General features: G+C 44.2%; 13 protein-coding genes across 32 annotated transcripts; 8 read left to right on the top strand and 5 right to left on the bottom strand.

The window, feature by feature from the left end:
* Positions 1–185,890: 185,890 nt before the first annotated feature.
* On the top strand, positions 185,891–379,253 carry ADCY2 (adenylate cyclase 2). 4 transcript variants are annotated; one of them, XM_053243792.1, is made up of 25 exons: positions 185,891–186,524; positions 202,359–202,556; positions 253,518–253,679; positions 277,568–277,717; positions 287,102–287,250; positions 288,252–288,363; positions 291,430–291,557; positions 301,504–301,662; positions 302,607–302,739; positions 314,140–314,316; positions 319,020–319,063; positions 320,609–320,689; positions 322,983–323,052; positions 328,812–328,828; positions 334,848–334,932; positions 344,605–344,742; positions 350,293–350,418; positions 351,290–351,474; positions 353,720–353,804; positions 360,115–360,273; positions 361,849–361,995; positions 365,622–365,729; positions 369,019–369,133; positions 376,712–376,836; positions 378,429–379,253. In XM_053243792.1, exons 1-25 carry the CDS (start codon positions 186,264–186,266, stop codon positions 378,579–378,581), a joined length of 3,267 nt encoding a protein of 1,088 aa, XP_053099767.1. In that variant the 5' UTR covers positions 185,891–186,263; the 3' UTR covers positions 378,582–379,253. The 4 variants fall into 4 exon arrangements, with proteins under 4 accessions (XP_053099767.1, XP_053099766.1, XP_053099768.1 ...); XM_053243791.1 differs by having other exon boundaries at positions 328,731–328,828; XM_053243794.1 differs by lacking the exon at positions 185,891–186,524 and having other exon boundaries at positions 202,365–202,556; positions 277,611–277,717; positions 328,731–328,828.
* Positions 379,254–380,910: 1,657 nt separating this feature from the next.
* CFAP90 (cilia and flagella associated protein 90) lies at positions 380,911–386,066 on the top strand. The gene is made up of 3 exons (XM_053243804.1): positions 380,911–381,434; positions 384,770–384,886; positions 385,831–386,066. Exons 1-3 carry the CDS (start codon positions 381,246–381,248, stop codon positions 386,008–386,010), a joined length of 486 nt encoding a protein of 161 aa, XP_053099779.1. The 5' UTR covers positions 380,911–381,245; the 3' UTR covers positions 386,011–386,066.
* A 1,404-nt stretch (positions 386,067–387,470) lies between these two features.
* On the bottom strand, positions 387,471–400,794 carry FASTKD3 (FAST kinase domains 3). 3 transcript variants are annotated; one of them, XM_053243801.1, is made up of 7 exons: positions 400,245–400,794; positions 397,394–398,823; positions 395,531–395,616; positions 393,752–393,926; positions 392,320–392,389; positions 389,590–389,704; positions 387,471–387,919 (listed from the first exon to the last, which is right to left on the bottom strand). In XM_053243801.1, the coding sequence occupies exons 2-7, from the start codon at positions 398,808–398,810 to the stop codon at positions 387,821–387,823; spliced, it is 1,962 nt and encodes a 653-aa protein (XP_053099776.1). In that variant the 5' UTR covers positions 398,811–398,823; positions 400,245–400,794; the 3' UTR covers positions 387,471–387,820. The 3 variants fall into 3 exon arrangements, with proteins under 3 accessions (XP_053099776.1, XP_053099778.1, XP_053099777.1); XM_053243803.1 differs by lacking the exon at positions 400,245–400,794 and adding an exon at positions 400,207–400,237; XM_053243802.1 differs by lacking the exon at positions 400,245–400,794 and adding an exon at positions 400,062–400,200.
* Positions 400,423–434,390, top strand: MTRR (5-methyltetrahydrofolate-homocysteine methyltransferase reductase). Of its 5 annotated transcripts, none has more exons than XM_053243795.1 (15): positions 400,423–400,657; positions 403,647–403,804; positions 405,893–406,046; positions 408,225–408,342; positions 409,390–409,741; positions 412,316–412,435; positions 412,830–412,983; positions 419,214–419,302; positions 421,533–421,713; positions 424,401–424,443; positions 425,647–425,806; positions 427,920–428,038; positions 431,275–431,367; positions 431,470–431,652; positions 434,083–434,390. In XM_053243795.1, exons 2-15 carry the CDS (start codon positions 403,661–403,663, stop codon positions 434,225–434,227), a joined length of 2,055 nt encoding a protein of 684 aa, XP_053099770.1. In that variant the 5' UTR covers positions 400,423–400,657; positions 403,647–403,660; the 3' UTR covers positions 434,228–434,390. The 5 variants fall into 5 exon arrangements, with proteins under 5 accessions (XP_053099770.1, XP_053099773.1, XP_053099771.1 ...); XM_053243798.1 differs by lacking the exon at positions 400,423–400,657 and adding an exon at positions 400,662–400,682; XM_053243796.1 differs by lacking the exon at positions 400,423–400,657 and adding an exon at positions 400,702–400,721.
* Positions 434,391–438,117: 3,727 nt separating this feature from the next.
* Positions 438,118–687,965, bottom strand: SEMA5A (semaphorin 5A). 4 transcript variants are annotated; one of them, XM_053247465.1, is made up of 22 exons: positions 687,405–687,965; positions 582,258–582,455; positions 562,134–562,233; positions 553,558–553,603; positions 526,547–526,609; positions 525,330–525,428; positions 519,879–520,092; positions 516,818–517,103; positions 512,002–512,137; positions 508,654–508,858; positions 496,414–496,621; positions 494,895–495,012; positions 488,568–488,749; positions 487,035–487,178; positions 466,239–466,386; positions 460,005–460,230; positions 450,848–451,057; positions 449,435–449,605; positions 448,363–448,518; positions 446,924–446,971; positions 444,146–444,357; positions 438,118–443,074 (listed from the first exon to the last, which is right to left on the bottom strand). In XM_053247465.1, exons 2-22 carry the CDS (start codon positions 582,385–582,387, stop codon positions 442,955–442,957), a joined length of 3,222 nt encoding a protein of 1,073 aa, XP_053103440.1. In that variant the 5' UTR covers positions 582,388–582,455; positions 687,405–687,965; the 3' UTR covers positions 438,118–442,954. The 4 variants fall into 4 exon arrangements, with proteins under 4 accessions (XP_053103440.1, XP_053103442.1, XP_053103441.1 ...); XM_053247467.1 differs by lacking the exon at positions 687,405–687,965 and adding an exon at positions 687,129–687,249; XM_053247466.1 differs by lacking the exon at positions 687,405–687,965 and adding an exon at positions 686,833–687,040.
* Positions 687,966–713,522: 25,557 nt separating this feature from the next.
* ATPSCKMT (ATP synthase c subunit lysine N-methyltransferase) lies at positions 713,523–726,947 on the bottom strand. Of its 4 annotated transcripts, none has more exons than XM_053246196.1 (5): positions 726,425–726,947; positions 720,056–720,351; positions 719,325–719,462; positions 716,394–716,444; positions 713,523–714,313 (listed from the first exon to the last, which is right to left on the bottom strand). In XM_053246196.1, exons 2-5 carry the CDS (start codon positions 720,338–720,340, stop codon positions 714,152–714,154), a joined length of 636 nt encoding a protein of 211 aa, XP_053102171.1. In that variant the 5' UTR covers positions 720,341–720,351; positions 726,425–726,947; the 3' UTR covers positions 713,523–714,151. The 4 variants fall into 4 exon arrangements, with proteins under 4 accessions (XP_053102171.1, XP_053102173.1, XP_053102172.1 ...); XM_053246198.1 differs by lacking the exon at positions 726,425–726,947 and adding an exon at positions 726,195–726,418; XM_053246197.1 differs by lacking the exon at positions 726,425–726,947 and adding an exon at positions 726,238–726,418.
* A 39-nt stretch (positions 726,948–726,986) lies between these two features.
* On the top strand, positions 726,987–751,581 carry CCT5 (chaperonin containing TCP1 subunit 5). The gene is made up of 11 exons (XM_053246195.1): positions 726,987–727,244; positions 733,821–733,881; positions 733,980–734,144; positions 736,196–736,394; positions 737,444–737,636; positions 737,939–738,088; positions 740,868–740,987; positions 741,077–741,262; positions 742,391–742,528; positions 744,188–744,368; positions 751,331–751,581. Exons 1-11 carry the CDS (start codon positions 727,140–727,142, stop codon positions 751,456–751,458), a joined length of 1,626 nt encoding a protein of 541 aa, XP_053102170.1. The 5' UTR covers positions 726,987–727,139; the 3' UTR covers positions 751,459–751,581.
* Positions 751,582–757,080: 5,499 nt separating this feature from the next.
* On the top strand, positions 757,081–767,767 carry LOC128325056 (cystatin-like). Its single transcript, XM_053250435.1, has 3 exons — positions 757,081–757,458; positions 764,227–764,340; positions 767,373–767,767. The coding sequence occupies exons 1-3, from the start codon at positions 757,234–757,236 to the stop codon at positions 767,448–767,450; spliced, it is 417 nt and encodes a 138-aa protein (XP_053106410.1). The 5' UTR covers positions 757,081–757,233; the 3' UTR covers positions 767,451–767,767.
* Positions 767,768–801,620: 33,853 nt separating this feature from the next.
* LOC128323192 (52 kDa repressor of the inhibitor of the protein kinase-like) lies at positions 801,621–820,183 on the bottom strand. The gene is made up of 4 exons (XM_053245912.1): positions 820,087–820,183; positions 815,809–815,874; positions 812,400–814,354; positions 801,621–802,249 (listed from the first exon to the last, which is right to left on the bottom strand). The coding sequence occupies exons 3-4, from the start codon at positions 814,336–814,338 to the stop codon at positions 801,621–801,623; spliced, it is 2,568 nt and encodes an 855-aa protein (XP_053101887.1). The 5' UTR covers positions 814,339–814,354; positions 815,809–815,874; positions 820,087–820,183.
* A 1,724-nt stretch (positions 820,184–821,907) lies between these two features.
* On the bottom strand, positions 821,908–841,941 carry LOC128322151 (uncharacterized). 2 transcript variants are annotated; one of them, XM_053242924.1, is made up of 7 exons: positions 841,845–841,941; positions 827,009–827,032; positions 824,069–825,109; positions 823,762–823,887; positions 823,531–823,572; positions 823,216–823,446; positions 821,908–822,249 (listed from the first exon to the last, which is right to left on the bottom strand). In XM_053242924.1, the coding sequence occupies exons 3-7, from the start codon at positions 825,060–825,062 to the stop codon at positions 822,062–822,064; spliced, it is 1,581 nt and encodes a 526-aa protein (XP_053098899.1). In that variant the 5' UTR covers positions 825,063–825,109; positions 827,009–827,032; positions 841,845–841,941; the 3' UTR covers positions 821,908–822,061. The 2 variants fall into 2 exon arrangements, with proteins under 2 accessions (XP_053098899.1, XP_053098900.1); XM_053242925.1 differs by lacking the exon at positions 841,845–841,941 and adding an exon at positions 827,444–827,833.
* Positions 841,942–842,483: 542 nt separating this feature from the next.
* On the top strand, positions 842,484–862,830 carry CD93 (CD93 molecule). Of its 4 annotated transcripts, none has more exons than XM_053313316.1 (3): positions 842,484–842,543; positions 845,889–846,034; positions 857,930–862,830. In XM_053313316.1, the coding sequence occupies exon 3, from the start codon at positions 858,317–858,319 to the stop codon at positions 859,919–859,921; it is 1,605 nt and encodes a 534-aa protein (XP_053169291.1). In that variant the 5' UTR covers positions 842,484–842,543; positions 845,889–846,034; positions 857,930–858,316; the 3' UTR covers positions 859,922–862,830. The 4 variants fall into 4 exon arrangements, 3 of the variants coding, with proteins under 3 accessions (XP_053169291.1, XP_053169289.1, XP_053169290.1); XR_008320653.1 differs by lacking the exons at positions 842,484–842,543; positions 857,930–862,830 and adding exons at positions 842,740–842,930; positions 848,739–849,064; XM_053313314.1 differs by lacking the exon at positions 842,484–842,543 and adding an exon at positions 842,746–842,930.
* Positions 862,831–889,490: 26,660 nt separating this feature from the next.
* On the top strand, positions 889,491–893,479 carry THBD (thrombomodulin). The gene has a single exon (XM_053242552.1). The coding sequence runs from the start codon at positions 889,672–889,674 to the stop codon at positions 891,301–891,303; it is 1,632 nt and encodes a 543-aa protein (XP_053098527.1). The 5' UTR covers positions 889,491–889,671; the 3' UTR covers positions 891,304–893,479.
* Positions 893,480–995,941: 102,462 nt separating this feature from the next.
* Positions 995,942–999,174, top strand: FOXA2 (forkhead box A2). Its single transcript, XM_053248406.1, has 2 exons — positions 995,942–996,028; positions 997,855–999,174. Exons 1-2 carry the CDS (start codon positions 995,942–995,944, stop codon positions 999,172–999,174), a joined length of 1,407 nt encoding a protein of 468 aa, XP_053104381.1.
* The last annotated feature ends 154,259 nt before the right edge of the window (positions 999,175–1,153,433 follow it).

Here is a 1,153,433-nt window from a genome sequence, read left to right as displayed (position 1 = left end):
AAGAAGTGGCCAGAAGTGTCCGCTGCATGTGCGCAAGTTGCAAGGTTTTATAAGCACACCACCATCCATGGTTTTCTCCTCCTTCCCACTTTCAGATGATGAAGTAAAAGCATACAGCTCTGCAGTAAGAGGATCTCGGGCTGGCGTCAGGCAATCAGTTGACATCAGGCAATCACACGATGACCAAGCTTCACTAGACCTGCAATACTTATAGTCGCACTGAAAATCCCATGGCCTGTTTGATAATAGAATGGCAGCCACACTCATCATCAGAAAGGTCCCTGTCTGAATTGTGGCAACAGTAGTCATTGCACCAATAATGAGGTGCTTCACCCATTTTTTTCACCCATTTGTTTTCTATGCAGCTTTTGTTTCCTAGGAGCTTCTGTTACAGAATCTGATGAACTCACACTTCTGTTTTTTGGGGGCAGTAGCTGAAGAAGGGGTGGGGGTAGAGCTGAGGTGGGGTAGACAAACATTGAATCCACTCTCATTTCCTACCAGAGAATCTACTCTCAGAACTCCTCAGAAACAATAAAACCCAGTGCCCCATGGACTTCTTATTTTGGGGGTGGTTTGTACCCTATGAGCACTACACCACAACCTGCTCTGGGCCACCCTGGAGCCCCCCAGGTAGAGTTATGGGGCTATTGAAATCCCAGTTATTCCCTATGGGGAAAAACTTAAAAGATGCACAAACTTCAAAAATTCTTTAAAAATCTCCCCTTTCACCAATTTATTTGAAATCTGGGTGGTAGCAGGAACCCTTGGGGGCACTGCCACCTGACCCACTCTTCTGCCCCTCAAACCCCTTTTCTGCCCCAAATCTGACCCAAATACATGCCAACTTCAAAAATTATTTAAAAACCACCCCTTTGCCCAATTCCTTTGAAATCTGGGTGGTAGCTTCCTTGCACCCATTGAGCACTACCACCCACCACAAAACACTTTGGGTCACCCTGGTGGTCCCCCCCACCTGGGGAGTTATAACTAAGGCTGCTGAAATCTCCATTATTCCTTATGGGGGAAAGCTTAAAGACGCATAAACTTCAAAAAGCATTTAAAAATAACCCCTTTGCTCAATTCCTTTGAAATCTGGGTGGTAGCTTCCACCTATTGGGCACTACCAACCACATCACTCTTTTGCCCCTGGGTCCCATATTTCACCCTGAATCAATTTAGATTTTTAAAAAATCCAGGTACAAATCAAATCTAGGGTGATTTTGGGGGGCAGATTCAGATCTAAAACAAATTGGGGGTGATTCAATTTGGGTACAAATTGAAACAAAAAATCAATTCATGTACATCCCTAGGGAACATTTTTATAACTATCCATACATACAGAGGATTTTCCTTAAAAATATATATATTCCTGGAAGACATTGCAACAAATGCTGTAAATGGGCATGTTTTTAGAAAACCCGATACCTATGGCAATGCAGTCCAAGACTAGTTCATATATTCTATTTCCCTTGCTGTTGGGGTTTCCTGCATGTTATCCAGATCGATTGCATGTAGTTTATCCAAAGCTCCCTAATGAGTAGTTCTCTTTTCCATAGGGGATTGTGAAAAGCGGGTACCAAACAGTGCAGGAGGGGAAAGCAATGCTCTGCTGTTGTAATGAAGCACAAACATCTACTCAGCACGACTTGCACAGAATGAAATACAAGATGTTCATTGTTGTGATGTGTTGGAAGCAATTCCATCAGCTATTACTCCAGAGGTTAACTCCTGCTGTTTTGGTTTCTAATAATATAAGCTCTAGGAGAGAGATTGGAGATTTGGACTGAACAATCAAATAGCTCTCCCTCCAGTATCTAATTTCTAATCCTAGGAAAGCTGTGGAAATTCTAAATTGGTGTTTGGATGGAGATCTGGTCTGGATGAGGGTGAACAAGCTGCACTTTAATTGAGATAGGACAGAGGTCCTGTCTGTTGGAGATCTCATTGATCTGACTGGAGGTGTATAACCTTCCTGGGAATGGGACTGCAATCTCCCAAACGACCAACTATGCAGTCTGGGAAGGATGTTCCTGGATCAGTAGCTGTCCATGGATATACGGGTGGCAGCTTGTCCAGAAGTGATTTTGCTCAGTTGGAGTGCTTTTGTTCAACTTTAGGTGGTGTTTCAACTGTAGCCCTATCTGGATACAGCAGACCTAGCATTAGTGAGTCATATGTGTACTCCCGAGGTGGGTCTTATCTCTGATACAGTTGTCACCTTCTGAACCCTGAGCTGTGTACAAGGGAATGGTGAACTCAATCACTCGTTGCCCCCTTTGCCCTTCCTGAGCAGTGAGAGACCTTCTTTCCCCCTGGCCCTATGATCATCATTGGCTGAGACTTTAAATACATCCCAATAGCTGTATTGAGCACTGCTGTGCCAAGGGCTGCACTTCTCATGAGACACAGAGGGAGTCCTGTTCTGCCCTGCATCCTTCCCCCTACTGCTTCTGGGACCCAAGACACCCAATGCTGCCTCAGTAGGTGGGCTGGCTTCCACTTTCCCAACCCCACCCTTGCTAGGGGGTGTGCACAGAACTGGATTTGGTGGTTTGGTTCAAATTCGAACTGAACTGTCAGTCAACGAGTCACTTCAGCCAAACCGGCAGAAGGTCTGTTCCATTTAGCCAAACCGGGTCAACTCGGTTTGATCCAATTAAAGGGCTATGCTTGTAAAGGGGAAGCCGATGAAGGTTCCCCTTTACAAGCAAAGGGGAGGGAATCCTTTAAAAGTGTTCTAAGTTGGCTGGGAAGGCAGAAAGAGGGCATCTTACCTGCATCATTGTTGTCAGCTCCTCTAAACTCCTGCCGGCACTCCCCCCGAGCAACATGGGCCAGCAGTGGCCAGGTTCTGGGCTCCGTGGATGCATGGAGGTCATTTGTGTGACCACACAAATTGGCACGGTCACACAAAAGGCCTCCACAAATGTCACTCAAATGGCCTCCACACCTGCAGAGGTCACACAAGTGGCCTCCATGCATCCGCGAAGGCCAGAACCAGACCACTTGCAGCCTGCACTCCTGGGAGGGGGGGAGTGCCGGCGGGGCTTAGAGGTGCCGCCACTGCACTGTGGCATGCCCTCATTCTGCCATCCCCAGCCACCCTTAGAACACTTTTAAAGGATTCCCCCACCCCCCCTTTTTAAAAGGGGAATCCTTACCAGATTCCCCTTTACAAGCATAGCCCTCAAACTGGGTCATTTCAGACCAGGCATAGTCCGGTTCGAACCAAACCCAAACTGGGTTGAACTGGGCCGGTTCAAATCCAACCCGGTTCGATTCAAACTGGTTCTGCACACCTCTTACCCTTGCACATGCAATGGCAGGGCCACAATTGGGCACACTGTAGGTTCAGACTACCAATTACCTCACATTGTGCTCTTATCACATAGACTCTTGCAATGCTCTTTTCATGTGGCTGCCTTTGAAAAGAGTTCAGAAGCACAATCCATGTAGAATGAAGCTGCCAGAATGTTGGTTTTTTATGCCAGGCATATGGCCAGAATAACTCCTATTCTGCATTGGCTGCTATTCAGTTATGGGCCCAATTCAAAGTGTTGGCTTTAGTCTTTAAGTCTCTACATGGTGGGGGACCAGATGGTCTGATATGAACCAGCTGACCAAGCTCTTAGATTGGCATTGGAAACTCTGTTGTTTGGACACATTGCTGTCTGAGATTTGGTGTACACCAGCAACAGGGACTTTTTGGTGACTGCACCCCATGTATGGAGCTCTCTCCCAAGGCAGATTTGTAAGGCCCTCTTTTGCAGTCTTCAAACACCATTTAAAGACATTTCTGTTCTATAAAGCTTCTGAAATGGTTCTGTTTTATTAGTAAAATGGTGTTTATTTTAAGCTCCTGCTTTTAGTATTATTTTCTAGTTTACTGTACAGTATTTCTGATTTTTATTATATTGTGAGCCAGTTTGTGCCTCTTTTTAACTGAGAAAGGTGAGTACTAAATCATATGTAAATAAATAATGTTATTAATTAAAATAGGCCTTCAAATTTCTTTGGGTAGTGCTTATTCCCAATGACTCAACTTTATTTTTAATCTTTGAATCCCCGCCCCTTCAGATCTTCTTGCAACAATAACAACAAAATGCACAGTAGCAATAACTATCCCCTGGGGTTGTTGGTTTCTTTGGTCTGGTTTTGAGATCTTTCCAAAGCTTAAAGTTTACCTCATACTGCTTTTTAAATTGCTGCAATAGATGCTGAATCTAGAAAGAATGAAATGGAGAGAGGAAGATTTTCCAGGGCATTGCAAGATAGTGTTGAAGCACTTTGAGCATTGAACATACTATACAAATGCTAAGATGTATTGTGATGATTAGCTGTCTGTGTGGAGGATGGTATTAGGGCTGGACATTCGGAATGTAAGGAGGATTTCAGAGTTCTTCCCAAGGAGAAAATTTGGAGAATTTTCTCAAATGGTTTCTCCACAACTTTTTGAAGCCCATTTTTGTGTGTGAGGAAGAAAGTGGGAGTATCAATTAGTAGGGGTGTGCATTTTGGAATTTTCTTGTTTTGATTTGTATCCGAATCGAAACATCCCTGTTTTGTTTTGTACCCAAATTTTCTGAATCCGAATCAGCCCTGTTTTGTTTTGTAGCCAAATTTTCAAAATCCAAATCCAAATCAATTTGGATTTTTAAAAAGGGTCCCAGGGCAAAAAGAGTGGGTGATGGTGGTAGTGTCCAATGGGTGGAAGCTACCACCCAAATTTCAAAGGAATTAAGCAAAGGGCTGATTTTTTTTTTTGTGAGTTTACACATCTTTAAGAATTTTCCCATAGGGAATAATGGGGATTCCAGCAAATGTATCGCTTCAAATCAAGGGGAAAGGGATGACCCAGAGCAGAGTGTGGTGGGTGGTAGTGCCCAATGGGGGCAAGGAAACTTCCAGAATTATTTCAAAGGAATTGGGCAAAGGGCTGATCTTTTGTGATTTGTTGAAGTTTACGTGTCTCTAAGATTTCTCCCATGGGGAATAATGGAGGTTTCAGCAGCCCCATAATTCCATTTAGGGGGCACTGGGGTTGCCCAGAGTGAGGGGTTGTGTAGTGCACATAAGGTGCCAACCACCCCCACCCCCACAAGCCTGTGGGGTACTGGGTTTTGTTGTTTCTGAGGTGTTCATTGTAGATTCTCTGGTAGCATATGAGATTTTCAGTGAAAAACAAGAATCCACTCTCATATGCTACCAGAGAATCTACACACAGAACACCACAGAAACAGCAGAACCCAGCACCCCATGGGTTAGCAACCCTTCCCCTGGCCAATGTGTGGTCAGTAAAGAGTGGGAAGAAGCAAAAGAGCCAATGGGGAACAAGGAGGGAATTGTCAGCAGGTCAGCTCATGATTTATGTCACTGATCAGAAGGCTGGAAGGGTGGGAAATTCAAAGAGATGTCAAACACAAAATGGAGACTGACTCAGAGATCACCACAAAATGGAGGTCCAAAACAACAAAACGTTTTGTAGTCAAAACAGGGATGTTTTGTTTTGTATACAAAACTTTTGGATCTGGAAAATTGGTGTTTTGTTTTTTGTCTACAAAACACTCAAAACAGGCTGTTTTGGGTACAAAACGTTTTGTATCCGAAACATTTTGCACATCCCTATCAATTAGTCCTGAGTTTAAATCAAGCCTCCATGGCCTGCATGAGGGTTTCCCCAATGCTTTGTAGTATGGGAGGTGAATGGGGAATTACTGTACCAGCTGGAACTTTTCATAAAACAGGTTTCTTCTCTTCAGATTCTGTTACAACTTTATCCAGGATTTTGCTGAAGAAATGAGCACTCAAAGCTGAAGAGCCTGAGAGGAAGAATTTAACACTGTAACTCAATTTTCTGGGTCTAATCCATACAATTACTGCACAGATCCGCACTGTTGATTGATTGATTAAGTGCTGTCAACTCAGTGTCGACTCTTAGCGACCACCTAGATAGATTATCTCCAGGATGATCTATCTTCAACTTGGCCTTTAAGGTCTCTCAGTGATGCATTCCTTGTTGTCATAATCGAGTCCATCCACTTTGCTATTGGTTGTCCTCTTCTCTTTCCTTCAACTTTCCCCAGCATTATGGACTTCTCAAGGGAGCTGGATCTTCACATAATGTGTCCAAAGTATGATCATTATCCACACTGTTACCAGGAATTTAACATCTTGTGACACCCTAGCCTGACAGACCTCTAATAACCGAATTTATCATAGAATAAATAGAATAGAATCATGGAATGAGACAGATTTTTATTTGAATGGCAAGCCTTCCTCTTGCACCTGTGGGGAAATTTCTGGTTGTTATGGCTGAGTTGTGAAAAGCTTGGAAATAAGAACATAAGAACAGCCCAGCTGGATCAGGCCCAAGGCCCTTCTAGTCCAGCATCCTGTTTCGCACAGTGGCCCACCAGATGCCGCTGGAAGCCACAGACAGGAGTTGAGGGCATGCCCTCTCACCTGCCATTACTCCCTTATGAGTAATGTATGAGTAATGTATGAGAAATGAGTAGTACTGTGAGTAATGAGTAATGAGTAATGTATGAGAAATGTATGAGTAATGCCACACTGGGGTGAAGGAATCCCACATGGCCATGGATAGTGAGTGAAGATAAGGCGCTCTGCTTGTCAGCACCTGGCCCTACATATCCAGACCTTTCCCTTCCATCTGCTTTCCCAACACTTGCCAAAAGAAACCCATATGGTTTGAAAATCTGAATCCTGAAAAGAGAAAAGGGGGATGTATACCAAAGAACAACCACAGGGCTCTGTGGTTGCCAAGAGTCGACACTGACTCGATGGCACACTTTACCTGTGTGCCGTCGAGAGAGGAGAGCTGGTCTTGTGGTAGCAAGCATGACTTGTCCCCTTAGCTAATCAGGGTTTACCCTGGTTGCATATGAATGGGAGACTAGATGTGTGAGCACTGCAAGATATTCCCCTCAGGGGATGGAGCTGTTCTGGGAAGAGCAGAAAGTTTCAAAGTTCCCTCCCTGGCTTCTCCAAGATAGGGCTGAGAGAGATTCCTGCCTGCAACCTTGGAGGAGCTGCTGCCAGTCTGTGAAGACAATACTGAACTAGATAGACCAGTGGTCTAACTCAATGTATATGCCAGCTGCCTATGTTCCTATGTACCTTTATATCATATATATGATCAGCTTTGGCTGATATACCAACTGTGACTTTATTTGGATAGAGATAGCTTGGCCACAGTTACTCATGCTCTGGCAGCCTCTCACTGCAATGTATTGTATGTGGGACTGCCTTTGAAAATGGTCTGGAAACTGCAGCTGGTACATAACTGCAGCTGCAAGATTATTAACTGGGACTGGACGTATGTTCATATTACGCCAGTGTTTAGCCAGCTGCACTGGCTCCCAGTCTGTTTCCGGGCCCAGTTCAAAGTACTGGTTTGAACCTTTAAAGCCCTAAATGGATTGGGATCCAGTTAACTGACAGAGTGCCTTGCCCCATATGTCCCAACTCAGACCTTAAGATCTTCTTCAGAGGCCCTGCTATGAGTGCCTCTGCCAAATAAGGTAAGGCAGGTAGCTTCTAGGGAGAGGGCCTTTTCAGTGGTGGCACCTCATTTATGGAACAGCCTCCCATAAGGCTGGGGTGAGGTTTGCCTGGCACCATCACTTTGTTCTTTTAGATGCCAGGTAAAGACATTTTTGCTCACTCAGGCTTTTTAATTTTTTAAATTTGATTTTTATTCTTTTTTTTTAACTAGTTTTTAAATTGTTTTGTATTGTACTTTGTGGGGTGTGTGTGTGTGTGTGTGCGTGTGTGTGTGTTGGTCTGATGTGTATTATGTGTTTTTATTGGATGTTTTAATGTTGTGTTGTGAGCCGCCCAGAGAACAATTTGTTATGGGGCAGCTAACTAATAATAATAATAATTACTAAATTTATTATTATTATTATTATTATTATTATTATTATTATTATTATTATTATTATTATTATTATCTTCTACAGAATCCGGCATTTGGTGGAAGAGGGTTGCCCCCATTTATTTCCTACAATGTAAGCTGCATGCATGTACTCATGTGTGCTACTAAACTGGAAGTAGGCTGTCCTTGTAGAAGACCAAAATTCTAAAATCCTAGGCCTTTGAATAAATAAAACTGAATTTTTTTTAAGGTAATAAGAAGATGAAAGTAAGCATACTGTGAACACCAAGCAATGTATTTAATTAAATATAGTAGTAAAAAGTTAAAGGCAAAGTTAGGCCTTCAATATAACTCACCAGTATGACATTCGGGGTGGGTGGGTGCGTGCGTGGGTGCATGCAGTGGGGAGAGATACGATATATAAATGCAGCATCTGAAGCAAGGCCTCTTGAGCATTTTGTTTTGCTGGTTACACTTATCTGTATTGATTTGATGATTTGATGCACTTCAATGCTTTCTCTCTATCCCAAGTCTCAGGCTGGGCTACCTAAGAAAAGAACAGAATTCTGCTTCTTGCAGATTTTGACAGTGGCTCTACTCTAGTCCGATATATATAAAAAGCTAATGCGAGCATCCTGCTGAATATATGAATCTTGCTTTGAGGTATTGTGCTCGGCGATCATGTGTGCCTGGTTGTCTTAGGGCCTTATCAGAGTCCTACAGCTGTTTGGTTCCAGATGAAACTGTGACAGCATTTTGGAATTACAGGTCTTGCGGGGCATTGTGTGTGTATCCACTGAAGCTGTTTCAAGGAACAGACTTCACAGGAAGTAAAGTGGAAGTAAAAAGAAGGGTGGGGCCCTTTAAATGGACTTCAACATGCAGTTTCCTGTTCAGCAGAGAGCAGTTCAATAGAAAAGAAATAGCAGACCTCTGGATAGTAATGACATAATTAGTGCTATATTATATATTATGGGCCATAATCATCCCCCCCTTCCTATAAACGTAGGCACACATACTACTACTTTGAATATTTATATACTGCTTTTCAACAAAAGTTTCCAAAGCGGTTAACATAGAGAAATAATAAATAAATGAAATGGATCCCTGTCCCCAAAGGGCTTGCAATCTGAAAACAACAACCACAACATAATATAGACACCAGCAATAGCCACTGGAGGGATGCTGTGCTGGGGATGGATAGGCCCAGTTGCTCTCCCCCTGCTAAATAAAGAGAATTGCCACTTTTAAAAGTGCCTCTTTGTCCAGTTAGTAGGGGAGAGCTAATCAGCATTAGCTACCTTCCTTATCTGAAATTAAGCATATGTTCCTGCTTGTGCTCCCATTCCTCTTTTTTTCCTTCTGGTTTCTCTCTTCCCTTTGTGATTGTCCCCCACTGTTGAATTTTAGATTGTAAATTCTTCAAGACAGAAAATTGTCCTTTAATGTGTAGACATGTCATGAATCAATGTCAATCGCAGTATAAGGATATCATACATACAAACAATCATTTAAGAACAAACTCAAAAATACAGGGTTGGATCCCATATAGTACTTCTGTGAAGGGAAAAAGTTTTGTTCATGCAAGGGGGAGCGGTAATTTTTGCCAAACCCCACTTCCTTCTATTGCCCCATTGCACCTCCAAAAGGTGATCCTGAAAGTCTCCCAACCCTCAGACATAACAGAGGGCTGCAGAGGGTGGGGGATCGATGAAAATCACCCTTTCCCCTTTGCATGACTGTGGATGATTATTTCATTCACAGAAATACTAGTCTGGGTGCTGCCCACTGTTCCTGAGCAAAGATAAGCATGCCTAAGTAACTATTCAGTTACTTATTAAGATGATTTCAGTCCCATCTTACAACATCGCAGCCCTCATAGTAAAAGCACACAGAATAAATCCATATAACAACAATGAAATACCATATCAAAACAAAACCACAGAAACAAAGGCAAAGACAGGTTAAATACCAAACAAGAAGGATCAAATACCCTTTTAAAAGCACGAGAGGCCAGACTTTGCCTTTTAAAAGTGAGCCTGCATTTAGTGCCAACATACAAAATGCCCTCTGAGAGCAAGAACACATAAAGGAGAACCTTGGTAGGTTATCTCATTTGTCTGGCAGGTTCATATGGAAGACAGCAATCCTTTAGTGCCCAGGATCTTCAAAGGTCAAGACCCACCTTGCATTGGGCACAGAAGAAAAGGGAGCCAATGCATACTGGAGCATGTTGGCTGAAGTCCATATAGCAGTTAAGATCTGGCCACAAGTTACAGGGTTCGAATATTTATCACAGGTATCCCAGTCAGGCCATCTCTGTCCAAGAAGGGGCAGAACTACTGGTCAAATGCAGAGTACTCTTTGAACCCTGTCTGGTTGCAATTGCTTGGATGCATCTCAGTTATTACAGTTCTACATTTGAACTTGAAATTGGAGTCTCTAGATTGGAGTAGATGCACAGGATTTTATCTGGAAGGTTCTTAGCAAACTAGTCACAGCAGGCTATCAAGAACTGTACCTAATCATTCTTGGGGTCAAGATGGATAAGACCCTTTATTACGCAGAAGAGCTCTATTGGGCATCACTATTACAATGAGGGCAGAAAAGTAGGCCATTGTCACCTGTAGTAGCACTGTGGAAGAGATGGCAAGGAGGCCTAGTGGTGTGATCCACTTTTACCCTCTGCACATGTAGACTTCTATATACTACTTGCATTTATGCATTTAAAGGGTTCATTCTGAGCTTCTATAGCCTTAAACTTTAGTAACCTTGTACTCCTGCTTTTCACTGATGACTGTATATCCACCTGCATTCCTGTACTCATATTTTGAATTTATATCTTTGTGCCAATTAATGTAGCTAGGCGTAGATAAGGTTGACTGAAAGACGTACTCGTTAGTCACCCACCTGGGACAGGGAGGCTGGAAAGATGTGCAGACGCGGATGAGAATGTACTTGGCAGGTGGTCAGGTGTTTGGGCCTCACACACAGCTCCTCATAAGATGTACCGGCAGCCCCATCCCAGGTGGCGTTTATGCATTTTGTGAAAGTATGACAGACAGACAAACAGCCTAGTAATTGGAACTTCAGCATAGACCTACAGACCTGGGAGGGTGATACGCAGCTGCTGGCTTGGGGTATCATCCTCCGTCGTCACCAGTCACGCCCTCGATCTCAGACAGCGAGGAGGAAGGGGAAGCTGTCAACATTCCAGCCGATGCTGGGGTGTTTGAGGGGCAGAGCCCGGCTGTCAGTTTCCAAGAAACGGCTGAGGCAGATGATTCAGAGCAGGCACAACAACCTGAGACAGCAGAAACCGTGACGACCAATCAGAAGAGGAGCTATGCAAGCAACCTCCACTGACTCCACAACAGAGGAGAATTACAAGACGAAGAACACAGCTAGAGACTATTAGGAGGAGTAAACGCCTCTTGCAGAGGGCTGATAAGCCTTGAATTCCTGCCAGCTGGGAGCTCTTGGCTTGTGCTATAAATTGCGTCACCAGCTTTCTATTCACTGCTGGAAAGCAATGTTTGTCAACTTCCATATCGACAGCTTGCAGCCAAGCCTGATAAGAAGAACTGTGTCCGAGCCGTCTCTTGTTTCTGCAACTTCGTTGGAGACTGTGAACTTCCCTGCCAGGTGGCCAGATACTGACAATGACTTATCTTTTCGCTCTGTTATCCTCTTTAAAATATTATTTAATTTTGTCTAATTTGGAAAAAAACTCTTTGGCACTTACACTGGTCTGAGCTTATTGCCTCTGAATTCCAGAACCTGTTGGACACCGGCTGGCCACTGGTGCCAATTCATCACCCACCATCAATGACTAGGTTTTCAAATGGTTTTCCTCTAGCAAGGAATCTTCTAGAATCGGCCCACCAGCTAGGAATGGAAACACTGGGGTGTAATGTCATCAGCTAAGAGGGTATGATTAAGCTCCAACACACGTTACTTGCTGCAGGTATGTCACCAGAAATGGCTTCCCTGGGGAAACTGAGCTATGCAGAACTAATTATTATGTGGATCTCCACCTGTCCCCTTTCCACCACCATTGCAAGGCTAGGGAGCTGTCCAGCAGAGTCCCAGCAAAGCCAGAGAGCTGTCCAGCAGATCTGTGGCAAATTTGCAGAAGTGGTTGAGGAGCGCTCAGTCAAGGAGACATAGAACTGAGCAGAATACGGTGTTGCACTAGGTAGGCCCTAACCAAGTGGTTTTATAGCTTCCCCCTGCTGCCTCAACCCTTCCTAGAGCATCAGCAGGGAGGGACCTGTTCAGGAGTGTGTGTTGCTTAGTGTAGAATAACATAAGGATTGAACTGCTCAATAAGGGTTGAGCTGCTGTTAGCTTCTCCCTTCACTTTGAAGGGTTACAGCACACAAAGATCAAGTAGTGGAATTCAATCAACAACATTAAGAATGTAATGAAGAGTATTTTAGTTCCATAGTACAGCAAAGTAATCCAACGTACCCAGTCTAAGACTAGACTAAGCTGTAATTCATCTAACATTATGTTCGAGAGCTTGCCTGTATCAAGGAGCAGGTTCATTAGCAACATCCTAAGGAGAGGAGAGCTGGTCTTGTGGTAGCAAGCATGACTTGTCCCCATAGCTAAGCAGGGTCTGCCCTGGTTGCATATGAATGGGAGACTTGATGTGTGAGCACTGCAAGATATTCCCCTCAGGGGATGAAGCCGCTCTGGGAAGAGCAGAAGGTTTCAAGTTCCCTCCCTAGCTACTCCAAGATAGGGCTGAGAGAGATTCCTGCCTGCAACCTTGGAGAAGCCGCTGCCAGTCTGTGAAGACAATAATGAGCTAGATAGACCAATGGTCTGACTCAGTATATGGCAGTTTCCTATGTTCCTGTGTTTCCTATCCTCATCCGCTTCTCCCATCAGCTTGAAGGGAGAAGCTAACAGCAGTTCAATCCTTATGTTGGGTGGAGACTACTAGTAGAAATAATTTTTCAGACAATTGCCACTGAAGGCTTGGTATAGTCAAAACGCCTCTGGCAACAGCACAAGATTGATAAGATGCTGGCAAAATTATGATATGATACATCATATTCTAATTAAAACATGATGCTAGGGAGATTCATCTATACTTCTCCCATTACACGGGCAATTTTGAAATTAACTATTGGATCTAATCCTTCCAGTTGGACATAGGGACTATCAATATGATCATTTTGTACACATTTTATTGAGACATACAGATATATTTTTATTGGTTCAGATTTATTATACCTAATGCAGTTGGACAGTTTTTCAACCATGCAGTTTTATTATTTATTTATTAATTAGTTATATTAAAATATTAGTGTATAATATTTGGATGCTTTATTGATGTTCTGCTATATATTTTGGAATCCAAACAGGGTTTTGTTTTCTCTTGTCTTGATGGAAATCGCGGCAGGTGCAGAGCAAGGCTGCACAACTTTGGCTCTCCAGCTAGTGTTGGACTACAACTTCCATCATTGCATTGGCTGCTGTATCTGGAAATGATGGGAGTTGTAGTCTGACAATGGCTGGAGGAGGGCCATGTGCAGCCCTGGTCTAGAGCTCTGGGGTGGGATCAGAAAGGGCACATTGGATCCCCCGAATCTTCAGTCTCTCTGAATGGAGCATGTTCCAGGAAAGTGGTCTCTTGCAAAGGAGGTCTTGTCCAGTTCTCGCTCTAGGCTGCTCCTGACAGGAAAGTTGAGAGGACATGACACCATCCTTATGCTGTGAGCCTCCAAGTTCCAACTCCATGTTTCTGGTGGCCACTGGTGGGAACTTGCAGATTTACAATATGCTAGCAGTGATCCAAGCAGTAAGTAGTTTTATACATTATAGTGCAACTATACACTATACAGCCACTATACATGGCAGAGGGAGAGATCTCTTGCTCTTTGGGGAAAATTTCAGGTGTATTTTACAGTAGCGTGTGCGTGCGCATGCCATGTATAGTGGCACACGCAGACACTCTTGCCCTTATTCTTGTAACAGGATTTACTTTACTTAAAAAAAATAGAGGAAAGAGGGATTTGCCCCCTGTAAATTTTGCGAAGAAAAAAGTCCCTGGGCTTCACAAGCTCCCAACCCATCCACAAATGTCTGCTCTTTCTACAATGCCCTGTCAAACTCAGGTTGGGAATAGATGATTTTTGTTTGCTTGGAATTGAAAGTGGTTTGAATGAGGGGAGATGTCTACTCATGGTATAGAAATTCAGCCAATTTTTGTATCTGGTAAATAAGTTTGCAGATTTTGTATTGTTTAAAAAAATTGATAGCAGCAAAAGTAGGACAAAATAAATATATAAATGAATGATGTTAAGTTGCCAAATGAACAGAAAAACTGTTCTGGTTTGTTCTTGTGCATTTAACAGTAATCTGACCTGCAGAAAACAGCAGGTGAAGCTTTTCATAGCATTGAGACAAAGAGCCACCTGCTGAGATTTGTAGCCCAAGCAGCTGTAAAAGGCACAGCTACAGGAGCTGGTTCAAAAGCTGGCAACCCCAACAACACTGGAAGTAATGTTTTCATGAAACCACTTTCAACACTCTTAAAACCTATTATCTGGCTCCAGCCCCTGCCTTTCTCCACTCTATCCTGTCATTATATTCTTCAAAAGACATTCAGGAGAGCCTATATGCTTTCATTCCAGACTCGCTTACCAGAGATCAATAGCAATACTCTGCCTGTTTTTCAGGACTATTGATGCTGCTGAGATTCACCCCTGCACATTCTCCATATAATTTTAGCAAGGGTTAATTAACCCCTGGCATGATTTTGTCATACCAAAGAAAAAAAGAAAAAGAAATCCTTGCTGCCCCAACAAATAAATATCTGTTCTCTCAGTAAACCCTATTTTTTCTCCTGTATTCCCAGCAGCACTTGAAAACGTAATATTGCAGTATGGATGTACATAGGGAAGGCAGTTAAAGGAGCAAGAAATACGTTGTAATGGAGAATAGCCTTTTCAGGCCGAGCAACAGCAGACTGCCTTGAAAAGGTCCAGATGTGGAAATCAGTGCGAAGCCATTTCCACAGCAGTGACTCACCAAGCTGCTATGCCAGCTTCTGCTAAACATGGCCATCGTCCTCTCACTGACTTTGGCAGTTTTAGAGAAGCCAAACAGACAGATGGCCTGTGTGGGTTTCTTTTCCCATAGTCTGCTCTGATCTTAGCTATAGGAAGGCTGTTTGGGATTCCAGGAGTGCATGATGGTGTGCAGAGGGAGTTTGTGGGAGCAGATTTACACACCCTTTTTCCTGACAGAAAGTCTGGACCTTTAACAGCTGTATGGCAGGCAGAAATTCAACAGGTGACATTTCCTCAGCATGGATGCATGGGAAATGCCCTCTCCTTTAATTTCTTTCTTTCAGAGCCTCTCTCTAGGAGGAAAAGTGACAACCGTACTATATTTCTAAGTGTAGCAAAACCTTTAGAACATTGTGACTTCTTAGAAAACGAATAAGCCAGCATTTTACTTGGCACAACAGCCAGCAATGCTTTTTCATTTCAGTGAGCAGTCTTATTCCGATGCAATAAATTCTTCCTTCCTTTTTAAAAAGCAACCACCCTGAACAATTTTTGCATAAATGTGCTTTTCCCTGAAACACTTAATTTACATTACTAGAAACACTGCCTGTCACCTAAGAACTGATGTACCCTAAAAGGGCCAGTTATATGAGGTATGTATGCCAGTAAAATGTCACCTGTTTATTCACTGAACAGTGCAGCAAATGTCCACATTTGCAGAACTGTTTTTAGCCTACTTTCCAGTAGGTTTATGAGATCACCCGGCATTCTGTGTGTCCATGTGTGTATCCGCCCCCCCCCGACCCAACAACTTCACAACGCCTGAACCAATATGAACCAAATTGGGTACAGTTGTAGGGACACATAGGGACACCTCAATGACATAGTTTGTGATCATGTCATCCACCCCGATTCAAAATGGCAGATGTGTGAACTTTTGAGGCACAAGTGCACTAACTTGAAGACTGTCTTCAAATTACTGTACCAAATTAGGTACAGTTGTAGTGAGTGGTGTAGTTTGTAATGATGTCATCCACCTCGGTCCAAGACAGCGGGCTCGTGAGCATTTGAGATGCAAGAGATCTAACTTGTGGACCTCAATCTGAACTAAATTTAGTCCAGTTGTAGAGATAGTGAAAGGAAAGTAGGCAGATTAGTTCTTACTAGAACAACTTGTTTTAAAAGCAAAAGATAAGCCAAGTGTAAGGCTGTAGCTTATTCATACAGTGCTTTTACCTCAAATCTACACCAGAAGTGAGTGTGTGCGTTTGCACATTGTCCAGATTCAAGCTGAAGTCAATGCAAGAACTTTGGGTGCACTTCACACAGAACGCGGGTTTTTCCTTATGAGCTTAGCCCAATTTGTGTCCAGGGTAAAGAAAAATCCTGTATTTCAATGACTTTTTCTAGATAAAGTGAGAATGGCTTCCAGTCATGCTTTTGAGATGCAAATAGGGAACTGCCTTCGACAGATGCAAATACTGGAAAAACCAGTTCTCAGGCAGCAAGCTACATTTTGCTGGCTGGCTCTAGGAACTGGCCAGAAGGAAAACCCCGAAACAAGCAGTGTGAATATACACAAAAGAAAAATCGGAGAGGAGATGCTCCTGTAATCAGAGGCGCACTTTGCCATGGATCTTGGGGATCTGGTCTGTGGCCTCCTGTCTCGGTGTGGGAGCTCCAAATGTTCTGGGGGGCCTCCCCAGAGCCCTGCTGCTGCTCTGCACCCACCCCCCTGCTGCCCCCAGGATGGGGGTCGGGGCAAGTTAAATCTTTTTAAACAACATTTTCCAGCCAACACTGCATGGTGGGGATGGTAGCAAAGACAGGGGGTGGCCTGCAGGGGGCAGACTGAGGCTTGGGAGGCAGAGGCAAGAGGTCCTTCCCTGACCCCTCCTGCCACCCAAATGACAGGTCAGGTTGTTTGCAGCCCACTTGGGGCCTCTGCGTGCATGCGCAGAGAGGCCCTCAATGAGCTGGAAATGGCCAAACCTGTCATTTGGATGGCAGGCGGGCTCAGAGAAGGCGCTCTTGCTGCCAACTCCCGCCTCGGTCTGCTTCACTTGTCAGTGGCTTCACTTGTCCGATACACCAAGAGCTGAAAGCACTGTCTGAAAAGGCTCCTGAAAGAACTTCCCTCCCGAAATACAGGATCATTTAGTTATTTGTGTAATTGTGCAATCCAAATGGCCAGCATGTTTATTCAGAAGGAAGTTCTATCTCTGAACATCAAAATTTCAGAGTAGCTTTAACTCAACAGGCAAAACATCCAACAAGGTTTAAAACTGATTTTTATTGTCTTCAAACATGCATATGGCTTACAAGTCTAAGGCACGGATACATGAAGTTGAAGAATGGCTTTAAGTGAACTGGTGATGAGTTTTCGGATTGGTGACTGTTGGGAGTCTAAACCTGGCAGGTAAAAGGACTATGGATCCAGCTGAGTTCAAAGGCGGGATTCAAAGTCTCTTTCACTGTTAGACTATTTTTCTCCCCAGTACAAAGCAGAAAGAAAGGGAATACAAAGGCAAAAGAAGCACAAGCATTTTATTGGATGTCTGAGGGAAAAGACCTTTCTCATGGATCTTCTACACAAAGATTGCCGCATCTACTGGTTGATTTCTGCTTATAAAATTAGATTTCCTAACTAATGTTATAGACCAGGCCTGCTCAGTTTAGGCCTCCCAGACTACAACTCCCATAATCCCCAGCTACAGTGGCCAAAAGCCAGGGATTATGGAAGTTTTAGGCCAACATCTGCAGGAGGGCTGAAGTTAAGTAGCCCTATTATAGACTAAAGAAATATCTAGAGGTTATATAAACTACCAGAAAGACTGAGACTATAATATTAGGGATGTGCAAACAAGTTCGAATCCGAACCTGTTGGAAGTTGAACAGGTTCAGTGGCTCAGTGTCAATCCGAACACAGACACACCCCAGTATGGCTCAACATTTGACTCAACCCAACTCCTCCAGCTGTTCTGGGGGGGGGGGCGGGTTTCGTGATTTTTAAAAAATATATATCATTTTCCAAGGCTGTGGGGAGTGGGTGTCGATGGATGTTCCCTCTCCCCCTGTTGGCCTCCATTTTGCTAAAAAGCACCCAGTTTGGGTGATCTTCGGTCCTTTCTGGGCCTTTCCCCCACCGTGGTGGTCATTTTGGAGGCCGCTGCATATGTGCAATATGCCCTGCATAGAAGGGCCTTTTTAGCAAAACAGAGGCCAGCCGTGGGAGGGGGGACATCTGTTGACCCCCCACCCCCATGACCTTGGAGAAGCCCCCTGGAGGGGTTAAGTACATTTTTTAAAAAATTGTAAAAACCCCCACCCCAAGCCAAATCAAACTGGGGGAGTTTGAAGGGACAAAACTGAACTGGGCCAGCCAGTTTTGTGCACAGCCCTACATAATACCATGGCTTTTCTACTTTGTATGTATATTAAGCTCCTGCTGCTGTCAAGGCAGCACAAGTCCACTAAGTTCAATGATGTGTCCCACTAAGTTCAATCACAACAGTTTGAAGTTGAAATCCTACACATTTCACACTATTCTTTTACTTCCAGCATTTTGCGAGCACATTAATTAAAAAAATCTATGATATGAACAGGTGGCCCTCAAATTGTGGTTTTGCCCATTCACAGGACACCTCCCTATATATCAGTTTAGTTATCCTGGGAGTGGTTTTGGTCATTCACGGTTTTCTATTGCCCTAACTAAATTGGTATACCGTTTAAATAGCCAATCTCACCACTTCTCAGATGGTGTGTGGGGAGATGTTTAAAAGCACCGCAAGAGGCACAGGCTCCTCCACTCTTGCCTCGTGAGCCACTGCTTTAAAGCTCCCAGCGGGTCAGCTGAGAAGTGGGGAAGGGTGGCTATTTCAACTTCATGCATGGGGAGGCTTAAGGTTTAAATCGTCACTCTCCCCATGCAGGAATCCAGGCGAGTGGATTCTTTAGCTAAGGAACCTAACCCCATTTTGTGGGTTAGGCCAAGCACTCCCATATTGTTGTTTCTGCAGAAGACATTAGAGGGCCTCCAGGATTTTTCATTTCTTGAACTTTCCAGTCTATGCAAAATGACTTTGCCTGGTCAGTGACAGGCCTCACCTGCTTGTAATACATGATTCAGTCTGTTCCTCCCCTCATCCCTTGATTACTCTCCTCCATCACTTGCTATGGGGTGAGGGAGGTATTGCTAAATGTAGCAGATGGTCAAGAGGATCGGTGGAATGATGGAAAGAGGCGTACTGTCTCCTGCCATGGAATTTTTTGAGTGATAAAAGGTTTTTAACGAAACATTCAGGAACCCTGAAACTATTTAAGTTGCTTTAGACCAGGGTGTCTTAACCTTGGGCCCCCAGATGTTGATGGACTGCAGCTCCCATCATCCTCAGCCACAATGGACATGGCTGGGGATGATGGGAGTTTTAGTCCATAAACATCTAGGGGCCCAAGGTTAAAAAACCCTGCTTTAGACTGCAGTCAAACTCTGGTCCATCTAGTTCAGTCCTGTCTACATTGACTGGCAGTGATTCCCCAAGGTTTCAGACAGGAGTCTTTTGCTGGTCCTACCTGGAGAGACTGCCAGGGATTGAACCTGGGCCTTTTGCATGCAAAGCAGATCCTCTGCCACTGAGCTACAGTCCCATTCTCATACAGTAGTTGGGCTATTGCACTTCGAAGCTTTACGATAGGGATGTGCCCGAATCATTTCAGGGCCTCGATGCTTACAGAGGCGCCAAAATAATTCGAGCTGCTGCAGCTGAATCATTTCAGCAGGATGGTAGCTTGAAAAGGAGGAACCCAGCTCTGACCTGCTCAACCCACCCACCCCATCACGGCACTGTCGATTCTTAAGCTGTACTACACTATGTGGCTGTGGTGCTGCTCCCTGCAGCCTGTGCATGACGGCAGCAGGCACATGACCACCATGCATGTGCAGTGGCCATGTGCGTGCTGATGCCATGCACAGGCTGCTGGGAGCAGCACTGCAGCCACATGGCGCAGCTTTTTAGAACCAACAGTGCCACGTTGGGGGGATGGAGGAGCAGGTAGCCTCTTTAAAGCTACCACTCTTGGATCCCCCTGCCCCCGAGGCTGCACAAAACGTGTCGTGCACATCCCTACATTAGGAAAAACTACTTCTAATGTCTGTTACTTGCTTCTTCTTTTTAACATGCATATGATGTAACTGAAGGTTAGATGAAGTCTCTCCTCTGCCTTGCCTTGCATTCATTCATTAAAACTCATCTGAACAAGGGTTCAGATCACTGTATAAAGCTGATCTTTCTTTAATCATTGCAGTTTATTATCCGGTGTAACAAAGCTGATAAAGTAGTTACCCTACAGTAGATCAAGATTTCGGTTTCAGGATATCTTTGTTCTCCATTGGAGAGCAAAATGGAGTTCCTGTTCTAACTCAGAGTTCCTACCATTAATTTTTGTAAGTCACTTTGGGGTGCCCGTATAATAATTAGACTTGACTCACAAGAGGGGTCTTTCTTATTAGTGTAACTGCATGGCAATGCAGCTTGTAATTTGCCGCAATAACTACTTGATCGTATCCCTCACAGGTCCATGGACTAGAGAGGTTTAGTGACAGCCACCTAGCTTGTTAAAGTGCTTTCCCTAAGGATTAATTCACAAGTTTATCATAGAACAATGGCAGCTTTTTAGTTCTGGAAATGGAAGGGGCCATGTCAGTGGTCTTGCATTCATCGGTCTGAGATTCTGCGGAGGGCTGCCGAAGATCATCCTGCACCTGAGGTGGGATACCAAAGTGGCAGCACACAGTGACTTGCCACATGAAATGCCACCCCCTGCATTAGCAGCTGTGCTGCTTCTGTGCTCAGTGGATTTCAAAAGGAAGAGTGGCATGAAGCAGAAGAGGATGTGTGAAGGGAGAGGTGTGATGAGCTACAACATCTCCTGGGAGGCACTCTAGCTTCTCCTCCATGCATCATCTTCCACTTCATTCCCTTCTTTCTTTTCAAATTGGTACAGAATAGTAGAAGTTGAAGGAACAGAGATGGCAGGTGGTAACATGGCAAAGAAGCACCTTTTAACATAGTGATTCTCTTTATTTAGCAGGGGGAGAGTAACTGGCCCTATCCACCCCCAGCACAGTACCTCCAGTGACTGTTGCTGGGGTCTGTCTTATGTTTCTTTTTAGATTGTGAGCCCTTTGGGGACAGGGAGCTATCTTATTTATTTGTTTTTTCTCTGTGTAAACCGCCCTGAGCCATTTTTGGAAGGCCAGTATCGAAATCAAATGAATGAATGAATGAATGAATGGAGGCAAGCAAAGGCAAACCATGGCAGCAGGCCCCAGCTCCTCATACTATCTGCATCTGAAGTGACTGTCTCAGTCCAACTCATGGATGGGCCAACCGTGGTTCAGCCCTTCCAGGATCTCAGATGGCAGGTCTGAGAAAGATGCGTGTCTCCTGAGACCCTGAGTTCCCAGCACTTTGGAAAGCAAGTAGACAACACTGGGTTAGAATGATCTATGGTCTGGCTCAGTAAAGGGCAGCTTCTTAAATCACCGTTCTATCTCAGGCAGTCCTCTGACAATAAAGGGCAAACTGGGAAGTGATAAGGATCACTCGATGTTTCAGTCACCAAGCAATGAACAATGAATGTGCATGCAGGAAACAGTACTACGGTAGGGCAGCAAAGACAAATATCAGTCAATAACAGTCCTGCACTACTGCCTCCAGCTCCCTGAAATGCTATCTTCTGTTCACAGCTGATGTCTATGGCTGAGACAGCAGGGCTGCTTGCAATCAGATCAGGCGCCTACAAGTCATGCACAGAATCGGGAAGAGAAAAAGCTGCCTGTTGGTTAAAAGCTGGGATGATAATAGGCTGCCCATTGATCACTAGCTATTCAGCAGAGAATATGATACTTGATGGAAGACAGCAGAGTCTAGAGTCTTCTATTATGCAACATCTGAACTAAATCCCCTCTTTGAGAATTGTGTTTCAGGGATGAAAGTCTGCAGCTACAGTCAGGGACAAAGTAAGGGCATAAGGTTAAGTAGTGGTCCAAGAGCATTGCTCTATGAGTTTGTTTGTTTGTTTCTAGTTAAATTTTTAAAACTGTGTCCTCAGAATGCTAGCAGAGGAAGGGAGAGAAAGGGTTTTTGTTTTGTTTGTTTTTAAGAGAGAGAAATGCCAGTTCCTTCTGAGTGTGCGGGTACAGTTGTTCAGTGGTGAGGACAATGCACATACCCAGAAGTACTCTTTGTTAGTCTATAGTATTGCTTTAAATAAAGGACCATGATGGGAGAGGTGATGCTATAGCAGAAGGGGCCCTTTTATGAAGCAGCTGCCACAGGTGATTATTGGGCATCAGCCAGGTGGCAAAATGCCCCCTGCCACCATCAAAGTAGTTCTTTGGGACTGATTGGATCCTTGCAAGGAGCTCCTCGTGCTAGCAAGAAGCATAAGGAGAGGAGAGGAGGCTGCTGGCAACCTTCTCTCCCCCCTTCCCTCCATTGTCACTTTCAAAGCTTACAAGGGTCAGTTTTGAGAGGGGAGTGGTGCCCAGTCCACAAGGGGCTCGGGGCAAGACAGCATTTGGTGCCTCCCTTCAGACAACATAGTACCTTGGCCCACCCTCCTCTGCTGTATAGCACCAACAGTACCTGCAAGAGACCTTTCTTTTCTTCCTTGGAGCATTGTGCATGTGTCAGGGCAAATGTGGGAGCAAGTATTTCATATTGAAATAAAATAATTCTAGCCTGGAGCTAGGAGAATTTTGTTCCAGTTGCTTAGGAAGAACCTAACATGCCTTTTTCATCTCAATGGGACTTCTTGGAGTAAATTTAGTCAGAATGTCAGCCACTGACTATGATACATCTGTTCTACTGTGTAGTTCAATAATAGCAATAACAGCTGCAGGACAGCTAAGCCAAGAGTGTTTAGTGGTTTTTATTTTATTTTATTTATTTATTTAACATATTTGTATACCGCCCAAAACTTACGTCTCTGGGCAGTTTACAACAAAATAAAAACCGAAAAAGTAAAACATTAGTTTAAACGACAACAAAAACAAGTTTAAAACACTACAACAATTTAAATTTTTTAATTTAAAACAGCATTAAAACCATTAAAACAATATTAATTAAAAGGCTGGGTGAACAGATGCATCCTTAAAGACTTTTAAAAAGCTGTCAGAGATGAGGAGGCTCTTATTTCACTAGGGAGTGTTGTGAACTACACCTGGTTTCGCACTCTGTACATGCTCAGAGGGAAAGAGGCAAAGTCACATCATACACAAACTGAATTGGTTCTTGGAGATGGTGACCATGCAGGATCTGGGCACACAAACAGAGATAGAGAGAGACACACTCAGAAAGTTCAATGGGCTTTATTATAAAAAGTTGCTAATCAGGATTAAATAATCCACATTAAAAACATGTTTCCGATTCAAGGTGTAGTGTAATGTGCCTAACTAACATGTGTGTGTGTGTGTGTTAAATCTTCCTAAGGCCTAATACAATTCAGATACAGACGGAAAAGGGGGGGGGAGGAAGGCTGAGGGCTAGCATGGTTTGGGGGAGATCAGGGATTAGTATAGGGACGAGGGTAAGGGAGCAGAAGAAGGGGAAGGGATGAAGGGATTCCAGGCTTGCAAAGGCAGCATATTTACCAGGATCAGAGACTTGAGAGCGGAGATCTTTTCAGTTGAAGAAGCCAGGCCTTTGGCAGGAGACAGGAGCCTTTTTGCAGTCTGCTCAGGGCATGGCTGAGAGCCAGAACACCATGGCTGGAGAGTCTTGACTTCTCACTGCGCAGTAGAAGTCACAGACATGTAGCGTGTATGCTCGTAGGCACAAGACTGCTCACTCTCTGTCTAGTCGCCTCATTCTTATAGTGTATTTTCCTTTGATCTGTTCAGAGATCTATTCAAATCTCATCTTTTCCTGGGTTCCCCAGAAGGGGTGACAAAGCTGTTACTTTCTGGACAATGTCTTTTAATTATTCAGGATATTGGCCAGTTCAGAGAAATCTGAATCTCATCTTCTGCAAACTGTGCACTTGGAAGGGAGCGGGAGGGGGAGCAAGTGTTAGTAGAAAGACTAAATCTACAGGTGTTCTCCTAGGGTGGAATTTCTATAGACAGCAACTGAACGATCCCCTGTGGGCATAGCAGGGCCATCATTGACAATGATTAGCATAGATATCTTGCACAGACATTATCTGATAGTGAGTTAAATTTTAGCATATTGATTAGCACAGGCCCGGCCCTTTGTGTTTTCTTAAGTATCCAGTTCACAATGCAATGCTGGAATGTGCCTCTCCCTTTGTAGAGCAGGCAGTTCACCCAGAGTTCAGGTGTGATTTCATTTCTTAATATAAAATGAAATCAGACACAGGCCTATATTCCAGGTCTATATTCCACAAACTTCTGAGTGGTGCATTACAGGAGCGTATACCAAAGCCTCGGGGCAGCAGCGGAGAAGGCCCGTCCCAAGGCGATCCAGTGGCAAATGCAGATGGACCTCTCCTGATGGTCCATCAGGGTGGTGGGGTTCGTGACAAAGAAGACTTTCTCTTAAATACCTAGGGCCCAAGCTGTTTAGGGCCTTATAGGTTATAACCAACACCTTGTATTTTGCCTGGAAACATATTGGCAGCCAGTGTAGCTCCTTCAATATGGGAGTAATATGGTCTCTCCAAGACTACCCAGAGACCAACCTCGCTGCCACATTCTGGACCAATTGTAGTTTCCTGACTACATACAAGGGCAGCCCCACATAGAGCGCATTGCAGTAATCCAGTCTGGAGGTTACCAGCAGATCAGGGGCGTAGCAAGGTTGGAGTGGGCCCAGAGACAAGCTCATGAAGTAAAGAAATCTTAAATGAGGCTGAATAGTGGTAACAAAAAGCATAATAAAATCTGTGCCACAATAGAACATCATCCTAAATTATTTTTTTAAAGGTTTTGTGAATTGTGGACAAGCCAGCGTGGTGCAGTGGCTAGAGTGCTGGACTAGGACCGGGGAGACCTGAGTTCAAATCCCAATTCAGCCATGATACTAGCTGGGTGACTCTGGGCCAGTCACTTCTCTCTCAGCCTAATCTACTTCACAGGGTTGTTGTGACGAGAAACCTAAGTATGTAGTACACCGCTCTGAGCTCCTTGGAGGAAGAGTGGGATATAAAATGTAAAAAATAAATAAAATAAATAAATTTTAGTTTTGGAGGATGAATACAACTGAAGGAAGCCCGGGCGGGTGCGTGGCTGGGGGAGTCAGTCATTTGACTTGCCTCTGGGAGGCCCCCCAAGGCAGTGGGCCCCCAGACAACTGTCTCCCCTTGCCTTATTATAGTTACGCCCCTGCAGCAGATGTACCACTGTTTTGAGGTTGTTCATCTCAAGAAACGGACGCAGCTGGCGTATCAGCCGAAGCTGCTAGAAGGCACTTCTGGCCACTGCCTCAACCTGGGACACCAGGGAGCGGCTTGGATCCAGAAGCACCCCTAGATTGCGTACCTATTCCTTCTGGGGGAAAGTGACCCCATCCAGAACAGGCAGATCAAAATTGTCTCTCGAGCTTTGACCCTGCACAATGAGTACCTCCGTCTTATCTGGATTCAGTCTCAGTTTGTTATCCCTCATCCAGCCCATCACCAATTCCAGGCAGGCATTTAGGGAGGTTTTGCCCTCTCCTGATGATGCTGACATGGAAAAAAAATAGATGTGGGTGTCATCAGCATACTGATAGCACCCCACACCAAATCTCCTGATGATCTCTCCAAGAGGTTGCATGTAGATGTTAAACAACATCGGAGACAAGATGGACCCCTGAGGCACACCATACAAAAGTTCAGATTTTGAAGAAGAGCAGTCTCCAAGGGACACAATGTGGAACCTGTCTGAGAGGTAGGAGCGGAACCACCGCAAAGCAGTGCCTACCACTCCCAACCCCTCAGATGCTCCAGAAGGATACCATGGGCGATAGTATTGAAAGCCACCGAGAGGTCCAAAAGGACCAAGAGAGTCACACTTCCGCAGTCAATCCCCAATTGTAGATCATCCATCAGGCCAACGAAGGCAGTCTCCACCTCATAGCCAGCCTGAAAGCCAGTTTGAAATGGGTCAAGATGATCAGTTTCCTCCAAGACTGTCTGGAGCTGCGAGGCCACCACCCTCTCAATTACCTTGCCCAGCCACGGAAGGTTGGAGACAGGCCTGTAGTTACTCAGCTCTGAGGGATCCAAGGTAGGCTTCTTTAGAAGCAGTCTAATAATTGCCTCCTTAAGACAAGGAGGCATCCTACCTTCCCTCAGAGACACATTTATAATCTCTACCAGGCCTTTTACAACAACCCCCCTGCAAGATAGTATTAGCCATGTCGGACAAGGGTCAAGAAAACAGGTGGTAGGCTGCACCATTCCAATCAGCTTGTCCACATCCTCAGGAGTCACAAATTGGAACTGATCCAACCTAATCACATAAGAGGAGCTGCTGGACACCTCCACATCAGCCACTGAAGTGATTGTGGAGATGGAGTCTAAGTCGGCCTGAATACGAGATATTTTTTCCACAAAGAATTTGTTAAAAACATCACAGCGGGTAATTGATGATTCCAGATTCAAGGGAGGAGGGGCATATACTAGCCCTCTCACAACCCTGAACAACTCCACTGGACATGAACTTGCGGATGCAATATGGGCAGAAAAGAATAGCTTCTCCGCATGTATTGCTTGAGCATAGGTCTTCAAATGAGCTCTATGTTGCAATCTGTCAGATTCAAGCCAAGCCTTTCTCCATTTGCACTCCAGTTGTCTGCCTTGCCACTTCAGCCCCTGTAGTTCTTCCGTATACCAAGGGGCCAGTTTTGAAGTGAGTCGGAGAGGACGCTTAGGAGCAATTTTGTCTACTACGGTGGTGAGTTTGCTGTTCCAATTCTCCACCAGGGCATCAACAGGATCACTGGCAGAGCCAACATTAAATCCCCCCAAGGCTTCTTGAAATCCTGTTGTATCCAATAACCGTCTTGGGTGGACCTTCCTAAAAGGTCTTTGCCCCTGCGAAGGAGGGAAGTGATTGTGAGTCCAACCTTAACCAGATGGTGGTCTGTCCATGACAACGGGGAAATAACAGGATTCCCCACCTACAGAACACCACCCTGCTCAGTGTGAGAGTCCAAATCAAGCGTGTGACCAGCAATGTGCATCGGTCCAGAGACCACTTGAGATAGGCCCATATTTGTCATGGCCGCTATGAACTCCTGAGCTGCCCCAGACAAATTGGTCCCAAAATGAACATTGAAGTCCCCCCAGCACCACAAGCCTGGGGGACTCCAACACCAAGCCCAAGACCAAGTCCGTCAGCTCAGTTAGGGATCCTGGTAAGGGAAAGGTTATTCTTATAGACCATAGCAACTCCACCTCTGCGCCCACGGTCCCTCACCCGCTCCTCAACAGAGTACCCGGGAGGGAGAAGTTGGGACCACGCCGGGCCTCCAGCCTCCCCCAGCCTGATCTCTGTAATACATATGAGGTCAGAGCCTTCATCCAGAATCAAATCATGGATGGTTTCTGATTTGTTCTCAACTGCCCTGGCATTACAAAGGAGCAAGGTGAGGTTCCAAGGGTGGTCGGCACTGCTCCCCAAGGTCAAAGAGCTGGCAGGGCAGCTGGAAGGGGAAACAGCTATTAAGTTTCCAAGTTCCCTTCCCCTGTAACGGCCCACTGACCTGCCAATGTTACTTCTTCTGTTCCCTACCACTACTGGAATTGCCGCCCCATGATCTGTGGATATGTCCCTGTCGCCCCATCTCCAGATAAGCCCAGACACATTTATAAACAGAATTAAAACAAAATCACCCAGGGCTAATTAAAACAGAAGCCACATTAAATACCCACCCACATGTGAATTCTTGGGGCAGGAAACCTGGCCCTCGTCCTCACTGTCCCCCAAAGTGGCTCCCCCAAAGGAGCGACCCTGCTGGTGGCGTGCCCGCCACCACAAACAGCGTCCCATTATAGACCCAGAGATGACCACACTGGTCAGATGGAAAGCAGGGACTGCTGAGTCACTCCTGGGCCCCGATCCTGCAAAGCTGCCACTGCTAGAGGCCACAGTCCCACAGGTCAGGTAGGGGGCTGGCAGATGGTGTCACCCTCTCCCTCTCCCGCAGGCAAGTATTCAACAGTAGCAGCAAAGCAACAGATAGCCAACACTAGTCTCTCACCTGGAGAGAGAGTTTCCCCTGTAGTTTTATGAACTACAAAGGATCTGGCATTCTGCTTTAGTCTGGAGAAGGACAATCTTTCATTCCCGTACATCTGATGCTGAACACCGTCACTGGGAGCCTGGCAGTTGCTTCCCTCAAGTTCTAGACAAGTTAATAAAGTAGTACAACTGGCTAGGCCAGATCATGTGCAGCTTCTGGTGCAGCTAATGTCACTATTGGGGGGGATATTTTTAAATAGGACAAATGTTCTTGAATGTCAAGACACTGCTGAGCAGGAGAGGATGACTTGCACCTTTTCCTTTCTTTTTACAAATAATTTATCTAACATGCCTTATTAGTAATGTTTACTACTTCTCTGTCGTAGGCCAGTATCCCTGGTCACATATTGCAGAAATGAAGGCTGAGACTCAGAGAACAGGAGCTTGCCCAAGGCTACTGTGCACATTAAGACCAAGGACTTCCTAGTCTGTGCTCTTAGCTACAAAGCTACACCATGCTTCTGGAAGGCAAATAAAGGTGAGGAGTAGCCATTTGCAATAAGAGAAATCAGCTGGAAATAACAGAGTTTGGTACTCATTTGGGCCATTAGCATTTGATTTCGCCAAAATGTGCAGAAATTCACTAGCAACACATTACACGCAGAGTTAGAACCATTTAAAATGACAGAAAGAGAGGAAATGCAAAATGGATCAGTTCTCTCCTTCAGCAAATAGGAGGAGATGGTTAACTTTTTGCGTTGACCATGGGTGCAAGGAAAAGAACAAAGTAAAACACAGTAAATGTGTCCAATTACCGTGAGAAACATGGAAGTGTGTACTTAATCGAACTAAGTCACGCAATTAGTATTTCACAAGCTCAAAACAGAAAAGAGGTTATGAGGTTGTGCACACAACCATGAGGGCAGAGGCAGGGATGAACCTGCCTTCCCCCAAGAAGGTCATTACACTTTGAGCAACATGGATCTTTGGAGGCCGGGACAAGACCCAGCCTCCAGGAATCCCAAAATGCACTGCGTGAGCAGTGCAATACATTGAGAGATTTCCCCTCAAGTTGGGCACTCTAGGCACTCGGCTCTGTGACTGCATGCAGCCCAAGCCTTCACACTAAGGATGTACAGAACATTCCAAGCTCGGAAGAGGCCTTCGAGTGTTCCGGGCTCAGAACAGAACACCCCCCCCCCTAAAAAGAGGGCCCTATTCCGAGCTCAGAATGGAACAAGCCCATTCTGTCCAGAATGTTCAGAGTGTTCCAGCTTTTAAAAAAATTAAGATCATGAGAGGGCGGTGCTGGGGGGCAGTGAGAGGTACCTTTAACATTACATTGATTCAAGCGCTTACAGGAACCTTAAGTTAAATTAATCAAGGCTCTCTTACAGGTACCTTTAACATTAGAGTAATCCAAGCCCTTCTTGGTTACCTGTGGTAACGTGCCAAGCCAGCACTGCAAGCCGCTGCTGTGGTGCTCCAGCTGGCATCTGCAGGGAGGTGAAGTGAACTCCAGAGACACGCTGCAGCCACACAGGATGCTGGCTGGAGCACCGCCACATCTTGCAGTGCCAGCCCTGTGTGTTACTGTTGGTAACTAAGAAAAGCTTCAATGGCTTTGATGTTAAAGGTACCTGTAAGAGAGCTTTGATTAATTTAACTTAAGGTTCCTGTAAGCACTTGGATTAATCTAATGTTAAAGGTTCCCTTGCCACCCCCCAGCACTGCCCTCTCACTATCTTAGGTTTTTTTAAAAAAAGCCGGAACACTCCAAACATTCCAAATGGAACGGGCTTATTCCATGGAAACACCAGATCACTCCAGTGTTCCAGATGGAACGTTCAGGCCATTTTGTGTTCTCCGGTTAAGGGCTGGGGCAAAAAGTTGGGGTTGCAGCGGAGGTTAAAACAGAAAAGACGTTATGAGGCTGTGCAAACAACCATGAGGGCGGAGGCAGGGATGAACCTGCCTTCCCCCCAGAAGATCATTACACTTCGATCAGCATGGATCTTTGGAGGCTGGGACAAGTCTCAATTCCAGCCTTCGGCCGGGATCAACTTCAATTCCAGTGCTGCACACGAGCAGCCCAACCCAGGTTGAACTGTCCCAGCCTCGATACCTTTTTAAAAACAAAGAGTTTGTGACGCCTTAAATGTTAACTGACTTAATGTGGGTTGAACGTCTGTAGACAAGTGTCTACTTAATGAAGTGGATGGCTAGCTTACAATTTTACATTTTTATAGAGTCTAGTGGGGATGTGAAATAAGTGGATGGTTAATTATCTCACTACAGAAACCCATTTCTGTGTGCCATTTCATACTGGCCTACAGTTAGGGCTGCTGTATCTTGAAACCAATTTTTGCAGTGGCAAAATTGTCATATACTTGATTAATTTTACCAAGGTCAAGGCCAGTGCTTCTTTCTTTTGCCCCATTCCTATTAAATAGCTGGGTGGAATAGGGAGCCTGAATAATCAGTTTCTCATTTTATATTTACCTGACAGTTCATTTGTTGAGAAGAGTTCATTCATATTCTCTCTCTCTCTCTCTCTCCATGACTGAACCCTGCCAGGGACTAAATTGGTGTCACATGGCACTTTTTCTAAATCACTGAACTGGGCAAAATGATGGTCTAGGAATAAATATAGATCTTCTAATTAATTCCTGGCACCAGATGCATCCCAAATGAATGACTAGATGATAGGGACAAATGTGCATTTAATGTGTCTCATTCGCTTTGCAGAAGTGTTCTTCACTATTGATTATGTCTCGATTTCACAGGCAAAAGCCAGGCCCCAGATAAGTCTGTGGTTCTTCATTCTTTCCCTGCTGCAGACAGACTAATATACAGTTTTGATATAGAGAGTTGGTTCACACATGCATGCTTATCACTGGATTACTGGAGCCTTACTTAAGCATTTGTGCCTTGTATACATGTGGAATGGGGCAAATGGAAGTGTGTCAGATATCCAGGCTCCTGGGCATCCACATGTTCAGTGTTTGATTGCAAAAACAAATACTGAATGCACTGAACATGCTTTCTCCACATGATTTAGAGCTCTGGCTGGCATCAGAGCCCATGGTCGATATTCAGTGCAATGTTATGTCTCCGTAATGCTGTGCTACAGGGCTGTGGCACCCTTCAAAGGCAATGCAATGGTTGCACAACCTGCAGGTTGTGTAAGCAGCATTTCTGCAGAGTTCACCATTCAGGATCATGATGAAGAAATCCACAGAAGCTCTGCTTGTGCAACTGCCCCCTTTGCACATCCCCAACACAGCCTTTGAAGGGCGCAGCAGCCTCTCTAGTGCAGCATCATGGAGATGTAACACTGCACCACTGGATGACAGCCAATGTTTATAAACTTTGGGTAGGATCCAAAGTTGTGATATGATTATGTGCATGCAGAAGAGAGCTGGATATCTGCCTGTAGTTGTGTACTGCATTCTTGGCTTAGCATTTCCCACTGCCGAAGGGATAAGCCACTTTTAAAAACTGAACAGAAGCTTGTTTCTTTGGTAGTGGGAATTGCAGCCCCCAAAACAACAAATGAAGCTCCACTATTTGTGCACTGCAGTGGCTAAAAGTGTGAAATGCAAGTCCACAGTTCAAATCTTACCTCAGACTCACAAGGTAACCTTATGCAAGCCACTATCCCTCACTTTCTCATTGGCAGTTTGGGAATAATAACATTGACCTTCCTGAACTACTGAAAAGTTACTGAGAGAATGTGTGTGAAGTGTTTTGAATACACAAAAATGAAGTATGAATGAAGTCCTGTTGATGCTCTTTGGTCCCTTTCAGTAACTGGATTTAAAGAACAGCACAACTTGTTTTGCGTGTCTCTTGTGTTGCATGGCACACTGCATTTGAAATGCCAACTGACTTTAAGAATATTTACTTGATCAAATAGTCAATGTATACTAATCAATTTTATATTGCCAACACCCCAAGGAACTGCTTTTTAAAGATGACACAGTATAAGACATGTAAGAAAACTTATAATTGAAAAAAGACACTATCAATTATCATTAGATGGAAAGGCCATCTCCCATATTGTCTTTTCATTCCTGATGACAGGAGAGAGAGAAAAGCCAGAAGCAAAATCATCATTTTAGACCATTAAAATGGTCCTTCAACAAATAATTATCTACAGCTGTACTTGATTGATCTATCAATTCAAGCTTGCAGCTCTAATCACAAGCAATGAAAAACAATATCATCAGTATAAAGGACCAAGGAATCACACTGGCAGGCACCCTGAAGCGTTCAGTGGTGTGGACTTGCATTTGAAAATGTACATGCCTCAAGTGAGACTTTGGGGAAGTGCAAGAAAAGCTCCAGGGTCTGAGGTTATTAAAATTTCATAGTTGTGTGACAGGTGGTAGTGGCAATCACCTCAAGTTAACTAGCTGTAATAAATATGAAACCCTTGCTTGTGTAAACAAGCCCTAAGTGATTCCTTCAGGTGGCTTTTGTCATTCTTAAGTATTACACAGATTCAGTCTGCAATAGTCACATTTTGTTTCTTTGTCAATATGAAATGATTTCTCTGCTTGCCATAGCACTTACCAAGTATCCAAAGTAACCCAAGACAGAGTTTTAGAATCTTTGTCTTACTTAATGGGGTATTATCTCATTTTTGTAAGGCAAATTCAGGGCATGCAAACCTGAATTAATTTAATTTGAAAACTTGTTTCCAAGTGTTCAGACTTAATGCTCAGGCAGAAGTATAACAGCATTTATTTTACTAACATCTGAACCTTTTGGATACTATTTATTTATACAAAACAGTGAACAGAAGAAAGGGGAACAAAATGCATTGGGCAAAGAGCATAAACCCCTCTGAAATATTAGCTTCTTTCAACACTAAGTGGAAAAACCAGCATGCGTGTCCAAGAAAACTTTGTTGCCCATTAGCAATCTGTCCCATGCTGGGTTTCTTTAGGCTGCAGTTACATAAAATCTAGCATTCGGGCTCTCTGAGAAGTGAGGCCATTTTATTGACCTGAGATGTACATTCCTAAGCAAAAGGTGATGGCCCATTATAATCCCATATTTATAATCTTTATAATTATCAACTGTGTCTGTCCAACCTCAGCACACTTTATTCCCAATGGCTATTGCTGGTGTCTCTTGTGTTTCTTTTTAAGCTGTGAGCCCTTCTGGGACAGGGAACCACTTTCTCATACCTTGTGTGGTGTAAACTGCTTTGAGGGCATTTTTGTTGAAGAGCCATATATCAATATTTTTAGTAATAATTTTGGGGTATATAAATTCCTTTGCTTGAGAGATGTTGGTGGTTATGAAGAAGTGGTACCTGGGCCCCTGCTCTTCACTAACCTGGATTAAGACCAAGGGTTAGAAGCAAGGTTGCTCAGATTTGCCTTGGGGCATTTGGCCTGGTTCACACATGCATGCAACCTTGGGTTAGAGGCAGATAACCCAGGTTTAGATGCTCATGTGATAAGGCTTCATTTTTAGCAAACAGTTGATGTAATATGTACATGGTAAAGTTTCCCATTCTACAGCAGATATGATCAGAGCTAGTGAGTAGAGGAAAATCCAGGAAGGACCATACCCATGAGCTATTTTTTCATGTTTGAACCAAACCTCAGCTTTCCCTGGCATGAGATCTTCATAGGAGGTACATGGCTGAACCATCCCCTTCACCAGTGCTTTACTCCCTAAAACTACACTTTTCATCCCTAAAACCAGTGAGGCTCCAAGACCAGCAGTAATTGCCACCAGGAAACAAATAGCTATGGCAAAGCACTCCCACCCCTCTCACCTACACATCCTGGTGTTTTTGTTTTTTTTTATAATTCTCCCACCCCTCTGCAGTACATCCAACCAGCAGCAAACCAGTTTTTACAAACATGTCTGCTGCTGTTGCATGTAGTTTGGCTCTTCGCCAATGAAATATGTATGCTAGTGTCTCAAACATGTGGCGTGTATAGAGATTAATGTATTTTATGGGTGGGGGAGTAAGCCTCTTTCCCCCAGTGCATTGTTCTCAGTAGAAATACTGATTTCCTTGGAGAATGATTGTGCACAATGTTTTTTTTAGCTTTAATATATTCCAATTAATGCTTTCCATAATAATTGCAAGCAAAAAAAAATCTAAAGTAAATTGAGCATTCTGCTCATAGAATAGAACATTGTGAAGAGTCCGTTCTCAGCAGGGGAACGGAGTGCATCTGACAGAGGGTTGCTCTCTCCCATTCACTCCTAGAAATGTACACAAGCCCTAGAGAGTCCCCCATTGTGAGTGGGAGGAGCTTCCCCTCAGTCAGACCAGACCTGACTGACTTAGCCAGTGGTGCATAGAAGAAAACAGCAATCAGAGTAAAAGACAAAACAGAGAAACCAACACACACACAAAAATCCCCCACAAACTGGAGAACATGTGTTTAAACAAAAAAACACCCACTCAAGCTAGGCCAATCAAGAACCCAGCAGAGAGACAGAGTGGGGTGGGTGCACTCTGTTTCCCTGCTGAGAGTGGACTCTACAGGTAAGTCACAATGTTCCATTCTCCAGCAGGGGAGGAGGGCATCCAACAACAGGACCTACATGAACTTCAGTCCCCCTGGGAGGGCATCTCGCTCTATTCTAAATTTTAACCACTTGTTGAAGACTCCTGCCAAATGAATGATCAACAGAGGCCAGAGAGTTCAATTTGTAATGCCTTACAAAAGTGGAGGGGGACAACCAAGTCACTGCCCAGCAAATATCCAGTAATGGGTCCGCGTGGAGAAGGTGGCCGAGGTAGCCGCACTGTGTGTAGAGTGAGCCGCAATTCCAGAAGGAGGGGGAACTCCTGAAGAGGTATAAGCCTGAGAAAAACAGGCCTTGATCCACCTGGACAAGGAGGAGGATGAAACCTTCTTCCCCAAAGAATAAGAGTTGAAGGATATGAAAAAAGATTCAGACTGACGGAACCCCTCAGTACACCTGATACAGATCTTTATGGCCCTTCTAAATTCTAAAGTGTGCCATGAGTTTTCTTTTGCATTACTTGGGTTAGGATAAAAGGATGGCAGGAAAAGTTCCTGTACCCTATGAAAAGCCAAAATAATTTTTGGAACGAAGGAGGGATCTGTACGGACTAAAACATAGTCCAGGAACATCTGGCAAAGTTCTTTTCCGACAGGTAGTGCGCCTAGCTCCGAAACCCTATGAGCCAAAGTGATCATTATTAGGAAGAGAACCTTCCATGTTAGAAATTTGAAGTCTACTGACTTCAGGGGTTCAAAGGGCATCTTAGTAAGGTCTTGTAAGACTAGATTTAAATGCCACATGAGGATTCTATGGACCACAGCTGGACTCAATAGAGCAGCACCCCTCAAAAAAACATTTGACATGGGGATGAGCTGACAGAGTTGTGGAGTAATTCATGCTCAACACCGAAGAGATAGCTGCAACTTGTCTCTTGAGTGTATTAGGTTTAAACCCCCTATCCAGCTCAAATTGCAGGAAAGAAAGAACGGGTTTGACCAAGGCTGAAGTCGGAGAAGCTCCTTCCTTCTTGCACCAGTTAGAGAAAGTTCTCCGAGAGACTTGGTATAACCTTTTGGTGGAACCTTTCCTTGATGCCAGTAATGTATCTAGAACCTTGTCAGGTTAGCCTTTTAACCTCAGGGTTTCCCGCTCAATCTCCATGCTTTTGGATTCAGCCACTCTGGGTCTGGGCGAAACATTGGACCCTGGGGAAGCAGGTCCGGGCTGTCTCCCAATGTCAAGGGAGGCTCTACCAACAATTGAACCAGGTCTGGGTACTCCGGTCATGCTGGAGCGACTAACACTACTTCTGCTTTGCCGACCCTTATTTGTTGAATTACCTTGTGCAAGATCGTCTGTTGTGGAAATGCGTAAAGAAGGCCTCTTGGCCACCTCTGCACTAAGGCACCCATGCCCACTGCCCAGGGACTGAAGAACCTCAAGAAAAACCTTGGCAGCTTGTTGTTTTGCAGAGAAGCAAACTGGTCCAGAGTCAATTGTCCAAACCTATGGCAGATCCTTGAGAATGCATTGTCACTTAGAGCCCATTTCCCTCTACGTTCTGGCTGCTGAGCCAGTCTGCTTGCACATTTTCTACTCCACGGACATGCTCTGCTGAGATTGGCAGGAGATGCCTCTCTGCCCACTCGAACAGCAGGGTGGCCTCTGCCATGAGAGACCTGGATCGGGTGCCCCCTTGCCGGTTGATGTGGGCTTTGGCCATTGTGTTGTCCGTCCAGACAAGTACATGCCTCTGGGAAATGAAGGGATAAAAAGTCAGAAGCAACAGGTGGATCACCTGAAGCTCCAGCCAGTTGATGGAGTTAACCTTCTCCTGCATGGACCACTGTCCCTGGGCTACTTCTGAACCACAATGACCACCCCACCCAAACAGACTTGTGACTGTGGTCACCTGCACCTTGCCTACTCGAAGGAAGTGAACCCCGTGCCTCAGAGATTGAGGTCCACCACAACAGGGGCTTGTGACTGGCTGTACTGGACCCCATGCTCTTTCTGCAATCCTATCATGATGGGAGAGAATGGCCCACTGAAGGGACCGGAAGTGGAATCTTGCCCAAGGCACCAAGTTGTAGCAGGTGACCATATTCTCCAATAGATGCACTAAGAATGCCAGATCTGGATTGTCCTTTCAAACAGCTTTGACTGATGATGGACTGTCTCTTGATCGGAGGAAGGCACACCAAGCCCTGAGATGTACAGATAAAGGCCTCCACGTGGGTGATTTGACAAGATGGAGTAAGTGAACGCTTCTCGAAGTTCACTATGAAGCCATGAGCCTGAAGTGATCTCACTGAGGCATGGCATCTGCTTGCCTCTGCAGAGCCCTGTACTGAAAATGACAGGCCCCATAAGCAAACCTCAGATACTTCCTGGCATCTGGGTGGATAGGCACATGGAGATAAGCCTGTGTAAGGCCCAGTGATGCCAAGTGGTCTCCCTGCTGGAGGGTATGGCTGTGCACAAATTGGTTGAATGCTCCTTTTCTGGAACACCGAACCGGTTTGGAATGCTGGCGTTCGAGCGGTTTCGGAGGTGGGGGGGTCCTTTAAGGGGCAGGGATGGTGCCCTTACCTGCCCCGCCATTTCCCCCCTGCCACTGGTGCTCTCCCCAAAAGTGTTGGCACAGGGCTGCAGCGTACCTCCCTGCAGCCCTGGCCAGCATCGTACCGGAAGTGGCTGGCCAATTTGCTGCCAACTTGTATGAGTTAAATTTTGCAGCTTTCATCATAATATTAGATTAAAAAAACATGAACAGAAACATCAGACCTAGATCAGAGATGAAGTACATTCTCTTTGTGTGTCATATGCTCATCATTTGTTGTTATTTGTTGTTGTTATCGGAGCGGTCTGCATCAGGGCTCTCTCTGGAAGCCATACTCATTCCATCTCCCCTCCCCCCAGAAAAAAAACCCCACAAGGGGAGAAAAACAATTCTCTGTTAATTAAGAATTATTCCTGCCAAAAACAAAGGACCAGGAAATTGGAAACAGAAGAGCACTGAGGCTGTCTAATCGGAGCGAGACAGGGCAGAACTGGGCTCTCCAGGGAAGCTTCTCCCACTCGCAATGGGAGACTCTCTAGGGCTCATGTATATTTCTGATTGGCCCTGTCTAGGAACGAATGGGAGAGAGCAACCCACTGTCGGGTGCACTTCTCTCCTGCTGGAGAATACTTTATCCTCATGAGCCATCATTATTGCTTAATAAACTAGCCCACACAGCCACTTCTCCCTCCCCTCTGCAGTCTCCCTGACTGAAATAGGGGTTTTGCTGGTTATGTCCGAATGCAGTAGTGGGGAGAGGGTGGAACCACGGGTCCATTGGACCCATGGTTCTGCATTATGTGTGAACACCGCCTATGATTTATTTTCTCACTTAAGGAAGGGGGCCAGCTCTGTGCATGTATACCCATTATGTGCACAGATTTGTCTGTGGTGCTGAGGTGAATGGGAAGCCTGGAAACTCCACATGCCCACCATTCAGAGCTCTCAGCTTTTATATCTTCCTGTATGATTAAGGATGTGTGAAAATGTGTATCTATAGAACTCTGAATTCAAGTACCACATCTTGAGTCTTGCTATACATGGGTGTTCTTCTTTGAGACACAGGCTAGGATCCAAAGAGTTCCTTGAAATTAGTCATGCAGTTATCCTGGCAATAATGCACTAAGGATGTGCACAAAATGGTTCGGCATTTGTTTTCCAGACCACTGAACTGGTTCAGAGGTCAAGCATTTGAACAGGTTCAGCAGTGGGGGGAGAGTTGCCTTTAAGGAGCAGGGAGGGTCCCTTACACCCCCACACATGTGTGTTGGGCACTTCTGGTTTGACACTGACCAGGGCTGCAAGGAGGTACACAGCAGCTTTGTGCCAGCTGTTTTGGTGGTAGTACTGGTGGGGGAAATGTGTGAGAGGGGGAGTTAAGAGCACTTTCCCTGTTCCTTAAAGGTAACCCCACCCACCACCAAACCGTCCAACCGACAGTTCATGCACATCCCTATAATGTACAACTCTACCTGACCTGTTAAGTTTTTGCTTGTCTTTAAACACAAGAATTAGTTAATCTATCTCTAACTTGAAGAGTACAAAAGTCAGGTACTGTACTACAATTTTGTCTACAGAATGTCCCTTCTGATTTACCCGGGGTTTGATGGAGGCATGATATGTATCGCATCATAAGTAAGATTTTTAGTTTTTATTAATCACCTTCCTTTTTACAGCTAAGTGATTGGATTTAAATAAAATGTGCATATTTTCCAACACTTATGTGAATGCCATTTGGATAAATGGAAGGAAGAGTGTGACAACAAACCATACCGCTAGAAAGAAAGACCCTCTTAAGGTTTTATTTTTTCATTTCCAGTTACAGTAACATATCAGGACCAGAATAGCCTCAATAGAATAAGAAAACTCTCAGCCTTACCAATTAAAACTGTCCTGATTAATCGACTAAAACTTTAGTTGACTGATCTCCAATTTGAGCCAGTTAAATTTTGCAGCTTTCATCATAATATTAGATAAAAAATAAATGAACAGAAACATCAGACCTAGATCAGAGATGAAGTACATTCTTTTTGTGTATCATATTCTCATCATTAAAATACAGTACCATTGTCTGTCTGAAGAACACAAAAACCAGCGTGAAACACAAATCCATTAGCAAAAGCAGTGGAGCATCATACAGTGGGTACATGTAATTATCAAATGGCCATCTAGCATTGGGGTTATAACCTCTCTGAATTAAGAGGATGGTAATGAACCAAAGCAAGCCTTGAACTCTCCAATACATGGAAACAGGAGATATCACAAGTGGATGCAGAACAATGGAATCCACTACAGCTTGGAAAGCTTACAATAGCTGATGACTAACTGTATAATATGAAGACTTGTTGATACTTCTGTTCATGTTGCTAAACTGGGACAGATGGAAATGGAGCTTTCAAGGCTGCAATTCTCCACCCAGTCAAGATATACAACTGGGAAAAAGAGAATCAACTCTAAACATGTTTTTTGCCATCATTGTGTAGAGAAGGGTGCATCTCCTAATGTAGTCTTAGGAATAAGGTCGTCTCTCTCTCAGTCTCTCTCTCTTTTAAGTTAACAACTCATAAACGTTTTTGAAGCCTTGGGTATATTCTGCATTAAGAATACAAAGATAACCTGAATTCAGCAGCTTGTATGAAAATTTTAAGCTACTTTGCATAATTTATTCTTGTTTCTACTAGCCATAAGGCAGCCAGGGCAAACCTATATCGGACACCGAGTCACAATCCTTCCTTTCCTCCTAGAGAGCAGATGGAAACATCTCTCTCTCTCCTTACCTATCCACTATGTAGTCCTTTAGATTAGAGATAGGTCTTTCCTATGTAAGTGTATTTAACCAATAAATATTTAGTGTTTAGTCATACAAGGATCTCCATGTCTTTTCTTTAAATAGCTGCAATATCCGAACCATCCTCTGCTACCTACTCTGTAACTGGAGTGTGTGCTCATTCCTTAGTGCTCTGCAATTTTTACCTATTGTGGGTAAAAATCAACAACCTCTAACAGCTTCTGAAACTCTTCTCATCCATATTTTACCCTGGAATGGATTTTGGCATTCTGAGTTACCTGATCTTGTTTCTGAAGCAGAACTGATGTTAGGATATCTCCATTGGTCCATTATTTAAAACTTTATATAGAGCACAATGCATGCACAGTTTGCCTCAGCTTTCCATTCTTTCAGTCTGTTTGTGTCCTCTCCCTCTTTGTGTTACCATTGCACATATGCTTCCATAAAAACACGTGCACAGAAAACACATCAAAGTAATCTTGATATTATCTATATATTTAATTCTCTAAGACATACCTATGGCTAATCCCATGTGTGGCAGCTCTCATGAGAGTTCGGAGAGCTGCCAGATAGCCAAGGATGTGAGGGAAACAAATGGCAGTGCCAGCTGGCCGAGTGCGGGGGGGGGAGAGACAGTGGTGGAGGCCGGCTGGCCAGTGGAGAAATGGCAATGGCCTGGCCCAAGGGCCACAGAGGGAAAGCAGCTGTGGCAGCCCAGCCAGTCGGCTATGGAGTGGAAGTAGCAGTGGCCAGGCTGGCTGCGGAAGGAAAGTGGCGGCAGCCCGGCTGGCTGCAGAGGAAAAATGGCGGTGCAACCTGGCCAGCTGCAGAGGAGAAGCACTGGCCCAGACGGCTGCAGAGGGGAAGCGGAGGCCTGGCTGGCCGGCTGACCAGCCACAGAGGGAAAACGAGCTGTGGGGGAGGAAACAAACTGGGGCAGGGGGAAGAATGAACTGGACTGGGGGTGGGAGAACGAAATGGGGCTGAAGGGCGGGGGGGGGGACAGGGAGAAATAGCAGTGCAGATGCTCTGCGCCAGGTCAGCTAGTATGTATGATTGTACCAAGGTTGGTAAATTATCACCCCAAAACAATGTGCAGAAACACATATGTACAGCAGTAAGACACTACACAAAAAGAATCTTGAGGCAATCATACATGTGATTGGTTTTTTTTTTTTTTGATTGGGGTTTTTTGTTTTTGTTTTGCCATGTATAATCAATACACACATGTGCATCAGGGAGGTCAAGGGAGGAAAATGCAAATGAACTGAAAGGTGAGGCAAACTGCATTCTACAATAATGGAATTATTTTAGAAACTTTCCAAGTTAAGCCAGAATTCAGGAAACGTGGAGCAATAAAGGAACGTGAAAACCACCTTATTTCAATGCTCCCATCCTAGACAGACCTGCTTTCTCTGGCCGAATGCCTTCCCAAGGTCCTGCTTCCTTTCCTAGGTCCATGCTTCTTCTACTCCAAATTTCCTAGGCTCATCTGCCTACCCTTTGCCTTTCTAGGATCTGAGCAACTCAGCCCATTACTGTCAGGGTTTCATCACCACCACAAAATCAATTTGTGCAAAACTATACAGATAACAGAATCTCCATAAAATGCTATTACTGATGTTTTTAATACGCCATGTTCCGTAGTGACTGATATTATGATTCCTATTACCAAACAGTCTTGATATTGGTGCCAGAGATTGCAGGGAACAAAATTAATCCCCAAAATATCTGTGTATGTTCTGTGTCCCTCAACACATTTTTTCTAGTGTCAGGTTGTTAGTCTGAATTTGTCTGAAACATCACTTTCCCATCCCAATCTCCTTTCTTCTGTAAACGATGTTGGGCATTAAAGCCTCAGTTGCACTTTCCCCCATCAAAGCAAGAAAAGGCGTGCTGGCTGGCACCTCTCTGATATGACTGTGAAGTAGTCTGTCCTTGGTTGAAACTTCTTTATAGATCAGTGTGGAAAACAAAGCATTTTGAACAAATGCACTGAAACCTGACAGCAGCTAGTAGAACTGTAAATCCCTAGCTTAATCCATTCCATTGATTTCACCTTGCTTACAGCAGTTAATAGGCTAATGATGAAAGCTGTTGTCTGAAATTCCCACCTCTCCCATCCACTGGGCTATTTCTTGAATGCAGCTGCAGTTAATAGACACTAATAACAATAGCAGACAGAGCTGCATCTTTTCCTTGGAGGTATGGATTGGCCCTATTCCTGCCTGCCTCTTTAATATGATGCAGAAGTAGAGCAGTGTTCCTGATCAAAGGCTTTGCTACGTAAAGCCAGTGTAGTAGAATGGCGAAAAGCCTGGAAGTCCCAGGTTCAAACCTCTGCCATGCTTACTAAGTAGCCTGAGGCAAAGCCACTGTCTTGCAGCCTCAGTCTTTCATCTACAAACATAGCCTTGATCTGCCTTACATACTCTAGGGTTGCCAGTGGTCCAGGACTGACCTGGCGTCTCCAGGAATCAGCACCCATCACCAGAGACTATTGAAAGCAATTCTAGAGATCTTAATGGCTTGATATTGTGAAATATATTGGGGAAAATAATCTCCAGGAATAGCTTCTATCAGAGCTGGCAACCCAACCTACCAAAGTAATGTATGTGAAGTGATGTGAGCACTTGCAAATGTTATTAAAATGTCCAGTATTTTTTGATTAATGAATTTGTTTGTTTAATATACCACTTGACTCCAAAGGCTCTAGGCGGTTCACAAAAATAAACACAACAAAAACAAAACAAAACAAATTGTTAAAACAATTTAAAACATTCTGAGGTTACTAAAAGCCTGGCTAAAGAAAGGTGTCGTAAGGGATCTTTTAAAGGCTGGTAAAGATGTTAAACCACAAATGTCTATAGGGAGCGTATTCCACAGCTCAGGGGCTACTACAGAGAAGGTCCATTCCCGAGTCAATTCCAGCCAAGCGGGCAGCATCTGGAGACGGACCTCTCCCGATTACCTTAACATGCGGTGGGGATCATGCAGAAGAAGTCACTCTCTCAGGTAACCCGGTCCGAAGCTTTTTAGGCCTTTAAAAATAATTACCAGCACTTTGTATTTTCCTCAGAACCTATTGGCAGCCAATGCAATTGTTTTAAAACATGCATAATATGGTCTCTCTGAGAAACTCCAGAGACCAATATAGCCACTGCATTTTGGACCAAATGAAGTTTACGAACTACATACAAAGGCAGTCCCACGTAGAGTGTGTTTCAGTAATCAAGTCTAGAGGTTACCAGAGAGTGCACCATGGTTTTGAGATCATTATCTTCAAGGAATAAATGCAACTATCGTATCTGTAGTGAGCAGCCTTCCAGCTCTAATATGGTTAACAGGAAGTGAACCCCTATCCTTGATTGACAGGCTGGTGACCGTAGGGCTTGACCAATCAGTCAACCAGCTGCGTGGGACATGAGGGCTCCTGGGGCTGCTGGGAAGAAGAAGGAGGGTGTAAGAGTGCCAGGGGGAGAGGAATATGGAGGATAACCATGCTCTCTCTCTAGGTGAATCAGCAGATTCTTGAGAGACAGGATTGCAGGAACTTGATCTCATCAAGGCTTTGGGGAGATTAAAAGGCAAGAAGCCAGGCTGTGGCTTTCGGGAGTTAATGCAGGAGAAAGTATGTTTAGTAAGACTTTGCATTAGCAGTTATTTTATTTTCTGTGTCATGCTTTTCAATTCCTAAATACCTGTTTCTTGTAACTGAGTAACTTAGATTAATTACATGCTGCCTACAAAAAGACTGGGGAGTTCTGAATATTCATGTAACCAAGCTAAGCGTTTTTAAGTGCAACCAAAAAGCTGAAATCTAACCCCAACTAGTTTGTAGCAACATAGTAAAAGCTTTTTCTCTGTTGTTACAAACACTCGTAGAGTTATTGATTAGCCCTCAGCAGAAGGAGGGGAGAGGGAAGCCTCTAGTGCAAAAGCACCTTCAAAAGAGCCCAGCCAGCTAGCCCTGTCCGCATGCAGGCATAGACATGGGGAAGCAGTTGTTTTTTATGTTTTTGCCAAATAACACGTTTAAAGAAAGACTAAAGCACTCTAGTCCAACCAGGGGCGTAACTAGAGGAAATGCCGCCTAGGACAAGCACTGAAATTGCGCCCCCCCCCCCTCCAAACATCTGACATGCATCTTTCAGAAAACTTGTCTTTTACCATAATATTATCTCAAAAATACAAAATATAAAATTACAAAAAAACAAAGCTGCTATTTAGTAAACAAAAGTTAAGGGCATCAGAATCAAGGATGCACTTAACATAATGCGTAGAACCTGCTCTTCCTGGCCCAACAACCCGCTCCTTATCCAACCTCTAACTCTGTGGCAACTCAAGGCTTATAGACCAATGGTCTGACTCAGTATATGGCAGCTTCCTATGTTCCTAACTATAATGTAGTCAGGAATCAGTAAGTATATTTTTAGGTGCAATACCAAACACCTATAGACAAGATCACCTGATGATGTTGGACTATAACTCCCATCATGCCCAACCAGTGGCATTTGACTGTTGCTGGGGATGATGGGAGTTGTAGTCCAACATCATCTGGGGGCCCAAGTTTGTTACATATAATATAGATGGAATCCATATAAAACACCAGATGAAAGCTGTGCAGTTATTAGGAGAAACAAGGGATATTTTATCTAACATGGACCAAATAAAACAGGTAAAGTTTTAACTTTAATTCCCAGTTGGAAGCCAGGCATGCGGGGCCCTCAAAAATGCGGGGCCCGTAGCAAATGCTACATTTGCTACTACGTTAATCCACCTCTGCTTCCCAGGAAACAGCCTCTCCCTCTCAGCAGAGCTCCCAAGATAACAAGGCTTCACGTCGTCGTCTTGAGACCAAAAGCGGTCACTCCCCACTCTTAGCCACACGCCCCACCCTTTTCGAATGCTGGAAGAATCAGCCTCCCATCCCGTAGCCATAGAAAGGAACCCATTCAGGTTGCAACAACGCTGCCTGCAGAAGAAAAAATCCCCCCTCTTCACTCCACACCCCACCCCTCTTTGGCGAGTGCTCGTTCTCCTTTTTATGTTATTCCCTCAGGATACAGCCTGAGAGAGACCAAAATCAGTGAAATCAGGCAGCAACACACACACGGGGGGGTGGGGGGTGGGGGAGGGGAGGAGAAACTGTGTGCCTGGAAAACTGCGAGGGGAGAGTTTTAAAAGAAACGTTTCCCTTCTCGCCCTTTGCTAATGAAATTGCTGGCCGGGATAAGCAGCAACTTGGCGCGTGTGCTGCCTGGTGGTGCCTGCTCCCCTCGCTGGTCAGGGGAAGGCTCCTTGTGAGCGCCCGATTCTCGGTGTCTCTCTCTCACTCTCTGTGACTGCCTTGCCTTGCCCACTCAAGGTGGTTTTTGTTTTTTGTTTTAAATGATGGGTTTACAAATAGGCAGAGAGAGAGAGAGAGAGAGCAGCAGGGCAATGTTGGGCTCGTCAGCAGGGTGCGCCGTGCGCCCCAAGGTAAGGAAAAGGGAAAGGCTCTCCAGTCTCTCTCTGCCGCCCACTTGCTTTTTTGTTCTTTGATTACCACAAGAGGGTTTTTTTGCATTTTAAAATTTGTATTGACTTTTACGATTACCGCAAGAGGTTTAGCCCAGCCCGCACTACCTTTAAGGCATCCACATTAAGGCACTTTTGAGTCTGCATAGAGCAAGCCCCCCGTTGAACACAGGGACTTGACTTCTAAGTAAACGTGCATCAGACTGAGCTATGAGAGGACCTCCCCCCCGCCCCCGACTGACTTCAAAACAGAAAACCCGCTTTAAAGTAGCTGCTGCCTCTTTCCTTTCCCCGTCAAGGTTTTCGAATCCATCCATCGAGAGCAGCTTACTTACATTTTTGTTGGGACTGGGGTGGGGGAAGTGAATCAAGAGAATGCTGGGCAGGCAGTGGTGGCTCGAGGGCAAAAACACAAATGGTCGGAAAGAACAACGAAAACGGCCCGCACAGCACACGAAGAGCAGCACGCGTGCCCAGCAGTTGCTGCTGCTAGTCTCTCTCTCTCTCTCCCTGGCCCTGCCTCAGCCCACGTGGTCAGGTTGAGGGCATGCGCACAGGCCCTCCACCCCCACCCGGACTTGGAGTTCTCGTGAGTGCGCTGCTGCTGCGCCTGTGTGAGTGTGGGGGGGCGCTGGTGCCCAGAGCCAGAGAGGGGAGATGCCAGTCACGGGCGCCGGTCTGGCAGCGCCCGATAGGGGGATTAAAAAAATTTTTTTAAATGTTTTTTTATTTTTGGGGGGCTGGGGGGGCATGGAATTGTGCCCCCTTCGAGTGGTGCCTAGGGCACATGCCCTGGCTGCCCCCCCCCCCATGGCTACGCCTCTGAGTCCAACCCTCAACCTAAGAAACCAGAGTGAAGCCTAGGTCCAGAAACACTCCCAAGCTATGTACCTTTTCCTTTAGGGGGAGTGCAACCCCATCCAGAATAGGAAGATCTATTACCCCTAACCATGAGTACCTCCGTCTTGCTTAGATTCAGTTTCAATTTATTATCCCTCATCCACTCCATTACTGCCTTTAGGCAGGCATACCATTTCCTGATGCTGATATAATGGAGAAATAGATTTGGGTATCATCAGTGTATTGATAATACCCTGTTCCAAACCTCCTGATGATCTCACCCAGTGGTTTCATGTAAATGTTAAAAAGCATTGGAAACAGGATAGAGCCCTGAGGGCTTAGAGAGCAGCTATCTCCAAGCAACACCATCTGGAATCTACCAGAGAGATAGGAATGGACAACAAGATTTATTTATTTTTTAGGACAACAAGATCTTTTAATGGAAACAACAACCTACCAAAGCATACAGTACCGTATGTTACCAAAGCACAATTATATACAAAGTGGTTGTTTGTACATCATATATACAAAGATTTACACACAAGGATTTGGTAACCAACAGGGTTATAAAGTATATATATGTAGGCAGTACTGTAATTCGGGGGGGGGGGATTTCAAGGCATATCAGGTAAGGGGGGGGATGTTACATCCAACATCCATGTCCACAATTTGTCCCATTGCTGTTTAGAAGAGATACACTTGTCTTTCTGAACATAACCATACAGACTTTTCCAGAAGAAATTTACTGTCTTATCCACGTGAACTTCTTGGTCATGTCTTCCCTCCCTGTTCCTATGCAGGAGCATTGCATAAATGACATACAGGTTTACTAACCTATTACAAGAAGGGGAACATTCCAAATCCCTAGTATGAGGGCACCCGTTCCATCCTGTTTCTTTGAGGGCTTCTTTCTGAGACACCAAAAAGAGGTTCTATCACTCAAACCTGAGGTTACTTCTTCCCAAGTCTGTTTTTCCAAATCGGGCCACTCTAACAGCTTGCTTACTCCCTGCCACATTCTTCTGGCTACCACACACTCTTTTAAGAAATGTGAGTGGTTTTCTCTGAATGTCTTGCCTAGCTCACTAGCTTTCTGTTGGCAAGTGACTTTGGGACACTCTTGCTGGTCCTCTGGGAGCCACTGCAAGGCAGTACTACCTATTCCCAAATCCCCCAAACAATCCAGAAGGATACCATGGTCAAAGGTATCAAAAGCCTGGCTCAAGGCTCAATTAACTGGCTCAAGAAAGGAAAAGAGGGAGCAGAAATTGCTTGCAGGGTCTCAGATTGGAGCTCTCCTTAGTCTTTATAAACTGTCAGTTATCAATATATCAAATACTACATTCCATTGCATGTCAGCCTCTAAGTATGGTCAAACATTTGGTGAATATTCAACATTTTACAGGTGAAAATTCTGAGGAGACCTTTTAAGGCTAAGTTCACTTGTGTTCTAAAGAAGATCTATTTTATTTTGTTTTTGCTTTCAACACTTATGCCTGAAGAAAAATACAAGACCAGGATAGAATTGACCTTTTAAAACAACTATTTTGTGAAGTAAGGGATATACTCACCCGTTTGTGTGTCTCAAGCAAGATAAAGTCTTAAAAGCTGAAGAAGGCTTAAACTCTAAAACCATTCTATTCCTTATATCACAATTGCATTTTTGTTGACTCCGGGAAGTAAAGAAGTATTGGTTTATATTTACCCAGTTGTGACTTCATTTGTGTTCAGACAGAGTCATTATGTCTCCATAGAGACGAAAACTGGGGAGAACCTCCAACTATAAAGAAGGGTATTGCACAATTAATTGATTTTAACAATGTCTTAAATTGTTCTGTATTGTATTTTGTATTTTCTCTCCCCTCGCCCCGCCTTTTGGTCTGTTATGATTTGTGTTGTGTGTTTTTATCTCATGTTTTAATGTTGTGTTCTAAGCCGCCCAGAGAAGAATATGATATGGGTTGGCTAACAAAAATGATGATATTATTTCTTGTTTACACAGTCAGACAGGTGTTATTGACTGGTATGTTTTATCCAGACATCGAGTCCTTCCCAACAACCTGGGATGCCAGAATTTTATTGTCAGTGTTATTGCTGTTGTTATAGATATCGTTGCAGAATATAGGCTGTTCCCAGTAAAGTTGCTTTTTGTAATGGCTGGTGGTGATTTCTGTGGCCCCTATGGTGTTGAGGTGCTCTTCAAGTTGTTTTGGAATTACACCTAGGGCACCAATTACCACTGGGATTATTTTGGTCTTTTTCTGCCACAGCCTTTCAATTTCTATTTGTAGATCTTTATATTTTGTGATTTTTTCGATTTCTTTTTCTTCTATTCTGCTATCCCCTGGTATTGCTATGTCAATTATTTTAATTTGTTTTTCTTTTTTCTCGGCTACAGTTATATCTGGTGTATTGTGTGGCAAATGCTTGTCTGTTTCTTGTCGGGAGTCCCATAATATTTTTGCATCTTCATTTTCTACAATTTTTTCAGTTTTATGGTCCCACCAATTTTGGCTACAGGTAGCTTGTATTTTTTGCAGTTGTTCCAGTGTATCATCCCTGCTACCTTGCCATGCCTTTGTTTGTAGTCAGTCTGTGCGATCTTTTTACAACAGCTGATGAGGTGGTCCACGGTTTCATCTGCTTCTTTACAAAGGCGGCACTTGCTGTTTGTTGTGGATTTTTTGACTTTTGCTCTTATTGCATTTGTTCTTAGTGCCTGTTCTTGTGCAGCCAGTATTAAACCCTCAGTTTCTTTCTTCAAGTTGCCATTCTTAAGCCATTGCCAGGTCTTGGTGATGTTTGATTTTCCACTTATATTGTGCAAATATTGACCATGCAGTGGCTTCTTTTTCCATTTTTCTGCTCGGTTCTTGACTTGTTCTTTCTTGTAGGCCTGCTTTCTTTCATTGGTGTTGAATAGTTTCTCGTTCTTGACCATTTTAAGTGCATCTTCTTCACTGTCCTTGATATATTCTTCAAGGCCTCTTTTCTCCTCCTCTACTGTTTGATGGACTTGCAGCATTCTTCTTCCACCTGAGCTGCGAGGGAGCTATAGCCTATCGACATCACTGCTGGGGTGTGGAGCATGATAGATGGTCATGATTTTCCTGGTCTTACGATCTAGCATCTCTAGCTCTGCCTGGGTCCAGTCTATTATTCCTGCAGTGTATCTGATCACAGGTATAGTCCAGGTATTTATGGCTTGTATGGTGTTCCCACCATTGAGTTTGCACTTTAGGATTTTTCTAACTCTCCTGATGTATTCACTTCCCATTTTTCTTTTAACTTCAGTGTGTGCAATGTTATCAGCCTGGAGTATGCCCAAGTATTTGTTATGTTCTTTCTCTTCCAGGTTCTTGATGTTGTTTCCATTGGGCAGTTCTATTCTTTCTGTTTTTCTTATTTTTCCTCTCTTCATTATTACTGCAGCACACTTGTCTAGTCCAAACTCCATTGCTATATCGCTACTGAATATACGGACAGTGTTTAGCAGTGATTCAATTTCTGACTGGGACTTTCCATACAACTTCAGATCGTCCATGTACAGCAGATGGTTGATTTTACTTGATGTTTTAGATGTTTGGTATCCAAGGCCTGTTTTGTTTAGTATTTGTGAAAGTGGGGTCATGGCAATTACAAACAACAGAGGGGATAATGAGTCCCTTTGGAAAATACCTCTTCTAATGCTAACCTATCAAAGTGTCTCGCCATTGATTGTTAACTGTGTACTCCACATGCTCATTGCTTTTTTTTATAAATATCTGAATGTTTTTGCTGACACCAGTTGTTTCTAAACATCATCATCATCATCATCATCATTTAGTAGTAATAAAGATTCTACATCTGTCAGCATATGGCCTGCTTATGGTCAAAATATTGTTCAAAATATGCCCTCCCCTGATTTTACAGAAGACCATCTCTGCTGATGCTACACCACATTTGAGTATTGTACATTTCTGGGCAGGGTTGAGTGTCAGAGAAATATTTTTGCCCCTAGAGGTGTGTGGAGTTCCCTCTCCACGCCATGAAGACATTTTGCTAGCTTAATCAAAACTCTTTTTACTTCCCCTGTTACTGTTCATTTTGATGTCTTCAAATCCAGATGTTAGAACTGATCATTATGAAGATGTTTGCCAACTTGAAAGCAAGAGCTAGGAGGCTGTACATGTCCATGGTTTACATACAAGAACCAGATGAGATCTGCCTCATCTGTTCAAGAAAAACTGTACTCCATATTTGGTTTTTGCCTGATGCTTCTCATTTCTCCTGGAGAAATGAACAAAACTATGAACAAAACCAGCCTGAAAGACCAATTTATTGTGCTTTCCCCAGGTCTTTGTGAAGACAAAGTTGGCTGAGAGGCTGTCCTATATTTGAAGGTGGGGTTCACAATGCCCTTTGCTAATCTATAAAAATAATTCCATCAGTTATGAGTTCTGCTAGCCTGTGTGGCAAAAATTATTTGGAAAATACGTTTGCTAAATACTCCCAAACTTGATGGGTCTTTTCTCATCCATATGCAATTATGCACATTTACTAATGGGTAGTCCATTGCCATCAGTGACTCACAGAAGAAGTCAGTTAGCAGACTGACTTTGTGTTTGCAAAAAGCCTAAAAGCATCGTTGCACTGAAGGCCAGAGCTAAGTAGGTGGAGTGGTGGTTGGTGAGTTATTTTTGTGTCTATCTCCATATTGCAAAAGACCTTTCCACTTGCATAAAAATGTGCCTGAGGGCTGCATGAACTGGAGAATCTTAGAATCACCTCAAAACGTTATCTGTAAGAAAAATTCAGTGACAGCTCTGGCCAAACTACAAAAATGTTAAAATGCATAATATGGCCTTGTGTACTGTTTTTGGTCTTACTTAAATAGCAGCTGTGGGAGAACCTTATCAGGATTGGGACCATGGAATGAGAGGAGGATGGCTTTAACTATTTATAGGATTGTTTCCCCTCCTAAAGGAAAAGCAGCTATGTTGGGAGGTAGCAGGAATCCAGATCAAGATTGCAGTTCTGGAGAGGGTGAAAATCTTTGTAAAACAGCTTCATGGGGGCAACTTGTGTGCTTCATTTAACATGCAGTTTGGCAAGAGTCATGGGGGGTGCAATTTAGAGGGGCACAGTCAGACTTAAGGGTGTGTATGCCACATATGAGATTTCAGAAACAGAAATAAGACAGGTGGGCTGGGCGGGGTGGGGGGCAAACTCATAGGAACATAGGAAGCTGTCATATACTGAGTCAGACCACTGGTCTATCTAGCTCAGTATTTTCTTCACAGACTGGCAGCAGCTTCTCCAAGGTTGCAGGCAGGAATCTCTCTCAGCCGTATCTTGGAGATGCCAGGAAAGGAACTTGGAACCTAGATGCTCTTTTCAGAGCAGCTCCATCCCCTAGGGGAATATCTTACAGTGCTCACACATTTAGTCTCCCATTCATATGCAACTAGGGCAGACCCTGCTTAGCTAAGGGGACAAGTCATACTTACTACCACAGGACCAGCTCTCCTCTCCTTGTTAAAAGGGGTGTTTACTCCTCCTATGGAGCTGCCTTTGCAATTTGTCCCTCTATTTGTTACTCTTGTTGGTTTTCTTTGATGGAAAAATTAGTGAGGAAAAGGAATTGGTGAATGGAGAATATGTAGACTCAAATATTCTCTATTTTCTTTAGATTTTCTAAAGCAAATACCCTCTTGATGTAACCATAGACGGAACTGGGGGGGCAGGCAGGGCACATGCCCTAGGCACCACTGAGGTGGGGGCGCCATGCCAGTTCCTGCCACCCCAACCCCATTGCCCACCTGTCCAGCCCGAGGGCCCCTCAGCCACTTGCCTCCAGCTCCAGCCTAGGATCCGCGAGGCCTAGGATCGGAGCAGCCTGCAAACTGCAGAGCTCTTCTCTCCCCGCCTCTCAGATGATCGGCAGGTGGGCGGGGCTTCCAGAGAGGCCTCCGAGTAGGCCTCCCTGAAGCCTGAACTCGGCAGGCCCCAGCAAGCCAGGAAGGAGGCTGGCAGAGCTCCCTGCAGCAGACCCTCCCTGCAGCAGACCAGACCATCCAGCACAGCTTTTACCAGGTAGGCTGTGAATTCCTTTTTGTGGTTACCCCCGTATATAGGGATCTGCTTGCCATAGGGCTTTGATATGGGTGGTGGGGCGAGACTGAGAAGTCTCTGAATATTTAATTTAAAACAGACTGAAAAATGTGCTGGCTTTAAAAACAAAAACTATCTAAGGCCTATAAGTGGCTTGTTTCATGTCAGAAATTACAAAAACTTCTGGAAAAAATATTCATTCTTTCTTTCCTTCTTTCATTCATTTATAAATGCACTTATGTTCAAGTTGTTTTGCAACCCAGAAGGTCTGAGTGAGAACTGTGAAGCATGTGTTGTGCTTTTATTTTATTTTATTTTTCTTGTGTGTGAACTGCTCCCCAATAACTTGCAGGTACATCAGGGTAAATCTGGCCAACATGTGAATGCAGCACCTCCATTCCAGAGGAGATGTGTGTTAAAGGGCTTTAAAAGCCCCGTGTGAAAAACCTCCTGGAATCAAACTTTACTGAATTTGTTCAGAATTTTGAGAAAACAAACATAGGTTCACCCTGCATGGTTGAAAGTCTCCTTTGCTAATCTGCAGCGAGGGGGACATTTTAATAATTAGCATTGCTAGTGTGTTCTAGGCATTAAATGTAGCACAAATATATAGTACTCAATGTATATCACTATATACTGTGAAGTATGCATGTGTGTATTCAGTGAAATGTATTTCCAGGCAGCATACATATTTTGAAATATCAGACTTAAATCCTTGGGGGCCTGGGATGTGTGGAGGCCCTGGACTTTGAGGGGCTGGGGGCTCATTTTAAAATCTCATCTTGGCCCATTCCAACCTTGCTATGCCCCTGGCGGTCACTACACATGGGTTTCTGCACAACAGCTGCACAGAAGAAACCTCCATGTAGAAAATGTGTCTCTTGTAAATTGACCCTGAATTTTCCATCCATGACTGGGATATCTGAGAGTTAGAGTCAATAATAAAAGAACAGCACACTGCTTGTGATAGGAAGGGGCAAATTACAATGATTTCTTAGTCTGGCAGGGGCTGGTTTTTGCCCTGACAGAACTTGGCTGTCTGCTCCTGTTGCAAATGCCTCTGTCTAGTGTGGAAAACTAATGTATCCTCCTCCCTCTTTGTGTCAAAGTAAGCACTGGTGTGGTGAATGCACATATACCCCATCATGAGCCAAAAGTCATCATAAGACAAAGGCTGGCAGGAATCATTCAATGGTTTATAGACCACCACCACCACCACCTTCTTCTTCCCCTATTTTGCTAGTGGCTATTTGGGCAGGTGATCCTCTAGGACAAAGTCATGTTTTTTTAAAAAAGAATGAGATGAGACAGAGAAAATGACACTTGGAATCCTCGCATAACTCCTGACTGTTGTTCTAAGTCTTTTATAGAGATGGCTCATGTTTTCAGGTTTTGATCAACAACCATGTCTAGATGGTACAGTGTTCCTTTTAACAAGGATTTCCAGATATTGTTGACTACAAGTCCCATCATTCCTGTTTGGACAGGGGTGCAATTTCAGTGCTTGCCCTAAGCGCTATTTTCCCTAGTTACGCCTCTGGATGTAACTCTGGTCTCCATTTAACATAATCTCTGAATTTCATTAAACTGTAAAAACAGAAATAAAGGGACATTATTTTAATGTCTGGAGTAGATAATTTTCAAGCTTCCAAGTTGGCATTGTCAGTTAACACAAGTTAATGATTGATGAGTTCCAAATATTGCAAAAAGGACATCTAATTTTAAAAATGGACTTAACTTTGCACAATAAATTTTGTCAATAGTAATTCAGTTGTCTTTATAGTCTGTTGAAATGTATGCTTCCTAATGCAATACAGAGCAGGGCAGAAATGGCACAAGGGAGCTGAATTACGGCAATGTATTTGATTAAACATTATTCTGTGGCCTGCTTTTGCATACTCCTGCAGTAAGGTGATACTCTTAGTCAATAAATAAAAGTAGGAATAAATGAGAACTGCTAGCATATCCTCTAGATCAGGCCCTAACAAATTTCTCATTATTAGAAGAGAGATTTATTCCCTGTATTGCTCGTCTCTTGGTTAGGTATTTTCACTGGACACCAGTATAAAAGTTTCAAACAAAGCTTTATTTCATTGCTAGCAAAAGCTTTTGGGTGCGGCCGCCCCAAGTCTGGTAGACCATCCATCTTTTATACTCTGCCGTAAACAACTTTCGCACCTGCGCATCGTATACAAGCCAAAGTGTTACTTTAACAGGAGAGCAGAGCTGGTCTTGTGGTAGCAAGCATGACTTGTCCCCAGCTAAGCAGGGTCTGCCCTGGTTGCATATGAATGGGAGACTTGATGTGTGAGCACTGCGAGATATTCCCCTCAGGGGATGAAGCCGCTCTGGGAAGAGCAGAAGGTTTCAAGTCCCCTCCCTGGCTTCTCCAAGATAGGGCTGAGAGAGATTCCTGCCTGCAACCTTGGAGAAGCCGCTGCCAGTCTGTGAAGACAATACTGAGCTAGATAGACCAATGGTCTGACTCAGTATAAGGCAGTTTCCTATGTTCCTAATCCCAAAGGTTCCAATTTGCTTCCAAGTGCTATATTTCCCACTTGCACTGCTCAAGACATCTGGCTTGCGGTCTTGGGCCTGGTTTCCCCTCCGCATTGAGACATACTTTTAAGCAGTGTCATCAAAAAAATATCTTCAAGGCGTGGGGGGATCTACCAACAACTACAAGTGCTATTGATAGGGTGTGTATCACAGCCATCCAAGTGCTGTGCAAACCAGTTGTGCTTTTTGGCTGTTGAAATCAAATTGCAAATAATATTCCAACATCACCAAGCAGCTTCTGGTCAGCGTTCACTCTCAGTTCTTCTGCAGTAGGCCTGTAGTTTCAGCCTCCCAGTGGGCCTCTCTCTATTCTGCAGCAGGCAGACACTGGAACAATCTGTTCTCCCAGTACTCTGCTCCCAGTGACTCCAGTAGCTCTTAGCTTCAAGGGATTTTAGCAGCTCTCAGTGGTTTTATTTTATTTATTTATTTGATTTATATACTACCTGACTCCAGAGAACATAAGAGCAGCCCTGCTGGATCGGGCGCAAGGCCCATCTAGTAGGGATGTGTGAAACGTTTCGGATACAAAACGTTTTGTACCCAAAACAGCCTGTTTTGGGTGTTTTGTAGACAAAACAAAACACCCATTTTCCAGATCCAAAAGTTTTGTATACAAAACAAAACGCCCCTGTTTCGGCTACAAAACGTTTTGTTGTTTCGGACCTCCATTTTGTGGTGATCTCTGAGTCAGTATCCATTTTGTGTTTGACATCTCTTTGAATTTCCCACCCTTCCAGCCTTGTGATCGGTGACCTAAATCATGGGCTGACCTGCTGACAATTCCTTCCTTGTTCCCCATTGGCTCTTTTGCTTCTTCCTACTCTTTACTGACCCCACATTGGCCAGGGGAAGGGTTGCTAACCCATGGGGTGCTGGGTTCTGCTGTTTCTGTGGTGTTCTGAGTGTAGATTCTCTGGTAGCATATGAGAGTGGATTCTCGTTTTTCACTGAAAATCTCATATGCTACCAGAGAATCTACAATGAACACCTCAGAAACAACAAAACCCAGTACCCCACAGGCTTGTGGGTATGGGGTTGGATGGCACCCTATGTGCACTACACAACCCCTCCCCCCCAAGTGGAATTATGGGGCTGCTGAAACCTCCATTATTCCCAATGGGAGAAATCTTAGAGACACGTAAACTTCAACAAATCACAAAAGATCAGCCCTTTGCCCAATTCCTTTGAAATAATTCTGGAAGTTTCCTTGCCCCCATTGGGCACTACCACCCACCACACACTGCTCTGGGTCATCCCTTTCCCCTTGATTTGAAGCGATACATTTGCTGGAATCCCCATTATTCCCTATGGGAGAATTCTTAAAGATGTGTAAACTTTTTTTAAAAATAACAACAAAAAATCAACCCTTTGCCTAATTCCTTTGAAATTTGGGTGGTAGCTTCCACCCATTGGACACTACCCCCCCCCACTCTTTTTCCCCTGGAACCCTTTTAAAAAATTCACATCGATTCGGATTTGGATTCGGAAAATTTGGCTACAAAACAAAACAGGGCTGATTCGGATTCAGAAAATTTGGGTACAAAACAAAATGGGGATGTTTCAATTCGGATACAAATCAAAACAAGAAAATTCCAAAATGCACACCCCTACCATCTAGTCTAGCATCCTGTTTCACACAGTGGCCCACCAGTTTCAGCTCAATCAAAGCACTCCAACAAACCCACACCTAGCTGCACAAACTTCCTTCCTTATATATTTGTAACTCCATCTGGAGTTAATACCCAGTCAGGGTTAACTAAAACCAGACAAAACTTTTCAAAACCTAGACAATACAGTTTACAGTTGGAAAAGCAACTTTGAACTTATAACCTTTATCTTAATAACTCAAAATTGGGGATAGGCAGCCATTTTATAACATAAGCAAATATAATATTCAAAATGGAGGTTTAACCTTCATCCTTCACACCCATCATAATCAACCCTCCCTCTGGTCTTCTCTCTTAGTTATTCTGCTTGCCACTACCACTTCCATTCCCCGGGCCTTTGCCATCTTCTTTCCTAAGGCTCTACATTTCCTTCCCCTTCCATCCTAGGCCCTTATTCCTGCCTTGCCCTAATAGTAATGAATGACAACTGAAGAATGAGCCTTTGCATTTGCAGCTATTTTTCAGTGGCTGAAAGAGTATGGAGAAACATCTCACGCCATTTTCTTAGCCCACGAAGCCTCCGGCACCTATTCTTCAATTTGCCGGATGAAATGTGCTCCTTGGCAGATTAAGTTCAATTACTGCAGTTTATATTGACACACTGCTGGGCTAAGGCACCACACACTGAGCATAATCTAAAATAAGATTAAATTTGAGCTGAATGTAGAAAGAGAACATCATCTGCACTGTGTGCTTCTCACTTTAATCTACTTTAATGACACCAAGTTAGGAAGAAAATGTAATGTCGTTTCAGTTGTACCCTACAATTATACTAAGGTGCAGTCATCAGGTGCAATAGCTAATTGCACCTGATGACTGCACCTTATCATTATGAAAAACAGCTAGTACTTTCCAGGTTACCTTTATTAAAATAAATTGTCAAAAAGTTATGATATTCTATTAAATGGTGCCTTAAAATACCCAGAAAGATCTTCTTTACAACAAAGACCAAAGAGAAAAAGAAAAAGCCAACCTTCCAAATCACAATGTAGATGAAAAGAGCAGACCTGCAGAAAAGGGGTGTGTAGAACTAATGGTGCAGTCTGCAGTGGGGAAATCACTTGACAAGCAAGCGAGAGGTTGCCGGTTTGAATCCCTGCTGAAATATATATATTGGGCAGCAGCAGTATAGGAAGATGCTGAAAGGCATCATCTCATACTGCATGGGAGGAGGCAATGGTAAACCCTTCCTGTATTCTATCTACCAAAGACAACCACAGGGCTCTGTGGTTGCCAGGAGTCGAAACCGACTCGACAGCACACTTTACCTTTACCTTTAGAAAGCTTGATTAGCAGAGGGCCATCGTTTGTGGACTATCTTGGGAAATAATGTGCCCTTTGTACCACAGAGGAGTGCTATGAATACCCTTCCAGAAGTGCTCTGGGGCTCCTCCTTCCTTGGAGGTTCCAGTTTTTGAGGCGATACACTGAGGGAGGTTTGTGTGTCAATATTTTTATTTATTTATTTATTTATTTAATTTATACCCCGCCCAAACTTACGTCTCTGGGCGGCTAACAACAATATGCAGGCAAATGATTGGTCTCTGTGATCTTTTGAACACCTAACAATTTGATACAGGGCAGAGGAAAATTATTTTACAATTAAAATTACAGAAAGGTTGTTAGGGTTTCATTTTGTATTTTAAGTTGTGTTCTATCATCTGTCTCACTATTCTGTGGCAAAGATTTATTTATTTCCAGCATTCAGAAATGATCCCCAATCGGACATTTTTCCAGTTCTGAAAGAACTTTTTATCATTCAGATAACTGAGATTCCCTGACTGAGACTTTGGACTTCAAAAGAGATTATCACCTCTAATACTAATCAGAGGTGGGTTTAAAAAAAAAAAAAAAAAAGCTAAAACTCATCTTTTGAGAGAAGCCTTTTAATGTTTGTCTGCACTTCATAACTGTGGGTTTTAAATTTTAACTTTCTAATGTGTACCTTTTAAATTAGTTTTTAATCTGAATCTTGTTTTAGTTAGATTCTATTAAAATATAAGAACAATATACAATTAATTAATTTTAATTTTGTGCCCTGAGCAGTAGTGTACTGGAAGGGCAGGGTAAGAATATTTTACGTAAACAAACAAATACTGTATATATAAGCACACACATATATTTTGAATATATAAATATATAAACTTACATACATGTGTTTATGTAGTGATCAGCCTACCCTCCCTCTAAAGAGTTAACAGGAGTAAACCTTTTCTGACTGGCAGGCTGGTGATCTCCAGGGCAGCCAATCAGTACACCAGGTGACTTAGAGAGTGGTTGCTGGGAATTCTGGGAACAAGAAGGGCAGTTTGTGCTGGAGAAGCATGTACAGAAAGGCTTAGTGAGGGGTAGTGGAGCTTTCCTCCCTCATGGTCCAAGCCAGCATGTAGATTTCTCTCATGGAATAAATCGGTAGATCCTTAAAAGAAAGGATTGCAAGAAGCTTGATTCTCATCAGGAATTGGGTGAGTTCAAGGAAAAGGGAATTCACCAGTTTGTTTAGTCAGAATGTTCATTAGGAGCTTAAATTTCTTTGTATGTGTGTGCTTTTGCATATTCCTGATACTGTTCTATTATTGTTTACCTGTAACATAATTAAAATAAGAAACACTAGCCTGTGCCCACCCTAACTAGGGCATTGCAAAAGACTTTTTACAATACTCTCAGAGTTGGTTTTTAACTCAGGAAAAGTGGAGGAGAAAGGTGAATTTATCTGGTGCAAAAGCATCCTCAAGCGCTCAGTAGCTATCAGTTTTCTCATCCCGTGTAGGCATACACATGGAAGGTTTGTTTGCTTTGCCCAATACCCAGTTACAGAGGCCTTGGATTAAAGCACGAAAACCACTGGTCTGGTTTTCTACAAGCTTTAGGGTGCTTGGTGGCAGCATTTTAAATCTACCAGAAATATAGAAAGGTTTTATGAGAAGCCCACCCAGGCAGTTTGCCAGGGATGATTCAGCATTTCCCTCCCTCATGTGAGATGCTCTGAGACAATGGCTGTAATCTGCTACAGTATATAATATATTTATTTTGCTTTTACTTCATGTTGCATTTATTTTATATTCAAGCATGTTTATTATCATTAAATAATTTTTACTAGCCTACTTTCCAGTAGGCTAATGAGATCACCTGGCATTGCATGTTTGTGTGTCTGCCCCCTCCCGCCCACTATCAACTTTGCAATGCAAATTGGGGGACACCTCAATGGTGCAGTTTGTGATCATGTCATCCACCCCAATCCAAGGTGGCAAACACATGAATGTTTCAGGTGAAAGAGGGCTAATTTGTGGACCGCCTTAAAAATATAAATCAAATTTGATACAGTTGTAGTGAGTGACACACAGGGATGCCTCAAGGGCGTAGTTTGTAATGATGTCATCCCCCCTGATTCAAGATGGCAGACCTGTGAACATTTGAGGTGCAAGTGGGCTACCTTTTGACCTGCTAACTGATTTGGTCCAAATTTAGTCCAGTTGTAAGGAAAGTGAAAGGAAAGTAGGCAGATTAATTCTTACTAGAACAACTTGTTTTTGTTAGTTATGCAAAGTAAGGCCTTTGGTTTAATACACTCATGCAGCATTCTGTTTGTATATCTGCTTGCTTGGTCATTGTATTTGTAATGTTATAAGTGTAGGGGAAGAATGGCAGGTCATTCTCCAAATAGCAGAGCAAAAGCAGCAAAGCAAGATGTCTTGAGACAATTCTTTAATATTGAAGAAGTACAAGGATTTATTTAAAGAAAAGGTAACTTAATTTCAGTTATAGCTCATGGCTGAAGAGAGAGACCAAAACAAACAGCCATCTCTGGAGAGACAAAAATGGTGACTAACACTGGAAGAACAAAGGGGGGGGGGGGAAATCCAGCACTTTCATCCATGACCCTAAACTCCCCCTCCTCAGTGGTCACTATGAGACATTCAGGCTGAGAGCTGATGCTGCCAGGGTCCTAGTTCCGACAATAAGACAATTGAACATGGGCATACCAGAATGAGATTGGGTACGTAGATTGATGGTACAGTTTTAATCTCACAAGTACCTAGCCTAGTTTCTGCATCCATTTTCAAAGTTGGGGAGGAAAATGCAAAATACAATGCTAATATCTCCTTTGAACTGTGAGTGAATGAAGTACATGTTTAGGAAAATATTCGGAGTTTGGAGTATGAACACACACATACATAAACACACAGAACTTGGCTTCATGCCATTTTCAAGGGAATCAGGAAATGATATCATCATTCAGATATCCAATGGTCTGACTTTGATAGAAGGCAGAATCCTATGTTCCTTTGAAAATACATTTTGGAAACATTTTTAAAACCTAGTTTTCAATAAGGTATTTCAACCTCCAATATATTTAAGAACGCAGGCTGTGATCCTCTGCATATCACCCCTGCTAACTTGGCAAAGAGGCACCATTTAACGTGGTGATTCTATTTATTTAGCAGGGGGAGAGTAACTGGCCCTATTCAGCCCCAGCACAGTATCTCCAGTGACTGTTGCTGGTGTCTATCTTATGTTTCTTTTAGACTGTGCATCCTTTGGGGACAGGGATCCATCTTATTTCTTTATTTGTTTTTTCTCTGTGTAAACTGCCCTGAGCCATTTTTGGAAGGGCAGTATAGAAATCAAATTCATCATCATCATCATCATCATCATCATCATCATCATCATCATCACCACTGCTAAACACTGTCCGTATATTCAGTAGCGATATAGCAATGGAGTTTGGACTAGACAAGTGTGCTGCATTAATAATGAACAGAGGAAAAACAACAAAAACAGAAGGAATAGAACTGCCCAATGGAAGCAGCATTAAGAACCTGGAAGAGAAAGAACATAACAAATACTTGGGCATACTCCAGGCTGATAACATTGCACACACTGAAGTTAAAAGAAAAATGGGAAGTGAATACATCAGGAGAGTTAGAAAAATCCTCAAGTCCATACTCAATGGCAGGAACACCATACAAGCCATAAACACCTGGGCTATACCTGTGATCAGATACACTGCAGGAATAATAGACTGGACCCAGGCAGAGCTAGAGATGCTAGATCATAAGACCAGGAAAATAATGACCATCGCTCATGCTCTGCACCTCCACAGTGATGTAGATAGGTCATACCGCCCTCGCAGCTCAGGTGGAAGAGGAGTGCTGCAAGTCCATCAAACAGTAGAGGAGGAGAAAAGAGGCCTTGAAGAATATATCAAGGACAGTGAAGAAGATGCACTTAAAATGGTCAAGAACGAGAAACTATTCAACACCAATTAAACAAAGCGGGCCTACAAGAAAGAACAAGTCGAGAACCGAGCAGAAAAATGGAAAAAGAAGCCACTGCATGGTCAATATTTGCACAATATAAGTGGAAAATCAAACATCACCAAGACCTGTCAATGGTTTAAGAATGGCAACTTGAAGAAAGAAACTGAGGGTTTAATACTGGCTACACAAGAACAGGCACTAAGAACAAATGCAATAAGAGCAAAAGTCGAAAAATCCACCACAAACAGCAAGTGCCGCCTTTGTAAAGAAGCAGATGAAACCGTGGACCACCTCATCAGCTGTTGTAAAAAGATCGCACAGACTGACTACAAACAAAGGCATGACAAGGTAGCAGGGATGATACACTGGAACATCTGCAAAAAATACAAGCTACCTGTAGCCAAAATTGGTGGGACCATAAAACTGAAAAAGTTGTAGAAAATGAAGATGCAAAAATATTATGGGACTTCAGACTACAAACAGACAGACATCTGCCACATAATACACCAGATATAACTGTAGTCGAGAAGAAAGAAAAACAAGTTAAAATAATTGACATAGCAATACCAGGGGATAGCAGAATAGAAGAAAAAGAAATAGAAAAAATCAACAAATACAAAGATCTACAAATTGAAATTGAAAGGCTGTGGCAGAAAAAGACCAAAATAATCCCAGTGGTAATTGGTGCCCTAGGTGTAATTCCAAAACAACTTGAAGAGCACCTCAACACCATAGGGGCCACAGAAATCACCACCAGCCAATTACAAAAAGCAGCTTTACTGGGAACAGCCTATATTCTGTGACGATATCTATAACAACAGCAACAACATTGATAATAAAATTCAGCCATCCCAGGTCCTAGGGAAGGACTCGATGTCTGGATAAAACAAACCAGTCAATAACACCTGTCTGACTGTGTAGCAATAATTAAATAATTATATTTAATAATTAAATATAATAATAATAATATTATTAGCAATAATAGTAATAATAATAATAAATAATATTTTATTTATTCATATGCTCGATTGCAATCAAAATAGATCTTATTTGAGGATAGCTGATCAAGGATTGCAGCTCCAGCCTTTATTAGTTTAAAAATGAATCAAGGATACCTAATAATTTATATCATGGATAAAAGGAAATCAGAATCTTTGGTAACAGAAATTGAAAATAGGGGTGGGTGGTTCCATTTACTTGTGCTAAGGAGTGTCTCAATGGAGGCTACTTATAGTCCAAACCTCAGATGGATTAGGAAATCCAGAGTGTGTTACACAGGGCAGATTTCTAAACAGCATGGAAATCTGTGCTACATTGAATGGCATCATCAGCTCTACATTACATTGGAAACCTCTGCACAATGTGACCCAGTGCCACATGGACACATTCCTAGGGCATGCTAAGTCTAACCTCTCATATTATTCCTGGGGTAGACCTGAAACCCATGAAATAAGGTGGGTTTCATATCCAGTACAAACATTATAAGGCCCCATCTTGAAACCTGAATTTCAATCTGAATTGAATCTTCAATCTGAGCCATTTTTGGAAGGGCGGTATAAAAATCTAATTAATTCATCATCATCATCATCAACATCATCATCATCATCAGAATTCTGGTTTGGGCAGCATTTATCAGTTTGCTTACATAATGGGAATGAGTGTCCTGATGTGCACCTGGACTGAAATGCATTCACCATACATCCTGTATAGTGTAGTGTACACGTATATACAAAGCAATGCTTGAAGTACCCTTGACAATACCTAAAACAATGACGGCATACTAAGTAACAAATGGATTGGGAGTTGAAAGAACTTTTTCATGTTCTGGGAACTCTTGGCTCTCTTGCTAAATCATGTATTCGACAGCCATAGCTTGAAGGGGAAAGAGTAGGTGGACGCCTGGCTGAATTATGTATGTTAAAGATAAGCAAGCTGCTCTTTGATGGAACTTAGCCACATAAATACAGTGTTTCAATGCAAGAGGTTGTTCACAAGAGCAGAGGCTACGAATATCTGCTGCCGTGATTTGGTTAATACAATTCTGGTTATTAAGACCCCAAACATGCAACACTGAACATAAGATGTGTTTTCCGTGGTTCCTCTGTCTGGGCTTGGAAGGATTGCTAAGATGAAAATGGTAATTTTACCAAGCTAAATTTTATTGTTAAATTCTTCCTATTGGCTAGGGATGTGCATGAAGCATTTCGGCTCCTCTGTTTCGAAGTATGCTTCGAGCTGCCTCCACCAAATTGTTTTGGTGGGGGTGAGCAAGCAGCCAGCCAGCAGTGTCAGCATGGAAATGGCACCTGTGCATGCGGGGACACCATTTTGAGTTGTCAACAATACCATGCTGAGCACTCAAGATGGCATCTGCGCATGCACAGATGCCATTTCCGTGCCAATGCCGTCAGCAGGCTGCTGCTTTCTACCCCCACCCCCCAGATATACACAAAATGCTTCGTACACATCCCTACTATTAGCCTTCTATTACTTTCAGGAATTTTAAGATCTGCCAGAATGTGTTTAACTTATATATACACAAAGGTATGGAAGAAACCCAGGCTTAGCAGAACAGCACTATATAAACCCAGGTCTCAATAAGGCCTAATTTAAAAGTATATCAAACTTTGAAATGTATTATGGTGATATTAACTGAGACAGGGAATACACAATACATGGATTTCAACAATCAAATCAGTTTTCTTGATATTAGGTCAGTGCCTTTCCTGTGAGTAAACCTCCATGGCTTACATGCCAGATCCCTAAATAGCACATTCCTATAAGTCAGCAACAGGTGACATCAGTTCCCAATGAGCAAACCCCCCAACCTCTGCTCTCTGGCTAGCTTCTCCATTTCACTCTCCAAAACTCAAGTCTGTAAGGCTCTCCACACAAGCAGGGGGTTTGCGGGGAGAGTGGGCTTGACCCACTCTGCCCGCACACGAGCACGCAGCTCACCCTGTGCCACGCAGCCGGTAGGGGAGGCGGAGATCAAGGGTCTCCCAGCTCCCCGAAGTCCCAGAATGGGGACTTCTGGGGAGCCCCCCCCCGCCAATGCCAGGAAGCTTGTAGCCTCCTGGTTGAGAGTCTCCTTGTGAGTTGACATGGAGCCACACCACGGCAGCACATGATCAGACAAATGGGGTTAGCGGAGCACTTAACCTTGTTTGCAGGGGGATTAAGTGGGCTTGCTGCCGGGAGCCACGCGGCTCCCGGTGCTTCACACGTGCACTGGAAACCGGACTGGGCTGAGCATAGCCTCAGTGTCTGACTCACACTTAGTCCGAAACCTGATGTTCCTCTACAGTGACCCTTCAAATACCCTGGGGTGCGAGTGTGTGTGGGGAGAGTGATATATCACCTCACACTTTCACATAAGACCCACCCATTAAATGTTAGGTACAGATTTATTATTATCTTGCAAAAATCTTAATGACATCTTCCTCCTGGGTGACCTCTCAGCCGTTAGCTAATGATCTGCCAAACAACAAGTTGTTCTGGTAAGAACTAATCTGCCTACCTTCCTTTCACTATAATCTTAATTGATAATTACCATCTTCACAAGTTAGACCACTTGCGCCTCAAACATTTGCATGTCTGCCATTCTGAATTGGGGTAGATGACATCATTACAAACTATGCCATTGAGGTGTCCCGATGTGTCACTCACTACAATTGTAACAAATGTGGTTCAAATCGGTTAGCCTACTTAGCCCACTTGCACCTCAAATGTTTATGCAACCACCATCTTGAATCAGGGTAGATGACAGCAAAACAAACTATACCCTTGAGCTGTCCCTATGTGTCCCCACAACTGTACCAAATTTGGTTCATATTGGTCCAGGCATTGAGAAGTTGAAACATGTGCTCGTACACACACAATGTTGGGTGATCTCATAAGTTCACTTTCCGTAAGGAAACTAGGCTAAAAAAGTAGACTGGCTAGTATTCATGACTGCAAGCTTGTCAAATATAATACTGTGTCTTTTTTTGTAGGCTACTCTCTTAATGTAGATATCTTGAGTTGTCAGTTTGATACCTCCTACCTCTCCTCTACTTCCATTCCTTGATCATCCCCTCTTATGATCCATGTAGACACACAATATAAAGTATGAGCTGAATGTGATATGTATAGGATTCGCTATTTATAAAAAATGGGTCACCTATTGTGAGATACAAAGTTGTGGGAGAAGCTCCCTAATGTGACAATAAGCTGGCTCTGAGAGTATCAAATTACGTATTATATCTCTAACCCTAGAGCCTGCCATTTGAAGTTTTAAGGACCAAGAAATATTTTATCTGTCTGTCTGTCAAGATATGTGCTCTAAGATATGCTGGCCATGAAACTGTATGACATCTCAGAATGGAAACAAGCAGAAAGGGAAAGCGACACAGATGAGAAAACCCTACCAACAACTTGGAATAGCATTTGGCAAAAAACAAACCCCAAAACGCTTAGAAGTGAGAATTCTAATGCATTGCTCTTGTCACCACAGTAACCTCTTCTCGCCACTACAAGCACGTTGAGTCATGTTACTAGGTCTGTCTTGGTCAGTTAGAATCAGTATACTTATTCAGTTGTTGAAAGCTAGTGCCTGTTTGTGTATTTTGTTCAATGACTCTCAGTATGTAATGTTTTAGTTTCTTCATAAATCTTTGCTTTTTGAACTCAAACTAGTATCTCCAGATAATCTCTTGGGCTGAATTTCTTTACTACCAGAGCCTACTCTGTTGTGTGAAGACTTTAACGTTTCTCCTCACACCCCCTCAACTGGACCCAGAGCTCTGAGAGTGGTGAAGAAAGTAATTAGCCAGAATAAGAAAAGAAGGTTTTCTCAAGAAGGAAAAGTGCTACAGAGGATTGAGAAGTTACAAGCAGAGGCGTAACTAGGGAAAATAGCGCCTAGGGCAAGCACTGAAATTGCACCCCTGTCCAAACAGGAATGATGGGACTTGTAGTCAACAATATCTGGAAATCCCTGTTAAAAGGAACACTGTACCATCTAGACATGGTTGTTGATCAAAACCTGAAAACATGAGCCATCTCTGTAAAAGACTTAGAACAACAGTCAGGAGTTATGCGAGGATTCCAAGTGTCATTTTCTCTGTCTCATCTCATTCTTTAAAAAACATGACTTTGTCCTAGAGGATCACCTGCCCAAATAGCCACTAGCAAAATAGGGGAAGAAGAAGGTGGTGGTGGTGGTGTGTGTGTGTGTCTATAAACCAGTGAATGATTTCTGCCAGCCTTTGTCTTATGATGACTGTTGGCTCATGATGGGGTATATGTGCATTCACCACACTAGAGCTTACTTTGACACCAAGTGGGAGGAGGATACATTAGTTTGCCACACTAGACAGAGGCATTTGCAACAGGAGCAGACAGCCAAGTTCTGCCAGGGCCAAAACCAGCCCCTGCCAGACTAAGAAATCAATGTAATTTGCCCCTTCCTGTCACAAGCAGTGTGCTGTTCTTTTATTATTGACTCTAACTCTCAGATATCCCAGTCATGGATGGAAAATTCAGGGTCAATTTTACAAGAGACACATTTTCTACATGGAAGTTTCTTCTGTGCAGGTGTTGTGCAGAAACCCATGTGTAGTGACTGCCAGGGGCATAGCAAGGTTGGAATGGGCCAAGATGAGATTTTAAAATGAGCCCCCACCCGTCAAAGTCCAGGGCCTCCACACACCCCAGGCCCGCAAGGATTTAAGTCTGATATTTCAAAATAAGTATGCTGCCTGGAAATACATTTCACTGAATACACACATGCACACTTCACAGTATATAGTGATATACATTGAGTACTATATATTTGTGCTACATTTAATGCCTAGAGCAACGCTAATTGTTAAAATGGTCCCCTTGCTGCAGATTAGCAAAGGAGACTTTCAACCATGCAGTGTGAGCGTATGTTTGTTTTCTCAGAATTCTGAACAAATTCAGTAAAGTTTGATTCCAGGAGGTTTTTCACAGGAGGCTTTAAAGCCCTTTAGCACACATCTCCTCTGGAATGGAGGTGCTGCATTCACATGTTGGCCAGATTTACCCTGATGTACCTGCAAGTTATTGGGGAGCAGTTCACACACAAGAAAAATAAAATAAAATAAAAGCACAACACATGCTTCACAGTTCTCACTCAGACCTTCTGGGTTGCAAAACAACTTGAACATAATTGCATTTATGAATGAATCAATGAAAATAAATAAAATATACTTGTTCCAGAAGTTTTTGTAATTTTCTGCCCTGTAACAAGCCACTTATAGGCCTTTTTAGATAGTTTTTGTTTTTAAAGCCAGCACATTTTTCAGTCTGTTTTAAATTAAATATTCAGAGACTTCTCAGTCTCGCTCCACCCCCCATATCAAAGCCCTATGGCAAGCAGATTTCTATAGGGGTGGGGGGACCACAAAAAGGAATTCACAGCCTACCTGGCAAAAGCTGTGCTGGATGGTCTGGGCAGAGGATCTGCTGCTGCAGCAGCTGCTGCAGAAAACTCTGCCTGCTTCCTCCTTCCTGGCTTGCTTGGCCTGCTGAGTACAGGCTTCAGGGAGGCCTATTCAGAGGCCTCTTTGGAAGCCCCACCCACCCGCTGATCAGCTGAGAGGCGGGGAGAGAAGAGCTCTGCAGTTTGCAGGCTGCTCCGATCCTAGGCTTCGCCGATCAGCTGAAGCTGGAGCAAGTGGCTGAGGGGACCTGGAGCTGGTCTGATGGGCAATGGGGTGGGGGTGGCAGGAACTGGCATGGCGCCCCCACCTCAGTGGCGCCTAGGGCACGTGCCCTGCCTGCCCCCCCCCAGTTCCGCCTATGGTTACAAGGTCCGGATTTTGAACTGTGGTCTTTCAAACTGGAGATGCTTCTAAAAGCCACAGAATCAGCAGGGTCACACACAAAGCACCCTGTCAGAGAAGGAGAAGAAAGACAAGCCTGGGGCAGTGCAGATGATAAAGCCACCAGGATAATTTGTTTATCAGTGAGCAGGGGTGTAAGTATAATTGAGTGGATGGGTTCAAAGAACCCGCCCCCCTCCCAAGCTCCTGAGGGCCCCCCAGCTCCATCCCTCCCTACTTTCTTCACTATCTTCCTCATTCAAGGGGCCACTGGGGAGAGAGGTGAACACGGGCCCCTCTCTCCTAGCTATGCCCCTGTCAGTGAGTGACTACATTGGTGCATTTAAGAAATAAACAGCATGCAAAGTATATGTGGGAGACTCTGAAGAAACTGTATGAAATAAAGTCAGCTGTCTCCAACGTGCATCAAATTATAAAGATATGCAATACCAAAGGAGGGAGAAGATCTGTCTACTTCACAACATCTGCAAGCGCAGGGAGAAATTTTGCTGTTATGGTTCAGATTGGATTGTTATTGAGCAATCTTCCTGGACATTTTGAGCCTACTGTAACTGTACTAGGCGCTTACAAAGTTTCCTTTATTAACCCTGTGGCCTGTGTGCATTTGATTCTACAGCACAATGTAAATCCATTCCACTTCTCATCCATTGCTGTTCTTATCTTTGGGTGGCCCTTGTCAGGACTCAGAACTTAAGACCAGAATACAGTGAGGCAGAGAGATTCTACCTGTACACCACCATCAAGCTCTGGCTCAAAGAAGGAAGAACATGGAAACTAGTCAGACCAGTAAGTAATCGACTTCATAGCAATGTCAGAGTGGGTGATATGGTACTACAAGACCCACTATAAATGCTTCCAGATCAGGCATACGAGATCAGGCATATGATATGAGTGACACATACTACTTGTGACAATAGCCTTTTTTTTTTAAGGGAGCTGGATCTGTCAGTACAGTTTTCAGGAATAGGATATAACAAGGGTGTGCACAAAAGAGTTGGTAAAAGCTTTAAAATATGATTTGATTAATAGTCATCCTACAGTTTAATCCTTTGCACATTCACTCAGCAATACATGTCTTGTATTCAGTGGGACTTAATCCCAGGTACGTGTGTATAGGATTGCTGCCGTAGTCATTTAAAGCATTTCGTTATACCTGAAGTAGGTTGGAGAGCTAGCTCCCACATACACATTAAGAGGAACACGTCAGTTGATGGCTGCTACATTTTCCTTCCTCCCCATACACCTCCTTGATAACATTCAGAAAAATAAATGTATGGCAGCATTACAGTCATTACTGGTAAACTCTCAATGAGATAATGCCATGCCACTTCCCACCCCTCCATGGAGAGGAGAGCTGGTCTTGTGGTAGCAAGCATTACTTGTCCCCATAGCTAAGCAGGGTCTGCCCCGGTTGCATATGAATGGGAGACTTGTGTGATGTGTGAGCACTGCAAGATATTCCCCTCAGGGGATGAAGCCGCTCTGGGAAGAGCAGAAGGTTCCAAGTTCCCTCTCTGGCTTCTCCAAGATAGGGCTGAGAGAGATTCCTGCCTGCAACCTTGGAGAAGCCGCTGCCAGTCTGTGAAGACAATACTGAGCTAGATAGACCAATGGTCTGACTCAGTATATGGCAGTTTCCTATGTTCCTATGTTCACCCCCACCCCCACAAAAAGTGAATGGGAAGAAAAATGGAAGGAGGTGGCTTGCAGTAGCCAAAGATCCCCTATAATGTTTGGTTAGGGTCTTTAGAAATCTATGAAACCTTGTCAGGTCATAGGAAATTGTCACTTCATGACATAGGAACTTCATAACACCAGCTTCAAAGGAATCAGAGACAGAGAAGAAAGAAAAATTCTCTAGGAGGAACTATTTTCTAAATGTAGGACACCAATTGTGTCTCAGCTGCCAGCAATTTTTCTGTCAGTTCCAGGAACTGGATCAACTTCAGATAAGTTGAAAGTTATAATTGATTTTGTAACTTCAACCTCTCTCTCCAAAAAGAATCACATTGATCTTATTTTCAGACCCGGGTACAAATGCGTTACAACTAGCAGGATTTCCAACTTTTATTTAGTGGCACTTATACAATCTCTGTACAAATCTTTTTCCTCTCTTTATTTTGTATTTTGTTTGGATTAGAGCACAAATGATAACACTATATGCTTGCTGACAACAGTCTCCTTTTAACAGAGGATCCTCTTTCTTCTATCCCTGCTTTGGTTTCTTTAATTCAGAAGTTTGGCCAACCCTCTGGTTACTCATTTAATCGGTCCAAGGCTGAAGTGATGCCTCTGACTCCTCCATCCTTGTTTCATAATTGGAATTTCAAATTTTGCCAAACAAAAATTAAGTACTTGGGAATTATTGTCACCTGTAATATCTCCTCAATTAATAAGAATCTTAATCTCATCTTTTCTCAAATGAAACTTGATATTGATAGATGGATCTCCTTACCTGATAGGCATTTGGGGGTAAAATAAACATAATTAAAACGAATCCCCTTCCCCATTTGATCTATGTAAAGGGGTCTCCCCTTACTAATTCTTAAAAGCTCTTTTAGCCACTTTCTCAAACCTTTCTGCTATTTTATCTGGCATAAAGACAATCCCAGATTTTCATTTCATAAATTCCAATTACCAGTCCTAGAGGGGGAGTGTTTAATTTTCCAGATATCCTACAATATCATAGAACATACTTGCTTAGTCTGATCTTATAAATTAAAACACGATCTTCCCAACCCTGTTCTGGAGTGTTGGTTACGCATTCCTGACTAACGTTTTGGGCTAATGTGGGGGAATCAGCAAATCTAGAGGGAGCAGTTCATTATAGTGTCAATTTGTAGAAAGCTTTGATCTGGAAATAATGACAGAGATTGGGATACAATGTAATCAGATGTATTAAGGGTACAGGAATGCAGAAAGACTGATAATCAAAACAAGAATACAATATTAGATTGTGAGCCCTTTGAGGACAGGGATCCATCTTATTTATTTATTATTTCTCTGTGTAAGCCAGCCTGAGCCATTTTTGGAAGGGCAGTATAGAAATCTGATAGATAGATAGATAGATAGATAGATAGATAGATAGATAGATAGATAGATAGATAGATAGATAGATATTGACTGATAAGATTAATTTAAATCTCATGAAGAGGAGGTTTAGATTGAATTCTGAAATAAAATCAACTCACGGCTGGCCAGAGAAAAGGTCTTAGAGAGCAGTTTTAGACTTTTAAAGAGAGCTAGGAGCAAAATGGTTTGGAACATAGGCTGGTTAGTATACCTGAATCCTTCCAGTGGTGTGTCTGTCAATCTTGAAGCTCAGCAGGCACTGAGGGACCTCTTCTGCAGGAACAGGCAGGAATGTGGGGTGCAGAGGGAAGCGTGCCACTCATGAACCAGGAAGCCTGAAAAAGTCTGAAGGTAGTTTGATCTCAAGGGACGAGCTCCATGATGCAACCAAGTGTGGTTTACAGGTTGGACCTCATCCTTGGTCTCATCCTCGGCCTGAGGGCAGCCGCTCCCCTTCAGCCCACCGGCCAGCCCGGCAGCAGCCACTTCTCCTCAGGCCACTGGCTGACCTGGCAACAGCCGCTTCCTCAACCTGTGCCCTCTTCTTGAGCTACTGGCTGGCCCAGCAACAACCTCCTCCTCAACCCGGGCCCACCACACCTCCTCCTGCCTCCTCCCTCCTGAGGCCAGTGGGGCTTTGCCCGCCAGGCCAGCCGGGCTTCTCCTGAGGCCGGTGGGGCTTCTCCCCCCCGGGCCGCTTCTCCCCCCGTCGCCACCGCACCTCCTCCTAAGCCCACCAGCAGCCTTCTCCGGGCGGCGGGGCTTTGCCTGCCACCCAGCTCCCTTCCTTCCTTCCTTCCTTCCTCCCTCCCTGCCAGCCAGCCAGCCCGTTGTCTGTCCCAGCACTGAGCAGCAGCTCCACTCCCACCTTTTTATTGGTAGTGGCTGCAGCGGGGGTGGGGCTTGCCAAACATCCCCAGGCATCCCCACATCCCTACGCAGTTCTCTCCTCAGTTGACCGTAAGAGAATTAAATACCACCAGCTGAGACATAATGAGACTCCTGTAAGTCCCAACCAAGATGGAGTCTGCAAGCCTGCAGATTCAAAGTACAGAGTGGGGTGCTTCTTGTACTTCCCCCCACCACACAAGCTGTTCTCTTAACACCACTCTTGAGCTTTCTTTTGTAAAACTTTATATTCATATGTTCTTTTGTGATAGACTATACATATGTTCATTCCCACCTTAAGTCCACTCTGATGACAGCTCAGCGTACTACTAATCTTATTACTACTTTTTATTACTCGAGGGCAGCTTCTTATATACCTGCAGCTATTAAATTATTATTTATTATTATCTATATATTTAATTATCCTGGGTGTGCCTTTCGAACGTGCGTCTCGGCAGCCCAGCTGATTGGCTGGGCTGCGGGGGCGCCTGATTGGGTAAGGCGCACCCAGGAGAACGGCGGCGGCGGCCATGGCCGAGGAGCGAGGAGGCGGCAGTGCGGCGGGCCCGATACTGGGGTGGGGGTTGGCAGACCCAACAGATGGCAGCTCTTGGCGACTCTCGGCGGCCCCTGCTGGCGGCGGCAGCTCTCGGTGGCCCTGCTGGCGGCGGCGGTGGCTCTCAGCCCGGCGGTGGGCCCACCCGTGGTGGCATGCCACCGGAGACTGGGGTGGGGGGAGAGAGGCGGCGGGTCTGGCCCGGCCGCGGAGGCGAGGCGGTGGGGGGCTGAGCTGCGGCACTCGGCCCGGCCAGAGACTGGGGCGGTGAGGAGAGAGGTAGCCGGCCCCAAAGAGTGCACAGATGCTCTGTGCAGGGGTCGGCTTATTATTAATAATAATAATAATAATAATAATAATAATAATAATAATTCAATTTCTATACTGCCCTTCCAAAAATGACTCAGGGCGGTTTACAAAGAGAAATAATAAATAAATAAGATGGATCCCTGTCCCCAAAGGATGGATCCCTGTCCCCAAAGGGCTCACAATCTAAAAAGAAACACAAGACATTTGTCACCAAAGTCCATCCCCAATTGTTGTATGGTGCCCAGTTAGGACCGGTTAGAAATTTCTCGTCTTTAGAAGCTCTGCAATCTAAATTTCTGAGATCAATATTATCAGTCCCCCGCTGTGTTCCTACTGTTGTGTTGAGAAGAGAGGTGGGCTTGATTAGAATGGTAACCTGTTACTGGAGAACCATCATCCTATTTTGGTTATAATTTGTGTTCTCTTGTGTGAGCCTGGCCTCTCTTATAAAAACTGATTCGTTCAGGTTTAACTGGTCCACGCTGATCAGTGGCAAACTAGCACATTATGGGTTCTCGACAGGGGAAATCCTTAAAATGGGTTATGACCGGGCCAGGAAGGAAATCAAGCAACGTATTATAGATATAGATCTTCAGGAGGAAGTTGCTCTTTTGCCCAAGAATGTCCATTTGGGTGAGCAAACAATTAGTTTTAACCCCGCAAGTTATCTGCGTCTTGTTATCATTCTCAAATTTAGATGTGCTTTAACTTTAGCGTGTTTGGACATCCTTCCCTCCGCTGTTTTGGAGGGTAGATTTAAAGGCACTCCTTTTCCTGCTCGCCTATGTCCCTGTGGTACAGGCCAAGTGGAGACCAGCACACATTCTATTTTATATTGAGATTTTTATAGGGATGCCCGTTAAGGATTAATTTCCCCTTTGCTGACTGATTTTATAGGGCATCCCGATGATTTTTATCTGAAGTTTTTATGAGCCAATCCTGATGAGAATGTTATTAATAGAGTGGCCAGCTACTGTTATATAATTTGTAAAATCTGTTCAGATTTTTAAATGTTTGATCTTGATATATTTGTTCTTATGTTTTCTGTTTTTCTGTGTCTGTTCTTTTTTGTGTTTTGTACTCTGGTCTATGACCATAATAAAGATTGGACTGGATTGGATATATATGTTCATTTAAAAAGTAATCCTGGGTATAGCCCCCCTCAAAAGTATGGCACAGGTAGAAAGTGTACTACTGTACGGGCATTAAACATAATATGTGAATAAAAGTATATGCATTTGGTTCTGCATTTGTGTATGCTGCACACAGATTGTACTTGCAGTGGGCCTATCATATGAAGAGGCCTCTAGTTCCAAATCCCTTTCCAGCCATGATAACTTCCAGCCAGTCCAATACTTGTGTGCTTTCTCTCTCATTACTGAAAAGTCTGAAGCTTGATTATTTTATTATTTACATAGGTCAGAAAGAAATGTATACAAAATATAAAGTTGATTTTTTTAAAAACTTCTGAGCTAGATGTGATCAACAACATAAATAGTAAAATAAAATATTTTTCTATTCAGAAGCATAAGTAGTAAATGTGTATATGTGTGTATGATAATGTATGATGAATTATTAATGAACATCTTGTAGTTTGATGTAAACTTTGCATATTTTGTAATGTTTGTGTGATAATATTTTTAAAAAGTTATTGTGGAGATAAAATGGGGGGTCCTTATGTGAGCTATCCTGAGTCCTTGAAGGAAGGATGGGATATAAATGAGATTAAAAGTAATGTATTGAAGGAAAAGCATGTTGCAGAGGTTCATTGATTATTACAGTAAATCTGTATGGACTTCTAACTTTAGTTTTATTTGTATATTTTTCACCTAAATATGCAATCCAATCCATTAAAAAACAGTTCCCATACCAGTTGAAGATTCTCTTATTTCTCCTTCTGCTCATCTTGATCTTAACAGTTTCTGGCAATAAGTCTAGACATATAACTTGAGACCTACCAAGCTGAAGGCAAGTCCATCATCTGTGTATGGATACCCACCAAGGGCTCCATCTGGGATTCCAGAAATATGTGAAGAACCAGGTAAGTCACAAAACATGGATGGTGGACTTTGGCTTAATTGGTCGTAAGCTGTGTGCAGATCTGTTTTAAGCAGAGTTAAGCTCAGGAAGTAAAAAGTTCTTATCTAAGCTTCCCTTCTATTTCATTCACCAACAGTATATTTTCAAACTAGTAACCATAGGTGAATAGAGTCAACTATTTACCAAATGGCAATGTACCACCGTGAGCATATAACCAGTTGGCAAGCTGGCTTTGTATATTGTCTTCTTGCTAAGTGAGAAGTATCTTACCATGCTTCTGCACCTGATCAGAAATCCAGCACAGGAGAATGGTAAGTTTCTCCTCAGCACTTGCAAGACAATTCAGATGTCCAGCCAAGTGGAGACATCCACATGTTGGTAAGTTACCATGGTAAATAGCAGCCTGTACTTACAGTATTCTCTCACTCATACCTGAGAAATTCCATCCAACTAATTTTTGTCATAATCTTTCTGCATTTAAAAAAAAATTGCTATAACGTTTATAGGAGTCTAATGCACAAAACACTCTCTGGTGAGAATTACTTTGCACAAAGCAATACTGTAGAGTAGAGGTTAATTAAGATCTGTTCTTGTTGGGAACCATAAAGAGTCTCACTTGAAACCCAGAACGAATTTAAATGTGCTGTTCTTGAAAGAAGAGAGATCCTTCCTGGGGTTAAGGACCCATAGGACAGCAGCATCAAAGAGAGGGCCATATCGGTTATTTTAGCAGGTGTTAATGCTGCATGCTGAGTTGCTGAATCCAGCAAAATGCTAGAGTTACATGTGTAATAAGGAGGCAAGAGAAAGGGTGAATGCAAACGGTACAGCTGTAATAGTGCTGGAGATGTTTTGCTGCTCCCTCAAACATGCACATTCTGTTCCAAAAGGAGCTTTTTAGAAAAAAAATTCCTGGTTCTGCAGGTTTTCACAATGGCGGAAATAGGCTAGATCCAGCTGTGGAAGGCATCCACTGGTGATGTTCTATGTCACCAACCTACCTACTGCCAAACTGCAGAGTACTTTGGCAACTTGCAAAAATGTGTGTGGGTGTTTTTTTATTTACTTATTTTTGTAAGTAAATAATGGGATTTAAATGAATAGGTTGTATGGCTTTTTTAAAAAGTAAAAAAGCCAACAGTCCACTTGACTCACAAGGGCACTTTCCAGATTGCACCTTACAACAGTGTCACTACATGTCTGTTTAGTGTGCTTCCATACTGCCTGACATTTCTGACGCTTTCTTTCAGGTTTTATCTTTGTGTTACAGTGCTACAATGTTGCAAAAAAGCTGTATTTTCCCATTGTAGGAGGTTTGTGCAAGCTAGAAAAGACTGCTCCTCCTGCTCGTGGCTTTGTGCAACACCCTTTATTTATGGTTTCAATGTGATCCTGCCAAGCCAAAATAAGCTACCGCTGTTGTAGTGTATAAGTGCCAAGGAGGCTTTACCACAGGTTTAGCACAAGGCTTTACTGCAAGTTTGGGGCATAATGGATACTCCGATGCAAAAAGAGGATTTTTTTAAAAAAAATCCTGGACATAAATTGGGCTAGGTTCCAATAGCGGGGAGGGGGGAAGAACCCAAATTGTGTGTGAAGTGCTCTCTGTAATATTGCATGGACTTCAAGGTAAATCTGGCTGATATGTGAACGCACACCCACCCTCCCAAAGTAAAGTCATGGTAAAGTCACCATCTGAAAAAGCTCAAGGACAAGACAGGATCTGATCTGCTATGTGGCCAGCTACTAACTACTTTTGGAAAACAAGTCATGATACTAACCTCACACTGTGGGAGAAGAACTCACAGTATGAGCTTTTTAATGCATGCTATCTGTCTTCAGCCAATGACATCGTGAAGAGTTGCCAAGGCAAGGTAGCTCCAGAAAAATGCATATTTAGCAACTCAGGGAGCTGAATATTCATGTTACAGCAGCTCTGCAGGCTCACAATCGTTGAGAGCAGAATTGTGGACTGAATGCACTTTTGGCTGGAGCCAGAAGTTTCCCCCCTTATATTCTTACTGCTCCCTTCATCAGGTTCTATTCTGTTTGTATTTTTAGACTCGTTTCCTTAGAAGGGTTCCTGGCATATTTTCTGTTTCACATACTGTCATTGTCTGCAGTGACCATCCTTCTGCCCAGAGAGTGGAAGTTATTGCTTAAGGCAGTAATTTCTATTTCCCAGGAAATTCCATTCTGAATCAGTTTAACTGTCAAGGGTTTCGAATCTACCGTTTTTCTCATTACAATGCCAAGGTGGCTGCTGGATCAGCAGTAGCAGAAAGAAACTAGGTCATTTGTGTTGCCAGCATACTGGTCTCCTCTGCTTGCTCTGAAGCCTTTTGACTCAACTGCTGCTGCTTCCTTTTCTCTCATTTCCAGGTCTCTCGAGTCATCATTTCCCCTTTACCCAAGAAGAAAAATCTGCAAAGTGAAAATTCCAAAGTATGGCCTAGGATATGGCAGAAGCTGAGGGGATGGTGGCCTGGTGAAAGAACAGATGACGAAGCCCTGAGTTGCACATTATGCATTAGGGCAGGCACAGATTCAAGGGGAGAACCTGCATGGGCGCCTGTGCAGTTCTTAGGGGCAATCCAGAAGGCAGGGCAGCTTCCTCCTGTTGAAGTTGAAGCCAAAAGGAGCTGATGGAAAACTCAATCAGTTTCAAATGAGGGGACTGCTAGAAAGGGGAATTTACAGGGCTTTCGGAGACTTCTTGAAAAATGGTGGTAGGAACAACTTGCAAAGTCTAAGGAAAGTGCACACTGCACAGAAAATGCATTAGTATAGGCTCCCCAGGTAGCTGTGAGAGGTTTAGGGGCAGTGCTAAAGGATTTCAGATAATTTTGGATGAGAGAGAGCACTAATTTGCATGTTTAATTTACAAATATACAAACAGAACTTAGTGGAAGCAAAGAGCAGGATCTTCCAGAGAGTAATAAACTGTGCCCTTTCCTACAAGTTGCCAGAGCAGGGGCATAGCGAGGTTGGAGTGGGCACAGAGACCAGATTTTAAAATGCCCCCCCCTCAAAGTCAAGGGCCTTGGCACACCCCAGGCCCCCAAGGATTTAAGTCTGATATTTCAAAATAAGTATGCTGCCTAGAAATACATTTCACTGAATACACACACACACACTTCACAATATATAGTGATATACATTGAGTACTATATATTTGTGCTACTTTTAATGCCTAGAACACACTAGAAACACTAATTATTAAAATGGGACCTTCGCTGCAGATTAGCAAAGGAGACTTTCAACCATGCAGTGTGAGCCTATGTATGTTTTCTCAGAATTTTGAACAAATTCAGTAAAGTTTAATTGCAGGAGGTTTTTCACAGGAGGCTTTTAAAACCCTTTAACACACATCTCCTCTGTGTGTGTTAAAGGGCTTTAAAGATGTGTGTTAAAGGGCTTTAAAAGCCTCCTGTGAAAAACCTCTTGCAATCAAACTTTACTGAATTTGTTCAAAATTCTGAGAAAACATACATAGGCTCACCCTGCATGGTTGAAAGTCTCCTTTGCTAATCTGCAGCGAGGGGGCCATTTTAATAATTAGCGTTGCTAGTGTGTTCTAGTGTGTTCTGTGTTCTAGTGTGTCCTCCTGTAAGGAGGACAAGCAGGAGGGAGGGTGAACAGGGCAAGTGGCTGAAGGGACCTGGGGCTGGGCAAGGGGCAATGGGGAGTCATGTGAGGTGTCTCTGGGGCCACCCCCCAGTCAGTGGGGCCCCCAGGCAACCACCTCCCCTTGCCTAATAGTAGATACGCCCCTGTGCCAGAGTGATCTGACTGGCTGTACACTGAGTCTTTCAGGCTTTTGCTCTCCTTCCTTTCACATTCTCATTATCTGGCCACACATCAATCAGGGACCTCATGAGATTTTGGCAGTGCCACATGCCAGCCATGAATTCTGTGATTAACTCACACTTTTTCATACTACTTCTGTGGTGACTGTTGCTTAATCACAAAATGCAGGAGCTGGCGAACAGGTAATGCTGCCAAAATGGCACAAGCTCCCCACTTGATGTATAGCCGGAGAATAAAAACACGAAAGGAAAAGAGCAAAAGCTTGCAAGACTCAATCTATAGCCAGTCAGATTGCACTGACTAATTGTGAGGAAGCCCACAATGTATTGCAGTCTGGAAGGGCCCAGACACTCCTACAGCAAGTAGCAAAGCTGCTAACCCTGCATTCCCAGAGAGAAACATAGTAACATAGGAAGCTGCCATATACCATTGGTCCATTTAGCTTAGTATGGTCTATACAGACAGACCCTGCTTCACCTTCAGCTACTGCTCAGCTCCAAAATTTCCCTCTGACCCTCAGTTCAAAACTGCACTCTGGCTCCAAGCCGGTTTTTCTTTCTTTCCCCTTCCCACTAACTTTGTCATCTTCCCAAATTTCGACAGGAATCATATTCAAGGTTGGATAGATTCCCAGATGGTGTGTATGTTGTTCCAAAATGCCCTCAGATGTCAGGAGCTGACTGAAGGATAATGTTTCTCCAATGTAGTAAATACCTGGGCTCACCACATGAGGGCACATTCAAGCAACGTATTTAGCACATCCATTTTCAGAGTAATCCTTACAACCACCCCAGGGCCAGTCTACCAATGAGGTACGATGAGGCAGCTGCCTCAGGCAGATTGGTAGAGGTAGTGGTGGCGCCCTGCCTCTGCATCCAGCACCACTGACAGCTTCGCTGCCCCTATTCAACCTGGGGGCTTCAGCAAGGTCACTGCCCATTTCCCACCCACTGTTGGGTGAGGAATGGGCAGTGGCCTTGTTGCCCATTTCGAAAGGCAAGGACAACAAGATGAGCAAGCTCAGGAGGAGCAGAGGAGAGCTGGTCTTGTGGTAGCAAGCATGACTTGTCCCCTTAGCTAAGCAGGGTCTGCCCTGGTTGCATATGAAAGGGAGACTAGAAGTGTGAGCACTGTAAGATATTCCCCTCAGGGGATGGAGCCGCTCTGAGAAGAGCATCTAGGTTCCAAGTTTCCTTCCTGGCAACTCCAAGATAGGGCTGAGAGAGACTCCTGCCTGCAACCTTGGAGAAGCCGCTGCCAGTCTATGTAGACAATATTGAGCTAGATGGACCTATGGTCTGACTCAGTATATGGCAACTTCCTATGTTCCAGAAATGGTGGCTGATGCCACAACCAAATAAGAACAGATTGTGGGTGGGCAGAACTGGAGCACGGCATGGTATATATGGTGGGGAGCAGAATTTGTTAAGGATTTGTTAATTGTTGCTCTGCATGCTGTGGAGATGGGGCTTCGGTCAGAGGTGTGGGTGGGAGAGTGATCAGGGAGAAGCATATAGTACACCTCTGCACACGGCAGAGATGTGGCCTTGAGCAATCCAGGTGCAGTAAGCCAGTATTATTATCTCCATATTGTGATGGGGGACTGAGACAGAGATATCTGCAGCTTGCATATGAGCACCCAGTGAACCTGTGCCTGAGTTGCAAGTTTATACGAGAATTTTCTGCTCATAGCTCAGTGTCTTAGCCAGTATGCTTGTAGCAAAAAGTAGTTTGAGAATCAGACCTCAAACCCATGGCTTTTGTCAGCACTCAAATTTCTTCTGCATTGAAACTAACTTCAGCTTTACATAAAGTAACAGCCCTCTCTTCAGTTACTTCCATCAAATTGTTTCCATCAAGGCTAAAGACCAACAAGAGATTTTGCATTTCAGTTATGTCATTTGTACCACAAGGTTAACTGGAGCATTTTGAAATGAGATCACAAGATAGCCACCATCACAAGATAGCCAGCTTCCTGAAAGTAATATAAATTTGGTTTGAGGCATTTTAGAAATAATGGACACAAGGCAGACTGAAATATGCTATGACATAATTCGCCACACTGATTTGCCATTCATAATCAGGCCTAAAATGATTTTATTGTATGATTTTCATCGTTGCGATGAACCCAAGTAACGCTGAGTTAATTAAGCTGACATGCCAAATGCCCAGAGTGGAATCCTCTCTAACATGCAGTACATACAACATTAGGCATTGACTTGCCATTCTAAACGTTAATCCTTGTTTTTAAGAGCATATCATATGTTGTTTATATACAGGCCTTCTAGTCATAGAAACAAATTCAGAAACAAGTGTCAGCACTGGATCATAGGCAGCCAAGGCAAAGCCAAATTTGAATACTTGGAGGATTAGGGAGCAGCATTGTCAGGAATTTAAAGGAGCTGTTGAGGTGTCACGTTGAAAATGAATTTATTACTGATGGGACAAAACCAAGGTATTTGTCAAAAGGAAGTGGGAAGCAGCAGGGTGGCTGGCAGGTAGCTGGAGATGGCTACCAGAGGGTAGTGATGCAGATTTCATTTTATTTATTGCATTCATATGGTGCCTAATAAAAATCTCTAGCTGGTTTACAAAGACCTAAATGAAACTGTTGCTCAAGCAAAGAGCTAGACCAGATTCAGAAACATTCACTATATAAGAAAGCCAGTCCAGGAGAACCAGTGAACTGTCTGGGATAGTCCCAAGCTAGAGTCCAAAGCAGGCAGTATTGCTTAGGGATGTGCAAACAGGTTCATTGACCAACATGTTCGACATCAAATCTATTCAGTTGTACGGTCCGGTGTTGAACTGAACATGCCCCCACCCTGGTTCGGTTCAGCACCAGACCAAACCCCCTGGCTATTCGGGGTGTGTGTATGTTTGTGAACAATCCCCCCCAAACCCCTTTTTTTAGTACTTACCCCCTCCGGGGGGCTTCTCTAAGGCTGCAGGGGTGGTCTGCGGGGAGGTTCCGGCCTCCATTATGTTGCAAATCACCCCATTTGGGCAGTCTTCAGCCCATTCTGGGCTCACCCCTGTTGTGGCAGCCATTTTGGAGGCCGCTGCGCATGCCCAATCTGAATTGGGGAAAACTCCTAGATCCCTCCCACTGACTTCACTCACCTACTTATCTAGCTGTAGTGGTGGTGACAGAAGGTGGTCTCTTCCTCCTTCCATTGCCACTGGAATACTGCTATTGGAGCATCGCAGGTGCCAGGGACCTTGGGAAATGTAATCTTTTTGGGTGCCCTCCAGAAAGGTTTTTGCTTTCGTAAGAGCTGCAGCCAGGGAAAGAGGAGAGGGAGATACCTGCCACTCTTGCCACCACAACCATAGCAGCAACTATATAGTACTGGCTGAAGGAATGGGCGGCAATCAAGGTCTGGAGGTATGATCCAGACCCCTGCACATGCTCTCGGTGATGTTATTAGAGCACAGTGGGATCTAAAAGGAGCTCATAACTGGGCTCAGAAATCTAAGATATCTGCCAGCTTTTAAAGAAAAAATTGGTCCAAAAGCTACCTTCTCAGTATCTGTTTAAATAATTACATACAGACATTTGAACCTACTAACAGCCCTATTTTCAAGGATTGCCAAAATACGTGGACTATCTTGATGGTGAACAAAATAAAAGCCACAATAAAGGAAATGCATGATACACAAAATCTGAAGCAAACCTGTTATTTCAGTGGCCTAATAAATGTCATACCAAAGCAGCTCCCATCAGGTCTATAGCATAAGGAGTGATCTTCACTCTTTTCAAGCAGGGGGCGCTTGGGTTAAAAACCTTCAGTGTGAGAGCCATTTCCCACTGTGTTGACCTCCACACAGGACTACTTTTCTCAGAGTCAGAGCCCTCTCTTAAGATCTATATGGGGGAAATGCTAGGAAAGACTTCTCAGCACTCTGTGAGGCTCTCCACATGAGCAGTGTGGAGAGCTGAGGGGGGTTTGGTGGGGAGAGCGGGCTTGGCCCGCTCTCACCACACACGAGCGGCTAGTTCACCCTGGGTGGCCAGATCAGCTGCCCACATGATTACTGGCTCCATCACGGAGCCAGTTGGGGCAGCAGAGATTGGGGGCCGCCTGGCCCCCAGAACTCCCAGTATGCCCTGTACGAGTGCGTGGGGCATTCTGGGGGGCGGGGGACCTCCAACACTGGGAAGCTTGTTGTAGCCTCCTGGTTAGGAGCAGCCTCCTTCTGCTCGTGTGTCACCATGGTGCACAGCCACGCTGTGGCGGCACACAAACACCAAAATGGGGTTAGCAACGCACGCGCTCCGCTAACCTCATTTTAGGGGAGGGGTATTTAGGTGGGCTAGCTGCTGCTAAACCACTGGGCTCGCCCGCAAGCCCGGTGGTTCTCACAACTTCTGGAAAGCGGGCTGGGCTCCCTTAGCCCACTTTCCAGTGGTCATGAGAATAGCCTCCTTGTATGTCTTCCAAAATGGTGCTGAGGCTCAAAAGGGCTCAGTTTCCTTTAGGATAGCCCACCAGCACCGAGCAGAGTACAGACGCAATGTACGGTGGGAAAGGTTGCCTCTGCATGGTGCCAGGGGGACTGTGTAGAGCAGTCAGCTTTGGCCAAAGCTTTGCACAGGCCCAAGAAACGCTTAGGGAGTTGCACTTGGGAGCCAGACCCTACAATAAAGAAAACTGGCACAAGACCACATTTGTGGATGATTACAACCCTTCTCCTTCGAAAGAGTGGGGAAGATCACACAAATGGTCAGTATTCTCCACTACATCACTTGTAGATGACACTATGACCTGTGACATAGACCATGATGGATTAAAAGTATTGTTACTTATTTCATCTTTATATAGCTGAATACATTTGCTAGTTTTAACATTTCTGTGGCTTCTGAAACCAGCAGCATTAAAAGGAATTTTATTAGGTTTACAGTACTTTGCAATCAGCTACCTTATAACAACTCTGAAACCAAAACCTTTTCGTTTTCCACATAATACAAAGAGCAAGAGAATGAATTGTTAGTGGGGAAATATTGTATCAATCCAAGTCAAATTAATTTTCTTCCAAAATTTATTTAGAAAACCACAGCTCTCAAAACAATAAATCGACATCCTCAGGTCAGGCCCCACCAGGAATGGCCATTGTGCTGGTAGAATACTGAGAAGAGAGTCAATGCAGAGGAAGTTGATGTCATAGCAAGGTTTCCCTCAGTGAAGCAGTAGAAAGACCATTAACAGGATGGAGCCTGGGTGGGTGCCATCCATTCTTCGGAGTCCAAAACAAACAAACAAACAAACAAAAAGAGAGGCAAAAATTCAGACTAGAAAACTGCAATTTATTATTGTGTGGTGTATGTCCAATGTTTTTCAACTTGTTTTCTTCTTTGGGAAAAAGGACAATTTTGACATACGACTGTCTAAATAGATGTTAAATGGCACCAGAACCTTTCTGAAAGAGCTATTTTAGCCTCCACTCATGTGAGTCAAATGCATCTTTCCATTAATGGTTCATCTTCTAGTCTTTACATGCCTATGGGTACCAAGCAGCTCCACACTTAGACCAGCTTCAGTATTTTTGAGGAAGTTGTCTGATGGCTAGTAATGTAAAAAAGTAAATTTTACAAACAGGTGTCATACTCAAACCACTAGGGCTCCTTTCTTCCCTGTTCTTTCCCAGCCTTCCTTCCCTAATGCCTCAGTATAGGAAGGAAAGACGTTTCACTTCATCCTTGTCCTCCTCTTCTCTTGGACAATTTGCCTTTTATTCTTGCTTCTCCTCAGGAACCAAAGTTATCACTCTGGCTATGTCCGCAGCGCCCTCTTAACTCCTTCACATATATGAGTTAACAGAATCACTCTGAAAATGCATTGTCTGAGTGTCAGACATTTGGTCAGATTCCATGTGACTGTCCACCAGTATCAAGGTGTACCAATATAAAAGCTTCTCTACTAGGGGGCTTTCAGGACAAATTGGACTGTAACTCCCATTAGTTTGAATGGGAAATCCAACAACAACAACAACCCCCAGTGAGTCACTACCTTGGCATGGTTGTGGGGCTTGCGTGCTCTGAGGAAGGTGAGAGCTATACCAGAGGTCCAACCATACTGGACAGGTCTCACCAGAGGAGCCAGACAAAGAGTGCCTCTCCCATCAACAATAGAGACGTAACTTTAATAAATCTATACCGGATCGGTCGTCGCCCGGGTCAACAAGGACCGCGCCAGGTGCTGGACTCCCTGGATATCTGGTGGCAAGTGGGCAACAGGACTCAGGATCTTCAGCAACCAGGGCTGGAGACTGCAAGGTTACTAGAAGAAACGTTGCTTAACTGAAAAAAATATTTGAATCACTGCTAAATACTGTCTGTATATTCAGTAGCGATATAGCAATGGAGTTTGGACTAGACAAGTGTGCTGCATTAATAATGAACAGAGGAAAAATAACAAAAACAGAAGGAATAGAACTGCCCAATGGAAGCAACATCAAGTATCTGGAAGAGAAAGAACATTACAAATACTTGGGCTTTCTCCAGGCTGATAACATTGCACACTGAAGTTAAAAGAAAAATGGGAAGTGAATACTTCAGGAGAGTTAGAAAAATCCTAGAGTCCAAACTAAATGGCGGGAACACCATACAAGCCATAAACACCTGGGCTATACCTGTTATCCGATACACTGCAGGAATAATAGACTGGACCCAGGCAGAGCTAGAGACACTAGATTGTAAGACTGGGAAAATCATGACCATCAATCATGCTCTGCACCCCCGCAGTGATGTCGATAGGCTCTACCTCCCTCGCAGCTCAGGTGAAAGAGGAATGCTGCAAGTCCATCAAACAGCAGAGGAGGAGAAAAGAGGCCTTGAAGAATATATCAAGGACAGTGAAGAAGATGCACTTCAAATGGTCAATAACGAGAAACTATTCAACACCAATCAAACAAACCCTAGGACAGGACCACCAAAGATGAAAATAGGTTCCCTTCTTCCCACAGCCACTCCAGCAAAGGAAAGAACAGTCCCTCTGGGGAACACTGGTGTTTTTGTGCAAAAACACTGGTATTCTAGTGCAAAAAACAACAGGCTATCCCTCTAAATAGCCTTCCTGCATGTGCTAGCTAGGGATGTGCATGGAACCAGCTGGTCTGGTTTCGTTCGAGTCTGAACTGGACCTGAACTGGACCCAGCCAGTTCAGTCCAGCGCCCCCTCAAACCTCCGGTTCGGTTTGGTCTGGGGGGTTTTGTGAGCTTTTTTTCTTCAAAAATTTTAATTTTTTTAAAACTTACCCCCTCTGGGGGAGTTGCCTGAGGAGGTGGCGGGGGATGTCCATGGAGGTTCCCCCTCCCCTGCCGCCGGCCTCCCTTAGTCCAGAACTCGACCCACTGCCCCCACTGGTATTTATCTGAATCCTGTTTTTGAAATAGGAATCTTCCAAGTACTTATAAGCTCTTTTTTCAAATCATAGAGCTTTAGCAATAGGTTTCTTTGCATGTCTGAAGACATTAACTTTGGGGTGATAATGGGAACAGACACCTAAAACAGTTTCTTCAGCTCAAATTGAGAAATCTGTACAAATCTGGTGATTTAGTCATATAATGAAAGTGCTGTTCATCTCAGGAAGAAGTTTCACAGGGACTGTTTCAGTCCCTGAAAATAGGGACTATCTGGTGTCATCATAACACCCCTCTTTCTTACAGCAGCAAAATTGTCGCAGGAGCCACTGCCAGGGAGCCATGTGCTTCTAATGTACTAAAGAAATACTAGTAAACATAAAATATATTGCTGAGTCTCTTTATCATCGTATGTTGCATTCATCTACTCTGCAATAGCTTCTTGGACTTCATGGGCTTCTGAAGCAGGTGTTCGTAAATTGGGTAACCGTTTGCTTTTTTAAACATTTAAAGGTAAAGTGTGCCCTCGAGTTGGTGTCGACTCCTGGCGACCACATAGCCCTGTGGTTTTTCTTTGGTAGAATATAAATTTAGGAATGTTTAATCTCATAGAGAATCTGGTTGTACAGCAAATAGCTGCAGCTCAAACATATTCCGCAGCGTTTACTGTCTGGAGAGGCAATTATGGGTAAAGAGATAAGAGGCGTATCTAGGGAAAATAGCACCTAAGGCAAGCACTGAAATTGCGCCCCCTGTCCAAACATCTGACACCCATCTTTCAGATAACTTTACCATAATATCAGCTCAAAAATACAAGTCAAGCTTGTTAATCTTTTAATCTTTCAAAAACTATTTAGCAGTGGACGCAGCCAGCCCAAAAAATGCTGGAAAACTACAAATTTCAGTATGCTGGGGCTCATGAAATACCCAAATACTATGTGGAGGTGTACTTGGAAAACTAAACAGAAGTGCCTGTCTAATTCTCTGCTATGCATTGTAGCATCACTATTACATAATTTTTAAAAATAAATGGAGAATTTGACTTTTCCCAGATACTCTGAAAATAATTAAAGTAAACTGTGTCGCTGCTTGGAATATATTCTAGTATTTCAGAAAGACAGTTAAAATGAGAGAAAGAGAGCAAGAAACTGCCAGTGGGCCTTAATACTAAGGATTTCACACTGATTCAAAAACAAACTCACCATTAATAGCCATATTATTAAGACATCACATTTAACTCACTTATCACAAGAAGCAAAGTAAGAGCAAATCAATACAATCCTAACTCATAAGCATCAGCTCAGTATTCACAAGCCCTGATTCTCTGTACTTAGTGCCCAACTAAATATGTGTACAGTGACATACCGTATTATATATTTTTTAAGAAATTACCTGCAGCCCCTTCAGGGGGGCTTCCTAAAGGCCATGTGTAGGGGGTCTGCAAAGGTCCCCCCTCCCCCTGCTGGCCTCTAGGGCCTCGCAGGGACCATTTGAGTATGTGCAGTGGCCGTTTTTTAAAAAACAAATTAAATGGCCACTGAAAACAAAATGGCCACTGCGCATGCTCAAATGGCCTCTGCAAAGCCTGGCATGGCCTAGGGCCTCACAGAGCCCATTTGAGCATGCATGGTGGCCATTTTGTTTTCAGCAGCCATTTTTAATTTTTTTTTTAATTTTTAAGAATGGCGTCCCCCCTTCAAGTGGTGCCCGGGGCACGTGCCCTGCCTGCCCCACACTAGATACGCCCCTGAAAGAGATGCACTGGCATTTTGTGCCCATGTACCTACATTTGCATGCATGTCTACTTGGATCAAGTTGCTCCCCCTATGAGAGTTAATTTCTAGGAACTGAGGAGGCTAAAACTGAAAGAACTGTAGTGCACATGTGGGAACATTAACACGTTTTTCTTTAAAAGGCACCCCAAACATTAACAAAATTCTGAAAGATAGATCTACCAACTAAATGGTACCTGCATTTAGGCAGTATGCCTCTATATTACCAGTTGCTGAAGAGTAAACAGCAAGGGAGTGACCTGCTTGGGGGCTTTCTGGAGGCCTCTGGCAGGCTGCTGTTGGAAACAGAATGGTGGACTAGAAAGATCCAGCAGGACTCTTCTCATTTTCCTACCCCCTACAAAGGCAGAATAGGGATAAAATATGGAAAATGTTTTACAGAGAATGTCCCTGGTTAATATGGAGTCCTTTAGGCTGAAGAAGAGACTAAAAAGCAGATGGTTTTTACAGAAATCTCACAGTAATCCACAGCCAGTTTCCACTAGTTCAATACTGCTCCAGTTGTGCATGTTTTGAAAAAAATCTTATGAATATGCATATTCAGTTTCACAAGAACATCTCAATAACATTTGTGTATGTCTTTCTTTAGTGATGCTGATTGTACAGCAACAGTGAGTGCCATTATATACAAGCACTCTGAAATCTGCATGCTAACAAGAATTTTCTGAAAGCAATTAAATGTATTTGAATATATTAACAGGCAGTAGGTTTAAAATAAAATATGTTTTTTCACACTTTGCATAAATAACTTGAAAAATCATTGCCATGGGCTGTTCAGCAGGGGATAAATTTTAATCAAGTTTTTTTGTTTAATTTATGAGAATTATTTATATTCCTTTATGCTATTAGCAAGATGCTCTGGAGATACAACCTCATGCTTAATGTGTTTCATTCCAGATGAAAAGGTGCTTTGCTTTTGTTAAAGAAATGCATAGTTGTTGCTCATTTGTTGCAGGAAAGTAATACGTCTTCCCCTAAAGGTAGCAGTTCTGTTGTTGGAACATAATATTTCCCCAAAATTGAACTGCAATATTTTGTCACAGTGAAATGTGATATTTCTTTCCCAGCTAGCATATCCACTGTGATTGTTTTGTATGAAATGTGGTTTTGCAAGGGTCATGGATTGTACCTCCTTTCAGGCTTAAGGAGTAGTACCATCTTCTGAGGGGACTGTACCACCTCAGGCGGCAAACCTTTGAATTGGCTCAAAGACTAAAGCACAACAGAGTCAGCCAACCAGACTGCTCTACCAGCTGTCTATTTTTATTTGCAGTTTAAATCCCTTATTATCAATCTGAATCATGTTGAGGATAAAGAATTGTATGCCTATGAATAAATTCTGAATCAACAAAATAATGGATTGCTGTCAAACATTTATAAAATCAAATCATTCAACATGGACAAAAACCAGGCGACAAAAAGAAAGTAATGTGATAGATTAATGTGGTAGATCTAATCGGCCAGGGGAGAGCATAACATCGCTTCCCATAATGACCAGCACTGGCTCCCTGCCCCACCTTTCTAGGAAAACTGAAAGACCTATGAGCCCTGAGAGGAAGGAAGGAAGGAGTCTCCAAGGCTTGGTTGCCCTTGTCCTTAGCTCCTGAAAAGATCATCAGTGGCCTGAGATGATAATACTTTGTAAATCTTATAAAATTTTCTTCTTTTTAATATTGTAAACCACTTTGGATGCCTTGGTGAAGGCAGACTGGCAATATAATAATGCAGCAAATACACACAGAGACACACAAATTTGCTGGAAGGAGTTATGACAGATGAAAGGGTATCAAAGTGCTGTGGATTAAACCCAATGTAGGAAAAGCTCCTGAGTCATTTGCTAGACACACACTTATGAGTAGTGGTCTTCTACAGAGGTGCACTTAGGTAATTTTAGATCTGGGACCTAAAGATCTTTGGAGCCCCCACCCACTCACCCCCACCACTGGAGGCTGAAAGTTAAGCATCATCCCCCTACCCCCCCCCCCCCACACACACACTGTGACAAACACAGTATTTTTTAATCTGGGATATAATTATGCAAATATGCAGTAGCAGAAACATTTCAACATGCAACGTAACATATTCCCATCCCACATGTTTCTTTCCCCACTTGCCCCTCTGTCTCTAAAGCACCCAGCACTTAGCCGCTTGATGCAGTGCAGGCCAGCGGTGACCACTCCATGCAGGACAGACTAAGGAGGATTTGGGGGTCCCCAGGGAGAGTGGAGGCCCTGGACTTTGGCCCCGAAGTCCAGGGGCAAGAGTGCCATTGATCTATTTCTCAGAAAGCCTCTGTCATTCACTTTGCATTTATCTAGAACATATTTTATTAAAATGTAACATTATTGGTATTATACCTACAGGCATTATTTTTTTTTAATCCTAGTCCAGTGTAGTGTTGCAGACAAGGAAGCATAGAGACCACCTCTGGAACTTCATGGGCTTCAAGAGAGCCAGCGTGGTGTAGTGGTTAGAGTGCGGGACTAGGACTGGGGAGACCCGAGTTCAAATCCCCATTCAGCCGTGAGACTAGCTGGGTGACTCTGGGCCAGTCACTTCTCTCTCAGCCTAGCCTACTTCACGGGGTTGTTGTGAGGAGAAACTTAAGTATGTAGTACACTGCTCTGGGCTCCTTGGAGGAAGAGAGGGATATAAAATGTAAATAAATGTAAATAAAAAATAAATGGGCTGAAACTGGACTTATTCTAGTGAACTACCAAAATATATGAGTGCATGCAGACACATGTAGCAGTGAGCCCACAGTGGGGCACATACATACATCATCTCCCAGACCAAACTCGCAGGAAACCTGGGTTTCAACAGAAGCTGGGTTTCAACAGCACTGACTGGCCATCTGCTGTATCAGTCATGAAGCCGCCTCCTCTTCTTCAGAACAGAACTGTTCACAAAACCACAGCACCCACTTTCTATGAAAGGCTTTCCAAATGTAAAGAAATCATGTAGAAATCTTTAAAAACTGTTAAGTGTCAAACAGACATCAAGCCGATAATAGTGCAAAGTTCTTGAAAACAAAAACAAAAAAGGGCAACCTGCCTGAAGCATGGGTGGGGAGGAGGCGCGAACAGGAAGAAGCACTGAGAATTCAATCCAGAGGCTAATTGTGTGGCATTAGAAGAATGAAGGTGGGGATAGCAGAGGTAACTCTGCAGCAGGAAAGCAGACGCCCACTACAGTTCACTGGGACGTCATTATGCCTCGAATGTTTACTCAGGATTCAGAGCACTCTTCAAACACAGAATAGCAGTGTGGAATTGGCAAGCAGAATGAAACTTCCAGATCCAAGCCAATGCTTTTAGTTCAAGTTGCCTCTGCCCAGGTCTGGCAACAGACAGTAGGGGGTCCTGGGACAGAAATTAGCCTTCCCAGGTCTGCATTTAGATGTGGTCAGTATGCCACTAATGGCCACTGCTAGATAGCCACTGGTGCCCTCGGTTACACTGTTGCCCCAACCTGTAGAGGAAGAGGACTGGAGCTAAAAGACCAAAATATAAAGTGTAAGTTCACAGAGGTTAAAGTGTAAGTTAGCACAATATGCTAACAATACAATTTATTAATCTCAAACCAGTAAAATGGCACAAAAGTCGAGGTGGGCACCTTAACTTACAATCGCCACTATTTTTGTTGCATACCTGAATAGGCAAGAAGAGCCTTTAATTGTATCTGAAAGAGAATGGTTTTTGATCCTAAAATTTCATTTCTGGTTCATGTACCTAAGATTTAACTAAAGCAACGTCAAAGGCCATTAGAGTAGCATACTAAGAAGTATAAATGTATTAGCACAAATACATACAGCTAAAATTTGGAGAACAATTTCAAAATAGTATCCCAATAGGTAAATTGTTTCAGAAGCTACTTGTATTTAATGAGTGCGGAGATATGCGATACAGAATATCAGAATTTAGTCATTTGACTCCCCACAAATGCTATTCAAAGCAGCATGACTAACTTCTGTATGTTATACTAAACATTTGCCCCACCCCATCAAACCAGCAAATAATGGAAATAACATTCTGTCTCTCTATAATGCACAATCAACCGATTCTCTCAATAGGAATGCTCCAGAAAACTTGATTATCTCAGCGTGACATTAGGATGCCAGTGTCAAAATCATGAAATTATAATTGTAGCTTATGCTAAAAAAGGAAACTGAGCAAAGGGCTTGTTTTATAAATGGAATAGTAAAGATCACCTAGCTTACCTGCCACCTGATCTTTGATTATTATTTCTCCCTAAAAATCATCTCCTACAGGGCTGAGTTGCAACAGAAGTTGAACAAACTCACCTTGCAAAGTGAATAAAATGGGCTTTTCAGGTTGTACAGTAGGATAAAAAGTGGAAGGTGGGCATTTCTCATTCACGGTCTATCTATTTATCTGTCTATCTATATATCTATTTTATTATATTTGTACACTGTCCTAAACTTTCATCTCTGGGTGGTTTACAGCAAAAGTAAACAGATCAAAACATAAATTAAAACCGGAAAACAATTTAAAACCACAAGTCTAATTAAAAAGCTTGGATGAATAAATGTGTCTTTAAAGACTCTTTTAACGTTGTCAAAGATGGGGAGGCTCATATTTCAGGAGAGAATACATTCCAGAGTCTCAGGGCAGCAACAGACAACAAGGCTGGTGCAGCCACCAGATGAGCTGGTGGCAACTGCAGATGAACCTCTCCGGATGATCTCAGTGGGTGATGAGCCTCACTGTGAAGAAGACGTTGTCTTAAAGAAGTGTTAGTAAAATGTATGTAATTGCCACCCCAAATTAATAATTGAAAAAATATGGAGCTTCAACCTTTAATCAGTTCATGTACAGTAGATTAATGGTATAAAGCCAAGTGGTGAGGATGCAAATTAAGGACACACACGCTCATTTTCTATGGCTGTTTTGATTCTGCAATAGGGAATGAAAAACAACATATTGAGACTCTTCTCACAATTAGTGAGAAGAGCCTGGGGAGGGTTAGCAGGGAGAGCGGGCTTAAGCGGGTGACAAATCAGTATTTGGGCATTAATGTGTAGTTTTCTGCTGTGCTGTTAGCTGTTGTGAAATGGCACTTTTTATATGCTTGTTTGTTCTCTGTCATACAGATGCCAATAAAAAAAATTATAAAACAATAATCGATTAAGCAATTAAAAGTCAGATAAGTAATAAACTAAAGATCTTTAATTGGTTGACAGTGCTAATAAAAATACTTTTAGCCAGTGGAAGGACCTTCACTGCCTGTCCTGCTAGCTGCAAGGTATACTGGCAACTGATAGCCTCTCTTCTGAGATGGCTAGCTGCTGATCAACCATTTCATTTCTACCCAGAGGTGCACCTAGGTAATTTTGGAGCCTGGACCTAAAAGCCTTTGGAGCCCGCGCCCCCACCCCTGCAAATTAAGCATCATCATGCTTGGCTGGGCAACCACACCACCCAGGACAGACTAAAGAGGATTTGGGGGCCTCCAGGGGCTGTTAAGGTCCTCGACTTCAGCCTGAAGTCCAGGGGTAAGAGCGCCTCTGTTTCTACCCACTCTCAAATAAAGCTGGAAATCCCAGGTTGTTGAATACTTCTTCACGATATCTTTTTTTGGTTTGCTCATAAAATGTTCTATGATGGTCCTGCAGAGAAAACAATGCATTCACCAACAGCATTCACTCAAGCACGGCATTTCATGGGTTAGAGATAACCCATCTTTAGCCTCTAGTAATGGCTAATAGCTAATAGCTATTGCTGCTTAAAAAAAAAAGGGCATACATAGCTAGAAGATACTTACTTCAGTAAGCATAAATGGCTAGTGACCAATTGCTAGCTATAGGGAATTTGTGTGACATCCTTCTCAGTGGTTTGGGTGGAGACTAGGGTGAAACAGTTTGACAGCTGGGATGTAGATAGCCAAAAAGGAAAAAGACGTTTCAATGTTTCACTATGATCTGAGCACACACTATTTGCTTTCCCCCTCCCTACTGCAGTGATCACACATATTGAGGCTGGGATGTGCATGAACCGAGGTTCATGCACAGGTTTGGTGCCAATCTGGTTCGGGTGAGGGCTGAACTGGTCTGGTGCTCCAAGGTGCTGCCGGTGGGTGGGGGGAGCGGCAAACAACATCTTTAAAAGTGAGTACAGCAGGTCCTTACCTGCTCTCCTCCACCCCATGCAGCTTCTTGCGGTGACAGCACTCCCGCCAACAGCCTGCACGTGGCACTGGCACACACATGGCCTCCTCACACATGTGCAGAGGCCATGTGCATTCTGGTGCCACGTGCAGGCTGTTGGGGAAAACATTGTGACAGCAAGATGCTGCATGGGGCATCAGAGAGCAGGTAAGGACCTAGTGTACTTGCTTTTAAAGGTGCTGTTAACAGCTGCTCTCCCTCCCCCCCACTGTGCCTCCGATTGCCGAATCGGTTCAGCCCTCACCCAAACTGGTTTGGCGCCAAACCTGTGCACAAATGTTGGTTCATGCACACGCATAATTGAGGCGACCCTGTGTGTAAATCCCACAGAGAGATGGTAGTTCATACAATACAACTCAGGCGATTGGTGCATCCATATGATCTTTGCTAGGTTAGAACTGACTGTCTGAATAGGCTTGTATTTGACAGTCTGAAAGGGCTTGTTTTTTCTTTCAGTGGCTGTGAGTATCTGTCACTCCAATCTTCCCACAAGATGTTCCACATGGTTAATTCAGATTTAAGGAAATGTCTCAGGGCCTAATAATAATACTTAGCTGTAACAGATTTAAACCCAGCCTTTGTCTCAAAGCAAGCCCACATGGGGGGAAGGAAAATGTGGAATCATTCCCTCCATGTTTGCTCAAAAAAGGCTGTTCATTTTTAAAACGGACACTACTTCCTCAGTAGCTGATTCGCCACACCCTAATTATTACAGGGTTTGCCACCCCTAGATTTGGGTGAATGTCCAGGGAGACCCTCCTTCCCTTTTCTAAGAGAAAAGCCCCCAAATCCTTCCTCATGCAGCCTACACATGATGAGCCCACTTGGTAGAGTGAGTTGCTGAGCAATCAAACTTGAGACATGTTTTCACCAGAGTAAAAACCCCTTTTTCCTGAGTTAAAAATCCACTCTGAGGCCGGTAAAATACAAAGAACAAAAAGAAAAAAGCTGTATTCAAAATACTACAAACTGCTTCCATCAGAGGCTTTCTCAGCATTTAGTTACAGGTATACGAAACATTCAGTAGTTGCAAGAATACTTCAAAAAGCACCCTCAGATGATATTGGGGTGGCACACTTTAAAAATCATGGTTCCTCAGTTGCAAATAGCACAAATGTAAGAAAATACAAAAAACACCTTTGAGAGTCTACGGAGACTTTTGCAACACCCTAGTTGGAAAGGGGCAATGGTTCATCTTCCTTGGTTTAGTTACGTTACAGATAAAACACAATAGACCAGTTGTAAGGATTTGTAAAGCTCAAAAAAGAAAATAAGTTTCTGACATGTACTAACTAGCAAACTGTTCCCTAGACTAAATCCCCTTTTCCTTGGAGACTCACACCTCAAATGATGAGCTTCAAGTATCCTGCAATCCTGTCTCTCAAGGATCTGCAGTCCTGTTCAGTAGCCACCTCCATGTCTACTCATTCTGTTGAAGGCCTCCAACAGAGGACCAAGGACACCTTCACTTCTTGCTGCAAGGCCCTCAAGGACCCGCCCACTGTGTGCTGCGTGGATGTTCCCTAGCCTGTCAGTCAGGACAGGGTTCACTTCCGGTTCACTCTTTAGGGTAAGGGAGGGCTGATTGCTGTGTTAGCATTTGCACATTTTGAATGTGCAAAGAGCCTCACATGCATTGTCTTTTTGTAATCCTTACAACAGCCTTCTAAGGTAAGTAAGCATTATTATCCCCATATTGTAGTTGGGGAGAGCTGAGGCTGAGGGGGACTGGCTTGCTTAAGGCCAACTAGGCAAAGACAAGATTCAACCCAAAGAAGCCCTGAACCGCAACTCATTCTTTTAGCCATATACTGTACTCACTTGAGAGGCATGATGCAGGGTATCTTCTCAAATATTTCTGCTTGTTGTGTCATTCTGGAAATTTTATCTTAAGTCTGCTGACTACAATATGATCCAAGGATATGTAGAATGTTTGAGAAATTCACAAGTACCCCATTGTCCATTCTATGCTACTTCTTCCACAGTCCAAAGAGCTAATGCAGATGTTACATTTACTTCATGATGTTTGGTCTTTTCTTGTAATGTGTCTGTTCATTTCTAAGACATACCACGCGCAGATGGTGTGTTGAGCCTCCTACTTTCCATCTCAGGAACCACATGATGAATTCTATGATAAACTAGGGTGTTTAGCTTCTCTTGTACCTCTGTGGAATGTTGCTTGGATGGATGTCTTTAGTTTGCCTGAACAGTTTATGTGTTAGCTAATATTATGGAGACTATCTAGATTTATGCTTCTCTACAGTTGTCTGATTTCTTGATCCAGCAGTCAAGAAATACATGGCAGACTAGCACTTGGTAGGGTTGCAATAAAGGCCTTGGAAAGGATATTTAGATGCCATGGCGTGTCTACACCTACAAAGATTAGAATCGTTCGGACAGTGGTTTCCCACATAACACTCTATGGATGTGAAAGCTGGACTTTGAAGAAGCAAGACAGAAAGAGTATTGACACTTTTGAACTTTGGTGCTGGAGAAGACTTTTGAGGATACCATGGATAGTCAGGAAAACAAACAAATGGATCATAGAACAATTCAGTCCAGAATTTTCACTCGAGGCACAAATGACATGGCTCAAACTATCATACTTCGGACACATTATGCAAAAACCCAACTCCCTTGAGAAGTCCATAATGCTGGGAAAAGTTGAAGGAAAGAGAAGAAGAGGACAACCAGCAGCAAGGTGGATGGACTCGATTATGACAGCAATGAATGCACCACTGAGAGACCTTAAAAGTCAAGTTGAAGACAGATCATCCTGGAGAGAATCTATCTATGTGGTCGATAAGAGTTGACACCGATTTGAAGGCACTTAATCAATCAATCATTCAATCAATCACAATTGTCTCTTAAATCACTGGCATTATTTGCTTGAGCACTTTGAGCAACAATGCCATTTTAGAAGAGGGCAGGGTATTTCCTTCTAAACAAGTGATGCATTGTGGGATATGTTACAAAAAATTAAAAGAAGATAAATAAATCTTGAATCATCACAACCAAAATTGTCACTCAACATATTATTAAGAATGAAGAAAGCATGTGGCAACAATCTACCTCAATAACTACAATAGCTGATATATCTGTCATAAGTGTAATGTCCACATTAGTTATGATTCATAAAAAGATTGGCATGGGCACATCTTTCTCTAGCTGATTTTAGTAATATAAGAAATTAAGAAAGCACATGAGAAGTTTCCACATCATGCTCTCAGACCCACGTGGTGGTAAGGGATCACTGATATGGGTATTTCTTCTCTGATCACCATAGTACTTGATTTCTTAATTTTATATTTTATGGTGTTACATGCAATATAACCATAGGGAAGGTGTTCACTGAGCCTGTATCTTAGTTTCAAAAACTGGGTAAACTATGACTATTTCATGACTATGAAATGTTTTAGTGTCAAAGGAATCAGCAGTACCTTGCTACCTGCATAATAGTAAGATAGGAAAAGATAAATGAGTTCAAAGTAAATATACTATTAAAAAGCAAATACATTAGTTTGGTTTAATCAGGCTGTTGGATTAGGGTTTTTGTAAGTACCCCAAATGCATAAACTTCTGCCTACTCTTGATGAGATGGTGCAAATGACCAACATTCTTTAAGTTGAAGTACAAATTGGGTTTTGTTATAAATGTGTGGTTTTAAAAAATGTTTTTGCTAGAGTTAATGGTCTGGAAGTGAATCAGGAAGCAGTCAGTAAATCAAGTAGGGACAGACAGTCTGAGAGCTCAGCCTATGCCTGACTGATTAATTGCTCAGAATGAGAAGCCACCTCTGAGCCAGCAGCTTCATAGAACAAAGTGGGATCCTACTGGCCTTTCCTGTCACCTCCTGATACTTGCTGAGTTGGTAGCTACCATAACACTTTATGTCCTTTTGCACTGGTGGTGCTGAAGGGCAGCAGACAGTGAGTGACTCCCTCCTCTAACAAACAGTGGCCAGAAAATATGGCACCAGACTCCCCTACCAAGTGCCTTACACTTATTTCCATCTGGGTTTTTTCAAGGGACATTTCTACATAAAATAGCAGCATTGGTGTGTGTTTGCTTGCTTGCTTGTTGTAAGTACATTAAGGAATTTTGGTTGTTATTTGATACCTTGAAGAGGCTGAAGGGACATTCCTGATGTCTGAGCATATTTGAAAGAGTTATGAAATTTCTTAAGAAATAGGGCTGGGGGCTGGGGGCCATTTTAACCAGACCATCATCTTTTATGTTCTAGATATTTTCTAAAGACTAACATTTTCTGTAGCAATAGGAAAACTAGCAAAGATACAGTTGTACTTCCATCTTCTTGGGTTTGCTTTTATCGTTATTATAGATTCATCGAACTTGAAAGCACTTTGCAAATACTCCAGTAGTTACCAGATGTGAATGTTAGTGTTGTCTCCAGCGATTGCAATGGAAGCAGAGAGTACATTAATAGGTTCCTCAATCTGAACACCCTTGCAAAGCCTCATCTAAAAGCAAGCTTGCTCAGAAGCTAGAAGGAAATTCAGTACAGAGTGTGAAAGTCATTCAGTGGCAATGCCAGCTGGCAAACACAAAACTACTTTATAAAAAGCTCCTATTAAGGCTAAAACTGTAATTTCCCATGGTGTCTGCACTTACATCTGTTGGGTGACAGCAGCCATAACACACATTTCATGCTCAATTTGCTCTCACTTCCCCCTTCGAGCTGTAAATATATATATTTTTAAAATCTCCTTGCAATAAAAAAGGCCTTGTTTCCCAAGACACTTTTAGTGATAAAGGTCATTCCCCAAAATTTTATCGGTGTTTCACTGTGCCTTTTTACATCCTGCTACAAATCTGAATCTGGAATAAAAGCTAGTTTCTCAAATAGGTATGCTAACACAATCACTAAAGACTGAACAAAAATATAACTCCAAACAGGAGCTTGGATTCCATACATTTTAAATTTTCTTTGCCTTACTTCTATTATCATTATCATCATAATCATCATTCCCTCAAATAACAAACTCAAGTGGTCGAGTGCCTATTAGCAGGAGTAGTTGCTCCTAAGAAGCTGAGGGGCATGGGGCACTGAACAAGACACAGCTCCCATTGTTTCCTGGTAGCTCTGCTGCTTCTCTCTCTCTCTCTCTTTTTCTGCCCTGACCTGAAGTTAATGAGAGCTGTGCTGCTTGCAAGCTTACTATTCATCAAGTAGAGCTGTGAGGGCCGGTTAGCCATGCAAGGTTGCAGGTGTCATTTGGGAAAAGAACATGAAAATGTAGGAAGGGAAAGGGAATTGGTCTGTTTGAATCCCTAACAGCTTAGATCCTGGAAGGGAGCATTGAGGTTGGGTGATATGTGCCATGAAGTTACAAAAATTCCTCTCTCCAGGCTATATATCAAATTTTAATAATTTGTTTTATATTGTTTTTATTGTGTTTTATGTATTTTAATCGGTGGTTTTTAATATTAAAAATTCTACACTGCCTAGAAATGTACATATCAGGCAGTATAAAAATATGACAAATAAATAAATAAATATTCCCTCCCCAGCAATAAAGCAAGAAAACTCTCTGGTTCAGGGCTGGCAGCCAGCCCTACTCCTAAGCCTTTCATAAGATAATGTCCTATGTAGCTTTTATAACTGCTTCCCCTGCAAACACAAAGAAATATTATGTTGGTTTAACTAAGGTTTTGTTTAGAAACAACTCCATTATTTCTCCTACGCCTTTCCCTCCTTTTTCTTTATGACCCCACACGCTCTACAGGATCCCTCTTGGGACAAACTCCGAAAGAACAAAACACAAAAGATTACTAGACAGAATACAACACTAACTCAATGGAGGAAAACTACTGAAGGTGGGAAAGAAAGTAAAAAAGGTGTCTTGTTCAAAAACTAAACACTTCTACAAATCTAGCCCAATGTGATAGAGCCCTGAAGCTAAGCCTCTTGCCATATTCAAGCTCTCCAAATCTGGGTCCCCTAATTTGCATGTTATGTAAATTAGCTTGCAAATGATTTGCATGTTGTGCAAATTATGAATATTAACTGATGCACTTTCCAGTTGACTTGTATTTGCTCTGGATATCTATCAGGGCAAAATAATTTTCTACCAGAAAATAACATGAAAATAAATGAAGACAACACAAAGTTTGAGACATTACTAGCAACAATAGGACAAAAAATACACTGAGCTTTCCCATTAGGCTGCAATCCTATATACACTTTCTTGGTAGAAAATCTGATTGAAATCTATGGTACTTCTAAGTAGGCATGCATAGAATGGATTGCACTATAAAGTCAGAAACCTTAAACAATAAAATACACGCAGTGATTTACATCAAAATCAAGCTATCCTCTCATTAGAGATCTCCTGCTGATAAAAAAACAAAGACAACATTCCCTGGGGGGATTACTTATTGTGAACCTTTCCCAGCCAGCCTCCTGTGCTTCAGCCACCTTCCTCCAAGTCCAGTGGTTGAGCAGAAAAGTGACCGCTTGTTTTGCTACATAACTCCATTTCTACAAGGGCTAGAGCTTAACTTTTTTTAAAAAAATGAAAGCTGGGAATTCAGGCAAATCTGTGCAGGCTAAGCAATCCAGGTGACTTCCTTAAATTCAGGCACTATTGGGAAATCCAGGTAGTACCTGGATTACCTGAAGAAGAATATGAGGTCATGCATATGAGGCCATGCGCTCCCCAGGGCTGGAGGGAAGGAAGGAGCTTGCCTACCTTCCCCCACAGACAGGCAGCATTGACATTCCCTTTGCCATGCCAAATACCCACAGCTGCAGTCTCTTCTCTCATTCAGCTATCCCATGCTGCATGCACTGGAGATGGCAACCGATTGGATAGGTTACGATACCTGAAGGAACACTTTCTGTATGTTCTGTTACAATACCCCAGGTTCTGGGATCTTCAGATGAGATTCTTATTCATTGCCTTCTGAGGTAAAGGTTATGGCTTCTCTGTGATGACACCCTTGCTGCGGAACTTCATACAGAGAGGCTACTATGGACAACTCACAGATTTTTTTAATAGAGAGTTGGTTTAAAATCTTGTTCAATAAGCCATTGGGGAGGAGAGCTGGTCTTGCAATAGTGAGCACGAATTCTCCCCTTTACTAAGCAGGGTTCACCTTCTTTGTATTTGTATGGGTGACTACATGTGAGTGATGTCTACTGTAAGATATTCCCCTTAGGGGATGGGTCCATATCTCACTGGTCAGTGGAAGAACATCTGCTTGCATGTAGAAGATGCCTGGCAGCATTTCCATGTAGGGCAGGGAAAGACCTGCCTGAAGCCTTGAGAACTGCTGCCAGTCTGTGTAGATAATACTGAGCTAGATGGACCAATGGTCTGACTCAATAGAAGGCAGCTTCCTATGTTCCTATGGCAGGCTAATGTGATTGCTGTGGTTTGTTTTTTCTGTTCTAATTTGTGACTTTAATTTGCATTGTTGAAATTTATTTATATAGTTTATCTTCACTGTTAGTCATCTCACCAGTGCCTTTTGGATACATCAATATAAATATAAGCAGTGCTATTCAGTTGCATTGGGAGTAACCAGTTTTGTAAATGGCATGTGGTTTGCATCCTTCCTCTCAGAGTAAGTGGATAAAACTAGACTGAGCACGGTAGTTATACAGAAAGGAGTTTGCATTTGTTACTAGGCAGCATTTCCTGAACAGGGCCTTTGTGTGCGGACATAAAATGCAATCCTGTGTTTCTAAAGGCACAGACACAAACTGGATCAAATACCAAATCCCTCCTGCTCTTCAGAGCTTTTAAAAATCACCCTTTTCTTTCTCAACCTTCAAACAGAAACTACCCTGTGAAATACTTGATAAAATGTTATTCCATGAGTACAATGCTGCATTTTAAGCCCTTAATAGGGCGGATGAGAACGTTAATTCTCTTTTGAGAGTGTATGCAAAATCCTCAGACCCTGAACTCAAGAATAGTTCCACTTGGTTTAATAGGAATATTCTAAAATAGGGCTGATGGAAGATTGCAGTTTGAACTGATAGTAGAGCAGACATTTTAGAGATAGTGCAGAATAATTAATGCTGTTGCTGTATTATTACATGCTTCAGTATGTAGCACTTTGCCCCCTTCCCCCACCAAAAAAAGGTAGCAGCAAAGACAGAAGTTCCTGTTGCAATTCAGAATGTATTTTATGTGAAATTGGGTGTGTGTGTGTGTGTGTGTGCACGCACACGTGTTTGTGTGTGTGCACACAGAGAGAGAGAACTAATGTTTAAACATTTAAAATGAAGGCCCATTTTTAAATGCAGTCCACATCCCAGATGTTCTCGTTTAAGGGGGCTATGGCTGAGAGAGTGTGATTTACACCAGCCCTGCAGTATGGTCCACTATGAATATTGGAGACAGGACTCAGGCTGGTTGAGGTTTCCTACTCTCAGGTGGCAGTAAAGGTCACCCTCATTAAGTTGCCCCCTCAGGCCCCCCTCCAGTCCAATTCCTGCGCTCATTACTGACACAATCTTTCTGCTCCCTTGCTTGCAAAAGAGATTTTTTTCAATTATTTTAAAATTTTCCACCCTTCTACAGAGTATCCAGGGCAGTTTACATAAACAATAAAACCTAATGTAAAAAAATAAGAACTTAAAATGCTAATAATAATAATAATAATAATAATAATAATAATAATAATAATAATAATAATAAATAAAGGCGGTGATATTGAACAATGGCTAACAACTGGGAAAACTCATCTCATCATGAAAGACCCAGCAAAAGGTGCTGTTCCAAGTAATTATAGACCGATAACCTGCCTGCCAACCATGTTCAAATTATTAACTGGAATAATAGCAGATGAAGTGATGCAACACTTATTAACTAACAAACAGCTTCCAGTTGAACAGAAAGGAAATTGCCTGAACACCAGAAGCACAAAAGACCAGCTGCTGATTGACAAAATGATTTTAGAAAACTGCAAGAGAAGAAAAACCAATCTAAGTGTTGCATGGATTGACTACAAGAAAGCCTTCGATTCATTGCCTCACACATGGATACTAAAATGTTTAGAAACAACTGGTGTCAGCAAAAACATTCAGATATTTATTTAAAAAGCAATGAGCATGTGGAGTACACAGTTAACAATCAATGGCAAGGCACTTGGACAGGTTAGCATTAGAAGAGGCATTTTCCAAGGGGACTCACTATCCCCTCTATTGTTTGTAATCACCATGACCCCACTTTCACAAATACTAAACAAAACAAGCCTCGGATAGCAAACATCTAAAACATCCAGTAAAATCAACCATCTGCTGTACATGGACGATCTGAAGTTGTATGGAAAGTCCCAGTCAGAAATCGAATCACTGCTAAACACTGTCCATATATTCAGTAGCGATATAGCAATGGAGTTTGGACTAGACAAGTGTGCTGCATTAATAATGAACAGAGGGAAAATAACAAAAACAGAAGGAATAGAACTGCCCAATGGAAGCAAGATCAAGAACCTGGAAGAGAAAGAACCTTACAAATACTTGGGCATTCTCCAGGCTGATAACATCGCACACACTGAAGTTAAAAGAAAAATTGGAAGTGAATACATCAGGAGAGTTAGAAAAATCCTCAAGTCCAAACTCAATGGCAGGAACATCATACAAGCCATAAACACCTGGGCTATACCTGTTATTAGATACACTGCAGGAACAATAGACTGGACCCAGGCAGAGCTAGAGACGCTAGATCGTAAGACCAGGAAAATCATGACCATTAATCATGCTCTGAACCCCCGCAGTGATGTAGATAGGCTCTACCTCCCTTGCAGCTCAGGTGGAGGAGTAATGCTGCAAGTCCATCAAACAGTAGAGGAGGAGAAAAGAGGCTTTGAAGAATATATAAGGGACAGTGAAGAAGATGCACTTCAAATGGTCAAGAACGCAAAACTATTCAACACCAATGAAACAAAACAGGCCTACAAGAAAGAACAAGTCGAGAACCAAGCAGAAAAATGGAAAAACAAGCCCCTGCATGGTCAATATTTACACAATATGAGTGGAAAATCAGACATCACCAAGACCTGGCAATGGCTTAAGAATGGCAACTTGAGGAAAGAAACAGAGGGTTTAATACTGGCTGCACAAGAACAGGCACTAAGAACAAATGCAATAAGAGCAAAAGTCGAAAAATCCACTACAAACAGCAAGTGCCGCCTTTGTAAAGAAGAAGATGAAACAGTGGACCACCTAATCAGCTGTTGTAAAAAGATCGCACAGACTGACTACAAACAAAGGCATGACAAGGTAGCAGGGATGATACACTGGAACATCTGCAAAAAATACAAGCTACCTGTAGCCAAAAATTGGTGGGACCATAAAATTGAAAAAGTTGAAGAAAATGAAGATGTAAAAATATTATGGGACTTCCGACTACAAACAGACAAACATCTGCCACACAATACACCAGATATCACCATAGTCAAAAGTCAAAATAATCGACATAGCAATACCAGGGGATAGCAGAATAGAAGAAAAAGAAATAGAAAAAAATCACCAAATACAAAGATCTACAAATTGAAATTGAAAGGCTGTGGCAGAAGAAGACCAAAATAATCCCAGTGGTAATTGGTGCCCTGCGTGCAGTCCCAAAAGACCTTGAAGAGCACCTCAAAACCATAGGGGCCACAGAAATCACCATCAGTCAATTACAAAAAGCAGCTTTACTGGGAACAGCCTATATTTTGCGACGATATCTATAATAACCAACAGTATTGATGATAAAATTCTGGCATCCCAGGTCCTTGGGAAGGGCTCGATGTCTGGATAAAACAAACCAGTCAATAACACCTGTCTGACTGTGTAAACAAGAAATAATAATAATAATAGAGCCAATTAAAAGCATCAGTTACAATCATTTTAATGGCCTGGGAGAAGAAAAAGTGGTCTTTGCTGGGTGTCAAAAAGACAACAGCCGAGTTGCCGGGCAAGCCTTCCTGAGGAGAATGTTGTACCAATGGGGCACCACAGCTGAGAAGACCCTCTCCCAGTTACGACCCTCCTTACTTCAAATTATTATTTATTCGATTTCTGCCATTTATTCATTCAAATGGCAGAAATTAGGGGTGTGCATTTTGGGTTTTCGGTGATCCGGTTCGGGACCCGAGCCGAATCACCCTTGTTCTGTTCTGTGCCTGAATTTTGCTGACCCGAATCACCCCCGATTCGTTTCGGATTCGGATTTAATCCGAATCCGAATCCGAATTGATTCGGATCAGCAAAAAGGACCCTGGAGCCAAAAGAGTGGGGTGGGGTGGTAGTGCCTAATGGGTGTAGGCTACCACCCCAATTTCAGGGGGATGGGACAAAGGGCTGATTTTTTGTGATTTTTTGAAGTTTTTGTGTCTTTGGGTCAGATTGGGGGCATAAAGTGTATCTGCCCCAAAAGAGTGGGGAGGGGTGGTAGTGCCTAATGGGTATAGGCTACCACCCCAATTTCAGGGGGATGGGACAGAGGGCTGATTTTTTGTGAATTTCTGAAGTTTTTGAGTCTTTGGGGCAGATGGGGGGGCAGAAAGTGGATCTGCCCCAAAAGAGTGGGGTGGGGTGGTAGTGCCTAATGGGTGTAGGCTGCCACCCCAATTTCAAGGGGATGGGACAACGGGTTGATTTTTTGTGAATTTCTGAGGGTTTTGTGACTTAGGGGCAGATGGGGGGGGCAGAAAGTGGATCTGCCCCCAAAGAGTGGGGTGGGGTGGTAGTGCCTAATGGGTGTAGGCTGCCACCCCAATTTCAGGTGGATGGGACAAAGGGCTGATTTTTTGTGAATTTCTGAGGGTTTTCTTGGGTGCAGAGTGCTAGATTCATTCATTCATTCATCAAGCATCATACTACTCTCAACTCTAAATGACCCCACACTCTCACTTTCTCTCACTCTCTCCTTTATTACTATGACGAGTATGGGAATGAATCCAGATATCCGCAGTGAAATGCACACTGGTGTTTGGCCCAGCTGCACGCAGCTTGGCCAACACGGCCCCCCTGCACGCACGGTACAGGGAGGGGACCACCCTCCTGCTGAAAGTGGTCCTTGAGGGGATCTTGTACTCCGGAGAAAGCAGCTGGAGCAGACGCCGGAAGCCGACATTGTCGACAATGGAGAACGGCTGGTCATCAAGAGCGATCATCTCACCAATGGCCCGAGTCACAAGATGAGGCTTTGGACGATCAGACCGCTTCCCAAGAGATTGCACCCACTGATGATCTTTTCCTGCCTGTGGGCAGGAGCCGCTGGCCGCTTGCTGCTGCTGTCACTACTACTGCTTCTGCTACCAGGTGAGGCACCGGGCCTACTGCCAGTGCCAGCAGAGGTCTCCACACCTGGGTGCCGCCGACGCATGTGCGACCACAGCCCCGAGGTTGTGAAGTGCATAGGGTCCCTGCCTCTGCTGACCAGTGCCTTGCAGTGGGTGCACACAGCATGGGTGGTATCACCAGGGCTAAGCTCAAAGTGATCCCAGACCACACTGCCAGACTCCCCAGCGACACGAGGTCGCTTTGTTGGTGGAACTTTTGCTGGTTCCTTCTCGGGCATACCACCACCGATGCCCTCAGCGCTGGCATGGGAAGGCCCAGGGGCAGGAGAAGATCTTCCCTCCTCCTGAGCCCCCTCAGATGCCAGACTGAGCCCCCCCAACCCCCATAGTGACCATTTGGGGGGTCCGCAAGGTGGATCTGGCTGGACTGCCAACCTCCTCCACCAGCACCACCTCCTCAGCTGCCACAGGAAGATCTTCTTCCCTGGCAATCTGGGAGGCCCCCCCCCTAAATCCTGCCTGGCCGCAGGCCCTGGCATAGGGCCAGGCTGACCCGAGAAGAAGTCAAGCCTGCGCGCCGAAGCAGGGCCGGGGGTGACTTGGGGAGTAGGCCCCTCTTGCCGCCCCCTGCCACGACCAGCTGTAGGGAAGACAAGCCTCCCACTTACTTGCGCCCTCCCTTTTCCTGCCGTCCTCCCAACCATTGCTTTTAAAAACTTTTTTAAAAATTTCAAAATGTGAAGAAGGGGTAGTTGTCTCAGGGGGCAGCAGGTATACTAGAGGGCCAGAAAAACAGTGGATGTGCTGCGGCGCCGGTGACTTTACAATGCCTCCTTGCTTAAGGCTTGTTGTTGTTGGCACAAATGCTGTTGCTGCAAGATCCCAGTCAGAAGTTGCCGTGCAATGAATGTGTATCACGACACAGTCAGTCACAGAGGGACTGGGAGACAGTGGGAGTTACTTGATGCGCGATACAACAGAACCAGGCTGTGCAACAAAAAAATATAAAAATTAAAATATTAGCTCAGCTGCTGTGCAGTGCACAGGTGCAGGAGGAGTTATTTAAGGCTGGAGCCTTGCGCCCACAGTGTGCAGTGCACTTAGTCAGTAGAAGTGAAAGTAAGTTTAGTTATATTATCTTTCTCTGACTGTGGTCACTTTGAATGGAATGGACTGGAGAAGTTGTTGCAAGTAACTTGTGTTGTTGTTATCTAATGTATCGAACGCACTCCACCACAGGGGAAGTTACTCTCTCTGTGGTCTGAAAGTAACACACAGTTACAAAAATGTTTCAAAAAATTATCTCTGTGTCAATTTCACAGGCAAACAAGATGGAAAAGTAACTGTGGGCAGACTAGGCCCTTAAAAAATATTTCTGCAAAATACACGAAAGCAGCAACAGAAATATAAAGTTGCAGCACTGCTAGGCCAGGCCACTCTTACAGTCTACTGCTACTCTACAGCTGAACCTCCTCCTAATAGCTAGCTACCGGGGAAGGCTACACACACAAACCCTAGTTATTTAAAACCCTATTTATTTAAAACACTATTTATTTAAAACCCAATCTTACAACTATCACAAAACTTATAGAGAAAAGTTAAAACCCCCAAAACCTTAAAACAGGGAAAAAATAATAAACCCCAAACACACAGTTAAAGGAACGGAAGACTACAGATTAGAATGCCGTGTGTGACGTGCGTGTGTCTGTGTGTGTCTGTTGTGTGCGTGTGTAAAATATAAATGGCTGGGCCAATCTCACTCAGGTGTAGGCTTCTCCAACGCTGGGTCTCTGTCGTCCACCTCTGAGGGTCTGGTCTGGTGGTCACACAGGCGGGCCTGGAGTGCAGGCAGGCAGGCAGGCAGGCAGGGACAGGCAGCAGTGACTCTCCGCAGGAAAAATTTGCCAAAGAAGTGTTTTGGCAAAAAATAGGGTGGGGGGATTCAAAAGGAGAAAAAAAAACCCCTCCTTTTCCACCAAGGGCTGCAGGATGGCGATGCTTGCAGCCAGGCAGATGTTTAAAAAAATATTCTAAAATCTATTCCTCTTCTCTTCCCAAAAAAGGATTTAAAAATGAGAAGAGGTTTGCTCTGCAAGGAAGAGGTTTCCTTTCCTTAAAAAAAAAAATCTCCCCCTATTCTAGCCCAACAAGGATTAAAAAATGAGCAGAGGGTTTGCCTCTGCAAGGCAGAGGTTTCTTTTTTTAAAAAAATCTCACCCTCTTTTAATCCAAAAATGGATTAAAAATTGAGAAGTGGTTTGCCCCTGAAAGGAAGAGGTTTCCTTAAAAAAAAAAAAAATTCTCCCCCTCTTCTAGCCCCAACAAGGATTTAAAAATGAGCAGTGGGAAACCTCTGCAAGGCAGAGGTTTCTTTAAAAAAATTTTCCCCCTCTTCTCTCTTTATTTAAAAAATTGCTTAAATAAAGCAGAAAACCAACCAACAAGGCAGAGCACTGGCGTAAATGCAGAAAAACAGCACCCACAAAAATCCAAAATCAAAATGGAGGCAAGGCTTACTAAGCAAGGCAGCAGAGCTCTCTCTTGTGTCTCTTCTCCCATGCAAGGCAGCAGAAAGGAAGAAAATGGCTACTGGTGGCCCCTTAAATACCCTCCTGCAAAGCCCTCCAAAAATCACCCCCACCCTTGACCCTACCTCCACCTCTACCTGGCCAATGGGAGGATGTTATTTACTATCAAAACCTTATTTGGTCATTTTCCTCTGCAGGTAGGAACTTTCATTTTCAATGGAGGTGAATGGGAAAATTTTTTTGCATTGAAGTCAATGGAGAAAAAAAGGCAGGAAATTCAAAGAGCTGTCAGAATGAAAATGGAGGAGGAAGAAGAAGGCAATTCTGCAGCCACAAAATGGAGGCTGCTTTCATGCCCACAGAGGTCCGAATCACCCGAATTTTTTCCCCCGAAATCAGGGTGATTCGGCTCGGGCAGAAAAAATTTCGGGGGTCCTCAGGGGTGATTCGGCTCGGCGCCGAATCACCCAAAATTCGTTGTTTCGGGCACAGAACGATCTGTGCCCGAAACGAAATGCACATCCCTAGCAGAAATATATGGAGGAAGGCCTCTAAATATTACCTCAGTGCTGAGCTTTTAAATAGTTAAATTAAAACCAACAACACCCACATCTGTTTTGCCATCAGCAAATGAAACATCGCAGACTTCCACCTAACAATGATGGAAGACTCTTTTCCAGACAGTTGGCTGATGAAAAATGAAGTCAGGTACACTGTGATCACAAGACTACACAACATGCATATACTAACAGCAACATGGGTACATTCATGACATCATGTAAACACCTGTGTGTGTGTGTACAAATCAACAAGCACGTAAACACTATATTTATTTTATTTATTGTTACGTTTTTATACCACCTTTCATTAAAACAATCTCAAGGTGGTTTACAAAACATTTAAAACAATATAAGACTATAAAACAGTTATTCAATAAAATATTAAATTGGAATATAAAAATACAACTATAATTAAAAGTTTTTAAAATATATACAATACAGAGCAGCAACAACAAAAACAACACTCATATAAAAGCCTGGGTAAAAATCCAAGATTTACCTTGCTTTCTATAAACGATGGTGGAGACTGAGGAGTGGATGCCCACCAGGAGGGCATTCCAGTGTCTGAGGGCCTGTCCCATGTGCTCAAGACCCTGTCCCATGTGCTCAACAGATAAACCTCCCTCATTGTTGGCACACGGAGCACAGCCCACTCCGATGACCTCATCAAGCGGACAGAAACCCTTGGAAGCAGGAGCAGGGGCATAGCAAGGTTGGAGTGGGCCCAGAGACAAGATTTTAAAATGGGCCCCCACCTCACAGAAGCTCAGCTCATGAAGTAAAGAAATCGTAAATGAGGCTGAATAGTGGTAACAAAAAGCATGCATCTATATCTATATCTATATCTATATCTATATCTATATCTATATCTATATCTATATCTATCTCCTATGTGCCACAATAGAACATCATCCTAAATTATTTTTTTTTAAGGTTTTGTAAATTGTGGACAATGCAAATCATTTCATGGGACTAGAGAAAGACATGCTGTTCTGGTAGCTCCAGGTCTTAACACTCACATCAGTTTCAGAAGATGAATACAACTGAAGGAAGCCCAGGCGGATGCACGGTTGGGGGGGTCAGTCATGTGACTTGCCTCTGGGGGGGGGCCCAGGGCAGAGGGCCCCCAGACAACTGTCTCCCCTTGCCCTCTTATAGTTACGCCCCTGAGCAGGAGGTCCCTCAAGTATGCAGGGCCCAAACTATTAAGGTTGTAAAGGTCAAAACCAGCTCCTTGAATTGGATCCAGAAACAAATTGGCAGCCAATGTTTTCAAAATGGGTGTAAAATGACACAACGGCCAGCTCCAGATAACCTCCTAGCTGCCACATTTTGTACTACCGGTAGCTGCAGTTTCTGAATATTCTTCAAGGGCAGCCCCAGAAAGAGTGCATTATAGTAATCCAGCCGTGACATGACTAACTGTGGCCAGATCTGCCTTCTTAAGAAAAGGACACTGCTGGCTTACTAGCCAAAGCTGTGCAAAGGCATCCCTGGCCACCGCCACAAGAGCAGAAGGTTCCATGTTCCCTTCCTGGCATTTCCAAGATAGGGCTGAGAGAGATTACTGCTTGCAACCTTGGAGAAGCCGCTGCCAGTTTGTGTAGACAATACTGAGCTGGATGGGCCAAGGGTCTGACTCAGTATATGGCAGCTTCCTGTTTTCCTATGTTCCTAACCTGAGCTTCCAAAAACAGAGCCAGGTCCAGCAATACCCCCAAGCTGCACACCTGCTCTTTCAATGGGAGTGCAACCCCATCCAGAACTGGTCAAATCCCCTCATCCCAATTGACTCTCCTACTGACCAACAGCACCTGAGCCATCTTGCCCAGATTCAGTCTCAGTTTATTAGCCCACAGCCAACCCATCACTGCCTCCAGCCCCTGATTCAGGACATCCACTGCCACTATACATGGAGGTATAGCGAATAGCTTTTTATAATCAACTACTCCACAAATATATATCCACTCCTTTTTAAAGACTCTCAGGCCCCGGTCTACCCCGTAGCTGAATCAGGTGATAAGGAGATAAGGAGAGATAGATCTGAGTGTCATTTGCATATTACTGACAGCTCAGTCCAAGTCCCAGATGACCCTTCCAGCAGTTTCATGTAGATGTTAAACAGCATGGGGGGGGGGGAATCTAACCCTCCGGTACACCACAAGCCAATGGCCAAGGAGCAGAGCAGTAGTCCCCCAGAACCACCTTCTGGATGTTCCCCCCGAAAAGGACTGAAAGGACCGAAGCCAGTCGAAAGAAGTACCTCCAAACCCTATACTTGAGAAGTGGTCCAAAAGGATACCATGGTCGATGGTATTGAATGCTGCTGAGAGGTCCAGCAGAACTGACAGGGATGCACTCCGCCTATCAAGCTTCCGGCGTAGGTCATCTGCTAGAGCAACCAAGGTAGTTTCAGTCCCATATTTGGAACCAGATTGAAAGGGGTCTAGATAATCCGTATCATCCAAGAGCCTCTGCAGCTGGGATGCCACCACACGCTTATTACTTTGCCCGAAACATTAAGGTCAGACTTATCCCAAGTCTTTCTCCAATGTCATTCCAGCTGTCATCCAAGTTTTTTTATTGCCCTAAGCTCTGAGGAAAACCAAGGAGCAGAATGGGCTCCACCAAGCTGCAGAGGGTATTTAGGGATGATCGTGTCAATAGCCTGAACTGTCTCTGTGTTCCAGAGATTCACCAGGGCCTCGACAGAGTTGCCAACTCTGAACACTAGAAACTCCCCAAGGGCTGTCTAGAAAACAAGCAGATCCATAAGCTGCTGGGGGAGAACCACTCTAATTGGTCAGCCACCCCTACATAGGGTAATGAAGCAGTCAAACTAAACCCTACCAGATGATGATCTGTCTATGACAAGGGAGTTATCTCAAACTTCCCCACCTCCAGATCATTTATTCCTTGGTCAGCAAAAACCAGATCCAGAGTATCTCCTGCCACGTGGGCCCAATCCCAATTGAGATAGTCCCACAGTTGCCATGGAGGCCATGAAATCCTGGGCTGCTCCTAAAGGCGGGGCTCAACATCGACATTGAAGTTCCCCAAGACAATGACTTTGGGGGAACCCAAAGCCACCTCTGAGACCACCCCTGTCAGCTCAGGTAGGGAAATAGAAGTGCAGTGGGGTGGTCGGTACACCAACAGAATCCCCAGCCTATCTCGGAGGCCCACTGTCAAGGACAAACACTCAGAATTCTGAGATTGCCTAACTGGGCACCTAGAAAGAGAAAGGTCTCACAATAAATGACTTCACCCCCTCCCTGATCCTCAAGGTGGAATTGCTAAAGGATCAGAAAACCTGGGGGGCAGAGATGAGAGAGACCAACCCCATCCAGCTCATCCAACCAGGTCTCCATCACACATACCAGGTCAGCATGCTCATCCACAAAATCAAATTGTGGATAAGGGCATTCAACAGCAGCACTCTAATCCTTGAGAGAGTGTTCCCAGAGCTCCCTGGGGCTGCAGGATTGGGAGAAGAGCCAGGAAAAGGAACAGACCTGAATTGCCTGGACAGTTTTCCTCTGTAACAGCCTGTCGAGCTCCCACCACTGTACACAGATTGTACAGATATCACACACACTATGCCATTGAGGTTTCCCTATGTGTCCCTTCAACTGTACCCAATTTGATCCATATTGGTCTAGGCATTGTGAAGCTGATGTATGGGGAGGGGCACACACGGGCACGCACACAGAGAGAATGCCGGGCGATCTCATAATCTTACTTTCCTTAAGGAAAGTAGGCTAACAAGGTAAGCTACCATTTAGCAGATGGGTTCAAATAACCCGGTCCGCTGCCCCCAGGGGCCGCGCCTTGTGCCCCAGACATGCCCCCATCTGATGTTGGATGCGGGGGGCATGATTTAGCTCCCAAATGGGGCCGTGTGGCCCAGCTTGGGAGCTAAACCACAACCCTGTGTCTGACGTCAGATGCAAGGGGCATGGGTGGCGGTGGCGGTGGCGGTGGCGGTGGCGGCAGGACCTGGGCCACCGCTGGCCTCCCTCTGCTCCTGATAGATACCAGCAACAGTCACTGGAAGGATGCTGCTGTGCTGGGGTTGAATAAGGCTAGTTGTTCTCCCCGTGCTAAATATAAGAGAATCACCACTTTGAAAAGTACCTCTTTGCCTAGTTATCAGGGGTAAGCGCGCTGGCAATTCTTACCTTCACTTGCAGGTGCACTTAGAATCCACACACCTCTGCTCTCCACAAGTACAGAGTTTATCTGCAGTGGCAAATGCTGTACTTTAGGAAGATTTCTCCGTGTGACTGGGAATGCCAGGGTGTTTATCTGTACACACAGATCAAGAGAATGTCACCTTGATGCTCTGCCAAATTCCCTGCAAAGATCTGTGTTCATGATGAAAATACCATCTGGAAGGGCTGTATGTAAAAGATGTGAGATGCAGCCTCAGGGGCATGGCTTGAATCTGCTCTGATTTCTGCTTTAATGTCTGTCTGTCTAGAGCAGGCCTGCTCAACTTCGGCCCTCCTGCAGATGTTGGCCTACAATTCCCATAATCCTTGGCTATTGGCTGCTGTGCCTGAGAATTATGGGAGTTGTAGTCTCAAAACAGCTGGGGGGCCTAAGTTGAGCAGGCCTGGTCTAGAGGTTGACTGTGTAGTTGCTAAGTGGACAAATTACAGGTTAGTTTTTAAACAGAAAATACTAACCCTGTTCACATGTTACGTTCAACACGCCTATAGTCTATTTACCATGTGCCATGTCAGGGGCAGCTCATTAATGAGGTGAGGTGAGGCTACATGGCATCTCTGCCCTGGAGTGACAAGCACGGGCATCCCACTCTGCACCCATTGCCTGCCTTCTGCTGCCTCAGCTTCCTGGCTTGATCCACTCCCCGGCTTTGCCACCTGCGCTTCCTCATGTGTGCATCACTCCCAGGTTAGCTGCTTAATCTTTTGAGCAGCTCCCTGTGAAGGGATGTCAGGGCTGCTTAGCCTTCTGGGCAGCCAGACATTTAAACTGGAGACCAGCTCCCTGATCAACTGATCTCCACTTTAAATGTCTGGCTGCTCAGAAGGTTAAGCAACCCTGACATCCCTTCACAGAGGCGGTGGGGCTAGCCCTGATGCTCGCATCAAGGGTGTGGTTGACATTGCCTTGGGCATTGCCTGCTCGAGCCAGTGCTGACATATGTACAAATATGTATACATGTTACATATGCAGTTATTTAGACATTGGAGCTCTTCTCTCAATCAGTGAGAAGAGCTTCTGGCGGGTCTGCGGGGGGAGCAGACTTAGCCTGCTCTCCCTGCAGAGGATCAAACGTGGAGCACTGGGCGGGTCGCTCGGCCACCCACATGACTGCCGGCTCTGTCACAGAGCTGGTCAGGGCTGCGGGGATCAGAGGCTGTGCAGCCCCCAGAAGTCCTAGGATGCCCTGCACAACCACACGGGGCATTCTGTGGGAACCCTTGATACAGGGAGGCTGCTTGTAGCCTCCCAGTTGTGGGTCTACTCGTGTGTCACCGCGCGCCACGGCAGCACACGAGCAGGAAGACTAAGTTAATGTTGCGCCCACTCCATTATCCTTCTGGGCAGGGTGTTTTAGGGTGTTTAAGGGGAGGGTGTTTTAGGTGGGCTAGCTGCCTTGAGAGCACCGGGCTCGCCTGCGAGCCCAGTGGTTCCCACGATCACTGGAAAGCGGGCTAAGCTCCCTTAGCCTGCTTTCCAGTGATCGTGGGAATAGCCTCATTGTGCTCCACACACGTACAGTAGTAAATCTGGGGCATTGGGGGTGGGGTGGGGGTGGCTGTACCCAAACCGACTTCTTAAGTGAAGTCATTCATACAAAAATATGTACGTGTATAAAGACACATGTATAAACAAGTGGCAGCTGAGGGTGGAGCCCTGAATTGTTTGCTCTGTCCCTTCTCCTGCTGAAGGTACAAGAGACCACCTGGAAGCAGAAGCAAGGAATTACGGGTGAGAGCAGAAGGGCTCTTGTCCGGCGCTCTCAGCCTGCAACAACAGCCCATGACCTGAGATTTGCATGGCCTTGAGGAAACTTTTTAAACACTGCCTTTTAAAATGCTGCTCACCTGTGGGAACTGGTGTTTAGCATGTGCCTAGGAGAGCAGAGGACTGGGGGTAGTCTGGTGGCAGCTTGGGTGGCGGACAGAGGGAGATATGGCAGTGGGAGTTGGGCAGGCCATTAAAGGGGGAAATGGTCTAGGCAACTGAGGCCTATTCCGTTTTCCAGCTCTTCTCCCAATCCTGCAGCTCCAGGATGTTCTGGGATCACTTCCTCAAGGATTAGGGTTCTGCTGTTGAATACCAGATCAGTAAATACAAAAACATCTCTCATCCATGATTTAATTGTGGGTGAGCATGCTGACCTGGTATGTGTGACTAGGACCTGGTTGGGCAAGCTTGGTGGAGTGGGCTTCTTCCAGCTCTGCCATCCAGGCTTAATGTTCATACAGAAGCCCCACCTTGAGGTCATGGAGGAGGAGTTGCAGTCATCTATTCTGAGTCTATTCCCCTTTCGAGATGCCCAGTTAGGCAATATCAGGATTTTGAATGTTTGTTGCTGAGGGTGGGCCAATGAGATAGGATAGGATAAGGATTCTGTTGGTGTACCGACCACCCGGCTGTACCTCAGTCTCTCACAGTTAACTGACTCTCTCTCAGTATGTGATGTTTTAGCTTCTTAGTGAGTCTTTGGGTTTTTTAAAAACTCAACATAGTGTCTCCAGATAATCTCGTGGGCTGAACTTCTTTACTACCGGAGCCTACTCTGCTGTGTAAGGACGTTAATGTTTCTCCTCACACCCCTCAACTGAGCCCAGAGCTCTGAGAGTGGTGAAGAAAGTAATAAGCTTGAATAAGAAAACAGGCTTTTCTCAAAGCTGGAGTCAGGAAAAGTGCTAGAGAGGATTGAGAAGTTACAAGGTCGAGATTTTGAACTGTGGTCTTTCAAAATGGAGATACTCCTAAAAAGCCACAGAATCAGCAGGCTCACAAACAGAGCACCCTGTCAGAGAAGGAGAAGAAAGACAAGCCTGGGACAGTGCGGATGATCAAGCCACCAGGATAATTTGTTTATCGGTGAGTGACTCTATATTGGTGCATTGAAGAAATAAACAGCATGCAAAGGTTATGTGGGAGGCTCTGAAGAAACTCTATGAAATAAAGTCAGCTTTCTCCAAGGTGTATTAAGTGATGAAGATGTGTAATAAGATTGTAGAGAGTGAGGCCAGTCACCTGCAGATTAATAGGTCAATCTTGCCCTTTCTCCAAGAACTACTTCTGCAGACAACCTTGGCCACACTATGATCTATGAGACTACACATTTAATTTTGTGATATTTTCAGAATTATTTGAATGCATCGTGTGTGTCTGTGTGTGTTTGTATGTTTCTGTGTCTGTGTGTATAAAATTGCATGGGTCTCATTCACTGGTTGGCTCGCTGACAGGCGCACTGACTGACATGGAACTCTCAGACCATACCACAAAAGATAAAAACTTGCCACTTTCACAGGTAGGTTCCACACCTTGCCCAGAAAAAATCCCAAACCCTGGAAAAATTAATTACTTTCCTGGAAAGTCTGGGGAAAGTCTCCTTTTGGAAAGCATGGGGAATGATCCCTCATAGATATAGCAAAAGACTAGAGTCACAGAGAGAGTTACTCACTGAGCCTCTTCTCACGACTGGTGAGAAGGGCTCTAGAGTGGGCTGCAGGGAAGGCGGGTTAGACTTACCTTCCCTGCATACAACGACTCCTCCTGTGCTGTGCATGCTCCCTGTGCACCCAGACAATTCCCCGCGTGCCTAGGCAGCAGGGAGCGCCGGGGGCCGGGATGTGTCTTCCCTGCCCACAGAAATACCATAATGCACTGTGCAATTGCATGGTGCCTTATAGCCCTTTCCACCCCCAGCACAACTGGCCCTATCTATCCCCAGCACAGTACCTCCAGTGACCCCACATACAGCGTGGCTGCCTGCTTCTCCTCCTCCCATCGGGCCACGCTGTATGTGGGGGGAAGTCGCCTGGGAGCCGGAAGTGAGGGTGGGCTGGGTGCGTCGGCGCGTCTTCCCTTGCAGAGCTCCTCGCAGTGGCTGCTGGCGGCGGCTCAGGATGGGGGAGCCACCGAGCGGAGAGGCGCCGGAGGCCGGCTCGGTGCTGTGCCGGCTTCTCGTTGGGGTTTACCATTGCCATCAGTAGTTAACTTTTAAAACGTGAGTCCTCAGGATCTTTCCTTCGCAGAGCTGCGCACGCGCCCACCCCGTCCTGGAGGCGGCATTCAGAGGGACAAGGGGCGGCAGGGAGGTATCCTGCCTCCCCAATTGTTACAATATATACGAGCCCTGGAGGGGGAAAAGCGGCGGGAGGGGTAAGTAAACCCTCCCCGCCCTTAAAGAAACCCCCTCCACCTGAACCGAACTGGCCAGGTCCAGACCGGTCCGGACAATCCGGAGGCCTTTACAATGGCCTCCGGACCGGTCCGGACCCATCCCTAGTTACGGGAACGCTGCATTAATCTCGTTTTAAAGGGTGGCTCCACAAGCGGGTTTGCCACCGTGGTGCCTCCAGGATTGGGCCCGATCCCAGAGGTTCACACATGTGTGTAAAACTGGGCTGGGCTCCCAGTTTTGCACACGCATGTGAATAGCTTCACTGCCTGCCTGCCATGGAGATCCCAGACCAAACTACAAAAGATAGAAACACACTGTTTTTGCAGGTAGGTTCCAGACCTCGTCTACACTACCTCAAAATCCAACCCACCCACCCCAATCATTAATGTCCTGAAAAATGCAGGAAAACTCTCCCATTGGGAAGCATGGGGAATAATACTTCACAGTCACAGAGAGATAAGACATTTATATGCCTGCAAACTGCATATATCTATGTCTATGTCTCCTCTATCTCTGTCTCTATCTCTATCTGACTGTTGTTGACTGCCATTTTGTGAAGATTACACTTATAGGAAAGTTCAAGAAATTAAAAATATGTAATAGGGTGTTTTATTAATGTGCTTGCAGAAGTGAACTAAGAGAACAGTTTTAAATGTGTAGGATTCCAACAGCAAACATTATTCACTTTACTGAATAATTACCATACATATTAAATTCGCATCATAGTAAATTTGAATCTGAAAAAGATCTTTTGCTTCTCTGGGACGTGATGTCATTTTTTGAATTATTGATAGATTATTTAGTATAAAAACTGTTGAGAACAATAACAGTTAATATATTATCATTATATTCAGAATTTCTTCTAAAAATAAAATTAAAAATCATTGAAACTCCTCACCCCACAGCATATCCCAGTATAAAATGTAGCACATTTGGCTAATTTCAGTGGCAGGATTGTTTATGCAAAATTTGATATCTGTGGATATCATGAAGAATGACTTTATTTTGCACAAACAAAATATATATTTGTTTGGCAGGGTGGGCATTAACTTAAATGGGGTTACATATGGTCAAACTAGGTGAGATGACAGCAATTTTGTGTGCCTGGATCTTCCACAGGAATGTAGAAAGAGGGGTGGAGAGGTCCAGAAGCAAGAGATGCAGGCCTGTGAGGATGAGGAGTGCCGTATCCTCGGCTTCTTATGACTTCGCTCCTGCAACCCCACTCCCCAAGCACTTTTCTCTCACTTTGGGCTCACTTCTAGTATTTGTACTTGGAAAAAAGCACTTGGGTGGATGGGCTGTATGAGAAAGTAAGCTGTGGACAAAGGCATGTTTTCACTACTGTACCCTTCTTATTTCTCAGATCAGATCCTCCTCTTCACCTTCTGTGCGATTATAGAAGCTCTAGGATCTGCAACCATCACATCTCGTTTGGCCCATAGGTATTTTTAGCCTACTTTCCAGTAGGCTTATAAGATCACCCGGCTTTCTGTGTGTGTGTCTGTGTGTCCCCCGCTATCAACTTCGCAATGCCTGGATCAATATGAACCAAACTGGGTACAGTTGTAGGGACATCTCAATGGTGTAGTTTGTGATAATGTCATCCACCCCGATCCAAGATGGAGGACACGTGAACTTTTGAGGCACAAGTGGGCTAACTTGTGAACTACCTAACCGATATGAACCAAATTTGCTACAGCTGTAGGGATACCCAAATAGCATGCTGTGTGATGATGTCATCCACTCCAATTCAAGATGGCGGCCGCATGAACAACTGAGGTGCAAGCGGGCTAATTTGTGGACTGTCTAACCAATTTAAACCAAATTAGGTACAGTTGTAGTAGTGACACACGGGCTCATCTCAACAGCATAGTTTGTGATGATGTCATCCATATCGATTCAAGATGGCAGACGTATGAACTTTTGAGGCACAAGCCAGCATGGTGTAGTGGTTAGAGTGCTGGACTAGGACTGGGGAGACCCGAGTTCAAATCCCCATTCAGCCATGATACTTGCTGGGTGACTCTGGGCCAGTCACTTCTCTCTCAGCCTAACCTACTTCACAGGGTTGTTGTGAGGAGAAATCTAAGTATGTAGTACACCGCTCTGGGCTCCTTGGAGGAAAAGCAGGATATACATGTAAAAAATAAATAATAATAAAATAAAAATAATAAGTGGGCTAACTTGTGAACCGCTTAACTGATTTGAACCAAATTTGCTACCACTGTAGGGACACATAGGGATGCCCTAATCGCATGGTGTGTGATGATGTCATCCACTCCAATTCAAAAAATGGCGGCTGCATGAACATCTGAGGTGCAAGCAGGCTAATTTGTGGACTTCTTAACCCATTTGAACCAAATTGGGTACAGTTGTATTGAATGGCACACAGGGACACCTCAGTGGCATAGTTTGTGATGATGTCATCTACACCGATTCATGATGGTGGACGCATAAACTCTTGAGATGCAGATGGGCTGACTTGTGAACCACTTAACCGATTTGAACCAAAATTGCTGCAGCTGTAGGGACACATAGGGACACCTCAATGGTGTAGTTTGTGATGATGTCATCCACCCCAATTCAAGATGGCAGACACGTAAACATTTGAGGTGCAAGTGGGCTAACCTGTAAACCACTTAATGGTTCAAAAAGGAGAACATTTTGGCTGAGGAGCAGTTTGGCTTTCATGCTGGTCATTCTGTTATGCACCCAGCCCTAATTTTGCAGCATATAGTAGGAAAATATTCCTCTTACTCTAGTTCTGCACTGTATGCAGGTTTTGTTGATTTCAGGGCCGCTTTTGATTTGATCCACAGGGAGAAACTTTGGAATAAGCTACTAAATTCATCAATAGATCACTGTCTCCTATGTTCGATAATTAAGCTACGTGAAAACTCCCGTATAAGGGTGCGCTGTAGTGTACAGGGACACCTCATCAAGGAAATTCTAATGTTCAGGGGAGTTAGACAAGGATGCATTTTGGCTCCACTATTGTTTAACTTTTATATTAACTCCCTTGTTTCATATTTAAATAATTTGAACCATCACCACCACCCCCAGTTAGCGGATAATCATCCTGTTATCCTTTTGTACGCAGATGACGCTATTATTCTTTCGCAAACTGCGATAGACTTAAGAAGAGGATTGCACTCTTTGGCTTCCTACTGTAAGGAGCACTTACTTGAAATTAATTATAACAAAACCAAGGTTTTAGTGTTTGCGAAGAGGCCAAAAACTTTCAATTGGACAATAAATGGGTTTAAGTTGGAACAAGTAAAACAATTTAAGTACCTTGGTGTAGTATTTCTGGCTTCTGGCTGTAAATTTGATCATAGAGAATATTTAAGTCAGAATGCAAATAAGAGCATACAGGCAATTCAATGTTATTACTACTCTAAGGGTGCCCATTTTATCCCTGCTGCTATTAAACGTTTTGAGGCTAAAGCTCGAGCACAGCTCTTTTATGGAGTGCAGCTGGGAATATATTCTAATTTTTCCAAACTAGAAACAGTTTGATCCAATTTCCTAAAGAATATATTTCAGGTTCTCAGCTGTGTGCCTAGGGCTGTCTTATGGCTGGAAGCAGGGTTGCTAAAAGTGGAGGCTAGAGCTTGGATTATTATTTTTTAATTCTGGCTTAAGCTAGTTTTACATCCCATTGGTTTAGCTCCTCTAGTGCTAAAGGACATCTATCACTCAAGGTGGGAAAGAGGGGTAGAGGAGAAGCTATATTATTATGGTTTTTCTCCCACTGTGTTGCTAACCTTGGGTTATGAAAGCGCCAAAGTAAGGTAAAGAGCGGCAAATTGATCAGGGCTCCATCCCGGCCGGTGTCTTTTTGGGCAAACCAGTTCTGAGCTTTACCCCCACCAATTATTCAAACCAGTTAACAGTCCCAAAATACTTCAGGGCTCTGACATTGGCCCGATACAATGCTTTGCGCACAGCTATGGTGGAAGGAAGATATTGGAAGATTCCATATGGAGAGAGTATCTGCCCCGTGGCTCCAATGAGATTGAAACGACGGCTCATGTACTTTTGTATTGTCAGTACTACCGTGACATTCAGCATAAGCTTATCTCCCCATATCTTAGCTCATATCCAGGCTGTACTGATTCTTTTTATCTTAATTTCCTTTTGACAGATCAGAATGACTTTAGATCCTATAATGTGGCCAAGTTTTGCCATTCAGAGTTTAATAAGAATTAAACATTTTAACGCCTGTATGTATTTTGTGTCCACTGGTTGGATATGATTTTGTCATACATAGTATAGAACACAAAATGGTATGAGATTTAACACTGTTCTGGATCAGGCACGTGATTTTGATATCTTGCCACCTTTATACTCAGTATTATTCTGTCCCTAGTGTTGATTAATTTTATATAGTTTATGTTCATAGTCTTAATTTTTAGCTTATTCTACTCACCTATGTTTTAGGGGTCTTAGGTAATTTTATAGAGATCCCCTATTACCTTGTAGAATAGATTATCCTAATTGTTTCTTGTTTATTTTGCTGTTATGCTGGTCATAGACCGAAATAAAGACTTGACTTGACTTGTAAACCGCTTAATCAATTTGAACCAAATTTGCTACAGCTGTAGGGACACAAAGGGACACCTCAATGACATAGTTTCTGATGATGTCATCCACCCCAATCCAAGATGGTGGTTGCATGACCATCTGAGGTGCAAGCTGGCTAATTTGCGAGCTGTCTAACCCATTTGAACCAAAATTGGATACAGTTGCAGTGAGTGACACACAGAGACACCTCAATGGCATAGTTTGTGATGATGTCATCCACACCGATTCAAGATGGTGGATGCATACACTTTTGAGGCACAAGTGGGCTAACTTGTGAACTGCCTAACCGATTTGAACCACACTTGCTACAGTTGTAGGGACACATAGGGACACCTCAACGGCATAGATTATGACTATGTCATCCAACCCAATTCAAGATGGCAGACACATAAACTTTTGAGGTACAAGTGCAATAACTTGTGAACAGTCTAACCAATTTAAACCAAATTTGCTACAGCTGTATGAATACATAGGGATTCCCCAATGGTGTAGTTTGTAATGATGTCATCCACCCCAATCCAAGATGGTGAACGTGTGAACTTTTGAAGCACAAGTGCACTAACTTGAGGACTGTCTAACTGATTTGAACCAAATTTGGTACAGTTGTAGTGAGTGACACACAAGGACACCTCAGTGGTGTAGTTTGTAATGATGTCATACACCCCGATCCAAGATGGTGGACACAGGAACATTTGAGGTGCAAGAGATCTAACTTGTGGACCTCGATTTGAACTAAATTTAGTCCAGTTGTAGAGACAGTGAAAAGAAAGTAGGCTCATTAGTTCATACTAGAATAACTTGTTGTAAATACACTAATCTTTAAAGCCTCTTTACCAGAAGGAAATGTGGGGTGCATGTATACACCACAAGCTTGCCTTGCTTGTTTTATTTGTCATTTCATTGTTTGTTCCTTGTATTTTACTATTTGGCATTGTAAACTGCCTTTGATTCTGTTGGTGAAAGGCAGGATAGAATCTTTAAAATGCCTAAATGAGATAGCCAGATCTATACTTCATCAATGAGACAGTCAGACATTACAACCCTAAATAAAAGTGTATGTTTACATGTTTTGTTGTTGATTTTTTAATTATGCCTGATATCCAGGGTTGTAAACTGTCCATAAATTTAAATTAAAATGAGCTAAAATTGGGTGTGTCATAAGGTCCATAAAAATGTTTAGATATCTCTAAAAATACTAAGACATCTCTGTGAAAATGTGTCTATGTTGGGGGTTCCCAGCTCCGACTGCACCTGACACACCTCTACTTACCACAAACACAGAGGACCCATCCACAGCCACAGTTTCCGTCCTGGCCCTCACACTCCACAGACTGAGTGATATCCGAGGATCAGGCAGTCATGCTGCATCTGCAGTGCATCAGCAGCCACACAAAACAGGTTGTCTGGGTGACCAACTGGAACACACTGGGGCAAGTCAGGGGTTTGACATGAGAGTGTGAGTGGAACAAGGTCTCCCGGGGCTATAGGTTGTGGGAAAGGATTTTAGGAGAGGGAAGAGAGGATGTGAGCAGCCCAAAACTGAACAAGTGAGACAGCCCCACTGGGAGAAAGAGGGACTGACACCACCGGGGTGAGGAAAGCAACCTCTACAGTGAGAGCTAAAATGTGGAGAATCCCACAAGCTCCATACTATCTCCAATGCTTTTTAACATCTGCATGAAACTGTTGGGAGGGATCATCAGGAGGTTTGGTGTAGAGTGTTATCAATATGCTGATGACACGTATACAAACTTCATCAGGAAATAGCATAACCCCCCTAAATGCCTGCCTGGAGGCAATAATGGGCTGGATAAGAGATAACAAACTGAGGTTGAATCCAAATAAGATGGAGGTACTGACTGTAGTCCCCGCTGGTATGTTTCCCAGACTATGGGAAACACCTATATCGGGCAGCAGTGATTAGGGATGTGCACAGACCTGTTCAGAGGCCCTTTTACAGGCCTCTGAACAGGTTTGAACATGGGGCAGTTCGAAGGCGGGGAAGGATCACCTGAAGTGTGTGGGAGGGTGCACTACTCCCTTGCCACGCTTCCCCTGCCGGCGCTCACTTAAAAACTGGTTTGGCGGGGTAGCAACATACCTTCTGGCCGCCCCAGCTGCTCCTCATACCGGAAGTTACCGGAAGTAGCACGTGTGCATGTGCATGTCGGACATGTGCACATCCCACTCGCGTACACATCGGCCGTGTGCATGATGTGCGCATGCATGGGCATGCATGCGCCTGACATGAGCTTGCACATGGGCTACTTCTGGTATGTAGATCGGGGAGTCCTCCTGAGTCCCAAATTCTCCCTGGTTTCTCAGGTTGAGGCAGTGGCCAGGAGTGCTTTTTATCAGCTTTGGCTGATACGCCAGATACGTCCATTTCTGGAGGTAAATGGCCTTAAAACAGTGGTGCATATGCTGGCAACCTAAGCTTGACTACTGTAATGCACTCTACATGGGGCTGCCTTTGTACGTAGTCCGGAAACTACAATTGGTACAGAATGCAGCAGCCAGATTGGTCTCTGGGTCAACCCGAAGGGACCAAATAACGCTGATTTTGAAAGAATTGCACTGGCTGCCAATATATTTCCAAACAAAATACAAAGTGCTGGTTATTACCTGTACAGCCCTTAATGGCTTGGGTCCAGGGTACTTTAAAAGAGCGCCTTCTCTGTCATGAAACCTGTCACCTCTTAGGATCATCTGGAGAGGGTCCAATTATGGTTGCTGCTGGCTTGTTTGGTGGCAACTCAGGACCGGGCCTTCTCTGTAGCTGCCCCAGTGCTCTGGAATACACTCGCTGTTGAAATAAGAGCACCTCATTCTCTGCTTGCTTTTAAGAAGACCCTCAGGACGTTCCTGTTTTCCCAGGCTTTTAACTAAAAATTTGATTTTAATGTTTTTATTCACTGAGATTGTTTTTATCTGTTTTATGAATTTTAACTTTTATATTGTTTTTACATTTGTTATGTTTTAAATTTGTACACTGCCAAGAGATGTCTATATCAGGCGGTATAGACATATGTTAAATAAAATAAAATAAATAAATATACAAGTAAAAGTGTATCTATTTTTAAAAATTGGTTGTTCTCTTTCCCCCCACACTGTTGTAAAATAATCTTTTCAGGGATGGGTAACCCTGATATAAACATGCATTTAATTATTTTGGTATGTTTAAAAATCAGGCCACCAGCCTGATGCTGATTTCATAGCTATTTTATTTTTTCTTCATAATCCCTGCATAATGTGGAGATATGGACCCAGGCCATGCTCAAGAGTGTTTGATTACGTAAACTGGAGACCTGTGCAGTAGCTTAATTAGCCATACAAGTATGGTGACTTCCACCTGTAACTCTGCCTGGGACTCAGTCCAACATTTGACATGCCTGAATAGTGCCAGGCAGCCACCACTGAAGCTGTTCCCCAGGCTCATCTTTCTCCCTCCACTAGAGTTCTCTGCAAAGGCTTATCACCTCCAAGCCTCACAATTGTATGGTTCAGTCTGGCAATATACTACACACCAACTTTCTTGAATTTGTAGACTTATCTGGTTTCATTAATTAAAAAAAAATGTTCTAATGCACAAAGTTATGGGGAAAGCTTGAAAAAACAATTAATTAAAGGGTTTAAAAAAAAAAAGATTAAAAAGCGGGCTTTTAATCTCATAACTCTGGTGAATAATTCATTTTTACAATGGTTTTGAATATGCAAAGTGTTTTGACATGGGAGTTGATAGCCACCACAAGTACCTATTGTTGGCTACTCTGAACATAGGAAGCTAACTGGACATAAAATACAGTAATGACTGTTCACAGTTACTACAACTATGGATATTTATAGTAGTCCAAAGACATATAGTCCTACTTTCACAGAGAACTGAAACGGAGAAAGAGAGTCACTGGCTCAACACCATCAAAAGAACAGTGTGTCGGCTCAAGAGGTGAGGCTTGGTTATCTAGTACCCTGTTCCAGCATGAGCCAGGGTTTCATGAGTACCCCAACCCTTGGGCAGCAGTCAAGGCCATACAACATGGGACAGTGCTCTTCACTGTAAAGTCGGGGGGGAGAGCAGAGGCAGCCCCCATCAACCCTAAGTGCAGCTCCCTGACTAATTGTTTCATGGGCCTGTGTGAAGTTTTGGCTAAAGCTTAATACTCTGCACAGCTGCCTGCCTGCCCTCTCTCTCCCAGCACCGTGTGGAGATGACAATTCGCACCCCACAGTGCTGCACTTTACCCAGGGCCTGGGGGCTCCTTTAAGGGAACTCTATTGATCTCCTGCACCATCTTGGAAGGCATGCACAGAGTGTAACCCTTCCCAGCATTTCCCCCTAGAGCTCTTAAAAGATGGCTCCATTTCTCTTAAAGGGCCCTCCCAGCACTGAGAAAAGTACAGTACTGTGCAGAGGCCAGCACAGTGGGGATGACTCTCACATTGAAGGTTTTTGGCAAAATGGTAAAGGTAAAGTGTGCTGTCAAGTCGATTTCGACTCCTGGCACCCACATAGCCCTGTGGTTTTCTTTTGCTAGAATACAGGAGGGGTTTACCATTGCCTCCTCCTGCACAGTTTGAGATGATGCCTTTCAGCATCTTCCTATATCGCTGCTGCCCAATATAGTACCAGCGGGGATTCGAACTGGCAACTTTCTGTTTCTTAGTCAAGCATTTCCTCGCTGCACCACTTAAGGTGGTTCATTGGCAAAGTGAATCCCACTTAAAAAATACTGAAGATCACTAATTTAGCAGAATGTTGCTTCAGCAAGCTTGCTTCAGACTTATAGCTACTGCCTACACAGAGTGAATTGGCCCCACCTCTTTACTTAGAAGCATCAGTTACTTGAAGGAGTCTTGCCCAGTTTCTTAAATGCTGGCTCTGACGACACTGCAGGACCTCTGCTAAAACTGGCATGTCCTCAGGGGACTCCTCTGTGTTGGAAGACAAAGACAGGGCTGTGTCCTTGGGTTGAGGTGGCATGGCGGTGTTGACTTGGGTTCTCCTGATGTGTGTGCATGGGTGGAGGTGGGGGTCCCAGTGACTAGAGATCACCCGGGGTCTGGATGCTAGATTGTTGTTGGAGATGGACTTCCAGAGCATGGACCTTTTGCACCAACTATCCTAATGACCACTAGGGGCCTTGGGAATAGAGATAGTGAGTAAGGGTCTCCCTGACTGTTCTACCTGTCCCTACTCTATGACTTCTGAAGTGACTCTTCTGCACTTCTTGTGCTGAGTCACAATCCTTTCTTTTCCTCTTAGAGAGCAGATGGAAACAGATCTCTCCCTCCTTACCTATTCATTATGTAGTTCTTTAGATTAGGTTTTGGTCTTTCCTATCCAAGTGTACTTAACCAATAAATACTTAGTGTTTAGTTCTACAAGGATCTCCATGTGTTTTCTCTAAATAGCTGCAACAACTAAACCATCCTCTGCTACCCACTCTGTAACTGAAGTGTGTGCCCATTCCTTAGTGCTCTGCTGTTTTACCCACTGGGGTAAAAATTAACAACCTCTAACAATTGTTTCCAGCCTAACGCATTCCCTTAACCCTCCACCTTGTGGTGGGTTGAAACACAAACATTCCACACAAAGTTTACATGGCAAATGCTTGGGGGTGGGGGTAAATCTAGGGTCATGACACTTAGGGACCACATTTAAGGAAGATATCCCAAGTTCCTGAAACTCATGAAACTAGTACTGTAAACCCTACAGGGCTTTGGATTTGTTTTCCTTGCACAGCATCCCTCCCCTGCTTATGATGAATGATGATAAATGGCTTTTGAAACTGAAAAGAGTTTAAAAGCAGTTTATGGTATGTCATGGAGGATGTCAGCTGTTTTGTTTTGTTTTTAAACAATCACAGGCATGAATGAAGCAACAACAATCAAGCCCCTGCATGAATCTAATTAGTCCTCTGGATTCTGGTGTATGAATATAATAAGACTATACAGTCCCTGACAAACTGTTTCTATTTACCTCTAAAGGATAAAAAAATCTAATCTAAAAAATCTAATTTTCATTAAAATAAATGGGAATTAAGTTAGTGACAACTCAGTCCCATTCCACTGTATTCATAAGAGATTAACTGTTACCTGCCAGAAATGCTTTTCTGTTGACTGTATTGGACAAAGGGGTCAATCTCTACACAAAAGAATAAATGGACACAAACCTTACACGGCAAACACAAAAAATGGCAACATTCAGAAAACAGTGGGAAACTATTTCAGTCTCCCAAGTTGTCCTGAAAGTTACCATTATATTTCCAGATGGGGTTTTGTTTGGTTTTGGTTTGGTTTTGGTTTCTTGCTGATTCTAATGGTCAATGTTGCTGGGGTTCATTTTAGCCCTTCCTGGATTTTTTTTTTTTTAATCATACTATTTGGGTCAATGTATTGTGGCTGGAGACGATGGGAGCTGTTGTTAGCTGCTCAGTTTGTGAAAAAAAGAACTGGCTGGCATGATGCATGGCATTACAGCTCTATAACACTGTGCCCTGCGGCGGCTGCGGACTTGGAACACAGCCCCAGTGCTATTAAGAGTGGGTGTTTGCACTAGCAGAACTCCACAGTTTCAGCCATTGCTGTGAATCATATTGGCATCATGTCAGTCACCATCCAGATCATGTGAGCCACCATTTTTTCAAAACTACTTTTTCTCTAGAATTCACACATAACACCAAACCAGATGGTGTTATGGGGCAGAGGTTGGGATTTGTGTATATGCGAATGTGTGAAACCACGATTTCACGGCAAAAGCAACCTGCGGTTTCCCTTGCCAAACTTCAAATTGAACATTCAGTTTGAACTGCTCCAACCTGAGAATTTGAAGGTGGCAGTGTTATGTCTGAATGCAGATGTCGCCATTACAGTGGTTTCATGCTGGATTTGGAACCAAAATTGTAGAGAGGACGGTCCAGATCCACCCAGAAACATGACCACTCCATGTCTTCCGTGCTTCTCGCTGGCTGCCTTTCTTAGCACTTGACCTGCCCCTGTCTCCATGCTCCTCAAGCCATTGACTGGCAACAGGAATGCTGCCTTATCCCATCCCAAGCTTCTAACCCTGTCTAAGGGGAAAGTCACATTGGGGGAAACATACTTTTCACTGTCTCTTGTTCCCTGCTCTGGCACTCAGAAGAAAAATTGGACAGGGTGGCAAGATGGGCACTATGTGTTTTGTGTATACACATACACACACACACACACACACACACACACACACACACACACACACACACAGTATGTTCACAAGCACATGCAATCGTGGTGGCACCATAAACTAGACAACCCAGTTGGATTGCTGCAAAGATAATATATGGCAGGGTAGCAATACCCGGGGTTGGCAGCCCAACCCAGGAATTCTTGAATGACCCTGCTCTATTTTTTTGTACATTGGGGAAGGGGGGCCCAGCCCCTTTCCTTTGGGTAAAAACTTGCAGTCTCTGGCATTACTCATGAGAAGAACCCTCCAGCAGGAGCAGTATTGCCTCCAGTCACAGGAGAGATTCCTCCTGTGTGATGATGATGGATGCTGTTCTGGAGTGGACTGCTTTGTCATGAGAGTGAAAGGCCATGGAGAGACCCATGCACTACTGATGAGAAGAACTGTACTGGGGTACACAAGGATGGGGCAGAATAGTTAATAATGTGCAATCTTACCTTCTCCCAAGGACCACTCTCTTATGAGAGTGAAAGGCCATGGGGACACACATGCAGGCCAGATGGCAGATGCTGTCCAGCTTGGTTGCTCATCAACACAAGCAGGGATAGGTACCCCAGCAACACCTTTCCTTGACTTTACGACTGCCATGAATAAGCAATCAAAGCAGGCCCTCTGCCATCCTGGTCATCCATTGGCACACATCCATGGTTTTTTGTTTTGCCCAATACAGCCACCCTACTTTCCAGGGATCGCTGATAATCAGGCTCTCCTCTCCCATGCTTGCCCATAGCGGCCAATCTGCACACGCTGAAACACTAGTCCAAACCCAGGAAATCTGAATGATAGTAAAGATCCCCAGTCATGGTGTTCCCCTAGTCTGACCACCTGGTACTGCCCAGTGGAGACACTACTCCTTGGGAGTATGAAATGGTTACCTGAATAGGAGGGGGTCACGGTGTATAGGGGTGTGCATGGAACTGGCTGGCCCAGTTTGGTTTGAGTCCAGACCAGACTCGAACCTCACCGGGCCAGTTCAGTCTGGCCCCCATCGAAACACACCCCCCACCCAGTTTGGTTCAGTCTGGTTGGGGTTCACGGTTTAAAAATAAAAATAAAATAATTAAATTACCTCTAGCCTCTTTGGAGGGCTTCCTAAAGGCCGTGGGGGGATCTGCAAAGATCCCCACCAGCCTCTTAAATCAGCGCCCTGGCTCATAATATGGTGGGTTTTTTTGGCCCATTTGGGCCTCTGTAATTGTGTCTGGTGGCCATTTTGCCTGCTGCCGCGCATGTGCAAATGGCCTCTGTGGGGCCTGGCATGGCCCAGGGCCTTGTAAAGGTCATTTGCACAAGCAGAGTGGCCATTTCTTTTCAAAAAAATCTGTATGTTTTGGTTTAATGTGTTATGCATTTTTATTGTATGTTTTAATCCTCTATTGTGAGCCACCCAGAGAACAATTTGTTATGGGGCGGCTAACAAATAAAATTTATTATTATTTATTATAACTATAGTATAATACCCATCACAGCCTCCAATCCCCAATTCAGGACATCCACCACCACCCTAGGATCAGGTGACAAGGAGAGATATAGCTGAGTGTCGTCTGCATATTGCTGACACCTCAGTCCAAATCTCTGGATGAGACCTCTCCCAGCGGCTTCATGTAGATGTTAAACAGCATGGGGGACAAAATCAAACCCTGTGGGACCCAACAGGCCAATGGCCACGGGGCCAAGCAGTAGTCCGCCAGCACAATAGTCCCCCAGCACCACCTTCTGGACCCTCCCCCCAAGAAAGGGACAGAGCCACTCCAGCACAGTACCTCCAATTCCCATACTCAAGATGCAGTCCAGAAGGATACCATGGTCGATGGTATCGAATGCCGCCAAGAGGTCCAGCAGAACCAACAGGGACGCACTCCCCCTGTCTAGTTCCCAGCGAATGTCATCCACTTGAGCGACCAAGGCAGTTTCAATCCCATATCCAGGGTGGAAGCCAGATTGAAAAGGGTCCAGATAATCTGTATCATCCAAGACCCTCTGCAGCTGGGACGCCACTACACGCTCTATCACCTTGCCCAGAAAGGGAAGGTTAGATACAGGTCTCTAAGAGAGCCAGCGTGGTGTAGTGGTTAGAGTGCTGGACTAGGACCGGGGAGACCCGAGTTCAAATCCCCATTCAGCCATAAAACTAGCTGGGTGACTCTAGGCCAGTCACTTCTCTCTCAGCCTAACCTACTTCACAGGGTTGTTGTGAAAGCGAAACTCAAGTATGTAGTACACCGCTCTGGGCTCCTTGGAGGAAGAGCGGAATATAAATGTAATAATAAATAATAATAATAATAGTTGTCCAGGTTGGAGCATCTGGACGGTGGTCGGTGGCATTCTGCCCTCCCTTAATGAAGCATTAATTATCACCTCCAACCATCTGCCTGTACCCTCCCTGGCAGCTTTTATTAGCCATGAAGGGCAAGGGTCAAGAGCGCACAATGTCACCCGCACACTGCACAGGATCTTGTCCACATCCTCAGGCCAAACCAACTGAAAAGAATCCAACACAACAGGACCAGATGGTACCAAAGGCATGTCTGCCAGATCTGCTAAAACTCTGGAGTCCAGGTCAGCACGGATGCGAGCGATTTTATCTGCAAAGTGGCAAGCAAACTGATCACAACAGGCTGTAGATAATTCCTCCCCCATTACCTGGGGGGATGTGTGAAGCAATGTTTTTGCCACACGAATCGATCTATGTGGTCGCTAAGAGTCAACACCGACTTGACAGCACTCTATCTAGACAGACAGACAGACAGACAGCATCTCTCTCCCTCCCTCCCTCCCTCTCTCTCTGAGTGTGTGTGTGTGTGTGTATTCCAAAAGTAGAAGTGATGCATATTTATTCAGAAGTAAGCCCATCCGGGACTTACTCTCAGGAAAGTGTGCATAAGATTGCAGGCAAGTCACTAGAGAGGGACAACTGGACAGGAAAAAAGAGAAACAATTGAGTGAGATTTTAAGGAAGTAATTATTGAAGACATCAGCAGCCAAACTGAGAAAACAAAGAGACACTTTATTTCTTCTAATTCAAGCTCCTAGTTCCCTGGAAGTTTTGAGAAAGGTATGTGGTGGTAGAGGAGGAGGAAGAATGCTGCAGAAGTTCAGCAAGTTGGAAGCACAGTAAACCTGAGGTGCACATTTGTACAACAATTGGATTTTTAAAAAGTTGATTTCTGCACATGCACAGATTGTGCACCTTGGGTAGTGTTGAAATTGGAAGGGACAGTGGGAATGACAGAGGGGGCACAATCCACAATGTCTCCCTTGGTGTGGACAGGAAATAGCAGAATAACCAGAACTGCTAGGTGCAGTTGCCCAAGAATATCTCCTCCAAGCAGTCCTTGTGAGCCCACTGAACCTCCCACAGAGAAGCAGCCTCTGCTTGGAAATACCCACCAGTATGGAACTGCTGAACTAAAAGAAATTTGTTTCTATTTGTTTTGGTTTGAACCAAAACAATTTGGTTTGGGGATTCTTATCTCACAACGCATGTTAAGTAACTTAGTTACTTACTCTTCTTACTTACTTAGTCACCTGACATAATATTATAACACCTGCTATAATATAAGATTGCTGATATAAATTACCATTGTATTTATCTCATGCACTGAGCTTCCCATAAGAATAGTCATGCATTATACCTCTGACATTCCATAGTCATTTGGTCTCATTGTCCACAATTCAGGCTTTAAAAAGAAACCACTATTCCTGTTAGCATAGCCAGGGAGACTGCTTTATCTCCTGTTACTTCTGTTGTAAATCATCACTATGTTTATCTCTTACATTTTAACGTTATGTGATAATGGTCACTTCCTGTACCACTTCCATCACATAGTGCTTTGACCCCACCTTTGCACACACATCCTCCTCCAGTATCTCATGTACACCAGTCAATGGGGGATTTCATGAATTGGATGAAGTGGACTCTAGCCATGAAAGCTCATGTTGAAATATATTTGTTAGAGTTCAAGGTACTACAGGGACTCTGTCAGATTTGTTGTTGTTGTTGTTGTTGTTGTTGTTGTTTGTTGTTGTTTTGGATTTGCTGGATTGTGTCCATGGTGTGTCACATAGTTCATTTAAAAAATCCTAGTTTCAATGGCTGGAATCCAGAGAAGTTTTGCATATAAATAAAGCATGTTTGGAATAAGTTCTGCACTGCAGAAACTATCATGTTGAATGGTTGACATCCATTCTCAACAAGCCTTTCTGTTTAACACAGATCGCTAATTTGCAGTCTCCAGAAGGATAGAGACCATCATAGCTTCCAATAAAATAGTTATCACAAAAGCCTGCCAGGGTATTCTACACAGAGACTTATGTGTGCAGTTTCTGTTGTATACTTAAATAGCTACTTATATGGCCATTGTGTTGTGGCTAATTAAAAACTGGATTGATTCACATATTGCTCTCCTGCACACACAAAAGTAGGTTTTAATCAATTTCAACCATCAATCTATTCCCTTCAGCATCACCAGATTCATTTTAAATCAATGAATGGAGTCATTCACCTGTGTCCCCGTGACAACAAAAAAGTTTATTTAAAATCATTAAAAACAACAGATCAATTCTCCCATTCCCCTAGCACAAGAAAGCTTATTAAATCAATTAATAGTGGCACAAAGTCATTTTCACCTTCAGTTGAAATGAAATCACACCTGACTTGATGAGATGCTGCTGACACTGGGTGGGAATTGACATACCTAAACCACAGAACTTGGAGCCTCTGGATCTGGATAATAGGGACTGAGCAGTTGTGTTGTGCAGTTTAAAGCTTCACACACATGCAGACCCTGTCAATCCTGTCTGTGAAGCACTTCTCTGTTCCCGCCCAAACTCCCCACCTACTTGGGATTTATTCTCTGATGTCACTATTTACAAGGGGCAGACTGTTGACTCATCCCTGGTAAATCTTAATCCCTATTTTGTCCCTACAGCCACCTTAAGTGGCGCAGCAGGGGAATGCTTGACTAACAAGCAGAAGGTTGCCAGTTCAAATCCCCGCTGGTATGAATACCTATATTGGGCAGCAGCGATATAGGAAGATGCTGAAAGGCATCATCTCATGCTGCGCGGGAGGAGGCAATGGTAAACCCCTCCAGTATTCTACCAAAGAAAACCACAGGGCTCTGTGGGCGCCAGGAGTCGAAATCGACTTGATGGCACACTTTACCTTTATTTTGTCCATATTTGGGGTTTGTTTGTTTAATGGCAATATTGATAGCATTTTAAAAAATTTTATTAGTGCACACACAGGCACTAGCATTCTTTAGAGGTGTCTGAGCAAAGCTGGCTCAATGGGTTCAGGGTCAAATTGGACCAAGCCCAGCTTGACTCAAGCCGGCTCAAAACTCTACTGGTAAAGGGGAAATCTGGTGAGGATTCCCCTTTACCAGTAAAGGAGAGAGCAGGGGGGGCTCTCCTAAAGGTGGGGGGGGTTCCTTAAAGGTGCTGCCACGGGTGGCTGCGGTGGCTGTGGCCATGTGGGGAGGGGGTAGAGGCTGTGGTGGCTCCCCACTCCCGACCCCTGCTGGCCTCCCCATGAGTAGGCATGGCTGGTTTGAGCCCGCTTCAGACCTGGCTCTGGCTTCTGCGCAGATGTGGAAGTCATTAAAATGTTTTCCACGCATGCGCAGAGGCCATTTTAGTGACCTCCACTCCTGTGCAGAGGCTTGAGTCGATTGTGAACCAGCCCTGCCTACTCAGGGTGAGGCCAGCAGGGATAGGGAGGAGCCGGTTTTGTGCTTTGCCATGTTTTGTGAACTTCCCTAGCATTCTTTTGGCTTCCGTGTTCAGTTTTCAGTTTGCAGCAAATAGCACCTTCAAGCAGAATGAGTTAAACTCTTACCTATTGATATCCCAGTCCACATTGTGGGGGCCCAGAACTGTTTTTCTAAAGAAAAAGATGTGGCCAATCTCAACCATGTTATTAAAAAATGCTATTAATATAACATGTAGTTTGGCCCCTAGTGTGCATGTGCATGGAGATGCACATACCACTAAAAACATGCACATGGACACAAAATGCCAGGGCACACTGCTTCCTTTCCATGCATCCCACTAACCAGCTATTCAGGTAGTAAATGTTACTGAATCTGTTTGAATGTTAGTTACTGTGTGATAAATACATCCAGATTTCCTCTGCAATTAACCATTCTACTCAACATTCTTAAGTGTTGAAGGCAAGAAATCTGTCTCACAGCCAGACTTAATTGTGGGGGGCAACCATCTATATATTTATTTCTCCTAGGCATACCTGTCGCTAATCCCATGTGTGGCAGCTCTCGCGAGAGTTTACAAGCAGCTGCTGGACTAGCAACGGGTGTGGAGAGACAAAATGGTGGCCACCGCCAGTGCTGGTGGGCCAGTGGAGAGGGAGAGTTGAGGGAACAAACAAGGCGGAAACGGTGTCAATGCAGGACCTCCTGAACATCAGAAGGGTGCGTTTATTTATAGAGTACAAAAGAGGTGGTGCAAATGTATAGGGAGAGAGCGTGGAAAGAGCGGATTGGTTCTATTTTGCCGCAGTATGGGAGGAGTGCTTATCAGGGTGCGACCGCCACATTCCAGTATGGTATGCCAGTCCTGGGTGGGGTGTTTACCCTTATCAGCCTACATCTCCCCCTTTTCTGTTTTCACACGGTGATATGCATAATAAAGCTCTCGGCGTGTAGGAGCGTGTGGTCGGAGGAGGGTAAAAAAGGAGGGGACACATTGTATACAGCAACATAGCAGAACCCCGACACTCAATACACCGACGATAGTCAGGAGGACATAGCGAAGCCAAGGGAGGCCAGGCAACCAGTCCCAAAGCCAGGCGAAGGGATTCTGGGCGCCTGCCACATTATTTGTGATCAGGGATTGCAGATGAGCAAGCTCATCTTCAATTGTGCGGTTTAAATCATGGTAGTGTACCTGACAGCCAGAGGAGCCTACAACAGAGCAGAATCCTCCACTCTTAGCTAAAAGAAAGTCTACTGCAAATCGAAGCTGCATTTGATCTTGGTGGAGGCCAGCTAGTTCCTCCTGGAGGTCGCGAGCTATGCGTCCAGTAGCATTGATGGTTTTTTCTAAGCGGCACGTGAGGCCAATAATGGACCGCCGGTTTTCCTGCGCTATGATTCCTGGATAGGAGCCAAGAGTCAGAAATCCAGTAAACAAACCTGCGAAGGCCCGCCCGCCCGAAGAGCCCTCAGAGAGTTGAGGTCCCACAATGACCTCATCTTGGCACTGCGGCCCCATGGCCTCCCTACGGGCTCGTTGCGGGCTGGGACGGGTTGCTGCCGGTGTCACAACTTGCACCGGAAGCGTTAGGTAGCCCACTGCCGCGCACAGGTGTTGGCCGGGATGATAGTTTGTGGCAGTGGAGTTAAAAAAGAACCATAAGTTGGGGTCCTTGATTTGCCATCCGTTGCAGATGGAGCCCCCAGAGAGGCCAGTCAAGTTGGGAGTGAACATGGGGAAGGCGGTGTAAAGATCATCTAAAGAGCCATTCAAAGCTGTTACATTAAACACGTAAGAATTATTATACGTTCCATACAAGTAAAACCGATCAGTACATCCCGAGTAGTTGCCTGCGCCTTTTCTCCAATAGCCCACCTTTTTATGATCTTTCCACTTGTTATCCCAGGTGCCAGAATTATGGCAACAGAAGCAAAGGCCTGGGAGCGCGCGACGATACCGTAAAAGACGGAACGTCGTTGCATTCAATTCACCGGGGGGGTCGGAAAATAGCATGGACCGCTTAAGGTTCTGCATCTGGCCTACAATTACTTCCGGGCTATTGATGGGGGTGGGCAAAAAGGACAGGTGGGACACAGATAAAGGGTGCTCATATATCAGGGAGACATTGGTTCCATGGGTGTGAAACATATAATACGCGTGACGGACCCACATGTTGGGGTGTGAAAGGGAAGCCAAGGGCAAAGCTTCAGTAGGTACATAAAAAAGGCAGAAGAAATAACAAAACAGAATAAGGCAAGAATTTGCATTCAGGGCTGCAAACACGGCTGCCAGAAAGTTCTCAGGGGTCTTTTCTTTTTCCTCCTGCTCCAGGAGCACGGTCGCCTGCGCTGCCAGATTCTTCACCATTCCCCAGGTCACTGGCGGGTTGTTCTTCCTGTTGCTGCCTCGTTGTCGGGGCTGTGCCGGGAAGCTCTCCTTCAGGTGGAGACCGAAGTTCGGGATCGGGTTGGACAGACCTTGATGCCACGACATCCTGGGTGGGTCGAACACAGCGGGCAGGTACCCACAACGGGCCTGTTGGGAGATCCACAGCAGCATAACCCCGGCCCCAAGTGATCAGGGGAACAGGACCTTTCCACTGCGGGTCCGGCAGGCGCTTGTAACGCACCAAGGGCCGGGGGGACGGCTCGGTGGTGCGAAAGTGTTTTTGTACGCGGGATAAATAATGAGAATCAGAGAAAATAAGGTTTAAGTGATTAATAGTAAATAGAACATGTGCAAGCAGTTGCTCCCTGTCCGGCAAGGACAGGGGACTTCCCCCTTTCCTGTCTTGTCGAACCAAAGCAGCCTTCAAAGTGCGGTTGGCCCGTTCAACGATAGCTTGGCCTGTTGAGTTGTAAGGTATGCCGAAAGTATGACGGATGTCCCAACGCGCACAGAAGGAAGCAAAGGCCGAGGAACAGTAGGCAGGGCCATTATCAGTTTTTAAAGCGGACGGCTGTCCCATGACTGCAAAGCAGCGGACAAGGTGATTGCAGACATGGCGAGTTTTTTCGCCCTTCTGCGGGGTGGCCCAAATGTACCCTGAGTAAGTATCGATTGTAACGTGAAGCCAGCGCCAGGGAGCAAATGGGGGCCACTGCGTTACATCCATCTGCCACAACGCATTGGCTCCCAACCCCCTGGGATTTACCCCTGTGGACGGGTAAGAGGCTTGGCCTGAACATTGGGGGCACTGTTGAATAATGGCCTGGGCGTCTGTGAGGGGAATAGAGAACCTATGGGCGAGGCTGCGGGCAGATTGATGGTGCATGGCATGACTTTGCGCTGGGGAGACTGGAAAGGCGCGTAACAGCTGATCAGCTTTTGCATTTCCCTCTGCCAGCGAGCCTGGAAAGGGTTGATGGCTGCGAATATGGGCGGCAAAGAGAAGCGTTCTGCGCTGCGCCAGCAGACGTTGCAACGCAATAAACAAACCAAGAAGGTTCCTGTCTAGATTGTGAGAGACATAACTTCCTTCAAGTACAGTGAGGACATTATAAACGTACAAGCTGTCAGTGATTAAATTAAAACTAGAGTCTGCAAACACTGTGCAAGCCAGGACTACCGCAGCAAGCTCTGCACGTTGCGGAGATGTTTGTGGGGTAGTATATCGGGCTTTCCATTCACCATCCACCTGCCAAGTCATCACACCTCTGGTAGGTGACCCATCAGTAAAGACAGTGGGCGCCCCTTGGAGGGGGGCTGGGCTTAGGCAAGTGCCGAGTCTAATAGGCAAATGGGGGAGAAGTTGCAACCGTACATCCTTGGGAAGGTGGTATGCAACCTCTCCAGTAAAATCAGCTAACGCGAGTTGCAAGGCTAAGGAAGAACGGAAACCAGACTCCCAGTCACTTTGGGGGATGGGTATGTGGAGTCGAATAGGATCCATGCCAAAAAGGGCCAAGCAACGATCGCGCCCTTTGCGGAGGATCAAAGCTAGCATAGCCAATTGAGTCAAGACAGTGGTTTTTGGCGTATGTGCAAGGTGGAGCCACTCCAAGATATGCACCTCCGACGAGGAGACTTGAGCGATTGCTCCGGTGAACTGAGGTCGGGTTGCTACGATTAGAAGTGCAGGGGGCATATTTTCTATTGCACGATCTACCCAACGCTCTTTTAGGGCGATATTCACCTTCTTAATCACTTCTAACTGAGGCTGAGATAATGTAATGAGGTCAGCCGGTTGTCGGCCTTGCTTAAGAGCCTCAAAAAGCGGGTGGAGGTCATTAGTTGTCAATTTATAGTATGGCCGTGCCCAATTAAGGGTCCCTAAGATTTGTTGTAAGTGTACATAAGTCAGCTTTGGTGGCAAAATAATTTCGGGTAGTTGGGGCATGGCGTAGGCGCTCATCAAACGGTGGCCAAGATACAAAAAGGGCTCGGAGAGCTGGATTTTTTCAGGTGCAATTATTAACCCAAACTCTCTCAGGGACTGAGTTAGAATAGGTAACCAATTAAGAGGTAATCTAGGCCCCGATACCAAGATATCATCCATGTAATGAATAACTAGGAGGGTCGGATAACGCTTACGAAACTCCGATAATGCTTGATGCACGTAAAGCTGACACAGCACAGGGCTGTTCAACATGCCCTGGGGCAATACAGACCAATGATACCTTTGTGTGGGCTGGGCATTATTCAGAACTGGTACCGTGAAAGCAAACTTTTTCTTATCTTGAGGCTGAAGGGGAATAGTGTAAAAACAGTCTTTCAAATCTACGATGGCGACCTGGTAACCCGCAGGTATTAAGTTAGGATTAGGTAGTCCACATTGCAAGGGGCCCATGGGTTCAATAATTTTATTTACTTCCCTCAAATCATGTAAGAGTCGCCATTTCCCTGATTTTTTCTTTATCACAAAAACAGGGGTATTGTAGGGGCTAGAGGAAAATTCCAAGTGTCCAGCTTGCACCTGCTCCTTTACCAGGTGCAGCAGAGCCTCTAATTTGTCTTTTGGCAAAGGCCATTGCTCTACCCAAATGGGTTCTTCAGTTTTCCAGGTGAGGGCCAATGCTCGGTGCGGGGAAGCTACTCCCGCATGTTGATCCGAGTTCCCAGCTGTTGCAGGAGGTCGCGTCCCCATAGGTTAAAAGGGAGCGGTATTATGACTGGTTGAAAGTGAGCTATAACTGGACCGGCTTGACTTGCTCTCACCGCCAACCACTCAGTGCTCTGGCTAGAAGATTGTTCCCCACCCACTCCCCAAATAGAGGGGGCGGGCTCCTTAGGCCACTGAGACGGCCATTCCTTTACCGTAATGACCGACACATCCGCCCCAGTGTCCAACAACCCTTCGAGGCAGTGCCCATGAATCCAAAACTTACGAGTTGGCTTTCCACTGGCAATGTTCGTCTGGACCAGCGCAACCTGTGGGGATAACATAGAGGCCTTAGGCCCCACTGGGGTGAGGTTCCGTACGCTTAGGCAATGAGCCCACGAATCTCCCTGCTTAAGGGTCAGGGGCATGTGCCCCCAAACCTGAAGCATGATAGATGTCTGGGGAATGTAGTCAAGCAATTCCGGGACCACAAAAATCCCTTGAGGGCTCGCTGCTTGCGTTGGTAAAATAAGCAGTGGCTCAGGACCCTCAAAGGGAGTCGCTGGCAATGTGGGAACAAGTATAACTTCCCCTGGGAACACTGAGGTGGCATTCTTTTGAAGCACAAGCGCGACAGCACATCCGGGTGTCGGCAATGATTCCTCTTTCTTTATTCCGGGGCCCGAGGAAGGCCCGCTCCCCGGTTTCCCGGGGAGGTCTCTGTTCCTACAGGGTTAGTACGGCATTGGTTAGCCCAATGGTAGCCCTTGCTACATCTGGGACACTTCTTCGAGGGGCGACCAGCATTCTTCTGGTTCGATCCAGATTTATGTGCTCCTCCGCCTGGCGCTCGGCACACAGCACGGAAGTGGCCAGGCTTCTGGCAGTTGTAGCAGTTCCCCGTGGGCTTATTGGATTGTTTCAAAGCCATAGCTAACAGGCCCATATCGTACGATTTTGAGCCGATTTCAGCACAAGCCTGAATCATGTCCGCCAGGGAATAAGTCTGACGGTGGATAACTCCCTGCAAGGCCTTTTTGCTGTCCGCGTTGGCATTCTCAAATGCCAATTTTTGCAGCAGCTCTCCCTGAGCCTCAACATTGTCCAACTGCCGAGCGATCGCAACCTTCAAACGGTCCACAAAGCTTGTGTATGGCTCTGAGGGTCCTTGCTTGATCACTGCAAAGGAGCGAGCCGGGGTGCCAGCCGAGGGCACCCTGCGCAGCGCTCGGAGGACACACATTCCAACCGCCTTAATGTGTCCATCAGGCAACTGGCATTGCATGGCCAGAGGCTCGAACTGCCCAGAACCATAAACCTGCTCTGCTGTAATCTGCGCTGTGGCGCCCAAACGGGCTGCCTGCTGGTATTCGCTATCCCACACCACATACTGTGAAGGCGTTAAAATCATACGAAACAACGCCTTCCAGTCGTGCGGGGTCATGAGGTATCCATTGTTAAGACCTTCCAAAATGCCCTGGACAAAGGTAGACTGGAGTCCTGAGTCCTTCACGGCTCGATTTAACTCCCGGAGGACCGAATACGGAAGTGGTTCCCAGTCCACGTGGGCGTTTCCTTGGCCGTCTACCGGACCTCGCATCACTGGGAACAGAGCTGGGTTCTCTCCAGCCCATTCTTCCCCATCTACCAGGATTTGTCCGGACTTTTTGGCATGATGGAGTCCCTCCACAACAACCCCTCGAAAGCCCAGCTTCTCCTTAAGAGCCCTGGAGTTCGGGGGCCCCGAGGCCGTCGGCGTGACGGCGGGCAGCAACACAGGGTATGGAGGGGGTGCGGCATCCACAACTTCAGATTTCAGGAGCACAGGCTCCCCACCGAAGAAAGCCGCGACTGCTTCCAGCACCTTTCTGCTGAGCAGGAGGTGCTGGATCGGAGCTCGTGGCTCCGCCTGCAGCTCGGTCCCTATCTTTCTCCAATGTTCTGCTTTCAATGTCCCTTTGTACGGATACCAAGGGCATTGACAATCGACCTCCCGTAAGAGATCAGCGAGATCATGCACAGGCACCACCTCCCCGGAATGTTGCCGGATAATTTTTTGCAATTCTTCCGCATGCTGTTTCTGATCAACAGAAAGACTAGAGCCCATACTTACGAGGGAGCCGAAGCTGAGTGCACTAAGAAGACTGTTCCAGTCGCGTAAGCAGGGTGCTGAGGGATCTGGATCACGTCGGGGTCACCAGATGAGGGAACAAACAAGGCGGAAACGGTGTCAATGCAGGACCTCCTGAACATCAGAAGGGTGCGTTTATTTATAGAGTACAAAAGAGGTGGTGCAAATGTATAGGGAGAGAGCGTGGAAAGAGCGGATTGGTTCTATTTTGCCGCAGTATGGGAGGAGTGCTTATCAGGGTGCGACCGCCACATTCCAGTATGGTATGCCAGTCCTGGGTGGGGTGTTTACCCTTATCAGCCTACATCGAGTGCCTGCCACCAGGCTGGCCAGGAAGGAGAGCACCCGCCGCTGGGCCGGAGGGCAGGGAAGGAGAGCACCCACTGCCAGGTGGGGAGAGAAAGAACCTGCTGCCAGGTGGGCGAGTGGGGAAGGAGAGTGCTCGCCACCAGGCCAGCCAATGGGGAAAGATAATGCCCGCCCACAAGTGGCCGCTGGGAAAGAGTCTGGGAGAAGGAGGAGGCCAAAAGTGGCGGCGGGCCGGCCTGGCCCTGGCCCGACCACCGAAGGAGGTGGCAGCGGGCTGACCAGGCCCGGCCGCCCGCCCGCCGGGAGGAGGGGGTGGGCGGAGGTGGTAGGCCAGCTTTCCATCCAGCCTGCAAGCCATAAAGCGTGGGAATGGGGGGGAGGAAGCGGGCCAACCCATTGGCCTGTCAGAAAGTGCTGGGAGGGGGGCGAGCGGCGGGGGAGGGCGAGTGGCCAGAAAGTCAGGCATGCTGGCTTGGGGGGGGGGGAACCGCGGTGGCTGGGCCAGCCAGAGGCACAGATGCTCTGCGCCTGGCCCAGCTAGTATTTGTTTATTGCATTCCACAAGTGGAAGTCAGGGGTACAATTTTTACATTAGCAAGGGAGTTGAACCCTCCCCTATTTTACTTCCCTGAGCTTTGTGAATAGAGGCATTTTTGTCTTTAGTGTGGTTTACTTCTGGTAAAGGTAAAGGTCAACTGTGCCATCGAGTCGGTGTTGATGTCTGGTGACCGACCATAGAGCCCTGGTACTAGGGCAAAAAAGCACCTGAAGTTGCACAGTGTGGAAGATAAAGTAGGGAAGGAAAAGGAAATATTTAAAATATCATTTAAAATTAGCCATGTACTAATTTGAATGTTAAAATTAGACCTTTCTATCTCCACAAACTTTGAATGGATGTTAAAATTAGACCTTTCTATCCCCACAATCTTTAAATTTTATTTATTTAAATATTTCTATACTGCTTTTCTGTACTAACCCTCCCCGCAGTGGTTTACAATATAATTAAGATACAAAATACAGTGTTTTATCAAATACCATTGAGATAAGATCAATTAGAAAGCAATAGCCATACAAACAAATATATAATAATAGAATTAAAAGGGCAGCACATAAAATATTCAAATTTCAGCAGTCTCACCAACAGTCACAGGTTCTCAATCCTGGGTCCACAGAAGTTGTTGGTCTACATTTCCCATCATCCCCAGACCAATGTCCTAACCACAATGGCCTTTGGCCACAATCCCCCATCCCATTGTGGCTGAGGATGACGGAAGTTGTAGTCCAAGAACATCTGGGGACCCGAAGTTGAGAACCCCTACTCTAAATTAAAAGTGCAGCAGAACCATATAGGTTTCACCATTTGGAATGTCAGACAGGAAGGCACCATATGACCCTCCTGGAGTCCCAGAGCCTGGGGACTGCTCTGGAGAAGGACCTGCCCTCACACACACTCACCAACTGAGTATGCCTCAGCTGAGGTAGGCATGCAGCGTAGACATGTACTGTTGATAACAAACATGGCTGCCTCCATCACATCTAGACTGGTTCTTGGCTAACTTCATAACTTGTTTCAGAAGTCAGTGAGGGACAGACTATTGCAGAGTTAAGTGAATAAAGCATCGAAGAGGCAAAGAAGAGTTTTCAGCCATGTACAATAGGAGTAGCTGTGGTCAGAATGTGATTTTTTGTAAGAGAATAAGTGTGACATCCCTCTTTTCATCTGTGAAATGTTGGAAGTATGACAATGGGGGAAGTTGAGATGGATGCCTATGACAATGAGTCATGCAGTGCCATTGCACACATGATAAGCAGCTGCTCCTGACAGAGTTCATAGTAGCATCCAAATGATCCAAATTCAAATACAGACCAATGGAATGTGTTGTAGCAGGTCAGCTCCCTTCTATTCATCACACTGTTGATTTACTGCATTTGATTCATGTCTGTTTGATGTAGCTGCTGCTATGACAGAACATTTGTTATCTGGCCGCCTGTACTTTTGACTGCTCCTGGATTAGAATCGCATCCTGCATCTCAGCTATTCTGGGGCAAATGGAATGTCCCTTGAGATGTGTGACAGAAGCTTTCTCTCTTTGTGTCATCATGCTCAAGCCCATCATTATCCACAGATTTAAAAAGAAACTGCTTTGCTAGTCTTAAAAATGCAGCCCCATAGCAAATGTGAAACTGACGATTCCAGAAGCTGACAACCTGTTTGTTTGTGCCGGTAGGTTGATGTCTAACACTGGAATGGCTCATTATGTTGGAAAATGTAGGTTCTCAATGTCAACATCTGTGTTTGCTGAACAGCATGAAGGTATGGACAAGGGGCATATACAGAAGGCAAGCAATTGGCAGAGGGTGATTACCCCAACCATCACTTTCTTTCTGCATCTCCTACCCCCCATTTTTCCTGGAAGTGGGCCTCTTTCTAGGCTCAGAGCTTGGCTGGGGCAAGGAAGGATTTGAGAGTAGAAGGCAAAGGGTAGGGAAAGAGTTAAGCACCCACCCACTCTCCCACTTCCCTTGTGTCAATGCCCCCGCCCCACTACTAGACAACACAGGATTGGGAATTTATGCTGGCATATGTAGTTCTGGCCTAAATTACATTCCCTGGGCAGATTCAAAATAAGGGCTGCTTCATATATTATGTTCTATAAAGTGTACAACTAAGATTTTTTTTCAAGTATATACTTGAAAAGTGTCATGTGAGCAAGACAAGCATGTGCTTGGAAAACTATATCATACAACCACACTCATCAGAGGGCCAGGATTGGCTGTAGCTCTCTGTATGGACAGTCTCTTAATGCTCCTTGACGCTCCCTCACCATCTGCAAAGTTATTTGATTCCGTGTGGGCTGTTGCTGATCTTCCAGTGCCACAGACACTGCCATTTCTCTGCCAATCCATTAGTCCTTGAAGCACTTCTGACATCATCGGTGCAATTGTTCTGCTTCATTGTAGTTTGCTGTTCATTTTGCAGTTCTGGCTTCCTGTTCTCAGCTGTCTCTTTTCTGCAGTATCTCCTTTGACGAAGAAGGTTCTAGTCTTATTACTTATAGGGGGGAAATAACTCCACTCACAAAGATTTCAGGGATGCTGTAGCAGAGTCCAGAAATCATTTTGTGGTAGGAAAAAATATCGCGCGGGATAATTGCACAAATGAGCACTGACATTTATAGAGCAGCTACAGGCTCAATGCAAAAGAGGAGAAAGAATAATGATTTTAAGAGCAGATGGTAAATCATCCAGAGACTCATGTAGATGAGGATATCAAAATAGCTTTTGCACATCTCATACTAGTACAGCGCTTTCATCATCCCCTTAACATCTTTCCATGTAATAGCAGCAAGGATCTTGTGTTAAATTAAAGAACAATACAGTAGGAACCAGGGATTCTGGTATGCTGCATGATAAAACCAGTTCCATTCCAAGAATACCCAAATTCTGTGATCAGAATACATTATATATGTCATGTACCCTTGTGCAGGTTATTTGCTGTTAATAATTTTACTAAAGATTTTTTTAAAATTGAAAAGAAAAAAGCGGAGAACAAAGCAAAACTATGGCAAGGAACATAAGAACAGCCCTGCTGGATCAGGCCCAAGGCCCATCTAGTTCAACATCCTGTTTCACACAGTGGCCCTCCAGGTGCCACTGGAAGCTACAGGCAGGAGTTGAGGTCATGCCCTCTCTCTGCAACTGGTACTCAGAGGCATCCGGCCTCTGACACTGGAGGTGGCCTATAGCCCTCCAACTAGTAGCCATTGATAGACTTCTCTTCCATGAAGTAATCTAAACCCCTCTTAAAGCCATCCAGGTTGTTGGCTGTCACCACATTTTGTGGCAGAGAATTCCACAAGTTGATTATGCATTGTGTGAAAAAATACTTCGGTTTGTTGGTCCTAAATTTCATGGCAATCAATTTCATGGGATAACCGCTGATTCTAGTGTTATGTGAGAGGGAGAAAAATGTCTCTCTATCCACTTTCTCCACACCATGCATGATTTTAGAGACTTCTATCATGTCTCCCCACAGTCGTCTTTTTTCTAAACGAATAAGCCTCAGGTGTTTTAGTCTTGCCTCATAAGGAAGGTGCTCTAGGCCCCTGATCATCTTGGTTGCCCTCTTCTGCACCTTTTCCAGTTCTACAATGTCCTTCTTTAGATTTGTGGTGATCAGAATTTTACACAGTACTCCAAGTGTGGCCTCACCATAGTTTTGTATAAGAGCATTATAATATTAGCAGTTTTATTTTCAATCCCCTTCCTAATGATCCCTAGCATGGAATTGGCCTTTTCCACAGCTGCCGCACATTAAGTTGACACTTTCAATTAGCTGTCCACCACAACCCCAAGGTCCCTCTCCTGGTCAGTCACCGACAGCTCAGATCCCATCAGCGAATACTTGAAGTTGGGGTTCTTTGTCCCAATGTGCATTACTTTACACTTGCCAACATTGAACCACATTTGCCATTTTGTCACCCACTCACCCATTTTGGAGAGATCCTTTTGGAGCTCCTCACAATCTGTTTTGTATTTCACTACCCTAAATAGTTTAGTGTCATCTGCAAATTTGGCCACCTTGCTGCTTACTCCTACTTGCTAACTGGGCAAAGAGCCACCTTTTACCATGGTGATTCTCTTTATTTAGCAGGGGAGAGTAACTGGCCCTATCCACCCCCAGCACAGTACTTCTAGTGACTGTTGCTGGTGTCTCTCTTATGTTTCGTTTTAGAATGTGAGCCCTTTGGGGACAGAGAACCATCTTATTTATTTGTTATTTCTCTTTGTAAACCGCCCTGAGCTATTTTTGGAAAGGCGGTATAGAAATCAAAATAATAATAAATAATAATAATACTTCTAGATCATGTATGAATAAATTAAAAAGCACCGGTCCCAGTACAGATCCCTGGGGGACCCCACTTCTTTCTTCTCTCCATTGTGAAAACTCTTTGTTTATACCTACCCTCTGAAAAGGAGTGGGAGACAGGTTTCTGGCACTGAAGGGAGTGATTGAAATGAGGATGCTAAGGAAAGGTGGGGGAGGGAGGAACACAGGGTGCTTCTTCTTGGTTTAGAGAGATTGTTAACCTTGCAGTAATGTCCTTGTTTAGTATTTTCCTTTTCCTTTTAGGTTGTCCATATTATTGGGTGGTTGGCAAGGGTTCTCTTTGTGTCTCTTTCAGATGGCAAGTTATCTGGTTTATTCTTCCAACTCTCCCTCTGCTATCTCTTCCAGCCTCTGGTCAATTTTTAGGGCATGTTTAGCTTTCCTGGTAGGAAGCAATGACTTTTTGATAACCACGGATGCACATCTCTGCATTGCCTGCCTTTAAAACCATGTTTCAGGTGCATATGCTTAAATCCTGGGGTTAATAAGTTAATAATTCATTCTTCCCTCAATATTTTTGCTTTTTATGAGGCTGAAAGTTTTAAGCAGTTGAAAAAGTAAACCAGTCAACTAAATCATTGGATGATTCACTGGTGGGAGGCAATTTTATTATATACATATGTATTTATACCCTGCCTCATCAAAAAGGTTTTTTACCTGTGCCATCAGGAGGCTGCCTCTGAAGCTAAAACTTTTAGAAAGTTGTTTAAGAATGGTTCTTCACAGATCTATAGCAAAGAGGAAAGGGAATGAGGTTGTGGGGCAATAAAGCCTACAAGCCTAAAGGTGTCTATACAGTGCTCCTAAACTGCTAGGAGCATCATAAAAAATGTACTTTAGAAAATACTGGGCAAACATAAATCATAACATTGTGTTCTCAAAACAATAAAAATGAAAATAACAGAATTTTAATTTTCTCCTGCTCTACCTCCAAGCACTCAAGGCAAGTTGCAACATATTTAAACCACATAATAAAAATGTATCTACTTTATTCCAGATGTAAGTGCTGCTTACAGTTAAAGCCAAATTACAAAAAAGAGCCAGACTCTTTTAAGAGACTAGATTGTTCTTCGGAAAGCATACAGCTCTAGCTGATAATGAAATAAATGCAGATGGTCTTAAAGCAGACCTATTTAATAGTGCCAACTTGAATATAAATCCAAGAAAACAAACCACAAGTTGCCTTTAAACAGCACAGGACACTTCATGAAGGAATGATAATAAAAAGTTAACATGTTTGAGATATTCCCTGCTTCTTTTGATGCTGGGTTATACAACTGAGGCCCTTCTGCAGATGTTGCACTACAGCTCCCACCATCCCTGACTATTGGCCACTGTGGCTGGGGATGTTGGGAGTTGTGGTCTAGCTCTCAGTGTCTGCACAAGGATGGCTTGTAATTAGGCTAAATACCAGTCTTAAGTGCAAACACCTATATAGACTTGAACTTCTCTTCCGCATTACACTTCACTTCCTTGGTAACCTTAGGGTAATCAATCTTATTCTTTACCCAAAGATCTCTAAAAAGCTTGAAATCAGTGATGCAGTGAGGTTGAAGGCAGCTCAGATGCAAACTCTGGCACACGCTACCACCCCTTTGCGCACCACTTTGCTCTCCCACTGCCCCCCAGGCCCCAGCAACGGTGGAGGTATGCCCATGCTCCAGCCGGGTCAGCAGCTGGGCCTGGGAAGCAGCGGCAGGCTGCAGGAGCAGGACACACTGTGCTGGGACTAGGCAGTGCCATTGCCTCACACCGCTGCAAGCTGGCCAGGGGGGGAAGGTGAGGCAAGCAAGGCAGCCCCTGTAAGGGCCAGGTGGCCCTGGGAGGCAGGGCAGCGTGAGTTTTTCAGACCTGTCCATCCTATTGAAGCTCTGTCCCTGCCTGAAAGAAACAAGACCAGAACTGCATAAACATTCAACTGCCCCTATTTACAAAAAGCCTGGACTTTTGCATATGTTTCTCAAAATTGTATAGTGCATGCATACTAATGCCAATGAAGCCTGCTAGAAACAAGCTTCAAGGGCTCATAAGGCTCGCCTCAAAGAGGAGATGAGCATTACAAGGCACCAGATTATCTTTATTTTATTTATTTAGCATATTTGTATACCACCCCAAACTCACATCTCTGGGTAGTTTACTATAAAACACATAAATTAAAAACAAAGTTAAAGCATTCAAACATTAAAACAATTTAAAACAATAATCTGAAACAATTTCAGCTGAGGAAGAACTCCTGCTTTACCCATCTACTCAGAAACAACAGGAGAGAAAACCTCAAAAATGCACTAGAACTGTTTATTATTGATTGATTGATTGATTGATTATTAGGCCCAAATAATTTTATGTGGATACTTTTCCTCACTGGCATGGATAAAGCTAAGCATCTGGTATTCTCTCAATATTACATTATTATGCAAAAAATGCATAGTGTACAGAATTCATAGTGTACCTTTGAGTTTTCCTCTCCTGTTGCTTCTGAACTGGCATCTTCCCACTTTTGAAATGCCACTGCTCAGAAGGCAGCTGATTTCTTCAAAGAAGATGGATCTTCATTAAAAGGTAAGCCCTCCTATTCTCCAATACTGTTCGACACACTACTGATATGATTTGGTATTGTATCACATAGTCTATAGGATATAGGACTTTTCAGATGAAAAATGTCCAGATAGGGCTTACATCTCCTCAGAACTGATTACCAGTCCAATGCAATGCAAAGCCTTAGTGCATACTTTGAGTGGCCACTATCCTGAAAAAACATGGTGGGTTGGAAAAAAGTACCCCTATCAGGCTCCACTGTGTATCTAGTTGTCAGTGCATGAGTTACAATGGAGTGTTGCCTATACCTTGAACTAAAATGGCAAATGGGCAAAAACAAAAAACAAAATGTCCAAAACCCACCATCGGAGCCCCTAGGTCCGCCCCTCCCATTTAGCAATAGCAATAGCAATAGCACTTACATTTATATACCGCTCTATAGCCGGAGCTCTCTAAGCGTTTTACAATGATGTAGCATATTGCCCCCAACACTCTGGGTACTATTTGCTGTAGTTTTGGTTTTGGAGACTGTAAATGCAGTTAATTAATGTTGTAGCTTTGGAGACTGTAAATGCAAAAGTTATTAGACGGACACACATGGATACACACACAGGCATGTTGATTTAATCAGCCTTCTTCCCTTCAGAGAGTAGGCTAAACACGGTCTCCTCTATCAGATGTCTGGGAAACACTACCCTGAGTTAGCAGTATGTTACCTCCATTATTTGTAATTGGAAATACAGAATCCCTGTGAGAAGTTTTACTAATTTTATCAAACCTCTTTTTGCTTCCCACAAAAGTATGTTTTTCATGACCAGAAGGCTTCAGATTCACCTCAAAATTTCACTTGAAGTGAAAGATACACTTCACAGTTAAGTGGGAGCTCTAGTCTCTGATCACATCCAATTTGTGGAGAGCCCTAGCCTCCCAACAAGAAAGTCCAGTTCCCAAGGCTGGGAAGAGGTTGAAGATATAGTATAATGGAAGGACCCACATCAGTGTTTTCTGTGGACCCAGCTATAGAACAGTACTTGAATTAGAGAGGGACTGAGGGGGTCATAACACGCCCAAACTTTTTTTTTTCAGCCCCCTCAACTAGTGTTTTAGAAGACAATGGGGAGAGAGATTATATGGGAAGGTAGGGATGTGCAAACCGGGTCAATGTTGAACAAGTTTGGGGGAGGGGTTTTGCAAGCTTTTTAGGTTGGGGGGGGAATTGGAGGCCCATTGGGCATGTGTGGTGGCCTCCAAAACAGCTGCCGCAACTGGAGTGAGACCCGGAACGGGCCGAAGAACACCCAAACAGGGTGATTTGAGCATAATGTGGGGGGAAGGGGAACATCTGGAGACCCTCCCCCCACAGCCCCTCAGAGGGGGTAAGTACCAAAATGAAAAATAAAAACATTTTTATTTTTAAAAAGCTCTCTCACACACACACCCCAAACTGAACCCGGATTGGGGGTCCGAGAGGATGCTGGACTGAACTGGCCTGGTCCCGTGTGGGTCCACTTCAGACTCGAACCAAATTGGGCCATCCAGTTTTATGCACACCCCTATGGGAAGATCAGAAGGTAGGAGATGTGGATTTCATTAAAGGCCTCTCTACTAGGGATGTGCACAAACCGAGGTCCATGCATTGGCTTGGCTCTGTGGGGAGGGGAGTGGTGAGCAGGGTATTTAAATAAGGTGAGAGCAGGTCCTTACCTGCTCTCCACTGCCGCATGCAGCTTCCTGCCATTGCAGCACTCGTCTCAAGTACTCGCGTGCAGTGCCAGCATGCACATGGTAGCTGTGCATGCACAGGCACCATTTGCATGGTCAGCATGGTGGTATTCTCTTGCTCTCCTCTTATTTAAAGATCCCGCTCACCTCTCACCTCCCCGTGGTGCCAAACTGGTTAAGACCACATCCAAACCGATTCAGCACCAAACCAGTGCACAGACATTGGTTCATGCACATCCCTATTCTCTACTTCCCCCCATATTTGAGTGCTAGCATGTAACCCCTGCCAAAACAATTCACAAATATTGTTGAAATTCATTTTAGCTTCCCTTGAAATTCTTCACATTTTGTCTAAGCAGGACCCTCCAGATGCACGGTGAAATTCAAAAGCAATTCTAATTGGGAGTGCAAGAAAAAAGATGGCAGAGGGTGGGGGGAGAAACTTCAGCCACACTGTGCAGCTGGAATGAAGGAGAATAGACTCTGCATTCTGCTTTTGGCTCCACAGGAGGCCCAGCAGCAGCTGTGAGAGCTTCTCACTGCCAGAACACAGAGAGAAAGTGAGAGGCAATGTGGTGCAGACTAGCAAAGAAGGTGCCTCTGTCTGTCTCATGCCAAGGAAACCTAAACATTCTCCAGCTATAATTCTGCCAGTCAAGCCTATATACATTCACATGTTTTTGCTTAATTTCGTCCTCTTTCAGGTTATCAAAGAACTCAGAACTTCTTGGTGAAGCCTTGGCAATGGAAGAAATAAATAAGGATAAAAAGAACAGCAGTCATGGGAGAGATTACTTTCCCTTTGATTTCCCTTTGAAATGAAAGGAAAGTGTGCAAGAGGTTGCCAATGGGCAAGACACGATTCCGCTTCTTCTGTCAGGAAGATTTCCTTGAGGTAGCAGCTGGCACCAGCACTTGGCACTCTTGGGCAAATACCAGGAGCCCACACCCTGCAAAGGCTACACTTACTGATAAGGCTACCAGCCTTCTGGGCTACTATCATTGCTTCTGTTCAGTAGCCCACCAAGTGACGTCCCAATGCTGGCCGCGATGACAGCGGCAACACTGCTTCTCTTATCATCTTAGTGAGGTGCTCTTATTGCTTCTCATATCGATATTTATGTGCCAGAAGCCTCCGAGCCAAGATGGGTGAACTGAAGTGCTTGGTTACTATTGAAAGCATATAGTGGGCATAATGGAAACATGGAGGGATGGTGAAAACCAGTGGGACACCATTATTCCTGGATATAAACTCTACAGAAAAGATAGGGAGGGGCAGATTGGGGCTGGAATGTATGGCAACTTAGGAAGACCGGAGTCTTCTTCAGAAACATTGTGGGTGATGATACAAGGCCTGAAAGAAAATGTATTAGTAGGGGTCATGCTATCATCCTTCTGATCAAAACACTGAAGGTGATCTAGAGTTGGAGAAGGAAATCAAGGAGGCATCAAAGAGAGGCAGAGCTGTAATACTGAGTGACTTCAGTTACTTCACATAGACTGGGTAAATTCACATGCAGGTAATGACAAAGAGGTCACATTTTATTTAGCATATTTATATACTGTCCAACACTCATGTCTCTGGGCAGTTTACAATAAAACAAAAATCAAAACAATGATGAATTCTATAAGTCTAATTAAAAGCCTGGATGAATAAATGCATCTTAACAGTTTTTAAAAAGCTGTCAGAGATGGGGAGACTCTTCTTTTGTCAGGGAACACATTCTGAAGTTTTGAGGCAGCAATGGAGAAGGCCTGTCCCAGAGTAGCCACCAGACAAGCTGGTGGCAACTGGAGTCAGACCTCCACAAATGATCTCAATAGGTGGCAGAGCTCATAATGGAGAAGGCAATATCATAAATACCCTGGGTCTAAGCTGTTTAGGGCTTTGTAGATTATAACATTTTGCCTAGAAACATACTGGTAGCCCATGTTGTTCTACAAAATTCTACAAAAGTACACATTTCTTGATATGCTACATGACTGTGCCTTAGACAGTTGGTAATGAAACCAACCAGAAAGAAGGCAACCTTGGACTTAATCCTGAGTGGTGCTCAGGATCTGATGTGAGATGTCAGCATCATAGAACCACTGGGGAACAGTGATCGTAGTATGATCTAATCCAGCTTACATGCAAGTGGAGACTTGCCTAGACAGTCCAACACAGGCACTTTGGACATTAGACGAGGAAGCGTCTCAAAAATGAGGGGACTGGTAGAAAGAAAGTTGAAAGGGAAAGTCAGGAAGGTCAATTGAAAAACCACAATAATAGAAGCTCAATTAGAATGTATACCAAAAAGGAAGAAAACCAGCAGGATGCCAACCTGGCTAACAGATAATCAAGAAAGCCAACAGGCAAGAAGACTTCCTTCAGGAAATGGAAGTCCTGCCCAAATGAAGAAAATAGAAAGGAACACAAACTCTGGCAAAAGAAATGCAAGGAGAAAATAAGGGATGCAGAAAGAAAGTTTGAGGAACATATTGCTAAAAGCATTGAGGTGGGGGTTATAATAAAAACTTCTTTAAATACATCTCTTTAAATACATCAGAAGCAGGAAACCTGCCAGGGAGGTGGTTGGACCATTAGATGACAAGGGAGTGAAAGGGATGATCAAGGAGGATATGGAGACTGCTATCATGTCCTGCAGGGTGGGGCAGTACTGGTCTATGAGCAAGAACTCACCAAGGGAGTGAGGCATAAATGAAGGTCACCAAACCAAGGAGTAACCAAGACATAGGAGTAACTTGAAGCAGGTCCCATAGCAAGCCAAGGTCAGAAGCCAATAGGTCATGTCTACAGGAGAGCAAGGTAAAGCAGATCTAGTAACAAGCCAAGTCAAAAAGCTAGGAGGTCAGGTCTACATGGCGGTTATATGATCCCCTCAGACCTGGAGTGGGGGGACCTCATAGACTGCTTCCTCCTCTGTATCACTGGACTCTGTCTCAGGGTCTGCCTCAGTTGAAGATGGCTCGGACCCATGAATCATGACAACTGCAGAGAAACTGAATGAATTATTTGCATCTGTCTTCACTGCAGAGGATACTGAGTGTATACCCACACTTGAACTGAGCTTCTCAGGGCTGGAGGCTGAAGAACTGAGTCAAATAGAGGTGATGAGAGATGATGTTCTAAACTGTCTTGATAAATAAAAATTAACCAATCACAAGGGCCAGACGGCATCCACCTGAGGGTTCTTAAAAAACTCAAATGTGAAATTCCTGATCTCCTAGCAAAAATATGTAGCTTCTTGTCCCTACAATCAGACTCTGTACCAGAGGACTGGAAAATAGCCAATGTAACATCAATTTTCAAGAAGGGATTGGGAAGGGGGCAGGAAATTACTGGTCAGTTAGTTTAATGTCTATTCCAGGTAAATTGATGGAAAGCATACTTAAGGACAAAATTGTTAAACATACATAGGCCTTGCTGAAATAGAACCAGCATGGCTGCTGCATAGGTAACTCTTGCCTCACTAACCTCTTGGAGTTCTTTGAGAGTGTTAGTAGGTATGTGGTTAAAGGTGACCCTGTTGTATAGATGGTATAGATGGACTTCCAAAAAGCTTTTGACAAAGTTCCTCATCAAAGATTCGAGTAAACCTAGCAGTCATGTGATAAGGGGACAGGTTCATGTATGGATTGGTAACTGGCTGACATCACATTTAACTCACTTATCACAAGTTGTTATTGTTGTTGTTGTTCTTTCCCTTCTTTTTCTTGTATTTATGCTGGCCTTGGGCCGAAATAAACCAATACATACATACACACTTATCACAAGAAGCAAAGTAAGAACAAATGAATACAATCCTAGATCATAAGCTTCAGCTCAGTATACACAAGCCCTGATTCTCTGTACATAGTGCCAAACTGAATATGTGTACAGTGACTTATATTAAATTTTAAAAATATTTTTTACCTGTAGCCCCTTCGGGGCACTTCCTATAGGCCGTGGGCAGGGGGGAGTCTGCAAAAGTTACCCCTTCCTCCGCAGACCTCTAGGGCCTCACAGGGACCATTTGAGCATGTGCAGTGGCCATTTTTTAAAATAATTGTGTTTTTTTTAATGGCCACTGAAAACAAAATGGCCACCGCACATTCTCAAATGGCTTCTGCAAGGCCTGAAATGGCCTAGGGCCTCACAGAGGCCATTTGAGCATGCGCGGTGGCCATTTTGTTTTTGGTGGCCATTTTTTAATTATTATTTTTTAATTTTAAGAAATTGCGCCCCCCCTTCAAGTGGCGCCCGGGGCACGTGCCCTGCCTGCCCTACCCTAGATACGCCCCTGGCAAAATCCAAAACAGATTGTGAAGAGCTCCAAAACGATCTCTTCAAACTGGGGGAGTGGGCAACAAAATGGCAAATGCGGTTCAATGTAAGCAAGTAAGTGATACACATTTCCCAACTTCACATATACACTGATGGGGTCTGAGCTGTCAGTGACTGACCAGAAGAGAGACTTTGGGGTTGTGGTGGACAGCTCATTGAAAGTGTTGACTGAGTGCACAGCAGCTGGGGGGTGGGTGGGGAGGCAAAATCCATGCTTGGGATAATTAGGAAGAGGATTGAAAATAAAAATGTGAATATTATAATGCCTTTAGACAGATATATGGTGCAACCATATCGGGAATACAGTGTACACTTCTGGTCACCATCTCTCAAAAAGGACATTGTATAACCAGAAAAGTTGCAGAAGAGGGCAAACAAATGATCAAGGGCCTGGAACACCTTCCTTATTGTTGGAAGTGAAGGACTTTGCGCTATCTCTTGTCTCAATGACAGTGGAGGACACACTAGTGAGTCAGAGGGCTAGAGAGTCAAAACATTGGTCATCCCTTCTCTACTGCTCTGACACTATCCCTTTGGAATGTAGATTGCTACTCTTAGGGACACTTCCTTCCTTCCAGCCACTTCCTTTCTCTCTCCCCTCTCTTCCTGTTCCTTCTACCTTGCAACATGCAAGCTGCTCTCCCCTGCACCATGTGTGCAGAGATGCAGGATCCATCTGCATCCAGCTAGATAGATAGATTAGAGATCCTAACTCCTCACTTTCCTATCTAGAATGGAGTTCTTTAATAAATGCCATATATATTGATTTGAAACTATGAACTGGCTCCAAGTTACTTTACTCTCACACACGCACGCCTAACCAAATTCCGCTGTGTTGTGCCTCTGTGCACTCTGCTATAATGAAAAGGGGATTCTCTTACCAGAGAGAATTCCCAACAGGTTATGGGCCCAATATTTTGAGCTGCGTGTACTGCAACTAAAGAGTTAGGTTTGTTCCAGGAGATCCAGTGAGATCTAGCCTGGACACTTTGAATTGCTAATCTACAGCAGCTGCCCTTTCTTGGAGCTCAGTGAGGATGGATACTTACCTAGAGGGAAAGCTCAGGCTGACTATCCTGAACCCAGACAATTACTTGGAATGGAAAAACACGACTGAGTCTTGCATTGAGAGCAGAAGGACTCCAGAAAGTAACTGAGGTGGAACCCCCCGCAGATGGAACTACAGCTGCTGAGAAAACTTCTAAAGTGAAATGGCTGCTCAAGGATGCGAAAGCCCAAGCTTTGATAGCTGTTTCTGTGAGTAAAAACTATCTTACTACTATATGTGATCTTGAGACCTCAAAGGAAATGCTAAGCAAGCTAGATTCCTTGCATATGAAAAAGGGGTGGGCATACACCTTTAACTTGAGAAAGAAAATGCAGAATCTCCAGTATAAAGATGGGGACTGTTTTGCCACGCATGTTGGATTGCTTTGGGACTTTTTTGCACAATTTAAAGCTGCAAGGGAGGAATTTACAGAGAGTCAGAAGCTGGAAGCTCTGTTCCTAAGCATGCCACTCAGCTATAGCAATATAATTGGCCAATTGGAAGTCCACACCGCTCTAAGTTTTGAGAGAGCAGTGGAAATGATATTTTCTGAGGCAAACAGAAGGAAAGTTTTGAATTCTTGCTATGAAGGTGAATTGGCAAATAACTTTGCTCTTAAAGCAACAATTGGGCATACCAGAGGAGGAAACCCAAAGTGGGGAGGGAATGCTACAAGAGGAAACCGCATGCCCCCCCCCCATTTGCATACAAAGAGGTCTGGCTTCATTGCCAAGGGAACTCAGTCCAGAGAGAGAGGTCACATGACCTCCAGCAGGGAGACTGCTCCTGGAATGAGGCCAACTGGGACTAATGCCTTTAGATGTTTTCTGTGTAACCAATTTGGCCACAAGCTGGCGAACTGTCCCAAGAATCAGACAAGAAGAGTTGATTTTATTGAAAGAGATTTAAATCCATTTTCAAGAAAAAGGAAGATTCATATTAGACAGAAGTTCCACAGTTCATATCTCAAATAATTTGGATTTCTATACTGAACTGTTCGATATTCCCGAAGAGATTGTTCATTTGGGCAATAATACTACAGTTAAAGCAAAGAAGAAAGGCGAAGGAATTTTGTATTGCAAGTTATTGGATGGATCAATTACTGAGTTTTTTGTGAGAGATGTTTTGTATATCCCTGACTCCTCAAGCTCCTTGCTTTCAATATCCAAGCTAGGAAATAAGGCTGTGAACTGTATATTAGAAATGGACAATGTATTGTTACCCAGAATGGAGAAGTTGCCTTGTAGGCTCTAAATGCAAAGGCCTGTACAGTGTGCAGGAGCAACCTGTATCAAAGACTGACAGAGAAAGATCAGCCTGTTCCAAACCTGAAGCATACCAGCCCAATGAAGTGAACTTTGCTCAGTCATGCCTGCATGAAAACTGCTTGAAACTGTGGCATAGTTGCCTGGGACACAGGAGCTATGAGTCAATCCAGAACATGAAGGAAAGAGGATTAGCTAATGGCATTGATTTTGTACCATGTGACATTGTGACTAACTGTGTTTGTTGTCTTGAGTCCAAAGCAGTTAACAAGCCATTTCCTAAGCAGAGTGAAAGGAAGACCAGAAGACCCTTGGAGCTGATCCACAGTGATATATCTGGACCACTACCAGCAACCATAGGTAATTTCAAATATTTTCTCACATTCATCAATGATTTCTTATGATACACGCTTGTATTTCTACTAAAGGAGATATCACAGATGCTCGAGAAACTCCAGTACTACGTGGCCATGGCAAGCAACAAATTTGGGCGGAAGCCAAAGTTCCTGTGCACAGACAATGGAGGAGAATATATGTCCAGCGCCACACAGCAGTTCCTGAGAGAACATGGAATCGTGCATCAAACCACGGTAGCTTACAATCCGTCCCAAAATGCAGTCTCAGAAAGAAAAAACAGAAGCCTCCTGGACATGATAAGATGCATGCTTGCGGATGCACACCTCCCACAGAAACTCTGGGGAGAATGCATCATGACTGCTACATACATACAAAACAGAATGCACACAAAGCCTGTAGGAACAACACCATATGAACTTTGGCATGGTCATAAGCGGTCCATGACACATTTGCATGTCTTTGGAAGCACAGCTTACTCATACATCCCAAAGGAAAAAAGGACTAAGTTAGGGGCTAGGGCCACAAAAGGGATTTTTGTAGGCTACTCAGCGCAATCCAAAGGCTACAGAATTCTGGATCCTGACACCAACAAGATAACCACAAGCAGATCGGTGTATTTTGATGAGAATGAAAGAGCTACATCTTCAGAGGGGGCCTACACCGAAGCAAGCAACCAGACCAAACACCCTGACAACTGGATTATGCTTCCTGATCTCAGCGGAATTGAGGAGGAGGAGACAGCAGATCCAGCTCCAACCACGCATGACACAGAGACCCCCAGTGATCCACCAGACGCACCTGAGATAATGGAAGGGAACACAGAGGGTGAGGTGAGGCGATCAACGCGCTCAAACAGAGGTGTTCCAGCCCTGAGACTGTCCTACCTCGCAAGAACAGCGGAACAACCAGAACCCTCATCATGGGAGGAAATATCCCAGCTACCACAACCAGAAGCCCAGAAGTGGAAACAAGCTGCAGTTGAAGAGCTTGAGGCTCTACAGAAAAACAAAACCTGGACTCTTACTAAGTTACCTCAAGGAAGGAAAGTTATAGGCTGCAAATGGGTTTTCAAAATCAAACACGATGCTGATGGTGAGATTCAGCGCTACAAAGCCAGATTAGTAGCGAAAGGATATTCACAGAAATATGGAGAAGATTATGATGAAACATTTGAACCAGTGGTTAGACATGAAAACTGCATTCTTGCATGGTGAACTAGAAGAGGACATTTACATGCAACAACCACCAGGTTTCTTAGAGAAAGGCAAAGAGGACTATGTATGCAAACTGCAAAAGAGCATTTATGGTTTAAAACAGGCTGCCAGAACATAGAACATAAAACTAAATGATATGCTGCTTCAAGCAAACTTCAAAAGAAGTAACGCGGATCCCTGTCTATACACGAGATGCATAGATGGCAAGTGGACTTACATTTTGGCATAGTTGATGATTTGATTCTTGCCTATGAAAATCCAGATGACAGCAAGGAAATAATGCATCATCTGAACAGAGATGTGGAAGTTAAGCAACTTGGCAACATTACACACTACTTGGCCATTCAAGTACAAAGAGAGAAAGATGGAAGTTTCCTCATCAACCAAGAGGCAGGTGGAGCCAACATGGCCGACGGATAGTTTGATTCCTCTCAGCTCCTCCAGTTCTTTGTCTTTTTTCCCTGTAGAGGCCTCTCTTTCTGAAGAACAGGAAATTAAAGTCTTGATAAACCTGCTCAGACTGGAAGATGCGAATCCTACACCAACTCCAATGGAAGTGAACTACATAAAGCAAGAAGATCAAACTGAGCCACTATCTGACAACCATAGATATCGTGAAGCATTGGGTAAGTTTCTATACATTAGTACACTCACTAGGCCAGATATTAGTACAGCAGTTGGCTTACTTTGCAGAAAGACTGCATCACCAACAGTCAAGGACTGGAATGCAATTAAGAAACTTGTTAGGTACCTAAAGGGTACTGCACACTTTAAGCTCAAGCTGCCAGCTAACAGTGCTCCAAAACTAGAAGCATACTTAGATGCAGACTGGGGTGGAGACCTAACAGAAAGAAAATCCACCAGCAGTCACATAATTTTCTATGGAGATGAAGCCATAAGCTGGTCAAGCACCAAGCAAGATATAACAGCATCATCAACTACTGAAGCATAATATGTATCAGCTGCACCCGGCTGTCACAAGAGACAATGGCTGTGTCAACTACTGAAAGATCTAGGTACAGCTGTACCACAGCCCATACTAGTGTATGAAGACAACCAAAGCTGCATTCAACTCTCCAAACAAGATGTAAAGAGGCGTACCAAACATATTGATGTGAAGTATCATGTAGTGAGAAATCTGCAAAAGGATGGACTAATCAAGCTGATCTAATGCCCAACAAATGAAATGCTTGCAGATATACTCACTAAGCCATTACCAAGACCCTGCTTTGAAAAGCTGAGAGAGAAAATGAATCTTGTGAACTGAGTCACGAGACATTGAGAGGGGGTGTTGGAAGTGAAGGACTTTGCGCTGTCTCTTGTCTCAATAACAGTGGAGGACACACTAGTGAGTCAGAGGGCTAGAGAGTCAAGACATTGGTCATCCCTTCTCTAATGCTCTGACACTATCCCTTTGGAATGTAGATTGCTACTCTTAGGGACATTTCCTTCCTTCCAGCCACTTCCTTCCTCTCTCCCTTCTCTTCCTGTTCCTTCTACCTTGCAACATGCAAGCTGCTCTCCCCTGCACCATGTGTGCAGAGATGCAGGATCCATCTGCATCCAGCTAGATAGATAGATTAGAGATCCTAACTCCTCACTTTCCTATCTAGAATGGAGTTCTTTAATAAATGCCATATATATTGATTTGAAACTATGAACTGGCTCCAAGTTACTTTACTCTCAGCATACACACATGCCTAACCAAATTCCACTGTGTTGTGCCTCTGTGCACTCTGCTATAATGAAAAGGGGATTCTCTTACCAGAGAGAATTCCCAACACTAGGAGGCAAGACTACAACATATGGGGCTTTTTAGTTTGGAAAAAAGGTGACTAAGGAGGGACATGATAGTATATAAAATTATGCATGGTGTGGAGAGATTGGATATAGAGATATTTTTCTCTCTCACACACAAAACAAGAACCAGGGGTCATCTCATGAAACTGATGGCCAGGAAATTTAGGACCAACAAAAAGAAGTATTTTTTCCACACAGCACATAATGGAATTTTCTGCCACAGTATGTGGTGATAGCCACCAACTTGCATGGCTTTAAAAGGGGTTTAGACAAATTCATGGTGGACAGGTCTATCAATGGCTATTAGTCTTGATGACTATAGTTTACCTCCAGGCTCTGAGGCAGGATGCCTCTGAATACCACTTGCAGCAAGAACAGAGAGAGGGCATGCCTACATCTCTAGCCCATAGGCTTCCAAGAGGCATCTGGGGCACCACTGAGTGAACCAGGAGGCTAGACTAGATGGGCCTTGGTCCTGATCCAGCAAGGCTGTTCTTATTGCCTCTACAGCTGTGTGTACCATTTGCAAAAGTTTCTCCTTCCCTTCCACATCCAGTTCCGGACTAGATGGGGGCAAACAAGCTGAAACCTAATCCAGATAACACGGAGGTGCTCTGGGTTGGTTGAACTGATCATCTGAGTAATAAGGTAAATCTGGTCTTGGATGAGGTCACACTCATTCTGAAAGACAAAGTCCGCAGCTTGGGGGTGCTTGTAGACCTGACGTTGTCCTTGGAGGCGCAGGTGGCAGCGGTGTGCAGAAGCGCCTTTTACCAACTATGGCTGGTTGGTACAGCTGTGACCCTACTTGGAGACGTCAGACCTCAGTCACTCATGTGTCGGTAACATCCAGATTGGACTTCTGCAATGCGCTCTATGTGGGGCTGCCCTTGAAGAGTGTTAGGAAGCTTCAGCTGGTCCAGAATGTTGCTGAAAGGCTGCTTATGGGTGCAAGTCGCTTCATGAGTATCTCACCCATCCTGCGGCAGCTTCATTGGTTAACGGTCCCCTTCCGGGCTAGACTCAAGGTGCTGGTCTTGACCTTTAAAGCTCTACACGGCTTGGGGCCAGGCTACCTGTTAGACCACATTCACCCCTATGAACCTGCCAGGGCCCCTCTATTCATTGTCTCAGGCCCTGTTCATGGCCCCATCACTAACAGAGATCCGGTTGGCAGGGACTAGAGACAGGGCCTTTTCAGTTCTAGCCCCTCAGCTTTGGAACATCCTCCCTGAAGAGCCTTGCCATGCTCCCTCCCTCAGTGTTCTTAAAAAACAACTAAAAACACATCTTTTAAAAGAGGCTTTTTAATGCCCCTTCTGTGGTTATATCTGGTAGGTTCTTTAGTTTTTAGTTTTTATAATTCTCAATTTTTAGCTTTAAAATTTTTAATTTGAAATTTAATACTGATTGTGGTTTTAACCTGACTCTTAATTTGTTTACTTAATTTGATTAATTTTGTTGCTTTTATTGTATGTTGTATCTGTTTTATTGTTGTGAGCCGCCCCAAGCAGAAGTGTACTGGAGGGGCGGGGTATAAATATTTTAAATAAATAAATAAATTCCCCACAATGATCTGCCCCTTAGCATCATTTAGGAGCAATGCTAAGGGATCTGACACTGTGAGGAAGGGGGAAACAATTGAAATGATAGGCATGCCTCCAGCTGCAGAGGTGATGAGAGAAGTGCTGTCACTACCATTGTTATTGCTGCTGCCACTGCTACTTGGTAACTCCCCCATGTGGGTAGACTCTGGCTTAGTAGGCAAATGGTGGGCAACAGCAACAATGGTGGCACGGCTCTCTCCTTGCCTTGCAGCTGGAGGCACACATGCAGATTGAACTGGGCTTCCCTTCCCCACAATGCCCAGCCCCTTACTGTTGCTCTAGAAGAAGGCTGCTCAGCTTTGGTCCTCCTGCAGATCTTGGACTACAATGCCTATAATCCCCGACTACTGGCCACTGTAGCTGAGGATGATGGGAGTTGTTGTTCTAAAACAGCTGGATGGCCAAAGCTGTGCAGCCCTGCTCTAGAATGATGCTGAGGGACTAGGCTTTGTTTCAGAGGTAGGGAAGGAAAAACCAACTGAAATGGTGTGTACACCTCCAGAGGTAGAAGGAGAAGCACAGCTGCTACCTACCACTGCCCAGGAAACCAGGGCCCACCCACACAGAGGGTGGGACTGCTGACACACTACTACTACTACTACTACTGCTACAAACAGTGGAGTAGCAAGGGCAGAGGAAGCCCATGTTCACACACCCGCAACTTCAGTGGTGCCTTGCTGCCGCCTCCACTCCTGCTGCCCACCACCATTTGCCAATTGGCTCACAGGCTGCTAAGAAGCATGAAGGCCCTGAGGAACAGAACCTCCCTGCTTCTTACCAGCCTGTGAGCTGGCTGGGAATGGAGGGTTAGGGATATGCAAACCAGTTCAAATTCGAACCAGTTCGGATTCAAACCGGTTCAGTTTGATGGTTCGAATTCAAACCGAACCAGCCATCAGGTTTGAGCTGTAGGTTTGAATTTGAACCAAAATGGGGTGGGTCAGTTCAAAAGTGGGTGGGGTGGTAGCTGGCACCCATGGGTACCTACCACTCAACCCCCAAAGCAATTGGACACTCGTATGATTTTTTTAAATGAATTTTTGATTTTTTAATATATTTTTTTCTCATAGGGTATAATGGGACTCGAACCAACCCATTATTCCCTATTGTGGAGCACCCATGGGTGCCAGCAACCACCCAAACCCCGAAGCAATCAGACACTCCTGCGATTCACAAAAAATCATATGAGGGTCCAATTGCTTTAGGGGTTAGATGGTAGGTACCCATGGGTGCCAGCTACCACCCCACCCACTTTTGGAGGTTTGAACCGGTTCAAAATGGTTTGAATTTGAACTGAACCAGGGGAGTTGAGCAAAACCAAAACTGAACCTCCCCTTCCTGGTTCGAACCCGGTTCGAATTCAAACTGAACCAGGCAAACCGGTTTTGTGCACATCCCTGTGGAGGGTGTGCATGCACCCTTGTGTAGTCACAGGGTGCATGCGCGCCCTCCATTCCCAGCCACTGCACAGGGCTGCTAAGAAGTGAGAAGGCCCTGCTCCTCTCTTAAGAGATAAATAGGGCCTTTCCAGCTTCTTACCGGCCTGTGATCTGGCTGGCAATTGGTGGCAACCGACACGACTGGCAGTGGCAGCAAGATGCTGCAAGCCGCGGCGGACAATAGTGGCCGCAAAGCAGGTAGCAGGAGGGAGGGAGGGTCAAACAAGCAAGGTGGTCCCCCAGACCCTGGGCAGCTCATGTTCTTAGGATGCATCCAAACAATTATGGCTCCAGCCCTGATTATGAGTATTTATATACTGCTTTTCAACATAAGTGCCCCAAGCGGTTTGCATAGAAAAACATATACATTATATATAAGTTCCCTGTCCCTAAAAGTTCCCCAAAAGACAAGAAGGCATATAAGACAGACATCAATGTTTCCTCTAATTTTTTTCCTATCTCTGTGCAGAATGAGTTTTGTTCTGGGTGGCAGTATCATGGCAGTGTGCGCACACCTGTATTCAGAATGGGGCCTTCCTGATTCAGTCCGAGTGGGATCTAAAATGAACTGAGCGGACATCAAAAAACCTGTGTGTATGCGTGCATGCACATACCTTATAGGGAGCACTGGTAGAGACCAGCAACAAGCACTGGAGGGATGCTGTGCTGGGTTTGGCTAGGGACAGTTTTTCTGTATCTAATATAAGATAATCATCGCTGTAAAAGGCTCCTCTTTGCTCAATTAGCAGGGACACAGGAGGAGGCCTATCAAATGTATTTTGCCCAGGGCCTCCTCTGACTTGGAGCTGGCCCTGATCTTAAGTTACTCACAGGTCATCCACAGAATGACTGAGAATAGGCTTTTTAGAAATCACATAGTGATTCATGGTGAGCTGAAGGAATGTGTTGATGTTCAATTGATTTGAGTGAGGTTTATATAAATTGCTTTAAAACAGTGATCTTCACTATGTTTCATGTGGAGGCCACTTTGGCAAAAAGCCTTCAGTAGGAGGGCCATTTCACATCATGCTGACTTCTGTGGAGTGCTGCATTTTCCTCCATGCTGGGAGCAATTTCGCCCTTTAAGAGAAATGGAGCTCTGTCAAGCCCCAGTGCCATCTTGGAAGGTGCGCATAGAGTGCTGGGAAGTATAGTCCTTCCCAGTGTTTTCCCCATGGAGCTGTAGGGGGGATGTGGAAGGATGACACTTTTCAGTACTCCATGCCAGCCTTCCAAGATGATGTTGGGGCTTGAATGGCCTCCATTTCCCTTAAAGGAGACCCAACATTGCTAGGGAAATGGTTCCCTCTGCACAATGCCAGGGGGTCTGTGTGGAATATTTGGCTTTGGCTGAAGCATTGACAGGGAGCCACACCTTGGGTTGATGGGAACATTTTATAAATGTTGTGAGCCACCCTGAGCAGTAATGTACTGGAGGGACGAGATATAAATATTTTAAATAAATAATAATAAATAAATGGGAGATGCCACTGACATCTGGGCCTTACAATGAAGAACACTGCTTTAGAAGTTCTCCTGCACAGACAGGAGAACCTCCAGCTGAATTGCATCCGGCATTTTCAGCAAATGCTGCCCACATTATTCTGAGCTTTGCTTCCAATTGGCTAGACATATAGTGTTTTAAGATGAAATCATGGCTTGCACCTGAGGTAGAGCAGGCTGCACAAATTTCAGAGCCCAGAATTTGATGGACTACATAATATAAAGCTGTCTTATATCAAGATGGGTCTTCGATCCATCTAGCCCAGTATCCATCTAGCCTATTCTGAATGGCAGCAGCTCTTCCACTCTCTTCCAGCCCTCCTGCTTGATATTCCTTTAACTTTAATTCCTATAACAACAACAACAACTAGAGGTGCCACGGTTTGAACCTGGGGCCTTCTATAGGAAGCATGCACAGTGCCACTGAGCTCCAGTGCCGCCCTCTTTCATTGAAAGTTTGGAATCTCAAGATGTCAAATTCTGCCCTAAATATCTGATTCCATACTTGTGCTGCATTCCCAGAATACATGAGGACCTACCCCTCACTGCCATCTGACAGGATATGAGGCTGTTCAGACAGGAATAGCCCGACGTAATAGGGGCAGTGTGGAGGGTGAGGTATATATGTGCATCGGTAGCATGGAGTGACTATGGGCAAAATGAATGCAGAAAGTAAGATTGGCAGTAATGGCTATTACGCTGTCCACGGAAGGGTAAGGGCATAAGGGCACCTTCCCTTATGGCAGGCCTGCTCAACTTAGGTCCCCCAGCTGTTTTTGGACTACAACTCCTATAATTCCTAGCCACAGTGGCCAATAGCCACTTGGGAGTTGTGTGCCAACATCTGCAGGAGGGCCGAAGTTGAGCAGCCCTGCCTTATGGCATATTACATCAGCATGTTGCCAATTTGCACATTTTCTCATATGTGGTGACAGAAAAACCATTCCCATTTTTATAAAATGTCATCTCTGAGGCTGTATCCCAGCAGCAGAATGACGTGAGGGAACCCTCAGATGGTAAGGTGTGTGTGGGGGGGGGGGTACCATTTCTGAATGTCCCTTCATGTAAAATGCAAGTAGAAAACTAGCATTCTATGAAGAAAGGTTCCAGCTCTTTATCTATTATAATCTTCTACTGACAGGGAAGTTGCGTGTGTGTGTGTGTTTTTTTTTTACATAGAGAAGCATTCAAAGATGTGATTCCTCCATCTGTAGTCTAAAGTAATACAACACATTCTGTCACCTCCAGACTCTACCACCATGCCTTTACAGTGAGAATTTTGTTACAGATGCTAATTTGCATCAAGAACAAAATTGCTTTTCATTTATGAAAGAAGCAACACAGGAAAAGGTCTAAATGAAAGCTTGCCATTTACACGAACAATTGAACAGCATGGGCAATCCAGAACTGGCAGGGATTTTAAAAGGGTATGAAGGAAATTACTTTACAGCTTGTGGGCTCTGCCTATGGTGAGCTATTAGTAACACTTTTCATTTCAACATCTGTGAAGCAGCCACATCTGTCAGATCTTTTTTTCCAGCAATTTACTGTGCCTTGAATCCAATAACTGACAAAAGCATCTGTGTGGTCATCTAGGTTTTCCCCACACCATTTCTACATCTAATGGGTTGGATCCAAAGGCACCATTCTGCATGTGGAAGGTGCTTTCTGCTCACAGTTATTTTGTCTTACACCATGAGCCAGTAGTGACCGATGCGGGTACCGCTGGGGGGGCGGGGCGGCAGGAGGCACCTTTACGTGTAAAATAATAGGTGCTACCAGCACCACACCTGAATGCTACCTCAAGCAGCAGTGTGCCGCCCAGACCCCCTATGGTGGGGGATCGCCACCACTGGCAGGGGATCAGCTCTGCAGAGGCCAGGTGAATGGTGGAGGCGGAAGCGGGTGAATGGCAGAGGCTGTCCACTGCCGCAGGGGGTGCTGGGCAAGGCGCTGCTGCTCGAAGCAGTGTTCAGTTGCAGCAGTAGCAGAGGCAAGCACCTATTAATTTACACTTAAAGGTGCCTCTCACCATGCACCACTCCCCACCCCGTGGTGACCGCACAGGCCGCTACTGCAATGAGCTTGTGTATTGTATGAGGAAATGGAAACTGCATCCAAATATGCAGTCTTGGGCCATTTTTAAAAAGCATTTGAAAACCCACCTCTTCACCCAAGCTTTTTCAGCTTTTTAAATTTTTAGGTTTTAATCTGTTTTGCTTTTTAAATTGTTTACATTGTTTGTAATTGTTATGTATGTTTTAACTTGTTGTATGATTGTTAACCACCCAGAGACGAAAGTTTGGGGTGGTGTACAAATTTGAGAGATAAATAGATAAATATAAATAAATAAATATATTTGGGTGGAGGTTTTTTTCACAAGAACTTGCACAAGTTATTATGCAAGTGAAAGAATGAGAAGTCTGCAAATGGTCAAGAGTTAACTCCATTAGCATTTGCGGGACAGCACTGGCAGTTATTTTCCATCCACTCGTGGTTCTTTGGGTCTGACCCAATATTTTTAGCTCTGCTGTTTCTCATTCAAGGTACACATTAGATGATCATAACTACGCCCGAGAAGGTTATTGGATCCAATAGGATTTCAAGAAGCCTTGGAGGGATTTAGTGTTGGCTCTGCTGGTGATCCTGTTGATGCCCTGGTGGAGAATTGGAACAGCAAACTCACTGGTGCAGCAGACATGATTGCTCCTAAGCGCCCTCTCCGACCTGCTTCAAAATTGGCCCTTTGGTATACGCAAGGACTACGGGGGCTGAAGCAGCGAGGAAGACGATTGGAGTGCAAGTGGAGAAAGACTCAGCTTCAATCCAACAGATTGCAACATAGAGCTCATTTGAAGACCTATGCTCAGGCCATACGTGTGGCAAAGAAGCGATTCTTTTCTGCCCACATTGCATCCGCAAGTTGATGTCCAGCGGAGTTGTTCAGGGTTGTGAGAGGGCTAGTGAGTCCCCCTCCTCCCTTGAATCAGAATCTGGAACCATCGATTACCCGCTGTGATGTGTTTAATGAATTCTTTGTGGGGGAAATATCTTGTATTCGGGCCGACTTAGACTCCGGCTCCACAATTACCACAGTGGCTGATGTGGAGGTGTCCGGCAACTCCTCTTCTTGTGTGATTAGGTTGGATCGGTTCCAGTTTGTGACTCCTGAGGATGTGGACAAGCTAATTGGAATGGTGCGGCCTACCACCTGTTCTCTTGACCCTTGTTCGTCATGGCTTATATTATCTAGCAGGGGGGTTGTTGTAGAAGGCCTGGTAGAGATTATAAATGCGTCTCTGAGGGGAGGTAGGATGCCTCCTTGTCTTAAGGAGGCAATTAGTAGACTGCTTCTGAAGAAGCCTATCCTGGATCCCTTGGACTTGAACAACTACAGGCCTGTCTCCAACCTTCCGTGGCTGGGCAAGGTAATTGAGAGGGTGGTGGCCTCCCAGCTCCAGACAGTCTTGGATGAAACTGATCATCTTGACCCATTTCAAACTGGCTTTCAGGCTGGCTATGGGGTGGAGACTGCCTTGGTCAGCCTGATGGATGATCTCCAATTGGCAATTGACAAAGGAAGTGTGACTCTGTTGGTCCTTCTGGATCTCTCCGCGGCTTTTGATACTATCAACCATAGTATCCTTCTGGAGTATCTGAGGGGGTTGGGAGTTGGAGGCACTGCTTTGTGGTGGTTCCGCTCCTACCTCTCGGGCAAGTTCCAGATGGTATCCCTTGGAGACTGCTGTTCTTCAAAATCTGAACTTTTGTATGGTGTTCCCCAGGGCTCCATATTGTCTCCAATGTTGTTTAATATCTACATGAAACCGCTGGGAGAGCTCATCAGGAGATTTGGTGCAGGGTGCTATCAGTATGCTGATGACACCCAAATCTATTTCTCCATGTCAGCCAGTCCTGATACTGTTTACCCAGAAGCATGCTCTACTGGGTTAGGGATAACTCCTTAGTAAGTGTGCATTGGATTGTAATTTTGCAGCACAATTCTGAGCATCTTTGCTCAGAAATAGTTCCCACTCAGGTCCCACTGGGTTCAATGGATTAATTAACATAAGAACAGCCCTGCTGGATCAGGTCCAAGGCCTATCTAGTCCAGCACACTATTTCACACAGTGGCTCACCAGATACCTCTGAGAAGCCCACAGGCAAGAGGTGAGGGTATGCCCTCTCTCTTGCTGATGTTCCTCTGGAACTGGTATTTAGAGGCATCTTGCCTCTGAGGCTGGAGGTGGCCTATAGGCATTTATAGACCTGTCCTCCATAAATTTGTCCAGCCCTTTTAAATCCATCCAAGCTAGTGGTCATCACCACATCCTATCGCAGATAGTTTAGATATTGTCATCTTAAATTTAACAGCAAGATTAAAATCTTATTTTAATCTCACTTAAAATACTTTATATTTAAATCTCATTTAAATGTATATTTAAATCTCACTTCTTTAAGTCTTCCTCACTGAAGAACTGGTCAGTAAGAGGGGCAACTCATAACTTGCCAACATGCCAGGAGCTGTAAACAGAGCTGTGCAATTTATTGATTTGTCATCTTTATGCTTTTGAAATCAGATAGCCAGCAGATTAAGTAATTGAACCATTTTAATCTGCATTCTTTTTCATACCCATTTCAAAAGAGTTTACTGCTGTTATCAGTTTGCACACCTCAGTGCATGAGATGTTGGTGTCACAAATATCTTGCAACATATATACAACCACACTTGCATTTCCTGGACATATGTTTGTATTCTTTGGTTTATAGTTTTCTATGTGTCGCAACATATCCATGAACAGACTCTTTTTCAGTCCTCTCTGTCAATAGCAGGGAAGGGTAGCTAGCCCGTTTGAGAAGTCTGGATTGTTCTGGCCCCTATACTACTGAGGAATAGAGTGACTCCAGGACTCTGAGGAATAGAGTGACTCCAGCCTCCAGGAACAAAGAATGAAATTGAATATTTCTGATGTTATTGCATTAATTAATTAACGTTCTAGCATTTGTTATGGATTTAGAAGAGATTGAATATAACCTAGAAGGGCTGAAGATAACCTTCCTCTCCCCCGCCCTCCGCCACCCCACTTTATATGGAAGTCTAAGAATGATTCTTGGCCACTTTCTTCACTGTCTTCCTATAGCATACTCCCCTCCTGAAGCACAAAACATTTTCAGTGGAACCAAGTGGTAGTCTTCAGTTTTGGAGGGAAGTTCCCGGCCCTTCCAGAGCCACATTGGCTTGTCTATCTAGGGTTACAGTGTGTGTGGATAGAGCTGTAACATTTAACACCTCTACTTCCTCTTCACATTTCTTTCTATGTCTGGGTGATGGGAAAAGGAAATGAAGTGGGCAGAACAGATCTGCTGGATGGCATTGCATAAGAACAGCCCTGCTGCATCAGGCCTAAGGCGTTTCTAGTCTAGCATCGTGTTTCGCACAGTGGCCCACCAGATGCCTCCGAGAAGCCCACAGGCAAGACATGAAGGCATGTCCTCTCTCTTGCTGTTGCTCCCCTGCAACTGGTGTTTAGAGGCTTCTTGCCTCTGAGCCTGGAGGTGGCTATAGCCACCAACTATAGCCACTGATAGACTTGTTCTACATGAATCTCCTGGCCTTCCTGGCCTTCAGTTTCATGGGATAAGGTTCTAGTGTTGTGGGAGAGGGAATAAAAATTCTCTCTGTCTACTCTCTCTACTCCATGCATAATTTAATATACCTCTGTCATGTCTCCCTGTGGTAGCCTTAAATGCTTTAACTGTTATCTTGCCTCGTAAGGAAGCTGCTCCAGGCCCGTGATCATCTTGGCTGCCCTCTTCTGCACCTTTCTCAGTTCTACAATATCCTTCTTAAGACACAGTGACCAGAACTGTACACAGTACTCCAAATGTGGCAGCACCATAGATTTGTATAAGGGCATTATAATATTAGCATTTTGATTTTCTGTCCCCTTCCTAATGATCCTTAGCATGGAATTTGCCATTTTCACAGCTGCCACAGACTGAGATGACACTCTTAATGTTGACTGGCCCCGCCCCCCATGTCTGACATCAGACGCGGGGGACATGGTCTCCCTCCCAAACGGGGCCACACAGCCCGGTTTGGAAGGGAGATTGGCCCGTGCTGCATTGGGCAGCATGGGCCAGAGCAACTCTCCCTGCCTTAAAGGCAGGGTGAGCCGTTCCAGCCGCGCTGCCAATCTAGTGTGGGCTGATCTCTCTCCTAAACGGGGCCGTGTGGCCCCCATTTGGGAGGAAGATTAATTGGCCCTGCTGTGTTGGCAGTGAAACCAGGAGTGGATCTCCCTGCCTTTAAGGCAGGGAGAGTTACTCCAGCCGCACTGCAAATGCAGCGCGGGCCATTTTTGGCTCCAAACGGGGACCAAAATAATGCCCCCGCATCTAATATCAATGTCTGGGGCCCCTGATTGGTGGTGGCCCGGGTTCTTTGAACCTGTTCGCCCAATGGTGGCTCCGCCCCTGACTCAACGTCAATGTTGGGTTCTCCCATGACCCCAGTTCTCTCTCCTAATCAGTCACTGACAGCTCAGACCAAATCAGTATATATGTGGAGTTGTGGGGTTTTTTTGCCCCAATATGCATCACTTTATACTTGCTTACATCGAACTACATTTGCCATTTTGTCACCTTCTCACCCAGTTTTAGAGATTTTTTTGGAGCATCTCACAATCTGTTGTGGATTTTACTACCCTAAATAATTTAGTGTCATCTGCAAATTTGGCCAATTCACTGCTGAGCCCAACTTCTAGATCATTTAGGAACAAGTTAAAGAGCACAGGTCCCAGTACAGATCCCTGAGGAACACCATTTCTTACTTCCCTCCCTTGTGAAAACTGTCCATTTATTCCTACCTTCTATTTCCTGTCCTTCAGCCAGTTACCAATACACACATGAACCTGTCCCCTTATTCCATGACTGCTAAGTTTACTCAAGAGCCTTTGGTGGGGAACTTTGTCAAAAGCTTTCTGGAATCCAAGTATACTATGTCAACCACCAGATCATCTTTACCCACATGCATTGCCTACTGACACTCTCAAAGAACTCAAAAAGGTTAGTGAGTCAAGACTTGCCCTTGCAGAAGCCATGCTGATTCTCCTTCAGCAAGGCATGTTCTTCAACATGTTTAACAATTTTGTCTTTAAGTATGCTTTCTATCAATTTACCTGGCACAGAACATAAGCTAACTGGCTTGTAGTTCCCCGGACCCCCTCTAGATCCCTCTTTGAAAATTAGTGTTACATTAGATACTTTCTAGTCCTCTGGTACAGAGCCTGAGTGTAAGAACAAGTTAGATATTTTTGCTAGGATATCAGCGATTTTACATTTGAGTTCCTTCAGAACTCTTGGGTAGATGCCCTCTGGCCCTAGTGATTTGTTAATTTCTAAGTTTTTCAAGACTGTTTAGAACATCCTTTCTCATTACTTCAAATTTGTCCAGTTCTTCAGCCTCCAAATCCAAGAAACTCGGTTCCAGAGCAGGTATATGGTCAGTATTCTCCACCGTGAAGACAGAAGTAAAGAACGCATTCACGTTCTCTGCAATCACCTTATCCTCCTTAATTATCCCTTTCACGCCTTCATCATCTCAGGGTCCAACTGCCTCCTTGGCAGGCTTTCTGCTTCTGATATATTCCAAGAAGTTTTTATTATTCCCCTTGACACGTCTAACTATATGCTTCTCAAACTATCTTTTTGCATCCCTTATTGACTCCTTGCATTTCTTTTGCCAGAGTTTATGTTCCTTTCTGGCAAGACTTCCATTTTCTGAAGGAAGTCTTCTTCCCTTTTATAGTTTCCCTAACTCTACTTGTTAGCCATGCTGGCATCCTCCTAAACTTGGTGGTACTTTTCCTTCTTCTTGTTATACATTTCAACTGAGCTTCTATTATTGTGGTTTTAAATAAGCACCATGCTTTCTGGAGTGATTTGACCCACCTGACTTTCCCTTTCAGCTTCCTTTTTAGCAGTCACCTCATTTTTTTAGAAGTTTCCTCTTCTGAAGTCCTTAGACCACAGGAGCATCCCTTTGCATGATGGTTTGGATACTTAACAACACTTGAATCATTCCTGGCAGATTGAAGCACACTGAGAGGCTATTCACACAATGGGAGAAAATCGGGCTAGCAGAGGCTAGCCCGATTTTCTCCCATTGTGTGAACCACCAGGCTCAGCTGAGAGCCGGGTAGTTCCTGAGCAGGTAACTTGCCACAGTGTCTCTGCCCTTAAACCAGGTTTGTGAAGCAAGTGCTACACAAACCTGGTTTTGTTACTCATGTGTTGCTGCGGTGCGGCTCCGTGGCAGCCTCCTGGTTCGCGGCGTGGCTCCTCAAAAGCAGCCTCCTGGCTCGGGGGTCTCTCCAGGGGGGTCTCTCCGGGGGTCTCTCTACACTTGCGCAGGGCATGCTGGAGCTTCTGGGGGCCGTGCAGCCCCCAAACTCTCCAGCCTCAGCAGGCTCCATGGTGCAGCCGGCAGTCATGTGGGCAGCCGCTGTGGCCACCCAGAGCAGACTGCTGCTCGTGTGTAGGGAGAGCGGGCTAAGCCTGCTCTCCCCGCAAACCCCCTAGAGGCTCTTCTCATGGATCGTGAGAAGAGCCTCTGTGGTTACCTGATTCAGAACAGGCTAGTTCAAGACAAGGAATACACAAGGAAAAGCAAAGTCAGGTCAAAATGGTTTTTATAATTGAGGGAAGTTCTGATATGTAATTTAAAGGGGTTTTAGGCTGAACAAAGGTATATTTCCTCACATATGGTGAATCTGATTAAATGTCCTGAGCAATGCAATATAGTTGGTAAATAAAAGAATGAGCACACATCAGTTCTATATGCTGAGGAATCTTATTTATTTACTATTTCTCTGTGTAAATCGCCCTGAGCCATTTTTGGAAGGGCAGTATAGAAAGTGAATGAATGAATGAATGAATATATGCATAACATGGAAAACGGTGAGCTTTTCAAAAAATTTGATAGTTTGATATAGGACTGTAGCACTTTTAATGCTTGATCTTGTTGATAGAAAACATAACCTACAATCAATTTGTGGGCTACAATCCTGACCTCCCTTTATTTGTGATAAATTCTAGATTCAGAACTAACAAAATCTATTAAAGGCAGGACTCCGATGTTCTGCAGAAGGTAGCACCTTTTCATGTGCAAATTCTCCCACTATTGAATCACTAAAATGGTAATCGATCCTGCTGAAATTGTGCCTTTTCACTAAGTGGCACAGAAGTTCTGTCCTATTCACAACCTGGTGCTCTAAATGGGTTGTAGTGTGTCTCTGGCATGTGCACATATGCGTGTTGATGAGTAGCAGCTGAATGTGTGAAAGGACTCAGTTGAAAACATTGTAGCTGAAGTGAGGTGAGGTAAAAGGAAATATCTGTCTGTAGTGTAAACTGTGGAGGCCCACTTCTACATGAATGGCATAACCAGACCAGATGTTGAAGGTCATGATGTCCAGGTCTCCTTCAGATCACCCCAAATCAGTTGGACTTTCTGAACATTTATTTTGAGCATTCAAAAAATCTCAAGGGGATATTCAAATGTTCAGCAGGAACACCAGTAAATTCTGATTGAATCCCTCTTCTTTGACAGTGCTCTTCACCTTTCCCAAGCAATAACAAGAAGTTGAGCCAGTGTGGTGTAGTGGTTAGAGTGCTGGACTAGGACTGGGGAGACCTGAGTTCAAATCCCCATTCAGCCATGAGACTTGCTGGGTGACTCTGAGCCAGTCACTTCTCTTTCAGCCTAACCTACTTCACAGGGTTGTTGTGAGGAGAAACTTAAGTATGTAGTACACCGCTCTGGGCTCCTTGGGGGAAGAGCGGGATAGAAAATGTAAATAATAATAATAATAATAATAATAAATAAAGTTCTGGTAAGAACTAATCTGCCTACTTTCCTTTCACTATAATCTTAACTGATAATTACCATCTTCACAAGTTATTCCACTTCTGCCTCAAATGCTCACGCATTCACCATCTTGAATTGGTGTTTGTGAAGCCAACACAAACTATGCCATTGAGGTGTCCCTATGTGTCACTACAACTGTACCGCAAGTTGCGGGGGAACACTGGCATAGAGGGCAGGATATGCGGCAGCCAGATTGGTCTCTGGGTCCTCTCGGAGAGACCATATCACTCCCATCTTAAAAGATCTACACTGGCTGCCGATAAGTTTCCTGGCAAAGTACAAGATTTTGGTTATAACCTATAAAGCCTCAAACAGCTTGGGTCCTGGGTATTTAAGAGAACGCCTTCTTTGCTATGAACCACACCGCTCATTGAGATCATCTGGAGAAGTTTGTCTACAGTTGCCACCGGCTTGTCTGGTGGCTACTCAGGGACGGGCCTTCTCCATTGCTGCCCTGAGGCTTTGGAACACGCTTCCTGCTGAAATAAGAGCCTCCCCATCTCTTACAACCTTTCAAAAGGCAGTCAAGACTCATTTGTTCACCCAGGCTTTTAAATAGACTTTTTAATTGTATTTTAATAGTTTTAACATTTTAAATGTTAATGTGTTAATCTTTTTATTGGTTTTTATTGTCTTGCAAACCGCCCAGAGAACTCGTGTTTTGGGTGGTATAAAAATGTGATTTTATATATATATATATATATATATATATATATATATATATATATATATATATATGGCGGCAGGATGTAAACCCCATTTTGAGTCAGTTTCAGTTGGAATGAGGCTGGACCCAATTCAGAATGGGATCAGACTTTTTCAGAGGGGAAGCTCACATTTTTAGTTCATGCCATCAAAGTCTTGCACCATTTCTAGCTGAAAGCATCACAGCCAATGTGAAGATTGAAGACTGAGATTCCAATACATAGGCAATTACTATAGCTTGTGCAGATATAAATATAAAAGACATTTCAGTTAACATGTCATGAACTATGGTAAAGAGGCCTATCCCCATGGCCCTATGGATTATACAAGGTTAGGAACTTTAATTCCTAGGAACTTTAATTCCAAGATTAGGAACTTTGGTCTCTGGGTCATCTCGGAGAGACCACATTACTCCTCTGGTGATGGAGCTACACTGGCTGCCAATAAGTTTCTGGGCAAAATACAAAGTGCTAGTTATAACTTATAAAGCCCTAAACGGCTTAGGCCCTGGGTATTTAAGAGAGTGTCTTCTTTGTTATGAGCCCCTCCGCCCATTGAGGTCATCTGAGGAGGTCTGTCTCCAGTTGATGCCGACTCGTTTGGTGGCTACACAGAGACAGGCCTTCTCGTCGCTGCCCCGAGATTGTGGAATGCGCTCTCTGCTGGGATACGAGCCTCCCCATCTCTGGCAACTTTAAAAAAAACTTCTGAAAACACATCTCTTCTACCAAGCTATTTCAGCTTTTTAAAACTTGATTTTAAATTGTTCTGGTTATTTACTTGTTGTTTTATGAAGTTTTAGATTGTTCATTATTGTTTTATGCTGTTTTATAATTTTTGTTTAATTAATTGATTTTAATGTTGTTTTAATGTAAACTGCCCTGAGCCTTTTGGAAGGGCGGTATGAAAGTTTAAATAAATAAATAAATAAATAAATAAACAAATAAATAAACAAACAAACAAACAAACAAACAAACAAACAAACAAATAAATAAATTCCCACCAGTCACACCTCTCAATAGTGTTGAACATAAGAATCTGCCTTCATGCAACTGGTCCCTGACAGGATTGTATCGTTTGCCCTGGTAGCAGCCCTTCAGGCTGAAACCCTGGGAGACAGAAGTCTTTCCAAGCTCTCTTGGAAATGAGCCCCTGGTGGCGCAGTGGTAAAACTGCCGCCCTGTAACCAGAAGGTTACAAGTTCGATCCTGACCAGGGGCTCAAGGTTGACTCAGCCTTCCATCCTTCCGAGGTCGGTAAAATGAATACCCAGAATGTTGGGGGCAATATGCTAAATCATTGTAAACCGCTTAGAGAGCTCCAGCTATAGAGCGGTATATAAATGTAAGTGCTATTGCTATTGCTCTTATCTAAGATCCTTTTAGCTGGAAATGTCAGAGACAGACTCTGGTTAGGGTTGCCATATTCAGGCTTCCCAAAGCTGGGTAGCCTAATTTGCATATTGTGAAAATTATGCAGCAACTAATTTGCGCATTTATTTATTTATTTGACAGATCTGTATACTTTCCCCTCCTTCTCTGCCCTTCCATGTGATTGGATCCAGAGTAAAATCAGAGCAATCTGGGCAGCGCATTTGAAATCTGGGTGGAATTTAGCAGCTGGGTGGAGGAGCCAAAATCTGAGGGCTACCCTAAATTCTGGGGGACATGGCAACACTAACTCTGGTACTGTCAGAAGGACCTAAATTGGATTACTCTTCCAGTGAGCTATGGCCCCCTCCCTCAAGAGCTCATCCTTATTGTTCAGGTTATACTTTAGCATGGGAGACATTTTTAAAGGGGACTGCATACTGCATACCATTTTTAAAGGGGACTGTCAGCAGATGTTGGTTCAATAAAATGATGTCACCTAACCTATATTTTATCTCTGTTATCTTCCCAATTACATGCCTGGCTGGCCTGCACTTTAGTAAGCAAGCAGCACAATGGGGTGACTGTTTGTGTTTCTTGTTTCTTTCCCCTTCTGCTCCCCACACCCCTTTAGCTCTCCTAGTAATTTTAAGTAGGAAGGTTTGCCTTCAGGAAAATGCCAGTTTTGGAACAATTTCCAAAGAAATGGACCATAGAGTCTACACCCAATGGTTAGGAAGGATTAATCCTCAACTCAGTTTCTCATGTGCTGGTGTCTAGCATAGACATCATGCTGTCTTCACATCAGGGGCATTGCTAGATATTAAAAGATCTGAGCCCTGGGCCCACAGTCATCTTTTTGATCATTAAACCCAAGAATAATTACATATGTTTTTTTAAACATCTCTAATGTTGTAATATAGCACCTATGAAGGTGGAAGCAGCAGAGAGTTAGGTGAGGCTAGGAGCTCCCTCTCTTGTTCTCTGTGCAGGTGCCTCCACGGCTGCACTTGTTTTCTGGGAGAGGTCATGGAGGAGAGAGGTGGCCAATAGGATTCAGGGCTCATTGCAGTTCATTGGGGCCCCATGCCCCATGGGTCACCCCCTAATGATGCCTCTGCTTCACATTCAGCATAGATGCAGTTTTGGCTTTCTATTTATCCATTCCTTCCTCCCTCTATTGCAAGATTGCCAGTCTCACCTGGGATGGAGAGCTGGGGAGGAACATACACTAGGGCAGACATGCCACCAGTCATGACATTATATATATCATTACATATAATAATTATATATAATAGATTATATTATATATGCATATATGCAGCTAATGATGTAGGCGCAAAAAAGTGTGTGTGTGTGTGTGTGTGTGTGTGTGTGTGTGTGTGTGTGTGAATACAATTGTCAGGAATCCCTTTTCTGGTACATCAGTCTCACTGAATGTCATTTGGCCATGAAGCTCACTGAGTGTCTCTGGGCCAGTCTCAGCGGCAGCCTAACCTACCTCACAGGGTTGTTGTGAGGATAAACATGACCCTGTTGTTGTGAGGATAAACATAACCATAAACATAACCATGCCCTTATACAAAACTATGGTGCGGCCACACCTGGAGTACTGCATACAGTTCTGGTCACCACATCTAAAAAAGGACATTGTAGGACTGGAAAAGGTGCAGAAGAGGGCAACCAAGATAATCAGGGGCCTAGAGCACCTTTCTTATGAGGCAAGGCTACAACACCTGGGGCTTTTTAGTTTAAAAAAAAGATGACTGCGGGGAGACATGATAGAGGTCTCTAAAATCATACATGGTGTGGAGAAAGTGGACAGAGAGAAATTCTTCTCCCTCTCACATAACACTAGAACCAGGGATCATCCCATGAAACTGATAGCCAGGAAATCTAGGACCAACCAACGGAAGTACTTTTTCACACAATGCATAATCAACTTGTGCAGTTCTCTGCCATGGGATGTGGTGACAGCCAACAACCTGGATGGCTTTAAGAGGGGTTTGGAAAATTTCATGGAGAGGTCTATCATCGGCTACTAGCTGGAGGGCTATAGGCCACCTCCAGCCTCAAGGAAAGATGCCTCTGAGTACCAGTTGCAGGGGAGTAACAACAGGGGGAGGGCATGCCCTCAACTCCTGCCTGTAGGCTTCCAGTGGCATGTGGTGGGCCACTGTGTGAAACAGGATGCTGGACTAGATGGGCCTTGGGCCTGATTCAGCAGAGCTGTTCTTATGTTCTTATGTATGCTGTTCTGGGCTCCTTGGAGGAAGAATGGGATATAATTGTAAAAATAAAATAAAATAAATAAATGTCCTTTATTTCAGACCCCCATAGTATCAAAATTATTGTTACATACTCTCTCCTTTCTTGAATGGTAGGCAGTTCCTGCCTCCCCACACTGATTTTAACCTCCAGTAATGGCAGGAGAATGAAACTTGCATTCCACATTCTAGGACCATCAAAGAGCATTAAGGAAGTACTGTATTTTAGCAATCAAGGTAGACAAAAGACTTAGAACAAACAGAACTCAGCACTTCACAACAGAACCGCATGATTCTAAGATTATCTATTGTTTCTCAAATTTCCATTCAACAACTGTAACAATCAAGCAGATATGAGGAAAGTGATAAAGGAGGGGCATCCACAGGATGGATTCTGTTTCCTTAAACAATCTGTTCTCAGACCAGTGTGATATGACATCCCTTCTCTCAGAACTCCCCATTTCCTGACTGGCTGATGTTTTGATGTTAAGATTAACTCATGGTGTGTTAGAAATAGTTAATTCAGGCTTTTAGTTTGCTTCACCCTATTTTATTTTATATTAATTGTATGTAATAATTCCTATTGTGCATATGTGTGTGTGTATGTGTGTGTGTATGCGCTGCGCTGGCCAATTTAGCTCCCAAATCAGGCCGCATGGCCCCATTTGGAAGCTACCCACCCCCCGTGTCTGACATCAGATGCTGATGCAGGGGGCAGGGCTGGGGGAGGGGGGCCATGGCAGCAAGCTGAGCCTGGGCCTATGCTGGCCTCCCTCCACACCTGGATAGATAGATAGATAGATAGATCTGTATCAATACTCATCTTTAATGCCCATTTTATCTGGGTCTGGTCTGCATCTGAGATCTGTATATTTTATTATTTTATTTTATTTAACACATTTATATACTGCCCCAAACACAAGTCTCTGGGCGTTTTGATCAATGATCGTAATACTGTGAGATGCTGTTTCAACTGCATCTCACAGTTGTGCCTGCTGACTTCATGAACAGAAATCTTTTCAGTTACATAGAAAATGAACTATATATTCCATTATAGTGCCAGAGAACACCCTTACTCATCCCCTAAATCTCATTAGTTTTCTGTTTCAATCTGGCAGCTTGCTTAGGCAATGAAGCAACTGGAGATATTGGGAAGGAGGTATACTCTCATACGCTTTTGCTTGCTGTCACAGTTTATATGAGTGGTATTGCAAGGAACAGAGTTGCAAATGTCAAAAAGTGCGGTGGGGATGAAAATGCCTGCTGCCATGACATCACCACCACCACCACCACCCTGCAGCATCAACAACAAACTCTTTCCCATGGCAGCAACAACAGGGTGGGGGAAGAGGGCGTCTACAGTGCAGGCGTTCTAGAATTCTAGAATACTGTTCCTGGGCAATCTGTGACCCTTCAAGCCGTACGCAGCTGCTCAGTCAGCATGGCAACCTACCAGGGCACTTGATAAGTGTCTTGGTAGTGCTGCCTTCCTGGGTCTTCAAAAACAGGGGAATGGGTTGTCGAGCACCTGGTAGGCCATGATAGGTGACTGGTGGGTGTGTTTGATTTGGATGGTGGGTCCCAAGTTATGCAAGCCTGTGCTAGAAAGTGGGCAAACCTAACCTAGGCAGGTTAGCTACTACCTCAAGGCATAAGACAATATTTGCCCTCTTGCATATATTCCTTCATCTGCAAATCAGACTGATATGAGGACTTCACTCAACTATCTAGAGTGACAGGAATCTAGTGTAGTCATTTGACACAAAGGACTACACAGAGGAGAGCTGGTCTTGTGGTAGCAAGCATGACTTGTCTCATTAGTTAAGCAGGGTCCACCCTGGTTGCATTTGAATTGGATACCACATGTGAGCACTGTAAGATATTCTCCTCAGGGGATGGAGCTCTGGGGATAGCAGAAGGTTCAAAGTTCCCTCCCTGGCTTCTCCAAGACAGGGCTGAGAGAGATTCCTGCCTGCAACCTTGGAGAAACTGCTGCCAGTCTGTGCAGACAATACTGAGGCAGGGCTGGATTAAGCTAGTGCGGGGCCTGTAGCATATGTTATAAAGGGACCCTAAGTTGTTTTTTTTTAAAAATGCACATAAATATTAAAACATAAAATATTTACTTGCATAGTAAAGTAATTCAATTTTTTCATTTGCTATATTTTGGAGTATGGGAGACCAAGCCACAAACTCACACTTACTACAACAACAGTGAACATTTATATACCGTTTTTCAATCAAAATTCTCAAAGTGGTTTACACAGAAAAATAAAGAGTGGATAGATGATTCTCTGTCTCCAATGAGCTCACACTCTAAAAAGAAAAATGTGGTAGGTACCAGCAACAGCCACTGGACAAATGCTGTGCTGGGCCTTCTCTTAAAAGGCACATTTAGCGGAAAAGGGATATTTTATCTAACATGGACCAGATAAAACAGGTAAAGTTTTAATTTTAATTCTCAGTTGGAAGCCGCGCGTGCGGGGCCCTCGAAAGTGCGGGGCCCGTAGCAAATGCTACATTTGCTACTACGTTAATCTGTCATAGAATCTATAGACCAATGGTCTGACTCAGTATATATGGCAGATTCCTATGTTCCTATTCTCCAGTAATGAGGCCCTGCTGGTGAACTTGGAAGAAATGGCCCAGTAAAGAAGAGGCGGAAACAGGGGCATCATTTCAAAATTCAAAGGCTGGCTGGGTGGGTTCACTGCAAGGCCTGTAAGAAATGGCATTTTAAAAGGTGTGTGCGTGGGCTTTTCTTGTAATAATGATGAGGAAGGGGACCAAGTTCCCAGGAATAAACAAATGTGGTTTGAAATATGAAGTGGGGTGTGGGGTGGAGAAACTAATACTTATGAGTTTATTTAACGGGTCCTGTGGTTGCGGGGGCGTGGGGTGGGGACGGAAGCGCATTTGCTATTCCGCTATTGCAGGCCATCCAAAGTGTCTCTCCACTCGGTGTGTGATTCTGTTGCTGGCCCTGATATCGCATTTCCCCAGCATCGAACCGACCGTATGCTTTGCTGGGAAAACGCAATCCCTTCCCGACTAAACGAATCCGATTACTGGGGAGATGTGGTTGCATTAGTGTCACGAGCACCTATTGAATAATGCCTATAATATTGATGAACGAGGAGAGGGGCCAGTACCAGTACCACTCTTCCTTCCCACTTCTCCGATGCGGAACTTTTTTTTAATTGCAGGACTGAGTGCTGCTGTGTGTGTGGGTTTTAAAGTTCCCGGAAGCGTCGGGTCGTTTTTCTAGCAATAATAGCGTTGTTTTTAGCAAAGATTTCCAATCGCCAGCTGCACCACGTGGCTCCATCGCTCTTCCCGAGTTAGCTAGGCCGCCCCAATATTTGTTTTGCATACCCTATAGCTGTTCAAATGTGAATTGCGCTATAAGGCAAACATACAACTGAAGCGGACCGCGCATTGTTCGATTGTGTGAATAAACGTTTTGAAAGCTATAATCCTAACACGCAAGACAGGGAGTAAGGCACACTGACTTTAGTGAGACTCATGAGTAAATATGCACCGGATCGCGTTGCACGGCTGCAGTGCAATTCCGAGTGCGTGAGCCCCTTCTTCCCTACTTACACCCCTGGTAAATATGGATAGGATCCAGCTGCAGGAGGGACACTGCAGCTTGCTCCAAGAAATTTTTTTAATAGAGATGAAGGTCTGCGGAACCTAAAGGAGATGAAAGCTTCGATGGCGTGGCGACGGTTTAGGGCAAGCTCACCAATTTCACGGCTGTAGGGATTTACCACTAACTCGCTATATCTTATATTGGCAGGGGCAGTTCCTGGATAAGGCCTCACACAGCCAATGGTTCAAAATTCCAAAATAAGAGGGTCGATTGTGGCTTCTGACGGTGCTCCACTCTGCATATGCTCAGAGGCACTCCCTCTCTTAACGGAGTAAGTAACCACTGTCTTTTCCCACACTGCAGGGGTTTCCAGGCACACTTGAGCCGTGGCACCTCTCCCTGGGGTTTAATCACTGGCTGTTGCCCTCCCACTCATAAGAACAACCCTGCGTGATCAGGCCCAAGGTCTATCTAATCCAGCATCTGTCTCCAGCAGATGCCTCTGGGAAACCCAAAGGCAAGAGGTGAGGGCATGCTCTCTCTCCTGCTGTGTTGCTCCCTGCAACTAGTATTGAGAGGCATCTTGCCTCCGTGGAGGTGGGCTATAGCCACTACGCGGGGCTTGCCCCAGCTACATTCTGCACTTGCTCAGAGGCACTTCCGCTCACGCACTGAAGGTTGTCCGTGGGCGCTAATTAATCCCGGCTCGCGGCGGGAACATAACCAGCTGAGAGCGCCCGGAGTGGCAGGCAGCCTTCCTCCTCCTCCTCCTCCAAGGTTGGACAGAGGTGGCGGCGGTTCTCTAGCCGGCAATAGCAAACACCTCGGGACTGCGCGGCTGCCCGGTCCCCCCACCTCCCACTCATGACGGGAGGCGGGCAAGGCACGTCCTAGCGGGGAGGCGCCTTCCCTAGGCTGCCGTTCCTCTCTCGGGTCGCCGCGCCACTGCCCGCCTTTCTGACTCCCGCAGCAGTCGCGCACCCACCATGCTCAGGCTGGGGCGACTGCTGCTCTCCGCGCTCTCGGCGTCCGGAGGCGCAAAAGGAGGGAGGCGCGCCGCGGCGGGCTTATCCTGAGGAGTTGTTGTTGGAGGGACGGCAGCTCTTTTATGCCCGTGTGCAGCAGCCATGAGGAGGCACCGCTACTTGCTGGAGCGCGGCATCGCGGCGGCGGCCGAGGGCGAGAGCGAGGGCTGCAGCGGGGCCAAAGAGGACGCCGAGCGGGGCCCCCGGTGCCCGTGCAGCTGCAGCCAGCGCCGCCGCCGCGACTGGCTTTACGAGTCCTACTATTGCATGAGCCAGCAGCACCCGCTGCTCGTCTTCCTGCTGCTCATCGTGATTGGCGCCTGCCTGGCTCTGCTCGCCGTCTTCTTCTTCGTCTCCGGGTTGGTAAGTCGACCGGCGCCCAGTTGCGCCCTTCTCTAGAGGCACTCGCTTGTGGAGGAAGGAGGACACTCGCCGCCGCCTCGACGTAGCGCCCGCTGCCTAGAAGGGTAACGGAGAGGCTGAGGAGTCCCACGGAGGGCTTGCGGAAAGATTAGAAATGGGTTCTGGGGCGGAATCCTGCTGGCTCCGCTTTAGCCTCGCTTGGTCGCGAGGTTCTGGAGCTGAGTTGTGGCTGTGTCATTCAGCCTTGGAGTCCAGAATAGGTTCTGGGGCTGAAGCAGTGCTGGACTAGCTTTAGTCCAACAACAACACTTCGCTGTGTCCATGATAGTCTTTCTGGACTCGTAGAAGGAAGAGGGACCTTCAGTTAGACTAGCTCTTTGGGGGGAAAGATTCCCCCCTCTCCCTACTCCTAGAAAGCTCTGTGAATTTCAGTGGAGACAAAACCAGGTTTTTCATTTCATAAGGGCTTGAGCCCCAGAAACTATTTGGAACACCAGTGTTCAGCCGTGGAGCAAATGTAAACAATGGTAGTGTGCCTGAGCATATGCAGAGAGCCTTTCCCCTGCCGTCGAAAAGCATACTAGAGTGTGACTCCCTTACAGAATTGAATCTTAGCATTTCTTCTCTCTCTGATCATCTAAACTAGGATCCAGTAGAAATCTGTCCGGAAATATTCTCACAACATTTGTACCTCCTGCACTATTAGCATTAGCTTGGATTCCCCCCCCCCCCCGCCCCCTTAGAGTGCTTGGAGGGAAGACGCATGGTCAGAGAGTGCCTGTTCTCACAGAGTAACCCTGCCTGTTCACATTCATCCAGGATTAGCTTAGAAGCTATATTATCCAGTATCGTTTGAGCTTCAGTGCCTCTTATTTTATAGACTATAGAAGCTGGCATAATCTGCCCCTGTGCATAATTTACTCTTGGAGATGTATTGGAACATCTCAACGGATTCAGCTATCATGGGACCAATTTGGAATTGGTTTGTTAGCTTCACTGGTTAGAGATGGTTCATCTCGGACCACCACAATATGTGTCTCTTGTAACTTAAAGCATGTTCTTGTAGCAATTGAATAATGAATGGGAAGCCTTCCCTGTTGTATACACTAGCACCAGCTTACAGAAGTGCTAGTTTGCTGGCCTCACATGATCCAGGGGCTATAGGCCAATAGTGAAACAAAAGTGTGTGTTTTGTAAGTATTCTATGCAATCCTTTTCAAATACAGTATAGCTTATAAATAAATTAAAACCACTGACTGCACTGAATTGACAATAGGATAATGTAGTTTCTGCATATTGCCACGGTGTTGGTTAGCTGTGCAGCCTGATCCTGTGCATAATTACTCAAAAGTAAGACTCACTTGATTCAGTGGGAATTACTCCTAGGAAAGTATGGATAGAGGGCTGTAGCCTTGACTTTCATCCTTGCTTCTTCAGCACATATATGGCATGGCTCTTTTCTATAGTATATTCTATTCTAGCATATCCTGCCCTTAATTTATCTCTGCTTTTCTGTACTGCCCTTTCCCCTTTGTGTTTTCATCCTGATATATAACATTATGTCCTATTTCTGTGCAGTGGATGCAGCTATTGGCAAAGATGCTGCTGCTGACCCATGGTATGGTCCCAATTTCCCCTTTTCCTCTGCCTGCACTTTTGAGCTATTTGGTGCTTTAAAAGAACTGCAATTGCCTTTCCATCCCTTCTCACAATCTTGGTTAACTTGTATTCAGTCATGTAAAAAGCAAAGGAATAGGGCAGTTAGCAGAACTTGTCCCTGAGGCTTGCTTTGGGGCACTTTCACACTGTTTGGTTCTTTAGTTAAATATTCTATTAATGGATCACAGGTGGAGTAAACAAGCACACCAGTGCTTTAGTCATCATCAGCATGGTTACTTGGAAATAAGTCCCATAGATTTCAGCAGAGTTTATGGCCAAGTACGTGTGCTTAGGTTTGCAGTCCAAATTTAATTCCTCTAATTCATTTGCTTGGTTTCCTTCCTGCTGACAGATTAACCCTATTGGCATTTGTTTTTCCAAGTGACAAGGCTTTAAAGCTGCAAAAGTTCATTAGGCATTCAACACCTTTCAAACATTTTCATCCCCAAAAGGAGCTGAAGGAATCACTGTATGGATGGGGATATATATGTTTCTCCATTTCTTTTAAATAATTAGAAACCATTTTCAGAGTTGCACATAAATGATTGACTGTAGTACAGGCCTCTAATTTTCTGCAGAGGAAAACTTGCTGGTGTTTGCTGGATTGCTTGTTAGCTCACTGCCAAGATTCCAATCTTACTCCATAAAACCTATGGGAAATTTGCTACTGACTGCTAGAGGAACAGGATGGCACGCCAAACTTGTAGTGTAGGAAAATAATCTGTGTTACCAGATGTAGTCAGGTACACTCAGCTAACCTCTAGAATGTTGTCCTTGCTAGCAGAAAGTAGATAAGGGATTTGTAATTCTTACTGAGTGTGTTTGTATTCAGAGTGCACACACTAAGACCACTGTTTAATATTCTAGATAAAAAGTATTACTGAGTTTCAGAATGACACAATACCTTCTAACTCCCTCTTGAATAGAGAAATGAAGGGGACTGAGGCTTCTCATGCCTGTTCTCCCTCCTTATCTTTTTGTCTGCCCCCTCCACTGCCTACAGCACTCCTGCTTGCTAGAGGAAGTGGAAGAAGAACTGGGGGGAATGTTGGTGTGAGGCTGCCGCTGCCTCATTTCTTGTTTCAGTGGGAAATTTTAAAGGTACAGCATAGTTTCAGGGTTGCAGTTCTTTCTCTTGACTCATCAATCGGGTCCTTGTTTGGAAGAAAGTTCCATCTAAGTTCAGTGAGACTTGCTGGCAGGTAAATGTGCATAGAAATATGGTTTTAGCCTATTTAGAACTTGGCCACGTAAAAATGATCTGTCATACTTGATAAATGATCTGTTGTAATTTTATGCTAAAACACATTAAACATTTCAAATATATTCAGATCTTGAACTCTGGAGGCAGTTGGGTGAATATGGTTTACGCATTCATTCATGTACATCACTTGATTACACTAGATGTCTGCGTACTTGATGACTGGGGGCAGCTGAAGGTGCATTTGAAGCAATACTGGGTGACTGTTCTGCCCATTGTATGAGAACTGTGATGGCCCTTCACAAAGCAAACTATCAGTGGATGTTGTAGTCATCAGTAATCAACATGCATTGGTGATCAGGCTTAATGTGGCTCTGTGCATAATAGGTAGGGTTGTGCGGGTTTTTTTCTTCCTGTTTTGTTTTTGTCCCGAATCCAAAACACCCCCATTTTGTTCTTTGTTCAAAATTGCAAAATCAGAATCCGAAATGTTTTGGATTTTAAAAAATGCCCCCAGGGAAAAACCAGTGGGTGGGGGTGGTTGTGCCCAATGGGTGGAAACTACCACCCAAATTTCAGAGGAATTGGGCAAAGGGCTGAGTTTTGGTGAATTTTTGAAGTATAGGATTTTCCCCATAGGGAAGAATTGAGGTTTTGGCAAAAGTATAGCTTCATGTTGGGGGGGAAAGGGGTGGCCCAGAGTAGGGTGGGTGGTAGTGCCCAGTGGGGGCAAGGAAGCTGCAAGAATTATTTCAAAGGACTTGGGCAGAAGGCTGATTTTTAAAGATGTAATGGAGTTTGCGTGTCTGTAAAGTACTTCCCCATAGGGAATGATGGACCTCCATAATTCCTGCCCCATAACTGCACTTGGGGGGCACCAGGGTGACCCAGAGTGAGTGGTGGTGTAGAGCACATAGGGTGCCAACCACCCGCATGGGTTGCTAACCCATGGGGTACTGGGTTCTGTTGTTTCTGAGATGTTTTGAGTTTAGATTCAGATTCTCTGGTAGCATATGAGTGGATTCATGGTTTGTCATTGAAAATCTCATATGCTACCAAAGAATCTACACTCAGAACACCTCAGAAACAACAGAACCCAGCACCCCATGGGGGCGGTTGGCACCCTATGTGCACTACACCACCACTCACTCCCGGCCACCCCAGTGCCCCCCAGGTGGAGTTATGGGTCTGATGAAACCCCCATTATTCCCTGGGGGCGGGGGGACTTCAAAGAAGCATAAACCTCTGACTATTCCTAAGAAATCAGCCCTTTACCCTGTTCCTTTGGAATCTGGGTTGTGGCAGGCACCCCTTGGGGCACTGCCACCCAACCCACTATTTTGCCCCTCAGGCCCCCTTTCTGACCCGACTCTGCCCAAAAGACATTTCAACTTCAGAAATTCTTTAAAAATCAGCCCTTTCCCCAATTCCTTTGGAATCTGGGTGGCAGCAGGCACCCATTGGGGCACTACCACCTGAACCACTCTTCTGCCCCTAAAGCCCCCTTTCTGCCCCCAATCCACCCCAAATAGCATCAACATCACACATCAACAACAGCAGAGCTTTGGAAAAAATCAGGCAGATTGCCAGAGGTCATGCACATCCACACACACACCACCACTCCCCCGCCCAAAATGCAGTTGATCTACACACAACAGTGTGAAACAACAACAATGAAATGCACTGCCCCACTGGCCAATGAGGGTAAAATTTACCCTTAAATTTGCTTAAAAGGAATAAGGAGGCAATTGTCAGCAGATCAGCCCATGCTTTTGCTGGCCAATCTGCAGGCTGGAAGGGCTGGAAATTCAAACAGATGTCAAAACTAAAAATGGAGACTGAAGGAGAAAGACTTTCTGCGATTGCAAAATGGAGTTCCAAAACAGCCGAAACAACAAAACGTTTTGTATCCGAAACAGTGACATTTTGTTTTGGCTGCAAAATTTTCTGTTTTGAGCATTGGGTGTTTTGTTTTGGCTACAAAACAACCGAAATGGCCTGTTTTGTTCACAAAACGTTTTGTATCCAAAACGAAATGCACATCCCTAATAATAGGCAATTGGGAATTTGACTACAGCAGGGCTGCTCAACTTCAGCCCTCCTGCAGCTGTTGGCCTACAACTCCCATAATCCCTGGCTGTTGGTCACTGTGGCTGGGGATTAAGGGAGTTGTAGTCCAAAAGCAACTGGGGGGCCAAAGTTGAGCAGGCCTGGTCTACAGTAAACACCTCCTGTATTCTACCAAAAGAAAACCACAGGGCACTGTGGGCGCCAGGAGTCAAAATCGACTTGATGGCACACTTTACTTTTACTTCACATTTGGAGCCTAGCATATTTGTAGGAACTGGCTAGAATTTTAGCAGTTTCCTTCTGTATGAAGGCTTGCATTGGGGTTAAAAGTGGATAAACATGCAGTTATTTTGGCCAAGCAGGGTTGCGCTACTAAACTGGGTCACCCAGGTCAGGAACAGCCATGAACCACTGAAAGTTACTTACTAGGTTTTAACAGGCCTTCAAGGTTTATAAATGTTTGTATGGAATATGGAAATACGTCAGTTTCAGAGCAGATACAAATCAAAAGGAACTGAAGCAGGAGAAATAGCTAGAGGTAAGCTAGTGCAGTAGTCTTTCAGTTCAAATTAGGTTGATGGTCTTTCCTCCTACCCCCATCCCAGTGTATACAGGATACTTATAAACAACAGAGTTCAGGGTATAAAATAAGTGCAGTGGGGTGTGGGTGTTGCCTAAAAAAGACAAGGCTGCCATTGCAAACATCACAGGACTGAAATGTATTTAAGCAACCTATGTTGAAAAATTGCATAACTCCTTTGATCATAATTTTCTCATATATTTCAAGCCTTAGGTCAGTTTTTAAAAAACTCTGCTGTAAATGTGTCACAGCTGCAGCTCTAAACTGAGGGGCTATTGAGAAGTACAGAAGCCACGGTGTGCATTGGCAGAAGCTGGCAGCTTAGAGAAATGCTATGAATTTTATAGTTTAGTTTGTCTTTGGCATTCCAAGCCTTAGTTTGTCTTTGGCATTCCAAGCCATAGGAAAGGAAGAAGAGTTCATTTGTAATGTATTCAGGAGGTTTTGTTTCCCACTGGGTTAACAATAAAAATGGTTTGTGGAGAGGGAGAAAGAATTATCCACAGTTTCCTTCATGAAAGTAGAGCCAGTTGCTTTACAGACACAGTGGATTTTTGCCTTTGAGTAACACTGCCATTGGATGCTAAACTAGAAGAGCCTTTGGGTCACTGCATATCTTTCTACTTAAAAGCTCTTGTTGGGAGGAAACCCAAAACAATAATAATCTGATCCCTCTTGCCTTTATCCTATTCATGGAGAACATTTTACTGGACATAGATCTCCTTGTATATGATATATTGTGCACACCAACTTTGCTATGCATATGAATTCAGAATTACTTCTTGGTAATTAGAAAGATTAGAGAGAACAACTAATTATGGGGAAATTATATGAATATTTACTATAAGATTTAAATTACTGGCCTTAGGTCCTTAATGGTAATAAAAGGTAAAGAGTTATGAAGAGTTCTATATTTGAACTTGCAAAAGAACTTGTGAAGTAAAACCTACAATTATACATTTGCTGAGTAAATTGAAGCACATTTCTCAGCATTTTCAATCTTTAGATATGAGTCTATTCCCACGAGCAACCAAGACCGGGCTTGTGAGAACCGGCGGGAGCCAAGCAGCGCCTTCTGGCACTGCAGTGTTGCTGCACTTATGGAGTCTGCCTGTTAGGCAAGGTTAAGGGTGCGAGCATGCCCTTAACTTGGGCTGGTGCTTGTGTGCGAGCACCAGCTGCTCCCAGCCAGCACTGGCACAGGCGCAGGCTCCTGGCCATTGCCGGCAGGATCTCTACAATACATCTTGCACTTGTGTGGTGCATCATGGGGTTTCTTAGGGCTGGGACCATGTGTCCCGACCCCTGCACGTGCCTGGGGCAGCAGAGGACCGTCTCTGGGGAAGGCGAGCTTTTGCAGCCTTCCCGGCCACCTGTCCTCAAGCTCTCTCATGTGATCGTGAGAAAGGGCTCAAAGAATTATTAATATATTACTTTGATTTCCATTAGCATATAGTTGAGATCCATGTGTAAGTGTAGAAGGAAATCCATTATTCTTTCCCAGCCTGATTTTTTTTTTTTTTTTTTGCAGGAAATGAACTTCTCACTCTGATCAGCAAAACTGAATAACATTTACTCTGAACTTACACTTTTGTGTTTAATTGATTTCTACAAATAAGAATTGCTATTACAATTGAATTGAAACATTTAATGTCACCTATATATTCAGATATACATTCCTCGTATGCTTTTATATTACTCGGAGGAAAATTTCCCTGACCAGAGCTGTAAACCAGAAACATTGTTACTGTGTAGCTACACTGCTTAGAGAGAAGAACCAGAAAAATGGGTAAAATTTGTTAAAGCAAGCTTCCAGCGCAAATACCTGGACATTTTGCATCTAGGATGACACTTTTCTTACATCCTGGAGAGGATGTATGATTCTTGGACTGTCTAGATCAATCTTGGACATGTGGCAATACTATTTCAGAAGCAGCTTGTTGAACAGTATATGGCAGTGCTTGAATTACAAGGTGGACAGAGGGTCTTAGTCCCCTTGTCTTTTGTGCTGACCCTCTTAGCAGCTATTTTTTAAAAAAAAGGTTTCAATGGGGATTATTGGACTAAAATTGGGAGGAGGAATCAGGGGCTGGGGCTTGCAGATTTTATTAAAACCTCCCCCCTATCATTTGAATATGTGGTAATACCCCGCTTCTGTAATTAGATAGATTTTTCATCAGTTTTGAACAGGGACTGGATAATCTAAAATGGAATTCTAGGGAGGAGAGCTGGTCTTGTGGTAGCAACTAGCAAGCATCCCCTTAGCTAAGCAGTGTCCACCCTGGTTGCATAGAATGGGAGATTATATGTGTAAGCACTGTAAGATATTCCCCTTAAGAGATGGAGCTGCTCTGGGAAGAGCATCTAGCAGGGGATTAACTATAATCGGGCAAGGGGAGACAGTTGTCTGCGGGCCCACTGCCTTGGGCTCGTCACATGACTGACTCCCCCAGCTGTGCACCCACCCGGGCTTTCTTCAGTTGTATTCATCCTCTGAAATTGATGTGAGTGTTAAGACGTGGAGCTACCAGAACAGCAAGTCTTTCTCTAGGACCATTAAATGACTTGCATCATCCACAATTTACAAAACCTTAAAACAAATAATTTAGGATGATGTTTGTTCTATTGTGGCACATAGGTTATATATATAAATTTTACTATGCTTTTTGTTACCACTATTCCGCCTCATTTAAGATTTCTTTACTTCATGAGCTGAGCTTCAGTGGGGGGGGGGCATTTTAAAATCTTGTCTCTGGGCCCACTACAACCTTGCTACGCCCCTGGCATCTAGGTTCCAGGTTCTCTCTCTGGCATCTCCAAGATAGGGATGAGAGAGATTCCTGCCTGGGACCTTGGAGAAGCTGCTGTCAGTCTGGGTAGACAATACTGAGCTAGATGGACCAGTGGTCTGACTCAGTGTATGGCAGCTTCCTCTGTTCCTGTCCCTATGCTATTGTGCTATTACTGATAATGGAAATCAGATCCAGCTACATTTATACAGTGTACAATGCTATTCCATAATTTCCTATTTTTTCCTAATTTTCAGAAGCTAGCTCTCTAACTCTCCCTATCTATCTTGAGATAGAGATTACCTGTGTTTGATGAAGATCAGTATTCCCCTCTAATTCTGTTCTTGAGTGTGTGTGTGTGGAATGAGTTTTGTTCTGGCCAGCAGTATCAAGGGAGTGTGTGCACACCTGCATTCAGAGTGGGGCCTTCCTGATTCAACCTGAGTGGGATCTAAAATTAACTGAGTGGACATCAACAAACTTGTGAATGCACATACACGTGCACGCCTTAGAGGGAATACTAATGAAGATTTCCCATTATCTTTTTGTTTGAAATCTCCCCTGGTATGCCATTTCAAAATTAATTAATTAATTAATTAATTAATTAACTAACTAACATATTTTATACCGCCCAAAACATATGTCTCTGGGCAGTTTACAAGAAGATAAAAACAACATTAAAACATTAGTTAAAAACAAAAACAAGAAATTTAAAACACAACAATTTAAAAATTTTTAAAACAATATTCTAAAACAACATTAAAAACAATCAAAACTTTTATACAGTGTACAATGCTATTCAATGCAAAAATTGAGGCTGGGGAAACAGTAAACATGTAGGCATTGTTTAGAAGTTATGATGAACATGTGGAGTTGGGGCCTTACAATTCCATCGATTTCCCCACCTCCTCAGCCGTTTGTTCATTTTACCTGGATATTCTTGTGGAGCTCATCAGTTGGCCAGAAATGCACTTGTTCCTAAGGAGTAATTGATGTGATCTGAAACATGCGGGGGGCTCCTGTCCTCTGAATGATGCCCCATACTTGCAACCACTTAACCTCTAACATTTCAAATTTTAAAAAGATGCTGTTGTGAAAACACCTTCATTCTCACACCCAGGATCACAGTCTGACACCACCACCTCTGCCCTTACCCTCTCATACAGTATTATGAATAATAAGTCTTTGTGTGGTGGACTATCCCTGTAAACCAAAGGTGTGTTTGCTTTATTCAGTATAAATAATATACATTAGATAGGTTACTTGATTCCATATGGGAAATCTGCAAAAGAGGTTTTTTAAAAATGCATGTTGTACACATTTTGCACAGTCTACTCTGCATGATGCTTTCACCAATTTCTATATATTGTGGCTCTCTTTCAGTCATTTTGAGTATTCTTGACCTCCAGGTAGACAGAAACTGAAAGTTATAGCCCAAACACTTAAATGCTAGGATGCAAAAATGGTTTTTGACTTTATACCTTTACATGTGTGTTTTGCACCTGCACCAACACCAGAAAACAAGACAGCATAAAATCTTGCAGAGAGTTTTTCCTTAAGGTCATTGAGGCAGATGCTTGAAAGAAAATTGCTCTGAGTACAAGTTTACAGTTAAGCTTATGACCTAGGTCAGTTGTTGCCCTAGGCAACTTCATTGTTGCCCTGGGCAAGCTGAAAATGCACCCTAGAATTCAACCAAAGTTCGCTGGCAGTTGGGCATTGCACAGGAAAATAAAAAATAGTGGTCAAGCTTCTATCAGGGATGCTTGTTTGCCATTACTGATGATCTTGAGTAGTGAAGCTAACAAAACTGATTGTGAAGTAATAGTATTCAAGCTGCCATTCAGGGAAGCTTGTCTATCATTACTGACCTTGAAGACTGAAGCTTGTCTGCCATTAGGGAACCCCCAAATGCTTCCATCAGGGTTCCCTACGTGCAACTTGAAAATCACTGAAAATTTCTAATTTCCCATGCAATTTGAATACTGTTTAAAGATGGGCCTAACGTTCTGTTTGTGATGGATATGGTTTGAAGACATAGTTTGCTTGAAAACAAAGCCTCAGTGGTTGGAATGCACCCCCCCCCCCACTCTAAATTGTTATGCAGTTTAGTGGCGCTCCCTGCTTTTCAGCTGGCTCATAGGGAGGCTTAAAGAAGAAGGGGTGTGAGAGGCGCAGGTTGCTCCATCCACCCTTGCCTTGTGTGCCATTTCTTTAAACTTTCTTGCATGTCGGCTGAGAAGTGGGAAGAGTGGCTATTTATACTTTACACCACCCTGCACTTCTCAACTGATGTGTGGGGAGGTTTAAAATTTAAATAGCCACTCTCCCTGCACAGGGTGCTCCACCCACGGTCATCGTGAGAGTAGATTGTTCAGCTAGAGAACCTAACCTCATTTTTGGGGTTAGGTCAAGCCCTCTAATACTGCAGTTACCACAAATGTTAGCCCCATGGTATTAGAGGGCCTCCTGGATTTTATTTCTTGAATTTACCTAGCAGTGTAATTTATGCAAAATATCTTTGCCCACCCAGTCAATGATGGATCTTACCTACCATTATTTGAATCACAAAAGGAATCAAGAAAGAGAATTGTGCTGTTAAAGAAGAAACAGTTTGAAAAAAGCAGAGGAGAAAACAGTCTTAGGTAATACTGCAAAAGCTAATTCTGGTGAAAAAGAAATTGGTAACTATAGATTCATACTGAGTATATGAACTAAACAAAAGTGGTTTGATACCAGTGGTAGACCAGGAAAACTACTGCATGTAAGTTAGCAAAAGAGGAGGAGGGGGAAGGAAGAAAGATATGATTCCTCCTGTCAGAAAAATACATGGGCCATTAGGAACAAAAACATTGCATTTGATTATTCTGAAAGATATATTGCACTAAAGGAAGAGAGTTGTCATATTAATTTCTTAAATGGATTATATATCGCAGAATCAAGTGACAAAGACGAGGAGTTTATGGATGCTATTATTGCTCAGGAAGAGATAGTTAATGCAATTGAAACACTTAAACCTAGTAAGGCTCTGGGTCCAGATAGCTTTATAGTTGAATATTATGTTAGCTGATACTTTAAAAACCTCTTTGGCACAAGCATTAGAGTGTGTGTGTGTGTGTATGGAAGAAATTGCTTGGATCAAAACATCCTGTTGCACGAGCAGAAATATCCTTTGCTCTGGGAAGGATGTGTGCAATTCCCCTCTGTCTTCAGCTTCTCAAACACAGACCCTGCAGAGACCTACAAGAGATACTGCAAGGGCTGATCATAGAGGTGGCAAAAATTAGTGAGCCCATGTCTTTATCAAACACACTGTGTTAACACACAGTTCTATAGCCATGTTTAGGCACTCAAAAATAAAGCCAATGAACATGAGTAGTTTGCCCAAAGTGGGTCAGGACATCCCACCCCTGGGACAACAATCATCCTCCTGCCCAGGCTTTTCAAGTGTGTTTGCCCACTGATCATGGAAACGGGCATGATGAACACCTTAGGGCATTTGCCCCTTCTGATGAATGTCCTAAGAGATAAAGAGCCCGGGTGGGAGGATGATTGATGTACTGATGACAAGCTGGGGTGGGATATTCGGACCTGCTTCAGGCACGCTACTCTTGTCCACCTGAATGTGGCTTATATAAACCTCTATTGCAAGGAAGAGCAACTGGATATTAATTATTGGAAAACCAAAATCTTGGCCTTCTCCAATAGAGAAAAATAAATGGAGGATTGACAATCACAGTATAGAGCAGGTTAAATGTTTTAAGTATTTGGGGATCGTATTTCAGGAATCTGGGATGAAGACTGCCGAAATCAGTTATGCTGTTGCTCAGGCACAGAGAAGTGCGTCAGCAACCCAGCTTCCACAGGTGGCAAAGAGGGATGTTCATTCTGACTGCCATCAACTTATTCAAGGCAAAGTCGATGGCTCAAATGTTATGTGGGGCACAGCTGGGACCCTAAGCTAACTATTCCCTCCTGGAGCAGGTCCAAGCCAGGTTCTTAAGAACATTATTTCTGACCCCCAAATGTATTTCTAATGCCACTCTGAGATTGGAATTGGGTGTTATCGTGATAGAAGCCAGAGCTTGGTATCTAATACTAATAAACTGGGCAAGAATCAACTTATTGCCCTCTGGTCTCCTTCCCTTCTTATTATTGGATAGGCACTGCTTGAGCTGGTGGGAGAACTGTGTCAGGAAACTCCGTACCTATGGTCTTTCACATGAGGCAATCCTCTCTGTAAGTCTGGTCAGGGCCAAATAATGTATTAAATGAAGGATCTGGGATATTGAGTTTCAGAAAGACCTGTCGAGGACATACAGGTCTTTCCACCTGCTCAGTGGTGGGATGAGAACTCGCCCAGTGAGTTCTCTATTCTTATCTGTCAGTGAGTTCTCTATTCTTATCTGTTCCTCCTTACTTCCCCTTAACATAGATGGGTCTTCTCAAGGGCCTGTATGAATGCCATCTCTTTGGAACTTTTGGCTGGTAGATATAGTAGAATTCCAATTGAACAGAGATATTGCTCCTGTGGCTCTGGTGAGATTGAGTCAATTGTGCATGTGCTCCTGTGGTGTGTCAGTTATATAGATCTTAGGCAAAGGTTAATTGACCCTGTTTTACATAATCTGCCAGGCTGATTGGACGAATTCTACATCCGATGTTTGCTAATAGATGCGAATTCGTCTATCACAAACACAATTGCAAAATTCTGTTCTGAGATACGAGTTTGTCACACTCTGCTTGCTCATGGTTAGATCCAGTGTACAGTTATTAATATGGCTTTGTTTAAAATGTTTCAGATGTTTTGATATTGGTCAAAGACCATAATAAAGACTGATTGACTGACTGCTTATATAAAAGACAAATATGGGGGAATGAACAAATCTTGAGGCCAGAAAAACAAATCTTGAGGCCAAGTATGACGCAACAGATCATGTACTTATTATTGGGGCAGATCATGAATATTCCTGACACACCAATGAACATTTACTTGCCATGTCATGGAGGAACACAGTTCTGCCTGGCAACGATCAGCCCTTACTTCTGGAATGCTCTAGTGGTTTGGCTTGGATTGAAAGAGTTGCTTAGGCTTAGTCAGAGGGCTTCAGTGGAATTTTATTTATTTATTTTATTTGAACAGCTGACCACCTTGATATAGAGCAAACTTTGAAACGTTGCTCAGTTTCAAGAGACATTTGTCATGCTACATAGTGCTCGGGTTGTGGTGAGACTTGGTAAAAACAAAAAACCCCTCCTACAAATCTAAAGCCTCTTTGAGTTCATGGAATTAGTTTCTTTGCATCCCAGTTCTAGTTTTCAAGTTATTTGATTAATGTCCTTGGATACATATTCAGAGTCAAATAGAAATTAATTTCACAGTTGCCCCTTGCCTCCAAGTAGGCACAGTTCTGTCGTAGAAAAGGTATGTGGGTTCTGTGGAGAAACCGGGTGTGCGTGCGTGCAAACCTCAGCACCTTAAAGCCAACACACCTTCTTCCCCCCATTTACTCCTTCCAACATGGTACGTTGCCACCAACTTCTTGAACATTCCGTTTTTCAGTTAGGAGGACTAGTGTCATCTTCAAAATCAAGCTCTCTTAGACTTCCTCACCCTTGGGTGTCCAGAGAATAATGTGCTTAAGCAGCAGGTCTGTGGGGGAGAGTTAACTCTTTAGAGTGCTCAATCAACAACAGCTCACAACAACTTAACAATTAGAACGCTTTTCTTTAATAAGCAGGAACAGAGAATTAATTGTTGAGAGTAAAAGTACAAGCGTGAAAAAATAAACTGTCAGAGCTAACTCCTAGTTTCTGTACTTTTAGACTAGAGGTTCACTTACATAACTTTTCTTCATGGCTTCATCCTTAGGCACAGACCAAGAGGAGATTGTGCTCTCCCCCTCCAGGTTGAGGACTCTAAACTTAAAGCATTAGGTGAAAGATTTCTAAAGAGTGAAGACTTCTAAATAATAGGGATGCACATTGAATGGGATTTGTGTTCCATTTCGAGCTCGGAATACAATGCAAATCCATGGAACGTTCTGTTGGAACAACTGGGTGAGCCGGTTGTTCCGACAGAATGCACTTGGAACGTTTTGAGTGTTACTTTTGATTGGAACACTCATACAAATCATACAGGTTGATTTGTATGATAACAAGCCAACCAAGAAACAAGGAAATAGGAAGCCAGTGCAAAAACGAGTCAGCAAGGGAAAAACATACTTCCAAAACAGCTCTTTGGACATTCCAACTTGGAACAGGGTTGTTCCATCCCGAGCTCGAATCACCCCCTTCTTTTGAAGGGCATTCTGTTTTGAGCTTAGATCCAATTCAAGGTGATGGTTATTGCCTTTAACAGTTTGGGCCTGGATACCTGAAGGATCGCCTGCTCTCAAGGGTTTCTGCCCACCCAACAGGGTCGTCGGGGTGCCTTTGCTCCATGTGCCGATGTTGAGAAAGGCTAAATTGTCATGCACATGGAACAAGGCCTTCTCTGTTGTTGCACCCAGGCTCTGGAATGCTCTCCCAGTTGATGTCTATTCTTTGACATCTGTGGCTGCTTTTAAACAGCGTGGAGCCAGCGTGGTGTAGTGGTTAGAGTACTGGACTAGGACCGGGGAGACAAGAGTTCAAATCCCCATTCAGCCATGATACTAGCTGGGTGACTCTGGGCCATTCACTTCTTTCTCAGCCTAACCTACTTCACAGGGTTGTTGTGAGGAGAAACTTAAGTATGTAGTACACCACTCTGGGCTCCTTGGGGGAACAGCGGGATATAAATGCATAATAATAATAAAACAACTAAAGACCTTTTTATTTGTTCAGATTTTTACCCCTTAGGGGCTGCAAGATCTCTTAGCTCTCCTGCTTCTGTTGTCTTTTTTTTTATGGTGGTAGTTTTTTGGTGTGGTTTTTATTGTTTAAGTGATTTTAAGGTTTTACATGTGGTTCTAATGGATTTTTATTGTATTCTAACTTTTGTAAACCGCTTTGGGCTGCTTTATGGTGGTATACAAATCTATATATTTAATTCTCCTGGGTGAGCCTTGGAATGTGCGTCCCGGTGCCCAGCTTATTGGCTGAAGCGCACCCAGGAGAATTGGTTGCCGAGGTGGGCCCGGCTGTGGAGGCGAAGCGCTGGCGGCCATGGTGGCAAGGTGGTGGGTGCTGGCGGCGGGTCCAGCTGCGGTGGCAAGGTGGTGGGCGCTGGCGGCGGGTCCGGCCGCGGTGGCAAGGTGGTGGGCCTGGCACTCGGCCTGGCTGTGGCTGCGGCACTCAGCCTGGCAGCCCAGGCCCGGCACGGGCCGGCAGGAGACTGGGACAGAAGATGGGGGGGAAGAGGTAGCTGGCCCTGAAGAGCACACAGATGCTCTGTGCGGGGTCAGCTAGTAAATATAAATACATAAGATTGGCAGCTGATCTTAAACCAGACTGCTTATTTGATATTTGTTGATACATCTAATGCTGGGAAATGTTAGTTTGCAGCTTAAACTTAAAAGAAACTTAAACCTTTCTTTTCTTCTTGTTTTCAGGAAACTGAGGACCATGTGGCGTTCTTAATAACTGTTCCAACAGCCCTGGCAATTTTCTTTGCCATCTTTATCCTTGCCTGCATAGAGCCGTTATTCAAGAAGTTCCTTCGTGTTTTCTCTTTGGTAGTCTGGGTGTGTCTGGTTGCCATGGGATACCTCTTCATGTGGTTTGGAGGAATCATCTGTCCATGGGACCAGGTAGGGATTGGTGGGGCAGGTGGGGGAAATGTCTTACTGGTTTGGGGAGGAGCAAATTATTTTGTGAGGAATGGTCAAGGAAATTTGAGAAAATTAATGTATGGGCTGTTTCATGTGCAACATGGATCCTTGGTTGAATTTGAGAATCCCTGTTGTGCTTTTCCTTGCCTCTCAAATTGAACTTGAGGTTTGAAACCAAGGTGTGTAGTTGGCTGGCTTGTTTAAAGCATGGTTGGATTTGCCATCGCATTGTGTCTGACCCAACCCTCAGGCTTTATTCTCAGCTTGTTGCAAAAGGCTTCACACAGAGCAGCTGAGAAACAACTGAGAATTGTGCAGATGGCAGAGGGAGGGGCCAAAGAAATAACCGACAGCAAACCAAACTGCACTGCTGGGTTGTCTGCAGACTCCTCTGCTTGTTTCTGGAAACTTAGTTAGAAGCTTCTGTGGCTCATCTGACAGGGCCCTATGTCTTGAAGATTTTGTGGTCTGAAAGTGCTAAGATGTGGCTGGCCAAATTTTCTTGGGCAATTTGTTCCAAACTCTGGGAGCCACTGTTAAAAAGACCCAGTTGCATGTCCCCACTGAGGATGTGCAACAAGGCCCCTCCTGTTGATCCCCGTTTTCACAATTTAAAAACATCTGGTGTTGTGGCTCTGACAGTATAAAGTACTAGTTATCTTTGTCGAGGGGTGTGAGGAGAAACATTAAAGTCCTCATACAGCTGAGTATACTCTAATGGTAAAGAAGTTAAGCCCAAGAGATTATCTGGAGACAGTAGGTTGAGTTCAAAAAGTAAAGATTTATTAAGAAATTGAAACATCACATTCTAAGAGAGACATAGAACAACATACCCAAACTTCTTCAACAACTGAACAGTTCTAACTGACCAAGACAGACCTCTTATCTAAGAGAGCGCCTTCTTTTACATGATCCCCACCGCACGTTAAGGTCATCTGAAGAGGTCCGTCTCCAGTTGCTACCAGTTGTCTGGTGGCGACGCAGAGGCAGGCCTTCTCTGTATCTGCTCCTGGGCTATGGAATACACTCCTGGCAGAAATTCGTAATCTGAGATCATTGCTGTCCTTCAAGAGAGCCCTTAAAATGTACTTATTTGGCCTGGCCTTCCAGAGTTTTAAATGATTAATTGTTTTAAACTGTTTTAAATTGTTGCCCTGATTTTCAGGGCTTTTAGCTGTTTTATTGGTGTTATTGTGTTTTAATAGTTTGTTTTTAATTGTTTTTATCATGTTGTGAACCGCCCTGAGCCGTACCGGAAGGGCGGTATATAAATCTAATTAATTAATTAATATCTCATCATGCTTCTAGTAGTCAGAAGAGGTTTACTGCAGTGCTAAGAGCAATGCTTGAGAATTCTCACTTCTAACAATCTTTAGGTTCTGGCCAAGTGGTAAGTAGAATTGTTCCCATAGCTCTGCAGTCCCGCCCTCGACAAGCTGCCATGTGTTTCCCCCCCCTTCCCCCCCCTTGCTGTCCACTGCATTTCTCCTCCCCACTATGGCACTTCTTACCCCCACCTCTGCTGTGCTCCCCCCCCCGCTGCGGTACTGCTTCCCCACCCCCACGTGCTCTGAAGTGGTGGCAGTCGTACAAGGCTACGTCCATGGCCACTGCCACTCAGAAGTGGAAGCGGAGGCTCACTTATTCTCTCCCTAGGGCTGGTTGAGGCAGACCCCAGGTGTGGGGGAGGGAGAGCTGGTGAGTTGGCTGGCTGAGGTATCTGCAGGTCATCGGGAAGTATGTTATACAGAATTTCTTTTTAAAAACCCAACCTTCCCCTGAGCGTATTCTGGTGTAAACAGTAGTGCATTCAACTAATTTAAGTGGCAGGATTGTGCATGCAAAATTTGATGTTTTCAGTTCATAAAAAAGTATGTCCAATTTTTTTCCTAAAAATAAAATCAATCTTCCCTTGAGCATATTGTGGTATAAAAAGAGGGGAGAGTGAGAGAAAGAGGATGGCGAAGACAGAAGGCGTGAGGTGAGTTTGAGAAGGTGGTGCAAGGCGGGTGCATCCTCCTGGAGGTGTATTGGAATCAAATATGACCCACTATGTGATTGAGTTTGACAGGACACCCCTGCTCTAGATCTTATGACTATCTAGCTGAGTCACATAATACTTCCTTACATCAGCTGCCCAGATGAAAGAATCGCTCTCTGCTTTGTATTCTGTGTCTTTCCTTTCTTTCTGAATAAATGTATTTTAAGGGAAGACAGTAAGTATTCTTCAGAATATCCTGGAGAGAGATAGGGTGAGTTTGTGTGATGGATTTTTCACAAGGAGATATCGTCACAAGATGAAAAATCCTTATAATTATTTAATAGTAACTCAGGAATACTGAAGTGAGTAAGCAAGAATTGATTTTGTACGTGATAATGGCCGCAAGAATGGTGTGTGCCAGAAAATAGAAAGATAAGAATGTTCCCAAAGAAAATGAGTGGATAAATATATTTTGGGAGTTGAAGGAGCTGGTGAAACAGACAGCCTATTTGAAGTCCAACAGGGATTTTAGGGAAGTTAATTATACATGGAAACCTATGTTAGACCACATAAAGTGGGGGAGTAGTTCCTGCAGATATGGTTCTGACTAATGGAAGGAGATCCATGTTTCATGTGATAAACAGCTGGACATGTTTGTTATATCTGTGTATCACATATGTTAGTTTTCTTTTTCTATTTACATACAATTAAATGCTTATATGTACTTGGTAGTCTGATGTGACAGTTAAATCACAAGTGTGTGTGTTTTTTTTTGGTGGGGTAAAATGTTATAAACTAGATGATTAAAATTAAATTGTGCAAGATTATATTATAGTTATATATAGCATAATATAAATATGTGCTCATATGTGTGCTCTCTATATCTATCTATATAAAATCTGATATTTAAATGTATTTGATTTTAAATATAATACAGTATTTAATTTTTTGCAATATTTATATGCATTTACAATAATATTTATATAGGAGATAATACAAGATAAACTTTATTCATGATATATTTATAGAAGATGTGATTCACTAGGTGTTGAGCAAATAACATGTTAAGTATTTCAAATAATATGGGTGTTGGAGGACCTGGGAATGTTTTGGTGGATACTTGTAAGGGATATTATTTTATAAGTGTGTTGATACTATATTGTATTACTCTGTTTGTTTGGTTTTTTTGCAAATTAAATTTTTATTGATTTTGACAATATTCTTATTAACATTCACAACAAATAAACAAATATGGACTTCCCGCTCACACCTCTTCGTGAATCATCAACTATAAAATTAACCATTGCTATAATAATAATTCAAAACATAGATTTAAACCTTACAAACACAATTTTAATCTACCCAACCTGCTATTGTTACTAAATTTCAAATCCTGCTGTAAAATCCATAGTAGGAAAATAGTTCTTTAGATACAACAAGAATGATTTCCAATCTTCTTTAAAGCATTCTAAATTTTGATCTCTTATAAGTACTGTAAGTTTTGCCATCTCCGTGTATACCAAAATTTTTATCAGCCAATCTTCTTTTGAAGGGAGTTCATTGCTCTTCCACTTCTGTGCATATATTATTCTGGCAGCCATAGAAGCATACATAAAAAATGTTAAGTCAGTTGTGGAAAATACTCCTTGTGTTATTCCCAGCAGGAAGGATTCTGGCTTCTTAGGAAATGTCATTTTAAATATTTTCTTTAACTCATTATACATCATATCCCAATAGGCCTTAGCCTTCCTACAAGTCCACCACATGGAAAAAGGTACCTTCAGAGTGTCCACATTTCCAACATTTGTTTGAAACATTTTTATACATTAATGCCAATTTTTTTGGTGTCAAATACCATCTATACATCATTTTATAATTTCTTTTAAAGCATAACATGCTGTAAATTTTAAATCAGTTTTCCATAATTTTTCCCAGGCTGCCATTTCTATATTACACCCCACATCCTGAGCCCACTTTACCATGGTCGTTTTAACCACTTCGTCTCTTGTCTCCTCCAAAAGCAAAAGCTTATACATTTTAGAAACTAACTCTTCATCATTTTCACATAGCTCCTTCTCAAATCTCGACATCTGATCTTCAAATCCAACTTTAAGATCCTTCTTATACATTTCATTTAGCTGGTGGTACTGAAACCAATCTCTAACCAAATTTTGAACTTCAGTTAAACTCTTTAACTTACAGTCCTTTTCTTGAAAATATAACAAATCCTTAAGTACCCCATTGCAATTGCATATTTACTTCTTTACGTGTTAAAGCTTCAATCGGAGATACCCATAATAACAGAGTTTTAGGTTCCAGCCAATTTTTATATTTTAGCCATACCCTCATTAAACTCCTTCTTACATAATGATTCAGAAAGTCTTTATGTTTTACTTTTTTCATACCACAAATATGAATGCCATCCAAACCTTCTATCAAATCCTTCCATATCAATTATTCTAGGATTTCTTAATGTTATCCATTCTTTTAACCACGTCAAACAAACAGCATCAAAATACAACCTTACGTCTGGTAGGGTAAGACCACCTCTTTCTTTTGCATCTGTTAAATTCTTAAAATTAATTCTTGGTCTTTTCCCTTGCCAACCAAACTTAGTTATGTCCTTCTGCCATTGCTTAAAACAAGTTAAAGTGTTGATTATAGGAATAGTCTGAAAAAGAAATAACATTTTAGGCAAGACATTCATTTTCACCACTGAAATTCTTCCCATTAAAGACAAATTCATGTTAGACCATCTTTGTAGATCAATTTTCACTATATTCCATGTTTTAACATAATTATTGGAGAACAACAAAGAATTGTTGTTTGTCAGCCAAACCCCCAGATATTTAATTTTCTTCTCCACTTTCAACTCACTTATTTCAGAAAATCTGTCCTTAGATTTCTGATCCATATTTTTAGTCAAAACCTTCGTTTTAGCCTTATTTATGTAAAATCCAGCCAATTGGCCAAATTGTTGTATTTTTTTCAAGAGTCTTCCAATCTTATCCATTGGATTTTCTAAAAAGAACACAACATCATCCGCAAAAGCTCTTAATTTATAGTCTTGCTTCCCAATTTTAGGGCCTTGCAGTTGATCATCTTCTCTAATACTTCTACAAAGCACTTCTAGTACTAATATAAAAAGCAATGGGGAAAGTGGACATCCTTGTCTAGTCCCTTTTTGTATTTTACAATTATCTGATAGTTCCCCATTTACAATAATCTTAGCATATTGCTCCGAATAAATTGTCTTAATTGCCCTAATAAAATTGTTGCCAACGCCCATTGCATCTAATAGTCTCCACATAGATTGCCAAGAAACATTATCAAAAGCTTTCTCTGCATCCAAAAAAATCATCGCCATCTGTTTATCATTGTTTTTCATAATACTCCAATACATTCAAAACTGTTCTCACATTATCTCTCAATTGTCTCTTTGGCAAGAAGCCAGCTTGATCCTCATGAATAAAAAGTCTTAATATAACCTTCATTCTTCTTGCCAAAATGGTGGCAAAAAGTTTGTAATCATTATTTAAGAGTGAGATTGGTCTGTAATTTTTAACCTGCATTAAATCTTGATCCGGTTTTTGGATTACTGCAATATTTGCATACTTCCAGGAGTCCGGCATAATCCCTTTTTGCAAAATGTCATTCATAGTCCATTGCAAAGGCTGTGAAATTTGATCTTTAAATGATTTGTAGTACAAAGCTGACAATCCATCAGGACCTGGGGCCTTATTGGCCTTGCTTTGATTTATTGCTTCTGTTATTTCCATTATTGTTATCGGAGCATTCATAATTTCTATATGTTCCTTAGAGAGTTTTGGAATATTTTTGGTCCTAAGAAATTGCTCAATTTTTGTATCTTCTACTATTTTGCCTTTATATAATTCTGAGTAATATTTAAAAAATTCTCTTATTTCCTTACCATCATAAGAGAGCCCATTTTTTGTAAATATTTTAGATATGTAGTTATTTTTTCTTCTTCTCAGATCTAATTTTCCAAGCCAACAACTTGCCTGGTTTATTTGCGAACTCAAATGACCTTTGCTTAGCATATTTTAAATTCCGCTCAACCTCATTTGCTACTAACATAGAGAGTTGTTGTTGTAACATTTTGATAGCTTGAGTGATTGTCTTCTTATCTTTAACCCATAATAATTCTCTTTCCTTTTTGGAAATCTGCATCAGTAATGTCTCTTTTTTTTCAGTCCTCTTTGCTTTTTAAAATATGCATTTTGCTGTATAAAGAAACCTCTCATAACCGCTTTACCTGCATCCCAGATTATTTTATTGTCCATTCCTTGATTTAAATTCAATTCAAAGTAATCCTTTAACTCCTTTTTAGCTTTCTCCACAACATCTGATTTTTTCAATTACTCATTCAATCTCCAACGAATGAAACCATTCCTTTCTTCTTCCATGTAAAACAAATTGGATTGTGATCTGAAAAGGTCCCAGGTAAAATATCCATTCTCTTCATACATGGCGTGATAGATTTAGATGTCCAAACCATATCTATCCTTGAGTGAGAGTGATATCTTTCAGAGAAGTAGGTATATTCTTTTGCATTCAAATTTTTAATTCTCCACAAATCGTAAAGATCCATGTGTTCTGCTAAATCAAAAAATGCTTTAGGGAGTTTACCTTGTAGATTCCTTTCAGATATATCAGATTTTCTATCCAAAGATGTAGAGACAACACCATTAAAGTCTCCCAATATAATCAAATTAACATTCGATAACTCAGCCATCTTCTGGTCCAAATAATTATAAAATTCAACTTTCTTTTCGTTAGGAGCATAAATTCCAATTATCACTGTTTTAATTCCAGAAATGAAAATCTCCAAGGCTAGTAGCCTACATTCTTCATCTTTAAAAATCAACTTGGGATCGAATTGTTTAACATAAAATACTACCCCTCTTTTTTTCTTTTCCCTTATCTGAGGAAACAAATTCTTGTCCTAGAGCCTTATTTACCAAAAATTTTCTATCTTGCTTTCTAATGTGTGTCTCCTGTAAACACACAATATCCAAATTTTGTTTTTTAAGAAAATGAAAAACTCTGTTCCTTTTTGCTTTGGTATTTAACCCATTAACGTTCCAAGAAAAAAATCCTGTGATCTCATGTTTTGTAATCCATCTGGTCTAATTAGAATTATGTGTTGAGGGAGCTGGTTGCCCAGAGGATAAATTTTTTTTTTTTTTGGTATTTTTGCCAAAAAAATTTGCGCTTTGAGGAGCTCAGTGAATCTATTCTTCTTGCCCTTGTAAAAAAAAGAAACTCCCTCAGGTATTTCCCACCTGAAACGTATTCCATTAGCATTCAAAGCATCTGTCAAAAATTTGTAATCCTTACGTTTCCTTAGAATTCTGGATGGTATTTCTTTCAAGATTTTTATCTGTTGAGTTTCAATAGGGAGGGCTGTGACAAAATGAGCTTGAATAATCCTCTCAGTGACTGATTTTGAACTGAATTGTACCAAACAATCCTTAACTAATTTATTCCTTGTAGCAAAGTCCAAATTTATATGAAAAGCTACCTCAATCTGCGCCTCCATCTCTTGACCTGGGATTCCCAAAAGTGATGCAAGCTTCTCCCCAAGTACTTTTTTGATGTCTTGACCAGCTTTTTCTGGAATACCTCTAAATCCTAGAAATCTTTTTGTCTGAGTTCCAGCAGTGCCATTTGATCTAATAATTTTTCCTTGTCCTCTCTTAAGGACCCCACATCATGCTCCAAGGTATCAACCCTTGTTTTAAATTCTTTGTTGTCTTGTGCTAATTTCTTAACTGTTTCTTCAATGTTTGATGTTCTATCATTTAATGTTTGTGTATCTTGTCTGATTTGTTGTATATTTTGTTTCACTTGTAACATATCACAACTAACTTGTTGAAGGGTGGTTGTATTTGTTTCCAGTAACTGTTTCATGGCTAATAGTGTCTGATCCAAATCTGTAGACACTTTTGCTTCCCCCAAACCTGGACTTGGAAGTGAAAGTTTCCTAGACTGTAAATGAGTTTATATCTGACTTTGCTGAGGTGTTTTTTTGGATTGTCCTTTTAGAACACTTTCCAATAGCCTCACAACAGGGTTTTGTGTCCTTGATGTCAAGAGAGAAAGTAAAAGCCTGTGGTTATTTTCCAAATAGAATCAGTTCCGCACCACAGCTCATATATCTTATTGCTAGCAATTGTATTTTCTCACGGTAGTGTGAAACGCCTCCTTGCTTTAATTGGCCAATTTGGTGATAGACATATTCAATGGCAAACAGCAGAACAGCAAAACGCCTCTTCCATAAACTTTCTCAAACAGCAGTGAAAAGAGAAAAAATAGTAGTTCCCACTAATATTTTTTTTTTGAGCCTTAAAGCTTTTAAACATCAGTTCAGTTCTTGAATCCAAACATTTAGCAAGAAGATTGAGTTTCCCTCCTTAATTTATAGTCAGAAAAACTTACAGCTGCGGTTTGAGTTCTGAGATATCTTTCCAGCAAAAGCAGGTGAAAATCCAGCAAGTTGCCTTTAATCACGTTGAAAGGTGAGCTTCTTGAACTTTAAGTAATTAATTAAATCCAAACCGTAGAGATTAGATGCCAGCCGGCTTCAGTCAGAAAGATTTCCGATGAAGGAGTTAGCTTGATTGGACCCAGCCCCGCCGCTCAACTTAAAACAGAACTGCGTTCTTCAACACAATTCTAAATTAAGGAGCCGGCTCGGGGGGAAACTGTGGGCTATCTTAATCCAAACCCTTTAATCCAGGGTGGCGTGGGGGCGTTTTGAAGCCTCAAAACCCCCTTAAATTACTCCTCCTCGGTCTCCCCTGTCGGGAAGCATGTAGGGATGTGCAAAAAATTTCGGGCACAGAACGATCTGTGCCCGAAATGAACAATTTCGGGTGATTCGGGGCTGAACCGAATCACCCCCGATGTCCCCCGATATTTTTCGGGCACGAGCCGAATCACCCGAATTTCGGGCACGAAAAATTCGGGTGATTTGGTTCACGGTTGATTTTTGGCGATTTTTTAAAGTTTTAGTGACTTTGGGGCAGTTCGGGGGCATAGCATGGGATCTGGGCAAAAGGAGTGGGGTGGGTGGTAGTGCCTAATGGGTGCAGGCTACCACCCCAATTTCAGGGGGTTTGGACAAAGGGCTGATTTTTGGTAAATTTCTGAAAATTTCATGTCTTTGGGGCAGATTGGGGCATATTGGGGAAGAAAGTGGGGCCTGGGGCAGAATAGTGGGGTGGGGTGGTAGTGCCTAATTGGTGGAGGCTACCACCCCAATTTCAGGGGGTTTGGACAAAGGGCTGATTTTTTGAGAATTGTTGAAGTTTTAGTGACTTTGGGGCAGATTGGGGGCAGAAAGTGGATCTGCCCCAAAGGAGTGGGGTGGGCTGGTAGGTAGTGCCTAATGGGTGGAGGCTACCACCCATCCCCAATTTAAGAGTGATTGGGCAGAGGGGTGAATTTTGATGAATTTATTTGTATGAGGTTTGTCTTCATAAGGTGAAGTGTGCTAAATTGTTTACTTCCTCATATTATTCATAGTAAAGGAAAGTGTGAAAAAGTGAAAGTGGGGTCATGAGAGTTGTTTAATTGAAAAATAGCTCATTTGCTATGATAGAATGAGAATTCACACCTCAGAAAAAACTTCTGAGGTGTGAATTCTCATTCTATCATAGCAAATGAGAAATTTGCCCCAAAGACACCCAAACTTCAAAAATTATCAAAAAATCAGCCCTCTGCCCAATCCCCCTGAAATTGTGGTGGTAGCCTCCACCCATTAGGCACTACCACCCCACCCCACTATTTTGGGGCAGATCCACTTTCTGCCCCCAAACTGCCCCAAAGTCACTAAAACTTCAAAAATTCTCAAAAAATTAGCCCTTTGTCCAAACCCCCTGAAATTGGGGTGGTAGCCTCCACCAATTAGGCACTACCACCCCACCCCACTATTCTGCCCCAGGCCCCACTTTCTTCCCCAATATGCCCCAATCTGCCCCAAAGACATGAAATTTTCAGAAATTTACCAAAAATCAGCCCTTTGCCCAATACCCCTGAAATTGGGGTGGTAGCCTGCACCCATTAGGCACTACCACCTACCCCACTCCTTTTGCCCAGATCCCATGCTATGCCCCGAACTGCCCCAAAGTCACTAAAACTTTAAAAAATTCACCAAAAATCAGGATTTTGCCCAATCCCCCTGAAATTGGGGTGGTAGACTCTATCCATTGGGCACTACCACCCCACCCCAAATATTTTGCCCCTGGGCCCGTTTTTACCCCCCCGAATCGATTCAGATTCGGATTTGGATTAAATCCGAATCCGAACCGAATCAAGGGTGATTCGGGTGACCGAGATTCGGGCACAAAACAGAACAGGGGTGATTCGGTTCGGGTCCGAGCCGAATCACCCGAAATCCCACATTGCACACCCCTAGAAGCATGCAGCCGCATTAGCAATCCAACCGGAAGTGCCTGTATTACTCTGTTTTGATTGATCAATTCATAAACACAGTATGTGGTTGGAGATATTTTGTGTGTTTGCATATTATGACAAACAATTATTTAAAAATTCATAGCAATGTGATAAATGCTCATCGTTAACTTGTGATAAATGTGGTGCAGTAGAGAGATGACATAACCTTCCATTGACAACTAAGTGGGCATTTATACAATTGCCTCTTGGACTGAAAACTTTACTATGCATTTCTTGAATTTCAAAGTGACTGCAGAAGTATGGTCTTAAGAAACCACACCAAAAATTCATAGGTGGCTTCACGTGTAACAGTGGCAAGTAAATAGGTGGGAACCAGAGGTTCTTAGGGAGCATGCACTTCTGATGTGAGTTGCAAGTTGCAGCCATTTCATGATGTCTGAATTTGGAAATGTTGGGTTGCCAATATCGGGTTCACTCTACCACCTGACATTCTCTGCCCGGGAATGGGGCAACTCAACGCAGGGGCAACTCAGCGCAATTCATCTCTATCTCATCATGTCTTGTTGTGGGGGCGGACGGGGGAGAGAAACAAATAGAATCATGCTGTAGCACCCCAGATGCTGGGGCAGCGGGTGGCCAAGCCCTGCTGGTGGGCTCCGGGTGGCTCTTCCAGCTAATCCTCCCCACCCTCCAGCCTTCTCATCAACGCAATGACCCGCCAGCAGGCTCCAGGCAGATCCTCACCCTTTGATCTGTGTTTGAACTCTGATCTGTCCTAATCATGTATAAAAAGGCAACAGGCCATTCTTATTCGTGGGGAAAGTGCACAGATGGAGGAGTGAAGAATCACCAGTTCCACCCACTCCAACCATTCTTTTCCCAGTTAAGCTCACTTCCACTACTGGAGCTCAGCTGAGAAGAGCAGCACCTGGGAGGACCCATTGCAGGGATGTGGGGAGGAGGATGACAGTTTTGCATTCCACAACTACCCACCCCTTGCTATGAGGTGCCAGCCAGGGGTGCAGCCTGGCAGCTCCACCTGGAGCAGCAACCTCCAGAGTCCTGGGGTGCCTCTGTCCCTCCCCTCTGCCACTCTCTGCACAGCGGGCACCCTGCTCTGTTGCCTCCCCTCTTTCTCCCGGCTGGCTCTCCTGTTGTCTAGCAGTGGGTGCCTTTAAAGGGCATGCGCGTGACTGGCCCAGCAAGTGGGCAGGCAAGACACATTGCTCTGGGGTCATTGTGTCGATGAGAATGCTGGAGGGTGGGGAGTCGATGAGTTGGCCGTGGTGAGTTGACCTAGACCCCTCTGCCCAGCTTCATATCTTGTTTACAAGTGATGGGTCAATGTCGGGCAGCAGAGGACACTCAACATTGACAACCCAACCTTTCCAGCTTCATATGTCATGAAATGGCCACAACCTGTGGCTCACACTGGGAGAGCACACTCCCCAACGTGTTGGAGATGAACTTCCAGTGCATCGACCTTTTGCACCAACTGTCCTAATGACCACTAGGGGCATTGGGAGTAGAAACAGTGAGTCAGGGTCTCCCTATCTGTCCCTACTCTATGACCCCTGAACTGTCTCTGCAGAACTTCCTGTGCTGAGTCACAATCCTTCCTTTCCTCCTAGAGAGCAGATGGAAACATATCTCTCTCTCTCTCTCCTTACCTATCCACTATGTAGTCCTTTAGATTAGATATAGGTCTTTCCTATCTAAGTGTATTTAACCAATAAACATTTAGTGTTTAGTCATACAAGGATCTCCATGTGTTTTTTCTAAATAGCTGCAATATCCAAACCATCCTCTGCTACCTACTCGGTAACTGGAGTGTGTGCTCATTCCTTAGTGCTCTGCTGTTTTACCTATTGTGGGTAAAAATCAACAACCTCTAACACAACGATCTCTGGTTCCTACCTACTTACCACTGTTATGTGTGAAGCTGCCCATAGCCTGCTGCAGGAATTTGTGGATGTTCCATAGTTTCAGTGGGCTTGTTTAAATAGATCTAACTTGTTCTCCTGTACAAACTCCATTGATAGGCCAGACCTGCTTATAAACCATAGGAGCTAAGTCTTCTGATTTCACCTGGTATATAGATCTTCAGCTTGCTGCAATTCAGGCTTCAGTGTTTCTGCTTTCTAGCTCAGGTCACAATAACAAAAAATATTTATATACCGCTTTTCAACAAAGGTTTCCAAAGCGGTTTACATAGAGAAATAATAAATAAGATGGATCCTTGTCTCCAAAGGACTCACGATCTAAAAAGAAACATAAGAAAGACACCAGCAGTAGTCACTGGAGGTACTGTGGATAGGGCCTGTTACTTTCCCCCTGCTAAATAAAGAGAATCGCCATGTTAAAAAGGTGTCTCTGCCCGGTTAGCAGGTCACTGATCTTAGGGGCTCTGAACTGGGGAGTACATCCTCCAAGTCTATATGGTTTCTATGTAAACTACTTTGGAAACTTTTGTTGAAAAGTGGTATATAAATATTTGTTGTAGTCATAGATTTTAATACAGCCACCCATAGCTCTGGCACTCGGGTGACATTTGAACCTGGGGCACAACTCCATGCTTAGTTCACACTCGCGGTCACTATGCTACACAGCTATTAAGGTGAAGATAGTTTATATTATGAGAGAGCTATTTGGTGTAGTGTTGTTTTAGATGTATTTAAATTATATAAGAAGATATAATGTGAAGATTTAAGAAGTGCTCTTTCCAGCTTCAGTGTACAGAATAGCTGGGTTCATGTGATCATTTAACCCATGGTTTAGAGTAGATTACAGTATTGTGAATGAGCCATGGCAAGTCTTAGAATTGAGGCTTGCCCTCCCCTCTCTGCATATGCAAGGGGAGGAAGTTAGCAACTTCCAGTCTGGTTTTTTGTTTTGTTTTTTGTTTTGGAACAAACCACAGTTTGTCGTTGTATTTGATTTTGAGCAATTATGGCTTATTCAAACCAAATCATATTAGGACAAATAGCTCTTATGATTATGGCTGCTACATATGTGTGTTTTAATTTGCTGTTCTATTGAGACTCTTAACTGCTTTGGTTTACATTTTAAAAAGTGGGGTAGATTTTTTTTTAAATGTCTCTGTGTGTATATATATAATTTGGGAGTTTAAAACTGATATGAGGAAGAGGAATGGGATGGGAAGAGATATAAGTATCTTAACACTGGACATGTGAAGAGCTATCAGGTTTCTCAGGTGAAGCTGTGGTTCTTGTTCAACTTTGGAAGCTTTAGAAAGTACATATCTCGAAGTATCTTAAAGTAGAATTTTCAGAATACAGCAGAATGTTAGAAAAAGAGTTTTTAAGCAACTTCTGAGTAATTGGTTACCAGCTGCAAAAGTATGCTGCAGCCAGTTAGGCCTTGTTGTGTGTCCCCCCCACCCCGCCAATTGCTTTCCAGTGACTCATTGGAATGAGCATGCATTCATGAATTAGAAATGAAATGTGTTGATTGAAGAAGGCTTGAATTAGGGGAAGGGATCTTCTGTTTCTCAATAAGATGGGACACATGGTCTTCTCAAATGTAGATTCAAAACTTGTCAAAGTCTATATTAATTAACTAGTGACCTTACCACCACTACGCAATGCCCAAGTCTTGTGCATTTGACTTGAGAGATATTAGGAAAGATATTGTGATGCATTTGCAAGTATCCACCCCAAAGTACTGGCTGCGACAAGAATATACAGATATTGGTTTTATTTCTTCATATTTTAATTACATTTATTTTACACAAATACTCTGGGATTGCAAACTAGGGATGTGCACGAACCTGTTTGGAGGCCCTTTTACGGGCCGCCGAACAGGTTTTGAACACTGGCGGGTTTGAATGTTTGGTGTGTGGGGGGTGGGGGTTGGACTTTAAGGGTGAGGGAGGGTGCACTTACCCCATCCCCTGCTTTCTCCCTGCTGGCGCTTGGTTCCTATAAAATCTTTCGGGGCAGCAACATGCCTCCTTGCTGCCTCTTCACCTTTTTGGCTGGAAGTACTGGGCATGCATGCGCACACTGGGCGTGTGATTGCGCATGTCAGACAGGCTCATGCGGAATTGCAGCGTGCACGCGTGCCCGGTACTTCTGGCCACTTCCGACCAAAGAGGGGAAGAGGTGGCAGGGAGATATGTTACCACCCCAAAAGATTTTACAGGGACTGAGTGCCGGTGGGGGAGGGGTCCCCCACCCTTAAAGTCCAACCCCCCACCCCTTCGAATTCACCCCCGCCCAGTTCTGTGCACATCCCTATTGCAAAATGCCCAGAGACGTAGGTTTTGGGATGTATACAAATATGTCAAAATTGCTGAGACAAGATGAGATTCTGTGAAGTAGTACTGGCTACCGTAGGATTTAAAGGGTGTATAAAGGAACTCTTTTAGCTCTGAATCTAATGCTAATTTCCAAGGTGTCTTTATATGTATTTCATAGCCCAGAATATTTTCAAAGGATACCTGGAAGGAGATGGGTACATAACTCTCAGGTTTGCAGGATTTGTAGTAAATTGATATTCTCCAAATGCACTGAGGTATATAAATATTTATGATCCATACATAAAATTTCCTCAAAAGCATGACAGGTTTTTATGGGCATGAGCAACTAGCATTACAGTGGCATCTATCTATATGCTCCCCACCCCACCCCTGTTGATCTACTTGGTACTATTAAGTGAATGATGTAAAATCGTTTATTGAAATTCTAAAACTGAATGGTAAAAGGATGATTTGTCTTTCAGCACTTGTATTGTTTAAATAAAAGCACTAAGTAATGGCCAAGATTTTTGCCCCAGCTTTAATTAAAGCAATGCCATTCTATGAAGAGATGCAAGATAAAGAGAGAACCTTATATCTAGGTTTTTGTTTGGGTTAACTTGCACACCATCTTATTTTATTTCTATATAAACCAGTTTGAGAACTTTATTTGAAAGTGGTGACCCAACATGGCTTTAATGTTGAAGTTAAACAGGAGCAGGGCAAGAATACAGCTTTGTTTGACGCGTTTATGGGTTGGAATGGTGTTTGATAGATTACCTTGGGGGTTGCACCTTGCTTTGAGGGACGTGTCATCATGTAGGATATGAATGGTGCTGGTCAATTGAGGAGGTTTCCAGTTTTCCCCACAGTGACTTGTGAGATGGAATCAAATATGGATGTGTGTTTCGTTTCGGATACAAAACGTTTTGTGCACAAAACAGGCCACTTCAGCTGTTTTGTAGCCAAAACAAAACACTCAGTGCTCAAAACAGAAAACTTTGCAGCCGAAACAAAACATCCATGTTTTGGATACAAAACGTTTTGTTGTTTTGGCGCTCCATTTTGCAATCGCGAAAAGTCTTTCTCCTTCAGTCTCCATTTTGAGTTTTGACATCTGTTTGAATTTCTGGCCCTTCCAGCCCGCAGATTGGCCAGCGAAAGCATGGGCTGATCTGCTGGCAATTGCCTCCTTATTGCTTTTAAGGAAATTTAAGGGTAACTTTTACCCTCATTGGCCAGTGGGGCAGTGTGCATTTACCCTCAGTGGCCAGTGGGGCAGTGTGCACACTGCGTGGGGCAGTGTGCATTTCATTGTTGTTTCACACTGTTGTGTGTAGATCAATTGCATTTCTGGGGGCAGGGGGGATGTGGATGTTCATGACCTTTGGAAATCTGCCTGGTTTTTTCCAAAGCTCTGCTGTTGTTGATGTGTGATGTTGAGGTTATTTGGGGTAGATTCAGGGCAGAAAAGGGGCTTTGGGGGCAGAAGAGTGGTTCAGGTGGTAGTGCCCCAATGGGTGCCTGCTGCCACCCAGATTCAAAAGGAATTAGGAAAAGGGCTGATTTTTAACAAAGAATTTCTGAAGTTGACATGTCTTTGGGGCAGATGAGGGGCAGAAAGGGGGCCTGAGGGGCAAAACAGTGGGTGGGGTGCCTGCCACAACTCAGATTCCAAAGGAATAGGGCAAAGGGCTGATTTCTTAGGAATTGTTGAAGTTTATGTACCCCTGCTAACTGGGCAAAGAGGCACCTTTTACCGTGGTGATTCTCTTTATGTAGCAGGGGAGAGTAACTGGCCCTATCCACCCCCAGCACAGTACTTCCAGTGACTGTTGCTGGTGTGTGTCTTATGTTTCTTTTTAGAATGTGAGCCCTTTGGGGACAGGGAGCCATCTTATTTGTTATTTCTCTTTATAAACCGCCCTGAGCCATTTTTGGAAGGGTGGTATAGAAATTGAATTTATTATTATTATTATTATTATTATTATTATTAGTCTTTAAGGTTCCCCCCCCAGGGAATAATGGAGGTTTCTGCAGACCCATAACTCCACCTGGGGGGCTCTGGGTTGGCTGGGCGCAAGTGGTGGTGTAGTGCACATAGGGTGCCAACCACCCCCATGGGTTGCTAACTCATGGGGTGCTAGGTTCTGTTGTTTCTGAGGTGTTCTGAGTGTAGATTCTTTGGTAGCATATGAGATTTTCAGTGACAAACCATGAATCCATTCTCATATGCTACCAGAGAATCTACACTCAAAACATCTCAGAAACTGCAGAACCCAGTACCCCATGGTTTAGCAACCCATGGGTGTGGTTGGCACCCTATGTGCTCAACACCACCACTCACTCTGGGTCACCCTGGTGCCCCCCAAGTGCAGTTATGAGGTAGGAATTATGGAGGTCCATCATTCCCTATGGGGAAGAACTTTACAGACACGTAAACTCCATTAAATCTTTAAAAATCAGCCGTCTGCCCAATTGCTTTGAAATAATTCTGGCAGCTTCCTTGCCCCCATTGGACACTACCACCCACCCTACTCTGCTCTGGGCCACCCCTTTCCCCCCAACATGAAGCTATACTTTTTCTGAAACCTCCATTCTTCCCTATGGGAAAAATCTTATACTTCAAAAATTCACCAAAAATCAGCCCTTTGCCCAATTCCTCTGAAATTTGGGTGGTAGTTTCCACCCATTGGGCACTACCACCCCCACCCACTAGTTTTTCCCCTGGGCCATTTTTAAAAATCCCAAACATTTCAGATTCTGATTTTGCAATTTCGAACAAAGAACACAATTGGGGTGTTTCGGATTGGCTGATTTTGAACAAAGAACAAAAAGGGGATGTTTCGGCTTTGGGCCAAAAACCAGAAAAAAACCAAAACGTACAACCCTAGAATCAAATGCAGCCTTAAGGTTCATAAAAGCTGCATAAAGGGAGGTTGTAGTGTGGGTGGAATATTTCTCAGTTAGATGCTGTAGAACTAGAAACTGGTCAGTGGTGGATCATCCCTCCCTTAAGCCAGCCTACTCCTTTGCGAGGAAGTTTCCTTAGTCCAGCCAGCTTCCAGTATAGTTGTCTAGCATTGAGCTTACTGCTGATGGGTCTGTAGTTTGCTGGGTCATCCTTTCTGCGTTTTTTGAAGATGGGGACAATGACCACTAGCCCCCAGGAATATGGCCATGTTTATTGATAAAAGTGAATAGCGAGGCCAGGATAGGGGAATGTGATATATACTTTTGTCACATCCACACTTTATAATTTTAGATGTATACTTAAAACATTTTAGGCATACATTTTAAATCTGTAATATATGAATTGAACCTTGAGGCCAGGTATGAAGTCAGTGTTCTACTTGGGTTTATTATTTTTATTTATTTATTTTTATTTTTTACATTTTATATCCCGCTCTTCCTCCAAGGAGCCCAGAGTGGTGTACTACATACTTAGGATCCTCCTCACAACAACCCTGTGAAGTAGGTTAGGCTTGAGAGAGACGCGACTGGCCCAGAGTCACCCAGCTAGTTTCATGGCTGAATGGGGATTTGAACTCAGGCCTCCCGATCCTAGTCCAGCACTCTAGCCACTACATCATGCTGGTTTATATGCACAGAATAACAAAAAACTATTTTAAATTTTGTTATAAACAAACAGATTCTTTTGTACCTAGTTGGCAAAAAGTAAATAATAGAAAGTTATAAAACAATTAAAGTATCTGTCCAAGCATTTGTAGGTATAATGAAACTTGTACTCCTTAAATCCTAAAAGGCCCTTATAAGGCTGTCTAAACCTTTTTAAAAAAACACCTCAGAGTGATGTCTAAAGGTTATTTCACACATTACTCAGGGCAAACTTGAGTTTGCCACTGAGTGTATGCTCAGTATGGAATTGTAGTAATTTCCAGTTATCGGAGAAGTGTATTTATATGATACATGTGTGATCACATTCACACTTTACCTTATTTAGATGTACACCTAAAAATGTAACTTATGAGAAGGCATCGGGTCCGGTGACCTGTGGGATAGCAGGTTGAAATGCACTTTGGGTACCACCAGCCAGCTCTGGGAACAGGAGAGAATTGGAGGGGGACATGCCATTCAAGGTAGTCTCTGTAGCAACTGGCCATAGCAGGTCAGATGGTTATCCCTAATTCCTGTAAAAGCTTCTTGGTTTGGTTGGCTTGCTGGTCTGAGCAACAAGGAGACCTGCACTTGTTGAATGCTGACTCCCTCTGCTGCCCTTGGCAACAATTGTGCAGGAGTCAGGCCTGACAAGAGGCTTTTATAGCCTGCAGGTTAGAGCAAAGAAGGAATTCCCCAGGTAAGGTGAGAATGTTGGTGTTCTGCTGCCTCTGCAAACATGCCATTCTTAATGGGATGTTTTGAGCAGAACCTGCCTTGCCACTTGGAAATGATAAATGGTCATGTCCAGATCAGCTTGAACAATTGATGTGTTGGATGTTAGTGATGAAAGGGGCTCCTCATTTAAAACCTGTTGTGGGCCTCTGTCTTTTTATCATCTGAACCAGAGATGAGGACCAGAGCTGCTACCCTTCCAGCCACAATGTCTTGGCTATACTTTTTCTTATGAAATGTGTGGAGCTAGGGTGGGCCAAAGTCTCTTGCACTTTGCTTGGTAAAATGTTTCAGAAAGCAAAGGAAGAGCAGGAGAATGGTGTGGAGAAAAGGAGCAGATCAGAGAAAAATATGGTTCCATTATCAGTTTGTTCCATATCCTTTGATACTCTGAGGCTGTTCACACAACCGAAACTGGGTAGTACACTTTGTCCTACCCAGTTTTGGGAGCTCCCCAAACTCCCAATTTTTGGTTGTGTGGGAGCAAACAACTAGGTAGGAGGAGTGAGAAATGATTGTGTGGGAGACAGGAAGGTCGTTTACAAGATGTGTGAGTAGAATGGGGGGAGGGAAGGCAGGATTGCACCTACCTTTCCCAAGACGATTCTCGTCCTCTTCTTGGCAGTGTTGCTCATGCACCCACACGAGCAGCACTGCAAGGAGAATCACAGCAATCTGAAGGATGGGGAAATGCAGTCCAGTCTCCCGAAATTCCCCAATACACTGCACGGTGCATTGGGGGATTTCCCTGCAAACCAAGTGCTTTAGGCCCCCAGTTCTGTGGCTGCTTGGGCTGCATCAGCCCAAGCAGACACATGATGTACCAGGGAAGAAGGTTGCCCCTCTGCCTCTTTACCTCGGTAATAGTCCAGGGGGGAAACATGAGCTACCCGGTGGGGCAGCACCAGGATTGAGCCCAATCCCACATGAGTAGCCCTACCTGGGTAGGACAGCATCATTCTACCCCGCTTTCATACCCAGTGTTTGACTAAGGTAGGAGGAAGAGTGTCCTACCCAGATCTGGCTGTGTGAACAGCCTCTCTGTAACCCAGATCTATATCTTCTAAATAATTCCCATTAATTTCTTGTTGAATTTAGTTTTAGATAAATCAGTGCAGATTATTGGGCATGCTTTTGAGGTGGAGGATCTCCTTTGGAATGTAGATTTAAAAACACTGGCAGACATCTTGACTAAACTTACTCAAGAAAGTCCTTGCATGTCATAAAACATGCAAGATGGCAATGCATGTTCTGGCACTAATGCCTAGCCTATGTTAGAGATTATGCCTCTGTGTGTAGATGCCTTAATATATACTAAATATGGATTAGGAGTCAATATGGATTAGAAAAAATGGTATAAATTGTTGATTATAAGTAAGAAGAGAACTGCTTCTAGTTTGGCCTGGCAGCAATTAATTTCAAGTCAAATAATTCTGCCTTGTTTTGTCATCTAGTAGCTAGGAAATCGTCCTATGGTCTAGCCCATTTAGAATATCATATTCCAATTTCAGCTTGGGAAACACCTTGTAACCAACTAGCTGTCAAGGCCTCAAACTATTTTACCTTGAGATTGGCACTCTTCTGGAGTAGTCTTCTATCACTGCCTTTGCAGTGATCTTTCTGATAAGACAACTAAAATGAGGAAGTGCGTCTGGTAGTGATTTAATCCTTCTGGAACTATTTAAAAATAACTTAGACTGGTGGGCTCCTGTATTGGCTTCACTGTTTACTTATATTGATCAGACTGCCCGTATCCCTGATGAATGGAGTTTGGCTGTAATTATTCTTATCTTTTAAAAGGGCAATTTAGATGACCCTGGTAATTATCTCCTTATAAGATTGTTGAACATTATTAGTATAATCTGTGCACGCTGTATGTATGAGAAATTATTGGATTGGCTTGTGTCGGAGGAAATCATTACAATAGGACAAGCTGGGTTTAGATCTGGCTGTTCTCCCTTAGGCAGTGCTTGATACTTCAGCATTTGGCAGAAAAATAAACTCTGAATCCACATTCGGCTTTATATGCCACTTTCATGGACTTCAGTTCTGCATTTGTTTCAATCTCCTAAGATACTTTATGGAGAAGCCTTAATTCATCCACTGTTGATAAGAGATTGCATTTGCGTATCTATAAATTATATGATTATTCTTGTCTAAAGGTTAGATGTACTTCTGGTGGCTTGCTATCAAAATTGATCCCCACTTACAGAGGAGTTAAGCAAGGATGCATTTTAGCTGCATCCTTGGAGGAGAGCTGGTCTTGTAATAGCAACCATGATTTGCCCTCTTAGCTAAGCCGGGTCTGCCCTGCTTGCATATGAATGGGAGACTTGAGGTTTGAGCACTGTAAGATATTCACCTCGGGATGGAGCCACTCTGGGAAGAACAGAAGGTTCCAAGTTCCCTCCCTAGCTTCTCCAAGATAGGGCTGAGAGAGATTCCTGCCTGCAACCTTGGAGAAGCCACTGCCAGTCTGTGTAGACAATACTGAGCTAGAAGGACCAAGGGTCTGACTCAGTATATGGCATCTTCCTATGTTCCTAGCTCCCCTCTTGTTTAATTATTATATGAACAATATTGTTGAATGTTTTAAAAAGCTATAATTTCACCCTCCGAAATTATCTTCAAAGTATATGTTGACCATGCAGTGATCTTTTCCTAGTTTCCAGTTGGGTTAAAAAGAGCCCTAGTAGCTTTGGTCAAAAAATTCTTCATATATTAACTATCATAAAACCAGAATTATGTGGTTTGCTAAAACGGAAAAAAAAATTAATGGACAATCGATGGTTGCGTGATTGAGCAAGTAGATTGTTTTAAATACTTGGGTTTAATTTTCCATTTTAAAGGTAGTCCGAACCCCAACAAGGAATATGTGAAACAGAGTGTGCAAAAAAGTTTCCTTGGCCATTTTGGCTTTTTATAGAACTAAAGGTGGACAATTTATTCCTGCTGCAGTTAGACTATATGAAGCTAAGGCTCTTGATCAGCTGCCCTTTGGAATTCAGATTCTCCCCCATCAGGATCTGGCATCTCTTGAAGTTATCCAATCCAGAGGAGTTTGTGCCAGGTCCCTTGGTGCATATCTAAAGCTGCTATACATTTGGAGTCAGGTATGCACAGGGTGGATGCCAGAGCTTGTGTTTTAATCTGTAATTTCTGGTTAAAACATTTCCATTTCCCTAAAGGTCTAATCCCCCTGTTATTATCAGATAGTTTTTATTCTAGTTGGAGATCCTCTATTGAGGCCAAATTACATTGTTTTGGCTTTACCCCTGCCATATTATTGGATTGTGGCTATGAGCGAGCTAAGCTTGTTCTCAGTCAGAGGATACTGGATGTGGCTTATCAAGAAAAGTATACTAAGTTGTCTAATAGATCTGTTCACTGTCTGTCCTTATTTGAGGTTTCACCTTCCAGATATCTAAATTTATTTATTATCATATTTTTATACCGCCTGATATATAAATCTCTAGCCGGTGTACAAAATTTAAAATAGTTAAGTCACCAATTAAAATACATGACAATAAAAACAATAGAATAAAATTATTAAAACAAGTTTTTAAAATTATTAAAATTTACGTGTGGTTCCCAAATATAGGAGAATATTCTCTTTAGCTGCAGTATTAGAGGGAAGGTACAAAAAAGTCCCTTGTTCAGCGTGTCTTTGTGTAGTGATAAAGCAGTTGTGTCAATTACTCATATATTATTATATTGTAAGTTCTACAATGACTTTCAGGTTGCTCTTATCAATATGGCTGTTCAGATAAACTTATACTAGCTATTTGCTTTTGGATCGAGATGCTGAGGTCACATGTGGCCAAATTTCTTCTGATTGCTAACCGGATTAGACAAGTTATGACATCTTCTACAGCCCTTTAACCTCTCTGTATTATAGCTTTTGGATATTGTTGTTATGCTCTGATTTTTTCTTTTCTTTGACATTTTGATGCATTTCCGCCACTTCTTTCTTTTCTGGTCAGTGGCCGAATAAAGAATTATCTTATTGTTATACCCATACCTGCCAACATGTCCCTGTTTTTTCAGTCACCTGAATGGGAAAATAGGGAACGTTGGCAGGTATACCTTGAACCTACGGAAGGGGGAGGAATGGGAAACCATGGTAGAAAGGGCTTAACCAAATGAAATACACTAACTGCTGTAGAGAGGAGCTTTAGAACCCAAAATAGGGCATTTAAAGACAGACCAGTCCAGTCTGGGCCTCCAGAGCTGAAGTGAGTCAAACCCATCTCACTCAGGAAGCTGAACTCACTTGGGAAGATGGTTGCATTGTGAAAGAAGAAAGGCTGTCAGCCAGCCTTCCAGAGTGTACCGGGAGGGTGTTTGTTCAAATGAAGGAATGAAAACAGTCTTGTAATAAAAACTAGTTCCCCAATATAAATATAAGTTTTCTACCCTAAACCCGAGGAAGGCAGTGGAGTAAGGAGTTAACAAATAGAAGGGTATATAAGGGGGCTGAGAGCACAAACATGACAGACCTAGAGAAAAGCTCTGAAGATTGAACAGGAACAAGAGCTCCAAGAAGGGAGACAAATGCAGAACCACAGGCATAAAACACAAACTTTAACACAAAGCTCAGACAAAGGAAACAAACCATGGAAAACAGGGAACAGACACTGCCCAAGCCAATGAAATGATGGGCACTGATTTCCCCTTAATACAGTTAAAAACAAACAAACAAACCTCCACCCCCACACACACTCTGGAGGAACAGCCCTCAATTCCTCCTAACCTTTTTCCTGCTGTCACCAAGTGGGCTGGGGGTATGGCTGGGTCCACTACAACAGCCCTTCACCTTTATAAAAAAATTACCAAAAAAAACCCCCAACCCCTCAGTAGTGTGGAAAGGCTTATAGACGTGGGGTGGAGACAAATCATCAAGCTTCTATTTTTTAATAATAAAGTTTACTTTTAGAAAAATTGGTACAATTAAAACATTAAATTTGCAGGGCGGGGGGATACAAATTCCAAACAATTATTAACAGAGCAGGTCAGGGAAAAACAATCATTACCTGACTCTAAACTGGTCCTTACTTAGAGTCCTCTGTGCTTTCGTTTCAGCTTTTGGCTTGCTGGATAGTCTCTTGTTCTAATAATTACAGCACAGGTCTGGGCTCAATCCAGCCTCTTCCTTTTCTTCTAGTGGTTTCAGCTAGGCTTCTCTTCTTGCTGGCTGCTCACGTTCTGCTTTCCTGGACTCATTCTAGCAGACTTCCAGACTCCATCCCTTCTTCTGCAACCTCCAGCTCTGACTCTCTCCAGCAGATGACTTGACTCTGATTTGTAGGATCTAGGACCCTGGCAGCATCTGCTCTCAGCTGCAGTGTCTCATAGTGACCACTGGGGTGGGGGTGGGGTCATGGATAAAAGTACTGGACTCTTCCCCTCCTTTATTCTTCCAGAGATGGCTGGCTGTTTTGTCTCTCTCTCTCTAGCCATGAGCTATAGCTAAAATTAAGCTGCAGGCTTTTTCACATGTGTTTGTAACATTTTCTTTAAATAAATCATTGTAGTTCTTCAGTACTAAAGAACTGCCTCAAGACCTCTTCCTTTGCTGCTTTCTCACCAAACTGGTTTTGCTCTACTATTTGGGGACATAACCCTACAAATGGTTATGAGGTGCAGAAGCCAGTAAATAAAAGACAGCCTAGAGAGCTAAATAGAAAGCAAAGCAAAGAGAAAAGCTTTGAAAATGGAGACAGCACAAGGATTCCAGATGATTGAAAAGTTGCAAGGTCTGGAGTACGAGCTCTGATCTTTCAAGGTGGAGATGCTCCTCAAGAGTCATGGGCTTGGCAGTGTTCTGCACACCCTGCGTCCTGCAGATGCAGGAAAGGAGCAGAAAGAATGGGACAAAGCAGATGAAAGGGCATCAGGAATGATGTGCTTGGCGGTGAGTGACCCAATCTTAGCGCATCTAAGAGACAAAGAAAATGCAAAGGATATGTGGGAAACTCTGAAGGGATTATATAAAAATAAGGCTGTGGTTTCCAAAGTGCATCTTAGTAAAAAAACAACTGAGCAATACGACTTAGAGAAGGAGAAAGTCTGTCCAAGCATAAATGAAATATTAGAAATATATAGGGAGCTGCAATCTCAAGAAGTAATCATGCCAGATGCAGTTTTGACAGGATTGCTGTTGAGTAGTTTGCCACATTGATCGTGCCTTAAAAGTCAGAGGATTCAGACTTACAATTTGTAATTAACCGTCTAGAGCACAGTTTCTCAACCACTGGTCCCTGGACTGCTGCCGGTCCACGAAGGGTTGGGTGCTGGTCCCTGACTGGGAGTCACACACACCCCCACCAAACAACTGCAATCAAGGCACTCACATCCTCAATTTTGCACATGGCACGGAAGAGGGAGAGGAGGAGTATCATGGAGGCACGGGACCCTGCTTCCGCCTTGCCTCCACGTGCAGCTGAGATCTTCCTATAGCTATCTTATTCCCTATATTTACAGCTTCAAACTGTATGCAACGTGGGGGCATTGAGGAAAAGGTATGGCAGTGGGCACCACTTGAAGGGCTGCTGGTTCTTGCATGCTCATTATTTGCAGCCAAAGGTTGATTGATTGAAACCCAGCTGCCTGTTGTGGCCGAGGCGCCTTGAGAAGGGATGCTGTTTCCCTCTTGCATCGGTGGGGCGTTGTGGTCACTCGGCCCCCTGTAACCCCCTGGTCTGCACTGCCGATGGAAGACGGCGGTCCCCTTTGTGACCTCGCCAGGGGGTGGAACCTCTGGTCAGGCTCATGCCATGGTGAGGGCTAAGCGGCGGAGGAAGGGAGGAGGACCGCCTTGGCTTGGGCTTTGCAGAAAGGGAGTACAAGTGGACCTTCCTTGGGGGAGGGGGAGCAAGCACACGTACCAAGGAAGGCTAAATGGTGGAGGGAGGCAGTGTGGTGCGGGGGAGAGGCAAGAGACCATATTCTGCATTCATGCAAAAGGGTCATTGGATGAATGGCACTGGAATGAAGTGATCCTGGGGATTTGATGCCCAGCACGGTTCGTGTCCGATCCCAACTGATTTAAAACCAGTTGCCTGTTGCAGCCAAGGCACTTTGAGAGGGAACGCCATTGTGGTCCCTCGGCCCCCTATAACCCCCCTGGTCCACACCGCTGGTGGAAGATGGCGGCCCCCTTAATGACCTCGCCGGGTGGCGGGAAGACAACCTCTGGCCAGGATCATGCCGCGGTGAGGGCTAAGTGGTGGAGGGAGGGAGGAGGGCTGCCTTGGCTCACCTCGCAGTGACACATGGGCAGCATGTGGGACCACATGAGCTGCATGGCCCCAAAGGCAGGCTGGTGTGATTGGCACACGCAAGGGAGTTGGGAGCGGGGCACAGAAGCACGCGCTGCAAGAGAGGATGGGGAAACACCTGCTATACTCTGGTGTGCAATACAAAAAAGAGGAAACACGGATCAAAAGGACAAAACCAAATACTGAATAGTAGGGTAACCATGTAAGATTCTATTTACACACATAGCATTCATGAAATAAAGATAATATACATCCATATAATGAAGCAACAAAAAATTGGACAAAATACACTGGAAATACACTGGACCCTTCCAGATGAAACATGTGAAACTGGATAAGAGTAATAATGTCTGTGATATTCATGAAAAAAGACAGAAGTCCTGTCAAACAAATAGTACTGGTAGAATGTTCAAGCTGTAATTCCCAATGTGGCTCACAATTCTTCCAAAACTTGGATCCTAACCAGCTCCTTGTGTAGATGTAGCTCCTGAATGGATATTCCTTGTCCAGAAGGTATATATCCTGGATATTCCTTGTCCAAAAGGTATTTGCCCAACAGGTATCCCAGGGTAATATAGACCTGTTTCCTCCTGCAAAAGCAGGACTTCCTCAGGAGAAAAGAGCTAAATATATAATAACACATATATCAATATAAAGTACTTTCAACAGGTTATATTAACTTAAAAGGTTAGGTAAGTTATATAATGGTACTTACATTTGTTTTCTTCCAATAGTGATATTTCACCACCCAGTGGTTTCTGAATTCAGAAATCCTACTGGATACTAACTAGTACTGACTTTGTAATGCTAGCAAAGCCATTATATATCTTACCGTGTCTACCAGGTGTTTTCCTTCCCCTTTAATCAGAAAGAAGATTGTGCTTCATTATCTAATTACAACCAAGTAGCCAATTATTTTTAATGCGTGTGTAAGAACTGATATGTTGATATTTTCAAAATAAGCTACAAAACATTTAGCAAACGCAGCAGCAGCTCTTAGACCCAGGTGACCTTCCAATTGCGGTCCGGTGCACCATTGCCTTACCCACCCTGAACAGTGCCTCGTCTCCCCAGCGAGGAAGACAAGGCATCCACCACTGCAACGCCCCACACCCCCCGCCATCTCAGAATTGCCCCCTTCCCTTTAACACCAGGTCCCCACCGCTCTTCTTCACATTTTCTTTCACCATTTAAAAACAACAACCAAAACATTCCCAGCACCTGCCACGGAACTGTTTTTGAGGAGTTTTGGAGGAGCTGTGCAGATTTCATTAGGTCTACCTCACAAAGTGCACATCTAAGAGCAAGATCCAGATCAAGCCAGGTGATCATGATCAAGCAGCATTGACACAAATGAGAGATGACTAAATTAATTTCAGTGGGTGGTCCTGACTAACGGTGTCTGGATCCGGCCCTGCGACTACATAACTCCTGCAAAAACTCCACCTCCATCATGAGAGGGTTAAACTGCAGACTTTGGGCTCTACTGACAACTTGCCCAGCTCTCCTCTCCTCATCTCCTTTTTGCTTTGCTTGACATCCAGCCTGATGAAGAGTTTTGGGGAATTCAAAGGCTTGCTTGTGTGTTGTTATCATTGGCCCCATGTAGCTTTTGAATTTTTCTAATGGCCCAACATCCCCTCTCCATTGAGTAATCACAAGCACCCCCAACCCCACCCCGCACATACTGGAGACCTATTTGTTCACCCAGGCTTTTAGATTCAGGGGCATTTGGCCATTATGGCTGGGGGTTATGGGAGTTTAAGTCCACCAACATCTGGGGACCCAAGGTTGAGAACCCCTAATATTCCTTTTTTTCCCCCAAATTGAATTTTTATTGATTTTAACAGTAATAATATTCATTCATAACAAACATAATAAACAGAAGTGGACTTCCTCCGCATCTCACTTCATGAAACATCAGCTATAAAATTTACCCTTGCTATAATAATAATTCAAAACATAAATTTAAACCCTTACAAACACAATTAGTCTACCCAACCTGCATTTTTTCTCTCTCTCTCTAAATTTCAAATCCTGCTGTAAGGTCCATAGTAGGAAAATAGTTTTTTAAATACACCAAAAATGGTTTCCAATCTTCTTTGAAACATTCTAAGTTTTGATCTCTTATCAGTGTTGTAAGTTTTGCCATCTCCGCATATTCCAAAATTTTTATCAGCCAATCTTCTTTTGAAGGCAGTTCATTACTCTTCCTTTTTGGGTGTATATTATTCTGGCCGCCGTAGAAGCATACATGAAGAATGTTAAATTATTTATAGAGATTAAACCTTGTGTTATTCCCAGTAGGAAGGATTCTGGCTTCTTAGGAAATGTCATTTTAAATATTTTCTTTAACTCATTATATATCATATCCCAATAGGCCTTAGCCTTCCCACTGGTCCACCACATATGAAAAAAAGTACCTTCAGAATGTCCACACTTCCAACATTTGTTTGAAACATTTTTATACACTAATGCCAATTTTTTTGGTGTCAAGTACCATCTATACATCATTTTATAATAATTTTCTTTTAAAGCATAGCATGCAGTAAATTTTAAATCAGTTTTCCATAACTTTTCCCAGGCTGCCATTTCTATATTATGCCCCACATCTTGAGCCCACTTTATCATGGTCGTTTTAACCACTTTCTCTCTTGTCTCCTCCAGAAGTAACAGTTTATACATTTTAGAAACTAATTTTTCATCATTTTGACATAATTCCTTCTCAAAACTTGAAATCTGATCCTCAAATCCAACATTAAAGAGAACCCCTAATATTCCATGTTTGCAAAAGATTCCAAATTTAATGATTTTAATGCTTATATTATTTTAATTGTAAACTGCCCAGAGATGCAAGTTTTGGGCAGTATAGAAGTCTGATAGATAGATAGATAGATAGATAGATAGATAGATAGATAAACTTAAACTTGAGACCCCTTTACTAACTGCTCGTCTGGGAAAATGCGCATGAATAATGTAGTGGTCCTTGAAACTCTGCACAAAGAATTTAGAGGTCCTTGACTCCAAAAAGGTTGAGAAACACTGGTAGAGGACTTTGATTTGCACAGAAGGGATGATAGGCAACCAAAGGAAAGTGAAGAAAATGCCTTTAGAACCTTGCAAAGAAATAAGAAATGCTTTATTTGTGGAAGCCCCAAACATTTGCAGAATGTGTCCCAAGAATAAAGAGTTTGCAGACAAAAGGCAAGCAAAACAAAGTTACAAAGAGAGTGAATCATCTGGGAACACAGAGTACAGAACTTACAAGCAATCAGGGACTAAAGCTAATAAGCAAAGGACATACTTTGCAAGGACAGATAAAGTTTTGGGAGCTAAGTCAGAAATGCAGCAGTGGCATTTGCATCAACTCAGGGGCTACAAGCAACATGATTAGAGAAAGTGAGAGATTTCCTAGTATAACTTAGTATAGGTTATAACTTGCATAACCTAGATACAAGTTGCAAAATCCCTATATATTTGGCAGATGGAAAACTGATGTATGCAGAAGGGAAAGGATCTTCACAGTTGCTCTGCAAACTGGAGAAAGGAGAAACCATTGGATTAACAATTGAAGAAGCTTTATATGTGCCTACTCTAGAAAAAACTCTGATGTTTGTAAAATATGCTACAGAAAGGGGCTACAAAGTAAAATTTAAAGGAAGGCACTGTTTCCTTACTCATAAACAGGAATTGCTTATGAAAGCAGTTTTACAAGAGAATGGATTGTCTTAAGTAGAATGTGTGACTGAAAAGGACAAAACTGTGAAGGAATGCACACACAAAGGATGTCTGGATTTTTTGCACAGAAGATTAGGCGATAGAGATGCTAAAATGATATGTCAGGCTGAAAAGTTGGATTTGGAAAAGGGTCTAAAAATAGTCCCTGAAGCACTGAATCAAAGTGTACATGCTGTATAAGAGCAAAGGCAACACGACCTGCTTTTCTTGCTCGCAAAGAAAGAGAAACGCAGCATCCTTTGGATCTGATTCATAGCGATATTTGTGAACCTGTGCAAGTTAATACATCAGGAGGGAATAAATATTAAGTACTGGAAAGACTAAAAGAATATGTTGCAAGAGTGAGCAACAAGTTTGGGAGAAAGCCACAGATCCTCCACACTGACAGTGGTGGTGCATACACTGTGAATGATTGCCAACAAAGGCTACAGGAACACCACATGAGTTATGGCATGGCAACAAGCCCACTGAGTCATATGACTGTTTGGATCTAAAGCATATACCTATATACCAGGACCAAACTCAACTGTAGATCTGAGGAAGGAATACTTATTAGCTATTCCATAGGATGTAAAGGATATAGGATTTTATAATCCTATATCTTGCCACAGAAACAATTAAAATATGCAATGTAGCATACTTCAGTGAAAATGAAAACTAACCACTAGTGAACTGCCAGACATAGAGCCCAGTTTTCAGCTGGAGAGTGAATCAAGGCAATATGACCAAAAGGAAGGATCCACTGTAAGTTTTACACTTGGCAGCAATTCAGCACAAGAGGATGCTGATGACTAACAAAGGGTGTGGCGTTCAACATGGCATTTCGTCTAAAAAAAACTTTCCTACACTGAAAAGGGAGAAAAGTTTCAAGAACCAAGCATGTTGAAAGAAACTGATATGCAACTGGAGCACAAAACTGGAAGGAAGCCACGGAAGAAAAAAATGGAATCATTGCACACAAATAACACATGGGCACTGACAGAGCTTCCTGAGGGAAGAAGGACTGTGGGGTGCAAGTGGGTTTTTAAAATTAAGCAAAATGCAGAAGGAGATTTCCAGCTTTACAAAGTGACACTGGTGGCAAAGGGATTCTTGCAATTTGCTTCCATTGTAAAACGCACCTCAGTAAGGACACTCCTAAGCATTGCAGCAGCAAAGAAAATGCAAGTGGATCACAGACATGAAAACTGCATTTCTTCATAGAGACATCAAAGAAGATATTTAAATGGAGCAGCCTCCAGGATTTGTGGAACCTGGTAAAGAAAAACTTGTATGTAAGCTGCAGAAAAGTGTTTATGGACTAAAGCAGGCTACAAGAGCCTAGAATTAAATTAAACTAATTTAAACTAGTCAGATTAAACTAGTTGCTAGTCAATGAGGGATTTATCCAAGGAAAGGCTGACCTTTGTACTCGAGGCTCAAAGACAACAGATGGACCTATATACTTACTTGTGGTGTTGATCTGTTAATTTGTTATGAAAATAGAGAGGACAGCCTTGAAATAATAAAGAACCTGAATAGTGAGATAGAAGTAAAAGAACATGGGCCTACAGTATTTCACATTATCTTGGGATACACATAGATAAGATGATGCCAGCTATTTGCTTAACCAAAACCAGAAAATAAATGATTTACTAGAGTATTTAGGACTAGTATTTTTAAGCCCGTTATGATAACGGGCGCTAGCTTTCTATCCCGTCTTTTCTGTCTCTCTCTCTCTCTCTTTCTGTCTCTTTTTTTCCCCCTTGTCCGCTCTCTCTTTTTTTGTTGTTGTTGTTGTCTCTGTTTTTGTTCTTCCTTATTTTGCTTTTACTTTTGGGTGTGTGTGTGTGTGGATGAATAACGACCAAAATGGCCCATGAGAAGGTGGCCGCCCCCGCCTATCGCCCTCCCGCGCACCCAGCTGCCGGAGCCCACCTTACCCGCTCCAGCCCGAAGGAGAAGAGAGGAACTCGGGAACAGAGCTACTCTCTGTGTTAAGCTGCTGCCCATACTGTCGCAATGGATGCAATAGGCGTCCTTTGCGTCCATAGCGGCAGTTTGAGCAGTGACTTAGCACAGAGAGGAGCTCTGCTCTCCTCTCTTTTCCGGGCTGGAGCGGGTAAGGTGGTCTTCGGCAGCTGGGTGGGCGGGAGGGCGATAGGCGGGGGCGGCAACCTTCTCATGGCCATTTTGGCCCTTAATCTTTTTTGGGGGGGAGCGGGGAAGGTGATTTTGGGCAGCTGGGAGGGTGGGTGAGCAGGCGGCGGCGGCTGTGAGCGGGCGGGGGCCTCATTGGCGGCTTCGCCGCCACCTCGCCCAGCTTCATTTTGGGCAGCTGGGAGGGCGGGTGAGCAGGCGGGGGCGACGGCTGTGAGCGGGTGGGGGCCTCATTGGCGGCTTCGCCGCCACCTCGCCCAGCTTCCCTGTCCCCCGTCTCGGTCTTCCCCCACCGCCATTGCCCTCGCCTTTTTCAGGGTGGCCGCTTCTGGTTGCCTCGGCCTCCTCTCGCCGTGCCACAGCTCATGGCCGAGGCGGCGGCTCTGCCGCCGCCTCGGCCACTTTCCCCTGCCGCCACACACCGGCTAATGGCCGCCCGTGGCTGTGGGACACTGGTGTCTGCGGTCCTGTGTCCCTTGGGCTCAATGGCCGCCCGTGGCTGTGGGACACTGGTGTCTGAGGTCCTGTGTCCCTTGGGCTCTTCTGGGCCTGCGCTTTGCGCAGGCCCAGGACAGCCCAGGGAGGCAGGGACGCAGATCCCCAACGTTCCAAAGCCACGGCCACTCACTTAGCCTTTTATTATATAGGATTTATAGAAGCCAAAGAAATGAATACATCTATGGAAACAGGTTACCTAAAACAGAAAGAGGATAGTGAACTTCTGCCAGACAACAGTGACTGCAGGACAGTGATTGGAAAACTTTTATATGTAGCTATGATTACAAGACCGGATATAGCTCTCCAGCAAAGATGACTGGACTGTGGTAAGGAGACTAGGTAAGTGCCTAAAAGTGACAATCCATCCAAAATTAAAGTTGCCTGCTAGTAGTGGACCCAGATTAGTAGGTTATATGGATGCAGACTGGGCTGAGGATCAAACAGACCGGAAGTCAACCAGTGGTTATGTATTCTTTTATGGTGGTGGAGCAGTCAGTTGGCGTAGCTGCAAGCAATCAATAGTTGCTCTCTCATCCACTGAGGCAGAATATGTATCTGCCACTCAAGCAGGTCAAGAGGTGGCGTGGCTACACAAGCTAATGTCTGATTTCACCATAGATGAACCAAAACCCACTGAGATGTTTGAGGATAATTAAAGCTGCATCCAGATCTCACAAATGGAGAAAATTAAATTTAGAACAAAACACATTGAAACCAAATATCATTATGTGCGGGGTGCACAAGAAAAGGGACTTGTAAAAATCAGTGTATTGTCCAAGTGAACAAATGGTAGCTGATGTGCTAACTAAGCCATTGCCCAGGGATCATTTCAAAACCTTGAGAGAGAAGTTGGGACTTATAGAAAGCAGCCCAGGATGGTGAGAAGGAGTGTTGGAGCGAGGGCCTTGGCAGCATCAGCTCTCAACTGCAATGTCATATAGTGACCACTGTGGTGGGGAGAGGTTGGGGTCATGGATAAAAGTGCTGGACTCCTCCCCTCTTTGTTCTTCCATGTTAATCTCCATTTTGTCTCTCCAGAGATGGCTGGCTGTTTTGGTCTTTCTCTTCAGCAATGAGCTACAGCTGAAATTAAGCTGCAGGCTTTTTCATATTTGTTTCTAGTCTTTTCTTTGAATAAATCCTTGTAATTCTTCAATACTAAAGAACTGTCTCAAGACCTCTTGCTTTGCTGCTTTCTCACCAAACTGGTTTTGCTCTGTTATTTGGGGACTGAACTGCCATTCTTCCCCTACTTGACTTCCAGGACTCAATCGTCTCTCTAAACCTTCTCAGAACTATCTCAATATATAGTTTCTCTGACCCAATAATTTTGTAAGCCATCCAATTAGAACAAACAAAATTTCCCTCCATTTTTTAAATTCTCTGTTCCCTCCAAAAATCAAATGTTAAACTACAGAAAAACAAGTTTGAACTTTTGACCCTACCAGGGAGTTGAAACCACAGAATGCAGTTTTGGGAACATAATACAATTTATAATTTGTTCATAATACAAGGGCTATTCACAAAAACAAGTTTGGGAATATTAACAACAATGTAGGGGCTTATTGACTGAAACCCAAGAGGTCTAGGCCTCACCCGCCCGCCCCCCCCCCAAGTTCCATGCTTATTCAAAAACAAAGGGTGGGGAAAATCATAACAGACTCCTCAGGAGTGGAGGAAGGGACTCGTGAATCTCTTAACATATCTGTCCAGTGTTCAGGTGATGAAGCCAAGTGACCCAAAGCTGTGCTGAAACAAGCAGCAAGGTGGGCCACCTTAGGGTACAATCCTAAGATCTTGAATCTCAAAAGGGCAGAAGGAAGGTGTGTGTGAGTGTATGTGAGTAAGAGTGAAGATATGAATGCAAGTATGAGTAAAGCTCTGTGTGAAGTTATTGGTGAAGCTCCCCAGATAGTTTTTTTTTAGTGGGGGCTTCTTATAAAAAGTGGATTGTGGGTAGTGGAAATATATTCCTTTCCTGACTCAGGCCAGGATATTGATTAATCTCTCTGACAGGTCTAAACCAACTTACAGCAGCTTTCTCCATTACCTAGCTCACAAGGGACTCCTATCAGCTGAGTCATTCATATGAGAGCCCTGAGAAGTTGCTTGGCTGTTAAAAAATCTTTAACTTTCCTAAATCCCAGAAAAGAAAAGAAATGGTTCTGGTAAACCCAGACATTCTGGTAGGTTAATCTCACTGCCACCAAGCACTCTAAGGCTTCCTAAGGTCCAACTGTTGGATTGGAGTGCTTTAGTCCAGAGTGTCTCTGTAATTGGGCAAATTAAAAAAAATGCTCCCCTTACTAACAGGCAAGAATAAAACCAATTGTTCTCCCAGGTGTCTGCCTGCACATGGAGTTAATTGTTAATTTGGCCAAGCTCTCTTTGAGACGCCTTTGCACCAGAGAAAATTCCCCTTCTCCTGCTGGGTTAATAACCAACCCTCTGAGGCTTATAAAAAGAATGAGGGCGGCGGCGCGGGGGGGGCTTCTATTAAAATTACTACAGGCTAGTTCCATCTGAGGCATTTAGCTTTTTAGATCTAAACTTTAAAATGTTCAACTAAGTTAAAGAATGCTTCAACACACCTTGCTGGTTCTAAGGTGGCATAATTTGAAATCTTTGTTGTAAAGAACAGATATTTAGGAGAATGCAAAGCGCACACAAAGAAATATAAATTCCTGATGAGAAGTCTGACTAAACACACTTTTCCTATGTTAAATTCCTGAAGCCAAAGCCCTGGCTTCCTGTCCTTGAACTCACCACATGCCTGATGAGAATCAAGCCTTCTGCAATCCTGTCTTAAAATGATCTACAGTTATCCTGCTGCAGCAAAACTCAATTTCCGCATATCCTCCATGCTCTCAGCACAGACTTCCTTTCTTCTTCCCAGAATTCCCACTAACCACTCTCTAGGTACCATCCACATGGTGTACTGATTGGTTGCCATGGAGTTCACCAGCCTGTCAGTCAAGACAAGGGTTCACTTCCTGTTAATTTTTTAGAGTGTTCAGAGGCTGGTCACTACAGAAGCAAAAATGAAAACTTTCAAAAATCTCTGAGAACTGGATCAAAGGAAAGATTATCCAAAAAGTGCTGATGGTAGATAAGATTGAACACCCTCTCAATAGGCAGTGGTCATCACAAATATGGACACATACGCCTGACACCTTCAGTTCTCAGGATGGGAAGAATGCAGAGCAAAAGCAATTTACAATCTTGCTTATCAGAGAAAGAATGAAAGATCAGAATACAGCAACAGAAGCAGAATGGAGAACACAATGAGAGGCCTGTTTCTAAGTCTCATAAGAGCCTGAAAGAAAGGCCTTAAAGAGACTCAGGTTTAATACTGAGGGATTCTGGGAGTCTTGTCTTGTTCCTTACATTTAGGATGTCATGGTTTCCTTTCCTGACTTCCTAGGCTACATTTCTGACTCCAGTGTTTACACTGTACACATCTGGACTCAAAACTCAGGTCCAACCCATTCATGTGGCAACTATCTCCAGGGGAATGCACACTTGGCAGCACCTGCAACACTGAACTTTTCAATCTGTAAGCAGGATGTGTGTGTGTGTGGGGGGGAGAGAAGCCCACTAGATTGAGCTAGTGCACCCTACCCCTGCAGTTAGTTGCAGGTCACCCCGTGGAGTCTTGCAGTGTATCTTTAGTGCTCATAGAGCCCTAATGATGTCCCATAACAGCTATCTTGCACCATGCTTTCCTGCATTCAGAAATATTTGTATTGTATTTGCATCCAGTTTCAACACCATCCTGTGTGGTATTATTTGTCCTAGATATCCTTCCATATTTAATCTTTTTCTAGTATGGATGGGAAATGAGTAAAATACAACTCTCTGTTCTGAAAGGAACAACTTAAAAAAACCAACCCTCTAATTTTAAAGAGTACAATAATCCAGATAGTTAAATTTCTAAATGTGTATTCAGTATCTTGTGAGGGCAATGTGACTATAATGGTTGCAATTGCATTGCCTTTTAAATAGTTTAAAAAGTTTTAATCTTTTGTTTTGTAATACTAAATGCATATGTGTAAAATAGCAATGGGAAAAATTTGCTCTGCTACATGTGTGTTTCTTTCTGTATTGTATTGCACCCTTGGAAACGTGTTGTAAAGCTTGAAACACGAGGCCATTTTAAATAATTAAAAACAAACCTTTACAGCACTTTTTAGATATCTTCCTCTTGTGGTGTTTAACAGCGAGATTAAATTTTTGTTTTAAAGTAATGCTGTTGTATACTATTGCATCAGTAAAATTCCACCAGTTGTGAACTCACATCTATGCAATATACTGGAGTCCATGGATTTTATATATATATAAAATCTGCTGGTGTAAGAGTACTGTCATCCAAAGTAATGTTGCGCTATTGTGCAAGGGGCGATTTTAGCTGATCTCCCCTTCTCTCTGTAGCCCACTGAGCCTCCTAGCAATAGCACTTACATTTATATACCGCTCTATAGCTGGAAGCTCTCTAAGCAGTTTACAATGATTTAGCATATAGCCCCCAACATTCTGGGTACTCATTTTACCGACCTCGGAAGGATGGAAGGCTGAGTCAACCTTGAGCCCCTGGTCAGGGTCGAACTTGTAACCTTCTGGTTACAGGGTGGCAGTTTTACCACTGCGCCACCAGGGGCTCATCCTAGAAATATGTCCCTGTGGGCTGTGTGATCCCTCCCCCCCCCCGCTTTTTAGAGGCAAAATTTGGGAGGGACGTTTTCAAGAGGCACAGTGGTCTTTAAAGGGAAGGGGGAGGCTGGTGAAAATTGTCCCTTGTCATTGTGGGATAGCATAGCTTTACTCTTCATGTCTGTACTGTTGCACTAATGCAGCGGTCCTCTGAATGTCAGCTAATATGTATAATTAGATATTTGTATGTGTTTAATATATGTGATTAGAAAATGAACAATATGAGCACAAGACTGTCAAAAGTTCAGTGCTAATGAACGTGGGGGGGAAGTTCTTTCTCTCTCTTGTTTAGGGATATTTGCTGTGTGTGCATTGCCCATCACTGTTGCTATTGTGGCCACTTTTTTTTTTTTTTTAAATTTCGGGGAATCTCACTTCTTCATGTCTTCCTAGTTGAAGAATCAGTCAGTAAGAGGGACAACTCATAACTTGCCAACATGCCAGGAGTTGTTTCCTGAAAATAAAACATGACACCAGACATAGCTAAAAACCTGCAACTTGCACCAAACCCCCTAGTGTTGTTCAGCATGACTCTAATGTCTTGGATAAGATACTGCTTTGCACTAGAAATTGCTGTCGAAGATCACTTCCTCTAGGTGGTGGATTAAAAGCCCATACTTGAGTAGCACCTTGTCTCACGAATCCAACACCGAGGATGAAATTGTAAATTGAATAGCCAGAGCCAATGTCGTTTTCAACAGACTTTTGAATGCATTCAGGAGAACACTATTAACCCTTCAGACCACTTGGAAAGTAAATATTGACTTGTCATCTTTGTGCTTTTGAAATCAGATAGCCAGCATATTAAGTAATTGAACAATTTTAATCTGCATTCTTTCCCATACATATTTCAAAAGACTTTGCTGCTGTCATCAGTTTGCACACATCAATGCATCAGACGTTGATGTCAAAAATATCTTGCAACGTATATACAACCACAATTGCAATTGCTGGACATATGTTTGCTTATAGTTTGCCTATGTGTTGCAACATATCCGTGAACACACTCTTTTTCAGTTCCCTCTGTTAATATATACACCATTGTGGTGTGTTAAGAGTGTTGGACTAGGGCTGCAGAAACCAGAGTTCAAATGCCTATTCAGCCATGAAACTCACTGGGTGACTCAAGGCCAGTCACATATCTCTCAGCCTAACCTACATCACAGGGTTGTTGTGAGGATTGACGTAACCATGCACGCCATTCTATACATGGTCCTTGGAGGAAAAGTGGGATATAAATGTATAATAATAATGTCTGAGAAGTTTGGATTGTTCTGGCCCACATATTACTGTCTGAGGAATAGCGTAACCCCAGGAACAAAGAATGAAATTGATCATTTCTGATGTTACTGCATTAATTAATTAATGCTCTGGCATTTGTTAGGGATTTAGAAGGGATTGAATATAACCTAGAAGGGCTGCAGATAACCTTCCTCTCTCCTGCCCCACTTTATGTAGACACAAAAGCAACCAGAAAACAATAAAATCTTTTGGGATCTGTGAGCCCTAAAGTGCTTCAATAAAGACTACCTGTGGGGCTGGGATCCAAACAGTCCCATGAGTGATCAGAAAGCACTTCCAGACCAGATATATATGGATTTTATTGAGGTTTTATTTTACCAATTTTCCCCAATAGCTGCTTCCCTCCCCACACCAAATGGATACACATAACACTCAGTTTACCTGTTGTCCTCTCTCTGGACTCACTTTGGACTGGTTTTCTTTCTTTGTAGGGGTGGATCCAGCAAAAAATTACAGGGGGTGACACAGGAAAACTGCAACACAGTACCTCATCCACATTACTTTATGGAGTTAATCTCAGTACATAAAAATGGTAACTACATTAGGTGTCTGAAAATACTTTATTTTAAAAAGAAATTCTGAATAACATACTTCCCATTGACTTGCAGATTCAATACAGAATTGCACAGACAATCCTGCCACTTAAATTAGCCGAATGCACTACCTTTTACTCCAGAACATGCTCAGGGAAAGGTTCAAACTTTTTGGGGGGGGAGGGGCGGGGGGTATTTTTAGAAGGAATTCTGAACATACTTCCCACTGGCCTTTGTACCAAGTTTTGCATGGACAGTCCTGCCTCTTAAATTAGCAAACACCACTTTTCCTATTGTTCCCTTTTCTTTGCACTTAGAAGAACAAGCCCAGCTCTCCATTGTGGCTCCCTCACTCTCCAGGCAGCTCTATTCAAGTTCCGAGCAGGGAGAATCACATAATGGAGGAACTAGAAGAGGAGAGCCAACTGACTTGCTTTAGTCCTTTCTGTTCCCCTTTGGTCTATACTTGGTCAGGGAGGTAGAGGGAGACGTGAGCCTTGAAGAAGAGGGATGTTTAAGCTGCATGGTATAGGGAGCCCACAGCAGGGTAGCTCTCTTGCTGGGGAGAGGGGGCAAGGTAGTAGCCAGTGAGCTGTGGGTAGTGGGTAGTGAGTGAGCCAACCGCGATGCTGGTGCTGCTAGCTGGGGAGAGGGGGAAAGTCGGGGTGGGTGAACTTCAGCAGTCGTGAGGAAGACAGGGCCACCAGGGAAGTTGGGAAGAGAGACAGAGGGACCAGCAGACTAGCTGTGGGGGAGGAACAAGAATTCAGGGAAAGCATAAAGGCCGAGCAGATTGGAGAAGGTCAGGACACCGAAAATGAATTGGAGTGCACCATAGACTCCTTACAAGCAGCCCCACACTCCTTCCCTCCCAGGGCCCAACTTGCAATGTGTGTATATTGTACGGCTAGTGCTGCTTGGGGAGTTCCAGAGCCTCGGACTCTGAACAGGGGAGTCAGTCAGTCAGTGGCTGTCTGCATCCTGCCTCTCAGACAGACTCTTGCCTGCTCTTGTTGAGGCTCCCAGCCTCACAGTAGCTCCTGCTGCTGCTCCTTTACTTGTGTTGGACCAGGCCCAGTTCCACTTGACCTCGAGTGGAACCCTCCAGAGCCAGTTCGGGGGTTCTAAGTTCTTTTACAAATATTTTTACCAGACTCACCACTGACTCTGGGGCGGTGGCCACGGAGGGGTCTCTGCCATTTCCCCCTCCCCCCGCTGGCCGCCACCTATTCTTAAAACGGTTGGTTCGGGACCATTCCTGCCCTTTCTCCAGTGATGGTGGCCATTTTGGAGGCTGCTACTCATGCCCTATGGGCGTGCCCCATTGGGCATGCCTGGCGCCCTCCAAAATGACCACCACCACTGGAGGAATGGCTTGAATGGCCTGAAAATGGGCCAAACTGGCCCTTTTTAGAGTAGAAAGCCAGTGGGGAGAGGGGGAGATGGCAGACACACACACACACACACACACACACACACACACACGGCTGCTGCCGCCGCTGACCCAAACCAGGCAGTGAGTTTGGTTAAAAAATTTTTTTGTTTAAACTTAGAACCCCTGAACTGGCTTGAAATCAACCCAAGCTGGGGGTATGTTCAGAGGGCACAAAACCAAACAGGTTTGGTTTTGAGTCCAGTCTCGCTTCAAATCAAACTGGGCAAACCAGTTTTGTGCACACCCCTACCCAAAGGTGCTGAACAGATTGATACTGTCTTTATTTTAGGCCTGGTATTGTTTTTATTTTAGGCCATACAATAGCAAAACCTCTATGTTTGACATACTTCCCAACAAATGAACAAAGATGCAGTGCATTTGCCTCTGAAGAAGAGCAACACTCGAAATGCATCATGCCTAAAATAAAGACAATATCAATTTGCTCAACAGCTTTGGGTTTTGTTCCCCCCTTTTTCTGTTTGTTTTTTTGGTGGTGCATCATTCCTGACCCTTTTCTCATTTTGTAGTGGGGCAATCTCTCATGGTTGTTGTTTTTTTAATCCAAAACTCCAGAAAAATTGATTACTTTTCTGTAAAATTCAAAAAAACTCTCCCATTGAAACATATGGGGAATGAACCTTAAACAAACCCTGTCTTAACTCTCATCTTAAACAGAAGGTTTTTGGATTACTGAATATTATGTTAGCTGTCTTGAGTCCTTGGGAATGGGTAGGATATGAATAACTAAATGAAATACAATTCAGTGGAATGGGTTTACAAATAAGTATGCTTGGGAATGTAGCTGTAATTACAAATTATTTTAAGCAGTTGCAGTTTCCTTCAGCTCTGCAAAGTTTAGTCTGCACACTAAATGATAATGAGATTATGTACTAAAATTAAGCCACTATTATAAATCCTCATAGGATGGATGCCTAAATTTGGAATTAGCAAGTAAAAGGCTGAGGGAGACAAGGAAAGATGAAGGTAACTGATAAAATGATGAGTTGCAGAGGACAACGAAAAAAATAACATAATTCCTGTAGCACTGGAGGCTGTTCTGGCTTTCATTTTATCTAACTACAAACCTCTTTCTGGCTAACAGTTTATTAAAATATGTGAACCTCTCACTGATGGAATGGGGCTCTCGCACTGGACATAAAGGCTGTCTGTGGAACTGCAGGGGGGAAAGAAAGAAAAAGAGCAGCTCAGACTCTTGGTCTTGGTCTCGCAGGATGTGGTTGCAAGCATTAAGGGAGTCAGAAGCAACCTTTGCTCCCTTCAGATGGAACTGATTTCACTTGTTGCCTTGGGAGAATCAGCAGACTAGAAATCCACATGATAGATAGGAGGGAAAGTATTTCTTTATTTAAACAGCAGCAGTAGCATAAGACTATTATTAGTAGGGCCAAATAATGAATCACAAAGTATTGAGAAACTTTTGACAACTCTTATTTGAGTTTTATTTTAAAAATTGGGGGAGGGGTGGAAAAGGTATTGCTGGTTATGATGAAAAGCTCCAATCTGCAATAGTTTTAATTGCAATGGGAGAGGTGTTCAGAAGACTTAATTAGGGGCATCATTTTCTGACTACTGCACCCGCATACAGCAGCCAATAGCGGTAGCAGAAATCCCATCCCATCACTCACTGCCTCCTCCCAAACACTGACACGCAGGCCTTTGTCTGTAGAGGCGAATGTGGTTTCCGTGATGGCTGGTGCTTCCATGAGCAGCAACCTCAGATGACTCAGGTAAGCACCTGCCCTCATGGTTCCCACACTTCCCCCTTCAGACAAACGGCACCATAACAGTGAGCACCTGGCAGGAGGGGTTGAGTGACAGTGGCGGGGTAGGACTTCTTCCCCACTTTCTTTGCTCTCTGAATAGGGCTTGTGCTTGAAGAGATCTTCGGTTATAGCAAGACTGAAGTGAAGGAACGATGGCAGTGACTTTATTTAATAGCTCTTGTGCTACATACAATTATCCACTAGACCTGATGAGTCTGATTCTGTTCATATTTACCTCAGAATGAGCTTTATGGCCCAGGAGTTCACAGAGAGCTCCAAAGCGGACCAGTTAATCTTTCCACACCAAGATGTTCTACCTGTTTGTGTGATGAATATGAAATTAAATACATTCATATTTCATGTACTATATTTGGCACTGACAGTACCCTGTTGGCTAGGGAAGAACATTTGTTATTTTGCTTATGCTGAAAGTTGGCCATTTTGCAGGAAGAAATCTAATGCATATTCTATTTTAAATGAAATCTCTAGCAGGTTTCAGAGATCTAGATTCTCTCCCTGTCCCCCATCTGACCAACTGGCATAAAGAGCAGGGATAGTATTCTGAACTTTTCCCACTCCCACCAAATGTACTGTATAAGTAAGTGTGTGTGTGTGTGTGTGTGTGTGTGTGTGTGAGAGAGAGAGAGAGAGAGTGCTGTCAACAGTAGTAGTGAAATAGCATTTCTCTAAAAGATCTTCGGTCAAGTGTGTTGGGTTGTAATAGAATGCAGTCTGCTTTCCTATAGTACTGTCTGGTTGATGTACTGAAAACAGTTTGAGTTAGGTCTCTCAATTTCTGAGTAAAAGATAATACAATATTTAGCAGAAGTCAGTGAGAAGGGAAGAATGCTTTAGGGAAATAAATTGTAAATAAGTTTACAGTGACATTTTCAATTTCAATTTATCCCTCATCATACTTCTTCATGCTCTTTCCTCCTTTCTAAATTATCTTGGTGACAGTTGTGATCACTTGCGGAATTAGAGGTTTACGAATATACACACCTATATCTTGTCCCTATCTTCAACACAAGATACCCTCTGATAGGGGACAAAATAGCTTTTGAGGGTGGAGATTTTGAGCAGTCATAATTTAACAAAGAGCTTTTCCTCTCCTCCTGATGGCCGCCTCCTCCTCCTGCTCTGTCTTTTCACTGGAGAAGCTCAGCATGGCTTTTACAGTACAGTATTTTGTAGGAAGAGCTTTAGAGTTCTGTAGATGCCCTACAACTATTAAAAAGACAGAACAAGAAAGCTGAGAGACCTGGCAGCTCCTAAGGGGTAAAAGCCTGCACAAATAAAAGGGAATTTAGTTGTTTTTTAAAAACAGCCAAAGATGTCAAGTAGCAGACATTAACTGAGAGAGCATTCCAGAGCCTGGGGGCAACAACAGAGAAGACCCTGTCCTGTGTGCGTGACAATTTAGCCTCTCAACACCGGCAAACAGAGCAAAGGCCCCTCTGATGATCTTGTTGGGCGGGCAGAAGCCTTTGGGAGCAGGCGGTCCTTCATGTATCCAGGGTCCAAACCATTAAGGGCTTTAAAGGTAACTAGCTGAACCCACACAGAGTGTCTGTGTGCTAGGACTTTGTTGCTCTCCTTGCCCCCAGACACATCCCCTGCTTTTTTGCTAAGTGTCAGCCACCCGCCCACCCGCCACTTGCTTGCTCATTCCCTCCCTGCTGCTCACTCATCCTCTCCCCACTGCTCGCTCGTTTGCTTACCCTCCCACCGCTTGTTCTCTCACTCCCTGCTTGTTCATTCGCCCCTGCCACATGCTAGTTCACTCGCCTCTCCCTGCCGCACGCATGCTCGTTCACTTGCCCTCTCCCCACCACACGAACAATCATTCGCTCGCCCCTCCCCATCACACGCTCATTCACTCACTTACCCCCTCCTTGCTGCATGCTGGCTTGCTACTTCCCCGCTGCTCACTCACTTACTCGTCACCTTCCCACCGCTCACTTGCCTCCTCTCCGCCGCTTGCTCACTCACTCGCCCCCTATGCACTCCTTTCCCCTATCTGCATATGGAATCCCCACTGCCCAGTCACCATGGTACTTCTGCTCTGTTACTTCCGATTGGTAAAGCACTGTGTAGGCAGGGCTTGCCACGTATGACCTTAGCATATTATATATAGATAACCAGGACCTTGAATTGGATCCAGAAACAAATTGGCAACCAGTGCAGCTCTTTCAGAATAGGTGTAATATGGTCAGAATGAGCAGTTCCAGAGAGAACCCTGGCAGCTGCGTTCTGCACCAACTGATGTTTCCGAATGTTCTTCAAGGGCAACCCCATGAAGAATGCATTGCAGTAATCCAGCTGCGATGTGACTAAGGCATGGGTAACCATGGATAGATCTGCCTTCTTGAGAAAGGGACACAGCTGGCACACTAGCTGAAGCTGTGCAAAGCCACCCCTGGCCACCACCTCCACCTGAGCTTTCAAAAGCAGAGCTGGGTCCAGTAGCATCTCCAAGCTGTGCACTTGCGCTTTCAAGGGGAATACAACTGCATCCAGAGCCGGTTGAATCGCCCTGTTCCGATTGGCTTTCCTACTAATCAACAGCACCTCCATCTTGTGTGGATTTATCCTCTGTTTGCTGGCCTGCATCCAGCCCATCACGGCCTCTAGCCCCTATTTCAGTACATCCACTGCTTCCATAGGATCTGATGTTGGGGAAAGGTAGAGCTGAGTGTCATCTACATATTGATGACACTTCAGTCCAGCCCTCCTGAAAGGCCTCCAGCCTTCATGTAGATGTTAAACAGCATAGGGGACAATACTGAGCCTTGTGGGACCCCAAAGGCCAAGGAGTTGAGCAGATGTCCCCCAGCACCACCTTCTGGAACCTACCCCCAAGAAAGGACTGGAACAACTCCAATACACTATCCTTGATCCCTATACCCGAGAGGTGGTCCATGGTCCTATACCCGAGAGAAGGATACCATGGTTGAGGGTATCGAATGCCACTGTGCAGTCCAGCAGAACCAACAGGGATGCACTCCCCCTTTCTAGTTCAGGAACATAGATCAGGAACATCAGGGCAACCAAGGCAGTTTCAGTCCCAAACCCAGGGCGAAAGCCAGATTGAAAAGGGTCTGGATAATCCATATTATCCAAGACCCTTAGACAATACATCAAGTTGCATATTGGTAGCCAAAGATTTTACATTGAAAAGAGTATTTTAATTTTTAGAATTTGCATTGCAATATAATGTGGCAGAGGTATCTAGAAGTAGAATGTATCTAGAAGTAGGTGAAAATAGAGTTTTCATTTATTTATTTGTGCTTCAGTTGCACAAATCTCTTTAAATCTGAAGGCTGTTGTTTTCTTTAGGTAAGTCTTGCACTTAGAGAATTATAAACCTGTGGTGATATGCAAAAGCGCTAGTTTGTGATTTCTCTAAAATAAAATAGAGGAGAGAACATACATTGAGGTGGTGTTAGGGGAATTTTACATGTAAAATCCTATTTTTATGTTTAGATTGGGCTTCACAGATCAGGCCAAATTCTGGAATCAAAAAGTAATTCTAATGAACATGTATTTTATTTGGCGGTGTAACATTCTGCCTCATATCATTTTTTTCTGTATCCAAAACTTGATTTTTTAAATATTTAAGAACAAAAGAACAGCCCGGCTGGATCAGGCCCAAGGCCCATCTAGTCCAGCATCCTGTTTCACACAGTGGCCCACCAGATGCCTCTGAGAAGACCACAGGCAGGAGTTGAGGGCATGCCCTTTCTCCTGCTGTTACTTCCCTGCAACTGTTATTCAGAGGCATCCTGCCTCTGAGGCTGGAGGTGGCCTATAGCCCTCCAACTAGTAGCCATTGATAGACCTCTCCTCCATGAAGTTATCCAAACCCTTCTTAAAGCCATCCAGGTTGTTGGCTTTCACCACATCTCATGGCAGAGAATTCCACAAGGTGATTATGCGTTGTGTGAAAAGGTACTTCCATATGTTGTTCCTAAATTTCCTGACAATCAATTTCATAGGATGACCCCTGGTTCTAGTGTTATGTGAGAGGGAGAAGAATTTCTCTCTCTCCACTTTCTCCACACCATGCATGATTTTAAAGACCTCTATCATGACTACCCGCCGTCGTCTTTTTTCTAAACTAAAAAGCTCCAGGTGTTTTAGCCTTGCCTCATAAGGAAGGTGTTTAGGCCCCGATCATCTTGGTTGCCCTCTTCTGCACCTTTTCCAGTTCTACAAAATCCTTTTTTAGATGTGGTGGCCAGAATTGTATGCAGTATTCCAGGTGTGGCCGCACTATAGTTTTGTATAAGGGCATTATAATATTAGCCCTTATTTTATTTTTATTTTCAATCCCGTTTTATTTTCAGTCCCCCTAGTGTTGCCGCACCATAGTTTTGTATAAGGGCATTATAATATTAGCAGTGTTATAATGATCCCTAGCATGGAATTGGCCTTTTTCACAGCTGCCACACATTGAGTCGACACTTTAAACAAGCTGTCCACCATGACTCCAAGATCCCTCTCCTGGTCAGTCACCGACAGCTCAGATCCCATCAGCGTATACTTGAAGTTGGTGTTTTTCGTCCCAATGTGCATCACTTTACACTTGCCAATATTGAACTGCATTTGCCACTTTGTCGCCCACTCACCCAGTTTGGAGAGATCCTTTTGGAGCTCCTCACAATCTCTTTTGGATTTCACTACCTGAAAGAGTTTGGTATCATCTGCAAATTAGGCCACCTCTCTGCTTACCCCTGCTTCTAGATCATTTATGAATAAATTAAAAAGCACCAGTCCCAGTACAGATCCCTGGGGGAACCCACTTCTTACTTCCCTCCATTGTGAAAATTCTCCATTTATACCTACTCTCTTTTTCCTGTATTTCAACCAGTTAGCAATCCACACATGTACTTGTCTCCTTAAAGGGGATATAGTAGCTAGATCTTTCCACTGAACATTTCTTTGCTATAAAATAGTTGAGGCAGCAAAGCTAAAATATAAATGTGGAGATTATTTAATGTCGATGTTGCAAAGTGTTTGCTTACGTTTTAATGTATTTGTGGATGGTTGTGGAATGCATTATACAGTAATGCGGTCTTTAAATATTAAGTCATTCTGCACAAGCCGTATGTGAGTATGTGTGCCTCTTTAAGAAGAGTAGTCCATGGTCCCCCATTTTGCCTCTTGCCAATATGTTGTCCACCTGGGAGTTTCACACACATGGCTTTTAATTTGAATCTTCTTCCAAATGGAGTGTACCAGTTCATGTATCAGCTGAATTTACACCAAAGTCACTATGTGCTATCAGGCAGGGACCAGTACAGACAGGACTCTGTTTCCTCCCAAATTATGGCTGCGCATTCTGGCTTAGCCTGAATTATGTCCATCTTAAAAAAAAACCTGTATTCAGCGGCTTTTTTAAAGAACAACAACCCCAAGGCTTCAGTTATGCCCGGAAGTTTCTCTGTGATGTGTGGAGGGGCCATTGCCGATAATTTGGCATTTTCTCCAAACTCGCACTTTCTTTCTTTTGTTAATGTTTGCTGGGTGGATTTCCAGAGCTCCAAGTGTCAGCAAAGGAGAGTTTGACAGCTTTGACAGTGGTTCAAACTCCACAAGTTTACGGAAGGCTGAGGGGAAGTGAATGAGGGGGCGCTGAGAATACCCAGGACTTAAAGGGGGGAAAGAGGCAGGGGCAACAAGCATGAGGTGACACGGGCATCTTGGAAACTTTCACGGAACAAAACTGCTTTCCTCACAGCCCCCAAAACAGAGGAGTCATGCGGGGAGGGAGGATTCACAATGGCCCCCTCTTCAAAGCGTGGATGCTCCTAGCCTGCCCATCTCCCTCCCCTCAAAAAAAGTGGCTCGGCTTGAGCCTCCTTGTGTGTACGCTGCTGCGTGGGCTGTGTGGGGCGCGAGTCCCTGTATAACCCCCACGTCTCGACTCACTCTGTTCCTGCCGGAGCTGCTGCTGCTCTTGATAGCAGCAGTGGCAGTTGCCGGTTATTCTTCCCTCCTTCCTGTCAGGTGGGGAGTCTGTCTCCCCACTCACTCTCCCGACGCTGCGTTGACACCAGGACCCACCCATCACAGAGCCTGGTACTGCCTCACCTCTCACCTGGGTCCTGCTGCCCATACAATACCAGGGATGTGGGAGAGGCAGGCAGGCGGAGGGCAAGGTGGCTTGGCGTGCTCGGACTAGCTTTGAGAGGGTATTGACGTCTCTCCCACACGCACCCCCACCCCCCTCCCCTCTCTTTCCCCTGCACCCCCAAATAATGCATGCACGTGCACTTCCATCAAGGGAAAGAGGACAAAGAGGCCTGTTCCACCGTCACTGTTGTTTTTTGCGCCATCCACATGCAAAGGCACTTTGCAGAGTGCTGTCATTAGACTACAGGACAGGTCACTGCACTCCAAGGAGTTGGCAGTCTAAATCTAGACTCATATAAGAGGGAACCGTGAAAGTAATGCATAGGTTTATGTTTTATAAAGAATTTGATTTCTACATAGTTAGCCCACCACTGCCAGGAGCTCAGAGCCATATCCGTAGTTTTCTCTCAGCCTCCTCTTTTACAGTAAAAGATACAGTAATTAACTTTTACAGTGATAATTAGTAATTGGCCCAAGGTCACCCTTTGAGGGTTATTATGGCAGAGGGAGAGTTTGAAACTGCATCTCTCCAGTCTAAACTCAGTACTCTAGTCATGGCACCACATTAGGGTACCCATGTTCCTGAGCCTGATGGTGCATGGTACAGTTCCACTTTTAGTTGTTGTTGTTTTTTTGTCATGAAAAGTGCGTGCATTTGTGTATGTGTAGAAAGTAGAGTAAAACTGTATATAGGTTACCATCTGGTTGCATTTTTGTCTGGTTTACAGTGTTTTGTTTGTTTGTGTTTGTTTAGCCCAATGGTATATAAATGTAAAAAGAAATACATAATACATAAATAAGCTGTATTCCTTCTACAAGACTCTGCATATTTCTCCCCCCACCTCCGCCTCCAGTATAGTTGGGTGGTGCGGTGGTGAGAGTGTTGGATCTAGAATGGGGATATTTGAGTTCAAATCCTCATTCAGCCAAGAAACTCATCAGATGACTCTCGGCCAGTCACTTCTCTCTCAGCCTAACTCACCTCACAGGGTTGTTGTGAGGATAAACATAACCACGTACACTGCTCTGGGCTCCTTGGAGGAAGAGGAGGATATAAATGTCAAAAAACCAAACATTTTTTAAACTATAGCTGAAGGTGTGAAAGCTATTGTTGCTCATGATATCCATAGTTATCCAAGCAGAGGGAAAACTTGTGGAGCAACTCCTCACTTAAATTCTTTTGCATGGGTAAGAAAAGATACTTTTGGGAGATACGGGTTATAACTGTAAAGGGGGAAACTATTTGTATCTAGAGGGTTCAGCATGGCTGAAGCCCTGCAAGCAATTCCTGGATTTGCAGACTGTAGCTGACGGGCAGGCTGTCAAACTAAAAAAAAAAAAATGAAGGGGGCCTCTTGTGTCTCCTCCTCTGGGATGTGATTGGTGGGAGAAAAAACCCGGAGCAAGCCGTGGGAACGCACACAGAGAAAGATGCGGAGAGGAGCCAAGGAAATGTGAATGGTCCATTTAATGCCTCAAATTAAACAGTTCCAAATCTGCTGTGAAGCAGATTCGCCCTTCCGATAACCTACAGCATGAAGCCATGTTCGAATAACTCTCTGCTGGTTGCTGGGATTCTTGCAAAGAATTCTGGACTAAGTGGACTCTTAGTCTGATCTAGCAAGACATTTCTGGGCTCCTTTAAGCAAGGGGACCACTTACCTCAGGATTCCTTAATACAGCTTAGTTATTCTGACTCAGCTATGAAGAGATCTTGACTATGCACCCTTGGTTTGTACCTTTTAAGACATGTCTGTTGACCATGCACGTTCTAGAAAAACAAAAAAACCATACAACAAACAAAAATAAAAACCCACTAAAGCTAAACACATATAAACCATTGAAGCCTGGTTAGCCTACCCTTGCTTTGAAGCACATTTGGAGGCTTATAAGGGGTTAACAAAATCATATAAATGCTTTGAAAGTACTATCGGATATCATCAGATTGGTTTTTGAACAGCAGCCTCCCCTACCTCATACTAAAAAGCAAACTGCTTTTGAAACTGAAGGGACATGGGGTAGGGGGGTGGTCTGAGTCATTTGATTAAAGGTGGGGCAGAATCCTACTTACAGCCCCATGGACATGATATAAGTGTAATTTTAGCCAATATATGCTTTAAACTTTTAAAAAGTGGTTTTTTGAGAATAAAATAATTACAATAAAGAATCCTAACAAATTTTTTATAGCAGAAACTTTTGCAAACAAGAGACTGTTTAATTAGATGTTCTAGTTCACAAAAGCTTATGCTATAATAAATGCATTAATCTCGAAGGTGCCATTTGGCTCTTTGTAGTTCTTGCCACAACAAACATTGCTTTTGACGAGTTACCTTTGTCTTTTCTGTACAGGTGTCATTTTTCTTATTCATCATTTTTGTGGTCTATACCATGCTGCCCTTCAACATGCAAGATGCTATTATAGCCAGCGTCCTAACCTCTGCATCACATACCATTGTGCTGAGCATCTGTCTATCATCAACAGACATAATCAAGGAACACTTGGCCTGGCAGGTATGTTTTTGGAATGGGTCATTATGTGCTGAATAGTCTCATAATTACTCTGGACAGCAGGTAAAATTGAGCTGTGATTAAGAATATGACTGAATTACTTCTTGCATCAAATAAATGTGAACACTACAAATCAACTTAGTGTTTTATTGAGATAGTCAGCTTCATAGCTTTTGGGAGCTCAGTGTGTGCCCTGGAATTGCCCTGTGCATGCAAGGAAATGCTTGATTGGGACTAATGTGTGCAGTTTAATAACTAGTAATAATAATAAATTTATTATATTTAACATATTTGTTTACTGCCCACTACTGAAGTCTCACGGTGGTTTACAATAAAACAAATCAATTTTTAAAAAACAATTAAAAGACAAAAAAAGATCAAATTAAAATAACTATCCATTAAAACTGCTATACAGCTAAAAAGTTTGGCTGAAGAGCTGTGTCTTTAGTTGTTTCCTAAAAGCCAACAGCGATTGAGCAGCTCTACTCTCAGCAGGAAGTACGTTCTATAGCTCTGGGGCAATTACAGTTGTCACCAGACTAACTGGCAGCACCCTCAGATGAACCTCTGCTGAAGATTTTAATAGGTGGTGGGATTCATAACGATGAAGGTGTTCTCTTAAATACCCTGGGCCTAAGCCATTAAGGGTTTTATAGGTAATAACCAGCACTTCGTATTTTGCCTGGAAACCTATTGGTAGCCAGAGTAGTTGTTTTAAAACTGGAGTGATATGGTCTCTTTGTGACATTCCAGAGACTAATCTGGGAGCAGCATTCTGTACCATTTGCAGTTTCTGCACTACGTACGAAGGCAGTTCCACATAGAGTGCATTGCAGTAGTCAAGCCTGGAGGATACCAGCATGTGCAACACTGTCTTAAGGACACTCAGTTCCAGGAAAGGATGCAGTTGGAGAACTGAAGCTGATAGAAAGCACTCCTGGCTACCGCTTCCATCAGAAGTTGGGTCCAGAAGTACTCCCAAACTGCAGACCTGTTCCTTCTGGGGGAGTGTAACCCAATCCAGAAACAGCAGATCTATCCCATTCCATGAACTGTGGCTTCTTGCAATGAGTACCTCTGTCTTGTTTGGATTCACTCTGTTTCATGCAGCCCATTACTGCCTCAAGGCCAGCATTTAGAGAAGTTATGCCATTGCCTGATGAAGCTGACATGGAGAAATAGATTTGGGTGTCAACATACCGATAACACCCTGCACCAAATCTCCTGATGATCTCTCCCAGTGGTTTCATGTAGATGTTAAAAAGCGTTGGAGACAAGATGGAGCCCTGAGGGACACCATAGAAAAGCTCTCACTTCATAAAGCAACAGTCTCAAGTAACACCTTTCAAAATCTAACCGAGAGGTATGAGTGGAACCACTGCAAAGCAGTGCCCTCTACACCCTATCCTCCCAGGCGATCCAGAAGGATTCCATGGTTGATGGTATCAAAAGCCACTGAGAGTCACACTGTCTCTGTCAGTTTCCACATCCATCAAGCCAACCAAAGCAGTCTCCCCCTCATAACCTGCACAAAAGCCAGTTTGAAATGGGTCTAGATAAATCTGTTTCATCCAAAACTGCCTGGAGTTGAGAGGCCACCACCTTCTCAGTCACCTTGGTCAACCACAGTAGATTGGAGACAGTCCTATAATAACTGCCTAACTCTGAGGAATCCAAGCCTAGGCTTCTTTAAAAGAGGTCTAATAATTGCCTCCTTTAAACAAGGAGGCATCCTACCTTTCCTCAGAGAAGCATTTATGATCTCAACCAAATTTATTATTATTAATAAATAATAGTAATAAAGAATGACATATGTACAATACTTTAAAATATCACAGAGGGCTTCTGCACATTTTCCAGCAGTTATTTTAACATCTTATATTTCTCAGATGTATACTTCCAGAGTTGATTAAAATGATTTGCATGTAATGTGGTGTCTGTGCCATAATTATCAATATCAATTTTAGTGGTTCCATCAATGAGAGAGGTTTAAGCAGTTGCTCAACTCTCCCATTAATATTAAAGCACGTTTAAATGTGTTTAATTTTGGCTGAATCATGCCTTTAGTATTTATATAGCATTTTTTACTAATTTTTCAAAACATAAAAAAGTATTTAAAACATTAGATTTGGCCAGTTTTTGAAACACAACAAACTGTCCCCTCAAAAGGTTTTGTGATCATTGCATGCATGCTGTCTCTGGTAAAGGAGAATATTTTTCTCTCCCACCTTGTTCTTCCAGAGCATAGAGAAAGTGATGGGCTTCTGGTGAGCTTGCTTTTGTTTCATTGGGGCTCTTCATGTGCCCACTCTCTGAAACTTGTCAGATACAGATGGTTATTCACAGGGGTTCCATGCTCACCTATAGGCACAGATATGGAAAACACAAATAGTGAAACAAACCCAACCCTCCCCCCCGCAAAAGGGGGGGGCAAAAAAAGCAAGGGGGCAGAAATAAGAGAAGAAAAGGACCTTATTTTCTAGGTGTCCTGCTCTCCATCCATACCCCCACAAACCCTGAAAATGGTCAAATATTTGCCAATTTTTTAAAGAGCAACAAAATGGTTCTCTGCTGGAAAATGGACACTGAAAATGACACCGGAAGTCATTTCCGGCAACTCAAACTGCAGATGGGCAAATTTCACCTTTTTTTCTACCCACGGATAATGAAATTGAGTCTCTAAGACCCAATTGTGGAAATGCGAAATAACAGATATGGAATCCGCAGATAATGAGTAACAGACTGGGCTGGCGAATCCTGGGCTTGGCTGCTTGTGTGAATAGGCCTGTTGATTTGTTATTTATAGGTTCACACAATCGTTCAAATCTAAGTTTAATGTGAGTTACCAACATTGACATGATTATCTGAGCCCATGCCAAGGTGCTTTATAGCCTGAGATTCTCTGTTTGGCATGGTTTCACACAATCATGCTAATGTTGGTAACCCACATTAAACATAGATTCAAATGGCTTATGGACCAAGCCATAAACCCCTTTATCAAATTAGAACAAAATATGTAGTTAAGGTCATGATCCAGAAAGCCCCATATGGGCACTTTAAGTACTTTTGTGCATGCATGAGGTTTTGCTGATATTTGCTTCCAGCAGCAGTCCCTTACACTTATGAGTACTGCACCCTGTGCAGCTTGGGGCAGGGAGAGGAGTTGCTGTGAGCTATTCATGCCCTCCCACAAACATAGTACAGGTGTGGAAGCAATCTCATGGTTGTTTGGATCCCACGTCAAAATATATAAATTATATTCAAATATATGGCTAGTGGTGGGGGTCAAAGGGCTTTTATTTCTCACATTAGGTTCTCACTACTTGCTCTACTACTACAGCTACTAATATTGATATACCGCTCTTCAACCAAAGTTCTCAAGGCGGTTTACATAGAAAAATAAATAATACATAAATAAGATGGTCCCCTGTCCCCAAAGGGTTCACAATCTAAAAAGAAACATTAGGCAGATACCAGCAACAGCCACTGGAGGGATGCTGTGTTGGGGCTGAATGGGGCCAGTTGCTCGCGCCCGCTAAATATAAAAGATTCACCACTTTAAAAAGTGTGTCTGCTCAGTCAGCAGGGGGTTAAAAGATGTCTTAAAAGATATTTTATTTATCCATAGTGTTCAAACATCTGTAGAGAGGAGAGCTGGTCTTGTGGTAGCAAGCATGACTTGTCCCCTAGCTAAGCTGGGTCTGCCCTGGTTGCATATTAATGGGAGACTTGATGTGCGAGCACCTCAAGATATTCCTCTTAGTGGATGGAGCCACTCTGGGAAGAGCAGAGGGTTTCAAGTTCCCTCCCTGGCTTCTCCAAGATAGAGCTGAGAGAGATTCCTGCCTGCAACCTTGGAGAAGCTGCTGCCAGTTTGGGCAGATGATACTGAGCTAGATAAACCAATGGTCTCACTTGGTATATGGCAGCTGCCTATGTTCCTGTGCCTTAAGTTGTTCTCTCTCTCTCTCTCTCTCTCTCTCTCTCTCTCTCTCTCTCTCTCTCTCTCTCTGATAAAGTAACAGTTAAGTACACCTTTTGAAAAGTTTTAGCTCCCAAAGTCTTGGCAGAATAAAAAACGTTTTCATTTTTTTCTTAAGTGGAACAACAGAAGAAGACAAGGAGACCTCTGGAAGGTGGGGTGACATTCTGTAACCCTGGGGGCACCCCAGATAAAGCCCTGCTCCTAGTAGATGATGACAACCTGGCATCCAAAAAACACAGAGCCTGTAATAGGGCTTCATTGGATGGGAAGCTGCCTTGTTAAACTCTTACCTTGTATACACTTGAACTTTGAATAGAAATGTCACAGACTTGCTGTAGCTCTTGCATTTCATGGCCTTTAAGCCCTCCTGCATACACATTGTTTCTCTGTACCTTATAATCTGCCAACTGAGGATAACACTTCAGGCAGCTGATAAAGTAGGCTCCCATCCACAAACACTTATGCCACAATAAATCTGTTAGTCTTTAAGGTGCCACAAGACTCTTGGTTGTAATTGAGAAGCAGTGCAGCTATTTCAGCACAGATGTATTATGCTCCCTGTGTATCATTTCCTGTGACATTTCTTACTATGACGGGCACGCAAGGGAATTGCCTAAGCTCATGCAAAATATACTTTAACACAACCTTTGAAATAAATCCATAAAAGTTACTAGCTCACAAAATCCATGCCTGCCTGCCTGCCTACTCAAACCCGTATAAGTCACTTGTAGAACACTGACTGATGCAAAGAGAAAAAGAAAAAGAAAGCAAGTTCTAGTAAGAACTAAATCAGCCTACTTTCCTATCACTGTCTCTACAACTGGACTAAATTTGATTCAAATCGAGGTTCATAAATTACATCTCTTGCACCACAAATGTTCATGTGTCTGCCATCTTGGATCTGGGTGGATTACATCATTACAAACTACACCATTGAGGTGTCCGTATGTGTCACTCACGGCAACTGTACCCAATTTGGTTCAAATGGATTAGGCAGTCCACAAATTAGCCTGCTTGTACCTCTGATGTTCACACAGCCGCCATTTTGAATTGGAGTGGATGACATCACCACACACCACACCATTAGGGCATCCCTATGTGTTTCTGCTGTAGCAAATTTGGTTGAAATCAGTTAAGAGGTTCACAAGTTAGCCCACTTGTGCCTCAAATGTTTACGCGTCCACCGTCTTGGATTGGGGTGGATGATGTCATCACAAACTACGCTGTTGAGGTGTCCCTGTGTGTCCCTACAACTGTACCCAATTTGGTCCATATTGGTCAAGGCATTGCAAAGTTGATGGGGGTGGGGAGAGACACATGGACAGACTCACACACAGACTCACACGCAGAATGTCAGGTAATCTCAAAAGTCTACTGGAAAGTAGGCTAAAAAGAGTAGGAACGACAACTCTCAAAAGTTCTGCCAGTTTCTAAAAGCTTCCCTGTCTGATCATCTAGATCAGGGATTCTCAACGTTGGGTCTCCAGATGTTATTGGACTTCAATTCCCATAATCCCCAACCAAAGGCCACTGGGGCTGGGCATTATGGGAGTTGAAGTCCAATGACATCTGGAGACCCAACATTGAGAGTCCCTGATCTAGACTAGCTTGAGGCTCACTAGCTGTGGTTGGACTACAACTCCCAACATTCCAGCTGTAATAAATTGTGGCTGGGAATGGTGGAATGATGGTAGTTGGAGAGCCTCAAGCTGACCACTCCTGATGTAGATGCAATTCTTACTACAAGCAACCAGGAGCTTTCCCAGACAGGCAGCTTTACTGCGGCAAGAAGTGCCTAAAGTTAAGCAGTTTTGAACACTACCCCAAAGTGCTACTTTTTAAATAACACATATAATGCACACAGTAACTGTGAATCATCAGAAGCAAAGCTGAAGTTTGCCATTGGCTGTATGAATAGCACCGTCTGTCACTGTCCTGACATCGCTGTAAATGGTTCTTACTCCCCCCAGCCTAAGTGTTGTGAAACTGCATTCAGTCTCCATTTGGAACAGTGCCTGGTGCCATGAGAGAATTGCCAGGGTAGTATAAGAAATACATAACCCAATAAGAAGCGTCTCCTCCTGTAAGATGCAAGTGCTCAGACCTTAAGTGGCGCCGCAGGGAAATGCTTGACTAACAAGCAGAAGGTTGCCGGTTCAAATCCCTGCTGGTATGTTCCCCATACTATGGGAAACACCTATATTGGGAAGCAGTGATATAGGAAGATGCTGAAAGGCATCATCTCATAGTGCGCGGGAGGAGGCAATGGTAAACCCCTCCTGTATTCTACCAAAGACACCCACAGGGTTCTGTGGGCGCCAGGAGTTGAAATCGACTCAACGGCACTCTTTACTTTTAAGTCTCTGCATGATGGACTGTTCTGATCTTGCCTCCTTCCAGTCACTCTCTTCTGAGAGCAGCTAGCCTGCTGTGTTCCTGCAGAGACACCACATAATTACCTTCCCTAGTGTGGAGGCTGCCTGTTGCATCTCAGCATGTGATACTAACCTGTTCTTGCCTCCTTTGAGAGAGAAGGCATGTCCATGTCAGTGATGTGCATGTGGTCCTGGCTGGTCCACAGATGCTCTGTTGAAATGCAGTTCATCTGTGTGGTACTGACAGAGGTGCATCTTCATGGTTTCTTACTTCATGTCTCAGAGCAGCCAGACCTGATATACAGGTGAAACTCAGAAAATTAGAATATCGTGCAAAAGTCCATTAATTTCAGTAATGCAAATTAAAAGGTGAAACTGATATATGAGACAGATGCATTACATGCAAAGCGAGATAAGTCAAGCCTTAATTTGTTATAATTGTGATGATCATGACGTACAGCTCATGAAAACCCCAAATCCACAATCCCAGAAAATTAGAATATTACATGGAACCAAAAAGACAAGGATTGAAGAATAGAACAATATCGGACCTCTGAAAAGTATAAGCATGCATATGTATTCAGTACTTGGTTTGGGCCCCTTTTGCAGCAATTACTGCCTCAATGCGGCGTGGCATGGATGCTATCAGCCTGTGGCACTGATGAGGTATTATGGAAGACCAGGATGCTTCATTAGCGGCCTTCAGCAATTCTGCATTGTTTGGTCTCATGTCTCTCATCCTTCTCTTGGCAATGCCCCATAGATTCTCTATGGGGTCAGGTCAGGCGAGTTTGCTGGCCAATCAAGCACAGTACACTGTATACTTTTCAGAGGTCCGATATTGTTCTATTCTTCAATCCTTGTCTTCTTGGTTCCATGTAATATTCTAATTTTCTCAGATTGTGGATTTGGGGTTTTCATGAGCTGTACGCCATGATCATCACAATTATAACAAATTAAGGCTTGACTTATCTCGCTTTGCATGTAATGCATCTGTCTCATATATCAGTTTCACCTTTTAATTTGCATTACTGAAATTAATGGACTTTTGCACGATATTCTAATTTTCCGAGTTTCACCTGTACCTTAGATTTATGTTTATAGAGAGAGCCAAGGCTGCCTATCCCTGCCACCGCCACCCCAGGAAAGTCTGAGAGTGTCTGCTTCCAGTGCTATCTATCAGGCTCAAAGAAACATATGACATCAAGGACAGACTCCTTTTGCTGTGCCTTCATTGCACAACCACTGAGTTTAAAAGGTGCAAGGTGCCATAGAGTAGATTTGAGCTAACACTGGGGGTGGGGTGGGGATTGCTTTTTGTTCCATCCTCCAGAACGTGCCCCTGCTTGGGCAATTTTGAGGGTATATGTGTGAAAGGAAGTAAAACAGTGCAGCTGGATCACATATACCTATGCTCCACTCTTCCCTCATGCCCCTCCTTGGCACCTGCTAGTGGCAGTGCTTCGAGTCTGGAATGAGCCTCTGGACAGCTCCTCTCAGCTGCTACTTTATGCCATTTTTTTCTTTTAAATAGGCCTTGCTCTGCCTAGGAGCAGTGAGGTCATTATGTAGCCTGGCTGCATCTTTCTTAGCATAAGAGCAAAGATGACTGACTACACGATATCACTGTTTCTTGGATGCAGACTAATATGAAAAAGATAGGCTTTGCAACCCCCAAAGTGTTGGCATGCCCAATATCCACATTTTGCATTAAAAGTGTTCAGCTCCAAATGTTTGGCACCAGTATCTGTTACAGAACAGTCTAATTCAAAGACGTACGGAAGGAAGAAAATAGCTGTGTTGATTTTGGTTTGTTCTAAATGCTTCTCCATCTCAAGGATATGTGATCTGTAGGCATCTAACAACATGGCAGAGTGAAGCGCTGCTTTCCAAGAGAGGCAAGCATTTTGAACACTCACTCATCAATAATCTGCTAAATGTTCACTTATTTAAAACAATGAATATCCTTTTCTCTCTGAACTCTGCTGTGTGTGCTAAACTACTCAATAAGGCTCTTCACATGAGCAGCCCTACCCAGGCTTGCACAGCCTTACCTAGGTTGCGCTGCTTGTGTGAAGCACCGGCATTGGGGCCCATCCTGGTGCAGCCCAAGCAGATGCAGAGCTGGGTGCCTAGAACGCCCGGCTCTCAGGGGAATCCCCCAATGCACCACGCTTGTCATGCAGTGCATTGTGAGATTTCTGGAGGCCAGGCAGCATTTCCCCAGCCTCCAGAATGCAGTGAGGCTTGCAAAAGTGGTGGCTGTTTGAGCGTGCGTGCCTTGAGACCACGCTGGATCATCTGGGGGAAAGGTAGGTGCTATCCTGCCTTCCCCTCTCCTGCTCTCTCCAGCGCTTTCATTTATCATGTGAACGACCCCATTCTATATTCCTGATGCATGTCACTTTCAAACAAGGTGAAAAAGGATAATTTGCAAACAGAAAACTAATTCATTTTACCAAATGGCATATTTTAAGTGGTCTGCAGGGAAGAAACACATTGAGCTGGGTCTCATGATCAGTTTGCTGAGCTGAGCGGGGTCTCAGCCCACTCTCCCCGCAGACGATCACAGTGGGAGCCCTGGGCAGCTGGATTGGCTGCCCACATGATTGCCGGCTCCATGACAGAGCCGGCGGGGGCCAATCGGCTCCCGGAAGCGCCAGCATGCCCTGCGCGCACGCGCAGGGCATGCTAGTGAGACCCCCTGAGCCGGGAGGTGGCTTTTTGCCTCCCCTCCAGGGGTCTCCTTGTGAGTAGCTGCTGCGTGGAGCTGCGCCACGGCTACTCACGATTTTTAAAAAAATGGGTTTGCAGAGCGCTCACTCCGCAAACCCGGTTTTAGGGGAGGGCTACTTGAGCAGGTTACCTGCTCTAGAACCACCGGGCTCGCAGCTGAGCCCGGTCGTTCACACAATTGCAGAAAATTGTGGGGCTAGCCCGATTTTCTGCAGTCGTGTGAATAGCCTCATTGTGTTCAGTTTTGTCTTGTTAAGTGAAAATGTTTGCACCGGCTGTGGTGTCTGAGAGAATCTGTGAGTTAACATAGTTTGAAGATGACACTGCAAGTTGGCATGACATACAGTAGATTGTTCTCCAAATGTTGCTGTTATTGGATCTCCTATGGCAATTCCAGCCACAGGGCACATAAAGATCTCATGAAAGAAGCTTAATTCAGAATGAACTGGTGTTTCAAAAGGTGACTAATGTGATCCTGTTCTTAGAATAGCTATGTAGTACACTGCTAAATGAAAGAGGAGCTAGTAGTGCCCAATGCCAAAGAAATGAGATTCTGAAATAGTATGGAGAATGATTTGCCTTGTTGGCAGCAGCTGCTATCATAACAACATGAGAACTGCTTCTTGGATCAGACAAAAGTAAACAGCATTCTGTTTGCAAAGGTAGCTAACCAGATGCCTCTGGAAGCTCACCAGCAAGGCATGATGGTGATAACCCTCCCTGTTCACCCCCGTCATGATTTATAGCTGCTGATAGGGCTGTCCTCCATGAATTTGTCAAATCTTTTTTTAAAAAAGCTATCTCACCTATTTGCCACTGCTACCTCTTTTGTTAGTGAATTCCACAAGTTAGTTGCATGCTGTGCAAATAAATTTTTTCTTTGTCAGTTCTGAACCTACTGCCAGCCAACCAATTTAATGGGATGACCGCCAAGTCCTGGTATTATGAGAGAGCAGACAATGCTTCCCTCTCTTCACAGTGTCTTCTTTCATGGCTCCCTCCCCATACTCTTACTGGCCAGTGCCAAACGTAATTGATTTGAAAAGGAAGTGAACATAGCTCTCATAGTAGAGCACATGCTTTGATTGTGGAAGGTCCCAGACTTAATCACGCACTGTTCGTTTAAAAAAAACCAACAGCAACCACCTTGGGTAGTAGGACTGAGAAGTAGTTGCATTTAACTGAAACCTTGGAGGGCCACTGCTAGTCAGAGGAAGCAATTCTGGGCTGGACCAATAGCCTGACTTCACAGAAGTCACTTTCATGAGTTTAGGAAATCTGGGATTATAGTGTGATCTTTATAGATTTTATGCATTCAGATCATCCTGGAAGAGTTTGTATGAACTCCATGCCAAAATCTTGCCTGCCTCATCTATGAGCCAACGTGTATAATATCCAACTCTTATATGCTAGCATCATTCAGTATGCTGCATACAATCTGGTCTCTAAAAACATTGTGCTCATGGTGGATGTCATAGGAACATTGGAAGCTGCCAGCGTGGTGTAGTGGTTAGAGTGCTGGACTAGGACCGGGGATACCTGAGTTCAAATCCCCATTCAGCCATAAAACTAGCTGGGTGACTCTGGGCCAGTCACTTCTCTCTCAGCCCAACCTACTTCACAGGGTTGTTGTGAAAGAGAAACTCAAGTATGTAGTACACCACTCTGGGCTCCTTGGAGGAAGAGTGGGATATAAATGTAGTAGTAGTAGTAGTAATAATAATAATAATACCATTGGTCCATCTAGCTCAGTATTGTCTACACAGACTGCAAGCAGCTTCTCCAAAGTTGCAGGCAGAAATCTCTCTCAGTCCTATCTTGGAGATGCCAGGGAAGGAACTTGGAACCTAGATGCTCTTCCCAGAGTGGCTCCATCCCCAGAGCAGCATATTTTACACGGCTCACACATCAAGTCTCCCATTCATATGCAACCAGGGTGGACCCTGCTTAGCTAAGGGGAAAATCATGCTTGCTACCACAAGGCCAGCTTTCCTCCCAGTAGACCTAGAGAAGGAACATGCTTAACTTTAGTGGGACTGTTCTTTTTTTCTTGGTTGGTACAGTGAGGTCCCAGGAATTTGCTTGTGGAAACTACTTTTTTACACACACACACACACACACACACACACACACACACACACACACACACTTCACAATATATTGTCATGTGACATGCCTCTGGGGGGGGCCCTCGAGGCGTGGGGGCCCCCAGGCAGCCGCCTCCCCTTGCCTAATAGTAGTTACGCCCCTGCTCCAGAGGGACTACAAGTCAGAACCCAGGATAGAACTTCATATATAGCCCTATTCAGATGTTATGCTATATAAATGCACAGATGTCTGCACACTTTGGACACGTGGACCTCATTATCTGTGGGGGTTCCGTTCTTGCCTACAACTGCAGATAACAAACCACGGGTAATGAAACCTTAAGTTAGTGGGAATTCGGGGGGTTAGGTTCTTCAAGGGAAAAAATGGCTTAAAGGTTAAAAACGAGGCAGAAATAAGTGAAAAAAGTACTTTACCACGCTTTCCAGCAATGTCCCCCCAAACCCACAATTCCCCTAATTTTCCATGAAAAATAATGGGGGAAATTGTCTGTTTTTAAAAGAGCCACAAAATGGTGGCTCTGTCCTGCAAAATGGTGGCTGGAAATGACATTGGAAGTTATTTCTGGCCACCCAGGAACCGTGGATAGGCACATTGTGCCTATTTTTAAAACTGCAGATAACAAGATTGGGTCTACATTGCCCGACCATGGATATGTGAAACTGCAGGTGCTGGGATTGTGGTTAATGAGGGCCACCTGTACATGCTTTTGTGTGAATGACTGTACCTGTGTTCATTAAAGCAATCACACTGGGTACAGGCCCCTCAGATGCACAATATGGATAGGAAGTGTACTGCTGTACATTTCAACATAATATTCAACACAACATGTGAATAGCTGTACGTGTGTACAGATCTGTACCTGGGTACACAGTACACTTGTATGAGTGTTGAACATAACATATGGGGCTTATGAAGGGCAGTCTTGATTTTCAAAGGCTAGTGTCATTAGAGGCAGGGAGCAGTTTAGTCCACACTCCAATGATGTCCTCAAGAGTACTAGTTTACTTCTCTCTTAAAAGTAAATGATAGCAATAGCCATTTAATCCTGTGATGAAAGATAAAGTGTGATCACTGTGGGGTACCTGTTTTGGTGAGGCCAGAAGATGCCCTTCATTCATCATTGAGTGTCCTGCCCTTTACTGACTCTGCAGAGGTTGCACTACATCTCTGTCTGTAAAGCGCACAGAAAATTGTATTGCACTCCCAAAAGGAGTGCAATACAATGTGCAAATCAATACTGTACCTCCCTCTCCGCTCTCTATATACTTTACTATATAGAAGTTATTTCCCCTCACATAACCCCCCAGTCATAATTCTAGGTCAGTTTTATATAAAACTAGGAGATACTAGAGAAAAAATGCACAAGGGGGAGATTCGTCACAAACCTAATTGCTTCAAGAATCTATGATGGCTCGAACATTTTTTTTGCAATTTCACAGAACATGTTTTTACTTTCCCATCCCCTCTGTATGCCACAACAGTCCTTTTTAGTGTGTGAAAGGCTTTGCCATTATCATAATTTGAGATTGCTGTGAGAGGCTTGTTGAAGTGTTTTGTTTGGAAAAAAATTCTCCCTCTGCAAACATCAGCTGTGCATGTTGAGTTAAATGAGGCATCCTGTGTGCAGATATGTACTGAAATCACCCCAGTCCAGGATTTCATATGCCAAGCTAGCCTCTGTGCAAAAGCCTGCTTGTGGAAGGGAAAATGTGTCTCTTTGAATCATCAGCAGGTGTGCATTGTGCTTCTTCATTGTCAGAGAGAGAAGTACTTCTGGGTCATCATCTCCCTTCCTCAACTTTGCATTAGCAGATTAAAAACATAAGAACAGCCCTGCTGGATCAGGCCCAAGGCCCAGCTAGTCCAGGATCCTGTTTGCCACTGGGAGCGTACAGGCAGGAGTTCAAGGCATGCCCTCTCTCTTGCTGTTACTTCCCTGCAACTGGTACTCAGAGGCATCCTGCCATTGAGGCCGGAGGTGGCCTATAGCCCTCCAACTAGTAGCCATTGATAGACCTCTCCTCCATGAAGTTATCCAAACCCTTCTTAAAGCCATTCAGGTTGTTGGCTGTCACCGCATCTCGTGGCAGAGAATTCCACAAGTTGATTATGCGTTGTGTGAAAAGGTACTTCCATATGTTGGTCCTAAATTACCTGGCAATCCCTGGACCATGCATTATTTTAGAGACCTCTATCATGTCTCCCTGCAGTCATCTTTTTTCTAGAATAAAAAGCCCCAGGTGTTTTAGCCTTGCCTCATAAGGAAGGTGTTTAGGCCCCTGGTCATCTTGGTTGCCCTCTTCTGCAGCTTTTCCAGTTCTGCAATGTCTTTTTTTAATGTGGTGACCAGAATTGTATGCAGTACTCCAGGTGTGGCCGCACCATAGTTTTGTATAAGGGCATTATAATATTAGCAGTTTTATAAAGAGCCCTATCATGGAATTGGCCTTTTCCACAGCTTCTGCACATTGAGTCGACACTTTCAATGAGCTCTCTGCCATGACCCCAAGATCCCTCTCCTGGTCAGTCACTTACAGCTCAGAACCCATCAGCGTATACTTGAAGTTGGGGTTTTTCGTCCCAGTGTGCATCACTTTGATGGTGCCAAATGTTCCATTATAGGCAAACATCACATGATAAAATTTATTTGGACTTTGCCAGTTTAGACTGCAGGTGGTAGTGGTGGAGATGGGTAGGGCTTGCATGTTTGAATGTTTCACTGCTGAAAAATACTGTACACAGAGAGAAGTAGCACATCAGGGTGGAGATGAGGCTAGAGTGTCCTACCTGGCATGCTGAGCTTGTCATGTAAGGAATTTTGTTTTGTCCTTAAATATGGAGGACCATCTCTGTCAGCCAATTATGTGATGTAGTTTATCCCACTGCTTCTTTTATGCACTGTAATTGCAGAGTCTCCTGTGGAATTAAATTCTTAACTTAATTTTAACTTCATTGCGGTCTGCTACCAATATTAAAAGCATCCTTGGATTAAGACATCTTAAAAAAAATCATCTCAATACCATTATACATAAATATGTATAATAAAGCAGCATAAGAAAAATGGAGAGCAATTCTTAATTCACCCGATGACGAATTCTACAAACTATAGCTCAAAACTGCACTACTTTGTATGTTATTTCATTATTATGGCCAGATAACAACTAAGTGATATAGAACCCTCCGAACTTCAGTAAATTTCCCTATCAGAGGCATTATTAGCTCTCTCTGTGAATCTCAACATAATTGACAGTATAGAAACACATGCTCAATAGATTCAGCTACATCAGCACCACTGGGGCATTTTTGTTCTTCATATATTTTAGCATATCTTCCTTCCAAAACTGCTGAGGGAAGGGCATCAGATCTTGCTCATATAAATGCTCTTCTATGTGATAGAATTACAAGAGATGTGAAGTAATTAGCCAATCTACTCCCCTGATTCTGGTGCCAGCTCTTACAGCGTTAAGGAATCCATGCTATATGGTTCTGTCTATCTCTATCTATTAGTCATTGCTTAACCATTGACTGGAATTAAAAACTATTTTCTCAGCAGAGTGCTTGGAGAAACTAGGCAATATGAGCTATTTATATACACACACAGGGAGAAGTGGTTCTGCATGTTAACATGAGAGAGCAAAATGTATCTTGTCATTCCAAGAAGTGGTTCATGCCAGTGAGAAAATTTTATCTATGTCTCCTGCAGTTTATTTACAGAATAAACAGAGACCAGGAAGGAGTAGATTTGCTGGATACGTTTGTTTTTTTTAATGAGAAAATCCAGAGTAGAGTCATACTGTTATTAGAACCAACTGCAATATAATCAGCATGCTTCCAAATGCTCCCGATCTCTTCTTCAGACTGATATAAGCAAAATGCAACAGGAACAAATATTTATATACCGCTTTTCAACAAAAGTTTCCAAAGAAGTTTACATAGACAAATAATACATAAGATGGATTCCTGTCCCCAAAGGGCTCACAATCTAAATAGAAACATAAGATAGACACCAGCAACGGTCACTGCAGGTACTGTGTTGTGAGTGGATAGGGCCAGTTACTCTCCCTTTGCTAAATAAAGAGAATCACCACATTAAAAAGGTGCCTCTTTGCCCAGTTAGCAGGGGCAAAACACAAGAGGGAGGGAGATAAATATGCACCTGATGGGAGAACCCCAAGGTCTGTAGTTCATAATAGTCTTAAGGATGGAGTTCAGCAGGTTTTAGGCAGACTTAATTAGATTTGCCTCTGCTAGGTGTGAAACAGATTTCAGTTGCTCTAGGGCAGAGCTGCACAAATTTGGCCCTCCAACTCCTTTTGGACTGCAAGTCCCATAATTCCCAGCCACAGTGGCCAATAGTCAGGGTTATGGAAGTTGCAGGCCAGCATTTGTAGGAGGGCTGAAAGGCAGCCTTATTAATTAATTAATTAATTAATTAATTATACTGCCCAGAACGCGAGTTCTCCGCGTGGTCAAGACAATAAAAACCAATAAAAGGATTAACACAGAATTAAAAGCCTGGGTGAACAAATGCGTCTTGACTGCCTTTTTAAAAGTTGTAAGAGATGGGGAGGCTCTTATTTCAGCAGGAAGTGTGTTCCAAAGCCTCGGGGCAGCAATGGAGAAGGCCCGTCCCTGAGTAGCAACCAGATGAGCCTGTGGCAACTGCAGACGAACCTCTCCCAATGATCTCAACGGGCGGTATGGTTCATAGAAAAGAAGGCGTTCTCTTAAATACCCAGGACCCAAGCTTTTTAGAGCTTTATAGGTTATAACCAAAACCTTGTACTTTGCCTGGAAACTTATCGGCAGCCAGTGTAGATCTTTTAAGATGGGAATGATATGGTCTCTCCGAGAGGACCCAGAGACCAATCTGGCTGCTGCATTCTGGACTAACTGCAGTTTCCGGACTATGTACAAAGGCAGCCCCACATAGAGTGCATTGCAGTAGTCAAGTCTGGAGGTGACCAGCAGATGTACTACTGTTCTGAGGTCATTTATCTCAAGAAATAGACTCAGCTGGCATATCAGCCGAAGCTGATAAAAGGCACTTCTGGCCACTGCCTCAACCTGGGACACGAGGCAGAGTTGTGTGTCCAGAAGCACCCCCAGACTGCATACCTGTTCCCTCTGGGGAAGTGTGACCCCATCCAGAATGGGCAGATCAAAATCATCTCCTGACCCTGCACAATAAGTATCTCTGTCTTATCTGGATTCAGCTTCAGCTTGTTACCTCTCATCCAGCCCATCACTGCCTCCAGGTAGGCATTTAGGGAGGTTCTGCCTTCTCCTGAGGATGCTGACATGGAGAAATAGATTTGGGTGTCATCAGTATACTGATAACACCCTGCACCAAATCTCCTGATGATCTCTCCCAGCGGTTTCATGTAGATGTTAAACAACATCGGAGACAATATGGAGCCTTGAGGGACACCATACCGAAGTTCAGTTTTTTCACCATCTGGAATCTGCCCGAGAGATAAGAGTGGAACCACTGCAAAGCAGTGCCTCCCACCCCTAACACCCTCAGATGCTATATAATGTGCTTGAATAGCCATGGAAAGTAGGATTAAAATATTCTGGGTTAGTCCAATGGTTTAATTAGTCCAGTATCCTTTATTTGACAGAGGCCAAATCTGGAATTTATATCTTAATAGCAATAGATATTGCTAGAGTACCAGTTTCTGCAATTTGTGTTGTCATTTGAATTCTTAAGACGTTAGGGACACCCTAAGTGTTTGAATGGATAGCTGTTGATATTGTCTAAGGATGTTACAAATAAGCCTAGTCTCTTTGGTACTTACTGAGCCCTTTCTAGCGATCTGGGAGAAGGGCTCAAAGGGGCGAGGGAAGGAAGCCTCAAACAGCTTACACTCTCTGAAGACAATCCTCTTCTTGTCGGGGGGCCAGAGTGGCTGCCCAGACAATTGCCAGCTTCTGCCGGAAGCTCAGAGTATCAGGGTGCCGGGACGTGTCACCCCGCATCGCCCTGCCCCCTAGAACTCCCATAACACACTGCGTGAGTGTGTGGTGCATTATTTGGATCCCCCCCCCCCCCCGCCGAAACCAGCTGGGAGCCACAAAGTCTCCCAGCTGGCAGACAATCAGTAAAATGGGATTAGGAGAGCGCTCACTCTCCTAACCATGTTGGGTGGCTCTGGAGGCGGGTTTGCCACTGAGGCACCTCTGGGATCGGGCATGATTCTGGCGGTATACATGCATGGTACACACGTGCGTGGTACACATGCGCTTCCTTAGCCCGGTTTTGTCTGCGCATGTGAATAGCTTCATTCTGTTTGATATTTCCACTTCTGGTGAAATATTGCATGGGGTTCTCAGCCATCTAAAGGCAGTTGATTAATTGTATCAGATTTACTTTACGGATTAAATGATGAAATCTGCATAAATTTGCATTAAATAAAATAATACAACTGATAATATAAAATAATACAACTTTATAGATGATGCATTCATGTCTTACAACAGACACCTTCTTCTTCTTCTTCTTCTTCTTCTTCTTCTTCTTCTTCTTCTTCTTCTTCTTCTTCTTCTTCTTCTTCTTCTTATTTTGATTTCTATACCGCCCTTCCAAAAATGGCTCAGAGTGGTTTACACAGAGAAATAACAAATAAATAAGATGGCTCCCTTTCCCCAAAGGGCTCACATTCTAAAACGAAACATAAGATAGACACCAGCAACAGTCACTGAGGGTACTGTGCTGGTTGTGGATATGGCCAGTTACTCTCCCCCTGCTAAATAAAGAGAATCACCACAGTAAAAGGTGCCTCTTTGCCCAGTTAGCAGGGGCTTTTAGAAGGAGTATTACCTTTTGTTTGAGAGAGAGAAGAGAAAGTGTTTTTTAAATGATATACCTACCACCCACACTGTGTACGTTTCCATATTAAAATAATTAACAGGCTTTTAAAAAGCTTCTATGGAGTTAATCAGAGATACCTTATTAGTTTATCAGAGCTTTTTTAATGGATTAATCTAACCAATTAAACAAGTAAACATTGCAGCCCTTGTTATAATCCAGCTCTATCCCAAGAAAGCTGGGAAGAGCAAGTGGACAGCTACATGCCCTGGGCCACATGGTCTTGTAGCCCATTGAGGGACATAGCACTCCTTCAGAAGACAGAGCTGCAGTGACTGGGATCTTGCAGAGGGTAGATATAAGTTTATTCGGTCACTGACCAGTAAATCTTGACAGAGGGCTTGAAGTTTAGGGATGCTCTTTTTATTGGGCTCTTTTAAAATGGTCTAAGCATAACAGAACTGTTCTAAAGACAAGGTAAATAGTGTGTTTAGACTTATTAGGAGGAGTAAAGCAGCCTAGAGTTGCTTTCTTAAAATAATTTAGATCTCCTTCTGTCCACCAAGTTTAAGCTATATTATGAAACATATAAAATGACTTCTGCTGAAAAATGGATAAATTCTACAGGGTTAGAATAACCAGGAAATCTGTACCCTTTTATAAGCCACATATTATGATACTATAATTTTGATGATTTGAAATTGTGAACAGCCCAGAGACGCAGTTTTTGGGCAGCATAGAATTTTTAAAAAATAAATAATTAAAAGGGGGATGGAATCATAATCCTTGTGCAAGGCTGGTTTCCCCCCAGTCTGAAAAAATGCTAATTAAGTGGAATCCAGAGCTTTCTCTATAAAAATGCTTATTGCAACAATTAACAAACAAGAAAGAAAGATGTGCTTGGTGATGTGTCTTCATGGAGGAGCAAAGGATTAATGTTCTTGAAGGGGTTTATTGGAAAAGATACTGTTGTATCTTATGAACAAGTAATGGCCAGGAATATATTCCACAGCTATTGCAATATTTTCTAGTCAGACAGTGTATTTTGGCAGTGATTTGAAAATATGGTCCTCGTGAGTAGGAATGAGTATGAAACGGATTTTGAATTTCAAGTTCAAAACAAAGCAGAGATGGCTGAAATGTTTCATCAAAACAGCAGCCTGACGACAACCTATTCTCTCAACATCAGCTCCCCACCCACTCCTCAGAGACTGAGCAACTACCTCTTACCTGCTTTTCAATAGGGCTGTGCAAACTGGTTCGAGGTTCAGGTTCAGGGGTTCGGGTTAGAACCGAACCATCCCCTGGTCCGGCTGGACCGAACTGAACCCCCCCTCCCCAGTTCGCGAATTTTAAAAAATTTTTTTTAAAAAAAAATCCTGCCCACTCAGGCCTGCAATAAACAGTTCGGTGGCCATTTGGGAGGCTGCCGTGCATGCACAAATGGCCTCTGCCATTTTGTTTTTGGTGGCCATTTTTAATTTTTTAATTAAAAATAATGGCTACCACGCATGCTCAAATGGTCCCTGTGAGGCCCTAAGCCTTGCCAGACCTCACGGAGGCCATTTGAGCATGCACGGCAGCCTCCAAAATGGCGGACCGAACTGGACCAGTCAGGTTCGGGTGCAGTTCACACCTGAACCAAACCGGGCCAGCCGGTTCTGTGCACACCCCTACTTTTCAAATGACCTGAGATCAAACTATGCAGGTCTTTGCCTAGCACAAATGACTGCCAGACTTAACCTCGTAATTCTAAATGGCTCATTTGCAGGTTATGATCAAGGGGAATTTACCTATCTATCCGGCTCCAAAACAACTACCATCAGTTACATTGCTATTTCCGGGAACTTGCTTCCTTTTGTCAAGAACTTTAAGGTCATACCTCACCTAGATTTCTTTCTGATCTCCCTTCAGTTAGCGTCTTTTACCCAATAGTTCCGCTTGGAGACCTGATGCACTCCCACTTATCTACCTTTTGGTCAAGGCAGGTTTTGTGCCAAATGGACCCCTCAGCTTGAACAAACATTAAAGGAGCTGCTTGCCATGGAATCTTTCCAGAGCTACCAGCGAAGTGGCACCTACCTCCGCCCCCCCCCCCCCGCTGTGACCTATGATGACCTAGTGCATGAGCTACAAAAGCATCTAAACAGAAAGGCCGACTCTTCCTCCAAACCATGGTTTGATAAGGACACTGTAGAAGCCAAGAAAGCCCTTATCCCTACCTATCATATCCACAAATCTAGTACAGGAGCAGATGCCACAATAGTCCTCCCACACCTTTTACACCTCAGGAGACAATACAAACATCTACTAGCACTCAAGAAAAGAGAGGCTACGAAGGCCACCTGGTCTCATCTCATCCAGGTGGTCAAAGCAAAGGACTTGGCCACATTCTGGTACATCACAGCCAATCCCATCAGCAATGGTATGACTCAGGTGGACTCTTATATCCCTCCAGTGATCTGGGAATTGCATTTCAGATTTTGTACCGGATATAAAAGATCAGTCCAGTTGGCCACCACTCACTACAGCTGAGGTTGAGTCTCTTGTCTCCCAATCTAGAGCAGGGAAGGCCTTCGGGGAAGACCTTATCCCTCTGGAGCTTATAAAAAATAACTTAGAGTGGTGGGGCCCCAGTTCTGGCCTCGCTATTTACCTGTTTTGACTCTCATGGCCGCATTCCCAAGGATTGGGGGCTGGCGATCATCGTCCCCTTATTCAAAAAGGGAAGAAAGGATGACCCTGACAGTTACAGGCTCATTAGTTTGCTCAACACTTTCAGCAAGCTGTACGCTAGACATCTACATGGGAAACTTAAGGACTGGTTAGAGCAAGAAAATCTGCTTGCAGACAAGCAAGTCGGCTTTAGGGAAGGTAGATCCACAACTGACCAATGCCTGGTGCTCCAGCACTGCATTGAAAAGTACTCCTCCAACAGTTATGCTCCCTTTACGGTCCCTTTTCATAGATCTTAAGTCCACATTTGATTCCATCTCCCAAGCTATGGGAGAAGTTGCAATCTTCCTCAATTGATCATCGCCTGCTCTATCTAATCCACAGCCTCCACACAGACACAACTCTCAAGGTAAGATGTAGCCCTCAAGGTCACCTTACGAACCCTGTCCCAACACAGAAAGGAGTCAAACAGGGATGCATCCTGGTCTCGCTTCCTTTCAATTTCTACATCAATGACATGGTGAGCCACCTTAGTAACCCAGGTTTCTATTTCCCCAAGCTGGCTGAAAGAAGCATTTCCACCCTACTCTATGCCGATTATGCCGCAATCCTCTCAAGGACCCTTATAGGCCTCAGGCTGTTAATGGCTCTAGCTCAGTGTTGCAAGAGCAAACAACTTGAAATAAATTTTGTATTTGTATTCTTGTGCTTGTCTGGGACCATAATAAAGATTGATTGATTGATTGATTGGGTGGGAAATGCCAGGTTATGAAGTTATGACACAGAGTACATAATCCTACATGTAATGGTTGAGAGAGGGAGAGCATGACCCAAAGGTTCTGCTTTTGGCGACATCTCCATGTTGGGCACAACCTGTAGCTCCATCATGAAATTATAACCACTACATGTTGTCTTTGTTTAAACGTTAAGTATGCATGAAGTTCTCAGTTTCACGTTTGTGGAGACAAACAGAAACCTGGGATTTAACTTCATGAATAATGGAAATGTAGAAATCTTCATTCCTGTAGGTTTAGAAGGTAAACCTTATGGAAGGAGATCTGGTCTTGTGATACCAAGCTTGAATTGTCCACTTTGCTAAGCAGGGTCCACCCTGGTTTGCATTTTAATGGGAGACATGTGTGAGCACTGTAAAATATTCCCGTCAGGGGATGAGGCCACTCCGGGAAGAGCATCTAGGTTTCAAGTTCCCTGTCTGACTTTTCCAAGATAGGGCTCAGGGAGACTCCGGCCTACAACCTTGTAGAAGCCACTGCCAGTCTGTGCAGTAGACAATATTGAGCTAGATGGATGGTCTGACTTGGTATAAGACAGCTTCCTATGTTCCTGTGTAATAAACCATCCTTTTGGATGTCATATTAATGGGTAACTTCCCTTCTGTATAGAGGTAATTGTTTTAGGAAAGCAACAGGCACAACTTGATCCCTGACTGGTATAGTAGTAGTATCCCCAGTTCGTGTTTCAATAGCTTGATAGTCATACAAACATGATGAAGGGGAGGTGGGGCCTTGTTCTAGAGAGAAGTCTCTTGTTAGGTGGCAGAGCCTGGAGTCAGTATAATAAAACAAGTGAATAAAAGCCTATTCACAAGCAGGGAATATTTACACTAGTGCTTGAGAGGAGACAACATTTTTCAAAGAACTTGAAATAGCAAGGCAATACTGTGGGGCAGTCGATAGGCCTTGCACTATTATTATTTCTTCTTCTTCTTCTTCTTCTTCTTCTTCTTCTTCTTCTTCTTCTTCTTCTTCTTCTTCTTCTTCTTCTTCTTCTTTAATATGATTTATTATTTTATATCAGAGCGTCACAGAATATGGTGCTTCACAGAGTAGCATAAGCGAGAAAGACAGAAGCCTTAAACTCTAAATATTGTGAGGGAAAGAAGCTCCAAAACTTGGAAGATTATTTATTTATTTGGCCACAAGCAGACTTCAGTAGGTACTGTTCTTGCAAGTGTCAAGCCTAAAAGTACCCATGTCTGTTGCAGTTGCATTGATTACACTTCTGGGGACTAGTTTAAGCTTTTCAAAGGTATCAGTACTACAAAACCTGCAAAACTGGTTTGGCCTGGATCCACTATCCCCTCTTCTGTGTGAACTGTAAATAACTCTGCATGGAAAGGGGGCGAACATTTCTTCTGAGAGCAGCTTGTTGTAACTCATAGAGGCGAGTCTCACGATCAGTGAGACTCGCTGGGAAGGGATCTGCAGGGAGAGCAGGCTTAGCACGCTCTCTCCACAGATGAGCAGGAAAGCAGCCCTGGGCAGCCGGATCAGCCACCCACATGACTGCCAGCTCCATCAGGAGCCAGCAGGGGCTGTGGTGATCGGGGGCCACGTGGACCACGGAAGTTCCAGGATGCCCCGTGCAAGCGTGTAGGGCCCCCAGGGCCAGGAGGCTTGTTTTAGCCTCCCAGTGGGGGTCTCCTTGTGTGTTGCCACGCCGCGGAGCTGCACCGTGGCAACCCACTACAGAAAAGACAGGGTCAGTGGAGCACTCGCTCCACTAACCTTGTCTAAGGGGAGGGGGAATTAGGAGGGTTTGCTGCCAGGAGCCGCGTGACTCCTGTGGCAGCAGACGATCATGCAAAAGCAGTCTAGGATCCCTTAGCCTGCTTTTGCCCGATCGTGAGAATCTCCCCTTGACTTTGCAGGGCGGGGGAGGCTGTTCCTGGAACGAGCAGCTGAATATGTGAGCAGACTCACATTGCTTCAGATTCATAGCATTTCTGTTTCACAGTAGATTCACAGCACTTCAGACTCACATCCCGCCCCATGTCAGGATGCAAAAAATGTGTAGTGTGGTCAGTATCATCCCCTCTTCTGAGATACTTCCTCTAACACTTCCTGGTTTGGTTCTAATATTGCTATTAGAAGCAATGGTTAGGGGTGCCTTGATAATGTGCAAAACTACAAGTTTTCAGTAATAAAAAGGGCACACAGCATGCAACCTTAGAAAGAAGGCTGACTGATCTCCAGAAAGCAAATACACAGCAATAAGTAGTGTTTGGGGTTCAAAATGCAGAAGATTCTTTGCTTGATTTTGTGATGATGGTGGGCATCTAGGAAACTATGAAGACTACAAAAAAATAAAGCAAGAACTGGAGACATACAGTAAAATAATAGTGTTACTGCCTGGTAGAAGTCTGGATTAGTTTCACTGTTATGTTTTTTATGCTTAGATTCTGGCAAATGTTATCATTTTTATCTGTGGGAACCTCGCAGGAGCATACCACAAGCAACTGATGGAACTCGCTCTGCAGCAGACATATCAGGACACCTGCAACTGCATCAAGTCACGCATCAAGCTGGAGTTTGAGAAGCGGCAGCAGGTAAAGCTCTGCTCAGAATTTCATAGACCCTTCTTTTTCTCCAGTCCTTTGTTTTCTCTTGAATGTGCTAAAATGCTTATTGATCAGGAAGGAGTGAAGAAAGGCTCTTCAGAAGAAGCCTATTTAAGGCTGCTGTTTGTTGCAATTTACAACTTGAATGTAGAGGAAATGGGATCATTACCACCATCCTTACGCCTTTCCCTCTACTTCCTTTGGCTTATCATAAAGGAAGGAGAAAGATAAAAGACACATTCGGTTATTTTGTCACCAGAGTTCTTATGGTATGATCTGTTGCTGTGATATTCCTGTGAACATCACCCTGTATGCTAAAGAGCTGGATCATGCATTGTTGAGGAGTATCCTCTAAAAGTAATATGCATAGACTCTTCACAGATAAACCAGAATCTTAACGGAAGGACCCTGTGATTTATAGAAGTATTGAGATAATTTAATAAGACTGTCTTTTATGACAACAGAAAACTGAAGTTCTTTTTTAGCTAAATTCAGGAGTCTATACTGTACTAAAAATCAATAAATTAAAAATGTACTCAGACAGTCCAAATTCTGTAATAATAATATTTATATTTATTTGGTTTCTATACCGCCCTTCCAAAAATGGCTCAGGGTGGTTTACACAGAGAAATAATAAATAAATAAGATGGCTCCCTGTCCCCAAAGGGCTCACAATCTAGAAAGAAACATAAGACAGACACCAGCAACAGTCACTGGAGGTACTATGCTGGGGGTGGATAGGGCCAGTTACTCTCCCCCTGCTAAATAAAGAGAATCACCACATTAAAAGGTGCCTCTTTGCCAAGTTAGGAGGGGTAACTAGTATAGTTCATGAAGTATAGTTCATTAAATTAAATACGCATAGTAGAAGCATGAATACATAACTTTCTATACATGCATAAGAGAGCAAAGTGGATTTGTATTTAAAAATTGCTGGATTTAAAACAGGATTAGACACATTCATGGAGGCTTGGCTTTGGCTGTTGCATATCTGCCAACATGTCCCAATTTTCTCATTAAAGTGAATGGGAAATGAGGGACATGTTGGCAGGTATGCAACAGCCAAAGCAAAGACCCAGAAGCATTTAGAGCCAGGCCAGGAAACAGGGCCTGCATGTGTGGAACTTTGCTGGTACCTGGCAGGATTGTTTCAGCCTACTCTTTCAGTCTCAAATCGCTCACTACAGTGGACAGCAGATCAGGTTGTTGCTGGTTCTCATCCTGGCTGTTCCTGATCCTCTGTCGGAATTCTTCCTAGTCTGTTTGCCCTTCAGTTTCTCCTAATCTGTCTGTTCTGCCCACATCCTTGCTTGCTGTTGACACATTGCTAGTATTGGGTGTGTTTCAGTTTCATTTCATCTCCTTGTTTGAAGTCTCTGTGATAAGTATAAAATAAACACAAATATACATGCACACACACACACACACACACACACACACACACAAACTCTTCTAGAGCATAGTGTTCAACTACCCTATAAGATTGTTTGCCCCACTGATAAACTGTTGCAGAAAATAAACTAAGGCAGTTTCAAAGCTATCATGCCTGGTTTTGACATTGACAAGCAGTTAGTATAATTACTCTTGTTCATTTCAGGTGCTTTGCATTGAATGACTTATAAGCTGTTTTGAAGGATCCTAGCAGGAGGTGGTGCTGGTATCTGAGAGAGCTCCTTGAATGTCATTTTCAAGGAGGCAGGATCTTAATAATAATGGGCTTAGAAACAGGACTCAGAAGCTGTGACAGTTTTAAATGAAGAAGGTAACCGAATGAAACATTAGATGTGTAACTGAGGCAATTCCTTTCTTTACTAGAATGAAAATTTTTTTCAAGGTGCCTTATAAAACAAATTTAGAAGGGAAATAACTTCATTTTGAATACATGAGAATGTGTGGCCCTTGATGGGGGAGAAAACCTGTTAAAAACTGGTGGAAGGTTATTCCTCTGGATTAATACATGAAATTAATATATTATTATGTGCTCCTCACTTTTGAGGGGAGAGGAATTCCAGTGTCAGCACTACAGGGTTTGGTTTCCTTTGGATGAGAGAGCAGTGGAGACTTATGATCTCTGCTTTATTTTTGTGTGATGCACACACGCAGAGCATACGTGGGAAGAAACAAGTACTTCTGCTGAAGGCAGAAGAACCACCACAGAAGTACTTAGTTAGCCCTCAAGCCCCTCCCCTGCCCCCCAATTTTCAGCTAGCCTCACCTAGAAATTCTCATCACTCTTTCTCTCTGAATGTCCAGCGCTCTCTCTCAAAACTGTTGTCTTATACACTGATTTATCAGATACTGGACTCTGCCCAACCCCTGCAGGTGAATTGCCCATTCAGGAAACATCCACATTCATTAAGAAACATTAGAATTCTTTTGCCAAAGGCTCTGATCACTCATTCACGGTGATCAGGCCAGTCAAACATGCAGCAGTACACAGTGTAAATGCTTGTAAAATATGGTATTCATTTCATATTTCATTTTAAATAATGACTGTTTCTGCAGTCATTTGTGTACTCTGGCTGATTCTTTTTCAAAATCATCCTCCTCACATCAAGATTTGGAGGGGTAAAGCCATTTAACCAACCTAATGCTCAGGACATAAGAAGTGGTGTTCTTTTCAGACCTATAGGTGCAGGCAAACTATTTATTTATTTCTTATTTATTTGTTAATATTATTTTTATCTTATTTATTTGTTTTTGTTTTTCTATGTTAACCACTTTTTTGTTGGAAAGTGGCATATAAATATTTGTCATAGCAGTAGTTGCAGCTGCTGCTGCCAGGTTCAAATATGTTGACTTAGTGTAATTGTTTTCAATTATTTAGATAATTCTTTCCATTTCAGTTTTTCTTCCCTGCAGCTATCAAACTTTTTGAGGCCAAAGCTCGAGCACAGCTTCTGTATGGGGTGCAGCTGGGTATTTACTCATAACTTCACTTCACTAAGTAACTTCACTAAGTTAGAAGCAGTTCAATCAAATTTGTTGAAGAATATATTCCAGGTCCCCAGTTGCGTCCCTAGGGCGGTACTCCGACTGGAAGCAGGGATGCTTAAATTAGAGGCTAGGGCCTGGATAATTATCTTCGACTTCTGGCTTAAGCTGATCTACCACCCTATAGGTATAGCTCCATCGGTGCTAAAAGATATGTACCACTCAAGGTGGGGAAAAGGGGTGGAGGAAAAGTTATATTTTTATCCCCCCCCCCCACCGCACTAGTAACTAGTCTATGAAAATGCCAGATTCAGAATACGGGAAAGAATCTACGATATGGAGTGCCAAATAGATCAAGGCTCCATTTTGAATGATGTTATTCTGGGTAATCAAATAACGAGTTTTACCCCAGCAATCATTTGAATCAGATAACAACCCCAAAATACCATAGAGCTCTGACGTTGGCCTGATGTAATGCCCTGTGTACAGCTGTCTTGGAAGGGAGAGACCAAGGAATTCCCTATGGTGAGCATCTTTGCCCCTGTGGCAGTGGAGAGATTGAAACGACACACATGTACTTTTGTATTGTAACTATTATCGTGACACCTGTTATAAGTTTATTTCCACAGATATTAGCCCTTATCCTGGCTGTTCCGACTCCTTTTATCTGAATTTTCTTTTAGCAGACCAGAATGACTTTAGGTCCTACAATGTGGCGAAGTTTTGCTTTATAGCTAGTAAAATCCGATTAGAGCTTAATAAGAACTAGTAATTTATGACGTCCATCACTGCTTTCGTTATCCAAGTTCTCTTTACTATGCTCACTTTATAATTATTGTCATACTGCTTTTAGTATTATTACATTTTAGTTTATAGTTTATCATAGTATTAACTTTTAGTACTTATTATATTAAGTAATTTTACAGAGAGGTTCTAGTTGTAAGTTGCTTGAACGGTTTCTCTGTTCGCTTGGCTGGTCAAAGACGGTAATAAAGACTGTTCTGTTCTGTTCTATTCTATTCTATTCTATTCTATTCTATTCTATTCTATTCTATTCAGTTTTTCTGATGAGTAACCTTATGTATTTGGCTCAGAAGTTGTGTCTGATTGGGAATTCTGAGGGGCAGTCTAAGGGGCACTTGTAATTCATATTGGGAAATCAGCCAGGCCTGTTGGGCTGGAAAACTGAGAGTGCCTGCTGGGATAGAACTGTAATGATTGATAAGCTGCAGTTATGGGAAACCTGCCAACCTTGTTGATTTTCTCACTGAGGGATTCCCGATAAGCTCCTAGGGAAGCCCAGGATTCCTTGGAACACAGTTTGAAAACCATTGGCCTACTGGTAGTCTTGCTCAGATTGCTACATGGTCCTAAGAGAAATATTCGCCATCATCACACCAGAGCTGTGTCAGATTGTTGTAACTCTGTTTCACCAGTGGGTAAACATTATTCTCCCTGTTTCCACCTGGCCCTTTGCAACTCCCCACTGCTCCTGTTAGTTTGATTCCAGCCTGCATAAATGCAGATCAAAACAGGTTACATCACTGTAACTGATGTTCTTCAAATGGCCATCTGTGCAGTATCATATATGGGATCTGTGCTTGTGCAGAGCATATACTGGAATTTTTTTTAAAGCTCTAGCCAAGAGCTGGCACTAATGCCTCTTTCCTTTGAGAAGAGAAATTTGACTTTCTATAAGGCTGTTCTCACAAGCAGCCCAGCCGAGCCTGGGTTGGGCTGCTCATGTGGAGTGGTGGGATCGATCCTGATCCCAGTGCTGCCCTCATGGGTAGCCTGACTTTCTGCCCCAGCCTTTAGGCAGGGTTACAGGCGTGAGCACGCCCTTAACCCCAGTGCCAGGGTTGTGTGTGGGCTCGGGCTGCATGCATCCTGAGCGCACACAGAGTCAGGTGCCTAGAACACCTGACTCACAGGTTTTCCCCCCAATGCACTGCACTTGTCACATGGTGCATTATGGGATATCTGGAGGCCGGGACACATTGCCCTGGCCCCTGGAGATTCCGCTGCTGGGAGCAGCGCAGATCATGTGGGCGTGCAAGCAGGATGTTCCACACACAATGACTGATTGACTGGGGGGAAGGTGGGTTCGCTTTCCCTCCCTGCCCTAGAAACAGTTGTGTGCAAGACCTTTATGTATGCCTAGAGGGGCAGGGCAATTTTTTTTCCCTCTCAGGCCCCCATTGCAAGAAATTTCCTTCCCTTGAGCAGTTACCAGAAGCAAGCAAGCTGGTTTTGTCTATATTTTATCAAGCATAGGCAAGAAAATAGTATTTGCAATGTGCAAACAGGATGAGGTACCTATAAAGTTCCCACTGCTATGGGAGACGCAATACCATATGCTCTACACATCCCAGAAACATTATCCAGTCCTCTTTTTATTTTTGTTTTTTTGTTTTTAATGCAGTTAGTGTTGGTATCTGTATACAGTACAGTATCCTTACAGTACCCCTTTTATTTATTTAGCACCATTGATGTGCATCAGGGCTGTACAACGTTGGACTACACTGCCCATTGTCCCTGATCACTGGCCACTGTGACTGAGGATGATGGGAATTGTAGTCAGACAACAGCTGGCAGGGGGCAAAGTTGTGCAGCCCTGAAGTTCATAGTGCTTTGCAATGTAAAGTAAGCAAAAGGACAGGTTCCTGCTCTAAGGAGGAAATCCTCAGTTTAAATTCTGAAAGCAGAGGACACAATGGATGAAAGACTTGGGCAAGGGTAAAAAGGGAAGCGTATGCACAAATGCTTGTATATGTATCAGTTTCTGAAGGGGATGAGGACCAAAGGGTTAAGCCAAAGCTTCTTGGAAAAGTGGATTTTGAGGAGGGATTTGAAGGAAGAGAGCAAGAGGTAGCATAGGTGTATTGGGAAGGAGTCTGAAGTATCGGGGCAGTGAGAGAGAATGGCCAGAGTTAAGGAAGCAGGAGACTTTGGGGTGGTAGAGGGTGATGGAGTTAGAGGAGCAAAGCAGGCAGGGATCTATTGGGATTTGAGGACAGAGCAAGAAAGAGGGGAGTGAATAACATCTATTATTAATTAAGGAGCACATTTCATCTCTGCCTGTCGTAATGCTTTGTTAGGAGTGATGGTACTAAGCCAACCAAGCTGTTTTCCCAACTAGGTGATTTATCAAATGAAGTCAAATGAATTAGCATTGATGTATGGAAATTTGTTGGCCTCTGCATCAGAACTGTGCTTTGGTTATGAAGGAAGTGATATGCCTGAGGGTTAAAAAATGTTTTTCCCTAATAAGGTATGGAGAATAAATAGGTACATCAATGCCTTGCCATGTATCTGTTGGAAGTGCAGCCTGTTCTATGTTGCCTGCATTAGACTGACACAAAAGTATTGTGTTGAAAAGAACCTCAAGGGAAGAAAGCTACTTTCAGCTCTGACAAATGCAGCTAATGCCCATGTCTGCTGCACCTTTTCCTTTTCCTGATCAGATGCAGGTTTTGAGGAAGATTATGTGTGCTGGCTGGGTCTCACAGGCTAAAAAGGTACTCATACATTTCCAGTCAGCTACTAATTTTTAACAGGGGCCATATTTTAAATTGAATGAATGCTGAAGGGCCAGTAATGTTGGTTCTTCCTTTTGACTTCTGCACACAGTGGGCACAGACTACATTTAAACCCTCTTCTCTTTAGAGTGACTATCAACAGAGGGTTTGACAGAAACCTCCCCAAATGAACTCTTATTCTCCTTTCATATGCAGAAGCTATGGGGACCTGGCCAGTGAGCATAGTGGTGGTGACTAGCATGGTTAGCTAGGAACATAGGAAACTGCCATATACTGAGTCAGACCATTGGTCTATCTAGCTCAGTATTGTCTTCACAGACTGGCAGCCGCTTCTCCAAGGTTGCAGGCAGGAATCTCTCTCAGCTCTATCTTGGAGAAGCCAGAGAGGGAACTTGAAACCTTCTACTCTTCCCAGAGCAGCTTCATCCCCTGAGGGGAATATCTTACAGTGCTCACACATCAAGTCTCCCACTGATATGCAACCAGGGCAGACCTTGCTTAGCTATGGGGACAAGTCATGCTTGCTACCGCAAGACCAGCTCTCCTTGCTTAAGACCAGCTCTCCTCTCTTGAGCAGAGCTCCTTTGCTCTTGCTCCCCGCTCTCCTCATGTTCAGTGAATGTGGGGAGATAATGCTGGCATAGGACTCATGTGAAGAACAACTGTCACTATCTCCCCTTTGTCAGCAACTCACTGTGTGAAAGGTGTGGAAAGAGAGGAGTCTTGACAGAGGACTCTGCTGCTGTATAGGAAAGGAGTTAAAGATCTCTTTGCCTGTGTCGGGTGGTGTAGCAAAAAGTGACTGAGTTAGGTATAATGAGGAGGCATCTCTTGGATCATTAGCTATGTTGGGGGCCACAGGGTGAGCTCCTGTGAGCCAGACTCAGTTCCCAGGTCACCGGTTGCCTATCCCTATCATAAGCCTTATAGCACTCATTGTAGAAGTATTCTGTTTATATTCCTATCACAAGCCTTATATTTGGTATACAATGTGCCTTATTAGTGTCATATGCTGTAGTAAGGGTTCATCTGTATCAGCTTTTTTCCAGAGATATATGGTCCCAGGACATTATGGAACCAATTGATACAGTCGGCAGCTGGGCTCTGATTAGGCCTCTACTTCTGGGTTTTGTTAGTAACTGGTTAAAAAGATTCTAGATGTCCCTGATCATCCTCTTCAGTTTTTACTTGCAACATGAAAGTTATATGCCTCCCCAAAAGCAGATCTGCTTGTGGGTTTCTGCCCCCAGTTTGCCTCTCCCAAGAGATTGCAAGGTGATGTCTCACCTTTCATTTGAAGGCCAGACAGTGTTTACATCAGAGTAGACACACATGCTTGGAGGATCCTCAACCTACTGTTTCTTCCTTTATTATATCTGCTTTTATTCTGCATACAGTGGTCCCTCTACTTACGAAATTAATCCGTTCCGAATGCACATTTGTAAGTCGAAAAGTTCATAAGTCGAAAAGCGGTTTCCCATAGGAATGCATTGGGAACGGATTAATGCGTTCCGGAGCCTAGAAAAAAGACCCAGACCCCCAGTAAGGCTTGCAAACTGCACAGGAACATTTCTTTTCAAGAATAAACAGGCAGTAAACAAGCAGGCAAGTCAAGGAAACCGCATGTAAAATTCGTAAGTCGAGGAAACCCCATCTAAAACTTTGTAAGTCGAAAAAACCGCATCTAAAACCGGATCTAAAACTGCCGTTTGTAACTCGAAAAATACTTATGTCGAGTAGTTCGTAAGTCGAGGGACCACTGTACATGCAAAAAGCACACTAGCAAGAGAAAGACAAATGAGAGATTATTAGGGTCACATGGAACATTAATGAAATGTAACATAGGGCAATGATTTGGAAACTGACTGAAGAATGTATGGTCCCAGGGACAAATGATGATCAAGACATTTGCTGCCAACCTTGGGACTTCAAAAACTGGGCCAGTTGTTAAATACCTTACAGACCACCATGCGTGGTATGTGGGCCACAATTTCTGGCCTGTCTTACATAATTTCGTTTCATAATGTCTTGGGAGTCACAGTAATTGTGGATGCTTACCAGATTCAAGATCAAATCGAATCACACCCAATTCGAGCTTGAATTGATTCAGGCCTTCATTTTGTCTCCAGCAACCTCCATTTTGTCCCTTCCGAGCTTCTGCCGTCACTGCAAAGGATGAATTTTTAAGAATTTTTATGTGTAGATTCTCTTCACATGAAATTACTTCTTCACAGGGATTCCCTATGAAGAAGTCATTTCACAATCCACAACACATAAACATTCTTTAGAATTCACCCCTTTGCCCGATTCCTTTGCAGCTTGGGTGGCAGTTGGTACCCATGTTGCCCTGCCACCCAACTCACTTTGGTGCCCCCTAGCCCTTAAAAATATTTATTTGAATATGAATCGAATCAAAAGCAAATCAACTCAGATTCAAGGGCAGCAGATTCAAGCTCGAATCATATCAGGCTATTTCAATTCGACCTTGAATTGCAAAAATCAATTTGTGTACATCCCTGCTATTTGAGATAGCATCTTCGCTTGATGGTACAATCAATACATTTTTAAACTTTTAATCTGAGGTAGGTTTTAGTAGGGAAGTAAATTTTAAATGAATTAGAGCAGCAGAGGACCAGAAATGTGCATTTTTCCAAGTTCATATCACTTTCAATAAAAATCAGCCATGGTGGCCCCCAAAAAAGCATTCCTGCCAAAGATGCCCTGGTCAGATTTTGGTAGACTTTTTATATGTTTCTTGGGGTGCCTTCCTGAGTACACAAAACTGAATTTCATTTTCATTGGAACTAGTTTGACATTTAACCATGAAAGGACTAGCCTAATGTGACTTAAACTCACTTAATGCCTGAACCTTTTTGTCTTTCCTTTTTACACCTAGGAACGTCTCCTGCTTTCTTTGCTTCCTGCTCATATAGCCATGGAGATGAAAGCTGAGATCATTCAAAGGCTGCAAGGACCCAAAGCAGGCCAGCTGGAAAATACAAACAACTTCCATAATTTGTATGTCAAAAGGCACACCAATGTAAGGTATGGTCTGATACTAGCATTTGCCAGCCTTCAGTGCTGAATTACATGCTATAATTAACACCTCCTGCAACATTTAATATGCAGAATTTGGAGGGAGAAGTTTAGCTTGTTGAATTGTTTATTCAGATGCATGGGTACAGAGATTTATAGTAAGTTGATTCTGCAGAACAGTGACAACAAATAACCTTTGCAAACCTTGTGACATGTTTATTTTGGAGTACAGCTGAATTTAATTGGGTATATCAAATTTAAAAGTAACTCAGATGCTGAAATATTATTGCTTTTACAAATCATTTTAAAATGTTCATGCTGAATATGGACAACAAGAAGAACCCTCTGTTGTTGATAAAAGGTAACTGGCTGTACAGCTGCAATCAGCCCTGATTGATGCATCTGTTTTCAGTGTGGCAAACCTGGAATGTGTTTCAGTCCATTCTCAGTTCGCTGTTCACCATGTCCTCACTGAACCCTCTTTAGGAAATGTTTTCCAAAGATATAGGGAGGTGTTATTTGGAACACCTTCTTTGGCCTGTTTCACGCAGGCTCTGGGCCCATGGTGCACTAAGTGAGACCTGGAAGGTATTGGCCTTCAGTTGGAGTAACTGAATAGCACGTTTCAAGTTCCAGATGACATCAATAGTATACGTTCGCAAGAAGCAGGTTCAGCCTCTGCTTCTGCAGGACCTGATAGGTAGTGGGGAGGCCTTGTGTGCAGATGGTCCTGGCTCTTGGTCAGAATCTGAGAAGGCATTAACAGAGGGGTTCGGAGGCCAGGACACATGACTATTGTGCCAGATCACATGTGAACCAAAAATAATCGTGTAAATTGACCTTGGTGAGCTCAGTATCAGAATGTGATTCTGGACAGATTGAATCTATTCCTATTGAGGCAATTGGTGTAGTCTCCATTCTTTTTTGTTTTTATAAATATTTACTCAGGTAAAATAATATTGCATTTTTAAAACGGGAAAAATGGTAAATGCCAGTTATTTTACTTGCAGCATTTTATATGCCGACATTGTGGGATTCACTCGCTTGGCTAGTGACTGCTCCCCTGGAGAACTGGTGCACATGCTGAATGAGCTGTTTGGCAAATTTGATCAAATTGCAAAAGTAAGTATCTGTGAAGGTTTAGCAAATGGCTGCTGTATTAAAGTTGTTGCATTGCTGTTTTTATTTGTAATGATGATATGACAAGAGGGTGGTAGTCCGGAGTGAGTCTCCCTCCTGTCCTCCAAAGTGGACTGCAGCAAATGCAGTAGTCAGAGCCACTACTAATCCACTCACACCCCTACCAGGGCCAAATCTGAGTACCATGACAAACTGGGAGTTGTGGTGCTGAGATTTGACCCTGGGCCTTCCAATTGCTGATCTCTAGTTTACACTGTCACTTTTGTCACAACCTAAAGAACCAATGGGGAAAACCAACCAACCTATTATTGTTCTGTGTTCCATGAATTAGTCACTCTTTCTCAGCTTAATTTACCTCACAGATGAGTTCCTTGAAAGAAGGGCAGATTAGAAATGCAACAAACAAACATATTCTGCATAGGTCTATGAGGAGTAAAAGAAAATCTGTTTGTGGATAACACTGAGAATTCAGTAAGCGGTTCAACAAATGCACTCCCTTGTTGAAGGTAAAGGGTTGGGAAGGTTCTGAGAGGACACAAAGGTTGGCATCATCACAGTGCTGTGACTGTATTTATCATGGTTCTGGTCAAAAGGACTGGAGCCTTTGCTGTTTTTGTGGCCATTCAGATATTTAAACTCTTGAACAAATGAAACTGCCTTGCAGAGTCAGGCCATTAGTTCATCTAACCCAGGACTGCTTATTCCAGCTGGCAGCAGCTCTCCAAGGTCTCCTTAAGCAGAGGTCTTTCTCAGCCCTTCTGTGTCAGCTCCTTGAACCTGAGACGTATTGAATGCAAAGCATGTGTCTTACCCCAGAGGTATGGGCCCTCTCCTAAAGGAATTGCGTTAGCTCAGTAGTCAGTGGCTCTCCACAGTCTTGTGCAGAGGTCTTTCCTAGCCCTGCTACCTTTGAGAGCAGAGATGCTAACTAGAACCTTCTGAGGTCATTCACACAATCAGAAACTGTGTTCTATCTGGGTTTGGGAGCTGTGTGTGCTCCCTATTTTTGGTTGTGTGGAAGCAAAGTAGGATGAAAACCTGGGTAGAAGTGTGTGTGGAAGCAAGGTGGGAGGAAAAGTTACTCCTACTTTTGCTTCCACACAACCAAAAACTGGGAGCACACACAGCTTCCAAACCTGGGTAGGACATCTAGGTGTGACCTCTCTATATGCAAAACAGATACTTGTAACATTATCCTATGGACTCTCCCCCATCTTCCCTATGAAATGCTCCCCAGATGTCCACAGGGATGAATTTGTGTGATAAACATTCCTTATGATTATAGCTATCTATGGATAGCCACAACTTCCTGGCAGTGGTTGTGACAGCCTGTTATTTTCAGCTGCTGTGACCACTGGAATTGCTGCCAGAGAGCTGCAGCTGTATCTGTGTACAGCCTGAATAACAAGGTGTGTTCTTGGCATTACTATGGACCTGGAGGTGGTTTGGGTACATTGCAAGGCAACGATTTTGAATACTAGAACCAGTGCTTTGTTACTGAATAATACACAGCACTAAGGTTCACACTAGAGATGTGCACGGAACACATTTTGCATTCTGTATCAAGTTCAGAATGGAACGCAAAATGAGCAAAATGTTCCGTTGGAACAACCATCAAAGTTCGACTGCCATTTTGGATTCCAAAATGGCACTCTTTCTGGTCTCTGTGCATGTGCAGTGGCCATTTGCATGATCAGCACCACCACTTAAATGGCCACTGCACATGCACAGAGGTCAGAAAGACTGCCATTTTGGGACTGTAACATTCTGATCAAAACAGGGTCATTACGTTCCAAGCTTGGAACAGGTCCACTTATTAAAAGGGCATTCTGTTCTAAGCTCGGAACACTCAGAACACCACATTTCGAGGTGGAACGTTCTGATATAGAAAGGTGCTGCACAGGTCTAGTTCAGACTAGGTTGGGTTAACTGTAAGCAATGATTTTCAAACTCCCTACCCTCGGGACACTTTCCACATCAAGCAACCACTGCACAAGTTGGTCACCAATTATCTGTGCATGGCGGAGGATCTGGGGCACAGACTAGGTTCTGTTCGTACTGTATGCTGACCAGTTATCATACTTGTCTTCCCTGTTATCCTATGCAAACTGAAAACAAATTCATACATTCAACAGACTCCAGTGGTATGCCTGGGCTGTGCCATTCATTTTACATGTGGAAGCTGAATCTTTTAATATTCCCCTTTGAAAAGCAGTCTCTCTCTATGAAGAAAGCTAATTATGTCAGGGGAAATGGTTCTGTGTAGTCTTCTCCTTGGTGTGCTCTTTTTTTCTCTGTGCAAGGAGTTTATTTTTTCATGGCAGAGCATTCAGGAATGCAACCTCCTACCTGTTCTCTAGAGCAACAGAGCCCTGGAAAAGCTGTGACACTTTAGCTGAACTGGGCCTGAGAGTATTATCCTAGAATGTGTCCAAGACTCAGTAATGGTGGATGAGCTGTCTTTCAGGCATCTTACCTAATGCTACTTTCTCATCAGGAAGCTTTTGAGAAATTGCAAAGTTCCATGGTACCTGGTTTGCAAATCACCAGCAAAATCTTTGTTTTTGATTGGATTAGAAACAATTCTGTCAGATATTTTTTGCAAGATTAATTATGAATTGGTCAGCAGAGCAACAATAAAACTTTGAAGGATAAGCTTAGGAAGTCGGATATAATTTTTGTAAAGGACTTGTGTATGGGAAACAACTATCCTATGTTTAAATTTTCAGATCTCATCTCAAAGGATCTCTCTATTTTTGTACCATGCGGGAGAGAGTTTTTATTTCATTTCCTAGGTTTCTGAATCCTGCGTAGCCTGTCTATGCTTTTGATTTCACACATCAGGGAAAGTAGGTCAGTAGAAATGGGATGCACGTAGCACTCACAGCTCTTTTTAGCCTGCACATTCCAGCCCAGTTATCTTCCTCCTTATCTCTAGATGGAATACATTTGATGATACCAAGTACATCCAGGCCAGTGCAGTATTTCTGGTACATTTTATGTAGCTGTATTGGCCATCTCCTAACTGATCTGTTTTTTTCCCTTCAGGAAAATGAATGTATGCGAATTAAAATCTTAGGCGATTGCTACTACTGTGTGTCTGGCCTCCCTATATCTCTTCAGAATCATGCCAAGAATTGTGTGAAAATGGGATTGGACATGTGTGAAGCCATAAAGTAGGTCTAGATATTTTGTAATTTGAAAAATGTTCTTGTCCTTAAAAAGGAGGACAGTGTTTGTTTCAGCTCTAGATCCACCTGGGCAATCTTGATTCTGTCTGCAGCTGCTGCAAAACATAACCCATGTTATGGATCTGGGTTGCAAATCTATTATATATTTACACAGTCTTTTCAGTGTGCAGTATATGGTGCTCTACAGAGACTGTGTTCTCACAACCTGTGTGATCTTAGTTAAAGAGTTAGCTATGATTGTCAAGCTGGCTGTGCTCCCACATAGTGTGATGTGAGAACCTGCGCTTTGGTGCCAGTTGTAGTCCCACTGCTGGGGTTAAGTAGGATTATATTATGATCGTCGTTTAATCTCAGTTAACTGATGGTAGGACAATGATTGGCGCTAAACCGCAGGTTCTCATGCCATGCTTTGTGGCAACATGCTGGGCTCGCCAATCATAATTAATCCTTTAACTACAAACATGGGTAATGAGAACATGGCCAGAGAAATATAAGCAAAACATCTAAACAAACAGGGTCCAAATGATATGAGTTGGCAAATCTTTCACTGCTACTGTACGTTTTTCTGAGGAATTTTTTCCATTTCTAAAAATACATTGTTCCATAAAATTAATTAGTAATATAATGAACAAATTATTTATTTATTTAAAATATTTCTACAGGTTGAGTATCCTTTATCCAGACATCCAAAATCCAAAATGCTCCAAAATCCGTAAACACCACGGCGTGCGCCGTAACAAAACAAAAAACAAAAAGCCTCAGCTCACTCGCTCGCAGATTCCCAATTCTGCTGCTTTTAAACATACAGACAAAACTTACATATTTCAGAAGGCTGTTAGTGACAGAGGTTTTGTCTGTAATTCTCTCTAGTTGCAGCTCTGTTTTTATTGTGAAGCTTTTTAGTATTTTTGATGTTCTCGCTTTGGCGCTAGAGGGAAAAGGGGAAGCCCCCCTCCTCCACTCCCTGCTCAGTTTGGCGTCTGCTCTGTTGGACCTAAAAAAATAAAATACAGTAAGCTTTTCTGTTAAGACTTGGATCCCGTGCCCAAGATATCTCATTATGCAAATATTCCAAAATCCAGAAGAATCCAAAATCCGGAACACTTCTGGTATCAAGCAGTCTGGATAAGGGATATTCAACCTGTACACTGCCCCTCCAGTACACTACTGCTCGGGCTGGCTCACAACATTAATAGATATAATATAAAACAATAAAAAACAATAAAATTAAACAAGTTAAAAGACCAAGCTAAAACCACATTTAAAAGTTACAAGTTTTAAAAGTTTCAAATTAAAAGTTATAAGAAAAAAAGCTAAAAAATTAAGAACTAAAAAACCTACCAGATATAAGCAGTCGATAAAACATTAAAAAGCCTTTCTAAAAAGATGTGTTGTCTTTGGTGGTTTTTTTAAAAACACTGAAACAATAGGTCAAATTAGGAACATAGGAGCATAGTTGGGCAGTTTCAAGGTAGCATTTCCCCCACTTCAGATTACTGTAGCCCTCATCTCCGTGTTCAGCTCACATATCCAAGCAATACTTTATATGGGAAGCAGGATTGTGGCTGTTGGCCCTATCCATGACTGACTTGAGGTCTGCTCACTCTGTCCTCTCTCCAAAGCACTGTATATTAAGAGTTGGCGGGTGTGACACTGCTCCCCTCCAAACATGGATTAAATGCATGGATGCAACATTTATGCCTAACAAATTATCTCTCTATATAAAGTACAACTCTTTGAGCACATTAACAATTACAGTTTTCAGTGTCTTGAATGCTCCTGCATTCTAAATGGCACCAGAATATACTTGATATGGAGGAAGCATGCGATGGTGCTACTGGTGGTGGTGGTGGAGGTGGTGGAGGTGGAGACACAACACTGTGCCTGTTTTGAGACTGTGTGATGTGGACAGTGTTGAATGTGGACCAAAAGACCTGGCAACGAAGCTCACTGGGTGACCTTGGACCAGTTATTGTCTCTCAGCCTGACTTATCTCACAGGTTTGTTGTGAGGATGAACTAGGATAACCTTTGAACTCCTTGAAGAAAGGCCTGGTACAATATAGGATACATAATAAACATAAAGAAGCATTCTCTGCATTGATAAAAACAACATGAAGACCACCTCTTAGTAAAGAGGAATGGTAATTTCCATTTAATGTTATGGAGGAATTTAAAGTCTTACTTAACAGCTGTAACATTTGTTAATCACTCCCTACATACCCATAAGACACAATAGGCAATGTGGTTTATTATCTGCCTACATAAAGCTCAGCTCCTCACAGCTCCCACAGAGCCGTACGCATTCTACAGTAAATGCTTGTCGTACAATCAACTATTTTTGTCTTGATTGTGTGGATTAGGAATGTGTGTGTGTGTGTGTGTGTAAAAGACAGAGAGAATGAATCCATTTATTTCCTCCATTCCCTTCTTTGATTTTTAAAGATAACCATCAGCAGAAATAAATTCCTCTTAAGATAATATTCTTGGAAATGGTAAAGAAACAATTAGAAATTAAAAATAGAGTACAAATGCATTTTGTGCATTGCTGAGAAGAATGAATGATTGGGCAGCATGTTCAGACTATTCAGATACAAGTAGAGGCTTGTGAGAAATTTGTGGGGAAGAGAGGTAGGGATAAGGGGGCGGGATTTCCTCACTCTTTTCCTTGCAGTTATCTTACCTAGAAGACAAAGGAACCAGAGTATAGCTGCATCCAACACAAGCCATGTCCATTCCTGGAGTACAAGGTACTCCAGCCCCAGTGCTGGGTTCATTGGGGAAGGAGACGTGGGAGCAAGCTCATTGTCTTCCTTAGCCCCAAACAGATCACAGGGATTTGTGCATGCCTTCGCTAGCAAACAGCTGTTACCTGTGTGCTACTCTGTGCTGCTAGGAATATTCTTCAACCATTTGGGGGGCTTGAGGGACAGTGGGGGACTCTTCTGGACTCCCTGCTCCCCCCCACACTTTTTTTTTGCAAGGTTGGGCAACCCTCTCAACCCCTAGCACAGTACTTCCAGTGACTGTTGCTGGTGTCTATCTCATGTTTCTTTTTATAGTGTGAGCCCTTTGGGGGCAGGGAGACATCTTATTCGTTTATTATTTCTCTGTGTAAACCGCCCTGAGCCATTTTTGGAGGAGCGGTATAGAAATCGAATGAATGAATGAATGAATGAATGAACCCTGTTGACCCTCCCCACCTTCTGTTTCTATGCATCAGAAGGGCAGCTAAAAAGCTAAATAATAATTGAATTTATAGATAAACAGGAATGTTCATAAAACAATATTTTGTGAGGAGGGAATATATGAAGAACAATATGAGTGCACACACTGGTTTTTAAGAAATGATGATCAGATGATGGACAGTTCTGTTAAAGTCCTGTTACTCATTGTAATTCTCTTTCTCTTTCTTTTTAATCCAAAACTGCAGAAGATTTCAGTTTGAATTAATCAAACTCTGGAAGTTATAGGCTGGGAATGAATTTAGGTCTATGGTTAATGCTGGAATTTTCAGTCATGATAAAGGGACTAAGTTGAAGGTGTCCTTTAAATTCTTGAAGTCACTGAACTTTAGCTCAACTAGAACTGGGCATCTCCTAATAATGGTGGTTGACATTCAGAGCAACCTTCCAGAAGTGCAAAAGGAAGATATGCTGGATATGAAGGAGAGTGTTCTCACTACTGCTTCAGCCACACAGCCTCAGGCACACACAGCAAGGGAGAGCTAATTTTAATGAGTTGCTCTGGCTTCTGCAGTGCCCCGTGTCACCTGAAAATAGGTCTCTGAGGGCTGTGTGACTCTCAGGGACACATTTTCAGATAACACAGGGCACTCCTGGAGCTAGAATGAATAGTCAAAATTTATCTCCTGCTGTGTGCCCAGAGCTGTGTAGCCTGTGCACAGCTAAGAAAGCTCTCCCTCATGTTGGTGCATTTTCCTTTCACACCACAGGAAGGCTGCTCTGGATGTCAGTTACTGTTTTTGTTTCTGAATCAAGGCCTGCTTTTATTATTATTTCTTGTTTACACAGACAGGTGTTATTGACTGGTTTGTTTTATCCAGACATCGAGTCCTTCCCAAGGACCTGGGATGGCTGAATTTTATCATCAATACTGTTGGTTATTATAGATATTGTCGCAAAATATAGGCTGTTCCCAGTAAAGCTTTTTGTAATTGGCTGATGGTGATTTCTGTGGCCCCTAAGGTGTTGAGGTGCTCTTCAAGGTCTTTTGGAACTGCACCCAGGGCGCCAATTACCACTGGGATTATTTTGGTCTTTTTCTGCCACAGCCTTTCAATTTCTTTGTATTTGTATTTGGTGATTTTTTCTATTTCTTTTTCTTCTATTCTGCTATCCCCTGGTATTGCTATGTCGATTATTTTGACTTGTTTTTCTTTCTTCTCGACTACAGTTATATCCGGTGTATTGTGTGGCAGATGTTTGTCTGTTTGTAGTCGGAAGTCCCATAATATTTTTACATCTTCATTTTCTTCAACTTTTTCAATTTTATGGTCCCACCAATTCTTGGCTACAGGTAGCTTGTATTTTTTGAAGATGTTCCAGTGTATCATCCCTGCTACCTTGTCATGCCTTTGTTTGTAGTCAGTCTGTGCGATCTTCTTACAACAGCTGATCAGGTGGTCCACTGTTTCATCTGCTTCTTTACAAAGGCGGCACTTGCTGTTTGTTGTGGATTTTTCCACTTTTGCTCTTATTGCATTTGTTCTTAGTGCCTGTTCTTGTGCAGCCAGTATTAAACCCTCTGTTTCTTTCTTCAAGTTGCCATTCTTAAGCCATTGCCAGGTCTTGGTGATGTCTGATTTTCCACTTATATTGTGCAAATATTGACCATGCAGGGGCTTATTTCTCCATTTTTCTGCTCGGTTCTTGACTTGTTCTTTCTTGTAGGCCTGCTTTGTTTCATTGGTGTTGAATAGTTTCTCGTTCTTGACCATTTGAAGTGCATCTTCTTCACTGTCCTTGATATATTCTTCAAGGCCTCTTTTCTCCTCCTCTACTGTTTGATGGACTTGCAGCATTCCTCTTCCACCTGAGCTGCGAGGGAGGTAGAGCCTATCGACATCACTGCGGGGGTGCAGAGCATGATTGATGGTCATGATTTTCCTGGTCTTACGATCTAGCGTCTCTAGCTCTGCCTGGGTCCAGTCTATTATTCCTGCAGTGTATCTGATAACAGGTATAGCCCAGGTGTTTATGGCTTGTATGATGTTCCCGCCATTGAGTTTGTACTTTAGGATTTTTCTAACTCTCCTGATGTATTCACTTCCAATTTTTCTTTTAACTTCAGTGTGTGCGATGTTATCAGCCTGGAGAATGCCCAAGTATTTGTAACGTTCTTTCTCTTCCAGGTTCTTGATCTTGCTTCCATTGGGCAGTTCTATTCCTTCTGTTTTTCTTATTTTTCCTCTTTTCATTATTAATGCAGCACACTTGTCTAGTCCAAACTCCATTGCTATATCGCTACTGAATATATGGACAGTGTTTAGCAGTGATTCGATTTCTGACTGGGACTTTCCATACAACTTCAGATCGTCCATGTACAGCAGATGGTTGATTTTACTTGATATTTTAGATGTTTGGTATCCGAGGCCTGTTTGTTTAGTATTTGTGAAAGTGGGGTCATGGCGATTACAAACAATAGAGGGGATAGTGAGTCCCCTTGGAAAATGCCTCTTCTAATGCTAACCTGTCCAAGTGCCTTGCCATTGATTGTTAACTGTGTACTCCACATGCTCATTGCTTTTTAAAAATAAATATCTTAATGTTTTTGCTGACACCAGTTGTTTCTAAACATTTTAGTATCCATGTGTGAGGCAATGAATCGAAGGCTTTCTTGTAGTCAATCCATGCAACACTTCGATTGGTTTTTCTTCTCTTGCAGTTTTCTAAAATCATTTTGTCAATCAGCAGCTGGTCTTTTGTGCCTCTGGTGTTCGGGCAATTTCCTTTCTGTTCAACTGGAAGCTGTTTGTTAGTTAATAAGTGTTGCATGACTTCATCTGCTATTATTCCAGTTAATAATTTGAACATGGTTGGCAGGCAGGTTATCGGTCTATAATTACTTGGAACTGCACCTTTTGCTGGGTCTTTCATGATGAGATGAGTTTTCCCAGTTGTTAGCCATTGTTGAACATCACTGCCTTGCAAAATGTGATTGAACTGTTTTGATAGTTGTTTATGAAGGCTTGTTAGGTGTTTAAGCCAAAAGCCATGCAGTTCTTCTTCATTATTATTATTATTATTATTATTATTATTATTATTATTATTATTATTATTATTTTGGTCACATCTTATACTGAGTGCTCAGGACAAGTTACATCAAGTTTTAAATCAAAGATAAAAAGAAATTCTATGTCATTAAGACCGTATTATTTTCAATCATTATTGTTCTTTCCTTAGGTAACATCCACATTAATTTATACAATGAGGTCTTACAGTGAGTTTGCTTTCTATTAGATTATCTCTATTTCTCTCTAGATCCATTTCAAATTGGCCTTAGAACAGGCTATTGGATGGAGATAGCCTTGGTCAGCCTGACGGATAATCTCTACCAGGGAATGGGCAGAGGGAGTGTGACTCTGTTGGTCCTTTTGGACCTTTCTGCAGCTTTCAATACTATCGATCATAGTATATTTCTGGTTTGTCTGGGGGATTTGGGGAAAGGTGGCACTGCTTTGCAGAGGTTCTGTTCCTATCTCTCTGGTAGATTCCAGATGGTGTCACTCAGAGATAGCTGCTCTCTGAAACAAGAGCTATTGTATCGTGTGCCTCAGGTCTCCATCCTATTTCCAATGCTTTTAAACATCTGCATGAAGCAGCTGGGTGAGATTGCAGGCAGTAATGGACTGAATTAGGAATAATAAATTGAAGCTGAATCCAAGCAAGGCAGAGGTACTCATGGTAAGAGGTCATAATTCGAGGGACACGATTGATCTTTTGGTTCTGGATGGGTTGCACACCCCCCGAAGGAACAGTTACACAGCTTGGGAGTGCTTCTGGACCCAGGCCTCACTCTGATTTCTCAGGTCGAGGCTATGGCCAGGCGCGCTTTCTATCAACTTCAGTTGATATGACAGCTGCGTCCGTTCCTTGAAGATAGCGATCTCAGAACTGTAAGCAACCTGATGTTCTTCTGGGTGGTCTCTGTCCTTCACAAAACTGGGTGCATCGCAAGCACACATCATCGGAAGAGGAGGGCAGCAGCATAATCAGAGGCAGGAGGTGGTAGAATCATACAGATTTAATTGAAATAGACTGCAGTACCTCACGGCTAAAAGTGGAGTTGCCTCTCCTTGCCTTGACATCCAATGCATTAATGTCTGACAAAGAATGTGTGAGTCCAAGGGGACTCACACTCTTCAAAGGGATACTGGGAAGCAGCTGCTGGGGAGAGACTGTTCTGGGTCAAAGAGGGACAGTTACTCTTCCCCTGCTAAATACAAGTGAACCACTATTTTGAAAAGTTAGCAGGGGATAGGGAGTTTTAGGTTCTTAAAATTTGTACATTACTTTGAAGACAAGTGACTGAAAAACAATAATAAAATAGTTTTTAAATCAATAAAGTAAACCAATTTTTCTTATAAAGGAAATATGCTTTTGAAATATGTGAGTATTATATATAAATACTCTGACTTTTTGGCAATGTTTGGCAATCTATTCTATATATACATAAAATGCTTAGGTGGTACGTGGCAAGCCCCACAGTGCTGCAACAGTGACCAGTGAAACGCGGGCCCGTGCCTGGAGGAGGAGACACAGACAGGAAGCAGCCATGGTGGTGGCAGGAAGTAAGGGGCCGGACAACCGCTGCTGCTCCTGTGGGGAGGAGGCGCCAGGGGAGGAGTATTTTTTTGCTGCCTGTAGGCAAAAAAGATTTGCAGCCCTGGCTTGAGGGCTGGGGCGAGTGGGGTCAAGTAAAATATTTTATTTTTAACCTTTAAAACCCGCTGCAGTATGGTGGGGATGTGGCCGGTGGGGTGCAGTGCTGCAGTGTTGCTGGTGGCTGAGAGAGACAAGGCAAGGATGGTGGTGAACATGATGGTAAAAGCTCCTTCCGTGGGCCTGCCTGCCACCCAAATGGCAGATCAGGCAATTTTCAGCCCATTTCACATGTGCAGAGAGCCCTGAAATGGACTGGAAATTGCCCGACCTATCATTTTGGCGGCACGTGGGCCCACAGAAGGAGCTTTTGCCACTGTCTCTGCCACCATCCAGGATGGTGCAGTGGAAAGTCCAGGGGGCGGATTAAGGCTGGCGAGGGGGTGGGAGAAGAAGTGAGTGCAGGAGGAGGAGAGGAGGAAGGGGGGGTTTCAACAATAAAGTGTTTGTGTGTGTGGTGGCTGAGGCCTGGCGGGAGGGGGGAGGGAGAAGGAGAAGTGCACACAGGAGGATCTGTGCTTTAAGGACATGAAGAGAAGTAGTGGGTGGGGAGAGGTGGAGAGTTTTGATGTGAGGAAAGAGTGAACAAAGCAATGACTCTCCCACCCATGTTGGGGGGAAGTAATGACATCAGCAGGGATAAGTGGGAGGGGGTGGGTGGGAGAGAAGCAATGTCATGGGGGGCACTGAGGGTGTGCATGTGGGGAGAGGCTGGGTGAAAAGCAGTGACAACAGAGAGGATGTGGCAGTGTCTGTGTGGCGGGGGGGGGGGAGAAGAGGATCGGCATGGGTGTGTGGGGAAGAAGGATACTGGGGAGGGCCAAGTGAGAAGCAAGGACCCCAAGGGGGCATTGGGAGACCATGACATCAGGGTGAGGAGAAAGGGGGGAGAGAGAAAGAAGCAGGAGCAGGTCTCAGATGAGGGTGGGAGGTCTCTGGGGTGAGAGGGCTGTGGTGGGGGGCAAGGGAAGCAAACAAGTACTAGCGCACAAATGCTCTGCTCAGGTTCAGCTAGTATTTTATAATTGTGCTCTGTATTGGTGCCTGCATCTTTAAGAAAGGTGCTTTTTTTTTAAAAAAAGGTAAATATATGCAATATTAAAATAAAATGTAGGCAGATCCCTAATGAACTTTAAAAAGTAACCTAAAGTCTACTAAATAAATGTGATGCAGAATAAATAAGAAACAAGTATTCTATAATGCTTATTATTTTTTTACTTTATTTTATTACATTTTTATACCACCTAACCCAGATTACTCTAGGTGTTTCACATAAATAAAAAGAGATAAGAACAAAATAAATAAGTCACTTAATACAATTAAAAATAAAAACAATTTAAAACCATTTTAAAATCACTGAAGGCCAGGCTAAAAAGATGTGTCTTTGGGGCTCTTTTAAAGGATGGTAAAGATCTTAAGGCTTAGATATCTCTAGGAGCACATTCTACAGCCCAGGAACAGCTACAGAGAAGCCCAATTCTAAGTTGAAGCCAGGCAAGCTGACGCAGTCGGAAACGCACTTCTCGATTATCTTAATGTATGGTGGGGACCATGCTGATCAATCATAGATGCATGAGTTCTTTCTTTCTTTTTAACCATAAAATCTGCACAGGAATTAAGATTTAAATAACCCTTTCTTCTGATCTGAGATCAATGTTATCTATTTCTGTTGTTTACAAGTTTCAAAAATGGAAAGGTTTAAACTTTTATGTAGATGAATTCTTTATAAATAATTTTTCTATGTGTTCTTGAATTTATATATTTCATTTTTCCTGTTTTTCTTATTAATGTGAAGTCTTGTTAAGCTGATTTAGCTGATCATTAAATCAGCAATACATTTGATCTGTAAATTTATAAATATAAATGGCTATTAACTTATTTTACTAATTTAAAATGTCTATTCTATTTTAAATATCAAGAGTAATTTACAAGGAAAAAATAAAATAAAATTGCAATTGCAGGCACTATAGTCTTTTTTTTTTTGAGTCCAGAAAGTAACACCCATGACAATTGTTTTCTGAATAATAGGAAGGTCAGAGATGCAACTGGAGTTGATATAAATATGCGAGTAGGAGTGCACTCTGGCAATGTCCTGTGTGGGGTAATTGGACTACAGAAATGGCAATATGATGTATGGTCACATGATGTTACACTGGCCAATCACATGGAAGCTGGAGGAGTTCCTGGGTAAGACCAGTCTCTAATTAACATAGATTTTAATACATTTTCCCTTATAAAATTAGTACCTAAGGTAGCTAAGCTATTTCAGAATGTAGTGGTGCTAGTGTACTTTGGTACTGGCAGGGCAAAGGAAGTGGTCACAAAACAAGCCTAACATGCTGCCATGGAGCTTTTCAAGGAGCAGTGCTTTATGCTCTTGGGGCACTTTCATTTCTCCTTAGGGAATTCCATATTTCCATGGGCTTGAGTGTCTTTCATAATCAGTGGGCACAGTCCTGACAAAGTTCAGGTCCTTTGAATCAAATTAAGTGGGAGAGACTGGAGCATGTTCTTAACTCTCCCACTGAAACCAGTAGAACTTCAAATTTTAGCTTAGAGAATGTCCATGATCAGCATACATGCATTTTTGTTATATTAAGTTGCTCTGATCTAGAGTCTGTGTGTGCTGCAATATGCACGTTGAACAAATATAGATGTCTCCATTTTCCTCAATGGAATGGTCTCTGAAGGCACATGACATTGTTCTACTGCTCAGCTTACAGTTCTTGCTCTGTAGGTGCTTAGATGAGCTATCATTTGGGAACCAGATGTTAGCTGCTCTGATCTCTTTAGAGGAAAGGAAGGGTAATAAATATAGAGAGTACAATTCTTCACCCTTTGATTATGTGAAACTACCCATAATTTAACATCTGACTGGGGAAGCCTTTAGCCCTCTTCTCATAGAACCCACTACTTGTTTACTGAATGCAGTGGGAGCAGGACTGCACCGTCTGGTCCCATCACTAGAAAAAATGTGCCCATAGGCTATTTCCCCATTCCAAGCCCACTCATCACTGCACTGTTTTTCTACTATTTTGCTCAATAGTAAAGCAAAACAAAATGAAGCAAAAAATCAATGTTGTATTCTTAATGTTGTGTAATGGTCATTTTAAAATAAACCATAATTTCAGCCGTGTTCACATTACTTCAGTCACCTTGGCGCACTTGAATGGGGCTTACAAAGTGGAAGATGGCGATGGAGATGCAAGGGATCCATATCTTAAAGAGCATAATGTGAAAACGTACTTTATAATAAATCCTAAGGTTAGTTACCATTCTGTTATTTTGTCCATAGTTAGGCTAATGTATCTGCAAATGCCACAAGCAGACAAGAGCAATTATTTTGCTTCCATAATGTCTAGGATCCTGCACTTGTGCAATGTGATGCCAGAAGACATGGAAGCAAAATCATGAATGCATAATCAAGTGCAAAGTGATCCTAAAAGGCATGGAAGAAAAACTGTGAATTGTGATTTGTCATGCAGAATAAGAAATGTAGCAGTGTGTTTCTGTCTATGAAAAAGTGCAGGTATCTAACCCCAGTTGCTATCTTATTATGTCTGTAGCATGTGGAAATTTATGATTACTCTGTAAATGTAAATTTACATTTTGGTGGCTGGCCTTTGGTGGCAGCCTTCAAGAATGGGACTGAGGGTTGGGGCCAAATGTATTGTTCTGGACTCCTCAAAGGAAGACTCCTGCTGACTACAATATTACTGTTGCCTAGTAATTGATTGGGCCTGATACAGGTATGTGTCTTGGGTTGTCCAGAGATGGGGAGGTGGGGCATCTATTCCAGTGCTGATGGGGAATTGATGAAGACATGGCACTGGTACCTCTTTGACCTTGGAGAGCAATGCCAATTACCTGCAGAACCTCACCTTATTATTCTATAATGCTAGGTCGGACCAAAATTAGTCTGAGATCATCCATGACTTGATTATGGATGAAGGAGCCGGCCTGGTGTGCATTATGGAGACCTGGCTGGGAGAGGCTAGTGGTCCAGTTTAGTTCCAGCTTCTCCCAGTGGGTTACTCTGTGGGAGGATGTCGGTGGGGAGGTGGGGTGACTGTGGTCTGTAAGAATACCATCTCCCTCACCAGAATCCCTGTCATGGAATTGGCCTATATTGAATGTGTGTACCTAAGTCTAGAGACCTGGGACTTCTGTTGGTGTACCAATACTGGGACTTCTGTTGGTGTACCAATCACCCTGCTGCTCAACAGAGTCCCTAACTGAGCTGACGGACCTGGTTGCAGAGTTCACATTGGAGTTGCCCAGGTTGTTGGCAGTAAAGTAAAGTAAAATGTGCCGTCATGTCGATTTTTGACTCCTGGCGCCCACAGAACCCTGTGCTTTTCTTTGGTAGAATACAGGAGGGGTTTACCATTGCATTCTTCCGCACAGTATGAGATGATGCCTTTCAGCATCTTCCTATATCACTGCTGCCCAATATAATACCAGTGGGGATTCGAACCGGCAACCTTCTGCTTGTTAGTCAAGCATTTCCCTGCTGTGCCACTTAAGGTGATAGGGGTTGGTGGTGGGGGACTTCAATGTTCATTTTAGGCCTGTGTTGTCGGGAGCGGCTCAGGAGTTTGTAGTTGCCATGATGACTATGGGCCTATTCCAATTGGTCTCTGGACTGATACATGATGCTGGTCATATGCTCAATTTGGTCTTTACTCTGATCAGGGTGGTGTTCCGTGGATGGGGAATCCTGTCATCTCCCCATTGTCATGGATGGACCACCATCTGGTTAAGGTAGGACTTGCAACCACGACCCACTTCTGCAGGGGTGAAGGATCGATTAGGTTAGTCTGCCTGAGAAGGTTATTGGATCCAATAGGATTCCAAGAAGCCTTGGAAGGGTTTAGAATCGGCTTTGCTAGTGATTCTGTTGGTACTCTGGTGCAAACATGGAATAATGGACTCACTAGAGCAGTAGACACAATTGCTCTTAGGCGTCCTCTCTGAGCTGCTTCAAAGTTAGCCCTGTGGTATTTGGAAGAACTACAGGAGCTGAAGTGGCAAGGTAGAGGAAAATGGCATGAATCCAACAGATCACAACACAAAGCACATTTGAATATCTGTGCTCTGGCAGTGCGGGTGGCAAAGAAGCAGTTCTTTTCTGCCCACGTTGCTTCTGCAAATTCATGTCCAGCGGAGTTGTCTAGGGTTGTGAGGGGGCTAGTATATGCCCCTCCCCCTTGAATTTGAACTTGGAACCATCAGTCACTCAACGTCTGTGACGTCTTCAGTGATTTTGTGTGTGGATAAAATATCTCATATTCGGACTGAACTGGATTCTACAGTTATTGCAGAGTCTACTGTGGAGGTGTCCAGCAACTCCTCTTATAGGATTAGATTGGATCACTTTCTGATTGTGAGTCCTGAGGATGTGGACAAACTGCATTGGACTATGCGCCCTACAACCTTTTCTCTTGACCCTTGCCCAACTAGGCTTATCTCATCTGGTACTTGCATTATCAGAGAGGGTTTGGTAAATATTGTAAATGCTTCCCTGAGGGAGAGCAGGATGCCTCCTTGTCTTAAGGAGGCTATTATTAGACCACTTTGCTGCTCCTTTTGGATCTCTCTGCGGCTTTCGATACCATGACCATGGTATCCTTCTGGGTCCCCTGAGGGAGGCAGGATTGGGTGGCACTATTATTTGTGGTTCTGTTCCTTCCACTCTGGTAGATTTCAGATAGTGTTTCTTGGAGACTGTTGTTCTGCAAAGCAAGAACTAAAGTATGGAGTGCCACAAGGCTCCATACAAGTCTCCAGTGCTCTTTAACATCTACATGAAACCGCTGGGAGAGATCATCAGGGGATCTGGAGCTGGGTGTTATCAGTATGCTGATGACACCCAGATCTACTTCTCTGTGTCAACTTCTACAGGAGCTGGCATATCCTCCCTAAATGCCTGCCTGGAAGGAGTAATGGGCTGGATGAGGGAGAATAAACAGAAGCTGAATCCAGATAAGATGGAGGTACTTATTGTCCGGGGTCAGAACTCCAGAAACAATTTTGATCTATTTGTTCTGGATGGGGTCACACTTCCCCAAAAGGAACAGGTCCGCAGTCTGGGAGTACTCCTGAAACTGGTTCGAGATCTGTCGAGCTCCATAAGAAGTGGGTACTGCACCTGCGCAGGGACCGTGCGGTAGCTATGCTGAAGCTTGTCGAGGCGTCCTGGCCACACCCCCACGCTCTGCACGTGCTATTTAAGGGCAGCCAGGACGCACGTTCCTCAGTTCTTTTCTGACCGCCGTTGCGTTAAGACCTCGGTCTGCCGCTAGTTGGGAAGTTCCTCGTGTATTTCTACAGTGAGTTTGTGATATTTTTTCTTCAATGGACTGCTTTTCTTCCCTTCTGACCATGGACTGGCCTGACGATCTTTTTCTCCCTCGCTCTGAAAATTGGACTGGCTGACGGACTTCTCTCCCTCCACGAGAACTCGGACTGGCTGACGTGTTTTTCCTGGCTCTTTGACTTCACGGACTGATTGACGATCCTTCGACTCTCGACACTATGGGTGATGAGAAGAAATCCTTTAAGAGGTGTGAGTGCTGTAAAGCAAAACTCCCCTCTAAAGACCTGCATGACTTGTGTCTCATTTGTCTGGGCGAACAGCACAATGTCACCGCGTGCAAAATATGTCTGTCTTTCTCCAAACAGACCCGAAAAAACTGCGCGCTTCGCCTTCGAGCGGCCATTTATGATGACATGCTGAGCCCTTCGACGCCGGGAACGCCTTGCCCTTCGACGTCGAGCAAACGGACTCCTCCTAAGTCCGCCTCGACTCCCCCGTCGGCGTCGGCCTCCCATAAGCATAGGTCACGAGCTCGACGGTCTTCGACTTCGAGCCCAAGCCATCCCACAGGGGTCGCTTCAAATATGACTGACAGACGAACCTCGACACCGGCCTCGACGTCGAGGACAAGACCTGCGTCGACGCCCACAGAAAAATCCTCATCGACATTGAACGCAGCTTCTGACACGTCGACCCCGTCGATATCAAAAGCGCCAAAACCTAAGCAAGATCACCCTTCGACACCGAAGAGTAAGTGTCAGAAGCTAATCAATTTAACGAGAGAACGTACTCCATTGCCTACAAGTTTATACCCTCGTTCTCCTCTACCGGGTCTCACCAGTATGACCGGCGAATTACAGCTTCCTCTCGACGCCGAGCCGTCGACGTCGAGCATACCTCTGTCTCGAGTCTTGTCTCTTTCACCTGCACCGACTCCGATTGCTTCATCCCCTCCTACACCAAGGACTACGGTTCCTCCGCCATCCGCTCTTCACACGCCTGTGGTCTCGGTGTCTACCCAAGTCTCTCCTCGATGTCGACCACCGGCGCTGACCTTCGATGTCGACGCTAGGGGACCTGTCGATTCTTCTGTGCCTCTCAACTCGGCTGAACAGAAGACACTCTTGACTTTGCTAGATTCTATGACCAACACACCCTCGACATCGACATTTCTGGGTTTTCTCCCAGAGGTGGAAAACCCGGGACCCCCCCCGCTCACTACCTCGTTCAGCTGCTACTCTGACGGCAGCCCACCTACACAGCCCCCTATCGTGGCATACATGCGGGTTCGCCCATGGGACTGAAGTTCAGAGCCTCGATCATTCCTCGCGAGCAACAACTTGCGTCTCTGACGCTCTGGGATCATTGAGACCATTTTCTCACCCGTCCCATCCTACGACCTTAGTCGCGCACCCGGAATGTGCCATGGCTTCCACACAGACCACAGCTGTTCCCTTAAGACACCAAGCCTCGCAAACCAGATCGGTGATTATGCGTTCCATATCCACCCAGGCTGATCTTCCTCTACTGCAGGAATCTATAGCGGGGACTCGCCCTCCAACGCTAGCATCACCCTCCACTTCACATTCTGACCACGGGGGCTCCTCCGACTTTGTGTTGGACCAAGAGGAGGACAAAGAGGAAGTTATTGTGGAACCACCGGCAGAAGTGGCTTCTACCACGTATGTGTCACCTAATGAAAAAATGAAATCATATCATAAACATGTGCGATCTATGGCTGATGCATTGGGACTCGACCTTCGTTCGGAGCTGGCCACCACCGATGACCTGGTCTACAATTTTATGCTCAAGACTCAGTCGACTGCGCCTGTTGCCTTGCCTATGCTTCCGGTTATCACGTGTGCTGCGAAATGCGCCTGGGAGGTGCTCCACACCTCCACCCTGACGTCAAAGCGCCTAGAAAGCCTGTACCGTATCCAGGAAAAGGATAACGCCTACCTTCACAAGCACCCAGCACCAAATAGTCTGGTGATTGATTGTGCTGCCACGTCCAAATCTGGGAAGCAATATACGGTACCCTCTGATAAAGAGAGTAGAAAATTGGATCTCCTGGGCAGGAAGGTTTATTCAACCTCCTGTCTTTCTATAAAGGTGGCAAATTACTCCGCCTGTACTGCAAAATACAGTCACAGCATCTGGGAGAACTTGCTTGCAGACTTTGATACACTACCCCCGGACGAATTTCGGAAAAAATTCTGCCACACCTTAGAACGCTCAGGTGACATGACTAGACAGCTTCTGAGCATTGCAAAACACTTGGCGGAGAGTGAGTCCCGGGCCATGACCGCTGTGATCACCCTCCGCAGACATGCATGGCTGCGCTCCACTAACTTACGATCAGATATGCGGGAGAAGATTGAGGGGCTACCCTTTGACGGCACTGCTCTCTTTAGCGAGACGACCGATTCGACAATGGAACAGCTTAAAAAGTCGAAATTCACAGCAAAAACCTTTACAAGTCAAGCTTCCACCTCGTCCTCCTATCAGCCCCGCTTCCGCACCTTTTTCTAACGTCCCAGGACTTCGTACCACCGCCAAGATCGCCGGGACTATCACAGGCCTTACAACCGTTTCCAAAGACAGAACTATCAGGCCAAGACCAAGTTGAACAACAACCAACGTAAGTCCACCGACGCCCCAAAGCATCCCTGAACTTCATGTCCGCCCACCACCACATCCTCTTTCCCTATCCCTGCCTGCGGGGGCTCTATCACCACCTGTGCCGCCACATCACATCAAATTAGCGAGCCATGCCCCCGCATGGCACCATATAACATTAGACCGCTGGGTCCTGAAAATCATATCCTTGGGATATGCCATCAAATTCAGAACGACACCACGGTTTGCAGGGATGAGGTTCACTCCCCCAACGTGTGCCTTGAGGGAAGAGGTGAAGAAACTACTACAAAAGGGTGCGATAGCCCCAGTGCCATGTGCGGACAGACTAGACGGCTTCTACTCTCACTATTTTCAAGTCCCCAAACGGGATGAGGGCCTTCGACCCATAATGGACCTCCGCCGTTTGAACAAATTTGTGCGCGTCCGGAAATTTCGCATGATGGCGTTACAACAAATTCTCCCTCTCCTACAAGGGGAACGGTGGCTTGCGACGCTGGACCTCAAGGACGTTTATTTCCACGTCAACATCAGACCGCGTCATTGAAAATTCCTGCGGTTCACCCTAGGTACGCAAGTGTTCCAGTACAATGTATTGCCCTTCGGACTGTCTACGGCCCCAAGGGTCTTTACAAAATGCATGGCCCCAGTGATCGCCCATCTGAGGACACTAGGGATTTCGATCTACCCATACTTAGACGACTGGCTCTTGACCTCAAGGAACAAAGAAGAGTTACTTTCGCACATCCACTGTGTGTTGGACCTACTCCGTGACCTGGGCATCCAGGTGAACTGGAAGAAGTCTCACTTGGACCCAGTTCCAGTGACCACATACATTGGAGCCGTCTTGGACACGATCGCCCAAAGAGCATACTTACCAGAAGATCGCTATGTACGCATCCGGGACCTAGTACATCTATGTCAACGGTTCCCTGTCCAGTCGGCACACACAATACAACGCCTTCTGGGCTTAATGGCGTCTTGCAACAATGTCATCCGCTGTGCGCGCTTGAAAATGAGGAAACTCCAATTGTGGTTCCTCTCTGTCTTCCGCCCGACCAGGCACAGCCAACACAAACATCTGAGACTTCCACCTCCAGTCCTAGACTCACTCACCTGGTGGACGATGAGAAGGAATCTCCTCGAAGATTCCTCGAAGACTCCCTTTCAGACTCCGGCCCCGACGATTTGGCTGACAACAGACACCTCTCTTCTGGGCTGGGGGGCACATTGTGGCCATCACCGGACTCAGGGCCTGTGGACAACAACACAAGCCAAACTTCATATCAATTTCCTCGAATTGCTCGCAGTTTTTCTTGCATTACAAGCCTTCCAACCAATTCTCCAGGACCCATCCGTACAAATACAGCTGGACAACACAATGGCCCTGGCTTACATAAACTGTCAAGGCGGAACAGTGACCCGCAGCCTGTGTGCCCTCGCTGTTCAAATATGGAATTGGTGCCTCCGTCACCAAGTCTCACCTGTAGCGGTCCACATCAAAGGGGTGGACAATATCCTGGCGGACAACCTCAGCCGGGTCTTTCCACAGGACACACCCCACGAATGGGCGCTCAAACCAGAGTATATCACCCCCATCTTCAACCAATGGCTTCGACCGACAGTGGACTTGTTTGCAACATCTCTGAATACGAAATGTGCCCGCTTTTGTTCCAGAGCGGGACACAACCCGCTATCTTTGGGGGATGCCTTCCAGTTGGACTGGACAACAGAATTACCATACATGTTTCCATCGCAGCCAGTAATAGCCAGGGTGGTGGCCCATCTCCTTGCGGACCCCACCCCCTGCATCTTAGTGGCACCGTGGTGGCCAAGACAAGCTTGGTTTCCACAGCTACGCAAACTCTCCCGGAACAGGTATCAATGGCTACCACAGGAGCCAGATCTACTCTCTCAAAACAACGGCCTCATACTTCACCCAGACGTTCACACCTTGAGGCTGACCGTGTGGCGAGTGGGATTTTGAAGAATGTCCTCCTAAATTGCAGGAAACCATCAACAAGGAGAAATTACGCCACCAAATGGACCCGTTTCCAACACTATGCAAGGACCAGAGGTTTTTTGCCCAAACAGGCATCTGTCAAGCAAGTTCTACTCTACCTCTCCTCCTTGAAAGCCCAAGGCATGGCAAATGTTTCCCTGAAGGTGCACCTGGCTGCCCTTTCCTCACGTCACCCTGGGGCAGATGGGAAGACTCTCTTCTCTCATCCGGACAGCAAGGCCTTCTTAACGGGTTTGACTAATGTCTTCCCTCCGGTCAAGCCACCAGTGGAACCTTGGAGTCTCTCCTTGGTTCTTTCTACCCTCACTAATACGCCTTTTGAACCAATGGCAACAGCACCTCTGAAACTGGTCGCCTGGAAGACGGCTTTCTTAATTGCCATCACAATGGCCAGGCGTGTTAGCGAATTGGTGGCTCTATGTAGTGACCCCCAATACACTCTATTTTATCCTGATAAGGTCCTGATGCGTATGGACCCCACCTTTCGGCCTAAAATAATCTCCAGTTTTCATCTGAACCAGGACATTATCCTTCCTACGTTCTTTAGGAACCCATCTTCGGGGCTAGAAAGATCTATGCACTCTCTCGATGTACGCAGGGCACTCCTTTTCTACCTAGACCGTGCAAAGTCATTTTGCAAGACAGTCTGGTTATTTGTGGCCTATGCGGGCTCTTCCAAGGGGACCTGCATCTCACATCAACGTCTATCCAGATGGCTAGTGGACCTTATACTGTTCACATATAGGCTTCAAAACCGAACCCCTCTGGAAGCCATCAAGACCCATTCCACTAGGGCTCATGCTTCCTCCGCTGCACACCTCTCCGGAGTCTCCTTCATGGACATCTGCAGAGCTGCAACCTGGTCCTCCGAGACTACTTTCATGAAACATTATGCTATAGATGTGCGCTCTGCTGCAGAGGCTAACTTTGGGAGGAGTGTTTTTAAAAGGGTGCTACCATAGTTACTACTGCTCCCTCCTCCTCTTTGGAGCTTGCTAGACACCCACTTCTTATGGAGCTCGACGGATCTCGAACCAGATAAACAGGTTGCTCACCTGTAACTGATGATCTGGTAGAGATCCGTCGACATCCATAAGACCCTCCCATCCTACCCCTCTGCAGTAGTGTGTACCGATGTGCAGCCTTTGTTTCCACTAGGATCTTATCTGTGTATTTAACATTACTTACCTTCACAAACTCACCTGGATGATCGTCACCTTGCGGCGGTCGTCCAAAGAACTGAGGAACGTGCGTCCTGGCTGCCCTTAAATAGCACGTGCAGAGCGTGGGGGCGTGGCCAGGATGCCTCGACAAGCTTTGGCATAGCTACCGCATGGTCCCTGCGCAGGCGCAGTACTCACTTCTTATGGATGTCGACGGATCTCTACCAGATCATCAGTTACAGGTGAGCAACCTGTTTATCCACGCCTCTCCTTGGTTTCTCAGGTTGAGGCGGTGGCCAGGGGTGCTTTATATCAGCTTCGGCTGATACGCCAGCTGCACCCGTTTCTCAAGATCAATGACCTCAAAACAGTGATACATTTGTTGGTAACCTCCAGACTTAAATATAAAGTGCTAGTTATCGTCTCTAATAAAACGCTTGGTGTCCGTCTGTGGACGGACACCAAGCGTGCGTTCGTGCCTCGACTGTTCTGAGCATGCGCAGAGCGCATGCTCAGAACAGTCCAAGAGAGACACGACTGCCAGCACCCGGCGGCCATGTTGGGCGGCCAGAAGCGGCCGCCCGAAGAAGCTGGGAAGCAAGGAGAGAGGCGGCGGGGTAAGCTGGCCGAGACGGCGGCAGAGCCACCGTCTCGGCCAGAGGAAGCCAGGCGGGGGGCCAGAGGAAGCCGGGCGGGGGGCCAGAGGAAGCCGGGCGGGGGCAAGAGGCGGCGAGGAAAGCCGCCCAAGGTGGCGGCAGAGCCGCCCCCGAGGCCTGGCGGCGCCGGCAACACCCGGTGGCGGAGACACTTTGGGGCCCTTGCCCGGCCGGGGAGACCGGCCGGGAATGTTAGGCGGGGGCAGCCCAGATTGGACCGGCAGCGTGGCCATGGAGGCGGTGGCAAGGGGAAGACTGGGCCCCAACTGACTAAAGTTGCCGGGTGAGTGGTGGGTGGAGCGCAAGACTTCTGGGGAGGGGGGAGGGCAAGAGGGAGTGGGGGTGGGCCCGGATCACTTACTAGCGCCCGTTATTTAACGGGCCTGAAAACACTAGTAACATATAAAGCCCTAAACATCTTAGGTCCTGGGTATTTAAGAGAGCGTCTTCTTCGCTACAAACCCCACCGCCCATTGAGGTCATCTGAGGAGGTCTGTCTCCAGTTACCGCCAACTTGTTTGGTAGTCACGCAGAGATGGACCTTCTCGGCTGCTGCCTGGAGATGGTGGAATGCACTCTCTGCTGAGTTACAATCCTCCCTATCTCTGGCTGTTTTAAAAAAAATTTGAAAACCTTTTTTTTTACCCAAGCTTTCTCAGGTTTTTAATTAAAAATACTGTTTGTTTAATTTTATGGCTTTTACATTATTGTATTGTTTTAACTTTTATATGTGTTTTAATTGTTGTTAGCTGCCAAGAGATGTAAGTTTGGGCGGGGTATAAATCTAATAAATAAATAAATAATAAAATCAGCTGGAGAGGTCCAGTTACATATGCCACCAGCTTGTTTGCTGGCAACTCAGGACCAGGCCTTCTCTGTGGCTGCCCCGGGGCTTTGGAATATGCTCCCTGTTGAAATAAGAGCATCTCCTTCTCTGTTTGCTTTTAGGAAGACCCTCAAGACACACCTGTTTTTTCAGGCCTTTAACTGAAATTAATTTTAAGCTGTTTAATTTGTTTTTATCTCATGAGATTGTTTAAACTTTTTATTCTGTGAAATTGTTATAACTGTTTTACTCTTTTTTATATTGTCTTTTAAATTGTTTACACCGCCTATAGATGCACATATCAAGCAGTATATAGATAGGATAAACAAACAAATGTACTCATTAGGGATCTTCTCTATATTTTGTATATTATTGTAATTATTATTTTGTAACTGTTTTTGAAAAATAAGTGGTAAAATACACTTGAAAATGGGTGGACACAGCTGCTAAAATCTCAGAAGCCAGTATAGAGGTGGGGCTGAATTAACGGATGACATCCTCATGAACTGTGGAGATGCAGCATGCAAAGTGCCTCCATAGTGTTTAGTAATGCAGACTTGTGCTGTGTGCACAGAAGGAACAATTTTCACCAGTCCTCCCCACCCTGGACACACTCCCTACAACTCAGATACAGAATTACTCCCTCAGGGCTGTGCAACCTGCAGGGACATACTTCAGGGTCAACGAGAATGCTTCCAGTGGGGAGGGGAATTGGCAGAAATCTCTCTCTCTCTCTCTCTCTCTCTCTCTCTCTCTCTCTCTCTCTCTCTCTCTCTCTCTCTCACACACACACACACACACACACACACACACACACACAGTGACTCTGCATTACTAAATCCTGTAAAGGCACTTTATATGCTGCACCTTCGCCCTGTTAGCAAGGATGTCAGCCAAGATCTCCAGTGGTTCAGGTTGCAATGCCTTGGATAGTTTCTCTCCTTGTCTAGCAAAACTAAAATAAATTATGCAAAACAGCAACTATTTTGTAATGTATATATAATCGACATCTCTTTTGTATTCATTTACTTCTTAACTAGGAAGAAAGACGAAGCCCACAGCATCATTTCCGACCACGAAACACGCTAGATGGAGCTAAAATGAGAGCATCTGTTCGTATGACCCGATACTTGGAATCGTGGGGAGCAGCCAAGCCATTTGCTCACTTGCACCATCGAGACAGCATGATTACTGAAAATGGCAAGATCAGCACCATGGTATGGGCTTTTTATGTCATTTTAAGCCACTGAGATATATTTCTAAAAGAAAGAAATATTTCCATTATCGTTTTCTTTGGCCAGCAGAATCTAAACAATCTGTCTTCCTGCCCTCTTTTACATTTTTTTTTTAAATTAATAACCTCAAATCTGAATGATATACCCCCAGGTACCATTGTCAGTGCACATTAATTTGAATAATTTGAATCCCCGCCTTGGGATTGTTTTAATGAAAGGGGGTATACAAATTTAACAATAAAATAAATAAATAATAAATAACTCCTTAACTTGAGCAGTATTCTTGTAGTGCACACCCTTTTCCAAGACCATCTTGCTTTTTGAAACAGCATTACTGCTCTTACGCATTGTCATGATAATAATATTTTATTTTCAATGTTTGCTGTCAATAGAAGCATTTCTTTTTAAAATAATTTAGCCTCTACGTATTATGATGGCACGTATGTGTGTAGGGAGGAGCCTCTCTATTGTAGGGGCAATTGGAGGTAGGGAATGCAGTGCATCTCCAAAGGACTCTCAATAGGCTGTGTCACCTAGTGCTGATTGGTAGAGACGTTTGCCCACTTGAGAATGTTCTGTAGTACAGAGTTTTACGTGTCCCCATAGAAATGAATGTTGACCCATTTACTTTATTTCATAGAATTCAGTGAGAGTCACTGCAAACTGAGTTTGCTTCTGCATGGTAGGGATGTGCACGGAACCGGCGGGTGTGGGTGGGTTTGAAGGTGGGGGGATATCTTTAAGGACTGGGGAGGGTGCACTCACACACACCCCGCCGTGTTTCCCTCGCCGGCGCTGCAGTTTAAAGGAGTCCGGCGGGGCGGCAGCATATCTCCCTGCTGCCCTGTTGCCTCCTTGGACCGAAAGTGACCGGAAATACCTGGCGCACATTTGAGTGAGCGGGATGTGCGTGCACGCATGCCCAACATGCGCATGCACATCGTGTACATCCAGTCACTTCTGGTCCGAGGAGGCAACAGGGCAACAGAGACGTATGCTGCTGTCCCGCCAGACTCTTTCAAACTGCAGTGCTGGCTGGGGAAATGGGGCAGGTGGGGAGGGGGGTGAGTACACCCTCCCTGGTATCCCCCCCACCTTCAAACAGGTCAAACCGCCGGTCTTTCTAACCTGTTTGGAGGCCCATAAAAGGGGTTCTGATGGTCTCTCTTAAAAGTTTGGCAGAATCTTTTTAATTGGCTTTTTATGGGTGATTGATTGATTTATTAAGTGTTAAGTCAGTGTCGACTCTTAGCACACTTAACACGGCACCTCGGGGTTCATACAAGCTCCTGCAGCCTCAGGAGTGTGCTATTCCCCTCCCATTCCTGTGGCATTCCCACGGGCATGCCTACTTTCTTTGTAGGTTAGAATATGCCAAGATTAGACATAACATCCGAACCCACCAAGCTCAGCATATCTGAACCTACTTACCAGTTTCAGGGAACCGGAGTTCTGAAACTGAGAACCAAAGTCAGTTTCAGATCTCAGGCTCCCTGAAGCAAGTAGATTAAGTTGTGCTGAGATGAGGTTGGTGGCTTTGAACGTCATGACCAAACTTTGCATGTCCTAACCTACAAAGGAAGTAGGTGTGTTTACGGGGAAGGGAAGTGCATACTCCCAGGCCTGTGGATGCTTGCACAAACCTCTGCTGCTGCCTTAAGTGTGAACCCACCTTATATGTAGAGAAGAAAAGATGAAAAAGCATATATATTAACAACCTGTTTGCTTCTCTTGATACCTGATGCAAACTATGAGTATGAAGAAGAATAGGGGGGATATCTTCATTCTTCCTAATACAGAAATTGAGTGGTCTCATGCATATCATTTGGAAGCAAAGCAGAGATTTCTTCTTTACATCTAGAGACACTCAGGGGACTCTCTAGATATAGAGAAATAGTAATAATAATAGTAATAGTAAGAATATGTATTTACCACTTTTCAGCAAAATATTATCAACATGGTTTACATAGAAAAGAAAAAAAGATTGTTTGCTGACCCAAAAGGGCTCACAATAGAAAAATGAAACACAAGGGAGACACCAGCTATAGCCACTGGAGGGACTGTGCTGAGGTTGAATAGGGAAAGTTGCTCTCCCATGATACATAGAGAATCACCACTTGAAAAGGTCCCTCTTTACTCAGCATGGATATAGCAAAATATATTAACAAATACATTAGTTTGCAAGTTAAAAAAGTTTAAAAAAAAAACATATTCAAATAAATTAAAACAGCCTAAATTAACATAAATTAAAATAGACAAGAATCTATGCTCAGCAGCATCCAGGATCAATTAAATGCTGAGGGCAGTTGATCCACAAAATGTTAAGGTTGTCTGTCTGAGTGGGAGAATTTGACCAGTTCCTGGCAGCTTGTAGTATCTTGGAGGGAGGCATTGTGGGGTGGGATGTATGCTGTAGGGCTAACCTGTCCTGAACTATATTTTTTAGTTTAGGAGGTTTTCAGTTGGGGTTAGGGGAAAAGGCTTCCTCTTCTCTCTTCCGCACGCTTCTGAAACCTTCCGCTACTGTGCTATATAGCAGTAAAGGGTTTGAGACTTTTCCCCCTCTTCCCAAAACTTGTATCCTTCTGAGAGAACCAAACAAGACTACAAAGCTCTTACTCTACCCTGGCTGGAACCCTGGACAAGAGCACACCTTTTAGGAGCTAGGGATACACAGCAGCAATTTGTTGCCGTTTCCCACTCATCAATGACAATTACTGTATCTTCAGAAACGGAATGAAGGAATGAATGAGTGAGTGAATGAATAACTTTATTATCATCATAGATCAGACATAGACACAACCAATTATACAGCATTCAGATAAGAGATCTATCATACAGTACACCAACAAAGTAAACATTCTATGGTGGGATCTAGAGAGTAGGAATTAATTGTTGGCGGATCTTAACAAAATTTCATACCAAAAAAAGCCATATAAAGTTTCTTATATGCAAGATTTTTTTATCTGCAAGAAGAGGTGTGACATAAAATTCATCAGTTCGGCTGGGGTGATGTAATAACAAGGGAGTAATAACCCCTGCTAACTTGGCAGAGTTGACTGTTGCTGGTGTCTATCTCATGTTTCTTTTTAGATTGTGAGCCCTTTGGGGACAGGGATCCATCTTATTTTTATTTATTATTTCTCTGTGTAAACCGCCCTGAGACATTTTTGGAAGGGCGGTATAGAAATTGAATTATTATTATTATTATTATTAATAATAATAATAATAATAATAATAATAATAATAATAGCACAATATAAGTGGAAAATCAGACATCACCAAGACCTGGCAATGGCTTAAGAATGGCAACTTGAAGAAAGAAACAGAGGGTTTAATACTGGCTGCACAAGAACAGGCACTAAGAACAAATGCAATAAGAGCAAAAGTGGAAAAATCCACAACAAACAGCAAGTGCCGCCTTTGTAAAGAAGCAGATGAAACAGTGGACCACCTGATCAGCTGTTGTAAGAAGATCGCACAGACTGACTACAAACAAAGGCATGACAAGGTAGCAGGGATGATACACTGGAACATCTGCAAAAAATACAAGCTACCTGTAGCCAAGAATTGGTGGGACCATAAAATTGAAAAAGTTGAAGAAAATGAAGATGTAAAAATATTATGGGACTTCTGACTACAAACAGACAAACATCTGCCACACAATACACCAGATATAACTGTAGTCGAGAAGAAAAAAACAAGTCAAAATAATCGACATAGCAATACCAGGGGATAGCAGAATAGAAGAAAAAGAAATAGAAAAAATCACCAAATACAAAGTTCTACAAATTGAAATGGAAAGGCTGTGGCAGAAAAAGATCCAAATAATCCCAGTGGTCATTGGCGCCCTGGGTGCAGTCCCAAAAGACCTTGAAGAGCACCTCAACACCATAGGGGCCACAGAAATCACCATCAGCCAATTACAAAAAGCAGCTTTACTGGGAACAGCCTATATTCTGCGACGATATCTATAACAACTGACAATAAAATTCTGGCATCCCAGATCCTTGGGAAGGACTCGATGTCTGGATAAAACAAACCAGTCAATAACACCTGTCTGACTGTGTAAACAAGAAATAATAATAATATACTCTGACTGTCATTATAAAAGAAACAATATAGCAGCACATGGTGGACAGATTCAACCTTGCCTGAACCACATGGGCAGATCTGACTGGCCAGGGGAATCTTCAGAAATTTATCATATAAAACTGCTGATGGTAAGGTATAATGTCTTGCTCTGAGGAACACACTCTGGTGGTTGGGTAGAGGCAGTATACTTCTGCATGCCAGTTGCTGGTACCGAAACGGGATTTGTTTTCATGCACTGCTTGTGGGCTTTCAAAAGTAACTGAGTGGTCACTGTGGAAAATGAGATGCTGGACATTTGGTTTGACTATCAGGGCTCTTATGTTCTTACCGTCCTGAGTTTATTAGTAGCTCATGTTTGTTTCAGTGAATTGATTGCCTTTGAATAGCTTAGTCCTAAAGGTACAATTTTGATCCATTAACATTAGTGGGAATTTTGTCATATACTTTATTGAACTTCTGAGTTGGGAGTAGGAGGAGATGTTCCATGACATAATTTGCATTACAATCAAGGCTTGTAATCATACATTGAGAATTAAGAATGTTTTATAATATGGTTCGTTGGGTGACATTGTCTTTTACTCTTTATTCAGGACATGCCTATGGGACAATATAATTTCCAGCGTTGTAGGGAAAGGTATGATTTTTTTATTTAAAAAATATATATTGCAAGAAAAAGCATGACTACTTTTAATCATCACTTTGCTATAAAAATATGAAATCTATTACGCGCACTATATGAGTATTCTTTTTGTTAGCTGGAGTGATGCTGAAGAGCTGTTAGGAAGGATTATAATGAAAATGATATATATCAATATGGAATTAGTATTTGTTGAAGTTCTGACAATTATTCTTATCTTGGTGTTTATCAGAAGTGTGTGTTGATGGAATTAAGTCATCAGCAAAATGCATGGATGGACTGAGACAATCAACTGAACACTTAATATAATCGTAATAATGATTTAGACATCACACCAAAATGTTGTTGATTTCAGTATGAAGTACTGGAAGTGAGTAGCCAAATAATTGGTGGGTTAGTGTAGCTCCTCTCTCTGCTGGCTTCTTGACTTTTATTGTCGCCTTTGGATTACTAGGGCACAAACAATTCTACAGTTACAGTAGAAGTTGCAACTGGCAGAATTGTCCTATCATTATTTAGACTCTGGATGTAGTAACTCTATGCCTCCTTGGTTCCCTCCCTGCCCATTTATGTTCTGCCAGTATTTCTTAGGCTCTCCTGTCTCTAGTTCTTACATTTGGTCTTGCCCCAGTCCTTCTTCCTTTTTCTCCCCCCCCCTTTCTTGTATTGAACTCTTTATCTCCATCACCTGTTGTCCCCGCTTCTCAGTCCACTACTCACGTTAGCCACCTGGGCCACCCTCGTACTCCTCGCTCTCTGCCCCCCACCCATATAATTGATCTCCTTCTGATCTAAAGACTGTTCAGATCCCCTCTTGCCTCAGTTTCCTGCCCTTTTCCCTCAAGTCCCATACCAAAAGGATTGTGTGACCATCAAGGACATATTTTCATGATGCACAGTGGGCTTCAGAGGGAAAGGGGGATCATAAAAAATTCCCCCTTGCAGCCGCATAACTGGAAGTCAGCACTACTATACCAGCACAGCGCTAGTGTGGATGCCAGCCAGTGTATTCAGGTGAAGAATAATGAGGTAACAATTGTCAAATAAGGTTTCAATGAGACAAAAATCCATCATTTCTTATAAACTTCTATATGCCATGATATTACGGAACCTCACAACTCAAATTTCCAAGTTACATAGCCTTTTTTGCCATTGGTAATAAAATATGTAATTATTATATCTGTTCACTTGGAGCAGCCATATAACTGTCCTGTACCCAGTAATTCTAAGCAAAATCTTAGATTCTGGATTCCTTTCAGGAAGGTGTGGTTGTTTTTAACTAATCTAGTTAGTTGTATGTTATGCAAGTCTAAGGTCAGCAACAGGTCAATGTTATATTGTAAGATGGCAAGCTGATATTAATGCAGATCCATATATGGTAAATTGACCAGGCCTGTATTAGATATTATTGCAGGAATATTTCTGTGCATCTGAAAGAGTTGTCAATCTTTTTGTTTTGTTCTTTCTAATTATTGCTATATTTTATTTTATTTTTAATAGTCAGGATGTTTTGTTTTGGTTTTTGGTTTTTTTGTCCTGCAGAACAAAATCTCAGAAGAAAAAGTTTGAAGAGGAACTGAATGAAAGGATGATTCAAGCAATTGATGGAATAAATGCTCAAAAGTAGGTTTGTACACACAAGTTGCCTCTTCTTTCTCCCCTCCCCAATGCGGCGTCATGGCATCATAATGTCAGGCATGTGGGGAACCTGAAAGACTTGAAAGAAGCACTGGAGAAATCTATTTGAAGTTTCTTGTCGGATTTATTTATTTATTGGATTTCTATACCTCCCTTCCAAAAATGGCTCAGGGCAGTTTACATAGAGAAATAATAAATAAATAAGATGGATCCCTGTCCCCTAAGGGCTCACAATCTAAAAAGAAATATAAGATAGACACCAGCAACAGTCACTGGAGGTACCGTGCTGGGGGTGGATAGGGCCAGTTACTCTCCCCCTGCTAAATAAAGAGAATCACCACATTAAAAGGTGCCTCTTTGCCAAGTTAGCAGGGATTGTCCTCATATCATCCAGATTATCGAGTGGCACAAATAAAAGCAAACAGAAGATGTTTAAGATGTTTTGTGCCTGAACTGCCTGTAGGACAAGAAAAAAGTATTTTAGCAAACCAAAATGTCTCTTGTTTTGAAAACAAATGAGAAGAATTGAAGGAGTGTTCTGATTCAGTGGCTTTGGTATTTGTGCAGAGCATTCTAGAGGATAGGGCAAACCTGTTCTCTTTACTGTTGGGGAATGTGCTGCCTGCTTAGTATAGTGGTGGTGTGTGAATAGAACATTCCCCATAATTTGAAGAGAATAAGGCAGTCCCTTCTCACACAGAGCACTCTGCTCACAGGAGGACACATCACCCATCCCCAAATTTTGGACTGCAACTATAGTTTGGGCAGGGTGGGGTTTATGCCCCTAGTACAGTGATCATCACTATTTTTGAAGGGAGGACCACTGCCACTGAACTGCCTGGGCACAGCCCCCTTTTCTTGGGTGGCATAAAAGGTGCTGCTGAATTTTTTGGGCCCCATTGCCCAAACAAGCTCACCACCTGACAAGGCCCTGCTCACCTGCTGCTACACAATTCAATCTGGCACTAGCCTCCTCGGCTTTCTACTTATGCTTTCCCTCTCTCTTGCTTTCCCCTCCCTCTCTTCCTCCAGACACTAGTGCTTCCACTTTCCTCCCAGTTTGTGCAGGGTTAAGCGGCTGAATGACCCAAAAAGGATGCATGTACCCCCTTACTGTGTGGTGCGACTGCCACCATGATCTGGCCTGATCGTGCAATGGGGGGTGGATGCCTGTTTTCCTCTTACCTGCATGGAAAACGCACATACAGTTGCTTTGCCCTACACAAACCAGCAGCAGGAGGAAGAGGAGGGGGTGAAAGCAAGAAGCGAGAGAAAGCGACGTCAAGAGCCAAGGGGGCTAGCAGTGGCAGCAGGAGGAATAGGGCAAGTGGCAAGCCAGGGACCACCACTGGGGTCTGTGCAGGCCACCACTGGCCATGCAGTGAAGAGCAGTGCCCTAATAGGTGACTACAAAGGCCTCAGATTTAGAGGTTATTATATATCCAGTTATTAAATGGACTGAAATTTTGTGTGTTGTTCCTTGTGCTCAAGCCACAGTTCCTTTAATTGGACTTAAACATGACATTTGTTCTGAAGTTCCACCTCTTGCCTCCTGGCCTGTGCATATTATAGGATTATAGGCTTCAGGATCCTCACTGCATTTGGCTTTTGGGGCCCAATGCTAGGCTCTGGTTTTGATCTAGAAATCTCTAAATTAGCTTAGGCCAGCAGTATGTAACAAAACTACCTTCTTTCATATATAATTTTGTTCAATTAAATGCATCTCTTAGCAATGCAGTGTGGTTTCCCAGCCCTTGCTCATAATGTCTGCCATCTGAAGATCCCATTGCCAGTATAAAGTCTGCATATTTCTTTGAAGATGGAGACCCTGTCTGCAGTACAAATTTATTTATTTTTTGGTCAGTTTAATTGTTATGGATTCCTGCAATGTATAGTGAGAGTGATAGACTGATGATGATACTGAGAATTAGATTCCTAGCCTCTCTCAGAAAATTACAATTTATCATTAAGATGATGATGATGATGATGAAGATGAAGAATATTTATATACCACTTTTCAACAAAAATGTTCTCTGAGCAGTTCTCATTAAAAATAAAATTCCACTTCTAGTCTTCCCTGCAGAGAGGAAATGACTGGTAAACCCGTTTAAGCTTTAAGTCTTTAAAGTAATATACTCAAACTGTTCTGAAATTTGGCTTCCTTTTGTGATATGAGGATGTGTTCTTATTTTAAGTCTTCAGAAGAATATGGGGCGCAGAGACATATTCTGTATTTGTGTTGTGTGTCATATTCTGTATGTTCTTTTTTCTCTTCTAGGCAGTGGCTTAAGTCTGAGGATATTCAGAGAATATCATTGCTTTTCTATAACAAAACATTAGAAAAAGAAGTAAGTAATTTTTGACACCCCTGGGTTCTGTATTTTCTTTTCTTTTTTATTGTTTTCTTGTTTATCTGCAGGTAAGGTTCTCAGATTACAACCCGGAAAAGTAAAAGTGAATAAACTTGATGAAGTGGAAAGATAAGGTAGCAGTGGCTTCTTTCACCTGTTCTTCTCCATCTTGTCTGCCTTTATCCCCCACATTCAGCTGGGCAAACTTGGATTCCTGCTTGTTGATGCATGGGGGAGAGGAAAGAAAAGGAACCAGGACAAAAACAGGTGAAATAAACTGTGGCTAGTACCTCAGGAAATGTAAAGGTGAAGACATGTTCTGTAGACTGCAACTTCCCTGTAGGAAACTGAGTCTGTAATCTTACGCTTTCTTTTGAGGGGGAGTAAAAACTTTTGAAGGAGAAGCCATGTTAGTCTGTAACAGCAAAAACAACAATATGTCTCTGAGGGATGTACAACCCTTAGGACATAATTTTGGCATACATAGTGGACTTCAAAGGGAAGGGGAGAATAGAAAGAATTGCTTCTCCCCTGCCTGTGCTGTGTTAGTTTGAATGTCAGTACTGTTGCATCAGTACGGTGCTATTCTGGAATTCAGCCAATGAATTTCATAGCACCTTAAAGACTAACAAATGTATTGTGGATTTGTTCACAAGAACAATGGCCCCAACATGCAAACAAGGCGGCAATGCACCCCAAACACACCCATCCTGATGTCCCTGAAGAACGTCCTGACACGCTCTTGGGCCATCCTTCAGTCATGTGTGAGGGCTCTTTATTTGAATGGCCGCTAAACACGTGAGGTTTTGAGGGCATGTATAGGGCCATTCAGATGAGCAGTCCTTCCACAGCGTGTGAGGATGCCCTTCAGTGACATAATGGTGGGCACACTCTTGATGTGTTGCTGTCCTCTTTCCATATTGGGACCGTTGTTCATGTACATTCATTTCTGTTTTCACACAGTCCATTTTTGTGGACAAAAGTTTTTATGCTACAATAAGCTTATTAGTATTTCAGGTGCCGAAAGATTTGCAGTTGTTTTTTTCTTGGGAGTAAATCCCATTGAAATCAGTGAGACTTAGTCCAAGTAAACATGCTTAGTTTTGTCTTATGAATTCCAAAAAAATGATGTCTGATTTGTTGGAGTACCTGAAAATTGTTGGTTTTGAGTTCTTTCAGTGCTACGCAGTGCCGTACTTAGGACTGTTGTACGTTCAGGATTTGAACACCCTATCTAGAATGTGGGGGGGGAAATGTCATCTTGGATACAAAATGTCAAGGAATTTGAGCTGGAAGATTGCTTTAAAGAATCTAGTTTATGGTACCATTGTTGTGGTGCTTCTGTAGGCATCATCATCATCATCATCATCATTATTATTAATTCAATTCTATACTGCCCTTCCAAAAATGGCTCAGAGCAGTTTACACAGATAAATAATAAACAAATAAGACGGAACCCTGTCCCCAAAGGGCTCACAATCTAAAAGAAACATAAGACAGACACCAGCAACAGTCACTGGAAGTGCTGTGCTGGGGGTGGATAGGGCCAGTTACTCTCCCCCTGCTAAATAAAGAGAATCACCATGTTAAAAGGTGCCTCTTTGCCAAATTAGCAAGGGATGTAGCTACATTGTAACTACATGGTGTCAATGTTTCCAAGCCCCATAGTCTTACTTTTTCTCTGGCACCAGTGCTGCCGACTGGCTAGTCTGGCTCTTTTTATATGATTCAATAATCCCCTTCTCCTCATTTCTGGATCACCTCTAGTGAGGGTTTATTGAAGTGAAACACTCCTAACACTTTCCTATACAAAGGATTTGGGAGAAATAGGAGAATATGTTATAGGAGGAAATGTGTGCAACAGCCACCAAGCTTTGTGGAGTATTTTTTCCAATCCCACTCAAAAAAAAGTAGGGGTTTAAAATTCCCTCCCGCACCCCCACTTGACAGTTTATCCAGGAATTAACGAATGTGGCAACCCTAGCTATACTACATATATATTGTACACTAGGTCTGAGAAATCAAACGTGTCATAATGCTTGCTCCTTTCTTCTGTGTACTGCATGCATGAATGCTACCATAAACTAGACGTTGGGAGCAACCACACTTATTAAACATGTGATTGTCTCATTTGTCTATGAGGCAAGGGTGGTCCTACTTTTTATAAGAGAAGGATCACATGAGGAACAAGGGTGAAACCAGACCCCTTCCCTGTCTTACCTTGCAAAACTTGGCAGCTTTAAGCAGTTTTCTCTCTGTGCTGCTTACATTTGCTATCAGCTCTTGCTGGGAAAAAGCTCTAAAATGCAGCAAAGAGTAGTGAGGTAAGTAAGGGGGAGGGGTGGAATTTCCTCCATGTGTACTCTTTTTGGTACAAAGCAAGAGACAGGCACACATACCTTTTATAAGTGAACATGGTAAGCACATCTTTAATAAACATGCAGTTGCCCCAAAGACGTGGTCTGAGCCTTAGTCATCTCTAGCTTTGTATTTAATAATTTTGGTTTGTGTATATATATATTTCCAAAAGAGCTGGAAACATCACAGTCTTTATAGACAGAGAACCTGTGGGCAAGTGGTAGGTGCCAGTAGACTCAGGGTGACCTGCAGATACGTTGGTTTCCAAAAGATCTGAAGAAAAAACCCAAGGGGGACTCAAAACCCCACAAACTGCCAGAAGTTAGTCAATGGGACAGAATGTTTGTGAGTTAAGACAAGCAGGTAAGCAGAGCAATTGGAACTTAGTGGCGGGAAGGAGGACCGGCCCTAGGGTTCTTGGTGTCCTAGGCGCCGCACACACACACACACACACACACACACACACACACACACACACACACACGAACCTTGATATCCTCAGACTCTACATCTGCGAATTTGCATATCTGCAGTTGGGTAGTTAACATCCAATCTCAATATACACAGGGAAAAACCAGAAAATAAGGGGTTAATTCTGCATATCTGTGAGTTGGGGATGGCCTCGGAGGTCATTTTCAGCTGCCATTTTATGTTTGGCAGCATCAAAATTGGCTCCATTTTTTAAAAGGTTTTAAAAAAACCTGTGATTTCCAGCTGATTTTCGGCCATTCGGAGGCATGGCTCAACTCAAGGAGACCAGCGAAGCACGTTAGGTAGCTTCCCCCCACATTTCCCCCGCTGAAATCTGGCTGATTTGGGATGATTTTCCAAATGACCAGGAACCTAACCCCCTCAATGACATAGCACCCCCGCCCTGACTCAGTATTCACGGTGTCCGTATCTGTGGTTGCAGCAAGGAATGGAACCTAGGGATGTGCACAAAACTGGTTTGCCTGGTTCTGTTCGGATCCGAACCGGGTCCGAACCAGGAGAGGGTGGTTCGGTTTTGGTTTTGTTCGAACCACGTTCAGTTCAGATCCGAACCAGTTCGGACCAGTTTGGACGCCCAAAAATTGGTAGGATGGTAGCTGGCACCCAGGGGTACCTGTCACCCAAACCCCAAAGCAATCGGACACTTGTACAATTTTTTATGAATTTTTGAAAATTATTTTTATTTTTTTCTCATAGGATATAATGGGACTTGAACCAGGCCATTATTCCTTATTGTGGAGCACCCATGGGTGCCAACAACCATGCAAACCCTGAAGCAATCAGACACCCCTATGATTTTTTATGAATAATTTAAATATTTTTAATTATTTTTCTCATTGAGTATAATGGGACCCGAACCAGTCCATATCCCCTATTGTGGAGCACCTAGGGGCACAAAAGGGGGGTGGGTGGTAGACAGGCAGGGGTGCCTACCACCCACAAAACCCCAAGGCAATTGGACACTCCTCTGATTATTGATGTGAAGCTATACATTTGCTGCAATCCTAATTATTCTCTATGAGGAATTCAAAAATACTTTAACAATTCACCAATAATCACCAAGTTAAAATTATGTTCTGTTACATACAGAAGATACATTTAACTGAATGTTGCAAGGGCGCAGCAGCTGGGGCAGGGAGGCAATGAAGAAGGAGATGATACCTTTTAAAATCTGTCAGACTGCTACTGCTAGCCTGCACAGCTCTGCACTGAGTCTGCTCCCACTGCAGACCCCACCCCCCACTCACCTGGCTGCTGCACATGCACAGAGGTGGGGGTGGAATGTGCGGTGTGTACGACACTCCATGTGGAGGTGGGCAGTGGCGCAGGATGGCAGTGGAAGTCTTACAGATTTTAAAGGTATAATTCCTTCTTCACCACCCACCTGTCCCTGCTACCATACAGAGGGCGGCTATTCAAGGAGGAGGCCGCAGCTCCTATCCTGCGCCCCCCAAGGATTGGTGCCCTAGGCAATTGCCTATGTTTGCTAATGGCAAGATGGAGTACTCCGGCAAAAAAGAACAGGAAATTTCTCAGCTTAAACGCCTTCTGCTTCTGAGAGGAAAAGTTTGCTAATAATCTCTATAGAAAAAAATACTGAAACTCTGTGCTTCCCTCACCAGTCAGGTAATTCCATTCTGTTTCTGAAGGGGAAGGAGTTTGGCACAGTTAATCTCTTGGTGCTATGAAGTATTGCTCTCCCTGGTGCTCTGTTTTGTTGCGGGTCCATACTTGTGTCAATTTATTTTCAGTCTAGAAGTGGATTGTTATGGGATTTCAGAGTCAAATTAGTTTTGTTTATTCTCCATTGTAGGAAAATAGAAAAACATTCCATGGCTCAGTTAAATATTTTACCCTGCCAACTTTGGGCACAATTCACTGGGAAGTTATCCTGCTTAAGTCCTATTAAATTATTCAGTAGTGCTCGTTTGCAGCTTTTATGCATATCCATGTGGCTTGTGCAGAAGAACATCCCTGTACCTTATAATTATAGGCATGTTCCCTAAATAGACACAGTTTGTGAAAGCTTTGTCCCTGTAAAGCATTTTCTAAAATGGGTCAACGGAGACAAAGCTATTAAAGACAATGCTTGCTGTTGATTGTTTCCTTGATCAATATGCTTTGAAGAAGACAATTTCAGTATTTTTGATTCAGGTTTATCACAAGAGCCTTACTGGATCTGGCCAAGCATCCATTTAATCTAGCAGTTTATGTCTGACAGTGATCGCAGCTGGATGCATACCTGCCAACCTGTCCCTATTTTCCCATTCAGGTGAATGGGAAAATAGGGACATGTTGGCATGTATGTAGATGCTTCTGGGAAGTCCTCCAGCAAGGCATGAAAGCAACAGCTCATTTTTGTGTCCCAGCAACTGATTTTTAGAGGTATATTACCTCTGTATGTGGAGGTTCTGTTTAGCTGTTGATAGACCGGTATTCCATGTGTTTTTCAATCCTTATCTTTAAAGCTTTCTGACATCAATAGGTGTGTAGAATAGAAATTTTTCCATAGCTGAGCCCAGGCTCTGAGATTGCTGCCCTCATGAAGTTCAAACTGTCCTGCTCCTCTGAGTTTTTAAAAGGGCATTAGAAATTTATTCTGCCATGCCTTTTGCTTTTTGAAGAAACTCCTTGGTTTTCATCTTTGCTGTCAGTCTGTGGTTGTATATTGTTTTTAATTTTGTTGTGTTATTGATTATTTTATTGTGTTCAATTATGTGCCAGTTTAACATACTAGGTATGCCAGTAATGGTGTTGGTTTTAGCAACTGTTTTTTTAAAACAATTTCTAGACCTTTTAAAAATCTCTTTCTAATTTTCTTTTAGTATAGAGCAACAACGCTGCCCGCGTTTAAGTACTATGTGACTTGTGCTTGTCTTATATTCTTCTGCATTTTTCTTGTGCAGATTCTAGTACTACCCAAGTAAGTGAGCAATATCTACCTAAAGCTCTTTGTTTATATTTGTCACTGTCATCTTCAATGTTTTCAAGTCTGGGATCCACCTTTAATTCCAACTGCAAAGTGAGACCTACTTTTAATTTTTAAAATAATATTTATTCTCTCTTTCTGCCTATTTTTACCTTTCTATATTAATTAATGGATAATTATCAATTAATTAATATAATTAATAAGAATAATTAATAGAATTTTTTAGCTTAACCTTGAAGCAGAGCTTCTTAGGGCAGCTAACAGTGTGAAAATAAATAATAAAATTCTGTCTGCTAATCAGACATTACGATCTGTCGGGAAGTACACAAGAACAAAGGAAGCTGCCTTATACCAAATCAGACCATTGTTCCATCTAGCTCAGTATTGTCTACAATGATTGGCAGTGACTGCCCAGAGTTTCAGGGTGCCTGATATAGTACCAGCAGGGATTCAAACCGGAAACCTTCGGCTTGTTAGTCAAGCATTTCCCCGCTATGCCAGTATAAAGACAAGAAGGGTTCTCCGTTGCCAGTCAGGCAATCACAATCCACTAGTTGTACACCAAAGCTGAATGTTTTGTTTAGACCTAAATTTTAATTTTAAGTTGTGTTTAGATCTAAATTTTAATGTATATATTGATATAATTTTTGCAATAATAACATATGAGACTACCAGTCCGGGGGGGAGCGGGAATCATGATCATGAAGTGTCTTCCTTCTCAGCCTCCTTTTTACTGGGTTAAATAGGTGCCGCTCTTTTAATTTCTTTTCATAAGCCAGATTCTCCTTCTCTTACTCTCTTTCATTTCTCTTATTCTTTTTTGGACTTGTTCCCGCCTGAATCATCCTTTATGAAAACGATTGTCAAAGTTGAACATGGTTTCTCAGTTTAGTTATGGGGTTGTAAAGTCCTTGACAGTCCTTCCACTTTGTCCCCTTAATACCTTTGTTAGCCAGGTCAGTGTTGTTCCCAATTGGAAACAAGAAGATGGGGAACTGCAACTATGAGAGGGAGAAACAGAGACAGAAAGACAGGCTCTGGTTGGGGATGATTTCTTCAAGCCCTCACCAAGGAAGAGAGATTTGAATTTGCATTCTCTGTGGGTTGAAGGTGCCACTGAATTATGGTAAAGCTTCGCAACCATGTTGAATTTCATGTTGGCACCCAGGGTGGCTGTTCTGCCCTGTTTTGTCACCCGTTGAACTGTTTTGCCTACAGAAGCTGTTTCAAAGGGTGTTGAAATGTATGACCACATGGGTACTTTAGCAAATAAGTTTAACCCTTGGGGAAAGTAATAGAAAAAATATTACATGAATGATTGTGTGGTCTACAATGGTTGTGGATAAAATCTATTTACTACTGAAAAATGATACCGTACAAAACCTAAGTACATTATACAATGCCAGGTGGGAACCCTTCTGGAAATATATAGAAGAGGGTAAGGATCCAATGCATGACCCTAATGCTCTAAACTACATTTACTCTTGGTGAAAATGAATGTTCATTTGCAGAATCCAGCGGATTCTATTCTTTATATTCAAAATTGGTTATTTAATTGAACAATACAGGGGAAATTGATGTTATAAATATCTGTCATTTTTATTCCATAATGTGCTACCTACCTGTCATTGTATTTTGAAGGGAAAAACTCTAATAAAGCTTTAATTTAAAAAAAAAAACAACAACCAGTGATTGTGTAGCCACCTCATGTTTATTCTCAAAATCACCATATCCAATCTTTAAGAAACTTTAAGAATTGCAACCTATGAGTTTCAGTCTCTGGCGAGTGTGATGTCATAAAATATGCCCCCCCCCCGTGGTTCAAAATTATGTTCCTTTTGATACAAGAATTGCAAAGTGTCTTGAAAAGTCAGAATAAACAAGCTCCTTAGAAGCAACTGTTGTTGCAGTTCATGCATTTCTAAATAGGAAACTTTCTGGATAATATTGGGGTGCGAAACATTAGAACAGCACATTCAGTACACTTGCATTTCCAGAAAAACAACACTTGCACTATTGATTATCTGAAAGCAATTGACAAAAAAGTTCAAGAAAGCCACTCATTTTTAAATGAGGGTTTTCTTTCCACTGCACCTGGTAGAAGAAAGAAAGGGTTGCTATGAATGTTTATATTGAACAGATATTTTAACAATGAAGCTCTTATGCACTCCAAGCATCAGCACTGATTGAAATTTGTCGAAAGCTTCATGAATGTACCAGGAGTGGGGGTGGGAATCAGAGGGAAAGAATAGACACTGAAATTATCAAAATCAAGCAAAAGCTACTGGAGATGAAAATTATCTCCCTGCAGGAATCTGTCAATGAATATCTTACCAATATATATCCCTTTTAGATGAGAGAGAAGAAGATACATTGCAGAGCACTGGTAAGCCACTGGTTAATTTGCAGTAGATCTCCTAATACCGTGTGGTTGCTGGCATTCTTAAAAAGAATGCTAGACTAGAGAGCCAGCTACAGGTCCTGTTAGGGATGTGCGAACCAGCTCGAGGTTGAGCCAATTCACCATCGAATAGTGCCTGTTCGATGGGCTCGGTTCAGTTCTTTAAAGCTCGACTTTAAGCTGAACCCCCCAGGCTGGCTCAGGAGTTTTAAATGTAAAGAAAATTATAAACTAAAAAAACACTTATGACCGGATTCAGCGGCCTCTGGAGGATGCTGCTGCAGCCATGTGGGGGAGTCACCGAAGTTTTCCCCTCCCCCGCTGGCCTCCTCCTGGTCTTTGGGCCAGTTCAGCCCGTTTATGGGCCTTTTTGGTCCTCTGCCTGCTTGCAGTGGCCATTTTGAAGGTTGCCGTGCATGTGCACTGGCCATTTGCATGTCTGGGGGCACACAAATGGCCAGTGTGCATGTGCGGCAGCCTTCAAGATGGCCAGCATGAGCAGGCAGAGGGCTGAAAAGGCCCGTAAACAGGCCAAACTAGCCCAAAGAAGACCAAGAGGAGTCACGGCAGCAATTACAGATTTTTTTTTGAAACCCTGCCTCGAGCTGGGCCCAAGATGGTTTGGCCTCAAGCTGGATTGGGGTCTGTCTTGACATGGACAGAACCAAACCGGGCCCAGTTTGGTTTGAGTCCAATTCTATTCAAAACAAACTGGGCTTCTCGGTTCCTTGCACACCACTAGGTCTTATGGGACCATGTTGACAAGAGACTACCAGTGGACCCTCCTAGTTCTATTTTGTTTCTAGACTGTTAAAAAAACAACAACCGCTAAACCCTTGAAATCTAAAGAGTAACATCTGATCTTAAGATGAAGGGCTTCCTTGGTAAAGGCTGTTTCTTCCAGGCAACACCTTTCATTTTTTTATCTTTATTTGTGCAGGAAACCCTGAATTAAATGGAACATTAATCAACAAGTTATGTGAGCACATCCCATAGCTGGGGTAGGCAGCCTTGGCTGTTGTTGAACTTGCCAAAATCCACAGGTAGAGCAGTTCAGATGGAACCTATACAGGAGAACCTCTGTATTTGCAGGGGTTCCATTATCCGCTACTACCGTGGTTATGGAAACTGCAAACACAGAGGCATTGGGCCAATGCAAATGTGGGGGTTAGGTTCCCGGAGGTCGAGAAAATGGCCCAAAAGGGTTAAATTGCCCTTTAGATGTTGGAAGGAAGTGGCCTACCATGCTTCACGGGTCCCCAGCAGTGGCCCCAAATAGTAAAAGATTGGCAGAAAATCACTTTCCCCCTTCTTTTTTACAAGGAGCCATTTTGAGGCTCCTGATCTCAAAATGGTGGCCAAAAACGACCTCTGAGGTCATTTCCAGCCACCCTCGACCCACAGTTACATAAGGTTAACCCTTTTTAAGCTATTTTTCTTCTGCGTATACCAAGGTTGGGTGTCAATTCCCTGACTGCGGATACGTGAAGCCACGGATGCTGAGTCCGCGATTAATGAGGTTCTCCTGTATACAAACAATAGAGGCAATGTTGCTCTTAAGGTATATGTCAAGCACATGCCTTTAAATGAGAAAGGCATATTTGTACACCATCACCACTGTAGTTTGTACAGTATTTGATACTGTATGATTAATTGCCCATTTACGCTATTTCCTTCTTATTTTCTGTTCCTTTTGGTCTTTAATTTTTTGGACTACTAATTGGCGCAGCAGGGAAATGCTTGACTAATAAGCGGAAGGTTGCCGGTTAGAATCCCTGCTGGTACTATATCAGGCAGCAGTGATATAGGAAGATGCTGAAAGGCATCATCTCATACTGCGTGTGAGGAGGCAATGGTAAACCCCTCCTGTATTCTACCAAAGAAAACCACAGGGCTCTGTGGGCGCCAGGAGTCAAAATTGACTTGACGGCATACTTTACCTTTACCTTTAATTGGTCAAAAGGAAAGAATTTTAAGTCTTCTTTATTTCAGTGGAAGAGTTAGGCACCATTCTTAAATCCTTTTGAAATCAATGGGACTTCAAGAAGTTTAGATCTTTCTTTTAGACTGTAAACTGCTTTGGTTGGGGATCTGTTTACTTTTTGGAAAGCATCAAAGATATACTTAGGAGTGACAAAAAGAGAGAAAACACTATTTTTAATTAAAATATCCAAATGTAACCTAACCACATGGGGCAAGATTCATCAGTTCAGTAGAGCTCTTCTCGTGGTCAGTGAGAAGAGCTCCAGGGCTGTCTGCGGGGAAGGCGGGTTTAACTTACGTTCCCCGCAGACGAGCTCCGTGGGTCAGGGTGCCTGGACGTGCTGCTGTGTGTAACCCTGCCCCCCCTGGAGTTTCAGTAATGCACTGCGCGAGTGCGTGGTGCATTATTGGGACACACACACACCCCCGGTGTGTGCAAGCAGCCGTGGCTGACAACTGATTAAAAAAATGAAATTAGCCGCATTTTAGAGGGAGGCTACTTTGGCAGGTTTGCTGCCATATTGCTGCCAGGATCGATCCTCGTGGTTCACACGATTGTGCAAAGCCGGACAGACCTCCCTTAGCCCGGTTTTGCACGCTTAGGAATATAGGAACATAGGAAACTGCCATATACTGAGTCAGACCATTGGTCTATCTAGCTCAGTATTGTCTTCACAGACTGGCAGCGGCTTCTCCAAGGTTGCAGGCAGGAATCTCTCTCAGCCCTATCTTGGAGAAGCCAGGGAGGGAACTTGGAACCTTCTGCTCTTCCCAGAGCGGCTTCATCCCCTGAGGGGAATATCTTGCAGTGCTCACACATCAAGTCTCCCATTCATATGCAACCAGGGCAGACCCTGCTTAGCTATGGGGACCAGTCATGCTTGCTACCACAAGACCAGCTCTCCTCTCCTCTTGTGTGAATAGCCTCAGTGAGAGAGTTAAGAACATGCAAATTTTTCTCTATTTAAATAAATGGGATTTAAAGGCGCTGGGCTGTGCTCTTGGTCATTGTTTGATCATGCCCATGATTACGTATCCCAGCTTATCCATATTTTCACAATCATGCACGTGAGAAGGAATTATATCTTTACTTGTTCGTAGAGTAGTTAAATTCTATTTAAGAATGGTTTGCTCATGTGTCAAACTGGATGCCATGTTGGCAGCCAAATTTGTTTAACCATAGTTCTGCACCATTCACATATAAAATGGAGGGTTGAGATTTAAACAGAGATGGGGCTTGGGGCACATCCCTCACCTTAGCTCTTCACAGACTGTTGCTCAGACTCCTTTTCCTCCCTGCCCAGCTTTGATACCAGAAGTATCTGGGAAACCAAAATATGGTAAGGCCAAGTAATGACAGAAGGGTTCAGTTATCCTCATTTTGATAACATCAGACTCTCCCTCCCCCATTTTACATGCAGATAGGGCTGACACATGATTAAACAAATGTGGCTGCCCCATAACATCTAGTTTGGCTCTTGGTGACTGCAAATATAAAGGAATAGCGCCTCCAGTGTCAGGCGGTATATAAATTAAATAAATAATTATACCTATCCATTATTAGAACTCCTTTGTTGGTTATCTGTATGTTGGTTATTCTAACAGGTCCTTTTTCCTTTTACCTTATAGAAAGTCTGTTCTTGGAATCTCCTTTGGAGCTGCCTTTCTTGTGCTTTCCTTCATTCTTTTTATCTGTTTTGCTGGACAGCTCTTGGTAGGTATTAAGAGCACATCAACTTACTCAGCAACACAATGTCTTATGCATGAATAATGAAGCCATAACACATCTACATTGTTGAAGCCCACTTTTCCTTAACAAAAAAGAAAGAAAGAAAAGGTTAGTCTAATATAATACCCGTTAGTTGCCTAGGTGAGAAAATAGACCTCGGAGGAGTTTCTTCCCTGGAGTAATTTACTTTTACTTTTTTCAATGATTTAAAATGCAGAAACAGTTTAATTTATGCATTGCTATGCATTTTTCTTAAAAGAGATAGATGCTCTAACAGACTTGCATTGTAACTTGCCTGATCTGTCATAGTTAATGAAAATTTTGCTTTTGCTCTGAAAAGTACTAGAATTACTGATAATTCCCAATCAAACACTCTGTTATGATTTTTTCCCTAATATTTGAAATCTATCAAGAATATAACTAAGATTTAGCAGAAGTGTAGTAATAATTTTATGTTCAGTTTCATGTGATAAAAGGATATAGACTGAAACTGCTGTGGCCAGATTGCAAAGAGTGATTTCGCACGGCGGATTCCCATGCTGCCACATCATATAGGTTTTGAACTTAATCCCTCTCAGTTTCAAAAGTAGTTTGGTGTGTGGGATTAAAGGGCTGCTGTTTTAGAAAAACAAGTCAAAATTCCCCTTGATGGACAGGACTAGTTTCACAGTTCTTTGGATCATCATGGCCCAAGGCGTTTCACTGGGATGCAACAATCACTGTGCCGGCATGACAGTATTGTTAGCCTTTCTGCTGTGCATCTCTTGTCTTTATGAAAACACTCCTCAAGTCCACTTTTTGAACATCATTGTTCCTACAAGAATGAGTGAAAATGGAGAGGCTACTTTAAGAAGTTCCAGGCTTCAAACAGTGCTCACGGTTGTTTATCACGACTGCTGCTGCATGTACTACTTCTCAACAAAAAAGCTCTCAAAGCAGTTTACAGAGAAGAAGGGTAATAAGAAGAAGATTATTCCCTATCCCCAAAATAGCCTAAAAGGAAACACAAGGTAGACACCAACAGCCACTGGAGGGATGTTGTGCTGGGGTTGAATAGGGCCAGTTGCTCTTCCCCTGCTTAATACAAAGAGAACAGGCACTTTGAAAGGTGCCTCTTTGCCCTGTTAGCAGGGAAGAACCAACAAGGACAAAAGGGGATTGTTGAAGGGTTGAACTGAAAATGAATGCAGCTTTTGACTCTATGGGTCCCCACATGCAACTAAGTGTACATCTGCAGTCTGTTTTCTTCTAAGTATATTCCAGTATGTAACCCCATTGCAATAAGTGTATGTCTGCCGTCTCTGTTTTCCCCATGATATGTCCCAGAACATACTGGGAATAGCTGAAATAATTCCTAATTTTCTTGCAGTCTTCTGATTGCTAGAAACATTGTGCTGTAGCTGATTCGCAAGCACTTTTGTTGTCAAGTAGGTACATAAGTGTGTCACTTGAAAATCCCAAGCTAGTTCACCTTGCAAATAAATTGCTTGGATTTGTCCCTCGTGGGCTCTCTTATTCCTTGTTGCTCCTCCAGATGTGCTTGTCCTTCATATAGCTAAAGAGCAGCATAGAAACGAATGAGAAAATAATCGACAACAGACAAATCAAAACAAAACGAAACTGTAAGAGAGGGCTGCTCTACTGCAGACCTAATCAAAACTAATGGTGGGCAAAAAGAATCTGAGAGAAAGATGTGTTCAAAATGAATGTGTGCAGTTTGACTGTTTTTGAAATGTGTTGTTGCATTAGTGCAGATGTTCTGCTCCTGTATTAATGTTCCTCTCTCTGAACACAACTCATTGTTCTACCACTAGCATATTATGAGGGGAGGAGGCTGGAGGCATCAGATTTCTATGAATTTCTGGAATGTACCAGGGGTGTAAGCGATTGGAGTGGGCTCTGGGAGAACCATGATGATGGGGCCCTGGTTGCTCTGCCTTCTTTGCCTTCCCCCCATTTCTTTGCTGCAGAAGAGCAGTAAGGACATGGTGAACAGCAAAACAGTCTTTTCTATCTCTCTGATGAAGATAATATCACACACATTCCCATATATGGGAATATATTCCCATTATTCCCATTCTCTCTCTCTCTCTCTCTCTCTCTCTCTCTCTCTCTCTCTCTCTCTCACACACACACACACACACACACACACACACACACACACACGCACACACACTTCTGTGTGCACATTCCCCTGGCTCAGAACCATTTTGAACAAAACATGTACCTACTACAATGACAACATATATTCAACAATTCTTCTTTCTTACTCTCCCATTCATGCACATATTCTCATTCTCTCTCTCTCTCTCTCTCTCTCTCTCTCTCTCACACACACACACACACACACACACACACACACACACACACACACACAGACACTCACACTGGTCAATGTTTTCCATGGAAAACTGAGTCCTTCAGTGTAATGTTCCAAGTGAAAGATGGATTTGCCAGGTCTGTTCTTCATTTCATTAATGCAAGTCTGGACAGTACCTACCTGTTTGGGGAGCTTGTGCCAGTTATATTCTTCCCTCCACAGTTTGGCTTCCATCTGGAGTTGCACATCCTCAAAGTATCAAATCAAAACAAATCCTTAATTATTGTCAATGATCATGATAAAACCAACACTATAAAAAGTCATGTTAAAGGGTGTTTACTACCCCTGTGCTGCATGGGCACATCCTTAAAGTAGATGTCTCTTTTTACTGTCTCTATGTCCTGCATGCCCACATAGTTAAAGGTAGGGATGTGCACGGAACTGGTTTGGACGCCCTTTATCGTGTGCAGGCGCATCCTCTACTTCCACGAACTTCCGGAAAATGTATTGAAGGGGGTGGCAGGGAGTTACGCTGCCACGCTAGGCGATGTTTAAGGAACTGAGTGCTGGCAGGGGAAATGTGGTATGTGTGTGGGGGGGTAAGTGCATCCTCCCTCACCCTTAAAGCTGCACACACCACCTGCCGTTGAACCAGCCCCCGCTGGTTCCGTGCACATCCCTAGCTAAAGGCACCGAGTCCCATATTTTGCCCCGGGATTCAGGGATAAACTCAACCTAATTGTTAAGTTTGGCAGAGGGAGCAGAGAAAAGAAGTATTATGGTTTTATCCTGTTCTTTTTAATGAGGGCAGGATTCAGAAAGGGCCTCTAAGTGCCTTAAATTTAAGATCTTTTTAGCTCTGTCTCATCTTTGGGTAGGAAGCAGGAGGTGAGAAGTGTGTCAGGCAACATCCTTTCTTCTTCTCCTTTTGACTGCTGGCTGATGCTCACCTTAGTGTTGAGACTCTCACTCAAGCTAAGAGTGGCTGGGCTGAATCTGAGCACTAGCCAGCTGGTCAGGAGGGTGGAGGGGTACTGGCTGACACTACTATCCCCTTCCCTCCTGGAGTGGACGCTTAAAGCCAAGATGAGTGTTTGGATCAGGAGTCAACAGTGTGTCAGGGTGTCATAAAACTGTTAGCTCGGCTAACCCAACAGGATTTACAACCCCCTTCAGCACTCCCCCTGTGAGTTAACAGAAAGTAGCAGCAAAGCTGCACAAAGGAAAACAAAAGGCTCACAAAGAAAATAGTAAGTAAGACTTCTGAGTCAGAAGTCTGAGCCATGATACAGGGAGGCAGGAGGAGGAGGAGAGCGAAGAGCAAGCTGTTGCCCAGCTAGCCACTGCCCTCCCCCAGAAGCTCAGGGACATTTGTCTTATATAGCTATGCTCCTGGAACTTACCATTATTTCTGAAAGGTTCCACACAGCAGGCTGCAGTTTCTTTTCTACTCACATGGAGACTGTGTTTTCTGCTAAACTGAGCTGTCTTGCTTGTAGGGCAATTTCACAAAATAACTTGATTTGATGTATAGTATCAAAAAAAAAGTGTGTGACCTGATGTGCCCCTGAACAAAAGCCAACTAAAACCCACACTAGATATGACATTCTAAGGTCAGAACTGCTCCTACTATATGTAACACTCTTTAGATGACTTTTTTTAAAAGATCAAAGAAGGAAGCTAAAAAGACATTTGTCCTGAAGAAAAGTTCAAGGATCCTTTCTTTCCCCTTTTGTATTCATTTAGTGCCTTGAGTGAATGATTCAATTCTACCATTCCTTTATTTTGTCCATTGAGAGAGCATGCTAAACATGTACAGCAAATCTAAGCCTATTTATTTCAAAGTGGCTTTCTCATATGTCTGTAACAATTTCTTTGTAAATATGGCTGGGTAAGCAATGTTAGTGTAATCAAAATGGTGTGTAGAGTATATTGAGAAAGCAGCTGTACTGCCAAAGAGAAGTAGTATAGATTTGCTTTATATGCTTTCATGTTGATTGATTGATGACTGGTTAAGTGCCATCAAGTCAGTGTTGACTTGGCCTTTTCTCAGTGATGCATTTATTGCTGTCGTAATAGAGTCCATCCAGCTTGCTCCTGGTCATCCTCTTTCCTTCCACTTTCCCCAGCATTATGGACTTCTCAAGGAAGCTGGGTTTTCACATAATGTGTCCGAAGTATGATAGTTTGAGCCTGGTCATTTGTGCCTCGAGTGAAAATTCTGGATTGATTTGTTCTATGATCCATTTGTTTGTTTTTCTGGCTGTCCATGGTACCCTCAAAAGTCTTCTCCAGCACCAAAATTCAAAAGTGTCAATATTTTTTCTATCTTGTTTCTTCAAAGTCCAGCTTTCTCATCCATAGAGTGTCATAGGGAAAACCATTGTCTGAACAATTCTAATCTTTGTAGGTATAGGCACGTCACGGCATCTAAATATCCTTTCCAAGGCCTTCATTGCAACCCTACCAAATGTTAGTCTGCTGCGTATTTCTTGACTGCTGGATCCTTTACTGTTGATGGTTGATCCTAAAAGGCAGAAACTATCCACCATGTCAATGTCTTCATTATCAATTCTGAGGCTGGTTGTTGTACCTGTTGTCATTAGTTTAGTCTTGACATTTAGTTGTAGTCCCATTTTTTCATGATGCTCCTTGACTTTCATTACTAGAGCTTGCAGATCATCCACATTTTCAGCTGTCAGAGTGGAGTCATCAGCATATCACAGTTTATTGGTGTTACTTCCTCCAACTTTAAAACCACGCTCATCTTCTTACAATCCAGCTTTTCTCAGTATACATTCAGCATTTAAATTAAATAAATAAGGAAAAGGTATACAGCCTTGTTATAGTCCTTTGCTGACCTGGAACTAGTCTGTTTCACCATGTTCTGTCTGGACTGTGGCCCCCTGTCCTGTGTATAGGTTTCTCAAGAGAACAATGAGATGTTCTGGGGTGCCCATTTTCCTAAGGATATTCCACAACTTGACATGGCCAACACAATCAAAGGCTTTTCTGTAGTCATAGTGATTTCTTTTTTGTATTCTTTGGCTTTCTCAATTATCCAGTGTGAACGAGCAATGATGTCTCTTGTTCCTTGGCCTTTTCTGAAACCAGCTTGAACATCCAACATTTCCCTTTCCACGTAGGGCTCTAATCTGTGTTGGATGATCCTGAGCATTATTTTGCTAGCATGTGAAATTAAGGGTATTGTGCGATGGTTTGCGCAATCTGTTAAGTCTTCTTTCTTTGGTATGGGTATGTAGACTTCCAATCTGTTGGCCACTGTGTCGTTCTCCAAATTTGCTGGCATGGAGCCTTGACTGATTCTTCTTCTGTTAGAGCCTTGACTGATTTTTCTTCTGTTGCCTATCATATTTCCGTAGCTATTCCATCAATTCCTGTAGCCTTCCAACTTGGTAATGACCGGAGTGCTGATCTGACTTCAACTTCCCGTACTAGAGGTTCTTGCAAGTAGGGAATATCTTCTAGAGTATCTTGGGTGTTGACATCCCTGCTGTACAGATTTTCAGTATACTCCTTCAATCTCTATTTGATCTTCTCTGAATCAGTTACTATCTGTCCTTCGGCATCCCTTAACATACCAATTCAAGGTTGGAACCTTCATCTGCGTTCAGAGATCTTTTGGAAAACTTTCCTTGTGTTTTCATGTCTATTTCCATCCTCAAGGTCTTTACAGATGTCATTGTAGTACTGCTCCTTGTCTCTTCTAACAGCTTTCTGAAATTCCCTATTAAGTTCCTTCCTGAGGTCTTTATCTTTCTTGACTTTGGCTTCTCTCCTCTTCTTGGCAATTTCCGCTGTCTGTTCTGACATCCATGCTTTCATATACAGTACATTAATTCCAAAATGTTGCAAGGAGGAGGTGGTAGGATTTCAAGGGTCAAACTACATTGATGTCAGGAGAGGAAGAGTACTGGTCTTGTGGTAGCAAGCATGAATTGTCTTTGCTAAGCAGGGTCCACCCTGGTTTGCATTTCAGTGGGAGACATGTGGGAGCACTGTAAGATATTCCCCTTAGGGGATAGAGCCACTCTGGAAAGAGCATTTGCATGCTTGCATGCAGAAGGTTCGGGGGCATACCAAGGTGTTGCAGTGGGCCTAGAGACAAGATTTTAAAATGGGCCCCTCGCTGCCTTCCTCCTCTTCTCCTGGACCCATGTCTCTGCTGCAGAAGAACATTAAGGAGACATGTAATATAGTGCAGCAGATTAACAGACAACCCAAACTGTCATCTGAATCCACTCCAAGATATATGAACCAAATGGTGGGGGGTTGTTCTCAAACCCAACAAAACAATTTGCAAAATATGGGAAAGGCAACTTGTAGAAATTACATGCTGCGTTTTAAGTATATTGGCTTTTCACTGTAGAGGTTTTCCATGGTAAGATAACATGTCTTAAAGAGCAATGCAAATTAATTTAACATTTTTATTTATTATTTATTAATTCAATTTTTATACTGCCCTTCCAAAATGACTCAGGGTGGTTTACAATTAAAACATCCAAACAATCCTGCAAACCAGTGCTTGGATGTGGTTCTTTCGGAGTTTTTCCAATCTAGGGTTGTCACAAAGTGACTCCATTTGAAAGCCTTGACCCTTAAACACAACCACACCACCTGAGACTTTGTGCTACTATACTTTTATACTAAAACTGCAATCCTGTGTACACTGACTGGGAAGTCAAGCATCTTTCCCCCCTACACACACACACACACACACACACACACACACACACACACACACACCATAGAACATGTGGGTTCTTGAGGGCTCAAACGGCAACTGAAATCACAAGAATGTGATAATATAAAACAAGTATTTTCATGCAAATATGCATTAGCAGAAATATTTCAACACACAACTTAACATATTCCCACATCCTGCATAATTCTTTATCCACTCCCCTCTCTGTCTCTAAAGGGTCCACTATTTAAACAACTGAATTTCCAAGAATATAAAGATGTAAAAAAACCCCAAGGTAATGGGGTTTTTTTTAGGGAGGATGGGGGAGACCTTGGAATTTTTGTTGTTTTTTAATGCAGCTTGGGGGCTGAGTGGGAAAGAGACCCACCATTCAGGAAAGCAGGAGCTGCTTAGCTGCTTCCTCATGCCTCTCCTGGCTTGCACTCTTTTCCTTGTCATAGCTGAATGGATTGTTTGGAAGTAAGGCATTCCCCACCCCACCCCAGCTTCCCTCCTGCTTCTGCGGCTTTTGCTTTTTCAGGACATTTGCAGCATTCAGTAGTTTTTCAAGCACAGAGAGCAGACACTGGTACAAAAAATAAAACAGACAGACCCAATCGCCACGACGATGCTCCATTCTCCATGCCCCCCCCACATGAAACTCTTCCCTTTTCCCCTTTGAAGAGAGACAGTTTGCAGACTGAACTCCAAGTTCCACAATTTGCAAAAAAACAAAAACAGGGGGTGGGGGCTTACTTTTCCTTGTCTTCTTTGTAGTGTCTCCTGCCCTCTTCCACCTCCAGGTCCAGCCTGGGCAACAGAAGTCAGATAGAACCATCCCCCTCTCCCACCAGCAGGACAGAGCTCAGCAGCAATCCAAACAATTATCCTCAGCCACCTCAGCCTGTGGGGAGGAGGAAGCTTCACCGAGGGGAAGTTTGTTTCTCTCCCTCCTTCCATCACCTTGAGCTCCCAGCAGCTCGCTCTAACAAGCACGCTGCATGGGCAGGAAAGCTGGGAGAGATTTGGCAGGCAGGCGGCTGCCTTTGCTCTCCCTTGCAGGCATGCTGCTTGGCAGAATTGAGAGGGCAAGGAATGGCATGACGGGGGCGGGGGGGGGGGCCTCAGAGGCTGTCGGCCAGGAGACATTCGTCTCCCTTTGCCTCATTAGCGGTACACCCCTGAAAAGGTTCCAAGTTCCTTCCCTGGCATCTCCAAGATAGGGCTGAGAGATTCCTGCCTGCAACCTTGGAGAAGCTGCTGCCAGTCTGTGTAGACAATACTGAGCTAGATGGACCAATCGTCTGACTCGGTATAAGGCAGCTTTCTATATAGATAGATAGATATAGACATAGACATAGATATAGATACACACACATATACATATACATATATATTTTCCTATCAGGTTTAATTGCATGCAGCTTTGGGGGAATCTGATCAGGACTACAATGCTGGAGTAGGGTTAGCTGTCTTCCCCAATGCCTTTTCCTAATGAAAATCCACCCTCTTAGCTGCTATTTGCAAATAGCTTATTGCAGGGAAGGCATTGGTCCTGGATGTCCAGGTGTCTGTCATGACTCAGAGAGTCTCCTATTTGCTTTGGCTGGTACATCAGCAGTTGCCTTATACTGAAAGATAGAAACCTGACTTCTGCCATGCATGCCTTGGTAACTTCTAAATTAGATTACTATCATGGCCGTCCATGAAGACAGTTAAGAAACTTCATTTGGTCTTTCAAAGGTGTTGGCCAGATCACCTAGCAAAAGTATCTAATGTCAGTTCTAAAAGGAGCTCTGCTGGTTAGTGGTCATTTTAAAAATTCATTTCAAAGCATTAATTGATGATCTTAAAACCCTGGCCCCATGTTCTGGGAGCATCTCTTCGCATCTGATCTTCCTTACATCCTTAGGTCATCTGGCAAGGTCCTGATCCATTTACTGTATTCATTCCAACTGAACCTAGATTGCTATCACTAGGAACAGGACCTTTTCTGTTACGGCACCTTCATTGTGGAATGCTCTTCTCTCACGGTACTTGCCTGCCCTAGTTAGATGATTCTATTCTTAACTTTTGAAGTGAACAATGTCCTGGAATTTGGGCTCTGACAGCTGAATGTCATCGTTATGCAGCTCTTATAGTTCTGCTATTAATATTTAGTATTATCAATGTGTTTTAATGCGTTTTAGATTACAGAACACATTAAACATTATATGAATTTTGAAACTATGTTGTGATAACTAGCCACTTTGAGGTCTCCAAAAATTAAATAAAAATGCAATAAATAAATCCCTCTGCCCAACAAGTTATTTTACCTGGGTGGCTCCCTGGACCCACATAAAAGGACTCAGTGGATCAGGGATCCCATATGTTTTAGCTCCCTTTTTATCTGCTAATATATTTCATGTCATTCCTTATCTCAGATATTCTAAGCCCAGGTATGGAAATTGTAATTCAGTGCCAATTTTTATCAGTTCAAATGAATAAGAGAGGACAATGCATGTCCTCAGCTGATTTTTTTAGATGCCTACATATTTTTGCAATGTAGAACTGTGACATTCTTGCTTTAGAGCAAAGAAAGAAGAACCAAAAAATATTCATAGACATGCATTTTTCATGTGCCCATATGCAGCAATGCAACAAGAAAGTCTCTACCTCACTGATGTGGGTTTTGAAGTCATCCGGAGTCATTGCAAACCGGCCCTGGCCACGGATCATGCTCACCTTGATAACGACAGCTGTAATATTAACAATGGCTGTATTCAATATGGTAAGCTTAGTTTTTGTTCTTTTCCCCTACACTTTTGTTCCCTTCCAGCCTGTGTATATGAAGCCTTTTAAAATGATCAGAGAGATAAGAGTAGCCTTCCAGGAATCCAGAAGTATTCCAAGAAAAAAAGCCCTTGAGCAAGCTCTGTTATGAGAAATATAGTTCTGTCCTCTCTCTGAGGCTTTACAGACAGGGGTGTTACCCCGAATCTCCTTCAGGAGAGAGTGTGTGCATTCACACACCAGCCAAACTTACCTCGAAGTCCCTTCGAGATCCTTGGAAGCACCCCCCTGACACACACAAATCGGGCTCTGTCTTCCAAATTCTAGCTTATCTCGAGGTATTTCCGGGGGTTTTTAAATGCAGAATGCTACTACAGAATGCTTTAAATGCTACTTTTTCTGAAAACACTGGAGCAAATAGGGAGAGGCACTGACTAGAATCATAAGCATGATAAGAAGGATACTCTCTTCAGAAATGCAGATATAGCTCTTTAGAAATCTCTTCCCCCGCCCCCCTGCCATTGGCTAGAAGGAAACCACGGAGGCATGCTGTGTGAACTTGCATCAAAACAAAACCCAAGAACAGAGGGTGGGGGTTTCCCTCAATGCTGTGAGTGTAATTAGAACATATATATAATTAAAGGTTATATAATTGTTTAACCTTTAATATATAATTAAAGGTTAAACATGCACGCACACATGTACTCCTTGGCTACCTGGGTGCAGGTGAATGCACCAATAGGAAGGAGGGGCGGGGCGCTCCATGTCCTCTACAACCCTATTGGCCAGAAATAGGTGAGAAGGATGGGGAAAACATCTGTATGAACAATCCTAGGTTCGAAAAAGCATAAGGAACTGTAACCAGTGGCAAAAGCAGAAATGTGAACGGCCCCAGGTGTATTTTGATTTATGCATATTTATACTTATGTGTTATTAAATGCACTCTATATACTCATCCTAACTCATCCTAATTTAAGCCACTTCCTCTGGCAGTAAAGCCCACAGACTGGGAAACTTCATGGTGCCTAGATAACGGAATAGCTATGCACTATTGGCAAGAAGGAAGCAGACAAGCAGGGAGGTTTGCAGGGCTGTGACTAGAGATCAGGGAGCCAAGAGAGAGGTTAAGATTTCTGGGTTTAAAGTCTTTCTTGAGCCTGACATGGGTCTTGCAGATTTAAAAATTAGAAGTGGAATTCTGCTGGTTGAGGCTTCTACTGTCAGTGCAGCATTGTGATTTGGCGACTCAAAGGGAGCAAAAAGGGTCACGAAGCAGTGTGAGTGGTGGGGGTGGAGAGCTGAGTTTCATATATCAATTTGAACTAACCAGCTAGGTCTTTGGTTGCAGGCTTCTCGTAATACAAACAGGCTTCTTATGAGAAATGCTTAATTAAAAGGATTCAAATGAACCTTACAGTATTCTCATGGGACTGCCATAAACCATTTCTCTTGTTCAAATGTGTACTGGGGGAACAAAATCTAGTACACTCAGTCCATTAATTAAAAATAAGTTGGCTTATTAAAATATGTTGCATACTGTTGTATGTTAGAATTGTACTTGGATTTTATAAATCTAACATTTTATTTCTATTGATTTCCCTTTTTGTCAGAAAGGATGGAAGTATGTATGTGTATTTGAAATTACAGCTGATTGTTAATTTGCACCAACAAGACTGATATAGAACAACCTAGCAGGTAATCAAAGTCTTGAAGGGACACAGCAGTGTCTTGCAGCATTCCTGGCTGTTCCCAGATGTCGGTGACTAAAGCCAGGAAAGATTTATCTCATGAACTTCAGTTTTTAATGATACCCATGATTCTCTGGGTTAGAAAATTACAAGATAATTATGGCCACACAATCCCTCATTATGCACTGCAAAAATTCACCATTTCATAATAAGCTACCATGAGTTATGCGTACAGTCTGATGCAAAGTAGCCTTGGAAACTGGTAGGTGATCCTGTTAATTTTTAAGGCTATTTTCATATTCCATAATTATTTTACTGCAAACATTGCTGTATATGGGAAGGGACTGACTTATGACTAGGGAAGCAGCAAGCTCCTCTTTTGTAATATTGCACAGCTGGTAGATGAAGCCTAGGACTGGACAATGGAGAGGGCCTTTAGGTCTTACTTGATTTTTAGACACATCAGCTGGTAGCTGTGGCAAACCTGTTATGAATCACACTTGGGGGGCAAATGCAATCCAAATTCCATCTCTCTTGTAAATGTTGTGAATTGGGAAAGAGTTTTGATCTTCCTATACTTGTATTAGATGAAAGTTTCTTGTTTTGTAAAAACTGGCCCATAGTTCCAAGCTATAATTTTTCTTTCAGGAAAATGAGTCATTATTTTGTCCAGTATGTTCTTTGAACTCTGGTTGATATGGAGCTAATCTTATCAGAGGAAGTGTTTTTCTTCAGCAGGGAGCTGTGGAGATTGGTGTGATATGGATAAGAGAATTTAAAGTAAAAGATATAAGATATGGAGAAGAAATTAGGGATGTGCTCAAAATGTGATTCAGGATCTGAATTGCAGGCACAACCCTTTAAAAATGAGGGCTTACACAGCCTCTTTAAAGTGGAGGAGAGCAGGTCCATACCTGCTCCTCCGATTGCCGCCATTGGCGTAATCCTGGCGCTCCCCTCAGCTATGCCCATGTGCCAGCGGGGCATTTCCCATATGCCCCTGTGCAACACTCGCATGCACATGGCCTCTGTGTGGGCATAGCTGGGGCGGGGAGCACCAGGATTATGGCAATGGCGGCGATCGGAGGAGGAGCAGGTATGGGTCTGCTCTCCTCTGCTTTAAAGGGGCTGTGTAAGCCCTCATTTTAAAAGGGTTGTGCCTGCGATTTGGACACCAAATCGCATTTCGGTACATGCCTAGAAGAAATTCATAGAATTTAAAGTGAAAGGTAAAGTGTGCTGTTGAGTCGATTTTGCCACAGAGCCCTGTGGTTGTCTTCGGTAGAATACAGGAGGGGCTTACCATTGCCTCCTCCCACGCAGTTTGAGATGATGCCTTTCAGCATCTTCCTATATCGCTGCTGCCTGATACAGGTGTTTCCCATAGTCTGTGAAACATACCAGTGGGTATTCAAACCGGCAACCTCTGGCTTGCTAATCAAGTCATTTCCCTGCTGTGCCATTAGGTGGCTGCAAAGTGAAAGGTACATACATTGCTGAAGTTTTCTTTGTGTAGTAAATCTCTGTTAGGAGTGGTTGCAGTTTGAATTTGAATTTGAAGGTTGCAGTTTGAATTTTCCTTGCATTTTTATTTGATAGACAGATTTTGGAAGCAGGAAGCAAAGCTACTCTTTTCTAACTCTTTTTACTGGAAAAGGCAAATCTTTACAGTTTTAAATCAGTTACAGCCTGTCTCCATTGTCTACATATTGAGCAATCATTATGTGACATTCAGCTTATCCCAAGCTTTATATGCTGTCTTTCAGTTCACTGTTTCACTGCTTAATGGGTCCAGAATTCCCAAACCTCCAAGCTTCCTTGCTTATCTGGAGTGCACAGCTATTCCTATCCCTAGGACCTCTATGAAGGTTGTCTCAAGAACTGACGCTTTCCCCCTCACTTTCTTGTCTTATCTCTCTTTCACTTAGGCCTCTGCCTCCCTCACTTGTGCTTCATTCATACCTCTGCATTTCATGCTAATAGTAGCTTCATACCACATCCTTTGGGTATCTGGCCATTGGACCAATCAACTTCTGAGCCTTTAGTCTCCCTGCTGGCTAATATAACTGTCTCTTCTTTCACCATTCCTGTCATAACTTCCGTTCTCTCTAAAATGTATATAAGGCTTTGCCAGTTCAATTGACCTTTGACTTGAAATTCTTAAGCTGCCATGAGAACCTAAATAAATACATCTACAGTAATCATGGGCATTCTATTGCTTACAGTTTCCCCTTGATAAGAATGAATATGATCATTTTGCTTGGTGGGCAGTGGAAGGTCTCATGCAGCCTGGTTGTGTTTCTCGCCTTGGTCATTTTGTGTAATTCTGCTAGACATTGGGAAGGTTTGACCTTTCAAATATCTCAAATAAGTAAAATACAATAGATCAGATCAAGAAAAGAGGTTATTTTAAAGCCTTGTCATATACTACTAGACCAGCAGTATTCAAGGCTCATAATCCCTCAGCCAACTTGGAAACAAGTCAGTCTGGAATATACAACAGTTCTTTTCAGAGTGTGAAGGTGGGATTGCTGCCCATGGTGTGTATATACTTATCCCAGTTATGCCCTGTGGTAAGCCAGAGACAGTAGGACCGGGGGTGGGGGAAGCAAATCATTAAAAAAAAATTATTGTCTGTCCCTAGGCACAATGTCTCACTTGTATGTCATTTGCAGATCTTAGAGAAATTAACACTGGAGGCTGAAACTACTACTGCTGCTGCTGCTGCTACTACTACGATTATTTATATACTGCTCTTCAACCAAAATTCACACAGCGGTTTACATACAAATAATAATAATACATAAATAAGATGGCCCCCTGTCCCCAAAGGGTTCAAAATCTAAAAAGAAACATAAGGCAAATACCAGCAACAGCCACTGGAGGGAAGCTGTGCTGAGGGTTAGATAGGGCCAGTTGCTCTCCCCTTGCTAAATATAAAAGAATCACCACTTTAAAGGGTATCTCTTTGCTCAGTTGTCTGTTACAAACTGACATTTCTGTTGCATTTATCTTGTGTTATCTTTTTATTAAAATAAAACCCACCCTTCCACATTATCTCAGGTGCTAGCATTTCATGTAAAATATATTCAAAATATAATGTGAATATGAAATACAGTTTAAAATATGCATTGTCTGGATCAAAGTGCAGCATGAACAGAAGTGAAGATATAATCCATCAAAGTTCATGCCACTTTATTATATGTCTGACCCATTCATATCTATGGGAAAGTTGGGGATTAATGTTTACTTCATAATAGGAGCAGAACCTCCAGTCTTCCTACCTCCTCATGTACTGTGCACCAAAGCACTTGTTCGCTTCTGGGATTTGAGCCAGGTTGGAAGAAAAGTTATTTAGGCAAGAGACCATGGAGAGAAAAGGCAGAAATCTTTTTTAAAAATGGACCCCCCAAAATCTCACATTTACATTTTAATCAAAACTTTAGTTTCTCTTGATCAGTCTGTAGTCCTATTCAGGCATTGTTGTAATTGTGTTCAGATGTCTGTACACTTGGATATATACGTAAATGACTGTACCTGCACTCCTTTTAAAAGTGAACTTGGGAACAAGCCTCTTCAAATCTAGGATACAGATGTGAAGTGCACAGTGGTACCTACGTTTAACATAACATATGAATAACTTGCCTTAAAAGACTTCGTATTTCTTTGTTCTAGTTTTTCTTGGGTGACAGCGACGATGTGGTTGAATTGTACAGATCTGTATCTATCTACACTGTCCATAGATCATTCGAGTGCTGAATGATATAATGTGTGAATAGGGTTCAAATGCTAGATATTTCTCTGATACTCTGTGTGTACTTGATGGAAACCTTAAAAGACTCTGTATTTCTTTGTTCTAGTTTTTCTTGGGTGACAGCGATGATGTGGTTGAATTGCTCCCCATTCTTAATTCATCAAATGGGAGTTCTTCTGATGCAAGCAATCAGACACTCTGGTATATTCAAAGCAACTACTTTTTCCTACCTGTAAGTTTGTATCATATTTATTTATGTTTATGACATATAGCAGGCACCTTCCTCTTACAAGTGTGTCTTTTTATGATAAAAACTAAGACCCTCTAGAAGTGTGCCTGCTCTGTGATTGTTCCCATGTTGAACAGATATTTGTTAAGGCTCCCCCCCACATAGTTCCTCTGGAGGTGGCTGACATCTAGACTAATGCAGAAATTATGCTGCTAACATTGCACTGGTGTTGAAGGAGAAGGGGTGATTTTCACCAATTTCCCCTTTGCCCCAAAGATGTCCCTGATGGCTGCATGAGCACTGCATTATAACACAAGTGTAACATTAGTCTGGATGTCAGTCCAGAGAAGTGATACACCTCCCAAGGAGGGATAGGCATACTCCCCAGTGGGCCTTATAGAGCAGCATCCAGTGGTGACATTTAAAGAGGCCAGCATGGTTTTTGAGAATGTAGCCTTACAGCCCAATCCTAGGCATGTTTAGCATGAACCGCAGTTTGAGCACTTTTAGGGAAATGGGACCGGGAAATTTAATAAAAAGGAGAGCAAGTCCTTACCTGCTGCCCTCCGCTTCATGCAGCTTCCTGCTGGGGCGGCGTGCATCCTACCCTTGGTACAGCAGCGCCAGCATGCACATGGCACCCATGCATGCTTCCCAGTTCCATTTCCCTAAAAGCGCTCAAACCACAGTTTGTGAACATCCCTAATTTACATGGGACTCAGAGGGGTTTTTTGTATGGAGTAGCACACAGTCATGTGAGCTGCCACCTGTCGTTTGAAATACTTTGGCCCAGATACAGGTTTTCCACCTTAGTGAGAACTAAACTTTAGTTACTAAGTCCAAATTCTTGTTTGGTTTTATCTCCCCCTTCCAGTACTTTATCTACAGCTGCATTCTGGGCTTGATTTCATGTTCTGTTTTTCTTCGGATAAATCATGAGTTGAAAATGGCAATGATGCTGGTTGCTCTAGTGGCCTACAACATCATTCTTCTACACACACATGGCCCTGTGCTGGACAACTACAGCAAGTTCCTATATACAATGGCGCCTCTAAAGAGGTAGGGCAGTTAATTTTGTCCTTGACCTAAGTTAACTACTTAGAGCCAAATTGGATGTTATTGCAGAACCTCTCATTCTCTTCCTTATGATGTCTAACAGAAACAAAATGTGACGGGACTTCACTGTGTTGTATGTCTCAGTGTCTGCATAGCCATCAGCCAGTGATGTGATTGTACAACACAATGACTCACATCATGCATTGTATTAGACATCACAACAAAAAGAGAGAGTGAAATTGTTCAGAATGACAGCAACTCTGTAAGGTCTTTCACACCACCAAGAACCATAAGGTAGGAGGCAGTAAACCCAGCTATTTCTGCCCATGAGACTCTTGGGATGCCTGCCAACCCAGCCTGTTCAAATGTGGGAAGCCCGACTTCTTTACCTTGATTTTTTTACCAAGGTAGGATGAAAATAGCAATTGCCCTACCCCAGTCTGCTGATCGTGGGTTGAAATCCCCATTTTGACCAGTCCCCGGCAACTGGCGACCATGTTAATCAGAGAGTTCTGCAGTTGTTTCTCTAGTTGGAGCACAATGCATTGTGAGAGGCCTCCTTTGATCCTTGGAGGACCCAGCTCCCTGAGGCAATAATGGAGCCCGCAATTGTCGTGTTCATGTGGGGTTGAGTTAGCAGAGCCCCATGGAGGCTCTGCTCATCTGCTAGGAAAGGGGTAGGAACTCTTCCCTCCTCCAGATCACCCCCAGATGATCTTGTGGAAGACTTGAGAGTCTCTTATGAAGTCTAGTTTGGCTCCTCTCTTTAAGTAATTGAAAGTCTCTGGGTGTTGTGTCTGGGCAGGCGGGCATGTGTTTCAGGAACACAGTCTGTCAGGAGCAGGTCAGGAACCAAGAAGTCAGTCCATAAAGCAAGCAGAGTCAAGATACAGCAAGCCAGAGGTCAGGAACCAAGGTGTTAGTTCATACCAGACAAATTAAGAGTACAGTAGACCAGAGATCAGGAATCAGGAGGTTAGTTCATTTGTCTGGAACAGGCAAGGCCAAGGTCAGAACAGGCAAGAGTCCAGAACCAGACAATCAGTTGAGCAGGAACAGGTTAAGTTTAAGTCAAACAGGCAAGGGGTCAGGAGCCAAGGAACCACGAGAACAAGAAGTCAACTGTGGTCACATTCACAATAAAGTTGCTTCAGCCAAAGGTCAAGACAAACTTAAACAGAGGCAGGGGTGCAGCCCCACCTAAGATGCAAGACTTAAAGGGCTTAAGTCTTAAGAGGCAAGACTTAAAGGGCTATTTTCCAGGTGCTGGCTGCTGTGGAGCTGGGGAACTGCTGGTGGAGGGGGTCAAAAGATACTGGAGGGACTAGTGGCAGAGTTAACTCAAACCCCTCAGAAGTCACTGGAGACCCTGAAGGCAGAGATCACTCAAACCTTTCTTCGTCTTGCAGGTCCTCTGTCTTTTCCCCAGGTTCAGACTTGGGGTTCATGGCACGGGAGGGAGAAAGGCAGGAGAGCAGAATGATTAAGTTCAGTTAAGTTGTTTATTGTTGGTTTGTTTAGGCTAATTGTCAAACAAATAATAATAGAGCACCAGCACAGACTACAATAATATGGATAAACATTAGTTTTCAGGTTTGCAGAATCAGTCAATTAAATAATGAATTGTATGCTCTTCAGCTTTGGCAAGAGGCCGTGTTATCTTCCATAAGAGTGGTTCTTACTTTAGTAGCATATGTGCTTATACTACAACATTATGTTTAGGAAACTAATCTTTTCCACAAATTAGCTACCTTGATTTTTTCCTACCAAGACTAAAATTTCATTCTGTCAATGAAATCTCTGACACGCTTATAAATGGGGCATGTGAGCAGACACGGTTCCAAGATTTGTACCTTGTTTGACCCACAATAATATAATCTTGCCTCATATCCTGCACCTCCCCTTTATAACAGTTGTAATTCTTGTGTGGAATCTCACTGCAATAAAATGACTGGAAAAGGAAAAGGGAAAAAAACAAGAAACTACCAATTCAAGGAGAAGGCTACTGAACTCTATGTGCAAGGCATTTCTTTTCTGGAAGAGTGTTTAATTGTGCAATCCAATACCTCCATATCACCCAGAAGTGTTATAGTCCAGGATGAGCTTTATAATTTGATTCTACTGATTGTATAAGCTGATATTTCATTCTAGAAAGCTGTTTGTGTATCTCAGAGAAAAGATAGCCAGATTCAGAATTTGTATAGGAATTGTTTTCCTGCAAATTCTAGTCACGTCTTTGTTTTCACAGGCCAGGGGTACTGAAAGATTTGAAGACAATGGGTTCCATATCTCTCTTCATATTCTTTGTCACTCTGCTGGTACTCAGTAGACAGGTAGGAACTCTACCTCTTTCTGACTTTTACATATTACTTAAAAGATTCATCATGAGTTTGTTCAGTTGTGCTTTCTATGTTCTTATCTTTCCTGCAGAACATATAGCAAACACAACTCACACAAATACTCATATGTACTTCACATCAAACAGCTTGGACATCCTCTTTCATATTAAAACAGTGTCTTAGTGTGAAACAATTAGCAGATGACACCAAAGACAGAAAAGGACAAATATTTAGCATTGTATAGGTTCTGGGGCATGAAATGATTAGTCACCTTTGAAACTCAGGTGACCATGGATCTGTCTGTCTCTCACTCTCTGTCCCTCTCACCGTAATCTACCTTTACAGGGTGGTGAGGATAAAATGGAGCAACAACCATGTACATTGCCTTGAGTTCCTTTGAAACTGAGAGAAATATGTAACTAACTAACTAAACAGTTTTGACCAGTGGTGATCAGGTAAATGTACTTGTATATAAGAGTACACTGCCATACTTGTACAGTATGGCAGCACCTTGAACATTTAATTTTATTTATGAGATGTTTATTTATTTACAAGATTTGTATGCTGCTAGTATACCCGAAGGAGCATGCTATTTAAAAGCATAAAACCTAATCAGTAACAGTAAAAATAAAAACAATGCAAAACAAAAGCAGAAAAATGGAAAACCAACAAGCCAAAACCAGCAGCATATCAAGGCAGGATAGAACTAACCTATTCTGGGCTGGTTCAGATGAACAGTGGCTCCACAGCAGCCCTACACGCCATAATGCCAGGGCAGCTGGTGTGAATGCGCCCGCCTCAACATCATTCAAGGCACATCCTTTAATCATATGTGAGGGGTGAGCATCTCTACATGTGCTACAAAACCCTGTTTAAAAGGGGTTTTGTAGCGGACGTAGGGGGCAATCCAGATGATCACTCCTCACATACAGTTAAAGGACATGCTGCATTTTCATCGGCACGTCCTTAAGTGATCTCGGGTTGGGTGTGTTCATGCCAGCGACCCCGATGTTATTGTGTATGAGGCTGCTGTGAAGCCGTTGTTCATCTGAACCAGCCCAGAATTGGTTTTCTGGCTGCCTCTGTTCATTATATCAACATTTTCCTCACCTTGTTCTGTAAATAGTTCCAGGAGCAGTTTGTCTGCCAGACAGGGGCATAGCTAGGGGAGAGGGGGCCCGTGTTCATCCCTTTCTCTGGCGGCCCCCCAGAATGAGGGAGATAATGAAGAAAATAGGGAAGGATGGAGCTGGAGGGCCCTCAGGAGCTGGGGCCCTGTTTTCTTTGAACCTTTTCGCTCAATTATAGCTACGCCCCTCTGCCTCAAGGGTATCCCCTCTTTGTCTAGAAGGTGGATGAAAAGAATACATTTTCTTGTTTGACAGACTATTCTTGCAATGGCATTAAAGGATTCAACCAATTTCCTTTTATCACTATATTGTAGGGGCTTTGTTTTAAATCGTATGTTATTTTGTGGGACTGTTGGATGGACAGCACAATTATAAATGAAAAAAAAGTATATAATGTTATATGTATGAGCTCTTATCAGCTTCTTAAGAACTGTAGTTTCCATAGCATTGGGCTTCCTCCATTTTTCATAGCATGTTAAGAGAAAAGTTTAAAAGTGAATTCAAGACTGTGTGTGTGTTTTCCAGTTCCCCTGAAAATAACCAATTTACTGCAGTATGTTGATAGCTTGGTTTTCTAAGAGGTCTATTTTGCATTACAGTGGTTTGTGTCCTTTTTGCTTTTGAGCTGAACTAGAAAGAGCTGGAAGAGAAGTTGTTTGTTTTCCTCAGTAAATTAGCTTAGGACAGCAGTGAGTCTTTGAAAGGCCACGGTGCTAATTTTCATGATAAATATGCACTTGACAAAGTGTATCTCTTCTGTATTTTGCATAATCAGGTCAGTTCTGAAACTGGACTGTTCACGATCTTGTTGTTCAGAATGAAATGTTTGTGAGTAGCTGCTGTAGTTAGAATCTTAGAGATGATTCATTCCTAGATGTTGTATTAATAAGAACGTAAGAACTGCTTGCTGGATCAGATGAAAGGTCCATCTAGTCTAGTGTTCTTCTGTTCCTGGATGGAAAGCTCTAAAGTAGTAGGGTTGTGCGGTTTTTTTTCTTCCTGTTTTGTTTTTGTCCCGAATCCGAAACACCCCCATTTTGTTCTTTGTTTGAAACCAGCCAATCCGAAACACCCCAATTTTGTTCTTTGTTCGAAATTGCAAAATCCAAATCTGAAATGTTTTGGATTTTAAAAAATGCCCCCAGGGAAAAACTAGTGGGTGGGGGTGGTAGTGCCCAATGGATGGAAACTACCACCCAAATTTCAGAGGAATTGGGCAAAGGGCTGAGTTTTGGTGAATTTTTGAAGTATAGGATTTTTCCCATAGGGAAGAATTGAGGTTTTGGCAAAAGTATAGCTTCATGTTGGGGGGAAAGGGGTGGCCCAGAGCAGAGTAGGGTGGGTGGTAGTTCCCAGTGGGGGCAAGGAAGCTGCAAGAATTATTTCAAAGGACTTGGGCAGAAGGCTGATTTTTAAAGATGTAATGGAGTTTGCGTGTCTGTAAAGTTCTTCCCCATAGGGAATGATAGACCTCCATAATTCCTGCCCCATAACTGTACTTGGGGGGCACCAGGGTGACCCAGAGTGAGTGGTGGTGTAGAGAACATAGGGTGCCAACCACCCCCATGGGTTGCTAACCCATGGGGTACTGGGTTCTGTTGTTTCTGAGATGTTCTGAGTGTAGATTCAGATTCTCTGGTAGCATATGAGTGGATTCATGGTTTGTCATTGAAAATCTCATATGCTACCAGAGAATCTACACTCAGAACACCTCAGAAACAACAGAACCCAGCAACCCATGGGTTAGCAACCCATGGGGGTGGTTGGCACCCTATGTGCACTACACCACCACTCACTCCCGGCCACCCCAGTGCCCCCCAGGTGGAGTTATGGGTCTGATGAAACCCCCATTATTCCCTGGGGGCGGGGGGACTTCAAAGAAGCATAAACCTCTGACTATTCCTAAGAAATCAGCCCTTTACCCTGTTCCTTTGGAATCTGGGTTGTGGCAAGCACCCCTTGGGGCACTGCCACCCAACCCACTATTTTGCCCCTCAGGCCCCCTTTCTGACCCGACTCTGCCCAAAAGACATTTCAACTTCAGAAATTCTTTAAAAATCAGCCCTTTCCCCAATTCCTTTGGAATCTGGGTGGCAGCAGGCACCCATTGGGGCACTACCACCTGAACCACTCTTCTGCCCCTAAAGCCCCCTTTCTGCCCCCAATCCACCCCAAATAGCATCAACATCACACATCAACAACAGCAGAGCTTTGGAAAAAAATCAGGCAGATTGCCAGAGGTCATGCACATCCACACACACACCACCATCACCCCGCCCAAAATGCAGTTGATCTACTCACAACAGTGTGAAACAACAACAATGAAATGCACACTGCCCCACTGGCCAATGAGGGTAAAATTTACCCTTAAATTTACTTAAAAGGAATAAGGAGGCAATTGTCAGCAGATCAGCCCATGCTTTTGCTGGCCAATCTGCAGGCTGGAAGGGCTGGAAATTCAAACAGATGTCAAAACTAAAAATGGAGACTGAAGGAGAAAGACTTTCTGCGATTGCAAAATGGAGTTCCAAAACAGCCGAAACAACAAAACGTTTTGTATCCGAAACAGTGACATTTTGTTTTGGCTGCAAAATTTTCTGTTTTGAGCATTGGGTGTTTTGTTTTGGCTACAAAACAACCGAAATGGCCTGTTTTGTTCACAAAACGTTTTGTATCCAAAACGAAATGCACATCCCTATAAAGTAGGGCATGAAGGTCACCCTCCCCTGTTGTTTGTCCCTAGCATCTGCTAATTTCAAGCTATAATGAAGGTCGATTTAGCTATTATGGCTAATAGCCAATGATGGGCCCTTCCTCCATGAATTTGTCCAGTCCTTTTCTAAAGCCACTTTGGCCGTCAGTGCATTTTGTAGCAGTAAATTCTGTAAGTTAATTAAGCATTAGTGGAGGAATGTATGTCCTTTTGCCAGTTCTGAATGTACTTTGAATCATTCTTCTGCGATAATGAGAGAGGGGGGAAAAGTTCTCTCTTCACACCATTCATAATATTATTATAAGCCTCTGTTTCATAGGCTAAATCAAAACAACCCCTGTCACTTTTGTGCACGTCTCACTCAGACCACTGTTGTTTTCTTTTTCCTTTGCTTTCCCTTTATAATTATACTTATTGCTGCCTCAGCAGGATTGCAGATTTTGCCTTGCTCTACATTATTGCACTGCAGTGTCAATAGGAGCCTTAGCTTGGCCAGCAGGAGCCAGCCAAAGACCGTAGAGCTGTTTAATTCCATCAAGATATTGTTCTCCTGTTGTCTGTGCAGATATTGTGCTTGTGGTGTGCATTTTTATTGAAACTTCATACCACTGTGGAAATATTAATTCTGCAATAAAATATCTTATTAAGCTTTGAGTAGCCTTTAGCTTTTATTTGGTAGCTGGGGCTAAGCAAGCGTTTTTAATTTGCTGTGTTAGGTTTTAATTAAAAGGTGCTGCTTGCAATACTTCTTCCCACACCATCAACAATAGTGTTATCGTTGTTACTGTGCTGTAGTGTATAATGTAGCTCATGAGCACTGTGATATCACTGACAACAAGACATGCAGATGGACCCATCCCAGTGTCACATATGGCCTTTCTAAAAACAGAAGGTTTAATTTGTGGGTTTTTTTTAATTTGTTGATATAAATACATTATTATCACTATTAGGATTTATTGGTCACCTCTTTTAAAACAATTGGCTAGCATCTAGACTAGACTTGTACAAACGTAAATGCTGTTGTGCTAGTGTAAGGACATGGTCATTGTGTGAAAAAAATTCCCCTCTGTTCCAGACTAGTTCTTGTGCTCGTGTAACCTCTTGCACAAGCCTCTATCTATCTATCTATCTATCTATCTATCTATCTATCTATCTATCTATCTATCTATCTATGCAAACAGGGAAGTCCTTGCACAACTTCTTGTGCAAGCTACTGCACGAGCGCAGATATTTGCCAACAGGGAATTCCTTGTGCAACATGCATTCAAGTGGTTCCTCTTCTGCTAGTGATAGCACAACTTTGCAGAGCAGTGCTATTGCAAAAAATCCTTTCAGGAATGCTACGGTTGATGCTCTCCAACAAAAAACAGCCTTCAAGCTGGTGTATTAAAAATACAATTAAAAATCATCAGAAAATGAACAGCTTGGCATAAATAAACTCAGTGGGGATTGCCACAACAGCAGGAGAGAGGAAGTGATGGGAAAGTTTGGAAAGGAAAGGTGGGTTTTTATCATGCTCATGCCCATGCCCTTTAGGTTGCCAATAAAGATGCTTCTTGGCAACCTCCTTGGCCAGGCATTTCATCAAGTGGGTGCTGCTACCACAGCAAATGCGAAGGCATTGCTGCCTGCAGAGAGAGAGAGGGAGGGAGAGAGAGGGAAAGGGGCCTTACTGAAGTTAGTTCTCTACCTACTGGATTGGGTCCAAGCCTTACACTGTGAATGGAAGCTCCTTCTGTGCTGGAGAGAACTGAGGGAGATACAGGATGGTATTGTTGATCTGAGCAAGGAAACAGCAGGCAGGAAAATGTTAAGTGCTCTCTCCTATGGCTGCTTCTCTGCTCCCAATTACTCTCTACCTGCCCCCCCCCAGGAGTCCTGATATTGTTCTATGTTCCTTGGAGCCTAAATCTGTGTTGTGCCACTGTATTCAGTGGATCATCCATTCAGACACTAGAACAGCTCTTATTATGCCTCCTGCTAAATAACTTCAACATGTAATCCTCACTGTTTGCAAACCTGTGCGGTTGCAAGAGAAAATGACCTTAGTCCAACTGTGTGCATAGGCCAATCTGTCAGATCATCAGCAATCAGGACAGTCAATCAGGACAGTTTCAGCAAGGAAGAAAGTCACTAACCCCAGCCTCCTGCTCTTTGCCCTGATCACCTGATCTAATAACTAATTATCTGATGGGGCTTCACACGTTGTGGTGGTGGCTAGATCAGGCTGGGGAATTAATCATACGGCACCCATTTGGCATGTGTAATTCCTCATCCAGCTAGGATGAGGAATTGTATGCAGAAGTCTGCTTTTATGCACAGATGTCTCCAGCTGGATGGGGAGGAATACATTTTGTTTCATTACCTCTGGGGGAGGGTATTATTTCTTTCTTTCTTTTAAAACCATCTGGTAGGACAAGATGCCTATTGTTTCTTTATTTCTGTGTCCTCTTTGTAACAGAATGAATATTACTGTAGGTTAGATTTCCTGTGGAAGAACAAGTTCAAAAAAGAGCGAGAGGAGATTGAGACCATGGAGAACCTGAACCGGTTGCTTCTGGAGAATGTGCTGCCTGCTCACGTGGCTGAACATTTCTTGGCAAGGAACTTGAAGAATGAGGTCAGTTCTCACCCATCTATGGCTTTAGCTGATTTGAGCTAAAGCTGACCAAGGTTCTGCACTAGCAACAGTTTTGCACAGCGTACTGTATGCTGCCTTCCACTGAAAGTGAGAATTGGCAAAACAGCTTGCTTCCATTTCTAGTTTCAATTTTGCAAGAACAAAGCACAAGAGGCAAATTTTGTCTGAGGTGCACTCTGGGGTTATGCACTCCTCACTTGCCCAAGTTGTGTTGCCCAAGCAGGGCTTGGTTTCCTTATGAGTGAAAAATCACTGAAGACTTAATGTTACCTTTTATAATATCTCTTTATTAACAAACATACAAGTTGAAAATGAGAGAGCAGGCAGGCATCCAGACAAACAATGCTAGTATTTAAAGTGGCATCAGTTCTTCAAAGCAAGCAGCACTCCTTCAGTATCCCTCTGCTTTATGGTTCGTTATTCCAAGACAGCTACCTGCAAACATCTTTTTCATTGTTTACTGTACTCCAAGACAAAATTGCTTCTAGCCCACCCCCATATACTGGAATAACACTAGTCTGACTTGCACATATATTTCCCATTAAGGAAACTTCCAAGCTGTTTACTAAACAAAAGAGCAGGCCATGTCCTAACTATTCTCAACCAATTTGCTTAACAAAAGATGGTCCACTTAATGGCTATTACAATATTTTGTGTAATGCCCAGTATGATATTGGTTAGGGTTTGAGTAGCCCACTGTGAACATTGACTTTCACTCCATTTGATATGATTTCTTTTCTCAGGTCCATTGTTACACATCATGCTAGCCTTTCTTAAATAGATCCTACTGTTGCTCAAAATGCACAGTCCATTCAGCTTTTTACAAATAGCCAGGTATTCCTATTTGCTCACTCTATTCCATTGATCACCTGCAGGCTCAAGAACTCTGATATACACACAGAACTCCAATGCCAATCTCATTTTGGAAGCACACTTGTGCACACGATCAATCTGTACATCAGTTCAATTAGGATTGATTTCCAGTTTCCTGTTCTATCAATGATTCACCTCTTTTTTATGATCAGTAACTCCATTTGGCTAATGCATGTTTCATATTCTTCCAAATTAATTACAAAGATGAAAGAAAACAGTGTCAGGGTTGTCAAAGCCGCATTCTTAGAAATAACAAAAATAGTTGAATTCCACATTCTTATTCTTATTTTCTGGAATAATGAGAAGCTCCCAGTAAAATGGGTTTATGAGAGGTGTAAGAGTTCAAGATTTTGTAATCAACTGCTTTAGCAAATCTCACACTGAATATCAGCAGCATATATGTGATATATCATAGGGTTCGGCCACAAAGAGGCAGAAATCTGTATAGAGAGTTATTTAAAAAATAATAATCAGCTAGTATTTGAAACATTTTTCATGGATGAAAGAGATTCAAATAGTAGTAAAAAGAAGTTGTCTGTGTCAAAAGCAGCTGCAAGGATCTTGTCCATGAAATTAATTGTCGTCCTCCTTTTTTCTTCATCTCATATGTGTCATATTTTATGAATTCCTTGTGTCCATAATATTGTATGATTGGGTCTTTTATTCTTCTCTCTTGAATAGGATTTATACCATCAGTCATATGACTGTGTCTGCGTCATGTTTGCCTCCATTCCAGATTTTAAGGAATTTTATACAGAATCTGACGTTAATAAAGAAGGCTTGGAATGTCTCAGGCTTCTAAATGAGATCATTGCTGACTTTGATGATGTAAGTACTTATTGCCATTAACAAAAATACAAGCAAGAAGTGATGCTATTACAGAGATCCTTCCTCATTATGGCCACAATCCCAAACAGATGACTGCACTTAATCTAATTGAAATCCATTAGTTTAAACACGCAACTCTGTATTGAACAAGCTTCTAAACACAATTTAATCTGAAAGTTGTATGTGGCAGCTGGTAATTGATAAAAAACATACATAATCTAACATAAGAACAGCCCTACTGGATCATGCCCAAGGCCCATCTAGTAGCATCCTATTTCACACAGTGGCCCACTGTGGGAAGCCCACAAGCAAGAGCTGAGGGCATTCCCTTTCTCCTGCTCTTAATCCCCTGCAACTGGTATTTAGAGATGTTTACTTACCCACATTTTTGCTGTCTTGTTTATCACTCAGAATGAGCCATAAGTGTTGTAATTTTTTAAAATCCTACCTTTATAAAAATGTTGAAGTCACTATGAGTGAGTGCATAAATTACTACGGGTGAGAATAGCACTACAAATCCAGGTATACCAGTAATACTGTCTGCTGGAAATTTCTGACAACAACTCATTTTGGAGAAATAAGAAGTTATTTTCCAGCTAACTAACCCACATTTGGTGAAGATTAAATACTCAAAATGCATTCAGTTTCACTAGTTTTCAGTTGAGACAAGAACAGATTCCTGCACCTCTTTGAAAAATAAGCTTACAAACTCAATGGCTGGCATACTGTACAACATTCTGTTTACCTTGTAATGGCATGTATGTGCAACTGCATTTTCACGTTTCCACATTTGTGCAAGAGTGCTCTTGCACAACTGTTTCTGTGCTCTGTTACAAGGCAGATGGAGCGCTGTGCAGTACATTAGCACCAGTCTTTTTTCTTTTCTTTACAAGCTCAGTCTTGAAGACATACAATAAAAGTTTTCATATTGTTATGTACCACTAATACAGAAATACTATATGTAAGTTTAACTCAGTCTACTTAAAAATGTGGGGCATCCAGTGTTCCCTCTAATTTTTATCATCAGTGAGCGGAAAGTTCTGGGTGGCAGTATCAAGGCAGTGTGCGAACATAATTCACATACAGACACACACAAGGAAAGAATTAATACACAATTTGTTTTAATCTTCCCTCTGCCTACTATGGTGACACTCAACATTCTGCTAGGCCGGCGGGGGCTGCCCGTGGGGGGAACTGCAGTCGGATTTCCTGCATTTGGGGAAATCACAGGGGTCAGCACACCCACAGTGCAATGGATGAGCCTCACCTTGGGAAAACCTCCTTCATAATCAAGGGGTCTCCTCCCCGCGTCCTCCTCTGGCTCCATCTGCAGTTCCCAATGGAAGTCTCGTGAGATCTGCAGCCGGAACTGGAGGAGGAGGAGGAGGAGGAGGAGGAAGCCTGGCTGGGAGGGAGGAAGAGTTGGTGGTAGCGGCGGCCCAGCTGGGGAAAGGGGAAAACAGGGGAATGTTTCCTGGCCATGGAGAGGGGGAAACAGGGTGCCAGGCAGTTGGGCGGCAGTGGCAGGCACAATAGAGATTACGTGCCCACCAGACATGCGCGCACACACGCACCTTAGAGGGAACAGTGATTAAGACCATACTCAAAGCATTTTGGTAAAATGTTTAAAAAGTTAAATTATCATAATGGGCTGCAAAACTGTTTACTTGATCAGCTTGTATTCCAGTTTTTATTGTGTAATCTCTGAGAATGAACAGCACAGGATTTTGTAGCACTTATTGAAATATTGTGTACATTGGTCCAATCAACAAAAAACATACTTTTTCTTAGCTAGTGAAAATAAGATTACTCAAACTTTGTTTTTGGCAACAAAGCAATAGCAAAACTATTTTGATTTACATGTAGCGGATTGTTATTTGAATGCTTGCTGCTGAGCACTATCTGAATCTAAATGGAATTGCCATTGTACCATGTGTTCTTTTAGGCTGTCTGCCATGTTTTTTCTTCTGTGATTGTTTGGCTTTATCTATTGTTTTGCATTGTTAGCATGATCTGTTAGTTCCTGGTGCCAATGGTGGAAACAGATAAATGAGTTACACAAATCATCATGCTCACAAAAGAATTGCTAAATGTTTTTTGGTTAAACAATTTGAGGCTTCAGATCTGGCAATGCAACTGAACAGATATATAATTTGGTTTGGTATGTAGCTTTATGGTAAAAGTGCGGAAACAAGAAGAAACCACAGTTTGAAGCTCTGGCTGAATTTGTACACCTTTCAGGACTACATCGAATCTTCTTTTCACCTTGAAGTGCAGCAGTCCTGAGCTGCATAAGTTATGATGAACTTGAAACCACAGGGACCATAAGCTGTTAGAATGCAGGATGGGTTTTGCTCCTCAGACTTACTACTACTACTACTACTACTACAACTACTACTATGAATATTTATATACTGCTTTTCAACAAAAGTTCCCAAAGCAGTTTACATAGAGAAATCAGAACAAATAAATATAGCTCTCTGTCCCCAAAGGGCTAACAATCTAAAAAGAAAAGTAAGATAGACACCATCAACAGCCACTGGAGGGATGCTGTGCTGGGGTTGGATAGGGCCAGTTGCTCTCCTCCTGCTCAGTAAAGTAAATCACTTTAAGAAGATGCCTCTTTGCTCTTAGCAACTGACTTGCAAGTCAAACTCGATTTCTGCTCTCAGAGCATTCCTTCAACCTCAGCAAACTATCCTATGACCATATACATCTTTTAAAACAAATCTAGCTATTATGGTGAATGGCATGCTTAATATGTTCCAGTGACAAAATAATTGGCAGTAAATCATGCTGGTACATGTATTTATTTTTATTTATTTAATTCTTAAGCAGTCATTTGTTAGAGAGAAGCTGGATATTGTCTTATAAAGACTTTCCCCTGAAGAAGAGGTTCACCAGTTTTAAAACATGTTGGGGCTTTTCCATATCAATAGTTATTTTTGCACCATTCCTTCCATGTCGTTTGATCCTGGTTGGTGTAGTGCCCCACCTTCTTGTGCGTTTAATTTTTAAGCCCAGACACACTGACAGCACACCATTATAGGAACAGGAAGTGTGTGTGTGTGTGTGTGTGTGTCTGTGTGTGTGTGTGTGTATTCCCCACTCAAAAGAACTGAGCTCTCTCTCTCTCTGTGTCTACACATATAGAGACATATATATGTCTATATTCCCCGCTAGAAAGAACTGAGGGTCGGTGTGACCCTTCTGGATCTTGAGTAACTTGCCCTGGCCAAGTTTCCTTATTTCATTTCCTCAGCCAGGCGGCAGCTCTGGAAACCAGCTTGGCTTAGCGAAAAGTGCTGGGCTGAGGGAAGAGGCTATGGGGAGGTAAGCAGAGAATGCTGGGAGGTTCCATGCTCATTACGTATGTGCTCTTTTGCTTTAAAATGTATATGTGATTGGAGCAGATTCAGGTTTAAACAGAAGAATTTGCCACTGTTGTGTCTAGTTTGGCCGTAAGTAAAAATAAGACAAGTACTTCTGGATCCACATCTGCTACATGTGCTTGTATTATTCCTCCAAACAAGTGGCTGGAGACAACATTGGGAACTGTGTATTAACAATGCTGTTGCATTATTTAGCCACCAGACATCCAAGTAACTTATTTTTTTCCCCCACAGCTGTTGTCTAAACCCAAATTCAGTGGTGTTGAAAAGATCAAGACCATTGGGAGCACTTACATGGCAGCCACAGGACTAAGTGCAATGCCCAGCCAAGAACACAGTCAGGTACATCAAAATTATATGCCGCTTGTAGAGACCATATCGTAGATTTAGTCTTGGGTGTAAAGGGCCATGTGAGAAGTTCAAGGTATGTAGCAGCACTTCTGGGACATTCCAAAGGCTCCGATCAGCCACTCCCCAAACTGTATGGTACTTTGGGAGCATTATTCTGAAATACACATCGGGAGGGTACAATCTGAAAAATAAACTGGGAAGCGTGTATGCACAGGAGTATTTGCTCACCCCTTTGGGGCTTTTTATTCCAGCCTGCAAGGTGAAAATGTACAACAGTTTGAATCCCCATTAAACCATGAAACTCACAGGGTGACTCTAGGCCAGTCATGTATCTCTCAGCCTAACCTACCTTACAGGGTTGTTGTGATGATAAAAATAACCATGTACACCACTCTGAGTTCCTCGGAGGAAGAGTGGAATATAAATGTAATTAAATTAAATTAATTAATTAATGTGTGCTCCCAAACCCATATTTGCAAAAGTAACACAACTGTGGGAGTGAGAGGAGGTATTTGAATCAGTTATGAGACCTTATCCCATCTTGCACCCACAACATTTCCCTGCAGGTGCCTTCTCCACCTTGGTCATTTTTATCTAGGGTTGCCAACTGTCCTGCACTGCGTAGGATGTCCCTACTTCCAGCGGGGAAATGCTCATCCCGTTCGGAACTCAATTTCTCCCTCTTTTTGACCTTAATTTTTTTAAAAAACAAAACCTTTTAAATTTGTTGCTATGCGGTGGCAGCGGAGCAAGGATGGCGGTAAGAGCTCCTCCCACCTCCCAAACTACATGAAGTTGGGGGCTTGGGGCAGGGTGAGTATCCTGGTGACAGACACACTGCGGCTGAAGGCAGTGACTGATTGCAGGCGGGACTGGAGAGAAGGCGACGAAAGAGTCCCTTACTTGGACCTGCCTTCCTCCCAGATGAGGCAGATCGGGCCCATTTCAGGCTTCTGTGCACTGCCTCATTGTGCAGGCAGTGCCCCCACAATGCCCCCAACTTCATGTAGTTTGGAGGCAGGAGGAGCTCTCGCTGCCATCTCTGCTCTGCCACCACCATGCAGCAGCAGCCAGCCACGACCACCTGGTGGTAATGACCACCACCAGAGAAGCATGCCTGCAGACAAGTCCTGCTCCGAGGTGGCCCCGCCCCTAGGTGCCCCCCACCCCACCCTCGATGTCCCAGTTTCAGCCAACGTAATGTTGACAACTCTATACATTTCATCTCACCTCAGCTGGGCTTACATCTGGTCTTGGTGACTTAACTGGGGGCAGGAGGGGGGAAGCAAGCCATATAAAATGTCTAGGGAGTATTTGCAAGGGAGAATCAGCAGTTGGAGGCTAGTTAAGCATGCCCACCTCTCATCCACCAATTCTCCTCTGCAAAATTTCCCCTTGCATTAATTTTAGAAGGTGGTAGTGGGGTTGGGACTGGGAGCCATATGTGCCTCACAATATGCAGTTCTTTTTTCAATGACCGACATTTTGACTAAGGCTGCATGCATGAAATGGGAAGAAGCACCTGTGCTACTGCTGCACCACCACTTGTTGTTGGGAAGGGTGGATTTTTACCCATCTCCCTTTCCTCTAAAGTGCTCTGCACCTCCCCAAAATATGTCCCTGAAGGCTGTGTGACCCTTGGGGAGAACTTTTTGGGTGACACAGAGTACTTCCAGGGGAAAGAGGGGACAAGCGAAAATCAGCCCTCTCCCTGTGTAATCACCATACTGATTACACAGTAGAGAGGCCTTCTGCTGCAAGAGCACATCTCACCTAGTGCATGTGCAGTCTTAATCTGGATATACACCAGTATATTGTGTGTTTAATCTTTTTCCAACAACACAAATTTTTCTCTTTTTTACTTATAAATTTTTTGAACAACTTTATTTCTTGGCCAGCAGTAAAGTACAACTCACTCGTTTTTGCTGACTCTGAACATGCTTTTAATTGTTAAATAGACAATCTGCTTATCTTAGTATAGTTATTTTTAGTATCTCACAACTGTGAATTTAGAATGCCTGTAAAGGACTCCCAGAATGCAGAGGGCGGGGGATGTTTCTCATCCTTGCTGATAATAGCAAAACCTGATGTTCTGCCATTAGAAGACTCTCATCTGTATGTTGCAAAGTGATTTTAAACTTTCATAAAGCTACTCTTTCCCTCAAGGTTCTTGGAGAGAACAGAATTATGCCTGTTGAGCAAGTAGGATGCATATGAAGAATCATGCTACATGTTTCTGAACATTGGGACATCCCAATCCTATCCTCTTCTTTTTATTGCTGCAGCTCCAAGAGGGACTCATGCACTGCTGTACAATAATTATTAGTGAAGACCAGACCCAGAAGGTAGCTGAGGTATCCCCACTCAGGATTCACAAAGTTAGATGATGATCCAGTGTCAGACCCTCACTCCATCATAACTACAATTTATATAAAACTGGCATATGAGCTCCAATAGGGCTCATATGCTGCTAACCCCATGTTTGGATAACTGCCCACCTCTCAGGGCAGAGCCAAGCTGTAGATCCTTATCTACTCTCCCTGTTGTTCTCCCAGCAGTTGGGAGACCAATGGAAGAGAGTGGACTAACCACCAAGGAAGTGAGTGAGCGGCATGTCGTAGGGATGGCAGGTATCTTACCTGGGGAAGATTGACTGCAGGTCTTGTGCTTGATGTCTACGAATATGTTAAGTCAGACCTGAAGACCATAGCGCAGTGCTGATTATTAATTATTATTATCATTTATTCTATTTCTATACTGCCCTTCCAAAAATGGCTCAGGGCAGTTTACACAGATATAATAAATAAATAAGATGGATCCCTGTCCCTGAAGGGCTCACAATCTAAAAAGAAACATCAGATAGACACCAGCAACAGTCACTGAAGGTACTGTGCGGGAGGTGAAGAGGGCCAGTTACTCTCCCCCTGCTAAATAAAGAGAATCACCACATTAACAGGTGCCTCTTTGCCAGGTTAGCAGGAATGCATCCTGTGCATCCATCACATATCTAATATAAAACTGATGTGTAGGTTTTGTCCTTGTGGAGACAGAGCATGAATAAAATAATATGCAGCCTGATTTTATGCATGTTTACCCACAAGTCCCACTGAGCTCAATATCTGCATAGGTTTGCAAGCCTAGTACTAAGCTTCATTCCTCCCAGTAAGTTTACAGTAGATTGCTATATTCATATGGGGTTTTACTGAGAACAAATTTCTCAAGACTGCTTTGATTATTGCAGTTATCTTACTGGGTGTTGTGTGTGTGTTTCTCTGTTCAGGAGCCTGAACGACAATACATGCATATTGGGACAATGGTGGAGTTTGCATTTGCCCTTGGAGCAAAACTGGATGTCATAAACAAGCATTCCTTCAATGACTTCAAGCTACGAGTAGGTAAGCAACACAAATACTGAATCTTGTCTCAGCTACACTGGTAAGAACTATTTTCTCACATACTATGCTAATGATCCCACTTTTCCACAGTGCCGTGTGCTACTCAGTATAAAAACTTATCATTTCCCTCTCTAATAATCTCAACACATCCCTGTAGTCAAGTGTAAATTCTAGGACACTTTGCTACAAAATGTACAGGGAACATGTGAATGTTGCAAGACATTTTGAAAAATAAAGAAAAATAAAGTAAAGACACCAAGTATAGGGTCTAGAACACTTGGCTACAAAATGTATGGTGAACATGTCCATGTTTCAAGACAATTTTAATCAAGCAAAAGGATACAAAGTCACAAATGAATGCAAATTAATAGCAATAGAGAGGCTAAGGAAAGCATACATCTTGATGCGAACAGAGAAAGTTGACATAACTTTATCGTTTTCTCAAGAAATATTTAGTAGTGACCATCAGGGCACACCGAGGTATTTTTGGCGCCTGGACCTGAGGCTGAATGGCTTCAGACCCCCCCGTCCCATGAGCCCCCCTACTGCGAGGCCCCCCTCCATTAATTTTAAAAAAAAAAATCTCTTGGGCAGCCTGCTGGCCCCACAGCTGATCTGCCACGGCCATGCTGTTGCTGCCCGGCCCCTGCCACGTGCACTGCTGCTATTTCCGCCTCTTCACTGCCAGGGGGGTGAGTTGAGCCAAGCAGAGCAGGCCACCCCTACCCCCTTGCAGCGGGCACAGGCGGGCCTCCTCAGCCTGCATGCGTGCACAGTTGGAGTATGGAGTGTCGCATCCTGTGATATCCATACTCCATACTCCAACTGCGTGTGGACGCAGTCTGAGGAGGCCGGTCTGTGCAGGCCAAGGAGGCCTGCTATGCCCGCTGCCTAGGGGAGATGATCTGCCCCACTCACCCCCACAGAGGTGAAGAGGCCTAGGGCGCAGAAGCGGCAACGGGCGCAGCAAGGGCCGGGCAGCAGTGATGAGGCATTGGGGTTCTGGGGAGGGCCCTCAGAGTACTTGGGGCCCCCAGAAGGCAGGAGGCCATGGACCCCCGGCCCGTGGCCCATGCGTATGAGGACAACCATCATAGAAGATTACTGAATAATGAATAAGCTGACCTTTTCTCTCCATTCTGCTAGTGGGAAAGTGCTAGAACAAATAAGATACATGGATTTTAAAAAATCATGTGAAATCAACAATATTGCCTGCTTTAAAAGTGTAAATATTTTGGTAAATAATTGGAATCCAGTGGCTATATCTCTTGTGAGATCAATTCATCTTGCCAGAGATCAATACATCTTGCCAATACATCTTGTACTGTGAGATCAATACATCTTGAGAGAATATCTTGCCACCTTTGGGTATGGTCAGGATCCCATCTAAGTTACATTTCTCTTCTGCTACTTGGTTTCTTTCTTCTGTTCAGTTTTTCTGCATTTTTCATTCCTTTTCTTTCATTCAAATCTTATTCAGTAAATATTTATTAAATAAAACACTGTATCATCTTTTACAATCTGTAGGGTTTTTAGAATGTAAAGGAGGAAAATTAAACTCCTTCCTGATTGATGAAGGATAATTTCCGAGACTTTAATTTACTTTTAGTAATACCAGATACTTTTGAATGCATTAAGAGGTTCAGAGGAATGAAATGAAAACCATGAATAAGTCTATCCGGCAAATATATCTGTAATCTTTGATTTTTAATTTAACAATATTTTACTTCAATTCTTTTAGCATTCTGTACAATTCCAGTATATTCTTTCTGCTGATTCCATTCATGCTAGTGCATAGTGTCACCTAGTGGAGAAAGCTTGACAGTCAGTAAATATTTGTGTTTTCTGTCTAAATATGCAGATTGTGGAAGAATGCTTTGTCACTAAAAGGATCCATCTCCATTAGGATAACTAACATTGTATTTGTTTGCTTGCATCACCCTCTACTTGATTCTTTTTTGTGCTTTCCCAATTTATTTTTGTCAGGTCATAAGACACCTCCCTTCAAGAAAATGGGGCAGCCTGTAAAAAGAAGTGAATACATTAAAAATTTTAAATATATATATATAGTGCTTCCTAGTTTTTCATTAGGAGAGCAGCATTTACTTGCCAGCTGCATAACATACTCTTAAAAACCAAAATGTAAGATAGAAAGTGGAAAACAACTAAACAATACTTCATCATGGTCTCTATGCATCACACTTGGATTGCACCTGTGCAAAGCCGGAGTTTGGATCTTTCCAGAGCTTTCCCATAAAAGGAAAAAAAGAGTGGGAATGTGCTCCCGCTAGTGGATAGCCTTACCTGTATCCTCAGTCTTTGAACTGACTGTGATTCTTTCCTCCAGCTTTGCCTGTCATCAACAAATTAGTAAATGAATTACTGAATTACCCTTCCCCTTTATTTGGTTATTGCTTATTCTGTCTGCTTGCTCCCTCTATATACTTCCTCCTGTTATTTTTTTCATGTTATTTTCACCTCCCCCCACCTTTCTTCTTACTTGTCTTCCTATGGCCACAAAAGTGATGTTCAAATATTGCACAGAATGTGCTGCTAAGATCCCCTCTTCAAACAGCCACTCTCTCTGCCTGTCTTGTCTGCTTAGAGGTTCAGCAGCAATCGGAACCTGTGGAAGCTCCTATCTTTGATTCAGTCCGGCCCGCACATCTCTGTGGAGCTGCCACTGCTTCCAGCTTTGGCCCAAGTAGTCAAAGCTTCCTGGAGAAAGCCAGCATCAGTATCTGCTACTTCTAGGAAACTTGAAAATACGTACAGAGTACAGCAGAAGGATATTACCTTCTTAGCTAAGAATCGTATTCTCAACTGAGTCATTGTGGAGTCCATGCAGTCTTGCACCCAACAGCGCCTACTATCTACCCCATTCAGTAGAGAAGAGAAGAAGTTGGACATACTAAGCAGGAAGGTATTTGTCTGCTAGCCTTTTAGTGAGAGTAGCCAATCACCAAGCTATTGGGCTCGATACCAGCATTTTAACTTAGCTCCTTTTCTCAATCAGCTCAAACAAGACCAGAAAGATGCTGCCCTTCTTTACTAAAACAAAGGTCTTTGAGTAGCCAAGCAGCAGTGTCGTCACAACACTGTATGGACTGTGGTTCCTGCTCTGTGTCAACTGCAGTATCTCTTAGGTGCCATGCGTGGTTCCACTCTGCCTCTCTATCTCAGGAAGCTAGAATGTGCATTGAAGACCTACTTTTTGATGATGAGGCTCTCTTTGGCCACAATAATACACTGGAAAGGATCCAAAAACTGCACTCTACTGCCAGATCTATGGACATTTTATTTATTTTATTTTTATTTATTTATTTTTACATTTCTATACCGCCTTTCGTTAAAAGAAAACCCCAAGGCGGTTTACAAAAATTAAAACATACAATAAAAGCAGTAAAAACATCAAGCAATAAAAACATCAAGCTAAAAACATATAAACAAGCATAAAAACATGACAACAGATAACAGATAAAAACAGAGAAGCTGCAGTAAAAACGATCATGTAAAAGCCTGGGTAAAAAGCCAAGTCTTTAAAAGCTTTCTAAAAGCCGTGATGGAGTCTGAGGAACGAATGGCCAATTTTACAATCTTTCTCTTCTGCATCTACCAAGAAAACATTTTGGCCACGACAAAGACTAAGCATTTGTCATCTCATTATCTGATTCCTTTTGGCAGCATCAGCATTTCCAGCACCGTAAACCATCAGGTTGCTCTACCAGATCTCACCCCACCCTCAAGACAAAAATGCCCTAACCCAATGACTCCATAGCATCTCTCTCTCAATGTACTATGATGCCTGGGCTGCTATAACTACAGATGTTTGGGTTCTGGCTATTATTCGGAATGGTTATGACAGAGTTCCACTCACTGCCACCTTATTCGGGAATACGTCACACCCCCATCGCCACTTATTACAGGAAGTTGACTCGCTTCTTCAAAAGCGAGCCATCAAAAGAGTGTATTGCAACTACTACATGGGTTTTTACTCACAATATTTCACAATTCCCAAAAGGGATAGTGGATTGAGGTCAATCCTTGATTTGAAGGGTGTAAATTGATTCATCTTACAAGAGATTCCGTATAGTGATTATCCCCATCATTCTGCGTCACCTGTTCCCAAAAGCGTGGTTCACTTCCATTAATCTGAAGGACACACATTTCCATAGAGCCTCATCATTAGAAATATGAGGTTTTGCATAGGCCCTCATGCATACCAGTATTCTGTTCTCCCCTTTGGACTGGCTTCCTCTCCCTGGGTCTTCATAAAATGTATGTCTGTGATAGCAGCCCATCTCCCTCTTCAAAGTGTGAGGTTCTTTCCATACATCAATGATTGGCTTCTGGTGGCATCCTCCAAAAATTGACTCCTATTCCATATAAAGTTATCTCTTTGTCTTCTAAACTCTCTAGATATTTGCATAAATTACAAAAAATACTCCCACCAAGTTGATAGAATTTCTGGGCACTCTAATTGACTCCAAATGCACGCGTGCTTTTCTCTCTCCTCAAAAAATTCAATCAATATGTCTTGCTGCACAAAGACACACACCACAATGTCGGGGCAATGCCTTCTAGGACTGATAGCCTCAACAATGGCTATACTCCCTCTAGCACGACTGTACATGAGGACATTGCTGTCCCAATTCCTTTGCAACTTCAAGCCCCATTCCCTCCCCCGCCCCCAATGCAGACTGATGCTAGTACCCCACGAAGTTCAAAAAGCTGTACTCTGATGGACCAAGGTATCTAATCTTTCTCAGATTGTTTGATTCTTAGGCTGAGCCTTTAAAGGACCTCCCCATTTCAGCGCAAATAATTGCTTCTTGGGTTAAAGAGACCATTTATCTTGCCTACCAGGTTGCCTCAGAACCACTATTATTCCAAGCAATGATGCACAGAGAGCACGATGAAAAAAGGCAGGTTTCATACATGTAACTATAGTTCTTCAAATGGTCTTCTGTGCATTCACACAACCCACCCTACCTCCCCGCTGCAGCCTGTGGGATATAATACGTACTACTACAGGCATACAACAGTTGCCCAAAGCCTGAGGAGACAAACAGGGCTATCCACTGGGGGAGCACTTTCCTGTTCTTTTTTCCTTTTATGGGACCGTCCCATAAAAAGCCCCCCAAACAACAAAATAAAAGGAAATGAAGGGCCCTACCATGCTGGAACAACTTGAAGGCTGGTCACTTCCTCAGTATTCCCTCACTCACTTCTCTGGGGCCTTCAGCAGTCCAGTGACACCACCCCAAGGCCCAAAATCCCAATTTTTCCACAAAAAAATCACTGAGAGAAATGCTAATTTTAATGAAAATGAGCCATAAAATGGCTCCTGCACTCAAAATGGTGGACATAAATGACCTCCGAGGTGATTTATGGCCACCCATGGATACGCGGGTTGGGTGCCAATTACCCAACTGCGGATACATGAAACTGTAGATAATGAATCTGTTAGAGGTTGTTTATTTATTTATTTTTTACCCACAATAGGTAAAACAGCAGAGCACTAAGGAATGAGCACACACGCCAGTTACAGAGTAGGTAGCAGAGGATGGTTTGGATATTGCAGCTATTTAGAGAAAACACATGGAGATCCTTGTATGACTAAACACTAAATATTTATTGGTTAAATACACTTAGATAGGAAAGACCTATATCTAATCTAAAGGACTACATAGTGGATAGGTAAGGAGAGAGCGAGCAATGTTTCCATCTGCTCTCTAGGAGGAAAGGAAGGATTGTGACTCAGCACAGGAAGTGCTGCAGAGTCAGTTCAGGGGTCATAGAGTAGGGACAGATAGGGAGACCATTACTCACTGTCATCTCCAACAGAATCTGCATGTAACGAGGTCCTCCTGTACATAGAAATACTAATTTCCTACAGATAGTTACTGAGGCATCATAACACATTCCCCAGTATTGCATATATAAGTTATATTGCTCCACTGATAGATTAATACTTCTTAGTTTTCTCATTTCTTTCTCATCTCAAAACGTATTAATTTTTTTAAAAGCCTGGGATCTGCCATACTTGGCTTAACTACATTATTTCTCTACTGATGGAATTCTCCCCCCACACCCACTGCTGTTTTTTGCTATTGACTTTTGCCATTATTAATACATTAATGTTTAAATGATCTCCCATCTGGATCCTAGTTCTTTTAGATCCTGTATGCTAATGACAGAGAGACCACTGCCTTTGCAGAAAAAATACTGGGAGTTGGAACAATTTCCTGCATCCCCCCTCCAAAAGTACCAAAGATAAATATACCTGGCAACAGAAGGTAGCACCCAGGTGCTTGTTCTGGGTCTGTAAGGTAGTAGGGAAGCTGGATTGGCTGAGAGGAAAAATGAGCATCATCAATTTCTCTGCAGCTAACTAAGGTAGCTAATGACTGAGACAACTCTGGGGAGACTGTCACTGTGTACTGAGAACCCTGAGGTCTCAGTGCTGGCCTTCTCAAGATCATTCCACCCATTGTTGACCTCAAGCCACCAGGTGGAACAAATTTATGGACGCTGGTAACTTCCTTAATATCCACCCACCCACCACTTCTAATCTCTGGGGCTTTATTTACTAGTATAGACAATATTTGATCAAAACTACAGAAGGGTATGGAAAGGAACCTGCGAGGAATGGCATGGGGAAGGACAGGCGCACAAAGTGTTCTTTGTTTCTTGGCTCCCCTTTCTTTCCCCAGGAAAAAATCAGTTGTTCAATGAATCAGTTGTTGGAGGAGCTGAGCCCTTCTTCGTCTCTGAAGGAATTGTTGTGTGGTGGGAGAATTGAGCTCAGAGGAAGCCTTCCATTTATGGTAGAGTGCTATCTTCTGTTAGGAAGTTCAGGGGTGTAGCTACAATTGAGTGTAAGGGTTCAAAGAACCTGGGCCCCCAGCTCCACCCCCCCCCCCATTTTCTTCATTATCTCCCTCACTGAGGGGCCACCAGAGAGAGGGATGGACATGGGCCCCTCTCCCCTAGCCCCTGAGGTAAACTTTGTGTCCCATAACCTGATAATCTAATATAAAACTGTCCAATGGTCAATCATTTCTAATAATCTTTCTTGGTGTCATACTAGATGTGACAATAGTTCTGTGGCAATCATGTAGAAAGTGTAGGAATATGTATAATTTTAAGAGCAAAAAGGGAATGCAGGTCAAAAGTGCAGAACCTCACCTCAGCCATGGCTTACCTCTAGACAGTTTATTCCCCAACATCACTTTTTCCCTCAGTCAGGATACCAGAAGGAAGGTAGTCCAGCTAGGAAGAGAGCACAGAGACTGTAGGAATGTAATGGGCAGGCAGAAGGGAAGTTCTGCAGTCTTCACCCACATTCCCCTTAAATCGAATTTCCATGCCCCTGCTTTCGAGGTCATTTTGGCAAATCTGCACACAGATCTGCTACCATCATTTCATCAGTTTAACCCTTGCATTATGCATGTAACAAATTGCAGGTTTCTAGGTGATGTGACCATTCTAATTTTCAGTTGGGCAGTTTGATGTATCTTTGCATGTATGATAAAAAAAAGAAAAGGAAACCACTAAGTTGCTATTTTTTTGCAGGTATTAACCATGGGCCTGTAATTGCTGGTGTCATTGGGGCTCAGAAACCACAATATGATATCTGGGGCAACACTGTGAATGTAGCCAGTAGGATGGATAGCACTGGAGTCTTAGATAAAATACAGGTATGGTTTCCTTTCTTGTCAACATAATTGCAGCCAGCACTTCCTATAAAAACCTTTTTTAATATTCTTTTTCTTGCCATTGAGCTCTTCTAGGAAGGTTTTAAAACATTTCAAAAATTCTTTTTGTCAGGGAAATGGATTGGATTCCCCCACCCCCAAGTTAATGTTTATTTTAATCTCTTACAATGTTCCGGAACCTTCAGGAGTCTGAAATAATTACAGATTCCAATTGATTCATTATGCTCTAGTAAACATTTCCAGTAATGCAGAGCCCCGGTATCAATCTGGCAGAGGCAGATTCCATAAGCATTCCTAATTATATATAATTTTTAAAGGATTAAAAAAATTATGTATTACATTTTTATCCCATCCTTCTTACAAGGAAATCAGGGTGGTGTACACTATCCCACCCCCAACATATTTTATTGATTGATTGATTTGTTAAATTTATATACCGCCTTTCATTCAAACAATCCTAAGGTGGTTTACAGCAAAATTTAAAAATAAGATTGTAAAAAATACACAATTAAAATATTAAGCTAAAAATATAAAACAAATCTGATTAAAAATTTAAAACAAAAGCATAAAAGCAATACAGAGTGCAAAGAGCAGCAGCAGAGAAAATCAAATAAAAGCCTGCACTGCAGGCCTATAAAGTGGATTAGGCTGAGAGAGGCCGACATCCTCACTAACCTAATCTCATTGCAGAGAGCTTCTAGGCACATTTCTCCCAGAAATTTCCTGTGCCACCCAAAAATATATGTCCCTGAGGGCTGCATGAACCACAGGAACATATTTTTGGGTGGTGCTGTAGACTTCTGGGGGAAAGAGAATGTGTCATCTGGAAATACTCTTGGATGTGTAAACTTGAAATACACCCTTGGGTGTTGGCAGTCCTACATTTTTAAAGAAGCACCATACATTTTTTCTTAACTCTCTTTTGGCCTATACCATGAACATGAATCTAACATTCTATTATGTAGAAATGTTGCCCCCCACTTCTGGGGGACGAAGAGATCAGACAGACAGACAGACAGACAGACACCCCCCCCACACACACACACCCCGGCTGCAATAAGTACTGCGGAGCTCCAGAAGCTCTCCACAATAGGGACCAGTGCATGCGCATGTGCGCACACTCACACGTTTTTTGGTGTCCGCTCAGTTAATTTTAGATCCCACTCAGGTTGAATCAGGAAGGCCCTGCTCTGAACATACATGTGCACACATTGCCTTGATACTGCCGCCCAGAACAAAATTCATTCCACACACAGATGAAAAAAATTAGAGAGAACACGGATAGGGACCCTTCTTCCCAGTATATTGCACACAGATAGTGAAGATTTTAGCCAGTGACTGGCCCAAGGTCACCTGGTGAATTTCATGGCTGACTGGGGTTTTGAACTTGGGGCTCCCAAATCTTAGTTTGATATTGCATAAGGTTCTCCTCCACAAGGGAAAGCTGACTGGGTACAGCGAAGGGTCTTTGTACTTCTTTCTCAGTTTTTTAAGCTTCACAGCAAAGAGTGGAGGAAAAAAAGACTTCTAGGTACATCTAATTTATTTTTAAAAAACATTCCCTCACCTTTCAGGTCACAGAAGAGACTCGGAATGTCTTACAAACATTGGGTTACATTTGCACCTGTCGAGGCATAATTAATGTCAAAGGAAAAGGAGAGCTTCAGACCTATTTTGTACATACTGAAATGACAAAGTCCCTTTCTCAAGGGAATGTGGCATCCTGAAATACACACTTGGGTGTGGGCAGTCCCACATTTTTAGAGAAGAAGCATCATACATTTTTCTTAACTCTCTTTCGGCCCATACCATGAACATGCGTCTAACTTTCTGGTATATAGAAATGTTGCTGTAGTAATGTCTACAGTCTAGACCCACCATCCAGCATCAAGAGACCTCAGTAGTCTTAATGTTCCAGGATGGCTAAAGTGTGTGCTGTGGAATGGGAAGACATACGACAACTTGCACTGTCAACTCTTGAGTGGAAAAGAGAGGGAAGAAAATGTTTAACAGAGCTTGAGCAATTAAAGGTCTGAGATTGAAAGAGGCTACAAAGAAGATCTTACGAGAGAGAAAACAAAAATACAAAAACAATCTTACGGCAATAAAACTAGAGCTGCGTGGAAAGTTACAGGAAGTGTGCTAGCTCCCCAATAACACCTTCTAGTCTTGAATTTGTAATATCTAACTTTGTCCCTTCATCTACTACAACTAGGGTGTGTTTGCCAGTTGTGTCTCACAGCCAGTGACACAAAGTGAAGCCCCTGGCTGATTGCCTTCCCTGGAAGGAAATCATAGCTGAGCAGGACCAGTTTTGTACAAAATGTGTCCAATGTTTTGATGCCATTGTCTTTTGTAAGATTAACTCATTAAAAGTTTGTATGTACTTTGTCTTTAAATTTGTGTTTCTTATTATTTTGTTGTTCTTTATGCATACATACAGCATCATCCATGTATCCCGTACTTTATGGCATAAGCCAGCCCTTGCCCGAAGGAATTTACTTGCTAAACCTGTTGGGAATTCTCTCTGGTAAAAGAATCCCTTTTTCATTATAGTAGAGTGCACAGAGGCACAACACAGCGGAAATTTAGTTAGGCATGCGTGTATGCTAAGAGAAAAGTAACTTGGAGCCAGTTCATAGTTTCAAATCAATATATATGGCATTTATTAAAGAACTCCATTCTAGATAGGAAAGTGAGGAGTTAAGATCTCTAATCTATCTATGTAGCGGATGCAGATGGATCCTGCATCTCTGCACACATGGTGCAGGGAGAGGAGCTTGCATGTTACAAGGTAGAAGGAAGAGGAAGAGAAGGGGAAGAGGAAGGAAGTGTCCCTAAGAGTAGCAATCTACATTCCAAAGGGATAGTGTCAAAGCAGTAGAGAAGAGATGACCAATGTCTTGACCCTCTAGCCCTCTGACTCACTAGTCTGTCCTCCACTGTCACTGAGACAAGAGACAGCGCAAAGTCCTTCACTTCCAACAAAACCCTGATCCTGAGGAAGACAATAAAGGAAGAGGGAGGGAAGAGGCTAGGATAACACAGTGTGAATGTGAACAAATGCACTGGCTCTACTTCGATTCTGTTACAATTAGAAACAGCTTTTGTATATGTCGTTTTTCTCACTATAGAAGGCTGGTGACAGGATGCACCAACACATATGCCCTATTAGGAGGTTTGGTTACAGCACCAAAGCGAGTCGAAAGTCCTGCCCCTGTAGTGGACCTTGCCGCTCAGTTGCATTTGTCTGCCAGACCGCCAATCACAGAAGCACCTGCTGCCATCATGGTTACAGTGTTTTCCTGTCCCCTGTAACCATGAGCAGCAAGGCCAAGAGAGGGAGTGATGCTCTGGGGCAAGACTTCAGACCTGCTTCAGTGCTGGAACCATGTAGGCGCCGAATGTCCCAATAGGGCTATACACACCCCAAGTTCTTTCCAGTTTGGGATCAGAATAAATGGTGGATCCTGAGTAAACCTGCATGCTTTTGCTTATTTTCTGTAACATATTTGTGCTTTTGCGAGTAACAGAGTGAAAAGCAGGAACCCTGCATAGCACTGACATCTCATCCTTGGCCACTAGAAGTCTTCCTGCTGCATTCTTGGGTTATGTCCTCATCTTTTCAGGCGTCTCGCCCACATCTATAAGGGCTAGAAGTGTGGTGTTTTGTTTTCTATTTAAATGAATGTTGAGATTCTCAAGCTGCTGCCCGCTGCTAGACTCCATGTTGGTGCAATACAACGAAGGATGGACCAAATCCAGCTACTGTTCTTAGCCGCTGCTGCCAAGACACATTTGAGCCTCCCATCTCTTTACAAGCATGAATCAATAATGACAGATAGATTTCCGGACTTCTCAAAGCACTAATGCTCTCCCCATTGTTTTGGAACCTTTTTGTCCTTTCCCTGCTGAATGCAGTTCTGCTCCTCTCTTTGGGCTCCACCTCCTGGAGTCTGGTGGGATATATCCACCGCTGATCCCATTGTCTCATATTTCAGCAGCCATGCAAGTGTGCACACAGGACACACTGCATTCATTTGGAAACACAGCATTAGCGAACCCTGTCTGACCCAGCCATGCTCATGATCCTTTTCTATCAATGCCAGCTCACAAGTATACTTTCATTAACAGACATTTTACTTGCTGGGCAGGGAGCAGGGGGGCGTTCATTTGACATCCAGTCCTTTTCTCAGTCAGCAGCTGCTTTCCTCAGCCTTCCAAACCCCCTTATATGCTGATTGACATCACAGTGGACACAAAGAGTGTCTCTTAGTAACCAAAGAACTCAGCAAACGCACAAGCTGAAAAACAGCAGTGGTGGAAGCCCTGAAGACAGATAGCCAGCCTGCCTGCCTGCCTCCCAGCAATACTTTGGGCTTGGCTAGGGAATGCAAGAAACCCAGAATGGGACAGAAATGGGAGCAGAAAACGACGAGGAGGAACTGGAACTGGAAGGGCGCAATGAGATACTCATAAGGAAACACCAGCTTCCCCTCTCTGCACAGTCCGCCTTCAGCTACATCCCGCCCCGCCGCAAGGACCCTCCTGAGCTCAGCTATTTTTACCAAGAGGGCAAGGTGCGTAAAGAATGGGGGAGGAGCACCGTGGGGGTGGGGTGGGGGAGGATCGGGGTTTGAATTACCATAAAAGTTGAGGGAAAAGAAAGGGGGATGTGAAGAAACACGCAACCTTTCACGAGCAAATAGTAAATTCAAACACACCTAGTTATTTCTAGCATGCCTACAGCAGGGTCCCAATTCTTTCCTTGCAGTTGGTGTTAGGCCTGGACTGCCTCCCGTAGCGGAGAGGGGGAGTATTCAGTGGCTGAATGTATTTTAGGCTGCTGGCAAGGGGTGCAATGAGAAGATGCTGGGGAGAAGGGCACTCTGCCAGGCATGCTGTGCTCACTAAGCCTCAGAAAAGCTGATCAGTCTTGAAAACATATCTATTCTAAACAGAAAAGAGACGGTCATCATTTAATTTTTTAAAGAATTGTTGTTAATGTATTACACCATCTCTAAAGCCCAATTAGTGCCCTTTTTCTGGGTGTGCCTGGGGCAGTGGTTCCCAAACTGGGAGCCTCCAGATGTTGCTGAACTACAACTCCCATTAGCCCCAGCTATAATTTATTGTGGCTGGGGGTGATGGGAGCTGCAGTTCAGCAACATCTGGAGGCTCCCCGTTTGGGAACCACTGGCCTAGGGTAAGTTGCCCTTCTCACTTCTGCTTAGCTGCATTACTTGTCTTGCTTTTCTTTGAGAAAAGAGCAGGGGCTGCCCATGCAGATGCTGCCAGGTGCCTCGTGCCCTTCTTGCTCCATGCAACAAGTCTGTCCCAAGTGGTTAAAAAGGAGTTTTGCTGGCCACATTCCTTGGATTCCTTCAGAACCCTTTCGGCTTATCTGCCATGGATATGAATTTCATCTCATATCAGCATCAGATATGCATCGTCTCACAACCCTTGCTAATTGGGCAAAGAGGCACCTTTTAAAGTGCTGGCTCTTGTATTTAGCAGGGGGAGAGTAACTGGCCCTATCCAAACCCAGCACAGCACTGCTCCAGTGGCTGTTGCTGGTGTGTTGCTCTTTTTCCTCTTTAGATTGTGAGCCCCTTTAGGACAGGGCAGTCTCTACTCATTCTCCTGTTGTTCTGCCTTGAAAACATTTTATTGTTGAAAAACGCTTTAAATGCTTTAAGCAAAGATGTGGCTGGTGATTACAAACCAGTGTGTCCTTTCTCGCTTCTACAGTTCTGACTACATGCAGCTCTGCTTTTCTATTCCTCTACACTCCCATCAACCTACCCTCTCAAACTAGGGATGTGCACAAATCAAATTTGGATTTCATTTCAAATATTCATTTCAAATTTGAATCAAATTCAAAAATTAATTTTGAATTTAAATATATTTGAGCCTGTTTTGGAGCCTTTTCGTACCAATCAGGGGGACTGAATGGCTTTTAAAAGGTGCCAAATGGCCCACAAACTGAATTTGAATTGAATTTTGGAAATCCAATTTGAGTTTGAATCTCATAGCCCTTAAGGGGTGGTTCATTTTGAATTTGAATCACTTGAATCACCCAGATTCAAGTCGAATCAATTTGAATTCAAATCGATTTGCACATCTCTAACACAAACACAGTGTTCTGGGTTATTGTCTTCTCATGCTCCTAGTTCCTGCTTTCTTAGGCCAATACTGCTTCTCCTTTCCTTCCTAGACATTTCGGCCCACGTAACCTTTCTTTAGGGCCTGAGCAACCAGAGGCCATTCTGCCTTTCTGTGACATTAGGCAGCTCAGCCAATCATCACTGCTAGAAACAAAACTGGTGGTGCCAACCAAGTAAATTACCTCTGCATTACAATGTAGACTGCCTGGTAAGAAGCCTCTCACTTCAGGTGTGGAACTGCCACATGAGGCACACATCTGTAAGGCATACCTGTGGTATCCTGTTCACCTCACAAAGTCAAGATTCATGTTTGTGTCCAGTGTTAAACTTCAAACTGAACTTCAATACCAGAATTGGGTCCTGAACAATGTGATCTAGTAGCAATAAAGAGAAGTGTCCTTGATCATGTGCAAAGTATCTTTCCTTCAACGCACTTAAATACAAACTACCAGCCTAGCATTCAGGACTTCTAAGGCACATGGCTTATTTTCCAAATGGCTCTAAGCCCTCCAGCAATCTCTTTAGCAGTTTAGCACTGTTCAAGAGCAAGGGATGCTTTTGTATTAACCCCTGCCGCCCAAGCACAGAAGCCAATTGTAGCAACTCCAAACTGTCTTGCAAAGGCACTCTAGGCAATAGTGAATTTCAGCATCTGGGATTCCCAAAAGAGCTGGTAACCAAAACGCTGAAGGAACTGAAGTACTGCCCATAGGAACAAAGCCTAACATAGTGGGGGCTTTTTAGTTTAGAAACAAATACAATGAAAGAAATCTATAAACAGACAGAAAAACATTTTTCTCTTTCTCGTCACATTTGAATTTTGGATCACCCAAGGGGATTGGCAGTAGAATTAGGACAGTGTGTATCAAGTTATGAAATTTGCTGCCACAAAAGATGTGATGGACATGCATGGTCTATCACATGGTTTTCAAGGAGGATTAGACAAATCCTTGGAAGGAGATCTTTCATTAATAGCCATGGTCATTAAGAGCTTCTGGATGGGGCGGTTTATAAATGTAATAAATCATAATAATAATGGTAGCTAAATGGACATCCATGTTTGGAGGAGGCAAAGTATCACTGAATACCAGATGCTGGAGGGCAAAAATGTGGGAAGGCTGCTGCCTTCATGCCCTCCATTGTGCCCTGCCTGGAAGCATCTAGCTGGCAGCTGGTAGAAATAGGATGCTGAACTAGGTGGATCTTTGGCCTAGTCTAACGGAGCTCTTCTTATGCAGGCCTGTCAACTGGCTTCATTCTCGCAACCATGATGGAGAATGCTGAAGTTAGCTAGTCATGGTAAGCCCAGAAAAGGGACAGTCTTCTGTTCCCAGACTCCTGACACACAATTTGGGAAGACAGTCATCTCTGAGCAGCCATACCTAAAAAGAGTTTTCCAGTGATTTGGTTCTGGGGGAAAATACAACTCTGTTTAAAATATTTAAAGACAACAATGCATTCCTTGACCAAGAGGAGGGTGAGCCCTGCATGAGGATTGGGGAGGTATGTGCAGGTCTCTCAGTTCCACACACTTATCTGGTGTAGTGCCTGTACATAAGCTCATGCACACATGTGGCGGGGTGGGGGAAGAGACCACAGTTGCATTGTGTCCTCTGGTGATACCTTCATATGGGGGCACTGTAGCCATCATGAACTGGTTTGAACTCACATTACTAGTTTTATTGGTTCCTGGTTTTATAATATTATCTGCCAATTAACTTCATTTTGTTTTTTCCATTTATTTAAAGCCAGGAATTATTTCCTTGTACGACTGCGTGTTTAAACGACCCATGGGCTACGATCAAAAACTTCACCGATGTGACAGAGAACATGCAAAAAGCAGAGGACTTTATGTTAATGATGAGGTGACCATCACATTTACTTTGTTGATTAGGTTGCAGTTTAATAAAACTGCAGCACTTGCCTTCGTGTTTTTGAACCCAAAATATAGCAAAAGACAGGCTGCTGTGTGAAAATGTAATTTTCAAAACTCTCCTCCCTGGCTCACTTCATCCATCAGATTTCTTTGCTCATGCTCTTGAAGCACGGAAGGAGAACTTAAGAACTGGCTGACTACATCCATAATCCTTTCTTCCTTGCATGTCATATACAATAATACTACCGTGTTTCCCCGAAAATAAGACAGTGTCTTATATTAATTTTAGCCCCTCAAAATGCACTAGGGCATATTAGCGGTACATCAGAAATTACTGCTAGGTCTTACTTTCGGGGTAGGTCTTACTTTCGGAGAAACAGGGTATTGTTCCATGATCCACACCAACTTCAGGAATCCTCAGCACCTTTGTTTTAATGCCTTCCTCAGGCCTCCCGCTCTTCATCCTCTGCTGAAGACTTCGCTTTCAGTGTCAAGACTGAAATCAATCTTGCTCTGAGCTCTCTTCTGTCTTCTTCCAAATTTGACTTCCCTTAGCTCTTTTCTCTTTCCCCTCACTTGATGCATTGACTATCTTCCTGTCTTCATTGCACCCTTTCTTGTGCCTTCTTGATCCTACCCCCTCTCAATGCCTGGTTTACCATCTCACTTACCATCTATTGCCCCCAGCAGTCCTAGAAGCATGCCCAGGGGAGGGGGCAGGGGCGGGCGACTGTCCCACCAAAAAATGGCTGCTGGGGACTGAGCCCCCACTGGGAAATTAAACAAAAGACTGCATGCATCTCAGCATGCCGGGTGGCTGCCATTTTTGTCAGCAGGCCTGTGTTGAGCTTCACATCTAGTCTTGCCTGTTGGCTACTTCACCTGGGTCTTTCCTGGCATTCTGAGGAATAACATCTAATAATGTTCTTACAGGAAAAAGCAAGGCCTGTACCTGTCTTGTCGTCTTCGATATATGGCAGACGCATAGACAAGCCGGTGGAAGAGCTGATTCGAGACCATGTGCGCATTAACCGGGTACAGGCAGAATTCTACAGAAAAAATGAAATCTCTTGCTTGCTAGAAAAGTCAAACAAAAGTGTGGATCCGACATAATGCTGTCTGCTGTCCCTGTGGTATGAGAACAATAAGGCCCCCATTGCTCTGTTTCACTCCCTCTGGTGTGCTGGTGTTATTTTGAATCAATTCAAATGTCACATTGAATTCATTGCAGGGCTTTTGGCTAAACTAAGTGGGAGATGCCTTCTTTTTTGTGTACCTTTGGGCAGTTAGCAGCTCACACTAGTGTTCTACTTCTGTGAGCAATGCTAATGCCAGAGGACAATCCCATGAAAGGCTGCATAGTTACATCCCTGAAGAGATGTTTCTTTTCTATTTCTTTTAGCAAACACTCTAACCGACATAGCCAACACTTTGTAACTTCCTCTGATGTTTCTCTCGACCAGCTAGAAATATGCAGGTTATAGCTTTAGTCTGTAAAGCAGCTGTTAGAGCAGGGGTCGCTAACCTGAAGCTCTGCATCTGCTGACTACAGCACCCATCATTCCCAGCCACAGTGATCTGCAGCTGGGGATGATGGGAGTTGCCATCTAAAAAGAAAGGGTGGTCTCAGGTTGGCCACCCCTGTGTTAGAGCAAAAACAGGAGTGGACATCCCGTGTTCTTGCTTATGTCTTTTGGAAACCATCACTTCTACATCCTCATCATAAGCATGTCTTCCTGTTTAGCACTAGGCACAAAGCAAGCTTCCTCAACATGTTCAAAATACTCATATAATGAAGCTGCAAAATATTTCTGTGGTTTCCCTAAAGTTATTTTGTTTCCACAGAATTAAGATTTAAAAACAAAAAACAAAACTCAAGGAAAAGATATGCATTTATGTCAAGCCCGAAAAACTTGCAATGTTCAAAGCTCAATTCAGCCCACCAGCCATGTACTATTTTGCATGTCAGGTGCTTGACAGAACTAGCTCTGTCATCTTAGGAGACAAAAGAGTTCTCACACATTCTCTTTTTTACCTGGCATCCACCCCTTAACCCACCCCACCCACTATGTCACCCTGGCAAATCACTTAAACCAAGCTGTTTTTTATTCTTCCAGATTAACTATTTTTCCTTGTCAAATTTGCTAGGCCTCACAAAGCTTTTCGTTTTATGGAAAACAACACAGAGATGCACCCACCTCCCTGCCAGTTTTGTGATGTTGCATGCATGCAGCACACACCACGTTCTGCACTACCAAATAAGTGCTTGGAAAATCTAACCAATCACAACAAGGATACACATAGTGGCATATTCCACTTAATCAGTTTGTAAATCATACTAACAGAAGTTCAAATAATGCACTCAGAACATGGACTAGTAAACCCTTTTAAATGTTATGACAATTTAAATCACACACAGTACCTACATCAAACTCTACAATTCTGAAATTGGTACACTACTTTTCGGTACAGTATTTTAATGTTTCAGCCTTCAGCATATACCTGTTAAAGAAGGAAGGGCAGTGGTAGCTTGGAGTACGGAACAGACTCCGCTAATGAGCAACAGTCAAGGCACAAATTCAGATATCCTTTAATAGCCTCAAAAACAAGGGCATCTCTATGTACTGTCAAGAACAGTTCTCTGTGTTTCTAGAGAGAGAAATGCAGTCATTTCCAAACATTGTTTCAGTTTAATTTGGAAGAAATGCAACCAGACATAAAAATCAAATTTGTCACACACTGCATTTTCTCTCTCTCTCTCTCCTTTTGTACCACTGGAGGACAGAGCCAGAACACAAATAAACCAAAAATAAACAGTGGGGTTTATTTTAAAAATTAAAGTGGTTTACTAAGAACAGCACTTATAAACAAAATAAAATCACAGTAATTACAGATATTTCAGCATCATTTCAGTTCTGTTTTGTCACCAGCTGAGCCTGTATGAGCTAGGAAAGATTTTCTTGTGTAGATATTCCACTATATCACTTCTGTTGTGCAACAGCTCAAACTCAAAAAATGGAATCTGAAAGAGAAAGAAAGAAGAATGAAGTACTGACATCGTTTTGTAGAAAACCAACTCAGAAGAAGACTGTTCCGAGGCTTCCTTTGTGAAACTGATAGGTCCAAAACAAAGAATTTTAAACTTTGGTTCCCACTCGCACAGCTGGGGACCTTTGCCATGACTTCCTTCATTTTTATTACTTCCCTACCTTGAAACCTGGACACCAGTCACAACTCTTGAAGTCTCCTGCTGAAGCAAGGGAGAAAGCAGCCATGGCTACTTCTGCCCATTGCCTTCATGATCCTGTCATCTAAGCATACTTTCACCAACTGCAGCAAGCAAGGAGGCCGGGGAGGACTATGAAAGGAAAGGGCAGGAAAGGGCAGTCTTGTCTCCCTTTTTAGTGGGAAGGGGCCTACTTTGGAGGATCTGAAGCCAAATAATGCATACCAGCCTCTCAACGCAAGGCTGAGGAGGCTGCTCCCCACACTGTCGTGTGTGCTTCCAGTACATGGGCGCCTCCTTGAATGAAAGCAGAGCCCCATCTCACTGCCCCAGTAATACCTGGGACAATGTTCAGGATGTGGCAAGAAGTCTGCACTGAAAATGGCAGAAGGGGTAGTCCTTTCTCCATAGAGCTTGAAAGGACTACCCCACCCCCTGCCACCCAGCATTACCCATGCACACCTCCTGCCAGGTACTGTGAGGTGTCCCAGCTGTTGCTAGGGCAGTATAGTATTGTTTCCTATAAACAAGCTCCCTGGCAATTTGGAAGCGTGCTGAACATGGTTCAGAGGGTGCAGTGTGTATTATTTGACTTCAGACGCTCCAAAGCATAGCCCTAATGTCCAGCATCGGGGCTGCAAAGTGGCAACTCTACCTGGATTTTGCTTCTTCACTGGGTTTTCTGTTTTACACAACAGCTGCACTTGTTTAGACTACAGTTCTAAGCATACATGCTAGGGAGCAAGCGCCATTGAACTTCGTAGGATTTACTTCTGATATTTAGCACTGGGTTGCTAAACCTTATTTGAGATATGTGGAACTCAAGTTCACCAGACAGGCACGGAGCATCCCCCCTCTCCTGTGGACATAGGAAGCTGCCATATACTGAGTCAGACCATTGGTTCAGCTAGGTCAGTACTGTCTTTACAGACTGGCAGCAGCTTCTCCAAGGTTGCAGGAAGGAATCTCTCAGTCCTACCTTGGAGATGGCAGAGAGGGAACTTGGAACCTTCTGTATGCAAGTATGCAAATGCTCTTCCAAGCGCAACCCTATCCCCTAGGGAAAATATCTTACAGTGCTCACATGTGGTCTCCCATTCAAATTCAACCAGGATGGACCCTGCTTAGCTAATGGGACAAGTAATGCTTGCTACCACAAGACCAGCTTTCCTCCCATGTCATGGAGGGTGGGGGTTTGTAGCTGTCTAGCACTGCTGGCGGGGGTGGGAATGGAACAGGGGTGGGACTCTGGGAGCCCAAGATTCAGGAGAATGCCTATGGAAGCAATATGCACTGCTGGAGCTTGCATAGTCCAATGGTTTGGGAAGGGAAGTGGGTTTGGAACCATGTGCTGCTAGACATGCATGGCGCATATGGCTTCTTGACCCTTGAAAGATATGGCTGTAATTTCCAGTATGGCTTGGTACACCTAGTTACTCTGACAATAGCTATTTTGAAAATTTTACCTGAACAACTTCATAACCAAGTAGCTGCAAGTGCCTTTGCTTAATGGCTTCTTTTCCAAGGAGGTTGCAACTGTTGGTGCAGAATCTCTTTTGATCATCAATACAGAGTGCTATTCTGCCAATTAAATACAAAATACTGTTTACAACCATTTATCACCATATCATTCCTACTTTTTAGGGCATTAGATTTCTCCGGTAATGGAAGTACAAGGCCAGATGCAAACCTTACTGGAACAGTGTTGCTGCCATTTCTCTAAGGCTTGATGTCAGCACTACTCTGGTAACACTCGAACAGCACAAGCAAATGGGAAAGCTATTTTTCAACAAAAAACCAGAGCCCTCAAAGCAGTCAACTTTGGCCCTCCTGCAGATGTTGGACTACAACTCCCATCATCCCTGACTACTGGCCGCTCAGGATGGTGGGCACTGCAGTCCAACAAGAGCTGGAGGCTGAAGTGGAACAGCCATGACACAGCAGAAATAGTAAGAAAATAGTCCCCAAAGGGCTCACAATCTGAAAAGAAACACGAGGCAGACACCAGCAACAGCTATGCTGAGTTGAACAGGGACAGCTGCTCTCCCCCTGCGAAATACAAGAGCGCCCCCAGTGTGAAAGGGGCCTCTTTGTCCAGTGAGCAGGGGTAGGACTACATGGGCAGCGTCCACAGCAGCCCTATACTCTGCCTGGAGCTGATGATGGCACAAACATGAGCTCTTCCCATGTGATCTGTCACTCCCTCTTGATTCCACTACTGAAATCTTCCTGGACTGGGGTGGGGGATTCAAGGAAAGCAACAACCAGCGAGCATCAGGAATATACAAATCATCATCCCTTACACTCTCATTAATTATGGGTCAGCTCTTTTCAACTTCAGAGGTATCCATTTCAGCAACTTTAGGCCCTCTAGCTTTGTCAGTATATATTAGTGAAGTCATTTTGGTCAAAATGGATAGGAAAATGGGATAAAAGTAAACAAATAATCTGAAGACACAGTACAGAGTTGCCAGATGTGCAAGAATCCTCATACATGTATAAGAATCTAGACTATCCACAGGAAGTACAAGAACATTTTTGTGTAGAAATATGAGCCCTGAGGGAAGCTTAGAATAGCTGCACCTTTGGCTTCTGTTAGGAGGGCAGCACAGCAGCAGTTCCTAGTGTGAACAGCGTGTCGCAGGGAAAACAGAGAGAGGGAGTGGATTTTCTCTGGTCTACTGCTTGTGTCATCCAAACTAGGGATGGGCGTTCACTGGGGTAAAGGAAAGTTCTACTCATGTCACCCTGTCCCCTGTAATTACAGCAAACGATGGAGGAGGAGCTTCCTTCTCTCTCAGTTTGTTTCTGGTGGTTGTGTTGTGAGCTAAAGCTTGATTGTATAACTAGTGAATGCACGGATGTGAGTGTGAGCAATATGCTGAAGAAAGGGGCTGAAGAAAAGGCTAACGAGAGTCTGGTGTGTCCAGGATGATGTGAGGACTCAGTCGTGCAGTAGGGGTTTGGCGATCAGTCAACAGCAAGAATGACCTTTGCACATTGAGGAACATAGGAAGCTGCCATATACTGAGGCAGACTGTTGGTCTATCTAGCTCAGTATTGTCTTCACAGACTGGCAGCGGCTTCTCCAAGGTTGCAGGCAGGAATCTCTCTCAGCCCTATCTTGGAGAAGCCAGGGAGGGAACTTGAAACCTTCTGCTCTTCCCAGAGCGGCTTCATCCCCTGAGGGGAATATCTTGCAGTGTTCACACATCAAGTCTCCCATTCATATGCAACCAGGGCAGACCCTGCTTAGCTATGGGGACAAGTCATGCTTGCTACCACAAGACCAGCTCTCCTCTCCATGAACTCCCCCCCCAAAAGCCTGGGAGTTTGCCAATAACCAGAGAAACTCTGGAGCTGCACTCTTAGCAAGTAAAGGCCAAACTAGGGTGACAGCACAGGACACAGAAGAGTATAAAGAGTGCGGCTCTGCAAATGAAACCTTGGGACATGACCAGAACTCCCAGCATTATCCTTCACTGCTACACTGGAATTGGCCATCTGAGTCATAAGTATGATTAGGGAATATTAGAAACTTTAAAACATGTTGCATATTCCCAATAAATCCTGCTATTTAGAATCTTTAGTGTCGGTCTTGTGAAATTATTCTGTGGTAACAAAGCCTGGTCACACATTCCCTCCACACAAAGCAGTGATCCCTCTAAAACTACCTAGGGGCTCAGTGGGAGGAGCACATTTGTAACAGCTGCATGCGAGTTCCTTCTATTGGCAGTACCTCCAGGGAAGTGAAGTAATATGGAATGTGAGGAGGGAGAAAAAATGCAAAGGAGGGGGAGTCTACACCCCTTTAAATTAGGTTGGATGTGAAAGTTGGCAAATAAATCACCGAGGAACATGACAGCTACGCAGCTTTCCAAGGCACCTTGTGGAGGGAAGGTGGTTGCTGAAGGAGGAGGAATGCAGGAGGTGGCTTTGGTCAGAAAGCCTCCCCGCCACTCTACTGGACTGCTTAGTGAAACCTGGATTTTAAGGCTCTGTGACGATGGTTTCAAACTGATAAATCTGGCCACAATTATTACTATCATGGACTAGAATCTGCATTGCAAAGCTAAGTCTGTCAACACTCTGAATAAAATAATAGTTAAAGCTTGCTCCGAGTTGGCCAAAATAAAACAAGCCCAGGGTTATTGCAATTGTGAAGACATAGTCCCCAACATTTGTATGTCCTTTACCTCTGGAACACATCTTCGTATTGGTTAGCTGGTAATACAAATCCCTCTTCACTGAGTTTAATCTCAATATCTGTGAGGGAGAAACAAGAAGAAAACTAAGCCTTTGTCTCCAGCATACATATGCTGTATTTTCTTGTTTGCTCAGTGCAGTAAAACCCAATTTCCCAATTAGACCTTTGAAAAAGAGGAGGGGTGGGGGGCAGGAAAGATTGGTAGGCAGGGCCTAGGAGTGGGGGGAGTCCTCCTTGTGCTCAGACGGGGGCTTGCCCATTCACACACAGGCTGTTGCCCAGCAACAAAGCCTCAGTGGGGAGGATGCTTAAACTGAGGCTGGGAGCTTCTTGCACTTCATTGGCACTACAGTGCCTCCTTGCTGCCATCTGCTAAACAGGTAGAATGTTTTCTTCTTTATTTGTAAAACCCTTAAAGAATTCAAAAAGGGTTAAAATTGAATACTACCATTATTCATTTTATAGATTCACTGCAAGCAAAAGCATTCTATATCATTCTACATGAAATGTAACTGAACCAATTCAACGTGTCTGAACTACTTTTTAAGCTTGGTATCTGAACTGGAGAGTTAAAGAATAGTGATGAACCTGGCTGTGCACAAACCGCAGGCGCGGACACCATGTGCATGCTGGCGCTGCGCGTGGGTTCTCGGGGGCAGTGCCGTTGCAACAGGAAGCTGAATGCAACAACAGTGAGCAGGTAAGGACCTGCTCTCCGATTTTATTTTATTTTTAAAAAATCCCGCTTGCTGCTCCTCTCCCTGTAGCACCGAACCAGTGCACAAACCTCGGTTCGTGCACATCCCTAACCTGAACCCAAGTCATTAGTGGTTCTATCCCTGAACGGCACTTAATATAACTAGAAATGTGTTTGTTCAACCAAGATGACCAGATTGGTTGGTGGAAAAGCTTTCAAGAAACTATTTCACAGAATAATAAAATTCCAAATATTAACTAAGCAGCAAGGATATTACCTAGACTATTTCTGAATTCAGTCAGGTTGCATTTGGATGACAAAAGATGGTGGGGAAAGAGTGCTGGCCAAAGCAGAAGGTGGTGGTGTCCAGTGATGTCCTTGCAGAAAAATAGTACAGGAGGGCCAAACTGATCTTTGACACAATCACAAAGACCTATCAGAAGTACAAGCCATTCCTATGGGCCGGGCTTAGAAGTACTTGGTGAGCAGAGCTGAGGCTAATAAATGGGACATTGTTTAGGAGAGGCATACACCCATTGTTACTGAACTGCCTGCTTTGATTTTGTGGCCTAGCTGTAAGTAACTTGGTTTTTTGCTGCTCTAGCACCTGCAAAATGCAGGCTTCTTTGGGAGGAACAGAACATTGTTTTATATAATGAAACAGAACATAGTGACAATTAACAGTTACACATACCAATTCTAAAATTAGCTACAGTTTACCTACCTAGAGTATAACAGTATGGTGTCAACACATGGGAAGAAAAATATAGTCGGGCTCCCAAGAGGTCAGTCAGACCAGCCTTCACTCTGCTGTAGAAGGGAACATCAAGCTCAGACTCTACCAAATGGCCTTGGGTGAGAAATGACTTGACACGGTATTTTGGAAGGAGCTTGGGACCCTATTAACACAGGAAAAGAAATACAAGCAAAGTTTCTTTTTGCTGGTTAAACATACCTAGAAAAATATGCATTAAGGAGGGGGGGAACACATGTGGCAAGTTTATTTGATTTCTAAACCAAATAGTGAGAGCCAGCGTGGTGTAGTGGTTAGAGTGCTGGACTAGGACCGGGGAGACCCGAGTTCAAATCCCCATTCAGCCATGAAACTAGCTGGGTGTCTCTGGGCCAGTCACTTCTCTCTCAGCCTAACCTACTTCACAGGGTTGTTGTGAAAGAGAAATTCAAGTATGTAGTACACCGCTCTGGGCTCCTTGGAGGAAGAGCGGGATATAAATGTAATAATAATAATAACAATAATAATAATAAAGAGTAATTATATTTATATAAATTCGACTTATATAAGTTACTCGCAGGTCATTTTTGGAAGGGCCTTTGCATACATTTATGACTGAACTGAAGGCACAAAGCACACAGCTCAAGACTGAAAAACTCACATAACATTAATTATGACTGCTCTTCAAATGAGTATTGATTATGCCTTTGTATAGCACCATCCATGTACAGGGCACTTTACAACAACTGAGATAACAGGTTCCTGCCCTGAGGGACTCACATCTAGAAAATGATACAAAGGAGAAAATAAAGGAAGGGGAAGGGAGTGGAGGCAAGGCCAACAGGAAGAACCTTAGGCTGAGTTGCAGTAGGGTACAGGGACAAGAATGTTGTGCCAAAGGCTTCGTCAAAAGGTGGATTTTGATCAGGGATTTGAAGGTAGTGAGACATCATGCAGGTGTTCTAGGAAAGAGCTTCCAGTATAACGGGCAGCAAGGGAGAAAGTGCAGAGTCATCTGAGGGAGCAAGAGAGCTTTGGATGGCTGAGAGTGGTGGAAGAGCAAAAGCCACAGGCAGGTGTATAATGGGATATGAGAGTGGGGAGAGATAAGAAGGGGCAAGGCGATGGAGGGCTTGGAAGACAAGGGCATTGTGCTCAATCCTGGGACAGAAAGCCAATGCAAGGATTTAAGGAAGGCTGTGGTGTGATCAGAGCAATTAGAAAGATGAATGATTTGGCAGCAGGATACTAGGTGGAAGTGAAGTTGCTGAGGTGGAATGATGGGAGACCAGAGAGGAGGAGGTTGCAGGAGTCAGGCAAGAGATGACCAAGCCGTGAATTGGGGTTTCCACTGAGGGGACATGGATGGGAAGGATGGGCTCCATTCTTGCAATGCTACAGAGGGAGAAGTGACATGATTTGGCTACAGATTGGATATGGGGGGTGGGGGAGGACAAAGAAGAGTCAAAGATAAAGACAAGGCTTTGGGCCTCCAACCGGGTGGATGGTGGCACTACCAGTGTACAGGAAGGAGTACAAGGGGAGGAGGACTCAAAGAATAATGAGAAATTCAGTCTCGGACACACTGAGCCTGGAAGCATATGAGAAGAATGTCAGTCAGAGATTGGAAGGAAGGAGTTATTTCTGGGGCAGACAGAACACTAAGCAAGCTATTATTAAGTATTGATATTCTTATTATTAAGTAATAATATTACTTATTCAGAGTAAATGTGCATATCAGGCACATTAGATAACAGCATATAATCATACCTCATAGGAGGGACACTCCAATCTAACAGTTAGAAATAACTGGGTCAGTAGAGAAAGAACGGACTTCTTCAAACCAGGTTCTTCAACTGGAATACAAAGAACCAGAGACATGGCTAGGGGGGTTTGACAAGGTTATGACAATCACAGTGCATAAATGTTAAATATTTGCACACTAACATACAGGCAAACTTTGTTAACTGCGGACCCGGCATGCACGGTTTCGCCTATTGCCACCAGTGTTCCCTCTAAGGTGTGCACGTGCTCACCCAATTTTTTATGTCTGCTCAGTTAATTTTAGATCCTACTCAGACTGAATCAGGAAGGTCCATCTCTGAATGTACATGCGCACACACTGCTTTGATACTGCTGCCCAGATCAAGATTCATTCCGCACACAGATGAAAAAAATTAGAGAACACGGATTGCCACCCAACCTCGGTATGCATGAAAAGAATATGGCAATTTAAAATATGGCAGTTAAAGGGCTAAGACTCACATATTTGCAGTTTGAGGATGGGCAGAAATTACCTCTGAGATCATTTCCACCTGCCATTTTGAGGCTCATTTTTGTGGAAAAGAAATACAAAACAATTTTGGACTTTTGGGGGGACATTGCTGGACAGTTGGGGACACAAAACACCTTAGGGCACCCCCCCATCAATTTCCCTCACTTCTAGTCCTTTTTGCTGCCCCAGGAACTTAACCCAACAATTTCCATGGTCCTAATGACCCATGATCTGTGGTTTTGCTCTCCACCTTGCAGAACCCCCATGGATAATGGGGTTCTCCTGTACCTGTATTCCTTATGACACAGCCAGCACTTCCTTAAGCACCCACAGCAGTGCAGGTTGATCAGAAATGCCTGTGTAACACTGCACAATATGCAGGCCAGTATAATTACTTAGGTACTCAATTAAAAATAAATAAATCAGTCAACTGCACCACTAGTGTTACTTATTAGGCCATGAGATTCCACAATTCTTGTTAACTCTTCAAAGCCCACACACTTCAATTTATAATACAAACACCACCAAATCTTGGTACAGCCTAAGGTGACAGAACTGACTTAAGTACATGCCACTTTTTAGAACTGACTAGCTGGGCTGGGCGCAGAGCATCTGTGCCTCTAGTTCGCCACTGCTGGAACCCACCCCCTGCTGCCGTCACCGTCTTCTCCCCCCCCCCGCCAGCCTCTGCTGCCGTTCCCCCATGCTTCCCCCACCTGCTACTTCCCCCGCCCACCTGCTGCCGCCGTTATCGTTTTCTGCTTGCCCACCTGCCATCCCTCCCTCTTCTCCCCACCGGCCGGCAACATTGCTGTTCGCCACAGTTTTGTTTCTCCACCGGCCAGCCAGCTGCTGCCACCATTTTCTTCCCTCCCATCCGTCCCCGTCGCTATATATAAATATTATATCCATATTCCTTTCTTTCTTCAAGGTGGAACATTCCACTGCTCATACTTGCAACATCCTAAACAGCAGAAAGGCTCAAGAAATCCCAAACAGCATTGGAACTTCTAAGTTTTCTACCCTCAGGGAACCATTTCTTTGTTGATTTGTCTGTCCCTGTACACCAGCCACAGAATTTCTATACGTTGCAAAGGATTCTCTGAGAGCCACAATGAGGCCTGGTGTCCAGCTGTTGCTCCACATAAAGAGAGTTTGTCATAAGATGTGCTCAGTGCTCCCTGGGCACTACCAGGAAAGCTCAAGAACAACAGACAAGTTGTCTTCCAGACAGCCGGACAGCACAGTGATCTTCTAATTGAGGAACCACTGACCAAGCGCTTCTGAGGAACCCTGGGATTCCTAGGAACAGAGTTTAAAAATGAATATAATGCTAGTACATCGAGTCACATGCTTACCTTGCAACTGTTGCAGAAAATAGGGATTAAATATCCTTGCCAGAAAATTTAGTGGATAACGTTCAATAAGGGTGCATGAATGAAGCAGGTTCAAGAGTACATGAGACTGAAACTGAGTAAACCGAGCATTAAGTATCCCTTCGAGCTTTCGGAAAAGAGATGGAGCACATGGGGGTAGGTAATTGAGTTTCCCAAATGGGACAATTTGCTCAGCAATCTGAGCAGTAGTGAGCTTGTCAGCATGGTAAATAAACCTTTCCGCGACTACGTTAAAGATGGGTTTGGAAAGGATGTGCTTCACGCTGCAGTACTGCATGACTTTGGAGACGGCATTGGTATGCATGGTGAAGGCACATTTGGCAACGTGCCTTTCTAGGGCTTCTGTGAAGAACTGGTCATTCTGTCCAAAATGAATGAAAGCCTCCAGCACATTTATTATTTCATCATCTGTGAAATGAGGGATGTGCCGCACTGAGTGCTTACAAAGCTTTAGTACCAAGGGAATGGCTTGGGTTTGATCAAGAGCAGCAAGAGCTTTTAATACAGTACTTGTCAGTTTGGGGCTGAACTGAGAAACTTGTGTTATGGTGAAATTGTTCATTTTGTTTAATAGAGCTTGGTATTTCCCACTCTTCCCCACGCCTAGCTGCAGGAGTCTGTAAACCATGGCCAGTTCATCAGCTTTCCAGTTCTCCAGGTCTGTACCTTGCACCTGGTCCATAATTTGTTCCAGCATTGCACAGTCTGGACCCTCCAGGTCCAATAAACCTTCTCCCAGAACACACAAATTTTGAATTGTCATCTGGCCCTTGTCCAGACGTTCCTGGCTCTCTAACACCAAGTGAACTACCAAGGTACTCCAGGGGTCCACACGCAACTTTATCAAAGCATTTAGTGAACTCACAAGACCAGAATCAGACAGATTTGGAGATTCTTGTTCCAGCTGGAAGCAAAGTGACTTAAAAACATCACTCTCCACCACCTCCTCAGCATTCTTCAGTGTGCTGTCCTCCACTTCAACATCACACACCCGCTGAAAGGCAGCTGCCACCATGGTGTCAGATAAACTTTTCAAGGAGCTCATAAATTTGAATATGTCTTTGTATGAATGCAAACTGTTCAGTTCCTTCAAAAACATCTGTTCATCTATCCACTTGCTATCAGATTTAAAACTGTTACCAGCTTCTCCATGGAGGTGCACTGCTCCCATAACGGAGCTGGGATGATTCCCTAGTTCCATATGGTAGTTTCTACAAAATGTGTTCTGAAAAGCAGCCACTGAATATGTCATTTGTTTGCCATGACACAGCCTGAACTGTCCAGAGCAGTTTACAGCTTTCCTTGCAGCTAGCAGTTGTCTGCATGTTTGTGCTCTGGAAGTATATACTTGGAAACATTTTAAATTCATTGAGGCCATATCAGGTCATATCCTGAAAGAGAAAAACAACAACTGAAGGTTAGAAGTGACAGGTAGCCAGCTTTCTATAGCTTAAAAAAGCAGCTTGAAAGAAAAGACCATAACGAGCTGCGGCTATGCCATAGTTCTGCAGGAGTGCAAAATGTGGTGTAAGCCACAGCCGCCCAAGAATCTCAACCTTCATATTCTTAGCAAAGCAACTTTCTAGTCTGTAACTCTTGTAAAGACAGGCTTGAAAGTGCATAAACCATCATGCCTGGTGAAATCCAAGAAGCCAGAAGAGTCACTGAACAAGATCCTGGGTGCTCCAGTACTCAGGAAAGGGGCTTCAATACCCTGCAAAACTCCTCATTTGTTCAATGAGGTTTAAAAGCAAAATAATAATAATCGAAAAAAATAAATAATGATGGCAGCATGCATCACGCAAAACAAAATACACAATGCAAATTGACTCAATGTATACAGATTGCAGGATTCAGCTTCACATTACTTGAATTCAAGTAAAGGATTCAGTTTTACTTGGCTTGCCTAGACACAAAATTTAAAACACAGAGGCCTACATGTTGTGCAGCAGAACATGGGCAGTGCAGATTTTCCCACGCCACTATGGATTCCTAATGAAGCACCAGCAATCTTGCACTTTACACAAGAGCAGAAATACTTTCGAGTGCCTGTACTCCAGAAATGTTACTGGGTCTGGGATAGGAAAAGGCTACTGAACAGTTACTGAAATAGTTTGGCTATATTGTTTTTATTTCGGAGTGTGGTAGTGTAGGGGAAGTATTTCTAATGTACACTACCCAAAGTTTTCAGAGAATTCTATATATAAATGTCTGTAAATAAATAATCATGCAGACACTTAAACGTTTAGGGCAAGGAGATCTGCTTCCTGTCCGAGGGCAAAATACATCCTACCCGTGTGCAGTAACCTTCCGTAGATCCGGTTTTCAACCATAACAGAACCTGCTTCCTTTCACAAAGAAAAAAGTACTCCACATATATGCTTAGAGGAACTTTGATTTAGATCCCCCGCCCCAAGCTTTTTATTTCCCCCCGGGAAATAAAGAACTTTCTAAATGCCCAGAAATATTGCTGTTTTTAAAAAAGAGAACTGCTCACTGCAACGGGGCATTTGCACATGCTCAGAGGCACGCACAGCTTATAGCGTCAGAAAATTTTGAGACTCCCTCTCCAAAGCTGACAAGCCTAATTCTATCAGCAGTCACTCCAATATTTTCTCCGATCGCTAACCTTCCCGAGGTTAGCTTCCACTTTACTGACTTCATCCTTCCGCCATCCAGTCCCTCTCAAGGACAACTAAAGGCTACTATGTGAGAAAACCTGAGCGTGAGAGACACGTAACGCGGCTATGCTTTGACCGTTCAGACCCCCTGACCTCCATTAGGCTCGGACATGACGAAGAAGAGTATTTACCTGGACCTCGCTTACTCCTCACACAGCCTCTATGCCAGATCTTTTGGTTCCGCCCTTCACCACCACAGACCCAATCGGATTCCGATTTTGGGTCCCTCTTCCCGCCCCTTCAGCCTCTTGCATTGATTGGCCATATTCTCTCTCCTTCCCGCCTCCGCTCGGTGCGCAATAGGAGACGAAACGCAGGGAGTGCCGAAAGGAACAAGGCCGTCTCCTCCACCACTCATGGAATAAGCAGCCCAATCGTGTGTCCACCCTTCTTTTATGATTGACACCTTTGCAACCAATCAATGAGTCAAGTAGGCATGCCTCGTGGTATGGATTAAGCATGCTGCTCCCGGTTTTAAGTTGCTCGGCGGCCGCCGCCTGGCCTCGTCTTTAAAGGTCCTGCGGAGCTTCCTGTAGCCATTTCGGTGAGTAAGGAGAACGCGGACCTTGGTGAGGGGAAGCGGCGACCAAGAGGCGGCTTATAAGGCCGTAGGTTGGCCGAAAAGGTGGCTTCTCCTAAAAGGCTTGTATTCGTAGAGGGCGGCGACTCAGTCATCTGTGCGGGCTGAATGAAGCCGAGGCCAGCGCCGTTCTAAAAAGAACCCCAGCACAGCAGTAGCTACAGAATGCCCGGGGAGGAGGAGCTCTGCAGGCGGGAAGGGAAGTCCGGGCGCCGCCGGGTCTTCGGTGTCAACTTCCCCTTTCTTATTAAAAAGAGGTGGGGGCACTCAGGTGCACCCTGGCAAGTTTGGAGCCAGGACCCAAAGGCCTTTGGAGTCCTCGCCCCCCCCCCCCACGCATCATTCGTTCCCCTACACACACTCCATGACACATGCAGTATTTTCGACATGTGGGTTCTTGAGGGCACGACCCGCAACTGAACACGTAAGAACGTAAAACAGGAATATTTCTGCAAATATGTATTAGCGGAAACACACAACTTAACATATTCCCACCCCGCACAGGTCACAGTCACACTTGGTCATGGAGCACAGGCCGGTGGCGCAGCAGCCACACCACCCGGGACAGACTTAAGAGGATCCCCAGGATCCTCTTTAGTCCGGGGGCCCCCAGGCGGTGTGGAGGCCCTGGAGCTCCGCCCGGAAGTCCAGGGGTAAGAGTGCCTCTGCTCACTTCACCGGCTCAGGAGAAGTCTGTCCAAGCATCGGCTTCTTTAAAATGCCCCCCTCTGAGGGTGAAAGAATATCGGGCTGTGCAGAGTGTATCTCTCACTTTGTCAGAGAAGCTGCCTTTAGATAGTTTTTTTAAAAAATAAAAAGCAAAAACGTTTCCAGGGTGGGCTGCTTCTCCCATAGACATCCCTGTCCTATTTGCTAGCCTCCCCTGCATGACTCCCCATGGCCTTCCCTGCCCCAGTGCTTGGTTGGGATTTAAAGACCTCACACTACTATTTGGGGCAATTGTGCTGTCATTGGCTGCCTCCCCGTGGTGGTGGTGGAGGAAGAGGAAGGGCATGGCCCTAGCATCTGGTTTACCTGCACCTGGTGGGATGTTTGATGAAGGAAATCTACAAACTGTGGCATCAGTTAGCCCTCACCCTTTACTGGAGAGGAAGGAGAGCAGAAGATGAAAGTTGAGAGGGGTGGGGTCACATGCATGCATACCTGTCACTTCATGACTGCACCTGTTGACTAGAAGGTGGAATGTGTGAAATGGCTCCATAGAAAACCATTGTGGCTGAAGTGAAGTGATATGACAGTTCTATCTGTTGCATTTAGACATGCAACATTGAGTGGTGAAGGCACATATATGAATCAACCTTTAAGAAGGCTGCTGTGAAGGAGAGCTGGTCTTGTGGTAGCAAGCATGAATTGGCCCATTTGCTAAGTAGGGTGCACCCTGGTTTGCTTTTGAATGGGAGACATGCTTGCATGCTGAAGGTTCCCAGTTCCCTCCCTGGCATCTCCAAGAGAGAGACTTCTGCCTGCATCCTTGGAGAAGCTGTTGCCAGTCTGTGTAGACAGTCCTGAGCTAGATGGGCAAATGGTCTGACTTGGGATAAGGCAGCTTCCTATGTTCCTTTGGAGCAGCAGTTATTTTGTCAGCAGACAAAAATCCAGAACCTTGGATTTATAGGCCTTTTTTCTGGCATTCAGTCTAGCACCAAAGACAGAAGGTTACAAGATACCATGTCAGGGAGCACCTATTTTTTTATGACTGTAGGATTGGCAGATGTCAATCTAGAAATTATGTCTATGTCTCTAAATGGTTCAAGAGAGGATGCAGCTTCTGTGCTGTAGCTCCACTGGCTCTTCATCTACCTGCTTCACCTGCCTATCGAAGCATATGGGACTTAAGTGTTGCTCCACAGCAGGAAAGTGGAGAGGTGGGTGAAGAGACTTTTAGGGTAGCAGGCCAGAAGTTATAGTGGCTGCCCCCCAGTCTTTCAGACCTTTTGAAGGTCACTCATGATTGCAGCTTTATCTGATCTTGAAATCCTTTGTTAGCCTAGGTTTGTAGTCTTTGAAGGCTCTAAAACAGGCTTACTCCGTAGCTTCCCCTTGCAGTTCTCAGTTCATACACTGAATTGAAAATGATGTTTGTATTTGTGCATTTGGCTAATATATTGGCTAAACTCAACATATTTCCCATAAATATGGTATGTGTGACTTTGCGTTCCTGATTCTTTCAATTCCATTCTACAGGTGTCTCAAATCTGCTTGCATGGCTAACTAAAATTCTTTTGCTTTTGAGGGACAAAATTTTTTTCTGCTCTCTATTTAATCTGTTTGATGAGGTAGTGGTAACAGGTTTCTTTTTTGTTTGTTTTTAAATGTTTTTATTGGTATTATAAGTAGAAACAGAAAGATTACATCTCTGAGAGTCCAACAAAAGCAGGTTTCATTTATGTTTCTGTCTCCTAAGGGGTTTCCTGGCTGTAATCTCTTTAACCTGTGTTAAGCAGAGAAGGGACTTTTACTCCATTCACTTGTATTGAAAGAGGGAAAAGATAACAGAAAAATATAATAAGCTCAATTGCCAGAACAACTAAACTGTTTTGACAAGGGATGGAATGGGATGGTTGTGGTTCCTGTAGAGGATTTTGTAATTAGTCCTCAGCCCCTGGACATTAGCTGCCTCAGATAGTTGTCTGGGCATCCTATTGGACTGGGTCAGCCCTGCCCACTCGTGTGTAGAGGGTGTTCATCTCAGTTCTCTGTATGTTTACACATAAGTAAGCCCACTTTGTTTAGTGGGGTTTACTTTCAAGTAAACATACATAGGATTTTGGCCCCAGTAGTGCTTCTTGAAGAACTAGGGTGTGAGCAATGTATTATGTATGAAAGTTGCTGGTTCTGTACAAGACTGTGGGCTGATTTTACATATGAAGTAATTGCCATGCCTTTCTCCCTCTCCCTCTCCCTCTCCTCCCCCCCCTCTTATTTTACTTAGTTGATTCTTGAAAGATGTGCTGTGAAACAAATAGGAGGTTTTTGCTGCTGTATGCAAGCCAGAAGGGCCAGGCAAAAGCCATAACTGAGGAAATATGCCAGCAGGCAAAGGAGCGTGGATTTAAAGTTGATTTTCACTGCATCAGTGAGTCAGACAAGGTGAGATTATTGTATTGACAGAGGAGCCACTTTGGACATTCAGAAGCAACAGTGAGTGAGGCAGGGCAGATAACTTGCACTTTCTCTCTTGCCACTTCTTTCAAACATCCAAAGTATTCATTTAGACACTTTTCTCTAGGAAGGTATGCTTTGTTTCTCTTTTCTATGTAGAAATCATTATTTTATTTATTCAATAGATTTATACCTGCTTTCCCTGGAAATTGCATCCCCAAGCCTCTAACAAAATATAAAAATATACAAAACAGACTTATAACATAAAAAGCCTTCACAAAAACACATTTTAAAAAACGAAGATGCAATTTAACTGTTAAAACAATTGACAACCAACAAGTGATGACCAACAGTAGTCTTACAAAAGAGGGAAAGTTTTCATTTTCTATTTAATAACTGTTACAAGGAGAGAGCTAGTCAGATCTCAGTGGGGAGGGAGTTCTAAATTTGATATTGCTGCCACTGAGAAGTCCTTGTTACTGGTATCTGCCAAACAAATTTATCCTAAAGTCAAACCAGAGATTCAGGTTCCAGAAGCTGATTTCAGGGCTCTGGCAGGTTCATACGGAGACCCTCAGTAATATGGCCCCAAGGCAGTTTATGGATTTAAAGGCAAAGCCAGCACTTTGAATTCAGCATGGAAGTGAACTGGTAAGCAGTGCAGTTGGTATAAGGTTGCAATGATACTGATCATATGTTCAGCACCCATCCTAGCAGCAGCATTTCCACTTGTTGAAGCTTCTGAAAGATCTTCAGAGGCAGCCCCACATAGAGAGCATTGCAGGCAGTGGTCTAGCCTGGATGTAACTAGAGCATACTTCATTGAAGCAAGGTCTGACATAACTATGTTAATGCACATGCCACTCCACAGAGTGACATTAAAAAAAAGTCTGATCCTTGCCCCAAGAGACTTGCAGTCTAAATTTTACCAAGGGGGAAGAAATTGAAGAGGTGAGGGTGGGGGAGACACACACATGAGGATAAAGAGGCTGAACTTTACACAAATATACTTAAACATACTAGGACAACGCTCTTCGTTGGAAGGTCGGGGAGCCAGTGGCAACTCCCATTAACCCAAAATGTGGCTCCCTAATGACTTGTTCATTATGCCTGTTCAGATGAGACCATATATTCCAGACAGTCCTCCAGCACCACACAGAGGCAACCATTCCCACCAAACCATGCTGCATTTTCCCAGCACTGGTGGGCTCCTTTAACAGAAACACAGCCCCTTTGAGCCACGGTGCCATTTTGGAAGGTGAGTTCTATGGAGAAGGCACTGGGAAAGACTCTGCTTCCCATTTCGTGTGCTTTCCAATATGGCCCTGGGGCTCCTCAGAGCTCCTAAAGGGGCTCTCTCTGATGCTGGGGGAAAGCACAGAACAGTGTTGAGGTCAGCATGGTGGGAAGTGGCTATCACACTGCAGGGTTTTGTTTTTTTGTTGTTGGCCAAAATGGCCCCTGCTTAAAAATAGTGAAAGTCACTGTACTAGGACTTCATCACAGTTACATATACATTTATCTCCTGCTTGTTTGCCATCCTTCCTTCCTTGAGATTTAAATAAGAATTATCCTGTGAAGTAGGTTAGACTGAGAGATGGTGACTGGCCCCAGGTTATCCAGTGAGCTTTGGGGCTGAGGAGGGATTTGAGCTCAGGTCTCTCTGATCCAGATCTGATACTTCATCAAATCTAATACAGCTCACTGTATAGTGTTATATACTTAATAGCCTGGGTTGTTTATGTAGAGCCCACCATAATCTTCGAGCAGGTAAAGGTAAAGTGTGCTGTCAAGTTGGTGTCGACTCCTGGTGCCCACAGAGCCCTGTGGTTTTCTTTGGTAGAATACTGGAGGGGTTTACCATTGTCTCCCGTGCAGTATGAGATGATGGCCTTTCAGCATCTAGCAATAGATTTAAAAACAAGCACTCTACTTGAAAACAGCTAAAACATCACAAATGCTTTTCTGTACCCTATTGGATGATCAGCTGTGTGTATGTGTATACCTGCCATCTTGTTAATTGTGAACGTTTGTGCATCAATATTTTAATTTATTATTTTAAATTTTGATTTATAGTATAACTTGGACAGTGAAAAGGACCCTGTAGTTATTGTTGTTTCCACTACGGGTACAGGAGAACCACCAGATACTGCCGTCAAATTTGTTAAGAAAATTCAGAACAAAGCCCTGCCATCAAACTACTTTTCCCATTTGCGATATGGATTGTTAGGTAAGAGACTTGTAATATTCTGTTTGTATAAAGCAGGAAGAATTCTACCATTGCAAATAATGATATATTTTTTTAATCAGACCATTTAGAAATGGTGACATGGACCAACAGCCACAGTTGGAATTATAATGTTTGACTCTCATTGCAGGTATGAGTATTGCAATGGAGATCGATAGGATGTTATTTAAAACTCTGTGAAATAGGAGCTTAGCTGTGACCCCTGTATTGAAAATGTGCACTCCATATTTTTGAAATTCACAGTAAGATCATGTAATTTACAGTAGGATCTGACTGCTCATCATAAAGTAAAATCTTTATTTGTGTGTGTATGTGTGTGTGTGTGTGATGCTTGTATATTTATGCTCCCTCACTGTTACCTGGTTGGCAACTCCTTTTGCTAGAAGACTGCTTTAAAAGATTGGCACAAACCATCACTCATGGCTACAACAGTTTCTTCTTCCACATGAGGCAGGCAGGAAAAAGAGCAGCAGGAGGGCAAGGGCACTCTTCATCCTGACTCTCCCCTTCGTTTACTATGTGTCCCTCCCATCCACTTCCCCAACCATTTCAGACAGTGCAGAGAAGCTGGAAGAGGTGTTCTTCAGGACTGGTAACCGGTGGTCAAATGTCCAACATTACTTAAGGGGCTGTGGTGGGCCCATGGGCTGCCAGTTGTCAATTTGGAAGCAAAGGGAGCACCTCCCTTCTATCTTCTGTGCACTCCTTGGAATGCTTCAGTGTATGTGTGCGTGCTCAGCTCTGATAGACTTTGCTCTGACCCCACAAGGCCTCTCACTGAGCTTGGAACAAAATACAGCAGGAGGATCTGGTATAGCCTCCTTTCCACTCCTGCACGAGGAGACCTATGCCAGCAATCAGAGTTGCAAGTTCCCATTTCCCTGCTGCTGAAAGAAGACGTCTCGTCTCATGGGTTATACTTCCCCACTGCTCCAGAGGCAGGACTATGCAAATTTACCTAGAAAGGTTTAATAAGCCTGGGAAGTTCTGAGAGTCCTGTGTCTGCTCCAGAAACAACATTTTCTCCTCTCTCCTCAATTGCCTTTTCTACTTTCTTTAGTGATCTTTAACTTTCCTCTTAAGTACTTCTGCTTTTTCCCCTAACTGCTGCTTCTGTTTCAAAAAATTGAAAAGGGGAGGGGGAAAAAGATTTCCACCCTTTCTCTTCTGCTGTATTTGCTACTTTTCCTTGCCTCCTCTTGGAGCCAGCTGCAGTTCAAGATGCAGAGCGGTCCCAGAATCGGGAACGTTGTCCTCCCTATGGGGAGACAGAAATATTCAAGTTTTCCTCCTTGGAGGCCCACCCAGCAGCGCGCCGAGCACCATGAGGCCCTCGTTGCTGCCTGCTACCCTAGGCCCCTCAACCTCTGAGGGTCTGGGGGAGGGCCTTAGGGTCATATTTTGGCAATGCACAGTGGGCTTCACAAGAAAGGGGAGATTACTGAACATGGCCCCTTCCCCTGCTCATGTGTCAGTGGTCTGGAACTCACACTGCTGCCTGTGCACAATGCTGGTTTGGATGTCGGTCGTTCTTACTAATGAACTGTATGAAACAATGGATGCTAAAACGATATTAGGCAAGTTTGGACACTTTGAATGTTGTAATTTATCTTTTTCAGGAGATTAAAAATAAGAAGTGCGTGAGAGAGTACATATTAATTTTGATTTATTAGTATTCCAATAATTTTTCCACCTAGAGCTTTGAATTTCTTGAAGTGTTTTTTAGTGACAGTCCCCACCCCCCCCTTCAAATATTTCAGTTTAATTGTTATGCTACTTGAAAAACTTCTAAGATACTGTGTGGGAAATTAATGTGGTGGTGGTGTTTCACTAAATAAATAGGTCAAACAATATGTCAAATCAGATGACAGTTTATTTAAGGCATCAGGAAAATTTGCATAGTGAACTTTTCTGAGGAAAAATGCAGATATTATGCAAATGAGGAAAATGCATTTTTCAGGGGGGAAATCCAATTCAAAAATTTCCAGTAAACCCCCATCTCTGCCGGCAAGCCCAGGATATTGCAGTAAACAGGAGTATCTATTTAAAGCTTGGGTAATAGAGTATAGACTTTTATTTATTCTAAAACTCCTGATGCAATGAATTAATCTAGGTGGATAATGCAAGTTTTTCTTTGTCTTTCCTTAACGGTTTTCTCAGGTCTGGGTGACTCTGAATACACGTTCTTCTGCAATGGTGGGAAGATAATAGACAAACGATTTCAGGAACTTGGAGCGCAGCGCTTTTATGAGATGGGACTAGCTGATGATTCTGTTGGGTAAGAGAACAGAAACTCTCCGATAAGCTTGTTTTAATTTCCTCCCAGCATATTTAAATTCAAGGTTCAGTTGTGAATATTATCTGTTTATTCCCAGGTAATTCACTGGGATATGAGACTGCTGCTCTGTTTGCTGAATTAATATTCTATTTGTAACTCAGTGATTGCATCCAAATCAGAAAATCAAACCATTAACCTCCTTTGGCACAGCCCCACTGGGTCGTCTTGCCTATTGGCTGCACAGAGCTATTGGGAAGGAGGAACTGTGAAGCAGCAGCCACATCCCAAGTCTTGGGCTTCAGTGGCCTTCTGGGTCATTTTGCCTACTTGCTTTATAAAGCTGTCTGGAAAGAGGAATAATTCTTTTCTGGTAGTTCTCAAAGGAAGTAAGGTCAAGGAGATGGGTAGGGCGGGTTGAGGATGATGGGTAGGATGGAAGCAGGAAGCTTGGGTTTGTCCCTCTTTGTAGTAGGTTTTTGTACTTAGATACGTAACCCACTGAACATAGAAAGCTGCCCTATACCGAGTCAAAGCCTTAGTCCATCTAGCTCAATATTGTCTACCCAGACTGGCAGTGGCTTCTCAAAGGCTGCAGGCAGAAGTCTCTCCCAGCCCTATCTTGGAGATGCTAGGGAGGGAATTTGGAAGCTTTTGCATGCAGGCATTCTTCCCAGAGTGGCGCCATCCCCTAAATGGAATATATTACAGTGCCCAGACATGAAATTTCCCATTCAGATGCAAACCAGGGTGGACCTGCTTAGCAAAGGGGACAATTCATTCTTGCTACCACAAGCCAAGCTCTCCTCCTACTCTCTCCTACTTACGAAATGGCAGCACAATACTTATCAATGAGTGAATATCTCATTCAAGCACCTCCTTGTGAATGTATCTGCTGGAAGAGAGGTCTGTTCCTTTGCATAATATTTAGTAAGGGCCCTTTAAGTAAATCAGTGTTGTGTTTAAGTGAGATTTGCTACTGGGGTATTGGCACTTGCTCCAATCTTCTCATTTATTTTTAGAAAACTCATTTCTTCCATTTTGTTTCAGTTTGGAACTGGTGGTTGATCCATGGATTGCTGGACTTTGGGTTGCCCTGAACCAAGAATTTGTATCAAGAAAAAAAGATACAAACCACAATGGCAATTGTGCATCTTTTTGTGCCAGCACAGTTTCTAACTCAAGCATAGACTCCAGAATAGAGTATTTGAAGCTAGAAGATCCAGAACTGAAAAATGGTGTAATATCAACAAATGAAGCATGTGTTAACTCAGTACCTCACTTTCAAGATTCTCAGCCTTCACTTTCTCAATCAGTACCTCCCCTTTCACAGTCTACTCTCAATGTTCCTTCTTTGCCACCTGAATATCTAAATGTTCATTTTGAAGAATGTTCTGACCAGGTAAGATCTTCTTCTGAAAAACTGTTATTGTCTGCAATCTTGCATTTATGAACTAAGTATGTAACACTTCCAGAAAGTCTGCATATTTGTAGGGGGAGAGAAGGATTTTTTTTAATGAACTCTCTTTAATGGGTGTGTCACCAACTGTCTTTTTAGTATCAAGTATCAACTCAGGAGCACAGTGCTGATGGCGATTGCATATACAGCCCCTGGTTATAAATGCTCTGTCCTCAGGATTCCTGTATGCCTACTGATTGCCAAGAGGCCATAAGGAACTGCTCCTCCTCAGCTCTGCTTTACCTTGAAATGCAAGCTTATTTGAGATAACTTTAGCTTTCCTCTTTGACTCCTGTCTTGAAATAGGGAGAGGCTACTGACAGATTGGTAAACAGCTCCTGTCTAGAATTCTTTGACTGTGCTTTGAACCTGCTTGCTTAGACTTCTGTTTCCCTGACTCCCCCGTATCCTGTTTGCCCTTAGTTTTCTTCTGGTCCAGTTATGCGGCCCGCATTGTGCTTGCCCTCATAGAAGTGCTGTGCTGGAACTTGACTTTCTAATCATTGTACAGAAATGTGCAGCTTGATTCTATGATCAATGCAGTCACTTTAAAGACCTATTCATGCTAGACTGCCTTCACTTTATCAACAGGGGCATGGAAGCCCAAAGAATGGGGTGCTCCCCATCTGCATGCACAGTTGCTAGTAGCATTGTTTTCTGTCCTTCAGTCAGCTGTGCCTGATTAAGGGCTTGTGAGAATGGGCAAAAGAGACTTGGAGGGACCTGGGTTACACTGCTGTGAATCAGTTATGTGGGAGCATAAAGAAGAAAAGAGTTGTGCTCAGACAGTAACGAGCTGGAACATGGTTGTAAACAGTCATGTGAGCAATTGAATGTCTGCTTGCTGCCGTCAACAATATCCTCTGATTGTTACTAGTCAAATTCTGAATAATTGTAAATTATCCGTTTGTAACTTTCTCCTTGTGCATTAGAAGTTTCAGGTGTCTTCCCAACCCAACCCTGAACAAAATATTTATTGTTTTCTTCTAAGAGGAATATGTTAAAGTTGTCTTTTTAAAAAGAAAGTCATTTTTATGCATTAATGATATGTTAAGCCTCAGTCATCCCCTGCTAACTGAGCACCTTTTTAAAGTGGTGATACTCTTTATTTAGCAGGGAAAGAGCAACTGGCCCTATGCGGGGCAACAAAATAGCAAATGCAGTTCAGTGTAAGCAAGTGTAAAGTGATGCACATTGGGGCAAAAAACACCAACTTCACATATATGCTGATGGGATCTGAGCTGTTGGTGACTGACCAGGAGAGAGAGCTTGGGGTCGTGGTGGACAGCTCATTGAAAGTGTTGTCTCAGTGCACAGCAGCTGTGAAAAAATTCTAATTACATGCTAGGAATTATTGAGTGGGATTGAAAATAAAAATGCTAATATTATAATGCTCTTATACAAATGTATGGTGCAGCCACATCTGGAGTACTGCATACAGCTTTGGTCACTATATCTTAAGAAGGATATTGTAGAGCTAGAAAAGGTGTAGAAGAGGGCAACCAAAATGATCAGGGGCCAGGAGCACCTTCCTTATGAGGCTAGGCTACAGCATCTGGGATTCTTTACCTTGGAAAAGAGGCGACAAAGGGGAGACATGATCGAAGTGAATAAATTATGCATGGAGTGGAGAGAGTAGACAGAGAGAAATTTTTCTCCCTCTCTTACAACACTAGAACCAGGGGTTACTCCATGAAAGAGAAGGTTGGAAAATTTAGGACTAATAAGCAGAAGTACTTTTTCACACAGTGCATAATTAATCTGTGGAATTCCTTGCCATGGGATGTGTTGATGGCCACCAGCCTGGATGACTTTAAAAGGGGTTTATACAGGTTCATGGAGGACATGTTTATCAATGGCTTCTAGTTTGATGGCTGTGGGCCATCTCCAGCCTCAGAGGCACGATACCTCTCAATACCAGTTGCAGGGGAGCAACAGCAGGAGAGAGGGCATGCACATACTTCTTGCCTGTGGGCTCCCCAGAGGCATCTGGTGGGCCACTGTGTGAAACAGGATGCTGGACTAGATGGGCCTTGGGCCTGATCCAGTAGGGCTGTTCTTATCCAACCCCAGTACAGCATCCCAGTGGCTGCTGTCTGTCTTATGTGTCTTTTTAGATTGTGAGCCCTTTGGGGACAGGGAGCCATTTAAGTTATTTATTTATTCTGTATGTAAACCGCTTTGGGAAATTTGGTTGAAAAGTGCTATATAAGTATTTGTTGTATTTTGATTCCTGTTTGGATTTTTGTTTGCTTATGGAGGCCAATGTTTTCTTCTCTGCAGGAAGATTCTTTGTGTCAGTTTCTTGCTATAATTGCACATTCCTCAAAGTGGGCCAAGATGGGACTGATCCAGCCAGAATAATGCCCTTCACTAAGAGGGTTAGGTTAGTGGGCCTTAAAATTGCTTAATTATGGCAGGGTTGCCCCCATTCCTGGCTACTGTTATATATTATGTTGGAAGAAATATTTACATGCTTATTTCTTCAGTCTAATTTTCTGTCAACTTGTTTTCCAGGAGGCCAGTCTGCCTTTGATTTCAGAGAACTCCAGTTTCCAGGTTCCTGTCACCAAGGCTGTTCAACTTACTAAAGATGATGCAGTAAAAACAACTTTGCTTCTAGAGCTTGATATATCAGTAAGTTGAACTTTTGTTTTTTAACTTGTTGGAAATGAAGCATAAATAAATGAACATTTACTATACCCAGAAAACCATTTTGGACCAATTTTAACATTGTGTACTTTTTGAAAAATGTGTTATTGTAGCATCAGTCTAGAGGCTGTTGTAAATGTTCAGGATCATATAATACATCATATTCATTCAGTGAAAGTTACAGTTGGCAATAAGCTGGAAAACTACTGAAATGAAAATGGGAAACGCCTCTACATTGCTTTGTGAAGTAATGGCTTTCATAAATTGTGTTTTTAAAATAGGAAATGTTTGTCTGAGGGTGTAGTACCATAGAGGGAAGGGAACAGTATATACAATTTCAGCACTGTCGTATAGTAACAAATTTGTATTTTCAAAACAGAAAATATTATTTAACTACCAGCCTGGAGATGCCTTTAATGTAATTTGCCCCAATTATGCCAGTGAGGTGGAAGAACTTCTTCATGTCTTGGGACTGTCAGAGATGAAAGATTACTTGGTTCGCTTGACAGTTAAGACAGGCACTAAAAAGAGAGGTATGTTCTTTTTTACAAATACAATATAATTGCTTCTGATACTGTCCTTTTGAAAAACGGCATAAGCTCATTCTCCAAAATTACCTTGTGAAATGTTTTATTTATTTCTAAGCCACATTTCAGTTTGAAACCCAGAGCAGCATACAATAAAAATGCACAATGTATTTTCATTTATAGTTTGAGGTCAAACTGGTATTTGCATTGAGAGCATATGTTGTAATTTTAATGTGCAGCCTGATCTTGTGCATGGTTTCATGGAATTAATTTCCCACTGTTTCATTATTGCTTATTCTTGGGTAAGTGTGTGCAGAACTGCAACCCTAGAAAGCCAAACAGCTAGATTTTACAAAAACGAAGTTGTTGTGGTTAACTTGACTCTTTGCATTGGAAGTTAATGTTGTGTTCCCAATATAGGGGCAAGGGGCCCATTAGAATGCTACAGGGGTGAGGGGCCCATTAGAATGGTCTGCCCAAGATGGTTATCGGATCCAGTAGGGTTCCAAGAAGCCTTGGAGTGATTTAGTGTTGGCTCTGCAGGTAATCCTGTTGATGCCTGGTGGAGAATTGGAACAGTAAACTCACCAGGGCAGTAGACATGATCGTCTACTCATGGGTTGGAGTGTCCTCTCCAACCCACTTCAAAATTGGCCCCTTGGTTTACGTAAGAACTATGGCGGCTGAAGTGGCAAGGTAGACAACTGGAGCGCAAGTGGAGGATGACTCGACTCAAATCCAACAGATTACAACATAGAGCACATTTGAAGATCTATGCTCTGGCAATATGGGCTTCAAAGAAGGGATTCTTTTCGGCCCATAGTGCATCCGCAAGTTCACATCCAGCTGAGTTCTTCAGGGTTGTGAGAGGGCTAGTAAGTGCCCCTCCTCTGTTGAATCAGAATTTGGAACCATCTATTACCCTCTGTGACGTGTTTAATTATTTTGTGTGTGGATAATATCTCTCATATTTGTGCCGACTTGGATTTGGACCCTACAATTACTGCAGTATCTGAATCGGAGGTATCCAGCGACTCATCTTACCTGGTCAGGCTGGATCAGTTTCAGTTTGTGACTAGGGATGTGCATGAACCGGCTCAAAGTTTTGATGGTGGATAGGGGATGGCTTTAAGGATGGGGGCGGATGCACTTACCCCCCTCCCCTGCAAGTGCGCGATTCCCTAAAAGCCCGTTGGGGTGGCAGCGTACCTCCCTGCCACTCTGTCGCATCGTTGACTGGATATAACCGGAAGCACTAACTGCCTGTGTGCACTGCACACACACATTGCATGTTCATGCACACGCTGGGTGTGTGCGCACGATGTGCGCGTGTGCACACGCAGGCGCAGCTAGTACTTCTGGTTTTATCCGGTTAATGTCGGGACAGGGCAGCAGGGAAGTACACTGCCGCCCCAACGGGCTTTTAGGGAAGCCGGCAGGCGAGTGGGAATGCATCCTCCCCTGCCTTTAAAGCCCCTATTTGTGACTTGTGAGGATGTGGACAAGTTGCTTGTTCTCTTGACCCTTGCTAATACTATCTGGCAGGGAAGTTGTTGTAGAAGGCCTAGTAGAGATCATAAATGCTTCTCTGAGGAGGGCAGGATGCCTTCTTGAGGCAATTATTAGACCACTTCTGAAGAAGCCTGACTTGGATTCCTCAGAGTTGAGCAACTATAGGCCTGTCTCCAACCTTCCGTGGTTGGGCAACACTGCCCTCTCTTTTTTTTCTTATCTCGGTGCGGAATGAGTTTTGTTCTGGGTGGCAGTATCAGGTTAGTGTGTGCACACCTGCATTCAGAATGGGGCTTTCCTGATTCGACTTCAGTGGGTTCTAAAATGAACTGAGCAGACATCCAAAAACTTGTGAGCATGTGCACGCCTGAGAGGGAACAGTGTTGGGCAAGGTAATTGAGAGAGTGGTGGTCTCCTGACTCCAGGCAATATTGGATGAAACTGATTATCTAGACCCGTTTCAGAACGGTTTTCGGGTAGGCTATGGGGTAGAGACTGCCTTGGTCATCCTGATGGATGATCTCTAATTGGGAATTGACAGAGGAAGTGTGACTCTGTTGGTCCTTTTGGATCTCTCGGCGGCTTTCAGTACTATTGACCATAGTATCCTTCTGGAGTGTCGGAGGGGGTTCGGGGTGGGAGGCACTGCTTTGTGGTGGTTCCGCTCTTACCTCTCGGGCAGATTCCATAAGGTGTCTCTTGGAGACTGTTGTTCTTCAAAAACTGAACTTCGGTATGGTGTCCCTCAGGGCTCTGCAATGTCTCCAATGTTGTTTAACATCTACATGAAACCGCTGGGAGAGATCATCAGGAGATTTGGTGCAGGGTGTTATCAGTATGCTGATGACACCCAAATCTTTTTGTCCATGTCGACATCATCAGGAGAAGGCATAGCCTCCCTAAATGTATGCCTGAAGGCAGCGATGGGCTGGATGAGAGATAACAAGCTGAGGCTGAATTCAGATACGACCAAGGTACTTATTTTGTGAGGTCGGAACTTGGGAGATTTTATTTATTTAAAGCATTTCTATACCGGCCCAAACCTGAGTCTCTGGGCAGTTTACAATTTAAATAATTTAAAACATCTAATCAGTTAACAATTAAAATCATTTAAAACATTAAAAATTTTAAAACATTTAAAACCCAGTATTTAAAAAATAAATAAATAAATTTTTAAACCATAGATCTAATTAAAAGCCAGGGTGAATAAATGTGTCTTCGGTGCCTTTTTAAAAGTTGCCAGAGATGGGGAGGCTCTTATCTCAACAGGGAACGCATTCCAAAGTCCAGGAGCTCTCCAAATGTTCTTAATAGGTGGTGGGGCTCATGGTGAAGAAGATGCTCTCGTAAATACCTAGGGCCTAAGCTGTTTAGGGCTTTATAGGTAATAACCAGCACCTTTTATTTTGCCCATAAATGTATTGGCAGCCAGTGTAGTTCTTTCAACACAGGAGTAATATGGTCTCTCCTAGATGACCCAGAGACCAACCTGGCTGCCGCATTCTGAACCAACTGCAGTTTCTGGACTACATACATAGGCAGCCCCAAATAGATTACAGTAATCCAGCCCTGAGGTTACCAGATTATGTACTACCATTTTGAGGTTGTTCATCTCAAGAAATGGATGCAGCTGGCGTATCAGCCAAAGCTGATAAAAAGCACCTCTTGCCACTGCCTCAACCTGGGATACCAGGGAGAGGTTCAGATCCAGAAGCACCCCCAGACTGCGTACCTGATCCTTCTGGGGGAGCGTGACTGCATCCAGAACCGGCAGATCAAAATCATCTCCTGAGTTCCAACCCCAGAACTGCCAGTTTGATACCTGCCAGTTCTGGATGGGTTCACACTTCCCCAGAAAGAACAGGTACTGTATGTAGTCTGGGGGTGCTTCTGGATACAAACCTCTCCCTGGTGTCCCAGGTTGAGGCAGTGGCCTGTGGTGCCATTTATCAGCTTCAGCTGATATGCCAGCAGCTCAGACTTCTTGACATAAATGACTACAGAACAGTAGTACATCTGCAGGTCACCTCCAGACTTGACTACAGCAAAGCACTCTATGTGGGGCTGCCTTTGTACGTAGTCCGGAAACTGCAGTTGGTCTAGAATGCAGCAACCAGGTTGGGTCTCTGGGTAATCTCAGACAGACTATATCACTCCCATCTTAAAAGATCTACCCTGGCTGCTGATAAGTTTCCAGGCAAAGTACAAGGTTTGGGTTATAACCTATACCCTGCCTAAACAGTGAGGGCCCTGGGTATTTAAGAGAACGTCGTCTTTGCTATGAACCACACCGCCCATTGTGGTCATCTGGAGAGGTTTGTCTGCAATTGCCACAGGCTCGTCTAGTGGCTACTCAGGGATGGGCCTTCTCTGTTGCTTCCCCAAGGCTTTGGAACACACTTCCTACTAAAATAAGAGCCTCCCCATCTCTTACAACTTCTAAAAAGGCAGTCAAGACACATTTGCTCACCCAGGCTTTTAAGTAGATATTGTTTTAATTGTGTTTTTAATACTTTTAACGTTTTTAAATTTAAAATTGTTGTGATGCTTTAACCTTTTTACTTGTTTTTATTGTTTTGTTGTGAACTGCCCAGAGACTTGCATTTTGGGTGGTATACAAAATGTGTAAAATAAAATAAAATATAGTTCAGTTGTCCTGTTTAGTTAGCTATCATTGCCTCTCTGCCACTGGTGGTGGTGGCTCCTTTAAGCTCAGCACTGTGTGAGCTAAGGTATGTTGACATGCTCTGTAAAGATAGGCAAATTTTCATCCATCATTGTTGGCGAGAATAGTAGTTGTCTTTTGGTAACCAATAAGTTGCCACCATCACCACTTCTGCATATGTCTCCTGCAAAATGCAAGTAAAAGCAAGACGTTGGTCCCTGGCTTAACAAAATTGGTCAGTAGATTCTATATGAAAACACAGGTTAAAAAGAGCGTGGAGCCTGGCGGGAAGAGGGGAGACAGGGAAGCTAAAAGTTCTTTTGCAAGTGCCATTAAGAATTTTTTTCACTTATTTGAAGACCTTTACATATAAATACCAGTAGAGTGCAAAAAGAAATAATAATCTTGTATTGAATAAAATGCCTATCATCCACAACTTAATTGTGGAGGAAAAAGCCAATCTGGTTTTTATTATGGAGACTGGGATGTGGGGGCTGGGAGAGATTAGCTTTTTCCAGCTGTGACCACCTGGGTATTTGGTGCAGCATATGCTGAAGGGCCAGAGAGGAGGTTGCTGTAATCTGTGAGAGCTCTGTTTCCCTCTCTAGGTCACTTGTCCAAGTGGGTGCCAGTTCAGAGTGTTTGTACCTGGTGTTGGGCTTTTGGGATAGAGTGTGGATCCTGCTGCCCTTTCAGGGCTCATGGAGGTGGTCTTGGACCTCCTGTTGAGGACTCCTAGAATGATTGCTCTGCGTGACTTAAACATAACATGCTGAGGCTGCCTTGCCTGGGACTGCTCAGGACTTCATGGCCCCCATGGTGACCATCCTAATGTTGTTTAACCATTTTGGATTCCATGGTACAAAAACTGCTTTCCAGTGTTTTGCAAATACTAATACTGCCACAGGCAAAGGGTACAATATTGGATCTCTCTCAATGGCTTTTAAAGCATTTTTAAAAAACATGGCTAATGTAACAGGGTAATAGCCATGTTTAACATGATCGATAACCCCTAGAACATGACTTTTAAAAATCAGTTTCCTGTTCTATATTTAAATAGGACTACCAGAACTAGATACAGTATTCTAAAGGTATATTTATATAATGTTCTTCCTTAATTATCTCTGACACACAGAACTGACACTTTCCCCCTGTGAGCTTTCTAACACAACCTCAAGATCTCTCCTGGTTAATTGTACCTCGTTCAGACACTATCAGTTTTTATATGAAGTCAGTGTATATTACCTACACCTACAGCATGATTGTATGCATGTTTACTGAGAAGTCAATCCCTTTCCTGGATAATGTGTTTGGATTCAAAATGTTAAGATCCTAACTTTAATTTGCTTATTTTGCCCATCTTCCTGGTTTGTAGAGATCATTTTGACTTTCCTCTCTGTCCCCTGGGGATATCATCATCTTGTATAATATGGTGTCCATCTGCGAATTTTACCTGTAACAATGTGTCTGCCTCTGTCCTTAGACAATTCATATGCAAATTTAATAGCACTGATCCGAGTTCTTTCTTTTTGCGGGGAGGAACATGGTTTATTTCAATAGTCAGTTTTCTTCTGGTTTTTTTTAAACTAGTTACTGTTTAATAAGAGGAGGACTATCCTACCTTATGATTAAACAACAGAAGCAGTTTTCCCCATGATAGTGAAGCTCCATCTTGTCTGTGTGTGTGTGTGTGTGTTTTTGTGTGCTTATAAATCACACTTATTGCAAATTGTATTGCAGTGTTTTTCAAAGTTGTGATCTGTAGGGAACCCTCGTGCGTAACAAATGATTTGGAGGAAATGTTTTGGGGCACTTGATGTGTGCTTGCCAGTTATGATGACCTTCACAGCCCACTAGGGTGAGCTATCTTTTTCAGGGAAGCTTGTCTGCAGTTACTTTTCTTCTCGTTGAGAAACTCATGATAAACTCTCAGGGTTCCCTGGAATAGTTTGAAACCACTCCTTTATAGTGTGATTGAATCTCTTCATAAATAGCTATTATAATCAATTCACTTATTTCTCAGTATGTTTCCAGTCTTAATTTATTTTTCCTTAAACAGGAGCAGCAGTGCCACTGTATATACCTGAAAAAAGTCCTGTGAGGTTCGTTTTGACATGGTGTCTGGAAATAAGAGCAATTCCCAAAAAGGTTATTTCTTTCCTCTTTTTATGGACTTCATAATTTCTTACAAATTGTTTGGTTGCAATATCTCTATAACTACTATTCTAAGGATTCTGCAAGGTCCAGTTTGTATGTGTTTCTGCAGCAGGGTTGCCGACTCTGTGTGGTGTGATAACGTCTACAATGCTTGGAACACGGAATCCTATAGATCAGGCAGAAGATGCATTCACTTCCCATGCCAGCCCTCCCAAGACAGATTTGCCTCATATTGAGGGGAATACATCCTAATCATTCTTTCGCTTTCTATCTCTCCTCTCTGCCAAGCAGTGCAATATGTTTTGGTTTAATAATAAGCCATATAATGATGATGTCATGGAATGTTTGTGAGGATTATAATTACTGAGAGGGGGAAACTTGGCTCTGGTTAACAAAGGAGTTGCCGAATCAGGCTTCAATTGGTGATAGGCCTCTCTGTGATAGTAACAGTGTTTCTAATAGCTGTTGTAGCCATCGGCAAAGGATTTCTTTCCAACTCTCGCTTGCAGCATTGCCACCATCTTGCTTTCTTGCCCATCTTCTGGAAACACCTCATTTCTTCTTGAACTAGACCCTCTCTCATTGCACTTTCCTTGTTTCCCTTTTTCTGGTTTGAGTCCATGGAGAAACCTGGTCAATTCCTAGAAGGAGGCTGCATGAATAGGCAGTGATGGCACTGAGAGAGGGCTGAATAGAGGCTTTGTGAGAGGGTATAGCACCTGTTTGGATCTGCTTGTTGCTATGCTCACCCAGAAACTTCTTGTCACACAGAGGTTCTTGCTGTAAAGCACTGAAGGAAAAATGTCAGTTCATTTTTAAACTTAGAAGCTGCTTCTGCAAGGGTTAAAGGGATTTATATAGTAGGAGAGTAAAAATAACACATTTGAGCAATTACAGAGAGAGAGAGAGAGAGAGAGAGAGAGAGAGAGAGAGAGAGAGAGAGAGAGAGACCCCTACTGTATTGCCTCTCTGCTAGCTAAAAATTATCAGAATCTAAACATCAGGCCATTTTTCACATAGCAGGCTTTACTGCGAGTTCAAAGTTGCCAAAGTGAATTTTTTTTACCCTGGATATAAATTGGGATACACTCTTAACACACAGTGAAAAACCCAAATAATGTGTGAAGTGTTCCCGTAGTTCACAGGGACTTTGGGGTAAATCTGGCTGATATGGCAGAAATCTGGCACACACCCTCCATTCTGGAGGAGATGTGAGCTAAAGGGATTATAAGCCCTGTGTGGGAAATGCCCAACATAACATAACATTATAGAACTGAGCAGGTCTGGTAAAATAAATGTTTTCACTTGGTGAGACTGAGGATTTCTGATAAGGAGTTCTCAACAGTCTCAAAACTAAAATTCTCAAATGTGGCGGGGATGGCTGCAGTTAAAGTGACATAAAACCAATATAACTTTGTAGGGTAGTCCTTGCTTTAAGATCAGCATTCGCATCGAGCATGTTGCAGAATTCAGCTTGGGTGGTGTGTTCCAGCATAGTCCACTAGATGTCAGCATTAAACAGCCTGCAGAAGCATCGACTAACTGGTATACTCTCTACCATATTTACACTGTTAAAGCAACAGTATACAACATGTTACCCAAAGAACTTGCACCGCTTGTCTTGTTATGCAGTATGATCCCCTTGCGGAGTGCAGTGCTTCATACTGTTTATCATCCCAATAGTTAATACTGCTTCATAGTATCTGTTTCTTTACTGTCCGAAGTAGTGTTGAGAGAGAGAGAGAGAGATTGTGGCAACAGATTAACCTGTCCGCTTAACTCAGAGCGAGTCTGTGTCAAGGACACATGTACATGCCATGCAGCATTCTGAGCGCCAGTGTAGTCTAGTGACTAAAGTGCTGCCATTGTGACTGGGGTGGTCTGGGTTTGAATTCCTTGTCAACTCGGAAGCTCACTGGGTTGCCTTGGGCAAGGCTTGTAAACAGCCACTTGCTGTGGCAGATAAGAATTGGTTATGTGTGTGTGGCTAAGAGGGTAAAAAATGACAGACAGTGTGGGCAGGTGGGGCTAGTTGACTTGCTTGCAGGACTGGCCTGTATTATAAAGATAGAATGAGATGACACCATATATATGATGCCCTTCATTACAAATGTGATCGCTAAAGATGAGTGGGAGTGGGGAGGCATGTATCTGTATTAGTAAAGAAGAATCTGTCCGTACTGTCTGACCCCAAGTGAAGAGACCTGTTGTCTTCTACTAGGCATTTTTGCGTTCTCTGGTCGAATATACCACTGATGTTGGAGAGAAAAGGAGGCTTCAGGAGCTGTGCAGCAAACAAGGATCCTCCGATTATAATACTTTCCTAAGGGATGCTAATGTCTGCTTGTTGGATTTACTTCATACTTTCCCAACCTGCAAGCCTCCACTTAGCCTTCTGATTGGTAAGTTGTTGCATGAAATGTGCAAAGCTGTGCACACGGAAGCACGTGTATGTACAGAAAAGAAGGTCCTCTGGCTGACATGCAGAGTGTGTGTGCTTTGTGCTCCTGTGGGCTTGCAGCTGGAGCCTCACACCATGCCTCTGGCCCTCTAGCACATGTCCTGTTACACAAGAGCCCCAGTATTTCCAAGCACTGACACCGCCCTAGAAGCGTCCTGCAAGACAGGAAGCACGTTGCTGACGGTCTTGTAGAGCACTTCCAGAGTTCAGACAGCGCTTGGAAATGTGTGTGCTCAAGGATTCGAGGAGTTGCGCCTGGGCTCCTGCTGTGTGCCTGCCGGGGCTCTAAGCATGCATTCTTTGTTAGGAGGTCGGCCACTGGTCATAGTAAAAATATAACGCGGGACAGCTGCATCCATGCATTTATAAGAGATCCTGTAAGAATATTACGTGCTTGGCATGCTAGCAAATGAGAGTTCCACTGTGCGGGATCTGTCTTGCAGTAAATATCCATCTCTTCCCTCCGCCCCCCCCCCCGCCCCCCCGCTGCATCACCACCCGATTTGGTTTTATTTTTGCCCTCCAACATCTGGTAATCAGTAGTCTGCTGCCTCTGAATATGGAGACTTTGTAGCTGTCATTGCTAGCAACCATCTATACTCCACGGGTTTGTCAAATCTGTATAAAGCCATTAAGCTATCTGCCATGACCATGTCTTGTTCACATGTTATTTACATCGTTAAGTTTGTGCTGGGTAAGGATGTACTGTTTTAATTAATTAATTAATTAATTAGTTAACACATTTTTATACTGCCCCAAACTTACATCTCTGGGTGGTTTACAACAAAATAAAAACAAAGTAAAACATTCGTTAAAACAAAAATGCAAAGTTTAAAACATTACAGCAATTTAAAATTTTTAAAAGAATATTTTAAAACAGCATTAAAACCATTAAAACAATATTAATTAAAAGCCTGGTTTGCAATCAAATGGAAAAGACTGTTTTGACAGTATGGAACTCACTGCCAAGCGATGTACATAGGAAGCTGCCATATACTGAGTCAGACCATTCGTCTATCTAGCTCAGTATTGTCTACACAGACCAGCAGCCCCTTCTCCAAGGTTGCAGGCAGGAATCTCTCTCAGCCCTATCTTGCAGAAGCCAGGGAGGGAACTTGGGACCTTCTGCTCTTCCCAGAGCGGCTCTATCCCCTGAGGGGAATATCTTACAGTGCTCACACTTCTGGTCTCCCATTCATATGCAACCAGGGCAGACCCTGCTTAGCTATAGGGACAAGTCATGCTATAGGGACAAGTCATGCTTAGCTATAGGGACAAGTCAAGCTACCACAAGACCAGCTGAGTTTTAGTAATGAGGGAGTGGCTGTAGATGAGTAGAGCACGTGCTTTGCATGCCAAAGACCCCAGGTTCATTTCCTGGCATCTCCAGGCAGGCCTGGGGCAACACCCTGTCCGAATCTTGGAGTGCTGCTGCTATTTGCTGTACATGGTTCTGACCTAGGTGGACCAACAGTCTGCCTGGGTGTAAAGCAGCTTTATAATGCTTTCCAAGAGGGTGAGAAGTCTCTCTCCATGCTGTTGATGGTTGTATCGACCTCTGTCATGCTGTTGCCCTTGTAGTCATTTTTCTTAAACTAAAAAGATACCTGTCATTGGATGAACAGATTTATTATAGCAAACGTTTGTAAACTACAGTACACTTCATCAGACGTGTGCTGTGTAATCCTCGGGAGGCAGAGTGCATGCGTATTTTTTAAAAATGAAAGGAGGAATCAAATGCAAGAGAAAATTGGACCTAGTCTCATCGTATGCTTTAAAAGCGTACATAGTAAGTATAGTAACAATTCACAGTTGGTGATAACCTCCTAGCAATGTAAAGTTAATTAACTCTATAATTTGATTTAAAAACATGTATTTTGCTTGGAGCCTGCAGTGATGGGATTCAGCCTAGTTATTAATTCTAATTTAGCTGATTCATACTACAATCTTCTTATGAAATGTTTCCGTTGAAGAAAATGGTTACTTTAAAGTTAGTAGCAGAATGTCCTGGAAAACATTGTTCTCTCACAGTGTTCTGAATGTTGCAATTTCTAATGCCAGATTTGTGCCTGTCTGTCCTTTTGTGTAGAGACGATCCTATATGTCCTACTTAGGCAGCAGAAGGGCAATGTTAGTGGATAATAACATGTCAACATGTAATGTGTACATTTACAAAATGTAATTTGTAAGATTGAGGGGAAATGATTCCCCACAGTTAACTCTTTTGTGTATTTAATGTGTATTTGCATAACTTAAAGTCTAAGATTAATTTTAAATTTATAATTTTTACAGTTGTACATATGGGGAACTACTGTAGCATTGTGACAAAAAGACTGAGCTGTGAGCTAGCATATCCCCAATTCAAATCTCACCTGTGCCATAAACTCACTCAGTGGCCTTAGGCAAGCACTCTTTTGCCTCAGCCCGCCCCTCATCTGCAATGAGGTGTTAATGGCACTGAATTACCTTTTTGGGAGGGTTCTATGGATTAGTGAGATAATGCATACAAAGCCCTTTATACAGTGATGTACTGTATACTTAATCATTATCTGATGTCCTCATACTGCATGTAGGTAAAATTGGAGTGAAGCATGAAATCTTGCACTCACAGGCTTTTGTTCTTTCCAGAACATCTTCCTAAATTGCAAGCCAGACCCTACTCAGCTGCCAGGTACTGTAATATCTAAATTTGGTTTTAATTGCAAACTGGATGTGCTTTGTATGAAAACGTTTTGGGCTGATTCCTTTCAGGGAGGGGAAGGTTGTCAGGGTGCTGACATGGCTTTGTAAACCATGGCTTTGTAAACCAGTAGCCTGAATATACATCTACAGTAGCCTGAATATGCAACAGTCAGTTCACACTTGCATGTACATCACCACAATTTGCAGCTGCATGTGTTAATGGACTCTATTGAAAAGCACTGTGTTTGTGATGATCTACGCTGGCTTATTTGTACATGCAAAGCTACTTGCAGCCAAGTTCCAAGTGTTTACTGCAAGTAACAAAGACACTGAGAGAATTCCTGCCAGCTCTCAGTTTTTTGTCCCACACTAGCTCCCTACTTTATAGTTTCTGAATGTGTTTTTCCAGACAGTTCATAGGTGCTTCTTGAAGCTGGTAGTAGCTGAGAAACCGGAATATTCTTAAATTTCCCAGTTCAAATCTTGCCTCTGGCATGATCTCACTAGTTGACCTTGGAGCTAGGTGTAATGTGGAAGTTTGATTGTAGGTCCTGATGAGCTCCCCTTGTCCAAAAAGCAACTGCAGAGTGGAGGAAGTGATTTGGATTGAGGGGGTTAAACATTTGCCTCCACACCAACTTTTCCCCATGCAGATTGTTCAAGCAGCTGTCAGTTGGAGGAGTGAAAACAGCTACAGTATAAGGATTATTTACATTGGGGAGTTGGCACAGAGGCAAAGGGTAAAAAGCTGTCAGGAGTTCTAGTCATATAATTCTCACCTTGCATCTACTTTGGCTCTTATGCAAGCCACACTTTCAGTCTCATTCCCCTGATCTGGGATAATACTGAGGGCTGTTTGTAAGGATTACAGCAGCACATCAGGGGTGTGTGTGTGTGTGTGTGTGTGTGTGTGTGTGTGTGTGTGTGCGCGCGTGAGAGAGAGAGAATTAGAACATAATCAGGCATGTGTATATTCTTTGTGAACATGTGACTGAAAGTAGCAAAATAAATTATGCAATTCATAATTGAAATAGGGTTGCAGAATTTTGCTTTTCACAGTGAGGCAAAAGTACAGCCAGCTCTGCCCCTAATAGTTCTTGTCTGCAGTGTGATAGTTACTGCTTTTGTTGTTGTTACTACTTTTGTTGTTGTTGTATGGTGTGTTGACTTTCTTTCCATTGTGTCATTGCAGCTCCAGTTTATTTCAGCCTGGAAAGATGAGTTTCATCTTTAATATTCTGGAGTTTCCATCCCATCTAGGTCAACTACGAAGAGGAGTCTGTACTGGCTGGCTGGCTAAGCTGGTTGCTCCAATCCTTAACTTGAAGGGTGATGGATCTTTCATTCCAAAGGTATCCAAACTAGGCCCAAAGAATAGGTTTTTCTTAGGCCAGGTGAAGCTTGTGGCATTTTAGAAACAAAAGCAGTTTCTGCTCTCTGTTGTCATAATTTTGAAACTTGGCAGTGGACAGTATAAAACCTAGGCTCAGTTGTAACATGAATCTATTTTAGAAAATAGACCTTTCTCCCCTTCCTGCCCCCGCCCCTCCACTTTGGATTCATTCATTGAATAGGATTTTTCTTTGGGAGTTTAGACCTATGGGTGGATCATGCTCTGAGTTAAGGTGGATTTCACTGGAGGCACTGGGAGGACTTTTTTTTTAAAGAGATGAAGGATTAAGAGAATCGGGCAGAGATAGGATGAGAAAGATGATCATATATGGTGAAGAATTATGTTGCTGTTGGAGTTAAAGTGGGGTACAAGGCCTGAAAAGATTGAAGGCTGTTTCTCCAACGTGTACCTTATTGATTTTTTTCTAGTAAAGATAAACATCCTAGGCCCTGGTGGTGCAGTGGTAAATGAGCCCCTGGTGGTGCAGTGGTAAAACTGCCGCCCTGTAACCAGAAGGTTACAAGTTCGATCCTGACCAGGGGCTCAAGGTTGACTCAGCCTTCCATCCTTCCGAGGTCGGTAAAATGAGTACCCAGAATGTTGGGGGCAATATGCTGAATCATTGTAAACCGCTTAGAGAGCTCCAGCTATAGAGCGGTATATAAATGTAAGTGCTATTGCTATTGCTATTGCTAGGTCTGCTCTATACAAGTAGCTACCTCCATGATGCCAAACTGATTCATTGCTATCAGCAACTGGTGTCCCCAGCTAACTGGAGGACATGCTTTGTGACACAAGATTTGTGTTTACATGGAAACTAAATTTGTGAATTAGCTGAGTTGATCAGCCCATGATGTTTCCACTCTGACTCTTATGATCTTATTATGAAAATGTGAAGGCAGATATGCATTGTAAAAGCTGGATCTTAAAAGCCATTTATTCTGACTGCTACAACATTCTCCTGTGGCAGTGAATTTCATAGGGAAACTTACCAGTTGGATAAAGCGGTACTTTGTTACAAACCTATTTCCTGTCAGGTGGGGGTAGGGGTTGTTATGAATGTGAGTGAATGATGGTTTGACTTTCTCTGGAGAATAAATACCTCTTTCCCTGGGGAAACTTGTTTCTGTTCTCTGGGGAAATGTTTGGTATTTCACTTCTCAAGAATCCTAACCAGGTGGCCAGGGTGATTTCAGTAGTCTTCTGTAGCACTGATTGTTTTCACCAAGCCTTTCAAATGTTGTCCAAAGGTAATCTTTATGTAAAGAAGTTTGGAGGGTTACTTGATGGCCTTTATTGTGGGGTGCCAGAAAACTGACTTCCTGCTGAGATGCTCACACAGGTTGCACATACCCCAATGCCTGATTGGTTAACATGAAATTTTTGAAGAGTTATTAATTAAATAACCAACTCTTACAGCAAAGGTTCTAACTATGAAGAACACACTAGTACAATTCAGGTTTGTACAAGGGTTGATTCATCCATGGGGTAATATTTACCCTTAATGGCATTTGTAGACATGTTTGAGAAAAGTGAACACTTATTCTATTAGTAATCTAGGCAAGATCTTGTGAATAGGTTTCTCTTAGGCCAGGGAGCACCTCCATGCTCCCCCCTCCAAGATATGGAAGGAAAAGGTTCGGGTCTAATCATCTATGAACATAAAGTTTGTTTACAGTATTATAACAGCATTTTGTGGGGTCTGTTTGACCCCTGGCACCATAAGTGCATAGTACTTCCATTTTCTCATGCAATGCAATAGGGGTTATCAATACCCCAATATCCATATTAGTAAAAAGGGCACTTCTAGACAATATTGTGAGGGGATGGTGGACAAAACACTACAGGACACTTAACCTCATTAAGGTTGTTCTCGACCTGGAAAATGGCGTTGCAGAACACTGAACACAAAATGTTATGATTTTCCCCACCTGCTCAAATGAGGTACAATCCACCCCAATGTAAACCAAGGTTTAGAAACATCCAGTATAATTTGGTAACTATGCTTAATGGTTTTGGGGCACACGTAGCAGTCATGTTTCATCTGTAATCTGATGATATCTATGTTCTAGATCTCCATATCTTCTCGTCTGGTCAACAGTTTTCACTTACCAGACAATCCATCTGTTCCTTTCATGATGGTGGGTCCAGGAACTGGAGTTGCGCCATTTATTGGCTTCCTGCAACAAAGGTAAGTGCTTCATTAATATGAAAAAAAATAAACAGCCCTCTCAGCTTGTAGTATTTAAGAACCTATTTTGCAGCACCTGATGATGGACAAAAATATAAAATAGTGAGCTACTTTACCTGATTACTGTCAGTAGGAAGCAGAAGGATCCAGTAGCATGTGTAGGCACAGAGTCCTTCCTCTCTTGTGGAAGGTGAGGTCTGGAGTAAGAGGAAGAGGATCTTCAGCCATTCCAGACTGGGCAGGTGGCAGCTGAAGTCGCTCTCACACTCTTCCTTCTAGCACTGCCCCACGTAACTGTGAGACATGTATGAAGACTGTAGCCATAGGGGTGGGGTTTGGATTTTTCCTACCCAATCAGTACCCTGCCAGAAGGGAGAATACCTTAGGAAATTCCCACACGAGTGAATTCACGTATGGAACTTTAGAATGATGTGAGTGAACTCACTTATGTAACTGTAGACATAGTCACAGCTGCATGGGATAGCACTGGGCATGTGAGCATGGAGACAGTCTGACTCTTTAAAACCCTCCTACACTTGGAAAAGGTGTTCCATTAATCTATTCTTTGGGGCCTGATGGATCTCATTCGTGTGTGTGTGTGTGTGTGTGTGTGTGTTTAATGTGGAGGTTGGTTTCAGTTTATTTATTTATTTTATTTATATGCCACCTGACTCCAAAGGCTCTTCTTTTAATTTAATGTAAAAGAACACACACACCTTTTTAAAGGATTGCTCATAGCAAAGGGGTACAGGTGTGTTGAACTCTGTGGAGCGTCCCTAGCTTCAAATAATGTCCTGATGATTTTCCCTTCAGTTCAGATCTTGTGGTATGAATTTAAAAAAATAGATGAACCACACTTGCTTCATTAACATAAAGCAGCAGTGATGGTACAATGTGAGATTTTATCATGTTGGGATTGTTTACACCCCTACAATCTTGGTGCAGTGTTTCATTACCCACAATTGCTTTAATCTGGATCTGATTCCAGTGCCCTCTTGCTGAAATCCTCAAATTATTATATCAACACACAATGGAGTAATGTGACCCCCATACTTCAGGAGGAATACCTGCAGTCTATAGAGAGACGATTTGTTCATATTTTGTCTGTGCTTGCCCACTGAAGGTACAGGAGAGTTTAAATTAAGGGCCTTACATTCCAAGCCTGTTCAAATTTGGACCAGTCATGTTTCATTTACTCCAATAGCTCTAAGACATGTATATTTGCTAGTGGACTTTTTGTCCACTGACCAAACTCTTTCTTATTTGATCTGGGCTGTAGCTTTTTTAAAAAAATAGCATTTTATTTATGCTTGAAGATCAATGCTGTTGAAGTCAAGCTGTGTATACAGTGAACATCCTAAGAAGGTCAGCATTTGACTCTTAACTCTGCAGTTTTATGTTCCAAAATAACATTTGATTTAGTGCAAGTTTAAAGTGTCAGCTTGGCATCTTATCTTGGTTTGTTCCTCCTATTAAATTACAATCTAGAGAAGTATCTGTATGTGGAGCATGAAATTGAATTGCTGCAATACCAAATGATTATTTTTAGCTGGATAATAAATTCTTGAGAAAACATTAATTGGGACAGCCAGAAGCTGCCTTTGAAAATAAAGGGGAAACAGATTTGCTATCATTACTGCTAATAATGGGTCCTTGTAATGTTTAACAAGCTGCTGTGACTAATTTCTTCCATATAATTGCAATGACCTGTGCATTTTATTGAAAGGCTGCTTATAGCAGCCATGAATTCAAGTTGACTGAAACTTTGATGTAGTTACAACAGAAAGCATTTGAGAGTTATAATGCCTCTGGTGCTGTATGAATATCAAGTAGCAGAAGCTGAGAACGTGATAACCTAAAGGAAAGTTGTTTGGATTCAGCAGGCTTTTAAATAGACCCAGCAAGAAAATTGACATCTCATCCCCTACCCCACTCTCCCATAAGCTTCTTAAGAACGTCAGAGCAGCCCTTCTGGATCAGGTCCAAGGCTCATCTAGTCCAGCATCCTGTTTCACACAGTGGACCACCAGATGCCTCTGGAAGCCTACAGGCAGGAGTTGAGGGCATGCCCTCCCTCCTGCTGTTACTCCCCTGCAACTGGTATTGAGAGGTATCCTGCCTTTGAGGCTGGAGGTGGCCTTTAGCCCTCCAACTAGTAGCTGATGATAAGATCTCTCCTCCATGAAGTTATCTAAACCCCTCTTAAAGCCATCCAGGTTGTTGACTGTCACCACGTCTTGTAGCAGAGAATTCCACAAGTGGATTATGCGTTGTGTGAAAAAGTACGTCCCTTTGTTGGTCCTAAAGTTCCTGGCAATCAATTTCATGGGACGACCACTGGTTCTAGTGTTATGTGAGAGGGAGGTCTTCCAGTCTGCTTCAGCATTTCATTAAATGTAATATCGTTAAAAATAAAATAACTGCCTCCGAATTACACCTGCAAAACATTTACAAATAGTTTGCATTTTTCAGAGCATTTTGAATCATCAGGACTTAAGCATGCACTCAAGTAATGTGTTAGTGTTACTGTGGACTGCAAGACATGAACTTTGCTGCCCAGTTTGCTGGCTGAGTACATGATCTTGCAAGCAGCTTCATTTTCATAGGTTCACGCACACAGTATCTTCTGCTTGCTAGCGCAGGATGTTCACAGAGGCCTTTCTGTTGCAGGGGGCACACCCTGATCCTCTGTACTTTCATTTTAATTCAAGGAGCAGCTAGATATGCACATCCTACTTCATGTACAGAGCTGATCCAGTGAGTGTGGAATCCCTTCTGGCTGGGGAGCTCTTTGTGCATTTTGGATCTTCTGTGTCCACAAAGGCTCACTGGATTGGGCAAATCTTTCTCCCTTCCCACTTTGCTTTGCTTAACTCCACCTCCTCCCTCCCCCATCCCCCAGCCAGTGTTCAGGCATGGGATATTGAACTTCCTATAAGGGTCCTTCACCCTAGTGTGCTGTTGAACAGTCTTCAAGATTATAAATTAGGGGCAAATCTATGTTCACAAATGAATCTCCTTAAAATCTGTTAGGTAGTCACTCAGTGAGAGAAATCTGGCCTTTGTGGTCACACACAAGCAAGCAAAAGGCAGAATCTGGCCTGCCTCCTGCCTAGCAAAATAAATGCAAAACTGTTGAACTCTGACTTTTGTGGTACAGCACTTTTGACTGTTTAGGGTTTCTTTTAGCACAAACACACAGTAGATGTTTTTAGGGAATGTATTTCTTTGTTTAGACAGAAGCTCAGAGAAGATCACAAGGACTGGACATTTGGAGAGACGTGGTTATTTTTTGGCTGCCGTCATAAGGCCAAAGATTACTTGTTTCAGTAAGTTGGTTTCCTTCTGTTCCTGGTTACTATTTTATCCCATAGTAGTTGTACATGGGAATTTGTCTTTACCGTGCAACAATCCTTGGCTTTATCTTTCAGAGATGAGCTCAGATGTTTTGTTGAAAATGGCACATTAACTCATCTGAAGGTTTGTTTCTCAAGAGATTCTACAGCTATAGAAGAAACTGCCACTCCTAAATATGTTCAAGATGACCTTCGGCTTTGTTCTAAAGAGATTACCAGGATTCTGCTGCAGGAAAAAGGATTTTTTTACGTCTGTGGGTGAGTAATGTTTAATTTTATAGAAGTTGCATTTGCAAGAACTTGTAAAAATTAACTGCTTTTAGATTAGCACTTGGAGAAGCAAACCTCCGGGCTTCAGGCTTCCAACACTGCAGTACAGAAAACAGAAAACAAAATTAATGAGAGTCCAGGTGTGCTGGCAGGTTTCTTTTTTTTCTTGGAGAAAATACTCCCGGATGCTTGGTTTGATTACAGTGCTCAGAAGGAGGATGAGCAGATCACAATAGAAGCTGCTTGGAGAACTTCTCAACAAGTCAGAAAAGGGAAGGCACAAAGGGCAACTGTTCAGAGACTGGGCTTGTTGGGGCAGTAATAGAAAACGCCAGGGTGTGAGCTAAGGCAAGCAAGGGATTTGAGATTCAAAGTGGATCACTTTAGTGTGCTACATATGCTGATGACACAAGCATAACCTTTTTCGGAAACCAGCATGGTACTAAGGTCTTAGAAAAGTACAGGTTAACTTAGCTTTTACATGTATGTAAGTTGTATGTGTTTGATATGTCAGGGTTATTCTACTGCAATGCACTCTGTGTGGGGCTGCCTTTGCACATAGTCCAGAAACTGCAGTTGGTACAGAATGCGGCAGCCAGGTTGGCCTCCGGTAGTGGTGTATACAGAACTGCACCTCCACGGTCTGGCACTGGGGGGGGGTGGGGCTCTTTAAGGGAGGGGGAGGGTGTACTCACCCCTCCCACTGCTTTTCCCCTGCTGGCGCTCCTGTTTTTTAAAGCATTTGGGCCAGCAGGGTACCTCCCTGCTGCCCCTTCCCCCGTTCCTCAGCAAAAGGCTTCAGAAAGCCTGACTGCGTGTGCACGTCATGTGTGTGAGTACGTCGCATGCACACGTCTAACATACACTTGTGCGCGATGCGCAGATGTGACGTGCATGCGCAGTCAGGCTTTCTGAAGCCTTTTGCCAAAGAACGGGGGAAGGCAGGGAGGTACCCTGCCGCTCCAAATGCTTTAAAAAAAAAACAGGTGCACTGGTGGGGGGGAAGCGGCGGGAGGGATGAGTACACTCTCCCCCACCCTTAAAGGTCCAACTCCCCCCCCCCGGTGCTGGACCGCCAAATCAGCCCCGTGTCCAGACCAGTCCGGAGGCCTTTAGATTGGCCCCTGGACTGGTCCGTGCACATCCCTAACCTCAGGATCATCTCAGAGAGACCATATTACATCTATTCTAAAAAAGCTACACTGGCCACCAATAGGTTTCTGGGCAAAATACAAGGTACTGGTTATAACCTATAAAGCCCTAAACAGCTTAGGCTCTAGGTATTTAAGAGAACATCTTCTTCGCCATGAGCCCCACTGCCCATTGAGATCAACTGGAGAGGTTCGTCTGCAGTTGCCACCAGCTCTTCTGGTGGCTAAGCAGGGACGGGCCTTCTCTGTTGCCACCTGGAGACTCTGGAATGTGCTTCTTGCTGAAATAAGTGTCTCCCCATCTCTGATAACTTTAAGTCCCTAAAGACTCATTTTTACCCAAGCCTTTTAATTTGACTGTGGTTTTAAATTATGTTAATTGTGGTGTTTTGTTTTATGTTGTAAACTGCTCAGACGGAGGTTTGGGGCGATCTACTTATTTGAGAAATAAATAAATGTTCCAGAGAAAATTAACCACATATGTTCCATTGTCTTTGGTGTCGGATGTGTATGTGACGAACTCTCGTCAGTGGGGACTGTGAAATGCTTAATATTGGATTGTGTCCTATATCTTTTCTTATAAACCTTATCTCAGGAACCCTTGAGGAGGTAACATGGATTATTAGGCTTCTAGAGAGAGAGAGAGAGAGAGAGATGTGGTTCACATTCCCATTCATTCTAGTGGGGCTTGTATAAACTCCCTTCAGGAAGATTATGTCCATGTTGTTTAGAATTTAGTTTCATAATAAACTACTGTAATCAATTTATAGTTCACAATGTTATGCAGATATACATATATAGTATGCAGATAATATTCAAGAGACTGAACAGTTTCTCAGTATTCATCTTAGAACCCTAAGGACAAGTTTTGTCTCAATGTGAAATTAAAATGTACATAGCAACTGCAAAGAGGCAAATATCAGTTTTTAAATGTGGGTGTGCTTATTGTTTATGGTGCAGGGGGTACAGGTGCCTTCTTAATGGGGAGGGGAGTGTATGTACCTGTGGATGCATTCACACATGTGCACCTCTTGCAAGGCTGGAGAGCAAGGAGTCCTCACTTCTGCCTTTGCTTTTTAAACACTTCCATGGTGCAATATTTGACATTAGTCAAACATTGTTCTGTCAACTGACTGATATTCCAGCCCGTCTAAGTCTGACCAGCTTTTCTGTCCCCACACGTGATTGTACTCTTCACCTTGCAGTATCTGCCTGAACGTTGGCGTCGATCTATCAGCTTTTTCTTTTTTCTATATTTCTTTTTCAGAGATGCAAAGAATATGGCTAAAAATGTGAATGATACTTTAGTGGATATCTTTGTTGCTGAGAGAGGAGCTGATAAATTGGAAGCACTGAAAATACTGGCTACATTAAGAGATGAAAAGAGGTATCTGCAGGACATTTGGACCTAAGAACTGGCCATTCTCAGTTACACAGTGGTTTGGCATTGTTGTTCTGTGGGAGGAGCTGCCTTCTCTTCATCAGTTAAGAGGAGCCTCTTAATTTACACTCTGGTAATTGAGTTCTTCTCCTGTTTCTCTTATTTGCACAATAAACAATCACTGATTTCAGAGATATTTGGTGTGATGGACTCTCATAATAAGAATCTTAAATGGCATCAGTGGTTTGGAGCAAAAATGGTTAAAGGTGCACATGTATTCCCTTTACAATGAGCTGGAAGACAGCTGTTCTCAAATATGTAAGGTAGCATATATAGTGTTCTCCCTTGGCTAGGACATCTTGCAAAATGTCCCCCCTTCCTATCTGCTACTGGATACAGGACTTTGCTGAAGCCCTGTTTTGGACATAGCCCAAAACCTGTAGTCATGCAGCCTGCTGCATCACTGTATCTGTCTAGAAACAATAGGACAACTGGTTTCTGTTTGGCTCTGTTAACAGACAAGGATATGAAGCAAAATTATTTAATTGAAGACTAGGGTTACAGTAAAAAGATTAAGGGTACTGGGCCAACTGCCCTGAACTTTCCAGAAACAAGGCTGGGAAAACATCCCTTTAAAAAGTTCTCAAAGCAGTTTACTTGGCAAAGGAAATGCAAAGATGATTTTCATGAGATGTAAAATAAGTGCCGATACTGTTTAGCTGATGATCACATATTTATAATTTGCTGAATACATTACCCAGTGTTTCACACAGAATGCTTGTTTCAGAAATCAAATTTCTCCCTTTCCCCCTTTTGCATAGAAAACCATGTTTTAGTGTATGTTATAGAGGGTCATGAATTGAGTTAACTTATTGCTTAATTGTAAGATGAAATTTTCAAAAAGTGAGCCAAATATTTAAGCCAAATATTCAGTATGGATTTAGGTATCAAGAGTTATTTCAACCCACACGTTAAAGTTACTATTTTAAATTGTTGGGGTTGTTTGTTTTTTGCATGTAAATGGTTTTGGTGAGTTAGCACATGGTAAACTCAAGCTTTAATGTAATTGGACTTAAATGTACTGGAATTTGGCTTGAATTTGCCTAGCATCAGAGAAGGTGTGCAAAATTCATTTGATTTCTATCCATGCTTTAAAATTCTGAAGTAATATATGTTCTCGCCTTGTGCTGTTAGGTTATTGGGTTGCCACTCAGTATCCTTCTGTGCCTTTAATAGTTGCTTCAGCTGTGGGAATAGGCAGGAAAACTCTACATGATATCAAGAGAAGCATTACTGCCTGTTAACGTCTGCAGATCATATTGATGTTAAAAATTCAAGGGCCGTTTAAAAAACAAAACCCTTGGCAATCCTTGCAGATTATTTGATTTTATTTAAGATTCTTTTAAATATGAGCAGATGTTGAAGGTATGAGAAAGGTATGTTCTCAGTCACTCTAGTAAAGGAGTTCGCTGTGGTCTGGCTCCTTTTAATTTACCTTAGTTTTTAAAATATTGTTGATGCTTGGTTTGGGAGTTCTTATGTAACTGAAAAAATGAATGATTGCCAAGTATCATGGGCATAACTACGATTAGGCAAGGGGAGACAGATGTCTCAGGGGCCCCCTGCCTCGAGGGCACCCCCAGAGTCATGTCACATGACTCCCCATTGCCCGCCTGCCCAGCCCCAAGGCCACTCAGCCACTTGCCCTGTTCGCCCTCTCTCCTGCTTGCCCTCCTGGCTGGCAATCTAAGTAGCCTGCAAACTGCTAGAGCTCCTTCTCTCTCTGCCTCTCAGCTGATCGGTGGGTGGGGCTTCCAGAGAGGCCTCCGTGCAGGCCTCGCTGAAGCCTGACGCTCTCCAGGCAGCAAGGAAGGAGGCAGGCAGAGTGGCCAGCGCTGGCTGCCCTTACCCACCACAGTTCTCTGCAGACCCTCTGCCCAGGCCAGCCAGCCCAGCCTTTGCCAGGAATGGAGGTAGAATGTGAATTCGTTTTTGTGGTTAACCCCCCCCCCCCGATATATAGGGATCTTCTTGCCATAGGGCTTTGATATGGCGGGGGGGAGAGACTGAGAAGTCTCTGAAAATTTAATTTAAAATAGATTGGAAAATTTACTGGCTTTTAAAAAAATGCTATCTAAAAAGTCCTATAAATGGTTTGTTTCATGGCAGAAAATTACAAAAACTTCTGGAACTAACAAAATTATATTTATATTCATTCATTCATTCATACATGCACTTATGTTCAACTTGTTTTGCAACCCAGAAAGTCTGAGTGAGAACTGTGAAGCATGTGTTGTGCTTTTATTTTATTTTATTTTTCTTTAGAAATGCCAAGCTGGTTGGGCATGTCCAAAAACCTCATTCACACTATTTACATTGTATGTCATCAGTCAGTATGATTCTGTAATGATATGAAATGTTAAGGAGGCCCTGCACATGCTGATTTGCCCCCCAGCCCTGCACCCCACTAGGGATGACCCTGCTTCTGAGCACCTGCAGAGAGTGGTTTTTATCTCCATACAGCGAGAGACCACAACCAGCCCTACTTCCACATTGGGGAGCAGGGAGAATGACTTTTTTGGACAGACTAGGGCGTAACTCAATTGTAACTCCTTGAGCCCTGGCATGTCTCATCGATCTTAAAATTTTACCAAGAAGAGGCAGATTCCTCATTCTCCCCCCACCCCTCTTTTTCACCTGAGGAATGGTGCTAATTCTTGCTCTTTTCGCTATTTCTCCCCACCTATCTTCCTTGCTTCAGTGGGACTTACTGGTCTCCTAGAGGGAGCAAAATATGCTGGGAGCAGAAATTAGTTTGGTTTGATTTACATCCCTGAGCATATGCTATACTATATGCACTTACCAGGGTAGGATCTCAGACAGTTGAATGCAATGGAGTTTATTTTTAAGTAGACACACTTTCCTTGCTAGTAAGTCCTTTAGGTTTCAATGAAATGTACTTCCAGCTAAATGTGGTTAGATTTGCTGCCTGAAGCTGCAGTTCTCCACACACTTACCTGGGACTCTTACACAGGCTTAACACTGCTTTCTTAGCAGGCTTTACTGCAAGTTTTCTGGGAGGCTTTACTGTGAAATTGAAGATGTCCCAAAGAACCAACGCAAAACAGTGTTGTTGTTTTTTAACTCCGGATATAAATCAAGCTACACTCTAATGAGCAGTGAAAAACCTGAATTGTGTGTGAACTGCTCCTCACTAACTCGCAGGGACTTCAGGGTAAATCTGGCCAACATGTGAATGCAGCACCTCCATTCCAGAGGAGATGTGTGTTAAAGGGCTTTAAAAGCCTCCTGTGAAAAACCTCCTGCAATCAAACTTTACTGAATTTGTTCAAAATTCTGAGAAAACATACATAGGCTCACACTGCATGGTTGTAAGTCTCCTTTGCTAATCTGCAGCGAGGGTCCCATTTTAATAATTAGTGTTTCTAGTGTGTTCTAGGCATTAAAAGTAGCACAAATATATAGTACTCAGTGTATATCACTATATATTGTGAAGTGTGCGTGTGTGTATTCAGTGAAATGTATTTCTAGGCAGCATACTTATTTTGAAATATCAGACTTAAATCCTTGGGGGCCTGGGGTGTGCCGAGGCCCTGGACTTTGAGGGGGGGCCCATTTTAAAATCTGGTCTCTGGGCCCACTCCAACTTTGCTACGCCCCTGCCAAGTATTAGACCTCTAGTTGTATAGATGCTGGTGATTGTGCAACTATCAAGGACTGATAATAGAATAAAAACTGAATTCTAGGTTCTTTTGGGGGGCAGTTATTGCTTTTGCTGGAAGATTGGATTGTTTCCAGCTATCTCCATTTGTTCTGTAATGTGGTCTTCTCTTTCCCCATGTGGCAGAGAGGTCAAATATGGTGAGCTTTGGAAGACAGAAGATTTAAAGACTTAGGACATATTTGTTAATAATCTGTTTATTTACAAATGTACAAGTTGGTGATGGGGCACAACAGCCCACAAAGGCAGTGTCATTTTGTAAAGCAGCCACAGACATCCTGAAATTCAACCAGCTCTGACCTATCGAGGCCAAACCTTGCTTCTGCTAGACTGTCTTCCAGCCTCTAATAGATCCTAGACCATCCTCCCCACTTTAGCAGTGGGTATGCTCATCACTGTCTGTTCTTGAGTCCAGTAGGCTTAGATAAGTGTTATGGGAATTGTTGTAATTATTCTTTCGGCCCTGCTCCAGGAACCAGGCTTTTTATGACTGTCAGAGGCACTTCCTCAGATGTCTTCAGACTCCTAAATATGGGGGGTGGGGAGCAGAAGTGCAAGTGAGTTTTGTGTGTTCTTTTCCATGCTAACTTAGAATATCTGGATCTGCACACTACCCCCTGTGGGCCAGAAGCAGCTACTAGAGTATTCATGGTGCTTTGGAGCAGAGCTGTAAGACGTTTGTATTTTAGAAGGGCTTAAATTATCTTTGAGAATACTCTGATAAACCCATGTCTTGTTACCTTGGTTGTATATAAATTTACAGCCTGGTGAGGTTTCAGTGGAGGGGTGCTTGTTAAATGTTAAAACAGCTTCGGTTTATTTCATTCATTGCAGAGAAGAGAGTCCTCCACAATATGACTATACTTACAGATTAGGGTTTAAACTTTCAGCACCTAGTTGCCCTTGACAACTGTATATAATTGAGTGTGGTGACCAGGAGAGAAACACAATGTCCCTACCTTTATACTGCAGCATGAATGCACGAATTCATCGCAGCTGAGCTGCAGAGGTCACCTGTGTCAGTAGGTGGTGCTGTGTGTTTGCAGAGGGGAAAGAGCTAGTTTCTAACTCTTGCTTAAGTTCCATTTGCCATAGCTAGGGGAAGGGCTATCAATAGGTAATGCAACTGCAAATAATCACTTCTTAGCTGTTCAGTATTTAACCCTGTCCTGGGCAAACAGGTGAGGCTGTACATACTGTGACCTGATTCTAGATTTGAGAGTGCGACTTGGAGTGTGACTCTTACTAGTTTTTTTTATATACTATTCTAAATCTTTGCATTCCAGCCAACTGGTAAGGCAGATCACTGTTTTTAGTTTATAAAGGGAGAACTGAAGGGAGGTGGGGAAATGCTTTTATGATACTACAGAGTGAGCCCTTTCTCACAAGCAGCGAGAAAGGGCTCCAAGGTTTGCGGCGAGGAAGCCCTAAAGCGCTCACCTCCCCGCAGACTATCAGTCCACCTTCCCTGAGTGGGTGGTTGCCTGTCTAGATGAGCACTGCCTGTTGCCGAGGGTCAGGGTGCCAGGGCACATTATTGCCCCCCGGAGCTCCAATAATGCACCATATTGTGGGGCTCCTCCCTCCCCTTCCTGAGTCTGCTGGCCGCAGCTGACAAACAATCTGGAACATGAGGTTAAGGAAGCGCTCTCTCCCTTCACCTCACTTTAAAGGGAGGCTTCATAGGTGGGTTTGCCGCCGTGGTGCCGCTGGTTTTGCACATGTGTGTGAATAGCCTCAGTAACTCTGTGCTGGAGGCAAAACTTGCAGTGCTGTTCTGTACTGTATTGTATTCCAAAAATGTTCCTAACTCTGGTTTCTAACACTCTCCATCATGCACATTTTTAAATCTGGCCCTTAAAATGGTCTGAAATGGTCCTTAACAGAGTTTAGAAAAACCCTGGGGTCTGCTTTTTAAGGTTCTGGTATGCTAGGAATCATGAGATAGGAAACTTTGGCTTGCATGTAAGAAGAATTTGTTTCTAGTCTTGTATTTAGACAATAGACAAGGGAGAGAATTGTTGTTTGACCAAACAAGGTGTGATCCACTCATGGATCTGAAAAGCCTAAGACATTTAGGTGATGGGGACAGTGGGAAGCCCTACATCTGCCCTAGGCCTGCCTAAATATTGAACTTTGAGAGAGGGCAGATAGGAGGGAGGAATGCACCCACAGCTGCCTCCAAGTTTTATGGCCCACTCACCACAAATTTTCAGGAAGGTTCTGGGGGTCCTTGCCCCTTCTTGGATGCTCAATCATGCTGACCCCTGATGTTGGGTCAGCCACAACCAGCAAATGAAAGCGGCAAAGTAACTAGGCTAGACCCAGAGATATAGGGTCAGGAGTTTTGCATGAAGAAAACACATTTATCCTTTGGGGAGAGGGAGGCTGCAAAATGTAGATACAAAATTGCAGTACTGAAAACTGAAGATCAAGCCGGTAGGTTTTGAAGGGTTATTCTAAGTAGGGAAAAATTTTTCAATGTGCAATTTTCAATGTGCAATTTGCATTTTCAGTGTTTCAATTCAGATCCGAATCAAAACACCCCTGATTTGTTTTTGAGTTTGAATTAATCCGAATCAATTCGGATCTAGAAAACGGGCCCAGGGCCCGTTTCTAACCCATGGGATACAGGGTTCTGTTGTTTCTGAGGTGTTCTGAGTGTAGATTCTCTGGTAGCAAATGAGAGTGGATTCAAGGTTTGTATTGAAAATTTCATTTGCTACCAGAGAATCTACACTCAGAACACCTCAGAAACAACAGAACCCTGTACCCCATCTGTTAGAAACCCATGGGGGTGGTTGGCACATTATGTGCACAACACCACCACTCACTCTGCTTCCCTATGGAGAAAAACCTTGGGGATGCATAAACTTCAACAAATCACCAAAAATCAGCATTGACTTTTTTGCATTGAAGTCAATGGGAGGCAAAAAGGTGGGAAATTCAAGTAGACATCATCAGAACTCAAAATGGAGGAGGAAGAAGAAGCACTTTATTGGCCACAAAATGGAGGGCCAAAACGGGGGTGATTTGTTTCAGCTCCAAAACATTTCGGGAGGGCAAGAGGGTGATTCGTTTCGGCAACGAATCACCCAAAACAGGCAGTTTCGGGTACAGATCGTTCTGTACCTAAAACGTTTCGCGCATCCCTAATTCCAAGCATAAGGATAGCAGAAACTTTCAGGCATTCTGTGGAACTGTGAGGGATATTTTCTATTTCAAGGGTGGGGGGGGGGACGCCCTACATTTTAAATCATCTGATGGATGCCCAAGTTGTGTTGTGCATGACTGCCACCCTGTGGAGCCACACACAGTTTCCCTAATAATCTAAATCCCAGTATCTATGTACTGTTGAGAACACATTCCATAAAGGTTCTCCATCTTTCAGAAAGAGTCCAGACTATGGTTTCCTCTTAGCATAGTGACATCGTCTCACTTCCCAGTACAATAAATGGAGGAGGGGAATGCAATATGCCAAACAGGTGTGGTGTTTTTTTAAGCCTCCTCTGAGCTTTCCCACTTCCTCCAAGCCCTGAATACAATCCCGAGTACATGCCAAAAGTTAGTCAGTCTCATTTTGAGGGAAAGGGCCATTAACAGTGAGCTGTGTGCTTTGTTCATTCAGCGCCATGCAGCTCTTTGCTGTTGAATGCAAGCATGGGATTGCAGGCATAAGGGAGGCCATTGGTCCAAGGCACTAAGTTCCACACTCCTGTACTTGGAGTACAGGGGTGAGCGGAAGCCGCCTGGGTGCACTAAGCCCAAGGTTAAAGCATGCAGTACATGCATCCATCCAAGGAGAATACATCTCTGAATTTTTTTTCTTTCCCCCCCTTCCTATTGAACAGATGTAACTTGGTTGGTTGGCTTGGGGAATACTATACATCTGAAACCAGTACACTTGCAAGATCAATTCTCAGGTTCATTGCAACAAGATAGTTAGATTTTTTTTTTTTAAAGCAAAAATAGATAAAAATGAGTGACAATAGCAAATTAGAACAAGGTTTGAGGCCTGATATTTTCGTCCTTTCCAGTTTGTGTTGTACCAGCAGGAGAAAAAACAGCTTTATATGCAGCTAAGCACTTGCAGTATTTACATAACCCAGGAAAGATGACAAAGTTCACTCACTGTATCAAAACTTTTACAGTAATGCTTTGTTTAATACACTTTATGCCATCTTTTCCCTTGAATTAAAAAAGCCATTAAAATTAAAGCATTTGTGCTTTTTCATCTGCTCCTCAGAAATGCAGGGCAAGAGAATTAATTGGTTCTGCAAGTCGCTATGGCCCAACTGTGTGATCTTGAGTTTGAATGTTGTATCAAACCATTTAGGTAGCAAAAAGGCCACTTATGCAAAAGTCCATCCTTGGTACAGAAATCCATAAGGAGGAATTATTCAACGTATTCTTCCCTGCTTTTCATAGGCTCTCCTGTTACAGCAGATGCAGAGAAGACATAGCAGGATGTGTTTCTTGATTTGTCCCATCTCTTAGGACTTTTTGTACAACCATCTCCCCTTGCATGGAGTCTTGCCACCTAACAGTTTTTTCAGGGTCCAAAACAACTTCAGCTCCAAATATCCAGCACAGAAATGGCACAAGCCTTGGTATGGATGCTGGAATGCTTGGGGCCTGCTGACAATCTCATCTTCACTTGACAGTCTTAAGGGTGGTGGGTTTTTTGTTTTGGCAGTGTTGCCATTCGTAGAAAGGTTTTCTCTTAAGCAAAATGAGACGGCAGGATGTATCTAGCCATTCTCAAACACTTTTGAGAAGCTGAAAATAGGATGTACTGACCTACACAAGATACCCGCATCTTGTCTATATGTCCTAATGAGATTATGTAGTACAAAACATTGTACAAAATTTGGGAGAGGGAACCTCTTAATACAGGTCAGTCTTGGTTTTTTGTTTTTGTTTTTTTAAGTTGGCAGCAGCATGACACTAACAGCTTGGAGTATGCTTTGAGGATTTTAGGCCTTGGAGACACACAACAATTATATAAGGGTCCTTTTAATACTCATCATAATGATTCAGATCTGTAAAATAAGCATTGGAATATGCCTTTGCAGTGAGATGTGGATTAAAGTACTTGTTTTGTTCTTCCAGAATCAGATTGTTTTTGTTAAAAGCCTGGAGAAGAAAATAAGAGTTTAAGTACATAATGCCCATTAAAAGAATGAAATTCAAAGTTGGGCAACTGATGACTAAAACATGTACATTGACTATACTGATTGACTGCATTACAATAGAGCCTCAAAATATATTCCAGCTAAGTTGAGCACATACACCCCCTTGATTTTAGCAGGAGAAAGTGAAGCTGCTCTGGATATGGGGAACTACCATGCAGCATGACCTTGTACCCAGTTAGGCAAGCCTCCAAGGTCAAAGACAAGTGGGAGGTGGAAGGAAACAATGATGCTTGATGACTAGTTTGAAATGGAGCAGTCTGAAACTGAAGGGATGTGACATGATTAGTGCAGTCCATGTCCAGCAGTCTCTTCATGATGCAGCTAACACTGTGGGCCAGCTGTGAGCTCCTTGCATTTATGCTGGTGTAGTGCAGTCACTTCCTTGGCCCACTGAGGAAATAGTGTCAGAAGCCCCACCTCACACACAGTCACGCCTCTTTGACCTTGGGACACTTACCCAAGTGCAGAAGACAGTCAACGAAGCTTAACTCTCAATGAATACTGCTCAACACACTCTGTAGTAAATAAAGGGAAGCTAATGATGCTCAATGTGGGCTGGACTGTGATTTATTTCCTGAACAAGTATACCTCATAGCACCGGCCACCACATCATTCTGGCCCCTGCCGCACAGAGACTCCATGCCAGCATTGCCACTTCCTGGAGGCAGTGGACAGGGCTGTGGACTCTTGCCACACCAGAATAGGATCACTAGTTCTACCAGATGTAGCTGTAGTGAAGGTAACGAAGGCACAAGTAAACTGCACATGAGTGTACGCTGCCCTGATAAAGCAGTGAGAAGGGCAAGCTGAAGGGTAAGGTTAAAAGTTAATTAAGGTGGAGGCCACTTCTGCTGGCTTCTGTGAGATGTAAATAATGTTGTGCTTTGACTCTGAAAAGATTTTTGGTGGTCCCAAGGGAACACCAGCCAGGAACACTGAGAACAGACACTTTGTAGAACACAATAATTTAAGAGATTCCACTTACAAAATACCATTGCTATGGACTCCTTACCTTAATAGCTTCTACAGAATCAAACTTGTCTAGCTTGTTGATATGGTTAGTGATGTTGGTATTAAGAGGAACAGGAGACACTGGATGGATGACAGTTGCATCGTGGGACTGCTGCTGATATCGTTGGCAATAAGTGTAAACCAGAAGAGTCAGAAGGCACCCGAGAATGGAGCTGCTCAGCCCCACGGCAGTCATGTGGAACATATTAAACTCTGCAGCACAAGCAAGACAAGATGATGTTAGCAGATACATATATGCAGGGCTTTGTGTATATCATGCAAGTACCAAAGAAGAGGGGAAAACCATACTGAATGCAATACTGGGTCTAGAGTTTAGCTTGTTGAGAATTTTACGTCTCATTTAAAAAAAAGAAAAGCTAGTTTCTAGTTATGAAACATGTTCAGCAACATGAGGGCAATGCCTGCTGAAGTTGCAGAAGCCACAGCAATGGCAGAATAAAGGTTCCAGTAAAGAGAGGCTCAGTTTCAGTGCCCTGTACAACTCTTCCTCCTTCCCCATGACTAACAGAAGCAGAAAAAACAATGCAAATAGTAAAAATGGTAGGGAAGGCAAACTTGTGTACTTCGCATAATTTATACTTTTTGCAGAATTTGTTGCCTTACTGCAGATTTCTTGGCAAGTGCTTTACAAAATGAAGGTTCTTTGTCTAAACCAAACAAGATCCGATTTGTGTATAAAATGGCAGAGGAAAGTCAAGGAGCAAAAGGCAAGACAGAAAAGCCTTCCTCTGAAAGGCTTGACCTGTCTAGGTATCAACAGATGACCACTCCTGAAAAAGAGGACCTCTGCATTCACATCCCCACCAGAGAACTGAGAAAGATTCAGCGTCAGTCTGGGAATCTCTGCGTCACAACTGAAAATAGGGCAGTGACTTGTAAACATTCTTAAAGGAGTCTGAAATAGGCATGTAATTGCTAACTTGGGCTCCTGAAATAGTGTTTATGGAATATCTGAAATGATGCCTGTCTGGGTTTTTTTTTTGTCTAGTAAAATAGCTAGTTCAGTGAAGGGTTTAAAAAATAAATAAATCCCAAACCAAGAGCTTCCACTGTCTCTTTTTTCTAAACTAAGAGTTGAAATGAGGAAGCAAAAAAAAAACCCAAAAAACACCCCAAATGTATTCTCTCCATTGGAGACTTCCATACTTCAAAAAGCACTCAATTCCCTCTGAGCTGGAAGTTACTTTGCTTTAGTTTCAGACTGATAGCATATGTTGTGTGAATTTTGTGATTAAAATAAATTCAAATTCCATACCAAGGAAAGCTGAATTATTTGACCAGCTTAGGCAAATAGTAAACTTGCATATATTCTCTTCTTTTACATAATATATTCTGCTTCCATTAGTAATTAGGAAGGGCAAGAGACTATAAGAAAGGAAAGATTGTGCCGTCGAGTTGTTGTCGACTCCTGGCAACCACAGAGCCCTGTGGTTTTCTTGGTAGAATACAGGAGAGGTTTAGCATTGCCATCTCCAGCACAATATGAGATGATGCCTTTTGCCATTGTCACTGAAGTGAGCATCCGCCTCCAGCACCTTCCTATATCGCTGCTAACCGATATAGGTGACTACAAATATATATTTACGAAGCACAGTCTGGGAAGCACACCAGCAGGGATTTGAACTAACAGCCTCCTGCTCCCTAGGCAAGCTGCTTCCCAAAATCCAGCTCTCTGATCAGTAAAGCCATTGCAGAGAAACTGTTCTGGCTCCCAAAACTTCAGCAGGCATTGTCATGCTGTTGAACTCCTCTTCACAGCTATAATGACTAGAAACTTGTTCTTTTTTTGACAATGAAAACAGATCTCCGAAAACTGAATTCAGTGCCCAATATTACATTTTACATTCCACCCCCACCTACATGATATGCGCTCAGCCCTGAGGATCCACCTAAAGGTCAGTGAACGTGGCAATAGATGCCTTATTAAGGCTACTTTAAATGTGTAAAGAAATGTACATAATTGGAATGATAGATGTGCAGTTGCTGCATTTTATTTCCCCAGCTGTACAATCCTCACTCTTTAATTGTGTTCAGGGGAAAGGGACTATGTGTTTTCAGCAAAGGCTGGCTGGAAATTAATGTTGTCACTAACTTCAACTCCCCAAAGCAATTTTTCAACTTTTAAATTCCTTTTAACTATGGTCAATAGAGTGCCAAAAAACCTGGCGAGTGACCAAAGCGTGAGGAGAGAGGCAAACTAGATGACTGAATCCACCTTTGATCCACTGACTATCATGTCTGTCAAATCTGTTGTGATGGTCTTGAAATGGGCTTGAGCTGCAGAATAAAAATACTGTAGAGTGTCTTGGGGTGTTTTTTTTTTTAAATGTATGTTTGAACACAGCCTAGAATTCTCTCAATAGCAGCTATCCCCAATGAGAAATCGAGGGTTGTGTTGCAGTCCTTTTTCCAGCTTTTTCTTCTACAACGGGAAGTTATGGACTCCCAATTCCTGTTTATTTTCCTTGCCCCTCCTGGATGGATGAAAAAGCAGCTAAGCCAGGGCAATTCTGAATTGAAAGTTACAGAAGGGGTAACTCTCTCCATCTATTCTTCTTCTGCTCAGATCTGCAACCTCTTCAGGCTTCTTTGGGCAAAACATTTTGGGCAAAACACTCAGAATCCTGCCTAATATGTATCTTGAGCCTCAGCTAGTTAATAAAATTTTAAGTAGCAGTCTGAAAAACATGCAATAATGCAGAAGAAGGAAAATAATCACTGAAAGGAAAATAAAAGGAAGAAAAAACAAAGAGCTTACCACCACATCGTTTTTCTTTGATGCTGCTGCTTCTTGCTACAGTTATGTCTGTAATAGTAAATAATTCAGTTATGTAATATGGTAAAGAATCATGCTCCTGAATAATCGGAATGTGCAAATCGATTCAAGCTCAAAACTCATTGGTTTAGTTGATGTATGATTCCTGTGCTAGATTTGAGTGCTTGCTTTATTATACAAAATACTTGCAGAATAAATTCTGGTTTAGTTTCCTCAGCAAATAGACAGCATGCAGGATTGAATACTAAAGAATAATCCTGTAGGTTTAAGAATTTCTCACACTAGACTGATAGGGAAGAAATTGCTTGTAGAAAATTTTCTAAAGGAATTTAGAGTATTATTTAGTAGATATGCGCATGAAACTGATTTTGTGATTCGTTTCGATGCACGGAGTAGACAGAGATAAATTACTTCAAACATAGAAAATGTATCATTCAGAATGAACCTTCTGTGTTCAAAGCAGATATGAGCAGACCCCTGACCTAATTCTCATTGAAATCATACTGAAATGTTTTTTTTTTTAATTCATTTTTGTTTTTATTACATTTTGTCCTTTTGGTTCTTTCACTTGATTTAATACTTGATTTACATTCAGCATACGTTACAGATAAAGCTCTCACACATGTAATGTTTGAAAGGACTTGCTGCATGTATCAGCCCCTTTATCTGTAGTGTTAGCAAAACAGCAGTGTGCTTGCCCAAAAGGCTAGCATGCTAATTTCCACATGAATGGACAGGTGCATGCGCAAGTGCATTGAAACATGGCCAGCTGTTCAGGGAGAGAGGAGGGGAAACTATCTGGGTCCACCAAAATTACAATGCAGTCAAAAGTGTGGATGCTGCTGCTGCTGCTGCTGCTGCTGCTGCTGCTGCTGCTACTACTACTACTACATTTATATACTGCTCATCAACCAAAGTTCTCAAAGTGGATTGCATCGCTTTGATGTAACAAACATCATAGAAAATTACATAGAAAAATAAATAATACATCAAGGAGATGGTCCTCTGTCCCCAAAGGGCTCACAATCTAAAAAGAAACATATAAGGCAGATACCAGCAACAGCCACTGGAGGGATGCTGTGCTGAGGCTGGATAGGGCCAGTTGCTCTCCCCCTGCTAAATATCAGAGAATCACCACTTTGAAAGATGCCTCTTTGCTAAGTTAGCATCATCCATCAGCTATTAAGGCAGTGTGGGGAACCTATAAGAAAATGGCAGCTGTGTTCATAACCCTCCCCTCCCTCCCTCCCAGATGAGAGCTCCACATAAGATGCTTTTAGCATTCGAATGGAACGGGAATAAAAGTATACTAAAGAAACAAGTGGAGGAAGGGGGAAAGATTTGACTCAGATGCTCTCTTCCCTCCCTCCAGTGGTGCAGACTGCAATAATGGAGATAAGTGGGGCTTGCTCTGCCCTTACCTGGTATGAAATTGGAATCCGGAGCACAAGGTTGAGTCTCAGTTGTATTTCCAGAACACTGGTGACCAACAGGAAATAAAACATTGCACTGGCGGGTGCGGAACTGGACTCCGGATGAATCGCAGCCAGACCACTGTGACCAGTCCGACCAGCTATCTGTGACAAGCAAAAAAGCACGCGGCACGTGAAGGGGCCAGTGGGCGACAAAACGACGTTGGGGTGGCGTTTTGTTGTGGTTGGCCCCCAGGATGGGCAGTGCTACAGAGCCATAATGCTGTGCCTCAGGGCTGCTGCAGACTCCTAAGGTAGCCCCAGTGCTGGTAAGAATGGGCAACAGTGCATTGACAGTTTTCCCTGGCTGCAAATGGACGAAACTGCAGAAGCACTGCTAGCCCAGCCGCCTGTACATATCAGCACGGGGGCTCTCTTCCGACTCCACAGCACCCCCAGGGTGCAGTGTTGCCTCTCTGTAATGCTGCACACAATATCAGTCTATGTGACACCGTGGACTGAGTGTTGGACTGGGACTAGCAAGACCTGGCTTTGAATCCCCACACAGCCCTGAAATACACTGGGGCCTTGTGCCAGTCAGTTTCTCTTTGTGAGGATAAAAAACACACAGGGTGCCCTGAGCTCCTTAGAGAAAGCCAAGCATGAAAATATAAATTAAATAATACGGCTGGCGTGCTGGGAAAACTTACTCAGAGGACTCGTACAGTAATGGCTGACATGATGTGCACCCCTGTAATGATTTGCTGTGGGGCTCTTGTGGACTTCAAAGGAAGCTCTGATGCTGCCCTGAGGTCGTGATTGTAGAAACTGTGTTTCTGCATGTTTTCCAATTGTCCTGAATAGGAAAACATACATAAAAGTAGCTTCCACAATTGCTACCTCAGGGCAGAGCTTCCTTCAAAGCCCACAAGGGCCCCACAGCAGATCCTAACAGGTGGTAGGCTGTGAATCATGTCAGCTACTATCCACAAAGACTGCCCAAAACTAAAGCTATTTAACTCTAAAGCAGGCTTGTTATGCACAACAGTGAAGAAAAAGAGATGTGCTGAATTTCCTGTACCTGGGCATTGTTGTGTATTGCAGAGTGCCTCTTCAGTGTGGAGTCCCAGACAGATATCCCCTCCATAAGCTGGTGCAGGATTTGTGCACGAGCGAGTCCTCATATAATGCCCACTTCCACAAGTGGCAGAACACTTAGACCATGACGACCAACAAGACCAAACTCCATCAACTGCAAAAAGACAACACCACACTGCATTGTTTCTTGTCCCTTTCATATATCAGGCTTGCATGTAATCACTCACCTGGCTGCCTATGGCAAGAAAAACAGCTTCAAGGCTATCCAGTAGGGAAGTTTTTCTAAACCTGTCTCACAAGTCTGGCTCTTGTTCTCTTTCAGGCTGTCAGTGTACTACAAACACAACTAAAATAAGGTAGGGGTGTGTTGGGGGGTGGACCTAGTAAAATATTCTACGGGCTAGTAACCTTTGCAGACTTATTTGCAAGCCTGAAGTAAACAGACGAAATCAACTGGTTTTGATCATACTTCGGAACTGAATACCGGTCCGCATAGACCACTATACTGTACTGAAATCAAAGCAAACATTTTTAGTTGCAAGTTTCAGGCTACTTTCCAAGCAATAAAGACTAAATAAACCCAAAAATTGCCTAGAAAATGATACTGCTGTATTTTTACTAACAGGAGATGGAAAGGCAGAGCCCATACCAACACCACATCTTCTAAAGGGGGCACGTGAGAGACAGAGTACCCAGATGTGGTGACAAAGACAAAAAGGTGTGGTTCATATGCTTCATATATTAAGCCAGATATTAATTGTTACTAAGAACTTGCATTGCATGAATTTCTCTTGTAAAACACATTTTAAAAGCAGGACCAGCACCTAGCCTATCTTGGCACACTTTTCTTTGTTACCTCAGTGTGCTTTTCGAGACAAGAAGTAATGCAAACTGGATTCGTGGTTTTAAAACAAACAAACACACATACAATGTATGGCTTGGAAGTGGTTCCATATTTTCAAGCGACAACATCCCTTGCCAACCACGTGGGTTCTGTTCTTGGAAAACCTTGCGGTTAGCGAGTTTGCAGTAGATGAGCCATTGAAACCAATGGCCAACAGGAGGTTAGGGGAACCGCGGTCACGGAAAGACTGAAAATAAGGTAAAAAATAGAATTGCCCCCAACCCCTGAAAATCACCTCCTGACCCTCGGAAATGACCCCCCTGAATCTCTGGAAATCACACCATGACCCCGAAAATCACCCCATGACACCTGGAAATCCACCCCAAACCCGCCAATTTTTTTTAAAAAAAACAAACCCTTGCCAAACTGCAGATAGCAGGTTGCGGTTGGCGAGGGCAATCACAATTTTGCAGCCGTGGATACACAAATCCGTGATTGGGAAAAACATGATTGGCGAGGGACGACTGTATATCAGTTTCACTGGCCTCTTACCTGGGCATGGGAGAACATTGCATTCTTGGTATTCCAGAGATGGCCCCAGGCAGGGCAACCCCCCATACTTGGGCTCTGGGTTGTTGCAGATACGTTTGCGGTTCCTAATACCTCTACTGCAGTCACGGCTACACTGAGACCAGGGCGACCAGGGAGACCAAGCACCATTAATCGTATGCGCAGAGTAACGTCCAGAATGCATGAAGTCGCCTGAGAGAAACACAAGAGGGAATTAAGAGTCTCTCTTCAAAACAAAACTGCCTGCTTACCAACATACTGGCCAACATTCAGTGCAGTGTTACATTGCCGTACATTGTCCCAAATGGGGAAACTTGCAGAAGTGCTGCTTGCACAACTGACCCTTTCACACACACCCAACACTGTCAGTGGTGTAAAACACAACTAAAATTTTAATCTAATAGTTCTACTGTGGATGGAGGACTATATTTTTTTATTCAGCTTGAACATAGTGACAAGAATGGCAACTATTGCATATTATTGGAATTCCCAGAATAGTATAGATCAGGGAATGATGAATTAGTGCCCTGCTGTTCAGATGCAGCCCCTAAAGCAATTTCATCTGGCACAAGATTCTACTATGCAGCCCAACCACTCCCAGCCTTTGGATCAGTGTCTGAAAATATAATGGTGGACCCTAAGATTACAGATGTTTACCATCCCTGGTGTAGGTGAGTATGAGTGATTGCAAACTAGAGAAGGGACATGACAGGAAGGACAATATTGAAATATGTATTGGAAAATGATATTTATTATTGAAGTGGAAAGTGCAAGGACAATGTGGAGCCATTAGTATTATTCTCATTAAATTACTTCTGAAGATAAAAGATGCAACTCAAGTATATCTTACTGTAATGAAGCCTAAGTGCATGTTACTGCTTTTACTCCTGAACTCATTCCTTGTTAGCATGCATTTCCTTTATCTGTCCTCTGCATTTGTCTAGCTCTTTACTGAAATTTAGATGGTAAACTCCTTAGAGTAAGGACTTGACTTTATAAAGCACATCTGCATGAAACAGCAACAACTTATCTGTTACGTATACAGCTCCACATTTAATTTCACCAAATACTACAAAGCAGAGCTTTCAGAAACTTTTAGAACTTTTCCACTGGCAAGTTTCCTCCTGTTTTATTTAAGTAGTCTTAAGAAAAACAGAAGGAAAACGAGAATGAGGGCCTCCTCACACATGCTGGGCACAATCCAGGCACACTAAGGCACTCCTAAGCCCATTTATTTATTTATTTATTTTATAAACCGCCCCATCCAGAGGCTCTGGGCGGTGTACAACAACTTTTAAAAAGACATAAAACCCACAATTAAAACAATGCTAAAAGCAATATAAAAACTATTCAAAAATGATTAAAACTATTTAAAACCAATTAAAATACATTTAAAAACAACACTTCACAAGCCTTGAACTCTCCAACTGAAATTCTCATAACTTAAAGCGTCTTTGGCTGGATCATGGCCTTTGTTTTAAAGTGAACACCTGTGGGTTTGTTTTTGTTTTTGGTTAGGATGCACCTAAAAGTGTAATGTGTGAATGGGATGAATAAGTGTTTGAAAACATACAGATTTTGGATTGGCTATGGCTCCATTTGGAATGGACACTTGCTAACCAATCCAGGTTTATTGGTATGCAACATGGGAAACCATTCTGAATACTGTATATGGCATGAGCAGCAGGTTAAAGGAAAGGCATCTTGTTAACAAGTTGCTCTAGTAAGAACTAATCAGCCTACTTTCCTTTCACTGTCTCTACAACTGGACTAAATTTGGTTCAAATCAAGGTCCATAAGTTAGATCTCTTGCACCTCAAATGTTCATGCATCCACCATCTTGGATCGGGGTGGAGTACATCATTACAAACTACACAATTGAGGCATCACTATGTGTCCATACAGCTATAGCAAATTTGGTTCAAATCGGTTAAGACAGCCCACAAGTTAGTGCACTTGTGCCTCAAAAGTTTACATGTCTGCCATCTTGAATTGGGTTGGATGACGTTGTCAGAATCTACGCCGTTGAGGTGTCCCTATGTGTCCCTACAGCTGTAGCTAATTTGGTTCAAATTGGTTAAACGGTTAAGCCCACTTGCACCTCAAAAGTTTATGTGTCCACCGTCTTGAATCGGTGTGGATTACATCATCACAAACTACGCCATTGAGGTGTCCCTGGTTGTCACTCACTGCAACTGTACCAAATGTGGTTCATAGGGGTTAGACAGTCTACAAATCAGCCCGCTTGTGCCTCAGATGTTCACATGGCCACCATCTGAAATTGGAGTGGATGACATCATCACACAGCATGCCATTTGGGCATCCCTATGTGTCCCTGCAGCTGTAGCAAATTTAGTTCAAATTGGTTAAGCGGTTCACAAGTTAGCCCACTTGCGCCTCAAATGTTTACGCGTCTGCCATCTTGGATTGTGGTGGATGACATCATCACAATCTACGCCATTCAGGTATCCTTATGTGTCCCTACAACTGTACCCAATTTGGTTCATATTGGTCCAGGTGTTTCGAAGTTGATGGTGGGGGACACATGGACACACATACAGAATGCTAGGTGATCTCATAAGCCTAATGGAAAGTAGGCTAAAAACAGACCTAAAACTAGATAGGTTACTAATAAAGGTTTCTCAATGACTGATTAAGCAAAACCAAATTAAAAACATTTTAGTTCTTATTTCATTCTCTAACCTGGAAGCTTACTACACTAAGGTTATTGGCTGACATGCGCAGGAAAATTACTTCTCATGCCAGTCAATTACAAGTAGTTCCACTGAAATTAAAAGGACAAGTGCATAACTTGTAGTTTTCCTCATCATGTCAGCTGTTGTGCTCAGTGAGGCTTATTCCCAGATAAGTATGCATGGGATCGGCCAAGAGAGAACAGTTTGCCTAAAGCCCCTAGTAGCTCATGGTGGAAGCTGAATTTGAATCAGGGACTTCTTCACTCCACCTCTTAACCACTCTGGTACACTGTTCTGTTCCCTAGTTCCAATCCTATAGTATCTACATTTGCAGACCCTCACAAGAGAGCCTGCAATCACCTGGCCATTTTTAACCAAGAGAAAACAAGGGAGGCAATGACAGAAGCCTTCAAATATTTGAGATGCTGCCAGAAAAAGGAGAAGTTACCATTGTTTGCTGCTGGCCCAGAGTCAGGGATAAAGAGTAACAGACAAGCTGTAACAACATACATTTAAGTGCAGCCTTAGGAAAAGCTGTGTAACAACCATAACAGAGCCACAATGGAAAATCCATTCCTGGAAGTTTTAAAGAACAGGCAAATTAGGCATTTTGAAGAGAAGTTTAAAAGGGTCCTTGCCACAAGAGAACGTATGGGAATAGATGATCCCTCTGAAATCTCAGAGGAGTTATAACATGTTCCAAAATTTTGTTTCAAAGACTCAAAGATGTATCAAATTTCATCAGAAGCACATATGCGTACATGTATGTACATGTGAAAGAGATGCAGAAAGAGCAAGAGAGCCTGGCCAGGACCTGGAATATCAGGAAGTGGGATGTGTTTGTGGCTGGAGCACACAAAAAGAGGCTGATTCTTACTAACATCCTGGAAATGCAAAAAGGTCCGTTTATTATTATTATTTATTTATCTGACATATTTGTATACAGCCCAAAATGCAAGGCTCTGGGCAGTTTACAACAAAACAATAAAAACAACAAGGAAAAAGGTTAAAAGATTACAACGATTTAAAATTTAAAACAAGGCTAAGCTATTAAATGCCATAAAACTATTAAAACAGTATCTAATTAAAAGCCTGGGTGAACAAATGTGTCTTGACTGCCTTTTTAAAAGTTGTAAGAGATGTGGAGGCTCTTATTTCAGCAGGGAACATGTTCCAAAGCCTCAGGGCAGCAATGGAGAAGGCCCATCCCTGAGTAGCCACCAGATGAGCTGGTGGCAACTGCAGACAAACCTCTCCTGATGATCTCAATGGGTGGTGTGGTTCATAGCGAAGAAGACATTCTCTTAAATACCCAGGACCCAAGCTTATGAGGGTTATAGGTTATAACCAAGACCTTGTATTTTGTCCGGAAACTTACAGTGTAGATCTTTGAACATAGGAGTAAAATGGTCTCTCCGAGATGACCCAGGGACCAACCCGGCTGCCACATTCTGGACCAACTGCAGTTTCCGGACCACATACAAAGGCAGCCCCACATAGAATGCATTGCAGTAGTCAAGTCTGGAGGTGACTAGATGTACCACTGTACTGAGGTCATTTATCTCAAGAAATGTGTGCTGCTGGTGTATCAGCTGAAGCTGATAAAAAGGCATCTCTGGCCACTACCTCAACCTGGGCCACTGCCTCAACAGGGAGAGGTTTGTGTCCAGAAGCACCCCCAGACTGTGTACCTGTTCCTTCTGGAGAAGTGTGACCCCATCCAAAACAGGCAGATCAAAATCATCTCCTGAGTTCTGACCCCACACAATAAGTACCTCCATGTCTGTTATCTCTCATCTAGCCTCCAGGCAGCCATTTAGGGAGGTCATGCCTTCTCCTGATGATGTTGACATGAAGAAACAGATTTGGATGTCATCAACTTACTGATAACACCCTGCACCAAATCTCCTGATGATCTCTCCCAGCGGTTTCATGCAGATGTTAAACAACATTGGAGACATTGCAGAGCCCTGAGGGACACCATACTAAAGTTCAAATTTTGAAGAACAATAGTCCCCGAAGGAGACCACCTTGAATCTGCCCAAGAGGTAGGAGTGAACCAAAGCAGTGCCTCCCAACCCCCTCAGACATTTCAGAAGGATACTATGGTCGATAGTATCAAAAGCCCCAAGAGGTCCAAAAGGACCAAGAGAGTCACACTTCCTCTGTCAATTCCCAATTGGAGATCATCCATCAGGCCAACCAAGGCAGTCTCTACCCCATAGTCCACCTGAAAGCCAGTCTGAAACGGATCAAGATGATCAGTTTCATCCAAGACTGCCTGGAGGCTACCACCCTCTAAGTTACCTTGCCCAATCACAGAAGATTGGAGATAGGCCTGTAGTTGCTTAATTCTGAGGGATTCAATGCAGGCTTCTCCAAAAGAGATCTAATAATTGCCTCCTTAAGGCAAGGAGGCATCCTGTCCTCCCTCAGAGAAGCATTTATGATCTATACTATGCCTTCTATAACAACCCCCCTGCCAGATAGTATAAGCCATGCCTGGCAAGGGTCAAGAAAATTGGTGGTAGGCCGCACCATTCCAAGCAGTTTGTCCACATCATCACAAGACACAAACTGAAACTGATCCAGCCTGACCACATAAGACGAGTTGCTGGACACCTCCGATTCAGACACTGCAGTAATTGTTGGGTCTAAATCCAAGCTGGCCTGAATATGAGAGATTTTATCCACCAAAAAACTCATTAAACAAGGGCACTCACTAGCCCTCTCACAACCCTGAACAACTCCTCTGGACGTGAACTTAGCAAAGAGGCATCTTTTAACGTGGTGATTCTCTTTATTTAGCAGGGGGAGAGTAACTGGCCCTATCCACCCCCAGCATAGTACCTCCAGTGACTGTTGCTGGTTTCTATCTTATGTTTCTTTTTAGATTGTGAGCCCTTTGGGGACAGGGATCCATCTTATTTATTTATTATTATTCCTTCCGCCATTTTTGGAAGGGCAGTATATAAATTGAATAAATAAATAAAATAAATAAAATGATAAAAAGTCTAGAAGGCAAATCTAAGTGAAGACAGAAGACGGGCTACATTTAGCCAGGAAGAAAAGAAAGAGGAGATTTGAGGGATTTAGGGCAGAGAGAGTTTTCAAATATTTAAAATACGTCAGAAAAATGTTGAAGAGTAATTGTTTGACATTAGTCTCAATGCCCAAATTACAAGAGCTCTTTAGCACAGAATCAAGCTACCCGGGAAGTTAACAGAATATTCTTGAAATTGTTCAAGAAAAGATGGGACAGGCTTTCCAACCTGTCAAGTATGCTTTAGGTGTAAGCAATCTTGCATTCAAGGAAGAGGTTGGGCAACAGAATGCCTAACATTCCTTTCAAATTTTTATTTTTATTTTATGTGTGTATGTATGCGCACGCGCGCGCACACACACACACACACACACACACACAGAATGACACTGGTAGGCAGGGGAAAGGTTTGACTCTCATCTGAACTACTGAACCTCAAGAGCAGTATTTTACAGAAACACCTTTTAGTAGATGCCAAATCTGCCCACTCCAGACATAGGTGACTCCAGTATTGTTATGTACACTGATGGTATTCCCACGTATACTCCAGATCTCACCATGGTATCTCAGGTGGATGCTATGGCCAGGAGTGCTTTCTATCAGCTTCGGCTGATTCGACAGCTGCGTCCATTCCTTGAAGAGAACAATCTCAAAACAGTGGTGCATCAGCTGGTAATCTCCAGGCTCGACTACTGCAATGCGCTCTACGTGGGGCTGCCTTTGTACGTAGTTCAGAAACTTCAATTAGTTCAAAATGCGGCAGTGAGATTGGTCTCTGGGGTAACCCGGAGAGACCATATTATGCCTGTCTTAAAACAGCTGCACTGGCTGCCGATATGTTTCCGGGCGAAATACAAAGTGCTGGTTATTACCTTTAAAGCTCTGAACAGCTTGGGTCCGGGTTACCTTAGAGAACGCCTTCTTCGGTATGATCCCCATCGCTCGTTGAGGTCATCTGGAGAGGTCCGTCCCCAGTTACCACCGGTACATCTGGTGGCGACTCAGAACTGGGCCTTTTCTGTAGCTTCTCCTGGTCTATAGAATGCACTCCTGGCAGATGTCCGGAGCTTAGGCTCGCTGTCAGCCTTTAAGAGAGCCCTAAAAACCTATTCATTTGGCCTGGCCTTCCAAGGCTTGTAAAGTGTTGTTGTTTTTAAAAGTATTTTAATTGGTTTTAAATAGTTTTAATCATTTTGGAATTGTTTTTATATTGTTTTTAGCATTGTTTGAATTGTGGGTTTTATGTCTTTTTAAAAAGTTGTTGTACATCGCCGAGAGCCTCTGTATGGGGCAATCAATGAATGAATCAATCAATCAATAAGTTCTGACATAAACCAATTCCTGCAGCCTGCCTCCTGTTACCAAGAGAGCCTGTTGCGGGGCTCCCTGGAGCACCCTGATACCTGGTTTGGGGCTACAGGATTGTAGTTCCCACATTTGCTGTTCAGATCCTATGGGACTGTGTGATCTCCATTTTTGTTTGAATGAGCTATCCCATAGGGCATGTCACTTGGCATATAGCCTGGGATGATAGCTCTCAGGTCAAGTTTAATTTTGGGACTGCAGGAGAATCTCCTTGTGCTCGCCCCCTTGACTGATTTCCAGTGGGGAATGCCAGAGTAGACGTGAATTAATCAGCACTATTCTTTTCAAGAATCAGCCAAGTATTCTTCCTATGTTGGCACAGCTGATAAGGTCACGATATCACCTTATCAGGAAGGTGCGATAAGGTAAGTAATCTCCTCTGCTAATGAGTATGATAATGGTTGGCTCAAGGCACAGGAAGCTAGCTTGTTTACATTTTAGTCACTCCCAGGTATTCAAAAAAAGGCATGAGATAAACCTTGATGGGTCCAATGCGTTTCTCCCTACATGGGTCTCCTAGACCTATTCAACCTTTCTACTGAAAGGAGATCCATGCCTCACATTTGAATAGGACAACGCTTCATCCTGTCCTTTGTTCCTTTTGTCTACCTTTTCAAGATGCAAGCAGCATAATGCCCGGGGGCAAGATTTTTGCAATAAATAATCAAGACACAATCGTTGTGTCTCTACCCCAGATTCACCAGTTTCTTTTAGGGATGTGCAAACAGGTTCGACATTGAACAGGTTCAACATCGAATGGGTTCAGTTCAACAGTTTGGGGTCAAACATAACCACCCTCTGTACGGTCCAGACGGGAACCTCCCCCTGGCCCGTTTGGGGAGTTCGCCAGTGGTGTTGTTTTTTTTAATTAATTTTTTTTATTTTAAAAACCTTACTCCTGGGGAGGGATCCAAGGAAGCAGGGGGGTCCACGGAGGTTCCCCCTCCCCTCACCAGCCTCCCTTCCTTCCAAAATCAGAGTGGTTCATGCATTCTTCGGCCCATTTGGGTCATGCCAGGCCACACAGAGGCCCATTGCGCAGGTGTGGCAGCCTCCAAAATGGATGCTGTACTGGGGGGATGGCCGAACAGGCTGGTTTTGGAGGAAGGGAGGTCGGACTGAACTGGCCCAGTCCGTGTCTGGTTCAGACTCAAACCGAACTGGACCAGCCGGTTCCGTGCACACCCCTAGTGTCTTCCTCGGATGCAACAGCTACTTTTCACTTCATCTTGGCATTGGCATTTCCATCTTGCCCTGCCTTGACTCTTGCTCCTGTCCTGTTGTCACCTCCAGACTGGGGTTTTTCCTTGCACTGTGTAGCACTCCCGGCTGTGAGATACTGGTACTTTTCGGATTTTTACTGGTTCCCGGATCCCTGCCTGGTTCCTGGTTTCCTGCTTCCGAATTTTGCCTTCCTACCTACCTTGGAAGAAAGAAGTCCCTCGGCAACTAACAAACCACTAGGGTCAAAAGACCCCACCAGATGGATTGAGGTAGTAACTAACCCCTGCTCTCAAACCTCTCACTTCCTTTTCTCTCACTCTTCCTAAAATCCAAAACTGTCCGTTTCTCTCTAACCAGCCTTGAGTGAACCTAATTCGGAAACTCAAGCCAAATTGCTTCCTTGTGAGCTGTAACATAGACCTTTTAACTTGGTAGTCTTGCTAGTTTGTGTTAGTTAAATATTGTTGCTCATTAACCAGTACTTTCTCTTCCTATACCCCTAAAACTCTCAAATAAATCTTACTTTATTTTTGAACTTTAACCTCTCTGTTCCGCTCTTTCCATGACCGAAGCTTTGCACTAATTTATTCTGAAGGTGGGCTGCTCCATTTAATTTCATTAATTCCCCACACAAGCCTAAAACATAGCCAGGGGTTAGGGGTATTTTGCCCATTCCCTGGGAGCAGTACCATTAACACTGCCATCATAAGCACTTTGCTAGTAATCAGTACTAGCAAGACCAAAGCCTTTTAACACCTCCCACCATGCCAATGCAAATAAGCTTAAGGTTTTGATGTGTATGCCTACTTACCATCTGTTGAGCATCCAGTGGTACCATCACTAGAACAGTAACGCATTTCAATCCTTTGCCTTCCCACATCTAATAAATTTGCATCAGGCAGCCGTGCCTTGCAAGTGTATCGAAATCGTTGCTCATAGTGCCCACCATTGTCAGAGATGTTGACTGGAGTCCATGGAGTCCAAGGAGTTGTCTTTTTCAGCTCTGGACAGGGGCTGGTGTTGCAAGCTTGATACTCCTGAAAGAAATGCATTGGTTGTTTACACTTTGGGAGTATAACATCACCCATTCACAACCTGAAATAATGGATCGATGCCAGTCTTCCTTAGGCCAAAAGATTCTGAATCCTAATTTCACAAACTGTTAAAAGTAATCACTCTGAAATCTTTAAGAATAAGCTTAATTTGGATATAAATATACCTACAATGTCCATGTAAACAAATCCTAATCTAGAGATAATATTTATTATGGTGCAAATCCTAGGTTCACCTGAGCAACCAGACTTTTGCTACAAGTTTCTGAAGCAGCAGTTTCTAGTGTGGCTGCCTTATATGAGCTATCAATCCACTGTTTATTCTTAGGGAATAAGAGCAGCAAGCCGAAGGATACAACCATCAATTCTATCACCCTTCTCCTAGAAAAGTGCAACTTACATTGTGTCTGATGATCAAGCCTGGGGATGGCTAATTGGCAGCTGTCCCAGTCCCAGTCCCAAATGTGTCCAGCTTCTTCCCTGCATCACCTGCCCCCACACAGGTTGGAAGTGGCTAGCCTCGCCAAGATCCAGTCTTTGAGCAACTTTGCCCAGGTGTGGTACCTTGCCCCATGACATTAGCTGGAGGGAAGGTCTATTCCACAGGCTGAGGGGAAGGTCTATTCCTCAGTTGGCTATCCCCAGTCTAACAGGCCTGTCCCAAGTTCTCCTGAAGTGGTGTGGTCTGCTACCACCCCATCCTCCATCTCCACCCCCCATCCCTGTGGTCCGTGTCACGTGTCAATCTTCCTCCCACTCTTACAGTATTCAGAGTGCGGCATAAGCCTATTCCCCCATCAGGGGTGTAGCAAGGTTGGAGTGGGCCCAGAGACAAGATTTTAAAATGCCCACCCCCACTGAAGCTCAGCTCATGAAGTAAAGAAATCTTAAATGAGGCTGAATAGTGGTAACAAAAAGCATTTTGTAGGGGTGTGTGTGTGTGTGTATGTATATGTGTGTGTGTATATATGTGTGTGTGTGTGTGTGTGTGTGTGTGTGTATATATATATAAATAAATATAAAGATTTTGTAAATTGTGGATGATGCAAGTCATTTAATGGTACTAGAGAAAGACATGCTGTTCTGGTAGCTCCAGGACTGAACACCCACATCAGTTTGGGAGGATGAATACAACTGAAGGAAGCCCAGGCAGGTGCATGGCTGGGGAAGTCAGTCATGTGACTTGCCTCGGGGGGGCAAGGCAGTGGGCCCCCAGACAACTGTCTCCCCTTGCCTATTATAGTTATGCCCCTGTCCTCCATGCCCAATCTCCCCTTACGTGGAGGCACAAACAGCCACTGCTACCACCACTCCTGCTTCTTCTACCACTCACTCTGCCCTCCCTTTCCAAGAGGGAACCAGGTGGCAGGAAGGATCTCAAAGACATGGCTTGCCATTCTGTGCCACCCTCTGCTTTTTTAAAATGCCAGGCAGAATGAGCAAGAGGGGGGAGGAGGAGTAGGAGAACACTGAAGGCAGTGGCAATGGTGGTTTGGCAGGAGGTGGCCGCCTCACTAGCAAGCAAGCCCTGTGACCTAGACAAAAATGTCATCTTGCCTGAAAATGTCAGAAGCAAGCTACTGTAAAGTGCTGTTTGAGCTAGCATGAACGGCAGCACTGGCATTTTACCAGTGGTCATGAAGTCTTCTCGTTTTAGGTCAGTGCTGCACAACACACCCTCGCAAGCGTTTAATTCTAACTATATGGTGAGCATGCAGAGACTACAACAGCAGCTCATAATTACAGCAGCTAAAACGAGAAGTTGTTTCCCCCAGATACATTGTGTATTGCCATCGACTTCTTGTGGTTAAGTGTCAAATCACACCCTTCAATATAAAACTACTGCAGGTCAAAGCAGGTCTTCTCTTGTGCATGCTTATGACATCACCTCTTTCTCTGACCTTTGTTTCTCATTCAGATTTAAAGATTCTCCAAGAGAGACCAGAATAGCCCTTTGCACTTAGAAGAAAGAGCATCAGTCTGCCTACAAATGCAACTCCCAGTGCCTTTTTAAAACTAGTTTGGTGTAATGGATAGAGGGTTGAACTTAATCCACTGAGATCCAGATTCAATTCCTCACTCAGACATAAAGCAAGCAGAGCGACTTTGGATCGGTCACCAAAGCCCTATTCAGACACGTTGAATTTCTTGTGTGTGTGAATGGCTGTACCTATGTTCAATTTAAAAGGTACTGAACTCTAAAATGTAGTGTACAGGCCAGAAGTATAGTGCTGCACCTGCATTCAATATAACATATGAGTCATTGTACCGATTTGTACCTCTGTACAGGAAGCAGCACCTGAGTTCAACATGTGAATGTTACACATTTATCCCAGTACACAGATCATACAAGTGCTGAACATAACATGTGAATATGGCTCATTTCTCAGCCAAACTTACCTCTTAAATTTACCGCCTTTGTTCTCACAGTATTGCTGTGAGAACAAAAGGGGGAAGCAGAATCATGTATGCCATTCTGAGCTAACTGAAGGAAGGACATGCACCATGTATAGTATTTCAGAGGACATCAGGGGGAAAATTGAATGAAATATCTTCTCCCTTTTAAATGTATTCTAGCAGTTACCTTAAGTGGCGCGATATAGGAAGATGCTGAAAGGCATCATCTCATACTGCGCAGAATGGTGGCAATGGTAAACCCCTCCTGTGTTATACCAAAGAAAACCACAGAGCTCTGTGGGCGTCAGGAGTCAAAATCAACTTGACGGTACACTTTACCTTTAGGAGCCTGCAAGCTCATTAACTCAAATCAATACACAAATTCCAATAGCCCACCCTATCCCACTGTCTCTTGATCCTTACTGCCAGGTCACAATGCTTTAGTGACACTCTCTGAATCTAGACCCAACAACCCTATGTCCCCTTGGCACTCTAGCCAACAGCCCCCAAGACTTTTCCTCAGGCTTCTTGTCTCTTCCATCTGCCTTTTGCTCAAGCTCTCACTCCACTGCTTATCACTGGTGTAGTTAACCTGGGATGGGGGCAGGGTTGCCAACCCAGTACTTCTCCCAGTCCCGGGGTGCTTCTGGGTCACCCCCCTACACCACTCCCTGCACCTACCCACACTGGCCCACACTCCCATAGCAGTGCAAAAATTAAAAAGTGTGGGCTGCTGGCACGGACAGGGTGGGGGGCGACCTGGCAGCGTTCTGAGACCGGGAGTGGAAGAAATGCTGGGAAAGATGACAGTAGGCAAGGCAGCCTGAGTTTCTGGTGGGCCTTGCGCCTTGGTGGTGAGTTGAGTCAGAGCTCTGCAGTGAATGTAAGCGCTGTGGCCACAGCAGTGCACCTGGCACCAGCGTGCTACCCCAGCAAGCCCTGCCCCTGCTTTAAAAGTGTTTTTAAAAACCCCAAACCCACCACAAGCCCTGCCCCTAGGTGGCCGTGCCTCACCCTGAATACAGCCAACGCAATGTTGGCAACCCTATTAAGGCCCCAAAGCTGGACTGGGACTGTGTGGGTGTCCTCCTTGCTATATTCCTTGCAATCAACACTGAAGCGGCTGACAGGCAAGAAAGCTTAAAAAAATCAATTTGATATTGATAGATGGGTGGACCAATTGACTTGGAATTTCGTGCTGCCATTATGTGCTACACCATACATATGAATTTTGAGGACATTCTGCCCAGCCAGTCTGGAATTTTATCAGCCAAAAACAAAACAAAACCACCTACTACTTTTCTATGAAGACAAGGAGCAATTTTCTCTGAAGCAGAGCTGGTGTTGTTTGTGGTATTGAGCCGGAATTGTCTGTATGCTGAAGCATATTCTACCTTGGCTTGCATCTGAATGGGAGATTACATGTGTGAGGATATTCCCCTTAGGGGATGGGGATCAGGCCATAGACTAGCTCAGTGGAGGAGCATCTGCTGGTTAACATCCTTGCGAACAGAGTAACTTCAAAATTAAGAGCATAGGATACACTCAGCAGTCACTACAGGGCTCTGTGTGCGTTCTATTGTATTGTATGTCTGAGACTGCACAGACTTGGCTATTTGGTATCCTGAGAAATTTCAGCACATATTGTTTAAAAGACTTCCGTTCCTAGTTCTCGTGGCTTCTGAAAACTGCTTTGGTAACAAAGCAGAGACTGTCGCTTAATAGCAGAGCACATGAGCTGCACATAGGAAGTCTAAAGATTAATCTCTGGTTTTTTAAAAGGTTATTTGCGACAACATTTATACCCTATTTTTCAGCTAATAGGCTTCCAGAGCAGATTGGTGAGACTTTGCGGGGGGGTGTCATTGCAAAACACTGGGCCAGTTGGGGCAATGGATGGTTGACTCAGCACACCTGAGGCATAAGTAGAAAGAAATATCTTGCAAGTCCTGTGGTTGGTCTTATCTCTGAAGGCCTCTTCCAGGGCAGATAGCAGGGCAGTATCCCCTTCCCTTAACCTTATTCTGAAAACCCAAGAACTGGTCTTATAACAAGCTTGGCTTGTCTCTTTTGCTAAGCAGCAGCTGCCTTGGTTTTCACTTGGATGGGAGACTACATGTGAGCACTGTAAGGTGGTATTTCCCTTAGGAAACGGGTGGGCAAACTTGGCCCGCCAGCTGTTATTAAACTACAACTCCCATCTTCCTCAGCCACAACAAATTGTGCCTTAGGGGCTGAGGTCATTGCTCAGTGGTCGAGTCTCTGCTTTGCATGCAGAAGTTCCCAGATTCAATCCCTGGAAGCACCTCCAGGTCGAGCTGGGGAAAACTCTTGCCTGAAACCTTGGAGAGCGGCTGCCAGTCAGTGCAGACCAGGGCTGAACAACTTTGGCCCTCCTGCTGATGCTGGATTGCAACTCCCATTATTCCTGATTATTGGCCACTGTGGCCACAGAATATTAACAACTGGTGGTACTAACATAGCAATAGCAATAGCACTTACATTTATATACCGCTCTATAGCCGGAGCTCTCTAAGCGGTTTACAATGATTTAGCATATTGCCCCCCAACATTCTGGGTACTCATTTTACCGACCTCGGAAGGATGGAAGGCTGAGTCAACCTTGAGCCCCTGGTCAGGATCGAACTTGTAACCTTCTGGTTACAGGGCGGCAGTTTTACCACTGCGCCACCAGGGGCTCTGGTGGCGCTCAAACATAGTCCATTTGGACAAGTTTCTTTTTTAAAGAGCTTTTTCACAGCTTGCATGTTTGCACACAAAAAAAAACTAGACTGCAATACAAATAATATAAAGCAGCCATTTGCTTGGTGTATTTTTGCCTTGGGGGTGTGGCTATGGGGTGTGGCTGTTGGGGTAGGTATGGCTATGTGGGATGGCATGGTGAGTGCCTGCACTTCTGAATTTGTGACTACACAACTGCTGCTTACTCTATCACTTTCCTTCAGGCAGCTTGCCTTTGGCCTCTCTATCCCTTAGGTCCCCTACCTTCTGGGGCCTTCTCTCAGTCAGCTTTTTCAGTCCGTCGGTACATGAGATCTGTGCAGCTCCTCTTTCTATTGGGACCGTGTGAGGTTTTAATCTCCCTTCTCTCAAAGCAATTTGATTACAAACCACCTGACAACTCTGTTCTCCAGGTGCTTGGAATGTTCATGAACGATCTGTGCTGTCACATAAGCTCAACCAAATCATGTTAGAGGCTCCGCCGCCACAAAACATCATCATATAGAGCAATTAATCAATAAAGATGTAATAAATACAAAAGCAGGCTCACAAATTTCATGCAGTATAATATAGTATCACCAAGGGACCCAAGTCTAGACCCAATCCAGATGAACTTCTCAGAAATCTGGGAATCCAGAAGATTAATTCATTACTCAAGATTATTCTGCAGCAGATTGTGGGGACCTTGATCACCCCTACACATTTTGCAGCCACCAGTTTGTGTCGCCATCTTTAACCTAGCTCAGTGTCTCTCCAAGCCATCTCCTGTCTTGACACATGGTAAGGTCTTACAAATAGAACACCCACCTAGCAAGTTTAATGCTGCTTTAATATGCAACACAGGGATTACTCACCACATTGCAGCCAGGACAGTCAGGGCCATTCTCACAGGCTCTGTGGCGGGCCTGAATCCCTCCCCCACATTGGGCTGTGCAACGTTCCCATGCACCCCAGCCAGTCCAGAATGTGTGTGGGGAACACATCAAATGTTCATTGCAATACCTTTGAGAAAGAACGGAAAAGAAAACAGAAAGTACATCATATGACTGCAATTTTTTGCATTATTCAATAACAGAAGTTATTCGTTAACCACGTACATCTCCAGTCAAAGTGAGCCAGATCATACATTAATGGGGTCTTATAAAAATGTATCAATAACTGAAGTCCTAAACACAATTATCAGTGGGTGTCCCATTTGCACTTAACGTGTATGAATATTTTTAAAGGGACTAAACATGAACGTTGTTTATATACTGCCATCAATATGCATGACACCTGTGAGTGATGTAGCAAAAAAGACAGGTCTCTGTCCTAAGGAGCTTACAATCTGAACTTTGTTGAAGGGATAGAAAAAAAGATGGAGGCATGGCTAAAAAGGGATCAAGTATATTTGATCCCTTTGATCAAAGTAAGTGAGCAAGTATATTTTATATTTCATTTCAGTTTGTGACAGGGAATCTTATTCTAGCTTTGTGAATAGTTCTTCAAACAGCAGTAATTTTCACCTAGGGATGTGCATGGAATGCTTTTTGCATTGTTTTGAGCTTGAAACAAAACACAAAATGGCCAAAATGTTTTATCAAAACAGTGGCCAAACCGGCAGTTTCAATGAAACAATTTGAAATGTTTCAAGTGTTTCAGCCATAGGAAACTACCTACCACCCAACCCACAAAAGAAATGGGCAAGCAGGCAATTTTTAACACATTTTTAACCTTTCCCCATAGGATTGCCCACTTGCCCATTTCTTTTGTGGGTTGGGTGGTAGGTAGTACCCATCATGCCCTACTACCCAACCCACTTTGGTGTCTCTAGGAGCTAGGAGTTACCTATGGGGAGCTACCCCTCCCTAGGAGCGACCATGGGGAACAATTGTTCCCTATGGCTGGAAGAAGCTGCACTCATAGAGTGCACACAAGCTTTGCATTGCAATTGCAATGCATTTTGCAACCCTGCCTTGAAAAACACCACAGAAGCACACAGTAAAAGGGAATTTGTTCCTTGCAACACAGAACACACATTTTAAACACAGTCAAAAATGGCCAAAAAAGAAATTCTGACCCAGAATTCACTGCCAGCCACAGTCCCTGCTCTGCAGTAACATCACGAGAACAAGTTGTTCTCTCACATACAATTATGACTCCACAGCTACCACAGCAGCACCCTTACTTAGCAGCAAGCACAGCCATAAGTTCAACTATAGCAACTTCAGGCACATTTTGACGGAGGGCACCATGCAATGCAGATTGCAGAGCAGACCAGTGAGTGAAGCACAAGTTAGTCTCAAGGCCAGACGTGGAGATTATCATATAAATATTACACAGCACAGAGAGAGAGAGAGAAAGACAGGCAGAGCCGTGACTATCAATTTTTCACCACAACACTACTTCACAAACAAAACAAACCACAATTCAAAGAAGGCAGGCACCCAAGGTTCTGCCTTTGTCTATCTGAGATCCAGCAAAACCAGATAGCAGAAATAGCACAACATATTATGCTCAGTGCTGAGAAAATAAAAACACAAAATCAAACTTTCCTTCCTCCCCTTCTGCCCCAATGTATCCTCCTCTTCAAGACAGACACAGTATAAGGGCTCTCTCTGCCTCTCAGGTTCCTTTAAATACATTCTGAATTTGAAATTCCCTCCAAAAGTGTTCCCTCCTCCCTCCCCCTAGCCAATGAGGGCACAGTTGCCCATGACAATACTTAATTTCTATGAAAACAAGCCAACCAACAAGACCGCAAACCAATTGGACGTCAGTGCCAGAAAACCAATCAGCAAGGGGGAAAACAGCCCTCCAAAATGGCACTCGAAACATCGAAATGTTTCAACTGAAATGGGGTGGTTCTGCTCCAAGCTCGGAACAGGCCCTTTTAAAAGAGGGTGTTCTGTTTCGAGCTCAAAACACTAAAAGCAACTCATTTTGCAGTCAAAACATTCTGCCCATCCCTACTTTCACTCACCCTATTCAGGCAAAATGCAATCAAGGCATGGTAACATGTTTATCCAGAGTTTCATTTGCAGAATCAGAAAGATGTATTTGTCAAAACACTAGGTCATAATATTAAAACAAAACACAATTAAAATAGTAAACAAGATTATCATATTGGACCGAAGTGATTAAGAGGACTATGTTGTTGTTGTTGTTGTTGTTTTGGGGGGGTTAGTCCACCATATGCACAGACAGAAGATTTTTGGTGACCTTTTGTGGCTACAAAAGCAAAGGAGGCAACTTTTCTGGAGAGCATTTCTATTGCTATTGGTGAACAAGAGTTCAATCTGTTGTTGAGTTAAGCAGCAATCCTCTATGAACAAGAGATGCCCTAAGTATTCAGAACTGGATACTGAAACAAGCAGACTTATTGCAGTAGAGCAATAAGTGCCTCCACGAGGTCTTTGCATTGCTGTGGTGCCTTGAGTTAAAAGGAGTTGTTAAAACCTAGACATTTCCTGAAACTGGATACATCTCAGGGTTCTCTTGCAATAATATGCAGAACTGATTAATAAATACAATAAATACACATGCTTAAATCAATGTAGACATGCAATACCACAGAGCAGATCTGCGAGTTTGATACATCAGTTTGCACAAATTCATATTCAATCTTTTAATTAAAACTTTAGCTATTGGAAGAATACCATTAGAATAAGAAAAGGAACATCCATGGGACTGGATTAGTCATTCATTTGGGGTTACATGGTACTACAAGACTGAAGTGTTCTTTAGGACTCTTGGAGGCATCATTTCAGCAAGCTCCCATTCCTTATATATAACATTTTAATCCAGTAATTGTGATAACCTCATCCTTTTTGTCATGTAAAACATCTGAGGGTTCAATATAGCCCCTAATTTTTTTGAGGGCAAGAAGTCTCATTGTTGGCTCCATAATTTGAGACTTTCATTGGTGGTAAGCCTTCAGTCTAAAAGAGTAAAGGTTATCACTGCAGCCAGCAGCTTCTGAAAACTGGATTCCAAAGGAGCAATATGATGTAAGTATTTTCTATTTTCAGACCATCAATTCTCCAGGTGTTTTTCTTAGTTCTTCCACCAACCACCACAATGCTGGCTTTATCATAATTTATGGGTGATTAATCATTTTTACAGATATTCCCCAAGGCCAGCAACAGATGCCTTAAATCCACCTGAGCATATGGAAACAAAACTATATTGTCTGCATACAGCAGCAATTTTTTAGAGCCATCTGCTGGAGGAAAAATGTCTCATCGCTCAGTTCTGAGATGACCAAATTTATAAAAGAAAAAGAAAGGGAGTCAACAATGCATCTCTGGCCTTACCCTCACTAGTATTTGAGATCTCCTTTGTTACTTGATCAGCAGGAGCTGTTCTAACTCTAAATATAGCAACCTACAGTCCAGGTTTATGTTAATGAATTTAAACCCACAATCTCTCTCTGTTTATGGAACTGAGGGTTGCCTTAAAATCATTAAAGACAGCAGAGAGATGCCCCTCCTTCAGAATACTGAATAATGATTTTCTACAGTGAGGCAATGATCCATTGTAAAGAATCCCTTCTTAAACCCAGCTTCTCATTCAGCAAAAACATTATTTATTACTGCCCAATCACTGAGTCTGTGTAATAAAAAATTAGCATAAATGTTTGCAATGATGTTGATTAGACAGATGAAGTGATAACCACTGGGTTGATTTGATTTCCAGTCTTGTAAACAGGAATTATTATGCTTGTATTCCTTTGCTGATCTGTGACCATGTCAATAAAGATTGACTGATTGCTTATATTCCAGCCCTGCGGATCACAACCCATGCAACTGATGCAATAAAAAGGCTTAGAGATTACAGAAAGCCACCAGTCAAGGCTGAAGTTCAGCAGGGAGACCATCTTCCCCAGGTGCATTACTATTCCTAGAGACCAAGTCTCTAACTACTGACCAATATGATACTGCATTAGTGTGGCCCCTGTATGCTTTCCCCACACTGAACAATAATATGGGCTGTGAGGTAGAGTGGAGGATCCTTAATTCAGGCTTGTAAACAGCCAGTCACCCAAGGCAAGTAGGATCTGTGTCCAGAATGACTAGGCAAGGAAGCTTTTATAAAATGGAAAAGAAAGTTGGTTCTCTTTTTCTCTTCTCAGGCTGATGGTGGTGCATCACAAATGATTGGTGCGCGCGCAAATGGCGCATGTATTTAATTGCAAGGATGCCCTCATCCATGTATGAGCATGTGTCACTGGAGCAGCATGGGAAGAATGAAGCACACCAGTACCTAAAGCTCTTTTGTTGATATATGTCTTTCTGTCTATCTCAGATTTATTCCCTCCTGTAGTTGAAGGACACATTTGAAGCTGCAGAATACAAGGACTAGAATACTACAGTACTCATGTCACGGGAATTATCTATCCTGTTGGAATCAGTGGAATGTTAAGATGTGTAGGGTACTATAGCCCTATTCACGAATTGTGTTCCACACTTTTATAGATCTGTACAACCGGTACAGGAATCTGTACGCAAGTTCACTTTTACAATGAATGTAGGTAGTCATACACACAAAAACATGTGCATGTGTACAGATATCTGAATACAGGTACTATATAATGACTGAATAGGGCTTATGGTACAGGGTTGCACTAAAAGGTTGCCCTTTCTCCATGATATCCCCATGCACACAAGTAGGGCTTCTCCACTGCCAGCAAAAGAGCCAGCTTCTCTTTCTTTCATACACATGGCTCAGTCTGCAATAGTTGGCCACGAGCCCAGAAGATCTGGGCTGGGGATGCTAAACACTAAATGTCTAACAGTTAAGATGAGCTTGACCAGTTAGCAATTTCAATAAACATTCAAGCTTGGACCCTGGGTATTTAAGAGAACGCGTTCTTCGCTATGAACCACACTGTCCATTGAGATAATCTGGAGAGGTTCGTCTGCAGTTGCCACCAGCTCGTCGGGTGGCTACTCAAGGACAGGCCTTCTCCATTGCTGCCCCAAAGCTTTCAAACACACATCTCTTGCAACTTTTAAAAACGCAGTCAAGACGTACTTGCTTACCCAGGCTTTTAATTAGATATTGTTTTGTGTTTTTAATAGTTTTAACATTTTAAATTTTAAATTGTTGTAATGTTTTAACCTTTTTATTTGTTGTTTTAATTGTTTTGTTGTAAATCGCCCAGAGACTTGCGTTTTGGGTGGTATACAAATCTGATAGATAGATAGATAGATAGATAGATAGATAGATAGATAGATAGATAGATAGATAGACAGACAAGCAACCGAGTATCATTTCTTGATCCATTGCTCTACTTTCCCCCTTACTGCCTGCAGATTCTTGTGGTTAATTTCCAAAAACTGTGATAGCCTACATGATGTTACTAACACCACCAAAATATAACATGATTTCCATAGCAACAGCAGCGGAACGAAACTTACGGAAGCTAGTGCTCCATAATTTTTTTATCATGCAGAGTAGAGGCAGGTGCTATTAATGTGGACATTATTTATCTGACATATTTTTATTTATTTTATTAAGTACAATATGTAGACATGAACTGAAATGTAGGATTCCCCCCCCCCCAAGAGGTTTTCCAAATAGCAGTTCACTCCTGCTTCACAACACTTAGGGTGGGAGTGAATTTATATTAGGGAGGTATTTACAGTGCCTTCAGTTCCGTGCTGTTCATACAGCCAGTGGTATTATTCAGCCTTTTTCATGACGATTGGCCCTTAACACGTAACATAAGCATCCTTTAAAACTTGCACTTTGCTAGAGTGTTGAAAAAGGTTGTGCGGTATACTTTTGCAGAGCTGTGTGTAGAGACCCCACGGATAAAGCAGATAAAGCAAGAAGTGTGGCTATTTGCCTGAGAGTGACTTTGCGGTGTGTGTGTGTGTGTGGGGGGGGTATCAGCGCCTCGGGACAGGCTTGTTTCCTGTGCCCTGCAGTTAACTTCCAGTCTAGAGCACAATATAATTTTCCCCTGTGCTCTCCACTGCCAGTGGTGTGCTAGACAGGACAGGCACACGGCACAATGCACAAGCAAATCCAAAATCCACAGCAGCTCTTATGCTCTGTACTTCAGTACAAATATTGGTAAAAAATATTGGAATAGGAAATGGTGACAGAAATACAAAATGGCGGCCACAGCCGCTTTCCAAAGGTATAGCCACCCCACCCCCCACCAATCAGATCCACAATAAATGTTTTCTCTCTCTCTGGTATGGCAAAGTGATCTCATGCACCTCTGCTGTTGCAAAAGAAATAAAACAAGTCAGAAATCCTTTTGAAATAGTGCAGTTGTGCAAGAGCACCCTCTCAAACCAAAATAACAAAGCCGTTCGATAAGAAAGAGAAAAATTCCGAGTGCAGTCAGAGCTGGGCAGAATGCTCTGTAACAGGGTAGTGGAGGATAGGACTCTGTGTACTGGATTTCCAAGTAAATTGGTACATCTACTGATTTTTTTTTTTTTTAAGGATTAAGCCAAAATTGCACTAACAGAGAATCGCAGCAAAAAATAACTTCCAAGTAGGGGTGTGCACAAACCATGGTTTGAGCACCAGTTCAGCATGGAGAGGGGAGCAGGAGGAGAGGGGGTCTTTACCTGTTCTCCACCACCCCATGTAGCTTCCTGCTCAGGTGGCGCTTGGCCCAAGTACCCCATGCGGCGCCAGCATAAACATGGTGTCCAGGCTCCATTTGTGTGGTCAACATGGTGTTACTGACCACCCAAATGGCACGTGTGTGGACCATGTGTATGCTGGTGCTGTCTGGGGGTACTTGGGCAGTATTTGGACCTGCTCTCCTCTTTCTTAAAGCTCCCGTTGCCCGCTCCCCTCCCTGAACTGAAGCTTGAACTGTAGTTTGTGCACGATCTTACTTTTGAGAATCACTGAATTTACAAAGAAACCATTAAAAATCAAGTATAGACTGATTTACTTGAAATTCAATATACAGAGCCCTGCCATCTTCCACTACCTGTGTGCCAGAGCTCTTTCCCCAGAGCTCTCTGCCCAGCCATTACTGAGTTCTGAATTTCTTCTCTTTTACATAGATGGCTTTTTTGTTGTTTGTGAAGATGCTCTTGCACAATTGTGCTACTGTAAAATGATTTCTGATTTGTTTTCTTCCTTTTCCAATAGCAAGGGTGCACAAGAGCACCAATAACAACAACAACAACAACAACAACCTAAAATAAAGTGGGGAGATAACTGATAAGTATGCAAGTGCAGAATCTGGTGCCTGGGCTTTCAACCCACTCCCAGTGAGAACCCCAAAGTTGAAGCAGTGCTGGTCTTGTGGTGGAAAGCATGACTTGTCCCCTTAGCTAAGCAGGGTCCACCCTGGTTGCATATGAATGGGAGACAATGTGTGAGCACTGTAAGATATTCCCCTCAAGGGATAGGGTAGCTCTGGGGAGAGCAGAAGTTCCCTCCCTGGCATCTTCAAGATAGGGCTGAGAGAGATTCCTGCCTGCAACCTTGGAGAAGCCTCTGTCAGTCTGTGTAGACAATACTGAGCTAGATGAACCTATGGTCTGACTCAGTATATGGCAGCTTCCTATGTTCCTATGACACTAGATGAATATGGAACATTGTACTGTGCTTCAGTGCAGATGTACTTGTGGAAGAGCAAATGGAGAAAAAACATTTTAAAAATTAAAATTAATTAAAAATCATAAGTGACCATGCATGTGCACACATTCACTCCTTGCCTACCTGGGCACAAGTGAATGTAACAACAGGAAGCAGGAGGTGCGGCTCCTTGCCTCCTCTGCACCGTATTGGCCAGATATTGGTGCGATGAATGGGGAGAAGCCTGTCATATGAACTAGCCAAGGTTTGAAAAGCCCCAACAAACCATAATCAACTGCAATAAAAAGCAGCTATGTGAATGGCTGACTCTGATTTATGCTTATTTATGCTATATACATGCTTATATGTGCCTTAAGTACTTTCATCCTAACATCCTATACTGCTCCCTCCCACAGTAAAGCCCCCATCAGGGAATCCTCCAGTTGAAGGCTGCGATATTTCTCCCTCTAACTGGGGTGTGTGTATGTGTATGTGTATTATTATTATTATTATTATTATTAAATTTGAGTTGACCACATTAATGGTTAAACAAATAAATGATAAGAGTTCAACAGTATAAATGTTTAATTTATAGAATTATATCTACATCCTTACCCTGGATTATAGCCAGAGGGTTTATAAAAATAGCTTTGCTTTTAATAAAGATGAGACATGAAACCAACTTTACATTTTCCTCCCAGTCAGAATGAGACACAGCTTACAAGTATGCTCTTAAATTCACTGAACTAGCAGACAAGCACCAGAAACCCCAAGTATGTTTCAGAGTCTCATTGTGAGGGTGAATCTGAAGACTGCTGGAACATGGGATTTGAGCAAAGTCTGATTAATCCTCTTTCTGGAAGCATTTCAAGCTAGCAGGAAGTGCTTTTCCCCTGCTGCTTTCCCCCTCCCTATTAATTTCTTCTTTTCTCAGGACCCAAAGGGCTTATGCTTTGCAGCAATTCTGCAGAACAAGCAATGCAAGACTCTTAGATCTGTGAAACTGCAGACCTCTGCACTGACCCTGAGTGTAGAAGTAATAAGGGCAGAAGTGGGAGGGTGACAGGGAAAAATTGCCAGGCTGGTGACATGACCCTTGATGCATCGAATGGGTCCATGTTCAATTTTCCAAAGAGAGCAATTGCTGAGTGCGGGTGGGGGCAGCATTTGGCTAAGACAAAGCTGGTCTACTTTCCTTTCCTCAGAGGTTCCAAAGTCCAACTATAATACAAGCCTGTTTTTTGGAAAGGAATTCCTTCCACTTACAGTAGAATATAGGCTTCCCTTCAAAGCATAGAAACAGATGCTCATTATTATCATGATTGAGCACCTCTCATAAGTGACCAAATAACACTGATGTAATGTGGGGGGGACAACCCCAGTGTTATTATTTGGTCATGTAGTTTAGTAATAATGGTAACTAGGCAAAAAATGTTAACTATATCAGTCGAATCTCTGTTGTTCAGGACCACACGCATCTACACTTGACACTAGAGCTGCAGTGTTTCATTGGTTAATCTAATCCATTAAAAACATTGTAATGGACTTGTTCCCCATGTTGTTGTAAACCACCTAGAGATGAAAGTTTGGGGAGGTCTACAAATTTGAAAAATAAATAATAAATATATATTGTTCCCTGTGTGTGAGAGAAGGGAGAATTGCCTCTTCTTAACCCATGCTTGCATCATCTGAAAACAAAGAAACGACCGGTACACTTTTTAGAATTATTTTTCTCATATAGAAACGTATGGAAAATAACACCCACCAAGTTCTGCAGGAAACCAATTGACATCCTCACTAATTATTATTCCCTTTATTCTGAACTCAGTGGCCTACATCCTTAACAATGGTGTGCATGTACAACCAAAAAAGCACATATGGAACAGCAGTGTCCATGCTTCTGAAGCATGAATGCTTGCACAGGTGGAAGAGCAGATTTTCACCATCCCCCCACCCCCACTAGAAGCACTCAGTTTGACTTGGGTCCCTGAAGGTCACATAACCCTCAGGGACCTATTTTCATGTCACACAAAGTGCTCCTGGGGGAAAGAGGGATTGCCAAAATCACCCTTCTGTGTGAACATCTGTGCTTCAAAAACACAGATGTTAGTGCTGCACACATGTTTTTTTTTTTAATTACATGTGCCTACCTTAGCGAGGATGTAGGCAATTGAGTTTAGAACAAAGGTAACAACAACAGCAATGATACAAGGTATACTATTGTTTTGGGCATGATCTATCCAAATTTCAGTCCTCTAAGGACCACTGATGCCAACGGCCATGTTCACAATGTGCTCTGTGTTTGAATGTGCCTAGATCACAGCCTTAGAATTTATTCATCAGTTTTCAAAACATTTTATTTATTGTTAGATTTTTATACCACCTTTCATTAAAAGAATCCCAAGGCGACATCCCAAACATGTCATATACACTGGCTTGGACTGAGAGAAATAGAGGCTGAGTTATTTTTCCTTGGGCAAGGGGGCTTTCCAGCCCTCCCTTACTGCTACAGCCCCTTATACTACCCCCAGACACACTCTGGAGTCAAGAAATCCTCCAGAATGGTGTGTGATGTGGCATGGAGGGGTCTACCACTGGTGGGGGTGGGGACTGGCAATATCAGAATACCCCCCTCCCCATGCACATGGAAGTGCCTTCTATTCATGCAAAGGGCTCTTTGGATCCAAACCATTATTTATTACATTTTTATACTGCCCCATCTGATGGCGCCAGGCAGGTGTAAAGGATAATTATCTCAATTACCCTTTACAACAATCCTAAAAAGATTAGTAGTATTATATTAGGACCCTGTATACAAAATGGACAGTCACCTAATGGCGCAGTGGGGAAGTAACTTGCCTAGGGAGCAAGAGGTTGCCAGCTCGAATCCCTGCTGGTATGTTTCCCAGACTATGGAAAACACCTATATCGGGCAACAGCGATATAGGAAGATGCTGAAAGGCATAATCTCATACTGCGCGAGAGGAGGCAATGGTAAAACCTGCCTATAATCTACCAAAGAAAACCACATGGCTCTGTGGTCTCCAGGAGTCGACACTGACTCGATGGCACAACGTTATACAAAATGGAAACACCTGTGGATGACATACATATTTTGTTCTGAGTTCAGAAACTTTTCCCCCCACTCCTCTGAAATAATGTATGCTTTATTGATCTAGTTGCACGATTCCAGTTCACTATCAATAAATGTGATCAGCAAACTCTCTCAAAGGTTCACTTAAAAAAAATTATTTATAAAATTGAACAACCAGCCCAGTTAATTTCTATTAGCATGTCAGAGAATAGTACCACCACTTGCTGTTTCCTCTCTAGCCTACAACTCAGATACAAAGAGATGCATCTCAGTTGAGGTCTTTCCCAAGCCCTGTTACCAGAGAACCTTTTAACTGCAGATACCAAACACTGACCTTTTACATACTAAGCATGTGCTCCAGCAGCAAGCAATGGGCCCTCCCTGTTTCTGCCAACGAGAGGCAACAACTCCATCCTGACGCTTACAAAGCCTATATTTATTTAAATTATGCAGTCTGCCCTATCCTGAAGGTTTCAGGAAAACAACACTATAAAGAGGTAAGATGATTTGTTTTTTAGGTAAATGTGTTATGGCACAGAAAGAAAAACGCAAAGCATGCATTTGTAGTGCAAGTGCCAGAGTGCATACTCCTGAAGGAGGGGGTGCCATACCACCAAGCAGGTTGAGGCACTCGCTTCAGCTATGGGGAGGGGCACAGAAGGCTGCAAGTGCTGGGCCCCAAACACTATGGGCATGGCCCCCACTGTCCAGTGCCACCAGTTTCTGTTCATGCTGTTCATTTTCCCCTCCTCACCCCAACTTGAGCTAGGACACCCCTGCCACCACTGCCTGTCATGGTTTTAGAGTGTCCATCAGGGGTGGAGCCACCACTAAGCAAACGTGCTCAAAGAACTCAGGCCGCGCCCTATCGGGGACTGCAAGCACAGCCCCAGACATGCCCCCCATGTCTGATGTCAGATGCGGAGGCATTATTTTGGTCCTCAATGGGGTAGCACAGCCCTGTTTAGAGCCGAAATCGGCCCATGCTGCGTTGGCAGCGCGGCCAGAACGACTCTTCCTGCCTTAAAGATAGGGAGAAAAGCAGGTTGCTCACCTGTAACCGATGATCTGGTAGAGATCTGTCGATGTCCATAAGAATGGGTTCTGCGCCTGCGCGGGAGTCACGCGGTAGCCATGCCTGAGCTTGTTGAAGCGCCTAGGCTACGCCCCCATGCCGGAGCATGCTATATAAGGCATGCCCTTGGCGCGAAGTCCCTCAGTTCTTGGACGACCGCCGTGGTGGATGACCATCCAGGTGAAGCAAGGTGAGTTCATCCATGGTAAATAGGTCAGTTACAGGTGAGCAACCTGCTTATCTGGAGTGAGATCCGTTGATGCCCATAAGAATGGGTGTTTAGCAAGCTCCATCAGGAGGAGGGGAGCAGTAGTAGCTATTGTAACACCCTTTTTAAAACGCTTCTCCCGAAAGTAGCCTCTGCTGCAGAACGCACGTCTATGGCATAGTGTTTAATAAAGGGGGACTCTGAGGACCATGTGGCTGCTTTGCAGATGTCCATGAAAGTCACCCCTGCAAGGTGTGCAGCTAAAGAAGCGTGGGACCTGGTGGAATGGGCCCTTACAGCTTCCAGAGGTGTCTTGTTCTGCAGTTTATATGTGAACAATATCAGTTCAACTAACCATCTTGACAACCGCTGTCTGGAGATTGGAGTCCCTTTGGAGGGGCCCTTGTAAGATATAAAGTGCTGACTGGAAGCTCTAAAATCCCTTGGCGGGACATATAGAATAACAGAGCCCGCCGTAAGTCCATGGCGTGTAACGATCATTCCAAGGTAGTCGAGGGGTCTCTGAAGAATGTAGGGAGGATTATATCTTGGTTGAGATGGAAGTTGGACACCACTTTAGGCAAAAAAGAAGGATCCATGCACATCCGGACCTTATCGGGGTAAAAGACAGTGTAAGGTGAATCAACCCTAAGAGCTGTGAGTTCACTCACACGCCTAGCCGTAGTAATAGCTATCAGGAAAGCAGTCTTCCAGGAGATCAGTTTTAATGAGGACATAGCCATGGGCTTGAAGAGAGACTGGGTAAGGGAAGAAAGAACCAGAGATAGGCTCCAAGGTTCCACTGGAGATCTAACTGGTAGATACACATGTGAAAGTCCCTTCAAGAAGGCCTTACTCAACGGATGGGAGAACAAAGTCTTCCCATCACTGCCCGGGTGTTGTGCAGATAGGGCGCCAGATGAACCTTTAATGAGACGTTGGCAAGACCTTGTGACTTTAGTGTTGTGAGGTAATGCAAGACCTCTCGGATCGAAGCTTGTTTAGGTAGAAAACCTTTAGAATGCGCACATATTTTAAAACAGCGCCACTTGCTCTGATAATTTTTATGTGTGGGTGCTTTTTGCTGGTTAAGCAAAATGTGGTTCAGCAGACTATCCGCCAGGCGGTCAGGTGAAGAGTATGTCTGGGTGGAGAATATGACCTTCATCCTGGGTCAAGAGGTCTAGGCACCAGGGTAGGTGTTGGTAGCAGTTCCTGGACAGTCTGCGTAGCTGTGGAAACCAGGCTTGCCTTGGCCACCATGGTGTTACTAAGATTCCATTGGTTGGTTGTGACAGTAGATGTGCTATCACCCTGGGTATCAGGGGGAGCGGGGGAAACATGTATGGGGTTTCCCTGGACCAGTCCAGTTGAAAAGCATCCCCCAGAGAATGAGCATCGTGGCCCGCCCTCGAGCAATATCAGGAACACTTTGCATTTGTGAAGCATGCAAACAGATCTATGGAGGGAGACAGCCAAAGGTCGAAGAGTGGGGTCAAGACTTCCGTCTGAAGCTCCCACTCGTGCTGTCGATCCTTCAGGAAGATCTGACTGAGGTCGTCTGCTAAAGTGTTATCTAGGCCTTTGATGTGCATTGCTGTCGGGCAAATTTGGTTTTGGATGCACTAGTGCCATAGTTGGACACTGAGGGCAAATAAGCTGCGTGACACTGTCCCGCCCTGCCGGTTGATGTAGGCTTGTGCAGTAGTGTTGTCGAGCTGGACTTGAACAACTTGGCCTTGTAAGATTGGTAGAAAAGCTTGTAGCGCTTGGAAGACAGCCAGTAGCTCCAAGAAATGTATGTGCAACTGGGACCACTGTGGAGACCATCTGCCCTGGATCTTGTGGCTGTTGTGAGCACCCCAACCTTGCAGAGATGCATCTGTGGTCCACCAGACACAGTGGGTGAGGGAGTCTGAAATGGGACTCCACTGAGGAGGTTTTTCCGCCGTGTCCACCAAGACAGAGAGCGAAGCAACTGCGGTGGGATCAGCAAGTGCTTATTCTGGTCGTGCCTGGCTGGGTGGAAGACAGAGAGGAACCATAGTTGAAGTTTTTCGCATTTTCAGGCGTGCAAAGTGTATTACTGCATTGCACGAAGCCATCAGTCCCAACAGGCGCTGGATGGACTGAGCTGGTTGGGTGGGTTGCTGTTGGAACAGGAGCACCAGGTCCCGAATGCAAATGTATCTGGTAAGAATGCCCTTCGTACCTTGGTGTTCAGAATCGCCCTTATATAGGAGATTACAGGTACTGGTTCCAGATGTGACTTCTTCCAATTGATTTGAATGCCTAGGTCTTGGAGAAGGTCTACTACATAACGGATATGCAAAAGTAACTCGTCTTTGGTCTTTACAGTCAGAAGCCAGTTGTCCAGATAGGGGTAAATGGTGACCCCCCTGGTGTGCAAGTGTGCAATCACTATGGCCATACATTTTGTAAAAACCCTCGGAGCGGTGGACAGTCCAAAGGGCAATACATTGTACACTTGCTGGCCAACAGTGAAACGTAGATATTTCTGATGACATGGACATATACTTATATGAAAATAAGCGTCCTTGAGGTCCAGAGTTGCAAGCCATTGTTCTCCTTGGAGGAGAGGTAGGATGTGCTGCAATGCCATCATGTGGAATTTTCTGATGCTGATGAACTTGTTCAGGTGACAGAGATCCATGATGGGCCGGATGCCACCATCCCATCTGGGGATTTGGAAACAACGGGAGTAGAATCTGTCTTGCCTGTCTGCCCATGACACCGGAGCTATCGCTCCCTTCTCTAGAAGTTCTTTCACCTCCTCCCACAGGAGATCCGAAGGAGGGGTCAGCCTCATTCCTGTGAATTGAGGTGTGGACCTGAATTCAAGTGCATAGCCCAACGCCACAATTTTCAGGACCCATCTGTCCGATGTTATGTGGTGCCATGCGGGGGTATGGCTGGCCAGCCCGATGGAAGGCTGGGACAGAATGATGGGACAATCCGTCAAAGCAGATGTTAAGACCCCCGATGGCAGGAAGGGAGAGAAGAGAGGTGTTGATGGGTGAACCTGAACTTCAAAGATGCTTCTGTGTATCCTGCACTTTGGAGCGCTGGGAGTGAGATGTTTTAGCCCTTTGATGGAATGCCCATTTTTGGTAAGTGGAATAGGGCTTTCTGAAGTCCCGGCGATCATTACCTCGGAAAGAAGGTCGATACTTTCTGTAGCTGGGCTGGAACTTAGATGCTTATGAAGAAGTTGAAGGTGTAGCAGTGAAGGTTTTGGCTGTAAATTTTGACTTCTTTAGTTGCTCCATGGTAACATCTGTGGTTTCACTAAAGAGGCCTGAACCATCAAAAGGAAGACCTTCAATTTTTTCTTCCATATCTATCTGGAGGCCCGTGGACCTCAACCAAGCATGCCTGCGTAGAGTAATAGCCCGGGACTCACTTTCTGCCAAGTGTTTGGCAATGCTGAGTTGGCAACGATTTAGGTCCCCAGAATTTTCCAAGGTCTGGCAGAATCTGGCTCAAAAATCCTGAATGGAGATTACATCCAGGTCTTTCTCTAGGAGCTCCCAGAAGCCATGGGTATACTTAATCATGCAGGCAGCGTAGTTAGCCACCTTTATGGAGAGGCAAGAAGTAGAATAAACTTTCCTCCCCAGAAGGTCCAATTTCCTGCCCTTGTTGTCAGGGGGTACCATGTGGCATTTGCCCGTCTTTGAAGATGAGACACAATCAATAACCAAAGAGTTAGGTGCTGGATGCTTCAATAGGTATTCGTTGTCCTTATTTTGTACCCGGTAAAGGCTTTCAAGCTTCTTGGAAGTGGGTGTGGAAGTGTGGAGCACCTCCCAGGCACATTTAGCGGCTCTTGTAATTACTGCTAGCATGGGCAATGCTACAGGAGCAGTAGATTGAGACTGAAGCATAAAGTTATACACTGGATCATCTATTGTTGCTAGATGGGAGTGGATGTCCAGTCCTAGGGCATTGGCCATGGCATGAATGTGCTTATGATATGCCTTAAGCTCATTGTTTGGGGAAACCTACGTAGGAGGCGCTACATCAACCGGTGGGTCCACAATTTTGCTGTCCTCATCTGAGTCCAACTCAAAATCGGATGAGCCATAATGTTCGGAGGGGGAGCATGGAGGAGGTCTGTCTCTGTCTGTGGGTATAGCACTTTGCGTACCTGCCGTATCCAAAGATGTTCGCGGAAGAGGGTCTGTCTGAGTAGAAGTGGAGTGGGTAGCTACTATGGATGTTGGGGAGGCATGTTGAACCATTCCTAAAAAGCACGTCTGAGTGGCTGTAGTGTTGTACGAGGGTCCCGCAGGCCGCAGGTCTTTCAGTGGAGGAAGAGGCCAAGGCCTATTGTCCTTGTAAGCATATGGTTCCCCTGGCGATGTGGCGCCCATGGTAGCGTGAACGTAGCCACAAGTATGCCAAGACAGTGGAGACTGAAGTTGGGCAGTAGTCGCAGGCAGAGCCGACTGTGATGTAGAGGCAAGAAGCTCCTGCCGAGTTGTCTCCGAGTCTGAAGGCAAGAAACCTTTGAAGGTAGAAGTGGAACATTTATTTGATGATGAGTCCAGTAAAGAAAGGAGTGAGTGGCCGATGGTAGGGTATCTTCTGCATCGACATCGATGACTTCGAAGACCAGAGATGTATATCGAGGTGTCACCTGCGTGGCAAGGACTGGGGTATGCAGTACTGAAGTTAGAAGTCCAGTAGCTGGTGTCGAAGGCAAAGCCGAAGCAAGTGGAGTCAGAGCCAGAGAGAGAGAGCACGAGCTATTGGCATCGAGATTGGTATCGACATAGGCAGTCCGGGCTAGGTGATGACTACTGTCGATGTCGAGGGAGCCGGTATTTCAGAAACTGTCGAAATCGAAACTGCCGTCGAGTCCAAATTCAAAGGAGTTGTATGCGAAGATGGCGGGAGAATCAGTATCGAAGGCTGCCCTTTAGGCGGTGATGGAGTGTGGTCCAATGTTAAGTCCAGAGACCTAGGGCGTTAACGAGGTGGAGACGTAGCAAGGTCCACATCCTGACGCCTGGAAGGAGACCGGGTTTTCTCTCTCGAGTCTCTCTCGAGTAGATTTCGAGGAGGAGAACAATGACGAACCTCCCGACGTCGATGGCGACTTTGACGGCTTCAGCGTCTAAGCTGATGGTTTCAATTTGGGTGTCGACACAGGAGATTTTTTCGAAGTCGATGAGATAGCTGTAGGAGATCTCGAAGCTTCGCCTCTTGAGGTCAAAGAGGAAGATTGGCAGTGGTGGTTCGATGTTGATGGAGGAGGAGGCGATGCCGATCTCGGCTGCATTTTTGAAGACGAAGACGATGTCGAGGGACGAGGTGTGCCCAGAGTCGAAGGGCTTAGGTCCTCATCATAAATAGCCGCCTGAAGTTGAGGCGCCCGGTTTTTTCTCGTCTGTTTCGAGAAGATAGGCAAATCTTACAAGCGGAGACGTTGTGCTCTTCACCAAGGCACAACAGACAGAGGTCATGAAGGTCTTTTGATGGGAGTTTCACCCTGCAGCCCTCACACCAGTTAAATGACTTTTTCTCCTCAGCCATGTCCAATCTCAATAGTCAAGTCCATTCCAAGTCTAAGTCCGAGGATCACCAATAGCCAGTCCACATCAAGAGCCAGAGAGTACCGAAAGCCATTCCGAGTCAAAAACCAATCGAAGTCGTTCGCCAGTCCGTAGTCCAATTCCGGGAAATCAGTCAAAATTATGGATGAACTTTTTAAGAAGAGAGGAACTTTCCGACAACAGAGATGGCAGACCAAGGTCCAAACGCAAAGGTGGTTGGAAAAGAACTGAGGGACTTCGTGCCAAGGGCACACCTTATATAGCACGCTCCAGTGTGGGGGTGTGGCCTAGGTCAAGCTCAGGCATGGCTACCGCGTGACTCCTACGCAGGCGCAGAACCCATTCTTATGGGCATCAACGGATCTCACTCCAGATCTGCTCCTGGTCTCACTGCCAACGCAGCGGGGCCGATCGATCTCCCTACCAAATGGGGGGATGAGGCCCTGTTTAGGAGAGAGATCGGCCCATGCTGCATTGGCAGCATGGCCAGAACAGCTCTCCCTGCCTTTAAAGCAGGGAGAGTTGTTCTGGCCCGTGCTGATCTCTTTTCCAAATGGGACTGCGTGGCCCCATTTGGAAGGAAAACCACACCCCCACATCTGACGTCAAACGCGGGGGCCGGGGCCACGGCAGCAGCCACACATGGACTGCCACCCAAAACATTTCAACATCAAAACTTTTCAACTCAGAATGGGCCATTTTGAGCTTGGAACAATACAACCCTGTTTTGATTCTAAATGTTTCAATGTTTCGAGAGTCATTTTGGAGGTCTGCTTTTCCCTTGCTGATTGGTTTTCTGGCACTAACTAGCTTCTGAGCCTAGGGGAGTTTAAGGGGAAAGGTTAAACATTTGTTAAAAACTGACTGCTTGCCCATTTCTTTTGTGGGTTGGGTGGTAGGTCGCACCCATCATGCCCTAGCACCCAACCCACGTTGGTGTCCCTAGGAGCTACCCAAGGGGAACAATGGGGTGTTTCAAGTTTCCCCATTGTTCCCTATGGCACAATGTTTTGTTCTGTCAAAATAGCCAGGTTGTCCCATGTTTCATTTTGGCCATCTGCATTTTGTTTTGAGCTAGAAACAAAAACGCAAAATCAATTTTACGCACATCCCTACTGTGTTCTCATGGCATGCACGCACGTGCGCGCACACACACACACCGCACAGTTGCAGTATGCTCCCTATCTGCACAGAGGCCAGCTCAGTGGCCCGAGCAGGGCAACCTCCCCTTAGGCTGGTGGCTTAGCTCCCATGCTTCCCAGAGACTGCTGGGTACCCACTGTGATGAGGTGAGTGGCTCACTGTGGCACAGGGAGGAGAAGGGGCAAGTGAGGTGGTCCCAGATATGAGCAAGGTGGCCCTGGAGGTAGGGAAGCATGGGTTCTTGGTGTTAGAAAGCTTGGAGGGGAGCTTTCTTCATCTATCCCAGCTGCAGCAGAAGTGCAAAGGTAAGGAGAGCACTGCTAAATAATATTGTCTGGGGATATGGAGTTAAAAATTCCCTGAAGGAAATACATCAGGGAGATAGATTAAGCATACATGCCTGGCTGCTAGCTACATACAGGAAGAGAGTAAGGGAGAAGACAGAAGTCTCTTTCTCCCCCCGCCACCCCGGGGTGTTTGGTCAGCACCCCAATGTTTGGGCTTTGTGGGGGAATTAACTCTTAAAGGGGATCAGCTCCACCAGTTTTTAATTTGTGCAAACGTTTGGACTCAAGAAATGACTGGATTGAGGGAGAATAAGGTTCCAAAATTGAAAGACGGATTTATTTAAGGGAGGGGGATACAGAAAAGAGAATTGTGTGATTAAAGCAATAGTAATATCTAAAATATATTTAACTACAATGAGGCGTTACAGCTTAAAGTCTAATAAAAATACGTTTCTAACTAAACCAACTGCAATGAGGCGTTTTAGCTTAAAGCCTAATTGTGTAAGTTTCCCAGGCGGGCAAGCCTGGATTTAAGAAAGAGATAAGAGTGAACGCAAGGTGAACGCCTTCCCCAAGAGCAAGGCAAGCGTTCATCTTCACCTGATCTGGATGACGGGACTTCTGGGCTGCAGAATCTTGCTCCTCAGCATGGCGGGGAAGCAGGAGAGTTGTGGGGATTAGTAGAGGGAGAGGTCCCATGAGAAGAGTTTCTCCATGGATCCAGTTTCCAATGGGTGGAAAGAGTATTCCACCCATAGGGGGAATACTCCTATGGGTGGAAAGAGAAGCCTTCTGTGGAAAGCGTATTCCAACAGGGGAAAGTTTGAAAACCTCCGATCCAGTGTTTGGCAGAACTGGCTATTACTGGATCGGAACTGGCTAATACATTATATCATCAACAACAACAAGCAGCTTTGGAAACATTCAATTGTGCTTTATAGATGCTTAGGATATTAAAGGAAATAACTGCAGCTAACCAGTAATACAGTGCTGTGACCATATGATAGCAGCCAAAAATACACTACATAGGGAAAGGCACAACTATCTGGCAAAGCAGCTAAGTGACAACTAAAAATGCAACTCTGATTCCATTTCCTTGGTAACAGGAACTACTCTGTAAGTCAAGACAACAGAAATAAAAGAAACAGAAAAAGAATGGCACAGAGGAGAAATAAAGCTTCAAGTGGCTACCTGAAGGACAGCCTGCTCCAAAATAACTCTGCCCAACTTACCAGGTCGTCTGGGAGTGAAATTCTGTTCCTCATGCCACCTCCTCAAGAAGCAAGACCATTGAGTACATAGGAGAGAGCCTTCTCTGTTGTTGCCCACAGATTGTGTAATGCCTTCCTAGCCGAGACCTTGCTATCACTCTACTGACTTTTCATGGGCTATTAAAAACAGTATTCTACTGAGCTTTCAGATCTAATTAACAAGAGCCAGAAGACTGAACTTGTTGCTTTTTGCCACTGCACCACCTCCTGTGCACATGGATCAGGACTGATCTTCTGTTATTTTTATGATTTTTTTTTTTTACATTGTAATTTTAATTCCAATTGCTTTCACTACATTCTAAACTGCTTTGGGATCATCAGATGAAAAGCTGTACGCTAAGCTGAAATAATAAACGGATGAATAAAAATGAGAAGCATAATAATAGAATAAAGCTGACAGCAAGAAAGAGGGAAGCAAATGATGGGGGCAGGGAGCAGGAGCACTGTACCTTTCTTCACGATTCTGTCCCACACATACACGGCCCCCGTGCCGGGGGCTTGGGTTACTGCAGGAACGTTGGCGGACTTGAAAGCCTATTCCACAGGAAGTGCTGCAAGGAGACCAAGTTGTCCAGGGAGTCCAGCCTCCATTTCTGCAAGAGGAAAAGATTTACCCTCAATTTTAGGCTTTTCTGCAAGAATAAAAGATCTATATTCACTTTTATGAGTACCCACGCAAACAAGCCATTTGAAACTATTCAAGGGGAAATGGCAGAAGGGAAAAGTGTTAAATGCTCCTTCTCTCCTCCACCATTTTCCTGTTCTATAGTTCTCCCCTCTGGAGGAAACGTTGGGTTTTTCTGTTTTTGTTTTTAAAGGCACTAGAGACTTGGGCACGTCTACACACGCTGGCACTGAACATGTAGTCAGCCCCTTACTTACTTATGCCATTTATTGTGGGGCTTGTGATCCCACCTGCCACTGATAAAACTGGCAAAATCTTACCGTATTGAATTTTAGAAACTGCCAATAAAAATAGAACTCATTTTTAATCTCATGTATTTATTTTTGGATTTATACCCTTCCTTTTGATTTAAAAAATCCCCAATGTGGCTTACTATATGCAAATGCCATATCTTTTTCTTTGGGGAAGAGTAAAGCTTTATATATTGTAAATTGCTCTATTTTTATTTTTATTTTTATTTTATTTATACCCCGCCCAAATTTGCATCTCTGGGCAGTTAACAACAATTAGCCCTAACAACAATTCAAACACATATAAAAGTTAAAACAATACAAAAATTTAAAAACCATAAAATTAACAAACAGTATTTTTAAATTAAAAACCTGAGAAAGCTTGGGTTAAAAAATGAGCTTTCAAATGTTTTTTTAAAATAGCCAGAGATGGGGAGGATCGTAAGTAGTAAGCTTAATATTTCCAAATTAAATTGTACGATAGCATTTAAAGTTAAAATGTTTATTTTTTTTTCTGGAAAGGGGAGGAGATGATTTCAAAACACTCTCTCATTGCAGAGCAAGTATGTATTGATCAAAATCACCTATATGAATACACAAGACAGGATTTCTTCACGGCTGATGGTATCAAGGATTAAAGAAATCTATCACAAGGCCTATATGGCTACACTTATAACTGGATGCTCAATTGCCCGTAGCAAGTCTGGTTAAGTGAAAGCATTTCTACAGTGCAGTGTTCATGCTGGTTGCACACAATCATGCAGAGCAACCATACATTCTCACTCCCACCCTCACCCCCAGTTCCTCCCAGAGTTTTTTCAAGGTCACTTCCACTATCCAATGCAAGTGAAATTGATAGAATTCTTATTTTATATTCAGGTGAGATATGTATACCACAAAGCTAGAGAGAATGAGCATCCAAGAAAAGGAAAGTATATGGACGGAGAAGAAGGGACTAAAGCCAACCAAGGTGTTGAAATAGTTGAGTGAATGCTCTTACACTTGAGCTGCACACCTGCAGGACACATTTCAGGCCATTCAGGTCTCACCCTCCTTGTTTGGCATACCTGGAGCAGTTGACAATCTCCATACTTGGCCCTTCACACTGCCGACCTCCACACTGAGGAACCGGGTTGTCACATGAGCGTATTCTGCAGAGGCAGATGCCTACACTGGAGCCATCCACATGTGTGCAAGTTTTCCAATCCGACCAGGTTCCAAAATGGCCGTCCACAGTCAAATTTCTTGTCTGGAAAGCAACAGAGCCAAAAGCTGTGGCTATCATATCTGAGGTAACATTTATCCATTATATCGACACATTAAACACTTAAAGATGATTAGAAAGTTCACACCAGAATGTTCACCTGACAGTGCAACACCACTGCACAAGTTTCTCAAATCTCCAAGCTACTGGGCAGTTCACACATTTCATGCTGAATAGATGACCTCATGTAGGCCAGCCCTTCTGGCAGGCTACAGACCCAAATGTTCTCTCCTATCTACTATCCCTACCTTCAGGTAATGCCAAGGAGACTTGCCCTCCATGCCACTTACCTTTGCCCAGGCTCCTGGTAAGGGAGCCCCATGCACTGTATGATCACCTTCAGTGGAAGTAGCTCTTTGCCACAGACAAGGAAACAGCAGTGTATGTCCTTTGCATGCACCAGGTTCCAGATTCAGTTCCCAGCATCTCTAGTTAAAAGGTGGCAGGGCTGGAAAAGACCTCTGCTCGAGGCCTTGGAGAGCCATGGCCAGTCAGAGAGCAGACAACTAGACCAATGGTCCAGCTTAGTATAACGTGGCTTTGTGAGCTTACCAGTTCTGGTCCTTTTGAGTAGGCAAGAATGAAGAAGTAATGGGCAGGATTCAGACTAAGGTAGTCATGACTGTCACATTAAAATTAGTAGGACTTAACTTAAGCATGCCTAAATTGCTTTGTTGGTTTCAGTGGTACTTAGTCATGACTAACTAGTCTGGATAGCTTTATATATAATATTTACAAGAGTAAGAGACAAAGCAGCAGGATATTAGTGTGCAGATACATTAACACATAGACAAATATATCTGCATTTTTCTAAGAAATGAACCATATTCATTTAAATCCAAGTTGCATCAATTTTACATCAAATTTATGGAAGGAACCGAGGCAGTTTGAAATGGAGTCATACCTCATCTTTTTTTCTCCAAGATGAATATATTCATTCAATTTAGCCATCTGAACAGATGAGATGGGGATGCAATATCAGCAAAAATAGATTTTAAAAAGAATAAAGCACAAGCTTTGGCAAAAAAAGAGAGAGTTGTATAATATTGCACACCAACAACAGGTCTACGTCGCAACATTTTCCCACACAAGACAAATCTCTAGAAATACCAGTTATTTGGTAGAGAGAAAATTTAGCATGACTAAAGCCCTCTCCATGTGCAGATATAAAAGTCACAAAAAAGGGCAATTCTCCTAATTAACTGGTGCGAAGAATACATATCACATCATCCGAAGAAGAGGGAGAAAGGAAGTCTCCATTTAATCAATAATAATTTGAAGTTCAGAGATTTAATTACATCAACCCATATGGTTTCATTTTGCACTGCTAGCTTCTGGCAGGTCTCCAGAGCTTTTAGCTGTTCTAAATTGCAGTTTATAACTTATGGCTCATATCTAGTACTAACCCATCAACAGGTCACATTTATTTTACTATATATGACTGATAGCATCACGTGTGACATGACACTTTGGACACAAACTACAACTCTGCTTTCACAGAACAGAAAAATATTTCATGTAAAATAATGAAAACCCTTCACATGATCTCTTGCTTCCCTTCAAAAACAGCCTGAACCAGGACAATTGACTAGAGACAGATTTAAGTGGAGACAAATCACACAATCAGCAAAGCCACGGGATGCAGCTCTTGCAGAACCGTACTGCTTCAGTCAGCATGTGGGGGAAATCACATCACTACTTCCGGCATATAGACAACCAGCATATCAAGAAGGGTTCTCTAGCCCAACTACCCCAGCATGCCAGCTTTCCACATGCATGGCATTTTTATGCAGGGGAGCATGTGACTATGGGATTCCCTTGCCTGAATCCTGTAGTCGGCTAAGTGAGCTAAGAGGCATCTTTTAAAGTTGTAAACCTTTATATTTATCAGGGGGAGAGCAACTGTCTCTAGCCAAACCCAGCACAGCATCCTCCAGTTGTTGTTGCTGTTAACTCCTTTTTTTTGTTTTTAAGATTTTGAGTCCTTCTGGGTCAGGGAGCCATCTTATTTATTATTTAATTTCTATATAAACAGCTTTGAGAACTTTTGTTGAAAAGTAGTATAGAAATATTTGTTGTTGCTGTTGCTGTTGTTGTCGTCTGAGGGCTGTACCATGCCATTCTGCTGATTTTTGGCGCAGATCAGTGTCATTTTTTTCAGACATAGGCCACAACTCCAAATACCAAACAGGGCTTCTCCATCTTTCCTATGAAAGGGAAAAGATCCTCGTGGGAGGAGAACTGATATGGGGGGTTTGTGTGTGTGTGTGTGTGTGTGTGTGTAGAGCTATGTTCATGATAGCAAGCATGAACTGTCCCCTTTGCTAAGCAGAGTTTGCCCTGTTTTACATTGGAATAGGAGACTACATATGAGCACTGTAAGATATTCCTCTTAGGGAATGGGCCTGCTCTGGGAAGAGCATCTGCATGCTACATGCAGAAGGTTCCAAGTTCCCTCCCTGGAATCTCCAAGATAGGGCCGAGAAACACTCCTGCCTGTAACCTTGGAGACGCCGCTGCCAGTCTGTGTAGACAATAATGGAGCTAGATGGACCAATGGTCTGACTCAGTATATGGCAGCTTCCTATGTTAGGGGTGGGAGGGGGGAGTGTTGCGTGTGTGTGTGTGTGTACACACAGACAATTTCCATCATGCATGTCAGGCATTCCCCTCACAGAAGAAAAGAGAAAAGCTCTGCTTACCCAGGACTCAGTGCAACTGGAACTAGTGAATCATGGCCACAGCGTACCCAAAACTTATTAATAGCCGCCATGCATACCAGCTGTCTCTAGGCAGAGGCAGCCAGGGTTCATCAAGCCATTCAACACCCAGAACAGCTGTGCCATGTGCTGCAATTTGCAGATACTAGGACTGTGTCTCAAAAAAGCTGGTTTCCAGATGCCAACATTACCTTAGATTCTTTAGGAAATATTGCTCAGTTCTAAGTTCTGCTATTGAGTTTAATGAACATAACTGTTGTCCAGAAAGAAAAGGAAGTGGAAAGCATTCTTTCAACATGCTTCCCATTAGGGGAGTGGCTTTATAGCAGCATCTGTTAGACAGTCAAGTTAGTATTGAAGGTCATTTCTAGGGATGTGCAAAAAATTTCGGGCACAGAACGATCTGTGCCCGAAATGAACAATTTCGGGTGATTCGGGGCTGAACCGAATCACCCCCGATGTCCCCCGATATTTTTCGGGCACAAGCCGAATCACCCGAATTTCGGACCTGAAAAATTTGGGTGATTCGGTTCATGGTTGATTTTTGGCGATTTTTTGAAGTTTTAGTGACTTTGGGGCAGTTCGGGAGCATAGCATGGGATCTGGGCAAAAGGAGTGGGGTGGGGTGGTAGTGCCTAATGGGTGCAGGCTACCACCCCAATTTCAGGGGGATTGGGCAAAGGGCTGATTTTTGGTAAATTTCTGAAATTTTCATGTCTTTGGGGCAGATTGGGGCAGATTGGGGCAGAAAGTGGGGCCTGGGGCAGAATAGTGGGGTGGGGTGGAAAAAACTTCTGAGGTGTGAATTCTCATTGTATCATAGCAAATGAGATTTTTTTTTCAATTAGACAACTCTCATGACCCCACTTTCACTTTTTCACACTCTATTACTATGAATAATATGAGGAAGTAATCAATTTAGCACACTTCACCTTATGAAGACAAACCTCATAAAAATAAATTCACCAAAATTCACCCCTCTGCCCAATCACTCTTAAATTGGGATGGGTGGTAGCCTCCACTCATTAGGCACTATCTACCAGCCCACCCCACTCCTTTGGGGCAGATCCACTTTCTGCCCCCAATCTGCCCCAAAGACACCCAAACTTCAAATATTCCCAAAAAATCAGCCCTCTGCCCAATCCCCCTGAAATTGGGGTAGTAGCCTCCACCCATTAGGCACTACCACCCCACCCCACTCTTTTGGGGCAGATCCACTTTCTGCCCCCAAACTGCCCCAAAGTCACTAAAACTTCAAAAATCCTCAAAAAAATCACCCCTTTGTCCAAACCCCCTGAAATTGGGGTGGTAGCCTCCACCCATTAGGCACTACCACCCCACCCCACTATTCTGCCCCAGGCCCCACTTTCTGCCCCAATCTGCCCCAAAGACATGAAAATTTCAGAAATTTACCAAAAATCAGCCCTTTGCCCGATCCCCCTGAAATTGGGGTGGTAGCCTGCACCCATTAGGCACTACCACCCCACCCCACTCCTTTTGCCCAGATCCCATGCTATGCCCCCGAACTGCCCCAAAGTCACTAAAACTTCAAAAATTCACCAAAAATCAGGACTTTGCCCAATCCCCCTGAAATTGGGGTGGTGGACTCTACCCATTGGGCACTACCACCCCACCCCAAAATTTTGCCCCTGGGCCCCTTTTAACCCCCCCAAATTGATTCGTATTCGTATTCGGATTAAATCTGAATCCGAACCGAATCAAGGGTGATTCGGGTGACCCAGATTCGGGCACAAAACAGAACAGGGGTGATTCGGTTCGGGTCCGAGCCAAATCACCCGAAAACCTGAATTGCACACCCCTAGTCATTTCAGAAAATACACAGAAAGTCCAACAAACTTCAAGCAAACAGAGGTGTCATCATGATGTCACTGTGGCTCTACCCATTCAGACTTCCTTTGTGTTCCAGATCAATAAACTGAGATGATCTCACAGGTCTCCTCCAACCTCCAGGGCATCAAATGAAAACATGAGCTCAAATACAAACAAGGTGAAGATGAGCATTCTGAAATGGAGTGGAAGTAGTTTTGACACATTTTCCACCCTAAAAAAAAAAGGTCTGGTTTGGCTAATATTTCCACTGACCTTTTCAAAAACTTGGGTGAGAAGCATGGACACAGATGCCTCCCCCACATACCACATGCTATCTGCCACAGGTTAATCATGCATGGGGTGTTCATATGAACCATATCTCAAATCCATGGATGAACTGCCCACCCTATGCAATTAGCAACAAGACAGCATGCCAGATGTGGGGGAGAGACAGGATTGTTCACATTCCTCCCATATGCAAATGAGAGGGCAAATCAACCCAACATCTTGGAATAGAGTGGATGTGTATAAAAACCATGGCCACCACACTTCAAAACACATGCTGGTGCATCTGCTTTGCATGCAAAGTCCCAGGTTCACTCCCTGCTATCTCAGGGAAGGCTGGGAAAGACCCTTGCCTTGGAGAGCTGCTGCCAGTCAGTGTAGACAGTATTGAGCTAGATGGACCAGTGGTATAAGGCAGCTTCCTATGATCCATTATGGGTGATGCGAAACAATGTACACCTTCAGTTTTGTAAAGAAAAACAGTACACTTGAGAGTACTTCTGTCTCTCAACCCAATTTCCATTCTGCTTCCAAACCTAAACTTCCCTGCCTGCGCTGGATCTGTTTCTACTTCCTACCAATAATGCACTAGGGATGTGCACGAACCGGTTCGAAGCCCATTCGAAGGCCTCCGAACCGGTTCAAACGCACCGCTGGCTCGAAGTTCGAAGCCAGCAGGGGTGCCTCTTTAAGGGTGGGGGAGGGTGCACTTACCCCTCCCACCACTTTTCCCCTGCCGGCGCTCCGTTTTTTGCAAAGTCCAAGGGGTGGCAGCGTACCTCCCTGCTGCCCCGGTACTTCTGACCACTTCCAGACAAGAACAGGGGAAGGGGAGGCATGGAGGTTAGCTGCCGCCCCATGGACTCTGAAAAAAACAGAGCGCCGGCGGGGGGAAAGTGGTGGGAGGGGTAAGTGCACCCTCCCCCGCTGGCTTTGAACCACACCTCCGCAGTTCCATGTACAGCCCTTTCTGCCCCAGGGCCCAGTATGAGGTTTTTTTACAGCCAGTCAGACCTTCCACTTCTCTTACAACAGTTGCTCTGGCCACAATCTACAGATACAATGGCCAGATTTTAGCTTGCTATAGATGCAAGGTTGTAGGTGGAGAACCTAATGACTCACACATGCAAATCATGCTTTTTAACAGTTTGCTAAGAAAAAGTTAAGCTTGCAGCTCAGATCAAAGAGAATAAAAACCTCAACTGAAATGTATTTGAATATAATTATTTACTGAATATGAGTAATCTGATTTGCTCTCATGGAAGCTACTAATAAAGTATCTGCTTTGATCTTACTGGACACTCAGAGATGCTTTGCTCCCACTGACTCATGCTCAGGCTTTCTTCCAGTGGCGTGCATTTCTTTAGCACCAAGTCCCAACCACAGTAAGGATCCTGGGATCCAACACATGCACTGAAAATACAAAAGAAAGCACATCAGACTGCTTTTATCAATCATTCATTGGTACCTATTTGAGGGTAAGTGCTATCAATATACAAGCTAAGGGCCCACTACATTTGACAAGCAGGGATGGAGAGTGCTAACCCATTTCCCAGCCCCACTTCCCAACCTCTCATCCATCCCTGAAGCTACAGGGATGAAGCTACAGAAGCTTCAGTATATAAGCATACTTTCATGAAAGCAATCACAGCTTTTAGGCGCTAAGCAGGAAGTATGGAATACCTTCTCTTTTGAAACCTGAATTTGGGGGTAGAGTTGTCAGATCTCCTGGAGGTCCAAATCCTAAGACTTGGGGGCAAAGCTTGTAAGTGCATGGGTCAGGCAGGCCTTCCATGAGGCAAGGTGAGGCAGCTGCCCAGAGCAGCAGATTCTAGGGGCACCAGTGGGGTGGCAAAATGCCCCTTGCTGCCTCACTTGCTTTCCACTGCTATGTGGGCAGGTCTTCATCAGGCTCTTTATGAAGTGGCTCTGACCTAATATCACCACTACTCTCTCTCTCCCTCCCTCGGGCAGGGAATTAAGTATCAGGAAGTATGGACTCAGTTCCTGTTGCTCCAAGCCTCACCCTTTGCCTTTTCAAAAGGCAGGGAGAGTGGGAAAATAGTAGCAGGTGGTGGGATAGGTCACCTTTCCCATCACGTAAGAAGGGGAAATTTGGGGCTGGTGAGGAGGGAAGGAAAAAGGTGGAGTGCGGGGGTGGGAGGAGAATGGGAGCACAGTGGAGGTGTGCATCTCTGAAAGCATGATGTAGGGACTGGATTGGAAGTCCCTACAGCAGGCTTTTAAAGGGGCCATGGGGCAATGACAATAGGTTGCCAGCAAGCAACCTCCTCTCCTTGGCTCCCTTTAAACCCTGCAGAGTGGCAGTGCTGGCCCAATCAGGTGGGGGGGGGGAGGGAGGGAGGACATGGTGAGGTGACATTCGGCACCTGTCTCAGGTACACAAATACCTTGGGCTGTCCCTGTCAAAGGTGGTGATTTTTGAACAGGGGGTAGTGTGTCTTGCTCCTGATTTATTAGTGAGAGATCTCCAGCATTTCCTTCTGATTCCTCTTGTTTTCAAACCAAATTCATCATGCCTGTCTTGATAAGCTCTCCCCAGCCTCTCTGTTCCTCAGAAAGAGAATGACACTAAGTCTGGAAAGACATGCTGGAAAGGGGGCACTTCTGATGCCAGCCATTAAAAACCAAGCCTCAATTCATTTACATAACCCTGTTCTGGGCAATGTTTTTCTTTTTGAGTTATCATAGATTTCTTTCAAACTAAGCTCACAAATCAGGCAGCCCTCATTTTGCTTTAAATAATGTATGCCTCAGCTTTAAGACTAAAAAGTCCCACACAGCCCTTCATACCTTTGTGTTTTGTAAAACAGGCATCTCTTCAGTGGGATCTTCACCACACTTCCCTGAAGACCCACATACAGGGCACTCTGACTGTGTAAAATCTGCAGACTCCTGATGGGCTCCCACTGCTGCTTTGGGAAGATCTCAATCTCCTCCAGCAAGCAGCTGCCCGAGGTTGAATTAACTGGAGCAAGTACTTTCTTAATGGTGCCATGGTCTGCAAGGCAAAGACAAGGGGGTTATTTCTGGCAATGATGCAGGCGAAACCGGCTGCCCAATTATCCTTTGACTCACAGGATATTGCCTTTCAGCATTTGAGAAAGAATTTACTCACTTTGTGTTAGGAGATCAAATGATCTACAGGATAGTAACCAAGTGAGTGGAGGAAGGAAGGAAGCTGTCTTAGGTGGGTGTGGGATACTGTGTGTGTGTGTGTGTGTGTGTGTGTGTGTGTGTGTGTGTGTGTGTGTGTGTGTTTTGAACACATGCAACCCCTGAATCTCAAAAGATGCATATGAAGCTGCTTAATACTCAAACCACTGGGTCCATCTTGCACAGTGCGGCCTCCTTGGCCTGGTAGCTGCTCTTCAGGGTCTCAGGCGGGGATCTTTCTCAGCCTTGATATTGTGTTGCTTGATGATGGTGGGGACTGAACCTGTGACCATCTATTGAACCTGTGACCATCTATGCAGGCACTGTGTCACCAAGCTACGGCCCGCCCCAACGCAACTTCCTGCAATGTGTTTTAGGGCTAATCTGGACAGGAAGAGCAAAACCAAAAAACTGTCTCAAAGATGCTGTTACTGAGGATGGCTCCCTGCCCGCAAAGGGCTCACAATCTAAAAAAGAAACAAAAGACAAACACCAGCAACAGCCACTGAAAGCAGGGCTGTCCATAGGGCATGGCAAGCAGGGCGACCGCCCTGGGCCCCGCTCTTTTAACTCCCATTATTATTAACTGGAAGAGGCCCCACACTGGCTGATATGCCCCGGGCCCCGCACCCCGCCAGGACTCTCTGACATCCCTGCCCTGACTGGAGGGATGCTGTGCTGGGGTTGGTTCGGGCAAGTAGCTCCCCCCCTGCTAAATAGAGAGAATCACCACTTGTAATAATTGCCTCTTTGCTCAGTTAGCAGAGGACTAGACTGGAGACTGTGTGGAGGGAAAACATTAGAGGCAGTGGAGTATAACTTTCCTCTAAGGTCAGCAACCCGTTTTCCAGGAGGGCTATCTGGAGAAAGAGATGTGGGCCAGGGCCCTGACCACCCCCCAAAGTGGGTTTTCATGCCATAGCCATCACCTGCCTCTCTTATCTCAGGGCTCCAGTTTCTAATCCCTACTCTAAGGCATGTGTGGTCAGCCTGCAGCACAAGTAGCATAGGCAGCAGGAGTTTGTGGCACACTTGGACCAAAGGAGGAGTGCCAATGGACCTCTCCACAGCAGAGTCCAACCTATACTGCCTGTCTTTCTAGGAAATAGATTCTTGGGGAGGTTATTTGGGGGGGGGGCCAAAATGATGTAAGGCAAAGCACTACCCATCAGTGTTCCCTCCAACAGGGATTCCCAGGTGTTGCTGATGATGACTCCCATAATCCCCAAGCAAAAGCTATTGTAGCTGGGGATTCTGGGAGTTGTAGTTAACAACTTCTGGGAAACCCTGTTAGAGGGAACACTGCTGCTACCCACCCGCCCGCCCCACACCATACTCTCTGCCCATATTGGACCCCATTTCAGATTAGTTTTAAAGATAAAGGACCAATTCTGGTGCATTTCTGCATTAAGCACACCTTCTACAGATGCTTTTAATGTCACGTGTAGTTTGACCCTGCAATACATATAAATTACATTCTTTCAGAGACCAGGAAGAGTTTTATTTCAAACCACTGTATACATTTCATTATTTCTGTATCCTTCAATTTTTTCCAGACTCTTCCAGTTATAATTCATGAGCTTTAAGTATACTATGAAGATTAAATGTCTGTCAAGAAGATGCAACAGGCTAGGGGCAAAAAGCAAAGTGGAGAGGAAAAGTTGCATTTGCAGCCAGGAAGTTCAGCTACAGCCACAAGAAGCTGCAAGGTCAGCTCATGCTATCTAAAAGCAGGATGGATAGGAAACACAAAAGTGCTCCCCTCTACTTGTTTTAATGCCCATCATATTTTCCTGCTTCATACTATGTGGATGTGTCAATCATTCAGGCCCTAAACAAACAGCACCCACAGACAAAGCCCCAAAGGCATGGTAAATATTTCCCTGGACCTACTTTTATTTTTCTCATCCAACATATACTGAAAGGTGCCATTCAATGAGCAGAAGACACCTTCTGTGGGTTAAGGGGCACTTTGGGATCTAAACCAATGCTTCCATCCTTCCATAGCTTTATCTGGCCATCTCGCTCAGCGTGATCTTTCAGCCATCTGTAAACATGATAAAGTGCAAAACACTGAATCCTACGAAAAACACTGAACTTCTGAACCAATCTCCAAAACAAGTTAAAAAGCCTGAGAGCCTTCTCGTATGCCACTGAACTGAAGTAGAGATTAAAGTTGATGGGGAAAGGAATTTTAGCATTGCAGCTATATAGCTGTTGCAACAAGATAAGCCAAATACCTTCAGTATTTCAGATATAATGATGATGATGATGGTGATGATGATGATGATGATGTTTCAAAATCAAAGGCAACCAGGCAACCTCCCCCTTGCCTTCACCTCAAAAACCTGAATGCCGTTTAACAGAAAAGCAACAAGAACTAAAGCAAAAAATAACTGAGCACATGAACCAAACAACCACCAGGGTTTGACTTCCCGCTCTAAAAACAGTTGCCCCCCAAAAAACATGCTCAGGCATTAAAAGATGTCAATGCTGCACTTGCAGAAATAACAACCAAGAATTTGCAAGAAACAAACCAACAATGTACAGTGCAGCAGCAATAACAACACAAGAGCTCGGATATAAGATCAGTGGACCTGTAACACAAGAAAGTAGGACATCACCTAAATGGAAGATTAGATTAGAAAATAAAATCGCCAGGCTTAGATCAGATGCTAGTAAATTGAAAGATATTAAAGACAAGAAGCTGAAGAATGAAAACACCAAACAGTATCTGATCCAAAAATACCACCTAGATTCAAGGAAAATTAGAGAAGTCCTGGAAATAATCAGGGATGTGCACGAACCAGTCCGCAGGCCATGTTAGAGGCCTGCGAACCGGTTCGCATATTGCCTGGTCCAGTGGTCCGACACCGGGGGGTATGTGTCACTTTTAGGGAGTGTGTGATGTGTACAGCACGTGCATCAGCAGTGCACGCATGCACGGACATTACTTCCGTGTTTTGCAGTCAACAAGGAGGCAGGGGAGGCAGGGAGGAATGCTGCCGCCCCGAAGATTTTACTTAAAAATGGAGCGCCAGAGGGGGGAAAGTGGCGGGAGGGGTAAGTACAACCCCCCCACCCTTAAAGCGACACACACACACCCAGCATCGGACCGCACCTCCGCAGTCCGTGCACATCCCTATAAATAATAAAGCAGCAAATATATAAATCAAACAAACAAACAAATAATAAATAAATAACAGCAGTGTCAAAGAAGATTAGCAGATACTAAGCCAGAGTTATACAACACAGGCTGAATCTCCAGTTCCAGTCGAATCAGAAATGTTTCTACCAAAGCATAGAAAGAGAAACTGCAAGAAACTTAGAAACACCAAATAAAGAAGAAACAGTGCAATTCTGGGGAAAATTATGGGACAATCCAATAGATTATAATAAAAAAGCAGGCTGGGTGAAAGAGGCCAAAAAATGTAACCAACAGATGCAAGATCTAATAATAGCACCAGAATTAATAAGTGAAAGAGCAAAGAAAATTAAAAATTGGACTGCACCAGGCGACAATGAACTGCATGGCTTTTGGCTTAAACACCTAACAAGCCTTCATAAACAACTATAAAAACAGTTCAATCACATTTTGCAAGGAGGTGATATTGAACAATGGTTAACTACTGGCAAAACTCAGCTCATGATGAAAGACCCAGCAAAAGGTGCAGTTCCAAGTAATTACAGACCGATCACCTGCTGCCAACCATGTTCAAATTATTAACTGGAATAATAGCTGATGAAGCAATGCAACACTTATTAACTAATAAGCAGCTTCCAGCTGAACAGAAAGGAAACTGCCCGAACACCAGAGGTACAAAAGACCAGTTGCTGATTGACAAAATGATTTTAGAAAATTGCAAGAGAAGAAAAACAAATCTAAGTGTTGCATGGATTGACTACAAGAAGGCCTTCGACTCATTGCCTCATACATGGATACTAAAATGTTTAGAAACAACTGGTGTCAGCAAAAACATTAAGATATTTATTAAAAAAGCAATGAGCATGTGGAGTACACAGTTAACAATCAATGGCGAGACACTTGGACAGGTTAGCATTAGAAGAGGTATTTTCCAAGGGGACTCACTATTCCCTCTGTTGTTTGTAATCGCCATGACTCCACTCACAATTACTAAACAAAACAGGCCTCGTATACCAAACTTCTAAACCATCAAGTAAAATAAACCATCTACTCTACATGGACAATTTGAAGTTGTATGGAAAGACCCAATCAGAAATCGAATAACTGCTAAACACTGTCTGTATATTCATTAGCGATATAGCAATGGAGTTTGGACTAGACAAGTGTGCCGCATTAATAATAAACAGAGTAAAAATAAGAAAAACAGAAGGAATTTGCTTCCCAATGGAAGCAAGATCAAGAACCTGGAAGAGAAAGAACCTTACAAATACTTGGGCATTCTCGAGGCTGATAACATTGCACACACTGAAGTGAAAAGAAAAATGGGAAGTGAATACATCAGGAGAGTCAGAAAAATCCTCAAGTCCAAACTCAATGGTGGGAACACCATACAAACCATAAACACCTGGGCTATACCTGTTATCAGATACACTGCAGGAATAATAGACTGGACCCAGGCAGAGCTAGAGACGCTAGATTGTAAGACCAGGAAAATCATGACCATCAATCATGCTCTGCACCCCCGCAGTGATGTAGATAGGCTCTACCTCCCTCGCAGCTCAGGTGGAAGAGGAATGCTGCAAGTCCATCAAACAGTAGAGGAGGAGAAAAGAGGCCTTGAAGAATATATCAAGGACAGTGAAGAAGATGCACTTAAAATTGTCAATAGCGAGAAACTATTCAACACCAATGAAACAAAGCAGGCATACAAGAAAGAACCGAGCAGAAAAATGGAAAAATAAGCCCCTGCGTGGGCAATATTTGCACAATATAACTGGAAAATCAAACATCACCAAGACCTGGCAGTGGCTTAAGAACGGCAACCTGAAGAAAGAAACAGAGGGTTTAATACTGGCTGCACAAGAACAGGCACTAAGAACAAATGCAATAAGAGCAAAAGTAGAAAAGTCAACAACAAACAGCAAGTGCCGCCTTTGTAAAGAAGCGGATGAAACAGTGGACCACCTAATCAGCTGTTGTAAAAAGATCGCACAGAATGACTACAAACAAAGGCATGACAAGGTAGCAGGGATGATACACTGGAACATCTGCAAAAAATACAAGCTACTTGTAGCCAAGAATTGGTGGGACCATAAAACTGAAAAAGTTGAAGAAAATGAAGATGCAAAAGTATTATGGGGCTTTCGACTACAAACAGACAAACATCTGCCACACAATACACTAGATATAACTGTAGTCGAGAAGAAAGAAAGAAAAGTCAAAATAATCAACACAGCAATACCAGGTGATAACAGGATAGAAGAAAAAGAAATAGAAAAATTAACAAAATACAAAGATCTACAAATTGAAATTGAAAGGCTGTGGCAGAAGAAGACCAAAATAATCCCAGTGGTAATTGGCGCCCTGGGTGCAGTTCCAAAAGACCTTGAAGAGCACCTCAACACCATAGGGGCCACAGAAATCACCATCAGCCAATTACAAAAAGCAGCTTTACTGGGAACAGCCTATATTTTGCGACGATATCTATGATAACCAACAATATCGATAATAAAATTCAGCCATCTCAGGTCCTTGGGAAGGACTCGATGTCTGGATGAAACAAACCAGTCAATAACACCTGTCTGACTGTGTAAACAAGAAATAATAATAAACTAGTGGGCCCAGGCACAGAGCATCTATGCCTCTAGCTGGCCCGCTGCCACCGCCTGGCCCACCACCTTGCCTCCGCGGCCGGGCCCGCCGCCTTGCCTCCGCAGCCAGGCCCGCCACCTTGCCTCCGTGGCCGGGCCCGCCGCCTTGCCTCCGCGGCCGCCCAACCAGGCAATTCTCCTGGGTGCGCCAGGACCAATCAGGCGCCCCCGCAGCCCAGCCAATCAGCTGGGCTGCCAGGACGCATTTTTCCCGGGTACACCCAGGAGAAATATATATATCTATATAGATAACCACCCCTTAGATGCTGCTATGATAGGGGAGGGGAAAATGTTCAGGAAGGAAGTTGAAAGTGGCTTACTCCATGCAACCCTCCCCCCAGCAGTTCCCTCTAGCTGACACCACAAACATGCACCTGGGAGTGCTGACTAGAGGAAGCATGACTAGGGGTAGGGCAGGGAATTGCCAGGGGAAAGCAAGGCACCCCACCCCCCATTACTAATCCCCGCAAATCACCCCTCCCTTCCTCCCTTCACTTTGTAGTAGAGAAAGAACAGCCCAAGTTCCCAGGCCTTAGGCTTGCCACCAATGTGTAATTCCAGTCCTGAGAGAAATGGATGCAGCGCTTATACTGTCAGCGATGAAGCCTGATGATCCATTAAAAGGCACACAGGCTTCAAAATTGTGCAGATAATTAAATTCATCTGCAAACTCCTCAGAGACGTGAAAGGGCACCATCCTAAATGATAATTCATTTGAATTTCTTTTGTTCAGCTTAGAGTGCAGGATTTTAATTCCATCTTGAGGATGCCGGAAGACAATCAGCTGTACACTTCCAGTACTGAATACGTATTTGGAGAATTACTTGTCAATCTGTCCAAATGCTTATACTACACCAAATAGGATAATTATGGTTATTTCTTCACATCCCCCTGAATGTCTTTCTTAGATCTGTCCTTTTAATAGCTGCATCTGTGCATCCAGTGATTATTGAAAGTAAAATGAAATGAAACTGAGTTTTGAATACGAACAAAAGAATAAATGAACAAAATTAAATGCTTTCCTAATTCCACTATCCAGAGACATGTCAATTTCTTATGGGTTAGAACCAGCAGCTGCTTTCTTCCCTATTCTCCCACCTCTCAGCATCACACCATTACTGCATGCTCTTTATCATGTATACACCCTTTCCTATATTACAATAAACTCAGCAGCATTTAAAAGAAACAAGCAGCGTCAAAACAGGGTACGTAATCCAAAAGCAAAATAAAGCAAGAAAAGTAAGAGGACACAATTAAGGAAGACTGGAGCTTGAAAAAATCCTCCACTGAACAAGACTGTTTTCGGGGTCTGTCAAGCTTACACGCTTGGAAGGCCACTCCACATTTTAGACACCACAACCCAGAAGGCCCTGTCCCTTGGGGAAGGGAGGCTGAGATTGATTAAGTGCTGTCAAGTCGGTGTCAACTCTTAGCGACCACATAGATAGATTCTCTCCAGGATGATCTGTCTTCAGCTTGGCCTATAAGGTCTCTCAGTGGTGCATTCACTGCTGTCGTAATCGAGACCATCCACCTTGCTGCTAGTCGTCCTCTTCTTCTCTTTCCTTCAACTTTTCCCAGCCTTATGGACTTCTGAAGGGAGCTGGGTCATCGCATAATGCGTCCGAAGGATGATAGTTGGAGCCTGGTCATTTGTGCCTCAAGTGAAAATTCTGGAATCACTGAAGGAGCAAAAGCCAGATAAGGCACCAAATGACAGATTCTCTACAGGCCTTTGCTTCTGGAAAACTTGTCTGGGACAGACAGCCTTACAGGTGGGCTCCATCTTGATGCTTAAGGGTACCATTTAATACTGTCCTTCAGCACCAAGAAGACTAATAGCGAGGGGGGAGGCAGAGTAAAAGCTTCTTCTTTTTTTAAAAAAAGCCTTAAGTTTGCAGTACAAAATAGCAACTTGAGGACGGGTGGGGGGGTTAGGGTCAGACAAAATTGTGGCTTGAGGAAGCAGAGCCAGTTAGAAATAGCAGTTTATATGAAAATTTACATAAAGAGGATAAGAGATTTTAACATCAAAACTCCTGAATTAATGGAAGTTTTGCTGCAGGACAGGTGGGCAGCAAGGGAAGAAACTGGAAAGAAATGAATGGGAGAGAAAGTAAAAGCAGCCCTGATCACTTGAAAAAACAGAGATTACAAAATGTGTATCCATACCTCCACTCAGCCAGTCAATTAGATTTGCAATATTGGCTGGAAGGAAAGAGAGGGAGAAGCAAGTCCAAACTCCCAGAGAGCTACTTTAAATAAGTCAAAAAGTGATCTGCATGAAAGCAGGACCTAGGAATGTGGAATGACCGTGGAAGTGTTCCCTTCTGCAAGAGATAAGGAGCCAGGAGTGAGGAAGTCTGTTGGGAAGAGAGCAAGAGATCAGGGAGACCCGAGTTCAAATCCTCATTCAGCCATGAGACTTGCTGGGTGACTCTGGGCCAGTCACTTCTCTCTAAGCCTAACCTACTTCACAGGGTTGTTGTGAGGAGAAATTCAAGTATGTAGTACACCACTCTGGGCTCCTTGGACGAAGAGCAGGATATAAATGTAATAAATAAATAAATATAAAATAAATAAATAAATAATAAAATAAAATAAAATAAAATAAAATAAACTTGTCTTCAGTGAATTTGTCTAAGCCCCTTTTAAAACCATTCAAGCTAGTGGTCATCACCACATCCTGTGACAGAGAATTCCATAGATTAATTAAGTGCTGTGTGAAAAAGTACTTCCTTTTGTCAGTCCTAAATGTCCTGGCCATCAATTTCATGGGATGACCCCTGCTTTTAGTGTTGTGTGAGAGGGAGACGTTTTTCTCTCTGTCCACTCTCTCTGTTCTATGCATAATTTTATACAACTCTATCATGTGTCCCTGTAGTCGCCTCTTTTCCAAACTAATAAGCCCCAGATACTGTTGCCTTGCCTTATAAGGAAGGTGCTCCAGGCACCTTGTAGCTATGGCCTTGGATCCTGGCTTAGATCGAAATAAAGTGCCCTACCATGCTCTGCAGTCTCAAGATGTCCAGGAATGCCCCCTCCCAGGGCCAAATCCTTCCACCATTGCCTCGCAAAAAATAACAGAAAAAATGATATTATATGAGAGAGATAGAAAGAGATGGAACGTGAACGCCACAAAATGGCTCCTTTTCTCAAAATGGTGGCCAGAAAGGACCTCAAAGGTCCTTTCTGTCCACCTAGGAACCACGGATTTGGGTGTTTTAACCCTTTTGTATCTGCAGATATTGAGGTCGGGTGGCTATTATCGAACCACGGATATGAGGTATGTGTGTGTGTGTGTACTGTATAGATATGTGTGTGCGTGTGTACTGTATAAATGTGCATCTCTCTCTGTGTGTGTACTGTATAGGTGTATGTGTGTATAAAAATAAAATAAATATAGACATGCACACCTCCAAGAGAAAGAAATTTTACAAAGGACAATTAGCATGCACTAACACATACCTATGCTATTTAACCAACCACTTCAAAAGTAATTGCTATGCATCTGTATGTAAAATTGGAGACTACAAAACAGTAAATTATTCTCTGCAGGAAAGCTTGATACTTAAATTTTCTTTTTACAAAAAACAAAAGAAATCCTATATTATGCTATATTTGATGTAGGGAAGATTATGAGACAGACATAAATAGTGTAACTAGCAGTGTCTTTCTAGTATTTTGTCAGCTCTAGAGTTCACTCCCACCTTCTGCTCCCAGACCACACACAGACAACAAATCTGCCTACTCTACATATTCAGACTTGTACATGTACACAAATTTCACGTATCTCTTCACAGTATACCACACTACTTCCAACATACAGAGATTTATTCTGCTGTGCTGCTCACAAAGTTACAAATGCAGAAAACAGATTTATTTACAGCAATGCAGAGATGAACAACTAGAACCTCTTTAATTTTCTCTAAAATCTACCCTAAGATCAATGCATCCATCCGTACACACAGCCCATTGAAGACAAATGTTTCATTTCAATATATGGAACCAATTACCTGGGCATGGGTGGGCGGGCTCTCCCTCCCTGGAGCTCTTCAAGCAGAGGCTGGACAGCCATCTGTTGGGGGGATGCTCTAGCTCTGTATTCCCTGCATCAAGCAGGGAGATGGTCTAGACAACCTACAAGGCCCCTTCAACTCTATGATTCTATTATTTTAACCAACAACATGTTTTGTCAATTTGCAGTAATATTGCTGAGGAGACTGTTAAATGACTTCTAAGAATCCTTGTAAGGAATTAATGCTACCTAGAGTATACAAAACACCCTACTAGTGGGTTTTCAGTTGCTATGTGCCAGAACAGTGTGGCACTTCTAAACACAAAAGGTTCTCTTAGACTACGGAAGGGGCTGGAAAATATTAGTGTGAGGTACAAAGACTGAAAATGCTTGAGCTCTGTCTGTAATTAGCAGCAGCTAAGTTGAAAGAAATCCACATAATTACAGCCTTGCCTTTGGGCTACAAACACACTTTCCCAACTAAATAAAGCAAAATGGATGAGTTGGGGGGAGTTTTGTATCATATTAGCATTTTAGAGTCACAGAACATATTTAAGGTGGCCAGTTACAGCTAAACAATTTCTGTCTCTTTAGTTTCTTTCTAGGACATGCTGTACTTCTTACTCCCGTTGATCCTTACTACTTGATTCTCATACTACTTTACATTAGGAACAAAATATGCACAATCTACAGACTGAGGACTTGTCAGTGTCAGTACGGAATCCATTACGGCTAGTTAGGAGGGGGGAAAGTATTGCAGAATTATATGGTATGGAAGTGACGGTTTTGCAGTGTAAAATCTAGATCAAAATTACAAAACTAAAACATATATCTATACACACATACACCATATATAAGTGACATTATATATTTTAAAACCCTGTTTTATTTATTCATACAAAAAGTAATTTCTCGCTATAATTATGAACTCATCATTTTACAATGAACGTTATGAATAAATTTGATGTGTAAGCTATTCGTTTCAAATTGCTGTTGTGCTTCGATCATTTTTATTAACTGTCTTGAGGGGTCTTGCAAAACCATAAAGAAGAAATAAAATGTGGGAGAAACTACAGCATTGTTCTTTTGTGTGAAACATTTGAAAAATCATTAAAAACAAACAAACAATTGCTGGCCAACATGCAGCACAGTGTAATGCAGGAGGTGCTGATCCACCTGCACTGCTGCAGGCTCGCAGTAAAGTACCAGTGTGGAGTGCAAAAACATCAAGTAGCACCCCCACGTTCTGGAAGCACTAGTTAGAATGGAAACTGGCGGTAGGTGATGGTAGTTGATGGTAAAGTGATGTGTTTTTGTCTAACTAGTGCTTCTGGAGTGTGGGCATGCTACTCAAAATATTTGCACTCTTGCGGAAAAGCACAGGACTGCCAGCACCATGAGCCAGCAGCAGTGTGGATAGATCAGCACCTCTACGTTATGCAGCAGCGGAGGATGTTGGCCAGTTGTTTATATGGGACTTTCTCAGCATGTGAAAACGCATGCCGAAAATCTGAAATAAAATGTGACCTACATTCTCCTGGCACAAATGGCATCATTGAGCAGATATTTTCATTTGCTTTTTTGCCAATTACTTCAATACTTCAGATCCAGCTTGGTAAACCTCATACAATTTAGATAATCTGAACAGTATACACACTAAACACATCAGGAAAGCGGCAGAAAGACATGCATACATATGAGTCAACTCTTTATCATGTTTGTCCCTAAAATATTCCAAGATGCAGGCTGCTGGATTAGTTAAAGAAAGGCCTTGCCCAAGAGGCCTTGCCCAAGTCAGAACTGTGCAGTTCTGACTACAGAGGCCCATATTCCATTCCTTGCTGTGCCCTGCTTCCTTCTGCGTAGTGCCTCCCTCTAAGTGACATGCCCAAGGCATTGCAGATAACCCTTATAATCAAATATAGTGAGCTGCGCGTGTGTGTGTGCGCGCACACACACACACACACACCCTCTCCCTCCAGCCCTAAATACACACAGTTCTGCCAGTAACTCCCTGCTTAACATTACAGCAGATTTCCCAAGGCCATAAACGAAGCATTTACCTGTGGCCAAATAGATGATATGGAACAGCATGTCTTTGCCTTGTACCACATCCACTACCACATGAGAAAAACGGCTATTGTCCTCCATGAAGTAAGGAACTGGTGTGACTGGCTGAATTACTTCATGCATCAGGATAAATTTCTGGGCATCTTGGAGATTCCTCTGTGTCAGATTCAAATAGAGACCTTGGTCCATGGTGCCACACTAGAAATGCACAAGTTTGCTACTGTTAACATAATAAGAGACTGTGATAACTAAGACATACACTGTACTCCAGGATTTGTTAACTATAACATCCTCTTGTTATATCTTACATTAATTTGGGCAACAAAAGATAATCCAGCAACATAATATACTCCAAAGAAAAATGCTTTTCCTTGTTAGAAAGTCACCCATACATTTCTCTGCAAATAAACAAGGGGATTACCACAGTGCAGTTTCATTTAAAACAAAAACAAAAATATGAATGGCTCTTGGTAGCTACACATCAGCTATCCCAAATATGAGAAGAGGATACAGGATCCCAGAGGATGCCATCTAGGTTGGTTGCAGTTGTGGCAGCAACAGGGATCACCCTCCTCTTCCAAGGTTCTCTTCTCTTTTGTGTTGGCTTGTCTAGGCACAGCTTCTTGAAACAAAAGCCTGGGCTTTAACAGTCTATTCTTTGCCAAGTTCTAGCTTGCCATGGTGAGGAGAGCAGGCAGGGCATGCACAATCATTGGACTGTAATCTGTATTCCAGCCCTCAGGCTAAACTAGGGAAAGGACATACAGATCCAAAAGAGTGTACAGTGATGCTTAGGGTAAGGGTGGATTTGTAGGTGCGCCTAACCAGCCATTCCCCACCACCCCGGGTGTATGTTTGCAAAGGTAACTAACTACCAGTCCAACTTCACAGGGTGTGTAGAAAGCCATATAAAAAGCAGGAATTGCATTAGCTTTTCCTTCTCACTGAACAAGCTCAGCTTCTCCCACCTTCAGAATGCCTCTGATACACGTACCTACCAGCAAATCCACCACTGATTCAGCTGTGATTTGTCTCTGCCCTCTTTGGTTCAGATGCACTATCTACATTTTATGTAGATTTCAAGCACTGCTGATGTGTTCAAGCAATCAAGAGTTATTTTGCCAAGTGATTTAAAACGAACGGGATCAAATTTTAGCATTGCAAGATTGCTCTGGGGAAAGGGGATTCATGATAAGTTAAGACAGCAGTCAGTCAGCACTAGTGAAATTGATTTTCTCAGGTCTTGAAAGAGCTTTGATATGTGTGGCAAGAACACAGTGAGTTTACATCCAGAATGCAGCAGGTCCTTGTTTTATGTACATCTAGTTTACACCCATAACAATGTCCATGTTAAATTGCTGGTGGCATAAGAACTAATTTTTTAAAAAAACTTGTTTTAAGCTGTTGAATGAAGCTGTTTTCTAGTACCATGCTATCATTTGGAAATATAATCATAGGTATATATCAACATAGGAACATAGGAAGCTGCCATATATTGAGTCAGACCATAGGTCCATCTCGCTCAGTATTGTCTACACAGACTGGCAGCAGCTTCTCCAAGGTTGCAGGCAGGAATCTCTCTCAGCCCTATCTTGGAGATGCCAGGGAAGGAACTTGGAACCTAGATCCTCTTCCCAGAGCGGCTCCATCCCCTAAGGGGAATATCTTACAGTGTTCACACTTCTAGTCTCCCTTTCGTATGCAACCAGGGCGGATCCTGCTTAGCTTAAGGGGACAAGTCATGCTTGCTACCACAAGACCAGCTCTCTTCCCATATATGGGAAGAGAGCTGGTCTTGTGGTAGCATACCATATCAAGCTATGGTAAGACCAATGGCCCTCATGCAGAGAGAAATATGTCTCTACATTTACAATTTGTCCCTCGCCTTTCCATTAAAAAGTGTTATCATTATTGATGATGGTCTATATATGGATGCAGGTCTATATCTATTGCAAGGAACATCCAATTGGTAATCACCATTTATAATTCTATTCTAGTATTTCTCAAATATTAGACATCAGAAGCACACTACTACTTTTAATTAACCTAAGAGGCATGCATCATTCTCCCACCAGACGATATTTACTTTGAGGAAATAAGAGGAAAACATGATACTACTTTTAATGAATAAATACATATACATGTATTGAAGCAATATTAACATGCAGTTTTTGGAGCTTCCACAATGCTCTCATCTGGCCTTCTGTCTGCTCAAGCTAACAGTGCTCAAGCTAACAGGCAGCAAAATTACCACACTCAGGCCCTTTCGATATGGCAATATGGGATTTTCAAAGCTTCCGTGCAAATTCCAAGTGAATTTGGCATGTAAAACCCTAAATGCAACCCCTGCTAACTTGGCAAAGAGGCACCTTTTAATGTGGTGATTCTCTTTATTTAGCAGGGGGAGAGTAACTGGCCCTATCCAACCCCAGCACAGTACCTCCAGTGACTGTTGCTGGTGTCTGTCTTATGTTTCTTTCTAGATTGTGAGCCCTTTGGGGACAGGGATCCATCTTATTTATTTATTATTTCTCTGTGTAAACCGCCCTAAGCCATTTTTGGAAGGGCGGTATAGAAATCAAATAAATCAAATCAAATCAAATCAATAAATGGTTTTGTGCTAAGTTACTTCAAGGGCCGCCTGCTCCCATATGAACCTCTTTAAGCCCTTAAACCAGCATAGGACACCCTAGGGACTGGACACCTTTGGTGATGATACTATATTTGTGGGATTTTTAAAAATCATTTATTTATTTATTTATTATTTATATACTGCTTTTCAGGCGAACCTCCCAAAGTGGTTTACAAAAACCTGAACAAAGAACAATAGATCAAGCCATACGTTTACGTCTTTACATGGGTCTTAGTCTGACTTCTTTCCTCTCTTCTCCCCTCAGATCAAGGTGGTCCCTGTCACTCTGTGGTGGGAGTTGGGGGAGGGAGGGGCCACCACTGCTGCAATATGGGAGCTGGATGGTGGCAGATCCCCAGTCTCTCTCCTTCTCTCTCTCAGATCTCGCCCCCACCCCCGCCATGCTCCAGCTTAACTGTCTGAATATGACCCATGACAAAATGTACGGAGACTTCCATCGTAAACTGAAATGCAGTTGGGCATCAAGCCAGTATTTAATATTTTACAATGGAACTCCCAATTGCAATTTGAGTTTGTGATGGAGCTTCTACCTGATCATACCATCACAAACATTACAAGTGAACTGTAATGCAAGCTGTGGGTGAAAAAACCCAAGATAATCTTTGGACAATGTCATCAGCTTCTAAAGCTGGCTTTACTATTTTGAGACAATCAGTAAAAGTACTGCCCTTCTTTTCCATTTGCATACCTGAAAATTTGGGTTAGGGTTGGGATAAGGCAGCCAGGCTGAGCGAGAGTTCTCCTGGTACTTGAACGGCCCATTGAAGACTTGAGTTATTGCCGTCATGTTGAATACACAAACAGCCGAAACTGCTATGCTATTCCTTTAAAAGTACACAAACATACAGAAAATTAAGGTAAACAAACACACTAAGTGAACAGCTTGTGAAAATCAACATATCTACAATTATTTATATTTGACCACTGGGTGAATAGAAGTACATCTCATGTAAGTTACTCATTTTTAAACCCATGAAGTTTTTCAAACCTGACTTTGGTTCACATCTCTTCTGGAATGGAAGTATGCGTTCACATATTGGCCAAATTTATCCCCAAGTCCCTGTGAGCTGTCAGGAAGCACTTCACACACAATTTGGGATTTTTATCACACGTTAGAGTATAGCCAGATTTATATTGGGGTAAAAAAAATAATCCAATTTTTGTGTCAGTTTTTGGGGGCAACTTTGAACTCACAGTAAAACCTTGCAGAAAACCCATGGTAAAGTCTGCTGCCTGGGAAAGCTCAATGAGGTGTGAGGAAAAGCTTCTTGGAGTTGACATGTTAAGCAGAGAAGGGGTTAAGCACCCCGCTTCCCACCAGTGTTCATTCTAAGACGTGCATATGTATGCACACATACACATTTTTTTAATGTCCACTCGGTTAATTTTAGATCCCACTCAGGTTGCTCAGAAGGCCCCATTCTGAACACATGTGAGCACACACTGCCTTGATACTGCCAGCCAGAACAAAACTCATTTTGTGCACACATGAAAAAAATTAGAGGGAACACTGCTTCCCACTCTAAACGACCCTCTCTGAAATGATCTTTGTTTTTTTTAAAAAAAGGTGTCAGGGCACTATTATACGTGGAAGTGCGTAATGTATAGTTAGTCTCCAACAGCAAAAAACAAGAACCAAGTAGTTTGTCCAGTGCACAAAACACTCGAAAGACCAGTAGTTTGTTGAGTGTTTCCAGTTTGTGGCAGGGATTTGAGCTCCAAGGCATGGCACCAAAAGGATCCCTTTTGCCCTCTCCCCCATGACTGTTTTGGTGGTGGGCACTCACACTTCCTTTGCCCTTGGGGAATTTGGGACTCCAAATCTGTGCACTCTCTGCCTTAACTGTGTTAGCTGAGTGGTTCTCTGTCAGAAGTATTAGCCTCCTTCTCCACAGCCCTGACCCTGGTCAGGTCTAGCACCTTACCTCGCCTTCTGCTGTTGCTGCTGGGAATATTTCCCAATGGCAGAGGTAAATGTGTATGTGCCACCTGGCTGGACTTGTTGGGCAACATCTACTAAGCCCCTTTGAAATTAATTGAACTTAAATCATGACTAATTTCTCTCATTGATTTCCATGGTGCTTGGTCATGACTGACTAGTCTCAATGTAGCCCAATTCTGTTTTGTTTATTGAGAGGAAGGAAGGTGGACTCTTAAAGGAAATTATGATTTTCTTACACACATTGGGAATTGCTCCTCTCTGATTCATTCTTCCCCTCTCCCTCCTAAATGTGTGTACACCCCTCCCATATGCCAGATACCCACTTAATTAATAGGGGAAGTGATAATTTATTAAGTGCCTTTAAAAAAACCCAGCATGGAACAAAACGTAAAAATAAACATGTTCATCCTATAGTCTGACAATCATCCTCCAAGGAGTTCAGAGCAGCTTTAACATGGTTCCCAGATAGTCTCCTACTCTGGCAGCCTACAAGGTCAATCGTGCTTAGCTTCAGCAGACAAAAAACTACAGAATTATTAATAATAATAATAATAATAATAATAATAATAATAATAATTTATTCAATTTCTATACTGCCCTTCCAAAAATGGCTCAGGGCAGTTTACGCAGAGAAATAATAAATAAATAAGATGGCTCCTTGTCCCCAAAGGGCTGACAATCTAAAAAGGAACATAAGATAGACACCAGCAACAGTCACTGGAGGTACTATGCTGGGGGTGGATAAGGTCTTCAGATGTGGAGGTACTGTGCTGGGGGTGGATAGGGTCTTCAGATGTGAAAGTGGGGGTGAACAGGGCCTTCAATGTGCCTTTCAGACCATCTCATTAGTCCAGTGTGGGCAACCTGAGGCCCTTCAGATGTTGTTGGACTACAGCTCCCGTCATTCCCATCTTCATTACAATGCAGCTGGGGATGATGAGGGATGTAGCCTAGCAACAGCTGGACAGTCTCAGGTTTTCCAGCCCTGGACTAATGGGAAGGGGTCTCTCCCCTCCCCCCCGCCACTTTCTCATAACTTTATTCATTACTCTATCAATAAATCTGCATATGACCTGGTTGTAACCTGTTTAACTTATTTCTCTATCTATCTATCTATCTATTTGATTTTTATACCGACCTTCCGGAATGGCTCAGGGCGATTTACAATTAAAAACAGAAACCATTAAAACCAATAACAACTAAAACAGAGATATAAATATTAACACAAATTAAAACACCTTAAAAAACAATTAAACTATCAGAACAATTAAAACCCTGAAAACCAGGTTAGCATTAAAATGATTAAAACTAATTAAAAACCCTGAAAGGCCACGCCAAACAGATGGGTTTTAAGGGCTCTCTTGAGGGTCAGTAAGGAATTAAGATTACGAATTTCTGCTGGGAGTACATTCCACAGCCCGGGAACAGCTACAGAGAAGGCCTGCCTCTGAGTCGCCACCAAACGAACCAGTGGTAACTGGAGATGGACCTTCTCGGATTACCTTAATGTGCGTTGGGGAGCATGGAGAAGGAAGCGCTCTCTTAGATAACTTGGACCCAAGCTGTTCAGGGCTTTAAAGGTGATAACCAGCACTTTGTATTTTGCCCGGAAACATTTCGGCAGCCAGTGTAATTGTTTCAAGGCAGGCATAGTATGGTCTCTCCAGGTTGCCCTAGAGACCAATCTGGCTGCCACATTCTGAACTAGTTGAAGTTTCCGGACTACGTACAAAGGCAGCCCCACATAGAGTGCATTGCAATAGTCAAGCCTGGAGGTTACCAGCTGATGCACCACTGTTTTGAGGTCATCCTCTTCGAGGAATGGGCACAGCTGTCAAATCAGCCGAAGCTGATAGAAAGCATTCCTGGCCATGGCCTCCACCTGAGATACCAGGGTGAGGCCTGGGTCCAGGAGTACTCCCAAGCTGCGCACCTGCTCCTTCTGAGGGTGTGTAGCCCCATCCAGCACAGGAAGATCTAACACACCCCTCAGATTCTGAGCCCCCCAAATGACCACCTCCGTCTTGCTTGGATTCAGCTTCAATTTGTTCTCCCTCATCCAGCCCGTTACTGCCTGTAGGCAGGCATTTAGAGAATGAGTGCCATTTCCTGAAGATGAAAAGGAGAAGTAGATTTGGGTGTCATCAGCATACTGATAACACCCAGCACCAAACCTCCTGATGACCTCACCCAGCGGTGTCATGTAGATGTTAAAAAGCATTGGTGACAGAATGGAGCCCTGAGGGACTCCATATAACAGCTCCTGTTTTGAGGAGCAACTGTAACAAAGCTCCACTATCTGGAATCTACCCGAGAGATAGAAATGGAACCACTGCAAGGCAGTGCCCCCTATCCCCAATTCCCCCAGGCGATCCAGGAGGATACTATTGTCGATGGTCTCGAACACCGCCGAGAGATCCATAAGAACCAGCAGAGTCACACTCCCTCTGTCGATTCCCCAGTAAAGATCATCTATCAGGCCAACCAAGGCTGTCTCAACCCCATAGCCAGCTCTAAAGCCATTTTGAAATGGGTCTAGATAATCAGTTTCCTCCAAGACTGCCTGGAGCTGGTCGGCTACCACCCTCTCAATCACCTTGCCCAACCAAGGGAGATTGGAGATTGGCCTGTAATTATCCATTTCTAAGGGGTCCAGGGACAGCTTCTTTAAGAGCGGTCTAACCATTGCCTCCTTCCGACAGGGGGGCACCCTACCCTCCCTCAGCAATGCATTTATGATATTAACTAGGCCACCTCCAACAATCTCTCTGCTAGATAGAAGCAGCCTAGTCAGGCAAGGATCTAGAGAACAGCTGGTAGGCCACCCCACCCCAAGCAGCTTGTCCACATCCTCAGGAGTCACAGATTGAAATTGATCCAATCTAATGCTGCAAGAGGGATCGCAAAGAGGGACCAATAATGAGGATTATTGGTAGGGAGGATACAGGAGGAAGGAAAAATTGGGTGGAAGATTTTATTAGATTGTTTTTTTCATAGTTACTTTTATTTCCCTTTGACATTCTATTAATCCTAAGGATATCTAAATAGATAACATTCTGATTTTCTCATCCATGGCCTAACTAACCATAAACAAAGAACTAAAGTAAGAAACAAGACACATAACCAGAGAATCTGTCTTCCAGGAATTTAGTACTCTGCTCCCAACATTGTGGAAGCTACAATAATCATAGAATTGTGGGCTGAACGCAAACTGTTCCTTTTTTTCCCTTGAGGGGGGCGGTGAGGGGGCATCCACAGGTATCTTGTGCTAAATTAACATTCACATTTTTCAGACTATTTTATTAACAAAAAGCTTTCCAACTTGAAAAGAAGTTTAAAATTCCTTCAGGTTTCTAGTTTATTATAGTGATAGAAGTAATGAAAGAGTTTCCTTCTACACTGTTAAGTTCCTTCAGAAGCTCATATTTCAATATCAGTTCTGTTTTCAAGAAGATCTCCTGTTCAATAATACACACATCTCCTGGGAGGAGAAGGCAGCAGACGCCTTCCTCGAGTTTATTCTGAATAGTCTAGAAATAAAAATACTGCATAAACTACATACACATTAGTGGTAAAGATCCCGTAGATTAAGTCCAGTTCTGGCAGGAAGAACGTACTCTGTAATTCATTGTAGTAAAATGGAATTTCCCCAGGGCGGGAGCAGTTCAAACGAGCTTTCATGAAGGTGGTCCAGGTATCCTCCAGCAAAAACCTGCCTCCAATGTCATTCTTACAGACTCGTGCAGCTCGCGAAAAAACTATCTTCCCACAGTCATGTTCCACAGCATTCTCTCGGAAGAAGTAATAGATGAAATTTCCAGTGTCATACGATGACACAAAATTTGGTTCTGAAATACATTATGGCAAAGATAGAAGAAAACAATTGAATCATTTTATTTTTTTTTTTTCCACAAAGGAAAAACACACTTAATGGTTGATTTTTAAAAAAACAAAACCACAGTCTAATTCTGAATATTATTGTATCCAGTTTACTAATGTTTGAAATATATATTCCCATTGAATGGCCTTCCCTCTCTTACACTCTCAGCTGTCCACTCTCCACTCAAGACTTATCTCATCCTTTCACTGTTACAGCCCATTATTCCTGGAATATTCACCCAAAACCTCCACATGGGGCCATCTCTCTCTTGAGCACTTTAAATCCTTCCTCAAAACCCACCTTCTCTAGGAGGGCTTTTGGTTTAACCCTCAATCCTCATTTCCAACTGTAATCAAACTTAAGCACACATAACTGCATTTGCACCTTCTGCTACATTCTCCACCATGGATTTTAAGGGCAGGGGCCTATTTTGTCAAGCGCCATGTATGTTATTGGTGTAACAACAACAACAAAAAAAATGCAGTATCATAAGAAAAGCCCTGCTGGATCAGACCCAAGGCCTACCTAGTCCAGCATCCTGTTTCACACAGTGGCCCACCAGATGCCCCTGAGAACCCCACAGACAAAAGATGGATGAGGGCATGCCCTCTCTCTTGCTGTTGCTCCCCTGCAACTGGTATTTAGAGGCATCTTGCCTCTGAGCCTGGAGGTGGCATATAGCCACCAGAGACTAGTAGCTATTGATAGACCTGTCCTCCAGGAATTTGTCTATCCCTTTTAAAGCCATCCAAGCTAGCGGCCATCACTATTATTGTTATTTATTATTTATTTATTTGATTTCTATACCACCCTTCCAAAAATGGCTCAGGGCGATCTACACAGATAAATAACAAATAAGATGGCTCCCTGTCCCCAATATGCTCACAATCTAAAAAGAAACACAAGATAGATACCAGCAACAGCCACTGGAGGTACCGTGCTGGGGGTGAATAGGGCCAGTTACTCTCCCTCTGCTAAATAAAGAGAATCACCACGTTAAAAGGTGCCTCTTTGCCAAGTTAACAGTTACAATTCATGGCAGAGAATTCCATAGATTAATTATGCATGGTGTGAAAAAGTACTTCCTTTTGCAGGTCCTAAATTTCCCAGACTTTAGTTTCAGGGATTACTCCTGGTTCTAGTGTTGTGAGAGAGGGAGAAAAATTTCTCTCTTTCCACTCACTCCACTCCATGCATAATTTTATATACCTCAATCATGTCTCCCCTTAGTCGCCTCTTTTCCAAAGTAAAGAGCCCCAGATGCTGTAGCCTTGCCTCATAAGGAAGGTGCTCCAGGCCCCTGATCATCTTGATTGCCCTGTTCTGCACCTTTTCCAGTTCTACAATTTCCTTCTTAAGATATGGTAACCAGAACTGCATGCAGTATTCCGATGTGACCACAGAATAGATTTATATAAGGTCATTATGATATTAACATATACATTATTTCAAAATAATTTAATTTAATAAATTTTAAAATTATTTCAATCCCCTTCCTAATAATCCCTAGCATGGAATTTGCCCTTTTCACAGCCGCCACGCACTGAGTTGACACTGAACGAGCTGCCCACTATGACCCCAAGATCTCTCTTCTGGTCAGTCACCAACAGCTCAGACCCCATCAGTGTATATGTGAAGCTGGGGTTTTTTTGCCCCAGTATGCATCACTTCACACTTCCTTACATTGAACCGCATTTGCCATTTTGTTGCCCACTCACCCAATTTTGAGAGATCCTTTTGGAGCTCCTCACAATCTGTTGTGAATTCCAGTGTCATCTGCAAATTTGGCCACTTCACTGCTTACCCCAATCATACAGGCTACAGCATTATACATTATCACATGTAGGCTACAGCAATAGTCCAAAGACTGGTGAATGACCACCTACATGTCAGTGATTCTTTTAGCACAGGATCAAACTAGACATGACACTAAACACATTATTTTCTTTCTTTCTGTTTCTGTTTTTGTAAACAGCAGCTGAGGTAATCCCTGATTCAGAACCAGACCAGAGCACCCAGGGAGGGGAGGTTTAACACTTTTCAATTCTAGATGGATGTGGTAGGAACAAGAGGAAGATGAGGAGAAGGAGGAGGGTACAAAGGAGTATGAGTATAGATATAACAGGTAACAACAGTAGAGCATAGGCTTGCATACAAAAGGTCCCAGATTCCATCCTTGGCATCTTCAGGGTCAAACTAAGTGATTTTAAGCTGTAGGAGGACCCGGATCCAGTTTCAGACAATGGTATGGGTTAAATCAGATAGGGGGAGGGTTAACCTTTCCCCCTATGCCCCACAGTCCTGACAAAAAATAATTCCTTCAATCTGTTGTTTGCAGCCCAGCTTGCAGGGGCGATTTTTGTCAGGACTGTGCCAGGGAAGCATCTCCACCACCACCACCACTGTCCTAATCTGGATCAGAGCCTTCCCCGCTCCCTGCCCCCACCAGCTGATGTTATTAAAATATGACAACATTTTACCATCCACCCACACCACAGTGTCAATAGCAGTAGCCCCTCCCAGGACAAATGGCATCTTCAAGGGTGATTTTAATTGGGACCATGGCATGAGGGGAAAGAGTCAAACCTCCCCTGTCAGTGTTTAGTAAGCATTTTTTCCAAGTCTGGGGAAACTAGGGGACAAAGCATCTTAGAAGCATCAAGTATTGAGATGTTTCCTTCACAAAGGAACTTCATCGAAACAATATTTACTCAAGTAAGGGGCGGGTCTTCTCTGTACTCACCATTGAGCCACTTAGAGTTGTACTGTGCAGTCCGGAGAGGAGGAAGCACCCCCAAGCTGCGATAAATGGCAGGATCTCTTCCGGGAAAGTCCATGACTGTCGCTGCATATAACTCCCCAGTACTTGTGAGGAGAGCTGTGGAGTTGTGCTGGTGGCTGTATGGACAGCGGGCCATGCCACTGATTTGATCATGGGTCTCTTCCAGGTTATTTAACTGTAACAGGGGCAGAATGTGTGGGAATTCATAATTAAAATCACATTATATCACAATATCACATGAAACCATACTCTGTGGTGTGTATCTGAAACCAAGGAGGAAATGGCATTCCCTTTTGAACACTTTGTAAAGAAAAGAAACCTACTTTAAAAAAAATCACACATTAATTCTAATTGCATTGCATACTCTTCCTCTTAAAGATACCATCTGAGAAGAGAGGCATTGTTAGTAAGCCCTGTCCCCTTTATTTATTTATTTAATATATTTTTATACCACCCACTACCGAAGTCTCTAGGAGATTTGCTGCATAAAACAAACCAAGAATTTAACAGTTAAAACGTAAAACCAGATTAAAATATCCATAAAAACACCAACTAACTAAAAAACTTGGGCTGAAGAGATGTGCCTTCAGTTGTTTCCTAAAAGTCAACAGGGATGGAGCAGCTCTAATCTCAGCAGGAAGTGCATTCCACAGTCCCGGGGCAACCACAGAGAAGGCACACCTTTGAGTCATCACCAGAGAGCTGGTGGCACCCTCAGAAGAACCTCCCCTGAAGATCTTAATAGAGAGTGGGGTTCATAAGAAAGAAGGCATCCTATTAAATTCCTTGGGCCCAAGCCATTAAGGGCTTTATAGGAAATAACCTGCACTTTGTATTTTGCCCAGAAACCTATTGGTAGTCAGTGTAGTTCTTTTTAAACCAGAGTAATATGTTCTCTTCGGGATGACCTGGAGACCAATCTGGAAGCAGCATATTGCACCAATTGCAGTTTCTGGATGATGTGCAAAGGTAGCTCCATAGAGAGTGCATCACAGTAGTCAAGCCTGGAGGTTACCAGCATGTGTACCACTGTCTTAAGGTCACTTACTTCCAGGAAAGGGAGCAGTTGGTGAACCAGCTGAAACTGACAGAAAGCACTCCTGGCCACCACCTCCACCTGAGGTATCAGAGAGAGGGTTGGTTCCAGAAGGACTCCCAAACTGTGGACATTTTCCTTCTGGGGGAGTGGAATCCCATCCAGAATAGGCAGATCTATCCCATTTCCTGAACTGCGGCTTCCCACAGTGAGCACTTCCATCTTGTTTGGATTCGTTCTCAGTTTGTTATCCCTCATCCAGCCAAGCATTTAGGGAAGTTATGCCATTGCCTGATGAAGCTAACATCGAGAGGTAGATTTGGGTGTCAGCGTGCTGATAACATCCTGCACCAAATGCCCTGATGATCTCTCCCAGCGGTTTCATGTAGATATTAAAAAGCATAGGAGCACTATGCTTCAAGCACGAGGACTTTTCAGAAACATTGCAGGAGCAGTCTATTTGGCCAGCTTCTGGGACTCAGGGTTAACTCAGAAGAAGGTTGAGGACACTAAATATGTTGGGATTTCATTCTGTGTTGCTGGGATACTCTTGTTTTCATTACCAACCTCAAAAATTCATGACAGGGCAGATTAGATGAATAAAATGCTATAAATCTTCATAAAAACATAAGTTAATTTTTGCTGGCCTATCAAATCTTAAGGGAAAATGATACCCAGAAGACTGAAGTTCCACTATCTTGACAACAGTTTAGAACATACTAAATTCTCACTATTATGTACCTGTGTGTGAACATTCCTCAAAACACTAAGCAAGGCCAAGCTCAATTTTTGTACATTTTTATTTTTGTGTAAAAAAATTTATTTGTTTTAAAACAATTGATCCATACAAAACTCAGGGAAGCTGCACATCCCAGGAAAAAAGTTCAGGTAAGGTTTCCTTTATGCTATGCAACCCTTCTCCCAAGCCAATATGACTGTGGATAAGATCAGGGCAGGGTGAGGAAAAAGTGGGCCTCCTGTAGGGATGTGCACAAAACAGGATTGCTTGGTTCAGTTCAAGTCCAAACGAGATTGGGCAGATTCAGTTTTGGCACCCCAAAACTTGGAGCCTGGTTCAAATTTGAAATGGTTCGGGGCCGGTTCAGGGGTGCTAGACATGTTAAAATTAGGGTTTTTTTAAAAAAAGATGGACTTACCACTGCTGAGGGCTTTGGGGCCTGAGGGGTGCTGCTGCAGCTGCAGGGGGGAGGGTCTCTAGGGGTCCCCCCTCTCCCTACCAACCTCCCCACACCCCCGCCCGGCCTGACAGAGATTATAAATGCTTCTCTGAGGGAAAGCAGGATGATTCCTTGTCTTAAGGAGGCAATTATTAGACCACTTCTGAAGAAGCCTACCTTGCATCCCTCAGAGTTGAGCAACTACAGGCCTGTCTCTAACCTTCTGTAGCTGGGCAAGGTAATTGAGAGGGTGGTGGCTTCTCAACTCCAGACAGTCTTGGAGGAAACTGATTACCTAGAACCATTTCAAACTGGCTTTCGGGCAGGCTATGGGGTGGAGACTACCTTGGTCGGCCTGACAGATGATCTCCAATTGGAAATTGACAGAGGAAGTGTGACTCTGTTGTTCATTTTCGACCTCTCGGAGTCTTTCGATACTATCGACCATAGTATCCTTCTGGAGTGTCTGAGGCTGGGAGTTGGAGGCACTGCTTTGCAGTGGTTCCACTCCTACCTCTTGGGCAGGTTCCAGATGGTGTCCCTTGGAGACTGTTGTTTTTCAAAAACTGAACTTTAGTATGGTGTCCTTCAGGGCTCCGTATTGTCTCTGATGTTGTTTAACATCTACATGAAACCACTGGGAGAGATCATCAGGAGATTTGGTGCTATTTCTCCATGTCAACATCATCGGGAGAGGGCATAACCTCTCTAAATGCCTGCCTGAAGGCGGTTATGGGCTGGATGAAGGATAACAAACTGAGACTGAATCGGAGGTACTCATTGTGCGGAGTAGAAACTCAGGAGATGAGTTTGATCTGCCTGTTCTGGATAGAGTCACACTTCCCCAGAAGGAACAGGTACGCATTCTGGGGGGTGCTTCTGGATCCAAGCCTCTCCCTGGTGTCCCAGGTTGAGGCAGTGGCCAGAAGTGCCTTCTATCAGCTTCGGCTGATACACCAGCTGCGTCCATTTATTGGGATAAATGACCACAGAACCTGACTCCAGAGCTAACTACTGCAATGCGCTCTATGTGGGGCTGCCTTTGTACATAGTCCGGAAACTGCAGTTAGTCCAGAATGCGGCAGCCAGGTTGTTCCGCCCAGTGAGATCATCAGGAGAGGTCCATCTGCAGTTGCCACCGGCTCGTCTGGTGGCTACTCGGGGACGGGCCTTCTCCGCTGCTGCCCCAAAGCTTTGGAACACACTCCCTGCTGAAATAAGAGCCTCCCCATCTCTGACAACTTTTTAAAAGTCTTTAAAGACACATCTATTCACCTAGGTTTTTAATTAAATACTAGCTGGGCCGGGCGCAGAGAATCTGTGCCTCTAGTTCTCTCCTCGGCTTTCTTCTCCCCAGCCCTTCTTCTCCCCCTCCCCTGGCCACCGCTTTCTTATTCCCTCCCCGGGATGCCGCTATTTCCTCCCGCACCCCCATCCACCACTTTCCTTTTTCCCTCCCCAGCCGCCGCTTTCTTCTTCCTGCCCATTGGCCTGTGCCTCTCCTCCGCTGCTTTCCTCTCTCCCTCCCAGCAGCTCACTCGCAAACTCTCAAGAGAGCTGTCACACATGAGATTAGCGACAGGTATGGCTTAGAGAAATATATATAAAGAAGAAGATTCTTTTAATAGTTTTAACGTTGTTTTAAAACATTGTTTTAAAATTTAAATTGTTATAATGTTTTAACTTTTACTGTATCATTTATTTTGTTTTAATTTTTGTTGTCATTTATTTTAACTAATGTTTTAACTTTTTTGTTTGGTTGCTTTGCTGTAAACCGCCCAGAGCCGTGAGTTTTGGGCGGTATAAAAATAGGTTAAACAAACAAACAAACAAACAAACAAAGGGCCATTTTGGCCCTCTGTGAGTGCATCGTGGCCATTTTTGAGGCCCATGCACATGAGCGGTGGCCTCAAAAATGGCCACCATGCACTCACATAGGCCCATAATGGGTCGAACTTGCCCTCAGGAGACCGGGGAGAGGCCAGTGAGGGGAGGGGGAAGCTCCAGAGACCCTCCCCCTGTGGCCACAGTGGCACTCCCAAGTCTGTCTTTAAAAAAAAAACTAATATGAACGTGGCACCCCAGAACCATCCCCAAACTGTCCCAGAGGGTTTCTCAAACCAAGCCGGCTCAAGGTCAAGCCGGCTCGCACATCCATAGCCTCCTGTAGTCATGTGGACTGGTTGAGGAATTGATTATTGCACTGATAGTTTTGCTTGGTCCCAGTACTAAATAAAGCGCTCCCTATTATTTGATCTGGAAAGATTTAGCATATGTATTTTACTGAAAATATTTCTATCCCACCTCCAGCACACTGCTGCTGAGTGATGGTGACTTACAATAAAACAATAAATAATAATAAAACAAGCATAAAAACGAAACAGCAAAATAAAATGTCTAAAACTAGAAACTAAGAACCCAATTCTTAACCAACCTTAAAAGATTTATTTGAAAAGAATCTGAAATATTTTTAAAATTATTAATCAAGGAAGGAGATGGCATTACAAAGACAGAGGCCACTACTGAGAAGGCCTTGTCTCTGGTCTCTGCCAGCTGAATCTGAGTCAGTGGTGGAGCCAAGAGCTGAGATGAAGATCTGAGGACCCTAGCAGATTCATATAAGCAAGTATAGGTGGTCAGATACCCTGATTCCAGGATAGGGCTTTGAAGTTCAAAACCAGCACTTTGAATAGGGTCCAGAAGCAAACTAACAGCCAGTGAAGGTACACAGGATAGATTTAAATCTTTATATTACATTGTGGCCTCTCTCGGAACCAGCTGAAGCTTCCAAATAGTCTTCAAAAGTACTCCCACATGGAATGCACTCCAGTAGTACAATCTGGATGTGACCAACACTTTGATAGCCAAGGACAGATCTGGTTTCTCCAGGTAGAGTCTCAGCTGGTGCACCAGCTGAAACTGGTAAAAGGCACTTCTGGACACCACTGCCACCTGGGCCTCCAGGGACAGCAACGGGTTCAAGAGGACACCCACCCCCTTTTAAGGGGGCGAGTGATCCCATCCAAGAGCAGATTTACTTCACTGTTCAGATTTCCAGTTTTATTGACTCAGAACACCACCATCAATTCTGGTTTAAGTTTTAGTTTGTTTGTCCCCATCCAAACCAGAATCCTGCAAAGAAGGAATTAGTGTTAAACCATGTTTAAATCTGCAACTTGGATATGGCTGCACTCTTACCGTCCGATTAGTGCAGATGGGCGTGAAAGCATTTGTTCCACATGCAAAAAGCCTGTTCCCACCAATGAGGAGAACACGAATATAATTCTGGCATTCTTCCTGCCACAGAAAGAAAAATAAAATATGATCATCAACATATCAAAAGCAGAATGTACTAAATATAACCTGACCTTCATGGCTGTCCTACAGTGTGTGACTGTACATGAAAAATTTGGATAAATCATAGCCAAACATATCTGCTAGTGCGAGCAATCAGATCATCACAATTAATTCATAATGGCAGCAAAGAAATCTATCAATCCATCACTTATCTACCTATTGATACGTCTGTCAAGCTGGTTATGAGAACAGCTACAATATAGATACTGCAAGCATGGATTTCTGCAGAGAAAAATCTTGGCTGGGAGGGAGGGGGTTGGGCTGCTGTTCCAGACTAACAACAACAACAAATATTTATATACTGCTTTTCAACAAAAGTTTCCCAAGTGGTTCACATAGCAAAATAATAAATAAATAAGATGGCTCCCTGTCCCCAAAGGGCTCACAATCTAAAAAGAAACATAAGACAGACACCAGCAACAGTCACTGGAGGTACTGTGCTGGGGGTGGATAGGGCCACAAGTCATTTTTTCACCAACATACTGCACAGTAACTCCTGAAGCTTTCTAAATATTTAAATTTCAGGGTTGTGCTCTCCAATTACATCATATTTTCTTGTCATAAAGTCACTGTACTCAAATCGGTTTTTTTCTGACTCTGCATACATTTTACCTGGATAGAGGGGAAATGGGAGAGCACCTGCAAGCCATGCCACCTCCAACACACTCCATGGCCACACACCCTGGCCTTGCACAGGCTATGTCCTATGTTCTTGTTCTACACCCCTGTGTTCACTTGCTTTAAAGTATACCCTGCTGGACTCAGTGGAGCTTATTTCCAAGTAAACAATCACAGGAATACAGCTGTATTGTCTTGTTCAGCAAGGCTTTTAACTAAAACATTTTAATTCTGATTTTATCAGTTACCCCGCTCCTTTTGATTATTTTTCCTACTGTTATTTTACTACTATTTTATTGCTGCTGTTTCACTATTTTTATCACTTTAAGATTAGTTATTAACTACCTTGTTAGGCTCCTGCCTAACAAGGCAGGAAACAAGGCTTTTAAATAAAAGACTTAAATTCAGATCTAGGAACCAGTTAAGAGCCACTCACTCACCTTTGATTTCCCTTTACTGTAACAAGCCTTTTTAGTAGCTTCATCACAATGCCACTTTACATCCTAACATAGTGAAAGACAAAATATTATTTGTAGTCAAAGGCAAGTAATACACATAGATTTCCACACAGAGATAATGACGTTTCACTGGAATCAAACTACATTTCATCTCAAATCACATATGGAATCAAATATAATGACAAACATTGAAATATACCTATATAGCACTTGTTGATTTAGGGCCAAACTAAGTGTGAAGGTGCAGTCACATCTGTTCTTCACCTCTCAGTCCCATTCACGAATGTAGCACGAGTGTCTCATTCAAATATCAAATGGGGCATGCAGGTGAAAAGAGTTGGACTAACATCCACCTTACCACCACAGTTAATCAATTCAATGGCAGCAAGCAAGGATGGGGCAAAAAGGACCATGGACCATGGAGAAGTATAACAGAGGAGTGGGGGGGGGGAAGGATCAACTCTCCTCACCCATTTGCTCTATTTGATGCTAAAATTAGGCCTCCCACACACCCATCCCTGCTTTAACATGAACAAGGCAGACATATTAACAAACATGGGGACCACCAACACATCCAGTTTGGCTGTTAGTAGCTTTGACTGTGAGCAATCTTGAATGTAAACTTGCTTAAAGTTAAAAGAGTTCATCTCCCACCTCCAACTGCCCCTTGGTATTACATGTCTACTGAAATCATTTCTCACTTTACTAACTTTTTAAAAAGGTCCCTGCTTCTGTGCCTCTAACAGCAGCTTGATCTAAAGAAATTAGTGAGTGATTATTCTCATCTGCCTGATACGAAAAGCTTCAGCTACTGATTTCTGCAGCTCTGATGTTAAAGACACTGGAGCAGGACAGGCTATTTTTTCTGTTCAGTTAGCAGTTCTGCTTTACCTTTGAACATTTACCTGCTTTTCTTGCAAGACATCCAAGCCAACATCCATGTGAACCTTGTTTTGTTAAGGGGAGTCAATTCCTTCTCTGGAGCACATTATTGTTTAAACTGCATGTCAATTAGTACAATGTTGGGATTATGACCTAATTATCAATAATATTATTAATATTAAAAGTATAACTTGCAAATGATACTGGGGAGAGCTGCATATCCTATGTGGGATTGTGATAGCACTCTACTACAAAGGATTCTTCCCTTGATAAATGGAGAGTTTAAGCGAAAGTCAAGGTCATCAGTTCTTTGTCTGCTGATGGATCAGTTTCCATGGAGACCGTGTTGACAATCCCTGCTGTCAGCTGAGGCAGACGCACACTTTTGCTTTCTAAGCATGATCTTAAATCTGTAGAATCTTTGTAAGTTTTCGTTCAACTACAGTGCAATCGGGGGGAGCACAGAGTCATTGACTTTACAGGATATCAACAACCCTATGGCTGGCACTAGGTTGTTTTTTAAAAATAAATAAATTATGTTTCCTAAAACAAAAGCCACACATAACAATTTCATGCATGGAACTTTTGCATTATATGCTTCATTTCTTGGAAAATATAATTTGTTGAAATGAAATAACAAGCTGAGGGCTTATTGTGATATATACACTATCATCAGTGAGTCTTCAAACTTCCTACTTTCAGAGGATCGTTGCTTTACTGATTTGTCTGCAAATTGATTTTGTTGGTTACAAAAGTCCTATAGGTAATAGAGGATTCTAAGATGCATTGTAAGGCCATGCTAGATGGGTGCATGCTGTGTGTCCCACAACCATGTTTGGTTTTATTTTAATGCAGCCACAGGGTGGTAGGTGCAGGGATGGGGCTCTGAATTTGATTGGAGCAGTAGAGAGGAGATGGCCTTTGCCCTGCAGTCTTGCCCTGACCAAAACGAACCCCAAACTGGTTTTTGTTGCCTCTAGGCAGAGACATGTTTGACCCCATACCTTTTGCCCTATGGGCAGGAAAGCCATTTGTAGCAGGGTGGGCATAGTTTTTTTAATTGGGAAAAAGGCCTGTGAAGAAAAAGTTACGCATTGTCTCCCCACTGCTGCTCCAATCAAGGAGGCAACCCCTCCCCGCTGCCCCGCAAGCCATACATCTAGTTTATACCTTCAGTTCACACGTGGTACTGGCCAGCCTCACTGTTGTCCTGTGTGAAGCAAGAATCACACTAGAACACACCAACACTCCCCTGTGGGTACATGTTGTAGAGGAAAACAGGTTGTGGAGTGGTAAACTGTCTTCCAGAAGAGCCTAAAAACTCCCACTAAGCTTCCAAGCAGCCACAACCTTTCCCAGAACACAGTTCAAAAAACACTATACTAGCTAGTGAGGTAGTGTGATATAGTGGGTAGTGTTTGACATGGAACATACAGTCCCAGGCTCTAATTCCTACCCAAGCCATGACACTAACCTTGAGCCATTTATCAGCCTAAATCTACCTCACATGTTTGTTGTGAAGATATACGTGGGATTTTCCTAAATGTGCCACCTTGAGTTCCTTGAGGGGAGAAGCATCCTTCTAAGGAGGAAGGGCAGAATACAAACAAAGGAAAAACCACACATACACACACAGTTTAATATGCAAACTCCAAATCACAAACACCTATTTGAAAATAATTTTGCAAACATTGTTCCCCAAAAGAATATTCTCTATTTTACTGTTTCCTGTAACAGCTGAATTTCTACAGCATTTCAGCAAAATTTAGACCGGAATCATCGATTCATTTACAATAAATTACTTAGAGCAGCATGATGTATTTCATAGCGTGCCAGTGAAAAGGGTTTGTTTTTTTTTTGGTGGAAGTAGAAGAGTTACCCCACTGCTGTAAGGACATCATAGAAGTCTCAACACACCAGGATTGACACACAGCAAGTTTTAGAAGTGCTCTAAAGCATGCTTTAAGATAAAAGTGAACTAAAAATCAGCAGGAAGTTCTATGCCCAGTTTTAAGCATTAAGGTACCAATGCCTACTTTAGAAAAAAGAGCCACAGGGTTTTTAAACTTCAGAACGATTCAAAGATAAAGAGCCTGTCCAATTCCTGCGTGTAACATCAGCAGGGAGTAGAAAGGCATAAAGCAAAAAGGAGCAGAAGGGGGGAAAGCTCCTAAGAGGAGAGAAAAGAAGGTGGACAAATGCAATGTTCCAAGAACCATTGCGATGTTCAAAATGTGCTGTTCAAAATGTGCTAGTCACACCACCACCTGAGAGGTCTTGATTTCCATGCTAACAATCTATGTAGTCTCGCTACCCACTGACCACAAGACACACAAACCCCGCCCGCCATTACTGGGAATCCTGGTGTACCCAGTGTTCTTAATCAGGAGAGGATCTCTGTGAGTACAGAATTTGTCTCTTCAGAAAGACATTGTACTGGTTGTAGAGGGTGGGTGGTGGACTCACATATTGCATCAGCATGGGGGGCAGGGCTTGCCAGGGTATTGTAACCATATACACTGTACACATTTGCAATAATGCTTGAATAATAAAAGTACGACACCTAATAATATGTGTATTATTAGGTGTTGTACTTTATTATTCAAGCATTATTGTATGGCTGAGTGGCACAGCGAGAAGATTGTCGCAGTCGTGTGGGGGAAGGTATGTATAATCCTGCCCTCCCAGCCACCAGGGATTTTGAGTGTGTGAACGACCTCAGCCATACACACGATTGCCATTGCGGTGAGTGACGCAACATTTTAGAAGCCAGGGAAATGCAGTCTGGCCTCCAGAAATCCCACAATGCACCACTCTAGGCACCTGAATCTGAAGGAAGCTTGAAGGAGGAGGTGATATCATTTACAGTCTGATGTAATACTAGACATCATGAAAGAGAGAGGAGGCATTCTTAAAAAGCACCTCCTCTTGGTGGCAACCATGCAGTTTTTGTACTGTCTAAGCAGGGTCGTCCCTAGAGGGGTGTGGGGCTGGGGGCAAAGCAGCATGCGTGGGGCCTCCTTAACATTTCATATCATTACAGAATCGTACTGACTGATGACATATAATGTAAATAGTGTTAGTCAGGTTTTTGGACATGTCCAACCAGCTTGGACATATAGTGCATTTCTAAAGAAAACAGGTTGTTCTAGTAAGAACTAATCAGCCTACTTTCCTTTCAGTGTCTCTACATCTGGACTAAATTTAGTTCAAATTGAGGCCCACAAGTTATATCTCTTGTGCCTCAATTGTCCATGTGTCCATCATCTGGGATCGGGGTGGTTGTCATCAATACAAACTGCACCATTGAGGTGTCCCTGTGTGTCACTCACTACAACTGTTCCAAATTTGGTTCAGATTGGTTAGACAGCCCTCAAATTAGTGCACTTGCAACACAAAAGTTTATGCATCCTCCATCTTGGATTGGAGTGGGTGGCATCATAACCAACTACACCATTGGGGCATCCCTATGAATCCATTCAGCTGTAGCAAATTTGATTCAAATTGGTTAGACTGTCTAAAAATTAATGCACTTGCGGCTCAAAAGTTTACAAGTCATCCATCTTGAACTGGGGTGGATGACATTGTAAAAATCTATGCCGTTGAGGTGTCCCAATGTGTCCCTACAGCTGTAGCAAATTTGATTCAAATCAGTTAAGCATTTCAGAAGTTAGCTCACTTGCGCCTCAAAGGTTTATGCTTCTGCCATCTTGAATCAGGGTGGATTACATCATCACAAACTACACCACTGAGGTGTCCCTGTGTGTCACTCACTACAACTGTATGTAATTTGGTTCAAATCTGTTAGACAGTCCACAAGTTAGACAGTCCACACTTGCGCCTCAAACATTCACAATCTTGGTACCCAATTTGGTTCAAATAGGTTAGGAATCCACAAATTAGCCCGCTTGCACCTCAGAAGTTCACACGGCCACCATTTTGAATTGGAGCTGATGGCATCATCACACACCACACTATTTGGGCATCCCTGTGTATCTCAACAGCTGTAGCAAATTTGGTTCATGTTGGTTAGGCGTTTCACAAGTTAGCCCACTTGCGCCTCCAAAGTCTACACATCCGTCATCTTGGATCAGGGTGGATGACATCATCACAAACTACGCCATTGAGGGGGCCCTATGTGTCCCTACAACTGTACCCGATTTGATTCATATTGGTCCAGGCGTTGCGAAGTTGATAGTGGGGAGCACAAAGACAGACACACGGACACACAGACAGAATGCCGGATGATCTCATAAGCCTACTGGAAACTTTTTATTTCTAAAACTTTTTATTTCTAACTTTTTATTTCTAAAAAATAGAAATAAAAGCACAACACATGCTTCCCAGTTCTTACTCAAGGGTGTGTGTGTGTGTGTGTGTGTGTGTGTGTAAGGTGTACCTGTCGCTAATTCCATGTGTGGCAGCTCTCGCTAGAGTTCACAAGTGAGGTGCTGGCAGGGGGAGAGGAAAGCAGTGGAGCTGGTGGACAGGCTTGCGGGTGAGGGGGGAAGAAAATGGTAGTGGGAGGGGAAGAAAATGGTGGCAGGCAGGGGAAGAAAGCGGCGGCAGGGGGCAAGCGGGCAAAGGAAAAAAGAGGCGGTAGAAGGCAGGGAATGAATATGGCGGTGGGGAGCTGAGAAAAGAGGGAAAACTGAGAGGGGGGGAAGAGCTACAGGTTCTGTGCCCAGCCCAGCTAGTTAGTATACTATAGTATATACTTGTTTATTCCAGACATTTATGTGATTTTCTACCACGAAACAAGCCACTTATAGGACATTTCGATGAGGTTTTTTTTAATTAATTAATTTTTTTTTTACATCAAATTGTCCAATCCACTTCAATTTAAATATATACATATTCCTCCCAGCCTGCCCTACATCTCTGCTCAATGCCAAAACCCTATGCCAAGTCATTCCAGGTGATCAAAGGCTGGGACAGAAAGGGAGGTGTTGTACCATTTTTTATGAAGGCAAAGGGCAGATTCTTCCATATGGGGTGGAATGATGTTCTAAGGGGAGGGGGGCTTCATTTTCAGACTTTTTTTAATGTTCTGCCATGAAACAAACCACTTATAGAACTTTTTTGATAGTTTTTTCTCATATATATATATATATATATATATATATATATATATATATATATATACACACACACACACACACACACACACACAGAGCAAATTCCCGAATCTGTTTCAAATTAAATATTCACAGTCTTCTCTATCTGCCCTACACCACCACCCTATATCAAAGCCCTATGGAAAGCCAATCCCTAAATATCTTGCGGGTGGGGGATAACCACAAAAAGGAAATCACATTCTACCTCCATTACTGGAGATGAAATAAGAGCCTCCCCAACTCTGACAGCTTTTTATAAGTCTTTAAAAACACATCTCTTCACCCAGGCTTTTAATTAATGTTGTTTTAATTGGTTTTAATGCTGTTTTAAAATATTATTTTAAAATTTTTAAACTGTTGTAATGTGTGTGTCCCCCCCCCCCATTTTTGTCTTAACAAATGTTTTATTTTGTTTTTATTTTGTTGTAAACTGCCCAGAGACATAAGTTTTGGGCGGTATAAAAATGTTTTAATAAATAAAATAAAAAATAAATAAATTACTAAGCAGGCAGAGCCTGGGCTGGGCTGGGCAGAGGGTCTGTGGGGAGCTGTGGTGGGCAAGGGCAGCCAGTGCTGGCCAATTTGCCTCCTTCCTTCCTTCTTCCTTTCATGCTGCCTGCGGCGCTTTAGGCTTCACTGAGGCCTGCATGGAGACCTCTCTGGAAGCCCCACCCAATCGCCAAACAGCTGAGAGGCGGAAGTTGAAGGAGCTGGAGCAGCTTGCCTGGAGGGACCCTTTCACTCCCAAGCAGGCCTGCACTAGGACAGCTCTCAGCTGGGACCGGACTGGGAATGGGACAGGGAGCAGGGCAGGCTGCAGTGTGCCCAGATCGGGACTTATGCCAGTGTAGGGCTCTGGGCAATCGCCTGGCCCTAAGAACGGCGAGAAGCATCATTACAGGATTGCGTTCCATCACCAACTTGCAGTATCATATTGACCACAGGTTGTAAATATTTAGAGAACTGAACTGATGCTTTTAAAAAAAGTTATATTTGTAGTGCACTGTACTGCAATTATTATTTCTTCTTTACACAGTCAGACAGGTGTTATTGACTGGTTTGCTTTATCCAGACATCGAGTCCTTCCCAAGGACCTGGGATGGCTGAATTTTATTGTCGGTTGTTATAGATATCGTCGCAGAATATAGGCTGTTCCCAGTAAAGCTGCTTTTTGTAATTGGCTGATGGTGATTTCTGTGGCCCCTATGGTGTTGAGGTGCTCTTCAAGGTCTTTTGGAACTGCACCCAGGGCGCCAATTACTACTGGGATTATTTTGGTCTTTTTCTGCCACAGCCTTTCAATTTCAATTTATAGATCTTTGTATTTGGTGATTGTTTCTATTTCTTTCTCTTCTATTCTGCTATCCCCTGGTATTGCTATGTCGATTATTTTGACGTGTTTTTCTTTCTTCTCAACTACAGTTATATCTGGTGTGTTGTGTGGCAGATGTTTGTCTGTTTGTAGTCGGAAGTCCCATAATATTTTTGCATCTTCATTTACTACCACTTTTTCAATTTTATGGTCCCACCAATGTTTGGCTACAGGTAGCTTGTATTTTTGCAGATGTTCCAGTGTATCATCCCTGCTACCTTGTCATGCCTTTGTTTGTAGTCAGTCTGTGCGATCTTCTTACAACAGCTGATTAGGTGGTCCACTGTTTCATCTGCTTCTTTACAAAGGCGGCACTTGCTGTTTGTTGTTGACTTTTCTTCTTCTTCTTCTTCTTCTTCTTATTATTATTATTATTAATTCAATTTAATAATAATGTATATGTTAAAACTGATATATATTAAATTGAATTATTAATTCAATTTATTAATTCAAATTATTAATTCAATTTAATAATAATGTATATATAATGTATATATTATAACTATTATTAACAATGGTGATAATATATACAGCCTATATACAGCCTAATCTTAGGAATAAAAAAATAAGTCCCAGTGAGTTCAATGGAGCTTACTCATGTAAAACGGTGCACAAGATGATAGCCTTAATGCTATTTTAAAACTGTTTACATCTAATTAGTGCAGCACCATATGTCAACCTGACATACCAGATAAAACTTTTGCATCATCTTAAAACACAATGCTTTTCCGTGGAGTCAGTTAACAAATTTGCTATTTTTATTCATTTATTTATTGTTGCATTTATATACCGCCTTTCGTTAAAAGACAACCCCAAGGCGGTTTACAAAAGTTAAAACATACAATAAAAAGACAATAAAAATATTAAGCTAAAAAATATAAAAACAAACCAAATTTAAAATCTATAAAATACAAGCATAAAAACAATATAACAAGTAAAAACACACAGAAGCAGCAGTAAAAACGATTATGTAAAAGCCTGGATAAAAAGCCAAGTTTTAACAAGCTTTCTAAAAGCCATGATGGAGTCCGAGGAGCGAATGGCCACTGGGAGAGCATTCCAAAGTCTGGGGGCAGCAACAGAGAAGGCCCTGTCCAGAGTGCACGACAGCCGGGCCTCTCTCATTGTCAGCACCCGGAGCAGGGCCCCCTCAGATGTCCTCGTCAAGTGGGCGACAACCCTTGGGAGCAGGCGGTCCCTCAAATACCCTGGGCCCAAACCGTTTACGGCTTTAAAGGTCAAAACCAGCACCTTGAATTGGACCCGGAAACGAACCGGCAGCCAGTGCAACTCTTTCAGAATGGGGGTGATGTGCTCCCGAAGCTGTGCAAAGGCACCCCTGGCCACTGCCTCCACCTGAGCTTCCAAAAGCAGAGCTGGGTCCAGTAGTAGCCCCAAGCTGCGTACTGTCAGACAACCTCCCCTCCCTCCCCAGCCCTTGAAACTCTGGCTTCCTATAAAGGTAAGATTGGACTAGGCATCCTTCTTGAATTTCATACTTCCTTAATGATGCCAGAGTTCCTGACATAGCAAAAACTACCCCTGGGCAATCAAGTCAAGTCCCAAAATGTTGGTTTCTGTGAGGCTTCATTGATCCATCTGTGCTGAAGTCTTTATTGTGGGAGCTTGGTAGCACATATTGCCTTCTCTTGTCCAGAAGTCTGCCTAGCTAAGCACCTACCTATGTGCTCAAACCTTTCCCTAAGCTGAATCACTAGACTTCTGAGTCCATGAGCTGGAACACTGGACTGCAGGGTCCAGAACAAATCAGCTACATCAGTATCCTTGAGAGGATTTCTTGCTTGGGGAGGCCTATCCTGGACTGCCTTGGACTAGCTTGCCCATGCAAAGAGCTGGGCAAGCTCTTGCATGGGCCATAGCTGGCCTATGCAAAGAGTCCTCTGCATGGGCCAGCTATGGGCTAATTGCTGAGCTTGTCTGCCTGAGAGTCCCCTGAACTTTGGAGTGAAATTGCTCTGAAGACATTTGTTTGTGCCCATAAATGTTCCCCTCTATGACTAACAGCAGGTTTGAGGGGTAAGGGAAGTGATTTGGATCAGGGCTATGGCATGTGAACAAAGGGTTATTCTTCCCAAGGCTACATTTGGGAAAAGACAAGAAAAAGTTAAAATCTGAGTTAGGCCTTAGAGTTGAGCCAAAGGCTTCACAGAAGGGGTAGGTTTGGGGGTTGGATAAAGTGCACCCTGTAGGTCTTCTGAGTTTGTGTGGGATGAAGTACTGAATTGTGATACCTATAATGCCACACACTAGACAGATACAGCAGCAACATCCACCTTCATACAAACAGAAGTGCTGATCAACTTCTATAAACTAAAAACAGAAAAACAAACAGATGAACAGAGCAAAAATTCCAGACAGATGGCAGAGCACGCCTTAGGCAGATGGCTCTGGTAATTAGATACTGGCAAAACATAATATTTCCAAAGGTGGTTTAATTACATGGTGCCAGAAAACTAGCTACAGAATTTTATAATTTCATTTAGTTGCCGTTTTACTATTGTTATCTGTTTGCCTTCACATCTTATGTTATGTATTCAAACATGGTTTTTAAAAGGTATAATGCAACCAAGCAATGTAATTTAATGGTACAAAACCAACACTGATAGTAAGAATAAAACGTATTGATCATACCCAGATGACAGTGGAATACAATTAGAGTGAAACTTCCACAGCTACAATAATCGGTGTAGCTATTAAGAATCACAGCCAGTACATATAATTCACTACAGAATGCATCTGAATACAGGAACTGCTCTTCTCCCCAAGTCCTGCTATGCCGCCTCATTGCGGTGGTGGTGGTGATTGTTCCTGGGAGGGATGAGCGAAGTATGCCGAGAGGTATAATCCCAGTAGGGTCACCTAAGGTGCAAGCGTCATTTCAACTGCCCAGCTAAAGCAAGCAGGCACCTATATTGGGCATCAGTGATATAGGAAGGTGCTAGAGGTGGACAATCACTTGAGTGACAACAACAAAGGCATCATTTCATTCTGCATGGGAGAAGGCAATGTAGACCACTCCTGTATTTTACCAAGAAAATCACATGGATAGACAAAATAGAATGCTTGTCGATGTAGTGCCGGATGATGGGCCTCTCAGTTGGGATGGTACTCGACATGCTACTGAGGAAAAGCTGAGGACCTCTCAGAGTACCGATGGTGTTTATGACGCAGTTAGATTAAAGCCTTTTGGATGTCTAGCGGCTGACGTTGCAATGTGGAAAAAGAAAATCTGAAGCTGCAAAGAAAGAATTACAATGGGAATGTGGAACGTAAGAGCATGAATATGGGAAAGCTCAACACAGTGAAAGATGAAATGAATCATGAAATGAACAGATTGACATCTTGGGCATCAGTGAATTAAAATGGACTGGAATAGGACACTTTCAGTCAAATCATACCATTTACTACTCAGGACACGAGAAACAAAGAAGGAACGGTGTTGCTGTTCAGGAAGGATATAGCAGGAAGGATATAGTCAGGAAGGATATAGCAATGACAGTGCTTGGGTACAATATGGTCAGTGACCGACTCAATATCAATTAGATTTCATGGACAACCCTTTAACATGACAGCTCTTCAAGTCTATGCCCCAATGACTGATGTAGAAGAAGCAGAAGTTGATGAGTTTTATGCTCAAGTTCAGTCTGAAACTGACAGAACATGCAAGCAAGATGTGCTGGTGATGGTTGGAGACTGGAATGTCAAAGTTGGAAATGGTAAGGAGGAAAACACAGTCGGACTGTATGGCCAAGGAAACAGAAATGAAGCAAGAGAATGATGTATTAGTTTCTGCCAAGCCAATGATCTCTTCATTGCTAACACATTCTTCAAACAACCAAAGTGGTGCCTATAACACATGGACATCACCATGGACACAGAAATCAAATTGATTACATTACTGGTGATGGAACATGGTGAAACAGACTGGTTCCAGATCGGCAAAGGAGTAAGACAAGGCCGTCTACTTTCTCCTTATTTATTCAATTTATATGCTAAACATATACTGAGAGAAGCTGGATTGGAAGAAGATGAGCGTGGTTTTAAAGTTGGAAGAACAAACATCAGTAACCTGTGCTATGCTGATGACACCACTCTGATAGCTGAGAATGTGGAAGATCTGCAAGCTCTAGTAATGAAAGTCAAGCAACACAGTGAAAAAAATGGGACTACAACTAAATGTAACGAAGGTTACACTAATGACAATGGGTACAGCAACCAGCCTCAGAAGTGATAATGAAGACACTGACGTAGTGGATAACTTTTGCTTTTCAGGATCAACTATCAACAGTAAAGGAGCCAGTAGTCAAGAAATACGCCGCAAACTAGCACTTGGTAGGGTTGCAATGAAGGCCTTTGAAGGGATATTTAGATGCTGTGATGTTTCTATACCTACAAAGATTAGAATCGTTCAGCAAGATAGAAAAAGTACTGACGCTTTTGAATTTTGGTGCTGGAGAAGACTTTTGAGGATACTATGGACAGGCAACAAAACAAACAAATGGATCATAGAACAAATCAATCCAGAATTTTCACTTGAAGCACAAATGACCAGGCTCAAACTATCATACTTCGGACACATTATGAGAAAACCCAGCTCCCTTGAGAAGTCCATAATGCTGGGGGAAGTTGATGGAAAGAGAAGAAGAGGATGACCAGCCACCAGGTGGATGGACTTGATTACGACAGCAATAAATGCAACACTGAGAGACCTTAAAGTAGTGATGTGCATGGTCCGGACCGGCACCGAGGGGGATCTCCCTTTAAGGGCAGGGGGATAGAACTTACCCCTCCCGCCGCTCTTCCCCCTCCGGCGCTGTAGCGTTCTGCCAAGTTTTGGGGGCGGCAGCGTTCCTCGCTGCAGCCCCTGCCCCCGTCATTGTTAGTAAAGCCGTCCGAAGAGCACTCTTAGAGCAGCACGCATGCACGTGCGGCGGCACGCGCCTGTCACCGCCGTGTGTGCACGCGCCACCTACGTCACAGGCGCGTGCGCCGCCGCACACGCATGCGTGCTGCTCTAAGAGTGCTCTTCGGACGGCTTTACTAACAATGACGGGGGCAGGGGCTGCAGCGAGGAACGCTGCCACCCCCAAAACTTGACAGAACGCTACAGCGCCGGAGGGGGAAGAGCGGCGGGAGGGGTAAGTTCTACCCCCCTGCCCTTAAAGGGAGACACCCCCCCTTGGTGCTGGACTGCTGGACCGGTCCGGCTCCGGACCGGTCCGGAGGCCTCTTACATGGCCTCTGGACTGGTTCGTGCACAGCCCTACCTTAAAGGCCGTGTTGAAGACAGATCTTCCTGGAGAGAGTCTATCTATGTGGTCGCTAAGAGTTGACACTGACTTGACGGCACTTAATCAATCAATCTTCTAAATCAGAGTAAGATCTATTCAGTCCTGTCCCCAACAATAGCAAGTCAGATATCTCTGCCACAAGCTCACAAGGAGGGCATGAGGATGCTGACTTTTCACCTGATTTTCAAAAGGTATTGTCCCTTAATATGAAGGCTCTCTTTAAATACCAGAGTTAATTCCGGTCAATAGACTCATACTATTTACAGCCATTAAGCAAGAGGTCATCATCACATCTTGCAATAAGTGCACTCTGAAAGTTAATTGTGCACTTGGCATGAGGTCCTATAAAACATGGTGATGAGCTAGTTTATTTAATGATTCAAATGCTTTACCACCTCAACCCAATACTGTGATGCTGTACCAATTCAAAGTTGGAAAAATTCATTTTTAAAGGGAAAGGAGACAAGACCAACATCCAGAGAGTCAGGTTTAATACGGACAAGCTTCAGCCAGCCCAGCATGCAGGGAAGTTCACCCAACTATTCCAGCACCACAAATTCAAAGTAAACTTTTAAGAAAAATGAAGAAATACAGGAAAGTATGCATAGATCTGCTACTGTTCCCCTCGGAGCCTTATTGCAATACAAGAACTCCAGCTTGCAGCCCATCCTTCCTTCCCTCCCATCTCTTGTAGATAATAGCCCCATTTCTCTTGCTGAAGAGAAAGAACATTTGTCAGGAACGCTCATGTCAACCTGAACAGTCCTGGCAAGCACTAAAATGCTTCCACGAAAGAATGCATATAGAACATAGTTATAGCTTGTGTCATGTCAAACCTGCTGGAGAACAAGCCATTAAGTGTTGGACTTGGACCAGGGAGGTCCAGGGTCACATTCCTCACCCAGCCATGAAGCTCATTGGCTGGGTAAGGGAAGTCACTCTAGCCCTAGTTATTTTACCAGGGTAGAAGGGTAATCCAGGCATACTAGCTAGCTCCATCCCCACGCCAATATGCTCCATCGCCATGCTCCCTGGCTCTCCCCTAAGTACAGTGTTTCTCTGCAGAGGCAAACACTGTGCTCTGAAACATTGGCAACTGATATCTCACAACTTTTCCTGTTCTCCTCTTACACTGCTTCCAACAATGCTTACAAGATTGGAATGCTCCATACAGATACAGGGAATTAGGTTTATCTAAAAATCCTCATGCATGATCTATAAACTAGCCTTCAGTTTTTCTCATAGTTATGGGTGTGTATCCCAGTCCAGGGGGCTCTGGACCTCCAGGTCAAGGTAAAGTGCTCCTTTCCCCCTCTGGCATGTCTGGGCCCTTTTAAAAGTCTGTAGCACAGATATGGTCAAAGCATAAGACACTGAGTAGGGTTTCATGTTCTTTGCCAGTTCAGAAGTGCCGCTCTCTTGGCCGGAGGAGGTGAAACCCATCCACCACTCTTGATCCTGGGTGGTCCAGTGTCAACATGCAGAAAAGGGATTGGTTCAGACTCTCATTTTGTGCTGGGCTTTCCAGACACTTGGAAGCAGCAAGAATCTCTCTCACAGTTTCTGAATGTCCTCAAAGCACAGTGCAATGGGAGTGAACAACCTGGCCCCTTTGTTGAGCTCCCAAAGGCTCAGGGGAGCAGTAGCACACAGTTACTCTCTCACTTTGTTCTTGCTGCTGCTCCAGTCAGCAAAGCCTGGCCCCTCCCATTCCCAGGGACCTCTGCACATGCCCAACTTTTGAGGGGCATGGAGGGGAGTAGCAGAGCTAGTCTCTTCGTCTGGGCATGGTGAGATCTCTCTTCCCATTTTATCCGATTCATGAAGAACCTGGGGTGGGGGGGGGTGGATAAGAGGAACATCATGCATCGTGTTAGGACTGGACAGGAGGAGATTTGACTAGCCTAGAGGCCACATTTGTGGAGTGCTGCCTGCAACATTGACTGATTGCAAGAACAGCCCTGATGGATCAGACCAAAGGTTCATTTAGTTCAGCATCCTATTTCACACAGTGGCCAACCAGATACTTCCAGGAAGCCATGAAGGCCCCCCTGCACTGCTGCCCCCAGCACATGGTATTTAGCAGCATCCTGCCTCTGAAGATGTCACTTCTATTTATCATGCTTTACAGCTGTGGATAGACCTATTGTTTTATTTTATGGTTTAAAACTGATTTAAATATTTTAAGGTGATTCTTATGGAATTTAATTGTATTTTAACTTTTGTAAACCACCTTGGAATGAGTTTTATGAAAGGTGGTATAGAAATTGAACAACAAACAAACAAAATCCTCCATGAATTGTTAAAATCAGTGTTTCTCTAACTCTGGCTGTTTTTAAAAAGACCCGTAAGACGCATCTGTTTTCTCAGGCTTTTAATTAATTTTAGTTGGTTTTATATTATAAGTGTTTTAATCATTTTATTCTGTTTTTATATTTGTTGGTTTTTTTAACTTAAGTACACCGCCTAGGGGTGCGCATGCCAGGCAGTATAGAAATATGATTGATAAATAATATAAAATAGTCTGATCCCCCTTTAAAGACTTCTGAGTCAAAGGCTATCATGACATCTTGCGACAGTGGATTTCATACCTTCTGCATTGTGTGAGCATAGTCTTCCTTAGTTCTTTTCTCTAAAATAAAAGCCACAAATGCTGTAGCCTTTCCTCATAGGGAAGATGCTCTATATCTCATAAATCATTTGGTGGTTCTTTTCCAAACCTTTAGTATATCCTTCTTGAAACGGGACAATCAGAAGTGTATACAATATTCAAAATGACTTTGCAGAACAGGTTTACATAAGAGGGATTTTAGCCACTTCAGTCCCTTTCCTAATAATCCATAGCATGGGATTTGCTTTTTTCAGTCACCATCACACACTAAACTGATGTGTTCATTGAGCACATCTCAATGTGCTCAGCGATGTGTTCACTGATCACACTGACCACAGCAATCATTCTAATTCCTACGAGCAGCCTACATATTTTGTGTGTTTGTTTAATTTATGGTACCAACATAATACAGTTACAGGCATCTCAGAAAGGCGATGAGCATTATTCAAAATTGTGAAGCAGCTATGTTAAAACACTTCAGCAACTATTGTGAAGCAGCTATGACAAAACACTTCAAGCTATGTCAAAATGTGCTTGAGCAAATTTGGCATTTCCTTCCAGCCATACCCTTTAGCAACGCTTGGCAGGATTCTGGAATAGTGCTGTTGAACTGGTGGCACATGATGTGATCTTCTGTTAAGCAAATTCCATAATCAAAATGAGGCATGACTGCATAGCTATCAGTACACACTTTAAAACGAAATGTTAGAAGTCAGTTACCGCATCTGATTTATTCTTTATACCATGGCATTGTAGCTGAAGGATAGACAAGAACAACTGTAGAATAAGCCTAGCAAAATATATAGGTTGTGGTATTATGCAGGTAATAGCCACCTAATGGCGCAGCAGAAAATGACTTGACTAGCAAGCCAGAGGTTGCCAGTTAGAATCCCTGCTGGTATGTTTATATCAGGCAGCAGCAATATAGGAAGATGCTGAAAGGCATCATCTCATACTGCGTGGGAGGAGGCAATGGTAAACCCCTCCTGTGTTCTACCAAAGACAACCACAGGGCTCTGTGGTCGCCAGGAGTTGACACTGACTCGACGACACACTTTACTTTATTACACAGGTACTCTGCAGGAACCCTACCAGGAGAGTTAAATGTTGGCATTCCAGAGCAGAAGTTGCAACAGAGCAAAGGCCATAAGAAACATAATATAAATGTTTAAATTAATTACGAGGTATGCAATTAATATACCACCCTTCTGGGAATCTTTTTCAGCAATTTCTTTGTCCTCTTCTCCAAGCATAACAAAATCTAAACAACATGTAATCACACCCATTCTTACTCACGTACCTCTCTCATCTCTGCTGACTTTCCACTAATCAACATTTTAAAAGTTAGTCCCTTGGAGCAGGGACCTGGTTTTTGTGTGTGAAAAGTTATGTACACTAATGGCACAGTACAAATAAATGTCACCTTATTAATCGTCATATTTGAAACAAAATGCCAATAAGGAGATCAAGACTTTAAAAAAGGAACTCTCCCAAGGTTTGTGCCATCTAAATGTTAATTAGTTCGTTCATTAGTTCTATGGGTCAAGATTCATCAAACTTCTTTGTTTTTATTGTTTGTTCACGTTGGTCAAACCAAAATCATGAAAATGCCATTCTGTTTCTGCTTGGTCTCACTTACTGACATCCAGACTAATGAAGCACATATGCACTGAATGCACAGCATGGGCTCTGGGGAAGGGAGGAATATTTTTTAATATTCTCCCCTTCCCTCTGAATGGGATTCCCCCCCCCCTTCGAAAGGGAATTTTTGTGCCTCCCTAAAATATGTCCCTGAGAGTTGTGCAGCCCTCAGGGACATATTTCCAGGGATCAGTGGCCTACAGAGGGAAAGAGAAATAGGAATGAAATGCCCTTCTCTCAAAACATGTGCTGTGCATTCAATAAACATAGGGTTCATTAGTCTGTATGTTGGCCTCTAGATTTATTTTATATATTTTTAAAAGTTATACCCCACCTTTCAACTTTTTATAAGTGTACAAGGTGGCGAACGATAAGAAAATCCAAACCACCATCTATACACATGTGGAGACACTAAGCAAGATCAATTACTTGAAGACTAAAGCTACAGACTTACTAGTGAGTAAGCCCCATTGAGCTCAATTGGGTTTACTTCTGTGAAAACACATTTAGAATCACAGTGTTTGTGTCCAGAGCTTTCCAGGAGCATGGATTGGTAGTTACTGGTCTGAGCAGTATTTCTACATGCCATAGAAAGTCAGTGTCTATGCTGCTTGGCTGTCCACATCTAAATAATAATATTTTTTATAATAATATAATAATAAATACAATTCATCTATGTTTGACTTTAAAAGTCTCTTATTTTTGTCTCTGGTTCATTCTTACATAGCAAAGGAAAATTTAACAATGTATTTGATAGGTAATAAAATTATAAAATTTTAAAGAGAGGAATGTAGAGTTTAACATGTTAACATAACTTAGTTAAACACATTACTTTTTAAAGAACACTTAATATGTCTGATTTTTTAAAATCTGATTTTAAATTTAAAAATTCTAGATCTAAACCTTCACAAAAAGTGCATTTGCAACAGAGAACTGTGGGATGACCCAATCCTTTTAAGACACACACACACACACACACACACACACACACACACACACACAGAGACACCTCCCTACCTCTTACTGCATCAGGGCAGCTCTACATTTTCTATGGCTAATGTATTTGCTGGGTGTACACTGGGATGTTACACACACAAACATACACAGCTTGGCCAAATATACCTATCTAGCTATCTAGCTATCTAGCTAGCTATCTAATTTGTACACCACCCCAAACTTTTGTCTCTGGGACGTTAACAATAGCATAAAACAAGTTAAAAACATATACAAAAAACTTAAAACAATTTAACAATTTAAAAATAAATCAGAGATTAAAACCTAAAACAATTAGGAAGCTGAGAAAACATGGGCAAAAAGATGGATTTTCAGGTGTTTTTTGAAAATTGCCAGAGATGGGGAGGATCGTATCTCAGCAGGAAGCACATTCCACAATCTCGGGGCAGAGACCAAGAAGGCCCATTTCTGTGTAGCCACCAAACGAGTTGGCGGTAACTGGAGACGGACCACCTCAGATGACCTCTACGGGGGTGGGGCTCATAATGAAGAAGATGCTCTCTTAGACACCCAGGGCCTAAGCCATTTAGGGCTTTATAAGTTATAACTAGCACTTTGTATTTTGTCTGGAAACCTATCGGCAGCCAGTGTAGCTCCATCAGTAAAGCACTAACGTGGTCTCTCCAAGATGACCCAGAGACCAACCTGGCTGCCGCATTCTGAACCAACTGAAGTTTCCGAACTACGTACAAAGGCAACCCCACGTAGAGTGCATTACAGAAGTCAAGTCTGGAGGTTACCAACAGATGTACCACAGTTTTGAGGTCACTGATCTCCAGAAATAGGAACAACTGGCATATCAGCTGGAGCTGATAGAAAGCACCCCTGGCCACCGCCTCAACCTGAGAAACCAGGGAGAAGTGTGAATCCAGAAGTACTCCCAGACTGCGAACCTGTTCCTTTGGGGGAAGTGTGACCCCATCTAGAACAGGCAGATCAAAATCGTCTCTAGTGTTCTGACCCCGCACAATAAGTACCTCCATCTTATCTGGATTCAGTTTCAGTTTATTCTCCCTCATCCAGCCCATTACTGCTTCCAGGCAGGCATTTAGGGAGGATATGCCAGCTCCTGGATAAGTTGACATGGAGATGTAGATCTGGCTGTCATCAGAGTACTGGTAACACCCAGCTCCAAATCCCCTGATGATCTCTCCCAGAGGTTTCATGTAGATGTTAAAAAGCGTTGGAGAAAGTACAGAGCCTTGAAGGACACCATACTTAAGCTCAGATTTCGAAGAGCAACAATTTCCAATTGATACCATCTGGAATCTATCTGAGAGGTAGGAGCGGAACCACTGTAAAAGAGTGCGCGCCCCCCACACACACACCACACCCTCAGACGTTCCAGAAGGAAACTATAGTCGATAGTATTGAGATCCAAAAGGACCAACAGAATCACCCTTCCTCTGTGTCAATTCCCAATTGGAGATCATCCATCAGGCTGACCAAGGCAGTCTCCACCCCATAGCCCGCCCAAGAACCAGTTTGAAATGGGTCTAGATAATCAGTTTCCTCCAAGACTGACTGGAGCTCAGTCTTTAAAGTCTGCATTTAAAGTCTGCATGTGGGAAGGTCTCCTTTCATACATGCAGAAAGGAATCCTGATTGAGCCAGGGTCTTCAGAAGCACACAGGTATTTAAAAGGACATGTAAACATGCATAAATGTCATCCACTCTTTGATCACATGAAAAAACAAACTGGTGTACATACAACAAAAATGTTTGCCTTGTAAAGTATAGAGCTGCCCTCAATAAATAACCTAGATTGCCAGGCATTTTAACATAACTTGCCATTAACTGCATTAATGTAGGAAGCAAGATACCTGCACAATTGTAGTGCATAAAAGTAGTTTTTTCCCCTTTTCAAAAGGTTGGTTTAAAAAAAATGTAGGCAGCTGCTTTGGACACATTGTGTGTGCCATAACAGCAACTGCCTGCCTACACAGTGAAAACAGAACTGAACAGGTAGGCACCGTTCCCCTTTTAACATCTAACTGGCTTCTCTCTCCCTGGAAAATCCTGGTCACCAGAAAGGTTGCTGAATGCATCTGTGAGAAGACGTTTCCATCCATATGATGGCTTCAAAAATTAAGGGCCAATTCACATACAGGTGGACCTTGCTATATGCAGATCTACCATCTGTAGTTTCACTTATCTGTGGTTGAGTGATTGATACGCGACCTTGGCATACATATTTAAAAACCAGCTGGCAAGGGGTTAATTCTGCATATGCGCACGTCAGAGGCAACTGGAAATGACTAGAGGTGGTCAATTCTGGCTGCCATTTTGTGACTCATTTACTTGAAAAAACCCCGTGAAAAATAGTGGGGAAATGCTTTTTAAAGGACTATTTTTGACTTCTAGGGGACATTTTTGGGTCTCTGGAGGCCCAAAGAGCACAGTAGGGCACTTTATTTTGCCCTTTTAAATAGCCCCCTCATTTTTCTTTTCTTTTTTGCAATTTTCAGGCCTCCGGGAACCCAACCCATGCGAACCCATTGCCTCAATGACTCCATATTTGCAGTCTTCACAGCTGTAGTAATTGCAGAGAACGTAACTAGCACAAATACTGAGGTTCTCTGGTATTATGTTTTTCTGGATACACTTATAAATGTAATTTATGAATACAACAATCTTGTATCTTGCAGCTACATGCAGCAGAGATCTGGGATTGGCTGTAGTACCTGTCAAATGTATACTGGGATACCAGCCCAGGTTTGTTCCCACATAGAGAAAGTGGGCTGAAAGGAATATGGGCTGTGTGCACAGGGCTCCCATAGCCAATAGCAGCTGGTGGGCATTGGAGCCAGTGGGGGAGGGGGCAAGTGTCAGAGGAGAACCTGGTCACTGAGGCAGAAGCCTATCCCATCCTTTCCTCCACGCCAGCAGGCTTGCTGCCAGCATTGAGGAAAACAGAAAGGGGAGGGGGGGGAAGCAAGGGCAAAAGTAGAAAACAGAACGATTCTGTGGGGTGGTCGAGGGAAGAAGGCAGAAAGCAAAAAAGTCAGGGCAAAACACAGGGAGAAAGACAGAAAGCAGAAAGGGAGGGTAAAGGCAGAAAGAGGGACAGAAGGGATTGCATCTCCCCTCCCTCCCACTAAACAAGCTGGTAAAAGATCAGACTTACCAATACCAGCAACCAGGGAATCCTCTAGATCAAGGAGCTTCCACCAGCCCCTCCTCCCCTGCCTGCAACTTCCTTTTTTTGTCTTACTGGCTGGAGCAGCTGCTACTCAAGCTCCTCCAGCCAATCTGATTCCTAGGGGTCTCCTCCTGGCACTGCCCCCAGGAAGAAGGGGGAAATCTATTTAAAATATACTCCCTGAAGCAACCAGGAAGTGTATTTTTAACCCATTATTTTAGTTCTTCCTGAGGGTAGTGCCAGGAGGAGCTCCCTAGGAATCAGATTGTCTGGAGCAGCTTGAGTAGCAGCTGCTCCAGCCAGTAAGACAAAAAAAGGAAGTTGCAGGCAGGGGAGGGAGGAATGGAAGATGTGTCCTGCTCTGAAGGTTTCCCTGGCTGATACTAAGTCTGATTCTTTATAAGCTTGTTTTTTGTTTGAGGGGGCACTGCCCCTCCTGCCCTTACTGACCAACCACCACTGCAATAGCCTAGCACAGTGATCACACATCAGGGTGTGCATGAGAGACAGACAGACAGACGGACAGACTGTATTCACCGGTTATATCCAACTGGATTCTCTGTGCAGAGGTGCTGCATCTATGTGGGAAAGGATCATGCTCCCTGTTTTCTACAAACAGGATTAGAAAATTGTTGCACAGCAACAACAAAATGCCAACAAACAACAGTAAACAAACATTCAGGGTCAGTTCTAGATATGAGAGGGACCTTGGTAAAGTGTCCTTGTGAGCTCTTTCTGACATGGCTGATGGGCCCTCTACTCTTCCCCACCCCCCATGATCCACCACGGTGGGGCTTACCTCAGCAATCTCTGCGAGGGAGGTTCCCATTTGCAGATGACAAGAAAGGAGAAAGAGACAATGTTGCGAATTCCTTCCCTTTCAACTGTCCCCCCACAAAGAGCAGCTTGTTCCCACAGGGGCCTTTGTGAGCAAGCTCCCATCTGCAGGCAGGATGGTCTGGAGGAAGTGGTGGAGACTAGATTCTCTTGGCTGAGAGAGTCACTTCATCACTGCACTACAGAGCATCTCAGGTACCAATAGTGGGCCACTAATAATCGAGGAGAGTCCACCAGTTTTCCTGTGCAAGGCCCCATAGAAATGAATACAAACTGTACAAGAGCCTTGAAGTCTTCTTGTATAGGAGAACTTCCCAACAGATTGCACACAATGCCTAATTTCTTGCAATGCACTCAACATTCCCCAGCACTGCTTCCTAGGTGTTTAAATGACTGAGCTTCATAAAAATGGATGTGTATATCATTACTAGATATATGTCAAGGTCTTTTTCAGAGACTAGTCTCCAAATGCCAATCATTTCTAGTTATAAGCAAGCTGGTAGTAGGACCAGCTTCTTCTTCTTTTAAAAAAACAATTCACAAAAAACTGGAAGCATTTTCTCTCTGTGTTTTTTGGCAGCTTGTCAGTGGGCTAGGCAACCATTGAAATTGCTTTTTGCTATCCTTTCATCAGAAAACTAAACCAAAAATATTCAAAATAAGCATTTTCATCAATATGCTGCCTCTTTTTAGGGTTATATATGAACAAAGTCTAATCCAAGAGGACCGCCACCCCCCACAAAAAAATCCACACCAAGAAAAGTCACATTCAGTGAGTTTACCATGAACAACAAAAACAAAACAGAAAGCCGTTTGACATTACTGCAGGCTTATTAGTGGCCACTTGCCTGGCCACCTGCAGTGAGTGAATTTTCTCCAAGCAACAAGGGAGAGAAGACTTTGTAAATCAGAAAAGAGCTGGTTCTTCCCTCTGCCCCCGCCTTTTGAGGTTGAACAAATGATTCAGGCTACAGTCTTATGCACACTTAACAGAGCTGAGAGTTACCAGAGGCAGCTGAGCCCTGGGGACTCACACCCTACTCTACCAAGAACAAAGGGAATAGAGGCTGTGTGGTAGCACCACCCTTATAATGGCCAGAGCCAGTACTGCGGCTCCTCAATCCAGCTGACTTCAAACTAATAATGAGCTGCTGGCTCTATGTCACTCCAGGCTTGAGTCATCAATCTGCACAACTTAACTGACTGGACAACCTTGCCCAGCCCCTGAGCATCAGTCTGCTCCAACCATACCTCTTGCCTTCTGATCCTCATCTGCCAAATCACTTGACAGTTTGGGCCCTTGACACCTGTAGGAACGTCTGCTCCCAAGGGTTTCTGCCCACCCAAAATGATAATCAGAGGGGCCTTTGCTCTTTGTGTCCGTGTTGAAAGAGGCTAAATTGTTGTGCATGGGGGACAGGGCCTTCTCTGTTGTTGCCTCCAGACTCTAGAATACTCTCCCAGCGAATGTCCTTTGACATCTGTGGCTGCTTTTTAAAAACAACCACCACTAAAGACTAGTGGTGTGCACAGAACCAGCGCCTGCCAGCTTGAAGGTGTGGGGGGGAATATATTTTAAGAATGGGGAGAGTGTTCTTACCCCTCCCATTGCATTTCCCTAACCGGCGCTGTCTTTTAAAATGGTCTGGTGGCCACTTCCAGTCTGAGGAGACACTGGGACAGCAAGGAGGTACTCTGCCGCCCCACCAGACCATTTTAAAAGACATCACTGGAGGGGGAAACACAGCAGAAGGGGTAAGAACACCCTCTGCCCCCCTAGAAATATCCCCACCACCACCTTCGAACTGGCCGAACTGCCAGACACTCAATTTGGTTTGGAGTCCCGTAAAAGGGCCTCCAAACCAGTTCGTGCACATCCCTACTAAAGACCATTTTATGTGTTCAGACTTTTACCCCCGGGTCTCTCAGCTTTCCTGCCTCTGTTTGTCTTTTTAATCATAGTTTTTTGGTGCTTTATGGTTTTTACTGTTTAACTGATTTTAAGGTTGTAAACGTGGTTTTGGAGTTTTAACTTATTCATTCATTCATTCAATTTCTATACCGCCCTTCCAAAAATGGCTCAGGGCAGTTTACACAGAGAAATAATAAATAAATAAGATGGATCCCTGTCCCCAAAGGTCTCACAGTCTAAAAGAAACATAAGATAGACACCAGCAACAGTCACTAGAGGTACTGTGCTAGAGGTGGATAGGGATAGTTACTCTCCCCCTGCTAAATAAAGAGAATCACAACATCAGAAGGTGCCTCTTTGCCAAGTTAGCAGGGTTTAAATAAAATAAATAAAAGCCTGTACCTGGCTCACCAGCCTATTTCTGCTATCTTCTGCCTCTAGTCCCTCAAATCTTGTCTCTCTGTGTTGAAACTGGTACCAGCCTAGAAGGGTCAGGACCATTCAAAGAAGTCTCATTAAAAAATAGTGAGTCTTACTTTTATGAATAGACTTGGGCTATGCCATAGGTATGGTCAATTGGTCGATCAAAAAGGCTTGTAACTTTAGTGGACTTATTTGCAAGGCTGAACTACTGAGACACTATTGATGACGAATAGTTCCCCTATATTACATCCCAGCATGACACAGCTGTCATTTTCCAACCACCAGCATTATTGTTTTCCAAAAAGTATCAATATAGAAAAGTCTGAAAGATACAAAAACTGAAGGGAAAAGAGAGCCCTGGAAGGGTGACAAGCAAAATCAGAAAAATGCTGTAGAGCAGGGGTGAGCAAACGTTGGGGCTGGAGGACCACATACGGCACATTAAAAAAACTGAATGGCAGGCCATGAATGTTTTTTTGCTGTGCTCATTTTGCCCATGTTGTCTGCCCACTGAACACATCTCCACCTCCTCCTTCTCCCCTTCTGCCACCATTACCTTCTGCATGTGTGCCTGCTTCTAGGGATGTGCACGGAAATCTTCGGCGCCAGCGGGGGTAGCACTTTAAGGGCGGGGGAGGGTGTACTCACCCCTCCCGCCGCATTTCCCCCGCCGGTGCGGTGTTTTTTTTAAGCCCCTCGGGGTGGCAGCGTTCCTCCTTGCTGCCCCGTTTTCCCCATCAGCTGGAAGTGGCCGGAAGTCGCGAGTGCACGTGCGCCCTTCTGCTGTGTGTGCACGTGTGCACGACGGGCGCACGCGCACTCGCAACTTCCGGCCACTTCCGGCCGACGGGGAAAACGGGGCAGGAGGGAGGAACGCTGCCGCCCCAAGGAGCTTAAAAAACAACAACGCGCCGGCGGGGAAAATGCGGCAGGAGGGGCGAGTACACCCTCCCCCGCCCTTAAAGCACTACCCCTGCTGGCGCCAAAACGCCGAAACTGCCCCCAGCGCCGAAACGTTTCGGAGGCTTTCATAATGGCCTCCGAAATGTTTCGGGCACATGCCTACCTGCTTCTGCTGTAGCTGACAAAGCATCTGCTGCAGTATGTTGCAATGATGCCACCATGCACGTGGTATCATTATAATGCAATGCAACAGTTAGATGTCTAACTGCTACATTGCATTATGTGCCTTCTGCGTGGTGGCATCATTACAACATGCCACGGCAGATGACTAGCTGACTGCAGCAGAAGCAGCCATGCAAGCAAAAGGTGGTGGTGGTGGTGGTGGTGGCAAAAGAAGAGCAGGCGGTGGCAGTGACCAGGTGACAGGGACAGGTGGTCTCTAGGCAACACAGGCTGGATAATAGGTCATGCAGGCCATACCCAGCCCATAGGCCTCAGTTTGCCCACCTCTGCTATAGACCTGTTCAGGCATTTGGTAACCACATTGTCAATAGAAAGGCTCATCCCACTATCCACTGGCTAGTAGAGCATTAGCCTGAAGAAACAAATGCTGTGCTTATGGCCAGCTGTGCGTGAGGGGGGACATGGTGTGCATCGGTGCAAGAGGCAGGACTTTTAGTTGGCATTGTAACCATGTACACTATACACGGTTATTGAACTCCTGAATATAGCTATTGAATAACTCAAAACAGGAGTGGGTGATGTTCTAAAGAGTACTTCAGAAGCAACAGAATGATGAATGAATGTACTGCATGGTGGAACAGTAGAAGAGCTCTTGACAATCAAAAAGCAAATCCAAACGATATAGTACTATTTATTTATTATTTATTTATTTGTCATATTTCTATACCGCCTGATATGTACATCTCTAGGGTACGATGCACATATTTATGCAGATGGACAAAAGCAGCTCCAGAATTCCACAGGAAAAACTCCCACTGAAAACTTTTTCTGTGGAAATTCCAGCAGAATCCATCTGACCTCCATCTGAATAAGTCTCCAAGCATCAGGAACACCTCAAGCCTGCCTCCAAATTCTACTTCAGATGAATTCAGTGAAAGTCATATTTTGATTCAGTTTTCTTAAGAAAAGTATTTCCGGACCAGATAATTAGCAGAAGAAATATAGAAAATGAAAGATGAGCCAATATAAAATAAAATTTAAAAAGGCCAGCCTCTGAATATTTAACTACTTATGGCCCAATTACAGAAGACTTACCAGCTCATCAGGTGGGCTGCATTTGGCTTAGTGGCTCCCACAATTTTTTTAGACCAGGGCTACCTGGAGGCCCTTTTAAATTGCTTCCTGTGGTGTGCTGTTTGTGTTCATTACTTTTGCATGCTGAGAAGCCTCCTGTCTCCATATCACAGAAAACTCACATTTTGTTAACTCTCTGAGGCGATGGGGAAACAGGAGACTTCTCTGTGTGGCAGGTCACTACAGACCAACTGCTCACTGTGTGAAAGCAGCTGCCACAGGGAAGAATTTAACATCCACCTCCAAGTGGCAGAAGTTCATGTGCATTTTCCCTAAATTGCTATGGCTAACAGCAAGATATGCCTAAATTGCTACTGCTAGCAGCTAGCTAGCAGTCTTGTTAATAAGACTGTAAAATTTGGGCCAAAAGACTAATTTGAGATTAGAGTGCAGTCAGAAATAATTGGTGCACAGCAAGCATTAAACACTTCACTTGGCATCCTGAGGCTTTTCTTCATTGAATCACTTTTATATTCCCATTTGTTTTAATCAACACGGTGAACTGCTTACCTGGATTAGGGAAAGGTCCTCCTGACGTAACCTGAAGAGGTAGTTTCTAGAGTGGAAAAAGAGAGAGGAGTAAACAGCAGCAGTTATGTGAAGCACACAGGTGAGTTCAGGCTCTTGGGTATTCCTCTTGATGCAGAGAGAGGCTTAAGGCCATCCCACACATTACGTGGTGGAAGCAAACCTGGGTTTGCCACTGAGCGTACACTTTACAGCCAATCCCAATCATCTGACAGGGTGCGATACACATGTCTCAAAACAGGCATTCCTTAGATTCAGATGTTATATTTTTAAAGATACATTTAAACATGAGGGATGAAGCAGACAAAAGCTAGGACAACTTTTAAGAATCTTTTTTTTTCCAAATTCATTTTTTATTAATTTTAACAATAGCAATATTGTCATTCATTACAAATACACACATTAAAGATGGACTTCCCGCTCACATTTCTTCGTGAATCATCAACTATAAAATTTACCCTTGCTATAATAATAATTCAAAACATAAGTTCAAGCCCTTATGAACATAATTAAACTAACCAACCTGCGATTTATACTAAATTTCAAATCCTGCTGTCAAGTCCATAGTAGGGAAGTAATTTTTTAAATACAACAAAAATGGTTTCCAATCTTCTTTAAAACATTCCAAGTTTTGATCTCTTAATAGTGCTGTAAGTTTTGCCATCTCCACATATTCCAAAATTTTTATCAGCCAGTCTTCTTTGGAAGGCAGTTCACTAGACTTCCATTTCTGTGCATATATAATTCTAGCTGCTGTAGAGGCATACATAAAAAATGTTAAATTGGTTGTAGAGATAGCTCCTTGTGTTATTCCCAGCAGGAAGGATTCTGGCTTCTTAGGAAATGTCATTTTAAATATTTTCTTTAGTTCATTATATATCATATCCCAATAGGCTTTAGCCTTCCCACAGGTCCACCACATGTGAAAAAATGTGCCTTCAGAATGTCCACACTTCCAACATTTGTTTGAAACATTTTTATACATTAAAGCCTGTCTTTTTGGTGTCAGATACCATCTATACATCATTTTATAATAGTTTTCTTTGATAGCATAACATGCAGTAAATTTTAAATCCTTTTTCCATAACTTTTCCCAGGCTGCCATTTCTATATTACGCCCCGCATCTTGAGCCCATTTTATCATAGTCGTTTTAACCACTTCTTCTCTTGTCTCCTCCAAAAGCAACAGTTTATACATTTTAGAAACTAATTTTTCATCATTTTGACATAATTCCTTCTCAAAATTTGAAGTCTGGTCCTCAAATCTGACTTTAAGGTCCTTCTTATACATCTCATTTAACTGATGATACTGAAACCAATCTCTAACTATATCTTGTATTTCAATTAAACTTTTTAACTTACAATCCTTTTCATGAAAATGTACCAAATCCCTATAGGTACCCCAACCCGTTTGCATATTTACTTCTTTACGTGATAAAGCTTCAATCGGAGATACCCATAACGGAGTTTTAGGTTCAAACCAATTTTTATATTTTAACCACACCCTCATTAAACTCCTTCTCACATAATGGTTCAAAAAATCTTTATGTATTTTACTTTTTTCATACCATAAATACGCATGCCAACCAAACCTCCTGTCAAATCCTTCAGGACAACTTTTAAGAATCTGACTACAGTTTATATTTTCATTCTTAGCTTTGCTCTCTCTTGAAAAGTTTACTCCCATTTGCCCTTCCCTCCTTCTCATCACTCACATATCAGTGTGTCTGTCATGTATCAAGTCCCTGAACTCTCAATCTGTGGGATCTGATATAAGCAGTAGTGACAGAGAGGCTGGACACAGCTCAGCAGTAAAGCACATGCTGTGAACGAAAGAGGGCTGAGGTTCAATCCCAAGCATTTCCAGTTAAAAGGATCTCAGGTAACTGGATAGGGAAAGCCCTCTGCCTAAGACTCTGGAGAACTTATCCTCTAACTCAGGATAAGGGAGAATCATATGTTCATAGTGAGTCATCTCCAGCCTGATAACACAGTGCAAACCATCATATTGTAGAAACTTGAACTCTTAGAAGATTTTGTCTGTATTTAATTGGACGCAAGCAGCACATAACGAAAGTACAACATTTGAATGATAACAAGCATTTAAAACTCACCACAGAGAAGAGGCAAGCGCAGTTGTTTCAAGCTATTTTAAACATCCAAAACATATTCCATACATATCTGGGTATTTCACATTTGTTTACATAGAAGGAATCAGGAGTGATGATTTATCTCTCTCGCTTTCCATCTGGAGACAAAAACGTCTTTACTCTGCCCATCCCCTGCTCTGGCAATAACACTTGGCAGTTCCTCCTGCCAGGCTTGAGTAAACAGATACTTCTGCACAATGCCTTGGCATCATGGAAGGAGATTTTGTAGAGGGGTAGGTGGGCATTCTAGGAAGCAAAGCCCACATGTGAAACTTTGACCTGCATTCTAAGCACAGTCAGGTTTGGGAGAAAGTCATTGCTGCTCAACTACAGAGAATCCTAGATGAAGTAGATTTTCTTGACCCTTTTCAACTGGGGTTTAGGCCATGGCACAGCATGGAAACGGCATTGGTCACTCTGGTGGATGACCTCTATCGGAGCCTCGATGAGGGGAGCGTGCCTTTCTTGGTTCTATTAGATCTCTCAGCAGCTTTTGATACCATCGACCATGGTAGCCTTCTGGATTGTCTGCGGGGGGGGGGTTGGGAATCAGGAGCACAGTCTTGAGCTGGTTCCATTCCATCCATGAAAGTGGGTGCTTTCAGACAGTTTGCATTGGAGGTGAGTGTTCTAGCCCATGTCCTCTCTCTTATGGAGTGCCGCAGGGCTCAGTCCTCACTCCCATGCTTTTTAACAGCTATATGAAGCTGCTGGGTGAGGTCACCTGTCGGTTTGGGGTGAGGTATCATCAGTATGCTGTACATTGCCATCCCGGGCCAATCCATGAATGCCGTGAATGTGTTGGCCCAGTGTCTGGAGGCTGTAAGGGTTTGGATGAGCCAAAACAAGCTCAAGCGTAATCCCTCCAAGACAGAATTGCTCTTGTTCAGTTCTCGATCTGGCCAGGTTCCGGTTATGAGTGTTTCCCTTGATGGGGTTGCTTGAAAGAGCAGGCTCGTGGGTTGGGGGTCATCCTGGATTCACGGCTCCTGCTGGAACAGCAGGTGGAAACTGGGGCCAGGAGAGCCTTTGCCCAGCTTTGTCTGGTGCGCCAATTGTGGCCTTACCTTGACTGGCAGGCCCTGGCAACTGTAACTCATGCCTTCGTCACCTCTCAGTTGGGCAATTGCAGTGCGCTCTACCTGGGGTTGTCTTTGAAGATGACTTGGAAGTTTCAGCTGGCTCAAAATGCCGTGGCCCAGCTGCTTATGGGTAGCAGGAAATATGATCATGTTTCACCTTTGTTGCGGTCACTGCATTGGCTGCCAGTTCGCTTCCTGGTCCAACTCAAAGTGCTGGTTATTACCCATAAAACCCTTCAGGGCTTGGTGTCTGTGTACCTCCAGTGCCTGTGTACCTCTCTGTGTACCTTGGTCCCTGTGTACCTCTCCTGCCCAACTTTGACCCACCCTGTGAGGTCGTCTCAGGTGGGCCTTCTCAAAAATTCCAGGCCCAGGGGAGGTATGTGGGGCTCATGGGAGGGCCTTCTCTGTTGCAGCCCCCTCCTTATGGAACACCTTGCCTCCTGAGATTCGTAATGTCCACTCCCTTTTGTCCTCCAAGAAGCTTCTGAAAACTTATCTATTCTGCCAGGCTTTTAGTTTTTAGTAAAGTTTTTAGTGCGGGGTCCCCCCCCCTTTCTTTCTTTTCTCCCCGCTGTTGTTGTTTTGATTTATGTAAACCACCTCGAGTCTAAGGAAGTCAGGCGATCAGTAAATTTGTGTAAACCACCCTGAGCCATTTTTGGAAGGGTGGTATAGAAATTGATTAAATAATAAATATAAACAAATGATCTATCTATCTAGCTCAGAGGCGTAACGAGGCTGGAGTGGGCCCAGAGACAAAATTTTAAGATGGGCCCCTCGCTGATACACACACACTCACTTCACATGTGACTTGCCTCTGGGGGGCCCCTTGAGGCGTGGGGGCCCCCAGGCAGCCACCTCCCCTTGCCTAATGGTAGTTATGCCCCTGATCTAGCTAGCTAGCTATCTCCCTTTACCACCAGAAAAATCCCTCTAACAAGCTGTATTACTGATACAGTAAGTCTTTCATCTGTATTCCATCCTTCCTTCATAGAGTTCTTGGCAGCATGACTTGGGATTTTTCAATTTTATCTTCACAACAGCCCTACAGAGAGGGTTACAGAGATCCTCCAGAGAGGGTTAGGCTGAGAGGAAGTGACTTGTCCAATGTGGCAGCAGCACAAGACTGGGTTCCTACACAAACATTTTGCTTGGAAAGGAAGGAAATCAGAGCCCTCCAGGTACATTTAGAGAATTGTCTGGAGGACTCTTCCTATCCTCTACCAGCACCACTGGCTCCAAACAAATACATGAAGTTACTTTATGTTGAATCACATCTTTGGTCCATCTAGGCCAGTATTATTTACTCCAACTGGCAATAGCTCTGCAATAGCACAAACTGAGATTTCTTGCAGTACTGTTCCCAGAGATCCTTTAACAGGAAGCGCCAAGGATCTAATCCTGGATGTGATGTACAAAAATCACCATTACATGACTGCAGTAAATGGCCATATATTGCCAAATGCAATGGTTAATAACCCAGGATTGATCAACTGGAGTTAATGATAGGAGGTGGTCTCCTAATAGCTGAGAATCTCTCTACAGCTCTTGGAATGAGATACCCATCAGAGCTTAGAAAAGATTATATACCTACCTATCTAGGTGAGGGCAGAGAAACAAAACAAAGCAGTATGTACTTGGAATGAACAGAGGGTAAGAGAACACAGAGTTTCTAGTCGCCATGTAGCCATGTGAGCGCGGCTCAAATTGTTCTCTGGGGATCTGCTGCCTTTTTTGAGAAGTTTGCTTGTTTCTAATAGGTTATTGACTGTGTATTTGTCAATAAAGTAAATATTATAATGACGCTGTAAGTTCTCACTAACAGTGCCCCTGAAATTTCCCATCACTTAGGGGAGTGCATAATGTGTAGAAAGAAGTATTGAGCCATCTTCTTTTCTTTTCTTTTGCCTCTTTAGTTTAGGAGTTAAAGTTGCTTCCTAAGTCCTAAGTGAATGGCTTTAATGTAAAACCATATTTTCTTTTCTGCTGGTCTGCTTAGGTTATTTGTACAGTTTTGCTCTGCTTGTCAGGGGGCAAGCCAGGACATGGGTGGTGAGCAAGATCAGGGAGAGCCAAAGGAAAACAGAGAGAGAACAGACCAGGCAGGATTCAGCAAGCAAATGAATCAGCAAACAAGTTCAAGGCATAGCCTAAGAGCTCTGAGCGGGAGCTTTCCACCAGTCTGTCAACCTCTTTCTTTATCCTGCTTCCTTTTGGGAGGCTTTTAGGAGATTGTGGCCAAAGCAAGCAGGAAAGGTTAAGTGGTTCCAGTGAGCTTACATTCCAAGGCAGACCTGGGTGGAGGAGCAATTCCTGATACTGCCCTCCACTGGAGTCTTTCCTGACTGCCAGCTTTACTGCAAGATGAAGTGATCTAACAATGGATGACTTAGGATGAAGTATTCAAAGTATATCTATATCTTATGAAGTTTGGCTACAGTTCCTTGGATTTTTCCCCAAGCAGGGACTTTTCATACTGCAAGCTCTCCCTACTGTCCTCCTCAACCTTTTTGGCCAATGGGGTTGCAAAGGATGTGACAACTCATTCATATTCAGGTGCGCAGAGAAGGAGCAGGTATGTGCACATAAGTGGTGGAGACCCTGAATTCTTTTAAACCTTTGCTCTTTTAAAAAAATTAATCGTAGAAATTTGACTCTTTTTTAGAAGAAGAAGAATTTGTCATGGGTCTTGTGCAAGACTGCCATATATCTCTGTACCCAGATACAAGGTTTTTAAGATAGAGGTAAATGGAAATTAGAAAAAAAATTAAGAAGCGCTGGCCACGGAGCTTTGAAACCAGGGACAGTTTTAGCACAGGATAGCAGGACTCTGTGTACTAAATTTGAAGCTGATCAGTCAATTGATTGATTTTTAATTTTAAAAAACCAGAAAGGGTATTTCACTTTTTGATTTTTTGTTTTTGTTTTTTGTCCGTTGATCTTGTGCAAGACTGCAATCAGCCACCAGGTGGAAAGCACAAAATGGAAAGGGAAACAAAAAAAGAAAAAACTGAAGCACCCTCCCTGTCTAAAACATCTATTAAAAATCAGTCAATTGACCCATTAGGTTCAAATTTTATACACAGAATCCCGCTATCCTGTGCTACAACTTGTGCTTGGTTTCAGAGCTCCATGGCCGGCCCTTCCCAACTTAATTTCCCCCCCTAATTTTCCACTGATCTCTATGTGGTGGTGTTTTTTGAAAAACAAAACAAAATACCACCACCTTGTAACTGGCTATAGAGATATGTAGCAGCCTTGTGCACCCATGGCAAATCAATTTTTTAAAAAATAATATAAGTCAGACTTTTCAGGAAAGAAACATTTTAAAAATTAAAGAAAATAACACAAATGAATGATCAAAAGTTGACTCCAAGGCACAGAAAACAAGTCTGCCCAGAGTGCTATCACATCAGCAGACACTCAGCAAAGCCACACCTCCATCTCATCTTGATCCACTTTATCCATGGGGTCCCTTCACACATCAGAATCATACTCCATAGAATGACAGAGCATCCCAGGAAAACAAGTGCAACTATTTTTGGATGCAGATACTGTGAGTTAAGCTCCATTCGTAAAGACAAAACCTGAATAATTCCACTTGCTATATGAACAGTACCTTACTGTCTCAGTACTGAATTTGGGCTAAATCCCGTCCGCCCTCATATGAATGCACCCCAAGCCTCAGCGTGCAAAAGTGCTGTAAAAGCCCCATGCGGAAAAGCTCCTGTGGTTACAAGCCCCACTCCTTCCATATACGGTGCTGTTCACCAGTTTGATCAGAACAATGTTTTGTAAAGAAGTGCAAGCAAGGCCATTTCATGTTAAACTGCTGAAAGAATACCACATGTTTGGTTTAAAATGACATCATTTCAGCAAAAAATCATTTTGATGGCTTCTCTGAGATTTCAACCAACTAACAAAACAAACCACTAAGCCAAAGCCACTTCCTTAAAGCGTTATGATTAAATCTCAACTTGACCCGAAAACCTCCAAAAGGACAGTTGCCATTTGCAGGCAGCTGGAACCACAACCAGGATCATAAAAAAGGAGAAAGCTGAAACAGTCTAGGACTGCATCTCCTGAATTAAGACACTGCTGTGCAAATCTGTTATAATTTGCTTCTTACTGCTTGCTAATCTGAAGTTTGGCTGAGGTACACAGATGGTGGAATCACAGGGTGCATCTCTTGCTGCAAATTACTCCTTTATTTGCCCGGTCAGAGACTGAAATAAAGTTTGATTGATTGATTGATTGATTGATTGATTGATTGATTCTACTTTAGGGTGAAGACAGGTAGGATTTAAAAATAAACTAGGGAGGAATTATAGTTTTAGAATAATAATATAATTTTAGAGTTGGAAGGTATCTTGGAGGCCTTCTAGTCCAACCCTCTGCTGAGAGTAGGAAACTGCGACACCACTGCAGATAGGTGGTCATCCAGCCTGTGTCTGAAAATTCACCAGAGAAAGAGAGCCTACATTTCCAAGCAGTACTTTCTAAGCACTCTGTGATGCTAGCAGCAGCACCTCTGGAACTTCTCCCGAGTATACACTCATTAAGGAAACTCTCTCTCATAATGAATGTGGCAACCCAGAACACATGTGTGAATTCAGCATTGAGATACCAGCAGTTCAAAGCATGGCATGGATATAATCCAATGGCTATTTATTTATAGTTATATTTCTAAACTGCCTTTAGCCAAATAGCCTCAAGACAATGTATATCATGCTGAACCCTAATAAAAAAATATAGTACAGAAATATAATACAAATACAATATAAAACCACAGCAAAGCAGCAAGAGCAATCCATCATACAGGATAGAAGTTAAAACAGCAACAAGGTCATAAAAGGACATCTGGAACAAGTCATCCCCAGTACTGTCTAAAGGCCTGAATAAAAAGCAGAGTCTTCAAGAATCTATGAAAGGGCAAGCATACTGCTCATTTCATAGTTGTGGGCAACAACTGAGAAGGCGCTAGCCCAGGGATTCTCAATGTTGGGTCCCCAGATGTTATTGGACTTCAACTCCCATAATCCCCAGCCCCAGTGGCCTTTGGTTGGGGATTATGGGAGTTGAAATCCAATAACATCTGGGGACCCAACATTGAGAACCCCTGTTCTAGCCCATATGAGGTGTTAGCCAGGCCTCACCAGGCATTGTCATGTGGAGAAGAGTCTCTCCAGAAGAACTTGTAAGGAGGGTAGATTCACTTGGGAGTTGGATGAATATAAAACAATACATGTTACCACATATGCATTCAAGCAAGAAAAATCAGCACACCGATGAGGTATATTTAAAAACAGCAACCACCTCTCACCTTGCTCCAACAATCAGTTCCTTTTGTCTTGGGTCAAATGTCATCTGAGAGAAGTCCACAGCATCTTCTGCTCTGAATACATGTAACCAGGGAGCAATTTCTATAGGAAAATAAAGAAAAACATACAAATATGAAACATATTTAGCATTTATATAGCACTCCAACCAGAGCAAAATGCCTAACATACATTGAGGTCATCCACACAATCAAAAACTGTGTTCTACCCGGGTTTGGGAGCTGTGTGTGCTCCCCATTTCTGGTTGTGTGGAAGCAAAGCGGGGGGAAAACCTGGGTAGAAGCAAGGTATGAGGAAAAGCTACCCAGGTTTTCCTCCTCCTTGCTTCCACACAACAGAAAATTAGGAGCACACACAGCTTAAAGTGGTCATCTCTTGGGCATCCCCCAATGTATTGCACATGTTGCACAGTGCATTGTGGGATTCACAGAGGCCAGGACAATTAGTCCCTCCTCTGTGTACCAGCTCTGCTGGGAGTAGCATGGAGATTCATCTGCACTGTTCTCAACAACGTTGGATGTGGGGCTTGTGAGTCACCCAGCTGTAAGCGGTCCTCTGGCAGACGGTAGGCTCCCCGCGCACAGTCGTGCGAACAGCCCCCATGTCTTCCTCAGGAGCAATCTCTCCTTCTCTTCCTGGCATAAACCATTTCAGAGACTGATTTTGAGATCATTCACACAATCAAAAACTGTGTTCTACCTGGGTTTGGGGGCTGTGTTTGTGCCCAATTTTCTGTTGTGTGGAAGTGTGGATAGAAGTGATTGTGTTGAAGCAAGGTAGGAGGGAAAGCTAACCAGGTTTTCCTCCTAACTTGCTCCCAGACAATCACTTCTACCCAGGCTTTCCTCCTACCTTGCTTCCACACAATCAAAAATTGGGAGCACACACAGCTCCCAAACCTGGCTAGAACACAGCTTTTGATTGTGTGAATGATGTCTTTATCTCTCCAACCAGATCGCTGGACTGGGGATAAGGTACATGGAGTCTCTGTTTGGTCCCTAACATTTCACACACCTCTTTCAGGGTCTCATGAACAAAGTGCATTCCTTTGATCGTTCCTGGGGTACCACATATTTTGCATGGCTGAGGAGCCAAGGGGGATGAAAATACTATTTGTAGGATTATGGCAAATCACAAAAGAAAAGAACATAACCACAAGAACTGCTCCTGTGTGGACAGAAAGAAGTAAAAAGAATTACCACAAGAACTGCTTAGGTGTGGATACCCAAGAATAACCCCCACAAGCAGTTCTTGCGGTAGTTCATTGAAGTAGTTCATTGAAGTTCATTGATAGTTCATTGAAGCTCCCTCAAATAATTCCTTTGACTGTAAGTACCTTGTGAAGAGACTACTGTCTTTCCTTCACAGATAAATGCAAGCCTCATTCCTCTATCTAGAAAGAGGACAGACAAAACTAGGTCTTCTGGACACATCTAGGTCATGGTTCTTAGACTTGCCACTTAAGGGACCCCTTTCTACACTGAATATGCCTGCTGAGGTATCATGTTTCTATCACCGAAACTGAACATTGCAGAAGATTCTGGGGTATGTTGTAGCGTGCACACTAAGCTCAAACAGAGCACTAACAGGACTTCAAACCTCACTCAGGATTTCTGGACCTTACCATTGCCCTGTGTAAACTGACTCTCCATTTACAACACACCTGCATAGTTGAAGCATTTCAGGGGAAGGTTGACTGTATTTGAGCAGAAGACAGAATAAAAATATTGTTAAGATAAAATAGACGAGAGTGGAGAATTAGGAGGGGAAACAAGGAACAGCCTTTTGCATGTTTAATTCAATTAGTTTGAAGTGATAGTTAAACATTTGGCCATATCTATTTTATTTTATTTTTACATTTTATATCCCGCTTTCCCTCCAAGGAGCCCAGAGCATGTACTACATACTTATGTTTCTCCTCACAACAACCCTGTGAAGTAGGTTAGGCTGAGAGAGAAGTGACTGGCCCAGTCACCCAGCAAGTCTCATGGCTGAATGGGGATTTGAACTCGGGGCTCCCTGGTCCTAGTCCAGCACTCTAACCACTACACCACGCTGGCTCTCAATATTTATTTATTTATATTTATATTTATTTAACATATTTGTATACCGCCCAAAACACAAGTCTCTGGGTGGTTTACAACAAAACAATAAAACAATTTAAAACTTAAAACAACATTAAATATTAAAAATCATCAAATGATTAAAACTGTACCTAATTAAAAGCCTGGGTGAACAAATATGCCTTGACTGCCTTTTTAAAAGTTGTAAGAGATGGGGAGGCTCTTATTTCAGCAGGAAGCGTGTTCCAAAGCCTCGGGGCAGCAATGGAGAAGGCCCATCCCTGAGTAGCTACCAAACAAGCCAGTGGCAACTGCAGACAAACTGCTCCTGATGATTTCAATGGGCGGTATGGTTCATAGCAAAGAAGATATTCTCTTAAATACTCAGGGCCCAAGCTGTTTAGGGCTTTGTAGGTTACAACCAAGATTTGGACTTTGCCCGGAAATTTATCGCCACCAGTGTAGATCTTTTAAGATAGGAGTGATATGGACTCTCCAAAATGACCCAGAGATCAACCTGGCCGCATTGTGGACCAACTGCAGTTTCCAGACTATGTACAAAAGGCAGCCCCACATAGAGCGCATTGCAGTAGTCAAGTCTGGAGGTGACCAGCAGATGTACTACCATACTGAGGTCATTTATCTCAAGAATGTCATTTGAATGACACTCAAATGACATTATTGAGATAAAAGAATGAGGTGATTTATCTCATATGAGATTGCAGTCTTGACAAAATGGTATAACCTATTGCAGAGGTTCTTAGCCTGAGTTCCATGGACCACCTCGGGGTTTGATGGGTAGATTCAGGTGGTCCATGGAAAATCATTTGCTGCACTGAATTTAATTTGCTTCCCAGTGAACTATCCTGAATACTTATTTTTCTCTTTAATTTTTTACTGGAGCCACTCCTGCTCCCACCCCGCTGCCACCAGGGGAGTGGGGGAGAAAGGAGAAGGACAGCTCTGCTCCCCCCGCCCCAGCCACCCCTCAGCCATGGTAATAGGGTTTTTTAAAATAATAATAATAACAAATGCCATAAGAGCCAAAGTTGAAAAATCCACAACAAACAGCAAGTGCCGCCTTTGTAAAGAAGCAGATGAAACAGTGGACCACCTAATCAGCTGTTGTAAGAAGATCCCACAGACTGACAACAAACAAAGGCATGACAAGGTAGCAGGGATGATACACTGGAACATCTGCAAAAAACACAAGCTACCTGTAGCCAAGAATTGGTGGGACCATAAAATTGAAAAAGAAGAAAATGAAGATGTAAAAATATTATGGGACTTCCGACTACAAACAGACAAACATCTGCCACACAATACACCAGATATAACTGTAGTCGAGAAGAAAGAAAAACAAGTTAAAATAATCGACATAGCAATTCCAGGGGATAGCAGAATAGAAGAGAAAGAAATAGAAAAAATCACAAAATACAAAGATCTACAAATTGAAATTGAAAGGCTGTGGCAGAAAAAGACCAAATTAATCTCAGTGGTAATTGGCGCCCTGGGTGCAGTTCCAAAAGACCTTGAAGAGCACCTCAACACCATAGAGGCCACAAAAATCACCATCAGCCAATTACAAAAAGCTGCTTTACTGGGAACAGCCTATATTTTGCGACGATATCTATAACAATTGACAATAAAATTCAGCCATCCCAGGTCCTTGGGAAGGACTCGATGTCTGGATAAAACAAACCAGTCAATAACACCTGTCTGACTGTGTAAACAAGGTAATAATTTTTTTAAAGCAGAGCTTTGGCGGGGCAGGTGCAGGCTGGATGCCAGAGTCCCCCACCCCCAGCTATTTGGAGGCTCCCCCAAACTGGGTCCCCAAAGTCCAGGGGTTAGTGTGCCTCTGCCTGGGGAACTTTGAAGTAAATTTGCCATCTGGGAAATTCCCAGGTGAAAGAGCAAGAAGAATAAGGCTGAAACTGCTTTAGAAATACAAGATTTAGAAATATTACCTTTTAATAAAATTATTTATCACCTTCCTATGGCTGCATTCACACAATCATGGTGATCCTGGTTAAAAAGTTAACCAGGGTCCCTGACCCCTGCAGAGCTGACTGTGAGGACCCAGAATTTCCAGGCAATCCTGGTCAAACTGTTATGTCTAAACCATATTTAATTAGGATTTGATCTGCCTCCTTCTGCTGTACCCCATCATCTGTGCAATTCTTCACCTTCTCCTTCTGACCACCTACTCCTCTTTGCCACCACTGTCATGGAACATGTGTGCCTTCTTCCACCTCCTCCCTCATTTGCCACAGAGCTGATTATGAGGAGGAGGAGGAAGTGGAAGAAGAAATTAGAAAGGGTACTGGAGTACTGGAGATTATCTATACAGTCGTTATGTTCAAGAAATTTAGATGGGGGAAACTGGAAGATAGTAAGATCAAAAAGATCAAATTCCTTAAAAACACAGCTTGTTTAGAGGAAACAGGGTGCAGCTAGGGGAGAGGGAGCCATGTTCGCTCCCCCCCCCTAACAGCCTCTCAAGAGTGAGAGAGATAATGAAGAAAATAGGGAGGAGTGGATCTGGGAGGCCCTCAGGAGCTGGGGGGCCTGGGTTCTTTGAACCCATTCACTCAGTTATAGCTACACCCCTGATAGGAAACACTACCAGAAGAAAGAGCAAGGTTTAAGAGAGACAAGAGCAATAGGGGCAACAGAAAGCTGAAAATGAGTGGTTAATAGATCAAGAAGTAAATAGAAGCTACTAGGGGGAAAATGTTGAGGCAACAGTTAAAGATAATGGGGGAAGAACAGAAGAACAGATGAGAAGAAGACAAGGAACACAATGAAAATGTTGTCCAATGGGTCAAGAGATGTGGTGGGACTTGTATAGAAGAATGCATCAGAGAAATCTTACCTACAAAAATAGTCTACAATTAAAATAGCAGAAAGCAATAAAAGACGACGAGGGGATATAGAAAAAGGAGAATTTTAAAAGTGAAGAAAATACTATGAGAAGAAATGAATTCTTGCACAAGAAAAATGACATAGTACAGAAGAATAAAAAGAAAACATACATTTAAAATGAAGAAAATCTAGAAGAGAATGAGATTTGGAGTAGTGATGCTCAAAGCTACAAATCTGGAGGATTGGCTATGGTGGTCCTAGAGCATCCTCAATTGAACTTTGGGGTCACAATGGGACGTAGAGTCCCAAGCAAGACAATACTTTATGAATCATGACCAAAACTTGAACTGCGCTTCCAAGATGTATTTAGCATTGGCATGTGTGTGCTTCACTGCCTGCCCATCCTCCTGTGGGGTGGAATGGCTGGCTTATGCAACAACTGAAGCTTCTAAACAGTCTTTGAATGTGGATAGGATTTCATTTGTACAAAAGTGTGCGAATATAATCCTCTCAATCTGGTGTTTATCTGCTCATTTTCCTGAGATATCCATTTCTACTACATTTTCTTGCTTGATCTGGTTCTTTTTAAAAAAAAAAAAAAAACCAAGCTGAGAACTGAGTGCAAATGATCTGTTAACACCAAGAAACTGAAGTGATGAAGTGGAAGACTAACACTTGGCACTTTGAGGTATGCCGCCCCCTTCCAATATAACAAAATGTTCCATAATAAAGAATTAGCCACAAGCTCCAATATGAAGAGTTTAATTTATTTCCTCCATTAGTTGACATGCTAAATCTACAATTCAGCTTCACATGGGCAATGAAACAAGAAACATAGAACTGCCTTTTATATCACTTTCCCTCTCCATATGTCACAAGGGCGATTTCCAGGAGCCTTTTTCAAGTGTTGCCGTATTTGTTCTACCTTCTGCTACCAGAGAAGCTCATTCAATTAATTCTCATTTATGACAAGATTGCAAATCAACTCATTTGTTGTAGACTTTGCAGAAACAAAAAATCCATAACAAAACAAAAAAGGTTTCTTTTTTGGAAAGTTTCTCTTAGGTCCCTCAACCTTGCAAACTAAAATAATGCTAGGAGATTATGCGCTTTATAGATAGAGGATTGATCAACACATAAGGCTGTGAAGGGGGGAGGCCTTTGGTGCCAAGCCTTCAGTGTGGGACTGAGGAATGAGGCAGAGTACATTCTTTTATGACTATTTTTTAAGCTGAAGCTGCTATTTAGGTAACTTCTTTTGTCTGAGTCTTGGGTGAGATTAGTCTACAATGCATCCAGGCCTGCCTGGAGATGGGGAGACAGGGTGAGTGCCCACTGATTATGGGGCAGCTATTCCAGTGGTGGTGGTGGTGGTGGTGGTGAATAGAAGAAGTAACATTGGCAGGTCAACAGGCTGTTACAGGGGAACAGAAATCAGGAATTTATAATAGCCGTCTCCACTTCCAGCTGTCCTGCCAGATCTTTGACCTTGGGGAGCAGTGCCAACTACCCTCGGAGCCTCACCTTGCTCCTTTGTAATGCCAGATCAGTCCAGAATAAATCAGAAACCATTCATAATCAATCAACCAATCAATCAATCTTTATTACGGTCACAGACCAGCAAAAAGTATACATGTTAAAAGAGAAAGTAGCTAAAAGTATCCAGGATAGAATATCTGAAACCAAAATGACAGTTGCTATTAGAACCTGTCTGTTACATTTAAAAGCCAGGATGTATAATGATTATTACTATAATACAATTTGCAATTACATGTTAAAAGTGAGGATAGATAAAAGTGATAACATATAAAATATTGATACTACAAGGACTAAAAATAGTAAAAATAGTAAAAATAGAATCACTTCTGAGAAATGGTAAAAGTCATAAAAATGCATAAAAAGCATTTTAAAAGGGGTGTGTGTGTAAAGATGTAATAAGGTTAAAGGACATGGGAAGAGAGAAATATATAAAACCCTGAGTAATAAAACTGGAAAACAACCAGATTGGAAGTTGTAAAGAGCAGTAAAAAGGGAGGCGTGTGAGCAATTGCAGGGCCAGCCCAGAGTAACCGGGATTAAGGCTGGTAGGACTCACTGCCCGCCATCCATCAATGAATACTGACGGCTGCCTCACAGTACCTGGCGACACTATATGTGATGGCAGGCTTACAGTCAGAGAGTAGCAGGGAGCTGTAGAATTTGCTCAGACGACCTGGATACGACAATGGAAGGATGAGAGAGGACCTGGATACGACAATGGAAGGATGAGAGAGGCACGGATGTCTCTATAGAACAAGCAGTATAGAAGAACATGCTCAGTGGTTTCGACCTGCCCTAAGCCACAGGGGCATAGTCGCGCTGCAAATGGGGTCCTTCTATAACAGGCTTCTAGCACTGCTGATGGGAGGCCATGGCAGCGAGCCAAAGTGAACGCCCTTCTGTGCTTTGGAACCTCCAGTTGGGTGAGATATGCTGCTGGAGATGGAGAATATTTAAGCCTGTCACAGATATGACATTTTGGGACACTGCTGAGATCTGTTTGGCTCTCAATGTTTATTATGCGCTGCCTGATGGTTGCTTTTGCCTGATCGTAGCTCATGCTGAGCAAGGTCAAGGGGGGAAGGCCCAGAGTAGCTATTTTTGTCTCAGTTGTCTGGATCCAGCTAGATTTATAATAATCATGTGGGGTTAGGGAGGCAAAGCCAATTGGGCAAAAGGATAGTCTGACAGAGAATGGCCACTCACACCCTAGCCTCCAGCTTGATCAAGCCTGTCTCCAGGCGCAGAGTGGCACTGGAGGCACATCTCGGTACTTGGAGCACTGCCCTCAGGAATTTAGACTGTACAAGTTCCAGAGTCATGATGTTGGGGAAGGGGCCCAATTGAGAACAATAGAGGAGTTGAGCTAGTGACTTGGCTATGAACAGTTCAAGAGCCGTGGGTACAAAATGGCCTCCTCTTGTCTGCAGGAATTTGAGGATGGCAGAGGAGCTTCTCTGGGCATTTAAAGCCACATGTTCTCCATGAGCTTTCCTAGAGCCACCAGAATGAAAAACTACCCCCAAGTATTTGAAGACTGCAACTTGCTCAATCTTATGTCCCTCAATCCACCAGGAGTGGATCTTGGGTCTCCTGGCGAAGGCCATAATTTTAGTTTTGTGGTAGTTGATTTCCAGTCAGTCCTCCCTGCAGTGCAACATCAGGGCCTTCAGTGCTCTTCTAAGGCCAATGGGGGTCCTTGAGAGCATGGCTCCATCATCGGCATATAACAGGATGGCAATGTGTCTCCCTGTGAGCTTTGGAAGGTTGAAATCTGGGTTGCTAAGCTGGTCCACCATAGAGTTAATGTAGAAATTGAAGAGGAGTGGGGCCAAAATGCATCCTTGTTTGACGCCCTTCTGAGTTGGAACGCCTCTTGTGAGGTGGCCTTGGGGGCTACATCTCACCTTGAGTGATGTATCTACATGCAGGGTGTGAAGAAGGTATAACAGGTGCCAGTCAATGGAGGAGGCTTCCAACTTCTTCCATAATTTGACTCGTGAGATAGAGTTGAATGCTGCCTTGAGATCAATGATGGTGGCATAAAGAGAGTTCACCCTGCAAGAGGAGTATTTCCCGATAAGGTGCTGTAGAACTAGGCACTGATCAATAGTGGAGCGCCCTTCCCTGAAGCCCGCTTGTTCTTCCACAAGAAGATTTTCATGTTCCAGCCAATCCCTAAGTTCCCCGTATAGGTGTCTTGCAAAAAGTTTGCTGATGGTATTGAGCAAACTGATGGGTCTGTAGTTGGCGGGGTCATCTTTCTTGCCTTTTTTAAATATAGGGACGATGATCGCTACCCCCCAGTCCTTGGGAATTTGGCCATTCTTATCAATATAGGTGAAGAACGATGCCAGGATAGGGACCCACTAATCCAGATTTATTTTTAACAGCCTTCGGTGGAAAAAGGTCCTCGCCTAGAGCCTTCCCTGGTCTTAATTGGGCGACCAGACTGTGGATCTCTGAAGTTGACACTGGAGCCCATGCTGGAGTATCCTCAATGGCACAGGAGGAGCTTCTGCAAACATCAGCAGGTAGGTCGTGAAAGTATTTCTCCCAGATCCCTGGGTGAATATGACAGTCCAGGTGATTTGGACCATAGCTGGGAGAGTGCTTTGTAAGACGCCAGAACATGGCAGAGTCTTTGGATCTAACAGTCTGAATGAGTCCCATCCAGGCATCTTTCATGGAATCTCTTTTCTTATGAGCCAGCAGAAGTTTGTACTGTCTTTTCTGCTGAAGGAGATTCTGTGCAGCAAACAGTGCGGAACTAGATTTATAGACTTGATAGGTATTGGCAGGGGTTTCTTTTGGCGTTAACAGTCCTTATAAAACCATTGCTTGGAGGCCTGTTGACGTTGTGCTTGCTTAATTCCTGGACTAGGGCACTGTAGGACTCCAAAGGTGCATGAGTTGGGTCATTATTTAGTAGGGATGACTGAATACACTGCAGTTGGTCAGAGGCAAGTAGTTGACTTAGCGCTTGGTCTAGTTGTGGAGACCATTTAGCATGGCAATATGCTCCTCCCACCAAGGTTATTGTGACCATTCATAATCTGATTCTGGATGAACGGGCTGACCCTGGTATGTATCAAGAGAGATTTGGTTGGAGTGGCTCTGGTCTATGAGAATAAGATATCCCTTACCAGTATCCCTGTCAAAGTATCTGACCATATCAAATGTGTGTACTTAGATTTGCGGACCAGGGCTAGACTGGGACTTTTGTTGGTGTACTGATCACACCGCTACCCAACACAGTCCCTAACTGAGCTGACAGACTTGGTCTCAAGCTTGGTATTGAAGTATCCCAGGCTTATGGTGTTGGGGGGCTTCAATGTTCACTTTGGGGCCACTTTATCTAGAGTGGCTCAGGAATTCATTGAAGCCATGACACCTATGGATCTATCCCAAGTAGTCTCGGGACTACTGCATGTTGCTGTTAACATGCTTGATTTGGTCTTTTACTCTGATCAGGGTGTTGTTCCATGGGTGGGAAACTCTTGTGATTTCCCCACTGTTGTGGACAGATCACCATCTAGTTAAGGTTGGACTCAAAATCACATCCCACTTCCACAAGGGTGAGGGGCCTATTAGGATGGTCCACCCAATAAGGTTATTGGATCCAACAGGATTCCAAGAAGCCATGGAAGGATTTTGTGTTGGCTCTGACAATGATTCTGCTGATGCCCTGGTGGAGAACTAGAACAGCAAGCTTACCAGGGCAGTAGACATGATTGCTACTAAGCATCCTCTCTGGCCGGCTTCAAAATTAGCCCCATGGTATATGGAATATCTACAGGAGCTGAAGCAGCAAGGTAGATGACTGGAGCAGAAGTGCCGAAAGAGTCAACTCAAATATGTCAGATTACAACATAGAGCGCATTTGAAGACCTATGCTCAGGCAATACATGTGCCAAAGAAGCAATTCGTATTGCATCCGTAAGCTCACATCCAGCGGAATTCTTTAGTGTTGTGAAGGGCTAATACATGCCCCTCCTGCCTTGAACTTGGAATCATCAATTATCTGCTGTGACATTTTAAATTATCTATCTATCTATCTATCTGGTTTTTATACTGCCCTTCCAAAGTGGTTCAGGGCGGTTTATAATTAAAACAAAACCATTAAAACCAATAACAGTTAAACAGAAATATAAACAATATAAAACATCAATTAACGATTAAAACATAATAAAAACATAATCAAAACAATTTAAAAAACCCTGAATACCAGGTTAAAACAATTAAACATAATCAAAACAATTAAAAAACCCTGAATACCAGGTTACAGCATTAAAACAATTAAAACTAATTAAAAACCCTGGAAGGCCACGCCAAACAGATAGGTTTTAAAGGCTCTCCTGAAGGTCAATAAAGAATTCAGATTGCAGATTTCTGCTGGGAGTGCATTCCACAGCCCAGGAGCAGCTACAGAGAAGGCCCACCTCTGAGTAGCCACCAAACTAACCGGTGGTAAGTGGAGAAGGACCTCCTCAGATGACCTTAACGTGCTGTGCTGGTGGGGATCATGTAGAAGAAGGTGCTCTCTAAGATATCTCGGTCCGAAGCCATTCAGGGCTTTAAAGGTAATAACCAGCGCTTTGTATTTTGCCCGGAAACATATTGTCAGCCAGTGTAACTGTTTCAAAACAGGCACAATATGGTCTCTCCAGGTTGCCCTAGAGACCAATCTGGCTGCCGCATTCTGAACTAACTTAAGTTTCCAGACTACGTACAAAGGCAGCCCCACGCAGAGTGCATTGCAATAGTCAAGCCAGGAGGTTACCAGCTAATGCACCACTGTTTTGAGGTCATCCTCTTCAAGGAATGGGCGCAGCTGTTGAATCAGCCGGAGCTAATACAAAGCACTCCTGGCCATGGCCTCCTCCTGAGATACCAGGGTGAGGCTTGGGTCCAGGAGTACTCCCAAGCTGCGCACCTGCTTCTTCTGAGGGAATGTAACCCCATCAAGCACAGGAAGTTCTAACACACCCCTCAGATTCTGAGCCCCAACAATGAGCACCTCCGTCTTGCTTGGATTCAGCTTCAATTTGTTCTCCCTCATCCAGCCCATTACTGCCTGTAGGCAGGCATTTAGAGAATGAGTGCCATTTCCTGAAGATGAAAAGGAGAAGTAGATTTGGGTGTCAGCATACTGATAATATCCAGCACCAAACCTCCTGATGACCTCACCCAGCGGTTTCATGTAGATATTGAAAAGCATTGCTGACAGAAAGGAGCCCTGAGAGACTCCACAGCTCCCGTTTGAGGAGCAACTGTAACAAAGCTCCACCATCTGGAATCTACCCGAAAGATAGGAGATAGGTGCAGAACCACTGCAAGGCAGTGCCCTCTATCCCCAACTCCCCCAGGCGATCCAGAAAGATACCATGGTCAATGGTATCGAATGCTGCCAAGAGATCCATAAGAACCAGGAGAGTCACACTCCCTCTGTCGATTCCCCGGTAAAGGTCATCTATCAGGCCAACCAAGGCTGTCTCAACTCCATAGCCAGTTATAAAGCCCGTTTGAAATGGGTCTAGATAATCAGTTTCCTCCAAGACTGCCTGGAGCTAGTCGTCCACCACCCTCTCAATCACCTTGCCCAACCAAAGGAGATTGGAGATTGGCCTGTAACTATCCATCGCTAAGGGGTCTAGGGAAGGCTTCTTTAAGAGTGTTCTAACCATTGCCTCCTTCAGACAAGGAGGCAGCCTACCCCCCTTCAGCGATGCATTTATGATGTTAACTAGGCCACCTCCAACAATCTCCCTGCTAGATCAAAGCAGCCAAGTCGGGCAAGGATCCAGAGAACAGGTGGTAGGCCACACTGCCCCAAGCAGCTTGTCCACATCCTCAGGAGTCACAGATTGAAACTGATCCAATCTAATACTGCAAGAGGAATTGCTGGACACCTGCTTCATAGACCCTGCAGAAATAGTGGAGTCCAAGTCAGCCAGAATACAGGAAATCTTATTCACAAAGAACCCATTAAAGGCATCACAGCAGAGCAACCCCAGGGACTGACTGGAAGTAGAAGGAGCAGAAACTAAACTCTGCACAACCTGGGATAGCTCCACCAAGCATTAACCTGCAGCCGCAATGTGCACAGACAAGAATATCTTTTCCGCTGCGTGCACCGCCACCACATAAGTCCTCAAATGGGTCACATGCTGCATCCTGTCAGATTCAAACCAAGTTCTCATCCACTTGCGCTCTAGTCGCCTACCCAACTGCTTCAGCCCCTGCAACTCCTCAGTATACCAAGGGGCCATTTTTGCAGCAGGTCAGAAGGGACGCTTAGGAGCAATCATTTCTACTACCCTGATGAGTTCCCTGTTCCAGGTTCCCACCAGGTCATCGACAGAATCACTGGCCGCACCAACGTCTAAATCCTCCAAGGCCTTTTGAAATCCTACTGGGTCCAGCAGCCTTTTTGGACAGACCATCCTAATAGGTCCACCACCCCTGCAGGGGTGGATTGCAGCTGTGAGACCAACCTTAACCAGGTAGTGGTCCGTCCATGACCATGGGGAAACCACCGGATCCCCCACCCACGGAACACCCTCCTGATCTGAACAAAAGACTAAATCGAGTGCATGGCCGGAAATAGAAGTTGGTTCAGAAACTAATTGGGATAGGCCCATAGTTGTCATGGCCACTATGAACTCCTGAGCCGCACCAGACAAACCAGCCCCAAAGTGGATATTGAAGTCCCCCAGCACCAAAAGTCTAGGAGACTCCAACACCAACTCCGCAACCAGCTCCTTCAGCTCAGTTATGGAGTCAGTTGGGCAGCGGCGTGGACGGTACACCAACAGAATCCCCAATCTATCCCTAGTTCCCAGCCTCAAAAATATGCACTCAATATAAGTCAATTGTCTCACAGGGGCCCTGGTAAGGGAAATAGTATTCTTATGGACCACAGCCACTCCACCCACCCACCCCCGCCCACTTCCCCTGGCCCGCTCCACGATAGAGTAACCTGGTTAGAGAAGCTGAACCCATGTTGGACCACTCGCCTCCTCCAACCAGGTCTCAGTTACATGAGTTCTTTGTGGATAAAATCTCTTGTACTGGGGCCAACTTAGACTCTGACCCCACAATTATTGCAGAGTCTGCAATAATTATTGGTGTTCAGCAACTCCTCCTATGTGGTTATGCTGCATCAGCTTCAGTTTGTGACTCCTGATGATGTGGATTAGGTGCTTGGAACAGTGTAGCCTACCACCTGTCCTCTTGGCCCTTGTGCAACACAGCTTATACTATCTGACAAATTGTTGAAGACAATTTGGTAGATATTATAAATGCTTCTCTGAGGGAGAGCAGAATGCCTTCCTGTCTTAAGGAGGCAATCATTAGACCTCTTATGAAGAAGCTTGTGTTGGATCCCTCAGAGTTAAGCAACTATAGACCTGTCTTCAACCTTCCATGGTTGGGCAGGGTAATTGAGATGGTGATGACTTCCAAGCTCCAGGCAGTCTTGGAGAACACTGATTATCTAGACCCATTTCAAAATGGTTATCGGGTGGGCTATGGAGTGGAGATTACTTTGCTCAGTCTGATGGATGAACTCCAATGGGTAACTGACAGAAGGAGCGTGACTCTGTTGGCCCTTCAAGATCTCTTGGTGGCTTTCAATACTATTAACCATAGTATCCTTCTGGACCGTCTGAGGGGATTGGGAGTGGGGGCCACTGCTTTACAGTGGTTCCGCTCCTACCTCTCAGGCAGATTCCAGATGGTGTCTCTTGGAAACTGTTGCTCTTCAAAATGTGAACTTTTATATGGCATCCCCCAGGACTCCATACGGTCTCCAATGCTCTTTAACACATACATTAAAATGCTGGGAGAAATAATCAGGAGATTTGGGACAGAGTGTTATCAGTGAGCTGATGACACATAAATCTATTTCTCCTTGTCAACATCATCAGGAGAAGGCATAACCTCCCTAAATGCCTGCCTGGAGGCAGTGATGGGCTGGATGAGGGATACCATATTGAAATTGAATACAAATAAGATGCAAGTATTTATTGTGCAGGGCCAGAACTCAGGAGACAATTTTGATCTGCTGGTTCTGGGTGGGGTCACACTTCTCCAGAAGGAACAGAAGTGCTTTGGATCCAAACTGTTCCCTGGTATCTCACGTTGAGGCAGTGGTCAGAGGTGCTTTCTATCAGCTTCAGCTGATATGCCAGCTGTGTTCATTTCTTGAGATTAACAACCTCAGAACAGTAGCATGTGTATTGGTAACCTCCAAACTTGACTACTGCAATGTACTCTATATGGGGCTCCCTTTGTACGTAGTCTGGAACTGCAGTTGGTACAGAATGCGGCAGTCAGGTTGGTCTCTGGATCATCTCCAAGAAACCATATTATTCCTGTATTGAAAGAACTACATTGGCTACCAATAAGTTTCTGGGCAATATACAAGGTGCTAGTTATAACGTATAAAGCCCTGAACAGCTTAGGCCCAGGCTATTAAAAAGAACGTATTCTTCACTATGAGCCCCATCACCCATTGAGATCATCTGGAGAGGTCCGTCTGCAGTTGCCACCAGTTTATCTGGTGACTACACAGGGAAGGATCTTCTCTGTTGCTGCCCTGAGACTCTGGAATGAGCTCCCTGCTGAAATAAGAGTCTTCCCATCTCTGACAACTTTTTAAAAGTCTATAAACACATTTATTCACCCAAGCTTTTTAACTAGACTTGTGGTTTTAAGTTGTTTAAAGTTTTAATTTCTGTTTTAATTTGTTTTATGTTGCTGTAAATTGCCCAGAGACAGAAGTTTAGGGTTGTGTACAAATAATTTAATTAATTAACTAAAATATAGATCTAAAATTAATGTCTAAATTACCATAACTTGGGGTTAAGTGCATTGGAATTTGCTGGTTTTTGCATCTGGCTGCAGCCTCTTGTGCTCTTTTGAATGCTGCAGAGGGTTCTCTGGTCCTTATGAATGGCTTTTGGGGGAAAGGCTTTAGGATAAGGGACTCAAAGAAGTCCTGGCACATGTGCAGAAGCAACCTGTTTTTTAGACGCTGGCCAGAATCTGCCCCCATTTTAAAAAAAGAATATAATCCGTCTGCTTAATGTCTTGATGGAAAACCTAGTAGCTGCAGCTTTTTCACAGAGCCCATATTTATGAACTTACTCCTTTTGTTACTCTTGCTTGAGCTCTATGTTCTCCTCTAGATTGTACAAAGCTGACTTTAGCAGCTATAATTACCAAGTACATGAATCAATTTTAGACTGAGCATCATTACTATTGCAGTAACCAAGAGGACCCAGCTGTTCAGTGGTTACTTGCATCAGATTGTGATAATTTAAATCCCTAAGGTATATACCAGTTACTCAAAAAAAAAAAAAAAAGCAGAGAAATTGGAATGTCGTTTATTTACTAATTCTGCTGGTGTTGCTGGTTTTCTATCTTCCCGCTAAGCAGTCACTGTTTGCTTTGAACAGTATATCTACCTGTTAACTCCCTCCTTCATACATTATAGTACAGTACATCCCTCCTCCCTTCTTTGACACCATTACTAACTTCTGCAGCTGCTAAAATTGCCAATATGTTCACTGCTGGTATCCTGAAACAACACTGACAATTATGACATTCCCTGTAGAGAAAAGCAGGGCCATTAGCAGCAAAACACACACATACCAAAAAAACCACACACACACACACACCCCAAAGCCTTGAAGACTGGAGACCAGCAGCCATACATTTGATCAGAATCATGTAGAAACCAGAACAAGTATTAAGGGTCAGGCCTTACAACGGATTGCATCTCCCAACCATAGCCTCCCACACCACGGACTTTATTCTTCTGTTTTTAGTGTCATTGCATATTTTCCCATTTCTCCAAACTGTATGACTGGGCAGACAAATGACAGATAAGATTCAGCGTAAGAAATGCAAAGTGTTGCTCAGTTTACTGGGGCAAAAGTCCTAACATGACATATACACTGATTATGCTTAAACTGGCTGTGGATGCACAGGAAAGAAGCCTTGGAAACAGAGGTGTAGCAAGGGGCTGTTTGGCCTATGGCTGAAATAAAAGAACACCACCAACAGCAAGGGTAGTGTGGGCCCTAGGACAAAAAGTGAAGATGGGTCCTCCCTGCTCTCTCTTCTTCAGAGATGAAGAGCAAAGAGCAAGCTGTCACTCAGCCAGCACCCACTCCCCTCAGGGGTCCAGGACACCATTCCCTCTAAGGTGTGCGGCTGTGCGCATGCTCACATCCCCCAAATCCTCCATGAAGCTTCCCCATATTGCCACTCTTTGGGTGTGACTGCAGCTGCTGCTTCCCCACCACCACCACCACCCCGCCCGCCCATGCCACCTTTCCCAATCGCAGCCTCACCCCCTCCGCCCTCCCTGCCTGCAGCAGCTCTGCTGAAAGAGGGAATCATCTCCCGCCGTTTGTTGCTCACTGATGCCGAGAAGCAGCTCTTCAGAAGGAGCTCTTCTGAAGGAGGGAATAATCTCCCTCCAAGAGTCCAATTGCAGTGAACGGAACTCTCTGAGGGAGATTATTATTATTATTTTATTATTATTATTTTACATTTTTATATCCCGCTCTTCCTCCAAGAGCCCAGAGCGGTGTACTACTTTCTCCTCACAACAACCCTGTGAAGTAGGTTAGGCTGAGAGAGAAGTGACTGGCCCAGAGTCACCCAGCAAGTATCATGGCTGAATGGGGATTTGAACTCGGGTCCCCCCAGTCCTAGTCCAGCACTCTAACCACTACACCACACTGGCTCTCATGATTCCTTCCTTCAGAAGAGCCTGAGCAGCAGGTGGGGAGAGGGGGAGGCACTGCTCGGGCTCAGCAGCAGCTAGCAGCAAATGGAAGGAGACGATTCCTTCCTTCTGAAGATCTGCTGTGCTGTGGACGAGGAGGGTGGAGGCGGTCAAGCGGCAATGGGGAAAGGCGGCAGTGTGTGGGGGGAGAGCAGCTGCCGCCACCAGAGCAGCAGTCACTTAGCTCTCTGGAACCTCTTGCTGCTGAAAGTTGCAAAAAATCTAGACAACTGTCCATGTTTTAACAATTTAAAACATAAGAGTCTGAAGTGATGATGGGGAAAGGCAGCAGCCAAGGGAATGTAAACTGGAGTATGTGTCAGGGTTAGGCTGGGAGAAATAAGAGTGAACAATAACTGGGCTCTTGGATTTGTGTTCTGTTGGATGCTCCCAATTACCTTTGCTGCCTGCTGTGGTGTGGAAGAGGGATGTGCGAAACATTTCAGGTACAGAACGATCTGTACCTGAATCAGGCTGTTTGGGGCGATTTGTGAACAAAACAAATTGCCTGATTACAAGTCCCGAAAGATTTGTGCACAAAACAAATCGCCCAAATTTTGGATCCAAAAGATTTGTTGTAGATTCTCTGGCAGCAAATGAGAGTGGATTCATGGTTTGTCACTGAAAATGAATCCACTCTCATTTGCCACCAGAGAATCTACACTCAGAACACCTCAGAAACAACAAAACCTAGTGCCTCATGGGCTTGTGGGTATGGGGGTGGTTGGCACCCTTTGTGCACTACACCATCACTTGCTCTGGGCCACCCCGGTGCCCCCCAAGAGCAGTTATGGGGCTGCTGAAACCCCCATTATTACTTATGGGGGGAAAGCTAAAAGACACACAAACTTCACAAATTCAAAATCAGCCTTTTGCCCAATTCCTTTGAAATTTTGATGGTAGCAGGCACCCATTGGGGCACTACCACCTGACCCACTCTTCTGCCCCCCTGACCCCCTTTCTGCCTCAAATCTGCCCCAAAGACATGCCAAATTCAAAAATTCTTTAAAAATCAGCCCTTTGCCCAATTCCTTTGAAATCTGAGTGGTAGCTTCCTTGCACCCATTGGGCACTACCACCCACCACAACCCACCCTGGGCCACCCTTGGGCCACCCACATCGAGCTATAAGGTTGCTGGAATCCCCATTATTCCCTATGGGAAAAATCTTAAAGACGCATAAACTTCAAAAATTCTTTAAAAATCATCCCTTTGCCAAATTTCTTTGAAATTTGAGTGGTAGCTTCCACCCATTGGGAACTACCCCCGCCCCACCCCTTTGGCCCTAGGACCCTTTTTAAAAATCCAGTTCAATTCAGATTTGGAAAATTCAGGTACAAATCAAATCTGGGGTGATTGGTTGCGTGGGGGGGGCGGTTTAGATTTGGACCCAAAACAAATCAAGGATGTTTTGATTTGGGTACAAATCAAAACAAAAAATTCAGTTCATGCACATCCCTAGTGTGGAAACCTATTACTGCGGCTATTTTCACCTAAGCAGAAAGATCAGGGAAATTCCTCCCTCCTGCAAGCGAGAGAGACGTTTCCCTGCTCTGGATGCAGCAAGAGCCCTATTACAACTTTAGTTAACTAGTTAATTTTAGTTAGTTTTTGTATTTTCTTTTGAATTCCTGAGTGTCTTTTTTTACTCCCATTTTCCCCAAGTCCTTATTCCATGTGCAACTCTTATTTTCTTAATAAATTCCATATAATTATAAGTGACTTGAGTCTGGTTTTAAAAGGTTCTGGAGTATTACATGCAAAACCCTTCCCCATATGCTTCATAGCATCATTTGAGTTAATGAATGCTTTGTTTCTAGGGTTATATATTGTTGTCTAGAGCTGGGTTCTGTTGACTCTGGCTGTACAGTGCCAGTTAAGTCCCAAATTGGACAGTTCTAAGGTTGCTGAAGCCATGTCTGCGCTTGGTCAGTGGCTTTAGATCAGTCTTTAATAGGTGGCAGCCTACCTCAAAGGAGCAGCGCGCTCCTAAACAGGGATCAGAGCACTTTCTCTATTGAGGGTAGATCCCAGGAAAGCATAGGGTAACCCTCCGGTCCATCACATCTGCTCTGTGCACAAAATCCTTGGGGACAAATACTCCAGGAGCCTCACTAAAATTTGCATGAATACTTTGGAACATGCAGCTGTGAGAGGCAATTGTAATCTTGTTACACAATTAAGTGAGTGGCTATTGTCAGTGGAGATTATATGGTTTGCATGCAGAAGTTCCCTAGTTCCAGTTAAAGGGTCACAGATTTCCTGGTAGCATGGCAGGGAAAGGCTTCTTTGTTGAAACTTTAAAATGCAAACTCCTGTCAAAATACACAATAATGGGCTATACGGACCAATGGACTGAATCACAGTAAGGCAGCTTCATATGTTAATATCTTGATACAGACACCTAAATTTGCACCAAGGTTCTACAATGGCTGACTTTAAGACTATGCAAAAGTGAATCCTTCAGTCCAACAGATGAAGTGAATCATGTTTCTATTTTTGTGCTGCACAACATAGCATATTTTAAACAATGCTGCCTCAATAGATAAGAACTGTCCCCGGTACAATAGTTCCAACAAAAATTGCTGTGGTGGCAAACAATGGTCATTGTCCCATTCCCCTGGCCCACCAATTCAAAGGAGTGAAAATATAGGTCACTTATGAGCAGAAGCTTCTAGTCATTCTATGAGCAGAGACTTCAAGATTTTCTTAAAACATGCAGATATCTATAAGAAAGGGCAAACGGGCACAATTTAAATGGCCTTAAATTGAAATGTCTCATTTTGCTCTTCTTTCTTGGAAGGTATCTGGAATGGCCCCTTCTCCACTGCTTACCTTCACTTGAAATTATTGGGTGCTCAGCCCGTTGACACTGTGGGTCCTCCATTGTCATTGTGCCCAAGCATAACATCCCCAGACCTGTGACCAGTGTTGCCACCAGAATGCCACCCTTCATATTGGCCATGTCTTCCTTTGCAGCAGTCACATCTCCCTCAGCCAGCAATTCTTCTTGAACTCAGATGTGAAAAGGGCCTATAGAATGCAAAGAACAACAACAACAACAACAAAAAACAATTAAAGGAAGGATGCCCAGTTTATGCATTATTAGGTAGACAATTCTCCAGATGATAGTCCAAGGGCTAAAAATGTATTCTGCCACTCAACTTCAATCCATGGTGGCCAGTTGGACACACTGTACATTAAGTATTCACAATAATTAAGCATATATGTTTGAACATGGCTGGGAAATTGCATATAAAACATAATACAGAAGAACCTCATTAATCACAGACTCAGTATGTGCAGTTTTGCGTATCTGCAGTTGGATAATTGACACCCGAGCTTGGTATATGTGGGTGGGGGAGAGGCTAAAAAAGGGTTAAACTTGTGTATCCATGGGTTGGGGATGGCTGGAAATGACCTTGGAAATAGGGTTGTGCACAAAACCGGTTTGCCTGGTTCAGTTTGAATTCAAACCAGGTTCAAACTGGGAGGGAGAGGTTCAGTTTTGGTTTTGCTTGAACCCGCCCATTTGGTTCAATTTTGAACCATTTTTAACTGTTTCAAATTGGTTTGAACCTCCCAGAGTGGGTGGGGTGGTAGTTGGCACCCATGGGTGCCTACCACCTAACCCCCAAAGCAATCAGGACACTTGTACAATTTTTTGCAAATTTTTGAAATTTCTATTTTCTCATAGTGTATAATGGGACTTGAACCAGCCCTATTGTGGAGCACCCATGAATGCCAACTACCACCCAAACACTGAAGCAATCAGGCACTCTTACTATTTTTAATGAATTTTTGAAATTCATAGGGTATAATGGGACACGAACCAGACCATTACCCCCCTATTGTGGAGCACCTAGGGGCACAAAAGTGGGGTGGGTAGTAGGCACCATCGAACCAAACCAGTTCAAATTCGAACTCGTTTGCACATCCCTACTCAGAGATCATTTTCTAGCCACCATTTTGAGATCAGGAGCCTCAAAATTACCTTTATTAGATCGGGGGGAAACCCACAATTTTCTACTATTTGGGGGCACTGCTGGACTGCTGGGGCACCATGAAGCACAGTAGGCCATTTCCCCCACATTTAAAGCGCCATTTTACCCTTTTGGGTGAGGAGGCCTTTGTATTTGCATTGGCCCTATGTTTCTGTTTGCGGTTTCCATATTTGCGGTAGTAACAGAGTACGGAACCCCCACGAACAAGGACGTTCTTTTGTAGATTCACCATCACCATCACCAGCATCACCCCTACCCTGCATATATAAATATAAGCATCATTTTAAAAAACTGTATTATTTTTTCTCTGAATCAAACTATTTGTAGTTTAGTGCAATTTATTTTTTTTTTTAAATGACAGGGACAGTGGAGATCAGATAAGACTGTTTTCCAGGTTAGGGCCACAATCCTTAATCCAGGATGACCAACTTCTGAAACCTCATGAAGCGCCATGTTCTTTGGATCTGTGGTCTACCCAATGACTGCCCCCAATAATAGACTATTATAAGGTGGTGCAACAATAGTTCACTTCTGTTTTCATTTCATTAGGCACTAATTACACAACAGAGCCCCTGGTGTCACAGTGGTAAAACTGCCGCCCTGTAACCAGAAGGTTACAAGTTCGATCCTGACCAGGGGCTCAAGGTTGACAGCCTTCCATCCTTCCAAGGTCGGTAAAATGAGTACCCAGAATGTTGGGGGCAATATGCTAAATCATTGTAAACCGGTTAGAGAGCTTCCAGCTATAGAGCGGTATATAAATGTAAGTGCTATTGCTAATTACCTGCAACAGGGGAAGTGGAAAAGAAAGAAAATAGGAAACATCCACTCAGTCTTTTTTTGTCTAGAAACAAGTTGTGGAAACAGCTGCATATTTAAAATATTACATTTATAAAAGCGTCATTTTTCACTTGAAATATTCTGTAGAGCTGCTTCGAATTGTTTGCATTCCTCAGCCAACACATCTCTACTATGAATATTCTATGAATCTGTGCTCAGAATTTGTGTGAGGGAGCTCTGTTTTATACACCTCTGCAATACACGTAGCACTGTCGTTCTTTTTATATAGACTGCCCGAGGGGAATATAAGAATAAATGAGAGCTCTTAGGAAAAAAACTGCTTTTTGCACCAATGCTCATTTTTATCTCTTAACAGGGAATTATTCAATGGGACTTTTTTCTTTACTTTTGTTTAGCCTCAAGAGAAAAACATGCAGAGGCTTTCACACTGTCCCAAGGAAGTGGCTTGGAAACTTCTCAGTGGTTCATCCGTGACAAAAGAAGGGCATCAGGTTCCTCTGCTGCTTAAGAATGTGTGGCCTCAGGGGAGATTGGGTGCACACCAGGATTCACAGTGAAGAGTGGGGAGGCTCACCAGGCCTTACCAGCACCCTGCATGGACCAAGTGTGCAGCAGAACACTTCCCAGAACTCTCTGCAACACAGAGAGGTTCCATGGTAGACGTGCCCAGATTCCTCAAAGACAAACAAATGTGGAGAGGACTCAATGGTGTTTAAAAGCCAGAAAAATTACTAGTTTAGAATAACTGGAAAAGTGTAACAGCTCAATCCTTTGCACGTTTACTCAGAAGTACTAAGAGGTGCACTAGGGATGTGCACGGAACCATCTGGCCTGGTTCGTCGAGGCCAGACCAGGCCAGTTTGGTCCAGCACCCCTCGAACCCCACCCCCCTGGTCTGGTCCGGTCCAGGGGAGGTTCACGAACTTTAAATACTCTTTTTAAAAAAAAATTATTACCTTAACAATGATCGTAGAGGCGGCGGGAGTGAGTGAGTGGTGGTTCCCCCTCCCCCCACCGGCCTTCAAAACGCACCCCTTGGGCCTTTTAGGCCCGTTTTTCGGCCCGTTCGGGCCTTGCTAAAAATGACACGGCAGCCAAAATGGTGGCCACTGCACATGTGCAAAAGGCCTCTGTGAGGCCTGGCATGACCCATGGCCTCATAAAGGCCATTTGCGCATGCGCGGTAACCATTTTTGTTTTAGCAGCCATTTTAAAAAAAAACAAAAATGGCTACCACGCAAAAGGCCCGAGGGGTGCATTTTGAAGGCTGGCGGGGGGATAGGGAACCTCTGCACACACACCACCCCCAATGCCTCAACAATCATTTAAACATTTTAAAAGGTATACACACACACCCCTATATAGTTCGTTAATCCCACCGAACCATCGGGATGGTTCTGGTTTTGGGAGCTATCGAGCCGGATGGTGTTTGGTCTGGGGGTCAAACCATCAAACCCCCAAACCAAAACCACGAACCAAAACCCCTGAACCAAAACCACAAACCTCGAACCCCTGAACCTGTCTGCACATCCCTAAGGTGCACTAATTTCAACTGTAGCTTATGGCTGAAGACAGAGACCAAAACAAACAGCCAACTCTGGAGAGACAAAATGGAGACTAACATGGAAGAACAAAGAGGGGAGGAGTCCAGCACTTTTATCCATGACCCGAAGACTGCCCTGCAGTGGTCACTATGAGACATTGCAGCTGAGAGCTGATGCTATCAGGGTCCTAGCTCCAACACTCCTTCTTATCGGCTTGTGCTGCTGTCTATAAGTGCCAACTCCTCTCTCAAGTTTTTGAAACAATCTCTGGGCAACAGCATAGTTAGCACATATGCTACCATTTGTTCATTTGAACGGTACCTAGATTTTACAAATCCCTTTTCTTGTGCATCCTGCACATAATGATATTGGTTTCAGTGTGTTTTGTTCTAAATTTAATTTTCTCCATTTGTGAGATTTTTATGCAGCTTTGATTATCCTCAAAATCTCAGCGGGTTTTAGTTCGTCTGTGTTGAAATCCGACATTAGCTTGTGCAGCCATGCCACCTCTTGACATGCTTTAGTGGCAGTTACATATTCTCCCTCAGTAGATGAGAGAGCAACTATTGATTGCTTGCAGCTATGCCGACTGCTCCACCACCATAAAAGAATACATAGCCATTGGTTGACTTCCAGTCTGTTTGATCCTCAGCCCAGTCTACATCCATACAATTTACTAATTCGGGTCCACTACAAGCAGGCAACTTTAATTTTAGATGGATTGTCCCTTTTAGGTACCTACCTAGTCTCTTTACCGCAGTCCAGTCATCTTTGCTGGTGTGCTTACTTTCCTACTCAAGATTCCCATAGATGCAGTTATATCCGGTCTTGTTATCATAGCTACATATAAAGGTTTTCCAATCGTTGTCCTGTACTGACTGTTGTCTGGCAGAAGTTCACTTTCCTCTTTCTGTTTTAGGTAACCTGTTTCCATAAGTGTACTTGTTTCTTTAGCCTCTGTAAGTCCCAAATACTCTAGTAAATCATTTTTTTCTGGTTTTGGTTAAGCAAATAGCTCCCATCCTTTTCTCTCTCTATGTATATCCCAAAATAGTGTAGAATAGGCCCAAGTTCTTTTACTTCTGTCTCACTATTCAGGTGCTTTATTATTTCAAGACTGTCCTCTTTTTCATAACAAATTATCAGATCATCAACAGAAGTAAGTATATAGGTCCATCTGTTGTCTTTTAGTCTCAAGTACAGGCAAGGGTCAGGCTTTTGTTATGGTCCAGGCCTGATTTATATACTAAATATGCTCATTAGCTAGCATACAAAATTAGGCCTGGCTCATAGTGTCACCAAGTCACCAAGTTCTTTTATATGGTGACCATGTAGGATCTGGGCGCATGGAAGAAAGGAGATCAAACCAACCCTCAAAGATTCAATTGGCTTTATTGAGTATAAAAGAATAACAACATCAATCAAACTGAGCAGAAAGCAGGACACTCTATCAATATATTACTAACAGCATTTAAACAGAACATCCTAGCCAGCACCAATATTCAAAGTGTTCCTAACTAACATGTGTGTGTGTATTAAATCTTCCTAGAGCCTAATACAATTCAGATATAGATGGGAAAAGGGGGGGTGTAAGGAAAGCTGAGGGCTGGCATGGTTTGAGGGGGAGATCAGGAATTAGTTGAGGGAAAGGGGAGGGAAGGAGACGGAGGGGAAAAGATGGAGGGGCCCAAGGCTTGTAAGGAGCAGCATATTACCAGGACCAGAGACTTGAGAGCGGTGGATCTCTTCAGCTGAAGGAGCGAGGTTCTTGGCTGGAGACAGGAGTTTTTGCAGTTGCTCAGATCACGGCTGAGAGTCAGAGCACCATGGCTGGGGAAGTCTTGACTTCTCACTGTGCAGTAGAAGTCACAGACAGCTCCTGTCCATGGACAGAGTTCCTGCTTGTTGCCCTGCGGCTTAGCAGCAAACTCTGGGATGGCGTGTGAGCAGGTCTTGCATGTAGGCACAATATTGCCCGTAGGCACAAGACTGCTAACTCTCTGTCCAGTAGCCTCATTCTTTATAGTGTATTTTCCTTTGATCTATTCAAAACTCATCTTTTCCTGGGTCCCAAAAGGTGACAACTTGCTGCTACCTTCTGGACAATGTCTTTTAATTATTCAGGCTATTGTCCAGTCCAGAGAGATCTGAATCTCATCTTCTGTAAACTGTGCGCTTAGGAAGGGGGGGAACATTGCCCAAAGCAAATCTGCATCTCAGAGCTACAAATTGCATCTTCCCCGATTTGGCAGTCTGATCCCAAAGAGGTGTTAAAGTGTTAGTAAGGTATGAATTAAAGTCTATAGGTGTTTTCTTAGGGTGGAATTTCTATAGACAGCAGCTGAATAATCCCCTTTGGGCATAGCAGAGCCATCACTGACAAAGATTAACATAAACTTCTTGCAACAGGAAAGAGGAGATCAGCCTCTGGCCTCTTCCACAGACATTATCTGGTAGTGAGTTGCATTTTAGCATATGATCAGCTCAGGCCTAGCTTTTGTGTCTTCTTGAGTATCCATTTCACAATACAATGCTGGATCGCCTCTTCCCTCACAGGTCAGTTGAGATATGGGCTGTCAGTTCACCCTGAGCACAAGCATTAATTCATTTCTTAATATAAAAAAAATGAAATCAGACACAGGCCTCAGTTCCACATACTTTTGAGTTGGTACCTTTAAGTCTAAGGTTGGGGTACATAACACTTTCTTTGGGTAAATCCCTCATTGACTAGTTTAATTTGACATTCCAGGCTCTTGAAGCCTGCTTTAGTCCATAAATACTGTTCTGCAGCTTACACATAGGTTTTGCTTTACCAGGTTCCACAAATCCTGGAGGCTGCTCCATTTAAATATCTTATCTGATGTCTCCATGAAGAAATGCTGTTTTCGCATCTATGTAATCCCCTTGCATTTTCTTTGCTGCTGTAATGCTGAGGAGTGTCCTTACTGAGGTATGTTTTACAGTGGGAGCGAATGTCTCATCATAATCTTCCCCATATATTTGCAAGAATCCCTTTGCCACTAGTCTCACTTTGTAATGCTGAACATCTCCTTCTGCATTTTGCACAATTTTAAAAATCCACTTGCACCCCACAGTCTTTCTTCTCTCAGGTAGCTCTGTGAGTGTCCATGTGTTATTTTTGTGCGATGATTCCATTTCTTCTTTCGCAGTTTCCTTCCAGTTTTATGCTTCAGTTGCGGGTAAGTTATCAATTTCTTCCCACATGCTTGGTTTTTGAAACCTTTCCCCCTTTGCAATGTAGGGAGCGTTCTTAGGCGGAACTCCTTTATTTCGTCGTGTTGAATGCCGCACCCTTTGTTTGTCATCAGCATCCTCTTCTGCTGAATCACTGCCAAGTGTAAAACTTACAGTGGATCCTTCCTTTTGGTCATATTGCCATTCTCTAACTGAACATTTGGCTCTGTTTGGCAATTTACTATTGGTGGGTTTTTAATTTTCCCTGAAGTATGCTACATGGCATATTTTAAATTGTTTCTGTGGCAAGATCTAAAATGCTATAGCCTTTACATCCTATGGAATAGCCAATAAGTATTCCTTCCTCAGATCTGCAGTTGAGTTTGGTCCTTTTGGCTGTTGGTATATAGGTGTATGCTTTAGATCTAAACACTCTTCATATGACTCAAAGTGGGCTTGTTGCCTTGCCACAACTCATGTGGCATTGTTCCTGTGGCCTTTGTTGGCAATCTATCTCGCAGGTAAGTAGCAGTCATCACTGCCTCTCCCCCAAATTTAGTAGCTAAGCCACAAGTATACACCCCATCATTTACATAGGAGAATGGTTCTTTCTTTCTGCCACTCCATTTTGCTCCGGAGTATAAGGAACCATCTTTTGGTGTTCAATGCCCTCCTTCTTTAGGGATCTTATGACATCATTCCCAGTGTATCCGTCACCATTGTCAGTATGGAGAATCTGTGGCTTTCTCCCAAACCTGTTGCTCACTCTTGCAACCTATTCTTTTAGTCTTTCTAGTATGAGTCCCTTTTCACTTAACAAGTATGTATAGGTGTATCTAAAATAGTCATCAATGAAAGTAAGAACATATTTATTCCTTCCTGATGTATTAACTTGCATAGGTTCACAAACCTCACAATGAATCAGATCCAAAGGATGCTGTGTTTCTCTTTGTGTGGAAGAAAAGCAGACTGTGTTGCCTTTGCTCTCATACAGCATGCACACTTTGATTCAGTGCTGCAGGAGGCTATTTTTAGACCCTTTACAAAATCCAACTTCTCAGCCTGACATATCATTTTAGCATCTCTAAGGCCTAACCTTCTGTGCCACAAATTCAGACATCATTTGTCTGTGCATTCCTTCACAGTTTTGGCCTTTTCAGTCACACATTCTGCTTCAAACAATCCATTCTCTTGTAAAACAGCTTTCATAAGCAATTCCTGTTTATGAGTAATGAAACAGTGGCTTAGTATATATGCTTTCTGCTTAGTATATATATGCTTAGTATATATGCATATTTTCTTATGAAAATATGCTTTCTGCAGCATATTTTACAGACATCAGACAAGTTTATAGAGTAGGCACATACAAAGCTCCTTCAATTGTTAATTCAATGGTTCTCCTTTCTCGTTTGCAGAGCAACTTTGCAGATCCTTTCCCTTCTGCATATAACAGTTTTCCGTCTGCCAAATGTATAGGAATTTTACAACTTGTATCTAGGTTTATAAATCTCTCCCTTTCTCTAATCAGGTTGCTTGTAGCACCTGAGTCGACACAAATGCCACTGCTGCATTTCTCAGACTTAGCTTCCAAAACTTTAACTGTTCTTGCAAGGTATATCTTTTGCTTATTAGTTTAGTCCCTGATTCTGTATTCTGTGTTCCCAGATGACTCACTTTCTTTGCAACTTTGTTTTGCTTGCCTTTTGTCTGCAAACTCTTTATTCTTGGGACACTTATTCTGCATGTTTGGGGCTTCCACAAATAAGCATTTCTTATTTCTTTGCAAGGTTCTAAAGGCATTTTCTTCATTTTCCTTTGGTTGCTTATCATCCCTTCTGCACAAATCAAAGTCCTCTAGATGGTTAATTACAAATTGTAAGACTCCATCCTCCTTGACTTCCAAGGCACTAGTCACACTATCAAAATAATGTGGCAAACTATTCAACAGCAATCATATCAAAACTGCATCTGGCATGACCACCCCTTGCATTTGCAGTTGCCTAGATATTTCCAACATTCATCTATGTGCTTGAACAGACTTTCTCCTTCTCTAAGTCTCCTATTGCTCAGTTACTAGATGCACTTTGGAAACCACAGAATTCTTTTCACAGAATCCATTCACAGAATCCATTCAGAGTTTCCGACATATCATTTGCATTTTCTTTGTCTCTTAGATACACTAAGATTGGAGCACTCACTGCCAAGCAAATCATTCCTGATGCCTTTTCATCTGCTTTGGCCCATTCTTTCTGCTCCTTTCCTGAATCTGCAGGAAACTGGGTGTGCAGAACACTGCCAAGTCCATGACTATTGAGGAGCATCTCCATCTTGAAAGACCAGGGCTCATACTCAGGACCTTGCAACTTTTCAATCATCTAGAATCCTTGTGCTGTCTCCATTTTCAAAGCTTTTTTCTTTGTTTTGCTTTCTATTTAGCTCTCTAGGCTTTTCTCTTTTATTTACTGGCTTCTGGGCCCATAACCCTTTGTAGGGGAAGAATGGCAGTTCAGTTCCCAAATAGCAAAGCAAAACCAATTTGGTGAGAAAGCAGCAAAACAAGAGGTCTTGAGACAGTTCTTTAGTACTGAAGAACTACAAGGATTTATTGAAAGAAAAGGTTACAAACAAATGTGAAAAGGCCTGCAGCTTAATTTCAGCTGTAGCTCATGGTTGGAGAGAGAGACCCAAACAAATAGCTATCTCTGGAGAGACAAAATGTAGAGTAACACTGGAAGAACAAAAGAGAGGAGGAGTCCAACACTTTTATCCATGACCCTAACCCACCAGTGGTCACTATGAGATATTGCAACTGAGAGCTGATGCTGCCAGGGTCCTAGCTCCAACAAGAAATACTCAGAAGAAAATCCCATTATGTTCAGCAGGAAGAGTGGCCAAATTAAATGCTTTCAAGCATACACACTTTACTTGTACAAGACAGAGTCCCTGATGGGACTGATTCCCCTTACCCACGGCAGACCTCCCATAACACATCCCATGCTGTTCTGGAATCTCCCAACCCTTTCAGTTGAATAGGCTGCAATGGGTAGGGGTAAATCTGAGAAATTCAGAACCCGACCTCACATGAATGGAAGTGTTTATCATTTGCACAAGGGCACCTTTGGAGCCAAGTAATTAAGCAGGGCATAATAAAAGCCATACCACAAAACATGGTATTATATTAGTATTGTGGTGGCATCATAGGCAAATACAATGGTACAAATATTAAGGACAAGTGAATAAGTTTCACATATGATGTTTTCGTTGTACATGTAGGTATCTAAAACCATTGTATGCACATGAACACCCATGTCTGGAAATACATGCATCATACAGGTACACTCAGAAAGTCAGAGCAAACTACAGCTCCACCAATATTACACTCGTTCCCAAACCCAGATTTGCTACTGGTGCCACAAACTTCATGGTATGACCCCTTTGCATATGGTCCTTGGTATATACTTTTTACTGTTTTTATGCTTGTGTTTTAAATTTTTAATCAGATTTGCTTTATATTTTTAGCTTAATATTTTAATAGTCTCATTTTTAAAATTTTGTTTTTAAATTCTGTGTACGCCGTCTTGGGGTTGTTTTAATGAAAGGCAGTATATAAATTTAATAATAAATAAATAAATAAATAAATAAATAAATAAATAAATAAATAAATAAATGCATACATACATATGAGTTAGTTGTGCCAACATGAATTGGTCTATGATGGAGCTTTACACTATGTTACATTGAATGCACAGTCATCACTGAAACTAATAACCGGGCATTTAATCCCATCCCATTCCATTATGTCCAGGACAAAATTATCCATGTCCCAATATTTTGTGCATTTGCCAACCCACTATGAGCAATAGCTAAAGGTATCAGAATGAAAACTTAGGGCTTGATGTAGTCTGACTGCAGACACCATGCTTGTGCATTGAAGACTCCCACAGGGCTCAACAGAGCCCTCCCTTCCCCATACTAACATGTACAGTGCACAACTGAAGGGTCATGGAGGGAATTGGAGGACAGTGCATGCCTCCCATTTTGCCATCTAGATGCTTTGCACAAATCAGTACTGGGGCAGAAACATTTAAACTTTTTTACTTGATAAATATACTATGTGTGATAAGTAATACATAAGACATTTCATGGGGCAAATAAAGATTAGGCTCAGCACCGTATATAGTACAGTTAGTACTGTAAGTTAGTACAGTATATTTTTCATCCGAAGAATGTCATTAATGAACGAATCATGCTGAGGGGGTGGGTAGACATTCAGCCATGAAATTCCCATTCAGCCATGAAATTCCCATTCAGCCATGAAACTTGCTGGGTGACTCTGGGGCAGTCACTTTTCTCTCAGCCTAACCTACTTCACAGGGTTGTTGTGAGAAGAAACTTAACTACATACACCGCTCTGGGCTCCTTGGAGAAAGAGGAGAATATAAATGTAAAAAATAAATAAAATAAATAAACTGAGCAGGGGATTGGATCAGATGGTCCCTCTCCAGTTCTATAATTCTATTAGTAATCCAAAAACCTTCTGTTTAAGATGAGAGTTAAGATGCTTTACATTTTCACTCATTCTCAAAAAAGAATGGAAATCGCAAGTTAAGCTGCCCATTTTAACTTTCAGGCCACATTAGCTGTAAGGACTTTGTACAATCTGGTATATGATGATAGCTTTAGAAAGGAGGCTCCATGCACCCACATTTTGCCTGGATCAGAGATGCACCAGCAGAAATTCATCAGGACCATCTCAAGGAAGTGGTTAGGACACTGCACCTGTTAAATATCCGCCTGGATGCATCCCTCCCCAGCCCAATGTCCAATTGAAAGGCCAACGCAAAGTGAGGGTACATGGAGCCTCATTTCTAAAGCCATTATCATAAACCAGACTGTACAAAGTATTTATAGCTTATATGGTGCGGAAGTTAAGACAGGAACCTTAAGTTGCAATTTTCATTATTTTTAGAGCATGAGTGAAAATGTAAAACAGCTTAACTCTCCTCTTAAATTCTCATCAGTAAGGTTTTTGGTTCACTGAATTTCCAGGCATTTTAAAAAGGGAAATCCAATTAGACACTATGGGGAAGAGCTTACCCAAACCACAAGGTAGAATCTTTCTGATGTCAAACACAAAAAACTTTGTAAAACGCATCCCTTACCCGGTCTAGCATGTGCCTTGCTCTGGCCAGCTGGCGTTCCCTGCCAGCTGCCACGCCCCCTGTACTCAGGTGGCCCGAGTCCTGAAGGGAACAGCAGCATGCTTGCAGCCAGGATGAGGCGCACACCAGACCAGGAGAGGGGCTCGGCCTATCCATTTGGGAGGCAGGAGGGCCCATGTAAGGAACTTTCACCACCATCTCTGCTGCCAGTGCCCCATCGTCCCTCATCCTCCCAGCTGGCATGGGGTGCTTTAGGCAGGAGGCCGAATTGGCCGGTGGGCATCCAGAAGGAGGTTTCATCACCTCTGCTGCCATGCTGGATGGCAGGGGGTGGCTGGGGCAGGGGAAAGTGGCACAAGGAGCTGGATCAGCGGTGGGGAGAAAACACAGGGAGAACTAGCATGCAGATGTTCTGTGCCAGGCTAGCTAATGCTAGTATAATTATCTAATACAGACATTTAACATTTCTATTTGGGGGGCATAAACCATATTGACAACCAACTTTGTTAACTGCCAGCTTTCATTCAGGGGAGTAACAGCAGGAGAGAGGGCATGCCCTCAACTCCTGCTCTAGGCTTCCAGTGGCATCTGGTGGGCCACTGTGTGAAACAGGATGCTGGATTAGATGGGCCTTGGGCCCGATCCAGCAGGGCTGTTTTTATGTTCTTATTGATGTATATCTAAATATTCAGACTTTCAGAAACTTGTCTGGAATGCTTAACATTCACCACATTTCAGGCATTTACTGCTGTAAACATTCAGAGATGTTGCTAAGATCCTATCAGGATCAGACCCCTGGCCCAAAGTATTTGCTTTATTTTCACATTTTCCTCCTCTTTGCAACCTCTTCTTGCTGGAGAAGGATATATTTTATATTTTTATTTATAATAGTCCACAACCTCTCTTTTTTGGTGCCAGCTTTCCTCCCACACAATATATTTAAGCAGAGCTTTGAGGGGTTAACTACTTTTGTATGGGGTGGGGTGGGGTTTTTCATCTCCTTTTCCTGGGCCAACACCACCTCCCCCTCAACTGAGTCCAGCAGCTGAGTTGCTGCTGGGCACAAGGCCAAAGGCTGTTCATCCCAGAAGTATCAGCCCCCAGCACACCTGCCTTCTCCTCATACAGGCAGAAGGTAATCTGCCCCATCCCTCCCCCTTTTAATTATAAGCACACAACTTGGTGAGGATTGAGTCTCAATGGCAGGGAGAACCTGCACCTTGCCACAGTCTCCTGCTTTGTCCAAATGGGGTTTATGGTTGGAGGTGTGGGGATAGGGGCACAGGTAGGCAAGGAATCTGGAGCGCCCAGCCAATCATTTAGAGCACATGGCCATTGTGCCCAGTGTTTGCAACACCAAAACATACATGTCAAATTTCCTCCTACATTTCTCTTTTTCCTGAGCCTTCCAACCTTCCGAAAACTCTGCTGGACTGCTGTTCTCTATTTGAATATGCGGGAACATTCCAGCCCTACAGTACCTGGTAGATATCCATTATCACATTTAATTGGACAGACTAATGAGGAAGTCAGCAAGCAGCATTGCCAAAAGAAAAAGAGAGATCAAAGCTAGCAGGTTCTTGGACATAAAAGGCTACCAAGACTGATCAGTGGAACAGGGCAATCCTCTCAAACAGCATGGAGGAAGTCATGAGGGAAATAATGCTTTCAACAGATGTTGATTACAGAGCATAATTGTTTCATCAAGGAGCAGTTAAGGGAAGATTCATCACTGTAGTCTTTATCTGGAATTGACGTACTACAGAGAAACACACACACACACACCCTTCATTTGTAATAAAATATGGTTAAACGATGTAAAATAAATGGACTGTGGCTGAAGGAGAGAAAAGAAAGGAAGAATACTTGTCTGGAAGCTATCTCCAAGCTATTACAACGATGTCAGCTCATTCTTTACTCACCCACATCAAGCTTACAGGCCAATTCTACATTGGCTTGTGGCCAAAGGTACTTAAAGGACCACCTTTTCTCATATGAGTCTTCCTACATTTTGAGATTTTCTGAGGAGATTTTCTTGAGTGACCTATTGCCATGCAAGGTCCATTTAGTTGTGGCACGTGGAGACAGCCTTCTCTGTTGTGGCACCCATCCTGTGGAACCCCCTTTCCACAGGAGATCAGATTGGTTCCCTCCTTGTTGGTGTTTCAGTGCCAAGTTAAGATAGTGATGGAGGTGGCAGCACCCTGTTGTGGGGGTGTTTCTCTGCCTCAGGGACTGGGGCTCTCGTTAGGGTAGAAGGAAAAATGGATGGGGCAAAATACCGTCAGATTCTGGAAGAAAACCTGCTATCCTCTGCCAGACAGTTGAGGATGGGCAGAAGATTCACCTTTCAACATGACAACGATCCGAAGCACACAGTAAAATTGACCACACAGTGGCTGAAGGAGAAAAAAGTGAATGTCCTCATGTGGCCCAGTCAGAGCCCAGACCTAAATCCCATAGAAAATCTGTGGGGAGATTTGAAGATAGCAGTCCACCAACACCTACCATCCAATGTGACCAAACTTGAACAGTTCTGTATGGAGGAGTGGGCAAATATTGCTCCGTCTAGATGTGCAAGGTTGATAGAGAAGTATCCCAACAGACTCAAGGCTGTTATTAAAGCAAAAGGTGGTTCAACAAAATATTGACATTGGGGGGGTGATCCTTTTTCAATCTCGGTAATTCTTGTTTTTTATTTCTGACACTTTTTCTGGACTGTAATTGTGATGTTTTTCAGTTGGGTGTTATAGGTTGCATTGGATGAGTACAGCTGGTGAAGGGAATTTTCTTTGTGTTTTCATTTCAGGATGTAAGGGAACCAGAATTTAAGGTCTCTCAAAGGGGGTGATTCTTTTCAATACCCACTGTATACTGCCTCAGGCAAGTAAATAATTATTAGCTAAACATTTAGAAGTCCACACAGAATGAACCAGTTAAAAGGTGTCGAACAATCAGTTATATATTTAACCAATTAAATTATATTTATCAATATTAATATATTTTGATTGTATTCAGTGATCCATATTCTACTAAGAAAAATGAGCATAGTAAGGGTGTGCTGAACCAGTTCGCGATCAAACCTGACTGCAGCAAACCAGGCCGGTTTAATTAGTTCAATCGCAGACTGGACATGGCAAAAAGGGTCATGTCCACCATCAAACTGGACCAAATCCAGTTCATCTATGGACCGGTTCACCAGTTCAAGAGCCTGTAAAGGGGGATCTCACTGGATTCCCATTTAAGAGTGGTCTGACTGGCAAACTGGTTTGTTTGTTTGGATGTACTGGACCAGCCAGTCTGTTTGACCAAACCGGTTTGTGGACCGTGGTCCAGTTTGAACTGCTTAAACTGGTTCCGCATACATCCTCAACTACTGGTGGCCTTATGTATATCATGCCTGCTAATAGGGCAAAGAAGCGCCTTTTAGAACTGGTGACATTAATAAGGAGGAGAGCAACTGTCCCTATTCAGCCCAGCATAGCATCTCTCCAATGACTGCTGGTGGGGTGTGTGTGTGTGTGTGTGTGTGTGTGTGTGTGTGTGTGTGTAGATTGTGGTTTCTTTTGCTATGTAAATCATTTTGAGAAGTTTAAAAGTGGTAAATGTTTCTAAGGGCTAACATCCTCCACTGATGTGCCAGGGTTTTCTACTGCAAGAGGGGAGGAGCAATTTTCACCCCTTCCCTCTGCAGCCCCATGAAAACTATGGGAGACCCTTAGGGAGATAGTTTCAGACAGCATAGGTGACTGAAAGGGGAAGGGGGGATTGCTCAAAATCACCCCCTCCCCCGCCACTAACAACAGAAAATCCTGGTGGGTCAGCAGAGGATTAGCTGGATACCAGCCAATACCGGTAGCTCTTATGAGAAGAAGAGACATACAAAACAGAGGCACTCTACAGTATATTGATAAGGAAAATGGATTTCTAAAGGCTTTCTAATTTACATTCTCTCTCTCCCTCTCTCTGAACTACATTGATTGTAGACTGAGAGATGCATTAATTGGAACAGTTTGGCCATCTATGACCCTAGCCATTTTTCATGCACAATTTCCCTAATCTGTTGAGAGCTGGGTCAAAGTTATACTTCTAAATTCCACCCTTATTTGTGAGATTAGGACAATTTAGCAAAATATCAATAGAATACAAGATGAACCATAAAAAATCCAGGATGCTTCCAACCTTGCTCCTGAGTGGTACAAGAACTATAAAAAAACACACACACTCCACTAATATTCTGAGTAAATCACCACCCAAGGTATTTGGGAGTTTGGATTCAAGGAAATTTAGAAAATATGGATATATAATTGTGACAGTGTAGGCAAAAAGGTCATTAGCATTAGCATTAGCAACACAGTATTGTTCTTCAAACATACGACCAAATAAAAAGGAGCAGATATTTCCAAACATCGATTGGTACTACAGAATAATGAAGCCAGCAAGTGTGTCAGGTTGCTTTAGGAAAGATGGTAAAGTAAGAAAAAGCTGAACAAGAGGAAAACAAGATAAATTCAAAGAGCTTATTGTGATGACTCCCCTACGCAAAAGAAGTACAATATATTAGTACACAAAACTAAAAAAAACTTGTTGGAGATGAGATAAAAGGGAAAATCAATCCAAGATTATCTCCTTTAACATCAGCTTGTTATAATGTAGAATTCTTGACTCCCAAACTGTTTATAGATATTACAAGATGGGAGGATGTAAATTTGGAAGATTTATCAGAATGATTGCCAAAGGAGGTTTGTTTATCCTATGAACAACAGACAGAATAGAGGCAGCAGGAGAACAATTTTTTCAGATTTGTAAAATCATTACAAAAAGTTGGGACAATATAAGATTTAACATGGAGTGAACATCTGATAAAGTTCCCATTGCAAATGGAACAAATTAAGGAATAACATCAACTCCTTCCTCCTGCCACATCATATAGCAAAACAGAATGGGAATTGGGAATTTTTGGTTGTGTGGAAGCAAGGTCAGAGGGAAACCTGGGTAGAAGCGATTGCGTGGAAGCCAAGGTTGGAGAAAAACCTGAGTAGCTTTTCCTCCTACCTTGCTTCCACACAACTGAAAATTGGGAATGCACACAGCTCCCAAACCTGGGTAGAACACAGTTTTTGATTGTGTGAATGATCTCAATGATCTTCTGAAAAAAGTGAAGCTGTTCTTGAGACATATGTTTTGGGAGCATCCAGTAGTGAAATATATTTTAAGAAGAATATTTTAGGATATAAATTGGCTATAATCTTCCTAGGGAAACCATGGTTCTACATTTTGGATATATTCTACATTTTGGATGACCTGGAGCTGATAATGAGCTTAATAGCACTGGCATGAATATGCATCACAACTCTGTGGGAAATACAAAACACCCGCCACCCGCCACTGACTGTTAATGAATAACTTGTAAAAGTATGGGACATAGCGTTGATGTCAATATTAGCCTATTATAAAAGAGCTTTAGAGCGTTCACACATGGATAGGTTTGTTGAGAAATTGCTAATGTAACTTTCTTCTTTTATATTTTGTGCTATTTAATTTTTTAAAAAACATATACTATAAAATTATATACCATCAATTTGTGTACAGTTTGTAATTCTAGGTGCAACTGACAACTCTTAGTAGTCCCATTTAAATGGCAACTGTAGAGCAAGTTGTGGAAGCCCAGCAGAGGAGAGGAAAAGCCCATCTGCTTCCCCTTCAGTGCTGCTCGGGGTGGGAGACGGAGTGTGCTGTTGGCTCGTTCAGCTACTACCTGCCTGCTTCTGCTTCTCCTGTGAGACTGCTGTCTGCTGCCTCTGGGTAACATCTGTGGGAAGTGTGTACAGGATTGGGGCCAGGGGTGGGTGACTCAGCAGTTCCTAGGGCCATCTGCCCAGCTCTGGACCTTTATAGGAACGCTACTTGTTGACCCCTTTGGGGGATAACGAGGGCGAAGGCCAGGCTGTTTGGCTCAGGGTCAATCATGAGTGTTTAAAGGTGGATGGGTATTTTAAATCAGCTTCTGTTTGAAATCCTTGGTGAGTTGAGTTTTAATGTGTCTGGGTCTGTCTGGAGATGGGGAGACAGGCGGTGTATCCACTGGGGCAGCTATTCCAGTGGTGGTGAGGAATAGAAGAAGTAATGTTGACAGGTCAGCAGGCTGTTGCAGGGGAAGGGAAATCAAAAACTTAATTGCTGTTTCTTCTTTGGGCTATCCTGCCAGCTCTTTGACCTTGGAAAGCAATGCCAACCATGCACAGAGTCTCGTCTTGCTTCTTTGTAATGCCAGGTTGGTCCAGAAGAAACCTGAAATTGTCCATGATCTGATTCTGGATGAAGGGGCCAATCTGGTATGTATTACAGAGGCTTGGTTGGAGTGGGGACTGGTGGCCCAGTCAGGTCCCAGCTTCTCCTTCCAGGGTACTCTGTTGAGAAGCAGGGGAGGGGACGTGGGAGTGGCTGAACTCTATAATAACAATATTTCCCTTGCCAGAATCCCTGTTGAAGTGTCTGACAATATAGAATGTGTTCACCTAGGTTTGGGGACCAGGGATAGACTGGGATTTCTGTTGGTGTACTGATCGCCACGCTGCCCAACAGAGTCCCTAACTAAGCTGATGGACTTGGTTTTGGGCTTGGCGTTGGAGTCTCCCAGGCTTGTGGTGCTGGGGGACTTCAGTGTTCACTTTGGGACCAATTTGTCTGGGCGGCTCAGGAGTTCATAGCAGCCATAACAACTATGGGCCTATCCTAAGTGGTCTCAGGACCGACACATATTGCTGGTCACATGCTTGATCTGTTCTTTCACTCTGAACAGAGTGCTATTCCATGGGTGGGGAATCCTGTGATTTCCCCACTGTCATGAACAGAAGAACAGAAGAACACACAGCTGGATCAGGTCCAAGGCCCATCTAGTCCAGTATCCTGTTTCACTAAGTGGCCTAACAAATGCCCCTGGAAGTCTACAGGCAGGAGTTGAGGGCATGTCCTCTCTCTTGCTGTCACTCCCCTGCAACTGGTACTCAGAGGAATCCTGCCTTTGAGGCTGGAGGTAGCCTATAGCCCTATGACTAGTAGCCGTTGATAGAGCTCTCGTCCATGAAGTTATCCAAACCCCGCTTAAAGCCATCCAGTTTGTTGGCTGTCACCACATTTTGTGGCAGAGAACTGCACAAGCTGATTATGCGTTGTGTAAAAAAGTACCCCCGTTTGCTAGTCCTAGATTTCCTGGCAATCAATTTCATGGGATAACTCCTGGTTCTAGTGTTATGTGAGAGGGAGAAGAATTTCTCTCTATCCACTTTCTCCATACCATGCATGATTTTAGAGACCTCTATCATATCTCCCTGCAGTTGTCTTTTTTCTAAACTAAAAAGCCCCAGGTGTTGTAGTCTTGCCACATAAGAAAAGTGCTCTAGGCCCCTGATCATCTTGGTTGCCGCCTTCTGCACCTTTTCCAGTTCTACAATGTCCTTTTCTAGATGTGGTGACTAGAATTGTATGTAGTACTCCAGGAGTGGCCACACCATAGTTTTGTATAAGGGCATTATAATATTAGCAGTTTTATTTTCAACCCCCTTCCTAATGACCCCTAGCATGGAATTGACCTTTTCCACAGCTGCCACACATCGAGTCGACATTTTCAACGAGCTGTCCACCACAACCCCAAGATCCCTCTCCTGGTCAGTCACCGACAGCTCGGATCCCATCAGCATATACTTGAAGTTGGGGTTTTTCGTCCCAATGTGCATCACTTTACACTTGCCAACACTGAACCGCATTTGCCATTTTGTCACCCACTCCCCCAGTTTGCAGAGATCCTTTTGGAGCTCCTCACAATCTGTTTTGGAGTTCACTACCCAGAAGAGTTTGGTATCATCTGCAAATCTGGCCACCTCGCTGCTTACCCCTACTTCTAGATCATTTATAAATAAATTAAAAAGCACCGGTCCCAGTACAGATCCCTGGGGGACCCCACTTCTTACTTCCCTCTATTGTGAAAACTCTCCATTTATCCCTACCCTATGTTTCCTGTCCATCAACTAGTTCGCAATCCACACATGTACTTGTCCCCTTATCCCATGACTGCTACGTTTTCTCAGGAATCTTTGATGAGAAACTTTGTCAAAAGCATTTTGGAAGTCCAGGTATACTATGTCAACTGGATCACCTTGACCCACACACTTGTTGACACTCTCAAAGAAGTCCAAAAGGTTGGTGAGGCAAGATTTACCTTTGCAAAAGCCATGCTGGTTCTCTCCCAAGAGGACCTGTTCTCTGTGTTTTACAATTTTATCCTTGAGGTTGCTTTCCATCAATTTGCCTGGAACGGACATTAAGCTAACCAGCGTGTAATTTCCGGGATCGTCCCTGGATCCCTTTTTGAAAATTGGTGTTACATTTGCTACTTTCCAGTCATCCTGTACAGAGCCTGACTGTAGGGATAAGTCATATATTTTAGCAAGGAGTTATATATTTTAGTTACATATTTTAGCAATTTCACATTTGAGTTCTTTGAGGACTCTTGGATGTATGCCATCCAGCCCTGGCAATTTGCTAATTTTCAGTTTTTCCAGACAGTTTAGAACATCATCCCTTGTCACTTCTATCTGACTCAGTTCTTTAGCCTCCATCCCCCAAAAGCCTGGTTCAGGAATAGGTATATGCTCAGTATCTTCTGCTGTGAAAATGGATGCAAATAACTCTTTTAGCTTCTCTGCAACCTCCATATCTTTCTTAATAATCCCTTTCACTCCCTCATTGCCTAATGGTCCAACTGCCTCCCTGGCAGGTTTCCTGCATCTGATGTATTTAAAGAAGTTTTTGTTATTGTTGGAAGTGAAGGACTCTGCACTGTCTCATATCTCAATGACAGAGGGGAGCAGATTAGTGAGTCAGAGGGCTAGAGGGATCAAGACATTGATCATCCCTTCTCTACTGCTCTGACACTATCCCTTTGATATGTAGATTGCTACTCTCAGGGAATTCCCTCCTGCCACTTGCTCTTCCCTTTTTCTTCTCCCTTGCAACACCCACGCACCTCTCTCCCTGCACCATGTGTGCAGAGATGCAGAAACCATCCCTCTGCATCCAGCTAGATAGATAGATTAGAGATCCTATCACTCCACTTTACTAGTCATGTGCACGGACCGGTTCGAAGGCCATTCTAAAGGCCTCCAGACCGGTCCGGACACGGGGTGGTTTTGGTTCGGGAGGATGGGGTGGGGGGTTGCAAAAAGGAATAGGGGGGGCTTTAGTTAACCCTCCCAACTACCGTGCCGTATTTCACTGAGTAATCGGGCGGCAGGATAGCTCCCTGCTGTCCCCTTCCAAGTCCCGCTCGGCTGGCGGCCACCCCCAAGAAGACCCGCGCCGTTCCAATAACACCCACCCGTGCCGCTCCTGAAGTGATTCCGAAGATCCGCGCCAAGATCCTGAAGTGTAGACCCCTGCCCTGCCGTGAAGACCCCTGCCCTGCAAAAGCCCTCCCATTGCAAAAGGGCGGCAGGAGAGCTCCCCTGCCGTGCCCTTCCCCTTTGCCGGTCTGGCTGCAAATGGCTTCTAAGAAGCCTTTCGCGCGCATGCGAAAGAAGCCACTAGAAGCCATTTGCAGCCAGACCGGCAAAGCAGACGGCAGGGAGTTCTCCACCGCCGCCTCCTTTTAGAAAACGGGCGGCGGAGAACTCCCTGCCGTCCACTTTGCCGGTCTGGCTGCAAATGGCTTCTAAGAAGCCTTTCGCGCACATGCGCGAAAGGCTTCTTAGAAGCCATTTGCAGCCAGACCGGCAAAGGGGAAGGGCACGGCAGGGGAGTTCTCCCGCCGCCCTTTTGCAATGGGAGGGCTTTTGCAGGGCAGGGGTCTTCACGGCAGGGCAGGGGTCTACACTTCAGGATCTTGGCGCAGATCTTCAGAATCACTTCAGGAGCGGCACGGGTGGGTGTTATTGGAACGGTGCGGGTCTTCTTGGGGGCGGCCGCCAGCCTAGCGGGACTTGGAAGGGGGCGGCAGGGAGCTATCCTGCCGCCCAATTATTCAGTGAAATACGGCGCGGTAGTTGGGAGGGTTAACTAAAGCCCCCCCTATCCTTTTTGGAACCCCCCACCCCAGTGCCGGACCGGTTCCGTGCACACCCCTACACTTTACTATCTAGAATGGAGTTCACCAATAAAGACTCCTTATATTGATTGGAAACTATAAAGTGGCTCCAAGTTTCTTTTACTCTCAGCATACACACATTCCTAGGCAGACTCTGCTGTGTTGTGCCTCTGTGCACTCTACTGTAATAGAAGGGTATCTCTTACCAGAGAGAATTCCCAACAGTTATTCCCCTTGATGCTTTTAGCTAAATGTTCCTCAAACTCTTTTTGCTTCCCTTATTGTCACCTTGCATTTCTTTTGCCATAGTTTGTGTTCCTTTCTGTTCTCTTCATTTGGACAATTTGGACAATTCCGGAAGGAAGTCTTCTTCCCTTTTATGGCTTCCTTGACTTTCCTCCTTTTATGTATACAGTCTAACTGGGCTTCTAGTATTGTGGTTATGACTAAACTCCATGCCTTCTGGATCTAAATCTTCATGCATTCTCCATGCATTCTTTTCACCATACTCCTCATTTTGGAGAAGTTTCCTCTTCTGAAATTCAAAGTGTCCATGTTAGACTTTCTTGGTGTTTCTCTCTCCGCATGCATGCTGAATTTGATCGCACTATGGTCACTGCTCTCTAAAGGGTCAGTGACACTGACATCACACACCAGGTCCTGGATGCCACTCAAGATTAAGTCCAAGGTCACCTTCTCTATGGTTGGTTCCAAGACCAACTGTTCTAGGGCACCATCTTTCAGCATATCTAGAAACTTGACCTCTTTGTCATTACCTGACTGTGAATTCTCCCAGTCTATGTATGGGTAATTGAAGTCACCCATTATTACTGCCCTGCCTCTCCTTGATGCCTCCCTGACTTCCTCCTGCAACTCCCAGTCAGTGTCAGCATTTTGATCCAGAGGGCAATAGGATGTCCCCAGTAGCACATTTCCTTTCAGGCCTTGTATTGTCACCCACAGGGTTTCTGTGGAGGATTCCAGTCCACCTATGTTTTCTACCTTGTAAGATTCAGTTTCAATTTAGTTTATTTACAGTCACAGATGAAAAATTTAGAGTATACATAATAGTAAAAGAAGTGTACACAAAAATGCATAAAATATAAATATATATTCAAAAATCTAATATTATCTCACCCTAGTCAATATCTCCAGTTTACACAATTTGATTTACTATCTGTTGTCTAGCATTCTTAGCTGCCACACAAAACATAACAACAGTAGTTGTTACCTCCTCCTCCTGATCTGAGAGCAAATAATTAACATAAAATACATCTGTATGCTCTGGAAGATCAGCCAATAAAGGAAAGATGTAACAGAAGTGAAAATCCCTATAAAAAGGGCAATGAAGTAAAATATGGAAAATTGATTCCTGTTCTCCAGAGCCGCAAGGGCATGATCGCTGCTCTTTAGGTGTTCCTCTAAATCTGCCCTCTAGATCAGCTGAAGGTAACACATTAAATCTGGCCAGTGTAAACATCCTGCGATATTTGACAGTTGTGAGCTTATCTAAATAATACGCAGGTTTAATATAAGGTTGTAATCCCAAAAAAACTTCCGTAGGAATTAAAGACTGATCAATCTGTAGTTCCATGTCATAGATCTGCTGTTTTAGTACCAGTCTTGCACAAGAGAATCCCATTTTCAATAAAACATCTGGACTAAAGCCATATAAACATTGTCTATGAGATATTGACAACTTCCAGCAAGAGTTGAAATTATCAGTAAAGATTAAATGGACAAGGATTGCGGAGAAAAAAAGCAACTTCAACCAGTAGCTCAGAATAGAGAACCACATCCGGGTCTCCACAGTAGACTCACCAGTTTCCAACCTCAGTATTACATTTGGAACACATCTAGGAGTTGACTGAGACTGAGATTGTTATTGATAGATCACTTGGTCATTCTTGTTTGTTTTTTCGGCTACTCAGGAGCCCCAAGATACACACCTAAATTTGGCCCAAGAGATTGCTTATATTGATGCAGCAAATTCTGTGCCATCATTTTTTGAGCTATTTGATTTAGGGAGTAATGCTGAAAATGATAGAAGTCAGGTTTCTCCTGCTTCTGCTACTGGGTGTTCTACGCGTGATCCACAAGACCAGTGGTTTCTTTCTATGGTTGAAATACTAATTAAACAACAGGAGCAAATTATAAGCTTGCTTCCACCTGGTCCTGGTCCTCCTACTACTGGAAAGAACTACTACTACCTGGTCCTTGCTTCCACATGAAATTCCTTTTATAAGAGCTTTTTTGGAGGAGTGAAAGAATCTTTTGAATAAGCTCACAGAAGTAGCTTTACAACTCCCTATCATTAAAGGCGAGGCTTTAGCAAATGATAATCACCCTTCATCTAATTCGAATATACCTTTGACTGCTACACAGCCAGATAAGGAGAAATCAATACGACCTGCTATATACTCTCCTAAACGGAAAAGAAAGATCTTAACAAAGAAGAAAAGTAAAAAATATAAAGACTTCTTTATCTAGACATGGAACTAAAATGAATTTCAACAAGCTTTTTAAGATTTTAGACACACAACAAAGCCCTCACATTGGTAGTAAGACTAAAGCTGGGAAATGTAAGATAGAGGTAAAGACCTCTACTAAGAATGCAGTAATTTTTGCCCCTGATCAAATATCTGGAGCTGAAATTCGTTCTGAAAGGCCATCTGAGGGTCTGGATCTGGATCAGAATAATTGTATAATATATGGAGATGAGACATCTCGGGAGCCTTTTTCTCCAATGATGTTGCCTAGTCCTTCTACCTCTCCATTATTGGAATCACTGCACTCCAGAGACTTAGGAGATAGGAATTTATGTTATTTACAATTAGTCCCTCATAAAGTAGCTTTTATAAATTTTCCTAAGCCTAGAGGGTTTTTACCTCAGAGTGATCGTAAGTCGAATTTATTCAATTAATGAGAACATTTAATTTGACATTTTTTACTTTTCAAGATATTGTTGATGTCCAATATCTGTTTTATAATTATTGCAATGCTTGTGCTATAATAACCTTTTCTTCTAAAGTAATGGTATCTAGATTGCTTAGTCATCAATATGTGTTCCAGGGTTACAAAATGCGAGTAACCAGAGTTTTCCAAGACCGTTATTTAAAGCATATTGATAGATCTCAAGTCCAATCAACTGAGACATTACTTTGTTAGATTCTATCCCTTCTTTAACATACAGTGCTACTAAACCTCCAAGGCGCCTTTCTTTGTCCTTTCTATAGAATTTATACCCAGGGATAACAGTGTCCCACTGGTTCTCACTGTCCCACCATGTTTGTGTTATGCCCACTATATCTATTTCTGTGTTAGCAACCAAGCACTCCAGCAAACCCATCTTGGCTCGGAGGCTTGTAGCATTGACATATAAGCACCTATATGCTGAATCTCTTACCTGGTGTATGCTATCTTTCTTTTGACTCTTTGACCAGCTGGCACAGCCTTCTGTTTGCTCTTTATGTAGTTCTGCTCTGTCCCCTTCTGTTTTATCTGAATCCTTTGCACCCTCGCACTTTAAAGGATGGCATTTGCTGAACCAGATACTGTCCAGCTCCTGTCAGCTATTCTCCAGGGGTCATTTTAAAAGCTGCTCTGCAACCTTTTTTATTTTAAGCTCCAGCAGTCTGGTTCCATCTTGGTTCAAATGCAGCCCATCCATTTTGTACAGGCCTTGCTTGCCCCAAAATGTATCGCAGTGCCTAACAAATCAAAACCCCTCCTCCTGGCACCAACGTCTCATCCACACATTGAAACCTCTCAGCTCTGCCTGTCTCACTGTACCTGCACATGGAACAGGTAGCATATCTGAGAATGCTATCTTGGGAGTCCTGGACTTCAATATACTACCTATCAGCCTAAATTTCGCTTCCAGGACCTCCCAAATACATTTTCCCACATGGTTGGTGCTGTCATGCACCATGACAGCTATCTCCTCCCCAGCACTGCCTAAGAGCTTATCTAGACACTCCGTGATGTCCGCAACCTTCGCACCAGGCAGGCAAGTCACCATGTGGTCAACACGCGGGTCACAAGCCCATCTCTCTATACCTCCAATGACTGAACTGCCCACTACAAGGAAGCCCCCACCCTCCAGAGGAATATCCCCTGTGTGAGATGATATGGGCTCATCTTCCATGGAAGTGGTCCCTTCTAAAGGAGCATTTCCCTCAGACTGATGTCCTCCTTTCCTGAGACCTTCATTCTCCCTGACAGCAGAGGAGCTATCAGCCCACCATCTGGTTAACAGACCACCATCTGGTTAAGTTTGGACTCATGACCACATTCCACGTCAGCAGGGGCAGGGGGGCCCATTATGATGGTCCGCCCGAGATGGTTACTGGATCCAATAGGATTCTAAGAAGCCTTGGAGAGATTTAACGTTGGCTTTGCTGGTGATCCTGTTGACACTCTAGTAAAGAACTGGAATAAACAACTCACCAGGGCAGTGGACACGATTGCTCCTAAGCGTCCTCTCCGACCCTCTTCAAAAATGGCCCCTTGGTATACGGAAGAACTACAGGGGCTGAAGCAGTGAGCTAAACAACTCGAGAGCAAGTGGAAAAAGACTCAACTCAAATCTGACAAATTACTTGTCAGATCTAGTATTTGAAGATCTAGGCTCAGGCAAAACATGCAACAAAGAAGCAATTCTTTTCCTTCCATATCGTGTCCACGCGTTTCTGTCTAGCTGAGTTGTTCAGCATTGTGAAGGGGCATATGTGAGACCCTTCCCCCTCAAATCTGTACTTGGAATCAACAATTACTTGCTGTGATGTTTTTGATTAATTAAATAAATAAATTTATACACCACACTTCCAAAAATGGCTCAGAGTGGTTCACAACAAAACAAAAACAAAACAATTAAAATCCAAACTAAATCAATTAAACAATTAAAAGCATTAAAACATTAGAATCATTTAAAACTTAAAACCATAGAACCAAATAAAAGCCAGGGTGAATAAATGTGGCTTCAGTGCCTTTTTAAAAGTTTTAAAAGAGGCTCTTATTTCAACACGGAGTGCATTCGAAAGTCCAGGGGCAGCAATGGAGAAGGCCCATTCCTGAGTAGCCTCCGGATGAGTTGGCAGCAGCTGCCGGCGAACCTCTCTGGATGATCTTAACAAGCAGTTGGGCTCATGATGAAGAAGATGTTGTCTTAAGTACCCAGGGCCTACGCTGTTTAGGGCTTTATAAGTAATGACCAGCAACTTGTATGTTGTCTGGAAATGTATCGTCAGCCAGTGTAGTGCTTTCAATGAGTTTTTTTGTGGACAAAATCTCTCATATTCGGGCTGACTTAGATTCAAACTCCACAATTGTTACAGAGTCTGATGCCGAGGTGTCTGGCAGCTCCTCTTATGTGATGACTCTGGATCGATTCCAGTTTGTGACTCCTAAGAATGTGGACAAGTTGCTTGGAATGGTGCGGCCTACTACCTGTCCTCTTGATCCTTACCTAACATGGCTTGTATTATCTGGCAGGGAGGCTGTTGTAGAGGGCCATGTAGAGATTATAAATGCTTCTCTGAAGCGGGGCAGGATGGCTCCTTTAAGAAGGCAATCATTAGACTGCTTCTGAAGAAGCCTGCCTTGGATCCCACAGAGTTAAGCAACTGCAGGCCTGTCTCCAACCTTCCATGGCTGGGCAAGGTGATTGAGAAGGTGGTAGCCTCCCAGCTCCAGGCGGTCTTGGAGGAAATTGATCATCTAGACCAGGGATTCTCAAACTTAGGTCCTCAGGTGTTATTTGACTTCAACTCCCATAATCCCCAGCCTCAGTGGCCTTTGGTTGGGGATTATGGGAGTTGAAGTCCAATAACACCTGAGGACCCAAGTTTGAGAATCACTGATCTAGACCCATTTCAAGCTGGCTTTTGGGCGGGCTATGGGGTGGAGACTGCCTTGGTTGGCCTGATGGATAATCTCCAATTGGGAATTGAAAGAGGGAGTGTGACTCTGTTGGTCCTTTTGGTTCTCTCAGAGGTTTGATACTATTGAACATAGTATCTTTCTGGAACCTGTGAGGGGATTTGGGGTGTGAGGCACTGCTCACGGGCAGATTCCAGATGGTGACCCTTGGGGACTGTTTTTCTTCCAAATCTGAACTTTCCTATGGTGTCCCCCAGGACTCCATATTGTCTTCGATGTTGTTTAACATCTACATGAAAATGCTGGGAGAGATCAGGAAATTTGGTGCAGCATGTTATCAATATGCTGACGACACCCACATCTATTTCCCCATGTCAACATCATCAGGAGAATGCATTACCTCCCTAAATGCCTGCCTGGAGGCAGTAATGAGCTAGATGAGGAATAACAAACTGAGGCTGAATCCAGATAAGACGGAGGTACTTATTGTGCAGGGTCGGAACTCGGGAGACGATTTTGATCTGCTGGTTCTGGATGGGGTCAAGGTCCCCCAGAAACAACAGGTACACAGTCTGGGGGTGCTTCTGGGTCTGAACCTCTCCCTCGTGTCCCAGATTGAGGCAGTGGCCAGGGGTACTTTTTATCAGCTTTGGCCGATACGCCAGCTGTGTCCACTTCTTGAGATGAACAACCTCAAAACGGTGGTACTAGGCTGGATTACTGCAATGCGCTCTATGTAGGGCTGCCTTTGTACACAGTCCAGACACTGTGTACAGAGGCACTGTAATCCAGAAAGTACAGTTGGTTCAGAATGAAGCAGTCAGGTTGGTCTCTGGGTCATCAAGGAGAGGCCATATTACTCCTGTGTTGAAAGAATTACACTGGCTGCTGACACGTTTCCGGGCAAAATACAAGTTGCTGTTTATTACCAATAAAGCCCTAAACAGCTTAGGCCCTGGGTATTTAAGAGAACGTCTTCTTCACCATGCATGCCACTGCCTTCGTCTCTGGTTGCCTCCAACCCGTTCGGCAGCTACTCAGGAACGGGCCTTCCGCGTTGCTGTCGCTGGACGTTGGAATGCGATCCCTGTTGAAATAAGAGCTTGGGGTGTGCACGGAACCGGCTGGCCCGGTTTGGTTTGGGTGCGAATTGCACCCGAACCTGACTGAGCCAGTTCAGTTCGGTTGGGGTTTCCCCCCTGCAATTTTTATTAAATAATAATAATAATAATAATAATAATTCACCGCTTGTGCAGTAGTCATTTTGTTTTCGGCAGCCAATTTTCTGTGGTGCCTCTGAATACCAGTTGCAGGGGGAGCAACAGGAGGAGAGCAGACACACCTTCATCTCTTACTTGTGGGCTTCCCAGAGACAGCTGGTGGACCACTGTGTGAAACTGGATGCTGGACTAGAAGGGCCTTGGGCCTGAGCTAGCAGGGCTGTTCTTATGTTCATATACAGGTGAAACTCAAAAAATTAGAATATCGTGCAAAAGTTCATTAATTTCAGTAATGCAAATTAAAAGGTGAAACTGATATATGAGATAGACGCATTACATGCGAAGCGAGATAAGTCAAGCCTTAATTTGTTATAATTGTGATGATCATGGCGTACAGCTCATGAGAACCCCAAATCCACAATCCCAGAAAATTAGAATATTGTGAAAAGGTTCAACAGTCTAGGCTCCAGGTGTCCCACTCCAATCAGCTAATCAATCCATAACACCTGCAAAGGGTTCCTGAGCCTTTAAATGGTCTCTCAGTCTGGTTCATTAGGAATCACAATCATGGGAAAGACTGCTGACTTGACAGTTGTGCAGAAAACCATCATTGACACCCTCCATAAGGAGGGAAAGCCTCAAAAGGTAATTGCAAAAGAAGTTGGATGTTCCCAAAGTGCTGTATCAAAGCACATTAATAGAAAGTTATGTGGAAGGGGAAAGTGTGGAAGAAAAAGGTGCACAAGCAGCAGGGATGACCGCAGCCTGGAGAGGATTGTCAGGAAAAGGCCATTCAAAAGTGTTGGGGACTTTCACAAGGAGTGGACTGAGGCTGGAGTTAGTGCATCAAGAGCCACCACACACAGATGGATCCTGGACATGGGCTTCAAATGTCGTATTCCTCTTGTCAAGCCGCTCCTGAACAACAAAAAACGTCAGAAGAGTCTTACCTGGGCTCAAGAAAAAAAGAACTGGTCTGTTGCTCAGTGGTCCAAAGTCCTCTTTTCTGATAAGAGCAACTTTTGCATCTCATTTGGAAACCAAGGACCCAGAGTCTGGAGGAAGAATGGAGAGGCACACAATGCAAGATGCTTGAAGTCCAGTGTGAAGTTTCCACAGTCTGTGTTGATTTGGGGAGCCATGTCATCTGCTGGTGTTGGTCCACTGTGCTTCATTAAGTCCAGGGTCAACGCAGCCGTCTATCAGGAGATTTTGGAGCACTTGATGCTTCCTTCCGCAGACGAGTTGTATGGGGATGCTCACTTCATTTTCCAGCAGGACTTGGCACCTGCCCACACTGCCAAAAGTACCAAAACCTGGTTCAATGACCATGGGATTACTGTGCTTGATTGGCCAGCAAACTCGCCTGACCTGAACCCCATAGAGAATCTATGGGGCATTGCCAAGAGAAGGATGAGAGACATGAGACCAAACAATGCAGAAGAGCTGAAGGCCACTATTGAAGCATCCTGGTCTTCCATAACACCTCAGCAGTGCCACAGGCTGATAGCATCCATGCCACGCCGCATTGAGGCAGTAATTGCTGCAAAAGGGGCCCAAACCAAGTACTGAATACATATGCATGCTTATACTTTTCAGAGGTCCGATATTGTTCTATTTACAATCCTTGTTTTATTGGTTTCATGTAATATTCTAATTTTCTGGGATTGTGGATTTGGGGTTCTCATGAGCTGTACGCCATGATCATCACAATTATAACAAGTTAAGGCTTGACTTATCTCACTTTGCATGTAATGAGTCTATCTCATATATCAGTTTCACCTTTTAATTTGCATTACTGAAATTAATGAACTTTTGCACGATATTCTAATTTTTCGAGTTTCACCTGTATATTAAAGAGTCATAATGTTAACACATGCAATGATACTGATAGATTGTTAAATATCTTATTATTGGTTTAAATTATAAAGTGCAAAGTTAAGCCATGAGACAAGAGCCAAGCGGAGGGAAGACAATCAAATCAAGAAATCAGTGTTGTGGGAGGGGGTATGTCACCTTTCCCCATCTAACTTCCTCCCCTCCAAAAACCTGTAATTTGTCTAGCAGGGAAAACATATAATGTAGGCACCATATGAGGGTACAACTATGTCAGATTACACCAAATGAAAGGGGAAAATGATTATATTGTATTTTGTTATTCCAAAAATTAATAAAAAGAATCCAGTTATATCAAATTCTATGCCGTCTTTAACATAGTGAGTGACACAATTTCCAAACACACCCTTCTGTGCCCTTACTATAGAATTTGTATCCGGGGTGACCAATTCCACTGATTCTCTCTCTGTTCCATGAGATTTCCTATAAGCCTATTGCTGCTGAATTAGGAGTCAACTCTGTTTGAGAGAGTTATGGATTATCCCATGTGTCATAAAATCTACCCACAGGTTTTATCTGTTTGGCTTCCTTTCCTGTCTGGGGTGGGTCACTTCTTTGCCACCTACATAAGCCGCAATTTTGCAATTGTTCATTCTTAAAATTCTTTAGCAGTATCATCACACAAATCTATCCTTCAGAGATCTGCACAAGGAACAGACCAAACTAAAATAAAAGTCAGCAACAAAAACGGGACCCAGTTATTACACACACACACTGAGACCAGAGGCATGGAAAAGTCAAAAGAAGACTCTGACACACGACACAAGAATAGATTAGCTTGGTGTATATTGTAGCTTATTATGTCATTCATATTGACCTAAACTAAATACACACGAATTACTAAGCCTGCCCCTCTTTCACTCCAATACTCAGATTACTTAAGGCTGAATAATTGGATTTAAGTCATTTTAGATGCATTGAGACCAATCGGGACAAACTCTCTCAAACCTATTACATTTGCATTGACACCCATTATGCTCTGTTTTGTTTTTAAAATAATTATTATGAGGGGGAAATGCTACATTCTCCAGTTCAACCAATTTGGTGTGTAGATCTTAAAAAGCAATATATATTCCGTACATACTGAAACCTGTTTAGTCCCATAAAATATGATGACATTTACTACACTAATATCGTTCACATCAATGGATGTTCCATAAATTCCACAACTCCCTCAGCCCATTCCAACAGCCTCCTTCACGGAAGTTCATAAAAGAAGTCGGCTGTCCTCTCCCTTGGTCTCTGCCAATATCACTTAATGGGTCTCAAAGGACTTTTACAGTCTTATTAAAGGACCATCTAGGCCTTACCCATTACTGAGATGTAGCCGGTGATTGATTAAGAGCACAGAATGTAGAAGAGGTCTTTCCCTCTAAAATGTAGTGCAACTACCCACAGAAGATGTATAAAAATAATAAAATCTCATGTTAATGCACTAATTTATTTTCTAGCACAGGAACATTTAAGCAATACTGTATTAAAAAAACCCACTGATCCACAACATTTGGAGTTGTTTAATGGGTATGAATAAGCTATCTCCAAACACTGGCTCCTCTACAGTTGTTTCCCCCACAAAATAGAACTTTGTAATAAGTGGTGAAGCAGCTACAATGTTGCTTTTAGAATTTTACCCTCATATTTCATCTTACATATTTTAAATATGATTTTAGTTTGATGATCGATTTTCTTTCATTGCTCCAGGGGTGGGGTGGACCCAGGAGTTAGTGTTTTTCTCTTCTCCAGCCTTCCTCATTAAATTACTTGCAAGTACAAAATACACTTTGATTGTTGTTGTATAGAAATACAAGAAAGAGGGGAGGGAAGAGATAATGGGCCCATTGGGAGAGCAGGAGGGGAGGAGAAGGCAGCATAACCTTGCCTTTCCTGCAGACAATTACCCAGATGTTGCTGGGCGCCCAGACGGTTCACTGCTGCCCCAGGCTGTGCAGAGGTGTGGCGGTCAGGAGGACGCATTGTCCCAGTCCCCAGATATCCCACAATGAACCGCAAGTGTGTGGTGCATTGTGGGGATCCCCCTGGTGACAGCCAAGAGCCTGCTCTGTGCCAGTGCTGGCTGGGAGCAGCCGGCACTTATACAAGAGCAGTTAGCCCGAGTTAAAGGCGCACCCACACCCTTAACCTTGGCTAACTGGTGGGCTCCACAGGCAGGTTTGCCACAGCAGCACCGCCAGGTGCCACATGGATCCTGATGGTTCTCACAGGTAGCCAAGCCTGGGCTTTGTTGCTTTAGCCCAGTCCTAGCTAACCAGAACCATGATGGTAGGCAGTGCCATGATTAGCAGCCTGGTGTGATCCAGGCTGCCAAACACAAAAGTGCCTGCCATCATGATTACAGCATTTCCCTATGCAGACAAATGCTGCTGACACTGTAAGCAGCGAGGCTGAGTGAGAAAGTGGCATGCCCGAGTGGGACTTCTAACCCACCAACACTTGTAGCCATGTACAGGATTATTTTCCCCTAATGACTGAAGAGGGTTACATTTAAGAAATCAGGAACCAGCCTTAGCAATGCACTACCTCTCCACTGCTCCTCCTACTCACCTTAATCACAGTTGAGAGGTTCTCTGGTGCATAGGTTAACTGCTTTGAAGGTTATTCCTTAAGCCACAAGGTATAGCCTTTGAAGGTTATTCTTTAACCAGGATATTCCTTAAGCCACATTGAAGCTGTTCTCATGAGCAACCTAACCCAGGCTAGGGAAGCCCTGGGTTAGGCTGCACAGGAGAACTGCCAGAATTGATCCGAATCCCATGGTGCCATGTCACCAAACCTGGCTTTCGGCCTAGGGGTGTGCACCGGACCGCGGACCTGTGGCTCGGCACTGGGGTGGGGGGTTCCATTAAGGGCGGGGGGGGCTTTACTCACCCCTCCCGCGCTTTGCTGCTTTGGCGCCATAATTAGTTTAAAAAATGCGCCGCAGAATCGCTCGCCGCTCCAGGGCTCCTTCTTGACTTCAAAATCGGGCGGCAGGATACTTCCCTGCCGCCCCCGAAGCCCCCTCAAGCCATTTGAGCTCTTTAAATCTCGCCCCGGACCGAGTGCTAAAGCGCTCGGGCGGGTGGCGGGGAGATGTCCGTCCGTCCGCCCGCCCCCTTCCCTGCCTTCTGCGAAGTGCAGGGAGCCTTCTGCGCGCGCGTGTGCAGAAGGCTCCCTGCTTCTGCGCACGCGCGCGCAGAAGGCTCCCTGCACTTCGCAGAAGGCAGGGAAGGGGGCGGGCGGACGGACGGACATCTCCCCGCCGCCCGCCCGAGCGCTTTAGCACTCGGTCCGGGGCGAGATTTAAAGAGCTAAAATGGCTTGAGGGGGCTTCGGGGGCGGCAGGGAAGTATCCTGCCGCCCGATTTTGAAGTCAAGAAGGAGCCCCAGAGCGGCGAGAGATTCTGCAGCGCATTTTTTAAACTAATTATGGCGCCAAAGCAGCAAAGCACGGGAGGGGAGTAAAGCCCCCCCCGCCCTTAATGGAACCCCCCACCCTAACCCTCCCGAACCAAAACCACCCCTTGTCCGGACCGGTTCGGAGGCCAGTAGAATGGCCTCCGAACCGATCCGTGCACACTACTATTTCGGCCCCAACTTTTAAATGGGATTAAGGCTGTGAGGGCACCCTCAACCCTGGCTAACTGCTTGTGTGACCACCTGAGCTGCTTGTAACCTGAGCGGACATAGAGGTGGGCACCTAGAGCTCCCATTTCCCAGAGGAATCCATCAGTGTACCGTGCTCATCATGTGGTGCATTATGGGATACCCAGCACCACATGGCTCCCGGGAAAGCTGCTCATGTGAACACCCAAGCCAAATGGCTTGGGTAAACCAGTGATCATTTGGGCGGAAGGTAAGTTCAGTGCAGCCTTTCCCTCCCCACCTCTGGTTGTGTGAATAGTTTTAAAGTCTAGTGTAGTGGATAGACCATAGTTCACAGGGGTTTTGCAAAGAAAAAATGCAGGAAAAGGGCAGGGGAGATGCAAGACAGGTAGTCTTGTGATGTCTATAGCATTTTGTCCTTGAAAAAAGCAATGGCCCAGTTCACACATACATTTTAACTGCAGTTAAAGCTGCCAGAGTTTGTAACTGTAGTACACAAAACTGCTGTTAAGGGTTTAAAGTTAACTCCAGTTTCCCCCAACAAACTCCAATTGTAACCTGAAGTTTTCTTTAAGCTTTGCCACTGACAACTGCGGTTTTGTGACCGAACCATTACGCAAAAAGGCACAATTGACCATGACCACAGTTAAGCACCCATTTCCAAACCCCAACCATAGAGGGGGCAGTGCAGACCTGCCTGAAGACGCAGCTGCTCCATGCTTTCGGCACTTCGCTGGCAGCCACTTGGAAAAAAGGCAAGACCTCTCCTGTTCCCAGGTGGGAATATTTGCTCCCTATGTCGTCTTCCTCATGAGAAGAACTGTCCATGGGTCACGAATGCCAAATGAATGAGATGGTACTCATGTTGTACGAGGTAGTGCTCTCAATGCATGATAAAGAGCACCCCATTACACCATGGACCACCCTCTCACAAGAGCGGCAGACTAAGGGGAGAAAGGGAGGATGCTCCATGCAGGAAAACTGTGAGGACGGACACTCAGGCAAGTGCTTTCCTGGTCTTGGCAACTGTCACCAGGCCACTGCCAACCTACCCATCAATGTGTTGATGTGCACCCCTGCTCACAGCCCCCAATAGGTGATGCAGCCATCCTGGGGTGACTGGAAATTGGGGGTCTCCTGGGAATCAGCACATCTTGAGATCTACATAGACCACAACACTGGCTCTGGCCTAGGAGATCTGAAAGGCCGGAAGGGTCCGTTCCACAGCCAACAACATCCATGCAAATGGTTTGTGCGGGGGTATTATAGGCAGGGCCTAAAAGGATTCCAGAGCAATCAAGTTCCCCACAGAAAGGGTGGGGAAGGGGGCCCCAGCTCATGAGCAGGACAAAGTCACTAAGGGCAGTCTTGGGTCAGCTGAGATCCTTTTTCAAGGAAACAATCACCCAACAAAGGGCTCAGTGGCCAGGCATGAGAGTGACAGGCCACGGGGACCCCCCTGGACAGCTCATGAGAGGAATCATCAGAGTGGAGAGGAGAGGAGAGGAGAGAAGAGTCTGGAAACAGCAGCACTGATTCAAGAGGGCAATCCATCCCCTTCTCTACCTAACACCTCCCTCACGAGAGCATCAGGCCATAGGTGCTCTGAATAGAGCAAGGATGGTTTCTGGCTCGCAGTTGTGAGGAGCACTATCCCTGGGAACACATTCCTGCTCCTGAGGACCATGGACAAGCTGCCGCGATACTGTGCCTCCTTCCTGCCCGCATGTCCATGTGCACAGGTGTACCCTTTACAGCAACCCAGAACGGCCATCCCGCTCTCCGGCGTTGTCTGCCAGTTACAATAGTGCTGCCTTTAGAGGCTGCTATGCCATGGAAACAGGAGTTTACCTCTGAAGCTGAGTACTTTAAAATATGGAGTAAAAACAAAAGCAGAAAAAAAATATGGAGTAAAAACAAAAAGCAGAAAAGCAGCTCTAAAAAATGGTTTGTCTCTTGTACATTTGAAAGCTCAAGCCACAACTTAGGTTCCAAATTTTGCACAAGTTATCAACATTGGTTAGCAAGAATCTCGGAAGTTGAGTCCTTTTTCTGCTGCTCACATACATACAGAAAATTCATATTCCACACACAAGTTCATCTTTTAGTCAAAGTTCACATAATTGTACTATACACTGATTAGAGAAACTGAATCAAACCTTAAACTGAACTGGTGGTATCATTAGCTCTTCCAGGATACATTTCAGAAGTTCGAAGACTAGGAAATTGGTGGGTGTGTTTTCAATGTGGTATGTAACGCTTAAAATAGAAGGGCTACACAAACATGCAGCATAATTACTCTCTGGAATAACAGTGGTAGAAACACCAGCCGCTGTTTGGACACATCAACATGCAAAGCTTCTCTAGGATATTTCTGATCCAGAAAATGCTGAGTTCAGCACAGCTACTAGCTTCCCTACATCCAACAAAAAGTCAGCTCATTTTTTGTCCTGTGCCTAGCGTCTAAATTTCAAATTCCTGTTTTTGGATGGATAATGAATCTGATCTAAAAACAAATGTATTTTTAGGCTGTATTCCTAAACCCACTTCCTTGGGAGTAAGTCCCATTGAGCAAAGCAGGGCTTACTTTGGGGTAAAGTTGTGATAATTTCACAAAAATAAGTTTAATTCTACTAAACTTCAGTAAAGGAAAACATCATTTTCATTTAAACTTCAGAACTCCCTTTATGTTCTAGTTAAAGTGAAATAATTTTCTTCGTAAATATCAAAGACATTTACGTGTCTTTTGTTTCAAAGTATGTTCTAGGGATGATACTATGTTGTGGCAAGAAAAAAAGAGAACTATGTCTAAGCTAGTATATAGCTAATAACTGAAGAGGTTTCTTTAATGGACATAGATGACTAGGAGACATTTGCTTAATTGAGCATTAATGGCTTCTGATGGTTTGGGGCAATTAGCTACTAATACACTCCCACTTGCTTATGTATGGACTAGAGAGAAATAAATTTAATGTTGTCACAGTCTGACAGCTAGCTGGCAAGGAAGTCTTAAGGGGCCCTGAGAGCATGCCATTTGCTTTTGAGGAAATGGTTGTTGCTTCACAGACTAGGGATGTGCGAACCAGCTCAAGGTCAAGCCACTTTCCATCTAACTGGTCTGGCTCAATGGCTCGCCCTCAAGCCAGACCAGGCCCAGTTCAGCTCTACCTTGAGACGAATCCTCTCCACCGGCCAGCTCAGGGCCAGTTCGGGGGTTCTAAACTTAATTTTTTTACTTTATATTTTACTCACCACTAGAGGACTGGTGGCCATGGGGGGTGCTTGTGCAGCTCCGGGGGGAGGGGTTCCCCGCAGTCTCCCTGCTGGCCTCCCCCCAGTCCTCCAAGGGCCATTTCAGCCCATTTTCGGGCTGTTGCGGCCCTTTTCCCAGTGTGATGGCCATTTTGGAGGCTGCTGCGCATGCACAGTGGCCTCCAAAATGGCCGCCACCACCTGGAAAGGAGCTGGAATGGCCCAAAATGGCCCTTGCAGGACTGGGTGGGGGAGAAACTGTGAAAAAACCCTGTGGCCGTGCCAACACTCCCTGAGGCTGCTGGACCTGCAGCGGTGAGTAATAATAATAATAATAATAATAATAATACAAACAGACAAACATCTGCCACACAATACACCAGATATAACTGTAGTCGAGAAGAAAGAAAAACAAGTCAAAATAATCAACATAGCAATACCAGGGGATAGCAGAATAGAAGAAAAAGAAATAGAAAAAATTACAAAATACAAAGATCTACAAATTGAAATTGAAAGGCTGTGGCAGAAGAAGATCAAAATAATCCCAGTGGTAATTGGCGCCCTAGGTGCAATTCCAAAACAACTTGAAGAGCACCTCAACACCATAGGGGCCACAGAAATCACCATCAGCCAATTACAAAAAGCAGCTTTACTGGGAACAGCCTATATTTTGTGACGATATCTATGATAACCAACAGTATTGATGATAAAATTCAGCCATCCCAGGTCCTTGGGAAGGACTCGATGTCTGGATAAAACAAACCAGTCAATAACACCTGTATGACTGTGTAAACAAGAAATAATAATAACAATAATAATAATAATAATAATAATAATAATAATAATAATAATAATAATAATATATTTTTAAATTTAGAACCCCTGACTTTAGAACCCAGCACAGCTCAAACTCGAATTCGAGCTGGGGGGGCAGGGTTCGGTGCCACAAAAGCGAACATGGACTCTAACTGAACCAGGCCAACAAGTTTTGTGCACACTTCTATCACAGACTAGCGCTGCATCTTGCCTCTTTCCTCACAATCCATCGGTAAGTTTTCAAACAGATGTTAGAAAATTCCATAAGCCTCCAGTACTCTCCCCTTACAAGAAAACAGATCTCATAAAAGGCTTTTTCCTGTGCTGAAATTTTGTATCACCAAGGGCGGCTTCAGAAGGGGGCAAGGGGCCTGCGAATGAATTCCGCCCCCCGTCGTCCCCCATTTCTGTTTCAGAAATCTAATATATGGGAGCAGCTTGCCGATGTACCTCTTCCATCTTTGCCCCTTCTGTGCCGCCCAGTAATTTGTACTGAAGTTCAAAAGTAAGCAAGACAATCCTTCTGTTGGACCCACTTTGACTGGTATAAGAACATGCAAAGCTTATGTTACACCAGACTCTTTATTCCTATTGGTTATGATCCAGCATCTACTGGTAGGAATTCAGGTAGCATGAGTGGATTCCTTCATACCACCAGAACAACCTTGCAGAGTGGGTCTATCCCAAACCCACCAATGTGTGGAGTTTCCACATCAGTGTCCACAAGGGAAGAGGAAGGAGCCGGGCAGATCAGCTGGCTTTGGACACTTGTCACAGGAGCTAGTGTTGTCAGCAGCATAGGGAGGCTGGCGGCGGCCCAGGTGCAGCTGCCGCAGCAGCCCCCTGATCCTGCCCCCTACATCTGACCTCTGACGTGGGGGACATGGACATGTTGCTGCAATTGCTACTCTTTCTACACTCCAGTCTAGGTAATATGACAAGACAACTTTATCTGTGGCCATCTTTGGAAGTGATCCAGGATCAGAATGGTGTAGCAGCCTTTGGAAACATGACAGTCAGTAACAGCAGAGCTGTGGAGTCATCCTCTAAAAAGGGTCATCATATAGACCCCCTGCTAACTTGGCAAAGAGGCACCTTTTAACGTGGTGATTCTCTTTATTTAGCAGTGGGAGAGTAACTGGCCCTATTCACCCGCAGCACAGTACCTCCAGTGACTGTTGCTGGTGTCTATCTTATGTTTATTTTTATATTGTGAGCCTCTGGGGACAGGGATCCATCTTATTTGTTTGTTATTTCTCTTGTGTAAACCGCCCTGAGCCTAATCGATATACTTAATTCTATATACTTAATTCTCTTAGCCAGATGCGTGGGGATGCGTGGCAGCACCACTCGCGAGAGTTCCAGCCGCTGGGCGGGCGGTGGAGCCCGGGCACAGAGAAGCCATTAGGAGGCAGCCGGCCAGCTAGGTGAAGCCACGCTGGGATGGGCAGGTTAGAAGAGATGGCGGGGGAGGGAGCGGTGAGGGGGGAGAGGCGGGGAGCAAAAGCAGTGATGGGGAGAGAGAAAGCAGTGGGCAGGCAGGTGGCCCGAAATGGGCTGAGAATGGGGGGAAGACCCGAGGGGGAGAGGGCTGAGAACGCACTGCCAAGAGGAGCCCAGCTGGGCAGTGGCAGAGCCACACCACAAACAGCGGGGAACGAAAGCACTCCTGGTGGGCGGGTAGGGGAAACTAGTGGCACAGAAGCTGCGCACTGGGTCTGCTAGTAATCAGTATTTGTCTGCGTTCCTTGCAGGATTTTTTTGTTTTTTGTTTTTAAATACATTTAGCATTTCAAACTATTTTAGCATCCATAACTAGGAAGAATTTTCTGAGTTTTGTCATGCAGCAAAAAAGATTAGTTTTCAACAGCAATTCCTATAATAAGCAGTCAAGTCACATAGTGGTTTCATTTATCTGGTGTACTGGATCTCAATGTTCCTCAAAGTAGCTCATATTATCACATTTCTATATGAGCCTGCTGGTTGAGAGATGGCAGCTGGCCAAGAGGGATTTGAAGTCAGATTTCTCCAACCCAAGCCCAACATGATGGGCTGGTTTGGATGTTCCTGTCCAACCAACCTTTTTAATCCCATGATGAGACAAGTCTGGGCCCAGAAATTGCTGTGTGCCCCTCTCCCCCACTGTAGGGGTACGGGGGGGGAGTACAAGCAATGGAAGCAATAATTTAATTTGAATGCGGGACAGTTTGGATTGTCCTCACACACTAGAGGTGTACACAGAACTGTTCTGGACAGTTTGGTTCAAATTTGAACTAATTTCAAACTGAACAGCTGGTCCACAAACTGGTTCGTTAGAACCAGCAAGTGGTTCAATTTGTGCAATCAGACTGGGCAGAACTGGTTTAGCCCTGTTTGGGTGGCTATGCTTGTAAAGGGGAATCAAGCAAAGGGGATCCCTAACTCTAAAAGGGTTGAAAGGGCAGGTAGGCACAAGTGGGCAAGAGGGCACCTTACTGATGCCAGCAACCCAGGCCTGGTCCACCAGGCCTGGTGCATTCAAACCAGGCCTGGTCCGGTATGAACTCGGACCAGTTTAGTTCAAGCTCGAACTGGTCAAACAGGGCCGGTTCAGCTTGAACCAGGTTCAATTCTAACTGGTTCTGCATACTCCTATCACCCACTCCACATGACTCTCATTGCAAGGTGGACAAAGCTGGTCAGATGCATCATCCAACTCAGTCCTCTGTCAGGGACATAAGCCATCAACTTCAACCCAGAGACTGGGATCTAGTCTAGTAAGCCACCTGGGACTGGGTGAACTCACACTTCAAAACCTTCTACAAGCAGAGGAGAGAACAGGGATGTGCAACATCAGCCACTGTGATTGGCAGGCAGTGCATAACTTCTGGACTGGTGAGGAGGCTTCATATAAATATCAGATGGCCTTGTGTGCTTCAGCATTCTGACTGCTGCACTCCAACCTCCAGTAGCTGACCTCACAGTCCAGGGGTTAGAGAAAGATACACACTCAACATCTGGATTCAAAAGCAGCTGCCCACTGCCTTGGTCTAGCCTCAACACCAACTCCTTTTTAAGCAGAGGATTCGCTTCACATGCATTTTTGCCCAGCATTTCCCAAAGTGCTCTTTTGCCTAGCAATCAAATGTCAATCCAGACCATCCCAGGCAGTATACAGACCTACAGAGACCACCTGCTAGGGATGTGCAAATTGATTCGGGTACAAATCAAATTGCGCCTGATTTGATTCAAATAGATTCAAGATTGGGATCCCTCCTATTAATTCCCCCAGATTCCCAGCTTTCATTTTTTTAAAAAGCTAAGCTCTAGCACTTGTAGAAGTGGAGTTATGGAGCAAAATGTGTGGTCACTATTTTTCAAGTGTTTGGATTCTTTGGTATATAATAACTTTCCCTCAATGAATCCCTATGAGGATTCATTACACACCTTCATTTCTTCTATTCATTTTGACTGTCTTTTTGACAGTGCCAACTGTCAGCTGCCATGTGCCAACTACCCCCCACTCCCACCCGGGGTACTACGAAGTTTATGTTCTAGGGGTTTTTTTCAAGTGTTTAGGCTCTTGGTGTCTAATAACCTTTCCTTATAATGAAGCCCTATGAGGATTCATTACACACCAAAGAGTCTAAACACCTCAAAAATTCCTAAAATATAAACTGAGTACCCAGTGGCTTGTGGGTTGCTGGATAGCTGGAAAATGGGATGCCACTAATTTCCCACCCCCACCTGCATAGCAGTGGGGTCAAAATGAACAGAAGAAATGAAAGTATGTGATGAAGACACCAAATAATCTAAACACTTCAAAAATACCTTTAAAATAAACTGAGTACCCCAGTGTGTGTGTGTGTGTGTGTGTGTGTGTGTGTGTGTGTGTGTGTGTTGGGGGGGTGTAGTTGATATATGGCAGTTGACAGTTGGCACTGTCCAATGATAGTCAAAATGAACAGAAGAAACGAAGGCATATAATGAATCCTCATAGGGATTCATTATGAGGGAAAGTTATTATACACCAAAGAATCCAAATACTTGAAAAATAATGACTGCACATTTTGCTCCATAACTCCACTTCTACAAGGGCTAGAGCTTAGCTTTAAAAAAAGAAAGAAAGAAAGCTGGGGATCCATTTTAGGGTTAGGATATGGCAACTTCAAATGACCATCGTTCCCTATGGTGGAAATGTTCAAAATCAGTAAAAACTAAAAAAAATCATTAAAAATCAATCAAATGCCCCACTGCCCTGAAATTTGAGTAGTAGGTGGCACCCATGGGCCTTGTTAGTAGGTTGAGTAGTAGGTGGCACACCATGGACCCACCATCCAAATTTGGTGCCCCAGGGCCTTGTTAAGTAGTCTGAATCGGTCCAAATCCAAATCCAATCAAAGCAAATACAAATCGAATCTGGGGTGATTTGGAGGGGGTAGATTAGGATACAAAACAAATCAGGGGTGATTTGTTTTGTGCACAAATCGAATCAAAAAAATCCATTTGTACACATCCCTTCCACCTGCCAAACAAACTGCTATTCCAGAGGGCACAGATTTTTCCATACTAGACCTTGAATATAAAACCAACCAACTCAGATGTGTCAGATCCACAATATATTTCTTAATGCAAAAAACTTCAGAATCTTCTGCAAGGAATCTAGGCTACATTTCCCCAGGAAAAAGAACAGAAAGAGGAACTACTAAGGGGAGAATGAAAGGTACAATAGTTTAAATTTAGCATATTTATAGTGGTATAATAGTGGTATCAGAAATTACATGCAACCATTTTCATCATAGGAGTAAGTATTTAGATGGAAGTTTGGGCCCAGAATTCTCTGTGTGCCTCTCACCCCCACGGTAAAGGTGGGTGAAGGACAAGCAATGGAGGCAAGAATTTAATTCAAATGTATTTGGGAGGACATGAACCAGCAGAAAAGGGAAAATTCTCAAAAGGGAATAATTCTCCCAATAATTTCTGGTTTTAAAAATACTTTTGATAGCAGATCTCAAATGATCATCATGAATAGTGAAGGCAATATGGTCTCCAGGTCTGGCCAGAGAAATTCTATACATAGATTTATACAGAGATTAGAGAAAGTCTATATTTAAAAAGAGATGCATCTTCCCGCCCACCCCCCACGCACCACCACTCGATTATAAATATATCAGTGCTGTACATAGCCATTTCTATGCCTAGAGAGCAGGTTCCAAATTCTGTTGCCACTGACATGTGCTAGGAAACCCTTTAGAGTAGTCTTGTTGAAACCCCAGTTCTCACTGCTCAGCAATTTTGATGCAGAAAACCTGCTGACTGTTGTAGTCCAGTGCCCCGTATGCAGGGCAAATAGGGGTGTGGGGCTCCAGGGAGGCAAAGCAGCATGGAGATGTGGGGCCGCAGCAAGCCAAAGTGGCGGCGGCATGGCGATTTCTGACTGGAGTCTCCCAGTCCTCCCAACTGCCAGCCCTGGCAGCTTCCGCTACAGCAGCTGCACTCGGACCCAGCCGAGCCTCACGACACACTCTGCTTGGCTGCATGCAGGGGAGACTCTGGCCGGGCCGGGCCCCTCTCTTGGTAAGTCAGAGAGGAAAGCAGCTCAGCCGGAGTTGCCACTCTACGCAGCCAAGCAGAGCAGGTCGTGGAGGAGGCCCATGGGCCGTCATGCAGGCTGGGTTGGAGCACAGCTGCTGTGGCAGGAGCCATACTCCCGAGCTGGCAAGCAGTGGGGACAGAGAAACTCCAGGCAGGAATTTCTGCACAGTCATCACTGGGGCAGGGTTCAGGATGGTGTGGGACTCAGAGCAATTGCCCCGATTCCCCCCTCAAAGGACAGCTCTGCCTACATGTCCTCAGGCTTTTCCTACTGCATCAGAATTCAGTGGCTGAATGTGCTGTACTGTGTTTGGCTGCAGACAGAGGGCCAGAGAAGCTGCAATAGTGTCACTCTGTCTGGTCTGTTGCCCCCTCTAAGCAAACAAGCAAATGTCGGGCTTTTCCTCTATCATCATGAAAACATACTTAATCATTCCATATTCAAAACATTACACAGCGTAGCATTATTTTATGAACAATCAATATACCACATGATATTTGGTGCTATGTGTGCCTCTATTCAGTTTGCTTTCAGGTCAGCTGCTTCTATCACCCTAGCCTAGTACTATACATTTTTATTTCATTTTTTACAATTACTAAGATGCTTATTTATTTATTTGTTTAACATATTTATATACTGCCCAAAATGCAAGTCTCTGGGCGGTTTACAACAATATAATAAAAACAAGTTTAAAAAGGTCAAAAGATTACGACGATTGAAAATTTAAAACAAGGCTAAACTATTAAATGCCATTAAACTATTAAAACAGTATCTAATTAAAAGCCTGGGTGAACAAATGTGTCTTGACTGCCTTTTAAAAAGTTGTAAGATATGGGGAGGCTCTTATTTCAGCAGGAAGCATGTTCCAACGCCTCGGGGCAGCAGTGGAGAAGACCCGTCTCTGAGCAGCCACCAGACGAGCAACTGCAGACGAACTTCTCCTGATGATCTCAATGGGCGGTGTGGTTCATAGCAAAAAAGATGTTCTCTTAAATACCCAGGGCCCAAGCTGTTTAGGGCTTTATAGATTATAAACAAGACCTTGTACTTTGCCTGGAAACCTATCGGCAACCAGTGAAGATCTTTTAAGATAGGAGTGATATGGTCGGAAGCTGATGAAAGGCACTTCTGGACACTGCCTCAACCTGGGACACTAGGGAAAGGTTTGTATTCAGAAGCAACTTCAGACTGTGTACCTGTTCCGTCTGGGGAAGTGTGACCCCATCCAGAACAGGCAGATCAAAAATCTCCTGACCTCACACAATAAGTACCTCCATCTTATCTGGATTCAGTCTTTAGGTGGAAACATTCTACATTATCTTAAATTCCTTTCTTTTGCCATGTTACCCTCTTTTCATAACAAGCATTTATTGTTGGGATTTTTTAAAGTGTTGATCTTTTTAAAAAAAATACCCAACATTCCTTTGAGTATTTCAGACTTCAAGTCATCTCATTTCTTGCTGCTGGAAGCTGGTTCTTAATTAAAACAAAATCCTCTTAGGTTTGTAAGTAGAAACTTTAAGAACCATTTCACTGGTCTGCATGGTCCAATTAAAATCTTACTGTTTTGCTTTTCAATTGTGTGTTGAAGGAGATACATGCAAGTACAAGCATAAAGTTATTCCCAGGGGTGTGGTGGAGGGGGGATGCACAGGGACAGAGTGCCGGTACTCCTCGGCTTCTCTGGCTTTGCGGGTGGGCATGGGGGCTGTCATGGAGAGTGCCTGCACTTCTGAATTTGCAACAACCACTGGTTATTCCCCAAGTTCCCTAAAAATGTGGAGTGCTATCTTAAGAAATATCCAACAACCCACAGCCCTCATCCTCTTCCCAAATGAAGCAATAGGTTTACCCTCTCCACCCAGATCTCAACACTCAAAACTATAAACCCAGAGTGTGCTAACAAATGCTTAAGATAATGGCTGACTGCAAGATTGCTGGTACTATTTTCTTTTTAAATGACTCTCTCAGAAACAAAAGCATGCTCTGGTTTTGGTTCACTGTTATGCTGCCATCCTAATCTAGGACTGGGACATTAATAAAGCTACAAGATTTGTCTCTCCAGTTTGTATTAGACAGCTGGTGTAGCACAGCAGCTAAGGAACTGAGCAACAAATCAGAAAACTCACAATTCAAATCTTGTCCCTGCCGTGGACTCAGGGGCTGGCCTCTGCTCAGTCTCCCATCTGCAATACGGAGATCATACCAACTTCCCTTTAAAGGGTAATTGTAAAGACTACAACTAGATAAGAGTTTCAAACATTCTAAATCAACAGTGTATATCTATATGACAAGAGTTTATTAAATTGAGCACTGTTATGTCTCAGTTCATGCTCACGTGGTTAATGCTGTGGCCTTGTGTGACATTTATCCTTCAGGCTAAGAGGCTGTCAGAAGGGAGTGCCATTCCAATTCTACTCCACTCGATTGCCACTTCTTATTTGTCTTCACTGGGCAGTGGTGGTCCAAGACGTCCATGCACCTGAGGCACGGTGTCAAATGTTGCCCCGACCACTACATACACCCGTCACGGTGCACCACTAGGCTTGTTATGAAAAGAGGAAGTGTCAAAAAGGGAGTAGAAGTACTGGCAAGGGTGGTCCCCGGGGGGGGCATGGGTGGGCAAGCATCCCCCCATTCAAGAGGCTTGCCCTCCATTTCTAATTCAGAAATCTAATATGTGGGACATGGCTCACCCACCCATAAATGCCCTTTGCCCTTTCTGTGCCTTCTCTGCTTTTTTTTCCTTGTGCTGCCACCTTCTAGAGAAAGTCTCCAGTATTCTGCTCCCTTTTTGACACGTCCTCTTCCCCTTCCTCCCCATTTTCATAACAAGCCCAGCAGTGTGCAAGAGAGGAACATCTCAAAACAGCTCTTTGCTGAGCAGTGTCTATGCAACCCCTTGATGAAGAGATACTCCAATGAGCAGCAGAGGGAGGCAGATTAAGCAGTGGGGGGGGCATCTTGTGCCCTCATCTGTCAAGCGAGGCAACTGCCTCACCTTGTCTTATGCAGGGGCCGTCTCCATCACTGGGGTTCAGACTAGATAATGCACAACACTTTGAACACCCAGAATTTTGCACAAAGACCACCAAGAGCAAAGAGGGAAACTGACAAGATTTCCCACATGTTTTTATAGCAGCTCTGAAGTCCCTTTGCTGTAGAGGTGAAACTGAAAAGGGGCTGGTTTAGACAATCTTCCGTCTGTCCAGCCCACTGAATGAGAAAAGGGTGTGCATGCTCCATGAGTGTGCATGTCCTTCCCCCACTCCTGGCATGCAGGAATGACTCTACCCATTCATGCGGAATACTCATATTTCTAGCATGTGGAGAGGGGTGGTCACAATTAATTGCTCCCCCAACAATTAGGGAGAGCCAACCTTGCATGCCGGGGGCAAGTATGTGTACACTCATCACACATGCACGTCTTCATGATGTGAGATGGGCCAGATGGATAGAGTATTGTCCAAACCGGCCCAAGGGGCTATCAATGTCAGCAAACATCAACACTCTACACAGGAAGTGGCTTAGCACACATTTGGCTTAAGTGCCAAGAACTATGAATAAAGGCTAGAAAGAACATATTTTCTGCAGATATATCTTTTGTAAGTGAAAGGGGGATTCTTTGCAACCACTGTGGGACACTATTGAACTGGAGAAGATGCAGAAGAGGGCAACTAAGATAATCAGGGGCCTAGAGCACCTTCCTTATGAGGCAAGGCTACCTGGGGCTTTTTAGTTTAGAAAAAAATATGACTGAGGGAAGACATGATAGAGGTCTATAAAATCATGCATAGGATGGTGATGGAAAGAAATTTTTCTCCCTTTTGCATAATACTAGAATCAGGGATCATGAACCTCCCGTGAACCTCATTGCTAAGAAATTTAGGACTGACAAAAGGAAGTACTTTTTCACACAACACACAATCAACCTATGGAATTCTCTGCCACAAGATGTGCTGATAGCCAACAGCGTGAATGGCTTTAAGAGGGGTTTACATAAATTCATGGAGGACAGGTCTATCAATGGCTACTAGTTCGAGGGCTATAGCCACCTCCAGCCTCAGATGCAAGATGCCTCTAAACACCAGTTGCAGGAGAGTAACAGCAGCAGAGAGGGCATGCCCTCAGCTCTTGCCTGTGGGCTTCCCAGAACCATCTGGTGGGACACTGTGTGAAACAGGATGCTGGACTAGAAAGGCCTTGGGCCTGATCCAGCAGGGCTGTTTTTACGGATAGTCCTACAAGTCTTAACTTAAAAGGCAACATGAAGTTGGAGCACACATTGCTATATTGCAGCAGCAACATAAGAAGCAGTCTTTGAAAGGTCTCTGCAGAACTCATCTGTCTTTGTTTTCTCTAGTATCACATCAAGCACACAAATACCAATACCTGCTTTCCTTTAGTTTACTGTTCCTTGCACACTCAGCAGGCAGTAAGGGAAAATGCATTATCTTTAGATCAGTGCAGATTTGGTTCAAAGAGCACCATCCAATACACTCTCACACCTCTAGGAAGTCAGATTGGAGGAGACAACTTCAGATAAGACTAGATAGCAGCAGCAGACCAGATATCTGTAACAGCAGCCTTGTAAGTCCAAAAAAGAAATTAATTCACAACCTTTAAACAAAACAACAACAAAACAACTAGATTGTTCATGAGTCAAGGATATGTGTCACACTGGTGGCCTGAAAATGGGGTGGGGATCTTCCAATTTACAAAAAAAGGAGTTTCCTGGCAATTTGCATGGAGGAGATGCTTAGCACAACAGGCAAACGGGTCCACCACTGTTTAATAGCCGGTGTAACAGTCTCAAACTCTTTGTAAACAACTCCTAGTGGTCTTTTAATGTCAAAAACTGAAGATTTCAAAGCATTCTGATTAAGAAAAGGACTTACTAGAATCAGCACATTAGAATGCATGCATGCGTGCATTTGCACGTGCAGACGCGCGCACCACACACACACACCCCATCTCTGTTTCTCTTCAAACGTTTCCACCTCTGCCATGGCACCCTGCTACAGAACCAGCCATGGTGCAGAATAAACAGCTATTTTCTTTAAAAGTCACTTTCCATAACTAGCAGTGTTTTTAAAAAGTCACAGCACTACTGGTGATGTAGCTTTTCCTTTGGTCCCTGGAAGCTCTTTTGATTCTCAGCATTTACATGACTGTAGAAAGGCCAGTTTCTGCTGTACAAATAACTACCTCTTTTTGAAATTATTTGCCCATGCATTTGTTAAGAGGACAAGGGCAGCTTTGTGCAAGTGTCCCCTCAGCCAAACGTGGTTACCTGTATCCACAGCAACCATGAAATCTGCACAACTTTAATTTCAATAGGAGTCAAATGCCAGACAAACATTCATTTAATGCATGTGACAATGAGGGAGGGATCATTTTTGTTTCCCTTCATATCATTGGGGGACCACTCTGGTATACATTCCAAACAGACAAGCAGAAATGAACTTGTTTCCAGATCAGGAAACAAGGCTATTTGTTGTTTTTTTCAAAAAAGATTTTATTTTAATTGCAAGCTTTTGAAGCAGTCACAGATACTGTCCAGTAGATTTCGGCAACCCTTGTGCAATCCTTTGCACACAGCAGTCATTATAATAGGGATGGTGCACACCAGGAATGGGGGAAGGTTTGCATTTCCCTAGCAGCAAGATAATTGCTGTTTAAGTAGAAGTATAATGCAATGGTCCCCACAACAGAAAACACCAGGATTTCCCACAACAAAAACATAACTCTGTATTTATCGCATAAGGAAACTATTGCATTGTAACAAAAGAGCATTTATATAGCACATTATGCATGGCTGGGATGTGTGAATTGATTAGAATTCGAATTGACTTGACTTGAGTCTGGCCAATTCGAATTTGAATCAAATCAATCCGAATTGAATCAACCTGCATGGAGGGGGGAGGGGGAGGAGAGCCTCCTTTCAATCTTTTTGTTTTTAAAGAAAAGAGGTGCCAGGGAGCCAGGAATTATCTTTACTGTGAAAAGCTCACAGCTGGGGAGGCGGGGGGGGGGCAGGGGAGGCAGTGACTTGACCTGCCATCCCACTGAGGCCAGCTGGCCCCTGCTTTTAAAAACAAGGAGGCACAGAGCACCTTTGAACCGCTCCTGAGAGTGGTAACTGCAGTGCTCGTAGAGGCAGGGAGGCGGCAACTAGACAAGATTTTGGAGAGGAGAGCTGGTCTTGTGGTAGCAAGCATGACTTGTCCCCATAGCTAAGCAGGCTGTGCCCTGGTTGCATATGAATGGGAGACTTGATGTGTGAGCACTGCAAGATATACCCCTCAGGGGATGAAGCTGCTCTGGGAAGAGCAGAAAGTTTCAAGTTCCCTCCCTGGCTTCTCCAAGATAGGGCTGAGAGAGATTCCTGCCTGCAACATTGGAGAAGCCACTGCCAGTCTGTGAAGACAATACTGAGCGAGATGGACCTATGGTCTGACTCAGTATATTGCAGCTTCCTATGTTCCTGTGTTCCTATCCCTTCCCGTGCATGCTGCACACACAGGGAGTCCATTCAAAGGGGTAGCCCAGTGTTCTTTTAGCTAGAATACTGGTGTTTTTGCACACACAACAAGAAGTGTTCTAGCTAAAAGAACACCGGGCTATCCCTTTAAATGGCCTCCCCATGCCTGCACAAAGGCCATTTAAAGGGTTAGCCTGATGTGAGTGGGCCACTTGGGGCGGAGGGGGGGCATGGGGAGGCTGGTGGGTTGGGTCGCTGTCTCCTCACCACTGCAAATTCTGCAGTTACTTCTCTCAGGATTAGTTCAAAGGCACCCCGTGCCTCTTATTTTTAAAAGCAGCAGCCAGTATGCCACAGTAGGATGGCGGTTCAGGTCACTGCTTAACTTCTGCACGTAAAGGTAATTTCCAGGTGCCACAATGCCTCTTTAATTTTTATTTTTTTTTAAGGCTGAAAGGGGGCTCTCCTCCCCCTCTCCCCATACAGGTATCATAGATTCAGATTCTATTCTAATCAATTCAAGTCCTGTTAGGGCCAATTTGATTCATGTTCGAATCAAAACAACACATTTTGATTCGAATTGAATCAAGATATTTAATTTGTGCACATCCCTAATGTGTGGTCAAACTGCCACAAAAAAGCAAAAAAGAAGAAAAGTGTTCCCACAAATTCAAAGCAAAGAAAAAAGAAAATGATCATGTAGCAAAATACATCCAATACAATGTAAATTATAAATATAAAGCTGGAAAATCATTATACAAAAATTATACATGCAATGAATAAACGTATGTAGAAATTAGACTTACATAGAAAAAAACAGTCTATAGAGACAATTTGGCATGCAACAGGAAATATACAGTAGAAAGAAAGCAAAAGGCAGGGAGCCACCAAAATCAAAGTAGGGGATCAACTGGCACATTCCTCAGTCTAATGGCGGGGGGGGGGGCAGGAATCCAATATGATAAGTGATGTAAAAAGAGTGCTCTTACCACACTTGATCAGGCCTATATTCTACAGATGCATGCACATCTGTGGCTGGAACATCTGTGGCTGTTTCAGAGATCATATACTTGAGAGTACAACAAAAGCCCTTTCCCTACTGCAGCCAATTCTGACCATCCAGGAAAGCAGGCTACTATCCATCTGATAGAGCGAGCCCAGATTGACTAGCACCAAATTAGCAAGTGCAAATAACTATGGACCAGTCTGGACTAGTGAAGCAACACCCTAGGCCAGGCCTTGACAGATTTTATTTGGATCTAAGAGTCAGCTCAAACATTTAGAATCCAAACAATGGACAATTGACAAATTTATTGGACTTAAGGATGGACATTGTTAGGAGAAGGGGGTACAGTAAGCGGGCTTATCTTTGGTCCTTTTACAAGTAACATACTTAGAAATGAAACAGTACTGTCTGGGACTGTGAAGGAATGAGGTCTGAATCTCCTCTTTTTGTGTTACAGATTTCTGTACTGCATATGTATTTGCTTACTCCATATGTTCAGTGTTAAAAGCTGTGCAGGGGTCAAAGGCTCACAGCTCCTATTCTACAGTTTGGTTAACCTTTGGAAGGAAGAGAGGGTTTTATTTGATTGGGCATGTTTTAAAATTATGGAGAAAACTTAAGTTGTCCTGATTGGCTGAAATTTGGAGGGGAAATATAGAATAAAAGGAGGCTTGCCTGCAGCAGAAAGAGTTGAAAAGTTGGAGAGCAGAAGAACTGAAGTCAGCTCCAGTAGAAAAAATGGGAGAGTTGAAGTTAGTTCAAGTGAAGGCGTTCAAGGAGTGCAAGTCCCAGTTCATGTTGGAGTTCAAATTGGTTAGTGCAAGTCCCAGTTGGAGTGGAAGCTGGAATCTTGGAGAGCCAGGAGAGAAGAGCTGCTGAAGTTACAGCTGAGAAATCACTGGGAGAGTTATGCTGCAACTCTCTGGAGAACTGGATCACTCTCAAAGCAGCTGAAGGATCAGTTTGGAATTGAACCATCAAAACTGGATAGAAATAGCAAGATCTGAGGCTGAGAAAGCCAGGCTTGCTGCAGAAGCTGTCTAGAAGTGATTCTAGATTATGAACATTTATGAATACGATGAATATTTATATACCACTTATCAACAAAAAGTCCCCAAAGCAGTTTACATAGATATAAACAAACAAACTGGCTCCCTGTCCCCAAAGGGCTCACAGTCCAAAAAAGAAACCTAAGACAGACAGCAGCAACAGCCACTGGAGGGATGGTGTGCTGGGTATGTAAATGGCCAGTTACTCTCCCTTGGCTAAATAAAAAGAACCACCACTTTAAAAAGGTGCCTCTTTGTTCAGTTATTGGGCAGGCACCTTAATCTAGAAGTCCAAAGCATCTGGGTACTGGGCTGGCTGCACTGCGTGAGCCACAACCACACTGAAGAACAGGAATGAGCTGAAAAAGCAAGTGCCCAGCTACGGATTTCCTGGGCAGTAATGGGCAGTGTCCACTAGCAGTCCCACATATGGATCCACACTGGGTTCTAGGCACTTGAGCCAGTTTGGAATTGTGGACAAAAGAAACTAAAAGAGAACAAAGGCAAGAGTGGCAGGTATGCCAATATCCTGTTACCGAGAGTCCAGGGAACTGCATGAGTGGGTCAGTATTATCCAGCAGGAACACAAAAGCAGAAAAGTGCTAGGTCTGGCAAATGAATTAGTGTGAGCCTCATTTGCACACTATGTTCAGTGCATATACAATTTGCACACACCTACAGTTATTTGCGCATTGGCTGACGTTCAGACTGATACAGCACTCATGCTGCTAACATGAGTTGGTCCTGGGCAGGAGGGGCGATTTTTATCCATCTCCCCTTGCCCCTGGAGCTCACTGTGACTTCCAAATATATGTCCCTGAGAGCTGCATAACCCTCAGAGATGTCTTTTCAGGAGTCACAGACGGTTTCAGAGGAAAAAGGAGGTAATACAAACACCACCTGTGCTGTGTACACAGTGTCACACAATTAATGCTTCATTAGTCTGAATGTCAGCCATTGCGTTCAACACACAAACAGCAGTACACTCCCTATATGTACCTGCATCTGAGGAGGCCTATACCCAGTTTCACTTTTTAAATGAACACATGCACAATTATTCACACAAAAACCATGATTATATACAGACACCTGAATGCATGTACAGTGTAAGGTCTGAACACGGCTTCTGAGTTGCTTTGATTGCATTCGGGTGTTAAAGCAGTACATGGGAACCTCCTTCACTGCCCCAAGACCCTTCCTTGTCAGTCTGGCAATTTAGCCGCCTCCCAAATGCAAGAGTGCTGGCTGCAGTTCCCAGCTTTCCCAGGAGGAAAGCATACCCCACCCCACCCTTTTTTTTGTCTGTTATGATTTAATGTGTGTTTTTATCTCTTGGTTTAATGTTGTGTTGCAAGCTGCCCAGAGAACAATTTATTATGGGGCGGCTAACAAATAAAGTTTATTATATTGATTTTTGTGATAATGATGATGATGATGATGATGATGATGATGATGATGATGCGATTTACACACAGTCTACCAGATGTTATTGACTGGGTTTGGTACTTTAATTATTGGGCCCTTTCCAAGGGTCTAGGATAACTAAAGAAAAATTAAAGATAGCGCCGTAGTATTCGTGCTGTCCCGAGTAGTGTGGCCTTCTGTAGCTGATAGGTTGTAATTTTATCGATGCTCAAGGTGTCAAGATGGTGTTCAAGTTCTTTTGGTATTTATTATCATCATTATCATCATTATCATTATTATCATTATTATTATTATTCCCCTGCCTGTATTACCATCTTGCTTGCCTGAAACTAAGGCCAGTCCTCAAAGGCTCTGGTTAATGCAGCAAAGTTGAGAACAGGATGCTCTGGCAACACTGTTCTAAGAGAAGTAAACGATCCACATACATTGTCTCAGAAACCCTGATTAAAACCTGAAAGGGAACTCAGTAATAATGACCATGTTGTAGATGGGGTGCTGAGAGAGAATGGCTTCTACAAGACTACTTATTGAGTTCATTGCCAAAGCACAATTTGAACTTGGGACTTCCCAGCTCACACCTTTGAATTTATTCCATGCCACATGGCACCTGACAGAAGCAACACAGATGAGATCCTTCCCCCATAGAGCTTACAATCTGAAACAGACAGTGGGGGAAAATTATGTGAGAAGGACAGAGAAGCAGGGTGGGGGCAAAGGCTGTTACATGTATAAAAATAAACTTTGGTTATAGTTGGGAATGAGGATTAAGAGAGCAAGCCACTTCACCTCCTTCTTATACTTGGGGAACTAGGTGAATTGACAGCCCGCATGTCAGGGGTTAATGTGGCAGTGGGGGTGGGCAAGGCAAAATGAGGCAGCCAGGGTGAGGGGAGGAAAGTGGGAACAAGTCACACCTGTGGCTCATTTACTACGCTCTGCTCCACCCATACAGGGCACTACTGGCCTGAGCTCCATGGAGGAAAAGTAGGATGTAACTTTTTTAAAAAAAGCCGCATAATATAGAGCAGTGTTTCTCAACCTTTTTGGAGTCAAGGCCTGCTAAATTCCTCGTGCAGAGTTTCAAGGACCGCTACATTCTTCATGCGCAGTTTCCCAGACCAGCAGTTAGTAAAGGGGTTTCAAGTTTAAGTTTATCTATCTATCTATCAGATTTCTATACTGCCCAAAACTTGTATCTCTGGGCAGTTTACAATTAAAATAATATAAGCATTAAAATCATTAAATTTGGAATCTTTTGCAAACATGGAATATTAGGGATTCTCAACCTTGGGTCCTGAGATGTTGGTGGACTTAAACTCCCATAACCCCCAACCGCAATGGCAATGACCATTTGGCCATTGTGGGGATTATGGGAGTTGAAGTCCACCAACATCTGGGGACCCAAGGTTGAGAACGCCTGAACCTAAAAGCCTGGGTGAACAAATATGTCTCCAGTATGTCTTCAGTATGTGCAGGGTGGGGGTGCTTGTGATTACTCAATGGAGAGGGGATGTTGGGCCATTAGAAAAATTCAAAAACTACGAAACCAACATACAAGCAAGCTTTTGAATTCCCCAAAACTCTTCATCAGGCTGGATGTCAAGCAAAGCAAAAAGGAGGTGAAGAGAGGAGAGCTGGGCAAGTTGTCACTAGAGCCTGAAGTCTACAGTTTAACCCTCTCTTGATGTAGGTGGATTTTTTGCAGGAGTTGTGTAGTCGCAGGGCCGGATCCAGACCACGTTAGTCAGGACCACCCACTGAAATTAATTTAGTCATCTCTCATTTGTGTCAATGCTGCTTGGTCATGATCACCTGGCTTGATCTGGATCCTGCTCTTAATTGTGCACTTTGTGAGGCGGACCTAATGAAACCCGCACAGCTCCTCCAAAACTCCTTAAAAACAGTTATGTGGCAGGTGCTGGGAATGTTTTTTTTTTTTTAAATGGTGAAAGAAAACGTGAAGAAGAGCAGTGGAGACCTGGTGTTAAAGGGAAGGGGGCAATTCTGAGATGGCGGGGGGAGCAGGGCATTGTAGTGGTGGATGGCTCGTCTTCCTCGCTGGGGAGACGAGGCACTGTTCAGGGTGGGTGAGGCAATGGTGCAACAGACTGCGCTCGGAAGGTCGCCTGGGTCCAAGAGCTGCTGCCACTGTGCTTGTGCACCAAATTGTGTAGCAGGTGTTCCCCCATCCTCTCTCGCAGCGCATGCTTCTGTGCCCCCTCTCAACTCCCCTGCATGCGCCAATCACACCAGCCTGCCTTGGGGGCCAGGCAGCTCACGTGGTCCCACATGCTGCCCACACGTCGCTGCGAGGCAAGCCAAGAGCAGCCCTCCTCCCTCCCTCCACTGCTTAGCCCTTACCGCGACGTGATCCCGGCCAGAGGTTGTCCCCCCCGCCCGGTGAGGTGATAAAGGGGACTGCCGTCTTCCACCGGCGGTGCAGACCAGGGGGTTATAGGGGGCCAAGGGACCATAACGCCCCACCAATGCAAGACGGAAACAGCGTTTCCTCTCAAGGTGCCTTGGCCGCAACAGGCAGCTGGTTTTAAATCGGTTGGGATCGGACACGAACCGCTCTGGGCATCAAATCCCCAGGATAACCTCATTCCAGTGCCATTCATCCAATGACCCTTTTGCATGAATGCACAAAATGGTCTCTTGCCTCTCCCCCGCACACCGCCTCCCTCCGCCACTTAGCCCTCCTTGGTACGTGTGCTTGCTCCCACTCCCCAAGGAAGGTCCACTTGTACTCCCTTTCTGTAAAGCCCGAGCCAAGGCAGCCCTCCTCCCTCCCTCCACCGCTTAGCCCTCACCACAGCATGATCCCGGCCAGAGGTTCCACCCCCTGGCGAGGTCACAAAGGGGATTGCCATCTTTCACCAGCAGTGCAGACCAGGTGGTTACAGGGGGCCGAGGGACCACAACACCCCACCGATGCAAGAGGGAAACAGGGTTTCCTCTCAAGGCGCCTTGGCTGCAACAGATAGCTGGGTTTCAATCAATCAACCTTTGGCTGCAAATAATGAGCATGCAAGAACCAGCAGCCCTTCAAGTGGCGCCCACTGCCATACCTTTTCCTCGATGCCCCCACGTTGCATACAGTTTGAAGCTGTAAATATAGGGAATAAGATAGCTATAAGATCTCAGCAGCACGTGGAGGCAAGGCAGAAGCAGGGTCCTGTGCCTCCATGATACTCCTCCTCTCCCTCTTCCGTGCCATGTGCAAAATTGAGGAAGTGAGTGCCTTGATTGCAGTTGTTTGGGGGCGGGGGTTTGACTTCCAGTCAGGGACTGGCACTCAACCCTTCGGGGACTGGCAACAGTCCAGGGACCGGTGGTTGAGAAACTGTGATGTAGAGCATGGTGAAAGCATTATTCAAACAAAACTGCTGTTATCAGGAAAATAAGTTCTTTACTGGACACATATTGTAACTTTCATGTCAGTCATGCATGACAATTTCATCATTTCTTCCCTTTTGGATTTTCACAGCAAAATGTGCAATAGGATGCAATTATTCTTGCAAGTAGTTAACACATATAGTAATAAAATATGCACTATGCAATGTAGCCAATAGAGAGGTTCCAAATTACCTTGCATGTGGAAGCATTTCTGAAGTAGAAAAAAGAAACTTGCACAGTTCGGAGCTTATCCAACTGCACGTTAAAAAAAAAACCAAAAAGACCAACCACCTTTTGAGTGGGTTTCTGGAGCCATAATTACAATCTTGCTCATTGTAACCCTTGTCCCCATCACTAAACAACCACTTAAGAGTGGGTTTAATCAGAAACACATCTATTATTAACCCAGGGACAGCACGCTGGTGCCCTGACAAGTCTGTCTTCCGTCAGTACTCTCACCTCTCAGATGGTTCCACTACGTTCTCTGAAGTATAGCAGAGCTCTTCGCTCCTGGACCACAAAATCAATACGAAATGGATGGAGTTGCCGAAATCTGTTTCTAATTTGCCATTAAGCCTCCAATTTATTCCTCACCAGTTATAATTAACTGCAAGTGTGGCCACTTTCAGAACCATTAATGTTTGCATGAAAGGGAAGGGGGTGGCATTTGTATTGAACATATATTTACACACATCAGAGACAGATTTTTCTTTTTAATTTCCATTGCTTTGGGTTAAAAAAACTTGGGGGGGGGGGAGTTGGAGAATTGCTAGAATCCATACCAAACTAACCTTTGAAATATTGTATTTGGAACAGAGATGGTTAAACAGCTATATTCTCAGAGGTGCCGGTATGCAAGCCTACAGAAGTTCCTGAACTGATAAATGTCAGGAGAGGATTTGCCTTGTGCACATTACTGCAAAGTTTGAGCCAAAAACTGGGACAGTCAATCATCAGCAACACCAGGTCCTTGCAGCAACAAATCAAAATTAGTTAGGCAATACTAGTTGACCCCTATAAAAGTTTCCAGGTCAGACTTCCCTGGTGGTCTAAGCAGCTAGATCTGTTGTTGTTATTATTTCTTGTTTACACAGTCAGACAGGTGTTATTGACTGGTTTGTTTTATCCAGACATCGAGTCCTTCCCAAGGACCTGGGATGCCAGAATTTTATGGTCAATGTTGTTGTTGTTGTTGTTGTTGTTATTATTAATTTATTAGATTTGTATACCGCCCTTCCAAAATGGCTCAGGGCGGTTTACAATTAAAACAAACCACTAAAACAGTAAAGAGCTAAAACAAATTAAAAAACAATTACAGTGCTTAAAACCCCCGAAATCGAGTTTTTAATTTTAAAATAAACCAGATATTAAAACCCCCAAAATTTAGGAAGCTGAGAAAGCTTGGGTGAAAAGATGGGTTTTCAGGTGTGTTTTTTTAAATTGCCAGAAATGGGGAGGATCGTATCTCAGCAGGGAGCACATTCCACAATCTCCGGGCAGAGACCGAGAAGGCCCATCTCCGTGTAGCCACCAAACGAGCTGGCGGTAACTGGAGACAGACCTCCTCAGATGACATCAATGGGCGGTGGGGCTCATAATGAAGAAGACACTCTCTTAGATACCCAGGGCCTAAGCTGTTTAGGTCTTTGTAAGTTATAACTAGTACTTTGTATTTTGTCCAGGAACCTATTGGCAGCCAGTGTAACTCCATTAGTAAAGGAGTAACATGGTCTCTCTGAGATGACCCAGAAACCAGCCTGTCTGCCACGTTCTGAACCAACTGAAGTTTCCGGACTATGTACAAAGGCAGCCCCACATAGAGCAAATTACAAAAGTCAAGTCTGGAGATTACCAACAGATGTACCACAGTTTTGAGGTCATTGATCTCGAGAAACGGGCACAGCTGGCGTATCAGACGGAGCTGAAAGAAAGCACCCCTGGCCACCGCCTCAAGCTGAGAAACCAGGGAGAGGTGTGAATCCTGAAGTACTCCCAGACTACGAACCTGTTCCTTTTGGGGAACTGTGACCCCATTTAGAACAGGCAGATCAAAATTGTCTCTAGAGTTCTGACCCCACACAATAAGTACCTCCATCTTATCTGGATTCAGCTTCAGTTTATTCTCCCTCATCCAGCCCATTACTGCTTCCAGGCAGGCATTTCAGGAGGATATGCCAAATCCTGAAGAAGCTGACATGGAGAATTAGATCTGGGTGTCATCAGCATACTGGTAACACCCAGCTCCAAATCCCCCGATGATCTCTCCCAGTGGTTTCATGTAAATGTTAAAAAGTATTGGAGAAAGTATGGAGACCATCTGGAATCTATCCGAGAGGTAGGAACGGAACCACTGTAAAACAGTGCCTCCCACCCCCAACCCCCTCAGACGTTCCAGAAGGGTACTATGGTAAATAGTATCGAAAGCTGCCGAGAGACCCAAAAGGACCAACAGAGTCACACTTCCTCTGTCAATTCCCAATTGGAGATCATCCATCAGGCCGACCAAAGCAGTCTCCACCCCCTAGCCTGCCCCAAAACCAGTTTGAAATGGGTCTAGATAATCAGTTTCCTCCAAGACCGCCTGGAGCTGAGAGACCACCACCCTCTCAATTACCTTTGCCCAGCCATGGGAGATTGGAAACAGGCCTATAATTGCTCAACTCTGAGGGATCTAATGAAGGCTTCTTTAGAAAAGGTCCAATGATTGCCTCCTTAAGTCAAGAAAGCATCGTGCCCTCCCTCAGAGAAGCATTTATGATTTCCACCAGGCTGTTTACAACAACCTCCCTGCTATATCGAACAAACCATGTTGGACAAGGGTCAAAAGAACAAGTGGTACCGTATTTTATGGACTATAAGACGCTACAGACTATAAGACGCACCTTAAATTTTCATCCATTTTTTGAGTTTTTGAGCTTTCCTTCTCCTCTCGCCTCGATCTCCCCTCCAAACCCTCCCACCAAGCCCTGCTCTGTCCTTTCCCTCCTGCCAGCAGCAGTGAGCCCACGTTGGTGACCCGCAGCAGCGGCGGCTGCTGCTAGTTGCTGTTCATTGCAGCTGCCGGCGGGGCCCACCCGGGACATCCTTCACCTTGTGCCTCCGGCTCCTGTAGGCTGGCGCTTGCCTGCGCGGGCTCGTGCCGCCCCTTTCCAGGCTTGGCTGCAAAAGGCTTTAAGAAGCCTTTTGCGCGCGCGTGTGCAAAAGGCTTCTTAAAGCCTTTTGCAGCCAAGCCTGGAAAGGGGCAGCAGGGAAATATCCTGACGCCCAATTTCTAAAAGGAGCCCAGCGGGGAAGGGGGCAGCAGGGAAGTATCCTGTTGCCCGATTTGAACAGAACAAGGAGCCAGCGGGAAAAGGGGTGGCAGGGAGGTATCCTGCCGCCCAATTTGTAAAGGAAATACGGCGCCGGAGTGGGGAAAGCGCGGGAGGGGTAAGTAAACCCTCCCCCACCCTTAATGGAACCCCCACCCCAATCCTTCCGAACCCTTCCTCCTCATCTTCCTCCTCCTCCCCCTCTCTTTCCCAACAAGCCCTAAACTTTCAACTTCTCCCGGAGAATCGAGTATAAGATGCACCTGAATTTGGGGGGATATTTTTCAAGGAAAAAAGTGCGTCTTATACTCCGTAAAATACGGTAGGTCTCACCGCTCCAAGCAGCTTGTCCACATCCTCAGGAGTCACAAACTGAAACCGATCCAGTTGATTCACATAAGAGGAGTCATTGGGCACCTCCAGCTCAGACATCAAATTAATTGTGGAGTCTCCATCTAGGTCGGCCCAAATCCAAGAGATTTTATCTGCGAAAAACTCTTTAAACACATCACAGCGGGTAACTGATGACTCCAAATTCTGGTTCAAGGGAGGGGGGGCAGATGCTAATCCCCTCACAACCCTGAAGAACTCCGCTGGACGTGAACTCGCAGAGGCAATACGGGCAGAAAAGAACCGCCTCTTTGCCACAAGTATTGCCTGAGCATAGATCTTTAGATGTGCTCTATGTCGCAATCTGTCAGATTCGAGTCGAGTCTTCCTCCACTTGCGCTCCAGTCACCTACCTTGCCGCTTCAGCCCCGTAGATCTTCCGTATAACAAGGGGCCAAATTTGAAGCGGGTCAGAGGGGACGCTTGGGAGCAATCGTGTCTACTGCCCTGGTGAGCAAGTTGTTCCAATTCTCAACCAGGGCATCAACAGGATCACCGGCAAAGCCAACATTAAATCCCTCCAAGGCTTCTTGGAATCTTAGTGGATCCACTAACCTCTTTGGGCAGACCATTCTAATGGGTCCCTCACCCCTGCGGAGGTGGAAAGTGGTTGTAAGTCCAACCTTAACCAGATGGTGGTCCATCCATGACAATGGGGAAATCACAGGAGTCCCCACCCACAGAACACCACCCTGATCAGAATAGAAGACCAAATCAAGCGTGTGACCTGCAATATGTGTATGTGACCTGCAATATGCGTCCCACTTGGGATAGGCCCATAGTTGTCATGGCTGCTATGAACTCCTGAGCTACCCCGGACAGATTGGTCCCGAAATGAACATTGAAGTACCCCAGAAGGTAGAGTCTGGGAGACTCCAACGCGAGTTCCGCGACCAATTCCACGAGCTCAGTAAGGGATTCTGCTGGGCAGTGGGGTGATCAGTACACCAACAGAAGTCCAAATCTATCCCTGGTCCCCAGACTCAAGCACACACATTCAATATGGTCCGATACCCTGACAGGGACCCTGGTAAGGGAGATGTTATCGTTATAGTCCACAGCCATCCCACCTCCCCGCCCACGTCCCCTCACCTGCTCCTCTACAGAATATCCTGGAGGAAGAAGCCCACTAGCCTCCCCCAACCAAGTCTCGGTGATACATACCAGGTCGGCCCCTTCATCCATGATCAAATCATGGATGAGTTCAGATTTATTTTGGACCGACCTGGCATTACAGAGGAGCAGGGGAAAGCTATGTAGGTTGTTGGCAGTGCTCCCCGAGGTCAAAGAGCTGGCAGGACAACCGGAAGAGGAGACAGCTATTAAATTTCTGACTACCGTTCCCCTGGAACGGCCCGCTGACCTGCCAACATTACTTCTTCTATTCCCCACCACCACTGGGATAGCTGCCCCATTGCTAGCTACAGACCACCTTCACCTTCAACATGACAAAAGCAAGGGCTAACAGGGACCACACTATTCTCCAGACCAAGGAGTCCACGGTCTAGAAGAGTTAGTTCCTCTCGCATGAGATGGTCAGGTTTTATAATGAACTTGGCATCACTCAGCAATAAGGGCTTCCGATCTAGGGGGGGCATGTGCTTGGGTGATATGAGGTCAATCATGGAGGAGAGGGTCTGTGCAACAAATCTGCTCAGTGAAAAGTTAAGGCTGTACAGACTGGCCCATTTTTTGCCCAATTGGAGGAGAGTTGGTCTTGCAGTAGAGACAGAGGAGCTCTAACCCCTGGACCTTGGGGACCCAGTCCATGACCTCCAAGGTACGAGGGGGCTCCAAATGGCCAGGGGGCCTCTGGCAGCCACCCCGTGCCCACCACATCATGGGCTTTAGACAATCTCTCAACTATGCAGGCGCACCCCGCAGTTGACAAAAGACACTGGGCTGAATGGACAGGCCCAGCATCGGTCCAGCTGCCACAGTGGTGCGGGGGGGGAGGGACTGCTCTGCTCAACCCCCCACCCCCTGCAGCCACCCCTTGGCCATGCAGAGGCTGTAATTTAAAAAAAACTTGGCGGTTTGGTGATGGCCCCCCAAAAGTAGGTTTCAGTGGGCCTCACGCCAGGGCGGGGGCTCGCTGCTGGTGCCCAAATTACATAGGTGTGCCCCTGAGTAGAAAGCATGAATTGTCCCCTTTCCTAATCAAGCTCTGCCCTGTTTTCCATTTGGATGGTTGATTACCTGTAGCACTGTCAGCTGTAAGATGATTCCCTTAGGGAATAAAATACTCAGTGGCAGAGCATCTGCTTGCATGCAGAAGGTTCCAGGTTCACTCCCTGGCATCTCCAGGTAGGAGAGACTCCTGCCTGAAACCTTGGAGAGCTGCAGCCAGTCTATGTAGACTGAGCTGGATGGACCAATGATCTGACTTGGTACAGGGCAGCCTCCTAGGACCTATGATAATTGGAGATTTCTCACTGGAAATTATTCTGATGAAAAATTTCTCCAATATCAGCAAACCATTTGAAGCAATGCCTCATTGTATCAGTATTGAATTGAATCATATCAGGTAGAGATGCGGGCTTACCTTCAGTGAAGATCTGGCTTATTTGAAGAAATCAGATGCCTGCAGCTGTGGAGTTTAAAATTGCTGCCTTTCCTTTCCTGGTCTCACCCTATAATGCACCAGGAAAGGAAGCATCATAACAGTGTGTCCTTTTCCTGGTGCGTTACTGGGGGGAAATGGTTCTGCCCTATAGTTACAGAGCACAGTCATCCCTCCCTGCCCCCATAATGCCCACAGAAAGGGATGCAATGTCACAATGTTGCTTCCTTTCCTAGTGCATTATAGAGTAGTACCAGGATAGGAAAAGCAGTAATTTTAAACTCCAGTGCCAGTGGTCAATGCAAAGAAGCCAGATTTGCACTTAAATCTAAGCCCCCACATTCCAGAATATCAGCTCAATGCAATCCAAGCCACTCCAGGGGTCAAACATACAATTCAATCATTACTGGGATCAGGTAGATACCAGTTCTCATCCTGGTACTGATGAGAATGCACAGCCTTTGACGTATGCCCCTTAAGAGGTAGATTGTCCTGGCTGCCACATTTTGTACTAACTGAAGCTTCCAAACTACGTACAAAGGCAGCCCCACATAGAGCACATTGCAATATTCAAGCCTGCAGTTTACCAGCTGATGCACCACTGTTCTGAGATCATTCTTTTCAAAGAATGGATGCAGCTGTCGAATCAGCCAAAGCTGATAGAAAGCACTCCTGGCCATAGCCTCCACCTGAGATATCCGGGTGAGGCCTGGATCTAACAGCATTCCCAAGCTGCGTACCTGTTCCTTCTGGGGGAGAGTAACCCCATCCAGGACAGGAAGATCCAACTCATCCCTCCAATTCTGATCTCCTACAATGAGCACCTCCATCTTGCTCATGGCAACCATCTTGCTCATTGCAATAATTCTTGCTAACAAACCGATTGTGACATAAGCTACAATGGACCAGAGGCCAATTCATCAGATGCATGAAATAATATCCTCACCTGAGCTGGCAGAGGGAGAGAGAGAGAATGTATGAAACACAGGGATATCAAGAGGAAAACTAATTGCAAATAATGGGGCCAAAAGGACATGAAATATAAGATCAACAGTAGGTCGGAGACATTTCTATGCACTGCCTGAATACATACAAGAGTGATCCATTCCCAACAGCAGTCACAGGGGATACCATTACTAATAGTAATGCAACACCTGTAGTGGGAAAGAGACTCATAGTTCAAACTGAACAGAATGCCGCACGGCGGCTATCATCTTGGCCCCCTCCACATGGCCAGGGCTGAGCAATCAGGAGAGAGGGGGCAGGGAGGAACTTGTCCGGAAGCCTCCATCTTCTTCAGTCCCTCGGCTGCCAGGCAAGAGGAGGGAACGCTGTTTGGTCACTCCTTGAGTGATCACGTGCGAGCTGGTCGGTCGGGTCAGGAGCAGGTCGGGCAGCCCTCGAGCGACCATGTGCGAGGGTCCAGCTCCACCCAGCGTGGCCGGAGGAAGGAGCACTGGTTGGCTGCAGCACTCCGGGATGACCGGGCGCAAGGAGTCAAGCGGCACAGCAAGGGACTGGGCAGCCCTATCCTTACTGGGCCTGGGTGATATCCAAGCCCATCGGGGCTCATTTCTCTGGGGGAGGGCTTTAAAGGGAACATTGATTGAGTTAAAGGGGCTTGAAGGGAACATAGATTGGGGAGCATTGGTGGCTGTTCATTGTTGAATTCATTGGGGAGTATTTTTACTGGCGACATTTGATAAGCAATTTGGATCATTCAATACATACAGAAAGGGAGCATTGCATTGGGCGAATTCGATAATACATAAAGAGCATTTATTAAATTTATAAAAGGGGCATTTAGTAAATCCTTTGGGGCATGCATTATATTAAGGCAGGCAGGCACTGAATTCTTCAGAGGTAGTTAATAAACTATTATTAATTCAGTGGGTGGTGTAGTTTAATTGGGGGCATTCATTAACTTCTTGGGAGGCAATTATTAATTCATTGGGTAGCTTATTCTAGTTAGGGCATTCATTGATTCCCTGGCATTTATTAAGCCTTGAGGACTTCAATAAGTACATAAAGGGGCATTTGTTAAATTCTTTGGGGCATTCTTTAAATTCACTGGGGGAGGCAGGTATTAAATTCATCTGCAGCATTTAATAAGCTAGCTGGGTGGCATTGGGCAGCTCACTAGGGGGCCATTTTATCTCATTGGGGACAGCTGCATTATTCGGGGCATTCGCTGGCTCTTCTTGACTTTACTGAGTCATGCCATCAAGGAAAGGGCTCAGCCAGGAGAAGGGCAAGGGGAAGGCCCCAGCGCCTAAGCAGCCTCCAACTCAGCCCAGAGATCCTGAACCCTCCTCTGGTTCAGAGGATAAAGGGCAGCTGGTAATGGCAAGGATGTCCCACTTGGACACTTTGGAAGCCACCAGGAAGACCCCTCGGGGCAAGAGTTCCAAGACGGTCAGGAAGGAGGGAGCAGGGAAGGCAGAGAATTGATCTAACAAGCAGCTGCAATTGTTACAGTCATGGAGGCGAGGCTAGACACACTGGAGAAAGATGAAGGGGAGGTGACTTGGTCAGCGGATACTGCCAGACCTCTGGGGTTGCCCAATCAGAACACCTTGGACGCAGATGTAGGATTGTTTGGTGAGTCTGACTGGGGTTGGGGCTATCCCCCTTGGGCTGGATACCTGGCCAATGTCTGGGGTTGAATGCCAGCATGGCCGGTGGGAGCAGGTTACTCGGCCTTCAGTGTGACAGGGACTGCTGGGAAAACAGAGAAGAAGGCAGAACCAGCTGCCCAGCAGCAGCAGCTTACACCTTGGGAGTTGAAGGAGGTGAGGGATAAGGCGCCAAGCACAGACCCAGGACAAGTAGCCAAAGGCAGGGAATCAGTGGCAACGAACAACAAGATTGAACACTAACCCCAGAGGGAGGTGTCTATGCCCCTGGGTGATCACTTGCTGCTGGCCACTAAGGAAACAATCTGGAAGAAAGAATATGTGGATAAGTTCTCATTGTTGTTCCAAGAAACGGAACCCAGGGATGGGGACAAGGGAGACCTGAAAGACAAGGAAAGGCTTAGGTACAAAGTGGTTGACCACAACTGGTCAAACTGGCTGGTCGGGTACATGGTGTACATGGGGGTGGTATTGTAAAAGCAGCCAGCATGGGGAGCACCTATGGTGAAATATCTAGACGTCATCTATCATGCATTCTTGGAGTTCAGCGGGCCTGCTTGGGCTCGTTATGATGAGGCGTTTAGGAGGCATTCAGCCATGAACCCAGCCCTCCCTTGGGATTGTCACTATCAACAGCTCTGGCTGAGGATCATGGGCCCTAACTGGCCGGTGAATGGGAGTACTCTGACAGCAGACACCTGGCAGTGAAATCCGCTGCAGCACCCACTAAGGGTCAGATGCTTGGGTCGGTAGGCCAGTTTTGCCAGCTTTGCTGGAAATTCGCATCTTCGGGAGCATGCTCCCACCGCCTGTATCGCTTTTGGCATGCCTGCACCATTTGCGGGGAGGCCCATGCCTTCAGCTCCTGTACAAGGGGCCACTAGCCCCGCACTGGCCCAAAAGATGGGCATTTCACCAGGAAAGGCGGGGCCCCTGCTCCAGTAAACGGGACCTAGTCCCATTCAGTTGGGGCCCCTGCTGCAGCTACTGCAGCACTAACCAGTAGTGCAGGATAGGGGTTACCAGATATAGAGGTTTCAATGGGGTTTCCAGATCCCTTATCAGGGTCCTACGGTGGGTTGTTGGGCAGAGAATTTGTGAGCGGTGCGGGAGTTGGAACAAGCAGTTAGGGCAAAAATCAATAAGGAAGTACATGAAGGGCGGCTCTTGCTTCCCTGAGCCGCCCTTGCCCAGCCTTAGGATTTCCCCTCCTAGGAGTGATGCCTAAGAAGGACAAAGGGGAATACCGCCTGATTCATCACCTCTCCTTCCCTGCGGGTGGATCAGTGAATGATGCTATACCCCACCAGCTGTGTTCTGTGAAGTATACGACTTGAAGCTACAGTGGAGATGTTTCGGGCGCAGGGGAGGGGAGCGTTGATGGGGCCCCTGCTGCAGCTACTACATTAAGTCAGCCTTCAGGCTCCTGCCGGTTCACTCGGACAACTTTGACCTCCTGGGTTTTGCCTTCGGAGGTGGTTACTACATGGCTAGGGCCCTACCCATGCGGTGTTCCATCTCCTGTTCTGCCTTTGAGCATTTCAGTTCCTTTCTGGAATGGGTGGTGTGGGAAAGGTCGGGCTTAACCTCAGTGGTGCATTAACTAGATTACTTCCTTTTTTCTAGCCCGGGCTCGTCATCTGCCTGCAACTACTTTATGCGCATGCTCCATCATCGGGTGCAAGAGCTGGGTGTACCATTGGCGGCGGGGAAAACTGAGGGCCCAACTACTCAGCTGGCCTTCCTCAGAATTGAAATAGAAATCTGTTGTATTGTTTTATGCCTATTTTTATATGTTTTTATACTTTTAGCATGATGTTTTTATTGTGTTTTTATTGTATGTTTTTAACTTTTGTAAACCGCCTTGGGGCTATTTTTAACGAAAGGCAGTATAAAAATGCAAAAATTAAAAATTAATAAAATAAAGTGGCTCAATGCTGCTGCTTGCCAGCAGAAAAGGTTCTGGCCCTGGAGCAGCGCCTGGGGCAGCTGCTGGATGCCAGGAAGGTCACCTTGAGGGAGTTGCAGGTCATAGTGGGACACTTGAACTTTGTGTGCAGGGTGATTGCTCCCGGGCGCGCCTTCCTCAGGAGACTCTCTGACACTACTAGAGGACTTAGAGCCCCTCATCACTAGGTGCGGGTGACCCATGAGCTTAGGGAGGATGCCAGGATGTGGGTGGAATTCCTAAAGGACTTCAATGGCATCTCCCTCTGGTGCTCCAGATTCTTGTTGGAGGATGAGCTGCAGGTTCAGTCTGATGGAGCGGGTGGGCATGGTTTTAGGCACCTCTTCCATGGGAGGTGGCGTGCTGCCAGGTGGCCCCTGGGTTGGGATAGAATGAGAGTGACCCAGGATATGGCATTCCTTGAGTTCTTCCCAATAGTCATGGTGGTGCACATCTGGGACAGAGATTTCAAAGATCAGGCCATTCAGTTCTGGTGTGATAACATGGCCATAGTGCAGGTGATCAACTCGGGGACCTCTAAGAGACCCCAGGTGATGCGCCTGGTACATTGCTTCACACTGCAATGCCTGCGCCACAACGTTCTTTTTGCTGCACAACACATGCCCAGGCTTCACAGATGCGCTGTCTCGGATGCAGGAGGAATGCTTTCGAACCCTCGCTCCAGCAGCCAGGAGCTCCCCGAAGTCTTTCCCGCCCACCTATGGAGCCTTGGATTCTAGAAGTCAAGGAGGCCATTCACCTATCCTTGGTACCTAGCACAAGAGCATGTTACGCGGCAGCAGTCCGTGAGTTCCATGCATTCAGGGCAGCTTCAGGGCTCGATGACCTATGGCCTCTCCCAGTGGAGCATGTGCTGCACTATAGCATCCAACTACATGGATGGGGCTTGGCGCCAGAGTCCATTGGAGGCAGGCTGGCAGCCTTTGCCTTCCAGGCGAAACTGGGGGAAGGGGGTATATGGACTCCACTGCTGACTTCCGGGTGCACGGAATGCTGGAGGAATGGGTGCAGGCATCCTCCTCACGCCTAGATCCAAGGGTCCCTCTGGCTCCAACAACCCTGCAACAGTTGCTACCACACTTTAATTATATTTGTTTTTCCAACTATGAGGTCCAGCTGCTTAAGGCCTCATGCCTAGTGGCCTTCTTCAGTGCATTGCAAATCAGCGAACTGGTCGCCGCTTCCAGGTTTGATGTGTCAGCTCGGGCCCTGCAGTATGAGGACGCCCAGTTGGAAAGGAACAGGGTGGTGTTGCATCTGCGTTGAGCAAAGAACAAACAGAAGGGCAGGGGTGCTACCATCACCCTGGTTGAGGGGTCTAATGGGGCTGTTTGCCCAGTACAGGCCATGCAAGGTAACCTGGCCATGCGTGTGGAGGGCTGCGGCCAGCTGTTCCACCACGCGGACACAAAGCCCTTGACCCACTTCCAGTTCTGGGCTCTGGTAAAGGAGGTTTGGGGAGGGTGGGCCTCAACCCAAAAAAGTCTGGCACCCGCTTCTTTCAGATAGGGGTGGCCTCTGCGGCAGTGGGGCTGCCTGAGAGCCATATCCGGAAGTTGGGGAGGTGGCATTAATCCGCCTGTTGCCGCTACATACACCCTCTGCAGCAGTGAGAGGGGGCCGAGGTAACAACCTGTTTTGTCTTGCAGACCGTCTGCTACTCCCTTGCCCCTTGCAGGTATTCATCTATGGGCACAGCTATGTGTTTTGGGCCAGTCGGAGAGCTCGGCAAACCAGCATGGGTACCCAGTTGGGCCTTGCGGGAACGGCGGAAGTGGATTGGATGGGGTGCTGAGGGATGCTGTCGTACCTTTCCCTTCCACTGCTTGAGGAGTATGCCACCTCACGGGGGACACCACAGATCTTGGTCATTCATGTGGGAGGCAATGACATGGGTTTGCTACAGGGCAAGGCCCTGATTCTTCAGGCAATCAAGGATTTAAGGGGCCTGGCCACCAGATGGCTGGATATGTGGTTGGTTGGTTTGGTAAGTTTTAGTACATCAGTTTCACACTGGCATCTCCCTGTGAATTCTTTGTGCGAAATATAGTTACTTTCAGGTCAGCAACAGAGCGTCCTAGGATACCCATAAAGCTGCTCACCAACACAATAACTTGCCCCAAACAGTCACCTTCTGAAACTTTTATATAAGCCAAGGAAATCCATATAGCACTGCTATTGCAAAAGCCTTCCTGTCCCACTACATGATTCTCTAGCCCTCTATTTTCCAACATGTATTTTTCCTCCTATAAAACAGTTCAGTAATTTTTTAATTATCTCAATTCCATTGCTCCCTCATCATCTGTTAGGCCAATAGGATTTTTATATGCCTCCTCCGAAATGCTCCAGTAAACAGATACGGCTAGCTTTTAAAGTGCTTCAAACTGCATTTTAAATTTGCTCCATTCACTTTATCTTCAATTCGCTAGAGTGGACAAGGAGGACCTATAATGCCGATATTACAGATCATCTGTTCTCTAAAATTACCATGAGAAACAAAGACAAGCAAACAAAAATCCAGCCTTTGTGACTGTCACAAAGGACATGTTGCATTAAGTCTTGTTTTGGGATTTGCAATGGCCTTTTGCAACAGCCTTTAACTGCAATCCTCCATTCAATTATGTATATAAAATCCTAAAATGAGTGTACATGTGATCCAGGACAGAATTACAGCCATTGTTCCATTACTATTATCAGATAGTACTCTGAACAAAAGTGCGCTTGTCTTATAATTTGATCAGGAACACCCTCAGAATTCCACCTTCAGTTTTTGAAGAGGGGAGAAAAAGAAATGTCATTAAGCCACATGATAAGTGCTGAAGCAACAAGATTTCTAAAATGTGTTGCGGAAACTGTCATGACAATTAAATAGGTACAAGGACACATTATTATACATGGCACAAACTAGCCAAATGGTAGCATTTGGCCATCTTATTTAATTAATATTTCTCTGTGTAAACCGCCCTGAGCCATTTTTGGAAGGGTGGTATAGAAATCAAATTATGAACAACAACAACAGCAGCAGCACCACCACCACCACATTTAGGCCCCACTGACATTCCATGCAGTGGAACACTGGTGTTCAGGACCCACCTGGGCTGCTGCGCAATATGAAAGGCAGCCCTGGTGGTGCTGCAGAGGTGGGCAGTTGCTCAGTGCCAGAGATGGGCAAAATACTTCTTAAAAGTATTTTAGATACAAAATACTTGATAAACCATCAATAAAAATACAACGTAGTATTGTAAAATACATTTTAAAATACAAAATATAATGCCTGAAAAAGGAAACAATTTTGAGATGTTAGTTACTTATCCAAACTTGTTTCCATTTCCTTCAAGCAATACAAGTTTTTCAAAGATTAGGTCACTCAAGTTGTGCCCTCTGGGACTGTGAATCATCCCACCAAAGGAAAATAACTGTTCTATGGGACCACTTGATTTTAGACTTGTATTATATCTAAAAAAAAATAGCCATCGGACAATGGGATACCTATCCAGCATATGAAAGTGCTTGGATTTGTCCTGCAAAAACTGGAGTTTTTAAAGAGTTTTTTAAACAATAAATCAGATCGGTACTTCCAAAACCCTGTTTCTTTTTGCTATGTTTGCTATGTTTCTCCACCCTCCACGGGCATCTGCAGGCTTTTTTCCGGGGGTAGGGGCAAAATATATACAAAGTATGTCAAAAGAAATCAAAACACAATGAGATATATCCAATGTTAATCCTGCTTAACTGAAAGTTAATCATGACAAAGGCTGCAATCCTCTTTCTGAGGCATAATCAAATGAGCAACAAGTTGTGTTTATGGTGAAGAAATCATTGGGTCAAATCATATGGGGAGAACAATTCCTTTCACCCCAATTAATCTGCTCCCCCTTTCGCCTCTCTCTCTCTATGCTAGTCTTGAAGCACTGAGAGCACTGGAGGCTTATGGAATTTTCTAACATCTGTTTGCAAACTTACTGATGGATTGTGAGGAAAGAGACAAGATGCAGCGCTAGTCTGTGATAGAAGTGTGCACAAAACTTGTTGGCCTGGTTCAGTTAGAGTCCATGTTCGCTTTTGTGGCACCGAACCCTGCCCCCCCAGCTCAAATTCGGGTTTGAGCTGTGCTGGGTTCTAAAGTCGGGGGTTCTAAATTTAAAAATATATTATTATTATTATTATTATTATTATTATTATTATTATTATTATTATTTCTTGTTTACACAGTCATACAGGTGTTATTGACTGGTTTGTTTTATCCAGACATCGAGTCCTTCCCAAGGACCTGGGATGGCTGAATTTTATCATCAATACTGTTGGTTATCATAGATATCGTCGCAAAATATAGGCTGTTCCCAGTAAAGCTGCTTTTTGTAAGTGGCTGATGGTGATTTCTGTGGCCCCTATGGTGTTAAGGTGCTCTTCAAGTTGTTTTGGAATTGCACCTAGGGCGCCAATTACCACTGGGATTATTTTGATCTTCTTCTGCCACAGCCTTTCAATTTCAATTTGTAGATCTTTGTATTTTGTAATTTTTTCTATTTCTTTTTCTTCTATTCTGCTTTCCCCTGGTATTGCTATGTCGATTATTTTGACTTGTTTTTCTTTCTTCTCGACTACAGTTATATCTGGTGTATTGTGTGGCAGATGTTTGTCTGTTTGTAGTTGAAAGTCCGATAATATTTTTACATCTTCATTTTCAACCATTTTTTCAATTTTATGGTCCCACCAATTTCTGGCTACAGGTAGCTTGTATTTTTTGCAGATGTTCCAGTGTATCATCCCTGCTACTTTGTCATGCCTTTGTCTGTAGTCAGTCTGTGCGATCTTTTTACAACAGCTGATTACGTGGTCCACTGTTTCATCTGCTTCTTTACAAAGGCGGCACTTGCTGTTTGTTGTGGATTTTTCTACTTTTGCTCTTATTGCATTTGTTCTTAGTGCCTGTTCTTGCGCAGCCAGTATTAAACCCTCTGTTTCTTTCTTCAAGTAACCATTCTTACTTAAGCCATTGCCAGGTCTTGGTGATGTCTGATTTTCCACTTACATTGTGCAAATATTGACCATGCAGGGGCTTCTTTTTCCATTTTTCTGCTTGGTTCTTGACTTGTTCTTTCTTGTAGGCCTGCTTTGTTTCATTGGTGTTGAATAGTTTCGCATTATTGACCATTTGAAGTGCATCTTCTTCACTGTCCTTGAATTCTTCAAGGCCTCTTTTCTCCTCCTCTCCTGTTTGATGGACTTGCAGCATTCCTCTTCCACCTGAGCTGCGAGGGAGGTAGAGCCTATCGACATCACTGCGGGGGTGCAGAGCATGATTGATGGTCATTATTTTCCTGGTCTTACAATCTAGCGTCTCTAGCTCTGCCTGGGTCCAGTCTATTATTCCTGCAGTGTATCTGATAACAGGTATAGCCTAGGTGTTTATGGCTTGTATGATGTTCCCGCCATTGAGTTTGGACTTTAGGATTTTTCTGACTCTCCTGATGTATTCACTTCCCATTTTTCTTTTAACTTCAGTGTGTGCGATGTTATCAGCCTGGAGAATGCCCAAGTATTTGTAACGTTCTTTCTATTCCAGGTTCTTGATCTTGCTTCCATTCGGCAGTACTATTCCTTCTGTTTTTGTTGTTTTCCCTCTGTTCATTATTAATGCAGCACACTTGTCTAGTCCAAACTCCATTGCTATATCGCTGCTGAATATACGGACAGTGTTTAGCAGTGATTCGATTTCTGACTGGGACTTTCCATACAACTTCAGATCGTCCATGTACAGCAGATGGTTGATTTGACTTGATGTTTTAGATGTTTGGTATCCGAGGCCTGTTTTGTTTAGTATTTGTGAAAGTGGGGTCATGGCGATTACAAACAACAGGGGGGATAGTGAGTCCCCTTGAAAAATGCCTCTTCTAATGCTAACCTGTCCAAGTGTCTCGCCATTGATTGTTAACTGTGTACTCCACATGCTCATTGCTTTTTTTATAAATATCTGAATGTTTTTGCTGAGACCAGTTGTTTCTAAACATTTTAGTAGCCATGTGTGAGGCAATGAATCGAAGGCTTTCTTGTAGTCAGTCCATGCAACACTTAGATTGGTTTTTCTTCTCTTGCAATTTTCTAAAATCATTTTGTCAATCAGCAGCTGGTCTTTTGTGCCTCTGGTGTTTGGGCAATTTCCTTTCTGTTCAACTAGGAGCTTTTTGTTAGTTAATAAGTGTTGCATCACTTCATCTGCTATTATTCCAGTTAATAATTTGAACATGGTTGGCAGGCAGGTTATCGGTCTATAATTACTTGGAACTGCACCTTTTGCTGGGTCTTTCATGATGAGATGAGTTTTCCCAGTTGTTGTTGTTTGTTTGTTTGGGTTTTTGGGTTTTTTTTGCAATTTAAATTTTTAATGATTTTGACAATATTCTTATCAACATTCACAACAAATAAACAAATACGGACTTCCCGCTCACATCTATTTGTGAATCATCAACTATAAAATTTACCTTTGCTAATAATAATTCAAAACATAGATTTAAACCTTACAAACACAATTTTAATCTACCCAACCTGCTATTTATTACTAAATATCAAACCCTGCGGTAAAATCCATAGTAGGAAAATAGTTCTTTAGATACAACAAGAATGGTTTCCAATCTTCTTTAAAGCATTCTAAATTTTGATCTCTTATCAATACTGTAAGTTTTGCCATCTCCGCGTATTCCAAATTTTTTATCAGCCAATCTTCTTTTGAAGGGAGTTCATTGCTCTTCCATTTCTGTGCATATATTATTCTGGCAGCCGTAGAAGCATACATAAAAAATGTTAAATCAGTTGCAGAAAATGCTCCTTGTGTTATTCCCAGCAGGAAGAATTCTGGCCTCTTAGGAAATGTCATTTTAAATATTTTCTTTAACTCATTATATATCATATCCCAATAGGCCTTAGCCTTCCTACATTTGTTTGAAACATTTTTATACATTAATGCCAATTTTTTTGGTGTCAAATACCATCTATACATCATTTTGTAATAATTTTCTTTTAAAGCATAACATGCTGTAAATTTTAAATCAGTTTTCCATAATTTTTCCAAGGCTGCCATTTCTATATTGCACCCCACATCTTGAGCCCACTTTACCACAGTCGTTTTAACCACTTCTTCTCTTGTCTCCTCCAAAAGCAAAAGCTTGTACATTTTAGAAACTAACTTTTCATCATTTTCACATAGCTCCTTCTCAAATCTCAACATCTGATCTTCAAATCCAACTTTAAGATCCTTCTTATACATTTCATTTCATTTAGCTGGTGATACTGGAGCCAATCTCTAACCAAATTTTGAGCTTCAGTTAAACTCTTTAACTTACAATCCTTTTCTTGAAAATATAACAAATCCCTATAAGTACCCCATTGCAATTGCATATTTACTTCTTTACGTGTTAAAGCTTCAATCGGAGATAGCCATAACGGAGTTCCAGCCAATTTTTAGGTTCCAGCCAATTTTTATATTTTAACCATACCCTCATTAAACTCCTCACATAATGATTCAAAAAATCTTTATATATTTGCCTTCACCTCAAAAACCCGAATGCCGTTTAACAGAAAAGCAACAAGAACTAAAGCAAAAAATAACTGAGCACATGAACCAAACAATCACCAGGGTTCGACTTCCCGCTCTAAAAACAGTTCCCAAAAAACAACTTGCTCAGGTATTAAAAGATGTCAATGCTGTACTTACAGAAATAACCAATAATTTGCAAGAAACAAACCAACTAATGTACAGTGCACCAACAATAACAACACAAGAGCTCGGATATAAGATCAATGGACCTGTAAAAAAAGGAAGTAGTACATCACCTAAATGGAAGATTAGATTAGAAAATAAAATCTCCAGGCTTAGATCAGATGCTAGTAAATTGAAAGATATGAAAGACAAGAAGCTGAAGAATGAAAACACCAAACAGTATCTGATCCAAAAATACCACCAAAATTCAAGGAAAATTAGAGAAGTCCTGGAAATAATAAAGCAGCAAATAACAGCAGTGTCAAAGAAGATTAGCAAATATGAAGCCAGAACTACACAACACAGGCAGAATCTCCAATTCCAGTCGAATCAGAGACGTTTCTACCAAAGCATAGAAGGAGAAACTGCAAGAAACATAGAAACACCAAATAAAGAAGAAACAGCGCAATTCTGGGGAAAATTATGGGACAATCCAATGGATTATAATAAAAAAGCAGGCTGGGTGAAAGAGGTCGAAAAATGTAGCCAACAAATGCAAGATCTAATAATAACACAAGAATTAATAAGTGAAAGAGCAAAGAAAATTAAAAATTGGACTGCACCAGGCAACGATGAACTGCATGGCTTTTGAACTAAACACCTAACAAGCCTTCATAAACAACTATCAAAACAGTTCAATCACATTTTGCAAGGAGGTGATATCGAACAATGGCTAACAACTGGGAAAACTCATCTCATCATTAAAGACCCAGCAAAAGGTGCAGTTCCAAGTAATTATAGACCAATAACCTGACTTCCAACCATGTTCAAATTATTAACTGGAATAATAGCAGATGAAGTGATGCAACACTTATTAATTAACAAACAGCTTCCAGTTGAACAGAAAGGAAATTGCCCAAACACCAGAGGCACAAAAGACCAGCTGCTGATTGACAAAATGATTTTAGAAAATTGCAAGAGAAGAAAAACCAATCTAAGTGTTGCATGGACTGACTACAAGAAAGCCTTCAATTCATTGCCTCACACATGGATACTAAAATGTTTTAGAAACAACTGGTGTCAGCAAAAACATTCAGATATTTATTTTTAAAAAAGCAATGAGCATGTGGAGTACACAGTTAACAATCAATGGCGAGACACTTGGACAGGTTAGCATTAGAAGAGGCATTTTCCAAGGGGACTCACTATCCCCTCTGTTGTTTGTAATCGCCATGACCCCACTTTCACAAATACTAAACAAAACAGGCCTCGGATACCAAACATCTAAAACATCAAGTCAAATCAACCATCTGATGTACATGGACGATCTGAAGTTGTATGGAAAGTCCCAGTCAGAAATCGAATAACTGCTAAACGCTGTCCGTATATTCAGTAGCGATATAGCAATGGAGTTTGGACTAGACAAGTGCACTGCATTAATAATGAACAGAGGGAAAACAACAAAAACAGAAGGAATAGAATTGCCCAAAGGAAGCAAGATCAAGAACCTGGAAGAGAAAGAACGTTACAAATACTTGGGCATTCTCCAGGCTGATAACATCGCACACACTGAAGTTAAAAGAAAAATGGGAAGTGAATACATCAGGAGAGTTAGAAAAATCCTAAAGTCCAAACTCAATGGCGGGAACATCATACAAGCCATAAACACCTGGGCTATACCTGTTATCAGATACACTGCAGCGATAATAGACTGGACCCAGGCAGAGCTAGAGATGCTAGATCGTAAGACCAGGAAAATTATGACCATCAATCATGCTCTGCACCCCTGCAGTGATGTCGATAGGCTCTACCTCCCTCGCAGCTCAGGTGGAAGAGGAATGCTGCAAGTCCATCAAACAGGAGAGGAGGAGAAAAGAGGCCTTGAGGAATATATCAAGGACAGTGAAGAAGATGCACTTCAAATGGTCAATAATGCGAAACTATTCAACACCAATGAAACAAAGCAGGCCTACAAGAAAGAACAAGTCAAGAACCGAGCAGATAAATGGAAAAAGAAGCCCCTGCATGGTCAATATTTGCACAATGTAAGTGGAAAATCAGACATCACCAAGACCTGGCAATGGCTTAAGAATGGCAACTTGAAGAAAGAAACAGAGGGTTTAATACTGGCTGCGCAAGAACAGGCACTAAGAACATATGCAATAAGAGCAAAAGTAGAAAAATCCACAACAAACAGCAAGTGCCGCCTTTGTAAAGAAGCAGATGAAGGGACTAGTCAGCAGCAGAGTAAAACTATTCATACTTCAGGGGGCAGAGAGGGAGGAACAGAGCACACACATGGGGATGCTTGGAAGTTAATGGGCTGCCTGCTTGCAATAAAAAGACAGATCCTGAAGCAAGAAAGCAAAACAAAATGACTGGCTGAGATGTATTTTGGTTTCAGCAATGTATTTTAAAAATACAAAATACCTGAGCAAAAGTATTGTATTTATTTATCGTATTTCTATACCACCTGATATAGAAATCTCCAGGCAGTGATTTAGATACAAAATACAGAAGTTTTGAAAATACATATTTTTAACTACTTGTATTTTAGATACTGACCATCTCTGCTCAGTAACCTGAAACAGTGTATAGAAACTTCTGAAGGAACTCAAATGTAAAATTGCTGATCTCCTAGCAAAAATATGTAATTTGTCCCTACAATCAGGCTCTGTACCAGAGAACTGGAAAGTAGCCGATGTAACTCTGATATTCAAAAAAGGATCCAAGGGGGATCTGAGAAATTATAGGCCGTTCAGTTTAACTTCCGTGGTGGGTAAACTGATGGAAAGCATACTTAAGGATAAAATTGTTACACATAGATATAGAAGAAAAGGCCTTGCAGAGAGAACCAGCATGGCTTCTGCAGGGGCAAGTCTTGCCTCACTAACCTTTTGGAGTCCTTTGAGAGTGTCAACAGGTATGTGGATGGAGGTGATCTGGTTGACATAGTATACTAAGACTTCCAAAAAGCTTTTGCCAAAGTCCCCCACCAGAGGCTCTTGAGTAAACTTAGCAGTCATGGGATAAGGGGACAGGTTCATGTGTGGATTGGTAACTGGCTGAAGGACATGAAACAGAGTAGGAATAAATGGACAGTTTTCAAAATGGAGGTAAGTAGGAAGTGGGGTCCTCCAGGGATTGGTACTGGGACCAGTGCTCTTTAACTTGTTCATAAATGATCTAGAAGTTGGGGTAAGCAGTGACGTGGCCAAATCTGCAGATTATACTAAACTATTTAGGGTAGTGAAAAAAAGATCTGCAAAAAGGAGCTGCAAAAAGATCTCTTCAAACTGGGGGAGTGGACAACAAAATGGCAAATGAATGTTGGGGCAACCCCCCCCCCCCAAAACTTCACATATATGCTGATGGGATCTGAGCTGTAAGTGACTAACCAGAAGATAGTTGTGGTGGACAGCTCATTGAAAGTCTTGACTCAGTGTGCAATAGCTGAGAAAAAGGCTAATTCCATGCTAAGAATCATTAAGGAAGGGGATCTGCAACGAATTAAAGTCTCTGTCACAGAGCAGCTGATGTGAGGTAGAGTGGGGAATGCGGAATCATCCCTGGCTAGCTGCCTGGTTAGGCTACTCCTAAACTAATCTATATTTCCAGTAGAATTAAAAGGCCGCCGCCACCCCTCTTTTCGACAGATCTTGAACTTCCCTGGCCGCGGGGGTTTAGAATCCCAGGGGAAACTCTCTTCATTTTGCTATTGGATAAATACAAAAACCTTCTATACGTAGGCTTACATGTAATGAGAAAACTGATAGCTGCTGAGCACTTGAGGACATGTTTGCACCAGAGAAATCCCCTCCCCCACTTTTTCCTTAGTTAAAAACCCACTCTGAGAGGCTTGTAAAAAGTAAAAGAAAAACAGAAAAAGAAAACTTATTCAAAAGGCTACAAAAATAAGTTGTCTCAAGCTTCAGTAATAGGCTGCATTTAAGTACGCTTAAATGGTTACAGAGTCTTTTTCAATTACTACAGACTGGTTCTGTCTGAGGGTGTTTCAGCTTTTAGAAACAATTAAAAATACTTAGTAAGTTACAAAAATAGATGGTCTTTATGCACACTTAAGCGTTTACAGAGGTTTTTTCCAAAGGCGCTCTTACTCCTAGACTTTGGGGCTGAAGTCCAGGGCCTCCACAGCCCGTGGGGGCCCCCAAATCCTCTTTAATCTGCCCCGTGTGGTATAGTAGCCCAGCTGAGCATGATTATGTTTAAGTTAAAAAGGGAGGGGGCTCCCAAGGCCTTTAGGTTCAAGCTGCAAAATTACCTAGGTGCACCTCTGACCTTTGCAATGCCCTAGGTGTGTTGAGTTTAGGCTTGTGTTTTTTATATCAATTACATTGCAGGTAAACAATAATAGAACAGAATCAGGAATATGCAAAAGCATACACATACAAAGAAATGTAAGTTCGTAACACACAGTCTGACTAAACGAACTGTTCCCTATGCTGAATTCCCTTTAACTCACCCAATTCCTGATGACAATCAAGCTGCCTGCAATCCTTTATTTTAAGGATTTACAGAGTTATTCCATGAGAGAAACCTCCATGCTGGCTTTGACCACGAGGGAGCAAAACTCCATTGCCCCTCACTAAGCCTTTCTGCACGCGCTTCTCTCCAACAAAGACCGCCCTTCTTGTTCCAAGAATTCCCAGAAACTGCTCTCTAGGTCCCACCCATTTGGTGTACTGATTGGCTGCCCTGGAGTTCACCAGCCTGTCAGTCGAGACAAAGGTTCACTCCCTGTTAACTCTTTGAATGGAGGGGAGGCTGATCACTACAGGATTGAAAATAAAAATGCTAAATGCTCTTCTACAAATCTATGGTGTGGGCAAATCTGGAGTATTGCATGCAGCTTTGGTCACTGTATCTTAAGAAGGATATTATAGAACTAGAAAAGGTGAAGAAGAAGGGAACCAAGATGATCAGGGACCTGGAGCACCTTCCTTATGAAACTAGGCTATAGCAACTGAGGCTCCTTACCTTAAAAAAGAGGAGACTAAGGGGAGACATGATTGAGGTGTATAAAATTATGCATGGAGTGGAGAAGGTGCACAAAGAGAAATTTTTCTCCCTCTCTCACAACACTAGAACCAGGGGTCATCCCATGAAACTGAAGGCTGGGAAATTTAGGACTGACAGGAGGAAGTACTTTTTCATATAGTGCATAATCTATGGAATTCTTTGCTAAGGGATAGAAAGATAGATACTTTATTTACAGCCAATGGCCAAAACAAATTTGCCAAGGGATGTGGTGATGGCCACCAGCTTGAATGGCTTTAAAAGGGGCTTAGACAAATTCATGGAGGACAGGTCTATCAATGGCTACTAGTCTGGTGGCTGAGGGCCACCTCCAGCCTCAGAAGCACGATGCCTCTGAGTACCAGTTGCAAGGGAGTAACAGCAGGGGAGAGGGCATGTCCTCAGCTCTTGCCTGTGGGCTCCCCAGAGGCATCTGGTGGGCCACTGTGTAAAACAGGATGCTGGACTAGAGGGGCCTTGTGCCTGATCCAGCAAGGCTGTTCTTATGTTCTTAACTTCCACAATGCTATTTCCATAGGAAACAATGGGAGTAGCACAACGCAAGTCCCCACACACTGTTTTAGGTCCCTGAGCTACTCCCCAACAGTGGTCCCTCTTATTTTTTTCATCTCTGTGTGGAATGAATTTTGTTCTGGGTGGCAGTATCAAAGTAGTGTGTGCGCATGTGCATTCAGAGTGGGGCCTTCCTGACTCAACCTGAGAGGGATCTAAAAATGACTGAGCAGACATAAAAAATGCACATGTGCATGCCTTAGAGGGAATACTGCTCCCCACCTCTGCAGCACCACCAGAGCTGCCTTTCACATTGCACAGCAGCCCAGGTGGATCCCAAACAGCAGCATTCCGCAGTGAAATTGTTGGCCACTGTTTTTTAGTGGGAGATTGTTAAGAAGATGCTTAATTCTTCTGTAAAAATCAATGGAATTGGGAAGCCCTCAACTTTGGCTGGATCAGGCCCAAAGTATTTACATTTACACAGTGCTGATATTGAACCCTCCCTTCACCTTCCCTGCAAACTTCGCCCTAGGTCTGCCCCCTTTCTTTCTCTTCTCCTTATTTTAAATGTATGCAGATTATGTAATTTATGTCACCTACCATTTATTCCTCTGTCTTATGGGTAGGAGTATTCCAAAAAGTCAACTCTCTTGAAGCCCACTGATTTCAATGAGAAAGACTTAATCACATGCTTAGCTCTCTACTGAGATTGATGAGAAAGCTGTTTGACTAGATTACACATCATAGGTTTTGTGCAATCACTTATTTTTATTTATTGAATGATTTTATTTGTGATTGTAAAAAAATCATAAAGGAATGCTTCATTTACAATTCTTTGCCCTACATTCCAACATCCTTTCTGTTTCTTACCTCTTAAGTCTAATAAAGCTAGCGAATGGATTTTCAAGTCCCAGTGCCCACATACATTTTTTAGGTGCCAGCCCTGAAGAGAAAGCAGCATGTCTCTCTAGGTTCAAGCAACACATTTCTGGGTGCCTGGGAGACCAGGGGCCTGGGGATTTTCCCAGCCTTGCTTGTAAGATCTTAAGCCATCCTGCATCATTACTAGATTCCATCAAGCTGTCTGTTGCCAGCCTGTCCTCCAATGTTAAAATGCACATAACAGGTTGGCCTCTCAACTTACCACCCTGCTGTGCTTCATGTTACCACAGTATTAAAAATAACACACATGTAGGAGAATGCTTTCGCATATGGAACTGCCAAAATCATTCCTGGCATAGACTGAATCAGGAATGAAAATAGAGAAACATTTGTGGGGGTGGGGGGAAGAGAACTTAACTTTTGAAAAGTTGTATATTAAAAAGAAAGGCATATCTTCCTGGGTTTGTAATGTCGCCAACAGACATTTCCCCAGATAGATATCATTATCTATGACAATTTTACCAACTGGACTGCCCATTGCTGCTTTTGATAATGGAATCAGGAGAAGCCCAGCCACATAATTTTCCAGTGAACTCAGAGGCCTGAAAACACTGGAGGCTTTGGTACCAGTCAAAAAAATGGTTCCGAAAACAAAATCTAATTTTATTTTAGTGCATTAACTGCAGAATGGATTAGGGATTGTCATCAAAGTTTTTTTTAAAAATCTACTCCACAAGAAAATAATGGAGATCTGTTGAAGTAGTTTGTTCAGAGGTTCCTCTTTGAGCTCTAGTAATAAATTCATAGGAAACAAAACAGATCAACTGATATAACAGGTTTCTAACCGCTAAGATGGCACTTTATTTTTAAATAAAGGTTTGGGAGCATCTACTCACCCCCATTCTGGCCACTGCAGAGATAGCAGCAATTGAAATTCTCACACATGCATGTATATGTTTGTATGCAGCTTATTCAAGAGCACCATTTCAGATTTCAGTTGGTGAGGGCAAAGAGATTGGAAGGGCAAAATTCACAGCAAGGTTCAAAGATTTTTGCCATTGGATGTAAAAGTAAAGTTGTGCCATCGAGTCGGTGTCGAGTCTGTGCCACCACAGAGCCCTGTGGTTGACTTTAGTAGAATACAGGAGGGGTTTATCATTGCCATCTCCTGCACAGTATGAGATGATGGCTTTCAACATCTTCCTATATCGCTGCCGCCCAATATAGGTGTACTGAAGATTAAATTGCAAAGGGGTGAGTGAGGGGAATATTTTAGGATAATTTGTTTTTGTTTGGTCATGTTAACTACCAGGAGATATGGCTGCTCCCAAAAGTTCAGTCATGTAAGGTCTGAAACATGGAGGAGGGGGGATATCCTCCTATTCTTGCTTGGCTAACTGATATGTGTCTTATTTGGCATTAAAAGAGCTAAAGTGTGGGATTCCACATATCTCCATATTGTCTCCAATGCTTTTTAACATCTACATGAGACTGCTGAGAGAGATCATCAGGAAGTTTTGTCTGGGATGCTATCAATATCCTGATGACACTCAGATCTATTTTTCCATACCAACTTCATCAGGAAATAGCATGACGCCTGGAGGCGATATTGGGCTGGATGAGGGATAACAGGCTGAGGTTGAAGACGGAGGTTCTGTCTGTAGGGGGTCGGGATCTGAGAGATGGTTTAGATTTGCCTGTTCTAGATGGTGGTTACACTCCCCCTAAAAGATCAGGTTCATTGTCTGGGAGTGCTCCTGGATTCTAAAGTCTCCCTGGTTTCTCAGGCTGAGGCTTTGGCCAGGAGTGCTTTTTATCAGCTTCGGCTGATACTCCAGATACATCCATTTCTGGAGACACACATTGAGTCGAGACTTTCAACAAGCTGTATACTGCAACACCAAGATCCTTCTCCTGGTCAGTCACTGACAGCTCAAACCCCATCAGCATATATTTGAGGCATATATGTTTGGGAAGGATTTGTTTCTAGTTTTCTGAATTCCTTTGGGTGCCTTGCCAGGCCAACAACCTTAAATCGGTTTCAGGTCTAGAGCATATTGTTAGGGCTAAAATTCAAAAGCAACTGGATGAAGGAAGAATCTTGGGTCTATTTACTGCACCCCCAGTACCCCATTTGTCTCTGCTGGGAATTGTGCCCAAGAAGGTGCCAGGATAGTATCACCTCATCCATCACTTGTCCTTTTCGAAAGGTAGTTCATTCAAAGGTTGTATTCTGCAACAGCTGTGCACTGTGCAATGCACATCCTTCAATACTGCTATTGATATAATGCATAGTCAGGGAATTGGGTCTTTGATGAGCAAGTGTGATGTCAAGTTGGCTTTTCAACTTTTCTCAGTTCACCTGGATGATTTTGAGCTCCTAGGTTTTTCTTTTGAGGGTGCTTGGTATATGGCAGGGCTGCTCAACTTCAGCCCTCCTGCAGAAGCTGGCCTACAATTCCCATAATCCCTGACTATTGGCCACTGTGGCTGGGGATTATGGGAGTTGTAGTTCAAAAACAGCTAGGGGGCCTAAGTTGAGCAAGCCTAGTATATGGACTGTTCTCTTCCTATGGGGCGTTCCTTAGCTCCCAACACCAGAACCCACTATGTGTCAGCCCTGCATGAGTTTAGAGAGTTTAAATCATCTACTTCCTCACTCGACATATGGCCAGTCCCGGTCGAGCATATTATATAGTTTTGTGTACAGCTGCATCATCGTAGTTTGGCTGCTTGCTCCATCAGTGGGTGCCTTGCAGTACTTGCTTTCCATACTAAATTACAGGGTTTTCAGGATCCCACTTCAGATTTTAGGATCCAGCATATGCTGGAAGGTTGGTCTTGGGCACACCCTTCATGATCTACTCTCACTTACCTATTTCTCACCAGTTACTTAGTAGAGTTGTATCTCACTTTGGTTCTCTATGTCCTTTTGAAGTTGCTTTTCAGGACTGCAGCTCCAGTTGCCTTTTGCGGGGGGCAGTATGTGTTAGCAAGATGCTTGTCTCTTCCCGGTCCAATTCTTCTGTTCAGGCACTGGAGAGACATGACGTTCCACTGTCCATTAACAACGTTTTCCTGAGAATATGTAGTTCCAACACAGGTCAGCAAGGTAGGGGCACACAGGTCCAGCTAGCCAGCAGTCCATCCTCCTCGATTTGCCCAGTACACACTATATTAGTCTTCCTGGCCATATTCGGGGGATGGGGAGCATTCTGTTTTGCCACCCTGATTAGTCCCACCCTTAGCAAATAAGAGTAGCTAAGACTGCCTTGGCTTGGGAGGACCTTCAGCCTGACCAATTTGTTCCCCTTTCCTTTCGCATCGGGGCAGCTTCCACAGCGGCAGCGGCAGCTGGGCTTTCCAAGGATCACAAGCATCGTATCAGCAGCTGGCGTTCTGCTTGTCGGTGCTACATTCACGATTTGCATCAGGTGCCCTAATTCATGTTTATATTTCAGAGGATGTGACACTTATCTCTCTTACAGATACGATGGCTGTGATAGGACTTGTTCGGGTTCTCATTTGCAACCAGAGTTTTGGTTTTTGGGCAAGCCCGCATGCCAGTTGCAGCAGCTTTAGTACGCAGCTGGGATTTGACACAGTTGTGGAGGTAGAACGGCTGGGGCATCGTGGAATGCTCTAGAGTCGTCTCCTGCCATTACTTGCAGATTATGCCAGAACCCACAGTGCTCCTCATGTTTTAGTATTGCACTTGGGTGGCAATGATCTGAGCTTCTTGAAAGGCAAATTGCTTATTCTGCAGGCTTTATCTGATTTTGAAGTTCTGAAGACCCATTGGTCTGACATTTTATTGGTTTGGTCAAATCTGATCCCTCAGAAACAATGGAAGGGTGAGGGTGAGTGATCCCAGGAGTTTCAACAGGGGATGAATGAAAGTGAAAAGAGAGACAGGTTGGGCACTTATTGCCATGGAAGGCAGGACTATTACTCACCCTAGGATTCATCATTATTGTCCCCAACTTTATCGGAAGGATGACGTGCATTTATTAGATTTAGGAGACAGCCAGTTTCTGGCTGATTTGCCTCAAGGCTTGGGGCAAGTTCTCTGTAGTTTGGGGAAAGGGAGCTAAACAGAGATTTGCCCCCTTTTGTGGCAGGGAAATGCAGGCTAGGCTAGGTAGTGTTCTGTATATATTGGTATACAGCCAATACACTTTGTGGTGAAGGGCAGGTGTGTGACAACCATTGAGCAGGGGCGGAAGAATGTCCCCCAGGTGCTGCAGCCCTGAACACTTCCAGGGGCCCTGAGAGCCTCACCCCTCACTTCCCCCAACACCTTCAGGGGGCTGCCCGAGTAGCTCGTCTGTCCCTGTACCAGATGCGTTGCACTTCATTTGTCCCTGTACCAGATGCGTTGGCTTCATTTGCACACCACTGAAGTTTGACCAGAACAGCATGTGAATGAGGCGCCGAGTGCAGCAAGCAGACAGGCAACTCACCCAGCTTATTGCTGGTGACCATGTCACCTTGTGTATGATGTCATATGAAGGGGGTGTGGCCGGTGCAGGCTGATGCACCAACACATTAGCAGAGGGACAGGGAGCAGCTGGTTGAGCCCATCCCGCAGCTGCCAGTGAGCTCCCTACATCCCTGGAGGAGTTGCCCACACTGAGTTTACAGGTATTAATGTGTTGCCTTGTTGCAATTATGATGGAGTTAATACAGTGCCTCTAGTTCAATCCATAATTTGTATCTTGTTTTCCTTTGGGTTACTGGGTACAATGTTAAAGGGCATGGGCTTGGCTCATCTGCTTTGGTAATCTGGAATGATGTGCTCCGCATGCACTCATTACCCACTTTCTATTTGTGGCATGCTTGTAGTCAGAATTGTATGCTATGCCTCCCCAATTGCTCAACTATGCCCCCTACACATTCACAGGTGTGACCCTATTTTCAGCGGTAAACTGTTGGAGGGTATGCCACATGTTTTCTAAAACTAATGGTAATCGTACTGACTGACCAGGTTGTACTCAAATTAATAAGATGTATGTGTGTGTGGTTTTTTAAGGTAATGAAATAATAAGATTAAGATAAGATTGCATGGATCGTTATCTTTGCCTCAAGTTTATATAAATGTGTTCAGTCACAGATGTCTTTAAATATAGTCGTGACAGTTGCTATACTACAAACAAATCAAAGTAGCAAGGAAGGCATTTAAGAAAAGATGGTTCCTGCCTGATCCTCAGAGAATTGGGAAAAGCCTAGGGTTGGAGTGCTCATTTTGTCACGTGTGTGAAAAGGTAAATGGAAAGACAAGGGCGGGGTGGGGGAGGCTGTCTCCTAAGGAAACCGCTTTACACTGCTTATTAATGGCTCTCAGGAATTCACTCGTGTGTGGTTAATTAAATCCTGACACCAACAAGCTCTTTAAAGAAATGAATGGATTCAGTATAAATTCAGAGAGTTTAGCACCATAGGGATTTGTAACATTCATCTTCAGCACACAAAAAATCTGCTAATTGCTCCCTTAATCATGAGATTCTTAATGATATTTTGACATGAGGAAAATCACTGTATCTTCACAAGAGCCTTGGTAGTCAAAATGCAGCCAGTGAAGGGACTGAAAACCCACGGAGGCTCCCCAGATTCACTCACTAGAGGCAAGAGCCCCTTCTCAGCACCTTTGCCCTTCACCTGCTCAGGAGAAGCGAGGAAGGGCCACTCATGCACACTGCTGGGCTTTGAAGCCAGCGGAAGCACTTTTCCATGTTTCAAATCCCAGCACAGGATGAGAAATCACTGCTCCCAAGTTGCGAGGGACAAGGAAGAGTTTCTCAGGCCACACTGCTGAGCTTTGGAGCAGGCTGAAACAGTGCAAGAGACTCAGTCCTTCCTGCCCCAAAGAACAGAAAATGAGAGCATCCCCTCATGTTCTCTGGCACATGCAAAGGCTATGTGCATGTGTGCACATGTGGCTGTCACAAATTATGGCATGGCAGCTATATGCCCCTTTCACATTTTCCACTGACCATGCAGGAATGGCAGAACCAGTAGGCGGGATCCTGTTCCCACTTCCACTTCACAGGCACTTGTATTAAAGGCTATTGTATTAAAGGCTATAAATAGCCTTTTATTAGCTATCTTTCAACTAGCAAACATTTCCTTCCAGAATCCAACCTGGATGTGACCTGCATCCCTAATTCTCAAATCATCAGCTGACCATCAATACCTTTTAGCAAGCAATCAAGCTACACAAAAGCCTGGAGAGATGGGCATCTCTTCACATCATGCAAGACAATGGCATTCCCATAATAGAACAACTGAATACTCTACTGTAGCTTTGTACATGAGGTGATCCATTCCTTTGCTCTGACTGGTACAGTTTAAAGCAAAAGAAAAACAGAGGCCAAAAATCACACATTGTCCTCAGTGATAACTGGATAATCTTTCCCTGCTTCAGGTAATGTCCACTGCCAACGTACAAAAAAATTGTGCATTTTCCACTTCAAATTTGCATTTTTACTGTTGAATTGTTTAATTATTTCTATCTTCTTTGAGTCTGTGGATAAAATTGCCCTGGGATTAGAATCCTGTCAGGATGCAGTTGGTGATCGTCTGTATATAACCTCCCCCCATCTTTCTGCATGACTTGCCCCATCATGATGTCCCCTTTCATACAGACGCTAAAGATACTGACCAGACTTGTCTCTGAACTTGTCAATATCACCTCCCCCTTAATGGCATGTATAGTAGTACTAATTTACAAAACCAAGCAGGAACTGGTGAAACTAGCAGTCTTGAAAGTTTCCCCCAAGAGGTGGATTTTGAGAAGGGAAATGTATGGCTGTTGAATGAGAGAGGCTTTCATGCTTGTTAGACTTGTGACCAAGAGACATTTCCATTCAGGAAGGAAAGGTTAATGTATGAAAAAATCTAGTCCCAAATGTGTGGAACTCTATGGAAAGAATGGTAGGTGGAGAACAAATGAACGTATCTATTCAAAAATGCCATAAAATGCCATTGCAAATCCTCCTTCCTGCACAACCATTAGGCATTTAAGAAGGACCTGAAGACATGCCTGTTTAGTCAGGCTATTAGTTTATAGTTTTAAAGTTGAAAGTTCTAGCGTTTTCATCTGTATTTTAAACTGTTTTAATTGTGATAATGTTTTAAATTGTTGTGTTTTTAGGACACAACAGGGATTTGCATATGGGGCAGTATAAAAATGTGTTAAATAAATAAATTATACTGCATTTCTGTCTTTTCTGCATGCACACCAACAATAGGAGAGATACCTGAAAATGCTTTAAGTGGCCTATGCAAAATTGGTGGGAGAGTGTTCTTCATGGAAGCCAGACAATGTTGCACTGTATTCGCAGCCCTGTTCTTCAGGGCACAGGCGTGAGCTCAAGCTTTGTGCCCAACCTAGCCAGGGTAACAGAAGCCAACCCTGAAAGAGCTGAAAGTGCATCCCAGAATTCCCTGCATAATGACTTGGTATTTTTAATCTTGTGTTTCCCATCTGCACTGCCTTAAAACTTTGGAAACAAAGCTCTGCACAAGAAATCATCTAAGGAGAGCCTGGATTCATATGCTACTTCTGGCTTAGAGGACATCCCTCAAAACTGTGCCCTCCGAAGTGACTCTCCTCATTCGCCTGTATCGCAAGGGCAGCCCCGCTAGCCAGGGGACAATTGTAGTTCAGCAGTCCTTGCTTTTCAGACATGGGACCTCTAAAGTCAACTTGCAACATGGGACCCAATTCTCTATTTCAGCTGTATACAACCATCTTCCGCCTCTTCATGTTTCACTTTTCTCGTGCACTGCTCTAGCATGAAGTCTAAAACAGCCCTTCTGTGAAGGAAAGATGCCTTTCAGATGCAGAAGAGTACCTTCTGCAAGTATACACTGATGGGATCTGAGCTGTCAGTGACTAACCAGAAGAGGAAACTTGGGGTCATGGTGGACAGCTCATTGAAAGTGTCGACTCAATGTGCGGCAGTTGTGAAAAAGGCCAATTCCATGCTAGGGATCATTAAGAAGGGGGTTGAAAATAAAACTGCTAATATTATAATGCCCTTATACAAAACTATGGTGCAGCCACACCTGAAGTACTACGTACAATTCTGGTCACCACATCTAAAGAAGGACATTGTAGATCTGGAAAAGGTGTGGAAGAAGAGGGCAACCAAGATGATCAGGGGCCTAGAGCACCTTCCTTATGAGGCAAGACTACAACACCTGGAGCTTTTTAGTTTAGAAAAAAAACGACTGCGGGGAGACATGATAGAGGTCTATAAAATCATGCATGGTGTGGAGAAAGTGGATAGTGATTCTCCCTCTCACATAATACTAGAACCAGGGGTCATCCCAGGAAATTTAGGAACAGCAAACGGAGGTACTTTTTCACACAATGCAAAATCAACTTGTGGAATTCTCTGCCACAAAATGTGGTGACAGCCAACAACTTGGATGGCTTTAAGAGGCGTTTGGATAACTTCATGGAGCAGAGATCTATCAATGGCTACTAGTGGAGGGCTATAGGCCACCTCCAGCCTCAGAGGCAGGATGCTTCTGAATACCCGTTGAGGGGAGTAACAGCAAGAGAGAGGGCATGCCCTCAACTCCTGCCTGTAGGCTCCCAGCGGCATCTGGTGGGTCACTGTGTGAAACAGGATGCTGGACTAGAAGGGCACTGGGCCTGATCCAGCAGGGCTGTTCTTATGTTCTTTTCTTCCAAGCTAAAGATTCCCAGGAAGCTGGATTCAGCACCTAATACCACATTCTGGATTTTCCCTGCACTCTTGAAGAACTATAACATAGGCACAGCCCTGACAGCCAGTACAGAGATTGCTTTTCCTATGGGACTTGGGACCTCCATTTGTGTTGTTATTACATTACACATGGCTGGAAAGGACAAAAAGAAAAGAAAAAGAAACTAGCACAAGCATGGAAACACTACAAGCAGAAGAGATAACAACCGTGCTGTTCCACTGAGATATCTTGATTGTGTACAAGACGAGCCCTTGTTGCATAAATTAACTTCCTCAATGCAACTTTGTTTTCTCTCCCACATGTCTAATCAAATTCTGATCATACAAAGAAATTACACAGCTGCTTAACATTCTTGTTTCCATTTAGTTCAATGTAGACGAGGCGTCAGCAAGCTGAATACCTACTCTGCGAGTTTATGTAAGATCTGGACATTAGATCAGTGTAAACTTCTCAAAAGGGGGTGGGCTATCAGCGCATTCTGCACACACACAATAGACTAGAAAAATCCATGCTGACAGAGATCTTAGCTAAGCAAATCAGATGCAAACTCAGCCTTTAACTAGAACCACTTTTACAATGGTGCAGTTTACTTATACAAGAGCAGACATGAAAAGTCACTGAAATAAAAACAAACATGGATAATTCACTGCATTTGATTTGCAATCTAAACAGATTCAGATTTAAAACACAAAATCTGTGCCGGGGCGGGGGGGCGGTGTCCCAGTTTTGGCCTTGTTCCATTGGTGCTTGCCATTTCTACTTTTCTGTGATGGCTACAAATGGAATTCTCCTTCACACACGCACATCTGAAAATGTAGAAACGGGGACCACTCTGAAAGGTTTCTTAACTAGAGACCACAATACTTCCCTTCCCCACAGAAGCACATACCGGTAGCTGTGTTGTGGTAGGTTGTTATTGTATCATCATTTGGACACACCAACAAAAGTGACCCAAATCCACTGGATCAGAAATGCAATATGGGTCAGACTTGACAAAAGACAAGGGAAATATGGTATTTTTCTAATGTAATTCATGCACTGGTTGAATATAAACTTTGAAGGCTGACTTAGATCTTACTGAATATCTGGGCAAATAGACCAGGCATTGACAGAAAGGTCAAATTTCTAGACATGCTAAAGGACTGTGCCTTAGAACAGTTGGTCACGGAACCAACCAGAGAGAAGGGGACTTTGGACTTAATCCTGAGTGGTGCCCAGGACCTGGTACAAGCTGTTAGAGTTATAGAACCATTAAGGAACAGTAACCATAGTAAGATCCAATTCAGCTTAAATGTGAGTGACGCACTGCCAAAGAAGTCCAACACAGACAATTTGGACTTCAGAAGAGGAAACTTCCCCAAAATGAGGGGACTGGTAAAAGAGAACATCAGGAGAGTCAAATCACTCCAGAAAGCATTGGACTTATTTAAAACCACAATAATAGAAGCTCAGTTGGAATGTATACCAAGAAGGAGGAAAGTACCATTAAGTTAACGAGGATGCCAGCATCGCTAACAAGTAGAGTCAGGGATGCTATAAAAGGGAAAACAACTTCCTTCAGAAAATGGAAGTCCTGCCCAAATGAAGAAAACAGAAAGGAACATAAACTCTGGCAAAAGAAATGTAAAGAGACATTCATTCATTGATTGATTGACTGAGTGCCGTCAAGTCAGTATCAACTCTTAGCAACCACATACATAGATTATCTCCAGCATGATCTGTCTTCAAATTGGCCTTTATGGTCTCTCAGTGGTGTATTCATTGCTGTCATAATCAAGTCCATCCACCTTGCTGCTGGTCATCCTCTTCTTCTCTTTCCTTCAACTTTCCCCAGCATTATGGACTTGCCAAGGGAGCTGGGTTTTCACATAATGTTTCCAAAGTATGATAGTTTGAGCCTGGTCATTTGTGCCCTCGAGTGAAAATTCTGGATTGATTTGTTCTATGATCCATTTGTTTGTTTTCCTAGCTGTCCATGGTATTCTCAAAAGTCTTCTCCAGCACCAAAGTTCAAAAGCGTCAATACTTTTTCTATCTTGCTTCTTCAAAGTCCAGCTTTCGCTTCCATAGAGTGTCATGGGAAAAGCCATTGTCCGAATGATTCTAACCTTTATAGGTGCAGACACGTCATGGCATCTAAATATCATTTCCAAGGCCTTCATTGCAACCCTACCATAGGAGATGGTGCACTTTTTTCTGCTATGGAGCAGCTCGGCTTTCCCACATCTTCACTCTTCAAATGACAAACACAGTTGCCTTCAAATTCAACACCAACTCCCTGTTCATCCTTCACTCCCACCCCCAGGGGCCACCTATGTTTTTCCCCAAGCTTTTTGAAAGTATGAGATTCAACATTTATATGGTGCCTTTAAAAAGGAAACCATGCTTTAAACCTGAGAAAACACTGCTTGGGACTAGAGATGTGGTATTGCCACAAATGCAAGCCAGAACAGAGTAAGAACCCTGCTAACTGGGCAAAGAGGCGCCTTTTATAAGTGATGATTCTCTTTATTTAGCAGGGGGAGAGCAACTGGCCCTATCCTCACCCAGCACATTAGCCCTCCAGCATCTGTTGCTGGAATCTATTTGATGTTTCTTTTTCTAAGACAGGAAGGGGAAAACTTGTTAATAGGTTGGCTACTACCATCCTAGTGCCTCAGCCTTACCTCAGCACCAGGAATATTTAGCATGCTTACTTGCATATGAACATGTCTTATATTGATTGGTCCATCTATTGGTCCACCTAGACATTAAATCCTACATAGCTAGTCTCTATAAAGACTTTTAATAGCTGTGGACACTGCTAAGCAGAAAACACTCATTACATAGTGTAATGATAGATACATAGTGTAATGTAGATAATAGTGTAAACTTTGCAATTAAACAAATACTTCTGTTCTACTACATTTTACTCTTCTCTCACGCCCAGAAGGGCTACTATATATAGCATGCCTTCAGCATTAGCATGCCTACAATCACTGGCACTTTTCTTCAATACAAAGCAATCTGATAACTATGATAACTACTCCTTATTTTATCTTGATACATAGTCTACCTAAATTGTAGAAAAGCTACAAAGACAAACTTTGGCACAATTATCAGAAACCTCAGAAATTTAATTTCTGGTTCAAATGCACATTTTGAAATACTTTTTTTCTTTTAGCAAGTTCACTTTCTGAAAACTCAACTTGAGATAGGTCATATGCTGAAGATCACCACTACCCCTTTTAGAGCAGCAGAGCAGGCAGAACAATGAAGAGTTTCTTATCCCATAAGCAGATGCAGTCTCTCAGTTCATGTCAGAATTAGTTGGGGCATAAGCTGTGAGCTTCTTGGTTTGTGGCCTTGTGGTGAAGAAGCAGAGGAAAAGGGGGCAATATTGCCTTCCCAAGGCCCAGCACGACTCCACTTCCCCTCCCCAGGCAGCCTACTGGTTGACCCTGACCTGGCTATTACCACTTCCTGGTGAGCAGATGGCAGCAAGGTCAGGTCAAGGCCCCAATGGTGGCAAAAGGCCCATCACCCCAACAGCACTCCCGCGTTCACATTGCACAAATCACAAAGATCAGAAGCAGCAAGAGAGTTCTCAGTTTGCATGTCCTGCCTCTTCCAAGTTAAAAAGGCCCACCCAGGAGCCAGATCCCTCAAAATCCTGCAATCAGAACTGCAGACAAGACCTAGGTCTTTGCCTGGGCAGACATAATTCTGATTTTGTCTGTGTAGCTTCCTAGACTCTTCTTTTGAACCTCTGCTTATCCTCCAGTTTCCCCTCTCCCTATCACTAAATGCAAGTTAACAATAACACAATAGATCAAAGATCATAAAACAGCAAAAGCAAAATAAAATGCTGCAGCATCAACAAGGGCAGGTTAAAAGCAATTCCACTGGTGTTTTAAAAGGTCTGGGAAAATAAGCATGTCTGCATGGATTTGAACTAACAGCCTCTTGCTCCTTAGACAAGCTGCTTCCCCGCTGCACCACTGCAGCTGATTCACATACAATGCATTACAATAATCAAGTCTCAAGCAGTGTTCCCTCTAAGGTGTGCACATGCTCACACATTTTTAATGTCCCCTCAGTTAATTTTATATCCCACCCAGGTTGAATCAGGAAGGCCCAACTCTGAATGCACATGCACACACACTGCTTTGATACTTCTGCCCAGAACAAAACTCAAAAATGTAAGAGTACACTGGTCTCAAGGTTACCAAAGCACGGGTAACTGGAGTTAGGCTCTCTCTGTTCAGCAGGGGTGGGGTCACAGCTGCTGTGTCAGCCTTAACAGAAGGAAGGTTCCATGTGTCACTGAGGCCACTTCAGTCTTGATGGACAATGCTGCATCAACCAACATCCCCAGACAGTGAATCTGATCCTTTGGTGGGGAGAGTGCAACCTCATATAGGAGAAGCTGAACACCATCTTGATGATCTGAGGAACCCACCAGCAGTTCCTCAGCTTTGTCAAGATTGAGTTTCCATTCACTGGCCATCATCCAGCCCATCACTTAACCCAAACACCAATCTAGCTCCTCCACTAACTCACCTCAATTAGATAAAAAGGGGAAAGAGAGTTGGGTGGCGATAGTGTAACTAATGGCACCTCACTTCAAATTTCCAGATCAAATTTCAAGTCAGAGGTTTCATATAGTGTAGGTTTTGTTATGGGGGACAAAATGGAACCTCACAAGTCCCCACAGAATAAAAACTGTGTGGCTGCTCAGTAGTACCCTCCACAGCATCACCTTCTGGAATAAGCTCTCCAAGTAAGAACAGAACCACCCCAACAACACCACACCTCCAACTACAGTCTATTCAGAAGAATACCAAAGTTTATAGCATTGAAAACCACTGAGAAATCCAGGAAGAGCAGCAAATAGGGATGTACACTATTTGGAACTGGCAGGAGCTGGTTTGATGGTGGGGGTGGGTGGGATAACTTTAAGGGCAGGGGAGGGTGCACTTACCCCTCCCTCCACATTCCCCCTGCCGGCACTGGCTGGAAAACCAGTCTGGCGGGGCAGCAGCGTACCTCCCTGATGCCCCATCCGCTCTTCGAACTGGAAGTAGGTGGAAGTAGCGAGCGCTAGTGTGCACGTTGGGTGCGTACATGTGCACACATGTTGCGCTTGCTGATGTGTGCACACATGCTCGCTACTTTCGGTCCAAAGAGCGGACAGAGCAACAGGGAGTTACATTGCTGCCCCTCTGGACTGGTTTTCCAGCCAGCGCCAGCAGAGGAAAAGTGGAGGGAGGAATAAGTGCACCCTCCCCCACCCTTAAAGTTATCTCACCCCCGCCGTCGAACTTTCGAACCTGCCAGTGTTTGAACCTGTTCGGAGGCCTGTAAAAGGGCCTCCAAACAGGTTCGTGCACATCCCTAGCAGCCAAGTCACACTAGCCCTGTCTCTCTCATAACATAGGTCAACCATCAGGGTGACCAAGTTAGTTTTGATGCCAAACCAAAATGGATATGGGTAATCAGTTGCATCCAAAAGAGTCTGATGTTTCACAGCAACCACCTGATTGATTTTGCCCAGGAATTGTCTGTACAGATGATTTTTCTACAAAGTAAAAAAGAGCAGTGGTTGATAATAGAAATCCATTAGTAAATTTTATAATAAAATCTACCACATTTCAACCACAGTTTGAAGAATTCACATTGCAATTAAGATTGCCAGGCAGCTTTCCAGAAAATACCAAGTGCACATGCAAGAGGTTCAATAAAACCACAAGAAAGAAACCCCCTGCTCATCTCAGATTGCAAAACCCAGTCCAGGTTAGAATATACAATATCCTAATCCAAACACACTGACACTCAAGTTTGATGGACCTCTTCTAGACTAAATTGCAGTGTTTTCCAAACTTTCTACCATAAAGGAATGTCTTCTCTGTTGACTTGCCTGCTAAGGAATCCCTATTGCACTGCAGAGGATTCTCACATATATTCTAGGGCACATACATATGATTTACATGGAGTGCCGGCCATATCATCAGTGCTTCACCCACTCACTGCATGAAATAAGAGTGCACTAGAACCTACCCACCACTGCCCTACAGAAGGAAGATCGATAGCAATAAACAAAGTCTATTAGAGTAATTTGTCTGCTCTATTACTGATCTTCTCATCAATGAGACCCTGGACAACCTTCTGAGGAACAGAAGTAGAATGAAAGTTTGCTTTCAGAAGTTACCAGGTCCAGAGCTGCAAGAGCTGGGCATTGTGCACATATGATCCAAGTGTACACAACACCTTGTGTATGTGCTTGGCTTCACATCCCAACCGTTACTACAATTTTTTTAATGCCAGTTGGAGAGATTTTCACTGACAGGGAATCCAAATGCATGCTCCTTGCTTACTGCCCCATAACATTTAGGCCTTCCTCTAGCCTTCCTTCCCCCTCACTTTGTTGGAGTAGTAAACACATCTGCCAGAAAAAGCACACCCTGGGGCAACATTTTAAGGCTGTATAGGGCTGCTTCTTGAATGGCATAAGGGGATGCACTTATCTGCCAAATCAAAAATTTCTCTCTGAAGGCTGTGTCAACAATACCTAATTTTACCTGCAAATGCCTGTTTTTGCTCCAGGATTCCTCAGATTTCTGAGGGATTCGAAATAGCAGACTGCCACCTGTTCTTGGCTGGCCAATTTTGCAATGCTCCAGCCTAGATGTCAAAACTAGTCTAGCATGAACAGCTGGCAAAAAGTATATGTCACAGAGAGGTCAGTTTGAAATACGCTTTGGCATGGCTGATAAAACACTCATTCTTTCATGTCAGCAATACTTTACAGCGACAAATTGGAAAAGACAAAAAACGTGTGGATTGTATTTTATAGCCAAGTCCATGAGGGAATGCGCTGGATGTGAAAGCATGGAACAGAAGCCAATCAAGTCTCTTGTTTTTTTAAATAACATTTATTAGACAAGTACACACAACTATAAACAGTGTTTAAACCCAGATGTCACTGCACAGCAGGAGATAGAGAGCCCAATTTAAAAGAGTTCTTTGGCAAGTGGTGAACCTTCCCCCACTCCTGCACCTCACCTCCCTGCTGCTGTCTTCTTAAGTGTGTTGCTCTCAGTTAGGCTCACTTCTAGTACTGGGGCCCAAACTAGGGGGGAAAGGTATCCAAGGAGAAGGGCTATGAGGTGGTAAGTCGCAGATGGGGGACCCCTGACCTGCATGCCCATCCACTCCTTACATTAGATCCCCAACCCCTTTGCTTCCTACACAACTGCAGCAGAGCAGCTATTGCTGCATCTAGTTTTGTCCACAGTTCAAGCCATTTTTAAAAGCATCTTACTAGCTTTCTTCCTTCAGAATAATTTCATTTCTCTTGCTAAACAGTTAATTGCAGTATAATTATATGCTACATTCTAAGCACTCATAATACTGAGAGAGTGTTAATTTCACCCAGTTACACTGTCAGGGTTGGTACCAGTGCAGATCTTGGAGAATCATGAGATCATCTGGGGTTACAAGTCTGCAGTGGAACAATCACCAGCACCTGCATACCTGGCTGGAGTCATAAGAGACTGAGAAATGGAAGGGAAAGGGGCAGGACCTGTCGGAGATGAACTTCCAGTGCATCAACCTTTTGCACCAACTGTCCTAATGACCACTAGGGGCATTGGGAGTAGAGACAGTGAGCAAGGGTCTCCCTATCTGTCCCTACTCTATGACCCCTGAACTGACTCTGCAGCACTTCCTCTGCTGAGTCACAATCCTTCCTTTCCTCCTAGAGAGCAGATGGAAACATCTCTCTCTCTCTCTCTCTCTCTCTCTCTCTCTCCTTACCTATCCACTATGTATGTAGTCCTTTAGATTAGATATAGGTCTTTCCTATCTAAGTGTATTTAACCAATAAATATTTAGTGTTTAATCATACAAGGATCTCCATGTGTTTTCTCTAAATAGCTGCAATATCCAAACCATCCTCTGCTACCTACTCTGTAACTAGGGATGTGCATGCTGCCGAACCAGTCCGGATGGGCACGGGGGGGGTTGTAGTTTTAAGGGCAGGGGGGTAGTACTCCCCCCCCCCCCGCTCTTCTCCCTCCGGCGCTGTGGTTTTTGCAAAAGTTTCTGGGGTGGCAGCGTTCCTCCCTGCTGCCCCTGGCCCCGTCGTTAGCCTGCTAGAGCTCAAATACGCTACACGCATGCACCCGTTCTGGTGCGTGTGTGCACTCGCCGCCACGCGCACACGTTCCATACACGTCACACGTTGATGTGTGACGTCTGCAGAGCGCACGCGCGGCAGCGGCGAGTGCGCACGTGTGCCAGAACGGGTGCATGCGTGTAGCGTATTTGAGCTCTAGCAGGCTAACAACGGGACCAGGGGCAGCAGGGAGGAACGCTACCACCCCAGAAACTTTTGCAAAAACCACAGCACCAGAGGGGGAAGAGTAGCGGGGGGGGGGAGAGCAGGAGACACCCCCCGCCCTTAAAGCTACAACCCCCTCCGTGCCGAGCCGCCGGACCGGCTCGGAACCGGACCGGTTCGGAGCCCTCCAGAATGGCCTCCGAACCAGTTCGGGCACACCCCTATCTGTAATTGGAGTGTGTGCTCATTCCTTAGTGCTCTGCTGTTTTACTTCCTGTGGGTAAAAATCAACAACTTCTAACAGGTCCGTCTTCCTCAGGCTCCAGGATGGGCACGTTTGGGAACAGCCTTTGGCTCTCCCTGCCTTGCCAGGCCAGAAGAGTTTCCATGTCAGGACTGGATTTTTTTTTAATCTTGACAACAGACTAGTTTAGGTCTTGGCCATATGGTTCACTCTCTTCTTATGCCACATCCCTCCATTCTGCTCCTTTTGGACCTATACCTCAGCTTCAACCCCAACCAGTGAACCTTTGGAGGACAGACCCTTTCTAAGCAGGCCTTGAATCTTTCAGGCCAACAACTGCTGGAGCCCTAACCTAAGCAACTCCAGCCAGTTCCTGTTAGGTACTCAAGCTTGGCTTTGCCTTGGCTACCCACAGTTTAGCACACTGGAATGAAAGTTAAGGAAGAAAGTAGGGGGACAGTCATCAGAGGAGCTTGTGTAACATTATTATGTTTGCCCCTCTTTGCCCTTGCTAAGTGAGCAAAGAGACACCTTTTAAAAGTGGTGATGCTCTTTATATAGCGGGGGAGAGCAATTGGCCCTATCCACCCCTAGCACAGCATCTCTCCAGCTGGCTTTAAAAATAAAATAAAATTGTGAGCCCTTTGTGAACAGGGACCCATTTTATTTATTTTTCCCCCAATGCAATTTTGGCACTGGACAGCTTAAAACACACACACACCCCTTTCAAATACTTTTTACTACCACCTATGGAAAGCAAGTAGAGTCCTTGGCAGTCTCCAACCAAAATCTTGGGTTCTCCACAATGCCCTGGCATGACACTGTGTCTGAGCAGAAAACCAAGATGGTAGCTGGCAGCTGCCACAATCTCTGCTTCCACCACTGCTGCTGTAGGCAGTGGTGAGAAGTTTTTAAAAACCATGCAACACTAAGAGGAGCACTGGGGAAAGGAGATCTTAGGACAGGTTCTGTCAAGGAGTCACTGCCACTCCACAAACCAGAAGGACCCACCAGTGGACAATCTGAGCTAATAGCAGCCCATGCTGTTTAGGAGAGTGCTAGCGGGGGGGGGGGGAATGGTGGAGCAGGGATGGGCAGGTAGGAAGCACCTTCCTCGTCCACTAAAGTTATACCCCCAACCCTCCAAACCAGCTCGAACGCAGGACCTTCAAACCGGTCCGGTACTCCAGAAAAGGAGTGCCGAACTGGTTCCATGCACAACCCTAGCTGAAAGGTATGCATTTGTAACTTTCAGCTCCATGAATTTGTATAAAACTTGCCTTTAAAAAAGAATTCCATTTAATCTAGTGGTCATGATGACATCTTGAGGCAGTGAATTCCACAAGCTAACAATGCATTGTGTGAAAAAGCATGACACCTTTCTCAGGAAAGTTTCATTCCCTCACAGTTGCCACAGTAAGGAAGCCTTGCTCTGCTCAAACTCCTGAAGCCATTACTACTTGCCCTTTCTTCAGAGGCCCCTTACAAACGACTGTTGCCTCTCCTCCTCACAGCCAGTGTTGCAAAAGCTTTCAGAAATAATGGTTTAAAATTGCTAGTACATGCTCCACCCACTGCAAAACACAAATCTTCTTTTCTGCAGTAGAAACATGCCCAGTGCCTTACACAAATCTTCTTTTCTGCAGTAGAAACATGCCCAGTTCAATCAGGCCTGAACAGCAGAGAGCCCATCATGGGCCAACTGCATCCCTTTCACGGATTATCTGAAGCCATGGAGGGAACACCTAACGGGGGGGGGGGGAATGCTGTCCAGCAATACAGCAGCAGCTATAACTCTTGAGTTAAGTAAGTACTATTTTACCCTCAGAACCATTTGAGTTGTGCAGTCCTGATTTAGATAAATAATTAATAGATCGCTGACAGAAATTAAGAGACGTGGTCTTTTCTTTGGCACTAGGCAGGTACTGTATATAGGGTACATTTTAAAAAACAAACAAAACATCGAGGCAATATTAGCTAGCCTTTCCGAAATATAGGTCCTAACCAAATGTGTCTTCCCACATCCAGTATGAAAAGTGGGCCCTAGGTATAAATTTGGTATTATACTGGGTTAAATTTTACTTCCTACCCAGGAAGGGCTAATGTAAGCCTAATGGCTGGTTCACACATTTGTACACATCATTTCATTTCTCTGCACTTGATGACTGGGAATAAGTGAATGTGTGAAGACTCCATTGAAAAGCATTGCTGCTAACGCTGTGTAAAGAAATAGGGAAGTTTTATCTATGGGGTTCAATCTCCGACGGCAGTTAATGCGCGCAAGGCATCACTCAACGTTGCAGTCAAAGGCCAAACACACAGGTGTGAACCATCTTTAGGACCCTCTCCCTTCTCAGAAATGAAGGTCTAATCGGGCCCACACTGGCCATTATTAACATAACACTAGATTACGCCATTTCTTTACAGTATAGTTTCATCCCACTCACATGCATTGGGGAAAATGCTGAACAAGCAAAATGTGTGTACTTTTCATTTCTGAACTACCTCAAAACAAAGAAGAATATACATATAACAATTCTCTTCCCGTTTGCTCATTTTAAACAGATGTGAGATTATATGCCTGGAAGGGGGACGGGAATGATAAACTTCAAACTCTTGCCTGTCCTAAACTCAAGTGGTATCTTCAAATGTGTAAGCCTTTGTGCTTCACAGAATGCTTTAATGGCTGCTTCAATTTATAGCGTGGCATTAAAATAAATTTTAAAAAGCCGCCCCAGAGCATATTTGCTTTAATGGCATGGTGTTTAAATTGACTGAGCATTTCTAAAAGATGTGCTGTTTCTGGCCCTGCAAAAGCTACTTGTTTCTTAAAAGTGTAATTATTCGACTTACTATCACATTAGGATATTGGTTATATGCACACCTATAAATCTGCCAGAACAGCTTATGTTCAGAGATGTGTCTAGCAATCATTTTGTCAATGAAAATGTCATAAGGATACCAATATGTTTAAAATGTAGCATTTACACTTGGCAATGGCAACCAAACCAATACTCATTTATCAAGTTAACTCCACACAATAAGGAAGGTTTACATTACACACCAGGCTATTCTTCATGGAATTAAGGATCAATAATCAAAGTGTTCTCTTGGACTTCATACACATTTTTTAAAAGTTTATTTTATGAGCAAGCAGAACACAGTTAGCATTCTGACTTCTGATTAGAGAGTGTCTACCAAGGACAATTTCACACATTACTAATAATAAGAAGGCACAGGAGCAAACACGGTTTGCACTGAATATGCGCTCAGTAGGAAGCTACACCTCTCAAAGCCCTCCCAACAAAGTTACCATATGATGCATATGTTTGAAAATGTCTGTTTGATGCATTTCACACTTTATATGGGTTTGTTTATCATTCCAATGACTGTCATTCACATTTGTATCAAGCATAAAGAAATCTAGTGACATATATATGCATGCTTGAACCTAGCCCCAGTGTGTCAACACTTTGCATATCATGGATGTACATTTCTGAAGTTCAATACAGTGCAATCAATAATTTCCCATTAAAATTTGACATACAAAATGCAAACAATGAAGTATGCTTTAAGAAAATAAAACACCCACATTTGCCTGATTCCTGTTGAGTTTTAGATGGAAGGTCAGAACTCTAGTTTTGTGATGACTTTGAGGAAGTAAACAGATTCCAGCTTTTGCTACTCCTTGCTGCTTTAATTCTTCTTTCTTCTTCAGGTTATTATATTGTTACTAGTTCTGGGCTGCTGATCTGTTTTCAGACTGGGTTTAAGGTATTGGTAAATTGTGTTTCAATGTATTTATTGTTATTTTATAGAAGCCCTCTTGTAGATTGGGTAGAAAAGTGGTATTTATGTCTTTTAAAGAAAAGAAAACAAGCAAGAATCAACATGCAAATTCAAGCGCTTTTAAATGTTAATTACTCTTCAAAACAGCCACACATTAGCTCCAACTTACTGGAGGAAAAGCAGTAACAAACAGAAGATAATCCTTGTTTTGATCATATTTAGATGATTGCTATATCAGGTTTTTTAATTATTTTATTAAATGAATATAGGTCAAGTTCTAAACATCACTTCTAGTATTTCTTCAAATGTAATATGCAGCACAGTCCTATGAATGATCCCTCCGACCATTCACAGGATTCTGCTGCATATTACCTTTGAAGAAATACCAGAAGTGACGTTTCTAACTTGGTCACTGTGTTCAACAAGGATTACTGCAAATGTGTTGAAGACTCCAGGCTTAGCCAACACACCTCCCTTTCAAAAGATCAGAAGTGCCAGATTACGATAAGGATTGCTCTGCTTAATGGTGAACTTCCACACCTTCCTCCACCCATCCCAACGCTTCCCCTCCCAAGCCGATTTCTTTTTACAAGTACCCAGAGAATCAGCTCTTGAGCAGAAGCCTCACTTCTGGCGCCTCCTGCTGGTAAGGGCCCAGACTCCCACAGCAAGGTTCCAGATTGTGCTCAACAGCAATGTGCAGAGAGAGAGAGGAGAAGATCTCGCAAGTGGCAAAGTTTAAATGTTACAGACGGAGAGACCTCCTACGCTGCCGCAGACACTCAGTGAGCACTGTCTGAAGAAGAAGACTCCATATCAGTCCCCCCTTCTCCACTCGTCTTCAAGCTTCTCCACCTTACAACATGCTTGCCCCACAAAGAAGACCCATCGCCACACGAGCAAAGCACGAGCTGTATACCTACCTGCGAGCAGTCGCCATCTCCAACCTGAAGACCACGCAAACGCAATACTGGCGCTCGTCCGCCCTACTCCGTGTGCAACCTCCGGTCCTGCCGACCGACTTGCACCCGCACCCCCTACACAGAAAGAGCGCCCGCCTCAGCCGCCCTCTGAGAAGGTTCACAGACGGTCAAAAGCAAGTTTCTCAAACGACCGCCCGCCGCCGCGCAAGCCCGCCCTACGCACGCGACCGCGTAAACCCCGCAGCGCGCGTTCATTTCGGACGAGCCGTGCCAGCAATCCTCTTGCGCGCACTTACTCTGGCGGAAAGGTGTGCAGCAGGGTCGGGGCGGGACCCAGCCGGGCGGCTACAAGTCCCACTCGATGGCAACCCTACTGAAGTCAACAGGCGGGGTTTCCTTCTGAGTAAACACGGGCGGAGAGCAGCAGCTGATGGGACTTGACCCCCCCCCCCCGCGCCGCCCCTCGCGGGAAGGCGAGCAGCCAGTCCCTTCTCGGCCGTTGGGTGTTTACACAGCCCAGCCGCCGCCACCCCCACCCCTCCCCGCGCACGAGAGAGAGAGAAGTTGCTCACCACAACAGGAGCAGCATCGTGGGGCCCGCGTCGACTGCTCTGGAAAGGGCCGAGGGCAGTCCCCGGGGCGGGCAGCGGAGCACGGCGCCGCCTGCACTTGCCTCGCGACTCATCCAACGCCCCGCGCAGGAGACGACAGCCAGCCTCTGGGCGGCAGAAGGGCTGCAGCAGGCGCAGCGCAGAAACTAGACGGCGGCGCCCCCGACGGGGAGAGGGCGGCTCAGCGCTAAGCGCTGCCCCATGGAGCCAACGCGGGGGAACCCGCGGCGGGCACGGACAGAGCTCTGTTCCCGGCAGCGGCAGGAGGTCCCGGCTGGAGGCGGCGTGAGAGCCGCTGCATGTGCGAGCAGCCAGTTGCTGCTGCGTTGAGGCGGTCGCTCCTCCTTCGCCTTCTCCAGCCCTCCTCGCTGGGGAGGGTGAAACTGGAGCCGCTTTCTCCCCCTCCGCACCGGCTGGGCTCTGCTGCCACCGCACGCAGCTCTCGCCGGCCTTCCAGCCAGCCCCGCTTCTCCGCCTCGCCCCCAAAGACCAAGCAATATGCTCCGACCAGAGAGACCCTCCCTCTCCCCGTTACAATCAAGTGACGTCTCCCTTTTGTGCCTGCGGCTAGTTTCCCAGAGAGAGCCGAGACGGTGGCGATGGTGCAGTCATCATCGTGCCACCCGCACCCACAGGTTACTTTTGGGCAGCTATTCCTAGGAGGACTGCAGGCACTGATGTCAACTTACCAGGCCTCTCAGAGTCTGGCCTGAAGTTGCAGGGGCTTCGCCCTGAAGGGGCTCTTTTCTGCTCGATTTGAGCGTTTGTCGTTAGCCACCCCTGACCAGGTCTAACCAGCTGCCATGTTCCATCCCACCAGGCTCCACTGCCTGACCTGTCAGTGCCAGGGGGCTACTCCTCCGGCACTGGCAGGCTGCTCCCCTCCCCTGCCTCTCGGGGTCTGAGACCTTGGCAAGCAGGCTGCAGAACCTGAGCCCCTCTGCCACAACTTAGTAAGTAAGTTAAAAACCCTCAAAAGCAATGACTCTGATTGCTCCTTGAGCGGCGAGTAATCAAGGTACCAGAGATCCAATGATGTTCATGCCTGTGTGAACTAGCCCCTTTGACTTACATACTTGGGCGAATGCAATATATGAAACTGGTAAACCTGAGGGCTGGTTCACACCTGTATGTACAAGCCTTGGTTTCTCATCATGGAGTAAAAAGGTAAAGTGCTGTGGAGTCGGTGTTGAGTACATGCACGCCGGGTACTTCCTTTAACTTCTGGCTGAGGAGGACATCAGGCCAGCAGGGAGGCACGCTGCCACCCCGATGGGGACTTATTCAATGGAGCGCTGGCAGGGGAAACGCAGTGGGAGGGGTAAGGGCATCCTCCCCACCCTCAAAGGTATGTCCCCCTGCCTTCGAACTACCCCCCCCACTAGTTCCATGCACATCTCTAGAATAAATCTGTCTTAAATGTTATCAGAAATGGGGAGGCTCTTATTTCAACAGGGAACACACGGTGCAGCAATGGAGAAGACCCGTCCCTGAGTAGCCACCAGATGAGCTGGTGGCAACTGCAAATGGACCTCCCCAGCTGACCTCAGTAGGCATCAGGGCTCATAATAAAGGAGGTGTTATCTCAAATACCCTGGAACTAAGCTGTTTCGGGCTTTATAGGTTATAACCAGCACTTCGTATTTTGCCCAGAGACATATTGGTAGCCACAGTTCTTTTAGTATAGATGTAATGTGGTCTCTTCGAGCTGATCCAGAGACCAACCTGACTGCCACTTTTGAACAAATTGTAGTTTCCTGATTTACAGAGGCAGCCCCACGTAGTGCATATCACAGTAATCAAGTCTGGAGGTTACCAGCATATGCACTACTTTTCTGAGGTCGCTTATCTCAAGAAATGGATACAGTTGGCATATCAGCCAAAACTGATAGAAAACATTTCTGGCCACTGGCTCAACCTGAAACACCAGGGAGAGACACACTCCCAGATTTTACACCTGTTTTACAGAAGAACTCCCAGATTTTATACCCGTTCCTAATGGAGGTGGGTTGTAGCCTCATCCTGGACAGGCAGATCGAAGCTGTCTCCTGAGTTCCAACACTGCACAATAAGCACCTCCTTTTTATTTGGATTCAGTCTCAGTTTGTTTATCCCTCCTCCAGCCCATCACCCCTCCAGGCAGGCATTAAGGGAGCTTATGCCTTTTCCTGGTGATGTTGACATGGAGAAATAGATCTGAGTGTCATCAGCATACTGATAGCACCCTGCACTAAATCTCCTGATGATCATTCAAAGCGATTTCATGTAGATTTAAAAAGCACAGTGGAGACAGTATGGAGCCTTGTAGGAGTCCTTACCAGAGCTCTTGTTTTGAAGAGCAACTATCTCCAAGTGACACCATCTGGAATCTGCCTGAGACGTAGGAGCAGAACCACTGGAAAGCAGTGCCTCCCACTCCCAACCCCCGCAGACACTCCAGAAGGATACCATGGCTGATGTTATCAAAAGCTGCCAAGAGATCTGAAATGACCAACAGAGTTACATTCCCTCTGTCAATTCCTATTTAGATATCATCTGTCAGGCCGACCGTGGCAGTCCACCCCATAGCCTGCCTGAAAACCGGTTTGAAATTGATCTAGACAATCTATTTCATCCAGAATCACCTGGAGCTGAGAAGCGACCACCTTGCCCAATCATGGAAGGTTAGAGACAGACCTGAAGGGTCCAATGTGGGCTTCTTCAAAAGAGGTCTAATAACTGGTTCCTTAAGACAGGAAGGCATTCTGCCCTCCCTTGGAGAAGCATTGATGATGTCTACTAGGCCCCCTCCAACAGCCTCTCTACCAGAGGGTATAAGCCATGTTGGACAAGGGTCAAGAAAACACGTGATAGGCCACACCTCTCCAAGCAGCTTGTCCATTAGGGATGTGCCCGAAACGTTTCGGAGGCCATTATGAAGGAGCACTGGAGGTGTTTCGGCGCTGGCGGGGGTAGCGCTTTAAGGGCGGGGGAGGGTGTACTCACCCCTCCTGCCGCATTTCCCCTGCCGGTGCATTGTTTTTTTGAAGCCCCTCGGGGCGGCAGCATTCCTCCCTGCCGCCCCGTCTTCCCCGTCGGCTGGAAGTGGCCAGAAGTGGCGAGTGCACGTGTGCCTGTTGTGTGCGCACGCGTGCCCTTCTGCTGTGTGTGCGCGCGCACGCGCACTCGCCACTTCCGGCCGATGGGGAAGACGGGAGGGAGGAACGCTGCCGCCCCACGGGGCTTCAAAAAAACAATGCGCCAGCGGGGGAAATGCGGCGGGAGGGGTGAGTACACCCTCCCCCGCCCTTAAAGCGCTACCCCTGCCGGTGCCGAAGATTTCCATGCACATCCCTATTGTCCATGTCCTCAGGAGTCACAGACTGAAACTGATCCAAACTAGTTAGGCAACCCTTTAAGTTTTTCTTTTAAAAAATATCAATCCTCTGGGCAGGAGCAATAGGTGGAGCAAAGGTAGGCAGAGTAAGCGCAAAGCCTGCTAGACATGGGGTTCTGTCAGAGTGTGATGGCAAGTTGGGAGCTGACATTTTGAGGGAGGGAGCGAGCTGCTTGACAGAATATGAAGTTTATTTTGTTTTTAGATCTAAGCTATAATTTAGTGGTCTGAACAATAAAACTATGTTCTGTTAGATAATCAGTGCAAAAGAGTTGATACCTTTTAAAGTAAGTTAGATTTTGTGTCTATCAGCAGTGTGTGGAAATTAATTTTCTTTTGATTGTGTCTGTATCATCTTGCATGATCATTCCCTATAGTGCCTGTGACCGAGTCAGACCATTGGTCCATCTAGCTCAGTATTCTCTACCCAGACTGGCCGTGGCTTCTCCAAGGTTACAGGCAGGAGTCTCTCCGAGCCCTGTCTGGAGATGGCAGAGAAGGAACTTGGAACCTTATAGGGCTTTTTACTGGCCCTCAGGGAAATGGGATGGGACTGGTGTTCTCATGTCGGGGAATTGGAATGTCCACTTCTTTGTAATCTGGCTAGTGAACCTATATGTCATTTATGCTATGTTCCTGCATAGGAATGGGGAGGTAAGAGGAGACCAAGAGATACATGTGGATAAGACAGTGAGTTTTTTCTGGAAGAGAATGTATGGTTATGTGCAGAAAGACAAATGTACCTCTTCCAAAATGCAATGGGACAAGTTGTGGAAATGGTCCCAAGATGTGACACCCCCGAAAACCCTTTCCCCCTTGGCTACAGTATTGTTAACATATACCTCAACTCAGTTGTTCTCCAACCTCATATCTGTAAATCTCTCTCTGTCGTGTGTGTGTGTGACACTGACTGACACACACACACACACACACACACACACACACACACACACACACACACACACAATGTAAAAACAGATCTTTTGTATATAATTGTGCTATGGTAACGTACTGTATGCTTTGGTAGTTTGTTGGTTCAATAAAAAAAATCCCCCCCCCCAAATTGTCTTCTCTCCACAAATCCCACTTTTTCAATAAAGCTTTTGGTTCCACTGTAGTCCTCATGCCCTACTGTAACTAAGCCTAAGTACATGTAGCATTAGTATATTGTTCCCTGTTGACCCCGCCTCTATTTCCCTTCTCCCCTTCCTCTGTCCCCCCCCCTTGTTACATTTGAGATTGTAGGTTCCTTTGGGCAGGCTGTTGTCCTCTTGTACTTTGTAAATTACCAAGCACATTCAGCAGTCATTTCATGAGGTGAGGTCATCACCTCAAGTCACCTCAAATGGCAGGTTGTTGGGGCACTAGAGGGGTGGTCACCACCACCTCACCTGGCTCCCACTGTCACCACCCTCAGAGCCACTCCAGGATGGTCCTCTGCCACCTCCTCCTTGGAGATAGCAACACCAGCTGCTGTCTAACTTGGCACCCACCCTCTTATGTCCCTCACATGCCACTGCCAGGCGAATAAAACTGGGGGAGGGCAGCAGAAGAGGAAATGAGGATAAGGCCACAGAGTAGAGTAGAGAGGGGTAGAAGCATGTGTGCCAAGTCAGGTGCATGTGTGCACAAGTCAGGTGGTGGCAGGTGATGCTGCTGTGGAGGAGGAGGAAGGTGTGCATGCACATGTGTGCACACCTTGTGAAGCAGTGGTGGCTATTGCAAACAACAAACAAAGGAAACAAACAAACAAACAAAGGAAACATACAAGGGAGGAGGCTGCATTTGGCACCTGCACTCTTGGTGCACATTGTGCACATTGGTGGTGCCAAATACTTTCTCTGCTCAAAAATAAATTATCTATACCTAAAAATATCATAGCTGACCTTCTTTCTATCCATTCCAGACTTAATGCATCCTTCTTGAGCAAGGGTGACCAAAACTGGACACATTTTGAGTATGGATTCTCAAATGCACCACCACCAGTAGTCCAAAGACTTCTTTATTTCTTCTGGAAATGCTTTGCACAATTTACTCAATCATTTCACATAGCCTTGTTGCATCCAGTAACATCACACTGGCTTTTTGCTCACTAAAGGTAAAGTGTGCTGTCAAGTTGATTTCGACTGCTGGTGCCCACAGAGCCCTGTGGTTTTCTTTGGTAGAATACAGGAGGGGTTTACCATTGCCTCCTCCCACGCAGTATGAGATGATGCCTTTCAGCATCTTCCTATATTGCTGCTGCCTGATATAGTACCAGCGGGGATTTGAACCAGCAACCTTCTGCTTGTTAGTCAAGCATTTCCCCGCTGCACCACTTAAGGTGACTCTTTTGTTCACTACAGTACATTAACTCTTTTCAGGTTAGTCTGGCAGCAGGGGCATGATATATTTTTAATGAATTCAGTGCTGGTGTGTGTGTGTGTGGGGGGGTTGTGTCAGAGCGTGCCCAGCCCCAATATAGCTACTGTATTGTTTTTAGAAGGTTACAGGAACATAATTTGACTAAAATTGGGGGAGAGTAAGTGGTGACGCTTGTGGATTTGATTAAGGACCCCCTACCTTTCCCTCCATAACTTGAGCACTGAATCTATGCAGTCCTACATAAGGGGATAGTTTTGTGTCATGGAGTTTGAACTTGAGCTGAAACATTTTGCAAAAATGGGAAATTTGGCATTTTCAAGTTTTGAAGTTCAAATTTTGATGTCAAAATTTGGCTTCTACATTTCACACGTGAATTTTGGAATAAAAATTTGACATCTTAATACAAAATCCGCCTGCTTTGGTTTTTCACTTATTCAAGGCTATTTTCCTGGTTAGTTAAGTTAATGAATGCAGTTAGTATAAAATTTACCAAATTCTGTTGCAAGGTAGGTACTGTCAAATATTAAAGCCAGTCAGGTTCCCTAGGTAGCTTGTTATTCAGATTGAAGTGCAACAACAGAGACATTGGGCTGGGTATAGGCAGAAACTGAAGGGGGGTGCTTTCTCTTTATCACCTGAATCCTTGGCTGGAAAGATTGTGTGGGGTGCTGCCTTGAAGGGCTTGCTGTTGTTCATTCACTTTGGCCAATTGTGCTGCTAGTGCAGTAGAAAAGAAGTTAATGACTGGACTCCCATGGTTTCCCATTTGCATTCTGCAATGCCTAATACTAGCCTTCCACATTCCCTTGTTGTGATGAAGAGTTAATATGCATACATCTCTGAGTACCATGCCATCAATATTATCCTGCTAACTTGACCTTTTCTCTTCCTTTCTCTTGGCAAAAGCAGGAAAAGTCAAGAGTAGTTCTGTTCTCAATGCAGTCCTTAAAGCCACTCCAGTGAATGGAATTTAATATGTATGCAAAGCATTTTTCTAGTTCCCCAGTTCATTGTTTAGCTCTTAAAATACCAAACCTCTGCTAATACAGAGACACACTCTTCCAGTTAATATATTTATAAGCACTTTCCTGTCATCAGAGTTGTCAGCTGTTTCTGACACATTGCTGCAGGGCTATCTAGTTTATGTCAGAACATTAACTGATGTGCTCCGGGTGAAGCTGATGCAATTTTTTACCCCAGGAATGAGTAATGACATTAAATAACTGAGGATTTCCCCCCCAGTTTATATCCCAGGCTAGGATTACTTTGGCTGCATTCCCCACTGATATTTTCAGAGGAATGGCAAAAGTGCACTCAATCTACCAGATTGCCTTTACATTGTTAAATGCACAGTAAGAAAGATATAGGAGGGCATGAGCAGAGAGCAGTTCCAGAGAAGAACTCCTACATGATAACTTCTAGAGGGAAAACTGAGTTAGTCTGTTGTAGCAGAAACAATAAAGAACCCTGTGGCATATTAATGATGAATGAATTTATTGCCGAATCAACTTTTGTAGACTAGTGCCCACTTCAGCAGACACATGAAATAATATCCTCCACTGCAGATATGTATGAACATATGAGTACAGAAAGAAAAGGTCTGTAGTAAGGCTTAAAAGCATATTTATATGCTGAACTAAAATGCATGCATGGTAATAACAGAGCAACCTAGTCCAAATGACCAGAGCCTTTTGGAAGGGCGGTATAAATTTTTTAATAATCATCATCATCCCCCACTGAGGCACTACCTTGCGTGGTTGTGAGGCTTGTGTGCTCTGAGGAAGGTGAGAGTTTTGCCAGAGGTCCAACCATACTGGACAGGTCTCACCAGAGGAGCCAGACGAAGAGTGCCTCTCCCATCAACAACATGGTGAGACGTAACTTTAACAAATCTATACCACATCGGTCATCGCCTGGGTCAACAAGGACCGCGCCAGGTGCTGGAGTCCCTGGACATCTGGTGGCAAGTGGGCAACAGGACTCAGGATCTTCAGCTGAGCAACCAGGTCTGGAGACTGCAAGATTACTGGAAGAAACATCATTTAACCGGAAAAAATATACGAAAAATGCCAACAAGGAAATAATGATCTGCTATTACAAGTCTATTCCAACTAGAAGAGGTTATTTAAAAAGAATGTACCAAATTTTGAAAGAGAAGCATCCAGATACAGAAATAACAGAACAAAGGCTAGCAGACCAGAGAAGATTCATAACAAGAAATGAAGTATTCACAGGAGTTGAGCTGGAAGAAGTGCAAAGAGCAACACAGGCTCAAGATGTGGAAGAAGAATAACCACCAACTGAAGAAGTTGCTCAGGCGCAGGTGGAGGAGGTGTTGGAAATAGAGGATGCCACTGTTGCTGAACTGTTTCAAAATCAAAACCAGGCAACCTCCCCTTTGCCTTCACCTCAAAAACCCGAATGCCATTTAACAGAAAAGCAACAAGAACTAAAGCAAAAAACAACTTGAGCACATGAACCAAACAACCACCAGGGTTCGACTTCCAGCTCTAAAAACAGTTGCCAAAAAACAACTTGCTTGGGCATTAAAAGATGTAAATGCTGCACTTGCAGAAATAACAACCAATAATTTGCAAGAAACAAACCAACTGATGGACAGTGCAGCAACAATAACAACACAAGAGCTCGGATATAAGATCAGTGGACCTGTAAAAGTAGTATCACCTAAATGGAAGATTAGATTCGAAAATAAAATTGCCAGGCTTAGATCAGATGCTAGTAAATTGAAAGATATGAAAGACAAGAAGCTGACAAATGAAAACACCAAACATTATCTGATCCAAAAATACCACCTAGATTCAAGGAAAATTAGAGAAGTCCTGGAAATAATAAAGCAGCAAATAACAGCAGTGTCAAAGAAGATTAGCAGATACAAAGCCAGAATTACACAACACAGGCAGTATCTACCAAAGCATAGAAGGAGAAACTGCAAGAAACATCGAAACACTACATAAAGAAGAAACAGTGCAATTCTGGGGGAAATTATGGGACAATCCAATAGATTATAATAAAAAAGCAGGCTGGGTGAAAGAGATCAAAAAATGTAACCAACAAATGCAAGATCTAATAACACCAGAATTAATAAGTGAAAGAGCAAAGAAAATTAAAAGTTGGACTGCACCAAGCGACGATGAACTGCATGGCTTTTGGCTTAAACACCTAACAAGCCTTCATAAACAACTATCAAAACAGTTCAATCACATTTTGCAAGGAGGTGATATTGAACAATGGCTAACAACTGGGAAAACTCATCTCATCATGAAAGACCCAGCAAAAGGTGCAGTTCCAAGTGATTATAGACCAATCACCTGCCTGCCAACCATGTTCAAATTATTAACATGAATAATAGCAGATAAAGTAATGCAACTCATATTAACTAACAAACAGCTTCCAGCTGAACAGAAAGGAAATTGCCTGAGGCACAAAAGACCAGCTGCTGATTGACAAAATGATTTAAGAAAATTGCAAGACAAGAAAAACCAATCTAAGTGTTGCATGGACTGACTACAAGAAAGCCTTCGACTCATTGCCTCACACATGGATACTAAATTGTTTAGAAACAACTGGTGTCAGCAAAAACATCCAAATATTTATTTTAAAAAGCAATGAGCATGTGGAGTACACAGTTAACAATCAATGGCGAGATACTTGAATAGGTTAGCATTAGAAGAGGTATTTTCCAAGGGGACTCACTATCCCCTCTGTTGTTTGTAATCGCCATGACCCCACTTTCACAAATACTCAACAAAACAGGCCTCGGATACCAAACATCTGAAACATCAAGTAAAATAAACCATCTGCTGTACATGGACGATCTGAAGTTGTATGGAAAGACCCAGTCAGAAATCGAATCACTGCTAAACACTGTCCATATATTCAGTAGCGATATAGCAATGGAGTTTGGACTAGACAAGTGTGCTGCATTAATAATGAACAGAGGAAAAATAATGAAAACAAAAGGAATAGAACTGCCCAATGGAAGCAACATCAAGAACCTGGAAGAGAAAGAAAATGATAAATACTTGGGATTTCTCCAGGCTGATAACATTGCACACACTGAAGTTAAAAGAAAAATGGGAAGTGAATACATCAGGAGAGTTAGAAAAATCCTAAATTCCAAACTCAATGGCGGGAACACCATACAAGCCATAAACACCTGGGCTATACCTGTTATCAGATACACTGCAGGAATAATAGACTGGACTCAGGCAGAGCTAGAGACGCTAGATTGTAAGACCAGGAAAATCATGACCATCAATCAGGCTCTGCACCCCCGCAGTGATGTCGATAGGCTATACCTCCCCCACAGCTCAGGTGGAAGAGGAATACTGCAAGTCCATCAAACAGTAGAGGAGGAGAAAAGAGGCCTTGACGAATATATCAAGGACAGTGAAGAAGATGCACTTCAAATGGTCAATAACGAGAAACTATTCAACACCAATGAAACAAAGCAGGCCTGCAAGAAAGAACAAGTCAAGAACCGAGCAGAAAAATGGAAAAACAAGCCACTGCATGGTCAATATTTGCACAATATAACCCAAAAATCAAACATCACCAAGACCAGCAATGGCTTAAGAATGGCAACTTGAAGAAAGAAACTGAGGTTTTAATACTGGCTGCACAAGAACAGGCACTAAGAACAAATGCAATAAGAGCAAAAGTGGAAAAATCCACAACAAACAGCAAGTGCCGCCTTTGTAAAGAAGCAGATGAAACCGTGGACCACCTAATCAGCTGTTGTAAAAAGATCGCACAGACTGACTACAAACAAAGGCATGACAAGGTAGCAGGGATGATACACTGGAACATCTGCAAAAAATACAAGCTACTGTAGCCAAAGTTTGGTGGGCCCATAAAACTGAAAAAGTTGTAGAAAATGAAGATGCAAAAATATTATGGGACTTCCGACTACAAACAGACAAACATCTGCCACACAATACACCAGATATAACTGTAGTTGAGAAGAAAGAAAAACAAGTTAAAATAATCAACATAGCAATATCAGGTGATAGCAGGATAGAAGAAAAAGAAATAGAAAAAAAATCACAAAATACAAAGATCTACAAATTGAAATTGAAATGCTATGGCAGAAAAAGACCAAAATAATCCCAGTGGTAATTGGTGCCCTCGGTTCAATTCCAAAACAACTTGAAGAGCACCTCAACACCACAGGAGCCACAGAAATCACCATCAACCAATTACAAAAAGCAACTTTACTGGGAACAGCCTATATTCTGCGACGATATCTATAATAACAGCAACAACATTGATAATAAAATTCAGGCATCCCAGATCCTTTGGAAGGACTCGATGTCTGGATAAAACAAACCAGTCAATAACACCTGTCTGTGTAAACAACAACAACAAATGCGGTTGCTGGTAATGATAGTGATGTCTTTCTTGCTGTGCTAACACTTTGGGTGAGGTTGTTGAAGGGCATTCCCATTGCACCAAGGCCATGGGGCACAGGAATGGAGTCTGTGCTTGAGGGAAAATGATGAAGGAGATGTGGACTAGCTCAGGGATGGAAGTGTGGTCCAGCTGTAGAAGTATTAGGCAGGCAGCCATGCCTTTCATAAGAACATAAGGGAGGAGAGCTAGTCTTGTGGTAGCAAGCATGAATTGTCTCCTTTGCTAAGCAGGGTCCACCTTGGTTCATTTGAATGGGAGACTACATGTGTGAGGACTGTAAGATATTCCCCTCAGGGGATTGGGTTGCTCTGAGAAGAGCACCTGCATGCTTGCATGCAGAAGGTCCCAAGTTCCCTCCCTGGCATCTCCAAGATGCCAGGGCAAGAGAGAGGGCATTCCCTCACCTATTGTCTGTGGGCTTCTGAGACGCATCTGCTGGACCACTAGGTGAAATAGGATGCTAGACTAGATAGGATTTGGGCTTGATACAGCAGGGCTGTTCTTACATAGGAACATAAGCAGCTGCCATATACCAAGTCAGACTATTGGTCCATCCAGCTCAGTATTGTCTACACAGACTGGCAGCAGCTTCTCCAAGGTTGCAGGCAGGAGGGGTGGGGGAAAGTTAAATCTTTTTAAAAACTTGTTTCAATCGCCGCTGCTCGGCGGCAATGGTAGCAGAGACAGAGGGCGGCTGGCAGGGTGTGGTGCTCCAGCAGTACTTGTGGAGGTGAGGGGAGATCGAGGTGGGGGAGGCAGAGACGGCAACAAGAGCTCCTTTTCTGGGCCCACTTTCCACCCAAATAACAGGTCAGGCAGTTTTCAGCCCATTTCTAGGCTCTCTGCACACATGCCCGACTGCCTGAAAATTTGCCATCTCTCAGAATTTGCCGCTGTAGGCATGTGACTATCTTACCTATGCATTAATCTGCCCCTGTATCCATGGAGAGACCTGCCCTTCATGAATTTGTCTAAGCCCCTTTTAAAGCCATCCAAGCTAGTGGCCATCATCACATCCCATGGCAGAGAATTCCATAGATTAATTATGTACTGTGTGAACAAGTACTTGCTTTTGTCGGTCCTAAAATTCCCAGCCTTCAGTTTCATGGGATGACCCCTGGTTCTAGAGCTGTGTGAGAGGGAGAAAAATCTCTCTGTGTCCACTCTCTCTATTCCATGCTTAATTTTATACACCTCAATCATGTCCCCCCGTAGTTTCCTCTTTTCCAAACTAAAAAGCCCCTGATGCTGTAGCCTTGCCTCATAAGGAAGGTGGTCCAGGCCCCTGATCATCTTGGTTACCTCTTCTGCACCTTTTCCAGTTCTACAATGTCCTCCTTAAGCCACGGTGACCAGAACTGCACATAGTACTCAAAATGTGGCTGCATCATAGATTTGTATAATGGCATTATAAAATTAGCATTTTTATTTTCAATCCCCTTCCTTATGATCCCTAGCATGGAACTGGCGTTTTTCACAGCTGCTGCACACTGAGTCCACACTCTGAATGAGCTGTCCACCACAAACTCTCTCTTGGTCAGTCACTGACAGCTCAGACTTCATCAGCATATATATGAAGTTGCCCCCCCCCCGCCATATGCATCACTCTACACTTGCTTACATTGAACTGTATTTGACATTTTGTTGCCCACTCCCCCAGTTTGGAGATATCCTTTTGGAGCTCCCACAGTCTATTTTGGATTTCACTACCCTAAATAGTTTGACCACTTTGCTGCTTACCACAACTTCTATATCATTTATGGACAAGTTAAAGACCACTGGTCCCAGTACAGATCCCTGGGGGACCCCACTTCTTACTTCCCTCCATTGCGAAAACAGCCCATATATTCCAACCTTCTGTCCATCAACCAGTTACCAATCCACACATGAACCTATCCCCTTATCGCATGTCTTCTAAGTTTACTCAAGAGTCTTTGTCAAAAGTTTTTTCGAAGTCCAAATATAATATGTCAACCAGATCACCTTTATCCAGATGCCAGTTGACACTCAAAGAACTCCAAAAGGTTAGTGAAACAAGACTTGCCCTTGCAGAAGCCATGCTGGTTCTCCTTCAGCAAGGCCAGTTCTTCTATAGGTTGAACAATTTTGTCCTTAAGTATGCTTTCCATCAATTTTTACCCGGCACAGAAGTTAAGCTATCTGGCCTGTAATTTCCCAGATCCCCTCTGGATCCCTTTTTGAAAACTGGAATTACATTATAGAGATGTGCACAGTCCGGACCAGTCCGGACCGGTACCGAAGGGGGGCCCTTTCTTTTAGGGCGGGAGGGCTTTCTTACCCCTCCCGCCTCTTCACCCCCTCCAGCACCCGTATTTAACTGAATAACGGGGCGCTGGAAACCAGCCGCCCCCGCCGCTCCCCCCCCAACAGATTTACATGCAAAGGTACCCATACCCCTGCAGCCACCGCCGCCGCCCGCCCGCCCGCCAGCCCTCCCTCCCTCCCTCCCAGCTGCCCGCCCGCCCGAGTCCTTACCCAATGCTTTAGGAGAAAACAAGAGGAGCTACCGAACAGAGCTCCTCTCGTTAGGAAGGCCTCCAGCAGACTGAAGGTGCTTTGTGCGCGCGCACGCGCGCATGCGCGCACCGCAAAGGACGCCGATCGCCAGAGGCCTGGTCTACCCGCCGGGAAAAGGCGATCGGAGGCCCGGTCTACCCGGCCTTTTCCCGGCGGGTAGACCGGGCCTCCGGCGATCGGCGTCCTTTGCGGCGCACGCATGGTGTCTCATTGAAAATCTCATTTGCTGTCATAGAATCCACACTCAGAATACCTCAGAAACAACAGAACCCTGTACCCCATGGGTTAAAAACCCATGGGGGTGGTTGGCACCCTATGTGCACTACACCACCACTCGCTCTGGGCCACCCCAGCCACCCCCCATGTGCACTTATGGGGCTGCTACAAGCTCCATTATACCTTATGAGGAAAAACCTTAAAGACGCGTAAACTTCAACAATTCACCAAAAATCAGCGCTCTGCCCAAATCCTTTGAAAAAATGCAGGTAGCTTCCTTGCCCCTACCTGGCACTACCACCAATCCCACACTGTTAGAACAGTGTTAGAACAGGCCACACTGTTCAATAGCTAACACTGTTAGAACAGGCCACCCCTTTCCCCCTGACGTGAAGCGATACACCCTCCATTATACCTAATGGGGGAAAACCTTAAAGATGCGTAAACTTCAATAATTCACCAAAAATCAGCCCTTCGCCCAATCCCTCTGCAATTGGGGTTGTAGCCACCACCCGTTAGGCACTACCACCCCACCCCACTATTTTGGCCCAGATCCCACGTCATGCCTCCAATCTGCCCCAAAGACACTAAAACTTCAAAATTTTCCCCAAAATCAGCCCTTTGCCCAATCCCCCTGAAATTTGGGTGGTAGCCTCCACCCATTGGGCACTACCACCCCACCACACTCTTTTGGCCCCAGGACCCATTTTTTAATCCAAATCAATTTGGATTCGGATTCGGATTAATTCGTATCCGAATCGAATCAGGGGTGATTCGGACGGGCCATATTTGGATACAAAACAGAACGGGGGTGTTTCGGTTTGGATCCAAATCTAAACACTGAAAATCCGAATTGCACACCCCTATTGGCTACTTTTGTCTAGATGAAATCATCCAAGTCTGCAAGTAAAAACTCCACTTTCTCCTGACCTGAGGCTACCACAAGACCATTCTGCAACCCAGGAGGAGCAGCCCTTTACAGAGAAGGCCCACTCCTTTGGAGGCCAAATTTCTAAATTTTATCTTTATTGTGTTTATTTTTGCGAATTGCCTAGAGCCTTTGGAGTCAGGCGGTATATAAATAAAATAAAATAAAATAAAAGGACAAGGACAGATTCTCTGAAATAAGTGAGTTGAAAGTGGAGAAGAAAGTTAAATATCTGGGGGTCTGGTTATCAAATAACAACTCCTTGTTGTTCACAAATACCTATGTTAAAATATGGAATTCAGTGAAAATTGATCTACAAAGATGGTCCAAAATGAATTTGTCTTTAATGGGAAGAATTTCAGTGGTGAAAATGAATGTCTTGCCTAAAATGTTATTTCTCTTTCAGACTATTCCCATAATTAACACTCTAACTTGTTTTAAGCAATGGCAGAAGGATATAATTAAATTTGTTTGGCAGGGGAAGAGACCAAGAATTAATTTTAAGAATGTAACAGATGCAAAGGAAAGAGGTGGTCTTACCTTGCCAGACTTAAGGTTATACATTGATGCTGTTTGTTTGACATGGCTAAAAGAATGGATAACATTAAGAAACCCTAGAATTCTTGATTTGGAAGGATTTGACAGAAGGTTTGGATGGCATGCGTATCTGTGGTATGAAAAAAAGTAAAATACATAAAGACTTTTTGAACCACTATGTGAGAAGGAGTTTAATGAGGGTGTGGTTAAAATACAAAAATTGGTTTGAACCTAAAACTCCATTATGGATATCTCCGATTGAAGCCTTATCACGTAATGAAGTAAATATGCAAATGTGTTGGGGTACCTATAGGGATTTGTTACATTTTCAGGAAAAGGATTGTAAGTTAAAAAGTTTAACTGAAATACAAGATTTGGTCAGAGATTGGTTTCAGTATCATCAGTTAAATGAGATATATAAAAAAGACTTTAAAGTTGGATTTGAGGATCAGACTTCAAATTTTGAGAAGGAATTATGTCAAAACGATGAAAAATTAGTTTCTAAAATGTATAAACTGTTGCTTCTGGAGGAGACAAGAGAGGACGTGGTTAAAACTACTATGATAACGTGGGCTCAAGATGTGGGGCGTAATATAGAAATGGCAGCCTGGGAAAAGTTATGGAAAAATGATTTAAAATTCACTGCATGTTATGCTATAAAAGAAAACTATTATAAAATGATGTATAGATGGTATCTGACACCAAAAAAATTGGCATTAATGTAAAAAAATGTTTCAAACAAATGTTGGAAGTGTGGACATTCTGAAGGCACCTTTTTTCATATGTGGTGGACCTGCGGGAAGGCTAAAGCCTATTGGGACATGATATATAATGAGTTAAAGAAAATATTTAAAATGACATGTCCTAAGAAGCCAGAATCTTTCCTGCTGGGAATAACACAAGGTGTAATTTCTACAACTAATTTAACATTTTTTATGTATGCTTCTACGGCGACCAGAATTATATATGCACAGAAATGGAAGAGTAATGAACTGCCTTCCAAAGAAGACTGGCTGATAAAAATTTTGGAATATGCGGAGATGGCAAAACTTACAACACTAATAAGAGACCAAAACTTGGAATGTTTTAAAGAAGATTGGAAACCATTCTTGTTGTATCTAAAGAATTACTTTCCTACTATGGACTTTACAGCAGGGTTTGAAATTTAGCAAAAAACTGCAGGTTGGGTAGATTAGCTATGTTTGTAAGGGTTTAAATTTATGCTTTGAATTATTATTATAGCAAGGGTAAACTTTATAGTTGAACTTGATGATTCACGAAGAGATGTGTGCGGGAAGTCCACCTTTTTGTGTGTATTTGTAATGAATGACAATATTACTATTGTTAAAATTAATAAAAATTGAATTTGGAAAAATAAAATAAAATAATAAAATAAAATAAATACCTGCATGTGAATTTGCCCAGAGTAATTGAAGTCAGCCATTATTACAGCTGACTGTCTTTGATGCCTCTCTGATTTGCTTCTCTAACTCCAGGCCACTCTCAGCGTTTTGACCCAGGGGAGCGATAGCACATCCCTAGTAATAAATTTCTTTTCAGTCCTTGTATTATTACCCATAATGATTCTGTGGAGGACTCTGATCCTCCTAGGTTTTCTAGCTTGTTGGATTTTATCACTTCTTTAATATATAGAGCTACTCCACCCCCAATCTGCCCCTCCATGTCCCTTCTGTTCCTAGGAATAACATCGTCCCACTGGTTCTCACCGTTCCACCAGGTTTCTGTTATGCCCACTTATATCTATGTTTTCATTAGCAACCAAGCACTCCAGTTCACCTGTCTTGGTTTGGAGGCTTCTGGTATTGGTTTATAAACATGGCGTTGGTGCGTGCTATCTCCCTTACTATCATTTGACCTTTTTAACCAGCTGTCCATTTGCTCTACTCCTGTACGTTTTTAACCAGCTGTATGTTTGCTATTCTGATTCCTTCTGGTTCATCCGAGACATTTGCACCCTCGTACCTTAGGGGATTTGGCTTGCCAAATGAAAGACTTCTCAGTTCCTGTTTGAAATCCCCCAGGCATCATTTTAAAAGCTGCTCTGCAACCTTTTTGCTTTTAAACAGCAGCAGTCTGGTTTAATCTTGGTTCAAGTGGAGCCCATCCCTTTTGTACAGGCTCACAATCACACCAATCTGAAAAGCCCTCCCACTTCTAGCAGTTGTGAGAACCAGCCCTATGTCTATTGGTAGGTAAACCATTACCTACCATTACTTTAATTTTGCAGTAGCATGGTCAGAGCTTGCTGGGACTGAGCTCCAACATCACTCCTGAATAACAGGGCTTCGCCCTAGAATGTAAAGTAGTAATAGAGTGCTCTGAGCATGTAGAGAGTCCACTTCCTCTAAGAGCAATGTCCTCCCTCCTTATCTGGGGTTAGAAGGCAAAACTCCTAAAATGGCTTAAGAGTTCTAGCACTACGAAACAGAGCCTAAAAAAACCAACCAAATCCAACAACAACAAAAAAACAACACAAGGTGTTTTTAGCTTTGTGATTCTTGGCTAAGCACGCCAATGTTGGGCTGTAGAACATTAGTCAGTTTCAAGCACTTTGATCTATAACCCGACATATTGCTTATCAATAAATATGGATTTCCAAATACTTCATACTGGTTGAAAAATGAAGACTTTTCCATGTTCATAAAAGAATTATCCATAAGCTTAAAGTCAACACAGACAGAAGGCCTGGTCAGCAGGATAAGGACCATGGTTACAGCAACAGAGAGCAACACATGTTTGCAGCAGAATCAAACAAAATATCCAGGCACTGGTTCTCTTTAGAGCCCAAATATTAAAGTAACTTATACATTGCGCTTTTGAAGAGCTGAAGGAGAAGAGATACGGTAGGGGAGATAAGGGCATTAAACAGACAATAATAAAGATAATTAAAAGACATTTGTAAACTGAAAAGGCAAAATGTTAGGCTTGCTAGGAACACCAGTTGCTAATTATGGCCAGTTTGTCCTGAATGGTTTGTCCTGAAAATAGTTTACATATTCAGAGTACATGAGATTACTCCTCCTGTTAGTACAGTGGGAACTGAGCATTCAGACACAAAGACAGGACCCGAGAGAGTAGAAGAAGAGTGGATTCCTGAGTACCAAGGTATAAAATAAAATATTTGTGTTTGTTTTGTAATACCTGTGTTTGTTTTTTTAAAAAATCAGCTGTGGCTTCTTCAAATTTCCCAAATGCTGTGGTCTTTTGTGTGCTGGTTCCAGGGAGCTGCCATGCATGAGAAGAACCTGTTAGGCAGCAGTTCCAGCATCAAAGATGAAACATTCATATCAGGTTACCTGCTTTAGATAAAGGATTACTCTCTCCTATCAAAGTTATACCAAAAGGTAAACATTGCAAAGTAAGGAATGACAAGAGACACTGAGGCTGTTCTCATATACAGCACTACTCAAGCTAGGGATGCAACTTTACTGGGAACAGCCAGCCTATATTCTGCAACAATATCTATAATAATAACAGCAACAACGTTGATAATAAAATTCAGCCATCCCAGGTCCTTGGGAAGGACTCGATGTCTGGATAAAACAAACCAGTCAATAGCACCTGTCTGACTGTGTAAACAAAAATAATAATAGCCTGGCTTTTTAGCCTGGTTGCTAGCCGAGGTTAAGATTGTGAGAGATCCCTTAACCTGGGTTTGTTGCTCATGTGCAAGCTGGGCTGCTTCCAGCCTGGCTGCACACAGAGATCGGCGCCTAGAGTGACTGTCTCTTGAGGGACTCCCTCAATGCATCCTGCATGATCTGGGAATCCCTGTTACAGGGAACACTGCTTGTGACTATCCTGTAAGGCAGGCCAGTATTACTCTAACACTGCAGATGGTTCGTGCTCCCAAAACAGGAACTCACTCATCTGGGGAGAAGGTGGGTGTATTCCGCCCTCCCCCTGCCCTCAACCCCGCCCACCCAGTCATGTTAACAACCTCACTGTTTTTCTTAATCTTAGAACATGTTTGCTGGTTTGCCAAGTCTCAGTATCATTCATTCATTCATCATATTTTTATACCACCTGATATATATATATACCTCTAGGCGGTGTACAAAAGTTAAAATATTTAAAACTCATAAATTAAAATACATGACAATAAAACAATAGAATTAAATTATTAAAACACGTTTTTTAAAATTATTAATATTAATTCTAATTAAAAGCCTGAGAGAACAGGAGGGTCTTGAGGTTCTTCCTGAAAACAAACAGAAAGAGAGATGCTCTTATTTCAGTAGGAAGCTTATTCCAGAGCCCTGGGGCAGCCACAGAAAAAGCCCAGTCTTGGGCCTCCACCAAACGAGCCGGTGGCAACCGTAACCGGGCCTCTCCATATAGAACATATTATGTCAAATGTTCTATATGGGATCAATCTAGTGGGCAAAACTGGATATTAACCATAAGAACATAAGAACAGCCCTGCTGGATCAGGCCCAAGGCCCATCTAGTCCAGCATCCTGTTTCACACATTGGCCCACCAGATGCTGCTGTAAGCCACAGGTAGGAGTTGAGGGCATGCCCTCTCTCCTGCTGTTACTCCATGAGCCATGAGAGCTAAACAGAACCTCCATGTTGAAGCAGTTGTTGGGGACAGACAGCAATATGGCTACCTGAATGCTCTGCTTGTGGACATCCTGCAGATATTTGGCTGGCAGCTGGTGGAAACATGAACAGGGCTCTTTTAAAGTTATCAACTAATCTAATGACTTACATTTACCTTAAGGAAAAGCCTAGTAAAAACTGAAGTGCTATGAAGCATGGTGCTATGTATTATAAAATGGAAATGTCTTTTAATAAAAAGTTAATAACAAGAAATTGTGCATATTTCTAGAAAAGCCATTATCCTTCAGAGGGAAGGAGTATTCATCTAGTGGATTTATAGTTTTGAACTGTAGCTTTTATTACATTTCTCTCATATCCTCAAGCTCTGTCTCCTACCACATATCCTAATGAGTCTCTTGGCTCTCTGCTTCCATGTAGTCCTGTAATCTCTCATTTAACCAGAACTTTTATGAAACGAACCAAGAGATTAATAACAAAAATGAGCCTCCTGTATCATTGCCTTTCCAAATGAAACCTCCAAACCGTTAAGTGTCTCAGACCCATTGTCATCCTAGTAATTTGTCACATGGTACCCTTAATTTCATATAATAATATTGCATTGATATGGGTTAAATATATAGAGCAAATGTACTTTGAAATATTAGACTATTCCTCTGAGGTACCCGAATAATTTCTTTATCATAAATTTAATATTTCCAAATCTTCACACAGAGACTTCTGAAGTTTTTCACCGCCTATGATCAGAACTGTTCCCAAATGCTGAAAACACATCTTGTCAAACAAATAGAAGTAATAACAAAAACTGTTGTTAACAATGATGCACAAAGATGATTTCAGGACAAAACTGAAAGTGAACTGAGAAGTGGGAACCCACCTGCTTCCTGAGAGATGGCTACGGGGAAATGTCAGTACACTGCCATGATTCGACAACCTTAATATGTGTACTGCGCCTTTTTTCAGTGTTCAAAGCAGTTTGTATACATTATCCCAATAATCCTTATGATCAGTGTTCCCTGTAACAGGGATTCCCAGATGGTGTTGACTACAACTCCCATCATCCAAAGGCCATTACAGCTGTGGATGATGTAGTCAACAGCATCTGGGAATCCCTGTTACAGGGAACACTGCTTATGAATACCCTGTAAAGCAGGCCAGTATGACCCAAACACTGCAGATAAGGGGCTGAGGCTGTGAGAGAATGACCGCTTGGTGGATTCACAGCAGAGGTGCAATGTGAACAGGGGACTTTCTCATTCATAGTCCTGCCATTATGCTATGTTAGGTCTGCCTGATGAGACACTTACAAGGAGCCACATAGTAGGGCTGGCAGTGAACATCGTCACAGCCATGCAAAGCAAAGAGTCAACCCCCTCTCTAAGCTTTTGAATAGCTGCAAAGTGAGATATTTGCTATGGTTACCATTTGCTGTCTCTCAGACCTGGAACACAGCTCACACCCTACCTGCCAGAATGGGGTCCGACACCAACATGTGCCAAGAGGTGGGGAAAGAGGCTGTTTGAATTTGGGCAGAGAACTTTACAACCAACCAACAAGCAAAGCTGGCAAGAAGCAGCCGTGAGTGTGGGGAAATGCTGCTATTGCTTTTTTGGAGACTGATCAGGAATAGAGCTGCCCATTTATGTTCCTGCTTGCTTTTCACCTCCTCTCCCTGTATATCTCCAGTATTTCTCTCTCACACAAGAAAACTGGCATCATAAAGCTGCCTTGCAAGTCACTACCATTCAGGAAGCATAAAACAATGTGATGTGCTTGCTCCTATGAGACATACTGCTTGTATGAAATTCCTGAGGGATGAGAGCAGGTGTAATAACTGAAAGAGAAAAATATGCCATGAGAGTGCTGGCTCTTTCTTTTCTCCCCAATGCTGCCCAGTCTCCTGGAGTGTGCAATCCAAGTGGCTTTTTTTATTTTTCTGTCAGAATGGTGCTGCTATGACAACTTTCTCAATCTCTTCGAAAAATGCTTACATGAACAGTTGAGCAAACACAACTAGTCACTGTATGCATGCATTATTATTACATGCACAACTGAAATGCACTGCCATGCTGAAACCCTATGCTGACATGAAGTTGTTCATTAAAAAAGCAATTACTTCTGAAAGATTTGTGGAGCACCACTGCACCTGCTGACGAACATTGTTATGTATCAGCTAGTACCTGCCTTCCCGGTGTCAGGAAATCTAATCCTTTTCCTAGCAGTGTACAAAAGAGAAAGGATTGTGGATATCTGTGTATATATAGCATAATACAAATAATCTGGATACAAAAATTTAAAAATGCAAGATATACCTTGCCTCTAGGCTTACAACTGTACTTAGCTATCCATCTTATGACCAACTATTTTTCAGGCAAAAAGTGGGCTTTTGAGGTGCAAAAAAGCGCTTTGGAAATCCTCTTAATAGTTCTTCCACTTTAAAAAACAAACAAACATTTGTTTAGTCCCAATATGCTGCTGCTTCAGTGCCATTTTTAGGACTTTTTTGTGATCTCAATTGTGTTATATCGATCAGGGATTACAAAAACCCTGTATTCATGTACAGCATCCTGAAGCATGTGCCCACAAGACCTGCCCATTTGGACACACTCTGAAACCCCACCTCACCCCAGAGACAAATGTTTCTTCCCATGATCAGAGTGCTGAGGCACTCTAGTGTTCCACATCATGAGGATCTCTTCACAAGTACATCATTTGTCCCCCTTGGAGAGCGGGGGGCAGGGTTAAAGGACACCAACACAGGGTCAGGATTTTTGGGGTGTACTCTCAGGGATGCTGTGTGCAAGCAAAGTGGCTCAGAACTGGGCTACCAAAACAAGTACATAACATGAGTTGCACATCTATTCTAGAGAACCGGAACTAGCTGTGCATTGCCCAGCAAGCAGTGAGAAAGGCAACTTATGGGGTTTCTGTCTTCCCCTCTGATTGTCCCATAACCGGTAGAAATGTCTCCTTCTCCTCCTTCCTCCGGAGATGCTCTGTAGCACAGAGAAACATGTCTCTATTGACAGAGGCCTATCTAGGGAAAATAGCGCCTAGGGCAAGCACTGAAATTGTGCCCCCTGTCCAAACATCTGACACCCATCTTTCAGATAACTTTACCATAATATCAGCTGAAAAATGCAAGTCAAGCTCCTTAATCTTTTAATATTTCAAAAACTATTTAGCAGTGGATGTAGCCAGACCAAAAAATGCTGGAAAACTATAGATTTCAGTATGCTGGGGCTCATGAAATACCTAAATACTATGTGGAGGTGTACTTGGAAAACTAAACAGAATTGCCTGTCTAATTCTCTACTATGAATTGTAGCATCACTATTACATAAGTTTTAAAAATAAATGGAGAATTTGACTTTTCCCAGATACTCTGAAAATAATTTAAGGATATGCAGAGTAAACTGTATCACTGCTTGGAATATATTCTAGTGTTTCTTGCTCTCTTTCTCTAATTTTAACTGTCTTTCTGAAACTCCCAGTGGGCCTTAATACTAAGGATTTCACACTGATTCAAAGACAAACTCACCATTCCCCCTCCCTCTGCTAGCCTCTTAATTCACCACCACAGCCCGTCCCGGGCTGATTTTCGGGCCTATTCGGGCCTGCAAGGATCGGCGTGGTGGCCATTTTGGAGGCTGCAACACATGCTCAAATGGCCTCTGTGAGGCCTGGCATAGCCTAGGGCCTCACAGAGGCCATTTGAGCATGCGTGGTGGCCATTTTGTTTTTGGCGGCCATTTTTAATTTTTTTTTTTAATTTTAAGAAATGGCACCCCCCTTCAAGTGACGCCCAGGGCATGTGCCCTGCCTGCACAACCCTAGATACGCCCCTGCCTATTGAGCTGTGTGACCCTTAGGGACATGTTTCTGCCCAAGGCAATCTGAGGGGAAAGGAGGAACCTTGAACTATGTCCTCCCCACTTAATGGAAAAGGCTACTTAAGCACATGCACAGCAATCCATTCGGCACCCGCACCAGTAGATCAGATCTGAACCAATATCCCAAGATTCCATTGCAACAGAAGAGGGTTATAATGAATATAATAATGCCACAGCATCAAATATGGCTACTTGATAACATCACAAAGCACAACATCACGAAGAAGGTTTACACTGTCCTTATTCTGAAAAGAAGTTGGGAAATTCATCTGAGGTAATTAGCTGAGGTAATTGGAGCAACACTCCCTGTCTTCTCATGCTGGCAGTTTCATTGCTTGCCAGGGCTGCACAGCAAGACTCTTGCCTTGATCCAACTCTAGTCATGCATGATGACTTGTAGAAGAATGTGAATGGTGATGCACAATAGAATGTATTCTACACTTTATGGCTACTAGTCAACTATGTTACTAGATCTGGATGAGGGAGCATTGGGCCAGTTGTCTTGACAACAGGGGTGTGTTCCCTTCCTCCTACTCCTTGACACCCCAATGGTTTTGCACCCCCCCCCAAAAAAAACCCCACAGGAAAACAGAGTGCTTTCCATGGGGGCCTAGGGGAGGACTGTGAAAAGCAACATCTCCTTTTGGCTTAACAATATATACATATATTGAAATGCTTCCAGGAGAAAGAAAATGTAGTCTTGTAGTCTAAAAGCCTGCAACCACAAAACTGGCTGATTATGTGAAATCACCCCCAAGTAGCAACATGCCTTAACAATTCTTTGTGTGGTGGGGGGAGGGCACACAACAAGACACAGCTGCTTCTGGTTCCTGGCAACTCTCTGGCACCTCTCCCATTCTGCTCCACCCCAGCATTACTAAAAGTCATGTTGCCTGCAGGCTGGCCATTTGTCAGGTAGAGCTGCATAGTTGCAGCTCTATCTGACAAATGGCCAGCCTGCAGGCAACACAGGTTTAGGTAATGCTGGGGTGGAGCAGAATGGGAGAGGCACAAGAGAGTTGCGAGGAACCAGAAGCAGCTGCACCTTGTCTGGCACTCCCCCAGCTCATTAAGGCAGGCCACTACTGCTTCTCTGCACTCTTCCTTTTGGCTTTCTGTTCTCTATCCCACTTAGTGCCTCCTCCCAGAATTCTCCTCCTGTCCCTGGGACATCTGTGAAGTTCTCTCCCCACCCCACCCCCAGCAGCAAATTAATGGCTTTCCCTTTCCTCTCAAAAGCTGGACCACAAATGTTGTGAAAGCTTTGTTCCCAGAGCAATTAGAATGTTTGTGAATATTCTGTGCCATAACACCAGCTCAGCCAATTGGTGCCAAAAACTTCACCCCATAAGAACAATATACTATAGACTGCATCCCTTGTCAAGGAGATAATTTTTGACAGGAAGGACCTGTGCATGAATTTTGGGGAGGAAGAGAGCTGGCACAGCTCATAACAGTGCTGGATCCAGATTTTTGAGAGCCCTTGGGCAAAACATTTCAGAAGGCCTCCCTCCTCTTTGCTGTCATTGCTGCCAATTGTTGCAGTTGGTTTTCCTCACCACCATTGTCTGCTAACTTGCCAGGAAGAGAGCTGGTGGAGTGAATGAGCAGGTGGTGGCAGCTGCTGCTCCTCACCATCGTTTGTTCACTCGCCCCCCTGGGCCAAAAGCAACGGGTGGGTGGGTAAGCGAGCAGGTGGTAAAAGTGAAAAGCAGCAGCAGGGGCCAGGCAGCTCTTGGCATAGCAACCCCAATGCTAGCCCTGGCTGACAGGATGTTTTGTAGCTATCTGCTACCATAGCAGACATCAGCAGTGGCAAACTGTGGGCAGTGCAACACTCTATCCCTGACCAACCACACAGGTTGCAGAGGACCAGGTTCCCTGAGGGATATCCCAGGTCTTCCTTGAACTTTCAGTTTTCATTTGTTTGAAAGGAAGTCTCTAGGTACCTTCTGCTTAAAAGGACTTTTCTGCTTCTGCTTAGAGCAGAAAACATGCAGTCATATACCTAACTGCTCTGCTTTAAAAACAAAACATAACAAAAAAACCTTGCTCTTGCCCTCCAGTGTTCTGTCCAATATATTTAAAAATATTAGAGTACTTGTATTGACAGGTTTCTGCTGCTTGACACTGACTTATGATTCCTGCTGTCTACTCCCACTGTGTGCTTAGGTTTCCCCCATCACAAAATTTCTGGCTATGGTCCTGCATGCTGGCAGATAAAAGTTTAATATATTTCAGTAACACTGTATCTTGTCATAATCATAACAAAGTATAATTGAACTGAATAGAAAGAATGGAGGAGTGCCATAGCAAGCCAGGGTGAAAGGACTCACTTCATAATAAGGGTGCATTAAGAATGAGGTCTTAATCAAAACACATACAAAATACTGATTCTTCTGTAATACTAAATCAGAATATTCACATAAAGGTTAGCTGTATCAGAAAGCCCACTTTTTAATAAAACCTTATTACAGCTTACCATTTGTTGAATATTTTATTAAAATACTTATATTATTTTGAATGCATTTTTACGTTGGTAATTCACAAATTTTATTTGATTTATATCCCACCCCAAAGTAGCATGGGGCAGATAACGTATTGAACAATATTGGGCCATGACTAAGAAAAGAATTACAAATGTATTTTTCATCACTGAGATCTCAACTGATCTTTAAGGAGCACTAGTGTCAATAAATGTTTGAAAAACACATTCTGTGGTATAATTTCTCCCATCAACCTAAGAAAGCTGTCCATAAAATTCCCAGATTCAGAACCACTGGGGCAATACTTCTGGGATTTCAGCTACTTAGAAAGGATGTAGTGGGTCATAACTGCATCATCTTTTCATTCTAAAAGATTTGGAATCATATGCCCACACTGTGTCAATGCCCTCTCCAAAACTATGATTTGGCTTCCAGCAGGGGAAAGGAAAGCGACAGGCAATGACTCTAGCATCTAGCTGGAGTTCTTCTTCAAGCTTTTCCTCCAGCGGCAGCATCTGTGAAGAAATAATAAAAACTTTCAGATGGTGCAGAGGATGTGATGTTCAAATAAGATTTCAACAACACCATTTGTTGAAGGACTAAATGGTTTATGAAATATCAGCTATCCAAGTGCTTGGCAGAGAAGATCCAGGGACTGAAATTTCCCTTGGAAATTAAGCTGAAGACAAAGGCACTATGGTGCACATATACCAGAGAATATAGGGGGAATAAATAATCAAGTGAGGATTCAATAATAGAATATGGAGCCAGAAATGCGGCTCTTGGAAAACTATGAAGGAGTGCCACAGAGTGACTTAGAAAGATGAATGCCGACTCTACAGAAATAAAAGTGAAAAATGTGGTCATTAAAAAAACAGCAGCAAAAGAATTTATTTATTTTATTTTATTTATATACTGCCTGACTCCAGAGGCTCCAGCCAGTTCACAACCAATATAGCCTAGGATAAAGGCTCAGAAGAGGAAACAAGTATCACTACAAAGAGCGGAATGAAGCAGACCTATTCTTCCTTCCCACGTATGGAATTTTGAAGTCATGTTGGACTTTAAAAAAAAAAAAATCCTTTAATTCAAACCACTAAAAAACAATTTCATCTTCTCTCTCTCTCCCTCAAAGTCATTTGCTGATTTTTTTAAACCTTCCCCAGCTTGATTATTACAAACATCTCTTATTTCTGGCTTGCACGCTCTTCTACCCTCAATTCGGCTGCCTGCTCACAAAAATGATTTTTGTGCACCTCATTTCGCACATCCGTTTCTCCTCTGTTACACTACATTCCTTGACTCCTTTCCCTTACTGGATTCAGTTTAAATAACTCATATTGTAGATTAAAGATATTATATCTTTTCTCTTTAAATCTCTTCATTCTTCAGGCCCTTCTTGTTTTTCTTCCCTTCTCAATATTTGCTTTCTCATCATTGCAGCTCTACTGGTACTCTTTTCTTGGATGAACCTCCTATCTTGCACCCCTATCCTTTCCCTGTAACTCATTGTCTCCCCTTACATTTCCATCTCACTCACTTTGTAAGTGTTTAAATAGTGTCTGAGAACATGACTCTTCTGCTAACCTTTTACTCTCTAATCAGTGCCTCTTTTTCATCTTAGGTCCCTTATATCTTCCTAATTGTTACTGGTTTTTTAAATAAGCGAGTGGAGAGAATTAGTTCTTTCTAACTTAATTACTGTATAGCACCTAAACGCTTCCTAAATATTATCAACAATTCTGCTCCCCAAAAAGGGGAGGACGGGAAATTGTAATTATTGGGAGGATGCATTCTCAAGATGATGGACCTTCCTGTTGTCCTCTTTCAACATCCAGAGGAGCACTGTTTTTGTCCACATAAAAGTCAAAGCAATGGGGAAGAATATTAACAAAATAAAGAAAAACTGTGTTAAAAATCAAGCTTTCAAACGTTCAGTGAAGATCCTCAGTGAACAGTTGGAAACTCTTTTGTTCAATATTTTTGACACCAAAGGTTTATGAGAGAATGATGTCTAATATGTGTTTCCCCCATCCATGCTTTCCTTGCTATGAACAGAAGATACTGTGAAAATAAAGTTGTTAGATAAGTTTTAAGATTACTCTAACATAAATGCTGAAGGCAATTTTTAAATATGTAATATGATTCCAAAACCTTGCAACTACTTTTTTTAATGCTTCTCCATTATACTAGTCTGATCGTTTTCCCGGTCTGTAAATTGAGTCTACATACATAGAGTTCAATGTGCACAGACCCAATCCATACACGCTCATGTCTGCACAGGCCAAGGCTCTGTGCATTAGACACTATGTGCAGAGACTCTATTCAAACTTCACATATGAAGTACATGACTGTGAGATAGGACAAGCATGTGTGATGTGTAGGGCAGATGGGTGTGATCCAACTGCTTCAGGTTGTATTCACTGGAATGACAGTGTGAAGCGTTCTGCAGAGTTTCAGACTTTAACAGAAAATTCCATTCTTTAATGTTTTCCCAAGATGAAACAAGAATGGTCAAATCTACTCATTATCAAAGCTTTTAGTACATTTGATACATCAACTTTCCAGATAATATATGGTGAGATGAAAACTTACCATTTGAGGTACTCCAAAAATAACAACATTTGTATATTGGGAAAAACTGACCTGTTTAAAAAGAAGAAGTCAATTGTAAATAGTCACCCTCTATAATTACACCCTTTGCCTACTCAGTACAGCTAGTAGACACGGACTTGTGTAGAAAAACTGTATAGCATCTTCTTATATCTATATTCCATAAGGATCAGTAATGCTTTTAATTAATCCATTTAATTAAAAATTAAATGGATTTTTTGCCCTACCAGTCTCCAATTCCTATTTGCCTAATGGTATCACCTTAAGTGGTGCAGTGGGGAAATGCTTGACTAACAAGCAGAAGGTTGCCAGTTTGAATCCCTGCTGGTGCTATATTGGGCAGCAGCGATATAGGAAGATGCTGAAAACCATCATCTAATACGGAGAGCCAGCGTGGTATAGTGGTTAGAGTGCTGGAATAGGACCAGGGAGACCCGAGTTCAAATCCCCATTCAGCCATGATACTAGCTGGGTGACTCTGGGCCAGTCACTTCTCTCTCAGCCTAACCTACTTCACAGGGTTGTTGTGAGGAGAAACTCAAGTATGGAGTACACTGCTCTGGGCTCCTTGGAGGAAGAGTGGGCTATAAATGTAAAATAAAATAATAATAATAATAATAACAATAATAATAATAATACTGTGTGGGAGGAGGCAATGGTAAACCCCTCCAATGGTACCAAAGAAAACCACAGGGCTCTGTGGGTGCTAGGAGTTGAAATTGACTTGACAGCACACTTTACCTTTATCACAGCAGCCGAGATCCCCTTCTCCTAGTCTTGAATCAGAGCAGTGTTTCTTTGCTGGCATCCATGAGTTTAACAAGATGCTTAATTCTAGGTCTTTTTATCCTAAGAGCTGGAATGCCAGTCAATTCACCAGTCAAATATTATTTATTGACCAGCTATTATAAAACTGTAGTCAAATACAAATACTCTATGCAATCACAAGTGTGTTCGTTCTGGTACCTTTGCTTATTTCATCATGTAATCATCCCACAGAAAGCCAACTAGTATTATTAATTTTGTAATATTAACCAATACATAATTATACTTATTTGCAGTCTGGGAGTGTTTATGATCCCAGCTGTCATTGGATGACAGCTGGAACTGACATATGTGTCTTTCACCAACTGAGCTTGGTGTGCCAGCTGTGGATAGAGAGCTTGGCCATGGATACCCATGCTCTGGTAAGATCCAGATTAGACTACTGTGGTGTGTTATACAAGGTGCAGCTTTTCAAGACTGTTCAGAGACTGCAGTTAGCTCAGAATACAGCTGCTAACTGGGTTGGGTTTTGGGATAATAACTTCTTGGTGTTGAAATGGCTTCACTGGCTTTTGTTCCATTTCCAATCACAATTCAAAGTGCAGGCACCTACCTTTAGAGTTCTGTGTGCCTTAGGACCTAGGTACTTGGCGGACCACCTTCCTCAACATTGGCCTGCCTGGACACTGTGATCATTGTTGGAGGTTCTCCTGTAGATACACCTCCATGCTGAAGTGAGGGAAGTGGTGACTGGGAACGGGAGTTTTCATCTGGTGCCCTGTCTATAGAAAGGACTCCCCAGAAAGGACTGCCTGGTGTTTACTCTGATGTCATTCTGGAGACCATTTTATTTTCCTGGGCCTTTTAATATTTTGAACGATGACTGACTGTTTTATCTGCTGTGTTTCTATCTGCTTTAGCTGCTGTTCTCTCCTGTGGCATCTCATTGTTTTATTGTTGTTCAGTTCTTACAATACTTTGTTTGTATTTTGAGTTTATATCTGTGAAGTGCCCTGAGAACACTAGTGTGTTGAAGAGCGGGAAAGAAATATATTACATAAATAAAACCCTGATAATACAAAATTACAATGAAAGATAACAGAATTAACTAGCTTTCAGCTTACTCAGATTAGGGATCATAACCCTCAATCAGAGAAAAAAGAATATTTTGCAATTTTGGACTTAGAAAAGTCAGTGGTAACACAGACACAAACAAGCAAGGGGAGGGGAGCGGGTCTTGTGGTAGCAAACATGATTTGTCCCCTTTGCTCTGCAGGTCCACCCTGACTTTCATTTGAATAGGAGAGTATATGTGAACACTTTAAGATATTCCCCTTAGGGGGTGGACCTCTCTGGAAAGAGCATCTTCAAAGTTCCTTCCCTGGCATCTCCAAGATAAGGCTGAGACTCCTTCCTGTAACCTTGGAGAAGCTGCTACCAGTCTGTGTAGACAATAACTGAGCTAGATGGATCAATGGTCTGACCTGGTAGAAGGCAGCTTCCTATGTAAGCAAGAAAGTGCATTGCGGGGGGCGCGGGGAGAAGATAACTGGGAGAAAGAACATGAAGGCCTTCAAAAATCAATGATAGTTTAAAAGTTTAAACAGAATATGAGGAGCCAAAGTTGAGAAGAGACAAGAGAACTATAATGATCATAATGATGAACAGAACAGATTAGGCGAGTTGCAAAATTCAAAACAGCTTGGGAAAAGAGGCAGTCAGGCCAAGCAAAAGAGTGCAGCAAGAGTTAATGTGAGAAATAATGAGAATGAACAAGAGCTTTAGTAGCATCATAAAAGACTAAAAGGTCTAACTTGCCGCTATGCAAAAGATGAAAGCAACAAGATTTAGCAACAGAGTAAATGTGATGCAGTACACAGATAAAATCAGAGGCAAACCCTGCCTATGAGTGTAACAATCTAAACAAGACAGACACAAAAGGGGTAGTGAAGAGGAGGGGAACAGAAATTGGCGAATTGCCTCTGGTTTGAATGATTCCACTAGAATTTTAATTATGGAATAACGGTAAAATTATATTTATAATTATCACACATCTTCAACATGTTACGCTACTCAGTACAATATTGCTATTTGACCACTTTTTATTTGCTTCATTGAACAATGGTAAATGTTTTCACAAACACCTACCTTCCACAAATCTGAAATGTAAAATTTGGCATCTTGATGAACACCTTCTCTCCAAGCATGGTATCTGGAATACCATACTAACCATGGGTTTAATTCATAACCAACAGCTTTGAATCCAACTTTTGCAGCGGCTATTACCTGCAAAATGACAAATCATTCATTGGGTCAGCAAGAGAAAAAGATTCACTGGGACATTAGTTCCTGAAAGGCTGTGCTAAGTGGAAACATAGAAAATAATTTTAAATAAGACAAACATGAAGCAGGATCCGAAGCAAGTACAGGCAAAAGTGGGTCCTACTGCGTCCCCAGCTCAATTGGCATTATCTCAGTTAAAGAACTGCCAGCATCTGTTAAAGGCAGCAGGACTGGACAATATGTCTGCTAGAAGGCAACTGCCAATGAAAGTGACAAGTGGCTAGGGACCAGTGGTCTGAATCAGTGTAAGGCAGCTTCATGCTTTCATATGTACTTGCCAACTCTATCCCTACTACCAAGTTAAGTAGACACCTTCAGTACAAAACTCCTCATTAACACCCACTTGCCTGGCTTCACAATCCTTTCCATTTAAATTATTATATTATTTTTTATCTATTTTTTTATGTTTATATCCCACTTTTTCTCCCAGAGCGGTGTACATAGTTATGTTTACCCTCACAGCAACTTTGTGAGGTAGGTTAGACAGAGAGATACCTGGCTAGGTAGAAACAAAACTAAAACTTATTGAAACTTACAATGCGGCCATCGCCACTACCAATGTCAACCAGGGATCCGTTTCTGCCTTTCAACATGCTCAGGACATTTTCAACCTGCTTCGAAGTTGCAGGTACAAATGGTAGGCAGTGTTTCCTCAGTGCTGGAACAATAAATGGAGCAGCAACAGTGTACAGGGCCACTAACGTCCCACCTATAATACCAGTGACTAGTAAGCCACATTTCTTTTGTGTAGCGCCTTCTTCAGTGACAATCAAAGGCAAAATGTTTCCTGTTCTGCTGTCTTCGGGAAGTATTTTTGACATAACAAGAACACCTAGAAAAAAGGAAAAAGATTATGCTTAACTATCGAAAGTAGAATCCAACCAGTTAGGCACCTAAAATTCCACTAATTTTAGCAGGGGATATAAGAAGAGCCCTTCTGGATGGGAGCAAGGGTCCACCTAGTTCAGCATCCAGCTTCCAACCAAGTTCAGCCAGATGTTTCCAGGAAAACCATGAACGGGTCATAAAAGGCAATAACTGTCTTCCAGCATTTAGGTATTCATACTGAGAGGTACACTGTCTCTGAACATGGAGGTTCCATTTAGTTGTCATGGCTAATAGCTATTGACAGAATGATCCTCCATAAATGTGTCTCATTCCCGTTTCAAGCCATCTAAGCCTGTGGTCATTACCTAAGCCTGTGGTGATCTTGTAGCAGTGAATTCTATTAGTCAATTATGTACTGTATTGTGTTAAACAAGTGCTTGCTTACATTTCTCCCATCAAAATCAATGAAGCTCAAAATTGCCTCACTTTGGCTAGACTGTGTTCCAGTTCTCTAATTTATCATAGCAATTTCATTTTAGGCTTTTGTTTCTTGACAAAAGAAACTGCCTCAAATCCTATTAACGAAAAATGAATTATGAGAGAAACAGAGCTATAGATCAACATTGCTCTCATTTAAATTGTCCAAAATTTACAAACATAATCCAATATTAATGCATACTATTCAAGTCCCAGAGGATCGAAGTAAAGAAGGATCACATATTTTCAGAAATTCTTTTTTCGGCATGATTGTTGCTTTTCTACCATAACATTCATAAGAGTTCCAACACCAGACATTTAAATGTTCATTGTTCATACATAAATTAGATCCCTTTTACAAAGAAGAAGGAAACAGACAGTGCCATATACAAGCTCAGTATGCAAATATGCTCCTTTTGAATGCATTGGTCTTTCTTTTCAGATTGCGAGCTTTTTGGGAACAGGGAATAATCTTTCTATGTAAACTGCTTTTAGAATTTTTTGTTGAGAATAAATATTCTTAATAATAGTAATAGTACAACAACTTAAAAATTCAGACATTTTCAGATTAGAGGTAAGTTACATTGATTTAAATAGGTCTCACTCCCAAGTAATGGTAAATCCCATTAAACCCAGTGGAATTGCCATCTGAGTAGGCCTGCACAGGGATTATGCTGTTTACATCATTGCAAATTCTGCTGTGTCATATTAGTGATATAGCAAAGCGCAACGGCCAATAGAGAGTGCAATGAAGTCATGATATGTTACATGGAAATATCTACCTATATGACAAATGGCTGTAAAAAGTGCCACTTTTTAGAAGCCTGCCTTAGGTCAGGGGTGGAACAGGGATCTTTAGCGAAGGATGTCAGCCCAATTCTTTGCTGACACCAATGTGCACCAAAAACCATTGTTTTCAATAGACATATAAAGGGACTTGCAGAGTTGCTTGTTGTGGCTTCTGTATAAAGGGTAAACTCTGTAGAGATACAGGGGGGAAATCACTTCAAAAAGCTAGTTTAAAACATGTTTTAAGAGGAGTAAAACGAGGAAAAAAGGTGGGTGGAGGAAAGAGAAAAGAAGAGAGAAAAATAGAGGGAAAGGAGAAAAGAAACATGGAGGCGAGTCTCGCGATCAGTGAGACCCGCCTTAAAAGGGTTTGCATTACAGGGAAAGCGGGCTTAGCTTGCTCTCCCTGCAGACAATTACAATTGCAGCCCTTACAATTACAATTGCAGCACATGACTGCCGGCTCCGTCACAGAGCTGGCGAGGGCTGTAGGGATGCGCGGCCCCAGAAGTTCCAGGATACCCCGCGCAAGCGCATGGGGCATCCTGGAGAGACCCCCAGGGCCGGGAGGCTTGTTTCAGCCTCCTGGTGGGGGTCTCCTCGTGTGTTGCCGCAGCACAGAGCTACACCGCGGCAACACACGATCAGAAAGACAAGGTTAACGAAGCGCTCGCTCCATTAACCTCGGCTAAGGGGAGGGGTACTAGGAGGTTTACTGCCGGAAGCCACGTGGCTCCTGTTGCAGCACACGATCAGCCAAAAGAGGGCTTGGCTCCCTTAACCCACTTTCTGCTGATTGTGAGAATCTCCTCAGTGATATATATATATATATAGCTAAAAATTAAAATGGGTTTCATGTTGCAGAATAGGTTAAAAAGTAGGTGCAGTTCTGAAAAGTTTGAAGTCTACTGATCGAGGCTAGAATGTGCAGAAACTTGTATTTACATAGCAGGGAAAATAGAGGAAGAACAATGGGAAAAACCCACATTTTCTCCTCCAACGTTTGTCACATTAGTTTTAGAAGACTTCACAAAAGAGTTGCCAGGTTGCAACCTGAAAAGCAAGTGGGGTTGAAGAATGACCAATGGAAGGACAGCAAGAGCCACCAGAAACAGCGAGAGCCAGCACGTTTCTCACGTTAGTAGTGTATTTAAAGGTAAATATACATTGTCTAGATTGCAGCCTGGCCATGAAACATGCATTTCTGTACCACATACCTATCATATATTTATACATTCAGATGTTATAAATATCTGCTACAGCAAGCCATTTTTTTCTAGTTCCCCAATAGTATGATATTTAGAATGGCAAAACTTAGCATATGCTAACAAAATGAGCATACTGATGTGTGTAAATATTTTTTTTAAATGCACTGGATACAAATAAGGTACACAGTATCTACTAGCAAACATAGTAGGTTTACTGTGAGCTAGCTCACAATCAGTAGGCTGTTAATTCTATTGTTATGTCCAGTGCTTAGCACAATCTTAAACACTTTATCAATATTGGCTGAAATTCAGACCAAATTACTCAATAACACTACTCAGCGGTGTTCCCTCTAAAAGAAATTCCCAGATGTTGTTGACTACAGCTCTCAGAATCTCCAGCTGCAATGGCTTTGTTTGGGGATTATGGGAGTTGTAGTCAACACCTGGGAATCCTTGTTAGTGGGAACACTGCTACTCAGTAGTTTTTCTAAACAAGTTACTGGAATTAAACTACATAATTTTAATAGGACAACTCAGGAGTAATCTAGTCTGGCTGTCAGTCATTGTTCTTAATGATTAGACTTTTGCACAGCTATATAGACCATAACAGCTTAGGCAGAGCAGTAGTTTCAAGACTGAATTGTGAACTAAATCAGGAAGTCCCTCTATAGAATTTTGGGTTTGGAGATTGGCAGTGGCAACAAGGATAGTTTGCATGAAATATCAGCCTCTCCTCATCACCACTGCTGTGTTGGCTTCAGTAGCTGGCTCTCTCCCTCTCCCCTCCAGCAAGCAACAAACGTTCTCTGTTCCATTTTGGGAGCAGAGAGAGTGAACAAGCTTGCTGGAACAGGGAGAAAGAGAGAGTACAGCAACAGCAGCAGCAAGGAGAGGCAGTCTCTGCAAGCAAGCTGTTCTCTCTACCACAGCCATTGATCTACAAAATTAAGCAGCAGCAGCAGCATCCTGAAAAGGAAGGCCAGCTCAGCTAGGGGGAAGAGGGGTGGTTACAGTGCCAGTGAGCCTGCTGGGGGCGGGGGATGCCCAGCAGGGGAAAAAGCACAGAGGTGGCAGCAGCGGAGATCAGAGGGGACATGAGCCCCAGACAAGTGGGGTGACGCACATGAGCAATATGAACTGCACATGTAATGAACAGCAAGCAAGAGAGTATGTGCCCATAGATGTTTCTCACCTGGGGTTCCAACTGGTCTGGGATCAGCCCTGATCTGTGATTGTAATACTGACCTAATTAACTTACATGACCATTGTAAAAATTGTGAAGAATGTATAAGATGGGATTTCAGTGCTTAGGAGCCTATTAGATATTATTATTTAATAGTGATATTAAGTAAGATATCTTACTTAAGTGATATCTTACTTAAATATCAAGAAATGATATTTTCAGTGCTGTAGCTATGCTTTCCAGATCCAGAATCCCAAAGGATTCCTGTATAAGAACATGCAGAAGGTTCCAAGTTCCCTCTCTGGCATCCCCAAGACAGCACTGAGAGAAATTCCTGCCTGCAACCTTGGAGAAACTGCTGCCAGAGCTAGATGGACCAATGTCCGAATCAGTATAAGGCAGCTTCCTATGTTCCTATCTGAAACAGACTTACCAGGAAGTAAATCCCAACAAACTTGGAGACGGCTGTTCTTCAAAATCTGAACTTTTGTATGGTGTCCCTCAAGGCTCCGTATTGTCTCAGATGTTGTTTAACATCTACATGAAACCGCTGGGAGAGATCATCAGGAGATTAGGTGCGGGGTGCTATCAGTATGCTGATGACACCCAAATCTATTTCTCCATGTCAGCATCATAGGGAGAGGGCATAACCTCCCTAAATGCCTGTCTGGAGTCAGTAATGGGCTGGATGAGGGATAACAAACTGAGACTGAATCCAGATAAGATGGAGTTGTGCGGGGTCAGAACTCGAGAGACAATTTTGATCTGCCTATTCTGGATGGGGTCACACTTCCCTAGAAGGAATAGGTACGCAGTCTAGGGGTGCTTCTGGATCCAAGTCTCTCCTTGGTGTCCCAGGTTGAGACAGTGGCCAGAAGTGCCTTCTATCAGCTTCGGCTGATACGCCAGCTGCATCTGTTTCTTGAGTTAGACGACCTCAAAACAGTGGTACATCTGCTGGTAACCTCCAGACTGGATTACTGCAATGCGCTCTATGTGGAGTTGCCCTTGTACGTAGTCTGGAAACTACAGTTGGTCCAGAATGCAGCAGCCAGGCTGGTCTCTGGGTCATCTAGGGGAGACCATATTACTCTCATATTGAAGGAGTTACACTGGCTGCCAATATGTTTCCGGGCAAAATACAAGATGTTGGTCATAACTTATAAAGCACTAAAGAGCTTGGGCTCTGGGGTTTTAAAAGAACGTCTTCTTTGTTATGAACCCCACCACCTATTGAGATCATCAGGAGAGGCCTGTCTGCATTTGCCACTGGCTCTTCTGGTGGCTACTCAGGGACGGGCCTTCTCCGTTTTATTTTATTTATTTTTATTTTTACATTTATATCCCGCTCTGCGCTCCCTAGTGAAATAAGAGCCTCCCCATCTCTGACATCCTTTAAAAAGTCCTTAAAGATGCATTTCTTCACCCAGGCTTTTATTTGATATTGTTTTGATTGTTTTAAATGTTGTTTTTAGAATATTGTTTTAAAATTTTAAATTGTGTTTTGAATGTCTTGCTTTTAAAAACTTTTTCCTTTTGTTTTGTTTTTAATTAATGTTTTGCTTTTTAATCTTGTTGTAAACTGCCCAGAGATGTAAGTTTTGGGTGTTGTAAAAATATGATAAATAAATAAATAAACTCAACAGTAATCCCTTATGAAAAAATATATTTAGGATCAGACTGCACAGAAAGCAGATTTTCATCAATGTGGCTTAATCCATCATGGTTCTGTTATGAAAAAACCATTCCTGACAAATCTTTCTATGCAACTCTTGCAGACCCATCTCAATTGCACTTAACAAGAAGAGTTCCATTAATCTCAATGAGATTTAGCTTTCAGATAAGGAATCCATCTTTAAGTAATCTCCTTGGATCAAGCATCTGCTTTTTGTTTGTTAATACATACACTGGTGGCACATGATAATACAGGAATCTTCTCAATTTGGACCTGCCAACTTAATATGGAAACCACAAAGGGGTACTATAGCTTGTCCAGAGCTCAAGGGTGCTTGCTTCATGCACGTCTCTTTTCATTTCCTGCTTTCAGGACCTCCCTCCTTGCTTTTCTCCACCACAGCCTTACCAATAATATATGCAAATGTAACTTCTTATTTTGGACAGGGAGCAAAATGATCCCACTAGTTTACGGGATTCATCACGCATGGAATCATAAGCACTCATCATGCTTACTTCTGAAAAAATATGCGCAGGATCGCCTTCTCAGGCTACACACCTAGTCACACATGGAGCCTGGTTGTATACACATGGACTTGGGATGAAGTCGTCCCACTGAGTACGCAGAAGAAGGAGATGAGCTTATCTCTGAGTAACCAACGGTGGTGACGACCGAGCTACCTTCAGGGGTTTTATAGTGGCTTTACCCCACCCCCGATTCGGAAAATGACGCAGGGACCACTTACAGAACACAAGCCAAGACTCCGCGGAAGCAGCTAAAACACGCCGCTTCCGGTTTCATCCGACGACTGTCCGTTGTCCTCAAAAAGGGGCGGGCTTGGTCTGATTCCTTCGCCGCCGCCGGCAAGTTCCCCTTCAAAACAAAGGGACGCTGATGGGTTTGGCCTCCACTACCGCACTGGATAGGCAGTCTTTTGAAAAAAGCGATATTACTTCAAATATATCATAAGAAAAAAAGAATGTAGACTCATTCGGAACGACAGTTGGAGCCTAGATAGCAAAAGGCTAGAGTGACGCCCAGCCTAACTTCCGGTACTAAATCGAAACCCGTCGGTCATGATTCTCTATCGACTTCAGGTGTCACTTTATCTTTGGCTTCTCTATGGTGAAAGCCGTCGATTATCTATTGTAGCATAGAATGTTCGCCCCCTAGTTCCCTTTCTCCATCAATTGTATTTCCTGCGGCGGTGTTTTGCCAGCACGCGTGCGCACTCGCTCGTGCCTCTCTTAGATGCTTCCAGAATACAGTTTGCTGGCCGACAGACTTCCGACGAGAATCTCTTCTGAGAGGCGGTCGCTACCTGTTGTGAGGTCTCGCGAGAAGAGGCCGGGCGGCGTCCGTACGGGTAGCGCGCGGCTGAGAGCTTTCACGCGGGTTTCATTCTTTCCGGTTAGTTCCTCTCTGTTCCGTTTGCGGCGGCATCCGCCCTCTCTCGCATCATGTCGGCCATGGGGACTCTGGCGTTTGACGAGTTTGGGAGGCCTTTCTTGATCCTCAAAGACCAGGAGCGGAAGAGCCGCACGATAGGCTTGGAGGCCCTTAAGGTAAGAAAGAAAGAAAAACCGGCGGCAGGGCCTGGAGCCAAACAGCTGCCCTCGCTGCCGCCCGGCTTCTGGGTGCTCGCCTGGTGTAGTCGCCGAAGTGTGTTCTGGGGTGCAAAGCAGGATGGTGGTGGTCCGCTCCCCCTTTCCCCATTTGCCCCCTACCTCAAAGCGGGTAGGCAATGAGAGCTCTCCCATCTACGCCACCCTGAATTTCTCTGGAAAGAGAAAGGGACACGAGGGGTGGGGGAGTAAATGGGCCCCTCCCTCTTCCCCATTGCTCGCGCCTGGGGCCTCACCCGTCCCCTCCCCCGGGGGCTCCCCAGTTTCTTTTTTTCTCGCCCACCTGGAGGGAGGACAGTTTCTTCCCAACAGGAGACTCCGGCGGGTGGGGGGCGATAGAGTGGGCTGCACTGTCTAGAACTGGGAAACGCCGGTTTTGAGCACGTCTCCCCATTTTGAAGAAGAAAGTTTGCAGTGGGAGAGACCCTTAAAATGTTTGGGATAGAGGTTTTAACCCGGTTTGCTAAATGTGTGGCAGTCTTCTACCTACAGGGATTTATGATACTCATAGCATTTCTCGACCAGGGTCTGAAGGGATACAGACATCATCTCCCTCAACCCGCACACTCCTCCACACACGCATTTCCTTCTGCAGCACGTGCAGACCCAGTCGCAGAAGTGTCAAAGTGAACCGCTGTAGTGATATTGATGAGCATGATCTGTGAACAGATTCATCATCATTGTATATTTATTTTATTTCATGTTGGCTCAGCATGGCTTAAAGTGTTTTTTTTTAATGTTACCAATCCTGTCCCCAAGGCATCTCAATCTAAAAATAAAAATTTAAAAGGAGACAACAGCAACAAACCATGACGAGTTGCTGTGTTGGACCAAGTAGGGACGCTTGCTCTCCCCTGCAAAATATGGGAACTACTGTACCACTTTAAAAAGTGCCTCCTTGCCCAGCAGGGGTATAATATCTCCCGCCCCACCGCAGCACTATAGGCATAATACTGACATACCTTACAGGACTATTGTAAGAATTGCTATACTGATATCGGTAAAATGCAGAGAGCCTGAAAAGATACGCTCTCCGTGTAGCTAATAATATTATTACAAGCTTTAGTTTTGAAATATTTATTAGCGCTGGCTAAATAACTTGCTTTGGTTGACTTGGGGTGAAGCCCAGAAAGTAAGGCTGTTTGCTGAAGTAGTGGCCAAGAGCAAGATTTGGAAAATATGCAAAAGGTAGGAAGTTCTAACAGCTTAGACATAAGCAACAAAAGTAATTTTGTTGTAGAGATGTTTATAGAGAATTACAGCATTTCCCCCAACAGTACAGTGAGGTAAATGCTGCATGAATACTAGGGATGTGCACAAAATAGATTTTGTGTTTTATTTTGAGCTTGAAACGAAACACAGAAATATGCAGTCGAACCAGTTGTTTTGATGGAACAAAACTTGAAACAACCCATTATTTGCCATGGGTAGGTTCTAGGGACATCAAAGACATGAAGGAGCAAGTACGCAGCTTGGGGGTATTACTGGACCTGTCTCTGCTTTTGGAAACTCAGGTGGAGGCGGTGGCCAGATGTACCTTTGCACAGCTTCGGCTAGTGCTCCAGCTGCGTCTCTTTCTTGAGAAGGCAGATTTGGCCACAGTTGCCCATGCCTTAGTCACGTCAAGGCTGGATTACTGTAACATGCTCTGTGTGGGGCTGCCCTTGAAGAATATCCGGAAACTGAAGCTGGTGCAAAATGCGGCAGCTAGGGTTTTATCTGGAGCTGCCCGGTGGGAGCACATCACACCCATTTTGAAAGAGCTGCACTGGCTACCAATTTGTTTCTGGGTCCAAATCAAGGTGCTGGTTTTGACCTTTAAAGCCCTTAACGGTTTGGGCCCGGGATACCTGAGGACCGCCTGCTCCAAGGGTTACTGCCCGCTTGACGAGGTCATCTGAGGGGGCTCTGCTCCGGGTGCTGACCATGAGGGAGGCTTGGTGGTCGTGCACGCAGGACAGGGCCTTCTCTGTTGCTGCCCCCAGACTCTGGAATGCTCTCCCGGTGGCTATTCGGTCCTCGGTCTCCATCACAGCTTTTAGAAAAAGTGTAAAATCTTGGCTTTTTGCCCAGGCATTTATTTGATTTGCTGCTGCTGCTCTTTATAGTCTGTATTGCTTTCATGCTTTTGTTTTAAATTTTTAATCAGATTTGTTTAATATTTTTTCACTTAATATTTTAATTGTGTCTTTTTTACCATCTTGTGTTTAAATTTTTTGCTGTAAACCGCCTTGGGATTGCTTTAATGAACGGCGGTATATAAATTTAACAATAAATAAAAATAAACAATAAATTAAAAATAAAGTGGTTTGGGTAGTAGGGCATGATGGATGCTACCTATCACCCAACCCACAAAAGAAATGGGCAAGCGGGTGATTTTAAGCAAATGTTTAACTCCCTCCCCCAAAGGATCTTATAGGGATTTGGGGGAGAGGGTAAATGGTTGTTAAAAACAGCCTACTTGCCCATTTCTTTTGTAGTTCAGATGGTAGGTAGCACCCATCATGCCCTACCAGCCAACCCACTTTAGTGTCCCTGTGTTCCCTTGGGGAACAATGGGATGTTTTGAGTTTCCCCATTGTTTCCTATGACCAGAACAAGCTGTACTTGCTAACCCCTGTTAACTGAGCAAAGAGGCACCTTTTAAAAGTGGTGATTCTCTTTATTTAGCAGGGGGAGAGCAACGGGCCCTATCCAACTCCAGCATAGTATTCCTCCAGTGGCTGTTGTTGGTATCTGTCTTATGTTTCTTAGACTGTGAGCTTTGGGGACAGGCAGTTAATTAATTAATTTCTGTATGTAAGCCGCTTTGGGAACTTTGGTTGAAATGCAGTATATAAATACTCATCTTAATCATATTCGTACTCACTGAGGACACAACTTCTGTATTGCAATTTTTTTATCCTCAGTGAGCGGAAAGAGTGGTGTTCTGGGTGGCAGTATCAAGGCAGTGTGCGCACATAACTGACTCTCTCTCATTCTCTCTCTCACACACACTCAAAGAATTTAAAATTTTTATATATTTAATTTTCTTATAAACTTTATAAATTATTATAAACTATATAATTTTTTTTAAATTATAAAAAGTTTTCAACTGTTTTTGCTGGAAATAAACCAACTTTGATATCATCTAATACATTGATTTTCAGCAGAGGAGAGAGACAGCATTTTAACCCCAAACAACACTTTTTCTTCCCTTCACAGCCCCATGCCTGAACAATTTTCCTCATCCCTGACTTACCAGTGGCAGAGATGGGATGCCGCCAGGCCCCCACCTCAACAGGTTTTAATTAATCTTTTAAAAGCGAGAGCGGCAGTAGCTGCAGGGGCGAGGGAAAGTTACCCCTTTTGCCCCCTAAAGATGATGGGATGGGGCGCAGATGGCTGGCTACAGAGGGTGTGGGGGGCGAGGAGGGGAGCTTGCTGCCTTTTTTAATGTCTGAAAGCCCGCCGCTGTGCAGTGCGGCAGGATGGCGGGTGGTGAACTACTTCCACCTTCCCTCCTCTCAAGTCACTGCAAGGCTCTCTGTAGCCCCTTTCTGGCTTTTCTCCATGTGAAGAAAAGCTGGAAACGGGCTGCAGAGAGCAGAGCCCTTGCAGTCACTTGAGAGGAGAGGAGGTGGAAGCAGCTCGCCTCCCACTGCACTGCACAGCCGTAGGCTTTCAGATGTTGAAAAAAGTGGGCAAAGCCTGGTGTGCCTGGCCAGGGAGTGGGGAGGAGGCGACATCAGCCTGGCCAGCTAGAGGGGGAAACAGGGTGACATGCAGTTGGGTGGCATGGCATGTATAGCAGAGACTGCGCGCCCTCCGAAAACTGTGCGAGGGTCTGGGGATTTGTGTGCACACCTTAGAAGGAGCAGTGGATATGCATGGTTCAGAGGTTCTGTTACAGATCTCCGAACCAGTTCAAAGGACTGATGGTTTGGCCGGTTCAGTGGCAGGGGGTTTACCTTTAAGGAAGGTAAGGGAGGCTGCTCTGACCCCGTTTTCCTTGCTGGCGCTGTCTTAAAAAATGATCCCATGGGGCGGCAGTGTTACCTCCTTGCTGCCCTGATGTATGTTGCACCACCAGTTCCGGGCACATCTCTTCCCAACACAGAACAAACACAGTCCAAAAATGGCCAAAAAGAATCACTGACCCAGAACCCCCTGCCAGCCACAGTGCCTGTACTGCAGTATCATCATTGGCACAAGTTGCTCTCTCACACACAATTATCACCCCATTCCTCCTAGCATTGCAAAGCTGCCACAACAGCACTTCTAGCAGCAAGCACAGCCATAAGCTCAACTAGAGCAACTTTAGCCACATTTTGCCTGAGTACACCTTGCAGGGCAGTGAGTGAAGCACAAGTTCGCCTCAAGGCTGGACAGAGAGCTCATCATAGCAATAATCAAGAAATATTACACACTGTCCATTTCTTGTCACAACACTATCTCACAAAGAAACCAAGCCACAATTCAAAGCAGGCAGGCACCCAAGTTCTGCCTTTGTGATCCAGCAAAACCAGATAGTTATAGCAGCAATAGTACAGCATATTATACTCGGTGCTGAGAAAACAACAGAATCAAACCTACCTTCCTTCTTCTGATGGATCCTTTTCAAGAGAGGCACACAACTAACAGCTCTCTCTGCCTCCCAGGCCCTTTGAATACATTTTGAATCGCCTTCATTTTGTTTCCGCCCCCCATCAAAGTGGGCACAGTTGTCCATGTCAACACTTGATATGTATTATATAACAAGCCAACCAAGAAGCAAGGAGATTGCAAGCCAGTTAGAAGCCAATGCCAAAAAACCAATCTGCAAGGGAAAAACGGATCTCCAAAATGGTACTCAAAATATTTAGAATTAAAACTGGGTCTTTTTGTTCCGAGCTCGAAACAGGCCCTTTATTTAAAGGGCTTTTTTCTGAGCTTTAAACGGCCTATTCCGAATCGAAACATTTCAACATGTAAACGTTTTGCACATCCCTAATGAAGATTACAGTTTATGGTTCTAGACTTTTTAATTTATTCATAAATGATCTAGAAGTAGGGGTAAGCAGTGAGGTGGCCAAATTTGCAGAGAGCACCTTTTAATGTGGCAATTCTCTTTATTTAGCAGGTGGAGAGTAACTGGCCCTATCCACCCCTAGCACAGTATTTCCAGTGACTGTTGCTGGTATCTATCTTATGTTTCTTTTTAGATTGTGAGCCCTTTGGGGACAGGGATCCATCTTATTTATTTATTATTTCTCTGTGTAGACCGTCCTGAGCCATTTTTGGAAGGGCAGCACAGAAATAGAATGAAATAAATAAATAAAACGGGTTTCCTGTTCTTCAGCCAGTTAACAATCCACACATGTACTTGTCCCCTTATCCCATGACTGAAGTTTTCTAGAGAGGAGAGCTGGTCTTGTGGCAGCAAGCATGACTTGTCCCCTTAGATAAGCAGGGTCCACCCTGCTTGCATATGAATGGGAGACTTGATGTGTGAGCACTTTAAGATATTCCCCCCAGGCGATGGAGCCACTCTGGGAAGAGCAGAAGGTTTCAAGTTCCCTCCCTGGCTTCTTCAAGATAGGACAAGAATTTTTTATTGAACCAACAAACTACCAAAGCATACAGTACATTGCCAAAGCACAATTATATACAAAGTGGTTGTTTGTACATGATATATCTACAAAGATTTACACACAAGGATTTGGAAACCCACAAGGTTATGAAGTATATGCAGGTAGTACTGTAACTCGGGGGTGGGGGATTACAAGGCACATCAGGTAATCGGGGGGGGGGGTACGTCCAACGTCCATTTCCACAATTTGTCTGAGAGAGATTCCTGCCTGCAACCTTGGAGAAGCCGCTGCCAGTCTGTGAAGACAATACTGAGCTAGATAGACCAGTGGTCTGACTCAGTATATGGCAGCTCCCTATGTTGTTCTCAGGAGTCTTTAATGAGGAACTTTTTTCTCTGTAAGTAACAAAATATGACATGTTAATTAATGCTGAATATTGTCTATTTAAGACAACACAGAAAAGCCATGTTTTCCTGCTCTCAATATTTGACAGGCAGAGATGGTGAGGTGACCATCTCTGCCTGTCAATACACACATTCAGCCCCCCACAGAATGTTGAAGTGTCTTAGTTCTGAGTAAATGTCCATAGGATCAAATCTTGGATCAGACTGATGGTGCAGTAGAAGACTAATCTTATTTTCAAAACTAATAATGCATTTTAGCTTTCTAGGCCTCTGGAGGAAGATGGCTAAAGTTGTATTGCCATATTATATACTGTAGTCTTATTATAGAGCCCCTAGAACATCCTAGGGGCTCTATAATTACAATTCTCAATTACAATTCTTGCATTCATACTCACACTTGTATGTGAGGAAGCGTATTCTGTAATGTAAGAGTTACTGCACGGCACGTTTATGACCAAGATGTGCTGTTGTCCTCCTTTTGGATAAGCACTATCAACTCCATGACTAGAAAATGCTGTTTTCTAAAGTCTTATAATTCACACTACGTTCTTGTCTTACAGTCTCACATAATGGCAGCCAAGGCCGTAGCCAATACACTCAAAACCTCACTTGGGCCTAATGGTAAGTTTGAGGATTTTATACTGTAAACCTTTAAGCCTCTTGTGTTCCAGGTTTGTTTTTCATATATATTTCTATTGACATTTTACTGTTTGTTGCAGGTCTTGATAAAATGATGGTCGACAAAGATGGTGATGTGACTGTAACAAATGATGGTGCCACTATCTTGAGTATGATGGATGTGGACCATCAGATTGCTAAACTTATGGTTGAACTGGCAAAATCTCAGGATGATGAGATCGGGGATGGAACCACAGGGGTTGTTGGTAAGATTAGACTGAGAGGTTCTTATAATTCTGTAACTTTAAAAGTTATTTCAAGTGGCAGCTTATTTCAATAACAAATGGGATTATAAACTATACTGAAAGCTAGGAAATTATATCTGATGATCATTGTATATTTGAGTGCAGTGATTATGATAATAATAATAATTATTATTTGAGTAAACATTTAAACTGACAAACCTTTCATTTCCCTTGTTTTCTGAATCAATCTGTTATAAAGAGTATTTATTATTATATTTCTATACTACTTTTCATTAAAACAATCTCAAAGCTGAAGTGCCAGTCAGAAGTGACTGGCAAGGAGGTACCTTTCAGACAACCTGTCTGCTCTGAAGTCTTGAGGGAAAGTGGGGCCCTTCTCACTCCTAGCCTGGTTCTGCCCGCTTTTCCTGCCTGCTCTGCCCTCATTGCACAGCTGTCTCTGTATTCATGACAATAAACTTGAAGGAGATATCCTCAGGTGTTGATTAAATATCTGTAAACAGTGCAGTAGTGTCAGAGGTGCTTGAATTTTACAGGGTTTTTAAATTAGTATTTAATTTTAATGTGTAATTATTTCTTCACAACAGGTACTGTGTAGTGTGCTGAGTGTGACATGGTTTTTTGTGTTTTAGGCAGCTGCATTTGTAAACTAGCTTGGAGTGTTAGTGGTGCAGTTTCTTAGCCAGCCAGGAGATGTCACTGGTTGATGTGAGATTTGTGAAACTGGAGTGGGGACCTGAAACACAGAGCAGCAGAACATTCCTGGGAGTCTGCCTTTCTAGAGGCCTGGCCCTCCACTGAAAAAAGTGACACTTACTTTAAGAGCACTGTAATCAAGCGTCTGTAGGGGGATGGAGTGTAGGTCAGGTGTTAACTTTTTAAACCCTTAAGTGTCCTAGAAGATGCAGGGGAAGTACAGGTTTTGGAGAATGAGCAATGAACTCATAGCACACACCTGGAAATCATATACATTGTAGTAGGGTACTCATGATTAGAGGCTAAGGATGTTGAGACTGCAACTTTCAGCAGATCATCAATTGTTAGTGCATAACATTTTCTTTACCCAACTGATGAACACATAAGCCCTCTTCAGATGTAAGGGGGGGGGGGCACTTTAAAAAAATGTGTATAGCCTCCTTCCTCCGAGGAGCCTTGGGACGCATGCAGCATAGGGAGGTGGTGGTATTGAGGCTTTTTGAGCAAGCCTCAACACCACCACCTCCCTATGCTTACGGTGTTTGAAAAGATAAATGCTGTGAACGTGATGGAGATTGTTTTTGTGATTGGAAGATTGGGGTGCCCCACACAAATGCTGTAAGCATGGATGGCATGGAGAGAGAGAGGGGGTGAGGTTCTTGAGTGTGTCAGTGCCTGGGTAGGATAGCCAAACATGCTTTTTTGGATGTATGAACATAGCTATTATTACTTGTCTGAAATTCTGCAGTAAAACTGCCCTAATTGTGCAACTAGAATGGGTTTTCTTTCTCTGTGCAGTTGACTTTGCATAGTTGTGTGGTTACAGAATGAGATGCTCAAATATTCTGAGAGCAGTTTGCTTTGTGTTAGTTTGAGTGCCTCTTTCTCCAAATCAGTTGCATGAATATTTTTTGTAAACTCATCAATGATTTGTGTTAAAGTAGGTTAAAAAAACAACAAAAGGTGTTCAGTCTTGTACTGCCATGCTTGTATTTGAAGTGGTAATATCCACATATAGTTGTTTCACCAGTTCTTCATACAAGGAGGCTTCTGTGTGAAATAGCCCCCACTTGCAATTCAAAAGAGATATAAGAATCAGTAATTGGAAATGAATAGAATGTTAGTACAGGCAACCTTGCTATTCACGGATTAAAACAGTATATAATTAAAATGGTGGATGGTAATGATCTCCAGGGTCATTTTTGGCTATCCCTGATCTGCAGGTTTAATCCTCCCCCCTCTGTTCTTCCGCATGTATTCAGAGGTCGGGTGTCAATTACCCTGTCGCAGATATGCGAAACCAGGGATGCTGGGTCTGCAAATAACGAGGTTCTACTGTATCTTTGCTTTTGTAGTTCTGGCTGGTGCACTATTGGAACAGGCAGAGCAGTTATTGGATCGTGGAATTCATCCTATCAGAATAGCAGATGGCTATGAACAGGCTGCTGCAATTGCCATTGAGAACTTGGACAAGATCAGTGACAGTTTTCCTGTTGATCTGGAGAACACTGAGCCCCTCATTCAGACAGCAAAGACAACTCTAGGCTCTAAAGTGTAAGTATTTGTCTTCTAAAGATCTTGAGAACTGGTGTTCTGTTGGCAAAGCCTTGAAGCTGGTTGGGGATTCTTTTCATTTTGCAAAAAGGTAATTAGTTTTTAAAGAAAAGTAGTTACAGAATAGACTAGCAGTGTTTATTGCTGGTGACCAAGTCGGTTTACGTCAGACAATTAAAGTACAAGGATGTTGTAACTGTTTTTACCCACTTGAATATTCTGAGTAGCATATTTCTGTCCCCAAACCCAATTTTCATTTGGTAATTGTGGCTGTTTCCATCAGCTTTCATCCCATCACACACCAACTCCTGGCAACTAGACGTTCTGTTGCCTGAATTTGAACTCCTTCTACCTCTTTAGGACTCTGCCCCTATTGAGTGATGGCAGATGGATCTCCTGTTTAGGGATGTGCCTGAACCGGTTGGGCGCCTCATTAGGGAAGCGCCAAAGTTGATTGGGCGCCCACATCCGAACCAGTTTGGCAGGGTGGGGATTAGTTCCTTTTTAAAAAGCAGGTTAGCAAGTACACCGTGCGCAGCTGCAGCAGCCTGGGAGCAGCGCTGCAGCTATGCACGGCCTTTGGGAAAGTGGATGCTGTGCCTGGGAAAGTGGGGTGGTAGAGGAGCAGATTAAAGACCTGCTTTTTAAAGGAACCAATCTCCGGCCCTCCTGAGGTTGCTCGATGTAGGGTACATCCCTACTTCTTTTGCTTGTTCTAATCAATACAGTATTCGTGTTCATATTTCTGTTGGAACACACAAGATGTCAAGTGTGGAAATTGGTTTTATCTTTATTGTTTATATTCAATTTCTTGACTTTAAAACGTAGTAGAACTGTTAACTTTGGTCTGTTCACACTTCTGGTGACCACTAAGTTGGAGTTTGCCTTGACATAATGGCTAAAAATGTATTTGGCATTTTGTAACTTGATCCAAATCTTCAAGAAGCCATTCAGTTTGGCAACACTTAACCTTTTATTATCTGTTTACTCAGTTGCTTTGTGTGTGTGTGTGCCTGAGCTAGCTGAAATTATGCTTTCTCTGTATCTAGAATTAATCGTTGCCACAGGCAGATGGCAGAAATAGCTGTAAATGCGATACTAACTGTGGCAGATATGGAGCGCAGAGATGTTGATTTTGAGCTGATAAAAGTCCAAGGCAAAGTTGGTGGTAGACTGGAGGATACCCAGCTAATAAAAGGTGTGATTGTGGATAAAGACTTCAGCCATCCACAGATGCCTAAAGTGAGTAATCTTTTTCGTTGGTAATAGTATATATTTGTTTTTAAATACTGTATGTAATACTTTGATTTCCTTGCCCCTTTAATCATTTCCCTTTAAACCATTTATTACCTCAAATGTAATATATTATTTGTTCTTGTTGGAGCCATATATTTTTTTAAATTTAATCAATTTCTATACTGCCCTTCCAGAAATGGCTCAGGGCAGTTTACACAGAGAAATAATAAATGAATAAGATGGCAATAGCTTTCTAGCTTTGACTAGAAATTACACTTCAATTTTAAAATGTAACTTTCTCCCCTTAGGCCATTAAAGATGCTAACATTGCAATTTTGACATGTCCATTTGAACCACCTAAGCCAAAAACTAAGCATAAGCTTGATGTAACCTCTGTGGAAGACTACAAGGCATTGCAGAAATATGAGAAGGACAAATTTGAAGAGATGGTGAAACAGGTCAGAATTATGTACTAGTTTTCTGGCTATTTTATTTATACACACTAGTATTTTTAAGCCCGTTATGATAACGGGCGCTAGCTTTCTATCCCGTCTTTTCTGTCTCTCTCTCTCTCTTTCTGTCTCTTCCCACCCCCTTGTCCCCTCTCTCTTTTAGTTTTTTGTTTTGTTGTTGTCTCTGTTTTTGTTCTTCCTTATTTTGCTTTTATTTTTTGGGGGGTGGTGGTGGTGGATGAATAACGGCCAAAATGGCCCATGAGAAGGTGGCCGCCCCCGCCTATCGCCCTCCCGCGCACCCAGCTGCCGGAGCCCACCTTACGCGCTCCAGCCCGAAGGAGAAGAGAGGAACTCGGAAACAGAGCTATTCTCTGTGTTAAGCTGCTGCCTATACTGTCGCAATGGACGCAATAGGCGTCCTTTGCGTCCATAGCGGCAGTTTGAGCAGTGACTTAGCACAGAGAGGAGCTCTGCTCGTGAGCTCCTCTCTTTTCCCTCGGGCTGGAGCGGGTAAGGTGGTCTTCAACAGCTGGGAGGGCGATAGGCGGGGGCGGCGACCTTCTCATGGGCCATTTTGGCCCTTAATCTTTTTTGGGGGGGAGCGGGGAAGGTGATTTTGGGCAGCTGGGAGGGCGGGTGAGCAGGCGGCGGCGGCGGCTGTGAGCGGGCGGGGGCCTCGTTGGCGGCTTCGCTGCCACCTCGCCCAGCTTCATTTTGGGCAGCTGGGAGGGCGGGTGAGCAGGCAGCGGCGACGGCTGTGAGCGGGCGGGGGCCTCGTTGGCAGCTTCGCCGCCACCTCGCCCAGCTTCCCTGTCCCCCGTCTCGGTCTTCCCCCGCCGCCATTGCCCTCGCCTTTTTCAGGGCGGCCGCTTCTGGTTGCCTCGGCCTCCTCTCGCCGTGCTGCAGCTCATGGCTGAGGCGGCGGCTCTGCCGCCGCCTCGGCCACTTTCCCCCGCCGCCACACACCGGCTAATGGCCGCCCGTGGCTGTGGGACACTGGTGTCTGAGGTCCTGTGTCCCTTGGGCTCTTCTGGGCCTGCGCTTCGCGCAGGCCCAGAACAGCCCAGGGAGGCAGGGACGCAGATCCCCAACGTTCCAAAGCCACGGCCACTCACTTAGCCTTTTATTATATAGGATACCCTTGAATGAAGCTTTGTGCAGTGTTGTGAAAATCATCCTCTGTATTCTGACTGTTTTTAAAGTGTTGCAGATTGATGTCTCATAAGTTAACTAGAAGTAAAGTATGCCATCGAGTCCTGGCAACCCTAGAGCCTTGTGGTTGTCTTTGGTAGAATACGGTGGTGGGGTACCATTGCTGCCTCCTGTGCAATATGAGATGTCTTTCAGCATCTTTCTATATTGCTGCTGCCTGATATATTTGTATTTCCTATAGTCTGGGAAACATACCAGTAGGGATTTGAACCGGCAACCTCTGGCTTGGTAGTCAAGCCATTTCCCCGCTGCTCCATTAGGTGACCTTTACTAGAAGTACAGCTATTATACTCAAGAGTGTGTGAATACCATGCTACAAGGACTAGAATTCTGCACTTGGGCAGCCCAGTATTTGCCTCAAGTGAATCTGAATACAGTGTTGCCTGTAACAGGGATTCCCAGATGCTGTTGCCTACAACTCCCATCATCCCCATCCAGAGGCTTTTGCAGCTGGGGGTGGTTAGAGTTGTAGTCAACTTTTAGGAATCCCTGTTACAGGGAACACTGAGCATATGACCCATACACATCTGAGTAAACTAGGAAAACCATATCTTTAAGGTGTGGTGACCAGAGCTATATACAGTACTCCAAGTGCAGTCACACCATAGATTTGTATAAGGGCAGTACTATATTGCTAGTTTGGGTTTCAATCACTTTCCTAATTATCCCTAGAATGGAATTAGCCTTCTTTACAGATGTTGCCTACTGGGTCAATATTTTCATCTGCCAATGTTTCACTTGTCCTTGGAACTAAGCTTAGCCTTAGTGTTCTCAGTCTGTAAAATGGCTTGATGTTTCATTTTCATTTTCATTCAGTGGTATATCAACTCTGTGAGAACTGTTGGGGCATTCCCACCCCAACCCCTTTCCATGGGCTGTTGAAAGATCTGTGTGCCCTGAGAAGGCGGCCCAAGCCAGGCAGCTCTTGTTTTGACGCCTGAAAAGAGCAGGACAGCATAGGGCTGAGGCTAAACTGCTTTTTGAATCTTCTGTAACACTTGTTTGTAATATTGTAAGTTGAGTTGGTTGCCGTAACCAAGGCAGAAAGGTGGTATATAAATGTAGTAAGTAAATTAACCTTGTTAATTATGAGTCCAGCATCTGCGGTTTCGCGTATCGACAGTTGGGTAATGGACACCTGACCTGTATACACAAGGGGAAAATGGGGGTGAGAAGGGTTAAACCCAGGTATCTGCAGGTCGGGGGTAGCCGGAAATGACTCCTGAGGTCATTCCGGCCACCATTTTGTGTTCGGGAACTCTTTTATGGCTGATTCCTCATTCACTTTTTAAAATGGGGGTGGGGGCGGATTTTTGCTCGTGCACTACTCAAGAGCATGGTGGGGCACTTTATTTGGCCATTTTACTGGTTTTGAGGAGCATATTGGGCAGTCCAGGAACCTCACCCCTAGTCCTAATGATCCATTATCCCCAGACTTGCTGTCCATGCCCCCCCCTCCAGAACCGAACCCCCGCGAATAACGGGGTTCTCCTGTACTGTAAACCCCACGTAAGCTGCTTTGATCATTCTAAAGTACAAATGGGATTGTAATATTAATATGTATTTTTAGATCAAAGACACTGGTGCAAACCTAGCTATTTGTCAATGGGGATTTGATGACGAAGCCAATCATTTATTGCTTCAGAATGACTTGCCTGCTGTTCGCTGGGTTGGTGGCCCTGAAATAGAAGTAAGTATAACCTTCAGTGCTGCTTAAATTTCTTGTGAGTTAAAACAACTTTCCCCTTTCACGGTTTTCTGGGTTTTCCTCCCCACTAGTTGATTGCCATTGCAACTGGAGGTCGTATAGTTCCTCGTTTCTGTGAGCTCACTACTGAAAAACTTGGCTTCGCTGGGCTTGTCAGAGAAATCTCATTTGGAACAACAAAAGACAAAATGCTGGTAATTGAACAATGTCAGAATTCCAGAGCTGTGACCATCTTCATTAGAGGTGGAAATAAAATGGTGAGTTTGTTAACTTCATTGTCCAGCTATGGTTCATCAGTTTGCTAAACTGTTACTGTTTTTGTCCTGATTTGTGTTAATGTGAGTGCCATAACGTTCAAGCAAAGTTCATAGCACCACAGATTTGAGGGTTGGATTACTGTACTAATGAGTAAGCTGCCCTTTCAATTTTGCTTGAAGTATCAGCAGTGAAAATGCTGACTTAGCTAAAACAGTGTTGATGGATGGGTCAGTTGCATTTAAAAACACATCTGTTCCTTTACTATTCACCTTCTTGGTGTTATGGGTATACTTGTGCAAACATGTCCTTTTGAAGGGGATGGAAACTAAAATCTCTGCTAGCATTCATATTCTGAAAAGTGTCTTGTGCCAAGAAACTTCAGTAGATCATAGTTTCTGCATCCTATCCCCTGTACCTTATTCCCATCTGAAAATGGCAACAACATGGCTTAACGCTCTCTATATTTTGATGCAATGAGTTGTACTGTGTTCCCTCTACAAGTCTGACCTTGGTCCACCAGTTTATGATAGTTGTCATTAATTTTAGGAACTTTTCCATTGCTTTGAATCACGTTTTGCTATGACTAAAAAGGCCTGTGATCACTGTGACATGATCATATTGTTTTTTTCTCCTTTAGTATTTTGCAACAAAATTCTTAACAAAGTTGGCTGGGAATCCAGACAGCTTCTACTGTTCTGTATCCAGATGCTCAGTAGAAGTGTCAGATAAATATGACTGCTTTCCCTCTTTCAGACAGGAACTACAGACTAAAAACAATACCTCATTCATGAGGGAAAGAGAGGAGGGAATGGCAAGAGTTCTCAGTTGTTTCTGAAGCTACTTCTGACTGCTTTGATAGAAGAGAGTGTATGTTTTCTTGGGATATTAAATTGGTTTTGATAGTGTTTGCACTTTGCACCTTTTAGGTGCTGCCTTAGGAACATGATGGGATTTGAAAAGCCAGGCTAGTCAAGAACTTAAAAAATGTAATCTTGTCATTGATTACCTTATCAAATGCTAGTAAAGTGAGTGTATTGTCCAAATAAAATCTGGTATTAGAGATTCTCTTTGGAAATGTTGTAAACCCCTCTCCTTTTTGTGTATCTAACTTTGTCCTGTAACTAAAGATTATTGAAGAAGCCAAACGATCCCTTCACGATGCACTGTGTGTGATCAGGAATCTTGTTCGTGACAACCGCATTGTGTATGGTGGAGGTGCTTCTGAGATCTCCTGTGCATTGGCTGTTAGTGAAGCTGCAGACAAGGTAAGGGAAGAGAAAACTGATGGAAAACTAGCTAGCCAAATTTGTGGCTCAGAGATGCAGAATTATAGATGCTGAAATGCTATGCTGCAGATTTAATTTTGCCTGCAATCATGACTCTTTATGAAGTGCACACAAGCAGTGAAGCAGGCTGTTGTGCTCATGTGTGTGAGACAGAGAGAGCGTGCAAAGACAGTTCTGTCCTGTGAGTGGAAACCCATGGGGGCAAGGCAGGCCAGAGCTGAAGAACCCTAGAGAGCTTCAAGTGAGTGACTTGCTTCAACAAAGGCCAAAGCCCTTCATGCTCAGATTCTTTCTGAGGCTCTGCCTCTTGCCTGAAGCATCTTAAGAGGAGCACCCTGCTTTGGAATCTTGCATTCCTTCTCTGCTCATTGCATCCCTCGTGGCCTGTTGCCAGTGTGTAAGCTAGGGGAGTGTGTTGTTTTGGCACTGAGTTCTTTGAGGGTCTCTGGCTGGCTCAGTCTCTGGCTGGCTGTTTGGCAGTCTCAGTCTCCAGCCTGGTGTTGTCGGATTGTGGCTGGTCCCTCCAACCCAGCAATGCCCAATTTGGCTGCATCCTCTCATCAGCTGTAAGCTGTTAGACTGAGATAGCTATACTATTCAAATGGTGGTGCTTTGTATGACATCTTCAGATTACTGGCACCTGACAGCAGTGAAGACTCTGGTTAGCCCTGCAGTAAGTAAAATGTTGCACTTGGAGCAGGGAGACTTGGATTCAAATCCCTGCTCAGCTTTGAATCTCAGTAGGTCACCTTAGGCCAGTAATGCTCTTGCTCAGCCTAAGTTTCCTCATGGGTAGGAGGAAGCCAGCTACTTTGCCCTAAGGATGAATGGGCTAAAATGAAATAACATGCTGTGAGAGTGTAACCAAATTGGCATTGGTGGTGGTTTTTTTGTTTTTTTTAACTTCAAGAAAAAAAATGTAGTGATTACAGATCAGAATTCAGGCTTATAAAGTTAGGACATTTCTGGATGCTCTTCCACATCAGAGAAACAGCTTCATTCTGTCCGATAATGCATCTGAATAGTTCTTTGACCCTTTGATTAAACATGACTTTAGATTGTTAGGAATTAGTAGCTTTGTTTTTGCAGAAAGGAGATTTAGTTGGCTATTTCTAAATTGAAATAGAGTCCTTTTTTGTACAATGTGGAACTTTCTCTATACTGTCTGAAGATGGCCACAACAAAGTCTGTGAAGATGTAATGTGTACACTTGTTTTAATAATCTAGAACACTGTAAGTTAACGGTTGAATGGCATGGCTCACAAGCAGCGGTGGTTTTGTATCCTGCTTTGTTGCACAAAAAGTGTTATTGACATTTCCGCTTGCACAAGAGGGAACAATTTTTGCTGAGTCCCTGGTGTCTTCCAAAATCTTCTGAGGTTTGGGGTACCCGTTGGAGCAAGGTGGCACCTTGCACAAGGAGCTGTACTGGGAAGGTGGGGGTAGGGATAGCAAATATTTCCCCTGCATCATGAAAGATGCAGTTAGGATGCAACCCAGTATGTTTTTGTACAAGAGTGTGCTCAGTCAGTGCTGCTCTGATTGACTTTCTCCTTTTAAAAAACCCAAAACATTCTCAGTTAAGCCATAAGAGAGCCCTCTAACTCTTATGCTGAATTCTGATATCTCCTATTCTAGTGCCCATCACTGGAGCAGTATGCTATGAGAGCTTTTGCTGATGCCCTAGAAGTCATCCCAATGGCACTTTCCGAGAACAGTGGTATGAACCCCATACAAACTATGGCTGAAGTGCGAGCTCAGCAAGTAAAAGACGGCAACCCTGCTCTGGGTATTGATTGTTTGCACAAAGGGACAAATGGTAAGGAAGACAAACTTGTTATGTTTGCTTGCATTTTGTTCAGATATGTTCACTGATGCTAATGTTTTGTTAATATGAGTTCTAATATGCATAATTATGTAAAAACAAATGTTTGGATGTTACAATTTTATGCCCACCTTCCCTCGCCCATGTTTAACTTTTCCCCTGCAAGATATAGGCTCCTCAGCTAGTTTTAGTGAAATGCTCTGTTCCTCTTGTACACTGACCTCCAAGAGGAAACTGCAATCTAAAGAAATTGAGTTGATCTGGATTGTGATCCATTGTATCCATAAGAACTGGGTTTCTGCGCCTGCGCAGGGACCTCCCGGGCTGACTAGCTAGCTCCTCTTCGCGCCCCACCCGTCTGCACGTGCCTTGCAGCTTCCGTTAGAATCGACGGTTGGGGCGCCTCTCCTTCAGTTTTCTCTTGACCGCCAAAGCGCTTACACCTCTTGGCTGTTGCTCCTCAATTATTATCAAAAATTTGACTTCGGACTGTTTGACTATTCTCTACTGAGCGGATTAATTGGTTTGACTTCAGAACGAACAACGGACTTGATTTGGGACTCTGATTCTAACTTCGAAGTTTGTACAGGACGGTTTTGACTCGGAACGGCGAACGGACTTGATTACGGACTCTGCTTTGTTTGTTCCTAAGATTGTTTACTGAATTTGACTCGGAACGGCATTTGGACAATGGAAGCTAAGAAGACATTTAAACGGTGTGAAAAGTGTCGAGCAAAGTTGCCTTCAACTGATTATCACGACGCCTGTTTGATGTGCCTAGGAGAGAATCATAACACGGCGGCATGTAAGATATGCTGCTCGTTTTCAAAACAAACTAGACAGAATAGAGCTCTCAGGCTTCGAGCTGCGTTATACGAGGAGGCACTTCGACCGCCAACTCCTCGTCCGTCGGCGTCGATGAGTTCCGGATCGACATCGGGAGCTTCGATGTCGAAGGAGTGCGGTGCGTCAAGCTCCCCGGGATTGGGTTCCAGTGGGTCTGCTGATAAGCAGTCTAAAACCACTGTTGACACTCTGTTTAAGAAACCAAAGGAGGTTTCCAAAAAACGGAAGCATAAGGATAGAGATCGTCATGCTTCTGAGAGGGAAGGTCGCCATCGTGAGGAGTCTCGCCATCGAACTCCCTCACCGACGGCAGCACAGATTTACGACGTGGACTCGGCTGAGTCCCCTACAGCCTCGACGTCGACACCTCCGGTATCGACGGTCAGGATGGTTTCGGCTTCGACATCGACTTTAGTCTCGACATCGACACCAGCGTCGACATCGAGATTGGACCAAGGCAGTCTGGGACAGGCGTCGACGTTGGAATCGACATCGACGGCGACGTCGATATCGGCGTCGAGGCATTTGCAAGTCTCGGCATCGGAGCCTCCCATAACTGCCCAGGCGGTGTATGCCATTCCTCCGTCGGCGTCCACGGTGCCGGAGCAGATATTGAATGTGAACACTGCTCCTTCGTCGGTGTTGACGGCGTCGACATTGAGGAGGATTCCTCATCTTTTGTCACCGGCATTGACGCCGGCACAGTCCCCCTCGACGCCGAGGACTCCGAGTCTGGCTACACACGGGGACGGACTTAGAGTACTGCTGGAGTCGAGTTCGAGTACCCCCTCGGGTGCGACGTTTCGCGGCTTCCTGTCGACAGGCTTAGACGAGGGTCCTGGAGGTGGAGAGCTGGCTGATCTGCCTCATGTTGCCTCACTGACACCAGCAGTGGTCCAGGATCCAAGAACCGATGTCGGGTGCTCTACGATGCTGCAGCCAACTCATTCCTGCGGTTTCCGCCATGGTGTGCCGGATGATTATGCAGAGTTCTTGCGTTGGAAAGCGGCACAGGTAGAAGTGCAACCAGTGCAAGGGCTGCGGAATTTTGTGCAGGCTGGACAGCTTGCTCAGCCGCTGCTGCAGTCAGAGCATGCAGACCATCAGGGGCCGTCTGTGAACTTGCCTATACAAACACCATTGGTGCAAGTTCAAACCTACCTTCCAGAGAATTCACAGTTACCTGTGGTCCAGACGAGGATGCCAGAAAAACCTGCTGGGAAAAGAAAGAGGAAAGCAACACCTCCTCCTTCTGAACCATCATCTTCACCCTCTGATGACAGTGAGGACGATGAGTCGGGACCGGCCTCTGACAGAGATGATATCAGTCGTAGGTCGGACCCCCCTTCGGATGTGCCACCAAAACTATCCACCTCGCCAACTGAGGAATTGAAAGCTTACCATATCCTCATAAGGGACATCGCTGAAGCCCTGGGCATGGATGTAAGCTCTCCGGATGCGGATGTTGCTGACCCGGTCTATAATATGATGAAGCGGTCTAAGACTTCGCATCCTGTTGCCCTCACCATGATTCCTGGGATAGACAAGGCTGCGAAGGTGGCATGGGACTCAGTGGGGGTCGGGGCTCCGACTTCCAAGCGCATTGAGAATTTGTATAGGGTGACTGAAGGAGAGAACTCTTACCTGTTACGTCATCCTATACCGAACTCCTTGGTTGTCAGTTGCGCTTCATCCACCAAGAGTGGACACCGTCATTCCACGCCTGCTGACAAAGAGGGGAGGAAAATGGACGTTATGGGTCGAAAGATCTATAGCACCTCCAGTTTAGCAATTCGTATTGCTAATTATGCGGCGTGTATGGCACGCTATAACCATTTACTTTGGGATGCGCTCTTACAGGATTCATTCTCTTTGTCTCCGGAGGACTTCCAATGGAGATTTAATGATGTGTACGAAAGAACAACGGCAATAACGCGCCAACAACTGAGCGCATTCAAACACTTGTCGGAGACGGAATCGAGAGCAATGGTGACGGCAGTGAGCTTGCGCAGGCATGCGTGGCTTCGCTCAGCAACCCTGCAGAGAGACATGAAGGAGAAAGTCGAGTCCTTGCCATTTGACGGCAAAGGCTTATTCCATGAGGACACGGACACGTCAATGGAGACGTTGAAAAAATCTAAATTCACTGCCCGCACCTTTATGGTGCCTTCGAGCGGTTCCAGCTCAACTGCAAGGAGCCGCACTTATTATCAGAGAAAGAGTGATCGGTATCGGGACCGCAAAGAATACCGAAAACAATTCAGACCTTACCAACGCGGTAAGGGCTTTAACCAAAAACAAAAAGGAAAAACAGCTCGTCAAGGCGACAAGGACACTTCCAGCAAGAGCTTTTGACGGGACTGTTCGTCCACTGCATCAGTTTTGCAGCAGCCAATTAAGTCCAACGCTACAATCCAGGACCCACTACATCGGCCCTGTAGTTGCCAGGATCAACATCAAACTGGCAAGCCGTGCGCCAGCATGGCACAACATAACATCCGACCGGTGGGTACTGAGAATAGTGCAGACTGGATATGCGTTGGAGTTCGAGACAAGGCCTCCCTTCTCTGGACTGGTCTATACGCCGGCCACGGAGGTGTTGCGGGAGGAGGTCAAGGTGCTGCTGGAGAAACAGGCGATCACGCGGGTGCAATGGGCGAACAGACTGACCGGCTACTATTCCCGGTATTTTCAGATACCAAAGAGAGACGGTGGAATAAGAGCCATAATGGACCTGAGGGGGCTCAACCTCTTCATTCGGACCAGGAAATTCAGAATGGTGACGCTGCAGGGAATTCTGCCTCTGCTGGTGAACGAACACTGGGCAGTTACTCTGGATCTCAAGGACGCTTATTTTCATATCGGGATACAGGAGAGTCACCGCAAGTTCCTCCGGTTTACAGTAGGGGCACAGATCTATCAATATGTGGTGCTTCCATTTGGACTTTCTACTGCGCCCAGAGTGTTCACAAAGGTGATGGCGGTGGTTGTAGCCCACCTACGAACTCAGGGCTTGAGGCTGTATCCGTATTTAGACGATTGGCTCGTGGTGAGCCACGACAGGAGTTTACTTACCCGCCAAGTGCAGATGCTGCTAGCCTTATTGGAGTGCCTCGGCATCAATGTGAATTGGAAGTAGTCGAGACTCGAACCCATGACTCGAGTGAACTTCATCGGGGCGGTGCTGGACTTGGAATTGGCCAGGGCGTTCTTACCTGCGGAAAGGATTACCCAAATGCACGAACTCATACGTCACTTTCAGAGGACTCCGCGGCAGCCAGCGGTTCGAATCCAGCGGATGTTGGGTTTGATGGCATCATGCACCGCAACTGTGTCACACACGCGCCTCCGTATGCGCACATTGCAGCATTGGTTTCTCCACAATTTCCGACCCAATGTGGATGGCCAGAATATGCACTTGACATTACCACAACATGTCCTCGCCAGCCTGGGGTGGTGGCTAGACATGGGCAATTTGGGCAAAGGAGTCGAGTTTGTGTCCAAGGAGCCCACCTCCCGGATAACGACAGATGCCTCGATGGTGGGCTGGGGTGCGCATTGCGCCAGCGTATGCGTGCAGGGGACATGGACCCAGTTGCAGAGACTTCAGCATATAAATTACTTGGAGCTATTGGCTGTGTTCCAGGGCCTAAGGGCATTCGAACTTATGATAAGGGGACGAGCAGTACAGCTGGAGTTAGACAACACGACGGCGATTGCCTACCTCAACCATCAAGGGGGGACAGTGTCACTGTCTCTTTGCCTACTTGCGAGAAAAATATGGGACTGGTGCATTCAACATTCAATTCACCCGGTAGCAATACACATAAAGGGTGTAGACAACTGCTTGGCCGACAGGCTCAGCAGGGACATCAGTTTCAACCAAAGACACGAGTGGGAAATCAACCCGATGTATCTCGACAGGGTGTTCGAGATCTGGGGGGTCCCATCGATAGACTTATTTGCCATGGTTGCCAACAAAAAGTGTGTCAATTATTGTTCGCGTGCGGGCATAGGCCAAGGATCCCTGGGGGATGCTTTTCAACGGGCCTGGAAGACGGGGCTGTTATATCTTTTTCCCCCGCTGCCGTTAATGGGCCGTGTGGTTGCGCAGATATTGCGGGACCAAACGAAATGCATACTTCTGGCCCCATGGTGGCCGCGCCAGCCGTGGTTTGCCACACTTCTGGGAATGTCTCATTCAGTGTTCCACAAGTTCCCCAAGGCTCCAAACCTGTTGCAAAGAGAACACGGAAAGGTGTTACACCCCGATGTGCACTCTCTCAAGCTGACCGCTTGGAGAATCAACTATTAAACAACATCTTACTAAACAGTAGGCGTGCGTCGACAAGACGCAGTTATGCCTGCAAGTGGAACCGCTTCAAGAGTTATATGAGGGGGAAGAGTGTCACGCCATTGCGTGCGACCCCTCGGGATGTGCTACGTTACCTGACATCGCTCAAACTGAGTGGATTGGCGAATGTCTCCATTAAGCTGCATTTGGCTGCAATCTCGTCAAAGCACAGGGGATGGGATGGGTCCATGGTTTTCTCCCACCCGGAATGTAAACGTTTCCTGAAAGGTGTTAATAACCTTTACCCGCCTGTGCGCAGCCCAATGGAGCAATGGAGTCTGTCTTTAGTACTCTCTGCCCTAACGGAGGCACCTTTTGAGCCACTGGCGACTGTTCCACTGAAGTTTCTGACTTTGAAGGTGGCATTCTTGGTAGCCATTACATCGGCTAAGAGAGTGAGCGAGATGACGGCCCTGCGGATGGATAGACCCTACACTCAATTCTATCCGCACAAGGTTGTGATGCGTCTCGATCCGAGATTCCTGCCGAAGGTGGTAACAGATTTCCACTTAAATCAAGACATAGTGCTACCAACTTTTTTCAGTAGTCTGGAGACGGACTTAGAGAAGGCCCTCCACACGTTGGACGTGCGTAGATCACTCCTATACTATTTGGAGAGAACTCATGACTTTAGGAAGAGTAAAAAGCTTTTTCTCTCCTTCCGGGGGCGTAGCAAGGGCCGTCCAATCTCTCGCCAGAGACTTGCTCACTGGCTAGTGGAACTGATTTTCCTCGCCTATAAAAGCCAGAAGATAACACCGCCAAAGACGGTTCGGGCTCACTCTACTAGGGCCTACGCAACGTCTGCGGCACATCTGTCAGGCATTAAAATGGCAGATGTCTGCCTGGCGGCGACATGGTCATCGCATCTACCATTCGTAAAGCATTATGCTTTGGATCTGCGGATGGCTAGGGAGGCGAATTTTGGAAGATCAGTGTTGAAACGTGTGTTGGCATAGCTGGGGGTCATCTGCACCCGCCTCCTTATGGGGTAGCTTGCTAAACACCCAGTTCTTATGGATACAATGGATCACAATCCAGATAAACAGGTTGCTTACCTGTAACTTATGATCTGGATGTGATCCGTTGTATTCATAAGTCCCTCCCAGCCGGCCCCGCTGCAGAATGCCTGGACTAGTGGATGCTGGTGTACGGATCGTCATTTATATGGCGGTCTGCGAGAAATCTGAAGGAGAGGCGCCCCAACCATCGATTCTAACGGAAGCTGCAAGGCACGTGCAGACGGGCGGGGCGCGAAGAGGAGCTAGCTAGTCAGCCCGGGAGGTCCCTGCGCAGGCGCAGAAACCCAGTTCTTATGAATACAACGGATCACATCCAGATCATAAGTTACAGGTAAGCAACCTGTTTTTCTTAAGATTTCTTTAGCCCTCCAACTGTAGCAGCCATTGATATGGAAGCACAGGCTGTATAAATGCTCCTGGAATTAGAACAAAAGTATTTCCAAGTTCTCTCCTTCCTCTGAATGTAGTAGTATCAGAATTGCTGCTTTTGTCAAGTGTGGCTGATACAGTACTACTTTACAAAAACTGCTTTTTTTCCTTACATGTAGCAGAAAACTTTTATTTATTTTGTCTTTAAAACATGGCAGATTTTAAGATGGCAGCCACACAGGGTGTGTGTGTTCTGTGTTAGAAAATTTTCTACTTTCTCTTCCTTGCATCACATTGGAAATATATCAACTGTGTTTCATTTTGAGTGAGTGCAATATTTTCAAATGTTTCTTCTGTCTTGGCAGATATGAAGGAACAACATGTCATTGAAACCTTAATTGGCAAGAAGCAACAGATTTCTCTGGCCACTCAGATGGTTCGAATGATTCTAAAGATTGATGATATTCGCAAGCCGGGTGAATCTGAAGAATAAAGGCAAAAAAACCCCAGAAATGTAGCCTCGGTGACTACATCAACAGGATTCTAGTGTTTCTCATAGGCTGCTTTCTTGTTTTAATGTCCTTCAGAAAAATAAATCACTATTGTGGCTTCAGTACTTTTCAGAACTCATTGTACATTTCTTTAAGGTGGTAATTGTATTTAAACTTCACTTATTGAGCTGCTCTTGAAAGATAAAGTTTAATTTAAGTTCAGTCATTGTAACGCTTCTCCCATTGTTGTCCCATCTCTTCATTTTTAGCACTGAAACAAATGTAAAACTCTTCCTCTTTCCCTGATTTCTGAAGTGAGGGGTGTACAAGAAGTGGCATTCAAGTTGACATTGGGAGGACCTAAGTTTAGTAATGTGCACGGACTGGTCCTGAGGCCATTCTACAGGCCTCCAGACCGGTCTGATCATGGGGCAGTTCGTAGTTCGAACGCCGGGGTGGGAGTTCCTTTAAGAGTGCGGGGAGGGTGTACTTACCCCTCCCGCTGCTTCCCCCCCCCCACTGGTGCGGTTTTTTTGTAAGCATTTGGGGCGGCAGGATACCTCCCTGCTGCCCTTTCCCCCTCTCGGCAGCTAAAGGAAGAGGAAGGCTTCAGAAAGCCTTCACGTCTCCGCGTCACACGCAAAAGGCTTTCTGAAGCCTTTTGCTGCCGAGAGGGGGAAAGGGCTTACAAAAAAGTGCGCTGGTGGGGGAAAAGTGGTGGGAGAGTTAAGTACACTCTCCCCACACCCTTAAAGGAACCCCCACCCCAGTGCTGGGCCACAGCTCTGCGGTTCCATGCACATTACTACCTAAGTTGAAGATTTTGCAAAAGTAATGCAAGAGGGCACTTGATGAAGAGGAGGTTCTCTGGTGGGTACGATCAGTACAGCTTAGTCTCTTCATTTGCCTCAAGTTCCTATAATCTTGGTGTCTTGTTTCATACCTGAGGATTGTATACAAGTGCCTTGATAAACCGGAACCTAGGCAAGTAATGGTGACCAGTAAGCCTCCAACATGGAGATAACCTCTGCTGTGATTTAGATTTAGCCTGGCCTTCTTACTTGTGTGCTTTTCTGCAGGCAGCTCCTGGAACCATTGCTGTATCCAGAACTTGAGTAGTCTCGGGGACTAAGCAAACTCTTTACTTCTTTATCTGTCACATTTGGATTTAGTGTTGATCTTGCCTTTCTAAGGCTAAACAGCATCCTATACTGTATTTGCTGTCACCTTTGGATTTGAAGGAGGCTTCTGGTGCTGAGAATTATGGAACATGGTCATGGCTCAGTGACGGAGCACATGCTTTGAATGTAAAAGGGCCCAGCTTTCATTCCTTTCACCTCCAGTTTGGATTTCAAGCAGGACTCGCAGCTCTTGGGACCTTGTCAGCAGTTCTCTAATCTGATAGGCAGTGCTGGGCTGAGTATGTTGAGCTAAACCATTGGCAAAGTGTGGGTATTCTTACAAAATTGTTTGGGTTACCATAGAACAAAAATCATCGTGAAGTAGATGTGTCTGCTGATGTCTCCCCAAGGACTTCCCTATTTTAACCAGGTTACTTCTAAAAAGCAGTCTCCCCATGACTCAGGCACTCTCATTTTCAGTGGGCAGAGTACATGACACAGCCTCCTTATGTCCACTTGAAGTGGGCTACTTTGTGTTACAAACTAGACACTAAGGCCGAGGAAACAATTTGCCCTAGATTGTCCCGGGTAGTATGGGACAGGGTATTCAACGCTCTGTCCTGAGTCTAAACCACACTATTGATGAATTAGAATCTGGCCTTTATAACCTAACATCTCTCCAGATTTTATGAAAATAAGACTCTCGGCCATGTGGAGAAGAAATATTTGGTAATGCTTTCATAAATCCAGCTTCCTCATGGTGCTTGAGGAAGATCCTTTTGGCACTAAAATCCAAATATTCTGCCTACGTAACAGAACCCTAGAAATTTGCTTCCTGTCTTGACTTTACTGTGGTCCTTTAAAAAACAACAACAAAAACCCCAGTCTTTCTGCCACTAAACATTTTGCTCTAGAGGGTGGCCAAATAGTTATGAAATTTGGCAAGGTTTATTCAGTGTACTTTAGTCTTGTTTGTTTTTTTGTCTGACTTTTAAACTCTCTTCTTCCCACACAGAGGACAGGATGTATTCCGCCCGGGCCCATGGCTAGCTTACACACCATTTCTCCCCCTCCCTCAGGCAGCACATTTCTGTGCCCTTGCCACCACATCACTTATATCTGCTCATGTCTTTGTTCTTGTGTTCCTGCCCTTGCAGGAGTTGCTCTTCCTCCTTTCAGATTTTGCATGGGGGAGGGGAGGTGTGGTTCACATTAGCATGCTTACTCTTCAGCACTGAGCTTGCTGTGTGGTATTTGTCATCATTGTGGTAACGAGGCTGTGCCTACATTCAAGGTGACAGTATAATGAGCCAGCAAGGCAAAGGAACTATGGAGAGAAACACATTTCCTCACAAGGGAGTACAGTATTTCAAACGAAGCCAGCTCCAGCATTTCTGAAATATGAGAGGCTAGTTTATTCTCTTGCAAATAGCAAGGCTCTGTGTCACCCAGTTTCCATGGGGCAATTTAGTCTTTTCTTTCAGTAGCAAGGAGTCAACACGGTATAGTAGAGAAAAGAGTTTAGACTTGCAGCTCAGAGGCCTGAGTTCAACCTGTGCTCCCTCTGTGAGAGCTATCTTATAATGGCAAAACAGGGCAACCTTCATAAATGCTATCCTTAGCTTTGAACTAAGGTGCCAAAGCAGTACCTCAGTCTACAACTGCTCTCAGTGGCTATAGCTGAGCTACGAAAATATCAGCATTTCTGTTTGAGAGGCAAACTAGATTGATGTGGGACATATGTGATCATATATTGTGACTTTTGTTTAAAAGCTGGGGAGCAGAGAATTGGCTCAGGTTCATGGTGTTGCTCCGGTTGTGCTTTCTGACTCTAAAGAAGTAGTCCAGGGCTGTGACTGGTCAGCCAGTGTGTCTCTACAGTGGATGTGATTAAATGATGAATTTGATTGATTGAGTGCCATCAAGTCAGTGTCGACTCTTAGTGACCACATAGATAGATGCTCTCCAGGATGATCTGTCTTCAACTTGGCCTTTAAGGTCTCTGTTGTGCATTCATTGCTGTCGTAATCTAGTCCATCCACTTTGCTGCTGGTTGTGATCTTCTTTCCTTCAACTTTCCCCAGCATTATGGACTTCTCAAGGGAGCTGGATTTTCGCATAATGTGTCCGAAGTATGATAGTTTGAGTCTGGTCATTTGTGCCTCGAGTGAAAATTCCGGATTGATTTGTTCTATGATCCATCTGTGTGTTTTCCTGGCGTGGTGGCCATTTTGGACTCATGCTCAAATGGCCTCTGCAAAGCCTGGCATTGTCTAGGGCAGGGGTGGGGAACCTTGGTCCTCCTGCAGATGTTGGCCTACAATTCCCATAATCCCTAGCTAATGGCCTCTGTGGCTGGGGATTATGGGAGTTGTAGTCCAAAAACAGCTGGAGGGCCAAGGTTTCCCACCCCTGGTCTAGGGCCTCACAGGGACCATTCGAGCATGCGTGGCAGCCATTTTTAAAAATAAAATTTAAGAAATGGCTGCTGAAAACAAAATGGCCACCACACATGCTCAGATGGCCTCTGCGAGGCCTGGCATGGCCTAGGGCCTCGCAGAGGCCATTTGAGCATGCAAGGCGGCCTCCAAAATGGACGCCATGCCGATCTTTGCAGGCCCAAACAGTCCTGAAAATCAGCCTGGGACAGGCTTCGGTGGTGAATTAAGAGGCCGGTGGGGGGGAGGGGGAACCTTTGCAGACTCCCCCCCCCAGCCTTTAGGAAGCCCCCCAAAGGGGCTACAGGTAATTTTTAAAAAACAATTCGCAAACCCCCATGAACCTGGGGAGAGGGTGGGTTTAGGGAGTGCTTGACCAAACTGCCCAGTCAAGTTTGGGTGCAGTTCGAACAAGGCCAGCTGGTTCTGTGCACACCCCTAATGTAGACAAGTCACGGCATCTAAATATCCTTTCCAAGGCCTTCATTACAACCCTTCCAAGTGCTAGTCTCCGGTGTATGATCCTTTTGACAGTCTATCCTCCACTTCATTGTCTTCATTGTCAATTCTGAGGCTGGTTGCTGTACCCATTGTCATTAGTTTAGTCTTCTTTACACTTAGTTGTAGTCCCATTTCACTGTGCTCCTTGACTTTCATTACTAGGGTTTGCAGATCATCCGCATTATGCGATGGTTTATGCAATCTGTCAAGTCTCCTTTCTTTGTTATGTGTATGTAGACTGACCTCTTCCAATCTGTTGGCCACTGTGGTGTTCTCCAAATCTGCTGGCATGGTTTGGTTAGAGCCATGACTGATTCTTCTTCTAAATGATGGATAGAGGTGCTCACATTCAGCACAGTTCACCAACCTCACTGAAAGCTGCTTAGGAGGAATGCCCAGAACTTTGAGAGCCTTTGATTCTGTATTGCTGCACTACCAATTCTGATATCCCATGTGGGTACCTTGGCTGTTAAGGTTTGTTTAATAATTAAGTTGGGTTGTATTCATGGAATGTTTTTGGGCAAGGTGGGGACGATGCTTAATCTCTGCCAGTTGCTTGTTGCCATCTTGCCTGAACACAGGGCTGCTCCTTAATGCCACGAGGGCAGGCTGCAGAAGCTCAGTGGGGAGGGAAAGACACTTCACATGCTCCGATGCTTCATTGCATGATTGTAATTACTGGGTTTGCTTTTAAAAGCGTATATTCTGCTTTCCTTCAGAAAGATCCGAAGTGGTGAATAATAAGAGCAGTGAAACCCTATTTTATTTATGTCTAGGCAGTGTGCACAATTTAAAATGCAACTGTGAAACAATAAATGAATTTCACAGAATAAAGTTAAAGCAGTTTAATTTTTTTAAAAGATGAAACCAAAGTATAACATCTGTACAATTTAACAGTTTTAGCTTCATTCTGGTAAATGGTCTCAACCAACATGAATTAGACACTAGACTGTTATTCTCAGAGATGAAAATATTCGGAGAAAGAAAGAGTGGAGAGGGGTCCTACCGCAAACCTTAGGGGCTCTTGAATAGAGGGAGGGGGCGAATTATGCCCCCCCAAGCCTTCTGAGACTTTAAGGGGGCTATCACAAAAGTTGGGAGGTGGGGAGGGTGTAATTCGAACACCGACCGTGGTTTCTCTCTGCCTTCCGATTACATTACTACTAAATACTGTAAAACTGCATTTTTCTACCACTGCACCACTGATTCGTGGAGGAACGTTAGCAAAGGGCTATGGGATAGGTTAATATCCCGGAGAGGTCGCCGTGGTTAGGCTGCGGCAGTAACATAACACATAACACAACCATCCCCAAAGTCCCTAGGTCTCGATTTTTTGATCGAAGTGGAAGAGTAAACAGCGACGAATAGGCATGTGTCTGTGAGCGGCCCCAAGCACGCGGGATGCTGAGTCAATTTTTCTAAGCTGGGATGCGTGTTCTCCGTGTGCCTGGAAAAAAACACCCAGCCCAAAGCTTAGCGGAAAAGAAGGCTCCGCCGAGTTGTTCTCGCCCCCTCGTTCGGGAAGGTGGGACTCCTCCTCCTCCTCTTCGGGTGGGATTAGAAAGCAGCATCAGACAACCGGGAGGGCGGGGCTGTGTTCCGGATTAGCATCAGCAGGCGCAGCGCGACCGCTAAAAGCAGCCGCTGCGAGGAAGAGCTGGCGCAGCAGATTGCTTAGCCCCAAGGAGGAACTTCCAGAGCCAGCGAGAGAGCAGCGATGGCTTCGTTCCGGTGGCTCCTGATCTGTAGCGCAGCAGCCTTGGTCAGTGCAGCGCTGGCTGCGGACCGGCCACGGATGCGGCTGCTGGGGGGCCCGTCCGAAGTCTCCACAGATAATCAGGGCGCGCAGCAGGCGCTCAAGTTCGCCATGAGCGAATACAACAAAGCCAGCAACGACATGTATCTCAGCCGAGTGTCCGAAGTCGTCGGCTTCCGTCAACAAGTGAGTGCGTAGCTCCGGAACCGGCTGCCATTCCGGAGGATGAGGGTCAGGGGGGCCTAATACGGTTGGAGTGGACTCCGGGGGCAAAAAATGGCCATGGGGCCCCTGCCCCTCCTGCCGCCGCCTTCGGGGAGCAAAGAGCAAGCGTTCAGTATACTCAGGGGCCCCAGGAACGTCTGTTCCCGGATTTGTTTAATAGGCCCCTGTGAGAAAGCCGCCAAATACGCAGTGGGGAATGACTTGATTAGCAAGCCGAGGGTTGCCGGTTCCAATCCCCGCTGGTCGGTTTCCCGGACTATGTGGGAAACACCTATATCGGGCAGCAGCGATATAGGAAGATGCTGAAAGGCATCATCTCATTATTCTCATGCTGCGTGGGAGGAGGCCATGGTAAACTCCGCTTGTATTCTACCAAAGACAACCACAGGGCACACTTTACCTTAGGCCGCTGTGAGGGTATTGAGGATTCAAAGCAAGTTTGAAAGGCCTAGACTGGAATCTTCCTAAGATTAAATAGGAAAAACAAAATCAGTGTATTTTAAGACTAGTTGTTGCGGTAATCTTCTAATATCTTCTAATAACTATAGGAATGTTATCAACATGGGCCAGGAAAGCTTATTTGCTTTTACGAAGCAAAGGGATTTGTGTTTTTGCTATGCACATCTGGTACAGATCCATTCTGTGGTTTTAGCCATAAGCAGTGTGTAGGAGCAACATGATGGCTCAAGATATAAGTGCTCGGGTGGGGGCGGGGCATGATCAGAGGAGTAATGCCCTGAAGTCTTTTAACTAGAGACTGAACCTGGCACCTTCTTCATTCAAAGTATGAGCCCAGCCAGTGAACTATGGCAGCTCCCTCTTGAGAAGCCTTCGTGGGATGACCATGCCATTCCTTTCCCCCTGCTCCTTGCTTTTCACTGCACCTTAACCTGACATACAGAAATAACACAATTGAAGCTTTTTCCTAGAGTGCATGAGAGGAAAGGCTTCATCCCTTAAAGTTCCACATCCATGCTACTGTTAAAGGTGGGGGTGGGGTACAAGCAGGGGTGCAGCTATAATTGAACAGATGGGTTCAAAGAACCTGGGGCCCCCTAGATCCACCCCTCCCCATTTTCTTCATTACCTCCCTCACTCCGAGGGGCCACTGGGGAGAGGGGCCAACACGGCCCCCTCCTCCCTAGCTGTGCCCCTGGCTGCAAGCTGGCAACACTAGATGAGTAGACCCACCCTCCCCCAGGGAAGGTGTGTTACACTTCAATGGGGACCAGTTTCAGTCAGCTTTGCTTGTTGCAAAACACATAATTCCAGGAATTGGGGGAAGGAGAGAGACCTAATTTGCAAGCCATGCTGATGGTGTTTACTATTGCTGATTTGAACATGCTTGACCTAATTAGGACAAAGAGCTCCTTCTCCTGTTCCTTTCTTCCAGTTTAGTAGTCTGCAGTCATTAATTCAGGTTTTCATTAATTCAGCTATTCTGCTTCCAGTCTTTAGGCACAATCCAGCAGGACACTCTGCTGTGCATAAAAGCATGAGAACAGCCGTGCTGGATCAGGCCCAAGGCCTATCTAGTCCAGCACTGTGTTTCCCACAGTGGCCCACCAGATGCCTCTGGGGAGCCCACAGGCAAGAAGTATGTGCATGCTTTCTCTCCTGCTGTGGCTCCCCTGCAACTGGTATTCAGAGGCATCTTACCTCTGAGGCTGGAGTAGGGGCGTAACAAGGCTGGAGTAGGCCCAGAGACAAAATTTTAAAATGGGACCCTCGCTGATAGACACACAAACGTCACAATATATAGTCATGTGACTTGCCTCTGGGGGGGCCCTCGAGGCGTGGGGGCCCCCAGGCAGCCGCCTCCCCTTGCCTAATAGTAGTTATGCCCCAGGGCTGGAGGTGCATGGCTTCCATTCGCTTCAATGGTGCTTGAGCATCCCACCAGATTTGTGCCCCCTATCTTCTTTGGGGGTAGTACATTCATCTTGTCTATCCAACTCCCTTCCAGAACACTGACCCTTTCCCTTCTTTCCAGCATTCTCTTTACCAGAGCTGGCACTTTCAGCATCTTTGGCAGCACTCTTTGTTCTCCATTTTTTTTGCGGGGGAGGACAATGCGCAAAGCAGATCTAAACCTTTGAGGTTTATTTCCCAGTTTTCTTGCAGTTTGACTGACAACTGGTTTGCTGGTGTGACAAGTGACAATGGTTGTTGTCAAAATAAAGGCAATTGGCAGGAGACATCCATACATAATGGAACCAGACCTCTTCCTTTTTTCCTATCTTACTTTTCATTGCCTGTCATCTCTCTAGCTCAGGGCTTTCTCTCTTCCCCCCACAACTTCTTCTCTTGTTTTAACTAAAAGTTTCTGAAATTTAAGGAAGGAAATACCAAGTACAGTTTCTGAAATTTAAGGAAGTATCTTTCTCTAACTTGAAACTTGATGAATAGCTATACCCATGACTGGGTTGACCTGACAATCTGGCAAGGCAGCTGTTTTGAGTGGCACTCTTTTGAGTGCCTGCCTGCCCTGCCAGAAGCATCACATCACGAGTGGACTTTTTTCCTAAAGTTACTGTCTGTGAATAGGCAAGTGCAGAATCGATGAGGAGCCCTTGGGCACACCCACTTTGCTCAGCTGCTCCATCTCTGCTGAGGGCAGCAAAAGACTTTGAATTTGTTCTCCTGGCTCTATGAGTGTATTTGCACCTATCCTCGCTTGAACTGACAGTTCAGCAGGAGATTAAATCGTTCACATTTGGGGCGGGATGGGGGGAGTGGGATTCACACGGACTAAAATGAAATGTTTTACTACTGGAGTACTAAGATGAAATGTTTTACTGCTGCTGTTTGAGAGAATGGGCATATGCATCCCCCTCCCAGTTTAGGGAAAAGAATTTCCAGGTCAGAGGAAGTTACTTTAGGCATGTGTGAACGCTGGCACCCACCAGTTTAGAAATGTAGCACTGGTTCTTCCAGTTCCTCCAGTCTCCCTCAGTATCCACCCCCCTCAATTCCTCTCCAATTAACTCTGAAGCTGCAAACCAGCCTAAAGCCTTCTTCGGCCTTGATTGTTCTGCACCATACAGTGGCTAGCATCCACAGTGGTACTTGCTGAAGAATCTTTTGTGGGTGCTGCGCTCTGCCAATTTGCGCTACTGCTAGCAAAAGAGGAAAACCCTGCATGCATGTTGTGTGAGGAATTCCCCAATATGCACACAGGTGACCCTCACTATCCATGGACTTGCAGATTGTGGTTTCGCATATCCGTGGTTGGGTCTTAGAGACCCAGTTTCTTTATCTGTGGTTTAAAAATATGTGAAATCCGTCTTTCTGAGGTTTTGAGTGGCTGGAAATGACCCAGAAATTACTTCCAATGTCCCTTCCAGTTGCCATTTTATAGCAGAGAGCCATTTTGTGGCTTTTGTGTGTGTGTGTGTGTGTGTGTGTGTGTGTGTGTGTGTGTATGAATGAATGTATGAATATTCAGCTGTGTTTGGGGTTTGCAGGGAGGGCATTGCTGGAAACCTGAAGAAGAATAAGGTGCAGTGCTTTTCTACTCTGCCTCCCTTGCTTTTTTTATTTTAGTTTTGGTCATTTTTTGGTGGTGGTGAGGGGGCTAAATCTCAGATTCCCATAGGGGTATGGTATCGTTATTCATGATTTCTGTATTCATCCCTGTAGATGAGAATGGAACCCCCTCGAATAATGAGGGCCGTGTGTGTGTGTGTGTATTTGCAAAGGGTTGTGCAAGGAACTTCTTCATTTAGCAACCAGCCTAGTCTTGTGCAAGTGCACATGCTGTTGCTAGTGTAAGAATGTAGTGCATGGTCATTGCACAAAGACTGTCACCTCTGTTCCAGACTAGTTCTTACACTAGCACATGTTGCAGTAGTTGCACAACTTCTTGCTTAAACCCATGTGTATGCACACAGGGAGCTTCTCGTACAACTTCCACAATTTCTTCCACGCTCTCCTACATTACATGCAACACATACTTGTTTGACTGCAGGGGCAGAACCACCATTGGGTGAACAGGTTCAAAGAACCTGGGCTGCCCCCCCCCAGGACCGCCCCTCGCAGCCCCAGACACACCCACCGCACCTGACGTCGAACACAGGTTATTTCACTCCCAAATGGGGCCACGCGGAGTGACTCTCCCTGCCTGTTTAAAGGCTCCTGGCCTTGCTGCCAATGCAGTGGAGCCAATCTCCCTACCAAATGGGGCTGCGCGGTCCCGTTTGGGAGGGAGACCACGCCCCTGCACCTGATGTCAGATGGGGTGGGTGTGGCTAGCTGGCCCTTGCACCTGACGTCAGATGCGGGGGGGCAGGGGGCCACGGCGGTGGCCAAACACAGCCCACCGCTAGCCTCCCTCCGCCACTGTGTGAGTGGCTCCACTAGCGGTCGTGTGTCCTTCTGTGAATGTCACTGTTGATGTTGCCAATGGCTAATAGTCTTTTACAAACTCCTCCTCCATGAATTTGTCCAATCTAAGTGAATGGGTACTGCCACATCCAATGCCAGCGTGAGCAGAGATGCTTCCCAAGGCGACACCAAGATGCCGCTGGCCTAGTTCCTGGTGCCCACAGTAGATGCCTTGGCGCACTGCCCTTTGCCACCTTCTGGTTGCCAGGATGTTAAACTGCAGCAGGGGCAACAAGAAAAGTGCATCTAGCCCAGGGATTCTCAAACTTGGGTCCTCAGGTGTTATTGGACTTCAACTCCCATAATCCCCAGCCTCAGTGGCCTTTGGTTGGGGATTATGGGAGTTGAGGTCCAATAACACCTGAGGACCCAAGTTTGAGAATCCCTGATCTAGCTCCACGCAGCCGGCCTGCAGTTTGAAAGGCTACGGCAGCCTGGAGTGAGGAAGATGGTGTGCAGGAGGAAAGCAGGGCCTTCCCTGCCCATGCTGCCCTTCGCCGCTTATTTTTATTTTTATTTTTTACATTTATATTCCTCCTTTTTTAAAAAGCCAAATTCTGGGTTACGGCCCCTATTTCACATGAGTATACCCCTCAAATCTGGCAACAGTGGCCCTAAGCAGTGTACCAGATAATGTTTATCCTCACAACAACCCTGTGAGGTAGGTTAGTCCGAGAGATACCTGACTGGCCCAGAGTCGCTCAGTGAGTTTCATGGTTGAATGGGGATTTGAACTCAGGTCTCCTCTGTCCTAGTCCAACACTCTAACGCTACACTTCCCTGCTGCCCTAGCGTTCTCCTACGACAGATATTTACATGCTGCTTTTCAACAGAAGTTCTCAATGTGGTTTACATAGACAAATAAATAATAAATACACAAGATGGCTTCTTGTCTCAAAAGGGCTCACAGTCTAAAAAGAAATGTAAAGTAGACACCAACCATCACCATTGGAGGGTGGCTGTGCTGGGGCTGGACAGCTGCTCTCCCCCTACTAAATATAGGAGAATCACCCCTTTGAAAGCAGCCTCTCCGAAACGGCAGATCAGCAGTGCAAGACTAGGAACTCCTTTCTCCCCGCCAATCTGCAGTTTAACAGCAGCCCCAAAGACAGCCAGAGATGGTGAAGGGTGGCACACTGAAGGATGCAGGGCTGGCCCAGCCCCCGGACTCTGGCATGGGTGTAGGGATGGGAGCTGGAGAGGGACAGAAGGGGGGGGGCAGCCAGGAGCTGGGGAGTGGCAGGCAGGTAAGGCGACATCCCTGGGCAATGGGGCTGGGGCTGGATGCCTGCATTTGCCGTGCCATTGTGCCGATGCCATTTGAGGAGGAGAGCTGGTCTTGTGGTAGCAAGCATGACTTGTCCCCTTAGCTAAAAATATGCAACCAGGGTCTGCCCTGGTTGCACGGGAGACTAGCACTGTAAGAGATTCCCTTCAGGGGATGGAGCCACTCTGGGAAGAGCATCTAGGTTCCAAGTTCCCTCCCTGGCATCTCCCAGATAGGGCTGAGAGAGATTCCTGCCTGCAACCTTGGAGAAGCCGCTGCCAGTCTGTGAAGACGATACTGAGCTAGATGGACCAGTGGTCTGATTCGGTATATGGCAGCTTCTTATGTGGTGCTCACCTCGCTTCATGGGCAAGCCACCTCTGATCACACCTTGTGGCAGTGAACAGCATGAACCATAGCCCTTTGACTTCAATGGGCCTGAGTGCAAGATTGCAGGAGGTGTGTTCAGCCTGCATTGCCCACTTAAGAGGGAGAGGATGCGTCTATTACTGTCTGCTGGATGATGAGTGGGGAGACTAACACTGCAGCCCTGTTTAATGGAAGGCTAAGCACAAACCATCCCTGTCTCTCTCTTGCTGGGTCACCACCACCACCGGAATGAATGGCAATATTCAGGGACATTCTTGTGGTGGTTGCTTCTCAGACATTGGCTGACATACTGTGCAAGAGGACATGGGCAGCTTGAGCACCCCCTAGGCACACGTGAACACCTCCAGTGGGGCTGCGCCACAGGGCAGGTAAGGGCTCTGTGCATGCAGTTGTGCAATGCTCATTGGAAATCGTGGGCATTATGTCATGCAGCTATGAGCACAGAACCCTCCCTGCAGAGCACTGCTGCTGTCTGTGCACACATCAGAGATGTTTTGAGCAGGGGGTGTGGGTGGTGCTCAAGCCGCCCACATTCCCTTGGGTTCAGCCATTATAAGTTCAGCCATTATTCACAGATCTATTCAATCTCAGCTGCTCTTCTGCAGTTTTGGTTCCCTTTCAGGTCCAGGATGAAGCCTGCTGTTGAACATTCTCTTTACTAAAGAGCCATTTCCTGCATCTTACAGATTGTCTCCGGGATCAAGTATTTTCTGGATGTTAAAGTTGGACGAACAAAGTGCACAAAGTCTTCAGCTGATATTGAGAACTGCGCCTTCCATGAAACACCAGAGCTGGCACAGGTATATTGCAGAAATAAGGAAATTATTTAACAGTACTAAACATTATTTATTTATTTATTTTATTTAAAATGTTTCTATACTGCCTAAAACTTGTGTCTGTGGGTGGTTTACAGTGAATCATTGTAGCTTAGCAAAATGTCTGTCGTCATTGTGGGCAATCTGGTGAGGAAAAGCACATTATTTCCTTTGCCTTTCAATGACATGTAGGGCAAGAGATATGTAAGCTGCGGGAACTTCACAGCAAGGGCTAACCTGGGCATGGACATGGGAACGAGACAAAGAGGAAACAACAAGCTTCTAATGCAAAACGTTATATATTTATTGGATGGCAGTCAAAATATACATTCTCATTTGGGGAATCAGTAGAATAGGTGCCTAATTGTAATTCTAGCAAACCAAATTTGTTAACGTAGGGAATTTCAATAGACAAAACTTGCATGTATAACAGCATAGAAAAGCAGTGCATTCAGTTACACTCATTGAAATGAATGGAACAACCACAAGGATCTAAACTCCTAACAAGTTTCCTTGTTGTTAAACTAGCTGCTTAACATGGCGACGCTATGTAGGGGTGGTTTCTAAGACAGGCATGGAGATAACTGACATGGGGCATAACAAACTGGAAAAAAGACAAGTTAGAAAAGGAGGGGATAGGCAAAGTACATTTCTGCAATGCAGCTGTGTTCCAAGTCAATCAAGTGTATCAACTTAGTCGTGACTGTATGCAGTATGCAAAGCACAGTGGCAGGCTAGACCTTGCGAGATGATGAATATGAGAGGGCTAGGCTCCTGGTTTCATTATAATTAAGGCAGACAATGGAAGGAGTCTGGACAGAGTTTTTTTTAGTGGTTTAAAGCCAACCTATCATGCTTCTGTTTGTCAGACAGAGAGACAAACATGGGTGGATCTCTCTGCCACTGACCTCCAACGTATAGCTCAGGGACAGACAAACCAAGGGGCTTCTGCAGGCTGTGCTTTACTGGTTAAAAGATAGAACAGAAAAAGGAGAGAGAGAGAGAGAGAGAGAGAGAGAGAGAGAGAGAGAGAGAGAGAGAGAGAGAGAGAGAGAGATCCCTGTTCTAAAGTGGGCAATGTTAGGAAGGGGCTTTACCTACCTATCTTGCAATTTTGCCTTGTGTTGAAGCACTGAGAGGGGAGATTTGGCTGGTGAGGGGAAACTCCAGGCAGCTAAGTTCTTGGCTTGCAAGGAATTGAGGAGCATGAAAATAATGATTCCAGATAGTGATTTCAGCTCATAGATTCTTGGCTTGAGAATCTCTAAGACTTATCCACACAATGCACATTTTCTTTGGGTTTTCAGGCAGGGTGGGTGGTTGGGTTAGTGAGAGGTGAGCAACTTCATTCCTTTGGAACAGCAAGGTGAAGCTGCACACTTGTTCAGAATGGAGCTGTACTGTTGATGCTGAACCACAAACTGGTTTTGGGAGAGGATTTTATATTTATTTATCATGTTTATATACTGCCTGATATATACATTCTAGGGGCTATACACAATCCAAATTACAACATAAAAACAAAAACAAACAAAACATTTCCACAGTATTAAAAAAATCACAGAATGAAACAATTTAATTTAGATTTACAGCCAATAACTTGTGCAATACAGAATGCCAAGGTCAAGACTTAATCAGGAACACTTTACCATATATCCATTGTCTGGTTGCTAGAGCCTTGGAACACACATTTATATGTGCATCTTGTGGGCATAGCCTACATGTCAGGAGCCTGGAGCTGTGATTGGTTGCATTGTGTTACTGACATCACCACATGCACCTACCTGAGAGCCAGCAGGAGGAGGGACTGTGATGGGAAGGGGCTCGGGCTCAGTGGACTCCCTGTGGGAATCCTCCATGGGGTGCCCCTATGATGGTTGCCATTTGTTAGGTAACCTCTGCTGCCACCATTCGGACTCTTTGACACATCTGAGACAAATATCACAGTCTTGCGACAGACCTTGTTCTTTATTATACTTCCAATCTGATACTGTAAGCTACCCTGTAGCATGGTGAAAAACGTCTGGTGAACATGGGATGGAAAAGAGAGTGTTCTAGCACCTTTTGAAGCATTGACATAACAGGTTTTATTTTACTTACGTTTACTCAGATGATGTTGAACAAGTTTTTATAAGCGTCATGGTTTCAAGTATCGAAATGTTAACTTATAACAGTGTCGATGTTTTAGTTGAGGGCTTTTCCTGATCCCCTGAACAGAAAATAGGTTTTCCTGATACAGTACAGAAGCTCCTCAACCTAGATAAAACCTGCTCTTCTCCCTTCCTTAGAGAAGTTACTTTATTATTCAGTCCTATTTACTTCAACTTATCCTCTCAAAAAACCCCTAACCAACAACTAACTCATTCCCCTATCAGCTTCAGCCCCACTGTTCTTAATTCTTCCATTCCAAACAGGGTTTCCCCAGCTTCTCACTACTGCAGCCTTTCTTGGTCATACAAATCTTTACTTCCTGCACATACTTACATTGGATTATAAAAAACATACACACAGCTCCACAACATTAAGATTTTCAATACATCTATGTGACACCTGTAAACAAACAATACTGGGGAAAACACATAACATCACAGTGCCCTACAAAAATGTGCACGTAGGAGAGGAGAGGAAGTCCTGTCCCGGAGCTGACACTTGGGCGATCCAGGTTGCAGCTCACTGAAGCGCTGGCCATCACAGCTGCCACACTTCCCTCTTCAGACAAACAGCCATGAGTGCTTGGCAGGGGGTAATATGTAACAGCCTCGGGGAGAGACTTCCTCCCCACTTTGGCAGCTGCAAGCATGAGCTCCAAAAGCAGAAATAATATCTGAAGAGGGCTATTAAGGATTTAAGAAATGCTTGACTTTTACTGGCTCATATTCATTATGACAGTAGATAATTAACAATCCAACAATATCACCCAGTGAGATGCGCAGAATCTTAATACTAGATTTTAGTTTAGCAAGATGCTGTTGTGTAATGAATACAAATGCACTTCTTTTTCTCTTTTCTGTCTGCAGGAAAAGACTTGCCGCTTCGTGGTGCACACTGTTCTTTGGTTAAACCAAATCAACCTGCTTGAAAAAACTTGCCACTAAATTCATATTTCTTCAGCATTGGACAGAAAACTGCTGTTCCGACAGTATGATGTCTTCCCAAGTGAGACTTGGTGCTGTTAATTGTTTTTAAAAAGTGCTTCCATATGCTAGTGCTATACAAGAAAAATCATATAGCCTTACTTTATAATCATTTCCTATTCATAACTAGTTTTGTAACCAGCGTCCTCATACTAGATTAGGAGTAGAAAAATAAAAACCAAATAAATACAGGAAAAAGTTTATCATGTCAAGAACTGAGGTATTAAAAAGATTTGTGTTGATACTAATTGCTTTTAATAAAGCACTGTTGTTCAGTACTGGAGACTGTAGCCTTCAATCATTTGACCATTTTGAATCCCTTCCCAGTCCAAAACAGTTAAACATAATTACAATTGGATAGTTGTGTGTGTATTTCTCAAAGCAGAGAACTCTGATCCAGAAGCAAGAAGGTAGCCCCTTGCATGGTGTAGTGGTTAGAGTGCTGGACTAGGACTGGGGAGACCTGAGTTCAAATCCCTATTCAGCCATGAAACTAGCTGGGTGACTCTGGGCCAGTCACTTCTCTCTCAGCCTAAGCCTAACCTACTTCACAGGGTTGTTGTGAAAGAGAAACTCAAGTATGTAGTCTGGGCTCCTTGGAGGAAGAGCGGGATATAAATGTAATAATAATAATAATAATAATAATAATTGATCAGCTTTATTCAAGACAATGACTGGTCTGTGCAGCTCATGGATCAGAGTCTTCAACCCTAGGAAATCTTTACACACACTCTTGTTGGATTAGGGTCATTAGGTGCAATCCATCCATCATATTCATTTGCTGGCCGGCATGATATGCAAGCCTAGGGAGACGCTCCTGCAGACCCAGAAGCAGCAGTGCTGCTTCTAGAGAACCAGCAGTAGTGCTATCAGCATGATCACCATTTCCCCCATTCGTGGCAATGGGAAGAAATATGGTAATGCTGGTTGTGCTGCTGCTGGTTCTGTACAGTGACGCAGGGATTTGTGAACTGCCTCGGCCTCGAGCCAGTTCAACATCGAACTGGTCTGCCTTGAGGGTCCCCTCCCCCCGCCGGGCTCCCCTAGACTCCGAAGGGCCCTTTCAGCCCTTTTTGAGATGGGGGTGGTTATTTTGGAGGCCACTGCTCATGTGCCCTGGCCATTTGTGTGGCTGGGTCTGGCTAGGCAAATGGCCAGGGCGCACAAGCAGTGACCTCCCACCTCAGAAAGGGCTGAAAGGGCCCTTCGGAGTCTAGGGAAGCCCGGCGGGGGGAAGGGGAACTGCTGGAGACTCCTGTCTGGCAGCTGTGTGTGGCAACACCCCCTGAGGCTGCTGCCAAACCCGGTGGTGAGTTAAAATTCTTTTTAAAAAACAAACTCTAGAACCCCTGAACCAGCTCAAATTCAAACCAAGCCGGGCCTCTTGTTCAGGGTCACAAAACCAAACATGCCTGGTTTGGACTTGAACTGAACCAGGCAAAGCGGTTTTGTGTACACCCCTACAGTGGCAGCAGCAGTGCTGATTGTCTTACCATCTCCATAGGACTTGCATATCATGTCAACCATTATTTATAAGAGTTGGAAGGAAAGCCAACATTAATGTGCAGTGCCATGCTAAGCCTATTTGCTTCAAACCAATTTCACTTAGTTCAATGGGACCTGTTGCTCAATAAGTGTGCTTAAAACTACAGCCTTAAATTGCATTGGTTTCATTGGGAGAGCCAGCTGTATACTTAACTCTCTCTCATTGAAATCAATGGAACCTAAACAACCTTCAGTTGGGCCGCATTGTACTTATTCTTAATATACTAGCAGCACCTGATGCCTCTATCATAAACTATACTTTACAAATGGTCAAAGGTGTATCCAAAGAGAGTGTCTGTGCACAAGCCTGTCATCAAAGACTGCAGTAAATAGGCAAGAATAGGGGGAAGACTGTTGCCTTCAAACTCTGCTGGGGAAGAAGGCACATGCGTTAGATTTTAAATGGTCAGGCCCTTTTAGTATTGTCCAGAGGATTTCTCCAACCGTCTTCCAAATCTGTAAGTCTGTGAATCCTGAGGTTCTGAAATGGTACCACTCATCTCAATTGAAACCCTACAAGGTTCCCGATCCGGGGGAGGGGGGAGCGTGATTTTTCTATCTCTTCTGTTTATTTCCCCAGATGATGGAGCCAGGGTATCTGACATTGTCCCAACTGTATACATCTATATGGAACAGACGAGTGACATGGCACATTAGGGGAATGGATTGTGGATGAGTCAGGGATGGTATGGGTCAAACTAAAAGGAGTCTTGCATTGGATAGCCCCTAAACAAGTCAGAGCTGACCTATGGAGCATGGTACATGGTCAAAGCCATGCGGGTATCGATGCCACCTACGCAAGGGTCTTACAAACAGCATGGTGGCTGTCTGTGAAGGCAGAGACTGAGTCCTACGTTCACGCCTGTCTAGCATGTGCCCTTGTGAATCCAGACCCAGTTCGAAGAGGAAGGCCTCTGGGGCATCAGAGGATTACTGGTCCTATAAATCAAAACAGATTTATTTTCTTACCAATGTTCAGATGAATCACAGCATATACACACAGTGATTTTCCTTTCCCTCACAGCAACTAAAATAATATTTAACTGACACCCTATAGATCACCAGAGCTTTCACTCACTCTTTGCGGTTTATCCCTTGAGCTTACCAAGAGAGCCTGATGTTCCCCTTTTTGCAAAGTATCAGGTATGTTAAGTTGGGCAATCTTCCTCGGCCTCAACGTCCACTGGTCCCACCGACCCCCCACTTGCTCCAGATCAGGGTCTTAAGTACCCCTACTCTATCTGCCCACGCACTAACATGATTGGACAGAGAAAGGGGTCTTGACCATTCCTGACCTTCGGCTAACCTGAAACTTCTGATGTTTAACACCATTGGCCAGGGGAGATGTGAAAGAGGAACAAGGCATGGGCCAGGCGACCCCCCCTTCAAATTGAACACCTAGCCTTGATGTACTTTCGATATGAGGTACCGAAAATGAGGAAGCGTGCCCGAGCCAACAGGCCGATTTTCTCTAATTTTAGACAAAAGCTTTTGTCAGCATGGAAAATTTTGCTAGAACAGGGGAGTTTGGCATGATCTCATCTTACAAGGCCTACATTGTGGCAAGCAAATATACTCATGTCAAGCATTCATCTAATACAATATGGCTAACCTATCTATACACTTATTCAATATAAAATTGACCTAATTAGGCCTTACAGGGTTTCCCAGAACCATCTGCTTGGCTGCTGTTGGAAACAGGATGCTGGAGTAGATGGCCCTTTGGCCTGATCCAGCACTCCTCTTATCTCCTCTGAAAATAGTTCATTTGATTTCCTTCTTTCCAGTGGCCATGAAGGAAACAGCTGGTCTGAGTTACCCTCTCCTCCAGGATCACACAGCATGTACAACTCAGATCTGACCTTGAGCTGTTCCTTCTGATTCAGTAGTGTGCTGAGATTTGAGCTGTACACAGTAGTGGGGAAGAATTACTCGTATATGGGCTTTATCACAGCAATCATTGTACATAGTAATGGATGAGGTACAAATATGGGATCAGCTTCCAAGGAGTAATATCCTAAACAGAATGATGGGGGCACACAACACCTTTCTTCCTCACTCCAATCCTGCCTCTACTCAGTTCACTGCGGTGTTGCTGTTTTTTCCTGTTGGAGATTAGGGATGTGCATGAACCAGTTCAGAGGTCTGGAGTTCAGGTTGGTTCAGCAGCGAGGGTTGGGGGGTTGGGTTACCTTTAAGGAGCAGGGAGGGGGCTCATTCCCCCCTCCCCGCCATGTTTCCCCTGCTCGCGCTGTCTCAAAAACCGTTGGTGTGGGGCAGCAGCATACCTCTTTGCCACCCGGGTCAACATCGGACCAGAAGTGGCACATCCCTATTGGAGATATGGCAGGAGGTCTTTCCCCCCTAAACATAAGCCATCTCTGACTGGGAATGAAAGGCAACACACCTTGCCCCCTTGATGGAACCCAGAATGCTTTATACAGCCAGGTTAGGTGGGGCATTATTTGGGTCAATACAGTGGCTGTGAGGGGGCTGCTGAAAGCATTCTCCCCATACTGTATTCTGACCTTCCTGTAATGCAGGGCTGCTCAGCTTTGGTGGTCCTGCAGATGTTGGCCACAATATCCATAATCCCTGGCTATTGACTTCTGTGGCTGGGGAGTATGGGAATTGTAGTCCAGAAGCAGCTGGGGGGGGTGAAGTTGAGCAGCCCTGTATGTGTCCTTTCACTTAACCAGGATGTGACTACATCACAAGATGGGTCTCCCCACCTGCTTCCCCAGCCCGTGGCAGCAGCTGCCACCGCCAAGCACCAGTCAGATGTTCAAAAGTGACGGAAGTGTTTGGACACACATTTGCTCTTGTTTTCAGGGCAGAGAATAGATTTCTAGACCGGTTCAACCATGTCTGTCTTCACAGTATATCTTACGGAGAACCAACGGGAGACAATTTTTGGTGGCTACCCTTTGTATGCTGCAACATGTAGTTTGGCCTTTTGTGAGCACATACTTGGGGTACTGTGGTTGACATCCAGACCAATGCTGCGCCTATGGAGTGCACAAAGTTGTGCTAGTGCAAGGGAGTCATGTAGCTGCACAGAAATCATGGGGGTGTTCCAAGTTGTGCTCTTGTGCAAAAGTTCCCTGCAAAAGAAGAGGAAGTTTCACAGGAGGAGGTGCCTTGTTGCAGCACAAGTGGAAACCTATTTGTGTTAGTCCAACACTAGTCAGGAATGTAAGTGAATGGGGGGAAAGGGCTGGTTCTTCTCAGAAAGTCTTAAAGGGTTTACGCATGCAAAATGTGTGTTCTACAAGTGAACTAGAAATCCTCCCCTAGAGCTCAAGTCCAGCCATGAGAACCCTATCAATGTGACTGAACACAGGATTGGAGCCTATGATTCACAGGGCCTGTTCCAAATACCACTGCAAATGCTGTGCCTAAGTCATTGAGACACAATTTTATGGCCTTAATTTTTATTTTTATTATTTATTTAACATATTTTTATACTGCCCAAAACTTATGTCTCTGGGCGGTTTACAACAGAATAAAAACAGAAAGTAAAGCATTAGTTAAAACAAAAACAAAAAGTTTAAAACATTACAACAATTTAAACCTTTTAAAACAATATTTTAAAACAGCATGAAAACCATTAAAACAATATTAATTAAAAGTCTGGGTGAACAGATGCATCTTTAACGACTTTTAAAAAGCTTAAAAAGCTGTCAGAGATGGGGAGGCTCTTATTTCACTAGGGAGCACATTAAAAGCCTTGGGGCAGCAGCTGAGAAGGCCCGTCTCTGAGTGGCCACCAGACTAGCCGGTGGCAAATTCAGACGGACCTCTCCAGATGATCTCCGTGGGTGGTGGGATTCATGACGAAGAAGATGCTCTCTTAAATACCCAAGGCCCAAGCTTTTTAGGGCTTTATAGGTTATAACCAACACCTGGTATTTTGCCCGGAAACATATCGGCAGCCTTCAATACAGGAGTTATATGATCTCTCCGAGATGAGATAAGTACTTCATTAGCGAATTATAAGTAATGGTGGCTGACATACCACACAGTGCCCTACTAATCCAAGCATGGGGCGCGTACACACACACTGCTTCCAAGCCACTGAACAGCCAGTGCTCACTGCTTGCGAACAAGGGGCTGTTCTGTGTCTCCTAAAGAGTGCATCCTCACTGCTGTGTCACTACTTCCATTGGGAATAATGGAAGTTGTGATGCAGAAGTGAGGGCACACTCCTTAGGAGGCACGGAACAGCCCCGTGTTTGCAAGCAGTGAGCACAGGCTGTTCAACTGCTCGGAAGTAATGTGTGTGTCCTGGTCTTGGATCCACAAGGCACTGAGCTGTTTCTCCACTAGTAACTGTAATTAATGGTTCTACCAGTTTTAATATAAGTCAATAGTATGTGTATGGTCTCAGAGAACAACAATTAAGCAGAAGGGTGAAGAATTCCATTATACTTGAATATTTGCACATCCAGCAGCAATCCACTAAAGGATAGCCAGTTACGTTTTTCCCCTATCTCAGTATATGGCATATACATAACCAAGAAAAAAAGGCACAGATAACCATGGTCCTTAGTAAAGTGATTATACTTGCTGAAATTAAGCTGTGCCATTCTGCCCCCCACCCTTTGCCAACAGTAAAATCTTGCTTGAGGAAGTTGGGCCTATGGAAAATATATGGAATGAAAAGATTGAAGTTAAAAATGGAGATGCAGCATTAATCTAGTTTGCATGGGGGTAGAAAGACTCTGGGTTTAAGCATGTAAAAATACAATTGGGGGCTCTCATGAATGTTCCAACATACAAAAAACAAACCAACCTCCCTACGCATAGAAATTTAAAATGAAAGGGAAAAGAATTCTAGCCTAGCCTTCTCCCTGGCATTTCATTTTCTAGGAGCAGATATTTTGTGTGGAGGAATATCCTGTCCTGTGAGTCCCCACCTACAGTCTGAAGTGGCTCAGTCCCCCCACAGTTTTGCCACTTCATGGAGAGCAAAGCCATTGAGAACAGGGCTGTGTGACACACAGAGGAATCCTGGGAAACAAAAGATGGAAGTCTGGAAAAAAGTTTCCAAATCTTCAGAAATATTAGGATAGGGAGAAGTGCCCTTAAATGGCCACATGATGGCATCAAAGAACAAGAAGTTCTGATAAGAACTAATCAGCCTACATTCCTTTCACTATAATCTTAATTGATAATTACCAACGTCTGCCTCAAACATTCATGCATCCACCATCTTGAATTGGGGTGGATGACATCATCACAATATGCCATTGAGGTGTCCCTATGTGTACCTACAACCATACCAAATTTGGTTCAAATCAGTTAGTCAGTCCACAAGTTAGTACACTTGTGTCTCAAACATTCATGTGGCCGCCGTCTTGAACCGGAGTGGATGACATCATCACAGATAATGCCACTAAGGTGCTCCTATATGTCACTGTTACCAGAGCTGCCCCAGAGTGCTGATCAGACACTCCGACTGTACTTTTGGCTTAGCATGGGGAGAGAGGAAGCAGTTTGACTTCAGTATCAAATTTGAGAAAGTTTTGCGTTTAGGAAAAGATGAGCAGACAGAAATGTAATACAACAGTTTTATTGAGGGTATGTGGGGTACAGGGAGGCAAAAGTAATTAGGCAAGGCAATAAAATCTAATCTAGTGTTCTTAGCAGGACTCTTGCTGAAAGTAATTTAGCTTAAAGTCCAAATGGAAGGCTGATTGGCTAAGGTACTTCATTCATTCATTCATTCATTCATTCATTCGATTGCTACACCACCCTTTCAAAAATGGATCAGGGAGAACACAGAGAAATAATTAAATAAAATCTTACACAGAGAAATAATAGCCTTGCTTAAGGCTTGCCATGGAAAATGCTTGAAAGCTGGGAGGAAAGGAAAAGAAGGGGGCTGAGGAGACTCAGAGAGACAAAAGGTTAGTTTAGCTATCCTTGGTCTGGTGGTATGTTCATTGCACTTGCAGGTCTCCTTGTGAGAAATGATCAGAGAGGTGGGGAGGAAAAGGGTTACGACGAGGAGCAATAGCTACCATTCTCTTTGAGAGTCTGTGGATAGTAAATCCAAGCATATTCCGAGGCCATGTGTTTGACAGGGGGTGCATATACCCCAAAGTGTCCTAAGGCAGTTTCCAAGCCATTCTACATACCCTGAAGATGGCAGTTTCCATGAAAGGTGTATTGCTACTTGAACGTAATCTAGTTGAGTGAATCTTGCCCAACAATGGCAAGGGAAAGTTATGTAAATTTGTTGTGTGAGTTAAATAGGCCTGTGCTGGACTGGATATGTCAAAAACAGGACACCTCTAGGTGTATTAGATTATAATCTGCAGTTTTGATGCACTCATTTCCCTGGGTCCTTGCCTGCTAGATTGTTAATTCAAAGATGAGTCAAGAAATGCACCATTTGTGTGACTCAGGAGGAGTACTTCACTATTATCTTTGGTGGAAGGGAAGAATCCTTCCTTGATTGCTTTACCTTTTGAATTGAGGTCTGCTCGCTTGGCTTTGAATGCCTTCTCTTTTGTGAAAGAGAGAGAGAGGTGGGGCAGCCCATCCAGTCTTTGCTATTCTGACCTTGGGGGTACGTTGCCCATGCTTTGCTCATGCTGAGCCACCAGCTGTGGATGTTGCTAAACCCAAGGCGGTGAAAAGTTCATGAGCCCATGAACTGTGATATGCAAAATGGAGACTGTGATCCCACAGTCCCATGCACATAGAGGGGTGCTTTCAGCGCTACCCTGAAACACAGCGTGTCTGGCAACATCACTTGCTCCAACTGTACCAAGTTTGGTTCAAATCAGTTAGGTGGTGGTTCACAAGTTCTCCCACTTGTGCTTCAAATGTTCATGTGTCTGCCCTCTTGAATTGGGGTGGATGACATCATCACAAACTATGCTGTTGAGGTGTCCCTATATGTCCCTACAGCAGGACCTAATTTGGTCCAAATTGGTCCAGGCATTGCAAAGTTGATAGTTGATAGGGACACTCTCACCCAAAGTGGACACAGTGTCTTTGCCCTCCACTGCTCCTTGGGATGACAGCACTATGTAAGTTGGGTTTGAGTCTGTATATATGTGTATGTATAGGAGAAACAGGTCACCTGATGATTTCCAGGGATACCTGAACAGCTAATCAATGTGACAGTTTAAAAAGAGGTTGTGTTCAGTTGCTGCAGTTGAGCTCTAGCTTGATGTTATTTTCTCCCTCTGTTGTGTTCTGCCCATTTCAGCTGTGTGTTTATTGTTACTCAGTTGTAAGTACCATCACCTGCAACAGCTTGTAAGCCCAGGCACAGTACAGAATGGAAAAATCAGATACAGACTCCATGAAGGCATGGAAGGTGATTCACTGAATGTGACTGAGGAGTAATTATTTTTAAAGGGGGGAAAAGAAGACAGCTAAAAGGGAAGATACCTAACCAGTGGCAGCTGGTGCAGGTGCTGTCAGGGGTGGTGGGTGGAAGACACCTTTAACTTTAAATTACTAGGTGCTTACCTCTCCTCCCACCGCCCCTGAAAACTGTTGTGAGCAGTGGCATGCTGCCCAGCACCCACTGAGGTGGAGGATTGGTTCTGCCACTCAGCTGGCCTCTGCACATGTGTGGAGGCCATTTGCTGGCCATGCAAATGGCCTTCGCCAGCTGAGTGCTTGAGCCGATCCTCCACTGCAGTGAGTGCTGGGCAGTGCGCCACCGCTCACAACAGTTTTCAAGTGCTTTCAAGAGTTAACGGTGTCTCCCACTGCCCGCCCCCCAGCGATGACCGCACCAGCCACCACTGCACCTAACCTCATGAATAGTAGCTCTAATCTAACATTTTCTGCAACTGAATTAAACAGTGGATACTACCACCTGTGGAAATTCAAGCTAGAGATGTTAAAGATGACCTGTGGGAATTCATAATCATGGATAGAACAAAAGTTAATCCAGACATATGGGACAAGAAAATAGACAAGAGCCACAATAAGTCTTCTAGTGGATCATGATAAATTAATCCACATTAGAAATGAACATACAGCAAAACAGATGTAGCATTCACACCAAAGACTACATGAGCATGATAATCTGAGTAGCAAGTTATTTCTGCTGAGAAGTTTATACAAAATGAAAGTAGAAGAGGGCAAAGTGATGTAAGAGCATATTAATGTTATATTAAAGATTGTGGAGCAGCTCCATAGTTCTGGGGAAGATCATGTAGCAACCCTAATGCTATGCAGCCTACTTGAGTCATATACTGCTCTTACCCATGTTCTGGCATGGGTACACTTGACACAGAATTAACACTGGATCATGTAAAAAGCAGACGTATTGATGAGTATAATTACAGGAGGAAGCATATGTGAAATGACGAAGATTATGAAAAAGGTGAAGAAGCATAATTAAAGGCCATAGATATAACTACACACAAAAAGGAAACCAAAATACACTTTCAGTGTAAGAAAGAGGGACATCAGAAACAGAATTGTTCCATATGAAAGACTGAACAGTGGAGACCAGATTTTCAAATACTGAAGCAGAGAGCTAAAACCACAAGTGATTTTGTTGAAGAAAAGTGGAGTGGCTGCATTCAAATTACACAAAGCAATTATCTTCATTGATGGTGTGTTGACTCTAGAGCCATAAGTCAAATGACAAATCTGAATGTGAAAGACAAAATATTTCTTGTGGCTGGAAGGAACATACAAACAGAAGGAATTGGATGTGGATTCCTGAATTGCAGCAATAAGGGGGGACACACATTCACAATACATGTTAAAGATGTCTTACATGTTCCTGAACAAGAAGGAACATTTAAGAAGCATATGGCCAGAAAAGTTCTCACAATTTAATTCAAGAAAAACACATGCACAATTCAGAAAGCGAAAATAATTCTAGCCAGGGCTGTACCAGATAAGCATTTGTATGGGCTTATCACAGAAAAGGAACAAGCCAAAAGAACTTTGCAAAGTCAGCATACAGATTCCATTAATCTTTGGCACAGATGTTTGGGATTCAGACATCCTGAAAAATTAAGGAATCTGAAAGATGGGAATTAACTAAAGATAGGGAACTATCAGCATGTTCAGCAATAATGAAGGCCAAAGCAACAAAAGGCCAAAGCAACAAGAGATCTTTATCCAAGAAAAATCACAAAGCTGGAAAACTACCCAGTTTTTGTGCACAGTTATGTATGTGCTGCAATGAAGGAGGCAGCAAGTACACAGTAACATTTATAGATGTACCTATTATTATTTTAAGTACATAGCCACATATGTTATGAAACAAACATGAAGTGTTAGGAAAAACTTAAGGATTATGTGACCATGACATTTCAGCAGTAGGGATATGCAAACTGGCTTGACCGCAAGCCGCTTTGCCATCAAACTGGTCCAACTTGAGGGCTTGCCCTGAAGTGGACTGGGCCCAGTACAGTTCGAGGTCAGGCCGAACACCACCATCCCCGGCCAGTTTGGGACCTGTTTGGGACCAGTTTGGGAGTTCTAATGTCAATTTAAAAAAACAACACATACACCACCTCTGGGGAGGCACTGCCATGGCTGGGGGTCTCTGGTGGTTCTCCCTCTCCCTGCCGGCCTCCCTTCTCTAAAATGGCCACCACCAGTGCAGAGAGGCCCAGAACGGGCTGAAAATGGGCCAGTCTGGACAATCTTGAGACCAGGTGGAGGCTGGTGTTGGGAGGGGGGTACTACCAGCAGTGCCCCTGGAGGCAGTGAGTGTTTTAAAAATAGTTTTGTTTGACATTTGAACCCCCAAACCAGCTCAAATTCAAGCCGAACTGAGGAGGGGGGGTCTGTTCAGGGGTGGGTGGTGGGTGGGTGGAACTGAACATGCCTGATTCTGTTCTAGTTTGGTTCAGACTCAAACATAACTGGGCAGACCGGTTCTGTGCACACCCCTATTCAGCAGACGCCATGCATCCTGCACATACTGGCCATGGAGGGGGAATACACTGGGAAAGGAATAGAAAATGTCTTGAGAGCCCAGAAAATTGAACACCAGAAAATAGTGCCATTTATTCCAGAACAGAATAGGGTGACAGAAAAGAAAAACCACAACCTAATGACCAGGTATATGCTGTCAGGCACTGACTTACCTGAAAAACATTGGGGTGATGCTGTAATCACAGCTACATACCTGCAGACTTTACTATTCTGAAGAACAATTGAGAAAACACCATTTGAAATATGGTATGGAGTGATAGTAATAGTAGTAATGGTAATAGTAATGGGGCACATTAGAGTGTTTGGCTGCAAGGCATTTGTGTTTTTAAAAGGTTACCAACTTACAAAACAGAGCAATAGAAAGAGCTCTGGTTGGATACAGTGAATTGTGTAAGGACTATAGAATCTTGGGTGCAAGCATGGATAAGGTAATGATCAGTAATAACGTGGGTTTTGAGGAAAACCTGGAAAAGTATGTTATGTGTTTTCAAGAGTCCAAAATAAACAAATATGAAAAGGAAGATTTAGAAGTACCTGAAGTTTTTTAAAAAGAGGGATTATCAATGCAAGAGATTGAATTCAGCATGGAGTCAGCTGACACTCAAGAGATGGTGCAACCAACTGAAAATGCTCACATTCAAAGATCAACCAGAGCTACAAAAGGAGTGCTATCTTGCATGATCTTATATTGCCAAGATAAGCAAAATATATCAGAAAGCATCTTGGAAAGATACTTCAACATTATCTAAAACAGAAGCAAACAAATACATGGAAGCCATGAAAGACGAGTTAGAATCTCTTCACAAAGACAAAATCTGAATGAATTATCACTGAATTGTCATCTGGTAGCAAATATAATCGAGAATTATCATCTGGTAACATAGCTGTTGGATGTAAATGAATGTGGATTAATTCACATGTTTCTGAGAAAGGATGTTGTAGTGGCAACAGTGTGTTAACTGGGTCTGAGTCTGTACATATGTGTATGTAGAGGGGAAACAGGCTTGCTGATGATCTCCAAGGTTACCTGAACATTCTGTCAGCTGGTCAGTGTGACAGTTTAAAATGTTTTGTGTTTGGTTGCTGCAGTTAGGCTGCTAGTTTGAGGTTATTTCCTCCCTTTGTTATGGTGTAATGTTTTCTGTTCATTTTAGCTGTGTGTTTGAGTTATTGGTCGCATTTGCAAGTAACGTGGAACCACAGTTGAATGGGCCAGCTCAGAGGTTCCACAGACATTACATCCGAATGCAGTCAACCCAGGTTATGTGCAGCAATGAAACTGAGGGTTTAGATTTGTAACTCCAATTTGAACTCTCAAGTTGTAGTGAGTTTCGTTGCTGAGGTTCCAGGCAGCCAGTGGTACGTCTGAATTTGGAACCACAGGCTGCTTCCCCTGGAACCGGAGTAGAGGGAGGAAGCTCCACTTTCAACTCTGGTGTGATTGGCTGTGCAGGCTGTCCTTCAGTAAAGAAGAAAGCCCACACAGCCAGCTCCCCCTTCTCTCTGCAGTTTCACTGACTTCAGAGAAACAGCTCTCCAGTATGTCCGAATTTGGATGGGAGAGTGGTGGGAGGGGGGTGCGGAACTGCGGGTCCATTGGACTCACAGTTCCGCATTACATGTAAATGTTGCCATTGTTACTCAGTTGTAACCATCATCTGGAACAAGTATCCCCTTCCCAGAAACAGGCTGCAGCCACTAATCAGAAGATCTGGGGGTGGGACTGAATCACTAAATCAGTTGTTCTAAGCAGCCACAATTTTTATAAATGATGTCCAATCCCAGCAGTGACAGCCACTCTCTTAATCCCTCTCATTCTTTTACCATTCTAGCAGACAATCTCAATGTCTCGGGGCGGGGAATTCTTGCCATGATGCTGCTATGTATATGGCTCCCCAGCTTTCCTCTCCAGTTGGCTCCAAGCTTCAGGAGCCAGATGGAAGAAATGCCCTGGGCTGAAGTTACCAGTTTTGCTTCCGTGGAGCACTCCCTATCTGCAATCCCTCTCTCTCCTTTATGCCCCTCTCTGGCTTTGGGCCTCAGGCTGAGAGCCCTTTGGCTCATGCCAAAGGCTCTTTCCTCTAGCAGGAGCAGCTCTAAGAACCTAGAGGATGAGTGGAGCAAACCCATATAGAGGCCAGCCCACCTGAAAGAACTTTTCCAAATTTTACCTCCATTTGTGACTCTCCTCTCTGCCCAGTTTCTCTTCAAATGTTCTTTCCCCGTCCCCTTGAAATCACCTCTTCTGGCCTTCTCTTCTTTTTCTTCTGAATCATTCATTTCCCCAACTGACCTTAGACCCTTTTGCTGCCTTCTTTCCTAGGCCCAAGTTGCTTTTACCCTGTTGTTTGCCCTGCCCTGCCCAGCTGCATGTCCACTTAAGGCATTCCTCCAAGCCCTTTGCTTGGCGATGGTCCCCCACATCTTTCCTCTCCCCGTGATCCGGGCCTGCAATCTTCCAGTTTTTCTGGGCAAACCCTAATGAGTCCTGCTTCTGAGTAATAGCTAGGAGGGGGTGCAGGAGAAGGAACTTTTAATTCGATGGCTCCACGGCACCCCTGCATGACATGATTTGAAAGTCTCTTAAAGCAAATGTGCAGCCACATAGTGCATCATTTCCTTTTCAAATCCATATCCTCCTCACTGTTGGAATTGGTGGCCAGCCTGGTGCTAGTCATCATTCTGTGCCAAAGAAAGGCCACAGAGGCAAAGCCAGTGCTAGGAAGGCATTTTAAGTCCCCCCCCCCCGCTGGCCCCCGGTCTTTGCTCTGTAACTTACAAAGGATGGACACCAAGACACCCGACCTGGGAGAAACAGGCATTCGAGGCTGGGTATTTCGGCTCTTGTCTGGCCTTATCTGGGTCCTTGGCTGGTGGATGCTGATCATCTGGGTGAGCCCCACCAAGTCCAAGAGAAAAGCCTGGGACCTCTCAGCAGCCAAGGCCTCTGTGGGTTTTAGCACCCAGCTTCGCATCACAGTTCTCTTGGATGCAAGTCCAGTGGCTTTCCCAGCTATACGGACCTACCTTGAAGACACCCCATAGAGCTCACACTGAAGCCACTGGACCTGCAAGGCTTTATTTCTGCCAAAGCTTCACTCCCAAACCTATCCTCAGTGTCACAATTTTTGGTGTGGCTATTTTCATTAGGTTTGGTCCTGCCTCCTGTAAAATCACAGTGAAGACAGTTGTGTCTCAAAGCATGTCGACAGTGAAAGTAGGAACACAGGGTGCTGCCGTGGAGTCTGACCCTTGATCCATCTAGCGCTGCACACTGACTGGCAGCGGCTCTCCTAGGTTCCAGGCAGGAGTCTCTCCCAGCCCTACCTGGTGATGCTGCCACCCACTAAACTAACCCTAAACCTAAAATAAACTGACTTCCTTCCTTCCAATGGTCAGACTCAGCAGACAGAAGTTTCCTATGCTGCTAATTGGGATGGGACATGGAGAAGGTCCCAGGTTCAGTCTTCAGGTAGAGTAAAGGAAAGACTTCTGCCTAAAACCCTGGAGAAATGCTGCCAGCCAGAGTAGATGATGCTGAGCTAGATGGACCAAGGCTCTGATTTGGTACAAGGCAGCTTCCTCTGATCTTATGAGTCCTGACAGTTCTTTAGACACCACTTTCAATGAATAAATAATAGAACTAATGAATAACATGGAACATAGGTAGCTGCTATATTCTGAGTCAGACCATTGGTCCATCTCGCTCAGGGTTGGCTACACAGACTGGCAGCGGCCGGCTTCTCCAAGGTTGCAGGCAGGAGTCTCTCAGCCCTATTTTGGAGATGCCAGGGATGGCACTTGGAACCTTTTGCATGTAAGCATGCAGCTACTCTTCCCAGAGCGACCCCATCCGCAAAGGGGAATATCTTACAGTGCTCACATGTGGTCTCCCATTCAAATGCCACCAGGGCAGACCTTGCTTAGCAAAGGAGACAAGTCATGCTTTGTAATGTTTGCATCGTGAAGAACCAATGGGACCAATTTCTCTCCAGGCACCCCTGATATTTTGGCTATTCGTTCTGTATGTGAACATCATTGGGGCAAGCAGAGGCTGGATTTGTGGCAAATAAGCAAGGACTCCAACCCTCCAGTCACAATTTGAGACAGAATGGGATTTTGCAGGCCCTGGGTGGAGTTAATAATGTCTGGAAGATTTGTTTATTTATTTTTTAAAATAATTAAGAAAAGGCCAGAAAAGGTTGCAAGCCACATTAATTCTTTCTAGAGTTCTGGGGAAATTAAAAAGCCTTAATTTTTTCCGTGTGTGTGCGCATGTGTGCGCATGCGTTATGTGCACACATTGCCTTCATACTGCCACCCAGAACAATACTCTTTCCACTCACTGTCGATAGAAGTTAGAGGGAACACTAATTAAAATGGGCTGGTTTTTCAGTCAATACATTTAAACTGATCCTACCTATACTTGATAAGGACTGTGAGAGTGCAGATCTCACTCCACTCCTTGCAAATCATCCTGTAGCCTCATAATCTCATAGGGCATTATTTAAATAGTATGATATTTGAGAGACCTTAAAGGCCAAGTTGAAGACAGATCATCCTGGAGAAAATCTACCTATGTGGTCGCTAGGAGTTGACACTGACTTGATGGCTCTCTCTCTCTCTCTCTCTCTCTCTTTCTCTCTCTCTCTCTCTCTCATTTAAATAGTGTGTGAGGGCTGGTTCAGATGAACCATCCCCCATGCAATTATGAGATGGTGGGATGATGTGCTGGCAAGCAGGGAGGGATGTGCACACTCATGTCCCTTATCACAAGTTAGCTGGGTTGGCTTGGACATACCATTAGAACCAGTCCAATACAGATTGCAGACAAAGAGTATTTTAAGAGTGTCGATTCTTTTCTTTATTAAATCCCATGATAACTAGAGTGTGCTAGTATTGACTGTCAGGAGGCCCCCTTCATACCTGGAGGAGCCATCAGAAACGGTGTCACAGGAATCAGGTTTGGGAGACAGGAATACTCTAAAAGAAGCCATTCTCTTCCACAGTGGAAGTACAGCAGAGTGCATTTCTATAGCACTCAAGCAGCAGACAGGGGTCTCCTGAGAGGACTGTCCCCGAATAGGGGCAGAGTTTGCACAAGCGTGTGACCGCCAGCACTGCCAGCAGTTATTTCAGGGCAGATATGGCCGAGCTGAGAAGAACGGATGGCAAGTGGACAGCTCTGGCTCCCAACTGTAGGACTAAGTTGAGGTGAAGCTGCCCAAAGGGGGATGGCGAAGGAAAAGCTGGCTGAGGTAACCCCCTTTCTCTCCCCAAAATCTAAGGCCAAGAGAAGGAGTAGATAGGACTAGGGGCTGGCAGAGGGGTGAGGGACACAGACACAAACACTGGATAAACAGCCAGCTCTTTTTAACCGAAGGGGTTTGTGCTTTGGTGCACACCCCTTTGCCTGTTGTGGGTGTTTAATTGTTGGAAATGATAAGCAAAGCACTTAGTACATAGAAACCATGAGCTAGCAAGAGGCATAGGTGCTCCTGAGTGAGGAGTAAGTTCGCGTGTGGTTTGAAACATGCAGGGGGAGAGAACCCCTCCCACCTTATCTGACTAACCCCCCTAAGGAAGTACCCCAGTTTTAATTGACCGAAGTCCTCCTGTCACAGTTAGTCTTAGAACAATGGGATTTATAGCTGCTGGTATTAGGAAATCTAAACAATGTATCTGTGTTTCCCCTTAACTGAATGTAAACAAGGGATCTTCAAGGGGCCTCTCAGTAGCACGTTAAAGCAGCATAATAATAGACAAACCCAGACAGTAAGCCCTGAACTTCCTATAAATAATATTGCTGAACGGAGATCTTAGTGACTACACAAAATCTGTTGCCCGGCCTTCCTGCAATTGAAAACTCCCCAAGCCCCATTTCCTTGAATAAACATCAGAAATGGCTTGCAGTATGAAGCTCATCTGCTGTTTGGAAGAGTAAAAAGCTTATTTTCAACAGAAATGCTTGAACAGCAGTGTCATGCTGCTTAAATACAGGACATTTTTCTTGGCCTGAAATTTGCAGTGGCCCAGGTTTTCTTTGGGCAACCCTAGGTCAATCCATCTCCCCACCCCCTACCTCCCTGTGCCAATACATTCCTGACTGGATTTGAGGCTAATAATGCTGTCATGTGTATAGCACTCTTATTGTGGAGGATACTGGAGGGGCAGCCACGTTAAAGTGAAGCTACACATTTTACAGAATGAAGTGGTAGACAGCATTCTGGACTCAGAGGTACTCTTACCCCTGGACATCCAGGCTGAAGTCCAGGGCCTCCACAGCCCCTGGGGCCCCCAAATCCTTTTTAGTCTGTCCTGGGTGGTGTGGTCACCTGGCTGAACACGATAGTGCTTAATTTGCAGGGGAGGGGGCCCCTCCAAAGTCCTTTCGGACCAGGCTCCAGAATTACCTAGGTTCACCTCTCTCTGAACTGCACCATTTCAGACTGCACTTGTGGGGGCATATTTCTGAATGCCTCCTCATGCAACCCCCTCCCTCCTCAACTCTCTCTATATAGTAGAGATAAAAGTTTACAGAGTCATTGCTCATTTGTGTGTGCAAGCTTGCTACTGACAGGGAGCACTCTCTACAGAGGAACAATCTGAAACGGTCCAGGCCAGAATTCTACCACCTCAGTCCAAGGCTGACTCCAGATTTTGGGGGCTGCTTGACAATTGCCCTGACACAAAGGCTACGGGCACAACAGTGATCTCAGGGATCATCTATAGGCCCCTGGCAGAACCCTGGGCCCTTGGCAGCTGCCCAATGATGCCAGTCCCTGCAAATGGCTCTGTCCCAGAGAGTCCTTATTATTTAGATCAACTCATACGCTCTTTTTCCAGTGTTCTGGTTGCTCCTCCATGCATTCAGTGAATGTATGCATGATAGGAGCAGAGCTGCTGTTTTTCCACCACCCTCCATGCATTCATTGAACATGTGGAGAACCCTCCATTCATTCACTGAAGGTGTGTTGAAAAAAGCTTCATGTTGGCTGCCTCCTTACATAACTCTGGCGCTAGTGTTTGTAAGAGCTGCTGCAGTGCTCCCCACCACTGCCAAGGTAATGAGAAAAGCCTCAGGTCATGTGGGCGGAGCCTGAGTTGCTGCTCTTCCCTCTCCCAGCCAGCCAAAACACACTGGCCAACCTCTGTTTAAAGTTAAACATCTATATAAAAGGATGGCCACTGCCAAGTTCGTGTCTTACTCTTAAATACTTCACGTCTGTGGTTTGTGAACCACTTTTAATAATAGAAACATGTATGGAAGACCCATCGGGTTTCAGGCATTCTGTAAAAGTCTGCAAAGTGTGTAATGTGCACTCCAGATATGTATTTGCTGGGATTTGCATGTCTATACAGCAGCTTGTTTTAGGACAAAATTGAAAAAATAGATATTTTTCTGATGGTTACAATCTGGGGTGGGTGGGATTGCCTCTATTATAAAAGATGTCATTACGAGTTAAAATTTCTTTCAGCAGATGTAAACCTCCTCTCTTTTTCCATGGATATTTTAAATCTTTCAGTTCTGGTTCTAAAATACTATCTGTTAAAATGCATGAATACACTGACAGATGACATAACATATCATCCAAAAACTGTTAAAAATGGAAATAAACTTGAAATAAATATAAACAATTAACATTTCATTTGCTCTAATGTGCCAAGAAAACCTTGCATACCCTTGTGTCCAAAGACTTTGGCATCATCAGTGAGGTTTTAATTTTTTTAAAAAATCTTTGAAAAAGGGGTCTCCACTCCAAAGTTTAATCTACATTTTAAGCATCTCCTTAGCTTCAAAAAAAGGGGTTACCATGTGGCTTGGTGGTGAAATGTTCTAAACCCCACAAGCTCAAAGCCCCCTTACATATGCAGGACTAGTTCTTTAAACTGCAGCCAATGGTAAGAATTAGGGGCTTTATCACAGATTGCATAGCACTCAAGATGCATAGTGGAATGATCTTTTTTTAAAAATTAACAACTAGGAAACACATGTATTCTCTAAGGCCCAGGACTGCCCCATTGTTTCTCATCTGGTGAATTTTCCATCTTTTTCAAAATAGGGAATGGGTTCACAACAGGAAACTGGGCTTCAGCAGCAGTATGGCTTGGGCTAGCACTAGTATTGCACCCAGTTCCCTAAGGGAGTATTCCAGGGCTTACCCCAGCAGCATGGGAAAGAGAGAGGGATGCTGCAGTGATTTCCATGCCGCCAGGATATCATAAGAAGGTAATCTCTGCTCTGTCTAAAACAACAAAGGGGCCATTCACATGACCTGCTGTGCGGGTGGGCAGGCGGGCGGAAGGCTTCCTAAACCTTGCTTCCCCCCCAGATGATCCTTGTAAGCCTGGTGGGAATGCGCTCTGCACCCCCACACGATCAGCCCTGCTCCGTGTAGCTCAAAGTAGGGTGGATTGATATGAGGCTGGGACCCATTGTCCCAGCCTCCATGAATCACACACAATGCAGTGGGTGACACGTGCGCTGCATTGGAGGGGGGGGGATCGTCCCAAGAGATGGGCACCCTAGGCGCCCGTCTCCGTGTGCAGCCAGGCTGGAAGCAGCCCGTGCTCACACACAAGCAGGTAGCTGGGAAGAAGTGCTCACTCCCTTAACCTTGGCTAACAGCCGGGCTTAAAAGCTGGGCTAGGCAAGGCTGGACCACCGGGATTGGGCCCGATCTTGGTTGTTCTCATGCGCAGCCTAACCTGGACTGGGCATTCCTAGCCCGGGTTAGGGTGCATGTGAAAACAGCCTCAAAGAGTCCTGGCATTCTAGCACTAACTGAACAAAGGGCACCTTTTAAAAGTGGGGATTCTCTTTATTTATCAGGGGGAGAGCAACTGGTCCTATCCATCCCCACCACAGCATCTCTCCAGTGGCTGTTGCTGGTATCTCTCTTATGTTTCTTTTTTAGATTGTAAGCCCTCTGGGGACAGGGTTCCATTTAATTAAATAATTAATTAATATCTATGTAAACCGCTTGGGACATTTTTGTTGAAATGTGGAATATAAATATTCATTGTATTCATTGTGTATTCAAAGTCATGTTTATGATAACAAAATTGATTGGGACTTTGTTAGACAGATGAAGCAGCTTCTTCAATTTGTGAGCTTATATACACAGAGGTATAGCGAGCAAAAGAAAAAAATGGCTTTACCCAATGGGGCTAAAAGGCCTAGAGCGCGCGCGTGCGCACACGCACACACACCCCCCCCTAGCAATGGACAAGCTATATTTCTGGGCAGAGGACAAAGGCATACAAAATCTGCCCACAGAGGGTATGACTAGTCCCAACTACTAGCAATACTTTAGCAACACAAGAAAGACAATGGGGCTATTCTCACGATCAGCAAAAATCAGGCTAGGAGAGCCTAGCCTGATTTTTGCCGATCATGTAAACCACTGGGCTTGCAGGCGAGCCCGGTGGTTTACAAGCGGGTCACCCCCTTTTAGCCCAGGTTTGCAGAGCGAGTGCTCCGCAAACCTGGGCTATCTGATTGTGAGTAGCCGTGGCACGGCTCCGTGGTGTGGCTACTCATGAGTAGACCCTGGAGGGGAAGCAAAAAGGCGCCTTCTGGCTCTGGGGGTCTCCCCAGTATGCCCTTTGCGCTTGCGCAGGGATACTGGAGCTTCCGGGGGCCACATGGCCCCTGAGATCCCCACCCCCTGCTGGTTCCGTCACGGAGCCGGCAATCATGTGGGCGGTCGATCCGGCCGCCCAGGGCTCCCTCCGTGATTGTCTGCGGGGAGAGCGGGCTAAGCCCGCTCTCCCCACAATAGCGGCAAAAGCGGGTCTCACTGATCGTGAGACCTGCCTCAATGAGACTATTCTCACGACATCCCATAAGTGGGCTAAGGGAGCCCAGCCCGCTTTGGGGAGGTTGTGTGCTGCAACCAGTGAGTATTTTCAGTTTAACAAGAGTTAAGCTCCAAGTTAAATGTTATTTCTCACAACATATCAGCAAACCTCCTTAACTGCAGCAAACCTTCTTAAGCAAACCTCCTTAACTGCCCTCACCCTTAAACAAGGTTAGCAGAATGAGTGCTCCACTAACCCCCTTTGTTCAGTTGTGAGTCACCACAGATCGTGCTCTGTGCCATGGCAACTCATGAGGAGACTGGGAGGCTCCAACAAGCCTCCTGTGTTGAGAGTCCCCACAGCATGCCCCACGCACTCGCTTCCCGTCCGTCCTGGGACTTCCAGGGGCCAAGTGGCCCCTGATCCCCACCGCCCCTACCAGCTCCGTGACAGAGCTGGTAACCTTGTGAGTGGCCCGCAGATCTGGCCACCCAGGGCGAGCTCCCTACTCATCTGCGGGGAGATCCCGGTTAGGCTCTACACACGGATCGTCCTACACACTCCTTGACCGTGGGACAATTGCTTTCTATTGTAAGTAGCCAAGATGCAACAGAGTTGAAGTTACACAGTGTCAAATTAGCTAATGAATTATGCTGAAGTCTCTGTTGGAATCTTCTGAAAACTATGGGTTCCTTAAGGCAACATTATCCACCACTTAGGTATATGTTTTTCCTGAACTAAAACTAGAGGCGACTTTGCTCTTAGACCTGAAAAGACTTATGTTTAGACTGTGTAAGCGTAAGAATGATTTGCTTTCAGAAGAGGCCACCGCTTGGGTTTCTGCTTATTATGTCACACTTCTGCTGTGCCTCTTCTGAAGACAGGAATTTCTGCTGTCTCTCTGCCTTGGGAGAGGCTGAACTATTCAATAGCAGTCGATGCAGAGGAGACAGATTGGAAGGAGATAAGGCCCAAACAATGGCTCCTGCAGAGACACAGCTAGAAGAATCCTCTTTCAGTGAGTATTTTCAGCTTCACAAGAGTTAAGCTCCAAGTTATTCCTCACAACACATCAGCTGTTCTCTGGCTACACACAGCTTGGGAATTGCTGCTTCAAGCTTAGTACCTGAGGCCTAGTTTTCACAGAGGTAGTAAGCCTATGCCTGGCCCATAGTTGCAGACGGGAGCTCTCATCACTCAATAATCCAGCATACAAAAATATTCTTTACATATGGAAAACAAGCATGTCAGGGAGAAATCTAGGCTGGCTGGAACCTTTCTCCCCAACATATAGTTTTCTAAGTACAGGGAATTATTTGTATGGAGGAGCATTCAATCACATGAACTGCCATCTGCAGACTCAGGGAGTGCCACCCAGATGCAGGCTTACCAACTCTGTGTGGCCTAGGCCAGAATGCACTAGAAGGTAGAAGTGCCAAGTGCTACACAGGACTCTTGTTGTAGAGTGCAAAATGCTTCACAATACTAATCTTGTACTTCTCTCTATACACAAAGAAATGAGATACACAAGAAACATTTTCTCCAAGGCAGAATCAAACACTTTATTTTGGGTTACAAAGCTTGATTGTGACTCAGGATATCCTGTGTCTGGTACACAAACCAAACTAAAGCTGCCATTCTCATACTGCAAACAACATGCAGCAAACTATCCAGATGTGATATTCAAAGCATTAGTAGTCTTAACAGGTTTAGTTTTCCACTAGCAATAGCTAGATCATGACAAGGTACAGGTGGGGGCTTTCACCCTACCCACTGTTGTGGTCCCAATTTAGAGGGCCCTGATCCAACTGCTATTTACACAATTGGTGCCAATATGAACCATTTCCCAAATGAAAGTAGCTGTTTTGGGACCCCCACAAATCAGGATTGTTCCAGGAAGTGTAGAGTTAAAGCCCCCTGGTTACAAGGCACAGGAGATCCCAATATGGTTGCTATTGATTAAAGAAAAACTAAACATTTAAACGCCATGTGTAGTTTGATCCTTGGTCTAATGTGGCCCCATTCAATTACTTTGAGCATAGCGGTCTTTACCTTTTGGTGCTATAGGTTGTAATTTGAGGCTTACTACATTTTAAGTGCAAATGCATGTTAACAGAGTCCTGTCAGCATTTTAAAAAGAGGAAATGTAGTCATAGGCATAACTATAGGGGGGCGGGGGGGCACGTGCCCCGGGCACCACTTGGCAGGGGGTGCCAAAAAGTGCCACCGCCGATTTAATGAAAAAAAATTTTTCTTGATTTTTTTTTTTTTTGCAGAGCAGCCCCCCTCCTCTGGTCCCGGCAACCCCCCCCCCATTGGCATTGCTCATCCAGCACTGGGTGCCGCGGCGTCTTCGTAGTCCAAGTCTCTGACTCTCACTCCCCGGCGCGCCCCACCGCCCCGCCACCAGTCACGCATGCGTTGAGAGGAGGACACGCACGAGAGCAAACTTCCTGAACAACTCTCTTCTGAACAACTTCCTGAATGCCCGAATCAGTTCCCCTTTTTGCTCATTCAAGTCCTTCCTCCCCTATAATCTAACCACGTTTTAACTGAAAAGGTTCAGGGAGGGGGAGATGGGGGGATATGGAACCTTGGGTTCCACATCCCCCCATCTCTCCCTTCCTGGACTTTTTCACTATGTAATGCAAGCTAATTTAATTATATGTCATCATCAAAATGGATTAGCTGTTTCAGCCCATCAGGAAAGTCTAAACCTCCACAGATTTAATTAACCAGACTGAAAATCAGATGAACAGAGAATGTTTTAATGAAAGGTGGTATATAAATTTAACAATAAGTAAAACTATCATTTGGAGCAATTAGCGATTACTTAAACATTGGTGCTGCCAAGCAATTTGTAAATAAAACTAGAAGCCCTTTGAAAATAAGCTGGAATTAATTGTAGGTTGGGCAGGGGGTGAAAGTATATACTTCTAAACATTTATTGTTAAATTTATATACCACCTTTCATTAAAAACAACCCCAAAGTGGTTTTGTTTTAGTCATGGATTTTAATTTTAATTGCTCTTTTTGTCAATGTGATGAAGATTAGTTAAATCTGAGTGGACTTAGGCAACCAATGTTGCATCTGAAATGCCATTTCATTTTTTATTGTCATAAATACTCTCCAACCAATTTAAATAGCAAAGGTGTATATTATTGCTTTATTCAATTGCAGGGAATCTCAAAAAAGCAGGATTTGCAACTAAGGCAGTGCATATCTTCTCTAAAATGGCCCTTTTATAGTTTTTCTAACTTTGAAATTGTAACATAAAACAAAGCATAAATGCATAAATGCTTCCCCCTCCATTTGAAACCTTTTCTGGTGTAAATAGCGTGCGGTTTTGGAAAAGGTGAGTCTTTCTTTAACAGCGGGAGAATAAGGAGTCTTTAGCACTATCACCCTAGTCCCTCGAATTACTTTGGAGTCCTTGGTTTTCGTTTTGTTAAAATACAGTCACTCACGAGGGAAAGTCAGGAACAGAACCAGGGCGTGAGGGAGGGGCATCATAATCATAATAATCATCATTGCATCATAATTCTGATGTTTGAGATACAAGCCAACTTCACAGGGTTGTTGTGAGGAAAAACCTAAGTATGTAGTGCATTTTGAAATTTTTGGTAATTTTTGTAATTTTTAAAATAAAAGTTTTCTTAAACATGTGTGTCAGTTAGATGTATGTTGGGGGGGCGGGGGGGCGCAATTTCAGTGCTTGCCCCGGGTGCCGTTTTCCCTAGTTACGCCTCTGAATGTAGTTTTGGGGAAAGGAAATTTAGATTGATCACATGGCAGGGGTGTGTGTGTGTTGTGTGTGTGTGTTTTCTCCCTCTCCTTTCCTTTTCTGCAACTTGAGTGCCTTCATGAATGTGGTTTGTATGGCCACACTATCAAGACAAGCTCTGTTGAGGAGTTTAGGGTGGCTGTACAGTGGTACCACACATGTTTTGCAGGCAGACAATCCTATTTCAATCCCTGGGATCTCCAGGGCGTTTTTCACACAGGGCTTTTAGCTCGCGTCTCCTCCAGAATGGAGGGTATGTGTTCACATATTGGCCAGATTTACCCCAAGGTCCCTGCAAGCTATTAGGGAGCACTTCACACACGATTTGAGTTGTTCATTGTGCCTTAGAGTGTAGCCTGATTTATATCCAGAGTTTTTTAAAAATCCACTTTTTATGTTGTTGTTTTTGGACAACTTTGAACTCACAGTAAACCTGTTGTAAAGCCTGCTGTGTGAAAAATGCCCAGGTAGGGCTGGGAGAGAGACCCCTGCCTGAGAGATACCTACTCCAAATCACTGCTGCCAGTCCATGTAGACAATCTGAGTTTGATGGACCAAGGGTTGTCTGAGCAGGGGCGTAATTATAATAGGGCAAGGGGACACAGTTGCCTGGGGGCTCACTCTCTTGGGGCCCCTCCAGAGGCAAGTCACATGACTGACTCCCCCAGCCACACACCCGCCCGGGCTTCCTTCAGTTGCATTCATCCTCCGAAATTGATGCGAGTGTTAAGACCTGGAGCTCCCAGAAAAGCGTGTCTTTCTCTAGTACCATGAAATGTAGGGATGTGCACGGTCCGGAGCAGTCCGGACCGGCACTGAAGGGGGGCCTTTCTTTAAGGGCGGGGAGGGCTTGCTTACCCCTCCTGCCTCTTTGCCCCCTCCAGCGCCCGTATTTAACAGACTAACGGGGCGCTGGAAACCAGCCGCCCCCGCCCCCGCCCCCCCCGCTGCGAGCAGATTTACCCACCAAAACTACCAATACCCCTGCCACCGCCACCGCCGTCGCCCGCCCGCCAGCCCTCCCTCCCTCCCTCCCAGCTGCCCGCCCGCCCGCCCGCCCGAGGACTCACCCGATGCTTTAGAAAAAACGAGAGGAGCTACCAGACGGAGCTCCTCTCGCTACGAAGGCCTGCTGCATACTGAAGGCGCTTTGCGCGCGCGCGCATGCACGCACCACAAAGGACGCCAATCGCCGGAGGCCCGGTCTACCCGCCGGGCGCGGGTAGACCGGGCCTCCGGCGATCGGCGTCCTTTGTGGTGCGCACATGCGCGCGCAAAGCGCCTTCAGTATGCAGCAGGCCTTCGTAGCGAGAGGAGCTCCGTCCATAATGCATCGTCCATAATTTGCATTGTCCATAATTTACAAAACCTTTAAAAAAATAATTTAGGATGATGTTCTATTGTGGCACATAGGATCTATATCTATATCTATATCTACTTTTTGTTATCACTGTTAAGCTATCATTTAAGATTTCTTTACTTCATGAGCTGAGCTTCAGTGAGGAGGGGGGCCATTTTAAAATTCAGTCTCTGGGCCCACTCCAACCTTGCTACGCCCCTGTGTCTGACTCAGTGCAAGGCAGCTTCATCTTCTCAAATTTTATCCAAGCCTTGTTTTTAAGATCGCTGACAATGAGGAAATCTTCCCTTAAAATATCAAACGTGCTTTGTACCTTTCCAACCGCTCTGGTCATGCAGATGGCCAGTGCAGTGTGCATGCGCGGTGGCCTCCAAAACGGCCACCACCAGCAGAGAGGCATGGAACTGGGCCATCTGAGACCGGGGGAGACCAGTGCGGGGAGGAGGAATCCTCCTGTGGTCGCTGCACCACCACCCAGAGGTGGAGAGTGTTTAATTTTTTTTTCTATGTCAGAACCCCTGAACCAGCCCCAAGCCGACCGGTGGGGTGGTGGTTCTGCCGGACCTCAAGCCAAACCAGACCAGTTTGATGGCGAACCAGCTCAAGGTCAAGCCAGTTCACACATCCCTAGCAATTATGCTGGCCTTGGGCCAAAATAAACAAATACATACATTACATCCCTAGCAACTGTGATGAAACGGGGATTACTCTATGCTTTCCTGGGATCTAGGAAATTCCTCAGTAGAGAGATTGCTCTGATCCCAATCTCGGAGCACACTACTCCTTCGAGGTAGGCTGCCACCAGCTGAAGACCACTGACCAGGATTAAACACGGCTTCAGCAACCTAGAACTGTCTGGCTTGGGACTTACATGCACTGTACAGTTGGAGTCCACACAACCCAGTTCTAGGCAACTATACATTATTCTGCAAACAGCTCAGCATTGGCGAATGACCTTATGAGGCACATGGGGAAGAGTTTTGCAAGTAACTTTCCAGAACCTGTTAAATCAGACTGACGCCACTTCTAAGTATAGCAACTTCATTCAGGAACAAGGGTTGCGCACAGGATAAGGAACTGGGGAAAATAGGGGAAACTTGAAGTAAAGAAAGGCACACAGGAATTAAAAAGAAAATACAAAAACCTTAACTAACTAATTAGCACTGAGTTTTACCTTAGTCTAGCAATAGGCAGGTCCTTGGCTGAGAGAGCGTTAATCTCTACATGTTCTTATTAGCTTGGATGGCTTTAAAAGGGGCTTAGACAAATTCATGGAGGACAGGTCTATCAATGGCTACTAGTCTGGTGGCCACCTCCAGCCTCAGAGGTACGATGCCTCTGAATACCAGCTGCAGGGGATCAACAGAGAGAGGGCATGCCATCATTTCTTGCCTGTGGGCTCCCCAGAGGCATCTGGTGGGCTACTGTGTGAAACAGGATGCTGGACTAGATAGGCTTTGGGCCTGATCCAGCAGGGCTGTTCTTATGTTCTTCTCTTCTGGAACACCCATTAGCAGATGGAAAATGGTGAACACTGGCCAGGCCTTTGCCCTCTAGCTTTAAAGAGTATCCTAATTACCTCCCCTCCAGGTGGTGAGATGAGAAGTGTCCTAATCTCTGATGTCAGATAAGATTAGGGAATTGGTGAAGCAGGGGTCTGTTAGACTTTTGTGGAGTGATGCTCTTGCTTCAAGACGATGGAGGTCTGAGGTTCATCACAGCAGCAAACATCACATTTCATCATTTGATGACAATTTTGTTTTATTGCAACAACCCTGTGAAGTCAGGCTGAGAGATAGCCAGCCACTACAAGCTTATAGAAACTTGAACTCAAGTCTATCCCCTACACCACACAAGTTGTTAAACTACCCCGTAATAGTCCATCCTATGGACTATTGAGCTGAAGACAGAAGATCTTTCCCCAAATATTGTCCCCAACTGATGTCACTTCATTTCATTACAACATATCTTGCATCTGATGAAGAGTGCACTAGTCTACAAAGGTTTCTGTCCCTCTCAGCCCCCAGTTTGCCCTTCATTCCATTGTTATGAATGAAATGAGGGTGGCAGAGCAGTTTGGATTTATGCAAACATTTTTAACAAGCACATTTACTTTCAATTTACCTTTGCTTCAGATTTTTATCAGCGAGATGGGTTAAAAGGCCCAGGGGTGCACCTAGGTGATTTTGGCACCCGAACCAGCCTTTGCTGAGGCCCCACCCCACCCCGCCACGAGGTCCCCAAAACCTACTTTTGTGGGCCTCCTGCAGCGCACATACATGTTCTGTTTGTTTGTTTTAAATCAAAGCTTGTGCAATTCAGAGGAAGATCGTCGCAAGCCTGTGGAAGATTGTCACAAATCACAGGCCTGTGATGATCTTCCTCTGAACTGCACAGGTGTGCCTCGCAGTTCACTACAGCCACTGGGCTGAGAGGATGTACCCAGCGGTTGCTCGCCCCGCTGCTGGCGCTGCCACGGGAGGGAAAGGAGAAGGTTGGCTGCTTGACCAACCCCCACCCCCCACAACTACCCCTCACCTGGCGGCGGCTTTGATTTTTTTTTTAAAAAACAACCACGTAGGTTTGCCACAGGCAGTTGTGGGGTGGCTCTAGGAGGCCTCCCTGACATTTGGAGCACTTCCCGGACCTTGTTGGCCACGGACCGGGGCACCAAGGTCCGGGGGTTAGAGCACCTCTGTACAAACCTGGTGGGGAGGGGAGTTCCAAGGGGGCGGGGATGCCTCAGATGCTTAAGAAGGGATCCACACTGCTGAACAAAAGTGCTGCAAGTTTTCCAAAGCAGCCCTGAAGATTAGCATACAGTTTTTCTCCCCAGTAGTCCAGACATTTTCTTGATCTTATCACAAAGATCATGTTTCAGGCATTTAAAAAAATGCAGCTGTATCAAGAACTGGAAGCCTCAGCAACTCCAATGTTTGGTGCAAGATAAGATCCTATTCTTAAATAAATTTGAGCCAGAAGTTTTAGCCTAAACATCTCAAGGTGCAGCCCAGAGGCAAACCAAAAAGATTCCTTTCCTCACACAGGGACACAGCAATAACCTCACCTTGGTGTGGCAAGACAGGTTAAGGAACTGCATTAACAGAATGAGAATGAATGCAATGAATGAGTGCAGAATGAATAAAAACTCCTACTGGATTATTAATGCAAGAATTTTGCTCTCTCTCTCTCTCTCTCTCTCTCTCTCTCTCTCTGCTTTGCTTGACGATAATAACTCACTCAAAAACTGCCAGAACAGCTTAACTCTGCTCATGGACTTGCCCAGCAAGGATCAGGAAAAGCAACCCGCCTTTCCTGTGGTTTCTCAACTCTTTTCCAACAGGGGAAGGACAGCTGGCCTTACACAGTACACAGAAAAAGCAGAGTTGGGGTGGGGGGTCTTAGAGGGGTTGGGAAGCCCTTCCAGCTGGTTCTTCTACACATACACACAGTGTTCTTGTGCAAGAAGAGCAATACATCAGACTAACCCAGCAACATTTCCTTTCATAAAGGGAAAAAGTAGTAACAACAGTTCTGTGGTGTCTGAGAAGGGGACATGCGTGGTGCCCTGCTCTCCCATGAGATATGCTTTTCAGTGAGGTAGTGATGTGGCAGTGTACTGTAGTTGCTGCACAAGCACCATTGGAAAATTATTTTAAAAAAATTATCCAGGCAATAGTAAGAATGGAAAATGGAAGCACTGTCCATTCTTACGTACTATTGCCTGGAGAATTTTTTTTTTTTTTTTAAATCATTTTCCGATGGTGCTCTGGGCAGCAGCCTCAATAAATCTCCCAGCTTCCAACCTCCCATCCCTAATTCTCAGTGAGATCGCACAATGTGGAGCTAGTGCTCCATTACAGTCTCTGGAGCTTCCCATTGATCTAGTGTACAATTATTGTTGTGCAAGAACACCAGGATTTTTTTTTTAAAGACAGAAAATTACATTTGAGTTGTTGTTGTTGGTAGTAGTAGTTGTAGTAGTAGTGAATCTGCAGGATCCATGCATGCACACACACAAGTACTCTCTCCACAGTCTCTTCATTACCTGAGCACAGGTGAACGTGCCAGTCAGAAGCATGAGGTGGGCCCCCTGTCTCCTCTACAACCCTATAGGGATATGCACAAAACCAGAAAACCTGTTTTGGTTCGAGTCTGATTTTTTGCACACCTGAACTGCGAATGGTTCGGCTCAAATTCAAGCCTGGTTCAGAGGGGTTTGAGGCCATACTGCTAAAGGGGGGACTGGTCAAAATTCCCCTTTACCAGAACAGGCAAAGGTGGGTGGCAGGGGACCTATACTAAAAGAGTTGGGTCAGGAGGAAAGAACATCTTTACCTTGAATTTTTACACCACCACCTGCAGTGGTCAGGAGTGGTGGCGGGGGCTCCACCCCACCGGAGCATGCATGTCCAGTTCAGGCCCAGTTTGAGCCTCTGTGTGTATGTGGTGGCTTCTGTGCATGTGCAGATGCTATTTTTTAAACTTCCATGCACGTGCAGAGGCCCAAACCAGGCCCAAAATGAGCCTGCCCATTCTAGCAGGGGTGAAGGGAGCCTCTGCCACCCCTGACCACCCCATGACCATTGCCACAGGTGGTGGAAAATTCAAGGTAAATCCTTTCTTCCCTCCCACCCCAATTAGTTTAAAGGGATTTTAAAGGAATCCTTACCAAATTTCCCTTTACCAGTATTTTCCGAGCCAGTTTGAGATGAACCGGGCTTAGTTCGGCTTGAGTTCAGGCCAAACAGGGCCCGGTTTGAAGCCCCTGTTGCGCATGATGTCATGCGCAAAGGGGGTGTGACCCGATTGCCAGAGGTCCCACTCCAGTCCTCCTGATCTCATTTCCAGGCAATGCTTGCTCTCCCTCGCTGATTTCCACGCACAAGGGAGCCTGTACAAGCTCTCCGCATGCATGCATTTATTTCCCTTCCTCTTCCTCCAGGGAGTGAGAGGAAGGGAAATAAATGCTGTCAAGCAGCAAACACTGCCTGGAAATGAGATGGGGAAAGCTCACTCGGGGCTCTCTGGAGCCCAGGCACACCCGCATGTGCATGATGTCACACACACAGGGTGCCACTGGTGGGGACACCAGGCAGGGCGGGACAAAGGCTACCATTTGGCTGGCTCTGTCACTGTGCCCAGACCAGGTGAGGAGAGGACTGGAGGTGGACACCCAGCACAGGGGTTAAAAACTGCACTGGCAGTGCATGCACTCTCGGAGAAGTGGCAAGAAAGAGGATATTGGAAGGTCTTAACTGTAGGGGTGGGAGAGACAGAGCAAAGTTATGGCAGCTATTAATATTTATATACTACTTCTCAGCAACAACAAATTCAAAGCAGTTTATACAGAAAAAGAAATAATTTATTTAATTATTATAAGAGGGTTTAATATATTATTATTGTATTATCATATAATTATTATAAGAGGGTTTCCTGTCCCCAAAAGATTCATAATTTAAAAAGAAGCACGATAGACATCAGCAAAAGTCACAGAAGAAACACTGTGTTGGGGCAGGAGAAGAACAATTGCTCTCTTCTCCTGTTATATATGAGAGCCACCACTTTAAAATGGCCTCTTGGCCCAACTACAGGGGTTGAATTGCATTAGTGAAAAACTGCATATTTTTGTCAGGAGATCAGCAATTTTACATTTGTGTTCTTGAAGAACCATAGGGTATATGCCATCCTGATCCAGGGACTTCTTGGATTTTAGTCAGCCCTAAAACCTCATTACCTCATTTTTACTCAATTCTTCAGACTCCCTTTTTGAAAGAGAGTGGTTCACGAGTGGGTGTATCTGTCCAACTTCTTTCACAGTGAAGGTTGGTGCAAATAAGAAATCCAGCTTCTCTTTCCTCCTGCAATAACTCTCTCATTCTTTTGTTATCCAAGTCCAACCAACTTCCTGGCTGGTTTCCTGCATCTGATGTATTTAAAGAAATGACCATTGTTCGTCGTAAAGACTTTAGCTTTCTGCTTTTCTTTCTGTCTGTCTTTCTGTCTTCAGAGGCGTATCTAGGGAAAATATCGCCTAGGGCAAGCAGTGAAATTGCGCCCCTGTCCAAACAGGAATGATGGGACTTGTAGTAAACAATTTCTGGAAATCCCTGTTAAAAGGAACACTGTACCATCTAGACATGGTTGTTGATCAAAACCTGAAAACATGAGCCATCTCTGTAAAAGACTTACCTGTAGAACAACAGTCAGGAGTTATGTGAGGATTCCAAGTGTTATTTTCTCTGTCTCATCTCATGCTTTTTTAAAAACATGACTTTGTCCTAGAGGATCACCTGCCCAAATAGCCACTAGCAAAATAGGGGAAGAAGAAGGTGGAGGGGGGAGTCTATAAACCAGTGAATGATTCCTGCCAGCCTTTGTCTTGTGATGATTGTTGGCTCATGATGGGGTATATGTGCATTCACCACACTAGTGCTTACTTTGGCACCAGGAGGGAGGAGGATACATTAGTTTGCCACACTAGACAGAGGCATTTGCAACAGGAGCAGACAGCCAAGTTCTGCCAGGGCCAAAACCAGCCCCTGCCAGACTAAGAAATCATTGTAATTTGCCCCTTCCTGTCACAAGCAGCGTGCTGTTCTTTTTTTCCTTCTTCTTCTTTTTTTCCAAATTCAATTTTTATTGATTTTAAGAATAACAATATTATCATTCATTAAAAATACACACAAAAAGGGAGGACTTCCCGCTCACATTTCTTCGTGAATCAACAACTATAAAGTTTACCCTTGCTATGATAATAAATCAGAACATAAGTTCAAACCCTTACAAACATAATTAATCTAACCAACCAGCGATTTATACTAAATTTCAAACCCTGCTGTCAAGTCCATAGTAGGAAAGTAATTCTTTAGATACAACAAAAATGGTTTCCAATCTTCTTTAAAACATTCCAAGTTTTGATCTCTCAATAGTGCTGTAAGTTTTGCCATCTCCGCATATTCCAAAATTTTTATCAGCCAGTCTTCTTTTGAAGGCAGTTCACTAGACTTCCATTTCTGTGCATATATAATTCTAGCCGCCGTGGAGGCATACATAAAAAATGTTAAATTGGTTGTAGAAATTGCACCTTGTGTTATTCCCAGCAGGAAGGATTCTGGCTTCTTAGGAAATGTCATTTTAAATATTTTCTTTAATTCATTATATATCATATCCCAATAGGCTTTAGCCTTCCCACAGGTCCACCACATATGAAAAAATGTGCCTTCAAAATGTCCACACTTCCAACATTTGTTTGAAACATTTTTATACATTAATGCCAGTTTTTTTTTGGTATCAGATACCATCTATACATCATTTTATAATAATTTTCTTTGATAGCATAACATGCAGCAGCGTGCTGTTCTTTTATTATTGACTGTAACTCAGAGGCGTAACTAGGGAAAACGGCGCCCAGGGCAAGCACTGAAATTGCGCCCCCCCGCCCCCCCAGCATACATCTGACTGACACACATGTTTAAGAAAACTTTTATTTTAAAAATTTTAAAAATTTCAAAAATTACCAAAAATTTCAAAATGCGATAAATAACCAAAAATGCAATAAATAACCAAAAATGCAATAAATAACCAAAAAATGCAATAAATGTCCAAAAATCCAGCAAATGTCCAAAAATCCAGCAAATGTCCAAAAATCATAACTTGGCCCTCCTTGCTTTCATAGATGCGAATTCGTCTATGATGCTATCAGTTAGTTTTTTCTGTTTCCTCTCTCTCTATGCTCAGCAGAGCAAGATCACAGAGTCTGTCTTGACCCATGGAAGTTCTGAGACAGGAAAGTATCAGCTTTAACTTGCTGAATGATCTTTCACAGCTGGCAACGGAAATTGCAATGGTCAGAATGATCTGTACAGCAATGCGCAAGTTGGGGAAGGTGGCGTCATATCCATACTGAACTATAAATTCGAGAAGCTGTTCCGGTCTTGCTACTCTCATGTCAGTCCGTGCTGCTAGCAACATTCTGCAGACCAAAAGCTCGTCATATAGCGCCACATCAACATCAGTGCTGTACATTGTGCAGAAATTTTCACAGTTGTTCTTTAGGTTCTCTGTGTCAGCACTGTAGCACAGTCCCTCGCTATCGAGAAGGAACCCAAACTTGGCATCAGTGTCATGCAGGCGAGTGAACCTCTCGCCCAGTTCTCTGTTAAGACGGTCGAGTGCTCCCTTCATGACTCTTTCCATCTCCTCCCTAGCTGTTAGCCCAGCGTCTCTTGATTTCTCACCAGGCATTCGTTTTTTCCGTCTCGGACGTCTTTCAAAGTCAACATCCCATTCTTCACAGAGACGATGTCCTACGTCGAGTGCCTCACTGACTAGGGATGTGCATAAAACCGGTTCTCCCGGTTCGGTTCGGGTCCGAACCGGGTCTGGACCGGACCAGGGAGGTTCGGTTTTGGTTTTGCCGGACCACCCCCCCGGTCCGGTTCGGTTTCGAACCGGTTCGGATCCGAACCGAACTGGTTCGGATCACAAAAAGTGGCTGGTTTTGAAGGGGACATTGTGTTCTACCTGCCACCCAAATTTCAAGTCGATTGGACCTTCCTCTGATTTTTTACAATTTTTTTTTAAAAAAATTAATTCTTGCCCATAACTCACAATGTGGAGCCCTTAGGGGCAAAAAAGCTGGGGTGGGTGGTAGCCACCCATGGGTGTCCTCCACCCCAAAAATCCCAAGGTAATTGGTTGCTCCTAGTATTATTGGTGAATTTTTGAAGAAAATTTTTTTCCATTGGCTAGAATGGGGGTTTGGGGCTGCCCCAGACCCGCCTCTGTGGGGTGGCAGCACCCCCAAAGTGGGTCCGGGGCCATGGCAAAAATGCCCTCAGTCCCTCCCTGCAATCCCCGTAGAGATAGGAGTGATGGTTCTGTTGTTTTTATGAGGTGTTCCGAGTGTAGATTCTATGATAGCTAATGAGATTTCCAATGAGACACCATGAATCCACTCTCATTTGCTATCACAGAATCCACACTCACTCAGAACACCTCAGAAAAACAACAGAACCATCACTCCTATTTCTACGGGGATTGCTGGGAGGGACTGAGGGCATTTTTGCCATGGCCCCGGACCCACTTTGGCGGTGCTGCCACCCCACAGAGGCGGGTCTGGGGCAGCCCCAAACCCCCATTCTAGCCAATGGAAAAAAATTTTTCTTCAAAAATTCACCAATAATACTAGGAGCAACCCAACAATTGCCACCCCATCTTTTTGGCCCCTCTCTCTGGGCGCCCTAACACGTAACACCTAGTCAGTCCATCTTAATGCCTACCTACTACCACCACTCCTATCCAAGCAAGTAAGAGGAGGACACTCAGAGAGACAACACCCACTCTCTGATCTAACAAAAAGGCCACTGCTGTGCTGCCTGCCAGCACAGCAGCAGCAGCGGAGCAGCACACTAAGCACAAGAGCAGCACACACAGAGAAGAAGCAGGAGGCGGAGCAGCAGAGCAGCAGACCTGCCGCTCTGCATGATGGGTGATGTGACGCCCAAAGAAACCACCGCCTCACTCAGTGCCTGCCACTGACTAGGCCCGACAGACAGAAGCCAGCCAACCTGCTCTGCTCTGCTCTGCTGCTCCCCATGGATGATGCACACACACCCTACATCTGCATCCAAATTACCAGACCAGACCAAGTGCGCAGAGCCAGCACAGGCCAGCAGCCACCAGCCCAGCAACAGCAACAGCTACTACTGCTACCACCACAACCAGTGTTGCCGCTACAATAACATTCCCAGTCCAGTCACGCGTGCCACAGCCTGAGCCTAGCACACAGCCAACAGCTGCTGCCAGCCAGTGTCTGGCAAGCCCAGCCAACATGAGGAGGAGAGAGCTAACAAGTAGACGGCGCACGCACATCACCAACCCATCACGACGGCGCAACTGCAAGGGGAGAGGGCACAATTACAGGCAGGAGGAGGAGGAGGAGGAGGAGGCGAGGCAATCCTAGCACAGATTTGAAAGTTTAAAATCCACCAGGACATCTTCTAGAATCTAGACTTCTGATTTTTCTACCACCAGCTGTAGTGTCTAGTTAGTCAGTGTGCTGTGCAGCTGAGCTGAGCTGAGCTGAGCTGCGTGTGAGGAAGGGTGATTGTAGCTAGTTCTTTAGTTTCAGCAGACTGAGCATTGAGCATGGGCAGTGGCCTTGGGAAGCAACACAATTACACGACACTCACCTGCTGCTGCTGGTTCTAGAAGTTGCCTCTTCTCGTCTTTTCACCTCTTCGTGTGTGTGTGCAGTGAGTGCATGCCTTTTGCCTTGCTGGAAAGAAATGCTTCTCTGGTCCACCACCACATATCTGCTCAAGGACACAGAGGCCCAAGGCAGAGGTGGTGGCACCAGTGTGAGTGCATGTGTGCTGGTGGTGTTTGCCACCACAGGTGTTTTGTGTGTGTATGTGTGCGCTGCTAGCTAGGAGGGGGGAGGGAGGCAGGGAGGGAGGCAGGGAGGCAGGGGGGAGGAAAGGGGAGGGGTAGAGGGATGTAGAGGGGATTGAAGGGGGGAGGGTCCGGCTCAGAGTTGGTCAGCCACATATTTGTGCACACACGTGCTCACGTGTGTGCTTCGGTGGGAGAGACCAGACTCTCATCATCTGCCAGACCGGGGTTGGGGGCAGGTGAGGCGGTGGTGGGCTGGAAGGGAGGGAGGATGGAAGGTGGTGAAGAGGAAGGGGAGAGGATGAGAGGGGAAGGATGGAGGGAGGCATGGGGGGGAGGAAAAAAAACATGTAGACAGACACACACCACACTACACACAGAAAGCATCCACACACAGAGACAGTGCTAGGCATCCATTCACACAGACAGACAGACAGACACACAACAGGAAGAGACAGACTGCGCCTGCACCACACACACACACACACACAGACCCAATTCCCCCCCTGCACAGTTATCAATCAATATGTTGTGTTGGCAGCCAGTTCATTGCTATTCTGATGGTTTTGGGTTTTTTGCCATCAGCCAACATCAACAGTGACCACAATCAAGATGAACATAAGATGATAATAATTCATTCGTTTCATTTGAAAAAATCACCCAATCATTTTCTCCATGTAAACCAAGCCCCCCACACATGATTTCTGGTAACATTTTCAATAAAATCAATTCATTTGGCATTCATCATTTTGTTCTCCCTCTGTCACCTTTTTTTCTTTCTTTTGCATAATTTTGAGGCTTGATTTTGACATGGGGTTTTTAAAGAAAAAATTATTTACATGTTTATTTACATACAGTATTTACATATCTACACTGCATTTTAGAACGTATACCCGCCACTGCCGCTAAGTCTAGTACTCCGTGGGCTGTGCTACTTTGGGGGGGTGTGCCGTGCCCACGCCAGGTCCCCAAATGCTGACAGGTGGATAGATAAAGGGCCTGTGCTGGTCAGCATTGGGTTTCTTTTTAGGTGGGCGTGGGCATTGTAAACATCTGGCCAGTCGCAGCACTACAACTACTACTACAACTGCATCTCTGTGTGGGCACACTACACGCTGCGACTGGCTGGCACGGCTCAGCATCTGTCACGTCAGCTCAGCTAGAGGTGGAAGGGGGGAGGGTAGGGATAAGCACAGAGGTCGAGCCAGGCAGGTGACCAACCATGGGGCAACCCACGGTAATCACTCGCCCGGCTCAAACTCCAGCTTGGGGTAGCCCAACAGGGGGAGGTTCACCTTAAGGAAGACCAGCTGCTCCACCAGACCAGGGTCCAAGCGGGAGCGAGAGGGTGTCACCACGTCCCCGGCACGTGAAAACACCCGCTCGCTCTGGACACTGGTTGGGGGGCAGGAGAGGAGGCGCACAGCCACCACCGCCAGGTCCGGCCAGACTTGGCGGCGGCTCGCCCAGAACTGTGCGCAGTCCACGCCGTCTCCCTCCACAGGCTCCTCCAAGTACTGCGCAACGCATTGCTCAGCACTGGAGGGGGGCCTGGCAGGTCGAGCCTCCCGCATACCAGGCATGGCGCCATAGCAGAACCGCTGAAACCACTGGGCGGATCTCGAGTCGGTAGCAAATGGCTGCTGCGATGGCGCCGCCTGGGATGCCGCGCTGCTGGACTGGGAAGAGGGAGGGGAAGGGGAAGCTGACGCCGGCTGGCCGCCCATGCTGCTGCTGGGTGCGGGTTGGGCCGCGAGGGCTGCCCCCGCACCACTACCAACACCCTGGTCTCTGCAGGCCCTAGCGGCCTCCTCCTCCCTAACCTTCTCGACCAGGATGCCCTTCCACCTGGGCAAGTCGTCGGCACTCACGGCATTGCCCTTGAGGGCTGGGTGACAGAGACAAGCGAGGACATACTCCTCCCTGTCTCCCAGCACATCAACGAGCCGCTTGTCAACCCCAGACCTCAGCCTCCCAGCCAGAGCACGACCCTCTGGCGTGGTCAGAGAGATATGGAGTCCACCCATCAGCTTCTCGAGACCAACAGCTGTGGGCAGCGCCTGGCTCAAGGGAGTGGTGTCGCCACACAAGCCCTTCGTGGCAAGCTGGAAGGGCTCGAGTGCCGACACCGCCTCGGACATCTGCTTCCACTCTGCGTTCGAGAAGTCGCAGACATCCAAGGACTCGTCCCTCGCCAGGGCGACAAGGGCTCTCTCCTGCTCCAACAGGCGCTGGAACAGGAGGAAGGTGGAGTTCCACCGCGTCTCCACATCCGTAGGGATGAGATGGTGAGGAAGGCCAAGGTCATCCTGCTTCTGGCGAAGCAGTCTCCTGGACTTCTCGCTGCGGTGGAAGTGGGCGGCCAGCTTGCGGGACTTATCCACAAGCGTGGCCATGGCAGCAACAGCAGCTGGGATGGGGCGGGCCCCCTTCTCCTGGGACGCCTTCAGCTCCTTAAGGCCAAGGGCGTCCCTGACGGTCAGATGGAGCGTGTGTGCCATACACCGTATGTTCACACAGTCCATGACTGTCTCGACAGCGGCGGTAACGTTGGCTCCATTGTCGGTGACAATGAAGCCGCGGGAGAGGTGTGGACACCCGCCAATCCACTCCTCTATCTGGCGGTCGAGTACGGCCGCCACCTCCTCCGCGGTGTGCCTCGTGCCCATCGTCTCCACGTGCAGGACGGCCCACCTGTGCCGTAGTGCAGCGGGAGCCGTGCCGGACCCGGAAGCATCGCCCGCGGAGGTCCCCTCACTCTCCGGTCCCCACCAGTGGGCAGTGAGGGCCAGGAAAGAAGCGTGCATCCCACTGACACTGGTCCAGAGGTCAGTCGTGAAATGCACGCTTGTCCCGGCCGGAGCTGCACGCAGCTTGGCCGACACGAGCTCCCTGCACCGGCGGTACAGGGAGGGGACCACGTTCCGGCTGAACGTGGTCCTTGAGAGGATGACATATTCGGGAGCCAGGTATTGGAGAATCCGGCGGAAGCCGTTGTTCTCGACCACCTGAAACGGCTGGTCATCGGTGGAAATCATCTCCCCTATGAGGCGGGTGAGGTGATGATGGTCCACGCGAACAATACGCTGGCTGCCCGAGGACTGCGTCCACCGCTGGACGGGCAGTGTAGCCTGCCTGCTGGCTGGCACACTGCCGCTGCCCGCCCTAGTGGCAGATGCACAAGGCGCACTAGCGCTGCCAGCCTGTCCCCTGAGACCTGGGTGGTGACGCTCTAGGTGTCTCCACATAGGCGTCGTACCCAGGTGCGCAGGGTCCCTTCCACGGCTGACAAGCATCCTGCAGTGGACACAGCGGGCGTGGAATGGGTCATCTTGAGGGACCTCAAAATGCACCCATGCACCACTGCCCTTGGCCTCCTGCGCCCTGGGCGCCGTCCTAGGCCGTTTCTCGCAGGGTGGCTGCAGTCCTAGGGGGGGGGCAGCCGCCGCTGCCTGCCCACTGCTGCCACCCAACCCGCCCCTTCCGCCCTCCACAGCAGAGGAAGGGCCCGGCTGAACTGGCATCGGAGAGGCAGGCCTCTCCTCCACCACCTCGCCAGACCGCTCCCCACCAGAGTGTCGGGCTTCACGAGGGGGGGCCCCACTGAGCGGCGAAAGGATAGGGGGAAGGGGCCCCAGAGGGAGGGAGAACCTGGCTGCATCGCTGCCAGCCGCACGGTCCTCACCGCCCTCTACCTGCTCTTCCAACTCCACAGTCTCCTCCACCTCAACAACTGGCGGTAGCTCAGCAGCACCTGGTGCCGCCGGTGAGGAGGGACCCGCCACAGCCCTAACGGTGCCTCTGCCTCTGCCGCGATTGGCGGCAGCAGGCGTGGGGAACTGAATCCTGCGCACCAAAGATGGGGCCGGAGCAAAGAATTCTCCAATGGGGAGAACTGGGGTGTCCTCAGGCTCCCCGCGTCCTCTCCCTCCCCGTGCCGCAGGCGCACCCCGCACCTGGCCTCTCCCACCTCTGCCTGCCAGCCTTGAGCGAGCCCTGCCCGCCACACGGCGCTCAGACATGCTGCTAGGTCAGAAGGAGGGAGACTTTAGGAGGAAGGCCAGACAGGGTCAAAAAAATAATTTGGAGGGGCTTAGGGGCCAAAAAAAAGGCAGCTGATTTGGAGGCGGCGGGGGGGAAGTTTGTTTTCAAAAAAGGAAGCCAATTGGGGGGAAAGGAAGACTTTTTGATATGGGGGGGGGGAAGCCAATCGAAGTGAGGGGGAGGGTGTCCTTTTGGGAGTCAACCACCAAGCCAATTGGGGAGATGGGTCTGGGAGGGTTTTTTTTAGAAAAATAGGGGGTTAAAGGGTGGAACCCCGGTGTGGGAGGGTGGCACGGGCAGTTGGGTGGAGTAGTTGTGGTGTGGGTGGCAAGTTTTTAACTTTTTTTGGGGGGGGAGTGGATGGGGGGAGGGCACAGAACCTACCGGGGGTGGGGGAGGGATGCAGTCAACGCTTGGGAACCTGCAGATCAAAGGAGGAAACCCTTATTTAGTGAACTTGAACACAAAGTGTGGGTTCTGGGGGGTGGTTCTCAAGTAATGCTCCTGTGGGGGGAGCATCAAACTCAATGCAGCCTATTTAGTGACTCTAAATTGCACACAACCAAAACCAGAACCCAGTCACACCAACACAGAGGTTGAACCCACCCACTCTGTGACTCTGCCTGCCCAATGCCATGGCAAGCAAGCAGCAGCAAACACTTGATGGCAGCCTCATGGATTGAACATCATGATCATCATCATACGTGTGTATTGGCCCAGCATGTAGTGGCAGCATCAGAGCCCAGCCAGGACCCCACTCAGACTGCCCCAGAGGCAAGGAAGCACTCTGGCATGGCATGGGCCCAGCATGTAGTGGCAGCATCAGAGCCCAGCCAGGACCCCACTCAGACTGCCCCAGAGGCAAGGAAGCACTCTGGCATGGCATGGGCCCAGCATGTAGTGGCAGCATCGCATCAGAACCCTGGACCCCACTCAGACTGCCCCAGAGGCAAGGAAGCACTCTGGAAGGCACCTGTTCAAAAACCACCTGCAAGACGCATGCAATGCAACGCAACACACAGCAGCAATTTCTTTATTGGGCATGGGCATGAAGACACAAGTTTTACAACAGTACATCTCCTCTCCAAGGTTCCCTTCCTCCTCCCCACACCCAAATGCATTTCAGAATAGGGGTGTCCCTATTTAAAACCGCCAGCTAGGGAGAGAAAGGGGCAACAAAAGGTGCACAATCGCACACGCACTAACCCCTCTTCTTCCGGTCCTTCTCCTGCCGCTCACTGCTGGTCACGGATTCGCCGCCGCCAGCCAGCCACCCTGGGCTGAGACACAGCAGGGCGGCCGCACGAGGCACACAGGCAACCGGGGTAGTTCAACAACGATGGAGGGGCAGAAGTGAGGAGACAACACTATTTGTGTCGCTCAACTCACCCCCAAGCAGAGACAAAATCAACCAAAAACTATAAAAAGAAAAGAAAAAATCGATGGCAGCCGCCAGGTGGGTAGGCTACTGTGTGCGGCTGCAGCTGTGGGAGAGGAGGTGGAAAGTGAAGGGGAGCAGAGAGAGAAAAGACTAAGAGAGAGAGAAAAGAGAGGGGGGGCAGGGACAAAGAGAAAGAGAGGAGAGAGAGAGAAAAGAAAGAGAGAGAGAGGAGAAAGAGAGATGATAGAGAGAAAGAGGAGAGAGGAGAAGCGCAGCGCAGCAGGGAGGGGGGATTCAGGTGTGGGGGGAGGACACAGCAGTAGCAGCGGTCCAAAGAGGTGGGGGGAGCAGAGAGGGTGTGTGTGGTTGGGGGCTAGTGTGTGGCAGGGGGCCTGTGGTAAGTGGAGAGAGTCAGGGGCAAGGAGAAAAAGAGGTGGGGTGGGGGGAGCAGAGAGGGTGTGTGTGGTTGGGGGCTAGTGTGTGGCAGGGGGCCTGTGGTAAGTGGAGAGAGTCAGGGGCAAGGAGAAAAAGAGGTGGGGTGGGGGGAGCAGAGAGGGTGTGTGTGGTTGGGGGCTAGTGTGTGGCAGGGGGCCTGGGGTAAGTGGAGAGAGTCAGGGGCAAGGAGAAAAAGAGGTGGGGTGGGGGGAGCAGAGAGGGTGCGTGTGGTTGGGGGCTAGTGTGTGGCAGGGGGCCTGGGGTAAGTGGAGAGAGTCGGGGGCAAGGAGAAAAAGAGGTGGGGTGGGGGGAGCAGAGAGGGTGTGTGTGGTTGGGGGCTAGTGTGTGGCAGGGGGCCTGGGGTAAGTGGAGAGAGTCAGGGGCAAGGAGAAAAAGAGGTGGGGTGGGGGAGCAGAGAGGGTGTGTGTGGTTGGGGGCTAGTGTGTGACAGGGGGCCTGGGGTAAGTGGAGAGAGTCAGGGGCAAGGAGAAAAAGAGGTGGGGTGGGGGGAGCAGAGAGGGTGTGTGTGGTTGGGGGCTAGTGTGTGGCAGGGGGCCTGGGGTAAGTGGAGAGAGTCAGGGGCAAGGAGAAAAAGAGGTGGGGTGGGGGGAGCAGAGAGGGTGTGTGTGGTTGGGGGCTAGTGTGTGGCAGAGGGGTGTTGGGGGGAAGGGGAGGGGGCAACAACAAACAGCAAAGGAGAAACTGGAACAACTCGGGCAGCAGCAGCGATTAGGCTGGATGGGGTGGTTGGGGGAGGAGCTGGGCCTGGGCTAGGGTCTGGGAGGAGGGAGGGTGGGGGGGGCAGGCGGGGGGGGAGGAGGAGGAGGAGGGTAGCAAAATATATAAAGCAATATATATCAAGAGGACACAAGCCAGAAGTTTAAAAAAAAAATGAAAAGAAAGACTATAACCAGCAGAAAAAACTTGGGGGTGGGGGTGTGGGGAGGGGGAACCAAACACAGACTCTGAGGGGGGCCACTAAGTGAACAGAGACAATGAAACCACAATTGCTGCAAATTAATAATAGCAAATGAATAAGTGGAACCAAGCAAAGAAAACTGGACTCTGTTTGGCAGCAGCAAACTTGGGAGAAGGCTGGATGGGGTGGGGTTGGGGTGGGGTGTGGTTGGACTTGGAGGAGCAAGTTGGGAGCAGGGAACCAAAACTGATTATATGGGACAACAAGAAACAACAACAGAATCCTCTGGGGGTGGGGGGGAGGGATTCAGGGAACCAACTCGCAGGGCAGCAGCAGTCAGCAGAAACAAACAAAATGGTACAATTTAAGCAAAACCAGCAAGCAATATATAAATGAAACCAATGCAATGCAATGTGAAAATCAAAAAGTTGGACAAAAACAAGGCAGGACAAAGAGCAATAATTAATGGAAGAAGTTTTAAAGCAATGAGGATGCAGTGGGTGGGAGTGGGGGAGGGGGAGGGTAGGCCCAAAGGATGAGAAGGGAAAGGGGGGGAGGGGGGGAGAAAAGCAGACAGACAAGGAACAGGGAAAATTGGGGGAAATTAAGAAGAAAGTAAAGTGAAGTAACACACAGTATACAGACAAGAGACAGACAGAGAGAGGAGACACACAGAGAGTCACAAAGGGCAGGTGGACAAAGGATTAGAGCACACACAGAGAGACACAGGACACAGTCAGGACTCACAGAGACACCAGAGCAGCCAGCAAAGGGCAAGCAGGTCTCAGAGATGATCCCACAACTGCAGCCAAGAGAAGTTTCCAGAGAAGAGGCTTGGGTTTATATAGGTTTGAAATTCCCTCCTTTGGGAGCCCCCACCTTTGCACTCCCCCCACGGCCAACAGGGTGCCAGCTCTCAACAGTGCAACAGCCAAGCAGCCTACCAGACCAAAGGACTCATTCTGGCCAATCAAGGATCAATAGCGCAGCCAATACAATGCCTGGAAATAGCATCACAAAATGGATGCAAGGAGGAGCAAAAGTTTCGGGAAGGAGACACAAAATGGAGGACACACTTGGAACTTTAAAGAGACACTCCAGAGACTCAATTTCATTCCCGAACCGGTTCGGGAAACCCGAGCCGGTTCGGTACCGAACTGGCTCGAATTCGGTCCGGCTCGGTCCCGGAAGGGCCCGATTCGGTCCGGGATCGAGCCGCCGGATCCGGACCGGTTCGGGACGAACCGGTCCGGATCCGGACCGAACCGCACATCCCTATCACTGACCAGCACTTCTCTCTCACCATGAAAACAATCCTGGAGGACTTTCAAATGCAGCTCAGCATTGTGGAAGTTCATTTTAGGATCCTGCAGCCTCTTTTGAACACTGTCAATTCGAGCGAGGATCTTATTCCAAAAACCCAGTAGAGTCAGAAATTCATAACTCAACAAGTGGATGCGCAGGTGCTTTGCATCACTTCCGCTTTCAACGGTCTCATCTGCATCGTCTCTCATGTCCAGAAGAACTTCAAGTATCCTCTCCAGGTGGTTGTTGACTGGCTTCACTGCTTCCGTCCTTGAACTCCACCTGGTTTCAGACTCCGACTTAAGAGATACAGGCACGGCGTCTCTGAGTCTTTGCCAGCGCTGTGTTGAGCGAGAAAAAAAAGCGTAGAGGGAATCAATGGTTCCAAAAAATGACTCCATCTCCACATCCTCTTTGGCTGCATGTACACCCACCAAGTTGAGTGAATGATTGTCGCAATTCACAAACACTGCCAGCTTGTTTTGCTCACGTATCCGTTGAGCAACACCACTTCTGTGTCCAGCCATCACAGCAGCATTGTCATAGCACTGTGACCGACAATCTTGCAGCTCCATTCCGTCCTTCTCTAACTTTTCCAAAATGTCTTTAGTCAAGCTCTCAGCATCCTTCTGGCTTAGCTTGATAAAACCAAGGAAGGACTCTCTCACACGGACTGTATGACTCTCATAATCAATTTCTACATATTGAACTACTTGTGACATCTGCTCACGGTGTGCCAGGTCAGGAGTCGAGTCGAACATGAGGCCATAGTATTTTGCTTTGCGAATGCCTCCCAGAATACTCTTGCGAACAGTGGATGCCATCAGATGGATGAATTCATTCTGGACTGCCGGTGAAAGATAAGAGGTGGATCCAGGATGACTTTCCACATGGGTCAGGTGTTCTTTCATGACTGGGTCACAAGTAGCCATTAGTTTTACTAAGCCAAGGAAATTTCCTACATTGGTGTCATATAGCTGAAGTGACTCCCTATGTCCTCGCAAAGGCAGGTTCTGAGTTGCAAGGTATTTGATGCAGTTAAGGATTCTTGTCAAGATTTCGCGCCACCTCTGCTTCTCCTTCTCAATCTGTGACCGAAGTTCCGCATCAATGAGTCCTCTGTTTCCAGCTATATTTCTCTCCATTTCTATCCACTGTGCGAAGCACTCCAGATGATTCTTGGCATTCTCATGAACAGAAATCCTTTCAGGTTTTTTCCAGTTTTTGAATCCACTTTCCTGCTCCAATGTGGACTGATGCTCTGATCGGGAAAAGAGAAGACAGCAGAAGCAAAATGCCGACCTCTTAGAAGGGGAATAGAGCATCCATGGGCGATCCACATCCGCACCACAGCCACCTCCCAATCTCTTCCTGAACCAAGTCTTGTTCATCACACGGTTTTTAGTTGGTAGGAAAGGCCCCTCAGAGTTCTGGAAATACTTAGCACCCAGCCTTATCATTTCTTCTCTAAGCATGTCAGGGATAACCGGTCTTCCAGTTGCCTTGTCAAACTGCAGAAGTCCGATGTCATGCCGCTCAATCACTTCCGGCCTAACAGTTAGAGGCTCTTGGTCAGCATCCAGTTCACTGCACATAGTGTCCTCCTCCTCCTTGGGTTCAGTCTCACTCTCATCAGTAGACCCGACATCACCACTGGCTTCCCCTCCTGTCACGTCCACACTCTCTGTGGCAGCCTCGGCCTCCTCATCTGGCTGGACTCCCTCCTCCACTTGTGGTGGATGTGTACTTGATCCACCTTCATCTGGCTGGACTTCCTCCTCCACTTGTGCTGGCGACTCTGTGGGAGGTGGTGTGGAGCTACTTGTCCCGGGCCTTGCAAAGAATGACTCAAGGATCCTGCTCGACCTCTGGGCTTCCTCTGCCTCCAGCCTCCGCCTCTTCCGTCCTGCAGCTCCACTTGCCTTCTTCGGTGGCATGATGATGTTCAAATCTCTAAGGGAATTCGTTCATTATGTCAACATCCCACTCTTCCTCCAAGGAGCCCTATGCCCTATACACACCTATGTCTGCATTTGACACCCCTGGTTACACAATAATGCTTTCAAGTATACTGGAATTCTTGAGAGCCAGCACACCCCACAACTGTCTCTGTATTGAAGTCTGGGCGTAGCAAGTTTGTAGTGGGCCCAGAGAGACAAGATTTTGAATTCCTCCCCCCCCCCCATCAATGCAGCTCAGCACATGAAGTCATGCAATATTAAACAGGACATCATCCAGTATTCTTGAATTCTTGAGAGCCAGCACAGCCCACAACTGTCTCTGTATTGAAGTCTGGGCGTAGCAAGTTTGTAGTGGGCCCAGAGAGACAAGATTTTGAATTCCTCCCCCCCCCCCCATCAATGCAGCTCAGCACATGAAGTCATGCAATATTAAACAGGACATCATCCAGTATTCTTGAATTCTTGAGAGCCAGCACACCCCACAACTGTCTCTGTATTGAAGTCTGGGCGTAGCAAGTTTGTAGTGGGCCCAGAGAGACAAGATTTTGAATTCCTCCCCCACCCTCATCAATGCAGCTCAGCACATGAAGTCATGCAATATTAAACAGGACATCATCCAGTATTCTTGAATTCTTGAGAGCCAGCACAGCCCACAACTGTCTCTGCATTGAAGTCTGGGCATAGCAAGTTTGTAGTGGGCCCAGAGAGACAAGATTTTGAATTCCTCCCCCCCCCCCCCGCCATCAATGCAGCTCAGCACATGAAGTCATGCAATATTAAACAGGACATCATCCAGTATTCTTGAATTCTTGAGAGCCAGCACACCCCACAACTGTCTCTGTATTGAAGTCTGGGCGTAGCAAGTTTGTATTGGGCCCAGAGAGACAAGATTTTGAATTCCTCCCCCCCACCCCCATCAATGCAGCTCAGCACATGAAGTCATGCAATATTAAACAGGACATCATCCAGTATTCTTGAATTCTTGAGAGCCAGCACAGCCCACAACTGTCTCTGTATTGAAGTCTGGGCGTAGCAAGTTTGTAGTGGGCCCAGAGAGACAAGATTTTGAATTCCTCCCCCCCCCCCCCCCCATTAATGCAGCTCAGCACATGAAATCATGAAATACTAAACAGGACATCATCCAGTATTCTTGAGAGCCAGCACACCCCACAATTGTCTCTGTATTGAAGTCTGGGCGTAGCAGGTTTGTAGTGGGCCCAGAGAGACAAGATTTTGAATTCCTCCCCCCCCCCCAATCAATGCAGCTCAGCACATGAAGTCATGCAATATTAAACAGGTCATCATCCAGTATTCTTGAATTCTTGAGAGCCAGCACACCCCACAACTGTCTCTGAATTGAAGTCTGGGCGTAGCAAGTTTGTAGTGGGCCCAGAGAGAGAAGATTTTGAATTCCTCCCCCCCCACCCCATCAATTGCTTTACTTACAGTTGGCTGGTTCAGAGCGCTGGTTTGTAGTTGGTTGTGTGCCTGCAGTTCCAGTCAGCAGAGGTGCTATTATTGTTTTTTGATAGAAAATAGTATTTATTTTTTGCATTTCAATTTATTTATTTCTACATTCTATATCCCACTCTCCCTCCAAGTAGCCCAGAGTGCTGCACTAAATACTTAGGTTCTTCCTCACAAGCAGCAACCCTGTGAAGTTGGCCTGTATCTCAAACAACAGAAAAGGTTTCAGCCTCTTTCTGATAAGTTGTATGACACACATGTTCTATGTTTACACCTAACATTCTCTTTAATGGAAGCCCTTAGTAAGAGAGATAAAGACTGGTCCACTCATTATCCCCAAAACGCATTAGTCAAGCTCTACTGTGTCAGAATATTAACTTTATTATGGCCATATATTGATAGTTTTAAAGGGGGAGAGGAATAAGTTTTTATGTTGACATATCAACATTTACCTAGTGTTTGTAAAGATTAATTTGGCTATATTTATTATATTCAATTTGTAAGGAACAGTGGGCAAAGTCTCCTCTCTCAAGATACACTGAGAGCTCTGGGAACAGATGTTTGCTATCAGTGCAGAAGGAGAAATACCTGTAAAAAATTCCTGTCTTCAGACAGATGACCCACTATTATTTGAAAGAAACAATTCATTTTTACTAACTTTCATTAAGGTCTACTTCCTATAAAATGAAATGTCTATCATCTAATCAAAACTCAAAAAACAGCACCACAAAATAAACACCATGACAAAGAAAAAAGTAGCCATTGCCATATTCAGCTTGCATTCACAGAATATACATGGTTTTAACAATGACGGCAAATCACTGGAAATCATAAAGATACATCATGTTCCAACTAGCACAAATATACTACCAAGCAGCTGCTGTAGAAGGCTCCTGGCAGAGTCTCCTGGTAGGGCTGGGAGAGATTCCTGCCTGCAACCGTGGAGAAGCCGCTGCCAGTCTGGGTAAGGCAACACTGAGCTAGATGGACCCAGGGTCTGACTCAGTATATGGCAGCTTCCTAGGTTCCTAGTCCACTAGGCTGACACCAGGTATGGTCATGTAGACTGACTCTAGGGGGTGTACTAAAATGTCCAGTTCAGTTTTTTCTAGGTCTCTGACCAGCAGTACAAAGTTAAAACTTTAAACATTAATAAGAATCCATCCTAAAGTATAACAACTGGGTTAGCTATTAGAGCCTGTCTGATTCTCTTGGCCACCACACAAAATTTGGCTACATTATCTGTAATGTCAGAGTCAACAAGAATAATTTAAAACAAACAAACAAACAAACTCATCTGAAACGGCCTGGAATGTTTCTTAGTAAAGTGGGACAATTCTTTCTTTCTCCATCCATCCATCCATCACTTTTTCTTTCTTTCTTTCCTTTTCTTTTCAATTCCTGTTTCCTTTCCTTTCTTTTCTTTCTTTCTTTCTCCATCCATCCCTTAAATATTACATTCCAGAAGAAGAAGAAATAATAAAAATTCTCACTGAGCACTTTTATTATTTCTTCTTCTTCTGGAATGTAATATTAGCAGTAAGTGCAGGCAGGAGTTATGAGGAGAAGTAGCACACATGGAGGCTACGAGGAAGGGGGGGAGGAGAAAAGAGGCACTTCCTTCCAAAACAACTCCAAATCCTCAAGGAACACACACACCTCCCTCTCTCTCTTTTTCTCCTGCCCTTCTAATATTTTCAGCTCCTTAAGGAAGTTAAAGTATGCACTTTTGAACATATGTGGCTGCCAGCTTTAAATTCAATTAATGAAAGCTGCCTTTGATGTATTATTGAAATGCAGCCGTTACAAAGATAGGGGTGAAGTAACCAAATGGTGGAATCATTTCTGTAGCATCAGATTCAGAGACCCAAAGGGCACTGGGAGAGAGGTGGGGAGAGATGGGGAATAAGACCATTTTTAAAAAAATAAAATAATAAATGGTGAATTAGGAATTCTTATTTGAAAATGACTCAAGTCCTAGCTGCTCTACAATATCCATTTAAATGTCTGCTGGCTTGGAGAACAGATCATAGTTAACTGCACATGCAATGAAAAATTCACAGGAAAATGTTGGCGGTTTTTACACTCATTAAACATTAAGCGCCATTACGGGAAGAGGCTCTTTAGGGAGTGAGGAGCTCTGCATGCAAGCTCCTCTCTCCTTCTCTAAAATACAATCGATTGCAGGACGTGGCCCTGCCGGGAAGAAGAGATCTGGTATGGGGAGGTCTTGCAGCTGGGTGGACGGGTGGGCGGTTGGCGACGAGAGCCGCGCCCGCGGGGGCATTTTCATGGGCCGTTTTGGCCCTTAAACGTGGCGGGGGAGGAGTTGGAGCACATTACAGCTAACACATAGCTGTACAGCTAAGAATTGGGCAAGTCTCAAGACAAATCCCAAGAAGAGCAATCACCCCCATGCCCCATCCACAACAGTAAATGTACTCAGAGCATCAGAGACCAGAAGAGAAAAAACACACACACACACCTTGTTGTTGTGACCACCACGCTGGCTTCTTTTCTTTAATTAATGATGACGCGCACAAGCGCGACTCTCTCTCGAGGTCTGGTCCGGTTCCCCGCGCGGCTGGCGTTCTTGTTGTGTGTGCCTCCGTGTCCTGCCCTGCCTGCGCCTGCTGCAGCCCCCAGGCAGCCCCAGCAATGACGCTCTCCTCGCCTCGGCGACTCCGCGCGAGTCCACGACCGCGCCACATGCAGCCAGCCAGGCGAATGGAGCTGGGAGGATGGACGCGACGCATGCATGCTCAGTGCGACTCGGCACGCCGCCGGCCGAGTCACGCGTGCATCGTGTGTGTAGAGACCCAGCGGCTGGGCCACTAGAGGGCCTCTCTGGCTGGCGCCTGATCTAGAGCGAGCCAGCAGCCACAGCAGCGCCGGCAAGCACAGCAGTAAGCACAGCAGTAAGCACAGCAGTAAGCAAGGCGCCCGCTGCGGCGCCCGCCACCAAGCCAGGCAGGCAGGCTGGTGGCCAGCAAAGCAATGGGGGGGCCGCCCGCGGGCGTGGAGGGGACCATTCCAGGGGGAGCGCCGACGCGCTCCCCTGCCGGAGAACTCTGTGTGTGTGTGTGTATATATATATATATATATATGTGTGTGTGTGTGTGTGTGTGTGTGTGTATATATATATATATATATATATATATATATATATATATATATAAAAATTTATTTTTATTTTTGGATAGGCGGGGGTCATGGCGGCGCCCCCCACGTGACCAGGGAAGATGGCGCCCGGGGCACGTGCCCCCCCTGCCCCCCTATCGTTACGCCTATGCTGTAACTCTCAGATATCCCAGTCATGGATGGAAAATTCAGGGTCAATTTACAAGAGACACATTTTCTACATGGAAGTTTCTTCTGTGCAGGTATTGTGCAGAAACCCATGTGTAGTGACCGCCATGGGCATAGCAAGGTTGGAATGGGCCAAGATGAGATTTTAAAATGGGCCCCAGCCCCTCAAAGTCCAGGGCCTCCAGACACCCCAGGCCCCCAAGGATTTAAGTCTGATATTTCAAAATAAGTATGCTGCCTGGAAATACATTTCACTGAATACACACACGCACACTTCACAATATATAGTGATATACATTGAGTACTATATGTTTGTGCTACTTTTAATGCCTAAAACACACTAGAAACACTAATTATTAAAATGGCTCCCTTGCTGCAGATTAGCAAAGGAGACTTTCAACCATGCAGGGTGAGCCTATGTTTGTTTTCTCAGAATTCTGAACAAATTCAGTAAAGTTTGATTCCAGGAGGTTTTTCACACGGGGCTTTTAAAGCCCTTTAACACACATCTCCTCTGGAATGGAGGTGCTGCATTCACATGTTGGCCAGATTTACCCTGAAGTCCCTGCAAGTTATTGGGGAGCAGTTCACACATAAGAAAAATAAAATAAAACAAAACACAAGCACACACATGCTTCACAGTTCTCACTCAGACCTTCTGGGTTGCAAAACAACTTGAACATAAGTGCATTTATGAGTGAATGAATGAATGAATATAATATTGTTCCAGAAGTTTTTGTAATTTTCTTCCATGAAACAAGCCACTTATAGGGCTTTTTAGATAGTTGTTGTTTTTAAAGCCAGCAAAGTTTCCACTCTGTTTTAAATTAAATATTCAGACTTCTCAGTCTCCCACCACCACCCCCCATATCAAAGCCGTATGGCAAGCAGATCCCTATATATGGGGGGGGGGGCGGGGAGTAAACCACAAAAAGGAATTCACAGTACCTGGCAAAAGCTGTGCTGGAGGATGTTCTGGGCAGAGGGTCTGCTGCTGCAGAGAACTCTGCCTGCCTTCTTCTTCCTGGCTTCCTTGGGGCCTGCCAAGTTCAGGCTTCAGGGAGGCCTACTCAGAGGCCTCTCTGTAAGCCCCGGCCACCCGCCGATCAGTTGAGAGGCGGGGAGAGAAGAGCTGCTCTGCAGTTTGCAGGCCCAGCCCGTGGAGGATCCTAGGCCTCGCAGAAGGCAAGCAGGATGGCAAGTGGCTGAGGGGCCCTGGGGCTGGGCAGGTGGGCAATGGGGTGGGGGTGGCAGGACCTGGCATGGCGCCCTCCCCCCAGTGGCGCCTAGGGCACCTGCCCTGGCTGCCGCACCCCAGTTCCACCCATGATTACTGCATTCATGGACACAGCACTCTTATGCTAAAGTGTTTTTCTAGGTACTAAGCCCAATGTATCCCATTCACAAGGCACCTTCTGTTGATTCTAATGACTCTTCCCAGTGCATGCACGATGAGCATCAAGAGCAAACATGTCTTTGTCCTTGACCATCTTTAAGGGCTCTTAGAGATGGTCAAGGACAGGCATTTGGTCACTGAGCTGTGTAGCTAAGATAGGCTCAAATGCAGCGTTTCCTGCATTGCTGTCTTATTTCATAGTCATATCAAATCTAGCATCTGCAGTGACAAGTGTTCCAATTCAGGCTTTCCGTCTCTCTCCTCTTGCAGAAAAATGGCCTGGAGGCTAAAAGTATATTCTCATTGCTGATCCTGCATTTTGGAGGGGGCCTGCTCTGTAGAGTGCCTCTTCATTGTCTTTCCCTGAAGTATCAGCAGGGATGGATTGCCCTGGGTGGAGGTCTGGTGCAGAGCTTCCATGATATAGAGGTTGTCTCCTGTCTCTTTGAGCTCTTTCCCCCAAGTGTGGATTGTCCATACTTGGGAGATTGCCCATAGCAGGGATGGGATGTCCTGGATGGGGACCCGATGCAGAGTTTGCCTCTTTAGGTCCTTTTCTCTGAGTCTCAGCAGGGATGGAAGGCCCTGGGAGAGGGCCTAATACAGAGGGTGCTTCTTTTGGTTCTTTCCTTGGAAGATCAGCAGGGCCGGAAGGCCCTGGGAGGAGGCCGATATGGAGGTTGCCTTTTTTGTTTTCTCCTGGGAGTGTCATGCTCTACAGAGAGCCACCTCCATGGCTTTTCTTCCTGCAAAGGAAATAGTGGGGGGGCACCTCCTAGCTGCTTCCCCAGGGCCAAATCAATTACTCAGCTTGACTCTTTGCCTGGATCCAAGCCTCTAGCTGCTGTTTTGGCTCTTGGTGGAAAATAAGGGGGCTGGAGAATAACATTTGGCCTCCTTCCCATTTGGAACACTTGGCCTCGTTTCCATTATTCCTGCCACCCAGCAGCCCTGAGTGGTTCATCTAACCCTGGGCTGCACAACTTGGGCCTTCCACCTGTTGTTGGGTTACAGCTCCCATAGTCCCCAGTTGCACTAGCCAATAGTCAGGGTTGATGGGAACTGTAGTCAAACAGCAGCTGGAGGGCTGGTGTTGTGCAGCCCTGCCCTAAATCAAGCTTCCCCTTCTGCATCACCACTCCATCCTCTTCCACAAGAGGCAGATCACTCTTCAGGGCCAAAATCAGGCCTCCTAGCCATTCATATTGGGGCAGACAGGCTCTGTATAAGCCTCCTGGCAAGGAGCAGTCTATCTTGAGCTACCTCTGGAACCTCTCAGAACATCTCTTGGCCCCAAGTGGACTGGCCAAAGAGCCTTTTCTGTGGCTGGGTTTGACCCAAAGACATTTTTACCCAACTCTGCCCAAAGAATATTCAAAGTAAGACAACTTTATTTTCTTTAAAATCAACTTTTTAATTTTTAAGCAGTAAATATGCATGTTCTGTTGCTGTTTTATCTCTACATCCTATCCTATTAAAACAAATGTTTAATATTTTTAAAATAAATATGCAGCATTTTATTGCTACCTATGTATGAAGCACTGTCTGGTTTTTGTCTTTCTCTTTTTCCTCATCAACATCCAGCTCCCTTGGAGGAACCAGGATCCCCATAGTGGCTTCCACCCTTGCCAGTCTGCTCCGCAGTCTCCGGAGCTGTACCCTCAGTGCCTTGAGGTTTTGCAAACATTCCTGGCAGCTGCGGAGGTCTCTTTGGCCTTGAAGGAAAGAAAACAAACAGGGTCAAGGGGCCTGTCCTCCACAATACCAGTCCCTGCACTGACTTCTAGTCCCTTTCCATGCCCAGCACAGACTTCTCATCTCTACCTTGAAAACCCACCATGGCTATGCCCCACCCTGTCCCTCTGCACTGATCCTCCCCCCTCCCCCAACTTGCACCCCGTCAGGTTGGTTTTTGCTCCTCCAGCTTCTGTCTTCAGCCACCTGGAGGTCTCCTGCCCTCTAAAACTATTCTTTTTCTTCTTCCTCGCTGACCCTTGGGTCTGGAACTGCCACTCATGTGGGCTCACGTCTCTCTCCTATCCCTCCAATGCAACCCACCTCCTCTGTGCAGCTTTTGGCTTAATGCCTCAGCAGAGGCAGCTCCATCATCTTGAACTGAATGCCCCTTATGCTTTCTTCCTCTTCCTCACTTCTCTCTCCAAAGCCAAACTTTAGACTGTATGCTCCTGGTGGCCGGGAACTTTTGCCCATGTACATTGACGATGCTATAAGGAGGATTGTGATAAGCACAATTGTATGTCATCCTCCTTGGTTTCTTGTTTCAGCCCAGCTTGAACTCAAAAGGGCTGATATTAGCATTCATATTATTAGCATTCATGAATTTAGTATTCACATTCTGCTCTTCCTCAAGCAGCTCAGGGAGGTATACATGGTTATTTTTTTCCTCCTAACAACCCTAAAAGTTAAGTTAGACTGCAGGACAAGTGACTGGCCCAAAGTCACCCAGCGAGGTTCATGGCTGGATGAGAATTCAAACCCGGGTCTCCCTGGTCCTAAGGAGGTGCAGCTGAAATACATACACATCGTTCCCCCGCTTGTCCCACCTCAACTTCCCTCTCCTTCCTCTGTTGCTTGCCCATCTCTGTTTTTAGACTATAAGTGTTTAAGATTGTAAAACAACAATGAGGATGGAAAAGGGGTGCTGCCTCTGTGAAACTTACGGTCATTCAGCTGATGGAACTGCAAATCCATCAAACTCTGCAGAGTTTCTTTTACATTGCTGAGGTCCGGCTCTAGAGGAGGTGGGGAAGGAGGAGGAGGGGGAGAGGGATGCAGGAGGAAAGAAGAGGTGGAGGCGGAGGGTGGGATGGAGCCAACTTCCAGCGATGCAGAAGATAATAATGAACTGGACCCAGGGGGGCGGAGACATGCAGCAGGGCCTGCAGGATCATCTGCAAGAGAGAAGCAGCAGCAGGTGATCAGCCGCAAACGCTGGCATACTACCACACCCGCCATCACTTGCCCTCACTGCTCACCATGAGAAGCTGTCTGAATTACAGGCATCAGAGCTTGGTCACCTGAAAGACAGAAAACGAAGGAACACTTCAGCAAGCACTGACAACCCACCCACAGGCCTCCCCTCCGAAACTTAGATGCAGAACCCTTTTGCATAGACACCCAGCATTCAACATTCAGGAGAAGGAAACAGAGAGCAAAAGAGCCATTTTTAGCCCAGCAGCAACTTCAGGGGTATGCTCCGAACGTACCTTCCTTTCCCCACCGTTGCAGCCGAACTTCACTGCGGATGAGCCTTGTCCGTGTGTGTCCAATTTGCAGGTTGATGGCTCGGAGAGAACGAGGGAACTGTTGGGAAATGCGGCGAACCTTCATTTCTGCAAAAAAGAGAGCAAAAAGGAACAAGTGTTGTATGCTCTGACCAGGCCGAGTGCTGGTGTCTTGCAAAAAGGGGCAGTGCTAGTGCTTGGTCCATCATCTGGGCTGAGTATCAAAACTCCAGCTGAACTTTGTGCTGGGTGTCTATGCAAAAGGGTTCTGAGGTGCCACAATACTTACGCCGCTGGACATAGTCATTCTGTAATCCTTTGAGGATTTCTACTTCTTGCTCAAGGTAATTGTCAGCAATGGAAGGCTCTGGTAAGGGCTCTGACACAAAAGCTGCTTCCTTTGGAGTGCCAGTGGGGATGGAAGGACCTGGCACTGAGGTTTCCTCATTGATCTCTTTCCCCAGAATGTCATTGGTGATGTGAGGTCCTGGAAGGGATCCTGGCACTGAAGTTGCCTCATTGAGTTCTCCCTGCAGAATATCAGTGTGGACGCGAGGTCCTGGAAGAGATCCTGGCATTGAGGTTTTCTCATGGAGCATTTCCTCCAGAATATCAGTGGAAATGCGAGGTCCCGAAAGGGATCCTGGCACTGAGGTTGCTTCATTGAGCTCTTTCCCCAGAATGTCAGTGGGTACATGAAGTCCTGGAAGGAGTCCTGGCACCAAGGTTGCTTCATTGGGCTCTTCCCCCAGAATGTCATTGGTGATGCAAGGTCCTGGAAGGGATCTTGGCACCAACATTTCCTCATTGAGCTCTTGCTCCAGAATATCAGTGGGGACGTGAGGTTCTGGAAGAGATCCTGGCACCGATGTTTCCTCATTGAGCTCTTCCTCCAGAATATCTATGGGGATGCGAGGTTCTGGAAGGGATCCTAGCATTGAAGTTTCCTCATTGAGCTCTTTCCCCAGAATGTCAGTGGGGACATGAAGTCCTGGAAGGGGTCCTGGCACCAAGGTTGCCTCATTGGGCTCTTCCCCCAGAATGTCATTGGTGATGCAAGGTCCTGGAAGGGATCTTGGGACCAACATTTCCTCATTGAGCTCTTCCTCCAGAATATCTGTGGGGATGCGAGGTTCTGGAAGGGATCCTAGCATTGAAGTTTCCTCATTGAGCTCTTTCCCCAGAATGTCAGTGGGGACATGAAGTCCTGGAAGGGGTCCTGGCACCAAGGTTGCCTCATTGGGCTCTTCCCCCAGAGGGTCTCCCAGAACATGGTGCAACATGGGTCCCCCAGGACATGGAGCAACATGGATCGGATTTCTGGGATGACCTGAAAGAGAGGAAATAAAGCAGGAATCTGGAAATGAGGATGGCCCATAGCCCTGATAGAAATTGCCTCCCCTTTCTGCCTAGGTTAACCAGCTGGGATGCAGCCTGGGATTGTGGGTGAGGCAGTCCACCCAAGGAAACAAGCAAGGGATGAAGAGGAATACATTGCATAGCACTGGCAAGACAGCCCTCACCAACTACACTTCAGAAGGGAGTGCAATGGCCAGGCTCTATCTGCTGAACATACCAATGCAGCTGCCTTCTACCAAGTCATACCCCTGGCTCACTTTGCCCTACTCTGGCTGACAGCCGCTCTTGGGCAGAAGCCTTTTCCTAGCTAGCTAAAATTCTTTAACAGAAGATGAAGAAGACTCAACCCAAGACCTTGTGCATGCAAAGCACTTGTTCCACTACTGGACTATGGGCCCTCCCATACCTGTGAGGAAAGAGGCTTCTCCTTTGAGCAGAGTGGGAGCTGATGGTTCACATGGACTAAACAATGCATTTGCTCTCTAGCTGAAGCAACAACCCTCAGTTACAGCCTTTTGACCTATGTGCGGGGGTAGGGGTGGGGCTTGAAAATCTGCCTGGACGCCATAAGCAGGAAGCATAGCTATGATCTGAGGAATGCAGGCCCAGCTCCGAGGGGCAGAAAACTGGGATCAGAGAAAGAAAGAGTCTCTTTGGACTGATCTCAGAGCTCATTGGCCAGGAAATGTTGCCCTTGTTTGCAGGTGATCCTCCATTTCCATCTTGACCCATGTAATTGTCAAAAAAAGAGATGCTTTGGAAACAAGACACCAGCATTCTTTAGCTTCCTCTTTTCCAAGGCAGGGGGAACAAGGCCCAGAGGATGTCTTGGGGCTGGGTGTGGGCAAAAGGTTCTTGCAGGGCTTTTCCAGAAGTGCACCACCTCCAAGGGAGAATTACCAAACCTGCCTGCCTGCCTGCCTGCTGCCACAGCCCTTTCCCCATCTTCTCCTAGAAGGGAGGGTATCCAGATGTGACTCGCCCAGGCCCCCTGGTCTCCTCCAACACTTTTGGCTGCAACAAGTTCCCGCAGCAAAGGATAGAGGTGGATGAACCTGCCATCCTGCCATTAATCCATCAGATGGACGTCTGCCTATCTCTCTCCATTGTCGAAGTGAAACAGGTCTCCAAGGAGACACTCCCTGGGGGGTTGAGGAGCCCTGAGAAGAAGCATGTGGCGAATCACAGGAAATTGAGGGGTCCCCCCAGTAATCCTAGGGGGTGCTGTGCCATCCCAAGCATGCCCTCACCCATAATCCTTCTAGAAGGCCCTGCTAATTTTGGATGATTCAATACTTGGGAGCAGTGAAAGTAATTGCTATTGAAAGTCACTCACTACATTTTGCTCAGATTGTTTTCACTAGGGGATTGACTGGTTGACAGGGCGGGGGGCAGACCTACTCTCGTAGTTTATAGATATGAGGCCAGCTTTCCCACCCCTCTCCAGAGAAGATTTTCAACTTTTTAGAAAGCCCCCCCACAAAGGGGGACACTTCAGCTAAAAGAACATACATACTGTTTTGGTTTTTAAAATTTGAATAAGAGGGTTTAAATTTGTGACAACTCGAATCCCCCGCCTGTATGTTCCCCAGACTATGGGAAACACCTATATCGGGCAGCAGCGATATAGGAAGATGCTGAAAGGCATCATCTTATCCTGCGTGGGAGATGGCAATGGTAAACCCCTCCTGTATTCTACCAAAGGCAGCCACAGGACTCTGTGGTCACCAGGAGTTGACACCGACTCGATGGCACACGTTTACCTGGGTTTGGGCTATGTCTGAACAACCCCCTCCACACCCATCCCTTCAGATGGCCACACCAGAGCCAAAAGCATTAAGAGGAGTCAAGAGGGAAAAAAGCAACTCACTTTCGTTCTGCCTCTGGGTGAGACCTATGGGAACATGAAAGAAGAAAAGGTTAGGCATGTTCTTGGAAATAACATGGGGGTTTGGGGGGGGGCAGCTTTTGAAGTCAGCTTCAACTGGTGGGCAGGATTCCCCCCCCCAAAAAAAAACCCCAAGTGGGCCCACAGGGGCCAGCCAGTAGCTCCTGGGTGCTACAGTTTCACAGGTCTAGGACCTGTAAGCTTAAGAAATACAGTGGAAATCAGCCCAGCAAGTGACCTTCGAGGGCCACCCTCATTTCAAGGAGAAGCTGTGTGGTGTGAATAGTGGTGGTGAACTTGTGACCACTGAAGTTCACATAGGGAGCGCAATGGCATGTAAAACAATGGAAGGGCATCTTTAAAAACCATGTCCAGGCAGCCATTAGATTTTGCTTCCCCATCATGCCGGAGACTTACCTACAGTTCACCCATGACCAGCAGCCACCCATCCTGACAGCTAAGATGACAAGCTGATGATAAACTGACAGCCAAAGACAACCAACTTATCAAAGATGCTGCAGCTTATCTAGAATGCTGCCAGGTGAGCCTCCTGCAGAATCCTCGCAGGTCTCCAAGGGGAACCATGACGGCAGAATTCTGTGGCTGATTGTGAGATCGCAAGATCAGTTACTGGCCACGCTGGTTCTGGTTTGAATCCAAACACTGTCTTGGTTGTCAGCTCAAAGTGCCAAAGCACCAGGGGAGAGTCACCCCTGCCCTGCCTTCCCTGCTCCCCACATGTTTTCCACCTAATCACTTGCTGAAGTCCCTTAGCTAGGAAATCCCTCTACATCATATTTAGCACTAAGGCCCGTCTCTGTTCAGAATACACAAAAAAGAAAGCCAATTAACTTGTGGAACTAGGTGTGGTGATGATCCCTGGCTTAGATGGGTTTGAAAGGGGGTTAGAAACATTCATGGAGGAGGAGAGGCCCCTCTGTGGCGATTAGTCAGGATGGCTATAGAGAACCTCCAGGTGCACAGGCTGAATCCCAGATGCTGGGGACATGCAGTGGGTGTGGCTGTTGCCTTTGCACTCTTTCATGAGTTACAGAGGACTCAGATGTTACAGAGGACTCATGCAGGTTTATTATAACTCTGCACTAGCAGTGGCTGCAGCCCACCCCGATCCACAAGCATCCCCTTCCTTCAGCATTTGCTAACAGAAGGGAAGAGGCAAATGAATAGAAAGTGACAGAGAGGGAAGGAGGGGGAAATGAGAAGGACAAAGAAAGAGGGGAAGCAAGAAAAATGATGGTGCCTCACAAAGAATGACTGAGAGAAACAGAAGACTGTAATGTACTTTTTGTATAAGGTTATGAAATGGAAAACAAACAATATTCAATATCTTGCCCCACCCCCACCCCGTTACATCTTCGGAAACAACCTACAGTATGTCCTTATTAAACTCCATAGGCCCAACTGCACAACATCTTAGTTTCCACTGCACATTATTTTAAAAATGCACTGCATAGAATGCACCCAGCTGCACATCAAAATGAACCTTAGACTAAGGGGCCGCCTATTTGGCCTCCCCAAAGACCCACCATGGCAGCTCATGGCCCCACAGTGGATGGATGAATCCTCCCAAAGATGCTACTCTTACATTTTTAGGGGATAGGCCAGGAGCATTCTAGCTATTGCTCGCTTATAGCTATTATTTTTGCCACTGTTTTAAAACCACATGTTGTTGTTGTTGGAAGTGCTTTTGCTTAATGTCTTGCTGACATTCTGTCAGCTGGTATGTATCCTTCACTTCCTGCTCCTCTGGCTGCTGCTGCCACCAACAGCACTGCAATTACTCTCCAGTATATTGTTTTATCAGTCACCTTAAGTGGCGCAGTGGGGAATGCTTGACTAACAAGCAGAAGGTTGGCAGTTCGAATCTCCACTGGTACTATATCGGGCAGCAGTGATATAGGAAGGTGCTGAAAGGCATCGTCTCATACTGCACAGGAGGAGGCAATGGTAAGCCCCTCCTGTATTCTACCAAAAGAAAACTACAGGGCTCTGTGGGCGCCAGGAGTCGAAATTCCCAATATAGGTGTTTACTATAGTCTGGGAAACAGACCAGTGGGGATTTGAACTGGCAATCTTCTGCTTGTTAGTCAAGCATTTCCCCTCTGCACCACTTAAGGTGGTGTAGTCACTGTAACTGGGCTCCATTTGGCACTATGGTCGGTCAGAAAGCTTTCCCACTGGGGAAAAACAGGAGAGAGCCCACCGGGAGCTTTCATAACACATTGTTTACATGGGTTGAGAGATTTTGTCCAATAGACTGTTGTTTTTGGTAGGTTGCGGTGGGCAGTCATGTTAAAGAACTCAAGTTGGTTTGAAAAGTCGTATAGTTGGTTATGCTTGTGTAATATTAGGGTTGTTTTGACTGCTAGTTTTAACGCAAGTATTAGGCCCAAGACTGTAACAATTATTGTGGAGAACTTTGTTATGGCGGCTATAGTTATTGTTGTGGTTTGGTTGGTTGAATTGTTAGTGAAATCAAAAGGCCTGCTGCAGTGCTTCTTACCTTAGCAACAAAAGAATGCACGATATACATAGAATACAATATGTTCAATTATACATACATATTCACCCAGTATGTAGGGTGGAGGGGAGTGGGGGAGGAATATAGGTAGTTGGGGGAGGGAAGTAAAAAGTCAGCGGGGGGGGGTTCAGGAGAAAGCCCACCAGCTGCAGCTTTCTCTGCAGTGCTTATATTGCTTTTGTTTTTTTAGGGAGGAAAGGTTTTAGCAATGCCCCACTTGCAGCTCCACCCACCATCATTGGCACCACCCACTTTGGCTCCACCCATCACTTGACCTGCGTGCCACTCACCCAATCTCAGCAGTCCCCAATGTCTACAGTGGCTGGCAGTGGCACTAATCTAACTGGCTGACATACTGCACAATGCCTTGTAATGGAACGTGTGCATAGTTGCGTGAGAGTGCAGTTGTGCAAAACACAAGAATTGCACAAATGCAGTTGCATGGCAGAAGGCCATTAATTCCAATGGCCATTCATCGCACAGCTGCATTTGCACAATTGTTGCATTTTGTGCTTATGCAACTGCACACACATTCCATTACAAGGCAGGTGGAATATTGCACAGTATTTCAGCCACTGTGATTATAGACAACTCACCACACATGGTAACTTTTGGCTCTGGGTGTGAATGCATTAAAAATACATCTAGACAGCAAAACAGTGCTCAGATGGGTATCACGGTGTGGCTAAAGATACACATCGGCATAACTGATGACCATGGAAGGCTTTGTACACACCTCTCTTTCTTTCTGGATCAGGGCCATCGACTTTTAAGGGTTGTGCCATTCCTCACCCTCATTCATAGTGAAATGTAAATGTCCATGAGTTACTGCGAGCAATGACATGACTTTTAAAAGGAAGGCAGCACAATCCTGTGCATGTTTATTTAGAAGTATGTCCAGAGTTGTAGGGAGTCCCCCAGTGGCCCGGGGACAAAGTTCTTTTGAGGGGTCCCCATGCCAGCACCAAAGCCACACACCCTATTTTCCAGCCTTGCCACTGCACTTCCCCCTCTAAATTTATATGTGGCTGTGGTGGCGGGTGGGTGGGCTTCTCAGTGCTCTGGCTTCTCTCCCTGCTAGCGCTGTGTGGGTTGAACTGTAATGCAGGGGGAGGGGGCTGCTTTCGTCCCCATTTGTAGGCATCTGCTTGGCCCCCGCCGGGGGCTGACCCTTGTGCATTTCGGCCAAAGCAGACCCCTGGGTGGGGGCATGCTCCTCCCATGGATTGGTGGGGAGTGCTTCTCTTCTTCCATCACTATCCCTACAGAAGTGCCTTGCTCTGGGCTCTTCCTAGTTCTCAGCACTGCCGCTCAGTTATGGAAGGAAAAGGGGGGAATGTAACACGCACACCCATTTTAGCAGTCCTGTCTAACCACCCCCTACCAAGCAGCTGAGTGTCTGTTCTGTCATCCTTTCGTGTTTCCCTCCCGGGCCCACTTGCTGCAGGGAAGAAATGCCTGGCTTGGCTATTTCAGGACAGCTCAGCCTGGCTGGGAAAGCAAAGCAAGCATCGCTGTCTCTCTCCCAGGCAGCCAGAGATGCTCCAGAGAGCAGGAGCTGCGTTTACACACATGGCAGGCTGCTGGTGTCCTGGGGAAGGAGAGCCAGCCGGAGGAGGCGAGGTGAGTGGCAGGGTGCATGGTGAGGGACACTTACCGAGGCAGTGTCCAGATGGCACAGCATGCAACGCTCTCCCTACTCAATGGGGAGGCCTGTGTGCCGGCCACGGAGGGGGAAGGGGAGCCTGCTGCCACCACTACCAACAACATCAAGGGGAAATAGGAAATGGCAGTGTAGGGATGCACAGGAGGAGGTTGGTGGGGGCCTTGTGGGCCCCTTGACTCTCCGGGCCCAGGGACATTTGCACCCCCTCATCCGATGGACGCTATGCGCATAAGTATGTCCCACTGTGCTCAGTGGGGATTATTCCCAGAAAAGTGAACTTGGATTCCAGATTCAGGCATTTAATTGTAATGTGGTACGTTAATTGTAATTTGTCATCTCTTTGTACAGTTTGTTGTATACATTTCTCCGGTATTGTAATATAAGAGTTGCAAAAAATTCTGAATGGATATGGGGAAAGGGAGGTGGAAGCTATTTAAAATCCCTATACCAACTTTTGACTAGAAACAGTGACTCACTCACATGCTGCGTTCCAACCAATTTCACCTCAGAATATGGTGGGACCTGGAAAAGGGCCTCCTCACAGGATAGCAATGGTAGAGTGGACTGGTGCTGAGTAAGGTGGTCCTTTGCCTTCAAGAGGCAAAGTAGGTCACAGGAGGCTCAGGATGAGACTGGATTGCAGGTTAGGGCTGGAGCCAGAGTTGGAGGCAGGAGAGGCCAGAGGAAGCTGCAGGCTGGAAATCAGAACGCAAAGCAGGAGATGGGGCTCGGAGGCTGAAGCAAGGGCCAAGACGGAAAGCAGAAGCAGAGGGCTGGAGCAAAAACCTGGAGCTGGGTCTACAATGAACTCCCAGTTCCGAGCTGTTGCATAGGTGAAAACGAGGCTGAGGCTGAAGCATGAATATAGTGGCGGCAACCCAACCCTTCCTAATTCTAGCTCAGTCCCAATCTAGGGCATGCACCAGAGCTTGTTTCCTTCTTCCAAGTAGGCCCACTGGAAAGGAACCCCTGGGCAACCAGGAGGCCCCTTCACTGCTATTTCTGGAGTGCTATCCTAATTTGTTGTCATAACTGTCCCTGGAGCCCTAGGCATGATGGAGGAGAGTCCAGAGCTGGAGCAGGGGTCTAGATTTGACTGCTGGGTCACCCAAGACCCCACACTCCTCAGAAAGAATGTCTGCAAAAGGGCCAAGCTCCAGCTTGGTAGTAACCATAGGATCCTCAGTGCTGAAAAGGAGAAGACCACGTCATGGTCCAAGAGCAAGTATGGCTGGATCCTGACAGTAAGTACTCTGGGCCCAAATGAGGACTGATAACTTTGGAAGGAAATCATATTGTGTGAGCAGCACAGAAGGCAGCTAGTTATTTCAAAACCAATAAGGGATAAGAGTCAGTACTCCATGGGGGTGTGTGAGCTATGTATTAAAGATATGCATCAAGCATGCTTTCCCTCCTACCACTGCTTGTTTCTTAATCTTCCTTTCTCACATATCTATTAGGCATGTGCAAACAGGTTCGATGTCGAATAGGTTCAACATCGAACCTGTTCAGTTCAAGAATCAGATATCAAACCGAACCCTCCCCCCCCCGATTCAGTTTGCTACCAGACCTCCTGGCCATTGGGGGGGGGGGGGTTCGTGACTTTACAAAAATAACCATGACCCAGACACGTAAAGGCCCATTTGGCATGGGCAAAAGAAGACAGGCCCGAAACAGGCTGAAGACCGCCCGAACCGGGTGATTTGTACATGAATGGAGGCTGACATGGGGGAGGGGGAACTTCTGGAGACACCCCCCACCCCCACCCCATGGCTGAATCTAAGCCCCTGGACTGGGTGGCAGTAAGTAAAATCTAATTTTTTAAAGTCTTTTATAAATTTAATCTCACGAACCCCCGCAAACTGAACCAAACCAGGGAGGATGTTCGGGGGTGGTGGTGGCAGAGGCATATCTAGGGAAAATAGTGCCTAGGGCAAGCACTGAAATTGCGCCCCCTGTCCAAACATCTGACACCCATCTTTCAGATAACTTTACCATAATATCAGCTGAAAAGTACAAGTCAAGTTTGTTAATCTTTTAATATTTCAAAAACTATTTAGCACTGGACGTAGCCAGACCAAAAAATGCTGGGCAACTACAAATTTCAGTATGCTGGGGCTCATGAAATACCCAAATACTATGTGGAGGTGTACTTGGAAAACTAAACAGAAGTGCCTGTCTAATTCTCTACTAGGCATTATAGCATCACTATTACATAAGTTTTGAAAATAAACAGAGAATTTGACTTTTCCCAGATACTCTGAAAGTAATTAAAGGATATGCAAAGTAAACTGTGTCACTGCTTGGAATATATTCTAGTCTTTCAGAAAGACAGTTAAAATGAGAGAAAGAGAGAAAAAAACTCCCAGTGAGCCTTAATACTAAGGATTTCACACTGATTCAAATACAAACTCACTATTAATAGCCATATGATTAAGACATCACATTTAACTCACTTATCACAAGAAGCAAAATAAGAGCAAATGAATACAATCCTAGCTCATAAGGTTCAGCTCATTATTCACAAGCCCTGATTCTCTGTACATAGTGCCAATCTGAATATGTGTACAGTGACTTATATTATATTAATTTTTTAATTTTTTTTAACCTGTAGCCCCTTTAGGGGGCTTCATAAAGGCTATGTGTGGGTGTGTGTGCAAAGGTTCCCCCACCCACTGGTCTCTGGGGCCTCACAGGGACCATTTGAGCATGTGTGGTGGCCATTTTTTTAAATATATATATATATATTTTAAAAGGCTGCTGAAAACAAAATGGCCACCACGCATGCTCAAATGGCCTCTGCGAGGCCTGGCATGGCCTAGGGCCTCACAGAGGCCATTTGAGCATGCACAGTGGCCATTTTGTTTTCAGCAGCCATTTTTAATTTTATTTTTTTTTAAGAAAGAAATGGCGCTCCCCTTCAAGTGGCGCCTGGGGCACATGCCCTGCCTGCCCCACCCTAGATACGCCCCTGTCTGTCTTTCTTTCGCCATATTGTTCGGCTTACATTTGTTTGGCCAGAGTTTATGCTTCTTTTTGTCCTCTTTATTTGAGCCAACTTCCAGTTTTATAGGATCCCTGATCCTGCAAGTTAACCATGCTGGCATCCTTTTAGACTTGCTCATACATTCCCTAATTCTATGATATACTTTCCAGTAGAGCTTCCACTACTGTGATTTCAAATAATATCCAAGTAGCCTGGAGAGATTTGAATCCCTTGATTCCCTATCACTTTCTTTTTAATGAATCCCTGCATTTTTGTGGAAATTAAATGTGATGGTGTTGGACTTTCTGAGCAACTTTGATACTGGATGTGGTCACTGTTCCCAGTTGGTTCAACACCACTTACATTTTGCATTAGGTCCTGGGAACTATTCAGGATTACATACAGGGTCACCTGCCCTCCAGTGGGTTCAATGACCAGCTGTCCCAAGGCACACATCTGTTGTCTCCATCATGATCTGAAGTACAATTAGCCAGTAAATGTGATGGTAACTGAAATTGCCCACTATTACAATTCGTGTGTATGGCTTTCCCTGTATTTCTCTTTCTCCATCCCAAAATTACCCTCAGTGTTTTGGTCAGGGAGATAGAGTATATCCCTGGTTCTAAATTATTTTTAAGGCCTAGAATTTCTACCCACAGTGATTTTGTGGAGGAGTTTACTGGATGCTATGCCTTTTCTGACAACAAAACACTATCATTCTAAAATTCATTGCTGTCCTTTCTATAGCATTTATATCTAGGGATAGCTTTAGCCCACTGATTCTCTTCTCACACAGGTTTCTGATATGCTCTCTTTATTTATATTTTTGCACCAAGCACTCTAGCTTTTTCATCTTGGTTTGAAAGCTGCTGCCATTAGGATAAAGATAAAGGTAAAGTGTGCCATCAAGTCGATTTCGACTCCTGGTGCCCACAGAGCCCTGTGGTTTTCTTTGGTAGAATACAGGTGGGGTTTACCATTGCCTCTTCCTGCACAGTATGAGATGATGCCTTTCAGCATCTTCCTATATAGCTGCTGCCCAGTATGGGAAACATACCAGCGGGAATTTGAACCGGCAACCTTCTGCTTGTTAGTCAAGCATTTCCCCACTGTGCCACTTAAGGTGGAGGCCATTAGGATATTTTCAGTGGCAAACCCTGACCGCCAGTGGCCTGTGTGTGGCCTCAGCGGCAGCCCCGCTAACCCCGCCCCCATGTCTGACATCAGACACGGGATGGCCACGCCCCCATGTCTGATGTCAGACATGGGGGGCATGGTCTGGCTCCTGAATGGAGCCTTGAGGCTCCGTTCGGGAGTTGGAATTTAGTTCCCGAAGGGGCCGCGCGGCCCCCACTCGGGAGCTAAACTTGCACCCCTGCATCTGACATCAGACGCAGGTGTGTGTGTCGGGGCCGCGAGGCGCGGCCCCTGATTGGGCAACGCCTAGGTTCCATTGGCCCAATGGTGTCTTCGCTCCTGCATATTTTGTGTACCTCTCCAAACATCCTCTGGATATATTTCCCCTGGAATCCTTCATTCTCTTTAAATGGCTATCATGTCTTTCCTGATGCTCATTGCTAAGTTCTGCTCTATCTCATGTAAATTACCTAGAATATTAATATCATCACCCTATAGATATTAGCTGTCCCAAACCCAGTTCTTCCCAGCTTCTGTTGATTTTGTCCCAGAATTCCATTAAAATCCTGCTGTGCAATACTTTTAATATTTAACTGTCCAGTTCTATTGCGATTCAAGTGAATCCCACGTCTTTTGTAAACACTTACATGTTCCAAAATATTTCACAGAACCTATTAACTCAAAATCATTTCTCCCGACACCAACATCACTTTTACCTGTTGTCTCACTAAATTTTCTTTGTTTTCCTGGCCCTGTAGATGAAAAAGGTAGCAGTTTTGAAATTGCTACCTACAGTAGGTGGTCTTCGACTTCAGCATCCTGTCCAGCAGACTAAACATGGCTTTCAGGACCTCACAACAGCATTTCTCAATGTTATTGGTGCCAACATGCACCACGACTGCTGATTTCCCCCCACCCCCTGCCTGCACAGACTAAGGTTGTTCACATGGCCAGTCCTACCTAGGCTTGGACAGCTGTACTTGGGTAGGACTGGTCATGTCAATTGCCAGGATTGGTCCCAATCCTGGTGCTCTGCACTGGGGTAATGTGGGTTTTGTCCACTTGCACCTTTCTACCCCACTCCCTGGTCATGTGGGTGCTCAGGCTGCTTGAGCGCCCGGCAGTGGGGTAATCCCCCAGTGCACCATGCTTCTCATGCAGTGCATTGTGAAAGGCCAGAGTCCTTCCTCCTCTGGATCCCTGCTCTGCTGCTCACAGCCCTGGTGCTCATGTGTGGGGAGGCAGGTAGAAGCCTGCCTCCTTGCCCACCCTCCCCAAACCCAGGTAAACCAGTTGTGTGAATGACCTTACAGTCTACCTGGTCATGTAAACAGCATGTGATGTTTGCCCATATCAGGTAGGCAACACATGCATCTCAGACCGATCTTTCTAAATTCTAAATTACTGAATCTCTCACTCGCCTTTAGCTTGAAGTTGCATCACCTGAGGAATAAGTCCCTTCTAAAAGGGCCATTCTCAGTCCCTTCTGCCTAGAATGATACCCTCCTGAACCAAGAATTATACCCTCCTGCACTTCACGAACAGAGGTGCACCTAGGTAATTTTGGAGCCTGGGCCTAAAGGCCTTTTGCCCACCCTCTGCCATCTCCCCATCCCTGCCAGATAAGTTGCAATGCATTGTTTTTTACACTAGTACATGTTCCGGCAAATCTGGAAACTCCTCTTTTTGTATTTTTAGAAGAGATTCTGAATAAGATACTTCCCACTGACTTGCAGAGAGAGAGAGACCACATTTTGCATGGACAATCTTGCTGCTTAAATTAGCGGGCTATTCAGCATTTGGAGGCCTCCCCCCCCAGGCCTGCGGGGGACTGGACCTCTGCCCAGAAGTCCAGTCCAAAGAGTGCCACTGTTCATGAAAGCAGAGAAGCTGTCATCATGGATGTATGTAGTAGAAGATCTCATCTACATACCTCTTTGCTTCTTTCCCTAGGGAAACTACCTTGACCTCAAGGAGAGGTGTACCTAGGTAATTTTGGTGCCTCGGCCTAAAGGCCTTTAGAGCTCCCCCTGCCCCTGCTGCAAGTTAAGCATCATCTCCCTACACACACACACACACACACACACACACACACACCCCATGACACATAGAGAGGCTATCCACATGCATGTGCAAAACCGGGCTAAGGGAGCCCAACCTGGTTTTGCATGCGCTTGTGAACAGCTAGGATCAGGCCTATCCTGGCAGCAACCCTGCCTAAATAGCCACCCTTGAAAACAAGGTTAAGGGAGCAAGTGCTCCCTTAACCTCATTTTTCTGATTGTCTGGCAGTTGTGGCTGCTTACAGCCACGGCGACAGACTGCAGGAAGCCCAGGGAAGGGAGGGGGGATCCCCATGATGCACCGTGCACTTGCATGGTGCATCACGCTAATTCCAGGGGCCAGGATGACACTGGCATCCTGGTGCAGCCGGTGATTCTGTCGATGCCCTGGTAGGAACCTGGAACAGGGAACTCAACAGGGCAGTAGACACAATTGCTCCTAAGTGTCCCTTCCGACCTGCTGCAAAAATGGCCCGTTGGTATACTGAGGAGCTGCGGGGGCTGAAGCGGTTGGGTAGGCGACTAGAGCGCAAGTGGAGGATAACTCGGTTCGAATCTGACAGGATTCAGCATGTGACCCATTTGAAGGCTTATGTGGTGGCAGTGCGCGCAGTGAAAAAGCGATTCTGGTCTGCGCACATTGCGGCTGCAGGTTCTCACTCAGCGGAGCTATCCCGGGTTGTGAGGAGTTTGGTTTCTGCTCCTTCTACTTCCAATTAGTCCCCGGAGTTGCTCTGCTGTGATGCCTTTAATGGGTTCTTTGTGAATAAGATCTCCTGTATTCGGGCTGACTTGGACTCCACTATTTCTGCAAGGTCTATGGAGGAGGTGTCCACAAATCCCTCTTGCAGTATTAGATTGGATCAGTTTCAATCTGTGACTCCTGAGGATGTGGACAAGCTGCTTGGGGCAGTGAGGCCTACCACCTGTTCTCTGGATCCTTTCCCGACTTGGTTGCTTCTGTCTAGCAGGGAGATTGTTGGAGGTGGCCTAGTTAATATCGTAAATCCATCGCTGAGGGAGGGTAGGGTGCCCCCTGCCTGAAGGAGGCAATGGTTAGACCACTCTTAAAGAAGCCTTCCCTGGACCCCTTAGCGATGGATAATTACAGGCCAATCTCCAATCTCCCTTGGTTGGGAAAGGTGATTGAGAGGGTGGTGGCCGACCATCTCCAGGTAGTCTTGGAGGAAACTGATTATCTAGACCCATTTCAAACTGGCTTTAGAGCTGGCTATGGGGTTGAGACAGCCTTGGTTGGCCTGACAGATGACATTTACCGGGGAATCAACAGAGGGAGTGTGACTCTGCTGGTTCTTCTGGATCTCTCGGTGGCATTCGATACCATCGACCATGGTATCCTTCTGGATCGCCTGGGGGAATTGGGGATAGGGGGCACTGCTTTGCAGTGGTTCCGTTCCTATCTCTCAGATAGATTCCAGATGGTGGAGCTTTGCAACAGTTGTTCCTCAAAACAGGAGCTATTATATGGAGTCCCTCAGGGCTCCATTCTCTCACCAATGCTTTTTAACATCTACATGAAACCGCTGGGTGAGGTCATCAGGACGTTTGGTGCTGGGTGTTATCCGTATGCCGATGACACCCAAATCTACTTCTCCTTTTCATCTTCAGGAAATGGCACTCATTCTCTAAATGCCTGCCTACAGGCAGTAATGGGCTGGATGAGGGAGAACAAATTGAAGCTGAATCCAAGCAAGATGGAGGTGCTCATTGTGGGGGCTCAGAATCTGAGGGGTGAGTTAGATCTTCCTGTGCAGGATGGGGTTACACTCCCCCAGAAGGAGCAGGTGCGCAGCTTGGCAGTACTCCTGGACCCAGGCCTCACCCTGGTATCTCAGGTGGAGGCCATGGCCAGGAATGCTTTCTATCAGCTTCGGCTGATTCGACAGCTGCGCCCATTCCTCGAAGAGGATGACCTCAAAACAGTGGTGCATCAGCTGGTAACCTCCCGGCTTGACTATTGCAATGCGCTCTATGTGGGGCTGCCTTTGTACGTAGTCCGGAAACTTCAGTTAGTTCAGAATGCGGCAGCCAGATTGGTCTCTGGGGCAACCCGGAGAGACCATATGATGCCTGTTTTGAAACAGTTACACTGGCCACCGATATGTTTCCAGGCAAAATACAAAGTGCTGGTTATTACCTTTAAAGCCCTGAACGGCTTGGGTCCGAGATACCTTAGAGAGCGCCTTCTTTTACATGTTCCCCACCGCACGTTAAGGTCATCTGGGGAGGTCTGTCTCCAGTTACCACTGGTTCGTTTGGTGGCGACTCAGAGGCGGGCCTTCTCTGTAGCTGCTCCTGGGCTTTGGAATGCACTCCCAGCAGAAATTCATAATCTTAATTCTATACTGACCTTCAAGAGAGCCCTTAAAACCCATCTGTTTGGCCTGGACTTTCAGAATTGTTAATTAGTTTTAATTGTTTTAATGTTAACCTGGTTTTCAGGGTTTTAATTGTTTTGATAATTTAATTGTTTTTAGATGTTTTTAAATTGGTGTTTATATTTGTATTTCTAATTGTTTTTAATGATTTTTGTTTTTTAATTGTAAACCGCCCTGAGCCAGCTTGGAAGGGTGGTATAAAAATCGAATAAAATAAATGAATGAATGAATAAATAAATAAATCCTGGCCCTGACCCTCCCCACTGTCTCAACATGCAGGGAATTATCTGGGCGGGTGAGAAGCATGCCCAGCAACAGCGCCTTGATCACCTGCGGGGAAGGTAGGTTTAACCCACCTCCACACAGTCCACTCTGGAGCCCTTCTCACGGATCATGAGAAGAGGCTCACAGTATTTTTAACACATGGGTTCTTGAAAACACAATAGCAACTGAACTCACAAGAATGTAAGAATATAAAACAGATATATTTATGCAAATAGGCATTAGCAGAAACATTCCAACACCCAACTTAACATATTCCTGCCCCACATATTTCTTTCCCCACTCCCTGTTGTCTCTAAAGCACTTGGTGCAGGCCACAATCACATTTGGCTACCCAGCACAGTGCAGGCCCGTGGTGTGGTATGGCAACCACACTGCCCAGGACAGACTAAAGAGGATTTGTGGGCCCCTAGGTGGTGTGGAGGCCTTGGACTTTGGCCCTGAAGTCCAGGGGTAAGAGCACCTCTGCTTCAAGAAAATGAGGCCAACTTATTCCTTAAGAGCCCAGAGCTCATTGCATTGAGCACACACCCACCATTTCTCTCCAGCAGGCAGGCAGTTAGATGAATAGCACTCTATGGGGTATGCTGGCCTTCTCCTGGCTTTCTATCTTCATCTGGTTTTGTCTTAAATACTTTAAAGTGATAATGTTGGGTTTTCTGTTTGCTGTGCTGGGAGAATGCAACTCTAGTGCCCTGGCCTTTTCACCCTATTACTGAACGCATGCAGGTGTTTATCTCACCTGGCTCCCTTACCTTTTTCTCAATGCCTTATCACTAGTGCTGTACTGCTTGGCTCTCTCATGTTTGCTGAGCGATAGCTCCCTTGCAAACTGCCCCCAAATAGACTCCTTGGGAGAGATACTCCTATTAAAAAATGTATATGCTTGTTGGCCCAAGGCTATTCAATTCATCCAGATGATTTAACTACTACTGCAATGAATGCTAGTGTTATCAGGCTATTAAAAGAGAATGATTAAAGGCGACTAGAAGTTACACAGGCTTTTCTAGGAGTACAGAAGTATGACCTACTTTGAGTTTGGATCAATCTATGCTTTTTGGTCTAAACCTAACTCTAAATTTGGCTCCGTTTTCACTTAGCTAAAATTTGCAATTTAGTGCTTCTCACTTTAAAAGAGTATACTAATTTTGCTTCTTTCAAGAGTAGCTTAGGTACAGAGATGTGCAGAACTGGTTCAGTCGCAAATCAGACTGCCACGAATGGAACCGGTTTGAGAGGTTTGATCACGAACTACTTCAAACCAGTTTGAGCTGGTTCATCAAACTGATTGGTCCAGCCAATCGGTTCGACTGAACTGGTTTTCATACCCATGGTTTCTTTTTGAATTCAGACTGAACCATGCCAAATGGTCAGTGGTGCACACCTCTATTTAAGTCTAGGTTTAGTTACAGTTGATCAGGCTAAACTGTGGTAGCTTTTACTACAATTTACAGGTCCAGCCCAAGACCCACTGGCCCCTGAGAAGGCTTAGTGGGCCACAGTCCCCAGTGTTAACTCTATGGCGTGCTTTGCACACCACACTCCCAAATGCACCCTGCAACCTCCCTGCTCCCTCATGAGCCCCTCACACCTTATTTATTTTATTTATTTATTTTTGCATTTTTATACCGCCTTTCGTTAAAAAATAGCCCCAAGGCGGTTTACAAAAGTTAAAAACATACAATAAAAACACAATAAAAACATCATGCTAAAAGTATAAAAACAGGCATAAAAACTTCTCACCTCCCTGAGTGTGCTCACAGGACCCACCCTATCTTCATCTAGTAGCAATGATGGCTGCCACTCTCTCTTTCTCTTTCCTCTGTCCCATTCTCCCATCATCTGAAAAGGTGGGAGCAGAAGAAATGTGAGGGAGACGACCCCATACCTCCTTCTGATCCTTGTCCCACCCCCAACAAGAAAGGAGGGAAAGTGGCAGAAACTCTGCAAGCCTGCCAATGGAGCAGTCAGTGAGGCAGGAGCAGGAGGTAATGGACTGACAGAGACAGCAGCATATTCACCACTTGCACCAATCCACTTCTTCTGAGGCAGCGCCCTCAGCATTAGCTAGCTGCCCCTGAGAAGTCAGAGGCTTTATGTTGTTGCAGAATTACCTCATCAGAGTCCAGTTCTTGCTGAACCTCTCTGCTGCCTAAATGGCCCATTCACTGGACTTGAATGGTCTGGCCTAGATTTAGGTTCATCGGCACCCACCCTGATGCTGAGCAGCAGTCATCTGTATATTTAAACCTCCTGGGTGCGCCTTTAGAATGTGTGTCCCGGCACCCAGCTGATTGGCTGGGCGGCGGAGGTGCCTGATAGGCTGAGGTGCATCCAGGAGGATTGGTCATTGCGGTGGCCAGGCTGTCCCAGGTAATAGGGAGGAGATGCTGGCGGCGGCAAAGCCTGGCCTGGCCACCGGAGGCAGGAGCGGGAAAGGGGGTGAGTGGGAAACGGGTGGCAGAACTTCCCTGTTCACCGCCCAAGAGGAGGAACAGTGGCAGTGGGGCCCTTTTCGGCTACCCAGTAAGGAGGGCCTGTGGCAGCAGTGAGGTCAAGGCGGCGGGGTGTGTGGGAGGCAATAGAGGTGTGGGAGGCAATAGAGGGAGGGAAGGTCATCGGCACCCACCCTGATGCTGAGCAGGAGTCATCTATATATATAATTCTCCTGAGTGTGCCTTGGCATGTGCGTCCCAGCGCCCAGCTGATTGGCTGGGCAGTGGATGCACCTGATTGGCAGAGGCACACCCAGGAGGATTGGTTGCCGCGGCGGCAGCAGGCCTGGCTGTGGAGGCCAGAGGTGTTGGCGGGCCGGGGCAGGCCGTGGAGGTAAGGCTCAGGATGGGGGAAAGAAAGGGGGGGCAGAAGTGGCGGTGGGGAGGAGAGGTGGCTGGCCCCGGAAGCGGAGACTGGGGCAGAAGGTGTGTGTGTGTGAAGAGGTAACTGCTGGCCCCAAAGAGTGCACAGATGCTCTTTGTGGGGTCGGTTAGTATCTATTATTTCTCAATGCCTTTCAAGTTGTGTTCCATTATAATCTCTCAGCTCATCCTCCACACTTGGTTGGCTCATCCTACCCCACCCTATTTCCTGGATCCCTTCCCAAGAGATAGCCACAGAGAAGGTTAAATGTCATAAGACAGGAGTGTTGCCCTTCAAGTGGATCCCAGGACACATAATGGAAGAATGTAATTGGGATTGTCAGGTCAAATATTTGCAGGTTGAGGCCAGCAGATAAGATGACTGACTGATTGCATGCCCATTCTTTTGCATATTCATCAGGATATCTTCTCTAAAGGCAAACATAAGTTAGCTCAAAATATGCTGATAAAGATACTGCAGTTTTGCACAGAAAAGGCCAAAATTCATCATTAAGAAAGAAAAGGGAAAAAAGCACACAGGAAACTACATTTTAAAATAACATTCCAAAATGATGAGAGGCTTCCATTGTTAAGGCTACCCTGGTAACATTTAAATAACTCTGCCACATTTGAGAAAGCATCTTGTTTTTGGATAATGCAAATACAACTGTACCTAGAGCAGTTTCATCTTTTCTATTTGAACTATCTTCTCCATTTCTCCACACAGTCTAGAGTTAGCCAATGGCTTTTAAGTTACTTTTGGGCAGCATTCTTGCACCCCTTCTATTTAACTTGTATATTAATTCATTGGTAGGATATTTAAATAAACTGGATTTTCATCCCCCTAAGCTGGCAGATAAATATATTTCTGTACTGCTATATGCAGATGGTGCAGCAATACTCTCAAGGACTCCTATAGAGCTTAGGAGAGCTTTGGGGGACTTTGCCCAATATTGTGATAAAGACCATTCTGAAGATTAATGATAAAAAAACGAAAGTAATGGTGTTTGCCAGGAGACCTAGGATACATATTTAGCATATCAATGGGATACAAATTGAGCAAGTTGAATGTTTTAAATATTTGGGGGTTGTTTTTCACACCTTCCACATGGGAATTATGTATCTCAGAATGCACAGCAGAGTACTCTACATTACATGAGTACTCTACATTAGCAGCAGGAGAGTGCTACATACCAGCTACAATTAAACTATTTGAAGCCAAGATGCTGGCACAACTCCTTTATGGAGCTCAGCGGGGTCACTTTTCCAGCTTTGCCCTACTTGTACAGTCTACATTTCTAAGGGCAGTGTTTCATGTGGCTCACTGTGTCTCTAAAGCTGCCTTGCATTTAGAGGTTGAACTGATAAAGTATGGCTAGACATTTTTCATTACTGGTTATCTTTTTGGCCAACTGGCCTTGCCTCCTTTACACTGGTGGATGAATGTCAGACTATATGGAAACAGTCCTTGGTTACAAAACTCTCATACTATGGGCAATGGCAGAGCCAGGGAAGAGAGGCCTGGGTTCTGCCCTGTCCCTGGCAGCTCCGCCGTGCGTGCCAGAGATGCCCCTTGTGTGTGATGTCATGCACATGTGGGTGTGGCCTGGCCACGTCTCCGGAGGGCCCATGCATGCCCCCTGGAGTTCATTCCCAGGCTGTGTTGGCTGGCTGGCTACATTTATTTCCCTTTATCTTCCTCTCTGGAGGAAGAGGAAGGGAGATAAATTCATCCAGCCAGCAAATGCTGGCTGGGAATGAACTCCAGAAGGCTCATGTGGGCCCTCAGGAGACTGGGCTACGCCCATGTGATGTCACGCACAAAAGGGGTGTAGCCTCTAGAGGGCCTGTGCAAGCCCTCCAGAGCTCATTCCCAGCCAGAGTTTGCTGGTTGAGTGCATTTATTTCCCTTCCTCTCCCTCCAGCAAAATAAATGCCCCCACCCAGCCAACGCTGGCTGGGAATTCACTCTGGAGGGCTCGTGCAACCCTTCCATGGCTTGCAGCTGGCTTCTTGGAACCGGTCTGCTCAGTGGTAGCTCCACCCTGACTATGGGCTTTCGCCTGCTTACTTGCTCTCTTTGGGTTATGACCAAGACAAAACACTTCTAAAACCTGGAGAGACCCCCGAGCCTGGGAGGCTACTTGCAGCCTCCCGGTCGGGAGTCTACTTGTGTGTTGCCGCACGCCGCAGTGACACATGAGCAACAACAAGATTAATGGAGCGCTCGCTCCATTAATCTCATTTAAGGGGAGGGTGCTTTAGGTGGGCTAGCTGCCTTGGGAGCACCGGGTTTGCCCACGAGCCCAGTGGTTCCCATGATCCACGGAAAGCGGGCTAAACTCCCTTAGCCCACTTTCTGTGGATCGTTGGAATTGCCTCACAGTGTTGCAGCATGCAAAATATGTTGTGAGCTGATTGCCAACAAACTCTAACTTGATTATTAATAGTTAGTATGTTATTTAGAGTTAGTTAAGGGGCTGGTGTTATTTAGTGCTGTAGTTTTTGCTGTTTAGTATTTCTAATATTTTAATACTCTAATGTCAATGTTTAATGTTTTAGCATAATTTTTAATCTGCTGCTGTATACTGAATGCATCTAAATATGCTGTATTTTATGCTGGTCATAGACCAAAATAAAACCATCAGCAGCTACCTTTTGGTGTTATTAAGCTTCTTCACCCTTTTCTAGTTTCCTGGATTCCTACAATCAGTGCAACTTACTTTCCTCTTTCTGGATCCTTTACAGGCTTCTTAAATATAATATGAATTCTGCTTTTCCCTATTTTTCAGCCCCTTAACATGCCCCTTCTTGGTGCTTTCAACATTTCTTAATAGTGGCAATTAATTTTGAAAGTTCGTAGGTAAAGTGTGAGAACAGCAGTACATGCTACACTTCTTCTAATAACTCAGCTGTTTATTGCTTACAGTTCACTGGAGGCCCACAGTAGAAAGCCTTAGATTGAAGAAATAACATGTACAACTTAACAGAGAACTGTTTCTGGTTACTGGTCAAGACTACAGGAATCCACATTAGAGTAGAGAATCCAATTCCAAATTGGTACCAGGGATTAATGTAAGAATTTATGCTGCTTCACTTTTCATCTTGTTGTTATTGTATGCACTAGAATGTCACGTCCCCAGCTCTTCCCTCAGAGCTGCGAGAGAAAGAGAAGAGAAAAGAGAGAAAACCAATAATGTACATCACAAGAAATAATCCAGACAACATTAACTGCACCCCACTGCATTCTAGCCCCCCCCCCATTATCTTCCTAGCTTTCTCAGACCTGACTTGTGATTTTTAAAAAACTTGATGCAATTTCAACCCTAATCTGTCCAGTGTGGACTGGCAAATCTATGGACTATTTTCCTTGCAGTTGGCCTCCTCCTCCTCCTCAGCCTTTTCAAAGCTTTTGCTTCTTAGCTACTTTATTGCTTCCTGTCATCATGACATTCCTGAATTGGTCCTTTAATTGGTCAGTGCCTGTTTCCTGGGTTGGTGGTGGGCTTCAGTTATCGGTTTCCTCATTACAACAGAGCAATTGTCTGTTCATTTTTTATTACTGCAATATCACCATTGTGATAAAAATGAAATTAAAATGAATTTAAAAATTGTTTGAGAAAAACAGATATTAAAGCCCCCAACTACCAGTATGGAACAGGAACTAATAAAGGGGGCAGTCCAAGCAGAGGTGTATCTAGGGAAAATAGCACCTAGGGAAGCACTGAAATTGTGCCCCCTCTCCAAACATCTGACACCCATCTTTCAGATAACTTTACCATAATATCAACTGAAAAATACAAGTCAAGCTCATTAATCTTTTAATATTTCAAAAACTATTTAGCAGTGGACGTAGCCAGACCAAAAAATGCTGGGAAACTACAAATTTCAGTATACTGGGGCTCATGAAATACCCAAATACTATGTGGAGGTGTACTTGGAAAACTAAACAGAAGTATCTGTCTAATTCTTTACTATGCATTGTAGAATCACTTTTACTTAAGTTTTAAAAATCAATGGAGAATTTGACTTTTCCCAGATACTCTGAAAAATAATTATAGGATATGCAGAGTAAACTGTCTCACTGCTTGGAATATATTCTAGTATTTCAGAAAGACAGTTAAAATGAGAGAAAGAGAGCAAGAAACTCCCAGTGGGTCTTAATACTAAGGATTTCACACTGATTCAAAGACGAACTCACCATTAATAGCCATATTATTAAGACATCACATTTAACTCACTTATCACAAGAAGCAAAGTAAGAGCAAATGAATACAATCCTAGCTCATAAGCTTCAGCTCAGTATTCACAAGCCCTGATTCTCTGTACATAGTGCCAAAATGAATATGTGTACAGTGACATATTATATTAATTCTTTTAAAACCTACCTGTAGCCTCTTTGGGGGGGCTTCCTAAAGGCCATGGGGGGGCATCTTCAAAGGTTCCCCCTCCCCCGCTGGCCTCTAGGTCTTTGCAGGGACCATTTGAGCACGTGCAGTGGCCATTTTTTAAAATAATTGTGTGTTTTTTAAAAATGGCTGTTGAAAACAAAATGGCTGCTGTGCATGCTCAAATGGCCTCTGTGAGACCTGGCATGGCCTAGGGCCTCACAGAGGCCATTTGAGCATGTGCGGTGGCCATTTTGTTTCCGGTGGCCATTTTTTTAATTAAAAAAAATGGTGCCCCCCTTCAAGTGGCGCCCGGGGCATGTGCCCTACCTGCCCCACCATAGATACACCCCTGAGTTCAAGGATACCAGACTCACAAATGAACAGGAAGCAACTAATTAAAGAGGCAGTAGTTGAGATTCAGAAGCCACTTTCATAAGAGGAGCGAGGAGGAAATCAGCAAGTAAAAGGGGCAGAAGCAGGTAAATACAGAACCTTTGCTGAAGAAGACATAAAGGCTGTTCTTACAAGCAGCCTAACCCGGGCTCAGGCAGCCCAGCCTGGGTAAGGCTGCTTGTGTGGAGCGCCGGGATTGCTAACAATCCCAGAGCTCCCACCCAACCTAACTCTGCTATTTGCCCCGGCTCTTAGCCAAGGTTAAGGGTGCAAGCACGCCCTTAACCCTGGTGCTGGGATTAGCCCGAGCAGACACAGAGATTAATTCCTAGAGCACCCATCTGATGGGGGAATCCCCCAATGCACTGTGCTTGATGTGCAGTGCATTGTGGGATTCCTGAAGGCTGGGATGCATTGTCCCGGCCTCCAACAAGCCATGCAGCTCCTGGGAGTGCCACTCGTGTGCGCAACCGAGCTGCATGGTCATGCAGACAAGATCATCTGGGAGGAAAGTAAGTACAGCACAGCTCAATATTGTCTACACAAACTGGCTGCCCCATCTTGGAGATGCCAGGGAGGTAACTTGGATCCATCTGCATGCAAGCATTCAGGTTCTCTTCCCAGAGTGTCCCCATTCCCTAAGGGGAATATCTTACAGTGCTCACATCTAGTCTCCCATTCAAATGCAAACCAGGGTGATGTTGTTTTATTTAAAACAACAATGGGTCATTCATGCTTGCTACCACAAACCAGCTTTCCTCCCTGCAGGTGACAGTATTTCTGAAGCTACAGAAGAAGTTTCCAGGTTGTTGCAGGGCAGGCACAGACTCAGTTCACAGAGCCAAAAGGAATCTCAGAGCCAAACTGCCAATTACATATTCCCTATATTTTGCCCCCTGTGGGAAGCAACTTGGGGAGGGCAATTTACAGCTTAAAAAGTAAAAAAGGAGAAAGGCTTAAGCAGTCTCTCCCTTCCTGTCTTTCTCTCTATTCAGATTGGGAGCCTGCCAAGGCTGCTTTTGACGTAAAAGTCAACCAAAGAAGACAACCCACCAGGGGGAAACAACATGCTAGTTTGGCTCTGGGATTCTTTTCAGCTCTGTGGACTGAATCCATGCCTGCCCTGCAACAACATGGAAACCTTTTCTGTAGCTCCAAAATACTGTCATCTGCAGATGCTCAGAGCCATCTTGGAGTCCTTCCCAGTTGCTGCTGGAGGGGAAGATAGAACAGGTGGAGGGGAAGAAGAGACAACTGGATGATGATGACCCAGATGTATCTGGCCTCAGTTGCCCCACCCCTCAAACAGGTCAGCACCATTAAATATGACAGCTCTGAAATTTCTTTTGACTGCACATGCATGTTCCAAGAGCATTACACACAAATCCTTGATCCTAGAAATAGGATAGCCTCCCACCCCACCACCACAGAGCATCTTTTTGGATGTGCAGGAGCCAGTCCAGAAGGGTAATTAATGCACAACATTGGGCAGCATCCCAACGGGTTAGTCATGACTAAGCACCACTGCAATGAGTTAATCACAATAACGTGAGTCCCGTTAATTTCAATGGTCTAATCTGGATTCTACCCACACTTTTTGCAAGTGTTGACTCTGCTGGATTGGGCTGGATGTGTGCAACAGGATATCCTTATATGTACAGCATGCATTTTCCTACAATGAAGAGGATTTGTACTTATTAAAAATAGGCCACTGTTCATAAGCATTCAATAGCAATGTACAAGTTAGCACAATACAAATAACCGCCAATAAAATATACCAATCAATAATAATAATAATATAATCCAAATAAAACTAACAGCAGAATAGAACAGGAGCAAATGCCATAAGAAATCAAAGGTCTTCTGAAAAAGCATAGTTTTCAGCAGAATCGTAGGAAGGAGGCTAGAAAACATCTTTGGAAGAGTTCCAGACCATAGGGGGCTGCCACAAAGACTTAAAGAGACTCATCCAGGCTCTGTGGAATCTGGAGCAAGATTTCCTCAGAAGAACTTAAGTGACAGAGTGGTGGGGTGGCACAGGAAGAGACTTGAATATGAGAGCGCTCCATGCAAGCACCAGAACGTCTGTGGAATTTCGGATTGGAGTCACTGGCCGTGATCCAGTGGTGTGCATGCGTGCACAGCAAGCAAGGTTGTGCATGCATAACCCTTTCAGAAAACTGGCAATTTCACCAGTGTGTGTATGAACATGAGAACCAAATTCAGCTTCTCCCTCATTTCCCTCACCAGTTTTCTGCTCAGGGCTATGCACAAGCAAGCCTAGCAGCTGGATTGGAGGAGGAACCACATGCATGATACCTATCCGAGCATGTAGTTCTTTATCCATTCCAACGAGGACTATGCATGCAAAAGGCTGTTTTGTAGCAGATAGGGCCAGTGAGAATGGCCCTATCACTTCACTTAAATACAATAAGGTCAAAAGCCAGGAAAGTCGTATTATACAGGATTAAATTAAGAAGCTTTGACGTATAAGAAAAGCCAAGGATGCAAGTTTCCTAGATGTGAAGTACCTACTGAAGCAAAGGTTTTAATGCATATATTAACATAGGAACACAGGAAGCTGCCTTCTACCAAGTCAAACCATAGGTCCATTGGTCCATCTACACAGACTGGCAGTAACTTGTCAGTGGCTTCCATTCAAATGTAAACCAGGGCAGACCATGCTTAGCAAAGGGGACAATTCATGTGTGCTACCACAAGACCAGCTTTCCAACAGTGTGTGTGTGTGTGTGTGTGTGTGTGAAATGATATGTGTTAAATAAGTAAGAAAATGTAGACTGAAGACTGAAGTAAACAAATGTGGAGAAAGACAATAAGCAAAGGAAAGGATGCACAAGTAAGATAAGGGAGGAATCATGCAATGCTCATGAGAACGGTGCATGGCCAAGTTATGCAAAGGACAATGGATAGGGATATATCGAAACAGTGGTCGAATTGTTTGTTTCAACGGAACAAAACTCAAAATGTTTTGAGTGTTCTGTTCATAGGGAACAATGGGGGAAACTCAAAACACCCATGGGTAGCTCCTAGGGACACCAAAGTGTGTTGTGTTGTAGGGCATGATGGGTGCTACCTACCACCCAATCCACAAAAGAAATGGGCAAGTGGGCAATTTTTAACACATTCTTAACCTTTCCCTGAAACCACCATAGGATCCAATAGTGGATTCTATTTTAACCTTTTAACCTTTCCTTTTAGCCTTGGGGGAAGGTTAAAAATTTGTTTAAAATTGCCCACTTGCCCATTTCTTTTGTGGTAGCACCCATCGTGCCCTACCATACAACCCACTTTGGTGCCCCTAGGAGCTACCCATGGTGAACAATGGGATGTTTTGAGTTTCCCCATTGTTCCCTATGGCTGGAACAAGGTGCACTCACAGAGAGCAATGCATTTTGCAACCTTGCCTTGAAAACCACTGCAGAAGCACACACTCAAAGGGAATCTTCCCTCCCAACACAGAACACACATTTCAAACACAGTCCAAAAATGGCAATAAATAAATAAATAAATAAATAAATAAAATCACTGACCCAGAATCCATTGCCAGCCACAGTGCCTGCAATAACACCATTGGCACTAGTTACTCTCTCACACACAATTATGTCCCCTTACTTCTTAGCATTGCCACAGCAGCACCCTTAGCAGCAAACATAGCCATAAGATGAACTAGAGCAACTTCAGCCACATATTGACCAAGTATGCCTTGCAATGCAGAGAAAAAAGTGGTACTGGGGTTGCTGGTTCCTTCTGGGGGCCACCCCCACCACTGCCCTCAGTCTAGGGCTTAGCAGGTTCAGGAAGTGGAATGAATTCTTCCTGCTACTCCACAGTCTCAGACCCGGGGCGGAGTGGGGGATGCACTGCCAAGGGGGACTGCAGAGGATGGTGAGACTGATCTGGCTGGGTTAGCAGCCGACACAATCACCTCCTCCTCTGCTGCCACAGGAAGAGCTTCCACTCTAATTCTAGCTCAGATATCCCCGACGGCTGTGTTGTAGGACCACCCTCCTCCAGAAAGGTGAGCATATGCACAGCCACAGCCGGGGGGGGGGGGATGACTCAGGGAGTAGGCCCCTCTTGCCTCCGCTCATCAGGACCAGCATCACCCCTCCCTCTGACTGCCACTCTGCTCTTGCCTCTGCCATGCACCCTCCTGGTTATCTTGGTTTTTTTAAAAAATTGAAGCCCTAACTCTGATGGTGTGAGGGAGAGGGGAGAAGAAGCACCTTTAAGGTGGATATTTTTTAAAGGAGTGTGGGTCAGGGGCAGTCTATTTATGCTGAGTGTGCCACACACAGGGCTATCTATAGCCCTGTAGTGCACACACAGAAGCTAGAAAAATTAAATCCCGCCCAATAAAGACAGCTTTATTTGGGATGGCGTTGGAGGGGAGCAAGTAACAATGGGGTAAGTCTATGGGTAGCGAAGGCAAAGGGGATTACTGTGGCCTCTCCTAAGCCACCTCTCCTGTCCTACATTTCTACCTAACCCTTTCCCCAAACTAGGTCCTATTTAAAGAACTCTAAGCTGAATGGGGGGAAGGGTTCCTTCCAGTGTCTTCTGCTGGAGTCTGGCCAGGAGGCTTTACAGACAGGGCTTCTACCCTAAATCTCCTTCGGGAGAGAGTGTGTACATTCACACACCAACCAAACCTATTCTGGCCTGAAGTCCCTTCGAAAGCCTTGGAACCACTTCACACACAAGTCAGGCTTTGTCTTGAGAATTCTAGCTTATCTTGAGGTATTTCTGGGTTTTTAAAATGCTGGTTTTGAGTTACTTTTTCTGAAAACACCGGAGCAAATAGGGAGAGGCACTGACATAGACTAATTAGCATGATAAGAGGGATACTCTCTTTACAAATGCAGATGAAGCTCTTTAGTAATCTCCCCCCACAATTGGCTAGAAGGAAAACACTATGTGAACTTGCACCAAAAGCTAACCCGAGAGTAGAGGAGAGGGGCTGCTTCCCTCAATGCCATGAGTGTAATTTGAAGTGGCTTCGCTCAACATTTACCCTGCAGCATGAAGCCATGTGTGAATAACTCCCAGGTGCTGCTTGGAGAGGCACTTGGGCCAAGCAGACATTGGGACTCAACAGCTGGGGGTAGGGCACTGCAAGTCCATGCGAGGTAGGCACCCAACCACTCAAAAAATACAAAAAGGAAAAGCTGGAGGAAAAAACAAAAACAAACACCAGGGAAACAGAGAGAGCCTGGCAGGCTGGGAAGCAGACAGAAGTCACAGAACACATCAGCCTACAACAACAAAAAAATGAAGTCAGCAGCAAACAGCAGCAGCAAAGGTGCAGCTTGAGGCCGCAAAAGAAAAAAGAAAAGGGGGGAAAGCGGCGGGACCAGTCAGCACAGGACCCCAGTTATTGAAGCCACTGGGGGCTGCCTACAAAAAGAAGGAAATCCACAGAAGAACAGATCCACAGATCCAAGAACGGGGTGGGTGGGCGGGAGGGCAGTTGGTTGGCACTGCAAAAAGGGGAAAGAGAGGAGAGGGAGAGAGAGAGAAGCTAGCAGGCACTCTCTGTCTCTTTCTCCATTGGGCCAGGCAGGCCCAGTCACCACCACCAGTCTGCTCTCTGCTGCTGCAGTTTCTGATCATTCCTCCTTTCCTGATGTATCCTCTTCAAGAGAGGCATACTATATGGGCTCTCTCTGCCTCCAAGTCCCAGTCCCTTTAAATAAATTTTGAAACTCCCTCCTTTGCTCCCCCTCCCTCCTCCTAGTCAGTGGAGGCACAGTTGACTATGAGAACACCCCTGCTAACAGAGCAAAGAGGCACCTTTTAAAAGTGCTGATTCTCTTTATTTAGCAGGGGGAGAGCAACTGGGCCTATCCATCCCCAGCACAGCATTTCTCCAGTGGCTATTGCTGGTGTCTATCTTATGTTTCTTTTTTAGATTGTGAGCCCTTTGGGGACAGGGAGCGGGTGAGTGAGAGAGCAAGCAAGGAGTGAGTGGTGGGGAGGGGGCGAGTGAGTGAGTGGCCAGTGGGGAGTGGGAAAGTGAGCAAATAAGTGAGCGAGTGAGTGGCAGGGAATGGGCGAGTGAGAGAATGAGCAGGGAGTGAAAGAATGAGCAGTAGGGAGGGGGAAAGTGAGTGAACAAGTGATGAAAAGGGGGCGAGTGAGCAAGTGACCAGGGAATGAGTGAGCGAGTAGCAGGGAGGGGGCGAGTATATTGAGGACCACAATGTCGGTAGAGAAATCATTCACAGGACAAGGCTATCCCAGGTAGAGCTGGTTGTGTGCAGTGTCGGGATTGCTCCTGACCCTGGCTCTCCACCCCTGGGTAGGCCTGCTTTCAAACCTGGGCTAAAAGTGAGGTAGGAGGATGAATGCGCACCTTCTACTTCACTGCTGGGTTGTATGGATGCTCGGGCTACCAGAAGCTCTTCCTGGGCTGCTGGCAGCCATCTTTTCCATAGAGCCAGAGGGAAGGAGCAGCCTGGCAGCAGGAACTTTCCCAATGCAACGCACTGCTCATGCAGTGCATTGTGGGATTCCTAGTGGCCAAGTTTCCTTACCTCCTGCTCTCAGCACCATGAGTGCGCGGAGACTTGTTTGGACTCCAATTGTGTGGGGGAAGGCAAGCAGGCTCCTGACCTCTCCAGCCCTCCACAGCCCAGCCCCTTGGTTGTGTGAATGACCTAACAGTCTGGCCTTTCATCAACCACAATGTACAAGCCCTCTCAAACTCACAACTTTTTTGTAACACTTGAAAACACTAGTAACACTTGTAATATAGCAGATTATACTTGAGATGCATTACCAAATAATTTAGATTGTGAGCATTTCCGGTGATTGAGAGGAACCAATATGATTTCAGTAGATAAGCTACTAAGACAAAACAAAAGATTGCCACAGGATATCCCAGCAGGATATTCAATGCAGAATGCAATACTGTACTGAATACTGTTTGTTAAGGTGAAATTTTCTGGCTCTGCAAGCACTTCTACCAAGACGTTTTCCCAGGCAAGCTCTGCTGAAATGAACAGGAGCTGTAAAACAGCAGTACTGCTACAGCTATATGTCTCTTTGAATTTAGAAAGCCCTTTCAAAAGTTAAACCGACCAATTGTTGAACCCGATGGATCACACACTGAGCAGGAAGTTTCAGGAATGAACATATGTTGTGTGTGTGTTGGGGGGGGGGCACCCAGGGTAAAAGCAAAGATAGCACAAAAGCAATGACCTGAGATAATAGGCTCTTAGTTATTACTTGCATGGTTTTCTTTGCTTTTCAGTTCATGAAAAGGGGGGAATCTTTCAAAGTGTTGTTATCAAAGTTCTATTGATACCAATTATCAATAGAACTAATGCTCCAGAATATGAATTTGTTGTATTACATTTATTGAATTATATTTCATTTACACTGAAAAGCCAGTGCGGAGTAGTAGCTAGACTGCGGGACTAGGGAAGCCAGAGATCAAATCCCCATACAGCCATGATGCCCACTAGAGGCAGGACTAGTTTTTTTTTGGGGGGGGAGGGGCTGGACAAGCCACATCACCTCTTTCCTCCTGGTTTTGTTTTCCCTCCTAGGCTCATACCTCAGACCCCCCTCCCCTTCTCCTCCTCCCCTTTCCCTCTTCCAGCCTTGCTTTCCTAGGTCTCCTGCTAGGAGACCTAGCAGACCAGAGACCAGAGATTGTATAGAATGTATACCCACCTCCTGGGATCTCTTAAACCAGGGACAATCCAACAATTTATGGGAGAAATCAGTCCTGACTGATTCCTTTCCGGCTGTTTTCAGAGCTATCTCTGCATAATCCATGGAAAGACAAAAACCCTCAGTGACTGTTTAAAAATAATTTTAGATCAGCAAAACCTCTTGTCAGATGGATATCTGACAACCTGAATGGATATCTCTTGTCAGATGGATATCTGACCACACATTGTTCTCAGCTGAGGCCTGTGCAGGTCTCAGCTGAAACAAATAGTAGGTTGGTTTTTTAAAAAAACACAGTACAGAGTTAATTAATCTAGCATTGGCAGGAGGTTTTTATACCAATTGTGAATTGTAAGCATCTTTATCTTACACACTTTTAAGCTTTTCCTCTTTCATTTGACTCAGCTGTTTTCAATTTTCCCCAGCTGTATCCTTATCTATCTGTCTATCTGTCTGTCTGTCATACACGCACCCCTACTGAAGATTTCACTTCATGCACCTGTGAAAGCTTCTGCTACAAATGTAGACCGTGAAAGCTTCTGCTACAATAAATGTAGCCTTTTAAAAAAATGGGGGGGGGGTATCTTTTCAAAATGCAACCATGGTATATCCTAAGGCCATGCCCCATGCTCAGTCCTCACTCATGGATGCTCTAGATCAGGCCTGCACAACATGCGGCCCGCGAGGCCTTTTTTCCTGGCCCCCGGGGCTATTTCCTCTTCCTCCCCCTGCTGCTTAACCCCCCCCCCCCCAAATTCCAGCCGCTGCACGGCTGAGGAGATGGCTGCGGGGGTGTGGGTGTTCTTCCTTACCCTCCCCCACGGCAGCAGTGGCGCACCGCGGCAGAAACCAGAGCGACACTCGGGTCTGCTATTTGGCCCGGTGTTGCTTCCCAACTGCAAGGTGCGCCTGCGCAGTTAAGTCTCTTAAGTCTCTCTCTCTCTCCCCAAGACTGCTCCATTCTCTCTCTCCCTCCCTCCCGCCAAGACTGCTCCATTCTCTCTCTCTCTCTCTCTCTCTCTCTCTCTCCCTCTCTCTCCCCAAGACTGCTCCATTCTCTCTCTCTCTCTCTCTCTCTCTCTCTCTCAGGCCAAGCCTCCTGCTGCATCCTTTCCATCTTTCTTTCCCCTTCTCCCTTCTTTTCCAAAATTATGAGAAGAGGTTCTCATTTTTCCCCCTTAAAAGTGTTCCATGTTTTGTGTGATGATTTGGCAGAGGTGGAAAGTAAGAACAATGTATTTTATTATGTATTTTGTAGTATAATATTTATATTATTAGAATGAATTTTAATTCAACTTATTTCATATTAATTTAAATCAACCTTGGCCTGCCAGAACATCAAAAGTTAAATATTGATTAAATTCATTTTTAATTTATTTCACTTTAATTCAGTTGATTGGTTGATTGGTTGATATTAAGTGTTACTCTAATAATCAGCACCCTAGGAATTGACCTCGGCCCCCATGAACCAAGTCACAGTTGGTTTCGGCCCGCCAGGTCATTTGAGTTGTGCAGGCCTGCTCTAGATGAATGAACTTCCCAGCCAGGGTGGTAGTAGGGATATACTGCTGGAGTGCAAGAGATTCCTCAAAGGAAGAATGTGGACATGGTAGCCTCACTAAGCAGCTCCTCTACAGCACCTTCACCCCGCCGCTGCTTGGCATCCACTGCACCAGACAAATAAGTCAGTGGCTCATTATCTTGTCCTTGCCCATTCTACTCACCAACCTAACATTTGCCTTTCCCCTCTTCTGTAGTGTTGGTTTCTTCCTTTAGGAGCACAACTCCAGTGCCATTCTTCCCTTCCAGCTAGGCTTCTGCCACATCTCTTCTTCCCACCCATTCTCCTGGGTGGGGAGACCTGCCTGTTTCCCTGCTGACCCTATTTCCTGCCTGCACTCCATCCTGCCTCCTGCAGACAGGAGCATTGCGGCCTTGTTGGTGCGGCTAGAAGAGGCATTGCAGCAGAGCAAAATCCTAGTGACTGTATTTCACAGGACGAACCTGTGCTGGCATCCCCCATGAATACTCCCACTATTGCTGGTCCTGTTTGCAGTGCATATGAACACTGATCTTGGACATATTCCAAAGGTCATAAGCTCATCAGGCCTTTATATTTGTGGTCATTCACCCTTTACTAACTGGCAGAGCTGCATTTCGAAAACTCCCTGTGTCGAATATAGAACACAATCCTGAAGAGTTAGACATGACAAGAATGTAGGCCTGCCTTCTTCAGCTGAATCAGGATTTCATCCCGTGTATGTCATTGGTTCAGAACCCTTCCAAAACTTGGCTCAGCCTTTGCTGTTTAGACCTTCCCATGACCCAGCATCTATTTAAGAGTTTCTGTTTCTATTTAAAGATTGCACAAATACGGGATTAATATCGTGAAGGCGCTACTCCATGTTTTTCCTTCTAGAGAAAATGCAGAACTGGGTGATGACTTATCTCCAGATCACATGATTATTATTTTTTAAACTTGCAGTGGCTGCTTGATTGATGGAAGACCCTATTTGGATCTGTTGGAATGTCAGTGTTTTTCTATGTAAAGAAAAGGAGCAGCATTCCAGCAAGATTCTCATACGAAGAGAAAAGATTAGATTAAAAATAGGAAAGCAGGAAGAGGGTATTAAAAGGAAAGATATTCCAAATAACGATGGGTTCAACTAAATTGGATAATGAGGGCTGTATTAGTTACCCACAGTCATCTTCTCAGGAAACTCTAATCTCCACTGAAAAATAAAGAGTCACAACAACACAGGATGCATATGCACCCAATGGCTGAGGCGAAGGGATATGAGAGGCAGCCAAGCTGTGCTCCATTGTCTTAGCATATCCTTTGCAAGACGTATTTGTGTGGATTGAGCTTGCGATGGGGAGATCTCAGAGTTCACTGCTCCTTCTCTCTGTAAAGATGATGTTTCTCTTCAAGATCTTTTGGCAAGGGCTGATTCTGGGGCTGGCAGCCCAGCCCAGTGAGGAGGCAGAAGTCCTCTGCTCTGGCTTCAGTTGCTACACGCTCCACTGGGGAAGATACAGCTGGATGGAGGCTCAGACGATGTGCAGAGATAATGGGGGCAACCTGATGACTCTGAAGAGTCAGGAGGAGGCATTACTTGTCGGGCAACTGCTGGGTAAGATGCCCAAATGGGGAGCTGGCACAGAAGTGGAGGTAAGGCTGTGGATTGGGCTCCATCGGGAAAGGGGCAAATGCCAGCATCAATATCTTCCACTGAAGGGCTTCACCTGGGTGACAGGAGGTGAGGACACCGAGTACTCTAAGTGGGGTCAGGAACCTTTGCAAACATGCACCACTAAGAGGTGTGTGAGCCTTCAAGGGACCCCCTCCTTGTCTCTGGAACTGACCTGGACAGATGGTCACTGCAGCAATTCTGCGGGTGGGGAACCTGGCTATTTGTGCAAGTTCAGCTTCCAAGGGATGTGCCGCCCACTTGTATTGGCAGGGCCAGGTGCTGTCATCTACAAGACCCCCTTTGGCTTAGCCACGGCTTCCCTTGCAGCTGTGCCTCGTGGCTCCATAGCTGAAGTGACATGTGGACCTGTGGGGAAAGAGATGTCCTATGCCTTCCGCATGTGCAAGGCAGAACCAAGCAGCCATGCCTTTGAATGGAGCAGCTCAGGCCCATTGTGTGCTTCGCCCATTCATGGGTGCAACTACAGCAACGGGGGCTGTGAGCATGAGTGTCGGGAGCTGAGTGGGGGCTTGTTTGAGTGTGCCTGTCGCTCAGGATACCAGCTTGGAGGAGACCAGCTTTCCTGCACCCTGGAGGACTACTGCAGCTCCAGTCCATGTCAGGGGCAGTGTCTGCCACGCCCGGGTGGCTATGATTGTCTTTGCTCCCTGGGTTACACGTTGGCTGATGACAGGTTGAACTGCCTGGATATAGATGAATGCATCAATAGCTCTTCTTGTCTAGATGGGGATGAGTGCCAGAAGGAGCCTTGTGAGCAGATTTGCATCAACCTCAAAGGCAGTTATCGGTGCCTTTGTCACTCAGGTTGGACATTGGCACCCAATGGCACCTCCTGCCTCCCAGACACCACTGGCAGCACCTCTTCTACAACTACCCAGGGAGAAGGAGAACAGGAGAATCCAACAAACCATCCACCTATTTCAGAGGCACCAGTCCTGCCATCTGACCCTCCAATTCAAGCAGAACTAGAAACAGCTTCCGTCCTCCAGGATGTCATCCTCCAGCCAGGAGTGCTCAGCAGTTCACAAGATGCTGAGGATCAGCCTGGCAATGACCACATGGACGACAGCAGCAGCAGCAGCAGTTCCAAACAACTCTTGTATTACATCTTGGGTGGTGTTGCAGTTGTTTTGTTACTGATGGTTTTTGCCCTAAGCTTGGTCACCTACAGGAAAATGAATGCCAAGAAAGCCAAGAAAAAAGCAAAGAGTGCTGCTGACAATTACTCTTGGGTGCCAGATCAGGGGGAGACCAAGGGGTGAGGCAATGAGTACATGTAATCAACACTATGTATTTGCTGTAACAATGATGGCAAGCCTGGGGCAGGGAGGAAAGATATAAAACAACCGGACAGAGAAAGAAAACATGTGTACACCGGTTTTTCACATGGCATTGGCAAGGGGAATCACTCTGACTGTGCCATCTGAAGCTCTGAGGGTGAAGACAGACACAGGATTTTAAGATTAATTGCAGCAGGTCCTCTATCCACATTTAGAAAGCCGGGCTTTGCAGCTTGCCCTACAAACATACTTAAGAGCGACTCAAATGCTAGATCAGCCCTTTGCTTGTATATCAGGTGGTATCTTTTAAAAACAAACTGAAGCAGCACATGCAGACTTATTTGTGTACATGCCCATCTTTCAACTTACAAAATCAAAATATTGTTTATAATGTTGCAGAAGCACTCCAAGGTTTGGAGGGAGGTTATCATATAGGTGCTAGCCAGTAGGTACCTCCCACAGCCAATCCCTATTTTATGGAACCACCTGCAATGACAAATCAGCATCCTCAAATCACCTCTGCTACTCTTAAAATAGAACAACTGTCTTCACGCTTATATTTACAAAAGTTGTGGCCCATCAACAGATATTGGAGTCCTCTTTGAATGGAATCAGACATTTAAATCCACATGCTGTAATTTAACTGACCCGTGAGCTGGCTGTATTTGCTTAAGTAAAAATTGGACCAGAACCACAAGTAGATTAAGAAATGGTACCTCTTCATACACATATTTACTGTAGTCTGTGCTTTTCTTTTGTCTTGCATCCTACCTGAAGCATTTATAATAGGCTAAATTTTTCCTTGGGAATTTTTCAGCTCACAGTAGGTATAGTACTTTACAGTGGAAATGCATAACCGCCCACATGTTTCAATCAGTGTTAAACTGTTTATGGATTTTTTAAAAAAATGCAGGGATCATACAATGGTAATACAGCAGAGAAATGAACCATTTTGAGCTTAGTTGTGGAAGACTTGCACAATGTTAGAAAAGTTTGTTTTGTAATTCAGACATCATTTTATAAAGTTTGTATACTTCAGTAGCAAATGTGATTGACCAGTTCCTTCTGCTTGTATGGTTTTGGAACACCGCCCCCCCCCCCCCGGCAGTGCTAATTATTTAAAAATAAGCTCATTGTCTTGTGCAATGAACACTGGGGTGGGGTGTGTGGAATCAATTTATGAGACAATTTCATATTTACATGTAACTAAATTTCAAGACCAATGCTCAGGTTCAGCACAGCGTGCATACCAACTCTGCAGTGGGGCTGTTGGATTGTATCAAAAGTTATATACTCTTATGCATCAAAGCCTGATGACACTCAGTCTTCCCCCTTCTAAACCTGGCAGGGAGGGGGAAAGATTGTGCTTATTGGATATACTCCCCATTGAACAAAAGATATCCTGAGCTCAGTCCTGGGCCAGGCATATGACAGTGGATGAGATATGGAGTCCCCTCATTGCTCAGCCTGTATAATTTTGAAGATCTGGACTGAGTTTTACTGTGAAGGCTTGATAAATGGCTGAATACACTTCTAAGCATTTTAAATATTGCACAGCTGCGATTCTCATATGTCCTCTTCAGCAATAATCATTTACAAAGTCAACAGGAACGAGTCCCACCTGCTGCACTGGTATGCAGTGTAGCCCTGTCCGCTGCTGCTTATGAGTACAGCATTTGACAAGCACTTTTCCTGGGATGAAAACCTCCCTCTCTGGTGGGAGGTGGTCTTGATCATGAGTGGATCCACTGGTGGTCCTGATCATGGGCAGGATCTTTCCCCAGATGCAGCATTTGCCTTTGACGACCAGCACTGTACTTGAGGATGTGGGGGAGGGAATGAGCTATGGATGGAGTGTAACATAACACTCCTGTTATGGGCATGTCATCTGAGTACACAGCTACATAATGCCTGAAGCATGTGTGCACGTGCATGTGCGTGTTTGTTTCTGTAAGCTTTTCAACCTAAACTTTCAGCACATCTCATAATGTTTGGCTACAAAAATACTTTTGATTTCCTGGTCTGAGGTACTCTAAGCCACAGGTTTACACGTAGAGATATGCTTGCTGAGGTGATATTAATCTTGAGTTCCATAGATAAGGATGAGGCATGTGATCTAAAAGTTGGTGTATTATATGCCTACACATTGGAATGAGGAAATGTACTGTGAACATCCCCACAATGATCCTAAAAAGAAAAAGAAAAAACCTTATGGAAACAACTTTATTATACAAATAGGTGCATTTGATACTGGCAGTTTTGGTACCATGTTGGCAGCTGCCTTTCCTCCTAGCAAAGTTTTTCTCTAAATGATTTGATTGCTAAAATGTGTTTATCCAAGTATTTGTTAATATAATGGACTTGTTTTTACCATGAGATGGTCACTGCCTTTGTTTTTTCAAGACTATTATATGCAGTGGGCAGGAGCCTGCCCAAAGTCAAGCACTTAAAGTCTCATTGGTTTAAATGGGGTGGGGGTAGACACATGCTTAACTCACATCAATATGGATTGGGCTGGACTGTGGCAATGTGGTATTGAATGCTAAAGATGTTTTCAGCGCAACTGGTCATGGCTCACCAGCAGCTACTTCCTGTGCCTTAGAATGCGAGGGGAAGCTTTTTCCTGCTGTTTTTCTTCTTAGGCTGGTCTATTGTTAAAATCAAGAAAGCCGGAAGGAAAATATAGTGCTCTAGCAGCCTAATGTTTTTCACGGTCTTCCTTGCCTGCTTTTTAGATGATTTTTGAGGGGTGGGGGGGAATGACCAAACCAATATCTGTGTTTTTGGGAAATGGCAGAACACTAATGCAATCATTCAAGTACTGTATAGCTTAAATCCAGATGTTTTAAACATGTCACTGTAACATGCAAATAAAAGTAAATGACATTTAAAATGTATTTAATGGATTATATCCCTGCCTTCCAGCCATAAATACTTTCAGGGCAGCTTGCAGAATATCAAAAGACATAAGATCTAAACAATAAAACCACAGCAAGAAGGAAAGCAGTTTTAAAAACAATGGCAACAGTGGCCGATGTCCAGAGGCTGCTCTTAACTCAACCTGGGTCTGCAGCAGGGCACATGCATGTACTGGGGTGGTGGGGGGTGGGGTGGTGATTTCTGCTGCTCTTCCCTGCCTCCAAAATTATGTCCCTGCAGGTTATGCAGCCCTGGATGTCAGCCAGTGGCCTAAAAGGCTTGGAGAAATAGAAACAATATTTGCCTGGTGCAAAAATGATACAAAAGTAGGTGCTAGGGAGCCTCCCTGGTGACAGCTTTCCACAACTGGAGTACCACAGCTGAGAAAGCCTCTTTTCAGTTACCAATCATCTCCAATGGTGTAGTGCAGGGATTCTCAACGTTGGGTCCCTAGATGTTATTGGACCAACTGCCATAATCCCCAGCCCCAGTGGCCTTTGGTTGGGGATTATGGGAGCTGAAGTCCAGTAACATCTGTGGACCCAATGTTGAGATTCCCTGGTGTAGTGCTTCAAGGAAGGGCAGGGATGCAGTCCTGGTACTTCCCCCCCTCCAGGTTCTCAACAGGGACACAAAGCCTTTGGCTTTCTACATGGAAATAATGTGCTTCTCTTGCTTTTCCAGCCATTTATTATAATTCTTCCTGTCTTACCGTAGGAACATAGGAAGCCCTTCCTGGAGATGCTGCCAGAGACTGAACCTGGGACCATCAGCACACAAGTCCTATGGTGGACTAGTGTTAAGACATCCTAAAATCAATTATAGGATTGCCCACTGAAATGCACTGGTTCCTTCCAAATGGCTATTGGCCATTTGGAAATTGCATGGATTCCTATGGCTATTTGAAAGGAACCAGTGCATTTCAGTGGGCATTTGCAGCCATTCATTCTAGTACATCCCCTAGAGTCTACATGATTGTTGCCTTCTTGTAACAGGGACCCCTCCATATTATTGCATCTATCTAAGTGAGGGGTGTGAATAGTGGGATGGGAAGGGCCATGAGGTGTGGCTGTCAGGGAGGATGTGCTGTGGGATGTGGCTGTGGGAACTGTCATGGAGAGCACCTGCACTTCTGAATTTGCAACTACATCACTGAATCTGTGTCACTGCAGAAAGCAGGGGTATCCAGAGAAGAGCTTCCATTGAATACTGGAGTGTAAGGGCAGGCGGTTCATCATGACATATAATACAGCTAGTATCATTATTTGATTAGAAGTGATTGTTTATATCATAGTTCTATAGCCTACGCGTATAACTGAATGAAGTATTGATGAAGTATTGAAGAGGAATTGCTCCTACTTCAAGGATTGTTGGCAAACCTAATAGAATGATTTACTTCTGGTTAAACAAATGATAAAAAGAACTCTGTGTGTGTGTCTGAAAGAGTGCATGAGTAAGCAAAGGATATACCAGCCCCCCCCCCCAACATAATAAATGTTGGGAGAGAAATGCAGATGCCCCCAAAGACCCGAGAAAACTGGATAAAATGCCGAACACAGCAGAAAAGTTGCTCAGAAAACAAGGATTATGGTCGATAAGGACGGATGCAAACACGGAACAGCAAACAGCTTCAAAGGCAGGCAACCTTTTAAAGTCAGGCATCAACAGAGGTTTTCTCTGAGAAGCACAGAACATTGTGGGGCCTCCAGCTTCTCCCAACTTTTCCCATTAAAAAGTTGGGAGAATCACCTTTAAGTGGGGCTGGTAATTATGCATGTGTGAGTGAATGAACTTTAGTTTAGTTAATACTTGGGGTATAACAATAAACTGATGAACCAAGTCCAGCTGGTGTCTGGGATCTGTTTTCTTTTGGGGACTTGTATTAGCCAATCCGAAGCAATACTCCTAATTAAAGGTGACCCCCTTAATAATTGGTCACAATCAGAGAATGAGGTCCTAAAAGGTGTAGGGCTTTAAAGGTAGGCACCACCAGCACTTTGAATTGTGCTTGGAAACAGGAGCCAGTAGAGTTGTTCTGCTGAAAGTATTCAATAGATACTTTGCTGAGATGTAGAATATGTAACCCAAATTCATCAGGAAATATTAATTTAGAATCATCTCTTTGATTACCCTTTCATGACGAAGGAATGAAAAACTGCTAGAAGGCCAGTTCAATGCTTGCTTGGCCAGTGATCCTCTTCTCATGCTGTGGGTGCATATGTCCTCTTCAACAGGTACATGATATAGCATGGGATGTCAGTGCTCCATGTAGGGACCCAAAAGATGTAATCTCCCCTACCCCTTTTTATGAGGGGAAAGGACTGCATGAGCCTGGCCTGAGGTACAGGCCTCTGTTTGTAGTACCCATTGTTGGGATTTTGCCATAGACATTTTCTTAGTTCTTTGTATGGAACATGCCTCTCTGTGTGAATGTCTCTATGTACTGGCTTGGGGGTGGAGTCACAGTTTGTTTGACTGCTTCTCAGGTGTTGCCCAGAATTCAAACTGAGAGGTTCTACCTCTCTCTGCATAAGAACATGACGGATATTTATATACCGCTCTTCAACAAAAGTTTCCAAAGCAGTTCACATAGATGTAAGTACGGTAAGTAGGTAGGTAAATAAAATGAAAATAAATATTCGTTGTATTCATATTCTCTGCATAGAGTCTGTTATTGTCTTCTTAGCTATGTTTTCTTAGCAATAAATATCAAACTCTTGTTTCTCAGTTAAAGTTGGCTTCCTTTTCAATTACTTATAGAGGATAAGTAATTACTCTGCAACACCCATGCCACTCATTATACTATGTGCATGGTGGAATTTTATGAACGTTCTATAACATATCAGAACCAGAGGTACCAACTCAGAAGCATGTGAAATATAGGCCTGTGTCTGATTTCATTTTATATTAAGAAATGGAATGATACCTGAACTCGAGGTGAACTGGCATACGAGATCTCCACTGCTCTGTGCAGCAGGAGACAATCTAGCATTGTATTGTAAAATAGGTGCGCGAGAAAACACAAAAGCCAGGCCTGAATGCTGAATGCTACTCATATGCTAAAATGCAACTGACTACCAGATGTCTGTGAAAGAGGCTCAATTGCTCTCTATAGAGATTCACATAGCCAAATGAATACAAAGAAAATGCCTGTAGACTTAATTCTTACCTCACTGATGCTTCAGTCCTAGCCAAAATGTATTGGACGTCTCACACATATATGTTACTTTAAATATTCTTTTGTTTTCAATTACAAGAAAAACACTAGGTAGAGATACACAAGAAATAATGTAATGGCTGTCTCACACCAAATAGGATCAATTCTCTTACTAACTCCTGAATTTTAACACCTTTGGGGGGCCAATCTGCTCAGGATGCAGATTTACTTTGGGCAATGTTTCCCCCCCCCCTTCTCAGCGCACAGTTGACAGAAGATGAGATTCAGATCTCTCTCTGGACTAGCCAATATCCTGAATAATTAAGACATTGTCCAGAAGGTAGCGGCAAGTTGTCACCTTTTGAGGGGACCCAGGAAAAGATGAGAATTGAATAGATTCTATTCAAAGATCAAAGAAAAATACACTATAAAAAAGTGAGGCCAATAGACAGAGAGTCAGCAGTTCTGTGCCTACGGGCAATCTGCTCCCACACCTTCCCAGAGTTTGCTGCTAAACCGCGAGGCAACAAGCAGGAACTCTGCCCATGGTCAGAGGCTGTCTGTGACTTCTACTGCACAGTGAGAAAGTCAAGACTCCCCAGCCATGGTGCTCTGGCTCTCAGCCATGATATGAGCAACTGCAACAACTCCTGTCTCCAGCCAGAGGCCTCCTTCAGCTGAAAAGATCTCCGCTGTCAAAGTCTCTGATCCTGATAAATATGCTGCTCCTACAAGCCTGGAATCCCTCCATCCTTTCCCCCTCCTTCTCCTCCCCCCCTCTTTTCCCCTACTAATTCCCAAACCATGCCAGCCCTCAGCCTTCCCCTCCTTCTTTTCTGCCTGTATTTGAATTGTATTAGGCTCTAGGAAGATTTAATTGCACAAACATATGATAGTTAGGAACACTGGTTGTGATTAGGAAATACTGTTGCTGACATTGATAGAGTGTTCTGCTTTCTGCTTGCTAGATTATGTTGTTAGTCTTTTATACTCAATAAAGCCCATTGAATCTTTGAAGAATGGTTTGATCTCCTTTCTTCCATGTGCCCAAATCACACATGGTCACTAATATAAAAGAACTTGGTCCAGACCTATTTTGTATACTGGCTAATGAGCATATTTAGTATATGAATCAGGCCTGGTCTGCAACAGGAAGGGACACACATGCCTAATTCTCCACCACAAGAAGAGAACTGTTGTCCATGTAAGCATATGAACTAATCCAGAGTCAGGGTGGTGTTATAAAGCCATGACGTAGATGGATTTCCAAATTAAACCTAATGGTAAAGCTTGAAGTGTGAAGTTGCAACTCTATCCCCTAACTGTAGACCCTCATGCAACTGTAGACCCTCATGCAACTCTATCCCCTAACTGTAGACCCTCATGCAATAGAAGGAGGGCATATGCCCAATTTTATGGCAGTAGTATGTCCATCTATATGGGGTAGGGAAGAGAAATGAGTAGTAAGGCTGCTTGCACCCCCTCTTCATTCTACTCTACATGTTAATCAAGGCCAAAAGCCTATGAAGCCTGAGTTATGGGAGAGCCATAGCTCAACAGTAGAGCATGTTTCGCATGCACAAGTCCCAGATTCTATTGCTGGAATCTTCACATAGAAGGAAATCAGGTAGCAGAGCTAGGAAAGATTGCCTGATATCTTCAAGAGTTGCTTTCAATAGGAGTAGACAGAAATAGGTTTCAGTAATAGGCAGCTTCATAATGAAACTGTACCCACTATCAGCTGCACATTCTGTAATATATGGGGGTACTATATTAATTGCTCCGACTCAGTAATTGAGATATGTGCAACAAAATAAATATCCTGAGATGACATTCAGCAGTGATTACTGCCACCTATATTTGTAAACGTTCGGGTAGCAACCTGCTCCTCAATAAATATTGCTTGAATCTTTTAGATTGTGAGTCGGATTGTTTTTTCTTTCCAGTTAGTAAAGCTCCCTGAGAAATACTGAACACATTCCAGAATTTCACACTGAAATTTCTGCTTGGGAATCAGGAGATAAGGAGCACCACACTTGGTTATGTACTGAACAATTATTCTGCGTCATTTACTCTTTTTGCTCTTTTGTCGTGTTCATTTCTGTACAAATGGGGATTTCAAAAACTTGCCTAACTAGTACTTGTGTGAATGAGAATTAATTGTTTACTTACTTATCCATTAATTCATTTGATCATGTATATCCTACTCAAGGCAACTACTGAAATACATATTATGAGCAGGAAGACCTGGGTTCAAATCCCATCTCACCTCAGCTGAAGCTTACTAGATGACCCAGAGATAGTCACCATCTCTCAGTCTAACATCCCTCACAGGGTTGTTGTGAGGATAAAATAACTACAAAATAGACAGGCTTATTGTGACCAAAACCAATCATGGATGCCCAATAAAATTGTTGCATTGTAATAATTAAGAGTAGAGTTGGCAAAGAGGTGCCTAATGGTCATAATAGAGACTTATTACCTTACATAGCACTGATAAACACATTGTAACTCCATGCACTACAATCCTACAAAACATACACTATAAAACATACATCTTTGTAAGTATTTCTTGTTCTTTACTACCCTTGGAGATTTTTCCATTCCTCCCTCAAGGATAATAAAGATTTGAAACTGAGAGAAGCACCACTTGGATCAGCGGCTGATCCCAAATGGTGCTTCTCTCAGTTTCAAATCTTTATAGCCAATTCTCACTCTGCAGAAATGTGAGCAAGCGCCATCCATAATAATTTGTTTCTTATGTAATGTGGAAATGAGTTCCTAAAATGTGAGCAATTTCACAAAATTATGAACAATTGGCTATCCTGGTTGTTGCTAGCAAGAGAAATAATCAAATGGCAAATGACTTGCTGGAGCCATTGGTGGGCTAGAAGTGAATAGATAGACACTTATGTTTGGGAAGAGGGGTAGGCAGGGTCCCCAACACGTATGGAAGCCCAGCCTGACATAGCTTGAGGGCTGGCTGGGACAGAGCCTGACATCATTTTGACTCCACACGTGGCATCTCCTGTGATCAAGAAAGTTCTCCTGGCAGTATTGCTTGTGTGGTCTTCACTTCCACACTACTCTATGGGCACAAAGGAATGTCAGGGCAGAGCTGCTCCCTTCATGAAAATGAATGCAAAAGCCTTTGTCAGTCAGAGAACTCTCTGTGGGCACCCTGGAACCCCTGTAGCCACAACAGACCGCCAGGCTGGACACATTCTACAGTCTTTATCTTGGGTTTCAGAAAAACCATGAGAAGTAGTTTGTTTTTAGTGCTGAGCTAGATTTCTGGAAAGTGTTCTTCCTTCACCAGCCAAGATTTGGGTTGCTTCTTTTGCTTTTACAGCTACAAAGATGAATACATTTTGTTTAGCTGTGTGTAGGGGAACCCCCAAGGTGGAGCTGATCCCTGCGGGTAAATGGGTGAGCTTCATGTTGGGACTTCCCCCGCCCAGCTCCTGCAGCAAGGATCATATCGGGCGGGGGAAGAAGTAGACATCAATACGCCCACCTGGAAGCGTTCACACTGGCCCTGGCAGGTAGCTGTTGCCTCACCATCAACAGATGGCATAGCCTCGCAGGATCGGGAGTAACTCTCGTGAGATCTCAAGGCGAGATCTCGCAAGACTTGCCCCAGCTTTCAGGAGCTATATAAGGGAGGACTGGCCAGTGATGAGGGGCCAGCCAGTCCAGGAGGAGGATTAGGAAGGAGCCCTGCGACTCTGCCTGAGCCTTGGGGGTAGCAACACTAGGGCGGGGCTGGTGAATGGAACAAGCCCTGCCTGTAAGCCTTAAAGCTCCCCTGGCTGAGAACTCTGAGGCCACCTCAACCTCCTTTGGCAGCGGAAGGTGGGTGGCTGTACCAAGAGCCTGACACTGTGATGTGGTTGATAGCTTTTATAATAACTGATGTTACTTATATATTGTGTTGCGTCTTCTATATGTATGAGTTTATGGGGTTTTTTTTTTAGAGGGGGTGAATGACTTTGCTATGGCCTATGACATAGGCAAATAACTTTTAATTAAAAGTTAATTAATTAAATGTAATTAATTAACTGACAAAGTAATCAAAAGGCCCTGCTTTTGGCCAGCAAACATCAGCATAACATCAGTGTAGTTTAACAGAGACTGTAAGCATTCCCAGCAACAAAGCTGAGAAGGAAACAGCAGCACTGCAAACAAGGCAGAACCCCAACAGCCACTCTGCTGATAGGCATCAGTCATGGAGCAGCAGGCTAATGATACCACCACACCAGTCATGGTGGATGGAAGGTGCCAGTGTATGCAAGGCAATGGGGGAAATCCCATCATGACATCACCATGATTCATCACACACATACAGCTCACCAGACACAATGACACCACAGTGCCCTTCACAGTGCAAATCCTTTTGGCACAAGCAGGAGCCCAGCAGCAGAGCTGCTTCATGGATCCTGACAGAAAAGGGCATTTGAACCCTCTTATACCACTCACACACAGCCTCCAAATAATCACCCTTTTCACTGCTCAACACACAGAGAACAACAACAAATATTTATATACTGCTTTTCAACAAAAGTTTCCAAAGCCTTTACACAGAGGTTTGCATAGAGAAATAATGAATAAATAAAGATAGATGGATCCCTGTCCCCAAGGGGCTCTCAATCTAAAAAGAAACGTAAGACAGACACCAACAAGAGTCACTGGTGGTCTGTGCTAGGGGTGGATAGGGCCAGTTACTCTCCCCCTGCTAAATAAAGAGAATCACCACATTAAAAAGGTGCCTCGTTGCCCAGTTAGCAGGGGTTATGCAAAAGAGAAGGAAGAACAGACCGTCCTGCGGACGCCCAGCTTCCCCTTAACACTGAGGGGGAAGCGGCATGGAGAACACAAAGGCTTCCTTGGGACAAAGGCCCATCAGAAACGGAGGGATTTGTCATGGAGGGAAAGAGAAGCAGAAGCAGCATGAGTGGGGGGTGGGGAAGGGGCAGATCCAAAAGATTATTTGTGCAGCTCAAAAATCCAAGACATGCAAAAGTTGTATTATGTTAGCCGTAAAAAGTGACTGAGAACAATGTGAAAAGTAAAGTGAGTACTCCAAGCTCCTCTAGAACCCCAGGCCCTGATATTGCAAGCAAGCTACTTACCATGAGGCAATATCTGAAGCTAAATTGTAATGGATCATGCTCAGGGGCGTAGCTATAACTGAACAGGGGTGTGTGTGGAAATGTCCCTGGGCCCATAAGGGAAGAAGGACCCCCTCTCTGCGCTCTTCTCATCCACCTCCCTGACTGATTGGCAAGCTGCTGGTTCCTGATGGGAGTGTGGGATGTGCTATTATTTGCATAGGAAAGGTATGCCAAGAATGCTATTTTGTGTGTGCGCACCATGTCTCTATATATTTCTTCTGCAGCAAAGACATGGAGTGGGAGAAGAAGGAGGCAAGGGGCTCGTCTTCACCTCTTGTTTGAGAGCCCACTTCAACCTGGTCTTGTGGTAGCAAGCGTGACCTGTCCCCTTTGCTAAGCAGGGTCTGCGCTGGTTGCATATGAATGGGAGACTATATTTGTGAGCACTATAAGATATGGAGCCGCTCTGGGAAGAGCATAGAAGTTCCCAGTTCCCTCCCTGGCACCTCCAAGATAGGTCTTTGAGAGAGATTCCTGCCTGCAACCTTGGAGAAACCACGGCCAGTCTGTGCAGTCAATACTGAGCTAGATGGGCCAATGGTCTGACTTGGTATATGGCAGCTTCCTATCCTTGCTACACCGCAATAATGCTTAAGGATGATTATGCAAACTTACTTCTCTTATTTGTGTATTATCTATCTTGTGCAGACTTTATGAGATTTGCAGGATGCAAATGTTTTTGTTATTTCCCCTTGATGCCTGTAGCTAAATGTTCCTCAAACTCTCTTTTCACTTCCCTTATTGTGTCCTTGCTTTTCTTTTGCCAGAGTTTGTGTTTCTTTTTGTTCTCTTCATTTGAGCAGGCCTTCCAATATCTGAAGGAAGTCATCTTCCCCTTTATAGCTTCCTTGACTTTATCAGTTAGCCATGCTGGCATCCTCCAGGCCTTGGTGGTACCTTTCCTCCCTTTTGGCATACATTCTAATGGGTTCTAGTATTGTGGTTTTAAATAAACTCCATGCATTCTGGAGAGAAGTGTCTCTCCTGATTTTCCCTTTCAGTTTTCTTTTCACCAAACTCCTCATTTTAGTGTTATGTCTGAATTCGGCCATTGAGTTCATGGATGCTTTACTTAGATTAAACTATATAGAACTGGGTTATAAGGCTGCAATTCTATGCAACATTTACTTGCTGAATTCTCTGGTGCTTATTTCCAAATCCCCAAATAGGGGATTGCATCTCTCCCCCACCCTCAACACACACAGCGACTCAAAATTCACACACTCACAGTATGACCCAGTCTGATCAAAATTCTTCCTTTTCAGTGAAAATGGGGAAAAATCTTCAGTTTTAACTTGCTTGTCTGACTGCTCCCTCTCTTTGAGTACAGCAGAATCCTGGGAGATCAGATGACTGGGCTCAGCCTAGCCTGTTTGCTGGTGGGAACTGGACAGAATAGCTGCCTGTCAGCTATTCTGATTTCTGATTAGTTTTAGGCTTTGGAACCTGATGCCCCCAGAGCAACAATAAAAAAACGCATCTTGATTGGCTCTGTGGGGCACTAAGTATGCTACGACTGCAGTTTGGAGTGCTGTAGGCAGATGCTTTGAAAAAATATTTTCTAAGTGAGAAATAGTGAGAAAATGCACTATTTGAAAAAAACACCAGACAAGAAGCCAGAGGAAGCCCTCTGCTGGGAAGCACTGGAAGTGTCCACTCCATCAGAAATCAAGATAGGAGGAGACTAGAAAGGGAGGAAGGGGGGGAGGAGGAAGAGGAGGAGGAGGAGGAGAAAAAGAAGAAGAAACATCCTGCAGGGTTGGTGGACACTTAGATGGTGTGTTTGGTGTGTGTGTGTGTGTGTGTGTGTTGTGTGTGTGGGGGGTGGGGTGCCTCATCTGTCCTTACTGAGGAGCCTCCCCTGGCCAGAGGAACTCACTCTTTGCAAATTTGACCAGCAATATTCATGTCATGTCAGGACAATAACACAAACAAGTTCTCTAACTGTTCATCTACAGCCAAATGGCACATCATAGGTCACTGATAACCTCCCAGGCAGTAGTCCACAGATTCAGCCATATACTAGGACTGTGGAGTCATAAGGAGCCCTATCCCTGTGTAATAGCATAGGTTTACATGCAAAAGGTTCCAGTTCAAATTCTGGATGTGATGTTTCACTAGAAAGATCTAAGAGAGCTCCACAGATTCACCTCCCACCCCACCCCCAGAAAACGCAATGCTGAAGCCGAACAGACTGGATGCTGCACTGGCCAACTCTCTCATGACAAAGGCTGCTTTGTGTCACCCGGCTCCTAGTATCCCATCTCACCTAGGTTTGCCAACCCCTGCCAAATACACAAAGAATCACATTTTTGAACAGGTGTCTCTCTTATATTTAGCAAGGGGCAGCTCCCAGTTAGTAAAATGTGCTTTCAGTGGCTTAGCTTTCTGTTTAGTGTCTTAGCTTTCTGTTTAGATTATGATCCCTTTAGGGACAGAGTCCAGGAATAATCTTCTATTTCTTTTTTCTTAGAAAACCACTTTGAGAATTTGTTGTTGTTGTTAAAAAGCAGTATAAAAATAACAACACCAATATTCTGACTGAAGTTATTCGGAGAGATCCCTCCCCCCGCCAAGAAAAAATTCCCCAATCTTTTTCACATTAAAGTTTCCAGGATTCCTTTCAGTAGTCACCTGAAGACAGATGCCAATTCTTGGCAACTCCAGGCCAGTCCTCAAGTGCTGGCAGTCCTCTCCCATGCTCATTTGCTTGTTTGCCTGGGCTTGCTGGTGATTGCCCTCAGCTTGAACTGAAGGTGAGTAGACCTTGTTATTCATCCTCTCATCTTATGTCATCCTCTGCAGAAGCACTACGTAGGAAAATTGTGAACTATTATTTCTCCTTTACCCTCTCTGGAGCTCAGGGGGCCAGAGAGTGGAGAAGCGGCAGACCCTGAAACCCCTTCTCATTCAGAGTCCCATCTTGAGACCAGCTGACATGAATAAGAAACAGAGTGGGCAGAACATGTTCCTATCTGCTAATCTCCATTAACCATTACAGTTTTTTTAAAAAGTTGTTTTAAAATGTGAAAACTTATGTAACAGCATCAGAGATAAGAGTGTGGCCTGCAAGCAGAACAGAAGATACAGGGTTGCCAGCCTATTTGCCACACTAGGGCTCCTGTACCTTTGACTGGTGCATGATAAATGGCAGGGGAGCAGCTGTTTTTTCTCCTGTATGTTACAGTCTTCCTCTCAGTTTTGGAATGGAGCCTTTGTATGAAGCTAGAAAGCCAGCAGGAGAGGGGGCACTTCCCAGTGTATTGCACAGAGTATTGCATGTATGACTATTTGTTCCATGGGCAGAAGTCATGGGTCACCACATAATGAGCAGAAAGAAGGCTGTGCCAGCTGGTCAAAGAGTCAAAAGAAAGATAGCAGACACCAGGGAAGAGATTCAGCGTATAGGTGCTTATATGCCAATGCCACAAGCCTCCGAGCCAAGATGGGTGAGCTGGAGTGCTTGGTTGCCAACGCAGAAATAGATATAGTGGGCATAACAGAAACATGGTGGAACAGTGAGAACCAGTGGGACACTGTTATCCCTGGATATAAACCCTATAGAAAGGACAGGGAGGGGTGCCTTGGAGGTTGAGTAGCACTGTATGTTAAAGAAGGGATAGAATCTAACAAAGTAGAAAACCTAGGTGGACCGGAGTCCTCCACAGAAACCCTGTGGGTGACAATACAAGGCCTCAAAGGAAATGTGCTACTAGGGATGTGCTATCGCCCTCCAGATCAAAATGTTGACAGTGACTGGGAGTTGTAGGAGGAAATCAGGGAGGCTTCAAGGAGAGGCAGGGCAGTAATAACGGGTGACTTCAAGGTGTTCTGAGCGTAGATTCTCTGGTAGCAAATGAGAGTGGATTCACGGTTTGTCATTGAAAATCTCATATGCTACCAGAGAATCTACACTCAGAACATCTCAGAAACAACAAAACCTAGTACCCCATGGGTTATCAACCCATGTAGGTGGTTGGCACCCTCTGTGCACTACACCACCCCTCGCTCTGGGCCACCCCATCACCCCCCAAGTGCAGATATGGGGCTGCTGAAACCTCCATGCTTCCTGTGGAGAAAAACCTTAAAGATGTGTAAACTTCAAAAATCACTTAAAAATCAGCCCTTTGCCAAATTCCTTTCAAATAATTCTGGTAGTTTGCTTGCTCCCCTTGGGCACTACCACCCACTACACTACACTCTAGGCCACCCCTTTCCCCCCCGATGTGAAGCGATACATTTGCTGGAATCTTCATTATTCCCTATGAGGAATTCAAAAATACTTTAAAATTCACCAATAATCAGAGGAGTGTCTGATTGCCTTGGGGTTTTGTGGGTGGTAGGCACCCCTGAGTGCCTACCACCCAACCCACTTTTGTGCACCCAGGTGCTCTACAATAGGGGATAATGGGCTGGTTCAGGTCCCATTATACGCTATGAGAAAAATAATTTAAAATATTTCAAATATTCATTAAAAATCGTAGGAGTGTCTGCTTGCTTCGGGGTTTGCATGGTTCTTGGAACCCATGGGTGCACCACAACAGGGAATAATGGGCTGGTTCTAGTCCCATTATACCCTATGAGAAAAATATATAAATAAATTTCAAAAATTCATAAATATTGTACGAGTGTCCGATTGCTTTGGGGGTTGGGTGGCAGGTACCCATGGGTGCCAGCTACCACCTCACCCACTTTTGGAGGTTCAAACTGGTTCTAACCAGTTTGAAATGGTTCAAATTCAAACCAAACTGGGGGGGGGAGTTTCAAGCAAAACCAAAACTGAACCTCCCACTCCCGGTTCAAGCCCAGTTTGAATTCAAACTGAACTGGGCAAACTGGTTTTGTGCACATCCCTAATCCAGGGGCAATCCGGGAAATTTCAGGCCGGCTAGCTTAACGTCCGTTCCAGGCAAATTGATGGAAAGCATCCTCAAGGATTGTAAAGCACACAGAAGAAACAGGCCCTGCTGGGAGAGAATGAGCATGGCTTCTACAAAGGTAAATCTGGCCTCACAAACCTTTTGGAGTTCTTTGATAGGGATGTGCATGAACCAGTCTGCAAGCCATGCCGGAGGCCTGCGAACCAGTTCGCATATTGCCTGGTCTGGCGGTCCGACACCGGGGTGTGTGTGTCACTTTAAGGGCGGGGGGTTGTACTTACCCTTCCCGCCATTCCCCCCTCCCCCCAGCGCTCCATTTTAAAGTAAAATCTTCAGGGTGGCAGCGATCATCCCTGCTGCCCCTGCCCCCTTGATGCCTGCAAAACGCGGAAGTAATGTCTGCGCATGCGCGCGCCCCATGTGCGTGACGTCAGCAGCATGCGCATGTGCAGACGTAACTTCTGCATTTTTCAGGCAACAAGGGGGCAGGGGCAGCAGGGAGGATCCCTGCTGCCCCAAAGATGTTACTTAAAAATGGAGTGCCGGAGGGGGGAAAGTGGAAATAGAGCGCCGGAGGGGTAAGTACACCCCCCGCCCTTAAAGCGACACCCCCCTCTGGCGTCGGACCGTGCCTCCATGGTCTGTGCACATCCATATTCTTTGAGGGTGTTGACAAGTGTGTGGATAAAGGTCATCCAGTTGACATAATATACCTGGACTTCCAAAAAGCTTTTGACAAAGTTCTTCATCAAAGACTCCTGAGGAAACTTAGCAATCATGGGATAAGGGGACAAGTACATGTTTGCTAACTGGTTGAAGGACAGGAAACAGTGGGTTGGTATAAACAGAGAGTTTTCACAGTGAAGTAAGAAGTGGGGTCCCCCGGGGATCTGTACTGGGAGCAGTGCTTTTTAATTTATTCATCAATGATCTAGAAGTAGGGGTAAGCAGCGAAGTGGCCAAATCTGCAGGTGATACCAAACTCTTTTGGGTAGTGAACTGCAAAATGGATTGTGAGCAGCAACAAAAGGATCTCTCCAAACTGGGGGAGTGGGTGAAAAAATGGCAAATGCAGTTCAGTGTTGGCTAGTGTAAAATGATGCACATTGGGATGAAAAACCCCAACTTCAAGTATACGCTGATGGGATCTGAGCTGTCAATGACTGACCAGGAGAGGCATCTTGGGGTCGTGGTAGATAGTGTCGACTCAATGTGCGGCAGCTGTGAAAAAGGCCAAGTCCATGCTAGGGATCATTACTCTAGGTTAGAGAGCCAGAGTGGTGTAGTGGTTAGAGTGCTGGACTAGGACCGGGGAGACCCGAGTTCAAATCCCCATTCAGCCATGAGACTAGCTGGGTGACTCTGACTCTGGGCCAGTCACTTCTCTCTCAGCCTAACCTACTTCACAGGGTTGTTGTGAGGAGAAACACAAGTATGTAGTACACCGCTCTGGGCTCCTTGGAGGAAGAGTGGGATATAAATGTAAAAATAAATAAATAAAATAAAAATAAAAATAGGAAGGGGAAGGGGATTGAAACTGCTAATATTATAATACCCTTATACAAAACTATGGTGCAGGCACATCTGGAGCACTGTGTACAATTCTGGTCACCACATCTGAAAAAGGACATTGTAGATCTGGAAAAGGTGCAGAAGAGGGCAACCAAGATGATCAGGGGCCTAGAGCACCTTCCTTATGAGGCAAGGCTACAACACCTGGGGCTATTTAGTTTAGAAAAACGACGACTGCAGGGAGATACGATAGAGGTCTATAAAATCATGCACGGTGTGGAGAAAGTGGATAGAGAGAAATTCTTTGCCCTCTCACATAACACTAGAACCAGGGGTTATCCCATGAAATTGATTGCTGGGAAATTTAGGACCAGGATACGGAAGTATTTTTTCACACAATGCATAATCAATGTGGAATTCTCTGCCACAAGATGTGATGACAGCCAACAACCTGGAAGGCTTTAAAAGGGGTTTGGATAACTTCATGGATCGGCTACTAGTCGGATGGCTATAGGCCACCTCCAGCCTCAAAGGCTGGATGCCTCTGAGTACCAGTAACAGCAGGGAGTAACAGCAGGATAGAGGGCATGCCCTCAACGCCTGCCTGTAGGCTTCCAGTTGCATCTGGTGGGCTACTGTGTGAAACAGGATGTTGGACTAGATGGGCCTTGGGCCTGATCCAGCAGGGCTGTTCTTATGTTCCTCCACCAAGGGGAAAACTTCCTTGGGCTTGCGACAATCTCTTAACTGCGCAGGTGCACCTCACAGTTGGCAAAAGACACTGGGCCGAATGGACAGGCCCAGTGTCGCTCTGGCTGCCGCCACCGGGGAGCAGTGGGGAGAGGGACTGCTCTGCTCACCCCCTGGCAGCCACCCCTTGACCACGTGGTGGCTGTAATTAGAACACACACGCACACACAAACATGGAGGTTGGGCAGGGCAGCCCAAATGTAGGTTTCGGGGGCCTTGCGTGGGGGGGTGGGGGTGGGAGGCCTTGCAGCTGGGTGGTCCAGGCACCCAAATTACCTAGGTGCACCCCTGTGTGTGTGAGAGAGGAAACTTTCTCTTTGTCCACTCTCTCCACTCCATGCATAATTTTATACACCTCAACCATGTCTTCCCATAGTCATTTCTTTTCCAAAGTAAAGACGCCCAGATGCTGTAGCCTAGCCTCATAAGGAAGATACTCCATGCCCCTGATCATCTTGGTTGCCCTCTTCTGCACCTTTCGCAGTTCTACAGGGTCCTTCTTAGGATACAGTAACCAGTGATGCTGGGCTTTGCCAGTTGTGGCGTGGTATAAGGATGTCACTGCCCAGAACCTATTATCATAAGGATAACAGGTGCCAGGAGGTGATGTCATTATACCATGCCCTGGTTGGCTGGCTTCCATTTCCTGGCTGTGGTGGCAGTGATGAGTGGGCCTGCATAGGTTAGCAGCACCGGCAGGTGAGTGAAGGGGCTATGGCAATGGTGGTGGCCCACCAAAAAAATTGGACACAGGCCACTCCCACTGTGCCACTGGTGCTCTGTACAGAATAGCCTTTATTTCTTGCTTTTTCACAAGTTCTTATTTCTGACTCTGTTTGCCTCTATAGGGTACACTGATGTGATGCTCCACTGTCTGGAACTGATCCAGAACAAGATGTTCCTACCTGTAGGCTTAGTGCTAGTAATTATGATTTTGTCTACTGGGTGGATAGCTGCCTGCTTCCCTGACTAGCAGAGTCAGATGCAGTAGGGAAAAGGGTTTCCCCTAGTAACCAAGTAATTCCCCCAGTGTTGAAGTGCAATATCTTGAGTGCACTGGTGTCCGAAATGATGGACATGCAGCCAACGGTGCACATGTGTATAACATATAAGCCTAAGAAAGCATGGTAACAATTGCTCCATCTCATATGGCTTCACCAATATATCACTGCCTGTCAAGCTTCTAAAGATATAGAGACTCAATAAATAATTTCTCAAGTGCCTAAAAAGGTCAAGGCACTAAGAGCCCCTGGTGGCGCAGTGGTAAAACTGCCGCCCTGTAACCAGAAGGTTGCAAGTTCGATCCTGACCAGGGGCTCAAGGTTGACTCAGCCTTCCATCCTTCTGAGGTCGGTAAAATGAGTACCCAGAATGTTGGGGGGCAATATGCTAAATCATTGTAAAACGCTTAGCGAGCTTCCAGCTATAGAACAGTATATCAATGTAAGTGCTATTGCTATTGCTATAAATACGCACACACATAAAAGGTATTAATAACAAAGCCTCGCTCACAGGTTAATTGACTAAATAAAGAGGCATGCGCATAAAAAGGAAATAAGAAGGAGTAAAGAAAGAGCAAGAAGAAAAGCCATGATGTTACAATCTAAGCAATTCAGGGAACGGCTAAGGAAATAGATTTGTCTTGAGGTGCTTCTTCAAAAGTGTAAGGGGCTGAATCATGAAGATATCTGCAGGCAACAAATTCCAAAGATAAGATGCTGCCAAAGAAAATGGATGGAGATGAGAGACAACAGATGTACTCTAAGATCCCTCACATGTGAGAAGAATGCAGAGCTCCTGAAGAGAAATCAGAAAAGAAAGATAAACAGGAGCAATAAAGTGCAAGCATTTACGAAAAGCTAACATTTACTCATATATATTTTGTCAGTGTCATGATCCAGCATCAATAATCAAAGCAAACCAAGTCTATGTTGTGAATGCAGTCATCTTGATGACTGTGAATGGATCTATCACTATGGTTTGCCTAAAGTGTCACCCAAAGAATAGCCAATGATTAAAAATGTTGATGTATACAATACTGAAAAAGGAGTTCAACATTGCTATAAAATGTTCTGATTTTCTTTGTCCTCTTTGCTGCCTTGCTTATAGGAGTCTGCTTATTTCCACTATACTCAGCTCATAGCTTCATAAAATAAAACAAAATAGCTGGGCCTTGTGCAGAACTTCTTTGCCTCTAGTTTGCTGCCGCCAATTCCCCTTCACCCTTCCCCGCCTCCGCTTCCCCCCCTGACACTGCTCCCCGCCCCCCGCCTGCTGTAATTGTTTTCTTCCAGTCCAGCCTCCGCTGCCGTCTTCTGCCTGCCCGTGCCATTTTCTCTGCCCACCTGCTGGCTGCTGTTGTATGGAAAGAGTGAATGGGCATTTTTGCCAGAAGCAGGCAGCCGAAGATGAGGTTTTAGTTTCTGGACTGACCCTGAGGAGAGATGCCATGCCAGTCCATACAGAATAGCCTGAATAGAAAGCCAAAGAAAGGAAAAACACAGCTTGCCAATGGAGTGCTTAGTAAAGAGACAGTTCACAGATAAGCTGGATGGTTTGCCAAACAACCCTACTCTGAGGAGAAAATAATCCCCTGAGGGAAGGCAGTGGTGACTAACCACTTTTAGCCTACTTTCCTTTAGGAAAGTAAACTTATTAGATCACCCAGCTATCAACTTCACAACACGTGGACCAATTTGAACCAAATTTAGTACAGATGGCGGGACACATAGGGACACCTCCACAGTGTAGTTTGTGCTACTGTCATCCACCCCAATTCAAGATGGAGGGTACATGATGGGGGAGCGCTGGCAGGGCCTAGAGAAGCTGCCACCAGCCCACCGTCATGCCTAAGGTGACCTGCCCACCCTCCGCCTGTCCTTCCCAACCCCTTTTAGGTCCTCAGCTTGGCAAGAGGCACCTTTTAATGTGGTGATTCTCTTTATTTAGCAGGGGGAGAGTAACTGGCCCTATCCACCCCCAGCACAGTACTTCCAGTGACTGTTGCTGGTGTCTTATCTTACGTTTCATTTTAGATTGTGAGCCCTTTGAGGACAGGGATACATCTTTTTATTTATTATTTCTCTGTGTAAACCACCCTGAGCCATTTTTGGAAGTCCTAGTCTGTTTGCTTGTAAAGAATCCTTACTGGATTCCCCTTTACAGGCACCCCTAACTGGTTGAACCAGTTTGATCCAAACTGGGCTCAGTTTGGCTTGAACTTGGACCAGCCCCCCTTTTGGGGGCTAGTCCAGTTTGAGCTCAAACCTGTCAAACCAGACGGTCTAAAATTGAACTGGGTTCGCTTCAGATTGGTTCTGCATACTTCTATCCAACAATTTTTATGTTGGATCATATCATGTCAGATCCAATACATTGTTTTTTTCTCACGTACAGGTCTAATAAATAGTACCTTATTGTGAAGAATTTGATAGATTCTAGCAATGACTTCTGGGGAAGGAAAGGAATCAAGTTTCAGCAACTGTACTATTGTTACATATAGTAAAATCCTATCTATGTCTACTCAGAAGTAAGCCTAGCTGAATTTAATGGGGCTTACTCCCAGGAACGTGTTATAGGCTTGCAGCCTTGCATATAGACAATGGCCAGAATCCTTAGTCCTATTCCGAGTTGGCCCACTGAAATAATGGTATTTCAGTTTTTCCTAAGAAAATTAATTCCCATTATTTCAATGGGTCTACTCTGATTAAGCCAGGATCCTGGCCAAATAGTTCAAAATTGGTGTTAAAAATCACCTTTTCTCCTCTTTTTTTGAATGTTAAAAAAAGCAAAAAATTCATCACCTTCATCACCAGGCTTATAAAAATACCTTTCCAATGACACCTTGCACAACAAAATTGGCCAAATAATTACTGCGATGATGAGGATTAAAATGCATGTGATGGTGGCCATGTTGATGATGTCACCACAGCCAAGTGCCACACATGCACAAGTGACACCATGGTAATTCTTCATGTAGAGAGGATTTCAAATTAAACAGAACCATCCATATAAATTTCTCACAAACTTTGCCACGAAATAGGATTTTTGTACGTTATGCTCCTGGACTATGTGTGTTGTAATTGGGAAAATTAGTAACTGAAGACTATTTTGGAAATTCTTAATAAATCCTGTCCTTTGAACCTTTTCATTATTGGTCATTGTGAACCAATTGTGAACCATTGTGGCAACAAAGCCTGGTCAAACATGCCTCCTTCCTACCTAAGGGAGCCTGGTGAGGCCTTCTGGGGGCTTGGGCAGAAGAATTGCTTGCTCAGCATTTTGCTTTTCACAGCAGTACCATTTAAGGTCTCCCATGAGCCACTTCCCTGACATACATCAAGATGCCAGGCATCTTGGAAATCTACAAAGATACCACTTGCTGAAGAGGAAGTGGAAGTGTCTGTTGTTACTGCTACTGCTCCTCCCCATCACTGCACGATGAGCTTGTCAGGGCCCAATAGGGAGGCTTCCTGTGTAGTGGTGGGCAGGCAGCAGCAGCAGCAGTTTCCCTTTCAGCATTGCTGCTCCCTGATACTGCTCTCCCAGGCCCAATACATGAGGTCCAACTGTACATGGCTATAGCTGTAAATGGAACACCTTTTGTCACAGACCTACCTTGCTTTGTGCCTGCCACCCACAATACTTTCATTAACCCAGAAGTGGCCGGTGGCCGGTTGAGTCACCTGGGCGCTTTCCAGATCAGACCCTGCAACGGGGTCACAGCATATCTCTGAAGTGTGCTTCCACACTTCCTGTGTTGTGACACCACAGTCCCTACGCTGACAGCAGGGTGCCGTTCATATTTCCAATGCCTTGTTTTGAATTTACTCGCTGCAATATAAGTGCTATAACGTTGTATATCCAGGATTAAAAAGTTGCTGGTTTTTTCAGGTTGTTAGTTTTTACAAGACTGCTCCCCCTGCTGGGTGCTTTGCTATTTACATTTTGAATGTGATTTACCTGAACGGAAGCATTTTGCTGCTGTTGAGTGGCTAACTGGAAAGCGCTCTGAACTGTAAGATGTTCCTCTACTGTATAACCCAGCTGGAACATATCTGCAGGGAAGTCTGGACGCCTGGGTATTCCATCCACCAGATATTAAGGGCGATTCCATCCTGAGGACCTGCTGTGGCTAAGAGATAAAAAGGTCAGAGCAAGCCTCTCATCAACCCTATGAAGTACGGCAAGTATTAACTCCCCCCTGCCCACCCAAGACTGAGAACTCTTTTTCTTACTGCTCATCTTCTTAATATGTCCTTTTGTTATATATTTAATGTTATTCTCTACTTGTCTTAATCAGATCTCTCGATCTCTATCTCTCTCTCTCACACACACACACACCTAAAATACCCCTTGCATATTCTACTTCCAAGTACAACACTTGAATATGGGAAGTGTTTTGTCTTTGTTGGACTACCAGGCAAGCAGAATTCAAAAGCTGGAGAACGTCCACTGAGGATGATCCTTTGTGCACTCTTGTTCATTCCTGACACAGAGAAGACACTATTATGGGACTAGATCAGTTCCATCTAGTCCAGTATTATTTTTCCAACAGAAGCCAGAAAGATGCCTCCAGGAACCTCGCAAACAGGGTATAGAGGTGATAAGTATTCCTCTGTTGTTTGTCCCCAGCATCTGGTCTTCAGAGATCACCTGTTTATGTACATGGAGGTTCTGTGTAGCTATCATGGCTAATAGCTATTAAAGACTCACTGTCCAATGAAATAAATGGCAGGTGTTGGAATTGGAAGGGCAACACATTTTTTGTATTCATGCCTCCCAACTCCTACTATGTGGTCCCTTTCAACTATGCTCTGGCATCAGGGCAGCTACTACCAAGGGACTATTCTTAGTGGACGATGAGCACTACTACTATGAAAATGTATATATTGCTATTAAATCAAAGTTCTCAAAGCAGGTTACACAGAAAAATAAATAATGCATAAATGATAGCCCCCTGTCCCCAAAGGGGTCACAATCTAAAAAGAAACATAAAGTAGATATCAGCAACAGCCACTGGAAGGAGGCTGAGCTGGGGTTGCAGAGGGCCAACAGAGAGGACGACAGTGGGATAGGAGAAGAGACTGGTCTCTAAAGACCAGACCCCCTTGGGGCAGGTCTGCACAACCTGGGCCCTCCTGCAGAAGTTGGACTACAACTCCCATTATTCCCGATTATTGGCCACTAGGGCTGAGGATGGTGGGAGTGAGAATCTGGCAACAGCTGGAGGGCTAAAATTGTGCAGCCCTGATTTAGAGTGTGTTAATTATAGCAGTGGACATTGATTGCTGCATCAGCCCCATCTGCATGAGGAAGTGTTGGACAAATCTGCAGGTGGGCTTGACTACCAAGCCAGAGGTTGCCGGTTTGAATCCCCGCTAGTATGTTTCCCATACCATGGGAAACACCTATGTCAGGCAGCAATGATAGAGGAAGATGCTGAAAGGCATCATCTCATACTGCACAGGAGGAGGCAATGGCAAACCCCTCCTGTATTCTACCAAAGACAACCACAGGGCTCTGTTGTCTCCAGGTGTCGACCCTGACTTGACGGCACACTTTACCTTTACACAGGAATAGTGATGCCTGAGTCATTTTAAGACCTTGAACCAAGGCTACCCCCTCCCATGATTACATTGGGGGACAGGATATCCACTGTGATCCTGGCAATGGGCTGGTGATAATGTGGGCTTCTCTACACCACAGAGTTAAACTGGTTTAACAGCCATTCTGTCTCCCCAGAGAAACCTTGGGAATGCAGTTTTAATGAGGGGAGAAAAGGAACGAGGGGAGACATAGATTTCTCCAGCCTAGCCAAACAGTTCTCAAGAATCTCTGGGGGGAGCCATGACAGGTAAACTGGTATTAATTGATATAATATGTGTAAGATACACTCTGTGGGACTAGCACTAGGGGGAAAGTATGAGTTTGGTCTTATCTAGAAAAGCCCTAAGGTAAAACACAATCAGATTACTCAGCAGGTTACAGCTTAGATCCAGGCATGGGCAGATCAACAGCAAATAGCATGGAACAGGAACGTGTGAGAGGAAAGTATTCAAGGGAAGCAAATACCCCATGAAAATGCAGGACTCCTAACACTGGGAAATCAGAACAGGGGGCGGAGTAAACGACCTCTTAAACTGCATTTACTGATAGGGACAGGGGTGGTTCATGGCAGTGTTTCAGGCCAGACACATACTGGGGGAAATTTTGCAGGGGAGTATCCTGGCAACTCTCTGCAAACGTAAAGTAAAGGTAAAGTGTGCCATCGAGTCGGTGTCGCGACTCCTGGCCACCACAGAGCCATGTGGTTCTCTTTGGTAGAATATAGGAGGGGTTTACCTTTGCCATCTCCCGTGCAGTATGAGATGATGCCTTTCAGCATCTTCCTATATTGCTGCTGCCCGATATAGGGAAACATACCAGCAGGGATTCGAACTGGCAACCTCTGGCTTGCTGGCCATTTTCCCACTGCAAATGTACATATGGCAAACAACAATAACCAACTAACCACCTCTACAGAGGCCATATAATCAATTGCAATTGGTTATATACACTCCTCTAAGGAGTGTAGGGCAGCATAAACAGAGGTACCCCATTTTATACTAACGTGAACCTTGTTATGTAGACTACATTAAGAAAGAGTGGATGACATCCTACATTTATGAGAGGAACTCCTAGGGAAATGTAATAGCCCTAGAGCTCCTCAGTTATACTGTTGAGAACTTTAGTCTGGATGTCAGCCAGTGATTTGCTCAAGGTCATTCAAAGGGCTTTATGACTGAATAGGGATTCAAATACAGGTCTTCTCGCCAGCATGGCATAGTAGTTAGAGTGGTGGACTAGGACTGGGAAGACCCAAGTTCAAATCCCCATTCAGCCATGAAGCTCACTGGGTGACTCTGGGCCACCCACTTATATCTCAGCCTAACCTACCTCACAGGGTTGTTGTAAGGATAAACATAACCATGTACTCTGGGCTCCTTGGAGGAAGAGCGGGATAGAAATGTAAATAAACCAACCAACCAATGCTTTGTCTATTGTACCATCTTGGCTCTCACATACTGTTTTGTAAGTGTATCACATGCCCTCCACCACTTGAACGCTCCTTTGTTGACTTGCTGTTCAAAACTGGATCAAAATGAGCCATCTCATTGTTCAGCATTCTGTTTAACACCAATCCTCTTGGAGCGGAAAATTACTGTCCTGGCTGGATGCCAGTTCCCTAGAATGTTGGCTGCTAACTTGTACTTTGGGAGGAGTGCTAACTTTTCACTCTTTGGCAGTCCTTGCAGCCCCTCTGAGTCATTCCAGACCACCTTACCCTTGGGTGGGGGGATTCCTGAACTTTGAAACTCATCTCCAAGACAAGGGACACCCCATTCCCTTAACAAATTTCCACAGACTGACGGAGGCAGCTGAAAAGGGTAACCGTCTCCTCCAGGTAGCATCATATGGCATATACCATTTAATCACAGACTACTCTGAGGCATCTTGGTGGGGGGGGGATTCAACCCTTTGCCTTGCACAAGAGGGGACTGGCCGCAAATGTGACAAACCCTGAGTCTGTTGCTGCTGCAGAACAGATGGTGGTGAGGAGCATGTTGCTGTCTCAGACGGGTGTGTAATTAATTTAGCATCAGTCTCACAGTTTAGAGCTGCAGTGTTAAAAGTCAACGTGAAGGCAAGAGAGGAGCTGGATAAGATTTCATCCAGTGGTCCTTTCATGCTTCATGCAGTAATCATGCTTGTTGCAGCTAGTTACCCTGGTGTTTGGTGTGATTCATACATAATATGTGAGAAAGGGACGTGTGTATCTCCCAGCATTGGGAAGCCGCACCTGGCAGTGGTTCCTGATCATGTATCCACTCAGTGTGTTTAGAAATTCACATTTCCCTTTCATACTTCTTGACCATGACTGCTCTGTAAAACATGAATGTTAGCCAAGTGGCATACAATAATCCAGTGTTGTATGTATACTTTATGAATAATAAACTTAAGCTATTTTCCATATTGGAATTCATTATGAAATCATTGTTGCTGATCTACAATCCAGACTCTTCTTTCTGAGGGCAGTTGAAATATAGGAAAGCTCTCAGCCAGCATGGCATAGTGGTTAGAGTGGTGGACTAGGACTGGGAAGACCCTAGTTCAAATCCCCATTCAGCTATAAAGCTCACTGGGTGATTCTGGGCCAGCCACTTATCTCCCAGCCTAATCTACCTCACAGGGTTGTTGTGAGGATAAACATAACCATGTACACTGCTCTGGGCTTCTTGGAGGAAGAGTGGGATATAAATATGAATGAATGAATGAATATATATCCTCACTTCTTAACCTAATTTCACCTGCTTCAGTGGATAACCCTTTTGGCCTCAAATCATGACCAAAGCTTAATGACTCTAGTGTATGCTGTAGGGACTCCCTTCCTAGCTCTCTCTCTCCTGGTGCCTTGGTGTGGTTTTGCATTTGGCCTAGTGACCTGGAGAATCGATGCCATGTTTCTGTGCCATAGCCTGGCCTAATGGCTCTCCTGTTCCTGACGAGGAATACTCGTGGTATGCCTATTGCAGGTGAGCAAAACATACCCAGTTCCACCAGCCTTTCCCTCATGCAATGTGTCTTTTAGACAACTGAGCACTTTCATTGCTCTCCTTTAAATCCCTTTACAAAAGTTGCTCACAGTTCTATGGAGTGCTCCAGCTGGCACTTTCTCACAGCACTTTTGTGGAAGTGATTCTGCATTCCATTACTGAGCGGCAACTCTGAAGCAAACTCTACCCCTGCTTTTCTTCATAATGTAGTTACCTGTGGGCAAATATGGAATGAGCAGAAAGGTGTGTGAGGAGGAGGGATTAGAAGAGGGTTTCTACATACTCATAGCAGCGACCCCTTACCTTTGCAGGGCACATACTTCCATCCACCACCCATTCTCTGGCTGTGGAGGGTGACACACGCACACCTACCTTTGCCAATGGAGAATATCCTTGGCAGGAACGCTAGCAGGGAGGCACTAGCCCTGCCCCAAGATGAAGGCTTGATTATATTGGCAGAGGAAAGGGAGCACAGTTCATTTCTCTCAGCCAATACAACCAGCACCAAATCCCTCTCTTCCATGGTGTCATCATGGGATGAAACTGTGGGGTAGCAGCATGCCCCCTTCAATGATTGACCGACCCACAAGTGAAGAGCAGTTGAGGCCTCTATTCCTCTCGAAAGAGACTGAGGGGAGGAGAAAACATATAAATCCCCCCCTCTCCAACGGGTATGTATTTGTTCAAACGTATTGAATAGGGTTCTGGATAGCATGGAAAGATCTACCAATCCGTGTACCCTTGCAGGAGGTGGGTAGAAACTCAATTCCCACCTTCACCTCAACGAGACCGAGATTTAGCTCAGTGCTTTGAATACAAGTCGAAGGTTCAGTCCCTGTCATCTCCCAGTGAGGCTGGGAAAGATCCCTGTTTGAACTCTGGACTCAATAGAGGATTGATATCAGGCAGCATCGTATGTTTCCAATGTTGTCCAAGTCTTCCCCCGCCCCCCCAAGATTGTTGATTGGATTAGGGAGACTTCCCTTCAAATATCATCAAACATACTTTGTACTTTACTTTGCGCTATTAAGTTAGATAGACCAAAAGTTTGACTCGGTATAGGGCACCTCCATACGTTCAACAAACGGTTTCCCTTGCATCATGCTTAGGGAAGAACAGACGCTTGCGTGCACCATTTGAGCTTTCCGTCTGCAGAGCCAAATGTCTGGCGCTCAGCAGCTCTCCACCCCTGCTTGGAAACCTCTAGCTGCGTTTTCTAAATTGCATTCTCGCTTTAACGAACAAGTGTAAGTGGCGGGGGGGGGGAGGGATGAACGCCCCGCCCGGAGGGGATTACATCACACACACAGCAAGCTGATGGAAAGCCAACGTGTGCTAGGAAAACAAGCGGCTTTTTCGGTCGTCCTACTGGCTGCCTGCCCTGGGCTCGCCCTAGGGCTCAGAAACTCCTTCCAAACTTGAAGGCGAGGAAGGCACCGCACGGCGGAGGCTACGGCGCACGTGTCTGCGGCTGGCAGGGTTTCCGCCTGGTTCCCCACCCGAGGAAGAGTCGGGTGGGGACGTCGTCAACTCCGTGTCCCCTAGACTGCGGGGAGGAGGGCGGGGCTCACTGTTCAGGCAGGGAGCTGCCTTTCCTTTTCTCCCCTCAGCCCGCCAAGAGTCACGCCTTTTCCTTTCCTTTCTTTTTTGGCGAGCGCCTCCTCGCTCTGGGGAGGGTCTCCTCCCCACCGGGCGGCGCTTCCCTTCCCTTTCCCCGAATCACCGCATATGGAGGGCGTTATAAATGCTGCACAGGTCCCGAAAGAGAGAAGCTAGTCGGGCGGCAGCAGCAGCACCCGCGTTCTTCCGCTCGGATCCGTCCGTTTCCTTCCAGTTGCCTGCGAAAATGCGGCCCCTGAGGCTGCTCTTGGTGGCGCTGGCGCTGGCCGGCCGAAGGGTGGCTCTAGCGGCACTATCGCCACCCGCGACCCCTTTAGGCGCGCAGTGCGTGGGCTCCTCCTGCTTCAGTTTGTTCTGGGCGGCGCGGAGCTTCTCCGAGGCCGGGGACGTGTGCGCGGGAGGTGGAGGACACCTCATGTCGGTGCGCTCGACGGTAGAGGCCGAGGCGATTGCGCTGCTGCTGCGCGGCCAGTCGGGCAGCGCCTGGCTGGGCTTGCGCCTGCCCGCAAATGTTTCCGCCGAGCCCGCTAAGCCGCTGCGCGGCTTTCACTGGGTGGCGGGCGACGAAGACACGGACTACAGCAACTGGACCGGCCACCACGCGGCGGCAGGCGTTCGCGGCCCCAGATGCGTCGTGGTGACCCACCAGCTGAGCTGGGAAGAGCGCGCCTGCGACGCCTCTGCCGAAGGGCTGCTTTGCGAGTACAGTTATCCGGGAGGCGCCTGCGCACCGCTCAGCCTGCCGCAAGGGGCGTCCGTCTCCTACCTCACCCCCTTCGGAGCGCGGGACGGAGACCTCGTGGCCTTGCCCCCGGGCACGACCGCCGAGGTGCTGAGTCTGGGTGCCAGCCTGGAGTGCAGAGCGCGCGGCCCCGATGGCCTCTTGCGATGGAGCTCTCCTCTGGCGGGCGCCTGGAACTGCGAGCTGCAAAACGGGGGCTGTGAGGAGCAGTGTGCTTGGGACGACCAGAAGAGACCTTTCTGCACCTGCTCGGAAGGCAAGACGTTGGCGGCGGAGGATAAACGCACCTGCGTCTCTCCGTGTGACGTTGTGCAATGCCAGCAATTTTGCATAGGCCTAGGCGTCTGCATGTGCGAGGCGGGGTATGAGCTAGATGTGGATGGCAAGAGCTGTAAGGACATTGATGACTGTAAAGTAAATACTGGTCTCTGTCCACAGCTGTGTGTCAACACCATGGGGGGCTTCGAGTGCAAATGCTCACCAGAATATGAATTAGTGATGGACAAATGCATCGAACGGGAAATGAACCAGAATTGCTTTGACAGTCAATGTGAACATGATTGTGTTCCTCTAAAAGAAGGCTATACTTGCAGCTGCCGAGATGGATTTATTCCAGATCCCAAATCTCCTCATAAGTGTCTTATGTTTTGTAACAAGTCTCAGTGCCCAGCAAAATGTGATCCACACTCAGGGACTGACTGTGATTGTCCAGATGGATTCATCTTGGAGGAGAAAGATGAGGCAAATGTTTGCTCAGACATAAATGAGTGTGACTCTGGTGAATGTGGTAAACTGGAATGCATAAACACACCAGGCAGCTATAAATGCAGATGTTCCAATGGGTCCATTGTTGAAGACCTGGAATCTTGTAAAGGACCTGGAACTGAATCTTACCCCAAAACATCCGTTTCCACTTCTGTCCCTCCAAAGCATGGCAGCAGCTCAGAGATGTTGGTTGCAATCAGAATTAGTACCATGTCTGTGCTAGTGGTCTTAGGAGCCATTCTATGGTAGTTGCTGAAGAAACCACAGTGCAGACAGACTACAATGGATTACAAATGTCAACAAACTGAGACTGGTGTGGTGCTGCAGCCTGTTAGCCCAAGTAGTGCCTCTTTCAAACAGAACATGTAGGAGATGTTCTCCTTGGAGAGAAAGAAGTGTGTGTGTGTAACTTATTTTTTTAAAGCTAGATAGACAAGCTTAGAAATTTTAGAAATGTCTGTATGCAGACATGATCATGCACAAACTATTTTATTTATGGTTGCCTGCAAGAACGCTGGAGTGGAGACATTTTAGAAAACTTTCTCGACTGCCTGAGCATTGCTAATTCTCATACACTGAGAACAGAGTGTTCAGCTCTGAACGTTTTGTGGCTCACAAACCAAGAAAAAAATCTGCAATGGAATAGAGCTTGGATATTTTCTAGGACTTCAGCTCTAGCACCTTTTTCTTCAGATGCAGTATTAGTGATTTATTCTTTTTACTGACCATGATACTGTCAGTGTTCTTAAAACTAAAGATGAACTTGAAAAGCTGGTTCTAAACATGACTCGGAAACTTGTCATGAGCAAAATGTTTTGCATTATCTTCTATAGTTCTCTTCTTGCTAACCTTGTCTGTTCTCAATTTCATGTACCTGCCCTATTTTCTTTCTGCTTCATGTATCTGATGAAGAAAGCAGTTGTCTGCAAAAGCTCATGTTAAGTCAACCACTAAGATACACACCACCCACTGGGAAGTTCCCCTGTGCCAATACCACTGAAGATGGAAACTCTGCAAGAGCATTGCTATTTGCTATGTTCTTTGTGCACATTCCACTTTCTAAAAAGATGATGATGTGCAAGAGATCTTCCTGATGGGTTATACAACATGTCTGTATGGTGCCAGTGCAGTTTGGTATTCTTTTTGCTCCAGACTACACAATTGTTTTACAACAGGGGTTGTGCTTCTTCCTTTGTCATTCCTATGAAAACTGTACTTTTCCTTCTCTCTTTCTACTGTGGAGTTCTTGAATATTCTCACAACAGTTGTGCTGGATCTCTGTTTCTAGACACACTTCAGAGTGTTGGGTTAATAAATACCTTTTAAAGCTCAAATTGCTTGGAACCCAGGTACCTTGAGGGCCACCTCCCCCGGCACACCGAGCTACTTTCTGCTTAGTTCTTTTCCATGTCTTTGGGATTGAGGCACGTCGTCACTGGGGACAGGGCCTTTTCAGTTGTGGTGCCCTCATTTTGGAATGCTTGCCTGACAATTTGATGTATTTTTACCACCTTGTAAGGAACTTCTTATATGTTATCTTTCGACCTATAGAGAATATAGTTTTATATTAATGTTCTGTTGCTTGTTGGGTATCTTAGTGATTTTAACAAGTTTGTAATGCAGTTTTATAGTTTTTAATTGTGAATGCCACTATAGGGAGTATCTTATTAAATTCTCCATAATACATAAACAAAATGCATTCTGTTAGATTTTAAAAAAAGAAAAGGTTGGCTCCTAAATCATGAGGTCTGTACCTGTTGGCATCTAGACATTTTTGTTTAGCTAAATTAGATTCTTTAGGCCTGATTTGCTGTCTTCTGTAGGTGTAATCCTACTCTTTACTCTCCTTTTGAAAAATGTGTGATGATTTCTGTAGAAGCAGGATCATTATCTGTTTTTCAGTATTGTGTTTTGGAAATCTGGAAAACAATGTTTTCTTGTCCTCATCTGAGAAGTTTTTAAAAAGATGTTTATTGTAAAACACATTTTACAACCTGTTGAAGTCAACAGTATAAAATAACTTGGATCTCAAACTACAGTGTAGCCAAAGTTAAACATACTATACTTAAGTTACACTAGTTTGAATGGGAGAGTTAAAAGGACACTGCATAGCAGCATCTGTGGAGTAAGCTGCAGTTGTAGTTTCTTTCCTGTGTGCTTCTTGTGATCCCAGTGCAGCAGTCCCTTTTAGGAAATGAGCAAGTGGGTGTTGCCAAAGTTTTGTTGAACACAATAAAGCTGTTGATTTTGTTAAAACAGCCCTGACTGAACACCCCCTGTATTTTTTATAGGACTGATAACTTTCATCAGCTATCTTGTAAACACTGAATACTTCTAAGTATCTATGAGAAATGTTACCCAGAAAGTTACTGTGTCATCGTGTGTATAGATAATAAAATCAACTTGTTGATTATGAAGTTTGAAATATGTTTTACAGAAAAATCTCTTGCCTTTCAGTATGGAGAGCATTTTGAATAGCAAGCTAGTTAATTTACCTGCTGACTCAAGGAACTGCCAGGTCTTCAACAAATCTTTAAGGACAGCTCTAGCTTCTCAACAAATCTTTTCAATAGCTTTAAAAACTGCTGTTGGGTTATACCCAGATTATAATGAATAATATAACTAAGATCAAGATAACAACATATAGAAATGTATCTTTGATTTTTTTAAAGAAACAACACAAAATGATCTGTGCAGTTTTCTATAAATGCTAGTCCTAACAGACATGGTAGCTACTTCTCCTGTCTTTCCCACCACGGGAGTTTTACACCTGGGTTAATTCTCATGGATTGTATGATGTTTGCCCTATGTCTTGTGTTTGAGGTCAAACCACAAGTGATAATTGAGATCCATGAATGGATCACCCTATTTCTTTATTGAGTTAACGCAGTAGCAGAAGTCTCTGAACTTGATCAGAGATGTGGCACTGGGCAGGGGGTGTATCCATTTCCCTTCATCTCATTTCCATATTTAAATCCTCTTCCCTGCATTTGTTTTGTTTGTTTTTTTAAAGTCAGGCAATCTGCTTATGGATCTCCTATGTTCCCTGTGGTTTGGCCCTGCCCCTGCCAAACCTATATTGGAGTTGTAGCACTTCAGACTGCCAGTGGGAGCTACATTACTGAATGCTTTTCTATATTTGTTCTTATAAGGAAATTCATGGAGGACAGGTCTATCAGTGTCTACTAGTCTGAGGGCTACAGCCACCTCCAGGCTCAGAGGCAAGATGCATCTAAATAATGAGCAGGAGAGAAGGCATGCCCTCACCTCTTGCCTGTGGGCTTCTCAGAGTGATCTGGTGGGCCACTGTGTGAAGCAGGATGCTGGACTAGATAGGCTTTGTACCTGATCCAGCAGGGCTGTTGTTACTTTCTTTCGATAGTATTGACCATAGTATCCTTCTGGAATGTCTGAGGCAATTGAGGGTGGGAGGCACTGCTTTGCATTGGTTCCGCTCCTATCTCACGGGCAGATTCTAGATGGTGACCCTTGGGGACTGTTGTTCTTCCAAATCTGAACTTTTGTATGGTGTCCCTTAGGGCTCCATATTGTCTCCGATGTTGTTTAACATCTACAGGTGAAACTCGGAAAATTAGAATATCGTGCAAAAGTCCATTAATTTCAGTAATGCAAATTAAAAGGTGAAACTGATATATGAGACAGACGCATTACATGCAAAGCGAGATAAGTCAAGCCTTAATTTGTTATAATTGTGATGATCATGGCGTACAGCTCATGAAAACCCCAAATCCACAATCCCAGAAAATTAGAATATTACATGGAACCAAGAAGACAAGGATTGTAGAATAGAACAATATCGGACCTCTGAAAAGTATAAGCATGCATATGTATTCAGTACTTGGTTTGGGCCCCTTTTGCAGCAATTACTGCCTCAATGCGGCGTGGCATGGATGCTATCAGCCTGTGGCACTGATGAGGTGTTATGGAAGACCAGGATGCTTCATTAGCGGCCTCCAGCTCTTCTGCATTGTTTTTCTTCTCATGTCTCTCATCCTTCTCTTGGCAATGCCCCATAGATTCTCTATGAGGTCAGGTCAGGCGAGTTTGCTGGCCAATCAAGCACAGTACACTGTATACTTTTCAGAGGTCCGATATTGTTCTATTCTTCAATCCTTGTCTTCTTGGTTCCATGTAATATTCTAATTTTCTGGGATTGTGGATTTGAGGTTTTCATGAGCTGTACGTCATGATCATCACAATTATAACAAATTAAGGCTTGACTTATCTCGCTTTGCATGTAATGCGTCTGTCTCATATCAGTTTCACCTTTTAATTTGCATTACTGAAATTAATGGACTTTTGCACGATATTCTAATTTTCCGAGTTTCACCTGTACATGAAACCACTGGGAGAGATCATCAGGGGATTTGGTGCATGGTGTTAGCAATATGCTGATGACACCCAAATCTATTTCTCCATGTCAACATCACCAGGAGAAGGCATAACCTCCCTAAATGCCTGCCTGGAGGCAGTAATGGGCTGGATGAGGGATAACAAACTGAGGCTAAATCCAGATAAGATGGAGGTACTTATTGTGCGGGTCAAAACTCGGGAGATGATTTTGATCTGCTGGTTCTGGATGCAGTCATGCTCCCCTGGAAGGAACAGGTATGCAGTCTGGGGGTGCTTCTGGATCTGAACCTCTCCCTGGTGTCCCAGGTTGAGGCAGTGGCCAGAGTGCTTTTTATCAGCTTTGGCTGATATGCCAGCTGCGTCCATTTCTTGAGATGAATGACCTCAAAACAGTGGTACATATGCTGGTAACCTTTTAGGCTGGATTACTACTATGCGCTCTATATGGGGCTGACTTTGTACGTAATCTGGAAACTGCAGTTGGTTCAGAATGCAGCAGCCAGATTGGTCTCTGGGTCATCTAGGAGAGACCATATTACTCCTGTGTTGAAAGAATTGCTGCTGATACGTTTCTGAGCAAATTACAAGGTGCTGGTCATTACTTATAAAGCCCTAAACAGCTTAGGCCCTTTAAGAGAACGTCTTCTTCGCCATGAGCCCAACTGCTCGCTAAGATCATCTGGAGAGGTTCTCCTGTGGCTGCGGCCAACTTGTCTAGCGTAGTGGCTACTTGGGAACGGGCCATTAGCGGTTGCAGCCCCTGGACATTGGAATGTGCTCCCTGTTGAAATAAGAGCCTCTCCATCTCTGGCAACTTTTAAAAAGGCATTGAAGGCACATTTATTCACCCAGGCTTTTAATTAGATTTATAGTTTTAAATAATTTTAATACTGGGTTTTAAATGTTTTTAACTTTTTAAAATGATTTTAATTGTTAATTGATTTAATGTTTTAAATGATTTTAATTGAGATGCAAGTTTGGGGCGGTCTAGAAATATTTTAAATAAATAAAATAAAATAATTCCCTGCCTGTAGAAACCTTGCATATCAGGGAGAAGTGCTCTAGCCTAACATTCTTCCTGGCAGCTAGTTTTCAGCTAGTTTTCTACATGGAGGGATTTTTTTTTTAATATATAGAGGAATTTTCAGACATGTTAGTCCTCACTTGCAGGATCAAATTACATGTTATTTTAACTGCGTAATTTGTGCTTCTGTATCTTAAAAATTTTAAATGGCTACTGGGGGGGATGAGATTGGGATTGTAATGCATGAAGAGGGAGTATTTAAACCTTTCACTACATACCATGATCTCAATAAAAACCAACACCTCAATTGCTGTTAGCCAGGAGAGAAGATTCCCTTGGTGTAAAACTGTGGTGTTCTTTGAACTGGACCTGAGGTCTGGTCCTCTCCCAGGGGGAGGGGGAGTTCCAAAATGTCCCTCTTGGGGCCTAGTGTGGATGGTGCTGTGGCACCTGTGCTGCTGCTGGGCGGACAAGTGCACAAGACTTATGAACATAAGAAGAGTCCTGCTGAATCAGGCCCAAGGCCCATCTAGTCCAGCATCCTGTTTCACACAGTGGCTTACCAGATGTCTCTGGGGAGCCCATAGGCAAGAGGTATGTGCATGCCTTCTGTTGCTCCCCTGCAACTGGTATCCATTGAGAGACCCGTCCACCATGAATATGTCTAAGCCCCTTTTAAAGACATCCAAGCTGGTGGCCATCATCCAGTGTAACCAATGGGAGTTCTTCTTCTTCTTTCTTAATCTTCATCATCATCATCATCATCATCATCATTCGATTTCTATACCACCCTTCCAAAAGTGGCTCAGGGCAATTTACACGGAAATAACAAATAAATCAGATGGAACTCTGTCCCCAAAGGACTCACAATCTAAAAAGAAATGTAAGACAGACACCAGCAACAGTCACTGGAAGTACTGTGCTGGGGGTAGATAGGGCCAGTTATTCTTCCCCTGCTAAATAAAGAGAATCACCACGTTAAAAGGTGCCTCTTTGCCAAGTTAGCAAGGGAGTCCTTGCTAACTTGCTAACTTCCTACTTAGGAGTAGGAAGTCCTTCTCATATATTAAAAAGAAAATAATGACTGGATGGGTCAACTTAAGAGAGTGGAGGTGAGGTGTGTCATGATTGAAAACATGGTTAGCTGATTTGGGAGCTGATATATTGATATCTTGTGTTGTTTACATTACATTATGTGACCTTGCATATTCACTATCTGTTAAAGTGAATTTTTAAAAATGTGAACAGAGAGCGGTAACCCATCTGTGAGATGTGGTGAGGCAATCGCCTCATGCAGTGGGTTCAGGGGTGTGTTGGCAGGAGACGCTGCCAACCTGTCCCCAGCCACCATTTCTAGTGCCCACTGCCACAAATGCCATCTCAGCTTTTGGGGCTGCTGCCCCCTCTCAGCCCTCTAGTCAGCTATCCCCCTCTACTCTCACCCCCACCCCACTGTGGCTTGTCTTTGCTTTTTAACCCTATGGCGGTGTGCTAGCCACACCCCTCACTCTCCTCTGCGCTCCTCCTTTGCGCCTACCTCTTGCTCCAGATTTTGAAAAGCCAAGCCAGTGAAGAGAGTAAAAACAGGACATGTTTTCAGCCAGTAGAGATGCTCCAGGCCAGCACTCTACTCTTCAGCTCAAACTCTGCTCTACCCTTCCTTCCTCCATTCCCTTCACTGGCTTGGCTTTTCAAAAGCCAGAGCAGAAACAGAGGCAGGGGATGGAGGTGGCAAAAGAAGTGGCTCGTGTTGGGTAAGGTAAGTGTGCTGAGAAAGGAACATAAGAACAGCCCTGCTGGATCAGGCCCAAGGCCTATCTCACACAGTGGCCCACCAGATGCCTCTGGGCAGCCCACAGGCAAGAGGTATATGCATGCCTTCTCTCCTGCTGTTGCTCCCCTGCAACTGGTATTGAGAGGCATCTTGCCTCTGAGGCTCACAGGCACCAGTCTGGTAGCCATTGATAGACCTGTCCTCTTTGAATTTGTCTAGGCCCCTTTTAAAGCCATCCAAGCTGGTAGCCATCAAGGAATTCCATAGTTTATGTGCTGTGTGAAAAAGTACTTCCGTTTGTCATTCCTAAATTTCCCAACCTTCAGTTTCATGGGGTGACCACTGGTTCTAGTGGGGTGTGTGTGTGTGTGTGTGTGTGTGTGTGTGTGTGTGTGTGAGAGAGAGAGAGAGAGAGAGAGAGAGAAATTTCTCTCTGTCCACTCACTCCACTCCATGCATAATTTTATACACCTCGATCATGTTTCCCCTTAGTCGCCTCTTTTCCAAGGTAAAGAGCCCCAGATGCTGTCACCTAGCTTCATAAGGAAGGTGCTCCAGGCCCCTGATCATTTTGGTTGCCCTCTATGGCCGGGGCATCTGCCAGCCTGCCTTGATCCATCTCCCATGCGGCAGTGTGGGGGGTGGGGGACAACTGACTCAGTGTGGGCTGCGCCTGTCTGCCTCTGCGGCTGCTTCTGCCCCAGCTTACTCCCCCGGCGTGCCTGCTCCGGTGACATGCCAGAACAATACTCTTCCACATGCTCTGATCTTTGGCAAGGGTGGGATAGAGCAAGCTGGGCACAAAGTGTCAGCATAGAGGGAACACTTTTTAAAAAATGAGAACTTTAAAAAATAACAAGTGCCATGGTTCAACCCATGGCTGTCGAACACGCAGTTTCAATCCTAATGCCCTCTTTCCCAATCTCAGACCTGTTAGTAAAAGGTGGCCCCATATACTATAGTCGCACAGTCATATACATCCCTTGATTGTTGATTATTTCACATGAGTCCTCTGAAGACTGGAGGAAGTGGTCTACTAGCAGCTCTGAGCTGCACACACACACAGTGGGTGTTTTCGGGCCCCGGGTGCTTTCAAGCAGCCTGTCTGAGCCACGCAACACCAAAGAGGACAAACAGTGAGGCAGGGCAAGTTGCCTGCTGGCAACCAGTCTGGAGGCAGAGTGGCTGGCACTGTGGACATGACCCCCTGCCCTGCTGCCTTGGGTACCAAGTTGTGCCTACCACCTCCTCTGACTTAGTAAAGGAAGGTATGAGATTTCCTTTTTAACACCCCCCCCCCGCCCCGTATCTTTATGGAATGGCTTGTCACAGGGCTTTTATACTGGGCAGGGTGGGAAGGCTCAGTAGGTCTAATTTGAAGTGGATTGGTCAATCTGTTGTGTGTTTTAATAATTTTTTGATTTTTTTAAAAAAATTAAAGACCTATAAGTAGCTTAAAAACACACACCAACAAAAACCCCTGCCCCCCTCCACAATCTCCATTGCTAAGTCTAGTAACTTTGCCCAGTGTCCATTGGCTGGCTCTTAGATTCAAAGAAAATTTGTCAAGGCTTGTAATAGAGATTGGGTAGACCAACTTATTTTTGAAAGAGATCCCCTCCAGGGTCATCCTAGCATTTCTGATCAATGTTGGATTCCCAAATGTATTGATGGCGTTGTGCTTGCTCAGACCTGTGTTCATTAAACCCATGTGTACCTAGCTGCACATCTTTGGCTAGGGGACACCAGCTCAGCTTTTCAGGGGGGATTTGAACCTGGAGGAATGACTTTCACACTGGGGATTTATTTCTGTTCTGCAACAAACTCTACTAGCCAGGAAAGCAGGCCACTATCCATCCTGTAGATGAGCTAAGGTTGATGAGTACCAAACCAGCAACTATGAATACATTTTGGATCAGTTCTGGACTGCATAGTACTGCCTCAGAGTACTCAGAGGGGCAAATAAGAAAGAGAGTATTACTGTTCAAAGAAAGGATTCGGCTTTATTTAAAGAACACGCAGATTGGGTACTGGTTGCAGTAGCCAGATTGAAAGCTGTGTGTTCTGGGAGAGAGGAGGTGAAGTGAGAGATGACACAGTTGAGCTGAAAGTGAGAAGACGGGGAGGAGAAAGAAAAAGAGTGGCTTTTACCTTTCCTAAATGAGAGTGAAAAAGGTGGCTATGGTTTCTGTGGAAGGCTAGAAAGTCTACAGGCAAGCAGGAGAGGCAAGCAAGCTTTAAGATTGCTGGGCTAACGCCTTGATTCAATGGATCCAAAGTGTCTGAATACCAGGCTGGCACTGGGCAAGTTCTTATCTGGCTTTGTGTACAGTGCATGCCATAAAGCAAGTCCAGGGAGTGTGCGCATGGCGGCGGCAGGGGGCGGAGAGGGATTAAGTGCAAAGTCAGGCACTTGGCTGGGAGGTTGCAGGGCAGTACTGGGCAGAATGTCCACCAGCACTAGGTGTGCAAGCCAATTGTAAGGTTATTGGTTCAAGTAGAATGAGTGAGAGAACAAAGGCATAGTGGAAAATGTGGAATCAATCTTGGTGTTTTATTGGAGAGGGGGACCTGAGTGAGTGAATCACCCGTTAACCAGACTAAGAGGCACCTTTCAAGGATGGTTCTCCTATGCTTAGCAGAGGGAGAGCAACTGTTCTTCTTCATTCCCACATAGTGTCTTTTCCAGTGGCTGTTCGCTGGTGTGTGTCTCCTTTGTCTTTTTTAATGTTTAGATTGTGAGCCCCTTTGGAACATGGGAATCAGGGGCGTAGCTAGGGGAGAGGGGGCCTGTGCCTGCCTCCTCCCCACTGACTCCTCAGAGTGAGAGAGATAATGAAGAAAATAGGGAGGGGTGGAGCTGGGGGCCCCTCAGGAGCTGTGGGGCCAGGTTCTTTGAATCCATCTGCTCAATTATAGCTGCACCTCTGATGGGAATAATTATTTTGCTGTGTAAACCACTTTGAGAACTCACCATTGAAAAGTGTTGTATACATATTCTAAACTAATTTAAGCTCTTTTAAAAAACCAGCAGCAACAGGAGCTGTAAGGCAGTAGGGATCCAGTATGCCAAGTTCAATTAGTGGCTGGAAGTTGTTCTGACCTGACCAGGGTATGTTCACTTGGTCACTGTTCCATGGCTCTTACTGGCTTAGGGTGGCAATTCAGCACTATCTGAAATGCAAGACCACAAGGTGTAATCTCCTCCTTCTTGGGCTCGAAGCATAATATCCCTGTTGTCATACCTATGTGACCATTCTTCATTGAAGGCCAGAATTCAAACCACAAGTTCAGATCAGGCAGTGGTTTGCTCGGGCTTAGGTGGAAGCTCAGTACCTAGGAGAAGTGCTCTGGCAGCAGCATTTGTGCTTCTTTTTCTGTCAGCTGAATCAGCTGAATGCTCGACTCTTTCTTCATACCAAGACCTGCCATAGTTGCCTCAGCCAAAGAGTTGGTTCAGGCATGGAGGAGTGTCCACGTCTTCCCCATTTTAAAGTGGGACAAGCATCAGGTGCTGGCCACCATTGTCATGCCTTGTATGTGAGTTTCCAGAGGCATCTGGTTGGCTGTGCTGGGAGTCAGAATGCTGTACTAGGATGAACCTTAGCCTGATTGAGCAGCAAAGCAATTATTACATTAATGGCTATCTCTTGGTGTTAAAATATAGGGATCTTTTGCCTATGGATTGAATGATATGTGTGGCTGTGCCCACTCCTTGTCTTAGTCCATATGTCAGTGATAATGAGCAATAGCTGGTAGAGATATGCATGAATGTTTTGGTGGGGTGGGGAGCAGTACCTTTAAGCATGAGTAAAGCAGGTCCTTGCCTGCTCCAAAGCCACCCTGCTGCTTTTCCAGGCACGGTGAAGTGCTGCTCAGAAGTCTGCGTGCATCCTCGGGGCTTCACCTAGCAGCCTGTGTACGGTGGCAGGATGCACATGGTCACTGTGCATGCATGGTGGCCATGTGCATGGTCAGTATGGTGTTGCTGACCATTGACAGTGGCCATGTGTGTCCCACGGCCACACAAGCAGGCTGCTGGGTATAGCCCTGTGGCCGCACACAGACTTTTGAGGAGTTCAGCACCGCTTTACTCAGGCTTAAAGGTATTGCTCTTCACCCTGCTAAAATGATCCAGTGGGCCGCACCAAATTGATTTGCCGCGTCCCTAGTGGACGTGCCCAATTGATTTGTGCACATCCATAATAGCTGGATACTTCCTTCCTCGTATTCTGTACAATGGGGTGATATGGAGTTACTATAGGATGACTTGTATTAATGCTCAGGCTTGCAATGATGAAAATAAGCATCTCCGCTTTTAATCACTTGACTCGTACTGGTGTGGGAAGAGGGATCTCATCCTCTGACTGTATGTTCATTCAACTTGTCTCCAATTTTATGGAAAACAATATGATGTCCAGTAGCAAGCACCCAAACAAGTGTGTAGTGCATATACCACCGCATGGTATAGTATTGGCCTGTGTTTGCTTTTTAAATCTGTAATAGTATGGGTGGGCCCCCAATCTTGATCAGGACTGTAGTGAGGAGTAGGTGCTCTTCTGTCCCCTGCCACAGTCCTGATCCAGGTACAATACCATTTATGGGGTGGTGGTGGTGGTGGTGGTGGTGGTGGTGGTGGTGGTGGTGGTGGAAGCAAGCATGCCTGGGGCAATCATGCAATTAAAGTCACGATTAGTTTGGCCCTGTCTCCTAGCAGCATTGGAGAAGAAAAAGAGGAAGGGCTCTAATGCAAATACGAGAGGAGAAGAAACCTCAAAAGTGCAATAGAAATGTTGTTTGTTAGACCCAGTTTGTTTTGAATAGATATTCTTCAGGGGCATTCCTGATGTTAACTTGACCTAGTAAGTAAAGCAACTTTCAGGAGAAGAGATTTGAAATGGGCTTGATAAACATTTCCTGCTCACCATTGATATTTCCTCTCCTATTCTTCCAGTAGAATTGGGACCAGATCCAAAGAAGGGTCAATAGAGAAGTGGAGTCAGTTGCCTGGCAAGAGCTTAACCAAGGAATCCATCCAGAATGGGAGCTGGAACAAAGGAGTAAACAGGCAGTGGGGATGTAAAGTGGATAGGGGAAATGACAGTCTGGAAGGGAAGCAGAGAGGCTGACCAGCAGAAATTTCTGGTGCAAGGCTGGGGAGCTGTTGCCTTGGCAAAGAAGCATTTTATAGCCAAGCCAAATGAGGAGGAACCAAAGGGCTACCTATAAAGGAGCTGGAGGCACGATGGGACCCCCGAAAACAGATTGTTCCTTCTTCATTATCTACTCTGGTGCAATAAGTGGTTCCCCTAAAGGAGCCCAGTGTGTAGTCTACAAGGCTTCCAGCTTAAATAATGGCACAGCCTGATCTATTTACTATGATTTTAAAATTGTTATCCTTTACGTGTTTAAAAATTAAATTGCAGAATGGCACAGTAATAAAACAAATTCCTAACAAAACCACTCACAATCTAAGGGGACTGTGAAACAAAACGTTGCCAAGTTGTTCATAGTGTAGGGAATGTAGCTTTCGAAATGGTTCCTGTTGATTCAGTAAACCAAAGGGCATCTAATGGTAGTAGTAATAATAATAATAATCGTAAAGGATATGCTGGAATGCAAATTGTTGAATCACTCCGATTGCAGTGAAGCAACAGGAAATTTCTAGATTCTGATTAGTAAAGGCTCAACCCTGCCCATGTTTTCCACCCTGAAATCACATCTTTCTAGCCTTTTTTCTCCTAAAATGATTTCCAGACCAGAAGTACACTGCACCGGGGGTGGTGGAGAGGGATGGGGAGGTTGGGAAGAAATTAGTCTTCAGGGGGGAAGCATAAATATGAGGAGGCTTTGGAAGCAGCTCCCATTCACTCGCATTGCATTTTGAATTTACCCTCTCTCTATTTCACACCAAACTCGCACACTACCTGCATTCTGATACACACAGGTCTGCCTCGGTCCTACACAGTTTGCCTTCCCATTGTAAAACACCAGGAAAAATACTTCCTTTGTACCCATTGCCAGGATATCCTGGGGAGGAGGAATCACTCCACTCTTCCTGGCTCCCTCTGACCTGCTCATACTTTCCCTTGATGTACCATTGGTTTGTTAAGCTGGGGCTTCAGTGCAGTATACTGTGCCTCTCCTCTCCCCTCTTCCATCCTTAACATGCCCCCGCCCCTTTCCTTAGCTCCACATCCTTGCTCCGTGAGCACTCTTGGAGCCAGTCCCACCAATATTCCATCTGGCTCACTTGTGCAAATAACTGTTCTTTTCACATGAGCAATGCACTGTCAGAAGAACCAACTCAAGCAACGTCTTGGCTCATCTTCTGTGAGGCATCACAAGCATCCTGATGTTACACTGTTTTCATGAGTATCATGTGAGCAATTATTGATGCAAGGGAGCTGGCTAGGATATGGTCTGAACCAGCTTTTGGCTACACTATCAAAGAGCTTAAGGATATATCTCTGAAAAGAAAAGCATACTTTTATCTTCTACAAGTTCCTACACAGGCATCTCTACTAAAATGACAGCTGAGCCTTTAGTCATGGGGCCTGGGTAAAAGCTGGAACATGCCAGAATAGGGTGGAATGGGCCAGAATGACCCTCTCAAAATCAAATTGGATTCCAAAACCAGAGGGATGTGTTAGAGACTGGATACAAATATTAAAGCACTAAAATATTTCAGATATTACACCCTTAAGAGCTAAAAATGGACCGGAACAGCCTGGACTGGTCCTCAAAAGCCTGGGCGATTGCACCTTTATTAACCCCTTCAGAACTGCAATGGTTGGATTGCTTGAAAGAGCCCAGAACATCTCCCTAACAGTCAAGCTGCATCCCCAAAACAGTGGAATGGGCTGCAGACACTTGAGAAGACTATTGCAGCACTAAAATATTTTCAGTCTTGCACTTTTATGAACCCCTTCAATGCCAAAAATGGACCGGAACAGCACAATGGCCTGAAACAGCCTGGAACAGCACCCAAACTGTCAAGCTGCATCCCAAAAACATTGGAATGGGCTGCAAGTCAGAACTTTTCAAGACACTGTTTCCAGAAATGCACCTCAAGGGGTCATCATCTATTATCAAATTATATATTACAGGTCTTCTTGGCCCTTGTGCTCAATGGGGAAACTGTGCAAGAAACCAAAGGAGGACTCAATGGTCCTTTGCATTGGGTGTAGCGCCCATTGGACAAACAGGGACAAATGTCCCCCAAGGGACCCCCAGGCAGACCGCTCCTGCCCTGCCCTGATGCTGCCTCTTTCCCACTGCTACTATTTCTGTTTGCCTCCGGGCAGTCCGGGGGGTGGGTGAGCCAGGCAGCGGTGGTAGCTGTAGCTGGCTGGCCGGCCTCTCCCCCAACCTCTCTGGCCAAACTGCATGCCTGCACAGTTTGGAGATGGACATTGCATGCCTGTGATGTCATGAGCATACGACATCTGTATCCGAACTTCACAGGTGCACAGTTTTGCCGGAGAGGCCATCCAGCCATCCAGCTACAGGGCCCGATGCTGCCAGTTTTGCTAGAGAGGCCTCCAGAGAGGCCCACCTGCTGGAGAGGCCTGCCGCCAGAGAAGTTGCATCTGCTGGCCAGCTACGATGCTCACCACCTTTGCCACTCAGCTTATTCCCCATCCTCTGGAGGCAAAAAGAAATAGTGGCAGTGGGGCAGGGTAAGGCAGGGTGGCAGTGGAGAGATATTGGTTGCCCTGCCCCTTGTGTCTGATGTAAGATGCAGGGGGCGTGGCTTAGTGGAGGCCCCCTAAGAAGATTTTGTCTCCTGGCCCCCAAGGGTCTTGCTACGCCCCTGGTCCTTTGCCAAGGAATTTTCCCAGACAGCAGGCTTTACTGTGGTTTTACTGTGAGGCTTTACTGCAAGTTCGAAGATGCTCAAAAAACCCAATGCAAAAAGTGGAGTTTTTAACCCTGGATATAAATCAGGCTACACTCTAATGCACACTGAAAAAACTGGATTGTGTGTGAAGCGCTCCCTGATAGCTTGCAGGGACTTTGGTCGATATGTGAATGCACACTTCCATTCCAGAGGAGATGCAAACTAAAAGCTGGGTATGAAAAACATTCAGGTATATTTCAGGACTGATATCCTCTGTCCTGTTTGGAGATAACTGAAGCTCCTTGTGGAATATACAAATGTCCAAACAGTTTTGACTGACATAAGTGACAGAAGAAAAAAATCTTCAAAGAAGATTGCACTGTTTTCCTTTACACAGTCTTCATTATGATGGAACTTAGTGATGCTAACATAAGAGAACTAGAAATGCTTTATTTTTAATAATGCTAAGAGTAAACAATTTTTTCAGCTTGAAAAAGTAATTGCTGCCATTGCTGTTCTAGTTATATCCCTTGGTTCATGTTTTTCAAAAGAATGTGGTTTCAGGTACTAGTATGTATTAGTAGTATGGTACATTTCATTCATTCATTCATTCATTCATTCATTCATTCAGTTTATATATCACTCTTCCAAAATGGCTCAGGGCAGTTTACAACAGAATAAAAACAATTAAAACCAGTTAACAGTTAAAATAAAAACTGTAAAAACAGAATAAAACCAATTAAACATTCAAACAGCTAAAACACTCTGGAAAACAAGGACAACCATTTAAAACAATTTATAACGGTTTACAGCAGTTTAAAAACCCTGGAAGGCCAGGCCAAACAGATTCTAAGGGCTCTCTTGAAAGACTGTAAAGTACTCAAATTACGGATTTCTGCCGGGAGTGCATTCCATAGCCAAGGAGCTGCTACAGAGAAGGCCTGCCTCTGAGTCGCCACCAGATGAACCGGTGGTAACTGGAGATGGACCTTCTCAGATGACCTTAACGTGCGTTGGGGATCATGCAGAAGAATGTGCTCATGCAGAAGAAGGCAAAATACAAAGTGCTGGTTATTACCTTTAAAGCCCTGAACGGCTTAGGTCCAAGCTATCTTAAGCTCAGACCTAAGCCGTTCAGGGCTTTAAAGGTAATAACCAGCACTTTGTATTTTGCCTGGAAACATATCAGCAGCCAGTGTAACTGTTTCAAGACAGGCATAATATGGTCTCTCTGGCTTGCACCAGAGACCAGTCTGGCAGCCTCATTTTGAACTAACTGAAGTTTCTGAACTACGTACAAAGGCAGGCCCGCGTAGAGCGCATTGCAATAGTCAAGCCTGGAGTTTACCAGCTGATGCACCACTGTTTTGAGGTCATCCTCTTCAAGGAATGGGCACAGCTGTCAAATCAGCCGAAGCTGATAGAAAGCACTCCTGGCCATGGCCTCCACCTGAGATACCAGGATGAGGCCTGGGTCCAGAAGTAATCCCAAGCTGCACACCTGCTCCTTCTGGGGGAGTGTAACCCCATCCTGCACAGGAAGATCTAACTCACCCATCAGATTCTGAGCCCCCACAATGAGCACCTCCGTCTTGCTTGGATTCAGCTTCAATTTGTTTTCCTTCAGCCAGCCCATTACTGCCTGTAGGCAGGCATTTAGAGAATGAATGCCATTTCCTGAAGATGAAAATAAGTAGATTTGGGTGTCATCAGCATACTTACTAATAACATGAGGCACCAAACCTCCTGATGACCTCACCCAGAGGTTTCATGTAGATATTGAAAAGCATTGGTGACAGAATGAAGCCCTGAGGGACTCCATATAACAGCTCCTGTTTTGAGGAACAACTGTTACTAAGCAACACCATCTAGAATCTATCTGAGAGAAAGGAGTGGAACCACTGCAAATTAGTGCCCACTATCCCCAACTCCCTCAGGCGACCCAGAAGAATACCATGGTCGATAGTAATGAACACTGCCGAGAGATCCAGAAGAACCAGCAGAGTCACACTCCCTCTGTCGGCTCTCCAATAAAGGTTATCCATCAGGCCGATCAAGGCTGTCTCAACCCCATAGCCAGCTCTAGTGCCAGTTTGAAATGGGTCTAGATAATCAGTTGCCTCCAAAACTGCCTGAAACTGGTCAGCCACCACCCTCTCAATCTCCTAGCCCTACCAAGGGAGATTGGAGATTGGCCTGTAACTATCCATCGCTAAGGGGTCCAGGGAAGGCTTCTTAAGGAGCGGACAAGAAGGCACCCTACCCAGACAAGGAGGCACCCTACCCTCCCTCAGTGATGCATTTATGATATTAACTAGGACACCTCCAACAATCTCCCTGTTAGATAGAAGCAGCCAAGTCAGGCAAGGATCCAGAGAACAGGTGGTAGGCTGCACCACCCCAAGCAGCTTGTCTACATCCTCAGGAGTCACAGATTGAAACTGATCCAACCTAATACTGCAAGAAGGATTGCTGGACACTTCCTCCTTGCAGAAATAGCGGAGTCCAAATCGGTCCAAATACAGGTGATCTGGTTCGCAAAGAACCCATTAAAAGCGTCACAGCAGAAACACCCCGGGGACTGATTTGAAGTAGAAGGAGCAGAGACTAAACTCCTCACAACCCGGGATAGCTCTGCTGAGCGCAAACCTGCAGTTGCAATGTGTGCAGACCAAAATCTCTTTTTTGCTGCACGCACTGCCATTGCATAAGTCTTCAAATGGGTCACATGCTGCATCCTGTCAGATTCGAACTGAGTTCTCCTCCACTTGCGCTCTAGTTGCCTACAAAACCATTTCAGCCCCCGCAACTCCTCAGTATACCAGGGGCCATTTTTTAAGCAGGTCGAAAGAGATGCTTAGGAGCAATCATGTCTACTGCCCTGGTTTGTTCCCTGTTCCAGGTTCCCACCAGGGCATCGACAGAATCACCGGTCACACCAATATTAAAATCCTCCAAGGCCTTTTGAAATCCTACTGGGTCCACAGCAGCCTTTTTGGACAGACCATCCTAATAGGTCCATCACCCCTGCAGGGGTGGATTGTGGCTGTGAAACCAACCTTAACCAGGTAGTGGTCCGTCCATGACAATGGGGAAACCACCGGATCCTCCAACCACAGAACACCCCTCTGATCCGAACAAAGGACCAAATCAAGTGCTTGGCCAGCAACATGAGTTGGTTCAGAAAATAATTGGGATAGGCCCAATTATATGTTTGGAACAATGAAAGATCTTTGAAATATATCAGAGCATGTATTTCTTATTTGTAAATAGATTCATATCTCATAAAAGTATATAGCACAACATAATCATAGAATCAGGAAATGGGTTGAAAGACAGTTGGGTGCTGTTCTGGACTGTTTCAGGCTATAGCACCATTCTAGTCCATTTTTGGCACTGAAGGGGTTCATAAAAGTGCAAGACTAGAAATATTTTGGTGTTACAATATTTTTCTTCGGTATCTGAAGCACCTTCCACTCCTTTTTGGGATGCAGTTTGACAGTTGGAGACTGTTTCAGACTGTTCCAGTCCATTTTTGACACTGAAAGGATTAATTAAATTATATTAACTATTTCAGTGCTACAATATTCTTCTCCAGTGTCTGCAGCCCATCCCACTGTTTTTAGGATGCAGTCCTGTAATTTGGGTACAGTTCTGGGCTGTTTCAGGCGGTTGCGCTCTTCCGGTCTATTTTTGGCACTGAAGGGGTTCATAAAAGTGCAAGATTGGAAATATTTTAGTGCTGCAATATTCTTCTCAACTACCTGTACCTCATTCCACTGTTTTAAGATGCAGTCTGATCGTTTGGGGGCTGTTTCAAGCGGTTGCACCCTTGCAGTCCATTTTTGGCATAGAAGGGGTTAATAAAACTGAAATATTGCAAATATTTCAGTGCTAAAATATTCTTCTCTGGTGTCTGCAGCACATACCTCTGTTTTTGGGATACAGTTTGATGGTTAGGGGACTGTTCTGGGCTTTCCCACACTGTTCCAGCTGTGGAGGGGTTTATAAAAGTGTAATAGCCTGGGTTGTTACAGGCTGTTGCAGTTTTGTTCCATTTTTGCCCTTGAAAGGGTTAATAAAAGTGTAATCCTGGAACTATTTCAGTGCTAAAATATTGTTCTCCAGTGTCGCCAACACATCCCACTGGTTTGATTTTTAAGGGGTCATTCCGGCCTATTCCGTTCCAGCTTTTACCAAGTCCCTTAGTAATGGGCTTGTTTTGACAGCTGGCAAGTGAAAATATTATTCTATCAAAAGACACTGGAATTCTTATCTTCCTGAGTTTTGGGATTCAGCTTCGATATAACCTCTCTAAATGCATGGAATTAACTATTGTGCACCGATGAATGAATGCCAGCTTTCCCTTATGTGTTGGGCACAGTCTTCCAGGTAATACTCTTGTGCAAGCTTCACTGAAATGCTGAAGCTGCTGGCATGTGCTCCCATGTTTAGCTTGGATTTTTAACTTGTTTAATTGGGTTAATTTTGATCGTCTGATTTTATATTGTAACTGTTTTATAAATGTTGTGAGCCGCCCCGAGCAGTAATGTACTGGAGAGGCAGGGTAGAAATATTTTAAATAAATAAATAAAAACTTTCCAATGTGGCTATATCACTAGATAAACTTTATTATAGTCTTTGACCAGTACAGAAACATGAAGAAAGGAACACAATGCCACACCCATGCAGCAATAGAGCGACAATATAGTTTTACTAATATACAATGACATAGTAAATTATTCCACTGCAATAGTCATTAGACATAGTTGCATATTCATTGCTAATAAACAAAACTTAGCCACGTTGTAAGTAACATTGACTTAATAGTCTGACAAAAGAAAGGAGATATATACCTCATCTTCTCTGTCTCCTGTTTCCTTAATCAGGGATAAAATTAATGACTCAGGTGAGTCCCTATAAATATTGCAATATAATAAAACATGACCCACATCCCCTATGGCCTGTACATAACATGGGCAGTAGTGTTCAGAATAAGAAACCTGGCCATATCTACTATACAGAACTCCTGAGGGCAATGCATCAAAGCAGGCCAGCGCAAATGCTTTATGGCATTTAGGAAAAATTTGAGCTGGACAATAATCAGCTGGCTCAGTACTAAAGGCCAATCTCCATATTATGGGTCGTTTCAGCAGTTTTTGCTTGTTCATTGCAAATTGTTCACTATTTATTTATTTATTCATTCAATTTCTACACCGCCCTTCCAAAAATGGCTCAGGGCGGTTTACACAGGAAATAGCAAACAAGATGGATCCCTGTCCCCAAAGGGCTCACAATCTAAAAAGAAACACAAGACAGACACCAGCAACAGTCACTGGAGGTCCTTTGCTGGGGGTGGATAGAGCCAGTTACTCTCCCCCTGCTAAATAAAGAGAATCACCACGTTAAAAGGTGCCTCTTTGCCAAGTTAGCAGGGGTTCTGTTTGCTGCTTCTGTATTTCTTTCCTGTCTTTATTGATTGGTGCTTGTGTGTGTTTAAACTTGATGTTTTTAGATTTATACACAACCCTGAGGTCTTAGGATGGGCAGTTTAGAGATGGAAACAAGAAATAAACTCTCCCTCCTATGACGGCACTGGTCCTTTCTGGGTCACGGCTCAAAAGTGGTGACCTCTTTTTACCTCCCAGTGCACAACTTTGCAGCTGAACTGTAATGTAAGCGATTTCCGTTCCAAATTTTAGTCGCATTTTAGAACAAAGAAGCATGCTGAGAAAACAAGGCAGACACTTCTATAGGACAAACTTGTGTCTGAACTGTGGGAAGCAGAAGCTGCCTGGTTCCATAGTGACATATTCAAGAAATATGCTGGATATATACAATATTATCTTGCAAAAGAAGTGGGTGCATTCCCCTCATGCTTCTTCTTAGGCTGGATCCTCAAGAAAGCAATACAAAAAATAAAGTTGCTAGGGCACACACTATATGTTGTGTATGTGTCTCCTACTCCTCATGAGCCACAAGGAAGCAGAAGTGTTCAAGGCTTCGGAATGTGCCCCTGGCTGAAATAAGAGCCTCCCCATCTCTGACAATTTTTTAAAAAAATGCTGTTAAGACACACAGGCTTTTAATTAGACTTGTAGAATGGGTCATTGTTTTAAAATATAAAACTGTTTTAATTTGTAGTGTTCTATTGTAAACCACCCAGGGACATCAGTTTTGGGTTAAAATAATAATTAAATGAAATAATAAAATAATAAATAACCTCTGCTGCCATCCCCACCCTAACCCTGGGGCCAGGGCCGACGGCATAACCCTGGGACAGGCTTCGGCTCCGGCGGCACTTCTCTCCAACGTCGCCACCAGTGCCTGTCCCTCAGGAGGTGCCAGCAACATGGAGTTCAGCCTCCTCTGCAGCTCGCCAGTGAATGTTGGGCCCACCATGGCTCAACTAGGAGCTGTCCATGCCACTTGCTCTGCTGCGCGGTGTCGTGTGCCTGCCTCTGTGGGTAATGAGGTCTTTGGGGTGGGGTTGGTCCCCACAAGGACCTTTGAAGGCCTGCACCCAGCTTCTCTCTGTGGGGATTCAAGGCTGCAGGGGACTATGCTGGTGGCTGACATGGGTCCTCCTCCACCTCCTGCTGGGAGGGGGTGGCAGAGGCTTCTTAGTAGAGTCTCGGCGGCAGCAAGGGTGAGAAATGCAGGAGCAAACTGCTACTGTCCAGACCCTGCTGTCTCTGTCCCCTAACCACTAACCAGGCCAGCTACTGGTGAGGCAGGCTGCAGGAGTCTGTGGCAATGGTGGTGGCACATGATTTATTTTTAAAGTGCTGCTCTTTGCCCTTCTGGGCACCTGGTATCAGCCTCTGGGAAGTCTGTGCAGAGGCTAGCTAGGTGGGGGAGTCAGGGCAGACTCCCCACGGAATGCTTGGTGAGCCTCCGCCAGCTCACTGAGGCTGATGCCGGATGCCCAAAAAGGTGCAGAGTAGCACTTTCAAAACAAATCACTCACTGCCTCCGCTGTCTCACTGACTGCTGGCCTGGTGTGTGGTTGGGGGACAGAGGCAATAGGGCCTGGACAAGGTGCAAAAGAAAGTCAGAAGTGGCATGTGATGGGCAGTGGCATAGCCGCTATTGAGCTGAGGGGGACAAATGTCCCCTGGCCACCAGGGCCTGCCTGGGGGCTCCCTTACTTTCCATGGCACTAAGATGGCAAACACAGGACTCCCTGAGTGGGAGACGGTCAAGGGTGGCATGTTTGTGTTCTGATGCCAGCCACAGTCCTTGCACCAGCACCAGCAGTACAGTGATGCAGGGGGAGTGGCTGGAATCTGGCCACAGAGGTGATGCCCATCACCCTCTTCCCAACTGGCAAGTGCTTTGGCTGCTGGTAGGGGGCTTCCTCCTTTCCCTCATATGGAGTGTGTTCCATTCCTTGAGGGGTCATGGACCTTTTTCATTCACATCTTTATTGTGGTCATTGACCAATATGCCTACAGTTACATAGGAACATAGGAAGCTGCCATATACCGAGTCAGACGATTGGTCCATCTAGCTCAGTATTGTCTACACAGACTGGCAGCAGCTTCTCCAAGGTTGCAGGCAGGAATCTCTCTCAGCCCTATCTTGGAGAAGCCAGGGAGGGAACTTGGAACCTTCTGCTCTTCCCAGAGCAGCTCCATCCCCTGAGGGGAATATCTTATAGTGCTCACACATCGGCTCCCATTCATATCCAACCAGGGTGGACCCTGCTTAGCTAAGGGGACAAGTCATACTTGCTACCACAAGACTAGCACACAAACACACAAACATACACCAAAGTAAATACAGCAGCCCAAGCAATTTAAAATTTTCTCCAAATGCTTCCTCTTTAGGGGAGAGCTAAAATTGCCTGGTGTGGGGGGTCATGGACCATTCTGGGCCATTCCTACCTGTGGAGGGTTTTATAAGTAAAAAGATTTAAGTTCTAAAACATGTTCAAGTGTCTCTAGCACATCTCGCTGTTTTAGGCATCTCGTTTGATTTTTAAGGAGTTGTTCTAGCCTGTTCTATTCTTCCTTTGTCTGGGAATGGGTTAATAATGTTTTATTAATGCAACAGTTTCATTTCTAAGCTATTGTCTGCGTGTGTATTTCACACATCCTGCTGTTTTTTGCAAAGGAATTATTTATGAAATGACTTTAGGATCTGCTCTGGACTGATCTTGGCTGTGAAGGGGTTAATAAAAATCCAATATTGGAACACTTTCATTTCTAAAATATTCTCAAGTATGTCTAACACATGCTGCTGTTTTGGGGATCCAGTTTGGTTTTTAAGAGGTGGTTGTCGCCCCTTCCGTCCTAGCCTTTACACCATCCCTGGGCCAAGGCCTGACAGAGTGTTGCTTTGGGGATTCTTTGTCCCCTCCCCTGATCTTCTGTCCTTTCTGATTCACTGGTTCATGAGGTGTCCTTTTTGAGTCATGATGGGCTCAGTCATGTGTGCCCTTGCTGACATTCTGTCACAAATACTGTTGCACTTGTGTTTTTCCCAGTCATTTGGTATCCATGGCAACTCCCTTTTGCCCTCCCTTTCACTTTTTTGGCTTCCTTTTCTCCAATTAATTGTGTGCCCTTGTTTACCAAAGATATGAGATGGGATAGCTTTTCTTCCAGCTATTCAAGGGTCAGGTCTGGCCTGACTATGTAGGTGAATTAAGCAGTCACCTAGGGTGCCAGGCTTTAAGGGGCACCAAATTAGTCTGAAGTGATTTTTTAAAAAAATTTAATATTCTAGGTAAATAGAAATTGCAGATGCAACTTCTTGTAGATCAATGTACATATTATCTTTGTAATCTGAAATACTGAAAAAGGCATACTTTTGTCAAGCTTTATTATTATTATTTCTTGTTTACACAGTCAGACAGGTATTATTGACTGGTTTTTTTATCTAGACATCGAGTCCTTCCCAAGGACCACCTTCTTCTTCTTCTTCTTCGTATTATTATTTATTTATTTATTTATTTATTTATTTATTTATTTATTTACTCAATTTCTATACTGCTCTTCCAAAAATGGCTCAGGGCAGTTTACACAGAAAAATAACAAACAAACAAACAAACAATCAAGATGGATCTCTGTCCCCAAAGGGCTCACAATCTAAAAAGAAACACAAGATAGACACCAGCAACAGTCACTGGAAGTCCTATGCTGGGGGTGGATAGGGCCAGTTACTCTCCCCCTGCTAAATAAAGATAATCACCATGTTAAAAGGTGCTTGGAGTCACTCTCACACATGCACAGATTGTCGCAAGCCCTTGGTTGAGATGGCATCTGTCGTAACTCAGCAGAAGAGGTTTCAATAGGTAGACAGCAACATGCTCTATTGTTCCATGAGTAGCGCTCTCATCACACTGGCTGGCTGCAGGTGGGGGCTCTTGCATGTGAGATAGAGTCTGCTAGTCAGCTGTCATGGTGAGAGAACTACTCATGAGTTAATACAGCATGTTGCTGTCTTCTTATTGAAACCTCTCCAGGGTGCTTTCCTGACTTGCTGCTCATTAGCAGCAAAATGCCTCTGTTTTCACGCTGGATATGTGATGTCCTTGCTCTATATTGCCGTGATTAAATTCACAACAAGGCATGGGAAATATGAACGGCATCCTGCTGTCAGTGTAGGGATTGCAGTGTCACAACACAGGAAGTGTGGAAGCACACTTCCAAGATTCGTCCTGAGCCCATTGTAGGGTCTAGTCTGGAAAGCGCCCTGGTGAGTTACAGCACATGCAATGACATCATTTTTGTATAATTAGCTGAAAGTGTACCAAACATGAATAAACAAGGATCATGTGAAGTAAACAACAGACAGTGGTGCCCCAGCAGAACCAATAATCTCCAGGAGAGTTCCCAAGGTAACCAAATGTGATGTCACCTCTCATTGTAGTTCAGATCAGTTTGTGTGTGTGATAGTGACCCCAAGCAATAAAACCCGATGAAAGTATGCCTTTTGCAGTATATCATATGCCATGGCATTGCAAATTCATATTTCCCCTCTTTCTATATGTTATATACTCCACCATTATTCATTAATACTACTCATCAGTTGACTCACAAAATACATGTATTTGTTGTTGTTACTGCAAAATGAACAATTAATATAGTTACTAGGAACTTATTTACTTGGTTAACTTACTATTACTTCCTCCTTTCCTGCTAAAATAATGTCTCAGCCTCAGGGTTCTAGACGGTCAGAATTAGGTGCTTGCCCTTGTTGCCTTTTACCACCCCACAACGGCTTCCTTTGAGATCAATGGGCCCATTGTTTTGTGCTGAGGAGGGCAAAAAATGTCATACTTGCAATGAGGCAGCTATCGGTACAGAGTGGGAACAGCAGCCAGCATCACATGTGCTGCCCGGCACTATGGAAGTGGACCCTTCTCTCTGGCTTCCCACTGGACTGCAATAGGATGCTAGGGAGTGGGGAAAGAAGGGAAGCTGCTTCGACAGAGCTGCAGCTATGGCACACACACCACTGATGCTTTTAAAAAATACCCGCAAACACCCCAAAATTCCAGGCACCCCCAATTACCAGATGAATACTGGGGAGCACTTCGAAACAGAGGACTGCAATGTAGGATGTCTGGCCACCCTAGCCTCCTGTCATCTCTTCATCAGAGGAAGTCAGAATCTGAGGAGGGTGTGGCACCCCTAGAATTTCTTAGAGCTCAGGGAAATGGAGAGTGCAAGCAACAGTCTCCTTTCTTCTCTAGAGTTGAGTGGTGGTGGTGGTAAGGAATGGGTTGGCAGCAGAGGCGTAACTAGGGAAAACGGTGCCCGGGGCAAGCACTGAAATGGCGCCCCCCCACCGTGCCCCCCCGCCCCCCCCCCAACATACTACATTATACTTAGGTTTATCCTCACAAGTGCCCGCCGCCGCAGCCAAGCCAGGCCACTGACTGGCCGCCAGGCGCCAGCAAAGCAATGGGGGGGGGGCGCAGGCAGCGCGGAAGGGACCGCTCGTGGGGAAGGGGGCACCGACGTGCTCCCTTGACTGCTGCAGTGCTGCTGCACTGAGCAGGAAACATTTGTATTAACAAAAAATTAAAAAAAAAAATTGGTCATGGCGGCGCCCCCCACGTGACCAGAAAAGATGGCGCCCGGGGCACGTGCCCCCCTGCCCCCCCTATAGTTACGCCTCTGGTTGGCAGGCTTGCAGCAGCAGCTGACTGTGGATGGTGTTGATTAACTGCATCTCTGTGATATTACCCAGAAACCTTTACCCTATTTAACCCCCCCTTAGAAGATTTGTACTTAAAAATTAATAATGCAACAAATGAACAGATAAACACACAAGAAGTTCTGGTAAGAACTAATCTGCCTACTTTCCTTTCAGTATAATCTTAATTTTTTTTTTTTTTACATTTATATCCCGTGCTTCCTCCAAAGAGCCCAGAGCGGTGTACGTGGTATGTTGTTGTTGTTGTTGTTGTTGTTATACATTTATCTCCCACTCTTCCTCCAAGGAGCCCAGAGCGGTGTACTACATACTTGAGTTTCTCTTTCACAACAACCCTATGAAGTAGGTTAGGCTGAGATAGAAGTGACTGGCCCAGAGTCACCCAGCAAGTTTCATGGCTGGATGGGGATTCATACTCAGGTCTCCCCAGTCCTAGTCCAGCACTCTAACCACTAAACCACACTGGCTCTTTTGATAATTACCATCTTCACAAGCTAGCCCACTTCCACCTCAAACATTCACACATCTGCCATCTTGAATTGAGGTAGATGGCATCATCACAAACCACCATTGAGGTGTCCCTATGTGTCACTACAACTGTACCAAATTTGGTCCAAATTGATTAGGGGGTTCACAAGTTAGCCCACTTTCAGCTCAAACAGCCGTGCATCTGCCATCTTTGATGTGGTCCTAACCAGTTTTATTTTTATTTTTAAAGTATCCAAACAGAAGCAGTATATAATGGAACAGCACAACTACCAGCATTCTTTGTTGGCTTAGGTGAAAAGGTTTATTTTATTTTATTTTATTTTATTTTATTTTATTTTATTTTATTTTATTTTATTTTATTTTATTTTATTATTTTATTTTATTTTATTTTATTTTATTTTATTTTATTTTATTTTATTTTAGAACTGCCCCATCTGAAGGCTCCGGGCAGTGTACAGATTATGCTACTGCTTCCATTTGGATGTTTTTTCAAAATGGACCTAGCTGTCTGTATGCTATATGGATGGCCATTTTTTCATGGAATCAGCCATTTTTTATCCAAACAGCTCTGGGACAACACTATTTCCCAGGGCAGTTATGCGTAGTTAAGATGACATCCATCAGGAACCGGTGGCTGTGCTTTGCAGCTCCTGCCGCTGCTTCCAGAGGTGACAGGAAAAGTATCATTTAAAGTAAAAGGTGTTTTTTTTTTTTCTTGTAACACTCCCCCCGCTCTCCCCACTGACCAAATGGATCAGGGTTTCTAAAATAATGCCCCATTTCAATCCCTGTCCCATTTGTTTTGGAATGAATGGAATCACAAGCAAATGGTTCAAATTGGTTTGGGTTCCATTTGTTCCCAAAAGGAACACTCATCCCTGGTGTTATAGGTTTCAGTTTCCCTTCCTGGATCATTCCTTTAAGAAAAATGTGGTGAGCAACAGCAAAGTAGCCCCTTTTTGCTTTCAGTTCTGAGCAACAATAGTTTGCATTTCATAATGATATTCTTTGCATTTCATAATGCCATACTTTTTCTGAAAGAAATGTTTAGTATTTTGCATAGTATGCACAATGAGGCATAGAGACTATATGATGTTTCTTGTGACCCTATGTGTGTGTGGATGTATTTGAAACAAATATTTCTAATTCTAGTGCACATCTTCTCTAATGGGCTGTTCACACACACCAAGCCTACCCCTCCATTTGCTTTGTGTCCTGAATATTGCATTATCGTTAAAGTGCCAGAAATTCTTGCATGCAGAATCATCTTGTTTCTCACCTATGAAAGCAGGTGGTTGGTGATGTCAGCTTTGGCAGTGCTGATCACCTGTTAATTGGGTTCAGAACTGCTATATGATATATGAACACTGTGCATGCCCTAGAGTGGCCTGAACTTTTCTTCTGCTAATTTTCCTTTGCATCACCTTCATAAGAACATAAAGATATAAGAACAGCCCTGCTGGATCAGGCTCAAGGCCCATCTAGTCCAGCATCCTGTCTCATACAGTGATCCACCAGATGTCTCTGGGAAGCCCACAGGCAGGAGCTGAGGGAATGCTTCAGCTCCTGCCTGTTACTCCCCTGCAACTGGTGTTCAGAGGCATCCTATGGTGTTAGCCTATAGCCCTCTGGCTAGTAGATAGTCAGAGGGCCTTCATAGACCTCTCCTCCATGAAGTTATCCAAACCCCTCTTAACTTCCCCAGGCATGGAATTGGCCTTTTTCACAGCTGCCGCACATTGAGTCTACCCTTTCAATGAGCTGTCCACTACGACCTCAAGATCCCTCTCCTGGTCAGTCACCAACAACAGCTCAGTTCCCATCAGCATATATGTGAAGTTGCCCCAGTATGCATCACTTCACACTTGCCAACATTGAACTGCATTTGCCTTTTTGTCGCCCACTCACCCAGTTTGGAGAGATCCTTTTGGAAGTCTTCACAATCTGTTTTGGATTTCACTACCTGAAAGAGTTTGGTGTCATCTGCAAATCTGGCCACTGTGCTGCTTACCCCTACTTCTAGATCATTTATGAATAAATTAAAAAGCACTGATCCCAGTACAGATCCTCAGGGGACTCCACTTCTTATTTCCCTCCATTGTGGAAACTCTCCATTCATACCTGCCCTTTGTTTCCTGTCCTTCAACCAGTTACCAATCTATACATGTACTTGTCCCTTTATCCCATGACTGCTACATTTTCTCAAGAGTCTTTGATGAGGAACTTTGTCGAAAGCTTTTTGGAAGTCCAAAAACTTACTGTGTAAACTGATCACATTTATCCACACACTGGTTGACACTCTCGAAGAACACCAAAAAGTTGGTGAGGCAAGATTTTCCTTTGCAGAAGCCATGGTGGTTCTCCTCCTGCAGGGCTTGTTCTTCCATGTGCTTTACAGTTTTATCCTTGCTTTCCATCAATGTGCCTGGAATGGACGTAAAGCTAACCGGCCTGTAATTTCCTTGAACCCCCCTGGATCCCTTTTTGAAAATCAGTGTTATTACATTTGCTACTTTCCAGTCCTCTGGTACAGAACCTGATTGTAGGGATAAGTTATATATTTTAGCAAGGAGGGTTTCACATTTCACATTTGAACAATTTCACATTTGAGTTCCTTAAGGACTCTTGTATGGATGCCGTCTGGCCCAGGCAATTTGCTAGTTTTTAATTTTCTGTGGCAGTTTAGAACATCATCTCTTGTCTCCTCTATCTAACTAAGTTCTTTAGCCTCTGTCCCTGAAAAGCCCAGTTCAGGCACAGGTATATGCTCAGTATCCTCTGCCGTGAAGTCAGATGCAAAGAATTCATTTAGTTTCACTGCAACCTCCATATCCTCCTTAATAATCCTTTTCACTCCCTCATTGTCTAACCACTTCCCTGACAGGCTTCCTGCTTCTGATGTATTTAAAGAAAATTTTGTTAATCCCCTTGATGCTTGTAGCTAAATGTTCCTCAAACTCTTTTTTCACCTCCGTTATTGTCTCCTTGCATTTCTTTTGCCAGAGTTTGTGTTCCTTTCTGTTCTCTTCATTTGGGCAGGCCTTCCAATTTCTGAAGGAAGTCTTCTTCCCCTTTATTGTTTGAGAAGAGATGATGATCAGCACAGTATGTTTCCATGTGCAGAGCAAGTGAGTAGCAAGGTTGGAGTGGGCCTGGGACAAAAAGTGTAGCTGCACTCACCCTCCCCGCTGCTGCCCCTGCTACCTCCCTGCCATCTTCTTTGGAGAGGCAGCAGGAGGAGAGTAACCAGGAGTAAACAGTAAAAGCTGTTGCTCAGCTGAAGAGGCCTTTCTCCCTCAAGGTCTTGGGGACTCTGCCCCTCATGCAGAGTACCTTTGCTGGATTAGTACAATTGAACATCTTTAAATGGGGAGTATCATATGTGACTATTTCACAGAGGCTAGGATGTGATTGTAACCCACATTTACTGAGCACAAACAGATACATGCTTGAAACCTCTTCTCCTTGTGTGCATGTGGTTAATCCATTCCTTGATCCAGGCCAGCTTTTGAATGGGGCTTTAGTTACTTGTATTCCAGTCCTGAAGTAGAGATGGGGCTGAGAAACAGCCAGCAGCAAGAGTACTTCAAAGCAGTCAGCATTTGCCTCTCTGTACATAATATCTGTTTCATTAAACTATTAATATTTCTGATTCCACTCCTCTGCTTTGTCCTTGCATACCACAACTCTTTCCCTTGGATTCCACAGCACTAAAATGGGGTAGAATGAAAATCCCAATGTTATGGGTTTTCGCCTAATATGCTTATTAGTTTGGACCATGACTGCGCTAGGAAGCTGATCAAACAACGAATTTCTGACACCGATTTACAGCTTGAAATTGCTAAAATCCCAAAAGGTTTATACCTTGGAGATCAGCTTTTCAGCACGAAACCTGCTGCATATTTAAATAATATCAACTTTTCTAAGTTCAGGTGGGTGCTATCTTTAGCTTGATTAAATGCGCTTCCTACAGCAGTGCTTTATGGGAGGTTCAGTGGGGTTCCTTATGCATCCCAACTTTGTCCTTGTAGGTCTGGTGATATTGAGACTATGGAACATGTTATCTTATATTGTGACCTCCACAAGAATTATTGTTCAACTCTTATTTTGCCTTATCTTGTGACATTTCCTGGTCACTCAGACGAATTTCTCTTAAAATTTTTATTGTCAAATTTTAATTATAAGTACACCAACTCAGTGGCTAAATTATGTTATATTTTATGTAAATTACATTCTGCTGTGTGTGATAATGCTTCTGGTCAATGACTAAAATAAAAATGACTGACTGACTGGGGTAGAATGAGAGATACTTTCAGGGTGGCAGAATGAGAGATACACAACTGCCATATGGCAACTATTCAGCAGAAAGCTCTCCAGTGCAAGTTAAACCCCCATTGAAATGGGAGAGATCTGTGCAAGAACACAGCAGTGCTCTTACAGTTCCCATTCACTTAATGAGGCTTTCTCAATGGATTTCCCAATGGATTCTGCCCCATGTTATTTAATGAAAGGAGGGTTTTTTATTTTCAAAATTCTTGATTTTTAGCTCAAGGCATTAAAATATTCTGAGCCAGCCCTGTTATTCTTTGTGCTGGTTCATATCCTCCTTGTGATTGTCCTTGTCTCTCATGCAACTGTTGCCCAAATCAGCTTTCTGTTGTTTTTATTTGGAATATATCTGTGCTGACCTAGTAGCTCAACCCCACAGACAAATTCAGGAAGAGGGTAACGGCTGGAAAGAATGGAAGGGTGGAAACATTTCCTGTCCCTCTTGTTGCTGAATGCCTGAAAGACTGTGGAAGGGTGGGGTATTTCCTGAGTCAGTCTTAAGTGGCATCAAATAAACCCTTGATTTGTGCAGAATCGAAAAGCACAAACAATGCTGGTGGATTTTAATAGGAAGAGATTATGGATAATTCATTTTATTAGTCACTAGCTTTAAGTACTCAGCGTTGCTCATGCTTATAATAATAACAGTTTATAGAAACTTAGAGCAATTTTCCGTCTGTCTGTCTGTCTGTCTGAGTGGGGTGGTTGTTGGGGTTCTTGGATACCCTATGTTACTCATACCATAGGGTCATAGGAAGTCATTTTGCAAAGTTTGGTCCTGATAGCGCAAAGGGTGTGGGATTATATAGGGAACAGACAGACAAATGGACATTCAATTGTGTGTGTGTGTGTGTGTGTATATATATATATATATATATATATATATATATATATATATATATTAAAAAGGAAAGGAAAGATTGTGCCGTCGAGTGAGTGTCAACTCCTGGCAGCCACAGAGCCATGTGGTTTTCTTGGTAGAATGCAGGAGTGCATTGCCATCTCCCATGCAGTATGAGATGATGCCTTTCAGCACCTTCCTATATCGCTGCTGCCCAATATAGGAGTTTCCCATATTCTGGGAAACACACCAGTAGGGATTCGAACCAACAGCCTCCTGCTCTCTAGGCAGGTTGCTTCCCCGCTGTGCAATGTTATACACAGGACTGGCCTGTGACCAAAAGACTGTGGAAATCTCTGTCATGGGAGTACTTATGTTTGGGTTAACTTGAAGCAAGGTATGGTACCTGTCTCCTGGAATTTGCTACTCACTTGTAATTTCAAAATGGGATTCTAATTTACTTTCCTGAGCAGGAAATAGTTATATCAGGACCTTCCTAAATTTCTTCTTCAACATTATGAATATCCCTGAAACTTTACAGAGTAATATAAACAACAACAGACTTATTAATCTAAATGTTGATAATGTTGATAATGGGTAAGATAACAAAGGGAATGGGGCAGTTTATAAATGTAATAAATTAAGTAAGTAAGTAAGTAAGTTGAAGATGACGACCAAGGATCAAATTAATTATGATGATGGCAGCCACATTTGCTTAACCATGCCTGCTCCATCTATATATATATTTCTCCTGGGTGTGCCTTCGAATGTGTGTCCCAGTGCCCAGCCTGATTGGCTGGGCAGCAGAGGCGCCTGATTGGCTGGCACAGCCAGGAGAATTGGCTGGCGGCGGACCAGGCCGCAGCGACAGTGGCGGCGGGTCTGGCCTGGCCGTGAAGGCAGCACTCGCCCGGAGACTGGGGCAGAAGGTGGGGGTGGGGGGAGAGGTAGCTGGCCCTGAAGAGGCCGCAGAGGCCGGCAAGCGGCGGAAGTGGGCCTGGCGGGCCGTGGAGGGGGCACTTGACACGGCAGGCCCGTCTGCAAAGGCAGCACTCGGCCCGGTGGCAGGCCAGGCTGCGGAGGTGCTGGGTCCGGCCACGGAGATGGCTCTCGGCCAGGTGGCAGGATTGGCCGCTGAGGTCAGGTGCCCGTGGGATGCTGGGGTGGGAGGAAACTTGGTGGCGGGACTTCCCTGTTCGCTGCCCGGGAGGAGGAGCAGTGGTGGGGCCCTTTTTGGCTGCCCACCCGGTAAGGAGAGTAAAATTGGGAGGAGGAAAGGGGGAGGAGAGAGTGGGGGGAAGGAGAAGAGAGAGGGGGGAGGGCAAGGGAGCAGGGAGAGGGGGAGGGCAAGAGAGAAGGGGAGGGAAGAGCAAGAGAGTGTGGAGCAAGCGGGAGGGGGAGGGCAAGCAGGCAGGGGTGAGGGGGAGGGAAAGAGAGCGTGGGGCAGTGGGGAGGGAGAGGGCAGGAGAGAATGGGGCAGGGGGAGGGGAGGGCAAGAGAGAGTGGGGCAGGGGGGACGGGGAGGGCAAGAGAGTATGAGGCAGGGGGAGGGCAAGAGAGTGTGGGGCAAGGGGAGGGAAAGAGGGAGGGGGAGGGCAAGAGAGAGTGGGGGAGGGGGGAAGGTAAGAGAGTGGGGAGGACAAGAAAGAGTGGGGCAGGAGGGAGGGCAAAAGAGAGTGTGGCAGGGGGAGAGGGGAAGGGCAGGAGAGATGATCAGTGGGAGGGGGAGGGCAGGAGAGACTGGGGTAGGGGGAGGGAGGGCAAGAGAAAGTGGGGAGAGAGGGAGGGGAGGGGGCAAGAGAGTGGGTAGAGAGGGCAAGAGCGGCAAGAGTGTGGGTTAGAAGGGAGGGAGGGGAGGGAGAGTGGGGCAGGAGGGAGGGGGAAGCAGCCGGCCCCAAATAGCGCACAGATGCTCTGTGCAGGTTGGCTAGTTTGTCTATAAAGTGGCAGATGGGCAGGTGGGTCTGATAATATGGACAGATATGCAAGTGAGTGGACCTGAAAAGTGTTCTCTCTAATTCTTTTTGTGGAATGAGTTTTGTTCTGGGTGGCAGTATCAAGGCAGTGTGTGCGCATGATCTGTATCAGTTCCATGGCAGGGATAAATTAAACAACACCATGATCCTAGTCTAGATTGTGCCCCTGTGGCTGCTAAAAAAAAAGGTATAAAAAACCGTTCAGGGCTCAATTGCATGCTTGAATAATGTGTATCAGTTGCTCTGGCAGTGACAGAGGTATACAAGTTAATAGGGAAAGAAAAACAGTGCGACAAGTTTGCAGATAGGTGGCCATCTCTTTATCAAGCTAATCACAGAAGATGGGTCACAAGACCCAGCAATGAGCAAAGAGGCACCTTCCAAAGTGATGATTCCTTCATCCTACCCACCCCCACCCTCAGCATCCCTTTAGTGGCTGTTGCTGCTGGTATCTATTGTATGTTTCCTTTTAGATTGTGAACTCTTTGGAGACAAGGAACCATTTTTTTTTTTTAAATAAACGTAAACTGCATCAAGAAACCTTTTTTTTGGACACAAAGTGGTATACATTATTATTTTACCAGCTGACTAGGACTAAGGGCTGAGGCAGGACATGTTGCCAAAAATAACTTCTTTTGCTATATGTACAATAGTCAGGTCTGATCTAGCTCTGTGTTTTGGTTTACCTGGAGATGGGTAGACGGGAGTGGTTTTTGGTGCTCCTGGGGCAGCAATTCCAGTGGTGGTGGGAAACAAAAGGAGATATGGCATTGGCAGGGCAGCAGACCATTACAGAGAGATCAGAAACCTCATAGAAGTTAGCTCTCCCAGTTCTCTGCCAGCTCTTTGATGTTTTGGAGCATCAATTTGACGTTTGGAGCATCAAACACAGAGCACCACCTCGCTTCTTGGTAATGCCATGTCTGTTCAAAATAAAACAGAGAACCATAATTTGATTGTGGATGATGGAGCTGACCTGATATGCATTACAAAGACTTGGTTGGGGGAGGTTAAGTGGTCCAGGTTGATACCAGCTTCTCCTGCCAGAATACTCTGTTTTGGCGCAGATGAGAGGATATGGATGGGAAGACGGTGTGGCTGTGGTCCATAAGAATAAAATCCCCCTTACCAGCATCTCTGTCAGGGAATTATCAAATACATGTACTTAAGTCTGGGGACCAGGGATAGATTGAGACTTCTGTTGGTGTATGGTTCGCTCTGCTGCCTAATGGACTCCCTAACTGAGCTGACTCTCTTGGTTGCAGAGTTGGCTCATCCAAGTAGGCATATGCAAATCGGTTCAAATTTGAATTTGAATTTATTTGCATTTGAATTGATTCAACTTGAATCTGGGTAACTCGAGTGATTTGAATTTGAATCAAATCAACTCAAAAGGGCTATTAGATTCAAATTTGAATCTAATTTGCAAAATTTGAATTCAATTTGAGGACCATTTTGTACTTTTTAAAACCATTCAGGCCCCCTGATTGGTTAAAAAAAAAGGTACCAAAACAAGCTCGAATCAATTTGAATTTGAAACAAATTTTCAAATTCAGTCTGAATTCAGAACAAATTTTTGAAATTCAATCCAAATTTGATTTGAATTCTAACCAAATTAAAAAATTCAATTTTTGCACAACTCTATACTCAAGTTGATGGTGTTTGAAAACTTCAGTGTTAACTTTGGTGCCAATTAGTTAGGAGCAGCTCAGGAGTTCATAGAGGCCATGAGAACTATGGGCCTGACACATGCTGGTCACACACACAATTTAGTCTTTTGCTCCAATCAGGGAGGTGTTCTGTAGGTGGCTATTCCTGTGAACTCCCAATTGTCATTGATGGAACAACTTCTGGTTAAGGTTGGACTTACAACCACAATCCCCCTCTGCAGGGGTGAAGGAACTATTTGAATAGTCCACCTGAGAAGGTTACTGGATCCAATAGACTTCCAAGAAGTCTTGGGAAGTTTTAAGGTTGGTTCTGCCAATGATTCTGTCAATGACCTGGTTCAGACTTGGAATAATGAACTTTCTAGGGCTGTAGACACAACTGCTCCTAAGCACCTCTTCCAGCCCACTTCTAAATTAGTCCCTTGGTATACGGAAGAACTACAAGGGCTGACTGAAGCAGCAAAGTAGATGGCTATAGCATGAAGTCCCACAGGGCTCACTTTTGTCTCCAATGCTTTTTAACGTCTACATGAAATGGTTGGGAGAGTGAATGAATTTATTATTACAGTAAGTGACCAACAATCAAAAAATAAAATGGAAAATAAAATTGAAGTGCAATCAAATCAAACACAACAGGACTGCATCATAGAGTATCAAAACATATACATACAGAGGTCTCAGTTAGAATTAATCAACTGCTCCCTTCTCAGTTTGCATGCTGCGGCACAGAATCTTGCTACCCCAGCTGTAACTGCTGTATACTGATCTGCCAGAAGGAAATATAATACTCTTCTGATGGACTTGGTATGGTTTGTTTGTTTTGCTTCCAGTGGTTCAGTCCAGGCAATGTGAATGTCCCTATAATACAAACAGTATAAAAGAACATGTAAGATGGACTTGATATTGCTTGAACTGCATGGGCATAGCCAATTCCTGGGCGGTATTCTCTTAAATCTGCCATCCAAAATGACAGAAGGCAGGGCATTAAACCGTGCCAGCGAGAACGCTCTCCTCTGATTTAGAGTGGTCAAATTTGTAAGGTAAACCGCTGGCTGAGGGTCGTATGAGAAGCCACCTTAGAATGCTGCAACAAGACTGAAATCAGATTGCTTCTCCAAATCCACAATACGTTGTTTAATAATTTCTTTGGTGGCGTCCTGTCCCAAAGAAAGTAGATATTGTGGAGAGAGGCCATATCTGCCCCATTTATCATGAAGGCTCTTACACCAATTAGAATGGAACTCATATTTCAATAGCAGGGGGCCCAGGCCCTGATGGCAAAAATGCAATTTGAACCAGTAGTTAAATGTGTGAAGCCACCCCGGGCCTCGACTCTGGTTAAACCCACCTCTAGGCGTAGGGTGGCATTTGAAACACATCTAGGCACCTGGAATATGGCCTGAAGGAATCTAGACTGAACAACTTCCATGGGTTTGAAGTTGCAGGTGGAACAGATCTGGGCCCCATATAACATTTGTGCCAATATTTTGGCCTGGTATACCTTGACAGCTGCTGGGATGAAATAGCCCCCTCTAGTGTGGAAAAAATATAATATAGCAGATGCACGCCTCTGTGCACTTGCTGCAGCAGGTTCACATTGTGTACCCCATGTACCATATGCGTGGGAAACTATCCAGAAGGAGAATTTAAAAAATAATATAGAAATTAAACAGAAAAAGGAGCAAGGATACATCGTTGCTTAACCCCCTTCCGCATGGCTACAGGTTCAGACAGATGACCTTTATGACTGCACTTTATTCTCAGTGAGGTGTTTTCATATAGCATATGGACGGGATGAGCAAGAGTATAATTGTGGGTCTATGGAGGCGTTAGCCAGTTTGCTCCAGAATTGCGATCTAGAGATGGAGTAGAAAGCGGCTTTGAAATCAATAAATGTAGTGAGGAGGAGGAGGAGGGTTTACTGCCGTACTTTTCAGTTAGATGTCCTAAAACCAGGGCCTGGTCCAATGTGGACCGCTCAACTCGGAACTCAGCCTGTTCATCCCTAAGGATATTCTCTTGCTCCCTGCAATCAATATGACAGTGACACAAATATTTATATACCGCTCTTCAACAAAAGTTCCCAAAGCGGTTTACATAGATAGAAATAAATAAAATGGCTCGCTGTCCCCAAAGGGCCTACAATCTCAAAAAGAAAGATAAGACAGACACCAGCAACAGCCACTGGAGGGATGCTGTGCTGCGGATGGATAGGGCCAGTTGCTATCTCTCTGCTCAATAAAAAGAACCACCACGTTTAAAAGGTGCCTCTTTGCTCAGTTAGCAGGGGATAAAATGTCCTTAAAACAGTGGTACATATGCTGGTAACATCCAGACTTAACTACTGCAATACACTCTGCACTGGGCTGCCTTTGTATGAAGTCCAGAAACTGCAATTCTTACAGAATGCGGCAGCCAGTTTGGTCTCTGGGGGTACTTGAAGAGGCAGCATTACTTCTATTCTAAAAGAACTACACTGGCTGCCAATAGTTCTGGCAGCCAGTCAGACTGCATTTGCCCAAATGAAACTGCCAGGCCTTCCGTTCATCATCTCAGGCCCTGCTTGTGGCCCTGCCCCTGACTGAGTTTAGTTTGTTGGGGACTAGAGCCAGAGCCTTTTCAGTTGTGGCCCCTTGACTTTGAAATGCCCTCCTGGAAGAGCTTCACCATGCTCCCTCCCTTAGTGTTTTTAAGAAACAATTGGAGACATCTTTTTAGAGAAGCTTTTAAATATTTCATCTGGTGCTTCTATCTAGTAGGTTTCTTAGTGTTTAGCTGTTATTGATAACTTTTAATTTCATTTTTTTTAAATCAATGGTTTTTAAAAAAAATATTAGGTTTTAAAAATTGTTCTATATTGTATCCATTTTATTAATGTTGTAAATCACCCTGAGCAGTAGTGCACTGGAGAGGCAGGGTACAAATATTTAAAATAAATAAAATAAGTTGTCCGGCCAGCCTGCCTGCATCTCATGCTACCGCAGATGCAGCCGCGATGGGGAGGGTGTGGAGAAACTGAGCAGGAGCGCGGGAGGAGTTGCTGATGCCCAGGACTGGGCAAGACCAGGTGGCTGGACTCCTGCAGGCAGTCCGCCGGGCCAACGGGTGCCAGCCAGGGGGCGTGGCTAACAGAGGTGGTTGCTGGGCAGGAGGCAGGGTGGGGTTGGAGAGAGACGAGCAAGGGAAAAGAGGGCAAGTGCTGTAATGGATGGAATGCCCATGAGGGAAGATCCAGGAAGGGTGGGGCTGGGTGTTTGGATTGTGAGCCATTAAATATGGCTCAACCAGTGATGAGGGGGCAGGACAGGAGAGAGGGTTGTCGTCTCCCTGTGAGGAGCTAGCCCCAGGACATAGTTGCCTAGGAGAAAGGCTTGGGTGCCAATAACCCCCTTCCCTATCACTGACGCCTGACCCAGGCATTTCTAGCTGACCCCCTTAAAGGGGCCAAGGACAGGCCCAGACTGACACAGGTTTCTGGGGAAAATGCTGGTTATTACCTATAAAGCCCTGAATGGCTTGGGTCCAGGCAGAGTGCGGCCTTCTTTGTGAATCCTGCCATCTATTAAGATCGGGGGTGGGGGTGGTTACCACACTCAGTCTTCTCTAGGGTTGCCTCGGGGCTCTGGAACACGCTCCCAGACAAAACCAGAGCTTCCCCATCTCTGGCTGTTTTTAAGCAACATCTGAAGGCACACCGATTTTATCAGGCTTTTAGTTCATAACGTTTCAGAGCTTCATTGATTGTTATTTTAAACTGTTTTAAATGATCTATTGTTCTAATTGTTAATTACGTTTTCATCTGTAAACTGACCAGGGATTTCTATATGGGGTGGTATTATAAATAAATGTGAAAAAACAAACACACACATGGCTGACATGATGCACGGTGTTCTGGTGCCAAAACACTCCATACCAGGCTGCTGCACATTTGTAAGGCAGCCTGATAGTGCTGAGAATGTGTGGTTGAGCAAGCAGCACTACCTCAGTTATTCCTGTTGTGGTGAATGGGAATAACTGGGGCAGTGCTGCTTGCCCAACCCTCATTCTCAATAGTGTCAGGGCTGCCTTAGGAGTCTGCAGCAGTCCTGGGCCCGGCATGGTGTCTACCAGCACTGACAGCAGCCAACCCCCGCCCCCCCCCCCCGAATAGAGCAATAGCTCTGAGATGAGAGCAGTCATCAAGAGTCTGATAAGCAGTGCAAGCAGCCACAACTACCACACTGAAGGTGCTTGTGGGCACTTTCTCATTCCCATTACCTCATTGCCATTCCCAAATTACCTCATTCCCATTCCCTCCTGGAGATGTGTTTGAGCTGGTGAAAGAAAGAAGCAGGCAGCTTTGGGCAGAGGCAGACTCAAAGCAGGTTTGTGGTAAACGCCTGAGGGAAAATGTCCATGAAAAACCCACTTTAGGATATACAGTAAGCAAGGTCTGGCTTGCTGGAGAATGAAAGAAGCTTTTGTTGACTCTTAGGAATGTTCTGCTATTTTCTAACAACAATCTGCTATTTTAACAACTTCATCCAATGCTCAGCTTGTATATCTGTATTTTAAAAATCCCCAAACCCAGGCATTATAAAGACATTAACATATAATGCCAAACTGGAGTTGAATGGGACAGAAGTTGGAATTCATGTACATCCAAATGCGTGAAACCACAGTTTCATGGGAAAAGTTATTCTCCTTATAAGGGAAACCAGGCTTTCACAGTAGGGATGTGCAAGGAACCGACTGGCTGGTTCGGCTTGAATTCGGATTGGATTGAAGCCACCAGGGTGGTTTAGGTTTGGGCTCAATTGAGCCCAGCCCAATCTGGTCCCACGGTTGAGCTGGCTCGAGGGGCTCAATGGCTATACTTGTAAAGGGGAATCCGGCAAGGAAGAACATCTGAATAGGGCTAGTGAGGCACACTAATAAAAACCTAATCTGAAGTAGTAGTGTGTGCGCTTGCATATGAACATATGAATGTGCATGCACATCCTGATATTATTTATGTTTATGGAGAAGTCCCACTGAGTGGCTTGCTCTAAACTAAATGTGTGGGCATGGTCATATTTGATCAAAGAAGGAGGGCTGCATAAATCTCATGGGGTCCCTTGTGCTAATCCATGGTTAAATTGCATTGTTGGCTAAATTAGATTATGAAAATCTTACACTCATTAAGCTTTCTTCCCAAGGCAATGGTATGCTTACATTTCTCCTTCCCAGCAACTGTAATAGTTCAGCAACTAATCACGGTCTTCTTCATATTGGCCATATGATTACTAGTTTCTGATAGATTATATATTATATATTATATATCTTATATATTATATATGTGCACAGCTCATATTTTTTAAAAGAATCATTTTCTAGTCTCAGATAATATGGGATCCTGCACTTTTCAAGGACAGGAACTTAATGAGACTGGATTTTAAGTTCGCCCCAAACTTTTCACCTCTGAGGCAAAAGCTTTCTGATGAAATCATGACTCCATGAACAAATGTTTTGCAAATCATTTTTGTGACTACCATTGTAATCATCCAGCAGAATTCAGGCAACAGGCCAGTCAGAATATGAATATTTTTATTACACCCAATACACCAATTGTATCATATATCATCTTTGATCAGCCAGGGTGAGGACCTGCAATAGTAGGCTTACATGATTATGGAATGTGTGGCAGCAGGCCTGCATCTACAAGGGAGGTGACCAGGGGAAGGCAACGTGACTAGGGTGGAAGTGTTTAGTTTTAGAATTCCATGTACCAAGTAATAATCCAGTGTCAATTAAAACCCAGTTCTCATTCCAGTAAAAAAATAAGGTTTGGGTGGGGAGGTTAAAGCAAGGATCTTAGGAGGAAATGGCTACGTAAGATACTAGTGGCTGAAACACGGAGCAAGGATACACTGATGCAGCAAGAGAGCAGCCAAAGAGAACTTCACAACTAACTGGAGCAGTGCAGCAGGGAAGTGGCAATTTTTGATGCCTATCCTTTCCCCAGGAAGCCCTTTGTGCTACCCAAAAATATGTCCCTGAGGGTTGCACTGCCCTCAAGCTGATTGCACCAGTGCAGTTAGTTGGGAAGTTCTGTTGGCTGCTCTCTCATCACACTGGTGCATCCTTGCTTTGGATGTCTGCCACTATTTATTATATTAATAGTTTACACACACACACACACACACTTGTGGTGAACCGGGAAAAGGTTTCTTGCCCTGTACTGCCCCCAGGTTCATTTAAAAAACCCTGCAGTAGAGCTGCCGCCAGTCTCCTATGAGACAAAACTGACATAAAACCCTTTTAAAGAGCGTGTAGGCAGAGCAGGCATGTAGGGAGACAGAGAGGAACTTGTTTTCAGCCCAGATCAAGTTTAAAACAATTAAAATCTAGTTTATTTAAGTAGATATAAAAAGCAGGACAGTTTACAGGCAAACAAGGCAAAATGGTTAAAATGCACCAGGGAAGTCCCTTTCTTCCCGTCTGCTGTTAGACAGGAGGCTCAGTAGATCTTAGGTCTTAAGTTGCAGTTGAGAAACCAAAAGCTTGCATCATGGTGAATGAAGTCACTCAGCACGCTCCTGGGAGCCACACAGCTTGGTTTCAGCTAACAAAGCTAAACTAACACAAAAGCAACATACTGGACACAGCAACCTATAGAGCCCCTCTGATGACAAACTACCCCAACAACTTACTTAACTCAAAAGCTGGATGTTTCCTTTGTAGGGAAGAGGTTTGCAAATCTAGCATCTAGGACAGAAAGAGATACATTCATGTAGTAATTACTATCTTCCTCTTATTTCAAAAGCTTAATGTCTCCCCCTGATAGTAGCAAATTCCGGAGACAATAGGGGCCCTCATTTGCATTTTGGATGCTTAAGAACATTTTGAGTCTTTTCCAGGCCTACAGAGGTTAACTGATTCACAACAGACTAGTGCGAGAGACACGGAATACACAGAGCAGCCAGGCCAGGCCAAAATGGCTTTTAGAATTGAGGGAGGTTCTGATATGAAACTTAAATGAATTTTTGGGCTGACCAAAGGCCCTTTCCGTTATAACTTTGTAATCCTGGGCTTGACCTCTGGGCTTCAGGTACGCTAACATTATTGTCTCCATATTGCTAGGTGTAAGAGCCAAGTATGTGAAAATGTACAAAACCTCTAGGCGAATGGGTGCAATGGCACAAACAACAGTGGTGGCTGCTGGTCACTGGGGTAGAGGGTAGGAGAGAAGAGATGCTAGTCGTAAACTTTGTTGTATAATAGCTGCTGACTCTCTTATATGCTTCCCTCGATTTTTATCATTTTATGTACCTTACTTTGCTATTATCATATCTTATTGTTATGAAAGGACATATTCTACATTTCTTCCTATAGAAAGGATATATTCTGCACTTATTCCTATAGAGGCCAGGCATGTCACTTGGCATTCAGGGTACCCAGTGGAGCTTCTGGAAGCACCCACTGTTTTCAGTGGGCATTCTTGTTATTCATTTCAGTACATCCCAGCTATTAATCCCTTGGGGGCTTTCCTCCTTTCTTTCTGGGAACATCAAGCATTCTGTGCCAGTGCAAATAGTGTGCCACAGCAGGCTGGCTTGGGCAACTGCTTGCAGCTGGACAGGCTGGCAAGCCTAAGTCTTTGAGTGGTTTCTTATAGCAAGCACAGAGCAAAATATCCACACAGAAATGCTACCAGCCAGGCAAGAGAAGGGGGAAGGGGTGAGGTGGGGAGGAAGGAAAGAAGGAAAGAAAGAGAGAGAGAGAGAGAGAGAGAGAGAGAGAGAGAGAGAGACTCCAGTGGGCAAAAGAAGGGAAAAGGAGTGGCTGGCAGGTGGGCGATAAAAGAAGGGAAAAAAGAAAACCCCACTGGTCATAGGCAACAGAAGGGGAAAGGGGTAGCTAGAATGGAGTAGGAGGGATGCAAAAATAAAGAAAACCCCACTGGGAAACAGAATGAAAAAGGGGGTAGCTAGAGTGGGAGGGGGAATGCAAGAAAAGAAAAAAGAAAAGAAAACCCTACTGGGCAGGAACAGTAAGGGCAAGAGGGGAGCAACCAAGCAAACACATGCACTTGTTAAGAAGGAAAACTTATGGCTCCTTTATCAGAAAAGAGAGAGAGCCATTTTCCCTGAAGAGAGGAGAGACTGCGTCAAACCCTCTTCCCTGCTGCTGGAGCCTTCTTTCTGCCATGATTGGCCAGAAAAGGCTCCAGTCAAGCTATCATGTCTTTTGATTGCTTGTGGGCTCCCTTAAGCATTGCCCACCTCCAACGAATAAATGTTAAAACAATCAATCAAACAAAAACAAAAACAAAAAACAAAAAACAAAGCAGAGGCTGTGGTAACCAGCTTGTGTATTTATTTATTTTTAAACTTTTTTTCATTTTGGAGGGGAAAGAGTGGGGTGGGGGATATACAGAGGCTGTTGCAATCAGCCTCTGTATTTTTCCTTTGTGGAGCTGGGTGATACATAAGGGAGTCCCCAAATAATCAGAAGACAGGATAGCTTGGCAGGCACCTTTTCTGGCCCATCATGGAAGAAAGATGGCTCCAGCATCAGGGAGGAAGGGTTGAAGCAAGCTCCCTTTGCTTCAGAGAAATATCTCTCTCTCTCTCTCTCTCTCTCTCTCTCTCTCTCTCTCTCTCTCTCTCTCTCTCAGAAGTTTCTCTTCTTAACAAGTGCATTTGTTTGCTTGGGGAGTGGGGGCACAGCCCCCCCTGCCCTTAATGACCAACTCCCAATGACAAACAGTTGTGCATGTTTAATAAGATGCAAGATTTTGTGCAACTCTGCCTTCAAGGTCAAATCCGAAGTGCATCCTCAGATGATACTCAGATGCAAATCATGAAAAAAAGAAAAAGCCCTCCTGGTTTGCATATACCCTAAATGGTGATTAGATACTGATGAAGGAAAATTCCACCATCCCCTTTCACCTAGTTGTGTAACCTACATAAGTCCTAAAGGTCACAAGTTTCTGCACCCAGCTGTTACACAGGCCCCTTTTCTTGGAAACAATACTCTGCCCCCACACCAGTAGAGATAGACATCAGTTGACCACAGCTTGCCCTGCCCTGACTAGGCATAAGCATAGCTAAAGCTGATTAGTGCATTATTGCTGGTTTCTGCCTTGTAATTGGTTCACCGTGTCTACCAATGGCTAAACTTTATTCTGCTTGTACTAGTATGATTGGTGTATACCATGAAACTTTGGCCTCTGATGGGTTCTGTACTCAATCCTATAGCCTGTATGTAAACAGTATAAAAGACTCTTGCCAAAAGCCTGAGTGTGTCCTCTTGGAAGAGAGACTCCTGGCATGCTGTGATCAATAAAGCTTGAACTTGATGGACGGTGAGGGCCTCTGATCATTAAATGAACCCAGAATTCCTGGAATTTCTCCATCAATACCAATGGACATGCAAAATTGTTTTATAAAACCTGTTTAATCTGTTTAATTTTAATCTGTTTAAAGCTTAAAGCCTTACTGTTTACTAGCTGGCCTGGGCACAGAGCATCTGTGCCTCTAGTTCTTCCACATTCTTGCCCCACCCCTTGTTCTCATTCCCTCACTCGCACCCTCCTCCCTCCTCTTCCTCCCTCCAATGTTTTCTCTCTCTGGCTGGCCACCTGGCCAGCTGCTTTTTCTGGCCGGCTGCTGCTTTCTTCTCCCAGGCAACCACCACTTTCTCTTTTTCCCCTGCTGGCTGCCGCTGCTTTCTCTCCCCCCCACCACCACTTTCGCTTCCCCCCAGCTGCTGTAGCCGCTGCTGCCACTTTCTCTCCCCACCTACCTGCCTGCCTGCCTGTTCACTGGCCTGTCCATTGGCCTTATGGTCCCCACCACTGTCACTTTTCTCTCCCACTCCCCTCACTCGCGAACTCTCGCAGGAGCTGCCACACATGGGATTAGTGACAGGTACATCTAAGAGAATTATATATAGAGATTATTTCTGAGGGTCTTAGTGGTCTTTGCCTTCATTAAGAACACACTTCTTATTAGTAGTACCTCAACTATCATTACAACTTGATTTAGTGTCAGTTTCAAAGTATGACAGGAGAGGGAGTCTCTGTAGCTGATGCCTTCCTGCAATATTGGGGATTGGGGTCCATGGTGAGAATTATTTCTGGTTTGTTCAGTTCACAGGCATGTGCATGCCCCTCTTCTTTCTGTAGACAGACATATCACTAACTAGTTGAGCCATCTATGAACAAAGAAATAATTCCTACAAATAGACCTGTGAGTGATTTGTCATTTGCAGCCCAATAAGGGGGAAATTCTTAGTGGAATCACAGGCAGTTAAGTAAGGATGTTGGTTGATTAATATGTTCATCAAAACAGTAATGAAATGACCTTGGGATCACATAAATAGTTGGCTGGGATTTGCAGAGATACCACCAGCCTTCCATTTAATTGCTATGGTGCATCTCATGGAATTGTGGGGGTAAAGAAAGACAAGCCGTTTTATCCTCTGACTCCTGCTCTTGAGAGTTTTCATTTTAGCCATGCTGTGGTGCTCTTTCTTTTGTTTACTGAGCTTATAGCTGACAGGCCAAGCAACTGGATTTGTCCCATGGCAAGAGCTTGATGTCAAAGCACCACATCAAGCGAGTTGCCTGCTGTGTATCCCTTAACCTCTTAACCTGAACCAATTTCAATCAAAGCAAAGCTTTCAGGGGAGGACCACAGCCCGGTGCAGCATAAATGCTTTGCATGTTAAAAAAAAGAAAAAAGGCCTGGGTTCCATTTTTGGCATTTCCAGTTAGAGAATCTAAGGCAGTAGAGGTAGGAAATACCTCCAGGCCTGATACTTTGGAGAGCTGCTCCAATCAAGGTAGATAACACTGAAGTTAATGAGCCGATGTATAGGCAGTTTCACATGAATCTGCATTTGCTTGTATTTATCTCTTGTTTCTCTGTTCTCTTCCTCTATTTGTTGTCTCCCCCACCCCTGCCCCACCGCCATCTGCCTAACACACACACACACACACACACACACACACACACACACACAGATATGGAGGTGTTGGGTTTTTTGCTTACAATACTTTACTTTGCAAATTGCCATGTTAATTAATGGCATCATCACAATAACCACTCTGGAGTCCCAGGAAGAAGGGCAGTATGCAAGCAAACCAACATCTGGGCATAAAAACATTTTCTCAAATGCTATTTTTCCTGCTCCCAATTAGGTCACCAGATTTTTCCAATCAGAAATATTCCTAACCCAGCTACATGGTGGAATTCCACATTTCTTTCCATTCACTAGTCTTTTCAAAAGACAGGAAGAAGGAGGAGGAGGAGGAGGAGGAGGAGGACTTGGCAGAACAGCACAGAGGGAAAGGAAAGGAAAGGGGAGGGGAGGCAGAATGCAATTCCTCTTTGCCTGCAGTGGGGGAGAGGAAAGAGCTCCCCTTTTCTGGGAAGAACTGCTGTGGATGGAGCAGGTGGCGGGAAGTATGTTGTTGTGCTGCCTCATGTGCAGTTGGGGCTTGGACCAGGCCTGGATTCAGCTAGACCATCATGGCTTCTGGTCACTCTCAGGCTGGGCTGCTAGAAAACTGGGCTACCATTCCCCCCACTTCTTGGCTCTGAGACTGAAAGTAAACCTGGTTGGGGGGAAATAGTCTAGGGGTAAAGGGGGGTGTTCCAAGGGGAAGGTGTTGAGCTGGAAAGGGTTAAGCATCCCCTTCTATCTGTCAGTTCTCCTTGGAGAATACTACTTGTCCCCTACATTGTATCACCTCATCATCAGTCAGCTTCTAACTGGGTCCAGGAGCTATTTTAGGAAGCAAAACTCTTGTCTGAGGCTAATGAGATCATGGACTTCATGATGTGAGGAAATGGCTCCACTATACCAAGGTCTTCCAAACCATAACATGCAGAGGTGGTACCATATCATAATCCCACCATGTTCCATACCATGGTCCATAACTGGAACCTACCCAAATTAGGTTACAAAACTTTATTTTCCAATATGAGTCATGAATTGCTGACCTCGGGGGAAGGTCCTGGTGTGTGTGACCCACCTTCTTCCTAGGCTATAGGTATAAGTATTAGCCTAGCAAACCTTTGCATTCATGTGTGCCCCATCTCTAGAGGGGTTTCCCCTGCCAACAACCATCACCATTTTGCTCAGGCAGCAGGAAAAGATGCTTGAAAAGACTATTGGTTATGCCTATATCTTTGTCAAATATTTGCAGCAAATTACCTTCATTAGTCTTGCAATCTGTAATTGTGCCCATGCCAGTTTTAAGAGCCCTCTCTTCTTTGTCCCTCCCCTTAATGATAAAACTTTCCTGATAAGAGTTTACCTGATATTACCCAGAAGACGTGAGCGGAGGAAGCATGTTTATGCTGAAATGACACATACTTTTATTTATTTAGTTTATTTTATTTAAAATATTTTACCCCACCCCTCCATTATACTACTGCTCGGGGCAGCTTCCAACATTAATAAAATAGATACAGTATAAAATAAGACTAATAAATTTAACCAAATTAAGTTAAACAAGTTAAAAGACCAGCTAAAACCACAATTAAAATTACATTTTTTTAAAGAAAAGTTTCAAATTAAAAGTCATTTTAAAAGCTAAAAACTGGGAACTATAAAAACTAAAGAACTTAACAAATATAAGCAGCAGATGAAATGTTTAAAAGCCTCTTTAAGAAGATGTATTTTTAATTGTTTTTTAAAAACACTGAGGGAGGCAACATGGCATAGCTCTTCAGGAAAGGCATTCCAAAGCCGAGGGGCCAAAACCAAAAAGGCTTCCAGCCTTTTCTTCCAGCCTCAGTGGAAATGTGTGCTGGTTCAAAGAATGAATGAATCACCTATGCGGAGGATATTTTGTTTTTAGCAGCAATAAAATCAGAAATCAATCACAATATCCTTGTATATAACATCTGGCTCCGGTTCCTGTGGTTTTTAAAACATGGCTTTGGCATCTCTTCCTCAGGCTTTGAGCTGGTAGAATATTTATTGATCCTCTGCATGCAACTGTGTTACAAAACATTATTTTCTAGCTAGAGTTGCCTTGAGGATTTTTTTTTTTTTTAAAGACATTGTTCTGGAATGCAAATTGCAAAAAGCCAGCTGAAATAGTATCTTACATAAGAGGTCCACATTCCAAAGCATAAAATCATGGACAGCCAACTGCAGGATGAATGACTGCAGCAAGAGAGCAAAATGCATGAAACAGTTCTGCAACTTCACCCACTCAGTGTCTTACTAAGGTGTCTCACTGCAGACTTGACTAAAAACTCACACAATGGGTCTATCTCTATATACAAATGCTTAGGTTGTACGTACTCTCTGACTCACTCATGAGGTATCAACATACATGAAATGTAACCCAGAATAGAGAAAATGTGAGTACACTACCCAGGAAGTTAAACCATAGTATGCTTCTTGTAGAACAAGACACCAGGGTTAATAGAAATGTCTGAAAGGGGAACAGCTTTACATCTAACCATAAACATCTGAGACACTAAAAAAATTTTTTATAATAGAGGGCAGCACCCCAGCATGGAGTGAGCAAAACTGGCATGGGGTTCCACTCCTGCTGCACACATTGGAATAAGCTGGCAATGCAGCCATGAATGTGTGCCTATAATTATATTATGCAGGCTGAATTTGCATTCGTGTGGGAGTGTCCCCACGGCCTTGCACTCTCGTGAGTGAGTGGTCTGTCCCAGGTCAAACGAATCTGTCTTCCCAGTAGTAGCGCTCTCTCCTAAGACTGGAGCACTACTGACCCTGGTGACTGGCCTTGCTCATGAGCAAGCCTAGAGAGCAATCCCCGCCCCCCCGGAAAGGGTCTGTGCCCTTCTTCCCCAAACGCTCTGTGAAAAAAATTGAACTTGGGAGCTCCACAATCCCTGCTTGTGGCAGCCTCTTAAACCCAGACAGAATTGCCCACCCACAAACCATTTGGTCCCCCGCCACAGAGAGGGGATGCCCTGCTCATGCTGGCTAGACCTGCCACGAAGGGGGCATGTTTCAGGGCATGCCCATGTGTGCAGAAGATGGAGACACCAGGCTCCTTGATGTTGAATTTTATTGAATCACATTATGTTCTAGCACATTGTTCTTCATTGCGTGGACCCCAGGTCACTGGTGGCCTGAACAGACCACAGTGGTGCCCTCTGGTTGACTGCTGCTGCTGCTCCTCCTCTTGCCGCCTCTACCCTTTGGCTGTTGCCACTGTCATGGCTGCCTCAAGCTCTCTCTCTCTCTCTCTCTCTCTCTCTCTCTTGCTCCCCCTCCTCCTGCTGCTACCGTGGCATGCTCTCTCTCTCCTGCTCCTCCTGCTCCGCCTCCTGTTGCTACCGTGGCATGCTCTCTCTCTCCAGCTCCTCCTGCTCCGCCTCCTGCTGTCACCGTGGCTCCCCCTCTCTTGGCCCCTCCTCCTGCTGCTATTGTGGCCACACTGCTCACAGTCTCTCTTTCTCTTCTCTCCTCCTCCTGCCACCATCATTACAGCTTGTCTGCACTCTGCCCCCCACCCAGGGCTCCTGCCGTGGCTGCCATGCATACAACCTCTCTCTCTTCCCTCCTCCTCCCCCCCTCCTGCCACTGCCATGCTTGTTGTTCTCTCTCTCTCATTCACGAAATATCTTTTATTAGGACCAACTAAAATGTCACAATGTAATGAGCAAGCTTTTGCATTCTCCTGAACTCTTCTTTAGGCTAGATGTTCAATCAAGAAAAATAGCTGTGAAAAGAAAAAGATGAGAGGCGTGATGGAAAAGCTGCACAGCGCCCGGCAATGTTTTGTTTCAAGTTTCTCTTTAGAAAGCAACCAGTGATGAAGATGAGCAGATGCAGTTATGGATGGAGTATTGGCATACTGCCACAAGGTACCAGTTTGAAAAGTTCCTAAAGAAAATGTGTTGACTGTGTTTTATAATCTTGTCAAGGGGCGAGGCAGAGAACTTCATTTGCAAAATGAATTTCTTCTTAGGGAGGTTCACCTAGCACTTACACTGATGTCTTTTTGGTACCGTGAATGAAGACTCCAGATTTACCCTGAAGTACATGCAATATTTCAAAGAGCACTTCAAACATGATTTGGGTTTTCCCCACCGTATTGGAACCTAGTCTGGTTTACGTCTGGGGTTTAAAAAATCTTCTTTTTGCGTCGGAGTATTTGTTATGCTCTGTACTTGCAGTAAAGCCTCACGGTAAACCCTCAGTAAAGCCTGCTGTCAGAAAAAGCTTCTGGTCTTTTATTATCTGATGAGTTTTAAATGCTATTTTATCTGCCATTGTACAAATTGTTGTTTTATTGCACATTTTTTATTGTATTGTTTTATTGAGTTTATTGTAAGTAGTTCTGGGGAAAGTATTGTAGGTGGAATAGAAAGTTATCAATAACAGAGATGTGCACAAATAGATTTTTTCGATTCAATTTGTACCTGAATCGAATCACCCCCGATTTGTTTTGGGTCTGAATCTGCTCCCCCTGAATCACCCCAAATTCAATCTGTGCCTGAATTTTCCAAATTTTCTCTGTTCTGAGAGTTGATTCTCTGGTAGGAAATGAGAGTGGTTCTCTCAGAAGAACACCTGAGACATTGAAAAAAACAAAACCAAGTGTCCAATGGGCTTGTCGTTTTGGGGGTGGTTGGCACCCTTTGTGCACAACACCACAACCTGCTCTGGGCCGCCCTGGTGCCCCCCCAAGTGGAGTTAGGGGGCTGCTGAAATTCCCCATTATTCCCTATGGGGAAAAAAACTTAAAGATGCACAAACTTCAGAAAAAAATTAAAAATCACCCCTTTCACCAATTTATTTGAAATCTGGGTGGTAGCAGGCACCCATTGGGGCACTACCACCTGACCCACTCTTCTGCTCCCCAACACCTTTTCTGCCCCAAATCTGCCACCAAGACATGCCAACTACAATTTTTAAAAAATCAAAAAACACCACTTTGCCCAATTTATTTGAAATCTGGGTCGTAGCTTCCTTGCACCCATTAAGCACTACCACCTACAACAACACACTCTGGACCACCCTGGTGCCCTCCATGTGGAGCTATAAGGCTGCTGAAATCCCCATTATTCCTTATGGGGAAAAGCTTAAAGTTGCGCCAACTTAAAAAAAAAATTAATCATCCCTTTGCCCAATTTATTTGAAATTTGGGGGGTAGCTTCCACCCATTGGGCACTACCACCCAACCCACTTTGGTCACAAAATGGAGGTCCAAATCTCTGAATATTTCGGGTCAGAATCTGGGGTGGTTTGTTTTGTACCTGAATCTGGGCATCTAAGCACAGAGGTGATTTGTTCTGTCTACAAATCACCCGAATCATCCAGATTTGGGTACAAATCATTTTGTACCCAAATTGATTTGCACATCCCTAATCAATAAATAAAGGCATTTTAAAGAGAGAGATGCCAGGGTGCATCTACACGGGAGCCCTGCAATCTATGCTGGGATGCTGGAATGTAGCCCTGTGTTGTATTCTATCTAATAATAGCAATAGCAATAGCAATAGCACTTACATTTATATACCGCTCTATAGCCAGAGCTCTCTAAGCGGTTTACAATGATTTAGCATATTGCCCCCAACATTCTGGGTACTCATTTTACCAACCTCGGAAGGATGGAAGGCTGAGTCAACCTTGAGCCCCTGGTCAGGATCGAACTTGTAACCTTCTGGTTACAGGGTGGCAGTTTTACCACTGCGCCACCAGGGGCTCTTTTATGTTTGGTTGCTAAGAAGTTTGTCCCAGTGGAGATTCTGTAGATAGTGTACGTTGGGGGTGGGGAGTTTAAAAAAAAAATGGAAAGAGAGGCAAAGGAGGATAAAACTGAGTTCTGAATATAGTTAAATCTATATAAGTTTACTTTGTGAGGGAAGCAGCTATAAAACTCTGGTCCTTCGTTCTTAGTGGGGTCAGGCAGCAGTTGCTCAGGTGTAAGGAGGAAATCCTTTGCACATACTCAGAGGCAACATTTTCTTGTGTAATCATCTCTGTTTCAGTAAAGGAGTATGGCCAGAGGGGAAGGCATGGTGCTAAATAATAATAATAATAATAATAATAATAATAATATTTCTATACCGCCCTTCCAAAAATGGCTCAGGGCGGTTTACAAAGAGAAATAACAAATAAGATGGGTCCCTGTCCCCAAAGGGCTCACATTCTAAAAAGAAACATAAGACACACACCAGCAACAGTCACTGGAAGTACTGTGCTGGGGGTGGATAGGGCCAGTTACTCTCCCCCCTGCTAAATAAAAAGAATCACCACGGTAAAAGGTGCCTCTTTGCCCAGTTAGCAGGGGGATAAAAGGGAAGCCTAAAGATTGCAGCATGTGAAACAGATGTTTGTTTGTTTTTTACACCACTGAATCAAATGAACAAGATTAGAAGCTGCTTGTAACCCAGCTGAGCCCATTTCACCACTCCAGTGACATGTGCTGGAGAAAACACAGCAGCTGCAATTAGGAAAATGGCTTTTCTTGGAAATAGGTTGCAGAGAGGTCAGTGGACTCACTTCCAAATCAGTGTACATAGGGTTGCAGCTGAATAACCCAACACTACGCATGCAGCCTCAGAAGAAAGTGCTACTGGCTGACATGATGAGGAAAAATACTCAAAGTAGAACCATTGAAATTAAAAAGGAATGTTAGCCAATGCCTAGCTTGTCCTTTAATTTCAGAGGGACTACTCTGAGTAATTTTCCTTGTGTAGGCCACTGAGTTCCGTGGGACTTTCTCTGAGGCAAATTTTCAACAAAGAACTGATTACCAGATTTATATACACAGAACAACTGGTGTCTTAATTCTAAAGCTTGCTGCAATATTGGGCACAATCCAGCAAAAGTAAGGAGCTTTCAGATCCCATTAATGTCAAGTGAAGATGTAGGTGTGTGCTGAAATCTTTCCCGTTGATCTAATGGTTAAATTTGATTGGATCATGACCATTCTGTTCTACTCTAGCAAACACATCTTTTATGCATTTAGGAATCTTGTACCTATTTCTTAAAATGCTGGAAATGTTATGATCCTTATGGATGCATAACTGTAGGACCTGCAGGCCAGAGGGAAGTATCAGCAGACTGGGGGGGAACCTGCAGATATTCTGGTTTCACAAAAATCAGGAGGAAAAAAGCCTACAGGGGCCAACCCACCCGCAACTGCCCTTGTACCTCAACAGAGTGAAATGTTCATAGAGGACACTTAACAGATAACCAGGTGGGCAGAGCTAGTGAAACACAACGCTGAGAATAGAGGCAGGGGCGGAGCCACCATTGGGCCAACGGGTTCAAAGAACCCTGGCTGCCGACCAATCAGGGGCCACGTCTTGCAGCCCCTACAAGCCCCCCGCATCTGACGTCAGATGCAGAGAGGCTAGTTTAGCTCCCGAGCGGGGACCGCGCAGCCCCTTCAGGAGCTAAGCAAAGGCTGGCAATACATTCACAGCGCCAGCCAGGAGCGGCTCTTCCCTGCAAAGGCAGGGATGAGCCGCTCCTGGGCTGTGCTGAAAAAGCAGCGCCAGCCTTAACTTAACTGCTAAAGGGGCTGCGTGGCCCCTTCGGGAGTTAAAGGGCAACTCTCCTGTCCTGGGCCAAAAGGCGCATCAAGGCTCCATTCAGCCAGCATCTGATGTCAGACATGAGGGTGGGGTCAGCAGGGCTGTGGCAGCGGCCGCACACAGGCCACCAGTGGTCCCGCTCCACTGTTGGATAGGGGAAAGGAGGGCTTGAACAACAGAAAAGAGCATGAAATCTCTCAACTTGAAGAATACCCCTTCATCACAATTAGAACCCTTTTTTCTTCTGAGAGGGGAAGGTATTTGATACTCTTGAGTGTTTCACCATTTCACAGGTTTGTGTTTCTGAGGAGAAAGCAGGGTGACACTTTTAGGCTCCTGGTATGGGTGGGGAGTTAACTCCCCCAATAACATAAAACCTGTAGGGGAAGAATGGCAGTTCAACTCCCATTAGCAGAGCAAAGCCAGTCTGGGGATAATTCAGCCAAGCAAGAGGCTGGAGACAGTTCTTGAAGAACAACAAGGATTTATTTAGAAGTTACAAAAGGATAGGAAAGCTGAGCTAAGGCTGAAAGGGGAGAGAGACTAAACAAACAACTATTCTGGAGAGACAAAATGGAGACTAACACTGGAAGAACAAAACCATCTCCCCCCAGTGGTCACTATGAGACATTGCAGCTGAGAGCTGATGCTGTCAGGGTCCTAGCTCCAACAAAACCAACCATATGTGTGGGAACTCTCTTGAGGAACAGAGGGGACATTTGCACACTGAATCTGTTAATCTGCTAATCATTGTGCAGGCACATGCACACACACAGAGTCCCAGAATAAATGAACAACCTTCCCCATTAGATATAACCTATTCCATGGTTCCTTTTCCCTCTCTACAAACTCAGCAAACATTGATGAAAACATTAAACTGACCCCCTCATCAGCCATTAACTCTTGAGACTTTAGAGCCAGCTGGAAAGGAGCTGGGCCTGAGCACCAGTGCCCCCCTGCCCCACTGCAAAAAAACCACCCTAAACAGAAAAAAATAAAATGTGCATATGAACTAAGATCCAAGTTAGAGACACCTATCTTTGTTGCTGACTTTTGTTTTTTCACCATGCTCAGCCACAGCCTCAAGTAATACGTGTACAACAGGGATATTCTGCAACATTTTGTTACAAATCCATACTTGCCATTATCAGTTACTGTACACATGTCATTATCCAATGACTGCAATTTTGAGTGAACAAAGAGCAGAAAGGGAAAGGGTTAAGTAGCTCCTCTTTTTCTCTCCCTCCGCCCCCACAATTGCTCTACTCTTAACTGCATTCTCCAGGAGGTATTGGGAGGGGGTGTTGCGGCAGGGAGAAGCGATGTAATTTAAGAAGAGTTAGGATGAAAGTATATACAGTGCATATAAGCGTGCATAACGGTTAGGGCGGTATAGGACCTTGGGTTAGGGCGGTATAAAAATGTGCTAAATAAAATAAATAAATAAATAAATAAGCATAAATAAACATAAATTAGAGCAAATCTGGGCCATTCACATTGCTTCTTTGTTATTGTGGTTGATTACAGTTTTTTATGGCTTTTCAAACCTTGGCTTGTTCATATGACAGGCTTCTCCCCATCCATCCCACCCATTTCTGGACAATACAGTTGCAGAGGAGGCAGGGGTGCCCTGCCGCCTGCTTCCTATTAGTACATCCCCCTGTGCCCAGGTAGGCAAGGAGTGTGAGTGTGTGTGTGTGTGTGTGTGTGTGTGTGTGTGTGTGTGTTCGCGTGCATACGTGGTTTCTGGTTGTTTTGGGGAATTTTTATTTTCTAAAATATTTTTCCTCCTGATGCTCTTGTGCAAGTACATCTGCACAGGAGCACAATCCAATGTTCCAGATTCCAGTACTGTCACCAAGTGCTGCTTTTATTTTGGGGCTCTCACTGGGAAGGGGCAGGAAGCCCAGGCACCAGGTTCTGCACTTGCAAACTCTTCAGGGATTTCTTGACTTGCACACACCCCACTATTGCAAAAGGAAGAAAACAAACCAGAAATTATTTGCAGTTGTGCAAGAGCACCTACTAAAACTAAAACAACACAGCCAGCTATAGGGAAAAGACCAAAAAAATAAAAATAAAAATAAAAGATCAATGGCTGGACAGAGAACTCTGAAAATTGGCACACAGATAATGGAGGATGGCACAACTCTCTGTTTTGGTCCACCTCTTGTTAATGCAATTTCAGCTTAATCTTTAAAAAATCATTAGAAATCAACCAATTGATTTCAAGAGTGTGAGAGCTGCTATGGATTTTGTGTTAGCTTGTGTGGTGTGCTTGTCCATTGTTCTAGTGCACAACTGGCAGTGCAGAGCCCTGGAGAAAATTAAACAGAAAAATTCTATTGTGCTGTAGACCAGAAGTTGACTGCAGGGCACAGGTAAGAGATCTGCCCAATTAGGAATTGAGAGGGGTAGCAAGTGGAGCCAACACTCCTCAGAGTCAACCTCAAGCAGGTAGCCACTCTGTGTATATTACACATTAAGGGTCAACTGGCATGAAAAAAGCCAAATAATGCCACTGGATGTGTGAACAGCACCAAACTGAAGGTGCAGCAAATGTATTATTTATTTATTTAAACTATTTCTATACCGCCCAAAACTTGTGTCTCTGGGCAGTTTAAAATCATTTAAAAGATTAAAAACATTTACATCCTGCCTGGTATGAACTCACCCCCACCCTAAGTGCTGTGAAGCAGGAGCAAATTGCCATTTGGAAAACCTCCAGTGCTGCTTTTCAGTGAAAAAAGCAAAACAAGCTCAGACTATAATTGTTAGGCTGTTCTCACATTTCCCATGTATTGTTTGATTTGTCCCTGAAGAAATAAATTGTAGGCAACTAATAAGAATCATAATATTCTACAGCCAGGCATTATTTACTAGATACAAATGAACAAAGTTATTGCTCTCTAAAGAAGATCAGACAAGATTTTATTTTTTTAAAAAAAAGATTGGAGTGGTGCATCCATCAGCACACAGTATGGTGTGGGGGTGTCACCTAGAAGGTTTCTTGCTGAAATCTCACAAAGGAGAAGCTTCAGGGGTGCCCTTCCCCTCGGGTGGAAGCCCAGTCCCCAGCAGGCCTTGGGGCCCACCGATTCCCTCCTGGGTGGGTGCAGAAGAGTGGTGGGCTGCCACTGGCCCATGTGCCACCCCTGGCCTGCCCACACTGCCTGTGCTGTGCTGGATGTTGGAAGTTAAGGACTTTGCGCTGTCTCGTCTCAGACAGTGGAGGACAGAGTAGTGAGTCAGAGGGCTAGAGGGTCAAGACACTGGTCATCCCTTCTCTACTGCTCTGATACTATCCCTTTGATATGTAGATTGCTAATCTCAGGGACTAACTTCCTTCCTCTCTCTCTCTTCCCTACCTGTCCTTCTGCCTTGCAACATGGCAAGCCTCTCTCCCTGCACCATATTTTATTTATTTATTTATTTTTACATTTCTATACCGCCTTTCGTTAAAAACACAACCCCAAGGCGGTTTACAAAAATTAAAACATACAATAAAAAAGCAATAAAAAACATCAAGCTAAAAACATATAAAAACAGCCTTAAAAACAATACTTAACAGATAAAAACACACAGAAGCCGCAGTAAAATTATGTAAAAGCCTGGGTAAAAAGCCAAGTCTTTACAAGCTTTCTAAAAGCCATGTTGGAGTCCGAGGAACGAATGACCACTGGGAGAGCATTCCAGAGTCTAGGAGCAGCAACAGAGAAGGCCCTGTCCCGAGTGCACGACAGCCTGGCCTCCCTCATTGTCGACACCCGGAGCGGGCCCCCCTCAGAATTGGACCCGGAAACGAACCGGCAGCCAGTGCAGTTCTTTCAAAATGGGGGGTGATATGTTCCCAACGGGCAGCTCCGGATAAAACCCTCGCTGCCGCGTTTTGCACTAGCTGCAGTTTCCGGATAGTTTCTCTGCATATGTGCAGAGAAGATGCAGAATCCATCTGCATCCAGCTAGCTAGCTAGATTAGAGATCCTAACTCCTCACTTTCCTATCTAGAATGGAGTTCTCTAATAAATGCCTTTTATATTGATTTGAAACTATGAATTGGCTCCAAGTTACTTTACTCTCAGCATACACGCATGCCTAACTAAATCTGCTGTGTTGTGCTTCTGTGCACTCTGCTATAATGAGAAAGGGATTCTCTCACCACAGAGAATTTCCAACACTGGAGGCATCTGGCTGGCTGGTGAGCAGGGGCAGCCTTCTCTGCTGGGAGACACCAGCTGCTTCCCTCTGGCTTCCCCCCTCTGGCAGGGCTCAGCCAACAGACAAGTTGCAAAGCAGCTCGTCTCCTTCAGCACCCCACTGCCCGCCCACTTCTTCCTGTGCTGGAGAGATGCTTGCTGCTGCTGCTACCTGTCCGCCTTCCCCTCCACATTGGACTGCCGCCCCTGCCTGGCTCTGTAGATGGCTGGCTCCCTCCCTCAGCTGTTGCCTGCACACTTTTGTCCCTCACCTCCTTCCTGTTCCTTCACCCTCTTCTGCTTCCCAGTGGAGGCCGAACACAAGTTTGCGACCATGCCTGCATGCACCGGTCTATGGCCGCCACTTGGGGTTTTTTTTGCAGCAGGTGCATGGGTGGCTGCTGTGTGGGGGGAACGAACACAGTGATGGCAGGAACCAGCCCCAGCAAGACCAAGCTGCCCTGGGGTGCCTACACACCAAGGTATCAAAATTCAATCCCCTGATCACCTGGGCTCTTCTTCGCCTGTTTTGGTTTTTCTGTTCCTCTTAATATTGGCTCTTTTCCTCATGCTTTTAACATCATTCCTTCCCACCTGCCCTTACTCAGTTCCCCTCCGTTCCCTCATTCTTTTTTGTCTCCCTTTGATTTTATGCCTTCCTTCGCCTGTACTTCATATTCTGGTGTAAAAAGTAGTGCATTCAGCTAATTTAAGTGGCAGGATTGTTACCACCAAAAGGTGGTATGTGCAGGTCAGTGGGAAGTATCCTATTCATAATTTCTTCTAAAAATAAAAATTAAAAAAAGTTTCTAGCTTTCCCTGAGCATGTTCTGGTGTAAGAAACAGTACAGTGTAGGTTATCTTGCAGCAGCAAGGGGCCCAAAAGGCCTCTACGTCTAGGCTCCAGAATTACCTAGGTGCACCTCTGAGAAGTTTTATGGGTGAAGAGGGAGCATCGCTTATCCCTTCTGTCATCCATGGTTTCCCTCTGCAACTCTGCCTGACCAGCTTCTTCTCCCCAGCCCTTGCTCCAGACTCATATTACCTCCTGGAACTGGGATAAAAGCAGCTGGGAGGAGTGTGTGTAAGTTGAGGGTGGGGGGAATGGCAGGCAGGGGAACGCTTGTCACAGCCCAAGTTTCTCTTCTGGAGTTAGTTTCCTTTGCACAGAATGGGCACGAAAGACAGAAAGGTAAGATGGAACTTGTAGTTTTCTCCAGCTTGACTTATTGGGAAAACCCAGATCTCTGGGTTTGCCCAAAGAATACAAAAAAGGAACACTGCTTCCATCTACTGGGCACTGCAGAAAGCAGCAGTCATTTTTCAGAAACTGAACTAAAGGTGAATCGAACACAGAAAGAGCTGAACGCAAAGGCCATTTTCACCCCTGAACTTAAAACGGCTTTTGCTTCAGTTGAGTGTGTAACGCGAAGTCCACCTTAGCCAGAATGTACTGGGAGGGGGAGGAGAGCTGGTGGGAGGAGAAGTGGGAGGAGAGCTGGTCTTGTGGCATCCTGCTAAGCAGGATCCACCCTGGTTTGCATTTGAATGGGAGCCTTCATGTGTGAGCACTGTAAGATATTCCTCTTAGGTCATGAGGCCACACTGGGAAGAGCACCTGCATACTTGCATGCAGAAGGTTCCAAGTTCCCTCCCTGGCATCTCCAAGATAGGGCTGAGAGAGACTCCTGCCTGTAATGCTGGAGAAGCCCCATCAATCTGTGCAGACAATACTGAGCTAGATGGACCAATGGTCTGACTCAGCATATGGCAGCTTCCTATGTTCATTGATGTTCTAAATTCCTCTCTTCTGCATTTTCTTTCACGTGATCAAATGTGAACATAAATAGCCTCAAAGAAGATTAAAAGCAATGTAAACCTCATGTATGAACACGCTTTCAAATGAGGATTTAAAATGAAAACAAAGCATCAGATGAGAGCTTTGTGGGATGACTGGAGCTTCCTAACGGCCCAATCCTCTGAAACAGGACATAATAAGTCAGGCTCAAGAGCTTGGATTGTAGCACCAGCAAAAGGGGACAAAGTATCCCTTTCAGGACTGGCCCAAGGCTTTGTGCTAATTGAGGCTGGAAACTACGTAAATTGCTGTTCATGCCTGCTTCCTTCCTCTCTGGCTAAGAGATGGGAAAGTGCCCCAAAGAGGCAATCTTCTTGCTTCAAGCAGAATGCCTGAGAAGAGAAGGGGCTGCAGCACCACATTCCCCCTTCCTGAGAGCCTTCTGCAAAGTGGGAGGATCACTGCCACCTGAGGCCTTTGCAACAAGTCCACAAGACCTATCAATCCTCTTAGAAAAACTCTCTTTTGCTTCTGCTAAAGGCCACTAGATGGCTCCGTAACAATGCTTTGCATTACCAGTATGAGAATCATTTTCATAATCAGCCCATCTTATTAGAGCTGTTCATGAGCACTGATCATCAGACTGGACCCAATCCTGATAGGAGTGCATTGGTTCATCATTGTACATGGTAGTCCACAACAAATTGATCTGATAGTGCAGATATCCTTGGATCTGCATTGAGCCAGGGGGTATGGGGGGGCCTACCTGTTTCGCCCCTTCTTTTACTAAGTAAAGCTGCTTCAGTAACCCACCAATAATCAATAAAGTGGCACACCAACAATATGCCCTTGCAGGCAACCATCTTGCCTTTCTTCACTGAAGAACTGTTTCTGGCTGCTGCCTCTGTGAGAAGCAACAGTGACATTTTAAAGTGCCACCTTCCTTCCTGGCAGCTGCCCCAAAGTGCCCCAAGGAAGGAAGCAATGTCATGATACTGTATTATTTTATTTTATTTTATTTTATTTATTCGATTTCTATACCGCCCTTCCAAAAAATGGCTTAGGGCGGTTTACACAGAGAAATACTAAATAAATAAGATGGATCCCTGTCCCCAAAGGGCTCACAACCTAAAAAGAAACACAAGATAGACACCAGCCACAGTCACTGGAAGTACTGTGCTGGGGGTGGATAGGGCCAGTTACTCTCCCCCTGCTAAACAGAGAGAATCACCACGTTAAAAGGCGCCTCTTTGCCAAGTATTGCATGCTTTGTCTGGTACCTCACTGGGGGGAAATGGCAGCCTCCCAGATGCAACATCATAACATTGCTTCTTTGCTCAGGGTATTATGGGGCAGCTGCCAGGGAGAAAGGTGGCACAGAGGCCACAGCTAGGAGCAGTCCTTCAATGAGGCAAGGAAAGATGGTTGCCTTAAGCGGCAGATTATTGGTGTGCCAGAGGGGGAGAAAAATGCCTTTCTCTGCTGCCCTCACCATTGGAGCAGCTGTTCTTTGGCAAAGAAGAGCTACACAAACACACACACACACACCCAAGTGATGACAATATCCTGAACTAAAATGCTCCCCTGGATGTTGCCATTTTTATGTAATTCTGTTTTATGTTTTCTGGATGTTGCCATTTTTATGTAATTTGTGTTCATTTAATTCTTTTTTGCAGAGACTGATTTGTCCTATGACACGTCCTATGTAGACAACAGAATAATGTTGTTGGCAGGTGATCATAGATCACATTGAAAAGATTCGCAAGTAAATGAGCCCCTGATGTTATAGTTCTGTGACAACTTTGCCTAAGTGGATGAGGGGCAGCTTGGCGTCATGGTTTGTTGCAGGGTCTGATCTCTGTGTCTGTGTCTCTATCATATTGTCTGTTGTTGGTTAGTAGCTGTTTCAGGTTGGGGGCTGCCTGTAAGTAAGTTAGTGGTTACCCCTGCTAACTGAGCAAAAAGACACTTTTTAAAAAGTGGTGATTCTCTTATATTTAGCAGGGGGAGAGCAACTGGCCCTATCCAACCCCAGCACAGCATCCTTCCAGTGGCAGTTGCTGGCATCTGCCTTGTGTTTCTTTTTAGATTGTGAGCCCTTTGGGGACAGGGGACCATCTTATTTATATATTATTTATTTTTCTATGTAAACCGCTTTGAGAACTTTGTTTGAAGAGTGGTATAAACATATCTATAATAATAGTAGCAGTAGTAGTATTCATGGCCTGTGTGGTGTTGGTTGTTGATGATATATTGGAGTTGTTTTAGTGGGAACTATAGGTGTTTATTCTATCTATCTATCTATCTATCTCCCAAAACTCACATCTCTGGGCAGTTTACATAAAACAGCACATTTTTTAAAACAACAACAACATTAAAACAATTCAAAAAATTTTAAAAACCAAAGTTAAATTCTATTCTAGAATGTAGAATATAGGTGTTAACCTATAATGTTATTTAACTTTCTCTTCTGGGTCTGTCCTGTAGTAGGCTATTCCTGGGTACAATCTGGTTTTGTCAGTCCATCTTTTCACTTCATTAGGTGGGCATTGTAATTTTAGGAATTCCTGGTGTAACTTCTTCAAGAGTGAGTTCCTGTTTGATGAGCTGGAACCAATGTGGTTGTTTCAAAGGGCTCGACTACAGACAGTGGATTGTGTGGTGTTTTTTGTTTGAAGCTGGAGGTATTTAATCTAGTGTAGTGGTGAGTGGGTTTCTGTTATAAGGAGGAGGTGCCTGTATGTCCATCAGGTAATTTTACTGTGTGGTATTTAGAAAGTGTCTGCTGCATTGATTTGTCCAGGCTCAGGCTGATAGTCAAGTGGAGGTTGTTGAAGTTCTGGTGGAATTTCTCAAGGGTCTTCTGCCCATGGATCTAGATGAAGAGGATGACATAAGAACAGCCCTGCTGGATCAGGCCTAATGCCTATCTAGTCTAGCACCCTGTTTCACACAGTGGCCTACCAATGTCTCTGGGAAACCCACAGGCAAGAACTGTGGGCAATGGGGGTATGCATGAACCCCAAATCTCAGTTTGGTTCTGTAGCAATAGGCTTACCCCCTTACCCTAAAGAGTGAACCTGAAGTGAACCCTGTCCTGCCTGTCAGGCAGTGACCTCTGGGGATCAGCCACTCAGCACACATTGACGGGGATCCAGAGGGCCTGGCGGCAGGAAGTGAAGGGGGTCTTTGTTCTCAGAAGGAGCTGGGCAGGAGATGAGAGAGGATGGGCAGAAGGCTTCGTGAGCACCAGCAATGAAGTCTCATGGCCAACAGCCAGCCTGGAGACTTCTCTCATGGAAGGACATCTGCAGATCCTCGAGAGACAGGATTGCAGGAAGCTTGAATTCTCTCCTGGAGTTTGGGGTGATTTCATGGAGAAAAGAAGCCAAGGGCCTTTTGGCTTTGGAAAGAATTAAAAAGGGAATAGTGTGATAGCCTACATTAGATTATTTACTTTCCTTTGGTGCTTTACAAATCCTTACACCTGGTCTATTGTGTATTATTTGTAATATTATTTGTAACATAACCTTCTAAGAAACTCTAGCCTGAGTCCTTTCTATCCAACCAGGGGGCTATAGAAGTCTCTGTACCCTGCAAAGGTGCTTTTAAAGGTCTCTTGCAACTGGGGGTGCTTTTTGAATTATCTTTGCAACTGGGTAACCACAAGTTTTAAAGTGTGCCACTCTAAATACCAGCCGGGGTGTTCTTTGGAAGTAATTTTGTAAAGTACTGAGTATTTCTTTTTACCTTTAACTCAAAGCTGAGAGAGGTAGGGGTATGCAAAACAGTGCAAAACCAAACCAGTTTGGTTCACAGGTTTGGGGTCGAGATGAACCCTCCCCCGGTTCAGCTCAACCCTGAACTGAAACACACATACCACATTCGGGGGTTTGACAAGCATTTTTTTAAAAAACATTTTTGGTTAATTAAATCATTTTTTTAAAAAAACCCACCATTAAAATGGCCACCAGATCAGGGAATAGGCCTGGAAAGGACTGAAGATGCCGAAACCGGGCAAGTTTTAGCTCCCCAAGAGGCGGGAGGGACGGGGGACCTCCATGGACCTCCCCCCTACCTTGGAGAAGGCCCCGGAGGAGGTAAGTTTTAACCAACCACCCCCCCCACACACAAATTACTTGTTGACCCACCACCCTGGATCAAACCGAACCAGGGTGGTGTTCGAAGGGGGCTAAAACCAAACTGGGCCAGGTGGTATTGTACACATCCCTAGAGAGAGGCTGAGACTGAAGCAGTCTGTAGTATCTTGAATAACTTTGGTGCAAACATGCCTCAATGTTAATTGTTCAGCAAACCTACCCAGTTTTCTCTTCACATGTAGACTGCACGTGGAGGTTTTTCTGTATTTTTCCATTGGTAAATGAAAGAGAGTTTCCCTGGAATTTCACCCACTCCAGGGAGGGATTAAACTCTGTTAAAAGTGGATGTGGTGGCAGCAATAACCAAGAAACAGTTAAGTTTTAAAGGAAAAGCCTTTGTTGAGCAAACATGGAGGGAATGAATCAGCATTTTTCTTACCCCCACGTGAACTTGCCTTGAAACAAAGGCCGGGCTTAAATCTGCTATTTGTTACAGGTTCAAATTTGAACCAAATTCAAACTGAACTGCATGGTGCCAAACCGTCTGGTTGAACTGATTGGTGGGTGTGGTTCATTTGATCGAAGTGGTTTGGCGATCCGAGTGCAGCTATACTTGTAAAGGGGAATCCGGTGAGGATTCCCCTTTACAAGTAAAGGGGTGGGGGTCCTGGGAGGCCTGTAAGGGACAGGCCTTGTCACCCAGGGGGGTGACAAGAGAAGTAGTTAAGTGCCTCACCCGGCCAGCGCCTCCACCGCTCATTCCCCCTGGTGCAGCTCATAGCCAAGAGCATGCTGTGTGCCTCCTTTAACAAGCTGCCCACATGGTGGAAGCGTGGTTCTGGCCTCCACAAATGCGCGGAGTACATTTGCATTACTGGTCCATCCGAACAGGACTTGGTTTGAGTCGATTGTGGACTGAACTGCCTTGGTTCAGTTTGTGATCGAGCCACCAAACCCTGTCCTTTCTGTAGAGTTTATATCCAGGAATAGCAGTGTCCTACTGCTTCTTCCTCTTCCACCATGTTTCTGTTATGCCCATCAAACAATCTCAGACAGAAGAGAGGCCTTTGGGGACAGCTGCGGAGGAAGCATTGTTCTAAGTCAGCCATGAAAATGTTGGCGTATGTGAGTGCCCATGGCATTACCATTTTACCCCAACTTTACATTCTTTGTTCCTCTTCCTCTGTTTCCCCCACGTGCATATACATACCTGCCAACTGAAGATAATGCTTCATACATCTGAAGATGAGGTCTCTGGTCCACAAAAGCTTATTCTGGAATAAATTTGTTAAGTCTATAAGGTGCTACACCACCTAATGGCATAGCAGAGGAATGACTTGCTTAGCAGGCATGAGGTTGCCGGTTCGAATCCCTCCTGGTGGAAACACCTATATCAGGCAGCAGCGCTATAGGAAGATGCTGAAAGGCATCATCTCATACTGCGTGGGAGGAGGCAATGGTAAACCCCTCCTGTACAGAAAACAAAAAAAAGAGGGTATAAACCAAAGTACTGCTTTTAAGCAGTAATTTAGTTTATACCCTCTCTCTTTTTGGTTCTTTCTTTTTCTTTTCATTTTGCTGTTAGTTGGTGTTAAGCACACAAAGCTGTGAGTCATCAATTTCCACCTTCCCCTCCTCCCCCCTTTTTCACATGCTAATCAGTTGCTTGAATTAGATTTAGGGAGAGTATCTGGGATATGAGAGTGTGGATTTTTTAATTTAATATTTTTTGACATTTTGTATTTTACAAATATCTTTCTCAGCCCCCGCCCTGCCCCTGCACCCAACCTTCCCTTCCCAAGTCAGCACTGGTTGGGGGGAGATGAGAAAGAGAGAGAGGGAGAAGGGGAGGGAGTGAAGAGGAGAAGGGATACTCACCATTGCACCAGTAGATGTGGGTAGATCAGAGGTGTTTTTATTCTAAGAATAGTTCAAGGAGGTTGTCCCAGATTTCTGACCATTTATCTGATTGATTGATTTTTATGAGAGCCCGTTTTTCATGTGCCACTAACTCAAGCAGGTCCTGCACTCAATCCTCACTCCTAGGGGCATTGGGAGATTTCCACTGCCTCAATGTTAACCTCTTGGCTACCAATACAATACGCTCCTCCATAGCCATTGTTTAGAACCGGATCTTAGTCCCCGGTCAGTTGGGATATACCCCACAACTACATGCAGATCCTTCTGTGCAAGAGATGAATCCATCCCTATGTTAATTCGCATAGTAATCTCCCTCCAAAATCAGGCGCAGAGCGAGGCTGGCGATGGCCCATGTTCGGCCGCCACCATGGCCCCTTGGCCCCACCCCCCACATCTGATGTCAGACGCGGGGTGTGGTCTCCCTCCCAAACGGGGCCATGCGGCCCCATTTTGAAGGGAGATCAGCCCACGCTGCGTTGGGCAGCGTGGGCCGGAGTGACTCTCCCTGCCTTTAAAGGCAGGGGGAGCCATTCTGACCACTCTGTCAATGCAGCACAGGCTGATCTCCCTCCCAAACGAGGCCGTGCAGCCCCGTTTGAGAGAGAGAGTGGTCCTGCTGCATTGGCAGTGAGGCCAGGAGCAGCTCTCCCTGCCTTTAAAGGTAGGGAGATTTGCTCCAGCCCTCATTGCCAATGCAGCATGGGCCGATTTTGTTTCCAAATGGGGCCCTGGGGCCCTGTTTGGGAGTGAAATAACACCCCCCCACGTCTGACATCAGATGCGGGGGGGGATGTCGGGGCTGCGAGGCACGGTCCCTGATTGGTGGCGGCCCAGGTTCTTTGAAACCATTCGCCCAATGGTGGCTCCGCCCCTGTCCAGAAGCCTTGCACCATGGGACACTCCCAGAGCATATGCCTTAAGTTGGCATGAGGATTATTGCATCTCCAGCAGTTACTATTTGGTGTGGATTTTAAACAGTGAGACACATGGAACACTGAAGGTGATGTCTGTATGCTGAAATGTCTGTTCTTTATTTGTAGTTTTTAATTTTCTTTTAATCTACCCAATAAAAAGGTCTGGAGAGAAGAATTTGGTGTTTTTACATGACTAGATGAACAACACCCTTGACTTTCTTTCTGCTCTCTAAGCTGTGTTCAGGATCTTTCCATAGAGTCAACCTTCTCTCAAAATGCGACACAAAGGAAGTAAGTCACTTGCAGTCCATGGAAGGAACTTATCTTCTGTAGTCACTCCAACAAACTATTTGGGGTCAGTAATATCAATGACTATATTAGAGCAGAAACCAAATTTTACATAAATTCAGAATGTAGCCAATTTTAAAATTTCACAGTTTATTCAACATTGAAATTAGCCGTTGGCATTTGACTTTCAAACTGTAGAATAGCAATCTGAGATTTTTTTGGGCCGTTTGGGGTTGGTGTTGGTGATACATGTCAGTTTTGGATATCTAGTGCATGTCACCTCTCAGACATGGTCACAGTGACTGCTTCATTTCTGAAAGTCCCATTAAAATTTGTGTGACTTACTTCCAAGTTAACATACATATATAGTGTGCTGTTGAGACCACAATTTAATCTTTAAAAAGAAAAAGAAAAATAATGTGTAATGGCTGCTTTTGGACCCTTTTGATTACTGGGGAGAAAAATAAGTGATATGGTGGAAATACAGGGGAGATAGATAGATAGATAGATAGATAGATAGATAGATAGATAGATAGATAGATAGAGAGATAGTTGCAGCCTGAGGGAAAGGGCATGGAGGTTGCTGCTACAGTCTGCTGTCCTTGGCTCTTTTTCTGATACTTCAACCATAGACTATAATGAGAAACCACTAAGATGCTTATAACTGGTTTGTTACTCATCTAAATAGGTTGAATTCTTGGTAGACCCTTGTAATGCCATTATGCCACCCAAATTTCAGACAGGTGGCATTTAGGGTTTCTGTGCATGCAAACGTTAACGTTTGAGGTTTGACTTTTTGCCACAAATATTGCAGTCTAAGCAATCAGGTGAGAACAGTGTTTCTAATACCACTTTGATGTGGTTTAGAGTGACTTCTGGTTTTCTGCAGCATTGAACAAAGAACAGCATCATGCGTTTGCAAGGTGGGGAAGAGAGAGAAGTCATGGAGTGGGAGGGAGAGAAAGTTTCTTTCCTTGAAGGCTAAATTTTTAAAAAGTGTTAACACTGGAGAAGAGCAAAATTGTGCCAAAAGTAAATATCTATTCCCAAAGGAAACCAAAAGATCATAATATTGATCAAACTGGTCTTGGTTTAAAATGCACATGCGCGCGCGCGCACACACACACACACACACACACACACACAGAGTAATGACCAAGGGAAAGAAGTGCACCCAGGAACAAAGGTGCTCTCAGGTACAGAAGTGAGGGGCTGTACGGAGGCATATCCTCGAGAGGTCGTGCTCCTTTACATACCATCTGCACAGATGTCCACTTCACTCTTCACAGGTTGCTGTGGTCTGCCTACATCTTCCTTCCTCATAGTAAGGTTTCCCGCTGGCACAATCAAGTTAGAGTAAATGCAGTCTGAAAAGACACGAGTGTTTCATGGATTGTCATGCAGATTGTGCAATGAAGTTATGGGATGTGGAGAACGTCATCTGGACTCCTGTAAAATCATCCATAAGAATCAGTGTTCCTGTTGGGATTAACTACTGTCTGGAAATGCAGTCAAATGTTGACAGCTACCTCAAAACTGACAGTTTCAAATGTGAATACTGAATATAAAATATTTGCTTCTATGGGAATATTTGCCACCAGCACAATTCATAAAAGAGAATTCTGAAAATAATGTTGGAAAATACTAATTCCAGCTCAAGGTCAATTCATGATTTTATTCTAATTATATCAATAAGGTGCAATTTCCACAGTTAGTCCCTAGGTGGAGATCTTTGACCAAGTCCATATTCTGCAAACAGTCTTAGTGTTGTAAATGGGCTGAAATATGGACTAGCTGGTTTATAGAAAGAAACCTGATGGAATTCATGTGCGCCTGGAACTGAAGGACAGTCATACATTCAATTTCCTTCCAAAGAAGAAAAGATTGGTAGCAGTATAGAATTAGATTTTGTGGGAGAAGACTAACCAACCACAGATTTGAGATAATAAAACCCCCTACTCTCTCTCAGAATGAGGTATTATCAAACCCAACAAAGAGCTTGGCCTTTATTGGTCTTCAGTAGCCAAGACGAACAAGGAGCCAACTCATAAACAGACATTCTCATACCTGAAACAGTGGAAAGTGAGACCAGTTGAAAGCGAATCTTTTCCCATCTTGTGATTACTTTGTGATCAGCTTTTTTGTTTGGCTGTGTTCTGTCTTTTTAATGGTTGCTAGCTGTCCTTGAGGATAGGGATTTATAACTATATAAATAAGAAAAAATTGTATTCTGGAAGGTAAAAAGCTTACAGCTGTGCATTTGATATATGCCATGCCCATAATTTGCCCCTTAGAGAAGTTAAATTTTATTTGTGTAAGCACAAAAAAGTTGGATCTGCAGTAAATGGCTTAAGTTTTTCACCCTATTGCATCTTCTCAAAGTGACAGAAAAGCTCCTGCCCACCCGACGTATGGGGTAATTTGTCTGGGTAATTGTATACTTTTCCATTAAATGTATTGATTCTAAAACATTAATCAGACAATTTGGAGGCCTCCTATATCTGGAAATGCAATATCCCATTAAAGTGATTAAATTAAAACAGAATCAACCTGAAATAACTGCATGCAACTTAAAACTGTTGAAATAGTATATTGTAGTCAAATAGAATTATTTCATTCAAACAAGGCTGGCGATGGCACTCGGGAAGAGAGGCGCTGCTCTTTGTCCAAAGGTGCTTGTACAGAGAGTTAACACAGAACCATGGGCTCGGCAGATCTCAGGCGTGGGCACCCCACAACATTGCTTGGAGGGGTTTGGGACTGTGCTTTTTCCAATGCAGAAGCAAAAGAGACACCTGGGCACAGCAGAATAGAAATCAGGTTAGTGGCTGACATCCTGACTAAATTCCTCAACAGAAGTCCCACTGAAATTAAGTCGTCCTTTAGAGTAATTTCTCAGTAGCACTATGGAGTAACTTTGGATGTCTGCCAGTGTTTTAACAAAGACTGTTGTGCAGTGCCTGGTTGTTATGGGTGTAGTAGTTAGTAGTAGTGGTAGTAGTAGTAGTAGTAAGTACTGCTTAGTAGTAGGTAGTAGTAAGTAGCTGTAATAAGTCGGCTAGTGCAAAAACAAGGACTGCCATGGCACCTTAAAGAATAACAGCATTATTGTGGCATAAACTTCATGCGTCTGATTAAATGGGCAAAAGGCTCAGAAATGTGATAACAAATTTGTTAACCTATAAGGTGCCACAGGACTAAAAAAATCATTATTGTAGCTGTTATTCTCACACATTTCTGGCCAAGGAAGACTCATTTTTCCTCTCTCTGGGCCTGCACAGGATATTCCAACCTCAGTAAGGGAACCGCAGCAGAAGTGTTATTTGGTCATGTCTAGGATGACCTCAAGACATTTTGGTGCCTGGAGTGGAAAATCCCAGCGGCAATCTTTCTTGCTAATTAACATGGGGTAGAGTCCACTTGAAAGGGCACCTGTGTATATCTCATAGAAACGAATGGGAATTGTGAAAGATCACCATCCTCATGGGAGCAGACTCTATTCTGAAGTCATGTGATGCAGGGGCCTTGCTTGAATTAAGCAGGTATGGACCTGGTCAGTGACTGGATGGGAGACTTCCTGAGATTCCTGTATGCACTGTCTTGAGTCTGAGGAAAGGTAGACTATAAACTGAATAAATACACCAGCTGGTGGGTTGTGGCATTTGGCCTAGACATGCCTGTTTGCTGATGTTAATGGTAAATTCTCTGCCCCATGGGAGGTCTCTCTCTCACCAGAGTACCCGGAATATATTTTCTATACTGGTGATAACACACAGAAATTAAGATAGAATGATTAAAAAAAACACTACTAGCATATGCCATCAGTGATCATGAAAGGCACTGGTTTCTTATTCATGCTACTTATTTGGATTTCTTTGCAGGATTTGGAATGACAGCAGACAACAATGGAAGATGATGGAGTCTTAGAGAATGAGTATTAGAGAGACAAGAGGGGTGGTGAGAAGAACAAGTTACAATAGTTTAAGGAGTGGACAGGAAGCTGCTCAACCTCCCTTAATCATTATAAGCTTTACCCATAGTCCTGTTTCCAAATCCGCCTTTCACAGACACAGCCAAGATATTAAAAAAAAACTTTTCTCCACAGTCATGAGGGCTAGGAAGTGAAATGTAGAGTTTACTCACTCACTCACTCACTCACACTTACTTAATGACTTTCAGTCAAATGTTGGGGTGAATGGAAATAATGGTGCTAAATATAAGTGGGCCACCACTTTAGAAGATGCCTCTTAGCAATGTTATCAGGGGTTGTGGTGCCATCACATTCTGAAACTGCCACCAATTTTTTTGAAACTGATAAAGCTTCTGGTGGGCTGGGCCTTCTGCACCACCCTTCACCCTGTACCTGACCATACCTGATAGGAACTGATACAAAATGGAGCACCCATAGATTTTCAAGGCAGAGAAATTGGGAGCTACCTGGACATACTTTGATTCTCTGTCCCACCCAGGAAAAGTGAGGCTCTTGTGCTCTAAAACAGTTTTTTTCAAAATTTTCCATGGAAACCTGGGTCTCCTTTAAGACTTATCTGGGGTTCTTCAATGAGAAGACACGTAATGGTAGACAAATGTCCCTTAGCTCACCTACTACAGATTTTCCCCACAAGTATATTATACTTTCCAGATCCAATATGGAGCAATAGCGATACTCAAGAGGCCCAGCTTGTGGTCACTGTGAACAGAGTGGACAGGGATTCTCAATGTTGGGTCCCCAGATGTTATTGGACTTCAGCTCCCATAATCCCCAACCAAAGGCCACTGGGGCTGGGGATTATGGGAGTTGAAGTCCAACAACATCCGGGGACCCAGTGTTGAGAACCCCTGCCATAGAACACATCCCAGAATCCTCTGCAATAATGTATATGGGTTCTGTGGTTGACACTGGAGTACTGAGGCAAATAGGTAAATGTGGACCAGGGCTGCTCGACTTCAGCCCTCCTGTGAACATTGGCCTACAGCTCCCATGATCCCTGGCCCTTGGTCACTGTGCTGGGGATCATGGGAGTTGTAGTCCAAAAACAGCTGGGGTGGGGGGCTAGGTTGAACAGGTCTGATGTGGACAGTGTTCCCTGAAAGTAGAAAGTTTGAGAACCAGTGCTCCAGTCCAAAGAAGTAGCCTTGGTTTCAAAATCTTCCTAGAGGGAAGAATACACATCATTGCCAAGTGTAATTTTCACCTACATTATACTGTTTGCTCACCTGAATCACTCTTGTCTCCATCAATCCAAAACTACTGGTAGCAGAGGGAAAGGAGGCAGCTGTGCTAAAGCAAAGCCAGGAAGCTCCCTCCCTTCTCTCTGCGGGATCACATCCGCATTACAAGGAGGACCTTATTTCCTCAGCAAGGAAGGCTCTGTTTGCAAGGGAACTGAGGAGGTGCTAAAGTGTGAAGATGGTTTGAGTGTCTTCTCTGCCTTAGCTATATAAAAAAAATTGTTGTGGGAACCACAGTCCTTGGGGTGAGCCCAAGAATGGGCTTGACTGGGTAGGTTGGGTATGGAGAGCATTACAGTGTCAAAAGTATTAGGAGGGAGTCCATTGCACTAATAATTAGGCCTTCACTTATTTAATCTCATTACAAATTGGCTACAGTAAACTAAGAATACAAAGACAAAGCTTTTTAAAAATATGGAGTCAGAAAAAAGCTTTTCTATATACAAGACTATTATTTGATATACGAATACTAACATATTATAATACTAATATATCTGTACAGCACACGTGATGCCTCAACATACATGGCACATTGCTGAGCTACATAAACCACAAGATGGGTCTCTGCCTTCCCCCAAGAGATTACCATCTAAATATTGGCTATGGGGAGACAGCAAAGGAGGGCAAGAAAGGTTGAGACCAGGGTAAAAGGATTGGATATGCACAAGTGCAATTATAAGTACTGATGCTCAGATCCAGTTAAAGAAATCCACATAAATATGCAGGCTTCTGCACATGTATCACTTGATAGATCAAGAGCTTCACATAAACATTGAATGTGCACCTCAGAACTCCTACTGCTATTTTCCCTTTTGGGACAGGGGACCATCTTATTTTTTAATTTATGTTTCTATTTAAACTGATTTGAGAACTTTTGTTGGAAAGCGGTGTATTAATAGTGGTGGTAGTGGTAGCACTCTCCACTGCAATGTGATAATGGCAGGTTCTGAGAAGCACAGAAGATGCAGCAGCAGCAGCAACAGCAAGGCTATATGAATATAATGAACATTTTTATTTATTTTTTTATTCATTTTTAATTTTTTACATTTTATATCCTGCTCTTTTTCCAAGGAGCCCAGAGTGGTGTATTACATACTTAAGTTCCTCCTCACAACAACCCTGTGAAGTAGGTTAGGCTGAGAAAGAAGTGAATGGCCCAGAGTCACCCAGCTAGTCTCACGGCTGAATGGGGATCTGAACTCGGGTCTCCCCGGTCCTAGTCCAGCACTACACCACGCTGGCTCTCAGATTTTTCTGATCTGCTGGGATAAAAATGTCCTTCATAATACCTGTTGTCCATGACTCTTTTTTCACGAAATTGCTGCATTAATTGCTATGTAGCTGTCTCCTTGCATTTTAGCTCAATGGGGGGATCTGGCCCTTCCTAACCTTTTTGGCATGTGATTCACTAACATCTCTCAGCCTGGGAAGGCAAAAGGAGAATGCAAATGCACTAGGCTCCTTTCAAATGTTTGCTTTGTTTAATTGCACGCACATCCTATCCAAGATGCTTTCTTGCTCCAGGAAAGAATCTCTTTAAATGCAAAGAATTTTTATTTGGGGGAACTCCTTACTGCTAAGATAGGGGCTGTTTGCTCATGTGAGTGGGAAGCCAATAGTCAAGATGTACAATCCTTTGCTTTAGAATAGCTGCTTGCTCTGCTTGGATCTTCTTGGATACAGCTCCATCCTGATGGCCTTTGAGATTCATGTGCAGGTAAACACATGTGACAGGCTCCAAACCAAGAGCCAACCAGGGTTGTCACAGCTGTGCTACAGAATGATGCATCCCACCGCCTATTCTGTTGAGGAATGTTTGCTGTCACCACAGGCTGTGGGCAGCAAATATTTTCTACAGTGCAACTCAAGCAAAAAATCTTCACTGTCTATTTCACACAGACCACTTACATAGCAGAGACTTGCTCATGATTGCTTGCTTGCTTATTCATTCATTTATTATATTTATACCCTGCTTTTCAGCCAATATCAGCTTCCAAAGCAGCTCAAAATTCATTACAAGTTCTACAGCAATACAACCTAAGAGCAATAAAAATTAATTAAATGAAGCTAATAAACCAATACACCAACAGCCCAGGGAAATGAATTAAAAAAGGAGCAAATTATGCACATGTGGGGATGCTTGGATACGAGATAAGGTGAATGAGTTGCATCACAAAATCAATTTGCCCTACTCATAGGAAATTTGGCATAAAGACTCTACCTTATGAGGAATATAACCTGACCAAATTTCAGGAAATGTTGATTAAGAATGAGTGAGCTATAGCAGTTTATTTGTTTTTAATTGCTTTAAAAAAGCACAAATGGAAATTACAAGTCAAGGCACCTGCCTTAACATGTGCCATGTAAGGAGTAAACACATTTTGACAACCTCACATGTGCTTGCTTACAACTTGGCAGTAGTGCATTCACACTTTCCCTTGGACTTCCAGCCCCTGAAGTTTAGGGGCAACATTGACAGACAACTATGGCGGCACTGGCCACCTGGCTTTACCTCTGTTCTTTTGTTTGTGATGGCATATGTTGGTAGCTATGAACTCTATGTAAGGGAGAAAGGCTGATATATGGAGGAGGGAGGGAGGATTGGGGGACTGGGAGATATTGGGGCAAGTGTCTGTCATAGAGTGTTAGGGGTTGAATGTTATATATGGCACACACATCAAGTGAAAAAAGGTAAGTTGTGTTCTCAGAACATCAGGTTTGCAATGTTTAGGATTGGCATTTGCAACACATTGACTCTGATTTAAAATGAATTCATTAGAAATATAGAATTTACAAACAAATATACATAGCATGCTGAGCTTCAGTGTGAGATAGTCCATGGCACTTTTTAGCCCACAGCAGCATCAGCACTTTTAACTCATCCTAATTTCAATAGGAGTGATGTAAGCACCATGCTAAATTCCCCCCTTGAAATCAATGATATTTAAAAGTGTTTGCTGGATCTTCCCCCAAAAGTATTTAATAAATATTTAATGGATACCCATTTTGATAAAGTAATTGTATTAAATTAATTAAATCGCCTTTTTAGCTATAGAAATATAAGAGAACTATGCAAATGGTATAAGATTCAATTGCTTAGTAAGGATTTTGATTGTGAATATTCTCCAAATATTATCTGGGAAAGCAAATATTTGATATTTAGTATTAGTGTTTGACACCCAAAGATTCTGCAGTAGCAAGCAACATTTGTCAGTATCTGACAGCTGGCATGCAATAGTAGTAACTATTAACAGTATTTGGCATGGAGCTATCAGCATTTAAGCGTATCTGAGAGCAGACATGCACTAGATGTCAACATCTGATGATAGCCAACAGCTGACCTGCATGCACATTCAGTATTTGATAGTATCAGACATACAGAATTCAGCATCTGACAACTAACATGTAATAGTGGCTGATATCTGACCGTATCAGATATATACGGTCAAAAAAATATAAATGTTATAGTAAATTTCAGTCATTTAACCAAATGTCAAATTTCTGTTTGGAATGCAGGAGATGAGTTTTGATGCCAAATTGCAATATCAAATCCAGGTTTTTTTAATTCAAAAATTCATCTGTTTTGAAATGTGAAAATTTGTTTTAGCTCTAGAAAACAGAACTTCCAATTACCCACATCTTGACTGTGCCACTGAAACTCCCAGTAGCAGGCATGTAGCCAGGGGAGAATGGACTTGTGTTTGCCCCCTCCCAGGTGGCCTCTCTCCCATGCCAGCCTTGCAGGAACAGCCAGCAGGTCTGTGGAGCCCTCAGGCGCTCATTTCCCAGTTGGCTTCATTGTCGGCTGAATGTTTTCTCCATTATTTCCCTCACTTGGGGAGAGAAGGAAGAAAACACCCAACAGACAACGAAGCCAGTTGGGAATGAGACAGGCTAGAGCTTGGGTGGGAGGGGCGAAGGGAAATCCAGGGGGCTCCCAAGAGCTGGATGGCTCCAGTTTTTTTTAACCCATCTTCCCAATTATAGCTCCACCCCTGCCCATCAGTCACAATGGTCCTTGTCTTTTGGCCATTGAAGCTGGGGATGATGCAAGTTGTAATCCAACAACATCTGAGGATCCAAATTTGAGATCCTTGGACTACAGCCCTTACCCCCAGATGCAAGTGGGTTCTAGCACCCAAACACTTCTGCCACGGCAGGTGTACTAGTCTTTAAAGTATCACAACATGTCATTCTTTTGGTTGCACTGGCTCAACATAGCTACTTCTCTGGAATGTTTCAGCTCTTTCCTGTTCACTTTCAAGTTGATTGTTGCCAAGTCTTTCTGAGTATATGACAAGCCAAAAGAATTTCACCCTATACTTATCAGTCATGCAAACATTTATTACTCCGGCAGGTTTACAAAAGTACAAATGCAAATGAAAGTAAGATGAGAAAAAGTGTTTATACTTGAAACGCAGTGATCCAAAACTGGTGTGTGTGTGTGTGTGTGTGTGTGTGTGTGTGTGTGTGTGTGTGTGTGTGTGTGTCTGTAGGGGGGATATACATATACAAAACCAAAACACCTTCCATACCACAGAAGGATGTGGCTCTTTAACATTCAAAACGTATAGTGAGATAACACAGCCCTGGGATGAGCCTGTTAACTTTACATTTTTAATACCAAATCTTTTGTTCCGGACCTGGCACCAGCAGTCTGCGTTTCTTGTTTACCTAACTAAATGTGTGAGATGAGAGCGTCAGACATGTGGAAGTCATGTGGGATACAGTAAACAACCAACAGATGGATGCTATTTATTTTGTTTTGGAGGCTTTTCATAATTTTTCATAAGTTCCAATAGTCATTTTGCTTATGGGCTACTCAAAGACAATTTACATACACACACACATGCTGTCCTTCCTTCCCAAACTCTGTTGTGTATGAGGCATCTGTTTTGGGGAGCTATTGAATCTGTTGGGCTGGCAGGCACAGTGGTTTTCAGATTGTGATTCACAGCATCCCGGGGTTCTTTGGATGGTTGATCAAGATTCTTTGATAGGAAGATTGGTAATGGTGGAAGATCAGTAATCAGTCACATTTAATTTGGCCTTATGGCCAGTGCCTCATCATAAGAACTGAGTTTGCTCCCTAAAGCACCCTCCAAATTCCTCTGCGACACAGAGACAGATGAGGGACCTTCAGTAGATGAGCTGATGTAGAAAGTGTTCCCTGAAGGCAAAAATATTGAGGCTGAGCAGGAATTTTTTGTTCCTACCTGGTTGGCCTTTGATAGGATTTTTGGATATCTTTTGTGTAATCAGGGAGATACTGTCACACTGTTGGGGGATATTGAACATTGATGTTCTGCCGGGGGCACTGTTGAGGTGAAGGGAGGTTTCCATGAAACAGCTTCCCAGGGTTTGGGGGCCTGAGAGAAGGTCTGGGAATGGATCCCACCTTGAGGACTTGCTTATCTTACCCACTTGGAGTTTTGGGGCTCATTTGTGTGTGTCCAAACAAGTCTTTCCTTGAACAAGGTAATAGTGGGGGACTACCTCCTCAGCAGGGTTGGGACATCGGCACTATAGTTCAATTTACATTCCCTGCTGCAAATGTGTTTTCCAGTTAAAAGGAAGTGTGGCCTTAGTTTAACCCATTCCTCATATCCTGCCTCTTCTTGGGGCCCAGGGGCAAATCTGCAACACAAAGACATGCAAAGGTCCTTTAGTAGATGAGTTGATGTGGAAAGTGTTTCTTGAAGGTAGAGAACTTGAACATTATGGCACTAACATAATAACATTTAAGGCTTCCATTCTAAGGAGCATAACCTGAAAAAGGGATATACCCTGATCTTCTATACTAGCAAGATGTGGTCTCAGGATGGGTATGCTAATAGTTTCAACAGCAGCATCACAACATTGCAGACTCTGGTATTTCTTCCTGCAGAAGGGTTGCCATCTGTCCATAATTATCTATGGATTGTTCCTGTTTCAGAAGCTTTGTCTCTGATAAGTAGAACATGCATTAATAAATGATTAACAAATCACTCATTCTATTTTCTGAAAAAAGAAGAAAAGAAATCCAGTGCACATGGACCTTTCACATGGACGAAGAGTCACAGGTAGTTTTGTCAGGTCTCCAAGGCTTCACAGGGCAGAGCCTGGGACTTGAGATGCTAACTGATGGTGGAAACTCACACTGCCAAGTGATTAAATAAATAAATAAATCTCAAGCCTTTCTTTCCAGCTGATCTTCAGTATAGGATTATTGCTTCTCTACCCCCACCCCCACCCCAGGAGGCTTCGGAAAACTTGGTGTCCCCTTCCAAGACATTATCTCCCACCAAATGAAAAACAAAAAATCTGATACTAGAGGACCTTGTTGGAAAACTGGGTACTTGAAGCTTTAGAATGGGAAAGAATGATGAGGATGGGCCCTGTGAAAAACTGCCTGGCTCCTGGCTCCTTACTGAGATACAATACCTTCCCCCAGAGTCCCCGAGAAGAAGCTAAAACCTTGAAACCTTGAGTCAAACCCTAAGACTTGGGGAGTCTACTCCCAGGTGATACATTTGCCACATGGAACGAAATGATATGCCTTCTCCTGATGGGCAAGGCTGCTCAGTTTCGGCCCTCCTGCAGATGTTGGCCTACGACGCCCATAATCCCTGGCTATTGGCCACTGTGGCTGGGGATTATGGGAGTTGTAGTCCAAAAACAGCTGGAGGGCCTAAATTGAGTAGGCCTGATGTAGTACAATTGGCCAGACAGGGGAGTTTCACAAGTGGCACCTCACCACGCCCACATCTGGCCTCTGATGCTCACATGGCTCTTCTCAGATGACCTGATCCTCCCTTTCTGTGTGGTTTCTCCATTTCCACTTTGCAAGAATGCTATATGGAGACAACAAAGGAAAGTGGTCCCCATGCTGCTGTCTAAACTGTGAAATGAAAATCTAGCTCAAGTCCCATTAAATCAATGACTGACACCCTTACTAAGGAAGTGTGCATGCTTTGAGGGATGGTGGGGGTGTAATGGCAGTCCTCATGCAGCCCTTTCCACTGTGTGCATGCTGTTGCTGAAGAGCCATTTGGCTTCCAAGCATTGATTGTGCTCTGGAAGGACTCTGTAAGATCAGAAAGGTATTGCTGACCCTCAGCGACACATCTGATCTTGCAGAGCCACATAGAAGTCTACTGTCTAATGGCTCTTGTGCAACAGCATGCACATGGGGGGAAGGGGGCGTTGCATGAAGGCTCTGGTCATGCCCCCACAGTCCTTTGAAGAACCTGCCTTACTGTGGGCATCTAAAACAACACTCACAGTATTGTGCCAGAGCAATCATATTAGTGCAAAGGTGCTCTTCTGCAACATCATGGGGATTGTTTTAGAAGCCAGCTAATGTGTTTAAATGGCCAAATAATGGTATACTCCAGGATCTTGTTTTATCATACTGTTTGTAGCTGCTAAAAATATTTCCATAGAGCTTCATTAAATTGTGTATCTAATTAAAAGGCACTTGGCTGCAGAGTTCTTCCAAGAGTTACATGGACGCTATACATTGTGATTGTACCTGTCTTCTACTGTTAAGAGTCTCTCTTGTTGCTTGGGTCCAGATAGGCACAAGGTAGGGCACAAATCCAGCCCAACCAGCAACACATCGCTTAATTGGGCACAGCACTTAAATAGTGACACATTTCAGTCACTGAATACAGAAATGGTTGTTTCCCAGTCTTCTTTCAAATGGGTATAAGTTTTAGGGGGCAAATAATAATATTCTATGAAAAAATAGCTGCTTAAGTAGGACACAAAGACTAAATTTTATAGTCAAATAATGGCTTCTGACTTTCATCAACATTATAGGTGAAAAGGTTAGGAAGAGAAAGCTCAAGATACATCTTAGTATGAAAGAAATGAAAATTCACTTCTCACATAGAGCAGCTGAGGTGACAAATGTGTTCCTGAATTGCACATCCCAGATTTCAGATGGGAGTCCACATGGTGAAATCCTCTCTAGGTAAGATTGTGAGGCCCTTTGGGACAGGAAACTATTTTTTCATACCTTTTTGTTATGTAAACCACTCGGAGAACTTTTTCTTGGTAGAAAAGCAGCACATCAACATACAATTCTATTTGTTTATTTGGTCAAATAATCAATCAATCTTTATTATGGTCATAGACCGGCATAAAATATAAGGGTGATTACATGTTAATAGTGAGAGTAGATAAAAAGTTATAATATATATAATGGTACATATTGATACTAAAAATACTAAAAGTAGATAATATACCAGAAGCATGAGGGCATAAAAGCCTGAAAAGTAATGAGTCATAAAAATGCATAAAAGGCATAAAAAAGGGGTGGGTTGGTTGGTTTGCATAAAAATGGATGTAAAGAGATTAAAAGACATGAGAAGATAGTAATACATAAAAGCCTGAGTAATAAAACTGGATAACAACCAGACTAAAGAGGAGCCGGTTTGTTTCATATATTTGTATACCACCCAAAACTTATGTCTCTGGATGGTTTGTGTAGTGTTTAGAGTGTTGGACTAGGACCGGAGTGACCTGAGTTCAAATCCCCATTCAGCCATGAAATTCACTGGGTGACTCTGGGCCAGTCACTTATCTCTCAGCCTAACCTACCTCAGAGGGTGGTTGTGAGGATAAACACAAACCATGTACACCACTCTGGGTTCCTAGGCGGAAGAAGGAGATAGAAATGTAATTAATAGCACAGTCTGACATCCAGAGTATCATCATTACATGTCTGTAATGCTGTGCTGTGGGACTGTACTGCAGCTCCCTTCAAAGGTAGCAGGGAGGCTGAGTAAAATAGGTATTTTCCCATTCGGGACAAGGGGGAAATCTCTGGAGGTGCAGTTGGCACAACCAGCTCTTCCACAGATTTCCCCATTGTCCCGAAGTGCTCCTTGTGCCAGTGCCCATTTTGCGCAAACCTGATGATGCCTGTGAAGGGTCAAAAAGCCCTGCAGCCCAGCATGACAGACACATAGTGCTGCACTGGATGTCAGCCAACAACAACAACCACAGACTAACCTGCAGCCCATTATGCTGGGCCTGATTCAAATGCGACATGTTTTGAAAAAAACGCCACCATGTGCTTGGAACATCATTCAGACCAAGCGACCCTGCCAGCGGGTGTGCAGTGCCAGGGATGCTGAGCCTCAGCAGCCACAGCATTGCCGCTATGCCAGTTTTGCAAGCACAGTGGCTGGCTGAGGCCCAGCCCAGACCCACAGCTGGTGGCATAAAGAGCCCCCTGGGGGAAGCATTTTCTTGCCTGTCCCAGGTCTAAACCGGGCTCTGGATTCTCTAAGTGCAGGGACTGACTAGGAGAGCAGTCGACTATGTGAGCCTCTACTTCTGACAGCTTCCGACCCTTTCTTTGTGTCATAACTGCTCACACAATGCTTACTAGGGGAAAAACAAAGCGTACCATGAAGCCGAGGAAGGTAATTCAGATCTGTATTGCCATCGCTGCCGCAGACCAATACCTGAAGAGAGGTAATACACTAAGAAAAGTGTATTCTGACATCACTGCATGAACCAGTGCCTGGAGGCCTTCATGGTGAGAACTGGGTGCTGCTCTCTGCAACCCCTCCTTTTTTGTATCTGAGGGTGGTGGGGATAGAGATGGTCCAAATCCCATTGTGAAAGACTAGGACTTCACAGAAGCTCATGTGCTCGCTCTCTCTCTCTCAGCTTAACTGTACAGCTTGTTATATACTGCTACAATTAACTATGCGAATGGCAAGCAGCAAAGGCTCTTACATATGACCCTGTGCCCTTCATGTTTTGCTTAGTGGAGGATAAGATCACGCTTCAAGCATATTTACCTGGAATGGTTAAAAAGATCAACTAAATGTAATTCAGAATGAAGTATAAACTAAACTAGCTGGGTTGGGCACAGATTATCTGCACCTCTAGTTCTCCCCTCTCCTTCCCACCTGCCCGACCGCCACTACTTTCTTCCCCTCCCCACCCACTGCCACCATTTTCTTGCCCATCTACTCCTCACCACTGCAGCCATTTTCTTGCCTGCCCACTTGCAGCTGCAGTTTTCTTTTCCTCCCCACCCACCCCTGCCGCCATTTTCTTGCCCACCTGTCCGCTGCCATCACCACCATTTTCTTTCCCTGCCCACCCACCTGCTGCTGCCATTTTCTCCCCTCTGCCATCTTTTCCACCTCACCCGCAAGCCTGTCCACTGGCACTGGCACTTTCCTCTCCGCCTGCCAGCATCCTGCTTGCAAACTCTCGTGAGAGCTGCCATTCATGGGATTAGTGATGGGTACACCTTAGAGAAATATTGATATAGATTCAATGGAAGGTTTGGGAAGAGGAAGAGGAACAACAACATAACAACAATAACAACAAATTAATATTTCTTGTTTACACAGTCAGACAGGTGTTATAGACTGGTTTGTTTTATCCAGATATTGAGTCCTTCCCAAGGAACTGGGATGGCTGAATGTTATTATCAATGTTGTTGCTGTTATTATAGATATCATCGCAGAATATAGGCTGTTCCCATTAAAGCTGGTTTTTGTAATTGGCTGATGGTGATTTCTGTGGCCCCTATGGTGTTGAGGTGCTCTTCAAGGTCTTTTGGAATTGCACCTAGGGTGCCAATTACCACGGGGATTACTTTGGTCTTTTTCTGCAACAGCCTTTCAATTTCTATTTGTAGATCTTTGTAATTTGTGATTTTTTCTATTTCTTTTTCTTCTATTCTGCTATCCCCTGGTATTGCTATGTCGATTATTTTGACTTGTTTTTCTTTCTTCTCGACTACAGTTATATCTGGTGTATTGTGTGGCAGATGTTTGTCTGTTTGTTGTCAGAAGTCCCATAATATTTTTGCATCTCCATTTTCTACAACATTTTCAATTTTATAGTCCCACCAATTTTTGGCTATTATTATCTATATATTTAATTCTCCCAGACGTGCCTCAGCCTTTGTGGGGATGCGTCCCGGCAACCCAGCTGATTGGCTGGGCAGCGGAGCGGAGGGGCGCACCTGATTGGCTGAGGCGGGTCTCAGTGGTGGAGGACAGAGCCGGCGGCGGGCCTTGCCAGACCATGGAGGCCAGGGCGGCGGTGGGCCTGGCCCGGCCGGGGAGGCCAACGGTGGCCCTGGCCCGGCAGTGGAGGCCGGCGATGGTGGGTCCGGCCCGAACACAGAGGCCAGTGGCGGAAGTAGTGGGCCAGGCAGCGGGTCCGGCCCGGCCACTGAGGCGAGGAGGCGGTGGCAGCGGGCCCGGATGCCAGGCGGTGGCGGGCGGGGCGGCGGAGGCACTTGGCCGGGCCGGAGACTGGGGCAGGGGGAGAGAGGCAGTGGATCTGGCCCAGTGGGGAGGCCAGGCGAGAAGGCGGCGGCGGCCCGACCAGAGACTGGGGTGGGGGGGGAAGAGGTTGCGGCCCCCCAAAAAGCACAGATGCTCTGTGCAGGGGTCGGCTTGTTATTATTATTTATTTACACAGTCAGACAGGTGTTATTGACTGGTTTGTTTTATCCAGACATCAAGTCCTTCCCAAGGGCCTGGGATGGCTGAACTTTATCATCAATACTGTTGGTTATTATAGATATTGTCGCAAAATATAGACTGTTCCCAGTAAAGTTGCTTTTTGTAATTGGCTGATGGTGATTTCTGTGGCACCTATGGTGTTGAGGTGCTCTTCAAGGTCTTTTGGAATTGCACCTAGGGTGCCAATTAACACTGGGATTACTTCGGTCTTCTTCTGCCACAGCCTTTCAATCTCAATTTGTAGATCTTTGTATTTGGTGATTTTTTCTATTTCTTTTTCTTCTATTCTGCTATCCCCTGGTATTGCTATGTCGATTATTTTGACTTGTTTTTCTTTCTTCTCCACTACAGTTATATCTGGTGTATTGTGTGGCAGATGTTTGTCTGTTTGTTGTCAGAAGTCCCATAATATTTTTGCATCTTCATTTTCTACAACTTTTTTCAATTTTATGGTCCCACCAATTTTTGGCTACAAGTAGCTTGTATTTTTAACAGATGTTCCAGTGTATCATCCCTGCTACCTTGTCATGCCTTTATTTGTAGTCAGTCTGTGCGATCCTTTTACAACGCTGATTAGGTGGTCCACTGTTTCATCTGCTTCTTTGCAAAGGCGGCACTTGCTGTTTGTTGTTGATTTTTCCACTTTTGCTCTTATTGCATTTGTTCTTAGTGCCTGTTTGGTGCAGCCAGTATTAAACCCTCAGTTTCTTTCTTCAAGTTGCCATTCTTAAGCCATTGCCAGGTCTTGGTGATGTCTGATTTTCCACTTGTATTGTGCAAACATTGACCATGCAGTAGCTTATTTTCCCATTTTTCTGCTCAGTCCTTGACTTGTTCTTTCTTGTAGGCCTGCTTTGTTTTATTGGTGTTGAATAGTTTCTTGTTATTGACCATTTGAAGCACATCTTCTTCACTGTCCTTGATATATTCTTCAAGGCCTCTTTTCTCTTCCTCTACTGTTTGATGGACTTGCAGCATTCCTCTTCCACCTGAGCTGCGAGTGATGTATAGCCTATCGACATCACTGCGGGGGTGCAGAGCATGATTGATGGTCATGATTTTCCTGGTCTTACGATCTAGCGTCTCTAGCTCTGCCTGGGTCCAGTCTATTATTCCTGCAGTATATCTGATAACAGGTATAGCCCAGGTGTTTATGGCTTGTACGGTGTTCCCGCCATTGAGTTTGGACTTGAGGATTTTTCGAACTCTCCTGATGTATTCACTTCCCATTTTTCTTTTAACTTCAGTGTGTGCAATGTTATCAGCCTGGAGAATGCCCAAGTATTTGTAATGTTCTTTCTCTTCCCGGTTCTTGATGTTGCTTCCACTGGGCAGTTCTTTTCCTTCTGTTTTTGTTATTTTTCCTCTGTTCCTTATTAATGCAGCACACTTGTCTAGTCCAAACTCCATTGCTATATCGCTACTGAATATACGGACAGTGTTTAGCAGTGATTTGATTTCTGACTGGGACTTTCCATACAACTTCAGATTGTCCATGTACAGTAGATGGTTTATTTTACTTGATGTTTTAGATGTTTGGTATCAGAGGCCTGTTTTGTTTAGTATTTGTGAAAGTGGAGTCATGGCGATTACAAACAACAGAGGGGATAGTGAATCCCCTTGGAAAATGCCTCTTCTAATGCTGACCTGTCAAAGTGTCTTGCCATTGATTGTTAACTGTGTACTCCACATGCTCATTGCTTTTAAAAAAAATAAATATCTGAATGTTTTTGCTGACACCAGTTGTTTCTAAACATTTTAGTATCCATGTGTGAGGCAATGAATCGAAGACTTTCTTGTAGTCAATCCATGCAACACTTAGATTGGTTTTTCTTCTCTTGCAGTTTTCTAAAATCATTTTGTCAATCAGCAGCTGGTCTTTTTTGCCTCTCGTGTTCGGACAATTTCCTTTCTGTTCAACTGGAAGCTGTTTGTTAGTTAATAAGTGTTGCATGACTTCATCTGCTATTATTCCAGTTAATAATTTGAATGTGATTGGCAGGCAGGTTACGGTCTATAATTACTTGGAACTGCACCTTTTGCTGGGTCTTTCATTATGAGATGAGTTTTCCCAGTTGTTAGCCATTGTTCAATATCACCTCCTTGCAAAATGTGATTGAACTGTTTTGATAGTTGTTTATGAAGGCTTGTTAGGTGTTTAAGCCAAAAGCCATGCAGTTCATCGTCACCTGGCACAGTCCAATTTTTAATTTTCTTTGCTCTTTCACTTATTAATTCTTGTGTCATTATTAGATCTTGCATCTGTTGGTTACATTTTTTGACCTCTTTCATCCAGCCTGCTTTTTTATTATAATCTATTGGATTGTCCCATAATTTCCCCCATAACTGCACTGTTTCTTCTTTATTTGGTGTTTCTAGGTTTCTTGCAGTTTCTCCTTCTATGCTTTGTTAGAAACGTCTCTGATTCAAATGGAATTGGAGATTCTGCCTGTGTTGTGTAATTCTGGCTTCATATTTGCTAATCTTCTTTGACACTGCTGTTATTTGCTGCTTTATTATTTCCAGGACTTCTCTAATTTTCCTTGAATCTAGGCGATATTTTTCGATCAGATACTGTTTGGTGTTTTCATTCTTCAGCTTCCTGTCTTTCATATCTTTCAATTTACTAGCATCTGGTCTAAGCCTGGAGATTTTATTTTATAATGTAATCTTCCATTTAGGTGATGTTTTACTTTCTTTTTTTACAGGTCCATTGATCTTATATCTGAGCTCTTGTGTTCTTATTGTTGCTGCACTGTACATTCGTTGGTTTGTTTCTTGCAAATTATTGGTTGTTATCTCTGCAAGTGCAGCATTGACATCTTTTAATGCCTGAGCGAGTTGTTTTTTGGCAACTGTTTTTAGAGCTGGAAGTCGAACCCTGGTGGTTGTTTGGTTCATGTGCTCAGTTATTTTTTGCTTTAGTTCTTGTTGCTTTTCTGTTAAATGGCATTTGGGTTTTTGAGGTGAAGGCAAAGGGGAGGTTGCCTGGTTTTTATTTTGAAACAGTTCAGCAACAGTGGCATCCTCTATTTTCAACACCTCCTCCACCTGCGCCTGAGCAACTTCTTCAGTTGGTGGTAATTCTTCTTCCATATCTTGAGCCTGTGTTGCTCTTTGCAGTTCTTCCAGTTCAACTCCTGTGAATACTTTATTTCTTATTATGTATCTTCTCTGGTCTGCTAGCCTTTGTTCTGTTATTTCTGTATCTGGATGCTTCTCTTTCCAAATTTGGTACATTCTTTTTAAATAATCTCTTCTAGTTGGACTAGACTTGTAATAGCAGATCATTATTTCCTTGTTGGCATTTTTCGTGGGTTTTTTTTCGGTTAAGCGACCTTTCTTCCAGTAGCCTTGCAGTCTCCAGCCCTGGTTGCTCAACTGAAGATCCTGAGTCCTGTAGCCCACTTGCCACCAGATGTCCAGGGACTCCAGCGCCTGGCGCAGTCCTTGTTGACCCGGGCGACAACCAATCCAGTATAGATTTATTAAAGTTACGTTTCACCATTTTGTTGATGGGAGAGGCACTCTTTGTCTGGCTTCTCTGGTGAGTCCTGTCCAATATGTTTGGACCTCTAGCATAGCTCTCACCTTCCTCAGAGCACGCAAGCCCCACAACCACGCCAAGGCAGTGCCTCACTGGAGGTTGTTGTTGTTGTTGTTGTTGTTGTTGTTGTCGTCGTTGTTATTATTATTATTATTATTATTATCATGTACTATTGAAATTAAGTAGTCCTGTAGAATAATTCTTATCGAGTAACAAAGTCTGGATGTTAACAATAATAGTAATTCCGATATGATTTATTTATTTATTTATTTATTATTCAATTTCTATATTTTGATATGATTAATAATAGTATGTGGATGGGATGGCTGAGAAACAGAGTAAATTCATGGAAGAGGCAAGAGAAGAACCAAGCAGGGACATCCTAATTAATAGCACCATCTCAGTCATTACACTGCACCAGCTCTTAAAGCACCCACATACCATTCCTAGGTAAGTCAGGGTTCCCACCTAACTTTCTGGTTCTGGTTCTGTGCCCCTAATGGCAGCCTGACACAGATATTTCTCTCTCACTTTCTCTCCATGTTAAGAAAAAACACTGCTTACTGCTCTGTGTTAGGCTGGTACTGGAAGTTCCGCAGCAGGCCCAGAAAAAAAGGTCTCCACCCTGCTCAGAACTGTAAAACAAATTCTAGTGTACATTTAATTAATGAAGATTAATTATAAGAAGAGAGCAAGCAAGAGAGAGCACAGAAATGCAATTTTATCTGAGGAAATTGTTGTTTTTCAGTTGGCTTTATTATTCTTATTCCCTCAAGCCCTCTGTTTCTCAAAAGAGAGTTAGTATTATAATACTTTGGATTTCAAACTGAATGGCTTAAATCAGGAGTGGCTTGTAGGCTGAATCTGGGCTTTGAGGCAATTCTAAGTGGCCCCTGACATCCTACCAAGTTTTGGTTAAAAGGGCTGTCTACAGTTTCATGAATAAGGAAAAGAGAAATGTTGCTGTTGTTTTTTTAAGGGTTCACTTTGGTATCAGGTATCAGTAAAGGTATCAGTAAAGTAATGGAGCATTTCAGGTCAGACCCAGCATTATTAAGAGAAGAGTAGCAAGGTTAGAATGGGCCCTGGAAGATGGGTCCCTGCCCACCTGAGGCTCCCGTGTGGGCCACTCTTTGCTGAAGAGGAATCTCTCACCCACTTTTTGCTGCAGAGGAATAGTAAGGGCAATTGTGAAAACCCAAACATTCTTGGCATGCTCTTTTTGTTGTTCTTGTGCAAGTAATATTGCGCACTCCCAAAGCATGCCTCCCTCTCCCTCCCCCCCTCACACACACACACACACACACACACTTTTAAGCTTATATAACTACTACAATCACCTCCTGTATTTATACAATATTTATTTTATTTTATTTAGTGTTAAATTTGTTTAACACTTTCATTAAAACAATATCAATGTGGTTCACACAGAAAAATTAAAACAAGACTATAAAAATCACACAATTAAAATATTAAGCTAGAGTATAAAAACATAGATCTGACTAAAAAGATTTAAAATGCAAGCACAATATAACCATACAAAATACAAAGCAGCAGCAGTAAAGACAATCATATAAAAGCCTGGGTAAAAAGCCAAGATTTCATACACTTTCTAAAAACTGTGATGGAGACCGAGGAGTGAATAGGCACCGAGAGAGCATTCCAGAGTCTGGAGGCAGCAACAGAGAAGGCCCTGTCCCACATGCACGTCAGCCGAGCCTCCCTCATTGGCGGCACCCAGATCAGTGCCCCCTCAGTTGACCTTGTCAAATGGGCAGCCACCTTTGGGAGCAGGTGGTCCCTCAGGTATCCAGGGCCAAAACCATTAAGGGCTTTAAAGGTCAAAATCAGCACTTTGAATTGGAAACAAATTGGCAGCCAGTGCAGCTCTTTCAAAACGGGTGTGATGTAATCACAGGGGACAGCTCCAGATAAAATCCTAGCTGCTGCATTTTGCACTAGCTGCAGTTTCCAAATGTTCTTCAAGGTCAGCCCCACGTAGAGCACATTACGGAAATCCAGCTGTGATGTGACTAAGGTGTGGGTAACTGTGGCCAGATCTGCCTTCTCAAGAAAGGGACACAGCTGGTGCACTAGCTAAAATTTTGCAAAGGCACCCCTGGCCACTGCCTTCACCTGAACTTCCAAAAGCAGAGCTGGGTCCAGCAATATCCTCAAGCTGCCTATATATCAAGAATGAATGCCTTTCTCAATGAGTTGGGGAGATGGAAGAGTGATGCGCAAGCTGTCACTTGGTCAGTAGCCCCCCCCCTCCCCTAGGGCCCAGAGACATTCGTCCCTCCCCTTGTTCAATTATAGCTACAGCCCTGATTATTAAACACACCATCTTTATGTATAATAATGCCTGACCTCATATGCTCTGTAACTGAAATCTTTACTGAAAGCACTAGCTTTATTGTGGAAGTAACCATGTGTGGTTACCAAAGGTCCACGAGTGGACCAAAGACTTCTCCAAAAAAGTGACTTTGTAGAAGGGATTTATAGAAATAAGAAAAGCAACATTATTATTATTATTACATTTTATATCCCACTCTTCCTCCAAGGAGCCCAGAGCAGTGTACTACATACTTAAGTTCCTCTTTCACAACAACCCTGTTAAGTAAGCTAGGCTGAGAGAGAAGTGATTGGCCCAGAGTCACCCAGCTAGTATCATGGCTGAATGGGGATTTGAACTCGGGTCTCCCCGGTCCTAGTCCAGCACTCTAACCACTATACCACGCTGGCTGACAGAGATGTTTTTTGAGAAAGTGCTGTTCTGAAAGGATGTTGACATGACACAGTTTTTTGTTCTTTTGAAGGAGGAACAATCCAGTCATGAGGGAATCTCTTCTGCAGCAAGCGGCATTTCTGTCCCTGATCCCATTGTCTGGAGAAGAGACTGGTCCCTGACAATGCAGAAGTTGACCATCTTTGTTTTAAATGAGGAGGATTTTAAAACAGCACATCCCCCTCCCTCTAAATTTTGAAGGGGTTATGTCAGATTAAAAAATAACCACTATATTTACAGAATCAGGAATTGCTTGAGAGTCATGGCCCTGAATCAGGATTTAGGAGGTATTCGAAACAAGGGTTCACCAGGAAAAGGATTTCATCACAGGTACATTTTCCTGGCATGCTGTGTACATATCAGACAGTACCTAAGGTAATGCCCTTCCCTGTTCTTTATATTTTAAATGGGGGGGGGACTACACCCCACATTTTTATCTAAATCCTTTTAAAAGCTGTTTATGGAATTTGCAAAGAGAGAGAGAGAGAGAGAGAGAGAGAGAGCTGAAACTCACTGGTGGTCAGATCCAAGACCTTTAAAGCATTTGAAAAGATATCCAAGTTTTCTAAGTCTTTGGTAGCTGGCTTGGGGAAAAAGCTGTCTGACAAGACATTAGGATATGAATGCTAATAGATGCAACCCCAATTTGCTCATACAGGCTAATCCACAACCCGGTGCAGGCAGTGGTCAGGCAGTGGTCTCCTATATTAATTCCATGGTTTCCTATTCCTTTCTTCTCTAGAGGTTCAAGACAAGCTCAAGGTTTGCCTATCAGCATGCCATTTCCACCCCATCCTATGATGTTTCAGCTGTTCTTAAAAAAGAGAATGAAGCCTGCCCCGCCCCGCCCCCCACCCGCCAAGTGTTTATTGGAAACTAACAAGGATGTAAAGCTCTAACAGGATTAATCAGTTCCTGGGTACCATTTACAGGAAAGCCATTATGGATTCTTACACTTAGTTTTAAAAAGAGAAAAAAAGACTCCCCCTGGCACAGTCACACCACAGCGTAGATGTGGATCTCAGATTCACTGTGTGTCACTGCTGGAAAGAAAACAGAGATTAACACCTCTGGGAATCCCTGGGGACTCTGAACGGATGCACTTCCTTAACAAGAAAAAAGGGGCTTGGCTTGACATTTCCTGGTGCAATTGTTTTGTTTCTTGGGCTTGGGTGTGTGCGTGTTGCCTCAAACATGCATTTGAGGAAAGGCTTATGAGTGATCTTCTGAATACTAATGGATGCATCCTTTGGTGGATCTTCTAAAATGCCAGTGGTATGGCAGGGCACTCCCAGATTAGCCCTGGCTCAAAAAGTCTCAGCTTTTCATTTAAACTGAAACAAGATTATGAGCTGGGTGTAGGGAGAATATTTGCAATATTGAAATTCAGAATCATTCAGTGAACAACAACAACAACAACATGTATATACCACTTTTCAACAGAGGTTTCCAAACTGGTTTATGTAGAGAAATAATAAATTAATAAGATGGCTCCCTGTCCCCAAAGGGAACAATCGCAATCTAAAAAGAAACATAAGACAGACACTAGCAACTGTCACTGGAGGTACTGTGCTGGGGGTGGAGAGGGCCAGTTACTCTCCCCCTGCTAAATAAAGAGAATCACCACGTTTAAAAGAAAGGTGCCTCTTTGACCAGTTAGCAATGAAGTTGCTTGGGAGTAGATACAGCAGCCAGACAAAAAGACTCTTTTTGGGGGGGGGGGGAACAGCACATAATGAATGTATGGGCTTCATGTCGAACATGAAGAGATGACCACTAGTTCAGATGGTTTTCACAAAAGGCCTAAACCAGAGGCTCTCAAACTTGGATCCCCAGATACTGGACTACAACTCCTATCGTTTTCAGCCACAATGGCCATACACACACAGGAACTGTAGTCCAAAAACATCTGGGAGCCCAAGACTGATAAACCTTGGCCTAACCATTTTATGGAGGATTGGTCTGTTAATGAATGTTAGTTATGACAAACCAAACTGAGCCTTCAGGATTAAGAGCAGGGTACTGCCCAGCTACTTAGGAGTCAAGAAGCTAGACTGGGTGGATACTTGGTCTGATCCAGCAGACTATTGTTGCTGCTGTTGTGCCATGCCCTTTACAAAATATTCAAAAATAGGTCCCTGCCCCCAAAGGACTCACAATCTAAAACCTATATAGAGGAGATAGCTGAGGAAGTGGGAGGGAGTGCAGGCAAGGACAGCATATGGGAGAAGAATAGGAAATTAATTCATTTACATGTACTTAGACTTGGTTACAACAGACAAGGACTACAGAGTTGGACCAAAAAGGCTTCCCCAAAAAAGTGGGTTTTGAGAAGGGATTTCCAGAAATAAGAAAAGTAACATGATAGAGACATTCTTATGAGAGAGCACTGGCCTGAAGGGACATTGAAATGGCATAGTTTCTTATCCCTTTTACTTAGGAACAATCCAGTATGAACATATGAAACTATCATATAGTGAGTCAGACCTTTGGTCCATCTAGCTCAGTATTGTGTACACAGACTAGCAGTGGCTTCTCCAAGGTTGCAGGCAGGAATCTCTCTCAGCCCTATCTTGGAGGAGATACCAGGGAGGGAACCCTGCATGCAAGCATGGAGGTGCTCTTCCCAGAGCAGCCCCATCCCCTGAGGGAAATATCTCACAGTGCTCACACACTGTAGTCTCCCATTCAAATGCAACCATTGGCATTGGCTTCAATAAGTAATATTTATGTGCTCACTAAAAATTTACCAACTGCGTTTGGTAGTAAGGAATCCACAAACTGCTTACTTTGTGCTAGTTTCATTTATGTAAATGGCCTGGCAATGGATGCCTAACACCCCTATCCTTATCTCACTACTTAGAAGATGTTTCACAGGGTTTGTTTTTTTCTTCTTTCCCTTCCAATTAGTGGCTGACATCCTGACTAAATTTACTAGAGAAAATCCTATTGAAATTTAATAGTCGTGAAATTTGGCAACTCCTGAGTACTACTCTTGAGTAATTTAGTCAGGTTGTCAGCCAGTGTATTTAGTAGTGTGGCCTAGTATTATGGAGAATAATGTCTCTCTTCCTTCTGGGGTTAGTGTTCTGTTCATTCAGGGCAAATGAAAGAAAATGCACAGAAAAAGAGTCAAATTTTGGTTATTATTATTATTATTAGATTTATATCCCGCTCTTCCTCCAAGGAGCCCAGAGCGGTGTACTACATACTTAAGTTTCTCTTTCACAACAACCCTGTGAAGTAGGCTAGGCTGAGAGAGAAGTGACTGGCCCAGAGTCACCCAGCTAGTAGTTTTAGGGCTGAATGGGGATTTGAACTCGGGTCTCCCCGGTCCTAGTCCAGCACTCTAACCACTACACCATGCTGGCTCTCACTTAATAATACAGGTTAAGCATCCTTAACCTGTATTAAGTGCTTCATTGTGAAAACCAGAGATTAGAGAGAAACTTTCAGAAGCACACAGAAGGTGGTGATACAAACACATCTTATGAAATGTACAAATTACACTGAGGGCTCCAGGGGTTTAAGAGCAGCAAACACATTCTCCAAGAACCAGACAATATATACCCTGCATGTGAAACCAAACAGTTTAGTTTTAAAGGAGGAAAGGGGTGGCTTCTGTAACAGGTTGACTGTATCACATGTGTGATGCGTTTGGCAATATAAGACTAGGAAAGAAATGGTTCTTGATACTTGGGAGGCTTCCTTCTCCCCCTTTTCATAGGAAATATCAGAGGAGTGGTTTCATTTTTGCTTTATAACAGTTAATACAATTATTTTATGTGCATTTTAGATTGCTTTATATTGGTTTATGGTGTGCTTTTATATTGCCTCACTTATGGTGCTGTAGTGGAGGAATAAATATCATGAATGTGTGAATGAATGAATGTGCTTTGTATCTGTAAAATTATTCTATATTTCTTAGGTCTTTTATGTGTGCCTTCCCTTCTGCATGCAAAGAAGGTGAGTGAAGGAAGGAATCCAAAGTATCATGGGGGCCTTCTTACCACTCCCTCTCCAAAATCTGATAATGTACTTCTGTGGGGGTGATGGTGGAGGGCAATCAGCTTGTAGTGAAAAGATAAACTTTGGATCCAGGAGAACTTGAGTTTCTTTAAACCTTGCTTATGTGAAAGAAGAGCTGCGGCTTGCTTGGGCCAAACTTTCTTTTGGACTTGAGTTAACCACTTGCAACAATACAACATGTCTGATCCTAAAGAAAGGGGCTGATCTGGCATGTTTCACTGAGACCTAGGTGGATGATCTGAGGGAGAGCTAGCCCCTCCCCTGTTTTGTCCACTGGTTAGTAAAACACCAATGCCAGCTTCATTGTTGGGGTTTGGCTACAGTGGTTCATAAGACTTCTATCTCTCATGCTAGGCTTTCTTCAAGAGGGGCATTGGGACTGAATGTTTGTGCCTTGTACTAGAGAATGAGACATATTTGGTGTACCAGCCATACTGCTGCCCAATGGACTCCCTGTCCCTGTGAGAGCTCATGGAGGTGTTGGTGGATTTAAAGACCCCAGGCTGGTAACTATCCATGCCAAAGCTAGCTTGCCTAGGGCAGCTCAGGACTTCATGGCCACCATGACAACCAGAGATTGTCCTGTGTTATTAGTCCAACACATGTAGTGGGTCAGACTCTGGATCTGATGTTTCCATTGGAGAAGGAGGAGGATGGTGTTCCAGTTGTGGAAGATTTCTGTAGGACCCCCTTGTTATGGTTAGACCACTTCCTGGTGATTTTTCCATTTGTGGTGTCTTCTTCCTTTTACGGGAATAGTGGGCTTATTAAAATGGTTCATCCCCAGAGCCTGGAGAACCTGATGGATTCTTAAATATTCTTGGGGAATTTCCATATAGCATTGCAAGACTTCTGTCAATGTCCTATTCACTGTCTTGGACTCAGAGTTTACCCCAGTGGATGACTCTCCTATTTGCTGTATGGGCCTTCACCTGCTGGATGGATGGAGCCTGTATGATTCTTCCATTTACTCGGGAGCTGGGGGTAATGAAGCAGTTGAAAAGATGGCTAAAGCACAAGTAGAAGAAATCTCAAAGTCAGGGGTGTAACTATAGGGGGGGCAGGGGGGGCACGTGCCCCGGGCACCATCTTTTCGGGTCACATGGGGGACGGTGCCATGACCAATTTTTTTTAAAAAAACCCATTTTTTAAAATACACATTTCTCCTGCTCAGTGCAGCAGCGCTGCAGCAGTCAAGGGAGCACGTCGGCGCCCCCTCCCCCACGAGCGGTCCCTTCCGCGCCGCCCACGCCCCCCCATTGCTTTGCTGGCGGCCAGTCAGTGGCCTGGTTTGGCAGCGGCGGGCACCGCGGCGGGCGCCTTTAATGCTGCTCACTGCACCTGCCTGCCCGCGCCCCCCCTTGCTTTGATTGCGGCCAGTCAGTGGCCTGGCTTGGTGGCGGGCGCCGCGGCAGGCGCCTTTCATGCTGCTCACTGCACCTGCCCTTGGCTGAGGCTCACTCGCTCTGTCGCTCGCTTAGTCTGGAACAGCCAGAAAGAGGCCCTCTAGTGGCTTGCCAGCCAGAGGGTCTCTAGTCAGTGATGCACACGCGACTCGGCAGGCGTGCCGAGTTGCGCTGCGCATGCGTGAGGTGTGTCCGTCTTCCTCTGTTTGCCTGCACGTGGTGGCGCGGTCGCCATCGCGGAGGAAAGCGTGGTTGCTGGGGCTGGGGCTGCACTGCAGCAGGCACAGGCAGGATGGCGAGGACACACACGGACACCCGCACGGAAGAAAGGATTCGGCGGCGGGTGGGTGGAAGCAGCAGACCAAGTGTCAGGGTGAGAATGAGTTGCAAAAACTACAGAAGCCACATGTGGAAAAAAAAACATATTAAAGAATCAGGCTTTTATTTAGCTGCCCAACTATGGTCTCAGGTGCCTAACAGGTATTAATGTTTGCATTATATGCTCCTCTCTCCGCCCCAAAAGAAAGAAAAACAATAATAAAGATTCTTTGGCACTCAATCTTAAATGCATGCATGTATATGGAACTGAGAGTCAATTCCCACAGCCTGGGTAGTACAGCAGTGTGAGTTGACTCAAGCAGTGTAACATAGCTGCCTGTGCATTGTTACAAGGTGTTTCAAGAGAGTTTTACCATGAATTCTGCTTGCTGGCATGCTCGTTTTTGCACTGTGAAAGCTTGCCTTGTGATCTCAGTTTACACTGAAGTGCTCCTATAACAGCTCCATCTCAGAAAAACCTGCAGTGTTAGCTTTAACAAGTGCCTGTGGTATCCTGCTAAAGACACAAAGTTTGGCAAGAAAAATGGGGGAGGGGGTTATATGCCAGGACCTTTGGAGATTGTCTCTTGCTTGTGAGGAAAAACCTAAGTATAATGTGGTGTGTATCATCAATCATTGCATCATAATTCTGTTGTTTGAGATACAAGCCAACTCTACAGGGTTGTTGCTTGTGAGGAAAAACCTAAGTATAATGTAGTGTGGGTCATCATTGCATCATAATTCTGTTGTTTGAGATACAGGCCAACTCCACAGGGTTGTTGCTTGTGAGGAAAAATGGAAACCTAAGTATAATGTGGTGTGTATCATCACTGCATCGTAATTCTGTTGTTTGAGATACAAGCCAACTCCACAGGGTTGTTGCTTGTGAGGAAAAACCTAAGTATGTAGTGCACCACTCTGGGCTACTCTGGGCTACTTGGAGGGAGAGTTTGCATTTTTGGTTAGTTATCGCATTTTTGGTTATATATCGCATTTTGAAATTTTTGGTAATTTTTGTAATTTTTTAAATTTTTAAAATAAAAGTTTTCTGAAACATGTGTGTCAGTCAGATGTATGCTGGGGGGCGGTGGGGGGGGCGCAGCGGGGGGGGGCAATTTCTGTGCTTGCCCCGGGCGCCGTTTTCCCTAGTTACACCTCTGCTCAAAGTAAATATGAGTGACAGGCTAGAGTTCATTTTCAAGCCTCCTCTGTTGCAGTGATGGTGGTGAAGAAGTAAAACTTCTCAGCAACCATTGTGTCCACACAGTGCTGTCTGGCGGGATTTTTCCAAGTGATAAATGGGCTACTTCTCTCTAGCCAGCAGTTTGATATTCAAGATCCCTCAGAAGCTTCCTGTGACTCATTTGTGTACTGCTTGAAGGATAGAATCACTTACATCCATAGCAATTTAGATGCCACTTTGATTTGTAAGTCTATTGGATATATCTGGCTGGCTGAGTATTATAGGCTCAGTCTCAATTGCTGCGGGTAAAGGACATTGGCACAGTGCTTGCAGGACTATAGCTGAACATCTATATGCTTGCCCCTACTGACTTATTATGGCTAGCCAAAGAGGGTTGACCAGCTGGGTCCAATAGATAATAAACTTCTCCTTTTGAAGTGGAGTGAGTTCAACAACTTTGAAAGAGGTGGCCATGAGTTGGCTCCGGAAAAGCCCTTCTTGGACCCCATGACTATTCCAACTACAGACTGCTTACCTGAATCTAGCATTACCTTCAACCTAGTTTCCAGCTAGGATTGGGCACCCAAACGGCTTTGGTTGCTTTAAGGATTGACCTGTGCTGGAAGAAGAACAACAAGAGTGCTGGTAGTTCTACTGGATTTCTCAGCAGCTTTCTATACCAATCATTTGTTTTGGCCATTGGCTGTAAATAAAGTATCTATCTATACCAACCATTGACCATAGTATCCTTCTGACCAACTGTCTGTGGCGGCGGTTTGGGGCACTAATCTGTTCCTAACTGGATGGCTGTTTCCAGAAGGTGACATTGAGGTAGCTGTGTTGTCCACCCCATGCTGTTTAACACCTACAGAAAGCAATGAAAGAGGTCATCTGGGGAGTTGATGAGGGTTATCTGTACGCTGATGACACCTGACTCTGTCTCAACTTCATATAATTCAAATGAGTCCATGGGAGTACTAAGCTGCTATCTGGTCTGGATGTGGACCAACAAACTGAAGCTGAATTCTAACAAGATAGAGATGCTCTTGCTGGATGGTTCATCATCTATACCAGATTTAAGTGTTTATCCTGTTTTGGACAGAGCTGCTTTGCCTTGATAGATCAAATCTGGCTCCTAGATCCAGCCATTTCAGTGAAGTCCATGTGGTCTCAGTGGTATGAAATGCCTGCTGCCAGCTTTGGCTAGGATGTCAACTATAACCATTCTTGGAAAGAGAAAACCTGGCCATAGTTATCCATGCTCTGGTAAAACCTCAGTGCACTGTTCATGGGGCTGCCCTTGCCTATAGGCTAGAAACTACAGTGTGTTGCAGCTAAGTTTCTTACTGGGACTGAGTGTATGGAGCATATTTCCCTAGTGTTAAAACAACTCCATGGGCTCCCAGTCTGTTCCTAGTCCAGATCAAACAGCTGGGAATCCCCTTTAAAGCCCTGAACATCTTAAGACCCGGGTACCTCAAGGACTGCTTCTTTCCATTTGAACCTGCCATGGAGTTGAGATCATCCTTGAAGTCCTTGTCCTCAGTGCTCTGGATTCCTCCTCTATCAGAGGTGCATCAGGTATGGATTCAAGACAGCGTCCTTTCTGTGCTGGTGCCCTGCCTGGGTCTTGCCTAGCTGCACCTCTGCTTTTCAACAAAAGACATTCTCAAAGCAGTTTACATAGCAAAGGAAGGAGAAGATTGTTCCCTGTCCCTAAGGAGTTCACAATGTAAAGAAGAAACACTAAAGAAGAAACCCCAGCCTTCGGTGGAGACTTTGTGCTGAGCCTGGGCTGAATAGGGGCAGTTGCTCTTTGATCCAGAAGAGCTGTTGTGTTGTTATGATTGACTGACTGACTGACTGACTTATTGATTGAAATGCTGTCAAGTTGGCATCAACTCTTAGCAACCACATAGATAGATTCTCTCCAGGATGATCTATCTTCAGCTTGGCCTTTAAGATCTCTCAGTGGTGCACTGCATTCGTTGCTGTCATAATAGAGTCCATCCACCTTGCTGCTGGTCGTCCTCTTCTTCTCTTTCCTTCAAGGTTTCCCAGCATTATGGACTTCTCAAGGGAGCTGGGTTTTTTTTTTTTTTGCATAATGTGTCTGAAGTATGATAGTTTGAGCCTGGTCATTTGTGCCTTGAGTGAAAATTTTGGATTGATTTGTTCTATAATCCATTTGTTTGTTTTCCTGGCTGTCCATGGTATTCTCAAAAGTCTTCTCCAGTGCCAAAGTTCAAAAGTGTCAATCCTTTTTCTGTCTTGCTTCTTCTAAGTCTAGCTTTCGCATCCATAGAGTATCATGGGAAAAACCTTTGTCCAAATGATTCTAATCTGTGTAGGTATAGACATGTCACGGCATCAAAATATCCTTTCCAAGGCTTGGCAGCAACCCTACCAAGTGCTAGTCTGTGGTGCATTTCTTGACCGCTGGATCCTTTACTGTTGATGGTCGATCTTAAAAGGCAGAAACTATCCACCAATGTCTAGAGGTTCTTGCAAATAGAGGTTCTTGCAAATAGGGAATATCTTCTAAAGTAACTTGGATGTTGATGTTCCTGCTGTACAGATTTTCAGTATACTCCTTTTATCTCTGTTTGATCTGCTCTGAATCAGTTACTATCTGTCTTTTGGCATCCCTTAACTTATCAATTGGAGGTTGGAACCTCCTTCTGAGTTCAAAGATCTTTTGGGAAACTTTCTTTATTTTTCCATGTCTATTTCCATCCTCAAAGTCTTTACAGATGTCATGGTAGTACTGCTCCTTTCTCTTCTTTCTGAAATTGCCTATTACGTTCCTTCCTGGGGTCTTTATCTTTCTTGACTTTGGCTTCTCTCCTCTTCTGGGCAATTTCCACCATCTTTTCTGACATCCATTTTGCTTTCTTCTGTTTCTTGGTCTTTGGCAGTCTCTTTTCACATCCATCCTTAACAACTTCTTTAATTTCATTCCACAGTTCCTCTGGTTCCCTATCAATGAGTTTCAGAACTTCAAAGTGGTTCCTGATGTTCTCCTTTAAAATGGTGGGTGCATTCTCAAGATCATATTGTGGAAACTGGATAGCTTTGTTTTTCCACTTTAGCTTGACTTGGAACTGGTGCATGAGCAGTTCGTGATCTGTTCCATCATTGGCCCTCATCGAATTAATAATAATAATAATAATAATAACAACTGAGCCACCTCCTTGCACCAATAATGTAATCAATGTAATAATGTAATAGTTTAAACAATGTATTGTTATGCTTTCACTTAATCTGATGTATCCTTTTAATCAGCTGTGACATCTTAATTACATTATTTGGAATGTGTTAAAGGACTGAAGTGCAAATAGAAGTACAGGTTGTTTGTGGATCACTTATTTTAATTTTAATTCATTATTATTATTTTAATTCAAAAATATTTTCTTAGCTAAACCCCAAATATAGTCCAGGTCCATTTAGATACAACTAGGCCGCCCTTTAGTTAGATGCACAGAAGATCAGACAAACAAGATTCATTTGAGCCTCTGGCTGGCATTTTATTTTAACAGTAAAATGAGATGTACTTTCAACTGAGCAAGGACTGAAGGAAGGGCTAGAAACATTGCTTGGTCCAGTGATTCACCCAGACACAGGCAAAGGGCTCTTTATTTAGTCTGTAGCTGGCAGTGTGAACAGCTACCCATGCATGTGTCTTCCTGACTTAAGCAGGAATGAGAGGCTGAGGTGTTAATAAGAAGAGGGCTCTGCCAAAGCCTCTCTTGCTGTTCACACTGCCGGAGGCAAAGAGCCCTTTGCCTGTGTTGGCAGAAAGCGGTGGAGGTACTTAATTGCGTTTGTGCATGCGCTTGGAATCAGGGGCAATGCTGAGGGTCAGATGCAAAGCCTCCCATATTTCTGCTGCCCATCGTTTTCAGACTAGAAAACTGGGTGGACGAGAGTCCCTTAATTTGCTAGCTGGCACTGAAGAGATGCTTTTCAGGTGAGATAGAACTCCTTTTCTTTCAGTGGCAAGGCACCTGGCAAATTGCTTGTCTTGAATGCTTGCCTGTCCGCAGTGGCTGAACAATGAAAGAGGCAATCGGGATTCCTCTCTGGAGAATCGCCCCTTTGCTGGCAGCTCCAGGTGTAGAACCAGCACCTGCCCATTGACACGTCCCTGGGGCACCTGCGCCCACAAGCCCACACGCCAATCCTGGGGCTCCATTTAGAGGGGCTGCAATGCCTTGCCTCTCACCACGTTTTTCAGACCAAGTGTGGTTTAAATCTACTCAGAAACACCAGGATCTATTCTCGGCCCAGCTCACAGGTTCCACAAGCACCGAGTCGTCTTATGGTTAGCGAAAGCATATAGGTTGGAGCGCGCCGTGCCAGTCAAACCTCGCTGAAACCAGAAAGACCCCGAACTCTAACCCTAACCCCAAGAACTCTGTGAGTCCCCGCATCCACGAAATCCGAACTGGCGCTCCCTGCCCCGGATCCTAATAGACGGATAGGGAAGTAAGTCACATAAATGGTAGCAGAGAGAGATCAAGCTGTGTGCCAGGAAATCCCCGGTTCAGATTTCACATCGGGGCGGGCGGCGGGGTGGGGGGGGCGGTGGTTGGTTAGGTAGGCTTCTCCCTTTCGTACCCTTTCTTTCTCCTATTTGCAATATGGGATCATAGCACGGCCCTGCTTCCAGGGCTGTTGTAAGGATGGCTGAGATCCTACCTGCGGAAAACTTTGAAGATGGGAGGAAGATTTAGCTACGGCTAAGTATGACTTTGGAAAGGAGTTCGCGCGCTCCAGAGTGCCTTTTCGGGCAAAGATGGGTTAAATCAACCGTTTTAGCAAACGTCAGGAGGAACCGTTTGCTCTTTTCAGCAGAGCGAAGAGGAGGCGGGTAACGAGGTGTACTTTAATCGATGGTGGTCTAGCGATCTGTTTACTTAGACTGATCTGAACCTGGGCGCAGCAGCCCCAGAACCTGCTTTCCATGCGCAGGCTCCGTTTTGGCACTCAGATTCGGCTGTGGCTCAGAAGAGATCATGTTACCGCCTTGAACAAGGGCAGCAATTAAGACGCATTTCCTGGGGAGTGATTGCAGACCCCGCTCATCATTCTGGGATTGCGATTGCGCGGGGTTGCCCGACGAAGAAGTGCGTGTGCTGGTGCGTGTGATTTCCATGCCTACTTGCGCTCTCCGGTCCTTCACTGTAGACTTTAAATACTTTAGATATGACCCCTTCCACCCCACCCACCCCCCACCCCAAGTTGTGCACTTCCAAGTCCCATAGGACTCAAGGGGAGGGGATTTCGTGATTTCTCCCTGAAATCATTGAGACTTAAGCCTGCTTAACTGGTGTCCACTGTCAGTGTCGCCTGTCCATCAGGGGGCATGGTCGTGTACAAAGCTAAGCAGGTCCAAGTCCCACTGAACCCAATGGGACAGACTGGAAGAGTAGGTGCCCAGAAGCCACAACACACTTAAACACGTTTATGCCCCTTGGATTTGCCTAACTCCAACGGTGTGTTTAAGGTTGCAGTCCTATGCAGGGTTTACTTGGAAGTCCCCATAAACTCAGCGAGGCTCACTTCTGAGTAAGTAGGGGCAGGCTTGCACAAGGGCCAGCCTCTCTCCTTGCGGCCCTTGACTTCTGTTAGTTGCCATTGGCCTTCGCGCCGCTCAGTCCGGGTCTCCCTGCCCTTGCTCTCTCTCTCTCTGTGCCCGCGCTGGGAAAGCGCTTCTCTCTGTGTGTGCGTGTGTGTGCGCGCGCACACACACACACACACTGAGTGCGGTGGGAGTGAGGCCCTGCCAGAACTCTCCAGCCAGCCCTTTGTCTTCCGCGACTTCCCAGGTGCGTTTCTTGCTGTCCTAGGTGGTTGACTTCGACTAGGTTTATTTTAGTTACGAAATGTTGGAGGTCACTGGGGCTGTGCTGAGGACATCTGTTTGCTTGGGGACGACCTAGAAGGGCAGATCCGTGACTGAGTTGGCCACCGTGGCTGTTTTTGCCTTGCCTGATAGCCAGAAGGGCCAGAGTGAGGGCGAGGCCAGGACGAGATAGTGCCAAGTTCAACGCAGCAGCAGCGCAAGGTCTCGGGGCTGACCTCCTAGAACTGCCTGGTTGGATGGAACCAGAGGTCCGCCTGCCTAGTCCAGCAAATTCCCACTCCCGTAGTCAGACCAGATGCCCCTGAAAGTTGTCAAGGAATTCAAGAGGGTGATCGTCATTGCTTGGGGGTTTGGCTTTAGCGTTTTGTGCTAAGAAGTTTGTTGTCCCAACATAGAGGTTTAATTCTGCGATCACGACTACGGTAATAGCCGTTCATAAATCGACCCTAAAGAACTCTCCAGTTGGGATCTTCGGTGGAATTGGAAGAGGAAGATTCGCTATCCACAACCACCCTCACCTGCTTAAAAATCTTGCACTTTAGAGGAGTTTAGCTTGACATCCTAGGCAAATTATTTGGGAAATGAATGGGAATTATTATGCCCAGATCCATGAGATGAACATCGAGTTAGGCCCCTCTGAAGTTCTCTTAAATCCAAGCATTCAGACAGAACTGGTTGTAGATTGCGCGGCTGAAGTATGAGTGCTCTCTCTGCCTCTCTCTCCCCCGTTTTTTAAATGAGGCAGTTGCGCACGATCCTAAATTCAGATATAATAATCCCGTTGATTTCTATGGAATTTACTTCCCTGTAACTGTGCATAGGATTGGACTCGTAAAAAGGTGCTGAAATTCCCCACTGAAGTCGTGTGAGAGATAAAAGTGCTTATGGTACTTTGATGAAATTGTTTATGTATGTAAATATTGTAACTTTCTCTCTCTCCCCGATTGCTGGAGAGGTGGTTGAGATAGATAGATAGATAGATAGATAGATAGATAGATAGATAGATAGATAGATAGATAGATAGATAGATCCGGTGGCACCAATGCCCTAAAAAAAAAAAAAAATCTCCTTACATAAAAAGCAGCAGCACACGTTTTAAAAGTCCAACGGCCACCCGTTGCATTGCCACGGCCTATTTTGCATTGCCACGGCCTATTTTGGGAAAGGTACTTATTGGGCGAAGTGAGGTTTCTAGTCCACATCAGAAGGAACTCGAATCGCACCCTGGGGATCTATATAATCACAGTACGATCTTGGGTTGGACCTCATCCCAGGTTGAGCGAAGGAGTGCGCAAGGCCGAGCGCAGAGGCATCGGGTGTCTTGGAGAGCTCCAGGTGGGAGCTGATTATTCCAGTAGCCTGCCTAGGACCTGGGATTGGAGGCTCGCCTGGCCGCTGGCTGCTATATCACTCCGGCACCCACGTCACTGCACCACTCCTTCCTCCCTGCCTGCCTCCCTCCTCCTCCTCCGCCTTGCCTTCGCCTCCGGGCGACTCTTCACTGCGAAACCCACCCAAGCAGCAGTAGCAGCAGCAGTAGCAAGGAGGGACAAACCCCAAGCAGAGCAGCCCCCCCTCCTCCCCCATCACACACACAGAGGGAGGGAAAGGAGGAGGGAGGGAAGAGGGAAGGAGGGAAGGAAGGAGGGAGGGAGGGAGGGGAGAGGAGGAGAGGAGGGAGGGCTACAGGGGGGGTGTTTTCCTTTTTTTCCCCTTCTTTTTTTTCCTTTTTTTTTTTGGTTGCTCTCTCTCCCTCTGTCGTCGCTTGTTGTGGCTGTTAAATTTTAAACTGCCATGCACTCCGCTTCCAGTATGCTGGGAGTCGTGAAAATGGAAGGACACGAGCACACGGAGTGGAGCAACTACTACGGCGAGCCGGAGGTAAATGGCAACTTCTGTCTGTCTGTTTGCGTGCGTGTGTGTGTGCGTCTCTCTCTCTCTCTCTCTCTGTTTGTGTGTGGGTCCCCCACCCAATCCCCAAGCCTCCTCCTTCTGTTAAAAAACAGGACTCTCTCTCTCTCTCTCTCCCTCTTTTTATACAACACTGTGTTAGCCTTGAGATAATATTAACTTTGTGATCAAATATTGACTTGCGAAGCCTCCAAATCCTTTTGCCATGCCTAGCCGCGCTATCCTAACAAAGTTGTGTTTGGCAGAGAGAGGTTGTGGGGGTGGGGAGAGGAAGGGCGTTAAGGGGGGAGTTATAAGAAACCAGGGGGGTGAGGGGGGACATTTATTGCTCTAATTCTCGCACTGAGGAGACTCAAAGCTGGGGGAGAAAGAAGCCCAAGTCAGCCCAAAAATTCTTTATTTATGGACTCCCGTGTGAGGAGCAAAACCGGACTCACAACCCATCGGACTCACAACCCATAGTTGTGCATACCCTTCCTCTGCCCCTGGAAATTGTGTGGCCCTTAGCCCTCTAGTGCTTCCCCCCTTGATCCAAAACAGGTCTCTGCTTCCCTCCTGAAGCCTCTGGGTTTCCACGGATTTTACATCCCGATTTTACACGTTCGGGAAAATCATTCCCATTGCGTTCCATGGTGTTTCATTCTACCTAGGTTCAGGGTATAGGCCCCCCATGATTTGGCTGTGATCCAAGGCTGAAAGGAGGTCGGTGTGGATTCCTCCCAAGTAGGATTTGGGTTCAAACCGAATTATTGGAATGAAAACAAACAAAAACTTTCTCTCGAACCATGTTACGGATTCGGCTGTTGGTGGGTTAACAGTGTTCACGCACATTGCTTGGGAAGTAACTGGCACTGAAATCCAAGGGAATCGCTTCGGACTGGAAACCGAAAGGCTTCGGTGAAACTGTTTCGCGTGCCTCAGTTGCGAGAAGTGTGTGCCATAGAGATCGTGACAGGCTGCTGGCTTCCGGATAAATCTGTTTATCAGAGTTGGGAAGTCAGTTGGTTTGGTTGACAAGGATTCGGGATTTTAACCTGAACCCCTCACCCACCCCAGTGAGTAAAGCAGGGCTATAAGCTTTCTCCTGAATCCTCCTAACCTTTCATCCCAATAGAAAACTCCTTCCTTGGAGAGATTCCCATTCAAACCAAGGCGATTTGCTCCCCTGGAAGGAATACAGTTAAGAAACAGGAGCGATGCTGCGGTCTCTGGCACGTTTCTGTGGGGTTAACGACTGAACACACTCCTCTCCGATCCTCAAATGCTGTTTGCAAGTCAGAGGGTTCATTGGGATTTATCTCCGCTTAGCTCGTTTGGGGTCCCCGAGACCCCACTCATGGGCACGATTCAGACAAAGTCAGGCACTTTCGATAACTGATTGTAATGGAAGAGACTGCGCACCGATCCTAGCCGTGTGTACTCGGACGTCGGTTTCACCGATTTTACTGGGACTTATTCCCATTAAGGAGGTGTGCCTAGGCGGACCGTAGCAGTAAGCAAGTGCTTAATTCTCCCGTGCAAAGGGCCTAACTGTGGCTGGAGCGTGTCCCATGTTTACTCGGAAGTCAGTTTCATTGGTTGCAATGGGAAGCTTCCAAGAAGGTCCCTAGTCTGGAGCAGAAGCACCCTTTCTCGGGAGGAAGTTCCTTTGAAACCCACGGTGTAAGGGAGTGGCGGGGGGGGGGCGGCGGCGGTAGGGACTGGGTGTAAAAGACTGGGTGTAAAAGTAAATGGGTGATCTGCGGGCAAGTGGCACTAACCACTGGGCTCCCCCCCCCTTCTTGTCGCCTTTGCAGGGCTACTCCATGAACGCGGGGCTGGGCATGAGCAGCTACATGAGCATGCCTGCCATGGGCACGGCGGGCAACATGACGACCGTGGGCTCCGGCGGCGCCATGGGCATGTCCTACGCGGCGGGCCCGGCGGGCATGAGCCTCTCGCCCGGCGCGGGAGCCATGGCCGGCATGGCGGCCCACCTGAGCCCCAGCCTCAGCCCGCTGGGCGCCCAGGCCGGCTCCATGGGGGGCGCGCTGAGTGCCTATTCGGCCCTGAGCCCGGTGGGCGGCGGCGGCGGCGGCGCCTACGGGCAGGCGGCGGCGGGGCTGGGCCGCTCGCGGGACGCCAAGAGCTACCGGCGGAGTTACACGCACGCCAAGCCGCCCTACTCGTACATCTCGCTGATCACCATGGCCATCCAGCAGTCGCCCAACAAGATGCTGACGCTGAGCGAGATCTACCAGTGGATCATGGACCTCTTCCCCTTCTACCGGCAGAACCAGCAGCGCTGGCAGAACTCCATCCGCCACTCGCTCTCCTTCAACGACTGCTTCCTCAAGGTGCCGCGCTCGCCCGACAAGCCCGGCAAGGGCTCCTTCTGGACGCTGCATCCCGACTCGGGCAACATGTTCGAGAACGGCTGCTACCTGCGGCGCCAGAAGCGCTTCAAGTGCGACAAGCCGCCGGGCTCCAAGCAGCAGCAGCAGCAGCAACAGCAGCCGGGCTCCTCGCCCGCCGCTTCGTCGGGCGGCTCCTCGGCGCAGAGCAAGAAGGCGCCCGCGCAGCAGCCGCCGCAGCAGCAGGAGCGCGAGGTGGCCAACGGGGTCGCCCCAGAGTCGCCGCCGCCGCCGCCGCACTCGCGCGCCTCGCCCTGCCACGAACACAAGCGCGCCCTGGTCGACCTGAAGGGCCACCCCGAGCCCGCCCCGTCGCCGGCCCAGCAGCAGCAGCACTTGCTGGCTCAGCACCACGCTCACGCGGCGGGCCTCTCCCACGAGGCGCACCTCAAAGCCGAGCACCACTACGCCTTCAACCACCCCTTCTCCATCACCAACCTGATGTCGTCCACGGAGCAGCAGCAGCAGCAGCAGCAGCACCCCCATCACCCCCATCAGCACCACCCCCACCAGCACCACCCCCACCAGCACCACCCCCACCACAAAATGGACCTCAAGGCCTACGAGCAGGTGATGCACTACACCGGCTACGGCTCCCCCGTGCCCGGCAGCCTTGCCATGGGCTCAGTGACGAACAAAAGCGCCCTCGAGGCCTCCCCCCTGGCCGGAGACACCTCCTATTACCAAGGCGTGTATTCGCGGCCCATCATGAACTCCTCCTAAAGAAAGCCCCTGGCTCTGCCACGCTCTTCCCACTCCCCCCCCTTCCCGCCCCTTTCCCTAGCAAAACCGAAAACGGACGGACAGGCTTAAGATCTCGAGTATGCGGGAAGTAGACACATTGTGCCCATAGCAGCCTTCCACCAGCCCTCCGTCCAGTCCCTCCCCAAGACATATCCAAAGCCCCTCGGACTAAGAAGAGATTCTGGAGCCCACAGGAAAGTCCCACACACGAACTCAAGCCCCTGCGCCTTTGTATCCGCGACTGAAGAGTCTTTAGCCTGTTTCTTCTTCTTAATGATGATGATGATGATGGATGATCCCGCAAAGCAAGCTTTCTACGAGGAGCTCTCTGGCACTGCTGTTGGCAAAGGGTTCTGCAACCCACGCCCGGCTCCTGCTTAGAAAGGACCCTCCCTAATATTTAATCGACGTTTGCTGTTGTGTAATGTAAGCTCGTTTTCTCCAACCCTTTTCTCGGTGCGGGCGGGGGCGGATTGATCTCGAACCACCACGGGTACTAAAAAGCCTTCAGTTGCAGGAGGCTCTTGACATTAATTCAGTTTTCTTCAGGCACCGAATTCATTTTATTTCAACCGGAGGTTTCTTTTTAGGCCATGCCTTGTCTGTTTCTTCGTTTGTCGCAGGGAGTTATACATATATCTATTTGGGGGTGTGAAAGTGACACAAAATATAAGTGTTAGATTTTTAAACTGAAGATCAAAAGACTGTAGCATTGTGAAGTCAGAAACAAAAATGAAAAATGAAAAAAAAAAGGACTTTAGGTTGTACTTTGACACAGGACACGAAGGTTTGGTGACTGTTACTGGGAGAGTAAACGCTTCGGATCGGATTAATTTATCGTTTCTGTACGCTTTATTTATGGCTTATAAATGTGTATTCTGGTAACGACAAGCCAAATTCTCACAAACCGATATTAAAGTGCGATTGGAGATTTTTTTTTCAATTTACTTTAAAAAAAGATTATTCAAGTATTGCATGTTTCCCCCCCGGTGAAATTCATTATGCAAAGGAGTTTGGAAAAGACCAAGAGCGAATTGCAGTTCCGGATATTCATTACGGCTAATGGGCTTACTCTGCCTGCTATGGGACATACAGATTTTAATAGAGAGAAAGCGACTCTTTTCCCCGCGATTTCCCTGTACGATCCATGTATAGAGCATATTCTTCATAATCTCTGCTTCTTGGCACCCAAATAGCCAATAACATAGAATAACATACAGCCAGATCTTAATTGGTGTGTATTTACTCCGAAGCAGTCCCACTGGGTTCAATGGGCCTTCTTCTGTCCTATGCATGTTTACTCAGAATTAAGTTCCACTTCATTTTACACTCAAATAACACCGTGTATAGGATAGCAACTTACGCGGATGGACTTGGGAGGAAGTCCCATTGGACTCAGGTTGGGGACAAATCTCAGTAGGCCTGCATAAGATTGGGCTGTTAGGCTTACACAGTCCCATATTTACATGTTTTTCTGTGACGCGTGTTCTGTGTGTAGTATGTGTTGCTTATGACTTTATGCTACAATCCTCTCGACTTAACAGAAAGCCCCTTTGGCTATACATGTTGGTAATTCAGCCTTAGGATGCAATATCCTGCCATTAGTTATGGATAGGTAGATCCCCATTGGCTTTCATGAATAACTCGGATGGCAGTCTTGATGATTATCAGATGTGCAGAAATCTGAATGATTCATTGCTTCTCTATATGCAGTCGTTTAAATGAAGACGCGGGACACAACCCGGGCAAAGTTGTGGACCTTAAAGTTCCGTTGAAGTCCATGGCGGAGTTTAGCGCTTACTTAAACATCTTCCATTCCAAGGTTTAAAAGTGGTTTATCGTTGGCCTAATCGTGCCCTTCACACACAGCATTTCAAGTCTTTATAACGCTTCAACTTAGAACTCCCCCAAGTTGGGCGAGTATTATCTCCTATGGCGAAGGTGGAGGCGGAGATAGAGACTTCACTGCAGAGGTAAGTTTTGAACTGGAACATTGTTGTTGTTTGTTGTATATATAAACACATGCTGCCCTGTCCCATTACTAAAGCACAAGATGTGCCTTTGGACACTCCAAAGCAGGATTTAAATGCAGAATATTAGTTTTAAATGTTTCGGTATCAATAAACCCATGCAGAGAGACGTAACATGAAAACCTTCCTCCCTTCCACTCGCCCACAAGCAGACGTACACCCTCAATTGTGTTGTAACAAGTTGTTTTTATTGGTTTGCTTAATTCGAATTGTGATCTTCCAAAGAAGGGTTTGAAAAATTTGGATTTAACTGACTGAAGCATAATCAGCAAGGATGCCGGATACTACGTCTGTGGGGGTCTCCGGGGCCCACTTCTGCCCCACTTCAGTCCCACACTGCAGTATTGAAAAGAGGGGTGTGGCCTGCCTGTGTCTTCCCTGCGCCTTCTTTAGATCCATTTCTTCCCCTCTTCGCTCTTCGGGGGCTCTCACAAGGACTGAGAACTGGGAGAACTTTGAGGTGAATCCGACCCGTTCTCGTTCATCAGGCAGCAATCAGCTGGTGGGTGGGGGACGGGGGGAGAGGTCTTTCAAGGGCAGAAGCTGGGCAGAGAGGATGGGGCGGGGGCGGGGGAGGAATGTGAAGAGTCCAAGGGAAACTCAAACCGAATCTGCTGTTGCCTCGGCAGGCGTCCTGAACCGACCTTACTTTTTGGCGGAGGCTTGCAAATTAGTTCTTCGAAGGCCGCCAGATTCATTTTACTTGCCGATCATAAATCGACTTGTGGAAAAGAGAATAATCTCATATAGAATAAGAGGATACACTCCCAAGGGAATACTGAATTCTCAATAGTGTGAGAATTCCAAACCCCATTGACTTCAATGATTGGTTTGATAGTGCAATCGTAAGCATATTTACTCAGAAGTAAATGATACATTTACATAAGAGCCAGCATGGTGTAGTGGTTAGAGTGCTGGACTAGGACGGGGAGAGCCGATTTCAAATCCCCATTCAGCCATGATACTTGCTGGGTGACTCTGGGCCAGTCACTTCTCTCTCAGCCTAACCTACTTCACAGGGTTGTTGTGAGGAGAAATCAAAGTATGTAATACACGCTCTGGGCTCCTTGAAGAGCGGGATAGAAAAATGTAATAATAATAATAATAATAATAATAAAATAAAAATGAGTAATACATGAGTACAATGATAGACAGCAACCCTATGCATCCTTACTTGGGAGTAAGCCTCATCAAACTCCATGGGACTCTCTTCAGGGTATGTACAGATTATCTCAATGCATCTCTAGTACCGAATTGTGGGTGGGGGTAGGATTCACGTATAGGGCAGCAGCATTTTTAGGCAGAAGTAAATTCCACTTTTATAGGACTTGCTCCCTAGGAAGTACGTTTGGAGTGCTCAACTTGTCTGCATAGTGCAGAAGGCTTGAGTCTGCATATGCCAAGTTTAATTCGGCGGAAGCAAGGCTGTACTAGCCAATTCACACTTAGTGGGAAGTGAGTCCTGTTGAAACAGGTCGGGCATACTTCCCAGGAGCTATGCCTAAAACAGAAGAGTCAATCTCATGGAAATCAACGCATCATCGTGCTTCCAAATATGGAATCCACACCAGAGGACCCACCCAACCTGTCTCAAAGAGAGAAAGTTGTCCGGAGTTCCAGAAAGAGAGCAACAGAAGGTACAATGGATTCCTGATTGTGGAATGCAGACTGCGCGAGTGCACTAGTGATGATAATCCTAACTCTTGGCATTGGTATAACTCGTTAGGCTTCACCTACACTAGATGGTTGCAATCTATATATACATCAGTCTTGTAAGATAGGTCAGTATCATCTCCATATTACAAACAGAGAGCTGAGGTTGAGAGAATAGTGGCTTGATGTCCGGCTCCATTGCAGTTCAGGCTGCAAACCTATGAACGCTTACCTGAGAGTAAGTTCCACTGATACTATGTTCATCATGTGATGATGACCTGCATGAGAATGGTCCTAGATCTAATACCACAGCGAAACCTTCCATATCATCTCAGCTACAAAGTTCAGCCAGGGAGTCCTTCACACACACACACACACACACACACACACAGAGAGAGAGAAACCGGTAAACGGGACCAAAGATTCTTTTATTGACCCCTGCTCTGAGTTCACAGACCTTTTTTGAACTAAGGTTCTGCGAAAGCCGTGGGAAGAGCCTGATCATCCACGTGTCATGAGACACACCGTACTGATTCAATACAATCCGCTACACTTGACCACCCCTCCAGGCAACTCTATCCTCTGCACTGAGTGTAGGATTTAACCACAAATCACCTTAATGGGCACCGGGGAAATACTTGACTAACAAGCAAAAGGTTGTCGGTTGGAGTCCCCCCTGGTAGTCTATCGGGCAGCAGCGATATAGGAAGACGCTGAAAGGCATCCTCTCACACTGCGCAGGAGGAGGCAATGGTAAACCCCTCCTGTATTCTACCAAAGACAACCACAGGGCTCTGTGGGAGCCAGGAGTGGAAATCGACTTGGCGGCACACTTTAAGTGTGAACAGGGCTACCTCTTGATGGGCGCCTGAATTTTACTGGACCTATTTGTTAGTAAGCGTGCAGGTTTAACTGAAAACCGGAACTATAACACGCAGTTCTTGAATTTCAAATGAATCGCTTTCAAGTAATGACGCTTAGAATAGGAAGGAAGTTTAGAATGCTCCAGCCAGATGTTCACTCAGAAATGAATCTAGAGGATGTTTATTGGTTTTAAATCTACGCAAAATATATTTCAGAGACGGCTACTAATTACACATACCTGCACAGCTCCTGGGGGTGGAGGATGGCTGAGGGGGAATTCTGGCCTTTACCCCTACCAAACGCTAGCGTTTTCTAAAGCGATCTAAAGTATTGGCAGAGGGCTGTGCTCTTTTGAAGGACTGATTCATAGATGCGTACAACACGCGTTGACTTGAAGCTGAATCTGTTCACCAGGGGCTCCCAATCTTGGGTCTCCAGATGACAATGGACTACAACTCCCATCATCCCCAGCATGACGGTCATTGTGTCTGGGGATGATGGGAGTTATAGTCCAACACTATCTGGATACCCTAGGTTGGAAACCCCTGGCGTACACTACTCAGTTTTTACAAGTGAGGTTCGCAATGTTTTGATTTGTGATGACCTTCCTATATGCAAGTCAAAACAAACTTGATCTCCAGGGGTGTGAGTGAACTGGCCCATAGCAGTCTACTCCACGTGGCAATCAATTTCCACGGTGCCAAAAGGCCTCGGGACTAGGGCCAGTGTCCAAAAGACTGAACCTACATTTTTCCTGAAAGGTATCATGACATTTAATAGGAGCAACGCCGGATCCTCAAGTCACGCATCACCCTAAGCAGAGCTTTCTACGGCGTTAGGTTAGCCTTCAACTGCAGGGTTTCCAGCGATTAGTAACCCAAGCGACTTACATGCATATGTGAATCTGTCTTGGGTGTTTTACGGTACGATCGTGTCTTGGCTCTCTAAACTGGGCGCGGGGGATCTGAGTGTAAGTCCCACTAATTTTAATTGACCTTACTTCCAAATAGGTGTTCTGAAGACGCCAGCCTTACTTCTGGCTGTTTCACCGAATTTCAAATCCAGTGGCTAAATAGTAAGTCTTGGGATCGCTGTTTAAATTCGAGTACATCGATTACACGTGAAAAACATTCAAAACAAACTCCTAGACACAATATTAAAATATGCATAGAAATATAACTGCATGCGGATTTTTTAAAAAATAAAAAGCTTATAAAATTATACTTCATCTACCTACATAAACACCATCCATATGAATGGGCCAGGCCGGAACTGAATGACTGGATCGAACCATGTGTTTATAGAATAACATTTCATAGAGTATGTGCTTTCTCCCAAATATAGATTTGTATTTCTGCATAAGTAGTTGCTTGCTTAACTCCTACAGATATTGAATGGATGTGTGTGTTTTAAAGGCAAATGTCAGAAGCCTGAGAAATCTTAACAATTCTTCGGTGTTTTAAGACTGTAGGAGGCCTAGAGATGAATAGGAGGAGAAAGCCATCTGCTTTTATTTTCACACTCGGAGCATGGCCAATATCTTTTATCAGTGTAGGCCAGAAATGAGGATAACATTTGGATATTATCTGAAGGCACTCCATGGGATGTGATCATTACTGATAAATGAGCCTCTTTAAATCTTAAGACTTACCGGTAAATGCCAACATGCACGAGTTTCTGATATTTACCATACCACCTGCATAAATGATATCAAAACATCGGTCATATACAGTTAGGGATTATACGACCACCGCTCCAGCTTCCTCCAAATCGAATCGAATCAATAGCAGCCAGAGGGATAGAAACCCAATAAGGAACAAGGTGTTATTGTCAACCCCCTGCCTCGATGCGAGAGGAGGCCAGCCAGTCTCCCTGTGGAGCCAACCCTCCCCCCACTCCTTGCTGTTCTTAATTCAGATTGCAGAGCCCAAATCAGTGGATATATTTTTTAAAAAAATAAAAATAAAATGTGGTCTCCTCTCCTTCCGGACAACAGGTTGGTTACCGTGGTTTTCCCGCACGCGTGCATAGATTAACAGATTGGTATGTTCAAAGGGGGACATAAACCCGAGAAGCCTCCTTTAAAACTCCCACACATTGTCTCTCCGAAAGACTCCCGGAGAAAGGAGGCACCTCTTAAAAAGCAGAGCGGGTGGTGGGGAGGAACCCAGCCCGGCTCCCCAAGCGAAGCTCGGCCGGCCTCTGTCCCGCAAGGACACACACGTTGTGAAGCAAAGCGGAAAATGTGTGTTCATTATCACATAAAAGGCTCCCGTCGCGAAGATGAATGGAGGCCTGGAATGGGAGTGATTGCGGGGACAATGGGCCGCGAATGTGATGCTCTAACCTGGCCGGTCCCACCGCGCCTGCCCCCATTGTGCCACGGTCGTTTTAAACTACTTAGCTGTCTCCCACTCCGCTGATCCCGAGCGATAAGATATACTTCTGCCCAAAGACATTGCAAAAAAGGAGTGCGGCGGGGCGGGGGGTGGCGGGGGGAGATGTCACTTGCTTGCCTGCTATAGAACCGAGAGCCTTTCTTCCTTTTCTCTGCCTTTCCTTGCTCACATCTTCTTGACACCTCGGATGGGGGCTCGCTCTGAGGAGGGGGGTGGCTTAGAAATGGACCACACTCTCTACTCCCCCCGTTCCCGTGGTGTGTGTGTGTGTGTGTTGTTTTTTTAACCCGCTGGTGGTTTAAGTCACCGTGATCTGTGAATAAACAAAATCAGTAAACAAATAATAATAATAAAAAAATCTAACTCCAAATTCCAGGAGGGCAAACTTTACGCAGCACGTCATACTTCAGTAAATTTGCACAGATATTAGAACTGCTGTTCCTTGCCTCTGCGTGTGTGTCTGTGCGTGTGTGTGTTTCCTCTGTTCCTTTTGAGCCATTGTGCTTAACTGAATTTTATAACGCTGATCGATATCTCGGTAAAATATTCATTTTTAAACTAGCGGGCAGTGAAATCTTTGCTTTGTGCTAAAGTCAACAGTCGCTCCAATAAATGCGGCGATGCCTTTCCGAGGAGTTGCAGTCGGTGGGGCGTCTGCCTTGTCATCGCCTCTGCGATCTGCAGCTCCAGGGCATCAGGTAGGGGGTGAGGCTGTGGAAGTTGTTATTTTTATGGCATTGCTGGGCGGCGGGCGGGTGGCGAGGGGCGGACCTTGCCTGATTCCTACCTGCCACTCCGCAATCAGGATCGGGCCCAGGGAAACAGGGAAAGAGTCCTCCCGCGGGGAGAGAATGGTTTTCATGTTCGGTCAGTGGCATGCTGTGAATCGAGTTGAGGCAGACAGAGATTGAGCCTGGGAGTCGGGTTCCCTGTGGCTGTGAGAATCCCCACCCTAAAGCAGCGGAATGTGGGCTGGTGGCTGCTCCGCCACTGCTCCTGACGACCTGGGTTTTTCAGCCCATCGCCCTTCGCCTCCCGGTTTGGTTTGCTGGCTGGAGTTGCCAGCCAGCCAACGTGTGTGTGTACCCAGCACACACACACACACACACACACACCTGCCAACACGTCCCTATTTTTCCATTCACCTGGGAAAATATATATATATATGAATGAATCTAGCCAGGTTACCTGCACCCTGAGGAGGTTTGCTTGGATGTCAGTGCTGCCACGGAACTCAGTGGGCTTGTCGAGGGCATCTGCCTGGCCCCGGTTGGAAACAAGATGGTAGATAATGATTTACATGGATCTTTTTGATCGGATTCAAAACTGCAGTTCTTGAGAAGCAACCTTCGTTGTATAGGAGCAAGCTTTATTCCAATAACAGCCCCATCCCATCGCCATTATAAACCGAGTTGAGGTTCCTAGCAGCTGGAGAGTTGGCATTTTTTTTTGTTTGTTTTTTTAACAGCTGCCTTCTTTGTTCCTTTCGAGAAGTGCCAACTAGCCCCCTCCCCATCCCACCAACAAGGGTTTCTACCTTGACGCTTCGTGGTTCTCTCTCGCTCTCTCTTCTAAGCTTTGAAATAAGGGAGACACTGGGTATCTAGAATTGCGGTGCATGGAAAAGCCGGGGAAGGTTAACATTCCTTTAACCCGTTTACATCGAAATTCTAAAGAATGAATCGACTAAAATGCGACGGGCTTGGTTTGACAGCTATTTGGCCAAAGAAACCTAACTCTCAAAAGGGTGGGGTGGGGGTGGGGGGACAAAAACAAAACAAAATATCTGGGGCACAACCCATCGGGAAGCTTTCCTCCTCATGTCCCAAACCGAATCAACGGGGGACCCTCAAGTACGCAGCTGTGGTCTTGCGGGTTTTCATTCATTCCAGTCGGGAACCGTTTCAGCTGGGCACAACTTCCCGGTGGATCGGTCTCTTTATGGTAAGAGTTTGGAAGGCAGAGTGTCAGACTTCTGAACAGCGTTGGCGTCACTTCTAAATTTCCTGCAGCGCCTAGCGGATCTCTGGTTAATTCTGTAATAACAGTTGTAATATTTCCAGGGAACAAAGTTTTTACCAATTCCTATTTATTTATCTATCTATCTATCAATAAAAGCTTTATCGCTGTGACTCAAAGTGAGCAAGGTCACTCACACCATCATTAACTAATGTATGTTGATGTTCTGAGGGTAGGGGAAACACACACACACACACACAGGGCAAGATCAAACCAAAATTAAGCACATTCCGTGAAAGCGGCTGGAGTCCAGGGGATTTAAACATGGTTAATATTGGCAGGATAGCACCATCGGTAGAAGTAACTTATTTTATTCTGACTATGCTTATGTGGTAGATTACGAAAGATTTCTCATTTTGCAGACTGGAGAACAGAGGCTAAAACAAAAAGGTTCACCCAAAGTATAACTAAGATCCATGCCTTTCATTATCTTTTAGAATGGCCAGAAACAAAACAAAACAAAACAAAATCTCAGTTTGGGCTGGGGGTGGGCCGTGTTAGGAAAGAGTGGAGAGAGAGTAACAGGCCACAGCAAGCTTCCTTCAGTCGCCTGGTGTTCTTGATTTCATGGCTTGCTGATTTTGACCTGCACGTTTCCCCTTTGAGCTTCGTTAAAATAAAGAACCGTTTGCCTTTTGGTAAACAAACCACGTGAGGAGCACGACTGTAGGTAGGAGCCACAGATTCCCAGGAATTGCTATGGAAAGGGGGGCGAGGGTTCTCCTCTTCTTCACGGTTTAAGACTGAGGTCTGGCTTGTAGTCGGCTGACGGTAAGAGCTCTCCACTCCCCCAGGATGGGGGCTGTTGCGGCGGCAGTGGGGGCTGAGGGGGAGAGAAGTTCTTCATCAGATTTCCCTTCCATCTAAACTGACGTGACAGCTTATATTTCCCGAACAAGATGGGATCGCTGCAGGACACACAGAGAGGCTAATGGTTTTTCAATAATTAATACTCTCCTAGCCCACTAGTAATGCGGCCTCTCGGATTTGTCAATTACTTGTCATTAAATGAGTGTCTATCCACGTCCTTCGCTTTGGGTCTTTTGATGGAGGGCTGAGGGGAGAAAATCACCTCCAGTCTCATCTCACAGAAGCTCAGCCAGCCTGATCTCAACTGGGAAAGGCCCTCTGCCACGGTGATAGGCAGGCAGGGCTCAGTGCGTGAGCTCAGGAGGCAGGCAGGAGGCCTTCTGCAAGGCCAGGGCGGGAGCGCTTCTAAAGAGATTTAATCTGCCAAATGGGCAATTTTGTGCTTCCGATCCTTATCCCTCGTCCTTTCCGCCTTGCCGAGTTTTTAGAAGGATTCAGGGAAACAAACAGACTAACAAGTAAATAAATAAATAGATGGATGGATGGATGGATAGATAGATAGATAGATAGATAGATAGACAGATAACAGGCCTGCCCAGTTGGTCCAGGCAGAAACGAAGCTCCCTTTCAGCGTTTGTTTTTGTTGGACTGAATCTGCTCCTGTGTCTTTAAAAGCAGCCGGACACCGAAAACTTTAGCAACTGAAGTTCTTCCCCACCATTTCATCTCTCTGCTCCGAAAGGCTTCCTTTGCTAAATTTCCCCACCTCTAGGCTGCTATAAAAAGCGCCAGTGCAGGACCTGGGGTGACTGAGAAAGGCTAATTATTGAATCTGAGCTCTTGCTCAGTCGCTGGAACTTTTTTTTTTTTTTTTTTTTGCCGGGGCTTAGACCTTGGACATGAAAATAATACCTCTGCTCTGAGAAAATGCGGAGTACTATTCTTCTGTTGCTGCCAAGGCAGAGAGCATAACAGGTAGAACCGAACGTCAGCACCTCACATTTGAGAAATAGAAACCCTTGAACTGAACCAGAACAAAACTGTGTTCCGAAGAACACTCTGTTTTCCAGGGGTGCAGATCCCCCTGCTAACTGAGTAAAGAGACATCTTTCTGAAGTGCTCTTTATTGAGCAGGGGGAGAGCAACTGGCCCCTTCCATCCCCAGAACCGCATCCCTTCAGTGGCTGTTGCTGGTGTCTATCTTATGTTTCTTTTTAGATAGTCAGCTCTTTGGGGACAGGGATCTATCTATCGATCTATCGATCTATCGACCACTTTGGGAACTTTTGTTGAAAAGCGGTGTATAAATAGCAGTAACAAAACAAAAACCAACCCCTCCCACCAAAAAACCCCCCACCTCCCTAAGCATTTGAGAAGTCACTCCTCATTTTACTGACCCCCCCACCATATTTCTCTCCCCTGCAAAGTGTCTTTTCTCTTCCCTGCCAAAAAAAAAAAAGAAAAGTTAAAAAGTTAGGAGTTGCTCCTCAGGCTTTCCCTCTACCTGCACCCCTGCTGTTTTCCAGTTCGGCATTACTTCCTTACCAATAGGATATTACTACTGTTACTCCATCCCGCTCTGTGCGCGCCATTCTTTTCAGAGTAAGGTATTCGTGCACGTCATCTCTTTGCCCCAGGAAGCATACAATCTAGGGGGCCAAAGTTCATCACCTTTAAGCTGGTGTGAAGTGATCAGCCCCCTGGACTGGAGATCCCAGAAGAGTAGGACACAAGTGTAGCAAATAAACATATCAGTTTTTCCACGCACCTCCTTAGACCTCTCTCCCATGGAAGGAGATGGTTCTTGAAAGTACTTCGCCTTAGTTGGAGATTTAGAGGAGTGTGTATGTTGTGAGGGGTGGTCAGCAACCTGGAAGGGAGGCTCGAGAAGCATCTCCTTGCGGGGGGGGGGGCTGCGGGGGATGTATTGATTGTGAAGAAGAATTTCCAGCCACCAAAGGAACAGCCCAGCTCTGCATTCCAACGGCGGAGCGCCCTTAGTTGCAAACGAGGCAAGGCGACGCGGATCAACGAAGGCCAAGAAGGCGCGTTCGGCCTTTCCTGGCCAAGCGACTATAGATCGTCCAGGAGAAGAGATTCCCCGACTCCCCCCGCGCGCCCCACCGCGCGCCCCTCTCTCTTGTGCCGCCGAATACCTTGGTTGCTGCGATGAGAAGCATCCACAGGCGGAGGCGTCCCCGCCGCTATGGCAACCCTCTCCTGAGATGTGCCTTAGCGTTGCTCCCCTAACCAGGAAACTCACGGCCATCCTTTCCTTCCTTCCTTCGCCAGTTTAGAAAATTGTTGCAGAGCACCCCAAGCAGTCCGTCTGTCCTTGCTGCCAACTCGTTTTCTTTGGGGTTGAAGCGATGACTGTGCCATTTGACCCCCTTCCTTGCTTGGACCCCTTTAGTTCGTTCTCCTCCCCATTCTCAACAAACGGGACCATTTCCTTTTGGGACCCGTAAGGGCAGCCAAAGACCGCCAGAAACACAAAGCACAAAGGCACAAAAGGCTCACACCCCCCCGATTCTAAATATACATTTACCTGGCCACTTCGTACCTTACTCCAACTTCTAGATCATTTATGAACGATGCGATAGATTTCAGTGGCTCTGATTTCTGTGGAGTAATTCTGGTTATTTCCGGGACTGACAAGCTGAGTCCACATACAACCCTAGCCTACTCCTGCTTACTCGGAAGTAAGTCCCATCCAATGGAATGGGGGAGTTGCTCCCTAATAGATTTCAGTTGGGGAACAGGATCCTTGCGCAGAAGTAAATCCCATTGATTGCAATGAGATTTATTCCTAGGTAAGCGTGCACAGAAGGATACCTTTAGGCGGCAATTCATGAACACAAAAGCAGAGGGAAAGTTCGACTGAAGTCAAGTGAACGTCGGAATAAACACGAATAGAGTTGAATGGAAAACTTCAGTATGCTTGTAGTGAATGCAGTTTATTTATTTTATTATTTATTTATTTGATTTCTACACTGCCCTTCCAAAAATGGCTCAGAACGGTTTACCCTATATTCGTGAGATTTAAAATGCCTTTTGGATGGAAGGCTCATTTAACCTGATCATTCAAGCGAGACTAAAAAAGTCCTGAATATCCTTTTCTAGTCATGAACTGGATTTCTGCAATATTGATTCAATATTCATCCAACCCCTTTTTTTAGGATTATAAAAACTGTTGATATAATGGCGATGCAATAGGCATGATGGAACTGCTACAAAACTTCTCTCCAGACCTTTTTTATTGCGCAAGTTAAAACATAAAAAGGGAACTCCAACAAAGAACAGACGTTTCGAAGTATATCAGTCAGGTTCAGTGTTCTATGTCCCATGATTTAAAATCCACACTTTTATACTCACGACATTTTAAAAAATGGATATAATTGCCTCAAAGGCGACAATGTCCTATGGAATGAAGAACTGGTTGGGGGGGGGGGGCTGGAATCGAAGAACATTCCCTTACACCAGTATATGCAAACTTGTCCAGTTAAGAATAGAACTGCCGGTTCTTTTCTCTGTCAAGGATTCCGCCATTCACAGTAGTAATAGAAGGGCAGAAATCATCTAATTGTGAGCCCCTATTTTCTCCTACTAGTCTTTTCTTTCTCTCTCTCTACTTCCCATCAAAACAAAACTCCCGCACCTCTTTCTCTGTTGGGAGCTCGGTAATGACATGCAAGGATGGGCTGAAAGACAACCAGACATCAAAGCACAAAGAAAATGACATTTCCCGCACTTTGATAAGAAAGTCACACTCCTAAGTTTCTTTCTTTCTTTCTTTCTTTCTTTTTTAAGGCAGACCCGCCTGCCGCTAAACGCGGTTGCATTTGCGGGGGGTGTGTCCAAACTTTTGCAAAGTGCTGTTTACCGTTTGTAAACAGGTAGTTCCCTGAGTACCCCCAGAAGTTTGCAGAAGTTGGGGGCCGAACAACAACAACAACAACAACAACGACACATTTATTGGGGCTAAGGGAGTGGAGAGAAAAAGACACACGCTTGGGACCGAGATGGGACTAATTGTGAGGGGTAACAAGGAGGGGTAACAAGGAGCTGGAACACCCAAGTCGAACTGAGCCCGTCTCCTGGGAGACTGATGGAGACCTATTTTACAAGCTGTAATTCCGCTTTAGACGATTGCAGGCTAAAGTCAATTCACACCCTCTTCTTTCTTCTGGAAATATTCCTAATCCTACCGTTCAAGCGGGGAATTCTCTTCTCTTCCCCACCAGCATTACACTAGAAACTTTACGGAACCGTTTATGATACTGGGAGTTTTTTGTTTTTAAAAAAACCGCTACCAATTTAATCATCTCGGCAATTTCAACCTACAGAATAAGGAAATATCAGGCAGGGAAAGATATCGCTTGATGATTTGTAGTTCTTTGCGCTGTTATTTGCAGGACAGACTGTTATTTGCAGGACACATTCGTAGTCAATTAAGGGTGGGGAGAGAAGCGGTAAAAAGAAAAAAAGAACTCTGGTGATCGCACCCCTCTGGTATTTTTAGGAGGAACATGTGGGCTTTTAAAGATTATTAGAATTATTTTTATATTAATTATGAGGCTATGAACGAAAGAGAAATAATTTATGCTTATGTATCTAATTTGAAAAATGAATAAGGCTGAGTCCTTAGTTCAGACTCCTGCACACCCCACTAAATTAGGATCGGACTATGTGGCTATCGGAATTTATTCTGAAGTAAGGTCCGCTGGCTTTTAACAGGGAGCAGTAGTATACTTATTGGGAAGAAAGTTCAGTTGAACTTAGGGAGCACTTTTTAAATGATCGACTTGTGTGCCTGCCAGATTCTTACTATCTTATCTTAGCTACAATATACAGCAAAATGTATATTTATTTTGGAAATAAAAATAGTTATTTATTCTTTTTCTGTTTAATCCCCAGTATAAAGAAGTCATTTCATGTATTCTTATGGATAAATTTCTTTGTTAATTTAGTATTATCGAAGATAATAAATATAAATGAAAAATGTGTGTGTGTGTGTCTATCTCCACTCGCGTGCATTAATTTCTTCTACAGATCCCCTAATAAAAAGAAATAAGGGGCTAGACGCACAAACCGAGGGTGACTATATTCTGATGTTAGTTGTATATCCGAAGGCACTCGATTAATTTCAATGACCATCTTTGTAAATCACAATTGACTACTCTTGGTATGTTTATGCCAACGGTTTGCCATTCTTCGATTATTTAGAATCTAGTATCAAAAGTAAAAAAGTATTTCCATCGCACCCCCACCCCCACGCCAAGTAAGAAAAAGGACATGTGAAACAAGGACCTACATAACAAATGCCCTCTAATTCTTGAAAATATTGATTATTTACCATACCATACCATTTCCAATTTTTTAAAAAGGGGGCGCGGCGGTTTGCCAACGTTTCAACCAGCCCTTGCAACTATGACCTGCAGCATCACGATGGGACCCTTTTCTGGACTTGGAGATAAACGTGATCACCTGCTAGTTACTGCAGGTCAAGCTGTTGTGGCACAGAAGCAGAGGCAGGCTGAGGAGTTAGCGGCCGTATTCCTGTTTCAGATTAACTCTTAAGCAGTTGGTGACCCCAACCTTTCAGGTCTTTAGACTAAAAGATATATGCAGCCCCATGCTGCGCAGTGTGTTTACTGGGAAGTAAGTACTGAATGGGACTTACTTTCCGAAAAAGTATATTTAAGATTGCAACCGTAATTGCTTAATTGTCCTGCTTGAGAATGAATGAACCACTCACCCTCTAGGTTCTAGATCCAGGGTTGTGTTAGGTTCCCCAACTCCCCATTCACCTGCCTTTCTGGGAGACTCTTAAGCACATTTATTGGGCAGAATGTTCAATGGAAACCAGCGAATCAAGTAATGCTTTATAAGTGGGGTGTGTTTCCCCAGTTATGAAGCTGAATTCTCTTTATCCATCCATCCATCCATCCATGAATGACCACGCTGTATCCGATAGGTCTAGGGCATCCCTTTACAATTTTGTTTGCACATAAAAACGTAAATCCCATTGATCTGGGAGAGACTTACTTTCGAGTAAACATACATGGGACCCGGCAGCGCATTGATTAATCTCTGTTAAGTTTACTTTCCTCCCAAACTCGAAATTCCAGGGATAGAAGGTTGGACAGGAGCAAAAGATTTACAGAAACATGGGGTCTGACACAGTACCCTGAAGCCAAGTGAGTATATCAAGATTATAATGCCACTGTTTTGATTATCCAACCACGATCCAGCCAAAGTTAAACACTGTTAAAATCCCATTGCTAATAATGAAAGAGTTAAACGCTCTCTAGGCCCTTGAAATAAATGGGGTAGGCAAGTTTATTGGGAAGGAAGTTCCATTGAGATCAATATGACTTATTATGAACTAACTGTGCATATGTTTAACTTGTGCATATGTTTAACTGGTAGGATATGCCTTCTATTACTACTTGCCCGCACACTGACTAATTTACTTTAAGAAGTTCCATTTAAATTAAAGGATAAATTAGGCACTCCTCATTTGTTCTTTTAATTTCAATGGGTCTTCCTCAATTCCTTGACTAACGCCTGACATCCGTTAGTCAGGATGTCAGTCAGTGTTAAAGAAAAAATGCATCAATATTTTGAATCTTTTGGAGTATTTTTTTATTCGCTGCAGTGTTTTTGTGCCTCATATTTCAGGACTTTCCAGCTTTTGTCAGTTCCTTCCAGTGTTTTACAGGTAGGTTTTTAAAAGTTAATATAGACTGCCTATCATTCATAGAGCGTCTGTAATGTTTTCAGTGCTGATCCACAAAAGTGTTTACTGCAAAGCAGTCCCATCTAAAGTCTGCTCAGGAGCTGATAGTTTCAGTGGCCAGACATATATTATGCAGCTCTGAGCAGAGCACTGGAGCCTGCCCCCACCCGTCCCAGAATCCTGGGTATCTGGTTTTGTTACTTTTTTGCACTTCTAATTAGGGGTAAAGAGCAGATCAGTAACAAGTTGGGCTGACAAGGCTATAACATTTGACAAACGTCAAGTATTTGTGGAGAAGGTTTGACATTATGTACACTCTTTTAATTATATTCTGTTTTAGCTTTTCCACAAACCTCATACAGTGTAGAACATCTTCAAATATTAAAAGGCCTGTCTCTCAAAATCTCAGGATTAAATCTTAGTGACATGTTCACCCATTTTTGCTATCAGGGGTCCAATGCCTTAAATAGCTGTCTGGCAGGTAGAGATTTAGCAGGTGGAGATTGTCCTGGAATGAGGATGTGATGGAGAAAGCATCACATGCTTGTCAGGCTGCTGTTCAGAGCACAGGAATCCATTCAAGGCAAAACCAGACCCAGAGGGCTACCTTAATTCATACTTCTTTTATTTGGGCCATCAGGAGGTTTTATGGTCTAGGACACCAAGTCATTTCATTCACTGTAATATGAATGGAACTGCTGTTAGACCCAGAGGAATAATTGTTACGCAGGTGATTGTTGAAACCACGGACAGAAGTATCCAAAACAACCTGCTTTGACTAGATCTGAAGACTTTAAAATTAAGATTTCTAAGAGATCCACAAATGCCATTTAGTTCCAAAGTTTCCATAACTTCATTTTTTGTTTTTTGTTTTGGAAGGATCAGGCCTAGTTTATGGAAGCTCTCTTACCACAGGAAGCTCTCTTACCATAGGTCTATCTAGTCCAGTACTGTTTCCTTTGATTTGTGGGAACTTTCTGTTTCCTTGGGAGCTTCTACATGCAAAGCAGATGCTCTCATTTTGTCCCTCCCCCGTTAAGTTCTCTTTCTTCTAAAAAGGTCACGATGGGTAGGTGGAGGGGGACACACACACGCACACACACTGAATATGATGTGCAGGCATCTGCACTGGTGCTTCAAAAATCCTCCTTGCTTTCAAAGATGAATGCAGGACATCATACTGATTTGTGCTCTATATTAATACACCCAGAGTACCCATCACTCCTGCTTCTGTATTCACTATCACTAAACATTATTTCCACTTTGATTAAAAAAAAAAAACCTGCATTGAAATGAGTGGAATCGATCCTTTAACCATCATATAGACCAAGGGTGGCATATGGTTTATAGCCTGAGGTGTGCAAATGCTCTTGGAAGTGAGTCCTGTTAGATTCAATGAGGTTTATGACCAAATAAATGTGTATTGGAGTCACCATTATACCTTCACTGCTAACATATCACGTGCTAAAATATCCATACACTAAAGAGCATGTTCCCTAGTTCTCCAAGACTCTTCTTTAGCAAAACAACAGAAAGGTGGAGAGGAGGGAGAGAGATCGAGATCTGTGCATGCTGGAAAAGCGTGCAGGTCTGCAGTCGCCAGGTAGAAGTCTTAAGATGGGGCGCAGCAAGCCCTGTTATGCCGACGTGCAGCGCAATCCTATGCATGGCTACTCGGAAGTAAGGCCCACTGGGAAGTTTTGGAAGGCGAAGCAACTTGATCAATCAGAGGGGATGCTGTGCACAAACCACTCTGTGGCCCTACTGAGGAATAAGTGGTTTGTAGATTGCAGTTGGAAGACTATAGCGTGAACGCTAATGTTCCGTTCATTGCACCACACTGTGCTTTCCAGTGGCCTTATTCACTTGGTCATAGGAACATAGGAAGCTGACATCTAGCCCAGTATTGTCTTCACAGACTGGCAGCAGCTCCTCCAAGGTTGCAGGCAGGAATCTCTCTCAGTCCTATCTTGGAGAAGCCAGAGAGGGAACTTGGAACCTTCTGCTCTTCCCAGAGCGGCTCCATCCCCTGAGGGGAATATCCTACAGTGCTCACACATCAAGTCTCCCTTTCATATGCAACCAGGGTGGACCCTGCTTAGCTAAGGGGACAAGTCATGCTTGCTACCACAAGACCAGCTCTCCTCTCAATCCTTTGCGATTGGTTGCCCCCACCCAGCACCACCCCTCGCAATAGTTCTCTGCACCACCACCGAAGCCTTCCAGTCTCCTGAAAGAGCGGCCTGGTCAGTGAGAGCTGCTCCAATTCGAGCAGCTCTTTTCTCTCTTATCTCTTCTGACATCAAGCCTCTGGAAGCCGCTTATCTCAGGTGCCTTTAACCTGCAGTTATCAGCCTGCCAGACTCATTTAGGGAGCTCAGCTCGGTAACCTGAGACGAGGCTCCATTGATTGTCGAAAGCGCCCTTTAGATTCCACCCTTGCTCAGTAAACAAAGCCAAGGAGCTGCCCTTGTCCCTTCCCCCGCGGTTCTGCTTCTCCCGTCCCGCCGAGAGACTTGCAGCGAGCGCCTCGCCGCATCTTGGAGGTCGCTGCCTCTTAAATGACTTGGAAGAAATTCCTACAGGCGGGGGAGGGGAGGGGAGGGGAGGGGGGATCTTCAAGCAGGTGGGCATTTGGGCTTGAAGTTCTTCCGACAGCTGCCTGGCAGGGAGGTGCTACGTCCAGGGGGTCTCTAGCCGCCTTTCCAAGACTGAGTTGCTGGTCGCCAGTTTAGAAAGCACAGAGCCGCCTACAATAAGGAGCGTGCACGTCCGTCGGGTTCCCGAGACGCCGATCATGGCAGCGCCTCGGGCTGCGGTAACCCTGCGCTTAGTTGCTTAGGCATAATTCCCGTTGAACTCAACTGGACTTATTTGCACTGGAGTTGTCATGTAATTGCCCGGGTAAGCCAAGCCCACTTTAATTAAAGCAAAAACCAAACAGCTTCAATGTACTAATTCATGCGTGGAACTATGAGGGCGCGCCTGTGTCCCTGGATGCGAGGGCTTTATAGCAAATTACTATTCACCAATTAAGAACAATATGCCTTTGATTAATCCTCTGTCTTTTAACCAATTAACTGATTAATTGCTTACATCTGCAAACTGCCAGCACCTCACCATAAGTGCCTTTTTGAGATACGAACGGTGTGAGATAACTTTACAGTTAACATGGAAAGCCAATAAGCAAAGCCCATTTTTGACATTTGCGCTTTCATTTCCTGATACAGTGACACGCCAGAAGCAAAATATCCTTACAAATGTGTTTTTAATCCGCAGATTAAAATTTGTTCTCACTGGGTAAAGGTGGCCCTTGCGGATTAATCGGCACATTAACATTCCGATTACAGTGATATTTCAACCCTAAGCATGTTTACACCTCGGGGAGGCCCGTTGTATTGTGTGCCTTAGAGGGCAATCCTGTACACTTACTTGAGAGTAAGCCTCCTTAAAGTTAGTGGAACTTTCTTCTGAATAAACACACATAGGACAGCGTTTCATGCTTGATTCAGGTGGCTTGTTTCGCCGGGTTGGCCAACCATGCAATGGTATGTTTACTCAGGTAAACATTCTGATTTCAGTCGAACTTCGGTAATAGTTAAGTGTGCATAGGATTGTGGCTGGAGTTGCGCATAAGCATTATTACCATTATCTGTTCTGCTGGAATAACCTCCACTGAAAACAATGAATTCGGGACTGTAAAATGGCTAGTGAGAGACCGCCCTTGTTCTCCTGCGAAATACCCACCGAAGGTCTGTGCGCACATCGGCCTTGTCAGACGGTCTGCCCGAACAGATGCAGAACTTGAATGCCCGTAAACATGCCTAGCCTATTATTAGACCTTACTTGAAGAAACCTCCACTGGATCCCTCAGAGTTAGCCAATTATAGACCTGTCTTCAATCTTCCATGATTGGGCAAAGTGACTGAGAGGGTGGTGGCCTCTCAGCTTTGGGTAGACTTGGAGGAAACAGATTATCTAGATCCATTTCAAACTGGCTTTTGGGTGGGCTAGCCTATGTGGTTGAGATTGCCTTGGTTGGCCTGATGGATTATGTCCAATTGAGTACTGACAGTGGGAGTATGACTCTGTTGATCCTTTTGGATCTTTCTGCGGCTTTCAGTACCATAGACCATGGAATTCTTCTGGGTCACCTGAGGGAGTTGGGATTGGGTGGCACTGTTTTACAGTAGTTCCATTCCTACCTGTCTCATAGATTCAGATGTTGCTTGGAGACTGTTGTTCTGCAAAGCAAGAATTAAAATCTGGAGTTCCACAAGGCTCCATACTGTCTCCAATGCTCTTTAACATTTACATGAAACCACTGGAAGAGATCATCAGGTGGTTTGGTGCAGGGTGTTATCAATAAGCTGATGACACCAGGATCTATTTCTCCATACTGACCTCATCAGAAAATGGGATAACTTCCCTAAATGCTTGCCTGGAGGCAGTAACCGGATGGATGGAGGATAACAAACTGAAATTGAATCCAAATGAGATACTGACTATGGGATGGTCTTAATTTGAGAGATGGTTTAGATCTGTGTGTTCTGGATTACACTCACCCTGAAAGAACAAATACATAGTTCGGGAGTGTGCCTGGATCCAACACTCTCTCTGGTCTCTCAGGCTGCAGCAACGGCTGGCACTTTTTATCAACTTTGTCTGATATGTCAGCTAGATCCATTTCTGGAGGGAAATGACCTTAAAACAGTAATATATATGCTGGCAACCTCCAGGCTTGACTACTGTAATGCTCTCTTCATAGGGCTGCCTTTGTACATAGTCCAGAAACTACGGTTGTTTTATTATTTATTATTTTAACGTATGTATATACTGCCCAAAACCTGCATCTCTGGGCAGTGCAGAATGGTGCAGAATGCAGTTGGCGCAGAATGCAGCAGCCAGACTGGTCTCCAGGATGACCAGAAGAGACCATATAACACCAATCTTAAAATAACTACACTGGCTGCAGATATGTTTCCAAGTGAAATACAAAGAGCTGGCTGGGGTCCAGGGTATTCAAGAGAGGCCTCCCCTTCAAATCATCTGGGGAGATCCAGTTATCAGGGCTCATTTGGTGGCTACTTGGAATGGGCCTTCTCTGTGGCTGCCCAGGACTCTGGAATGCACTCCCTGTCAAAACAAGAGCTTCTCCATCTCTGATTTCTCTTTAAAAGACCTTTAAGATGCACCTGTTTTCCTGGGCTTTTAATTAATGTTAACTGATTTTATATCAAAATTATTGTATTTTAATGTGTGTATGGATGCACATGTCAAGAGGTATAGAACTAAGATAGATATAGATCACCATTTTCTTTCATGGGTTGGGGAGGAGACAATTCTTGTGGCAGCACCTTCAGGCAAACAGGTTTATTGTGGCAAACTTTGGACTAGAATTTCCAAAATTTCTCCCTGACTAAACCTGCTATCTCTAAGGTGCCAGAAGAATCCTTTTTTTATTTTGCTGCCTGTAACAGATGAATATAGTTACCTAGAATCAAATGCTTTTGGGTGGAGCCACTGAGCATTGCCCCTAGTATAAGAAGGAAAGAGCTGGAGTCGTTGGGTGCAGAAGTGGACCAGGATCTGTGAACAATTAGAGGTAATTAACAGAGATGGGCTGATTCACTCCAGTCTCCTTCTAGTAGATCGGAGTTCCATAGACAACAGGAAAGAAGCTGTGTTTAATTTCCCTGAGATATTAGCATCAGAATGTGAACTAGTTAGCTCAGCTAATTAATAGGAACATAGGAAGCTGCCATATACTGAGTCAGACCATTGGTCTATCTAGCTCAGTATTGTCTTCACAGACTGGCAGCAGCTTCTCCAAGGTTGCAGGCAGGAATCTCTCTCAGCCCTATCTTGGAGAAGCCAGGGAGGGAACTTGGAACCTTCTGCTCTTCCCAGAGCTGCTCCATCCCTAAGGGAATGGAGCATTTTACAGTGCTCACATGCGGTCGGTCTCCCATTCAAATGCAACCAGGGTGGACCCTGCTTAGCTAATGGGACAAGTCATGCTTGCTACCACAAGACCAGCTCTCACAAGACCGGCCTGATGCTTAACTCTAGAGACTTGTATGTAAGTACAGGTCTGGGCTCAGGGCCTCACAAGCACTCCTGCTGAATTCAAGGAAACGTACTTGAATTCAGTGATAGTAGTATTGGGAGATCTAGAGTCCCTTCCAAGTGAGTCTGCATAGCATTGCATAGCACTATGATCCGGTTCAGGTGTTCCGTCTAGTGAATCTGTAGGAACTGAGAACCAAAAGGTCTGGCGGGGAGAGGAGAGGAAATCTCAGTTCTAATGCAGGATAGTGCGCAAACTCTGAAATGTGCTTCTGATGTAGAGTCCTGACCAAAGGAAGACAGCAGGGCTCTCCTTTTCCACCTGATGTAGAAGGGGGCGTTTCACCGCGTGTCATGCAGGACTGAGAAAAGTTGTTCTTGCCCAAATCCCCTCTTTTGCACCGTTGTTAAATATACACAGGTTACACCGCCTTCCTTCACTTTGGACATAGCCGTTCTTCCCATCACTCCTTCCAAGTGTCTGCACTTAGGAATCGTTTGCAGCTGAGATCTTGCATTGCGCTCCCTGAGTCAGTTGGACTGTCTCCCAAGCAAGCATGCTTAGCAGTGCAAGTCTCAAAACTCAGTCCTACACATCTTCACTTGGAAGCGAGTCTTTCCTGATTCCAGTGGAACTTACTTCCAAGTACTTACTTTCCAAGGACTAACTTCCAAGAGTATTTCAGCCAGACATCTATGCGTTGGTGAGAAGGCGGCTGTACTTTGTAGGCTACCCTTGATTTGGCCCGAATAATCTCCCGGCCCTTGCCTACAAAGGGTTAAAGAGGTATCCGGACGCCATCCCGAAGTGCTTTGCGCGGGAGCGCTGCGCGCGGCTACGGATGAGAGGAGGACAATGTCTTTTGGGATGTGCTCCGTCTTGCAAAACTATTTTTCAGGTGGAGTCTGCTGATAGCAGCTCTTATAGACTCCGAACGTGATTTTCGAAACGCATTTTTTCGGCTCGTTCAGGGCCAGTGAGCACAGAGGGAGAGCCTCGATTAGGCGCAGTATTTACAGTAGAAATCAAGCATGAAATTGAATGTTAACCAAGTTTTGTTAGAAAATGCAAATCGCATTGAAAACGAAGAGGGCGGATCGAGCTAGAGGTATCAGCTAAGAATGGGGCTTTCTCTAGAAAGGAGACCTGCAGTTGCCCTCTTACTTATTGTTTGGGACGGTTTCCAAAATTCCACACAACTGCCAGTGAGCAGAGCAAGAAGAGCGCTAAGGTTTTCAATGTCCCCACAAGGAGAAGGAGAAGCACGAACCATCCACCCTAAGGAAGTGGCTCTAAGTCCCCTTGATTTCAATGGGAGAGATTTAAGCCCTCATGGAAATCAATGGAAGTGAAAGGATTTGTAGCCTGTAATGGAACTGGTAGGCCTTTGAGACCAGCAGCCAAGCATTTCTAATGTTAAATACAGCCACAAAGCCGGTTGATTTAATTTGCCATGATTCATGCAAGGTGTTTTTAATAAGTGTGCACACGATCTCAGGCCCTTAAAAAATGAAAAAGATAGGAAGGGGCAAGTTGCTGCCTTCTGGAACTTCAGAGGAAACTTCTACAAGTATCAGCTCACATGATTGATTGATTGACTGATTAAGTGCCGTCAAGTCGGTGTCGACTTTTAGCAACCACATGGATAGATTCCCTCCAGTGAAAATTCTGTATTGATTTGTTCTATGATCCATTTGTTTGTTTTCCTGGCAGTCCATGGTATCCTCAAAAGTCTTCTCCAGCACCAAAACTAACATACAGGGCACAAATGCCTACAGTACCCCCTTTCCAGGCCGAGGGTATTGTAACACCTGTCCAACGGTATCTTATGTCCTCAACACTGTTATTCTTCACCCTGCCCACCCCCCCCCCCGTTGGTTGTGCGGTTGTGTGAAAGTTGTTAAAAGATGAAATGGTGCAAGGGAACTCTCTATATGTAGATGTTAGCGCTTGAGTCACATTAAAGATGTGGAAAAATGCAAGCTACTAAACCTTATTTGTCAGGTAAAGGTTGTTTGGGCCTGGGATTGGATCTAGAATGTGAATGCAAAATTGTACAAGGTAGAATGCATTGAAAAATTGGGGGAACACCCATATAAGCACGAGCTCAAAAAAACCACCAGAGAGGATCAAAGGTGACATGTGTACAATGGAACATAGGAAGCTGCCATATACTGAGTCAGTCCATTGGTCCATCTAGCTCAGTATTGTCTACACAGACTGGCAGCGGCTTCTCCAAAGTTGCAGGCAGGAGTCTCTCTCAGCCCTATCTTGGAGATGCCAGGGAGGGAGCGTGTGACCTCAGATGCTCTGGCTCCATCCCCTAGGGGAATGTCTTACAGTGCTGACATGTAGTCTCTCATTCGAATGCCAACCAGGGAGGACCCTGCTTAGCAAAGGAGGCAATTCATGCTTGTTATTGTAAGACCACCTCTCCTCCCGTTATGCTTCCCCCACCTCGCACTCGGCTTATATATATATAGTGGTTTTGTAATGTGAATGTAAAACCTACGCGTGCTAGAATGCTCATTTGCATTACAAATCTCTCTCTTTCTCTCTTCTTAGTTATTAATGCCGCAAAAGCGGCTCCAAAGAGATTCAAGCCTCAAATATCAACGATTCTCACTTAGGAAGACAACCATAATAGCCCCTTTCAATACGATTTGATCCCAGCTCCTATTCTGGGACCGTGCTTGGCATAATGGATAATCAGGCCTGGGAAGAACAAAGTATAGTCGTCAAATGCTCGCTGGTTCTTCTTGTTGTGAGTAAAGAGTGGACAAACAAAAAGCAATTGCTCCCTTTCCCTATTTTTTTTTTTCCATGCAGAGCACAATCTAGAAATTGCCCGCTTCACACCTGTTTACAATCCGCGACCATATTCCGCGAAGAGAAACCAGCCGACATTCGACCGCTCTCCGAATTTCTACTGCGACCGGCGTCCTTCTTTCCTCCGTTGCAATGATCCCGGCCACAGTTCCTACGAAGCCACCAGCTTGCATTGATGGGACTTCCGAGGAAAGGAGCTGAAGATGGGGCTGCCAGGTTGCTTCCTTTCATCTTTTCTGGCCCTGCCGAGTTGCCGTACCACCGGGCTGCGGTCCTGTGACGAATCTGCCCCTCTTTTCAGACGAGACGGTGCTGCGATCTAGTCAAGCCAGGAGGGAGTCTGCTGCAGCCGCCGTCCCAACAGGGCTCTCCAGATGCAGTCTTGACAGAGGAGAGCTTGACTGCCGACCTGCAATAAGTACACGACCCGTTATGTTCTCCTGTGGCTGTGGAAGTGTGCAATGAAATAAGGGCCAGTGTCTTTTGGTGGGGAATGGATATTTCGGAAATAGCAAGCGGCGACTTCATTGCGGGGCTCTCTTACCACAGCGGACAGCGGGCAATGATGTTGACTTCCCTACTAGTCACTTGGAACAGTGACAGGTGTGTGTGGGGGGGGGGGGGGCTGGCTCCCTTTCAGAAGAAACCCGAATTTCTCCTAAGGTTTTCTTCATGTCACAAGAACATAAGAACAGCCCTGCTGGATCAGGCCCAAGGCCTATCTAGTCCAGCATCTTATTTCACACGGTGGCCCACCAGATGCCTCTGGGGAGCCCACAGGCAAGAAGTATGTGCATGCCCTCTCTCCTGCGGTTGCTCCCCTGCAACTGGTATTGAGAGGCATCGTGCCTCTGAGGCTGGAGGTGGCCCACAGCCACCAGACTAGTAGCCATTGATAGACCTGTCCTCCTCAACCCTAAACACCTCGAGATCCAGTCAAAAGTGCAGCACTGATTTTGAGAAAAGACAGAGGCTAGTATCTAAATACTTCTCACTGGCTATATTCACATAAATGGGGCTGGCCCTACCAGGGGAGTAGCTAGGAGAGAGGGGGCCATGTTCACTCCTCTCCCCAGCAGCCCCTCCGAGAGAAGGAGATAATGGAGAAAATAGGGAGAGGTGGAGTTGGGGGCCCCTCAGAAACTGGGGCCGGGGGTTCTTTGAACCCATCCTCTCAATTATAGCTACACCCAGGGGCATAACTATAATAGGGCAAGGGGAGACAGTTGTCTGGGGGGCCACTGCCTGCCCCCCCAAAGGCAAGTCACATGACTGACTCCCCCAGCCACGCACCCACCCAGGCTTCCTTCAGTTGTATTCATCCTCCGAAACTGATGAGTGTTAAGACCTGGAGCTACCAGAACAGCATGTCTTTCTCTTGTATCATTAAATGACTTGCATTGTCCACAATTTACAAAACCTTTTAAAAAATAATTTAGGATGATGTTCTATTGTGGCACATAGGAGATAGATAGATAGATAGATAGATAGAACTATGCTTTTTGCTACCACTATTCAGCCTTATTTAAGATTTCTTTACTTCATGAGTTGAGCTTCAGTGAGGGGGCCCCATTTTAAAATCTTGTCTCTGGGCCCACGCCAGTGTTGCTGCGCCCCTGGCTACATTCCTGGACCCTCCTCTGGATCGCACCCATTTTTTAATAATAAGTCCCGATGGTTTTAATAGGATTCATTCCTGAGTAAATGCCCTTAGGGTCCTCATTCTCATTCTAGGCAACTGGGATAAGTAACTTGGTCCTAGCATTTTGTGTTATGTTGTTAATATAATGCTTCAAGCCTTCTCTGCAATTCTTTCTACCCTCACATTTTTGGCCTCCCAAACTTCTGAGAGACAAAACTCTCTTCCTTCCTCGGGATTTCTTCTTTGATTCTCCCGCGCATAAAAAGTAAGTAAAGGCGTGGTAGAAAAGAGGAGAAAGAGGGGGGGGGGAAGAGAGAGAGAGTTGTCGCCTATTAAACAGACATTAATGAATGAATCGTAAGCGTTTGCATACAATCAATTAAACCTGCATACATTAGCAAAAGCGGGTATTTGTGAGTTTTCCTACAAAACATACCTCACATTTTTTCTTTGTTGATGCTTCCACATGTGTCGCGCAGGCATTTCCTCCCGAGTGAGAGAGGAAGAGGAATGCCTCTGCTGAGAGGAGACTTGACACTCGCGGTTTTTGTCAAGTGCTTGCATTACAATTTGTTAAAAAACAAAACTGCCCGACTGATCTAGGGGCACTTTTGTGTGTGTGGCCAAAAAGACATTTAGTGGATTAATAAACCAGACTTAGAAAAAGAACACAAAACCCAAGCGTGCTTTTCAGTAAACGCAGGAATATTACATACCTATCTACATTTTCATCAACTGCCCAGATACACAAGTTTTGGGCGGTATACAAATGCGTCAAACAAAACAAAACAAAATAAAAATTTTCCACTCGTAAGATGGAAACTGCGCAAGAACACTGCCCTGCTGCTCCTGGTGACTCTCCTTTGTTTCAGTCCGTGGGAAAGCTTCCTGGAGGGTTGCCTGCACCGTGTCTTGGATCGGGATAGTAGACCCGGCCAAGAGACGCGTTCATGATCGCGACCGTATTAATGAAGTTAATGGCCGTGTTAATGGACCGGACCGCGTTAAAGATCGGGACCGTGTTTTGGATCGCCACGCTTGGCCGCTCATCTCTTTGTACTTTGTCTTCGATTTCTCAAGTTAGCAACTTCGCGGGGTACCAAAGTTCTACAATACAGACACAGCCGCCCGCGCCCATAGATCATGCTGCTTCCCCCCATTAGATTCCTCCTGGTTTTTCTTAACTGCCCTCCAGAGAGCCACAGTTTTCTCCAAGCCTGTTAACTGGCGACAGTGAATTACAGTCGAGTTTAATTTAATTTGCCTGCAGAACTAGACTGAGCAATCTTCTTCATCTTTTAGACGCACTCGTCCAGACGGCATCTTTATGACCCAATTCTCACAAAGCAGATGAGGTTGGCAGCCCTCTGTTGGGGCTGCGTGACGCTTTCAGACTGCAGGATGACTCCCGCCTCGCTCCACACTTGGTATGGAGGGACATTCAACTGCCTAGTCGGCGGTTTGTGAGAGAACCAGGCCTGTTGCAGTCCTCAAGACCGTGACCCTGCCTTGTGAACTGAGACAGAAAGGGATCTGAATAGTGTCAGGCTGTCAGGTGATCTGCAAAGATCTCCTAACTGGCACAAAAACATCAGAACTGCTTTGCTCATCGGAACAGAAGTCGATCTAGTCCATAATCCTGTTTTCAGAGGTGTCTGATCAGATGTCTCTGTGAAGCTTGCAAGATGGGCATGGAAGTAAAATTCCCACCATTAATACCCAACACTTGCTATTGAAAGATATACTGCCTATGAACATGGAGGCTCCATTTAACTTTCATGGCTAGTAGTTTATAGACTCCTAGAGCATGTCAAGAATTTAGGCAGGACAACAAGGACCTACATATATGAAGCTGCGTTATACTGAGTCAGACAATTAGTCCGTCTGCCTCAATATTGCCTACACTGTCTGGCAGCAGCTCTCTGCGATTTCAGGACATGTCAGGGATCTAACCTGGGACCTTCTGTTTAACCACCGAGCCTCTGCTCTGACCCCTTTCATGAGGAGACAAAATGATATAACAACAAGCAGCTTGAAACCTGGGAGGCAAATCTGCAGTATCATTTTAAGCAGGCAATATAACACAAATTTGCACAGTGAAAGGATGCCATTATATATAGACAGTGATTCCAAAAGGAAAAGTGTCGGATCTCTCCCAACAAGCACAATATCCTCTTATTCCGACGTCATTAAACCGAATTCTCCCACTAGAGTCACCCAAGAGGATTGTAATTCACGCAAACCGATATGTTGAAAGGATGGGGAAATCCACCCTTCTTCCACTCAGAGAAACATAGACATTTGTCCGGCTGAATCGTGCAACAGATGCCTCCGCACGTCATATGCCTCCGTCCGCGCACAGGCAGGGCATGACGTCGGTGGCGAAGATGACCATCCCATCTGATTTGTCCCCAGCCCGGTATTGACCACCTTCCTCCACCGAAGGCAGTTGACAGTTGACAGTACCTTTCCTCTGCCCCACCCCCAGCACTGGATGGCGACTAAAGACAGCACAGCTACAAGGGGCTGGCATCCATACCCATTTACTCGACTTGACTAACTTGTCTAATTTATTTCAATAGGACTTCTATCAAGTAATTAGCCGAGGTGATTGAAGAGTCATCCATCACATTCAGAGATCTTGCGCGTGCTTTAGTGTACACCCAACTTTTGTGGTAATGCGGGCAGAGAGTGAGAGATCCTGACCCCAACCGGTGCTGGAAGCATCTCTTGCCAAAGCCTCCTTGTTGACTACCCTGAAAGCTTCAAGCAGTGTCTTCCCCGTAGGGTATGGAAACTCAAACCCAAACCAACCCTAATCTCAAATTCACCACTGCATTGGAATTAATACACAGTACCGATTTCCGATTTCGTTATTTAATTTGTATAGCGCTTAATAAAAACTAAGGTCTTTAAAATATATGTTTTGGCACAATCCAGCCAAAGCTGGTCACTTGTAAGCCTGCAACACACATTTGCTGGGTCCAGTGGAACTGACTTCCAAGCAAGATTTACTTCCAAGTAAACAGGCAAAGGACTGGGCTGCACATTCCTTTGAGTTCAGTTCAGCAGTTTAAAGACCTGCTTAACGTGACATTGTAGTAAATTTGGCTGGATCGTGTCCCTTTTTTAAAATATAGGAGAGCGTTCTTTCCTTTTCTTTACTTTCTTTCAGTGCCCTGATGATCTTTGGTAATCTGGGCAAAAATGTACATTGGCTTAAAATGACAGGAAGATGCTCCGCCACGGAGAACCAGCCTCGATTAATTCTTCTCCCCTTATCGCTCTTCCTCCCACAGTGGCAACATTTTCTTTCTAGCAATCCGAACTTCCTTGTTTGCTGTTTGAATCAACTTTCGTGTGATTTCCAGGAAGTTCTCTGTTGACATTTCTTTACCACTCCCTCCCCACCGGGAAATTAGTGGAAAATAAACGCTTTATCGGCCTGGAAAGTAATAAGTAGCCGGGAGAACAGAGATCGCCCCATTTATTGCCCCCGTCGCAGTCTAGTATCTTTCTGGGCGCGCGAGAAGGAAGCGAAAGCGGCGCTTCGCCTTGCTAGCAGAGAGGTGCCGCCGCCTCGGGAAATTGACATTCTTGTCCGCGTCCTTTGTCTGATTTCAAAACAAACACACGCAGTTCGGATCCAGCCAAAGCTTCGGGGCGCGTTGCATTTCCCTATCATGTCTGGGCTTTGTTTCCAATCGCGGGGCGTTAATCCCATAAATGCGATTTAATTACTGGGAGGCTAATTGCTCGCCGCAGTTCTTTAGCTCGTCAGTAACTGACTTGCCATCCGCGAAGGTACTCCCTCCCGCCCCCGCAACGCAACCCCTTCTCCTTGGGTGACCCGAGCGAGATGAAGAGCTTACATTTACAACAAGTGCACGTTTCGACCAATGTTTAAAGAAAAGACCTGTTTACGGTATGAGGTTGGCGCCTGGTCTTCACGGGGGTAGGGAGACCACTTCAGCCTTGCGTGGTCTCCCCCTCTTTTTTAAAGCAGAGTCCCCGTGATCCACCAGTGCTGGATGGGGTCTACCTTGGTCTCATCCAGCAGTGTTCTTCTGGTGTTCTTCAACGTGCGTCCTGAGTATTCAGAATACCTCCACACAGATTAGTTAGACTAGTGCGTATTCAGAATTTCCTAAGGCATAACTAATCTGTGTGGAGGGGTTCTGAATACTCAGAATGCATGAAGAACACCAGAAGAGCACTGCTGGATGAGACCAAAGTAGACCCAATCCAGCATCCTTGCAAGAATCCCACCAAGCAGTAGGTGCTCTACCAGAAATGGTCCTCAAGTGGACTGTGGTCCCTCTTCGTTCACATCTGCTCTGCCCCCAGAGCTTCAGTTAAAATCAAATAGCAGCCTCTAAATTCACTTTAAAATGTTGCAGGTTAGCAAGACAATCATATCACCTTTATATGCGGTACCCAGGTACGTGTGCCTAGGACAGCACTACTCTCACCATGACAAACCATTCCAAGTCACTTGTAATTTTTACTCACATGGGTACCTACCTTCAGAGGTTTGTGGGGTGCAGCACTCCATTTATCTTCAAAATATGGAATTAAGATTTAAGGTAGGGCTTTCCAGCTGTTGCTGAACTGCAACTCCCATCACCCCTTGCTTCAGTTGAAAAGTCTGGGGACAGAGTGGGATCTGTGCAATCAATCACATCAAGTAGCACAACTGTTACCAGGCTGGAATGTACCATTCCAGGTAGCATGGTTGGTTTCAAAGTTCCCCCATGGGGGGGGGGGGAGAACCTCACTCAGGATCAACATAGGTCTGCTTTTCATGGAGATGGTTAACTTTTGTTAGGGTTATAATTTCAGATGGCAGATGGGAGCTCCTCTGATTAAAATCTCCTTCATTAAAAAAATATCTCTGTAACTAACATGTTAGGGAGAAACAAGGCTAGAACCCCTTCAGCTAATATACTAGTTTCCATGTGCAGGGATTTGCTTTCTGTATGGAGGAGCATTCAGTGTGAGTATCCACCTGCACTCTGAAGATGCAGATGTACAACATCTGTCAACATTAGCTCTTGGCCTTTCCCCCTTCACACATGTTTTGCATGCAAGGGAGGGCTTTCCCCTCCACTTAGCTGTGAAGTGTTAGAGCATGCAAATCCCTGACCCAACCAACCTTCAATGAGGTGATACAGTCCAGGAAAGGCTTTACCATTTGACTTGGCTAATTGTGTCAACTGAACCTGGGAAGGAACTGAGCAGTTCACAGAAGGCTTGGTCAGGGGGCTTCCATGTCAGGAAAGATAGGAAGAGAAGAGTTCTTCTCTTGGGCTGGAGAGCTGGTCTTGTGGTAGCAAGCATGACTTGTCCCCATAGCTATGCAGGGTCTGCCCTGGTTGCATATGAATGGGAGACTTGATGTGTGAGCACTGCAAGATATTCCCCTCAGGGAATGAAGCCGCTCTGGGAAGAGCAGAAGGTTTCAAGTTCCCTCCCTGGCTTCTCCAAGATAGGGCTGAGAGAGATTCCTGCCTTCAACCTTGGAGAAGCCGCTGCCAGTCTGTGAAGACAATACTGAGCTAGATAGACCAATGGTCTGACTCAGTATATGGCAGTTTCCTATGTTTCCTATGTTGTTCCTATGTTCCCTTATGCTGACTCAGCCAGACCTTTGGGTCATCTTCCAGTGAGTGATGGTCCTTTCATGGCTGGGAGTGAACTCTGTGTCCTTGGCAAGAAGAGATATTGTGGTAGAAGCAAGCAGATAAGGGCATGTGTCGAGTGCAGCATGTAGTGGCATGATAGTACCACCACCACCACCACCACCACCACCAGTTTAAGGGTGTTTTTTTAATTGAACTGCCAAAGTAGTGGGGTATGGGACATCTCTGAATTTTTAAACCAGGAGCCAGTGTTCAGGTCTTTATGGAAGTCCTGCTCTTTAATTTTGTTAATGGGAATAGGCTGCAGTTGTTTTGTGGGGAGGGGAAAGGCACACTGTTCTTGCTCACTGGTACTTTTCTTTTAGTGTTCTCTTCATTACTATATTTTAGAAGTGCCACAATTCCATGATTCTCTGTTTCCTCAAAGGATCATAGCCAAAGATGGTTAGAATGGTGATAGATGGATATAGTTGAAGGAGGTTGGGACTATAAGATCAAGTGCCTGCTAGACATTTTCTTTCCTGCTTAACCACGAAGAAAATGCTACAACACATGATTCCATTTTTATGTATGCAAATTTCAACCAAGCCTTACAACAGTGTACTTGCTTCTGTATACTGCTGCTCTCTGCTATTATACTTTCAGAAGCTTTGTGTTATCTCAGCTCTTTGAGAACGAGAGCACTAGGCATTTAACCTCAAACCTGCTGCTTTATCAAAAGCATCCTGGCGTCTTCTGACTTTATTGCCAAATGCCCTCACAGAGCTTGGGCTTGCATGAGTGTAAATCCTGTGCAAACCCTATGATCTGTACTGTGATCAGTGCTGTGTGCTTATGATGCACCACCATGCCGTGAACTGCAGATGAGTGAAGATCTACACAGGGCCAGTCTCTATAGCAGTCTCAGGGGTGGTATCAGCACCACACTGTCCTATGTCATCTCAGGCATTATTGAAGAGTGACACACTGCAAACCAAAACTGGTTTGAGAGCAGCAGTGATCTGATAGCTACGGATAACAGAACAGAGCCTGGTGGTGGTTGGCACTAAGGAGCTGTGCCATTGCAGACCAAGTAGCCACTTGCACCAGGATGGGTTTAGATTAATTAGTTAGTTAATCTTATTGCAGAGCTCGCACAGTTAATTAATGAAGTTGTTGCCCTTATTCATTCCATGCAAGTTTCTCTTCATTCACTGCACCGAGGACAAAGAGATTCAAAGCCCTTATACTGCAAGTGTTGGTTTGAGACCAGTTCAACTGGCATTACTCTCCCTTCTTCCTCCAAAAGCCCTGGAAATTGTAGTTTTATGCAAATACTGACATTTTATCATTACAGATCACTAATCCCATTACTGAATCATAGAGTCCTCCAGGTGGGACCTTGGCACTTAAACCAACTTGAAATTGAGCTTATATTAGTGTATTGAGAGGGACAAAGCATGAAAGGCAAGCCTTGTGAGTGACTGCCAGGACTTTCCTGCTGTCAGATACAGATCACCTTGAACCATCACCACAGCTGCCAGTGAAATGTGGCTGCATCATGCAGAGTTTCGAATTGCCCCCTCCCCAGTATATCCTTACTGTTCCTCCCACTCCTGGCTTTGTGGCTCCCAGTTCTGCAAACACAGCCTGAGTTAACAGCAGATAAGATGCCTTTGATTCTACTTTGGCACCTGGGTTGACAGAATAAGAGGATCACATCCACACAGTTTTATTGGGCAAACAAGCAGGCCCATGAGACCGGAGCCCTCCCTCTTATAAGCAAATGAAAAAAATGCTCATTGCCCACGATTCTGCAGATTGAGGCTCTTGACCATCATAACCCCCGTGCAGTGTTTCCTGGACTTCTGACAGTAGAGATAATTTTTTTTTAAGGGAGGCACCCTTCACTCTTACTCCCTGCCCCCACCAGTTTGGAGGGGCAGTTTTAGAGTTTGGAAGCCCAAGAACAACCCACCCTCAGAGGAGCACACTCCCTGTGTTTCTGCCCAAGGTCACTAATCTGTGTGTGTGTCTCCAGACTGGAAGGAGGAAAGCCCAGAATATTGACTCAGGCAGAGACTCAATGGGCAACCTCCTCTAGGGACACCTGTTCTGTTGCATTTCTGCATCAGGAGTGAATGATCCAGACTGATCCAGACAGAGATACAGCACAATGGAAGCAAGGCCAGGAGAATGAATCATGCAAAGATGCAGCCTTCTTTGTGGGTGGGCCCTTTAGACTCACAGGAGACTAAGTTTTAAAAGTGATATATTTCTTGTGGAACACTAGCTGTTCTTCATCTTCTGTTAAAATAAATGAAATGTAAAAGTGACCTTAGAGTTTAGACATGCACAGAAGCAGTCTTTCCCCCTGCATATCCCTAGCTGAGAGAGCTACATAAGCAAAGAGATGCCACCTGCATGGTGTATCTCCTGATGAAAGTGCTGTGGCTGGTGCTTGTACATCTCCAGCCAGAAAAGCACCATCACACTGATGATGTGTGAAAAGGGTGTGTGTGTGTGTGGATTTTGTTCTGCCCCTCTCTTCCACCAAACAGCTTATCAGTCCAATTGCCAGTCAGGGCTGTATGTGAAGTTCTGGGTGTGGAGTGAACACATAGCTTGGTCAGCATAACTTTGTTTGGATTTACTTTGGCATATTTTTGTGTGGAACAGAGCCCATTTCACCAGATGCGAGGCTCTAGTACCTGAATGCTGATGTCACGATACATCTGTTAGTCTTTAAGGTGCCACAACTGCCGTGTGTGTGTGTGCGTGTGCGTGTGTGTGTGTGTTTGCTTGCTGCAATGGACTAACATGACTACCTTGTCTAGACCGTGCGCATTGCATTCATGGTCCCTAAAATTACGGGGAAGAGCAGGCCCTGCAATAGATGGGAACTCCATGAACACTAGGACTGGGCATCACATCAGGCCAATAATAAAAAGTAGTGCAATGCAAGCTTTATTTGGACAATTTTTCACTGGATGTGATTTGATTAGAAAAACACAGATAGATACAATACAATACAATACAATACAATACAATACAATACAATACAATACAATACAATACAATACAATACAATACTGCATTCATTCATTCATTCAGCAAATTTATTGACCGCCTGACTTCCTTAGATTCAAGGCAGTTTACATAAATTAAAACAACAACAGCAAAGACAACCCCCTCCCCACGCCCCCACACTAAAAACTAAAAGCTTGGTAAAATAGATAAGTTTTCAGAAGCTTCTTAAAGGACAGAAGGGAGGGGGCATTACGAATCTCAGGTGGCAAGGTGTTCCATAAGGAGCTTCAATGCTGCCTTTTTTCTTTAGTTTCATCCCACAAAGCCCCAGGTAAGGAAGCAAAGGCATCATGTCGAGTCTTTCCCCAGAGCTTTTTCACACAGGGTTTTTAGTTAGGAATGGAGAGTGTGTGTGGAGAGTGTGTGTGAGTCTGGAATGGAGAGTGTGTGCTCGCATTTTGGACAGATTTACCCCAAAGTCCCTGCGAGCTCTCGGGGAGCATTTCACATACAACTGGGGTTTTCACTGCATGTTAGAGTGCAGCCTGAATCATATCCCGAGTTAATAAAAAATCCACTTTTTGCATAACTTCACTTTTTTGCACACTTTTTGGGGGGCAACTTTGAACTTGCAGTAAAGCTTTGCAGTAAACTTGCGGTGAAGCCTGCTGTCTGAAAATGCTCCTGGTGCATTTCGGGAGTGTGGGGGATGGCTGCTCCCTGTAATGAGAGCAAGCAGCCATTCTGCCCCCCAGCACTGCACTCGGGAAAGGATGAAATGTTGTGATGTTGCTGCTTGGGACATTGTGGGGTGAGTCTACAGGGGGGAAAGGCAGCATTTTAGAGCATCACCACTTTGCCTGTCTGGAAGGAAGCTGATTTCCACATGGAAGATGGAAGGGAGGCCACTTCTTGGTTTTAGGTAAGCACCCAATACACAGTTCATTTTGATGCAACCCCTGCAAACTGAATCAACGTGATGCAATAATTACCTATATGGTATTGGAATCAGTTTTGACACCAATAATTTTCTTGGTGCACTGTCCTAAGGAATACTCTTATATTTTACTGTAGATACTGGGAGGCACAGGTAGTGTTTTAGGCTTAGATTTCCATAAAGGATGAATCTGAAACAACTGAAAATACAGATATCAGGCACATTAAAATTAATTGAGGAACTTTTACAACAGGGGTGGTGCTAGGATCTTAAAATATCCAGGGCCTAGGTCCACATTCCCCATTTGATAATTAAACTCAATCATGCCCCCACCTGAATAATGATGTATGTTGGAAGCAGCAGAGAGCTAGGTGAGGCTAGGAGCTCCCTCTCTCCCTCCCATGCTCTGCACAGGTGCCACCACTGCTGCACTTCCTTTCTGGGAGAGGTCATAGAGAAGGGAGGTGGCTGATGATGAGATTTGGAGCTCTGAGCAATTTACTGGAGGCCTGTGCCCCATGGGCCACCCCTTAATGACGTCCTTTTTTACAGATTCCAAGCTTCTTGGGAGCAGTCATTTTACTGATTGGGCTTAATTCATGGGTTTAGCTCTGTGTTGGCTTCTTCCCCCAAATAGGAGGAGGTGCGGCAGCCACACAGAGGCCAAGTGCGCAGGTGCGCGGGCTGCATAATGGCCACCGGGCCACCGGGTGAAGGCCGAAAGCCAGCCGAAGAGCAGCCAAACCAGCTGAGGGGGGCATGAGGAAGGCCAGAGGGGGAGGGTGAACCTCCGGGGACCCCCCGCTACCTCCAGGAACTCCCCCGAGGGGAGTAAAGGGTTTTTTTAAAATGAAGTGAAGCTCGCGAACACCACCGCCACCTCCAGGAACTCCCCCGAGGGGGGCATGAGGAAGGCCAGCAGAGGGAGGGGGAACCTCCGCAGACCCGCCCTGGCCCCCTCCAGGAACTCCCCCAAGGGGAGTAAAGGTAAATTTAAAAAAACCCCTAAATGGTCCGCAATCCCCCCAAACATTTGGGTGTGTTTGGTCTGGGGTCGGACCGAACAGGGGGTGGTTCGGTTTGACCCTGAACTGTTGAACTGAACTTGTTCAATGTCGAACCTGTTTGAACACCCCTACAGTGGGACCATACACTGGGGAAGCAACTCTGACACCACTAACTGTAGGTGTGAATAGGGCCTGATAAAGAAGTTAAAGTAATCACGCTGTTATTGCCATATGCCCCCATCCGAAAGAGCTGAAGCTCAGTGGCGGAGCACCTGCTCTGCATAGAGACGGTCCCAGGTTCAGTCCCTGAAATCTCCAGGTAGGACTGGACAAAACCTCTGCCTAGAACCCTGGAGAGCAGCTGCCAGTCAGTGCAGACCCTATTGATTTAGATGGCCTGATGGCCTAAGACAGAGGAACATAGGCAGCTGCCATATACCAAGTCAGATCGTTGGTCCATCTAGCTCTGTATTGTCTACACCAGGGCTGCTCAACTTCAGCCCTCCTGAAGTTGTTGGCCTACAACTCTCATAATCCCTGGCTATTGCCCTCTGTGGCTGGGGATTATGGGAGTTGTAGTCAAAAAATGCCACCTTAAGTGGCACAGTGGGGAAGTGCTTGACTTACAAGCAGAAGGTAGCCAGTTCGAATCCCTGCTGGTATGTTTCCCAGACTATGGGAAACATCTATATCTGGCATGGGCAGCAGTGATCTAGGAAGATGCTGAAAGGCGTCATCTCATACTGTGTGGGAGAAGGCAATGGTAAACCCCTCCTGTATTCTACCAAAGACAACCACAGGGCTCTGTGGGTGCCAGGAGTTGGAATCGACTTGACGGCACACTTTACTAGTCCAAAAACAGCTGGCAGGGGCAAAGTTGAGCAGGCCTGGTCTGCACAGACTGGCAGTGGCTTCTCCAAGGTTACAGGCAGGCGTCTCTCTCAGCCCTATCTTGGAGATGCCAGGGAGGGAACTTGGAACCTTCTACATGCTAGCTTTATAGTGGTGTAGTTCACAAACACTCTACATCTTTTCTTTCCTTCTCTTTTGAACATTTGCAGCTTTATAGTGGTGAAGTTCACAAACAACTGTACATCTTTGGGTTTCTTCTCTTTTGCAGCAGAACTGATATATCGCACTGTGCTGTGTGACTGATATATCCTATCTGTGAAGTTTGAGCTTGGATTACTCATTCACACAAACAAATCACCACTTCGTGCTGCATCACTGAATGATGGACTTGCGAGTGTGAACTGGTGCTGAGGGACTCCTGTTCCCAGTGCACTGGGCAGGCCTTCAGAAGTCCCCAAAAGGATTCAGGAGCATGAGCACAATGGAGCCGCAAGGTCTTCCTATGTCCTGGCAGCACTTCGTTACCTTGAGTATGTCTGCAATAGTGGTACAGCAGAGCTTAGGTTAAGCACATTTAAGTGAAAGGTAGACATTTAAGGATGTTCATAGCTGTCTTCCACTGCAATTGGTGGGACTCAATGATGCTTTTGTGTTCACAGCTTGCATTTTATAGACATTTCCTTTAGAACTAATGCAGCTTATCCTATAAACGTTAAAGGAGAGAGGCACTTTTCTCTCTCCTGCTGAACTGAAAAATCATGGGCAAAACTGAGCTGTTATTTCTTTGGTTACTTATTAACTACAGTTCATTTAACAGAATCAATATTTCAGGCAAAGAGGTAAACACTTACCACACCACCCTGTCTTTCTCCTTTACCTTTACAACCCGATTTTTAGAATAAAATGCATCTGCCTGGAAAACAGAGGAGAACAGGGAACAGTGCCTGTTATCTGAGGGATATGCAAAGCACATTTTATTTCGCCTTTTATCTCTTCAATTGTATGTTGATCCCATACATATAGATTGATTTTGCACAGGTAGATAATGAAAAGTCAAGGGGGAAAATTTACACAACGGCACTCAGGATCTCAGCTCTCTATTGGTATATAAATTGGTTTATTATTTCATTCTCTTAAAGAGGGCCATTCACACTGCGGCAGAGCACTTTAAAACATAGCATGTTTAAACATAAAATCCATTTACCATGCCTGTGCTCCCCCCTCCCCAATTGTAATTTCCACACCATTTTGTGTGTGGTTGTGTGTGTGTGTGTTAATTTTCAAAGATATTTATGTGTAAACATGATCTTGCTTCTTCCTAACTCCCTCATCCATCACCTTGTTCCTACAGTCAAGGCTCTAATGTGGAATTTCTGACATGGTGACAATGACAGCTGTAGACCCAGAACCTCTAACTGTTTCTCTCTCCGTCGGATGATACCTTGCAAGCTGTTCATAATTCACTGTAAGTGCTTTGCATGTAGCCAGTGTAACCTGCATCTGGGCAGGCTGTTCAGGCACAGGAAAAGTGGCACTGCCTGTGAAAGGACAGCTTGGAGCAACTGCCCTCCCCACCCCTGGAAAAAAAAATCAAAAAGGAAACATTATTAATAAACATTTTCTGGACATTTGGTGGCACATTTTGGCAGCTCCAGCTTCAAGCAATTAATTCAGGATACTGACATTAACTCTCCGGCTCGTTGACAGCTTGGAGCTGGAACTAAAAATGCTAGTTCTCCAGGGAAAAGAGGAGGCTAGTTGGCTCTTTTTCTGGACTGTTTGCTTATAGGCCCAGAGAGCAATCTTCCTCGCAGAATGAAATGCAAGGACACAAACAATGTACCGGGGAGAGAATAGGAGATGGGAATGAACAGTTTGAACTATTTGCTCAGCAGAAGGGCAGCCACAATTGCCGGCCAATGGCTTTCCCATGCATCAAGCCCGGCTTCTTCGCCTCTTTTGTTGTTCTTCTCCTTCCTCTGGCTAGATAAGAACACAGCTGCAGAGATTCCAGCTAACTCTGGGCCTGCATTGATTCACAGGCAGCTCCATTCAGGTTTACTGTATTTATTTACCACAGGAGTTTGTCCCATTTTTTGCATCAGATCCCCCACCCCCACCCCCAAAACCAGAGCCACACTCTGTTGGGGGAAAAAAATTGAAATTACAAGTCACGACTTCCACATTTGCATTAGTTCAGTTTCCTGTGTTTTCTCAGAGAGAGGGAAAGAGTCCCTGAGCCGTCTTCACCAAACCCCTTCCTGAAAGGGCTTCAGGCGTGTTCCAGCCAAAGTTGAACCATCTGAGTCCTATTGATGGAAATGGGTCAGTCGTGCACATGCTCTGATTTCTTCCATTGCAATCAAGGAGGCCTACAAGTGCTCCCTTGAGCTGGGTCAGGCCTGTGCTGCCTGATCCAAGGCATGTTTAGCTGGCTAAGTCCCACTGGCTGATATGGTGAGGAAAACTACTGAAAGGAGCCCCAGTCAAATTAAAAGGACACACCAAAGGTAGGCAATGCCTACCTTTTAATTTCAATGGGACCTCTTTAATTATTTTTCCTCATCAGGTCAGCCACTTTGTTCAATGAAGCTTACACCCAAATTCACGTGCATAGGCCTGCAGCCTTAGTGTTTCCCAGGCAGGCCCCGTTAAACAAACAAACAAACAAACAAACAAACAACAAATCTGCATTGTTTAGTTCTGAGAAACAACTGTTGCGGGGTGTGTGTGTGTATTTAAATGCCACTATCTCATAGCAGATGGCAATGCTGCCTAAGCAGGGCACTATTTAAAGTTTCAGTGGAAATGGGAGGGCAAAGATATTGCAGTAAGGGGACAAGATTCAAAGCAAAGCTCAAAAGTCTGTTGATATTTTAAGAGCATTTGTGATGGTTCCTTTTTTAGATAGATAAAATGAATTCTCACATGTGATCTAAAACATAGGGTAGGTCTCCTCCTCAAATGGCACCCACCTGCTCAATCATGTTTCAGTGATGTGGTTGCCTATATATATATACACACAGAATTGTATATGACATCACATGCAAAAGTGTTTGCTTGTGTGCATGTAGCAGCACAGAAACTAAATACACATGGGAACACAGTTACATATTTGGAAGGGAAAAGATAGGTTTCACACATAACACTTATTGTTGCTAACATAATCTTTGCTCAAATAGCTGGTTCACACTTGGGTACAAAAGGTAACTACATTTAAATAGCAAACCAGTTATGCACAAAGTGCTATCAATTGGGAGCAGTGCGTGCACATTTCAGTGGCCAAATTCTCCAGTAATATACATGGAAGCAAAATGAGGAAAGTATTGCCTCCCATCTTTGTATTTATCTTGGGAAAACCTGAATATTTAAATGCACAGCTAGCTTTGCCAGTGTTTTGCGGTTTAAACACTGATACTTTTTGGATCTCAATTTAAAACAGCTTGCATTTGCAGGTGTGTTATCTTCATTATTCATTTTTGGTGGGTCCAGTTTATCAGGGATCTGCTCTTTGATGAGATCCACATGCAATTAATGATTAATCAGTAATCTTAATGATTTTTTTTTTACAAAGGAACTTGTCTTCAGTGTAGATCAGTATAAGGAGTATTTAGATTTTTGCATGTGCTTGAGAGAAACTATTCACATGCTTCTACATTTTAATATTGCAGATGATTTTAAAAAATTACAATTTATATAGTGTCAATGCAGAGTGCTTTATAGAAAAGCATATGCAAATAAATTACAGGTCTCTGCCCCATGATTCATATTTATTTGCATAGTTTTAATCACACCTTCCTCTAAATTAAACCTCAGATATAATGCTTGATACTTTTGTTAGAATAAAACTTGAATGGGCATCTCAGGTGAAAAGGCAATTCTAAAATAGGCAGCAAGAGAGAATGGTTTGCTGAGATCACATTGGATTGTCAGTCAAGGAGCAACCTTGCAGGAAACAGAGTTTACATACTGCTTTTTTCCAGTGCAAAATCTCCAAAACCTTAGGGATTTTTCCTCTACTGGGTGGTCAGGAGGAAAGGCTGAAAGGCAAAAGGGCTCCTATTGTTTGTGCTGTGTCTTAAGAGCTGACCTCACGTGCCTCTAAAAAGAAGAAAGCACCTGTTTATCTCCAGTTATCCCCTGCGTCTGTGGAGCGCCAAGCTACCCCCACTGAGAGAGGGCCATCGCTTTATAAGACGTATCCCTAAAAGTGCTTTGAGAATCACACCCTCCTTGATCCAGATATCACCACCATGCCCCAGTATTCATGTACAGCTTGAGACAGAGGTCCTGTATGCTTAGCTGAAATGTGGCTGGAAAGAATCACCCTGTCCACAGCACTTGAAGTGCTTGGAGCTGCGTTGGGGGTCCTGATGCATATCAAGTGCACATATGTACTGAGCCTGGAGCGCCTATTAAGCCAGAGAATCCATACAAGGAAATGTTGGGAAATGTCTTCACCAAAGGCAGAGCAGGAGTTTACATTATGCTCAGCATGGGGCTGCTGCTGAAGATGACTCTCTCGTGCAGATCCACCCCCCCATCCCAACAACATGTAGAGTTACTGAGCTGTAATGTCTTTTTTTTTTTTTTTTTTGCAGTTCCCCATCTCCAGCTCCACATCATTGGCTGCTGCAGGTGGGGACAGGCAAGGGCATAGCAAGGTTGTAGTGAGCACAGAGACAAGATTTTAAAATGCCCCCCCCTCACTGAAGCTCAGCTCATGAAGTAAAGAAATCTTAAATGAGGCTGAATAGTGGTAACAAAAAGCATAGTTATAGATATATATATGTATGTGTGTGTGTGTGTGTGTATAACCTATGTGCCACAATAGAACATCAGCCTAAATTATTTTTCAAAAGGTTTTGTAAATTGTGGACGATGCAAGTCATTTAATGGTACTAGAGAAAGACATGCTGTTCTGGTAGCTCCAGGTCTTAACACTCACATCAGTTTCAGAGGATGAATACAACTGAAGGAAGCCTGGGTGGGTGCACAGCTGGGGGAGTCAGTCATGTGACTTGCCTCTGGGGGGGGGCCAAGGCAGTGGCCCCCCTGACAACTGTCTCCCCTTGCCCTATTATAGTTACGCCCCTGGGTGATGATCAAACCACAAGGGTTGATTCAACATATTATGGGGGAGAGGAGGAGAACTTGACATGCATAAGCTATTTTCAGTCGCAGTGCCCCACATAGGGAATAACCTGAGGAGTGGTACCCATTCTGTGCCTAGCAGGAAGACTTCTCACCTTTTTTTCAGGGTGGCAGTGGTCAAAGGAAATGTTCATCAAGAGCAATGGAGTCATTTGAGATTAGCCATCAACATTTAAAACATTTTCATTGGATTGTATCAGCAACAGTTGTTGCTGGACACCTCATACAGTATACTTAGATACACAAGGCTGCAATCCACAAGATAAATGCAGATATATCTCATTTATCTTAATTTTAAAAATAATTATGCTCTACCCTTCTTCCCAAAATGAAGGTGGCTTTTGGATTAAATGTACAATGTACTTTATTATAGACATTAGGCTCTTTTAAGCTCCCTTGATTTCACATGGAATGAGTTTAGCCTGTGCTTATATTTCTTCCATTGATATTAATGGGAATTCACTTGGATTGAATTCTGCCTATAATATCTTTCTAACCATAACTAGGAATATGTTGTATGTGTGCATGCACACACAGTGCTAAGGTCTGCGGAAGGCTGGGAGAGAGCCTGATGCAGGCTCTGTCACAGTATCTGCCAGACTTTAGCAAGGTTGCTCCAAGTTGGAAGAAATTAAGGATATATTGCAATAAAGTAAACAAAGAGAAATCTACATATAAGGATATCATATATGATCTCTTCCTCCAAGCAGTTTGGTGCAATGGACAACTGGGGTATGCATTCAAAAATAAATGTGTCAGGACTCCTGAAGTCATTCAATTTGGGTCCATTCATGCCCTGCCCTTTTCATTTTGGAGCCTTTCAGAGGATTCCAATTCATTTTCAAAACCCCGTTTGGGGTGTGAGCCTTTTTCAGATGGTACCCACTATGAGATGGCTATTCATCACAACTTCTACTACTGCTGACACAGGTAATGGCAAAAAAAAAAAAGTTAAAGTACGATTCTTTAATTTCAATAAAGAAACCAGTAAATGGGTAATAAGTGGGTTCAAAAAATGAACTTTGTATATAACTGGGTTAATTTCAGAACAAATGGAATCTGAACTGAATGAGTTCAGTTCATTCCTAAAATGAATGTACCCCTTTAGTGTACAAGAATTTCTCTTCACTACCTCTCTCTATACAATCCAGCCAGAGTTAAGTAGCACTATACCCTATTGTTTCCAATGGCAGATTCAAGTATATGCTCAGTACTCTCTCACAAATCCATATTGTTGGAGCCAGTGTGCACAATGGCAGGGGCTCTTCCAAAGACCCAAGTTCAAGATCCCCCACCTCACTGATTAATTTGAGAGGACAAGGTGATTGTATTCGGTAAGCAAAGCTTTCATTGAGAGCCAGTATGGTGTAATGACTTGGGGCAGGGGTGCTGGGTTCAAATCCTGACCAGACTTTATTTATTTATTTATTTATTTATTTATTTATTTGATTTATATTTCTATACCGCCCTTCCAAAAATGGCTCAGACATGAAGACCACTAGATAGCCTTGGGCCTGTCACTATCTCTTAGTCTACCCCATATCACAAGACAGTTGTGAGGACAACACGAGAGAACCCTGTGTATACTGTCCTAAGCTCCACAGCAGAAGGGCAGAATTAGTAATCTGTCTTTGTCTATCTGCCAGTTTCCAAGTTTCCGTCACACTCCAGCCTGACTAATTAGCAGGACCTTGGCTGGAGCGATGTAATTAAAACCAAGCTTGACTCTCAGTGGTCCCTGTTAAGTTTTATGGGGCAAAGTAAGTGGGCTGAAATTGGCAATTCGGTTGACAGGTAATAAGAACCTGCTAAATACTAGTAAGAAGTAGAAGGAAGGTTTTGCCCTCTGAACACTACTTTCTTCCATTTGATCAAATGGCTGCCATTCATTTCTGAGAAGGAGTGCTGTATTTGAAGATATCACTGTAGTGTGGAAAACACCTCCCCTACTCTGTCTGACAGTTGACAATGGGTGGTCCATCTTCCACAGAAAGGAACTCCATGAAAGGTACAATGCGTTTCTCTGCAAAAAGCACACAAATAGACACTGAAAAACAACACCCTCCCAGATGCCTTCAATGTACAGGCCCTCTCTTTGCTTCTCTGTCGCGCTAACTGGGCAAAAAGGCACCTTTTAAAGTGGTGGCTCTTCTGTTTTTAGCAGAAGGAGAGCAACTGTCCCTATCCAACACTCACACAGTATCTTTCTAGTGGTTGTCATTGGTGTCTAATTTGTCTTACTTTTTAGATTATGAGCCCTTTGGGGACAGGACATAATATTATTCCTTTTCCTGATAAACCACATTGAGATTTGTTTTTTTGAGAAGTGGCATATAAATATTCTGAATAACAATACCAAAACCAGCAATAATAATAATAGTAGTAGTGAGTATTTTGCTGATTAATATAATACTGATCAGAAACTGACTAACCAATGACAGCTTGTAACCTTAACTTTTACAAAGTATCTTTTTCTCTCAGAAGCAAATCAGCTCTGGAAAAGCGGCTGAAACTTGAGGAAGAGGAAGCAGAATCATCTCTTAGTTCATGGTCATCTTTTTAGCATGTCAGATGGGCTAATTAATGAGACATTAAGATTGCTGAATGATCCCTATAACTAGTTACTTATGATGCTAATTTCAAAAACAATAAAGAGAGACTGCTGTGGTTTCTAATGAATGAATTTAAAGGAGCAAATATAGTTATGCAAGATTTAAATTAAGGTTGACACTTATGTAAATATAGCATTGCAAATGCATGTTTAAGAAATTTGATTGGGATAAGGTTTTAATCAGGACTTTCACTCAGGTGACATTTTAAATCCTCCCGGTTAAACTGGATAAAGCCTGCAAGCTCTAAAAAGGATGACAAACTCTCCTAAGGGAGAGGACATCAACAGGTATGAAATGCAGTTACCCTCCCCCACCCTTCATGATTATACAAACTGCATCATCAGGGTGCCATATCCCCAGCTTTGGCTTCCAGAATGCTGGTTTCAGCTCCACGCTAACATACACAGGAGGGTGTGTATGCTACAATCCCATAACCTGTGTAGAAAAGTAGGAGGGTGGTGTCTGTCACAGAATCCAGATTCCTGATAATCTCTGTTATCTGTTTTTCTTTTTAAAGCATCTTTCTGATCCTTATGACTATGTAAATATTAAGGCTGTATTATATTGTATTTGGAATTTTGGAGATGGTCTGATAAGGGTCATTCTAGAGGATACTGGAGATAATTCCAGTCCAAAATAGGGAATCCTATTTTGGACTGGAATTATCTGATACAGTTTCAGGGATTTCCAGAGCATTTGGGGCAATTATCGGCAATTCTGGAGCTCTCTGGAGGAGTCCCTATTTCCTTTCTCAATTGCAGCTGGGCGGGGGTGGGGAGCCATCTTCTGCCCTCTATCTGCCCATGAATGTATTTCTTTATTTTTGCTTATTTACATACAAAATTAAAAAATAAACCATTTGACTCTGGATGTTACATCACTTCTCCTGTGTTTCTTGGATGTGACATCACTTTTCTTCTGCGATTCTTGGATGCGAGTACAATTTCTGGGTTACTTAAATTTTTTTTTTAAGGATGGATGGATGGATTAATTAATTAAATACCCAGAGTCCTGCCATCCTTACCTGCTTGTGTGCCAACTTTCAGAGCCCCCTGTCTAGCCATTTCCCCCCAGCATTTTTTAAAACTTTCCCCATGGACTTCTATGGGGATTTTTGCCAGAAATGATAGGATTTCCAGAAGGAAATCAAATACCAAATCAGAGACTGGAATTCTGAAGGGTCCAGAGCTAGGACCTGAAACCGATATCTATGGCTTCAAATCAAATTGTGTTTGGATTTGATCAGGAATTTGCTATCATTCACAGACCTAGTAAATATGCTTGGAATTGTAAGGCCAATGCCTGCTAAAATATAGAAAGCAGAGAAGTTGCTAAATAGGATTTCAATTTATTCAGAGCAGGGGGATTTCATTGGCTTCTAGCCCCTCTTTTTAGTTTCTGCAAACACAGAGTAAATTATACAGAAAAATGCAGAAGAAACAATGCAAATAAGACAAATTATCCAAACCTGATGAATGCGTAATATTGTATTGGCTGCAAAATTAATATTTTCTTGTCACAGAATATTATTTACATTGATACAGCATTTTTAGCTAATATAGATCATGTATAGATCAAAGAGATCACTCAGCTCTTAGTGTGTGCGTCCATCCCCTTATCAACTTTGCAATGCCTAGACCAATTTGGATCAAATCTGGTACAGTTAAAGGAACATATAGGGACACCTTGGTGTAGTTTGTGATTATGTCATCTACCCCAATTCAAGATTTATGTATTTATTTATGTATTTATTTACAAATTTCTTATATACCACCTCCTCCAAAGACTCTAGGCAGTGAACAACAATACCAATGAAAATTAAGTTGAAGAAAATGAAGATGTAAAAATATTATGGGACTTCCGACTACAAACAAACATCTGCCACACAATACACCAGATATAACTGTAGTCAAGAAGAAAGAAACACAAGTTAAAATAATCGACATAGCAATACCAGGGGATAACAGAAGAAGAAATAGAAAAAAATCACCAAATACAAAGATCTACAAATTGAAATTGAAAGGCTGTGGCAGAAAAAGACCAAAATAATCCCAGTGGTAATTGGCGCCCTGCGTGCAGTTCCAAAAGACCTTGAAGAGCACCTCAACACCATAGGGGCCACAGAAATCGCCATCAGCGAATTACAAAAAGCAGCTTTACTGGGAACAGCCTATATTCTACGACAATATCTATAACAACAGCAACAACATTGACAATAAAATTCTGGCATCCCAGGTCCTTGGGAAGGACTCGATGTCTGGATAAAACAAACCAGTCAATAATACCTGTCTGACTGTGTAAACAAGAAATAATAATAATAATAAAAGGCAAACAACTGGTGAAACAGGAGGATCTTAAGAAGGGCCTTAAAAGCAGCCAGGGAGGGGGCTGAATGAATCTGGGGGCGAAGAGTTTTCCAAAGAAGAGGGGCAGCCACAGAGAAGGCCCTCCTACGGGCCCAGGCACCACATCTACACCAGGGCCTGGGACACTAAGGAGGGCCAGCTGAGAAGACCTCACAGGCTGGGATACAACTGACCAAGAGAGGTGATCCTGGAGATATACAGGTGCTAAGCCCATAAGGGTTTTGTAGGTGAGAACCAGCACTTTGAATTGGACCCAGAAGTGAACAGGCAACCAGTACAGTAACTGTAAAAGAGGTGTGACACTATCAAAACTACGACCACCAATAAGGAGCGGGCCACTGTGTTCTGGACTAGTTGAAGCTTCTGAATCATTTTCAAAGGCAACCCTTGGTAGAGCGCATTACAGTAATCCAAACAAGAGGTAACTAATGAGTTACTATTGCCAGGGCCTGCTGGTTGAGAAAAGGCCGTAACTGGTGAACAAGCCAAAGCTGGGCAAAGGCACACCTGGCCATGGCCTTCACCTGCTGGTCAAGCAGGAGCTGCAAGTCCAGAAGGATGCCCAGATCATGAACCATCTCTCTCAAGGGAAGATGGCAGATGCATGAACATTTGAGCCACATGTGGGCAAACTTGTGAACCACCTGATTTGGACCAAATTTGGTACACTTGTAGTGGTACATAGGGACACCTCAATGACATTGTTTGCAATGATGTCATCCACCCCAATTCAAGATGGTGGATGCACAAACATTTGAGGTGAAAGTGGGCTAACTTTTGAAGATGGTAATTATCAATTATGATTATAGTGAAAGGAAAGTAGGCAGATTAGTTATTACCAGAACTTCTTGTTACATAGGAACATAGGAAGCTGCCATATACCGAGTCAGACCATTGGTCCATCTAGTTCAATATTGTCTACACAGACTGGCAGCGCCTTCTCTAAAGTTGCAGACTGACGTCTCTCTCTGCCCTATCTTGGAGATGCCAGGGAGAGATCTTGGAACCTCTGCATGCAAGTGTGCAGGTGCTCTTCCCAGAGCGACTCTATCCCCTAAGGGGAATATCTTACAGTGCTCACATGTAGTCTCCCATTCAAATGCAACCAGAGTGAACCCTGCTTAGCAAAGGGGACAATTTGTGCTTGCTACCACAAGAACAGTTCTCCCAATTTTGGTTATGGTTATGGCCTGGTTATGTTCTGGTTACGGTTGCCTCTGGCTTGTTTGGTGGTGACCCAGAACTGGGCCTTTTCTGTAGCTGCCCCAGGGGTTGGAATATGCTCCCTATCAAACTAAGAGTATCTCCATCATTGATTACTTTTAGGAAGACCCTCACACACCTATTTTCTCAGGCTTTTAACTGAAATTAATTTCAAACTGTTTAATTGTTTTTATCCTATGAAATTGTTTAAACTGTTTATTCTGTGAAACTGTTTTAATTGTTTTTACTCTCTTTTATATTTGTGTACACTGCCTAGAGATAAACATATCAGGTGGTATAGAAATATGATAAATAAATAATAAATAATAATTTTAGCACAAACAGTCTTGATTATAGAGTATGACCAGATCAGCAGTTTTTGCCATATTTTATTTCATTTCAGTTTTGTCTAGCGCTGAAACAAACCTACCCTCAAAAAAGAAATATTCTGGAAATAACGGCATTATTAGATTTCTGCTGATTGTCTGTATGTACTTTTGGGCTACTTATAGAATCCTGCTGTGGACAACCTATATTTAAAAATGGTGGTAAACTTATTCATGACTGTGAAAATGGAAAAACAACATGTGTGTACATTTGAGTGAATAGTCCCACAAGCTATGGGATACTATAGCATGTTAAACCTACTTAGGTAACATTAGTTATACAAAGATAGCCCTGTTTTTCAACGTTCTTTGATGGTAAATTCAGTTGTGGTGAAAGGCCATATATTTTGTTTTGATTGATTTGATGATAATAATGAAGGACACAATCCAGCCAAAATTAAGCATATTTAAGACCCACTGATTTCATCGGGAGATATTCCAGCTTCTGCTTAGCACTTCCATTGAAATAAATTGGACTTACAGGCATTTAACTTTGACTGGGCTGTGTCCAAAAGTTTTATAATGCATGCACTGGAGCCATGCAAAATTTCAAATTGCTGTTTGATTCAGCCAAGACTTGGGCCAAATGGGACACTGAATAACTAAATCCAAATTGAAAAAGGAGACTTTGGAATCTCTCTGAATTAAATCAGCAAGGTCCCAAAAATTAATAGAGATTGGAGAGATCTGGATATTCAAAGACTTTTTCCTTGCTATTTTTCAATGGCAAATGTAATTTGTTGAAACTGTCAAAGGGAGGGAACGAGATAACCGTTGGTATATGGAAAATGCAGAGCGGGAGGAGTCATGTGAAACTGACATCTCAAACTAGCCAATGACTTTGCTGAGCCTCTTTGTTCCCTTTCAATCACAGTGTTTGGGGGAGGGATGGAGAAATAATATATCAAGCTCTGTTTGCTCAACCAAAGTGCCTTATGTGAGTTGCTGTGTCTCTGAATAATGCCCTAAGAAGGGGCTACCAATTCCCTGCTATTCCCATCCCATGATGAATAACAACAATGAATTATAAGGCTTTCCCCCTCTGAAATGTAAAAGTTTACTTTTGTTAAGAAACACCTGCACCTATTTATTTGGAATTTGCAGGCTTCATGCCCACTTGAGACTACCACCCCATTGTTTTCACTCCATTCTGCAAAGAAATGCAGACTATGTAGGCATTTCCCCCATTGGATACAATGACAAGTATTCAGACAAATTTAATATTTGATTCTGAATCACTGAATCTGAATCGGGGGTGGGTGGGAATCCAAAGCACCAAGTCAAACATAACATGCGCCAAATACCATCTCAAAACACTGTTGAATACTTGTCTAGTTTCAACAATAACTAATTTCAACAATAGCCATATGTATATTTTGTTGACTGTCATTAGGCACCTGTTAGAGAGCTAGTGTCTATGATGAATAACACCCTCTCCATTTTTACCGTAATTTTAGAACTATCTCACAAGTTTTGTAATTAAAAGAAGAAGAAATTGAAAATGTGTCCACAAAAGGATTCAACAAAAATTAAAGAACAGTAGAAGATCATTTTTCCCTTTGAGAAATTTCATGGCATTCATAACTCAAATGTGAATGTCAGGGGCAAACTATATATGATATATGATACGGGATAGCCAATGTCTTTTTAAAAGCTTAAAAAAAGCCCAGCCACTGGGAGTCCTGCACTGGCTTGAGACAATGGCAGCAGGGGAGGGGGTGCTTTCTCCTTGCCATGTTCTTGATTGAAATCAGCCCACCACATTTGCTAATAGCTTGGCGGGCGAAAGAAGAGACATGGTACAGGGAACTATATCTTCTTCACCAATAAGGAGTGATTTTGTTTGGGAAAATGGCACAGGGAAAGGGTCAAACCTCTCCACTTCCCATTCTCCTACTCCAAGCCATATCTTTCCCCTCTCTGACTCTCTGGCTTTCCCCTCTTTGGCCTTCTCTTCTTCCTCCCCCTTGGCACTTCCTCCACCCTCCATTCCACATCAAAGAGCCTCAGGGGAGGGCCTGGCTACCATAAACATAGGAAGCTGCCCTATACTGAGTCACACCATTGGTCCATCTAGCTCAGTATTATCTACACAGACTGGCAGTGGCTTCTCCATAGGCATGAGAGGTGCAAACAAACAAACAAACAAAGAAAAACAACAACCCCATGTCTTATGAGGTCTTGGCTGTGGTTCACAGCAACCCACTTCAGTTTCTCGAGCCTGGTCTGATGCTTGTTCTGCCATGGCAAGGGCAGGATGTTATGCAGGAGATGGTTTTTTCAAACAGATTGTTCCCAGCGCTGCTCCCCAGATCTCTAAAAATCCAGTTTAAAAGCCTCTCTCCCTGTCCCCCTCCCAGTACTTTTTGTTCCTTAGAAGAAACCAATGTGGCTTGCTGACTCCATGGTCAAGAACTGCAGTAAGAGGGCTGGATTAAGCACTTGAGTACAATCTCCAGCACAATTGAGAAACACCTGACTTTTGAACTAGGTAAAGGTATGCAGGGTCACTCTAATCAAGATCTGTGCATAAAAGCACATTCCAGTCCGCAACAAGAGGAATCTGCGGCAGACCTTTGAGTAGGTTTTTGCAGATCTTGACCCAAGAGCTTAGTCTGTTATTTCCCACCCTTTCCATCTTTCAGTTTTCTGATACAAACAGCTGAAGAGGAAAGAGCATTCACTCCACTGGTCTTTTCTAGGGCTGCAGCAAAGCCACTCTCAAAACTTCATGGGACAGTGTGAGTTCTGCAGTGTGAGTTCTGCAGAAATCTGCAGAGTTCTCTTCCAGATACACATCTTTTCTGTTAAGCACTAAGATATCAAGCATCATCAAGCACTTAAGGAGGCAGTGCTAGTCCTATAGCATCATTAGTCTGTTCCCCAAATGCTACCACACACCCTTGCAGCCCCAAAGGTTGCTTCTTGAACTCTGAATGCTAATTAATGAGCAACACAGGTCATTTAGGCATGCATGCTGACAGGAGGCTGAAAACAGAGTTCTGCCAGGGAAAGGGTGCCTCGGAAGGACAAAAGAGGCAGTTTCAAAACAATTAAGGGACCATGCATACCTTTGCCTACTTTTCTGCCTAGTTTCAAAACGGTCTCTTTTGCCCTTTCTTGGCACCCTACTCCAGGCAGAAAAGTGCTCTGAGCCTGTGACCTGTATTCCTACTTGCCTTGATTATTCATAGCAATAGCAATAGCACTTACATTTATACACCGCTCTATATCCGAAGCTCTCTAAGCGGTTTACAATGATTTAGCATATTGCCCCCCAACATTCTGGGTACTCATTTTACCGACCTCGGAAGGATGGAAGGCTGAGTCAACCCTGAGCTCCTGGTCAGGATCGAACTTGTAACCTTCTGGTTACAGGGCGGCAGTTTTACCACTGCGCCACCAGGGGCTCTTCATTAATTAGTTTTGCCACTGCGCCACCAGGGGCTCTTCATTAATTAGCATTGCTGGTAGCCAAGATAAGCCAAAGCTAAGTGGAATAACTGAACAGCATGTTCAGTAGAGAGCAGGGCAAGGTAAAGGGAGAAGAAAGCAAAAGCAGCTTGCAGTCAATGACAACAGGTCTCCTAGTATCTTAGACTCTGCAACCAGAAAGCCAGTCTGACCTGGAACTTCCTTCCTTCCTTCCTTCCTTCCTTCCTTCCTTCCTTCCTTCCTTCCTTCCTTCCTTCGTCTTTGGATAGCACCACCTAACTGGATCTGGGACCCTCCAGGACAGTTCAGAGGATGAAAAATAGAGAGGAAAGACCCTATGGTCCAGATCCCAGGTTACCCCATGTTTCCAGGAGCACCAGCACAGGAAAACCAAAAAGCTGGCACCTCCACCACTATCCAAGGACACAGCTCTATCTTCATACTCTGACGTGGAGAAATCCTTGGAGAGCTCTGGTAGAGGTGTTCCCCACTGCTGTTAGAGCCAGCACTTAGAAAACCAAGCAAGACCACTTTAATGGTGCTTTTTAAAATGTGCAAGTGGACACAGAATTTGCAGTTATTTAAAAATAAAATCTCTAATACTAGGGGGAATATGGGACTGGGCCTTCTCCCAGAGTATGAGGCATGGAAAGGGATCATGGACATAGTTTTATGTAGTGAATGATGTCACTAAAATGTGTAATTACCTGTTTTGGAACATATGTTTGTCCAACTTGTAATGTTCTGCTGTATAATATTTTCCCCAAATGTTCTTCTCTGGCTCTGAATGAGATTCTGCACATGCATGTTCAGCATGCAGCAGAGGTAGGTGCATTCTCAGAAGTTCTGCTTTGCAGGTGCATGTTCAGCAGTTATTTATTGTTAAATCCTAGACTCATGCCAAAACTCATAGTGATTGCTGTGAAACCAAAGATATGAACAACATGACCAGCTCTTTTGTATGTGCATGCATAGAATTTCTTTAATATTAAAGTCTTTATTCTCAGTGAAGCCCTCATTGACTGTAGTGAACTAGGTGACCAGACCATCCAAGCATCTTTTTATTTGGTGAGAATTGAGTCATTGCTCTCAATTGTTCCTCGCAAAGGTTTTATGTGGAAGACATCCCCCACTCTAGGTCAAAAGTTCTCTTTTTTAAAGGTATGTTTTTGAGGGTGGTGGTAGAAAGGATTGGTTGAATCTCCAAGCAGCTTTCTGCCATGGCCACTTCCAATTCCCAGGAGGCAATACGATAAGGCACACATGTAAGGCACCATGTACTTGTACCTGTATATAAGCTGCCTGGTGGCCAGGGACAAAATTTCCCAGGGGGGAACCCCCTGTGGCAGTGGGGGTGGGTGGGCAGGCTTCTTCCACCCCCATATTACCCATAATCTTCACTGCAGGGGGGAACAGACCACCCTCCATGGAGGTGGCATCATGATACATGACACTATCCATAATTGGAGTGTGCAGGCGCACAGGCCCGAGAAAAACTGTGGGCCAGCAGGGAGTGGGGGGGGAGAAGTCCACCCACCACCGCTGCCACCTCCATGGAGGGTGGTCTGCTCCCCGCTGGCAGTGAAGATTATGAGTAGTATGAGTGGCAGGGCTGTGGTGGAACAGCGGCGGGTGCAGATGGCAGCAGTGGCATGGAGGGCAACAGGGTAATGGTGGGCACCGGTGGGGGCCCTTGTGGGCTGTTGTGGGCCCTGTGACCAGTCCAGGCCCAGGGAGAGTTGCACCCCCTTGTCCAATGTACACTACGCCTACAACCTGCATCAGTACAATCTGGGAGACAACTCTTGGAAAAATATGAGCTCTCTCCCCAAATGCACACAAAGAAAGCTTGTAACTCATTTGCTGATTTTGAATCAAGCAGAGGGAAGGTTGCCCACAATTAGTTTTGTGTACAGCACAGTATGGAATCATATCATATCCTTGAAATAGTTTGGAGTAAGTAAACGGGGAGTTGTAATGGAAATTGTGACCTTGAATAATTTTACATGGTGAACATCATATGCTTGCTCATCTGGAAGAGTTTTAACTACTAGCATATTGTGGACAGTTGGCTTATGTAGTTAGGTGCAGTTTCGTTGCAGAGAATTAAATTTTGGACATTCAGGAGATTGAGAGCAAAACTCTAGTGGTAGCATATTAATAAACAGTATCTGCTATCTACAGTTGAAATGAAATATAGTTGGGGGGGGGACAACAGTGAAATCTGTTCAGAATTCACTATTTGTATTTTTAATATAATATAATATAATATAATATAATATAATATAATATAATAATTATTAATTTGATTTCTATACTGCCCTTCCAAAAATGGCTCAGGGCAGTTTACACAGAGAAAGAATAAATAAATAAGATGGATCCCTGTCCCCAAAGGGCTCACAATCTAAAAAGAAACATAAGGAGGACACCAGCAACAGTCACTGGCATTCAGATGTCAGAAAATATGCTATAAAAATTTGATTGGGTTCACATTTTGTCATCTGATCAAGAGTCAGATGATTCATAATTGGTTGAATTAAAAATTATGAATAAATGAAATTAATATAAAATTGAGTGAATGCTGTTGTTAGTCAGCTGTCAGGTAAATCAAACATTAATTTCTACATGCCGAATTTTTATTGCTGTTGAAAAATCATTGGATGTCAAATGTTAATGTTGACTAGAAAATATTCACCAAATATTTGCCCATCAGGAGAATATTCACCATCAATGTTCAGAGGAAAATGTTGAGGAGAATTGCGGGGGTGGGGGAGAGGAACTTGTTTCAGCTATCAATTTAACCGTTTAATCCAGTAGTTCCCAACCTGGGTTCCTCCAGATGTTGCGAAACTATAATTCCAGGAATCCCCAGCCATAATAAATTGTATCTGGGGATGGAGTTGTAGTTCAGCAACATCTGGAGGAACCCAGATTGGGAACCACTGGCTTAATCAAATGCCTGTTTACTTGAAAATAAGTACCACTGAGTACAATATTTACTCTCAGATGAGTGTGCATAGGATTGCAGCCCTAGACTCTGAACAGGCTTGGACTGTAAGTTTACTCTTAAATGGTTTTGGGGGGGGGGCATGTAAAATGCATCACATCTAATTCTGTCTGCTATGGTTACTTTGATTTATTCAGTCTTGAAATAAGCAGTTAGTTTACTTCTGTAAAGAATAGGGCTGGTCAGAATGACCGCCTATTTAGATTTTCGGGTTGAAAGTAGTACTTTTAAGGGAAGCAGAAATATTTCCTCCTAGCTCCCTTAAATGAGTTATTGTTCACTCCCCCTCCTATTTAAATTTTATTTTATTTTACAACTGTTTGCTCTATTGTTTTTTTCTATCTGCTGCTTTCTGCCAGGGTATTAATTTCTGGTTAGGATTTTCTTTCCTAGAGTGAACTGTTCCCTATCAATTCCTTTGGGAAATGTTTTGCAAAAGCACTGATGCCATTGTTCAGCACCATGGGTCCCCAGTGTGGATGGGTTTTGCAGATGGACAGAATGAGCATGCACGCCACATGCTTGGACCAGTGAGGCACTGTATAGTAAACTCTAGGTTAACCTGAACAAGATGGCACAGCCCCAGAGAAACCAAAGTGGGTGCTCTAGCTTTTAGACCAGTCTTGTTCTAACGTTTCCTTCACAGGTTGCAAAATAAGGAGAAGGGTAGCAGAGGTGGCTGTAGAGAGAAGAGGAGCTAGAATGGGGGAAATGGGGGAGAGATTGAAATGGGGGAGATAGGTTAGAGCATGGGTGTGGGAGGGGATGGGGTGGCAAAATGTTATGCCTGGATGCCTGGAGCCTATGGGATGGGCTGGAGTGAGAAAGATGGAAGGGGTCCTTCCCTCCAAACCTTCCCTCTGCTCTGCTCATGAAAACCTATGGGCATTTTGCTAGTTTCAGAAGGCGGAGTTGCCACTTGTACACGCCACTTGTACACATTAAAGAGTGTGTGGACAGAAAATATAATTAAAATGAAACTGCTCCCTTTGCTGCCATTTTTGGGGGGTGGGGGGGTTCAAAGACAAGCAATAAACATTGTCAAATTTTTTGTTTGTGCAGAAAGTGCATTTGTTTCTCAAAGACGTTTTTGACGTCTTCTCCCTGAGAACATTTCAACGTCATGAATTAATGAAAGCAAGCAAGCAAGCAAGCAAGCAAGCAAGCAAGCAAGCAAGCAAGCAAGCAAGCAAGCAAGCAATGCAAAGAATGCTGGAAAGAACAAGGTTGTGACTTCTGTGGGATGATGATACTGCCAGCTTACACTGAATGCAATGCCACTGAACTAAATTAATCAGGTAAATGCATCTCTCTAGAAAACATGGATCTTTTCATGAAAATAGATCTGCGCTGTTTCCCCTAGCTATATATAGGTGTTCACATACATTTGCACATTTGCTGGAAGAAATACAGCTGGCTCTTACGAGAATCGTGTGACTCTCAGGTGAAGCACCTGGGGCACAGGGAAACAAAGAGGTTCAAAGCTAGCCTGTGATCACAGTGTTTTGGGTTTGATCCAGCACTGGTGGAACCAATAGCAACAGTCCCATTGTCTTTGAGGATGCAGTCCCAACACCACTGCACAAGCCTTTACATGACTCTCAGATGTGTTATTTATAGCTTCAGCTGCAACAGTATTCTACCTCTGACAGGAGGCTGCCCTGCCTTAAGAGTTCAGAGGTGAAGTCCCTTTGGGGCAACCACACCACTCTTGTTGATCTCAGTAGTGAGCCTTGCATTGGTGATAGACAATCAGCTGGATGAGGCTGGACTTGTTATAAAATCATGCGGCATCTCACTGGCAGAGGGTGAGATTTTGTCTTACATTGAGAATAGGGATGTGCACGGAACCGGTTTGGAGGACCTTTATGGGCCTCTGAACTGGTTCGAAAGACCGGCGGTTTGGCCGGTTCAAAGGTGGGAGGGATCTCTTTAAGGATGGGGGAGGGTGCTCTTACCCCTCCCACTGCATTTCCCCTACTGGCGCTGCCTTTTAAAATGGGCGGGAGTGTACTTCCTTGCCACCCCGGTGCTTTCTCGGACTGGAAGTGACCGGAAGCTGCTGCTGTGCATGCGCACATCATGACGTGCACATGAGTGAGCACAACATGCTCATGCACATCACAACATGCACATGCGCAGCAGCAACTTCCAGTTACAACTTCCATGTGCATCCGAGGAGGCACTGGGGCAGCAAGGAGGTACGCTACCCTGCTGGACCGTTTTAAAACCCACTGGGGCAGCAAGGAGGTACCCCACTAACTGAGCAAAGAGACACCTTTTAAAAGTGGTGATTCTCTTATATTTAGCAGGGGGAGAGCTTTTAGATTGTTTCTTTTTAGACTGTGAACCCTTTGGGGACAGGGTTCTTCTCTTTATGTATTTTTCTATATAAACCGCTTTGAGAATTTTGTCGAAGAGTGGTATATAAATATTTGTCGTCGTCATAGTAAAAGGCAATGCCGGTGGAGGAAATGCGGCGGGAGGGGTAAGAGCAGCCTCCCCTGTCCTTAAAGAGATCCCCTCACCACTTTCAAACTGGCAGGCATCAGTTCTATGCACACCACTAAATGTGAGCAGACTGAGATTCCTTCACATATCCTCATATCCTCCTGTCTGTTTAAGAAACACAGCTCTGCTTGGGTGAAATTCCTACTTTCTGCAACCATGATTTTCAAACTGTATTCTGGCGAATGCTAGGGTTTTTCATAAATGTTTCAGTGTTCCTTGAGGAAAATAAATGGCAAATGTCCCTTAATAACAGCATGCCCATCGCTACCACACCATGACTAATCTTCCCATTGCTCAGTGCAGTTTCAAACGAGAAGTGTCTCTTTTTTGGTCAACACTAGCGACGCAAGAGGGGAAGAGTGAACTCAGTTGGGTACAACATGCATGGGAGGGAGAGATGGACTTACCTATTCTACTCTACTCTACTCTACTCTACTCTACTCTACTCTACTCTACTCTACTCTACTCTACTCTCCAGTGGCAGTTTGAGGAAATCACTGCTTCAGGAGGCTTGCTATTTCATGAGGGGTGATTTTCAGCAGGTAGATGGGGCACATGGGAAGAGTGAACTTCTGCAACTCTTCTATAGCAGAGATTTGAATGCATGTGTAGTTTGGCCCTAAATCAAAAGCTGCATTGCTGTGTTAGATGTAGGGATGTGCACAAAACTGGTTTGCCCGGTTTGGTTCAAATTCAAACCAGGTTTGAACCAGGAGGGGGTGGTTCGATTTTGGTTTTGCTCGAACCTCCCCTTGGTTCGGTTTGAATTCGAACTGTTTTGAACCATTTTGAACCAGTTTGGACTGGTTCAGACATCCAAAAATGGGTAGGATGGTAGCTGGCACCCAGGGGTACCTACCACCCAAACCCCAAAGCAATCGGACACTCGTATGATTTTTTTAAATGAATATTTGAAATTTATTTTTACTTTTTTCTCATAGGGTTAAATGGAACTTGAACCAGTCCATTATTGTGGAGCACCCATGGGTGCCAACAAGCATGCAAACCCTGAAGCAATAGGACACCCCTATGATGTTTTATGAATATTTGAAATATTTTTAATTATTTTTCTCATAGGGTATAATGGGACCCAAACCAGCCCATTGTGGAGCACCTAGGGGCACAAAAGTGGGGTGGGTGGTAGACACCCAGAGGCTCCTACCACCCACAAAGTTTGAAGGCAATTGGACACTCCTCTGATTATTGGTGAATTTTTAAAAAACTTTGGAATTCCTCATAGGGAATAATGAGGATTGCTGCAAATGTATAGCTTCACGTTGGGGGGAAAGGGGTGTCCTAGAGTGGAGTGTGGTGGGTGGTAGTTCCCAAGGTGGGCAAGGAAGCTATCAGAATTATTTGAAAGGAATTGGGCAAAAGGCTGATTTTTAAGTGATTTTTGAAGTTTACGCAGATGAGAGTGGATTCATGGTTTGTCATTGAAAATCTTATATGCTACCAAAGAATCTACACTCAGAACACTTCAGAAACAACAAAACCCAGTACCCCATGGGTTAGCAACCCATGGGGGTGGTTGGCACCCTCACTCTGGGCCACCCCAGCACCCTCCAAGTGTAGTTATGGGGCTGCTGAAACCTCCATTCTTCCCTATGGAGAAAAACCTTAAAGCCACTTGTGGGGTGCTGGGATGACCCAGAGTTAGTGGTGGCCTAGTGCACAGAGGGTGCCATTCATTGGGTTTTTAAAACTCTTTCAATGTTAAACCCTCTTCTTTTTGCACTCTTCTTGTGTGCACTCTTTTCCTTTGCCACACCACGGCAGCTCTCTGTCAACCCCTCTCTCTGTTAACCCCCCTTCCTTTTTTGCCCGATTCCTTGGCATTTCCTCTACCTCTTCAGGTGCTCTCTACTTTCCTGCACAACTTCAAGTCCGTACCCCACCTCTTAGTTATTCTGTTCTTTCCTGTATCTTAACCCATGGGTCCCTCTGTGGTCACATTTCTCAGCTACACCCTCTTTCTCTCAACACATCCCAGAACCCTCCTCTCTATGCAGGACTGTTTATGCTTAGGAACATAGGAAGCTGCCATATACTGAGTCAGGCCATTGGTCTATCTAGCTCAGTATTGTCGATGTCTACACAGACTGGCAGCAGCTTCTCCAAGGTTGCAGGCAGGAATCTCTCTCAGCCCTATCTTGGAGATGCCAGGGAGGTAACTTGGAACCTAGATGCTCTTCCCAGAGTGGCTCCATCCCCTCAGGAGAATATCTTACAGTGCAATATCTTACACATCTAGTCTCCCTTTCATATGCAACCAGGGCAGACCCTGCTTAGCTAAGGGGACAAGTCATGCTTGCTGCCACAAGACCAGCTCTCCTCACTGTGGGTCTCTGTACAAGCCATCTCTGTTGTCCTCCTTTTCCCCTCTTTTCATACCACTTTTCATATATCACTGCATTTCTTATCCCTGTTATTCCCATCTGATTTTCCCTACCACCCAGGTCCCTCTGCACCTCCATTAAAACCACATGACAATGCATAGAGCAGTAAGATACAGCCACTAACATCAGCTCCATACTTAGTTCTTCTATATAGATGCAATGGTCACCTTTCATCACTAGCCTGTCTGCTGTCCCAGTGTGCCTGCTGAAGCATCTGTCTCAGGTTGGTTACCATCCAGTAGCCCAGATTCCTTGCTTTTATGTTTATGCTTTTTATGCTTTTACCAAAGGGAAGTGTTCATTTTCTGGCCGGTAGGATTTTTAATGTAATGGAGCTTATACTAGTATATGATGAAAACTTGGTTCATCCTGAGTGTATTGTCCTTGATGGCAAGGAATACTGAGGAACACATATGTATGATACTTGTATGCTATGCTGTCACCATGGTTCTCACCTCATTCCATCCAGTTGTATAAGAACCGTGTGAGGTAGGTTAGGCTAAGAGAGAGTGACTGGCCCAAGGTCATCCAATAAACTGAGAGGGAATTTAAACCTGGGCCTCTTTAACCCCAGTCCAACATCTGACCCCAATACCAATTGTAATACCATACCACATAAACTCTCACGCACCAAGAATCTGCCTCAGGGTGCCTGCCCATTTCTCTTCCCCTATGCTCCCTCTGTTTGTACCACTCTGCCATCAAAGCACTAGAGAGGGTGCTTTGACCTAACAAATCCCCCCTACCATCTAAGCAGTGCAGCATAGGTGACCTCCTCCCCAAGTCCCCAACTTGGGTTGAGGGGGAGGGAAAATTCATGTTTGGTCCCCAAAGAGCAACCAGATCAATCTGCACTACTTGATGGGTGGATAGAAATCTCCATGTGGGTGGGAGGGAGGAGCTGGTGCTGTTAAGTTGCCCAACATCCTGTTCCTATAGGCCCTTCCTAGCATAATGCAGCAGCATGCTGTTATGGGCATCACAACATATTAGACTCAGAGGTACCAACCCAGAAGCATATGGAATTCAGGCCTGTGTCTGATTTCATTTTATATTAAGAGTTCAATTAAATGCCTGAACTTGAGGGTGAATTGGCACCCAGATCTGCCTGGGTAGTGCCTGATAAATGATTTGTAAAGGCAGGGGTAATCTAGCATTGGTTATCAGTGTTTGTGGAACTCACAAGAGACACAATGGGTTAGGCTTAATTACCAGTCTCACACTGCTGGAATTAACCTGCTGTCCAGTAATCCCCTTACCTCACTGACAGGATACTTCTGCCTTAGTCAAATGTGTTGATTAACTTACCTCACACATGTACCCCTTTTTTAAAACGTTACTTTGAATATTCTCTTGTTATAATTACACACTAGATAGAGGTACACAAGAAATAATGTAATTGCTGTCTCACACAAATAGAACTAATTTTCTTACTAACTCCTGACTTTTAACACCTTCTGGGACCAGGCCCAAACCTGGGGACAAGAGAAGATGCCCATTTGCCGCTCAGAGAGGCAGATTTGCTTTGGGCAATGTCCCCTCCTCAAGATAGCAGCTAACAGAAGATGGGATTAAGATCTCTCTGGACTGACCAAATATCCTGAGCTAATTTTGGTAATTAAAAGACAATATTCAGAGGATAGCAGGAATAGACGCCTTTTGTAATCCAGAAGACTCAAATGGACATCAAAGGATGGAACCACTATAAGAAGGAGTCTCTGGACATGGCAGATTAGCAATCTTGTGCCTACAAGCCAGATCTGCTCACTAGCAATCCCAGAGTTTGCTGCTAAGCCGCGGGGCAACAAGCAGGAACTCTGTCCATGGACAGGAACTGTCTATGACTTCTACTGCGCAGTGAGAAGTCAAGACTTCCCCAGCCATGGTGCTCTGACTCTCAGCCGTGCTCTGAGCAAATTGCATGCTTGATCCAAAAGCTCCTGTCTCCAGCCAGAAGCCTCGCTCCTTCAGTTGAAAGCCCCACCGCTCTCAAGCCTCTGATCCTGGTAATATGCTGCCTTCACAAGGCTTGGATCCCTCTTTCCTCCTCCTTACTAATCACTGCTACCCCCCTTCCTAAGCCCCCCCTTCTTCCTTCTTTCTCTGCTTCTCTCTAAATGTTTTATTTAGGAATTGTTAGATTATTAGATATCTGTAATTACTGATTGCACACACATATGTTAGTTAGGCACATTACACTACACCTTGAATCGGAAACATGTTCTTAATGTGGATTATTTTGTCCTGTTGAGCAACTCTTTATAATAAAGCCCATTGAACTTTCTGAGTGTGTCTCTCTCTATCTCTGTTTGCACGCCCAGATCCTACATGGTCACCATCTCCAAGAACCAGTTCAGTTTGTGTATGATGTGACTTTGCATCTTTCCCTCTGAGCATGTAAAGAATGTGAAACCAGGTATAGTTCACAACAATGCTTCCAGTCAGGGAGCCAGTCAGCTTCATGATCACATGACATGATCCATTGGCCCACCAGCTTCGCTCCTCTTCTGCTTTGCTGCCAGCTGCCAGCCCACCTTTGAGGATGGCTAAAGAGTAGAACTGTGTAACTGGATCATTCAAGGCCAAACTATATCTTATATTATATTTGGCCCTAATGCACTTAAATATATATATATATATATATATATATATATATATATATATATATATATATAAAATTTTATGCTCCAAATAGCAGCCAAAGGGACGGACCAGTCTTGACCAGGACTGCAGGATGGGTGCAGGGGCTGAAATGCCTCTTCCCTCCCATGGTCCTGATCCAGGTTGGGCCTCAGAACCAGCTCTACCTCAAAGGAGGGTGAAGTGGCAGGCACAGGTGGCAGCAGAAGTCCATCAAAGAAAGGACAAAGTGAAGCCTCTCTTGGGGCAGGGAGTTCTGCCTTCTGCTGCCACTACAGAAAAGGCCCTTCTCTTCATTTCCACTGACTGTAGCTCTGATGGTGTTGGGACATGCAGAAAGGCCTCTCCCACTGTCTGAAGAGGATGACAGCAGTTTTGACGTAAACTGCCCTGAGCCATTTTTGGAAGGGTGGAACAGAAATGAAATGAAATGAAATGAAATGAAATAAATAATATGGGAGGAACAGGCTTTTAAGCATCCTGGTCCCAAGCCATAAGTAAAACCAGTTTAAAAGTAATAACCAGTGCCTTGAACTGCTCTTGGCAGGGTCAGCCCTACCATGAAGCAGGATGAAGCAGGCTGCAGATTTTGGCCAGTACACAGAAGTGGAAAGCAGCCTACTCAGCACCTTCCACTCAGCCTGCACAGGAAGAAGGCAAAATGAAGTCACACTGCTTTTCATCTTCCCTTCCTAACAAAAAAGGAAGAAAGGGGGAGAGATCTGAAAGAAGGAAAGACTTGGGGTGTGTGATTTTACTAGGGAAAAGGAGAAAGGGGAGGGAAGGAAGGGGCATCATTTGGTACTAAGTGCTGTTGGGCTGCCCATTGCTGCAGTTTGCTCCTGAGAGGAAATCAGCCATTGGTGGCCACTATGAATTGGGATCATGGCAAGGCAAAGGCTGCCTTTGCAGCATAGCCAGTCCCCCCCCCCCCACGTGCCTCCCAGGCGATCAAAATCTTAGTCCGGGAGACTGCAGAGGAGAGGGGGAACTGGCTGCATGGGTGGGGGAACTGGCTATGTGGGATTCCTTCAGGCATGAAGGACAACCCTAGCAACCAATCAGAGAAGGAAAGAGGGAGGAGCTTCCTTTTCTCAACTCCGGTTACAGTGAGTGCAGCCTTCAATTCAGTTTTCAAATGACATGCTGCTGCCTTCAAACCTGAGATAGGAGCAAGAAAACTGACTACAAACTGAGGATTCAAGTTGGCATTTGGGAAGGGAAACCTTGATTCACTTTTGAGATGGAAACATGGTGGCATGCATTCGGATGACCATGAAATCCAACCTCTGCCCCGTTCAACTCTGGTTGCGCTTACGTGCAAAGGTGGCCAAAGGGTTAAAGCTCCCCATGCTGTCGTTCCAATCTGAATCATGGCAGCTATTTTGCTAATAAAATCAAGCATGTCATGGCCAAACACACAGTAGTAACGTAACGTACAATTTGGCCCTGAATCATCCCTGATTCAGAGACACAGCAGAATTATCTGTCCTCCGAGGAGGTGCACCCAAAACAGCTGACTCATACAGAAGCTGAAGGTGCTTCTGAGTGCAGCTAGTTCTTTCTCCTACATACTCCAAAATTAAACCTTTTCAGGAGTAAGAGCAAAGGGTGCCTCCAAGTGTAATTCATGGGGTGGGGCGGGGGGGAAGCATACTTCAAAAGGTTGAGATATGCTGTGCTATATGTACTGCACAGCCAGTGTTGGTATCAACAGCAGCAACCATTTTGCCCTAATTGTTTCTTCAGCTCAAATACGTTAATGAAGACAACTGAAAATGCGCATTGTACAACAATTTGCAATAAATTCTGCAATTTAATTTCCCTATCCACCTGCCAAATTCTTTCTATTGCTTTTGAACAATTTGTTCCATGCCTAAACCATGACCAGGCTTTGAAAAATGTAGGCAAGAAGTCTGCCTGAGGTACTTCAAAGCAGAATCAAGGTGCCTCCAAAACAACAATAGGAATAAACCGTGACATCTAATAGGGCTCCTTAACCTTGCGTTGCCCAACGCAATTTTTGTTAGTGCATATACCTGGCAACTGAGTTATGTTTCAAGAACTAAATTGTAATGCCCATGAAAGGTGACCTGCTTTGTGTTTATGACCAGAACAAGCAGAGCTCCAAAGTGTAAAATTTGCCCATTGCCCTAACAATGGGCTATCCATGACCAAGGCTGGCTCAGCTTTTTAATAATGATGACGACAGACTGTGTCCAAGTAGTGAATTGAGCACTGAGGAATGATGATGAAATCTTTATGGGAACCTTTACCATACAGATTGGATCTTAACAAGGTCTTGATCACTGTACAAACAGGCCAAAGTCAGTTTTCTGTACACTGATGAACACATTTTCCAGAAATGTTGCTAGATCTAAGTACTTATGGCATCAATAATATTAGGGGTTCTTTTAAAAAAAACATTGGGAGTGTTTCCTTACTTTATAGACTTCATTAATTTTAATTCATTATTCTGAGTTTTTCAATGTGAGACATATTTTGGATCAGAATGGGACGTTTAATTTGTTTATTTGTTGAATATAGATTCCCCTGTTAAAAGATAATTTGCAAAGATAAGTGGAACTTGCTTTCTTTTTGAATTTGGAGTAAATCTGTTTCCATACGAACTGTTCTTGTTCTATGCTTATTTTGGGAGCTTCCATCTTGCTTGACTAGGAGGTCATTCTCAGGACCAGCTCTATCTGGACTAGCGCAGTTCTACCCAGGTAGAGCTGATCATGAGAACTGCCGGGATCAGGACTGATCCTGCTGCTCCCCGGCTGGGTAGCCTGGGTTTTTTATCTGGGCTAAAAGTGAGATAGGAGGGTGAGCATGTGCCCTCCTCCCTCACTGCCTGGTTTTGTGGGCAGCCTGGCAGACATTTAGATGATAGAGGCGAGGCAAGGAGCGAACTGGCCTCTAGCATTTGACCATGCACCACACTCCTCACGTGGTGAATTGTGGGATTTCTGGAGGCCAGGCTTCATTTTCCCATCCTCCAGATCACCACGCTTCTTACCATAGCTCAAGCCCATTGCCTTCAGTGAGACGATCATTACAGAACTGGTGCAGGGGTGTAACCTAAGGAGCAATCTGCTAGGAACTTGTCCAGCTAAAATCCCACTCAGCTGGACGTTTCACCTCTTGCTGCTGGTTATCCCATCACCAGCTACACTGCATTTTTATCAGTGTGGAATTCCACTGTCAGTTCCACAGGAAAGAGCAAGAAAGGACCTTAGCCCAGAAAAGGCATCCATATAACTGCTTCAAATGAACCTTCAAGAAATCTGAAGATGTCTGTGTGGTATCAGACTCTGCTGCTTAAGTGTTTCCTTTGGTGTTACCCTTTGGTGGAGACAGGAACATTGTGGAGGGGGTCTCATTATTCAGATTCTTGATAAAGCAAGATTCAGCTATTCTTAATAGAAAGGTAGTGTGATAGAGAAGGTGAGGGCTATATAATAAGATGCCGATAAGATGAAGGGAAATGAGAATAAGAATGAAAAGCAGCAGTAAGGAATTACTTCCCCTACCCCACTATATCCATGTCTAAAATGCTTTCAGATGGCTGGGGCCAAGGTCTCTTTTCTTTCTCTGGGGGAAGGGGAGCTAGTCAATTTGCCAGCAACTGTCAGTGGATGGTTTGTGACTACTGGCAGCAGGAAAGGAGCAAACAGTGAATGCCAAGCAAGGCTGTGATGAAGAGAAGAAAATTGGTCTGTCATTCTGTTAAATATATGTTAGTCAATCATATGAGTTCTAATTAATCAATCAATCAGTCAATCAATCAATCAATTAATGTATACACACACACACACTGATAGGGGAAAAAATCATTCTGAAGAATACATCTTATTTATTTCCTTTTGGGAGATGATGATGATGATGGTTGTTCAAGATGCTTCACCCAGTGTGTGTGTGCATGTGCGTGTGTGTGCGTGCACACATGCACGCATGCACGCACACACACGTATATGATGTATATACAGGTATGTGATATATGACAAAATGATAAGGGATGTAAACTTCTTCAGAAAGACACCACAGCAAATCTTTCCACATTTCTAAAACTAGACAAGGATTTACAAACAAAAAAATTACTCAGCAACAAAACAACTGATCTTCTTATCAACTTAATCCAACTGCTAGAGATTTTATGTTATGCAAAATTCATAAACCTAACAATCCAGGATATCCCAGTGCCTCTGACAATAACAGAGTTACAGAAAGGATCTTTATAAAATGATCATATTCATAATCTTTATTACGGTCATTGACCAGCACAAGTTGTAAAACAGTAATACTATACAATAAATGCAATATAAAGAAAGTGTTGCAATATTACGGAGATTAAAATTGATGTAGCAATAAGACTGAGGGGGAGAGAGTCTAAAAATACAAAATTTTAAAGCATGATATAAAGCACAAACAGAATAGGTAAAATCATATTTACAACGTAGTGGTTAGAGTATAGGACTAGGACTGGGAAGACCCAAGTTCAAATCCCCATTCAACCATGAAATTCACAGGGTGACTCTGGGCCAGTCATGTATCTCTCAGCCCAACCTTCCTCACAGGGTTGTGAGGATAAAAATAACCAGGTACACCGCTCTAAGCTCCTTGGAGAAGAGTGGGATATAAATGTAAATAATAAAACAAACAAACAAATAAAAATCTCCCATTGTACATCAAAGACATTGCAATATAGTTTCATAATAGCACTAATAACTTTTGATGTTGCTTAACTACCACAAAACAATGAGATTCAAGTTCCAAGTGAGTTTCTGAAAAGCAGAATATCTAATGAATCTTCTGCATAAATTATCACTACCTTAGCTATTCTGCTCCTTACTTGCAGACAACTTTACCTTAAACCATAAACACTGCGCAGCATCCAAACTAATTAGTCATGACTAACTTTGCCGGGATGCTGCCCACTGCAAATACAAGGCACAGATATGGACACACACACAAAATTATCTTCTATCAGTATATTTACGGGCAAACATGATGATTTCCATAAAGAATTCAAAACAGACCATTTGTAGGAAAGTGTTATACCGGAATCACATCTCTATGATTTCAGTCATTATTACCCACAACTTTGGGAAATGGTCACATTCAAAAGGTCATGATAACACCTTTTTCATTAAAGAGAACATCACCTGCAAGTTCAACAATGTAACATAGATTGCAAGCACCCTTGATGTATGATGGGAAAATGGGAGATTTTATACATGATTTAGAAATCCCAAGTCAGCAATCACAACAAAGAAGCCTGAGCCACCTCTGTTGCAAAACATTTTATTTCTGATGGCTGCAGCCTTTTGGACTTCAAAATATTCCAAGTGTTCATGTGGGACAGGTGGCCAATGTGAGCCATAAGCCCTCTGGTGCCATACCTCCCACTTTCATAGAAGACAGTGTGGATACTAATGGCAAACCTATTGCCAACAAGGAAGAAGAGGAATTGGACATCAGGTGCAAATCAAGTACCATGGACTGAAGGTACTGCCATAATTCCTAAGCATCTCTATGCTCTGTTGTTTGCCAATTCTTATGCTTCATAAATATGCTGGGACGTCTGATGAAACAAGATGCCATCAATTCAAGAGCTGTTTTATTTCTCCTGAGGTAAAGAAAAGTACTTCAAAGGCTGTCTTACTTCTGATCTTGAGTCTGACCATCATAATGTTCAAAACCGAGTGTGCATAGCCCCTAAAGGGGGTTTCTATATCCAGATAAATCTCACAATATTCAGATGGTTTGGATTTTGGATAGCACCAAGTCTATCCCACAAACTGCTGAAGAACAACTAACAGAGGAGCTCATTAGATGTTTGATAAGAGGTCTGGAAATCTGGGTCTCTGCTGAATGTATACACTGCCTTTTTCTTCAGACTCAAGGCAGCTAGCACAAATTAAAATAATATCACAATAAAAACACAATACAGGCATAACAGCAACCACAAAGATAACATACAATGAACATAAAACAGCAACAAAACAAAACTCTAAACCCCAAACAGAAAGGGGTAAACCAAAACAGCTCTCAGGGGTTACTGAAAAAGGCTTGCTGAAAAACAGAACTGTCTTCAGATTCTTTTTAAAACATTGACAGGGAATATACAGCCCAAAGATCAGGTGTCAGAGAGTTCCAGAAAGAAGAGGCTACCTCGAGAAGGCTTATTCACACATGCCCACCAACTGAGCTTCAGGAGGTGGAGAGACAGCGAGAAAATATCTCTGAAAGATCTTATAGGGAGGGCAGATTCAAGTGGGAGAAGGCAGTCCTTCAGGTAACTTGGCCCTAAGCAGCAAAGGGCTTTAAAGGTCAAAAACAGCACATTGAATCAAACCTGGAAATGCACTGGTAACTGGGGCAGCTGGTATAGTAGCAACATGATACGTTCGTGCACATGACCATTTGCTGTGGGCAGGGCAGGCACGGGGGGAAGCCAAGATTTTATTCATTCATTCATTCATTTATTATTGTTAAATTTATATACTGTCTTTCATTATAATAATCCCAAGGCGATTCACACAGAAAAATTAAAACAAGACTATAAAAACACACATTTAAAATATTAAGCTAAAATATAAAAACATGGATCTGACTAAAAAGATTTAAAATACAAGCATAAAATAACCATTAAAAATACAATATAGAAAGAAGCAGCAGTAGAGACAATCATATAAAAGCCTAGGTAAAAAGCCAAGATTTAACACGCTTTCTAAAAATGGTGATGGAGACTGAGGAGCAAATAATCACAAGGAGAGCATTCCAGAGTCTGGGGGCAGCAACAGAGAAGGCCCTGTCCCATGTGGTGAGAAGTTTGTAGACAGCCATAGCTGGGTACATCTGAGTTATCTGAATAATTGCAAAGGAGAGGGGGAAGAGCATGATTGGAAGTGGTGAAGAGTAGGGATGTGCACAAAACCTCTTTGCCTGGTTAAGTCTGAATTCGAACCAGGTTTGAATCAGGAGGGGGTGGTTCGGTTTTGCTTTTGTTCGACCCCCCCCCGGTTCGGTTCAAATTCGAACCATTTCGAACCCTCGCTCTGGGCCACCCCAGCACCCTCCAAGTGCAGTTATGGGGCTGCTGATACCTCCATTCTTTCCTATGGAGAAAAATCTTAAAGCCACTTGTGGGGTGCTGGGGTGGCCCAGAGTGAGTGGTGGTCTAGTGCACAGAGGGTGCTAACCACTCCCATGGGTTGCTAACCCATGGGGTACTGGGTTTTGTTGTTTCTGAAGTGTTCTGCATGTAGATTCTTTGGTAGCATATTAGATTTTCAATGACAAACCATGAATCCACTCTCATTGCTAATGTTAAAGACACATAGACTTCAAAAATCACTTAAAAAGCAGCCCTTTGCCCAATTCCTTTCAAATAATTCTGATAGCTTCCTGGCCCCCCTTGGGCACTACCACCCACCACACTCTGCTCTAGGCCACCCCTTTGCCCCTGACGCGAAGCTATACATTTGTTGACACCTCCATGCTTCTTTATGGAGAAAAGCCTTAAAGACACGTAAACTTCAAAAATCACTTAAAAACCAGCCCTTTGCCCAATTCCTTTCAAATAATTTTGATAGTTTCCTTGCCCCCCTTGGGAACAACCATCCACCACACTCCACTCTAGGACACCCCTTTCCCCCCGACGTGAAGCTATACATTTGCTGCAATCCTCATTATTCCCTATGAGGAATTCAAAAATATTTTAAAAATTCACCAGTAATCAGAGGAGTGTCCGATTGCCTTGGGGTTTTGTGGGTGGTAGGCACCCCTGGGGTATAGGGGTGCCCTATGAGAAAAACAATTACCCTATACCCTATGAAAAAAAATAATTAAAAATATTTCAAATATTCATAAAAAATCATAGGGGTGTCCGATTGCTTCAGGGTTTGGGTGGTTGTTGGCACCCATGGGTGCTCCACAATAGGGAATAATGGGCTGGTTAGAGTCCAATTATACCCTATGAGAAAAATAAAATAAAATTCAATAATTCATTAAAAATCATACGAGTATCTGATTGCTTTGGGGTTTGGGTGGTAGGTACCCCGGGTGCCAGCTACCACCCCACCCACTTTTGGAGGTTCAAACCAGTTCAAACCAGTTCAAACCAACCACCCCCAGTTTGGTTCGAATTCGAACCTGCAGCTCGAACCTGATGGCTGTTTTGGTTCAAATTCGAACCATCAAACCACCCTGGTTCGAATTCAAACCAGTGCGAGTTCAAACCAGTTCGCATATCCCTAGTGAAGAGTTGGTGAAAGAGGGTGCTTAACACTCACAACAAGCCCCCCCCCAACACCTTTCCTAGTTACTTTTCCTCCCAGCTGTATGTGCTTACTGCACTATGCGGAAAAGCTGGTGGTGGAGTGAATTATACATGGAAGGTAGTGCTCAGAGGATGGGTTAAGCATCTCTTCCTGCCTCCCACTTCTCCATTTCAAATGGCCTCCTATTGCATAGCTTTGAAGCTGTTCAATGGAGACTCAAGTTTATTTATAGCAATAGCACTTACATTTATATACCGCTCTATAGCTGGAAGCTTTCTAAGCGGTTTACAATGACTTAGCATATTGCCCCCCAACATTCTGGGTACTCATTTTACCGATCTCGGAAGGATGGAAGGCTGAGTCAACCTTGAGTCCCTGGTCAGGATCGAACTTGCAACCTTCTGGTTACAGGGCAGCAGTTTTACCACTGCACCACCAGGGGCTCATGATAAAATAAATAAATCAGACCTAGGTTACCAGAACTGACCTGTCTAATATGCCCTTAAAGAAACAGGCACTTTTTCAAAAGTTTCCCCAGATATTACACATGTTGCCAAAATGTTCAGCGTTTTGGCAAAAAGAACATTCTGAATCTATTCAATATAGCATGGTAAATGAAGTAAGTGCACTGAAATAATTAGCTAATGAAGAGATCCTGAAAAATTGCCATTACTGCAATGGAACCTGCTAACTATTTGGAAAAGAAATATAGAATTGCTCTCACTGTCCTCATCAATTTCTTAAGGAATAATCTGCATGTGTTTGAAATTGATAAATCCAAGATCTAACTGTGGAGACAATTGTCTTCCTTTAGCTAATGTCAGTGATGGTTCTCACTGTAGTGGTAAAGCTGTCTCTGGGTTGGGCCACTTTACTTTGAAAGTGGATGTGCACATAGTTGTATGCTCCTCATACACGGAAGAACAGATATAAGGGAAAAGGCCTTTAGAATCTTTCTCCCTGAAATACAGTTTTGTGTAGGGAACATTTTGCATAGAGGATTGGGTGATGGGAGCTCCCACCTGTGGTATGAAGTGGCATGGCCCAGGCAGAAGTTTTCAGTGAGACCCAGGTTGTTAAAATATCATTCACATTCAAAAAAGCAAAAATGTACATCCTTTGCTTTATCCTCAGTTCATCACCACTGCTTTCATTACTGCAGAAGGGTTATTCCACATAAACTCAATTGGACTTGACAAAATTGTGCTGATATTTGAAGGTACTAGATATGCCCCAATGTCTTCAGACATGACTTTCCAAGTGTATGGGAAACAGAAGTGGGAATCCACTTCCATTCTGGGGAAAAAAATGTTTGTGGTGTTTTTGGTTAATCCATTCTTTGATCCAGGCCAGCTTTTGAATGGGGCTTTAGTTACTTGTATTCCAGTCCTGGAGTAGAGATGGGGCTGAGAATCAGCCAGCAGCAAGAGTACTTAAAAGCAGTCTGTACTTGCCTCTCTCTACGTAATATCTATTTCATTAAACTATTGATACTCCTGATTCCACTCCACTGTATTGTCCTTGCATATTACAACTCTTTCCCTTGGATTCAACAATGTTCCCCCTTTTCATGAATTTACCATCCACCAACCACAATAAAGAATAAACCATATTTGGACTGACTCACGGTGGGTTCAAACACTAATTTAAATAACTTGCTTTCTCATCACTCAGTGCCTTAAAGCAAATGCTTGTGTCTCTTAGCTGAATGTGTGATATGATTCATTTGGAAAGCATTATATCTGAGTTTATATAGAAGTTCTTTCTATGATTCTTAATCGGTGGTGGTTCATGCACACATGCAACTCACAACTTATTGTTTCCTTGGTCTTTGGGTTTGGTTTATTGACCACAAATAAAAATTGGGATTCCTTCATTCAGGGGATTGCTAGTGCACTCATTCAAGACTCAGTGCCATGATACAGTCTTGAGTCAGTGGGTCCTTGCACTGCATGTAAACCACGATCTTTCAGAATTACTTTGGTTTTTATTGTTTCCTACGTGTAGCTTGTTCTGAAAGCCAGAGGTGGGGGTGGGGGAGGTGATTGAGCTTTCCAAACTTCCTTTGGAAACCCTAGCAGCTCTCTCTGCCAGAATTGCGTCAGACCTGGTAAAAGTGTGCAGCTTGAGGGTGCTGCTGGACCTGGCTCTGCTTTTGGATGCTCAGTTGGAGGTGGTGGCCAGGGGTGCCTATGCACAGCTTAGGCTAGTGCACCAGCTGCATCCTTTTCTTGGGAAGGCAGATCTGGCCACGGTTACTCATGCCTTAGTCATGTAGTGGCTGGATTACTGCAATGCGCTCTACGTGAAGCTGTCCTTGAAAAATATTCAGAAACTTTAGATGGTGAAGAATGAAGCTGTCAGGATTCACCCTGGAACTGCTCACTTGGAGCATATTACACCAATTTTGAAAGAGTGGCACTGGCTGCCAATTTGTATCCAGATCCAATTTAAAGGTAATTACCTTTAAAGCCCTTAACAGTTTGGGCCCTGGTACCTGAAGGATGGTCTGCTCCCAAGGGTTTCTGCCCATTCAACAAGATGGTCAGAGGGGCCTTTGGTCCTGTGCCAACACTGAGAGAGGCTAAATTCTCATACACATGGAGCAGGGCCTTCTCTATTGTTGCCCCCAGGCTCTAGAATGCTCTTCACCCCTTGACATCTGTGGCTGCTTAAAAACCAGCAACCAAAGACCTTTTTATTTGTTCAGGCTTTTACCCCTTAGGGGCTGCCAGGTCTCTCAGTTCTCCTGCTCCTGTTTGTCTTTTTTATGGTGGCTGGTGGGTTTTTTTGGGTGTGTGTGTGTTTTATGGTTTTTACTATTTAATTGATTTTAAGGTTTTAAATGTGATTTTTATGGAGTTTTATTGTATTTTAACTTTTGTAAATCACCTTGGGAGGATGCCTTATGAAAGGCAGCATAACACAGCACAATAAATAAGAACGAATAATTAAAAAGTGTGTCTCTGGCTGCTTTTCTCTGCTGCCTTGGTTGAAAGGTTATTCCACCATGCTAATGTCATCCTTAAATCTTGTTAATCTTATTTATTTATTATTTTTGTGAGCATAAACTACTTTGAGAACTTTTGTTGCAAAGCGGTACATAAATATCCGTAGTAGTAGCAGCAGTAGTAGTCTAAATGGGGAGGCAAGAGAGGCACAGCTTCCTTAGAGCAAACATTTTCTTTTGCTTCCAACAGGGCCCCTTCTTTCCCATCTAAATATCGATGAAGAAAACAGGAGTGATTCTTTTTGTCCAAGCTATAGGGAAATGCTGTTGTGGAGGAACCACCACTTTAATTATGCTATTTCAGCTTTTCAGTCTCTTCCACCTTCACATGCACATGACTTCACATTTGCTCCTGAAGGAAACAGCTCCTGGAAGGTGTTGAGTGCTAGCAATAATCCCTCTCCTGGCCATCTCTTCCCTTTATTGAGTGACAGTTTTCATCCTAGCCTAATTGCTCATGTCCACTATTCCCCTTATCACGGAATGTCAGCTGTCACAAAGGTATACAAACTAGATCACATGATTGCACTCTGTATTAATTAATGTGGAACAGCTACCCAGGGCAGGCCTTAGGGGTGGGTGAGCTTGGCGGTCACCTGGGGCATCGACCTGAAGGGGGCACCAGGCTCGGCTTGGTGTTTGCTGTTTGTTGAGTGTGCAGTAAGCTAGAGAGAAAGATGGAAGAAGACTGAAGAAAAAGCTGCAGGAAGCCTGGGGGACTTCAGTGGGATCCCCGGACTGGAGCAGGAAGTGCTGGTGGTAAAGCAGCACATGGTTGGTTGAAAGGTAGCTCTGGGCCCTTTCAATGGACATTGCTGGGAAGGTTTGAGAACAGTAGGGCCTGCTACACCACTACGTTTTGCAATCCTGCACAAACCTCACAACTTGGCAACACTGATAAACTAACTGGGGGAGGGGTGTGTGTGTTTATTGAAAGCACAATGTATCCAAGGCCTGGCTGCGCAACAACCATTCATTTGACACTGAGGACAGATGTAGCATTGTGGCGAAGGGCCACAAGAGATGTGCCATGGGAGTTTCATGGCTGCAAATCCTGGTATTTTGAAAAGTAGCTGCAGGGCAATATTTGTGTCCATAAAACCTTCCTCTCTGTGACAAATTTTAATATGTTTTTACTTTCTGAGACTGTTTTTATCTGTTTTATGACTTTTGCTTTTATATTATATTTTAACTTGTACACTGCCTGGAGATTTCTATATCAGGTGGTGTAGAAATATGATAAACAAACAAACAAACAGCTTTGGGGGACAATGTGGATTGAGACCATGATACGGGCCCCTTCCCCCATGCCACAGCCCCCAAAGAAGAAGGCAATGGGAATGCCAATCACTGAACTCAGGGGCATAGTGAGGGGAGAGTGATCAGCCTCACTCACGGTGGTGCCCCCTATGGCAGTGCACACGCTCATGTGAACATACCCCCTCACTTCCCCAGTGTTTGCCTCTCCTCTCCAGCTGGCTGCCACCACTGCTACCAGTACCACCACTGACTTCTGCTGCCCAGCTCTTAGGCATGCTCACCTTCCACCTGTCCATTGGGAGTGCATGCACACCATCCTTTCATTGGCCAGAATGGAAGGAGCCCAGGAAAAGAAGGCGGCTGGTGGCAGTGGCGGCGGCAACAGTGGGAACCCCAGCCAGGGAGAGGGGGAAGCTTTGTGGCTCCTTCTGGATGCTCGGCGGCTTCCAGACAAGGGCACAACTGGTTCTTTGAACTTGTTCACCCTATCATAGCTCTGCCCCTGATTGAACTCACATGTTTGGCCCTGAGAGGCTGAGATTTGAACCCCAGTTCACCTTTCAGCCACAACTCCTTCAGCGGTCTTAGGCAAGCCATTGTTTCCAGCCTAAAACTACATAATATGAACAGTTCTGTGATTCTTTCCTCTGTATTTTTTTCCAACTCAAAGCAACACTTTCAGAATGAAGAAAAGGCATGCAAAGGGCAGGCAACCCTTTCTTTTCCAGTCCTTTCCTGGAACAAATCCTTTCCAAGCTGTTTGTTCATCTGTAGAAAATGGCAGCGGGGGGGATACAGGGTCCCCATTACTTATCTGTGTCTTCTACCTGTAGGCAAAAAAGCAGATTGAGTGTGGTTTTGAGCTGACAGTTGACCAAAGAGGAAAAGCTTACACAACCTCTCCTTGCATGTCCTTCACTCTGGCTAGCAAACTGCAAAGCTGCTTTGGGCTGAAATGAAAAGAGGAAGAAAGAATCTCTCCCTGCCTGTCCCTTCTTCTGCTTAATTGCCGCCTGCCCAGACTGCTGCATGCACATGCAAATGCATGCACACAAATACCCTGACTTTATATTGTGCAAACACAATTGCCTGATATGAGGCCTACTGGAAATAATGGGTGTCACGTCTGGCAACTGCATTTGTGCAATTTAACTTGGAGTAGAGCAGCTCTGTTCTGCAACACCACTGACGGAGCTTGCACGCATGCAGTGTTGAGATTTGCTACAGACATTGTCTCAGTTCTTTATACAGGGCATGCTTCTCTAGTGAAAGTATCAATGTACTGGCTTGGGGGTGGAGTCACTGTTTTTGTTTGTCTCCTCCTCACTTGTTGCCTTGAATTCAAACTGAGAGGTTCTCCCTCTCTCTGCATAAGAGACAGTCTGTTTATTGTTTTCTTAGCCTATGTTTAGTTAGTAATACATATTGGCCTCATTTCTCAGTTAAATTGGCTTCCTGTTCAATAACCTATAAAGGATAATTAATTACTCTGCAACATGCAGCAGTGTGGACAGGTGCTCAACTACCCATGTTTTGATGTGGGTGTAGTTTATCTTAATTTCAGCAAAGTATTTGATAAGGCCTCCTACAATATTCTTGTTGGCAAGTTTGTAAAATGTGGGCTAATTCATGCGACAGTAGGTGGATTCACAGCTGGCTGAAGAACAACGAAAGAGTACTCATTAATGGTTCCACAACATTGTGGAAGGAGATACAGAGTGGAATGCCACAGGGCTCTGCCTTGTACCCTGCACTGTTCAACATTTTCATAAATGACTTGAAAGATGCAGCAGAAGGGATGCTTATCAGACCTGCAGATGACACAAAGCTGAGAGTGATAGTAACACTTTAGAAGACAGGAACAAGATTCAATCTGATCTGGACGGGCTTGAACACTGGGCCCAAACCAATAAGATAAAGTTCAATAGAGACAAATGTAAAGTCCTGCATTTTGGTAAGCAAAATCATATGCATAAGTATAGAAAGGGGAATGTACCCTACGTGTCTTCGACACTGACTGGCAGCAGCTCTTCAAAGTTACAGGCAAGAGTTTTTCTCAGCCTTACCTGGAGATGCCAGGCATTGAACCTGGGACCTTCTGCATGCAAAGCAGATGCTCTACCACTGAGCAATGGTCCCATCACTGTATGGCCCTATCACATATTGATAGTCCATAAGGGAAAAAAATATTTAGCTTCAAAGGCCAGAATGCCAGTGTGCACAGCATGGAGATACCACAGGAAATGGTATCTCCGTGTTGAGTTTGTCCTCTTCCCACTGTTCTGTGTAGGACGGCTTGCCTCACTGTCCTCACATCATTTCCCCATCTTGCTCCCACTCCACATCCATTGCTGCCACTGGTAGCAAAATACTCAACAGGATGATGCTGCAATGTATGATAAGAGTTTCTACAAGCTACAGAGAAGAGAAGGAGAACCCCAGATTCAGGTGCTAATTTTGGCAACCCCTGTGTGCCATAGATAAGGTAATTCCAATCTCACATCATTGACTAATCATGCCATCTGATTGCAAACTTGAGAGTGCTTGCAGCTTGCTTTCAAAGGCCTCAGATATGTTTTCTAGAAATGATTGCAGAAGTGTACAGACACACTTGTATCTTACAGTAATCACAGAGCTATGACTAAAATAGGGTTGTTCAGAGTGTTCGCTGGAGTGGTGAAAGGGGGAGGAGCTAAGTGTTCTATGAATTTCCTCCCTGCTCACCTTTCTCATAACCTGTTCACAGCCTTGATTGGCTGCTTCATTGGTGTCATTTTAAAAATTTTAAATTTGCCATCTTCTTCTTAGGAACTGTGATTTTATCCCATAGCCAACCAAACTAGGCTACCTAAGGATATCTCTGAGGGGACATGAGGTTAATTCAGAGTGAGAATCTTCAGGTCAGAGTGAGGAGAGAAGAGACACTGGGGGCAAGAGCGCGTGCACACACACACACACACACACACACACACACACACAGTCTCATTTCAAAGAGTAAGCATCATTTTTCAATCATTCATATTTCAAAGAGTAAGCAAAAGTGGAGGGGGGTGCATATGGGGGATGTTTTGTGAAATGGGGAGATATCAGGCATAATATCACTCTGTGTGTCTGTGATTCTGCTGGTGGCCGTGACTGACTGAGTGGGGAAGAGTGAGAGGGGAAGAATTATTTCAAAAAGTAAGGAAGAAGAAGAAGAAGAAGAAGAAGAAGAAGAAGAAGAAGAAGAAGAAGAAACAGCAGCAGCAGCAGCAGCAGCAGCAGCAGCAGCAGCAGCAGCAGCACTGCTTTCCTGCCCTTCAGATGTTTACTTATATTATTAAATCCTAGTAAGAAATTGGGATGACTCCATATATACTGTTCTGTTGTCTAGTTGGAAATGACAGTGGTTGTACACATATATATTGGCTTGCTAGTAGGTAACTTCTCTTTCTTTTTGGCATAAATGGCATTCAATGGGATGCATTTATTGGAGTCATGTGGCTAAATGTCAGCATAAATATGAATATGTTGTATGCACATCATGCATATATGTGTTTTGTCATGACACTTGTATCCTGCCCTTCCTTTAAGAGGCTCAGTGTGCATGATGCTTTCTTCCTACATTTATTCTTACTACAATCCTGTGAGGTGAGTTAGGATAAAAACTTTTGCTATAAACTGTTGTGGTGGTTGCTTAATTGGTTAAATGGCTGCCAATAAACAGTAAACTTGGCCTAATAATTAACAACCTATAACTACATAGCCACCCCCAGTGGTCCCTCTAACAGGGATTCCCAGATGTTGTTGACTACAGCTCCCAGAATCCCCAGCCAAATGCAACTGCAGCTGAGAATGCTGGGAGTTGTAGTGAACAATATCTGGGAATCCCTGTTAGAGGGAACAGTGCTTATAGTATCACTGAGAGGGAAGAAAATTGAACGTTGAGAATAGTCAGCACTGATGCTGCTCTACTATGAAATGTCATAGAGCTTCTAGTTTTCTGGAGCATGAAATAAACCTCATCTATAAATATTGCCTTTTATAGGACATGCATCGTGTTTTAAAATTTTCTGGAGTTGACAGCAAATGTGAAGGCCTTAGGGGATGGCAGTGTATTGAATGCAAAACATGCAGTGCCTGTAGAATCCAGGGCAAAAATGCGGTATGTCTTAATTCCTTAATGCAGTATAATGTTCAATTTAATTTTCAGTATGATTATTTTGAGTTAATTGAGTCAAATTTACAGGTATAGGTAGGGACTATTTTTTAAAGGGTGAAAATAAGGAGCAAGGACTACTTGAGTGTTTTGCCTGCTTAATCATGAATGTATGCACAAACGGTATTATAGATTATTACTTATTTAGTCAGCAGGTATAGATTAGAGTAGCTGAGGTACAAATTGTCCAAATCCTGTCCAGCATAAGATAAAACTCTGGCTAGCATGAGACTTGCCCTGGCGAGAGGCCAGTACCAGGCCTTTCTTCCACACATGAAAAAGTTAAGGAAAGCACCTGCTATACAAGCCACAAAACAAGTTTATTCTTAGTCCAAGTGTGTGTGTCTGTGTGTGTGTGTGTGTGTGTGTGTGTGTATATATATATATATATATATATATATATATGAATGAATATGAAACTCTGGGGATGAGTTTCAAATATATATATATATATATATATATATATATATATATATATGGGGATAACAAATCCTGTAGGTAGCATTGCTGACATTTAGCTGCGTACTTCCATATTAACTTTATGTTGCCAGGATTCCAGGGCAGAGAGCACCAGCCTATTCCAGAGCCAAATAAGTTGCATCTTTGGCAACCATAGCAGTGACAGGGGACAGCATGAGTGCAGCACCGCCATGATTCCCCGCCTCACATTTCCAAATGCAACGAGAAAAACAAGCCCAGCAACTCTACAGAGACAAACCCAGCAAAGGCAAAAAAAGGGCTGAGTGATGGAACATGAGTCTTCAGTCACTCATACTGTGTCAGTTAAAGCATTTTTGCTTCATACAAGCGGAAGAACTGCTAGAGATTTGCTTTTTCAGGCTCAGTTGAACAAAAGGAAGACAGAAGTATTGGAATGAAGACGTGTGTTGGTGACCATAATCAAAGTTATTAAACTGAGAGGCAAACAGGGTCTAACTTTCAGAGGCAGACTTGAAACTGCCTATGCCTTGGAAGATCCCACTTTGAACCCTGGTAACTTCTTGGAAATAATTCTGTTGCTAGCACAATATGATGTAATTCTTGGTGCTCATGTTTAAAAGGTAATTAAACAAAGTAAGTGTTTAAGAGAAACACGGCACGGTGGGGGGGGGAGAGAAAAATTTGGAAGAGGCAGTCTATTTACGTTTTTCAGCAAGACAACAATTACAAAAATAATTTAAGAAATAGGCCTGCAAATAAAGCAAAAGATTGCAAATGACATAGAGAAAGCAAAAATATTTTCAGTTTTGGTGGATACTATCATGGATATTTCAGGCTATGATCAACTGGTGATTGTGCTCTGATATGTCTCAGAAGATGAAATGAAAGAACAAGTGATTGCTTAAAAAAGTGTTACTAGCATAAAATGTAAAGATAATGTGTGTAATTTTCAAGCTTGTATTTACAATTATCAATCAATCAATAAACAAACTAGTATTGAAGTATTTTATTAATTTCCTAACCTAACACATATATCCAAACTAAAACCCAGTGTCCTCCCCACATACATTCCACCGCTCTCCCAGTGCCCCCAGTCCGGCCCTGATTCAGACTAGTGATGACAATGTCACAGTTCCCAAGGAAAATACTAATCTGAATGAACAAATGGCACCAAAATGGCAGCTGATCAGGAGACTGCAAAAAAGTTCACTCCAGAATGTCACTATCACCTGAATGTCAAATATTAGGGAGGGGAGTGTAACCTGAATAGTGGGGAAAGGGTGCAGGAGCAACTCTGTGTGGCTTCACTGTAAATGCTTCCCCCTTTTTGTGCCCTCCTGAAAATCACCTGAAGTGATTTGCTGGCACTTTTCATGGGGGAGAAAATTGTTCATGACACACATCCCCATTTTGACTCAGCCCTAAAAATGAGCAAATGGAGCTGGCATACAATGGCCCTTGTTAACATTAGCAATGACCGCTGAATGGCACCAGTAAAGTATGCTGGCAATGTTTAACAACCCATCTGTCTTTCACCTTTTCCTGCTCAACAGAAACCTTTGTTTGAACCACGTCCTCATTCTGCTGGGTGGCTATCTACTTATCTGAAATATTAATCTGAGATGAGGCACTGTATCGTTGTTAAAACTATCTTTATTATTTTGAAAGTCCTCTTGTGAAATAGTTTAATGCTAGGGAAACGGTTTTATAGGGGAGGGAAATTTCATATTTGTCTGTATGCTTGCAATGGGACTTGTTCATATTGTAAAATTAAAATGATGGGAAAGCAAATAAAGCACAAAATACAGATGGCATTTGAATATTCATGTTAACAATGAGTCATTTAAATGCCAGAGACATATCATCCCTTTCCTACTGCAATCTAGATCATTATTGTTAATAATGTTATGGCAGTCTCTCTTGATGCTGTGGCTGAACCTAGCCATATCATGCTAGATTCTGTATAAACATAACAGAAAATCATTTCCTAGTCCAGAGAGTTAACAGCTTGGCAGCCCTGGGGCTTGCCTCAAAAGACAGATTGGAGGTGCCTAAATATAGGGCACTGGCACTTAAATGCATTGGTGCCTACATAGTTAAGGCACACCAAGGATATAACTAAGAAGAGGTGAGAACAAATTCCTCTGGCTCCTTGCACCAAGGAAGTGAGCACTTTAGGGTTTTTCCAGATGATTGATCAAAGCACGACCCAATCACGTCTTCATTTTTACACAATATTTCTGATGTCACTCTTCCATGGCAATATTGCAATGTCCTGTCTAAACACAATGGATGGAGTAAAGAAAACTTGGTGGGGAGAAACAGCTGGACTGCCATCTTAGTTTTTCAGCATTAGAAGATAAGAATCATTTTTTTCAAAAGGACATAGAATACCGAAAGGTCCTGTAGCAGATTATAGCCTTTGCCTCAGAGCAGGCTCACATGAGGAAAAGAAATGCTGAGCCATCCTTGCAGAGCTTTCTTGCAAAGGCTACTCCTAAAACTCTCTTGTGATTCTTGGTAGGTTCCAAAGGCTGCCACCACCACCACCCATTTATCGACAAAGCTTGCCCCCCCGGCCAGGCTTGGGTGGAAAACCCAGGGGAAAGTCTCTTTATTTTACTATTGGAAAAGTACTCAAAAATCCTCCACATACAAGCCTATACGTGGTGAGAAAACTAATAGCTGCTGAACTCCTGAGGCATGTTTTGCTCCACTTTCTCCTGAGTTAAAAATCCACTCGTATGAGGCTTGTAAAAGAAAATAACAAAAAGAAAAACAGTTGTATTCAAATGCCACAGACTGCTTCCGTCTGAGGCTTTCCCAAATTTTAGTTACAGGTAAAAATACTCAGTAGGTTACAATAATACTTCAAAAAGAACCCCAGATGAAGTTTGGGTAGCATGCTTAAAAATCATGGTTATCCAGTTGCAAGGAACAGGAAATACAAAAGCACAATTAAAACCTACAGAGTCTTTTACAATGTCCTGTCTGGATGGGTGAAGGCTAGTGTTTTTTTACTTTAGTTACATTACAGATAAACAATAAGAGACCAGTATCAGGGATATGCAAAGTGTACACAAAAGAAACAGAAAGTCTAACGCAAAATCTGACTTTACCGAGATTAAACTTCCCATAGACAAAAATCCTGGCTTCCTTTGCCTTGAACTCACCAAATCCTGGATGAGAATTCAAACTGCCTGCCCTCCTGGCTTCCCAGGACTTGCAGTGGTCATTCCATGTGAGAAATCTCCAGGCTAGCTTTTGACCATGAGGGAGCAAAATTCCATTACTCCTCACTAAGACTTTCTGCCCGTGCTTCTCTCACCTCCAGCTTAGCTTCTTCTAACAAAGGGACCTTCTCTTCCTCCCAATGGCTCTCTAGGTCCCACCCACCTGATGTGCTGCTGGCTGAGCTCTGGAGTTCAGTCAGGACAGGGTTCAGGACAGGGTTCAGTCCAGGACAGGGTTCTCTTCTGGTTAACTTCTTAGCGGAGAGGTGGCTGATCACTACAGGTCCTCATATAGTTTGCTAGACAGAAAATATTAAGAACAAGTTGGGACCTATGAGGACCTTGTGGGGTGCATGTAGGAAAGGGAAGAGAAAGGGCAAAGAGATGGGGGAGATTCCCACCCCCATCCATGGAAATTGAAGAGCTGGTGGGAAATAGCATCCTAGGTAGGCTGGTGCCAGCTGTTCAGACACTTCAACAGACCAGCTTGGAATTCCGTCATCTGGCCCCAAAGATGTATTTGGGGGCCAAAGGATGGGGGGGGGGTAATCATGCTCCCTCTCCCTTTTGGTCCAAAGAACCTTCTCTTGGTTTCAGATGATGAGCACAGATAGCCATATTCACCCCCTGACTCTAATGTGCTCTAGCTCCCCACAATATGTTTGAGGCTGAAGGACAGGGGGAACAAGCTGATCCCACCCGTTGGTGCTGAGCCTCCCATTATCTTTTGGAGTTTTCCCCCACTGGGCTGAAGGAAAGCAAGTGACAGCTTCGGTATTTCACTTTAGCCAAACGTCAAGCCCCAGACAACTGAGAGAGAAACCTGTGCACTGATCTCTACTGACAGGGATTTTCTTGGCAGCATGGGGTCAGTGAGCATGCATGGCCCTCAGCTTGCGGCAGTTTTGGGGATCTTGTGAGGCAAAGGGAAATTGTTTCAACCCATAGTATTTTGCATTAAAGGTCGCTGGAGCCCTATTCAGACATTTGGCCTGCTCACATGGCCATATGGGGCTGGTTGGGGGTGGAGATGTCCTAAACTGATGTAGTCCCTGGTGCAGACAGATGAGAAGAGCCTCCATTGTGTTCTGCAAGCCCAGAACCCAGAAGATTGTGGCAGCTGCCAGCTCTGTACTTCAAATCGGGAGCTGGGGCCTCCAACTATCCCACAATGCTTTGCATTCCCAGTAGAGAGGCAGCCCTCATTGCACAAGCAAATCTCTTTTGCTTGGCCCCTCTAGCCACAAAACTCTCTGATAAAGATTGCAGTCGGCTGCCAGGAGTTGCTTAGAATAGTGCAAGCACCCTCACAACCAAACTCTGAGGTAGGACAGCAGCTATTTTCCACCTGCCTTGGTTAAGACCGAGGCACAAGAGTCAGGCTCTGTGCATTTGGAGGGAATGGGTCAATGGGATTCCTGTGGCGCCACACAAGCCTGTATACTGTGTTTACTGCATCCTACCCTGAAAATGCTGGCCATGAGAACGGCCCAATTATATTGTCTCTGCACTCAGATTTATGTACATTCGTACATGCTTTTGAGTGAATGACTGTACTTGCATTCATTTTAAAACCTGGGTACAGGTCCCTTGAATGTTTGATGTAGATAGGAAGTGTACTGCTATACCTGTGTCCACAACTTGAATAAGTGTACCTTTGCACAGATCTGTACCTGTACACTTCACACCATTTTTAATTTTGTGCGTGACATCATGCCTACATGGGCATGGGCCAGGCTCCAGAGAGCCCATGCAAGCCCTCCAGAGCTCATTTCCAGCCAGTGTTTGCTGGATGGGTGCATTTATTTCCCTTCCTCTCCCACAAGGAAAGTTGAGTTAAATAAATAAATAAAGTTAAATAAATGCACCCAGCCAACAAACCCTGGGTGGGAATGTGCTATGCTCTGGAGGGCGAGCCTTCTGGCAATTCAGCCATATCCATGTGCCCATGATGTCATGTGCAGGGTGTGCACACTGAATGTCATGCACACATTTTCTGTAAAAATAATTTTCTTTGTTCAAACTTAGAAGACTTTCTCATTTCTAAAAAAACATTACATGGTACCAGGAGTGAGGTACAGGAAAAGAGAAAAACACACTCAAGAGGAGATGGGACTTTTAAAAATGCCAGAGGAACGAGAAACAGTTCTACACATATCCACATATCTAAGAGAAGGAGAGCTGGTCTTGAGGTTGTAAGCATGAATTGTCCGCTTAGTTAAACAGGGTCCACCCTGGTTTGCATTTGATTGGGAGACTACATGTGTGAGTACTGTAAGACGTTCCCCACTGGCCTGGCTACCGCCACCATTTTCTTCCCTCCTGCCTGTGCCCGTTGCTATCCTGGCAGCTGCTCTCAAACTCTTGTGAGAGCTGCCATGCATGAGATTAGCGACAGGTACGTTTAAGAGAATTAGATATATAGATAATGAATGGACAGTTTTCACAATGGAAGTAAGAAGTGGGCTCCCCCAAGGATCTGTACTAGGACCAGCGCTCTTTAACTTATTCATAAATGATCCAGAAGTTCAGATAAGTGAAGTGGCCAAATTTGCAGATGACACTAAACTATTCAGGGTAGTAAAATCCAAAACAGATCATGAATTGCTACAAAAGGATCTCTCCAAACTGAGTGAATGGGTGACAAATGTGGTTCATTGTTAGCAAGTGTAAAGTGATGCATATTGGGGTGAAAAAACCCAACTTCACATATACACTGATGGGATCTGAGCTGTCAGTTACTGACCAGGAGAGAGATCTTGGGGTCATGGTGGACAGCTAATTGAAAGAGTCAGCTCAGTGCATGAGTGCATGACAGCTATGAAAAAGGCGAATTCCATGCTATGGAACATTAGGAAGGGAATTGAAAATAAAAATGCTAATATGATAATACCCTTATACAAATCTATGGTGTGTCCACATCTGGAGTACTGTGTACAGCTTTGGCCACTGTATCTTAAGAAGGAAATTGTAGAACTCGAGAAGGTGCAGAAGAGGGCAACCAAGATGATCAGGGGCCTGGGGCACCTTCCTTATGAGGCAAGACTACAGCGACTAAGGGGAGACATGATAGAGGTGTATACAATTATGCATGGAGTAGAGAGAGTGGACAAAGGAATTTTTCTTGTTCTCTCACAACACTAGATCAGTTTCATAGCCATCCCATGGAAATGAAGGCTGGGAATTTTAGGACCAATAAAAGGAAGTACTTTTTCACATAATGTGTAATTAATCTGTGGAATTCTCTGCCATGGGATATGATGATGGCCACTAGCTTGAATAGCTTTAAAAGGGGCTTAGATAGATTCATGGAGGGCAGATCTATCGATGGCTACTAGTCTGGTGGCTACAGGCCACCTCCAGCCTCAGAGGCAGGATGCCTCTAAATACCAGTTGCAGGGGGTGGGCAATAGCAAGAGAGAGGGCATGTCCTCACCTCTTGCCTGTGGGCTTCTCAGAAACATCTGGTGGGCCATTGTGTGAAACAGGATGCTGGACTAGAAAGGCCTTTGTCCTGATCCAGCACGGCTGTTCTTATGATCCTCTGTTTTTGTTTTCAGAGACTTACACACATACACATGCACACAAAAAGCAGTATATAAATTGTAGTAGTAGTAGTAGTAATAGTAGTAGTAGTAGTAGTAGTAGTAACACATGGTATAAAGAAAAAATCTGTGAACAATAGGGCCATAATTGAATTTTCTCTATACCCAAGTATACCAATATGCTTGACAGCAAACAGTAGATGTGGTTGGTGAAGTGGGTTCTAGTCCACAAAAGCATATGCTTCCATACACACATCCTTAAGGTGTTTTTGCTGCTGCATATTAACACGTCTACCCCACTGGAATTAGTATTGCAAAGAAACCCTAAATGCTCAAGCCTCAGTTTATCAGTGTCTTTACCTGTATGAACCCCACTGAAGTCTGAGATCCGCTGAAGAGGCCTTGCTGCAGGCCCTGGCCTTTTGGGGAGCCAGAGCTTGTAGAAGTCATAAGCCCTATTTAGTCATAATTTAAAAAGGACTCATGCACACTGTCCAAAGCAGTAGGGATGTGCACAAAACCGGTTTGCCTGGCCCGGTTCGAATTCAAAACAGGTTCGAAGAGGTTTGGTTTTGGTTTTGCTCGAACCTCCCCCTGGTTCGGTTTGAATTCAAACTGGTTCAAACCAGTTTGAACCTCCAAAAGTGGGTGGGGTGGTAGCTAGCACCCATGGGTACCTACCACCCAAACCGCAAAGCAATCAGACATTTTTTTCTCATAGGGTATAATGGGACTCGAACCAGACCATTATTTCCTGTTGTGGAACACCCATGGGTGCCAACAACCACCCAAACCCCAAAGCAATAGGACACTCCTACGAATTTTTTTTATGAATATTTGAAATATTTTTAATTATTTTTCTCATAGGGTATAATGGGACCAGAACCAGCCCATTATCCCTATTGTGGAGCACCTAGGGGCTCATAAGTGGGATGGGTGGTAGGAACTCAGGGGTGCCTACCACCCAAAAAGCTCCAAGGCAATCGGACACTCCTCCAATCATTTGTGAATTTAAAAATTTAAAATTTTTGAATTCCTCCTAGGGAATAATGAGGATTGCAGCAAATGTATAGCTACATGTCGGGGGGAAAGGGGTGTCCTAGAGCAGAGTGTGGTGGGTGGTAGTTCCCAAGGTGGGCAAGGAAACTATCAGAATTATTTGAAAGGAATTGGGCAGAAGGATGATTTTAAAGTAATTTTTGAAGTTTATGTGTCTTTAAGGTTTTTCTCCATAAAGAAGCATGGAGGTGGGAAATGTATAACTTCACGTCAGCAAATGTATAGCTTCACATCGGGGGCAAAGGGGTGTCCCAGAGCAGAGTGTGGTGGGTGGTAGTGCCCAAGGGGGGCCAGGAAGCTATCAGAATTATTTGAAAGGAATTGGGCAAAGGGCTGCTTTTTAAGTGATTTACCCTTGCTCTGGGCCACCCCAGCACCCTCCAAGTGCAATGATGGGGCTGCTGAAACCTCCATTCTTCCCTATGGAGAAAAACCTTAAAGCCATTTGTGGGGTGCTGGGGTGGCCCAGAGTGAGTTGTGGTCTAGTGCACAGAGGGTGCCAACCACCCCCATGGGTTCCTAACCCATGGGGTACTGGGTTTTGTTGTTTCTGATGTGTTCTGAGTGTAGATTCTTTGGTAGCATATTAGATTTTCAGTGACAAGCCATGAATCCACTCTCATCTGCTAACTTTAAAGACACATAAACTTCAAAAATCACTTAAAAAGCAGCCCTTTGCCCAATTCCTTTCAAATAATTCTGATAGCTTCCTTGACCCCCTTGGGCACTACCACCCACCACACTCTGCTCTAGGCCACCCCTTTGCCCCTGACGTGAAGTTATACATTTGTTGACACCTCCATGCTTCTTTATGGAGAAAAACCTTAAAGACACGTAAACTTCAAATATCACTTAAAAATCAGCCTTATGCCCAATTCCTTTCAAATAATTCCGATAGCTTCCTTGCCCACCTTGGGAACTACCACCCACCACACTCTGCTCTGGGACACCCCTCCCCCCACCGATGTGAAGCTATATATTTGCTTCAATCCTCATTACTAGGAGGAATTAAAAAACAATTCTAAAATTCACCAATAATCGGAGGAGTGTCCAATTGCCTTGGAGTTTTTTGGGTGGTAGGCATCCCTGAGTTCCTACCACCCACCCCACTTCTGTGCCCCTACTTTCTCCACAATAGGGGATAATGGGCTGGTTCTGGTCCCATTATACCCTATGAGAAAAAAAATTAAAAATATTTCAAATATTCATATAAAATCATAGGAGTGTCCAATTGCTTTGGGGTTTAGGTGGTTATTGGCATCCTTGGGTGCTCCACAATAGGGAATAATGGTCTGGTTCGAGTCCCATTATACCCTATGAGAAAAAAATAAATATATATTTCAAAAATTCATTAAAAATCGTATGAGTGTCCGATTGCTTTGCGGTTTGGGTGGTAGGTACCCATGGGTGCCAGATACCACCCCACCCACATTTGGAGGTTCAAACCAGTTCAAACCTGTTCTAACTGGTTCAAATAGAACCACCCCCTGTTGGGTTCGAATTCGAACCTGCAGCTCGAACCTGATGGCTGGTTTGGTTTGAATTTGAACCTTCGAACCACCCCGGTTTGAATTCAAACTGGTTCACACATCCCTACAAAGCAGGAATGTACTCTGTCCAGAATCTGCCAAACATGGAAGCGCCAGCTATCATCTTACATCGTTTGCTTCTTCAGACAAACGCTGCAAGAATGAGCTGCATGCATGGCAACAGGGGTAAGGGAAAATGGTTGACCTGCCACTGGGTGGGACTTCCATTCCTTCTTTCAGTGGTGTACGTGAGCACACCATCCTTTCAAAATAATGTCCGAAAAGGGCTCTAGTGTCGCCTCTAGTGCCAGTTCTAGATTCTAGAAGAACCTTTTTAGAGAGGCTTGTCAAGCCCATTGTTTTAGGCAGTGAGTTCATGAAACATGTTATGTTCTCTCAGGCCTTTTAAGATTTTACTGGGTGTGAAGATTAACTGTCTTTGTGCTGATTGAAAATTATTTTTACATTCATACCCAAACACTACAAGCAAGATTCAGCTGAATCTTGAGCAAATGTCCGGTTGATATGAATAGGAGATTCAAGTATATATGGCATTTAACCATTTCCCAATGAAATCAGTGGAATTGAAAAGTGCTTAACTTTGGCTGGATTTTGAAATAAATATTATATATTATTAAACAAAAGACTAATAAAAAGGGAGAACTAGGATCAAATACCACACTTTCAAACATTATTTTCCTACACATACTCAATTCAGCTGAGTACCAAAATAATAAGAAACTTAGAAAGTTTTATTTTATATATTGATTGTGACTTTGGGTTATTCAGATTATTCAGGTTATTCTGATGTGTATCAGTTATAAACCTAATTTAATGATCAACTAGAGGATAATAAATAATCTGAGTTTCATGGCTTTAAAGTTAATCTTGCTTTATTTATAGAGTATTATTTACAGAAGGCAACTGATATGCTTTCCAAACCAAATAAACGTAATTTTTTAAAATCACTTTGATGCATACCTACTTTGGATCTGAGTGCAGGATTTATCAAAGCAAATGTATGAACTCTGTTCAAAAGGAGAGTTCTAAAAACAAAACAAAACTCTACGAGCCAGATGGAGAGGAATCCATAGGTTCAGGTAGAGCTGCATTGTGATTCAGTGCGTTCAATTAGTACCTGGTTATGACTGAAATTGACCTGATGGCAAATATGAAATATCAAAGCACTTGTCAGCACTCCTGAATGGGACAAAGAAAAGGCGCATTAATGATTAACTCTGCTAAAAGCTCCGGCTTTTGTATTCCCATGGTGCTTGGCCTATCTGGCGGCCATGTGACATGCTTGGGCCATTTTCTAGCAGATTGGGGAAAGCTAGAGAGCAAACACAGGTGCTTTCGAGTCAGCCGTGCTGCCAGGGACAACCACAAACAGCAGCAGCTATGCTTGGTTAAATTAACCCCTCTGTTTGCCTCCATCTTTGCTTCCTGGAGATCTCACTGTCTCAAGTCAGGAGTCTTTTGCTCCTTTTTTAAGCTATTCGCATCCTCCTCCCACTCACCCCCAAAGAAAAGAAATCCTTGGACAATTTTCAGCTTCTAAAATCAGCAAGAATCTGTGTATGTGTGTGTATCCCAGTACAAAGAACTGGTAAATTAATTAAAAGTGCTTCATTTTGAACTTTTAAAACAATAACTCCAAACAAGTTTATTTTGTCTCAAGTGGAATTATTTCAGTGATGCTAAGCAGACACAGTAACAGTTCCATGTACACCAAATAGTAGCCTCTTCTCTTAAGATGCCCTTTAGTCAGAGAGCTATTTTCTAATGGAAGCAAAACCACTTAAGCAGTTACTAATTTAAAGGGAAAGCAATAGGGAAATTCTTCCATATTCTCTCCGTCCAAATAAATAGAGTTGTAGTTTTATTTCAGTGTGGTGTGCCAGAACTTCCCAATGGATTGTGCCCTTAATTTGCACATTTTTCTTATTATTTTTATTTTATTTATTTGACACATTTGTATACCGCCCAAAACACAAGTCTCTTATTACACAGTGTACATTGGCACTTATACGTTGGCATTTGTATATAAGTGATTTAATAATAGTATTTAAAAAGACAGGCCCCTGACCTGAGGAACTTACAATGCATATGGAGGTTTGTAAGTGTTTTATATTACTGTCACTTACTGCAAAGTTTTTTTTTTAAGTTCCTTGCCTTCAAAAAGTGACTTCATGGTCTCTCTGATAGTATTATTCATTCATTCATTCATTCATTCATTCATTCAATGCTACAAGTCAAACATTCCTCTCCTCTTCAAATATGTATATATGCACATTATCCCAACAAACTCAAGTTCACTGCAGTCTCATGGGTACAATAAAGAGCAGACTACCAATGAATATAAGTGCCATATGAACATCACTTCCTTCCAAATATATTTCTTTGAAAGTAGATTGTGATTGACCTCAATGAAACATACTGATTCACATATAGGCTCCCTGACTTAGAACTTTAGTTAAAATAATGGATGTCAGCCACCTTGAGGTCTAGATTTGGTCAAAGGTGGATTAGAATAATTAAAAAAGTTAAAATAAATAAATGAACAGAACATAAAATAAAGTAACAGTGGTCCTACATGTTCACAAGTCTATTTCTGAAAGAGCTGAAAATGTTATCATCCTTATGGATGAATAACTAGAACACCTGAGGGCAAGTGGGAACTACCTGCAGGCTCAGGGTAACCCACCCATTTGTCAGTGTTTTTTTTTTTTAAAAAACAAACCAGAAGAAAAACCCTTAGGGGGCCAAAAAAGACTCAAAGCTGACCCCATGTTAGTCAGTGGGATGGACTGTTCATGGACAGATTGCTGTTAACAGACAAGCAGTTGGTGGGACTGATGGAAATCTGTGGTGGGAAGAAGGAACTAAAAAAGCAAGATATTTCTCAGCTTGAAGAATACTCCCTCACAACAGTCACAACCTCTTCTGCTTGTGAGGGGGAAAGGTATTAAACTTTTTTATTTTCTCACCAGGTGTTTCAAAGCTTTGTGCTTCTGAGGGGGAATGGGTTTGAAAAGGAGCTGGGACTGAGCACCAGTGCCTTCTCCACAAAAACACCCAGATAACAGAAAAGATAAAAATTTCATATGAAGTAAAATTCAAGTTACAAAAGGGACTTATGTCTTCATTTCTAACTTTAGGTTTTTTTACCATGCACACTAGGGATATGCTGGTACTTTTGTGTTGCTAACTTTTGTTTTTTTTAACATACGCACACCAGGGATATACTGGTCTATACTCATATTGCAGATACTTGGAAGGCATATCTCCACTACATACATATTTTGCTCTATACCAGTTCTAAACCTGTTTGTAACGGCTTCAGTCACAGAATTCTGAGAATTATAGTTTGATGGGGATGCTAAGAACCTTCTGTCTCTATGCCCCTCACCTTAGCAGCTGCCAGGCTTCCCTGGAAAGAGGGAATGACTATTAAGCCAATCTGTGGTTTAGATATGCTCTTAGTAACATGAAGACAAAACTCTATCCAGAAAGTGACACTGGTGTTAATTTGACATTCCTTCTCATTCTCTGAAGGGAGAAATAATAATGAAACCAGAAAGCAACCAACCACCACCACCACCACCATATAGCACTTTGACATGTTCGCAGCGCTTCATACACATTACCACAGAGTGATGAACTGTAATACCCCCTGACAGCCACTCAGCTTCATAGCAGCTCCAGTATTTCTTTGTGCTTTGTAACTAACTGAAGAAATCCAGGCAGAGACCATTCATCCAGGCCCATTGTGTCTTCAGACACAGCGCAGACAGTGGCCAGCTGCCTGTGGCATTGAGCAGCTCTGCTGTGTGGCGTTTGCCTTTTGGCGGGGCTGGCACTCAGCCTAAGCAACTTAGAAAGTCTTGGGGAGGAATTCTCACTGTCTGGCTCGTGAAGCCCAAACAGAACTGATCTGCAGCTGTTACTTTAGCCTCGAATCTGGAGTGAGTAACCTCCACTTATCCACTGAAAAGATGAAGTGCTATATAACAAGGATGGCCTCCAAAAAAGGCCCAAAGACTGGGCATGGACTGCTTCACCCACTTTGCAATAGTCACTGCAATCCCTAACGCATTCTAACAACCCACCCGACGCCTCACAAAAACCCTATAATATAATGTTTATGATTAGAGGAGTTACAGGGAGTAGGGGTGTGCAGAACTGGTTCTGTTTGAACCTGGTTCAAATAGAACTGGCCTAGTTCAACCAGTTCAAACTTAAACTGGACCGGACCCACAAAAAGTGATGCCAGTCCAAGTTCGAGGTGAACTGGTTCAACATGAACCGGCTCATGGTCTGGTGCTGCTGTTTGAGTTCAGCTTGGACTTGAACCGAACCACCAGCAAGGAATTGGTTCATGCACACGCCTACAAGGCAGGGCTTCTGTACCTTTAACAGTTGCACATTAGAGGCCATTTCAGCAGGTGCAACTTTTCATTTTGCTCTCTGTGACAAGCTGCATTAACTACAATTCCCTCTGCTGCACAACTTCTGAAGGTACAGGAGTCCTGCCCTCATGTGTACCAGGCTGGTTATGCTATGGGTTTAAACGAAATGAAAAAGTGTCTGCTCCCAAATTTGAATGTTAGTATCTTCTGCAACATCCCAAGGGATCCTGGAACAGATCCTTCAAGTAACTCTACATCTCCTAACTGCTTTATGCTGAAAGGTTAGTGCTGCACTCTGAAAATACTGGTGCCCCAAGCACCACTTGAAACACTTGGGTGGCTTAATCAACTTTGCAGAAAGGAATAAAAATGCATTCCTCATTCCCTTATCTAAATGGTAGCCCTTTTTCATGATCAGTGAGAGGGGCTACTGGGCATGTGGAGCGGAAGGGTGCTGGAACTTACTTCCCCCACAAATGATTGCCCAGTCTGTGCTAGGTGTACAAATTGCATGCCCACACGGATAACAGCTGCTCCCGGCAGTGTGGAGGTTTGGGGGTTGGGATGCATTGTCCTGGCCCCCCAGAACTCCCATAATGCACTGGGCAAGTGCACAGTGCATTGTGGGGATCCTCTGGCTCTGGCCAGGTGCTGGCTGGAAGCTACCATGCGGTGCCGACACACGAGTACTTAGCCCAGGTTAAGGGTGCCCTCATGCTCTTAACTCTGACTGAGTGGTGGGTTCCCTAAGCAGGTTTGCCACCACACTGCTGCTGGGAGCCTCTTGCCTCCTGGTGGTACACACACGCTGCCAAGAGTGGGATAGGCTGCCTTAGCCCACTCCTGGCTGTGTGTGTGTGTGTGTGTGTGTGTGTGTGTGTGTGAACAGCCTCAGCATCTGATTGGTTCAGTGCTTGGGCATTAAAACGTCTGAATGTTCAAAGTGCTTCATATGATTTATCTTGTATATAATCCTTATACAAACCCTGTAAAGCAAGTAAATATCATGTTTGGGAGTGGATCATAAAACTGTGTTGTGCATCTACAAAGCCAAGAGATCAGATCACTTGTCACTACCATCTGTGTTGTGGAATAGGTGGAACAGCAGCATGGGACAAAATACTGGGTGCATTCAAAAGCATTGTGTGAATGTACTTAGTAGTCAGCTATGAGGTCAGGGGTATTCCTGAGAAGATATCTTCTGGATTTGTGTGGGGGGAACCAAGGTGGAGCCGATTGCCATGGGTAAATGCGGCAAGCTTCTTGTCAGGGCTTCCCCCACCCGGGTCTTGCAGGGAGGGTGGGGGGGAGAAGTAAACATCAATATGCTCACCTGGGAGTGTTCACACTGTCCCCAGCAGGAAGATGTTGCCTTGCCATCAACAGATCAGGAGCGACCCTTGCTAGATCTCAAGGCAAGATCTCACGAGACTTGCCCCAGCTGCCAGTAGCTATATATGGGGAGGACTGGCCAGTGATGAGGGGCCAGTGATGGAGGAGGGCTTGGTGTGGAGGCAGCCTTGGGATTTTGACTGAGCCTTGTGGGTAGGAACAATAGGGCAAGGCTGGTGCATGGAACAAGCCCTGTCTGTAAGTCTTAAAACTCCCCTGGCTGAAAACTCTGAGGCCACCCCAACCTCCTTTGGCAGTATGCAAGGATCAGATTGTTCCCAAAGGGTTGCTGCAGTGGTAATGGTGGCGGGTCCTCGCTGGTGCTCCAGTAATCCATCACCTGAGATGACCACCTCACTTCACCTCGCCTCACCTCATGAAAGACCGCCCCTGACTGGGAGCATTCAAACAAGCAATTCTCCCACCTGTGGTCTGAAATACTACAGTCCAGCATGCTACTATATACCAATACCACCAGATATTTCTGTATGTTTGAAGCAGCCCTTAAAATGCTCCCACAATACATGTCCAGTCAACATACAGGTGAAACTCGGAAAATTAGAATATCGTGCAAAAGTCCATTAATTTCAGTAATGCAAATTAAAAGGTGAAACTGATATATGAGACAGACGCATTACATGCAAAGCGAGATAAGTCAAGCCTTAATTTGTTATAATTGTGATGATCATGGCGTACAGCTCATGAAAACCCCAAATCCACAATCCCAGAAAATTAGAATATTACATGGAACCAAGAAGACAAGGATTGTAGAATAGAACAATATCAGACTTCTGAAAAGTATACAGTGTACTGTGCTTGACTGGCCAGCAAACTCGCCTGACCTGACCCCATAGAGAACCTATGGGGCATTGCCAAGAGAAGGATGAGAGACATGAGACCAAACAATGCAGAAGAGCTGAAGGCCGCTAATGAAGCATCCTGGTCTTCCATAATACCTCATCAGTGGCACAGGCTGATAGCATCCATGCCACGCCGCATTGAGGCAGTAATTGCTGCAAAAGGGGCCCAAACAAGTACTGAATACATATGCATGCTTATACTTTTCAGAGGTCCGATATTGTTCTATTCTACAATCCTTGTCTTCTTGGTTCCATGTAATATTCTAATTTTCTGGGATTGTGGATTTGGGGTTTTCATGAGCTGTACGCCATAATCATCACAATTATAATAAATTAAGGTTGACTTATCTCGCTTTGCATGTAATGCGTCTGTCTCATATATCAGTTTCACCTTTTAATTTGCATTACTGAAATTAATGGACTTTTGCACGATATTCTAATTTTCCGAGTTTCACCTGTATACTGCACAGGAGTATCATGCAGAAGATTATATGGGAATATAACACAGTTTATAAATGAGTTCCTCGCAGATGCTGCGGGGAAAAAGGCTTGAAAGTAAAACCTAGAGTGTAGACTAAGATCATCAGCTGTAGATGCAATAGAAAACTTGTGTATTCATTGAGCTTATGCTTGCTGGCATCACTTCATTTTGCCAGACTAAGAAGCAGCAAGTTCTCTCCCATGTGATGATGGATAAACACTACTGGAAGAGGATAGATGGAGGAAATTGATGCTCTTTCTTTTGTAAGAAGTAGATAGATAATGAACTAGAGATAGAGAGTTCAGTATTGAACTTATTCAAATGAGACAAGATTATATACAAGGCCAGGACAGAAGATAGAAGAGAATTCAGGGAGCAAAGTGCTAGAAAGAGCAATATGCCACCCAAGCCACATGTCAAGAACTCTATAAGCATAAAGGACCCCCGGCCGGCTCACTATTTTTTTTAAAAAAAATTAAAATAAATTTAATTACCTTCTGCCCCTTCGGGGGGCTTCCTATAGACCACGGGGTATGTGTGTGTGTCCGTGAACGTTCCCCTGCCCACTGCTGGCCTCTAAAATCACCGCCGCGGCCTGTTGGAGTGTTATTTTTTTGGCCCGTTCTGGCCTCCATAAATTGCCGCGGTGGCCATTTTAGAGGCTGCCGTGCATGCACAAATGGCCTCTACGAGGCCTGGCATTGCCAAGGGCCTCTCAGAGACCATTCGCTCATGCACGGTGCCCATTTTTTCCCCTCAGCCATTAAAAAAAAATTTTTTTTTAATGGGGATGTTGTTTAGCATCTACATGAAACCGCTGGGAGAGATCATCAGGAGATTTGGTGCAGGGTGCTAACAGTATGCTGATGACACCCAAATCTATTTCTCCATGCCAACCTAATTGGGAGAAGGCATAACCTCCCTAAATGCCTGCCTGGAGGTGGTGATGGGCTGGATGAGTGATAACAAACTGAGACTGAATCCAGATAAGACGGATCGGAGCCTCTCCCTGGTGTCCCAGGTTGAGGCAGTGGCCAGAGGTGCCTTTTATCAGCTTCAGCTGGTATGACAGCTGCGTCCATTTCTTGAGATAAATGACCTCAGAACAGTGGTACATATGCTGGTAACTTCCAGACTGGATTACTGTAATGCTCTCTATGTTGGGCTGCCTTTGTATGTAGTCTGGAAACTACAGTTGGTCCAGAATGCAGCAGCCAGGTTGGTCTCTGGGCCATCTCGGAGAGATCATATTACTCCTGAACTGAAAGAGCTGCACTGGCTGTCGATAAGTTTCCGGGCAAAATACGAAGTGCTTGTTATAATCTATAAAGCCCTAAACAGCTTGGGCCCTGGGTAATTAAGATAATGACTTATTTGTCATGAACCCCACCGTCTATTGAGATGATCAGGAGAGGTCTGTCTGCAGTTGCCACCGGCTCTTCTGGTGGCTACTTGGGTACGGGCCATCTCCGTTGCTGCCCTGATGCTTTGGAACGCGCTCCCTGCTGAAATAAGAGCCTCCATATCTCTGACAATTTTTTAAAAAAACTTTAAATACACATTTGTTCACCCAGCTTTTAATTAAATACTGTTTTCATAGTTTAACATTGTTTTAAAATATTGTTTTAAGGTTTTAAATTGTTGTAATGTTTTAACTTTTTGTTGTCATTAATTTTAACCAATGTTTTAATTTATTTGTTGTCATTTATCTGTTTTAACTAATGTTTTAACTTTGTAAACCACCCAGAGACGTATGTTTTGGGCAGTATAAAAATATGTTAAATGAATATGTCAAATAAATAAATAAATAGCTTCTGTGACTACTGCCTGGAAGGAATTGTATTGAAATCTCCATTCAATAAATGTATAATGATAGACTTCTTCATCCTATTTGAGATGATCTTTGGAAAAAGAATACCTGCTGAAAAAATGAAGTTCTCTTATCCTTCCTATGACATAAACACTCCCCTGAAAATCTCCAAGAAATGCAATCTATCTTCATTTATAGGTTAATTTGCATTAAACAAATGTTCCCATAAATAACGGTGGTTAGAAAAACCATATGGGCAGTTGCCTACCAGTGTTATTAATGTTACACATTCCATCTGGAAGCATCCATTTGGAGAGACAATAAAGATCCAAGGTCACATTAAAACACAAAGTTGATTGCAGACAAGTCTCACCATGTAAAGAATGGAGGCCATAAACCCTACAAGAATTCAAAATGACACAACTGCATAATACATAATCCTTTTGTAACATGAACACATGTAGCAAAAGATAATTCCTTCTTATTACAAATGAGTGTATTACAACCCACAGTGGAAGGAAGGAAGCAATGGCGGGTCCCCCAAGGATCAGAACTGAGACTGGTGTGCTATTTAATTAATTCACAAGGGATCTGGAGTCAGGGGTGAACGATGTGGCAGCCAGCTTGTAGAGGACACCAAATTATTCAGACAGGTGAAATCTCAGGTGGACCGAGAAAAAACCTTGAAAAAAATCTCTCCAAACTGGGTGAATGGGCAGCAAAATGTAAGTTGTGACACATATTAGAACAAAAATTCTAAGTATATATAAACTGGTGAGGTCTGAACTGATAGTGGCTGATTTACAAAAGAGATATTGGAGTTGTGGTGGTGGGTGACACAGTAAAACATCGATTTTGTGTGTGAGTAGGGGGAAAGGCAAATTCAATTTTAGGGAGTAGCAGAAAAGGGATTACAATTAAAACTGAATTAATGGGAGAATGATATCCATTTGTTCGTTCGTTCGTTCCTAGCATTTTTCTCCTGTTTTTCTACAAAAGTAATAATAAAGGGAGCATATAAAATTTAAGGCTTATAAAATCATTCACAGTGTTAAAGTGAATAGAGAAGAATAAAGAAGAAAAGTCAGGGGGCACTCGAGGAAATAGATTGGCAGTAAATTTGAGGCAAACGAAAGGACACATGTAATATACGTATGGAATTTGTTATCATGAGTCATGGTGATGGCCAGTGGTTTAGATGGCTTTAAAGGGGGATTATACAAGTTCATGGAGGAGGAAAGGGCTCTCAATGGCTATTAGTCACAATAGCTAAATTAAACCTTAGCTATTATTTATTTATCCCACATGGTGCCCAAGCTGCGCCATCCCCACCTCCCCGGATGCTGGACAGAGTGCCGCTGTTCAAGACAGCTTGCAGGTGTGGCAGTACTGCTGGTAAGCCCCTTCTAATTTACTTTTAAAGCTGCCTCTCATGACCCCCGCCCCCAGCACCACCCTTGCTGGCCACCACTGGTTCAGAAGCAGTATACCTCTGAATACCAGTTGTTGAGAGCCAGACAATGACAGATGGCCGTAGTCTTCATGCCCTGGCCCCTGCCTGTGAGCTTTTCAGAGGCTAGCCACTGCTGGAAACAGGATGCTGGGCTGAATGGACCCTTGGCCTGATCTGCAGAGTTTATGTTCTTATTCTATTATCTGGATATACCAACCAAAGTGAATAAGCTTTCAGCACAAAGATCATTTGAAATAAGTGAGACTGCAAATTAAATCTGATTGGAAACGGCAGAAGAAAAGAGAGAGCAAGGGCTGGTTCACACGTTTATGTTCATCACATAATTACGGCAGCATCAAGTGATATTGCATGTGTGAAGGAGCTATCACAGAACAAACACCACAAATAGACTATTCATCTCACCTCAAACCCATAGCTTTTCAGTGGAATCAATTCACACACTTGGCTAGGAGTCATCGTTACATAGGGGCACCCATAATTCCCTGCAATTATGGAATTCCAGTTATCTGTGGTAAATAAACCAACTCCAAAGTCAATAACACTCCAATAGGTTTAGGAATGTAAAACATTTCATTGGTAAATTGCAGCCAACGTTGTGGTTTTTGTTTTTCTTTCCCTACATGCATAATTTCTCTATCTCCTTATTTTCCCTTAATATATGTCTCCATTAGACCATTAACCCTTTTAAACAACTTTCCCATTTAGCTTTACTTTCCATGAACTGAATTATCAAGTTATATTTTTTAAAAACTGTCAAAAAACACATTTCCAAAGTAGGGTGGCCATGTGTTTCAAGTAGATTTCAGATGGTGTCACTCGGGGATAGTTGCTCTGTGAAATGAGAGCTGTTATATGGTGTCCCTCACAGGTCCATCCTATCCCCGATGCTTTTTAACATCTACATGAAACCGCTGGGTGAGATCATCAGGGGATTTGGAGTAGGGTGTTATCACTATGCTGACCCAGATCTATTTCTCCATGACATCATCATCATCAGGGAATGGCATAGTTTCCCTTAAATGCCTGCCTTCAGGCAGTAATGGAATGGATGAGGGATCACAAATTGAAGCCGAATGCAAACAAGACTAATGATACTAATGGTGAGGGGTCATCATCTGAGGGATGTGATAGAACTTCTTGTTCTGGATGGGGTTGCACACCCCTCTAATGGAACAGGTATGTAGCTTGGGAGTGCTTCTGAACCCAGGCCTCACCCACGAGGGCTTTCTATCAACTTTGGTTGATACGGCAGCTTCGTCTGTTCCTTGAAGATAATGATCTCAGAACTGTGGTGCACTCACTGGTAATTCCTCAGCTTGACTACTGCAATGTGCTGTACATGGGGCTGCCTTTGTATGTCATTCGGAAACTTCAGTTAGTTCAAAATGCAACAGCAAGATTGGTCTCCAGAGCTTCACAGAGAGGCCATATTATGCCTGTTTTAAAAGAGCAGAACTGGCTGCCGATATGTTTCCGGGCAAATAACCTTTAAAGTCCTAAATGGATTAGGACCGGGTTACCTGGGAGAGCATACTCTTCACTATGATCCCTACTGCACTTTAAGATCATCAGGAGAGGTCTGTCTCCGGCTGCTGCCAGCTCGCCTGGCAATGACTCGGGACTGGGCCTTCTCAGTAGCTGCTCTGGAATGTGCTCCCTATGGATATTAGAGATGTAAGAGTTTTAGAAGCCTTTAAAAGAGCCTTAAAACCATATCTTTTAAATCTGGCCTTTATTATTTCTTGTTTATACAGTCAGACAGGTGTTATTGAGTGGTTTGTTTTATCCAGACATCGAGTCCTTCGCAAGGACCTGGGATGGCTGAATTTTATTATCAATGTTGTTGCTGTTATTATAGATATCGTCGCAGAATATAGGCTGTTCCCAGTAAAGTTGCTTTTTGTAATTGGCTGATGGTGATTTCTGTGGCCTCTATGGTGTTGAAGTGCTCTTCAAGGTCTTTTGGAACTGCACCCTGGGCGCCAATTACCACTGGGATTATTTTGGTCTTTTTCTGCCACAGCCTTTCAATTTCTATTTGTAGATCTTTGTATTCTGTGATGTTTTCTATTTCTTTTTCTTCTGTTCTGCTATCCTCTGGTATTGCTATGTCGATTATTTTGACTTGTTTTTCTTTCTTCTCGACTACAGTTATATCTGGTGTAATGTGTGGCAGATGTTTGTCTGTTTGTAGTCAGAAGTCCCATAATATTTTTACATCTTCATTTTCTACAACGTTTTCAATTTTATGGTCCCACCAATGTTTGGCTACAGGTAGCTTGTATTTTTTGCAGATGTTCCAGTGTATCATCCCTGCTACCTTGTCATGCCTTTGTTTGTAGTCAGTCTGTGTGATCTTTTTACAACAGCTGATTAGGTGGTCCACTGTTTCATCTGCTTCTTTACAAAGGTGGCACTTGCTGTTTGTTGTTGATTTTTCCACTTTTGCTCTTATTGCATTTGTTCTTAGTGCCTGTTCTTATGCAGCCAGTATTAAACCCTCAGTTTCTTTCTTCAAGTTGCCATTCTTAAGCCATTGCTAGGTCTTGGTGATGTCTGATTTTCCACTTATATTGTGCAAATATTGACCATGCAGTGGCTTATTTTTCCATTTTTCTGCTCAGTTCTTGACTTGTTCTTTCTTGTAGGCCTGCTTTGTTTCATTGGTGTTGAATAGTTTCTCATTATTGACCATTTTACTGTAAGTGCATCTTCTTCACTGTTCTTGATATAGTCTTCAAGGCCTCTTTTCTCCTCCTCTACTGTTTGATGGACTTGCAGCATTCCTCTTCCACCTGAGCTGCGAGGCAGGTATAGCCTATCTACATCACTGGGGGGGTGCAGAACATGATTGATGGTCATTATTTTCCTGGTCTTACGATCTAGCATCTCTAGCTCTGCCTGTGTCCAGTCTATTATTCCTGCAGTGTATCTGATCACAGGTATAGCCCAGGTGTTTATGGCTTGTATGGTGTTCCCACCATTGAGTTTGGACTTGAGGATTTTTCTAACCCTCCTGATGTATTCACTCCCAATTTTTCTTTTAACTTCAGTATGTGCGATGTTATCAGCCTGGAGAATGCCCAAGTATTTGTAATGTTTTTTCTCTTCCAGGTCCTTGATGTTGCTTCCATTGGGCAGTTCTATTCCTCCCCCCCCCTTGTTTTTCCTCTGTTCATTATTAATGCAGCACACTTGTCTAGTCCAAACTCCATTGCTATATCACTACTGAATATACAGACAGTGTTTAGCAGTGATTCGATTTCTGACTGGGACTTTCCATACAACTTCAGATCGTACATGTAATAATAATAATAATAATAATAATTATTATTATTCAATTTCTATACCGCCCTTCCAAAAATGGCTCAGGGCCGTTTACAAAGAGAAATAACAAATAAGATGGCTCTTTGTCCCCAAAGGGCTCACATTCTAAAAAGAAACATAAGACACACACCAGCAAAAGTCACTGGAAGTACTGTGCTGGGGGTGGATAGGGCCAGTTACTCTCCCCCTCCCCTGCTAAATAAAGAGAATCACCACGGTAAAAGGTGCCTCTTTGCCCAGTTAGCAGGGTTAGTAGAGCAGATGGCTGATTTTACTTGATGTTTTAGATGTTTGGTATCCGAGGCCTGCTGTGTTTAGTATTTGTGAAAGTGGGATCATGGCGATTACAAACAACAGAGGGGATAGTGAGTCCCCTTGGAAAATACCTCTTCTAATGCTAACCTGTTCAAGTGTCTCACCATTGATTGTTAATTGTGTACTCCACATGCTCAATGCTTTTAAAATAAATATCTGAATGTTTTTGCTGACACCAGTTGTTTCTAAGCATCATCATCATCATCATCATCATCATCATCATCAATTCAATTTCTATACCACCCTTCCAAAAATGGCTCAGGGCGGTTTACACAGAGAAATAACAAACAAAGTGAGTACTGCAATGATTTTAAACTGGTTTTAATTTTGTCTTAATGAGTTCTTTGTTTTTTAATCTGGTTTTTATCTTTGTGTACCGCCTAGAGCCTTCTGTGTGAGACAGTATAAAAATTGAATACATAAATACAAATAATAAAACAACAGCAATAATAATTAATAATATGTCCTGTTTTATAGATGATAGGCCTCTATTTGAAGGGTTGTCTTCTGTGCAACTCTGTTTTAAGGGGTGTCCATATTCAAGCCCAAGACCTCTTGTGCTCTAAGGCAGAACAGTAGCTAACTCCTCTGCCTCTGCCTTGGACGAGAGAGAGAGAGAGAGAGAGAGAGCGCACATGCACATTTTATATGTAAATCTGTGCCTTCTTTTGTCCATTATTTTTAAATGATGGATTCTTTTTAAATGAAGGCAATGTGTAAATGGCCACCTTATTCTCAACTCAGACACTGTATCCATATTTTGACTTAACTTCCTCTAGCATGTGGAAGTACCCTAAAATGAAATGCTAATTGTCATAACTGTGACTGAAGCAATTTGCCCAACTACCAGTGGAAGTGTGTTGACGAACCAATAAGAACATGGATATCTCTTGGAATCCAATTACAAATTCTTCATGGCTTTGGAACTAGAAAAGTCTGATATTCAAGTCTCTTACCAAATCATCTTCACTTTGTCCTACAAGGATCACATGGGATTAGATACTTTTGATTTAATTAAATGTATCTAAAAAGAGCTTAAGAAATATTTCCTGCAGCATCTGTGATCCCACTACTCACAACCACAACACCCAAGATTTGTTTGTGGCAATTAGCAATTATGGGTTCACCGAGGAGTAAAAAGCTTCATTATGTAAAATAAAATGTGAAACCGGGCAATAATGCAGGAAATTAATAATGCCCAGAAGATGTTAAAGGTAAATATAATTGTAATGCAAACATATTGGCTTTAAATATTGGCTTTTACATGACAGCTGCTCTCTGAGCTCATGCTTTCCCTCTTATTAACAACAGTAATTTACAACTGGCAGGTTTTATTTAAGCACACAATGGCAATTGCTGCCATATTCCCATTGTCCCAGTTTCAACCCTTCCTTTTTATCTCGTGTGGAAAGGCCTGTTGACCATCATGTTTCCTTAACCTATGAGACATATTAACATGATTATGACCCCAATATTGTATCTTTTCTAGACAAGGGACAAGGCAAGAGGAATACATCACCATAATTACAGCCTTCCCTGCGTCAGGAACAGCTGGTATTTACTTTCTTGATATCCGCATTTCCTTATTCAAACAAGCAAACTTTACAGTACACTGGCTCTGGCTGTTTCAAATGAGCTGACTTGAGCTGATCCCCACAGATTGCAGCTGCTGTTCACAGGGTCGGCCCAACAACACAGGCAAGCGATTCCTTATGGTGGCAACATACATTTTAGGGTACAAAAGAGACAGGGGACAGTAGGCAAAATGCCTCCCAGGAGCCGCTGCAGGGTCATGGGGCTGCAGTGATATGGTCATACATTATGGCCTAGCCGCATTAAAAGGAGTTCTTGGGGTAAGATGTCTTGGCTGCACAATGCACGCTTGAGAGAGCAAAATGTCTTGAGCCAGCCCAGACTGTTCAGGACCGTCTCAGGAGCTCTTTTTAGATGGTTCAGTATTAACCCAGAAAATAATAAGCAAGAATGTTTAATTTCAAATTCATGCAAATTGTCCAAGGACCGAAGCTTTTTAAAAAAAATTTAATGTGGGTACCCCATTCTAGACCTACACTAGTGGTGTGCACAGATCCGGCTTGGCCGGTCCGGTTCTGCATCTGGTCCACTTTGGCCGCCGAAACAGTTTGCAGGCCAGTTTGGGGATATTCTTGTAAAGGGGAATCTGGCGAGGATTCCCCTTTACAAGTAAATGGGCATTCCCTATACTAAGGTGGGTGGGGAGGAGAGAAAGGGTACATAGTACCTTCTCTTTGCAGGCGGCATGGACAACAGCGGCGGGCACAACAGTGGGGGCTCCCCCCCCACACCAGCCGCCTGAAGAACATCTGGTTTGGGCCTCTGCGCATGCACAGAGGCCCAAACTGGGCTGCAGTTGGCCCAGGATGTTCTTCAGGCGGCTGGCGGGTGGGGTGGGGTTGGAGGAGCCCCCGCTGCTGCCCCCACCACCTCCACCAACAATGTCTCCGCCACCACTGCCTCTGCCATCCCCTCCGCCTGCAAAGAGAAGGTGCTATGAACTCTTTCTCTCACCCCTTGCCTTAGTATAGGGAATGCCCCTTTACTTGTAAAGAGGAATCCTTGCCAAATTCCCCTTTACAAGTATATCTCCCAAACCAGTTCTTTTAGAACTGGGGCCAGTCTGGTTCTAACTCAGACCAGTTGAACTGGTTTGCACATCCCTAACCTACTCTACTTTTTGACACAAACCACAAGGAAGCAAGTAAAGATCCCTCCAAATTACTGATGTCTGCTAGACTAATCATTAATCCACCTAGGGCTGGAAATCTTTCCAAAGCATAGACAAGCTTATTTTATTTTTATTTATTTTTTCCAAATTTGTAGACTGCCCCAAACTTCCATCTCTGGCCATTTTTGGCAAACTTTGTTGGGGAAAAGTGGAAAGAAGGCTCATATCTTCCTTCATACTTCATGCCTCAATGCGTTGTGGGTTTTATAGTCCTAATGCTGCACAAAATATAGTTTTTACACACTTGTTTTGTGCTCAAGATCTCAGAGGCTGACATCTAGTGCAATGTTACGTGTCTGTAACACTGTGCTGTAGGGGTGTGCATGAACGGTTTGTAACAAAACTGCTTCTCTTCGAACTGGGCCAGTTTGTAGGTTTGATCGTGAACTGAACTGAACCATGACCAATTTGGGCAAAGTGGTTCTGCAACAGTAAGGGGTGGCCAAGCAGGGGTGCAAAGAGAGGTAAATAGCTCCTTACCCAGCTGGTGTGGCTGATGGCGCTGCCACTCACTAGGGATGTGCACAGAACCGGTTCGGAGGCCCTTTATGGTTCAGAGGCGGCGGGGGTCTTCCTTTAAGAGTCGGGGAGGGTGTACTTACCACTCCTGCTGCTTTCCCCCTGCTGGCATCTGTGTTTCTTAATGCTCATCGGGGCAGCAGCGTACCTCCCTGCCACCCCATTGCCCTCATCTTCTGGCTATGATCGGAAATTGCTCCTGATTGTATCTCTAGGAATCTATCTATCCATCTATCCATCCATCTATCCATCTATCCATCCATCTATCCATCTACCTATCTATCTATCTATCTATCTATCTATCTATCTAATTTCTATACTGCCCTTCCAAAAATGGCTCAGGGCAGTTTTCAATTGACCGTGTCCCTCTACAACCTATTGTTGGAAAATATTCAAGGATAAAAGTTTAGTAATGGGTTGAAAACACTCTCACACAGAACTGTTTCACTATTTGTTGACGCCAGCTAGGGTTGATTTCACCATTTCTGAAATGATCTGAAAACAGTTGTGTAAATCAGACCTTAGACAGAGACAAATACACCAAGAAAAGAAAAGGTCTGATCAAGGAGTAGCAAGGATGGGAACAGGGAATGGGCAACAAAGTGTTAAGCACCATTAGTTGTATTTCCAAAGCCTATCAAAGTAACTGAAAGTGAACTTTTTGAAACTTAATCCAAACTGTTTGTCATAAAGCTATACCTGTTTTTCTTGTTTCTTGCAATCTGATGGATCCTGATTAGGTATCAAGAATAAGACAAATGCTTACAGGTTGGGTAAAGAATGTGTGCAGTGCATGTGTGAGTACAAGATGTGTTTATGGTCTGCCTGAGAGCCATACACAGGGCAGCTCTCCCTTCCTTAAGCTGAAAGTCTACACAGGCCTGCTGAACTTTGGCCCTCCTGCAGATGTTGGCCTACAACTCCCATAATCCCTAGATATTGGCTACTGTGGCTGGGGATTATGGGAGTTGTAGTCCAAAAACAGCTGGGGAGGGACACACAGTTGAGCAGGCCTGGTACAATGTTGTTCTTGTTTTCTCTTTCTTAACTTTCGATTATCTCTTCTGTATCTACATGTACATCGTTTTTCGTGCTGTTTTCTCCATGCTTAAATTATCCAATAAAAGTGTTATCCTGGGTCCAAAAAAGGCAAATCAATGATTTCCAAATATTTGAAACTAATTTTTTAAATGTATGCAATACTTATATTTGAATTCTATATCTCATCTGCTCATCAATAGTATCCAAAGCAAGGCTTGTTATTTTCAAATGACTAGCATCTTGAGTTTCTGGACATTTTGACCGTATCTCAAAATACTAACCAGAATGAACACACATTTAGCTAAAACTGGGATGACTATCAATTTATATTATCTGACCAATTAATCAAATACCTCAAACATTATACAGCATTTCTGCCTGCAGAGGCTCAGTTGAGAAAAATGGTAAGATTGGTATTCAATTTCACCTGTAGGCAATTCACCTTAGCTAATAAAAAGATCTCTTTGAAAAGCTGGCCATCTGATCCTTGGCATTCTCATCCATTTACTAATGCTTACACCCTCAATCAGTACTCGAATTATAGGAGGCAGAGCCGCCCCCCCCCCACCAGACTCTTTAGCTTTTGACGTCTCCCAGTGTCAGTTTTTAGAAGGGGGGGGTAAAGTTGGGGGGAATCAGGGGTTTGGACTTATGGGTTTCATTAAACACACCCCTGGCTCCCACCCCCCACCCCACCCCCCCACAATCTGTGTGCTACCTCCAATAAAATGATTACAGACACAGTAAACTGAATACATTCAACTAGCCATGTATTATGGGATGCCACATACTTGGCAATGCCCCTATTTTGCAGTCCGATACAGGCAGCAGACACAGGAGGTTTATCAAGCCCCTTGTAGGCTACCCAAAATGGCTGATGATGGGCTTATTGTGATCCACCATGCTTGAGCATGGTGGGTCACAAATTATAGACAGTGGCTGACACATAGAGCAATGATACACTGATGCAATGAATGAGCAGCCTGCATCAGTGATGTTAACTGGGAAGTTCTGTTAGGCTGCTCCCTTGCTGCAACAGTGCATCCTTGCTCTGTATGTCATTATCTCTCACAACCTTTGAAAGCAATCCCCCTCTCCCTCTCCCTGGCAAGTAGAACTCTGAGTGAAAGTGTTACCACACCTTAATTGAAAGTTTGATAGGATCATTGAGAGGTCAAGGTGACATTGATTTGTGGGCCAGAACTAAACAAGGGACACCAGCTGACTATTAGCCTTGTTCTAAAGCAGTAAAGCCAATGTACAATATATGCAAAAGAAACTTTTCATTCAGTATTAAGCACATTTATATTTTACAATGATGTTTTTATGGTTAAAAGACTGTGGAGTCTGAAGGAACTGATACGATTATTGCTTTGGCTTCATACCTCCTTGTAAGGTGTTATTAGAAGTAGTATGTGTTTTATAGGTACATCCCTCACAAACATAAAGTAATCTTATATAGATTTAACTAAGAGTTAGTCATAAAAACCCCTCCATTTTCTCCTACTCCCCTCCCTTTTACTTCCCGATGCTAACCCCCCCCCTCCCCCCGGGACAAACTTCTAAACTGGGACAAACTTCTAAACAACAAAACATAAAAGAAACGGAATAGAATACAACAGTATTCAACATCACTGTACTTACAGTTACATTGGTGCAAGCGTACCTCTGAGTATGATTGAAAGTGATGGTAATGATCTATGAAATGCTGATGGCCTAGGCGTAGAGTACGTTAGGGCAGGGGTCCTCAAACCTAGATTCTCAGATGTTGTTGGACTATAGCTCCCATCTTCCACAGACCATTCTGGCTGGGGACAGAGCTGCACCTAGGTAATTTTGGAACCTGGACCTAAAGGCTTTTGGAGGCCGTCTCTCCCCTGCAAATTAAGCATCATAATGCTCTGCCTGGAGAACATACCACCTGGGACAGACTGAAGAGGATTTGGGGGTCCCCAGGGACTGTGGAGGCCCTGGACTTAGCACTGAAGTCCAGGGATAAGAGCGCCTTTGGCTGGGGATGATGGGAATTGTAGTTTAACATCTGAGACCCAAGTTTGAGAACTCCTGCCTTAAGAAATACTTCTTCCCATATGAGCCCCATCCTCAACAGGCAAGATCTTTCAGAATGGTACTGCTTTGCATTCTGGTCTTCATAGAAGTTCATTCCTTCATAGAGATTTTTATACTAGGCAGTATAGAAAACAAACAAACAAACAAATAAATAAATTTGGATGAGGAGGGTGCACAACAGGCCTTCTCCACAGTGGTGCTGTGGAATGTTCTCTCTAGCAAAGCCTGCCTTGCTACTTCATTGTGAAGTTTTAGACAAAAACCTAACAGTTCCTCTAGACCTTTATGGGTACCTAATGGTGATTTGTAATATTTCTGCTCATTTTGACCTGCTGCTTTCTATTGACTTGTTGAATCTATCGTTTGGGCTTCAATATGGTTACTGGTATTTTAATCTGTATTTTTATATGTACATTGGTTCAAGCGTTTTATTGTGAAGGGGCAATACACACTTTAATAAATTACAAAAATAAATAAGATCAAGGGCCCCTTTTGAGGCCTTTCCAGATGATACTTTCCCAACCTTTATTATTAATTGTCATATTTCTGCAGTGTCATTATGTGGTTATCCTTAAATGCTGTGCAGGCAGAACATGCAACTTAAATTATCATAATATTGATTATGAAGGGCACACAGATAGAATCTTCTCCCAGTATCTGTAATCACATTCTCACTAACAATGGAATAGCTGAGAGAATTAATTGTTTACTACTTCAAGACATTTAAAAAGGTAATGAATGTACAAACACCAAAGGAAAAGAGCACTCTGGCGATGTGACTCATGATAGAAAATTCAAACAATATTAGACTCTGAAAGTCAACATTAGACACACTTCTACTAAGGACCTACAAACAAACAGAGTTCCTCTGTACACACATTAACAAACAGAACTCAAACAATGATGGCGGCTTTCACCTTTCCTGTGCCTCAGCTCCGGCTTCCCTGTTTTCAAAGCTCTGGCTTTTTGTTTTTGTGACATTGGGCATAACACAAGGAAGTCCATGGCCAAAAACCCCTTCCTCCACGTTGGTAATGGTATACCAACTCTATATCAGCATCATAAATCTGGAATTAGTTAAATAATGAATTAATAAGCCATGACTTGGCTTTTGCTGACAGAACACTAGAACATTGCAGTAGCCTGTAGTATTACATGCTTCTGCTTTTCAGCCAAATCAGTGAAACTACACAAAGTAAATTATCTTCTAAAAAATCTTGTGTTCTATCAAGTCAGTTTTAACTAGGGTTCCCAATGTTTGTCTTCAACAATTTTCATCCAACACAGGGAAGAACCTGCAAGAATGCAGGGAGTGGATCGTGGAGCCATAGCTTAATCTGGGAGATCAGGAGTGAGCTAAAGCCAAACTAGATGGATTTGGGCTGGAGTTGTTGCAGAGAAATTACTTATCCTTTATAAGTAATTGAATAGGAAGCCAACTTTAGCTGAGAAACAAGGGTTTAATATTTATTATTTACTAAACACAGACTAAAAAAACAATAAACAGGATAACAGTCTCTTTTGCAAAGAGAGGGAGAACCTTTCAGTTGGAATTTAAGTCAACAAGAGCAGACAAATACTGTGACTCCACCACCAAGCTAGTACATAGATACATGCAAATTAGAGAAGCATGCCCCATACAAATCACTGAGACAATGTCTATGGGAAAATCCCAACAGGAGTCTGCATCTGGCAACTTTTGAATTGCTGTTGCAATCATCTCTCTGAGATAGACACAATGCAATTCAAATATTGTATTTTCGCACATCTTAAGAGATAAAACCGTTGAAACTGCGACTTGTAATATTCATGTCTAAGGGGTCGAATCCCCCACCCCCAACACTGCAGAAATGGGTTTCTATAGAGGCCTCATACTGCCCGACAATCACAAAGGCTGAAGTTGCATATTTCTGCTTCCTTCTGAAGAGATCTCTGATTATGCGCAGCCCATGTCAAATTACACTGATTGTTAATGTGAAAATAGTTATTCACACATGATGTTCATGGTATGTACAGCACAATGTGCACCTTACATTTGAAGGGCTGAGTCCATGGAATCACTTTTAAAATGAATGCATGTACAGTCATTCATTCATACAAAAACATGTATACCTGTACATATGTTTGTAGACTTGTATGGCTTAATGTGTGAATACCTGTGCCTGTTGTATTTTATCCAGTATCTTTTATGTTTTGTTGTTTAGAAGTTTGTCCCAGTGGGGATCCTGTAGAGAGTGTGTGTGGGGGCTAGGGACATGCGAACTGGCTCGAGGTTGAGCTGGTTCACCATTGAACTGGGCCAGCTTGAGGGCTTGCCCTCAAGCCAGACTGGGCCTGGTTTGGCTTGACCTTCAGCCATATCCCATGAACTGGCTTAGAGCCAGTTCAGGGGTTCTAAGTTTAAATTTTTTCAAAATTATTTTTAGACTCACCGAGGGTTCAGGTTGGTGTTGGTGGCCGTAGGGGTGTGTGTCTGCCATCTCCCCCTCCCTCTCCTCCAACTGCTGCTCTAAAAAGTGCCAGTTTAGCTCATTTTGAGGCCGTTCCAGCCCTTCCTCCAGTGATGGTGGCCATTTTGGAGGCCGCTACACATGCCCAATGGGCCTCTGCATGGCCTGGATCATGACCCGGCCATGCAGAGGCCCATTGGGCATGCACGGTGACCTCCAAAATGGCCACTTCCACCAAAGGAAAAGCCAGAATGATGGGAGAAGACCAGTGGGGGGAGGGGGAGATGGCATATGCCCACCTGTGGTTGCTGCCAATCTGAACCCGGTGGTGAGTCTAAATCTTTTTTTAAAAAAACAACAATTTAGAACTCCCAAACTGGCTTGAATTTGAGCTCAGTCAGAGGTATGTTGGGGGGGCACCAAACTGAATATGTTCAGTTTCGCGTCTGGTCTGGACTTGAACAGATCTGGGCAAAGTGGTTTTGTGCACACCCCTGTTGGGGAGCAGGGCCAGACTAAGGGCACTGAGAGGGTGGTGAAATGTATGTGAGGAGAGCGCTGGGTTTTGAGCAGAATGGGTAGGAGTATTTTTCAGTTTCATTTAAGAATTATTTTTTTCCTGTTAACTTTTGATATCTGACCTCTATGTTTTCTGTTACTTATAGGTTGCTATAATTATTTCAAATGAAGTATCACTTATAACTATTAAGAAAGCACAATTATATACTAATAAAATAGTTTGCAATGCAACCCTCAATGGGAATCTCAACATCTTCTAAGGCCTTCTGTAATGTGTTGAATAGATTTTATCCAGTTGTTACGGTAATACTTTTTAAAGTAATCACTTGTTCTTTCACTTCTTCTTCCCAGACGTACCAAAGCACAATCACGAGTTGATCATAATCTGTAATACCCATGGTATCCATGGTAGTGGCCATCAAAACTGAAAATATTTTTGCTTTCTTTATGACATTTCAACCTTTTGCTTTATTTGCAGACCTATTTTTTGAATTATTTTTGTAATTGTTGACTTGCTGAAAAACCTAAGTACACTGCTTCTTCCAATGTTTTTCTTTTCTTTTTTCTCCCTCTCTTAAACTCTTACTTTGTTCAATTACCTTTTGTACATGAGCACCAAGGATTATATCATACTGTGCTAGCAACAGAATTATTTCTGAGAAGTTACCATGGTTCAAAGTGGGATCTTCCAAGGTATAGGCAGTTTCAACCCTGCCTCTGAAAGCTAGATCCTGCTTACCTATCAGTTAAATAACTTTGATAATTGTCTCCACGAGCCAACCTGCATGAGCCAACCCTTTGTCCCCCAACTGGGAGAAGGGGGGGGTCAGCAGGAAAAGAGGAGTCCTTGGGCTTCTCTTGTAGAAGAGGCGCAGGCAGTGCTCCTGATGTGAGCCCTGCTTGGAGAAGCTCTGAGAGCTCTGCTCTTGGAGGTAGGGATGTGGACAAAATGGGCTGACCCGGTTTGGTTTGAGTGTAGCTTGATGAATCCCAGCCCCCACCGCTTGACTTAAATCAAAGCTGTACTTTCCAGCACAGCCTTGAGATAAGGAGCAGGCTCCAGGGGGATACAATGGTCAATCTTGATCCAACCCTTTAATCCACGGTGGTGGTGGGGGGTTTGTGAAGACTCAAACCCCTCCCCCCCCAATAGCTCCTCCTTGGTCTCCCCTGTCGGGAAGCATGCAGCCTCGTTGGCAGTCCAACCGGAAGTCTTGTGGATATATATATTTAATAATTATTTTATTTTTACTTACCCCCTCTAGGGGGTTCTCCAGGGCTGCGGGGGGGGGAGGTGTCCATGGAGGTTCCCCTGCCCCCCGCTGGCCTTCCTTATGTCAAAAAGTGCTCGGTTGGGCAATCTTTGGCCCTATTTTGGCCTTTCCCCTGTTGTGGTGGCCATTTTAGAGGCCGCCACCCACACATGCACAATAGGCCCCTGCATGGCCTGCGTCATGACCTGGCCACGCAGGGGCCCATTGCGCATGCGCAGTGGCCTCCAAAATGGCCATCACAATGGGGGAAGGCCTGGAAAGTGCTGAAGATTGCCTGAACTGGGTTCTTTTTGACATAAGGAAGGCCATTGGGGAAGGGGAAACCTCCGCAGACCCACTCCCCACAGCTTCAGAGAAACCTCCCGGAGGGGATAAGTAACAAATATCCACGAACCCTCCCGAATGGCCTGGTGGGGTTGGTCCAATGTCAAACTGAACTGGGGTGATGGTGTATGTTTCAGCTCGACACTGAGCCATTGAACTGAACCAGTTCAACTCTGGAAGGTTTTGGATTCGAACTTGTTTGCACATCCTTGGAGGAGCACACTCACCAGCCGGATGCCGAGCAGGGCAATGACGCTGGAGGTGAGCAGCAGTGGTGGCAGAGAGGCCATAGGGCCGAGGGAGCCCAGCGGGATGGCCAGCTGGCCAAGGTCCTATGAGCCACAGCTGCTGGCAAAGGCATGCAAATCTGGCATGGGACACACACAAATCAATCATTGGGAATCATCCCCGTGTCCTGGTGGCTCAGTCCAGCCCGGGTGGGGGGTGGAGTCAGAAACGAAAATGGAGAGAAAAGAAAAGGAGAAAATGGAGTTTTTTCTGAAGAAACTCTTAGTTAAATCTATATAAGATTACTTTGTGTTTGTGAGAGAAGCAGTTATAAAACATTTGGCAATGAGACTTTAAACCAGTCAAGCTTGTGAGTTTGCAAAGTTCTCTGAATGTTTCTGCAACTTCATTTAGTTGCATTACTGGGCCTACATTCCTGAACGGCTTTCTCCTGTTGCTGCTGCTGATTGTCTCTCCAGCTTCCTGACCTGCACAACCCCTGAAGGTACTTTTTCCTTATCAATCCTGGACTCTCTTGTTCCCTGGACTGCAGCATGGCTCAGACCCCACCACCCCCTTTTTTTTTTTTTTAATTGCCCACCCCAGAAGAACCTGCTCTTCTCTGGAAACAATGGAGATCCTATTTCTGCAATTACTTCCTCACTATTCAGACCCCTGACTTTACTCCAGCAAAGCAGAAGGCCATATTGCTTCACTGCCTGTGCCCGGAAGGCCAAAGAATATATAATCATTTGCCCTTTCTTGCCAACTTGAAAAGGGGGTGCCACTTCTTATGAAGCTGCTCTTCAAGCCTTAGAGCGTCATTTCAACCTCACTTAGAATGTGATTGCTGAACTTTACAAGTTCTACAATATTCTGGATGCAACTGCCCGGTGAATCTATTGATCAGTATGCTACACCATTGCATGCCTTTAGTATAACCTTTGAGTTTGCCAGCTTTACTGATGCAGATTGTTATGAAAACAAAATGCTCCAAACTGCATGAAAAATTGCTATTGGAGTAGAAACGTACCTTGGATAAAGTTATTGAGACGGCTAGGAGGGTGGGAAATGCTCTTCACTGTGCCAGATTGCTCTCTTTCATACCCTCAAACCAACCTTCTGAAATCCAGGCTGTTCAGACTAAATCCTCCCAAGCCAAATCTTCTCATATGGCATTGCCCCAGAATGTGGCAGCACAAGAAAGGAGGAGCTACCATTGCTACCGATGTGGAGACTCTGCCCACAAATCCAATTTTGCTCACTGTCCTGCATGGAAGGTCACTTGCAACAGGTGCAAAAAATGGGGAAACTTTACTAAGGTTTGCAAGTCTGCTGTCTACTCCATTCCTGATTCACTATATGATAAGGATGAGGCAGCTGAACCACATCCCAACAGTGCTTGAAGTGTGACAGAGTCAGAACCTGGTTCTCCACATTGTCAAGTTAAACTTAATGGCCATGAAGTGTGGATTCTGGATGCTGGCTGAAACACTATCATTTTCCATCTGCTTTACAAGAAACTCCTTACTACATCAGATCTGCACCTGCAGCCTTCAGACATCCACCCATGGGGATATGGAGGTTCCCCTAATGCCATAAATGGATACTTTACTGCTGTCTTGGAAGACAAAGGACGTACTGCAGAAGGGAAAGTGTGTATGTCACAAATTTCTGTGTATTCTCACTAAGAGAGGAGCTCTTAAGACTACAGCATGCTGATATCATAGAGCCTTTCCCATTCTTTATTTAGTACATTTTCTATACCACCCCATACAGAGGTCCCTGGGTGGTTCACAATCTAAAAACAATCATTAAAACATTAACACGATTAAAACAATTTAAAAATACAAATAAAAACTCTAAAACCCAAAGCTTTAAAACTATAAACTAAAAGCCTAACATAACAGGTATGTTTTCAGACCCTTCTTAAAAATATCCAGAGAAGGGCAAACTCGAATTTCATTCAGAAGCACGTTCCAGAGTCCTAAGGCAACTCTAGAAAAGGCCTGGTTTTGAGTTGCCACCAACCGAGCTGGTGGCAATCACAACCGGACCTCCCCAGATGATCTTAATAGGTGGCAGGGTTGATGAAGAAGAAGGCATTCTCTTAAGTATGTCAGACCCAAGCCATTCAGGGCTTTTAAGGTAATAACCAGCACTTTGTATTTCACCCAGAAACTTATTGGCAGCCAGTGTAGTTCTTTTAAAATGGGTGTAATATCTACGATCTCTTTGGGCAACCCCTGAGACCACCCCGGCTGCTGCATTCTGTACTATCTGCAATTTCCAAACTACATACAAAGGCAGCGCAATGTAGAGCGCATTGCAGTAGTCAAGTCTGGATGTCACCAGCATACAGACCACTGTTTTAAGGTTGTTTATCTTCAGAAATTGATGTAGCAGCTAAGCTGATAGAAAACACTCCTGGCCACTGCCTCAACCTGAGAAAATTAAGGAGAGTTTGGGGTCCAGAAATACTCCCATAGTATGTACCTGCTCTCTCTGAGGGAGTGCAACCCCATCAAGAACAGGCAGATCTAAACCACTTCCTAAGTCTTGACCTCCCACAATATCTCCTTCTTGCTTAGATTCAGTCTCAGTTTGTTCTCCCTCATCCAACCTGTTACCACCTCCAGGTAGGGATGTGCAAAGCGGTTCGACCATTTGAAGTTGAACTGAACCATCCCCTGTTCGGTCTGACCCCGGACCGAACACCCCCCAACTATCTGGTTTTTTTGTGGGGTTTTTTTTTTTTTTTTGCAATTTCATTTATTTATTTATTTATTTATTTATTTATTTATAATTTTTTCTACTTAGCCCCTCTGGGGGAATTGTTGGAGGCAGGGGGCGGATGGAGGTCCATGGAGGTTCTCCCTCCCCCCCGCCAGCCTCTAAATCAAATCAAATTCATTATTACGGTCCATGACCAAGTGCTGTCTTGACCCAGAAAAAAGGGACAGGGAAGTTACAGTTGCTTCCAGAGTGCTTACTGCATCGGAGAAGATTTAACCTGTCATTGAAAAAGAAGCTTTAGCATGTTTCTGGGCATTGATGCACTTCAGGATATACTTGTGGGGCAGACAATTCACTTTACAGTCAGACCATTAAACCCCTATCTGCTTTATTTACTACTCAGAGATCAAGTCGAGCAAACCCAAGAATAGACAAATGGATCACCAAACTTATGGATTTTGATTTCCAGGTGGAATATCTTTCAGGTCTTTGGAATACAACTGGAGATTGTTCATCTTGACTTGCACTTCCAGGCCAAGAGGATATCCCAAAAGACAAGGATGAAGGAGTTGTAATTGTGCAAATAACTTCATCCACTCATGGAGTGATCATGTCTTCTGAATGGAAATCAGCCCTCAGTGTTGATCAAGAGCTTGCTGAACTTAAACCTTACATAACTAATGAATGGCCATGCAAAAACAAGGCACCTGAACATCTTCAACCATACATGCACATAGCAAGTGAGCTGTCTCTTCTCAATGAAGTGTTGTTGAGCACTGATCATTTGGTGGTGCCAATCTCCTTACAAGCAAAATTGCCCATGATGGTCAACTGGGCATGAGCTTGGCTAAAAGGCAAAATAGAGAAAGTTTTTTTGTGGCCAGGTATGGACAAACACATTGAAGATGTGATCAGGCACTGTGTGGCTTGTGCTGTATCTGACAAGTCACAAAAGACTTTTGCCACCCCCTTGACTCGACAGTAGAGTATCCCAATGGTCCCTGGGGAAAACGTGCTCTGTATATAATGAGGCCTTTTGATAACCAACCCACAAGCCAAAGATTTTCTATTGTGATGGTGGATTACTATTCCAGGTGGCCAGAAGTTTCATTTGCCAACAACATTACTACAAACAAGATGATCCAGTTCATGGCTACAGTTTTTGCAAGAGAAGGTCTTCCTAAAGAACTAGTGACTGACAATGGGACACAACTTACCTCATTTGAAATGGAGCAATATTTGCATAACCATGGGATAAAACACCATCCTTGTACCATCCTTGAGGGAATGGCTTAGTGGAAAGAATGAACAGATTAGTGACAGAAAGTTTACAATGGCTACTGCACAACAACAACCCTGGAAAGAGGCAAGCCATGCAACTCTATTTGCTTATCGAACTATTCCTCATTCCACTACAGGAAAATCACCTTTTGAACTGCTGAGAGTATGCAAAACTACCACCAAACTTACACAGTGGCAACAACTGATAGGACTTTCCATGCAATTTCACCCTGAGGATGCAGAGATTCATGATCGAAAATACAAATACAAAAATACAAATTGTAAGTGGACTAGATACAAGGTGTGAATCAGCGAACATTTCTATTGGGGGACTTTCAGTACAGCTGCCTTATAATGTGAGAAAAGGATGTTCTCAATATCCTGGACCAAAACAAATAATCAAAATCCAAGGAGATTCTGTCATATTGGATGATAGAAAGAAATGGAACAGTTCCAGCATGCATAATATGAGAAAAGAGGAAAGGTTGTCTAGTCTCAAGAGAGGAACTGGAGAGGACTTTGATCTTGCCTCCAGTTTTGACCTCACAGAGGAGGCTGATGAAAGTGATGGACAATACATCACTAAGCGCCCCTGTGCCAGAGAACCCGTGAATTAGGAGAAGTGTGTGTGACAAGAGACTACTAAAAGACTTCAAGACTTTGTCACTGATTTTTAAATCAGTTCAGTTCTGGTTATTATAAAGGGGAGGGATGTGTTCTATCCAGTACCTTTTATGTTTTGTTGTTTAGAAGTTTGTTCTAGTGAGGATCCTGTAGTGAGTGTTGGGGGTGGAGTCAGAAAGCAAAAGGGAGGGAAACAGGAGAAGAAAATGGAGTTGTTTCTGAATAAACTCTTAGTAAAATCTATATAAGATTACTTTGTGTTTGTCAGAGAAGTAGCTGTAAAACAGAGCCCAAAGGTTTCAAGGCAGCTCACTAAGCTAGGTTAGATTCTAAGATTCTCACTTCAAGCTAAAGTTCATGGCATCCAGTCATATCCAAGACAATCATATCCCATCTTTTAGTAAAATTTTCAAGGCAGATAATGAAAGTTAACAATCAGGATAACAATAAAAAAGAACAATTACAATAATAGGTTAAGATTAGTAGCTCCAAAAATAATTCCACAATAGGGCTGGAAGAAAAACAGTAATAAGACAACAAAGATCTAATAAGCAGAATAAAATAAATACAGGGGTTGCAAACCTTGGGCCCCCAGATGTTATTAGACGACAGCTGTCATCACCCCCAGCCACAGTGACTAATTGTCAATCATGACCACTATGAATGTTTATATATAACTTTTTAAAAAAGTACTCAAAGTGGTTTACCAAGAAAAAATAATAATAAACAAGATTGTTCAGCAACATCTGGGGACCCCTGAAATACACCAACCACTAAAATGCCTAGGAGAAGTGCAAGGTTATTTAATTTGGCATTTAGGCAACAACACTGGAGCCAAATGAATCTTCCTAGGGAAGACATCCCATGTTTAAGGCATTACCACACCACTCTGGGCTCCTTGGAGGATGAGCGGGATATAAATGTAAAAATAAATAAATAAATAATAAAGGCCTCCCCCCCGTCTCATCTCTGAAGGTGCAGAACCTAGAGCAGAGCTTCTGATGAGGATTTCCAAGAATAAGCAGGTTCACATGGGAGCACCTCCCTGGTCATTTGAGCTGCTTATCCACAAGACCTCCATCTTGTCTGGCCTGAGCTTCATTTCCCCACTCCCTCATCCAACTATTGCCTGCACTTGAGACCTGGTGTTCAGCACTTCCATTGCCTGAAGCTGAAATGTGACAAGAAACTAGAGATGCACATTTCTTATTTCATGTATTACGCTTTAACTGGACTGTGCACATAGACTTTAGTCTCATGATGAAGACATTGTGTTAAATGTTTGGCCCTGAAGCCAGGTAACCAACGGAAGGAAACTAAGAATATCTCGCACCTTATGAATAGGACCCTGAAATCTCTTTCAAAGTGAAGGGATCGGGGACAGTCTCCCAATAAAGAACATCCTAATTGTTATTGGCTCTGTGCCTCTTTGTGGGAGATAGTCAATAACAGACAACAGTCAAATCCAGGACTGATGCTGCTCTTCCGTCTCTGATAATGCAGCGCTCTTCCCTGGGATCAAGGTATTAAGGTTTAGGTTATTTGTATTGATTTTATGTGCTGCCATGCTGTGTCACTCATGCTCATATTTGTGGTTCACAAATTCCTCCTTTAAATGTCATAGCCATTTCATCTCCTTTTGCCATCAATACTGCAAACAGCAGGGTGTGTTTATTAACCCCAAGTGCCGGCATTGTTGTTGGCAGTTTCATACACATGTATTCGATAAGCAAATACAATGCTTATATTTTTAAATCGAGTTTTTATTTAGAAAAAACCATAGAAGAAGCACCTGGTATAGAATCCACTGAGAAATGTTCCTGAACACCACCACCCCACCCCATGAAATATATGAGAACTGAACAAGAGCACTATTCCTGTGCAACTCCCATTAATTTCAATGGGGTTTGTATGGGATAACTTCTGAGTGGATTGTGCCGATAGTTTGCTGTCTATTATTTATCACCATGAAATAATTTTAGGGGGGGGGAGGGTGATGAGATGATGGAATGTATAGCACCACACATGTGCACAGTGCAAAGGCAGTTATAATATATCTGCATATAATTTATTGTAATTACAGATATAGAAAGGATCCAGACTAGGTTAGTAATGACAAAGGTTCAAATAAATTAATGGGACTTAGTCTGAATCCTGAATAGTGAGTCGTTATGGTGAGTGCACTTCATTCTATGGTTATGGATGTATCAAATGTCCATGTATCTTTTCACAGGTGTGATTCAAGAGCACTGCATGGTTACCAGCTAGCTGGTGGGGTGGCGGGTGGTTCCAGCCCCTGCCTTTCAATTGCAGTCCTCTGTGTTGCTCAAAGAGCTGCTCGGGAAGGTGAGTGGACTCTTCAGAACAGGACTCAATAGCCCATTCTGACATTCATCTGAATGCTGGCCCTGCACCACACACCCACTCAGCAGAAGGAGTCTGCAGAAAGAATCTATAGTATGTGCATACAAATGACGCATGTGTAGAGCCTGTCTGCACAACCACAGACCCTTGAACAAATGATCACATGGGCAACGCCAACACACTTACAGTTTGTAGATGCATAGGCTCCTCCTTTGGACCTTTCTCTGCACTTGCATATGACCACAGTCGTGCTCTTCCCTGTCTGCACATGCATGTCTGAACTGTACTAGTAAATGAGGGAATGCACTTGGAACTAAAAATTGCTAACCTCTCCCCATGTATTTAATACTACTTTCTGCTTGCATCCAGGGGGATTGGGATTCTGACACATGAATATATTTTTCCTTTAGTGGATCCAACTGTTCTACCTTTCTGCCTCTTTTGCTTGGAAGTGATATCCAGAACTCTAGGGTAGACTGCTCGTTCTTCCTTCGAATCCCCCCTGACCCCATATTTTCTGCAGTGCTTTTGGCTTGTTCCCTTAGTCCCCATCCTAAACCTCAGTGAAGCCTAATTGCACTTGTTCAGTCTCTTGCTCCTCCCCTCCTTCTGCCGTCTCCCTCACATCAGGAATGTGCATTGTTACTCTAGGAAACACCATGCCTATTGTGCTTTTGTTACTCTATAAAATGCCATGCACATCGATTGTGTTAAATAAATAATAAATTGTCATAACAATGGACACAATCCAGCCAGAGATAAGCATTTGGAAGTCCCATGGGTTTCAGTGAAAGACACTCTCGCTGTCCTTAACAGAATGTGCTTAGCCATTTAAATCAATGGGACTTAGAGGTGTGGCTGGATGTGGCTCCAACTCTGGCTGGATTTTCTCCAATATATATATTTAATATATATAATTTCCCCGGCTTTGAATTACGATGCATATATATTATAAGGATCTTTGGATGCTTTCTTTGTATATATTACCAGTATTTTAGCCTTTCTGGCAATTCCCAGGTTATTTTAACAGTTTGGATGTTTCAACAAAGATTTAACTAGGCAAGTGTAAATGTAAAGTAATGTAGGGGCAAACTAAATGTGATGATGAAAACATATGACTGCATCTCTGTTTCCTTTCTTCTAAAAAATAATAATAATAGCGTGGTGATTGAGACCATGGTGCAGGGGGAAGGGGGCATCTTCCTGCAGTGTCATCTTCCTGATGAAAATTGCACACATACACTTTGTGCCCCAGTAGTAAAATAAAATAAAATATATACATGGATTTTCTTTGGAGCAACGGTGTGGTGGGGGGAAAGAGTTAACCTGCCCTCCCCATACTATGGACACTATTCCCTGCAGCTGCTATTGCGGCGGGGGAGGGACCTATAAGAGACAGATGCATTCATGAACCCCCACTATCGTGTTTAGTTTGTCACTTTTAAATAACCACCGACAACCAAACTTCATAATTCTTTATTATATTCCTCAGATTCTTTTGTACATGAAACTGCATCAGGATTTCAAGCATCAGTTTTCTCTTCCTTTACCTTAAAAACCTGAGTCATTTATCCACAGCCCTACAGTGAATTGAATGAGCTATCAATTGAAAGCAAATACACACCCCTCCATACGCTAAATAAATTGGGAAGCCACACACACATCAACAAACATATAAGGATAATGACTGACTTTATTAGTCATTGTCCCATTTTATCTGCTGTGATCCTTTAACAAACACAGCAGCGGAACTAAAAATAGCAAAGATGTTTCCCCCAGCTTTCTCCACAAGCGCTTATTTAACACTTTTATTATATTTGGCCATGGGACATTTGGTAAACTTACTGATGATATCGGAGAACGATTTTACAAACAGTCAAAGTTACACTATTGACACCTCCAAATTCTAGAATATTTGTTCTGCATTTAGGTGCAGACTTGCTCAATGGGATTAACAAACATTACAAGGGGAAAAAGGCTATGGCCAAATCCACCCTGCTTGTTTATAAAACCTTTACAACTCATCAGCTTCCACGAACATACTGGCACCGTTCAATTACCGTCCCTTTTAGAGAGCCTTAGCAAAACAGCCAGTGCCCATGTAAATAGACAAATCTGAAACCTAGCGGGTCTTGTTGGCTTACATACTGTAGGTAATGTTTTCTTTTGCTCAAATTTGTTCTGGAAACTAATCACACTCTGATAAAGCCATCTGCAAATATGAGAAAGATTGACATCCACATGTCAAAGTTTACACAGCCTGACCAAGTGTACATATAGTCGAGATGATGTTAGGGCCCTTCTGTTCTGAGTTTCAACAGGGCCATGTTCAAATGGAACAACAAAGAGGGTTTTTATGCTGAAGCCAATGCAAAAGGCCACTTGAACAAACATGAAACTTGGGGCACAGTCTGTTGGAAAGTTCTTCTGAACAAGCCCCATGCAATGAATCGGAGATGCACAGGTGCACTGTACTGTTCTTGCCCAGGTCTCATGCATTTCAAGGAGACTTGCATAGGACAACCTCCAAACAAATTGTTCTCCTTGTCTGGATCAAAATCCTGTGACAGGTTTGCAATGATCTCTCAACTGTGCAGGCGCACCTCGCAGTTGGAAGAAGATGCTGGCCCAAATGGATGGGCCAAGTGTTGATCCAGGCCCACCCCCCACTGCTGGGGCAGGAGGGAGAGAGGAGAAGAACTGCTCCGCCCCCGCCGCCACCCCTCGGCCATGGTAGTGATTAAAAAACCCCAAAGGTTGGGTGACAGACCCCCCAAAAGGAGGCTTTGGATGTGTGTGTGTGGGGGGGCTTGTGGCTGGGTGGTCCAGGCACCCAGATTACCTAGGTGCGTCCCTGCCTATAATACCCCAGAGGAGTGGGCTTTCCCCCCACTGTCAAACTGCATTCAAAATTTACTGGGAATTGGGATCTACCATCCCCCTCACCCCCAATACCCTGGGTGGTACTTGTTCCAGGTGACCACCACTGGGGGCTGTCACCATTTCCCCCCAGAATACCCCGAATAATGGCATGCCTGGGACATTTTGAAGGTGTGGGGAAGAATCTGTGGTGGTTTTTTGTTAACCCATCCCTTGACCCAGGCCAGCTTTTGAATGGGGCTTTAGTTACTTGGATTCCAGTCCTGGAGGAGAGGCGGAGCTAACAAACAGCCAGCAGCAAGAGCACTGAAGGCAGTCTGCACTTGCCTCTCTGTACATCATATCTATTTCGTTAAAGTGTTAATATTCCTGATCCCACTCCAGTGCCTTGTCCTTGCATACCACAACTCTTTCCCTTGGATTCTACAGAACCCACAGGGAGGCAGCTGCCAAAAGTGCTCTGGCACGCCCTTTAAACCTCCAGCTTGCTTTCTTGAGGCCTGTTGCTGCTCCAGGCCTCAATGCCAGCAGCCCGGTTTTTGCAGACAGAGAAGATGAAGATCAGGAGTAGTTTCTTACTAGGCACCATTTCCCTGCCCAAGAATGATCATTAGAGCCACAGCATGAAGGATTTTCATTTGGCTTTCACTGTATAAACAAAGCTTCTGTTGACTTATTGCCAGACCTTGCACTTGCTGTTTTGGACTGGATTCCAGTGGCTGACACCTCTGCTCTGACAATCTGAGTGCACAAAGACGATATAAATCACAATGGTTTCTCTTAATAGTATTTAGAAAGTCAGGATTTACACAGAATTTAGTGAACTTCCTATCTTATTCTTAATCAGATAAAGTATCACCCTCATAGAAGACTGATGCTGGATTGGTGCCTTTGCATAACGTGCCAATTTCAAGAACTGCGAAGTGTCTCATGCTTTATATCCTGGAAATCATTAGAGTTGCTGCTGGAGCAGAGAATGGTTTCCCTCCGGGGGAAAGCTTTAATACCTCACAGTGGCTCCTGAAAGGGGCTCAGAATAATACTGCCTAGGGAAAGTTTCTGTCAATGTTTAAGTCTTCTTAGTACTAACGCCGTGTCCTCCCTAAGTGCGCAAAGCAGTTCAAGAGATTAGCTCAGCAATCCTTACAACAGCCCTGTAAGGAAGGCCAGTATTATCATCCTCATATGAAAAGTCAGGGGCCTGAGAGGTATCAGTTTGCCTAAGGACAATTCATCTCTAGGTTAGATGAGATGTGAGCTAGATACCTCCGGGCTCATGGCTCATTCTGTTTACAGGTATGCTGCACGAATTATCTTCAGAGGCCTCTTTAGAATGACATTCATAGTCATGAGATGCCAGTTGATATTTCAATCTTATTGTTTCTGTTTTCCATTTTCTGCTGCCGCTCTCTTGCTTTGTTTTTAAAATAATCACAATTTAAATTATGCCACAAACAGATGTGAGGAGTTTTCTGTGTAAGTCCAGGATCGAAAAAGCTTTATACTTTTTTGTAAAAGTAATTTGTTTTTCTTATAGATTTTTACAATGTATGAAGCCATTTCTCTTGTTTTGCTAAGTTTATTTTTAAGCTTAATTTAGTTTTCTATTTCAGTATTTTCAAATCAGGCATTTCTTGACTTAAATGGAAACAAGTTTTAAAAAAGGGAAACTGCTTTAAATTATTTCTGCAATACAAATAGTAACACTATATGTAATTAAAAACATTTGCCACATTATCATATCACTCTTCCTAACTCCTGCATAATACACGTTGAAGATTTAAATGCTCTAGAAATGAGATACACTTAGCAATTGCCAATTTTATTGGGTTTCTCAGGCTGGATCTAGATTCATTCTGCAAAGGAGCACAGGTCAATTTGTTCCTCTGCTCATTCTGACTTTAGTCTCCATTTCTAGAATGCCAACAAGGAGGATTAGGAATGTGTAAATAGCTTAGATAAAATAAAAGACAGCCTGAGCTTCAAGCTAGAGAAGGTGCCAATCCAAATAATCTAAACCAATGTTTTCAAAGTGTGAGAAAACCACATGCATAACTGAACTCTGACAGGGGTGGCCAAAGCCTCTGTAAGGCCTAACACTGGAGAGCAATGTGCTATTTTCCTCCACAACCTGTAAAGCATACAGGCCACAATTCCTTCCTCCCCAATATCTATATTATTATTTCTCCAAGACGGGCCATGCGTGGCGATGCGTGGCGACGTGGTGGGAAGGAGGCGATTGGCTGAGTTTGCAAGCAGAAGCACCTGATTGGGCAGTGGGGATTCCATATGCAGATAGGGAGAAGGAGCCTGTGAGAGCAGAAGCACCATAGTGATTGGGCAGTGGGGATTCCCATTGCACATAAGGAGGAGGGGCCTGTGATGGTTAAGGTCAGTTGGAATGCAGCTGTTACTGGTCGGAAGATGTTCTGGATATAAAAGGATAGCAGGCAGGGGTCTGCAAAAAGACAGGTCGTGAGGGAGGAAAGAGCCCCTTCAGGAGACGGAGGATGCTGTTGTGTAAATGAACAAAATCTGTTAACTCAGGGAGGGAGGGAGAAAAAACATGAAGGGAGGGGGAAGAAAGAGTGGAGAAGAGCAAGTGGAGGAGAGAGAGAGAGAAAGAAGGGAGGGGGAAGAGAGAGAGAAGGAAGGAAGGGCAAGGGACGGGCCTGAGCCTGTCAGCAGCTTGAGGGGAATGAGTGGCCATGGTAGCACTGGCAGCAAGGAAGGGTCCAGGCAACCACTGCTGCTGTTTTGGGCTACTGAGGCCATTGTAAGAGGGCGGCAGTCAGGCAAGGGATGGGCCTGGGCCTGGGCCTGTCAGTGGCCTGAGGGGAACGAGTGGCCATGGTGGTGGCAGCAGCGAGGAACGGCCCGGTCAACCACTGCTGCTGCTCCTGAAGGGAGGAGCAGGAGCGGGGATCGGGTGAGGGTGGGGAGGTCTCTGGGGATAGGGGGCTGCAGTTTGGCCAATAGGCAGCAGCAATGCTGCAGCCACGACCAAGAAGGGTGAGGAGGATGGAAGCAATGGGATAGAGGAGGAGCAGGAGTGCAGACCAGGTGAGGGTGGGGAGATCTCTGAGGTGAGGGGAGCAATCAAGTACTAACACGCAGATGCTCTAGAGCGTGCAAGAGTTCCAGCATTGAAAGCGGAGAGAAAGAATGGCAGCGGTCAGGATGCAGAGGTGGAGGGCTGGCATGCAAAGCCCCTCCAGCCAGAAGAGGTGGGTGGACGGCGGGCGAAGCCCCGCCGGCCAGGAAGAGGAGGCGGTGGCGGGGAGAAATGATGGCGGTGGTGAGGAGGTGGGCAGATGGTGGGCAAAGCCCTAGCAGCCGGGAGGAAAAGGTGGGAGTCAGTGGTGGGATGTCCTGGCCCTGGCCCGCCCAATGGAGAGAGCTGCAGAGGGGGAGCAAGCAAGCGACAGCGGGGAGAATGAGCAAGCGAGTGGCGGGGGAAAGTGAGCGAGCAGCGGGGGGAGGGAGGGAGAGTGAGCGAGCAGCAAGGGGAGGGAGAGCAAGCGAGTGGCGGCGGAGGGAGAGTGAGCGAGTGGCAGGGAAGAGCGAGTGAGCGGTGGGGGAGAGCAAGCGAGCGCAGGGGGGAGAGCGAGCAAGAGAGCGAGCGGTGGGGGGAGCGAGCGAGAGAGCTGCAGGGGGAGCAAGCTGCAGGGGATGTCACAGGCTCAGTACACAACTGCACAGATGCTCTGTGCGAGGTCAGCTAGTCCTTTTTTATTACTGTAGTGTGCAAAGCAAAAATGTCCCCGCTGATCCCTTCCCTTCCACACATCCCCATCATGTGACTTATTCATGTCACATTTCTTCTCCCCCTCCCTCCCACTCGCTCTCCTTCTCTCTCTCCAGCCCCCATCCTCCCTTCCCCCTCTTTTCCCCATCCCAGCACATCTCTCCCTCTCGCCCTCCTTCTCTCTTTCCAGCCCTCACTTTCCTCTCTCCTTCTTTCCCCCATCCCAGCACATCTCTCCCTCTCCTCCTTTCTCTCCAGCCCCATTCCTCCCTTTCCCCTTTTCCTTTCTCCCCATCCTAGCACATCTATTTCTTTATCTCTCTCTTTGTCTCTCTCCCCTATCTTGCTCCCCATCCCAGTGGGCGTCCCCTTCTGTGTCCCCCTACTCCAATTATGCATGGAGTGGAAAGGGTGAACAGAGAGAAATTTCTCTCACACACACACAAACACTAGAATCATGGTCATCCCATGAAACTGAAGGTCTGGAAATTTAGGACTAACAAGAGGAAGGACTTTTTCACACAGCGCATAATTAATCTATGGAATTCCTTGCCATGGGATGTGGTGATGGCCACCAGCTTGGATGGCTTTAAAAGGAGCCTAGACAAATCCATGGAGGACAGGTCTATCAATGGCTACCAGTCTGGTGGCTGTGAGGCTCAGAGGCAAGATGCCTCTCAATACCAGTTGCAGGGGAGCAACAGCAGGAGAGAGAGGCATACACATACCTCTTGCCTTTGGGTTCCCCAGAGGCATCTGGTGGGCCACTGTGTGAAACAGGATGCTGGACTAGGTAGGCTTTGGACATGATCCAGCAGGGCTGTTCTTATGTTCTTTTCTCAGCACACTTACCTTACCCAACACGAGCCACTTCTTTTGCCACCTCCATCCCCTGCCTCTGTTCCTGCTCTGGCTTTTGAAAAGCCAAGCCAGTGAAGGGAATGGAGGGAGGAAGAGTAGAGCAGAGAAGAGTTTGAGCTGAAGAGTAGAGTGCTGGCCTGGAGCATCTCCAAAACGGCTCTCTGAGATGTTCTAGGCCAGGACTCTACTGGCTTATAACATGTCCTGTTTTTACTTTTTTTATGGCTTTTCAGAATCTGGAGCAAGAGGTAGGCGCAAAGGAGGAGCGCAGAGGAGAGTGAGGGTTGTGGCTAGCACACCGCCATAGGGTTAAAAAACAAAGACAAGCCGCAGTGGGGTGGGGGTGAGGGTAGAGGGGGATAGCTGACTAGAGGGCTGAGAGGGGGCAGCAGCCCCAAAAGCTGAGATGGCATTTGTGGCAGTGGGCACTAGCAATGGTGGCTGGGGACAGGTTGGCAGCGTCTCCTGCCAACACACCCCTGAACCCACTGCATGAGGCGATTGCCTCACCACATCTCACAGATGGGCTACTGCTCTCTGTTCACATTTTTAAAAATTCACTTTAACAGATAGTGAATATGCAAGGTCACATAATGTAATGTAAACAACACAAGATATCAATATATCAGCTCCCAAATCAGCTAACCATGTTTTCAATCATGACACACCTCACCTCCACGCTCTTAAGTTAACCCCCATCCAGTGTCATGTTTTTTTAATATATATGAGAAGGACTTCCTACTCCTAAGTAGGAAGTTAGCAAGTTAGCAAGGACTCCCTTGCTAACTTGGCAAAGAGGCACCTTTTAACGTGGTGATTCTCTTTATTTAGCAGCGGAAGAATAACTGGCCCTATCCACCCCTAGCACAGTAGCTCCAGTGACTGATGCTGGTTTCTATCTTATGTTTCTTTTTAGATTGTGAGCCCTTTGGGGAAAACGGTTCGTCTTATTTATTTGTTAATTCGCTATGTAAACCATCCTGAGCCATTAGAAATCGAATAAATAAATAAATAAATAAATAAATAAATAAATAAATAATATGAGCATGTGGAGTACACAGTTAACAATCACTGGTGAGACACATGGACAGATTAGCATTAGAAGAGGTATTTTCCAAGGGGACTTACTATCCCCTCTGTTGTTTGTAATCGCCATGACCCCACTTTCACAAATACTAAACAAAACAGGCCTTGGATACCAAACATCTAAAACATCAAGTCAAATCAACCATCTGCTGTACATGGACGATCTGAAGTTGTATGGAAAGTCCCAGTCAGAAATTGAATCACTGCTAAACACTGTCTGTATATTCAGTAGTGATATAGCAATGGAGTTTGGACTAGACAAGTGTGCTGCATTAATAATGAACAGAGGAAAAATAAGAAAAACAGAAGGAATAGAACTGCCCAATGGAAGCAACGTTAAGAACCTGGAAGAGAAAGAACATTACAAATACTTGGGCATTCTACAGGCTTATAACACTGCAAGTTAAAAGAAAAATTGGAAGAAAAATCAGGAGAGTTAGAAAAATCCTCAAGTCCAAACTCAATGGTGGGAACACCATACAAGCCATAAACACCTGTTATCAGATACACTGCAGGAATAATAGACTGGACCCAGGCAGAGCTAGAGATGCTAGATCGTATGACCAGGAAAATAATGACCATCAATCACGCTCTCCACCCCCCACAGTGATGTAGATAGGCTATACCTCCCTCGCAGCTCAGGTGGAAGAGGACTGCTGCAAGTCCATCAAACAGTAGAGGAGGAGAAAAGAGACCTTGAAGAATATATCAAGGACAGTGAAGAAGATGCACTTCAAATGGTCAAGAACGAGAAACTATTCAACACCAATGAAACAAAGCAGGCCTACAAGAAAGAACAAGTCAAGAACCGAGCAGGAAAATGGAAAAAGAAGCCACTGCACGGTCAATATTTGCACAATATAAGTGGAAAATCAGACATCACCAAGACCTGGCAATGGCTTAAGAATGGCAACTTGAAGAAAGAAACTGAGGGTTTAATACTGGCTGCACAAGAACAGGTACTAAGAACAAATGCAATAAGAGCAAAAGTCAAAAAATCAACAACAAACAGCAAGTGCCACCTTTGTAAAGAAGCAGATGAAACAGTGGACCACCTAATCAGCTGTTGTAAAAAGATCGCACAGACTGACTACAAACAAAGGCATGACAAGGTAGCAGGGATGATACACTGGAACATCTGCAAAAAATACAAGCTACCTGTAGCCAAAAATTGGTGGGACCATAAAATCGAAAAAGTTTTAGAAAATGAAGATGCAAAAATATTATGGGACTTCTGACTACAAACAGACAAACATCTGCCACACAATACACCAGATATAACTCTAGTCGAGAAGAAAGAAAAACAAATTAAAATAATCCACATAGCAATACCAGGGGATAGCAGAACAGAAGAAAAAGAAATAAGAAAAAATCACAAATTGAAATTGAAAGGTTGTGGCAGAAAAAGACCAAAATAATCCCAGTGGTAACTGGCGCCCTAGGTGCAATTCCAAAACAACTTGAAGAGCACCTCAACACCATAGGGGCCACAGAAATCACCATCAGCCAATTACAAAAAACAGCTTCACTGGGAACAGCCTATATTCTGCGACGATATCTATAATAACAGCAACAACATTGATAATAAAATTCTTGCATCCCATGTCCTTGGGAAGGACTCGATGTCTGTATAAAACAAACCAGTCAATAACGCCTGTCTGACTGTGTAAACAACAACAATAATAATAAGTACTCCCATTGGTTACATTGGATGCCCCCCAACATTTTCAGGCCACAGAACCCACAAAAATTTAACAGTTCACTCCAGGGGGGTGCCCATGTGATTGCACACCCCATTGAGAATGTGAGCTGTTAGCAAAGAAAAATGAACATTTCAAACACCACACTAATTATGATCCATTCTTCAATATCTTAACATTTCAGTTGAAAGGACACTCTGTGACTGATCTAAAGGCAGTCTGGGAGCTGGTCAAATGCATTCTATAGGCCAGTCACCCACAATCATCACATCTTTTGCTTGGTTTCTTATCAGCTACCCTGGGTACACACTTCCTGGGTACACACAATGCCAATGTTTTCTGTCCTTCCAAACCGAACGCAGATGACAGTGCTTCTCTTTGTGAATGTGGTTGCATCTCTGGGGGTATGCCTGGCTCGTTGTGTCTCATAGTGCCTTAACAGGTCAACCCCTTGCTCAGGAGAGACTGTGCCAGCTATACACTGGAGAAAACTTTATTCCTCACCACAATTTTCTGAGGTCAGGTTCAGATGAACATTGCCATAGACATGTAAGAACATCAGAATGCACCTGCCCTGATGTCACTGGTGGATGTGCCAATGTACTCTTGATACATCCTTTAATTGTGTGAGAAGGATACTCATTTGAATATCTTCTACACACTCACTTCAACAAGGTTTTGGAGTGCATGTAGAGGGGTGATTCGCCTGAATTCCCCAAGAGTTGTTCCCTTTCCCCTCTCTGCCAGAAGATTGCAGAGAAACTTACTTTGAGAACATTTTTGGTGGAAAGCACTGCATATAAATATTCTAAATGCTGTGGCTGCTTGAGAGAATGCCCTAGCAATAGGATAAGGTTGAAATTCACCTCAATTAACCATATTAAAAAAATCAATACTTTCTGCAAATGATATCCCATCAATGCCTATGTCATTTTCTAAGACATTGATGACTATGGGCAGAATCCAACCAGAAGTTCTCCTACATAAGCCCTGTTGAAATAAATGAGAGTTGTTCAAGGGCACAGTAGGACATTCATATCAATGAGGCTTATACTGGAGACATGCTCAATAGATTGTACCCTGCTGTGTTAAGAAAACACTATTTAAAAGATAGTTAGATAGCTTTTCTTTTAAGGCACTTGGAACACCATCAGCCTCACGTCCAGACCCTTTTTTTAAGACCCTGGGAGGCCCTGGGTCTGAAAGTTCATGTGAAGACTATCTTCCTTCTCTTGGTACCCTGGTCATATCTCTAGTTCCAGACAGTCCATCTGGGCAGAAGCCTCTGAGATCATACAGGCTGACTACTCATACTGGCTCCGTTCGGACATAATGCCAAACCAGAGTTAAATGTGCCAGAGGTTAAAGTTTGTGATTGTCGGAGAGCATGGTTTCATCACTCAACTGCATCTCTGTTTTTGCTCCCAAACTTGAAATTGAACTCTCAGTTTCTAGTGAGTTTTGCTGCTGAAACCTGAGGTTGGAAGGGGGTATTGTGTCGTCCAAATTCTGCCACCACTATAACCTGGATTTTGTGTGCAAGCTCCTCCTCCTACCATCGAGAGGTTAGCTCAGAGCAGCTCAGGAATGCATCAGTTCCAGGGCCGTTTCCCCCTGTGTGTTTTGGACTCGGGTGTTCCTCAGCAAGAAAAAGATGGTATGACAAGATGGAGACAGGGAGAGAGGTCCCCCACAAATTAATTACTGCAGAGATGTGTTCAGAAACACACAGAGCCCTGGTAGCACAAACAATGGAATGCATCACCCAGCACACACATCTCTATTAACCTCGGTTCCCCCATCTTTCCGTCAAAAGAGTGAGGTCCTCCATGTTCCTCCCATAAGGGGAATGCAGGGATCCTCACAGCCAAAAGTGACAAGCCATTTTTCTGGATGTTTAAAGCCATCACGGCAAGCAGATTTCCCCTAGGAAGAGTCCACTTGCTGGATGTATTCTCACATTCAATGGCAGGGAATGGATTAGCACTGGAATTGCTACCAGGGGGAGTCCCTACGACAGCCCTTTTAAATGCAGTGATCACAGGCTACAAGCAGAAACCCCTCTTGTCCCCAAGCTGAAGTTCATAATCACAAGTAACTCCTTTGCCCAAAGGTGGCAGTTACAATGCCAGGAACCACCTTTCTAGGCAGGTAGCAGTTCCAAGAAACCTCTGGTTCCCAGAAAACAGCAGCAATTAACTTGATATTTTTCTTGTAAACTACCCAGAGATGCAAGTTTGGGGCGGTAGAGAAATATCATAAACAAACAAATAAACAAACAAATAAACAAATATCAGATTTGCCCTTGGGTCTGGGAGCAGCTGAACGGACACCACAAGGCATACATTCTCAGGGGGCACCATCCCTTCTTGCACCTGCTAAGCCAACAGCCCACCACCCACTCGCCCCCATTTCTCAGGTACTGTTCAGAAGGCTTCATAACAATTTGAAAATGTCCCTGGCCATCCTGCGGTTGTCAATTACTGTGCTTGTGCATGGCCATCTGGTTTCATAGTTCTCACAAGGGCAGTGCTGAAAGTGGGGCAAGGAAAGGGTTAAAAGGTCTTCGCCCTGCTGAGGGCAGGCAATCATTGCAAAAAAAGGCATGATCACACTGGGCACACCCTGTCTAACATTGTAGCCAATGGTTGCAGCTTCACTAGCATGTTGACACCTTGACCACAGTGTGGCAACATGAGAGGAATGGAGCTTACTGGGAAGCAGTCTGGGCAGACTAGGAGGGGGGAGGGGCTGGGCCTCTGCCCAGAAGCTGCGGGTGATAAATCATCTGCGGCATGATTCCTGGCTTCACAGATTAACCATAGCTTCATCAACCCAAGGTTTCATGCTATTGATCGATCATCTGTGGCATGATTCCTGGCTTCACAGGTTAACCACAGGTTCATCTACTCAAGGTTTCATGTCATTGATGCCATTAACCATAGCTTCATCAACCCAAGGTTTCATGCTATTGATCGATCATCTGTGGCATGATTCCTGGCTTCACAGGTTAACCACAGGTTCATCTACTCAAGGTTTCATGCCATTGATGATTTCTGGCTTCACAGGTTAACCACAGCTTCATCTACCAAGGTTTCATGCTATGTCAGAACGGGGCCATAGACTTCTAATGAGAAACTGTTCCTCCAGTTTTTTTACATGGCCTTTTCATTTCAAGGTCTTCTGGGTTTGCCTCTTAAAGAGGCTAGACACAAAACTATCTGGATTTTTATTTGTTTACCTCCACCCCTTCCCCAAGCTCAATGTCTATATGGGTAAATAAAAAGGCATAACAAATCACCATAAGCCTTCAGTGTTCCTTCTCCACAAGGAAGTCTAACCTGTAATGAATGTATTCTGGAACTTCCTACAATATAGGGAAATTGGGTGTAATACATCTGAATCTTTGCCACTGTTTGCTTCGTGTTTCGGTTTAATTCAGGATTACTTAACTTCTTTGTCTAACTATAGGCTCATACATGCTCATGCTGCAATATTCAAAACTACTTGCTTGAAAATGCATAAGTATCCATCAGTCATTGTCTGCTGCTGCTTGCAAAACATTGATAGTCTAGGGGCTAGCAAAGCCTTCCAATTGCCTCCCCGGCATGCTGTGATTCAATTAGTCATGGTCAGAAGGTGCCATTATTATTCATACATTACTGATTGTTCCCAAAGTAAACAGGGCTATGATGGGGTCTGTGATCCTCTGTGTGCTCTTAGCCAGGACACAAAGAAACTGCTCAGGAGACCCTGAGGTGGGACATTTTCCGATCTAATTTTCATGTTTCCCTCACAGTTAGATGTTTCTGGCTGGCTTATTCAACATAGTCCTGAGAATAGCTGCTTCCAGTAAATTTGGAACTGTCACTTTCAGTGTGGATAATTTTACTCAAAGATACACCATGCTAAATAAAAAAATGTGTGACTATTTTCTGATTGCATAAACTACACAAAGTCAAAGCACTGATCTGCAATAACAATCAATAAATTTCTCAGCTGGTAGGTCTTCATCAGCCATCTTAATTTGCACATTGCAGGATGATAGTTTTAATTTACAACATACTAGGAATGATGTGCATAAAGCCAGAATCATTATTTGTTTGTTTGTTTAAAACATTTATGCCCCTCCCCTCTGGTACACTACTGCTTGGGGTGGCTCACAACATTAATAAAAAGATATAATGTAAAATAAGACTAAGCAAGTTAAAGACCAAGCTAAAACTGCATTTAAAATTACATTATTATTATTTTTTTAAGTTCCAAATTAGAATTTTTTTAAAAAGCTAAAAACTAAGAACTATAAAAACTAAAGAGCCTACCAGATATAAACAGAGAGAATGGTGAAACTTTTTGGGAAGGTCATTCCAAAGCTGAGGGGCCACAACTAAAAAGGCCCTGTCTCTAGTCCTCACCAATCAGATCTCTTAGTGGTAGAGTCATGAGCAGGGCCTGAGATGATGAGCGGAGGGCTCTGGCTGGTTTATATGGTCAAATGCAGTCTGACAGGTACCCTGGCCGCAAGCCATGGAAAGTTTTAAAGGTCAAGACTAGCACCTTGAATCTAGCCCAGAAGCAGACCAATAACCAGTGAAGCTGCTGCAAGATGGGTGTGACACTCATCTATCTACAGATATTTAGATTAAATTTCAGCTTGTTTGCCCCCATCCAGTCCAGACACCCAAGATGGGTATGACACTCATGAAGCAATTTGCACCCACGAGCATCCTTGCAGCAGTATTCTGGGCCAGCTGAGGCTTCTAAACTGTCTTCAAGGGCGGCCCCACATAGAGTGCATCCAATCTGGATGCTACCAAAGCATGAGTGACTGAGGTCAGGTCTGACTTCTCCAAGTAGGGTAGCAGCTAGTGTACCCGCCATACCTGGTAAAAGGCATTTCTGCATTTCCGCCACTACCTGTGCCTCCAAGGACAGCATCGGATCCAGAAACACTCCCAAACCCCCAAACACCCCCAAACCCAAAAGCAGATTTTGTCTTTCAGAGGGAGTGTTACCCCATCCAAGACCAGATTTATCTCACTACTCAAATGATCAGTTTTACCAACCCAGAGCACTTCTGTCTTATCTAGATTAAGTTTCAGCTTGTTTGCCCTCATCCAGTCCAGAAGAACCTCTGAGCCTTGGTTCAGAGTATCCACTGCCTCCCTGGTGTTTGCTCATTGAAAAGATAGGTGGAGCTGGGTGTCATCAGCATATTGATGGCCCATCAGCCCACACTCACGGATGACCTCTCCCAGGGGTTTGATGTAGATGTTAAACAACATAAGGGACAGAATATATCTCTGTGGCACTCCATAGGCCAAAGGCCAAGGTGTGGAGCAGGATCCCCTAGCACCACATCCTACGTACGACAATCCAGGCAGGAACAGAGCAACCACATAACCGTGCCTCCAGGTCCCAACCCGACTGGAAGCCAGACTGGAAAGGAGAGACATCTCAGAAGGATACCATAGCTGATGGTATCAAAAGCTGCTGAGAGGTCCAGGAGAATCAGTAGAGTCACACTCCCTCTGTCTATCTCCTGGTGCAGGTCATCTACCAGGATGACCCAGGCAGTTTCTATCCCATATCCAGGTTGGAAGCCAGACTGGAAAGGATCTAAGTAATCAGATTCATCCAGAGCTGCCTGGAGCTGAGAGGCCACCATGCTCTCCAACACCTTAATATTAAAGATTCCTGCCCCAGTCCATAAACCCAGTAAGAAATTCAACTTAGGTCAGAGTTCCTCAAAGCCACAACATTCTTTACTCCTTACAGAGAACTTTGTGTGCACGGTATATTCCATAGTTGTGCAAAATAATGGGTGGACTGCAGTGAAAGGGAATATTAAAGATTATTTTGCTGAAAGTGATTTTCCATTCCCTCTCACTCCTGCTCGCTTGCTTGGCTTCAACATGGGGGAGGCATTCTTTCCAGGCAGGCAGGAAGGCTCTGTGAGGGTGGCACAGAACATAGAGGAAGAGAGGGTGAGTGCCCATCTGGCTGCTTTAGGGGGGCAGGAACTAAGCAGTGTTTCCCCCCAGCTGCTGTTGCTCGCAGGGTTTCTGCTTTGAGTTTCACAGAGGGGAGGGAGATGGTCACCTCAGGTGAGAGGTGTGGGAATGGCAAATGCTGCCACTCTGTCCCTACCATAGGCTCCACCTCACCTGTCTGCCTGCCACCACTGCCTCTCCACCTCACCCAAGCACTCGTCCTCTTGCTCGCATTCCTGCCTGCACACCCTCTCCTTTCACCTACCCACTCTCTCCCCTTCTCCCTCCCTCTGGCAATGCCTCCCCTTACCTGGCCACTGCCACTACTGCTCCTCCTCCTCCTCCTCCTCTTCATGCCAATTGGGAAAAGGGGGAGTGTTGAATGCCATCAAGAGGGGAGAAGAGAACCATCCTGCCAAGGTGATGGGAGGAGCAGTGCTCTCTGTGTTTTGCCACGTATAGGCTGAGGCAGGGGGACCAGAGTGGCAAGTGATGTGCTCCCTGCACTGCTGGGGGTGGGGGTGGGGTGGAGGCAGAGTGGTGAACAGTGGGGATTTGAAAAAGGGAGGGTCACAAACCCATTGTGACTTGGACCAACCAATGCTTTCAAGACTGAAAAAATTTCAAGAAGCATGGCCTGTGAAGAGCCAATCAGCTGAATGTGTTGGAGTGTTCGTGCCAATTCATTAGATTATGCAATATTTCATAACCAGTACATAATAATGAGAAATGTGTTGGCCTCCATCTGTCTTTAGCTGCACACAAGTAGTTATATACAGGAACTAGTGTACCTAGATGCACATCTGTACCTAGGGATGTGCGAACTGGCGTAAAATCGAGCCAGCTTATATTTGAGGCCCCCACAGGGGGCCTGGTCCAATGGTGAGTTGAGCCAAGCCCCTGTCTCATGAGCCGGCTCAATGGTATACTTGTAAAGGGGAATCTGGCAAGGATTCCTCTTTACAAGTAAAGGGCTACGTGGGGGGAGTTCCTTTTTTCTTTTTACCTTTGAAAATCGCTGCTGCATGGCAGGATGGCAGCAGTGGTCGCAGTAGCGGGGATGATGTCGGAGGCGGGGGCGGGGACTCCTTTCACCCTCACACCTGCCTCCCAAATGACAGCCCTGGCCTGCTGCAGCCCATTTTGGGCCTCTGCGTCATTTGGGAGGCAAGTGGGAAGGTGAAAGGAGTCCTGCTGCTGTCGTGATCCCCACCACTGCAGCGGCCGCTGCCATCCTGCCACGCAGCGGTGATTTATAAAGGTAAAAAGAAAGATAGAACGTTTCCCTCCTGCCTCCCCCACCCACCTCAGCCCTTTACTTGTAAAGGGGAATCCTTGCCAGATTCCCCTGTGTAAGCACAGCTGCTGGGCCCTTTGAGCCAGTTTGATGGTGGGAGCGAACCAGGCTGGGCTTGATCGAGCCTGAACCTGAGCTGAACTGGGCCAGCCGGTTCCATGCACATCCCTATCTCTACCTACATGCCAGGAAACATCCAGTCATTTTGATGGACTGGATTAGATAAGTATTGTGAAGTGGATGTGGATCCAGGTGCAGCCAGATATACATCTACACAGGCTGCACATTTGGAAGCTTATGTCCATTAGGGATGTGCACGAACCGGCATTCAGGCTGGTTCAGTGGCGGTGGGGTTACCTTTAAGGAGCAGGGAGAGTGCCCTTACCCCACCCCCCACGTTTTCCCCACTGGCTCTGGTGCCAAAATCACTGGAGCGGGGCAGCAGCATACCTTCTTGCTGCCCTGGTCAGCATCGTACCTGGCTGGTGCGAATGTGTATGTGTGATGTGTGCATGCGCACCGGCCACTTCTGGTACAATGCTGACTGCGGTGGCAAGGAGGTATGCTGCTGCTCTACACCAGCAATTTTGGTGACAGCGCTAGTGGGGGAAATGCGGAGGGGGTGGGGTAAAGGCATCCTCTCTGCTCCTTAAAGGTAAACCTCCCACTGAACTGGCCCAAACGCCGGACCTCCGGACCACTTCGTGCACATCCCTAATGTCCATGTGTGGATCCACTCTTGATTGACCAGAATCATTATGTATTCGTGTCCAATCTTTGGTGGGGCCAGTACAACTATGACAGTAGATCAAGAATGTCAAAATACCTCTGATTTGCCTGTCTCAGAAACTGACTACACATGGTACTCATTACATGAGAAGTAGTCATGTGCAAACCAGGCTCTGATTATTGAGAGTTATCCCTGCTCATCTCCCTCCAGAAATTAATTACTAAAAGATAGAGAACATAAGCAGATATAAACAGCAAAAAGAAAAAGGTGACTGCACTCTCCCTTCCAATTTTCTCATGAAGACAACATTCTCAGCAGAATTCTCAACAATCAGAACCTGGCTTACAGGTGAATTGCTTTTTGTATGATGGGTGAAATATAGGGGTGTGCACAAAACCGGTTGGCTCTGTTAGGTTCAAGTCCAGATCAGACTCGAACCAGACCAGGCATGTTCATTTTTGCACCTGAACCGGGCATGTTCATTTTTGTACCCCATTGACTCGTATTCAAGCCCGCTCTGGGTTCGAGATGTTTTAAAAACATTATTATAATTTTTTCTTGTTTACACAGTCAGTCAGGTGTTATTGACTGGTTTGTTTTATCCAGACATCAAGTCCTTCCCAAGGGCCTGGGATGTCTGAATTTTCTTATCAATATTGTTATTATTATAGATATCGTCGCAAAATATTGGCTGTTCCCAGTAAAGTTGTTTTTTTGTAGTTGCCTGATGGTGATTTCTGTGGCCCCTATGTTGTTGAGGTGCTATTCAAGTTGTTTTGGAATTGCACCTAGGGCACCAATTACCACTGGGATTATTTTGGTCTTTTTCTGCCACAACCTTTCAATTTCTATTTGTAGATCTTTGTATTTTGTGAAGTTTTCTATTTCTTTTTCTTCTATTCTGCTATCACTTGGTATTGCTATGTCGATTATTTTAACTTGTTTTTCTTTCGTCTAGACTAGAGTTATATCTGGTGTATTGTGTGGCAGATGTTTGTCTGTTTGTAGTCAGAAGTCCCATAATATTTTTGCATCTTCATTTTCTACAACTTTTTCAATTTTATGGTCCCACCAATTTTTGGCTACAAGTAGCTTGCATTTTTTGCAGATACTCCAGTATATCATCCCTGATACCTTGTCATGCCTTTGTTTGTAGTCAGTCTGTGTGATCTTTTTACAACAGCTGCTTAGGTGGTCCACTGTTTCATCTGCTTCTTTACAAAGGTGGAACTAGCTGTTTGTTGTTGATTTTTGCACTTTTGCTCTTATTGCATTTGTTCATAGCGCCTGTTCTTGTGCAGCCAGTATTAAACCCTCTGTTTCTTTCTTCAAGTTGCCATTCTTAAGCCACTGCCAGGCCTTGGTGATGTTTGATTTTCCAGTTATATTGTGCAAATATTGACCATGCAGTTGCTTTTTTTCTTCAATTTTTCATATCAGTTCTTGACTTGTTCTTTCTTGTAGGCCTGCTTTGTTTCATTGGTGTTGAATAGTTTCTCGTTCTTGACCATTTGAAGTACATCTTCTTCACCGTCCTTGATATATTCTTCAAGGCCTCTTTTCTCCTCCTCTACTGTTTGATGGACTTGCAGCAGTCCTCTTCCACCTGAGCTGCGAGGGAGGTATAGCCTGTCTACATCACTGCGAGGGTGGAGAGCATGATTGATGGTCATTATTTTCCTGGTCTTACGATCTAACGTCTCTAGCTCTGCCTGGGTCCAGTCTATTATTCCTGCAGTGTATCTGATAATAGGTATAGCCCAGGTGTTTATGGCTTGTATGGTGTTCCCGCCATTGAGTTTGGACTTTAAGATTTTTCTAACTCTCCTGATGTATTCACTTCCAATTTTTCTTTAATTTCAGTGTGTGCAATATTATCAGCCTGGAAAATGCCCAAATATTTGTAATGTTCTTTCTCTTCCAGGTTCTTAATGTTGCTTCCATTGGGCAGTTCTATTCCTTCTGTTTTTGTTATTTTCCCTCTGTTCATTATTAATGCAGCACACTTGCCTAGTCCAAACTCCATTGCTATATCGCTACTGAATATACGGACAGTGCTAAGCAGTGATTCGATTTCTGACTGGGACTTTCCATGCAACTTCAGATCATCCATGAAGAGCAGATGGTTTATTTTACTTGATGTTTTAGATGTTTGGTATCCGAGGCCTGTTTTGTTTAGTATTTGTGAAAGTGGGATCATGGCGATTACAAACAACAGAGGGGATAGTGATTCCCCTTAGAAAATACCTCTTCTAATGCTAATCTGTCCAAGCGTCTCACCATTGATTGTCAACTGTGTACTCCACATGGTCATTAGTTTAAAAAAATATATCTGAATGTTTTTGCTGACACCAGTTGTTTCTAAACATTTTAGTATCCATATGTGAGGCAATGAGTCAAAGGCCTTCTTGTGACTCTTAGATTTGTTTTTCTTCTCTTGCAATTTTCTTAAATCATTTTGTCAATCAGCAGCTGGTCTTTTGTGCCTCTGGTGTTTGGGCAATTTCCTTTCTGTTCATCTGGAAGCTGCCTATTAGTTAATAAGTGTTGCATTACTTCATCTGCTATTATTCCAGTTAATAATTTGAACATGTTTGGCAGGCAGGTTATCGCTCTATAATTACTTGGAACTGCACCTTTTGCTGGGTCTTTCATCATGAGATGAGTTTTGCCAGTTGTTAGCCATTGTTCAATATCACCTCCTTGCAAAATGTGATTGAACTGTTTTGATAGGTGTTTATGAAGGCTTGTTAGGTGTTTAAGCCAAAAGCCATGTTAGTTGATCGTCACCTGGTGCAGTCCAATTTTTAATTTTCTTTGCTCTTTCACTCATTAATTCTGGTGTCATTATTAGATCTTGCATTTGTTGGTTACGTTTTTCGACCTCTTTCACCCAGCCTGCTTTTTTATTATAATCTTTTGGATTGTCCCATAATTTCCCCCAGAATTGCACTGTTTCTTCTTTATTTGGTGTTTCTATGTTTCTTGCAGTTTCTCCTTCTATGCTTTGGTAGAAATGTTTCTGATTTTGACTGCAATTGGAGATTCTGCCTGTGTTGTGTAGTTCTGGCTTCATATCTGCTAATCTTCTTTGACACTGCTGTTATTTGCTGCTTTATTATTTCCAGGACTTCTCTAATTTTCCTTGAATCTAGATGGTATTTTTGGATCAGATACTGTTTAGTGTTTTCATTCTTCAGCTTCTTGTCTTTCATATCTTTCAATTTACTAGCATCTGATCTAAGCCTGGAGATTTTATTTTCTTCCATTTAGGTGGTGTACTACTTTCTTTTTTAACAGGTCCATTGATCTTATATCCGAGGTCTTGTGTTGTTATTGTTGCTGCACTGTACATTAGTTGGTTTGTTTCTTGCAAATTATTGGTTGTTATTTCTGCAAGTGCAGAACTGACATCTTTTAATGCCTGAGCAAGTTGTTTTTTTGGCAACTGTTCTTAGAGCTGGAAGTTGAACCTTGATGGTTGTTTGGTTCATGTGCTCAGTTATTTTTTGCTTTAGTTCTTGTTGCTTTTCTGTTAAATGGCATTCAGGTTTTTGAGATGAAGACAAAGGGGAGGTTGCTTGGTTTTGAATTCAAAACAGTTCAGCAACAGTGGCATCCTCTATTTCCAACACCTCCTCCACCTGTGCCTGAGCAACTTCTTCAGTTGGTGGTAATTCTTCTTCCATATCTTGAGCCTGTGTTGCTCTTTGCAGTTATTTCAGCTCAACTTCTGTGAATACTTTATTTCTTATTATGAATCTTCTCTGGTCTGCTAGCCTTTGTTCTGTTATTTCTGTATCGGGATGCTTCTCCTTCCAAATTTGGTACATTCTTTTTAAATAACCTCTTCTAGTTGGACTAGACTTATAATAGCAAATCATTATTTGTTGGTGTTTTTCATATATTTTTTCCAGTTAAGTCACATTTATTCCAGTAAGCTGCAGTCTCCAGCCCTGGTTGCTCAACTGAAGATCCTGAGTCCTGTTGCCCACTTGCCATCAGATGTCCAGGGACTCCAGCACCTGGCATGGTCCTTGTTGACCCGGGCGATGACTGATCCGGTATTGATTTATTAAATTTACGTTTCACCATATTGTTTATGGGAGAGGCACCCTTCATCTGGCTCCTCTGGTGAGACCTGTCCAATATGGTTCTCACCTTCCTCAGAGCACGCAAGCCCCACAACTACGCCAAGGTAGTGCCTCACTGGGGGTATGATGATGACTCGATGTCTGGATTGACAAACCAGTCAATAACACCTGTCTGACTGTGTAAACAAGAAATTATTATTATTTTAAAACTCACCACCAAGTCTGGATCATCCGGCAGCTTCTGGGCGGTGCTGCTGCAGCTGGGGGGATGTACCAGAAGTTTTCCCCTCCCTCGTTGACTTTCCTCCAGTCTTCTTTGGGCCATTAAGGCCCATTTTGGGGCCTTTCTGGCCTTCTTCTAGCTCATGATGGCCATTGTGAAGGCTGCTGCACAAGCGCACTGACCATTTGCGTGCCTGGGTCATGCCTGCATCATGACCCAGGCATGCAAATGGGCAGTGTGCATGTGCGACAGCCTTCAAAATAGTTGCCGAGAGCTGTGAGCAGGCCAAAATGGCCTGAAGAAGATGGGGGAGCATGGGGACAGGGGGAACCTCCTGAGATCTGCCTTCCACAGCCATGGCAACACACCCGTATGTTGCCAGACAACCTGGACCCGGTGGGGTGGGTGTCTCAGAAGGTTCCCCCTTTTTGAAAAGTTCTCGAACCCCCGAGGCAGCCCGGGTGTTTGGCTTGAAACTGAACCAAGCTGGGCCCTGGTTGTCTCAAGGGCGAGCCATCGAATAGTCTCAATTCAGTTCAGTGCCAAACTAGCTTGACCTCGAGCTGGTTCACACATCCCTAGTGAAACATATAGCCAAGATCTCAGACCTATGAGTCAATATTAATATTTCCACTTTGACTGGGAAATCTAGGAGGAGGAAATATGCAGCTATCTCTTCAATGATTCTATGTGTTGATATATATTTGTTGTATTTATTTGTTTGTTTATTGCACAGTCTAGAATGGCTTAGGGTGGTTTACATTAACAATTCAAACCATTTAAAATATTAACAAAAAACATAAAATAAATCCAGTAAAAATCAACGCAAAACTCATTTAAAAATATTTTAAACCAGGTAAATATTAAAAGCCAGGCTGAAATTTTCCTCTGGCATATGAAGTTGCCATATACTGAGTCAGACCATTGGTCCATCAAGCTCAGTATTATCCACATTCGCTGGCTGCAGCTCTCTGGGGATCTTTCCCAGGCCTACCTGGAAATGCCAAGGGTTTGAACTGGGGCCTTTGGCATGTGCTCTATCACTGAGCTATCTACATCCCCCAAGAATCTGATGCTTAAGATACATTTCATTGACAATTTTCATCAAACACAAAAGACATGCATCTAGATCATGTTCAGTCTCCCACTAACCTGACTGGTCCTGATTTAGCCAAAGTTAATTTTAATTAATCCCCATTTATAACGACGTGGCTTAAATTAGTCAATTTAGCCAGATTGAGGCCATAGTCAATTTATGCAACTACTCCACCAATGTTCATGAAGGAAGGTTAACTACTGAAGTGATTGTGATCATGTAAGCACTTTGAAGTGAAAAGAAGGAGCAAATTCTGGAAAATGCCTGCCCATGAGTACTGCCAAGAGTAGAAGCGGATAACTTGACTACATGTCACACAATACAGCACAGGCAATGCAAACATACCATTCATGTCCGCTGTGAGGATATTTATGACATATTCAACAGTTGTCATGTCAACAGTACAAAACCCCACAGTGTTAAATCATGCTGTCAGAGGGTCAGAACAGGAACCCTGTGCAAAATTATTCCAGCTACTGACATGAAACTTTTTATGGCTCTCCCCACCCCGCCCCCTCCCCCACCAGCACTACTATATGCCTGTGGTTTCACTTCTGTGTTTGGGTTGTTCTTTTTGAAGGGCAAGGAGCTGAAGCAACACACAGATGGACCATTAAAGACTTTTTTAACAGACCATGGACAAAGTTATTATCTTCATGTCATTGACTATTATTTTGGTGTGGTTTATTCCCTAGAGGAAGAGAGGGAGGAATGGGCAAAGAGCACATTGTGGAAAGTTTATGCATGGAAACTCCTCCTTGGAAACTGTTGGAAAATCTCAGAGCCATGGAGATAACTACTCTACGGCCAAAGTCAAAGGCATGTGCATGATCAGATGATGACAATACCAACTTTGCCTCAGATTGGTGGAGTTCTGTGTGAAGGAGCCAGTATAGATCAAACATCACAGACAGTACATTCATATCAGCTCACACCACCTCAACGTCCTGGCACAAACACAAGATCATTTCAAGACCCAGTGTAGACACAGGGTAGGTTTTATGGCAAGGCACCCAATTCTTTCTGCAGAGCCAATGGCCTTGAATCCTTAAGCACCTTATATGGGTATATCTGCTTCCTGCCACCACTCCACAATAAATAAGATGCATATGTATCATAGGTTGTTTCTATCCAAGGGCACTAGTACTGCTCAGAACCACGCTTTTCACAAATCTGCTGAACTAAAATTATGATTCCATATAGCATTTAAGATATCACTATATTATCTGGCAATACCCACTCACATGGCCAAAATCCTTCTATAATGTTTCTCAGAAGTCAATCCCATTCTGCAGAGGTCCCTTGCAACTTTCATTTAAAGCTTCCTATCTGTGGCTTCTGTCTCTAATTGCTTCCTGTTCAGCACAGCAGGTTTGATGATGATGTTCCTTAATTTCCCTTTAAACAATCAGTTCCTCTTTAGTATGGAGGCTTCCGTTAGTGGTTTCCTCTCTTCATTTTTACTATTTAAAAAGTGAAAAATAGTGGTATTTTGCAACTTGAAATAGAAAAGAAAAACTAGTGAGAGGAAACCACAAATTAAAAGCACCTTCTTTTCAGGGAACAGGAACATACTAACTCTTGCTAACTGAGCAATTAGGAATATTTTAAAGTGGTGATTCTTTTATACAGGAGACCCTCGTTATCCACAGTTTCATGGATCACGGTTTCATGTACTGGCAGATGGGTCATAGACACCCAGTTCCTTTACTGGCAGCATGAAATATAGGGAATTTTCACCTATCTGTGGTTCCTGTGAGGCTGAAAATTACTTCTGATGTCAGTGCTGGCTGTCATTTTGAAGTGCAGAGTCATTTTGTGGCTCTTTTTCATTTTTAATTGAAGCAAAAAATAAGAGGATTTGGGGGGCATTCCTGGTAACCTGGAGAACAAGGTACTATGCTTTTCTACCTTTATTTCTCCCCCTCTCTGCTTTTTTAGTCGTTTTTTAAAGCTCAAGGAGCCGAACCTCACAGTTCCCATAGGGTTATGGTCTCTTTATTTGTGGTTTTGTTATCCACAGAAATTGGCAGGAATGGAAGCCCCACAAATAATGAGGGCCACATGTATTTAGCAGGGGGGAAAGCAATTGTCCCTATCCAATGCCAGCATAGCATATCTGCTGTGTTTGTTAGTGGTATCTACATTATATTTCTTTTTAGATTGTGAGTTTTTTTGGGACAAGGAACCATCTTATTTCTTTTTCTGTGTAAATCACTTTGAGAACTCTTTTGTTGAAAAATGGTCTCATAACATTTCATTTGCACAATTTGCACAAGTGTGTAAAATGTTCACAAATTGCCTTACACATGTTTCCAATGGACCAACTCTTGTGTAACACAGTTTGTGCAAATTATGCATTTGTGCAAATTTCACAAACATATTACTAGGCTGATCACTCTTGTTCAGTGTGTCAGCAACCATATATTCATAATAATAATAGTGGCAGACATATTGTATAACAGTATATCAACCTAGTAACATTTCATGCACTCAAGGTGCGTAAGTTACACAAACTGCTCAAATGCAAAAAAAAAAAAAAGTTACACAATTGTAAGTCCACTGAAAATAATTGGATTATTCATCTGTAACATCATTTGCACAATTTTTGTATTTGCATATCTTGTACAACTTATGTGCATGCAATGTTACTAGGCTGATGTGCTGTTGTGCAGTATGTCACCCAGTAATAAGGGGAAATGTCTACTGTCACCGTCCCTTTCTTTCACTTTCTCTTAACAAATCCTTAGCAAAAAATGGTAGTGGATGGTGTTGCTGGTAAGACTCATTCACTTAGATCATGGGGCATGACCCAGTTGTGGGTAATGACCCACTCAGAATTTGTATAAAACCCTGCTTTACCCTCAGTCTCTCTTCCTTGCCATTTAAATTCTTCCCATGATGATTACTTTATTGTAATTTATGTAGTTATATGTCCCAATCCAGCTAGGGGATAAAAATGCACAGAAACAGGGAGCTGTATGTCTATTCTTAGATGGATTGGAAAGCACACATGCAAATAGGTGCTGTACATGCAATTCCCCGGCCTGATCCAGCAGCCAGGGCTGTACGCATGTAACCAAACAGAGAAAACTGGATGCCTGTTGCTCAGCTGGACAGGAATTAAAGTAAGAAAATGGTCACTTTGGGATGTCACAGGAAACCTGAGGCAAACTCACCTTAGGTTAGCCCTGTGTGATGTTCGAATTATCAGAACTGCAGTTCCAGGACCCAACTATGCTTCTGATTGCTTCCCTGAAACCTCCAGATGACCCCTCAGTCATTGGGTTGGGTTTGTGCAAGCTGCCCAAACCAGAGTTAAGAGTAGGAAGCTCCTCCTGCTCTGAAAGTCAGTTGGCTGCCACAGCTTTCCTTCCGGGGTCAGAGGAAGCCTGAGCAGCCAGTTCTGTACCCTTTGCAGTCTCCCAGACTGCAGATCATTACCATCTGGGAGAGCACCGGAAGACTCAGAGGGAAACTGTGAGTCTGTTGAACTTGCAGTTAAAAGGTACGTCTGAAGGTGGCCACTGTCTTCAGCCCCTCCTGCTCTTCCTTCTTCACTAAACACATGATCAGCAAGTTTCCCATTTCTTTTGTTTGGCCGCCTCACGCCTGCTGCCTTGCTGCTCTGCATGGACTCTCTTGGCTCAGGGCCATCCTATTTATGTATCCTGTACTTTATTCATTATTTAGTTCACTCAGAACCTGGGTGAACAACATATAAAAATAAAATAAAATACTCAGAAGAAAATCAAAATATTCAGATATCATATTTCAGGAACTATTTGAGTGCTTTAAAAAATGAAATTTCTTATTTATTTAAAAAGGAAGAAAAGGCAAGACTTTCCACATCGTGCTTCATGAAGATTCCCACCCCCCGAATATTCATGTGTGCCAGATGTGTAATAGTGGGGTGATGTAGGCCTACAAAGAGTAGGCCCACATTAGAGTTGACTAAATCAGCACCACTCTATTAAAATCTATCCCTTTATATAAAGTTTGGAGGCATTTACAACCAGAGTAGAAAGAAATGGATGCTTATTTTTTTTAAAAAAATAGTCCGGCATGAAATGTGCCTCTGAACTCATGCACACATGTAGGATCCTAAATTTTAAAGTTCTTTTTTCAACCGTCTAACAAACTGGCAACATCTGCAGCTGCTTCCAGACTACACAGAGACGTGTCTGATGTGAATTATTTAACACAAAGTGCCATGACCTCTATTAACAAAGGGAGATGCTTCAAGACCTCTGGACAAGCACCCTGGGAAGCAGCTGGATCTGAGTCAAGCTTATTGAAGATGTGCTAGAATTTATTATACAGGGTGATGGAAAATTGCTGTTAAAGACAATGCAAAGGAATGAATTCCAACACAGCACTTGGTCGGCCAGGACAGTAAGAAATCCATCATAAATTGTCTTGAGTCTGGTGATCTATGCCTCCCTCTCTCTTTCTTTCTTTCTCTTTCACACACATGCACACAACATGAGAGGTTTTTGGTAATGAAACTGCACTTTGGAAAAATAAAATAATGTTGTAATGTCCTCCTCACTTTCCTCTGCTTCCACTAGCAAAAGAAAGAATTGAATGAAGGGTGGCGAGTGTGTGTGTGTGTGTGTGTGCGGGGGCGGGGGGGACGACGGACCCGTGCACTTCAAGGCTTTAAATGTGAAACTTCCTAATCCCCTGAAGTCCACACTAGACTTCTAGCCTCCATGGAAACACCAAAGCATTCATCCAAGTGATTGGCCTCCAATGAATTTTAGATAAGAGAGAATGGAAGGGAATTGATGTGATTTTAATGCAGAAGAAAGCGCTGGAAGGGAGGTCCACTTGGTTCATATTTGAATAAAGCAAACATGGCAGACAAAAGGCTGACAGCAGTAAATGACATTGTCAGGACAAAAATTATCAGCCAGTTTACAATCTGTTTGCTTATGTTGAGCAAACACCATGTGGGTGGCATCCCTTTGGCTTCGTGAATGGCAGAAATACTTGCGGGCTTCAGAGAAAGGCAGATATCTCTCCCGCTACAGTCCTGCCACTATTAGATAGCCATTTGACAGCCCACACTGAAAGGGGGAATTCTGGCCTGGGCTCCCTCCCCCCCCCCCACTGAAAGTTGCTGGGGTTTAAAATGTCTATAAATGAGACAAGCAGCCTAGCCAAGAAAGCTTATAGCTTACTATATATATATATAGCATCGTATGGCATAGGGTGTATCCTTCCAGGATCCAGAGCCTCCTGACAAGCCTGTTGTTAAGTTGCTTTCAACTTTCTCCTATATCTATATCTATAATCAGATTAGTAAACCATTGGGCACAGGCCATCTGGAAGTTTTTCTGTGCAAGCCCCATTAAAATTAATGATGAGCCAATGCTGTGTAGAGGATAAATTTGGAGCAGGGATATGTGGGCTTGGATTCTGCACAGAGATAAAGATCACTATGCTCTTTCTTTCAGCCTCCTACCTCACAGGGTTGTTGTGAGGATATGATGGTATAACCCCCATGTACGCTGCCCTGAGCTCCTTGGAAGAAGGGCAGGATGCAAAGGTGGTACTTAAAATCATGGACTTACACAAGAGAACTTCCAGCTGGACTGTGTTCACTATTACCAGATTAGGTGACTTATTAAACTGTATGACATGCCTAAGAAAAGCCTGCAGTTGCTTTGTAAGACTTTATACCAAAATAAGTCTGCCTGGACCCAGTATAAGAGATCACATAAGCAGCCTTTTGCATGCACAAGCAGCCTTTTGCCCAAATTGATGACAAGAATTCACATCCTAATCCATATCATGATGCTCACCTGAGCCCTGTTGAACTGACTGGATACATCTTTTGGTCTGATTTGTATCCACCTCCAGGACGGTCAGCTGTAACGTGCAAACAGTTGCTTCCAACTACAACTGGATTGGGGCTTTCATTTTTACATCTCCCAGGAAGGCATATTTGGAAGGCCCTATAACTCTCCATTTTCATCCATCCTTCTCTTTTCTCTCTCCACCTCCTGCCTTATTGTCATTGTTGTACTGGATTCTTCCAAAAAATTATCAGTAAGCAAAGCTGCTGCACTTGTACTAACGTGTGCTTTTCAACGAAGATCAAATGGGTTGCTTAGTCATCCAGTGAATGAAACCAGGTGTGTAGTCTTTGCTTAATCCACCACTCGAGCCTTCAAACAGGACCGTCATCATAATGCTTAGCATTTATATGGGATATTTCAAGGGTTCAAAGTACTTCACATATACATTATTTCAGTAATTCTTACAACAGCCCTGACAAAACCAGCCAGTATTATTATCTCCTTGTTGCAGATGGGGAAACTGAAGAAACTTACCTAAGGCCATCTATTCTAGAGAGTTTCTGGGTAAGGTGGGACTTGAACTCGGGAGTTTCCAGCTCACATTATTGTTGTTGTTGTTGTTGTTGTTGTTGATGATGATATTTATACCCCGCTTTTCAAGTACACTACTGCTCAGGGTGGCTCACATCATTAACAAAACACACACAATGTAAAATAAAACATTGCTACAGTTAAACAAGTTAAAAGACCAGACTAAAACCACATTTAAAATGACAAATGTTAAAAGTTTCAAATTAAAAGTTATTAACAGAAAGCTAAAAACTGAGAACTAAAAACTAAAAACCTTCCAGATATAAGCAGCAGATAAAACATTAAAAAGCTTCTTTAAAAATATGTGTTTTATAATTGTTTTCTAAAAACAATGAGGGAGGATGTTTTTAAAAACCTCACAGACCTCTAAGTAAATAAGCTGGGTGCGACCAAGGTCCAAGCATTCTGCTACCAATCGTGGCCAACCAGATGCCTCTTGAAATATACAAACAAGGCATCTGCCTTGTTGTTTGTCTGATATGGAAAGGTATATGCCCTCTGTTCATGGAGGCTCCATTTGGCTGTCACAGTTTACCCATGGATAGACATGAACTAGTGTGTAATTGTTTTTAAAAGTCATCTAAGCTAATGGCCACCATAACATTGTGTGGAGGTGAATTCCATAGGCTAATTTCTTCTCTGTGTAGAAATGTTTCCTGCCATTAGTTCTGCTATTCAACATCATTGGGTAATCCCAAATTCTTTTAGGGTGTGAGGCTATTCACATGCGCATGCAAAACTGGGCCTGGCACTGCGGCAGCAAACCCGCTTTAAAATGCCTCCCTTTAAAATGAGGTTAGGAGAGCGAGTGCTCTCCTAACCTCGTTTTTCCAATCCTGGGTCAGCCACAGCTGCTTGCAGACTGTGGAGAGCTCGGGGAGGGGAGGGGGGATCCCTTTGATGCACTGAGCACCTGTGCAGTGCATTATGGGCACTCCGGGGGCCGGGACAACTCATCCCAGCACTTGGCCATCCCTGCTGCCTGGAGCAGCATGGAATCATCTGGGCTCATGGGGAGCACGCCCAACAAAAGCCGATCGATAATCTGTGGGGAAGGTAGGTTTAACCCACCTTCCCCACAGCCCA

This window comes from Hemicordylus capensis, chromosome 4, assembly GCF_027244095.1.
Source record: "Hemicordylus capensis ecotype Gifberg chromosome 4, rHemCap1.1.pri, whole genome shotgun sequence".
In the NCBI taxonomy this organism is placed as follows: Eukaryota; Metazoa; Chordata; class Lepidosauria; order Squamata; family Cordylidae; genus Hemicordylus; species Hemicordylus capensis.
Note: the sequence above shows the minus strand (reverse complement) of the source record. Positions and strands in the feature narration are given on the sequence as shown.

Coding starts and splice junctions, on each gene's coding strand:
- ATPSCKMT (XM_053246196.1), bottom strand. CDS start 720,340: ATGTCAAAAATACTTCCCGAAGACAGCAGAACAGGAAACATTTTGCCT. Junction 719,463..720,055: donor GTAGTGGCGATGGCCGCATT/GTAAGTTTCAAT, acceptor GTCATTTTGCAG/GTAATAGCCGCTGCAAAAGT. Junction 714,314..716,393: donor TTTTTGGAGTACCTCAAATG/GTAAGTTTTCAT, acceptor ATTTCTTCACAG/ATGCTGCCGCTGGAGGAAAA.
- LOC128322151 (XM_053242924.1), bottom strand. CDS start 825,062: ATGTTGCACCATGTTCTGGGAGACCCTCTGGGGGAAGAGCCCAATGAG. Junction 823,888..824,068: donor GAATGACTATGTCCAGCGGC/GTAAGTATTGTG, acceptor TCTTTTTTGCAG/AAATGAAGGTTCGCCGCATT. Junction 823,447..823,530: donor AATTCAGACAGCTTCTCATG/GTGAGCAGTGAG, acceptor TCTCTCTTGCAG/ATGATCCTGCAGGCCCTGCT.
- ADCY2 (XM_053243791.1), top strand. CDS start 186,264: ATGAGGAGGCACCGCTACTTGCTGGAGCGCGGCATCGCGGCGGCGGCC. Junction 320,690..322,982: donor GATGGAATAAATGCTCAAAA/GTAGGTTTGTAC, acceptor TTTCTCTTCTAG/GCAGTGGCTTAAGTCTGAGG. Junction 365,730..369,018: donor CCAGCCAAGAACACAGTCAG/GTACATCAAAAT, acceptor TTCTCTGTTCAG/GAGCCTGAACGACAATACAT.
- MTRR (XM_053243795.1), top strand. CDS start 403,661: ATGTGCTGTGAAACAAATAGGAGGTTTTTGCTGCTGTATGCAAGCCAG. Junction 403,805..405,892: donor GCATCAGTGAGTCAGACAAG/GTGAGATTATTG, acceptor TTTGATTTATAG/TATAACTTGGACAGTGAAAA. Junction 408,343..409,389: donor CTAGCTGATGATTCTGTTGG/GTAAGAGAACAG, acceptor ATTTTGTTTCAG/TTTGGAACTGGTGGTTGATC.
- SEMA5A (XM_053247465.1), bottom strand. CDS start 582,387: ATGGCCAATATGAAGGGTGGCATTCTGGTGGCAACACTGGTCACAGGT. Junction 495,013..496,413: donor CTGTTTTACAAAACACAAAG/GTATGAAGGGCT, acceptor TTGTATTTTCAG/TGCATGTGTTGGATCCCAGG. Junction 446,972..448,362: donor GGATTCCAATTTCATACCAG/GTAAGGGCAGAG, acceptor TTACTATTACAG/ACATAACTGTAGCAAGAAGC.
- CCT5 (XM_053246195.1), top strand. CDS start 727,140: ATGTCGGCCATGGGGACTCTGGCGTTTGACGAGTTTGGGAGGCCTTTC. Junction 727,245..733,820: donor TAGGCTTGGAGGCCCTTAAG/GTAAGAAAGAAA, acceptor CTTGTCTTACAG/TCTCACATAATGGCAGCCAA. Junction 744,369..751,330: donor TTTGCACAAAGGGACAAATG/GTAAGGAAGACA, acceptor CTGTCTTGGCAG/ATATGAAGGAACAACATGTC.
- LOC128325056 (XM_053250435.1), top strand. CDS start 757,234: ATGGCTTCGTTCCGGTGGCTCCTGATCTGTAGCGCAGCAGCCTTGGTC. Junction 757,459..764,226: donor TCGTCGGCTTCCGTCAACAA/GTGAGTGCGTAG, acceptor TGCATCTTACAG/ATTGTCTCCGGGATCAAGTA. Junction 764,341..767,372: donor AAACACCAGAGCTGGCACAG/GTATATTGCAGA, acceptor TTCTGTCTGCAG/GAAAAGACTTGCCGCTTCGT.
- LOC128323192 (XM_053245912.1), bottom strand. CDS start 814,338: ATGCCACCGAAGAAGGCAAGTGGAGCTGCAGGACGGAAGAGGCGGAGG. Junction 802,250..812,399: donor CCTCCAGGATTGTTTTCATG/GTGAGAGAGAAG, acceptor GCACATCCCTAG/TCAGTGAGGCACTCGACGTA.
- CD93 (XM_053313316.1), top strand. CDS start 858,317: ATGGGGAGATCTCAGAGTTCACTGCTCCTTCTCTCTGTAAAGATGATG.
- FOXA2 (XM_053248406.1), top strand. CDS start 995,942: ATGCACTCCGCTTCCAGTATGCTGGGAGTCGTGAAAATGGAAGGACAC. Junction 996,029..997,854: donor ACTACTACGGCGAGCCGGAG/GTAAATGGCAAC, acceptor TCGCCTTTGCAG/GGCTACTCCATGAACGCGGG.
- CFAP90 (XM_053243804.1), top strand. CDS start 381,246: ATGCAAGAAACCCAGAATGGGACAGAAATGGGAGCAGAAAACGACGAG. Junction 381,435..384,769: donor ATTTTTACCAAGAGGGCAAG/GTGCGTAAAGAA, acceptor ATTTATTTAAAG/CCAGGAATTATTTCCTTGTA. Junction 384,887..385,830: donor GACTTTATGTTAATGATGAG/GTGACCATCACA, acceptor ATGTTCTTACAG/GAAAAAGCAAGGCCTGTACC.
- THBD (XM_053242552.1), top strand. CDS start 889,672: ATGCTGCACAGGTCCCGAAAGAGAGAAGCTAGTCGGGCGGCAGCAGCA.
- FASTKD3 (XM_053243801.1), bottom strand. CDS start 398,810: ATGGCCTCAATGAATTTAAAATGTTTCCAAGTATATACTTCCAGAGCA. Junction 389,705..392,319: donor TACGAAGATGTGTTCCAGAG/GTAAAGGACATA, acceptor TTTAATTGGCAG/AATAGCACTCTGTATTGATG. Junction 387,920..389,589: donor TTGGTTATGAAGTTGTTCAG/GTAAAATTTTCA, acceptor TTTCTCTTTCAG/ATTCCATTTTTTGAGTTTGA.